This window comes from Schistocerca gregaria, chromosome X (genome assembly GCF_023897955.1).
Source record: "Schistocerca gregaria isolate iqSchGreg1 chromosome X, iqSchGreg1.2, whole genome shotgun sequence".
NCBI classification, from domain to species: Eukaryota; Metazoa; Arthropoda; class Insecta; order Orthoptera; family Acrididae; genus Schistocerca; species Schistocerca gregaria.
The window spans coordinates 38,786,458-39,939,890 of record NC_064931.1 but is presented as its reverse complement, the minus strand read 5'-3'; the positions used below and the strand labels follow the sequence as shown (position 1 = coordinate 39,939,890).

The window sequence follows — 1,153,433 nt, the reverse complement described above, 5'->3', positions numbered from 1 at the left end:
TAAAACGTTAGGGGGAGAAGTATTTGAGATGTATGAACGCTGCAGTGATCAGGAGAAAACTTTCAAATTACTAATTGGACCTGAAGTACAGCTTCTTATATGAATGGTAAAACATGTAAGATCAGTACTTACAAATATTCTATTATTTTTGTTTTGTCCTACAACCAACATTTGCAACTCAAATGCACTTTCTCTAATATCGTGCTTTCATTTGTTTTTTAAAAGTAGATCATGCTCTTAAGGTATAAGTATTAGCAGAATCAGTGAATACTTTTGTGATATTTTATTTACTTTGGGGTTCTCGTGTCAAAATAACATTAAAAACCACACAAATAAAGCAGTCTCATAGCTGTTCCACCATTTGTATATTACAAGAAAGTGTTGTATAGTGATTCAGACATAAATTTTCAAGTCACAATGACAGCATTTAATGATCGGATGCAGAAACTTTGAAAAACTGACAGAGAGTTATATAGTTGATGCTTTATGTCTAAAATGGTATCAGTCAGTTTTAGGTAATGGTTTTTAATTTGTTATATATGTGAATTGTTAGTTACAAGTGTAATGGACAGAAAAAAGTGTACAATGTCAGAGAACATGAGACAGAGGACATTGGGTGTGTGCAAAGCATTGTCACGTATGGACGCCATCGTTGTAACAACTGTTACAAGCATATTGAACCTCGTAATTTGTTTTAAGATAGTCCATATCTTGACATGTTCACTGAAGTGGGGTTTCTCAGAGCATGCTCATGCAGGCAAAATTTAATTCTTACAAAATTTGGAGATTACAGGAAACTTACTTTATGATTGAGCAAGAAATCTGACTTTTACTATATTTTTCAAGGTAACCCCACCAATTCCAAGTAGTTAAATTTGACAATTGTGCATCAGTTAAATATTTTGGCTCTAGTAACATCATGACCATATAATATTTTGTGCTTTATCTGTTACGTACAGTACATAAATTTTGTAACATGTTGCGTTTGCTGCATCTGTTTTCATGTAAGCTGGTATACGATTCTTGAATTTTTGTTCATTTGTGTGTGCAGGCAGTCTGTGTTTTAAGAGCCTTCGGAGTAGCTTATCACGTTTATTTGTAAGTTTCTGATATAATTGAAGTAGAAAAAATTGTTGAATTTTGCTGTATGCTTTCCACTTAACTTTACAGAGCAGTGGTTTTTCATCTTTGCAATTGTGCAGTATATTAGAAGTCCTGAGATGTATCTTAATTGTTGATTTATAGTTTAAATACTCGGCATTGTCACAGTTAATGTACTTGGGCAGAAAAATTGGACAAAAACATGTTCATTATGAATGTGAGTTTCAAGAAATATTGTTGTGTGAAATTGGCATGTAAAAGTAAGGACAGCAACTGAATGTTCCAGGTGTTGTAGGACATCAGCAGTGTATTTGTTGTTTACAATTATTGAGGATATGTCTTATTTTTAAGACTTCTCCCTGTTGTTTGCCTGCCAGGAGCTGAGTGATTGACGTTGTCGTCTCTTTCATCTTTGAAAAAATTAATTTAGATAATTTTTTATGAAGTTTATCTTAAGTATAACAGAGTATCAACATTATTCACAGGATAACGATGCACTATTTTGATACATTTGATATTGTGGAATCATTATGTTTACAATTTACAACGATTTGTGCACGTGTAAAAGCAGAATATGGTTTATAGCCATTTATTTGCTTTTAGTGTACAAAATTTAAACACATTGTGGTATGTATGGGTGCAGGTATTAATCAGTTTTGTAAATAGATACTTGGCAACTTACAATGCATGAAATGAAATGTTGACAATATGTGTGATCACATATACATATTTATTTGTTATTGTTAAAGTGTCTCTTTCAGACAAATTATATGACAGTGTATATTTAATACAATGGGTGAAAGTCTTAAGCTATTGTTTTTGTTAAATACATTTTGTGCCACAAAATTCCTGCCCGTTATCAGTCTGAAATATTCAAAATCATTTTAAAAGTTCTTCTCAATCTACCTATTTCAAATTATAGTTGTTAGATACAGAAGTTTGAGGCTCCAAAATTTAGATGCAATTAAATTCAAGTGCTTTTTCCCTAGTATTTTGAGACACTTACGTACAACAAGCTTCATTTTTTTATATTTTATGTTAATGTTCTTTTCCGGAACTGGCTGAACTTACCTTTGATGTAGGAATGCTGGTTTTCCTGTTTACACATTCAAGTCTATACAATAACCCATTGATTTCAGAGATGCTGTTACAAAGATTTCTTGTCCACACAGGGTAAGAAGGGTTACTTACCTGGCTCAATGACTTTTATTATGACTTCACTATTTGTCATTATCAGGAAGTTGTCTTAACTTAGAGCAGAGTCATAGTGGGACCAGCAAAAATAAAGTGATATAAGAAAGACAGAAGGTTTTATTACATGTGTTTAACATGAAAAAGAAAATACTTCCTGACAAACTTGTAATTTAGCCCATCAGTACTATATTATGGCTGTACATGAACCTAGTTTACAAAATTAGCAAATGCGTTCGTTCCTTAAGACTATGTAACTTTGGTATGCAAGAACACAGGACAATGACATTTTGAAGTTTTCATTTCTCTCAACACAATCAGCTCATTTTAACTCATCCCTAATGAATTCTATGAAGCAGCACATTGAGTTTAGACCCACTACGATGATTTTTATGCTGAGTGATTAAATTCCATGAGATGCTGTGCCTAAGAATTCAGTACTATATGGAATGAATAAGCATTTCTTCTACTGTACAATATGTAATGAAACTGCACTTCAGGAATTGATATTAATGTGTTTGATTAAGCATTCAGTGTGGGGGTAGATTTTTTAAGAATTATGTTTTTTAAAGAATACAAGAAATGAAATTGCAAGAAGTAATACAAGAGAGAATTTATTGGGGCTGCTACAAAACATTCGTTCATATCTAATATACCATTACTATTTATGAAATATGCTGCCTGTGAAGTATTTGTTAAAGTGAAGAGATACTGTCGAAGTAAAACTTCCTGGCACACAGTTTTAATCTGCCAGGAAGTTTTATATCAGCGCACACTCCGCTGCAGAGTGAAAATCTCATTCTGGAAACATCCCCCAGGCTGTGGCTAAGCCATGTCTCCGCAATATCCTTTCTTTCAGGAGTGCTAGTTCTGCATGGTTCGCAGGAGAGCTTCTGTAAAGTTTGGAAGGTAGGAGACGAGGTACTGGCAGAAGTAAGGCTGTGAGTACCGGGCGTGAGTCGTGCTTCGGTAGCTCGGATGGTAGAGCACTTGCCCATGAAAGGCAAAGGTCCCGAGTTTGAGTCTCGGTCGGGCACACAGTTTTAATGTGCCAGGAAGTTTCATATCAGCGCACACTCCGCTGCAGAGTGAAAATCTCATACTGTCGAAGTAGTTTTCCTAAAAGTTGAATAGGAGAGCCAGTGGCTATTCAGTGATGTAACAGAGAAATTTCATCAATTAATGCTGTGTGCAAGACTACAGCTGAAAATTGTTAGCATCTGTAGGAAACAAAATTCATCATTAATTTTCATACAAATATGTGGAGACCACTTGTTTTTTTTCCATTTTGTTGAAAAGTTCAGACTAGGATTATTTTATTCTGGTAGCGTCATATGCCATTCATAGTAGGCCTGTTCCAAGGCCATGGTGAGAGAAACCCCCGCCGAGGGTGTAGGCACAGACGGGCCACAAAAGTTGGCAATAAAATTAAACCTAGAAAGACGGTTACTGAACAAGCATTGCAGTGGTTAAGCGTCAGCAATGCATTTGGTATATACAGCTGCCATTTACACAGGTAGTTCATGTACAGTACTGGAGTTTCTACTGCAATTTCACTATGGTATTGTAGGCTCTCAAAGCTTGGAGACTGTGTGCTGAAGCAAATATGCTATTTGACTGAAGGTTTCTGATTTTTGCCAACTGAGGGCTGGAAGGAGAAACTAGTGTTTGACATCTAGTCATCGATGAGGTCATTAAGATATGGAGCCCAAGCTCAATTTAGGAAGGAAATAAGCCGTGCCCTTTCAAAGGAACCATTCCAGCATTTGCCATAAGCAACCAAGGGAAATCGAGGAAAACCTAAATCAGGATGAGCAGTCGGGCATATGAACTGTTGTCCTGAATGTGAGTACAGTGAAACTGTTTCAGCTAGAGTGCTTCAAATTATTTGTTAGAATATGTGAAATGGGAAATGGATTACACGCAAAACATACAATTTGATCTCATTTTAATTTGTTATTGGGAACATCTAAAATGAGTGTTCTATACATTCTTTTGAAAAATTTACAGCAGATTTTGATGTCAAATATAGCAGAAATATCAATACCAATGAGCTAATTAACAAAAGAGTGGCTTTCACATTCCGGTAGGAGTTGTTGAACACTGGCACTGTTTCCCCCTTTGATATTTTGAAGTTTGTTTTAAACAGCTTTGAGTATATTTATGAAAATTCGTGGCTGCAGATTCTTGTCAACAAAGTTTCAGCAAATTAAAAAATGATAAATTGCTTGTGGGTGAAGGGAAATGTGAAGTTCAGCTATCTTGTCAATAGAATACACATCGCTGTTAAATTGATCTTCAATGACATATCTAATGAGTTTGCTTAGCTCAAAGCAAGGAAATGGAAACTAAAATTATAATGAAACACAATTGCTGGCAAGGAATATGTTCTCAACATGTATTCATAGCCCTTTTCCTTACAATTAATAATTTATGAGGAGCAATGAAATCTATTATTTCTTATACATCATACTAAAATCAGTGTGCAGTAGACATAGGTTTAGTTTTACTTTACTGTAAATAAATTACATAAAATTTCCTGAAAACATTAATGATACATATAATTAACATTTTTCATCTGTTGTTGTTGTTGTTGTTGTTGTTGTTGTTGTTGTTGTTGTGGTCTTCAGTCTAAAGACTGGTTTGATGCAGCTCCTTGCACTAGTCTATCCAGTTCAAGCCTCTTCATGTCTGCATAACGCACACAACCTACATCCATTTGAATCGCTTACTGTATTCGATCCTTCATCGCCCTTTACAGTTTTTATCCCAAACACACTTACTTCCATTGGCAAACTGATAATTCCTTCATGTCTCACGATGTGTCCTACCAACTGATCCCTTCTTTTAGTCAAGATGTGCATAATTTTTTTTCCCCAGTTCAATTCAGTAGATCCTAATTTGTAATTCAATCTACCCACCTAATATTCAGCATTCTTCTACAGCACATTTCAGATGCTTGTATCTTCCTTTTGTCTGAACTGCCTGTCATCCACATTTCACTTCCATAAAACGCTACACTCCAGATAAAACGCCTTCAGGAAAGACTTCCTAGCACTTAGGCTTATATATTAACAGATTCTTATTTTTCAGACATGCTTTTCTTGCTATTGCCAGTCTGCATTTCATTTTTACCATACTTCAGCCATCAACAGTTACTTTGCTGCCCAAATAATAAAAACACAGATGTTTCTTTTAGTGTCTCATTTCCTAGTCTAATTTCTGCATCATTGCCTGACTTATTTGGACTACATGCCATTACCCTTGTTTTACTTTTATTGGTGTTCTTATAATCTCTTTTCAGGACACTACCCAATACTTTCAAATGCTCTTCCAAGTTCTTAGCTGTATCTGACAGAAATACGGTGTCATCAGCAAACCACAAAGTTCTTACTTCTTTCTCTTGAATTTTAATCCTCATTCCACATTTCTGTTGAGTTACCTTCAGAGCTTGCACATTGTACAGACTGAATCAGAGATTGGCTACAGTCCTGTCTCACTTTGTGCTCAACTACTGCTTCTCTTTCATTTTCTTCAGCTCTTATAACTGCAACCTGGTATCAGTACAAGTTGTAAATAACCTTTCAGTCTCTATATTATATCCCTGCTATCTTTAAAATTTCAGTGAGTGTAGTTCAGTACACAGTGTCAAAAGCTTACTCTAAATTTACAAATGCAATAAACGTAGGTTCGCATTTCTTTAACCCATCTTCTGGGATTAGTCATGTGGTCAGTATAACCTCAGAAATTTCTACATTTCTCCAGAAATCTGCCTATACCAGTTTTTCCATTATTCTGTAAATAACTAATTTTAATATTTTGAAACCATAACTTATGGTCCTTTAGTATTCACAACTGTCAGCACCTGCCTTCTTTGAAATTGGAATAATTATATTCTTCCTGAAGTCTGAGGGCATTTCATCTGTGTCATATATCTTGTATGCCAGGTAGAACAATTTTGTCATAGCTGACTCCCAAAAATCTCAATTATCCTAAAGGGATGTCACTTGCTCCCAGAGCCTTGTTTTCACTGAGATCTGTCAGTGCTCTATCAAATTTCTCCCACAGTATCATTTCTCCCATCTCATCTTTATCTATTTCCTCTTCCCTTTTTATAATATTGTCACCAGTTTGTTTCCGTGTAGAGGCACGATCACCTTCTTTGCATAGCACTATCTTGTTATCTGAGCTCTTGATATTCATACAGTCCTGAGTTATCCAAGGATTTCTACTAGATCTTGTCTTTTGCCTATGTGATCATCTGCTACCTTCACTATTGCATTTGTCAAAGATACCCATTCCTCTTCTATTGTATTTATTTTCTCTGGTTAAGTCAAAAGTTGCCTAATGCTCCCTCTGAAATTCTCAACCACCTTTGGTTGCTTTAATTTACCCAGGTACAATCTCCTTAATTTCCTATCTGCAGTTCCAAATCATATGATCGTAGTCCACATCTGTCCCTGGAAATGTCTTGTAATTTAAAATTAGTTTCTAAATCTCTGTTTTGCCATTATACACTCAATCCGAAACATTCCAGTTTTATCAGATCTCTTCCATATATACAACCTTCTACGGTGATTCATAAGCAAGTGTTGGCTATGACCGAAATATGCTCTGGGCCTTCTCTTCCTTTTCCTATTGTAGATTTCCAGTGATCCATCACAATTAAATTTTCATTTCCTTAAACACTCTGAATAATTTCTTTATCTCATAATACAGTGTCAGACTCTTCATTATCTGAATAGTTAGTTGTATTGTATTGTGTTGTTGGCATATAAACCTATACTACTGTGGTGGGTGTAGCATTTTGTCTGCCTTGGCTACAATAATGCATTTATTATGGTGTTTATAGTAGCTTACTCACATACCTACTTCTGTATTACTATTATCCGATTTTGTGCTGATAACCTTGTATTAACCCGACCAAAAGACATGTTGTTCTTGCTATTGCACTTCGCTCTCACTATATCTGACTCCAACCTATCCATTTCCCTTTTTAAGTTCTCTAACCTACCTACCTACTTTGGTCCACAGAATGCCAGTTTTGTTTTTCCTAATAATGACATCCTCCTGAGTAGCCTCCATCAAGAGGTCTGAATCGGGTACTATTTTACCTCTGGAATATTTTACCTGAAAGGATACCATCATCACTGCAATGCTTGTTCAGTAACCGTCTTTCTAGGTTTAATTTTATTGCCAACTTTTGTGACCCCTCTGTGCCTACACCCTCGGCAGGGGTTTCTCTCACCATGGCCTTGGAACAGGCTACAATAGAGCAGCATGCCCTCGGAAAAAAGAGTCACAGCTGTAGTTTGTCCTTGCTTTCAGCTGTTCATAGTATTAGCACAGCAAGGCTATATCAGTCAGTCATCCACATTTGCCACTGCAACTACTGAAAAGTCTGCACCCCCTTATCAGGAACTAGGGGTTAGTATGGCCTCTTCACAGATACTCCATTGTTGTGGTTGTACCTATAGTATGGCTATCTGTATTGCTTCACCTATTTGGGTCAATCAAAAAGAAACAAGCTGGAGGATGTAAAATGAAAACCAATGAAGGGATTGTAATGCTATTCCATACGGAAGGTGTGATCCCTATAACAGCACTGAGGGTGCAAACTTGCCACTAGAGGGACATAGGTGCACATCCGTGGGACGACAGAGCAAGCACATGCATGCATTGACTATCCATAGCACTCAGTGGTGCTGAGAACAGAGAAAATCAGGGTTCAAAACTAAAGAAAAGGTTGTGAAGGGAGGTGTAGTGTGTTTTACAGTGGGGGAGAGGGGGGGATGGAAATTCATCGAAGAATTCCACATGTCTGATGCAATTCCGACGCAGTATCTGACCTGTGGGGCAATGGCTTGCCAGTCCTCAATAATGAGAATATCCACCTGCTCGACAATGGTATAGATGATGTGGTGCTGTGTTCCATATCGTGTGTCAGTGACCAATGGTATCCATCCTTACTTGACCTTTGCAGTGGTCATAGACTGTTCTTTGTGCACTTGTGCCATTCTTTGATGAATTTCCACTGTGTGCCCTTCTTCCACTATCAGGAAATGCACTACACCTCTTTGCTTTTGTTTTGAAGCCTCCACTCCAATTCGGTTTTCAGCACTGTTTGGTGTAGTGAAAAGTTGATGTGTGCACGCGCTTATTCTGTTGTCACGGGGATATATGCCAACGTCCCTCTAGTGGTGATTTTGGGGGCTCAGCACTTTTATAAGAACCATACCTTCTTCCATAGGCAATGGTATTATTATCCCTTTAGCATTTTTCATTTTACAGCTTTCGATTCATTTCCTTTTAAGGAACCCTAAAATAAAGCTCATTTAAGTAATGTTTTTTGATAATTCTTCATTTTTATCAAATCTACCATACAAATTACAAAATTTCTAAGATCTATGTACAAAAAATTATAGCATGATAGTTTTTCTTTGGGGGAGGGAGGTGGGGAGGGGGTCAGTTTAGCCAGTTCTACCATGGGTGCATGATCACCTCAGTATGGCTTGAGAACTATAAAGGATATTCATATCATTTTTGTAATGAATAGGAGACCAGAATCTCATACTTGTCTCAGAAATTGACATATATTCTGGCTTGGAAGGATTCTTATTTTGAATTTTCCTGATTTGGTAGACAAGTTTGTTCCTACTTGTTCAAATACTTAAATTGTTCTTTAGTTTCATAGGCACTCAAAAGTTTGTGATGAAACAACAGTCTGTGTGACCAGCATCAACACATTGGGATGATGATGAAGTTCCATACTCCTTGACAGAGTCTAGGGGAACGATGCGGGAGACCCGCATCGCCATACTAGGCAAGGTCATAGTGGAGGTTGTTTGCCATTGCATTCCTCTTACCGTAATGAGGATGAATGATGATGATGATGATGATGAAGACGACACAACACCACCCAGTTATCACAAGGCAGGTGAAAATCCCTGATCCCGTTGGGAATCAAACCTGGGACCCTGTGCTCGGGAAGTGAGAACGCTACTGCGAGACCACAAGCTGCAGACACACATTGGGGAAGACCTCTTCAAACTGTTTTGAACTACAGTACCTGAAATGAACATTAACCCTACATTTTTGGGTATTGGGGTTTTCACTGGAAACACTAAAAGAACTGTGTATCTGGATAGAGCAGTAAACATACTCCTATTGTTTACAAAGAGGTTTGTTAATTGAAATGTCTGTAATGTTTCATCACCAATGCTTATTGTGCAATCCAAGAGAAATTTTTTTTGGGGAACATTGGGCACGTTTTGTAGGAGGAGCAGTAATGTCAGCGTGTCCCAGCAGCTATGTACATTATAGTGTGTAACAAATGTTTTTAGAAGAATATTACTGTCAGTCTGTATGGTAGCATTGTGCTGCTGTTAAGTTCATAACAAGTGTCAGCCTTTTGTCCTTTGGCATATACCTAATTTCATTGTGTAGGTCATACATCTACATAATGGGAATTCATGTGATTTCTCGTTTCCTTTTTTAAAATTATGTACACCTTATTCCCTTTTCATTATTTTAGTTGCCTCTCAAAGAAACAACCTCTAGTTCTTAGAACTTCAGAATCAATCACAAATAACTGTTCTTGCTTTCACTTTAGTCAGAATCAATGTTTTTTATGTATTTATTATACTTTCTATCAAATTGGTGTATGGTTATGCATTAGTTATGGCGTAGGCACTTTGCACTGGTTACCTATGCCGTATCTCATTATACACAGTGATAGTTATGCCCTGAAACGTTTTGCATAACTTTGACTTTTAAGTCAAATTAATTGAGCATGGCAAGAAACACGAGAATTGAAAACAAGTATTGAATTTCAAATCTTAATCCCTGTTGGCATGTGCTTATGACATGAGTTGCCTATTTTGTAAATTTTGTGTTGTTACAATGTTAGTGGTATTTGCTCATACTGAAAGATACGTAGGGAATGTAAAGGTCTACCAGAAGGTCAGTGAAGTTGCATTGTCTCAACCATTTAATGCATGTAGAATGGATAGACAGCTTGAACTTTTTTGTTAAGTATCAGTTTACACATCTCTAGACGTGCTGTATGATCACTGAATGCTGATTACCCACCAAATAGTGTGTTACATTTCCATTTGAAGTAATGACTGTTGATATCTCATATTGCATGGATTCTGAAAATGTCTGAAGTCCACAGGTCCTGATAAGCATGCTGGGCCAGTGCAACCTGAAGTACCGTGTAATTAAATATAGTACAATATACAGTTCACATGTTATGGTGTTTACAGGATCTAAATTGATTGATTCAGCTGTCATACTATGTACTATATTTGAGGTATTGTTTCACAAATAACTCTTGTACCACTCAAATGTAATGTCATATTCTTTTAGCATACAAAAAGAGTCTGAATCCACCAGGGCAAAAATAGTACAGTGATACTTACTGTGTCTGCTGTTACACATTGATGATGGGGTTGGGCATGACAAGTATACGAGAGGTAGTCATAAAGTTTATTTTTTGTTTATTTTATACTTACCTTCAGTCCTTGTACACACAGAAATCCCTGTGCTGCACTGCGGTAGCGTACTGCTAGAGGAGACAACACAAAAAGGTGCAGCCCATTTATAAAGTTTTGGCTCTTCTAGTAGTGTGCCATGGGGATTTCTGTGTGTGCCAGGACTGCAGACATTTAACTGGCAAACAAACAAAAAATTAATTATTCAAATGAGGCTATGCATAAAAATACTAGAACGTGTTTTTTATGGCTCTCCATATTCGTTTATATTTAGTAACTCCTACTGTCAGAGTACTTACTTTATTGGTGAATATGAATGACACAATTGAGCTAATTCTTGTCAGCAATAGAAGGAAACTTATTGCACTTTCATTAAATTCAAGGGAGTTCATTGTAACAGGTGTCAGCTTTTCATATCCTCTTCAGTTCCAGTGATAAAGTTTGTAAATAAAATGTTTTCATCTTGTGTTTTATTGTCATTACACTTAGTTACATTTTAAATAACATTATTAATTTTTTATATTTTCTCAGCTATTTAAGGAACATGTGTTTAACTCAGGTCTTAACCTGTAGAAGAAACAATATTTGATAACACACATAAAAATTTCTGTTTCCCATTGTTCAACAAGGAATTACAGAAAAATATGTACATACATACTAGGTTTGTTTTGAAAACTTACAAATGCTTGCTTTATTACAGGTAACTGAAGGAGACACACAAAGTATCAGTATGCATAAAATAAAATCATTCAAAGACCTTTCTATATCTACATCTACATAGATAATCTGCAAGCCACCATACAATGTGTGGTGGAGGATACCTTGTACCAATACTTACCATTTCCTTTCCTGTTCCACTCGCAATTAGAGTGCGGGAAAAATAACTGCCTGTATGCCTCCATATGAGCCTTAATTATCATATGAGCCTTCGTATCTTATCATCATGGTCGGTCCGCACAATGTATGTTGGTGGCGGTAGAATTGTTCAACAGTCAGCTTCAAATGCCAGTTCTCTAAATTTTCTCAACAGTGTTTCTCAAAAAGAATGTTGCCACCTCTCCAGGGATTCCGATTTGAGTTTCCAAAGCATCTATGTAACACTTACATGTTGTTTGAACCTAACCGTAACAAATATAGCAGCCTGCCTCTGAATTGCTTCAATGTCTTCCTTCAATCTGACCTGGTATGGATCCCAAGCACGTGAGCAGTACTCAAGGATAGGTCGCACCAGTGTCCTATATATGGTCTCCTTTACAGATGAACCGTTCTTTCCTAAAATTCTTCCAATAAACCTAAGTCGGCCATTTGCCTTCCTACCATACTTCTCATATGCTCATTCCACCTCATATCATTGTGCAGGATTGTGCCCACATATTTAAATGATTTGTCTGTGTCTAACAGGACACTCGATGGAAATTTTGTCTAAGTTGTCTTGTATCTTCCTTCAGTCACTCAACTTCAACTCCTTTAGTCAGATACGGATACCACTTCATCCTCCTCACTGGAATGGTCAACGGAATCTGCAGTGTCTTAACTCTCATATAATGCACTTCCTAAAGCCATTCACAATTGGTACACTGGATATGTGTGTCTGAGCAATTTGGATCCATTCCAAAATTGGAGATACTGAAGACTTCATCAACTTCTCTGTGCAGGTCAGGACTTGACCGCCTAGAAGCAACCAGTTTCTGTGCAACTGCCTCAAATGTTCTTTACATGGCTTATTCACCACCACATCTAACACTTGTAGTTGCAAAGTCATGCCTCCTGGAATGACAACAAGCTTTGTGTTTAATTTCAAAATTTCTCCCTTCACTGCTAGTGTCAGATGTCCCTTGAAAGCATCAAGAACCAACATCCCAAGATTTTTTTTAGAAGAGCACCTGGTATCGTGCTCCAGACTGTATGGAGCCAGTACATGACCATCTCACTGGTTGTTCATTCTTTTCCATTGCAACAAAATATGACAAGAGGTGGCAGCTTTTCATTTGATATAGTCTTATGGTTGAGGATGATGTAGGGTCGTGTCTTTGTTCCATCGGCAAGCACACACATCATCGTGGTGATTTGTATTATCTCACTGACAGTACTGCAAAGCAGTACACTTTGGACACCACCTCTGCAACTGTTTTACTGGATGGTATGTTGAAATAAAAAAGAGTCTTGTCAGCATTTTCGATTTGTCCTAAGAGATAAGGATGTACCTTTCTCAGTCTCATGTCGTGTCACTGATAATCAACCAACTTCTCCATGTACAATGCTAGAAGATGCTGAGAAAGGGAGCTTGAATGTCAAAGCACATGCCCATTGCATCACACCATCCTTGTACACCACCCAGAGTTCTCTTTAAATTGAACGCTGTGTTCCTGTGCCAATTGACATGCCTTATTTCGTATGATATTGTGGGAAACTACTATCCCATCTTTGTTTCTCCCACACAAATGCTACTATTTGCATTTCAATATTTTTGGAACATCCACTCTTTAGGCCAATGAAAGCTTTCCTAATCGACTTTGCATTTTTCAGACGCCCTTTGTCCTTTAGCTTCTGTGACTCCATACTTCTTTGAACCACCAGTTGTTTGTTGCTTCAGTGTGCCAAACAACCATATTTTGAAATTGCATCATAGTAACACCTGCCTCCTGTTGAAAAATTCCATGGTGAAGCACTTTGTTCGACACCATGATCCATTATACACTTTACTACACAGCGTAGAAATGAAATCTCCAGCGTTGGAAACAACTGATAAAAAAGTCCGCAACAAACATGCCCTGTTCTCATACAACAGTCCTCAAAGGACATGCTTAAATTAAAGTTAAAGCAGAAGGCATGACAGAGAATGAAAAGAAAAATTTCATATCATATGCTGTGATTGCAAAGTGACCCCATGCTTCTGGGCATGAAATGTATGGAAAAACCTTGTCTTTGGTTCAGATACATACGATGTTTACACTTATTGCACACGGTCTGCACCATACATAATGACATTTACAGGCATTTTTCACCTATGTGTATTGGCGAAGGTGATCAACCTGGTCATATCAACTTGGTTTCTTGTCTGGGGGACAACATTTCTTCTCTTGGATGCATATTCATCAGATCCAGAACTGTCAGGGCTCTCCCATTCACCTACACATATTTCGATAGAGAGTGATGAGGGACTTCTCACAGAAGAAGATGTATCAGCTCATTAGCAAAATTCAGTCAAAAATTTATTAGGGACAGACTGTTACATTTTGATACTCCTTCCTTTGTACAACATCTTGTGTACATTATCTAACAGTTAACAATAGCTAAATCAGTACAATTATTAAACAATCTAATTGACCAATGTTTTTGCTCTGGTATTTGACTTCTCTCTCTTTTTGAGCATTTGACCGTCACTTACAAAGACTTGGCTCACTTCCAACACAGGGGCATAACAGAATTACAGACTGAAGTCACCCTCCTCGAGCAAGTAAAGTATTTATTCATCGTTGATACCTGAAGATAACAACACAAATGAACTATTGTTGTAACAATACGTTTCCTGTAGCATTATTTAAAGCCATAGCATTACATAATTGTGAGGTTTTCCTGGCACAAAATAAAAAGAACTACCATTTACAATGTGTAGGAACTACAGAAAAACTCTTGAGAATGTAACCTCAAGTACTCATGTACGACTTCAAATTTTGATGTATACTATAGTCAACTAAGAAACAATTTTAGTAGAAGCATATATCAATCAAATGTATGACATTTTACACATTAAAAGCAACAAATAAAGTAAATCTAACTTATAGAATAAAGTGTTATTTTGAAATGCCTTCAGAGCACATGTCATTATAGAATGAAAGTAAGCATAGTATGCCAGCTTTTTCATTTTTATATCCCCTATGTCTGACACAATTCGCATTGCAAATAGAAATTTGTTAAGATGCTTCAGCAGTTCTGTGTTGGCCAATATATAACAGATAATTGCTAGTAATCAGGTCTGAGCTGGTGATCTGCAGTGCACCAGACAGTGACATTAATCTCTAAGTGATGCTATAGGCACCAGAGCTCACTGCAATATAATACTTTGTTTGGCTGCTTAGGGCCAAGCCCAGAGAGCTGCAGCCCAATCTGGGCAAAGGAGGCAACCAATGTTCTACCAACCCCTCAATGGGGCCAAGGTCAAGTGGCCCTCTCTTAAAGAGTGTGGTAAAAGCCACCTTCATTAATAAAACATAAAACAAAGTCCGCCACTGAGGCATCGTCTCCTGACATCAGGGATAAGTAGTCAGGGAGATTAAGAATCTTGCGCAGGGAGGCAAGGTTGAGGACATTTCAGTAAAATATGGACCACCATTAAACAGGAACCACAATGACAGTGGGGTGGGACCGTGTGACGGAGGAGAGGACCATGAGTTAGCCAAGCATAGCTGATGCAGAGCTGGAAAAGGACGTTAAGAGTCCTTGTGAGAGGCCTGTATGGAGGACCTTCCCAGATTTGTAATCTCCTTTATCGCCAGTAGTTTGCTTCATGAAGTCAGAGTGAGCCATTCCAGACGCCTAAAACTTGACAACATAATTCGGATTTAAAGAGTTGACTTACTGGCATACAGTTTGGCCAGGCTGTCAGCAAGTTCATTCCACGTTATCCCAATGTGGCCTGGGGCTCAAAGATCACTGAGCAACCACATTGTTAAAGGGCTTACAGGGAGTCCTGGATAGCCTTCACCAAGGGATGGTGTGGGTAACACTGGTTGAGAGCTTGCAAACTGTCACTGAAGATGAGAAAGGAACCACTAGTGCAAGAATGGATATGCTCAAGAGCACGAGATATGGCTACCAACTCTGCAGTGAAAAAGCTACAGTCATCCAGGAAGGAATGCAGTTCAGTATGTCCCACATGAGTATAAGCAAAGCCTACATGACCAGCAACCATAAAGCCATCAGTACAGACTACTTTGGAACCCTGGGATGCACCAAGGATGGAGGAAAATTGGTGGAGAATGGCCTCAGGATGAACTGAGTCTTTCAAACCTGGTTATAGGCCAAGACAAAGCTATGGCTGAGGGATGCACCAGGGAGGTATATGAGAGTGAACATGGAGGAGAGGGGTAAAGAAAACATCTGTAGTTCAGAGAGGAGTGACCAGACATGGATTGTGATTGTAATCTATGATCTGGGCTGCTGTTTCAGGAGATGGATTTCTGTGTTTCGGGAGAGGGATGGCAGTTCGGATGCTTAGGGGAGTTGCAAAGGTGTGCTGCATAATTGACAAGCTATTGTTGGCACTGATCCACAATGGAGGGACCCCAGCCTCCACGAGTAAGCTGTTCACAGAGCTATTTCGAAAGACTCCTGTTGCAAGTCGAACCCCACAGTGGTGTATAAGATCCAGTATCTGGAATGCTGAAAAGTTTGCCAGACTCCCATAATCAAGACAGGATTGTATCTGGGCTTTGTAAAGTTGCAGAAGGGTGTGCGTCCTGCACCGCAGCTAGTGTTACCCACGTAGTAAAGTGTATTAAGGTGCAGCCAGCACTTTCACTTAAGATGGGGAATCCATGTCAATCAAGCATAAAAAACCAGTTCTAAAAAGGGATAAGTCTCCACCACAATGACTAGTTTGTCATCGAGGTAAAGCTCTGGTTGCGGCTGAATGGTGGATGGAAGTGTAAGATGTGAGTCTTTGCCATTCAGAGTAATACCAGGTACACGTGCAGGTGGGAAACATACAGTTTCACATTGCATTGGTATAACATCGCCTTGATATTTTCAGACAATGAATCACCCTCAAAGGCCAAGATGAAGGAACCGGTAGCAACCCTATTGTCCTTTGGTCCCTTATGGACATAGAAAAAGTGTACACCCCATTGCTACAAGTTGGGGCGTGACTCATCATCAGATTGTAAGAGCAAGTCTCAGTGGAAAATGATCCCCTGAACCACATTTAGACTATTATGGTGAGTGACAGACACCGGTACATCACCCAGTTTGATACAAGCAAGCTGCACATGTGACTGGGCATGGGATGCTGTTTTGCTCAAAACTGACCCACTTTTCATTTTAGAGCTGGCTGTCACTTCCTTAAACGTGTCTTCTATGTTATCCATGAATAATAAGGGCTGTGTGGCCTAGAAAGAATTCCCTTGTGCAAACCAAGTATGGGGGACAGTATTTCTCTGCTTGATGCTATGTTCCTCCCATGCCATAGCCAGGAAAGGGAACATTTTAGGATGTGACCACGAGCAGGAGATAACTTCACCTGCTTCATTTGCAGTTCGTTTGCCATAGTGCCACCCACTCCGAAAGCCGGCTCTCCCCGTAGGCGCCACTCAGTCTCAGCAATGGCTGCTTCCCCAGTAATCGGCTGCCTGGAGCCCCTGTGCCCAAGTCACAATCTGCACATACTCCTTGGCATACATTGGGAGTTTTCAGCTCGGGCATTAACTATGTGATCCCTGCATGTTCAGGGGCCTACCATGCAGGTACTTAATGGCACCCCCCCAACCAGTGGGATTGCTATTATGCGGGTTTTGGGTGTTTTACCTTATTAAAGGGAAGGGTGTAAAGATGGAAAGGCACAAAGATGGAGCATACACAGCATTGGACTACCTTTCACACATGATCCGCACTTCTGGAGAATTTTGAAGATTGGTGGCAGATCAAAGCCAACAGTGGGAACCATGTATTTATTTAATGAAAAGTTGTAGGAAATGCCGGAAGTGGAAACTTGAGTCCCAAATCATACACCAGGACCAAGCAGGGTTTGCATGAAGAAAACTATGCAATGGAGAGCCAGAGGGCGAAAGGGATAGTGGAAGTATAAGACTGCAGTAAGGAAAGGAAGCAATGCTACAAAGGTGAGGGTCGCATGGTAGCCAACCGCGTACTGACAAATGAGTTGTTAAGCCCCTAAGGGGAAACTTCGTTTGCTTACAAAGCTTTACATATCACCAAGTTATAATATTTGTTGGGTATTTTTTTTTGCCTTCTATTATTTAAACGTTAACTGTAATAATTTAAGCTGAACTTTGAATAAGATATAAATGCTACATTTTTTAGTTCCTTTTGTAACCCAGAACCAGCATTCAACTAAACAAATTTATTTTTAAGGTATATGGTCCCACTTCTGGTCACCAGTGTTAATGTATAAGGGCAGGGAAGGGGGAGAAGGTTGTTACATATACCTCGTGGCGACAGAATGCGGGAGGTCGAGCAGTCAGGATTTGAGAGTAGGCATCCAGGGCTGCCATTAAATGACAAAACAGGAAATTAGGCACAATAAAGAGGATATATTTCAATGTACGGTGTACAGGGGGTGTGCCTAGGTTCGGAAGTTACCAGGTATAGGCCAGTCTAGGAGATTGAGAAAATAACTGAAATGTGCAACTTGGGTCACGTAGGCACAGCATAAGTTGCTCTGGGAGAAAATTTGTAAAGATTTCACTGGGCCTTTGAAATAAATTTTTTAAACCAATTCCCTAAAATATTCCTTGACTGGCTGCCACTATGTACATTCCTTCCCCCTTCCAGAGAAGTTGTGACAAACATTGTTTACAAAATGGTGACAGTCACTCGCCGTAAAAGACAGTTTGCCATAATAGAGGCCTTAATACTATGGGAGGGATCTGTTCCAATATTTCATTTAGTCTATGTAAGTGGGAGGGGACTTACATGCAGTTAAGTTTATCAAATTGCATGAGTTAAGAAAATAGTAAAATATTAACTACTCAAATTACAATACAATCTCCTCCTATAGTTGAAATCAAACATAATCAGATCTTAAAACATACAATGTTAAAATCATACCAGAAAGCTTCACAAAAGAGGAATGAACTATTTTGGTTTCTGTTAGGTCCAGGAAAAAAAATCTGTTATTAATCTGCTGGCCGAACTGAATCAGTGCCAATCTTTTAATGATTTCCACGCACCAATCTTTTAATGATTTCCAGGCATTGTTTGTATTATTTGGAAAATATTAATCTCATTGCTAGATATTGGAACTAATACCAAAAGTTAAATGCATCAACAACATGACAGAATACTTAATTCTAGGATAATAAAAGTATTTGGGTAAAAACATAATAAATCAGCTTAATGCAATTGTTGACATCTGACATTGGTAATAACTGGGTGAAGTACATTTAAAGAGTGATAAAATCACATGAAAATCTTATCCACATTAACTCATGTTAGAATACAAGGTGCAAAGATTTTCTTGTAAAATACTGGAATTATGGGTGAATTCAGGGGGCAACAAAGGCTACACATCAAAACCCATGAATATCTAATACCAAACTGCTACCTTCTCACTTTAAAGTACCTTGAAGTACTTCATAGAGCAATCGTCCTAAACATGGTATACTGGAATACATACGAACACACATTAAGAGAAGACGGTGAAATATTACACCTAGATCAAAATTACTCAGTGGTTCAACTGTAAAAATTGTAACATAAAGTAGCCAGAGCATCTGATGAGCTATCACTGCCTCAACTTGGATACATCATTTAAAATGGCCAATACAGCCAAATAGTAGTGAAAAGCGAAAGATAAGACACACCTATTCATTTAAATTACCTCATGGGATAATACTGCTCACGTGCATCACTTAGTTTTACATGTAAATTAATTAGTTAAAAGTAAGGCAAATAAGAATTAACAAAGTTCAAATGTGACCACATTATGGTCTAAATTGTTTCTGGTTTACTCAACAAATGCCATAGGTTTCATGATGGGAAGCTATAATTAATATTTCTCATAAGTTAGTGCTCAACATGGAACACACGGATTTAATGTTTTTCCTAATAGTGCCACTCAACCATAATATTCTGCAAACATGTTACAATAATTATTAACTGTTCTCTATAACAAAAATTACAACAAGAAATTCTGAAGGACAGGACCAAAACAACACTTTTTGGAATATCAATTGACAGTGAAGATCGGTTACAGCCTTTTTTCCCCTCTAAAATGACAAAGTACAAGAGAAATATATGTCCCATCAACTGTTCTTAGAGTTTACAGTTTTATCAGGGTACTGTCATATGGCATAAAATAAGCGTGTAAAACAAAGTTGTATTCATGGAGAAACACACAGGCAAAACTCTACAAAAGATAATTAAAACGTGTGTCCATAGTGAAACAACAGCTAACAATATTGTCATCCTATTCATAAATTCACATCTAGAATTCGGTTCTGTGTGACAAAAGCGCGCACACTGGTTGTAGACAAACTGACTGGAGAAGAGCACATGGCTTGGCCGGCAGGGAAGGAGAGACATGCATGTGACGTCAACAAACTTAAATGGCTATTCTCTCAAGCAGGTTAATGGAGGGTGTATTATCTGTGGCATAACACGCATCTTGTGGGAGGGGAAAGAACAGAGAGGTATGTGCAATGGATGAGGAATGATGAGAGGGCGGAGGGGAGGCATTATGTGTGAGTAGTATTGGCTACCAACCAGGGTGCAGACGAAGGCGAGCCTCATCATGATGTGTCAATGATGCATAGATGAAAGGTAGGCAGGCAATCAATTTATGAAAGTTAAAACTGAAAGAATAGCTCGATCAGCTGGGCACCATGGAGGCAGTAACTGCACTGTGTAAGGCACATGGCCCTGAGAGGCACAAAGTAATTGTTGATATTGGAATGAATAGAGGAGCAAGTCACAGCAGTGGTAGTAACCCAGTGCAATGCATGGGCAAGGGATGAACCGTGTTTGGTCTCCATAGGGGCGATTATGGCTCGGTGGGTTAACCACTTCAAAATTACCAGGATCCATGAAGGAACAGGGAGCACGAACTACTGTGACATTGTACAATAAAACTTTTATTCATTTGGGTGGAAGTCTCTTGCTAACTATATTTCCAACCAGATAACACATGATTGTGCTTGTGAGATGACATCACATCATGGGTGCTAATCATCAACAACCTAGTGCTTATTTCAGTGGGTGCCTCAATATTATTACATCATAGGTGTGATTGAATAAACAAACGGGTGTCTCTTACTTCCTAAAGACACAGTGGAGCACTGTATGCAAATGGTAGCAGTGTTGATTTCCGCAATTGCTTGTAACATCTTCACCTCATCATTAAATGACTTCATAAGAAGTAGGGTGAACAATAACAAAACTCTGGGTGAACTCTTAAATGTGCAAAACGCACATGGTGTGCGAACTACAATTCTACACCTACTTGGGTGGAACGTCTTTGGTTTTATACTATCACAAAATCTATTTTGCTTGCTGCTCTACAGTGAGAGAGTAGTGCACTTCTTCTCAACTTCAGGGGCACATGAGTATCTTATACAACTTGGGTACTTCACTTTCTTCTAAACATACCAGTCTGGTTCTAGGCACAAACATGGCGCATAATGGGATTCCGGGATTGCCAACTCACAAAATCGTGTATCATGACTGAAAGAGAATCTTACATAATGGGTGTGTTGCTATGGTGCAACATATGTAGAATCCAGAGCTGTGGTGGGTACGTAATGGTGAGACCATTTAAGAATTTGGAAAAGGAGCAGGTAGTCGGTTCTTACGATGCGTTGGACTATACAGAAAGTTGTATGGTGGTACTATACTTTGGGGGAGGCTCGGAAATGCAAAGTGCCACCAAACAAAATGGTGGTGCATGGGAAGACACCCCATAACGACCGGCTTCATTATTTCGGTGTGTTTCTGCTTCATGTACCATCAGCTGGAGATTGCTTGCTTCCAAATTCCCCTAGGAAATACAGTCTGGTCAGCAGCATGAGAATTAGAAACTCTCAATCATTTTTTAACCTTAGGCAGCTTGAAATAAAACAGGAAAATAAATGCTGCTAAAACGACAGTAGACTTAGTTCATCTGCAAAGCAGTGTAGGATTAGTTCCATAAGTTACATGAAAATCTGAAGTATCAAAATCTATTGAACAATAAATGAAGACACCACAAGGAGGGGGCTCCATATTCTAGTTTTGACAACAAAATAAAACATTCAACGACGTATGCTTGTAAAAAGTAGCATTGTAGAAAAACTTTAGTAGGGTAAACATGATGCATTCTTTTGAAAGGCAAAACAAAATCATTGTCAATAAACGACATCTAAATTGAAATACAGAACAATACAAAAATTCTAAAACAAAGCTGAATAATGCAAATACTTTAATATCATCAAATGACAAATACTTTTACCGTAGTTGGCAGGGGGTACCTTTAAACACCTCAAAATCTTCAGAAATATCTAAACTTTTCATATAATACAAAGAGGTATGGACTTGGGCCATCTTTCTCCTAAAATTATGAACGGTTACTTACAACCACTTAATATTTATACCCGATATAATACCCTCAGTATACTGTCACTCAAAAAATATCCAATAGATGACTTATAAATCAAATGAAAACTAGACTTAATTTATGACAGACCACACGAAGGAGAGGGAGAGAAGTGGTAGCGTCTGGGAGTGTAACTCGCTAATCGCAAGGCGACAGCTGTGCCAGTCCATGTGTTTACGCCATGCGGTCTCTGCTTGTAGTAAACATTCACAGGGAACATAGGCCACAATTTATATGACTAAAAAAAAACCTTGTCTCAACTGTAAACTCGCTGCATGATAAAGTGAATCATAGATAATGGTTCTGCTGTGGCCTCTGGGGTGGTACTGTAAAACAGACCATTTAACATCACTTAAAGAGACCTTTGGAGATAAGAGAACCACTTGTATGAATATCAAGAGCTCAGATGGAAACCCAGTTCTAAGCAAAGAAGGGAAATCAGAAAGGTGGAAGGAGTATATAGAAGGTCTATACAAGGGCGATGTACTTGAGGACAATATTATGAAAATGGAAGAGGATGTAGATGAAGATGAAATGGGAGATATGATACTGCGTGAAGAGTTTGACAGAGCACTGAAAGACCTGAGTCGAAACAAGGCCCCCAGAGTAGAAAACATTCCATTGGAACTACTGACGGCCTTGAGAGAGCCAGTCCCGACAAAACTCTACCATCTGGTGAGCAAGATGTATGAAACAGGAGAAATACCCTCAGACTTCAAGAAGAATATAATAATTCCAATCCCAAAGAAAGCAGGTGTGGACAGATGTGAAAATTACAGAACTATCAGTTTAATAAGTCATGGCTACAAAATACTAATGCGAATTCTTTACAGATGAATGGAAAAACTAGTAGAAGCCGACCTCGGGGAAGATCAGTTTGGATTCCGTAGGAATATTGGAACACGAGAGGCAATACTGACCCTACGACTTACCTTAGAAGCTAGATTAAGGAAAGGCAAACCTACATTTCTAGCACTTGTAGACTTAGAGAAAGCTTTTGACAATGTTGATTGGAATACTTTCTTTCAAATTCTGAAGGTAGCAGGGGTGAAATGCAGGGAGCGAAAGCTATTTACAATTTGTACAGAAACCAGATGGCAGTTATAAGAGTCGAGGGGCATGAAAGGGAAGCAGTGGTTGGGAAGGGAGTGAGACAGGGTTGTTGTCTCTCACCAATGTTATTCAATCTGTATATTGAACAAGCAGTGAAGGAAACAAAAGAAAAATTTGGAGTAGTTATTAAAATCCATGGAGAAGAAATAAAAATGTTGAGGTTCGCCGATGACATTGTAATTCTGTCCGAGACAGCAAAGGACTTGGAAGAGCAGTTGAACGGAATGGATAGTGTCTTGAAAGGAGGATATAAGATGAATATCAACAAAAGCAAAACGAGGATAATGGAATGTACTCGAATAAAGTCGGGTGATGCTGAGGGAATTAGATTAGGAAATGAGACAATTAAGATTAAGGGAGAGGCTACAACCCTGTCTCACTCCCTTCCCAACCACTGCTTCCCTTTCATGTCCCTCGACTCTTATAACTGCCATCTGGTTTCTGTACAAATTGTAAATAGCCTTTCGCTCCCTTTATTTTACCCCTGCCACCTTTAGAATTTGAAAGAGAGTATTCCAGTCAAAATTGTCAAAAGCTTTCTCCAAGTCTACAAATGCTAGAAACTTAGGTTTGCCTTTCTTAATCTAGCTTCTAAGATAAGCCGTAGGGTCAGTATTGCCTCATGTGTCCCCACATTTCTTCGGAATCCAAACTGATCTTCCTCGAGGTCGGCTTCTACCAGTTCTTCCATTCATGTGTAAGGAATTTGCGTTGGTATTTTACAGCCGTGACTTATTAAACTGATAGTTCTGTAATTTTCATATCTGTCAACACCTGCTTTCTTTGGGATTGGAATTATTATATTCTTCTTGAAGTCTGGGGGTATTTAACCTGTCTCATACATTTTGCTCACCAGATGGTAGACTTTGGTCAGGACTGGCTCTCCCAAGGCTGTCAGTCGTTCTAATGGAATGTTGTCTACTGCAGGGGCCTTGTTTCGACTCAGGTCTTTCAGTGCTCTGTCAAACTCTTCACGCAGTATCGTATCTCCCATTTCATCTTCATCTACATCCTCTTCCATTTTCATAATATTGTCCTCAAGTACATCGCGCTTGTATAGATCCTCTATATACTCCTTCCAACGTTCTGCTTTCCCTTCTTTGCTTAGAACTGGGTTCCCATCTGAGCTGTTGATGTCCATACAAGTGGTTCTCTTATCTCCAAAGGTCTCTTTAATTTTCCTGTAGGCAGTGTCTATCTTACCCCTAGTGAGATAAGCCTCTCCATCCTTACATTTGTCCTCTAGCCATCCCTGCTTAGCCATTTCGCATTTCCTGTCAATCTCATTTTTGAGACGTTTGTATTCCTTTTTGCCTGCTTCATTTATTGCATTCTTATATTTTCTCCTTTCATCAATTAAATTCAGTATTTCTTCTGTTACCCAAGGATTTCTACTAGCCCTCGTCTTTTTACCTACTTGATCCTCTGCTGCCTTCACTACCTCATCCCTCAAAGCTACCCATTCTTCTTCTACTGTATTTCTTTCCCCATTCCTAACAATTGTTCCCTTATGCTCTCCCTGAAACTCTGTACAACCTCTGGTTCTTTCAGTTTATCCAGGTCCCATCTCCTTAAATTCCCACCTTTTTGCAGTTTCTTCAGTTTTAGTCTTCAGGTCATAACCAATAGATTGTGGTCAGAGTCCACATCTGCCCCTGGAAATGTCTTACAATTTAAAACCTGGTTCCTAAATCTCTGTCTTACCATTATATAATCTATTTGATACCTTTTAGTATCTCCAGGGTTCTTCCATGTATACAACCTTCTTTCATGATTGTTGAACCAAGTGTTAGCTATGATTAAGTTGTGCTCTGTGCAAAATTCTACCAGGCGGCTTCCTCTTTCATTTCTTAGCCCCAATCCATATTCACCTACTACGTTTCCTTCTCTTTCTTTTCCTACACTCGAATTCCAGTCACCCATGACTATTAAATTTTCATCTCCCTTCACTATCTGAATATGTTGTTGTTGCGGTCTTCAGTCCTGAAACTGGTTTGATGCAGCTCTCCATGCTACTCTATCCTGTGCAAGCTTCTTCATCTCCCAGTACCTACTGCAACCTACATCCTTCTGAATCTGCTTAGTGTAGTCATCTCTTGGTCTCCCTCTACAATTTTTACCCTCCACGCTGCCCTCCAATACTAAATTGGTGATCCCTTGATGCCTCAGAACATGTCCCACCAACCGATCCCTTCTTCTGGTCAATTTGTGGCACAAACTTCTCTTCTCCCCAATCCGATTCAATACTTCCTCATTAGTTATGTGATCTACCCATCTAATCTATCTGAATAATTTCTTTTATTTCATCATACATTTCTTCAATTTCTTCATCATCTGCAGAGCTAGTTGTCATATAAATTTGTACTACTGTAGCAGGTGTGGGCTTCGTATCTATCTTGGCCACAATAATGCGTTCACTATGCTGTTTTTAGTAGCTTACGCGCATTCCTATTTTCCTGTTCATTATTAAACCTACTCCTGCATTACCCCTATTTGATTTTGTATTTATAACACTGTAGTCACCTGACCAGAGGTCTTGTTCCTCCTGCCACCGGACTTCACTAATTCCAACTATATCTAACTTTAACCTGTTCATTTCCCTTTTTAAATTTTCTAACCTACCTGCCCTGTTAAGGGATCTGACATTCCATGCTCCGATCCGTAGAACGCCAGTTTTCTTTCTCCTGATAACGACATCCTCTTGAGTAGTCCCCGTCCGGAGATCCGAATGGGGGACTATTTTACTTCTGGAATATTTTACCCAAGAGGACACCATCATCATTTAATCATACAGTAAAGCTCCATGCCCTCGGGAAAAATTACGGCTGTAGTTTCCCCTTGCTTTCAGCCGTTCGCAGTACCAGCACAGCAAGGCCGTTTTGGTTAGCGTTACAAGGCCAGATCAGTCAATCATCCAGACTGTTGCCCTTGCAATTACTAAAAAGCCTGCTGCCCCTCTTCAGGAACCACACGTTTGTCTGGCCTCTCAACAGATACCCCTCCGTTGTGGTTGCACCTACGGTACAGCTATCTGTATCGCTGAGGCACGCAAGCCTCCCCGCCAACGGCAAGGTCCATGGTTCAGGGGGGGGGGGGGGGGGGGGGTCTATTTATTATATGTGCAATTAGTCAACGTCAACCATGGTTCATTTTCAAGCTCATAGTTTAAGCTTCATGTTTCATTCACATTTTACTATGTTGCTGTTACATGTGGACAGGCATACATCACATTTCTGTGCATATGTGGTACGAAAACGATACAAAGTGTGCACTTTGCAAGTTTCTGTGCATATGTGGCACAAAAACAATAGAACAGTGTACACTATTGAATTGTTTTTGTGCTACAGATTCAGAGAAATACGATTTATACACATCCACATGTACCAGCAATGTAATTAGCTAATTGCACACGTAATAAACAGATTACAGCCCACCTGGACCATTTTTTCATTGGCAAAATAGAGGAATTTCTTTGTAAAATTTGCAACCAGCTGCATGTATCGTATTTTCCAAGATTATACTAAACAGAACCGGAGAGTAATTTAGGTGAATGTCAAGGCATTTTAGAAAGTACGGATCAGGTTCTGAACAAATATTTAGATTACTGAATTCAAAAGTTCATCTTTCTTTGAAATTGTGTGTAATGTGTTGTGCAAGTGTAGAGTAGGGGCTATTTTTCAAGCATCAGTATCATGACTCCACCGTGGGAGAGTAGTCTAAAGCATAGACTGTAAATCATGGATGCGGTTTGATTCCCAGATATACCAACTTTTTTCCATTTTTTTTATTCTTCATAATCTTAAACTAATAATTATAAAATTTAAATATTTTTTAACAGTTCAGTTTACATATGTAAAGTAAATATATTCAATTTAATTACGTTTACTATATCACAGATCAAAAGGCTAATGCCACCACATTGTAGCACATTGGTATAATTTTGCGTGAGCTGGTACTGCTCATCAGCCTACACAAATGTCATTTGCACTGCCATTTTGGGAGTTTGACACAATGGAAGAAGACTAGTCTGAGTATCTAGTCCAGTTGAAGGCTCATTTTGCGGTGCATCAGGTGAAAGGTACGATTAAACATTCTCATTTTTTGACCACAGAAGGGATATCCATCTACCCCCTCTGTAAACTCTTTCTTGCTTCTGGCCCTGAAAGTGTAGGCTATGAGAAATTAGTGAAGACCCTCAGCAAATATTTTCATGAACATGTTCATATTGTGGCCACCCCCTATAAATTTTTCTGATTGTGGAAACAGTCAGTGACAGACTTGCAAGGATTGAAGAGACAGTGAAAATTTACATGTGATTGTGGACATTTTTATAGCGAGACAGTGGTATGTGATGCTAACATGCAAAATGTTGCCAATTCTAGCATTCACGAGGGGGGTTCTTAAATACCATAACCCTTCTTTGCAGCATGTTTTGTGGATTATAGACTATCAGGACCCTTGAGATAGTCCAGCGGACAGTTTGTAAGTACTGGTAATGCCTATTTGTGGTGTAGCACAGCAGGATACTAATGCCTCACTCCAGGCCCACTCACTGTGGCCCTCTCTGGCCCAGCACAAACAACAGCATAAAAGGTGAGGGAGCAGGCTCATGGCATACAGTCTTGCCCTCACCATAATTGAGCATGTAAATGTCAATCTTTTCTCCCACAGGATGTGACTTGTTTTTTCTGTGGCATGTGTGGGCATGTTCAGTTGGTATGCTTGCAGAAACATAGAGCACTTTTTTCAGTTGCTTGCTCACGAGATCCTCAGTCTCATTTGGTGAATAATAATAATAATAATAATAATAATAATAATAATAATAATAATAATAATAATAATATAGATTTTATTGTCTTTAGGCCATTACAGCAATTGACAATGTCAAATGAAGATACAATTTACAATACAGTGTGATAAAGTGTTGACTACTGAAATAATTTAGCTTATATTAAATAAATGTACAGTGGGTCATCTATTAGATTAATGCATTTTACAGTTGAAGAATTTATTGATGTCATAGAACAGGTGGGCAATTAACCATTCATGCAGTCTTTCTTTGAATTTATGTTCAGGAAGACCCTGTATAGCATGTGGCACCTTATTAAATAGTTTGTGCCTTGTGACTTCATAGCTATTTATTGATTTTGATAATCTGTGGTAAGCCATGTATATGTGTTTGATGCTTCTTGTATTGTAACAGTGTAGATTTTCTCTACGTTTCATATCTTGTAGATTCTTCTTCATGAAGATTAAGACATTGTATATATAGAGGTTTATTACTGTCATAATTTTTTGTTCAGTAAATAAGGGTTTGCAGTGAGCCTTGTGTGAAGAATTTGTAATTATCCTAATGGCTTTCTTCTGCAATATTAGGATGTCATGTATATGACAACAATTACCCCACAAGATAGTGCCATAGGATATTATACTTTGGAAAAATGCAAAATAAGATGATTTCACGTACACAATTTCTGAGTTGTCTTAATAAATAAATTACTCTGGATAGCTTACTACTAATATAGTTTACATGTTGGTCCCAGGATAACTTTTCGTCTAAATAAACTCCCAGGAATTTAACAGAACTAGGGTCATCAGATTGTGGCTTGGCTCCTAGATTGAAGATTATCCGCTGAGTTTTATTTTCATTTAGCAAGAAACAATTTGCTCTGTGTGAGTGAGTGTATTTTCAGTGCAGGTTTTAAGATCTTTAAGATTTTACTGCTATGTAGAAAAGTCGTATCGTCTGCATACAGTAGAAGGTCACTGATCATTATCAGACATAGGAAGGGGCCCCGTACAGATCTCTGAGGCACACCTACTTTAACATTTTCTATGTTTGACATTTCCTTACCAACACAAACTACCTGTTTATGGTTATTAAGATAAGCTTTTAATAGTCTGAGACTGTTTCCTTTGATGCCATAGAATTCCAGTTTCTCTAGAGGCGGTGCGTGCTCACCACAGTCGAAGGCCTTGCTTAGGTCACAGAATGAGACCTGAGCAAAGCCTTTGTCCTCAAAAACTTTGAGGATGTAACTAACTAGTGTGGGGATTGCATCAATGATCGACAGATTCTTCTTCCTAAACCCATATTGTGTAACATTAATTATTCCTAGGTTCTCAAAGTGAGATGATAATTGTTGGTACATGATGCATTCTATTACCTTAGAGAATGCGGGTACTATTGAAATAGGCCTATAACTAGATGGAGTCTTTATCTCCCTTTTTGTATACTGGGACGATCCTAGACAGTTTTAATTTATCAGGAAAATATCCCTCAAATAAGCACTTGTTTATGCAATGGGTTAAAGGGTACAGAATTCAATCACACACTTTTTTTAGCAGGTTGCGTGATATGTCATATATATCTAAGCTATGAGTTGTTTTATGACCCCTTGTACAAATCTAGGTGATACTTTGGAGATGGTTAGCATGCTTGTGTTTAGTGACTGTCTACCCCAATTTTGAGAGAGTAACTCTGATGGACTAATGTCTCCTATTTCTTTCTCTGAATTAATAAAAAAAACTCATTGAGTGTTGGAGGCGGGATATTAATTTTGTCTTTTTTAGTATCTGTGGGGCATAGTCAGACTTCATACTATTGTATATGTTGTACAGTAACAAAACTTGTTTTTTTAGATCTATCAGCTGTTTAGTGTACCACATATTTTGACTGTTTTGAGATCTGGATTTGTGGGTGTTGTCGACTATTTTGATTTTCTTTATGGGAATACTATGGTTAAATAGGGTCAAGAATGTGTTAAAAAAATCTATCAAATATTATTTTGGCTGGCAGATCATTACTTGATGTGTACTGTCCATCGACACTACAATAGCCAAACCAGTCTCTGTGCGCAAGGGAATTACAAAATGTGTTAATTTTATCCTCAGTTATGGGTCTGGTAATCACAACTGTTGGGACAGATCTGTTTGTATTGTACCTATTGAGGGGAATTTTACCTGCATAATTTGGAGATAGAGTCATGGTCTGAGAATGGGAACACTTCAACTTCACAGGTGTTTTCAGTGGTCTTGAAGTTTACAAAGACGTTATCTAAACATGTTTCGTTTCTTGTGGGCCTGTTATTGACATGATGCAAAGTGTATTGTCTTAGTAAGTTATCCAGTTCTGCAATGCTACTCATACATTTAGTAACATCAAAATCAGCATTCAAATCACAGCCTATTGCAATATCATACTGTAGCCATTTAATATTACGTAAATCACTCAGTAGCATGTCCATTTTTTCTAAAAATATGTTAATACTTCCCTTTGGTGATCTGTACATAGATACTACAATAAGCTTATGACTATTAATGATTATACCCATAACTTCAAAGTGCTGTTCATCACAAAGGGAATTCAGGTCAAAATTGGTTATTGTGCAATTGAGTGACTGGTTGGTATAAACTGCCACGCCACCTCTAATGTGCGCTTTCCTACAGTAGCAATTTACTATACTAAAGTTCTCAAATTTGGTAACTGCAAGTTCATTCTCATTAGCCCAGTATTCACTCAGACAAAAAATATCAAAAAGGTTATCAAGATGAAACTCATTCATGATAAGTTTTTTATCTTTCTGTCCTTGACCATTAGGGTAACATATTTCAAGATCTACACATTGTGTTTGCTCCATTAACTAATGTTGCTAGTGCAGAACAGCATCATATTGGCCCTAATGTGAAGAAGTCACAACCCTTTTCTTCAGCACAATGTCAGGTCAACAAACTTTTCGGCACAGTTGTCACTGCTGGATAGATTGTTTGCTTCCTACTGGACACCATAGGTGCCTCCATTACATTAGTTGACCATTGTACTTATGAACTGCTCAGCCAGCCCCAGCCGTGCAAATTACACACTATGCTTACTGCACATACTGGCCAAGACCTCCCCGTTTTAGCCTCTTTTCACAATCTAACAAAAACAATGACATTTACACGGTCCAGCGAAAATACTTTTGGACTGGACTGATTTGATTTGTTCATTATGAATCCAGGACAATGTACTTTCCGTTGCTTCTATTGAACCGCAGGGCAGTGTTGCAAAATTGTGTAAATTATTTCATGATTTGCTTGTGAAAGGTCTGGGCAAAGCTAATGGTTCTACTGCTTGTGTCATAATGAAGGACAATGTGCAGCAATGTTTTTGTAAAGCTTATTTCATTCCACATGCTATTCATGACCAAGTGTCTCAGGAACTTTCTACATGGCAAGACAATGGTGCTACAACACATGTTGTGGCTAGTCAGTGGGAGTACCCATCCGTAATTCTGAAGAAACCTTCTGGCAAACTTAAGTTGTATGCCAATTTCAAAGTTACAGTGAACCCTCAGACTATCATTGATTCATATCAATTGCTGTGCCTGATAGATCTGATGGACTGATTGCGTGCAGGTCATTACTTTTTAAAAATTGATTTGCATGAAACTTACTTGCAAATGCCACTGGACACACTGAGCAGGTATTTGTCATCAATACCCACTTGGGGTTGTTCAGGTTTCTGAGTTTGCCTATTGGCAGTGCTTCTACACAGCCATATTTCAGCACTACTAGGAGCAATTGCCTGCAGCTGTGCCTTTTGTTCTGAGTACTTGGACAATTTCATGGTGTTGGGTTGTACCCCTGGAGAACATACTGCCAATCTTCATGCACTGTTTCATGTGTTATCAGCAGCAGACCTCAAGTGCAACAGAGACAAATGTGTTTTTTAAATGAAAATAGAGTACTTGCGACATGTGATAAATAGCCAGAATGTCCATCCATTTCTTCCACATTTGATTGCTATCCATGACCTTTCACCTCTTTACATTAATCTATGATGGGAAAGCTCACTTACTACATCCAGTTTATTCCTAATGCCATCCAAATAGCTGCTCCCTTGCATTGTTATTACCACTATAACTTCCCTTTTCGTTGCTCTAAGAAGTGTCAAGTGGCCTTCCAGAAGCTCAGTGATACTTTACTCAGTGATTGTCACCTTGAAATTTTGATCTTGCCAAGTTCGTGATTTTGGCCATGGATGCATCCCACAGACTTGGCACAGTTTTGTAGCTCAGGATTGGTTCAGCATACAAGCCAATTGCATATGCTTTGAAGTTGCTGCATAAGGCTGAAAATAAAGCTCACAATTATCTATGGGGTGACCAAGTTTTGACAGTATCTTTTTGACAGGAAGCCCCATGAGTTCCTGTTTAGCCTATTTAAACTGAATCCCCCCTCATACAGCTCAAATGCTGCAATGATGGTCCCTTTTCTTTTTTGCCAAACTACCAGTATAAAATTGTGTATTGGGCCGCTTCTAAACATTCAAATGCTGACAATGTCTCGCATCTCCCTGTTGGACCATATTTGGCTTTTGACACATCGGAAGCTTCTTGTTGTTACGTTGAGCTCAGGCCACAGATGTCTTGCAGGGCTTCCTGCTCAGCCACTGCAAGATTGCCCAGGCCATGGCAGTGGATCCAGACTTACAAGTTCTATTGCACTACATCCATACCAGATGGCCACCCTGGGCCATGCAGATCCGTAGCCAGGTGATTCGCTGATACTTTGCCCATTGCAGTCCAACAGGGACTGATTTTACTGCAGACTGAGAATGACCAGTTGTGAGTGGTAATTCCCAAGGCCCTTCAACTACATGTGCTTTGCTTGCTCCACCAAGGTCATTTCAGTATCACATTTGGACCAAGCATTTGACAGGACAACATTGTATGAGGCAGGGGATGGATGGATTCACACTTTGAACAGATGATGTCGCAGTGTCTTACCTGTGTGTGCACCAAGGCAAGAGTGTAATTTCTATGAACAGTCTCACAGATAAGCAAACCCAAATTAAATAGCGACTGCTGAAGGGACAGCATTTACTGTCCTGCTTGCCAATGCTAAATCTGTAGTTTACTAGAATCAAATAGAATAATTTCTAGAAATGTGTAAGAATTCAGCAATGACTAAAAAGTCTGTATATGCCTCCTCCTGTTTGCCCTTCCCCCCTTGTGGACACCTATGGTAGTGCACTACGTACTGTACTAAACATGTCGAGCACGTGGCCCCCAGCAGGCATGTGGTATCAGGCATGGAGCTCTTCTGTGTCTGCTGGTGACCTCGTGGCAGTCAAAGTGTTAATATTAGGACAGACTGAGTTATCCGATATCTCAATACTTTCATAACTTTGATGGACAACAGATTACATTAAACAGTGTGTGTGACCATAAACTGATTCAGATCAAAATGTGATAGTTGTAAAGGGTATAATGAAATTTAAAAACATAACAAGATACACATCACAGAAAAATGTGACATCATTAGATGCATAGAGTACTAGTGAATTTGGAATTATGAAAGGCTGTAAGCTTTTTATTGTTTAAGATAAATCAGAGACAGGAGAAATCTAATACAAGAAAGGAAAGCAGTACCAACAGGGGAGGGCTTTGTTTACATGGAATGCACTGGGTCCTCTGGTCCAACTGAACTAATCAATGACTGAAAATGGTTATGTTCGACTACTTGGAGATCATTTGCGGCCAAAATAACCCAAAACGAATCCCATCAAACATTTGGGACATGAAACTTCCTGGCAGATTAAAACTGTGTGCCCGACCGAGACTCAAACTCGGGACCTTCGCCTTTCGCAGGCAAGTGCTCTACCAGCTGAGCTACTGAAGCACGACTCACGCCCGGTACTTACAGCTTTATTCTGCCAGTATCTCGTCTCCTACATTCCAAACTTTACAGAAGCTCTCCTGCGAAGTTCTGCAAGGTTCGCAGGAGAGCTTCTGTAAGATATGCCATGACTTTCATCATTTCACTGTGTGTAGATCCTGTACCAAATAAGAAGGAATCACCAGAAGTTTTAATTTTTTTATTTATCCTTTGGTAGACAGTAAATGTTATATGAATGTTATCCAAATCTAAATGTAAATTTTATATGAAATTGTTGTTAGCAAATAGAACATACAAATATATACATAAAATAGTACAGACAGAATAATATAGTTTTTCATACTTTTATGTCCCACAGCCAGCAAACCCTTTTATATACAACAATGAGTCAGCAAAAGTTTCACATCAGACAAGTGCTGCCCGTTAGATGTGTAAATATAATGAAAATGTTTGGGGTAAAAGATAGTATTTTTTGTTTTAGTTCAATATAAACATTACCAGAAAAATGTTGTTGATGAACATAGTCATGTCACTTGCTGAGTAAAAGCATTGTTTCAGTAGAAATTTTTAAAATTCTGCTTTAAATTTATTTTTGCCTTGCAGCTTTTCAATGAAGACTGGCAGCTCATTGTAAACTCAACAGTGATGTGACTCACATGCCTTTCTTTGTGTGTTAGCTGTGTATGTAGTGCTGTGCTGTTTTGGGTATTGTAAATATGCAAGTAAGCATTTGTCTAAAACACTTCAAGGTGGGTCTTGATATATAAAAAATATTTGTATATGCATGTAGTGAAAATATTGTTAGAATTTTAAGCTTTCTGAATACAAGTGCTTTTAGCATCTCTGTGGGAGACTGTAATCTTCAAATGAGTTGCCTATGATAACGTTAAACATTCCATACACAACAAAATAATTAGAAATGGAGCACAAGCTTGGATATGATCAGGATTAGGAACATAATTGGAGTGATTCTTTTAAGAAGCACCTTCTTGGCATTTGCCTCAATCATTTTTTATAATCCCCTCATAAACTAGAAACATTTGAAGAACTCAAGGCAACAAATTATAACTGCAGTCAACCAGGACATGTAGTGTACTACTTCAGTGAAAAATGTCAATCTCTTAGAATGTACATGGCAAATACAGTTCAAACAGTAATCAACAATTGAAGGACAAATGCAGTATAAGTTAATCTTCACTGTTCCAGCTGATCACCTGTCTGACCACTTAAAAAACAGAACACTATGTGGCTGCAAGAAAAATAATCTTTCTCTTGTGCATCCACATTTCAGTGTGCAAGCTAATGTATGGTCCATGGAGGATGGTGCTCCAAACTAATAATATCCATTTTCTGTCTTGTTCAATTTGCATATGGAGTGGAGGCAAATATGATTGCCTGTGTGTCCCTGTACATGCCCAGATTTTTCTTATCTTTTTCTTTTGGCTCCTATGAGAGATGTATGATGAAGGCAGCAGAATTGTTAGTCTTTCTTGACTGTTAGATCTCTAAATTTATCCAACATAGTTTCATAGGAATGCCATTAGAATTCTTCTGCAGATTTGTATTTACATTTTATTAAGGATCTCTGTTACACTTTAATATGGACTGTACCAACCTGTTGCAGTCCTAGCACTTTGTTTCAGAATTCCTTTGATGTTTGCTGTCATGTCTACATGATAGGACCTCCAACTGATGGAGCTGTATTCAGGATAGGTTAACTTGTCTTTGTGCAATTGCCTTTACAAATTCACTGTGCTTTCTCAGAACTGTCCCAACTAAACTAATATTGAGTTCACATTTGCTCCAGTTCATGTCACTTTGTAGGATTACCCTTGCAAGTGTAAACAATTTAACTTGCTCCATAAGTTTATCACTAATCTTGTAATCAGATGCTATTTTATTTCTTTACTAAACCATTTCCAAAGTGTTGGGCACCTAAATTAAAAATAAAAATAGTGGCAAGTATGTGTTTATATTGTTTGAGGCAGCATTGCCAGTCATAATTGGCAGATGTTTTCTTCTATTTAACTTCCAGTTCAAAGACAAACATGGAATATGTGTGCTGTTTGTAGACAATCAACCAAACCCAACACTTTGGAACCATCAATTTCAGGATAGCAGTGATTATTCCATCTTTGAATGACACTTACACAAAATGTTCCACACAATTATATGTTGTAACCAATACTCACAAACTTTGCAAGTTGAGTGTTCATACAGTACCAGTACTAATTACCTTGACATTGACAAAAAGTTAAATGCCACTCCTCCTCGATACAGAAGATTCTAGACAGCTGTGGGTAACATGTGCTATGTGAAATCAATGTTCTTATGACCAGGACAATCAGACTAGGTACCCCTATTTCTCCACAAAATGTTCCTCATAATTCTGAGAGTCAAAAACAATGAACAATTTGCTCATTCAGAAATATCCATTCCAGTGCCTAATATTTCCTTCATTCCAGTGCCTAATATTGCCTTTAACATGTTATCAGTGTAGAGATATGTATAACTTACCAACATTCATATTTCTGTGTTTTTAACAGTTACCCAAATGACATAATCCATGACAGGAAATGAAAAACTGAAACAAGTACCCATATAAAATTAATTTATGATAAAATTTGTAAACATTTTATTGCATGCAGATGCTGTTATAATAATCCAAGAAACTGAAGATAGACTGAAATGTTCTGTACAGAACATCAGTCAGCTCTGTGAAATGTATTCCTTAAAAATCTCCACTTGGAAAACAAATGTAATGGCATAGTGCAGTAATGAGCTGATATGAGTGAACGTATTTTTCCAGCAGAAAAAAATACAGAAAATCTCCACTTTGAATTATCTAGGATCTAACATAAGCAATAACAGAGATAGATATACCCAGAAAGTAACTTTTCAAGATGCAAGCAATATGTGGAACTAAATATAACATTTTAAAGGATAAAACAAGAATTAGATTTTACAATACTGTGCCTGTTCCTTCATTTCTGTATGGATGTGTGAGCTGGGTATGAAGACAGAAAACAATGACTAGGGTGCAAAACTATAACATGAGATACCTAAGGACAACTAAGGGACATACTAGGGAACACATGGTTAGGAATTAAAATATAGGACAGGAGTTAAAAGTAGAAGCAATCAAAACCAGAATGTAGATGCAACATGTCATGTGACTGGACATTACCAGTTCCCAAAAGGTACCTTTGTGCTATGCATCGAAAGCAAAAATAGATATGAGAAGAACAAGGAGATAGAACTTAGTGCTGTTAAGATGGAACAGGCAGTAGCCTAACCCTTGAAGTGGAGGATGAGGAAGAGATTTCTGTATTTCAATTTGTAGCTATTAAAATTTTCAGATTTAAAAGAGATACCAGGAACGTTGTGATTAAAGTAGTTATAACAGAAATTGTATAACATACAAACAACGGCTGTTACATTGTTGCATTCAATTCTCCTAAAACTCGAAAAAAATTATTTCTTTCAATTCTTTCCAGATAAACACTGGTGCTGACAGTTCTAAAATACTCATATCAAAAATTAAGAAATGCTCCATATAGGTGATAGTATCAAGGTATTAGTGATAAACCATAGATACATTCATAGAAATGTTAGAGTTTGAAACACTGTTGGATAGGTGTCAGGTCCACATAACATTTGGAACAGGGAGGAGGCTAAAACTGACCACCTTGAGGGTCTTGCAAAGTTTTAATTCCCTCAGTCAACTGTAGGGTAAATAAAAGCCTTCCAACTACAATGCCTGACAAAAAAAGGTGAAGCACCCAGAAAATATGGCAAGAAATCAATGAAACTTCATACAAATACACACCACCAGTTTAAAGTTGCAATTCTCTGTGATAGGTAGAATGGCTGCCAGTATTGTTCATGTTTAGTGTTGTTATTAGGCCTGGTAGGGTACATGATGGGCATGAACAGTGTCAGATTTTGAGTGAACACTGTGAAGTATATGTAGATTTAATGATGAATTGAGGTTCAGCAGTACCCTGGATGGCTATCATCGGCGAGTATGGCAGTAAGCTGGGCAGAGGCACAGCAGGACTCCTGGCGTCATGGAGAGGGGAGCCATTGTTTATTACTTTGGGTCATGGCTGATAGTGATTGAGGTAACAGTACATCACAGACATTCTGTGTGCTCATGTGTTACCTGTCACGTTATGGTAATGTAGTGCCATTTTTCAACATGACAATGCTAGCCCACACATGGCATATGTGTCTATGAACTGTCTGCATGATGGTGAGGTACTCCCATGACCAGAAGAATCCCCATATCTGTCCCCAATAGAACATGTGTGGGACCAGCTCGGATCTCAGCTCTACCCCAGTGCCAATATCCAGGATACCAAGGATTAGTTGTAACAGTTGCAGACTACAGCCTTAGGAGAGTAATTAACCACCTTCTTACACCCTTCCCATATGAATCTTTTACTAGGGAATGGAGATTCTCTCTGATGGTGTTATTTGCTTCTGCAAAATTAATGTGGTAGCCATTAGATGATCTAGCTAAAACGTTTATTCCAGTTATGATTTTTATTCATACACAAATAATTTCACATAATTTCTACTGCAGTTGATTTAAGATTATTGTCTGTTGCTACAAACATATGAATCTGTACATCTAGAACCAGGGGTTCAAGGATGCAACAACTTTGTCTATATAATTAATGAATCTGGTAGGAAGGCTTCAGTCTTCATTCAGCCACGCGAGCAACAGCATTGGACCTCTCACACAGAAGATGCCACAATATTATAGGAGAAGAACGCATAGCCACACTACAGTGTATAAGGCAATAGACAATATTGCTATTAATACCTCTAACTACGTAGGTGCTCAAGTCGTCCTGCATGGTCCATCAGTGTTCTGTGGTGGAGTTCTTAACTTTACTATTACCAATAATGATACCCTGCAGCATGGTAACGGATTGGTAACCGTTGCCCTCGTCCATGGACCAAAAGTCGACAAAGTTGCAGGGCTAGAAAGTTTTAACTGTAGTGACGTCATCACATTCCAGACATTTCACGTTGCAGAGGTCTACAATAGAGACATGGGTAAATCGTATTACTTGCCGTCAATGCCTTTCATTCTCAGGACCAGGATCATCATAAAATAAATGAATCTGAATCTGTGTCAGTGTGGGTTAAAATACAGATTCATATGTTTGTAGCAACAGACAATAATCTTAAATCAACTGCAGTAGAAATTGTGTGAAATTATTTGTGTATGAATAAAAATCACAACTAGAATAAAAGTTGTAGCTGGATCATCTATTGGCTACTACATTAATTTTGCAGAAGCAACTATCATCAGAGAGAATCCCCATTCCCTAGTAAAAGATTCATATGGGAAGGGTGTTAGAAGGCTGTTGTATACTCTCCTAAGGCTAGGTAGTCTGCAACTGTTACAACTAATCCTTGGTATCCTGGATATTGGCACTGGGGCAGAGTTGACATCCGAGCTGGTCCCACACATGTTCTATTGGGGACAGATATGGGGATTCTCCTGGTCATGGGAGTACCTCACCATCATGCAGACAGTTCATAGACAAACATGCCATGTGTGGACTAGCATTGTCATGTTGAAAAATGGACTACATTACTGTAACGTGACAGGTAACACGTGAGCACACAGAATGTCTGTGATGTACTGTTACCTCAATCACTATCAGCCATGACCCAAAGTCATAAACAATGGCTCCCCTCTCCATGACGCCAAGAATCCTGCTGTGCCTCTGCCCAGCTCACTGCCATACTCGCCGATGATAGCCATCCAGGGTACTGCTGAACCATAATTCATCATTAAATCTGCATATACTTCACAGTGATCACTCAACACCTGACACTTTTCAAGCCAGTCACGTACCCAAACAGGCCTAATAACAACACTAAACATGAACAATACTGGCAGCCATTCTACCTATCACAGAGAATTGCAACTTTACACTGGTTGTGTGTATTTGTATGAAGTTTCATTGATGTCTTACCATATTTTCTGGGTGCTTCACTTTTTTGTCAGGCATTGTAGTTGGAGGAATTTTATACACCCTACATTTGATTGAGGGAATTACAACTTTGCAAGTGACAGAGGAAAGAAAAATTTCCACAAAAAAGTTACAAAAGCTTTCTTTGAAAATTACCTAGAACAGATGGTTTGGCATCCACATATGTGGAAAATATACTAAACATGTTGGCAACAAATCAATGAGCAACCTCAATGAGGACATAGATTTTTGGACAACAGTTGTGGAGAGAAACAGCGATTAGTATGAGTAATCAATAATTCAAGAACAGTCTTAATCACATTTATTATTGTTATAATACCACAACCGATTTCAAGTCGACGTAGGGGTCATCTTCTGGGCATTTACACCATTGGTCGACTGCTGGTGGTGTCGGTCCATCTGTTATGTGGACAGGAGTGACACCACCAGCAGTCGACCAGTGGTGTAAACGCCCAGAAGATGACCCCTAGGTCGGGTTGAAACTGGTTGGCGGTATTATAACAATAATAAATGCGATTAAGACTATTCTTGAATTATTCATTGAGGACTATTACATAGAGACTAGTATCAATGATCATGAAGCAGTTGTAGCAACAAGGTGAAAAAAGCATACAGAAAGGTCAACATGTTCAGTAAAATGGATAAAGAAGAGGTTATGTTATTTATTAAGCAAGAGGTGCAATCATATGACCCAACTAGTCACCATGTGGAGAAACTGTCGCTCAACTTCAAATGGATAGTCAAGCAAGCTCTTAAACAATTGGTACTTGTCAGAATAATTAAAGGTGGTACAAATTCCTTTTGGTGTTGTTGTTTTTGTTTTGGTCTTCAGTCCAAAGGATGGATTAGCACTGTTCTCCTTGGTAGTCTGTCCTGTATACACCTTTTCATCTCTAATTAGCTACTGCAATCCACATCTATTTGGACCTGCTTACTGTAGTCAGGCCTTGGTCTCACTTTCCAATTTTACCCCCCAAACTTCCCTCCACCAGGAAACTGACAATTTGTTGATGCCTCTACACCATATCAACTACATTCTTTTAATCAAGTTGTGGCATAAATTTATTTTGTCCCAATTGAAATCAGTACCTCTTCATTAGTTATCTGATATACCCATGCAATCTTCAGCATTCTCCTGTAGCACAATACTTCATAAGTGTGTATTCTCTTCTTGTCCGAAATGTTTTTCACCACATTTCACTTCCATATAAGTCTACACTCTAGACAAAAACCTTTGAAAAAAGATTCCTTACACTTACATGTATATTCAGTATTAACAAATTCTGTTTTTCAGAAATGTGTTTCTTTCTATTGGCAGTATGCATTTTATACACTCTCTACTTTGGCCATTGTCAGTTAACTTACTGCCTAATTTCCTCAAATCACTTGATTTCATTTACCCATGATTTACTTTTGTTGATGCCCGTCTTGTAACATATTTTTAAGATACTACAATCATCCATTCTGTTTACCTGATCTTCCACACCCTTTGTCTTCCCGGACAGCATTAAAATATTGAAAAACCTCGAAGTTTTATTTCTTCTCCCTGAACATTAATTCCCTTTCCCAATTCCTTGTTAGTTTTCTTCACTGCTTGCTCTATGTACAGTTTCAATAACAGTGGGGATAGGCTACTGATATCATTACATTATCTGTACTCTCATTCCTTCCACCGTGATAACCTGGCTTGAAGTCATTGTCTGTATTCCTTTTCCCTCTTCCCTCTTCTTTTCCAATATGCTGTCATATCCTTAGCCAAAAGACAAGTCTTGTAAGCAATTCTGAAAGTTAAAGATGGAATTTTGGTGTAGCAGAAGCCATAAGTGTACAGCTGGGCCACAGCAGATGCAGTCATAAGGACCATACACCAGGACCAGAGGGAGACAAGGCAGCCCTGGGGGAACAAGTTATTTGACAAACTTTTTGATGCAAAGTCTTTAGACAGTAAAGAGATGAATAAGATAACAGAATTAATGGAGCAAGATCCTTATACAATAAGTGTGAGACAGAGGGCACAAGCTGTGAGAGAGAAAGAGAGGATTGTGGTAGGGACTGCACTGTGTCATAAGAAGCCAATGAAAGGCTTAGGACACCACAACCCATACAGCCTATGAAAGCTTTCTGAAGAACAGTGAAACAAGTTACCCAATAAGGCGAAGTGAAGTGTTTGATGCTACATAATGTCTAATGTCAGGGGCTGGTGAGGTCGAAGGGGAAAGCAAAACAAAACTCCAGTACAGAACATCCAGATAGAGAATGGTATGGGATGTAGTCAGAATTACACTCCTGGAAATGGAAAAAAGAACACATTGACACCGGTGTGTCAGACCCACCATACTTGCTCCGGACACTGCGAGAGGGCTGTACAAGCAATGATCACACGCACGGCACAGCGGACACACCAGGAACCGCGGTGTTGGCCGTTGAATGGCGCTAGCTGCGCAGCATTTGTGCACCGCCGCCGTCAGTGTCGGCCAGTTTGCCGTGGCATACGGAGCTCCATCGCAGTCTTTAACACTGGTAGCATGCCACGACAGCGTGGACGTGAACCGTATGTGCAGTTGACGGACTTTGAGCGAGGGCGTATAGTGGGCATGCGGAAGGCCGGGTGGACGTACCGCCGAATTGCTCAACACGTGGGGCGTGAGGTCTCCACAGTACATCGATGTTGTCGCCAGTGGTCGGCGGAAGGTACACGTGCCCGTCGACCTGGGACCGGACCGCAGCGACGCACGGATGCGCGCCAAGACCGTAGGATCCCACACAGTGCCGTAGGGGACCGCACCGCCACTTCCCAGCAAATTAGGGACACTGTTGCTCCTGGGGTATCGGCGAGGACCATTCGCAACCGTCTCCATGAAGCTGGGCTACGGTCCCGCACACTGTTAGGCCGTCTTCCGCTCATGCCCCAACATCGTGCAGCCCGCCTCCAGTGGTGTCGCGACAGGCGTGAATGGAGGGACGAATGGAGACGTGTCGTCTTCAGCGATGAGAGTCGCTTCTGCCTTGGTGCCAATGATGGTCGTATGCGTGTTTGGCGCCGTGCAGGTGAGCGCCACAATGAGGACTGCATACGACCGAGGCACACAGGGCCAACACCCGGCATCATGGTGTGGGGAACGATCTTCTACACTGGCCGTACACCTCTGGTGATCGTCGAGGGGACACTGAATAGTGCACGGTACACCCAAACCATCATCGAACCCATCGTTCTACCATTCCTAGACCGGCAAGGGAACTTGCTGTTCCAACAGGACAATGCACGTCCGCATGTATCCCGTGCCACCCAACGTACTCTAGAAGGTGTAAGTCAACTACCCTGGCCAGCAAGATCTCTGGATCTGTCCCCCATTGAGCATGTTTGGGACTGGATGTAGCGTCGTCTCACGCGGTCTGCACGTTCAGCACGAACGCTGGTCCAACTGAGGCGCCAGGTGGAAATGACATGGCAAGCCGTTCCACAAGACTACATCCAGCATCTCTACGATCGTCTCCATGGGAGAATAGCAGCCTGCATTGCTGCGAAAGGTGGATATACACTGTGCCAACATTGTGCATGCTCTGTTGCCTGTGTCTATGTGACTGTGGTTCTGTCAGTGTGATCATGTGATGTATCTGACCCCAGTAATGTGTCAATAAAGTTTCCCCTTCCTGGGACAATGAATTCACGGTGTTCTTATTTCAATTTCCAGGAGTGTATTACTGAGTAGACAGTACAGATTAGACGAAAGAATTGGTCATGGATGAAGGCAGCCAAAGTGTTAGGCTGAAGTCACTGGGCAGTAGTTAGATAGCTGCAAGGCTCTGTTGATCTTAAATTCATCTGAGGAATCCAGTTAGAGGGTGGAATAATGTAAACAGTCACTGTCTCCATGTAAGGACTTGACTTTACTGTAGAGGCATTTCAGTTAGGAAAGTAAATCTGTAGCCTGAGATTCAGAATAAACTGAAAGGTTAATTGTTCCTTTTGAGTGCTTACTCTCCTCTTCATACTCCAGCTACTCACATCCATATAACAGGAAATTTATGCCAGTCAAGTTTTCCTCTTACTACAGTCAACTGCCTGAATTCCTTGTAGCAAGAACCCAGTCATTCAGTCCCTGGCAAAACCCATGCTTGAGATGGAATGTAAGTAAATTTGATGTCAGATGAGAGGTAATCAAGTTGGTTGGTATCATGTATGTTGTGTGATTAGGAATTGATAAGTTTGCTACAGTGACTGTAAAACCTGTAGGAAGTTGTGGCTGCTTGCAACGTTCCAAGTTAATGGATGACAGGACAACACAGACCAGTAACTTCAGCAGAAGTCAGTGTAGGTAGGCACCATTCCAAGGAGGCAATGATACGTCTCCTGGCTGAGCAGAGAGGGGCACTGACAGCAGTCAGCACTGTGAGCAACAGGCAGTGAGCATTACTGCGGGCAGCTGGACTTCCCAGGCCTCAAGGCTGGGCCCTGAACTTCGCAGTGGTGGAACAAGCAACTGAGTTGGCACAGTCCAAGAGGTACAGCAGAATACGCATCACAACCCAATGCAACAATTAGGTAAATTAAGATTGTAACTTCTTAGAATAATTGTTTAGATTTATTTGTCTGGTTGAAATGTCTCTTAATACTGAAGCAAACTTGTTGGGAAGTGGTGGAATAAGTGCTAAAGAAGCTTTGTGTATTATAGGAAAATCCTTTGATGATAACAGGAGGGAACTGAGATAATTTATTGAAAATGTTGGTTCTGCATTTAAATTAGTGAAGTCTGAAGAACACACAATTTTGTTTAAATTTGTGAAAAACATTAGTGGAAAAGTGGGGTGAAGGTTACAACCACAGGAAAGGACAGGCACTTGAGAGGAAGTGAAACCGTGTGACAAAGAGAATTACTCTAGCATGAGATCAGTTGACTATTATGCTTGTAAGATGTTTCAAGCCAGGCAAGGGCAAGCAGAACCAATTGCAACATGGGGAAATAGTTTTGATGAAATGCAAAGATATTTTAGAGAAGCTGTCAGTAGGGTGGCTAGCATGGAAAATCAAAAGGAAGCAATTGAATTAGCTGACTACTAGATAGGGCACGTTTTACAAAAGAGCTCAGTAATGACAGAATATGGGCAGTTGTGCAAAGCCGAAGTGATAAAACTGGGTTGGAAGAGGCAGTAGTACTTGTTCTGCTTCAAAAGAGCACATTATTTTCGGTGAGAGCCATGGGAATAGTCCCACAAACAGGACTTGGATATGAAATAAGGCAGTAAAACCATATAGGGATGCAAGAGACCTAAAGTGTTCATATGTGAGCTGTGACGACACATTGCTAATAAGTGCAGAAGGAAAAAGCCAGAGGGCAGAGACCAAGTAATGATCATCAAAGAGTTCACATATTTCTAGTGGGTGTGACAGGAAAGGCCATACAGATGCAGAATGCAGAGCTCAATTACTGAAAGTAACAGATTTAGATCCAAGCACATTTAAAGGGAACTGTAGGGTGACCAGTGTGTTACATGCTTTATGTGACTGGAGATGCCCTCACTTTAATCAGCTGGGGAAATATGGACCATGGACAAAAGCAAATAATGTAACTTAGTTTAAATGTAAGCGAACAGTGCACTGTGCTTGGTGAGTGGTATGCACAGAAAACGTGCAGACTGCCAATCCCAAGTAAAGCCGGGAAAATTCAGGGAAACTAAACTGTCACCTTACTTAAATAAGCCCACAGTTTGAGTAATAAACTGTTCTACAGAGAATGATATGTTAGTTTTATACTGCATAGAATTAATAAAAAAATGACATTATTGATAGACACAAGGACACAATGGCACATGCTAAAGAAAATGAGTATTCCTTTTTAATTGTACTGCTAGAGTAAATGAAGCAGAAAGGCTTTGGCTGAAAGGTGTCACTAGTGAAGTGCTAAATACAACAGTTGCAGTGGAAATATACTTAAGTGTGGAAGGCGCCAGAGAATGTGGGCAGTAGTTTCATGTGTATGGGTCACAGTTGGGTGAGATTTTCTAACGCAGCATAAGGTTAAGTTAGATTATGTGGGAAAAATGTGAAGATTACAAGGGTGAGACACACCCTTAACAGTAGGAGAGGAACTGAAAGGTTATGTTGTGATTTAAAGGCAGGTGAGGTGTCTGATGGAGAAATAGGACCATGGGAGGAAAAGATAATGTTGTTAAAAGTAAATGGTAATGTACCACAAGACAGTGAAAGGGAAATGGCTATCCTGAAGCAAGAGAGAGTGAAACAGCATGTGCACAGTGAGTGCAATGAATTTGTCAGAGGACAAAGTTTAATTGAAGAACATCAGGTTAGTGATGGAAGAATCAGAATGACTAGTGAAATTATGTGAGGTAAAAGGCAGCAAGGAAGCCATATAGAGAAGACAGAAAGTGATGCTAGTGCTTTACAGGAACAATTGAGAAATGATCATCTAAAGAGAAGAGTGCTTTAGTGGTTATGTATTCCATCTACCAGAGGTCAAACTGTCATATACATCTGCAGTGAAGCATGGGGTACTGATAGCACCAGAACATACAGGTAAGGTGGTGAATGCTAGACTTACTGGAATCCAGAAGTGCAAAAAGAGGTTTTACAAGAGCAAATGCTGGAAGTTAACATAGTTACTGAATTAAAGAGTGCCTGGAATGCATCATCATTGTTAGTACCAAAAAAGACAGGTGCTAGTGCCAACAGAAGTGGAGAGTGTTAGTGGACTACAGCTAAATGATATTACTGTTGGTGATGCATTTCCACTACTGAATATTTCCGATATTTTGGACTGACTAGGGCAGACAAAGTACTTCTCAATGCTTGATCTTGCACATGGATACCATCAAATATTGGTGACCAAGAAGGACAGAAAAAAACCTTGTTCAGATCAGACTACCAGCATTATGAGTATAATGCAAATGACACTGGGACCAAAAGGAGTCTCCGCTTGTTTTCAGCAGCTGATGAACACAGTTTTGTCAGGTTTGCCAGAGGTAAAATGTTTTGTTTTCTAGACAATATAGTGTGCTATAGAAGAAACCCGCAGCAGCATAATGGGAAGCTCTATGAAATCCAGCATTACTTAAAGCTGCAACTAGGTAAGTGTGAGTTCCTAAGGAAAGAAGTGATCTTTTTAGGCCATTGTGTTATGTATAAGGGAATCTCACCAGATGTGGCACATGAGAAAAAGGCCAAGTTCTTCCGTCAGCCATGAACAACAAAAGAACTAAAAGGATTTATAGGCTTAATCAGCTACTACTGACAATTTATTGCAAAATTTAACAAAATCATGAAGCCACTTCATCAACTGCTAAAGAAAGGAGTGGAATATAAATGAAGCAAAAGACAAAACAATGCTTTTGATGAACTGAAGGTGAAATTGGTTAATTTATCACTACTTTAGTATCCAGACTTTGAGAAGCCATTTGTAGCAATGACAGAAGTGAGCAATGTAGCCCTGGGAGCAGCTTTTTTGTGAGGTAAGAAACTTGGTGAAGATCTGCCCATTGCACTCACATTCAGGTCATTGAACAAGCTAGAATTAAAGTATAATTGGCTCTAGTATATCCAGTGAAACAGTTCTGATTGTACATATATGGATGAAGGTTCCCAGTGGTAACACACCGTTAACAATTAACATCAATCTTTAGTGTGACAGACCCAAGTTCAAGACTCCTGAAATGGAGATTGAAACTGGAAGAGTATGATTATGAGGTAAGCTACAAATCAGGCAGGTTAAGCAGATGCTCTGAGTAGAATAAGGCCTGGAGAACAGGAAAAAAGTGTTGAGACATTTTGCAAAAATAATAATGCAGAAACAGAGGAGGGTACTGAATCAGAAGCAGAAGCAAGTGAAGAAAGTAAACCCATGAGTGTGTGACAAGTGCAAATAATCCCAGAAGTAGAAAGGGAAACAGATATCGAAGAGGAATTTAGTCACCAAGAGAGGGCAACATACTATGAAAGGTGCATGACAAACTACTGGGGAGGGGGTGGGGGGAGAGGGGCAAATGAACACACACACACACACACACACACACACACACACACACACACACACACACACACACAAAAAAAAAAAAAAAAAAAACAAGGAATGCACAGGACTTTCGAGAGAAAAATGTTGTATAAAACAGTGAGGTGGAATGAAGTGTGACATTGAGGAATATATCTGGAAGTGTCCGTGCTGCCAAACAAGTAAGTATACCCAAGCAAACACACTAATGCCTTCAGAAGTTATTGACATAGCTGAGACAATGTTTGAAAAGTATTCATTGGACATTGGGGTCCTATAGATGTATCAAATATGGCTACAAGATATATGTTACTTTTCAAGATGATGTGAATAAATTTACATTAGCAGTGCCAATTAAAAAAAATGCATACACAGTAGCTGAAGGATTTGTGGACCATAAAGCATTAAGGCATGGAATTCAATCAGTTCTTTTAATGGACTGAAGTTAGAATTTCTTGAGTGATGCTCTCATTAAGAGAGTATCAGTTGTTAAGGATCAAGCAAATACAGATTGCAGCATACTACCCAGAATCCAACAGTGCACTGGAGAGAAGTCATCATACACATTTTGTAACAGGAGATTAAAGTTCTTAGGATGGCTACTGTTGAGGTTAACAGTTACTAACACTCTTTATTCCACATTTACTGTATAAAGAAATGGTGAACAAGAAGTACAGAATCACACAGTCCAAGAGTAGTTCAGATCTGAGGTGGTAGTTATCATCACTGGGGGACCATCATAATATGCGGATTACATGGAGCACCAATGAGAACTGCCATTGCTGGTGGAACGCCCTCTAATATCAGGTAGGTCGGCAATGGGACCCTGCCAGGTGATGCAGTGATCACCTCAGGGGCATGGCTTTTTTCTAGTGTTTGTGTTGTGGTGGCCACTCACAGCTCACAGACGTTAATTTTGGACAGTTTTGATAATACCATTTGATTGTCTGAGTTGGTTACATCAGCTACAGTATGTAATTTTTATATTTAATACCACACTACCCTGAATCAAAGGGTACACATCATTTCAATTAATGTATGGAAGAAAAGCAAATGTACCAGGAATAATGTGACAGTAGTCAACAAAAAAATGGTTCAAATGGTTCTGAGCACCATGGGACTTAACATCTGAGGTCATCAGTCCCCTAGAACTTAGAACTACGTAAACCTAACCTACCTAATGACATCACACACATCCATGCCTGAGGCAGGATTCGAACCTGCGACCATTGCGGTCACGTGGTTCCAGACTGAAGCGCCTAGAACCGCTCAACCACACCAGCCGGCCAGTAGTCAACACAGGTAAGCTAATAAAGCATCACATGTGAAAAGTGAGAGAGTTAATAGAAAAGAATAAGAAAACAAGTAAGGAAGGATACCATAAGAAACACAAACTGAAGAAATTTAGGGTCAATGACGAAGTATTGGTCTTTGATGAGTCAGTAAGACTTGGTAGATCCAGAAAGCTAGAATCACAGTGGCAATGGCCATATGTAGTAATAGTGATAATAAAGATTAAAAGAAGCAAAGGGAGCCTACTTGCAAACAGATTAAAACAATACTTTTAGTTTCAGGTATGGCACTTTTATCTTACATTTGGAATTTTCGGTGTGTCCTTCCATCTCATCATTGCTAGCTTTCCATATCTTCATCTTCTGAAAACAATCTGCTATAGCATCTAAATTTACATACACTATCCAGTCAGATTAATGTGACCACTGTCTATGTTTGATACCCACCTGCAATAACCACTCACAGATGGCAAATGGCAGCACTAACAGTGGAGAGTATGTAAAGCATGTCCGGGAGATACAGAAAACAGTGCAGTCATTGTCATAATGAGGAAACGGAGTGGTTTACCTGACATCGAAAAGGGCACAATCATTGGTTTTGGGGCCAAGGGTGGAAGCATTTCTGAAATTGTTAAGTTTGTAAACTGTTCACATGCCACTATGGTTAAAGTCTACGTAGCATAGCAAAATGGTGCTATCCAAAACTGGTGCACCACCCACCATAGAAGACACAGGTGAATGATGGCTGCAGAGATGTGTATGGGGCAACAGACATGCAACTGTTAAGCAACTGACCACCCAGATGAACTAAGAGGTTACTAACAGTGTCTCCACAATGACCATTCAGTGAAAGTTCCTGCATATGGTCTCTGCAGCAGTCTCCTGGTCCGTGCTCCCATGCTGACTACTGTTCACTGGAGATGAAGGTTGAAATTTGCATGCCAATACCACAACTGGATGTCTATTGAGTGCTGACAGGTAGCCTTTTCAGATGAATCACATTTTATGAGCCATCAGCATGAAATGTCTGAAAGCAAACACCTTCAACAGTTGTCAGAAGAGTCCAGGCCGGAGGAGGGAGTGTTGTGGTCTGGGGAATGTTTTTGTGAAATTCCCTGGAAGGCACAGTGGATCAACAAAAATTAGCATCTATCTTTTTGGATGATGTCCGCCCCCCCCCCCCCCTCCACACACACACACACACACACACACACACACACACACACACACAGAGAGTTTTTTTTTCCTTCACACAATAGCATCTACAAGCAGGACAACGCAACATGAGACACAACTCTCAGTGTATATGCGTGGTTTGAAGAGTACCAAGATCAGTTTGCTGTATTCCCCTGACAACAAACTCCCTGGATTTAAACCCAATCAAGAAAATGTGAGACCACCTTTAACATGTTTTTTGTGCCATGGTACTCAACTGAGAAACCTAGTGCAACTGGCCACAGCACTGGAGTCAGCATGGCTCTACATCCTTGTCAGTACATTCTAGAACATCATTGGCTCCCTTCCTACAGGTCTCACAGTGGTCTGCACTGAAAAAGGTGGTTATTCAGGCGTTTAACAAATGGTCACATTAATGTCACTAGACAGTGTATGTTACAGTTCTCTAAATGGTACTGTAAATTTCAACTTCTCATAAATTATCATAATATGGTCCTGGTGGTTCATGGTGTGGGTTCCTGTAGTCATGTCCTAGTTCATGAACCACGGGCAACGTATGAGTGGCCAAGTAAGTGGTCCCGACAGTCGGGATACCAGTTACTTTGGAATAAGGCTGGGCATCTCGGACATATTCTGAGTCGTGGTCACCTTTGTGCTCATACGGCAAAGACTACCAAATCCACTGGTTAGTCCCTCAACCGTTAGGGGTAAAACTCAATGGGACTCGAGGCAAGTAAGGCTAGCAATCTGCTTCCCTGTTATTTTAAATATGACACTGGCAACAATCAGAGCAAAATGCCTCGGACCTTTGGAGGTGACAGAGTCCCACCTCTAACTGACAAACCAGGGACTCCTAAGATACGACTTGGCGAACAAATGGTAATGAGACGGGGAACTATTAATATCAATGGAGGCTACCCTGGGAAGAAGGTAGAGCTTGCAGAGGCTGCAAGTAAGATGGGGCTGGACGTTTTAGCTGTTAGTGACATTTGGGTAAGGGGTGAGAAAGAAGAGGAAGTGGGAGAATACAAGGTCTACCTATCAGGAGTCAAAGCAGGAATAGCACAATGGGGTGTAGGGCTTTACATCAGGAAAGAAATGGAACCCAGCATAGCTGCAGTAAGGTACAGCTGTATGTAAACGAACGACTGATATGGATAGCTTTGACAGTGTCTAGCAAGAAAAATAGGATTGTGTTAGTATATTCACATTGTGAAGGGACAGATCAAGATAAGATGGATAGTTTTTATGAGGCACTCAGTGATGTAGTTGTTAGAGTAAAGGACAAGGACAGTGTTCTGCTCATGGGTGATTTTAATGCCAGGATTGGAAATCGAACAGAAGGGTATGAAAAGGTTATGGGTAAATTTGGAGATGATATTGAGGCCAACAGGAACAGGAAACAACTCTTTGATTTCTGTGCCAGTATGGGCTTAGTAAACACATGCTCCTTTTTTAAACATAAGATCATTCACTGGTATACTTGGGAAGGCAGGGGAACCAGATCTGTCATTGACTATATGATAACAGATCAGGAATTTAGGAAGACTGTGAGGGACACACGTGTATTCAGGGGATTCTTTGATGACACTGATCATTATTTAATCTGCAGTGAAATTGGGATTGTGAGGCCGAAAGTGCAGGAGGTCAGGTCCATATGTAGGAGGATAAGAGTGGTGAAACTTCAGGATAAGGAAATCAGGCACAAGTACATAACAGCAATCTCAGAAAGGTACCAGTTAGTTGAATGTAGTCAATTACAGTCATTGGAAAAGGAATGGACAAGGTACAGGGACACAGTACTAGAAGTGGCTAAAGAATGTCTTGGAACAGTAGTGTGTAAAAGTAGGATGAAGCAAACAGCTTGGTGGGATGCCACAGTCAAGGCAGCCTGTAAAAGGAAAAAGAAGGCATATCAAAAATGGCTACATACTAGAACTCAGGTAGACAGAGAAAGTTATGTTGAAGAAAGAAACAAAGCCAAACAGATAATTGCAGCATCGAAGAAGAAATCTTGGGAAGACTTTGGAAACAGGTTGGAGACTTAGTGTCAAGCTGCTGGAAAACCATTCTGGAGTGTAATTAGCAGTCTTCGAAAGGGAGGTAAGAAGGAAATGACAAGTATTTTGGACAGGTCAGTAAAACAGCTGGTGAATCCTGTAGATGCCTTGGGCAGATGGAGGGAATATTTTGAATAGTTGCTCAATGTAGGTGAAAATACGATCAGCAAAGTTTCAGATTTCGAGGTAGAATGGGATAGGAATGATGATGGAAATAGGATCACATTTGAAGAAGTGGAGAAAATGGTCAATAGATTGCAGTGCAATAAAGCAGCTGGGGTGGATGAAATTAAGTCGGAACTCATCAAATACAGTGCAACCTCAGGTCTTAAATGGCTGCACAGGATAATTGAAATGGCCTGGGAGTTGGGACAGGCTCCATCAGACTGGACAAAAGCAGTAATCACGCCAATCTTTAAACATGGAAACAGAAAAGATTGTAACAACTACAGAGGTATCTCTTTAATCAGCATTGTGGGTAAAATCTTCTCAGGTATTGTTGAAAGGAAAGAAAATTGAGTTCATGGTTCAGAGTAGTTTCAGGGGTAAGACAAGGCTGCAACCTGTCTCCACTGTTGTTCATATTATTTATGGACCATATGTTGAAAACAATAGACTGGCTGGGTGAGATCAAGATATGTGAACACAAAATAAGCAGTCTTGCATATGCGGATGACTTAGTTGTGATGGCAGATTCGATTGAAAGTTTGCAATGTAATATTTCAGAACTAGGTCAGAAATGTAAGGACTATGGTATGAAGATTAGCATCTCCAAAACGAAAGTAAGTCAGTGGGAAAGAAATATAAACGGATTGAGTGCCAAATAGGAGGAACAAAGTTAGAACAGGTGGACAGTTTCAAGTACTTAGGAAGCATATTCTCACTGGATGCCAACATAGTGAAAGAACTGGAAGTGAGGTGTAGCAAAGCTAATGCAGTGAGTGCTCAGATACGATCTACTCTCTTCTGCAAGAAGGAAATCAGTACCAAGACTAAGTTATTTGTGCACCGTTCAATCTTTTGACCAACTTTGTTGTATGGGAGTGAAAGCTGGGTGGATTCAGGTTACCTTATCAACAAGATTGAGGTTATGGATATGAAAGTAGCTAGGATGATTGCAGGAGGGTGTCCACAATGAGGAAATCAAAGAAAAACTGGGAATGAACTCTATAGATGTAGCAGTCAGGATGAACAGGCTTAGATGGTGGGGTCATGTTACATGCATGGGAGAAGCAAGGTTACCCAAGAGACTCATGGGTTCAGCAGTAGAGGGTAGGAGGAGTTGGGGCAGGCCAAGGAGAAGGTACCTGGATTCGGTGAAGAATGATTTTGAAGTAATAGGTTTAACATCAGAAGAGGCACCAATGTTAGCACTGAATAGGGGATCATGGATGAATTTTATAAGGCTGCTATGCTTCTGACTGAACGCTGAAAGGCATAATCAGTTTTAAATGATGATGATGATGGTGCTGTAAATTTGTCTATTTTAGTTAATTCAAAATCTGCCATCATTTGTTCTGCACCGGAGCTTGCATGTAGTACTTTGCTTAGTAGTAGTAGTAGTAGTATTAGTATTAGTAGTAATAGTACCAGTGTCATCTGTTATACCAACAAGTGGAACGAGATATAGTGAAAGTCAGGGTTGCAGAGGTCGGTACACCAGCAACAAGGCACGAGACAAGAAGAAAGAGAGGTGTATTTAATTTTGTTCAGTAGGTAGGTAAAATATTATATGGCATGTAAGGAACATGTGACAGTAGTAAGAGTGACATTGTCTGGAGTCAATAGAATGGTAAATGCAGTAAAAGTAAATGAGAACACCTTAACATCAGTAATGGAATGACTGGAAAGACTCATTAAGTCATATGTCAAGAAACACATGGGGGTTTAAAAGGGTAGCAACATTTGTAAGAATCTGTGAAATATGTTGCAACTGTCAGAAATATTTGAGGAAATAGAAACAGACTACAAACACATGGTAAATGCAATTGTTAAAGCATGGAAGAGCTTAGTGCAGCCACATATAATAAATTTGATTCAAATTTTAAGGTTCTCAAGTTTAATAAGAGATAAGTTAAAAGACATGAAGTTTTCTGTTCCTCTAGAAAGATACCTCTTGTTAAATTTATTTGATGCAAATGTATCCATAGCCAGAAGAATATTAAGTTATGTAATAACTGTTCCTTTAGTCGATAATAATATGTTCAACTTGTGTATAATTTTTCCATTACTGAAAGAAATTCATCTTTCAAGAGGAAAGTATATATTGTGGTAAACTTATGTTACGACTTGTATCATTCTGGCACTTCAGCAGCTACTATTGTAACAATATGCAAGGTGCCAGCATAAACTGTAACATTTCAACTTGCCTGTGCCAGCTCCTGGCACTGCAGGTCTGGCCATCAGGCAGCAGCATGATCAAATAGTGAAGGAGAACTATTCAGGGTCAGCATGTGCATCCAACAAACACTCCACCATGAGAGACTTGCCTGATATAATCCCAAATTGGAGTGCACTCAGCCTCATTATTGTGTTTTCTCATGTTAACTTGACTCCACTCTTGGGCCACTCTTGGTCTACTCTTGGTCTGGCAATGTACTCAGACTGTGTATGGTACTTCTGAACTGTTTTTTTTTTCAATTAAGTGATTTAAACTCTAGGCATGTACTTATTTGTGTGTGTAGTTACTACACTAGAGACAACGAAACATGGTTGCACACTCACTTGAGTTTTGTGCCAAACTGATGATGTCAACAGGCACATCCAGGGTGGCAGTGTTTCATAGATTACTGCAGCAATAGCTGGAAAGCTAGAGGTATCTGGAATTGCAAAAGCAAAAGCATGTGATCATGTTGGACAGAGTGCTGACCAGCTTGTTAGCAAGACCTCAACAATTGCCAGCTCACCTGTCCTTTACCCACCTATGATGAGACTGATGAGGACCAGGAGGTGTATTAAAAAAGTCTATGACAACAGTTCACAGCCTTCAACATAAACGCTGATTCCATTATCACCTTCTTTCTGTCATGGTTCTCAGCCCAGATGTAATACTCGTTAGGAAATTTAACCTCTCCTCAGCACCGTGTGTCTCTTTCATATGATGATGTGTGTTGCTTATTGATGTTATTTCTGTAAGAGTGGAGTTTTATCAGTGGAGAAAGCAACCCCATCAATCATATTGGCTTGAGTCACAGAGTTGTAAGGTCTTAGTTGAAAGTGGTATTTCATTACTTCTCAGTCTGAGGAGTCTTACACTGATACTACAGTTAGGGATTTTATAATTTGGTTGAAATCCAATAAAAGGGTCAGCCAATGGGTGCTGCAATTTCAAGACCCCACCTCAGATGAAGTCCAATCTATTGCTCAATCGTTCAAAGTTTCTTGTGCAGTGGTCCATCAGCTGGATTCCTGAGTAGATGTAAATGCTTCTCTCAGTCTATGGACATTAACATCATCAGTTCCTGCTGTAACAATCTTGTGACTGTTTCTAACAAACAATTGATTAATGTGCATATTAATTGGACACCCCTACAGTTACAAGTGGATACAGGCACGGCAGCATAACTTATCAATTCTGTCACGTATCTGCACCTCGCCCCCCCCCCCCCCTCGATCGTCTCGTATCTTAGTGTCATCTCACAGTTATAACGGACAACAAATCCCCATTCTTGGCCAGTTTACAGTGCAGACAGCATATGAGGTAATGGTCTGCCTGTTGACTTTCCTTGTGGTGGACAGTGCTTTTATGAAAAACTTGTTTGGCTCAGATACTTTCAGGGCTTTTGGGTTCACAGATTTGGTTAACCTAGTTTCCAACCTTGAGCCATATAAGCAATAGGATGAACTATGCAAGGAATGTTTGTACATTTTTAGGCAAGGCCACAGATTTTACAGTGCACATTTCTCTTAAATACGCAGCACAACATTGTTTCTTCAGAGCCAGGTTAATGCCACTAGCATTTCATGAACAAGTACAGGAAGAACTGGACTGGTTAACTACTTTGGATGTCACTGAACCTATACCAGCCAATATTCCTCTAGCCGATGGGCTACGCTGTTAGGGATTATTGAGAAACTGACTGGCAAGCTCCATATTTAGGGCGATTTCGAGGTGATGATTAACACACAGTGTATGGTTGACAGATACCCCATCCCAAATCCAGAAGAATTGATGACAAAACTGGTGAGGGGCAGTATTTTTCAAAACTGGATTTGTCAGAGGTATATTTACAACTACCACTGCATGAGGAGTCCTGGCAGTTATTTATACTTAACATTCCCTATGCATTCTACACATACATCCATTGTATGAACACCTCACTCAGCATGTTCCTTGTCATATAAACTACCTAGAGGACATTGTCACAGGTACCACCACCAAAAAATGTCTACGGAACCTTAGGCTTCTGTTTCAGACTCTTTAGGACATGGGTCTTAAGTGCAATCTGGATAAATCAAATTTCTTCCAGTCCTCTATTGAATACTTTGTAAATGTCATTTCCCATTGGAGGATCTAATTGGCAAATAGTCACATTGCAGCTACTGAGGCCCTCCCTTGACCCTCTAATGTAAGGGAGCTCCAGGCATTTTTAGGCAAGATCGCTTTTTACCATAAATTCATCCCACGGGTAGTTACTGTGGCATATCCTATAAATTAATTACCGAACAAGAGCATCTCATTTTTGTGGATGGCAGTATGTGACCTTCATTCAAGTGTTTGAACCAAAATCTTTATTCAGCCCCGTGCCTGGCCACCTTTGAGCTGAATTGACTGCTTGTTGTGGCTATAGACACATCATAGTATGGCCTGGGGGCTGCAGTGAACTGTCAAAATCCTAATGGTTCAGAAAAGCTGATTGCATTTGCCTCAAAGATGCTCAATGTGGTGCAGAAGAATTATTCTCAAATTGAGAAGAAGGCCCTTGCTATCACTTATGTCGCTGAGAAGTTTCACGTGTTTCTATATGGTGTCAAGTTTCACCTGGTCATTGATCACAAGCCTTTAGTCTCCAATTTAGCCCTCTGGCACATCTGATGGATGAGATGGCACATAGACTTCAAGACTGGGCCCTGTTCCTCAGTCATTATCACTATGAGATTCCTTCTGCCTGACAGCTTGGCACTCCAAGACAGGTACACTCTCACATCTCCCCACAGGTCCCAGTTCCACCTTCGACCAGGAAGAAAGCCTTCATTTTTACTTAGACAAAGAAGCTCAGCAGACCACAGGTGGGTTCCCCATTATGAGCTCCCGTTTCACTCATGCGGTCAGCTCAGAGCCTGTTCCCTGCCAGGTGTGGCAAAATTTCCGGAGGAGGTGGCCAGAACAGCCTCCAACTCATGCAGCAGATTCCATCCATAATTATTTTGTGCTACACCATAGACTGACTTTTATTGATGGCGTAATTTTGTGGCTATAGAACATGCAGTGCCGTGGCTGGTCAGTCTAACATCCCTCAGGTGAGACAGTCCTCGCCTCTTGCATCATGGTTACTGGGCAGCCTAAAATATGATAGTGTTTTAAAAGAGTAAACCACCATTAGACTGAATATTACTGTATTTATCTTCTGTACTATCAAGATTTTGGCTTTATACCATTCTCAGGTGCAATGTAGAAGCTGTTGGACCATTATTATGTCATATCTGTTAAGGCAGTCCAAAGCAGGTAAACAAGACTACAATGTCTCTAAGATGAACTATCAAATTCTGGCAGTCATCCACGGCCAGCAGGTTCGGTGAGTCTTCACACTGCAGGTAGAGGATAGGTTGGTGGCCCAACTAGACCTATGATTGTGGGACTGGCCCCCATCACTGCCGCACACACCTACTGAGCCTTCCTGCCTCCTGGATTCTGGGTTCTTTGACAGTTCACCTGAAAGACATGTGTTAGTCTTATTTACCTGCTATGGACTGCCTTAACTGATGTGTCGCAACTAGAACCTTTTAGCATTGTACTTGAGAATGGCATAAAAGCAGAAATATAGACAGTATAGAACATAAATGTAGTAATACACAGTCAAATGGTGATTTACTCATTTAAAAAATATTGCATGACTGGCTCAACATCATTGAAAAGACAAATATGCTGACTCACTGACATGTCTCCTGGCCTAGTGTTGATTGTGAGATTGAACATTTAATTGCTGCTTGCCCCAAGTGTGCATGCCACCCAGCTGGCTAAACTGCACACCATGGCCAGGACCTCCACAGCCATGGGAGCATGTCCACCTGGGTTTTACAGGCTCCATTTTTGGATTCATATTGATCAATTGTCATAGATGCTTACTCCCTGTTTCCATACAATGTTAACTGCTGCCCCAAGTCTGTGAAATCAATGGTGCAGGCTCTTACCCAGATCTTCTCCATAGAAGGCCTCCCACACACCCTGCTGATGGACAATGGCTTGCAGTTTAGCTCACAGACTATTCAATATTTTTTGGGTGCAACACAGTATTCACCATGTCAAAGTGCCCCTGTTCTCACCCCAGTCAAACAGGGAGTCACAGCAACTCATACAGAGTTTTAAAATGGAAATGAGGAAGTAAATCAGAGAAATTACAGCAGAGAAAGTGCTCACATGTTGTCTTAGTTCTTACCGTTCCAAGACAATTGGCAAGAAAAGCCCAACTGAGCTCCTGCACAAGTGCCATATGTGCTCGATGTTGCACCTCCTGCTGCTTACCCTCTGCCTGGCTACGGCACCTCCATCACCACACTATGCCCCAGGGACCCCCTTCTGGTCACCTCGAGCAATGGATTCTGGCAGTCATCCACAGCCAGCAGGTTTAATGAGTCTTCACACTGTATATACAGGACAGGCTGTGGACATGCCATCACAACCAGTTACAGCTGCAGTTGAAAGACTGGCCTCTGTGACCACAGCACACATCTACCAAGCCTTTCCCCCTCCTTCAGTCTGGGTTTCTGTCTTCTTCTCCATCCCTATGGGCACCTTCTCTGTTCTTGGCTTCCACCTCCTGCATTGAGCTCAACCTGACCCACCACTCCCTCATCCATTGTTTTTTCCAGCACTCCACAACAGCAGCAAGAGCTGGGTTCAGATCAGCTTCTGCAGCAGACAGGGGTGCTGGACGGTTCCCAGGTGCCATCACAGCCAGTTCCTCCTGTCGGCCACAGGGGGCCAAATGTGCCTACGGATTCATCTCTGGCATCGGTGCACCCCATGGCTTGCTTCACACCATAGGGCATCCCCCCATGATGGAGTAGTCACCCCCAGGCCACTTCCAACCCTACTCTCTGACTGTAGCCAACAGGAGCTTCTGTCAACATTAAGGGTGTGTCGAAGGTGCTTAGGAGGACAAGGACATCACTTTCCTCAGTACCATGTGACATCCCAGGCTGTGGGAGAGGAACACTGGGGTTGCACTGTCTCAGTCAGCCTCCAAGGGGAGAGGACTGTGGTAACCCTATGTTATCACTTGTATCGTACTGGCACCTTGGTGGCCACTACCGTAACTGGATGGAGACATTGGCACGAACCATCACAATTCAACTCACCTACACTGGCACCTGGTAGTGGCACAATCAAATGCTGAAGACACAGTCACCTTCAGATCAGTGAAAACAGCCAATGGGCAGCACAACCTTGAGAAACTAACAAGTAATCTACCTAATACAATCCTGGACTTAGTGCACTCAGCCTGATTCTGTTATTGTGTTTCCTTGTGTTAGCTTTACTTGGCTCTCAGGACTCTCTGCATTGTATAGGATTCAGTCTGGCACTGTGCTTGGAGTCAGTATGGATCTTCTGAACTGTTTCCTCATTAAGAGCAATTTATGCTCTAAGCAAGAATTTATTTGTGTGTATGGTTACTACATATATTTAGTCAGCCTGACAAAGATTTTTTTAAAATTTATGAAGCAAAGAGACAGTATGCAAAATTGTCAGGCGAACAATTAAACCGTAAAGCATTAAATAAGTATAGATGGCTCTGCAGACAAACATTTGCTCTACTCTCAACTTTTGACCAGCAATAGTGTGAAGCAAAATTGGTTTGGCCAGTATGCCAAATTCCAAATGATTTTGTAAAAAGAATAATGTCTTTAAATGAGATGATAAACATTTCTTTGTTAAATCTAGAATTATCTTCAGATCATGTGATTACCCAACTAGATGACTTGAAAGTTTCAGGAAAAAGGTTTGGTGATCTGGAAATAATGGTTGACGAACAGCAGGAGGAGAAGAGACACTCCAAACACTTATACACATTTTTCTATTTGATGTTTGTAACTCTAACATTTATTATACTGATTATGTTAATATGACCTCATCACCACCGTCATCATCATGTTAATATGCTGTGGCAGACAGTGTATAAGCTGCAAGGGCTGAGTATGTGGAATTATTTTGATAATAATGATAGTTGTGGAAAAAATTGTGTTGCAACTACCATAGTGCACCACTATCCAGAAAATGAAGTATTTATGCCATAATAAGAACCCAAGAAACTGATTTTACTCTGAACAGTTAATGTCAATTTTTCCAAGAGAGAAGTGTCATATCCTTAACTAAAAGACAATTCCTGTAAGAAATAGCAAAAGTTAAAGATGGAATTTTGTTGTGGCAGAAACCACAAGAGTAAAGCTGGGACACAGCAGATGCACACATAAGGATCATATAGCAGTGTTAGTTGACAAGCTTTATGAGGCAAAGTGTTTAGACATTAAAGGGATGAATAAGATGGTGGATTTAATGAAGCAAGATCTTTTCACAATAATTGTGAGACAGAGAGCACCAGCTGTAAGAGAGAGGGACTTGTGGTGGGGACTGCACTACGTCATAAGAAGGCAATGAAAGGCTTAGGATGTATCTAGTAGCCATATAGGGAAATACTACCTATCCCCTCCATACAACCTCTGAACCAAGTTAGTTGACAAGGCAATGTGAAGCCTACGATGCTACCATATTTTATGGACTATAAGATGCTGCAGACCATAAGACACACCTTAATTTTTAAGCAATTTTTTAAATATAACATTTTACCATTTTTATTATTAGATTGTAAAGCCAGACTAAAACAAACTTCTTGGTTTATAAAACAGATCTGACCTTTAAAATCCCTGAAAATCATTATCTGAACTTTCTTCTTCTTTTTCATCATGTTGCCCTCTTCATCTATAAGATGGTCTTCACTGCCATTGAGAGTACTACTTATGCCACACTTTGCGAAAGATTTAATAATAATGTCATCTGTCACCCCAGAGCATGACTGTTTTATCCACTAACATACCTGTCTGATTTTAGGTCACTTTAAAGCTCTCTTCAGTATGAATTCAAGTTGGGTTTCATCCATTATCCATTTCTTCCATTCCTCTGTCATATACACATTAAATGGATTATTTGTCGAGACATCAAGAGATTGCAATTGTGAAGTAAGTCCTCCCTCCATAACAGCAAGCTCTGTATTTCCCTGTCTCAATTTTTCTTTCACATAATTTTTCAAATGACTAATAAACAAATCTAGCACAAGAAGAGAACTCTTCTTAAATAGAGCACCTGTCCTCTCCCATATTCTGTTAATCCATAATTTCATATCAACCTCATCCATCCAATGCATGCCATGTACATGAATAACATGTGGCGGTATTTCAGAAGGTTTTGGCATTGTTTTGCACTTGAAAATGATAACTGGATTAAGTTTAGTACCATTGCACAACATTAAAGGATAACAGTGTAGTGCATTTTTTCATGGCCACAAGATTTTATAGTTACAGTTTTAGCACCTTTCATGGCAACAACTATAATTAAATTGTTTTTCCTTGAAATTTCAAGCACTCCTGCACACAAGTCGAACATTTGTTATGTAAAATGTTTCGTTATGTCAATACTTTTTAGTGAATCATAACATTTGGTATAAATTGTCACCCCTGTCTGCAAATAACTCCCCAAATAGAAATCAGGTAAGATATAACCTTCAAAATGGAAGTTTTAGTATTTCTTCTCTACATAAATGATGCTCTGAATTAAAAATATGTCGCAATCAAGATCTATAAGCCATTCTTTATCTTTACCTCCAATTTCTACTATGTTTTGATGAAAGAAGCTTAGTTAGACTTCTGATCTGCATCACCTATTAACGAAATAATTTCTGTCAAGAAGGAAGCCTTTCTCAAGCTGGGATACTGCTAGACTGACTTCAAACTAGAAAAGTTCTAGCCCTTCTACAAGCTATCAACATAATTTAGCCTAAAAATTCCAATCTCATTTAGGTGCATGTTATGTGTAGTGTAGCCTTATCTGCGGATACTCCAGACCAGCACCATGAAAACTGGTGCCTTGTCAGTAGTTATCTTAGCTCTCTCAAGTTCCATATTAACTTACCTTACAGCTATGTCATGATGGGTTTGATGATGATGGTGAATCTCGAACAGCTGTACAAGATGAAAATTGATGGTTCGAGTCTGAGCAGAAATCCTGTTCTAGGTATTACCTATATTATAATCCCATTTCCCACTAAAACTCTTCTCTCTGCCACTATCACTACCTGATCCTCTTCCATAAGAACAGGTAAAACTGTCATTGATTTGAAGGTTGGTGAAAACCACAGTGGTTAACTGCACATGACCCTATTTGAGGTGGCACACCATTGCCATCTACTGGCCTTTGAACTAACATATCCACCCAGCTACCTGGTTATTGGTTGTTCTGTTGTATAATGTAAACTCCAAACCATGGTGCAATTCATCATTATTCACATCAATAAACATTGTCAGATATGAAAGAAGTAATAAGCAAAATTCTAGGACTGATGAGGGATCAAACATCTCTTCTATGGATCCATAGTCTGGTAGTTTACCACTTAACCATCGACCTGCACCTCTTAACAAAGTCCTTAGAAAATACCCCTACATGTACTGTCACCTTGCCCTGTGATTGGCTTTATAATGTTGGTATCTTGGTACTTCCTACTTAATATCTCCTGCAACTGTAGGCCTACAGCTCATCCATAGCTACTAATGGCATAATCTCCCTCTTCTTAACTTTACTATCCAATTTAGGCTTCCTAACAATTATGGAAGTTTGCTACATTTTTCTAACTTCTGTAACTGCTGAGGCCTCTCTCTTCTGCATTCTGACAGCTACCTAACATATTGTTAACATCTTTCATTGATAGTGAAATTGTTAATAAACAAATACATACTGGGTCTAGTTAATTAATAATGATTAATATGTGAACTGGCTAGTCTTCAGAACTGTTCCATGACCAAACAATAGAATTTTATGACCTACACAAGAAAGCTGCAACCATTGATTCAGCCATGCTTTGCTGGTATGAATCTTGTATACTATAGTCGAATTTATGTGAAACAAACAGTCACAAGTAAATAAAATCCTATACCGCTAAGAGTCATCTTAATGATTTGTACAAAAGTGTTTGCAGTAATATTTGTGACGCAGAATCACATAGTATGGTTTTGCTCACAATGGAAGACAGATCATTTCTTCTCACAATTGGAAGAAACAAGCTGATAAGCCATGGTCTTTTGCAAGAAAACAACAATATATTTTTAAAAAAAATCTATCTTGATAAGCTGTTTACAGATTGAAAGGCCATAATCATCAGACAATATCATTGAACAGATAAAAAACTTAAAAAAAACACTGACAATGATTATTTGCTGGAGCATTTGCTTTTCATTTCAGTTCTTTTGCAAAACACTACAACTAACTACAAGGGTTGGTCCAAGTGAGGTGGCACAGTGGTGTAATACTGGAATTGTATTAAGGATGGCAGTGGTTCAAATCCCTGTCCATCCATTCTGATTTAGTTTTTCCATGATTTCACTACATCACTTTAGGTAAATGCTGGGGTGAGTCCTTTGAAAGAACACAAATTTATTGCTTATGCTTCCAGTAATCCAAGTTGATGCTCCATCTCTAATGACATTTTCATTTGTGGGATGTTCAAACCTGATCTTTCTTCTTACAGGGATTGTAATAAAACTATTTAATAAAACAACAAAATATGCTTTATTAAATTGTCAAAAATAAAAAATAGTAATTTTTAACATTTCAGTACATTTAGTTATTATAAAACTGTACTAAAAAATTCACAATACACTAAGTACCATTGACTGCACTTAAGTAAATTCTGTTGTTACACAATACCATTTCAGAAGAGAAACTGAATAAACTTTAAGTTTCTGTCATTAGTAAAATTCTGAACCTGGTGTTTCACATTTTCTCCATATTACAAATTGCTATTGACTGCAAATGCACAATTTCTTATGAAAATATGACATTTTGCATGGAATACATTCAAAAAACGAACAAAATCTCAATTTTTTTTCTTTGAAACATGATAACTAGTGATTTAATACTTTGCTTCCAGCAATCCATTATATTATACTACAAAGGCAGGAAGTTTTTAATGACAGTGTTCAGTAACATCAACAATGACAGACTTCTTCCAGCCAAATAAGAAATAACCAAGAGCTGCCCCAATGACAACACCCAAGCACAGCCATACATTATATGTCATAAATATTAACATGAGGAAGTAACTCAGTACAACCTGTACTATGTGAAGGAATGTCTGAAAGAAGTGCATCGAGTTGAACATATTACGCCTGAAACATTAAAATATTTAACCATGAGAAAGCCAAGTTTGTGATGATTCAGTTAAATTTAACTAAAAAGTAGAAGCACATTAATATCTTATTTTGATATGGTCAGACAAAACAACATGATTTAAAAAACAAAGAGTCTTTCCGCCTACGTTCATAAAAAAAGAGAAAAAAAGGATATAGTTAACATAAAATGTTTGCCCATATAGTAGCTACAAATTTTATTTACATACAGCCTGTGAAATCTCATACTGAAGATAAAAATTATGTAAACTAGAAAATGTTCAAGCGATGTGCTTTGCAACAAAGTTTTAAACTATGTAAAGCCTTCTTCACTCTCTATAAGTGTGACAGATTGACAGTGAATCTTCAAAAATTCTAGCCACTCATGCTGGTGAAATGCCAGGAAAACAATGAAAAGTGCCCATGAAAGTCCCAATGATTTCAAAGTCTTGAATGGTTTTGCTTAATTTATTCCTTACACCAAGGAATTAATGTTCCAACAGTGCTAGGTTATAACTTCTACAATCACACAAGCAGGCTGCATATGACTATTAGGAGACAATCTTCAATTAATATGGTTGGAAATACACATTTGTTACTCGTTTTTCCATAATGCAAATTAGCTGGACATATGCCAAATCCACCATAGTATCATGCAGACATGCCATGCACCATTATTCCATGATAACATTTTAAAGTGAAAGGGTATGAATGAGAAACTTATCACATTTGGTTCTGACTACCACTCAAACATAGCACTGTAGGAAGTCCACATGCAGATTTTATATGGCTTGCAACTGTTAGTATAAATAAGGAATGGGGCATTGTGTAAAAATGTGAGCAAACAAAATTAAAACTGTATCCAGGTGTATGAGTATCAAGTTAATGATTTTTCTGCCATAATTTTGTGGACACCATTTTACTTTGCAAGTTTGAGAAGTAATCTGGATTTCACCCTATACATAACAAGTTTATTTCTGTGAGTAAATAGTCACAAGCCAGGAACAATTTTCTGCTTGACTCAAACAAAGCAAAGGAAAAGAGGAACACTAATGTTCGTGGTGGATAAGGAAAGGAGGAAGAGGAGGACGAGGAGGAGGCGAAAAAGGAATATGGGGACAGGGTAGGGGGAGGGGCGGAGGGTTGAGGAGAGGAAGAATAATTCATGTTGTATCTCTGCCAGACATGGTACACAGTGCTGTATTTAGAGGGCACCTCACACCAGGCAGTAACAGTGTGGTGCCTCACATACAATACAGTCAGTTGCCACCTAGGTGGTACTCATACCAGGAACTACTTTATGCTTCTGCACAAGACATTCAAATAGGCCATTCATCTGCATGTAGTTACATCTGCCACGGGAGAGAATGCTGAAACCTGGAACTATTTGGTGCACCCACTGCTGAAACATGGACCTATTTTATGCATCCACCAAATAGTTCACGGGATGACAATCACATGCTAAGCACAAGACTTACATGGCCGCATGCTGACACTCTACCATTTATCACCCACTTCCAGTACTTCTTCAATACTACAATTGCCTACAAGTTATCTGCAGTACCTACCACTTCCAGGCATTTGACAATTTGTGCCGAGTTTCGAACATAAGTAAAAGTGGTATAATTCAAAGTGTTTACTTATTGAGAAACAGAACTTAAACTTTCTACTGCAGTCCAAACTGAATTTTAGTTAGTCTTCATCTATAGTGTTAGGTTAGCTTAGGTGTGGAACTTTATCAGCACCATACCTTTACTGTAAGCCAAAGCTGAGTACAGTAATATCCTGACATACCCTACCCCATTTTACGCAGATTTGGAGTTGCGCAATTTGTCCTCAAATCTCTTTTACTCCACCAACAGGGTGTTTGGCTTACGACAGGTTCGGATGTATTTTGTGTGGAACCATTTATCCATTGATAGATTCTATGTCACCCAAATGAAGCAGAACTGATTCATTTGAATCAAACAATAAAATAAAATCATTACCTTTGTACTGTAAACTTAATGTTATCAATGAATTTGATGCAAAAATTAAAATTTATGAATTGGCAAAGAAGTTATCTATCAGAATAAATAATCAGAACAATTATAAAAGGTAAAGAAAAAATCCTCAAAGCTGTGAAATATGCTCACTCTTTGAATTCAAGTGCCATCCATAAATTTCATGGTATTATCACTCAGATGAAAACAATGTTAAAATTACAGTGTGATAGTCAAGTAAAAGTGAAAAATTGTTTTATTGATCAGAACCAGGCATGCTCTCAAGCTAAGCTGATTTTTGAAAGACTAAGAGAAAAAGCTGGGGAGGTGACCAAAGATGAAATGTTTAAAGCTATTAAAGGTTGGTTTAGCCACTTCAGAAGTCAGGCAGCATGCACTACTAAAGAGATTGCACTGCTCTTTCTGAGGAAACTCACGGTAATGACAGAAGTTGTGGTCCGGCTGTTGTTGTTGTGGTCTTCAGTCCTGAGACTGGTTTGACGCAACTCTCCATGCTACTCTATCCTGTGCAAGCCTCTTCATCTCCCAGTACCCACTGCAACCTACATCCTTCTGAATCTACGTAGTGTAGTCATCTCTTGGCCTCCCTCTATGATTTTTACCCTCCACGCTGCCCTCCAATACTAAATTGGTGATCCCTCGATGCCTCAGAACATGACCTACCAACCGATCCCTGCTCCTATTCAAGTTGTGCCACAAACTTCTCTTCTCCCCAATCCTATTCAATACTTCCTCATTAGTTATGTGATCTACCCATCTAATCTTCAGCATTCTTCTGTGGCACCACATATCGAAAGCTTCTATTCTCTTCTTGTCCAAACTATTTATCGTCCATGTTTCACTTCCATACATGGCTACACTCCATACAAATACTTTCAGAAATGACTTCTTGACACTTAAATCTATACTCGATCTTAACAAATTTCTCTTCTTCAGATATGCTTTCCTTGCTACTGCCAGTCTACATTTTATATCCTCTCTACTTCGACCATCATCAGTTATTTTGCTCCCCAAATAGCAAAACTCTTATTTCCTAATCTAATTCCCTCAGCATCACCCGACTTAATTCGACTACATTCCATTATCCTCGTTTTGCTTTTGTTGATGTTCATCTTATATCCTCCTTTCAAGACACTGTCCATTCCATTCAACTGCTCTTCCAAGTCCTTTGCTATCTCTGACAGAATTACAATGTCATCGGTGAACCTCAAAGTTTTTATTTCTTCTCCATGGATTTTAATGCCTACTCTGAATTTTTATTTTGTTTCCTTTACTGCTTGCTCAATATACAGATTGAATAACATCGAGGAGGGGCTACAACCCTGTCTTACTCACTTCCCAACCACTGCTTCACTTTCATGTCCCTCGACCCTTATAACTGCCATCTGATTTCTGTACAAATTGTAAATAGCCTTTCGCTCTCTGTATTTTACCCCTGCCACCTTTAGAATTTGAAAGAGATTATTCCAGTCAACATTGTCAAAAGCTTTCTTTAAGTCTACAAATGCTAGAAACGTAGGTTTGCCTTTCCTTAATCTTTCTTCTAAGATAAGTTGTAAGGTCAGTATTGCCTCACGTGTTTCCGTGTTTTTATGGAATCCAAACTGATCTTCCCCAAGGTTGGCTACTACTAGTTTTTCCATTCGTCTGTAAAGAATTCGTGTTACTATTTTGCAGCTTTGGCTTATTAAACTCATTGTTCGGTAATTTTCACATCTGTCAACACATGCTTTCTTTAGGATTGGAATTATTATATTCTTCTTGAAGTCTGAGGGTATTTCGCCTGTCTCATACATCTTGCTCACCAGATGGTAGCTCTCCCATGGCCGTCAGCAGTTCCAATGGAATGTTTACTCTGGGGGCCTTGTTTCGACTCAGATCTTTCAGTGCTCTGTCAAACTCTTCATGCAGTATCGTATCTCCCTTTTCATCTTCATCTACATCCTCTTCCATTTCCATAATATTGTCCTCAAGTACATCGCCCTTGTATAGACCCTCTATATAGTCCTATCTTTCTGCTTTCCCTTCTTTGCTTAGAACTGGGTTTCCATCTGAGCTCTTGATGTTCATACAAGTGGTTCTCTTATCTCCAAAGGTCTCTCTAATTTTCCTGTAGGCAGTATCTATCTTACCCCCTAGTGAGATAAGCCTCTACATCCTTACATTTCTCTTCTAGCCATCCCTGCTTAGCCATATTGCACTTCCTGTCGATCTCATTTTTGAGACGTCTGTATTCCTTTTTGCCTGCTTAATTTACTGCATTTTTATATTTTCTCCTTTCATCAATTAAATTCAATATTTCTTCTGTTACCCAAGGATTTCTACTAGCCCTCGTCTTTTTACCTACTTGATCCTCTGCTGCCTTCACTACTTCATCCCTCAGAGCTACCCATTCTTCTTCTACTGTATTTCTTTCCCCCATTCCTGTCAATTGCTCCCTTATGCTCTCCCTGAAACTCTGTACAACCTCTGGTTCTTTTAGTTTGTCCAAGCAAGGTGGTGCAGTGGTTAGCACACTGGACTCGCATTCGGAAGGATGACCATTCAATCCCGTGTCTGGCCATCCTGATTTAGGTTTTCCATGATTTCCCTAAATCGCTCCAGGCAAATGCTGGAATGGTTCCTTTGAAAGGGTATGGCCACCTTCCTTTCCCATCCTTCCCTAATCCAATGAGACCGATGACCTCGTTGTTTGGTCTCTTCCCCCATACAACCCAACCCAACCCAACCCAACCCAACAAAAATCTAGTTGGAATCAGCACCAGATCGTAATCAAATTGATAATGTGACTGAAGAAGAGGTTGATCTTTCTCAGCAATTAAATTTAAAGGTGGATGACAATGTTCAAGAACTACTGGATTTGCATAACCAGGAGCTGACAATTGATGAGCTTTATAGAAATGTGTGAGCATGAGCTAAACATTGAACAATCTGATTGTTTAGAATAATTTGAATCAGAAGATCAAATGTTGGTTGCAAACTTGACAGAATACTTCATTTTATTTAAAAAAAGATTACATATTTTAGGAAAAATAGACTACAATGAAATGCACATTTCTGCAAAAAAAAAAAAAAAAAAAAAAAAATGGGGAATAAAAAGTTTATTAGTGTGCTATGAGGAAATTTTGTAACAAAAGAAAAAAATTTTGACTTGTAGAAGGCTTCATGAAATCTAACAGTGTCATCTGACATCACAATAACTTTGCTTTATATTGTTGCAATGTTAATAAAATAAAGAACCCTCTAAAAAAAGAAGGTTCAATTGGCTCTGAGCACTATGGGACTTAATATCCGAGGTTACCAGTCCCAAACCCTCTACAGTTGCCAGTAATTTCTTATTTATTGCATGACTGCTTCCGAAGTCTAAAGCTTCATCTACAGGTGTCACAAAATAATTATGGAAACATAAATGTGTGGAGGTTGGGCCAGTCAGTCAGGAGGGGGCGGGGGTCACATCCACACCAAACAAATGCATGGGAGCATTCCCATTCATTTAATATGGGTGAGATCCCATGACTGACTAGCCTGACCATCACACATTTATGTTTCCATAATTATTTGGTGGCACCTGAAGATGAAGCTTTCCGCTTTGAAAGCAGTTGCAATACATAATACTGTCCTGTAAAATAATTTATTGTATTTTTGACTTTTTATTCAACCTTTTCTTTTAAATTACATTATTTTCTTTAGTATCTGGTTCTAACTTAACATAATTGGAATGTGTTTGTTTATATTCAAAATTAGACCCTGACTTCGTGAATTCAACTTACATAATAGATGGGACCAAGTGATAACTGTACAGCTGGAGTATTATTGTATATGTTCATGTACCTTACTACAATAAATGATTGTTATTGCTTGTAATGTGTTGCCTATACCTGGGCCGGAGAAACATGTCATTTGACGGCTCATGTGTAGTTGGCTATCCTGCGATTGCGAGGTTGCAATAGCTGCCACGGCACACGCCCACAACTCTGAAGTATGTTTCGTAAAATATAAGCTACAATCAACGTTTATACATAAGTGCAACAACATACATTTTTCTAACAATGGAGACTAAGTGTTTGATAGTATATGAAACCAGGAAATACAAAGATCCAAAGTTAACGATAATATCAATGAAAAGTCATTCCCAATTGTTACCATAATAGCTGCATGTAAAACGTCTTACAACAATGTAAACCTAAGCATACCAAAGAACACACAATCCACACTCAAAGAAATAAGTCAAAACATGCATAGCCTCGGATTGCAGAGAGAGAGAGAGAGAGAGAGAGAGAGAGAGAGAGAGAGAGAGAGAGAGAGAGAGAGAGAAAATTAATTTTGTATACTTTTACACTCACCAATTTAAGATGTCAATGGAGCAATTCCATCCCGTTCATCACTATCATTGGATTCGGTGCCAAAACCATTATCTTTGTCATCATCATCATCATCATCATCATCATCATCATCATCATGAGAAATCATTAATTGTTCATTTTCATTTATAACGCCATCTATAGCCTGTGCTTCTCTTAAGAGATTAGCAACATGATCTACTTCCTTCCTCCATGAGGTAGCGCCTACGGTAGCAAGACCTTCACATAGTCTTTCCACTTCTGTTATAGTAAAAGTCATGTTATTGCTTCTAATGTACACCTTGACTACACTCCAAACCAATTCAATTGGATTAAAATGGCAGTGATGAGGCAGAAGTCTAATTACCAAATGACACTGCTTGCAATATCATCTACAATGTATTTAAGGGTCACAGGATTATTTTGTTTTATGAGCGAGTATAACAACAGCTTTGTCATACTTATGTCCGCAGCAATGTTTCTCGCCTGTAACCACTGAACCATAGTTTCTTTATGGTCACTAGTGGTGGGAGTTCTATCTAAAATCATGGAATGGTACAGTGCATTGTCCATCACAAACACTGTCAGAACACTAAACTGGAGCAACAAATTTTTAAACCACTGTAGAAACCGTGGGTGATCCATATCCCCATGATAGTCACTGTTTTTTCTCAACTGAAAAACTAATAGTCCTTTAGGCACAAAGCTGTTCGAAGATCCTGCATGTGCCACAACTAATTGGGATTCTCTTCCTGTTGGCTGATGTTTGCTGCTATTTGGTGTATCATCTGTCCAGCATTTCTCAACTGATTCTCCAGCATTGACTCAGATTTCATCTAACCATATGACCAAGTGTATGTCCTTGCCTACAATTTTATCTAAGAAAATAGTATGAACTGCAACAACATGAGCTAATTAAAGTAACAGTTTTCGCCCATCTGACTTTTTAAAACAGAAGCCCCTACTTCTTAATACCATCTTAAGTGACGTATTCCCCCCCCCCCCCCCCCCCCCCCCGAGAAAAGTTCCCTTTTTTTTAAGGAAATTAGCAACTTCGCTACTTTCCTTCTATAGTATCCATATATATGCCGATGAATTGTATTGGATTCGAAAGAATCATTCTCTGTAACAGGACGAGGCTGCTTTTTATTTCTTTTTTTTTATTTTTTTTATTTTTTCTTTCCTGGAGTACTTAAAACCACAATGTTTCTCCCACAGTGGCTTTCTTCCACACTGTTTACTTCAGTGTCTTGTAAGTCTTGTAGTAGTACCCCTTTCCTTTTAACTATTCTTTGACTGAGTCCCAGAGTTTCTGTAGTACACTATAAAACATTATCAACAGTAATCAATGCATGCCCATAAACAGAAACAAATGCGTTTTCTTGCTCATAAAACTCATGCGTCCTCCATAGCAATTCCAAAGCCTGACTATTTAATGGCATTCCACAGTGCAACGGATTGTATCTTGGTGAACAACATCGTTTTGGTGACAAAAACTGTAGTCAAGGCGGTAACACAACACAGCACAACAGCAGGAGTTCACACACTAACATACAATGTTCACGCAGAAGCCGGCAACATGGTAGCATTGATGCCAGAACTGGCTTTTGTTCAGTGCCACAATTGGTCCAGAAGATGCAGCGCCTTGCGTTCCTCACTTGTTTGTCAGTTATATTGCCAACTTTTGGGCACTGATCATGAAGTGACATGTTTCAGCAGCCCGGGTATGGTGATTCTGTTTTAGACATATTGCCCTGTGAATAGTCTGCAGCTAGCATGCAAAGCCACTACCATTTAGCTATGGATGTCTGTGTGGCAGGGGGGTTTGCTTCGTGCTACCTTTATACTGGGCACTTACCTTTGGTGAACAGAACAATCTGATAACTACTATTCATATTTACCCTAAGGATGCTAAAACCTTGATGGAACATTACTTCTAAGTAGTGAATAGCGATTTTCTAATAGTTTTGTACCTTATAAATGTAGTCTTTATGTTTTATGTCACAGGAATATGACTTCTGCAAGATGGCACGTTAAAAATGAGATATGCTAATGGTTGATATACTGCCTAACTTTCAAGATTTTCAGAGGTGATTCACAGTGTTTTCTGTGGACACTAAATCAGAGTATTCCTAACATAATTATACAAACACCCAAAGTAGAGGATGAATTGTTGAGTTTTCTTGTTTATACAAATTCAAGAACTTTGGTAGCTATTTCAAAACTCTCACTGTTCACAGAAGATATTATTGGCTTCTGTTATTCTGAATGTTATTTGATGCACAACTATTTGTAGGACTTTCATTTACATCTAAGCAATCATATAGAATGAGATTATTTGAACAAGAAATGGTGCTCCGTTTGTCTGCCTTGTCAACTACCAAGTACACCATGAAAACCTAACTGGGTAGAAAGACAGTATTTGTGCTTTTTGTAGCACCAGTGAGAAAATTCACGTAAACATACATCAACCACTTGTTTTTCTTGTCACTATTATGTTGCATATGACTTTTTAGCTTTGCTTTTACAGTAATCGAATGACTTAATGAATTAATCCTAAAGGACACTTGGCATGTCAGTTAACACATTATCCACAGAAAATTCACTAGGGAGCTCACTAAAAAGTTAGTACAATATAAGAAAATAAAATTCAGTTAAGAAAAACATCAAACGTAATGATGGATATCTGAAACGTTTACAATGAGAAACAAAGGAAAGATAAATTTTGTGTCGCAGACAATGTATAACTCATTAGAGAAGAAGCAGAAGTGTTTGTTAAAAAGCTAATAGAACACAGAAGATTTGAATGAAAAGAATCCAGAATGAGACACTGATTTATAGTTCAACAAGTGAAAATAGGAGTCCAATCAGTGACACTTGCTACAACATAATGAACTGTTGGAGGCTATTTCATTCCTGCATTGCACTGATAAATATTAGGAGACTTTAAAATCTATAAGAATATCTCATAAACCACAGGGTCATAAAATTTTATGATGGTAATTGCTTACTTTAGTAAGAAATCTGTAAAATGTCAAAATATAATTTATGAAAATTAAATTTACTTCATAAAATGATCATGTCAGACTGACCTTAGCATAAAAAAAAAAGAAGAAACGGAATATGAAGTGTGAGAACATATTGCAGGATGTGTTGAAAAACTTTAAGAGGGGCACGGATGAATTATCTGTCAATTGTGATGGGAAACTTTGCTCTAAATACACGATTTCAGTTATTTATTTTTAGAAAAGTCAGATTTTGCAGTTGAATTTAAAGAACTAATTACATAAAAGTTTTGCACAAAGTTTATTCTTGATAATAATATTACAGTCATGTTGAATTGAGAAAACCTATTAGCTAAGAATTAATTCCCCCCTGAACCCCAGACAGCCATACCATAGGTGCAACCACAATGGAGGGGTATCTGTGGAGAGACCAAACAAACGTGTAGTTCCTGCAGAGGGGCACCAGCCTTTCCAGTACTTGGTCTGGATGATGGACTGATCTGTCTTTGTAACGTCAGCTGATATTGTCTGGTACTGCAAACAGCTGAAAGCAAGGGAAAGCTAGAGCTGTTAGTTTTCGTGAGGGCACATAACTCTATGGCATGGTTAAATGATGACTGTATCCTCTTGAGCAAGATATTCCACAAAATAGTACACCATTTGGGTCTCCTGGTGGGGACTACTCAGAATGTGGAAAATTAGATCCCTTAATTGGGCAGGTACATTTAAAAATGTAAAAAGGGAAATGGATGGATTGAAGTTAAAGATAGTAGGAATTAGTGATATGTGGTTGCAGGAAGAACAAGACTACTGATCAGGTGAGTACAGGTTCATAAATACAAAATCAAATAGGGTAATGCAGGAGTGGGACTAACAATGAATACGAAAGTAGGAACAGTATAAACTACTATGAACACCCCAGTGAATGAATTACCATAGCCAAGACAGACATCAATCCAATACTCACTGAAGTAGTACAAGTTTGTATGCCAATCAGCACCACAGACAATGAAGAAATTATTTAGATGTTTAATGGAAAAGAAAATTTTTAATTGTGATGGGATACTGCAAAGTAAAAACAGTATTAGAATATGTACTGGTTAAAGAAATGAAAGAGGAAGCTGCCTAGTAGAATTTTGTACAGAGCATAATTTAATCTTTGCAATTACTTGGTTTAAGAATCATGAATGAAGTTTGTACACATGGAAGAAACCTAGAGGCCCTGGAATGTTTCAGACTGATTATATAATGGTAAAATAGAGATTTTGGAACCAGATTTTAAACTGTAAAACATTCCCAGGGGCAGATGCAGCAGATGCAGACACTGACAATGTATTGGTTGTGAACTGTAGATTAAAAATTAAGTAATTACAAGAGGTAGGAAATTAAGGATATGGGACTTGGATAAGTTGAAAGAACCAAAGGTTGCTGTGAGTTTCAAAGAGAGCACAAAGCAATAATTGATTTCAACAGGGGAAATGAATAGAGCAGGAGACAAATCGATAGCTTTGGGAGGTTAAATTGTGAAGGCAGCAGAGGGTAAAACTGATAACAAGTGGAAGGTGGAAAGAATATACACTCCTGGAAATGGAAAAAAGAACACATTGACACCGGTGTGTCAGACCCACCATACTTGCTCCGGACACTGCAAGAGGGCTGTACAAGCACTGATCACACGCACGGCACAGCGGACACACCAGGAACCGCTGTGTTGGCCGTCGAATGGCGCTAGCTGCGCAGCATTTGTGCACCGCCGCCGTCAGTGTCAGCTAGTTTGCCATGGCATACGGAGCTCCATCGGACTCTTTAACAGTGGTAGCATGCCGCGACAGCGTGGACGTGAACCGTATGTGCAGTTGATGGACTTTGAGCGAGGGCGTATAGTGAGCATGCGGGAGGCCGGGTGGACGTACTGCCGAATTGCTCAACACGTGGGGCGTGAGGTCTCCACAGTACATCAATGTTGGCGCCAGTGGTCGGCGGAAGGTGCACGTGCCCGTCGACCTGGGACCGGACCGCAGTGACGCACGGATGCACGCCAAGACCGTAGGATCCTACGCAGTGCCGTAGGGGACCGCACCGCCACTTCCCAGCATATTACAGACACTTGCTCCAGGGGTATCGGCGAGGACCATTCGCAACCATCTCCATGAAGCTGGGCTACGGTCCCGCACACCGTTAGGCCGTCTTCCGCTCACGCCCCAACATCGTGCAGCCCGCCTCCAGTGGTGTCGCGACAGGCATGAATGGAGGGACGAATGGAGACGTGTCGTCTTCAGCGATGAGAGTCGCTTCTGCCTTGGTGCCAATGATGGTCGTATGCGTGTTTGGCGCCGTGCAGGTGAGCACCACAATCAGGACTGCATACGACCGAGGCACACAGGGCCAACACCCGGCATCATGGTGTGGAGAGCGATCTCCTACACTGGCCGTACACCTCTGGTGATCGTCGAGGGGACACTGAATAGTGCACGGTACATCCAAACCGTCATCGAACCCATCGTTCTACCATTCCTAGACTGGCAAGGGAACTTGCTGTTCCAACAGGACAATGCACGTCCGCATGTATCCCGTGCCACCCAACTTGCTCTAGAAGGTGTAAGTCAACTACCCTGGCCAGCAAGATCTCCGGATCTGTCCCCCATTGAGCATCTTTGGGACTGGATGAAGTGTCGTCTCATGCGGTCTGCACGTCCAGCACAAACGCTGGTCCAACTGAGGCGCCAGGTGGAAATGGCATGGCAAGCCGTTCCACAGGACTACATCCAGCATCTCTACGATCGTCTCCATGGGAGAATAGCAGCCTGCATTGCTGCGAAAGGTGGATATACACTGTACTAGTGCCAACATTGTGCATGCTCTGTTGCCTGTGTCTATGTGCCTGTGGTTCTGTCAGTGTGATCATGTGATGTATCTGACCCCAGGAATGTGTCAATAAAGTTTGCCCTTCCTGGGACAATGAATTCACGGTGTTCTTATTTCAATTTCCAGGAGTGTATACAGGGTCTATACAAGGGAAATGGACTTGAAGACAGTATTATAGAAAGCAAAAAGGAAGTAGATGAAGCTGAGATGGGAGATATGACTTTGACAGAACACAGAAATATTTTAGTGCCAATAAGACCCCTGGAGTAGAGTACATTTCCCTAAAACTACAGATATCATTTGAAGAGCCAGCCATGACAAAAATATTCCACATAGTGTGCAAAAGGTATGAGACAGGTGAAAGACTCTTATATTTCAAGAAGAACACAATAATTCCAATAACAAAGAAAGCAGATGTCGACCAGTGTGCATGTTACCAAACTATCACTTTAATAGGTCATGGCTGCAAAATACTGACATGAAATACAGGGTGATTAGAATTAAAGTTAAACTTTCAAGGTGCTGTAGAAATAACACCACTGGACAGAACGACATCAAACAGAATATTATCACAGAAGGGGGTAAACGCATGGCAGAAGAAAAATAAATAGTTACAAAATGTAGCAATAGATGGCACAGTAAACATCATAATTTAATAGCGGTAAACTACAAATGACAAATGAATCATACAACAATGCCTAAGGTGCATGTTTGACATTAACAAAACTGTACTACTCACTGTGCAACCGAGCGAAGTGACACAGTGGTTAGGCACTGGACTCGCATTCGGGAGTATGACGGTTCAATCCCGTGTCCAGCCATCCTGATTTAGGTTTTCCGTGATTTCCCTAAATTGTTCCAGGCAAATGCCGGGATGGTTCCTATCAAAGAGCATGGCTGACTTTCTTCCCCGTCCTTCCCTAATCGAAGAACACGGCTACCATTTGGCGCTTTCGCAAAAAGTTGGTCATGATGAATGTCGACAAGGTCACAAGGTGGTCAACAGCGGAGCGGCAGCGATGAAACCCGCATTGAACATTGGTAAGTAGCCGTCGAGATTCAAGAATCCAAACTAACCGAGCGTTAACCATGCGCTCACCTTACAGACACAGCTTGTAAGAGAAATGGGGTGGTAACTAGAGGGAAGCTGTCTATCCTTCCCGAGTTTGGGTATAGGAACAACGACGGCGTCACGCCAAAACATGGGGACTTGCCCTTCGGTCCAGACACGATTGTAGGTACGAAGGAGAAAGCTTTTCCCTGCCGGAGAAAGGTGTGTCAGCATCTGAACGTGAATGGCATCTGGACCCGGAGCAGAGGACTGCGACAGTGCAAGTGCACATTCGAGTTCCCGCATAGTAAAGGGGGCATTATAATTTTCCAGATTCAGCGAGTGGAAGGAAGGTCGCCGAGCCTCTTCTGCCTCTTTCCTGGGAAGGAAGGCAGGGTGGTAATGGGCGGAGCTTGAAACCTCTGTGAAAAAGCGGCCGAAGGCGTTGGAGACATCCACAGGATCAACAAGTACCTCATTACCCGAAGTCAGGCCAGGTACCGAGGAGTGGGCCTTAATTCCCGACAGCTGGTGCAGGCCACCCCACACGACAGAAGAAGGAGTAAAACTGTTAAAGGAGCTGGTGAAAGAGGCCCAACAAGCTTTTTTGCTGTCTTTGATGACTCTACGGCATTGCGCTCGGAGTCGTTTGTATCCAATACAATTCGCCAACATAGGATGTCGCGAAAGGTGCATAAAGCACGTCGTTGAGCACGGATAGCATCTCTACAAGCCTCATTCCACCAGGGGATGGAAACGCGACGTGATGAAGAGGTAGTACGAGGAATGGAACGTTCGGCAGCATTGATGATAACAGCCATGAGGTATTCGACCTGACTGTCACAACTGAGAATATCGTGGTCCAGAAAGGTCACCAGGTAGGAGTAAAGTCCCCAGTCAGCTTTCGGTATGTTCCAGCTCGAAGGACGTGGGGATGGGGTGTGGTGCAGGAGACGAACGACACAGGGGAAATGGTCGCTCGAATAGGTGTCAGAAAGGACATACCACTCGAACCGATGGACAAGAGTGGTAAAACAGATCAAGAGGTCCAAGTGGGAGTAGGTATGAGTAGAGTCCGAGAGGAAAGTCGGGGCGCCAGTATTGAGGCAGACAAGATTGAGATGGTTGAAGACATCCGCCAAGAGGGAGCCTCTCTGACAGGGTGCAGGAGATCCCCAAAGGGGATGGTGGGCATTGAAGTTGCCAAACAATAAAAACGGCAGAGGAAGCTGAACAATCACGTGCATCATGTCAGCCCGACTAACTGCGGATGACGATGGAGTGTAGACAGTACAAACAGAAAAAGTAAAGGCAGAAAGAGTAAGACAGACAGCTATTGCTTGGAGTGGGGTAGTCAATGGGATGGGATGGTAATAGACATCGTCCCGAACGACCAACATGACCCCACCATGAGCTGGAATACCGTCCACAGGGGTGATGTCAGACCGCTCCGAGGTATAGTGGGTAAAAGCAATACGGTCAGCTGGGCGCAACTTAGTTTCCTGGAGACCAAGGACGAGCGGACAGTGCAGGCGGAGGAGCAGTTGTAATTCCTCCCAATTAGATCGAATACCTCTAATGTTCCAATGTAACAAATCCATCGCTAGTCAGAGAAAAGGGGGAACGAAATGGTTGAAGAGCTGGTCACCTCAACGGCCGCGGAGGGCCAGGTTTCGAGGGAACAACGCTACAACTGGCGGGAGGTGGATCCTGTTCCATCGAGTCGTCGCCAGCTGCGGCCGCATTCCTGGGTTGCGTAGGAGGGGCAGCATCATTCGCCGACGACAGGCCAACTGAGCGCCTGGCAGCAGAGTGTCCCGGTGAAACTGAGGACGGCCGGGAGCAGCGACTCACGGATGGAGAGTCAGACGAAACGCGCCGGGGTGGAGAGGGGTATAAAGACTTCTTCTTGGAGGCCTTCTTGGAAGTCCGATGAGGCACGGGGATGGTGGGCTGGACCTGAAGAAGGTCCTCACGCGCGGGGTCCGTTTTGGAACACCGGACCTCGGAAGCCGGGGTCCGGAACGTTTCCCCGATGGACATCTGAGAAGAGGATCGCTTCTTAGTTGGCAGAGGGGGAGGAGGAGGAAGGGTGGCCCCTGTGGTGGAGGGGGCAGGGGCCGTGAGGGGGGAGGATTTGGCAGGCGGAGGCATAGACCCCGGATGGGTGAGGAGGTGGAGGGGGGACAGGATAGGGGTGAGGATACTGTGGAAGGAGTGGACACGACTGAGGCAAACGAAGTTGTCAACGTCACAGGATGGAGGCGGTCATACTTCTTCCTGGCCTCAGAATAAGAGAGACGGTCCAAAGTTTTTAATTCTTGAATCTTCTACTCCTTCTGATACGTGGGGCAGTCTAAAGATCTAGGCGAGTGGAGGCCAGGACAATTGATGCACCGGGGTGGTGGGGTGCATGTATGTTCCTCACGAAGAGGACGGCCACAATTGCCACAAAGGGGCTCAGCCTCACACCGTGACAACATGTGCCCGAAGCGCAAACACCGAAAGCAGCGCATAGGAGGTGGGACGTAAGGTCGCACATCGCACCGGTAGCACATCACCTTTACCTTCTCCGGGAGAACGTCCCCCTCGAAGGCGAGGTGTCGATGCGACGGTCTTTGGGGCCATGCTGGACTCGCCGAACGAAATACACGCCTCGGCGCTCCAGGTTGACCCTGAGCTCCTTATCAGATTGCAGCAGGAGGTCCCGATGAAAAATAGCCCCCTGCGTCCTATTCAGTGCCAGATGCGGGACAATGGACCCTGGGATGTCCCCTAGTCAGTCGCACGCCTGGAGCACCGCCGACTGTGTGGCGGAGGTGGTCTTTATAAGAACAGACCCCGAACGCATTTTACTGAGAGGCTCAATTTCCTCGAGGAGGTCCTCGATGTGTTCGACAAAGAACATGGGCTTGGAGGTGGCGAACGTCCCCCCATTGGTCCGAGAACAGACTAAATAGCGGGGGAAGTACTTCGCCCCAAGCTGGCGGGCCTGTCCTTCCTCCCAGGGAGTGGCCAAGGGGAAAGGGCAGGAGAACCAGAACCAGACAGTACCTTTCTTTTTAAAAGACTCGGCCGCAGATCGACCTGATACATGTTGAGTTTTAATCTGCGAAACGTCCGCCGCGATACCACCCATTCCGACGAGGGGCTCTCCCCACAGGCGCCACCCAGCCTCAGCAAGGGCCACCTGGCAGGATGACCATTGCCGGGAGTCCTGATGCCCCAAGGAGACGGGCATCTACTCCTTGGCCGACGTGGGGAGGAAGCAGCTCATTTATCGGCAGTACGATCCCTGTGTTGTCAGGGGGCTATAACCTAGAGGGTACATGACGACCCCACCACAACGGGCTGGCTACCGTGCTGGATTTTGGGTGCCATGGAAAGTCCATCATGATCATACGTGCAGATGGGGACGCACTATGGGCATAACTTGTGCAACCCATCAGGCGTTTAGGCCCAATTTGAGGAATAGTGGGTGCGGTTACAATGCTTAGTGCCAAGGTCTTAGTGCACTGAGGACCAGTGATACACCACGTAAGGTGTCCTTCCCCAAAAGGCTCGTACTTCTGTAGAATTTTGAAAAATGGAGGTCAAACACCAAGGGGGACCATCACATGGAAGGCCGAAACGTTTGAAACTACTTTTAGTCACCTCTTACGACAAGCAGGAATACCTCGGGCCTATTCTTACCCCGGACCCGCAGGGGGGGGGGGGGGGGGGGGGGGGAGGTACTGAATAAAAAATAAAACTGTGGAGAAAAGAAATTCGTGGCACAACTTGACTAAAAGGAAGGGTCGGTTGACAGGACACGTTCTAGGACATCAAGAAATCACAAATTTAATACTGGAGCACATTGGTAAATGGATATCACCAAATTAATATAGTGAGCAGATTCAAGTGGTTATTCAGAGATGATGAGTGCTGCACATCCCATGTGTGGTCTCACTTCAGGCATCATCTGCCCCCACAGGGACAAGGACCTGCAAGCCAAACACCAACCTGCACTCATCCCATATGTTTCCGCCATGAGAGGTGCCACATCCACTTCCAGCAGAATGCACATTTATAACCATGCACTGTGATTGAGGGCGCTATTTTCCTGCATTGTGCCACATGCTTCCAATGGCTCGTGCTGTATATGTATGCCACAATGATATTTAGGCTGCTGCTCAAACAGAGATCAGCAGTTCAGGCTCAACTATCGAACCAGTCATTCCTTCGAGTTCTCTGGGACAATTGTTGGTTACATCCACAGTCCGTCGATCAGAGTGTCAGACAGTCACTGTGCAGTGTTTAGATTCTAATCTCTACAGAGCTTAGGACAGTGACTTTACTTATTCAGACTTTGGTTTTATGCCAACAAAGTACTGAGTGTGTTGTTAACTTCAGAACATTCCAAGTGAACCCAGACTTGCACTCCTTTCTTAATCATTTTGGCCTCTGGCCACTTAATCATTATTTGTTTTCCTTGTTGGGACTGAAAGTACCGACAAAATTTTCATCTGTAAAAAACTTAATCTGGGAAGGAGCTTTCGGTTTAGTACTTACTAGTAACTTGTTCTAGATTGTTTAAGCAGGTAGTGTTACCACGACTACAAAACACGTCATTTATTGGGATGAGGAATTTTCTGGTCCCAGCGACTCCCTCCTCTCTCTCCGTTTTCATCCCACATAATTTTTTGGTGATGAGAATTTTAAAAAAAAGTGTGTTTTCATATCACCATTTGACAACAAACAAACATTTCCCTCTGCTTCACTACAGCCTTTTCAAGTTTCGTCCCATTATTGGTGATGGCTTCTATGTTTCATCCAAGCATTTGGTGACGTAAAGATTCTCGTGGGTTCCAGTGCCACCTCTCCAAGATTTGTCACATATTTGTAAGTGACAAAGATTTTTTTCTGGCCACAGTGCCTCCAATTTCTCCAGTGCTACCTCCAAATTTCACCCACGAATATATGGTGAAGAGTTATTTTCTTCTGAACTTCACGTCTCATCCAGTCCCGGTAGACAGTGTTTTGTTTTGGCTCCAGGGCTCAACATTTTTGCCCCACCATCGGCGATGGCTTCACCATCTTTGTCCCACCATTGGTGATTGTTTCTAGGTTTCATCCCACCATTTCGTGATTTTGGTAGGGAGGAGGGGGGGGGGGGGGGGGTTGTGTCAACATTTTAATCAGCTTCAGTTTAGAAGTTTCTTCCCATTAACTGGCAAAAAACTAGAAAAAAATTTTCATCAGTTCCAACACTGCAGTGCCACTATCGACTGGCACTGTTTCTGGCATAGCACCAGAACACACTACCCATTACAGAGTTGTCATGACACTGGAGGTACCCAGCTGTTGCCCCAATGCCGCTGCAGCTTCCTCCTCCTGGCACAGCACCATAACTTGCTACCCAATGCTTCCTCACACATAGATCTCATGGTAGCTCCCACCAACGAACCTCCATGGTCACATTTGTTTACTTTCCCCTGGTCCTGCCCATGCCTAAAAGACACACACACACACACACACACACACACACACACACACACACACACAATTTCTGTGCCTAACCTATGCAAGCATTATACAAATTACCTTGCCATACTGAATTCTCTGGTGTTCCTGCACTCAACTATGCCCTCTGAGCACAATCATTGTCCGTCCCATAACCATCGTTCCCCTCTAGACACAATATTTTTGCATCTCACGTGCTTCCACACTCATCCATGCCCTCTGTGCACAATAATTTTACATCTCACAGCATCCACACTCATCATGCCTCCTTGGCACAATAATTCTACTTCTCAGGTGCTTCCACACTTGCAAATACCTTCCAGGCACAGCTTTCCTATCTTTCAGGTGTTCTCACACTCACTTCCACCCTCAGGGTCAATTTTTCCTGCATCCTCTCCATGCTGCTCTTGCACCCCTATCAACTATCCAAATGCAGTGTGTTGCTTGGTATCCTTGCTGACTCACTCCATATGGCTGGCTCCTAGACTGCTGTCACCCTTGCCAGGCACCCCAGGTTTGCCTACACAAGCCTTGCCACAGGTCCAGAATCCCAGTCTCTCAACACAGCCACTGGACATATCTGACACCACTTCCTCAGGGCTATGCCATGATAGTTCCTTACCCTATGTCTCCCAGTGGTGGAGGGAGTGGAAGGAGGCCCAACTGTCACTCTCCACACAGGCGTCTTCACCATCTCTTCAGCGGGGGAAGGGATACTACTCCTACTGGACAGTAACCTGCAAACCTGCAACACACATGCATCCTGCAGGTGGCCACACTTCAGGTATCATCTGCTGCGGCATGTACAAGCATCTGCAGGCCAAAGACCAATCCGTGCTCATCCTGCATGTTGGTAAATGTTCTGGACAACAACAATAATATGTGTTTTGTTGTGCATGGAGTCTCCAGAAGCCAACACTAGAGTTGACCAATCCACTGCCAGCAGAACATACATCCACGACTATGGTACTTTGATTGCAGGCACTATTTTTCTACGTCATGTCACATGGCTGCCAGCAGCTCACATTAGTATCCATGTGCCCTGGTAGTATTTAGGCCACCACTCAACCACAGATCAACAGTCCAGTCTCAGCTATCAAATGCATCAATCAGAGCTCTTACTGGGAATCATCATTAGACAGTGTTTAACTTGTAATCTCTATCAAGCTTAGGGCGGCAACTTTACTTCTTCACAATTTGGTCTTAATGCCAAGTACTGAGTGTCATTAACTTCAGAACATTCCAAGTGAACATGAACTTGAACCTTTTTGTTACTCATTTTGGCCTTTAACCACTCAATCATTATTTACTTTCACTGCTGGGACTCAAAGCACCAGCCAAATTTTAATCTGTAAATAACTTACTCCAAGAAGGAGTTTTTATTTTGACATAATAAACTTATTCTACAATGTTTCCCTGGGCAGTTCTCATTGCACAACCACTGGCACAAGACACATCAAACCAGTGTTCAAACTGAAGACCGCAACAACAGGAATTAATTATTAAATGGGGCGAAACTGAGCCATATTTGCTAATGTGTGCCCACTGTGAAAAGGATAACAAATTCAAATAATACTGTGGGCTGGAAAATGATACACTGGGAATGGTAAACAGCAGCTTTCAAAAACAGAATGCTGTACTGTTAATGGGCAACTGAAATGAAGATATATGTTTCAGTGACAGTTGTTATCTCAAATGAAGATAAGAAAATGTAACTAACCACCACAAACAAAACAATACATGTGCCAATATTGCAAATACACTCCTGGAAATTGAAATAAGAACACCGTGAATTCATTGTCCCAGGAAGGGGAAACTTTATTGACACATTCCTGGGGTCAGATACATCACATGATCACACTGACAGAACCACAGGCACATAGACACAGGCAACAGAGCATGCACAATGTCGGCACTAGTACAGTGTGTATCCACCTTTCGCTGCAATGCAGGCTGCTATCTCCCATGGAGACGATCGTAGAGATGCTGGATGTAGTCCTGTGGAACGGCTTGCCATGCCATTTCCACCTGGCGCCTCAGTTGGACCAGTGTTCGTGCTGGACGTGCAGACCGCGTGAGACGACGCTTCATCCAGTCCCAAACATGCTCAATGGGGGACAGATCCGGAGATCTTGCTGGCCAGGGTAGTTGACTTACACCTTCTAGAGCACATTGGGTGGCACGGGATACATGCGGACGTGCATTGTCCTGTTGGAACAGCAAGTTCCCTTGCCGGTCTAGGAATGGTAGAACGATGGGTTCGATGACGGTTTGGATGTACCGTGCACTATTCAGTGTCCCCTCGACGATCACCAGAGGTGTACGGCCAGTGTAGGAGATCGCTCCCCACACCATGATGCCGGGAGTTGGCCCTGTGTGCCTCGGTCATATGTAGTCCTGATCTTGGCGCTCATCTGCACGGCGCCAAACACGTATACGACCATCATTGGCACCAAGGCAGAAGCGACTCTCATCGCTGAAGACGACACGTCTCCATTCGCCCTCCATTCACGCCTGTCGCGACACCACTGGAGGCGGGCTGCACGATGTTGGGGCGTGAGCGGAAGACGGCCTAACGGTGTGCAGGACCGTAGCCCAGCTTCATGGAGACGGTTGCGAATGGTCCTCGCCGATACCCCAGGAGCAACAGTGTCCCTAATTTGCTGGGAAGTGGCGGTGCGGTCCCCTACGGCACTGCGTAGGATCCTACGGTCTTGGCGTGCATCCGTGCGTCGCTGCGGTCCGGTCCCAGGTCGACGGACACGTGCACCTTCCGCCGACCACTGGCGACAACATCGATGTACTGTGGAGACCTCACGCCCCACGTGTTGAGCAACTCGGCGGTACGTCCACCCGGCCTCCCGCATGCCCACTATACGCCCTCGCTCAAAGTCCGTCAACTGCACATACGGTTCACGTCCACGCTGTCGCGGCATGCTACCAGTGTTAATGACTGCGATGGAGCTCCGTATGCCACGGCAAACTGGCTGACACTGACGGCGGCGGTGCACGAATGCTGCGCAGCTAGCGCCATTCGACGGCCAACACCGCGGTTCCTGGTGTGTCCGCTGTGCCGTGCGTGTGATCATTGCTTGTACAGCCCTCTCGCAGTGTCCGGAGCAAGTATGGTGGGTCTGACACACCGGTGTCAATGTGTTCTTTTTTCCATTTCCAGGAGTGTATTAGTTACAGTATCTGATGCCAATGCTTGGGTGCAGACATAATTAACTGAGAATGCAGAAGATCTAAAGAAGTTATTCTGGTCTCCGACTCAAAGGGACATGTAGTGAGTGAGCATTGAATTATGACCATTTTAAGCAGTTTGTTAACTCTGTTCTGTCTTAATATACTATTCTCAGTAAATCATGATGTCTCATCATCATTAGTGGCTCCCATCCTCAATTCTGTTGAGTAGTTGCATCAAATTACATATGTTATTCATCACCATAATCAAGTAAGTGTCTGCAAAGAAGGCAACAGTTGGCTGTATCACAAAACCATTACTAAAATCTAATTACAATACCACCACAGAAGGCATGAGAAGGTGCTATATTGTGCTAGTAGTGCATGTGAGTGTGTTTGGGCACCGAGTGTAGTGTTGCTGCACTTGTGAACATATATCAAATGCCAACTATATAAGCACATGCCAGCCACTAGATGCCACCTATAGTGTATTGCACCTTCTGTATGATTCTTTTGCCTTGATATGTGTTGAGTCAAACAGGCTTATTTCCATTATTGTTAAGCAGTTTATAAATAAAGCCAAATTTGTGTTACCTGGATCAGTTGTGTGTATTACTTTGTTACTACAAAAGGCCTTACATAGTGTCAAATAGGTTACTGTACTTCAATACAGGCAAAACACTTAATATACACAAAACGTATGTGTGTGCCTCTCCTGAACCAAGTGATTTAACTTTCTTGTATCAACGTAGTGGAATCTCTGCCTTTGCTTCCTTCCTGTTTTCTTGTTAAAAGATTCAAGACAGCTATGATGGTGTTTGTTTCTGGATATATTCATAAGTCATAGCATAGTTTTCATTAAATTTCATAAGTATAATGTGCAGTCTTGGTAACATTCTGTTTAAAGCACTGCCAAAAACATTAAACACAATTATACTGGGACAATCTTGAGCAAATACAAATAACGGGGAGAGGGGGGGGGGGGGGATTCAGTAGGAGGAAGGAGAAAGAATGAGTGTGTGCCAGTAAATATATCTGTTATGAGGAGACAATGGGGAATTTTAGTGAAGGAAATCTGTATCATGATACTCTTAAATAGCCATAAATTTCCTTCTTGTGTGTTAGTATTGTATAGAGAAGCTTAACTACCAAAGTAACATGCTCTAAAAACCACAAATCTACAAAAACTAAAATAAGCTTGCACTACAAACATAAACCAAATAGTTTATAGATATCTGGCATGCATTCACGTTTATTGAAACTTACGGTTGCTTTCGTATAACTTCTCCTATAACACTGCAGCGAAATAGAAAGAAAGGAAAATATTTCAGTTCATATTAAAACAAGTAAAATGTGATTATCTTAGTAACAAAACACTGATATAAATAATACTTATAACAGTGTCAGTACAGGATTCAGTGTTAGAGGAAATGCAAGACATCACTAATCTAAAGGAATGAAGTCGTGTCTGTCCAACTGACAGAACATTGTTAGGACAACAGCTTCCTTATGTCTGAAAAAAATACTTTTCTCTCAGAACTCTTAACCAACATTTAATTTTGCAAAACTCAAATACATATATCCATGTTGATTGCTATTGATATCTTGGCCTTAAAAGAATGATACAGGGATCAAAGAGATAAACGATGGAATTTATAAAGAGAGAAAGAAAAAGGAAAGGGAAACATTCTGCCAAGGAAGTGCAAGCACTGAGTAAGATAGTGATAAAAGGCTAAGTAATAGACATTCCATGAGGTGAGGATACAAGAATGGCAGTAGAAAATGAAGGCACAAAATGTAGGGTGTCCCTCACAATAGTTGTCAGGCACACTTTCTCTCACATTTTGGCAGTTATCTGCTATTTCGTTTTTGCAGTACTGTTCATCAAATATTTCAAGTCATGTTTGCTGGTGACAGAAACTGTTGGTTTGTCTCCCATAAGTAAAAAAAAATATTTTTAAAGAGGATGTTTGTGTGCCCATTTGAAAGAGCAGCCCAAAATGATTCTACTACAAAGTTCATTTCATCAATATGTGTTAACAGGGACATTAAAACATGAAAAAGTCTAATACTCTGACAGGCACTGACTGCTCAGCAGTGCTGCTCAGTCACTGCTGGAGTACTGGTTATTCTGTGTGTCTTAATGTCCCTGTTAATATATATCAATTCAACGAATATTTCAGTAGACTAATTAGGACTGTCGAACGGGCACTTAAAATTCAACTTTAAGAGACATTTTGTTCTTAACGGGAAACATGCTGATGCTTTTTGTTGACACTGGGTGTAGCATGGAAGATGTAATGAGCAGTACTTGTTAGGGGTAGGAGTGAATGCACATACACACTGCAAAACAAAATTGCAAATGAGTGGTGAAACACCAGAGAATATGCACCTGATGACCCTTCGAAGATACATGCATGCCCCCCCCACCCCCCACCCCCCCAAACACACACACACACACACAGAGGCATGCACGTGTACCTGAATGAATGCTTACTTAATACAAAGGCATGAAATTGGAGAGTAAAAATAGGGTCCTATTTCAGCACCAAATGAGCAGGCAGTTAAATTTGTGACTGTGCAAGCTATAATGAATGCATATTACTTAGCCATTATACTGCCATTACTGCTAGAGCTCAGCAAGAGGATCAGGGTGGCAGTGGGGTGGTTTCTGCCTAGACAGGAAATTTTCAGCGTCAGTTTAAGTATGTTTTCCCTCCAAGAAGAGGAAAATGGCCAGGGATTAATAGATGTGATGGCAAACTGTGTCCACCTCTGTACCTGAGTGGTCAGCACATCTGACTGCCATGCAGAGGATCCCGGTTCAAATACCAACACTTCCAGTGATTTTTTCTTGGTGGGAGAGTTGGAATGAGGTGCACTCAGCCCCACGATGCCAAATGAGGAGCTACTCAAATGAGAAGTAGTGGCTCCAAGGCCAGGAAATCTGACAATGCCCAGGAGAGAAGTTTGTTTATCCCTTAACCCCCCCATACCACATCTCCATGACATTGTATGGCAGAGGATGACACAATGGCTAGTCAGCATTGCATGATCCTCCGAGCCTGTCTGTACAGTTTACTTATCTTTTATGAGTAAATGCACGGCTTCGCTCTTCAAGAACATGACAACTGGTTTGTGGACACATCCAAATATTGTGACGAACGCAATACAATCAGTAAGACTTGACTGGAGATCTTCTATTTACATGAACAGTGTAGATTACAAACTTAACATTTTCAGATATTCTTCATTGAGCAGTTACTAAAAAAAAGTACAATGCAACTCACATCTGCAGGGCACCCACACATAAATAGGGTTGAGACTTAGCATGCAAAATAGCAGAAGTTTGTAACTGAACACAAGTTAGAATTGCTGTAATTAGCTGCACAGGCATTAAAAACATAACAATAGCACTACATGTGTGTCTGTTTCCTGAAGTTAAAAGAGAGTGCACCAACCAGCTCCTTGGTCATTTTGTGCAGTATACAGTCAGAGAGAGAAAAAATAATTCCTCTTTGCAGCTACTTACAAGTAGAATTCGATAACTATAAGAGAATGTACAATTTCTTAAAATGCAAAATTTTCCAGTGACAGTATTCCCAAACAGATTATGTTCTAAGAGGAAAAATAGTGAGCTGATACATGAAAGGCAGCCTTCTATTCTATTTATTTCATCTTCCATTTCAACTTGGTTTTGTTCCAGTGTTAAAAAGTTATTGTTATATGAGCTATATAAAACAGAAATAAAAGATGCTACTGGAATGAAGTAGGGAATCTAATTCATACAAGATGACCACAAAAGCCTAAAGCAGTTTATAGGACTGAAAATTGTGGTTTGAGACTTTTCTGTAGATATATCACAACGGAATGCATTAACAACCAAATGATAAATTAGTGCTTGTTCGAGGAACATCAGGATGCAGAAGAAGAAAGTAGAGTGCCATGACCCAGAAGCGACAGTAAAGGTGGCTTTCAAATAGAAGTTGAATGCTTCCCATGTGCAGTTACTGAAGAGTGCATAAAGATTTCATTTTATGAATGTTGGATTTACCATCTTTTTTATGTGTAATGCAAAAACCTTATTTATAATCCTAATGTACTGATAGTTAGAGAGTTAATAAAATATGAAATTGTGTGAAAAATGGAATAATTTTGCATAAAAACTAAAAAAATAAACAGCTGGAAAAAAAGTGGATAGTTACTAAATTACAAATGAAAAGATCTGACATATACAATACCCAGTAGGTCCTGGGATTTATTCTGTCATTTATTATTTCTGTCATTTCTGACAATGCTTTGTTAATGTAAGAAATGCCAAACTGCGCCATAGTACTGTAGAGTAAAAGTCAAACTATAGGTTACCCTGTAATTATCTGGGCAAGTCAGTTCAAAGATCAGAGGAATACAAAGACAAACTACTTACAATAGGGCCACAACTAATAAAACACAATCAGTTTCCAAATCAATCTTTAGGCTGACGATAGCTTTATGTATTGGATGCTGAATCAATTTTGAATTCCTTCATGTGTTCTGTGTCATTGATGCTAACAATAAACTTCTGGTGAATGATTACATATTTTACGAAATTCTACGTGCAAATTCTGATTGTGCTAAAATAATCAATTTCTCTTCCTTTTTACAAAGTGTCTCTGAGAACAAAAAAAAAATTTTAAAACTATTCAATTCAGCATTAATTTAATCTCTTTATTTATTAGTGCAACAGACACAAAAATATACTTAAAAATCATATTTCTCCTCAACTGCAATAAAACATCATCAAAAAGTTCTGAAAGTTTCAAATTTAATTTCACTGAGATGGTGTAATGTATCAACAGTACTGAAAACTCAATTCTTTAGCTTTATGATGTCACAACACTTACTGTACAATCCGGTTATCTTCAGAAGTTGTGTTCTTTTCCCCTGGTTCAGAGACAGACCTATATTGTAGCCCATTGTATGTTTTCCAGAAGAGATACTCTCTAAGAAAGAAAGAAAAATATTGTGGAACAAGATGTATTGTTGAATCTTTAAATTAATGTTGTATGTTTGTTTCACTAAAATGTACCTGTAGTACTTCAGTCCTTCATACAGTGCAGCCATGAATACGATCCCAATAATGGAGCCAATAAGACCTCCAACAGAATTTATCTTCCAACCATCAAATAAAACTGTTTCAGTATAGCCTGTGTGGAATGTCATTGCCTGTGAGAAACAGTTCAGTTCATCACATTTGACATTCTCATAAATTCCTAAAATAATTTCACAATCTTTGAACTGTAAGTCCTTTGTAATTTTCTAGTGTATGTGTTTAATAAAATTTGATAATTTCATTAATATAAAATAAATCAACAAATGTGACTAAAAATACCAGGAAACCTGCATATTCCCATGAAACAAATTCTTGAAAATTAACCTAGTAAGTTTTAAAATTAATTCCCTTAAAAATTTTCTGTTAAAAGTGTTACCACCATAAAATTTAATTGATTATGTCCATCAGAGACAAATTCGTGTTTCAGAATGTGACTGAAAATGTAATACACAGAAGAAAATGTGACTAAAATCTTACATTTAAGAACTTTTTCTGTGAAATGGCCTCAAGTGTAAAGGAATTTAACATATTTTTCTTACTCATAACTTTTCATTCTTTTTTCTTATATTGAATATTTTGTAGTCCAAAGAAACCATGCACAGAAGTATATTTCTTTTCTTGAGTCACCAATGGAAGTACAATATTATTTGAGTAGCCAAGATGCAAAAGCTGCTAAATGCATTTTTTGTGTGGTTCTGAGTTGCACAGACTGCAATATAGATTTTTTCTGTGCCTATATGACGGAATAGGTTTTAGTGTGTAAAACCAACTATAAACCATTCAAAATGGCTGTAGAATACTGCGTTTAGTTGCAAAAGGAGCTAATTGCACATAGTCTTTGTGTGCAAATCCCACTAAATATCCAACATTTGCAATATCTACCAAGTTCAACAGGCATGGCAGTCACTGTGCCATGTGCAGGTGCAAAGCATTCCGACTGACATCAGGCTTACCAATCTAGACACTTACAGCTACTTTTCAGTTTGTTACAATTGGAGGAGATATTATTCTCACTTAGTGTTAGGTTGGCTGCACTGAAATGAACATGTATGCAACAATGAAGCTCTCACTGCTGATGCATTGTTGAAATATATGCTAGTAAGCACAGTTCAGCTGATCAGCAGTGTGTTTGTTGATATATTTGGATGAGTGTTTTGAAGAAAGGAGTGATTTTGTGGATGGTTTAAATACAGAAGATGGTACAAGCAAAGTGGGAATAACCGAAACAGTAGGAATTCTGCAAGAAGCCAAACCTGTTGTGGTAGTTGCAAATGACCAGAATGATCCTAAGGGCAATGGTCCCTCCCAGGAAACGAAAAGGTGTTCTGATCAGAGGAAGAGAAATGTTCCCAAAACAGAGAGGTAAGAACATGACATCTATTATTACAGAAATGTTGCGCAATCAAAACTGTGTTGACACTAATTGTTACGACATAATCTCAACAAAATCATGGTATGATCTGTGCTCTCCTCTACACAGTGCTGTAGTCCAACCAATTTAATGGTGAAGCAAGGAATGAGCATGTTCATCCATAGTTGTGCTATGGACTACACTTACACTGTTGCCAGACTGCTCCCAGATTCAGTTTCGCAGGAATTGTCCACACAAGAGGATTTTTAAGCAACCACTGGATGAGGGGGTGTTCGAAGTAAAAAAATGAGATTTCCTACCAATCATGCGGTTTAATCATGCCTTTTTATATACATTATATGATGTTTAACTTGGCTCATTGTGCTTACTACCTATTTATTTTGTCTGCCTGTACAGACTTCTATCTACTCTTCAAGACCTGTGATGTGGTCCACCCCTCCCCCGCCCCCCCTCCTCCTCCTCATCATCACCTTTTACTGCTTCTACGTACTTAAGCATCGGACTTTGTTTAAAATATAAACCCATAGTCTTCCCAAAGATGCCAGATTGTAAACATCTCTTCAGAAAACCAAGATGTAATGGACTTACCATGCAAGACTAAAGAAAAATTCAACAAACATTTTACCCAAAAAGTACCCCGAGAGTGGCAGCTACGTAGCTCAACATGTTTCTACCATATCTTCTGAAAGAAGGTCCAATGAGGGTGGAAAAAAGAAATAAACTACCACTGCCCATTTTTCCATATATATAACAGGCGAGGAGATCAAAAATGTTGCTGTTTGCAAAGCAGTTTCTTTGTCAATTTTGCAAATTAAGAAGGATAGGGTTACAGGATTGTGCCACAAAATTTTAGACCAAGATGCAGTTCCCATTGAGATGAGAGGAGGTGACAGAAGAACCAAGCTGTATGAAATGAAAAGAGAGAGTGTGAAAAACCACATCAGAAGTTCATCTCTTTAGAACATCACTGCTCGTGAGGAACCAGCACCAAAAGAATCTAAGCAGCAAATTAAGCAAACGAAGGTAAATTGTGAAGTGAATCCTGAAAACATTGTCGAATATGATTACTACAGGTGCATTTTTCGAAAGATTTCAATACTGGCTTCGGTGGCCAACATGTTGACGATAGTTACTTGACATGCTCATCACTGGGGAATCATAATGAAGAGAAAAAATGAAGTGCCAAAAAGGAGAGCCTGCAAACCCAGGTCAAAGTCCACAATATGAGAGCTGACATGTTCTACACAAATCTGAAAGTAAATAATGAGGGTGAAATAACTCTCAGCTATGATTGTCAAAAGAATCAAATACTACCAAAGGTGCCAGACCAAGCAGCCTATTATTCCCATCATATGTACCTTTACAACTTTACAATCTGCCAGAGCTCCTCGGAGTCCCCCCCCCCCCCCCCCCCCAAGAAAACTGACACAGTGTTTTTGTACATTTGGTTGGAACACGAATATGCCAAAGGATCAAACTAAATAGTATTAATGGTTCACCACAGACTAACTTACCTAAACTTCAAAGGAGCAGAAAAATTTCAGTTGTTTTGTGACGGATGTGGGAGCCTACATAAAAACACGATGCTCAGCATGCTATGTCACTGGTTTCTTCTCAAAGTTCTTGACAATCTAGAAGAAATAGAACTGTGGTTCCCAATAGTGGGCCACTCTTTCAGCCCACCAGACAGGGTGTTTGGTAACACTAAAAGAAAACTTCACAAGTTGAGCATCATTGTAAACCCCTCTATGTACATTCAGCACAAGATTGGAAAGAATATATGGAAGGCTTGGTGAAAGTTACTTGTAACTGGCATTTCCAGATTCAAAAAGCTGTAAAATTGTGGAACAAAACCAAGAAAATTTCTCTAGTTCATGGAGAGACCTCCTACAGTTTTGAAGTTGGAGAGGGGATGAGCATCCTGAACAGGGGAAAAAATTTCAGCAAAGCTAATGTTCCAACACCAATCACAGCAGATGTAGAACTTTCAGAAACTTGGTGTGGTCAGAAAGTTTTTTGAGCTTTACTTTGGTGAAGACTGGGCTACCAACAACAAACTCAAATTCTAGAAGGATGTTGGATGATCAGGAAGCCACACCTACAGTTGCTCCTGCTGCTGCCAACCATCAGAACAAGAAAGAAACCAGAACTGATTTTGAGTTTATGGACAGTGTTGAGGTCGATGTCACTTAAACACAATTTTCAGCTGGTTTTATTTTGTAAGATTTTGTTGATATTTTACTAAGATGCAATTTGTAGCTTACTTTATTTTCTACGTCACCTCATGATGTCAAAAGCACAATGGTGTATTCTTTTAAAATCCTTAAGTTAAACAGTCATTTATTTTTGTTTTTGATGTTAAATAAGTCACTTTCATATTTTTATATGCCAATTTTGCAGAATTTGAAATAAAACATATTCTGTTTATACATTGCAGAATTAAAGTCCATCCTTCTGTCAGTTTTAACATATCATCCAACAGTGGGTTTTGAAACCAAATGTTTGTTTCATAATTGAATCAATATGTTTGCAAAACCTGCTAACTGCATAAATCTGGTGCAAAAATTGCTAATTCAATATTTCACTTACAATTTTAATGTATAAAACATAACCGCAGATTTCAGCCATTAATACTGATTATTTAATTATTTTTATTTATTTTTAAAAAACAAATGAAGCCTTTTACTTTAATAGTTTGGATGGGACGAGTGTTTCCATGATTACCTCAGTTACCACTTATCATGCAGTTAGTGGCTTTTGCATCTAGGCTACTCATTTATCATAATTAATAAGCTCCTGACACTATGGATGCTACCATCCACAATGAAAAAATGCATATTTCCTGAGAGCATCAGTTGTTTTAATTATTATTTACACTACCAAAATTCCATTGCAATAGTGAAAAGTCCTGGGTAGAATGTATACAGTGATTGAGAGGGCTAAAAATCACTCACTCTTAAGATGTGGAGAGGATGTGAGGGGGAAATGCAGGAGGGAAGATATACCCACCTTCCATACTCGGGTGATTTATTTCTCCTGCCTTCACTTAAGGGGAAAAAATGGTAGATAGCAGGAGAGGAGGAACCAGGTTCTGGTGTCTATTTTTGTTTTGAACATAAGTCAATAAATGTGTGACTCTGAGCTGTTTGCTTTTATGTGTAAATAGGCATTTTTAAGGTAAAGTGTCTTTGCTATTTCATTAGTCTCACAACTGTTGCTAGACATTTCATCAAAGTATGGGTCCTATCATGTAAATTTAAAATTGTGTTCATTGTGTAAGTATGTGTTTTCTTCTAACTCTTAAGACTGTAAGAACCATACATTTTGTTCCTGCATATTTTCTGCGACCTACCCATCTTGTATTTGGTCATTGACTCTTTTTTTTACCTCTTGGAATTCAGAAGATAACTTCCTTTATCTTTCCATTCATTTACCTGACTACACATTTCATATATATTTTCAGTACAGTCCTAATTATGTCTTTCACTAGGATACAGAGATTCATGAAGGGAAATGTTTGTACAACATAAATATCTAACAGTATATTCCTTGTATCTGTACAAATTAATAACATTCTTTGTGGACCATAAAAATAATGAAACTAAGTGATCTGATGTGTATACCCATAATAAAAGACAAAAATATTGCTTCTTCAGAAACAGAAGTAAATGGCCAGATATGGTTTAACAAACTGCCAAGTGCTATAAGATGCCACAGGGGTAAAGTATTCAAAAGGAAATTAAAATCATTCTTATCTCTAAAATGTTTGTACTCACTGAATGAATACTGATATTATAATGCATCTGTTCTTAAATGTAGGCCTAACTCTTCTATCTATGTGATGTACTACTCTGAGGTGATTGTAATATATATATTTTTGTAACAACAAGCTGTAAATTCAAATACCTATATTATGTAATAACTGTATGTTGCATTATGAAGTACTGTACCATATATTGCCAAGTGCATCACCTGTAAGTGTCTCCTAGTACATGTGAATTGCAAACTCTTACTGTTGCTAGAAAATTAGATAAAAATGCTATGATATTTGCAAAAGTCGCCAGTTGCTAACTACATGCAAAAAAGATAATAAATAAATAAATAAGTCCATTTCTTAATCTCTCTCCCTCCCTCTCTCTCTCTCTCTCTCTCTCTCTCTCTCTCTCTCTCTCTCTCTCTCTCTCTCTCTCTCTCAAGTAATTTCCATCATGTATTTTTTAACAGCTCGCTGAGCAGTTCCCAATTCAGGACTTGTTTTGGCATAAAGAGTTGATCATTCACAGCCATAAATCAAACCTGGTATGCACACTCATTGTAAACTTCTCTAGAGATGCATTGGAAGTTTTGTCTTTAACACTATTTACTGTCCCAAAAGCATACAAGGACATTTTTACAGGTTGTCTCAAAAGAAAGTTTATATTTGATGCATCAAAACAGAATGGAGGTTGAAGCCTACTGACAAAATTTTTATTTATTATTGAAATATACAGTTTAGGAATTTACTTCTTAAATTTATTTAAATGCAATCCAGCATGCCTACAGCACTCATTTAACTGATGAACAAAATTTTGCATGATAGGTTGCCATGTTGACAGTGGGATGGCTGTCACTTCATTATGGATTTGACATATCCCCAATTAAAAAAAAAAATCATGTGGCTCACATCTGGACTGCGTGGTGGCCAATTTATGTCACCCCCTCCTGCAGATCAATTGGCCAGGGAAAATTTGTCAAACTCACAGGATAGACGCATTGGATGTGTGTGCTGCGGTCTTGTCTTGCTGAAACCATGTTCTTTGCTTATAACTGGGAAAGTTTTGCAATTCAGCTACAAAAATTCATTTATCATCATCATACAATGTTCTGAATTCACTGTAACTCTTTTGCTCAAACAAGTATGTGCCAATTATTCAACAGGGCAATATCGAATGCACTAACTTTTGGCAAATGAAGGGGTTTCTCATGCATCTGTTTTAGGATTCATTGCACTCCAGTTGTGGCAATTTTGCTTACTAATGTGACCACTCAGGTGAAATGAGCCTTGCCAGAAAAATGATGATGCTAAATGAAGGGCACTCAGTCATATCACTAACGAACTGTAGCCTATACCTGGAATCTTGAGGTTTCAATTCTTGCACCAACTGAAATTTGTAAAGGTGCAGTTTAAGGTCTTTTTGCAGAATTTGCTGCAGTGATGATCAGCTCACATTTAAAGAACTTGGACACTTATGAATGGAGAAGTTAGGATCATTGTGAACAGGCCAATTTACACCATCCCTGGATCCACACACTCTTTATAACCTGTATCAGCTGGATTTTGGTTTGGCCATTGTTGACGTGGACTCAAACATTTTGATGCATTTTCGGATAAAGGGAACACTTGGAGCATCATTTACATTATGCATTGTATGATCAGTGCAAAATTTACTCCCAGCTACCGTCACTGTTTTTGTAAAATTCTCGCACACAGAATGCATGGTCCACTCCCTAGAAGGGCTCCATATTGACTGGATTCCTAAGGGCCAAGCAAGTGATAAACATACCCCCCACTCACCTAAAATTTCTTGTGAATGTGGAGAGTGCTCTTCAACATTCTTTTGAAACATTTTGTATTTGCCTGTTTACTTCTTTTGCAAATTTGGAAGGAAATTATCAACAGGTGATGGAAATAAGGCAGTGTAAGTATTTTCTGCAGGTGACCTCCAGTGTGAGAGTTTCTACAGGAACTCATAAATAAGTTGGGCTGCAGGGCTTGCAGATATTCCATCTGGCTCAGTGTAACATCTTAGTTCTCTCATGATTATGGGCAGCCAAGATAACATGCATGCCACAGCTTGTGGAATTTCCCACTACTGCAAAACTTCCATGGTTGTATGGAGCTAAACAAGGGAATGGCCAGGGCATGGAAAAAGGACATGGCAGAGATGTAAATGGTTCTGGAAAAAAGGAGAACATAGACCCCCAATCCTTGAAGATTGTTATTAATTCTGGAGCAACCAATCAGTTGGTTTTACAGTAAAGACTCGGGAACATGTGACCGCTCAATCTTGGAGGAGAGAAGAAAACTGGCATTTGCCAAGTTCTAGCACAGGCAGTGCAAGAGGATACTGGAGATGCGGTCGATGAGTGCAGTTTTTGGCAGCAAGCAGCCATATAACTGGCACAAAGGTAAAAATCTGAAAAACCATGCCTGTATTAGATTGTTACTGGGTCGAAAAACTCAGGTATTCTAGCATAGTGAGGGTTGAAGTAAGACAGAACTGAACAGGTGAGTTTTTGAACACAGACTGGAGAGTGACAAACAACAACATAAATAAGTTTTGAATACCGGGGGCAGCATTTGCAAGTGTGGAAAAAACTATTTTGTTATTTCTCCACAAATCAGCTCCTCTATTAAAGTAGACCAAGACTGTATTTTAGTTCTATTTCTAATCGTATGTTTCATTTAATGTAGTTAGTCTATTCTTTTAGTTCTCTGAAGAACCCTTATATGTTTTACTGTGGCCAAGCTTGTTTCTTGATAAACTGCATGCATTTTTCCAACACAATGAATGAGCCATAGATCTTCAAGACTGAAGTAGATAGAAGGCCAAGCAAGTATAGTAGACCTCATAGGGTATGATGTAGTGAGAAAGTCTATGAAAGTATAGTAGGGTGATAGTCCGTGGCTGTGGGGCCTTTAAAGGTAAAATAAGGCTGGTCACTATCATACTATCTTACAACTGTAGTATTATTTTTTAGTTTAGTGAGACCGGAGAGCCACTTAAGAGAAAGTGTATTCTTTAGAAAGAATGAGGTGGGAAAGGACAAGCACATTAGAGCATGACTTTACTGCCAAGCTGTACAGTTTCAGTTTTTAATTGGTGATTGTACATTATTTTAGTCTCATTATATTATATTTTCAAGCCTACTTTCAAACTTGTTCCAGTAATTTCTCCCTTTTGTTGTTTAAGCATACCTGCACCAAAAGAAAACAGCACAATGCGATTTTCAAAATGAAGTGGTTCAAGTATGATTCATTAACAAATATTGTTTCCACATTATCTCAGTTTAATAGTCCAAAAAGTTTCTCTAGGGCTGTTGAGAATAATTTTGGTGATACAGAATTTCTTTACCCGATGCCTTCCCACTATCCTGATGAAGTACATGTAAAGGTACAGGAATGATTATATATAAAAAATAGAGGGAAACTCCACATGGGAGATTATATATATATATATGGTGTTACAAAAAGGTATGGCCAGACTTTCAGGAAACATTCCTCATACACAAAGAAAGAAAATATGTTATGTGGAAATGTGTCCGGAAATGCTTACTTTCCATTTTATTATTTCACTTCAAATCACATTAATCATGGAATGGAAACACACAGCAACAGAACGTACCAGGGTGACTTCAAACACTTTGTTACAGGAAATGTTCAAAATGTCCTCCGTTAGTGAGGATACATGCATCCACCCTCCATCGCATGGAATCCCTGATGTGCTGACGCAGCCCTAGAGAATGGCGTATTGTATTACAGCCGTCCACAATACGAGCACGAAGAGTCTCTACATTTGGTACCGGGGATGTGTAGACAAGAGCTTTCAAATGCCCCCATAAATGAAAGTCAAGAGGGTTGTGGTCAGGAGAGCGTGGAGTCCATGGAATTGGTCCGCCTCTTCCAAACCATCGGTCACCAAATCTGTTGTTGAGAAGCGTACGAACACTTCGACTGAAATGTGCAGGAGCTCCATCGTGCATGAACCACATGTTGTGTCGTACTTGTAAAGGCACATGTTCTAGCAGCACAGGTAGAGTATCCCGTATGAAATCATGATAACATGCTCCACTGAGCACATGTGGAAGAACATGGGGCCCAATCAAGACATCACCAACAATGCCTGCCCAAACGTTCACAGAAAATCTTTGTTGATGACGTGATTGCACAATTGCGTGCGGATTCTCATCAGCACACACATGTTGATTGTGAAAATTTACAATTTGATCATGTTGGAATGAAGCCTCATCCATAAAGGGAACATTTGCACTGAAATGAGGATTGACACACTGTTGGATGAACCATTCGCAGAAGTGTATCCGTGGAGGCCAATCAGCTGCTGATAGTGCCTGAACACGCTGTACATGGTACGGAAACAACTGGTTCTACTGTAGCACTCTCCATACAGTGACGTGGTCAACGTTACCTTGTACAGCAGCAACTTCTCTGACGCGGACATTAGGGTTATCGTCAACTGCACGAAGAATTGCCTCGTCCATTGCAGGTGTCCTCATCATTCTAGGTTTTCCACAGTCGCGAGCCATAGGCTGGAATGTTCCGTGCTCCCTAAGACGCCAATCAATTGCTTCGAACGTACCACGCCACGGCTATTGCCCCGTGCTAATCCATACATCAAATGGGCATCTGCCAACTCCACATATGTAAACATTGCACTGACTGCAAAACCACATTTGTGATGAAAACTAACATGTTGATGCTATGTACTGATGTGCTTGATGCTAGTTCTGTAGAGCAATGAGTCGCATGTCAGCACAAGCATCGAAGTCAACATTACCTTCCTTCAATTGGGCCAACTGGCGGCAAATCAAGGAAGTATAGTACATACTGATGAAACCAAAATGAGCTCTAATGTGGAAATTAAGCATTTCCGGACACATGTCCACATAACATCTTTCCTTCATATGTGTGTGAGAAATGTTTCCTGAAAGTTTGGCCATACCTTTTTGTAACATTCCACGTGGTAAAAATATATCTAAAAACAAACATGACGTGACTAACCAAACAAAAGCGCTCGCATGTTGATAGACACACAAACAAACACAGACATACACACAAAATTCAAGCTTTCACAACCAAAGTTTGCTTGATCAGGAAAGAGGGAAGCAGAGGGAAAGATGAAAGGATGTGGGTTGGAGTGGAAAGACTTACCTTAGGGGGGAAAAAAAGACACGTACACACACACACACACACACACACACACACACACACACACACACACATCTGCACATACACACACAAGCAGACATTTGTAAAGACAAAGAGTTTGGGCAGAGATGTCAGTCGAGGCGGAAGTACAGAGGCAAAGTGTTGTTGAATGACAAGTGAGGTATGAGTGGCAGCAACTTGAAATTAGCGGAGGTTGAGGCCTGGTCGGTAATGAGAAGAGAGGATATACTGAAGGGCAAGTTCCCATCTCTGGAGTTCTGACAGGATGGTGTTAGTGGGAAGTATCCAGATAACCCGGACGGTGTAACACTGTGCCAAGATGTGCTGGCTGTGCACCAAGGCATGTTTAGCCACAGTGTGATCCTCATTACCAACAAACACTGTCCGCCTGTGTCCATTCATGCGACTGGACAGTTTGTTGCTGGTCATTCCCACATAGAAAGCCTCACAGTGTAGGCAGGTCAGTTGGTAAATCACGTGGGTGCTTTCACACGTGGCTCTGCATTTGATCGTGTACACCTTCCAGGTTACAGAACTGGAGTAGGTGGTGGTGGTGGTGGTGGTGGTGGTGGTGGGAGGGTGCATGGGACAGGTTTTACACCAGGGGCGGTTACAAGGGTAGGAGCCAGAGGGTAGGGAAGGTGGTTTGGGGATTTCATAGGGATGAACCAAGAGGTTATGAAGGTTAGGTGGACGGCGGAAAGACACTTTTAGTGGAGTGGGAGGGATTTAATGAAGGATGGATCTCATTTCAGGGCAGGATTTGAGGAAGTCATATCCCTGCTGGAGAGCCACATTCAGAGTGTGATCCAGTCCCGGAAAGTATCCTGTCACAAGTGGGGCACTTTTGGGGTTCTTCTGTGGGAGGTTCTGGGTTTGAGGAGATGAGAAAGAGGCTCTGGTAATTTGCTTCTGTACCAGGTCGGGAGGGTAGTTGCAGGATGCGAAAGCTGTTTTCAGGTTGTTGGTGTAATTGTTCAGGGATTCCGGACTGGAGCAGATTCGTTTGCCGCGAAGACCTAGGCTGTAGGGAAGGGAACGTTTGATGTGGAATGGGTGGCAGCTGTAATAATGGAGGTACTGTTGCTTGTTGGTGGGTTTGATGTGGATGGACGTGTGAAGCTGGCCATTGGACATATGGATGTCAACGTCAAGGAAAGTGGCATGGGATTTGGAGTAGGACAAGGTGAATCTGATGGAACCAAAGGAGTTGAGGTTGGAGAGGAAATTCTGGAGTTCCTCTTCACTGTGAGTCCAGATCATGAAGATGTCATCAATAAATCTGTACCACACTTTGGGTTGGCAAGCCTGGGTAACCAAGAAGCCTTCCTCTAAGTGACCCATAGATAGGTTGGCATACGAGGGGGCCATCCTGGTACCCATGGCTGTTCCCTTTAATTGTTGGTATGTCTGGTCTTCGAAAGTGAAGAAGTTGTCACTCAGGATGAAGCTGGCTAAGTTAATGAGGAAAGAGGTTTTAGGTAGGGTTGCACATGATTGGCGTGAAAGGAAGTGCTCCATCGCAGTGAGTCCCTGGACGTGCCGAATATTTTTGTATAAGGAAGTGGCATAAATGATTACAAGGAGGGTTTCCAGGGGTAACAGATTGGGTAAGGATTCCAGGTGTTCGAGAAAGTTCTTGGTGTCTTTTATGAAGGATGGGAGACTGCATGTAATGGGTTGAAGGTGTTGATCTACGTAAGCAGAGATACATTCTGTGGGGGCTTGGTAACCAGCTACAATAGGGCAGCCGGGATGATTGGGTTTGTGAATTTTAGGAAGAAGGTAGGGGTGCTTGGTGTCGGTGGGGTCAGGAGGTTGATGGAGTCAGGTGAAAGGTTTTGTAGGGGGCCTAAGGTTCTGAGGATTCCTTGAAGTTCTGCCTGGACATCAGGAATGGGATTACATTGGCAAACTTTGTACGTAGTGTTGTCTGAAAGCTGACGCAGTCCCTCAGCCACATACTCCCGATGATCCGCCGTTGGGTAAGCAGCTGCAGCAGCAAGTCGTATAACCCTAGCTTACCTATTTGTTAGATAGTTTAATTAATTTCTTTGCGTGTTTTTGGGTACTTGCATTGTTTAATTCATATATTTAGGGCGTATTATAGTATTTGACAGTTGTAGCATCGCGCTTTAGTGTTTACTTCGTAGATTCTTATTTAAATTGCGTGTGAGTTTCGTATAGGAGGTGCAATTTCGAGTTTTAGTTACTGTAATCGTAAATTCAGCAGATTGTAGCGCAGTCGTTAGGCATTTGTACAGGTTAGTTGATACATTCTTTGCGTGTTCCGCTTGCGTTATCTAGGCACGGACTCGTGTTTCGGTAACTGTTGTTGAACATCGATTAGAATGGACAGGGACTGCGATTGCTGTGTTCGGATGAGGGCTGACTTGGCATCCATTCGCTCACAGCTGCAATCGGCGCTGACTTCGGTCGCGCAGCTTGAGGCTGTTGCCAATGGGCACCACTGTGGGGAGCCGGACTCGGGTATCACGGGGATGTCAACCTCGCCCCGTCTGTCCCCAGATCGGTCTGCCGCTGTGGTTGCCCCAGTTGCTGCCCGCAGTGGGGCTGAGCCCACGCCTGTGGTTGATTGGGAGGTCGTTCCAAAGCGTGGCAGGCAGCGAAAGGCGTCCCCGGAGGCTGATCAGAAAGCCTCCCCGGTGCGTCTGACAAACCGGTTTCAGGCACTGTCTCTGGCTGAGCCAGATGCAGCTGCCTGCCCTGTTTCAGAGGATCATTCTCAGCCTTCAAGGTCCGGGCAATCGCAGAGGGAGGGCTTACTGGTAGTTGGGAGCTCCAATGTTAGGCGCGTTATGGGGCCCCTTAGGGATACGGCGGCTAAGGAGGGGAAGAAATCCAGTGTGCACTCCGTGTGCATTCCGGGAGGAGTCATTCCTGATGTGGAAAGGGTCCTTCCGGATGCCATGAAGAGCACAGGGTGCAGCCAGCTGCAGGTGGTGGCACATGTCGGCACTAATGACGTGTGTCGCTTTGGATCTGAGGAAATTCTCTCTGGATTCCAGCGGCTATCTGATTTGGTGAAGGCTGCCGGTCTTGCTTACGAGATGAAGGCAGAGCTCACCATCTGCAGCATCGTTGACAGAACCGACTGCGGACCTTTGGTGCAGAGCCGGGTGGAGGGTCTGAATCAGAGGCTCAGACGGTTTTGCGACCGTATTGGCTGCAGATTCCTTGACTTGCGCCATAGGGTGGTGGGGTTTCGGGTTCCGCTGAATAGGTCAGGAGTTCACTACACTCAGCTGGCGGCTACACGGGTAGCGGAGGCTGTGTGGCGTGGACTGGGCGGTTTTTTAGGTTAGAAGGCCTCGGGAAAGTGCGGGATGGGCTGCAATGTCAAAGGGTGCTTGGCAATTACAGGACGTGCTTGGATCAAGGAACAGTCGGAATTATAGTTGTAAATTGTTGTAGTTGCGCTGGAAAAGTCCCTGAGCTTCAAGCGCTAATAGAAAGCACAGAAGCTGATATCGTTATAGGTACAGAAAGCTGGCTAAAGCCTGAAATAAGTTCTGAAGAAATTTTTACGAAGTCTCAGACGGTGTTCAGGAAAGACAGATTAGGCAGAATTGGTGGTGGAGTGTTTGTGTCTGTCAGTAGTGGTTTATCTTGTAGTGAAGTCGAAGTAGATACTCCGTGCGAATTGGTGTGGGTGGAGGTTATACTTAACAGCCGAATTAAGTTAATAATTGGCTCCTTCTACCGACCCCCAGACTCCGATGATACAGTTGCGGAACAGTTCAGAGAAAGTTTGAGTCTCGTAACAAATAAATACCCCACTCATACGGTTATAGTTGGTGGGGACTTCAACCTACCCTCGGTATGTTGGCAAAAATACTTGTTCAAAACCGGTGGTAGGCAGAAAACGTCTTCAGAGATTGTCCTAAATGCATTCTCCAAAAATTATTTCGAGCAGTTAGTCCACGAACCCACGCGAATTTTAAATGGTTGCGAAAACACACTTGACCTCTTGGCCACAAACAATCCAGAGCTGATAGAGAGCATCATGACTGATACAGGGATTAGTGATCACAAGGTCATTGTAGCTAGGCTCAATACCATTTCTTCCAAATCCATCAGAAACAAACGCAAAATAATTTTATTTAAAAAAGCGGATAAAGTGCCACTAGAAGCCTTCCTAAAAGACAATTTCCATTCCTTCCGAACTGACTATGCGAATGTAGACGACATGTGGCTCAAATTCAAAGATATAGTAGCAACAGCAATTGAGATATTCATACCTCATAAATTGGTAAGAGATGGAACGGATCCCCCGGGGTACACAAAAAAGGTCCGAACGCTGTTGCAGAGGCAACGGAAAAAGCATGCGAAGTTCAGAAGAACGCGAAATCCCGAAGATGGGCTAAAATTTACAGACACGTGAAATTTAGCACGTACTTCGATGCGAGATGCCTTTAATAGGTTCCACAACGAAACATTGTCTCGAAATTTGGTAGAAAATCCGAAGAAATTCTGGTCGTATGTAAAGTACACAAGTGGCAAGACGCAGTCAATACCTTCGCTGCGCAGTGCCGATGGTACTGTTATCGACGACTGTGCCGCTAAAGCGGAGTTATTGAACGCAGTTTTCTGAAATTCCTTCACCAGGGACGACGAATGGAATATTCCAGAATTTGAAACACGAACATCTGCCACCATGAGTTTCTTAGAAGTAGATACCTTAGGGGTTGCGAAGCAACTCAAATCGCTTGATACGGGCAAGTCTTCAGGTCCAGATTGTATACCGATTAGGTTCCTTACAGATTACGCTGATACTATAGCTCCCTACTTAGCACTCATATACAACCGCTCGCTCACCGATAGATCTGTACCTACAGATTGGAAAATTGCGCAGGTCGCACCAGTGTTCAAGAAGGGTAGTAGGAGTAATCCATTTAACTACAGACCTATATCATTGACGTCGGTTTGCAGTAGGGTTTTGGAGCATATACTGTATTCAAACATTATGAATCACCTCGAAGGGAACGATCTATTGACACGTAATCAGCATGGCTTCAGAAAACATCGCTCTTGTGCAACACAGCTAGCTCTTTATTCGCACGAAGTAATGGCCGCTATCGACAGGGGATCTCAAGTTGATTCCGTATTTCTAGATTTCCGAAAAGCTTTTGACACCGTTCCTCACAAGCGACTTCTAATCAAGCTGCGGAGCTATGGGGTATCGTCTCAGTTGTGCGACTGGATTCGTGATTTCCTGTCAGGAAGGTCGCAGTTCGTAGTAATAGACGGCAAATCATCGAGTAAAACTGAAGTGATATCAGGTGTTCCCCAGGGAAGCGTCCTGGGACCTCTACTGTTCCTGATCTATATAAATGACCTGGGTGACAATCTGAGCAGTTCTATTAGACTGTTCGCAGATGATGCTGTAATTTACCGTCTAGTAAGGTCATCCGAAGACCAGTATCAGCTGCAAAGCGATTTAGAAAAGATTGCTGCATGGTGTGTCAGGTGGCAGTTGACGCTAAATAACGAAAAGTGTGAGATGATCCACATGAGTTCCAAAAGAAATCCGTTGGAATTCGATTACTCGATAAATAGTACAATTCTCAAGGCTGTCAATTCAACTAGGTACTTGGGTGTTAAAATTACGAACAACTTCAGTTGGAAGGACCACATAGATAATATTGTCGGGAAGGCGAGCCAAAGGTTGCGTTTCATTGGCAGGACACTTAGAAGATGCAACAAGTCCACTAAAGAGACAGCTTACACTACACTCGTTCGTCCTCTGTTAGAATATTGCTGCGCGGTGTGGGATCCTTACCAGGTGGGATTGACAGAGGACATCGAAAGGGTGCAAAAAAAGGGCAGCTCGTTTTGTATTATCGCGTTATAGGGGAGAGAGTGTGGCAGATATGATACACGAGTTGGGATGGAAGTCATTACAGCATAGACGTTTTTCGTCGCGGCGAGACCTTTTTACGAAATTTCAGTCACCAACTTTCTCTTCCGAATGCGAAAATATTTTGTTGAGCCCAACCTACATAGGTAGGAATGATCATCAAAATAAAATAAGAGAAATCAGAGCTCGAACAGAAAGGTTTAGGTGTTCATTTTTCCCGCTCGCTGTTCGGGAGTGGAATAGTAGAGAAATAGTATGATTGTGGTTCGATGAACCCTCTGCCAAGCACTTAAATGTGAATTGCAGAGTAGTCATGTAGATGTAGATGTAGATCAAGTACCACGGTCGTGGAACCCTTGTCCGCCGGAAGAATGACGATGGATCGGTCAGCCTTCAGATCACGGATAGCCTGGGCTTCAGCAGTGGTGATGTTGGGAGTAGAATTAAGGTTTATTAAGAAGGATTGAGAGGCAAGGCTGGAAGTCAGAAATTCCTGGAAGGTTTGGAGAGGGTGATTTTGAGGAAGAGGAGGTGGGTCCCGCTGTGACGGAGGACGGAACTGTTCCAGGCAGGGTTCAATTTGGATAGTGTCTTGGGGAGTTGGATCATTAGGAGTAGAATTAGGATCATTTTTCTTCATGGCAAAGTGATATTTCCAGCAGAGAGTATGAGTTAAGATAGTAAATCTTTGACGAGGGCTGTTTGGTTGAATCTGGGAGTAGGTGAAGGCCTTTGGATAGGACAGAGGTTTCGGATAGGGAGAGAGGTTTGGAAGAAAGGTTAACTACTGAATTAGGGTATTTTGGTTCCTTCATGAAATCCTCCCCACTCCACCAAGAGTGACTTTCCGCCATCCACCTAACCTTCATAACCTCTTGGTTCATCCCTATGAAATCCCCAAACGACCTTCCCTACCCTCTGGCTCCTACCCTTGTAACCACCCTCGGTGTTAAACCTGTCCCATGCATCCGCCCACCACCACCCTCTCCAGTCCTGTAACCCGGAAGGTGTACACGATCAAAGGCAGAGCCACATGTGAAAGCACCCACGTGATTTACCAACTGACCTGCCTACACTGTGGAGCTTTCTATGTGGGAATGACCAGCAATAAACTGTCCATTTGCATGAATGGACACAGGCAGACAGTGTTTGTTGGTAATGAGGATTAACCTGTGGCTAAACATGCCTTGGTGCATGGCCAGTACATCTTGGCACAGTGTTACACCGTCCGGGTTATCTGGATACTTCCCACTAACACCAACCTGTCAAAACTCCAGGGATGGGAACTTGCCCTTCAGTATATCCTCTCTTCTCATTACCCACCAGGCCTCAACCTCTGCTAATTTCAAGTTGCTGCCGCTCATACCTCACCTGTCATTCAACAACACTTTCCCTCTGTACTTCCGCCTCAACTGACATCTCTGCCCAAACTCTTTGCCTTTACAAATGTCTGCTTGTGTGTGTGTATGTGCGGATGTGTGTGTGTGTGTGTGTGTGTGTGTGTGTGTGTGTGTGTGTGTGTGTGTGTGTGTGTGTGTGTGTGTGTGTGTGGGCACGCACGCGCGCGAGCGGGAGAGAGTGTATACCTGTCCTTTTTTCCCCTTAAGGTAAGTCTTTCTGCTCGCGGGATTGGAATGACTCCTTACTCTCTCCCTTTCATCTTTCCCTCTCCTTCCCTCTTTCCTGATGAGGCAACCGTTGGTTGCGAAAACTTGAATTTTGTGTGTATGTTTGTGTGTCTATCAACATGCCAGCACTTTCGTTTGGTAAGTCACATCATCTTTGTTTTTAGACATATATATCTCACAGTCTGTAAATAAAGTTGCTTACTAATTTTTCCCCATCTTTTATACTGCATATCATCATCTCCAGGTTCCTTTCCTTCCTTCATACCTGATACAGTTTTGAATATGTTATCTGACACTACTTTTAAACTATCATTATCTTCATTACTATTATATTTAGGTTTCTGATTCATGTCTTTAACTAGACAAACATTTTAAGAAATCTTTGAATCCTTGTACCACATTCTCTATGTTGCTAGTTATTGTGTCATTTTCCATCAAAACTGATGAAATACATTTATGTTCAGTATTCTTCATAATACTACTGTTTCAGCTGCTTCTCTTATCAAATTTCCTTAGTACACTTTCACATTCTTTCAAAGACATTTCCAAATAGTTTTGTTTAACTCTGAATATGTTAATGGACAGTACCAAATGTGATATGTGACAGAAAGGAAATGGACAAAATGAATCTCTCGATACCTATTTCAATTACAGTTTACAGTATCCACATTGCACATCTATTCATTCACAGTAAATGACTTTCAGCTATGTATACATGCATATAATATGTATACATACTTATTAGTTACAGTGAAACACTTATATTCTTGAGAACCTGTATTGAACTATTGTGTGGTCAAATAGACAAAATATTCATCAAAGTATCTGATTCCAAAACATTTCTTCATTCTCAGAACATAAACAGCAGAGTTTAGATTTCATGACATTTTTGAGTAAAAACCATTAGCTCAGTAAAAAGCATTTGATGTAAAATAGCAGAGAATTGATAACTGCCATCGCTTTTGTGATTAGGTTTATATAATTGAGTATCATAACGTGAAGGATATGTCGAAATTATAGTCTTGTGGAAAGCTTTGTATTATGCCAATGTCTATCTCATCACTGAAACTGTTAACTACAAAACTCCTTTGGTAATTTTGTATGAAATGTAAAACCAGCAATGTAAACATATGTAAAGTAATTTAAGATGCATGGTGGAAGTCACATCAGGCAGGTTCTTATTTCGAGGTCAGCGACTGTTGAAGCAAAATTATGCTCATTCTTGTACATAGTTGTATGATAGTTACAGAAAATAAAAGGACATTTTTTAGTTAAATGTTACGGTGTTGAGTCTGATTTCAAAAGCAGATAGCGATCTTGCAGCAGCTTGGGAAACCTATGGACATCATCATTTTTGCAGCAAGAAGACTGAGTTAGCCCACAGGCCCACAAAACTTGATCCAGTCACAAAGTTGTGTGTACTGATCGTGGTTGCATTTTAAATGGAAGGAGTATAGCGGAGACATTGAGTCATCAAGAGGCACTTAAACAAGATAAATAATGGGGCTGAGCTTTCCAAATAATTCCTCCTTCAGAGTAAACAAAACACCCACATGCGCACACCTGTACAGCTCCATTTTCCCAGCAGACTGCATTGTGCTGGCTCTGCAGCTCAATTGGGGTGAGGCATATTTTGGGAAGGGTGAGAAGCACTATGAGTATGATATACCTCATTTCCAAATGCACTAACATGTAGTCAAAGTCTGGAAAATGAAATAGCTAATTTATTCCATCTCTGGGTGACACTAGGTAATGATGGAGGTGTTACTTAGAAACTAGTTTGGGTGGTTAGGGGATTAGAGGCATGTGTGGTATTCTGCCACACACCCAATTTACAAAAATCCTAATCCACCCTTACACCACACTTACTCCCTACCCCTTGCCACATGGTTTGTACCCCTGTGAAGGACCCGGCCACATCTTACTCCAGTCCTATCAGATGGAGGGCTACCTGTGAAAGTACCATAATGCATACTAACTCTGCTGTATCTTCTGCATAGTATTTTATATGGACACAACTGCTACCCATCTGTCCACCAGTATGAATGGTCACTGCCAAATTGTGCCCAAGAGCAGAATTGATGCCAAGTGGCAGAACATGCCACTGAACACAACAGGCTCAACTCCAATGGCTGCTTCACAATACATGTTATATAGATTCTCCTACTCATCCTATCTCTGAAGTACATAGATGGTAGTTGTCCCTACAACAGGTCCTTTAGTCCTGTAATCCTCCTGGTCTCAATATCTGCTTGCCCCCAAATCAAACTCACCTCTATCCCTGCCCTACGATCACCACTTCTGTCCAAAATTTCCCCCCCCCCCCCCCCCCCTTACACACACACACACTCTCTGTTGTATCCCCCCTTTCCAGTCCACTACTGTATAAAATTTTATACTGTACACCACTTGTGACCTTGCACCTGAGTGAGTTCACTAGTGTCACATCCCTATCCCGTGCATCTGCTGCCTCCTTCCCAGCTATCAGACACCATTCCCTAATCCTCCCTCACACTCCCCACCTTTCTCACCTACCTCAGTTCACTCCACACACCACACAATTCTCACCCCAGCCGAGCTGCAATGCTAGCACAGTGACATTGTGTGTGTGTGTGTGTGTGTGTGTGTGTGTGTGTGTGTGTGTGTGTGTGTGTGTGTGTGTGTGTGTGTCCACTCCCGAGGAGTGCTCCATATTGACTGGATTCCTAAGGGCCAAGCAAGCGATAAACACACACCCCTACTCACCTCAAATTTCTTGTGCATGGGCAGAGGTGACAATCTATGAAGGTGAGACTGCCCCAGATGAAAAATCTTCTATATATTACAGTTACCAAGACGTCTAAAAATCTACTTGATTATATCTACAGACTGACTCCACAAGTGACCATATGTGGTACCCTCCATATGGTATATTTTGTGTATGCCTGTTGGTGACTTACCACTTCTACTTTCAGAGAGTGGTTTCCTTTAGTCCAAAAGTATTTGCTTTGTACCAGAAGTCCTTTTAGGCTCCCACATTCTATTCAGTTTCATTAATGTTTAATAAAATATAGTCAATGTAGTTTTTAGTTCCATTCTGTATATGCCAAACCCATTTTCTAATAGTTTTCTTTGGAAAGAATGTTAAGAATAGAAAATACATACTTGTCCAAGACAGTTACTACAGATTTGTGAGCTCTATCATTACTGGTATAATTCCCAAAGTAAAACAAGGAGAATGATAGTATGTATTACTGAAAGGATTGTCACGTCTAAAACAGCAGGAAACTGTGTAATGCAGCCTCCAAACAGCAGAAATAACGTAAAATAATGTATCTGCAGTAGACATATATCATCAATATCATAACATCTTTCAAATGAGAAATGTATATAATTTTAGATTCACCAAATCAAAAATTACACAGTTTAGCCAGGGAAACAAAAAAAAAGCAAATAGTGTCAAAAACATTAGTTTCAATTTGGGAATTAATTTTGCAATAAATGGAAAATGGAAAATGCAGAGTTGTTATAAAGTAGTTACTAATTCAGACACACTCTTCAAAATCTTTTTAAGTGCTTATTTAAATGTACCATCATCATAGAATTGTTAGCACACATCCCCTCATCCGTAGAATTCATATGATCCATATCGTGATCCATCATATGGTGTGCACTATGGTCCATCTGAAACAGAATCACCGTTCATTACAAATTGTTAACCACAGAATTCTATTATACACACTTCTTAACTGTTTCTATTTATTTATTTATTCACTGAAGAAAAATTTGATTATCAATTCTAGATAATCTGTTTATTAGACAGTTTGTAAATGAGAGCAGCAAATATCATGAACTCAAATTGATTGCAAACAATCCTGTTGGAAGAACATCTGCAACTGAGCATTTTAGCAGAGGTTGAAAATACTGCTTCAGTTGTAAATTTCTTTATTTTCACACGACCGGTTTCAGACTGTTATAAGCCCATCTTCAGGTGTTGTAGCTGTGCTGTGGTCCCCGAGCACCGTGTGTACCAGGTGCGGTGTGCTGCCTACGAGCACAGAACACAGGGTCTCCATGTTTTGTGCTCATAGTCAGCACACCGCACCTAGTACAAATGGTGCTCAGGGACCACAGCACAGCTACGACACCCGAAGATAGGCTTATAACAGTCTGAAACTGGTTGTGTGAAAATAAAGAAGTTTACAACTGAAGCAGTATTTCAACCTCTCTCAAATTGATTGACTAAACTGTTATTCATCAAAACAAAGAACATACATGCTCTTTTCTTGCTACACTTTCTACCTACTTTATCATTCTTATATACAATGCTCCTCATAAAAATTATAAGGAATATATGTGTATTTTCAAATTTCCTACCATGACACTTATTTCCTGAGTTATCTGAAGGATAACAATGATGATGTAAATAACAACAATAATGGTTTTTATTGGGTCCACAGACAATGTATATCCCACAAACCAAGTCCAAACTGCATGAAGTAATGCACCATATTTCATATCAAAATTACTTACATAGTATTAGAGTAATGTAGAGTACTGGCATTTAAGAAAAAAACATGTATGCTATAAAACAGGTTTTGCAATAAAATTGCTCTGAGATTTTTTAAAGTGTATCTTAAGTTAGCATGGAGCATTTTAGGAGATTTTTGTCTAATATAGAAGGGCTTCAATTTGCATTTCCTAGTATTGTGTCAGGACATCAGGCGCATACCTCAAATTTGTCTAGCACAATAGACCATGTAGCTATAGGCAATAATCAACATAATTCTCTCGATTCAAGATTGTCTACCAATCTAATTGCTCTTTTCTGCAGTTTGAGTATTAGTATTACACTTACACTATGTGATGAAAAGTATCCGGACACCCCCAAAAACATATGTTTTTCATATTAGGTGCATTGTGCTGCCACCTGCTACCAGGTACTCCATATCAGCGACCTCAGTAGTCATTAGACATTGTAAGAGAGCAGAATGGAGCATTCCGTAGAATTCACGGACTTCGAACATGGTCAGGTGATTGCATGTCACTTGTGTCATATATCTGTATGTGATTTCCCCACTCCTAAACATCCCTAGGTCCACTGTTTCTGATGTGATAGTGAAGTGGAAATGTAAAGGTACATGTACAGCACAAAAGCGTACAGGCCAACCTCGTCTGTTGACTGGCAGAGAGCGCTGACAGCTGAAGAGGGTCATAATGTGTAATAGGCATATATCTATTCAGACTATCACACTGGATTCCAGACTCCATCAGGATCCACTGCAAGTACTATGACAGTTAGGCAGGAGGTATGAAAACTTGTGTGGCTTATGAGCAGCTGCTTGACCATAAAACCCATCATGCCGTTAAATGCCAAATGACACCTCACTTGGTATAAGGAGCATAAACATTGGATAATTGAACAGTGGAAAAATGTTGTGTCGAGTGACAAATCATGGTACACAATGTGGCGATCTGATGGCAGGGTGTGGATATGATGAGTGCCTGGTGAACATCATCTGCCAGCGTGTGTAGTGCCAACAGTAAAATTTGAAGGCAGTCGTGTTATGGTGTGGTGTGGTCATATTTTTCATGGCACTATCACAGCACAGGCCTTAATTGATGTTCATCTACATCTACATCTACATTCACATCCACACTCCACAAGCCACCTGACGGTGTGTGGCGGAGGGTTCCCTGAGTACCTCTATCGGTTCTCCCTTCTATTCCAGTCTCTTATTGTTCGTGGAAAGAAGGATTGTTGGTATGCTTCTGTGTGGGCTCTAATCTCTCTGATTTTATCCTCATGGTCTCTTTGCGAGATATGCGTAGGAGGGAGCAATATACTGCTTGACTCTTCGGTGAAGGTATGTTCTCGAAACTTTAACAAAAGCCCGTACCGAGCTACTGAGCGTCTCTCCTGCAGAGTCTTCCACTGGAGTTTATCTATCATCTCCGTAACGCTTTCGGGTTTTAAGCACCTTCTTGTTCCCTCTGTTGAAGAGCAATTCGGGGATGGCGATTGCATCTTTCAACATGATTGAGCTCTTTTTCATAATGCACGGCCTGTGGCGGAGTGGTTACATGACAATAACATCCCTGTAAGGGACTGGCCTGCACAGAGCTATGACCTGAATCCTATGGAACACCTTTGGGATGTTTTGGAACGCTGACTTTGTGCCAGGCCGCACCCACCAACATCGATACCTTTCCTCAGCGCAACACTCCATGAAGAATGGGCTGCCATTCCCCAAGAAACCTTCCACCACCTGACTGAATGTAAGCCTGTGAGAGTGGAACTGTCATCAAGGCTAAGTGTGGGCCAACACCATATTGAATTCCAGCATTGCCGATGGAGGGTGCCACAAACTTTTAAGTCATTTTGAGCCAGGTGTCCTGATACTTTTGAAGACAGTGTTTATGTGTTCAGCAATTCCTCACAACAACATTGTACACTAAGTTAATGTGGAATAAAATAATTTTAAATACATAATTAACATAGTATTTTCACCTTTAAGGTAGCTGACGTAATTTAACAGCTTTAGATTTCATACAGAAGTAGACAATACATGATCTTTAGTGCATTATTTGATACATCATCATATCTTTTATTATGTTATCAGATATTTATTATTATGTTTATTTGTTTAGCATCTACTATTCATAATTTAACACTATTTGGAATAACTGTGTATCCTGCAGTCAACAAAGTTGGTTATTTTACTTCATTTGCAAGATTACGATAATTTCAAATTTAGGGCTGACATTTCCGCTCTGTTAAACAAAAATTTCTAATCTGGGAATATGTTAATTAACTCATGTAATACATTATTTGTACAAAATTTACAAAAATTATTGAACAGAAAGTACTATAAAACACTGTGTAATGTCGTGACTGAGTATTCAGATTGTCAATAGTTCAGTGGATAATAATCTTTAACATGGTGTACAAGCTAGTTCATTGGTTTAAAGGTGGGAAGCTAGTTAGTTGTATCACATAATATACCTTAAGTAATGAAACCTCCGTAAATGTTATTAATTAAAAATAATTAAGGACTCTAACAGAAATTTTCATATTTCAAAAGCAATTGTTGAAATTCAATATTTTACATAAAAAAATAAATTGTGTGGCATAATAAACAGCATGGAATATTTTATTTATTATTGTAAACTTATTACCACATTTCATTTTTGTGATACATAATTTTCTCACTACAACTTTACAAAAGTAAAGAACTTGGCATCACACATTATTAATTTTTTTAATATAATGGCTGGTGTTAAATGAAAGCAGTTACATGTTATGTGAACTACTGAGTTGTTGTTGTGAACAGTGGAAGTTGGAATTAATTTGGCATAAATGAATTAAGAAAATTAACAGGATGTGTGCTTTGGTCTTTTTTTAATTTCAAAGAGTAAAATCCTAAAAGTTGGAAATGAATCCAGTGTAAATGAAAAATATACAGCTCATGGACTTCTGCAATGGATGAAAATGATTTAAAAGCTCAATTAACATTCATGGATACCCTCAGTACAAAAAGATAAATACTGATACAATAGAATATTGCTTCCTGCTCAAACAACTATTTACCTACTATCTACAGATAATTCTTTCACACTTTGAGTAGAATGTAATTTCTGGAATCATAATTAACTTTATGACTTAAGTGAACATGAAAGCTGCACTAAATTCATCCGGCATGTATAGATTTGAGCTGAATTTCCCACTTACTTTGTAAGATTATCCCAAATCATTTTCCAAGGAGTTTTGCATGTTTGGGCCTTTCTGCTATATGTCATCAATGGAAAGGTTGATATTTTCATTGTGCTTGGTGCTTAGATTGGAGTTATACTAAATATTGTATTATGGCTGTTATGTAGGTTAGTTCAGGAAAACTTTTGGGTAACGTTATTTCCAACATGTCAGACAAAGGTGACCTGCAATATTAAAGTTTTATAATTATGTGACAGAATTCCTTGCCAGTACTTATCTTCAGCAGGGAGAAATTCTTACTACTTCCAATAGACACACAAAAGTGCAAGAAATTCTCCTATGTTTCAGAACTATAGTTCCTTCCTTGGAGAAGAAAGAGTGTTAGGTTAGGAAAGTTAAAAAGGAAAGATAGTTCAGTCAATCCCCAGGATGAGAGGGATTAATGCGTAGTGCAGATGAGGGGAGATGAAGATGAAGTGGAAGGCATCAGACAGAATACGGGGTCAAAAGTAGAATATTGATAACACTGTGTCAGCTTCACTCCAGAATGATGAGCACAAAGTACGCATGTATTGGCAGTATTGAATTTTGCTCCCTAGATTAAATTTAATATACTTTTGGGCCATAGAGCCACAGTGAGCAGATTTCATCCATAAATCTACTGAATCAAAGATACCATTAGATCTAGAGATGGCTACCAATGACAGGGCTTCTTCATACCAATTACAAAGCTGCATGTGCTCTGATGGCCATCTTGGTTTATGCTGTGCGACATCCCTCACTGACACCACTGTATATGTCAGACAACCACAAGTTTACTGGTTTTCTGGATACTGCTTTTTTTTTATGGATACTCACAGGCCTAATCATTTTGTTGTCAACCCTCGCACACTGAGGACATCATCTTTGATCCTTTGTGGACTGCATTTATGGTTAATGGTTTTGAAATCTTGTTTTCTCCATGGACTCTAGTACCTATCTGGCCACAATAGGCTATTTTCCTGTGTTAAGAAATATGTTTAAGATTGTTATTATTCTGACTATTTATGGTCAATATTCTCACAAAACATCTTTTATTTTTATGCAATTAAAGCTTAAAAATCATTAAATATCAAGATTTGGTCACACTTTTACTGCCTTAAGCTCTGGAGACGTCACAGCGTAAGAGTAAGACAAAGCAATACATGTATTGTAATCAGCTGTGCCCTTTCCAAGGAACCATTGCAGCATTTGCCTGAAGCAATTTAGGGAAATAATGGAAAACCTTAATCAGGATGACCAGATGCATGTTTCAACTGTCATGCTCCCAAATGTGTTATAGGAATGTTAGCCAAAGTTGCTAGGTTTTTATGTACTACTACTGTAAACAGCTTAGCTATTTAATGATAGAAAATGCAATTAAAAGTTTGAAGTAATAATATAAAAGAATTTTTTGAACACTGACAGTGGAAAACTTCCAGAAGGTAATGCATTTATACTCCGCCCATTTAGAATGGCAATATGTGCAACGATGGACATTCTTTTCTGTGCTGACTTGCTCAAAACTAAGGAATTGTAAAAGTTTTGCAAATGAATCCATATTTTATAAATAGATTGTTGACTATTAGTCATGAACTATGACCCAAAACACAATAAAATTATTCTTGGCAAAGTTTAGTGCTGATTTTCTATGTGTAAGAGACTCAGCAGGGTGACAGCTCACAGATGTGAGACAATGAATACCACATGTAATTGAATCTTGGAATAGTTATACATTTTTAAAAGTTTTACACAAAATGCAAAAACAGCATTAGCAGGAACTCACTGTAGGAGTTGTTTAAATGGTGGTGTGTATTAAATATAGATTAAAATTAATCTTAGTCTGAACAATGTACAACTGAGGATAAAAGCATGTACTTTGCATACAAACAATTCATTGTTTTTAGAAAGCATTGCTAATAGTGAAGATATCACCATACTCCCACAGTACAACGAGGTGTAGGATGATGAGGTTTTGTATACGAAGAGATATAAAGCATGTACAACATGCAGGTAACAAAAACATAAGGGCTGTGATAGTTGTGAGTGTAAACTAATATCAGTGTCTAATGCAGACTTACTTCATCTTTATATAAGATGATGAAATTTGCAAAGTTTAAACAATAGGGATTCTAGGTGGACAGCACAAAGATAAAAGATGTTGTTTCCAATATAGTAAAAAGTGTGTGGTTACATTAAATAGAAAATATCTTTTCGAACATGATGTGTGTGAATAGCAATTGCAAACATAAGCCCATGTAAACAGCAAGGAAAACAAAATAATAAGCTTTTTTCTGACTGGGGGGCTGAAGCTTTGCAATTGTGATATGGTTTTCATACGAGAGGACTGTCAAGTCATTTAACAAGTAACTTAAAATATTCTTTTGGGTTGCATTTGAACCAGTGATCTTTGAATACTGCTTTATACAATTTAATGATCTACCACCCTAATAACTGAGCTACCAAGCAATGTATGTGAAGTAAGGTCAAACTACAATTTTCACTAAGAGTTTAATTTTGTTTAATGACTCTATCCTTCCTTATAACAGTGGGAAAGCATATCTTGGAGGTAAATTGATGTTAACATCAGAGAGCTAGGCATTTTTAATTAAGTTAGGGAAGTCGTGTGCCATTTTGCTGGTACAGTGCAGTGCAACCACATTTTATGCATCTTCTCATTCTTTGGAACACTCAGGAACAACTTTTCAAGAGTTTTTACAGATGTATTTATACAATGAAGTGCTACACACCATTTTAACCCATTTTCTGAAATGTAAATTCCGAAACAAGGTGATGTGAATGAGCTTCACAACAATAGAGCCATTGACGTCACTCAAATAGTGCATTTTAGTGAACTTTCAAATTAATTTTCACTGGTATACTTTTTATGTTTGTGAAGACTAAGCATGTTGATGCTACAGAGGCAGTTAATCCATCAGCACATGCAGAGCATGCTATGAGTCCCATGCTGTCAGGGGCCTGGCAGACATACTGACCAGGTTTTCAGGGGAAAATTAATATTACTAGTTTTCAATTGAAAATCATTGTACTGTTTTCAATTTTAAGTGCATCATTGTGCAGCACTGCCAGTAATAGACACTGAAACAAGATCATATGTATTTCTGAACATTTGACAAATATGTTCATTGTAATGCCACATTTAGCATATTACTAATTTGCTTACTAGTTCAATTTACGTATTACAAACGTGGACCACAATATTGTTGACAGAGATTGTTTGCTTTAGACTGTTAACAAATCATTTGTTGATATAGGTTTACTTTGTCAGTAAACTATGTTGGCCACTATGTGAAACATCGAACAACCAGAATTTATTTAAATTTAGTGATAATGCATATCACTTAATGCTATTTTTGCAGCCCTTTTTTACTTTCCTTTCACTAATTTTGAATTCAGCCAGTGAACCTTTACAGCAAATTTGTATCTTATGTTTCAGCACCTGCTTGTAATGTTTTCATGGATGCGTTAATGTTGAACCAATTGAGGTATATTAGTGTGTTTATTCTCTGTCGTATGTTATGGTGTTAGGTTTCTAGGTTTCACCCCTGAGTACATCAAGCTTTTCTGATGTAATCTTTAACTGTGTGGCATAGTTCTATGGAGTGTTTCATGAAGCTTTGTTCTATCCAGAGGTCTCAACTTTGGCAGTTTATAATTTGATACATTTAACCTGTTAACTGAAATAATATAACCAGTTTCAAAACAAGGCTGCATTAACCAGCACCTATAATAGCAGACAACTATCAGTTCTGCTTGCCAGTAGTTCGAGTGATGGTAAAATTGGGACCTTGCTATTAATCAGTGTTGTGGTCACCATGTGACCATTAACTGGTCCTGACGTGTACTTATCTTCTTGTGATCATGTACTAACAATCCCATTCTTGTTATATGATCATGTACCACCAATCAAACCTTTAATAACTATTCTGCTTGAGACATCAGGTACTTTAATGGGTTGCATTAAAATTTGGTATTTAATGGTCATTCACTCCGTGCTATGTGGAGGACCTAAGTTCAATTCCTGATATTTCCCGCTAATATCAGAATTACCTGGATGAGGAGTAGCAGTTCCAAAGTTCAGAAATCTGCCTCACAAATGGGTTCTTATGGAAGCTGTGGAAGACCACCATGACCTCACCTCTCTCCTATGCCACATAGTAAGACAAGAGTTAAAGTAGCTTATGGCAGCCAAAAGTATCAGCTAGTGTACACAAGAAACAGCACCTATGAATGTCAATCGCATATCTCAGTAGGTAACAGAATGTTAAGGAAGACATGTATTGATGTTTAGCACCAATCTCTGCCATTAGTCAAATGTGCCACTAAGAATAGAACTGGTCAACTTGGAATCATGCCGCAGCCATCAAAGACAACCCAGTATTAATATGTGTACAACTGACTCCTTGAGCAGGTGTAACGTCCGCAGAAGAACAGACATTTTGAGGATGGAGGACAACACACTTGTATGTTTCCACTGTGGACACCTCACACAAACTGTACACTACTGCAGAGAAAGATGATGAATATCCAATGATTATTACACACCAAATGTCAACCATCGCAACAGTCCATTTTACTACAGTCAACTGCAGACAAATATAGTCCGACTGTGGGACAAAGCTCTTCATTGTACCCTGGATAGCATCACTCCCCAACATGTTGTGGTCAATTCCAATCTACATACAGATGTACCAGCAACTTTCTTACCCACAAAATCAAAGAAAACTATGACAGGTGACTGTCTATGGAAGTGAGATTGCCACAGATGAAAAATCTTCTATAGATTACAGCTACCAAGATGTCTAAAAATCTACTTGATTATACCTACAGACACACTTCACAAGTGACCATATGGAACATGGTGGAGGGTACCACATACTACTACTATTCAGAACTTATTTTTCCCTAGCTCTAATTGTGAGTGGAAAAAAGTAATTGTTTATAAGCCACTGTACAAGCTCTAATTTTCTTATCTTACATTTGTGGGCATTACGCAAAATGTAAATTGGTAGCATTAGCATCGTTCTGCAGTCGGCCACAAATGATGGTTCTCTAAATTTCTTCAATATTACCTTGTGAAACAAATGTAGTCTTCCCTCCAGGGATTCTCACTTGAGTTTACAAACCATCTCTATAATATTTGTCTGCTGATCAAATCTACTGCTAACAAATCTAGGAGGACACCTCTCTACCACTTCAATGTCTTTCTTTAATCCAAACTGGTGGGGATCCCAAACACTTGAGGAGCACTCGAAAATGCGTTGCACACACCATCTCCTTTACGGGTGAGCTACACTTTCCCATAAACCTCCCAATAAAATGAAGTTGACCATTTGGCTTCCCACAACCGATCTGATGTGATTGTTACAATTCATATTGCTTTGCAACATTATGCCTTGATATTTGCTCGATAGGATAGTGTTGAGCAGTGCTGTATTCGAATGTCACAGAATTTTTTTATCTACTTAAAGCAAGCTGACATTAATCACACAAACTAGAAATCCTGTCTTAATAATCCTGTATCACCCTACTATCACTTGAGAATGAGTCCTTCCCGATCATCATAGCGTCATCAGCAAATAGTCAAATTGCTGCTCACCATGCTGGTCAAACCATTTATGCATATAGAGGATAAATGCAGTCATGTCACATTTCCATGGGGCACTCCTGACGATTCCCTTGCTTCTGATGAACATTTGCCATTGAGAACAACATACTGGGTTCTATTACTTAAGAAGTCTTTGAGCCACTTACATATTTGGGAACCTAATGTGTATGGTCACACCTTCATTAACAGTCTGCAGTGGAACACAGTGTCAAATGCTTTCAGGAAATCTAGGAATATGGAATCTGCCGGTTGCCCTTCATATATGGTTCACACAAAATCGTGTGAAGAAAGGGCATGCTCTGTTTCACATGAGTAGTGCTTTCTAAATCCATGTTGTTTGTCGTCAGGATCTTTTCTGCCTAAAGGAAATTTATTACATTTAAACTCGAGGTGTGTTCAAGAATTCTGCAGCAACAATGTTGGATATACAGGATTCACCACCTGTGCTTTTTTTTCTAGTCTCTTGGGGGCTTTGCACTGGGAGAATGATTCACGATAAATGCAAGTGTGGGACCAGTGCCATTGAGTACTCTCTGTAAAACCGAACTGGGATTCAATATGGACCCGGCGACTTCTTTGTTTTCAACTGTTTCAGTTGGTTCTCTGCGTATGTCTGTACAACCCTTGTGCCTGATTAATTTCTTAAACTTCAACTTTCTGTTTACTTTCTCCTGTTCCACCCCAGACTTGTTAACGAGTGACTGGATAGAAGCCTTCACCTGCTTAATGATTTTACGCATGACCTGAGTTTTCTCGGGGTCTCGGCAAGATCTTTTCGGTAAAGTATGATGGTGAAGAGTACGTTTCGCAAATCGATCTTTTTATGGACTCATGAATTGCCACTAACTTTTGCCTGTCGACATTTGTGCGTTATTTTTTTTAACGGAGAGTGCAACAATCTTTGCTTCATCGGCATTTTCCTAGTTTTATTATTAAACCACGGTTGGTCTTTTCCATCCTTATTCCACGTACTTGGTACATACTTCTCCAGAGCGCAATTTACGATCAGTTTAAGATTTGCCGGTAATTCCTATATGACTGCCATATTGGAACTAAATGATGTCCATTCATGTCTAAGTGGGATACCAACAACTGCTTACCTGCTCTTTCTAGCATGAATACTCTCTTAGCCTCCTTCATGGATTTATTAACTTCGCTAACCATCGTCGCTACAATGACATCCCTATCTCTAACTGACATTGTCGATAAGGTCAGACCTGTTTGTAGCTACAGGGTGTAATATTTCCATTATTGCTTGTGGGCTGTCAAACTCTTTGCTCAAGACAGTTTTCGGAAAACTATTCTCAAAAGACTGTGTCCTTACCCCCTCAATGAATCAATTGAAGTCTCTGTATATACTCGGTAAGTCGTCTCTAATTAACATTGCACGATCCGGATTATTTCCGCGCTACTGCGCTTAGACTTTCTTTGGGCGATTCTACAATTGTTCCGTCCGCCCCATTAGCTGAACGGTCAGCACGGGGGCCCGGTTTCGATTCCCGGCTGGGGAGGGAGATTTTCACTTCATCCCCATTGTCGATGCGCAGGTCGCCCAATGTGACGCCTGTACTTGGCGGCCGAACTTCCCGACTGGAAACTCCCGGCCACTGACGCTCATTTCCATTTTACAATTGCTCGGACGAATCGAGTGGCCAATAAAAACATGCGATAATTGAGTTCACCTACGCCTGCTACTCGTGTCCGGATAGCTTCACAGTCACATTTAGTTTCTACCTCGAGAGACAAAATAATTCTGTTTACAGCAATGTGCAGTCCCTCTTCTATGACGCCTAATCTGTCTTTTCGATATACGTTCCATGCTCGTCAGATATTTGGAGCTTCCTATTACGTGTTTCATCCAGCTCTTGGTTCTGACAATAATTTGAGCGCGACAACTTTCCTGGAAGTCAATAAGGTCAGGAACATTGTTACCAATTCTTTGACAATTTACTGTCAAAATTATGACAGTCGAAATGTCTTTCCTTTGTACGCTACGCGATCTGATTTCCCTCTCTTAGTATTGGCGTGCGTTTCTTAGAGGACATCAAACTACCGCCTAGCTTTTCTTTTCTTTTCTTTTTCTTTTTTTAAAAGAAAGCCACGTGCACTCCACAAATACTCTGCTACCAGAGTAGTGCTCCCTTTGTGTAGTGCATCCCTCACTTACCAAGGGCAGTCATCATCGACAGCCAATCTGTTCGGGTGCTAGGACTTCTTTTCGGTGATGTCGAATGGTTACTATCGCCAGCTAAGAAGATAATGTCCTCTGATGCGAAAGGAATTGTGCTAAAAATTGCAAATAGGAAATATGCCCAGCCGACACGAACATGTCTTACAAAACTATCAATGACAGAAAACAGCCCTTCGAATTTTTCCATGTTAACAGAATGTAGTCATAATGTTATTCTCGTACGAACCTTCTTACAGACGTCACAAGCAGTCACAAACTGTGGAAAATCAGAGACGCTGATTGACGAAACTGTTCCAACAAGCACACGTAAGGGCTATTGCTCTGGTCGGTCGCTTGCTGTCGAAGATGATATCCCGCCGTCATCAACGAGAAGAGTTCGGGTCGTCAGTCTAGATGCTCAGTAAAACTGTGAAGCTTTTGTGGACTGTGAAAAACTACTCAGATCTCAGAAGAAATCTAAATACCAGCGACGATCATAAGCGTTTTAGGTGGTCAACGAGAACTTTAAATTAATTACTGTCACGAGAACCTAATGGTATGTGCGTAGTGACAGACGATCCAGTGCAGGAAGGAAAGTTAAATGCCATCGTGGAGGCATAGGGAGGGGGGGGGGGGGGGGAGTTACTAACGAAGTGCCAATAGTATCTGGCTTGAGCGAGAAACAATGTCTGCGAGTATTAGCCATTCTGCACGAATTTGCGGATGCTTTAAAAACTGCAGGGAAGAAAAGAATGTCCGAGGGGTCCGTGAAACACTGCAGATCGTCCACTACCCTAGCAGCTCTCGTATATGGCGTCGCCGGCTGAACGACGGATAATCCCAGAGGAAGTTGAAAAGATGCTGCAAGATGAGACGATTGAACCTCGAGAGAGGCCCTCGGTTCTCTCCTGGCACATGGCGTTGCGTTCCCGTGTCTGCAACCAATGACGGCACTGACGACACCTCACACTACGCTGTGTGATGAGGCCCTGTCGTCACGGGGTCACCGCTCTTCCGACGGCACACCGCACCGCACCCGACCACTTGACCTCTGCGGCTGAAGGCGAGGCTCGACGGCCGCTTTCATTGGCACAGAATGCCACACTACATTGTGCTTCCGCAAACACGTCGCGCTGCCAGTACGAATTCTGCATTTGTCCGCCCCCAACGTATTTAGGGCCGAACTGGCAGCTTCGTCGCGATAAGCTTCCTGATGCAGCTCGTTCCGCATCAACCCACTCTACCACGGCGTCGTTCCGCTGGAAGTGCAGTACATAATCGGAGTAGTTGTCGACGAACTAATCGGGTTGTCGTAGTGAACTTTTAAGTTTAGGAAGTCACTTCGTGAGCGGTGTGGGATCCGTACCGGATAAGGTCGATAGAAGAGAGAGAGAAATCCGACGGAGATCAGCGCGCTTCGTTACAGGATCGTTCAGTAATCGCGAAAGCGTTACGGAGATGATAGGTAAACTCCAGTGGAAGACTCTGCAGGAAAGACGCTCAGTAGCTCGGTACGGGCTTTTGTTGAAGTTTCGAGAACATACCTTCACCGAGGAGTCTAGCAGTATATTGCTCCCTCCTACGTATATCTCGCGAAGAGACCGTGAGGATAAAATCAGAGAGATTAGAGCCCACACAGAGGCATACCGACAATCCTTTTTTCCACGAACAATACGAGACTGGAGTAGAAGGGAGAACCGATAGAGGTACTCTAGGTACCCTCCGCCACACACCGTCAGGTGGCTTGCGGAGTATGGATGTAGATGTAGGTAGACTTTAGTTTCTGCCAGTGTAATTCAGACGTTTCTTTATGCGCCACGGAAGGCAATATTTCGTTAAACTGACTTAATTTTTTTCACTGGATGTCGTTACTGATAGGTTGACCACCAGAATGGGATTCGTATTCAAATTAGCTATCCAAGAATTAATTGGAATAATTAGGCTATTTTGTTTTGTTTACAGCTTTCCAGACAAGGAAATTCAGTCAACTCCATTTTCAACTCATTTGTTTTTGGTGCAGTGATAAAACTTTACTTTACTTACCGATTTGTACCTCAGACATTCAGAAGTGACACCTATGAATGAAGTATACTTTGTTTAGGATGTTCACGAGTTCTCGTTAGTGTCCCCATTGCGGGACCCTTTAAGAACTATTGCTTCTGATTCGAGTAGCTCAACTGCCATCACAACATGAATTGCACCCTGTTCCTGTCCTGCCACATAGGTAAAATCCCTGCTAGTGACAGAAATTCAACTCAGGTCCTCCATATTAGTGTCAGAGACACTGACCATTTGACTATGGAGAGAGATCGACTGCTTGAAAGGAGCAAAATATTTTTCAGCTGACAAATCGAGGTTGATGAGGCCTGCCGGGTAAAGACCACCTTCATAACTGGCAGTACATTCTCCTTGACGACTGTTCAGAGAGGAGGGTATCGTCGTGGGCGCCCCAGGGAAGTGTGATAGGACCACTGTTACTTTTTATATGCATAAATGATCTGTTGGACAGGGTAAGCAGCAGTCTGTAGCTATTTGCTATTTTATTTGGGGTAGGTGTTGTCGTTGAGTGATTGAAGGAGGATGCAAGACGACATAGACAAAATTGCTAGCTCGTGTGATGAATGGAAGCTAGCTCTAAATGTGGGGAAAATGTAAGTTAACGCGGACGGGTATGAAAAACAAACCCAAAATGTTCGGATACAGAATTAATAATGTGCTGTTTGACACAGGCCCGACATTAAAATATCTACGCATGAAATGGAATGAGCATGTAAGGACCGCCGTAGGGAAGGTGACTGGTCAACTTCAGTTTATTGGGAGAACTTTAGGAAAGTGTGGTTAATCCGAAAACGACGCTAGTGTGACCCATTGTTGAGTACTGTTCAAGTATACGGGATCCGCACAATGTCAGTTTAAAGGAAGACATCGAACAAATTCGGAGGCGGGTAAGATTTGTTACAAGTAGGTACAAACAATCTCAAAGTATTACGGAGATGCTTCGGGAACTCGAATAAGAATCACTGGAGGGAAAATGACCATCTTTTCAAGGAGCATCACTGAGCAAATTTATAGAACATACATTTGAGGCTGACTGCAGAACGATTATACTGCCTTCAACGTACATTTCGTGTAAGGACCATGAAGACAAGATTATAGAGATTAGGGCTTGTTATGGAGCATATAGTTTACTTCCCCTTGTTCTGTTTACGAGTTGAACAGGGCACCCTCAGCCACGCACCATACAGCGGCTAGCGGAGTATGTATGTAGATGTAGACACTAAGAGTTTAAAACTGTGCTGTTTGGACCATGTAACAGTCCAGGCACTCTCGAATGTAAGATGGACATCCTGCTTAGATACCTTAAATGGAAGATGTGCCTTTGCTATGTAGAAGACTTTTTTTTCTTCAAAGACCTCTGAAGAACATCTAAGCTGCCTGACAACCATGTTGACGTTCTTTCAGACCACTGGCCTCTACATGAATCTGAAAAGGTTTCTCTTTGTCTCCCAATAAATAAATATCTTGGGGTACCTAGTGAACAGTGACGGAGTCCATTCCATGAAGAGAAAATAAGCAATCACAGATTTTCGACTCAGTGGCACATTTGTGATTTGAGAAGTTTCTAGGACTGTGCTCACAGTAACGGCGATTCATAAATAACTTCTATACCATGTCATGTCCCTTGCAAGAACTGCTGCAGGAAAACGCCAAATTTTCCTGAACAAGGTGCAAAAAAGATCTTTCCTTGTACTTCAGGAGGCGTCGTCATCACCTCCACCCATAACGACAATGCCAAGATAGAACTTCACACTGACACTAGTGGTCATTGGGTAGGTGAAGTTCTAGTGCAACTTCTGGAAGGTGCTGAGAAGGTGACAGCTTATGCTTCCAGAGTATTCCCCAAGTCAGAGATGAACTACTATCCAATCGAGAAATAATGACTTGCATTTGTTTGAGCCATTTATAAGTTCCAGCCATATCTATTTGGCAAACCATTCATTATTTTGATGGTGGTTGACTAGCCTGAAAGATACATAGAGTTGGCTGGAGAGATGGGCACTGAGGCTTCAGGAATAAGATTTCACACTGGTCTTCAAAAGTAGATGCAAACACAATGACGCCTACAGTCTTTTAAGGAATCCTTTGGTGTAACACAGCAGTGTGGATGAGCTGCTGAACAGAGGGGAGGTCCAGCACTGCTCAGAGGAAAAGGAGTCAGAAGTCTGGGGAAGATAAATTGCCCCCCCCCCCACCTTTTTTTTCGTTAGTGAATGACTGGGAATGGAACTTGCCATAGGGTTTTATTTCTATAGTTTAACGATCCGAGAAATTCGAAAACAAGTCACAACACATAGTGCTCCATATTTTCCTTCCTTTTTCTTTCATGATGTCTCCATTGAGAGTGATTTCATGGGCTTTTTCATTTCTAACATCTTTTGATGTATATACATATTTTCATCTTGGGCAACAGTGTTTCTTTCGAACACAACTATACTCTATTTTGGAACCAGAACAGTTCTTATTGAGACAGTACTAACATTTCGTTGCTCTGAAGTTGTGAACACACTGACAAGTTGCAGAATCCTGTAGAGCCCCTTTCACGCTGAAAACAGATTAGCAAGATCTTTGATGAACTAAGATATTTAAGGCGAAATATTCAGTCTTTCGATGTGTACTGGGATGGAAACAAAATTATGGTACACTATTTTATGATTTTTTTCATATTTCTCAAAACGTTGAGGCACGGAAAGAAAATCCTTTCGTGAGTTTCATTCCCAGTCGTTCATTATTAAAAACGTAGTGGAGTGCAGGATTTCACAGAAACTGCAACAGAAACGGCGATTTATTTTTCCCGAGATCTCTTTTCTTTTTTTCCAGAGGAGGGTCATCAGTCACGAGTTTGGAGTAATACGTACACTGCTCATGTTGCCATGTTAGAAGTTTCTCCTTGTGTCAAAATATACCAGAGTTTACAAAGAATCACCTAATTAACCTTCTAATTCTGTTGTAATGGCAACAGTATCCTGAAACAGTGTGTTATTAATCTAGCAAACCGAGGACAAGATAGGTCAAAAGTTTATGAAAAGGTTCATTTTCACTATAACAATGAACGTCTTGTCGGGAAACACACAGAAATTCCCGTTTCACCAGCCGTCGATGGCCCTTAAAATTACATTATTGCATTGGATAAAGAATCTGTATGTAGGCCTACCTGAATATCGCAATAGATAAGGAAGTTTCGCGTATTAACCATACGACACAAACTGGCAACAGATATAGGTATCTTCCCAGGTTTAAGGAAAAATTCAAACTATTACCTATGTCGTATATGGCAACGTATGGCCTGACCTGCACGAAACGGAAATTGACCTCTTTTTCATTGCAAACTTCCTGGATTTCGTGCAGTGGGTTACTTCGTTTGGAAATGTCACAGCGATTATGACCGTTAACGAAATAAGCAGTTGATCATGAAGCTGACGAATGAGGCTGAGATTTGAGAGGAACCATATTTTAGTAACGTTGCAGAGCAGTCTGAGCGCGCTGTCGTTATGCTGTGTTCAAATGGCTCTGAGCATTATGGGACTTAACATCTGAGGTCATCAGTCCCCTAGAACTTATAACTTCTTAAACCTAACCAACCTAACGACATCACACACATCCATGCCCGAGGCAGGAGTCGAACCTGCGACCGTAGCGGTAGGGTGGTTCCAGAGTGAAGCGGGAAGCGGCAGTTTACTGGGCAGCGTGTGAGAGGTACCGCGTGCGAACCATCCGTTTCGCGTGACTCACTGCAAGCCAACAGTCAAGTGTGCCAACCAGCAAACTAAGCAGCGAATCTCCACTAAAAAAAGTAAAGAAAAAATTAATTCCTCGAATATTGGCAGAAACAACTTAAGACAGCACTCCTTTGTATTGATAAGATTGGTTGCAAAATTCGATCTTCAAATGCTGTATTTATCTGAAACACAGTGCCTTTGGAAGTTGTTGAGGTAGTGGGGGCGGGGGTGGAGACGGTGGAGAGGCAGTAACGAACTGCCTCCCCCCCCCCCCCCGAACAACCAAACCCTACATCAGAGTATTTTACACCCTGTCAGCCATCGGCTAGTGTCCATGGCCTCGACTTTTTTTTTATTTACTTGGCGGTCCGATAGGTCTTGACATTGTAGCCAACTGATCGCAGCTACACTTCCACATGCCTCTATGCTTAAGTGCGCTAGCGTATGAAGAGGCTACTCATCGCCACGACAGCTGCTGCATTATCCAAAGTTTGTTCTAACGTCTCTTCCTCCGACCGCCTTATCCAACCAGTTACAGGACCGAAGTGGAATAGGAACTGCAGTACAAATGGGATCTTCACATAAGATTACGTAGACCATCGCTTGCGATGAAGCCACGTGCAGAAGTGAAAAAAAAATCCAAATAGTAATAGGGTATCGAAGACCGGATCTTTTGAATTTGGAATGTGGCATTTAGATATTTTCCACACAACAGGAAATGCAGTTAGTCTACCAACGCACGTCAGTTAATTTCTTAGTATCGTCTGTTTACGCTAAGGGAAGTGCCGTTCAGACTCGTCAGATCCATCTAAAATACATGTCATGCAGACTATGTGTACGTATCATTTGTTAGAATGCGAACAGTGATGAATTTTCATGGCCTAGTGTTGTGTTCGCGTTGCTGTGGATGACTGGGAGAGGGAAAGGAGCAGGCTACCACGAACCGTCTCCAATATCACCAAGGGGTGCATCAAGCTTTAAGTCCTCATCTGATGGATACACCAGAATCGGGTATGGGTTATTCTTTCAAGATACTGCCAAGTAGACTGAAATTTAAACTAGGGTAGTGGCGCTTACTTTGGGCACCGGAAACAGGACACCGACACTCTTCTGGTGCTGGTGAAATTTCAGTGACAAAAATTTCTTCTACCATCGTGGGACAGGACAGCACCGTGTTAGCGACCTCACATATGATGGCAGGTGTTCAGACAATCTACCTCTATATTCTACATCTATACTCCACAATCCATATTACAATGTGGAGAAGAGAATAGGTGAGAGCAGGGCTAGAAGTTACCGAGGTAAGCAGTTCCGATTGAAAGAACTCTGCGAGGGAAAGAGAGATGAATATGAAGTAAACACATCGTGAAATGAAACTCCACAGCGCACCGACGGCAGCCATCGTAAACAGGCTAGTGGTCCCCGGGACATCGAAATGACAGCATGTGCGTCGCTGGTTCACCTAAGTAAATTTTTCGTATTTAGTATTTTTGATCTATCTCACCTATGTTTCGTAACGTAACCAAAATCTTGCATTTACACTCCGGGAAATGGAAAAAAGAACACATTGACACCGGTGTGTCAGACCCACCATACTTGCTCCAGACACTGCAAGAGGGCTGTACAAGCAATGATCACACGCACGGCACAGCGGACACACCAGGAACCGCGGTGTTGGCCGTCGAATGGCGCTAGCTGCGCAGCATTTGTGCACCGCCGCCGTCAGTGTCAGCCAGTTTGCCGTGGCATACGGAGCTCCATCGCAGTCTTTAACACTGGTAGCATGCCGCGACAGCGTGGACGTGAACCGTATGTGCAGTTGACGGACTTTGAGCGAGGGCGTATAGTGGGCATGCGGGAGGCCGGCTGGACGTACCGCCGAATTGCTCAACACGTGGGGCGTGAGGTCTCCACAGTACATCGATGTTGTCGCCAGTGGTCGGCGGAAGGTGCACGTGCCCGTCGACCTGGGACCGGACCGCAGCGACGCACGGATGCACGCCAAGACCGTAGGATCCTACGCAGTGCCGTAGGGGACCGCACCGCCACTTCCCAGCAAATTAGGGACACTGTTGCTCCTGGGGTATCGGCGAAGACCATTCGCAACCGTCTCCATGAAGCTGGGCTACGGTCCCGCACACCGTTAGGCCGTCTTCCGCTCACGCACCAACATCGTGCAGCCCGCCTCCAGTGGTGTCGCGACAGGCGTGAATGGAGGGACAAATGGAGACGTGTCAGGAAGGTCGCAGTTCGTAGTAATAGACGGCAAATCATCGAGTAAAACTGAAGTGATATCAGGTGTTCCCCAGGGAAGCGTCCTGGGACCTCTACTGTTCCTGATCTATATAAATGACCTGGGTGACAATCTGAGCAGTTCTCTTAGGTTGTTCGCAGATGATGCTGTAATTTACCGTCTAGTAAGGTCATCCGAAGACCAGTATCAGCTGCAAAGCGATTTAGAAAAGATTGCTGTATGGTGTGTCAGGTGGCAGTTGACGCTAAATAACGAAAAGTGTGAGATGATCCACATGAGTTCCAAAAGAAATCCGTTGGAATTCGATTACTCGATAAATAGTACAATTCTCAAGGCTGTCAATTCAACCAAGTACCTGGGAGTTAAAATTACGAACAACTTCAGTTGGAAGGACCACATAGATAATATTGTCGGGAAGGCGAGCCAAAGGTTGCGTTTCATCGGCAGGACACTTAGAAGATGCAACAAGTCCACTAAAGAGACAGCTTACACCACACTCGTTCGTCCTCTGTTAGAATATTGCTGCGCGGTGTGGGATCCTTACCAGGTGGGATTGACGGAGGACATCGAGAGGGTGCAAAGAAGGGCAGCTCGTTTTGTATTATCGCGTTATAGGGGAGAGAGTGTGGCAGATATGATACACGAGTTGGGATGGAAGTCATTACAGCATAGACGTTTTTCGTCGCGGCGAGAGCTTTTTACGAAATTTCAGTCACCAACTTTCTCTTCCGAATGCGAAAATATTTTGTTGAGCCCAACCTACATAGGAAGGAATGATCATCAAAATAAAATAAGAGAAATCAGAGCTCGAACAGAAAGGTTTAGGTGTTCGTTTTTCCCGCTCGCTGTTCGGGAGTGGAATAGTAGAGAGATAGTATGATTGTGGTTCGATGAACCCTCTGCCAGGCACTTAAATGTGAATTGCAGAGTAGTCATGTAGATGTAGATGTCGTCTTAAGCGATGAGAGTCGCTTCTGCCTTGGTGCCAATGATGGTCGTATGCGTGTTTGGCGCCGTGCAGGTGAGCGCCACAATCATGACAGCATACGACCGAGGCACACAGGGCCAACACCCGGCATCATGGTGTGGGGAGCGATCTCCTACACTGGCCGTACACCTCTGGTGATCGTCGAGGGGACACTGAATAGTGCACGGTACATCCAAACCGTCATCGAACCCATCGTTCTACCATTCCTAGACCGGCAAGGGAACTTGCTGTTCCAACAGGACAATGCACGTCCGCATGTATCCCGTGCCACCCAATGTGCTCTAGAAGGTGTAAGTCAACTACCCTGGCCAGCAAGATCTCCGGATCTGTCCCCCATTGAGCATGTTTGGGACTGGATGAAGCGTCGTCTCACGCGGTCTGCACGTCCAGCACGAACGCTGGTCCAACTGAGGCGCCAGGTGGAAATGGCATGGCAAGCCGTTCCACAGGACTACATCCAGCATCTCTACGATCGTCTCCATGGGAGAATAGCAGCCTGCATTGCTGCGAAAGGTGGATATACACTGTACTAGTGCCGACATTGTGCATGCTCTGTTGCCTGTGTCTATGTGCCTGTGGTTCTGTCAGTGTGATCATGTGATGTATCTGACCCCAGGAATGTGTCAATAAAGTTTGCCCTTCCTGGGACAATGAATTCACGGTGTTCTTATTTCAATTTCCAGGAGTGTATTTCAACGTGTGATTGTGGCTAGATGTTCCGTTTTTCGGGGACACATTGTGACTTCGGCACAACTTGCCCCAATTCATTTGTACCACCAATGGAATATAAATATCGTTATTTTTTCTTTTGTAGTATAAGGGCGTTCAATATGGACATGTGTTTGCGCTGGACCTTTATTCCCTCCCATGTAAATTTTCCAGGTGACTGCTTCCGCACATTTCCCGCCTTTATTCAGTTCAGAGAACATCGATTATGGTGTGTGCATCTAGAAAATGAAAGATAGATGGAAGACAGGTTAGCTGGTTCTCTAGACATGAGAAGCACCTTAGTAATTTTGTAAATTATAAGGATGATTTGGAATCTTATCACCGACATCGGTATTCGCGAGTGGAAATTTCAGTTTCCACAGTTTTTTCGAGTTTTCACGTGAAGATCTTCGCAGGAGGGATAAGTTTCTAGTTACTCAGTGGTTACTGCACGCTTCACCTCCCTAAAATTTCGTGTTTCTAGAGAAATAAATTCCAGTCTATATCTTCGGAATTACACTGTGCAAGCGATCTGTAGCATACTGCTATGTGCTCGATATCGAGAAGTATCGCATAAATAGCATGATATTCTAGCAAAGCATGTGAAAATACATATGTTCTTGTAATGTCATAGTCTGGAGATGGGTGCAGAAAGCAAACAAGTACGCAGGCAGGTCGGGACCAGAAACAGTAACGCCTTTGTGCCGAGGGGAACTGACCCAGCCTTTGTACAACAGTTCGGAAAGTGACCTAGGTCCACTGAGGGTGTTCTGGTTCCGCGTTGGGCCAGTATGTGTACGGGGGCAGATGACTAATGACCGTCGGCTGTGGTGGATGACCTATGACCCACTGACCTCGTGGGAAATATTTAGTGCTGCGAGGACTACAAACGATCCATGTGTTTATCCTATCTGTCTTCGTGGTATATGTGCGACTGCCTGTTGATCACTAGCTATCTGCAGGATGCAGAAGTAATGCTTTTGTTTTGTGTAGGATACGAATTGTGTGTTTACTACATGAACAAGATATGTGGTGATATATAGCCAGGTTGGAGATCGGTTTCACACTGAAATATTTAAGATTCTGTCGTCAGTGCCAGAACAGTGTAATTGTGGAACTGTCTTCCCTAATGTCATGATCTGTAGACTACTTTTACCAGGTTTAACTGTTAATGCAATATGGCGATATGTACAAAATAGTTTTGCCATTGGAAGTCTCGTCTGCAGAAAAAATGACGGACAGTGTTCCCACTCAGGCAGCAGCAGCAGGTTGACAGGTAAATTCAGTAAGAGCCAATCAGAATGCTCCATTCATTCACAAGACATACTTTGTGCTGGGACATAGGAGCCTCTAGAAACTGGTTCGAACAGGATCGGAGCAAGGTATCTACAGAAAGTTGTAAGAGTAACATGGTGTCTTCTTTGTTCAAGTGTTTAAAGACAAGTTGAAGCAGACCATCCATCTCTGGTGGGATGCTGTCCCTCATCCGCCATTATGGCATTAGGGCATCTCCAGACCAGCAGCTGTAGGACACTGAACATACCAGTCATTTTTCCCTACTGTAGGACAGTGTTTCGAATCCTCTTTGCATAATTGTTCTGACTTTCCCTTCTGTGCTTAGTTTTCTCTCGTTAGGACCATCAGGAAAAATGCATTTGCTGTTATTCTGGGTTATTTTTGTAAACAGGACAAGAATTTCCGTGCAGACAAGCTGAGGCATCATGAAAGCTCCAACAACAACAAAAGCGACCGTTAACTATTTCTGCAACGCTTTATGATTTCCAAGAGGGAGACCTGGCTCTCATTTACGTAAACGTATAACGTCAGTATAAGACTGACAACCTTTTAGCTACGCCTGGTACGGTGAGCTGCTAAGCAAACACCTTGGTCAGACCAAGACCTGCAGCTTTGAAAGCTATGCGTCAGCCACAGTGGCTAGGTAAACACATGCATGGCTAGAGGCGTCTCGCATGTGGGATGGACTGTCCCGTTAGGATCAGTAGGAAGAATGCATCCGGTCATCAATCAATCTTGGAATTCTGTAGGGAACAGTTCACTGATACGTCATGGTCTAACTTCTTAGCAATAGTCCTCAAGCGTTTTTACATGCGATGAGTGTTTGTGCAGTGCATTATTTCCGCTGTTTAAGCGTTGTAAGCGTGTTTTCAGGGCATTATAGATGCATTATTTTGCCAATTTTACACGTAGTGAACGTGTATGTGCTTCAGTGCACTACATTATTTTGTGAACAGGTCTGTAGGCTGTGCAATGCAGTATTTCGTCAGTTTATAATTAGTGAGTGTGTTTGCAGAGTGTTTTACAATTTACGAATAGTTTGCGTGTCTGTACATCAGTGTACTCCATTATTTTGGTAATTTATGGGTGGTTTACAGGTCTGTAGGCTATTTATTGTGACTCCAAGCACGTCAGGGCTAGTGTTTTGTATCGGCATAATAAACTATGTGAAATTCGTCCCTAAATGAATTGTACCAACTTCCCACTGAAAATAAATAAAGTACACTCCTTCCTATCTCCAGCAGCTGGACACAGACTGACCTTTTCCCGCTATTTTTCTCCAGATCACCATGGGAGAACAGCGCCCTCTGGTAGCAGTACTTTGTACTAGGTCTGTTGGACTTCGAACCTCATGGTGATCACACTGGATGGAGCTACTGCCTATGACAACTCAAATTGTTTAGACAAACATGAATGCAAAATAAAGACTTACATTCATCCAATCTAGTAGCCCAGCAAAGGCTGAGTCGTTTTCCCGCCAATTCCGAGGAAGAGTGGTGGTTGGCTGACTTACATTAGTGGAAATATCCCTATTAACCTATTTTTCCGCCAAAATTTCCCCACCATTTTCTTAGGTTAGTGGAGGTAACCCAACTGACCTATTTTCCTGCCAAAATTGGAAGTTCCCTCTATGACGTCATTGCAACATTGCCAAATCTGTCGCCACCATCTAGGATCCGCCAACGTGAATGAATTTGGAAACAATGAAATGTGGGGCCATTCTCTCTTTGTCCTACTACTGACACGATGCAACTCGTCTTCCCGTGAATTCCAGACATGCTCTATGGGATTCAAATCAGGAGAGCGAGCAGGCCATGCCATGGGTGCAATATTTTTAGTTTCCAAGGAAGCATTAACCACCTTAACTCTACGAGGTCGAGCATTATCATCCACTAATACGAAGTCTGGGCCCACAGCACCTCGCAACAACTGCACAGGAAGCTCCCACGATCTGGTCACGATACCTGATACCAGTGAAACCTTGCCGCTTCATAATTTCGTTACGAGGTGTTCGTGTGGTTAACATAATCCCTGCTTTCAACACTGGTGATCCTTCTTGATATCTGTCTCTTTCCGGGATGTTTGGGTCGCGAAATTGAGTTCCACGTTCCCTCCAGATGCCAATCCGTCGAGAATCACTCTCCAGAACAAATCGGGACTCATCTGTGAAAAGAACATTGGCCCACTGTTCGACCGTACAGGTAGCATACAGACTACTCCACTCTAGACGTTCCCTTCTGTGAAGAGGCGTTAGAGATACATATATAGCAGGTCTCAGCCAATAAATGCCACTCTACCCGAAGCCTTCTGTACAGGGTTTGCCTCGATACAGCACGTCCAGTGGATGCTACGGGGTCAGGTGCCAGGTGCCGTGCACTACTAAGGCGGTACCGTCGTGCCTTTACAACCAAATAACGGTCCTCTCTGACGTCACAAATGACCGGCCCTGTCCTGGTCTTCGGGGTACAGTTGCGGCCTCTAGAAACTGTCGCCACATTCGAGAAGTACAACGATTCACATTAAGCCATCGGGCCACATCAGTTTGCGAATGCTTGCTTCCATTCTTCTACATCTACATCTACATTTAAATTCCGAAAGCCACCCAACGGTGTGTGGCGGAGGGCACTCCACGTGCCACTGTCATTACCTCCCTTTCCTGATCCAGTCACGTATGGTTCGCGGGAAGAACAACTGTCTTCCTATAACCCTCAGCCGCAGAGTGTCTGGTAAGCGTCTTCTCTGTGCCATACTGTACTGTCTGTGACAGTGTACACAACACTTGTGGATGAGGGACTGCCCGGCAACGCTACCCCGTTTGATAGATGCCCTCAAGTCATGGTTGTCCGTTGCCCGGAATGCCACCTTCCGCGCAGAACACGATCGTACGTACATCTGTTGACAGTTTGTAAGATTATATCGTGAATTAGACACATAACGGGGACCGAGCTGTCTAAGGCGCTGCAGTCATGGACTGTGCGGCTGATCTCAGCGGAGGTTCGAGTCCTCCCTCGGGCGTGTGTGTGTGTGTGTGTGTGTGTGTGTGTGTGTGTGTGTGTGTGTGTGTGTGTGTGTGTCCTTAGGATAATTTAGGTTAAGTAGTGACACACACACACACACACACACACACACACACACACACACACACACACACACACACACATACACAGAACGGGGAAATAGCGGTTTGTTGCTTTAATTCTGAATGCCAGTGTAACACATGTATTTAAAACATGCTGGACTGAAAGTGGTATACTACAAACTTTACTTACTGGAAGAGTTCCCGCTGGAGGAGGAAACAGTGTGTCAATGTAGAATGTTCTATTCTCAGTTCTAGTGAGAAAGCACTTCCTCCCATCGCTGTGGTTGACATGAGGTCCGCCATGCCTGGATAGTCGACTTGACTGACCGCAATTTGCTGTTTGCCATATACCAACATTCGTTTTTCCACTGACGTGTGACTGTCAGACAGAGATGACGTGCTGGGGGATTACACAACGAATTACAACAATGTCTCTACACGCTTCTTTGGTTGCTTGTCAGCTACGTCGTCGTAATTTACACCGTTTCCTGGTACACAGCAAAAAGGCCACCTCCTTGCCTCGGTTTTGAATCCGCTGTAAGGAAATATGGATGGTGTGTATAATTTTTTCTACTGGATACATTTGTTCTACCGCTTGTAGAGTATTGTGCGAGTCAGAGCAGATGAGAAACTTTGTACTGTGACGTCTTTTTACTTGCCCCAGTACCTTCAGGACTCCATACACTTCCGTATCATAATTTGTTCTTGAAAAAACTGCTACGCAGCCGAGTGGCCGAGTGCATTACTTCCTTGGTTCCTTCAGTATACATACAAATTTAAAACTGGAGAAAACAGACTTGGCAAAATCTAATCTGGAGTAAAAGATTTCTTGTCCTCTGGAAAGCTTAAAATCACTTTGGGTGTCCGAAGACGCCAAAGCGGCAGTTTGTACCATCTCTGGCTGCTCATAAGGTCTGATGCATAGAGATACGTGAGAAAATCGTTAGTGCGTGGCCGCTTCCCGAATATCCCCACAAAGTCTGGCTGGTCTGCCACACTCGCTGCCAATGACTGAGGCAATGCCATTATCTTCAAAGCCCGTCTAGCCACATGGAGGCGCTGCCGTATTCTGAGTGACGGTTCGCCAGCCTCTGCACACAGACTCTGAACTGCGTTGGTCCGATAGGCTCCGATTGATATCCGAATACCCTCAGTGTACGAGGCACGTGCCGATTCATAAACCGTGCCGCCGTAACCTAGTCTGAATCTGACAAATGACCTATAAAACAGCAGGAGACTGGACCAGTCCGCACCCCACGCCTGAGGCATTTAAAAACCTTCTGTGATTTAATTCCCTCGGTTGTGTCCTTCACGTGCGGTAGCAGAGCTAATTTCTTATCAAATATTAGACCCAGAAAGCGCACATTCACCTTAAATTTTAAAATATTGCCCTCCACTGAGTTCTGGTCGATTAAAACGTCGACGTGAATTATTTACGATTTAAACGAACAGTTTTCTGTCATCAGAACATAAAACCAGTTTCTTAGCTCATTTTCCCAGATTCTTGGTCAACTGCAGCTTTATCGTTGTCGTTATGAGAAAGGTTGAAGATTAGGAAATCTAAGTCATCCACAAAAAATGAGCTTATGATAGGGCCTCTCACTGCAGAGGAGATGCCATTGATGGCTGTCGCAAACAGGTTGCACTGAGTACACTGCCTGGAAATTGGAAATTTGTGGTAAGGTCTTCTGGGACCAAACTTCTGAGGTCATCGGTCTCTAAGCTTAAGCACTACTCAATCTAACTTACTCTAAGGACGACACACACTCACCCATGCCCGAGGGAGGACTCGAACCTCCGACGGGGGAGGGGGCGGGGTGTCACTGACTGGGTAGGATTGTCTTTAGTGATGAATCCTGCTTCGAACTGAGCCCCAGTGTCCAGCGTAGATGTCTGCAGACGCCCCGGACAACGGTGGTATATAAGCCTGACCGTCACCTGCCAGGAGTGATGGATTGGGATCGCATTTCTTTTCATAGTAGGACCCCTTTGGTTGTCATCCGCGGCTCCCTTACAACACAATGGTACGTAGACGATACTGTATGCCCTGTTTTGTTGCCCTTCGTGGCAAGCCATCCTGGATCTACATTTCAGCAAGATAATGGCCGCCTGCGCACGGAGCTTCTCGTTCCTGTCTTCGTGCTTATCAAACCTTACCTTGGTCAGCAACGACGCCGCATCTGCTCCCAATTGAGAACGTTGGAGCATTTTGGGCAGGGCCCTCAAACTATCTCGGGATTCTGACGATCTAACGCGCCAATTGGACAGAATTTGGCACGATTTCCCTCAGGAAGACATTCACCAACTCTATCAATCAATGCCAAGGTGAATAACTGCTTACATAAGCGCTAGAGGTGGACCACCGCGTTACTGACTTGCTCAACTTATGAAGCTATTTCTCTTGAACAAATACTGCATTTTTTCTTAAATTGTAATGATTTGTTTGTCTTACATGTACGTCACGTCTATCGATTTCCGCCATGTTAGGATAATTCCTTCGTTGAGTACCTTTTTTTCCTTAGAGTGTAGTTACCTCAGCACTGCTTGATGTAACTCGAGTACATTTCAACACCCTTAATTTACTTTTGTTAATGTTCATATTATAACCTCAAATCGAGGCACTACACATTTCGTTCAACTATTCTTCAAAGTCATTTGTCGTTCCTGAGGTTTGCCGATGACTGAATTTTTCAACTTTTTTTTTCTTCTCCAAGAAATTTTAATTCCGTTTCCAGATTCCTCCATTGTTTTACCGAGCGAGGTGGCGCAGTGGTTAGCACACTGGACTCGCATTCGGGAGGACGACGGTTCAATTCCGTCTCTGGCCATCCTGATTTAGGTTTTCCGTGATTTCCCTAAATCGCTTCAGGCAAATGCCGGGATGGTTCCTTTGAAAGGGCACGGCCGATTTCCTTCCCCATCCTTCCCTCACCCGAGCTTGCGCTCCGTCTCTAATGACCTCGTTGTCGACGGGACGTTAAACACTAATCTCCTCCTCCACCTCCTCCATTGTTTTCTTTATTGTTTGTTCAGTGTACAAACTGAATAACTTCGGGTATATAGTACAACCACGTCTCACTGCCGCCTTTATTACTGCTTTCCTTTCATGTAACCGTAGTCTGGTTTCTATATAAGTAGTAGACAACCTTTCACTCAGAAGATTGAAGAAGAAAGGCAAATCTAAGAGAAGTCGTAGGGCCAGTGTTGCTTGTGTTTTCCTACATTTCTTTTCAGTGGTTCATTTAAACGATTCTTTTATGAAAATTATGTGGAACAAGTCAATGAATACACAATTAGTGTCACCATAATTTTTTCATTCTTTTGTAAATAATTCGTGTCAGTATTTTGGGGTCCCGCAGCACACTGCCCTTTTTACGCTAATTAACCGTTATCACTTTTGAATCGAAAATAAGTTTAGGATTGTGTACACGAATCAGTAACATAAAACTGTGTGTATTTTCGAACTTTTGAAGAATGCATGTGACGTAATTAGATTTTATTAGGCCAGAATTTATGTATTATTGACAGATGAGCTTTATTTGTGTGCGTTTCATTACGGTCTGCTGTGTACTATTACCGATTTAAGCTACAGTTTGTCTTGCATTGTTAATAAAACTCGCCTAAAAATCAATGTTGATACCATCTGGCAACAAATGACGCTCGCCGTTCAGCGAACCATCACGCTCCCAGAACCCGACACCTAAACGCTTGAGTTGAGACTGTGATAATTTGGGTCACTTAGCGCTGTTTTGTTTATTGCACTAATTAAGAGTTCAGCTACAGTGTGCATTTACAGTATGAGTTTTAATCCTTGCTTTTAATTTCTATCCAGAAATCTAAAATCTATGAATGTGTAACACAATTCATTTTATTTTTTAACGCCAACCGTAATGATTCGGTATACAGACATTTTACGCAAGTCAGAGCCTGCAACAGCGGGCAATTGTCAGTTCTGTGTAATTCGAGTGATAGTAAAAATCTAAAATATCTACTCCCACTGGTCACTAGGTCAGTTTCTGTGCACTTACGCCACGAGTACGAGGTACTCTAAAATTGTATTTCATTGTTACGATGGGGAGAATTATTATTTGTAAATAGTGATTTTGTGTTATGCGAATGGAAGGACTCAAAGTTGACTGTGATGGAACTTTCAATGTGCTGGGTAGTGTCGATTATATTGGCCAAATAATAGTTCAAAACTGATGGTGCACATCATATGCAAGACCTTAAATTATTGAATTAAATTTTATTAAACGTTACCTTGAAGTATTATATGTAAGTAAGGTAATAAATATGAAAACATATTTGACCATATTTAGAAATTGGGGCCACGTGGCTTCGACCGACCTTGACCTCAGTTGACCACTTGACTTGTCACTCATACGACCTTCGGCCGGCCGCGGTGGTCTCGCGGTTCTAGGCGCGCAGTCCGGATCCGTGCGACTGCTACGGTCGCAGGTTCGAATCCTGCCTCGGGCATGGATGTGTGTGATGTCCTTAGGTTAGTTAGGTTTAAGTAGTTCTAAGTTCTAGGGGACTAATAACCACAGCAGTTGAGTCCCATAGTGCTCAGAGCCATTTGAACTCATACGACCACTGGAGGCTGGTCCCAACTGTGTGGCAAACTAGTTTTGGAAAAAAACCACGTCCCAAGAAACGTGCCGTGTTCTACGTTTTGTGCGTTACAACAGCTTACAAGCGACAAGGTACTGAGACTTGGCCTTTTTCAGACTGCCGCCGCTGAAACCTGAGATCGGACAATTCACGGCTCGCAACCGCACAGCCGTGTCGAGAGCCGTGGTACTGTCAGTGCAACCTGGCAAGTTCACTTCACGAAGGTAGCCGCCAAACAGTTCAGTTCTCACCCCAGATGAAGTATATTTTCACAGAGAGGAGCGCTTACGTCTATAGTTCTCACAGCCACGTAAGTCAGTCACATTGTGACTCTACGTGAAAGTGCAATGCCACTTACAAACGCCACGTGGCACCACTAGCAGTGGATGGTGTCGGGGAGACGCAGGAAACAATACAGTCGTTGCCGTAATGCGGAAAAGTAGCGATCTGACATCCAGAAGGGCATGATCATTGGCTTTCAGGCCAAGGATAGAAGCATTATCGAAGAAGCTCAGTTTTAAAAACGTTCGCATTCCGCCGTGGTTAAAGTGTACCGTGCATGGCAAAAAAGGCGCTACCAAAACTGGCGCCGAGGCAACTGCGATGCGCTGCGGGTATACACTGAAGAGCCAAAGTGGTACACATGCTTTCTTTGGCTCTTCAGTGGTACACATGCTTAATATAGTGTAGGGCACCCGCGAGCACGCACAAGTACCACAACACGACGTGAAATGGACTCGACTAATGTCTGAAGTACTGGAGGGAATTGACACCATTAATATTGCAGGGCTGTGATAGATCCGTAAGAGTACGAGAGGGTGGAGATCTCTTCTAAACAGCATATTGCAAGGCATCCCAGATATGTTCGTGCATAGGGAGCGGCCAGCGGAAATTTTTAAGCTCAGAAGAGTGTTCCTAGAGCCACTCTGTACCAATTCTGGAAGTGTGTGGTGTTGCATTGTCTTGTTAGATTTGCCTAAGTCCGTCGGAATGCACAATGGACATGAATGGATGCAGGCGATCAGACAGTATGCTTAAATGCGTGTCACCTGTCAGAGTTGTATCTAGACGTATACCAGTTTTCCCTAAACATGAAAAAAGAAGGCATACGCGTTAATGAAATGTATCAGTTTTGCAGATGATATTACTTCTTGTGTAGCTAACTTGACAAAGCAAACTTTAAAGCACGCCAGAAAATATATAATAAAACCAACCTCATGTACAATCATAAATCCAGATGGAAGTCGTACAAGTTCACAGTGCCCGCCCGAGGCAGGATTCGAACCTGTGACCGTAGCGGTCACGCGGTTCCAGACTGTAGCGTCTAGAACCGCTCGGCCACCCCGGCCGGCTTTATATTTATAGTATTATATATAGACAAGTCGTTGTTTAGTATTGTTAGCAAAAATCTCGAAAAGTTCTCGACCAATTTACTTCAAATTTTTACACGATACTTTTAACAAATACTGGGATGGATATATACAAAGCGGAAACGTTGTTAGCAAATGTACCGAAAAATTATTGACAGATTAGCTACATATTTTTTTAAACAACAGTGTATAGTTTTTTTTGTTAAAACCGACTGCAAGCAAGAAAATTTTGTAGTATACTGTGCTGTGAAAATATGCTGTCTCATTTTTTGTCCAGCGGTCAGTTTTAACGACATTATTAGGGCATTTAAACACTAGACATAATGAACCTCCCAAACATATTCCTCCTCTTTATACAATGAAGAACCAAAGAAACTGGCACACATACCTAATACTGTGAAGGGCCTCGCGAGCACGCAGAAGTGCCGCAACGCGACGTGAAATGAACTCGATTAATGTCTGAAGGAACTGGAGGGAACTGACACCATGAATCCTGCATTGCTACCCATAAATCCGTAAGAGTGCGAACAGCACGTTGCAAGGCATCCAAGATATGCCAATAATGTTCATGTCAGGGGATTCTGGTGGCCAATGGAAGTGTCTAAACTCAGAAGAGTGGTCCAGGAGCCTGTCTGTAGCAATTCTGGACGTGTGGGGTGCCACACTGTCCTCCTGGAATTACCCAAGTCCGTCGGAATGCACAATGGACATGAATGGATGCAGGTGATCAGACAGGATGCTTACGAGCATGTCACCTGTCAGAGTCGTATCTAGACGTATCAGGGGTCCCATATTACTCCAACTGCACACTCCCTACACAATTACAGTGCCTCCACCAGCTTGAACAGTCCCCTGCTGACATGCAGGGTCCATGGATTCATGAGGTTGTCTCCATACCAATACACGTCCATCCACTTGATACAATTTGAAACGTGACTCGTTCGACCAAACATGTTTCCAGTCATCTACAGTCCAATGTCGGTGCTGACGGACCCAGGCGAGGCGCAAAGCTTTGTGTCGTGCAGTCAAGGGGAGACGAGTGGGCCTTCGGCTCCGAACGCCCATATCGATTCGTTGAATGTTCCGCACGTTGACACTTGTTGATGGCCCAGAAGTGAAATCTGCACCGATTTCCGGAAGGGTTGCACTTCCGTCATGTTGAAGGATTCTTTTCAGTCGTCGTTGGTTTCGTTCTTGCAGGATCTTTTTGCGGCTGCAGCCATGTCAGAGACTTGATGTTTTGCCGGATTCCTGATACTCAGGGTACACTCGTGAAATGGTCGTATGGGAAAATCCCCACTTCATTACTACTTCGGAGATGCTGTGTCCCATCGCTCGTGCGCCGACTGCAAGACTACGTTTACACTCAAATCTTGATAACCTGATATTGTAGCAACAGTAACAGATCGAACAACTGTGCCAGGCACTTGTCATATAGGCGTTGCCGACCGCAGCGTCGTATTCTGCCTGTTTGCATATCACTGTATTTGAATATGCATGCATATACCAGTTTCTTTGGCGCTTCAGTGCGTGTACGGGCGAAAACACGTAATTGTCGGGCAACTGACGACCCAGATGAACCAAGAGGATACCAATAGTGTCTCCGCAACGACCGTTCGGCGAACGTTGATGCATATGGGCCTCCGCAGCAGGCACCTGACTCATGCACCCATACTGTTCATTGGTGACGAAGGCAACTGACCTTCCACTGAGTGGCGAGAGGAGGCCTTTTCAGATGAATCACGTTTTATGCTCCATCGCGCAGATCGTCGGTAGGGTTGAGCCCAGTGGAGGGAGCGCTACCTTCTGGGGAACACTTTCGTGGCTTTCCCCGGGTGGTGTTATCAACTGGAAACCATAATGGATCACCACAAGTATGCATCTATGCTTGGGGACCATGTACACCCCTACATGCAGTTTGTTTTTCCTGATCCCGTTGACACCTGCCCGCAGACAATGCAACGTGGCACACAGCTCGGCGTGTACGTGCATGGTCCGCAGAGCACAAGGATGAGTATACCGTCCTCTCCCGGGCACCAAACTCCCCGGATTTAAACCCAATCGACAACCACTGGGATCACATCGATCGGTCTGTTCACGCCACGGATCAACTGAGAAATCTAGCGCAGCTGGCGACGGCACTGAAGTCGCCATGGCTCCGCATGCCGGAAGGCAACTTCCAGAAGCTCATTGGCTCTATTCCTGTGTCTCGCAGCCCTTAACGCTGCAAGAGGTGTTTAGAACCTTTTGACAGTTGGTCATATTAATATGGCAGGATAGGGTGTTTAACATATAGCCATGTGTAAAGTAATATAAGATGGCAAAGACCCACCTCGAGTTAATGGCACTAACCACAAAATGCTGCGATTTGTACACCCTGGTTCAAATGGCTCTGAGCACTATGGGACTTAACATCTGAGGTCATCAGTCCAATAGAACTTAGCTCTACTTAAACCTAACTAACCTAAGGACATCACACACATCCATGCCCGAGGCAGGATTCAAACCTGCGACCGTAGCGGTCACGCGGTTCCAGACTGAAGCGCCTAGAACCGCTCGGCCACACCGGCCGGCTGTACATCCTGGCTACAAAAAAGATTGCAGGGATAATGACAGAGAAACGTTAATAGCAACTCGTGAATCCATAAGAAGGGCCATGCGTCAAGTCTACAATAATATTTAGTCAGATTCCGACGACAGAATTCTCAGAATATCCTAGGAAGTTCTGGTCAATAACCGGATTTAAACATCCATTCCATCTCTCATGGATCACTGTGGTGTCTAAACTGTATAAAGCAGAGAGAAATCGTAAACAGAATGAGATTTTCACTCTGCAGCGGAGTGTGCGCTGATATGAAACTTCCTGGCAGATTAAAACTTTGTGCCCGACCGAGACTCGAACTCGGGACCTTTTCCTTTCGCGGGCAAGTGCTCTACCATCTGAGCTACCGAATCACGACTCACGCCCGGTACTCACAGCTTTACTTCTGCCAGTATCTCGTCTCCTACCTTCCAAACTTTACAGAAGCTTTCCTCACAGGTCCCGAGTTCGAGTCTCGGTCGGGAACACAGTTTTAATCTGCCAGGAAGTTTCAGAAATCGTAAACTTTAAATTCTACATTTTTAAATATATTCACGCAAGAAGATACTACTGTGACACGTCACAGACTCACAAATTAGATGTCGATGTCAGCACTTTCGGTAGTGGAAGAACAGTTGAGATGACTTAAAGCCACGAAGGCACCAAGGCAATGAAGGAGTTCAATTTATACACTGCTGGAAAAAAAAAAACGGAGTAGTGGCATATCCACTAGAACGCCATCTGTGTCTACCTTTTAATAGGGAATATTCACAGCCAGAAGGGTCAGTTGGGGCAAAGAGGCAACCGTGCCACAGAGACACTCTTGCTTCCTGCAGCCAACTAAGCGAGTTTGAAAGGGATCAAATTGTGGCCTTCCGAGTCGAGGGATTGTAATCTCGTAGAACTACCACACACGTTGGACGTGCTGCGTCAGTTCTGCAACGATGCTGTTATCAGCGGTCACGCGAACACTCTCACCCCCATAAGCGAGGTTGTGGGCATCCACGCAGCAAAGACGGCCGCCTGGATCATCGTACTGTAAGGGCAGCAGTGGCAGATCGTATAGCTACCACAGCGCAGGAAAGAGGGCTTGTGAGCCCAGATGTGTCAATACGAACTGTTGAGAACGAGTTGTTAGCAGTGGGGCTACGGGCACGTACACCTCTAGCCCGCCTGCCACAGCATCTATGTGCACGGCTCGACTGTTGCCAGCAGAGGATCATTTGGCAGATGGAATGGCTGACCGTGGTCTTCAGCGATAAAAGCAGATCCTATCTGCACGCAAGTGACGGTCGTTTACGCGTACCACGTAGACCTGGTCAGCGGTGTCCAAGACACACTGGCCTCACCCCAGGGCTCTTTCCCCTTTGATGTTTCCGGAAGGAACATTAACTAGCGTTCTATATGTGCAGAATGTTCTTAGACCCGTTCTTTTATCCTTCTTGCAACAAGAATGCGACTACCGTTCCAGCGGGATAATGCTCGCCCATACACTGGCCGTGAAACTGCGTGCTCTGCCAGACGCGCAGCAACTTCCCTGGCCAGCACGATCTCCAGACCTGTGTCCAGTAGACCACGTGTGGGATGATGGAACGAGAAATGACTAGTGCACCTCGTCAGCCAACACGTTACAGTACTACATGAAAAGGTCGAGCAGGCGTGGCATAACGTATTCCAGGACAGTATTCGCCATTTTATGATCGACTGAGTCAGCCCCCGCGGAGGCTACACCAGATACTAAGATGGGTGTTTCAGCACGGATCGATACCTGGTACCTCAGTACAGTTTGCCATATTTATCTGTAACTGCATCGTTTCATGTACTTCATATGCACTGTTGCAACAATAAATCTACAGTGAATTAGAAATCTCTAAAAGGATGTACTAATTTTTGTTTCCGGCAGTGTACTACACTGAATACGCCGTGGAAAGCGCTCCTTTCCTAGCTCGTATTTCTCGAGAATCGCTTCCGCAGGGAGTAGTCCCGTGTAACTGTAAAAGAGTGCAAGCCACTCTTGTTTGCAGAAAGGTTAACAGAATGGATGCACAACACTGCAGGCCAATGTCTCTGATGTCGGTCTGCTGCAGGGTCCTAGAACATATTCTTTTCCTCAAACATGATGACGTTTCTGGATAAGAACTGGTTTCTCTCAAAGAACCAGTAGGGATTCAGAAAAAAACCACACGTGTTAAACACGACTTTCTTTAGTCGTACGCGATGTCTTGCAAACGACAGATGTAGGTAGTAAGGTAAAGTTCCGCATTCTGACCCTGTACATGGAAGAGGACATGTGGTCAGTTGACCGCTCTACCGGTAGTTGTCTGGTTTCTTGAGCTTGCAACCGCTACTAATCGGTCTAGTAGCTTCTCAGTTGGCCTTATGAGGCCGAGTGCACCCCGTACCAGATCTTTCTCCCACATAAAATCCGTGGCCGAAGCAGGAATTGTACTCGGGTCCCCTGCACGGATGTCAGCGGCGCTCACCAATTTTTTTGTAATCTCATTTTGTTCGTTATTGTTCGTTGCGGACGGCACCTGACGTCCGTTGAATTTCGTTATTGATCCATTCACTCAGTTTTTTTTTATTACAGAGAGCAGCTAACCCTCTGACCGAACACGCTGAGCTACCGTGCCGGCTTCTCAGCTATGAAGAAATGCAGGCGAACAGATAATTGGAGTTAGTTTCACGTTTCGTGGATGATTTGCAAGATACATCATCAATGATGTACAACAAGTCATTTTACATTCACATCGCAAATTTTGTAAATATGACTAAATGCTGAACATTTATAAGTTTTTAAATATACAGATGTGTGTCAGTAATTTCTACCCACCACCATTTTCTCATTGCAATTCTTCTGCCGAATAGGAGTTGTCAAAGAGAATCTTTTTCTGTTTGTTTTCAAATTTTACTTTGCTATCTGACAAACAATTTATGTCACTGGGAAAGTGATCAAAAATTCGAGAAGCAGCAATGTGCACTTTTTTTTTGAGCTAAAGACAACCTGAATGTGTAGTAATAAATGTCCATTTTCCTTCTGATATTTTAATTATGTAACTCATAGTTACTTTCTAACTGCTTCAGTGGGTTATTTACAAGGCAGAATACCCAACTTCTTAAATAGATTTTGCAAGATGGTCGTGGGTGAGCACCACATATTATTCTTACAGCACTTTTTTGAGCAATGAAGACGTTCTTTTTTAAAGATGAGTTACCTCAGAACGTTATTCCACACGACATTACTGAATGAAAATAAGCAAAGTATGTCAACTCACCGATTTCTCTCCCCCCAAGATTTGCAATTATTCTAAGTGCAAATGTGGCTGAACTCTGTTGTTTTAGGATTTTCAAAAAGTGCTTTTTCCAGTTTAAATTCTCATCAATATTGACACCTAGGAATATAGAAGTTTCCACTCTATTTATTTCCAGTCAATCAAACTTTATGGCAAATGCGCAGACTACTTCGGCTGATAAAACTCCCACCTAGCGCCACCTATCCGCAGACCCCGTTCACGTCCTCCACGCTCACTTATTTTCGAGTCCCTCAGGAGGCCGAACGTATATTCGCACTGAATGTTTACTTTCATTGCCCATCGAGGCGAATCAGTTATGTAAATGCACGGTGTCTGTTCTTACAGACATCTCGCATTCATATAATAAATATACGCGCCTCGACGGCAATTAATGGACATTCAGTGCAGATGCACTCTTCTTCCGACCTGTAGCGGGAATCTGCGTGAGGCTGCGAACAACGAGGGTAATGGACAGAGCTCGCTAAGAATATAGGGTGCGACAAGTTAGGAATTTTGGCTGGACGGAAAGCGTGCTCGGATAGCCGAAGCTGTTAAGGCGACGGCGCGCATAAGGCGGGAAATCCGAGTTTGAGTCGCAGTCCGGCACAAATCTTCACTCGTCACTATCTAATTCATTTCAATGCCCCAGTGCGGCAAATGTCGGAATTTCAATTTCGTCACACAATACATTGTGTTTTCATAATGACTTGTCAACTAAATTACACATGAAAAGAACAAAATTCAAAATTGTTTTACGGTATTACTGTGTTTCGTTAACCGGTTTTTGGTTTTCAAGGCCATCATCAGACTAACTGATTATTGTCGTTAAAGAGAATACTCTGTTTTGTACATTTTCGAAGTTACTGCGTAAAGTGCAAACGCATAGTGTCAGTGCAATAGTCACGTAACTGAAAATATTAAAAACTCAACAGTAAATGAACAAACCACAAAAACGTTAGGACTAAACGCGCGTGAGGATGAGGCGGAAGAGGAAAAGAGCACAACAAGATTAACAAAAAATTACACTCGTCACATGAAGAAAGAAAGGAAGATTAAGGTGTAACGTCCCGTCGACATAGAGTTCATTCGAGATGGAGCACAAGCAGCTCGGATTGTTTCAAGAATGGGAGAGGAAAGCGGTCAAACTCGTTCAAAGGAACGATCCCAGCATCTGCGTGGAGCGATTGAACGAAATCGAGAAAAACCTAAATCTGAATGGCCGGCCTCGGATATGAACAGTCATCCTCCCAAATGCAAGTCCAGTGTGCTAACCGTGCCTCAGCTCGCTCTGTTAATCATTACAAGAGAAGTTGCACATGTGGTAAAACAACCTAATAGTCTATACAGGCTACTGAAATTAAATTAACTATCAAAATGAAATAAAATGGATTTAATACAAGAGTATTAAAAAGTGACTTGGAAAGATATTACATATGGGAAAACTGAACAGAAAATAAATAAAACTATGTACTAGTAGCATGAAGAATTACTGTTACTTTAGGGAAAAGGTACATATAATGAAACAGAATATATATTATTGATCAAAAGTCTCGCCGACAACCATTAGTGGACATTAACACAGGGTGCGTCCACCCTTCGGCTTTATGACTCAACTGGGGACACTTTAAATAAGGTGTGTGGACGTCTGCTGTGAAATGACAGCCCGGTATTCCTCAAGAACAGAAACTAGAGAGGACAGTGGTGACCCAGTAGTTATCGGAGGACGACGGCTCGAACCCGCATGCGGCCATACAGTCTTTACTTCATTTCCGTAAATCGCTCCGTGCAAATGCCAGGATGATTCCTTTGAAAGGGCACCGCCGATTTTCTTCCGCATCCATCCTTAAACAGAGTCTGAGCTCCATCTCTAATGCCCGCAGCTCGTGGTCGTGCGGTAGCGTTCTCGCTTCCCACGCCCGGGTTCGATTCCCGGCGGGGCCAGGGATTTTCTGCCTCGTGATGGCTGGGTGTTGTGTGATGTCCTTAGGTTAGTTAGGTTTAAGTAGTTCTAAGTTCTAGGGGACTGATGACCATAGACGTTATGTCCCATAGTGCTCAGAGCCATTTGAACCATTTGAGCCATCTCTAATGATCTCGTTGCCGACGGAACACTAAACACTATCTACTTCTCCTCCTTCACCTCCTTCAGCGGGACATCCTCCTCCAGCAATACTTTTCCTGAACAGTAATTGTCGATGCGAGTATTATTTTTCGACTTTGGACAAATCAATATTATCTCAGTTGCTTTTCTGAAAACTTTCTGATAATTTTATACACAGTATGTTATATTTCAAGTTAACATTTTTGAAAAGGAATTGCTTTATAAAACATATTAGTTTCGATGTTACAATCGATAAGTACTACTTCTTAATGTGCAGCTAAAATTATTATTATTTTTTTTTTTGAAAAATGTGACATTATGAATTATTTGCACAGTTCAAATTTCTATTATTAATTACGCAAGCCAGTACTGTTTACTATGTTTATTTCTGGATTGATTTATGAAATAATAATGGAAATTAATAATGTAACGAAAACTAGGAGGAATTCATTGCTTTGGAATATTATCTCCGCGGAGTGAGACAGTCATAAGCTTGCCTCTGGTGTGATCGGCCGTATTTCTGTATAATAGGTGTAAACAATGTAATTTCAGCTTCGTTAATGCGAAATATCAAAATACTGTATGATATACTAAAATGTGAGAAAATATAGTTCCGTAAAAACAAATCTGCAAGAACAATCTTGCAATTTATTTAGTTCAAACCAACCGTGAGGACCTGATGTTAGATTTTCCGCTAGGCAATCAGCCATCACAACATGACAAGCTAAGTAAACTTGAAAGTTTGTTGTAATCTTCGCTCCTTTCAAATCTCCATTAAAGACTTTGCTTATTAATTACTTGGACTGGGCATTGTTCAATGCGGACAAAAGATGGAAGAAGGAAGGAGGAGGGGGGGGGGGGGGGGGGGGAGATTACACGCTGCCGCTACAGATAGTGATGTAAGACGCTGGGTTCTCTTTTGTCATCAGTACTTACGGTTGTAAAATGTGTTCATATCGTTCCTATCATTCCCCATTGAGTGTTTCGTTAACCGCAGTAAGACACCCCCCCCCCCCCCCCCACACACACACACACCAACAACACCCTCCGTCCTTCACTGTAGGCACTTACACAAACCCTTCCACCGGAATGCCACAGAGTACACTCGTTTCAGTCACGCACTGTCGCTCTTTCCACCACCTCAAGCATCCCGTAACACTGACTAGAGGAGCTGTTTTACTATTCTACATCATTCTTTTTAAGGCCCTGTGTGTGCTAACTGGACGGCTGGTAGCACTTTGGAACTCACGAGTTCCGCTCATTTAATGCGATTTCTTTTACAATCTCTCTGTGCAATGCCCCTCAGTACACGGTCTGCCCGGTTTTATGTCAACTGTGATTGTTGCTTCGCGTTTCCACTTCACCGACAACCGACTTGGGCAGCTTTAGAAGAGTTTAAATGCCCCTGATGGATCTGTTAACCAGGTGACATCCAATGAATCGTCGCTGAGCTCTCCTGGCCGACTCACTGACAACACACTACTCCGCACTGGCGGGTTTGCGTCTCGTCACAATGCCGCATTACGTACGGGCGTCCAGATACTTTTGCTCATATAGTGCACGGAATATACTGACTACCGCTATGAAATAAAAAATATTGGAAAACGGAGGAACACAATGAAACAAACAGCGAGGGGAAGATTCGAAAAAAATTTAAGGCCAAATCGTAGTTTTAAAAAAGGGAAGTATTAAGATTTTTTGTAATTTAATTTTAAATGAGCATTGTGGGCCAGATTAATTACGAAATTATTGTACCGAGCACCGACAGAAGGAGCGATTAACTTAGACTACGCGGTAAAAATTTGAAGCACCCGGAAGGAAAGGAAGAAACGAAACTTCGCGTAGAAAAGGGTATACTATGTTATTTCAGTGATTACAAACACGCGTCGAATTTACCGGGAACTCGGCTGTACGGGCCCACTTAGCTGTATAGCGTTTCTCTCTATTTGGCACGATGACTTGCACTGATTCGGTGGGAAGTGTGTCCTAAAAGTTGTGATACCCTCTCCGGAGGCAAGCTGGCCCGAAACTGTCGCGATTGGTCCTTAACAACCAGGATACTGACATAGGGGCGAAGTTAACGTCCGAGCTGGTCCCGCTCGTCTTCTATCGGGCACTGGTCTGGGGAATTTGCTGGCCACGGCAGTACCTCCACATCATACAAACAGTGTGGATGGCATCGTTCTGTTGAAAAAATGGCACCACGATACAGTCGCACGAGAGGTAAAACTTGGGAATGAAGGAATATCCGTGACGTACCGTTGCGTTTTCAGAGTTCCCTCTGTCACTACCGACCGTGACCTGAAATCGTATCCGACGGTTCTCTACAGGATTAACAACGCTGTTCCTCCCCAGAGCATTAGAAGAATGGGACCTCTCCCCAGATGGCCGCCATATTCGTAGACGGTGATGAGAGTCGTGCAGAACAGCAACTCGTAGCTGAGCACAGTGCGATGCCGTCCGTCAGCAGTCCCTGCTTCCCAGTAGCCCAACCACTGCAAGAGCAACCGTCTCGTCTCCAGCCGATAGCGCGGGATAACACAAAATGTTGCACCGCGGACACTGCTTTAGGATGACAGGCGCAGTTGTGAAGGTGATACACAATACGGCGATCCTCCCTCGGGATGATCTGACGTGGTCGAATCGAACCTTGTCATCGAATGCCCCACAAATCTCGATATTGCACGATTCGAACAACCGGCCGAATGGAGACCCACAATGAGTCCCCTTTGAAGCGCTGTCGAGTGCTGATAACGCTGTCTCAGCGAGCACGTGTCTTTACACAGACGCTGTTCACGCTCCTCTTATGCGCTACACGGCCCGCTAACAACACAGAACACTAACACCGCTAATATACTCTGGGGACTGTTCTACTATCCGCTGATGGCGTGTACGTGTACAACGTTACGTTGACATGCGACCAGGTCTTCTGAGTGCTTCAGTTTCTTTTCTCACAGTGTATATCCGGTTTTTTTTCTGGGTTGACATGACTGCGATTTGGTACAGATAGACATTCCATTGAACTATCTTCGTGCCAAGCTTCCCATAATTATCCCTTCTCGATATTTTCTTAGAGACTGCATTAAAGAATGTGTGTGTGTGTTTTTTTTCTGCTTTCACTGTCAGTTCAGAGCCACGAAATCGATTCAATGCAACAACTGAACGATTTGTCGCAGAGGATAAGGTACTGCTCTCGTATTACAGAGGAGAGGGGTTCGAATCTCGTCCAGCCAAACTGATTTAGTTTCCTGTGGTTTTCATAAATCTGTTACAGTAAATGCCGGTATTATTCTTTCGAAAAGGGCACGGCCAATTTCCTCCTACATATTTATCCAGTGCCTTGCGCCCCGTCTCTAATTAGTTTATCGTCGACGGTACGTTAAACTATAATGCAATTTTTTTTCTTTCTGTGTAGAAATGCACAAACAACATCAGAGTTATGCCCATGACTGGATAAAGTACCTTCGGCTGTAATGACTGTTCTCACGACTCAAAATGACTATACAACGAAAAACGTGATGTTTTTCGTAATCCTTTTGAATTAGTCACTTCATTAAAGAATGGTTTAACGTCCTGTCGACGTTGAGGTCATCGAAGGCGATTGAACTGGTATTGGGGATGGAAGTCGTACGTGTCTTTTTCATATGAACCGTATCGCAATTCTCCTAAGGCGACGTGGCGAAACGGCGGACGACAGATGACAGCACTGGCAATGGAGTGTGTACAAAGCGTGTAGGGGACGTGGATAACACTACAGTCGTCGTAGCATTGCGGAAACTGCGCGATTTATCTGACAGCCAAAAGGGCACAATCACTGGCTTTCGAGGCAAGGGTGGAAACATTTCCGAAACGGCCAAGTTTGAAAACTGTGCACCCGTGCCGACTGCTGCTTGTCGGCGGCGAAGGCCAACGCCGCAACTGGATGTCCACTGAATGGTGGCTGGTCGCCTTTTCAGACGGACTGAAAGCAAAGACCCTGAAACAATCGTCAGAAGGGTTCAGACCGGATGAGGGAGAGTTACGGCCTGGGAAATGTATTGGTGACATTTGATCTAGTAATTCTGGAAGGCAGCATGATTCAACACAAGTATGCATTTATCCTTGAGGGACCGTGTCCATCCTTAAACGCAGTTTGTTTTTCCTCAGCAAAAGGGCATCTACCAGCAGGACAATGCAACGCGTCGTACAGCTCCCACTGTACGTGCATGTTTCGAAGAGTACCGGGACGAGTTTACACTACACCCACGGCCACCAATCTCCCCGGTATAGGAACCAATCAAGAATCTGTGCGACCACCTCGATCTGGCTGTTCGCCCCGTGGATCAACCGAGAAACCTAATGCAGTTGGCGACGGTGCTTATTCGGCATGGCTCCACATACCTTACAGAACCGCACTGACTTCTTGCACGTCTCGCAGTGGTCCGCGCTGCAAAAGGTCGTTATTCAGGCTTTTGACAGATGGCTACATTAATGTGACTGGACATTGTATATGTCAAATTATGTTAACGACAACAATTGTTAACACGCATGTAGAAATAAAACGGAACACTGAAAATGCAACTAAACAATGTTGTTGTTGTTGAAGTTGTTGTTGTTGTAGTCTTCAATCGTGAGACTGGTTTGATGCAGCTCTCCATGTTACTCTATCCCGTGCAAGCTTCTTCATCTCCCAGTACCTACCGCAACCAACATCCTTCTGAATCTGTTTAGTGTATTCATCTCTTGGTCTCCCTCTACGATTTTTACCCTCCACGCTGCCCTCCAATACTAAATTGGTGATCCCTGGATGCCTCAGAACATGACCTAGCAACCGATCCCTGCTCCTATTCAAGTTGTGCCACAAACTTCTCTTCTCCCCAATCCTATTCAATACTTCCTCATTAGTTATATGATCTACCCATCTAATCTTCAGCATTCTTCTGTGGCACCACATTTCAAAAGCTTCTATTCTCGTCTTGTCCAAACTATTTATCGTCCATGTTTCACTTCCATACATGGCTACAGTCCATACAAATATTTTCAGAAATGACTTCCTGACTGCCGGCCGCGGTGGTCTCGCGGTTCTAGGCGCGCAGTCCGGAACCGTGCGACTGCTACGGTCGCAGGTTCGAATCCTGCCTCGGGCATGGATGTATGTGATGTCCTTAGGTTAGTTAGGTTTAAGTAGTTCTAAGTTCTAGGGGACTAATGACCACAGCAGTTGAGTCCCATAGTGCTCAGAACCATTTGAACTTCCTGACACTTAAATCAATACTCGATGTTAACAAATTTTTCTTCTTCAGAAACGCTTTCCTTGCCATTTCCAGTCTAAATTTTATATCCTCTCTACTTCGACCATCATCAGTTATTTTGCTCCCCAAATAGCAAAACTCCTTTACTACTTTAAGTGTCGCATTTCCTAATCTAATTCCCTCAGCATCACCCGACTTCATTCGACTACATTCCATTATCCTCATTTTGCTTTTGTTGATGTTCACCCTATACCCTCCTTTCAAGACACTATCCATTCCATTCAACTGCTCTTCCAAGTCCCTTGCTGTCTCTGACAGAATTACAATGTCATCGGCGAACCTCAAAGTTTTTATTTCTTCTCCATGGATTTTAATGTCTACTCCGAACTTTTCTTTTGTTTCCTTTACTGCTTGCTCAATATACAGATTGAATAACATCGGGGATAGGCTACAACCCTGTCTCACTCCGCCGGCCGCTGTGGTCTCGCGGTTCTAGGCGCGCAGTCCGGAACCGTGCGACTGCTACGGTCGCAGGTTCGAATCCTGCCTCGGGCATGAATGTGTGTGATGTTTTTAGGTTAGTTAGGTTTAAGTAGTTCTAAGTTCTAGGGGACTAATGACCACAGAAGTTGAGTCCCATAGTGCTCAGAGCCATTTTTTTTGTCTCACTCCCTTCCCATCCACTGCTTCCCTATCATACCCCTCGACTCTTGTAACTGCCATCTGGTATCTGTACAAATTGTAAATAGCCTTTCGCTCCCTGTATTTTACCCCTGAAACCTTCAGAATTTGAAAGAGAGTATTCCAGTCAACATTGTCAAAAACTTTCTCTAAGTCTACAAATGCTAGAAATGAAACTTCCTGGCAGATTAAAACTGTGTGCCCGACCGAGACTCGAACTCGGGACCTTTGCCTTTCGCGGGCAAGTGCTCTACCAACTGAGCTACCGAAGCAGCAGAGTGAAAATCTCATTCTGGAAACATCCCCCAGGCTGTGGCTAAGCCATGTCTCCGCAGTATCCTTTCTTTCAGGAGTGCTAGTTCTGCAAGGTTCGCAGAAGAGCTTCTGTAAAGTTTGGAAGGTAGGAGACGGATACTGGCAGAAGTAAAGCTGTGAGTACCGGACGTGAGTCGTGCTTCGGTAGCTCAGTTGGTAGAGCACTTGCCCGCGAAAGGCAAAGGTCCCGAGTTCGAGTCTCGGTCGGGCACACAGTTTTAATCTGCCAGGAAGTTTCATATCAGCGCACACTCCGCTGCAGAGTGAAAATCTCATTCTGGAAACATCCCCCAGGCTGTGGCTAAGCCATGTCTCCGCAGTATCCTTTCTTTCAGGAGTGCTAGTTCTGCAAGGTTCGCAGAAGAGCTTCTGTAAAGTTTGGAAGGTAGGAGACGGATACTGGCAGAAGTAAAGCTGTGAGTACCGGACGTGAGTCGTGCTTCGGTAGCTCAGTTGGTAGAGCACTTGCCCGCGAAAGGCAAAGGTCCCGAGTTCGAGTCTCGGTCGGGCACACAGTTTTAATCTGCCAGGAAGTTTCACTCCGCTGCAGAGTGAAAATCTCATTCTGGAATGCTAGAAATGTAGGTTTGCCTTTCCTTAATCTAGCTCCTAAGATAAGTCGTAGGGTCAGTATTGCCTCACGTGTGACAACATTCCTACGGAATCCAAACTGATCTTCCCCGAGGTCGGCTTCTACCAGTTTCTCCATTCGTCTGTAAAGAATTCGTGTTAGTATTTTGCAGCTGTGACTTATTAAACTGATAGTTCGGTAATTTTCGCATCTGTCAACACTTGCTTTCTTTGGGATTGGAATTATTATATTCTTCCTGAAGTCTGAGGGTATTTCACCTGTCTCATACATCTTGCTCACCAGATGGTAGACTTTCGTCGGGACTAGCTCTCCCAAGGCTGTCAGTAGTTCTAATGGAATGTTGTCTACTCCCGGGGCCTTGTTTCGAATTAGGTCTTTCAGTGCTCTGTCAAACTCATTAACGCACTATCATATCTGCCACTTCATCTTCCATTTCTATAATATTGTCCTCAAGTACATCGCCCTTGTATAGACCCTCTATATACTCCTTCCACCTTTCTGCTTTCCCTTCTTTGCTTAAAACTGGGTTTCCATCTGAGCTCTTGATGTTCATGCAAGTGGTTCTCTTTTCTCCAAAGGTCTCTTTAATTTTCCTGTAGGCAGTATCTATCTTACCCCCTAGTGAGGTAAGCCTCTACATCCTTACATTTGTCCTCTAGCCATCCCTGCTTAGCCATTTTGCACTTCCTGTCGATTTCATTTTTGAGACGTTTGTATTCCTTTTTGCCTGTTTCATTTACTGCATTTATATATTTTCTACTTTAATCAACTAAATTCAATATTTCTTCTGTTACCCAAGGATTTCTACTAGCCCTCTTCTTTTTACCTACTTGGTCCTCTGCTGCCTTCACTACTTCATCCCTCAGAGTTACCCATTCTTCATCTACTGTATTTCTTTCCCCCAATTTCTGTCAATTGCTCCCTTATGCTCTCCCTGAAACTCTGTACAACCTCTGGTTTAGTCAGTTTATCCAGGTCCCGTGTCCTTAAATTACCACCTTTTTGCAATTTCGTCAGTTTTAATCTACAGGCCATAACCAATAGATTGTGGTCAGAGTCCACATCTGCCCCTGGAAATGTCTTACAATTTAAAACCTGGTTCCTAAATCTCTGTCTTACCATTATATAATCTATCTGATACCTACTAGTATCTCGAGGATTCTTCCATGTATACAACCTTCTTTTATGATTCTTGAACCAAGTGTTAGCTATGATTAAGTTATGCTCTGTGCAAAATTCCACCAGACGGCTTCCTCTTTCATTTCTTAACCCCAATCCATATTCACTTACTGTGTTTCCTTCTCTCCCTTTTCCTACTACCGAATTCCAGTCACCCATGACTATTAAATTTTCGTCTCCCTTCACTAACTGAATAATTTCTTTCACCTCATCATACATTCCATCAATTTCTTCATCCTCTGCAGAGTTAGTTGGCATATAAACTTGTACTATTGTAGTTGGCATTGGCTTCGTGTCTATCTTGGCCACAATAATACGTTCACTATGCTGTTTGTAGTAGCTTACCCGCAGTCCAATTTTTTTTATTCATTATTAAACCTACTCCTGCATTACCTCTATTTGACTTTGTATTCATAACCCTGTATTCACCTGACCAAAAGTGTTGTTCCTCCTGCCACCGAACTTCACTAATTCCCACTCTATCTAATTTTAACCTAACCATTTCCCTTTTTAAATTTTCTAACCTACCTGCGCGATTAAGGGATCTGACATTCGACGTTCCGATCCGTAGAACGCTTTTTTCTTTCTCGTGATAACGACGTCGTCCTGGGTAGTCCCCGCCCGGACATCCGAATGGGGGACTATTTTACCTCCGGAATATTTTACCCAAGAGGACGCCATCGTCATTTAACCATACAGTAAAAACAACATAAAATAAAAGAAATTTAATTCAAGTTCTAAGTGATTAACTTCCAGCTTATATTGCTGGATCTGATCTGTTTCTGGCAGTTTCGGAAAAACAAGGTTTGCCCACTAACTGCAGATACACCTATTATTAGACCTACTATTACTATACTGTCCTACATTGCCTCGGTAATCCTCGAGTCTACTAATACCCGTGTCGGTGACCACTGTCTATAAATAAGTTTCTCTTAGTTATATTTTACTCGTGTCTGACATTCTCTAAATGCAGGAAATACTACTACTGGTTCGTTAATGTTATTTTGATATTCGGAGTGTCCGCTTAATATTTTAGACTGAAAATTGAGCAGTTGCCTTTAGATATTCGATGTGCAATCATATTAACTGTAGTCCACAAGGTTTGGTCATTTATAACTGTTCGGAGATTGCAGTCTAACTGCATTCTCTCTCTCCCAACCTGGAAACGGGGGCAACTGAAGGGAACCACTCAAAGATTGGTGTGTTACTATATCCCACTCAATGCAGATGTTTGGGATACTGACCGTGACCTATTAAAATGTGCACCATACCTGGAATAAAGACAATGCAGTGTAATCTGAAACAGTTTATAATGCTTAAGAATATGCTGTACACCCGCCTTTCAGCGCTTGTTGTGTCCCACTCAGCCTGCAATTCACCTAACTTCCAGGCTCGTAAGTAGTTTATCAATAATAGGAGCTTCTGCATCCCGAGCATTGCCAGTAAACCCTCGACAGGTTTAACGCGAAAGGAACCTGAGAGCCTCAGAAGTGCACCGCGCTGAATTCGTCTTAGAATTGTTTTGTAGCCCTCCAGTCGAAGGCGATAAGCCCAGACGCTGGCAGCGAAGCCCACAATAGCTTTGAAGATAGATAGCTTCATGATATGACTGCACATTATACAGCGGATTTTACAGTAGGTAGTGCAAGCACGGGCAATCTTGTGTATAATTTTAGCCGCTTTCTGGGTGACGGATTTGTATATGTTCTAGTATGTTCCTTTCCTCGTATAGGAGGAGGTGTAGATACCTGCAAACAGTGCTTCGTTTTATAGGAATTCCATCAAGCCTCAGGGAAGGACTCTTGGCGCGAGAGAGAGAGAGTGAGTTTTAGTTGCTGATGAATCTTCCGGGGCGCACTGCCGTGGTCGCGGGAACTCTTCGGTTCCTGACGTTTCGTCCAGAGCTATGCTGGACTACTTTGGAGCTGCTCCTGGCGACGCTGAGCCTTGCCGACGTCACGAACCGAAAAATTTCTTCCACCACGGCAGATTCATCTGGAACTATGACATACTGTCGTCAAGGACTTCTCTGAGACAAAGTTTTCCCTTTATATATATTCAGCTTATTGCCCGTGCTCCACCGCTGCATCTCAACAAGCACATCATTCGTCTCTTCCGCAAGTCTCCACACACACACACACACACACACACACACACACACACACACACACACACACACACACACACACACAATGTCATCCACGTATGTAACGACACCGTCTAAGAGACGTAATAGGGATTTAATACAGAGATCCCAGAGAAAGGACCACTTATGGTGCCTTTCGGACCGCCCTTGGTATTCTCTTTCATTACTTTGCTCTACCACGCAAGGTATTGGACCCTTCGTCCACTACAGCAATCGACAAAGTCCTTGTACAGTCATCTGGGTGACAGAGATCTCGGAACCGTGCTAACATCACAGCCCACCAAGTATTATCGAATGCGCCTCTGATATCAGTCATGAGCGCAGCTGCATACTTCGGAGTCAATTTTTGTACAATCTGAAGAGCTGTATTAACCGCATCGTCTATACTTCCCTATTCTACACGTCCTATGGACGCTCCTCAACCTTGGCCAAGACGTTGGTGCACAGATTTTCGGTGATGCCGGGTCTTCGTCCTTTCCCCCTTTGAACACTACTGCTATAGTTTTCCAAATCGCTGTGATCCTACCTACTGACACTGCCTCGATTGGTAATAGTGTCAAATAAGATACTATCAGTGGACGACATATAAAGTAGACGCCATCCTGAACTGGTGTCTTCCCAGTTTTGAGCTTGGAAATTGCGGTAGCAACTTCTTGAGCAAAATCTAACACCAACACCTGGTTGTTTTATTGGTTGTCTAGTTCAGCTAAAAGTTGTGCATGTACTTCATTATCTGTGTGTGTGTGTGTGTGTGTGTGTGTGTGTGTGTGTGTGTGTGTGTGTGTGTGTGTGTGTGTTATTAGAATGCAGAGTGGTTAGCAGACATTCTCCATCCATGCGCCAATCAATCATCCTCTCTACGAATTGTTGTCATTGCAGTAGCTCCCTTAACCGTTTCAGTCAATAACTTTCCCGATCTTCCCTATACGACAAATTGCAATTGCTTTCGTAGCAACTTTTCCCAGTTTGTTCTTTTAGTTTCCTGAAGCAACGTCTCGCAGCGCACCTTAATTTCTCTGTATTATTCACGGAGCCTCGCTGGGTGCCCAGACTACCCTAAAGCGGATCCACATACTCTTCTCGATTTGAACCAACGCCTCAGCATGGAAAGTTCTAGGCTCCACGGGATTGTATCCCGACTATGTGTCTTTTTCTTAGAAATTTAAATGTCCCGTGTTCTTTGCAAGAGTTCAGTTAGCAGCCACGCACTCAAGTCTACATGTACCGGAAACGATTCCACTGGAAATGCTGCAACGCTAGCAATTATGAAATCTCCAACCATTTTTCAGATATCTAACGCAATCAAGCTTTCCTCTGCCTGTCTACCTCTATTGCTGCTACTTCCCCTTCGATGTCAACTGCATTATCGTCACTGGATGTCAGGTGCTGAAGCACTTGCCAGCTATTAACCGTAGCTGATGCCATACGGTTTGCTAGAGTGTCATCTACACTGACGGAAAAAAATTGCAACATGGAGTTGTGCAACAGAACCGAAAATTGGTAGGCATGTTTCTACATCTGATGGATGTCTATTCAGATTTCACGCCAGTCACGTAAGAGTGGACCTAGTTTGCTTTAAATGCACGCTGTAACGGTCGCGAGCATTAGTTACCTTTAAGATTGGACTTGGTGAGTTGATGTAAGTCAAGAATGCCTTTAAGGTGACAAAGACGCCATTATCTGCACGTCAGTTTGAACGAAGTCGCGTAATACGTCTACGAGAAGCTGGATGTTCCTTCTGCGATACTGCGCAAAGACTTGACAAGAATGTAGCCACAATACGTGTCTGCTGGCAGCAGAAGTCACGAGAATGTACGGTCCGCACTGCCATTTGGCACTACACAGTGGAGATAGGGCTCTGGCGCTGGCTATTGGCTCTGAGCACTATGGGACTTAACATCTATGGTCATCAGTCCCTTGAACTTAGAACTACTTAAACCTAACTAACCTAAGGACATCACACAACACCCACTCATCACGAGGCAGAGAAAATCCCTGACCCCGCGGGAATCTGGCGCTGGCGCTTCGTACTGTATCTGCAGCAGCAGTTGACACCACAGTGACACAACCAACTGTTACAAATCTGTTGCTTCGAAGACAGCTCCGAGCCAGACGCCATGTACCGTGTAATCCACTGACGTTAGTGGTGTCAAGCAAGAGCTCACTGGAGATCAGGGTGCAGGTTTATTGTATTTCCTGATGAAAGTTGGTCCTGCTTCGGCGCCAGAGATGGCCGAGTGTTTGTTAGGGAACTAGTTGAGGGCCTATAACCAACCTGTCTGCGTGCTAGACACTTTGGACCTACACGTGGATTTATTGGTCTGGGGTGCGATTTTGTATGACAGCGGGAGCACTCTTGTGGTTATCCCATGCACCTTGACCGCAAATTTGTACGTACCTCTGGTGATTCGACTTCTTGTGCTGCCACTCGTGAACAGCATTCGAGGGACGTTTTTCCAACAGGATAACGCTCGCCCACATATCGCTGTTGTAAACCAACACGCTCTACAGGATGTCGACATGTTGCCTTGGACAGCTCAAACACCAGTGTCCAGTCGAGCACATATGGGACGACAACTGTAGAGTCATCAACAGCCAGCATTGTGTTGTGCAACAGGCATGCGACTCCACCCTACAAACTGACAACACAGGCCGGCTGGAGTGGCAAGCCGCTACTGTCTGGAACCACGCGACTGCTACGGTCGCAGATTCGAATCCTACCTCGGGCATGGAGGTGTGTGATGTCCTTAGGTTAGTTAGGTTTAAGTAGTTCTAAGTTCTAGGGGACTGATGACCTCAGAAGCTAAGTCCCATAGTGCTCAGAGCCATTTGAACTGACAACACAATGCATGCGTATTTGCATGCTTGCATTCAAAATCCTGACAGTTACACTGGTTATTAATGTACCAGTATTTCAAATTTGCAATGGCAAATCTCGCACTTATATTAACTTGTGAGATCGCAATGATTACTACAAACAGCATAGTAAACGCATTATTGTGGCCAAGATAGATACGAAGCCCACACCTACTACAGTAGTACAAGTTTATATGCCAACTAGCTCACAAGATGACGAAGAAATTGATGAAATGTATGATCAAATAAAAGAAATTATTCAGATAGTGAAGGGAGACGAAAGTTTAATAGTCATGGGTGACTGGAATTCGGTAGTAGGAAAAGGGAGAGAAGGAAACACAGTAGGTGAATATGGACTGGGGCAAAGAAATGAAAGAGGAAGCCGCCTGGTAGAATTTTGCACAGAGCATAACTTAATCAAAGCTAACACTTGGTTCAAGAATCATAAAAGAAGGCTGTATACATGGAAGAAGCCTGGAGATACTGACAGGTTTCAGATAGATTATATAATGGTAAGACAGAGATTTAGGAACCAGGTTTTAAATTGTAAGACATTTCCAGGGGCAGATGTGGACTCTGACCACAATCTATTGGTTATGACCTGTAGATTAAAACTGAAGGAACTGCAAAAAGGTGGAAATTTAAGGAGATGGGACCTGGATAAACTGAAAGAACCAGAGGTTTTACAGAGTTTCAGGGAGAGCATAAGGGAGCAATTGACAGGAACGGGGGAAAGAAATACAGTAGAATAAGAATGGGTAATTCTGAGGGATGAGGTAGTGAAGGCAGCACAGGATCAAGTAGGTAAAAAGACGAGGGCTAGTAGAAATCCTTGGGTAACAGAAGAAATATTGAATTTAATTGATGAAAGGAGAAAATATAAAAATGCAGTAAATTAAGCAGGCAAAAAGGAATACAGACGTCTCAAAAATAAGATCGACAAGAAGTGCAAAATGGCTAAGCAGGGATGGCTAGAGGAGAAATGTAAGGATGTAGAGGCTTATCTCACTAGGGGGTAAGATAGATACTGCCTACAGGAAAATTAAAGAGACCTTTGGAGATAAGAGAACCACTTGTATGAACATCAAGAGCTCAGATGGAAACCCAGTTCTAAGCAAAGAAGGGAAAGCAGAAAGGTGGAAGGAGTATATAGAGGGTCTATACAAGGGCGATGTACTTGAGGACAATATTATGGAAATGGAAGAGGATGTAGATGAAGATGAAATGGAGATACGATACTGCGTGAAGAGTTTGACAGAGCACTGAAAGACCTGACTCGAAACAAGGCCCCCGGAGTAGACAACATTCAATTGGAGCTACTGACGGCCTTGAGAGAGCCAGTCCTGACAAAACTCTACCATTTGGTGAGCAAGATGTATGAGACAGGTGAAATACCCTCAGACTTCAAGAAGAATATAATAATTCCAATCCAAAAGAAAGCAAGGGTTGACAGATGTGAAAATTACCGAACTATCAGTTTAATAAGCCATAGCTGCAAAATACTAACGCGAATTCTTTACAGACGAATGAAAAAACTAGTAGAAGCCGACCTCGGGGAAGATCAGTTTGGATTCCCTAGAAATGTTGGAACCCGTGAGGCAATACTGACCCTACGACTTATCTTAGAAGCTAGATTAAGGAAGGGCAAACCTACGTTTCTAGCATTTGTAGACTTAGAGAAAGCTTTTGACAATGTTGACTGGAATACTCTCTTTCAAATTCTAAAGGTGGCAGGGGTAAAATACAGAGAGCGAAAGGCTATTTACAATTCGTACAGAAACCAGATGGCAGTAATAAGAGTCGAGGGGTATGAAAGGGAAGCAGTTGTTGGGAAGGGAGTGAGACAGGGTTGTAGTCTCTCCCCGATGTTATTCAATCTGTATATTGAGCAAGCAGTGAAGGAAACGAAAGAAAAATTTGGAGTAGTTATTAAAATCCATGGAGAAGAAATAAAAATGTTGAGGTTCGCCGATGACATTGTAATTCTGTCAGAGACAGCAAAGGACTTGGAAGAGCAGTTGAACGGAATGGATAATGTCTTGAAAGGAGGATGTAAGATGAACATCAACAAAAGAAAAAACGAGGATAATGGAATGTAGTCGAATTAAGTCGGGTGATGTTGTGGGTATTAGAATAGGAAATGAGACACATAAAGTAGTAAAGGAGTTTTGCTATTTGGGGAGCAAAATAACTGATGATGGCCGAAGTAGAGAGGATATAAAATGTAGACTGGCAATGGCAAGGAAAGCGTTTTTGAAGAAGAGAAATTTGTTAACATCGAGTATTGATTTAAGTGTCAGTAAGACATTTCTGAAAGTATTTGTATGGAGTATAGCCATGTATGGAAGTGAAACATGGACGATAAATAGTTTGGACAAGAAGAGAATAGAAGCTTTCGATATGTGGTGCCATAGAAGAATGCTGAAGATTAGATGGGTAGATCACATAACTAATGAGGAAGTATTGAATAGGATTGGGGAGAAGAGAAGTTTGTGGCACAACTTGACCAGAAGAAGGGATCGGTTGGTAGGACATGTTTTGAGGCATCAAGGGATCACCAATTTAGTATTGGAAGGCAGCGTGGAGGGTAAAAATCGTAGAGGGAGGCCAAGAGATGACTACACTACGCAGATTCAGAAGGATGTAGGTTGCAGTGGGTACTGGGAGATGAAGAGGCCTGCACAGGATAGAGTAGCCTGGAGAGCTGCATCAAACCAGTCTCAGGTCTGAAGACCACAACAACAAAACATCGCAATGATATTCAAATATGTTACCTAACAAAACGCATTCCAAAAATTTCATTACTCTACATTATTTATTTTTGGTGTTGTGATTTTTTTTCCGTCAGTGCATGTAGACTTCTCTATCAGCTCCTTCAGGTCGTGCGAAACAATTTGAGTCTACACATGTATCATCACTGCAGATATTCACTTTTACTACAATACTGAACGAAGAATATTCTTTGCTCGGCATCGTTTAATGTCTGTAGTGATATTACATGTGCATTTTCACTTACCAATTAGAAGCAGCGCTTCTTGTAAAAATAGCCGAGTAACACGCTCAGACAAACAGTAAACTAGAATATATATAGATATATGGCTTTTAAACCATCATACTGCAGTCACAGTAGCTCGAATTTCAATACACTTTAAACCATAATATTCCTTTCTAACCTCAAACTGTTTTCAAAACGACAGTTAACGTTTCAAAGCGCTTGGACGTATTACTAAAAGTTTGTGCAGTAGTTAGCTCCTCTACTTGAGACAAGTATGGGCTGGAGTAAATGTTAGTAAACAATCTTCTGGCTTGAGATTGAAATTTGATAGGTTTTCTTGAATTAAAATGAATTTTTACGACGAGTTTTCTTTACTGAATCTCGATAAAAGTATTAGTAATGGCAAATGGACTAGCAGGATTGTCATTAAGGATGGCGGGAATATGTGAGTCGTCTGTTTCGAACTATATAGTTTATTATATGCTAGGCATACGCAAAAACTTAAGCTTTCTTGAAATTATTGAAGGCAAGCGTGTCAAGGACCGCAGCAGATGTTACTACTTGTACATTAATTTTAAAATATATTAGGTCTATATTTGTAGCAACTTTCTAAATACACATGAAACCGTCTAATTTCATGAGTGGAATTGAATACTGCGTTCAAGTTGTGATAATTTGGAAATAGTTAATCTTTTTTCTCAGTCGGTAAAACGGAACCCGTATAGGATCACTTTATTATCCGTTTGCCTATCTATCCCCCTGTAAGGTCCTTTTTCTCGAGAACGGGTAGAGGTAACAAGTTGAAATTTATGTCAAATACTACCGTCTACGGTCCCTTGGCAGTGTAAAAAATTTAAATTTCTAAGTCAATGTAGTCAAAAACACGGCCATTTGCCACATTTTGTGGTTTTTTTTGGGGGGGTGGGGGGAGGGAGGAAATAAAGCTAGATATCTACCGTTTCACTTAGTGATAACCTGGGTACAGTATTACAGCGCCCGTAATAATCTACGTTACAAACTTTCAAAACAGATATCAGAGTTCGTTTACTTCATGTCCTTCATAACTGTATATGGATACTGAACGGATAAAACTCCATAAATCTTTCCGGAAAATAGGTAAATAATTCCTTAAATATTAAGGCTTCGAATATGTGATATTGTCATCAAGACTCTAGAGTTGCAGCCATATTGCTCACGATAGATTCTCAGTGGGTCTAAACACTTTTTCTGGCACGTTGCCTTACATCTCCTTCTCACGGTACTGTGGGCATACCAACTCACAAAGGACTGTGGGTTGTCGAGCACTGTGGCGTACAAACCATCCAGCCATCCTTCTGGTGATCACTTTGTCCTTATCGTTTTATATATGGAACAACAGCTTTCAAGTGTGTTAGTAGCAGTTCTTAAGCGAGGGAAAATGAACTTTATCGCCACGAAGGTTAAAATGAGCGTAAAAATATTTTTCTATTCTGTAGTACGTTATATAGTCTTTACAGGAAGTTATTAGAGACGTGTAGATGTTTACGTTGTTCTAATATTTGTGCCGGACAGGGTCCCAAAGACAGATGTTTAGATTACGCTCGACCACCTAAGCCATTCCAGCATGTCTCGAGTAATGCCGACAATCGAGGTGGGTTGCAATACAAGCTTTACGACCAGTTCCTTAACTCACTGTTCCGTGTTGCACAAACCTTGTCGCAATGGCGCAAGGAAGGTTACAGTTTAAAATTCCGTCCACATCAAGGTCATTAGCGACGGAGCATTATATCAGATTACACAAGTATTGTTGAAAAAGTGATCCTGCACGAATTTAAGAAAACCGATGAAAAGCTATACGAGCTTTAAATTCCCACACTCCTGAAGAATATGCGCCAAGTGTGTCTACTGCTGCGCCGTCTTAAATGTTAACAGGACTCTGGTTTCCGCCACAGGAGTTGCTAACAACCGGCAGCTCGAGTACATCACAGCGCGGAAGAAGAAACGCCGACTCGGACAACAGATTCCTCAGCGTTGTTAGACCTCGGTGGCTGCTAAGCCACGGTTGAGTAAGCAGTGTCCCCGCTAGGCGGCGACTGGAACGAAGCGGACACAGCGCTCCGGGGGAAGGCCGCTTTCACGAGGAACAAAAAACGCTGGAAAAGCCGCTCCAGCGGGCGCAGAGGAGAATTCATCCAGGCCACAGGGGGTCGAGCGCCGCTAAACTCTACCCAATCTCGCACGAGAAACCAGTCGTGGCTGATTCCCTGCTTCTGTAATCGTATCTTTTTCACAAAGTAGCTAAAATTCTCTGCTCCGTGTACTCTGCTGTCATAATCTTGCAGGTTGGTCGAGCACTGTATTACTTTATTAGACGCAGTTCTGTTGGAGGCGGTATGCCCTTGCCTTCCGCCGATCTAAGAGTTGTGTTGATTTGGGGGAGGAGACCAAACTGCTAGGTCATCGGTCTCATCGGATTAGGGAAGGATGTCGGCCGTGCCCTTTCGAAGGAACCATCCCCGTATTTGCCTGAAGCGATTTAGGGAAATCACGAAAAACCTAAATCAGGATGGCTGGACGCGGGGTTGAACTGTCGTCCTCCCGACCTAAGAACTGGCTCACACGTTCATATGGAGACCGCTATGCAATACCAAAAACCGATACTGTCAAGTAAAAAAAATCCTGCTACCCACTGGCTACCGAGATAAACTGTGAATCCACCATGTTACACTGACTCTATCACATGAAAACTGTCACCGTTCTTTAAATATGGTGTCGTACAAACTGTGGGTGTGTGTGTTCTTGGGAATTCTGTGTTCATAAATTTTCGAAAAGAAAGCGGCTCAATGTGACTGGAAGACCAACTTACATAAGACGTCAAAATACCATAAGCTGCTATATTCTCTTAGAGGCTCTTCAACTTAATCTGAAGCCATTTTGAAAACGCCTCGGATCATGTACACAAAGAGATCAAGCTCGGCGGCAAAAGTGTAAATAATATCTGCCTTGTGGATGACACTGTGATAACTCGCTGCCACCGTAAGTCTTCAATTCCTTCCAGAGAAAATTACCATAGAGAGCAGAGAGTAAGCATTTTACATAAATTCTCCCAATCCAAAAAAATAATCGTATACACCAACAATAAGATGAAAGGAAAATGTTGTTAGTAAACTGAATGGAGACAAAGTTACTAGAATAACCAAAATCAAATATCTATAGCGCTAAAAGAAAAATTCGAATTATGATGCGGAGGGAAAAAAAAATCAGAACTGGCTCTACACATACGTAATTTCAGACATCCCACATATTATCGCAATCTTGAGTTTAACACATGGTTCCGAGTCGTGAGATGGTCTGTATCTGCGGTACTGGATTGAAGAGTTACAGCCTGGACAATCGACAGCTCGGCTACGAACAGGATAAGTGCGTTTGAATGTAAAAAATTTCGATGGAAAATCATGTAACCCATACATAACTGACTAACTTATTCAGCTGGTAAATCTTGAGGTTCTAAACAGGATCAAACACAGAAAAAGTGCGTATTTGGTCACATAGTTAAAAGTAAGAAATACAGTTTTGTATAGAATGAACGATAGACGAGAAACGTGGATCTTGACGTTTAAGAGTTCCATATTCGTAGATGCTCCAAAAATGGCTCGACGTCGAAGAAACTGTTACATTAATTAGAACAGCTGAAGCTAAAGAATATTCCTTAATGATCTCAGCCTCCTGAAAGGTGATACGTTCTAAAGACCTACGAGGTTACTGAGGGGAATGTGTTCACATCGCAAATTTAGCCCGATTTGTGACTAGATTTCTTGGGAGATAAATGTTCTTGACGTCAAGATTAATCAACATGCAGATGGGTAGCGTGAGAAAGAACGTTGTAATTCGCAGTCTACAATAACGACTTTCGAGATAAGCTTAGCTGCAGATCACGCACGTGGAGACTTATCTGTGACTAAGTGTTATCGAACATAAATTGCAATAATATCCAGTCTGACCATTATGAGGTTACAGCCAGGTGCACTTTCAAGCACTGATAACAGACTTTAGTAGAAAAAAGTTGTGGACTGGTGTCACACAAATCACTCCAAGCAAATGCTGCAATTGTTCCTGGGAAAAAAAAAGGCGATCAGCGTTTCCTTCCCTCCAGCAGTCAGAAATCCGAGCAGAACTCAATCTCTAATAATCTTAGCTGTGGGCGGGACGTGAAACACAACTCTTTCTTCCTTTCTCCCTTCTTCTTGTGTCTGGATACTAAATGAGCAGAGTCAATCCAGTCGTATTTGTGAACAATTGTGTCCGATAAACTACCAACTCGACAAATTACGATCCGGTCGTGGCATGTTACGTGTTTATCCCGTGAGCTGCCAGCAAAGGCCGGGCGCCAACCCTGTAGCGCAATTTTTAGGGTTGTACACTTCCAGCCGCGTGGTGGTGCTAATTTTCAACATTAAAAAACATATTTGTATAGGATAGCAACAGGGCATTTCAGCTCCAATTTCATTCTGCACTGTCTGACCTTCGCGACTGACTTTAGCTCTGAAGCTCCAGATAATTTTTATCTCGTCTTCGACTCTCGACCAGTACCACGCTGCACGCGGCCCACATTTGTTGGGAACCGTTGTCTTAGAGGGTAGCTCACGGCCTCTAGATGTAAAACAGAGGAACTATAGTAATTAGCTGCCACTCGATCTGGGATTTAGTTCGTGTCCAGATTTACGACAAACTGATCAATCCTCCTCCATGCACGATCCCTCCTTTTATCCCATAAAGTGTAGCTGCGACATCCGTGAGCTGTCTGTCACAGAAAATCTGTAATTTCTTACTGTTCCGCGGCAAATTCAAAGTTGGCACGTGCTTTATGAGCATCAAACCCGCGAAATTCTTCACTTAGCTGCTGAGGAGTGACTTGTTCCAGTCGTTAGTGATTACTACAGCTCGCAACCCGCCTCCGTAGCCAGCATCGCTAACACACGCCTATGCCATGGCGTTCAAATACTGGTGACGGATTGGACTGGCAATAGGAGCAGGTGTGGTGGCGGAAACTTCTTCATCACAAGACTTTGTACAATTATCCTTGATTAATTTTGGTATCTCTGACACTGTTGATGGCGATTCGTCCGTCGGATGGGGACGTTAAGTTGAGCGGCCCCCGTGATGGTATTCGAGAGGAGTAGACTGTGTCGGCACCCGGTTTCACCCACTCCCTTCCCTCGTCGTCGTCGTCGTCGTCGTCGTCGTCGTCATCATCGTCATCATCATCATCATCATCATCCAATACAACCATAAGACTTCACTATCTATGCCTACATTACACTCACCTGCACTGTACAAACAACTCGTATATCCGCAACGAAAGATGCCACAATGCGCTGAGGAATAACACCCTTCCCGACAGGCGGCTGAACCCATCCTACGAGATATACCGGCGAACAATGCCATACGACATTTACATGCGTATTTAATACATGCTGGAGGGAAGGAAACGCTGATCGCCTTTTTTTCCCCCAGGAACAATTGCAGCATTTGCTTGGAGTGATTTGTGTGACACCAGAAAACAGATATCTGGATGGCCGAGCCGAGAATTGAACCCAGATGTCTCAAATGCGAGTTGAGGGCTCCTCAGTCTCCTTGGAGATCAAAACTGGTTGGGATATTTAGCGGACTGGTGCCCTCAACGTTCTACTTAGCGTTGCAGGGCAAAAACGTTCATAAGTTTTTCGTGCAAGACAAAGTGGAAGCAGTGATAAGAAACTTAAACGATGGGCTCAAAAACTGAAGCAGATTCCTTCGACGTATTTCCATTCTCACACGATTTTCTGGAAATTTAAAATTACCTATTTTCATAAAATTTAGGAAAATATTGTAATGGGCCTAATTGTAAATACTAATATCCTTTAAATAGTAACTTTATCCAAGACAGTTAATTAAAACTAATAATAACTTTAGCTACTTATCTTTGTGATTATATATTTTATTCTTCATTCATACGAATCAGAAATCTAACTACACTTGCTGTAGCAATATTGAAGGCTTTTCAAGTTGGTTTTAGGAACTAGTTCCATAAAACTGAGTGCGGAATCCAATGTATCAGAAGTCCCTTTGAAGACGTTTACTTAAAAAAAATGAAAATGTGATCAAATGTAGAAGATTTGTTAATTAAACTACCGTGTGACCACACTGGTCCCGTTCTGGGTAATTGTTCAGCAAGAGTATCCAGCAACTGGTAACATTACATTGAGCCACGTGAATGGGGTTTTGACAACCTTTGTCGTAAAAAATGTCACTGAATTCCTTTTAACATTGATCATTCGATCCTGAATTTTCATATAATTGTGACAGCTAAGTAAATACAACAAAAATCTTTTCTTTATAGTAAAACTCAAATATTGTACAAGCCTTCTTTTGCAGTATGTTTTACTAGTTGTGCCTATTGAGATATGTGCACATCACATCAAACACAATCAAAAAAATGGTTCGAATGGCTCTGAGAACTAAGGGACTCAACTGCTGTAGTCCCCTAGAACTTAGAACTACTTAAACCTGACTAACCTAAGGACATCACACACATCCATGCCCAAGGCAGGATTCGAACCTGCGACCGTAGCAGTCGCACGGCTCCAGACTGCGCGCCTAGAACCGCGAGACCACCGCGGCCGGCAAACACAATCACATCTATACAAGTGTCTATTTTTGTGTGTTTATACTTTTTACTTCTATATTTAGTTACTGAGTCTCTAAGCTTATTTTAAAATACAGATGGTCTGCACAGCTAGAAGGTTGGGAACCACTGTTCTAGGAGAAAGAGAATAGTGCGGAATGATGAAAAGTGGAACTTAGTTCTCCTTCCGCCGACTGACGTGGCGAACTGATTAAGGCAACAGGCTCACAGTTAAGAGTGGATCAGTGACGAATGCCTGGATGGCTCAACTCAAAAGGAAATGACAGCTTTGCTTCACATCGTGTAATGAGCAGAGCTTGTATCTCGTCTCTTAAGACTAATGACCTCGACGTCTACGTCGATGGGGCGTTATAACTTTATCCTCATGCCTTCTTCCCTCATCCTTGATTTGACGACAAACCGTTACACGAGGCGACGTGCCTGTGTAGCAATCTACTAAAATTTGTCTGGCTGTAAGAAGGAAACTAGATGATCATAAGTGTATCGGGGCGTCGCCCGTGAGCTAGGCCGTTCATTACCTACCAAATAGCGCTGGGATGAGCGTATGCGTGAGGTCAAGCATACAAGACAAAAAGTTCCCTTCAGCGATGAATCTCTGATTCGTTTGGCACTAATGGCTGTAAGGCGCGTTTTCACGAAGCCTCAATCGTGCGTTTGCCTGGTACGACTCATCAGCCGATCACTACCGACTGACTGGTCTGGCTGACGCCGCATAGGCCGCGGGATCACCCCTAGTACATACACAACGAATGGGTACGGCTTCAAGGCAAGGCCTTCATGGACAGGTCTGTCTATAAAAGTCGACACCGTATGTACCGATTATTGACTGCATCATACAGAAGGAAAAACTTCGGCCGACGTACCAGTTTTGATACTTGGGCTCTTATAATGCGTTCTATTCGATATTCTTGGCATTTACATTTATTCGTATACCATCGACCCGGCAATGCTTCGCAATTGCCAAATGTGTGGAAACTGGATATACGACCTAATCTCCTTCTGCCGCCACTTTGTTCAACTCCTCATCAACCCCTCCCCCTCTATGTCCATTTCCTCCCCCTCCCCCACTTTGTCCATCACCGAATCCTGGGAGAACCAATTTGACTAATAGTTTAAATGCGAGAATGGAAAGAAATTGCATATTTTCACAGCATAGCATTTTCTCTATTGCAGTCGGTTTTAACAGAAACCCTGTGCACTGTTTAAAAAATATATAGCCTATGTCAGTCCCAATGTTCATTGGAGTATCATGTGTAAATGTGAAGTGAATCGGTCAAGAATGTTTACAAATATTTTGTAAAAACGCTTGTCCTTCATATATTACATGTATATTAAAAATATGTATAGTTATGTGCGTCCGAATGTTCATTAGAGTGTAATCTAAAAATATGAAGTAAATCAGTCAAGAATTTTACGAGGTTCTGGTAACAACGGTTCCCCTTTATATATTACAAATATACATGGTGATTTTTTTCTACAGTGTACAAACTCTAAGAATTGACCAATGAGGGGATACGGAGCAAAAAGCGTCTAATGAACTGATGTCCGGAAATGCATGGTTTCCATGCTAGAATCCATTTATTCAATCATACTTTGTTACAGAGACTGCAGTTACAATATGCATGGTTTCCTCCTAGAGGATGGTAGTGTTCCTCATACATCGTGCCTTAGCGCCCTCTCCTGCCATATCAACTGGTAATGCTGCGTCCGATTCACTTCTCTTGCTGATTCGCCTTGTAGTGGACGTGACACAGCATTGTACACAATGGTTCCATATTCGAATCGAGTGCTTGCCGACAAGGTGTTTACTTAAGGAAAGGCAAATGGCAACGGGCGGCGGGCAGCAAGGTTGTATCAGGAGACCTATATCCGCCAACAATCACCACAGCATTCTATGCCTGTAACAGTGTTTCGTCGTTTGTATGACACAGGGTCGTTTCAGGAAGCAGGAGATCATGAAGTACGTACCCGAAATGTTCGGATATCAGACTTGGAGAAAAATGCGATTAACAGTGCGGAAGGTGGCCGCCTTGTCAGTACCAAGCAGTTGGCCCGCCAGTGCAGGATAAACCATACGACATGGAACATTCTCCATGACAACTGTTACTACCCTTATCATTGGCAGGGCTTACTAACGATAGACTTTCCATATCGGGGGCAGTTTTGTCACTGGTTTCTTCACCAGGCAACCACGATTCCGGGATTTGTGTCATCCATACTATTCACAGATGAGGCCGCCGTTACTCAGAGAGGCATCTTCAACTTTCGTAAGTCATCTATGAGATAGTATGAATGGTATAGTGACAGCGAAACATCAGCGTCGGTGCAGTATGAATGTGTGGGCCAGGATAACTGGTGACCGTATTTTGGGACCAGTTTTCTTTCCAAGTCGCCTAACAGGCCGGACGTATCGGCGTGTCTTGCGAGTGACTTTCCCTCCCATGCTGGAAGAAGTGCCGCTGATGATTCGAAGGGTTATGAGGCTGCTACATGATGGTGCTCCAGCCCACTTCGACGTCAACGTCCGGACGCGTCTCAGTCGTGTCTTCCCTGGTCGATGGATCGGACGAGGGGGTCCAGTTGCATGGCCTGTTCGTACATCGGATCTCAACTCGTGCGATTTCTGGTTATGGGGCTATGTCAAAAGTATGATATATGCAGAGCCCATTCCAGATGTGGAGATACTGAAGCAGCCTATTCATGCTGCCTTTGACACTGTTCGGATGCTGCCTGGCTGATGTGAACGTGAGGGACAGAACTTGCTACGGCGTTTGCACGCATGCGTTGAGGCACATGAAAATGGTTTCCACCACATTCTTTAACTGTGGCTGCATAATACAGTGTGTATTAGACCGCAGTCTCTGTAACAATGTATGATTGAATAAATAGTCTCTAGCATGCGTTTTCGGACGTAAGTTCATTATACGTTTTTTGTTTCGTATTGTCTCATCGATCAGTTCCTAGAATTTGTACACGGAGGAAAAAAGCACCTTGTACGTTTCCTGTGGCCTTTAGAAAGTTCATCAGAATTTGACGTAAGTCGGTCGAGTACTTTGTCAAGAAAAGTCGTCCTTTGACGTTGTTGCCAAAATTCTAAAGTAGTATGCATGATTTCGACACTCGGATGCCAAATTCCACTCTATTTTTTCATACGGCCATCTTGGATAGTACTGAAGTCAACAGCCTCTTTAACCGTCTCGTTGCAATTCAGTGGCCTAATTATCTATCTACTTATACCGATGAATCAAAGCTTTCGCAAGACGAATACAATGGATGCGCTTTTCTATGCAACCTGAGCGCCTTCACACTCCCAGACAGCGCTTCTATTTTTACGGTGGAGACAGTGGCACTTTTGGACACTCAAATTTCTATCTCCAACGCCCTTCTCAACGATATGGATCGTGTCTGACCCACAGAACATCCTTAACTCAGGAGACGGAATGAAACAACCAACCGTTATACACTGACGGAAAAAATCACACCACCAATAAATAAGTAATGTAGAGTAACGAAATTTCGAAAATACATTTGTCTAGGAAACATATCTAAGTGATTAACATTGCAAGATCACAAATTAGTATAAGCGCGGGATAAGCCACTACAAATGTGAAATGACTGAATGCAAACGTGAACGCATTGTGTTGTTCAGGTGCCGGATGTCAGTTTGTGGGTTCAAAAATGGTTCACTATGCGACTTAACTTCTGAGGTCATCAGTCGCCTAGAACTTAGAACTAATTAAACCTAACTAACCTAAGGACATCACACACATTCATGCCCGAGGCAGGATTCGAACCTGCGACCGCAGCGGTCGCTCGGCTCCAGACTGTAGCGCCTAGAACCGCACGGCCACCCCGGCAGGCTCAGTTTGTGGGGTGGAGTTCCATTCCTGTTGCACTTGGTCCGTCAACACAAGAACGGTTAATGCTGGTTGTGGATGACGCTGGATATGCAAGATGACGTCCCGTATGTGCTCGACTGGGGACATATCTGGTGATCGAGCAGGTCAAGACAACATGTCGACACTCTGTGGAGCATGTTGGGTTACAAAAGCGGCATGTTTGAAAACACTCCCTCGAATGCTGTCCATGAATGGAAGCACAAGTCGAATCACCAGAGTGACGTACAAATTGGCAGTCAGGATGCTTGGGATATCCAGGAGAGTTCTCCTGCCGTCATACGAATTTGCTCCCCATACCCTAAATTCAGGTGTAGGTGCAGTGTGCCTAGCACGCAGACACGTTGGGTGCAGGCTCTCAACTGGCCTCCTTCCAACCAACACACGACCACCACTGACACACAGGCAGATCCAGCTTTCATCAGAAAACACAGACCTCCACCCGGCCCTCCTGTGAGTTCTCGTTTGACACAACTGACATCACAAATGGCGGTGGTTTGGGGTCAGAGAAATGCACGCTACAGCGTGTCTGGCTTGGAGCTTTTCTCGAAATAACAGATTTGTAACAGTTCTTTGTGTCACTGTGGTGCCAACTGCTGCTCAAATTGCTACTGCAGATGCAGTATGGTGCAACAGAGTCATAGGCCGAACACGATGCTCTTTTATCGGTAGTGCCACGTGGCTGTCTGGTGCCTGATCATCTTGTCACCGTACAGTCTAGTGACCACCGCTGCCAGCAACCACGAACAGAGGCTATATTCCTGGCATGTCTCCCTACAATATTGTAGGCGCCCTTCCCCAATTGGCTCGCTCTTCGGAAGAATGTGGAAATATGGAAGTCAAACCCGAGATGGGACCATCACATATAAGCCGAAACGTTTGAGACTCCTTTTAGTCGCCTCTTACGACAGGCAGGAATACCGCGGGCGCATTGTAACCCACAAACCCGCAGGGGGCGGGGGGTTGCTTGGTAGAGTAATGGTGTTGTACGCATACATGGAGAATTTATTTGCGCAGCAATCGCCGACATAGTGTAGCTGAGGTGGAATAAGGGGAACCAGCCCGCATTTGCCGAGGCAGATGGAAAACCGCCTTAAAACAATCCAGTCTGGCCGGCTCGCTGGACCTCGACCCAAGTCCGCCGGGCGGATTCGTGCCGGGAACCAGACGCTCCTTCCCACTCCGGAAAACCGTGCGTTAGACCGCTCGCCTAACCGGGCAGGCCTGAATAGCGTTTATTATTTAGCTTTTTAACCATGAGTGTTCTGCATTTAGTTTTATTTACTTAAGAAATAAAACTTACATAATCAGATATTACGGCATTACCTATGCGTGCGAATTAGCACAGCCGGCCGCGGTGGTCTAGCGGTTCTAGGCCCTGAGTCGGGAACCGTGCGACTGCTACGGTCGCAAGTTCGAATTCTGCCTTGGGCATGGATGTGTGTGATGTCGTTAGGTTTAAGTAGTTCTAAGTTCTAGGGGACTGATGACCACAGATGTTAAGTTCCATAGTGCTCAGAGCCATTTTTTGAATTAACACAACGAGGCATTATCACACACCATTAATAGTTAGGAAGAAAATGTTTGTTGCTGTATGTATACATTTAATAATCGTTTGTCGCTAATTTATTCCTAGACAGTTTTAAAATTAATAGTCCCAGTACTGTGTGTGCGTTTCCGTGAACACACTACGCCTCAAAAATGGACTATTGCAGAAGATTCCACTTTATTTAGCATGTTGCGTGTGTAAAGTTTTTAATTGTATTTATCACTTTTCACATTCACTGTACGATGCCATGAACGACCCTATCTCCACTGCATTTAGAGAAAACCAAACTACAGATTAATATGGAAACAAAACACACGCATGAAAGACAAATAAAAGAAACGACTTTTGTTATCAGCTCCTGAACAGTTTATCTGGCACGTATGAATTATCAATGAAGCAGCAGCTGGAAACCTTTGACATCATCATACCTCGAAATAAAATTCAAAATGAACTCCAACAGCCATGAAGTGAGAAATGTCGTACAGATTTCGTGCCGCATCGGTAAAAATTTAGTCATGTTCATAGCTGATACAAATCTAATCTATGTACTCATACACAATTCAACTAACATGTCACAGTGAGGAATAGTGTTAAGCACTATCTTCAAGTACGTAATTTTGAAATAAAACACAGCATTGATCGAAAGTGTTATATTACAAAATATAAACCCACAAGGCGGATTCAGCCTGGTAAACCTTCCCGTCTTCTTTAGCTTCCTTTACCATGCGCTCAGTGCTACGGAAGTATTTGCAAGTGTTTCGAACGAGCTATCAGCGTACACAACCCGACATGCTGTTTCACGTAAGTGCTGCGTGGTTGTATCTTATCTGGAGCACAACCAAATCTGTGTTTGAATCCCGGATCTCCACAAGAATTCTGAAAAGAACTTATTTTTTTTAATAAAATTCCGTCATATTTGGAGCATATATGAGCGGGCAAGTATATGACTTACATCAACGTCAGCAACTTCGAGAAACGGAAACTATGTGCTGCAAGCTACAATCCGAGGTGCTACAAGGGCTCTGAATCAACGATTTGCATTCAGGCGCTGTGGCTGTCCACGAAAGTATTGTGATAATTCACAGGAACAACAGGTATGTTCGAAAGCGGATGACTAAATAGTTCGTGGCACCCAGCAACAAGAGTAACACAAAAGACAGTAAACAAGCAGACAAGGAAACAAAGACGCAGCAAACGAGCTGAACGTTTGCCACACACTTTGCCAAGGGGTAGTTACTAGGGGAGCACTATCTGTTGTCACCTCACTGACGGCTGCCTCTGTTTCCACGATGGATACGCTCATATGTACCGTATCACAGCCCACCGTTCGCAGAACCACGCGCGGGGGAAATCCGTCATCCATGGTGAGATGTGGCGACTTTTCAGGCGAAGAGGTGAAGCTGCTACTTCCACCGCACCGGTAGCTTGGGTTTAAGCGGCAACAAGAACGTTGGCTGGCTTCTCACAGTGTGTCGCTGAGTGATAAGAAAACTGACAGATACCACCAAACCGGTCAAAGAGTTTCGTATAGACGTGCTCGGAAGGTAAAGATCAAAAGATTAAAAATTACACCCTATGACTAATGAATGGTAAGTACCCCGTCTGTCCAAAAATTTAGAGACTGGATTAATAAAAAACAGAGAAAAGCTAGGGTGGTGGTTTTAATGCTTCACTTGATCTAAAGTCTCTTCCTACTTGAGTACAACGAGCAGAACGTTTATACAACCGTGCGAAAGCGTCAGGAAAGTCCCGCGTGTCACATTGGCTTACATCTCGGTTATGTCGTCTGAACGTTGACCATTCATGTGAATTTCTGCACTTTGTCGTTTTTTTTTTTTTTTTTTTTTTTTTTGCAGGAAAGAACTGTCCGCGTTTTGTATTTCAAACAAGTCGCGGCAAGCGTACACGTTTTTGATCGAGAGTCAAGGTGCGCGGGGCAAACTTTGCACACAATTTACTCTTCGTCGAAATATCCTGGAGAATGTCTCGAACACTTGATTTATAGATGTTGCTCCACTGCGATATTGTACAACGTTGAAACACTACGATAGCACGTCCACTACTTAACACTGCCTGCTCACAACTCTATGATAGAACGCACATCTCTTGCTTACAGTTGTTAGTTCATGCTGCCACTGTACGCATATACGCCGGGAATAAAATCAGTCTCGGAATTTTTTGGATGGACGGTGTATGAAAGACCGTTCCTAGTATTAAAGGATATGCAGCCAGAATCTTGTTGGCAGACAGTAATAGATTGAAATAGCTAGTGCTGCATCAGAAAACTGATACCAGGTGACAAATTCAAGAAGAGTAAACAGAACTTATAATTCCAATAATATGGAAAGCAAGTAATTAAAGCTGTGGGTATCATGATAGAAAACACAAATAATAGCCAACATTTGATACTCCATTATGGCCAGAACCTAAACTTTCCAAAAAGCACGGATGTTAATCTGTCAGTCTAAAATTAAGAGAATCAGAAAAGGACCCTTCTCCCTACAAACGCAGAACGTTGATTTATTTTCATTTAACATCTCGATTTTTTATAGAATATCGAGGGATAAATTTTAAAATATTCGTTGGGATTGGCTTGCTAACAACTTAAAATAAATCCAGGGTATCTCGAGGACGTGAGTGGAGGAAGATATTCACCGGAAAGTTATCGTATTTGAATTTCAGTTGTCTTAAAAAAAAAGTGGAAATATAGATTTTGATCCAAAAATTATTTATATGCAATGAGATTGTAGGTCTTTTGGTGGAATTCTGAATTTTATACAGCTATTACAAAAAGTAAAATAGATTTAATTAAATACCGCAAGGGAGGAACGGTGATGTATGTAATATTCAATGCTTTCTCCAAATGACGGATGTGGCATTCACCACATCTCTAGTCTGTTCACGCGTTATGAGACGGGAAATAAACTATTAAATCCTCAGCGTAAACGTCGCCCACACCTGGTATTATTAATTGCGCAATGCTCAAAAACGATTCAGTCGCACGTTCTTTATTCTCCTAGATATTTAACGAAACATAGGCTATAAGTTAATTATGCAGTGTCGGACACCTAAATAACTGCCCACATTTGTGCCTTGTATGTGTGATTGGACTCCTTCGTTTTATAAACTAGTAGCTTCATTTTTGTAGAATAAAAGTAATTAAAATCTACTTGAATAGCATTACTAAGATGAAATCAGGTACTTGGATCTATGGCACTTGGTAATGGTTTGTCCGCGAGAGCCGCTTTTAACCCTTTGTCATTTTATCTTACGCTCGGAATTTAAGAGACACCATTTAATGTGTCAAAAATATTTCGTTAAAACGGAAAATAATTCAGAGCACGAACAGCCAAGAAATTCTGCAGTATGTTGTGCCCAGGAGTGTTAGAAGAAAAATCCTCGCGATTTTTGAAATGGCAGATAAGTGGGGAATTAACTGTCTGCGCAACCGAAGTGACTAACGCAGGCTAGTGTGGCGGTATTCGTCTATTGACTAGCCGGTTCCTAATATATTCTGACGCGCCAAAGAAACTAGTATAGGCATGCGTATTTAAATGGTTCAAATGGCTCTAAGCGCTATGGGACTTAACATCTGAGGTCATCAATCCCATTGACTTAGAACTACTTAAACCTAAGTAAATTAAGGACATCACACACATCCATGCCCGACGAACCTGCGACCGTAGCAGCAGCGCGGTTCCGGACTAAAGCGCCTAGAACCGCCCGGCCACGGCGGCCGGCTGTTTTTAAATACAGAGATACATAAACAGGCAGAATACGGCACTGCAGTCCGCAACGCCTATATAAGACAACAAGTGTGGCGCAATTATCAGATCGGTTGCTGCTGCTACAATATCAGGTTTTCGAGATTTAAGTGAGTTAGAACGTGTTATAGTTGGTGCAAGAGCGATGGGACACAGCATCTCCGAGATGGCGATGAAGTGGGGATTTTTCACTATGACCATTTTACGAGTGTACTGCGAACAACAGCAACCCGGTAAAATATCAAATCTCCGACATCGCTGCGTCCGGAAAAGGATCCTGCAAGAACGGGACCAACGACGACTGAAGAGAATCGTTCAACGTGACAGAAGTGCAACCCTTCCGCGAATTTCTGCAGATTTCAGTGTTGCGCCATCAAGCGTCAGCGTGCGAACCATTCGACGAAACATCATCGATATAGGCTTTCGGAGCCGAAGGCCCACTTCTGTAGCCTTGATGACTGCGCGACACAAAGCTTTACGCCTCCCCTGGACCCGTCAACACTGATATTGGACTGTTGATGACTGGAAACATGTTCCCAGGTCGGACGAGTATCGTTTCATATTGTATCGAGCGGATGGACGAGTACGGGTATGGAGACAACATCATGAATGCATGGACACTGCATGTGAGCAAGGGACTGTTCAAGCTGGCAGAGGCTCTGTAATGGTGTGGGGAGTGTGCAGTTGGAGTGATATGGAATCCCTGATACGTCTAGATACGACTCTGATAGGTGACACGCACGTAAGTATCTTGTAAGATCACTTGAATCCATTCATGTCCACTGTGCATTCCGACGGACTTGGGCAATGCCAGCAGGACAATGCGACACCACACACGGGCAGAATTGCTACAGAGTGGCTCCAGGAACACTCTTCTGCGTTTAATCACTTCCGCTGCCCACCAAACTCCTCAGACATGAACATTATTGAGCACATCTTGGATGCCTTGCAACGTATTTTTCGTAAGCATTCATGGTGTCAGTTATCTCCAGCACTACTTCTTAGTCCGTTTCACGGTGTGTTGCGGCCCTACACGATATTAGACAGGTGTACCAGTTTCTTTGGCTCTTTAGTGTACATCTGTCACCAATACCTGACTGCTAAGGAGAACACGGGATGAAGTCTCTGATCACCTGACTCGGCTAATGTCCTGGATTATATTCCAAAACTCTCCTCTGTCTCATGAAGGAACGTAATGTGACACTTTAAAGGCGATCCGCTCTCCGAATGAGATATTAGTTCCATATTTCAAGAGTCTGTACTCTGAGCAGCTCGCACTGAGCTGGTTCTTTGCGCATCTTTGGTGTGGATTCCATTCGGCTCTATCTCTTGTTAACTTGAAAATGCGAGTTGTGCAGATGAGGAACTGATTTTGCTCCTAACGATATCAAAGTACCACATAATTAGCTTCAGTTCAAATGGCTCTGAGCACTATGGGACTTAACAGCTGTGGTCATCAGTCCCCTAGAACTTAGAACTACTTAAATCTAACAAACCTAAGGACATCACACACATCCAAGCCCGAGGCAGGATTCGAACCTGCGACCGTAGCAGTTACGCGGTTCCGGACTGCGCGCCTAGAACCGCGAGACCACCGCGGCCGGCTAGCTTCAGTATTTCCACTTTAGTTTTCTCCGTTTTTGTTGTTCAAGAGTAACATCACTGTAAGGTCCCATTTTAGTTTGTATATTTGAATAAAACATCATAACTGTGAGATAAACTTCCATTTATGAACCTCACTTCCTACAACTTCCTTTGTCATTAGGCAATCCTTCTTTAACAAATATAACGAGGTTTACAATGAGGTGGTGTTTTAGTCTGATGGCGTTTCTGTTGAGAACAGTGGCCAAATTATGAACGGAGTAACACATAATATGTGAATGTACATTTTGTGCTGACGAGTGAACAAAGCTTGCACGTTTGAATTTAGAGTTCAAACCAGTTACTAGTGCAGCTTAGTTTAATTACACTCATGCTCTTTTCGGGAAATACCCGTAAAAGGAAAAGATAAAGTGAAGAGCCAAACAAGCTGGTAAACCTGCCTAATTCGTGCTGCGCTCCCGCGAGCACGCAGAAGCTCCGCAACACGACGTGGCATGGACTCGACTAATGTCTGAAGTAGTGCTGGAGGGAACTGACACCGTGAATCCTGCAGGTCTACGTAACAGTACGAGGGGGTGGCGATCTCTTGTGAACAGCACGTTGCAGGGCATCCCAGATATGCACAATAATGTGTGGCGTGGACTGGGCGGTTTTGTAGGTTAGAGGGTCTCGGGAAAACACAAGAAGGGCCACAGTCACAAAGGGTGCAGACTGAACACAGCAAGGACGCAGATACAGGAACCATTGGTATAACAGTTGTAAATTGTAGTAGCTGTGTTGGGAAAATACCAGAGCTCCAAGCGCTTTAGAAAGCACTGATGCTCAAATCGTTATACGCACTGAAAGCTGGCTAAAGCCGGATATAAGCTCAGCCGAAATTTTTGCGGAGAACCTAACGGTGTTCCGAAAAGATACGCTAAACACTGTTGGCGGTGGCGTGTTTGTTGCTGTCAAAAGTAGTTTACCTTGTCGCCAAATTGAGTAGAAACTACATCTACATTTATACTCCGCAAGCCACCCAACGTTGTCTGCGGAGGGCACTTAACGTGCCACTGTCATTACCTCCATTTCCTGTTCCAGTTGTGTATGGTTCGCGGGAAGACCGACTGATCGAAAGCCTCCGTGCGAGCTCGAATCTCACTAATTTTACATTCGTGATCTCCTCAGGAGGTATAAGTAGGGAGAAGCAATATATTCGATAACTCATCCAGAAATGCACCCTCTCGAAACCTGAACAGCAAGCTACATCGCGATGCACAGCGCCTCTCTTGCAGAGTCTGCCACTTGAGTTTGCTAAACATCTCCGTAACGCTATCACGCTTACCAAATAAACCTGTGACGAATCGCGCCGCTCTTTTTTGGATCTTCTCTATCACATCCGTCAACCAGGCCTGGCACAGATCCCACACTGATGAGCAATACTCAAGTGTAGGTCGAACGAGTGTTTTATAAGCCACCTCCTTTGTTGATGGACTACATTTTCTAAGGACTCTCCCAATGAATCTCAACCTGGCACCAGCCTTACCAATAATTAATTTTATATGATAATTCCACTTCACTTAAAATAGCTCCTTAACGCCTACTCCCAGATATTTTACAGAAGTAACTGCTACCAGTGTTTGTTCCGCTATCATATAATCAAACAACAAAGGATCCTTCTTTTTATGTATTCGCAATACATTACATTTGTCTATGTTAAGGGTCAGCTGCCACTCTCTGCACCAAGTGCCTACCCGCTGCAGAACTTCCTGCATTTCGCAAAAATTTTCTAATGCTGCAGTTTCTCTGTATACTACAGCATCCTCCGCGAAAAGCCGCATGGAACTTCTGACACTATCTACTAGGTCATTTATATATATTGTGAAAAGCAATGGTCCCATAACACTCCCCTGTGGCACGCCAGAGGTTACTTTAACGTCTGTAGACGTCTCTCCATTGATAACAACATGCTGTGTTCTGTTTGCTAAAAACTCTTCAATCCAGCCACACAGCTGGCCTGATATTCCGTAGGTTCTTACTTTATCATGCAACAGTGCGGAACTGTATCGAACGCCTTCCGGAAGTCAAGGAAAATGACATCTACCTGGGAGCCTGTATCTAATATTTTCTGGGTCTCATGAACAAATAAAGCGAGTTGTGTCTCACACGATCGCTGTTTCCGGAATCCATGTTGATTGCTACAGAGTAGATTCTGGGTTTCCAGAAATGACATGATACGCGAGGAAAAAACATGTTCTAAAATTCTACAACAGATCGATGTCAGAGATATAGGCCTATAGTTTTGCGCATCTGATCGACGACCCTTCTTGAAAACAGGAACTACCTGTGCTCTTTTCCAATCATTTGGGACCTTTCGTTCCTCTAGAGACTTGCCGTACACGGCTGTTAGAAGGGGGGCAAGTTCTTTCGCGTACTCTGTGTAGAATCGAACTGGTATCCCGTCAGGTCCAGTGGACTTTCCTCTGTAGAGTGATTTCAGTTGCTTTTCTATTCCTTGGACACTTATTTCGTTATGTGCGCCATTTTTTCGTTCAAGCGAGGATTTAGAAACAGCTTTGGAAAAAGGTGTTTAGTATTTCAGCTTTACGCGTGTCATCCTGTGTTTCAATGCCATTATCATCCCAGAGTGTCTGGATATGCTGTTTCGATCCACTTACTGATTTAACGTAAAACCAGAACTTCCTAGGATTTTCTGTCAAGTCAGTACATAGAATTTCACTTTCGAATTCACTGAACGCTTCACGCATAGCCCTTTTTACGCTAACTTTGACATCGTTTAGCTTCTGTTTGTCTGAGAGGTTTTGGCTGCGTTTAAATTTGCAGTGAAGCTATCTTTGCTTTCGCAGTAGTTTCCTAACTTTGTTGGTGAACCACGGTCGGTTTTACTCGACACGTACCTGTCTAAAACGCATTTTACGATTGGCTTGAATTTAATCCATAAACACTCAACATTGTCAGTGTCTGAACAGAAATTTTCGTTCTGCTCTGTTAGGTAGTCTGAAATCTGCCTCCTATTTCTCTTGCTAAACAGATAAACATTCCTCCCTTTTTATATATTCCTACTTACTTCCAAATTCAGGGATGCTGCAACGGCCTTATGATCACTGATTTCCTGTTCTGCGCTTACGGAGTCGAAAAGTTCGGGTCTGTTTGTTATCAGTAGGTTCAAGATGTAATCTCCACGAGTCGGTTCTCTGTTTAATTGCTCGAGGTTCAAATGGTTCAAATGGCTCTGAGCACTATGGGACTCAACTGCTGTGGTTATCAGTCCCCTAGAACTTAGAACTACTTAAACCTAACTAACCTAAGGACATCACACACATCCATGCCCGAAGCAGGATTCGAACCTGCGACCGTAGCAGTCCCACGGTTCCGGACTGCGCGCCTAGAACCGCGAGACCACCGCGGCCGGCTAATTGCTCGAGGTAATTTTCGGATAGTGAACTCAATACAATGTCACTCGATGCTCTGTCCCTAGCACCCGTCCTAAACATCCGAGTGTCCCAGTCTATATCTGGTAAACTGAAATCTCCACCTAAGACTATAATATGCTGAGAAAATTGATGTGAAATGTATTCCAAATTTTCTCTCAGTTGTTCTGCCACTAATGCTGCTGAGTCGGGAGATCGGTAAAAGGAGCCAATTATTAACCTAGCTCGGTTGTTGAGTATAATCTCCAACCGTAATAATTCACAGGAACTATCCACTTCCGTTTCACTACAGGATAAATTACTACTAACAGCGACATTCACAGCTGCAAAATACTAACGCGAATTCTTTACAGACGAATGGAAAAACTGATAGAATAAGACCTCGGGGAAGATCAGTTTGGATTCCGTAGAAATGTTGGAACATGTGAGGCAATACTGACCCTACGACTTATCTTAGAAGAAAGGTTAAGGAAAGGCAAACCTACGTTTCTAGTATTTGTAGACTTAGAGAAAGCTTTTGACAATGTTGATTGGAATACTCTTTCAAATTCTGAAGGTGGCAGGGGTAAAATACAGGGAGCGAAAGGCTATTTACAATTTGTACAGATACCAGATGGCAGTTACAAGAGTCGAGGGGTATGAAAGGGAAGCAGTGGTTGGGAAGGGAGTGAGACAGGGTTGTAGCCTCTCCTCGATGTTATTCAATCTGTATATTGAGCAAGCAGTAAAGGAAACAAAAGAATAATTTGGAGTAGGTATTAAAATCCAGGGAGGAGAAATAAAAACTTTGAGGTTCACCGATGACATTGTAATTCTGTCAGAGATAGCAAAGGACTTGGAAGAGCAGTTGAACGGAATGGATAATGTCTTGAAAGGAGGATATAAGATGAACATCAACAAAAGAAAAACGAGGGTAATGGAATGTAGTCGAATTAAGTCGGGTGATGCCGAGGGAATTAGATTAGGTAATGAGACACTTAAAGTAGTAAAGGAGTTTTGCTATTTGGGGAGCAAAATAACTGATGATGGTCGAAGTAGAGAGGATATAAAATGTAGACTGGCAATGGCAAGGAAAGCGTTTCTGAAGAAAAAAAATTTGTTAACATCGAGTATACATTTAAATGTCAGGAAGTCGTTTCTGAAAGTACTTTTATGGAGTGTACGGAAGTGAAACGTGGACGATAAATAGTTTGGACAAAAAGAATAGAAGCTTTTGAAATGTGGTGCTACAGAAGAATGCTGAAGATTAGATGAGTAGATCAAGTAACTAATGAGGAGATATTGAATAGGATTGGGGATAAGAGAAGTTTGTGGCACAACTTGAATAGGAGCAGGGATCGGTTTGTAGGTCATGTTCTGAGGCATCCAGGGATCACCAATTTAGTATTGGAGGGCAGCGTGGAGGGTAAAAATCGTAGAGGGAGACCAAGAGATGAATACACTAAGCAGATTTAGAAGGATGTAGGCTGCAGTAGGCACTGGGAGATGAAGAAGCTTGCACAGGATAGAGTAGCATGGAGAGCCGCATCAAACCAGTCTCAGGACTGAAGACCACAACAACAACAAACACCCCATCACCTGTTGCATGCAATCTGTCCTTTCTAAACACCGTCTGTGCCTTTGTAAAAATTTCGGCAGAATTTATCTCTGGCTTCAGCGAGTTTTCCGTACCTATAACGATTTCAGCTTCGGTGCTTTTTCTATCAGCGCTTGAAGTTCCGGTACTTTACCAACGCAGCTTCGACAGTTTACAATTACAATACCGATTGCTGCTTGGTCCCTGCATGTCCTGACTTTGTCCCGCACCCTTTGAGGCTGCTGCCCTTTCTTTACGTGCCCGAGTCCATCTAACCTAAAAAACCGCCCAGTCCACGCCACACAACCCCTGCTTCCGTGTAGCCGCCTGCTATGTGTAGTGGACTCCTGACCTATCCAGCGTAACCCTAAACTTCCTGTGAGTTAGTATGGGCAGAGGTCATTGTTGGCAACCGGACTAAAATAATAATTGGATGCTTTTACCGACCTCCCAGTTCAGATGATACAGTTGCTGAAAGGTTCAAAGAAAACTTGAGTTTGATTTCAAACATGTACTCGACTCATGCGATAACAGTTGGTGGCGACTTTAATTTACCCTCGATATGTTGGCGAAAATACATATTTAATTCCGGAGGTACGCATAAAATATCATCCGAAATTGTGCTAAACGCATTCTCTGAAAATTATTTCGAGCAGTTCGTTCTTGAGCCCACGCGAAATGTTAACGGTTGTGAAAACACACCTGACCTCTTAGCAACAAATAATCCTGAGTTAATAACCAGCATCAAAACCGATAAAGGAATTAGTGAACACAGGGTTGTCATAGCGAGATTAAATATTGTAATCCCCAAATCCTCGAAAAATAAGCGAAAAGCATACGTTTTCAAAAAAGCAAATAAAAATTCACTTGACAACCGGCCGAAGTGGCCGAGCGGTTCTAGGCGCTTCAGTCTGGACCCGCGCGACCGTTACGGTCGCAGGTTCGAATACTGCCTCAGACATGGATGTGTGTGATGTCCTTAGGTTTAAGTAATTTAAGTTCTAGGGGATTGATGACCTCAGATGTTGAGTCCCAGTGATCAGAGCCATTTGAACCATTTGAATTCACTTGACGCCTTCCTGAGAGACAATCTCCTCTCATTCCAAATTAATAATATAAGTGTATACTAGATGTGGCATAAGTTCAAAGAAATAGTATCGGCAGCAATAGAGAGGCTTATACCAAATAAACTAATAAACGACGGAGCTGATCCTCCTTGGTACACAAAATGGGTTTGAACAACGAAACAAAGATGCCAAATTTAAACAGACGCAAAATCCCCAAGATTGGCGATCCTTTACAGAATTTCGAAATTTAGCGCAGAGTTCAATGCGAGACGCCTATAACAGTTTCCACAACGAAACTTTGTCTCGAAACCTGGCAGAAAATCCAAAGAGATTCTGGTCGTATGTGAAGTATGTTAGCGACAAGATCTCTGTGTGATAACAATGGAGATACTATCGAAGACAGTGCTGCCAAATCAGAGTTACTAAACACAGCCTTCCGAAATGCCTTCACAAAAGAAGACGAAGTAAATATTCCAGAATTCGAATCGAGAACAGCTGCCAACATGAGTAACGTAGAAGTAAATATCCTCGGAGTAGTGAAGCAACTTAAATCACTTAATAAAAGCACATCTTCTGGTCCAGACCGATTAGGTTCCTTTCCGAGTATGCTGATGCATTAGCTCCATACTTAACAATCTTATACAACCGTTCGCTCGACGAAAGATCCGTATCCAAAGACTGGAAAGTTGCAAAGGTCACACCAATATTCAAGAAAGGTACTAAGATCAATCCACTAAATTACAGGCCCATATCGTTAACGTCTATATGCAACAGGATTTTAGAACATACGTTGTGTTCTAACATTATGAATTACCTCGAAGGAAACTATCTATTGACATACAGTCAACATGGGTTTAGAAAACATCGTCCCTCTGAAACACAACTAGCTCTATATTCACATGAAGTGCTGAGTGCTATTGACTAGGGATTTCTGATCGATTCCGTATTCCTGGATTTCCGGAAGGCTTTTGGCACTGTACCACACAAGCGGCTCGTAGTGAAATTGCGTGCTTCTGAAATGTCGTCTCAGTTACGTGACTGGATTTGTGATTTCCTGTCAGAGAAGTCACAGTTCATAGTAATTAGCGGAAAGTCATCGAATAAAACAGAAGTGATTTCAGGCGTTCCCCAGGGTAGTGTTATAGGCCCTTTGCTGTTCCTTATCTATATAAACGATTTGGGAGACAATCTGAGGAGCCGTCTTCGGTTGCTTGCAGATGACGCTGTCGTTTATCGACTAATAAAGTCATCACAAGATCAAAACAGACTGCAAAACGATTTAGAAAAATATCTGAATGGTGCGAAAAGTGGCAGTTGACCCTAAATAACGAAAAGTGTGAGGTCATCCACATGAGTGCTATAAGGAACTCAAACTTCGGTTACACGATAAATCAGTCTCATCTAAAAGCCATAAATTCAGCTAAATACCTAGTTATTACAATTACGAACACCTTAAATTGGAAAGAACACACAGAAAATGTTGTGGGGAAGGCTAACCAAAGGCTGCGCTTTTTGGTAAAACACTTAGAAAATGTGACAGACATACTACGGAGACTGCCTACACTACGCTTGTCCGTCCTCTTTCAGAATACTGCTGCGCAGTGTGGGATCCTTACCAGATAGGACTGACGGAGTACATCGAAAAAGTTCAAAGAATGGCTGCATGTTTTGTATTATAGCGAAATATGGGAGAGAGTGTACCAGAAATTATACAGGATTTGGTCTGAATATGGTTAAAATGGCTCTGAGCACTATGGGACTTAATTTCTTTGGTCATCGGTCCCCTAGAACTTAGAACTACTTAAACTTAACTAACCTAAGGACATCACACACATCCATTCCCGAGGCAGGATTCGAACCTGCGGCCGTAGCGGTCGCGCGGTTCCAGACTGTAGCGCCTAGAACCACTCGGCCACTCCGGGCAGCCCGGGCTGGAAATCATTAAAAGAAAGGCGTTTTTCGTTGCGACGGAATCTTCTCACGAAATTCCAATCACCAGCATTCTCCTCCGAATGCGAAAATATTTTGTTTACACCACCTACATAGGGAGGAATGATCACCACGTTAAAGTAAGGGAAATCAGAGGTCGTACGGAAAGATATAGGTGTTGTTCTTTCCACGCGCTATACGAGATTGAAATAATAAAGAATTGTGTAGGTGGTTCAATGAACCCTCTGCCAGGCACTTAAATGTGATTAGCATAGTATCCATGTAGATGTAGAATGTTCACGTTTGCGGACTTTAATTGGCAGCGGAAGTGTTTAAACTCAGAAGAGTGTTTCCTGGAGCCACTCTGTAGCAAACATGGAAGTGTGGGGTGTCGCATTGCCCTACTGGAATTGTCCAAGCGCGTCGGAATGCACAAATGGACATGAATGGATGTAGGTAATCAGACAAGATGCTTACGTGCGTGTCACTTGTCAGAGTCTTATCTAGACGTATCAGGGGTCCCATATCACTCCAGCTGCACACGCCCCACACCATTACAGAGCCTCCACCAGCTTCAACAGTCCCCTGTTGACAGGCAGGTTCCATGAATTCACGATGTCTCAATACCCCTACACGTCCATCCACTCGATACAATTTGAAACGAGACTCGTCAGACCAGGTAACATTTTGCGGGAAAGCCTCCATTCTTTCACGTTAAACGATTCTCTCCAGACGTCGTTGGTCCCGTTGGCGCAGGATCTTCTTCCGGCCGCAACGATGTCGGAGATTTGATATTTTACCGGATTCGTGATATTCACGGTACACTCGTCAAATGGTCTTAGGTGAAAGTCCCCACTTCATCGGTACCTCTGAGATGCTGTGTCCCATCGCTCGTGCGCCGACTATAATACCACGTTCAAACTTACTTAAATCTTGATAACCTTACATTGTAGCAACAGTAATTGATCTAACAACTGCGCCAGACACTTATTGTCTTACATAGAAGTTACTGACCGCAGCGCCGTATTCTGCCCGTTTACGTATCTCTCTATATTTGAATATGCATGCCTATACTAGTTTCTCTGGCGCTTCAGTGTATACCCTGTGTTCTATAGCTGAACTGTGTAAGCCACCTGACGGTATATGGCGATGGGTCCTTTTGCTACCACTGTCTGTTCCTCCTTCCCTGTTCAATCCATAACCGGCGCGTGGAATGAAATATTGGCAGTAGACCTCCGGATGACATCTTATTTTCTCATCGTATTCATTTCGCATGACGTATGTGTTGCCCAACCCTTCCAGGAATGTACGCTATCGGAATTTTGAACAGTAAACCACACTGATCCACAACGCATTTCTTGTAGCTTCTGCTACCGGATTTCGATGAGCATCTCTGTTACAATTTCGCAGTTACAAAATGAGCCTGTAACGACACACGCTGCTCCTCTTTCGATCTTCTGTATTTATTCTATCAGGCCTATCTTACAAGAGTCGCAGACTGGTAAGCAGCATTAGAGTATTGGTAGCACGAGGGTTTTGTAAGCTATTTCCTTTCTGGGTGCACTACATTTTCTGAGCATTATTTCAATTAATCTCAGTCTGGCATCTGGCTTACCTGATATTAGTATTGTGTGGTAGCTCCACTTTAATTCTCTTCATGCGCATACTCCTACATATTTTAAAGATGTGACTGTTTCTAGTGATTGTTCGGCAATCGTGTAATCATTAATAACGGGTGTTTCCCTATTTATACCCAATACGTTCTATTTGTTAATGCTGAGATTCAACTGCACATAGTGTCGAGTTCCTGCAGCTCTTACTACATTCCATTGCCATTTTCTAGCTTATACGACAGTATTATCCGCGAATAGGCTCATGGAGTTTCCGAAGCTATTCAACAGTAGTAGTTCCATAATACTTCCTTGGTGTACGCCAGAAATTAGCTTGCACAGTATTCACCTGTTACAAATATTCCTCGTCACTGATGTCGTATCGAAGACATTAACAGCTGCCATGTGGACGGGGTTAACATCCCGCCAGAGGAATTATCAGTAGCCACGATCATGAAAATGTATATTATCAGTTAAATTGACTACGAGGCATCGGTTCAATACTTTTATGAGCTGAATTCTGCGCATCACTGCTAAAAATATTATTGGAATGAAGCAAACAATGTAATTCAGCCACTGATCAAGATACTGGGAGAGAAACCTCTGAAGTAAGATGAAGTATAATAACCGCCACCAGTCACAATAGAAGGTGACTTTACTTTAACACACGATCGGTATCGGGCTTTTGCCCATCTTCAGGTGGTTTACATTCACGTACGTGTTTCAACACTCAGTGTTGAAGATCATTGTTTAAATCAAAAACAAACAGCGTGCTGATCTCTAAAAAGACACAAATGGAACATCTGGAAGTGTCTAAGCGCCATGTGTTGTAAAATATAGTATCCATATCGTTTTCACATAACATTTAACACATTTTTATAAAAACATTTAGTTTTTTACACATTAACTGACAGTCATCATGCTAATTACTGGTGCTTCCATATTATGTCTACGATAAACTAGTGGTACTTTAGATGCTAGCAACTTCAGAAGCGCAAGCACTCGCAACACCAATAATTGCTATGTTGACTAATATACAGATAACGTGTAAAAAACTAAATATTTTTTGTAAAAAAAAGTGATAAATGTTATGTGAAAACGATATGGATACATCAGCTATATGTAAGTGCTATAATATTTCAGAACATACGGAGCTTATCCACTTCCAAATGTTCGATTTGTGTCTGTTTAGACACAATCACATTTTTTTTTATTTAAACAGTGATTTCCAAAAACGAGCATGGAAAAATGTACATGGATTTAAACTAAACCAAATGAAGATGCACACAAGCCCGAAACCGGTCGTGTTTTAAATAAATTCACCTTCAATTATGATTGGTAATTTATTATTCTACATCCTGTAAAGGAATAGTCAGCTGCATCCATTAAGTATAAAATACTTTTAACCTCTAAACTACTGTTGATAATTCATAAGATTTGGAATAATATGGACATATTATTTATATATATATATATATATATATATATATATATATATATTAAAATATCTCATTTGTGAAACTTGTTTCCTGAACGCTCTTTAGTTTTCATCTTCTACTGCAACATCTTTGTATTACGAGCCGCTAGCACGTCCGTGACGAACCGGGAGAGGCTATTACGTCACTCCATTTTCACGACAGCCGCACAGGATTAGCCGAGCGGTCCTAGGCGCTGCAGTCATGGACTGTGGGGCTGATCCCGGCGGATGTTCAAGTCCTCCCTCGGGCATGGGTATGTGTGTGTTGGTCCTTAGGACAATTTAGCTTAAGCAGTGTGTAAGCTTAGGGACTGATTACCTTAGCAGTTAAGTCCCATACGATATCACATACATTTGAACATTTTTTTGACACATTTTCACGAGTCACGATCTGAGAGCTGCCACTGTGTGTAAGCTATTGGATGCACAAATGCACTGCTTTTCTGTGTACAGTTAAATGTAATTTGGGTTTTACATGCATTTTATAAACTGTCTGTACATATCGATCACTTAATTATGCCCATAAAGGCCGAAATCAATTTATCATGCTACACTAATAGATACACCTTATCAAGAAAAAAGTGGGGTCACTTAATAACGCACTGGAGTCCTGTAAGGACTACCAACTACCTAAAATTTTAATGACACAGCTAATCAGTTTTTGTCAAATATTCCAATTCATTTTTGCGGTCTTCTTACTGAGAACTGCAAGCACATATTTGTTGAGTAGAGGCGACATTTTTCACTTAGGCTGTATATTTATCAAGAACTGTTTTTATTTACACAACTAGTTTCGACTTTAAAAGACGTTTTCGGGTGTTTAATCAGAAAAAGGTTTCATACATGTGTTTTAGAGAATAAACGGCGAATTTAAAGCGAGAAAAATAAGGTATCTGATCAAAAGTATTCGGAAATTGCTATTTCATACTAAAGTTATCGCTAGACATCGTGAGAAGCGTCGCGGGGAGTATTGTCTTGTCAGTAGGGACGCAGAAACAGCAGAATGGGTCCGTCAGGATTGCTTAATAACTTCGAACTTGGACTACGGATGTCACCTGAGTGGTAGTTGTGGTTGTGGTGGTAAGTTCCTATGGGACCAAACTGCTGAGGTCATCGGTAACTAGGCTTACACACTACTTAATGTAACTTAAACTAACTTACGTTAAGGACCACACACACACACCCATGCCTGAGGGAGGACTCGAACTCTGACGGCGGGAGCCGCGCGAACCGTGGCAAGGCGCCTCAGATCGCGCCGCTACCCCGCGCGGTTGTCACCTGACTAACAAATCTGTCAGGGACATTTAAATGTGCAACTGAAAAGCCAAAGCTAGACCAAGGCCAGCCAGTCCTCAAGTACTGACGGATGGGGACTGTCGATCATCGCAGAGTTTTTTTTTAAAAAAAAAGAGCTTGGAATGAGTGGAAGGAATTACTCGTGAGTTCCAAACTGCTACCAATCCATCTAGCAAAATAATGGGCGTAGGGAGTTAAGAAGAATGCGGCTTACAATGGTGGAGCAGCTCCTCACAAGCTGCACGTGTCTGTAATCAATGCCAAACGACGCTTCATGTGATGCAAACAACGACGTCACTGGACAATCGATGATTGGAAGCAATTAATCTGGAGTGATGAATCGTGCTGTGCCCTCCGGGAAACCGATAGAAGGGTTCGGTTCTGGCGAATGCCAGGAGCACGTCACCTGTCGCTGTGTGTACTGCCAAAAGTGAAGTGCAAAGTAGGTGTCGGTGCGGTATGGGGAGCTTTCCTCGATTACGGTGTGCTCCCCTTGCTCTGTCCTCTCGTTTTCTGATTCCCCACGAGGTCGGCATCGTTGTTATACATCAGTTCTAGCAATTTTAGTAGCATCTGGATGCCCCTCCTGACACCACCCGTCCCCCCAGAACAGATCTATGGGTCTCAACTGTTTGTGGCTAGTGTACGAAACACGTTAAAGTGTGTTAACGTTCTCTGAATGCTTGCGCAGCGTGCGTACCACGCCAGTATTTACGTAATGGAATTGTGGAGCCGCCTAAAGAGCAGATCGAGGCTGGCCGGCTCACCAGCCCTCGTCGTCACCCCGTTAGACCGATCCGATCCGGCGCTGGCTCGCCTCCGCACGGCCAGGAGGGGCACGAGGAGGACGAGACTAATGTTTAACGCCCAGTCATTAGAGACGGGGCACAACCTCGGATTAGGGAACGAAAGCGGCCGTACCCTTTCAAAGGAATCTTCTCACCATTTGCCAAATCACGGAAAACCTAAATCGGCATGGCCGGACGCGGGAACTGTCGTCCTCCCGAATGCGAGGCCAATGTGCTAACCACTGCGCCACCTCCCTCGGTCAAACGTCCTGGAAGCGCGCTCTTTAGCGCTCTCGGTCATCTGGTTAGGTCTGTGGTTCTTTTATTGCACTTAAGAAAACGCTACACGTGGGAGGATATGAACGCATTTTACAGCACTGTGTACTGCGTACAGTAGAGGAGACGATTTTATCAGCACGCAGTACGCCGTGTCATAAAGCAATATGACTGAGCAATCGTTTGTGGACAATAACATTCCTGAAATGGACTAGCCTGCCCACAGTCCCGACCTGAACCCAATGAAATACCTTCGGGGTGAATTAGAACCTCTATTTCACTCCAGAACTCGGTGTGCGACAGCACTGCCATCTCTGCTTTCTGCACTCGAGGAAGAATGGGTGGCCATTCCTCCACGGATACCTCACTGGAAGTGTTCCCAGAAGAGTTCAGGACTTCTAACCCGAAGGAAGGTCACACCCCTATTAACGTACACTAATTAGCGTACATGTACTACTGATCAGAAAGTAGTTATTGAGGTGACAGAGTTATGGGATAGCGAAATGCACACACACAGATGGCAGTACAGTCCCTTACAGAAGGTATAAGAGGGCAGTGCATTGACGGAGCTGTCATTTGCACTCAAGTGATTCGTGTAAAAAGGTCTCCAACGTGATTATGGCCGCATGACACGAATTAACAGACTTCGAATGCGGAGGAGTAGTTGTAGCTAGACGCACGAAACATTCCATTTTGAAAATCGTTGGAGAATTAAATATCAAGAGATCCACAGTGTCAAGAGTGTGCCGAGAATGCCAAATTTTAGGCATTCCCTCTCATCGTGGGCAACGCAGTGCCCGACGGCCTCCAGTTAACGACAGAGAGCAGCGGGCTTTGCGTAGAGTTGTCAGTGCTAACAGACAAGCAACACTGCATGAAATGACACCAGTAATGAATGTGGGACGTGGGACGAACGTATCCGTTAGGTCAGTGCAGCGAAATTTGGTGTTATTGGCCTATGGCAGCAGATGACCGACGCGAGTGCCTTTTCTAACAGCACGACATCGCCTGCATCGCCTGTCCTCGGCTTGTCAGCACAGCGGTTGGATCTTAGACGACTGGGAAACCGCGGCCTGGTCAGATGCGTCCCGTTTCAGTTGGTAAGAGCTGATAGTACGGTTCGAGTGTGGCGCAGACCCTATGGAGCCACGGACCAAAGTTTTCAACAAGGCATCGTGGATGCTGGTGGTGGCATGACATGAAATGGGCTGGGTTATCGGTTACGTTCGATTACTTGGAGACTATTTGCAACCATTTATGGACTTCATATTCTCAAACAACGATGGCATTTTTATGGATGACATTACTCCATGTCACTGGGCCACAAATATTCACAATTGGTTTGATGGATATTCTGGACAATTCGAGCGAATGATGTTGCCTCCCAGATCCCCAACATCAACCCCATCAAACATTTATGGCACATGATCGAGAGGTCAGTTCCTGCACAAAATTCTGCGCCGGAAACACTTCCGCAATTATGGACGTCTATAGAGACAGGATGGCTCAGCATTTCTGTAGGGAACTTTCAAACACTTGTTGAGACCACGCCACGTCGGGTTGCTGACTACGACGGGCAGTAGGAGGTCCGGCACGTTGTTAGTAGGTGACTTTTGTCACCTCAGTTTATGTTCGATGATATCACGCTTAACAGCACCGACTATCAGAAACAGCAAAATTTGCAAACCACGTGTACTGCAGATAAGAGCAAGTGTGGCATCTGAGATGCGTCTTAAACATAGGAGCGGCAGCAGTTTAAGTGTTAAAGACAATAATACACCATTCAATCCAGAGATAAGAAGGGTGACAAAGGCTTGTCATCGAGTTATCAAGATAAAGCGCATCCAGATGTTGACCAGTATCAGTAGCAAACAAGCCCATATCTACATCAAAGCATTCAGCAGCGTAACATTGTGATACTTTGTTTTTCACTTTCCAGATAAGGCTGACCAATAGTTTTCAGAATACAGCTGCAAAGTAACGTCCCACAGATGTAACACGCGCGCGCACACGTGTGTGTCTGAAACGACACCGCCGCCGATTGAGCGATAAGAAACAACGTCTATGTGAGTCGTTACATCTCCATTTAGGACACCACCAAAACCAGAAGAAAGCGATGGAGTGTTTACACATTATCTAGCTCATACGTGGATACGGGAAGAATCAAATGGCGGAAACGCTTAAGGAGGCTCTCACTAAAATCGGTCTTACTGGCAGTGGAAGAAGATATGAGGTACTTCCAGACCGGTTTAAAAGTTCACATCTGCATTGTGTTGGTTCTGAGTCTCAAGCGAGGAGGGAAAATTGGAAATTAAAATTGCTTTAGTTGTGTTACTTATTTGCAGTTTCGTTGCATTAGCTACCATAATACGAATAAAAAATTATCAGGTATGCAGACGCAAGATAATTAGTTAGAATCTTCATGCTATTTCAGCTTCCTTATTTTACCTAAACCAATTGGACAGCTGGTGTAGCCTTTTGCTGTCATGGAAACTAGCAATAGTTATCACTGTGTTTCTGAATCACATTCATTAGACACAAAATTTTTTGACACTATCTTTTTGAATGCGGCTTCACTATTATGTTCAAAAGTATCCCACGACAACTACATGCTAAGAAGATGAATTCAAACGAATACTAATGTTCGAGAAAATTCAAACGTGCAGAAGGACTTCTCCAAAACGGTCAAAACTCTCGTGTGGTACAGCGCAGCGGAAATAAGTGACTAAAATTTCAAAGAGATGGTTCACTCTTAAGTCCAGTAGTTCGCTAACTTTTGTGACTGAAAAGTTCCCATCACATCAAATCCCATTAGTGAAGAGCCAGCATACGAAGTTGTAATGTCAAACAAGGTGACTCATGCCTCGCCGACATCAAAGGGCAGGTCAATGCGACGGGGCAGAACGATCGGTGTACGGGATATGGATCACACCATGGCATTTTGGCTCGTACATGGAAAGAAGACCAAGTTTACAGGTCTCGTCATCGACAGGATCATTAGACACAGAGGACACGCTCAGAACAGGGAAGGATGAAGAAGGAAAGCAGTCACCTCGTTTTCAATAGAATCATATCGGTGTTTTCTTTAAGCAACTGAAGAAGTAATGGAAAATCAAGAACTGGATGGCCAGACGATGAATTGAATCTCTGTCCTCTCGAACGTGTGTCCAATGGACTCATACAGCACATTCGTGTGTGGCATCAGTGGGTAGAGAGGACCGTACGCGGCGAAGATTCGGTACCGAACAACACAAGTTGATGTCAGCAGAGACTGGCCTTCACTTTGTTCGCACGGTCGCAGCGGACCGTACAGCGCTGTTCAGAGTTGGCTCTACACTGAATAACTGTACGTGGCTTGTACCTGTTTCCGTCGACTATTCAACTCCGTCTACAGCGGGTTGTATTGGTGGTATGCAAGTAATTACATCACCTTCTGTTCAATTCAAAGTATCAACACTTCAGACTGTTTTGGGCACACGAACAGTTTTGCCGGCGTCCCGAGAGGAAAACGAAATGATTTAGCACAAGTCCACGATTCAAACCTATCCCATAATAATGGCCAAAAATGAGTTGGAAGGCTATCTCAGTGGTGGCAAATTGCATTGTTGGTCTGTATAGCGGACAAGCTCCACTGGTGATGGTTTGGGGCGCCTCTGTATGCAAGTGCTACGTATTTCCATATTAGTACTGAAATGAATCTTAAAAGTTGTCACATCAGGGAGATTTTAGAGCCTTAGGTACTGCTCCACCTTCAGGTATGCCATACTTGAGTGAGACAGTGCTTAGCCACTTGTAGCCAGGAGTAAGCTTGCTTTCTTCGAAGAACAAACTACATGTTTTCCTGAAATGGTGCCCATCGTATATGCCTGGAACATAGTTGGCAGGCAACTTATTCGTTATAATCTTCCACCAACTACTGATGGTCGTTTGTGGCTTCGCGGACTGAAAGTCTCAAGAAAAATACCCCAGTCCTTTTGGGTTCTGTGCTACGACGTTTCGAGGCTGCAACTGTAGCATGCGAGGACCTCAAACTAAACTTTATCCCCATTGTCAGAGATCACGCAAGATTCCGTAATCCTAATTATTTGTGTATTCTTAGGTACCTACTTTATCGTATAAAGTTCATTTCAGGCACATGTATCTTTCTTGGTATTGTTATTTTTCACGAAATTTGGTGTACTTAAAATAAGATCATACACGAAAAATCTAAGTTTCAAAATTTACGGCGATTCCACTAATGTTTAAACGCGAATAAGAAGACAAGGGCAAAATTTCGAAGGTTCTGGGGAGCTATCATTTCCACACATTATAACAGGCACTAGGACTGCATATATGCAAAATCCGTACGAATAGCAGCTTGTTTTTGAGTGGTAAGAGCGGTTTCTTCTGATGTTCTTGGAGTGCAATAAGAAAAGGTTTGTGATACTTACCTTATCAGACTCACAGATTTATCACAAATCACTGAAATTACGTTTGCGTAGTTTTCGGTCAGATGCCGAATGAGGTTTCTCTAAATGTGCAAGCAGTAACTCGCTTCCAGTACGTGTTACCAGGCACATGGCACCAGGCAAACCACGAGTTGCTTTCACAACTGCATGTCACGACGCCTTTCCCTTCTGCAGCTGGCCATTGTGCGAGGGACAGCTGGTGCAGCGATAAAACTAACCCGCCCACCGCCGAATCACGTTTCCTCAGGTTTCACCTATGCGGCAAGAATGCGCCATTCGTATAACATACATTTAAAGAAATATATTTAGTGTTTCGTTTCTAGGGATGGCTGAGATTGTTGTTTGAGTTAAGGATAAACAGCGGCCACTGCTTTGCTTGCGGTTACACCCATTCTTGTTAAAACAGCATTCGACGATGCGCACGTGGACTAGTATTCGGCAGGATCAGGGAATGGAGGTAGAATAGCCAATTGTTAGGTAGGAACAATTAAAATTAGTCAAGTAACAGTTTTCAAGTACCTAGGAAGCTAAGTCACATCAGAAGGCCAAAGCTCGAACTGTAGCAACTACGGAAGCTTTCAAGATAAAGAGGAACTCTTTATGCGGAAAGCTACATAAAGAGCTCAGGAAAAGACTGCACAAGTGTTTTGTCCGAAGTATGGTACTCTATAGGGCTGAAATATGGACACTGAGAAGAGAGTATAAGAGAAAGTTGGGGATGATGGAAACGAAACAGAGTGTACTTAAAGAATAGGGGAAGGGAGAAGACTAATGGAAGTAATAAGAAAAAGAAAGAAGTGCGTTTGTCACATGTTGCGACGAGGCTGTTAGATTGAGAATGCACTGGAAGGGTAGAGTGTGAGGGAAGAATGAATGAAAGGAAGGAGAAGATACAAGAGCGTGGATGTCACGAAAGGAAATGAAAACCCCACGGAAACGAAGAGGGCAGCAGAAGACAGGACATGGAGAGCAACCGCGCGGAGGCAGAACACACAATAATATTAGTATGAAATTGTATTGTGTAATAGTAGGAATTAAGTTCCAAGATAGGGTCAGATTGTTAGATCTGTTTTTCGTGGTTTACTTCACTAGGTTCTTCCGCAACCTCTGACGTTGGGAACAGATATTCCTCAACCACCTTAGACATGAGCCCTTACTGGATACTACCATCCAGAGCCAGATGCACGCACATTCTTATACGAAGTTTTTACTCCTCCCTACCTCATTCATATTCTCCTGAAAGATGAAACGCCAGGCGTGGAATCGGCAGTGGCCTACAAAAGGTTGTGAGGATTTGCAAATCAGAACTTTAAAACACAGGAGTAAGTCTTCTCTGCTTAGGGTAGCAATCTGAAGGAATTAAAGTCAACTCCCAGGCCTTTATGGATAAATTTGTGATAGTCTCGATAAGCCCAGAAGACCTTTCAGATCAACCTCACAGAAAAGATCGCCAGTAAAACGGGACTGAGCATTTCTTCGATAGAACAGACCAAATTGATGACGAGTGACAAATATGGACAGAAACTCAGTGAAACAGGGATGGGCTAGATTACAAGGGTAAAGTAATTAAAGTATTACGGTGAGACCATATGATAAAATGGACTAGAGAAACCTGGGGTCGGATCTCAAACTAAACTTTTACAACAAAATGTGAATTTACTGGAATGCCAAACTAAGATACTATAATAATGTGGTCAACGCAGAGTGCTAGTATGCCAGTGAATGCCTTCTGATAAACTACAAGCAAGAGAAGTTGGAGATCCTGGAAAGGAGAATCCTACGAAAAGTCATGGTTGCAATCAAAACTGAAGCCAGCCATGAACTTCGGATCAAAAGTCTACCAGAATGTGGAGAGGATCTCTGAGGCCATGAAGAAAAGCAGGCTGGATATATGCACAGAATGGACGATAATAGCATGTAAGCTATGACTATATTCCACCACGCAGATTAAAGCAGCTGGGGAAGATGGTTGGTTTAAAATAGGGGGGGGGGGGACCAAACCGCTGGGTGATTGGGCCCTCGTTCCGATTAAAATAATTCCACAAGAGTGGGAGTAAAATAATCGAGACATACAAAACACAGCTGGAAGAAAGGAGGAAACCATAAGAATGACTGAAGGGCAACAAACACTAAAATGGACAACATCAGACAAGAAAACCACAGAGAGACGCAAGAAACATGTAGAAGAGATCAAAACAAGAGAGGAGATTACCATGACTGGCTGACCATTAGATAAAAAGGAGAAGCCAGACACTCTGCAACACATTAAAACCTCCACCCTAAAAGCACTAGGGTGGAGGACACAGAGGAACAAAGGACATGCGCTAAAACTTAGATCAAATGATAAAACCCACCCTAACGAATAAAACGTGAAACTAAAGCTTCTGTTGAGGCATTGTCGCCCAAAACCGAAGGTAGGGTGCTCGGAAAGTTAACAGTCTGCCGCAGAGCAGCTAAAAGTGGGCATTCCAGCAAGAGGTGGACGATTGTAATTTGTGGGCCACAGCGACACCGAGGTGGGTCCTCACGGCGGAGGAGGTAACCATGTGTTAGCCACATATGGACAATGCGGAGCTGGCAGAGGGCAAATGATTCCCTGCGAGAGATCCACATGGAAGACTTCCACACATTCGTAGTCTCCTTAATGGAACGCAGTTTGTTGTATGTACTGTTATGCCATTCGGTCTCCCAAAGCAAAAAACCCTGTAGCGTAAGACAGAGCGCAGGTCAGTTTCGGAGATGCCCATCTCCAGAAGCAGCTTCCGAGTAGCCCACGCAGCCTGTCGGCAAGTTCGTTGCCTGGGATTCTGATGTGTCATGGGGTCCACACAAACACCACAAAATGACGGGACCGTTCCAGGGCATAGATGGACTCCAGAATGGGCGCTACCAAAGGATGGCGAGTGTAGAACTGGTCGAAAGCTTGTAGGCTGCTCAAGGAATTAGTACACAGGAGAAATGATTCGCTAGGGCATGAGTGGATGTGATCAAGAGAATGAGATATGGTCGCCAGTTCTGCAGTGAAAACACTGCAGCCATCTGGCAAGGAGTGCCGTTCACTATGTCAGTCAACGCGACCGTCAGTCATCGAGCCGTCGATGTAAACCACTTCATGGCCCCGGTACATGTCAAGAATCGAGACGAATTTATAGCGGGGAACCACGGGGTTAACTGACTCCTTAGGGCCATGAGAAAGGTCTAGAAGAACCTACGGACTAGGTGTACACCACGGAGGTTTACGTGAATAGACCTCGAGCAGAGGTGGTAACGGGTAGGAATACAGTTCAGACAGAAGGGACCACACGCAAACCGCAATCCTATGCCCTGACCTGGGCCGCCGACGCGGGAGATGATCCGCCGTGGCCGGCCGCGGTGGTCTAGCGGTTCTAGGCGCTCAGTCAGGAACCGCGCGACTGCTACGGTCGCAGGTTCGAATCCTGCCTCGGGCATGGATGTGTGTGATGTACTTAGGTTAGTTAGGTTTAAGTAGTTCTAAGTTCTAGGGGACTGATGACCATAGAAGTTAAGTCCCATAGTGCTCAGAGCCATTTGAACCATTTGATCCGCCGTGGGTCGGAAAAGGAGACGGATGTGCAGGAGAACTACGAACGTGTGCAACGTAACTGGCGACCAGTCGTGCATGCTTGACCTGCAATGGAAGGACTCCAGCCTCCGCCAGGACGCTGGTTGCTGGACCTGTCCTAAAAGCTCTCGTCGCTAGTCGAACACCACAATGGTGCACTGGGTCGAGTAAATGCAACGCTGAGGGCGCAGCTGAACCATAAACCAGACTCCCATAGTCAAGGCAGGATTGAACAAGGGCTCTGTAGAGCTGCAGCATCGTAGAGCGATATAGACCCCAGTTGGTGTTGCTCGGCAGCAGACGGCATTGAGGTGCTGCCAGCACTTCCGCTTAAGCTGACGAAGGTGAGGAAGCCAAGTCAACTGGGCGTCGAAAACCAGAATCCAGGATCGAAAAAAAAGAATCGATATATCTCCACTACAGGGAAGGGATCGTCAGTAAGGTAAATTTCTGCTTCTGTAAGAATGGTACGATGATGACAAAGTGCATGACACGCGACTTTGCGACCGAAAACTGGAAACTGTGGGCTAAAACTCATGACTGCGCCCTGTCAATGGCTCCCTGTAAGTGCCCCTCAGCAACACCAGTACTGGTGGGGCAGTGCGAAATGCAGAAGTCGTCTGCATACAGAGATGGTGAGACTGACGGCCCTACAGCTACTGTTGACCATCAATGTCCACTAAAAATAGAGAGACACTCAATACATAGCCCTGTGGGACCCCATTCTCCTGGATATAGGGGTAACTATGGGAGGCACCAACTTGGACACAGAAAGTACGAAGCGACAGGAAATTCTGAATAAAAATCGGGAGCAGGCCTCTGAGACCCCACTCGTATAATGTGGCATTTCGAAAATCAAAAAGACGCAACAAGGTGTTGGCGTCTGGAAAAGGCTGTTCGGGTGGCAGACTCGAGGGGGACAAGATAATCAGTGGTAGAGCGACCCAGGAGGAAACCTCCCTTTCACGGAGCCAGTAACCCCCCCCCCCCCCACGTGGCTCCAGGACCCAACACAAATACCAACACCATACGTTCCAGCAGCTTTCAAAGAACGTTACTAAGGCTGATGGGCCGATAGCTATCCACATCAAGCGGGTTTTTGCCAGGTTTGAGCACTGGTGCGATGGAAAGACACCATCACACCAGATCCGGTTGTAGCTCAAGAGGTGATGTCGCTTTTAGTCAGATGAGAGATGTTTGTCCACCTGACTGTGGATCCGATCTGGCCGAGGAGCTGTGTCGGGACAATGTGCAAGGGCACTGAGGAGCTCCCACTCTGTGTAAGTGTGGCGTTATAGGATTCACTGTGGCGTGTAGTGATCGAGAGGACTTTCCCTTCCATTCGCTGTTTGGGAGACTGGGGAGTAATTCTCAGAGGCGCGGAGCATAGTTATCAGCAAAATGCTCGGCAATCGCGTTTGCGTCGGTAGATAACACTCCAATTATAATAACACCGGAACACCTGTTGGACTCTGTTACCCCAAAACTCGTTTGATTTTTGCCTAGACTTGGGAAGGTGACGTATGGCACCCAATGGTCTAGACGTATCTCTCCCAACACTCCTGTTCCCATCGCCGCTGGAGAACGCGGACACGGAGCTGTGCTCCAGGGAAGGGTGTCACTTATGCCTCTGTAGAGCTCGCCGACCACCAAGGGACTATCTTCCGCCGTGGGCACCCTGAAGAACGAGGGATTGCGTTTTCCGCCGCTAAAACGATCGTTGTTATCTGCTCAATCACCACATAGATGTCACCATGTGCGGGAGATTCAACGGCGACAGCAGAGGTGAAAGCGTCCCAGTCTGCCTTGTTTAAAGGCTATCTGGACAGGCGTCCGTGGGCCTGACGCTGGGCAGTGACAGGAAGATGAGGAAGTGGTCACTACCACACAGGTAGTCATGTGCTCTCCAGTGCATATACGGGAGAAGTCCAGGACAGCAAACCGAGAGATCAATGGCCGAATATGTGCCATGTGTGGTGGCACCTTTATTTAAGAGCCAGAGGTCGAGTTGTGACAGTAAATTTTCGACATCTCTGCCTCGGCCAGTAAGCACGATGCCACCTCCAAAGGTGTTATGAGCGTTAAATCAGCCCAAAGTAGAAAAGGTTTAGGGTACGGCACCATCTGGAGGAAGATATCTGTTGCAGACAGTTATTTCTTGCGTCGTCCTCATCCTGACAGCAAGAGCGGGTTTTAAGGGGCACAGGTTCACTGCATACTGAGTTCAAGACAGACACAAACTCCAACTGACACTATTATAGTCACTATGGTTCTTGTAATATCCCCTATAGCCGCCGAGGCAGGGTTCCACATTGCTGGAAACCAGGTTTCCTGGAGGGCAATGCAGAAAGCAGGTGTAAATCTTAACAGTTGCAGTAATTTAGCCAGGTAGTGGAAAAAACCGCCTCAGTTCCAGTGGAGGACTACGCGTTATCTTGAAGCCGGGAAGGCATGAAGTGCGCAAGGAGGGACGTTACGCCTCAGGGTCACTTGCTGCCACCCAATTGTAGCCATTTCTGTGGTGGATGAGGCATCAGTGAGATCCAAGTCCACAGGGGACCCTACGATCTCCACTGCATCCTCAGATGCAGAATTCGTAGGGAGTGGTGGGGTTGGGGCCACTGGAGGGTCCTTTTTCCTAGCAGCCTTCTTTGTTTGCTTGCCCTTTCGCAACTGATACGGCGATGGTGATGTAGCTGCAGCATATGTGGATGTCAACCGAGTGGGATGTAATCTTTCAAATTTACGTTTAGCCACTTGGTAAGTCAACCGGTCCAGGGTCTTTTACTCCATTATTTTCTTCTCCTTTTGGAGTACTGTGCAGTCTGGTGAGTAGGGAGAGTGCTGCTCTCCACTGTTGATACAAGTGGGAGGAGGCGTACACGGAGTATCTGGGTACGGTGGACATCTGCAGTCTCGACATGAGGCACTAGAAGTACAGTGAGAAGACACGAGCCTGAACTTCCAGCATTTAAAGCACCGCATAGGGAGAGGGACGTATGGTTTAACATCACAGTGGTATACTATCACCTTGACCTTTTCAGGCAATGAATCACCCTCAAAGGCCAAGATGAAGGCACCGGTAGCAACCCTGTAGTCTTTGGGTCCCCTGTAAACGTGCTGGATGAAATGTCTACCCTGCCATTCTAGATTGGCGCGGAGCTCGTCGCCAGACTGCAAGAGGAGATCGCGGTGGAAAATGATCCCCTGGACCATGTTGAAGCTTTTATGAAGAGTGGCGGAAACAGGGATATCACCCAGCTTGTCACAGGCGAGTAATGTTTGGGATTTGGCTGGTTATGCTGTCTGAATCAAGACTGGGTTGTTTCGCATCTTGGACAATGCTGTCACTTGTCCAAACGTATCCTCAAGGTGTTCAACGAAAAATTGAAGCTTTGTAAGTAGAAACGAGTCCCATCAGTACTGCTACAGACTGAGGCGAATATGGCTCTCTCTGTTCTGTAACCCTACGTTCCTCCCATGGTGTAGTGAGGGAGGGAAACAATTTAGGGTCATACCTGTCGGCATTGTATTCGATCTTGCCCTTCTTAGAGACTGCTGGCGCCATACGGTCACCAGCAAGAGATGACAGTCCGCTTCATTGCAGTTCATCTGCCCTGACGCCACCCACTCCTCAGCTACCACCAAATGGGCACCACCCAGCCACAGCAAAGACCAACTGGCATGATGGCCGCGACTGGGAGTCCTGATGCCCCAGGAAAACAGGCATCCACGCCTTGGCATACGTGGGGAGTTTACAGCTCAGGCATCAGCAGTGCGATCCCTGTGTTGTCAGGGGGCTACCCCCAAATGGGTACATGACGGCCCCACCACTACGGACTGGCTGCCGTGCTGGATATTGGGCGCAGAGAAATCCAATAATGTCACAAGGGCAAAAGAGGACAGGAGACAATGGAACAAGATGACATACCGCGGAAAGTGTCCTCGCCCAAATAGTTGAATCGCAGGTGGAGATGCAAAGCCATGACAAGGGATTCAGGAGATCGAATCTAAGGGCACTATGGATAACTCGTGCACCATGTAAGGCATCGTTCCCCATATGGCCCGCACTTCTGTAGAATTGGAAAGTGGCAGGTAAATTGTAAATGTCTTATGACTATGGCCTGTCGGGTAGACCGTTTGCTGGGTGTAAGTCTTTCGATTTGACGCCACTTCGGCGACTTGCGTGTCGATGGGGAAGAAATTATGATGATGAGGACAACACAACACCCAGTCCCTCAGCAGAGAATATCTCCGACCCAGCCGGGAATCGAACCCAGGCCCTTAGGATTGACATTCTGTCGTACTGACCACCCAGCTACCGGGAGCGGACTGTGGCAGGTCAAACCATAGAATGGGACCTAAACTCATAGGGCAGAAAAGTGTGAGACTCCTTTTAGTCACCTCTTACAACAGGCAGGAATACCTCAGGCCTATTCTAACCCGCAGGGGGTAGCTCAGGAAGACCTCGAGAGGTCCAACAACCTGGAAGCCTTCATGTTAGAATGGGACATGTTTCGAAACAAAATGCACACTTTGGAAGGATTTCAAGTCGAAAGTAGAACTACAAATTGCACAAGAACATCGACGGAAGAACAAAAGCATCAGCATAGCACCTTATCAAGGAGTACAAAATGAAGTTGTAGCGCCATCCTAAGTGGTCAATTCGCCAGTACAAAATAATAATAATAATAATAATAATAATAATAATAATAAATGATTGCAATACAGGATCAAACAATAAACACCAGATATTACAGCAAGCATATTATTAAAGATCCCAATACCACAACAGATAAATGCAGACTTTGCAAACAACAAATAGAAACAGTAGATCACGTCACAAGCGGATGTACAATACTAGCAAATACAGAATACACCAGAAGACATGACAAGGAAGCAAAACTAGTACATCAACAACTTGCCATACAACATAAACTAATGAAACAACACGTTCCCACATAAAAGTATGCACCACAAAATGTACTGGAAAATGATGAATACAAATCATACTGGAACAGAACCATTATAACAGATAAAACACCACATAACAAACCTGACATCATACTCACCAATAATAAGAAGGAATTAACACAACTAATCGAAATATCCATACCCAATACAAAAAATATACGGAATAAAACAGGAGAAAAAACTGAAAAATACATCCAACTGGCTGAGGAAGTCAAGGACATGTGGCATCATGATAAAGTTGACATTATACCAATTATACTATCAACTACAAGAGTAATACCACACAATATCCACCAGTACATCAACGCAATACAGCTACATCCAAACGTATATATACAACTACAGAAATCTGTAATTATTGATGCATGTTCAATTACTCTAAATGCAATGTAACATATACCGTACAGTTAAAAGGAAGTCACGCTTGATCAAGGTCCACGTCACTTTCCATTTTTAACCAGACATAACGTCTGAGAAAGGAAAGAAATAATAACAATATTGTTTAAAGCGCCGTTCGATGATCCTGTTTCAAATTTTCAGTGGTTTCCTTAAATCTCTTGAATCGAACGACGTGATGGTTCCTTCAGCAACATCACCCACGCCCTTGTTCAAATCGAGCTCTTCTCCGACTCAAATGAACTATGTCGACGGGTCGCTAAAACTGTAACCTTCCTTCCTTCCAGAGAAGACGATCTTTCCTTTCAGTAATAGCGACGTCTTTCTGTCGTCAACATAGGTGACATTGTGTTAATTCTTGCAACACGTAATGTGCCTTGAGTGCTTTGTTTTTTTAATACACTACTGGCCATTAAAATTGTTACACCAAGAAGAAACGCAGATAATAAACGGGTATTCATTGGACAAATATATTACAGTAGAACTGACACGTTGTTACATTTTCGCCGGCCGCGGTGGTCTCGCGGTTCTAGGCGCGCAGTCCGGAACCGTGCGACTGCTACGGTCACAGGTTCGAATCCTGCCTCGGGCATGGATGTGTGTGATGTCCTTAGGTTAGTTAGGTTTAAGTAGTTCTAAGTTATAGGGGACTGATGACCACAGCAGTTGAGTCCCATAGTGCTCAGAGCCATTTGAACCATTTTGTTACATTTTCACGCAATTTGGGTGCATAGATCCTGAGAAATCAGTACCCAGAACAACCACCTCTGTCCGTAATAACGGCGTTGATACGCCTGGGTATTGAGTCAAACAGAGCTTGGATGGCGTGTACGGATACAGCTGCCCATGCAGCTTCAACACGATACCATACTGCATCACGAGTAGTGACTGGCGTATTGTGACGAGCCAATTGCTCGGCCACCATTGACCAGACATTTTCAATTGGTGAGAGATCTGAAGAATGTGCTGGCCAGGGCGGCAGTCGAACATTTTCTGTATCCAGAAAGTCCCGTGCACGACCTGCAACATGCGGTCGTGCATTATCCTACTGAAATGTACGGTTTCGCAGGGATCGAATGAAGAGTAGAGCCACGGGTCGTAACACATCTGAAATGTAACGTCCACTATTCAAAGTGGTGTCAATGCGAACAAAAGGTAACCGAGACGTGTAACCAATGGCATACCATACCATCACGCCGGATGATACGGCAATATGGCGATGATGAACACACGCTTCCAATGTGCGTTCACCGCGATGTCGCCAAACACGGATGCGACCATCATGATGCTGTAAACAGAACCTGGATTCATCCGAAAAAATGAAGTTTTGTCATTCGATCACCCAGGTTCCTCGTTGAGTACACCATCGCAGGCGCTTCTGTCTGTGATGCAGCGTCAAAGGTAACAGCAGCCATGGTCTCCGATCTGATAGTCCATGCTGCTGCAAACGTCGTTGAACTGTTCGTGCACATGGTTGTCTTGCAAACGTCCCCATCTGTTGACTCAGGGATCGAGACGTGGCTGCACGATCCGTTACAGCCATGCGCATAAGATGCCTGTCATCTCGACTGCTAGTGTACGAGGCCGTTGTGATCCAGCACGGCGTTCCGTATTACCCTCCTGAACCCACAGATTCCATATTCTGCTAACAGTCATTGGATCTCGACTAACGCGAGCAGCAATGTCGCGATACGATAAACCGAAATCGCGATAGGTTACAATCGGACCTTTATCAAAGTCGGAAACGTGATGGTACGCATTTCTCCTCCTTACACGAGGCATCAGAACAACGTTTCACCAGGCAACGCCGGTCAACTGCTGTTTGTGTACGAGAAATCGGTTGGAAACTGTGCTCATGTCAGTATGTTGTAGGAGTCGCTACAGGCGCCAACATTGTGTGAATGATCTGAAAAGCATATCATTTGCATATCACAGCATCTTCTTCCTGTCGGTTAAATTTCGCTTCTGTAGCACGTCATCTTCGTGGTATAGCAATTTTAATGGCCAGAAGTGTACAAGAGAAATAACATTTCGTTGTCACCGGTACAATGATGTCATCGTTTTACAGTCTGTACGAACTTCTAACCGCGTTTCAGCACATGGTACGTTACTTCGATTAGTGCTATAGAACTGAAAATTGTTTCATCTGAAGTTCACATAAAAGGGAAAACGTAAACCCTGACACACTGTGACCGTTTAGCATATTCCGAGCAGTGTGGCTGGGTGGGTACTACACTGCACTGACATTCGGCAGATGCAGTGTGCATATCCTCTCCGATAACCGAGACGTAAGTTTTTGTGGTTTCCCTAAATTACTTACGACGAATGCTTGGGTGGTTCCTTTGATGGACCATGGCCAAGCTCCTGCTCCATCATTATCCACTCCAGGTTTGAGCTCTATCCAATGATGCGTCGTCGACGAAGAACTAAACACTAATTTTCTTTCATGAATTTAGTTTGCATGTCCACCATGTGTTCAGTTCAAAGGTTTTTCTAATTTTAATGACTGCACAATGCCAACAGTATATTGTGGGTAAACAGGGAACAAATACGTGCCACAGAGACCTTAGTCCAACTATGCAGTAAATCCTGAAATTTTGCAGTGTGGAGTCTACAGTGAGTGCAGTGAAAATACATTCTCCAACATAGCTTTTTCTCGTGGTGTTATGAGCAACCGAAATCTAAGTGTGAGGGTTCATAGGCCACTGCAACAGTAAGTTGCAAATAATATGTAAAAACATTTTCTACTCAAAACATGCGGACCAAGCATTACGTAGCGAACATAAAAACATGCATAGGCTGTTCTCTGCACATCTGCAATAAATGCGATGCAAGGCATAGAGTTCTAGGATAGCCGGCCGGGGTGGCCGAGCGGTTCTAGGCGCTACAGACTGGAACCGTGCGACCGCTACCGTCGTAGGTTCGAATCCTGCCTCGGGCATGGATGTGTGTGATGTCCTTAGGTTTTTAAGGTTTAAGTAGTTCTAAGTTCTAGGGGACTGATGACCTCAGAAGGTAAGACCAACAGTGCTCAGAGCCATTTGAACCGAGTTCTAGGAAATAAAAGTTTCCCATCTGCCCCTTCTCTGTAACCTCATTGTCACCGTGTCCTGCATGTTTTAGATACATTGCTTCATGATTAATTGTAATCTTAGTAAAGCAATTTAGGCATATTTTAGACAAATGATGAGAAAAACTTCCAAATTAGCATCATAATAAGGTAACAACAAACATTGTGACTTAACATGTACATGAAAAAATAAGGAACAAATTAAAAACTGTAACTTTTACATTACTTAACCTCATACACATTTCAGCACGCTAATACTATCTGCATTCGTTATTGCCATTCTTCAGTGCCTGCGCTGTCTTGCAGGTTCCGCATTTCACTGACGGGTGGCATCATCATATTCCATAACCAAGTAAGGAATGAGGATAGTATAGACTCCAGGAAAAATGTTTATGCTGGGAAAACTTTCGTTCGTACTTTGGACATAAAAAGTACTTTAAGTACAGGCAATTTTTGTTGCAAATTTGGTGTCATATATATAAAGGTGCAGCAAAACTGAATTGTTTAAAATATTGGGCCTAATAATTACACTAATGCCACTTGATAGAAAAAAATAATAATACAACGAATAACGTGGGGCAGTGATTAAAGCACTGGCTTCACAGTCGGGACGAGTAGGGTTCCGATCGCCGCCTGACAACGTTTTCCAACACTCCCATAAATGGATTATTGTTGAAAAGGACAAGGCGGATTTCCTTGTCCAATCTTCGCTTCTCCTTAGATGTCATGTTAAAACAAAACCTTGTTTCCCGAGCCTTCTTACAACGGATCACAGAATAAATGACAGTTGCAAATCTCTTCTAGAAACTAAATAATTGCCTTCAGGCTGATAAGAGAATCGAGCAATAGTGCTGGACTGTGTTGATCATTATATGTAGATTTTTGCAAAATTTTTATTTAAACAATGCATAACTTTAAACATTGATTTATTAATACAAAATTTCCTAAACCTTAATTTTACTACTGTAGAAGGTTTCGCTCATTTACAGTTGGTACATCGTGGCAATTATATGTTACTTTACAGCACTGGAAATCCTTTCGTATTTTCCGAGGGTCGGCCTTCTGTTTGCCAACTCTATTACAGGCTAAAATTTAAAACACCTCTTTACAAAAAATAATAAAAACACGTGATTTATCACACCAGAACAGAAGGTAGGTAATCAGTTAAGCATGCAGGAACATATGACTCCGGAAATATTAAAATGAATGAACAAGCAACGAGTGAACATTGGAAATGCATTCTTAGTTGCTGTCTCACTAATCACTAAGCAAGTTAACAGTCCTGTCTATTTTCTTTTCTTTTATACCTAGGGAATGGACGAAGGAAAGTCGTTTCGAACAGGTCTCTAGATTGATCCTAATTTCTACAGGCGCTTCTCTCAGTATCACAATACACGTCCAGTGCGAACACTTTTCCTTTTATAAGACAATCTACTTAATAGTTGATTTCAGAAAAAGTGTTCGTAACATACCGATAGAGAATTCTTTTTCTGCCTGCGACCCTTATTTAAGATCATAGAAGTACATTGTTTTACAATACCACGTTCGTACCAACACGGTGAAGGAAACGCCCGCACAGAATGAAACTGACGTCACTTAATAACAGTGGTATACGTAATAAGTTTACTGAGCGATACGATAAAATCACTGTCAAGTAATCAACATCTCCGATTATAAAAGATGTGTTAGCATTTTCTGGAGCTGTGATGGACTGTATTACGAACTAGCACTCGCCATTATTTGGAATCTAAGAATATACCAAGCGAAATGGCGGAGTGGTTAGCACACTGGACTCGCATTCGGGAGATACCCGACCGTCCATCCATCTAGATTCTCCGTGATTTCCCTAGCAAACTGTTCTTTTGAAAAGAGCACGGCCGATTTCCTTCCCCGTCTTTTTCGAGTAAGAACTTGTGCTCCGTCTCTAATCCCCGCGCTGTCGACGGGACGTTAAACTCTAATCTTCGTATCTTCCTTCCTTCGAATCGAATAGATGGAACGAGGTAGTGCTGTTCCAGTATTCGAATCCATGTCAGACCATTCTGATTTTGGTTTCCGGTGGTTGGTAGTAGAGATGGGAGAAACCGATACCGATATTTTATTTCTGAATAACCGGTATTTTTCGGTATTTGTTTGGTCTCGGTTATAACAGGTATTTTTAATTTTTATTTACTAATCACGGAGTTATTTATTTAATCGTATGGCTAGGGCTCCCCGTCGGGCAGGCCGTTCGCCGGGTGCCGGTCTTTCAATGTGACACCACTTCGGCGACCTGCAGTCGATGAGGATGACAGGATGATGATGAGGACAGCACAACACCCAGTCCCTGGGCGGGAATCGAACCCGGGCCCAGAGGACTGACAACCCGTCACGCTGACCATTCAGCTACCGGGGGCGGACAGTAACCAAGTAAAACACCGGAATATCAGGAACCAATAGCAAGGAAATTATGGTGACAGTAATAATTTAAAAACTTAACAATTCATTCATAGTATTCGAGACGAAACTAGTACAGTAGTCCTCCGCCGCCTACCGTTTCCTGGTTTACGGACTACATTTGCAGAAATTGATTATCTGAAACTAAAACAGCATTCCGTCTTTGCAGCTTTGACGTTTCTATGCCCTGAGCGGTAGCTTTTCTTAGCCGGCCGCGGTGGTCTCGCGATTCTAGGAGCGCACTCCGGAACCGTGCGACTGCTACGGTCGCAGGTTCGAATCCTGCCTCGGGCATGGATGTGTGTGATGTCCTTAGGTTAGTTAGGTTTAAGTAGTTCTAAGTTCTAGGGGACTAATGACCACAGCGGTTGAGTCCCATAGTGCTCAGAGCCTTTTTTTTTTTTTTTTTTTTTTTTTTGTAGCTTTTCTTCTACCTGTCAAGGTGTCACGCTCACAATCAGAGTATAAATAGGTCTCAGCTTCCACAGAAACAAAGTGGAATCTGGACTAGCGTGTCCTATCGCGAGTAAACACTGACGACCGGCTACCGGGGCCAATAGTAACTATTAGTCACCACAGGCAATATCTGATCAAATACAACTACCGCCTCTCGGTGTGCTTCTGATTCGGAAAATCAAAGCTTCAAACTAGGAAAGTATAACCTCGAATTGTAACACGAATTACACCATATGAATAAGTTTTTGGTGACATCTAATTCCACGAACATCGTGTCTACAGTTAAAAATATTATTTGCTGTTGAGTCGGCAATGTCTTACGAACTCTCGTGCCCGTGGCGGCATTTACTGATAGGGAAGTAAAACCATTTATGAGTTAAGAAATGTGACGGCCACTTGACTGGCAGTTTCGATATAGCTAGTTACTGTAATAATACTACCATTATGTGCCTCGGATTCAGAAGGCGAGATCTTAACCATCTGAGTTTAAGCACTGTAGACGAACATTGTATAGAGAAATTCTGAGCACAGATACATTTCGTCTTGGATAGGATCCGCCTTGAGCAAAACACAAATTTATCTTTTCTTTTATTTCCCAGCAAGGTTTCGCCAGCACCATCAGTGGGCTTTTATTATCTTTCTTGCTACCACACGCTGTGGTTTTCCTGGGTTTTTACGTTTTTAACTGCAGTTGTTTTCTTTCACTATTTGTCATTTTTTCCTATATTCCGCACTATATCCACTGTGAAGACCCGCACTAAGCAACTTTTGCTATCACCATTCACAAACAGTGGCAGTCAAAGTTGCTCTGTGCAGGTCTACGTACGTACTTTCGACGAAGAAAGCTGTAAAACACTTATTTCTTCACAAATAAGAACAAAGCATTTACCACAAACTTAGTCTTTCTCCGGCTATTTCGTAACGCAGGTAAGATTTCTGTCATTTTGCTTAAGGAAAGAAAACTAAAGTTATCAGGATTCTTATATTATACCGGTGCTGTATCATATTCCGTTTTATTTATCTCACTAGCTGAGAAACAGGCGTTTCCTGAGGACTTTCGAAGGTAAGATATAGAATGTTAATAAAGTTTACTTTATTTTAAAAGCTATGAAAGTTTTCACATAAAAAATTCGGAGATATTACTTTTCAGCACGCCCTCGTGTTTTTTTTATCCATCTCCTCCTCCTCCCACCCTCCCCCTCTCTGTATCCATCTCCTCCTACGCTCCTATCCCCTCTCTCAGTCCATCTCTTCGTCACCCCTCTGTCCACCTTCTCCTCCTCCCCCCTTCTCTACGCTTCAACTCGTTACCACCACCACCACCACCATTCCACCCTAATGGGAAATTCATGGTTTTTACCCCTACAGTATTTCTTTCCAGACAGTAAGTAATATGAGTACGAAGTTTGGTTGTTATCGACCCAGCTGCTTACGATGTTTAACAAATGCGTATGTAACGTATTTCATACATTTATGTCTGATTCTCTGCCTTTTAACACCGTACGACTCCCAGAGAGGATGTTACATGTGTCTGTGATACCCAGCGATGTGGCTTGATCTTAGGTCCCGAAACATGTAGACAAAATTACTGACTCACCACAGTAGTCATTCTCGCGACCTGGTTGACACAATGAACAGGACAAATAATAGAGCCGGCCGCGGTTACGGCGCTCAGTCCGGAACCGCGTCACTGCTACGGTCGCAGGTTCGAATCCTGCCTCGGGCATGGATGTGTGTGATGCCCTTAGGTTAGTTAGGTTTAAGTAGTTCTAAGTTCTAGGGGACTGATGACCACAAATGTTAAGTCCCATAGCGCTCAGAGCCATTTGAACCATTTTTTAAACAAATAATAGACAAATTGCACTAAATATTTTTAAAAGTATTCCAATTCAACTAAATACAGGAAATATATACCAACAGGTCGTTTTCGAACATTTTTGCGTCACCCACTCTCATCCACACCCCTAGTACTAGTGGGATTCTAACACCCACAGCGTTTTTTACAAATAATAAGTCGTGTACCTAATACACTCCTGGAAATTGAAATAAGAACACCGTGAATTCATTGTCCCAGGAAGGGGAAACTTTATTGACACATTCCTGGGGTCAGATACATCACATGATCACAATGACAGAACCACAGGCCACAGAACATGCACAATGTCGGCACTAGTACAGTGTATATCCACCTTTCGCAGCAATGCAGGCTGCTATTCTCCCATGGAGACGATCGTAGAGATGCTGGATGTAGTCCTGTGGAACGGCTTGCCATGCCATTTCCACCTGGCGCCTCAGTTGGATCAGCGTTCGTGCTGGACGTGCAGACCGCGTGAGACGACGCTTCATCCAGCCCCAAACATGCTCAATGGGGGACAGATCCGGAGATCTTGCTGGCCAGGGTAGTTGACTTACACCTTCTAGAGCATGCTACCAGTGTTAAAGACTGCGATGGAGCTCCGTATGCCACGGCAAACTGGCTGACACTGACGGCGGCGGTGCACAAATGCTGCGCAGCTAGCGCCATTCGACGGCCAACACCGCGGTTCCTGGTGTGTCCGCTGTGCCGTGCGTGTGATCATTGTTTGTACAGCCCTCTCGCAGTGTCCGGAGCAAGTATGGTGGGTCTGACACACCGGTGTCAATGTGTTCTTTTTTCCATTTCCAGGAGTGTATATAATTGCTCCATGTGTTCCTTAGTTATGCTTTCAATCTCATCCCCTTCTCACTCCCACACCTAGAAGACGAACGTGGTTCTTAGCCCTACTATACTTCTTTCCAGATAGTAAGAGGCTGCTGAGGAAAGCTATCCCACGTGTACTAGTAACAAGGAATCCACAAGGAAATCTAATGCTCTTTTTTTGCAGTAGTGAGGCCTGAGGATGCCGCCGAAACTAGTCGTGTGAGACAATAAAGTCATTCTCAAAATACAGCTATGGTGGTAATTTTGTCATATAAATTCCCGAGTCTTTAGTCTCTGTATAAAACAGCATCAGACTTCTTATTACTTTAGAAATGAGTTAACGTGTTAAATATTTGACATTAAGCATGTAAATAGGAGAATGTTTACAAAGTCTTTGAAATAAAGTTCAAAGATTGTTGGATATCACTAAGTGCTCTCATTATCAAACACTGGATGTCTGGGTAATCTGCGCTCCATTTTAAGAAAATTGAGTTTTCCACGCGTCTCAGTGCTCATGACGTCAAGTTCCTGAACCATGTGTCGTACAGTGATATAAATTTGCAAGTACATTCAGTGATCTATGTAGATACTGCCTGCAAAACGTGTTGCGAGTAGAGTTAGTGGTAAATTAAAACGTCAGGCTCGATGCGGCATATTTTCACGCATATCAATGTTTGTGACGTCATATCTCCTGAACAGGGGCCGACGAGAAATTGGCTGTCGCATCGAACTTGTGACATCACGCTGTTCGGCCTGTCCGCCACACTTCGCGAACACTCGGCTCCGTGTAGGGCCCGAGGGAAATCAATATCTAAATGAAAAGTTGCCAATGGAATTCGGATACCTACGGACCCAGTTTCGAGTATCGGTGCCTTGTCTGATACATGCCCGTGCACTACTTGCTGTCATTCGTGCGACACACCTGAGGATGACGTGATTGGAATGTCGAAATTGGATGTCTAACAAAACAGTATCAAAATAACGGTTGTTGGTAGAGTATTGTTACGTTTCATAGACCAGCCGCTGTCCCACGCACCTGAACCCAGGACGGAGTTACATTTACCCTACAGGGTTGTTCAGCCGCCTAATCGGGGAGTGTTTCCTTCCTCGACGAACAATGACCGCATATCGCGGCGTATGAGATTTGTATCTTCTGGCGAGTGTAATGAGCATCTGTATAGTGTGAGGATAAGAGAAGGGAGAGGGTGAAAGCCGGTACCTGCCCGCAGCCTACTCCCCTGAACGCCTGGCTTAACGTCCCTATCCTGGGACACTGCGGAGAGATCTGGAATGGAATCCAGGACACTGGCAAAAATTTTGGAGTTCAGGAACATTATGCCACCCGCTCTCCTCCATTTTTCCGGTAAATTACTGATGGCAAAACGTCTTTCTGCAGCCAGGATTTCAGCTGGCTACCTCCGAACCTTGGCTACGGAAGCAGGTATCCCAAAGGAATCATCCCGGTATTCGCCTTAATCGATTTAGCGAAACCGCTAAAAACATAAATCAGGACGGATGGACTAGTATTTGAACACTATTACTTCTGAATACGAACTCAATGTTTTAAACACTAACCAGCCGAGGTGGTCGAGTGGTTCTAGGCGCTACAGTCTGGAACCGCGCGACCGCTTCGGTCGCAGGTTCGAATCTTGCCTCGAGCATGGATGTGTGTGCTGTCCTTTGGTTAGTTAGGTTTAATTAGTTCTAAGTTCTAGGGGACTGATGACCTCAGAAGTAAGCCCCATAGTGCTCAGAGCCATTTTTTTTAAACACTGCACCATCTCGCCCAATAAAAGTGGGACTAGAGCACTGGGATAACCAAAGCGCATACGCGTGTCATTTTTTATTCATACGTTCTGGCAAGAAATACATCTGTAGCGCTTTAACATTCATAGTTTACAGATGATGTCCGCTGAATATTTTACTTCCAGTTAATAACAGATCCAGCATAATCATTCTGAAGGCATAAGGGAGACGAAGAAACAATTCATCATGGCACTCGCATTCCAGGATTTAAAGAAAAATTACTCCTACGAAGCCAATAATGTTGAGCATTGGTTACGAAATTGAACTCATTATTCGGGAGGTATAGGTCCCATCCTGTTTCACATTTTCCGTCCACTCTACACATATCTTCATGCGAATACCTAGATGGTTTCGCAAAGCAAAATACAAAAGTCACGACCGATCCTCCCGCTACTTTTGTCCAGTCAGAGCTAGTGTTTCGCCGTTAAGGACCTCGAGGTCGAAGAACCCTCAAGAACTTATCTGCTTCTCAAATTATGACAACTTTGAGAGAGAACACGCCAACGTGTGTATTGTCATTTGCTGCGTGTTTTAATACTGGGTTGGGTTGTTTGAGGGAAGACACCAAACTGCGAGGTCTCATCGGATTAGGGAAGGAAGTCGGCCGTGCCCTTTCAAAGGAACCATCCCAGCATTTGCCGGGAGCGATTTAGGGAAATCACGGAAAACCTGAATGAGGATGGCCAGACGTGGGATTGAACCGGCGTCCTCCCGAATGCGAGTCCAGTGTGCTAACCACTGCGCCTCCTCGCTCCGTTTTAATACTGGTCTTCAGTAATTTCTTTGGAAATAGGTGTGTTCAGGATTCCACAGTTATGTTATTTCGACGAATGGAACATTTTAGCAAAGCGTGTTACTGTCACAATACACCAAAACAGAAATTCACAATGCATACGGATATGATAAAAAAAAATCGCTGCCAAGGAGAAGTTGTGTGACATAAAGATGATGTATATTCAGATTTCACGCCAACCGCATAAGAGTGGCAGTAGTAGCGCCACCATGAGGTTTGCTGTAACGGTCGGGAGCGTGAGTAACCTTTCAGATTGGACGTGGTGAGTTCATGTTAGTCAAGAATGCCTCTGAGGAGATAAGGACGCCATTATGAACACATCATTGACTGAACGAGATCGTGTAATAGGGCTACGAGAAGCTGGATGTTCCTTCTGTGATACTGAAGAAAGACTTGGCAGGAATATAGCCATTGTACACGATTCCTGGCAGCACTGGTCACGAGACTGTACAGCCGAAAGAGGACCGGGCTCCGGACAGCCACATGACACTACCGAGAGGGAAGACCATCGTGTTCGGCGTATGGCTCTGGCGCATCGTACTGGGTCTGCAGCAGCAACATGAGCTGCAGTTGACACTACATTGACACTTTTACAAATCGGTTACTTCGAGGACAGCTCCGATCCAGACGCCCTGTAGCGTGTACTCCACTGATCTCAAACCACCGTCATTTGAGACTTCAGTGGTGTCAAGCGAGAGCTCATCGGAGGGTATGGTGGAGGTCTGTTGTGTTTTGTGATGAAAGCTGTTTCTGCCTCGGTCCCAGTGACGATCGTGTGCAGGTCAAACGTATTGGAACGGGAACACGAGCATCGTCACTGGAACATAGAAGCTCGTCTGGATTAGTGAGTCGCGTCGCGCTAGATGTTCGTATCTGCCGATGGTACGATAAGAAAGACAAAAAATATACATTTCTGAGCGGCACTGGTATTCTCGTACGGGGAATGGTTACATGGCACTGCCGTCACCTCTATGGAGCGGACGATACAGACACTTGCTGGATCTGTTCGTTCATCTTCTGCACCCTGATAGAGATATTTATGTCCAGCCATCTCATCGTCCTCTAATTGCCACACGATTAGCTCAACACTTGACGGATCTAAGTACCATCCTGACCGTTGCGATAATCTGGACTCAGTCCTACTCACCGTATTAGTGACAGTGCAATTCAACATTGGATATGTTTGCGACGTACTCATTCACCATTGTATCTGGACTGCTGATGGCGCTCCGGGCGTGATTTAGTAATTCTGTATCGAGTCATTCAGACCCACCGCAACAGCTGTTCAGTCTGAGTCGAACTTTCGTCGTCAAATACATATTTCATATGCTGGACATTCTAGGTGTTTTATACGGTAAGTGGGAAGATCACCCCAACAGAGATAAGAAATAAAGTCGGAAACATTGCACAAACAATTTTTCCGACAGAAACAGGTTTCCAGCGACAGTGTGTACGCGGCTTTAGAACGGTCAGCGTTGCGTGCGTGGTCGGGAAGTGCAGCCGTCTTATCGCATCGTTCACTGAAGATGAATATAGCGGCCAGGTTTTGGTAGAAAAAAAAAGGGAAACAAATATTCCTTTCTGTGTGATGCACTTTCTTTTAATTTCTGGTAAGCATTTCGAAACATATCGTCCTGGCCGGCCGAAGTGGCCGTGCGGTTCTGGGCGCTGCAGTTTGGAGCCGAGCGACCGCTACGGTCGCAGGTTCCAATCCTGCCTCGGGCATGGATGTGTGTGATGTCCTTAGGTTAGTTAGGTTTAATTAGTTCTAAGTTGTAGGCGACTGATGACCTCAGCAGTTAAACGCATAGTACTCAGAGCCATTTGAACCATATCGTCCTGACGCTAGTTAGAGTTGTGAAAGATATTCTTTACATCTACATCTACACTCCGCAAGCCACTTTAGCTGAACATTCTGTCTCCCTCACAGGTGATAGCGACCCTGTAACTGTTTGCTGCTTGCTATGGAGATATCTAACAGACGCCAAATGAAGCCATCAACAGAAATCACATGTGAAGACTATCTGATGTGCGAAATGGTAGTTAAAACTTCTAGTCGAGCATGTAAATATCGCAGACATGTGGCTTGAAACGACTGGAACACGTGATATTGCAGAATGCGAATCCACAGGCGGCGAAGAAACTGAAGAAAGTTGAACTCGTGGAGACTCTTCGAGAGATAGCACCACGTATAATCGTCAATTTTCTCCGAAAGCAACTCCAGGAACTAAAATTACCTTATCAGACAAAAAAAGCGGTGATGTGTTGGTTGAACGAAAGTGGGAACAATCGTCTGCATTTCAGTACTATTCAAAATAAATATCGCTTTGTCCGTTCTGAGCGCGAATTGTATAGACGGAAGAAGGAAATCGCTTGACGACGTAAGAGTCGACTGGAGATTTCTACGGACTTAAATGAGCTACTTTTTGGGCTATTTACCGAAGCCAAACAAATGTCATTAAGTGTCAGCGATACAGCCACACGAGATTGGGAGTTAGATACTGCCAACGCGATAGGCGCTAAGGAATTTGCAGCTTTTCAGTGTTGGATTATTTGCTACAAAATATGCACATAAAGTTGTGGCAAGAAAAATAACAAAACCTGTATCGAGAAACAGGTCGGAAAATTAAGTGATTCAAGCCGAAATGATGGACGCTTTTATTACGAATGCAAAGCATGAAATCACTAGTATTCGTGACTTACGCTTAGAATGTAGATCAATTCGGTTTCCAAAAAGATAAGTCACCAAATGGGAAAAACACACAGAGGCGACTGCGCAGTCCACTCATACACTATAACGCCCATAATTAGCTGGATGGTTTATTGCTGCCTAAACGATATATATGTCTTCAAGAATCAGCTGGACGTTTTGGACCAATGTTCTACGCAGGCAGGCTTGTGGTAGACGCATCGAAGTAGAGAAAAATGGGAAATAAAAAAGTTAACGTTTTCCTGGATCTCTCCTTTTAGATTTTTGGTCAGCTCATAAAAGTGCTAATGAATTAAAAGTTGAATTTCGAGCTCACCCTGACACAGAAGTAGAGATGCTTCAGATTTCATCCGGAACGACGAACGTAATTAAACGGTTAGAGAATTTTTCCGTCACTTGGAGCACTGTGATAAAAGTAACAGAAAATTATTCAGTGCATATCACTGAAGTTTTCAGTCTACAACCTTAACAATAATCTGAAGCTGCGCTCTGTAGTACATGATCAGTTTTCCTCTCCACGGTTTCAAAATTTATTTAAATATGAGTGGTATTCCTGGAGATATACTGATATTAGGTCTGATTCATCTCTAACACCGTACCAGTTTTGTCAAAGGACGTCTAATAGCGTCTGTGACTCGCAGGGCTGCCATGTGTCGTTTTTACTGTTATGTTCTTAGTGCACAAAAAATGTATGTTTGAAACAGTGCAACAATATTTTGCGGTAGTTAAAAGAAATAAAATCAATTCCGAAGTGTTCTAAACCGTGAATTTATTTCTGTCTGTTCTGTAACAGTTTAGAAAGAATGTTGCAGATAACATATCAGTTGTAGCAGATAACATAACAAACATACCAGCTGTACTTGTCAACGAATGTTTAATTGTCTTATGATCGCTTTCACTGTGCGAATCAGTTGTCTCACTACAGTCACAAGAGACGAGCGCGCAGCTAACGCAACTTTGTCCCTAGATGGCGATGGCGTATGGCAGGGGGAGAGATCAGAGCTGTACAATAGGCAGTTACCCCCCCCCCCCCCTTTTTTTATACAGGCTTGCAGGTCATATCAGCGGCTAAAATATTGCATACAGACTTTTTTTTAACGTTAACTCACAGTGCTGAAATTAGCAACAGGTTGCTACATGACAAGCCTGACCATTTGTCAAACTTAGTTTCGCGAGTCCTTAATCACACGTAACAGAGATCTCTGGACACATTCTGCTGTCGTTTCGCTCTGTGAGAGGTTGTAAAAACGCAGTGGTTTCCTACAGCGAAGTTGCTCTCGCTTAAAAAAGGTCGAGTGATTTTTGTGTAAGAATTCAGAGGTACTGTGTCACTCGTATGTGCAATAATTGTGAATGTTTGTGGTTTTCTAGGTAACAGTAAGATACAATATGTGTAACTAGTGTGTGGCTCGGTAGCACAGTGAGTATGGATAAAGCAAATCAAAAAATTCAGAGGTCCGAGGTTCAACTTCAGTTACTCCTGAGATTTTTCTGTCTATCACTTCTTTCAACGATGCCAGAGTTCTAGGTATAAAAAATGTCTAATTGTTCCATGTCTCGGAATCCGCATTGAAATGTAGCTTCCCATAGAACAGATTGGGCATGTTGTGTTGATTCCAAGATCAGAGACAGTAACACCACGCCTAGGAAAGTTCTGTGGTATTCGAAACAACCTTCTCGTTGATTTCTTTTTATAGCGAAGTATTCGGTTAGCTTCTCAAACTTATTTCTTCAATTTTACATAACTGAAATAGTCATTTACTAAAAGGTATATATCTTCGTTATTTGATCATAGTCAAATACCAACGGTACAAGTGACCTACGGTCGCTTAGACACCCTTCGTGTAACTTGCTGCAAGTTGCTCACCCATAGATGGCGCCGACGACGAAACACTTGTGCTATATCCCTAACTCAATAACCCAGCTGCCACACAACATGTTAAACAACATATCTTTTTTGGTGCAGCGACTGCACCGTGCGTTGCTCCTGGCCGCTTCCTTTTCCCTCGTGCACCTATGCGAGTCGCGTATTCTTCACGGTGTAATTTGGGAACGTGAGTTCCGTGTAGAAATATGCAGCTCTCACGAAGTTACAGAATTGCATGCAGGAAACTACCACCTAGAATAGACGTACGTTGTCAGTTGCAAATCTATAAATTAACAGCAAGGCCGAGTTATCTACACCTACATACATACTCCGCAAAGAACCGTGGTGGAGGGTATCACTACCAGTCGTTCCACTCGCAGATAGAGGGAGGCGGCAGTTGGATAGTTCTGAATTCAACTGCAAATGCCGGTTCTCTTAATTTTCTCAGTAGTGTTCCTCGAAAAGAACGTCGACTTTTCTCCAGGGATTCCCATTTGAGTACCAGAAGCACCTCTGCAACGCGTGTTGTTCGAACCTACTGGTAACAAATCTAGCACCCTGTCTCTGAATTGCTTTGATGTCTTCCTTTAATCCGACCCGGTGCGGATTCCAAACACTCGAGCAGGACTCAACAGCATGTCGCACTAGCGTCCTATATTCACTGAAGAGCCAAAGAAACTGGTACACCTGCCTCATATTGTGTAGGGGCCCCGTGAGCATGCAGAAGTGCCGCAACACGACGTGGCATGGACTCGACTAATGTCTGAAGTAGTGCTGCACGGAATTGGCACCGTGAATCCTGCAGGGCTGTCCATAAATCCGTAGGAGTACGAGGGGGTGGACACCTCTTCTGAACAGTACGTCGCAAGGCACTCCAGATATGCGCAATAATGTTCGTGTCTGGAGAGTTTGGTGGCCAGCGGAAGCGTTTAAACTCAGGGGAGTATCCCTGGAGCCACTCTGTAGCAATTCTGGACGTGTGGGGCGTCGCGTTGTCCTGCTGCAGTTGCCCAAGTTGTTGGAATGCACTATGGACATGAATGGATGCAGCTGATCAGACAGGGTGCTTACGTCAGTGTCGTCGTATCTAGACGTATTAGGTGCTCCATATCACTCGAACTGCACACGCCCCACACCATTACCGAGCATCCACAGCTTGAATAGTCCCCTCCTGACATGCAGGTTCCATGGACTCATAAGACTGTTTCCATACTCTTACACACCCATCCGCTCTATACAATTTGAAACGAGAAAAAAATGTTCAAATGTATGTGAATTCCTGAGGGATCAAACTGATGAGGTCATCGGTCCCTAGACTTACCACACTACTTAAACCAACGAATGCGAAGAACAAAACACACACACACACACACACACACACACACACACACACACACACACTCATGCCCGAGGGAGGACTCGAACGTCCGGCGGGAGGGGCAGCGCAATCCGTGACATGGCGCCTTAAACCACGCGGCCACTACACGCGACTTGAAACGAGACTCGCCCGACCAGGTAACATGTTTCCAGTCATCAACAGTCGAATGTCTGTGTTGACAGGCCCAGGTGAGGCGAAAAGCTTCAAGGGTACACGAGTGGGTCTTCGGCTCCGAAACCCCATTCGATTATGTTTCGTTAAGGTTCGCACGCTGACACTTGTTGATGACCCAGCACTGAAATATGCAGCAATTTGCGGAAATGGTTGCACTTCTGTCACGTTAAACGATTATCTTCAGTCGTCGCTGGTCCCGTTCTTGCAGGATCTTTTTCCGGGCGCAGCGATGTCGGAGATTCGATGTTTTACGGGATTCCTGATATTCACGGTACACTCGTGAAATGGTCGTACGGAAAAATCCTCACTTCATCGCTATCCCAGAGATGCTATGTCCCATCGTTCGTGCGCCGACTGTAACATCACGTTCAACCTCACTTCAATCTTGATAACCTGCCAATGTAGCAGCTGCAACCGATCTCAAAACTGCGCTAGACACTTGTTTTATATAGGCGTTGCCGACCGCACCGCCGGTTTCTCTGTATTTGAATGCACATGCCTATACCAGTTTCCTTGGTTCTTCAGTGTATGTACATATATTATCAGTCCTATCATACCTCCCTGGGGCACTCCTGTTTCTGATGAATACTCGCCGTAGGTAATAACATACTGGGTTCTATTACTTAAGAAGTCTTCGAGCCACTCACACAGCTGGGAACCAATTCCATACGCTCCTACCTTCGTTACCAGTCTGCAGTGATGTACCGTGTCAAATGCTTTTTGGAAACCTAGAAATATGGAATTCGCCTGTTACTCTTCATCCATAGTTCGCAGTATATCATGTGAGGAAAGAACAAGCTGGGTTTCGCTGGTGCACTGCTTTCTAAAACCGCGCTGATTCGTGGACATAAGCTTTTTGGTCTCTAGGAAATATATTATTTTCGAACTCAGAATATGTTTTAGACTTCTGGAGCAAACCGATGTTGAGGATACTGGTCTGTAATTTTAACCTTCTTATATACAGGAGTCACCTACGCTTTTTACCAGTCGCTTGGTACTTAGCGCTGGGCGAGAGTTTCGCGATAAGTGCAAGCTAAGTGAGGGGCCAATGCCGTAGAGTACTCTTTATAAAACCGAATTGGGATTCCATCCGGACCTGGCGACTTACTTGCTTTCAACCTTTTCAGTTGTTTCTCTACACCAGGGATGCTTATTACCACGTCGTGCGACGGTCACACGATGGTACGTTTGAAAGATTCTTGTGGGTGAACGATTTCTTAAACGTGGAATTTAAAACTTCGGCTTTTGTTTTGATATCTTCAACTGCTACACCAGACTGGTCAACGACCAGATTAGCGATTTTACATAGGACCAGAATTTTCTCAGGTTCTTGGCTTCTGGTTCTTCTTGGTTCTTGGCTTTTTTCCTAAGGTATGACGGGGGTATGCTTCGCGCATAGATCTTTTCATAGATGCACGAATCTCTACTAACCCTTGCCTGCCGTCTCTTTTGAACGAAGAGTGCGACAGCCTTTGTTACTTCAGCATTTTCCGAATTTCATTATTAAACCATGGTGGGTCTTTTCCGTCCTTAATCTTATTAGGTACATACTTCTCCAGAATACAGTTTACAGTCTCTTTAAACTTTCGCTATAATTCCTCTATGTCCACCGCACTGGAACTAAATGATTGCAGTTCAATGTCTAAGCGAGATGCTTATCTACTCTTTCTAGCAGAAACACTCTCCTAGTCTTCTTGACTGATTTATTAACTTTCGTAACCATAGTTGCTATGATAACACGGTCAGTAATCCCTGTCTCTATACGGCCTGTCTGCAGCTACAAGGCCTAAGATATTTCCATTGCGTGAGGCCTGCCGAACTAACTGCTCAAGACAGTTTTCGGAAAATGTGTTCAAAACTACTTCGGAAGACTGTCTGTGGAACATGTGGACGTCTCCGGAAATATACAACACACAGAAAAACAACAATTAACACTTTCAACAAGATAGCGCTTTTGTCTGAACCAGAGGCCGGACCCCATCATGAACTGAAAATTCGTAGTTTTTGATAAAGAATTACTAACCTCATATTGAAAAAATTATTTTCAAATAGGACACGAAACAGACAATATTGCACGTATGCATACACGTAGTTTAAGTGAACGGTTATTCCGGCTCTACTACCACTATACAGGATACCAATCAGATCTTTACCGAGTGTTGGTCATACTGTGTTCGTATTGATTCAGTATCCAGGTGTTGGCATATTTTTTTTCTAGAGGCCCTCATGATGTAAATACCTAAAAGGAAAGGGCGTTATTCTATGTTTATCTTCGACGTGTGGTATAGAAACCCATATACGACAGATTTTTGTTAGCTCTTTGTCTCCTTTTTGGAAGAGAGCTACTATTGGATTGGATTGTTTGGGGGAAGAGACCAAACAGCGGGGTCATCGGTCTCGTCGGATTAGGGAAGGAAGTCGGCCGTGCCCTTTCAAAGGAACCCTCCCGGCATTTGCCTGCAGCGATTTGGGGAAATCACGGAAAACCTAAATCACGATGGCCGGACGCGGGATTGAACCGGAGAGCTACTATTGACACACATCGGTAGTTTAAATGGTGAGTGAAATGGACTATTCTGTTGAAGACCAAATTGAAATGATTTTAATGTAGTGTGAATCCAGAAGACACATCACAAATGCTATCATCCTATATGCTGACAGATTTCTGCATTCGTTTTAACACGTCGTGCAGTTTACCACCTATACACCCAAGGAAGAGGAAGCGTAGAAGAACTGAAGCGGGGCAATATCATGACGTATCGGTGTTAGATACCGTTGCTATAATCCTTATAACTTTTTCGAGACGTATCTCACGATTCTGGAATATCGCAGATTAATGTTCTCAGAATATTATAGCGTCATAAATCTGGCCACAAGTATCCAGATACACCTGTATAATGTGGAACTGACCAACATATTAAAATAAGAGGATCCGCCAGTACAAAAAGAGAGTCAGTAGAGAAGTTTGGGTATGATCCCCTTACTGTGCTTAAGAAAACGTTAAATGCGGAAGGACATAACACTTTTACAGCTTTGTGTATAGCTTACAAATGAGGAACAGTTCATAGACGATGATTGTATCAGCATAATAATGCAGCAGCCTTGACGCAGGTTTGTGGACAATAACATTCCTGGAATGGACTTGCCTGCCCAGAGATCTAACCTGAACCCAGTGGAATACGTTTGGGATGAGTTGGAATGCCAACTTTGCTCCAAACTCCAGGGTCCAACATCTCTCTTTTCTGCTCCTGAGGAAGAATGGGCTGCTATTCCTCCACTGACATTCTGACACCTTACTAAATGAGACCCCAGCAGTGTTCAAGCCCTCAAAAAGGACAAGAGTGGATTCATCCCATACTATAGTCTAATACGTGTCCGGACGCTTTTGATTACGCAGTGTATTTTGACACACTGGGAAGTCGCGGCGATGATTTTCTTAATTAGTCAATGAGCTTAATCAGTCAATGAGATTGACAAAATTAGAGAGAAATATAAATTTCCTCGCCGAGTATTGCATTCAGATAATCAACTGTCCTCGAATCATGGTGAGGTAAGTACACAAAAACTGCATTACTAGGAGAAATGTATAGCCATAAAGCTAAACATCAATGTCCTTGAACAGTGTTAACATCCAGTGTGGATTAACGGGAGGCAAACTTTTTAGTCTTCATTGTTCTGTAGATATTAGCTACATGTACGTCTACATCTACACTATACAGATCAGGGTACAGAGGAGATAGCGTACTAATATTCTCCATTTTCTGTCCTATTCCAATACGTACTGAGTGAATGAAAAATGACTGTCCACAGTGCCTCTGTACTCCCTCTCATCTCTATAATCTTTTTCTGACGCTGTCTAAGCGAGATATGTTTGTGGCAGCACAACGGTCGTACAGTCTTTTGCGAATACAGAATCTCTAAATTCAATAAACAAGGTTTCGAGAAAACTACGTCGTCTTTATAACATTGCAGTTGTTAGGAAGTCTGACACAGTGTTCCTTTGGACATGCACTGCGGCGACTACAGCTGTCACGAAACGTGTGGAATGTATCCGCACTTACGAATACGGGCAACCATCAGTGAAAATTTTTACCGGACCGGAATGAGCAGCCATCAGTAAAAAATTTTACCGGACCGGAACTCGAACCCAGATTTCCCGCTTTAAGCGAGCGGACGCATTAATCGCTTCGGCTATCCGTGCACGACTCACAGCGAAACCCAAACTTCCGTACGTCGTCGTTTATGCGTCACAATTTGCACTCTTACACCTTATACAAGGAGAGAACATTTTAACTGAAAATCGCTGCCTGGCATTTTCGGATGAATACGATATTGCAGTGCCTGTGTTGTTAAGAAGTACGATGCAATGTTCCTTCGGGTATGCAAGCACTGCGGCGATTACAACCGTCTTGATACGTGCATGTCCGGCAATATCGCATTTATCCGCCGATATCAGGCAGCGATGTTCAGTTAAAATATTCTCTCCCTGTATGGCAATTACATAATGTGTACCAGTGGAGGTTGTAACGCATAAACGACGACATAGGGAAGTTTGAGCCATGTCGTCATTCGTGCACAGATAGCCAAACGGTTAAGGCAACCTCCCGCATAAAGCGGGAAATCCGCGTTAGAAATCTGGCCAGGCACAAATTTTCTCTATCGTCATTCCATTATACAGTTCACGGTTGTTCGTATTCGAAACAGCGAATACATTTCATGTACATCGTCTTTGTTCCCATGTTCCCGATTTTAGCTCTACAAGCATTTCTGCTACAGTTTGAGGGGTCACATTGTCCTGGTACGAACTTAGCAGAGCGTCTCTGAAATCATACAATGTTTGCTGTTAGGCCTATTCAATACGAACACCAAACGCTGGAACAGTACTCTAGAACTGGTTGCGCGAGTGTTTTATATGCAATTTCCTTTACAGATGCACTGCACCTCCTCCGCCCCCTTCCAACTAATGTAAGTCTTTAACCCGCCTACCCTAACAGTTATTATACATTCTCATATTTCATATCACTTCTTAGTATTACCAAAATATACGTATATGACGTGTCGCATTCAAAATGTTGATCACTGATCTTGTAATCGGGTATTGCGGGTACTTCCTATTTGTTATAGGCATTATCTTGCGTTTTCCCACATATAAAGAGAACTTCCCATTCATTACATCAAGTGGAAACTAGGTCCAAGTCTTTCTGCGTTTCCTTACGATCCTTCAACGTTTATACATTCCCGTCGACAACAACATCACCCTGTCCAGCTGATCCCGGCGGAGGTTAGAGTCCTCCCCCGTGTGTGTGTGTGTGTGTGTGTGTGTGTGTGTGTGTGTGTCCTTAGGATAATTTAGGTTAAGTAGTGTGTAAGCGTAGGGACTGATGACCTTAGCAGTTAAGTCCCATAAGATTTCACACACATTTGAACATTTTTTGAACAGCATCACCAGCAAACAATTTAATAGTGCTGCTGAGCCCATAGGATAAATTGTTTATGCATGTTGACACATTTGAAGTCCTGTTATGCTTCCATGGGCCATTTTCTATGTTACTTTAATATCTGTAGAACATTCGGCGGCCAGTACGACGTATTGGGTGGTATTAGTCAAATATTTATCCATTGTAGATTGTCAAACTTATATAAACTTTCTGAAGGTCGGTTTACCATTACTGCTTGAAGATCTTACCATCCAACGACGCTGATTTGTGTGATTCCAGCATCATGGTTTCGCAGTAAACGGGAGGTGTTAAATCACATATACAGTTGCTGGAACAGAACAAGTGGTACAGGGCCAGACAGATCACCAGGTCCTAAGATCACTGTATTTCTTTCTCCGTGGTGCCTTAAAAGACAAAATTTATAAAAAGTCATGAATATACGAGTGAAAGCATTATGAAGGTTTGCAGAGGCGTTGACGGAGGAATACTATTGCACTCTTGAGAGTCCTTTCCGGGAAGAATCATTAAATCTGTCAAGGGTGAAACTAATCACCACATATGCTGGAATTAATTTTCTTTTTGGGCAAGCATTACAAGTCTCGCGAAAATGAGTTAAATAAATAAAAAATTAAAAGAGTTCCAGCAGAAACGTATTAATTTTTTCTCGAGGACCTCTAATATGCAGAGAAACAAGGGTTACACTTAAAAATGGAGTTGCCCTCTGTTTAACCAGCAACAGTGCCCTCTAGTGTAGAGAGTCATTTAGTTGTTCCCCGTCATCTCTGCGAATTTCGTTCTTACTATTTTGTTGCGGGGTGCATAGTTACCGAGATATTTTACCGCGCTGTCTGACGCAGTGGTAAGAAACTGGAGGACGCAGCTTCAAATTCCAGATTTAGGTTTTCCATGGTTTTATTGAATCCCTTAAGGGCAATGCCAAGATAATTCCTTTGCAAAGGATACGCCGGATTTGCTTTCCTATCCTTCCACGGTCCGACTTTGTGCCCCGCCCCTAAGACGGGACTTTAAATCCTAATTTACCTTCCTGAGGCGTATTTTGCTGTCTCGGCTTTAGTGAGTCGCCGGTACAAATTATCATCAAATCTGCAGAGTTGGTGGTTGAATATTAACGTTTCACTGGATAATGGCTAGTGTCAAACACATTTCTGGTTCGCCTCAGTCCATGATTTAGCCCTCCGAGTACCAGTTGTTAGTGCCAGAAACCGCCATATGTATGTCACATACAACGACTCTAGTGGTGCACCGGGGAACTTCTATTAATGAAGTGCATTGTAGCTGTCACTTATACCACTCAAAACAGCAGTCGGCGCAGAGATTGTGATACGGGACTGAAGGAGATCGTGACATGCGATTGTGGTGCACTATGTATTTTTGATACAGATATTTTATTACATTTTAGGCCCACTTTTGCTTGTTCTAGGTATGAGTCCATGAAAGTTTCGAGATGTGAAATTATGTCTAGGAAAAATGTGAATTTACTTTCAAATATATCACACGAAATGATCGATGGAGGAAAACTGTATGTTCTAGTGGTTCCAAAGTGAAGTTACCTCCTTAGAACTGACTGTTTACTTTTTGCCAATTTCTTATTTTATTCATTGTTTAATATGATAATAAACGTTCATTTTGTGAAAAAGTTTAAAAGTGTATTCCAACGTAAAACTACATCCTTAAAGCAGTTGTTTGCTTTTTGCCAGTTTCTTCTTGTATTCGTTGCTTACTACGAAAATAAAGGTTAATTACGGATTTTCTAAATATATATTGATGGGACTCAAAGGGTTAAGGCAATTAGCAGTACCACCAGACTGGGCAAACCGGTTAGTGACTTGATACAGAGAATAATGTTACATGCTTAAGGAAGGTAAGTGAGGGTGATAGTACTTATATGTTAACTAGTTATGTAACATTATTTAGGTTTCCAGGTGCCCATGCGTTAATTTGCATTACTAAAATAACGATAGCTTCTCTATTCAACTGCATGGCCGTGGACGGGCGCGCTTGGTCGTTTGTTGGTACATGTGAAGTAGGAACAGAAATGCTGCACGTGGATATTTTTAGTTTAGTTTACAGTTCTCGAAACTGCTGTTACTGTACTTTAAAGACATTAACTCAGTTTATTTGAAGTACGACAGAGAGCTTTAAAAAATCTTTGGAATAATATTGGTAATCAAAACAAACGAACATTGTTGAGACGTGGAAACAAGGGAAATGGTAGTATTATGCATGCTGTGAATAGTGCTAATTATTGGGCAGATTTATAAAGACTTCAGATTTTCGGAAGTACTTGGGCAAACTGCTTCTATGGGAATTTCAGCCTTCATACACTGAATAAATTTTCCATCTGAATCCCCCCTTTCGTTCAAAAACAAAGCTGAGTAAAAAACTTGCCACAGCAAAAAAGTACTAGACTTGTATTTCTCTCAAAATTGAAATAGACTGTCGATAATGCTATAACAGCAGTCCTGTGAGAGTAAGATTCAAAAATATTGCTACAAACGATTTTCCTCCCGCTATTTCGTTATGATTTAATGCATTAAGTAGTAATTAAATAGTAAAGTAACACTCAGACATATGTAATACTTTTGTCTGGCGAATACTAACATGTATTATTTATTGGCCTTACGAATACATTAAGGTGGTCCCAACAATACAACACGAAACAAAGATATGTACTTGGAACTACTGTCATAACATTACGCTGCAAGAAGATGATGAAATATGACATCTGAAACAGCTGACAGGTATTTGAAGCATAACAGTAATAATTATTGTACACTAACGTAACTTGTAGGAGAGGCCAACTTGTTTTATGATCCACCAAACAGAAATGAAAATTACTTAACGCGCCTGACGGCAGACTACACTTTGTTGCGTCCATTGAAGAATGACAGTAGTGTATAAATACTTATTCCTACATTTTAAAACCTCCTAAAAATTAAATGTCACACATAGATAACCCTAATAACATTTTAACGGTAGTTACAGATTACTATTTCTAATTAGGTTTATGCGAACTCACTGTTGACAGGAACGCAGATGTACACAGCTGTAGCAGGTCGACGAACAGTACGTCTCGCACGCGGAGCAACAGCTTTAAAACACTTCTCCGTACGATGCTTCCCCCTCCATACTTTGCACTCCACCTGTTGCGTCACTCCAAAGTTGCTAGCAGTAAGATCATATATCGATTATTGTATCGAATATCTCAGCCGTTCAACGTCAGTCGACTAATCGATAATGGCTTTTTAAAGCTGTTTTTCCGCTGATTTCTCAACTAATGCCAACCAGGTTTTACCTGGAAATGTCCTGCTTGTTCAATGTACAGCTAGTTGGCTCAACATTCAAAAAGGTTATCCGCTTATGAGGTGCTGCGTCGAGTCGCTTTTCCCCACTGCTTTTGCCCCCACTGCGTAGAGAGCCTGTATAGAGACATGACTACCACCTAGCGGCTGCAGTTCGAAACATTGCCATTCTGCACTCCTGTCTAGACTTATCATTGCAGTAGCCACAACTTAACAGGTCGATCAACCTACTATATACAGTTTTTAAAAAGTACTGACGGGCCTCGTGTCTACCGAATAAAATATTAGGTGGAACGAATAAAATAAAGATGGACCCCACACAAAAACATATGGACTGTTAAAGCAAACACAACTTCAACCTCAAGATGAAAAATATTGAATCATTACGCGATAGCTATAGAGGCATGCATTTTCGGGAGGTCGTATAAAATACTCCTTCGAGAAATATATTTACCCACCAAATATTTTTCGGTCTGATTAATTTATGAAAAAAGTCTAATAAAATAATGATAATACAAATTGAATCACAAATCTCCATACAAATGTTGAAAGTGGCGATTAATTTCTTTTTCGTTTTCAGGAATGTGAACCAATTGCAAAGAAATACCACTAAAGAAGGAACAACAGATTGACATTATTCTCTCAGTTGGGAATGGTACCTCCGGTCCTGTAGCGCATACTTTCAATGCAATGCAGAAAACGTGGCGGCAAAACTTAAGGGGCAGATTTCGATGCAAGCAGATCTGGTAGGCCACAGACAACAAACGATGGTACGTCAACGTAGGTGATAGTAGCGATGACCAGGAGTCCGACTTCACATATCTCTGCTCAAATGGTAACAACCAGAGCAGTGTCATACATATTCTGCGGGCTGGCCAAGTGGGACCCATACGAACTACAAATGTTGCAGCATCTGACAGAGGACGATTGTGGCTGTAAGGTACGGATCTGCGAGCGGCCATCCAACGTGTTCCACGCTGTTACTTGATTTTGTTCTTTCCATTATTTTCTTACATGAAGCATATTTTTGTCAGAGGTGAAGTGAAAAAGCAAAAAATCAGGTACTGGACGTAGAGCAATCGACGTTGGATGTTTGGTGCGGGGAAACTCATGATATGGTGTGGGATTTGGAGTGACAACACGACAATCCTGGACGAAAGTGATTATTTCCTCGTTTTCTTTCAGCATGACGGGACACCACCGCACTAAAAGACTGAAGTGTGCCAATGACTAGTGCACTACTTTCCTGGACATTGGATCGATCAAAGTGATCCAGTGGAGTGGCCACCCACATCATGAGACCTCACTGAATGGACTATTATAAGTGAACTTGTATTCTCTTCTCGTGCTTCCAGAAACTGATACCATCAATTAAAAGAATCTGACCAGTTGCAAGAAGTGTATCTGTAACGGAAATATGAAGTGAAAAGTGTGTGTAAGCCGCAGCAGCGAAGAAACAATCAGGATTCAGAAATCAGTGTGAGAAAACGCAAGTAAACGCCGTTATAAAGCCACAGTGGGGTCTAAATAGCGTATTATAGCGAGTAGTTCTCCAAAACAAAAACTCACGAGATTTTAATGATGCACACAGACCGCTCTGAAAGTAAAAGTAACAACAACAATAAATTTAGTAGAGAAATTAGTAATGATGTACAGTTCAGCTGTTGCAATGGTAAGAGTCAAATGAGGCATACGCCACCTATTTTTACAATTCATGTTCTACGTAAAAATTCAATTCACAGATTGTTTTAAGATACCAGTGTTGCAGATGCGATGCTGTATTAATATAGACTTCTGGGTAATTTAGTTTGCCAGCTACACAGCACATACAATGTAAAAAATGTAATGTTCAACTAAGACGTGTAATCTAAACAACAACAGCAACTGTGATAACAAATGTGGTGTCAATATAACCTTAATCTAATTAAAATTTTGACTATATACCTCTCAGAATAAAATAAAAGCACGTTGAAGATGTCAAAACTGTGGTGAATCGGGTTTGGGAAACATAACAGACTGTGTTCTTGCAAGAAGGCAAACCTTTTAATTCATTATTACTCGTTCTCAGTGATGAATTTACAGTTAGGGTTTGTGTGTGTGTGTGTGTGTGTGTGTGTGTGTGTGTGTGTGTGTGTGTGTGGTGGTGGGGGCTATGCCTTTCATTTTACAATATCTCAAACTGAAAATTAATTTTATTGATCCATACTAATTTAATGTCCAAAATTATAAAAATATAGTGTGTCATTGGTTTACATTTGTTTGGTTAGAAAACTTATGACATTACGAAAACAATTTATTGAGGTTTGAATAATATCATGAAATTAATGTTATAAAGTGATGAATTCTGAATAGTTTCAATAAAATATAATCCAGTTGCTAAGAGAGTTTTCTCCACCGATTTTGTTAACTGCATATTTTTATAGTCAAGGACCATGTTAATTTACTTTGAAGTGTACAAAATCTGCTTCTGTGTAATACTTCAATAGACATAAATACAACAACGGATTAAACCATTTACTAGAAATTTAAAGTATAAAAGGAAGACTCTTTACTCCGTCATATCACTTACCACAGTCTGGCCATCAATCCTTCCTTCTCGATCAATTGTCATCATCTATTCAGAAGCGTCTCTCTAGTTATATTCCTTGTCTGTTCACAAAGAGGAAAACGGATTCTGAGGCGGGTGCGGGGAATGAGAGAAGTGTGGTGAGAACAAACTGAGACTACGTAACGCACTGCTGGCGACATAATTACCATGACAAATAAATTTGAGTTCCAAGAGGCGCTGATACACTATGTGACCAAAAGTATCCGGACACCCGTCTGTACGCGAGATTTCCACACTCCTAAACATCCCTGGGTCCGCTGATTCCGATGTGGCAGTGAAGTGGAAGCGAGAAGGAACACGTACAGCACATAAGCGTTCAAAAATGGTTCAAATGGCTCTGAGCACTATAGGACCCAACTGCTGTGGCCATCAGTCCCCTAGAACTTAGAATTACTTAAACCTAACTAACCTAAGGACATCACACACATCCATGCCCGAGGCAGGATTCGAACCTGCGACCGTAGCAGTCGCACGGTTCCGGACTGCGCGCCTAGAACCGCGAGACCACCGCGGCCGGCTAGCACATAAGCGTACAGGCTGACCACGTTTGTTGGCTGACAGAGACCGCCGACAGTTGAAGAGGGTCGTAATGTGCAATAGGCAGACATCTATCCAGACCATCACACACGAAGTCCAAACTGCTTCCGGTTCCACTGCAAGTACTATGACAGTTGATGGGAGGTGAGCAAACTTGGATTTCATGGTCGAGCGGCTGCTCAAAAGCCACACATCACGCCAGTAAATGCCAAACGATGCCTCGCTTGGTGTAAGGAGCATACACATTCGACGATTGAATAGTGGAAAAACGTTGTGTGGAATGACGAATCACGGTACCCAATGTGGCGATCCGATGGCAGGGTGCGGGTATGGCGAATGCCCAGTGAACGTCATCTGCCAGAGTGTGAAGTGCCAACAGCAAAATTCGGAAGCAGTGGTTTTATGGTGTGGTCGCGTTTTTCATGTAGGGGGCTTGCACCCCTTGTTGTTTTGCGTGGCACTATCACAGCACCGGCCTACATTGACCTTTTAAGCACCTTCTTGCTTCCCATTGTTGAGGAGCAATTCGGGGATGGCAATTGCATCTTCCATCACGATTGAGCACCTGTTCATAATGCACGGCCTGTGGCGGAGTGGTTACACGACAATAACATCCCTGTAATGGACTGGCCTGCACAGAGTCAATGGATTGGCCTGCACAGAGTCCTCATCTGAATCCTATAGAACACCTTTGGGATGTTTTGGAACGCCAACTCCGTACCAGGCCTCATTGACAGACATCAATACCTCTCCTCAGTGCAGCACTCTGTGAAGAACGGGCAGCCATCCCCCAAGAAACGTTCCAGCACCTGATTGGACGTATGCCTGCAAGAGTGGAAGCTGTCATAAAGGCTAAGGGTGAGGCAACACCATATTGCATTCCAGCATTACCAATGGAGGTCGCCACGAACTTGTAAGCCATTTTCTGCCCGGTGTCCGGATGCTTTTAATCACATAGTGTAGTGGCCGCCGTAAAAACTGCTTTGTATTGCCACAGCCTTAGCATCAACAGAAGTAAAAAATAGAGAAAGAGTCAGGCGTATAACAAATGCTTACAAGAGTCGTGGTATCGTAATTGATAATATTTGAAATGAAGGTGCTTGCTGCTTCTAATTGCGTTTCAGTTCTCATAGACAATTAAAAATTAAGAATAAAATTAAAAAAGTGATAAATATTTCGAACATTTATTAACATATACAGCATATAATCATAACATATAAAATAATTACACTCCTGGAAATTGAAATAAGAACACCGTGAATTCATTGTCCCAGGAAGGGGAAACTTTATTGACACATTCCTGGGGTCAGATACATCACATGATCACACTGACAGAACCACAGGCACATAGACACAGGCAACAGAGCATGCACAATGTCGCCACTAGTACAGTGTATATCCACCTTTCGCAGCAATGCAGGCTGCTATTCTCCCATGGAGACGATCGTAGAGATGCTGGATGTAGTCCTGTGGAACGGCTTGCCATGCCATTTCCACCTGGCGCCTCAGTTGGACCAGCGTTCGTGCTGGACATGCTCAATGGGGGACAGATCGGGAGATCTTGCTGGCCAGGGTAGTTGACTTACACCTTCTAGAGCACGTTGGGTGGCACGGGATACATGCGGACGTGCATTGTCCTGTTGGAACAGCAAGTTCCCTTGCCCGTCTAGGTATGGTAGAACGATGGGTTCGATGACGGTTTGGATTTTCTGTACACTATTCAGTGTCCCCTCGACGATCACCAGAGGTGTACGGCCAGTGTAGGAGATCGCTCCCCACACCATGATGGCGGGTGTTGGCCCTGTGTGCCTCCGTCGTATGCAGCCCTGATTGTGGTGCTCACCTGCACGGCGCCAAACACGCATACGACCATCATTGGCACCAAGGCAGAAGCGACTCTCATCGCTGAAGACGACACGTCTCCATTCGTCCCTCCATTCACGCCTGTCGCGACACCACTGGAGGCGGGCTGCACGATGTTGGGGCGTGAGCGGAAGACGGCCTAACGGTGTGCGGGACCGTAGCCCAGCTTCATGGAGACGGTTGCGAATGGTCCTCGCCGATACCCCAGGAGCAACAGTGTCCCTAATTTGCTGGGAAGTGGCGGTGCGGTCCCCTACGGCACTGCGTAGGATCCTACGGTCTTGGCGTGCATCCGTGCATCGCTGCGGTCCGGTCCCAGGTCGACGGGCACGTGCACCTTCCGCCGACCACTGGCGACAACATCGATGTACTGTGGAGACCTCACGCCCCACGTGTTGAGCAATTCGGCGGTACGTCCAGCCGGCCTCCCGCATGCCCACTATACGCCCTCGCTCAAAGTCCGTCAACTGCACACACGGTTCACGTCCACGCTGTCGCGGCATGCTTCCAGTGTTAAAGATTGCGATGGACCTCCGTATGCCACGGCAAACTGGCTGACACTGACGGCGGCGGTGCACAAATGCTGCGCAGCTAGCGCCATTCGACGGCCAACACCGCGGTTCCTGGTGTGTCCGCTGTGCCGTGCGTGTGATCAGTGCTTGTACAGCCCTCTCGCAGTGTCCGGAGCAAGTATGGTGGGTCTGACACACCGGTGTCAATGTGTTCTTTTTTCCATTTCCAGGAGTGTATAAAACACACTATAGCTCTACTGGCCGCCGCTGTGAGGGGTGAGTAGAGACGAAATAACAGTAAAGGAAAAAAGAATAAAACACACAATAATTTAAAAAAATATATAAAAAACATACGAATCACTCTGAATTTGTGTTATAGCTTTCCTCATCTGTGCCAGAGTTGCTGTTATCATTAATACCGCCCAATTCAGCAGGATCAATAATGAATTGGTCTATCGTGAGTTCCACAACACCGTATCGCCTCCAATAATCTTCTCCCAGTGGCTGGACTGTCCTGCAGTACACATGCCAGTCTTCAGCAGTTACTGTCAGAAGGGATGCACTGACAATCTTAAAAAAAAAAAAAATTCGTTTGACATATCGCCAGAACTACTTCGCTCCATAAACAGTCTCTTAACTTTCACCGTATTTCAGTCACAGTTATGTGGAGGCAAGCGGACAACCATGTATGTGGCCATCCTCTTTTGCCATTTCTTCGATCACGAAAGATTCCTCGGCAGGTTTTTTCTTAAATTAAAAAGAACAGGGCCCGCTTTCTCAAGCTGTCGTTACACTCAACATTTTTCTTCTGCATCCTCGCTTTTGTGTGATACCGCGACGGCGGTTTGTCCATTTGTCTGTTGTTGTACGGAGCATCCTCGCTTTTGTGTGATACCGCGACGGTAGTTTGTCAATTTGTCTGTTGTTGTACGGAGCGTTGTTCCCCACAGTTACTGCGATCGGGCGAAGACTTTGGAAACCATATACATGAACGATCTCGCAAAGTTTTGTGAGTTCATTTGACCATGGTAGTCACCTGTGGATGATTTTGTCCAGAATTTTAGTTCGGCTTCCCTGACGAACCTCTGCTTAGAACCAGCACTTAAAATAGTAAGTCTTTTAGAGGAGGTTCCTCATTCCATTACGCAGGCAGCATTATCCTGTTACCAACATTTTCCGGCTGTCGTATTGCTGTCAGTCAATGTTTTATCCCGATAAAATATTTCACTTCCTGCTTCCGTAGTATGTTACATTTCTGCAATGAAACGTGATCTCCAATCTACAGTGTCTCCACTATCTAACAATAAAGTCCTTTTATTTTGTGCCTTTCTCCAACCAAATCTCATCGACAAAAAATGTTCCTCAGAGATGTAATGCCCCAAGTCCAGCGGAAGTTTTCGTCGAGAGCTGGCAGAAATCTCCACACACTGGAAACAATTTTTGCACCAAGCACAAATCTTTTATTTCGCGACGCCCCTATCAAGATCATCCAACTGGATATTCCTAGTCTGTTTTGTCATAAATGATAGAGAAATGAAAGAAATTACGTCAGAAAGTGGGACTGCATTCTATTCAGAATGTATAGATGTAATTAATAAGGTTGCTCCACTGGGTCGAAATCCACTTTTTAAATCAACATGTATGCTTGTGTGTCACACCATGCAGCTACAATTAACTGAATAAAAATAATAACCACAATCTATAAGATGAAATTGCTTGCAACAGGATTCGTACCCACCACTATGGTCTTTGATGTTACACTTGTTAATGCAGCTATAGTCGGCCCAGGGATACAGTACTGTTTTTTGTTACTCACTAACGAAGGGTCATTGACGTAATGATTGCAAGGTGCCATACAGTTCGGAGGGAAACACAACTGCGTATGTGGAGAAGTTAGAAAAAGTCGATCCCTCGCCTAGTGACCTGTATTTGCTATGGAAACAGTATCAGTACTGGTATTCCCTTTACACACAAATATAATTATCATTTTAAACTAATTCAGACAAAGGGGAAGATAGTTTCAGAGCACTGTCGAGCTATAATTTGAACTGAGCTAAAGTAATAGGAGGAGTTTCTGGTGATTTTCCAGGATTATCTTTGCAAAATTTTCGAATTCTACGAACAGTGCTGTAGCCTACTCCTTTGTATACCGTACCACGACTCGTTTCATCGGCTGTGAGATGGGGTGGAGCAACTCATTATTTTTGTTCTCCTGCTCGCAGCATTCAGCGACATTGTTGATCATTTTCTTAGCCCAACTCCGTAATATGCTACCATTCGCCCTCCGAGGTGTAGATGGGCCTGGAAGCACTTCGTCACTCATCACGAATGGTATTTCTTTGCGATGTAGAACAAAGCGAACAACAATCACTGCGCAATACCACACTCTATAGAGTCTAGTAAATAGTCACGACGCTCCCTGGTGAGAAAGTTCTTACCGTTTGGCAGCTGTAGCGACGCTAGCGCTCCAAGCTGTGAGAAAGCAGGCAGTCACATGCGTAGTAAGGATAATGTTTGTTTTTAATAATTTTCTACTTAATTAACGGAGTAGCTGCTATATTTTTGCGTTCCATGCATTAATAAGTTACCAAGAGACACGAATTATCGTGAAATATGTATAAAAACAGTCTTCTCACACTGATTTAATGATTTAAGCTATAACTCACTCGTGAAGAAATACTTCGAATATGTCTGTATCTGCAGCTTATTCCGCTGAAAGTAAGAGAATATAAAAGCATTTCATGCATGAGAAGCGTACTTTTCTGTTATTATGACAGGTGCTTTCCTTGACACTTAAAAAAATTGTTGATGGAGCCCAATAATTCGCCCTTTCTTACAGTTCAATCGATTTTCTGATACACGATATTTTTATAAATGTAATTACTTTTACTTCAAAAGTGAATGTGTTGAAGAGTCTTGCCGTTTTTGGCTTAGCAACAATTGTGGAATTTGTTTCTCTAGCTTTGGGAAACAGTTTTATTGCTTTTGACGATTTATTATCACGTTTGTGTGGTTTTTTCGTCAGCTGCAAGTGCGTAGCTTATTTGGTATTGTACATTAAATAATGTAGGTTTTACATTCTATTTAGGCTTTCTGCATTTCACATTGACTGATTTGGATGAAAGTGTAGAGAAGAAAACTCTGGTTTGTTGGATAGATGTACGACATCTTTTTGCAAAAGGTCAGGACTTCTGGTGTTCAGAAACAATTTTTTATTATTAAACGAAAACGATATTATTCAGTAACTGTATATACGTTACAAGAGAATCGTACATTAACTGTCCTGTAATGAACCGTTTCGTATTTCGTAGGGTCCTTAGGAAACTAAATAACCACAAATGTAGTGTAATTTTTTTAGTTATTGTCGATTTTTATGGCGTTACATGCACTCACTACTGTGAAAACTGTTACATATCAATATAAACGTTAGCACTCGCACTTATCTGAAATCATATTCAGAAGTGTTGCTTGCTTGCTGCTTGGGCCCTGTTGTCACTGAAGGGTACCGTAAACGAGACGGAGTGTCGCGACCGTTATATTACACTGTGGCAATACCTACATGGTGTACGTAGCATTCTACACACGTAAAAAAAAGTTTTGTAGCACCTCGGTTCCGAGAGTTCCGGAACCTGTACAGAAAACTGGAATAGAGATCAAAATAAACATCATTTCCGCCCTCATTGTTGCTCATGGAAACCACATATTACATGTTGTACCACCATACAGCGAGACCTTCAGAGGTGGTGGTCCCGATAGCTGCATACACTGTTACCTCTAATACCCAGTAGCACGTTCTCTTGCACTGATGCATGCCTGTATTCATCGTTTTATACTATCCACAAGTTCATCAAGCCACTGTTGGTCCAGATTATCCCACTCCTCAATGGTGATTCCTCTTAGATCCCTCAGAGTGGTTGGTGGGACACGTTGTGCATAAACAGCTCTTTTCAATCTATCCCAGGAATGTCCGATTGGGTTCATGTCTGAAGAACATGCTGGCCTCTCTAGTCGAGCGATGTCATTACACTGAAGGAATTCATTCACAAGATGTGCACGATGGGGGCGCGAATTGTTGTCCATGCAGACGAATGCCTCGCCAGTAAGCTGCCTATATGGGTGCACTATCAGTCGGAGGATGGCATTTATGTATCGAACAGCCGTTACGGTGCCTGTCAATGAGCATCAGTGGCATACGTCGGCCCCACATAATGCCACCCCAAAACAGCAGGGAACATCCACCTTGCTGCACTCGCTGGACAGTGTGTCTAAGGCGTTCAGCCTATCCGGGTTGCCTCTAAACATGTCCTCCACGATTGTCTGTTTGAAGGCATGTGCGACACTCATTGGTCAAGAGAACGTGATGCCAATCCTGAGTAGTCCATTTGGCATGTTGTCGGACCCATCTGTACCGCGCTGCATGGTGTCGTGGTTGCAAAAATGGACCTCACCATGGATGTCGGGAGTGAAGTTGTGCATCATGCAGCCTATTGCGCACAGTTTCAGTCGTAAAACGACGTCTTGCGACTGCACGAAAAGCATTATTCAACATGGTGGCGTTGCTGTCAGAGTTCCTCCGAACCATAATCCATAGGTAGCGGTCATCCACTGCAGTAGTAGCCCTTGGGCGGCCTGAGCGAGGTATGTCATCGACAGTTCCTGTCTCTGTGTATTTCCTCCATGTCCGAAAAACATCGCTTTGGTTCACTCCGAAATGCCTGGACACTTCCCTTGTTGAGAGACTTTCCTGGCATAAAGTAACAATGTGGACGCGATCGAACCGCGGTATCGAGCGTATAGGCATGGTTGAACTACAGACAATGCAAGCCATGTACCTTTTTACTGGTGGAATGACTGGAACTGATCGGCTATCGGACCCCCTGCATCTAATAGGCACTGCTAATGCATGGATGTTTACATCTTTGGGCCGGTTTAGTGATATCTCTGAACAGTCAAAGGGACTATCTCTGTGATACAAGATCCACAGTCAATGTCTATCTTCAGGAGTTCGGGGAACCAGGGTGATACAAAACTTTTTTTTGATGTGTGTATTTTAGATGCGTACACTGTACTACACTGCATCATTACATAATTGGATTGACTGCTGCTGCTTTAAAATTAAAAATGTTTTGTGTGTTGTGTTTTATAAATATGGGATCTGTTTTGCCTAAGAAATGTCTTCACACATTTTTAGTCTGTCTGTGAGCTGAGGTTGGCAATGCCGGCCAGGGTGGCCGATCGGTTCAAGGCGCTACAGTCTGGAACCACGCGACCGCTCCGGTCGCAGGTTCGAATCCTGCCTCGGGCATGGATGTGTGTGATGTCCTTAGGTTAGTTAGGTTTAAGTAGTTCTAAGTTCTAGGGGACTGGTGACGTCAGGTGTTAAGCCCCATAGTGCTCAGAGCCATTTGAACCTTTTTTTTTTTTTTGAGGTTGGCAACTGTCGGAAACAAAACACTTTTGGTGCGAAGTCAAACGACTTCTATCTACTTCTGCCAATCCAGAACTAGGGATTCCGCTTTCTCGTTCTCTTAAGGATGGAGAAAGTCCACTCATTCGTGGCTGTTGTCATTGGTGGAGTTGCCAAGAGATGTAGAAACCGAGGCACACTAGCATGGCAACGGGCTTGCCACAGTGGATATACTGGTTCCCGTCAGATCACCGAAGTTAATCGGTGTTGGGCATGGCTGGCACTTGGATGGGTGACTGTCCAGGCCGCCATGCATTGTTGCCATTTTTCGGGGTGCATTCAGCCTTGTGATGCCAACTGAGTAACTACTCGACCGAATAGTAGCGGCTCCAGACAAAGAAAACCATCACAGCGACCGGGAGAGCGATGAGTGGACCACACGCCCCTCCTATCTGCATCCTTATCTGAGGAAGACACGGCGGTCGGATGGTCTCAATGGGCCGCTCTTGGCCTGACGACGGAGTGCTTAAGCACATTAGGATAGATCTGAAGGGCGCAGACAGATGTTCCACTGCGTTTTGAGGCAACTGCTCCAGTTGACTCAGATGTTGATGTAAGTGTTTCAACTCTGCCACTGTCGTTGTCAAATCGGCAGCTAATGTATCTGAAGCAGTAAATGAATAGAGTTTTGTATCCTCATCAATGATACATATGTCTTCAGTTCTTCGTGGCAGAAGACATTAAAGCTGTTAAAAAGTTTCTTAATGCGTCAAGAACCGACCCTGCCTGAGCGAATGAAGGTATCGAGAAAGGATAGGAGCATAGTAGTAACCACCAACATCATCACCAGTAACCTGCCTGGTGGGCTTGCTTGATAGAAATGCGTGGTTGCTTGATTTCAGCTCCATTGGCTGCAGCTAATTCCTTGGTTTCTAAGAAAAGACAGCTGAAAGTATCATGAACATTTTCTCTCATTGCCGGCAGTTCTATTTTAAGATACCTGGCAAGGTTGATTAACTCTGCAAAATCTGTTTCTTGGCGCTGAAGTTGACAACAGATGGACTCACCCAACCCAGAAAGTATAATCAACCATATGACAAAATCTCCATTGGCCATGGCTGCTAACAGTATCATTGCATCATGGGATGTGTCGGTGACTACCAAATTGAAATTATGAACTGCACAATAGAATATACAGATAAAGAGTAAAGAATAGACCAGTTGTATGAATGCATGAGCCCCACGGGCTTTTTCCGACACGGATATAGCACCGTCATAGCCTTGTCCTCATAAAAATGATGCACAAAGACCACATTTTACCAAGTTTTCAGTTGTAGATCCCTCTAATCATCTGCAGTCACATTAAACATTAGAAAAATTGCACATTAGAACAAATTGCACATTAGAACAAATTGCACATTAGAACAAATTGCAAGAAATCTTCACACTTCTTGAGATCCAGGGAAATGTAACGAGCCCAAAGAGAGATTTGCTCTACTTCAGCAATGTCAGCAGTTTCATCCACAAGAATTGTGGAACCTTTTGGAGCATCATTAAGGGGCTTAACAATCATTCCCAGGAGTTGGTTACTGATGCAACTGATGATTTCATTTTGGTTTGGGGCACTAATAGACTTGTCGCGTTTACCCAGTCCTTCCAAACTTGCTCATAAGTTTTCGTCATCTGTCGCGCGATATTTTAGAATGGCGCGAAAGTTACACATGTACTTGTCATCACATGCCCGCCCGTTGGCCGTGCCTGGTTTCCCGGCGGGAAGGAGCGCCGGTCCCCGGCACGAATCCGCCCGGCGGATTACTGTCGAGGTCCGGTGAGCCGGCCAGTCTGTGGATGGTTTTTAGGCGGTTTTCCATCTGCCTCGGTGAATGCGGGCTGGTTCCCCTTATTCCGCCTCAGTTACACTATGTCGGCGATTGCTGCGCAAACAAGTCCTCCACGTACACGTACACCACCATTACTCTACCACGCAAACATGGGGGTTACACTCGTCTGGTGTGAGACGTTCCCTGGGGGGGTCCACCAGAGGCCGAACCGCACAATAACCCTGGGTTCGGTGTGGGGAGGCGGAGGAGTGAAGTGGGCTTGAGGACCACTGCGGCTGTGGCGGGAACGGAGCCTCTCTGTCGTTTCTAGGTGTCCGGTTAACATAACATAACTTGTCATCATATTTGTCAACTTCAAAAGGTCTAAAGTTCCCATGTGTCCTTAATGCAACCTCCTGACGTCCACAGAGAATCACCATATCAATGATAGGGACTACGCGTTTTTTATTTTTTTCCACCTGCTTCATTAAGCCTTGGTCCAAGCAAGGTTTTATATACGAGTATTTTGTCTTGTTCATCATCATATCAACAACATTGTGACCATGGATCACACCAGCCTTATGGTAAGCGTTGCTCTCGTGGATGTTGAAATATTCAAGAGCGTGCTTCCACTTCAAAAACTTGGAGGTTAAAAGGGCTCCAACATTTTGATGGCTACCTTTACCTGAACTTGTCTTAGCGAGAAACGCACAGTACTTAAAAGAGGCACCGTCCGCTTTGCGAGAGCGTACTAGTCACAAATATTTCTCCACCCAGCTTAGGTTGAACTTACGATATTGGCCAGTTTGTAAAGTGAGGGGAAATTGGTAAGTTGCGTCAGGCACAAAAAGGTTTTGCAAATGTTGTAGCTTCATGTGCTCATCCTCTTTTTCGTTGATTGACAGCAAACAATCACTTATGTCATACTTACAGCCTATTGGTGGATGGTCAGAGGTTCATATTTCAGTGAGAGAAGTTGATTTTGCTTCAGGACTCGAAAAAGATGATTTGAATTACGAATGATGGGTTGTTTGAAAACAGCAGTAGCGGTAACTGTGGTGGATCATCCATTTTCCTAGTCTGAGAGGACAGAGTCCCTTCTAGTCGTGGTGTTCTAGAGAAGTGGTCCAAAATACCTGCACTTTTTGTTTTGCGATGCTTTGCCTTAGCTCTCAAAATCAAGATTTCACCACATTCACTACACTAGTTTCAATAACATTGATTTTCGTAACACTGTCGTATTAACAATTTAACAACGGTTAGTTCATAGAATCGTGTGTGAAGCAAACTGGAGAATTTCTTGCTCAGCACACTCTAAGACAACGTGTCCACCACTTCTGTAATGCGAATTGTTTCTGTATTCATTAACGATCAATTACGGGTACTGTACGACATTCTACGAGAATATGTCCACCACTTCTATAATGCGCATTGTTTTTGTAATCAATAACATTCAATTACGGGTACTGTAATATGCTGAGACTGAACTCGCAAACTTTGTATTTAAGTCACCATTGATATTAAATTGATACATGATATTAAAAGAAAACTGAAAATACGCGATTTTACTATGTAACAGAGGGTTTTGTTTAAATAAATAAGCTTAAATGCTTAAAAACTCTATTAACTATTAACCAGCCACAACGTACGTCCATTCCAGTTATCAGCGATTCTCTTTTGTGCAGAGATTCGTTCGGAAACCGTCTGTAGTTGGCATATTGTAGCAGCATACAACTCGCTCCATCACATACTGAAGCAGAGGTGTTATTAACCCTTCTTTTCTGCCCAAAAATGGTTCAAATGGCTCTGAGCACTATGCGACTTAACTTCTGAGGTCATCAGTTGCCTATAACTTTGAACTAATTAAACCTAACTAACCTAAGGACATCACACACATCCATGGCCGAGGCAGGATTCGAACCTGCGACCGGAGCGGTCGCTCGGTTCCAGACTGTAGCGCCTAGAACCGCACAGGCACTCAGGCCGGCTTTTCTGCCCATATTATTACGACATTGTGTGCACGTATATAGCAAAAAACATGTCTATAATTTCACATATGAGGGCGGGACTGGGCTTAAGCCCAGAAGGCACCAGCATTGTGTATAACCCGTTGCCAGCGATGTGGAAGTCGTTGGATACTCTTAGCAGTGCCAGTTGTGTTGACAGTTCGAGTGGTGCAGTCTATTGCCTTAAGTCAGGGGAGTGCAGTAGGTGGTATAGCACTTAGCAGCCATATTAGTCAAACAAATCAGTAACAGCTTGCACTGTACATGCTTGAGTATTGTCCTGCATGGTCAGGTCTTACAGAAAGTGTCATCATTTCTGTCTCTATGCTGTTCATTTTTGGAACACAACCTACGACCAGCTTAGAGACAGAAGTGATGACACTTTCTGCAGGAAGTGAACATCATTTTGCAGGACAAATCTCAAGCACGTACAGTGCAAGCTGTTGAAGTTCCAACCCTTGTATTATCATGTGATCACCAAAATTGATTTGAGTCTCTGTCATTGTGTGTCAAAGTGGAAAGGAGACTTGTGGAATATATCTTGTAACTGTAGCATCATATGATACCATTCAGGAAGTGGAGCTGTGCAGGTTCTACCTCAGTGGGCCCTATTGTTCTCCTTATGTGAACAAGCCGATCACATAGACTTTTGTCATTATGCATCAAACCATGAAATTTATGACGCTAATGTGTAAACAAACTGCTCACTATCGCTCATAGATATGTTTGCACGAGTTTTACTTAACGGTCAAGTACTTTTAGCCTAATCTCATAACTGCTATTTTGATTACCATAATTTAACTCGTGTAGTGCATTCATATTGGCCCTCTACCACCAGAAACCTGCCACCACCACTCCTTGCAGTACCCAGCATCAATAGGGCTGACAAAGTGTGTTCTAGCACAATTTGTTAGAATGGGTTGCCTACATTCAGCGGTAAATATGCATTCAGGGGCAAATCAACTGTTCACTTTTTATTGATAGGTCCTTAACCTATAGTCTGCTAAGAGAATTAAACCCCCTGGGAATAATCCTTCCTTTTGACTGACAGGTCCTTAGCCTATTGTTCCCCCAACCCTCGCCCCCTCATCCTCCACCTCTACCTACACCTTCTGCTCTTCCACACCTCTGGAACTCACTTCGCCAATACAAGCACACTTTTGATATCAATTTGATTGACAAATTAATAAAACCGATTACTTAGGTAAATGCCCCTCTAGGAAACCTTCCAGCCCTCCCCCACACCTTCCCGCCTGAAAATGGGCAAGAAAAAGACTCAGTCGATATGCCATTTGGCATAAAATCGATTGCATTTAAATAATGTGTGGAATATTGTTTATTTAAACAATTTATGCAATACAGGTTGTCGTTTGGGATATAGTTTATTTATTTACTTAAAGAATTTGTCGGGAAATTGACTGCCGTGTATGGAATACTGTTTATTAAAACAATTTACAGGATAGAGGATGGTGTATAGAATACAGTTTATTTAAAGAATTTGTCAGGAAATCGATCACAGAATGGAATATTTAAATAACTGCAGTGCTTTTTTATTCTGATCACACTTGGAAATGCTGAGTAGGCTTAGTATATATTTGCTGCGGGAGTCAGGTATGTTACAATGACATATCTAAAAGTTCATAATATAGTTCAAAACCAACCTTCACTTTCTGCAGATGACAATTTACTAAAATCTCAGTGGCAAACGATTTTGTACAGATCGAGAAACATACAGCAGTCATATTGCACTGACAATTAAGCTCTGCAAAAGTGGTCTACAGATCACGAATGGAATGAAGTGCGGTATAGTAGCCACTGTTTGATGTCTCCTGTGCGTGTCTCTGTCGTCAGAGCACTGCAACCAAGGCCAAATCGGAGCAGTGTCCTAATTACAGATCACATTACTAGGTACCACCGGCTACAGACCACATATCAGCCTCCTTTGATATCACAGCCTCAGAACAAAGCATCAAGTGGCGGCATTCTACCAGACTCGCTTCCTGTCCCTGTCTTTCTCAAGAGGACACTCCCTGATTTTCTGCGTGAACCAATGACCCAAAACATACAGATGGAGGGTTGCATCTCTCCTCAGACCAGAGTGCTCCTATTGGCTAATGCTGGAGACAGAGGGACAGCTGATGTAATTTCGATATCATAGATTGAACGAAATAAGCTATTTGCACTACGCTTTCCAATTAATTGTTTGATAATTTACAGAAGCCAAATAGATCGCTTAAAACACTCATCTCCACCTTACGATGGTCCTGCTTCGTAATAAAACATATTTTCAATATTTGAATATCACACACAAACATTACCTAAATCGAGCAATGAAATTTCCACCACAAACAGATCGTAAAGTTAAACATATCTAAGGAGTTGCACACACCAACGTTTGAGGGCACAGATACCTTCCTCTACCATAATGTTCCACTAAACATATCCGATGAAAAAGAAATCTTACAGATGACACAAACTAGCGATTGCAGGTGTGCTCCATCCGCCATCTACAGTGTAGCGATTCCGGGATGGTTCCTTTGAAAGGGCACGGCCGATTTCCTTCCCAATCCTTCCCTACCTCGAGCTTGCGCTCCGTCTCTAATGACCTCGTTGTCGACGGGACGTTAAACTCTAACAACCACCACCTACAGTGTAGCGTCCATCCGCACTGGCCGGGAGACAGACGCACATGCATGTGCACAACTATCCGAAACAATACATTCATCAATCGGTAATTTGACGTCTCGATTGGCTTTTTAAAAGTATTGTATAATTCCTAAATTGGTTCTCTCCGCTACAGTCGGGAAGGGGGGGGGGGGGGCGATGCGTGATGCAGTAGAGACAATAGCAAATACCACTGCAAGACAATGAAGACAATGCCCGTGCGATGTATTGAGAAGAAATAAACACGACACACTTAAACCACGATTCAGTCCGTGGATATAAGTAGTCGTGGCTAGCTGTCAGATACTGCCATCAATCGGGAATCTGATGTTGTGATTGGATTTTTCAGACACAATAGACTTCCTAAATTTTCTTCTCCCCACTACATTTGGAAGAGGGAGGATGATCGAGGTTCTAGTGCACGATAGGGTAAAGACAACAACAAATACCCTTGTAAGACAAAGTCCACTGCAGTGTATTGAGAAGCACTAAACACGACACACTTAAGCCACGATCCAGTCTATAGCAGTAGTTGTCACGAGTAGATGTCGAAGATGGCTGAAAACAGTCGCATACCCTACTCACTCCTGTCCCGAAGGCCACACGGAGTGCTCCCCCGTGTACAGTGGCAGTGCTGCGTAAAGAGGTGAGTGAAAATTTCCGCCAGGCTGCAGTCACAGTCACGGACGCGTGTATATGCAAGGTTGCACCTCCTGTGACCGTGGAGGGCATCCGGGTATGGTTGAAGTGCTAACAATTCGGACGTCATCAATATGTCCTGCGCAAATTTCCATTATTTTCAATCTTCTCTCACACAACACACACACATCCGCTTCTGTTGCACACATGCAGCACACTGGGTCACTTCGCCAGCCCTCGCTGCTGCAGGCAAGATCAGACAGATAGGCACATTCTTTGTACATGTCAAAAGGCTGAGCTAATCCCTTACTTCAGCTTGCCGACACCTCGGATGTCTTCTGGTTGGTGCAGAACGGTTCTCGTACGTGGGGATCAGTATGTGACAGCTAGAGGAATACGAAAAAACATTGACACGGAAGCACCAGGAACCGTGGAAGCAATCATTTTTTTCGTCGAGGCGACATTCTGCTGTATGTCTATTGAGGTAATAGTGATACACACGAGTTGACTGTTGTCTGTGATACTTTCCTGTAAACAACAGAACAGTCTGCGTCTAAATTTACTTGCATCTGTATTAAAGGATGACAGAGAGCGGATGGAGTGATCAGTTGAAATGGAGTCGTAAAGAGGTAGGATTTAATGGTAGACTGATGATGCATCCTAGAGAGAGAGGGAGATGTTTCTGCAGGTCATTTCGCCATTTTTTTCTGTTGTTCTGTCGGGAAGCATCAGTTGTGTGACATAACCTACGTTGGACTCGTATACAGCTGCATGCGTCGACGTCGGTGGAAATGGTGCGCGTAGGCAGGTGCACCACAGGTGCTTCCATCTGGAACGAGGTGGGTTGTGCAGCGAGAGGCAGGTCCACTTAATAAACAGTCAGCCACCGGCAGCGGCCGTCCCGGGAGTAAGAGGGCGGGGGGTCGAGGCGTGTGTGGCCCTTAAGTGGATCGAGCCGTCCGTAGAAATGAAAGCACGTAGAGATGCTCAGTCACACATACGCGGGAGTGTGAGGTTGTGTGCAATGTTGACGTGTAAGTGACCTCAGTATCTGGCGAGAGTTCGAGCTAGGCTCGGCCGAGCAATCTTGTTTAGGGGGTGGCGCCATGGACTGCAGTTGCAGAAGCGAGGTACGAGCCACAACGAGCTCGCTGTAAGTGGATGTGACGCGTTGTTTCAGCTTCTCGTTGTCCTGGCGGAGTTGTGTCGCCGAGTCGTATTCTGACAGTAGGTCGGTAATGCAGGTCACAATGTTGCCCACGAGGGCGGAGCACTCGCGTATGATATTGTATGTTGTGGTGGAAACAGAGCATTGGACACAGGTGTGGGTGCACGGTATGTTAGAGTTCGTACGATGGTGGAGCACTGAACCCTGTACGACGTTCAGAGATAGTTTGTAATGAGACAAACAAAAAATCCATACCGAGGATCGGCTCATCGATGTCAGCAATGTAGAACGTCAAAAGAAAACGTAGAGAAGGAGATGGAGTCACCGTAACCTTTACTGAGCCTGAGGTAGGTAACGTCAATGCGTTGACAGCTCGTAGAAGTAACTTCGTCTGTAAAGAAGCGGGTGGAGCCGTCGAAGTAGGTACGATCGACCCGTCAGCACCAGTGTCGACCAGAAAAGCTAGACCTGACGCAATGTGAGTAACATAGAGACGACCACTCGGCCGGGTGGACGAGTGGTTCAAATGGTTCAAATGGCTCTGAGCACTATGGGACTTAACATCTGTGGTCATCAGTCCCCTAGAACGTAGAACTACTTAAACCTAACTAACCAAAGGACATCACACACATCCATGCCCGAAGCAGGATTCGAACCTGCGACCGTAGCAGCCTCGCGGTTCCGGACTGAGTGCCTTAACCGCGAGACCACCGCGGCCGGCGGTGGACGAGTGAACAAAGTGTAATGTAAGAGGACGCCTGTTAGGTTCCCTGCAGGACTCGGCGTCTCTTAGTTCCTGCAGGCGGCGTTTGGGTGTTGGCATGGCAACCTGCACTTCCTGGCGTCGTCGCCGAACACTTTGTGGTACCAGCAGGGTGAGGAGGAGGTGGGCATTGTGACAGCAAGGGCAGCTTGCCCTCATTGATTTTTTCTGGTAAATAGACCGGTATGTAAGGTGGGTGGGTGATCCTGGAGTGCTCAGACAGTGGAGAGAGTGAGCCGACACTGCCGGGAGAAGTAGACGAGGTGACAGTGGAACGAGCCCTGCCTCTGCCAGCTGAAGGTCGGTATGCGGGTGCGGCTGTACCGACGAACAGTGTGGAACGAACTAGCTGATGTTGCCGCAGCAGTGAATACGATTCGTCAATGATGCGTAGGCGGGAGCCGGTGGACTCGAACGAGTGTGGTAACAGATGGATCTGTAGATCGGTAGGTAGTTTGGCAGACCACACAGCCCACAGCGTGACGCCAGGCACGGTATGTATGTTCGTTCACGAACAATCGAAGGCGGCGCCAGAGTTGTGTGAGGGTGCGTTCGCACAGCTGCTCCTCCTACAGAATCTTGATTATTAATTCTTGTGGCTATCAGGCAAGTCGTTCCATTATAGTCTTCTTTACAAACTCGTATTTTGGTGCAGGTCACAAACCAAATCTGAGTGGTCGCGGAGGTGTGTGACGAGGCAGAGAAACTTTGAGTTGTCGTCAGACACACGATGTAACTCGAACAGATGCTCGACGAGCGCGAACCACGGTGCCGGCTCGTCCTCGCATAAGGGCGGTAGCTTCGGCAGGCGGCCAGGAGGGGTGACGACGGTGGCTTTGGTGTCTCGAGACCATCAATGCACAATGATATTGTGAGACCCTAATAATAATAATAATAATAATAATAATAATAATAATAATAATAATAATTTTAAATACACTCCTGGAAATTGAAATAAGAACACCGTGAATTCATTGTCCCAGGAAGGGGAAACTTTATTGACATATTCCTGGGGTCAGATACATCACATGATCACACTGACAGAACCACAGGCACATAGACACAGGCAACAGAGCATGCATAATGTCGGCACTAGTACAGTGTATATCCACCTTTCGCAGCAATGCAGGCTGCTATTCTCCCATGGAGACGATCGTAGAGATGCTGGATGTAGTCCTGTGGAACGGCTTGCCATGCCATTTCCACCTAGCGCCTCAGTTGGACCAGCGTTCGTGCTGGACGTGCAGACCGCGTGAGACGACGCTTCATCCAGTCCCAAACATGCTCAATGGGGGACAGATCTGGAGATCTTGCTGGCCAGGGTAGTTGACTTACACCTTCTAGAGCACGTTGGGTTTGGAAGCCCGACTACGACCGTCGGGCCACTTCAGTCCTTTGCCGATGGCCGTCTCTCTTTTATTCAATAGTGATTCACGATCTCCGACCACGTTAGCCTCAAACTTTGTCGTTCTAAAAACGGTCGAGTAGTATGCTGTTAACTTGAACAATGACTGCGCTCGCCAACATGTGAAGTGTGTAGTAGCTAATATTCAGAACTGTGTACCTACCGATCAATCATATAATGTTCAAAGCGATCTACATTTGCACACGTACTTTGACTCTCGACGGGCTGCAACGACAGTTACTGTTGTGCCGTGTGCAATTCCGCCATTTGTGCAAAACACACCCGGCCACTATCATTCGTAGCCTGTTCCAGTTTTGCCTCATTTGCAGACTAACAATGGCTATTGTCGTGCACAAAATTCTCCTTGCTGGAGGTCACTCTGTGGGCGGTGTGATCTGCCAAATTGCCTACCGACCTACCGATCTACCTGCTGCTGCACTCCTTCAAGTCAATTGGCTCTCATCTCCACATCACAGACCAACTGTATTCATTGTTACGACAACACTAACCAGCTCACTACTCACTGCTCATTGGCACAACTGCTCCTCCTTACCGGCCGTCTGCTGGCAGAGGCATGGCTCGCTGCACCCCCCCCCCCCCCCCACCCCCTGCCTTCTACATCACCTGGCAGTATCCACTCACTCTCTCCACCGTCCGAGCACTCCAGGATCGCCCAAGCACTGTACGTGCCGGTATACATGCCGGAACAAATCAATGAGGACGAGCCTCCTCCACTGCCACAGTCACCACCACCACCGCATCTTGCTTATCCGTACTGCTGGCACCGCAAGATTTTCGGCGATAGCCGGCCGCGGTGGTCTAGTGGTTCTAGGCGCGCAGTCCGGAACCGTGCGACTGCTATGGTCGCAGGTTCGAATCCTGCCTCAGGCATGGATGTGTGTGATGTCCTTAGGTTAGTTAGGTTTAAGTAGTTCTAAGTTCTAGGGGACTGATGACCACAGCAGTTGAGTCCCATAGTGCTCAGAGCCATTTGAACAATTTTTTTTTTCGGCGATAATGCCAAGAAGTGCCAATTACCTTGCCAGCACCCAAACGCCAACCGCAGGACATAAAAGACGCCGAGTCCTGTGGGGAACCTCACAGGCATCTCAGACATTCCACTCCATCCACTGATCCACCTGGCCAAGCGGTCGTTTGTACGTGACTGACATTTCGCCACAGCTCATTTTCCTAGTCGACACTGGTGATGACGTGTCTATCATACCTATATTGATGCCTCCTCCTGTCTGTTCACTGACAAAGTCACTTCTACGTGCTGTCGACACATCAACTTTACAAACCTCAGGCTGATGAAAGCTACGGTGCACCTATCTCCTTCTCTGTGTTTTCCGTGGGCTTACTACATTGCGACATTGATGAACCAATTTCCAATGTGGATTTTTTGTCCCATTACGTTTCATGCTTTCTCCCAACGTAGTTCAGGGCTCACTGCTACACCATCCCACTAACTTTCAGATACTGTGCTCCTGTACTTATGTTCCACGTTCTATTTCTCTCGTGACATGCGAGTTGGTACGCAAGTACCCCGCCCTCGCGGGCAACATTGTGACCTGCGTCACTAACCTACTGTCAGAATATGACTCGGCGGCACAACTCTGCCGGGAAAACGATGAGCTGAAACAACGAATAGCACACACTTACAATGAGCTCATTGTGGCTCGTACCTCGCTGCTGAAACTGCAGTCCCGCCACCTAATCGTGTTTCTCCAGCAGACACCAGCTCAGACACTCATGAGGTTAGTCCAAAACATTAATTGCTTGTGACGATTCACGTCCGGTAGACACCGCATCCCTGACACACTCGCCACGTTCACTACCATATGTGTCAGACAGTGTTTCTAATAACAGTTGCACGTGTGATACGACCACACCCACCGCAAAGGCAGCTGTCCCGCGTGTTGGTAAACATTCCCCCTCTCTCGCACACCAGCCACATGAGTCGGTGGCCATCGCTGTTTCGTGCGCGACGCCAACGCTACTCTCACCCACGCTGGGTAACAAGTGCAAGATTGACAGCAGACAGTCGCCGAGCACTCCGACCCACTCCGTGCTGCGCGCTCAGCTGCCTTCTCCAAACAAGCGTACGCCGAATTCACATACTAGACATGTGACTTTCATGCTGCACTAATGGCTACGCCTCGTCGAGCCCTACCCATCAAAAAATTTCGCGTCAGTCTTGTGTGTAGTTCTCAGTTTCTTCCGTCACTGGCGGAACAACACACAAGATAGTTACCACTGCCTCCTATTAGGCACAAGGTTAGATGCAAAAATGGCTCTGAGCGCTATGCGACTTAACTTCTGAAGTCATCAGTCGCGTAGAACTTAGAACTAATTGAACCTAACTAACCTAAGGACATCACACACATCCATGCCCGAGGCAGGATTCGAACCTGCGACCGTAGTGGTCGCTCGGTTCCAGACTGTAGCACCTAGAACCACACGGCCACTCCGGCCGGCCAAGGTTAGATGCCTCAATCCTCTTAAGTTTCCCTTCAGCCAAACAGCAAATTAACGAACTTTTGGAGGCAGGTATCCTGCAACCATCAGACAGCAACTGGTCTTCACCGATCCACCTCGTCCTCAAACATGACAGTTCTTTCCGAATGTGCAGCGACTACAGATGTTTAAACACTCATACTGTCATCGACAATTGCCCCGTGCCTAAGATAAATGATTTCACTAATTATCGGGCGCTACACACTTCAGTGTTATTGACTGTAAACGTGCCTACCACCAGATTTCCATAGCGCCAGATGACATCCCTAAAACAGCTATTATCATGCCGCTTGATTTGTTCCAATACAACTTCATGCCATTTAGCCTAAAAAACGCGGCGCAAACGTGGCAGCGTTTCATTGACTCCATCTTACAACAGTTTGAGGTTTGCTTCACATATCTGGACGACATACTCATTTTCAGCAAGTCATCTGAGGAACATGAAAATCATTTATCCACGGTCCTCCAGACATTGAACTCCAACGCCGTCAAGGTTAACAATGGAAAATTCCAGTTGCGTCAACCTTCCGTCACTTTCTTGGGTTACACCATCTCCATCGACGTAATACAGCCACTCAAATCTCCCATGCACGCCATCACATCACTGCCGCCCCTGGCTTCTTACAAGAAACTCCGATGTTTCCTGGGCACAATAAATTACTACTGTCATCACCTGCCTTCTGCCACCTCCGTGCAGGCCCCACTGACAGACTCACTGTCGGATAAACAGACTTCAGGACTCAAACCCGTTCGCTGGAGTGCACCTATGCTGGAGGCTTCCAATGCATTCAAGACTTCTTTAGCTCACGCCATGACACTCGCCCACCCCGACGCCTTGGCCGAGTTGTTCATGACTACGGATGCCAGTGACATCGTAGTGGGAGGGGTACTACGGCAAAGGAAGGCAGACACGCTTTCCCCTATTCATTTCTTCTCTAAAAAACTATCAACAGCTCAGCAGAAATACTCCGCTTTTGATAGAGAACTCCTTGCAGTCTATGAGGCTGTCAAACACTTCTGGCTGCACGTTCTTCATCCTCATCCTCACGGATCACAAACCACTCGCAGACGCTTTCTACAACCCTCTCCCCCCCCCCCCCCTCCCCAAGGACTCATCCCCTCGGCGTTTCCGTCACTTTGATCTAGTCTCCCAATTCACAAACGACGTTCGATATATCAAAGGCACGGACAACATCGCCGCAGATTTTTTTCCACGGATCAATACTATTTCAAGCATCATTGACTAATCCAACCTGGCCACCTTACAAGCCTCCGACGAGGAATCTCAAGCTCTCCTCCCGGACCCTCAAACATCCCTTGTATTTACTAAAGCATTGTGGATGAGGTGTGGTGTGACTCTTCTACCGGCAACTTATGCCCATTACTTCCACCCCTCTGCGCCGGCAGGCCTTCGATGCTCTGCATAACCTCGCTCACCCTGGAGTCCACGCCACTACATCGCTCATCTCTGAGCGTTTCATTTGGAAAAATATAAAATAGGACTGTCAGACCTGGGCACGCAACTGCATCTCCTGTCAATGCAACAGAATCTTCCGCCACCCCACCCCACCAACGGGCAAGTTCAACATCCCTCCAGGACGATTTCATCATGTACATATCGATATTATCGATCCTCTTCCACTGTCGGAGGGCCACAGATACGTTCTATCCACAGTTGACGGCACATCCCGTGGGTAGAAGCGGTCCTCTTACCTAAAGTCACTGCCGAGACTGTCGCCGAGGGTTTTATCTCCTCACGGATTGCTAGGTTCGGTTGTCCGACCAGCGTCACCACCGACCAGGGTCGGCAGTTTGAGTCTTCCCTGTTCACCATTTTATGTAACGTCTGTGTCATAAAGAAAATTCAAACCACAGCCTACCACTCACAAAGCAATGGATTAGTGGAACGGTGGCACCACACTCTGAAAACGGCGCTCAGGAGCCACGACTGCCGCTGGTCTGAAGTACTTCTGTGGTATCGATAGGAACGATGCCACACAGTTTCAAAGGTTGGGACTACCACGAGACACCGACGGCAGCGCTCTCTCCCTGGTGCTGTGCAGCTCTATAAGCTATTCAGGTTTCACATCAGACTATGGATGTTAATGTTATTTATTCAAAGCCTTCTGATTCGTGTGCTTCTACAGCTCGTCGCGTGAATCAAGTTTTGCCAGACGCTTCCTCTCGCATTCGGGGCGATGCGAGGAAACTTTTGTGACTTTGAACATGTTCTGTTCGCATGCAGCTGAACACTGGTGCATCAGTTTCTATACTGGCCAAATAAACGTATGACTTGCTTGGTTCGCCCCCGCTTCATCGTTCGCATTCCACGCCGACTGCATTTACTGGACAGGAAATATCAGTGCTCGGCGTGTGTAGTTTGCAAGCAACGTACCGTGCAATGGCCCATACAGTGTCTTTCCATGTGCTCCGCTCTAGTGATGCTACGAACATTTTTGACATGGACGCATTTGAACTTTTTGGCCTCGCAATTCTGGACAATGTACTTTGCATCAACGCTAGTGACCGTGCAGACAGTGTTGTCGCACTATGCGGTGATTTTGCTGAACTCTTATCTGATGGCCTTGGTTGTGCCACAGACTTTGCAGCGCATGTTGTAGTTAAAGACAATGCCACGCCTATTTTCCGTCGCACACGCCCGGTACCGCACGCACTGCGCAACGCCATAGATGCTGAACTTGACCCATTTGCAAGACAGTGGTGTCATTGACCCTCTTTCTGCTTCGCCATGGGCTTCGTCTATAGTGTGTGTGAAGAAACCAAACGTCGTCTCCGTATTTGTGCTGACTTTAAGTCTACAGTAAATCCCCAGACAGTTTTAGCTACATTTCCCTTACTGCGTCCTGAAGACATTTTTGATAAGCTTGGTGCGGGAAAATTCTTTTCCACGATTGACTTGCAGGACGCCTACTTTCAGATTCCGCTCGACGAACAGTCGCAGCTCTATTTTGTGATTAACACCCACCTTGGCTTGTTCAAGTTTCGCCGCCTTCGGTTCGGTTGTGCTTCGGCTTCTGCTATTTTTCAGTCTTATTTGCAGCAGTTATGTGCCCCTGTCCTTGGTTGTGCAAATTATCTGGACGATATAGTTGTCTCAGGTCGCACACTTGACGAACATTTGCAGAATTTGCGTGCCTTATTTACTGTATTTTTGCAGGCAGGACTAAAGTGTAACAAAGACAAGTGTAATTTTTTTCAAACTGAGGTTCAGTATTTCGGACATATGATTAACGGACAGGGTATCCGCCCCTCGCCGTCACATCTCAGTGCGATTAGAGACTTGCCAGCGCCCAGGAACTTAAAAGAACTTCAGTCTGTGTTAGCAAAATCACTTACTATGTTCGCTTTATACCAAATGCAGCGCAGATTGCAGCGCCTTTGCATAGCCTTCGGCGTAAGAACGTTCCTTTTGTTTGGCCTTCGGAATGTGACGCTGCTTTCCACAAGCTCAAATCTGCTTTGTTGAGTGATCGCTGTTTGATTCCTTTCGACCCCTCCAAACCAGTTATTTTGGCTGTCGATGCATCTTCTCACCGCATCGGAGCGGTTCTCTCACACTGCATTAATTCTGTCGATCGCCCGATCGCTTTTGCGTCTAAATTGCTCAATTCTGCCCAGCAAAACTATTCACAAATCGAGATGGAAGCTTTAGCTATTGTACTGTATATGGAGTGACTAAGTTTCATGATTTTTTGTACGGTCGAAAGTTCTATTTGGTCACCGACCATAAGCCTTTGATGTCGTTGTTTCACCCGTCAAAGCCAGTTCCGGCCCGTACGGCACAAAAGTTGCAACCTTGGTCTTTGTTTTTGTCCAACTACAATTACGAAATTTTGTTTCGTCCTATAGCCAAGCATGAAAGTGCTGAGGCTTCGTATCGCCTCCCTATCGGTCCTGACGACGAGTTTGATTCTTGTGACTTGTAATGCATGTTTATTGATTCGCAGGATAAGGACTTAGCTGATGGTTTTCCGGTGGGTTTTCGTCGCATTGCTGCTGCAACAGCCGCCGATGCTTGTTTGCAGATTCTTTTGCAGTATATTCGTACTCAATGGCCTCCATCTGCTACGCAAATTCGTGATCCACTTGTTCGACGTTATTTTGCGCAACGTCACAACTTGTCTGTACACCACGGTGTTATCTTGTTACGAACTGACAACGATCAGTCTCGTGTGGTTGTACCTCGTTCGTTGCAGTCGGAAATCCTCCGATTGCTGCACGCTGTTCCTCGGGGCATAGTGCGAACGAAGCAATTAGTCCGTCGTCACTGCACTTGGGTTGGCATTGAGACACAAATTGAGAATTTTATTGCTAACTGTCGAACTTGCGCGGAGCATCAATCTGCTCCCCGCCAGCGCTTCTTTGCGTGGCCGACTCCCACTGCGCCTCGGCAGCGCGTTCGTATTGATTTTGCGGGTCCTTTCTGGGACACCCGCTGGTCGGTTGTCATTAATGCATACAGCACCTTTCCTTTTGTTGTGACTACGTCTGCTACTACATCTGTGAGCACTATTGACGTATATTTTTTGCATTGAGGGCCTTCCTGAAATTATTGTCTCTGACAATGGCCCCCAATTCGTGTCCTCAGAGTTTAAAGCGTTCTGTGCTGCCAATGGCATTCGCCATCTGACTACAGCCCCGTTCCACCCCCAGCCGAAAGGCGAGGCCGAACGCGTTGTGCGTACGTTCTGGCTCGGCGCCGCTCGATTTGGTGTTATATCGCATTTTCTCTGGCAGGCAGCTCTGGGAGCAGGGGTGCATTCTTCGGCAGCTCGGCCGCGCCTTATTTGTCATTTCTGGTCCCTCCGGCACTGTCGAGCGACACGGGAACCAGATTCGTTTGTGCCGTCCTCTGTTTTCTGCACCCGGTTGCTTTCCGGCAGAATCGGAGACTTGGCGGCTTCCGCCGCCACGGCCCACGACGCCACCGACGGCGCTTCCGCAGCGGGCGCTCCTGCGGTCGTCGCCGCTGCCGGTCCGGTCACCTGCACCGTACGGCCGCCGCCGCCGTGTTCCTCCGCAGTGCCGGAACCGATGGACGCTGAGGCTGCCGTCACGCCGCTGCCGCCGTCGCCCGTGGAGGTCGTTGGTCCGCCTCATCCGAGCATATCCAGTAGCGGTGCGCGTCCTGGGCAGGTTTTGCACGGGGCGTTTTCCTCGCCCCCTCGCGAGCAATTCGGGCTCGTGGGTGGACGGCGCGCCCCGGCAGTTCCGGTGTCCGCCCCCTCAGCTGCGCCGCCCCTGGGTCCCTCCATCCGCCGTCGGAAACCGTACTCGACGACAGTCCGTCATTTCAGAGGGGAGCTATGTGGTACTGATAGTAATGTTGCCACACAGTTTCAAAGGTTGGCACTACCACGAGACACCGACGGCAGCGCCCTCCAGCTGGTGCTGTGCATCTCTACGTGCTCCGCTACAGATTCAGCCCATTTCGTCGGGTGCAGCCGGCCGGGAAACTTCGCTTCGGTTTGCTCTCCGTACGACGGGTCGGAGACTTTGCGTCTGTACATAATTGTGTATGCTTTCTTGCACCGGTAAACCATTTTTAAACTCACTGCAGTACCGACATAATTTTCCTGCCACTTCTTCTCCTACCCACGTACCGTCTTCCGGGCGGGATACAAAAACTTCCACGGGTACTGCTCGGCCTCTGTTCGACTTTTCGAGCCTGACTTACGGGGAACTGTCTCGGAATTCGTTTCCGCGGAGAACCCTGTCATATCGGGGGATCTCGTTCGGACTCGAGTACCTGAAGACTTGTCCCCCTCCCCGGATTTTGTAAGTTGCGTGAACACCCACTACGTACGCCCCTGCACCCACCTATCGGCCACTCCCCGCTGGACACTTACGTGCCGACCGCTCTTGGCACTTGCTCCCGTGTAATGCTGAGAGACGGTTCGGTCCGACTACCTCTGCGACCACCTCATCTCGACCCCTTTAAAGTCCTCTGGCGAGGTGATACGACTTTAGACGTCACCGTCAAAGACAGTCCACAGACTGTTTCGTAATGCCGACTCGATCGGCATTCGTGGACCCCGACGTCCCTCTGCTGGCTCAGTCTGATTCTCCTGACGACTCTCCCGCCAGTCTTCCTCCGACTGTGGAGTCTGACAGTGTTTCTCCTCGGGCTACCGTGCTTTGTTTACCCGACGCCTCCCCGGCACCTCGTGCGGGTTTCTTGGACACGTCAGCGGGTTTCCCTGCTACCTCATTGACTACGGAGACACCTTCTCCCGTAGTCACTCTGCTCTGCAACGTACCCCCACACTGCGTGGACGACATTCCAGTCGTCACTCTCGACGATCGAGTTCTCGTTCTACTCACACCCGGTGACCAGTTAAACGTCACTGTTGTGTGTAGCTGCGTAGCTTCACCCTCCGTCGTGAGTGCGATCCGACGGCAAGTCGCACCTCCATCTTGCCAGATGGCTCGATTGGCGTCCGGGCTTGTCACACCTACACGCCACCCTCCGCAGTTCGACCCACCTGCTCTCGGGCTGGCCACCGTGTCGTCTGTCCTCGCTGGCTCGACGACTTTGAGGTGGACCTGCCTCCCGTTCTGCCTCTGCACTTCATCCTGGTCAGGTTGGAGGTCCCGGTCGTGCGTCTACCAGCTGGTACGACCACTGACAGTGTCGATGCCCACGTGATATTCCCTCAAGACTCACATGTGATACTCTGTGTTGCAGCGGGGGCTGTGTGGCATCGATAGGTAATATCGACCATAGACAACATTAATCTTTGGGACTCGGGTCACTCATTTGAACCGCCATGTTTAAACAGTCTGTTCTTATACCTTGTACTGTGTGCACATGCATGATCATTGTCGAAATATATGTATGTGCAGATATTAGTGGGGACAGTTTATTCCGTGTACCGCTATTTGTATCCTGTTCCCGTAACCTCTTGATGTCTCAGAATTTGTCCTAACAACCAGTCCCTTCTTTTGGTCAAGTTGTGACACAAATTTATTGTCTCCCCAATTCTCCTCATCAGTTATACAACTGACCTATCTAATCTTCAACTCTCTTCTGTAATACCACATTTCAAAAGGTTCTAGTCTCTTTTTGTCTAAACTGTTCATCACCTATGTTTCATTTCTGTAAATGGCTACACTCCAGACAAATACCTTCAAAAAAGACTTCCTAACACTTAAATCTATACTTGTTCAATTTATCTTCTTCATAAATGCTTTTCTTGCCATTGCCAGTATACAGTTTATATTGTCTCTACTTCAGCCATCATCAGTTATTTTGCCACCCAAATAACAAAACTCATCTACTTCTTTAAGTGTCTTATTTCCTAATCTAATTGCTTTAGCATCACCAAATTTAATTTAACTTCATTCCATTATCCTTGTTTTGCTGTTTATCTTATATCCTCCTTTCAAGAAACTGTCCATTCTGCTTTTGCAAGTCCTTTGCAGTCTGACAGAATTATAATTTCATCAGCAAACCTCAAAGTTTTTACTTCTTTTCCTTGAAATTCAATTTCTTCTCCAAATTTTTCTTGGTTTCCTTTACTGCTTGTTCAATGTGCAGATTGAATAACATCAGGGATAGGCTACAATCCTGTCTCACTCCCTTCTCAACCACTGCTTCCTTTTCATGCCCCCCCAAGTCTTATACCTGCTGTCTTGCTTCTGTAAAAGTTGGGAATTGCCTTTCAATCCCTGTATTTTACCTCTTCTATCTTCAGAATTTCAAAGAGATTATTGTAGTCAACATTGTCAAAATCTTTCTCTACGTCTACAAATGCTATAAATGTAGGTTTGCTTTCCTTATCCTATCTTCTAAGCCAAGTTGTAGAAGCAGTATTGCCTTGCGTGTTCTTACTTTTCTCCAGAATCCAAACTGATCTTCCTCGAGGTCAGCTTCTGCCAGTTTTTCCAATGTTCTGTAACAAGGTTGTGTCAGTATATTGCAACCATGACTTATTAAACTAACAGTTCAGTAATTTTCACACCTGTCAGCAACTACTTTCTTTGGAATTACTATATTCTTCTTGAAGTCTGAGAGTATTTTGCCTGTCTCATATGGCTTTCACACCAGATGGACGCATTTTGTCATTACTGGTTCTCCCCAGGCTATCAGTAGTTCTGATGGAATATCGTTTACCCCTGGGGCCTTGTTTCAACTTAGATCTTTCACAGCTCTGTCAAATTCTTCTTGCAGTATCATATCTCCCATCTCATCTTCATCTACATCCACTTCCCTTTCTATAATATTGCCTTGAAGTTCATCTCTCTTGTATAGACCCTTCTATATAATCCTTTCACCTTTCCCTTCTTTGCTTAGGACTGGTTTTCCATCTGAGCTCTTGATATTCATACAGCTGCTTCTTTAATTTTCCTGTAGGCAGTATCTATCTTTACCCTACTAAAATGTGCTTCTAAATTCTTACATTTGTCCTTTAGCCATTCCTGCTTCACTGTTTTGCACTTCCTGCCAGTCTCTTTTTTTAAAGTCTGTATTTCCTTTTACCTGATTCATTTGTTGCATTTTAAATTTTCTCCTTTCATTAACATATCTTGTGTTTTCCAAGGGTTTCTACTATGCTTTGTCTTTTTTCCTATTGATCCTCTGCTACCTTCACTACTTCATGTCTTACAACTGCCTGTTCATCTTCCACTGTATTCCTTTCCCCTGCTCTAGTCAACTGTTGCCTATTGCTCACTCTGAAACTCAACCTGTGATTCTTTCAGCTTATTCAGATCTCATCGCCTTAATTTCCTATCTTTTTGCAATTTCTTTAGTTTTAATCTACAGTTCATAACCAATGAATTGTGGTCAGACTCCACATCTGTTCACAGAAATGTCTTACAACCTAAAATCTGGTTCTGAAATCTCTGTCTTACCATTACATAATTAATTTGAAGCCTTCCAGTGTCTCCAGGTCTCTTCCACTAATACAATCTTCCTTCATGATTTTTAAACCAAGTGTTAACAATGATTCAATTATGCTCTGCGTAAAATTCTACCGGGCAGCTTACTGTGTCATTCCTCTTCTACAGTCCATATTCGCCTACTAGTTTTTCCTTCTCATAATTTTCCAGGTCCCACCACAATACAATTTTTGTCTCCATTAACTATCTGAATAATTTCTTTAATCTCATCATACAGTTCTTCAAACTCTTCATCTGTAGAGATAGTTGGGATATAAACTTTTGCTACTGTGATAGGAATGGGCTTCATGTCTGTCTTGGCTATGATAATAAGTTCACTATGTTGTTCATAGTAGTTTACCCACGTTCCTATTTTCTTATTCACTATTAAACCCACTCCTGCATTACCCCAATTTGACATTGTATTTATAACCCTACATTCACCTGACCAGAAGTCCTGTTCCTCCTGTCACTGAACTTCACTGATTCCCACTATGTCTAACTTGAACCTATTCATTTCCCTTTTTAACCTTTCTGATCTGTAGGATGTCAGTTTTGTTTCTCCTGATGAGGACATCCTCCTGTGTAGACCTTCCCAGAGATCCACACTGGAGACTGATTTACCTCCAGTATATTTCACCCAAGAAGATGCCACCGTCATTTAACCATACAATAGAGCTGCATGGTCTCAAGACAAATTGCAGCTGTAGTTTCTCCTTGCTGTCAGCTGTTTGCAGTACCAGCACAACAGGGCTGTTTTGATTGATGTCACACAACCAGACCAGTTAATCATAGAGACTGTTGCCCCTACAACTATTGAAAAGGCTGCTGCCCTTTTCAGCAACCACACATTTGTCTGGCCTCTCAACAGACAACCCTCCATTGTGGTTTCACCTATCATATGGTCACATCTGTATCACTGAGGCACCCAAGCCACCCCACTGTTGGCAAGGTCAGTGGTTCACAGCCAATTTCCTTCCCTCGTCTCAGTTTTTGCTACATCTTGAACAACCTCACTGGGAGTTGAACATTAGACCCTGATCTTGCCCCTTTTATCCTTCTCTTGGCACCATTTAGCTTTAAAATGGCTAGCAAGCTGAATGTTAATATTGGTTCATTGGTTTTTGTGGAATTCCTTTCTCTTCTGTTGGCCAAAATCTGCTGGCTGTTTCAAACAGCTGTTTGAAATTTACACTGCCGGACGAAAAAGTGAAGCACTAAAAGACATAGTTGATACTTCATACACATTCACACGATAGTGGGTATGTACGTGATTAGAGCTGTAATTCTCTATGAAAGGTAGAATGACAAGAATGCATTAGCATTTTTTGTGTTTTTTGTTGTTACAGGGCTTGGTAGGGTATATATGGGGCATGAACAGCATCAAACATAAAGTGATCAATGTGAAGGATGTGGAGAGGCTGCATACTTGTATGAGACAGTGTTATTACTACTTGACAGAGATTGAATGTGGCCTCATTGCTGGTCTTCATTTGACTGATGAGTCGAATTGTGCAGTATCCAGATTTGTGGTGCATTCAGATGAGGCACTGGAAAGATGTTGGACTGCGTGGGAACGTGAGGGCAAGACATACTCTTCATCAAGGTTCTGCTTGACCACATCTGACCACCACAAGAGGGGGCTACTATAATGTGTAAGTGTATTGTAGCCCGTTCACGTCTGCACCTCAAATCTGAGAACAAGTGATGGACACACTACAAAATTCTTTGTAATCCTGCACCACTAGTAAGAGACTAGTAGAAGCCAGACTAGCAAATTACTGTCTACTGTGATCAACATCACATGACAAATGGCTATGTTTAGTGTAATCTAGTGACAGAAAAGCATAGACTGGTGATGAATATAGTCTAGTTACATTCAGTGATGCTCCCATAGGGATCATGAGTACAAGATTAGATTAATTACAGCATGAGCATGCACAGATGCATTTAAACTACCATTCTTCCCATGCTCAATATGTGAAAAGAAAGTGAAAAAGTCCTAATAACTGGTACACTGGAACATGCCTTCTGCCATGCAGTTCAGTGGTTTGCAGAGTGTAGATGTCAGTTGAAGCATCGAATCAGAAGGGGCAAAATTAACACAGACAGCAATATATGAATGATTCTATAAGAACTCTAAATGTGATGGACAATAACATATTAATAACAGTGATATTTTTAGATTTGGCAAAACCTTTTGACATGGTTGATCACTAAAGACTTTGTGCTAAGACTGAACATTATGGCATCATGTCCCCTCCATCAAATGCCTCAGTTCTTTCCTTAGTAATAGGGAACTGCTGGTATCAGTGAAGAACACTGATCAAAGGTCCAAAGTAGCCACTGAAATATTATAAAGTGAGTGTACAATTATATATGGGATGCCCCTCCTGTTAATGACTGAATATAAGTGTGGATCCTCATAAAACTATCATATCTGCTGATGATATAAAAGTTCTGCTTAATGGCAAGAACTACAAAAAAATTACAGCAATGTATAAACTGTACCCAAATGCAAGTCTCAGGTTGGGCACAACACCCAGTTAACGGTACATTACAAGAAGAGTCCATATTGAATTTTTGAGCTCAAGAAGATACGGATTGATATAAAACTGTTGTTTTGATTAAGAATGTAGCTAAGAATGCTAAGTAGCTTGGACACAATTCCTAAGTGTAGTACTGCAAGATGAACTTATAAGGGTTCAACATATTCAGTATGTTACCGGAAAATTAAGTAGAGGTTATTATGTCTTAAAATTATGCTGTAATAATATGGAGAAACTCTCCATTGTTACTCAGCTCTTTTAGAATGCAGAAAAGGACTATTAGAATAATGATGAAAGTAAAATAAGGCAATCATGTACACTTGCTTTCTTTCACAGCACTTAATGTACTTCCTTTGTCGTGTCTTTATATCAGAGAAGCAGTCTTATTCTACAAAGTATAATGAATCCAAAAACACAAGAGATTCCAAAGAAACTGTGTTGTTCACAAACAGGTTACCAGACGGAAGAGAAATTTCCACATAACTCACACCAGTCGTGTAAAGTGAGAGAAGGGCACATTCCACAGGGGTTTGGAGCTTTTTAACAAACTTACCGAGAACACAAAGGCCATCAGGGATATAAATCCGTTTGAAAAGTCCTTAGTCATATCCACACTACCATTGCTTCTACTCAGTCAGTGAGTATATGGAGTTATAAAGTACTACTTTGTGTTCAGCTTCCTATTTATGTGACTCATTTAAGGTGCATGCTGTGTATTAAAGTACATCTAGAATTATACTGTAACAAATATTCAATTAATGTAGAAATATAAGGAATTACTAATACAAACTGTTGTGTACAATTTCTGTCTACACTGCCCTATCACATTAATAGAACCACCTGTCCAAAGCCTGAATAACCACCTTTCACAGTGCAAGATGTGCAGGGAGAGAATAAATGAGGTTCTGGAGGATTCCGACAGGGGTACTGAATCGTGTTGATGCAGTGCTGATGCGGTGCTGTGGACAGCTGTGCTCTGTTTCTGGTTTGAGGATCCAGATCAAGGTGGTCCCACAGAATCTCGACTGGGTTTAAGTTCAGGGAGTTTGCTGGCCAGGGGAGTATGGCAAACTCATTTTGGTGCTCTTTCAGCCACACACTTACACTGCAAGCTGTACGACATATTGCACTGTCCTGCTGGTATATGCCATGCTGAGGAAAAACCAAACTGCATGTAATGTGGACAATGTCCCTGAAGATAGATGCATGTTTTTGTTGATCCACTGTGCATTCCAGAATGATAAGATCACCCAGGGAATGCCACAAAAATGTTCCACAGGCCAAATTGCTTCCACCTACTGCCTGGACCTGCCCAACCACTGCTGCACAGCAGTACACACAAATTGCCAACTGTTCAATGCAGCATAAAACTCGTTTCATCTGAAAAGGCCACCTGTCATCACTCAGTGGATGTCCAGTTGTGGTACTGGTGTGTTCTAGCCATCAACACTGATGAGAAGCAGTCAGCATGGGTGAATGAAACAGATTACTGCTGCAGAGGCTCATACATAGCAGTGTTCATGGTCATTGGGTAGAGACAGTTGTTAGCCCTTTGTTTCATTCCTGTGGTCAGTTACTCAAGAATTGCATGTCTATTTGTCTGTACACATCTCTGCAGCTGTCATTCACCCTTGTCATCTATGGCCTGTAGTGCACCACAGCTTCCTCAGTGCCAATTTGCCATGCACAGTATACCTTAACCGCAGCAGAACATGAACACTTTACAAACTCAGCATTACCACAATGACGGTACAGTTTCATGCATCCTTCTCCCCCTCCTCCCCAGACACATTTTACATGCCCTCCACTGCTAGTGCTTCTACTTGCTGTCTGTGAGTAGTTACTCCATGCTGACATTGAACACAGGCAGTTATCACATTAATGTGTCTGGACCATGTATTTGACATGTCCAATGTCTGTAGCACTCACTGCTATTGTAGGTGAAAAGGACTAATAAATATATATCAGTAGTAATAACTGCATCATTTTATCAATAATGAGTGACTGTAATAAATGTGAGTTGAATCACAGAATCTGACAGTGAGTGTACGTTATTAATTAAAACTGATATATCGAAAGATAAACATTAAAATTTATTTTTAAATGAAAGTAAAGCAACAAAAATTATAGAAAATAGAGACAAAAATAAGATGTGGTACAGTTGCAACCATCTAGATAAATCAAATGCCAGGAGGAAATGGGACTATTCGGGGATAAAATACAAGGGCACTACAGTAAGACGGGATAAGAGGGAAAAAAGAAGAAATATTTATAAACTTAAGAAGTTGGAAGTGGCAAATGAGAACGTTGACAAGTTAAAGGTCAGTGAAATGCAGTCTAAAGCATAGGAAAGTAATAAAATACAGACAATAAGAAAAGCAGAAACAAATGTGGGACACAAAAAGAATGAGTAAATTAATTAATAAGTAGGAGTGAGAAGATGATAACAAGAACAAATAAAGAAACCATTACAGTTGCAGAGCCTACTTCAGCAGTATGAGAGTGGTATCATAATCTGGCCATTTTACAACTACTATTCAGTTTTCTATATGACAGTGATGACTGGTTATCTGTAAGTAAAAGATGGGAAGAAACTATGTGATAGCGGTGCACAGAGTATGCTTTGCAACAAAGTGGTCTCATTATAGGCTCCTTCTTCAGGAAGTTGGAAATTTGCATTCTTTCTTTTAGTGTCATAATCTCTGAATTGTGCACAGGAGACTCACCTGCAGCATTGCTTGGTTTTACAATGAAAAGTGTAAATGCGTACAGAATCATACTAACTTATTCACATGTAATAATTTCCTAATAAAATAAGCTTGCTAAATAATGTGCAGCACATTAGAATTGCAGTCATCAAACTGAAGACAGCAGCAGCAGTAGTTAGCAGTTATTGTCCTAAAAGACAACTCTAAGTACCTTGACACAACAAAAGTGTTCCTGAATCATAATTTTTTCTGAAATGAAAACATGTGATACTTCAAGTAATAACATTTTTATTTCATATATAAGTTCTCAAAAAATTGTTCTTAAACTTTATATCTCTTCAATATATGTTTTAAACTAATTCTATTACTTCTTTAATTTCACAATTACAAACACATAAAATATTTGGTGTTTTAATTGTTTTTTTTTTCCAGTGTATGATATTTACTTAGGAATGTAAAATAGTAAAATGAACACACATGAGAATCTAACTGTTATTTTAAAATAACATTAAAACAGTTAACAACCTGGAGACTGTATTTTATCTTCTGAAAGTAAGACAAGCATTTCCTTCCTTGGAAATAAGAGTTGTTGCCAGTAGTAAAGTGTTCTGCTACGACTAATGAGTCGTACATGCAAACAGTATTGCTGAAGATCACATTTATCATAAAAATGATATAATTGCACATTCACACATGTTCTGTCACAGCCAATCAGTTTCTGTCCTCTTAAAAAGCTCACATGATGAAAACCATTTGTTGATGTTTTACAGATATTTATATAAAATGTTACATCATTTTTAGTTATATTTTACTAACATTCTAGTAACACAGCACCTTTGCCTTTTTAAATCTTTTTGTGGCTGTAGCCCAACAAATCATTTAGGCATATGTCTCTGAACACATTATTGTAAGTTAATTACGTAAATACTCTTTTAACATATTAGTTAACCTTTTAATGACACATGGTATTTTTTTAAATTTAAATAGTCACGCTGGTGTATTAGGTCTCCATACATTCACTGGTGATTTGGGGGATTTTACGGAGTTTGGAAAAATTTACATGGCTCGAAACAAGTATATTATAAATTGACAAGGAGATGACAGGTGATTTCTGTCATTGTTCATTTGTTGTAAAAATACATGCCAGACTAAATTAGATACAAATCACAACCAAACAGAGCTATGTGTATGATACAAAGGTAAGAAAAGCTATTGTTGAAAATTTCTGTACTGGAATGGAGGCTCTGAGCTAATCTCCATCTCTGAAAGTTGCTATGGCTTCAAGAGTATTTCTTTCAGAAGTATTCTTAGGCTATTGCAATTCACAAAGTTTTAAAAAATTCATTAGTAGTGGAGATAATATATAATTTGGTATGACTCTGGCAGATCACATTCTACACAAACATCTCACAGAACACAGCAGCATTATAAAAATGATAGATCTGGGTAGCATTGTAGAGGATGGAAGGTGGGCTCATGGAGAAGCAGGTGGATGGTGGGCGTGAAAGAGGGGAAGGGGGAGAGAAGGAAGAAAGTGGTAGCCTTACACAGAAATGAGATAGAAAATGCAAGTGAACCTTTTAAACTATCAATGTATACCACAAAAAACATTAATGTAGAATAGTCAGTATTAGTCTGAAAGTGGAAAAAAATTGTTATTCCATCTAACAGCAAGGGTTTACATCACACTGCATGACTAATGAGACTTCTGTTATATGAATTCTGTCATAAACGAACCTCTGTTGAATAGAATTGAGATGGATATAATGATTAAAAAATTATAAACTAGAAATTCAGTGTACTGTGAACAACAACCTTGTTTGTATGTAGCCTATATTAAATGTTTCATCACAAAATTTGTTGAAATTATGTTGAATACTATTAAAAGAAATACAATGAGAAGGAGAAAAGCTTAAAAGTAAAGTGTTCAAAGCAACATGATGTACACAAATGGGGGTAAAAAGAATATAAGCGGAATAAAAGGAAAAATTAAAGAAATTTAATTTGTATTTCATGAATTATAAGATAAGAGAAAAGGAAGATTTCCCCATAACAATTTTTTCAAAGTTTACACCACCAGATTAGAAGCAATATATCCAGTATTGATACTATGGTAACCCTTTCATTTTTCCTACCTAAGATTAGTGTCTCCTGGACAATAAACAGTATTAATCTGGAAGCCAAAAAACTTGATCACCAGGGTTACTTTTACAAGTAATGCTTTAGGTTCTGGAAAAGAAATAGTTACGAAAATTAAATTCAGGGGTCATAAAGTGTGTATATGAACGTAAAATGAAAAGGTTATCTAACTGAGAAATGATTCCAAATGAGATGGCATGGTGGTTAAGGCACTTGACTCATATTCAGGAGAAGAGGGTTTCAAATACACATATGATGATAATGATTTAGGGTTCTGATTGTTCTCATAAATAACACAACAGAAAAGGTGGGATGTTCTTTTAAACGATGCACTGCCAGTTACTTACCCCCAAACTTCCTCAACCATGCTCTACTATTCTGGGTCCTATGGTATCAGTGTTAACAAAAATCAGAGAAAAGCTTCCTCTCAGCTTGAAAGCTGTAAAATAGTGAACCCATACAGTGAGGGTATACGGAATAAGAGGACTGGAAATCTAATGCTGAGAAATGTAGTAAAACACAGCAATTCCATTACAATTATTTTGAATTTGCACATAAAAGATTTCAAAAGTTAAAATAAACTTAAGGACAAGGTGGATGGTAACATGGGTGAAAAGACTCTGAAGTAAAAGAGTAACTACAAGTTTAGCATGTTATGTTATGCTACTGGAAGCTGTGGGAAATCACCAAGAACTGACATTGTTTGTTTTATTAGAAGATACCATGTATGACATGCTGTGTGAACTGTAGTGAAATAGCTACCATGCAACTCTGAAAGTAATTTATCTGCACAAGCATTATAATCAACTGCAGGTTCATAGAATTTGTGTTGGGTGTTAAAAATCTGAATTCTTACAATATCAGCCTCAAAATTAATATTCTCTCATCAGCAAATAGGAATAATCTAGAAAGGTCAACAGCTCTATAAAGTGGAAAAATAAACTTGAACAGTTTTGTATTTTAAATATAAAGTAGACATCAGCATTCCCATGAGAAAAAGATATTTTAACATCATAAATGTGGATGTTCTCAACATAATCTTGTTTTTAATTTTTCACACTTTAGCATAGGGAAATTGTGAATCCTATCAGGTACTTATTGTATCATAGATCCATTTCCTGGATAAATATGAACTACCAAATACAACGAAATATAAGAATGATTTGCAAGAAACTGTTATCAGACAAAACTATAAAAACATCACAAAATGAAGATGATAAAATGTCTTCTTAAAAATAACTAACAGTTGATAAGTGATTGTGACATGATTAGTTATGTACAACTGAAAATCACTGCCACTGATTTTTTGACCATTAGAACAGGGGGCCCTTGTCAAAAATTTAAGTGTGAATATTTAAATTTTACTGGTGAATGAAACTGTCAACTTACCAAAGTTAAAAAAAAAAAAAAAAAAAGTGGCAGGAAATGCATACTCATGGCACGAAAGAATCTAAAGTTGCTGAAGCCAGGAAGTTAGAATGGAGGAAGTGTAGAAAACTAAATGTTCAGAAAGAGGTAAGAGTTGCTCATTACCCCACATCATGAAACAAAACTTTTTATTTAGTGGGGCTCCACAGACAACATATTTCTTATTTGACTGTCTTGATCCACTGTGAATTTAAACTCAAACATCTTCTGCATTTTACTCCCAAATTAAATGCAAATAATTCTGGTTTCTTTCCTTCTTTGTGTTGACTTTGACTGAAATAAACACTTCTGTTCACTTGAAATTCCCTCAAGCAGCAGAATGTTCATCCCCTCACCTAACACTACTTTCATGCTGAACATTCAAGTTCCTGCAGCTTATGCAAAAAATTTTGTCCATCTAAATATCAATGCGTGAGCAGCCTCCTTCTCATGATCTTGTACTGGGTTGTTGGAGTCCGTCAAAAACCTCTTGTGATAAGAAAATGATCTCCTAAGGTCATGCAATCTGAAGACATTACCTTACTAACTATTCTCTCCACCCTAGGCATATTACCTAACTTCTTTCTCACCAAATATAAATAAAACTATTGTAAGACCCTGTAAGCTTTTGGCATCTTATGCAGCTGTCTGCCCTTCATTTGTTATGCCACTGCAAACTTAGCTCAAACCACATCCTCTATTACTTTTCCAGATCCATCAGGGAAAGCTTTGATTTGAATTTCACTGCCTAACTATTTTTTTAATTTCCTCATAGGACCAACAGCTTGGAGTTCCACAGCTGTAGTAGATGCATTTATATGCTCTCCAATCTGTATTAGTCATAATCCATTAATTAATTAATTAATTCATGCTATTTCTTCACCTCCTTCTTTTTCTTATTTCTTCATATTTGAGCTTTTGGGACTCTTGTTTCTGGAAAATTATTCATTGTGTTAACTTCCTGATATGTTAAATATCTTCTCTTTAATGACTTTCCATTAATATATTAGAAATTGAAGACAAATCATATCTGACATTCACCTGTCCTGTGTTTGATTTCTGTTCTCAACTGCAGCTTGTGTGTTTCTCTTGGTTTTGGCTTCAGAGTACCTTTCACCTTTGTTGTCTACCTTTCATACCATCTCCCTGTTTCTCCCCATCTGTGGAAAAAGTAATCCCAGTACCAACTGCTTGAAATGGCTTACACATTATTGAGTCAGTGTATATTCAATTTTTTGCATCTTTCTAATGATGCAGATTTCCTATCTTTTCAAAATCTGAGTTTCATTTGTATAGGATTTTATAAATTTCAGTTACTTAATTATAAAAATGAAACATTTAATTTTTATTCCTTTAAGGAAATACAGATAAGTACTGCCAAATACAAACTGAAACCAACATGTGAGATCAGTTTTACTTTGTGACTCTAAACAAATGTTCAAGTGCTTTTGATCTTTCAAGTACTGTACTTTAAACTGGTAACACAAGTTTCATTTTAATGGCTGCAAAGTGCCAGAGGTTCTCTGACGTGGCGGACAGCCACGAGTGAAGGGGTTGTTGACTGGAGTGGGGCAAGCCAGAAGTGTGGTGGGCGAGGCATGCCTGTTGGGCCAAGAGAACTGGCTGGGAACAAGTTGTATGCTCAGTACCCTGCTCAAGCAGTGTTACTGCAGAAGTATCAATGTTTGATTGGAAAATGTGATACCTGCATTTGTGGTGATGTAAGCATGTATGAAGCTGACATTTGAATTAAGGTATGACTATACTGTGCCTCTGCTGAGAATTTCCTGAAGAAGCCTCCTGGAACTGTTCATTGCCGTTTGTCATGGTCTACCCCTTGTGAAGCACCCCAAGACTATTTGTGGTTTGGAGACAAAATGCGGAACTGTATAGTGGTCAGTCCTTTGCAGTATGTCAATGGGATCTTAAATGGAACACTAAAGGCATCCTTGCCATGCACCAGACTGATGGACTGGGCTTTCTCTAATAGTTTTGTAGCAGTCTGATACTACTGGTTGCATATTATTTGTTAAGCTGATGATATGTGTTGTTTCTAGTGTGTAACATATGCCTATTGCAGGTTAATGAAACCAGTGTCTATGTTGTATGTGTATATGAGGTCACGATCTGTGGCAATGAACTCCATACACACATTATGTGCTGATCAATTACTGGACTGGATAGTGACAGCAGTTGAGGCATGCTTCAACAGAAAGGAAATATTACTTAGTATTCATTAAATATGTCTGTGTTTCATAGTTTTATAAAATTGTATTTTGTATTTGTGTTTTTAAATATTGTTGTCTTAATAACATTCTGTTATGTCTTTGATTATCAGAAACTATATTATGGAAGTTAAAGGTTGGAAACTGGTTTTTGAAAAGATATTGCCACAGCAATTCAGCTTTTAGCAGCTTTATCCTGTTAGTCATCCTTATATCAACCTGCAGTCCTTACATTGTACTAGTTATACTATTTACACTTGGGATTACTATTGTGTAATATGATGAATACATTTGACCCTGTATTGTATACTTAATCAATCAGTTTCATGAATAATTATTTTTGGGCCCAATTCCCAGCTTCCATTACACTTTGTTGGGACAGTGAGCTCAATCGATTGAGGTGTAGTTGTTGTAGTTACAGTAATATATTTGTTCTGTTTGTTGTTGAACTGATCCATCTTTGTTATTTCAGTATTTCCTGGGATCTGACTTGTTTGTGGCAGGGTGAGCTGATCTATCAGTTGTGAAGAAGGAATATTGAAGTGGGAGGTATGGTTCACAAACAGATGAGAGCATTATGTCAGTCACATTACACCACCCATATGTAAGCTTCTGGACCTCGAGGAGGTACGTCTTGATGCTGTCTCAATTTCTGCCACATTTGAAAAAATTGTTGAAGTTCTGCAGGATAAAGATGATATTACTGCCAATCAGATGTATGCTTGTTTCGATTACTATTTAGACAGATGAGTGATTGGGATGGTGTAGGTAACACTCAGGCTCAGAAGTTACTAGCTTATAATAATTCGATTCAGAAATAATTCCAACTTAACAGCATTATTCAAATACCTGATGAGCTGGGAGAAGGAAGTAGTGATAAGAACGAAGTAGTGTGAAACATCCCAGAAACATTGTTTGCTAAAGTATCTAACCCATTACAGGAAATTCTCCTGGAGTGTGTTAAATTGTCATTGACATTAGTTGAACAAATAGTGTAACTGCTCTATTTCATGTCTGAATTTCAGGGAATGGCACAGGCATGTCAAATTATTGATGTTGATATGTTACACATTATGGTGGTAAAGATGCAGGAGAGCTTGTGTGGTGAAGTATTGCTCACCGTAAAAGAAAATAATACTGGGGAACAATTTCAAGAAAAATTGTTAGCCTAATTCCACATCATGCCTTACAAGAATTTATTTTCCAATATTACAAATGCGAACAAGGCCTTGATGAATCATTTATAAAATATGTAGAATGGTTTAGAAGATGAGTAGTAGATTTTGCTCTGCAGTATATGGAGGAGGATCTGATAATGCATATTTTAGGTGGATTAAACCCCAAAATGAGGCAATGTGCAGTATTTAGTGGGATTCCAAAAAGCTTCACACAGTTAGAAGAAATGTCAGGTACAGGCCACTGAATGTTTTGATACCCAAAGGGAGGTACAAGGTAGATACAGAGCAGTGACGTGAATGGGAACATGTACGTGAAATGGAGTGGCATGGTAAGACACAGGTCTGACCAGAATAATTGACACATACAAGAGTGGGTCGAGGAGTGTATACATTGGTCTGCTGGGGCTATGGTGAGCAAAGGCAAACAAAGTGTGAGTGTGCAGATGCACAAAGGGAGCGGCAAGCATTATGACAGTTAATTAATGGTTAGGGAAAGGTTATAAATGCGATTCATCTCAAGGAAGGTCTGTGGTTACTGTATGTAAGTGCCGCCCTTAATGGGAAAGCTGTGTATGGGATGTCAGAACTAGGCAGTGTCATTCTGGTGGTTAATTATGATTGGTTTCTTAAATATAAGCATATATGCAAATGGGAAAGATTGAGGCCAGAGTCTAGAAAGTATTGAATGGCAAATAAAACTAACTGAAGAGAGAAGGGTTGTGTTACGATTGAAGTCAATGTTGGGGCATTTGCCTGTAAGAAGATATGAAGGTATTAGAAAATTTAGTGACCAATTATATCTTCAGAGCTAACTGAATTGCTGAGGTGTGTTTGGATCCTGATTGGCCTACTGGTGAGTTTTATTTTAAATTTTGTTCCCAAAGAATGTTCTCCTTTTGCCCACATGAACAAAAGGCTGTTGTGTTTGTCACAGGTGAGGCACAGAAGGGTGAAAATGGGGGTCAAGGTAAGGCTTAACTGTTGGAAGAACAACTGGCCCACTTGGATGTGGTATTAAGGAAACAAATCAAAGGAGAGTGTGCCAAGTATTCAGATGTTCTCATGGATAACTTAAGGGTTACCAGATTACCAGAGCACTGCATTGAATTATTAGATCAAGTACTGGTAAAGAAGCCACCTTATATATTACCTTCACCTACGGTGAAGCTTTTAAGGGAGCTAGAGGATAAGATGTTATAGAAGGGTGTCATTTGCCCCTCAAAATTACCTTATGTTGTACCTATGTTTTTGGTGCCAAAGGCCAACAGTGAACATTGGCCAGTGGTTCACTACCAGAAGTTTAATAAAAAGGTCATGTTAAGGGCAATACCTCTTCCTGACTTGCATTTGGTATATGGATGGTTTAAGGGGGCTCATGTATTTACCACTCTTAACCTTAACAAGGCCTATAATCAGATACCATTTGATGAAGCTTCCAAACCAGTAACAGCCTGTGTTACTGACTGAAACCTGTTAGAGTTAAACTTAGTATTATTTGGCCTAGTGATAGGCACTGCTGTAATTTGCCAGTTCATGAACATGATATTTCTGGATATAAAGTTTGAATACTTCATTTGTTCTATTCAAGAGCGTTTTCAAGATCTATGTGAGGTATTTGAATATTTGAGAATGGCTGGGTTAATGGTCAATCCTACAAAGGTAATATTTGCTGAATTATCTATGAAGTTCTTAAGACATACAGCAACAGGAGAAGATTTATATACTGATCCAGTGTGAGCAATAGAGAAATTCCCAACACCACACAATGTAAAGAAAGTAGCTCAGTCCAATAGGATAATAATTTTTTTAGGACATTCTTTGGTGAATTTACTGAAATGCCAGCCCCATTGAATAAGCTTTGTAAAAAAGGATGTAAATTGTACTGCGGGCATCTCAGTGGGCAGTGTCTGCCAGTCTGAAGAAAGCCTGAAAAACTTCTGTGGTGCTGGCACTACCCAATATCAATATGAAGAGCCTATTCTGGCATCTATATGGAATCAGATCCTGTGTCTTGTCAGGAATATTAGAGAGTTGTAGGATCAGGACCAGGATCTATGCCTAATCAAAGACAGTTTGAAAAGAGATAACCACCATATGTAGTGAGGGACAGAGTTGCGTGCTGCAGAGAACATGGCTCAAAACAATTGGAGATTGTCATTCCTAACAAACTGCACCCATTGCTCTTTCATTATTTTCATGACTTACCCGTGGGCGGGCACTTGGTAATCTGGAAAACTGGGAAAAAGATCAGGCACCAGTTCATCACGAGTGGAATGGATAAGGAGATCCACAAGGCAGTAGTGGCCTGTGAAGTCTGTGCCATCAGTACATCAGCATGGAATAGTAAGATGGGACTCTTGGCATCCAAGGTAGTGAAGAAGCCTTTCCAATGAATGTATATTGACTATGTGGGTCTTCTGCCTTGGACAGTTAGTGGTAATAAATTTATTCTCATTTGTGTAGACCTTTTTATGCAATTTGTTTGGTTGTTACCAACATGAACTGCTAACATTCAGATAGTTATTCAGAATTTACAAGGCATTTTTAGAACATTTGACATATCCCAATGTTTGGGGACAGGTATGTAGTGCAGGACAGAGTCATATATTGCAGAGAATGTGGCTCAAAATAATTGAAGATCATCACTCCTAAGAAACAGTGCCAATTGCTCTTCCATTATTTTCATGACTCACCTGTGGGTGGGCACTTGGGAATCTGGAAAACTGGGAAAAACATCAAGCACCAGTTCATCAGGAGTGGAATGGGTAAGGAGATCCACAAGGCAGTAGTGGCCTATGATGTCTGTTCTATTAGTGAGTCAGCACGGAATAGTAAGATGGGATCCTTGGCATCCAAGTCAGTGGAGAAGCCTTTCTAATAAATGTATATTGATTTTGTGGGTCCTTGACTTGACGCGTTAGTGGTAATGAATTTATTCACGTTTACTCAATTTGTTTTGTTTTTATCAAACTGAACAGCTAACACTCAGAAATTCAGAATTTAAAGGCATTTTTTGGAACATTTGACATATTCCAATGTTTGGTGACAGATATGTAGTGAGGGACAGAGTCGTATGTTGCAGAGAATGTGGCTCAAAATAATTGATGATCATCACTCCTAAGAAACTGTGCCCATTGCTCTTCCATTATTTTCATGACTCACCTGTGGGCAGTCACTTGGGAATCTGGAAAATGATGGAAAAGATCAGGCACCAGTTCATAAGGAGTGGAATGGATAAGGAGATCCTCAAGGCGGCCTGTGGTGTCTGTACCATTAGTAAGTCAGCATGGAATAGTAAGGTGGGACTCTTGGCATCCAAGGTAGTGGAGAAGTCTTTCCAATGAATGTATATTGATTATTTGGGTCCTCTGCCTTGGTCAGTTAGTGGTAATAAATTTATTCTCATTTGTGTAGACATGTTTACACAATTTGTTTGGTTGTTACCAACCTGAGCTGCTAACACTCAGATAGTTATTCAGAATTTACAAGGCATTTTTGGAACATTTTACACACCCCAATGTTTGGTGACAGATAATGCTGCCACCTTTACATCTACCAAGTTAAAACAATTTCACTTTGGTATGGGAATCTGTCACCTTACAACAATACCCTATTATCCTAACCCTCCATATGCAGACAGAATTAAACACATTTTGAAATCTGCATTAATAGCATACCATAGTAGCAATCAAGGTGGACGGAACTGTTTGTTGCCATGGCTCACAATGGACTTCAATACTGCTCAGCACAAGAATCATAAGGCTGCTCTGGCTGATCTCATGTAGGGTTATAGGTTAGCCAACCCCCTCTGCAGTTTGTGGTCCATTGATGACTTATTACTGGAGAACATGGATTCTTGTCAGGTGACTGCAAAGTGACGCTCACCAAAAAGGAATATTCTGTGAACTACAAAAGAGAACAAAAACGCTATAATCGAGAAAGGCAGCCAGACACTTATCTTACTGGGGACCAGGTGTTCATTAGGAACTATCATGGAGCCAGTAAGGCATTGGAGAGATTCACAAAAACTTTTTTACCATGTTTGAAGGGACCCCTGGATTTCATTGGATTTCTCACACTGTTACAGTGAATTTAGGGGACCTTGGATCTAGCCAACAGATTAGAGCTCATCTCTTCCACATAAAACTGGACTCTTGGGGCAAGTATGGGCTCTTTGGCGATGGCCAAAATCAAGACGGGAGGGGGGGGGGGGGGGGGGGGGGACGAGTATATGATGACAAGTTGGCACTTATTGATAGTCACATCAAAGGACAATGACCTCTCTTCAGCCTGATCATTGCCAGAGATTCTCTGGCACAGAGGTCAGCAGCAATTGAAGGGATTGCCAACTGCAGTGGGGCAAGCCAGAAGCATGTGGCTGAGATGTGCCTGGTGGGCCATGAGAAAGGGACAGAACAAGTGGTGTACTCAGGTGCCCTGCTCAAGCAGTGTTATAGAAAAAGTATCAATGCTTGATCGGAAAATGTGATATCTGCATTTGTCATGATGTAAGCACATACAAAGCCAATGTTTGAATTAAGTACAATTGTACTGTGTCTCTGTTGAGAGTTTAAAGAAGAAGCCACTCTGAAATGTTCACTGCTGTTTGTCACAGTCTGTTTCCTGGGAAATACCCCAGGTACTATTTGTTGTTCAGAGACATGGTACTGAATTGAATAATGGTCAGTCCTTTGCAATGTGTCAATGGTATTCTAAAAGCAACACTAAAGGCATCCCCACAAGGGGTGTATGTGTGCTTATATTATCTGCTAGAACTTATAGCATATTTATTTGGGTGGTGAAAAACAAGTGACATGTCAGAGATTGGTTGACATTTTTGCAAGCACTGTGTGGTAAGTAAAGTTAAAATTCTACAATGTACTGAAAATAATTTCATGCAAATTTAAATGTTTCATACTGCTATCAACACAGCAATATTTAGAATGTACGATGTAGAGTACTCTACATAAAGTGCCGCTGTCACTTGTCAACAAATAAAAATAAATATCAGATGTCATACCTTGAAATAAAACATTTTACATGAAAATGCAAGGGAAGACTGGTGCTGTGTTACCTTAAATTGAATTGTATTCATGGTCAAAGGACACTCAGTATCTTTTCTCATTTCAAAGAGGTAGCTTGTATTTTTAGGTACCATAGTAAAAAGAAATTTATTGTACTTGCATATAGCCATATTTTGAGTGAGTGAGTGAGTAAGTAAGTAAGTAATTAAGTAAGTAATAAAGGATATTAGTGAGTAAATGAACCTAAGAGTGACAGGAATAAAGTAAGAATCACATAGCTGCTTTACTGGAACCATTTATGAATACAATATATTCATTTATATTTGAGCATTAATTTCAAGTACCACTTTTTGTTTCATGAGTGATTTTGTTGTACACTTGAAAATTCATGGTTCTGTAGGGTAAAATAATGATAAATAGGCCATGTATATACAAATTCATGTCAAACATATTATTTTAGCTGTCCTACACTAACAAAGACAAAAGGAACTCTAAGGAGAGATAGCCATTTATAGAATGATTACAAAGAATGTAATATAATGACAGAAAAGGTTTACCATTGATATTTGAAATTATTTCTGCCATTGTATATTATTCGTTAAAGAGAAGTCATGGTATACATCCACAAAACTCTGAAAATATTTAACAAAATTTAATTCATATAAAATATCTGTGTGAATGACCACTTACTGAGCACAAACTGCCATTTGTCATAGCAACTCAATTTAAAATTCCATAAAGTTACATGGTCAATCATTTTTTTAGAGTGTATACCACAACTGCTACATGAATGTACAAAAAGTGTACATAGAGGCCTTAATCTATTTTTGTCCTGTTCTACATTAAAAGAGTTGCATTTCCTGGGAAAGGAGTACATTCTGTTTCTGTTTTTTTAAAGTAGTAACAATTTTAAAACAATAGTGTGAAGGAAACCCAGATTTCTTTGATAGTTTGTATAAAATGTACAGTTCCATATCTGTTTCTGCACTTTTAATTAACTATGCAGTAGCTACTCTTTCTATGTACTACACATCAGTGATAAAACAGAATATCATTGCTGAAATTGAACTGTTACATTCTAAACTACAAAAATCAATATAATATTTACCAGTTACCATGAGTCTTCATTATAAATAATTACTACCATCATTATTACAACTGACATATAAAATGGTTTGCCAAAACAAGAGGTTCCATGAAATTTGTGTTACAGTAGATAATGATTCTTGGCTCTGCAAGACTTTCAACATTTAATAGAAGAGATTTAAGATCTACAGTCAAATAAACAAAAAGAAAGTATAAATAGTATGAGCTCTTTTTGCATAAGAATAGAGGTGTGCGACATGATTCACAGTCAAGATAGGTATGTCACTTATGACTATGTATCCAGTCAGAGATAGCATTTATTGACATCCTTCTACAATTGTTAACAGAATCATGAACACTGTTTATAGATAGCAAAAAGTTTCAAACTGCTTACCGACAAATAAGATCCTTCCTTCATAAGCTTCTGAAATACTTTTATTTTAGTTGCCGCTAGATTTTGACTGAGACTGCTTCCTTTGTTGCTGCATTTGCTGTGTTCTTGTTTCCTGAACTGCTGCAACCAATGTTCTTACTGCTTCTTCATGGCCCTCAAAGCTGTCTGCTTTCTTCAGGGCTCCTCCTTCTCCCCTGGTCCCAGCTGTACTCTGGCCTCCCCCATCACTCTGTGGTCTGCATTCAAAGCCACCTCTAAATGCATCAGGATCTCTACAAAATTTACTGTAGCTCTCTCTTTGCTCTTCAGTGCTCCGTTTCTTTGGAGGAAATGTTTCCCATGATCTTTGTTTCTGCATTAACCTGGCTTTGGTTGCTTTACTACTAGTTCCAATGACTACAACTAATGTTTTTCTATCTCCTAAATCCATTGACGATCTTCTGCTATTAACCGAAACTGTGCTTAATGTTAAACTTTCACAAGAATTCTGTTTTTTGGACTTATCTTCTCCAGTTTGTTCCTCTGGAGTATAAAATACATTATCTTCTGTGTCAGATGCTGGGTACATCCTAACCATTTTACTGAGATGACCCCTCTGCCTGTGGGGTGATGACGGTGTGCTAGCTACAGCACTAGGTTCACGATGCACCATAGCTCTTACAGCTTGCTTTGTTACACTTCCCCCTACTGAACCATCACTGACAGGTGATGTTGTAGCAGTTGCATCAAATATTCTTTGATATTCACTTTCTTCATTTACCATTCCTGCTCTGTCCTCTACTTTATCACCAACTGATCCTGGGCGAATGGCACGTCCCACCATTGTAGCTCGACCCATTGTATCGTGCAACTTGTCTTTTAAGTGACTGTCGAGCCTTTCACGTCCGTCCGTGCATGCTGCAGTCCCCATCAAATCAGATGCTGTCATGTCTTCGTGGTGAGACTGAGGTCTCCTGGAGGATGTTGGTGGGGGAGGAGGAGGCAAATGATGGTGTGTATGAAGATTTGAACTGAGAGATTGTTCAGAAACTACACAAGGATCAGATCTATCACTATCCCTTGAACCTAAGACTTTCCCACTTATAGTATGGTAGAAGGAAGCAACTTTTGATGATCCTTCACGAGAGGTAGTGCTACCGTACCGACAAGATGAGGATTCCATTTTACCTGTGGAGTAAAGATTTATTATTTAATATCTGTTATCAGTTACTAAAAGTCAAAAATAGGACAGAAGATAATACAAAATGATTTTGAATTTGATCAGCTTAGCATTGATGAATTTTGGTTTAGAAGTAATGCATCACTCCTGTCCTCAAATAGAATCTTCAGTTTTATTCGTTTCTTTGACATTACATATACAGAACTTACACGAGTTCTTATTGATGTACATGTTTCCTGTCTGATTCCACTTTTTACTGGCTTAAGTTATTATCATTCAGATCACGAAAATGTCAATGGAAACTCATAAAACTGTGGAATTCTGAATATATTTGAAATTCTTAATGTAAACATGTAACTGATACATCGTCAGTTACTTCTAGTGACTGTTTTGTTATATGTGTGCGAAATCTATTTCTATCTTTAATTTGATAATGTTTTAGATCATTCTAATAAGAAATGTGGATTCAGACAGTTCTGAAACAGAGAGAATAACCTTTTGGGGATATAGAGGCTCAGTCCTAGGAGTAAAGGAGCTGATTAGTGGCAGTATTATGAAAAGGGTATGTTGAGTCACAGACAGGCACAACAAAAAGACTGCTAAACAAGTAATCTTTTGGCCAAAAGACCTTCTTCTGAAGTAGACAAAACACACACACACACACACACACACACACACACACACACACACACACACACACACACAAAAGCCCACGTCGATTCACATATGATCACTATCTCTGGTTGCCGAGACCAGACTGCGAGCAACAGCGCATGTGGGAGAGGCAGCCTGGGTGGTGCGGTAAGGAGGAGGCTGGAATGGGGAGGGGGAGGGATAGCAGTGTAGGGGTCGGGGACAGTAAAGTGCTGCTTGTGGGAGCATACAGGGACATGGTGGGCAGAGATTTGGGCAGCTAGGTGCAGATGGAAGGGGGGGGGGGGGGAAGGGGGAAGGAGAGAAGTAAAAAAGACTGTGAGTGTGTTGGAATAGAATGCTATGTAGTACTGGAGTGGGAGCAGGGAAGAGGGTAGATGGGTGAAGCAGAGAGACTAACAAAGGTTGAGGCCAGGAGGGTTAATGGAACATGTGACATATTGCAAGGAAAGTTCCCACCTCTGCAATTCAGAAAAGCTGGTGTTGGCAGGGAGGATCCAGATGGTGCAGGCAGTGGAGCAGTCACTGAAATGCAGCATGTTGTGTTGTGCAGAATGCTCACCAACTGGGTTGTTGAGCTGTTTCTTGGCCACAGTTTGTCGGTGGCCATTAATGCACACAGGCAGCTTGTTGGTTGTCATGCCCACATAGACTGCAGCACATCGGTTGCAGCTTAACTTTTAGATCACTTGACTTTTTTCACATACAGCCATGCCTTGAAAGGGATAGGTGATGCTTGTGACCAGGTTGGAGTAGCTGATGGTGATAAGACATCGGGGACAGGTTTTGCATCTAGGTCTATTAGAGAGATATGAGCCAGGAGGCAAGGGGTTGGGAGGGAAGGGGTTGGGAGCAGGGGTAGAGCAGGCATGGACATGGATATTGTGCATGTGTAGTGGGTGGTGAAATACCACTATGGGAGGGGTGGGAAGGATAGTGAGTAGGACATTCCTCATTTCAGGACACTACGAGAGGTAGTCGAAATGGCACTGAGTCACAGAGGAATACTCCTTTGTCAGACTTTTGGAGGTGGTATGTGATTGAAGAGATAAGGCACACTGCACATACATTTCTATGAACCTTAGCCTCTCCATGTCCTATTCCTTTTGTCTAAGTAGAGAAGAAAATATGACTGTTGGCATGGCCTGAAATGTCTCTAATCACTCATATCTTTTCCTCAAAATACTGCATTATAACTTTTACACAGTATTGATTTGACTGTAATATGATCTTGTAGGATTACACTGTGTCCAATGAGTGTATGCACAATAAAGGAAACAACAGGGATACAAAACATGCAGTATCACATATTTTACTCATAGCAACAATTCTGATCAGACTTGCTAACACAAATGATAATATATACGATTACTAAAAAAAATTACCATCATATGAATTTTAACACTATAAGATTCCTTAGCATCAGATAGACCTTAAGCATCTACAGAAAGTTCCTGTATTTTTATAAGCAGACTTCTTATTAACTTGATACCATAGTACCAAGGCCCATTTAAAAGGTGGGGATGTAGACAGTGTCACATATGGATGTTGGATCAGTCCAGGAGGCATGCACAGATAGTCTAATAGCAAGGTGACTGCTCACAATAAGTTGGAAATCCAGGTTCCCTTAAGCATCTACAGAAAGTTTCTGTATTTTTGTAGGCAGACTACTGGGTCAGTCCAGGAGGTGTGCACAGATAGTCTAATAGCAAGGTTGCGATAAGTTGGAAATCCAAGTTCAAGTCATGGTCTATCAAAAATTTTCATGTCACCAACACATGAGCATCTGCGCCTAATACAGCTGACATCAAGTTATTCACATTTAGTGAATTTATTTAGATCTACCTTTCATAAGGGTTGTCAGTTGGTGTGATATGCTTCTTAACTTGTTTATATGAATGTTCTGGCTATGGACACTTTTGTTTAGAACCCACACTGAATTACCTTTTGTCATTTATATTATTGTTGAATAAAATTGTATCAGTTTTCAGGCTGCCTCATTTTGAGTAAAACACCTGAGTTTTTGATGCTTATCTCCACCATCACTGTAAGGAGTAAAAATCTCTGACTGCTGGGGCCAGCATCCACTTATATAGGCATGATTGCAGCAATATGCACCAATCAAAGTGCCAAAACTACATATTTAACTGGAAGATGAGTTGAACAGCTGATAGTAGCTCTGGCCTACCACTGGACTGAATGACGTCAATTGGCACGACGGGCTGGTGCCACATTTGAAACTGCTGCTCCCACCTCCCTACAAGCACCAAGCACCCATCTTTGCTTTCTTTCAGTATCCAAAGCCTACCCCCACAAGTGTGTATCCCTGGTCTCTGTTAAAATTGTTGCTGTTTATTCTAATTGTGGCCACCCTCTAATAACAGAACATGAATATGTTGATGCAGGAGCCAAGACTCTCATCTTTTCAAACTGTACTTTGTGTCTGTTTTTCGAGACAATGCTCAGCTATGGCCGACTTGTCACACTCCCTTTGTTCAATATGTTGCTTGTGCTTGGTACAATGTTCCACAGCTGTGTGAATTGTTTGACCTATATAGATGCAGCTACATTCATAAGGGACACCATACACATTGAGAACATGGAAGGCTATGTCATCTGTAACAGTGTGCAGCACATCTCATATATTGGGGGGAGGCTGGACCACTGGTCCCAGACCATGTCTCTGTAGCACATGTCCTAACCTGCTGCTACTTACCATAATGAATATTGTGACATGACAGATGACACAGCAATGGGATCATCACTGTCTTTGACAGTCACAGATATTTTCATGCGGCTCTTTCAGGAGCAAGCCCTGAACTCTGTGGCAATGCATCTGCCTTGCTTTCTAAATATGGCCTCAAGGTGAAAATGCACTGCAGAAGTTCGTTGACCAAATGAATGGTGTTGATCCCAACACTAAATTTACTATTGAATTGGTTAAGGATGGCAAGCTATCACTCTTGGATGGTTTAGTTGAGTGGAAGGCAGGTGGCCAGCTTGGTCATTTAGTGTACAGGAAACCAATGCACACTGACTGACACTCTAACACCAAACTATGCACAAGAAAGTGGTCATGAGCACATTAGTACACAGAGCAAAGATTATTTCTGACAACAAGTACCTATGGTCTGAATTTCAGGATTTGAGACATGTGTTAAGAGGGAATAGTTATAGGAAATGAGACATTGCAAATGCTTTCAGGTGCCACCAGTATAGGATGCCTTGTGAACTGGCTAAAGGGCACTGTGTTGCAAGTTAGGATGTGTGCTGTAGAGACATGGGCTGGAGCCACTGTTCTGGCTTGCTCCCAGTATGCGAGATACGCTGCATACTGCTAAAGATGACATGGCTCTTCATGTGGTCGGTGTGTACGGTGTCCCTTGAAAATGTGGCAACATCTATATGGGTCAAACAATTTGCACTGCTGCAGAGCACTGTACTCAGCACCAGTGACACATTGAACAAAGGGAGGTTGAAAAGTTGGCCCTAGCTCAGCACTGCCTGAAAAATGGATGTATAATACATTTGAAAAGATGAGAGTCTTGGCTCATGCATCAACATATTGGGATTCCATTATAAGGAGAGTGTCCAAGATAAGAATAAACAGCAACAGCTTTAGCAGAGATCATGGGTACACACTTACTAGGGCATATGGTCGAGTCTGGATACTGAAAGAGACTAAAGATGGTTGCTAGACACTTACAGGTATGCAAGAGCGGCAGTATCAAACATGGCAGCAGCCTCTCGTGCCATTTGCTGCCACTCAATACCACTGTGGGTCAGAGCTGTTATGAGCTGACCAACCCACCTCCTGCACATACATCATTTTGGCCCCCTCTGATTGGTGCCAAATGCTGCAATTGTGCCTATACATGGTGATTAAGCTGCCCCTATCTACGGGTTTTATGCAGCCCACAATGCCTTCAAAAACCACACATGAGATTTTCTTATCCTCTCACTCACTTTGTACAAACTATTGGTCCTAAAAAAATGAACAGGACCTTTTTGTAGGAAATTTAGTGTAGTTAAATTTTGCTCTGGAATATGTTTTTGCTGGAAGCCACAGTTTTTGAGTTATTCAAGAAAATCATGTCTGAAGGGCACTTTTGTATGGTTCAAATGGCTCTGAGCACTATGGGACTTAACATCTGAGGTCATCAGTCCCCTAGAACTTAGAACTACTTAAACCTAAGGACATCACACACATCCATGCCCAAGGCAGGATTCGAACCTGCGATCATAGCAGTCGCGCAGTTCCAGACTGAAGCACCTAGAACCGCTCGGCCACTCCGGCTGGCTGTAAGTGTTTCTTGAATAATTCGAAAACTACAGGCTCTAGCAAAATTGTTTACCAGTACAAAATTTAACTACATTCAATTTACTACAGAAAGCTCCATTCCTTTTTTTCTGTAGGACTAATAGTTTGTGTGTAGCCAGCAAGAGAATATGAAAATCCTGCATGTGGTATTTGGAGTTGCAGATTGTATAAAACCCGTAGGTAGGGAAAACCATGTCGGCCCCAGCAGTCATTGGTTTTTACTCCTGGCAACAGTAGCAGGGATAGCCATCAAAAGTTCAAGTGTTTTATTCAAAATTGTGGTACCATAGATCGATACCACCCTTACCGGTTTCACAGAATAGAGAGTATACAGAACAGAAACTGAGCAGATAAAATCCATGCACAAAAATTTAGTGTGCATGCATGAAGTCTGTGGTATTGAAACCCAGTAACCAGCTGTGATTGAAGCCAAAGGCAAATGGATATTTTATTTTTTAATTGTGCATTTTAGCTCCTGGGTTCACCTACAGGTAAACAGTTGTGATGTACTGTAGAAACATATAATGAGCAGTAGTAAGAGAAAATACAATACAGGACAGTATCCAGTGATTCCCATGAAGCAACTGACAGCAGTACATAAGAAAAATGAGTTTTCTGATTTTCTTGCTGTAAACAGTAAAAGCTCATTAAACTGTAAAGAATACTGTGTGTAAATGATGCAAAGCTACATCAACTCCTGTGGTTAATTATTCAATAGAGGTACTCCTTTTTCTTTAAAAAATTAATAATGACTTGTTTCATGTTTGCACATCTTTGCTACTGTATATAATACATCTCACACAATCCTGCGGAAAACAATTGTCATATAAAACTGATTTATTTTGTGTCTTAATAATTTCATATCACAGCTTGATGACGAAGTATCTGTTTTTTGTTATGGGTTGTAGTCTCTGTGATACTTAATTTCCAAGTATTGTGTAACACAGAATTTGAATGGTTTGCAGAAAAATATGTGGTCACTTTACATCTGCTTCATTTTAGGTGCACGTTGCTGTATACTAAATGTAGCTAACATATTGTTATCATTTTTGAAGTTGGAAGGAAAGCCAATCTCACTCAGTATGGAGAAAATAGAAATTAAAGAATTTTATCTGAGCATTTTCTTTAAAAAATTAATAATGACTTGTTTCATGTTTGCACATCTTTGCTACTGTATATAATACATCTCACACAATCCTGCGGAAAACAATTGTCATATAAAACTGATTTATTTTGTGTCTTAATAATTTCATATCACAGCTTGATGACGAAGTATCTGTTTTTTGTTATGGGTTGTAGTCTCTGTGATACTTAATTTCCAAGTATTGTGTAACACAGAATTTGAATGGTTTGCAGAAAAATATGTGGTCACTTTACATCTGCTTCATTTTAGGTGCACGTTGCTGTATACTAAATGTAGCTAACATATTGTTATCATTTTTGAAGTTGGAAGGAAAGCCAATCTCACTCAGTATGGAGAAAATAGAAATTAAAGAATTTTATCGGAGCATGCTGCCTGAGTGTACAATACACAAGTAGCCTGCAGCTCACAGGGGACAGTGTTTACTCATCATCACTGATTTCGTCCAAATTTATGGCATATGCAGGGCTTGGCCAGAAATAAAAGGGACAGAAGTGGAGACTCCAAATGGCGAGGCAATTAAAAGAAAATAGAATTTCTGGCATGGCTCAGATGAAGGACGAGCCATTTACGGTAGTTCAATTTCGAAGCACTGCATGGGAAGTGGAAAGAGCATTAAACGGTAAGCCAAGGTTCGCAGGTTTGAGCCTGTCTGTGGAAACAATTTTATCATTTCTTTTTTCAAATTTTATGTTACTTACACTACAGAATAAATAGAAATATTGTTTAACATATGGTATTTGTTACTACCTTCATGACAGCCATGGAAAGGAAAGGCAAACATGAATTTGGGATTCCACATAATTTTCTGGGAGGTGATTGTAAGTTGTACACGAGAACTTCAGATATAAAATTAGATGGATTCATTATTTTCTGGTTGATTATTTACACTTGATGGAGCTATATTTGTAATGAAAACTGTGACGAAAAGTTCAGCGAAGTAAATGCACATGTCTCGAACTAGTGATCATGGTTTATTGTAGTACTTATTACTGAAAGAAAATGATGAAGAAGAACAAGTCATTCTACACCAAAAGTTACAAAATGGAAAAACTGAACACATCACATATTTAGGACAAAGTTGGGCAAAAGTCTCTATATGACATTTATCAATCACAATTTATTAATTGAATAAGAGTCATATTATGTAATATATTGGAGTGAACTTATAGGTCTGGGCCTAATTCAAAACATTTGAGTAAATAAAATTTAATAGCATACTGGCTTCATTTAAAGTAATGCTCATGCATTACTTTCTGTTTGAAAACTTGAACAAAAATTCCAGCACTGGTGTATACCCTGAAACTCCTGCAGAGTACTGAATAACAGCTGTTTCTGTTGGAATTGAAGTTGATTTATTAGTTTACAATCCCAGAAATGAAAAATGCGGTAGTAAAATAAAATTGCTGCAAGTAAAGTACTGATATTTCTACAAAGTAGCTTCATTGTCATCTAAAGTGAAAAGCAGTGGCAATCCACAGCTTGAACAAGTGAACAATAATTAATTAAACATCTCATCTGATATGTTTTTAAGAAATGATTTATCACACCTTGTTTCATTAGCATTCCCTTTCATAAAAGTTTTCATTTAGTTGGTTAAATTAGTTCTGTTTCATAAGAGTGTCCATTTTGAGCCATAGTAGTAAGCAGGTATTGTTTCGTGTTTACTCAGTTTCAACATGGCATTGAGTGCAATACTTGGCTTCATATGAATCAAAAGAGTTGCCCTCAGCTTTCCTTTCTGTATATTTTATGTTCTGTGCTAGCATTTCACAGTTGGCAATGGAAATGCATGTTTCCAACAGGTGGCAATAGCGGTCACACAGGGATCTGGTGGATTCAATGATTCACGGCCACGGAACGATGCCTTCAGCAGCTCTGACTACGAGCACACTCTGCCACCACAATATAGGATGGCTGGTTGTGGTTACGTGGCCCAGTCTCAATCCCAGTCTTTGAAAGCCTTATGTCTTGCCAGCCTTCAATAGTTCGCTCGTTCACTAATAGCCGGAGCTCTTAAGGATGCTCTTTCGCTTCTTGTAATAGCTGGATTTTATTGCCGTTTGTTATTTTCTAAAATTTCTTCACAATGCTTGGAGAAAGCTACAAGTTAAGTAAAACTTCTGTTTACTCTATTTATGTGTTCACTAATTATTTCTGTTCCTGTCAAGCTTCCCTACGATGACCTTTCCATAGCCCACTTCTTCTTACTATTGTGTACATAGCAGTACACAACAAACCTGGCAAGAAAATGTTTTCATTTCCACATGTGACAGTCTTCAAGTCTTCTTGTCATCTTTTGGGTTGCTTTTACCTGTTATGAACTTGTATTCTTTGTTCCATGTGTTTGCTTTACTTGTACTATTTATGTTCTAGGTTCCATGGCTGCTTTTGCACCCTTTTTTCCTGTGCTATCTTGTATTCCTTTCTGCAACTTTGTGTATTGCTTAGTTCAAAATGATAATGACACTGCAGTCACTTGCTGCACCACCTGCCATAGATCTAACTCAGGTTATTCACAATAAGAGTCAACAAATGGCACAACTGATTGAAGTAATGAATCACTTCATGATGGCACAGATGGCTTCCAAAATGATGGTGGAACCAACAGCAGCACCGCCGCCCACACTGCCTGTGTGTGTACTGCTATTGCAAGAGTTTGACGAGATGAAGGAAGACTGGAATGAATATCTCATACAGCTCAAAGCACATAGCACAGTACATAGTATACAAGGTACTGTCAATCTTTCTTATTTCTTGGCCATGGCAGGAATGACTGTTTATAGACTGTGTGCAAACCTCTTTCCCACTTTGCACCCAGAACATGTAAAATATGAGGAACTATTACAGGTGCTTACAAATTTTTATGAGGATAGGGTTCAAGTGGCAGGTGCTCCATGCAAATCCTTTAGGCTGCATAAGCAACAAGGATAGACATACCATCAGCGAGTGACTCATTTTCAAGTCCTTACTAGACAGTGTAGGTTGAAATGTTACTGTGGCAAATACCAAAGTCATGCAATGATTGACGATGCTATCACACACAGTGTGGCTGACTCTGGAATTGGGGAACAGTTTCTTCAATACCCAGCCCCTTCTGCAGATTCTTGATTACTGAAATTCCTGTGAAAGTGCAGCAGACAGTTTTGATGTAGAGCCTGTTTGTTCTGTAGATAAACAAGACAAACATGCTTCACAGGAAGCTCACAAACAATGGCCTGGCTGGTCACAGCCACAATGTTCATGTAAACCTGTGTCGCATCCAACACAAGGTGTGAAATCATGTGCTGTAATACAGCTCATGATCACTGATCTTGCCCCTCACGTGAAGTGACTTGCTTTTTTTGTGACAAACAGGGATACGTACAGTCTGTGTGCTTACAAAAATGTAGGGCACCCACTTCTGCTACCGCTTCACACACATCTAAGTCACAAACAGTGTGTAGTGTGTTTTCAAAGCCCCACAGTGTAGTTAGTGCAAAACAACTGTGTAATGGCCATTCAGGAAAGGCTCCCAACTCATCTGCACTGCTGCATGAGAACAACAAACTTTTCTGTGGCTCTTACCATTGCTGGACAATCAGTCCATTTCCAACTTGACATTGAAGCTTCAGTGACTGCTCAGCTGTAGCACATATGAATTGCTTGGCAAACTTACACTGTGCACCTTGCACTGTACTCTGACTGTGTATAATGGCCAAGAGATTGCCATCCTAGGCACTTGTAACCTTCCTGCAACTTTCCAAAATTTGATAATGTCAGTGACATTTACACTGTTGAGACAGCTGCTGGAACAGTGCTAACATTTTTGGTCTAGAATCTTCCAGTTTGCTTGGATTAAACTTCCAGGACAATGTATTTTTGTTACTTCCTTTGATCCTTGGGACAGTGTTGCTAAATTACATGCAGAATTTCAGGATTTGTTTTCTGAGTGTTTAGGCAAAGCTAGCAAGTTTGTTGCTCATGTCACAATGAATGACAATGCACAGCTGCGTTTTGCTAGAGTTCGTCCTGTTCCATATGCTCTTTGAGAACAAGTGGTTCAGGAGCTTACTGATTTGCAAGACAATAAGGTTGAAGCAGCCATTACAGACAGTCAGTGGACAGCCCCTCTTGTTATTCTAAAGAAGCCATCAGGCAGACTCCAGCTGTGTGCCAGTTTTAAGAAAACTGTGAATCCTCAAATGCTCACTGACAATTATTCCTTGTTGCGACTGGAAAAATTAATGGACAAACTGAGTCCTGGGCATTACTTTTTGAAACCTGACTTGCACAACGCTTACTTGCAAATACCTCTGGATGAGTAGTTGGAACAGGTCTTTGTCATTAATACTCATCTTGGTTTCTTCAAATTTTGCGATTTCCATTTGGCAATGTTTCTGCTCCTACCATAGTTCACTGCTTTCTGGAGCCTTTCTGCTAAAATTATTTCAGGGCTAGAAGAAATAAAGTTAATTGTTGGGTGTTATTACTGGCCACCAGGTTCCACTGTGACCGTTCTAGAATCATTAAAATCGAGTCTACACTCTGTATCGCAGAAGTACCCGGATCATGTTATATTAGTCGGAGGTGACTTCAACCTACCTATTATAGACTGGGATGTCTACAGATTCATTACAGGTGGTACAGACAAGCCGTTGTGTGAATTACTTTTGAACACATTATCCGATGACTATGGTTATGAAAGTTAAAAAGTCAGTCAAGAAGGCTAGGACAGTATTTTTACTAGAAAGAGCAGATAAGCAGTTGTTAGCATCATACTTAGTAAATGAAACGACTTCATTTACTTCCAGTACGATGGACGTGGAAGAATTATGGGCAAATTTTAAAAACATTGTAAATCACGCATTGGACAAGTATGTGCCGAAAAAGCGAGTTATGGATGGAAAAGACCCACCGTGATTTATCAGCACAATTTAGAGAATGCTCAGGTAGCAAAGACAGTTGCACTCATGGTACAAGAAAGATCGGGAGAATAAAGACATGCAAAAGTTAGTAGAGATTCGTGCTGCTATAAAAAGAGCGATGCGCGAAGCATACAACCGCTACCACCGTCATACCTTAGCAAAAGATCTTGCTGAAAACCCAAGGAAATTCTGGTATTACATAAAATCGGTAAACAGGTTGAAGGCTTCCATCCAGTCACTGATCAGTCTAGCCTGGCAATGGAAGACAGCAAAACGAAAGCTGAAATTTTAAATTTAGCGTTTGAGAAATCTTTCACGCAGGAGGATCGTACAAACATACTGCCGTTTGAGTCTTGTACAGATTCCTGTATGGATGACATAGTGACAGACATCCCTGGGGTTGTGAAGCAGCTGGATGGGTTGAAAATAAATAAATCACCTGGTCCTGATGGCATTCCAATTTGGTTTTACAGAGAGTACTCTAGTGCATTGTCTCCTTACTTAGCTTGCATTTATCACGAATCTCTTGCCCAATGTAAAGTCCCAAGAGACTGGAAAGAAGCACAGGTGACGCCTGTATATAAGAAGGGTTGAAGGACGGATCCTCAAAATTACAGACCAATATCCTTAACATCGGTTTGTTGCAGGGTTCTCGAACATATTCTCAGTTCGAAGATAATGAATTTCCTTGAGACAGAGAAGTTGCTGTCCATGCATCAGCACGACTTTAGAAAGCATCGCTCCTGCGAAACGCAACTTGCCCTTTTTTCACATGATGTCTTGCGAACCATGGATGAAGGGTATCAGATGGATGCCATATTCCTTGACTTCCGGAAAGTGTTTGACTCTGTGCCCACTGCAGACTCCTAACTAAGGTATGAGCATATGGGATTGGTTCCCAAATATGTGAGTGTCTCGAAGACTTCTTAAGTAATAGAACCCAGTATGTTGTCCTTGATGGTGAGTATTCATCGGAGGTGAGGGTATCATCTGGAGAGCCCCAGGGAAGTGTGGTAGGTCCGCTGTTGTTTTCTATCTACATAAATGACCTTTTGGGTAGGGTGGATAGCAATGTGTGGCTGTTTGCTGATGATGCTGTGGTGTACGGCAAGGTATCATTGTTGAGTGACTGTAGGAGGATACAAGATGACTTGGACAGGATTTGTGATTGGTGTAAAGAATGGCAGCTAACTCTAAATATAGATAAATGTAAATTAATGCAGATGAATAGGAAAAAGAATCCTGTTATGTTTGAATACTCCATTAGTAGTGTAGCGCTTGACACAGTCACTTCGATTAAATATTTGGGTGTAACATTGCAAAGCGATATGAAGTGGGACAAGCATGTAATGGCAGTTGTGGGGAAGGCGGATAGACGTCTTCGGTTCATTGGAAGAATTTTGGGAAGATGTGGTTCATCTGTAAAGGGGACCACTTATAAAACACTAACATGACCTATTCTTGAGTACTTCTTGAGTGTTTGGCATCCCTATCAGGTCGGATTGAGGGAAGACATAGGAGCAATTCAGAGGCAGGCTGCTAGATTTGTTACTGGTGGGTTTGATCATCACACGAGTGTTACGGAAATGCATCAGGAACTCAGGTGGAAATCTCTGGAAGAAGCAATTCAGAGGTGGGCTGCTAGATTTGTTACTGGTGGATTTGATCATCACGTGAGTGTTACGGAAATGCATCAGGAACTCAGGTGGAAATCTCTGGAGGAAAGGAGGCATTCTTTTCGTGAATCGCTACTGAGGAAATTTAGAGAACCAGCATTTGAGGGTGACTGCAGACAGACAGTTTTCTAGCTCTGTGGGTCAAGATATTTTGTCCACTGGCATGCCCTTTCAGTTGACCAAGGCGTCAGCATCTGACATGCTTCGTTTGCTACACCAGGCTCACTGGGCTATCATACACACAAAGCAGATGACGTAACATCACTGTACTTGACACAATCTGCATGCACAAATTGAACAGTTGACTTCACAGTGCCAAGCTTGTGCTGAACATCAGTCAGCTCAGTCTCAGAAGTTCTTTGAATGGCCCAATCCTCAAGCACTTTGGAAACATTGCACTTGGATTTTATGGGTTCTTACTGGAGTATGAGTTGGCTCATTGTTGTTGTCACTTTCAGCAAATTGCCCTTCTTGATTAATATGCAATCTACTACAGCTCGTTCCATAATCCAGGCCTTGTCATCGATCTTTTGCCTCAAGGGATTACCTCAAGTGATTGTGATTGACAACTGACCTCAATTTCTTGCCGCCAAGCTTGAACAGTTTTGCGCCACCTCTGGCATCACCCACATTACGAGTGCACCATTCCACCTGCAATCCAATGGCAAATCTGAATGCTTTGTATGAAAATTTAAGCAACAGGTGGACAAATGTCATGTCTCCTACACACAGGATCAAGCTCTATTGCTCTTCTAGTCTTCCTACCACTCTCAGCCACGCAACAGACTGTCGCCGGTGGAGCACGGATGGCGCCACCACCTGTTTCTTTAGTTGTTGCACCCACTACTGTGTGTGGTGCCCACTCTGACCAGTCAGGCAAAGTATCACACTAATGATTTGGTCTTTTACAGACTGTATAGTGGACAGAGGTGCTGAGAATGAGGAACCATTGTATGATTTCTTGGACATTCTATATTTTTAGTGCAGGGACTGAGAGGATTGCTGAGATGCCACCACAATCAAATTCACCCTTGTGAGTTGCGTGATCCTGTGACAGGCTTTGTGCTGGCTGTATACAACAGCCCTCACTCCATCCATGCTGTAGGTTTCAGTCCTGGAGCCAATGAAATTTGATGCCCTTTCAAGATCATCACCAATCTGACAGCCACCATTGCCTGGGGTTGGACCCCTCTTCCCAGCAGCAGCCCCACATGCTGCCTTGGATCCCTATACAGTTGTAGACATGCATCTGACTTTCTTTGCTGCTCCGCCTCTGGATGTGGGTTCACACCCTCTGCCCACCTTCCAGATGGGATCAGAGAGTATGCTGGGGTGTGGACAGGTGCTCGGCCTCCATTTCAGCTACTGTCTAATCATTGCCATGTGTATCCAGCCATCTCTCCAGTTGTTGTTCACTCATCCATAATACATTGTGATGGTGAGGAGGTTTGGGGGAAGGGATGTGGTTTCCCAGATTGATACCACTCTCACAGGCACCTCACAGTTGGCAATAGAAATGCTTATTTCTGACAGCTGGCAACAGCAATCGTGCGGTGACCTGGCAGATCCAATGAAGTGCACCAACTAAGCCATCTTAAGCAACTCTGACTATGAGCATCCTCTGCTGCTGCAAAGATGAATTGGTCGGACATAACTACGTTACGTATGGCAAATTTGCGACTTGCAGGGGAAGCCAAGACGATCGTGATGTACCATGAGACGCTTAGTAAGGTGAGCACGTTTGAATAACTGGCAGATGGGTTACAAGAAAGATATCATAAGCAGAATAGTGCAAGATTTTTTAGGGAGGAATTAGCTAATTTGACACAGAAGGTCAATGAGACAGTGGAGTCATTTTCAGATAGGATACGGAAAATTAATTCGCAGACCTATGAATTATCAGGTAATCCTGATGCGGACCGTGTGTTACTATGAGAGGCAGAAAACAGAGCCCTCAATGTATTCTTCAGGGGAATTACTGCAGAAATTTCTCATAGGGTTAGGATGGAGAATCTAGGGCATTTAGCTGCAGCACTGCGTATTGCAACGCATCTGCAGAAGATAGACATTGCAACAAGAGTTCGCAATGATAAACGCATCTTTGCGTCGGAGAGGAATTGTTACCATTGTGGGAGGAAAGGTCACGTGAAGGCTCAGTGCGGACAGATCCAGTGCTATGCTTGAACAAGCTACGATCACAAGGCAAATGAGTGTTGTAGTAAGCAGTGGAATAAACAGGAAAAAGGGTTAAACGGGAACGGGAGTGTTTTGTCCATCAGAAGACATTCCCGGTAAGCAGAAGTATGGTGAAAACTAGTACAGAGATGGATTGTTGCTTGATGGGTGTTGTAAGAAATAACAGATGTAAGTTTTTGATTGATACAGGGGCACATGTATCTGTTGCTAGTCTAGACCTCGTGGGTAGGAGAAGACTAGGTACTCCTAGGTACAGATTACGTGGAGTAGGGAATAATGAGTTGCAATCATTGGGTTCAACACAGCTCATTTTTAAGATTGGAACTGTAGAGTTCGGAGAGCAAATGGAAGTGTTGCCAACTGTGGGACAAGAGTATTCTGTGATTCTCGGACTGGACTTCCTTGATAAACACCATTCCAAAATTAGTCTTTCACAGCATACAGTTGAACTTAGTAGAAACTTGTTTTCAATGGGTACAACAGCTGTACATGTTTCTACGTCGCAAGGTGCATCCGTTGCTAAGATGTCACCAATTGAACTGCGTACAAGGATATTAAAGATGATTATGCATGTCAAAGTGCCTTTGGGTACAGGGAAGTTAGTTTGGTTGTCAGTAGGTACCGATGTACCACAGCAGAGACTATGTGTGGTGGAGCCACTGCAGAGCAATGAAGCATTGGATGAAATGCATTGTTTTATTAGGAGGGCTGATGACCATAGATGTTAAGTCCCATAGTGCTCAGAGCCACATTATTAGGAGGAGAGTTGCGGGCGTAAGGGATATAAATGGGGAACTGATGATTCCAGTCAGTGTAGATAATTTCGGGGCAGATGAAGTGGATCTCGCAAAGGGTTTAGTGGTAGCAAATTCAGAAATACTTGACGATGAGGGTATAGATAAATACCAAGGTGATTATAACGTCAAGCAAACCGTCAAGGTATCTGTACTACTTGATAAGATTCGGCATTTGGAGAATGGTGATCAGAAAGCTATGGAAGCTTTGTTATCAGAGTATTTAGATTTGTTTAATTCAGAAGGTACATTACCAGCAACTCCTATTACACAGCACCATATACTGACTGGTGATAGTCCACTTGTCTTTAGAAAGCCATACAGGATAATGAAACACCTACAACCACTGGTGGAAGAATTTATTAATCAACAGCTAAGGGACAGTATTATAGAGAACAGTGAAGGCCAACATAGTGATAGTTCCTAATAAGTCATTGGACAGTACTAAAAAGTATAGGTTTTATTGTGACTATAGGGTTTTGAATGCATGAAGTGTAACAGATACGTATCCAATACCAAACATCACGGAAACAATGGACAACCTAGGTCGGTGTAAATATTTTTCGACACTAGATCTAAAGAGTGGTTACCAGCAGATAGAAGTAAGTCCTGTGGATAGACCGAAGACGGTCTTTACAACGAGCCTTGGTCACTTTCAGTATTGCAGAATGCCATTTGGGGTGAAAAACGCTCCTGCTACTTTCCAGTGTCTGTTAGATGGTGTGCTTTGGGGACTGAAACCGAAGATTGCTATGGTATACCTCGACGATATTGTTACTTTTTCGCATAATATAGAAGAGCATGTGGAATGACTGAACGAAGTATTTAGTAGGCTAAGAGCGGCAAATGTTACGCTTAATGTCGAGAAATGTCAGTTTGCTCGGACGCAAGTGGCTTATCTTGGGCATATTATCAGTCAGGATGGGGTAAGAATGGATCCTTGTCTAACGTCTGCTGTGCATGGTTTTCCAGTACCACAGACCACTAAACAAGTTCAGCAATATGTCTGTTTATGCAATTACTATAGATGATATGTAAAGGGGTTCGTGGAAATTGCACATCCATTAACGAGATTGTTAAAGAAACGTGTTAAGTTTGAATGGACATCACATTATCAGGAAGCATTCGAGAAGCTCAAACAGATACTAACACTAGACCCAGTGTTGATACTTCCTAATTTGGAAGAAGAATTCATACTATCTTGTGATGTTAGTAATATTGCTGTAGGTTGTATTCTTTCTCAGAGGGTTAATGGACAGGAACATCCAGTGGCTTATGCTTCCAATCAACTGAATTAGGCAGAGAAGAATTATTCAACTACAGAGAAAGAAATGTTAGCTGTGATTTATGGTATCTCGTATTTTCGCTGTTATTTATATGGGTGTAAGTTCAAGGTGATTACAGATCATGCAGCATTGAAATGGTTGTTGGGGTTGAAAGATCCTTTGAGTCGTTTAACGAGATTGGCACCGAAATTAAGTGAATTTGACTACGAGGTAATTCACAAACCAGGGGTAAAATATATGAATGCAGATGCGCTTAGTAGAAAAATAGCAGGTGTACAAGCTGTGGGCATAAGAGAGAAGGAGTGGATAAATGCGCAAGCCAATGACAGAGAGTGTCAATTGTTCCAAACGCAACCGCAGTTTGAAATGCAGGATGGGTTGCTTTGCAGGAAGACGAAGTGCGGACTACGCATCGTAGTACCAGAGTCCTTGAGGGAAGAAGTGTTGAAACAAGTGCATGACCATGTATTGTTGGGTCATGGTGGTAAAAGAACAACTGATAGACGGGGAGCTGAAAGGTTTTGGTGGAAGACACGTCGCAATGATGTAGAGCAGTATGTGCAAAATTGTATACCGAGTGCGCAGAGAGCAGATTTAAGTCATCAGAAAATTCAGTTTCAGAAACTACCTCAAGCGGATAGTCCGTTCGCATTCACTGGATTAGACGTAATCGGGGCATTTAACAAGACCCAAGTGGATAATCGATACGTATTAACAATATTAGATCATTTTTCCGGATGCCTGGTAATGGTAGCTATTCCAGATCAGAAGGCAAGCACTGTTGTGCAAGCTTTATTAAATAACTGGTTGCTTAAGTATGGTGTGCCTGATACTATAATTACAGATCAGGGTAGTAACCTTATGTCGGAGCTGATGAAGCAGTTATGCTGTTTATTGAAAGTTAAGAAATAGCAGACAAGCCCATTTCATCCTCAGTCAAATGGACGAACAGAACAGGTTCATAGGATGTTAGTTAAGATGATTATTCATTACGTAAATTCAAAACACACAGATTGAGACATGTATTTAAATCTGTTGACAAGTGCATATAACGCGAAAGTTCATACAGGAACGGGGCTCTCTCCATATGAGGTAATTTATGGTCGGAAAATGCCATCACCATTTGATGTGCTCAAACCTCAGGTAGGTTCACAGGAAGAGTCATTGAAGAATTTTGCCAAGAAACTGAGAGAGATTTGGCAAAGGGTATGGCATGCTAATACTAAAGCTTTGGTGAAACGAGAGTATTGGGCAAAGAACAGGTTAACTGCTGCAATACAGAATTGGTCAATGGGTATTGTTGGCTAATCCTAATGTTCTGAAGGGTAAAACGAAGAAGTTTTTGACGAAATATTCTGGACCATATCAGGTAAATGAAATAGTGTCTCCAATGAATGTAATGTTGCAGTTACCAACCAAGTCGTCAGTAGTTCATGTGAGTAGGATTGAGCTGTTTAAGGGTGCAGTGGATGTGTTACCACAGATTCCTCCAGCAGTAACAAAGGGTGTGAGGGTACCGAAGGTAAAAGAACAGCAGAGGAACGTTCCTTACGCACTTTGGTCTAGGGATAAGTAGATTAAGTGTCCTCAGGGAGGAACATGTATTTATTGTTATTAGGTAATAGGGTATGTGAAGTTTTTACTTGTCATTTGTGTGTTTTAGAAATGGTAAGGAAGGGAGCGATTAACAAGGCTTCCTTTTCTTTCAGGTGCCATGCCAGGATGTGGCCCGGGAAACTTTTTGTCAGTCTGGTACTGCTACACTGTTGCAGAGGAGAGGTGGTGCAGATGCAACCACTAGATAAAGGAATTTTGTTTGCAAGACAATTAGATGTGGTATTGTCAAGCCGCAGGTGGACAATTGTTTTCACGTATAATATATGGGGAGTGAGGAATGATGTACGGACACTACAGGATAGGTTTACGGCACTACAGGTGGCCACGGAGCAGGAGGGGTTGTTTCAAGACATATGGAATGAGTATCAGGAACTTAAGCTCTCACACAAAAAGCTGAGAAGGCAGGTGCAACAAGTGGAAGTGGTCCCGCAAACGCTCCTTCGCAGGAAACGAGGGTGGTTGGATGCAGGGGGAAAATTGTTGAAAACAGTGATTGGAAATGCGGACGAGGAAGATATAAGGAGCTTAAATAGTATGGTGGGGGAGATGCAGGAGTTGGCGGAGGAGACAAAGTCGAAAGTGGATTGGCACACAACACGTATAGGTAATATGGAGCAGGGGATATTGAATGTCACTAGAACAGTGCAGGAGTTGACGTCAGATCTGGAACAGTATGCAGCAAATACCAGGAAAGTGTTGAATGGGGATATAGAGGCTATACAGGCGAGATTGAGTCGAATAGACGGGAAAATACAAGTAGCAGCTTTATTGAGGGTATTAGCAGACAGGGTGGATGATGCGTGTGTCGAAGTGGAAGCGTTATATGAAGCTGTGCATCATGCAGTGCATGGGCAATTGAGTGTCACTTTGTTAGGTCCAGATCAGATGCTGAAGGCATTGCTGAAAGCGCAGAAAGAATTCTCAGAAGGAGTGCAACATGTAATGCCTCCAGCAAAGTGGAATTTACCATTATTCTATCGCATGTCTAAAGTGAGAGTAATTACAGATCAGGTGAGTATACACATAAAAATGCAAATAACAGTGACAGGTATCAATTCGTGGTATCAGTTTTATACGGTAGACCTGTATCCAATTAGATGTTTGGGAAATGAGTGCAAGTGCAAACTCGGGAAGTGTCAAGATGGAGGAGTGCTCATGTGGTCATGTCTAAGGAAGGTTTGACAGACTGTTTCAGGGGAAGTGTTTTTATTTGCCCAGCAAACAAGGTGGTAACCCACAATCATTCGTGTGACATGCAGTTGTTCTTGGGGAATATGGGAACCTTAGAATGTGAAAAGAAGGTGTTACTTCCGAGACCGAAATTTTAGAAAGATGGGGAACATTGGATTAACTTTGTGTTCGAACTAGAGACCGTAGTTGTCACTTGTTACAGAAATGGTAGATTGACAGATATATCAAAACTTGAATTGCAGGGCAGTGGGTTATTGATTAATGGCACTGGATGTGAAATAGTGGGGAAGCATTTTCACCTACCAGCTACTTACACGGGTACAACAATGATTAACGTGACACACCCTATCTTGTATTATCCAGAGGAACCACCACTATATTGCCTCACCAGAACCTAACGTTTATTAATGAGTCCTTGAATTCCACATTGCTACAATCTTTAGATAGCCTGATTATCTCAGAAAAAGTGCAGATCTCAGTTAATCAACAACTGCAGCATGTGCAGCAATATTGGGAGAAACATAAGCAAAACACAATTATATTTGGTACGTCAAAGACTAGCATAATCTTAGTTCAAGTGTTTATTTGTGCAACTTACTTTTGTATACGGAAAAAGATGTCTCATTCTGAAATAATAACCGAACATCATATACCTATGGGATGGATCAGGAGTAGTGGAATGTAATATAAATAGATAACCAATGATAAGATTGGAATCAGTATTAAGTGTAAATAGATTATTAGCGAATAAGAAACGTTTGACAGTTCAAGTGGCTCTGAGCACTTTGGGACTTAACTTCTGAGGTCATCAGTCCCCTAGAACTTAGAACTACTTAAACCTAACTAACCTAAGGACATCACACACATCTGTGCCCGAGACCAGATTCGAACCAGTGACCGTAGCGGTAGCGTGGTTCCAGACTGTAGTGCCTAAAACTGCTCGGCCACCTCAGCCGGCAAAGTTTGAGAGTGTTGAAGGAGTAGTTGTAAGATACCTGTAGAGTATAAGGAAGTATGGTGTGCAAAACCAGTAAGTCCAGAATTGTAAAATTCAGGACGAATTTTCTTAAAGGAGGGGGATGTCTAGTGTTGCGGAATGGTAAAGAGTTGGAAATGTGGAATATTCTCAAAGTTTTGTTGCCTATGCTGAGAGCCAGAGGCAGTACGTTACCCAAGAGGTAGGGGGATTGCACATATATCGGAATGTGTCATCACACAGGGGCAATGGCCTGGTTACACACAACAGGTGAGATAGAATTGCTTAGCATGTGGGTTTGTGTTAGACGAAGACTTTCGTAGAGTGCAAGACAGAGGTACACCATCAGCTGTATTGCATTTCACAACTTTGCGTAAGTCTGCCGTAACAACACGTAACTTTGTCGCAAGAACACCTAAGGGGCGAGTACAACAGAAGAATCAGCAGTATAAGTGGAACGAATGCGTTCATTACAAATGAGCATGATGTCAGGACGTCGCTCGTGCTTCCTTTAAATACGCCAGCTTTGATAGCAATAAGGCACTCACAGTTAGACTTGCAGTTAGATGTGTACTGGGTCACTGCAGTTAGATGTGTACTGGGTCACTGCGTAGCGCTCAGCTCGGTGATCGACATGTTAATCTTTATTAAGGAGATGTTGCAGTAAGGGCGGCCCATCCAGCAGCAGACGTGGGGGGACAGTACCAGCTGTGTTTCTCTCTGCTGCCACTGTCAATCATCAACCCAGGATTATCAAACATCACAACCGGGTAAGCCGACAATGCTGGGGGATTGCAGCCCGTTCCGTCCGTCCACTGTGGACTAGCCACCAGGAGGAGCAGGGAAGAAGACGGAGTGGGATAGAGTACACTCCGCACTACGAGAACGCATCTCGTGCCAACAGTGTCGGGACTCCAACCCACAGGCTACGCGCACATCAGGTTGCTGTCCACAGCCGAGCCAGCCACTCAGCCAGGCGAAGTAAGGACATTCCTCCACAACATCACAGCATGCAGCGCTGCGCTAGCAAGACTGTGCGGCCCGGATCTGGTGTCATCACTACGCGTCAGCGAGGATTTGGGGAAGGTCGTTGAGATCACCAGGCCACATTGTACTCGGCAGGAATAAAGGTGTTATGAATTAATAATTTTTATTTGGTGTTTCTGATGCGTCCACAGTCATTTTCTAGCATCCTGCAAACTGGAGAGTTCACCACTCGGCCATCCAGTCAACCGTAGGTGACCTGGACCATCGGGGGCAGTCAACCATAGGCGACCTGGACCACCAGGGTGCCTACACGTAATTGATTGACAATTCATACATTACAACAGGTGTTTAAATACAGGCATTAAAACTATTAAAGTATAAAACCTAATGAAAAGTCCAATAGTCCACTGTAGCTGTATTTATTCAAGTTAATTAAAGAACCACACAACCGGTTTCGCAACTTTTAAGTCGCATCTTCTGGTGTATATAAACACTATGTCATATGCTATAGGGAGTTACAGAATGCCGCAGAGTAACAGTTGGCATGGCTAAGAAAAATTCTCAGCCCTCCTCAAAGAATATAAACCATCAATAGTGATTAATGTCCTGTCTGTGTTAAAATCTTGAACTGTCATCACTTTGATCATACAGTGTAGGCTTTCACAGCCAGTACTGTCTTCAGCCAACACTTCCAGGCTGATGGGCCTTGGTTCATGTATAAAACTCTCCCCTGACCTTTCGTCTCTGAATGCAGGAGACATCGTCTGAGGATGACTCCTGCAGTCAGAGAGAAAATGTCAGGGGAGAGTTTTATACATTGACCAAGGCCTATGAGCCCAGAAGTTTTAAGTGTCATCACTTTACTGATGTCCACTCCCGGTAGCTGAGTGCTCAGCATGACTAAATGTCAACTCTAAGGGCCCGGTTTTGATTCCCAGTTGAGTCGGAGATTTTCTCCGCTCAGGGACTGGGTGTTGTGTTGTCCTAATCATCATCGTTTCATCCCCATAGATGCGGAAGTCGCCAAAGTGGCGTCAAATCGAAAGACTTGCAACCGGCAAATGGTCTACCCAACGGGAGGCCCTAGTCACACGACATTTTTACTTTACTGATTAAAATATGTTACTGCTGGCCTACATCAAGCAACAAACAATGTCCAACATAAATGACATCCAGGAAAGTATTGGGTCCAAAAGCCAACACGCTTTTTGTGTGTGTGTGTGTGTGTGTGTGTGTGTGTGTGTGTGTGTGTGTGTGTGTTGTGTTTTTGTGACTGGGGCCCCTACTCCTCTGTCAAATAGCTCCTCAATTGGCCTTACAAGGGTTGAGTGCAGCCGGCTTGTCAACAGTGCTCGGCAGACCCAGACGGTAACCCACTCAAGGATTAGCCAAGCCCAACGGTGCTTCACTTTGGTGATCCGACGGGAACATGTGTTACCACTATATCAAGGTCTCTGATATGCTAAAATTATATTTAATCTGCTATTGTGTTTTCTGATCAAACTTCCTACTTGCTTCTGACATAACAAAAAATGATGCTGATAATAGAGGAGAGCTGAGCTATCTTATTGGTTTGATAGAAAGATGGATGGTGGTGATAAAAATTATTTTTACAACTATTATAATGGTATGGTAGAGATTTCTTTTGTGTGATTATGAAAGTATTGCTGAGATGAACTTCATTCGGATACAGTTGCTGCTAACAACTCCCCCCTTAACAGTCAAAACTTACAAATATATAATTTTACTGTGCAGGTACTTATACTGCATACACCAAACATTTATCTGATTCCAGCTGTGCATCTTTTTTGTGATGAAAATGAGAAAACTCTATAGACCTAACTCTCATTGCTATCACACGTACTTGAAGTACCACTATAACTGCATTTTTAATGTGTCATTCTCTATATAGAATTTTTTAAATAAAACATCACGCTTCATTGAGGAGTACCTCAACTGCAAACAACATATTTTTTTATTATTACTGGCGATGTCCATATAATTTATATTGAGCTGAAATGGCTGTGACTAGATGACAGCATAATTACTATATGGCCATATGTTTTTGCCAGTCTGTCAACTTTGTGCATGGGGAACTGTGGTTTATGGAGAGATATTAGATCCAGAAGTTCCACTTACTTAGATGTTTCGATACTCAAGCCAATAATCTTCTCCTTTCACATTGCCATGGTAGATGTCTTGTCAACAACAACAGAATGACTGAGAACTTTATCAAGAACAATTTTTGACAGTATAGGCATCTAACACACAAATCAGTTTTTTTACTGACGTTGTACGGCAGTCCTCTTTCTGTAAGCGTGATGTTGTACATTTCCACTTAATAGCATTTCATGAACTTGCTCTTGACACTGTTCAGTATCACACAACAAACAACAGTAATAACAGATGAAATATTAACACAGCAACTGTAAGGGAAAAACAATCTCAGTGCACAATGAACAATCTCAAATGACAGTGAACCACTTGAAACTGTAACATAGTGCAATCTAGAAGTATTGCAGTGGTGGGAGCAAAGGTCTGTCAACCATAGGTGCTTTCTGTGGCTACATGTCTCATGGTATAGGTTGAATGTGCTGTGACTGCCTCATAAGCCTTACCTCACTATTTTATTCACATCTGTCAGTCCTAAATTAATTTCAAACAGACTATCCATGCTGATTCTTTGAGAGAAAATCATAATGTTAGAGCTTAGAATATGCTCTAGGATCCTGCAACAGGTGGACAACTGGGATATTGGTCTATAATTCTATGCATATGATCTATTATACACTCCTGGAAATGGAAAAAAGAACACATTGACACCGGTGTGTCAGACCCACCATACTTGCTCCGGACACTGCGAGAGGGCTGTACAAGCAATGATCGCACGCACGGCACAGCGGACACACTAGGAACCGCGGTGTTGGCCATCGAATGGCGCTAGCTGCGCAGCATTTGTGCACCACCGCCATCAATGTCAGCCAGTTTGCTGTGGCATACGGAGCTCCCTCGCAGTCTTTAACACTGGTAGCATGCCGCGACAGTGTGGACGTGAACTGTATGTGCAGTTGACGGACTTAGAGCGAGGGCATATAGTGGGCATGCGGGAGGCCGGGTGGACGTACCGCCGAATTGCTCAACACGTGGGGCGTGAGGTCTCCACAGTACATCGATGTTGTCGCCAGTGGTCGGCGGAAGGTGCACCTGCCCGTCGACCTAGGACCGGACTCCAGCGACGCACGGATGCACGCCAAGACCGTAGGATCCTACGCAGTGCCGTAGGGGACCACACCGCCACTTCCCAGCAAATTAGGGACACTGTTGCTCCTGGGGTATCGGCGAGGACCATTCGCAACCGTCTCCATGAAGCTGGGCTACGGTCCCGCACACCGTTAGGCCGTCTTCCGCTCACGCCCCAACATCGTGCAGCCCCCCTCCAGTGGTGTCGCGACAGGCGTGAATGGAGGGACGAATGGAGACGTGTCGTCTTCAGCGATGAGAGTCGCTTCTGCCTTGGTGCTAATGATGGTCGTATGCGTGTTTGGCGCCGTGCAGGTGAGCGCCACAATCAGGACTGCATACGACCGAGGCACACAGGGCCAACACCCGGCATCATGGTGTGGGGAGCGATCTCCTACACTGGCCGTACACCTCTGGTGATCGTCGAGGGGACACTGAACAGTACACGGTACATCCAAACCGTCATCGAACCCATCGTTCTACCATTCCTAGACCGGCAAGGGAATTTGCTGTTCCACGTCCGCATGTATCCCGTGCCACCCAACGTGCTCTAGAAGGTGTAAGTCAACTACCCTGGCCAGCAAGATCTCCGGATCTGTCCCCCATTGAGCACGTTTGGGACTGGATGAAGCATCGTCTCACGCGGTCTGCACGTCCAGCACGAACGCTGGTCCAACTGAGGCACCAAGTGGAAATGGCATGGCAAGCCGTCCCACAGGACTACATCCAGCATCTCTACGATCGTCTCCATGGGAGAATAGCAGCCTGCATTGCTGCGAAAGGTGGATATCCACTGTACTAGTGCCGACATGGTGCATGCTCTGTTGCCTGTGTCTATGTGCCTGATGTTCTGTCAGTGTGATCATGTGATATATCTGACCCCAGGAATGTGTCAATAAAGTTTCCCCTTCCTGGGACAATGAATTCACGGTGTTCTTATTTCAATTTCCAGGAGTGTATTTTTTGTAAACACGATGTACCCACACTCTTTTTCCAGCCACATGAGACTATTCACTGTGCAAGTGATTCTCAATAATTATGAGCAACAGTCTATCCAATGTAAAATCTAAGTGGAATTCAGTCAGGGCCTGGTGCCTTGTTTGCTTTGAGTAGTGGCAATTGTTTTTCAGTGCTCAGTGTGCTAATATAGATATCACTCATTTGTGAATCTGTGCAGTGGTCCAAAATTGGTACAGTAGTATCTCTTGCATGAATACATTTTTAAATGCAGAATTTAAAACTTCTGCTTCTTGTCTTCAGTAACAGAATAAAGAGTGCCAGTATGTGAAATATGAGAGACTTGAAGCAGTTAAGTGCAACATCATCTATCGCAAATAGTGAAAACTCTTTTGTAGATAAAGGCAAAAATCATCTTGCATGCAAATTTGTGTTAATGCACACACTCATACATAATATTTGTAAATTAATGATGTAGCCCACAATTTGGAAAGATTTTAGAATGAATAACTAAATGAACTAACGGATGCTTCTCCTTGTAGGAAAGTCTTAGTTCTCCCATAAAAAAATCTGGATGGTAGCAAACACCCTATTATATATGTATCTAAAGCACTAAACTTAGGTCATGTTAACTATTAAAAAATTAAAAAATATGCACTAAGTATCATACATGCTATACAGAAATTCCATGTATATCTGTAAAATGTAACATTTCACCTTATTACTGACAGTAAACCATTGGTCATAACATTTTTGGCTCAGATACACTATTACACAGTCAACAGTGCAAAGATTACAGCAATGGGCATTATTTATGAGCTTGTACAAACATACTATACTACAGACCAACTGAGAAATATGCAAATACTGATGCTCTTTCCTGACTTCCAGTGCTAACTCTTAGAACTTGACAATCTACAACTAGTATGTTTCCAGCTTGATATTGGTCTTAATATGGCGGTAGATATGTTCCTGCTATGGCACAAATTAATGCAAATTTAACAAATTTGGACCAAGTCTAAGTGCAAGTACTGCATAGGTGGATTCATTCACAGTTTAAGTTACATGACTTTTAAGATCAAAACATACATTTTCAATTGTACAAGAAGTACTAGTGGCCACAACACCAAACAATAGACATTGTTATTCTGCAGGTCCTTCACAAAACTTTTTGGCATTCCTATACAAAGGCACAAAGGCTATTCAGGATAACATATATAAAAAATTTCAACTGCCAATATTTTTATTTATTTATTTATTTACACATCAAGTTCCATAGGAACAAATTGAGGAGCAAATCTCCATGGTCATGGAACATGTCATTACATGAAATTACAACAGAAAAGCAGTAACAAACAAAAATAAATGTTTATGAACCCGAAAAAAGTCAATCCATAAGTTTAAGTAAATGCAATCAACAAAACCATAAGAATCAGCTTAATTTTTCAAGGAACTCCTCGACAGAATAGAAAGAGAGACCCACAAGGAAACTCTTCAGTTTAGATTTGGAAGTGCATGGATTACTGCTAAGATTTTTGAATTCGAGTGATAGCTTATTGAAAATGGATGCAGCAGTGTACTGCACACCTTTTTGCACAGGAGTTAAGGAAGTCCGATCCAAAGGCAGGTTTGATTTCTGCCGAGTATTAACTAAGTTAAAGCTGCTTATTCTTGGGAACAAGCTAATACTGTTAACAAGAAATGACAATAAGGAACATATATATTGAGAGGCCAATGTCAAAATACCCAGACTCGTGAACAGGTGTTGGCAAGAGGTTCGTGAACTTACACCACTTATTGCCTGAACCGCCCATTTCTGAGCCAAAAATATTGTTTTAGAATGGGAACAGTTACCCCAAAACATAATACCGTATGACATAAGTGAATGAAAATAAGCAAAGCATACCAATTTTTGTGTCAAACGAGCACTCACTTCTGATACTATTCTAATAGTACAAATGGCAGTATTAAGTCTTGAGAACAAGATCCTGAACGTGGGCTTTCCACGAGAGCTTACTATCTACCTGAACACTTAGAAATTTGAACTGTTCAGTTCCACTAATCAAATGCCTGTTCTGTGAAATTAAAACGTCAGGTTTTGTTGAATTGTGTGTTAGGAACTGTAAAAACTGAGTCTTACTGTGATTTAGTGTTAGTTTATTTTCTTCAAGCCATGAACTTACACCATGTACTGCACTATTTGAAACTGAGCCAATGTTGCACACAACATCCTTCAGTATGAAGCTAGTGTCATCAGCAAACAGAAATAAACAGAAATATTTTATAGTTACCTGTAACACTAGAGGGCATATCATTTATATAAATAAGGAACAGGAGTGGCCCCAACACTGATACGTGGGGCACCCCCCCCCCCCACCCCCTCCCCTTGACAGTACCCCACTCCGACCCCACATCACAGCCGCTATCAACATTGTGAATAATGACCTTTTGCTCTCTGTTGCTAAAGTAAGAGGTGAACCAGTTGTGAGCTACTCCCTGTATTCATAAATGATCCAACTTCTGGAGCAATATTTTGTGACCAACACAATCAAATGCCTTAGGTAAATCAAAAAATATGCCAAGCATTTGAAACCTTTTGTTTAGCCCATCCAGTATCTCACAGAGAAAAGAGAATATAGCATTTTCAGTCATTAATTGACTTCTAAAGCTGGACTGTACATTTGATAGCAAATCTTGTGATCAATTATCCTTACATGCAAAGCCTTTTCAGTAACTTTTGCAAACGCTGGTGGCATAGAAATAGGTCTAAAATTATCTACGTTATCTCTTTCTCCCTTTTTATAAAGTGGCTTTACTACTAAGTGCTTTAATCACTCAGGAAACTGACCATTCCTAAAGGAAAAATTACAAATATGACTAAATACAAGGCTAATATTTACAGCACAGTACTTTAATATTCTGCTAGACACTCCATCATAACCATGAGAATCATTAGTCTTCAGTGATTTAATTATTGACACAACTCCCTCTTGTCTGTGTCACAGAGGAGTATTTCAGACATCAATCTTGGAAAGGCATTTGCCAAGAAAGTTATATGATTTCCTGTAGAAAGTAAATTTTTATTTAATTCACCAGCAATGCTCAGAAATGTTTATTGGGAGGATGAACCCTCTGATATTAAGCAAATGATTTGTAAGTGTCACTCTTGTAGAGAAATAAGGCTGCACCCCATACACTTTTTTTACCACGATCATTTCCAAATAACCCATAGTAATGTATTCATATTACTTTGTAGGGCTCTTTTAGATGTCATTGTATTTGGTCAAGGTACACATAATAACCAAATACCCACATGGTATTAATATGGTGCCCAACACTATCACTAATGCTATTACATAGGCCTTATCAAAGATATTCACAATTGAAAAGTTGCCACACACAGTTGTCTAAAACAATGGCTTACAATTCATTTCCCATCAATTCAAACACTGTCCATTTAAAATATGCACCTTTTCAACCTCTGATGCAATGGTGGGGCAGAATGAATAACCAGAACATAAAAAGCACAGACAGAAAAAAATTAATACTGTAAATCATCACAAATAGCTCTAATCCTTCTTCACATTCCTACAGAGTCACATTAATCACTAAAAAATGTTCAATGGAGTTGTTAGGTGACTATCAGTAAAGGATGATGCTGACATTACTGATGCCACAGGGTCCAATGATGTATATGTCAGTGTCATTAAGATGCAGCAGTCTGGGCCACATTATTCAGAAGGTGGATGGGACGCATAGTAACAACCATACAGATGTCACATGGGGGACAAATGCTCCAATTTCCTTGGCTAAGGATAGTTTTCAATGCTGGCAGAATCTGCTCTGCTCATGATGATTCAATTAGCTATTACCACAACCACCACCAGAGGATGATAAGCCAGCTAGCTGCCATGCTTCTGCCACAACTCCCAACAGTGGGTAGGCCTACCAAAAGTGTAGGGCCATCATCACTGCTTCCTCATCCCCTCCCAGTACAAACCAGGGAGTTTGATACAAGAAAATGAACTATTTCAGATTAAATGTACATGAAAATGCAGGTAAGTATTAACTTTTTGTAAAATACATGGAGAAGTGAAATACAGTTGTTTTAAAGTACTCTTAGTTTCTCAGCCAAAATGAAATCTTTCAATAAATCAGTGTGGAGAATAATACTGTCCAAGTAAACAGTACTACTTCAGTTATTCATACAGTGTATTTGGTATTGGAAAACTATGAAATATCTGAATTTAATATTCAATTTTTGCTCCATGATTTGCTAACTGGTATTAATTTTTCTTACCAGTTCTGAATGTGCCAATTTTCCCAACTGCAGCACTAGTAACTTGCTTCATTTCTTCTCCTGTCACTGCGATTGATTGCTTTGACCGAGAACTGTCTGTTGCACAAACAGTGCCTCTTCCATCAGATTTACTCCTTTCTCTTCCTAACACCACCCTTGCCTCTTCTTGCACTGGCGACTTTTTGCGATCTTCCTTAATGCGAACCTGAAAGTGATAAGAAAAATTCTTATTTCCAATGGCTTTCTAGTGAACATCTCTGTACCTAATGGAAAAATAAAGTAATTGTGATGATAAAACATTACTGAGTTTTTGTTGATATTTCACACATTTAATGTGAACATATGAAAGCCAATATGTGTAATTGAGAGATTAATTGAATACATTTTATCTCCACAGAAGCCATTCTTTATTTGAAAGATTCCATCAGCTTTTTGGATTACATCTGCAATTTTATATGGATATACTTTGAGGAGAGACATTTTGTTTCCTCAGAAATTTAATCTAACTTTTGCAGTATGACTTTCTTTGTCTGCACCACTCTATCTGTATATCATTCCTACATTGATATGTAGGGAATAGGTACTGGAACAGTAAAGCTGTGAAGTAAGCCATAGCAAATGCCCCAATATTTCAGTCAGTAAGAACATTCTTAAGGATTTCAATTCAAGTCCTAGTTTGGCATGCAGTTTTAAACTGACAGGAAATTTTGCTACCAATATTTATGACTAACAATAAAGGTAAAGTGATTACAGACTCAAGCAACATCACAAGATCTTAACAAATTTTCCATAAAGCCTTGATACTCATGTTTATGAATATTAAAGTGTAAAAAAATAAAGCCCTAATTTTAAAGTACTGCTATGTCTTACAATACGAAGATCTTTAACATGCTGTGAGCATTTATACAACAGCGTGTTCTTAATTCACACATATTCAACAATTCATTCAAAAGATATTTATTTGCTGTTCTTTCTATATGTTTCCTTGTCACATATATAACCCAGAATTATATGAACATGGTCAAAGACGTCACTCAGTCTTACAATTTCACATATATTTACATACAGCTTACTCTTTTATTTAAATAACCCAAAGAAAGTCACTGGTAAGACGACATCTGTACTGTATTTTGTTGATGTATTCCACTTAGAAGAAAAATCTCTCTTTTACCAGGATCTACTGGACACTATGTGTGTGTGTGTGTGTGTGTGTGTGTGTGTGTGTGTGTGTGTGTGTGTAATGAGAACTGGTTCCTTATTTTCTTATCATGCACACATAATATAATCATCTTGAATGCACAAAATAAATAATTTCAAGCTGTGGTGACAGTTGTGATATATGTAAGCTAAGACAATTTGAGTTTGTTGTGTAGCTAATAATGATATGCAGCAGGAAGCCTACAAACTTGCAGGAACAGTGAAAGAGAGGAATAAGTTTGAAACATATGCTGAATACAAAGTCCTGAACACAGATAAGGAAAGAGCCATGCTGAATGTGTGTGGGGACCTGCATGAATGGACAGAAGTTCTGCTGTCAGAGAACTACAGTATTCTACCAAATTACACACATTCTTTCTACTCATATGTAATAACCCAAACAGAAACATATTTTACACTTTTTGAATAAATAATCTTTAAAAACAGAAGACCATTTGTGCAGTGTTCTGTATTTCATATATACCTGCATCTCAAATTACAAACAAATATAACCTTCATACATGAGACTACATTTTAGTTTCCTCAGAAACAGTTTTAGCATAATTAAAATTGGAAACAAAAACTATTAACATATCACAGAGATAAAATATAAATTTTTTAAAAGAGATACCAGTGTTATAAAACATGAAAATGCCAAATTTTCATGCTTCCCCTGTTCACAATTTTTCATAGGCTAAATGAAATACAATTGGCCATGTGTTCAGTACAAAAGGTAATTAATAGATTCTTTCTGTGTGGGAAATCAAATGTCCTTAATCACACATTTGTCATGAAACACTGATGAGTTGCCACATGGTTTTTTCTGCAGTCAATAAAAACACTAACATATATTTCATACTATTGAAGCAAATCATAGTAGATAAGATGGCCATAACAGAAATAGCACTGCGTGGCACAGAATCCAACTGGGGAAGTATATAAGGATATGTTTAAATTCATAAAGTAATGAGGAGGCAACCACTCAGTTATAATGGATCAATACAAGGAGCACAGTAACACATAACAGATAACAGAATTGACACTAGCTTTTCAGCACTAGCTCTGTGTGTGTGTGTGTGTGTGTGTGTGTGTGTGTGTGTGTGTGTGTGTGTCTAGTATTGCTGGAAAAAGAGCTGGTCCTTGAGAGCTATTGTGAATGCTGTTTTCTGTTATGTGTTACTGTGGTCTACACATCGATCTGCTACAGGTGAATGGTTGCCTTTCCTGTATCTTATGTATCGCTCTGTTCATGAGTTAAAATTATTGTTATACATTTTTAAATTCAGTTTTGCAGTGCAACATAGTTTGATGCATATCCCAGTATGGAGTTACTTACGGTAAAAGCAAGGCTTTATTACAGTTCTATTAGATTTTTTGACTCAGAAAATTTTTCACACTTAATGTTTGTCTTAAGTTATGATTAAAATTAATCTATGTGATGGAAACATTATTCACTAGTGTCAGTTCCCACATAAAGGCAAAAATAGCATTTTACCCATGAGCAAATACAACTTAGGCTGTAAATAATATATGTTTGACATGTTCAATGCAGCTGCCTTTATTTTTTATTTTTTCTGTTAATGTGTGTAATATGTCTGTGATATCATCCCTCCCTTCTCTCTCTCTCATGCACACACACACACACACACACACACACACACACACACACACACACACAGTATTTCTTGTAGCAAAGGAAATTACATATGGCAATAATTTTATTATCAGTCATCTTATCTCATTCGTCAATGTTTGGCCTAAGACCAGTTCACAATTGAGAACACATGAAAATACTGAGATGACATTAAGAATGGATTATGCATTGAAAGTAGTTTTTCTTTGTCCAATGTTATTCTAATATAGTATCAATTAATAAAAATGACATGTGCTAACATCTCTTATTCTATTCATATGAAAGCCCAAGAAGCTAACATACCTTCCGAGACAGAGGATGTGATGTATTAGTAAGCCAGGAAGATAGAGTGATAATCACAGAAGGGACCCATGTAACTGTATAACCTTGTCCAGTAGCCTGAAAATTATGGAATTTAGCCACCTAGTTCAATATAATAACCAGGGGCATCTAAAAAGACAGTTTCTGCTCATGTGTGAAAGACAAGTTTCCAGATTTTAATTTTATTTTCTCACCCTAAGATTCTTCACATAAGAACCAACTAACCCTGCAACAGAATGTATCTTAGTGTGCTGTGTTTCTCAACACGTGTTTTTCTTTCCTTTTCAGTGTTAACTGATCATTGCATGTTTTACACTTATTTGTCTGTTGTATGGCTGTGAAATTAATAAAAACATGATATAATATATGTTACATATTATTTAACAAATAATTGTTAAAAATTTAATAATTAGACCTTGTAATACTGAACATGTAAAAAAGTGTAATTGCAAAGAACAAATAGAGTTAGACAATAAAACTCAGTAAATGACTGCCAAAAATAATAAATTTTTGAAGAGAAAGAAAAACAAATATAAAGATAAATGAATAAGTATTTGTGATGTTTGCCTGATCAAACAAGAAAATGTATGAGAAGAAAAACCTGCATCCTGAGTGATAAAAAGAATAGTTGAATAACACATGGAGCAGGACTGAGATAGTGAATTGATACTTTCCCAATAATTCAACGACAACCAAAATTGCTGTAATGTAGAATTTGAATAGTTTTGGAGTGATTTATTTTACAGATACAGACAGTGCTAATTAATACACTGACACAGTATTCATGATGTAATAAAACAAAGTACTCTCTGGAAAAAGGTTAATCTGAATACTGCAGTGCATACAGAAGCATTTACGCAACCATTCTTCACATACTCCATATGCAAATGGAAGGGTTTAGAAGCCCTAATAAGTGGTGGAATGAAAAGTAGCATCTACTGTGCATTTCACAATAGTTTGAAGAATGTAGACACACATAGGTGTGGATGTAGACCACAATTCATCATGAGGAATGATGCCTCTGGATAAGAGTGACCCTTTCCTTCTTCTAAACTGAAAATTTTCTGACTCAGCCAATCACAGGTGAACCTATGGTTTAATGTAAAATCAGGACTGTGGCATAATTTAATTTTTCACAAAATAATTACTAGGCACAAAAGCATGTCAACTATCAAACAATGTCCAAAGATTAATTAGGATTCAGTACACAATTTTTTGGATTTGTAATCTGATGTTTATCCACCCAGTCATCAGTCAGATATAGTAAGGAAATTTTATAATTTTACGATTAAAATGCATGCACTAAATATGGCAATAAAAGTTCTAATGGAATGTAAATAATTTAGGAGAAAAGGAGACCACTTACCAACAGAAGTATTGAGTCATAGACACACAAAAAGAAAGCAAGGTTTTTATTCTTCTCGTGTGTCTGCTGCTGACTCAGCACTTCCATTACTCAGTAAGTTGTCTCCTTCACTCCTTAATTACTTAAAATGCATACACTAAAGTACATTTATGTTACAAAATGTCAAAGGAACAGATTGCTTTTGGAGATTGAGCTTTTGTAGATGAAGGTGCTGTCATTCAAGAATACACCTACTTGTTGCCATTTGAGGAAAATGGAGTTGGCTGCATGTCTCAAAATCACAGACCACTAAAAGTAATGATTTTCAGAAGTAAGTTGACAGCTCTCATTATCACACATTCCATAATCATATCATTATAACTTCTAGTTCATCTACTGATTCAGATACACTCTGTCAAAATGTTATTTCACTTGTGCTAAGAATAAATATCTCTATAAGAGTTACAGTTTCTATTTTATTATTTTTTGCTAACACTTAAATTTACTATAATTTATTCCATAAAAGTGTTATCAGTGTTAGGGGCCCTTTGAGGAAACAGGGCTACTTGAGTCATATCAAAATAACTGCTTAATGGGCAGACTAGTACCTTATCAGCTATCCTATCAATCACCTTTTCTGACACATATGACAAGTAACTTTGGTGTTAGTCATGATGTGTCTTCAGCCTAGTTGCAAATAATAATGGGAGACCTGCATCAGTGGGAACAATTGTATCTCTAAAAGCAATTGGTGATGGGAAAATTATTACTCAAAAATACATGGTTCATCTGGTAGATCTTGTGGAGAGGAACTGTAGAAACAAAAAACAAAAGAGAGAGAGAGAGAGAGAGAGAGAGAGAGAGAGAGAGAGAGAGAGAGAGATAGACAGAGAGTCTTTTTACAAGGGAGAAACTGCAATAAGACAAAAGGCTGAATTGTGAAAATAAGTGCAAAAATACTGTATGAGCTAGTGCACAGAAAAACAGGAAGTAAGACAAACTAAGTATAGAGTTGTGTCTCTGGATAAAAAATATAGATTCTTTGGCACCACAGCTTACAGCTCAGAAACACAATTACATATTTCTTTATAAGGTAATGAGCACTAATTATTATAAAATATTCAAATCACTGGTTTCATTTCAGCATATTATTGCTATCAGTGGATGTGATTTGAATATTCACAAGAAATAAAAAAGTTTTATCCCTAAGCTAAACAAAATACTTTTGTGTATATAAATGCTGATATGTACAATACTATAAACATCCCCCCCCCCCCTCCCCACCAGCCGGTATGGCCCTGCGGTTCTAGGCGCTTCAGTCTGGAACCGCGTGACCGCTACGGTCGCAGGTTCGAATCCTGCCTCGGGCATGGATGTGTGTGATGTCCTTAGGTTAGTTAGGTTTAAGTAGTTCTAAGTTCTAGGGGACTGATGACCACATATCTTAAGTTGCATAGTGCTCAGAACCATTTTGAACAAAAATTTTTGGTGTTTATCATACTGTTCAGTGACATTTATTTACATTTTGATAAAATTATGTTCCTAATTAGTGACTGTGATGTATACAGAATTATTTGCATTATTTTTGAATGAAGCACTTCTTGTACATATGTAGATAACATCTGTCAATGCCAGTAATTTGCCAAAACAGACAATGTAAACATTTTATAATAATTAATGACTGTGACTTAATAAAACAGTTTCACTGAAGCAGGCATTGGGTTAGACAGCTTCAAAGTGACACTATGTCAACTGTTACAAAAATAATGAGGAACAAAGTGAAGATACATAGAAAGGAAAGAATGCATAATTACTGATTGCAAAATGATGCAGTTCCATTAAAAGCATAAACAAAAATGTGAATAAAATTGTTCTCAAAACACGACAAAAATTACAACACACATTGCTATCTTTTTATCTGGAGTATAGTACAGAAAATGTGGAAGACGTAAGAATCAGCTGTGGTAATCAGAAAGGAATAGAGACATCAATGTTACTCGAGGAAACAGTTGTTAGGTACAAAGAAAAAAGGCAATAAATCATCCCAAATGAGACATTCTTATTATCATCTGACAGTGTTTTTATTATCTGGTGTACAAATGGTACAACTAACAATTGAGCAGATAGGGGAGTTTAGATGGGCTGTTTAGATAAACAAAAAAAAAAAAAAAATGGTTCAAATGGCTCTGAGCACTATGGGACTCAACTGCTGAGGTCATAAGTCCCCTTGAACTTAGAACTACTTAAACCTAACTAACCTAAGGACATCACACACATCCATGCCCGAGGCAGTATTCAAACCTGCGACCGTAGCGGTCACGCAGTTCCAGACTGTAGCGTCTAGAACCACTCGGCCACACCGGCCGGCTTTTAGATAAACAACAGCAAATAAGTAATCAGTTGATTCTGAGTACGTCTGCTGATTCTGTGGTAGCACCATTGAGTTAGATGTTTGAGATGTGTAACATTGGTAAAGCAAATGCCGAAATTTGCTACAAAAGGTAAAATGTGTGAGAACTATTCCATAAGGAAAATAACCCAAAAGCAGTAACTTTTACTTTTATACACAAAATTCTGTATTCACAGACGGTCAATGTTAATATATTTAGGTGACATTCTACTACGTAACATTAGCGAAACTTTCACTGTTTACATATGACTTATACTGAAGCCTTATAAATAATTAGCATAATTGTTATTATAATTATCTGATTTATTCTACATCCTATAGATAGATTTGCAATACAGATACATAATACTAAAAATTATAAAAAAAACTTCTAACTACCTGCCTCCTGCTCCTCAACCTTTTACATGTTTTCAACAACGATGCAAAATATTTAGAAAAATTCAGACACATTTTTCAATGTATCTGAATAATGTCTTACATACTGTGATCTAGTAGACACAATTTCCATTGGCCTCAATCCTTCCATTGACCTCCTTTCATTTTTAACTACAAAAGAAAGAATTCAAAATATCAGGATGCTATGCTTATTTATATTGGATGAACTTTGATGTATAATTCCATACAAAGACAACGATTTTATCCACATATTTCGAAGTTTTGATTCCATCATTTTTTTAGTTCTTCCCCAAATCTCATTTAAACATAAAATATTCTTCTTGTGCTTTGGTATATTCTATTGCCAATCATTTAGTGATTTTACCATTTGAGAATTCATTTAGATCTAGAGTGAAGATGAACTTAATTAAACTATTCTCCTTTGAAATCTCTTATGACATTAAGTGTAATATGATACTGCCTAATATATTGTCTGTCTCCATAGCTGAGTGGTAAGTGTGGCAGAATTCAATGTGAGGGACCAAGGTCGATTCCCAGCCAGATTAGATATTTTCTCCACATGGAGACTAGGTGTTGTCTTGACTTCATCATTTCATCCCCATCAACATACAAGGTTATAAGGTGCCTAAACAGACTTGCACCCAAAGGGAGTTTCTAGCCACATGTACCTAATATTTTGATGTTTATGTACCAGTCTTCATTCATATCTATTTTCCCAGCATTGGCAGAGTGCTTCCTGCAGCCTTGGATATTACTGACAGATTTCAAACAAACTACAGAGCTACAATATCATGTGATAAATGTTATGTTGCTAGTGTGTATTCCATGAAATGGGTTGTAGGTCATCAATTGAAATGGCATTGGTATCTTGCAGTAAGTTATTTGCAATCATGTTGTGCATATCTGTCATGGATCAGGCAGTGATCTGTTACAGTACATAAAGAAATGTTTCTCAACCTTCAGCTTATGGGTGTCAGTATTTTGTAAGACGTGCATTTTGTGGATCTTCTTTTGCTGTTGTGATCAATGTATAACATTCAGAAGATACATAACGTTTGTAAATAATTTTTGTGAAACCTACAGAGCATCTTGTCCAACTGGTATGAAAATGAGAATAAGCTACTGTGTTAATCATTTGCTAACTGACAGGCTACAAAAATGATCTTACTTTCAGACTGAAGCATATGGCTGCAAATTATAAGTGATAGAAAAAAGAGTTCTGCTGCATTAGGATTTCTGTAAAAGACACAAAGCCACAGCACAAATGCTGTCAAAGCTATTGCAACTGAAAATGTCTCAATATTCACCGGCTGATGTACAGTTGGCTTCTGCTATGAGTGTAATCTGCAATTCTTTGAGTGAATACATGATGACATATCAGCTGAAAAATATTGCAAAAATAAAAGATTGAAATTCTTTATCGAGAAACAAAAGTTAGAGGTAGCAGCTTTATAATTCTGTTAACATTTTCATTAAATTTTCTGGAATCATTCATTCAGTGAGCCCACTTTTGTTCTAGTTCTATATAAATGAGTTACCATTATGTATTTAACAAGCTGAAGTAGTTCTCATAGTTAATGTTTCAAGCACTGTGAACATTTAACAGAATTTGGATTGGCTATCATCTACTACCAACAAGCTCAACTGTTGCACAACTAAATGAAGCGATCAATATGAATTATAAAATCACCCACCCCACCTCTAGAGGTGTGGCAACCATCTCATTATTGTAATAACTACAAATAGAAGATATAAGGGTAGTAAAGTCAGGTTCATTTACAATGCATAAATTTACTATATAAGATGTCAGACCTGAAAGCTGAGAAACAATATATGAAAATTGTGGTGCACATACAAAATGAAATCATTTATGTAACATATTTCATTATTATTGTAGCGCTGTTCAAGCTATACATAACAGAGTTGTAAACAAAATAAAAATAGTATGGAATACAAATCACAAAAGAAACTGAAAATATATTGTGAACATTACAGTAAATGATGTGTGTAGCCTTCTCCACAAAATAATAAGTAAAGAATATTTTAAGCTTATTAAGGAAACAAAGACTTACTTTATTAGAAAGGAAACAGCTGAAAGATGTACAGCCATCCAAAAACAAAAGGAGAGGCAGAAACTGACAGAAGTTAAAAGTGTCCACAGAAGTGGAGAAATGGATGCAGATGCGTGAGACAGATTAACTGCACTAAACAAAACAGAAGTAGTGAGTGAAACTGGAAAAATCATAGGATAAACCAAACCATTGTGTGCATTGAGACAACAAGGTCATTAGTTTCAAATGTAATAAAAGAGCTGAAAGTCAAACTTTCATTTGACATACATTACGCTACAACATAAATCAATAAACATGCAGTAGTAACCTATTTAACAAACTTGGCAAATACTTCAACAAAAGAGAGAGATTTTTTTCCAGCTTTCTTAAAAAGGAGTACACTGAAACCAATTTTTATGCATGAAAGCAGATGTGAATTAAGAAACTAAAGGGCAATATCAGCTGATTCCTCATTTACTACCATGAAATAACTAAAGAAAAGAATTGTGAGTCAAAAATGTATGGGACTATAGTCATCACAATATATGGTGTTATGGAACTGTCTAAAACATTTCATTATGTTAATTATTTCTTGTTGATGTAGTATGGGATATGATGAAAGTGTCATACTATCATGAAGTCATGCAAAATAAATAAGGATGGAAATCGTGCATAAATGGTGAGAGAATGTGATCAACCACACATTGCACCTGTTAACACTAGAACATGGTGTGCTACAAGATTTGGCACTCAGTTAAATATTGTTTTGTCTTTCCACAACATATAAATCAGAAGGTTAATCTGAAAATGAAGTTTCTCATGATGACATGCTTGTATAAAATTTTCTTCATCTTCTTGCTGTGTCAAATTAGACAGCTCCAAAGCCAAGAGTCACCTAGCCATAGAGTGTGCATTGTCATCAACCTGTCAGGCAGAAATCTTGATTTAGAAACTCTTTTCTCCTTGAGGAGATTTGTATATAGATTCTAAGCCATATACCCATTGTGGATATTATTAATGGAGTTCAAATGGTAATGTTACATTTCTCACAGGATGTGACTTGGAGCATAATACATTTTGGCAGTAATAAAGCTTCCAAAGTCAAACACCAGCAGATTAGGTAGGAAAGGGCTATGTTGGAGAGATGAAGATTTAATGATGCTGCCAACTAACAATAATGGCTCAGAATGTCATGGAAAAGTGATTCTGATGTTCAAACACAATATACACACATGCCTGAAATGTGATCCTACATTCTCAAATGGTGCAGCTGTTAAAGAATTCTGGTCTACTTAATTATGTCATGAAGATAACATCTGAGCTCCTAAAGTTCCTATTGGCCTTCCCACCTTTAGGGTAGCCAAATATATGACCAAATTCATGAGATCTATGGCTGATCATTGCAAACATCATGGTCTACATAAAAAACCCTCACAGGTTTAGTGAGGTAATCAAGCAAGTCAGAGTTGGTCCAAATGATATTATGGTCAGATTTGATATGGTCTCTCTGTTTACTAAAGTCCATATGGAAGAAACACTTTGACAGCCATTTACTTTTTGTATGACACAAAATTTTATGAAATGACTGATGAAATGGACACAGGTTCTTCACTATCATCAGCAGTGACTAATTTCTTTATGAAGCATTTAGACGAATGTGCCTTAAATCTGGTACCCCTTCACCTGTCTTCATTATATCATTAGTGTTGAGATGAACATAGAAATAAAGTTGCCATTTTTAGATGATTTAATAAAACATATACAAGATGAACATCTAGACCAGTCTGTTATATCACATGCCTATGCACACTTACTTTTATCTCAGTGTGCAGAGCTTCAAACACCCAGCCCAGAAGAGACCAGTTATAATACATTAGTATACAGAGCTACAACTGTTTCTGGGAAGGAACACTTTAGTTCCAAATATGTTAGATTAGATTAGATTAGATTAATACTTGTTCCATAGATCATGAATACGACACTTCGTAATGATGTGGAACATGTCAGGTTAATAAAAGATGTCTGTACAAGAAATTACATTACACAAAATATTGCATGACACTAATGATTAAGGGTTTTTTTTTTTTTTTTTTTTTTTTTTTTTTTTTTTTTTTTTTTACTTACTTTATATCTAAAAATTCAGCCAATGAGTAGAAGGAGTTGTCATCTAGAAATTCTTTTAATTTATTTTTAAATGTTAGTTGGCTATCTGTCAGGCTTTTGATGCTGTTTGGTAGGTGCCCAAAGACTTTTGTGGCAGCATAATTTACCCCTTTCTGTGCCAAAGTCAGATTTAACCCTGCATAGTGAAGATCATCCTTTCTCCTGGTGTTATAGGTATGCACACTGCTATTACTTTTGAATTGGGTTGGATTATTATCAACAAATTTCATAAGGGAATATATATACTGTGAGGTTACTGTGAGGATCCCTAGATCCTTAAATAGATGTCTGCAGGATGACCGTGGGTGGGCTCCAGCAATTATTCTGATTACACGTTTTTGTGTAATGAATACTTTTCTACTCAACGATGAATTACCCCAGAATATGATGCCATACGAAAGCAGTGAATGAAAGTAGGCATAGTAAGCTAATTTACTGAGATTCTTATCACCAAAATTTGCAATAACCCTAATAGCATACGTAGCTGAACTCAGACGTTTCAGCAGACCATCAATGTGTTGCTTCCAGTTTAACCTCTCATCAATGGACACACCTAAAAATTTTGAAAATTCTACCTTAGCTACAGACTTCTGTTCAAATTCTATATTTATTACTGGAGTTTTGCCATTTACTGTACGGAACTGTATATACTGTGTTTTATCAAAATTTAAAGAGAGTCCGTTTGCTGAGAACCACTTAATAATTTTGTGAAAAACATCATTTACAATTACATCACTTAGTTCTTGGTTTTTGGATGTTATTACTATACTTGTATCATCAGCAAAAAGAACTAACTTTGCATCTTCATCAATGTGGAATGGTAAGTCATTAATGTATATCAAGAACAGTAAAGGACCTAAGACCGAACCCTGTGGGACCCCGTGCTTGATAGCACCCCAGTTTGAGGAATCAGCTGTTTTAACATTACACGAACCACTTATTTCAACTTTCTGCATTCTTCCAGTTAAGTATGAATTAAACCATTTGTGCACTGCCCCACTCAAACCATAATGATTTAGCTTATCTAAAAGAATTCCATGATTTACACAATCAAAGGCCTTTGAGAGATCACAAAAAATACCAATGGGTGATGTCCGGTTATTCAGAGCATTTAATATTTGATCAGTGAAAGCATATATAGCATTTTCTGTTGAAAAGCCTTTCTGAAAACCAAACTGACATTTTGTTAGTACTTTATTTTTACAAATATGGGAGGCTACTCTTGAATACATTACTTTCTCAAAAATTTTTGATAGAGCTGTCAGAAGAGAGATTGGGCGGTAGTTGTTGACATCAGACGTATCCCCCTTTTTATGCAATGGTTTTACAATGGCATATTTCAGTCTATCAGGGAAAACACCCTGCTCCAAAGAGCTATTACATACGTGGCTGAGAATTCTACTTATCTGTGGGGAACAAGCTTTAAGTACTTTGCTGGAAATGCCATCAATTCCGTAAGAGCTTTTACTTTTCAGTGAGTTTATTATTTTACTGATTTCAGAGGGAGAGGTTGGTGGAATTACAGCTGTTTCAAACTGTGCAGGTATGGCCTCTTCTATTAATAGCCTTGCCTCTTCTAGTGAAGATCTAGATCCTATTTTCTCCACAACATTTAAAAAATGATTATTCAAAATATTTTCAATTTCTGATTGTTTGTTAGTGCACTTGTCATTCAATTTTATTGCACTAAAGTCTTCCTGTGCTCTTGGTTGCCCTGTTTCCCTTTCAATAATATTCCAAATTGCTTTAATTTTATTATCAGAGTTACTGATCTCAGACATGATACACATGCTTCTGGACTTTTTAATAACTTTTCTTAGTACCGCACAATAGTTTTTATAATATTGAACAATTTCGGGGTCAGTACTCCATCTTGCTGTTAGATACAGTTCTCTTTTGCGGTTGCAAGATATTCTTATTCCTTTAGTTAGCCAAGGTTTTTTATATGTTTTCTTGGAATTATGTTTAACTATTTTCTTGGGAAAACAATTTTCAAATACCCTTAAAAATGTATTGTGAAATAAGTTATATTTCAAGTTTGCATCGGGTTCCTTATACACTTCATCCCAGTCTAGCTGCTGTAGGCTTTCCCTAAAGTTTGCAATATTTATATTGTTAATTGAACGCACTGCTTTGAAAGTCTGATTTATTATACTGCATGGAGCTATGTCATGTACTGTAACAAGCTGTGCACTATGATCTGAAAGACCATTCTCAACAGGATAAGCATTTATGTCCTTAAACTTATCTTATGTGAAGCATTTGTTTTTATAAAAACAGTGACAGGGATATAAATATTAAGCTTTTACTCTCCTAGAAACAAAAACACAAAGATGCTCAACAGTCACAAAATGAGCAACTTGCTGCAGTTCTTTCTTTCTGTGGGGCTACACATAGGGTCCTAATGTGACAAGCATAGGATTTATTTTCTGACTGCACAAGAAGGTTTCAGAAATGTCGAGTTAAAGGCAAATATTGTCTTCATGCTCTGGCATTACAGGCATGCATTACAGACATCAATATGATCTCTGACAGCATCACATCATGATGACATAAGCTGACCAATCACAAGATGATTACTTATTATATAGGACTATTATAGCAGCAGTTATGACACTTAATTGCTCCTCATAAAGACAATAAAGGTTATCATAATAGTTTTTATTCTAGTTTGATGTGTCTAGGAGACAGTGAAAATTTTAAACAAGGAAGTTACAGTGTAAGCTAAAGCTGCATAAAAAATCTGTACAGCCCTATCAAATATACTGATTCATTGTGGGATAGACCCATAACCTCGCTGTTTGGTCTCTTCCCCCAAAACAACCAACCGTTGTGGGATACTGTATTAGGTTTGCAAAAAGTGATCAATTTGTACTTACTAAAGTAGTTACTCATGTAAACACCTCCTTGTAACATAATTAGGAAAAAATCCACGTAAAATCACTATAATGTTGTAACTACAAGCATAAATAAATTTTCTATTCTATTCCATTTTATTCTAATGGATTATCTCAATGCAATGATTAATATTTATTGCTAAATAATCATTTTACAAACCAATCAAAGCATTCTGCACGGTATTCCAGACCAGAAAGTGAGGAATGTATGACATAGATACTTCAAAAATAATGACTCATTTAAATATACTGCCTGACAAAAAAAAGTGAAGAACCTAGAAGACATGGATGGATGTCAATGTAACTTCATACACTTACCCACTGTCACTGGATATGTAAATGATTAGAGCTGCAATTCTCTGTAAGAAGTATAATGGCCACCAGAGTGCATTTGTGAAGTCCACATATGATGTTAGTACCAGGCCTAGTAGTGTATATAAATAGTGTGAACAGGGTCAGATGTTGAGTGCCCAGTGTGAGAATTCAGTGACACATATACTTGTGTGAGACAGTGTTACATGTACCTGGCAGAATTTGAAGGAGCCTCGTTGTGGGTCTCCATTTGGCTGGTGGGTCAAATAATGCAATATCCTCATCTCTGGAACTTTTGGATGTTACAGTGGCCAGATGTTGATCTGCAGTGGAACATGAGAACAGACATACAAATCATCAAGATTCCAGTCAACCACATGTGTCCAACACCGGGGAGGATTGCGTATTGTGCACCTAGCTCATCATAACACCTGTACAGCTGCACCATCTGACTGAGAACAAATAATGGACTTCCTGCAACATTTGTGTCATCTCGCTCCATTGGCCGGAGACTAACAGCAGTCTAAGGAATTACTGTTCAGTGTGTAGTTACCATTAGCACTACAACACAAACAGCTGCATATGGAGTGGTGCTGTGACTGGGAGGCATGACTGCTAATGAATGCCATCGTATTGTGTTCACTGATGAATAACAGTTCTCCACTATTCCTGATGATACTTATCAGGCAGTATGGCAGGGACGTGTGGAGAGGTCCCAATCTTAAAATGTTTTTTGTAAAGGTACAGAGGTGTTACTCCTGGCATCATGATGTGGGGAGCTATCTGGTATGGCTTCGGGTCATAGTTGGTAGTGATTGAGGGAATGCTGATGGCAAAACGGCAGATCACAGACATGCGACAGTATCTAGCTGCTGTTTTTCAATAGGAAAATTCTGGTCTGCATGTGGGACATGTCTCTCTGAACTTTCTGCAAGATTTTGAGGTACTCCTGTGACCAGCAGAATCCACAGATCTGTCCCCAAAAGACATGTGAGGAACCAATCTGGATGTTGACTCAGTTCCAGCACCAGTATCCAGGATATCAAGGACCAGTTACAACAGTTGCAGGCCAGTTTGCCCCAGGAGCGAATACAATGGCTTTATAATACCCTTTCCAGCTGAAACAGTGTGTGGAACCAGGCCAGAGGATGTGCAACATCATGCTGATAAGTGGGCTAATAGAATCAAGTTCTTTGTAAATTTGACTTGATTTTGTAATCAATGAAATAACATCTCATATATCCTCTCAACTCAATAGATCTAATTTTGTTTCCTCCTTCCCTTCAGGTGTTTCACTTTTTTTGTCATGCAGTGTAAATGAAAACTATAACAAATTTAGGAACTGATAAAAATAACAATCTGAAATGGGTAGATTGCATGGATATTATGTGCAAGGAAATAAGCACAGAGATTTTCTCAATAAAGATCAAAGCCAAGTTATCTTAAGAAAAACTGATAACTATATGTCATATAGATTCACATTCCTACATCCATCTCAATCAGTTTATGTATGGATAGGAGAACAAGTAGGACAAGTGGTAATGCTATTTAGACATAAAAAGAATTGCTGTCATAAAATTTAAGAGGTGTACACCATTGTGTGACTATTTTGTCAGTGATGAACAGTAAGACACAACTCCCCATATAACAACAAATATGAGTGTACAGCATAAGGTAGGCAAAACTGCTATATGAAACAACAAAACTTGAAATTGGTAATTTGGCCCACATAGAGAAGTCAGCAGGACAAGTTTCAACCTATTATCCAATATATTAAAATAAAAGTAAGTTTCTTCAAAGAGAACTTAAAGCTTATTTAATAAAGTACTACAAAGGAAGTGCCAAAAACGTGGAAACATACCATGTCTAATATGGTGTAAAAAAAAGTTGGCTTTCAAAATAGCTTCCAATCATCTTGGAATGGATAAATGCAGGTCAATGTGGAGGCTGGCCATGTGGCATCGCCTGCTCTGCCTGTGAGTGGACATGTGGGCGCTCCTTCAGCGAGGTCCGAGCAGGCATACAGAGGGAGGGGTTTATTAGTGATTGGGAGCTCCAACATTAGGCAGGTGATGGAGCCCCTAAGGGAAATAGCAGAAAGGTTAGGGAAGGAGGCCAGTGTTCACTCTGTCTGCTTGCCGGGTGGTCTCATCTGAGATGTGGAGGAAGCTCTGCCAGCGGCGATAGAGAGCACTGGGTGCACCCAACTGCAAATTGTTGCTCATTTCGGCACCAATGACTCCTGCCGTCTGGGTTCAGATGTCATCCTCAGTACATACAGGCGGTTGGCGGAGTTGGTGAAGGTGGAAAGGCTTGATCGTGGGGTGGAATCTGAGCTAACTATTTGTAGTATCGTTCCCAGAACCGATCGTGGTCCTCTGGTTTGGAGCCGAGTGGAAGGCTTAAACCAGAGGGTCAGACGATTCTCCAGAGATCTGGGGTGCAAAATTTTTCGACCTCTGCTATCGAGTGGAGAAATGTAGGGTCCCCCTGAATAGGTCAGGCATGCACTACACGCAGGAAGTGGCTACAAGGGTAGCAGAGTATGTGTGGAGTGCACATGTGGGTTTTTTAGGTTAGAGAATTCCCTCCCTAGGCCCGACAAGACGCTTCCTGAGACATGGCAAGGTAGGAGTAGGCAAAATGCAACAGGTAATAACAATATTAATCTGCTAATAGTAAACTGCAGGAGCATCTATAGAAAGGTCCCAGAACTGCTCTCATTAATAAATGGTCACAATGCCCACATAGTACTAGGGACAGAAAGTTGGCTGAAACCAGATGTAAACAGTAATGAAATTCTAAAGTCAGATTGGAATGTATAGCACAGAGACAGGCTGGACAGTGAAGGGAGAGGCATGTTTATAGTGGTAAGAAGTGCAATAGTATCAAAGGAAATTGACGGAGATCTGAAATGTGAAATAATTTGGGTGAAGGTCACGGTTAAAGCAGACTCAGACATGGTAATTGGATGTCTCTATAGGCCCCCTGGCTCAGCAGCTGTTGTGGCTGAGCACCTGAAGTATAATTTGGAAAATATTTTGAGTAGATTTCCCCACCATGTTATACTTCTGGGTGGAGGTTTTAATTTGCCGGATATAGACTGGGAGACTCAAACGTTCATAACAGGTGGCAGGGACAAAGAATCCAGTGAAATTTTTTAAGTGCTTTATCTGAAAACTACCTTGAGCAGTTAAACACAGAACTGACTTGTGGCGATAATGTATTAGACCTTCTGGTGACAAACAGATCCAAACTATTTGAAACAGTTAACGCAGAACAGATACTGTATCAATGATTTCAGCCGTAAATAGAAATATTAAAAAAAAAGGTAGGAAGATTTTTCTGTTTAGCAAAAGTGACAAAAAGCAGATTTTGGTGTACCTGATGGCTCAACACAAAAGTTTTGTCTCAAGTATAGATAGTGTTGAGGATCAGTGGACAAAGTTGAAAACCATTGTACAATATGTGTTACATGAGTATGTGCCAAGCAAGATCGTAAGAGATGGAAAAGAGCCACCGTGGTACAACAACCGAGTTAGAAAACTGCTGCGGAAGCAAAGGGAACTTCACAGCAAACATAAACATAGCCAAAGCCTTGCAGACAAACAAAAATTACGTGAAGCGAAATGTAGTGTGAGGAGGGCTATTCGAGAGGCGTTCAATGAATTCGAAAGTAAAGCTCTATGTAATGACTTGGCAGAAAATCCTAAGAAATTTTGGTCTTATGTCAAAGCGGTTGGTGGATCAAAACAAAATGTCCAGAGATTCTGTGACCAAAATGGTACTGAAACAGAGGCCGAAATAGTAAATGTCTTTTTCCAAAGCTGTTTCACAGAGGAAGACTGCACTGTAGTTCCTTCTCTAGATTGTTGCACAGATGACAAAATGGTAGACATTGAAATAGACAACAGAGGGATAGAGAAATGGTTAAAATCACTCAAAAGAGGAAAGGCTGCTGGACCTGATGGGATATACCAGTTCGATTTTACACAGAGTACGCGAAGGAACTTGCCCCCTTCTTGCAGCAGTGTACTGTAGGTCTCTAGAAGAGCGTAGCGTTCCAAAGGATTGGAAAAGAGCACAGGTCATTCCTATTTTCCAGAAGGGACATCGAACAGATGTGCAGAACTATAGACCTATATCTCTAACGTCTATCAGTTGTAGAATTTTGGAACATGTATTATGTTTGAGTATAATGACTTTTCTGGAGACCAGAAATCTACTCTATAGGAATCAGCATGAGTTTCAAAAAAGACGATCAGGTGAAATCCAGCTCACGCTACTCGTCCACGAGACTCAGAGGGCCATAGGCACAGGTTCCCAGGTAGATGCCGTGTTTCTTGACTTCCAGAAGGTGTTCAATACAGTTCCCCACAGTTGTTTAATGAACAAACTAAGAGCATATGGACTATCAGACCAATTGTGTAATTGGATTGAAGAGTTCCTAGATAACAGAACACAGCATGTCATTCGCAATGGAGAGAAGTCTTCCGAAATAAGTGTGATTTCAGGTGTGTCGCAGGGGAGTGTAGTAGGACTGTTGGTATTCACAATATACATAAATGACCTTGTGGATGACATCGGAAGTTCACTGAGGCTTTTTGCGGATGATGCTGTGGTATATCGAGAGGTTGTAACAATGGAAAAGTGTACTGAAATGCAGGAGGATCTGCAGCGAATTGACGCATGGTGCAGCGAATGGCAATTGAATCTCAATGTAGACAAGTATAATGTGCTGTGAATACATAGAAAGAAAGATCCCTTATCATTTAGCTACAGTATAGCAGGTCAGCAACTGGAAGCAGTTAATTCCATAAATTATCTGGGAGTACGCATTAGGAGTGATTTAAAATGGAATGATCATATAAAGTTGATCGTCGGTAAAGTATATGCCAGACTGAGATTAATTGGAAGAATCCTAAGGAAATGCAATCCAAAAACAAAGGAAGTAGGTTACAGTATGCTTGTTCGCCCACTGCTTGAATATCCAATGGAGAGCAGCACGCTTCATTACAGGATCATTTAGTAATCGTGAAAACATTACGGAGATGATAGATAAACTCCAGTGGAAGACTCTGCAGGAGAGACGCTCAGTAGCTCGGTATGGGCTTTTGTTGAAGTTTCGAGAACATACCTTCACTGAGGAGTCAAGCAGTATATTGCTCCTTCCTATGTATATCTCACAAAGAGACCATGAGGATAAAATCATAGAGATTAGAGCCCACACAGAGGCATACTGACAATCCTTCCTTCCACGAACAATACGAGACTGGAATAGAAGGGAGAACCGATAGAGGTACTAAAGGTACCCTCCACCACACACCGTCAGGTGGCTTGTGGAGTATGGATGTAGATGTAGATGTATGGTTTTCAAGAGAATCTTATACTATTCTTCATTCAGAATAGCGGCAAATTCAGGTAACGATAATGCACGTGGATACCATCGTGCACATTTCTCTCCCAAGTATACCAGAAAAGAACAATAATACTGACATCTGGTGATTGTGGTGGCCAGGGGAGATTCAACACTTCATTCTCATGTTCAAGAAACCTCTTCTGAACTATGCGGGTTGTATGACCAGAGGCCCCGTCTTCTTGGAACACATATTCACCATTAGGGAAGAAATATTGTACCACGGGATGGACCTGATCACCCAAAATGGTCACATAATCATTGGCAGTAAAGTGACATTGAAGACTAACTGTAGGACCCATGGAATACCATTATGGCTACCCAAATCATCACTGAACCCCAGCGCATTTCACTCTTGGGATGTAAACTGGGCCATAGAGCAGAAACAGTGGAAAACAAGACTTATCTGATATCAAATGCCATTATTCCATTGCTCCATAGCCCTGGTATTATGGCAGAGTGGAACCACATTTTCCTTTGATGGGCATTTGCATCACTGATGAGTCATTTTGGAATTCCAACTAACCCTACAATTCTCTGCTTCTGAAGCTCCCTTTCTGTTGGTTCGCTGCTGACAGTGTACTTGAGTGCAACTTTGAGTGCTTCAGTGATTTTTGCAACTCTAATAATCTTATTATTGTCACAGTTCTCTTAAATGACTGTCTATCATGTCCATTCAACACACACTTTACCCTGTTTTGCGACTTAGTGCATGATGTTTTTCTGCTTTCCCTGTACACAGTATAAATCCTTATTACAGTGCCTCTTGAAACACCAAACACTTCAGCTGCTTTTGTAACAGAAGCTCCCACAATATGAGCACCAACAATTTGCCCGCATTTGAATGCACTGATCCTCGACAAGATGCACTCATTAATACAGAGAATACTTCTTTGATCATGACTACCATTTGCAATGTACTGAGGACATTGCACAGGTCCCATATGTGGTCAAACACAACAGCGCAACCTGCAGGTTTGGCCAGCAATTACACTTATGTGCAAGCATGCATTTCTCATGGTGTTTCCATATTTTTGTCCATAGTCTGTATATACAGTACATGATGGTTGGAAGGTGTGTGGTATGGGACAATGATGGAGAACATAATGGTGCCATTGTGAAGTGTGCCCTATCTCTCTTTACACAGAAGGCATCATGCTCCTGCCTTCTTATTTGCACACCACTAGAGCAGCAGTTTACCATAGTTCACTGGAGCAATGAAGGGTATCAAGTGACTTGAAGAATGTTCAGGTCATTCCCATTTTCAAGAAGAGTTATTGGGCAGATGCACATAATTATAAGTCTATATTGCTGATTTTAATCCATGAATATAATTTTTTTTTAAATTAAGTGGTACAGCTGGCTGTCAGATCATCCATTCTATGACATTAAACAATTTTTTGAGATGCCTGAGAAAGATATTAGCATTTAAAATTTGTCTGTAGTGAAACATATTATTGTGTGCTGTGGTTAATCATGTGTAGTTTCATAGTTTATACAATAAACAATACAACATTATATTATATTAGATTATAGTATAGCTTACTGCATTAACTTTTAGAAGCTATCCTGGTGTAATTTGCTACATTGCCATGCTTGAAATGTATTCTGTAATGTACTGACACTTGTTTATTTTATTATTCTGTATGTACTAGTACATCCTGTATGACGAAGCCAATTTCATTGTAAAATGATCTATGGTGAATAAAATTATTGATTCTTAATTCTTTATGCTAACCTATTGTAACATTTTTGGAGAACAAAAATCTATATAGTAACCAACAAAGATTCCATAGACACCCCAGAAACTCAGCTCTCTATTATCATTAATGAGAGCCAGAGAGCAGTAGACATTGATGAGCAGAATGATACTGTCTCTATTGATGCCTATGGGTCATATGATACATCTACAACTATATTCTGCAAACCACAGAGAAGTACATGGCAGAGAATATGTCCCATTGTACCAGTTATTAAGGTTTTTTCTCTTTCTATTCAAGTATGGACCATGGAAAGAATGATTGTTTAAATGCCCCAATGCACAATGTAATTAATATAATCTTGGCTTCACAATTCCTTTGAGAATGATATGTAAGGGATTCCAGTATATTCCTAGAGTCATCATTTGTAATTTGGCTTTCTTGGGATGGTTTCTGTCTCTAAGAGTCAGCCAGTTCATCTCCTTCAGTGTCTCTGTGACATTCTCCCATGTGTCAAACAAACCTATCATCATTTGTGCTGCCCTACTCTGTATACATTCAGTATCCCCTGTAAGCCCGACATGGTGTGGGTCCCATACACTTGAGTAATATTCTAGGATCAATTTCATGACTTATTTGTAAGCAATCTGCTTTGTAGACTGACTGCATTTCCCCAGTATTCTACCAATAAACTAAAGTATACCACCTGCTTTACCCTCGACTGAATTTATGTGATCACTCCATTCCATATCTCTGCAAAGCATAACAGTTCCACACTGTCATTTAATGAACAAAATGTGAGCTTACTAAGCATCAGAGCAGATTTGTGACTGGATTCGGGAATTCTCAGTGGAACAAATGCAACACAGTACTCTTAAGAAAGAGTAATTTATCAATGTATGTAAAGGTAACTTTGGGAGTACCCCACAGGAGAGTTATTGAGAGATTACTGTTGACTTTATATATAAATGACCTACTGGGTGGTATCAGTAGCTCTTTAAGGTTGTTCATAGATGATCCTGTTCTCTACAGGAAGGTTAGAATTTCAGAAGACTGTAGTAAAATGCACGAAGAACTGCAGAGGACGGATGATTGGGGCAATGAAGGATGCAGCTGACCTGGAACATAAATAAATGTAATGTATGATGTATAAATGGGTGAAGGGATCCATTATGCTTTGATTACACTATTGGAGAAAAATTACTTGAAACAGTGACAACCATAATATACCTATGAGTCTCCATCAAGTGAAACCTAAAGTTGAGTGGCCACAGAAAACTAATTGTAGAAAAAGCAGGTTCCACACTGTAATTCTATGGAAAAATCATATGCAAATTTAATTCATCTAAAAAAGAAGTGGCTTACAAAAAGCTTTTTCAACCAGTTATATAGTATTACTGATCAGTCAAGACCATTACCAGGTTGCATTCACAGAGAGAGAGAGAGAGAGAGAGAGAGAGAGAGAGAGAGAGAGAGAGAGAGAGAGAGAGAGAGAGAGAGAGAGCAGATCCAATGAAATGTGAGATGTTTTGTATCAGTTTCATTTAGCATCCATGAAAGGGTTATGAAAATGATCAACAAACTACAGTGGCAGATGCCCTGCAAGAGAAGGACTGTGCATCATATAGAGGTTAACTATTGAAATTCTGAGAGCTTACATGCTAAGAAGCATTAGACAACATTTTATTTCCTCCCTCATATATCCGATGAACTGAACATAACAACAAAATCAAAGAAATTAGTGCTCATATGGAGGTTTGCTGACAATCATTTTTATTTCCATTTGATTGGTGATTTCTTCCATTTGTGAGCTATGTGACCATTCAGACTTGGCATGTAATAATTCCATGGAAATGTTTTGATTGCTAGAAACTTTATTTATCATGCATTTTGAGTAATAATCATCAGATAAAATATGCTTAGGAAAACTCATACAAGTGGGCAACGCAAGAAAACCATACAATCTCATGTGCAATTGCCATAAGGGGCATTTGCAAAAGATGTTATCTGGAGACATCGCATGCCAAACTCAGACTTGAGTCTGGCATGAGATGTCTCCAAATAACATCTTTTGCAAATACCCCCTAATGGCAATGGCACATGGATGTGTACATTTTACTTGTATTGCCCACTGGTATGAGCTTTTCTAAGCATATTTCATCTGGTGATGATTACTCAAAACATGCCCTAAATAAAGTTTTTAGTGATCAAGACATTCCCATGGTATTACTAAATGCAAAATCATTTTTAAAACACACCATATGCACATAGGATAGGGAACCAAATGCATCCTTCGCCACATGCCATAAGGTGGCTTGCAGGGTATGGAACATGAGAACTGGTTTCTGTGTTTCATGTCACCTCCCTATTTCCTAACAACATCACAGTGCAGCAGTGAATGTGTGCAGCCTACCTCTGCTAACACTAGATGGTCTTGAGTAAATGTATTGAGCTTATTAACAAGTTACCAAAATTTATGTCAGATATTTTGCTAACTCAGACAACTTTGAATTTTGGAGGTTTCCAAATGATTATGAGTCATTACTGAAATAATTACCACAAAACTTTATTAATAATTGAGAAGGTAAACAAATGCAGTGTTAAAAAGGTGAGGAAAAGTTGATGTTCAGTTTATGTCAGAGTTGACAGCCTCATGTGAACAGCAGTAGAGCTTATAGTACAACTGTAACATTATTAATCATTATATTTATGAAATGTTTTCCCTAAATTGATTTTAATACTGTATGAGCTTAATGTGGTGGTCAATGTAAGTGCAGAAGTGCTTAATGGCTGATCTTATACTTGGGACGGTGAAAGTCCTTTTGATGGAAATTAAGCTGTTTCTCTATGGATGTCCAATACCACTTCAACTGAAGGCCATGGTTTTGGGTCATGACAGTGATTAAGAAGTTTGTAAGCAACTGGCACTTAACTTTAAATTTCATCAAACTGCAGAACATCAGACTCATAATAATATTTCTGTGATAATTTAAAATGATGTATACAGTCACATTTTTCATTCAGAAGGCTTTTGCTTACTAATCTTCCCAATGTAATCTTAATATTTTAATATCAGAAAATACTTAACAAATATTATTCCAGAATACAATGAGCCCTCTCAGTACAATAAGTATGTGTCTTATCTGTTCTGTTTTTATGTCACAAACATGAACCAGTTGCACATGAATCTGCATGATTAAAAGACCACAGAGAGTAAGAGCATAAGCCATGATGACTGGTACTTCTAAAAGGCTGCCAGGCATATTTCCTGGTCCTACATCAGATACAAACTTGATAAGCAAGAAGAGCAGAGCATGTTACATGATTTGATAAAGCTTACTTCATGCAAAATTTCTTGTATTCAAGGAAAAGTAGTAAACCTCAAGTCGTGAAACATGCTAAAGAAACAGGACAATATGGTAGCTAATGTAAGTTAGCCCATAAGCAGTTAGAGTAAACATTTAGCTTTTTCATTTGAGGAGACAAGACAAAATGTTTGTTATAGAAACATGGTGTCAAATGAAGTGATATAGTTATTGCAGAGTCATAGTATAACAATAAAAAGAAATCTCAAATTAAATTTGGACTGAAAACAGCATTGGCAGTTGAACCTTCAAAACATTGTATTATCTATGGCATTTGGCTAGTTTTGATGCAGAATATACGGATGTGGAAGGGATTGTAAAAGTAAAAGTGCCAAAAGCTAATCAAAAAGTCCACATTTGATAGCTTTATGTTATACACTGCTTCTAATCAGTCAATTAGCAAATCATTGCAGTATAATATTCTATATCAATAAATTCAACATATGGAAAAGTTTTTCTGTCTCAAGAAGTAAAAAATGAGAACTGGTACCGTATATGAAACAAGTGAGAGATCTTGACTGAAGTCACATGCTGGAACACTAACAAAAGGTTTGTCATTGCAAAAAATGCAGGGAAGGTTATGTTGGGCTGTCTACTCATCAGTGAGTTCGTCAGATATAATTCAAGTACCTTAGCTATCTTTTCACATAACCCAATTTTCTGATTTTGCTTTATGCTGGAAATCTGTTTCATCTGTTTAATGACTCTGATGCAGAGGATACTACAGACACTTACTTACAATATGAATTTAGTCTTAGAAATGATGCAGCATTCACAGGGATTATCCAAAAATGCAACTTGCATTAGTGTGGGGATATAATGAAAAGTGAGTTGTATATAATAATATAGAATTGTACAGTAGAATGGACATTGCAAGAATGTCAGAAAAGACATCTTTGACATGTCAGTGGAAGAATAAGACTATGAGTGGTCTAAATGGAACCATGAGAATTGTCTATGGAAACTGATGTTGCAGTTGAGAACAGATAAGGCGGAAAGCTTTAGATGACTTAAGAAGTGTGAGAAAGCTTTTTTAAAAGGATGATGCATATAGTATGGATATTTAACTGTTAAAAGAAGAATAAAAAATATGACATGTTGGAAAAACGTGCAACAGTCTGCTGAAAAGTGATCATAGCTTTACTTTGATGATCAGCTATCAGAGGACATAATAGATTCATCAACAAAAAAATAGTAGTACATTATTTGTGAGTTAACTTCATTGTTGTGTAAATAATATGTGGATAAAAGCAAAGAAACATTTATTTATCAACACATTTATTTAGTGTATTACATTTTAATTACACTGGTTTTGAAAAACAGAAATAACAAAACAGTTTAGTCTCCATGCAAATACATATTGGAATGCACTCAGATCGTAATATGCAGATATTTGTAATAACATTCACAATATATGATTTCAGTCACAGAAGATAAAAAATTTACAGGCATGGAGATTTTTCTTTGAATGTGCAGAAGAACATATGCCAGCAATGTGAATGAGAAAAACTACAATGATGCTCTACACCAACATATTTTTGTGATGTTAATGCATAATAGAGAAGTTCAAGCCAGTAGTAAAGGATCAGATGAGCAATGAAGAAGCAGCCATAAAATTTTTCAGTGAACAGTTAGCTAGCTTGTGAGGAATAAATGCTTTTGGTTTAGTTCATTCAAATGTCAGAACTGCAGGTAAAAGAGCAAAATTCAAAATAATGCTAATCATAAGAAATGGAAAAAACAAAATTGGTAGTAAAGTAGTAAGATACTGTAAGAATTACAGGAGACAGATGAATCCTGAAACATCAGTATAGTGAGAACAGTAGAAAGAAGAATATTCTTAAGTATTTGTAAATACTAGAAGACAGCATTAAAGCCCAAGAGTGGAACATGACAAACAGGTGAAAAAAGTGTAATGATGATAATAAATGTGACATTAAATAGTAACAAAGTATGAAAAGAAGAACATTATTATTAATGTCAATACAGAAGACAACACATAAATGAAATTGAAATCTTCAAGTTCATACAGGAACCTGAATTCATTTCATTCTTTGTCAGTTAGTACAAAAAATTGCAAGTACATACACTGAAGGCAAAAACTATAACTGCAGGATCTGATATACCCATAAAACACCACAAACTCAGTAAGAAAATTCCTTCTGGCTGAAAGCACTTTGTGATAAATGAAATACAACAATAAAAGATAGAAGCACACAAGTTTCCAAACACCTACAGTAACATACACAATTTTTTCACATCAAAATGTACAAATGTAGTTTATTATCATTACAAATGGAATAACATGAAAATTTTGAAATGGACGAGGTAACAAGAATGGCAATAAAACTAACATAGTCATGATGCTAACATGATGTTAAAAAAACTCTTTGCTCAACATTTCAGCAATATAGATACATATTACCTTTTATCAGATGAAGATAAGTTTCAGTATTATTTTGAGTCTGAACTTTCTGCAGCAGTCTATAGAAGGACTTACAGGATGCATATTAGATGGAATTGTGAACTGGACATTCTAAGAACGGGGTGTTTCATGTATGATGCAGGCACCGTCTTTCGCATTGTATGGAAACTGATATCTTTGTAGGCAGTCTGTGATCTATGCCTGATGCTCTGGCCTATTACTTAGTCTCAGACAATGTGGCAGGTGACATATCAGCTTCAAAATACACTACACATATTAGCAGCATGAGTCATTAAAAACACATCATAGTGCTATTGTATATGTACTGGCAGTATGTGCTCTTGCATTTTCCTGCAAGATATAATTATCATATCTCCTCCTCAAAGAAGGAAACAATAGTTCCAAAGTCTAGGATAGTGTTTTGTGTTTTTATTTGTGTCTGTCAGCAGTACTAAGTATTTTGCATCCTCAACGTAAGAATTGGCCAGCAATTCTGTCTCACAGTTTTATAGTTTTCTTGAGCAAATTTACCTTTTGATAGTATGCACCTTTTTCTTTACTATTAGTTCTCTGAAAGAAGATTATTCACACACCTATCAGATGTTATGGTTCAGTGGAAAATCACACCCTGATAACTGGAGAGATACGTCAGAAGAAAGAGCATTTCAGAATAAACCTCTCCCTAATGCACACACTGCAACAGCCAGTTGCAGTACTGAGATTGAGCATTAGTATCTGAATTGTCAATTGATGAACTACTGTTACTATGTTAAGTTTCAGTTTGAGTTTGTGTAAAGCTTTGTGAGTAGATGCAACTGGCAAACTAAGCTATGAGAAGGAACACTGTTGGCAGTTTTCACTGCAGGAAAGCAAAACTACCTTACCTGCTGCCACCCATAACATTATGGTGAAAGACAAAGGCAGAAAGGTGAAGAAACTGACAAGCCAGGAGCAGTGGAAGTTAACTCACTTGAGTTAACAGAAACTGCAAACTGACTGGAGGCCTTGCTCAAAACTACTGCAAAGAAACCTGACAAGCCAGATGTACCAGAATCTGACTATTCTGAGCTGACTGAAAGTGTAGACTGGCTGCAGCACTGTGCCAAAGAAGAAGAAGAGGAAGCCTCTTGTGGCTGGATGGAAGTTTACAGCCGAAAATGCAAGTTGTGCTTATCTCTGCCAGATGAGAAGACCACAATGATGCCTGTGTACATCTGATAATTGGGCAACATCATGTGAAATGAGATGTGAGAGGATCTGAAAACAACTTGCCAAATCAGGCTTTTGAAATATGGTGATCTATGATGGTCCTGTTATGCAGGTAAGTGTGGCCGCAATACTAGACCACAAAGCAGATAGCAAAGCATTCCAGTATATGATCCTGTGTCCACTGACAGTCAAAGGTGCTGCATTAAAGCACTCGTCCAAGGGCTACTGTGGATGGTGGCCTGTGATGATGTTGCCACTTGCTTCCACATGCTGGGCTACTAAAGGTAAGGAAGGAAGGCTAGGGTTTAATATCCTGTTGACATTGAGGTCATTAGAGATAGAACATGAGCTGGAGTTGTTTTGAGAATAGGGAAGGGAATCAGCTATGTTCTTTCGAAGGAATCCTCTTGACATTTTCGAGGACCAGCTTAGGGAAATCATGGAAAACCTACATTGGGATGGCAGGATGTGTGTTTGAACCATCATCCTCCTGAATACTGTCCAATGTGCTATTGCTGGGACTCTGCTAATTACACCAGAGTTCAAAATGGAAGCTGCCACTGTTGTCATCCTGAAGATGACTGTACAGCCTCCAGAACTGCCAGCTAAACAATAGGAAGTCATACCAGACTCTGAGATGTTTCTCCTTCATCACTGAAATATTTCAGATATTTGGTGAAAACTGAAAAGATGACAGAGGGCTTAAAGCAAGACCCACAGTGCTATCACTGACAACAGTTTGGGCATGTTCCAAAGTACTGTAGCTTCAACCCTATATGTGATAAGTGTGTTGGTGATGACACAAGTTGCAAATGTGACAGGAATCAACAGGAATCACTGACACGTGTGAACTGTGGCAAGGGGCATTTTACCAGATGACTAGGCTGCAATGAAGTACAGTGAAGTGAAGTCTTTGCACTGTGTCAGGACAAAGACAAAGATGAGATGCCAGTGTACATGCCACAGTGCCACTGGAGCCTTTGAGATGCCAGGCAACATGACACACAGCTTGTTTGATGAGTACCCTCCAAACAATGAGAGTAGCGAGGGTGGGAAATGCGCACCTCAAGGCAGTCACTGGCTAGCCATTACAGAAGCAGCATTCTCCACATCAGCACCTCAGCCTTGGTGGCAGCAATGCACGTAGAGTACATGCCTTGCAGCAGAATGTGCTGGACAATGCTGTTGCAGCATCAAGCAAGGGACACCCTCCCCCTCTTAATTGCTATGATGATGAAGACAGCATGCTAGTCACGATCAACCCAACCCTGGAAGAACCCCACCCCGGAAGAAGTACAAAGCAGGTTCAGGATCACACACCACATTGATGTGGAAGCCATCAGGTGTCTCATGTGGGAGGTACACAAGTGGCATCTGAAAGAAATGCATGTTGCCAAGAGGACCAACATGTGTACACATGAGGAAACCACATCACAACCTTTGCACACTGATGGCTATCCAGCAAAGCTGATGAAGGAGGGTCAGGTGTCACAGATGGAAGACCCTGCCCTGAGATAATGAATTAGAGGTCACAAACAGATGAAATAGTTGCACTTTTCAATTTTCTGACAGCTCCCACAGAACACGCTGCTGTGGTGGAAATAAATCAACAGAATGAGGCACGAAGATGGTGAGATGACAACAGATGACAAGCAGTTCTGGGCAGGGTTTTAGAAGGTTTTTCCTCAGCTGTAAGATGCATACCAGAACTGTACCCAATAATCCCCACCAAATAAATTCCCAATTTGGAGATATAAGTTCACCATCCCCTGGCACCAACTGACACAAATAATAGAGATGCAAAACAGGAGAAAATCCCTTACAATTGATTGCAAAGAGAATCATGGTTTTGCTCTCAAACAGTCCATTTTCCTCCATAAGAGGAAAGAACGAAAGGTCCAAAAAACAAGGGAATCTGACAAACCAGTCTTAAGTGCTAAATGCTACAATAATCTTCTCATATTTTTCCAAGGCTGTTTCTACATTGTGTAATTTAATATTTTGGTTGAAACCAATACATCAGCTGCCACACTATCCATGCAATGGGATAGAGCATCATTCAGAGATCAGAACCAACCTATGTGAGTACTGATTACCATAAAACCCTGGAGAATTAAATGCTCTGTATATAAGTGGTGTGTGATGAGATGCCACTTCACATGAACACAATAATTGATAGCATTGCACTTGATATCATTGTTCAGCTTCATGAGAAAACAAAAAATGAATATGTACATAGGAAGTGGAAATATTGAGCATGAGAAAAAGAAAACAAAAAGGAAAGCAGAAAAATTAAAAGATGGAACTGAAAATAGAATAACAAAAACTAGTACAGTTCTCACAGCACTAGAATTAGGAAACACCTTGATTCATTTACAGTTGTTTTCAATAGATTTCATTGTGTATGAGGACCTTCAGAGATGTGGAATGAGGAAATGGCAATATGAATTCAAAACAGTAGTAATTATTAGTGACTTTTATATGCTATTCGCTAACAGGGTTATTGTTGAAAAAGTTACCTATAGTTTTCGGATGTGTTAAAAAGACACATGCTATGGGTGGAATGAGAATTTTTGCTGCTATGGGAAAGGAGTGTGGAAAAATGTATAAAGTCTTTATACAAAAACTAAGTTGCAAGGATGTGTGAGTGATGCAGACAACATAAATCTATTGGGCAGTATTAAATATAGCTACAGACTGAGTGTAGAAAAAAGGTGCTGATACTGACAAAATTTCAACATTACCACCTGAAAATACAAGTGGGCAAATCACTAACAATTTGAAATTACCAAGAAATGAACACAACCATCACATTTTCAACCAGTACTAACCAGAGAGATATAGATAAACCAGTGATGCTGCAACACTTAAGACTTAAATGAATAACAGATTTATTGTTGTAGGAAGTGGATGAGTTTAAAATTTCATTTTACACCCTGCTTCTCTTATGTGCTGCCGAAGTTGCAATTTGAATTTTCAAACTCATTTTTAATGTGTTAATTACAAGAGTTCCCAGAGATAGAGTGTCAGCAGCTGGCAGCAGTTTGCTGAAATGTGTGGTGAAAAATTAATACCATGGCTCAGCATAGAACATTGTTACGGAAGAATTCATGAAGTTGCACCACTTTACCTCAATTTGCATGCTCTGTGCACCAGATAATGCAGTGGGTTGTTGCAAAGGATGCCTGTTTAGTACTAATATTTTTTTATTTGATCAGCTGTGTATCAACAGGAATGAAGATATTTCTCAACTTTTCCAAGAAGGATGGGTTTTGAGGAAGGTCAGGTTTTTTCTTTCATTCATTAAAAATGCTTAGGTGAGATATTGAGTTATATGGTGACTGCTTGGTAATAGTCCAAGACACCAATATAGGCCTGACATTAAATGCAGACTTTCTTATGGATATGAAATGAGCATGTGGAAATCCTGGTGCAAGTCTTTCTACACCACTTTGGTAACTTCTGTGTTGATGAAGATGAGATGAAATGATTAGGACTACACTAACACCCACTCCCTGAGTGAAGAAATCTCAGACCCAGCTGGAAATCAAACCTGGGAACCCTATGATCTAGAGGCATGTGCTTCAGACTTCATGGATATTGATAAATTGTGCCTATTCACATTTGTATAAAGATTTTCAAATGCAGATAGAAGAGGTTGACAGTGTTAATTTCTTGAGTTTAAAACATAGTAGTAAAATCAGTTGGGAGGAGCATACAAAAAAGACTACTGAAATGCCTAAAAAGATCTTTGGTTGCTTTTGAATGTTGTCAGATCTAAGTGAAATAAAATTAAAAATGTGGCATACTTTGCTTACTTTTACTAAATAATGTCATATTTTGGAGCAGCTCACCAAGAGAAATTAACATTTTCTGGGTCCATGTGATGTAAATTCAAGAACGTCTTGCAGAACCCAGATCAGTGAACTGTGTGCACCAACTACTGCCTCTCTGTATATTTATTCCTTAATTAAACTGTTCATAAATAATGTACATCTTCTCAAACCAACAGCTCAATTCACAGAATCAACAGAAGGAATGAGAACAATGACTACAAATACTTAAAGTCAAGAACTACTGTCGAGAAAGTGTCTGTTATTCAGGATTACACATTTTAAATAGCTTGCCAGCAGGCATAAAAAGCCCAGTGACAAACAAAATACAGTTTAAAAGGAACCTGGAAGTTTTATTGCTGGCCACTTCCTTGTTCTCTGCTGCTGAATTTCCTGGCAGAAGTAATCAGTATAATTATTGTTAACTATATCATGTAGCATGAAGTGCTATGAAATACCTGACTCCATCTCAGCTTCAATGAAGAAGAGAAAGTTGCATAAATAAGCCTTGAAAACCATTTTTGTTTTATGCACTTTAATGTGTACATATCTAAATTTTTGTTGTGTGCTTTTCAATTGATGTCTAAAAACTGTATAATTTGTTTATTTTTTCCACATTATTGATGAACATCTCACTTAGGATCTGCAGAAGAAATATCAGCATATCAGTTCTTTTGTAAATGTGTATTACGTATTTTTGTTTTTATGACATGTTCCACATCCTTGAATATCTCCTCACTATGGGTCAATGGAAGGAGCACCGTAACAAATCTCAAACAGAAAACTTATTCCATTATAATTTAGGAGTAAAGGAGACACATTACTGATACACATAAGTGTTGATTTGTCAACAAGCCCACATACACGAGACAGAAAATTTACTAACTACCCCTACCTGTGCCCCTACCATGGCGCTGGAACTATGTGTGTGCCTGTCAATGACCCAATGCTTCTGCTTTTCGATCAATGGTTTCCTTTAGTCCTAAAGTATTTACATTCTACCAGAGATTTCCCCTATAATAATTCCATTACAGGTTGAAATAATGCCAACAGTGGCTAAATTTGCAAGAGATAACATATGACATGAGATTTCTACAGGGTGTTTCAAAAATGACCGGTATATTTGAAACGGCAATACAAACTAAACGAGCAGCAATAGAAATACACCGTTTGTTGCAATATGCTTGGGACAACAGTATATTTTCAGGCAGACAAACTTTCGAAATTACAGTAGTTACAATTGTCAACAACAGATGGCGCTGCGGTCTGGGAAACTCTATAGTACGATATTTTCCACATATCCACCATGCGTAGCAATAATATGGCATAGTCTCTGAATGAAATTACCCGAAACCTTTGACAATGTGTCTGGCGGAATGGCTTCACATGCAGATGAGGTGTACTGCTTCAGCTGTTCAATTGTTTCTGGATTCTGGCGGTACACCTGGTCTTTCAAGTGTCCCCACAGAAAGAAGTCACAGGGGTTCATGTCTGGCGAATAGGGAGGCCAATCCACACCGCCTCCTGTATGTTTCAGATAGCCCAAAGCAATCACACGATCATCGAAATATTCATTCAGGAAATTAAAGACGTCGGCCGTGCGATGTGGCCGGGCACCATCTTGCATAAACCACGAGGTGTTCGCAGTGTCGTCTAAGGCAGTTTGTACTGCCACAAATTCATGAAGAATGTCCAGATAGCGTGATGCAGTAATTGTTTCAGATCTGAAAAATGGGCCAATGATTCTTTTGGAAGAAATGGCGGCCCAGACCAGTACTTTTTGAGGATGCAGGGACGATGGGACTGCAACATGGGGCTTTTCGGTTCCCCGTATGTGCCAGTTCTGTTTATTGACGAAGCCATCCAGGTAAAAATAAGCTTCGTCAGTAAACCAAATGCTGCCCACATGCATATCGCCGTCATCAGTCCTGTGCACTATATCGTTAGCGAATGTCTCTCGTGCAGCAATGGTAGTGGCGCTGAGGGGTTGCCGCGTTTGAATTTTGTATGGATAGAGGTGTAAACTCTGGCGCATGAGACAATACGTGGACATTGGCGTCATTTGGACCGCAGCTGCAACACGGGGAACGGAAACCCGAGGCCACTTTTGGATCACCTGCTGCACTAGCTGCGCGTTGCCCTCTGTGGTTGCCATACCCGGTCGCCCTACCTTTCCAGCACGTTCATCCGTCACGTTCCCAGTCCGTTGAAATTTTTCAAACAGATCCTTTATTGTATCGCTTTTCGGTGCTTTGGTTACATTAAATATCCGTTGAACACTTCGTCTTGTTGCAACAACACTGTGTTATAGGTGGTGGAATTCCAACACCAGAAAATCCTCTGTTCTAAGGAATAAACCATGTTGTCCACAGCACACTTGCACGTTGTGAACAGCACACGCTTACAGCAGAAAGACGACGTACAGAATAGCGCACCCACAGACTGCGTTGTTTTCTATATCTTTCACATCACTTGCAGCGCCATCTGTTGTTGAAAATTGTAACTACTGTAATTTCGAAAGTTTGTCCGCCTGAAAATGTAGTGTTGTCCCAAGCATATTGCAACAAACGGTGTATTTCTATCACTGCTCGTTTAGTTTTTATTGCCGTTTCAAATATACCGGTCATTTTTGAAACACCCTGTATATTGCAACACTAGAAGTTATGACATAGTATGACTATGAGTTGTAACAACCACGCCTAACATGAAGGAATACACTGAATTCTTAATTTGAATATACGGAATATGAGTCCACAACCAGTTATGGCAGTGTTTGTTTCAGTTCTGGCATTGTTTGTTAAATATGGCTTGGTTATTAGTGGGACTCTGCATTACATAATTTGAAGCTTTCCATATAATGAAATGTTAGATATGGTAGCTGTGGTGTTCAGGTAATCTTCCATATGAATTTAGGCAAATGATAGATTGATCACCAAGGGTCATTCCATCTATTTTATTAACTGAGGTATGTAACACTATCTACTTTTTAAGAGGACTTTAACTTTTAACACACTTGTGGCACAACTGCTTTCTGTCCATACAGCAAATTCAAAATTAATTAGCTCATAATATCAATTTTTGCCAAGAAGTTAAACTGTAACATAAAAAGCAGAACAACTTTTTGGGATGAATTTGTATTCAACAGCCTAGGTACTTGTTCCAAATGTAAAAAAAATTATAGTAAACATCAAATACACTGATGTTTATTACTTAAATATGGAGTCTACTAATGAATAATTAAAGGACTCAGGGAAAGAAAATGATATCCAATAGCTTTGATCTACTTTGAAACATTCCCTACAAAGACAAATCTTGTGTGAGGATAAATCTCCATGATTAAAAGAAGCTTTATTGTTTCTTATAGCCAGTTAACGTGGATATCAAAAATATAGTGAACCTTTTAATGATTCACTATGCCTTAGGTACAGTTTTAAAGTGAACCACTCAGACTATTTGTAGTTGTATGTTAAGTAAAAGCATGAATTAAAAACAAATAAGTGGCAGGGTATTCAATTTAGTTGCTCAAGGTGAAATTTTCAAAGAAAGAAATTTGTGTTTCACATGATACAGTTAGTGACATATGATGTAATTTGTTGATTATATCCAGTGAAATAACATGAATGGACAGACAAAAAGCTAATTCACTGAGGTGAGGAAATGATTAAGTCAGTGAATTTGTGAATTAAGAGTCGTTTGTGATATATTGTGATTTTGGAACACAAGGCTATGTATATTGGTTAATTCACAGTTTGTCTTTTGTTATCATTGATTTGCATAGCCCCATTTCTTAATAAAGAATAAATAAAAAAAACTAATTTCCTCTGACAATATTACCAGAGCACAATAATCACAGTCATACTTGTCTTGATGATAAAATTTTTAATTCAGGTGGTAAAATACATGTTATTCACTGGTATTAGGCTAGCACATGGAGTGAAGCAGACAGCATGAAGTTCCTAATTATTGGACATTGGGCTGATGTCCTGAATTGAATTCTGAATGTCACATCTATTTGTAGTGTCATAAAATTAGGGCATGGGTGTCTTGATGATATTTAAGTGGTGCAGGCTATGTGACAATACTAGGTTATTTAGGATAAGGAAAATATATGATTTCAACTATACTTTATATAAATAACTTCTAGTAATTCAAATATGACATACCAAATAAAAATACACCACTTTACATTACATTTATAGACTGTAAATGATATATGGAAATTTTCTGAATGATTCCCAGACACACTGAAAGAAACTACCAATTTGTTGGTCCCTTGGGACCCATTCCATTCAAAATGAAACATTTTTTCAACACGCAGCATTTAATCTCAATAGTTGGCATTATAACATATCACTTTACTTCCAAATGCTTTAGTTTTCTTGATATAACAGGTTTTGAAATTTTCGCTGTTATCTACATTTGTAACACTTGTAACATAGTGTATTTATTTTTATAATGGCAAGCCCATTCATTTATACCTGATGTTTTCTTTTAAATTCTATATTTAGTGTTATTTTATTATTTTACACTATGATTGGTTGATGGTAGCCATGCTGGTCTAGCTGGTAGAGCACTAGATTCCAGCCCTGAAAGTCCCAGCTTCAGTCCCATGTAGGAGTGGGAAATTTTCCTTATTCCGGTCCCTCCAGTATGGATGTAAGTCCACTCAGTCAACTACAAAATGAATATGAGGGTTCTTTCCTGGGGGGGCTTACTGCCCTCTTTCCTGGGGGGGGGGGGGGCCTTACAGCCCTCCCCCTCCTAGTACCATGGTTAATGAAAGGCTGCACACTATCTGCAGTCAGATACACCACATACTTTCACTTACATAAGTAGCTGACAGATTCATAACCATATTTTTGGTCTGACAGTATTGTTGCTTCCTCCAATCATTGTATGCAGTATCTGTCATAATTAATAATATTTTGAATAGCAGTTGGTAATTGGGTTGTTAGGTACAATAATCCTTTTTTTGCCAGTATCTTCATAAATCGTTATATACATTGCACAGACTGAAACCATTTTATTTGTTGCTGTTGTAAAGTGTTATAATACCAGCAGACATGTATGTGTTCTAATGACAACATTTTGTTTCCTATTAACTGTTATCTTAAGATACAAACCTCAAGCATTGCAGGAAAGCCCAATAATACAGCAAAAGTATAGATGTACTTTTAAGAATATTTTGAATGTATTCCATGATAAAGGTATCTTCCTAAAAGCTTTAATTCTTTAATTTAGCCTCTGTTGAAGGATGAGAGCTCATGTCACTGATATATGAATCTTATGTTTATTTGTTTGATACAGATTACTCACTGCATGATTGGAAACAACACTAACAAAGAACCAGAGATATTTTTTTCTAGTTTGGATAAAATGTGTCATAAAAATTAAAGACTTCATGAATTTATTGTTGTACAGTTTCCTCAAGCATAAAATATTTGCATTTGTTGCAACTCACTTCAATTTCAATAATAAGTTAAATTTACCTCAGAGATGTTTGACCAAATGAGGAACTAAGGAAACAGAACACTTCGTATTAAATACCATCAGATATGGGCACGGGATGGAACAAAAATACAGTAGTCAAACTGAAAAGTTGCAATGAAGTTCACAAGCATATAAAATAATAATGATACTTTCAGTATCATGTTTACATTATTTACTTTTATCAAAAATGTGCTACCTGTAAAGAATGGCTTGTAGACAATGCAACAGTGTTTATGCAACATCTGTCCAAGTTAAACAGAACAATGAGAAGAGAGACTGGGCTGATGAGGGAAGACAGAGCTTTCATTTTGATGTTAGATGTAACTGGGAGACACAAGTATGGAGGTATAAGTAGGTTGAGGTAAAAGGAATGCCAAATGTAACAGGGAAAATAAGAAGTAAATACAGAGGCAAAGGAGACCAGCAAAAAATGTACATTAAGAGAATGTTTGGATAGATGCAAAATGTGTATAGCAGTGTGAACTTGAATAAACAAAGAAACTTTTTGCCACTATACATATAATATTTGTTTCTCTTTCTTTTCCAAAAATGTGGAGATGGTGTCATTTCCTCCAACCAAGCAATAGACACATATATGTAAGAATGTAATGAATTGTAGTGATCTATCAACTAATAATGAATTTTTGTTCTTATTCTTTTATCTTGCCATTTCCTCATCTTCTGTTCTGCTCATTCTACAGAACCCACATTTTTCCCTTTTATTACTTTCTTACAGCCTCTCACTCTCATACCATGTAACATTTCATACTATATTATCATTAAACAATCTTGCTTGCATCATCTGCTAGTGGTTACTTTTATTACTTTCTACCTATTTAATGAACATTTCTATTTTATGAAAATTATATTTGATTGTAAGCAGAAAGGTCTCTATTTTTATGATGACATGTTCCTAAACTTGTCTCCAGCGTACAGAAAGTTAGTGCAACTTGGTATACACATCTTCATTAAATATTTATAGAAAAATTACGATGAAAGTAGACAAACTAAATGTATCAATTTTCATGTAGACAAAATTATACTCAACATTAAGTCTGCATTATTGGATTTTAGGTGATAATAATAGTAAATGAATCTGCAGCTACATATATATTCTGCAAGCCACTATATGGTGCACAGCAATGTGTACCTTTTACCACTACTAATAATTCCCTTTCCTGTTTCACTCTCAAATAGAGCAAGGGAAAGATGACTATCTGTATGCCTCAGTATGAGCCCAAATGTCTCTTATCTTGTCTTTGAGGTCCTTAACTGAAATGTTTTTCAGAAAAATATGTTCTCTTTCCTCTAGGAATTCCCATTTGAGTTCATGAAGCATCTCCATAATACCTGTGTGTTGATTGCAACTGCTAGCAACCTATATAGCAGCATGCCACTGAATTACTTCAATGTGTTTCTTTCATCTGACTTGTTGGAGTTCCCAAACACTCTAGAAGTACTCAAGAACAGGTTGTACTAGTATTCTATATGTTATCATCTTTATAGTTGAGCTAAACTCTCCTAAAATTCTGCCAAAAAACTGAAGTCTGCCATTTCTGTGTATACATAAATGACCTGATGGACAGGGTGAACAGCAATTTACGGCTATTTGCTGATGACACTGTGATGTAGGGGAAAATATCATAGCTGGTGACTGTAGGAATACACAAGATAACTTAGGCAAAATTTCTAATTTGTGTGATGAATGGCAGCTTGCTTTAAATGTAGAAAAACGTAAGTTAATGGAGATGAGTGCGAAAAACAGTCCTGTAACATTTGAAGAGAGCATTAGTAGTGTGCAGCTTGATGCAGTCACTTCAGTTAAATATCTGGGTGTGACACTGAAAGTGATATGAAATGAAATGAGCATGTCAGGTTGGAGTAGGGAAGACAAATCCTAAACAACATTTTATTGGGAGAATTTTGGAAAAGTGTACCTCATCCATAAAGGAGATGGCATAAAGAATGCTAGTGCGACCCATTCTTGAGTTCAAATGTTTGGGATCCCCACCAGCTATTCAGAGGTGGGATACCATATTTGTCATTGGTAGGTTCAATCAGCATGCAAGTATTATGGAGATGCTTTGTGAACTTCAATTGGAATATACTGGATGGAAGATGATGCTCTTTCCAAAAGGTACTATTTTGCACATTTAGAGAGCCAGCATTTGAGACTGACTGCAGAACAATTTTGCTGCCACTAATATTCATCTAGTGTAAGGACGATGGAGATAAGATACAAGAAATTAGGGATCATACAGAGGCTTTCTGGCAGTTGTTTTTTCCTCGCTCTATTTGTGAGCAGAACAGGAGACAGAATGTCTAGTAGTGGTAGAAGATAGCCTCCACCAAGCAATGTATGGTGGGTTGTGGAGAATGTATGCGAAAGTAATGTATTTGCAGATGTAGATTTGCCTTTCTTACTGCTGACCTTATGTGCTTGTCCTATTTTAATCACTTTGCAACATTACATCTAGATATTTAATCATTGTGACTGTGTTAAGCATCATACATCCAGTACTGTATTTGAACACTGCAGGGTTGTTTTTCATACCCACCTGCATTAACTTAGAAGTCATCCTGTATCTCCTACTGTCTCTCAATGGCAATACTTTCTTGTACACTACAGTGTCATTAAGAGGCAGATACAGATTGCTACTCACCCTCTTAATCATACCTTTAATGTATACAAAGAACAAGAATGGTCCAATCATACTTCTCTGGAGCACTCCCGACAGTTCACTTTGTCTTTGATGAACACTGACTGTTCAAAACAACATACTCAGTTCTGTTACTTAAAAAATCTTCAAGCCACTCATGTATCATATTACAGTCAACAGTGGTGCACTGTGTCAAATGTTTTCTGAGAATCTGCTGGTTCTCCTTCATCCATGATTCACAGGATATCATGAAAGAAATGGGCAAGCTCAAGAACTTCAAAACTTTTAAAGTAAAAGTTTTTGCCCCTGATAGGAAAACATATAGATAGTGACAGAGGCTACCAAATGAAGACTAGGTGCTTTTGACAAATAAATAAAGAGACAAATTGTGTTGTAGAAACTAAATGCAGTGTACACATTCAGTTAATGCCAAGCGTCTTATGTTCCTGAGTCTGACAGTATTTGAGTTAAAGCTTAGTGATAAGCCTCTGGAATCTGTCAAATTGCTTAAATGTTTCAGGGTATTACTTAAGAAGTGATATCAAATTGTAACAGGAAGTATAGTTGTAATCAATGCAAATATTAGTTTGGCAACTGCAGTGCTTTCCTAGACATGATCTAATTGGGGGTTGTACACCCTTTCCTTCTTTTGACCTTGGAATGGACTTACCCATTCAGTATAGGGAGAACTGCAATTTAACTGCAGTACAACTTTACATTTTTCATATATCAAGTCAATACCAGAGATAATAGAACTGATAGGCAACATACAAAAAGTCATAGTACTGACTGAGGAGTAAACCCATGCTTTTGGATTTTCAGTCTGATACTTACAAACTTAGCCACCATTTCAAATAGAAAAAACCATGTAAAATCATTAACAGGGAAAGAAGAATGGAAGGTGTATGATTTATTGGGAGAGGTCTGGCAAAGTGTTGTATATTCCAGAATGTATACCTGTGGAATAAATGGCATACAATATGTTAGTGCACCCAACTGCAAAGTAGTGGAGCCCTTATCAAATGGCATGAGAGCAGACATCAAATAAATTCAGAGACATGCTGCTAGGTAGGTGATTTGTATAGTCTGTAAAAAGTGTAACAGAGATGTTGGGGAACATAAATGGGAATCTCTGGAAGAAAGGGACCATTGTTCTCACAAAATACTATTTTGAAAATTTAGGGAACTGATATGAGAGGAAGACTGTGCAAGAATTCTGCTGTCTCCATCATAATCTCACTTAGGGGTCATGATAATACGTTAAGAGAAATCAGGGCACATACTGAGGCACCTAGATAGTCATTTTTCACTCACTTGATGCGCAGGGTGAGGCAGCTAAGGCAGGCTACTCCAGATATATTCACAATGAGTAAATATAATGAGATGTGGTTTCTGCTAGTGGACACAGTAGCAATTTTTTATGTTTGCCAGTAGTGGCTTATGATTATAGCTGCTGAATTATGATACCCACTTTAAAAAATATATAACTATATATATTTTCTGCATCATAGGGAAGTTCCTTCAGAGGGGATTACAACAACATATCGTGTGTGTAACTTGGTCAAACAGTAACAAGATAACAGCTCTACAAACGATTGACCTGCCATCAGGAGAAATATGCCACAAATGTCTGCTCCTTTGCACCAAAAGGCAGCAAACACACAACACAGGCACAGTTCATATATTTATGACTGTTATATTAAGTGCTGAAAATGTTTACCTTCAGCATGGATACCTGCTATAAAGTGATTCTGGACACATCTTACTGAATGTTAAATATTGTCAAGAGTTATATCACAGGCCTGTGTTATATGGTAGCTTATATTTTTGGTGGTATTTATCAGTGTTTTCTTGTGGATCTCTTGTTTTTATTTTCCCCACAGATAAAATTCCTGAGAGTTGACTTTGCTGATTGTGCAGCCTATGCTGCGTTTGTCAAATGACTACTCCAACAACCTCCAAATATTCTCTTAAGATAGCCTGTTATTATCAGTGCAGACCTAGTGGAACATACATTTTTTTTTTTACACATCAAGTACTGTACGACCAAATTGACGAGCTAATCTCCAAGGTCATGGAACATGTCAGTACATGAAATTACAACATAAAAGAAATAACTGATAAAAATACAATGTTTATGAACCTGAAAAAAGTCAGTCCACAAGCTTAAGTAAACACAATCAACAATACAACATGAATAAGCTTAATTTTTCAAGGAACTCCTCGACAGAATAGAAGGAGTGACTATGAGGAGCCTCTTCAGTTTTGATTGGAAAGTGTGTGGATTACTGGTAATATTTTTGAATTGAAGCAGTAGCTTATTGAAAATGGATGCAGCAGTATACTGCACACCTTTCTGCACAAGAGTTAAGAAAGTCTGATCCAAATATAGATTTGATTTATGCCAAGTATTAACTGAGTGAAAGTTGATTATTCTTGGGAATAAGCTAATACTGTTAACAAGAAATGACAGTAAGGAATATATATATTGAAAGGCCAATGTCAAAATACCCAGACTCGTGAACAGGGGTTGACAAGAGATTCACGAACTTACACCACTTATTGCCTGAACTGGCTGTTTCTGAGCCAAAAATATCTTTTTAGAATGGGAAGAGTTACTCCAAAATATAATACCTGTGGAATGTCTTCCAATAACAGCAGCAGCGTATTTGTTAGGAACTGTAGATAGTTGTAGCTATTTTGTGCCCCATAAGTAAACAAGGGACCAATTATATTTTACTTGAAATACACTCATTATACATCATCAAATCAAGCTTGCTGTTAATCCACTTCTTTCAAACAGTATAGGTTTTCAGTGGACTAGTTGTGTATACCATGAAGAATGATAATTTGCAAATGACAAATCATCTATCAGCAAAATCTTGCACAGAAAAACCTCATAACTTTGCTGTTCATGTAAACATAATTAGAAGCACTGTAACTGATTTTGAAAGTTGACATCATGAAACAACCAGTAAAGTTAAATGTGGAAACAATCAAAGGTGTTGGGATGTAATATTTGTAGAATATTGCACACTGAAGTTGTCTCACTGTGACATATGAAATGTGTATTACCACTGCCAAAATGTTAGTTGCATTTCTCTCATCAATTGCTACTCGTTTTTTAGCATATTTTATTCTTCACACATCCAGTTTCTATTTAAAAAATTGTAATGTTTGTAAAGACAGATAGTGAATGTTTTGCACAGTCAGGATACCTTCCGGCATACAACAGCACAATCACTAATGCTTTGGCAGCCTTTGCCATAAACAACCAAAGACAGTGTATGCATATGTAAACACATAACACATACCTGAGGAATATGTCTGCTTATATTTGGTATAGTAGTGAAGACATTTACAAGACGTAATTTTCTGATGACAGGAGAGTAGTTTGTGGTGCTGTCATCCCATTACTATTTGACAATTTCCACACATATTATGCCAATGAAGTCCTCTTTGAAGGCTTTCCCCATGTCACAAAAATTATTCAGTTCCATTTAAAAATGTGACGCATTATTTGGCAGCTATAAACATTAAAAATTAGTTCCATACATCAGAAAATTTTTCAGCTTAAACAACACCACAATATCTTTACTCATTTTGAGTATTTTTCAGGTGGCCTGTCTTAACTGTCTCACATTGTATATGTAGATAATTAAACAATATTTCCTTAATCTCTTTTTCTTTTTAACTCTTCAAAAACGTTTCTTTATCCTGAAAAGCTCTGTACTCCTTGCTTTCTTTTGTTTTTGAGTTTGAGCCATCACACTTTGAGATGAGCCACATATCTGGTCCAAATTAAAATTAATCTGCTGAATATATTTTTATTATGTCATGTTATAATTAATTCCTGCTTTTTCTCAAGTTTTCTCTAACTTCAATGTGTGCTTCTCTGTGCTTACCAATTTTACATTTAGTGTGGTAATTGAATTTGCATCATTTTCTCTATGAGTTAATCACAATAAAATAAAATTACAAAACTAATATATTATTAAATATTATTTATAATTTACTCTGCATTCTACAATGATATCTTCTGCATATATTACTGCTATTAAGCCATTTATATAGTGATCAGATGACTGCAAATATTGTGAATGAAGAAATATGAAGAGTATAATCAGACAGATTTTGCTGTAAGGATTCATGTCCAGAAATATATATAGCATCTAATAAAAGACTCTTTAGTTGACTCACTATCAAAACTCCAATAGTAAAAAGAAAATACTAGCCCCAGTATATGAACAGCATGATATTTTGCTTGATGCGGTTTCTTTTTGAAATGTTTTGAGTGATCTGTCAGGGATACTTTATCATCATCAACAAAATTACAATAGGAAATGACTGTGCTTCTGCTTGAGTCTAATGACTGCACTGGGAAATTTTAATAATCTGAGATGAAATCGTATTGATGAATGCAGTAACAGTAAAAGCCACATTTACTTAATTTTCTTCTTAGATATGAAATAACACATCTAAAAGAAAGCTGTCCAGCATTGAAACTGGCCTGATTTTATTACAAACAGTTGAATTTTGTTGATTAAGTTTTACCTAACGTTATTACTGAAGGAATGTATTACTGTGCATTATCATATAGCACACTTCTTTTTCCTTAAAAATCTTCCCTGATGAGGTAGACATTCATTATATTTGCCATAATCAACATTATTCCTGAATAAAATCTACTAAGCATATGTTATTTGATGCCGTTGAATGTTTCCCTACTTTATAACTATTGTCAGCTGGACACTGGACTACAAAATATGAAGCATGGTTATGAGAAGAAATTTAGAATATATGCATGCTGTTTTTTTGACAGTAAAAGAACAAAACAAGGACTAATGAAATGTGTACAACAGTACAAATATGTAAAACAGCTATCTTAATATCCAAGATAAGTAACTATATATATGAATCTTACATTAAATATTCTTGCAGCAGCATCAGATTTATGCAAGACTAAGAAAAAACATAAACTTTGCAAATTAAATTTTATTCTCTGTGAGTGGACTTACAACATGTGTAAAACAAGTCAAAAATATATTTTGCAGAACTACGTAATAATGTACAAACTTTTTCAATAAGCTGGCTGAGAACACCTCTCTTGCCATCCCTTGTTGTCTCAGCAACTTGAAAATCTTGGGCTGTACTTGGATGCTGCTGCTGTTGTTGCTGTTGTAGCTGCTGTTGATGCTGCTGTTGCTGTTGCTGCTGTCTACTTGCAAATATAACTGCATTAGCCGTAGCATCCAGAGGCTGGGCGTCTCTCATTGCTCGAGTACGAGAAGTTTCCCGCACTGGTGCTTCTTTCCCATCAACTAATTAGATAATAAAAAATTAATGATGATATATTTTCTCAGTTTTTTTATAACAATGAAGATTTTTTGTTATTACTTTCATGCATGTCAGCAGAAAATTTAATTGACAGTTTGTAAACCATACATAAAGCGATGCTTTGCCAAGATAACTATTAATACAATGAATCAGTAACATAACTGTAAAAAGTCATTAATTAATTGTTCTTTTCAAAGATAAAAGATTAGGTTTATCTGGTTACTCTGGGACATGATTAATTTTGGTCATTTTTCTATGAATAAACTAATTTATGGACTCAGGGGTGTTGTATCCAGGAACAAAGTACTGGGGGGGGGATTGGTTTTAAAATCAGATATGTCCACAATTTGCAGTCTAAGAATAGAACAATAACACACTAATAGTTCTATTCATGTACCAGTACTGGGATCTTTTAATGAAATATCAATAAAAACAAATGTATATGAAGTTCCAAGTACCGTACCAACCAAATGTGTCGTACAAATTATTGTGTTTTTTTATTGTTTACACTTCACATATTGCCTACTAATGTTGGGGCCACCTGGTAGCAGTAAGCATAAACAAATAGACCAGTCCAAAATGTGTACTAAGTCCCAGCTCACCAGATGCAAGTAATGTTTAACTAAATCATGCTTTTATTGATGACAGTAAGTAAGTACAAAATCAAGAATCAGATGAAGGCACATGTAAGATTATATTGTTAAAAAGGTTTGAAAAATTAATCAATGTTAGGCATGTTCTGTTTGTACAGGATCTAAAAATAATTGTGTTTGACGTATTATTTCATGTGAAGTGTAACAAAAGCCACTCATGAAGGACCGCATATTACCCCTGTAAAATCATGCACCCTCTAAGATTTTTCTGTTTGAAGTTTTGTTAATGAATGCAAGTGATATTTTCTAATGATGACACGAATTTATGACAACCATCAGTTGAGGAATTTGGATCTTGCTGAACTGCCATCACAAACAATCATTCAATTAATGTTTGAAGATAGTTTGCTCTCTATACAACACATGAACTTAATTAATTACTATACTTTTGGAAAACAGTAGATGGAAACTGAATTATCCCATAAATTTGAATGCCACAACATTATGTGAAACATACTAACAATTAATAACAACTGTATCACCATAACAACTAAGAAAGAAGGACTATACCTGAAGTTTCATGACTTTATGAATGTTGCCTTAAAAGAAACCAGTGAAGCCATATGATTTGCTATACTCAGCTGCCATTCTACATCCAACAAAACTATTCATTTTAAATCTGCAGGCAGATTCCATTTTAAATATATGCTGGGCAGCTAAAACGCAATAAACCTTTCTTTACAGGAATTACCGTCATGTCATTTCTTCCATGACAGTTGTTGAACAAGAAGGCAAAGAAGAGAACTCATCAATGACATTTTTTATGGCAGTGGACAGTGAAGGTCTAGTGGGAATATTACAGCCAAAGAAACTATGAAAGCAATGAAGAGATTTTATAAAAAAAGAGCAAGACACAGCTCAGTTCACCCATACAGGCAGGCCATCAAGTGTAGAAAAATGGTATTCATTGGTGCGTGAAGCAAGAGTTGTTCAGGGCATTTGAAAAGTGTCACATGTTTCTATCAGGAGTAGTATTAGTCAAACCTAGAAAAAACAATACTAGAGTGATATGTTCAGAAAACAATACCTGTTGAGGTGTGGGCCGCTTTTCTAGTAATGAGTAATGTGTAGTATTCAGTGATGTAAGCCCTCTTACTGCTGTACAGTAAATTATCACAATACACACCTTTTGGCACATGTACATCCTTGAGCAGTCGTGAAGGTGATGCAATAGGATCACTTCAGTATCAGTACATGGGTAGGAACTGTTGGTGACAAATTCAATGGGCCACACATCTTACTGAGCAGATCAACAGGCTCTGTATCACCAATTTCTGAATGTTGAATTACCAGCACTATTGGAGACTATACCCTTGCAGAAAGGGTTTCTGCAACACAATGGGGCACCTCTCAATTTTCTAAGGATTGTGTGACACCACCTCACTGCAATGTTTCATGGGTAATGGAGTAGTTGAGGAGGTTCAATAGCATGGCCTTTCCATTCACAAGACCTGAATCTGATTTCTGGCTTTAAGAACTTTTAAAGCCATTGGGATATACCCAACTCATCAACAACGTACAGACATTACAGAAGTGTGTGACCAAAGTGTGTCACGCAGTCTGAATAGAGCCAGCTATATTTGAAAGAGTGCTTAATTCATTGTGAAGAAGGGGTGAAGAATGTGTCAGGATGCATGGTAGTTATATGCACCATGGCCTATAGCGTCTACTTCTATGTGACCGACAGATGGGACTGGTTTTTGGATGTATCGTAATATGAGCTTATTTTCTCGTTATGACCAATATTACCTCCTGGAGAATTATGTGACACTTTTTTCAGCCCTTTTCTATTTCACGTATAAATGGAGTATTGGGTACTGATTGTCTGTTATAGATGCATATAATCTCTTTTACCATGTTTCTGCGTTCTTTAAATAAGATAAAAGATGAAGATAGCACAAAAATTTTAAACCAAATTTCAAATATTGGTTTCCTAAATCTGACCAACAGATTTCATATAGAGATCATCATCCTTCTTCCAACTAGTCCAGTTTAAGAGCCCTGACAATCTTCACAAAAATCCTGAACTGACTATCCCTGTTTGTTACAACATTATCACCACAGTCTTAAATCATGAACATTCAAATACTTGAACAGTATTCAAGAGTAGGTTGCACAAGTGAAGTTTAAACACTTTGCTTGACAGATGAACTTTAATTTAATATGACTTTCCCAATAAATCATAATGTGATTCTTAAATATTTTACTGATATGACTGAGTCATTGGCATATTTTTAATCTTTCCTTATGTCTGTGATGACACATGTACAATAAAAAGCAGATAATGTTGAGGAATTTCACCATGGGATGCCTATGGAACAGTTAATCACAATGAGCAGGTGAGACTGCTTCATCAGTTCAAGATGGGAAGCCTCATGAGAACGTTGAAAACCCTGATGATGGAGCTTTCACACCAAAATATATATCAGAAATAAAACTTTAAAAACTGAAATACAGACAATGGCAGATATTTAGTCACAAAATATATGTCTTTCACTGTCTCCGTGTGCCATGTGAAACTATTATGGATTCATTACAAATAAAAAAATGAAAAATAGGTGTACAAACATCTTGATCATTCATGGTTATATAATCTGCCATTATAAGCTAAGGAAAATTTGTATAAGTTTTGAGGTGGGGGTGGGGAAATCACCTACCTCTCAAATGGGTGGTGGTGGAAAGAAGTATAGTTCGTGACATGTTATAGCCAGAATATATTCATCTAGTATTTGAGAATGAGAGCACTTAGTGACTTTCAAACAACCTGATACATAATTTCAAGCCTTTATGAGACTCTTTCTCTCTGATACCCCCCACAGAATGATGAAAGTAAAGGTTGGTTGGGTGTGGGATTGAAGGGACCAGACTGCTAAGGTCATCGGTCCCTTGTTCCACGATAAAATCACACAAAATAAAAACTGTCAGTCGTTAAAAACGGAGAACTGAGACAAGGGACGACACAATACAAGAAAGACAGACAAAGACCAGACAAACGGAACTAAAATCACACCGAGTGTAAAGGTGGTTGGCCGACCATCAAAATAAGGAAAAGCCAACCACCAGATGACATTAAAACCCACAGTTTAAAACCACAGGCCAAAGGCCCAAGTCAATACAGGAAATAAAAGGACAAACACTCAAATCATATGATAAAAACCCCCTGCCCGAATAAAACTCAACACGAGGTCCGCCATAGCAACGTCGTCACATAAAAGGGCAGGGAGGGTATCAGGCAGCGCAAACGTCTGCCTGAGTCCTGTTAAAAGCGGGCAGTCCACCAAAATGTGGACCACCGTCAGAGCTGCCCCGCAGGGACATAGCGGTGGGTCCTCCCGGCGCAACAAATGGCCGTGCGTCAGCCACGTGTGGCCAACGCGCAGCCGGCAGGGGATGACAGAGTCCTTCCGAGAGGCCCGCATCGAGGAGCGCCACACACCGGTCGTCTCCTTCACCACCCGAAGTTTGTTGGGCGTGGGCAGGGTGCGCCACTCGTCACCCCAGGCACCAAGCACTTTCTGGCGCAAAAGCGACAGGAGATCACACTCCATAAGGCCGAGTTGCAGAGCCGGTGAACTCACTGCCTGTTAAGCCAGCGTGTCAACCCGCTCATTGCCCGGGATGCCAACATGACCTGGGGTCCAAACAAAGACCATGGAGCGGCCGCAACGGGCAAGAGCATGGAGCGACTCGTGGATGGCCATCACCAGACGGGAACGAGGAAAGCACTGGTCAAGAGCTCGTAAACCACTCAGGGAGTCACTACAGATGACAAAGGACTCACCTGAGCGGGAGCGGATATACTCTAGGGCGCGATAGATGGCAACCAACTCGGCAGTGTATACACTGTTCCCGGGTGCCAGCGACCGTTGCTCACAATGATCCTCTAGAGTAAGAGCGTAACCAGTGCAACCAGAGACCATCGAACCGTCGGTATAGGCCACGGCAGATGTGGGAAACTCGGCAAGGAGAGAAACAAAGCGGCGGCGGAGGGCCGGAGGAGGGACCGAGTCTTTCGGACCCTGTGCCAAATCCAGCCAAATGCATGGTCAGCGCACACACCAAGGGGGCAGACGGAGATTGGCCTGGAAAACAGGCGGGAGAGGAAAAAACTCAATCCCACACAGTACAGCCCGGATGCGAACCGCGATCGTACACCCTGACCGGGGCCGCCTGTCTGGAAGATGGACGATCGAGAGCGGGAACAGGAGACGGTAGTTGGGATGCCCTGGCAAGCTACAAACGTGGGCAGCATAAGCGGCCAGAAGTCGGTCGTGCCGGATCCGCAATGGAGGAACACCAGCCTCCACAAGTAAGCTGTCAACAGGGCTTGTCCGAAATGCTCCTGTGGCGAGTCGGATCCCGCAGTGATGGATGGGATCCAGCAATTGCAACGCTGATGGCGATGCTGAACCATAAGCCACACACCCATAATCAAGGCGGGACTGGATCAGCGCTTAATACAGCCGGAGAAGGGTGGACCGATCAGCACCCCATCCGGTGTGGCTAAGGCAACGGAGAGCGTTTAAATGCCGCCAGCATGTTTGTTTAAGCTGCCTAATATGAGGCAGCCAAGTCAACCGGGCATCTAATACCAGTCCCAAGAACCGATGCGTCTCTACCACAGCAAGAGGTTCACCGTCAAGGTAAAGGCGTGGCTCAGGGTGAACCGTGCGATGCCGGCAGAAATGCATAACGCAGGTCTTAGCGGCCGAAAACTGGAAGCCGTGCGCTACAGCCCACGACTGCGCCTTGCGGATAGTGCCCTGCAGCTGGCGCTCAGCAACTGCAATGCCAGCAGAGCTGTAGTAGAGGCAGAAGTCGTCTGCATACAACGAAGCTGCGACGGACGATCCCACCGCCTCAGCGAGCCCATTGATCGCAATTAAAAACAGGGAGACACTGAGGACAGACCCCTGTGGGACCCCGTTCTCCTGGACCCGGGAGGAACTATGGGACGCAGCAACTTGCACGCGGAAGGAACGAGACGACAGAAAATTCTGAATAAAAATCGGGAGCGGGCCCCTAAGACCCCACCCATGAAGTGTGGCCAGGATGTGATATCGCCAAGTCGTATCGTACGCCTTCCGCATGTCGAAGAAGACGGCAACCAGATGTTGGCGGCGTGCAAAGGCTGTACGGACGGCAGACTCTAGGGAGACCAGATTATCGACGGCAGAGCGGCCTTTACGGAACCCACCCTGAGACGGAGCCAGAAGGCCTCGAGACTCGAGGAGCCAACTCAACCTCTGGCTCACCATACGTTCTAGCAACTTGCAAAGAACGTTGGTGAGGCTTATGGGGCGGTAGCTGTCCACCTCCAGCGGGTTCTTGCCAGGTTTCAACACGGGGAGGACGATGCTTTCTCGCCATTGAGATGGGAACACACCCTCAACCCAGATGCGGTTGAAAACATCTAGGAGGCGTCGCTGGCAATTCACAGAGAGGTGTTTCAGCATCTGGCTGTGGATGCGGTCTGACCCAGGAGCCGTATCAGGGCAAGCAGATAGTGCACTCTGGAATTCCCAGTCGCTGAAAGGAGCATTGTACGACTCCGCGTGGCGCGTGTGAAAGGAAAGCCTCCAACTTTCCAACCGCTCTTTCCGGGAGCGGAAGGCCAGTGGGTAATTCGTAGATGCGGAACACTGAGCAAAGTGCGCTGCTAACCGGTCCGCAATCGTGTCAGAGTCAGTACACACCACTCCATTCAGCGAAAGCCCAGGGACAGAGACAGGCGGCCGATAGCCATGGAGTCGCCTAATCTTAGCCCAAACCTGCGATGCAGAGGTACGGACGCCAATGGTGGAAACATACCGTTCCCAGCACTCCTGCTTCCGTTGGCGAATAAGGCGTCGGGCACGGGCACGGAGCTGTTTAAAAACGATGAGGTTCTCCAAAGACGGGTGCCGCTTATGGCGTTGAAGAGCCCGCCGGCGATCTCTAATCACCTCTGCGATCTCAGGCGCCCACCAAGGCACTGTCCTCCGCCGAGGGGACCCGGATGAACAGGGAATCGCAGATGCCGCCGCAGAAACGATGCCGGTGGTGACCGACTGAACCACCGCATCAATGGTGTCATGGGAAGGAGGTGCGATAGTGGCGAGAGAGGAGAACAAGCCCCAATCAGCCTTAGTCAGAGCCCATCTGGAGGGGCGTTCAGAAGAGTGACGCTGTGGTAGTGACAGAAAGATGGGGAAATGGTCACTACCACATAAGTCGTCATGGACACTCCAGTGGATGGATGGTGAAAGTCCGGGGCTGCAGATAGAAAGGTCGATGGCCGAAAATGTGCCAAGGACGACGCTGAAATGTGTCGGCTCTCCCGTGTTTAAGAGGCAGAGGTCAAGCTGCGAGAGAAGAGTCTCGACATCTCTACCCCGGCCAGTAATCGCGGCGCTACCCCACAGGGGGTTATGGGCGTTAAAGTCGCCCAGTAACACAAAAGGAGGAGGCAGTTGTGCTATCAATGCAGCCAACACATGACGCGAGACATCACCATCTGGCGGAAGATACAAACTGCAGACAGTAATAGGCTGAGGCGTCCACATCCTTGCAGCGACAGCCTCTAAAGGTGTGTGAAGAGGTACACATTCGCTGTAGACAGAGTTAAGGATGTAGACGCAGACTCCACCAGATACCCTCTCATAAGCTGCCCGGTTCTTGTAATAACCCCGATACCCATGTAGGGCAGGGGTCCGCATTGCCAGAAACCAAGTTTCCTGTAGGGCAATGCAGAGGAAAGGGTGACTGCTGATGATTTGGCGAAGCTCAGCAAGGTGGTGGAAAAAAGCGCTGCAGTTCCACTGGAGTATCACTTTGTCCATGTCCGAAAAAGGCGTGAAGGGGCCGAGGAGGCAGATCACGCCACTGGGTCACCTGCTGCCACTGATGGAGGACCAGTACAATCTGCTTCCATGGTGTCTGAGGGTCCGGCGAGATCCAGGTCCTCAGCGGACGCCCGGATCTCCACCTTATCCTCGGACGCAGAGCCTGTAGGGAGCAGTGGGGTGGATGCCACCGCGTGTTCCCTGGACTTAGAGGTCTCCTTCTTCGTCTTGTCTCTCTGGTCCTTGGGTTTCATTGGCTGGGAGGGCTCCAGCGAGTCAGTCTCCGGGACGGAGGAGGAGCGGGAAGCCCTGCGACCAGCCGCTGGTCTGCTTTTCTTCCATTGGCTGACATCACCCTTCCCAGAGGCGGAAACCAGGGAAGGAAGGGACCCAAGGGACCCTTTCCGTGCCATTCGAGCCGGGGAAGTTTGAGGCTTCCCCAGCTTAGAAGTGGGGACTGATGTCCCCGATGGTTGGGGGGTTGCTGCTCCTGAGGCAGGTAGTGCAGGAGCAGCAGGGAGTGAAGTGCCCCCCACCATCAAGGGGGCAGGTGTAGCATTCCGGCTCTGAGAGGTGGCTGTCTGAGGGAGAGCTAATGGGGCCATAACAGTAGTAGCCGCGGTGTAAGAGGCAATCATTCGAACAGGATGGAGGCGTTCGAACTTCTGCCTGGCCTCAGTGTATGTCAGGCGGTCCAGGGTCTTATACTCCATGATTTTTGCGCTCTTTCTGGAAGAGCCTGCAGTCCGGCGAGCAAGGCGAGTGGTGCTCTCCGCAGTTTACACAGATGGGAGGTGGAGCACATGGAGTGGTGGGATGTGATGGGCGTCCACAATCTCGACATGTGAGGCTGGAAGTACAGCGGGAAGACATATGCCCGAACTTCCAGCACTTAAAGCACCGCATCGGGGGAGGGATATATGGCTTGACGCCACAACGATAGACCATCACCTTGACCTTCTCAGGTAAAGTATCACCCTCGAAGGCCAAGATGAAGGCACCGGTGGCAACCTGCTTATCCCTTGGACCACGATGTACGCGCCGGACGAAGTGAACACCTCGCCGCTCTAAAATGGCGTGAAGCTCGTCATCGGACTGCAATAGAAGGTCCCAATGGAAGATTATGCCCTGGACCATATTAAGACTCTTATGGGGTGTGATTGTAACCAGAACATCCCCCAGCTTGTGACAATCGAGTAACTGGCGGGACTGGGCGGAGGACGCCGATTTGATCAAAACCGAGCCCGAGCGCATTTTGGACAAGCCCTCCACCTCCCCGAACTTGTCCTCTAAGTGCTCGACGAAGAACTGAGGCTTCATGGATGTAAAGGATTCACCATCAGCTCTCGTACACACCAGGTAGCGGGGCGAGTATGGTTCACTGGCATCCTTAGTCTTTCGTTCCTCCCATGGTGTAGCCAGGGAGGGGAACGATTTGGGGTCATATGTAGTTGTGTTGTATTGAGCCCTGGAACGCTTAGAGACTGCTGGCTGCTGGCCGCCAGCAAGAGATGATGTACCACGCTTCATTGCGGGTCATCCGCCCTGATGCCACCTACTCCGACCAAGGGCCCTCCCCACGGGCGCCACCCAGCCTCAGCAACGACCACCTGGCAGGATGGCCATTGCCGGGAGTCCCAATGCCCCAAGGAGATAGGCATCTACTCCTTGGCATACGTGGGGAGTTAACAGTGCTGGCATCAGCAGAGCAATCCCTGTGTAGTCAGGGGGCTACAACTAACAGGGTACATGGCGGCCCCACCACAACGGACTGGCTACCATGCTGGATTTCAGGTGATGTAGTCCAATATCGTCATTGGCGCATAAAGCGACACAGCATAGCAGACTGCAATAAACTGCACCCTAGAACAAATCCACGCCCAAGAGATGGTAGGTGAGTGGGACTGCTAAGCGATGACGACAAACCTGGCTAGAGATGGTAATGCATGATGGACACATCGCTCCTTGTAAGGCGTCCTTCCCCAATCGGCTCGCTCTTCGGAAAATTTAGAAGGATGGAGGTCAAACCTGTTAGGGGACCATCTCACAAGGCCAAAACGTTTGAGACTCCTTTTAGTCACCTCTTACGACAGGCAGGAATACCGTGGGCCTATTCTTACCCCCGAGCCCACAGGGGGGGGGGATGAAAGTAAAAAAAAAAAGTTTGTTTCTAACTACATTTTTGTTGTTCATGCAGTAAAACTGCCATTTCAGACTTATTTACACTATCTCTGTTTGCAACACATTTTCCAAACAGTATTCATGTATACAATTGCACAATGCATAGTTCAGTAGATATGATGTCATAATCTCTGAGAGGCATGAAAAAATGCTATACCATGCTTGACATTATAATTTACTACTTCTTTACTACTAACTCATTTAAAACACACTTTGCATACAGTATTCATATATACTACTGGGTGTACCTGCAAAATTATATCATTCTACAGCACATAGTTCAGGAAATGACATTAAAGAATCTGAGCTGCATGAAAACAAAACTGCAAGACAAAATTTGTGAGAGATATGGGTGAAATATTTGCACAAATATATGTGATGTGTGTATTTGGGCAAAGCCATGGGTAAAAAACTCCTGCTAAACCTTCAGATTGATTTCAACCAAATTTGGTACACATATAAATTACTGTTGGGAAAGAAATACTGTGGGTATAAGAACCAACAATGTCCTATTTGTGTGGGGATGGTAATGTGGAGAGAGAAAGGGGTGGGAAGTGATGGACACAAAGAGATGGGGGAGAATTAGAGGGACAAAGGTGGGGGGATAAAGATCTGGACAAAGAGAGAGAGGGGGGAGGGGGGGTGATGGAAGAAAGTGGAGAGGAGGAGATGGGCAGAGAGGAGAGAGATGGAAATGGACAGAGAAAGGAAAGAGGGGAGATGGACAGAGAGAAGAGAGATAAGGAGATAAACACAGAAAGATAAGAAGGAAAGGTAGACAGAGAGAGGATGGAAGAGGAGATGGACAGCAAGCTGGAGATGAGAAGATGGATTGAGAGAGGGGAGTAAAAGGAGATGGACAGAGAGAGGAGAGGAGCTGGAGATGGAAAAAGAGGGGGGAGAGGAGGAGATAAGCAGAGTAGGGAGGGGCATCTGGACAGACAGAGGGAGAGGGGCAGATAGATAGAGAGAGAGGGGCAGAAGGCAATGGATGGCTGAGGGTGGAAGGGAGGGTAGAGGGGAGGGTGGAAGGAAGACATGGACAAAGAGATGGGGAAGAAGGAGACGGACTTGCAAAAGATTGGAATAAATGAATACCTGGGCACAGTCGAGTACAAAGATAGTAATATTTAAATACATTCTACACATATAAGTTTGTAAGCTCCACTGCAAATATCAATTTTAATATACTAATTTAGGAATTAGGAAGGATTATTATAAACAACTAAAACAACTAAAATGCTGATGTTCTGACTGATTTTGCAGCAGCCCTAAGAATACCACTGCAAATTCTATCAAAACATAACCAGTTGTTTTAGTGTTTTATAATGATAAAGGACTAATTCACAAAATGATTTTATTCATAATAAAGTACTACACAATTTACATCAAAAGTACCATCTCACCATATCAATAGCAGATACCCTCTAAGAAGAATCAAACTATTACCTACAGTGGTGGCATCTTGTCCAGCTAAGCAGAGTGCAGGTCTTACAAGGTGTGTAAGAAAAGTAATGAGTCTGATTTTTTTATCTACCAAAGATTTTATTTTTTCAAACAATGATATTGTTCCCTTCAAAGCAGTTCCATCCGACAACTATACACCTGTGGAGTCGTCATTCCCAGTCTTGGTGGCAGTGCTGAAAGGCTTCAACTAGTAGGGCCTTTAACATGCAAGTCACATTCTTTTTAATGTATTCTAGTGTCCCAAAATGATGGCCTTTAAGAAATTTTTCTATTTTGGGAAAAGAAAAAAGTCATATGGACTCAGATCAGGTGAACTGGGAGGCTGTGGAACATGAAGAATGCCTTTTGAGGCCAACAATTCCACAGTGGAAGTGGCTATGTGATGCAGGGTGTTGTTATGATGCAGCATCCACTTGTCTGCAATGTTTGGTCTCACTCAATTCACCCTCTTTCAAGGACTTATTTGTAAAACATTTGGTTGACAGTTTATCTTGGAGCAACAAATTCTTTACATATAATACCCCTACTGTCAAAAGCATATCACCACTGTTTTCATCTTTGACTTGGTCATCTGAGCTCTTTTCAGTCAAGGAGATGTCTCAGTCAGCCACTCCTCACTTTGCTGCTTTGTCTCATGATTGCTCTAAAAAATCTATGGTTTATCACCTGTGATCACACAGATGAACCATTCATGGCCCCAAGTTTAATACAAAACTTGGTGACACAATGTTGCTCTAAATTCTGCTGTTCCATTTTAGTAACACACAACAAACACACAGCTTCACTGATAGCTCTCTCAAAAATCATGTGATGGCTGTGTGGAACTGAAACTCGGACTGAGCATCTGGAAGAGATGAACACACCAGTCTGCACAAGCTGAACAACACAGCATTTCCAGATCACTCTTAGTGTTGTCAGTCTCATTACTTTTCTTACATACCTCCTACGTAGTGACTGCACATATAGGAACTGAAATCATTTAATGTGGAGCATATGTCAAGAAGATTATGATTTAATATTACATTGTCATTTAGGTCATTATAGATGGGCCTCAAGCTCAGATTGTAAAAAAAAAAGGGGATGGAAACACCCTATATCGTTTTTCAAAGGGATAATTATGGCATTTCCCTTTAGTGACTTGGGAAAACCATGGCAAATCTCAATCTGTGTGGTCATGTTGCAATTTGAATCCTAATCTTCCTGATTACAAATCCAGTGCCTCAATCAGTGAGTCTGTATGTACATTGGGTGGGAGTAGGCCTCAAGAAATTTGGTGCCAAAGTGCTGACATAGTAACTGTGCTATAGATGTCAAGTGGCATGATAGGCAGTGTTATCCAAAAGAATCAGCCCAGAATACACAGTTCATTCCCCGAACAGTGACAGAGTACAGGGTATATGAAATCAAGACAACATATCAGTCACTGTATTATGTTCCATTGCCATGGAGTCATGACCACACTATCTGAGTCAGTACGTAAACTAGAAGCCTAAGGCTTATTGTAGTATATAGATTAAGGAAGGAACTTGCACATTTATTTCCTTTTTTGCTACACCTACAGTCATTTAGATACAGCCAATCTCATACTTTTACACACTTCTCTTATTGTCCAGTAATCCTCATTTTACCTGTTATACACTCAAACTAGAATAGTTTATTTTAAAGCTCTTGAAGCAGTAATGGCCATCTCTTAGTAGTTTCAAAAATATTTTTATATTAATTTCAGACCCCAATTGTATTTTAAGACTATTTTTAACTTTATAACTGTATATTACTGGTATATGATTTCCAAGTTTATATTCTCTCTTCATGTTTGTGCTATCACTGTTTAGATGAATTGTCAGCATTGTTGCTGTTTATGCTGATGTTGATATTGATTTCAACACTGTATGGAAATCTACACCTGCACTACATCCATATTCTGCAAAAAATGTGAAGTCCATGGCATACGGCACTTCACTTTGCATGAGTTATTAGGCTTTCTCATTCCATTCATAAAGAGAACATACGAAGAAAGACTGTATAAATGCCTCTGTGTGTGCTGTAATTAACCTAATCTTGTCCCCTAGTCACTTAAAAATGGTTCTTGAATTTTTTTCAAGTAGGCTTTCTCAGGATACTATCTATCTTAAAGTGTCTGATAATTTATGATCTTAGTTAGAATTCTGCTAACAGCTGATCAAATTGCTGTTTATTACAACACAACTGACTTCATTTCATGCCCACAAAATGTAGTGAGACTGTACTTCTGTTTTTACAATGTAGGTTGTACCTGACGATGTGGCTTTAGACCACAAAATCAGTTGTGTTTTAATAAACAACAATTTTATCAGCTGTTAATGGAATTCTTCCTAACATCATGCCTTTCAACAACTGCGGGTTCCCAGAATATAAAATAGTTTCTGACAATTTGGCTTCTTCAGCATCCTTATGACACTCTCCCATGGGTCAAACTGTGGTGTCACTGCCAGACACCACATTTGTTAGATGGTAGCCTTTAAATTGGCCGCAGTCCGTTAGTATACGTCGGACCAGCGTGCCACCACTATCAGTGATTGCAGACCGAGTGCCGCCACATGGCAGGTCTAGTCTAGAGAGACTCCCTAGCACTCGCCCCAGTTGTACAGCGAACTTTGCTAGCGATGGTTCACTGCCTACATACGCTCTCATTTGCAGAGACAACAGTTTAGCATAGCCTTCAGCTATGTTATTTGCTATGACCTAGCAAGGCGCCATATTCAGTAATTAGAATGAATTTTGAACAGACAATAATGTGAATCATGTACCACCAAGAGCGACATTCATCATTAATTGGTTAAAGTTAAGTATCAAACCAATTACGTCCGCTTTCTGAATTCTCGTTCCTTGTCATGTTCCAGACCTCACGTCAGTATAGTTCTTCCCTCCTCACACCAGCCTGCGTGAGCTAAAACGCATGCATTTCAGCCTTCACTAGTAACACGGTGTTGGCTCTTCTTCCAACACAACACAAACAAACCTGTGAACATTCATTCTACCTTTCTACTCATTCATTCAATGTCCCTAGTTAGTTCCATTTGGTATGGGTTCCACACACTTCAGCAATATTCTGGTATAGGATACACGAGTTATTTGTAAGCAATCTAATTTGCAGACTGATTGCATTTCCCTAGTATTCTACCAATAAACCTCATAAACTATCTCATAGTGTGTACAGCATCAGAAGATCCCTGACAGTTAAAGTGGGTTTCGCATAGCTGCTACATGGGACTACGAGAATCAATCACATAACATGATATTTGTTTATGTTCCTTTGGTGATGTCTCAGTACTGCCGCAGTGTTAGGTAGCTGTGCCTTTCAGTCCATGTTGCAGCATTTGTGTGCAGTTCACTTGAAAGCTGACAACACTGCTGCTTGATGTAAGGAATCTGCTTTTGCCTCAGAGAGTGTGGGTAAGGAAGCGTCTGCTGAGTCAAGTTGGGGATAACAATAAACAGAATTAAAACCAGATTTGGGATAGTTGGTTATAATTTCTTTCCTTAAAATGAATCACACGCAGAAAATCAAAAGAAAATGAGTCAGTAGAAGTAATGGTCAGGCAAATGATCTACATCTGTATAGAAGGAACTAAGCACCTGACAATAAAATTAGAATAATAGAAGATTTTAATGCATTTTTAGAATGGCTGACAGTGACATTTGAACTCTTCATGAAAATTTTGGAGACTAGATAGCTAAAACTGTGCATACATGCAGTAGTGGTGGGCACAAGTGCGAACACAACAAATGTGTTTGGCATGCAAGAAACTAGTTAACCTGAGCACTGTGCTCATGGCAAAAAAGAAAACCGGATGATGAACCTGAACATAGAACAAAGTTAAATGTTCCAGGCATGAAGCATGTGAGCATAATGAATGCAGTGAGAAGACCAAATGCTACATTTGGGGACTATAGTAGTAGCTGGAAGAGATAAAACACAGAGAGTAGAAAATGAACTAAAACTGTTGGTAAAGGAAGGAGGCAGCATTGTCAAAAAATTTCCATTGAGGAGACTGCAGAAGTCTTTTTCATCGAGAAGAAGATCAGCTCTGTAAATACATAAATAAAATTGGAATTTTAAACAGTATCTAAAATGATTGTTTTATAAATTATAAGAGTGGAGCAATCAGTCATCCTTTTTCAGATTTTTTTAAATGAATCCAGATTTCGGCCAGTGGCTAGCCATTCTCAATGCACTATTTTCTATTCTCGATGCATGGGTGCCCAAACAACAGGGACTTACATGCATCGATAATATAAAATAGGGCATTGAGTATGGCTAGCCACTAGCTGAAATCTAAATTTGCATAATAAAGTCCAAAAAAGGACGACTGATTTTTGCACTCTATAATTTATAAGCCACATAACAGTGGCTGAGTGCACCCACTTTCCAAATGGAGGTAATCTTAAAAAATGATTGTATTTTGCATCTCTCCACCTAGGGAAAGTAAGATGACATACTTTGGGCTTGAGAAATGTCTCATGACTGTATTTCAGAACTGATTCATTAAATTATAAACACAAGTCTAGCCTGCTGGTTTAAAACTGGTATAAGAAGCTTTTATTAAAATTCCAAGCCAATGGAGGAGTTAGGATAACACTTAACTATTATAAACACACATGATAACTCATATAATTGCAGAAACTGAATGAAACTGTTCAGAGGAAATTCTAAGATAGGAAATATTATTCTACTTCTTGTATAACTGTAATCTTTGCTGCTGTTTCTTTTAATTTCTCCCACAAACAGCACAGCTGTAAACTGAACAGTCTTTGTGCAACCACCATTTGCACACTACACATTGCAGATAGTCAGCTTCAGATCACAGCTTCAGACATTGTACATGTTCATCCTCACTGAATTCCTCTGACTCATCATCAGAGTGAGTAACTGTTTCCTGGTTTTTATCATCATCTGATGATACCTCAAATTCAAATCTTTTCTGTGTGTTCTTGGAAACTCCTGCACATTTCCTTGACAACTTAGCTGATTCATTTCTCTGTGTTTTATGAGGAGATTTTTCAGCAGGCTTCTTGTTATTTTGTTTTCCATGTCTTCTTCTTTTATTCTGTTTGTCAATGTAAACTGGATCTGTTATGTTAAAAGTAATTTGTTTCCTTTTTGAACAAGATGGTTTTAAATATGAGGGAATAGGTCAGGTAGCCCACAGAATCTCGGATTATGTTAATTGTACATTTTGATTAGTATTAGATGTAGATATTGGAAATGAGAATTCATTTACTAAAGACTCATTAGCAGTACTTCATATGCTTGCACCACAATGAGGACAAAAGGAATCAGGAAAGTGAGATGAGCAAGCAACATTAGTAGATTTCATTGAATTACTTGTAGCTGGCGAGGAGAAGTGGAAACATAAAAATTAGATGAGGAAGGTGTGACTGGAGAAGAATGATCAGAATTGTTTGGTTGCGGTGTACAAGATAAGCATAACTGGAATAGCAGCCATATTAAGTGGACAGATACCTGCAGCTCTAAATGCTGAAATCCCATTCTCAACACTAGCAAATTGAATCCATGTTGATTTCAATAATTCTCCAAAATGAAATAATCTTGATACCATTGTTCACCCTTACGAACTCCTGACTAGCACATCTTTCCAATATGTCTTTAGTGGTTTGAAAGCAACATAGTCCAGTGGTTGTTTAACTGCCAAAGCATTCACAACAAAGTGCCAAAGCATGAAACACTTCTAAAAAATTACTGAAGCTCACAAATTACCAGGCACAGAAAGATGGCTAAAACTTGAAGTTGACAGTAGTGAGAACTTTGGAGGAAATTTAAGTGATACCAAAAGGATAGGGAAATGGGGAATGCAGGTGGTGTATTTGTCAGACAAGAAACTCAGATCAACCAAGATAGAGATTGAAGCTGCACTTGAGACTGTTTGGTCAAGTCTAAGTATCAAGGCTAGACATAAAATTATAATAGGTTTCTAATGTAACTGAAAACTTTAGATAAAACCTCAGTTCACTTATACATAAGTTCCCTAATCATTCTGTAATCATTGGGGGAGACTTTAATCACCCAAAAATCAACTGGGACAATTGTAGTGTTGTTAGTAGTAAGTGTGTCGAGAGATCCTTTGAAACATTAGTAAATGAATTCCCTGAAAACTACGTAGAACATACAGTTCTGAATCTCCCTCATGTGATGGAAATACATTACATCTAATGGCAACAAACATATGTGATCTCTTTCAAGAAGTCCACATTGAAACTAGTATCAGTGACTATGACACAGTTAAGGAAACAATGAATGTCAAAGTACCAAGGGCAACTAAGACAAGTAAAAGGATTTATATGTACAGAAAACTAAACAAATCCATGGTAGTGTTACATCTCAATGAGAAACTTGAAACTTTTCAGCTCAGAACAGGAGCGTGTGGTGGTACTACAGCTCAAGTTTAAAAGACTAGTTGACCATGTATCAGACAGATATGTACCCAGTAGAAAAGTTCATGATGTGGGAGATCCTCCATGGTATAAAGTCATTGTAAAGAAACTTCTAAATAAACAGAGACTATTGCATAATAGGTACTAAATAAAGCATTGGGCTGTAGATGAAGAGATGCTGAATGAAACACATTTGGCAGTCTCTTAGCAATGCATAAAGCCTCCAGTGACTACTATAGCAGAATATTGTTGAAAGATCTTTCATGAAAACCAATGACATTCTGATCATATTTAAAAGCTGTTAGTGACACCAAAATTAGTGTCCAGTCACTCATGGGCACGACAGAAACTGAAACTGAGGGTAGCAAAGCAAAATCAGAAGTACATAATTATATTCCCAAATGTTCCTTTACAAAGAGAAGCTCATATTTCCCCAATATAATTCTCATACCAATGAAAAGCTGAAATGGATATTAGTGTTAGTGGCATTGAGAAACAGCTCAGATCATTTAACTGAACAAAGTAGCACGGCCAAATGGAATCCCTATCAGATTCTATATCCAATATGGAGATGAGTTAGCCCCTTTCTACACTATACTCAATTGTATATCTCTCTAGCAAACAACTGTGCCCAGTAGCTGGAAGAAACAATAATTTACACCTGTCTACAAGAAAGGTAGCAGAAGTGATTCACAAAATATCCAATACCCTTGACATCCATTAGTTGTAGAATCTGAGAATATATTTCAAATTCAAATATAATGCCTAACAGAATAACCTCCTCCATGCCAACCAACATGGATTTTGAAATACATAGATCAGATGAAACCTAAATCAAACTTTTCTCACATGACATTCTGAAAGCCATGGATCAAAGCAGTCAAATAGATGCAGTATTTCTTGATTTCCAAAAAGCACCTGTCCCTGAACTACACCCATGCTTACCATCAAAAGTATGATCATATGGAGTATCAGATGAAATTTGTCACTGGATTGAGGATTTCTTGGTAGGGAGGTTGCAGCTAGTTATCTTGGATGGAGGTCTTTAAAGGTACAGAAGTAACTTTGGGTAAACACCAGGGAAATGGGTTGGGTCCCTTGCTTTTCATGTTGAGTATTAATGATCTTGTGGACAATATTAATAGTAACTTCAGACTTCTGACAGATGAAGCAATTGTCTACAGTGAAGTACAGTCTGAATGAAGCTGCACAAATATTCAGTCAGACTATGATAAGTTTTCAAAGAAGTGCAAAGATTGGCAACTTGCTTTAAATCTTCAGAAATGTAAAATTGTACACTTTACAAAATTAGAAAACATGGTATTCTATGAATATAATATCAGTGAGTCACAGCTGGAATCAGTAAACTCACACAAATGCCTGGGTGTAACACTTAGTAGGGACATGAAATGAAATGATCACATAAGCTCAGGAATGGGTAAAGCAGATAGCAAAGTTTGGTTTATTGGTAGAATACTAAAAAAATAAAATCAGTCTACAAAGAAGATTGTTTGCAAATGATTCATGTGACCCACCCTAGAATAGTGCTCAAATGCGTGAGACCCCTACCAAATAGAACTAACAGGGGATCTTGAATGTATACAGCGAAGGGCAGCACGAATGATCACAGGTTTGTTTGAGCCATGGGAGAGTGTCACAGAGATGTTGAAAGAACTGAACTGGCAGGCTCTAGAGAATAGATGAAAACTATCCCGAGAAAGTCTACGAAGAAAGTTTCAAGTAGCGGCCTTAAATGATGACTCTAGGAATATACTACAACTCCCTACAGATTGGTCCCATAGGGAGATCATTAGGCCAAGATTATATTAATTACAGCATGCACAGAGACATATAAACAATCATTCTTCCTGCACCTTGTATGTGAATGGAAAAAATCCCTACTTACTGGTACAGTGGGATGTACCCTCTGCCATGCACTTCATAGTGTTTATATGTAGAAGATGATATGTGGTATGGACTCAGTAGGAAGATTATTTTGATGTCGTTATCTGTGGCTACTTCTAACACACTGACATTGTTCATATGCAAATCATGGACGTTCAAGATAAGAAAATTTTTCCTGAATGCCCTCTAGGAATAAAATCATTTAGTAATGAATTCATGAACAAGACTGTATTAATAAAGGTTGACTCAGGCCTGATTTTGTTAACTGCTCTGGAGGTGCTTCCAATTGAAATCTGGGTTAGCTGTACTTGCCCTTCATTATTTAAAAAGGGGTAAAATTGGCATTCTGCATTACATCAAGCCAAAATAGTAACTGTCTTGCTTTTCTCATATGATGTTATAACTTTAATATCTTTGTTAACCTTATGAGCAATTACTTGTCCAGCAAAAGTTTTTATCTTGAGTCCAGTTTCATCAGCATTCTACACATGGGTCAAAAGTTCAAAGTCATCAGATACTTCTTTCCTGTTCATGCCTTCTTTATACAGAGCTCAGAATTTATTCTTAAAAAGGAACTTAGCCATAGTTTTACCACCATTTTCTCATCTTTGTTAAATGTACACACATCAAAAAAAGTTTTGTATCACCTCAGTTCCGAGAGTTCCGGAACCTGTACAGAAAATTGGAATAGAGATCAACATAAACATCATTTCTGCCCTTTTTATTGCTCATGAAGACCACACATTGCATGTTGTACCACTATACAGTGAGAGGTGGTGGTCCAGATTGCTGTACACACCAGTATCTCTAATACTCAGTAGTAGGTCCTCTTGCATTGATGCATTCCTGTATTCCTTGTGGCATACTATTCACAAGTTCATCAAGGCACTGTTGGTCCAGATTGTCCCACTCCTCAACAGCTATTTGGTGTAGATCCCTCAGAGTGGTTGGTGGGTCACATTGCCCATAAACAGCCCTTTTCAATCTACCCCAGGCTTGTTCGACAGGGTTCATGTCTAGAGAACGTGCTGGCCACTCTAGTTGAGCAATGTCGTTATCCTGAAGGAAGTCACTCACAAGATGTGCATGATGGGAGTGTGAATTGTCATCCATTAAGACAAATGCTTTGCCAATATGCTGCCGATATAATTGCAATATCAGTCAGAGGATGGAATTCACATATCGTACAGCCATTACAGCGCCGTCCATGACCACCAGCGGTGTAAATTGTCCCCACATAAAGCCACCCCAAAACAGCAGGGAACCTCCACCTTGCTGCACTTGCTGGACAGTGTCTAAGGCATTCAGCCTGACTGGGTTGCCTCCAAACATGTCTCCAATGATTGTCTGGTTGAAGGCATATGCGACACTCATCAGTGAAGAGAACGTGATGCCAGTCCTGAGCGGTCCATTTGTCACGCTGTACCACGCTGCATGGTGTCGTGGTTGCAAAGATGGACCTCGCCATGGACGTCGGGAGTGAAGTTGTGCACCACGCAGCATATTGAACACAGTTTGAGTCATAACATGACGTCCTGTGGCTCCACAAAAAGCATTATTCAACATGGTGGCGTTTCTGTCAGGGTTCCTCTGAGCCATTATCCATAGGTAACGGTCACCCACTGCAGTAATAGCCCTGGGCCGGCCTAAGCGAGGCATGTCATCAACAGTTCTAGTCTCTCTGTGTCTCCTCCATGTCTGAACAACATCACTTTCGTGCACTCCGAGACACCTGGACACTTCCATTGTTGACAGCCCTACCTGGCACAAAGGAACAATGTGGACTTGATCAAACCGCAGTATTGCCTGTCTAGGCATGCTTGAACTACAGACAACATGAGCCTTTTAGCTCCTTCCTGGTGGAATGACTGGAACTTATCAGCTGTCAGACCCCCTCTGTCTAATGGGAGCTGCTCATGCATCGTTGTTTACATCTTTTGGTGGGTTTAGTGACATCTCTGAACAGTCAAAGGAACTGTGTCTGTGATGCAACGTCCACAGTCAACGTCTATCTTCAGGAGTTCTGGGAACCGGGGTGATGCGAAAGATTCTTTGATGTGTGTAGTTTTTAAATCGAGTATGTCCACTATATTTTAGGCTATCTTTCTAACATCTCTTCTTCATGGAGCAAATACTACAGCCTGGAGCTCAAGAATATGTTTTACCACTACTTTCGGCCTGAAGTCCTGGTTATTATAGAAGTGTGAGACGTTCTTTAGAGAAATAATTGTTTTTTTATTCTAGTCTTTACAGTTTTCTCAGAAATATTGAACTTCTTGCTTGCTGCCTGCAAAGAAATAGTTTTATTCAATACAGCATTGGTCACATTTCTCACATCTTCACTGCAAGAGGCTTGATTTGTTATCCAATTATTGATATTTGGCATGGTGTGTTTAACTTGCAAACACAATACACGTGATGTAGACATACTATACTACCCTGTAAGAATGAAATTGCAGCATAGTAAGTTGATACTCCATGAACCACGGACCTTGCCGTTGGTGGGAAATCTTGCGTGCCTCAGCGATACAGATGGCCGTACCTTAGGTGCAACCACAACGGAGGGGTATCTATTGACAGGCCAGACAAACATGTGGTGCCTGAAGAATGGCAGCAGACTTTTCAGCAGTTGCAGGGGAAACAGTATGGATGATTCACTGACCTGGCCATGTAACGCTAACCAAAACGGCCTTGATGTGCTGGTACTGCTAAAGGCTGAAAGCAAGGGAAACTATAGCCATAATTTTTCCCGAGGGCATGCAGCTTTACTGTATGGTTAAATGATGATGGCATCCTCTTGCGTAAAATATTCCGTAGGTAAAATAGTCTCCCATTCGGATCTCCGGGCGGGGACTACTCAAGAAGACGTTGTCATCAGGAGGAAGAAAACTGGCGTTCTACGCATCGGAGCATGGAATGTCAGATCCCTTAATTGGGCAGGTAGGTTAGAAAATTTAGAAAGGGAAATGGATAGGTTGAAGTTAGATATAATTGGAATTAGTGAAGTTTGGTGGCAGGAGGAACAACACTTTTGGTCAGATGAATACAGGGTTATAAATACAAAATCAAATAGGGGTAATGCAGGAGTTGGTTTAATAATGAATAAAAAATAGGAGTTCGGGTAAGCTACTACAAACAGCATAGCGAACGCATTATTGTGACCAAGATAGACACGAAGCCCACACCTACTAGAGTAGTACAAGTTAATATGCCAACTAGCTCTGCAGATGATGAAGAAATTGATGAATTGTATGATGAGATAAAAGAAATTATTCAGGTAGTGAAGAGAGATGAAAATTTAATAGTCATGGGTGAGTGGAATTCGAGAGTAGGAAAAGTGAGAGAAGGAAACATAGTAGGTGAATATGGATTGGGGGTAAGAAATGAAAGAGGAAGCTGTCTGGTAGAATTTCGCACAGAGCATAACTTAATCATAGCTATCACTTGGTTCAAGAATCATAAAAGAAGGTTGTACACATGGAAGAATTCTGGGGATACTAGAAGGTATCAGATAGATTATATAATGGTATGACAGAGATTTAGGAACCAGGTATTAAATTGTAAGACATTTCCAGGGAAAGATGTGGACTCTGACCACAATCTATTGGTTATGAACTGTAGATTAAAACTGAAGAAACTGCAAAAAGGTGGGAATTTAAGGAGATAGGACATGGATAAACTGAAACAACCAGAGGTTGTACAGAGTTTCAGGGAGAGCATAAGGGAAAAATTGTCACGAATGGCGGTAAGAAATACAGTAGAAGAAGAATGGGCAGATCTGAGGGATGAGGTAGTGAGGGCAGCAGAGTATCAAGTAGGTAAAAAGACGAGGGCTAGTAGAAATCATTGGGTAACAGAAGAAATATTGATTTCAATTGACGAAAGGAGACAATATACAAATGCATTAAATGAAGCAGGCAAAAATGAATATAAATGTTTCAAAAATGAGATCAACAGGAAGTGCAAATTGGCTAAGAAGGGATGGCTAGAGGAAAAATGTAAGGCTGTAGAGGCTTATCTCATTAGGGGTAAGATAGATACCGCCTACAGGAAAATTAAAGAGACCTTTGGAGAAAAGAGTATCACTTGTATCTATATCAAGAGCTCAGATGGAAACCGAGTTCTAAGCAAGGAAGGGAAAGCAGAAAGATGGAAGGGGTATATAGAGGGTCTATACAAGGGCGATGTACTTGAGAACAATATTATGGGAATGGAAGAGGATGTAGATGAAGATGAAATGGGATATACGATACTGCGTGAAGATTTTGACAGAGCACTGAAAGACCTGAGTCAAAACAAAGCCCCAGGAGTGGACAACATTCCATTAGAACTACTGAAAGCCTGAGGAGAGCCAGTCCTGACAAAACTCTACCATCTGGTGAGCAAGATGCATGAGACAGGCGAAATACCCTCAGACTTCAAGAAGAATATAATAATTCCAATCCCAAAGAAAGCAGGTGTTGACAGATGTGAAAATTACCGAACTATCAGTTTAATAAGTCACTGCTGCAAAATACTAACGTGAATTCTTTACATACAAATGGAAAAACTAGTAGAAGCCAATCTCGGGGAAGATCAGTTTGGATTCCGTAGAAATATTGGAACACGTAAGGCAATACTGACTCTATGACTTATCTTAGAAGAAAGATTAAGAAAAGGCAAACCTACATTTCTAGCATTTGTAGACTTAGAGAAAGCTTTTGACAATGTTGATTGGAATACTCTCTTTCAAATTCTGAAGGTGGCAGAGTTAAAATACAGGGAGAAAAGCGCTATTTACAATTTGTCCAGAAACCAGATGGCAGTTATAAGAGTCGAGGGACATGAAAGGGAAGCAGTGGATGGGAAGGGAGTGAGACAGGGTTGTAGCCTCTCCTCGATGTTATTCAATCTGTATATTGAGCAAGCAGTAAAGGAAACAAAAGAATAATTTGGAGTAGGTATTAAATTCCATGGAGAAGAAATAATAACTCTGATGTTCGCCAATGACATTGTCATTCTATCAGAGACAGCAAAGGACTTGGAAGAGCAATTGAACGGAATGGACAGTGTCTTGAAAGGAAGATATAAGATGAACATTGACAAAAGCAAAACGAGGGTAATGGAATGTAGTCGAATTAAGTCGGGTGATGCTGAGGGAATTAGATTAGGAAATGAGACACTTAAATTAGTAAAGGAGTTTTGCTATTTGGGGAGCAAAATAACTGATGATGGTCGAAGTAGAGAGGATATAAAATGTAGACTGGCAATGGCAAGGAAAGCATTTCTGAAGAAGAGAAATTTGTTAACATCGAGTATAGATTTTAGTGTCAGGAAGTCATTTCTGAAAGTATTTTTATAGAGTGTAGCCATGTATGGAAGTGAAACATGGACAGTAAATAGTTTGGACAAGAAGAGAATAGAAGCTTCTGAAATGTGGTGCTACAGAAGAATGTTGAAGAGTAAATGGGTAGATCGCATAGCTAATGAGGAGGTATTGAATAGAATTGGGGAGAAGAGGGGTCTCTGGCACAACTTGACTAGAAGAAGGGACTGGTTGGAGGACATGTTCTGAGGGATCAAGGGATCACAAATTTATCATGCGGTAGCATTCTCGCTTCACACGCCCGGGTTCCCGGGTTCGATTCCCGGCGGGGTCAGGGATTTTCTCTGCCTCGTGATGGCTGGGTGTTGTGTGCTGTCCTTAGGTTAGTTAGGTTTAAGTAGTTCTAAGTTCTAGGGGACTGATGACCAACGATGTTAAGTCCCATAGTGTTCAGAGCCATTTGAACCATCACAAATTTAGCATTGGAGGAGCAAATTTAGCATTAGCGACTAATTTAGCAGTTCAGTATTTGAGGGCAGTGTGGAGAGTAAAAATCGTAGAGGGAGACCAAGAGATGAATACACTAAGCAGATTCAGGAGGATGTAGGTTGCAATAAGTACTGGGAGATGAAGAAGCTTGCACAGGATAGAGTAGCATGGAAAGGTGCATCAAACCAGTCTCAGGACTGAAGACCACAAAAACACAAGTTGATACCTGTTTTAGGTTTGTCTCCTCTCCTACTGCCTTCATGTGTTAAATGTCCTAAGGTGGTAGTGAATAAGAAGCACCTTGACTTTCCAGTGTAAAAACGTCTTAATAGCATTAAACACTCCACATGCCATTGCCACTAACCTATCTATTACTTGGATCATTTGATTTTTTGTTAATTTCTTGGCATGCCCACTATATAACAATATTGCATTATGTTCATGTAATTTTAGACACTTACATCAGCCAGTCAGGGTGAATTTTCCCTCTTGAAACTTGTGAATACGCTCACAGTTGCTACAGAATTTGCAGCACATGTCTTCTACAGATACTAACTTGCTACTAACAGACTGCTGCTGCAACACACTGACAACTATGAAAATGGAAAGTGCATCTTCTCTTCTACCTGCATCAACTCTACTAGCTTTACTCTGTCCCTGGATATAGACAGTTTCTACAAATTCATCTCTAGTATGAAAGGATATCCTGTGGATATTTTAGGATAGTTAAGGCAACTCTATCACAATTTTGCGATGAGGCACAGAAAATCCAATTTTGTTGAAATGGGTATCAAAGTAAAGACTGATACTTGTCAGATGAGCACATGGAAAACATACTTTATATATGCTGAATTTAAAAACGATTCTTTGTCTGTAATAGTTTTTAAGAAAGCAGAACAACATCCATGCCAACCTCAAGTAGGATAGGATTTTTGGGAAGTGCTGAGACGGAATTATCAAGGAAAATTTCCAGAAATACTGAATGGTACTAACTATACCAGAGAGCTTGTATAACCAATAATGGAAGAAGATATCTAGAAACAAAGATTATGTAACTTACCAAGCGAAAGTGTTGGCATGTTGATAGACACACAAACAAACACAAACACACACACAAAATTCAAGCTTTCGCAACCAACGGTTGCTTCATCAGGAAAGAGGGAAGGAGAGGGAAAGACGAAAGGATGTGGATTTTAAGGGAGAGGGTAAGGAGTCATTCCAATCCCGGGAGTGGCAAGACTTACCTTAGGGGGGGAAAAGGGACAGATATACACTCGCACACACACACATATCCATTTGCACATATACACACACAAGCAGGCGTTTGTGAAGGCAAAGAGTTTGGGCAGAGATATCAGTAGGTGAAAGGAATTGTTTGTGAACTGGAAACGGTGGATTTTGTAGCAGCGGTAGTGTTGGAAGCGGAAAAATTTTTTTTGGTTATGGTTTGGAAGTGGGTTACGTATTATTGAGTACATACAGGCGGGATAAAATTGTATAGTAGATTACGGTAAAAAGGAGAAGGTGAATACAAAGTGAAACTACCAAACTCTTTGCCTTTACAAATGTCTGCTTGTGTCTGTGTGTGTGTGTGTGTGTGTGTGTGTGTGTGTGTGTGTTTGTGTGCGAGTGCATACCTTTCCTTTTCTGCTCCTGGGATTGGAATGACTCCTTACCCTCTCCCTTAAAATCCACATCCTTTCGTCTTCTCCTCTCCTTCCCTCTTTCCTGATGAAGCAACTGTTGGTTGTGAAAGCTTGAATTTTGTGTGTGTGTTTGTGTGTCTATCAACATGCCAACACTTTCATTTGATAAGTTACATCAACTTTGTTTTTAGATATATTTTTCCCACGTGGAATGTTTCCCCACTATTATACTCATATCATTAATTTGAACCCAACAATTACGTTTGTTATTGTAACTGTTGCACTTCAAAATCTTTTCTGTCATCTTTCTTGCTCTTTCTGTTTTTGCAAGTCATTTCACTTTGTATTCACCTTCTCCTTTTTACTGTAATCTACCATACAATTTTATCCCGCCTATACACACTCAATAATACGTAACCCACTTCCAAACCATAGCCAAAATTATTTTTTTCAGCTTTCAACACTACCGCTGCTACAAAATCCACCGTTTCCAGTTCACAAACAGTTCCTTTCACCTACTGATGTCTCTGCCCAAACTCTTTGCCTTTACAAATATCTGCTCATGTCTGTATACTTGCGGATGGATATATGTGTGTGTGTGCGCGAATGTGTACCTGTCCTTTTTTTCCCCCTAAGGTATGTTTTTCCGCTCCCGGGATTGGAATGACTCCTTACCCTCTCCCTAAAAATCCACATCCTTTCGTCTTTCCTTCTCGTTCCCTCTTTCCTGATGAAGCAACCGTTGGTTGTGAAAGCTTGAATTTTGTGTGTGTGTTTGTGTTTGTTTGTGTGTCTATCAACATGCCAACGCTTTCGTTTGGTAAGTTACATCATCTTTGTTTTTAGATACAATAATGGAAAAAGGATTTATTTAGCATTTACATCAACTAGGACAGGTTTTGCTGTATGCAAGTTTTGGAAAATTTTCTTTTTTATTTAATTGCAGTTCTCAGGTACGTAAGGGATGGAAGTAATGTGCATTATCCGTTTGTGAATTGTATAAACATAGTTACGTGTGTGATATTATTTTAACTGCCCCTAAATCATATTTTCTGAGGCACAAATTGGGTAAACACACCAAATTTGCTGAAAGAAGTGTGGGAAACTGCCTAAAAGCCACACTCAGGGTCGCTGGTGCACCAGCTGCAATTGTTAATCTGCTTCACAGTTTTAATCCTGGCCTGGCTCCATTTCTTGCCACATAACACAGCATGTTACACTATAAAAGCAGCTAATTGAAGAAAGGAATATAGAACTTAATGTCCCATTGATGACCAGATTATTTCAAATTAATGATATGGTGTTTGAGGGAAATGCAACAGTCATGTACAGTCTGGAGTTGCTCATGATCCAAGGGTTAGAGTTTAATTTCTAAAATTAGAAACATATTCATAAAAAGAATGAGACAAATGGCAATATCAGTGTGAAGGAGGTTCAAGGCGTGATTGGTCTGTAATGTGTATGTTAATATAGCAACACAACAGCAATGGAATAATACATAAAGTAAAGGAAAGGCAAACACTCACTTACAGCTGACTGGTGTGTGCTGCACAGAAACATACAACATACACAAAATTTACAGTAGCTTTCCAGCTATTGCTGTTTCTCTAGTAGCATTCACACAAATAACTATAAAGACACTCAAATGCTCACACACACCCTTGGCGAGACAATGTATTTACAGTTACAGAGTGATACATTTAGAGGTCAGGTGATAGAAGGTACAGTGGCACGTCGGCCAGCTAAAGACCCAATCAACAATCCACTCCTTGGGTGACAGGCTGAGAGTGGTGCTAGGGGTGCCCTAGTGAAAGATTTGTATACAGTGTCTATTACAATTAGGAAAAAAAAACTGACACAGGTGAAAGTGTATGAGAGAAAAGGGAGAAAGAATGGGTGTCAAATGAGAAGTTGTTTGTGTGGAAAGATGTTCTTCAACCTGCCCTGACTGGTATTAAACAGAAAACAGTGCAGACATAAAAATCCATTGGACATGTTAATCAGGAAGCAATGATAAAAATTTGATGACATCCTTTGGAAGTAGTATTCAGGCAGGACACAGTTGAATGGCAAAGCATTTGCCTTGACTCAGCAAAACATTATTCAGCAACCCTGACATAATATAGGGCAGCAAGTGTGCAGTAACTGTTACTGAGTATATAGCATTTTCTGTTAAGTATTATTATATTCTTAATGCAGGGAGAGAAGTTACAGATAAAGAAATTCAGATACTTTATGTTGTAACCGCGACCGTTCTGGTTGCGGGGTGGCCATGAACCAAAGTGCGGCAGGACCAAATGGGAACAGCCCACAAACAAACAAGAAAGAGGATGGACACACACAATGACAGACGACCGAGCAAGACACCAAGAACAGCAACATTCAAGAAGCAATGGGGTCACAAGCAAAAACCTCACGAAATCAAAAACAACCACTCGAACATGAAAACAAGCAAAGTAAACACGATGTCTGTAAGCGAGACATTGAGAGACTCACGCAAATATCAGACCACCTTGCTGAGAGAGAGGCAGGCACTTAAATACATGACAGGGTACATCACTATTGGCTGCTGGGACCACGTGCCCCGCAGTGGCGCCCTCACATTATACGCTGGCCAGGATCACGTGCAGTCGCGGCTTATGGCATGATGGCTGCAGAGACCTCTAGTGGTAATCAAGTTCCTTGCCATCTGGCACGGATTTGAAACCCACGTCGCTTACTACCTGACCTTTAAAGCTAGAGGAGACAGAAAGGTGATCAATCCAATGTATAATCCTTCTCTCTGAAATGAAAAATGGTGATGTTAATTTAATCTTGGATGCTTATGGAATGAACAAACTTTTCCCCTGTAATGTAATAGGCACAATATCTGGAAGAATTTTTAAAAAAGTTCTAAGATGTTCAAATGTTTAGTGATAAGGGTATACACGCAACCCAATGGTAAGTCCTGCTGCATGAGTTACTTCTGAGAGCCATGTGTGACAAAATTATTTCACTGTTGTGCAAGACACATGAGACAGGAGTAATAACTTCAGATTTCAGGAAGAATGTAATAATTTCAATTCCAAAAATGCAAAAGGCTGACAGGTGTGAATACTATCAAACTATCTGTTTAATAAGTCATGATTACAAAATATTGACATAAATTTTTCACAGAAGAACAGAAACACTGGTAGGAGCCAATCTTGGGAAAGATCAGTTTTGGTTCTAGAGAAATGTAGAAAGGTGCAAGGCAATACTAAGCCTTCAATTTACCCAACAAGATAGGGCGAAGAAAGGTAAATCTATGTTTAAAACATCTGTAGATTTAGATAAAGTGAATGACAATGTTAACTGTGCTATAATACTTGACATTCTGGAAAGTAACAGGGGTAAAATACAGGGAATGAAAAGTTATTTATAGCTTGTACAGAAACCAGACTGCACTTATAAGACTTGTAGGACATAAGAGGGACACAGTAGTTGGGAAGGGAGTGGGGCAGGGTTGTGGATTACCTCTGATGTTATTTAATCTGTACATTGAAGAAGCAGTAAAGAAAACAAAGGAGAAATTTGGAAAGAGACAGTACATGGAGAAGAAATACAAATTTCAATGTTTACTGATGACATCGTAATTCTGTCAGAGATGCCAAAGTATTTGGAAGAACAACTGAATGGAACAGCCAGAGATTATAAGATGAATACCAACAAAACTAAATTGAGGCAATGTAATGTAGTTGAATTAAATCAGGCAATGCTGAAGAAATTAGATTAGGGAGCAAGAAACTAGAAGTAATAGATGAGTTTTGCTATTTGGGCAGTAAAATAACAGATGATTGCTGAAGTAGAGTGGGTATAAAATGCTGACTGGCAATAGCAAGGAAAGCACTTCTGAAAAAAGAGGAATTTCCAGGGCCATTGTCACCAGCATCCAATGGCACAACAATGCATATTTCCTATTATATTTTAATCATTAAATTGGGGATAGAACTCAATTATCATGTTTTGTTCTCAATTCTTTTAACAGTAATTGAGGACAACAAATGCTTATTTCTTTATTTTTCTTATTTTTTGTCATCAATTTTTGGAACAGGAACATTCTGCTGAACATTTTAAACTAGAACTCAATTGAATATACCAGATCAACCATATCTGGCATGAATTACTTATTTCATTACAAGAAAACGGACTAATAAGGGTGTGGAACTATTTTCTGGTGTGTCTTAATTTTCCCTTGAATTTATAAATTATGATATACTGATTGGAGGCATACCAAAACATCAAATTAGGTCATCTGGATAACTGTGGTGTTATTTTGCTTCTGTTTCAATTGAAATAGTTTAAGAATGAGGAATAAATATCATCATTTTCAGCATCTGGCAACCTAGTTTGTGAATATGGGCTCAATTAACCACAGGAAATAATAACAGAACTAAAAACATCAACAGAACCACGCAATACAACTGACACTTGACAAACGATCTGCAGAGACAAAAACAAAAAGGAACACTGAGGGAGGTATAGTATCACATCGCAAGATGATCACAAGTGAGTGCACATGCCCTTCTCCAGCAATCGACAAACATGAATCAAAGTCATCTTTGTTTCCATTTCATATTCAATGGCCACTGATTTAGTTTTAAATTAGGTACAGGAATGTGTTTACTTTTGTAAAAGTAAGTAAAAACTCATTATTTAACTGTTCTGTCTGACTTTGAAAACAATTCAATGTCTTAATTTTTCCTCTTTTTCATTTTTTCTTCCCACTTGCTCAATTTTTTTTCTGTTTGATCTGAAATTAATTTTTGCCATCCTATACCACACCTAAAATTTTGCTGCCCTAGTTGGCCACCTAGTCTTGCCTAATGGTAGAAATGGCTCTGGGAATTTCTTAAAATCTAATGTCAATTTAAATGGTGGGAAGGTATTTGTCCAGAGCATAGCCTTGTTCATAAGTGAAACATGGATGATAAGCAATTGGCAGAAAATCCTAAGAAATTTTGGTCCTATGTCAAAGCGGTAGGTGGATCAAAACAAAATGTCCAGACACTCTGTGACCAAAATGGTACTGAAATAGAGGATGACAGACTAAAGGCCGAAATACTAAATGTCTTCTTCCAAAGCTGTTTCACAGAGGAAGACTGCACTGTAGTTCCTTCTCTAGATTGGCGCACAGATGACAAAATGGTAGATATCAAAATAGATGACAGAGGGATAGAGAAACAATTAAAATCGCTGAAAAGAGGAAAGGCCGCTGGACCTGATGGGATACCAGTTCGATTTTACACAGAGTACGCGAAGGAACTTGCCCCCCTTCTTGGAGCGGTGTACCGTAGGTCTCTAGAAGAGCGAAGCGTTCCAAAGGATTGGAAAAGGGCACAGGTCATCCTCGTTTTCAAGAAGGGACGTTGAACAAATGTGCAGAACTATAGACCTATATCTCTAACATCGATCAGTTGTAGAATTTTGGAACACGTATTATGTTAGAGTATAATGACTTTTCTGGAGACTGGAAATCTACTATGTAGGAATCAGCATGGGTTTCGAAAAAGACGGTCGTGTGAAACCCAGCTCACGCTATTCGTCCACGAGACTCAGAGGGAAATAGACACGGGTTCACAGGTAGATGCCATGTTTCTTGACTTCCGCAAGGCGTTTGACACAGTTCCCCACAGTCGTTTAATGAACAAAGTAAGAGCATACGGACTATCAGACCAATTGTGTGATTGGATTGAGGAGTTCCTATATAACAGAATGCAGCATGTCATTCTAAATGGAGAGAAGTCTTCTGAAGTAAGAGTGATTTCAGGTGTGCCGCAGGGGAGTGTCATAGCAGTGTTGCTATTCACGATATACATAAATGACCTGGTGGATGACATCGGAAGTTCACTGAGGCTTTTTGCAGATGATGGTGTGGTGTATCGAGAGGTTGCAACAATGAAAAGTTGTACTGAAATGCAGGAGGATCTGCAGCAAATTGACGCATGGTGCAGGGAATGGCAATTGAATCTCAATGTAGACAAGTGTAATGTGCTGCAAATACATAGAAAGATAGATCCCTTATCATTTAGCTACAAAATAGCAGGTCAGCAATTGGAAGCAGTTAATTTCATAAATTATCTGGGAGTACGCGTTAGGAGTGATTTAAAATGGAATGATCATATAAAGTTGATCTCGGTAAAGCAGATGCCCGACTGAGATTCATTGGAAGAATCCTAAGGAAATGCAATCCGAAAACAAAGGAAGTAGGTTACAGTACACTTGTTCGCCCACTGCTTGAATACTGCTCAACAGTGTGGAATCTGTACCAGATAGGGTTGTTAGAAGAGATAGAGAAGATCCAATGGAGAGCAGCGCGCTTTGTTACAGGATCATTTAGTAATCGCGAAAGCGTTACGGAGATGATAGATAAACTCCAGTGGAAGACTCTGCAGGAGAGACGCTCAGTAGCTCGGTTCAGGCTTTTGTTAAAGTTTCGAGAACATACCTTCACCGAAGAGTCAAGCAGTATATTGCTCCCTCCTACGTATATCTCGCAAAGAGACCATGAGGATAAAATCAGAGAGATTGGAGCCCACACAGAAGCATACCGACAATTCTTCTTTCCACGAAGAATACGAGACTGGAATAGAAGGGAGAACTGATAGAGGTACTCAGAGTACCCTCCGCCACACACCGTCAGGTGGCTTCCAGAGTATGGATGTACATGTAGATGTAGAATTCAGACAAGAAGAGAATAGAAGGTTTTTAAATATTATGGTATAGTAGAATGCTGAATATTAAATGGGTAGATAAAATAACAAATTCCAAACAGAATTGGATTAAAAAGAATTGTATGGTACAGTTTAACTAAATGAAGAGATTGGTTGATACGACAGATCCTGAGGTATCATGGAATTGTCAATTTGCTTATGGAAGGAAGTATGGGAATAAAAATTGCAGAGGGAAACCAAGGCTTGAATACAACATGCAGGCTCAATTGGATGCAGGTTGCAGTACTTACACAGAGATGAAGAGGCTTGCCCAACATACACTAACATAGAGAGGTGCATTAACTCAGTTTTCAAACTGAAGACCACAACAACAGCATTGGAGAAGCAGCTGTCAGTATCAAATTCTGCAGTATTGTCTGAATGTGTCTCTGTGTGAATTCATTCACAAGCTAGGCAAAAAAGTTCTAGAGAAAGAAGTTGTTGGAAAAGCAATCTTTGTGCATGACATACTGATACTGATAGCAATGTCACCATGGGAGGAGCTTGTAGACACCCTAGAGGAAGTGCTAGAATTATGGTCAATGGAAAAAAGTCCAAAACCAGAAAGAAAGAATAGGCAAGACTTATGCAGGCACATAGTGTGTGATGATGGGTCTAAACCAAGTTAAAGAACATCAGAAATTTCCTTGTTTTTAGATGCAAAAAGTAGCTGAGAGGATTTCTCAGTCAGTGTGAACTCTAGAGGGAGGCTGTGAAGGACCAGTTATTAAATAGCACTACCTACCTATGCTACTGAAAGACTAGTATGTCTGGAAATGAAAAGAGTAAAGCAACAAGGCTTTTGAGGATATAAAACAATGGGCAGTGAAGTAATGAGGTCCTGTCATACTTGGTGCCATAGAGCACTTAAGAAATGGGGAAAACATTACACATTAATGAAGCACGATACCCCAACCTTCCAGTGAAGCTTTATTAAATTTCATTATTATTTGCATGATACATATATCTCTTCATAATGCCACAAATGCCTCACACAATGGCTGCTGTACCTATAGAAATGTGATTCATCAGATACCACCCATGCAGAGAAAATGTAGAGCCTGGTTTACTCAGCATGAGACGTTGAGTAGTAGAGAACATGTATGTAGGCCATAAACCAGCTAAAATATGGTGTTTTAGCTTAATTTTTTGTCAGTCTTATCACAACATCTTAGACAATGATATTATCAATAAACACATAGTTTTCTCTAAACCAAATCAGAATAAAAGTCTCCAACATTAAATAAAATTGTATTTTACATGTTAGAGTAAAATCTGCAACATGAAAATGAACATTCATTTATATACTTCATACCTTTCATGTACACAATATTTTCTGATGTGGGAGATGTCATTGCTTGCCCTGAATGGACCCGACATTCAACTTTCTGACTGCCATTGATTCTGTATCTGAAACATGTAATAGCTAATCAGAGGATGGGCTACACATTTGATATTACAATGTGAATTTCAAAATAATGAAGCCTGAATGAATTCAAGTGAAAGATTGACAAGAAAAGAATAACAAGATTATGTAACAATATATTCATTAAACTGCAGAAAAAATACAAATGATGAACATTAGATATGAGGCAGTGAAACAGCCTCTAAATAAAATGGATGCTCACACAGGTTTACTTGTAATGTAGCTTAGTTTATCCTTACTTTGATAGACCAAATAAATTCATATGCTCAACATTGACTTGTAAGTGAACCATGTGCAAAAATTATAAGACAGATGTGTCAATACCATCAAGTTGCATACATATTAAAATTCAGTACCAGAGGGTCTTCATAAGAATCTGTTCCATGAATTTATTCATTTATTTATATACATTGTGCCTTTCTGTTGGTGTATGTGAGATGTAAGAGTGTGGAAGGAAGTGATATGCAAAGTTTATAAATCCACAATAAAATGTCAAGCAATTGTTGAGAATAGTCATGGTAATAACAATATCATTCATGTATGAGAGTGTAATATGTTCTGTTAACTCCTAAGAGACCTGAAATGCCATCTTGATATAGCTGTATTTAGGTTTTTAGTTTACGTCTGGCATATTATTTTTACCTTGTATTCTGTGTGCACTGCATAGATTTAAGCAAGAAGTACCTTCGCAATACAGAATGAATCTTCTACCTGTAAATGGTTCAAATGGCTCTGAGCACTATGGGACTAAACATCTGAGGTCATCAGCCCCCTAGAACTTAGAACTACTTAAACCTAACTAACCTAAGGACATCACACACATCCATGCCCAAGGCAGGATTCGAACCTGCGACTGTAGCAGTTACGCGGTTCCGGACTGAACGCTTTAACCGCGAGACCACTGCGGCTGGTTCTTCTACCTCTACATCTATGTTTTACACTTACATTCAACAGTGTGCTGTTATAAAACTGCCTAAGAGATGACAACATTGGACTGGGCCTCTGACCCATACTCACATATTTTGCACCCAACTGTTTTACCGAATGACCTATATAGGCATGTCAAACAATCTCTACCTGCCAATACATCTTACCTCATTTCCAAATTCAACAGAAACTCTGCTATTTTTCTTGATGATCTACCTCTCCTGGAAGCAGCGATTGGTGAAGAATGACTTAGCCACAGAATTGGAATATTTTGCCATATGGACTGGAAGCACACAATTTTAATCTATCAGGGAGTTTCGTAACAGTCTACTCTTCACTGTGAAGTGAAAACTTCATCTGGAAAAAAGCTCTTCAATTGTGGTTAAATCATTCCCTACCATGTCCTTTCCACCAGCAGTGCTAAGCACGTTATGTGGCAATAAGGTGTTCTGAGGAATTTGGAAAGTAGGAGATGGATACTGTCAGCCTGAAGTTGTGTGACAGGTCATGAAATGTGGCTGGACAGCTCAGAAGCGTGCCTGGATAGTTCAGTTGATGAGAAGCTGGGATTGGGTTTTGAGACCCAATCTGGAAGGCAATTTTAACTTGTAAAAGAATTTTATATCTTTAATATATTTACATTTTGAGTAATATTGCCTTAAAAGAGCAGTGTGTGGTATACTCTTGTATTGGTGCTTCTCAATGCTATTCACAATCAACCCTCCTTTACTCACGTGGAACTTCGTGACATGGTCACTTACATGGATGACAGGTGTCATCCAAGAAGCAAGTGGTCTATTTGTATACTTCAAATGGTCTTAATGACTGATTTTATGATTTGTTATTAAATCTAAATATAATACATTTAATATTCATACACAGCATTTTAAACAGTTTGACCATTCGAAGAACAATATCTTCAGCTGAATTAGTGGCATTACATGGTCCCTCTAGTTGCTTACCGATGTACGGTTCTAAATTCAAAGTGTAAGCTGTTTTTACATCAACCAAAGCAAACACTTTTAACCCATACTTTACTGGTTTGCAAGGGATATATTGCATGAATGGAATGAACAGTTTCCTCTAAATTCAAAAAGCTGTTTGTCAACAGTAAGATATTCACTAGGCGAAAAATATTTTTGGCAATTGGTCGTGAAAGGTTCAAGTACCTCTCTGATAGGAGCCAACTTGTCAGTCTCAATGCGAACACCTCTATCAAGGATATTATCAAACCTAAGACATCTCAACAGAAACCTGAATCGGTTTTCACTTATGCATAAATAACATGATTCCAGTCCGTTTCTCTTTGAGTTATCCCACAATTTCAAAATACTCTTCCTAGAACATCTCAAAGATCCACACAGATATAACAAACCAATGAAAGCTCTGATATCTATCGCATCCCTTTCCCCAGAGAAGTTACCATGAACTTCACTGATGGATATATTAATGCATGTTGTGATAATGCTTATTATGTTTTCATCCAAGAAAAAAATTCAGAATTTCTATTTCTGTCTTTTTTATACGAGCTTGATTTTATGGTAAAGGCAAATGCATAATAATATTACAAGATCTGCTTCTAACAATGGTAGGATATTTATTTTTCCTACATTTACTTATTCCACCTTTCCCTAAAAGAAATGCAACCTCTTGAGTTACTTCTTTCTGTGACTCATATTCATCATTCTCTGGTACTTCTTGTTCTGTTACTGAATCGTGACCTCTTTCATGAACACAGTCCTCAGCCTCTGAGTCAGTGCTATCACTGTGAGCATCTTCATCACTCAGCTCATTGAACCATTCCAACAATACATTAGGATCTCTACTAAACTCTGTCCAAGGTTTCTTTGCTTTTGACATTTCTTCCACAATCTAAAAATAAAGAGAATACTAGGTAACACGGAAGGTAACTGCAATCAGTTTCAATAAGCCCAAATTTATGCACATGAAAGATCAATTGAATCTTGGAAAGCAATAAAGTAATACAGACATACTGGTTCATGGTGTGGGTTCCTGTAGTCATGTCCTAGTTCATGAACCACGGGCAACGTATGAGTGGCCAAGTAAGTAGTCCCGACAGTCGGGATACCAGTTACTTTGGAATAAGGGTGGGCATCTCGGACATATTCTGAGTCGTGGTCTCCTTTGTGCTCATACGGCAAAGACTACCAAATCCACCGGTTAGTCCCTCAATCGTTAGGGGTAAAACTCAATGGGACTCGGGGCAAGTAAGGCTAGCAATCTGATTCCCTGATATTTTAAATATGATGCTGGCAACAATCAGAGCAAAATACCTCGGACCTTTGAAGGTGACGGAGTCCAACGTCTAACTGACAAACCAGGGACTCCTAAGATACGACTCGGCAAACAAATGGTAATGAGATGGGGAGCTATTAATATCAATGGGGACTACCCTGGGAAGAAGGTAGAGCTGGCAGAGGCTGCAAATAAGATGGGGCTGGACGTTTTAACTGTTAGTGACATTTGGGTAAGGGGTGAGAAAGAAGAGGAAGTGGGAGAATACAGGGTCTACCTGTCAGGAGTCAAAGCAGGAATAGAGCAATGGGGTGTAGGGCTTTACATCAGGAAAGAAATGGAACCAAGCATAGTTGCAATAAGGTATGTAAATGAACAACAGATGTGGATAGATTTGACAGTGTCTAGCAAGAAAATTAGGAGTGTGTCAGTATATTTGCACTGTGAAGGGACAGATCAAGATAAGATGGATAGTTTTTATGAAGCACTCAGTGATGTAGGACAAGGACGGTGTTCTGCTCATGGGTGATTTTAATTCCAGGATTGGAAATCGAACAGAAGGGTATGAAAAGGTTATGGGTAAATTTGGAGAGGATATGGAGGCCAACAGGAACGGGAAACAACTCTAGGATTTCTGTGCCAGTATGGGCTTAGTAAGCACAAACTCCTTTTTTAAACAAAAGAACATTCACCGGTATAGTTGGGAAGGCAAGGGAACCAGATCTGTCATTGACTATATAATAACAGATCAGGAATTCAGGAAGGCTGTGAGGGACACACGTGTATTCAGGGGATTCTTTGATGACACTGATCATTATTTAATCTGCAGTGAAATTGGGATTGTGAGGCCGAAAGTGCAGGAGGTCATGTCCATATGTAGGAGGATAAGAGTGGAGAAACTTCAGGATAAGGAAATCAGGCACAAGTACATAGCAGCAATCTCAGAAAGGTACCAGTAAGTTGAATGTAGTCAATTACAGTCATTGGAAAAGGAATGGACAAGGTACAGGGACACAGTACTAGAAGTGGCTAAAGAATGTCTTGGAACAGTAGTGTGTAAAACTAGGATGAAGCAAACAGCTTGGTGGAATGACACAGTCAATGCAGCCTGTAAAAGGAAAAAGAAGGTTTATCAAAAATGGCTACATACTAGAACTCAGGTAGACAGAGAAAGTTATGTTGAAGAAAGAAACAAAGCCAAACAGATAATTGCAGCATCCAAGAAGAAATCTTGGGAAGACTTTGGGAACAGATTGGAGACTATGGGTCAAGCTGCTGGAAAACCATTCTGGAGTGTAATTAGCAGTCTTCGAAAGGGAGGTAAGAAGGAAATGACAAGTATTTTGGACAGGTCAGGAAAACTGCTGGTGAATCCTGTGGATGCCTTAGGCAGATGGAAGGAGTATTTTGAAGAGTTGCTCAATGTAGGTGAAAATACGATCAGCAATGTTTCAGATTTTGAGGTAGAATGGGATAGGAATGATGATAGAAATAGGATCACGTTTGAGGAAGTGGAGAAAATGGTCAATAGATTGCAATGCAATAAAGCAGCTGGGGTTGATGAAATTAAGTCGGAATTCATCAAATACAGTGGAATGTCAGGTCTTAAATGGCTACACAGGATAATTGAAATGGCCTGGGAGTCAGGACAGGTTCCAGCAGACTGGACAAAAGCAGTAATCATACCAATCTTTAAACATGGAAACAGAAAAGATTGTAACAACTACAGAGGTATCTCCTTAATCAGTGTTGTGGGTAAAATCGTCTCAGGTATTGTTGAAAGGAAAATGGGAGTATTAGTTGAGGACCAATTGGATGAAAATCAGTGTGGGTTTAGTCTTCTTACAGGTTGTCAGGACCAGATCTGTAGCTTACAGCAAATAATGGAGAAGTGTTATGAGTGGAACAGGGAACTGTATCTATGCTTTATAGATCTAGAAAAGGCATATGACCGGGTTCCTAGGAGGAAGTTATTGTCTGTTCTATGAGATTATGGATTAGGAGGCAAACTTTTGCAAGCGATTAAAGGTCTTTACATGCATAGTCAGGCAGCAGTTAGAGTTGACGGTAAATTGAGTTCATGGTTCAGAGTAGTTTCAGGGGTAAGACAAGGCAGCAACCTGTCTCCACTGTTGTTCATATTATTTATGGATCATATGTTGAAAACAATAGACTGGCTGGGTGAGATCAAGATATGTGAGCACAAAATAAGCAGTCTTGCATATGCGGATGACTTAGTTGTGATGGCAGATTCGACTGAAAGTTTGCAAAGTAATATTTCAGAGCTAGATCAGAAATGTAAGGACTATGGTATGAAGATTAGCATCTCCAAAACGAAAGTAATATCAGTGGGAAAGAAATATAAACGGATTGAGTGCCAAATAGGAGGAACAAAGTTAGAACAGGTGGAAAGTTTCAAGTACTTAGGCTGCATACTCTCACAGGATGGCAACATAGTAAAAGAACTAAAAGCGAGGTGTAGCAAAGCTAATGCAGTGAGCGGCTCAGCTACGATCTACTCTCTTCTGCAAGAAGGAAATCAGTACCAAGACTAAGTTATCTGTGCACCGTTCAATCTTTCGACCAACTTTGTTGTATGGGAGCGAAAGGTGGGTGGATTAAGGTTACCTTATCAACAAGGTTGAGGTTATGGATATGAAAGTAGCTAGGATGATTGCAGGTACTAGTAGATGGGAACAATGGCAGGAGGGTGTCCACAATGAGGAAATCAAAGAAAAACTGGGAATGAACTCTATAGATGTAGCAGTCAGGGCGAACAGGCTTAGATGGTGGGGTCATGTTACACGCATGGGAGAAGCAAGGGTACCCAAGAGACTCATGGGTTCAGCAGTAGAGGGTAGGAGGAGTCGGGGCAGACCAAGGAGAAGGTATCTGGATTCGGTTAAGAATGATTTTGAAGCAACAGGTTTAACAACAGAAGAGGCACCAATGTTAGCACTGAATAGGGGATCATGGTGGAATTTTATAAGGGGGCTATGCTCCAGACACCAGTCATCCGCGTGTGCTCTGTATCCACAATCTGAAACAAAGTAGGTCTCATCATCATCATCATCATCATCATCAGCATTAAAGACTGATTATGCCTTTCAGCGTTCAGTCTGCAGCATAGCTCCCTTATAAAATTCCTCCATGATCCCCTATTCAGTGCTAACATTGGTGCCTCTTCTGATGTTAAATCTGTTGCTTCAAAATCATTCTTAACCGAATCCAGGTACCTTCTCCTTGGTCTGCCCCGACTCCTCCTACCCTCTACTGCTGAACCCATGAGTCTCTTGGGTACCCTTGCTTCTCCCATGCATGTAACATGACCCCACCATCTAAGCCTATTCGCCCTGACTGCTACATCTATAGAGTTCATTCCCAGTTTTTCTTTGATTTCCTCATTGTGGACACCCTCCTGCCATTGTTCCCATCTACTAGTACCTGCAATCATCCTAGCTACTTTCATATCCGTAACCTCAACCTTGTTGATAAGGTAACCTTAATCCACCCACCTTTCGCTCCCATACAACAAAGTTGGTCGAAAGATTGAACGGTGCACAGATAACTTAGTCTTGGTACTGATTTCCTTCTTGCAGAAGAGAGTAGATCGTAGCTGAGCCGCTCACTGCATTAGCTTTGCTACACCTCGCTTCTAGTTCTTTTACTATGTTGCCATCCTGTGAGAGTATGCAGCCTAAGTACTTGAAACTTTCCACCTGTTCTAACTTTGTTCCTCCTATTTGGCACTCAATCCGTTTATATTTCTTTCCCACTGATATTACTTTCGTTTTGGAGATGCTAATCTTCATACCATAGTCCTTACATTTCTGATCTAGCTCTGAAATATTACTTTGCAAACTTTCAGTCGAATCTGCCATCACAACTAAGTCATCCGCATATGCAAGACTGCTTATTTTGTGTTCACATATCTTGATCTCACCCAGCCAGTCTATTGTTTTCAACATATGATCCATAAATAATATGAACAACAGTGGAGACAGGTTGCTGCCTTGTCTTACCCCTGAAACTACTCTGAACCATGAACTCAATTTACCGTCAACTCTAACTGCTGCCTGACTATGCATGTAAAGACCTTTAATCGCTTGCAAAAGTTTGCCTCCTAATCCATAATCTCGTAGAACAGACAATAACTTCCTCCTAGGAACCCGGTCATATGCCTTTTCTAGATCTATAAAGCATAGATACAGTTCCCTGTTCCACTCATAACACTTCTCCATTATTTGCTGTAAGCTACAGATCTGGTCCTGACAACCTGTAAGAAGACTAAACCCACACTGATTTTCATCCAATTGGTCCTCAACTAATACTCCCATTTTCCTTTCAACAATACCTGAGAAGATTTTACCCACAACACTGATTAAAGAGATACCTCTGTAGTTGTTACAATCTTTTCTGTTTCCATGTTTAAAGATTGGTGTGATTACTGCTTTTGTCCAGTCTGATGGAACCTGTCCTGACTCCCAGGCCATTTCAATTATCCTGTGTAGCCATTTAAGACCTGACATTCCACTGTATTTGATGAGTTCTGACTTAACTTCATCCACCCCAGTTGCTTTATTGCACTGCAATCTATTGACCATTTTCTCCACTTCCTCAAACGTGATCCTATTTCCATCATCATTCCTATCCCATTCTACCTCAAAATCTGAAACATTGCTGATCGTATTTTCACCTACATTGAGCAACTCTTCAAAATACTCCTTCCATCTGCCTAAGGCATCCATAGGATTCACCAGCAGTTTTCCTGACCTGTCCAAAATACTTGTCATTTCCTTCTTACCTCCCTTTCGAAGACTGCTAATTACACTCCAGAATGGTTTTCCAGCAGCTTGACCCATAGTCTCCAATCTGTTCCCAAAGTCTTCCCAAGATTTCTTCTTGGATGCTGCAATTATCTGTTTGGCTTTGTTTCTTTCTTCAACATAACTTTCTCTGTCTACCTGAGTTCTAGTATGTAGCCATTTTTGATACACCTTCTTTTTCCTTTTACAGGCTGCATTGACTGTGTCATTCCACCAAGCTGTTTGCTTCATCCTAGTTTTACACACTACTGTTCCAAGACATTCTTTAGCCACTTCTAGTACTTCGTCCCTGTACCTTGTCCATTCCTTTTCCAATGACTGTAATTGACTACATTCAACTTACTGGTACCTTTCTGAGATTGCTGCTATGTACTTGTGCCTGATTTCCTTATCCTGAAGTTTCTCCACTCTTATCCTCCTACATATGGACATGACCTCCTGCACTTTCGGCCTCACAATCCCAATTTCACTGCAGATTAAATAATGATCAGTGTCATCAAAGAATCCCCTGAATACACGTGTGTCCCTCACAGCCTTCCTGAATTCCTGATCTGTTATTATATAGTCAATGACAGATCTGGCTCCCCTGCCTTCCCAAGTATACTGATGAATGTTCTTATGTTTAAAAAAGGAGTTTGTGATTACTAAGCCCATACTGGCGCAGAAATCCAAGAGTTGTTTCCCGTTCCTGTTGGCCTCCATATCCTCTCCAAATTTACCCATAACCTTTTCATACCCTTCTGTTCGATTTCCAATCCTGGCATTAAAATTACCCATGAGCAGAACACCGTCCTTGTCCTTTACTCTAACAATTACATCACTGAGTGCCTCATAAAAACTATCTATCTTATCTTGATCTGTCCATTCACAATGCGAATATACTGACACAATCCTAATTTTCTTGCTAGACACTGTCAAATCTATCCACATCTGTTGTTCGTTTACATACCTTATTGCAACTACGCTGGGTTCCATTTCCTTCCTGATGTAAAGCCCTACACCCCATTGTGCTATTCCTGCTTTGACTCCTGACAGGTAGACCTTGTATTCTCCCATTTCCTCTTCTTTCTCACCCCTTACCTGAATGTCACTAACAGTTAAAACGTCCAGCCCCATCTTATTTGCAGCCTCTGCCAGCTCTACCTTCTTCCCAGGGTAGCCCCCACTGATATTAATAGCTCTCATCTCATTACCATTTGTTTGCCATGTCGTATCTTATTAGTCCCTGGTTTGTCAGTTAGAAGTGGAACTCCGTCACCTCCAAAAGTCCGAGGCATTTTGCTCTGATTGTTGCCAGCATCATATTTAAAATATCGGGGAAGCAGATTGCTAGCCTTACTTGCCCCGAGTCCCATTGAGTTTTACCCCTAACGATTGAGGGACTAACCGGTGGATTTGGTAGTCTTTGCCGTATGAGCACAAAGGTGACCACGACTCAGAATATGTCCGAGATGCCCAGCCTTATTTCAAACTAACTGGTATCCAGGCTGTTGGGACCACTTACTTGGCCACTCATATGTTGCCCGTGGTTCATGAACTAGGACATGACTACAGGAACCCACACCTTGAACCACTTTGATATTCAGTCGGCAAAATAAAAAGAATAAAAAAAACTGTAATTTTGACAGCTTTATGGACAATTTGTGTCATTACAGCTTTGAGAAGCCAAAATACTTTACAATAAATATTCAAAATGACAACCACTAACTTCAGTAGAGATTGTTCAATGCTGAGCCATGTTTTATCTCATCCTTTATAAAATTCCATGCTGCCTCTGCATTGTACCAGAGTCTACTACATTGCACTCAGTAAGCTCATCTACTTTTTTTATCAGTGCTGAGTACAGAATGATCTTTCCATATCCAATCCTCTCATTGTCAACAGAAGTGAAGGGCGAGATCAAGAGAACATACATGCCAAAGGATTTGGCATCCCCTTCCATTTACTCTGTGTGAAGATGTCTGTAAGGGATGCTCAGGTAAGATGATCGAATTGCGCTACAACACCATCACATTGGTATGACATACTAATGTCCATTTGAATGGATAATCTTTGAGAACTTTGGACAAGACACTCTACAGAAACATCACAATGTGGTGAGACATGAGGTCCAACAGGGTGGCCTCCAACAATTTGAGCCCAAACATTTGTTGAGTATCTCATATTTTCTCAAGCATTTAGTGTGTGGATATACAGTGCCCATAAATGGCTATTTCAGGTGTAAAACAGTAGTCTCTGTCATAAAAAACGACTCATTATTAATCTGGTTGATCAGGAACTAGGTGTAGATGGTCACTGTGTGGGAACTGCCAACACTCATGCAAATGACATACATTGCACAGGAAATCAGGAAATCACATGTGTTGATTCTTTGTTTGGAAGAAACATGTTCCAAAAGAACTTCTTCAAAATCAAGGGCCTGTAACCTGCTTCATGCACCTGCCTAATTTCTGTCATCTGAGATAGTTCCTGTTGTCCTTAGTGGGTGCTCAACATTAGTAAATGTTGGTTCACTAGGAAGTTGTTTGTTTATGTATATTTCCATGTACAGCCAATCTGTTGCTCTGGTATTCCTGTGAGATTGTCCATAACATAAATGCATATCAGAATATGTAATTACTCTTCATGAAGACAGATTGTTTTAAAATCAGTTCAAGATCTGCAGATACATACATACAGAGAGCAATGAAAGCATCGTAAGGATGCAGCTATAGAGTGACTCAAGTGGACTAGCTATGTATTTACATTCTTCCCTGTGGTGGCAACCACCAATGGATGGGAGAGGAGCTACCAAACAGATAAGAATTCAAAAACCTCGTAGTGCAATACATGCTTCATTCCTCAGTTTAGATCCCTTGATGAAAAATGTTCAAGATATCATTTTTTATAGCCTCACAACAACTCGCCTAACTTCTCAATTCTTGTGACAGTTATTTTGAAAGTAGTCCAGAGATATCTATATCTCTTCCAATAAACATTTCCTGGCAACTGTTTTCAGACCTTATTTTGGTTACTTTTTAGATGAACCTAGTATTTCCATTTTCCAAGTGCCATAAGAATGAAGACTTGCTTGTAAATACAAGTTTGTTATTAGTCATATATTTGTGTGCTGCAGCTGGTAAACTAAACGTCAAAATGGCATGATGCAGTGGAATTTTGAAAGAGCACCCACAGTTGTGAAAAAAGCTGAAAATTGAGAGCTCCGCCTCTTTACAAAAGTGGCTCTGTCTCTTTAAAAGTGTATCTAAGACACAACTTGTTGTCAGGAACATTGTTATTACTGGCCCTTCCAATATATTCTGAACCTATATGGCTGAAACACCTGTGATGGAAACATATAAAATCCAATCGGACTGCTGATCCCATTCACATTCATCCACTGACTCCCACACAAAATTTGTTTAAAATGTGCTGATATAAAAAAAATCAAAACTAAAAAAGTATGTCAAGTACATTTAGCTGCCAGATTGCTTTAAAAAAATCAGCTGGCATTGTGAGTATTCAGGTGTTCACTGATCGATGGAAATAAAATCCAAACTGATATACATAACTATATCAACTAGCTCAATTTTTGTGAGACATATAAGAATATAAGCTGCACAAAAAAGGTTTGCACAACACGTATATCTATAAATGTGTGTTTCTTAGTGTTGTGACTCGCCGATCATTCAAAGCGCCGTTGCGCAATGACGCACGTCCTCTATGTGCGGCGCTCTCTGCCAGCCATGCAGCAGCTGCGCCACCTAAGCGGCCAGCCGAGCAGCGGCCGCTAGAATGGGACTCGGTACTCATTCAAATGCTAACGTGTACACATGTCTTGTTTGTCAACTTACTCTGTGACTTATATGTGTTGTGTCGTTCTGAAATATATGTGTTCAACTTGACGTTATAATAACTGGAGACAAGGTAGTGGATTTTTCCTTTTCACCGTTGACCCACCGGTTTCCATGGCTATTGTCGACCAACTATTGCAAAATCTTCTTGAACAGCAAACGCTTCTAACAGCGGCGATTTGCGATTTTGTCGCTGCATCAAATGCGGGGTGTTTCTCGTCATTGGCTATACCTCCTTTTCCTCCTTACGATGAGACGGCGGAAGACTGGTTTGATTATGAACAAGGTCTTCAACAGCACTTCTTGGCATTTCATGTCACGGATGAACAACCATGTAAGTCTCTGTTCCTTTCCTGGATTTCACCTCAGATGTATCAGTTGTTGTCACAACTGGCTCCTTTGAAGGATCCCGTGACTTTGTCCTTTGCTGAAATGTGGTCACTTCTGTCTGTCTATTTTCAAAAGCAAACGCATGTGGTAGCCTCTCGTGTTGCCTTTTATCATTGTCAAAAGCAGCCACATCAATCCTATCGCGTTTGGGCTGCTGAATTTCACGGCCTCAGTCAAGAGTGTCAATTTGTTACTGACATTCACAAAGAATCCTATGCCGATTCCATGGTATGGGACGCTATTATCTGGTCGGTGCCCGACAAAGAAGTTCGGCAATGTGCCCTTCAGTTGGCAAATCCGACTCTAGATGAAGTTCACTCCATTGGGCAGTCTTTTGAAAATTCTCGCGCCGCTGGAGCACAAATAGAGGCGTGGGGCGATGTCAAGGAAATACATTCTCTGTGGGCTGTTGAAACGCGTGCGGCACAGTCCTGCCGGCTGACGTGGCCGTAGTGTGCTCCCACGCACAGCCTTGGCCTAACCATAAACAACCCACTAAGAAACTGCAGCAAAACCCCTGGCAACTTCTTTCATGTCCGCGGTGTTTTATGAAACATTCACATGAGGATTGTCTGCAACGTTGGGCTGTGTGTCACAATTGCAAAAAGGAGAGTCATGTGTCTTCCGTTTGCAAATCCGACCGCATACATGATGTTCATGAACATGACGCTGATTCTGATTCTGTGTTTTCTGTCAATTACACTTCTTCCCTTTCAGGAAAGTTATTCCTCACTGTCCAAATCCTTGGTTGAGATGTTCGCATGCAGGTGGATACCGGTTCTGCTGCCACTATAATTAATTCTCAGATATATCTTCAGTTGGGGTCTCCAATCCTGTCATCTGTCACTCGGCAATTACGGACGTACAATAAACAGAAGATTTCTCTCTTGGGACAGTTTAATGCTGAGGTATCTTACAAATCCATCATTCACACTGTTCCCATATTTGTGGTCAACCAGAGTAACGCATACAATCTTTTTGGTTTCAATGGCTTTCGTGTTTTTAAGTTCTCCATAGATGACTCTGTCAATATCGTCTCTGACGCTATTCCTAATGCCCAATTGGATTCCTTGTAGACAACATTTTTGTCCCTTTTTTCTCCTGGGTTAGGCTGTGCAAACGACTTTGAAGCTCATATCATGCTCAAACCCACTCCTCGGCCTAAGTTTTTTCGGGCTCAGCCCATTCCTGTGGCCCTTCCTGATCAGGTAAAACGGGAGCTGGATTGTCTCACTACTTCAGGGGTCTTGCTTCCTGTCACTTCCAGTGAGTGGTCCTCTCCTGTCATTGTCATTGGTAAGCCCAATGGTGATATTTGTCTCTGTGGCGATTTCAAAGCCACTGTGAATGCTCAATGCCTCATTGACACTTACCCTTTGCTCCGACCTGAAGAGCTGTTCACTAAACTTACTGAAGGCCAGTATTTTTCTAAAATTGACCTGTCGGAAGCTTATCATCAACTTCCTCTCAACGCTGCTTCCTGGCAGTTTCTGGTCCTTAACATGCCGTTCGGCCTCTATCAATACCAACGCTTGCCATTCGGGGTTGCTAGTGCCCCTGCTCTCTTTCAGCAATTCTTGGAACAATTATTGCTCCCTGTCCCTGGATGTATCAATTACATGGACGACATTGTTGTCACTGGCTCCACCACTGAAGAACATCTTCAAAATCTAAGCACAATTTTTCATGTCTTACAGACTGCCGGTCTTAAGTGTAATCTTCAGAAATCACAATTATTTCAGGCATCTATCACGCACTTGGGGTTTCAACTCTCTCAGGATGGTATTCGTCCGCTTCAGCAAACTGTTGCTGCGATCGATGCCCTTCCTCGCCCTACATCTGTTAAGGAACTGCAGGCCTTCTTGGAGAAAATAGCATACTATCACAAGTTTTTACTGTCTGCGGCTTTGGTGGCTCAGCCGTTGCATCGCCTACTGCATAAAAATGTGCCTTTTCACTGGTCCGCACCATGCGATGCGGCTTTCCAGAAATTGAAGACTATGCTGAAAGAGGCCCCGTGCCTGGCTACTTATCAACCTGGCCAACATCTTGTTCTTGCCACAGACGCCTCTCAATACGGGGTCGGTGCAGTCCTTGCACACTGTTTTTCTGACCGTTCGGAACAACCCATTGCTTATGCCTCCAAAACGCTCATGGATGCCCAACAAAAGTATTCTCAAATTGAAAAAGAAGCTTTGGCCATTATTTATGCTCTTCATAAGTTTGGTGTTTTTCTCTATGGCTCAAAATTTCATCTTGTTACGGATCAGAAACCACTTATTTCCTTGTTTCATCCATCAAAATCACTTCCCGACAAGGCTGCACACCGCCTCCAGCGTTGGGCTCTTTACTTGTCTTGTTTCAATTATGAGATTCATTTCCGGCCAACGGCTCAACATGCAAATGCTGATGCTCTGTCTCGCCTTCCCATGGGTCCTGATCTGGCATTTGATAGGGACAAACTCTTGTGTTTCCACCTGGATGTTACGAGCAGCGGGTTGTGGACGGGTTCCCCATCACTGGGGACAGGCTGGCAGCTGCTACGGGTTCTGACCCTACCCTCTCCTGGATTTTACGCTGTATACAGAAGGGTTGGCCAGATCGCCCGTCAGCTAAGACTTCTGATCCATTGCGGAACTACTATGCCTTGCGCTACTGCCTCATGGATAGGGATGGTGTTATCCTCCTTTCCACTGACAATGCTTTGCCGCATGTTGTGGTACTTGCATCCTTGTGTGCTTCGGTCTTGCGCCTCCTTCACCAAGGGCACAAAATCTCTGGAGCGTCGTCATGTGTACTGGCCTGGCATCGACTCTGAAATAGCACACATGGTCGCTGACTGCGGCCCTTCGGCGTCACAGGCCGCTGCCCTGAAATCATCTTTGTCACCGTGGCATTCGCCTGAGAAGCCCTAGGAGCGCATTCATGCTGACTTTGCGGGACCCTTTTTAGGTACTTATTGTCTCCTTGTAATTGATGTCTACTCTAACTTTCCTTTCATTGTCCGTTGCACATCGCCTACCACCGTGGCAACCACCAGTGCTCTTGCCCACATTTTTTCTTTGGAAGGCCTCCCCTCTACTCTTGTTAGTGATAATGGTCCGCAATTTGCCTTTCCGAATTTGCGTATTTTTGTGCTCGTCATGGCGTTATGCATGTCACGGCCCCGCCATTCCACCCACAATCATATGATGAGGCTGAACGACTGGTCCACACATTTAAGGCTCATATGCGGAAACTTCTGACTTCTTCTGCTGCTGATGATGTGCTTCTCCAGTTTCTGGCATCTTACCATTTCACCCCCATGGGCGACCTCAGCCTGGTTGAGCTCTTACATGGCCGACAGCCCCGCATGCTACTTCATCTTCTGCGGCCTTCCACCTCACGGCCGTGGGTGCCTTCACTTGGCCGGCTCACTGCCGCCAACCTCGTCTGGGTACGGGGATATGGCAGGCGGCCAAAATGGAGCCCAGGCCGCATCTTACGACACTGTGGCCGACGCCTGTATGAAATCCAGATGGACACGGGTGTTGCAGTGCGTCATTCGGACCAGCTTCGGCCTCGTGTGCCGACAACACCTCTTCCGAATGCCACTACACCACCTTCAGCTCTACCTGATGCTCGGGATCTTGGCTTCTCTCAATATTCACAACTCAGCCCTCTCACCGTCATCGCGATGCCAGCACAATAACAGACGGCACCAGGAGATGTGCCCATGCAGGAACCAGATGACCATCCTCTGTCAGAGCCAATCTGCTCGCCCATGTCTCCTGTTATATCAACTAGACTTGCTGCAACGGGCAGATTGGTGCATGGGGCCCCAGCAGATTCGACCCCTACGTCTCCTGTCATCTTGACCCATTATCATTGGGGACACTTCCGTCCGCATGGGAAACCTCCTCCTTGAGGCTTTACGGCGAGTCAAACAATGCCTATGGATGTTAGCCATCTCCAGGACACCTCTATCAGGCCCAGTGCAAAAATTTCAAAGGGGGGAAAAGTGATGTGACTCACCGATCATTCAAAGCGCCGCCGCGCAATTATGCGTGTCCTCTACGTGTGGCGTTGTCTGCCAGCCATGCAGCAGCTGCGCCACCTAAGCGGCCAGTCGAGCAGTGGCCTCCAGACTGGGATTCAGTACTCATTCGAATGCTAATGTGTACACATGTCTTGCTTGTCAACTTACTCTGTGACTTAAATGTATTGTGTCGTTCTGAAATATATGTGTTCAACTTGATGTTATAATACTTAGCTAAAGAATGAGTCTTCAAACCATAAAAGTAACTCTAATGTGAAATAAAAGCAAACTAATAACCCCAAAATAAAGGAAATGTATTTGAAAATGCACTGTCAGGCATGGCTATCACTTGGAGGGTGACTGACTCGATCTGTGCACTGTTGGAAAGCAAGGTGCACTCAGACCTTGTGAGGCCAACTCAGGAGCTACTTCACTGAGAAGTAGTGGCACCAGGTGACAAAAACTGACAATGGAGAGGAGAGTGGTGTGCTGGCTCCACACCCTCCATATCCTCCCCCAATGAAGCCTTTGGGCTCAGGATGACACAGCAGGCAGTCAGCGCTATTATGCCTTGTGATGATATTTGGTTTGCGGGGTGCTCAAGTGCATGGTTATCAACATCTGTACAATATCCCAACCTTTGCACTGTCAAGTCTCACCACTTACCCGAATGATGATGAAATGATGAGGACAACGCAAACACTCAGTCCCCAGAGAGAGAAAATCCCTGACCTTGCAAGGAATGAAGCCTGGGACCCCGCGATCAAGAGGAAGCAGTGCTAGCTACTAAACCACGAGCTGTGGTCACTGTTGTGCCTTATGAGGCCTGTTCAGATGGAGATTTTTATTTGAAAGGGCACATATTTTTACATCTGGAAAATAAAAATCTGTTGCCGAGTAATGTTCAAAATTGTATTGCTCCATCCTATGGTTTGTGACATGTTCAAATCCTCCTCAGTGTCCTGTCCTCAAGGTAGTTGAGACACTGCTGCTTGAGCCCATCTCATTATTCAATGGCAACTCCCCCAACAGCAAGTGTAAGAAAAGGATTCCTGCAGTGACACACTGTATGTTTCAATAGGTTCCAAGCATGCTCAAACAGGTTCAAGTCAGCAGGTATGAAACATGGACTAGTGGTACATGGCTGCTTCCACAGTCTTCTATGATCATCATCAGGTAGTTATTGGCAAAGAGAAACAGGCACCATGATCCTGGTTTCCTTTCGGCTCATAGGTCTAACTGTAAAACCATGAAAAATTTTCAGTCTGTCTTCACTTTTAAATGCTGTAAAATTCATCAGGAATGACATGTGGTTTGAATTCCACTTGAAACTGTAGGTCCTCTTTCCCCAGTGTGATTACAGGGGCACAGAAGTTGCCAAAGTGGAATCTGATTGAAAGACTTGCACCAGACCATTGGGCCACACAAAATTATTAGCCTGGTTTCCTTTTTCAACTTCTTTGTGAACCTTGCTGCTCAGCAGTCTGTATTGTTATTTTTACTGGATACTTAGAAGTCCAATTCATCACATTGTTAATGGATGCCTAGAAGCCAAATTGATCAAGTAGCAACAGCTGTATGCTATATGGGTCATCACAGCCTTCCCAGCTGCTTCCAAAATGATAGTGCGCTGTTCTGTTGCATTTTGCATAGGGTACATACAAGCCACAATTAGTAAGTAGTGTTATCAGCTGGTGTTGTTGTCTGTGGGCGCTGACTATGGGGCAAATCTTTAATGTTTGATGTCTAATGACAGCAGCTAACTTTCATAGCATCGTTGCAGTGTAAGCCTATCAGCAACTTTACCTGCTGACTAACCTTCTTGCCATCAACTGACATTCACAGTGCACATATAGTATAAGCTTGAAATAACCCTTCAAAGAATGTCAATAGATTTGAGACACAGTGAGCACTACTCAACTGAGAATTCAGCTTCATTTTTGTCTCAATTACATAGGTGACTTCATGTAGTGATTTCCTGTGGCCAAAAGGATATTGAGAAAGAGGTTTCCAAAAAAGCCAAACCTATGTAACTATATATCATGAGGTGCTAATTTTTTGAGCAGTTTATTTGATACAATACCCAATAATAAAAGAATAAATTCCAGTTTTGTTTTGCAAACTGCATTGTAATAATTTCTTATGTTCATGCATATTTTTCAAACAGACCCCATCCTTAATATTTTATTCCTTCCTTTTTTTCTTTTTCTTTTTTTTCTTTTAATGAAAGAACCCTCACATGATATAACACAAATCTAAAAAGGAAGAAATGGTGAAATGAAATAAATAAATAAATAAATAAGTAAATATGTATTTACGAGTTAGCTGCATCCATCTGTAACATATTGATATGTTCAAGTAGAGACTGCAGTTGATGATGTGATGTTTCTTGTGTTCCAGATTCAGGGCCACTTGGCTGTACACGATCTGTGCTTCCTTGAGGTCCTATGCATTCTGCTGTTGCTAGGGATTTTACATATGGTTCCAGCTGATGAGCAATTGCACTCAGGTGCTTTACTTCAGAACGCAATGTTAAAATATCATTCATCTGAAAGAAAAAGTAAAGCATAATAACAAAATGAACAGATACATTGAAAAATACAAACACACAACATAGAAATGATTGGTAAACAATTAAAAATGCATTACTGAAACATTTTTATGCAGAACATTCACTGTAACACAAAGAGCTTTCCCTTTTGGTTATTACATAATGACATACGAGGAGAAGAGATGTCAGATGGCGCAGTTTGTCCCATACTTCCAGGATCTCATGTGTTTTTTGTACCTACCATCAAATGTTTTGCCTATTTGTCCTATGTATCTGACATCACAAGTGTTACACTGTTGTTGATATATAACTACTTTGTGGTATATGTCTATGTTTTTGTCAGTTTTGGGGTGTATTATTGCATAGCATTGTCTGTTGTGTAGGCTATGTTTATTCCCTGTATTTTGAAAATGTTGGTGATTTTATGTGTGAGTTTGTGTTTGTATGTCATTGTATTTTCTTTTGTATTTTCCTGATTATTCTGTGTAGTTGTTATGGTACTGAGTGTTTGTGTTTGGTTCTGTTTTGTTGTTGTCTGAAGTTTGGTGCTTTTTGCTTCTATTTTGTTGTTGAGCCTTGTGACTATGTTACTATTGTGCATTATTATTCAGGGTGTATACATAGACAAGGAAAAAAATTCCCAGATTTTTCCCAGATTTCCCGGTTAAAAATACACTTCCTCCCAGGTGAAAATACACTTTTTCAGCGTTAAGTGACAGTATACTCTTCCTTGGCACTGTAAAACTCATTAATCCTTTGAATGTTTATGATTTTATATACTGACGTAGAATTTCCTGGCAATTTAGAAAACGAAACTCAGGGGGGAAGAACACGTTTTGAAAGACCTTTGATGTGCAGCAACATGTATGCTGCATATTTTTGTATTACGAAGGTATAAATTTGAATTCCACCAAACACTGCATGTCACTTTCCAAAGCATTGAAATCGAAATTGCAATGCACTTTTGTAAGCCAGTCATAGCTCATGTCACATGATCTCACCAGCTTATGACAGCATAGGACACATGATGTAGTCAGCTAATAGCAAGATCACTCTTAAGTAGCGTGAACATACAAAGAAGAAAAGTTAATGGTTTAAATTAATATACATGGTATTCTTATATAATATTAGTCTTGAAGATTAATAAGCTGGAAGAGAAGCTAAGCTTCCACATATAATGTTGATCTTTTTTGCACGTGTTACACTTTAAGATACGTCACACAAATGTGCCAGTAAAATTTTTAATAACGACGTAAATGTCTGTTCTTCTGGGCTCTAAATTCTGATCTTCTGGGTTCGAAATTCTTCTAAATGGTTGTCCTTTGAGAGTTGATTTTTACATGAGAGTCAAATGCTTTGTGCTTTAAGAAATTCATCATACATTCTTGCACATACTTCATCTTGTGTAAAAGGAAATCTACTTTGAATGTAATGCTTTTTAAACCACCATTTGCAATATTTTCCCATGACCCAATAGAAATAGGTTCGTTTGAGCTGTTGCAAGAGAGCGCCAAATAACAGATGTCACCGCACTTGTGCAGCTACGATGACGCAGGAAGCCCATTATGTCAGTATGTGTAAAACATTAAAAGATCTTACAATATGTCATAAAAGAAACAAGGCATCAGAGGATACTTCAGGAGTGTCGGAATTTCGTGAACCACACTACAATGCATAATTCGGCTTAAAATGAACATTCGTGTTTGGTTCTTTATTACGACATAATGCCATACGTGCACTTGAAATGCAGCGAACAGTTGAAAATAGCCAATAGTGTGAAATTAAATACTTTGTTTCAAGTAAATTTACTGCCTCAGCAGAAAATATTAATAAAAGTCAAACTGCCAAAAATAACTTCATTGCTCTGTAAGGCGATTAATGCTTGACTCTCAGAAAGGTGGAAATAAAATCTGAAACTAATAACATATTTTAGCCTTCCGTTATTATGCAAATGTATTTTAATTCATTTGATAGCTCCCAGACACAAAAATCCATTTTGTTATCATTTAACGTGACAGAAATAAATGAAGAGGAAACAACAAAATCACTGAACATAAACAGAGGTCACCTGGAGACAATCCACCTCCCCACCACAACTCAGACTGCTCTGTGCATCAGCCCCAGATTTACTATATTTCCAAATCGGGGCAATACTAAGTAGTGGCGCCCAGTCACACTTCTGAAACCAGAAGCAGGAGAAGGTACTACTCGTATGCGACTCAACTGTGCATGCGCAAGAGCCCACCCGCAACTGCTCAAATGAGTCTAATTTAAACAGTTGTCACATCACGCTCATCGGAGGCAATTTGTTGTTATAAAGCATTGCATAGTCTTCCTAAAGTCTTTGACACAGTTTGCTTCTGGCAGACGCTTGTATGAGCACTGTTTTGTTGCTGTATTGGTGCATTTCCTTTGCAACTTAAGTTCCCCCCCCCCCCCTCCCCCCGTTTATGTTTGGTTGCTGCAGTATTAATCTGCAGTTACGGGATACAGTAATATGCTTTGTTGGAGTATTGGTTCTTACCAGTCAGAATCACAAAAATTTAACTGAAAACTAAAACAATGAAAAATTCCCGGAATTCTAAACAATTCCCGGGTTTCTCCCGGATGAAAAAATTCCCGGGTTTTTCCCGGATCTCCCGGTTGTCCCGGGTCATATACACCCTGTTATTTCAGGTTCTTTTTAGTAGTTTTCTTTGGTGAGTGACACTGTGTTGAGTCTATGGAGCATGTGTCGAAGTGCTGTTTGCTTTTGTGAGTGTGCGTGGTTCGAGGATTGGGGAATGATAATATCAGTTGCTGTGGGTTTACGGTAAATTTCAAACATATGATTATTGTTCTGTTCTTTGATTGTTATACCCAGAAAGTTAATTTGGTTGTTCTGTTCTCTTTCTATGGTAAACTTTATATTTTTATGTACATTTTTCATGTCAGTATATAGTTTTTCAATTTTTGTTTGTAGTAAGTCTATTAAGCAAAGGGCGTCATCCATATACCTGAGCCAATAAAATATGTTGTATTGCTTTGCTATTGTTTTGGTGAAAATTATCTGTTCTAAGTGGTTTACAAAAATATTTGCCAAGGCTGCTGAAACTGTGGACCCCCATTGGTAATTCATCTTTCTGCACATAAAATTCATTACTGAATTGGAAGTAATTTTGTTCTGTTAGGAGCTCTATTAATGTGAGAATTTCATTAATCTGTTCATCAGGGAGTTGATATAAGTTTTCAGGTTGTTATCTATGATTTGTATTGTTTCTGGTACTGGTATGTCAGAATACTTGCTTTCTATACTAAATGAGAAGAGTGTAGCAGTTGTGGTGGCAGCTACAAACATGCAGAACATTTGATGTCAGATACAAAGAACAGATGAGAGCCTGGAAGTATGAGACAAACCACTCAACATTTGCAGAACACCTAAAAGAACATAATCACAAACCAGCCACTGGAGAAGAAGACATGAAAATAATTAGAATCAACAATAAAAAACACCTCCTAACCCTGCAAGAAAATTACCACATATAGAAAACCAAAGAAGAAAAGAAAACCCTGTTTAATGATCAAGTCCACATGCCAAACAATTTATTTTTTTACGATAATAGATAAAAAGCAGCTGATCATTGCTCTGACAGCTATTACACTCATATTTTCTATACTCTACATCTCACAATGAATAACCATCAACCCCTCCCCCACCACCCCATCCCACCCACACACCCACACACCCACGCCCAACCCACCCACCCACCCACCCACCCACCCACCCACACACACACACACACACACACACACACACACACACACACACACACACACACACAGATATAAACATCATGAATAGACGTTAGTTTTCAGTATATACTTCAGTTGGCAACATGTAGGTAAACAAAGCAAACAGGATGAAACACATAGTGAGCTCACAATATTTACGCCTTTAAAAGCACAGTTTTCAAATGAATGTCTATAACTATTGCCAGAAGAGTAATAGTGCACCACAAAACTAAGGGTAAACAGGGTGAATAGTGTGAAGGAAAAAGTTTGGAATATAAAAATGAGCTTATGTTATGTAAATAAAGTGGTGGTGCGACCTCCAGACCAGATAAGAGGAAATGCAGATGCTAACCAAAAACATGTAGAACTGTAAGTAATTACTTATTTACATAAAAACATGATGTGAACTGTTTTCTAATCTAAAAATAACAACATAAAAACAAAACTGTATCATTCTAGATCTCACTCAAGATGCCCTAGAGTAAAAAAGGGCAAAATGCATCTGGGAGAAATAAATTACGGTGCAGCAAAGAAAGGCAGTTTTTATTTAGAAAACAAATATTTCTGTGCTTGCTGCAGAGGATGGCCACACAAACAAATTTTAGTTACATACCCATTTCTCTCTCTTTAGTATCCCCACCAGCCGATATCAGTATGGACGCAGGTGAGATGTCATGGGTCTTATGGAAGAATAGCGTGGAAAGCTGTCACAGATGCCACACAAAGCACTGTATGGGTAGAACCACTGACCCAGTTGTTTCCCTGTTGGTGGCAATAGACCAGGACTGTCAGTTGTTATGCAGGTTTCAACTACCTTCGGCCAGACTTTCACCTTGTGCCATGTTCAGTTTCTGTGTGGTTAGTTTTTCAGTTGCACATGCTCGTCATGTTTCATGTTTGTCTTTGTGCTCATCTCTACACAGTGTTCAGACTCACAACTCTCACACAGATAGACTTGCACAGCAAGCTTCTTTTCCTCATCTACGGTTCAGCTCCCTAGCTTTGTAGTTATGCAACTGTTGGCTAGTATAGTTAGATTTGTGCCGATAATGATGGTTCATGGCATCATCATGTCCTGTGCAGGTATAAAAGTGGCAATTTAGGATTTTCCTACATCTGTGACAGTATTCTTCTTTTTTCATGGTGTTAATTTGTGGTCACTATGAACCCCACATTTTTGCAATGCTGGTAGGGGCAGTTGTGCCTCCAGGCACAGCAATAAAAGATGTAGAGGGGCAATTGTAAGAACTGCTCAAACAGAATGCAGAATCGCTCCAGTCTCACACTGCGCTGGTGACGGGCCAGGCACCTGCAGATAAGCCTTCTTCCCCAATGCCCTGATGCTGTTTGCCAGCTATGGAGTCTGTGGGAAGGTATAAGTAGTACCTGCACCAGTTCTTGCTGCACTGCAGGGATGCATATCATTGATCCAGTCAATAAGGCCACCTTGTCGCTGTCCAACAGTGTAGGTTACTATGAAATCATGAAAATTTTGAAGCTCTCCAGTAGCCTGAGAAACTTAACTTTGAGGAACTCCATCAGGTGCTCAAACAGCATTCTAGACATTACAACCATATGACTGCAGCATGGTTGCAGTTTAACTGACACCATAAGTGCACTGGGCAATCATATGCAATTATTGGTCTGAGTGTCCCCAGTGTTCAATCTTGTATGAGGCCTCGCTAATTAGAAATGTGACTGTCCAGTTAGAAGCTGACCCCAAGGTCCAGCCTATGGCATTGGCTTTGTCTGGCACCTCCTTAGCTGAACTTACTCAGATCCCTGAATCATGTGAACTTTCAGCTGCAGCAGTATGCTTTCAGGAACACAACTAATTATTCACAGGTCGAAAAGGAGGCATTCGCTATCATTTACATGATTAAAAAGTTTTCTTATTTGATGTGAATTTCCAAGCCACTGGTTTCTTTACTCAACCTTCAGTCAACGTCAGTCAGGTAGGACTGCAGAAGTGGGCACCATCATTACCAGTCCATCACCCAACATGATAATGTGGCTGCACTATCACAGTTTACAGCAGGACTGGAGTTTGACTGAAATCAGAACCCTTATCTTTGCATTGGCTAGTGCTTTGCAGCAGACATTGCATGATCTTACTTTGACAGAATGGGAGGTCATGACCACCACAGTTGCTGACCCAATTCTTCAGAAAATCATATCACCAGTCCAGATGGGACAGCCCCCTTCTTCACAAGTGGAGTCAGCATGGCATACATTTTTCCACCAGTGTGACTGTCTTAACATGGTCTGGGAGTTCCACATGCTTGCCATGGATGAGCAAAGGCATAACATGGCTGTCTGTCTAGCACTGCATTCTCACATACTCCAGTTGCTGCATGTGTCGCACTGAGTCATGTCCTGCATGAAGGCTTTGGCTCTGCATCACATTTACTGGCTGGCAACTGATTGAGATATTGAACATCTTGTGCAGTCTGTGCAAAGAGCTAGGCGGCACCTCTGCATCAGTTTTCCCCTTGGCTACTGCTGGAGCACCTAGGGACAGGGTGCATATCAATTTTGCAGACTTATTTTTTGAAATCATGTGGCTGTTTGTAGTGGATGCATTGTCTAACTTCTGATATGTTGCCAAATTGTCTTTCCCAATGTTTGCAGCTACTATTCACATGTTGTCCATCATTTTTGCTATGAAGCCCCTCCCTACTACCCCCCCCCCCCCCCCAAAAAAAAAAAAAAAATCCCTGGGTGGACTCTAGTATCCAGTAACTAACAGTAACTTGTGTTGTGGGAGTTAGAATATTTTTGCAGTTGCAGCATCTGACTAGCACCATGTTTCATCCAGCTTCCAACTCTGAAGTGGAGGTCTTCATGTGAATGTTCAAGACTGAAATGGAGAAACCATTGTCTACATTGTCCCATGATGATCCACTATTTAATTTTCTTTTCACATACTGGGCAGTGCCAGTTAGGGGGTGCAGTCTGACAGAATGTCTGCATGGGCACCAGTCACATGCCCCACAGAGTTGCAGCGTGCTGTGCTTTCCTTACAGGGCTGCCGTTCAGGCCCGGTCTTTTTGCTGGCATTAGGGGTGGCTGTTGGGTGTAGTGATGGGCCAGAAATGTCAAAATTTGTTTGTGGTAGATGTCAGATAGGAGCAGTTGACCCACCATTCCAAATTTGTTGCTTCTGCTATCTATTGGACCAGTGGTGCCACACACTCTGTACCAACTGGTCAACATGGTCAGTCATGGCATTTTCCCAGTATGAGGCTCCCAATTGTGGCAGCATGGCACTACTGCCCACCACCATGCCCTTCGCTGTCTTACTTTTGTCCCCAGAATACAGCACCAGTGGTGGTTGTTCCTGCAGCTCATGTCAAGCCCATTGACTTGGAACTTGTCCCTTCCTTTCCCTGCTCACTTGTGGATTTGATTTGATTTGATTTATGAGCCTTCATGCCTGCTGATGCAGGAGGACCAGCCATTCCACCAGCCAGTACACTCTTCAACTGTTCCAGAGGTGTCAGCTCTGTCAACACTGCCTAATGCACTACCAGCACCCTCTCCAGTTTGGCGATGTAGGTTGCGGCACCAACCTGTTCATTGTTCTATGTGACTTTTTCAGGGGGAGGGTGGGGTGATAAATTTAATATCCCTGCAAGTGGATACCAATGATGAGTGAGTAGTGCAGCAAGCTGTCCTGGATGGCACATGTGAAGCACTGTATGTGCAAAACCACTGACCCAATGCTTACTTGTCAGTGATAGTAGGCAAGGGTCATCAGTTCTTATGCTGATTTTACCACTCTTGGACCTGGCCTAACCCTCATGCCACACTCTGTTTCCAAGTTCTTAGTTGCTCAATTGCTCACACTGGGTGTATTTGATGTTTGTTTTCGTACTCATCTCTATGAGGTGTTTGGACTTTCTGCTCTCCCATAAGATAGACTTGAACATTGAGCTTCATTCCCTCTTCCAGGATTTAGCTCCCTGGCTTTGCTGTTGAGCCACTTTCAACTAGTATAGTTACATCTGTATGGACAGTGACTGTTCACAGAGCTGTCACACCCTGTGTAGGTACAAAACTCTCCATATGGCCCTTTTACACTGACCAACTACACTCACACAACACTACTGTAATAGTACTCCCACTAAGATCTGAAATGTCATTATATGGTAGACATATTTCTAGGAGATTGATCACTCTGCCTAATGTAACGGTACAGACATACTGATATTCTCACTTCCAGTATTAATGATGGATAATGGCACGTGCTTTCACATTTACACTCTTCACTGACTAAACTTTGTATAACACTGATCTTTCCAGTCACACAAAGAGAGTGCTGCTGGGTCTACATCTACACAAAATACCCTCTTCATTTCAATTAATTTAGGCTAGTATTTATAGGTATTGCAATTTTCACAAATGTTAGTGTAGTGGCAGTAAGAACATATAAGTTACAACAGATTTGTGTGGGAATCATTTTGAGCACTGGGTAATATTGGTGCTACCTCGTCTCCTCCTGCCTGGAATGAGGAGGCAGCTCAGTGTAAGAGTAATACAAATTTTATGAGGTACCTTTGAAATTGTTTCAAGTTGACACAAAAGTATTTTCAGGCTACTCCTGTCTTAATATGAAAATTCAAAGTGTTGCCCCTATCTATGTGAACTGAGTGTTCAACTAAGCTGTTACTATTTCGTATTTCCAGAATGAGATTTTCACTCTGCAGCAGAGTGTGCGCTGATATGAAACTTCCTGGCAGATTAAAACTGTGTGCCCGACCGAGTTTCGAACTCGGGACCTTTGCCTTTCGCGGGCAAGTGCTCTACCAAATGAGCTACCGAAGCACGACTCATGCCCGGTACTCACAGCTTTACTTCTGCCAGTACCTCGTCTCCTACCTTCCAAACTTTACAGAAGCTCTCCTACGAACCTTGCAGAAGTAGCACTCCAGAAAGAAAGGATACTGCGGAGACATGGCTTAGCCACAGTCTGGGGGATGTTTCCAGAATGAGATTTTCACTCTGAGGTACTGGCAGAAGTAAAGCTGTGAGTACCGGGCGTGAGTCTTGCTTCAGTAGCTTAGTTGGTAGAGCATTTGCCCGCAAAAGGCAATGATCCTGAGTTCAAGTCTTGGTTGGGCACACAGTTTTAATCTGCCAGGAAGTTTCATATTTTGTATTTTGTTGGTTGACTAGAACACATGTATTCAGTGAGACAGGTGGCAGTCCAGTGTGTTTTAACAGACTCAAAATTTATGATTATCTGTATTATAAAGTGTCAAATACATAAGTAACTTTTATTCTTTTACGACAAGGGACATGTATGCATAACAAAATGTGCTACATTGTGAAATTTTAAAATGTTTGGCAAGATAGTTGTGAGTAAATCTACTCAGTGTGTGATTATCTGAAATTAATAACAGTATACATGGGGAATTTTACAATTGGGAAACATTTTGGTTTCATTAGCAGCTATGGAAGCATAAATGCATCAGCACAGAGACATGAACATCTTAAGTCTAATGCAAATAGGAAATAGCTGTGACCACAGACTGAAAATTAATTAGTTACTTTCATTCATGAGCAACCAATGCTTCAGTGCATTGCTAATATTGAGACAAAGATGTAAACTCAAATATGAACAAGATTCCAATTATTTGCAATTTAGTGATTCTAATTGAAGTAATGCACACATACTTGAAAGCCGCACACATTAGCAGCATGTTGTCAACAGTGAAAGTGTGCCACAAAGGAGCAATAATGTGAACTTGCGATAGAGCCCACCATGTCCAAGTGCCTGTTTAAACCCTGCCATGCTAAACTAATGCTCATTTATCATGTATTACTGCCTGCATACTTTTGTCTTATCTTACTGTGTTTGGTGTATGTTACGGTGTTTGGTATACATGCCTCTGTCTAATAAAGTTGTGCTAATATTCTTGGTTGTGTTGTATGTCCAAGTTACAACAGAAGTGACAATGAGTATAGTATTGTTCTCTGTGTGGTTTGCAGTCTCTGCTTGTGTCCACGATACTGACGAGTTTTTATGCTGGCTGGTTGATCGGCCAGGGGTTCTTACTGCACCGTTGCAGCATTTTGTGATCAGCAGGAGGTACTCACCACAGTGCAACACAATCTAACACAGATATTGCAAATGCTTGCTCTGTTTTGGCCAGTTCTGGTCCATTCAAACTATATTACCTGCCACGTCACCCCTTTGGCCTCCCGTTTGGCCTGGTGCTGCCCTGTCCATTTATCCACCATCGTTTTTGGCTTACAATGAGTCTGTCAGACAATAGGAAGCTTATGAAAAATGGTTGCAGCAACATTTTCATGCATTTGGACTGGCTGATGTTAATTTATGCCATGCTTTATTTCTGTCTTGGTTATCACCTTGCATGTATCAACACCTTGCCAACTGCCCTCCACCCCTGCAGGATCTGTCTTCATTTATTTTTAGATAACATGTGTGACCTTCTTCCAATAAGAAGCAGACATATGTCATTGCTGCTTGAGTTCTATCCATGTCACAAGAAACTAGAACATTCCTATAAGCTTAGGCAGCTGAGCTTCACAGTTTAAGCCATTGTTGTCACTTTGTCACCGATGTACATAAGGAGACATATGCCAACCAAATGGTTTGTGATGCAATCATTTGGCTGGGCCTGATCATGAGGTTCGTGGACAGTCACTTCAATGTGAAAACCCTCCCTCTCTGACATTTTGACTACTGCACAGCCGTTTGAGGCTTTGAGAGCTGTGGGTAGTCAAATTGAATCCAGGTGTGACATTTCAGAAGTTCAACCTGCTTCTCCCTGCTGTTTGTCGGATGGTTCACAGGGGGACGATATGGTGATGGTAGTCTGCATGCAAGCAAAACATCACAGCAGCCCGCCCAAATCAATGCAGCAGCCATGGCCACAGCAGCAGCACAGCAAGCCAAGTAATGATAAAAATGCAAGTGCTCCATGCTTCCCTCTTGCCCCTTGTGTTTTGTCATTCATGATAGGCGAGATTGTCCTAAGCATTGGGCCGTTTGCTTCCAGTGAAACAAGATGTGGGCCACATGGCTCCTGTTTGTAACGCAAAATTGTGACAGCCTATTGCATATGCTGACATGGATGTCAACTGTGTATCAGCAATCTCCAATTCATCCAAAAAGCTTTTTATTGATGTCATGGTTTATCAGAGAGTTTGACACATGCAAGTCGACACTGGTGCTTCAATGTCATTAATCAACTTGCAAACATAGGTTTGGATTCTCCACACTTAGTGCCAGTGTCATGACATTAGTCACCAACAATTAACAAAGCATTCTGATATTAGGTATTTTCTCAGCCCTCATCACATAAAAATCTGTGGTTCATCTGCTGACTTTTCTGGCGACAAACAATGCACGCACCAAAAATTTGGTTGGTTTGGACACCTTAAACATTTTCAGGTTTACTACTTTTGATGACATGTCATCTCTGATCAAGTGCCTTACACATAACTTGATCCTATATGCTCAGAATTTTCTGCCCCATTTTCTGTGGGCTTGGGTTGTGCCAATAATTTCAAAGCCCACTTCACCATGAAACCTTTAGCTAGATTCCATTTCTTTTTGGCTTGCCCGGTGCCAATGGCACTACATGACCAAATCAAGGCAGAGCCCAACCTCCTCATGGCCTTCTGGGTTGTCCAACTGATTGCATCCAGCAAATGGGTTACCCGCTTAGTCATTGTCAAAAAGCCGTTGGGATGGTGCTTCCAAAGTTTCTGTCAATGCTCAGTCTATCACTGAGATGAATTCCTTACTGTGCCCTGATGAACGCTTTTCTATGCTCTCTGCTGGTCAGTATTTTGCCTAATCAACCTCTCTCATGCATATTTGCAGCTTCCCATTGATGTTGACTCTCAAGCGCTCTTGGTCGTTAACACTTCTTTTTGCTTGTATCGATATTTGTGGTTACTATTTGGTGTCACCAGTGTCCTGGAGATTTTTCAATGGTTTCTTGAACAACTCACGAGGTCTGTGCCTGGCTGTGCCTACAGTCTTGATGATATTGTGATGTCTGGCTCCTCTGCTGCTGAACATCTCAATAACTTATGTATGCTCTATTCAGTGAGATCCTGCAATTGCTGCATGCTGATCACTGGGGAGTGTCAATACCAAGGTGTTAGCCTGGTGTCATATTTTTGGGCTGGTTTGGATGGCGACATCATTTGTTTGGTTAGGCATGTTCTCAATGTGCATCACAGCAAGATTCCCTGCAGGCAACATTGTCTCTGTGGCCGCAATCTTTGCAGGACTGGGACCATCTCCACATCAATTTTGTGGCCCTTTCCTTAATGCATACTGGCTAATAGTAATTTATGCATTCTCTTGACTCCCATATGTTGTTTGTTGCCCATCAACTTCAGCCTCTGCACCATGGCAGCCCTGTCTAAAACTTTTTCCATTGAAGGGCTTCTAGCAATGTTGGTCTCTGATAATGGCCCTCATTTTATGCCACAGGAGTTTACCTCCTTCTGCAATGTCCATATGATTCACCACATTTTTGTCCCACCCTTCTACCTGCAGTCCTATGTTGAGGCAGAAAGGTTAGTTACAGCATTCAAAACACAAATGAAACAACATGACTAACTGCGATGGATCAATTTCCTCCTTCTTCCTATTGCTTCATGTTGTTTGGCAGGAACAGCCCCACCAAACTGCTCAACAGGTGTCAACCCCAGATACTCCTGCGGCCTGGCCAGGGTAACTAATCTGTGCAGCCATTGTCCCATTTCTGATCCAAGGTGGCTGTCTGGACACGTGGGTTTGGTCATTTCCCACAAAATGGATTCCCACTGTCATATCCTGAAGCTGCCATCTCTGCGACATCTGTATGGAGGAGAGCCCCTGTGTGCGCCATTACAACCAGTGTGCCCGTGTGTAGATGACCAGATCCTGGTCCCTGCTACGACATACGAAGGGTCCCCTATCACTGCAGCTTCTCCAATACTGCTACAAATGTTGATGTAGCTGCCATCCATAAAAGACCTGTCCCCACCACCTCAGGCATCAACTGTGGGGGTACCGCAACCACCAGGCCCTGGGCCTGATGTGGACATGGAGCTCACACCGACATCACCCATCTTACTGTATAGGTTGTCATGAGGAGGCAGACTGCAACACTGCCTGCACCCGAAGTACTTCTGAACATATGCTCCAGTATCAGCATGTCATCTCAGTCAGAGCCTTGGGGAGGAAGACACCATGGACATCTCACAAACACGAGCTGTTCCCCAAGGGAGGAGGAATGAAGTAATGTGTGCACTCTTGAAAGCCATGTGCATTAGCAATGTGTTGTCATCCACAAAAATGCACCGTGAAAGAGCAATACTGTGAACTTCTGATAGAGCACACCATGAGTGAATGCCTATTTAAACCCTGCAACACTAAAATTGCTCTCAGTTATCATGTGATTACTCCTTGCATACATTTGCCTTATCTTACTGTGTCCAGTGTATGTTATGGTGAACGGTGTACATGCTACAGTCTAATAAATTTGTGCTAACATTCTTGGTCATGTTGTGTGCCCAAGTTACAACACTAATCAGTCATGTTCTGGGTATCAATTACACTCCTGGAAATTGAAATAAGAACACGGTGAATTCATTGTCCCAGGAAGGGGAAACTTTATTGACACATTCCTGGGGTCAGATACATCACACGATCACACTGACAGAACCACAGGCACATAGACACAGGCAACAGAGCATGCACAATGTCGGCACTAGTACAGTGTATATCCAACTTTCGCAGCAATGCAGGCTGCTATTCTCCCATGGAGACGATCATAGAGATGCTGGATGTAGTCCTGTGGAACGGCTTAACATGCCATTTCCACCTGGCGCCTCAGTTGGACCAGCGTTCGTGCTGGACGTGCAGACCACGTGAGACGACGCTTCATCCAGTCCCAAACGTGCTCAATGGGGGACAGATCCAGAGATCTTGCTGGCCAGGCTAGTTGACTTACACCTTCTAGAGCACGTTGGGTGGCACGGGATACATGCGGACATGCATTGTCCTGTTGGAACAGCAAGTTCCCTTGCCGGTCTAGGAATGGTAGAACGATGGGTTCGATGACGGTTTGGATGTACCGTGCACTATTCAGTGTCCCCTCGACGATCACCAGAGGTGTACGGCCAGTGTAGGAGATCGCTCCCCACACAATGATGCCGGGTGTTGGCCCTGTGTGCCTCGGTCGTATGCAGTCCTGATTGTGGCGCTCACCTGCACGGCACCAAACACGCATACGACCATCATTGGCACCAAGACAGAAGCGACTCTCATCGCTGAAGACGACACGTCTCCATTCGTCCCTCCATTCACGCCTGTCGCGACACCACTGGAGGCGGGCTGCACGATGTTGGGGCGTGAGCGGAAGACAGCCTAACGGTGTGCGGGACCGTAGCCCAGCTTCATGGAGACGGTTGCGAATGGTCCTCACCGATACCCCAGGAGCAACAGTGTCCCTAATTTTCTGGGAAGTGGCGGTGCGGTCCCCTACGGCACTGCGTAGGATCCTACAGTCTTGGCGTGCATCCGTGCATCGCTGCGGTCTGGTCCCAGGTCGACGGGCATGTGCACCTTCCGCCGACCACTGGCGACAACATCGATGTACTGTGAAGACCTCACGCCCCACGTGTTGAGCAATTCGGCGGTACGCCCACCCGGCCTCCCGCATGCCCACTATATGCCCTCGCTCAAAGTCCGTCAACTGCACATACGGTTCACGTCCACGCTGTCGCGGCATGCTACCAGTGTTAAAGACTGCGATGGAGCTCCGTATGCCACAGCAAACTGGCTGACACTGACGGCGGCGGTGCACAAATGCTGCACAGCTAGCGCCATTTGACGGCCAACACCGCGGTTCCTGGTGTGTCCGCTGTGCCGTGCGTGTGATCATTGCTTGTACAGCCCTCTCGCAGTGTCCGGAGCAAGTATGGTGGGTCTGACGCACCTGTGTCAATGTGTTCTTTTTCCATTTCCAGGAGTGTATATCAAACCTATGTCCAGCAATATATGCTTTGAAACAACAGGATACAACAGGAATAAATTCCAAGGCAAATGTGGCAGGTAAGATGTAATAACTTAATAGATTACAAGCAGTGAAGAGGGCAGTCCACATATTAATGATAAAGAAAGCAGAAAGCAGAGAAAAAAATTTCTTAGAAGCAGTGAACGAGAACATAAAAGGAAAGGAAAGAAAAAGGAAAGGAACAACACTGAAATGCAATAGAGCCTGGAAAGCTTAAAACAGTGAATGGTAGAGTTTGAACATAAGGGAAAATAATTATGCATGTAAGCGAAAACTAAACTACAGAAGGAGAAATCATACGACTAATTTTCCACAGACAAAAATGTCATCCAAAGTCTTGCTGTTTTGTTGTATAGCATATTCTGCAATGCACTATTATGTGTCACTGGTTTATCAGGGTAAGGGGAAAATATCTCAGCTTGACAATGAGATGGTATGCATAGTATTAAAATGTCATTTTTGTTAAGATAATAGATGTTGTACAATAATATAAGTAAAGCATAATTCGACTTGCAGGACAGTTTGGTTTATATGGCATTTAAAGTAGTCTTGCTGTGTGTGTTTTGTTCAAATAACAAACTAGAATATCACATCATCCTGAAATTCATTATTTTGGATTGTTTATCAGCAAAAAAGTTTGAGCAAAATTAATGAAGATTTGCAAATAGTCTGCTATTTCTTTTTAAACAAATAAGAAAAGGTCAGCTAAATTCAGTATTGGCATACTTGAATAACTAAATACTACAAAACTTTGCGAGATGAGTGTCACTTTGTTGAGAGCCTATCAAAAGCTAATACAGCAACAATGTAGTCATCTATTCCTGGACCATTTCAGACTGAATAAAACTAAATTTGCATTCCACTTTGTTATTGTGTATGAAGCAGTTGTCCATCACTTCATTCCAGAACTCCAAAGCACTCAGTGGAATTCTGTGATCCTTCATCAAAAAAGGTGAGACGCTCATATCTCATAGAAAATTGCTTTGTGAAATGAATTAGCCTGACTGATTGCAAAGTAATAGGTTAAACAGTAACTTGTGAATACAATGCTACTCTTTTGGATCAACCAAATGAAAAATACATGAACTAGTTCTGAGATGGAAAAGAATAATAATGAAGTATTTGAAATTTGAGTTGTTGGAATGTCCATCCCATACACCAGATTTGGCATCCTCTCACATCTATTTATCCACATATTGAAAATTGTGGTGGGGAAACGCTTTGAGTCAAATGGAAGAGTTGTGGTAGATGAGTATTTTGCAGATCTTCCGTAACTGCAGATCAAGGATGCAGTCTACTAACAGGAATAATGTTTCATATAACACACTGCACTAAACATGAACCATCTTTTAAAAAGACTATTTTTAACCTAAAACCATGACTAGCACAAAATATGTTTACCTAATCTTCTACTTCATAGCAACTAAGTTGACAAAGAAAGCTGAACACCGAGTGAGGTTGCACAGTGGTTAGCACACTGGGCTCACATTTATTGCATGTAAACCACAACCTGTGACTTGGTAATGTGTTGCAGTTGTAAGCCACTGGATCTTCATTTGGAATGGCAGGTGGACTGGTTGAGGTGGGAGTAGTATCAGGCAGGGTGGGTAAAGGTAGAGGGAGGCAGAGGCAGGGAAATGAACTGGGGGTGAGTGGCTACAGTTCGGAAGGAGGCAACCTGTTTGGCAGCTAGGAATGCAGGAGGGAGGAGTGGCAGGTATATGAGTGGCAGGTATATGGGTTGGCATGGTTGCAGCAGCCATGGGAAGCAGCACATGCTGAAGGCAACATGGGTACATGAATTGGGAAGTGGTCACAGGATGGAAAAAGGGGAAACTGTTAGGTTGACTGTGTGGGGACAGTGCCACAGATTTGTCCATAAACCTCCCCTTCAAAGGAAAAGTAGTTATGGGTCAGGATATAGTTGTTAAGGTGTATAAGAAATGAGGTGGTGAGTTTGGAGGCTGATGGCTGTTGGTAGAGGTAGTGTTCAACAGCTGCAAAGCCATGGACATGAGGGGTGTTGGTATATAGGGAGGCAGCATCAACACTGATGCATCTGGGAGGTAAAGAGTTGAGGATGGTGGAAACTTGATGTAGGAAGTGGTTAGTATCTGATGTGGGAAGTTAGGTTTTGGGGAATTGGTTGGAATTGTTGGTCAACAAGAGCAGAAATTCTTTCAGTAGGAGCACAATAGCCAGCTATAATGGGATGTCCAGAATTGTTGGTTTGTGGATTTTGGGGTAGCATCTAGAAGGCTGGTGTGTGGAGTGTTATTGGGATGCGGAGGGAGATAGACCCAGGTGAGAGGCACTGGGAAAGGTCCATGGATTTCAGTAGGGCTTGGAGGTTATCTTGGACTTCTGGGATAGGATCACTCTGGTGACAAGACTGTTGTAGGATGCAGTCTGTTGTTCTTGCTGTGTGTTAACTTTGTTCACTGGAGTTATATGCTATTTTTCTCACTGGCTGAGAGGTTTTCTGGCGAATAGGTTTCTGTTTGATTGTGTTCATGTTTTTAATGTTGTCATAGCCTTTATTCAGTGGTATTAGTTGCTTTCTGCATATCTTGGGGGAACTCACCTGGAGGTAGATGTATTTTCAAATTGGAAAAAAAGGCAATACACATAATATGTAATCTAAGGCATAACGAATCATGCAGACAACATTTCAAAACAAATGGCATTATGACACTGCCCTCTGCTTACATTTATAATATCGTCTCATTTGTCAAGTCATACCTGTTAAACAATGACTGCACACTAAAATTCAATGGAGATATTCATAACTATGCAACAAGGCAGCAATCTGACCTACATATGATTCAGTCCAGAACTTCCTGCTACCAAAAAAGTGTTTTAAATGTTCAGATACAAATGTATAATAATTTACCCAATGAAATCAAAGCAACAAAGAACCCAAGAGCCTTCACACATAAGTTAAAAAAATATCTATTGGACCATTGCTTTTATGCAGTTGATCATTTTTTTGAAAGGGGTTAAAAATGTAAACAGTATGATAAATGTTCAATTAGGTCTGAAAATTATATACTGTGCATGTCTATGAAATATACTGGATTACTTTACTATTACATTTGTATTGGCTGTTTGTATTTTACCATACAACATTTGTATTTACTGTTTTGTTAAAGATAGCTAACTTCCTCATTGCAAAATAATGTAAAATCACTTTATTAAAAATTACTTGCAAATATGTTCTCTTGACCTGTCCAATATCGTATGTACAACCTTAAAATTCTATGATTTGTATTAACTGTTTTGTTTAATATAGATAATTTCCTTGCTACATAATATGTAAAAATCAATTTGTAAAAATTACTTGTAAATAGCTCTCTTGACCTGTCCAATATCATATGTACATCTGTACAGTACTATGATTGCCTGGATCAATAAAAATACAATACAATACAGTATTTGTGTGTCACACTGGTTGTCTCCATCCACGTGTTGTTACCAAAGGAATTCTCTTAGTTGATGCAGTTGGTCTGTATTGTTTTCAGTAGTTATTTAGTGCATTTTTCATATTTTTGTGACAATCCAAGTCCCAAGACTGGCAATGCATTTTCATCTATGATTTGAGTGCACATTTCCATTATCATGTCTGCCCCATCAGTGCCTCACATACTTTGGCTACAGAAGCAGCAAATTTAGAAACTGCTACAGGGTGTAACTCAGATCCCTCAGGTTTTGGTTGCTACAGCCACATTTAATCATTCCTCTCTCACAGCTGTGCTGACTTTTTGTTTGTTTGACAGAAAAAATTTGGGACTTGTGCCATCAATAGTTGGAGTTGCACTTTATGGCCTATGGCCTCCAAGGTACACAACATAGCACTCAGTTTCTTCTCAATGGGAATACAGAAATTTTTTGTTTGTGTTATCAATTTTTCACAGTCTCTCGTCCAGAGGACATAGACTATAAACTGTTAGTCGAACAATTAAATGTGTATTTTTGTTGTGTCAATCACCTCGTGCTGAGCAGTGAGGATGTCATGTCCTTCTTCAATGTTGGACAGTCTTTTTCATGGTGTTTGAGTGAAAAGTGTCCAGACAGGGTGACCAACTGTTTTGTGTGTGGCAAGCTGGGCCACTTTCAGTCAGGTTGTTTACAACATTATTGTTGTGCCATGCAGCACTGTGTGTTTCATTCCCAGAGATCTATGGTGGCACTATCACCACACTTTGTCAAGCCTGTGACGCCATCAGCTGCCAACCATCCTCTCCACACTGACTCTGTCACCACCAGCCTTCCAGTCATCATCTGACCTATCGGCTACGATGTCAATCCTATCATGAGTCTAGACGTCACTGGCTCTCGGGTCATCACTACCTGTGTTGACAACATCATCAGTCCTACCTTCATCAGCCCTGTACCAGCTGTCACTCATGTCGTTGCTGAGTCAGTGATGCCATCAGCACTATCATCAGTCCAGGCGTCAGCAGCCCTATCCCAATCAGCCCTCATGTCATCACCAACTATGTCGATGATGACGCCAGTTTGGTCATCGATGGCTCTCCTGTCGGTGCCAAGCCTGTCAGAGACAACATCATTCCTGCGGTCCAGCCTGGCACTGCCAGCCCTGATGTGGCTGGCTCTCCAGTCATCACCACATCTGTCTGTGTTGACGTTGGTCTGTTTGTCAGTCCTCATGCAGCTGTCCCTGTTCCAGCCAGCCCGAATGCTGTTGTCACCAGCCCTTTTGACACTGATGCCAGTTGTCATGCCAGTGAGTAAGTTGCTGGCTCTGCTGTGGGAGGTCCCTTGCTACCACCACTGCAGCTGCTGCTGCCAGCCAGCCTGGTAGTCTTCACTGGAATCACAATGGTTGCTCATGCTGTCACTCACATTGCTGCTGCTGAATCTGTCTCACCATCTAGGCCTGTGTCACTGATCCTGTTGTGTGTTCATCTGGGAAGTTTTGCCACAAGCCCCACTGATGCCCAGCCTTCCCCACTGCAGCCTGCGACAGCCAGTCGCCATAGTCCTACATGAACATGAATGCTTGTTTTGTTGGGATCTTATTCTTCAGTTAATTAGCGGTTTTGGGTTCAATTTCTCATGTTGTTTCATAGTTTTATCTGTGTTTCTATGCACCTGGTGCTGAGTGTTTGCAGTTTCTGTACTGTTCTTGGGCATCAGCAGGCATGTGTCCCACAACACATGCTCAGCAATCTTGTTAGCTGTCTCCTGTATTCTTATTCAGTGGTTTATATAGTTTCCAATGTTCTTATATCTGCATAGTGTTTTTGTTCAGTTCAGTGTACATGGAATGCAATGTTTGGTTTTTTCTTTTTCTTTTACTGGCTGTATTGTTCTTGGGACAGTCACCGCTGGTGAGGACTGCCCCTGTGAATGCAAGACGTCTATGAGATGGCAGTGCCATCTATTTTTAATTTTTAAGGAGGGGGGCAACATTGTATCCATCTGGTATTCAATTCCTCCACACACCAGGTAGGCCATGCAGACAGCCAACCCACCAGGGGGACAAGCGAACACAGCTCACATCAACACAGAGATATTTTCCTTGTACGGCGTAGGCTGTTTACTACAGAGCTACACATTGCCTCCACAGTGTTTAGGGCCACCAACAGGCAGTGTCCTGTTACAGAAGAGTGCACTGTTGGAAGGGCACTATTTGGTACACCAGGTCACATGCTCTTGCAGTGCCATGTGGATAGCCATTTATGCCTGACTACTTGGGCTACCACTGGACTGTGCTAAGTGAATTACACCTTATGCCTCAAGTTGGCAGTACCAGCAGTTCCATCCAGCTGCGTCAGCAGTTCAGTCCCAGTGCTACAAGTTTGTAGTACCAACAATTTTGTGTCAGTGCTTTACACCGGCAGACCTGGCTCAGTTCATTGTCATCTTCACCTGCAGTATACCATCAATCATATGCCAACAGTGCTGGCCCAGTAATGTCTAAGGTATTCATGCTGCTGTCTACTATGTCACTGGTGTTTGTCATATAGGCACATTACAGACAATGTCACAGAAGTGACATTTCTGTTAGATATAAATTGAGTTCAAGATGGTGGTGAGTATAGATGTACATGATGTTACTGCTAAATTAAATTACAGTGATGTAGTTAAAAAGATCATTTGTGTGAAGTGCAAAGAAGAACTGAAAATGTATAGTGAACATATTTCAAGTTCACAATCAGTAATCAAAAGATTAAGAAGAGAAAATGACAGCCTAAAGCATGAAAATATGGAGCTTATGTCGAAACAAAACATGGGTGTACTGCTAAAAGTTAGCAACTATAAGTCGATAGAATGGAAGACAGTGAACAGCAAGTGTAAAGCATGAGGTGAAAAAATGTCACCTTCAGTGAGTAAACCAAGTTTCGAGTGTAACAATTTTAATATCCTTTATTTCAAAAACTGTAGTCAAGTGACTGGATCGAAATATGAGGTAAATTCAAGTGTGTGTAAAAACGTCACAAAAAGTAATCTTCACAGGAAAAAAACTGAAAACTCTCACAAAACAGTTAGATTTGCCCTACCTGTGCCTCAGCTCTTACCAGAAACCAATATTGATAAATGTGAAAGTGTGAAATTAGGCGAAAAAGAATTTCGTAAACTATGCAGTGGAGAAACAAACAAAAAATGGTAAAAAACACGATCGTTGAACCGTCGAAAAAAAGGTTCAATGTTCTCTTATTAACAGACAGCCACAGTAGAAATTTGGCGAGTGTTTTACAGAACAATTACAAAGATATCCAAGCAATAGGAATAGTAAAACGAGGTGCAAGTCGAAATCTGTTGTTGATGTCGACTAGCAGGGAAACAAAAAAGAAGAGAATGACGAGAAAGAAGAAAATGAATATGTAGTGTGTATAGCTGGTGCCAATGACATCACAAGAAATGAAAAATGAAATTGCCTAGGAAGCCTGGAAAACATCCTAGAAGCAAATAAATCACAAAACACTTTTACAATGCTGCCTCACAGGTATGAGCTCATACACAATTCATGTATAAATAAGTTGATTCGAAAAACAAACATTGAAACAAATGTGTGCTTATTTTTGACAAATGTAAAATATTAGATGTAGGCAAACTCAACAGAAGCCTACATACCAGACATGGTATGCACCTAAATTTTGAAGGCAAAAAATTCTTGTGTGACAAAATATGGGAAATTATCAAAGAAAAAGGCAAATGAAACAGAATTCTCAGTCACAAAGTAAACAATGATGTTTTTGTAGAGGAAAGCATAATAAATTAACCCTTGCATATAAGGATGTCCAGTATATAACCAATAAAACAGATCAGCTGAGTGTTTACCTAAATGAAACTAAGCCACACTTCTTCCTAGCGAGTGAATTGGGATGCAAGGAAGAGGAATCATATGGTTACAGGCTAAAAAATTACAGACTTATAAACTTGTACTGCAGAAAGACACACAAAAGTGGTGGGGTAGACATTTATAGTAGAAATCATATAAAATGTGAAAAAGTGAAATGGATAGATGATCTGAGTATTGAAATGGTATTTGAGGTTGCAGCAGTAAACAACAGCCTTATTATAGCAACACTGTATAGTTCACCTGGAAGTAACACAGAAGAGTTTCTAAATTGCCTAGAGGACTTACTGGAGGGGACAGCAGTGTATAAAAAACACTTGTTGCTTGTTGGAGACATCAACATAGACTCATTAAATAATAGTGTTAATTATTTGCACTATATGGATGTATTACAGTGTTATAACTTTAAACAAATGAACTCAGAACCTACAAGAGCCACTGAAAATATTAAGACATGTATTGACCATGTTCTCACAAATGTAGGAAAAGAGAAAGTAAATGTAAACACCTTAGAAGACTACATTTGTGATCACAGAGCCCTTACTATGGAAATTGATGTAGGGAACATAGATGTAACTGAAAGTGATACAGGTATACATAAAGTACTGGAAAAAGTTATGTATGAGAAACTTATGAAATTTATAAATAAAAACAACATCCTATGTAATGAACAACATGGATTCAGAAATAAGAGGTCAACAAGAACTGCTGTCTATGAGTGCATCAATTCCATCCTAAACCTGATGGACAAAAAAACAAGAAACAATAGGAGTCTTTATTGACTTGTCAAAAGCTTTTGACATGGTGGACCATAAAATTCTGCTATCAAAGCTAGATAGATATGGTATTCTAGGTCTGTCTCACAAGTGGATCAGTTCCTTCCTGACTAATCGTATGCAGGCAGTGTGCATCAAGCACACAAATATTGAACTAAAAACTGTCTCAAATCACTTATCTGACTATAAACAAATTAAATGTGGTGTACCCCAAGGATCAGTATTGGGACCCCTTCTGTTCCTTCTGTACATAAATGATCTATGCCTAAATGTTGATGCACACAAAACAATCATATTTTCAGATGACACCACAATTCTACTAAAAGGAGACGACGATGAACAGTTACAGCAGACAGTAAACGTGGTCATGAAACTACTTAGCAGCTGGGCACAGAGTAATCAGCTTCTAATAAACAGTAAGAAAACCATTGCTCTAAAATTCCACAATGTTCCTAACAAGAACATGCTTATCCCATCAGTCTCTATCAATGACAAACCAGTTGGTAACAATACTGAAACCAAATTCTTAAAACTTTGGTCGCAGAGTAACATCAGATGGAATAAGCATATTGAATATCTCAATGCAGAACTGAGTAAAACATGTTACCTTCTTTGTTCATTAAAATCATGCTGTAGTGAGAAAACAGTATTGAATGCATATCATGCGTACTTTCATTCTCGTCTTAGATATGGTGTCACCTTCTGGGGAAACTCTAAAACAGCTAATAGCACTTTAAAAGGGCCATTAGAATCTTGTTTGGGTGCAAGCCTAAAGACTCTTGTAAACCCCTGTTTAAGAAATCTGCTATTCCTCCATTACCATGTGTATACATTATAGAAACCCTTTTGTTCTTTAAATTAAATGTAATAGGCAAGGACTGGAGACTGCAAAAAAACTGTGATATACATGAGCACTTTACCAGACAAAACAGAAACTTACATGTGACTCAGATCAGCACAGTATTGTGCCAAAAAGTTACTTTTCACATGGGAGTTAAGCTTTATAACAAAATTCCTGAAAAGATAAAGGCTATCACTGAGGTCAATACATTTGGAAAATCTCTAAAGTCATATTTACAGCATCACTGCTTTTACTCCATTGAAGAATATTTAAATTTATGAATGTGTTATATAAATACTTATGTGTAAAGTGCATTATTGTAACCTTAAATCTGTATGCACTGAAATGACTTTCAGCCTCTATATTTATAACTTGAGTTGTCCAATGTCTTATGCATAAGCTGCTATGTAGACAACATGACCAATATAAAATACAATACAATCCAAAGAAAATTTAATTATTCTAAACTTAAAATGGTACTAGGGAATGAAAAATGGGAACCACTGTACAATGAAACTGAAGTGACTGAAAAATGGGAATATTTCTAAAGTTACTCAGTAACACTTTAAATGAAACCTGTCCCTTAGTTAAAACAGTCAACAAAGCTACAAACCATAAAGCTGAGAATCTCCCTTCTGAAATTATTGAACTGAGGGAGAAAATGAAAGATTGCTAATATACTTTTTAGAGATACCAAACTACAATATTTCTCAACAAAATATAAACTGCTCAGAAAAAAACTTACAGAGAGTCCTTGACTAACGTAAAAGCACAGAAATATACCTCTGAAATAAGGAACTCTAGCTGTATCAGTAAAACTGCATGGAAAATAATGCATAAAGAAAGTGGGAAACAGAATTCCTGTGAACACAGCAACATAACATAAAAAGAAAATAGTGAAGAAATAAATGTGTGAGAAATTTATACAAAATTTCAGTACAGTTGGTACAAATTAAGTTCATGTACAGCCACAAAACTTTAGCCTTGGAAAATCTAGCCAGTTGTTTTATATCCACGGCATTACTGAGAGGGATGTCCTAGCAATCATATCAGCACTTCGTCCAAAAATGTCTTGTGGCTGGTATGATATTTCACCTAAACTGCTAAAGGAACGCAGGAATGAATTAGTGAAACCCCTGACTCACTTGATAAATACCTCCCTCAGTAATGGTGTATTCCCTATGCTTTTCAAAATTACTGAAATTATACCAGTGCATAAAAAGGGATTAAACACTGACACTAAAAACTACAGGCCAATATCATTAACCTCAGAACTAGGCAAATTGTTACAGAGAGTAATACTAAGTCAAGCTGTATCATATTTCACCAAACACAATATATTAAACAACGTACAACATGGATTTAGAAAAGGGAGATCTACTACAACAGCAGTAGCATCTTTTATACATGAAATATTAAATAAGCTGGACAAAAGTGACAACGTAATAGGCACTTTCCTAGATATGAGTAAAGCCTTTGATACTGTGAATCATACCATTCTTCTGTATAAGCTAGAAGAGTACTGGTTGAGAGGACTAGCCTTGAAACTACTTGCCTCCTATTTAAAAGACAGGAAACAATGTGAAAAGCTAAATTATAAAAATAATGAGCAGCTCCTAACAATCAAATCAACCTTCAGGACACTTCAATGTGGCATGCCTCAAGGAAGCATACTAGGACCTTTTCTGTTCCTTGTATATGTAAATAACTTATTTGAGCCCCGAAACTGCATGGTTGTAAGCTATGTCGATGACATATACTTCACTAGCTGTGGCAGTGATATGCAGTCTGCAGCTAAAAGTATCGAGATCAGTTTCAATACTCTGTCCGCATACCTTACAGCAAACAAGCTTCTTGTAAATAAAGACAAAACATTAAAAATGAAGTTCATCCTCAGTTATAATGCTGCCATAACTGATACTGTATTTAAATCCCCATTGTGTCTTGCATATGCAAATTCACATAATTTTTTGGGCATCGTTGTTGATGAACACTTATCATGGAAATAACACATAGATAATATTTGCAAGAAAATCAGTAGAAATGTGTATCTTCTGAAACGGGTCTCAGCCTTCTTGGACCATGATACTTTAAGGCAAATATATTTTGGGTTGATTCATCCGCACCTTCAGTATGGTATTGAGATATGGGGTGGGGCACCAGCAGTTCATATTGATAGACTTTTTAGATTATAAAACAGGCAGTCAGAATGATAGCCAAGGTAAAGAAGAGAGAGCCTTGTAGACACATCTTTAGAAAATATAAAAATCTTACAGTGTACTCCATGTATATACTGCAGACAGTCATGTCCATGAAACAAAATCCTGAATTTAATATGACAAACAGTAATGTACACAACTATGATACACAGGGAAGGGAAAATTCTCATAGAATTGTGTCCCATAAAAAGGCAATGGACCACAGCCCACATAGCATGGGAGCAATTTTCTACATTGCACTACCCTGTGAATTCAAGAAAGTAAATCAAAATATGCTAAAGAGTAGACTGGAGCAATTATTAATAGAGAAGTGTTGTTGCTCTATTGAGGACTTTAAGTTGTAGTGCTATCTTGGAAAACAGTGTATATAGACAATGTCTTCGATCTATCAGTGGTATGAAAGAATGTAATTATACACTGTATTATGAGTAATGTACTATTACAAATATAAGCTAAATTGTGTTACACTATACTGCAAACAATTGTTAAATACTATTAACTGCAACACAGTGGAAGGTCGTGCTGTAATCCCTCTGCCAGTATGCTTAATAACAAAAACGAAGAAAATGAATGGATCAGAAGTTTCAGTACCTAGATGCTCAGATGATTCTGTTTCTTCACCAAACAGAGATAACTCAATGGTTACATGTACTGCAGAAGAAGAAAAGGCAGCATTTCCACTTTCTGAACCTACAGCAACAGCACTTGTGCACCTGCCTACATGCAGTTCGTCAAAAATATCACTGCCAGCAGAAACACCAGCTGCAACAGCAGTACAACCCCTGGAGCCTACAGCAACAGCAATCTTATCCCCACCTGCAAGCAAGTCAATAGCTTCATCATCTGCAAGGGAATTGACAGCATCAGCTCAAGGTAAATCAACAAGCAAGTCAACAGTTTCATCATCTTCAGTAAAGAAGGAAGCATCTACTGAAGAAAAATCGACATCATCACAGAGAACAGGAGGTAAACGTAAAGTTGTGTGTCCTCCTCATCTGAAGGATTTTTTAACCACAGGCACGAGAAAGAAGAAACCACCAAAATAGATAATAATCCAAACAACTTCTCCATTTTTCATCAAAACATAAGGGAAATAAGAAGCAAACTAGATCAATTAGAAGTTAACATAAACAACAAAAACTTTATGAACAATGCTCAGATCTTATGTTTCTCAGAACACCATATTACAGAAGGAATTGAAATGTTACATATAGACAGTTATAGCCTTGCCTCCTACTACTGTAGAGATAGCATGAGAAAAGGTGGAGTAGTAATTTTCATTAAGAATAATTTAACTTTTAGATCTGTAGATGTAAGGAAATATTGCAGTGACCAACAGTTTGAAGTGTGTGCAATAGAAGTGACATTAAACAGTTCCAAATTAATAGTAGTTACAGTGTACAGGGCACCAGGAACCAATTTCACAGTCTTTATGGTTCAGTTAGAATTGTTACTATCAACCTTATTTTCTAAAAATAATAACATTATCTTACTTGGGGACTTTAATGTCAACTTCGCAATGGAATGCAACAACAAAGTAGAGCTCCAGAATTTGCTGAGTTCCTACAATCTTACATCAGTGGTTGACTTTCCTACTAGGATCACACCTGACTGTCAATCTCTGATAGACAATATATTTTTAGATGTAAATTTATACCAGAACTTCACTGTCACTGCAATAGTAAATGGCATATCAGACCATGATGGACAGCTCCTCACTCTACATGACTACAGACCTGTCAAGAAAGCAGTCCCATCCTGGAAGGCAATCAGACTTATGAACAAAGAGACCCTGGAATTTTTTAACCATAAGCTGCAGCATGAAGATTGGAATTCAGTTCGCAGAGTAGATGATGATGATACAAAGTTCAACATATTCATAAATGAATTCCTATCCCACTTTGAAGAAGCTTTTCCTAAAAAGTTTGTTAGGAACAATATTTCCTCGTCCTTAAAGAAGCCATGGATCACAAAGGGTATTCGAGTGTCATGTAAATATAAGAGAGAACTTTATGTTGCAACCAGAGGATCAAGGGACAGAGAATTAATCAGCCATTATAACATGTATTGTAAAATCCTAAAGAAAGTTATTCAGACATCAAAAGCACTGTATTATGTAAAAGAAATTGATAACTCCAATAATAAAATGAAGACTGTCTGGCAAATAGTTAACAAGGAGACAGGGAACAATAAAAAAAGAGCTGTAGAAAACTTCATAATCAAACATGAAGGGAATCTTGTGCAAAATCCTGAGATCATAGCTGAAATCTTTAATAAACACTTCCTGTCAGTGTCTGAGCAAATAGGCTGCAAGGGTTCTGTGAATGATGCCCTGACCTTTTTGCGAAATGCTTTCTCTAACAAAATCATCCAAATGCATATTAGACCTGTTACAGTATCAGAAATTGAAAGAACAATTGCCTCCATGAAAACCAAGAACTCCTGTGGAGTAGACAATATTTCTAGCAAATTGTTAAAGCAGTGTTGTACTTCTGTAAGCAATATACTGTGTCATATTTTCAATGCCTCTTTGCAGCAAGGAATTGTTCCTGATAGACTAAAGTATGCTATCGTGAAGCCTCTCTTTAAGAAAGGGGAGAAAACTGATGTTAAAAATTTCAGACCAATATCTCTCCTGACTGTGTTTTCAAAGGTACATGTATTCTAGAATTTTAGAACACCTACATAAATTCAATATTCTCAGCAAACATCAGTTTGGTTTCTGGAAAGGTCTGTCAACTGAACAAGCAATATATGCTTTTATAGATAAGGTTTTGGAATCTCTAAATGAGAAAATGGTGACAACAGGGTTATTTTGTGATTTATGTAAAGCCTTTGACACTGTGAACCACCAAATACTGTTACTGAAGGCAGACCATCTAGGAATAAGTGGTGTAGCAAATAACTGGCTTCAGTCATACCTGACAGAGAGGAAACAGAAAGTAGTCTTAGATAAGTCAGACAATTTGTGTGGTGGAATGATTTCATCAGAATGGAGAGACATAAATTGTGGAGTTCCACAGGGCTCTATTCTTGGTCCTTTACTGTTCCTGTTATTTATAAATGATTTACCTTATTCTTCAATGATTCAGTGCAATTTTACCATCTTTGCAGATGATACTAACATAATGGTTAATGGTCTTAAATGTGAAAATGTTCAAGAGTCTGTTAATACTATTCTTATAGATTTAATGAAATGGTTTACTGCAAATGGTCTTTCACTTAACCTTAGTAAGACTAATTATATTCAGTTCACCCCAACTGCGAAAACTGAGGAAGAAATGACTGTTAAATATGCCACACAGGTCATAGAAAGAGTGGAAGTAACAAAGTTTCTAGGCGTGAAGATTGACTGTAGAGTAAACTGGTCCCATCACATTTTAGATCTTTACAAGAGACTCAGCTCTTCAGTTATTGCAATGCGAATCATCTCTGACAGTGCAAACTTAAGCATTAAAAAAGCTGCATACTATGGTTACTTCCATTCTTTGATGGCATATGGAATTATTTTCTGGGGAAATCAACCTCTTGCAAAGAAAATATTCATTGCTCAGAAGCGTGTTGTAAGAGTGATGTCTGGTGTAGATCCTAGATGCAGCTGCAGAAGCCTATTCCGGAATCTGGGAATTTTTACAACTACTTCTCAATATATATACTCACTTATGTGTTTCATAAGTAAAAACACTGATTTATACAAATGTAACAGTGAATACCATCAGTATAACACAAGGAGGAAACATGATTTCCACACTGAAGGTAAAAATTTGAAGATTGTGCAGAAGGGTGTACAGTCCTCTGGTATAAAGATATTTAATGCTCTTCCTCCAGAAATCAAATGTGAAATTGCCAACAAATCTACATTTAAAGAGCTTCTGAGGCAATTTCTGTTAGCCATGTCATTTTACAGTTTGGAAGAGTTTATGAAACACAGTGAGAAACGGCCTTAAAATAAGATGTATTATCATATAAATTGAACATTAAGCTGAACATTCTTGTCACATATGTAACTCTTTTAGTGTTAACTGCCTATATTTAACAGTCTGGGTTATATGACCTTTTCAGGTTTAATTTACTTTGTTTTATACCTGTAATCTGTAGGTCTAAGGATTCTCATTCCATTATATTGTGTTATGGATCATTGTAGTGGTTAAGTAACTTTATATTCTTTACCTGTAAACATAGTGTACAAGTACTTGTCATTGACAATGTAAAAATTGACACACACTACATCCATGTGAAATTGTCACAGTTGGATCCATGGTGTAAGAAATAAATAAATAAATAAATAAATAAATATAGAGGAATCTACTTGTAGTGCCCTTTTGAAAAATAGTGTGTACAGACATGTGTCTGATCCATGTGATGTTATGAAAGAATGTAAATATTTTACTGAATGTGTGTGATGTAAGCTAAATTTTGCTGACAATGTCCAAAAACTTTTTATTATATGGACAGTAAATAAATAAATAAATGTAGTTAGTTGTATGGACATTCATCCAAGGACAATACAGTCAAATTTTGTGTTATTAATAAACAATTATTCTTTCACAGTGTCCTGATCACTCCTCGTACAAGGATAGCAACAAGACTGTCTGTACCACCTGCAGTGAATCCTTAGACATCCTACTCTATACTCGGTATGTTAAATTTGCCTCTAACTAATTCTGTGCTACTGAGCATAGACTTTCCTTGAATGATCATACAGTTACTAGGGCAGAATCAGGTATTCAATAAAAGCATCCAACAATTAACTTGAGGTTACCTAGTCCTGCTACTTGTATGCAGATAATTTCACAATCAGACTCAATTTCAACCTCAATAGGCACAATATTTTTCTCAACATCAATGAACACTCAACCTCCTACAGTGTCTAATTTGTCTCTTCAATATGTCTCACTATATTTTTCTGAGATTTCTACTACGGGTTGCAACTAGATCTCAGTTCTGAGAATAATGTGAGTACGACAACTTCCCTGGAGGGCAGAGATGTGGGTTTGAGTCCTAGTCTAGCACATAACTTCAGTCTGTTAGAAATTGCCATTACAGTGTAACATCTACAATATAGTTGGAGTTTCATTTTAGGATCAGTAGTTGCTACAATCTTCTCAATATTTCTACTATGAGATGGTTTTGTTAAAATTAGCTTTTTAATTATTAATACCCATTCAGTTGTGATTATGTTAACTATGCCGGCCAGGGTGGCCAAGTGGTTAAAGGCGCCACAGTCTGGAACCGTGCAACCGCTAAGGTCGCAGGTTCGAATCCTGCCTCAGGCATGGATGTGTGTGATGTAGTTAGGTTTAAGTAGTTCTAAGTTCTTGGGGACTGGTGACCTTAGAAGTTAAGTCCCATAGTGCTCAGAGCCATTTGAACCATTTTTATGTTAACTACAGTGACACAACTTTTTTATGTGAGAAAAAATAATTTTGAAGTTTTGAATTTAGAAATTTTCTGGGTTCACAACACAACCCTCAAAACTGACAAGCACTGTTTATTGACTACCGTAGGTATCTTTCATCATAATTAGTTCCATCAAGTCAATATTCATATCCCTGACACTATGATCATAACAGGATTTCATTACACCTACGTCACAATTAATATTATGGGTATGACCTTTATGCATGAAAATGATATTAACTTTGAAGTTACTTTCTATACAGCACTAAGTAACAATAAATAAAGATGCACTGTAAAAATTAATACAAGCTACTGGATACCTGTGACTGGAAGATCTCTTGCTCCACATGTATTCGGCAAAGTTGTTCTTCCCATAAAGTATCAAAAACATTTTTCAGCCTTTCAAGTTCAACTTGATGCCTTTCTAACTGTTCTTCTAGTAATGAACATTCTCTGGTAACATGCTCGTATCTTGCAGCCAGGGGTGGAGTATGTGCCCGGCGCAATAACGTGACATCTCTGTGAAGTTCACCAAGCCGCTCCTTTACACCACAGAGTTGCTGACTTAGTTCCTGAAACAAAAGGATAGAAAACTAAACAAGCTGACTAGACTTAGGTATGTAAAAGCTTCCTCATTAAGGAAACTAGAAACACTATAAAATTATGTGCTTTTGTATCCAGTGAGCTATTTGGAGCACATCATTTGTTTGTAATCTCTTTGTATTTTTCTTTATACTGTTACATTTTATTTTTTGTACACTGTAACTCACTCTCTCTTTGAATGTCCTCCTTTATTATAAAATCATCATTTTCTATGTACAATCATTTCAGTTACATTTAGTTACCAGCTACAGTACAAGCTCTTTTAATAATTTTTCTCACTTTCACATATCTCAGGAAAGGCTATTTACCTTTTTTTGGGTCTTATTCTGCTCTTTCTATTGTTTTATGAGTTTGTATATTTGCATGCATATAGTCTTGTGTAATCTCAGAATCCATCAGTAATACAAATATTTCCTATTGCATTTGGTATATGGTATATGGCCTCTTCCATAATGAAACCACAAGTAAACATTCCCATTCTTGTAGTATGCACATCTCTTGATCTTATCAAGAAAGGAAACCTTCAATGACTGGACAGACATCTACCACACAATGTAACGTACAAGGAGAGTGTTTTGTCACAAACAAGGATATGACAAACAACACTTCTGCCCCTAGAGAAAGCTGTTGCCATTCAATCCAAAGCTCTTATGGACATATCTTGATATTTGAAGTACAAGAAGGAATAAAATATTGCTATATCTGCAAGTAGCTGGATATCAGTGCATTCATCAGAACCCAGGAAAGAACACATCAAGCTAGAAGGTGGAAGGGCTGCCCTCAGAAGATTGGTTTGTTGATTTGGGGGAGGGGTGCAAACAGCAAGGTCATCGGTCCTCCTGTGGACAGAACACAACATTAAGCTGTAGCTGAGCTAAACACAGCTGACTGACAGCAGATAGGACATAAACCAGGACAAGACCAAAGAAAAGTACATAAACAATGAAATGCAAAGCAGAAAACTTCACCACAATGTTGTCAACAGGCAAAGAGCAAAGTCAAAATCACAACCAGAGACAAAGACCAAGTGCCAAGCAAGGTTGTTATCCAGTAGTCCATAGTACAATGATGATAGTAACCAACAATATCAGACTTGAGTACAGAAATGGCTGACTGTTTACTAGGCAGCTGTATTTATATCAACTGTGAGGCACACTGTGGGCTGGCATATTCATGTGGTGAGACGAGTGGCATGCTCACACTGCGAGTGCAACACTGCAGCAAGACTATGTCCTCTAATGGCCATCTAGGTCCATTACCTCCTACGGGCATTCAGTTTCCATGGCGCTGGATACAAGACAAATAAGACACAACAAAAAAACATACAGCCAATTTTGAGTAATCTATAAAACAGTGGAATAATTTTGCAATTGAGTGTTATCTGGTAGTAACCTATGGTACTAATGAAGAAAATGGAGGTAAAACTAATTTTTAAAAAAAGCAAACATGACAATGTGTGCTATTTTGTGATTATTAATTGAAGTACATGAATGAATAGTTTTCTAATTTATGTCTTTTAAAAACAAGAATATCATAAATATTTAAAAAATAGCTGTTGTTTGGGCACACTTTGGTCATTTTCATTCTCCACTCGTCATTTTTATTCAGAAAGTGTTGTTACATTGACATAAACAATTTCTTGTTATATAGTGTCATTTAACAGTTAAGTAAATGGCAGAAAGTATATGACAATAATATTAAATAGATACACTGTATGAATTATGGTTACATACTACATTGTATTTATTTATAGCTGATTAAAATAAGAAATGTAGACCATTTGTCACACACTCCCTGAATTCATGAGCAGCATAAAATACTTTACTTTTCATCCATTTTTCAATGATACTTTGAAACTGATTTATTGGTACTTTCAAGTAATTCACGGAAGTAGGCAAGACCAAGAGATTTGTAGCAGTTATGGGTTCTTGCGTGCCTAGAATATGACAAGTTCACTGTATCCAGTTCTGGTAATACTTACTTAGATTTTTAATAAATAAAAAGGTATTATAGATATATAGGCTAAGTACTGTCATTATATTAAGTTGTTTGAAATAATCTCCACATGATTCAAATGGCTAAGTTCGGCATTGCACGCGTTGCCTTTCTTTTTTCATTTAAACACTAATTTTGAGACTATAGAAGTAGCCCATACCAGTACTCCATTATATGAGATGGGGGGGGGGGGGGGTTAAGAATTCAAAACCTGCATATATTAAGAGTTCTTTACTGAAATAATTCCTTAGCGTGTAATGTAGACAGATGCCGACACTAGCTAATCTGCCACATGGTTCTCCTGTGTGTGGGTATCCCAGCAAAGCTTTTGGTATAAGTGAAATCTTAATAGTTTGACTAATTTGTAATCAGAACTGGGAGCATTCAGATGAATATAATGTGTCCAATTTTATTGTAACTTTTTGTCTTACATTTTTCTGAAACAAAATGGTTCACCTCTTCATCATTACCAGTACACTGTATTGGAAATATTCAATGTCAAAATCACATGTTACGATTGTTGTGCCATCTAAATATAGTACCACACCACAAGGCACAACTGTAGCTACTTCAGTTTAATGAATAATTAATAGTTAATGTCCAGCAACAGGCCTCTGAGAGAAACCTTTGAAACTGGAAGATAGTCTGGCTTTTGACAATTTCTCTTTAATAATAACTTCCTACCATTCCCCTGAGGCTGTATTAGGGATAGAATATTCTCTCCTGATATGTAGTGATAAAGATTTCTGATAAAAATGTTCTTGGGACAATATTAAATATTTCCTTGGCTCCAACAGTGTTATATAGATTACATTCTTATTTTCAAAACAACTACATATCTTCATTCCCATGCTCTCAACTGCCATTACTGTGGAGAGACTTGTCTGAACCCTTACTGCAATGAGCTACATGGTGTGTCAGGACACTAGACCATCAATATAACATGCAAGTCCAGCAGGTTGCAGAAACACCAGTTTGCAGGTGAACTGTCGTTGGGAAACAAGCTCACATCATTCCTGGATGATAACACCAGTTTGTCTTCATGGGGAACTCCAACAGCCAGCACCACAACAAACAGTGATCAATTCCCCTACAGCTGGAAACTGTACCACCACTAGGAGGTGTGGTGAACTCAGCAGTACTTGCTTCCACTAAGTCATGTGCCTGGAAACAGACCATGCCATATCCATCTGCCTATGCAGCATTAAGGCCACTGCCCAGCCTTGTCAAGCCAGCTCCAGCTGCTGCCTGAACCAGAACTACATGCCTTTGCCATGACAAGAAGCAGCCATTAGTCAGCCATGAACATCCACCTCAGCAACTTGGCCTCTGTAAACTCAGGTGCAAGGATTTGGTATCTGCTGGTTTATTGAACTTACTGCTTGTGACTAATGAGCAGCTGTCTCCTTGTGGTCTATCTGTATTTTTGAATTTGTTCTAATTTCACTCAAAAGTGACAATGGTTCACATTTGTTGTGGAACTTCTATATTTGTCAGTCTGCCATAAGCTTTATATAATTTCTGATATTTACGTTCTTTATACAGACAATTTGTAACATCAATGGATTTTATATGAAGCAAGACTTCTATAATTGTTAAAATAAAGGTGATATTGTTTTCTGTATACCTAGGACCTTTGTTTTGCTTGCGGAGCCCACATGTCACAATACTACATATATTATTTGATTTCATGTTTAGGCATGAAGTATCCTTTTAAAAGTATACGCAAAGTTATCCAGAGATGCTCTGTCTCCTTTCTTATGAACTCTGATTGCAGATTCCTCAAAGATGCTAGATGATTTCCTGAATTTAATATTTTATAAATTATATCAGTCAATGGGATTACAACTTGTTTTCTGATACATTATATAGCATAATATGAGGTCTCCCTCCCCAATGACATTGCAATTTGTGAGGAGGCTTGCATGCACTGTAGCAGCCTTTTTACAGTAATTGCAGGGGCAACAGTCTGGATAACTAACTGATGTGGGCTTGTAACATCAGCCAAAATGGCCTTGCTGTGCTGGTACTGTGAATGACAGAAAGAACGGGGAAACTACAGCCATAATTTACCCCAAAAACATGCGGCTCTACTGTATGGTTAAATGATGATGACAAACTCTTGCATAAAATATTCCAAAGGTAAAATAGTCCCCCATTCAGATCACTGGGCAGGGACTATTCATGAGGATGTTATCATCAGGAGAAATGAAACTGGTGGTCTATGAATTGGAGCATGAAATGTCAGATCCCTTAATCAGGCAGGTAGGTTAGAAAATTCAAAAATGGAAATCGATAGGTTAAGGCTGGATATAGCAGGAGTTAGTGAAGTCAATGGCAGGAGGAACAGGACTTCTGGTTAGATGAATACAGAGTTCTAAATATAAAATCAAAGAGGGGTAATGCAAAAGTAAGTTCAATGATGAATAAGAAAATAACAATGTGGATAATCTACCATGAATAGCATAGTGAAGACATTACTGTAGCCAAGATAGACATGACGCCCACACCCACCGCAATAGTACAAGTTTGTATGCCAACTAGCTCCACAGAGGATGATGATGAGGATGAGATTGAAGAAATACATGATGAGATTAAAACAATATGTTCAGCTAGTAAAGCGAGACAAACATTTAATAGTAATAGGCGACTGAAATGAAAGAGGAAGCAACCTAATAGAATTTTGCACAGAGGATAATTTAATCAATACTAACACTCGGTTTAACAATCATTTACAATCATGAAAGAAGGTTGGTGATGTGGAAGAGCCCTGGAACAATGGAAGGTTTCACATTGATTATATATTGGTAAGACAGAGATTTCACAGCCAGATTTTAAATTGTAAGACATTTCCAGAGGCACATACAAACTCTGGCCACAATTTATTGCTTATGAATTGTGAGTTAAAACTGAAGAAATAGCAAAAATGAAGGAATTTAAGGAGATGGAACCTGGATAAACTGAAAGAACCAGAGGTTATTGAGGGTTTCAGAGGGAGCATTAGGGAATGATTGACAAGAACAGGGACAAGGAATACAGTAAAAGAAGAATGGGCAGCTTCAAAAGATGAAATAGTGAAGGCAGCAGAAGATCAAGTAGGTAAAAACATAAGGGTTCTTAAAAATCCTTGGGTAACACAAGAAATATTGAATTTAATTGATGAAAGGAGAAAATATAAAAATGCAGTAAATGAAGCAGGTGAAAGGGAATACAAACATCTACAAAATGAGACTGACAAGAAGTGCAGAATGACTAAGCAGAAATAGCTCAAAGACAAATGTAAGAATTTAGAGTCATATATCATTAGGGGAAAGAGAGATACCTCCTACAGGAAAATAAAAGAGACCATTGTAGAAAAGAGAACTACCTGTATGAATATCAAGAGCTCAGATGGAAAACCAGACCTAAGCAAAAAAGGGGAAGCTGAAAGATAGAAGGAGTATATAGAGGGTCTACACAATGGAGATGAACTTAAGGCAATATTACATAATAGGAAGTGGATGTAGATGAAGATTAGATGGGAGATATGATACTGAAAGAAGAATTTGACAGAGCTCTGAAAGATCTACGTCGAAACAAGACTCTGGGGGAAGACGATATTCTGTCAGAACAACTGATAGCCTTTGGAGAGTCAGCCACAACATAACTCTTCCATCTCGTGTGTAAGACATATGAGACATGCAAAATACCCACAGATTTCAAGAAGAATGTAGTAATTCCAGTTCCAAAGAAAGCAGGTGATGACAGATGTGAATATTACTGAACTATCTGTTTAATAAGTCATAGTTGCAAAATACTAACAGGAATTCTTTATGGAAAAACTGGTAGAAGCTGACCTTAGGGAATATCAGTTTGCATTCTGGAGAAATGTAGGAACACACGTGGCACTAATGACCCTACAACCTCTCATAGAAGGTAGATTAAGGAAAGGCAAACCTACATTTCTAGCATTTGGAGACTTAGAGAAAGCTTTTGACAATGTTGACTGCAATACCCTCTTTAAAATTCTGAGGGCAGCAGGAGTAAAACCCAAGAAGCAAAAGGCTATTTGCAACTTGTACAGAAACAAGATGGCAGTTATAAGGGGCATGAAAGGGAAGCAGTTGCTGGAAAGGGAGTGAGACAGGGTTGTAGCATATCCTCAATGTTGTTAAATCCATACACTGAGAAAGTAGTAAAGCAATCTAAAGAAAAATTTGGAGTAACTATTATAGTCCAAGCAGAAGAAATAAAAACTTCATGGTTTGCTGATGAAACTGTAATTCTGTCAGCAACAGCAAAGGACTTGGAAGAGTGGCTGAATGGCATGGACAGTGTTTTGAAAGAAGGATATAAAATGAACATCAACAAAAGCAGAACAAGAGTAATGGAATGTAATCAAATTAAATCAGGTGATGCTGAGGGAATTAGATTATGAAGCGAGACACTTAAAGTAGTAGATGAATTTTGCTATTTGAACAGCAAAATAACTAATGATGGCCAAAGTGTAAAGGATATAAAATGCAGACTGGCAATGGTAAGAAAAACATTTCTGAAGAAGAGAAGTTTGTTAATATCAAGTATAGATTTAAGTATCAGGAAGTATTTTCTGAAAATATTTGTATGGAGTGTAGCCATGTATGGAAGTAAAACATGGACGACACACAGTTTACACAAGAAGAGAATAGAAGCTTTTCAAATGTGGTGCTACAGAAGAATGCTGAAGATTAGATGGGTACATCATGTAATTGATGAGGAGGTACTAAATTGAATTGGGGAGAAAAGAAATTTGTGGCACAACCTGACTAGAAGAACAGTTTGGTAGGTAGGACACATTCCGTGACATCAAGGTATCACCAATTACCAATTTTGTACTGGAGGGAAGTGTGTGTGTGTGTGGGGGGGGGGGGGGGGGGGGGGTAAAAATCATAGAGCGAGAACAAGAGATGAATGCAGTAAGTAGATTAAGAAGGGTGTAGGTTACAGTAGTTACTCGGAGATAAAGAGGCTTGCACAGGATAGAGTAGCATAGAGAGCTGCATAAAACCAGTCTTCAGACTGAAGATGGTGACGACAACAACAACAAATATGAGAAGCAATAGTACTCAACTGTTCTAGAATTTCTGTGTTTAGCTCCTAATTTATTGACTGCCTTCCCCATTTCCTGAGTCCAGCAAACACTATCTGTTATTTTACTGTTTGTTGCTGGCAGCAGAACCTCTGTTTTCCTCACATCTTCTGTGACATTGTCATTTGGTGAAGTCTGTAAAAATGTACATTTCAACTGTTTTGAGGAATTTATATCTGGTGTACATAACATAGACTTTCCCCATATATACTACTGATGAGAAGCTCTCAGGTTCCCAGCCAAATGGCAGCATTAAGTTAGTGTGATGTTTCAATGAGTGCCATACTCACCATCTTTGGGAAAACATCAAGATTTGCAGATGTCCCCATATCTATACTAGTGGTGTGCTTTCTTCACCTGGCTACAGGCAGCTGGATCCTGTGCAGCCATTGGGCAGGGAACAGGTGGGATGCACGGGTGGGAAGTGGCAGGTGGGTCAGAGGCTGTGCTCAAATTTCTGCATAGGCATTCCAGAAGTGTCTTACATGCTGGATAGCATTGTGTGTGCTTTCATCATATTGTCACTATAGAGAGCTTCCAAGCAGAACTGATGAGATTCATGTAGATCCATATCTCTATGGATTTATTTGTAATGTTGTCTCAGTAGATAATTGCTCGGCACAGCAATTTGGTGTTCTAGTAGTCAAAAGTGTGCTCTTCATTACACTATGCTCTGCCACTGCTGATATTTCTGTGTGTCCCAGTTATACACACCTTATGTGTTTTTCACAGTGCTTCCAGATACAATGCTGTGTTTGCCACATGAATTGGTGACTACACGCACAAGGGATTCTTTATATTTGTGGTACATTTTGGGAAACTAGTAATTTTTACCACAGGTTTTTGTTTTGCTTTAATAGAAACCTTGTTTTGTGTATTTGCTTCAGTTCTTAACAGGAATTAGCAACTTTTCAGCTCAACAGATTAAAAGATAATCAGTAGGCTTTATTTAAAGTTATTTGTTGACTGCCTGTAATACATTACATCAGGCAAAATGCAGCCCCACTGTGAATGCTGTTCTCAAACATGGGATGAGCTGGTTGACATTCATAAGCAGCTTGAAATCACCATAACTACTGTCAAACAATTGGCAGCTGCTGCAAATCAGTGTGCTGCAAGAGCTCCCGAGAGTCATGTACCTGTGATGCCAGTACCAGAGGTACCTCAAGTACTGTCCTCTCCTGTGGTTCTCATCTCCTCTGAAGAAGGTAGAGGATCTGTCATTACTCATCCACCAGACTGCAAGTGGCATGTCAATGGTAGATCTAGGCATCCTGCACAGGGCATATGGGGAACCAGGGAAGACTCAGGGTGTTGTACTGACCCCCGAACCAACAAGTTTGAGGTGCTGTCCTTCACTGATACTGAAACTGAGCCAGTGGGAATCACTTCACCGACTTTTGGGAAACCTGTTATGCTCAGTGTCAAGAGGATGCATATGCGAAAGGGTAGGGGTCTATTAATTGTAGGCAGTTCAAATGTATGGTGAATAATCAACCTGTTGAAGAGGCTATTCCAGCAGCCACTGAGGGAACAGGGTGAACCAACTGCAGATTGTGGTGCACATTGGAACAAATGATACCCATCATCTGGGCTTTGAGATCAAACTTGGGTCATTCCAGCGATTGGCAGAGAAGGTTGAGGAGGCCAACCTTGTGCCTGGAGTTTCAATGAAGCTCACAATTTGAAGCATTGTCCCCAAAACTGATTGTGGCCCTTTGGTTCTGAGTCAAGTGGAAGGACTCAACCAGAGACTTCAGAGGTTCTGTGACTCTCTAGGCTGCAACTATCTGGACTGTCATCTTAAGCTGGTTTCACACATGCAACGAAAGTATCGCCACAAGTCAAGTCATTCTGGAGTGGCGCTGTGAGCTACCGTTCACACAGGACACCACAAATTCTTTGTCATTGCGCAGTTTCCAAAATAGCTTCACCTGTCTCAGCTGATTAAACGGCTGTACATATTACTAAATAAGATGTTTTGGAAACATAATAAATGTAAAATATTACTTACCAAAGTGTTTCTCATCTCTCTTGTCTCGACTACATGTTTTAAGAACCGATCTGCAGCTTCAAACCAAGCAAGAAATACCATCTGTAGACGCACCACTCTTAAGTGATTTCAGTACTTTTTTATGTCCATTCATGTAAGCATTTTGAATTTTTAATTTTGTTGTAGCTACATGAATTCCAGGTACATATTCACGCATGCTGTTTACTGTTTCAATTAATGCAGCATCTCTCAAATTTCTGTCTTTGTATGATTTGCTTTTGTGGTTCCAAAGGCATTCTCATTCTTGATACACCTCCAAGGATCTCATAATTGTCGCTGTTGACCACTTTGTGACATATTAATAGCAAAAACACTATCTGCGAACGAATACGCACTAGAAAGGTTTGAATCCAACCACGAGGTAGCAATCGAATGATGTTATTCGATTGTGGAGAAGGCAAAATGGCACAACAAAGTAGAACCAAGTTCAACTTTTTGTGGCGTGACAAAAGTTGCTCATCTTAAATGGTGCCATCAAAAACTAGGAGTTCACACATGCAACTACAAAGCAACTGCAGTTTGCCATTAGCAGTGGCAATGCTTTTGTTGCCTGTGTGAATGCGGCTTTAGGGTTGAGAACTGTAGGGTCTTCCTAAATGGGTCAAGCATGCATTGCACATCAGAGACTGCTAACAAGGTTTTCAGATTAGGTGACTCTCCATCCAATCCAGATAACAATAGCTGTAGGAAAGCATCAAAACAAATGCCTCCCACAGGTAAGAGTATTAAAATCCTAATGGTAAAGTGCTGAAGCATTTGCAACAAAGTGCCAGAGTTTAAAGTGCTCATGAAAAGCAGTGAAGCTCACATAATACTAGTTATAGAGAGCTGGTTGAAACCTGTAATTGACAGCAGTGAGATTTTTGGGAAAGATTTAAGTCTATATTAAAAGGAGAGGCAAATAGGAAATTAAGGTGGTGTATTTTTCACAATAGACAGTAAACTCAGATCCATTGAGATAGAAATTGAAGCTGCGTGTGAGTTCATTTGGGCAAGACTCAGTAGAGGGGTGAGCATAAAATTATAATTGTATCCTTGTATTGTCCACCAGATTTATCTCCTGATGTAACCAAAATCTTTAGAGGAAACCTCGGTCCACTTGTGTGTAAGTTCCCCAATCACACTGAAATCATCAGAGGAAACTTGAATCCTCCAGAAATTAATTTGGAGAATTACAGTTTTGTTAGTGGTGGGCATGATAAGACATTCTGTGAAACACTATTAAATGCCTTCTCTGAAAAGAACCTAGGACAGGCAGTTAGGACACCCACTCATGGCGGAAATACAGTGGATCTAATGGCAACAAATAGACCTGGCCTCTTTGAGAACATCCACACCAAAACTGGTATCAGTGACCATAACGGGGTTGTGGTGAACGCAAAAGTACAAAGGACAACTAAAACAAGCAAAACTAGATTAAAGATCAATAGTGTCATATCTAAATGAGGAACTCGAAACTTTCAGCACAGGGAAGGAGCATGTAGAGGAACTATGACTCAAGTTTAAAAGAATAGTTGACCATGCACTGGATAAATATGTATAAACGAAGTGTAGGGCTATAGATAGAGAGATACTGAATGAAACACATTTGTTTGCCAAGAGAGCAATGCATGATGCCTTCAATGACTACCATTGCAGAATACTGTCAAATGATATTTCACAAAACTCAAAAATATTCTGATTGTATGTAAAGACTGTTAGTGGCACCAAAGTTAGTGTCCAGCCCTAGGAACTGAAACTGAGGTGAGCAAAGCAAAAGCTAAAATGCTTAACTCCATTTTCAAATGTTCATTTATAAAGGAAAACCCAGGAGAACTGCCCCAATTTAATCCTCGTACCACTGAAAAGATGAATTAAATAAGTATTAGGATCAGTGGTGTTGGGAAACAACTGAAATTATTAAAACTGAACAAAGTTCCAGGGCTCAATGGAATCCCTGTCATATTCTACACTGAATTTGTGGCCGAGTTACCCCTCTTCTAACTATAATCCATCATAGATGCCTTGAAGAAAAATTCATGCCCAGTTCTTGGAAAAAAGCACAGGTCACACTCATCTACAAGAAGGGTAGTAGAGGTCATCCACAAAACTACCTTCCAATATCATATACATAGATTTGTTATAGAATCTTAGACCATATTCTGAGCTCAGGCATAATGAGGTATCTTGAACAGAATGACCTCCTCAATGTCAACCAGTGCGGATTCCAAAAACATCAATCAATCAATCAAGTGAAACCCATACTTGGACTTTTCTCATAAGACATACTGAAAGCTTTAGGTCTAGGCTGTCAGTTAGATGCAGTATTTCTTAATTTTCAAAAAGCATTTGAGTCAGTGCCACACAAATGCTTACTGTCAAAAGTATGATCATATGAGGTACCAAGTGAAATTTGTGACTGGATTGAGTATTTTTTGGTAGGGAGGGTGCAACATGTTATAGAGTCATCGTCAGATGTAGAAGTAACTTCAAGTGTGCAGCAGGGAAGTATGTTAGGTTCCTTGCTGTTCATGTTGTGTATTGATGATCTTGCAGACAATATTAATGGGAACCCCAGACTTTTTGCAGATGGTGTGTTATCTATAATGAAGTACTACCTGAAAGAAGCTCCATAAACAGTAAGTCAGATCTTGATACGATTTCAAAGTGGCGTGAAGATCAGCAACTTGCTTTATATGTTCAGGTTCAAATGGCTCTGAGCACTATGGGACTTAACTGCTGTGGTCATCAGTCCCCTAGAACTTAGAACTACTTAAACCTAACTAACATAAGGACATCACACACATCCATGCCCGAGGCAGGATTCGAACCTGCGACCGCAGCAGTCTATATGTTCAGAAATGTAAAATTGTGCCCTTCACCAAAAAAAAAATGTTGTCACCTGTGACTGTAATATCAATGAGTCACTGTTGGAATTGGCCGACTCATATAAACACCTGGGTGTGACACTTTGTAGTGATATGATATGGAATGATCACACAGACTCAGTCATGAGTAAAACAGGTGGTAGACTTTCGTTTATTGGTACAATCATGGGAAAAAGCAATCAGTCTACAAAGGAGATTGCTAACAAATCATTCGCGCAACTGGTTCTGGAATATTGCTCAAGTGTGTGGGACCTGTACCAAATAGGACTTTATAGTGGACACTGAAAGTATACAGAGAAGGGCAGCACGAATGGTCACAGGATTGGTTGATCTATGGAAGAATGTCACAGAAATACTCAAGGAATTGAACTGCAAGACTCTTGAAGATAGATGTAAACTATCCCGAGAAAGTCTATTAACAAAGTTTCAAGAACCAGCTTTAAATGGTGATTCTAGAAATATACTACACTTTCCTACATATCACTGACATAGGGATCATGAAGATATGATTAGAATACCTACTGCATGCACAGGGGCATGCAAACAATCATTCTTCCCATGCACCATATGTGAAAGGATAGGGAAGAAACCCTAATAACTGGTACAATGGGACGTACCCTTTGCCATGCACCTCATGGTGGTTTGCAGAGGGTAGATGAAGATATATGTTATGTTATGGAGGGTCTATTACAGGGCAAAGGAATTGTTTTGTCTTATGTGGTGGCCAAAAGAGTGTCCTGATGTATTTTCCAAGCAGCTTCAGGATTTTGGCTGATGGCAACCCCTATGTAAGGAAGGAAAGAAAATATCTTGCCTCCTTCCTCCTCTACCTGGGTTGCTGCAGCTTTCCTTCTTTTGATGGCCCTTCTACTCTGTGGTTTACTGGACTAATTGTTATGGAATGCTTCCTGGAGGTGTAGTAGCTCAGCTGTGAAGCATTATTTGTCACAGATGTTGTGCAGCGTATGTATGAAAGTGGTTAGCACAGTCTGCCTCTGCACTGGATGATAGGAACTCACTGCATGTTGGTATAGGTTGTATGGGTTTTCTCCCTAGATGCTGCATGGCCTAGTGTACCATTTGCCTTCTTCTTTATTAGTAGGACATATATCCAAGAAACAAACAAATCCACTCTCCTCTTATTCTATAGTGAATGCATTGTTTAGAATTGGTGCCGTTTAGATGGCCCAGAAACACATCCAGCCCCAGTCTCCCTCATCTGCATGCTGGAAATATATCATTGGCACACAAGAAGTGTCATTTTTGACAGGTGGTTTGATTTTCCACCTTTTCAAAGAGTTCCATGTAGAAATTTTCAATCTCAGAAACTAACGGGGTCCCATGGCCCTTCCAAATGCACTTGATGTTGGTGGCAGTCAAGGCATGCTCAACAAATTTAACTATTTTCAGCTCAGAGTTTTAAGCAAGGAGTGCCAAATAAGCTTAAAGAGGCATTTTCATGAAGAATTCTGTAACACTGAATCTCAACAGCAAGTAGCCCCCCCCCCCCCCCCCCCCCCCGGCCACAAGGTGCTTTAAATGCATCTGAACAATCTGCAAATATGCGGATTACTAAGTATTGGCTGCAGAGACATCCCTTGCTTACTGATTTTGGGAAGTCCATTCAGGCATGGTAGGGCTGATACCTGTGGTACAGGCATTGATTTAAATCCTTTGGTTTTATTTTTATTTTGTTTTACGTGTCTAGTTCCATAGTACCAAACTGAGAAGCAAATCTCTATGGTCATGGAATGGGTCAATACATGAAATTAACACCAGAGAAGTTAATAATACATAAAATAAAGTTTACATTAATCCCATGCACACAACAACCTGCTGAGTATATACTTGCATATTCAACAACTTAACACAGGAAGTTGCTTAATTTTTTCAGGCTCTCCTCAACAGAAAGAAGGATTCAGCCAAGGGGAAACTCTTTAGCTCAGACTTGATATTGCAGGATATTGCTACGATGTTTTAATTCTTGAGGTAGCTTATTGAAAATGGATGCAGCTGAATACTGCATGCCTTCCTGCACCAGAATTAAGGAGATGAAATCCAAATGCGGTTAGGATTTCTGCCTTGTATTAACTGAGTGAAAGCTGCTAATTCTTGGGAATAAGCTCATAACAACAAATGACATTAAAAAAATAGTTTTTGAGAGGCCAATGTCCGAATTTCCAGACTTCCAAAAAGACAGTGACAAGAGGTTTACACCACATAATGCTTGAACTTCCCATTTCAGAATGAAAAATACCCTTTGTAAATGAGAAGAGTTATCCCAGAATATAATGCCATGTGCCATAAGTGAATGAAAACAAGCAAAGTAGACTAATTTTTGTGTTGAACTATCACTTACTTCAGATACTGTCTTATTGCTTAGCATAGCAGTATTCAATTTTTGATCAAGATCCTAAACATGGGTTTTCCATGACAGTTCATCATCTGTCTGTACATGTAAGAATTTGGATTCTTCAGACTTACTGATCATATGTCCAGTCTGCATAATCAAAATGTTGGTTTTAGTTGAATAATGTGTTAGAATTAGAGAAAACTGATCAAACTAAATTTACTGAATGCGAATAACTTGGTGACAGCTGGATTAAGTACAGATGTACCACATGTTTGTGACACATGGAAAAAATTTTTAAAAAATAGTAAAAACTGAGTCTTATTGTGATTCAGCATCAATTTACTTCTACAAGCCATGAACTTGCATCTTGAACTGCATTATTTGATACATTGCCTATACTGCATTCAATATCTTTCATTACTGAGCTAGTATCATCAGTTAGCAGAAATATTTTAGAATCACCTGTCATATTAGAAGACTATCATATTCATAAGAAACAGAATTGGTCCCAGCATTGACCCCTGACTCAACCACCAATTAACCCTGACCCAGTCAGATTCCATGTCACAGCAATTCTCACTGCTGTGGAGAATGACTTCATGCTACTTGTTCTTAAGGTATGGGAGGAATCTATTTTGTTCTGGGTGACTTCTCATAACTCTTTTCATTTCCTAAATCTCATCAGTCCTTTTTTTTTTTTTCATCCCTATTCCTTTCCCTTCAGTCCTTCTACCAGACGGTGGGGACATCTTCTTTGGAAGCTGGTATGTTTTCACATATCTCTTAAGTGTTTTTTCATGCTGCTGATTTATGAGACGATATTTTACCTAGTCGATTATATTATGTTATATTTTCAAATGAGTCTTTGAGTTGATGACAATTTTATTCATATCAGATGGATAAAAATTAAATGTGAAACGCTAATGAGCATGAATATAAACGTCTTCATGTGGGAGAACCACAGAAAATTTCTGTTTGGCCATCTAATTAGACAGGGATCTGAACCATGTTTCACCAGTGGAAGTCCAGTTGCTTAACCACTGTATCACGTTGCTCGTGTGCGTGCGCACGCGTGTGCTTGTGTGTGTGTGTGTGTGTGTGTGTGTGTGTGTGTGTGTGTGTGTGTTTTCTATAGTATAAGACATAAAACTGTATACACAATAATTTGGTACTGATTCATCCAACATCCTGTATGGTTATTTATATTGTAATATGATACTTTTAACTAGATACACACCACTAACTGTTATTATCTGTTGACTGATTATTCACAGTAACAGGCAAGGAATTCTCTTTGGCAAACCAGGAAACAAAAATATTTGAATATCAGAACCACCAGAAAAATATGTATGTGGCTTACTTTTATCTGAGTATCAAAACTCCTACAGTGGTTGGAGAAAGGACCTTCCCCTTCAAGTGCCTTAGCCCTCAATGCTGAATGCTGCCTTCGAGAAGGAGGAGGATGAAGCATGACAGGGTGGGCATGTCCCTGTACTTGGCCATGCACTGCAGCACAGGGTTGGCCTTGTTGCACTTGCTGCTGTGATGATTCGTACAAAGCTCCACCTCCTGCACAGAAATTCATGCATAGTAATGCCCAAGAAGCAAAAACGATTCTTCATTCACTTTTTCTGAAATGCAACAAATGAAATTAAAAAAGAATTAAAGATATGTTCATAAGATTAATATAATCAGACTGTTACAAAAATGAGTGAATGTGATTAAACAAATAAAGTGTTTCAACTTAATATCATTTAAAATTATTAAGTTTTAAAGAATAATTATTGGTATTAAATATAATTAGTGCAGTGTTTATATAGTTGAATTTAAATGTCCTTCAGACACGCATTGTGAATATGATATTATATCAGCTGTTTGGTTTACTATAGATACATCAGAATTTGTGCTGTGGACTCAAACCCAGATTTATCTACTTATCATGAGCAGCTTCCTTAACCACTTCAGCTATCAGTACATGCCTCCTGGACAATCCAAATCTCCGTATGTCATTGTGTCTACATCCCATAGTGCTTGGACACCATTCTTGTGATTCTAACAGATGCATGTCTGAAGAACATTTTCATCGACCTATACAGCCACATTCAAATAAAGATGCTCCTCTATCTGTACTTCATGCCAAAGCAAGGCAAATGGATGAGAAAAACAATTTCTCTCCCTATGCGGGGAATCACACAGATGGAGTGTGAGTGCTATGGGATGTAGATACCGTGACGAGTAAGTTTGGAGCAGTCCGTGAGGCATGTACAGCTAGCTGCAGTGGTTAAGGTGACTGCTCACAATAAGCAGGAAATCCAGGTTCAAGTTCCTAGCCAGCACAAATTTTCATGTGTGTGTAGTAAGCCAGACAGCTGGTCTAATATAGTATTTGATGTGAGGGCATCTTATAAAAGAATTATTGGTTTAAAGTAAAAAGTATGAATGGGAATATAGGAACTTCTTATAAATACTCAGTTTTGTAAAAAGCTATCAAAACATATTTTAACTCCTTTTAAGAAATTCATTAGAGTAGCTATTACTTATGATTTATTTACAAACATTTATGGTGCACATTATTTGAAGGTAGTGTACAGTGAAAACTGACTAAAACTATATATGTCATGTCATGTTCTGTAAAAATACATTTATTAATAGTTCCAATAGTTTGTAAGTGATTGTTGTAGACAAAGGAACACTAGCTCAAACATCAGAAAATAATTTACTCAGTTATTACTTCTGAATAAGAATGAGACTTTATCATATCAAAGAAGTTAATAATTTTTTTTTTTTAAAAGAAGGGAGCTGCCATATCATAGATCTGTGGAAATCTATTGTAGTTAAACTAAAATGTAAATGAAATTAATGTAAAAGTAAGAAAGAAAAATGAATGAGGAGAAGAAAATTGTCTAGATGGAGAGAAGAGAGGGTGAGTGGGGTGCGTATAAAAAGGGTAGAAAATCGGAGGCACATAATTACGGGCCAATTTCACTGAGACCAATTTGTTGTAGAATCATGGAACATATATTGCGTTAAGACACAATGACCTTTCTAGACTCTGAGAAGCTCATCTGTAGACACCAGCATGGTTTTAGGAAACAGCAGTCATGCGAGACACAGCTGGCCCTCTTTGTGCATGATATACAACAGGCTCTAGATACCAACTACCAGGATGATACCATATTTCTCGACTTTCAAAAGGCATTTGACTCAGTCCTGCACTGTTGCTTGCTCCAAAAAGTGCACACTTACAGTCTATTTGACGACATTCACGGCTCGATAGAAAATTTACTAGCAGGCAGAGAGCAGCATGTTGTTCTGAATGGGGTGACTTCAACAGACTCAAGCACAACTTCAGGTGTGCCCCAGAGCAGCATAATAGGTCCACTGCTTTTTATGATTTACATAAATGATTTGGTTGATGGTACTGACAGCGGCATTAGACTGTTTGTCGATGATGCTGTAGTCTACAGGAAAGTACTATCACACAAAAGTTGTGAACAAATCAATGGAAATTTGCAGAAAATAAATGCGTGTTGTAATGACTGGCAGTTATCTCTCAATATTAGTAAGTGTAATGTACTGTGTATTACAAGGCAAAAATCTACATTAATGTACATGTACAAAATAAATGCCCAGTCTCTGGAAATAGTAACATCTGTCAAGTATCTGGGTGTGACTATTTGAAATGATCTCAAATGGAATGATCAGATTACACAAGTAACAGGAGGCAAACTCTAGATTGTGGTTTATTGGTAGAATCGTGAAGTGATGCAGTCCTTCAACAAAGGAAATTGCTTACAATACATTAGTTCGTCTAGTCGTAGAGTATTGTTTGTCTGTATGGGACCCTTACCAGTTGGGTCTCATTCAAGAGATTGAAAAGGTCCACAGAAGAGTGGCAAGATTTGTGAATGGTACATTTAGCCATCATAAGAGCATTACAAATCTAATAGAAAGTTTGAAGTGGGATACACTTGCAGATAGATGATGCCCTAAACTGAAGGGGCTGCTCACTAAACTCCTAAATCCAATCTTCCCGGAGTATGTAGAACATATATTGTCATCACCAACTTTCAAATTGCACAATGATCACCATTCAAAGATAAAGGAAATTAGAGCCTGTACAAAAGCGTTCAGACAGTCATTTTTCCCTTGTGCGATCCGCAAGTGGAACACAGGGGGGCAAATATGACTTTGGCGCAAATTGTGCCCTCCGCCACACACCGCTTGGTGGCTAGTGGAGTATATATGTAGATGTAGAATACAGTATAAGAACAACCTCCTTTGAAGAAAGTCTTGTGCAAAGAGATCAGAGAATTGCGACAAGGATTGGCAAGAACACATAAGTATGCAGCTATAAAAATAATTGGCCTCCTCTTTTGTGAATTAAAAATGCTGACAGATACTGAAAATAGTTTTAACAAAAAAATGAAATACATTCAGCTTGACAGCTCAATATGTGAATTGGAAATTGACATTATCTGTGTGGTTGGACAATGTTTATTGAATGTTATTGTAAAATACACTACTGACCATTAAAATTGCTACACTATGAAGATGAGGTGCTACAGATGTGAAATTTAAACAACACGAAAAGATGCTGTGTTAAGGAAATGATTAGCTTTTCAGAGCATTCACACAAGGTTGGCGCCTGTAGCGACACCTACAACGTGCTGACATGAGGGAAGTTTCCAACCGATTTCTCATACACAAAGAGCAGTTAACCAGCATTTCCCGGTGAAACATTGTTCTGATGATGGAGGAGGAGAAATGTGTATCATCATGTTTCTGACTTTGATAAAGGTCAGATTGTAGCCTATTGCAATTGTGGTTTATCGTATTGCGACATTGATGTTCGCATTGGTTGAGATCCAATGACTGTTAGCAGAATATGGAATCTGTGGGTTTAGGAGGCTAGTACAGAATGCTGTGCTGAATCCCAGTGGCCTTGTATCACTAGCAGTCAAAATGAAAGGCACCTTATCTGCATGGCTGTAACGGATCATGCAGCCACGTCTTGATCCCTGAGTCAACAGATGGGGACGTTTGCAAGACAACAACCATCTGCACGAACAGTTCAACGACATTTACTGCAGCATGGACTATCAGCTCGTAGACCATGGTTGCAGTTACCCTTGACGCTGCATCACAGACAGGAGCACCTGTAATGGTGTACTCAATGACGAACCTGGGCACACGAATGGCAAAACGTCATTTTTTCAGATGAATTCAGGTTCTGTTTACAGTATCATGATGGTCGCATCCATGTTTGGCATCATCGCAGTGAACGCACATTAGAAGTGTGTACTCATCATCGCCATACTGGCGTATCACCCAGAGTGACGGTATGGGGTGCCATTGGTTACACGTCTCGGTCACCTCTTGTTCTCATTGATGGCACTTTGAACAGTGGATGTTACATTTCAGATGTGTTATGACACATAGCTCTACCCTTCATTCGATCACTGCGAAACCCTACATTTCAGCAGGATAATGACGACCACATGTTGCAGGTCCTGTAAGGGCCTTTCTGGATACAGAAAATGTTCGACTGCTGCCCTGGCCAGCACATTCTCCAGATCTCTCACCAATTGAAAACATCTGGTCAATGGTGGGTGAGCAAACTGGCTCATCATAACATGCCAGTCACTACTCTTGATGAACTGTGGTATCGTGTTGAAGCTGCATGCGCAGCTGTACCTCTACATGCCATCCAAGCTCAAAGCCCAGACAAATCAAGGCCGTTATTACAGCCAGAGGTGGTTGCTCTGGGTACTGATTTCTCAGGATCTATGCACCCAAATTGCGTGAAAATGTAATCACATGTCAGTTATAGTATAATATATTTGTCCAATGAATACCCGTTTATCATCTGCATTTCTTCTTGGTGTAGCAGTTTCAATGGCCAGTAGTGTAATATTAAAGTAAAAATACAATTATATAAGTGACTAACACGTGGCCATGTTTTCAGCGAGAAAATATGTAACATTTGTACCCTACTAACATGTATTACTTCATAGCAATTTGTTACAAATATTGTTGTTGTTGTTCTTGTTGTGGTCTTCAGTCCTGAGACGGGTTTGATGCAGCCCTCCATGCTACTCTATTCCGTGCAAGCGTCTTCATCTCCCAGTACCTACCGCAACCTACATCCTTCTGAATCTGCTAGTGTATTCATCTCTTGGTCTCCCTCTACCACTTTTACCCTCCATGCTGCCCTCCAATACTAAACTGGTGATCCCTTGATGCCTCATGACATGTCCTACCAACCGATCCCTTCTTCTAGTCAAGTTGTGCCACAAACTTCTTTTCTCCCCAATCCTATTCAGTACTTCCTCATTAGTTATGTGATCTACCCATCTAATCTTCAGCATTCTTCTGTCGCACCACATTTCAAAAGCTTCTATTCTCTTCTTGTCCAAACTATTTATTGTCCATGTTTCACTTCCATACATGGCTACACTCCATACAAATACTTTCAGAAATGACTTCCTGACACTTAAATCTATACTCGATATTAACAAATTTCTCTTCTTCAGAAACGCTTTTCTTGCTATTGTCAGTCTACATTTGATATCCTCTCTACTTTGACCATCATCAGTTATTTTGCTCCCCAAATAGCAAAACTCCTTTACTACTTTAAGTGTCTCTTTTTCTAATCTAATTCCCGGAGTATCACCCGACTTAATTCGACTACATTCCATTATCCTCATTTTGCTTTTGTTGATGTTCACCCTATACCCTCCTTTCAAGACACTATCCATTCCATTCAACTGCTCTTCCAAGTCCTTTGCTGTCTTCAACAGAATTACAATGTCATGGGCGAACCTACAAGTTTTTATTTCTTCTCCATGGATTTTAATACCTTCTCCGAATTTTTCTTTCGTTTCCTTTACTGCTTGCTCAATATACAGATTGAATAACATCGGGGAGAGACTACAACCCTGTCTCACTCCCTTCCCAACCACTGCTTCCCTTTCATGTCCCTCGACTCTTATAACTGCCATCTGGTTTCTGTACAAATTGTAAATAGCCTTTTGCTCCCTGTATTTTACCCCTGTCACCTTCAGAATTTGAAAGAGAGTATCCTAGTCAGCATTGTAAAATGCTTTCTCTAAGTCTACAAATGCTAGAAACGTAGGTTTGCCCTTCCTTAATCTAGCTTCTAAGACAAGTTGTAGGGTCAGTATTGCCTCACGTGTTCCAACATTTCTACGGAATCCAAACTGATCTTCCCCGAGGTCGGCTTCTACTAGTTTTTCCATTTGTCTATAAAGAATTCACGTTAGTATTTTGCAGCTGTGACTTATTAAACTGATATTTCGGTAATTTTCACATCTGTCAACACCTGCTTTCTTTGAGAACTGAATTATTATATTCTTCTTGAAGTCTGAGGGTATTTCTCCTGTTTCATACATCTCGCTCACCAGATGGTAGAGTTTTGTCAGGACTGGCTCTCCCAAGGCTGTCAGTAGTTCTAATGGAATATTGTCTACTCTGGGGGCCTTGTTTCAACTCAGGTCTTTCAGTGCTCTGTCAAACTCTTCACGCAGTATCATATCTCCCATTTCATCTTCATCTACATCCTCTCCTATTTCCATAATATTGTCCTCAAGTACATTGCCATTGTATAGGCCCTCTATAGACTCCTTCCACCTTTCTGCTTTCCCTTCTTTGCTTAGAACTGGATTTCCATCTGAGCTCTTGATGTTCATGCAAATGGTTCTCTTATCTCCAAAGGTCTCTTTAATTTTCCTGTAGGCAGTATCTATCTTACCCCTAGTGAGATAAGCCTCTACATCCTTACATTTGTCCTCTAGCCATCCCTGCTTAGCAATTTTGCACTTCCTGTCGATCTCATTTTTGAGACGTTTGTATTACTTTTTGCCTGCTTCATTTACTGCAATTTTATATTTTCTCCTTTCATCAATTAAATTCAATATATCTTCTGTTACCCAAGGATTTCTACCAGCCCTCGTCTTTTTACTTATGTGATCCTCTGCTGCCCTCGCTACTTCATCTCTCACAGCTACCCATTCTTCTTTTACTGTATTTCTTTCCCCCATTCCTGTTAATTGTTCCCTTATGCTCTCCCTGAAACTCTGTACAACCTCTGGTATAGTCAGTTTACCCAGGTCCCATTTCCTTAAATTCCCACCTTTTCGCAGTTTCTTCAGTTTTAATCTACAGATCATAACCAATAGATTGTGGTCAGAGTTCAGATTGCTCCTGGAAATGTCTTACAATTTAAAACCTGGTTCCTAAATCTCTGTCTTACCATTATATAATCTATCTGATACCTTTTAGTATCTCCAGGATTCTTCCATGTATACAACCTTCTTTTATGATTCTTGAACCAAGTGTTAGCTATGATTAACTTATGCTCTGTGCAAAATTCTACCAGGCGGATTCCTCTTTCATTTCTTAGCCCCAATCCATATTCCCCTACTACGTTTCCTTCTCTCTGTTTTCCTACTACTGAATTCCAGTCCCCCATGACTATTAAATTTTCATCACCCTTCACTATCTGTGTAATTTCTTTTATTTCATCATACATTTCTTCAATTTCTTTGGCATCTGCAGAGCTAGTTGGCGTATAATCTTGTGCTACTGTAATAGGCATGGGCTTTGTATCTATCTTTGCCACAATAATGCATTCACTATGCTGTTTGTAGAAGCTTACCCGCATTCCTATTTTCCTATTCATTATTGAACCTATTCCTGTGTTATCCCTATTTGATTTTGTGTTTATAACTCTTTAGTCACCTGACCAGAAGTCTTGTTCCTCCTGCCACCAAACTTCACTAACTCCCACTATATCTAACTTTAACCTATACATTTCCCTTTTTAAATTTTCTAACCTACCTGCCCAATTAAGGGATCTAACATTCCACGCTCCGATCCATAGAACGCCAGGTTTCTTTCTCCTGATAATGACATTCTCTTGAGTAGTCCCCGCCCAGAGATCTGAATGGGGGACTATTTTACCTCCGGAATATTTTACCCAAGAGGATGCGATCATCATTTAACCATACAGTAAAGCTGCATGCCCTCGGGAAAAATTACAGCTGCAGTTTTCCCTTGCTTTCAGCCGTTTGCAGTACCAGCACAGCAATGCTGTTTTGGTTAGTGTTACAAGGCCAGATCAGTCAATCATCCAGACTGTTGCCCTTGCAACTACTGAAAAGGCTGCTGCCCCTCTTCAGAAACCACATGTTTTTCTGGCCTCTCAACAGATACCCCTCTGTTGTGGTTGCACCTACGGTACGGCAATCTGTATCGCTGAGGCACGCAAGCCTCCCCACCAATGGCAAGGTCCATGGTTCATGGGGGGTTACAAATATTAGCCATAGAAAATGGAAAAAAATGAATTAGACTGAACTCTTAATTCTAGATGCAGCTACAGATGTTTCACACTAATGAAGGAAGTTACAGGCTAATTATAGTGGCATACTGATACCATAAATTTGGCAAAAAGTATAATAAATAATATTTTGTTCCGAAAACACAAATTGGAGTTGTCGCAATATAATTTCCACTGATCTCAGTTCATTTATTCTAGAGATACTCATTTTGTTTATTCCACCAAAAAATAAATTTATTTACAGCTCAAAATAATATTCATTTACAGCACAGTGATCTCATTATTCATTAAAAATTCTTTCTCTACAAGCCATTTTTTTGGTCAGGAATAGCAAAAATCTAGAATACGATGGATAGGAAACCATTTGACAAGCTGGCTTATGCATTTTGTTGTAAGAATGATTGTTTGTGTGTGTGTGTGTGTGTAAGATCCACTTTATTATCTTGTGGGAACAGTTGAACATCGCACCAATTAATCTGCTCCAAATATGTTACATATTAATGGATGAGATAGAGCAGCCCAGGACATATGTCACATTTAACAACTTACTACGTAAAAAAAAAAATAAAAATAAAAGAGAGAGAGAGAGAGAGAGAGAGAGAGAGAGAGAGAGAGAGAGAGAGAGAGAGTGAGAGAGAGAGAAAGAGAGAGGAGAAGGAATGTAACTGATAACTGAGGTGTTACAGTGGTCACTTTGACACTGATAGTAATAATCTGTACCTAATTTGGAATAATCAAATGTTTGTCACTGTATATGGAATGATATGTAATCCGAAAATCCCATTAGTTCTGACATCAACACTGGTGTGGAACAGCTAAGTTTCACGGTAAAACGAAAATATTACTAATGCTCCTGGCTACATTTGTCGGACAATGGTTTCTTGCAAAGTCTATAGTAACTGATTTCTTTGTTTTCAGGATCAAGCCATTAAATAAATGTCTGATGTCACAAGAATAAACTTATTTTTATAATTACTAAGAAAAATCTGGTGAGCATGTCCCATATTGTGCATTCCTAGGAAACTCAGCAGGAAAGGCCACTGAGCAGAATGCATGCTGTTGAGTCGCTTTTTGGGGGGAACCTCATGCTTGGCAAATAGGAGAGTGTGAGATGTACTACAGGTTGATGCTACACACAATTTGCGATATTGTGAGCTAGCCTGTCTGTCACAGCAGACAGGTGGTGTGTGTGAAAATTGCTAAAAATTGTTTACAGAATAATATCGTTCAGCAGGTAGGGTCCATCCATTTACTTGGTTATTAATTGTTTCTAGTCTATAAATTTCTAATATCATCAATGTCCAGTGCGTTCACAGAGTGGCCTACTTCATACAGTGGGTGCACATGTATGTTACCATGTCACCTTTTTGCCAACTGATACAAGGTTTAGAATGCAATTTGCACCATCAGTTCACTTCAGTGAACTCTGATAATCAGATGCTTTGTTCATGTAATCTACTGCCCCTGGCAAATGTTTTTCTGAATACATGAAATCACTTTATCTACTGCCAGCTTTCCATAGGCAAATGCTGTGTTCAACTATGTTGCTATGTTACCAAGCTGACTTACTCACTCATTCTCTTCTGGACTGAACCTAAACTGATCACTCAGCAAGCTGTTAGATGTCTGGTATCACAAGAATAAACTTATTTTTATAATCACTAAGAAAAATCAGAACAGCATGTCACATTGTGTGCACTGCTAGGCATGTCTGCAGGAATGGCCACTGAGTAGAATGCCTGCTGTTGAGTGGCTTTTTAGTGGAAACCTCATACTTGGTGAAGAGGTGAGCATGAGATGTACTACTGCTTGATACTACTCAGAGTTTGCGATGTTGTGTGCTAGCCTGTCTATCACAGCAGAAAAAAATTGTTCAAATGGCTCTGAGCACTATGGGACTTAACATTTGAAGTCATCAGTCCCCTAACACTTAGAACTACTTAAACCTAACTAGCATAAGGACAGCACACACATCCATGCTCAAGGCAGGATTCAAACCTGCGACTGTAGCGGTCGCAATGTTCCAGACTGAAGCGCCTAGAACCGCTCGGCCACTTCGGCCGGCTGTCACAGCAGACAGGTGGTCTGTGTGAAAATGGATTTGCACATCACCACATAGTTCCCTTCTTGTGATAGGTCATGGTCGGTTGATGGACGCGGTTACTGGAATCTGTGTCGCTCAGCACTCTGAGACGGGGGATGAACACATGCAGGTGGCAATTGTACGAGGTGCCTCCAGAAGATGACCTGGTGTACATCGCACTGCCAGTCGAGGATGGTGGTGTTGAAGTTTCGCAGATGGCCTGGCAGTGTCTGATGGGCTGCAGAGTACACAGTGGCCTGCTGGTGCTCAAACAGGCCATACAAGGCTGGTAATGCACCGTGCGTCCCGCACGGGTAGCATATTGCACACCATCCAGTGCTGGTGCCACAAGCTGTTGTAACCCTTTGTCAGAAGCATTGGTCACGTGCTGTTGTGTGGGTATGTTGTGGCATTGCGGGGTTGGTGACCCATCACTCAGTGATGAATGCATAGTGCAGGCATCCCATGACCCAGTGGATGGCGGTGTGGTGATATAGTGTCTGGGGTGTGGCAACAGCAGGTGTAGGGAGCTTTGCCAGTGTAGCTGGTGACAGGGATGGCAGCATAGCATCCAGGTTGAAGTCCCACACATTGGCTGCTGGATTGGTAGTGGCAGCTACGGTATCACTTACAGTACCTGGTCGCAGCTTGATTTTGATGCTGGAGGATGCACAGAGGCTGGGAAGGTAAAATGTATACCAAAGTTTTAGATGGTCGATAGAGTATGTGGAGGGAGTTACTGTGGAGATGGGTGGAAAAAATCTTCTCTCCTCTCTTCAGCAATGTGGGTGCAGGAGTGGCTGGTTGGTATACACTCAGAGTATAACATGTGTGCACATGTGAAGGACTCGTGCTCACTGTGGCACCATGGCATACCAGAAAAAGGCATGCCATGTGGTCATGGAGCTGTTGAGCAAAATCTGGAACTCAGCTGGTGGTTGGCAATGGATGGTGCTTGGTGAAGTCTCCTGGGATGATGAGTCACTGCCCGTAGATGATTTTGAGAAATGATGCACCAAAGTCAGCATTGCGTGCCACTGGAAAACCTAGAAGAACTAGCAGTAAGGCAGTACCCAGTTGTATTATGCCACGTGAGGGCAGCTTTAAATGTTCTGTGGGATCTCTCCACCATGCCGTTTGTGGAGGGGTGGCAACTGGTTATGAAATGAACAAGTGTGCTGCAAATTGCAGTTAATATTTTAAATAGGTCTGATGTGAACTGTTGTTATGTGGTGGGAGCACCAAAAACATGAGTCCCAAATGTCTAGGAAAGCTTTACCCACTGAGTCTGCCATGATGTCAGGCAATGGTATGGCCTCCAGCAACCTGTGAATCTGTCGTTGACAGTGAGTATATATCTGTGGTCATTTGATGATGGGAGGGATCCATCAAGCTCAATATGGACATGGGAGAAATAGTGGTCAACCAGAAAGAAAGAGGCAATTGGAGCACAGAAGTGGTGGCTTACTTTGGTATGCTAACAAGGGAGGCAAGATCATGTCCATGGATAACTAGCCACATTCTTTAGGTGGTGTTGGTAAAAATTCACTATCCCAAGTATTCTACGGAGTTCCTTAAATGTTTTGGGGTGTGGGAACTCAGTGATATTGCAAGTCTTCTCGCATAGTGCATGGAGCCAATACGTGATATTTCATACCCCAAAAAATCAATTTCCAGGACACCAAAAACACACTTTCCCAGGCCACTCTTGTTATTTGGAGGTGGGAGAAACCTTCTGGAGATGGAGACGGTGTTCCACTGAGTTATGCAAGTTAATGAGGATATCATCCAAGTATTCAAAGTAAACTGAGGTTATCAAGGAAATGCTGCCAGGTCTGGGTAGCATTACAATGCCCAAGGGGCATAAAGCCTCTGTCAAATAGACTGAAAGGCATGATTATCACTGTCTATCCCACATCTTTCAGGATGAGTGAAATTTTCATAAAAGGTTTTGCACAGTCTAGTTTTATGATCATAGTAGCACTCAACAGGTTGTCACTGTACCTGCACAATAGTGGAAATGGATAATGGTTGTTACCCATTCTTATGTTGAGGGTGCAGAAGTCACCACATGGATGCCAAGTCCTGTCCTTCTTGGGGATAAGGTGGAGGCGGAAGCCCAGGGGCTTTTTGAGATGTGTAACACCCCTGCAGTTATGGTTGCCTTGATTTCGGCTTGCGCAGCCCATTGTTTGACAGGTGGGAGATGCCAGGATGGCAGAAGTCTGAGGTGCCCGGGGACACTGGAATGTAGTGTACCATATTGTGACATACGTCACGAGGGGGAGGGAGGGGGGGTGGGGAACAGGAATGGTGGGTGAGGAGTAGGAATTCAGAGTGTTAGTTGGCAAAAGGGACAAGAATAGGATAAGTGTCTAGTAGCAAAATGGGTGGTGGTGCAGCAGTCAGAGGGTAGGGAGCAATGGAAAGTGTTGCTGATGATACGGCAGTTTCCCAGGTTGAGGAGAAGACTGTAGTAGACAATCAACTGTTCACCAAGGATGGGGTGTGTAATGTTGGCCACACTAAAGGTCAATGCAAAATCTCTGCCGAGGCGGTGGTCAATGGAACAGGTGTACGAACAGTAAGAGGTGATTGGTGAGCCATTTGCGGGCGTGAGGACTGAGGGGTGAGGGTGAACGGCATCAAGCAGCAGGCAGTAACTGGTGGGTGTAGATGGATACGTCTGAGCCAGTGTCAATGAGGTAGGGTGTTGAGAAGAGTAGGCTACAACAATCGCACATGAAGGGGCATTGCAGCACCTCGGACCATCCGGGCACACCTGCTGGTGGCTGCTGTCGGAGTTTGTGTGCCGTGCACAGGGTGCCCAGGAGTTGGTAGCATTGTTGCTATATACCTCATGATACCAGCACAAGCCACTTGCAACCAGGGTCATCTCAGTCACTACTAGTTGGTGGATGGGAGGGGGGGGGGGGGGGGTCGTGACTGGGCAGGCAGACTTGCTAGCAGCTGCAGGCCAGGGGTTGAGGATGTGCGTGTCACACACAAGTTGGGTGCTTGCCAGTCATGAATGTCAAGATTTTAAACATGGCTAAAACAGCAACTGTCATACACTAAAATCACATCATGCCGTGGAGATATATAAAACAATCATGCCAAAGGTGTTGTCAGTAGTTAAAACATGATGTTTTAACTACTGACGACGCTTTCGTCATGATTGTTTTATGTATCTCCACTGCAGGATGTGATTTTAGTGTATTTTACTTCTGATGAAGGTATATTTGGATATACCAAAACCGTGGTCAAGGATTTTAATAAATCTTTATCCTGCAACTGTTTGGCTGTTATCATTTACCATGTAGTCACAAATGTCACCGTGTGGTGTCAGGCACAGTCTGGGGTTAGAGTGATGCATGCATGCCTGGGCAAGAGATGAGTTTATTCATCTCCGCAATCATCTGGTCCATAAGCTGTATCCTGTCCATGGGGGCACCAGAGGGGCTAGCGGATGAGGAAATGGACACTGCGGGTGGAGACAGCTTTGCGGAGAGGAGGTCATGGTGCTGTGTTACGGTGATCACAGAGTGGATGTTGAGTGAATGAAACACCCTATTGGCAGTGATGGCTGTTGCATCAATATTCATGTAGTCATGCATAGCCAGTGCCATACAGGTGACAGCGGGCAGGCATGTGAGCCAATTTATGAGCAGCAGATTATTTGAAATTATCGTGGATTCAACCAGAGAGCACAGATATTGCAAGAGCTGTGAGGGTCTCATATTGATGCATACCTCTGTTGAAAATAATGCATGTGCGCACTGCATCTCTGATGATGAAGTCAACCACAATATCAATTGGTTTTGTGCAATCTGGGTGGGGCAATTATGATGTCACATACTTCTGCAGTGATCAAAGTTTCCAGCTGTGTGACCATCAGAGTGGTATGGGTAGTGCAACTAATCACTGAAGAGCCTGTGAAAATTTTTTCAGCAGAGGCAAACTACAGCCAGGGTGTGCATTTTCAACTTCTCACGGCGTAATGAGTAATCCATTAAATTTCGGGCATGCAGCCGCACAAATAAAATTTCTTCTACTTATATTTCGGCCGCATATCGTCTGGCCATCTTCAGAGTGAGTCTCGAGACTGACTCGCTCTGAAGATAGCCAGACGATACATGGCCGAAATATCAGTAGAAGAAATTTTATATGCGCGGTTGCATGCCCGAAATTTAATGGACTACAGCCAGAGTTCCGGAGAACTGAAAAGCAGCAGGCGGACTGTGCCATGAGCTGGATGGGTGGGGGAAGGCAGGATGTGCACAGTGGTGGTGCCGTTTTGCACAAGTTCGTTCAGGAATGTATGAAACGCAGCCACTGGCTCCATTATCTCAGGGGGGCGGGCGGCAGGGTCTCTGGCCATTGGCTGGGGCCAAGCTCAAACAGAGGGGTTAGCCAGTTTCAGATTCATTCTGGATTTGGCCCATGATGCTAAGTTCGTAAGCTGTCTGGTGTGTGGCTTGGGCGAGATCACCAGTGTGGGAATGGGCGAGATTACTAGTGTAGCAATGGTTGTATATTCCACCAACTAATCTGTTCCAAATAAACGTTACATAGGACTAGACACAACAAAATGGCCCAAGACATACTTCACAAGGTTGGGACTGTACGGTGGATGGTCCAGCATTTCCCACTGAAACTTGCTAAATATATAAGGGGCATTCAAGTGAAACTCGATCACTAATGTAAAGTAATGGTAATGATGTTATTACCTCAAAAATGGTACATTTATCCCATAGCAACACTAGCTGGTCGATTCCATCCTTGAAGAAGCTAGTCGGCTACTGTCAAACCCAGGCCTGGACCCAGTCACACACTTTGTCATCTGTTGCGAATCAATATCCACAAATGGCTTGTTTTAGAGGTCCAAACATATGAAAGTCATACAGTGAAAGGTTGGGACTGTACGGTGGATGGTCCAGCATTTCCCACTGAAACTGCTTCAATGTTGTCTTCACCACATTGGCCTTATGTGGGTGGGAATTATCATGCAGGAGGATAACACCATTGGACAAGTTGTGTTGGTGGTTAGACTTGATGGCTCGTCTAAGATTCAGTAAAGTGACTTGATAACACTGGGCATTGATGGCGGTTCCCCATTCCAGGAACTCAACAAGCAGTGGGCCCTTGTGGTCAAAAAAGGACATCATGACCTTACCAGATCTGGTGTGCACAGCCTTTGATTTCTTTGGAGGTGGTGAAGTTGCATGTTCCCACTGCTTGCTCTGATGCTTGCTTTCCGGTTCAAAAGGGTGACACCATGTTTTGTAACCTGTGACAATACACAACAGAAAGTTGTATTTCTCCTCATGATAATGTTGCAGATGACTTAAAGACAGCGCCATTCAAGTATTGTACTTTTTAGCAGTCATATGGTGGGGAACCCACTGTGCACAGACGTTTTGTAAGTTCAAGGGTTGATGCATTATGGTGTGGGTGGTGCCCACACTAATACCCAGTAACAAATGAATCTTGTACACAGTGATTTTGCAGTTGCCCAAGACTAAGGCACTTCCACAACCATTTCCGATGTGATGACATGATGAGCCTGTCCAGAACGAGCATCATCTTCCAGTGACTCAAGCCCCTTAAGGAATCATTTGCACCATTGAACACACTTGAATGACTCAGATGGTACTCATCGTACACAGCCTACATCCATCAGTACATTTCACGACCTCCAACTCCCTCCACCACCAAAATTCGAATCGCTCCTCAATGTTCCTGCTTACTCGCCTGCATGTTCAGTAGTGGACGATAAACTGTGTGACCACCTCCTTTTCAGTGTGAAACCACACTGACACTATGCTACATAAAATGGTGCACCCACATCATTCTCTCTAAGAATAGATGGTGCCAGTCACCATACCCATATTTACATGGTACCACCTTGCATGCTTACCAAAGGTAGATGCACTGACCAGGTTTCATTTGAATGAACCTCTTATTTGAAAAAAATCTATTTAAAAAAAAGCATCTCATTACAAGTTACAGTGATCACTTTTATGCTGGTAATAATAATGCATGCCTCATTTTGAATAAGCAAACGTTTGGCACTGTACAGGAATCAATATTAAAAATGCTCTGGACTAACATGTTGGACAATGGTTTCTTGCTACATCTATAGTAAATGATCTCTTTGTTTTCAAGATCAATGTAGTTAATTGGCCTTAACACACAAATTATTAAAAATTGCTCCATCAAATCACTCAGTTATTAATTATTCATAGTCCATAAATTTCTAATATCATCCTTGTCCAGTGCATTCATACAGGGGCCCACATAGAACTCAACAGGCCACTAAATGTCTGATATCACACAAAATAACATATTTTTGCAATCACTAACAAAATTGGGAGAGCGTGTTCAGTCGTGCAGGTTGCTAGGCATCTCTGCAGGAAGCGCTACTGAGAATAATTCCTGCTGCCATGTGGCTTTTTGGGGAAAACCCCATGCTTGGCAAAGGGGTGAGTGGGAGTTATACTACAGCTTGATGCTATGCGTGCTCTGTGATGTTACGTGCACTGATTGACATGTCATCTGCTCGGTGCTAGTCCATCTGTCACAGCAGATGGGTGGTGTGTGGAAAAATGGACGTGCTTGTTGTCACAATAATTCTCTAACGATATCTCAATTTTTTTTTTTTTTACTTTTCATTTTTGGTGTACATTTACTTTCACCAACCAATTATTTGACACCAATTCTGTTTCTGAAGACTGGTCAGTCTACAATTCCTCTTCAATCACACAATAACAACGTAAGTACTTCACACTATGCTTCAGATTTTGCAAACATAGTTTTTAAATGTTTTACACATGAAGTTTGATCTTAAATTCACAAGCACAGTACCTACCATGCAGTCAGCTCCTTGATAGAAAGAACATTGTGCAGTATATTATGCATTTATCAATATAATTTCACAAATATCGATGGAAGGGTTTTTCAACACAACATTATGAGTTTAACAATCATCACATTAAAAGAAAGGTATGTTCAAATGGCTCTGGGCACTATGGGACTTAACTTCTGAGGTCATCAGTCCCCTAGAACTTAGAACTACTTAAACCTAACTAACCTAAGGACATCACACACATCCATGCCCTAGGCAGGATTCGAACCTGCGACTGTAGCAGTCACTTGGTTCCAGACTGTAGCACCTAGAACCGCTCGACCACTCCGGCCGGCAGAGAGGTATGTAAAACATGCTGTGGCCATACATCCATATTTAACAGAACTTATCCATTAATAAATGATCTTGAGACCTTGTATAGAGTCCTCATAAATTATCCTCTGGTCAGGGTGGATCTGGGCTGGACCATAGTCCCTTTTTAACTAAATAATATTTATCATTGTGAAATACTCACTTTTACCAGTGCCAGTGACTTAAGATACCATGTGAGATGGCACAGTGATGAGACATCAGACTCACATGCTGGAGGACAGCAGTTCAAATTACATGAGGCCACCCAGTAGAGGTCTTCTGTGGTTTACCTCACTCACTTAAGGCAATACAGGAATGGTGTCTTTGAAAAAGGCAAGGCCAATTTCCTTTCATATCCTTTCCCAAACCAAGCTTGTTCTCCATCATTAAATCTTATGTTCCTAATCTTCTGCCATTGCTCTCTTCATTTAAGATATAGCTGCAACCTACTTTTATTTCCAGTTTTAAAGAAAACCAATACAAGACTCATGCTTGGAGTCACCCTACTAAACAAAATTTCCTGTCACTTCATAGATAATTGTCAAATATTTTCAAATCTCTCTCATACACTGAAGCGCCAAAGAAACCGGTATAGGCAAGCGTATTCAAATACAGAGATATGTAAACAGGCAGAATACAGCACTGCAGTCGGTAACACCTGTATATGACAACAAGGGTCTGGCGCAGTTGTTATATGGGTTACTCCTGCTACAATGGCAGGTTATCAAGATTTAAGCAAGTTTGAATGTGGTACTATAGTCAACACATGTGCGATGGGACACGCCACCTCTGAGGTAGTGATGAAGTGGGTATTCTGCTGTATGATCATTTCACGAGTGTACTGTGAATATCAGGAACCCACTAAAACATCAAATCTTTGACATCCTGCAAGAACGGGACCAATAACGACTTAAGAGAATCATTCACCATGACAGAAGTGCAACTCTTCTGCAATTTGGTGCAGATTTTAATGCTAGGCTATCAACAAGTGTCGATGTTTGAATCATTCAATGAAACATCATCGATATGGGCTTTCAGAGCCAAAGGCCCACTCCTGTACTCTTGACAAGTGCATGACACAAAGCTTTACACTTCGCCTGGGACTGTCAACATCAAAATTGGACTACTGATGACTGGAAACATGTTGCCTGGTCAGATGAGTCTTGTTTAAAACTCTGTCAAGTGGATGGATGTGTACGGGTGTGGAAACAACCTCGTGAAGCCATGGCCCCTGTAGTCAACAGGGGACTGTTCAGTCTGGTGGAGGCTCTGTAATGGTGTGGGGCACGCTCAGTTGGAGTGATATAGGACCCCTGATACGTTTAGATATGGCTCTGAGAAGTGATATGTATATAAGCATCCTGTCTGATCACCTGAGTCCATTCATGTCCATTGTGTATTCTGACAGACTTGGGAAATTCCAGCAGGACAATGCGACACCCAACATGTCCAGAATTGCTACAGAGTGGCTCCAGTAACACTCTTCTGATTTTAAACACTTCCACTGGCTACCAAACTCCCCAAATATGAACATTATTGAGCATATAGTATGTGATGCCTGCAACATGCTGTTTAGAAGATATCGCCACCCCGCCGTACTCACATGTATTTAGGGACAGCCCTGCAGGAATCATGGTGTCAGTTCTCTCCAGCACTACTTCAGACATTAGTTGAGTCCATGCCACATTGCATTGTGACACTTCTGCGTGCTCTTGGGGGCCCAACACAATATTAGGCAGGTGTACCAATTTCTTTGGCTCTTCAGTGTAGCTATTCAGTTATTACAACATTAGAATTCAGCTTGTGCTCTCAGACAAAATATTCTGCCTTGAACATTAAACCCTTGTGTCATACTTATTTTTTCTTATGATGATTTGGTTTTTCAATTTGGGTGTATTCTCCATTCAGTACATCCTGCATATCCCTATCAACCTGAAATGTGATTCTTTACAGGTGACAGTCTTGCATCATACATTTAACACAGTTTTTTTAGCAATGATGGTCATAAAAAAAGAACTGTATCATCTTACCTGAAGCTTAATAATCTGAATAGCACTTATTAGAAATCATTACAACGCACTTCTATATCTCCCTCCTCCTTATTGCATGCATCTTCATCAATTTTTTTGAGTGAGCTAGTCTTTTCTTTAACACTAACTGCATTTCTTTCTTTATTCCACTCATTGATTCCAAACACCAGAAAAATATATTTCAAAAGCTGTGCTGTTGCATATATGCTTTTAGACATAAGTTTAATTAGGGTGTGGTATGGCAGCATCCAGTTGAAAATGGCTTAAGAGTCAAAATTGCAACTGTAGACAATAAACGTATTTACAGGCCCAGGAAAAAATGTTATTATTAAGAAGACTGAAACTGTGAAACCAATACCAAAAAATTAATCAGCTGTAAAGGAGTTTACTGATGACATGACTACTAATCCAGGTAACTCTCACTTAGATAGCTTAAGAAATATCCATCACATACATTTATTAGGAGGAGTTAGTGAGGCATGAATAATTAGCTGAGGCTGGAACCAGAAATGGTGTCAGGATGGACCATTTTTGTATACAAGTTAGACGGATAGTGTAATATCAATCTGAGAATGTAGGAAATGCTGTGGGTATTATATTCCTTATTTCAAGAAGATACAAATGGTACTCAAAGCTTCTGTGAAATATTAATTTGAGCTTTTCATATACATGATAATACTGTGTGATGAGCAGACATGCATAATGGTTGCACTACCTTCTCCTGATGTTTCTTGGTGTTGTGAATGTTGCTGCTGTTGTGAACCAGAAGCACCTTTCCCCACCCAAGGCTCCAAAGCATGAGAAAATTCATTACGATAATTTGTTCGTATCTGACTTGACTGTACAGATCTGTAAAAGAAGAAGAGAAGAGAATGTTTATATCAATACATACAAAAGTTTAACACAAAATGTCAGAAACAGAAAATTTTTACTCAACTTAAGTACAAGCAAACTTATTGCATTCTTTGGGATGTATTTAACATTTGTAAAATTAATAATTAATAAGATGAATCAGTTCTGTGACATGAAATTTTTATTGTGAAGGTATATATAAATTGTGTACACTATATTCTACACATTATCAAATTGGCAAGGAAGTGTTTAGCACTCCATCAAGATCAGCATCATGAGAGATGAATGCTGGGGGCGAAAAGTGAGTATACCCTAATTAACAGATCATTCCCGGTATTGGCATGGAAAACTGAAGTTGTATTGAAAGACAGGGAATTGAACCAAGTCCTTTTAAGTACAAATTTGTGCTTAGGTAGCTCAGATAGTAGAGCACTTGCCCGCGAAAGGCAAAGGTCCCAAGTTTGAGTCAAGGTCTGGCACACAGCATTAATCTGCCAGGAAGTTTTACAAATTTACTGTCTTAATCATGGTACTGCCTCTCTCTCTGGCTTGAGTCCCATAGTGTTCAGAGCCATTTTCTCTCTCTGGCAAATTAGGAAAATATGAAATATTTAAAAAATTCATTACTGCCAGGTACTTCAGAAAATGAACTGAAGCAAAGCCTCTCTGAGACTTAGGTTAATTTATAAAACAAAAACCATTGTTCTCTTCATGAACATAAACATGCATTATACATACTGGATAAAATATACGAATTGGACAAAATAACATGAACATCCTGATACAAACACAGCATTTCCATAACTTATTTCATAAATTACCTGCAACACACTTACATAATCTTTTGTTTGCCCCACTCATGAAGTGTGGTGAACAGCCATTATCTTGGAGGTTATTGTGCTGTTTTGTTGATGTGACAACATTTTGAACTTCACAGACTTACCAGAAAGTAAATAACATGTAGCCACTTCATTTGGGTATCCTTGGCAATAGTTATAAACCATTTAGGGGTACTTGATTGGCTGTTTCTAGGGTTGTGGCAGCAGAGTACAGTGGAAGAGTTTGACTATTAAACAGACTGCCTGATGGGGGAAAAAATACAATTGAAGTACCCACTAGACATGGTTGGATATCAATGTAACATAGTACACCTACATGCCCTCGGCAGATATGTCAATTATTAGAGCTGCAATTCTATGTGACATATACAGTGTTCATTGGAGAGCATTAGTATTATTTAGATTTAGTGTTGTTACCATGCCTGGTAGTATATATAAGAGACATGAACATCATCATGTGCTGAGTGATCACTGTGAAACACATGAAAATGCTGCACGCTCATATGAGATGGCATTACCAGTGCCAGACAGAGTTTGAAAGGAACCTCACTATGGATCTCAAATCATGCAATATACAGATTTATGAGGTATGCAGAAGTGACAGAGGCCTGATACCAAACTGTATGGGAACATGAGGAAATGCATACTCATCAAGATTACCACCAACCATGTCTGAACACCACATGGGAGGATCACAGTAATACACATCAAGTGCAGCCTAACCCTCTCACACCAGCACCTGCTATCCAAGAACAGGTAATGGACACTCTGCAAAATTCTGTATCATCTCACACCAATGGTCAGATAGTAGCAGCAGTGAGATTATGGAATTGCCATTAATATCACAACACAGATGGCTGAGTTCGGAGTGGGGGCATTAGCGGTAGGCATGGACTCCTGATGCATGGTACTGCATTCTGTTCAGCAATCACTCATGGTTCTGCACTGCCTCAGAGGGTCTTTGTTAGCAAGAATGGTGGCAACCTGGAGAGATGTTCAACTCATCCAACATCTCAGAGGGGCACAGTAGTGTCACTCCTGACATCATGGCGCAGAAAGAAATCAGTTATGACCTCAGATCATGGCTGGAAGTAATTAACAGAACACTTGTGGATCAACAGCATGTCACGGAGATCCTGCATCCTCTGTATTTCATCTCCTGAGACAGTAAGATGGTGCCATTTTTCAACAGGACAATGCTTGTCCACACACAGTATGTGTCTATGAACAGTCTGTGTGATGTTAAGGTACTCCCAGTGCCAATAGATCATTTGTGTGTCCAGCTCTTATGTCAACTCTCTCCCAGAGGCACTATCCAGGATATCAAGAGCCAGTTAAAAGAGTTGTGGCCAGCTTGTCTCAGCAGAGGATAAAATAGTATCATGACACCCTTCCTAACAGAATAAGTGCACTTATCCTGAGCACAGAGGGTCAATGTCATACTGATAAGTGAACTCATACTGCTAAGCTATTTGTAAATTTGACTCAGTTATGTTATCAAATACCCTCCAACCTGTGAAGCTTCATTTCATTTAACCTTCCCACTATGGGTGCTCAACTTCTTTTGTCAGACTTTGTAAACAGTGGAAAACAGTAAACATACTAATGGAGGCAAGATGAAATTAAAGAGTGCTGTTACATTGTTTCAAAATATGAGACAATTTGGTATTTCCACCCATGTATTACTTTAAAAGAAAGTTTATGTTGCATTCTGTACCTGTAGCTTCACTTGAACTGTGTAAATTGGTTCTATTCAACACACACACACACACACACACACACACACACACACACACACACACACACACACACACACACCAGAAAAATATAATGCACACAACTCCACACATCAGTGCACCTACTGGCTGAATGAATGAGAGAAAAGTCTAGCATTATATATAACTAACATCTCTGCCACAGACCTTGTCAACTTAGTGGTAGACTGTTTGGTATCATGGTGCAGCTGCAGGGCAACACATGATAACAGCCTAACCAGTGTTGGTACCTCTGTAGAGAGAGGAAGAAGTGTTAGAAATTATGTTCTGCAATGACCTGTCATTTTCATTCCAGATTTATATTTAAAAATACCCTCTAAGCCAAAATTCTATACTCTTGCAAGCAATCATTCAGGAGTTATTATTAATTCATTGATGTTTAAAATGAAACAAAAATCTGCTATATGATTAAAGTTATGAACACCAAATTAGGTATGAGAGTTTAATTATACATTATATTCATGGGTGTAGTGTCTTATTGCATGGTTTTTGAGTTTTTTCTGCTAATAAGTTCTCAGATGGAGACTTTCACCTGGTTTTCCAACATGAGAGAAAATTGTATTGTTATCAAATAATGAATTAGTCATTTTACTGTAAGTACCTCTTCATTTTAATATTAAATACTTCCATGAACTGTTTTAAAAGTCATGAGATATTTCAGGACATCTGAAGACTTCTTATTACAATATAGAACTTGTCTGGGTGCATGAAATAAAATAAAAAAATTAATGTGTAGCACGGAAAAATACATTTTCTTGTAAACTACTGCAATTTACATAAGATTTTATTTTGCTGACATTTAGTTGCAAACCAGTTCCTCTGAGACCTTTGATTAACTGTGATGTGCAAGTTGTAGTCCTGCTTTTAGAACTGTGTCATCAGAACTGTTCACTCTGTAAAGTGCTCACCTGTGGAGTGACCATCATTGCCTTCAGGGGTAATGGTGTTCACCCAGCAAACTGGCCATCATTCCTCCAATGGTAATGGTGGCTCTGTAAATTGACCATCATTGCCACCCAGGGGTAATGGTTATCACTCAATAATGGAATGAAACGGAATGGACTGACATTTGATTCACACCACTCAGGGGGGAGTGGGGGAGGCTGAGGATGCAACAGAACAGATTAGAACGACATCACATAGGCCATCACATGGAACAGAAGAGAATGGATTGGAATTTCATTTTTAAAAAGTTGACAGTGAATTTCACTCACACAGGCCATTAAAACACAGAGGAATGGAACAACAAAAGTTACAAAATACATTTCATTCACACAGAGCATGAATATGGGAAAATGAAATGAATCAGAACACCCTCCCCTTGTTAAAGTGACCCAATATTTGGACTAGTCTGGACCAGGAAGCATAGTACAGTAATAATATGTTCTTACCCTCAAAAGCTAGTCTCTAGAAATGTCTTCTGGACACCAGAAAAAAGGCTGAGGATGAGAGTTCAAAAGTATGAGGGTCTGACACACAAAACTATGCACTTCAGTTTCATTTTAACAAATCTTATTAGTTGAATACTTCCTCCTCCTATCTATTAGGCTGACAATCTAATCCAAGAGTGCCATGGAAAAATAATAACATTGCATTGTTTGTCACTAGACAAGGCTAACGTTAAAAAAAAATTGTAATACAACCACTATTCCAACAAGTGTTGCAAGTTACTACCATCTCATGTCCCTCTGAAAATTTAAGAACCTTCCAAGAGGGTGTGCAACAAACTTGAACGCATAGTAACTTCTGAGCAACTCATGACATGACTCAACATTTTGCTCTTTCAGTCTATCAAAGGTTTTGTTAGGAATTAACTGACTTTTGCCAAAGTCACATCACCTCTCACAAAACCTCTCATTTCTCTGCAATGACACACACTCTGTTAAAATCTCCCATAATACACACAGCTTCCCAAGTAAAATCCAACTAAATTTCCCTGATGTCAAGAACAAACCTTCAAGTACTGGAACAGTGACGAAATCCTAAGCCCATCAGTAAAGAGCTAAAGGTAAAAGTAGCATTCTCAGATACTTACTGCGTGCATGCCCCCCCTCCCTCCCCCCCCCCCCCCCCCCCCCCACACACACACACACAGATATGCATGTTTCAATACCACTGAGGCTGGTCGCCTGCTCAAAGCCAAGCATATTACTTATATGTATAATTTCACTCTCCAAACTACACAGCCTTTGAAGAAGTATGTTATGATATGGTATTTTCTAATTGCATTTCCATTGCCTATTTCTCCACAGAAAGATAAGATGTATCTTATGAAGTCTCTGCCTTTTGTATATGTTATTTTCAGTTACTGTATTATCTTGTAATCAAATTACCTCTCTATGGAGTACTACCTCAGTTGTGTAACTGCGTTCATGACCTCCTGTCAGAAAGGTCACAGTTGTTAGTAACTGATGAGAAGTCATCAAGTGAAACAGAAATTATATCTGGAATTCTCCAGTGAAGTGTTGTAGTTATTCAGGTGTTCTCAATCTATAAAAATCAAGTAAGAGACAATCTGAACAGTACTCATAGACCATTTGCAGATGATGCTATTATCCACAGTCTAGTAATCAGACAATGAAAATGAATTACAAAATGATTTTGACAAGATACCTCTATCATGCAAAAAGTGACAGTTAATTCTGGACAATAAAAAGTGAAAGGTCCTCCAGTGTGTACCATACTAAAAGATTTTAGTTACATGATAAATTACACAAATTTTAAGCTTATATTTCAGCTAAATACTGACAGATTACAATTATTAATATCTTAAACTGGAACCACCATTTAAAAATTTTTGTGGAGTACGCAAATCAAAGACTATGTTATATTGGCAGAACACTCAGAATGTGCAAGAAATATACTGAAGAGATTGCCTTATCTATGTCTGTCAATCCTCTTCTGAAGTATTACTGTATGGTATGGGATCCTCATCAGATAGAATTCACAAAAAGTTCAACGAAGTGCAGCTAGTTTTCCACTATCACAAGATAGATAGATAGATAGATAGATAGAGATAGAGGTAGAGATACAGAGAGAGGGAGAGAGAGTCACAGATATGACAAGTGATTTGGGGGAAATCATTAAAACAAAAGGCATTTTCTTGTGATGAGATCTTTTAATGAAATTTCAATCATCAACTTTCTCATTCAAATGTGAAAATATTTTATTTCTGATAAGAAAAACCAGAGCTCACATGGAAAGATTTCCCATGTGCTATTCAAGAGTGGAAGAATTGCTTGGGATGGCACTGTCTAAACTTCTGAATATTTGTATGAGGCAGTTGCTCATCATATTCCATTTTATTATTTCTCAAAATAGCTGCTTTTAAAAATTATACACTTTTGTGCGTTTTAGTTTTATAAGTCTGCAAATGGCTTTAATGTTTTCACAAGATGTTATAACCATTTTCCATAAATTTAATTAATCTGATAACTAGTTGACAACATTTCTCACAGACATTACAGATTACAGAACTCCTTCTCATGTTTTAGTGGCACATTAAATGACAGTAGCATAAAGCCATATAATGCCATTTAAAGCCATATAATGTTTGAATAAAGACAACATTCACATCAAGTTAGCTTGAAAAGTTGTCAGACAAAGATTGAATAACTTTGTTGAGTGGTTAATACCTACAACAAAATTATAGTTACATGTGGGGTAAAAGTATAGGATCTGAAGAGGAAATGCAAAGCAATGACTGCTTGCTTGGCTGGCGTTGGACAACAATAGCTCCACAGCTGGCTGGCAATCTGATTCTACTATCAGAGTGCAAGACTCAGTTATCAGCAGTGTTGTCACACATTGCAAAATAGGTAGGTAATGTTCACTACAAAATTATAGTTATTGCTATAAAGCCAGTCAATGTAACCACAAAGTTCAGGGGCGAGGAGGTGACGAGCATTTGAAATTGTGACAGTGGTATGCAAAGTACCCTTTGCAACACACCATAAGGTGGTTTGTGAAGTATAGATGAAGATGTACTATATTTTCCTTGTATGTCCATATCTCAAGGACAAACCTGCCTTTGAGCTTACACTTCCCATTCCCTGAAATGTGTAAGCATCTGCACCTAAGCAAAGCTTTCGATTGCATTCCAGTTAATGTACTACTGGGGAAACTAGAGTTTTATGGGGTGAGAGGGAGCACTTTAGCTGTGATAAATTCTTATTTAAGTAACTGAAAACAATCTGTTTCAGTCAGAAATGTAAATTCTTGCGTAATGGAAATCAGCACAGGTGTACCACAAGGGTCTATCCTTGGACCCTTCTTCTTCATTGTAGCTATTTATGATTTACCTAAAAACGTAGCCCACCCTGTCATGTGTTATGCTGACAGTACAACACTACTTACCATACATCAGAACATTTCAGATCTGAATAAACTAAGAAAAGAAACACTTGATAAGGCTCTGGACTGGTTTGGAGCCAATAAGCTCCTGTGCAGTCCTGATTAAGTGCAACAACTTTTAATGGGAACATCAAATGAAGTAGACAATAAGTCAGTAAAACTCTCAGCTATTCACATTGACTCTAAACTCTATGGGAGGAACATGTCAATCACATATGTGAAAAAATATCTCGGGTGCATACCTTATCTTGAAACTAAGGGAGGTAGTGAGCTTAGAGTACCTTAGGGTGACATACTTTGGGCTATTCCAGTCACATATCTCACATGGTCTGATTATATGGGGGCACTCCCCTCACATCAAGAACATCTTGAAATTCCAAAAAAGAAAGAAGTCTTACGCACAATATGTAAAAGAGGTCATAGGGAGCACTGTCTTCCTCTTTTTTCCAGACTCAGAATACTAACAATTATGAATTTATACATCTATGTGTCTGTACTCTACATTAAAAATAATATTTCAGAATTTATTGCCAGAGGGGAAATACATGAACACAACACCAGGGCTAAGAGTAATTTAGACATACGGTGCCAAAGATTAGCAAGAACAGGAAATTCCCACAAAGTTAACCCACTCAAAATGTCCAATAAACTGCCAATTCATATTCAGTCAACGATTATAATTTTTTTAAAAATTAAGTGGTACAGCTGGCTTTCAGATCATCCACTCAATGACATTAAAGAATTCTTTGAGATGCCTGAGGAGGATATTAGCATTTAAACGTTGTCTGTAGTTAAACATATTATTGTGTGCTGTGGTTAATCATGTGTAATTACATAGTGTATACAATAAACAATATAATAGTATATTACATTAGATTACAGTATAGCTTATTGCATTAACTTTTAGAAGCTATCCTGGTGTAATTCAGTACACTGCCATGCTTCAAATGTATTCTATAATGTACTGACACTTGTTTATTTTATTATTCTATATGTACTAGTACACCCTGTATGATGAAGCCAATATCACTGTAAAATGATCTACGGTGAATAAAATTCTTGATTCTTGAAATGTATAAGTGCACAAGCATTCGAGCTGATTCAGCGAAATATGATGCAGATGTCAAAAAGACATGTCTTATCACAAGTTGCTAGCTAATCACTTTTGCTTGTTGGAACAACATGGAACTAGCCAGAGCTATTTGGAACTTTATGATCAGGTGTTTCACATGAGTATTCAAGGAAAATATGACAATTCCTCGAATGTGCATGTGCCGACACCCTCGCCACCTGCTGATTCTGCAGGAAGTTGTGTTATAAAAGCAGGGCTGTCACTTGGAGTTGGATGTTATCGATGCTGGACAATTCTGAATATCAACATTGTTCAACATTTATCTTCCAGGATGTGCATATGATAGAGATGCGTGAACTCGTTCATCTTTGGGGACTAGTTCACTGGTGATATTCCTTTTTGGCAATCATTCGTTTTTCCTTGTCCATCATTTCTTTTCTACCTAACTGCACATGCCAAATGAATTTTAGATAAATTTCCAGAAAAATATCAAGTATGCAGAAGTATTACTTCTGCATCATAAATTCATTGATTGCTTTATATGGACAAGTTGTTTACTTTGATTTCCTTAGTTGAATGAATTCTTAGAAAGTATCACATTACCAAGCTGGCATGACAAGTCAGTGACCACAGGCCAGGGAGTGAGAGGTCAGAGCAGGTTGAATGTAAGTACATATGGAACATGTTTATGACCCAGCATGGACCACCACCCACAGTCATTCACTTTTGCGAGAAGCTTGTGATCATAGCAAATACAGTGTCTTTGTTTTCAGTTCATAATACTCTCCCCCCCCCCCCCCCCCTTGAACCCATGAACCATGGGACCCTGCTGTTGATGAGGAGGCTCACATCCCAAACAATACAGATAGCTGTACCATGGGTGCAACAACAATGGAGGGGTATCTGTTAAGAGACCAGACAAATGTGTGGTTCCTGAAGAAGGGCAACAGCCTTTCCAGTAGTTGCGGGGACAACAGTCTGGATGATCTGGCTTTGTAAAATCAACCATAACAGCCTCACTGTGCTGGTACTGCAAAGGGCTGAAAGCAAGGGGAAACTACAGCTATAATTTTTCATGAGGGCATGCAGCTCTACTGTATGGTTAAATGATGATGGCATCCTTTTGGGTAAAACTATTCCAGAGGTAAAGTAGTTCCCCACTCAGATCTCTGTGTGGGGACTACTCAGAACGATGTTGTTATCAGGAGAAGCAAAACTGGCATTCTTCGGATTGTAGCATGGACTGTCAGATTCCTTAATCGGGCAGGTAGGTTAGAAAATTTAAAAAGGGAAATGGATAGGTTAAAGGTAGATATAGTGGGAATTAGTGAAGTTCAGTGGCAGGAGGAACAGGACTTTTTGTTAGGTGAATAGAGGGTTATAAATACAAAATCAAATAGGGGTAATGCAGGAGCAGGTTTAATAACGAGTAAAAAAAATAGGGACACAGATAAGCTACTATGAACAGCATAGTGAGTGCATTATTGCACCCAAGAGAGATACAAACGCCACACCCACTACAGTAGTGCAAGTTTATATGCCAACGGGTTCAGGAGATGAGGAGGAGATATGATACTGCATCAAGAATTTGACAATGCACTGAAAGAGTTTAGTCAAAACAATGCTCCGGGAATAGACAACATTCTACTAGAGCTACTGATAGCTTTGGGAGACCCAGCCATGACTAAAATCTTCCATCTGGTGAGCAAGATGTATGAGACAGGTGAAATACCCTCTGACTTCAAGAAGAATATAATAATCCCAATTCCAAAGAAAGCTGGTGCTGATAGGTGTGAAAATTACTGAACTATCAGTTTAATAAGTCATGGCTACAGAATACTAACATGAATCCTTTACAGAAGAATGGAAAAACTGGTAGAAGCTGACCTCGGGGAAGATCAGTTTGGATTCCGGAGAAATGTACGAACATGTGAGGTAGAAACCAGATGGCAGTTATAACAGTTCAGGGGCACAAAAATGAAGCAGTAGTTGAGAAGGGAGTGAGACAGGGTTTTTGGCTATCCCTGATGTTACTCAATCTGTATATTGAGCAAGCACTAAAGGAAACAAAAGAAAAATTTGGAGTAGGAATTAAAGTCCAGGGAGAAGACATATAAACTCTGAGGTTTGCCGATAAAATTGTAATTCTGTCAGAGATTGCAAAGGTCGTTGAAGGGCAGTCAGATAGAATGGTCAGTTTCTTGAAAGGAGGATATAAGATGAACATCAACAACAGCAAAACAAGGACAATGGAATGTAGTTAAATTAAATTAAGTGATGTTAAAGTAATTAGATTAGGAAACAAGATACTTTAAGGAGTAGTTTTGTTATTTGGGTGGCAAAATAATTGATGAGGGCCAAAGTAGAGAGGATATAAACTGTAGACTGGCAATGGCAAGAAAAGCATTTAAGAAGAAGAGATATTCAAGAAGTATAGAGTTAAGTGTTACGAAGTCCTTTTAGAAGATAGCCATTTATGGAAATGAAACATGGGCGATAAACAGTTTAGACAAGAAAAGAATAGAAACTTTTGAAATGTGGTGCTATAGAAGAATGCTGAAAATTAGATTGGTAGGTCATGTAATTAATGAGGAGGTACTGAACGTAATTGGGGAGAAGAGAAAATTGTGATACTACCTGACTAAAAGAAGGGATAGGTTGGTAGGACACATTATGTGGCATCAAAGGATCACCAATTTAATACTGGAGGGAAGTGTGGGGGGTTAAAATCATAGGGGGAGACATAGAGATGAATACAGTAAGGAGATTCAGAGGGATGTAGATTGCAGTAGTTACTGAGAGATGAAGAGGCTTGCACAGGACAGGATAGCATGAAGTGGAGAGCTGCATCAAACAAGTCTCTGGACTGAAGATCACAATAACAACAACAATAACATTGACAATATATACTTGTGTACTAAAATTAGAAGCTTTGTATCAGCAATGGCACTAATTCTATAAATATGCTGGGAGATAATCGGAACCTCATAAGTGAAAAGAAAGAAGACTTTTTTCCAAAACCTTCATGACATATTGCACATCACTGCTTTGAAGAGCTTTACAACTGAGGAAGATAACCAGTTTTTGACCAATCATCATCTGAAAGTGGCCCCTAGGTTCATGCCTGGAACCAGTTATAAGTCATTTGTTAAAGAGAACTTCTGAGTAGGCACAGGCAGCTATTAACAGATGAGAGTGAAAGAAACATGAAATTCAACACTTCAGTAAATTCATTAAATATTAATTTCAACACAAATGTTCTGAAAAGGAAAGCTCACTATTAGACAATGCTGATAATTTTATGTGTATTTCAGTCATTTAACTTATTATGGAAAAATGTAGGCAAATGTGTCCATGAAACTTACACTGAAAGGCTTTTTACTTAAATCATTAGTTTCTCTCACAACAGTACAAAATACAGTTACTTTTAGAGAAACGCGTGTTTTGTTGAAAATGTTTTGGAAAATTGTCTCTTGCATTTACCTCTGAGGCATAGGATATACATGGTGATTATAATTAGAATTCCAGTTTCAACACAAAGTACATAAAGAACCACTCCTCAGAATGATGTCAAATATCAACAGAATGTTCTAGTGGGAAAAAATTATGAAAATTTTGCAACTAGCTGTAAGTGGCAGAATATGTAAAATAAAAGTCATGGGGTACATAGTTGTTTCTCAGACTGCATCTGAGATGCTCAGCATGACTGTGTCAATGCAGGATTGTGTCCTACTGGCAAAGCTAGTCCACAAGGTCTGATGTCTCCCAAGGGTCTGGAGAAAAAGATTATGAAATTTGGAAAGACATGTTCTTTTGAAGTGCACATTATTTTGAAGTTCAGGTTCTTTTGAAGTGCAATGTGGCAGAAGGAGGAAAACAACTGATCCAACATCAGTACATGATGTGGCCACAGTGCTGCAGGAGGGGTAGAGTGGTGATGTGCAAAAATGCAGTGCACGGGATTGCTCGAACTTTGGACATGGCTGTGAGCACAGTGCATAAAATTATACAAAACATATGGCATTGCTGGCCTATGAAACTACCTATATTCAGGAGTTGCTTCATGCTGGCCTGTCAGTAACACAAGTATTTGCTCTACAATTTCTTGCTCACATGGAAGTGGATAATAAATGGCCATGGAACATTCTGGGGACAGACAAAGCCAATTTCCATATCCAAAGTCATTTCAATACACATGTCACATAACTGCAGAATATGAGTAATAGAACATCTGCTCACACATCAACTAGTACCGCTTTAGTCTTCAAAGGTAACTGCATGGTGCAAGTTGATGGCTTCGCAATTTCTCTCTCTCTCTCTCTCTCTCTCTCTCTCTCTCTCTCTCTCTCTTTCTCTCTTTTTTTTATGAGATGGGTTCTGCAGGTCCTGTTTCCTTTACTCTCACTGGTAAATGAGAGTCTTTCCAACCTTTCAACAGCATAGATGTGTGGGTAGGATCAGTTTTATGCAAGAAGACACTCCTCTCTACATTGCATACTCAGTGAAGCAGCTGCTGCAGAGGCATTTTTGAAATGATAGAATTATCAGTTGTCATTTTCCTACAGCCTGGGCATTCAGATAACCTAATCATAATCTGTGTGACTTCTGGCTGTGTGATTATCTAAAAGATGCTGTATTCAGTGCTCTGATTACAGACATAGCTGAACTAAAGCCATGTATTGTGCAAACACATTTTGAATGTGACCCACAAGACATTCCAATCTGTTGTGAAAAATGCTGGCTTTTGATTGCAGCTTGAGACAGAAAATGGTGGACAGTGTACTGACTATGTCTTGTGGCAGTCTCACAACAGTTAAAAAATTTCTTTGTTACTTTTTATGTAGTTTTTGTCCTCAGGAGAATTAAAAACCAATGTCATTGTTTCTTTTTACAAGGTTTTTGGCCTCAGGATGATTAAAAACTGACTTTTCCCATCCAATGTGGTATGATCTTGCCATGGTGGATGAGTTTATCTAATTAACAGTGCCACAATTATTGGGTGCCAAACTTGTGCAGTCACACACATCGCAACAGTATGGTGGGGTTAATGTGCAACTTACACCAAAGCTATTGTACTGGGATTCATCTATGATTTGTAATCAAATCCATTTACATTATGATGCTTACGGCGCAATGTAGTGGGAAAAGTGTTTTTTTGTGTGTTTGTTTCTGTCATGTTTCCACATCTTTGATAAAATTCTGATCAAATTTGATGTCATTCTGAGCAGCAGTTCTTTTGAAACTGGAACTTAAATTATAATCATACTGTATAAGTGGATAATGTTGATATTTTTTAATTAACTGCAAACTCTCTTATCAAAGAAATATTTCGTGTAACATCTTTACATGCTCCTTGGGGATACATCATGCAAGGTGGAGTGCAAAAGTCATTTATATATGGAAAATGTTTGTTCCATGATGACTCTGAATTATGACCACAAGAAAAGATTGCAACTTGTTCTGTTTGCATTTTCCTTATGAGTATGTAATTTGAAGCAGGATCCTGTGCACTTCAGAAGCCTAAGCACCATATTTGGATTTCAGAATTCTTTCAAAACTTTGTGTAGGGGTGTGCACTGTGTATAAGGATGTCAATAGTGATATCCCTGTGTGGCTTTACAAAAACTGAAAATCATGCGTGTTCCCTTTTCTGTCACCTTAACCTTCTGAATCCAAATGAAAACTACACTGAATTGTGAAGCAGAACCAACAGATGAAAATATACAAGACTCAACTAGCATTCAATAAAATCTCTAAAATTATGACTAACAGGATTGAACAGTTCATTTTTAATACAGTAAGAGTGTCTCCAAACAGATTTGATTTGAGTGACAAGTTCCCTAAGAAAGATTCTTCACATTGGCATGAAAATGAAGATGTCATCATTGCTCTACACCTAGTTACTAAACTAAAAGTTGTAAATTATCCAGCTGAGAGAGTGAGGGGGGGGGGGGGGGCAGCAGGGGGAGCAGGGGAGGGAGAGAGAGAGAGAGAGAGAGAGAGAGAGAGAGAGAGAGAGAGAGAGAGAGAGAGAGAGAGAGAGAGAAAAGCTATATGAAATTCAGGTTGTGTTTGAGTATTCCCATCAGGTTTCAGGCCAAGAAAGAGACTTTACCTAAGTATAAGTATGCTTAAAATAAAATATGATTTTCTTGTCATATTTGCCTCACAACTTAGTAAATAGTAGGTTTATAAGTAGTATTATTGAAGTTAATGCACCAATATGGTATTAGTAAGTAAACTGAAAGTAAAAAAGTATTTAATTAAAAAACTACTTCTAAACAATAGTTTTTGAGATAAAAAGTAAATATGATTTTATGTCATTCTACAATTTTTTAAATGGAAAAGCACCACTTTCCCTTTTCTAACTGAGCTGGAACCACCCACAACTCATCTGTATGTGCAGAGAAATGAAACTACAGGGTAACACAAAGAAACAAACACACCTGAAAAATAGGAGCCTCCCTAAGTGTTTTGTTTTATTTTTGGAAGAAATGAGAAAATCGTAAGTGTTATGTAAACCTTCTTACATTACAATTAAAAAATGATTAAAAGTTATCTTAAAAACTGTTAAATCAAACAGATGAAATTTCAAAAGTCTATGAATAAAAACAAATAGCAGCCCATTTCCCATGGCCAAACAAAAAACAACTTGTCTTGTTCTACAATTGACCAAAATGATGAAGAGATATGCAGATTTCTCTTTTTTTGTCCTGAAGAATATGTATTATTACATACAACTTAATTTTTATGTAAGTTATGTAAGTATAAAAAAGTTGAACTGTAATGAGTGGCTGCACAAAAAAGAAGAAACCCAGCCAAATGAGACTGAGGCAGCAACAAGGAGAGGAACTAGACTGAAGTGGGAATGAGACCTGTCAAAGTGAACTGTGAATGACCATTACTGGGTATGAGACCAACGGTGACCACAATGAATAGTGAATGATAGTTCTCAGGAACAAGACTAACTGGGACCAAAGTGAATGGTGAACAACTGTTCCTTAGAAGTAATTCCTCAGTCTTTTCGATCATTTTGGTGAACGTTTCCTTTGGACCCATTCAGTTGCAATATACTTTCCAGTTTATAATCTTAACAACAGTTACTGCTACTCACCCTAAAAATGACTTGTTGAGTTGCACATGGGCACAGCCAAAAGACTGTTATACATTGAGCTTTTGGGCAAGGCCTTCATGGGAAAAGAGAAACATACACACATTCACAGAAGCAAGCACACCTCCTACACACATGACCACTATCTCTGGCTGCTCAAGCTGGGTCTGGCCTGAGCAGCCAGAGATAGTGGGCATGTGTGTGTGTGTGTGTGTGTGTGTGTGTGTGTGTGTGTGTGTATGTGTGTGTGTGTATTCTTTTCTCTTTTCTCATGACACCTTTGCTAAAAGCTTAATGTGTATCCGTCTTTCCATTGTTCCTGTCTGCAATCAATGTGTCATCTTTATGGTTAGTACCAATCCATCCTTTCCATATTTCAACCTGGACTATTCATTGTATTATTAACAATATTACATCTTACAACAACTATTAATTACTTGCTGTAACTGATGCATGCTTTTTTTTCCTCATTCAGTGTTGCAAAATCTGCAGGCAGCTGGAGAAAGAGAACAAGGGTGGGAGGGGGGGGGGGGGGGGGGGTTGGGGAGGGTGAGAGAGAGAGAGAGAGAGAGAGAGAGAGAGAGAGAGAGAGAGAGAGAGAGAGAGAGATGTAGGGAGGGGAGAGGGGGAGAGGGGGAGAGGGAGGGGGAGAGAGAGCAGCAATACTTGATTGTGAGGAAATTGAGAGTCTTCTGAAACACGCGCAACTCTCCAGAAAATAAAAGTAAGTCTGATGTACTATTAAGATTCTTACATCTTTCGCCTACTGATTTCTTACTGTAACTCACGGATGCTTTTCACATTCAGTGTTGCAGCATCCGAAGCAGCTGTCGTCTCGTACCAGTACCTGATCAGAACAGTAGTCAAAGGGCTGCAGCAGCTCCTGACTATTACCCAGTCAGAGTAGTGGTTGAGAACCAAAGACCGACAGGAAAGTCGCTTGGTAGGCTGAATATTGTGGTCATCACTGGCTTTGGGACTAAACTAATAATTTGTGAATTTGTGTTAGTGAACTGTCCAGTTCACTACTATGGGTGATCCATCTCCAAAACACATTTAATTACGTCCAACCAATGATATTAAATGGGTTACTGCTAAATGTGCATTAAAAAGACAAATATGTGCAGGTGTTACAGTTCATCAGTCTGGGTTTAAGGGTCCTACACACTTCTTGGATGTCAGTGCTTATATCTTTAAGAAAAGAGCACATCAAATTAACCAGCCTCTTAAAATCAGTTTTTAGCAGTCTGCAGCTTTCTCTTGCTCAAGTCAGATGAAGTAAAGCAAATGTAACTCAATACAAAGGATGAGAGTTTAATGTTGTTCAAATTTAGTGATGATTGGTATGCAACTAATGTTATTTGTAAGCTATTGAAGAAACTGTAGACATTTGAGAAGAGAGATTCTCACTGGGTGTTGAAAGAAATAGTTCAGCTTTTTGTAGGATGATATATGAAACTGCAAAAAATGGTAGCAGATAAACATGCAGTAATAAATGCTCATTCAAAGGAAAAGTAGTCAGTTCTAGCAGCTTTATATCCTGTAAATAAGGATGTACAATGTGAGTCGAAATATTGTGCCACATGCAAAAAAATGAAACATTGCTAACATACCATTCCTTGCAGAGCTGAAGCATGTTTACATTTTCAAACAGTAGAATGAGGGTACCTCTGTTAACATCTATGACATACAGTTATCTCATTATGAAGAGATGATCATGGAAGACAGGAGAGATCAAACAGAATTTCTATTTGTTCTGTTATATGTTATAAAGCACCATTGTGAGAAACATGTAAAATTATTTATGATGCAAATTGCTAATACATAACATACCATTTTGACTATGTGAAAAACTTTTCAACACTAGAAAGTAGCAATATTACTGTTTATAAGCATACAAGTGAAATTTGTGAGTGCTGGTTATGTTATTTTCACTCCAAACACAAAATGGATACACACTCAGTTGACTGTCCACAGTTTAAACCAGTCAGTGGTATAATGCCCAGTGGCAGGAATGAGTATGTAAGATGTACCAGATTTAACAAGAACCTAAAGCTGCCGTTTGTGATTTATGTTGATATGGAACGTATGGTAGAACCAGCTTCTACTTGCGGTCATAACAGTACCTCTGGTTCACACTCTGATTAGGTGCATTTGCATACATCATTCACAACAGCTTATTACATACACTCTGGGCTATGATTAGGCATATCTGCATTTAAACTGTACAGAGGCAGAAATTGCATGAAATGGTTCCTGAACAGCTATATGCAATTTCTGAGGCTGTGAATAAAATTTTATTGCAAAATAAATAGCTGGAGATAAGCCATGAAGAAGAATTATTGTGTTTCTCAATAGAAGTCTGTAATACTTGCCATGAACTGTTTAAGAAAGAGATTGTTAAACATAGAAGCGACTGTCATTTCACTTGTGCATTTTGGGGGAGGGGGGATGCACATGCCAGCTGCAGTGTAAACTGCAGGTCTCACTATACAGTGCCAGTTGTAATTCACAATCTGAGCAATTATGATGGCTGTTTCTTGATTATGAACACATGTAAAGAAATCATGACAGACAGTGACAAAGAAGTTAAAATGAAGCCAGGTTGCATTTCTTTTCTGACACAATATACGGAAAAATGTAAATCATTTACAAAGAGTATTGCAATAATGCACAATGAAAGTGGGTGTAATACAAACTTCCAGTTTATCGATTCACTTTTTTTTTTTTTTTTTTTTGAGAAGTGTATGTAATAAATGAAATCAGAAGAACTCATGACAATGAGGACATATTTTCACTATGCTTATAAGTTTTATTTAGTTAATCAGATGGTGATTTTTCTGTATGAGTATGTGACTAATGAATCATTTTTATTGGGAGATCATTTACCTCCAATTGATAAGTCTAAAAGTTTATTAACAGGTTAAACTATAACACAAGGTGGGTACAAAAGAGCATGAAGTGTTTGAAATGTATTCCAGTGTAGCACACAAGGAGAATATTCTGATTTACATTTGAAAAGTAACATACTACAGCTTACTGTTTTTTTTTTTTAAAGGCTTTTGTGGTCTATATCTTAAAGCATATGAACTAGATTCTAGTCATTACATTACTTCACTTGGCTTAGCATTTGGTGCTCCACTGAAAAATACTAGAGTAGAATTGTAGCTTATTATGATACCGAACAACTTCAGTTTATTGAAAGAGGCACTAGAGATGATGATTTTCTTTGTTCATGAGGTCATGCCACTGCAAACAATACAGGGTGAACATTAATAAAACCGACAAACTGCAGGGATGATTCCTGGTTGGAAATGGAAGAAAAATGGTCCTGTGAACATACGGCTGAAAATGCGTTGTTGCCATGGTAGATGGTGCTGATGAATGACAGTGCCTATGACCATGTGCCATTGTTCCTTGTATGTTGCAGGCTGTGTGACTGACAAAGCATCTGTAAGCAGCAGAATGGTCTGGTATTGATGTTGGGAACAAACCAAGATGATATTTATGTATGACCAAGCAGATGAAAATGGTCGAGAGGCAGCATGGCTTTACCAAAACAACATTTCAAACCATTTTTTGGGTGTTAGTGTGATCATCGGTCCTTTCAGAAAGGCAGTGAACTGCACATACAACAGATTTGGTAGATCAGGTTCTATGGGATTCTGAGAAGAATCCTAGTACAAGCTCCAGGCAAGTGGCCCACCAACATGATGTAAGCCAAAGCACGATTATGTGTATCTTGCAGGACAACCACTGCTATCCCTTCCACCTGTAATCCCATGGAGGCCATTTTGAACATCTGCTGTGACGTGGAAGTGATGCAGCTCCGTCCTGTGTTTTGGGATGATGTGTTGTCTTTGCATGCACACCATTTATTTTGAGATACATGTTCATATGACCTTTTTTCCTCAATTTCCAGTCAGAAATCTGTCCCTGCAGTTTGTCAGTTTTATTAATGTTCCCCATGTATATTCATTGCCAGTTATGATGACAAAACTAACAAATATTAAATTATATATCTTGATGCGAGTAGTCTGTGCAGCTGGTAAATGTTACAGTATCTTCCAGTGTCCTATTTTGTATGATTTTTCACAGAGTTGAAACTTTTAATATGAAACACACATTAGATGATTCTGATACAGGGTATATTTCAGAAGTCAATGATTTTTACTGAAGAAGAAATGTAGGACTTTTTGGAAATCTTAAATCTACAAGGAACATAACAGAAAATTATTAGTCATCTTATTATATTATTTCAAAAAATGTCAAAATAAGGTGCCAATACAGGTACAGTGACTTAGAACTAAAAAGGAAAATTGTGTTTCTTTCATTTATTTTAGTAAGTGAACATTGGGTAGTGAATCATGAAATGAGCTAGTTCATTCCAGCAAATGAATGGTGCTGATATGATCCCTGAAAAGAATGGTTTGGCCCATCTCAAGTATTACACATATTTCTGAAACAGATTCAAAAAAATTAAGATATTTTTGAACATTGTGATAGGCTGTTTCATTTTAGTAGCCAGTAACATGCTAGGCTGTGTTGGATGTTTTGTTTTAATGCCAGGTAGACTACTAGGTTCTGGATGATGGAGAGGAGGCAGGGGAGGGAGGCAGGTAGGAGAAAGTGGAAGGGAAAGGACAGCATGATGTCATATAAAGAAGGTGTGGCTTGTGATGACATATTGATTATGTCTGCTATCTTCAGCACATAGCAGAAGTTTAAAGTAGCCTGAAAGACCAACAGTCATACCACTTATTTAAAGCCACTCATTTTTGTCCAGAAATATGTCAATTACTCAGCAAGACATATGTTCATAGCTTCTGACCAACCATACTATTTTAGTAACTAATAAAGTACAGTTTAAGATGATCTTGTATGATTTACTACTAACCAACTCCTTATAGTCAATTGACAAATTTCTTTGAGAACCAACTGATGTACCTATTATTAACTTTATCACACAATATATTTAGTGAAGGTTGGGCCCCACAGCTGTTAAGTATTTGAAAAATGTCATATTTCAACCCCTAAGAACTGCTGATAAGTAATTTTTTATGCACTGTCAGTTTCAATTTTCAATTACTCTTCATGTATCTTAATGCTATTTATAACACTTAAAATACCAGTATTAAAATTGTGGCATCAAATAACATAAAGGCAAATCTATATCCCAGCCATCAATAGTTAAATGAGTTACATAGAGATCTGTTGTTTGATCATCCACACCAGTACACAGCAACAAAGCACAGCCACCAGGGGCAGCACCTTCAGACAGTACGGGCCTTCCAACTGGTGTGCACAGACATTGCCTAGTGCCACCATGTGGAGACATCTAATATTTGTCTATTTAACCTTAGAGTGTAGTGTTTTCATCATCATTTTGTAATGTTCCATGCAATAGCTAACTTCACTCCATTCAAGAATCTCTGTTTGTTAATTTGGCATTGACCTGGCAATGTACAAACTCTCCGTACTGAATGCTTTAGGAATTTATATATTAAAGTGATTATCTATTTACTGGTGTTGTCTATTTTGCGTGTTATAACACAAGTGATCATGTTAAGTTTCACTTGGTAACTAATCACCAGCCATTACAGTCTCTTTTTAGTCCTATGGCACACTTGCCAGCCCATAGACTGCAACGTTGAACCCTGTGTAGGTACAATTATGGGATTCATTTCTCCTTTATGGCTCAACATTGAAATGCAGATGCTCTTTTGCCTTTGCCGATGGGACCCAACCCTAGTTTTGATGAAGATGAACTACTTTGTTCTTATGTCACTGAGGAAGCTTGCCATACAGGGATGGATTTCTGATTAGCAGTTCTCACATCATTCAAGCAATCGCCACTGACTCCTTTCTTTGTCAAGCACACCAATATCTTCAGCATGGGTGGCCTGAGTGGCCTCCTGCATGTACAGCAGATCCCATCCACTATTATTTTTTGCTGAGATACAGACTCTCTCATTGATGATGTTCTTTTGTCGTCATCCACAGACAATGCTGTTCCATGTGTGTTTGTTCCCACATCTCTCCAGAACAACATTCTTAGTTTCCCGCATCAGGATCATTGAGGCACCTCACGCATGAAGTTGTTGGACCACCCCCATGTCTATTGGCCCAGCACAGACCACGAGATTGAACATTTAATTGCTGTGTGCTCTACATGTGCAAGTCATCAGGCCACTCCCCAGAAACATTATTCCTCTTGGCTGGAGCCATCACAGTCCAGGGAGTGTATCCATTTTGACTTCACCAGCCCTTCCCAAGAAGGTGCTCATCAATGCCTACTCAAAGTTCCCATCCATTGTCTACTGCCGCTCCACCCACGATGGGTCCTTCACTGTCATTGTCACTTCAGGCCCTGTACTCCAATACAGGACAAGCAACAGGGAGATTTTTGCAGTGTGGTGCCCTCCTGTCTATGACACCTCAGAGGACATGGATGTTACCTTCCTGGGGTTCTAGTGTGCCACATGCAATGAGGGACGGAGGCTGGGGTGACACTGGCTTACACGCATCCAACAAAGGCTGGGGTGACACCGGCTTGCATGCACCCTAACATGAGGGGTGGACTGTGGTAACCCATAGTTATCACACCAATCGTATCATACCTTGCCGTCCATCAAAGTTCAACAGGACATGAAGTGCTGCCCTGTCAATTTCTGCTTTATTAGCCCATGCCAAAATGGATATATTTGTAAACTGTTCATCTGCTGACATGGTTAAAGTATACTATGCAAGGCAAAATGGCCCTATCCAAAACCAGTACTGAGACAACTGTGGTGCACCAAGGCCCAAAGATGACAGGAGTTAACAATAGCTGCAGAGATATGTATGGGCGAATAGATGTGCAGCTGTTGAGCAACTGAATGTCCAGATGAACCAAGGAGCTACAAACAGTGTCTCCTCACTGACCATTCAGCAGACTTTATTGCATATAGGCTTCCGCAGCAGGCGCATAGTTCATGCACCCATGCTGATTGCTGTTCGTCAGTGATGAAGGCTGGAATTTGCACACCAGTACCTTACTAGTTGTGCAGTGGATAACAACAGGTTGTCTTTTCAGTCAAATCATGTTTTATACTCCTTAGGATAGATGTCAAACACCCTGCAATGATTGTTGGAAAGGTTCAGGCTGGAGGCGGAAACATTATAGTATGGGGAATGTTTTTGTTTGCATTCCCTGAGTGATCTCGTCTTTCTGGAAGGTGCAATGGATAAACACAAGTATGTACGTATCCTTGGGGACCATGTCCACTCCTATATGCAGTGTGTTTTTGCTCAACACAATTATGTCTACTAGCAGGAAAATACATTATGTCATACAACTTGCAGTGTATGTGAATGATTTGAAGAGCACCTTGAACTTAGGCACTTTTCGCTTTTATTGACAAAGCATGAGTAGCAGTTATATTGTAATCATTATGAGTAGCTGATACTTGTAGGTCCTGTAGTATTTATAAGCCAACTGACAGTTTCGCTTATTAATAACTTATTCTAGATATTACTGTCAATGTTTTGAGTTCCTTGTTGCACATACTGATGATAACGGCTTGTCCTTTCATGTTAGCAGAACCTGGAACTGAGTTTCCATTATACACACATGCTGGTTTCATTTCTTCACAGCTTTCTGATCTGGCTTTCTCTGGTACTAGCGCAGCAGACTTTTGTAATTAGGAACTTTATGTTATTAATATCTTATGAAGTCTTCCTGTGGATGTTCACATTTTGCAATCAATGCTGTGTTGTACGCTTCTCATTTGTGTTCATCTGCGCTGGGGTTAGTGGCAATGACAGCATTCTTAAGAAAAACATTTTATACATCCATAATGATCAAAAGATGTGTTGTCCACTCATTATGTATACAATATAACCAATGGAGATGCTCCAAAGTCTGGATCATGTCTTGTGAATTAACTTCTCAGTTTTCAATACACTTAAGACAGAAAAAGAAAAATAATTTTGACACTTTTGATTTCTAATAATTAGTTTGCAGTCTGTGCATCTGAGTATTATAAGTAACTACACACTATTCCTTAAACCTCAGCACAGAAATATGAATAAAACTCCTTGGCTTATACTTTCAATATCCCAGCCCGCAGCAGCCACATCTTTGAGATGCAAACAGTAGTCACTACCGAGCACTCTCAACAAGCACATCTGCTACGGAAACATATTTTTCCTGCTGGTAGTACAAATAAAACATCTCAACTATGCAGAGTATGTTTGGCACTACTGAGACTATCAAATTACTTCCTGGATGGCAAAAAATTATCCTGATAAATTCCCTTAATATTTTCTTGCCATTTCCATTCAACAATCTGAGTGACTTTTCACTTAAAATGCAACATCGGGTTACAAATTTATAGTTTTCTGTCCAGGAAGCTTGTTCCATGTTGAAACTGTAGTTTCTCATCTATTTATGTTGCAACTTATTTGTCTTAGTCAACAGTAGGGCAACAAGGGAGAGACAATTGACACAGCTCTTTGCTAGCTCCGAAGAAACAGGATTACGTTATAAAGTGAAGTCTGCATTGGCTCTGGTTTCCACTCTAAATGGAGGTTAGTTTTTTTAGCTATTCTGTGACAGAATCACAAGTAACCAAATCGAAAATCAGTACATAAATGTTAAGAAAACTTCTCCATCATAAGTTTTCTCACTACTTCCAGTACCCCATAGTGCAAGGGTGAAAAATGTGTATTGCTGCATACTTTGATAAAGTCTTTTTCTGCTGACATAATATTTTGTTTTTGTAAACACACAATTTTAGCTGCACTGAATAAATTATTATTATTATTATTATTATTATTATTATTATTATTATTATTATTATTATTATTTAGGCATCCAGTCCATATGTTTCATATCCACACTACTTGGCTATGACACAGGCCAGCACTTAAACACATACTGTTCTGAAGTCCAAAAGGTATAATACCTTACTAATTCATGCCAATTAAGCATGCTCACTTATTTACTCTATGTTTAATTAAAATAGACTTTCATCATGGTAAGTTCAAATACTGTTGTATTAGTGCAGTGGCATTTTTCCATTACTACACAGAACACAAGAGTAAATATGAAAGCCGGCCGCGGTGGTCTCGTGGTTCTAGGCACGCAGTCTGGAACCGTGCGACTGCTACGGTCGCAGGTTCGAATCCTGCCTTGGGCATGGATGTGTGTGATGTCCTTAGGTTAGTTAGGTTTAAGTAGTTCTAAACTCTAGGGGACTAATGACCACAGCAGTTGAGTCCCATAGTGCTCAGAGCCAGTAAATATGAAAGAGAAATCAGTCATCACAATATATTCTCTAACATCATCTAAAATAGTCTGACAATGCTCAGATAGTTTATGGATTCCATGTTGTAGTAGAAACCTACTCATACAGAGTTAAAGATGTCACTGAGCCAGATTTGAAGTGAATTTTCATCCAGAAAGGAATTTTCTTGATGGTTATTCGATAAGGAGTGGAAAAGGTAAACATTTGAGGTCACAAGGCCAGAAGGATAGCAAACTCCTGGACACTATTATTTTTGAAATCAGCAGAGTGCATTACCATATAGTAGCAACACTTGCTGCAGTTCTGTTGGCCATTTTTATTACATTGCAACTGAAAGATGTCTCAGTTGTTGGTGACAAATGTCAGCTGTGATGGACACAGCCTCAGGAGGAGATTGCAGTATACAACACCGTGTGCCACCAGATGCAAAATATTATCTGTTCACACTGCTCTGTGCTCAAGGTCATGTCTTTTATTGGGGCTCAGCCACCTGTCCCACGAACATGAGCCACCACCTCTCCCATTCCCTACTACATTCATTTCTTTATCCAAACTCCTGCACTAGCAGTCAACCTCCACCTGCTCCATCCCAGGGAAAAGCCCTTTCTGTATTCTATGAATGATAATATATCTTAAGTTTTAATTAACTTTATTTTGCTGTCTCCAATCTGATGTTCATCCATCACACTCCTCAACCTGTACAATAAATGTTTGGCCTTTATGCTACATCAAAATCTTAAATTCAAAGGCCATCTACAATTATGTAATTCTAATCATTTGGCAGTTCAGAAGTACATAACTGCGGTATAAAGTTCATTTCAGTCACACGGGCCCATCTTTGTACTGCAATTTTCAAAAACATTAATGTATGCTAAGACTAGCAGTTTAGAAAGTTTAGCATCTAACACTGGTTATTGAAGTAGGGCCCAAAAATAGTCAACATAAACATGAAAACTAGTGTTCAATCATGTTTAACATGTTGTTTCACAAAGGACAATTAATTAATGATGCTGATATTCGGTTACTGAACAATTGCAAAAATGGGTAACATATATAAATAAAATTTCTAAAACTGAACAATGAACCAATGTCCACTATAGGCCTCTTCCCTGTCTCATGCAATGCAGAATTTGCACATCAATTATCATCACTCTTAATCTAAATTTATTGCTTATCCTTTAACCAAAATGTCATTACAATATGAATACAGTGTCCAAGGAACTCATAACTTAATATACAGAATATAATAAACACTTGTTACAGTCAATCACTGTTATATCCTGTGACTGTGGGGTGATGTGGGAGTAGTATCACATGATATGCGCACTAGGACGACAGATAGCTTGCCTGAGGGAGTGGCAGTGGCGACAGTATACATGTGAGGACAGCACTGAGCTGACCAAGCTTGGGCAAAGGAGCTGCAACTGCCATAACACCAGCATCAGTATTCTCAGTTTCCATCTTCTTCTTTCTGCTTTGTCTGGCATAAACATTTAGTGCACCCTAAGCACTGGACTACTTTTAATGCTTGCCTGAAGAAAGGCCACATCACCTCCATGTGTCATTCATCGGCTGGTTGTTCAGGATATGGACATGGACATAAACCGTGTGACTCCAATGCTTGGGACTTCTTCCAAGTTGTTTATTGAGTTAAGTGTTTTTTGCCATATCATCTGTCTACAGATCGACATAGATGCTGCACTGGCATTATTGAACACTCAAATCAGTGTGAGTTTAGGCTCACCGCTGTTGAAACTGGTCATGTTGAAGCTGGTCTGTTATAAAAAACAGTGCATTGCACTGTTGCAACAATTTACTGCACCTGCCTCCTACTAGTCAGTGGTTCGCTCCCTTGGATTTTTCGTTATTGCTGATGCTGATGTTCAGAACTTGTTTGGGATGGACGTATCTCAGGCATTTGGATTTTCCATCAGTGATGCAGTTCATCTTTTTCCAATCAGGTACCACATTCTCAGTCGGAAACACTGAATGAGGAGTATTCAGACTTGTTTTCAGAAGATATAGGATGTGCTATGAATTTTTCTGCTCATATTTCTTCAAAATACATGGATTGGCCTCATTTTTGTCATGTGCATACTGTTTCTGTCATCATGAAAGATCAAGTGGAAGCAGAGTTGAACAGACTCCAATCTCTAGGAGAGGTGCATCCTATTATGGCTAGTGAATGGTCATCTCTGTAGGTTAAATTTTGAAAACCATTGGGGAAACTTTGCATCTTTGATGCCTTCAGTACTACTGACAATGTGCAGTGTATCATGTATACATATCCTTCGCACAACAGGAGGAACTGTTGGTGAAACGATTGGGTCACCGGTATTTTCTAAAATTGATTTGTCTGAAGTGTATCTATGGATTCCTGTGGTTGAAGAGTCTCAGTGAGTTCTGGTTTTGAATGCTCGTTTTGGTATCTATCAATGTTTGTGCCTTCCTTTTGGTGTGGCTAGCACCCCTGTCATTTTCCAAAGACTTTTAGAGCAATTGATTATGCCTGTCCTGGGTTGCATTAATTATCTTGATGATATTGTCATGGGGTCCTCCATGGCTGATCACCTGCAAAATTCATGCACTAAACTGTTAGCTAGGAGACATGTATTTTGGCCAAGGACTGATGGCAACAGTGCTCATTTTGTCACGGCTTGTGAGTAGTGTGCCTGACAACGCACGACTGCCAGGCACCTCTGTCCCCTAGGCCTGCTCAGCGCCAGCCATGGGAACACATTTATGTACGCTTTGCAGCTTCCTTCTTGAATCCCTATTGGCTCCTAACTGTGGATGCATTTTCCCAGTTTCCTTACATTCTCTGGCGAGCATCGTTGTCAGCTGAGGTCAGAATTTGTATGCTTTTAAGGGTTTTTTTTGTATTGCTAGGTCGCCTTGTACCTTAGTTTCTGATAATGGGCCCCACTTCATTCCTCACTTTCAACTGTTGTTCCCATCAAGGCATTCATCATGCTACAGCTCCATCATTCCTCCCTCAACCAAATGACAAGGCAGAACAACACAAAAAAAGGTTGTTGTGGATTCTTCTCTGGATGACTCCCTTCTCCATTTCATGAGGACCTAACTATCACTTCACGCCTATGGGGAAGCAGAGCCTGGCTGAGTTGCTTCATGGCTGGCAGCCATGAATGCTGCTCCACCTTCTGCAGCCTGTGCTGCAACTGCTGTGGTCAGATCCATTCAGCCACTTCATGCCAGGTTCGCCAGTGTGGGCGTGAGGGCGTGGTTAGTGTCCCAAGTGGATACTGGCTACTGTCATCCACCCCAGAGACCCTGTCTGTGTGACATCTGTATGGTCAATGGGGATGGTGGCACGCCACCTTGATCAGTTGTGCCCCCACTCACCATCGGAAGCTACAGGCTCTCGGGTGTGGCCACTGTTGCCTCAGCCCACTGGACTGCCCTCTGCCCTCCTCCCTGGGGTCCAGCTTCGTGGCACTGAGTGTCAGTCGATCTCTGGCCTCGGGTCTTTTGCTGCAGCCTGCTGTTCCAGTTGGCCCATGTCCATCAACCCCTTCTCCAATTATCAAATCAGCCATCGACACCAATGGGTCCAACCTTGCCATCCCTGCACTGGGACTTGCCTGCTGATGACAATGTCATGATGGCTTCCTTTTCTCTGGCGCTGTCTTCGGGCACCGCACAAGCCCACTGCCCTTGGCTGAACCTACGGCCCTGTGCAGTCTGGCTCTACTTTCTGATGGCCACCCAGCACATCGTTCCTATCCATCCATCGACACCAGCTACTGCTGCTCTGGACCTGATGGATGTGTCTCTTAGCTGGCCAGTGGAGTTTCCTCCATCACCTGGGCATCCACTTGCATGAGGGAGAGATGTGTTATATCCTGCAACTAGTGCATATAGGAAGAGTGTGGTGTTGCCACATGTGTGTGTGTGAATCAGCCACCAACTGTATCAGTGATCAGCACAGGCCGGTGGCTGTAGGTCACCTGTGGTAGGCATTCACATGGAAAGGTCTCCATCATGCCATGTGCTTGCAACTCATGCACATATATGCACGGAACAGCATTAACTGGTCTCTCTCATGTGTCTTTCCAGTGTGCCATTCACATCAATGTAGTTTATCTTGTTACATCTACATCTACATCTACATTTATACTCCACAAGCCACCCAATGGTGTGTGATGGAGGGCACTTTACGTGCCACTGTCATTTCCTCCCTTTCCTGTTCTATTTGCGTACGGTTCTTGGGAAGAACGACTGCTGGAAAGCCTTCGTGCATGCTCGAATCTCTCTAATTTTAGATTCGTGATCTTCTCGGGAGGTATAAGTAGGGGGAAGCAATATATTCGATACCTCATCCAGAAATGCACTCTCTCAAAACCTGGACAGCAAGCTACACCACGATGCAGAGCACCTCTCTTGCACAGTCTGCCACTTGAGTTTGCTAAACATCTCCATAACGCTATCACGCTTACCAAATAACCCAGTGACGAAACGCGCCACTCTTCTTTGGATCTTCTCTATCTCCTCTGTCAACCCGATCTGGTACGGATCCCACACTGATGAGCAATACTCAAGTATAGGTCGGACGAGTGTCTTGTAAGCCACCTCCTTTGTTGATGGAGTACATTTTCTAAGAACTCTCCCAATGAATCACAACCCGGCACCTGCCTTACCAACAATTCCACTTCAAATCGTTCCGTACGCATACTCCCAGATGTTTTACAGAAGTAACTGCTACCAGTGTTTGTTCCGCTATCAGATAATCATACAATAAAGAATCCTTCTTTCTATGTATTTGCAATACATTACATTTGTCTATATTAAGGGTCTGTTGCCACTCCCTGCACCAAGTGATTATCCATTGAAGATCCTCCTGCATTTCGCTGCAATTTTCTTATGCTGCAATTTCTCTGTATACTACAGCATCATCCACAAAAAGCTGCATGGAACTTTCAATACTATCTACTAGGTCATTTATATATATTGTAAAAAGCAATTGTGCCATAACACTCCCCTGTGGCACGCCAGAGGTTACTTTAACATCTGTAGATGTCTCTCCATTGAGAACAACATGCTGTGTTCTGTTTGCTAAAAACTCTTCAATACAGCCACACAGCTGGTCTGATATACTGTAGGCTCTTACTTTCACAAGGAGATTCACACAAGTCTGTTTTCTATTGTAGCTGAGTGCTTCATAAATAAAGCCATATTTGGGTCACTTTGGACAGGTCTCTTGTACTACATAGTTACAACAAACATGTTTCCCAAAAAACAGTCAATGAATCAAAGCTGGTGAATGGGTAAAAGTATAGAAATTCTTCCACAATCATCATCAAAGGATACAAAGTAATCTAACAGACATGCAAAACCAAACAGTACTTCTCAACATCCATACACATGAAGTAAATGCATAACCACATATGTGCACGTACTAATACAATAAAACAAAAAGAGTGTGTAAGAATGTAGTGTAGTTTATTATACAAGATATTTATAGAAATATTAAATGAAATGTGACATTATAAGACTTATGAAATTCTACATACAAACCTTAGAGGCTGACTAAGCTGTGATACTGCGGCTAGCCTGTCCATCATAGGATAAGCTAGATCTAAAAACTGATACTTGTTTGCTGATGAAGAAAAGGATGAGCAGAGAAGAAGGTGCAGTTGAAGTAAAGGCAGAACAGTCCCCAAACTCATTAGCTGTCCTCTAAATTGCCGTTCTTTAGTTTCAAACTGCCTGTAAGAATGAGATAAATGATAACTTTTACCATTAAAGTTTCTCTCATTCACATTATACTCTCAAAAAGATATTTCCATATAATTATTGTGGAATTTATCACAGTGGTCTCAGCAAAAGATTATGTGCAATATTGTGAAATAAAGATTACACCAAAATAAAAATATCCATACAAAGCTTAAACAAGATTGTCAAGAAGCATGCAAACTGTGAAAAAAGAATTACAGCCAAGCAAACAAAAATGCTGAAACATTGACAGTAAATTATTATCCTGAATGAAAATTAGCACTTATTTGAGAAATAATTAAGAATAAAGTTTTACACTGATTGGGAAAATATAAATTTCTTAATAATAACTTTTTGGAGTATTTGTGCTATTGTGCTGAATTTCATTCACTTACTGCTATATAGTAATAACCTTCTGGAGTAACAGCCAAATTTCTGTTTCAAACTGAAATATATTTCAGAAAGAATTACAGTGGGAGAGGTGCATTTAATTTTGGTCAAAATGAGCCAAAGTAGAACTGAGTTACTTTAAAATGGGATATAATTGCAGTAAGAAATCTGAGAATTCTATCAGAGAGCTTTCACATTAAAAGGGTATAACCATTGTTGGGTACAGTTTATAAACTGGAAGCATTGGGAGACCAACAAATAGGTGTAATGCTGCAAAGCAATATGAGATGGATCGAGCACATAAGGATGGTAGTAGGGAAGGAGGAAGGGTCAACTTTAGTTTATTGGGAGAATTTAAGGAAAGTGTGGTTCATCTGCAAAGGAGATCTCATACAGAACACTAGTGTGGTCCATTCTTGGGTACTACTTGAGTATTTGGGATCCTCACCAAGTCAGATTAAAGGAAAACATCCAAGTAATTCAGAGGAGGGGTGCTAGATTTGTTACCGGTAGTTTCAATCAAGTTGTGAGTATATGGAGCTGTTTTGTGAACTCAAATGTAAATCCCTGGAAGAAGAACAATGTTCTTTTCATGAAACACTATTGAGAAAGTTTAGAGAACCAGCATTTGAAGCTGACTGTAGAATGATTCCACTACCACCAATATACATTTTGCATAAGGACAACAAAGATTAGATAAGAGCAATTAGGACTTATATGGAGGCATACAGACAGTCATTTTTCCCACACTCTGTTCAGAGTGAAACAGGAAAAGAAATGAATAGTAGTGTTTCAAGGTACCCTCTACCGCGGCTTGTGGAATATGTATGATGATTAAGACGCAGAACTGGAATGAACTGGTCCTTTTTTTTTTGGGGGGGGGGGGGGGTATCGAGTGGGTGGGGGGGTTATTTATATTCCAGTTCTGTCTTGGTTACTTAAATTTGAGTAGAATTGAAAGACATTCAATCAATGTTTCTAAAGAATACTGAAATGACATGATACTTTTACAAACAAAATATGTTTTGAGATATGTGGCCTGAGATTTTTAGAGTTTTTTAACCAAGACTTAGTGTGAATTCGGACCATGTTGTGAATACTGTATTTATCACCAACTGTTCTGTTTTGGAATAGCATTACACAGTTCCCAGGTATGGCCAAACATATATTCAAAAGAAATATTATGTATCAGTATGCAAAAAATCTATTTAATTCAATAAAACACAACTTACATTTACATAAAAGAATAGTTCACACTTTTGAAAATTATGTGCATTAATGAAGAGATCTCATCAAAACTAAAATAATTATCACAAACTTTGAAGTAATTCCTTTCAGCTAAGAAATACCTTTCAGCTAGCTATTGACATCTAACAGCAAAGAATTTATTTCTGGTACATAAAAGAATGCTCTTTTACTCAACATTGTAAGAGGTAATACTTTTCTAATTTCAACATTGTAAGAGGTAATACTTTTCTAATTACACTGAGGTGACAAAAGTCATGGGACAGTGATACGCACATATACAGATGGTGGTAGTATTGCATACTCAAGGTATAAAAGGTCAGTGCACTGGTGCAGCTTTCATTTCTACTCAGGTGATTCATGTGAAAACGTTTAAAATGTGATTATGGCTGCATGATGGGAATTAACAGACTTTGAAGGTGGAATTATAGTTGGAACTAGACACAAGGGACATTACATTTAGGAAATCATCAAGGAAGTCAATATTTCATGATCCACAGTGTCAATAGTGCACTGAGAATACATTGCAGGCATTACCTCTCACTACAGACAATGCAATGGCCAACAGCCTTCACTTAATGAAGAAGAGCAGTGGTGTTTGTGTACAGTTGTCAGTGCTAACAGATAAGCAACACTGCATGAAATATAACCACAGAAATAAATGTGAGATGTATGACATACATATCAGTTAGGACAATGCAGCAAAATTTAGCGTTAATAGGCCGCAGCAGCAGACAAACAACATGAGTGCTTTTGCTAAAAGCTGTGGATTTGGTACCCTGTGATGCTTGTAGAGATGTTTTTGAAAATAATTTAGGCAACTACGTGCTGATAAAAAAAGTTAGAAATCAGAAGTTCTCTGTGTCAGTATTATAATTCTCCTGCCTGTAAAACAATAAACACTGTATCATAGTTCATAGAAGATTTGGTAGCTTTACTCAGCTAGCTTCCTGTAAGCTGCATTTTGAACCTTATCAAATATAACTGAACTGAATTATTTGTAAAATGGTGAAGGAAAGCATTCCCTGAAGATTAATTATTAGAACATTAGGTTACAATGGTTCGACACGCTGTTAGCTACATGGATGGTATCTTTAAAATAAGCAATAATAGGTGAGCAGAAACTTACGGGTTCATTGTAAGGCTCTAGCAAGATAAAGTTTGAGTACTGAGAAGGAAAGATATTTTTGATAAAAACAACTATAACAGATACCAAATAGGGCAACTTTGTAATAAGGGACCACTTTGCCGTTGTTTGAAAACAATTATTTTTAGCACTCTATCTACTTCCTGACCAAACCAACATACAAAACACTGTTTTAACCATACACAAAAGGGTTTAACAATGCTCATTTTATGTATTTTCAGCACTGACTTATGTTAACAATTCCTTGTTGAAATTTTTGTTTTCACCTTGGAAAAGATGATTTTCTGCTTGTCTACAAGAGTGAATCGCCCTGCTCATTTATTTACACCTTAGTAAAAACGACTTGTTTTGCATATAATTGTCTGTCAGAATCATTTTTAGAGGTATATATTATGTTTCATTTATCTCGAGTAATATCACTTGGCAATGTTACACAAAGAAGCTTTGTGAAAATGTGACAACTTTGCCAACCAACACTATCTCAGTCTTATTACATTTTGGCACTTTTTTCAGATCATGCACTTATTATTTTGTTTCATATATTGTTAAAATTACATGACACATTAGCAGCAAGCTGGATGCCCACAGGTATGAAATTTATGATGATATTATTCTGCAACTTACTGTCTCTGCAGTGGTTTGTGAGGAAATGAGCAGTGGCAAAGTGGGTGAAAGAGGTAATATTCAGCTTTGAATCTCAGAAAATAAAATGCCTCCATTTAAAAACACGAAGCCACCAGGCTACATTGAGCAATAAAGAGGAAGAAGAGGCTCACAAAGAAGTCATTTTAGATCCTATGGAGACAGAGAGCTTGACAATTCATGTCGTTGAATGACTGTCAGTGGGAAAAGTTTTTACTTCCCAGAATTTCAGTCTCAAGAGTGTGGGTTTAAAACTGCCTACTCTAATGTTTTGAATCTTTACATGAACAAACCTTTCCAATAAACAGCTTTCAAAGTTCAAATATTCTTTTAGAGATTTTATGGTTTAAATGTTCTTTTATCTCTTATTTATTGGCAATTTGTGCTTGTTTTAACATAGTTGGCAAACTTGCCCCATTTATGAGGTACTTTAACCTTGCCATTTCTGTTTGCATTTTTAAAATCTATAAATATTTTCTTAATTTGTCAATGTTTCACAGTGTGATACTAAAAATCAGTACAACACAAGAAATGAAAATTGTCTCTAGAGGCTGTAACATCATTTAGAAAATACAATGTTGTACAAAATTCATTGATCGTGATTCTACCAGCAGTAAAATACTTTGGTATAACTTCTGTTGAATGTGAAAATTAAATACCTAATAGGTAATAATGCAAAAGGTTAAATAATTATAAATAAATTGAGAAAATGCTCCCAGATTTCTTGTCATACCAAAATTTTCTTGGCACTCTTTGTCTATCTCAACTGTATGACTGATGAATTTGATAATCTCTAATTTTCTCTGAGTTAATGTTTATGACTTACCACAGTGGTAAGATTAATCTGAAAGTTTATTTGTCATAATTAGAATCATACAATGTATGTCATAACCACACTCAAGTCCAAATTCAAAACCAGAATCATCACTGAAATACAACACTTAGCATTCAATGCACATTTATCACAAACACCACTGTCCAGCCAGAATAGAAATGACCTCCTGGATCAATAGTGCAGCTATTTATGCAAACATCAAATATTCCAGAATATACAAACATTACAAACACAAGAACCTTCCAGAAAGGATAATTCCAAGAAAAAAATTAAAATAATTAAGGAATTTCCTGAACTCTTTTCTGATAGTCTTGGAAAAGTGCAGATTACCCTGAAAGACAATGCACATCCTAAGTTTTTCTGGGCTCGGCCCGTTCCCATTGCTTTATGAGACCAAGTAGCCAGTGAATTAAAAGAATTGCAACACAATGGTGTGACTGCTCCAATGCAAGCTAACCAGTGGACAAGTCACTTGGTTTTGATGCCGAAGCCTTCTGGTTGCATATGCATTTGTGTTGACTTCAAAACTACAGTCAATCCACAGACAATAATTGACACTCATCCATTGCCTTGCCCTGAGGAACTTAAGGACAGGCTTGGCACAGGCCATTACTTTTTTAAGATAGAGTTGCATGATGCTTATTTGCAAATACCACTACATGATGAATCACAGAAAGTGTTTGTTGTTAATACACACTTAGGCTTGCTCAAGTATTTGTATTTTCCCTTCAGCAGTGCCTCCACACCCACCATTTTTCGGTGTTACCTGTAACAGTTGACTGGTCAAGTGCTGTTCTGTTCAAACTACCTTGAAGATATTATCATCTCAGGTCATACACCAGAGGAATGCATTGCCAATTTGTGTACTCTTTTTCAATGCAGGACTCAAGTGTTATCTTGAAAAGTGTGACTTTTTTTCAGACAGAACTACAGTATGTCATGTGATAAACAGTCATGGTGTGCACCCCCTCCAATCTCATTTGCCTGCAATCCATGACCTGCCTGTTCCTTGCAATGTATCTGAACTGCAGTCAGTGTTAGGCAAGTTGACATACACATTTGTTTCATTCTGAACGATTCACAGATAGTAGCTCCATTGCATCACTTGTGTCAAAAAAAATGTACCTTTTGGGAGGCCTAAGGATTGTCAATATGCATTTCAGAAACTCAAAAATGCCTTGCTCAGTGACAAATGTTTACTACATTTTGATCCTGCCAAGCCTGTGATTTTGCAAGTAGATGCTTCAAAAGGTTCAAATGGCTCTGAGCACTATGAGACTTACCATCTGAGGTCATCAGTCCCCTAGACTTAGAACTACTTAAACCTAAGGACATCACACACATCCATACCCGAGGCAGGATTCGAACCTACGACTGTAGCAGCAGCGCAGTTCTGGACTGAAGGGCCTAGAACTGATCGGCCACCATGCCCGGCTAGATGCTTCCTCTTATGGACAGTGCTGGGCTTTTGTAGAAAAATGGTGCATAAGACAGACCTATTGCTTTTGCCTCAAAGTTGTTAACTCAAAACCAGTGCAATTGTTCAAAAATTGAAAAAGATGTGTGTGGTTTGACAAAATTCCATCACTATCTGTTTTCAAGTTGTATTTAGTGACAGATCACAAATCTTTGAAGTCCTTGTTTCATCCATCAAAGTTGGTTCCTACACATACTGCTCCAAAAGTACAACATTTGGCTTTGCTTCTATCCCAGTATCAGTACAAAATTGTATGGAGACCTATGGCAAAGCATGACAATGCTGACGTCCTTTTTCGCCTTCCGATCGGTCCCAACTAGGATTTTGATTCCTCTGAAGCATCTTGTTGCCAGATCAATGTGCAGGACTCTGAATTGCTGCAATCTTTTCCACTGAATTACAGAAAAATTGCACAGATCATGGAAGAGGACCCTGATCTGAAGATTTTGTTGCATTACATTCACGTATCTTAGCCTCGCTTATTGAACAGTATTCAGAACTCAGTAGTATGCTGATAGTTTGCTCATCGGCATAACCTTTCAATACAACAAGGCACAAGCTTATTGCAATCTGACAGTGGACAATTGCAGTTGTTCATTCTCACAGTGTTGCAAATGGATGTGTCACAACTGCTTCACCAAGGACATTGGGGAATTGTTCGCACTAAACAGTTAGCACACCGGCACTGTACTTGGCAAGGTATGGACGCCCACATTGAACAGATGACGTCACAGCATCACACATGGGTGGAAACCCAATCTGCTCCACCACAGGCATTCTCAGCTTGGTCTAGACTCAATCCCCAGGCAACAAGTGCACATAGACTTTGCAGGACCATTTTGGAACACTCGTTGGCTCATAGTGGTAACTCTTTTAGCAAGTTCCCATTTGTGGTGCCTATGAACTCTACCACGTCACATAGCACCATTCAAGGGCTGTCCTCAATCTTTTGCAGTGAAGGATTGCCTGAAGTCATTATTACAGACAATGGACCTAAGTTCGCATCACATGACTTTGAACAGTTTTGTGAACAAAATGGCATTCGTCATCTAACAAGTGCTTTGTTTCACCCCAGCCCAACGGAGAAGCAGAACACTTCATATGCACTTTCAAACAACAGATGGCCAAGCTTCGCACCTCCCACACATGGGAACAGGTGCTGCAATTCTGTATCACCTCCTTTTGCTCCCACCCACGACTATCACCGGTGCAACTTCTACATGGCCATCACCATCGGATGCTGCTTCACTTGCTCCAACCACTACAGTTTCCAGCATGCTGACGTCAGCACTGGGCGTGGGGCAAGATCCAGAAATTCATTGGCACATATACGTATCCAACTGTGGGTCCTGATGATTCTGCTGCTTTTCTTCCCCCAGATTCATGGCCTCAAGGAACAGTGAGGTCTTTGCAGCTGCCCGCTGGTGCTGCCATGGCACCCCAGGATGAACCAATGGACGTCACACTCTCACCTCCGCCATTGACGCTCTCCGACACGATAGACATGAACCCGCCATTGTCATCAATGTCACCGTCATCGCCTCAGGAAATGCCCTCAGGACTGGACATGTATCCTGTGTATTGTTTTCAGGAGGATGTTTCTCTACTCTAGCAGTGGGGTACAGCTGGGAGTATGCTGTCCTCCACAGCTCTGGCGCCCAGCTCATCTCTATGCTCAGGTTCCTACCTGCCACCTCCCCCCCCCCCCCCCCCCCCCCCGCACCCTCTCCCTCACTCCCCGTTATTGTTAGCATCTCCAGTACATGACAATGGTACAGCATTTCAGGGGGGGGGGGGGGGGGAGAGGGGAGGAGAAATCTGTTGGTGTTTGCTTTTGCCAGAACACCAGTCAGCACTAGGAAACATTTTATAGCAGGTGCTGAAATAGGTGCACCTATGACAAGAGAAGACCAAGTCATGTCCCCGGGCTATGCCCTGATAATGCTCCCTCAGCAGCATGCATATAGGCCACTGCTGCTGGGTCAGTCTCCTCAATGTCAGTGCCTCAGAATGTTGCATTTTGACTCAGTTTGCATTGCACCTCAATACATCACACTGTAAAATTTTGTACATGGGTGCACGTTCTGAGACTGAATAGTTACAATTGAAGGAAAACAGCCCTGGTCACTATTTTTAACGAATTAATTCGTTAAAAATAGTGACTGAGGGCAGTTTTCTTTCAATTGTAACATCACACTGTGCTCTAGTCTTCTGCAGGGATAGTCATTGCCTTGTACCTTAGATAGCTGTGAGGGATTGTTAGTCATTGTATATAGCTGTGATATCAACATGGACAAGACTTAAGAATTAGTACAGGTTATTTGACTGCTGTTAACCACATAACTTCAGATTAGACATTACTGAAGTTAAGTACTCAATTGGTTCCTATAATGAAGTGTATCTTAACAATGTGTGCATTTTGTGTTTTAGTAAGAGGAAACTGGCCACCCTCTCCTCATCAAGCCAGGAACACAAAACATTACAAGAGGGCACAGCCACAACACCTTCCATTATTCTGCACCTCTGGACTGTAGCAGGGCTTCATACAGAGGATATGGAATATGTCTCTGTGCTTTTGTCTGCCTGGTGATGTTCAGCAAGAGAGAAAGGACAGAATATGACCAAAAGTAGCACATTATTAACTTTTCCAATAGTTCTACTTTCTGCACAGATGTAAAAATTAATACCAAATCTTGTGGGTTGTATCTCACTGGCTGGTGCTTGGAATTACAGCATTCTTGGTCTTTGTTCTGGGCATCCAGGATCCATCTGCAAACCAGCTGCCTTGCTTCTTTGGTGCTGGTGATAAGGTGTTTCATGTAGACATCTCAATCTCTCTGTTCAGCATATACATACAATAAGAGCATATCTGCCGATGTTGAGCCCATTTGTTTGTTGATGACAGGCAGTTGCATCCCATGTGTGATGTCACAATGTGAAATTAACACTTATACTATTCTGGACTGAAAAATTTTTCCATGATCAGAAAACAAAAAATCATTACATATGCTTCAAAATAATGTCTTCTACAAGGATATCCACTCTGGAGCTTCAGCAGTTGGCGCAGCTTTGGTGACAGCACAGTGGTTGAGGTAGTCAGTGCAGACTATTGTCCATTGATTTCTGCTTGTCGACTTCAGGAACCTCCGCAATAGGTCAATTCCAATTTGGTGGAATAGTGCTGCTGCAAGTGGGATTAGTACCAGATACAGATATCTGACCAGTGATACCTGAATGTGATTCTGTCAAGAGACTTCACGAATCCCAGGATGATAACTCGCCATTGACGAGCCGGGATGATGAGCACCTATTTCTGTCCCACTGGATCATAGTTTGTATTATCTATTAACTGGGATTCATCTATGGTCACACCTTCCTCATGGCTTCTATGGTTTTCATCAGTGTTAGATCTCCCTCTGTTCAGTGGTTATCTCATTTAATGCAGTGATGACTGGAATTTCCTCCATGCTGCTGTGTTCCATCAAAGATTTTTTGAAAGACATTTGGCATCAGTGAATTTGTGTCAACTGTTGTATATCACCTTGATTTATCCTGAAGCCTCACTACTCATCTCACCATTCAACCAGATCCATCTTTCACACTAATAAGCCAATTTAGAGAATGGAGATTTGTCACAGCAGTAAATGACCTGAACTTGTTGATGGCATAGCATACTAATCATATTTGGGCAGAAACATGCAAAGAAGGAAGTAGATTACAGCAGAGCAACCTACAGGCAGCTGCAGATGTTATGCTGTACAAAATACAACAAAGCGGTCACATGTTACGAGGTGAGCCAGCCAGGGGAGGTGTGGGAAAAGTTGACACAACAGCACCTAAGTGGAAGAAGGCAGAATCCATTCAATACCAGGAACCACAGAAGTGTACAGTAAACGTGTGCAATGTCTTAGCAAAACCCAAACAATCACAGCTCATGAGTGTATAAATACCTACCCACTTTTGTACTGAAATCATCTTGTGTTTGTATTGTAGGGCTACCACCATGGGGCTGTGACACTTGGGGTACCATCTGGAATGCTGTACGGGGTCCACAATTTGACACCACACGAGGGCAGCCTTCCCTGAGACACGAGATGCAGAGCTGCCGCTGCTGTGGGGCCAGCCAAGCCCTGAGACATAGCGGGCTGGCCATTGTGCTTCCCCAGTAGGTAATCCCACTGTGTCACCCAATGCCACCAGCTGGGCAGTGCTGGAGACATCAGCTGTGCCTCAGTCACCACCGCCTTAGCTGCCGAGTCCAGGGACGTAACTGACAGAACCAGTGGTGTTACTTCACCACTCAGCCATGCTGCATTTTCTCAGCACGTGCATGCAAGAAGCAACTAGATGTCTCAACCACACTGCTGCTACTTGTAATGAACAATGGTGGAGAGTCATAGTAAAGGAATTTGGAAAACACAGAACAGTCTCTCTGACTCCAGCCTTCTTCACTGGTGTCAGAATACTGACATCCACGTTTTAGAGTAATTTCTGAATCTACAACCTACAGTATGGTGAGTCAAGAATATTTAATTGTTGTTGAGTGTTTTATTCATGTTAAAGAAGCTTGACTGCCATGCTATTTGTGCTATGGCATCTGAACAAGACACAGCTAGGGCAAAAGCACCACAGGCACAAAGTTGCAAGCTGGTGCCAGTTTCACAGAGACTCACCACTTGTGTGAGTTCCAACAGCACCATGGTTGGCACTGAGGAAGAAGATATCAACTTCACCAGTTTTGTATATCCTCGTCGCTAGTTTTGTAAACCCTCATCGCCAGTTTTGTAATGGCCTTGTCGCTATTGCTATAGAGGCCGAGTGCCACTGTTATTATGGTAGGCCAAGTCTATGAGTTCATAAAATGGCTTCTGGTGCAGTACACTGCTACGACAATTTCTCCCTGCCACTATTACACAACTATTCCCCAGCGTCGGGTAACAGGGTAGGAGAACAAATGTTCTACAGCATTCCAACAGATTAATAACACACAAATGAGTTAAAATTGTTTACTTACCTTTGTGACTTGTTGAATAACAAAGTCTGCAACACCGCATCTAATACAACACAACAAAGGCCCTCAATTGCTAAGTGCAAATGATCATAGGTAAGCTTCAAAGTGCAAAACAAATGCAATTTACAACAACTGGCTGTTCACTTCTAAGAGTTTACTAAATGACATTTCCTGTCTAAGTCAGCCCTGGATGATGATCTATAAGCAAGTGGGCAAGAGCTGCTCTTCTATCTTCTGAGTAGGCTTCTGCCCATTGCTGTCCAGTCATTGGCAGATTGTATTCAGCCAGCAATTGGCTGTCGATATCTTCATCCTGAGTACCACATGTTGTGCTGGTGAAACTCATGCAAGTGGAAAGTCTCTATCGCACTGGCACCAGCTTGCATCCTTGCAGCTATGGCGCTCCTTCCCTGGCGGTGTCTTGTTTGGACACACAACATTTTGTAATATGAATTTTGTTACAAGTTAAGAGTCAGCAGATTTGTCACACTTCAGAGATAATAGGACTCACAATTCGCTAGTACCTGTTAGATGCAGGCAGTGTAACTTAGAAGGTCATTCAGCATTCCATGTACAGAATCAGCATCAGTGGTATGTTTCACATGTAAACACTATGAGCACGTCGCTAGGCAGTGCCAAAAACTGTAATGTTTAATGTTCAGATGGAAGGCTAATATATTTTATTTTGTGTGTCCTGTCATTATTGGTGTTTCAAAATAAGTATTGGAATGGTCAAGGCATATGCAGACTCCAAGACATAAGGTGTGTGAGAACCTGAGGCAGTCTGCATGTTATTGGAAATAGTAGCAAACTGACAGTACACAATATGGAGTTTTGTGGTCTAGTGAAATCACAATTGCCACAGTGAGGTATAGATTTGTCAGCCATAAGTTTAGTTGCTCTTTCTCTGGTAAATCAACTGAGAATGTACAAGCATTTGTGGAAGATCTTAAGAATTTGGTGGAGATGGAAGGGTCATCTGACATGAAACTTTTAAGGGTAGCAAAACTGAAATTAACACAAGAAGCCAAAATTTTTACTGGGTATTCAGAGGCTTTCAAGGGAGCCAGAAAACGTTTGAGGAATTTAAGAAGGGGTTAGTCCAGATGTATATGAAGACACTTTTGGGAACCATTTGGCATGCTAATGACGAGGCATGCAGAGTCCATGGAAGAATTTTCAGATAGAAGAAGGAAAATCAATTGGTGTACTAACGAGCTGGGACAGAATGCTGGGTTGAATGAGGTGATTTTATGAGAGGCTAAGCAGAGGTCACTTGACACACTTTTCAGAGGATTACCTTCAGAGATGTCAAGAAAAGTATAGACAGGAGTCCGACTGATTTGTATAGTTGTCAGATTAGCAAGTGAATGTGAAGAAATTGACATACCAACTGGAGTGCAGGTTAGATCGATGGTGTTTTCAACCAATATAATGTTTATAGGTACAGACAAACAGGCATGTGAGGAAGCAATATTGCCAGTCTTGGGACAATGGGATTAGAAGCAGAGGTCATCGTAATTTCATGGGTATGGAATCAGGAAAGAACCAGTCATTAAATGCCACAGGGAACCTGATGTCCATCTATGGCCATTCCCAGTAAGATTACACATTACAGAGTCATATGCAGCAATGTCATTTGTGGTCAGAGATGAATGGTGGCAAAGAGGAATTGCAGGATATTGTCGGAGACAGGGGTACATGCATCAGCTGCCAATGCTGATCTGGTGGAACATAAGCAATGGAACCCCCATGGTATAGATTACATGGAATGGGGAATAAGAATGTTATGTCATTGGGATTGGTGGCATACATTTTTGCCTGGCATGGTTCAGTTCAAACAATGTGTAAAGATTGTGCCAAACGTGAGTGAGGGTTATGACATGACTCTGGGGTTGGCTTTCTTGTATCAGAATTCTGACAAAATTGATCTTCGGCAGCATATGGTGGAGCTTGATGGGAATATCTTTCATTTGGGTGAAACCACTGCCAGTGCAGTGATGTCACAAGGTGAGTCTATGACAAATGACAAACCATTTAAAATGTAAACAATCACATTAAGACTCAATCACACTAAGACTCAATCACACAACTGCACACCTATGAGCTCTTGGAAATTGCTTAGGTTAATGTTGAGTCTAGGTTACCAATAGGAATTTTGTGTGTGGTGGATCCATTGGAAGCGAATGAAGTACTGGAACAGGTAGGCAATGCAAAGGTCCCAAGTCCAAGTCTCAGTCTCGCACACAGTTTTAATCTGCCAGGAAGTTTCGTATCAGTACACACTCCGCTAAAGAGTGAAAATCTCATTCTGGAAACATCTCCTAGGCTGTGACTAAGCCATGTCTCCGCAATATTCTTTCTTTCAGGAGTGCTAGTTCTGCAACGTTCACAGGAGAGCTTCTGTAAAGTTTGGAAGGTAGGAGACAAGCTGTGAGGACGGGGCGTGAGTCGTGCTTGGGTAGCTCAGTTGGTAGAGCACTTGCCCGCAAAAGGCAAAGTTCCCAAGTTCGAGTCTCGGTCTGGCACACAGTTTTAATCTGCCAGGAAGTTTCATATCAGCGCACACTGCACTGCAGAGTGAAAATCTCATTCAGGTAGGTTGTTTGGTGAAGAGAAATATTGAACACATATGAGAGATAAATGGTGAGAAAATGGTACCTGTATTTGAGTATAATTTCAGTGCAGAGAATTTACAGTTAATAATGGTGATGTTGATCGATAATGTGGATATCCTGGAGGAGCAAGAGTGGGCCATAGGCGGTGTCAGTAACACACAATCACCAAACGTCACTGAAACTGAGTCATGAGGGAAGGTAAAGCATCTAAGTGACAGTGAACAAATGAAAGAGTTGTTTTTGGAGTTTTGGGATTCTTTTTTTCCAAATGGGTCAATGCCACCTACACATATTACGCAGTAGCAACAGATAATAACAGGAATTGAATCACCAGTTTGCCACAGACCATACAGAACATAGGGATTTTTGAAGCCAATTCTGGAAGAATTTACCAATCAGAAGCTGAAGGAAGGGATTATTGATGAGAGCAATAACCCATGGGGAGCTGGAATTGTTGTCATGCCCAAGAAATCAGCACATGGATCATATAAGTATAGGTTTTGTTGTGATTACAGCAAACGTTAACCTTTGCCAAACATTCTGGAAATCATAGACTATTTGGGCTAATGCATTTTTAAATGATGGACTTAAGGGGTGGCTACCATCAGCTAGTAGTCACTCTGAAAGTTCTACCAAAAACAGCATTTTCTTCACTGTGGGGTCACTATCAGTTCTGAAGGATTCCTTTCGGATTAAAGAATGCACCTGTGGCATTTCAGATATTGTTAGATGGAGTTCTCATAGGATTGGAACCATGTCAACAATTGGTGTATCTGGATGATACAAACATTTATACTAGTGATATGAACAGCAGATACAACGCTTGATGAAAGTACTCCTGAGTTTGAGGGCAGTGAATTTAATATTGAGTACAAAAAAGTTTAATTTTGTGTCGGAAGAGGTAGTACACCTTGAGTACATAATTAGTAAGGATGGGGTTAAGACAGTGCACCCCCCCCCCCCCCCCAAACACACACAAACACACACACACACACACACACACACACACACACACACACACACACACACACACACACACACACGTACACACACGCAAACTGATCAAAGCTATATGTGAATTTTTTATGCTTGAGACAGAGAAGAACTACAATCAACCTTTGGAGTTGCAAATTATTCCTGAAGATTTGTAAATGGATTTGTGGATGACGTCAGACCACTGATGCAATTACTGAAGAAATGTTCAAAATTTGTTTGGTCAGGAGACTGTCAATATGCTTTGGAAAAAACTGAAAGAAGCTTTTACATCAAGTCCAATCTTAGTGTTTCAGATTTCACTAAGGAATTCATTCTGACATGCGATGCATGCAACCACGCACTTGGATGTGCGCTGGCTGAAGACACAGAGGGCATAGAACAGTGGTCGTCAAACTTCTTTGCTCAAGGACCAAAACTAACAATATGATGTGGCACCTCGGGCCGCAGATTTCCAGGTCTTTTTATTAACTGGCAAACCATGTAAATGGTGTGTTATGAACCTCCAATAGACTAGCTGTAGTAAAGAAGCAAGGGGTTTACCACTGACTTTATAGCACTTATCATTAAAGTCGATACCATTTGGACCACTACGTGTAGAATGCTCTCTGTTTCACATTGTTGCCACCCTCAATGACCCGTAAATTGTAACACTGAAATTGCTTGATGAAATGTTGCTGCATTATCTTTGTGAATAGATGGTTTATAGCAGCAAATGGACTTATATTTAAATGTATTAAGTAACATGAGACACGATCACAGCTGTTTTATACATGTTTTGAAAGCCATTTTTCTTCAATACATTGACTGAACTACAACAGCCTTAATTTTATTTCATACCAGATGAGGTACCTGGCATTGGCTAGATATATATTTATTCCAATCTTATGTTATTCTGTCTCTTCCTTCCCTCACTCTCTGTTGTCCATCTCAACTTTCCCCTCACTCACTATCTCTTCACCACTTTATCTGTCCATTTTGCACTCCCTCTGTATGTGTCCATGTCCTCCTCCCCCTTCTCCCTCCACATTACCATCCCCCGCCCCAACAAGACATTGTCTTTGCTTACCCCACCTTATTTCTTTACATATCGAAAATCATATGTGTATCAGTGTGATTCAACTTGATCCGAGGGTTTATGAGGAGAAGTGGATGACACACTGACACACACACACACACACACACACACACACACACACACACACACACACACACAAAGAGCTAATGACTAATTATTTCTTTTAACAAATATTTACCGCATATGACCGTCTCTATAATGCATTTTCATGAATCCAATGCACTTTCATTTAAATATTAATGATACAATAGCAGATAATTGGTACGAGGCAGACACATCCATTTGTTGTCAACACTGAGAAACAAACAAGAAAACATTTCCATTATTACGTCCCCTCCCTCCGCAACTACAGATCTATCTGCCCCTGTACCAAGTGGCACCTGTAAAGGTGATAGAACAACTTTATGCACTCCTACTTACAATTCTTCTGGTATATTTTTCACTTGACAAAGGAGACAGGTACAGCCAACAGCTGCAAACCATTTATTCTTCACTAGATTTGGATATATGTCATTTATCGTTCTTCAGAAACTGTAAACATTAGCACCTGTTAAAATGAAATAGTACTTTCACAAACAAACCACTCGCAACTGTTGGATGTATGTGACTCCTTAGTCAAATAACATTGCTGTGCAGTTGCTGACAACAATAAGCCACATTTATGACACTGAAATTCTGAAATACAGGGAAAAAGATTTTTAAATACTAATCCATCGGTTTGACAACTATTAGATTATGAGGGATATATTTGTAGGAAACATACAAGTAGTTGTGGCATGTTGTCAACAATTATATTTTCAGTTGTGTTGAGACTGACTGGAATAATCATTGTGGAAGCATGAGTCAATGATGACATGCGCCATTCACAGACTTTCACAGAATGACTGTCATCATGTTTACGAGTGTTGAAAACTGCATAAAATGCTGCTGATCAAATTTCAATAAACTGTAAAAAAGCATATAGTGCATCTGACTAATTCATTCCAGTTTAATTATCTCTGTGAAAATAAAATTCACATGACTTGCATAATCTTACAATATTCATGTAGCTGGGCAGTAACATATGAAGGGTGAAGGGAAGGAAGGGAGTCATTAGTAATTTTGAGCCAAAAAAACTGGGGTCAGTGTATCTTGTTCCTGACATTTATTTTAAAGTACTTTCATGCAAGGTGAGATAGATGTATTATTAAAATATTATATTACATTATTCGAATGGCCACAAAATTTTTATTATAATTGCATTAATCTCAAACTTTCAAAAACTGTAGAAATAAATAAGAAATTTTTAAAAAATAAGAAAAGGACAAATGCACTGCACATGTAACAGGCTATATAAGAAAGCTACAGGTCTCTTATTGAATCTGGTCTTTATTCATTATAATTGCAAAACAAACGTAAATACACATATATAATTTTTCATTAATGTGACTTGTGATGAACTTTTTTGGCGATGCCGTCTATATCTGCATTGTTTGAGCTGCATGCAATCAACATTGTGTCTTGTAAATGACTGGACAACCAATTAAAATATTTATTTTTCAGGTACTTCATTTTTAAAAATGAAGCTTCACAAAGGTAAGTTCAAAGGAAATAGTGTTAAAATGAACTGTGCACAGTCTCATAAATGTTTATAATTGTTAGGCACACATTTCCAAAATTCAGTGTACTGTTGTGTTTCACAATGTTCTATAAACAGAGCTTTAAGCTGTGTGTCATACTGAAGTTTGATTATTTCATTTAGCAAATTAGTTCTAGGAAATCCAAATTGGCAGAATAATTTGAGATCATCATGTTCAACATGCCAAGGGTTCTCTACGAGAATGAAACAGCTTCAAATATTTCTAACATCTGCAAATTTGTTTTTTATTCCTTCCAAATAGGCTTCCAAATATTCTTTCATGTTATGGTAAATAGTTTCAGCGATAGTTAAGCCTGATTGGAGCATAGCAACAGTTGGAAAATTAGACAGATCTTTTACTTCAAGTTCATTTGTATATAATTGCAGTTTGGCTTCAAATGCAAATATTTTGTTAGTCATTTGTCCCATTATATTGTTTGGTCCCTGTAATTCCAAGTTAAGTGTGTTGAATTTTTGTGTAATATTGGTCAAAAAAGCTGTAAGTATCCACCATTCATCATCATCAAGTTCAGGATAATTTTGGCACTTTGTTGTCAGAATAAAATCATTTCAGATATCAAACTGACAAACCGCTCCAGCACTTTTCCTTTGCTTAGCCATCTGACAGCAGTATGTAGGAGAACATTACTGTAACAAGCTTGCAATTCCTGCAGAAGTTCTTTAAATTTTTGGTGATTAAGTTCACGGGCACGAATGAAATTTATAATGCTTATAACTGTTTTCATAACATTCTTCAATTTGGTATTTGAAATTTGACATGTCAATCTTTCTTGATGCTGTAATCCGTGAATAGAGAGCAAATTTGGCAAATTCCATTCCTTCTTAATCAGTGCTATCAAACCACTGTCGATGTCCATCATTCACAGACAACCATACTGATATTAATTTGCTCATAGATAAGTCATTTTTTTTACAAATTCTTTAATTGCATCCACAAAATCACACCCTTTTGTGTGGCCTTTCATGGTTATAATTGCTAAAAAATCTTCCTCTATTACCCCATCATCTTTGCAGTAATGCACAAATAATGAAAACTGAGCCACTGAAACTAAATCTGTACTGGAATCACATGGAAGACTGAAGTATTTGCATAGTTTGACTTTATTAATTACTGCCTAAAACATATATTTTGAAATATCTTCTATACAACGTCAACAGATGGATTCTGAAAGTGTGAGCTTATTTATTTCAGCTGATATTTGTTTACTGTTAGAGAAATTTTGAAACAGTCATCATACGTTGCTTGACTAATTCAGCATCAGTGAAAGCTTTCATATTTTTTGCTAGAGTATTACATACCTGGTATGATGCTCTTGTAACAGCCTCGCTTTGCCCAACAGATGCTAACACAACGTTTTGTTGATGACAAATTGTAGATTTTAGATGAGCAATTTTTTCCTTTCTATCAATTGAATTCAAAGGAAAAGCTACTGTAAATGAATTTTGATTACTTGTGTAGTGGCGAAATAAATTGTATCTCTTCAGTCCCACAATTGTATCCTGGCATTTTTAAGCAAGTACCAGTATCTTCTTTGTGTCCACTTATAAAGCAAAACTCTTCTTCCCATATTTCTTGGAAACTTCATTTCTCTTAACACATTTTGCTCTTAGTCACTGTCCTTGAGGGTACATCAAACATTATTTATCCTACTAATAATTATATCAGCAAATATAAGCACAAATACACTCAATATGTGACGAACGCTCAGGGGAATCCTGTGACTGACACACTGACATAACAAAGCTAACAATGAGGTGGTTGTGGGAGAAGCCCGCCGGTGACAAACAAGCAGCCATGGGAATGAGGCGCGTTTGATGCATGGCTCACATTGTTGGCTAGCAGGCTGCTCATGCCTTTAGCACTGCGGAACACTGGAAAGTGGCATGTTAAGTGAAAGTGGTGGATGGTGACTTTAATCACAATTCTACGCAGTTTCCACAAACAAAACACTGCTACACCAGACAAGAAGATAACTAATGCTACCCGTGCGAAGCCGAGGAGGGTCGCGGGCCGCACGAAAACTTGATCCTGGCTGCATGCGTTGATGATGTGCCCAGCATACATCTTGAAGTCACACATGAGTACAGAAGTGTTGCTATATGAAGTAGCATATGGTTGAAAAACGCTGTCGCCGATCGATATGTCAAAAACCAGGTAAGGAAGAAGGGAGGATTGGTTAAGGAGTTTGCAAGGGTGATGTGAGAGATATGGAACAGGGTGTGCTGGACGAATGCATGGGCACTGGAAAACCAATAGCAAGCAGTGAATTATACAGCAAGAATGCCACAGTACAAGACTGAACTACTGGTAATGCTATTGACTTCTTACACTCCAAATGGAAAGAAGACTTTTTTTTTTTTTTTTTTTTTTTTTTTTTTTTTTTTTTTTTTACGAAGTATCAGGGACACTATCAAGTTGTGGAAACTACATTACCAGTGAGCATCAAGTATCAGCTGCCAAAAAGAACAAGAATTGTGCATGTGGGATATATGAAACCTTTTAGAGGAATTTCAAAGGTTATCCCAGGAATTGGAGGGCTGAACTGGAAAGGAAAAGTGGGAAAGAAAATGCGAAGAAGCGAGTGAGAGATCGTAGGTGAAGCAGCGATAGAAAGTCCATAAGGGTTAAGACCTTGAAGATAACAATAGATTTATATTTTCTGTTTGTTACATATACGTATAGCATAACATTTAGTATACATGAAATGAACTGCTCTGGGGCAGCAGGAGACTTTATGGGGAGGAAAAGGTAACAGGTAGCCCTGTATTCAGGTGAGATATGCCGGGAGACAAGATAATGCATGTCATAACTGGGCTACCTAGTCATCAATGGAGCATTGTTGAATGAGCACTCAGAAGGGGGTGTGATATTTGTGAAGCAAGAAAATGTGGTCAATATAGCACACCAATCTTATCCAGTCTTATTCAAAAGAAATACAAAGTAGGAAGTAGATTACAACAGAGCCAGCTACAGGTGAGTACAGATGTTATGCATCACGAAACACTACACTGCTGTCACATGCTGTGAGGTGAGCCGGTCAGGTGAGATGTGGAAACAGCTGACACAGCAACACCAAAGCAGAAGAAGGTGGAAGCCTTTACACACCAGCCACCATGGAAGTGTTTAGTGTATGTGCTGCACATCATAGTAAAGCCGTAGCATGCAAAGCCCTTGAGCATATAAATACCTTGTCACTTATGTACTAAAATCATCTTGCGTTAGTATCTCAGGTCTACCACCATGGGGTTGTGATACTTGGGGCACTATTTGGAATGCTGTAGGGGGCCACAGTTCAACCATGCACAAGATCCACAGCTGCCAATGGGCCAGTTGACTCTCAGAACATAGTGGGTCAGGCACCGTGCTTCAGCAGTGGGTCATGGTCACTGTGCAACCTGTTGTCACCTTCTGGGCAGCATTGGAGACATCAGCCATGCCTCAGCTGCAGCTGCTTTAGCTGCTGAGTCTGGAGACGTTGCTAACAGAAGCAGGGGCATCACGCAACTGCTCGGCCATGCTGCACTCTGCCAGCTTTGCTGTTTGTCACGCATGGACATGTGGGAGGTACCGGGTTGCCTGAACCACACTGCCACTGCTTGTAATGAATAACAGCAGAGAGCCTTAATAAAGGAATTTGGAAAGCAGAAAACAACCTCTCTGATGCCAGCCTTCTTCATTGGCCCAAACAATTGCAAGGCACTCTTTCTCAGTTGTAGAGTAGTTCATTATACAATTGAAGGTGGCTGGAGCATTACATGGTCCAAACGGTGTTACTTTAAACTCACAGAGGTCATCAAGAATTATAAAGGCAACCTTGTCCTGGTCACCATCATCAATGTAAATTTGCCTGGAGTCTGTTTGGATGTTTCAAACAGTCTAGTGTGACATTAATATGTGTCAATGGAGAGATATTTATCATTGTGATTTTGTTCAGTTGTCAGTAGTCAGTGCAGAAACACCTTGTGCAATTCTTCTTCTTCATAATGGCCACAGGAGAGGACGAAGAACTCTCTGAAATTTCAATGATGTCATCTTGCAGCATCTCCTCCACTTCCTCCCAAATTACCACTCATGCAGCTGGGAACAGTCTATATGAGTACTGGTGGATGAGTCTCAGTGTTGATACAATGTCTTATCATGGGCCACTTGGCCTGTCTTTTCTTCACTCTGGGTTTCAATGCATCCAAAAATTGATACAGAATAGCTATCATCCACCAACTTTGTTCCCTGGATGTGCCAGACCATATTGGATGTTCAACAGGAGCTTCCTCCCCTGCATAGTCTGTAGTGGTGCTGGAGCATGATTCTTCATCAGAGATACTATGTTGCCCTTCCTGGACTGGTTCAGCTGTCCCTACATACATACCTTTAGGGATGAATTGTGGATGTCCTCCTTGATCACCTAGAATTCTTATGATCATCAGTGGTATGAATAGGGTGATTATAATTAAAGTTAAAATTTCAAACCACTGTAGAAATACACCACTGGTCAGAATGATGTCAAATTGCAGTGGAATATTATCGGAGAAGGGGGAAAACATATGGCAGAATAAAAATAAATAGTTGCAAAATGTAGCAACAGATGTCACTGTGAGCATCATAATTTAATAGCGGTTGACTACAAATGACACAAGAATCATACAACACTGTATTATTCAGTGTGCATGGGTGTATACACACAATACTGTTAGTTACATAAGCCCATCCGCCATGGTAAGGTAATATGACATTGGATGGGAAAATCAGTTTTCAACTGTCCTGAGGCCAAACACAGCATAAAAAGCATCAATCACATTGGTTTTTAATTGTCCTGAGGCCAAAAACCACATAAAAAGCATCAATCACATCGGTTTTTAATCGTGCTGAGGCCAAAAAAATCACAGAAAAGCACCAATCAAAATCAAATCAGATTATTAATTTCTGTGTGGCTGGTGCAAAGCATGTTCAATATGCTGTCCACCATTTACCGCAACAAGTTGAAATCAAGAAACAGCATGTTCCACAACTGATCGAAGTGTTTCCTGGGTCACATTCAGAATGTGTTGCACAATGCATGCCTGCAATGCAGCTAAGTTTGCAATCAGAACACTGAACACAACATCTTTCACATAACCCTACAGCCAGAAGTCACATCAATTAAGATCAGACCAGGTTATAGGAAAATGGTGGCTGACAATTCTAGCATTTCTGAAATGGTGCTTCAGTAGTTGCTGAACTGCATTTGTAATGTGCGGAAATGCACCACTTTTGCATAAAAATGATCCAATCCACACATCCACGCAATTGGAGAGCTGGAATGATGAGCTTCCATGAAAGACATGCATAGAGCTTACCAGTGATAGTACAGATAACAAGACGGGAAGCACCTGTATCTTCAAAAAAAAATATGGCCCTACGGTAATTTATGCCGTAAAACTGCACCACACAGTAACCTTTTCAGGATGAAGTGGTACTGCTTGATTTGTGTGTGGATTTTCTGTTGCCCATATTCGACAATTCTGTGTATTGACATATCCTGTCAGATGGAAGTGGGCTTTGTCTGTCCACAAAATCTTCCACAGCCAATCATAGTCCACTTCCATGTGAGCAAGAAATTCTAAAGCAAAAGTCTCTCTTGCTGGCAGGTCAACAGGAAGCAACTCATGCAAATGGTTATTTTTGAATGGATACTAAATAATGATGTTTTGTAGGATTTTACACATCATGCTCGTGGGTATGTCCAATGTTCAGGCAATTCTCCATGCACTACATGTTTGCACACCACCACTTGTCTCCTCCTGCATTGCTGTGGCCACCACTTCCACTGACATTGAATCAATTCATTTCCTCCTTCTACCAGGTTGCACACCAAAAGAACCCGTCTTTTCGAATTTCCAAATCATTTTCTTCGGACCTACAGCTATCATCGGACTAATACCTTTTTTCAAACCCTTCAGTGTTTGGAGTGTCTGCAGGGTGATGCATGCACAGACATCATTCTTGTAATACAGCTTTACAAGCAGAGTGTGATCATGCATTGTGACAGTCATGGTGAACATTGCAGATTTGAAAGGAGGAAAACCCATGTACCTGGCATGTTTATACCAACTTCAATGGGTTGTGTGCATGACAGGTGTTTTCATTTATGTATTCTGACACATACAGCACCATCTATTGATCAATTTTCACACTATTTTTTTTCTTCTGCCACACATTTTCTCCCTTCTCCAATATATTCCGTTGCAATTTGTAGTCATTCTAACCAGTGGCATTATTTCTACAGCATTTTGAAAGTCTAGCTTTAATTATAATCATCCTGTACATTTCTTTTGTGAACCTTAGTAGCTTTTTCAGCTGTCAAAATCTTTACAGTTTAACTAAGCATCTTGACTGATGATTTTGAGTCATCTTATTGATGATGGTGGGATAACATCTTCAACATGCAAACAATTGCCCAAAGCTAGCTCTGTTATGTGTTCTTGTAGGAATAGCTTTGTCAGTCTAGGGCCCTGAGCTTCCACAGTCTATGACTGCTCGTGATGCCTGTAAGAAGTCCCATCCAAGAACAACATTACGAATACATTCTGTTAAGACAACAAATTTGAAGGACTGTTCTGTCATTGATAGTTATTGTTGCAATACATGTTACTGTTGGCGCGACATAATTCCCATTTGTGATTTTCAGCAAAATCATTTGCGTATCACAGAACATAGATTTCTTTAGCTGAGAACAATAAGCATCTGACATTACAGAAAAGGAAGTCCCTGAGTCGACTAGCATCTGGACAGGTTGGCCAAAGATGATGACGTCAATGAGATTTCCTGACATCTTGGCGACTATTCCCATGGAGAATTTGCATTGATGGTGGCCTCACCTATCCTCCAACTGTCTGTTCTTTTAGGGGTCATTATACTGGTGTAGATGTTGGTTATACATGTGTTGCTTGGATGCTGAGTTGTCATTTGACAAGTGTGGCTTAAGTCCAAGTTGGCCAAGTCAATTCTTCCTCGCATGTTTGGTTGGTGGCGGAGATTGGTGCTTCTCTCACTGCCTGACATATTAGAGAGGTGAGGTTATACTGGTATTTCACAATTGCCATAGGGACCACATTCAGGAGTTCTTTCATGAATTTTTTTTCTGTTGCATTTTCTTGATGTGCTGGCACCACTTGATGAACTGCTTGGCTGTTGTGACATCCTTCACCAGAAGAGCTTTGGTACAAATCTTCAGCACTTCCTTTCATCAAGTGTGAGATTTATCAGCTTTTGTCATATTTGGATTCACAATGTGGCATAGGATCAAAACACCTATACGTAGAACTGTGTCATTTCGCCATTATGGTGGGCCCTACTCTTCTGGTAAGGAGACTCGTTGTTGATTGTTGCCAAATGTTTTCTCCAGTTTGGCCTGGAATTTATCCCAGCCACTGAGGTTCACTTCTTTGTGCCCGAACCAATGCTGGGCTGTGTCATCCAAATAAAAGTACACATTTGCCACACACATCACATCATCCCACCTGTGACTTGATCAATCTCTTTCACCCATTTCATTGGGTCCCAACAAGCACCTACAGAGAACATTGAAGGATGCCTGATGTGCATCTGATTTAGTGCTGGTTTGGAGTCCATCGGAATCCTGAATATACAGACCCTGTGAATGATTTACTGCTTGTATTATGGTTCCAGACTGTCTAGACCACAGGTTTTACATTACCTAATTGGAGCCACAAGCTTCACTAAACAATTTCATGTCCTAACCCAAGTCAAGTCTAAATCTAAAACAAGAGTTGTCACTAAAAAATGATGCTTAGCACTGAAAGCACATATATTATAAATGTCAATGTACAGCCAGAACAGAACTGACCTCATGGACGAAGAGTGCAGCTATTTATACAAATATTGAGTATTTCATAATATACAAACATAAGATATTTCAAGAACCATCCAGAAATGATAAATACTAAATAACAAATACTTGCTGGTGGTCGTGTTTCAATTGCTGAAATGCATCACGTCAGCCAGTTATGCTAAGCACTAATCCATACTGCATGCATGACAGCATGTGGCAACATGTTTCATGTTTGTAAATCTATCAGTCCTAAACTGTATGACTAGAAAGAATTGAAATGACTATATGATGATATGAGAGGTTGTCGGACTCTTGATGTAGAACTGTTCACAAATTTCTTTATTATGTGCTCAAATAAACAAATAACTGCATAAGTGTCTGTTGTATAATGATGTCACTGTCAATTTTTCAGTGATGTTAAGCTTTTTAGTAGTGTTTCTGATAAAATCAATCTTACGTCAAAGTCACTGAAAGGAGAACAACACTGGTGCTATATTTTTACAGCAATGTCTGGTAGAGTTAGTCACATGCTTCTTCTGTGTCAAGAAATATCAGTCCTTAAAAGGTGATTGTTTCTTAGCCTATAGATATAAACTTGGAATGGCACAAGATGCTGTGCTTTGTTTACAAGTCAAACTATTCAGCAATAGTGATGGTATTGTCCTGTAGGAAATGAGTCCCTTTAAGGAGATTCTAAAGCTATCCACAAAACAGAGGAGTGAACCATGGACTAGGTTTAGAAAGGATGTCCAATGACTGATTATTGACAGGGGCCATCTTTGCAATGTTGATATCACAACAATGTCAATGGTCCATCTTGTCTAATATTAAGGTATTGCATATTGTAGTTCCATTACAATTTTAACCCTTCTAATGACACATTTCACAAACTTTTGACCTGTAAATCCTATACTTTGATTATGGTACCACTCAAATATAACAATTATTGCCTCCCTGAAATTATCTCAGAAACATTCTGCAACTAAGTGTGATGCAAACCACTGCAAATTGCATGAGAGAGGGGTATTTAGCATCGTACCACATGCTAAGTTTTTTTCCCATTCCATGGGAAGAAAGGCTGCTTAAATGCTTCCTAGATTCTTCACTTAACACTGATTCTTGAAACTTTGTAAGTAGGCTCTCGTGGGTTAACTGGTGTATATCTGCAAGTGAGACAGCCAATTCCAGTTTTTAATATTTCTGTGATGCTCTTTTAATGAGTTGAAGAAATCTGTGATCATTTGTCCTGCTGTGTTTTGGATACATTCCTTATCCCCTTTTAGTCCTATGGGTCTAACAGATATTTGAGCAATATTCTAAGATGGGATGCACAAGTGTTTTTAAGCTGTTTCCTTCACATAGTGACTGCATTTTTCCCAGCAGCCTTCCAGTGAACCAAAGTCTGCAAGCTGCTTTAGCTACAATGGAGCCTGTGTGATTGTTCCACTTCATATACTCACAAATTGTTACACACAGGTATTTGTATGAGCTGACACATTCCAGTTGGGAATGGCTGAAACTGTAGCCATAGAACACTACTTTTCTGTGCTTTGTAAAGTGCACAGTTTCACATTTCTGTACGTTTAAAGCAAGATGCCAGTCTTTGCACCACTTTGAAATCTTATTAAGATCTTACTGTACATTTGTGTGGATTTTTATTTAGATAGTACATCATTATAGATAACTCTGTCATTAGCAAAAAGTCTAAGGTTGCCATTAACATTGTCTGATAGACCATTAATATACAACATGACCAGCAACAGCAACATTACACTTCCCCGTGGGCAAGCCAGAAGTTAAATGTACTTTTGTCAATTACTTTGCATCCAAGTCAAAGTGTGTTTCTCTACCAAAAATCCTCAATCAGGGCCCAACTTTTGTTTTATACAACATGTGATTGTACTTTCTGTAATAAATTTTGGTGTGGTACTACTTAAATGCTATTTATAAATCAAAAAATAATACATCCTATTGATTGTCTCTATCTACAGCTTTCAGGATGTCATGTGAGAAAAGAAAGAGTTGAATTTTGCATGACAGATGTTTTCAGAATTGATACTGGTTGGCTGTTCAAGATACTTCATTTTGTTTGCATGCCAGCCACTATGACTGATCAGCTATGACATAGAGTTGGAGCAGGCATAGAATGAAATACCTATGTCATCCAAGTACAATAAGTAAAATTTATTACCTTCTACTCTTCCCAGTGTTGCAAGTTTAATGGCCAGCAATGTATATTCTGTTCATATTATCATACTACCTGAGAAAATAGTATTTTAGACAACTCGATGTTTTCAACATAATTGGCATACAGACAGAGTGATCCCAAACTGTTTTAGTGTTAATGATTACAAAAAATGAAGAAAAAATCATGAAAAGGAGAAAAAAATTTCTCCAGGTGGAAAAACAAACTATTAGTAACTAACTGAACAGTCACATATAAACATTCACTGTGGGAGAAAATACATACAAAAATCTGTAGAACTGGGGCATTCACTCAAATATTCTTGACAATCTATAGCCAAAAAGAGAGAAGAGATAAAGTATAGAGTTAAAAGATGTCATGTACACTTATTTTTCTATGTGTTGTAATGGATAAGAATTAGGATAAATATTCAGGAGGAGCAGTATTCAGAACCTCATATAACCATCCAGATTTAGGTTTTTAATGGTTTAACCAGTAGCTTGAGGTGGAGGCTGAGACAATTACACAAATCCCACCACAAGGGGTTTCCCTTGTCATCCTTGTCCAATCAGAGATTGCACACTGTACTGATCATATACTGTCAGTCCTTCAGAGGCCCACAGACAAAAAAATAGTAAAGCAGTCAAAACAGTGATGATATATATAGGATATAGCAGGTGTGATAAATTAAAGAAATTGAATTATATTACATCCATTTTTTTAATTATTTAAAAATGATACTTTAATAAAATATAAGCTAAGTTCAAGAAGTAATGGGTCTGTTGTAATTTTGTGTGTTGTGTTAGTCTGAACTGTCAAAAAGACTACATGTGTATCATTGTGTCAGTGATGACCATATTTATTTTGTATAGAAACTGATCAGACAATTTCTATTAAATTTTGCTATATGAATGGAACAAAATATAGCAAAGTTTTAGAAATGTTAAATATTGCTTTTGGTAAGTACACTATGTCTAAAATAAGGATTTAAGAGTGGTATAAGTATTTCACACAAGGCTGTAAAAGTGCTGAAAATAACAAAAGCCTTAAGTGCCACAGTATATCGCCAAGCAATGAAATCATGAGAAAAGTGAAAGAAATTATTTTGAATGATCACTGAATCATGATCAGAAAAATCACTGATGTTGGCACATCAACTTTAGTTTTTTTCATATGTTGACAACAAAATTTGTTCCAAAATTTTTGCATTTCGAGCAAAACTAGCAATGAATGAGAGTTGCTCCTGAGTCGATAGATAGAGTTGTGCCAGCCAGTGTGGCCGTGTGGTTCTAGGCGCTACAATCTGGAACCGCGCGACTGCTATGGTCGCAGGTTCGAATCCTGCCTCGGGCATGGATGTGTGTGATGTCCTTAGGTTAGTTAGGTTTAAGTAGTTCTAAGTTCTAGGGGACTGATGACCTCAGAAGTTAAGTCCCATAGTGCTCAGAGCCATTTGAACAATTTTTGATAGAGTTAACAATGATGCAGAACTGCAGAAACTTGCATAATAGCTAACAAATCATGGATTAAGAGGTATGACATCCAAACTAAAGCTCACTCTTCACAATAGAAGTATTCTGGACCACAAAGACTTACAAAATTTTGACAATTTTGGTCAAATGTGAAGGCTATGGTGCTGTGTTCTTAGATTTTAATGGCACCATCCACCATTACTTTTTGCCATAATTTCAAACAGACTTGAACATAATTGTATGTTGTTATACCTGTGGAACTTCCACTGTAAATTCTCTTCATGCAGTTTATGTGGTGTCCCTCTTAGTATTATTCAAACAGCCCATGGTAACTTCCTACTTTGTTTCTTTAATAAGAACTTCTTTTTGGAAGAAATTACTGAGACATCTGTTGTGACTCACTGATCTTTCAAAGTGCCACCGCACAGTTACGCACGTCCTCTACATGCGACGCTGTCTGCCAGCCATGCAGCAGCAGCGCCACCTAAGCGGCCAGCCAGCCAGTGGCCACTAGACTTGTACTCAGTTATGATTTGACTGTTAAAGTGTACACGCGTCTTACTCTGTTTACTTGATCTGTGACTTTCATGTATTATGTCTTCCTTGAAATATATTTGTTCAACTTGAAGTTATTACAATTGGTAACAAGGTAGTGATTTTTCTTTTCCATCGTTGACCCACATGTTTCTGTGGCTACTTTAGAGCAACTATTGCAAGGTCTCATATAACAGCAAATGCTTCTCATGCATGCGATTCGTGATTTCGTCGAGGCATCAAATGTGGGGTGTCTCTCATCGTTGTCACTACCTACTTTTCCTCCTTATGACGAGACGGCGGAAGACTGGTCTGATTACGAAAAACGTCTTCAGCAGCACTTCTTGGCATTTAATGTCATGGACGAACAAACATGTACATGTTCCTTTCATGGATTTCATCTCAAATGTATCGGTTGTTGTCGCAATTGGCTTCTTTGAAAGATCCTGTGTCTTTGTCCTTTGCTGAAATACGCTCACTTCTGTCCATCTATTTTCAAAAGCAAACGTATGTGGTAGCCTCTCGTGTTGCCTTTTACCGTTGTCAAAAACAACCGAATCAATCCTATCGCCCTTGGGGTGCTGAACTTCACGGTCTCAATAGAAAGTGTCAATTTGTTACTGAAGTTCACAAAGTATCCTACGCTGATTCCATGGTATGGGATGCTATTATCCGATCAGCGCGCGACAAAGAAGTTAGGCAATGTGCCCTTCAGTTGGCAAATCCAACTCTAGATGAAGTCCTATCCATCGCTCAGTCTTTTGAAATTTCTCGTGCCACTGGAGCGCAAATAGAGGCATGAGGCGATGTCAGGGAAATACTACCTCTGTGCAATGTTGACAAAGCGTGTGGTGTGTCCCCGCTGGCCAACATGGCCGCAGTATGCTCCCAAGCACAGCCTCGACCTAACCGAAAACAAACCTATAAGAAACAGCAGCAAAACCCCCAGCAACTTCCTTCATGTCCGCAGTGTTTTACAAAACATTCACGAGAAGATTGTCCACAATGTTGGGCCGTGTGTCACAAATGCTAAAAAAAAGTGTCATGTGTCATTTGTTTGCAAATCTGACCGCATACATGATGTTCATGAACATGACACTGATTCTGATTCTGTGTTGTCTGTCAATTGTACTTCTCCCCTTTCAGGGAAGTTATCCCTCACTGTCCAAATACTTGGTCGAGATGTTCGCATGCAGGTGGATACTGGTTCTGCTGCCACTATCATCAATTCTCAGACATATCTTCAGTTGGGTTCCCCAATCCTGTCACCTGTCACTAGGCAATTACGGACTTACGATAAACAGAAGATTTTTCTCTTGGGACAATTTGATGCTGAGGTATCTTACAAATCTGCCATTCGCACTGTTCCCATATTTGTGGTCAACCATAGTAATGCAGAGAATCTTTTTGGTTTTGATGCCTTTCGCGTTTTTGGGTTCTCCATAGAAGACTCTGTCAATATCATCTCTGATGCTATTCCTTATGCTCAACTGGATTCCTTTCGTCCTTTTTTTCTCCTGGGTTAGGCCTTGCAAATGACTTTGAAGCGCAAACCCACTGCTCGGCCTAAGTTTTTTTGGGCTCGGCCCATTCCTGTGGCTCTTCGTGATCAGGTCAAATGGGAGCTGCATCATCTCACTGCTTCAAGGGCCTTGCTTCCTGTCACTTCCAGTGAGTGGTCCTCTCCTGTCGTTGTCATTGCTAAGCCAAATGGTGATATTCATTTCTATGGCGATTTCAAAGCCACTGTAAATGCTCAATGCCTTATCAACACTTACCCTATGCCTCGACTTGAAGAATTGTTCACTAAACTTGCTGGAGGCCAGTATTTTTCTAAACTTGACCTGTCAGAAGCTTATCATCAACTTCCTCTCGACGCTGCACACTGGCAGTTTCTGGTCCTTAACACGCCTTTCGGCCTCTATCAATACTGACTGCCATTTGGGGTTGCCAGCGCCTCTGCTCTCTTTCAGTGATTCTTGGAACAATTATTGCTCACTGTCCCTGTGACCAGGACGACATTGTTGTCACTGGCTCCACCGCTGACGAACATCTTCAAAATCTCCACACACTTTTTCATGTCTTACAGACTGCTGGTCATAAGTGCAATCTTCAGAAATCAAATTTTTTTCAGGCATCTATCACCTACTTGGGGTTTCAACTCTCTCGGGATGGTATTCGTCTGCCTCAGCAAACTGTCGCTGCAATTGATGCCCTTCCTCGCCCTACATCTGTTAAGGAACTGCAGATCTTCATGGTGAAAGTAGCATTCTATCACAAGTTTTTACCATCTGCTGCTTCGGTGGCTCAGCTGTTGCATCGCCTGTTGCATAAAAATGTGCCTTTTCACTGAGCCGCATCATGCGATGCGGCTTTCCAGAAATTGAAGACTATGCTGAAAGAGGTCCCGTGCCTGGCTACTTATAAACCTGGACAAAATCTTGTTCTTGCCATGGACGCCTCTCAATACAGGGTCGGTGCAGTCCTTGCGCACCATTTTTCTGACGGTTCTAAACAACCCATTGCTTATGCCTCCAAAACGCTCATGGATGCCCAACAAAAGTATTCTTAAATTGAAAATGAAGCTTTCCCCATTATTAATGCTCTTCATAAGTTTGGTGTTTTTCTCTATGGATCCAAATTTCATCTTGTTACGGATCACAAACCAGTTGTTTCCTTGTTTCATCCTTCAACATCACTTCCCAACAAGGCTGCACACCGCCCCCAGTGTTGGGCTCTTTACTTGTCTCGTTTCAATTATGAGATTCATTTCCGGCCTATGGCTCAACATGCGAATGCTGATGCATTGTCTTGCCTTCCCATGGGTCCTGATCTGGCTTTGATAGGGATGAACTTTTGTGTTTCCACCTGGATGTTGCTGAGCAGCGGGTTGTGGACAGGTTCCCCACCACTGGGGACCAGCTGGCAGCTGCTACGGGTTCTGACCCTACCCTCTCCCGGGTTTTATGCTTTATTCAGAAGGGTTGACCAGATCGTCCGTCTGCTAAGACTTCTGATCTGTTGCAGAACTACTATGCTTTGCGTTACCACCTCACGGCTAGGTATGGTGTTGTCCTCCTTTCCACCGACAATGCTTCGCCATGTGTTGTGGTACCTGTGTCTTTGCGCGCTTCGGTCTTGTGCCTCCTTCACCAAGGGCACTGGAGTGTCTCCACACAAAATCTCTGGTGCACTGTCATGTGTACAGGCCCATCATCGACTCTGAAATCGCACACATGGTAGCTGCCTGCGGCCCTTGTGGATCTCAGGCCGCTGCCCCGAAGTCATCTTTGTCACCGTGGCCTTCGCCTGAGAAACACTGGGAGCATATTCATGCTGACTTCGTGGGACCTTTCTTAGGTACTTATTGTCTTCTCATTATTGACGCCTACTCTAACTTTACTTTCATTGTCCGTTGCACGTTGCCTACCACCGTGGCAACCACCAATGCTCTAGCTCGCATTTTCTCTTTGGAAGGCCTTCCCTCTACTCTTGTTACTGATAATGGTCCGCAATTTGCCTCTTCCGATTTTGTGGATTTTTGTGCTCACCACGGTATCATGCATGTCACGGTCCCTCCATTCCATCCACAATCAAACGGTGAGGCTGAACGACTGGTCTGCACATTTAAGGCTCAGATGAGGAAACTCCTGACTTCTTCTGCTAATGATGTGCTTCTCCAATTTCTGGCTCGCAGGAGAGCTTCTGTAAGGTTTGGAAGGTAGGAGATGAAGTACTGGCAGAAGTAAAGCTGTGAGTACCGGAAGTGAGTCGTGCTTCGGTAGCTCAGATGGTAGAGCACTTGCCCACGAAAGGCAAAGGTCCTGAGTTCAAGTCTCGGTCGGGCACACAGTTTTAATCTGCCAGGAAGTTTCAAGAATTTTTTTAATAACCTGTACACAAAACTGAAAATTTCCTCTCTGAAACAACTCTGTCATACATGGACAGAGCATGTAACATCAATTTACATCTTATGTAATGGCTATGTTCATAACACACTGTAGTCTCTATGGTAAGCCACAATTACTTTTCACTACATTATCCCAGATATTTGAAATTATAAAGTAAGTGAATGCATGATAAATATGCCAGTTTTATGAGTGCATGCCACTGTTAAAAATACTTATAAGGAGGAAACATACTAAAACTCAAAAAGAGAGAAAGGTAGACATTTGATAGAACACACTCGAAGAAGTTACCATGTGGAGTGTGTTGGGTTTCGAGAGTTGTGAAGGTCATCTGTAGGTATATAGCTGTACAATACTTCATCTGTGAATACATAGCTCAATGCAATGATTTTTTTATGAAATCCTGACAGAAACTGGCTAGGTATCTAATAATTTTAAGTTATGTAAGAGTCATCAAGAATATAATCTAAAAAAAGTTATGTTATAAATGTCGAAGCTGAACTTTAGTGTGCATTACCCTGAATTAATGATTAAATAAATTTATGGCTCATGAGATTAAGGATAATCCGTAAATACACTAATTTTAATTTATCAATTTTTTGATTTCCTCTTTGTTTCATATATATCTGATCTTTTACATAGATGAATTTACTTAGTGTGTAACTATTATCATCCATTTATAAATCCTACAAATCATTATGATCTGCCTGGAACATTTTTGTAAGGTTAAGAGTTTCAAAATGTGAACATCATACACCACTTTTTAGCTTGTTGTGATTAGTGGATGCAGAGTGCAGTATGACAGAAGGTGATAAGAGAGGAAATGATAATGAAACCAGTTACATCACATAGGGTACACTTTTTGAACAGACCAAGAGAGCTAACATTAATGTGCCCCACTGTGAATAGATCTGGGATTCAACCCACTACACTGAGGCTTAGTGAGGAACTTAATACCACTGTTCTCCTTCCATTGCAGGCTAAATACTGAAGATGAAAACCTTCTACTCCAATAGGATTTGGATCAGTTGTCTCCAAGTTGAGCATAGCTACTTTATCACAAATTTTTAACATTTATTCTGGAAATGAGTTAGATTAAAAAGAATATTCATCCAATAAACCAATTACTTGTCTGTTCAGTTAATGTCATGGCAGTAGTCCACTATGAGTCCTCAGACAACCTGTTTGTCCCATCATTAAATGTTATGATTTGATTTGATTTTTTATTGGTCCAGTTTTATCATACAGCACAAACTGTACAATTGATATTGGACAAGTCAAAGATAAGTTACAATAACACATGGTATTAGCAAAATAGCAGGCAAATTAAAAATAGGTACCTATTATAATTAGTTTTGTTACGTATTCAGAAATTCTCTGACAGGATAGAAACAGTGCTTTATTAGAAATGCCTTTAGTTTAGCTTTAAATATTGGATGAGTAGCATTTTTTATTTCCTCTGGTATCTTATTGTGTAGTATTACACCAATGTTAATTATGCTCCCCTGATGGGTGGTTGTTCTGTGATATTTTTGATGTATATTTGATTTCCCTCTAGTTCTATAGTTGTGTACATTTTTGTTCTGTAGCAGTTGGCCTGTTTTCAGGAGGTAGTCCCTAGTGAACAAGATATTATCATAAACGAATAAACGTGGAACGTTTAGAACACCAAGCTCAGTAAAGTGGGATTTAGAGGACTCCATCTTTTTAAGGCCACAAATTATTCTTAGAGCTCTTTTTTGCATTCTGAAAACCTTAACACTGGGGGTTGAGTATTCCCAGAAAACAATCCCATATCGGACTAGTGAGTGAAACTGTGCATAGAATGCCTTTAGTACTGTTGTTTTTCCTGTTGTAGCCTTTAAAATTCTTAGGCCATAGCACACAGATGATAGTTTTCTAGACAAGTTATTTATATGTGTGTCCCACTTTAAGTCTTGCTGAACCCATAGATCCAAAAATTTTGTGACACTAACATGTTCTAGGGGTTCATTTTCTAATTGAGCTTGAATCTACACTTGATTTGTTGCATGAATTAAATGAAAATCGACACACACAGTTTTTTCAGTATTTATAATGAGTTTTTTTTTGTGAACCACTCAGAAAGTCTTTTCATAGAACTTTCTGCTGTGGACAGCAAAGTTTCTGGACTGAATCCATCAAGCAATATGCTGGTGTCATCGGCAAACAGGATAGTTTTTGTGGGGCTCATATATTCAACTAAGTCGTTCACCTAAATAAAGAAGAGTAATGGACCTAAGATTGAGCCCTGTGGTACACCATATTTTATTGGTAATTTGCTAGAAAGAAAGGAGTTATTTCATGTTTTATTGATTTAGTTGAATTCATACTGAAGTTATACATTCTGCCTTTAGTTTTTTAGGTATGAACACAATCTGCTATGTGCTACACCTCTTACTCCTCATCTTTCTATTTTTTTGAGCAGAATGTTATGGTCCAGGATATCGAAGGCTTTTGATAGATCTAGAAAAATACCTACAGCTAATTTATGTTGATCAAGGGATTTTAAAATGCAGCCTAAGAATTCGAAAATTATTGTCTGTGTAGATTTAGACTTTCTAAAACCACCTACTGTTCAACACCTCTTAAACAATGTCCATTCCCATAACAGATCATTTAAATTTATAAATTCGCAGAATTACTTGGAGTATATATTTCTGTGATTTGTTTATTGCCTTACTTGTCAACAAGTCAGCTTTCAGCCAACTGGCCTTCTTCTAGTGTAGACAACACACTCACATTCATCCAGACACAACTCACACACACATGATCACTGTCTCTGGCTGCCAATGCCAGACTGTGAGCAACTGTGCATGATTGGAGAATTAATCTAGGTTTTGGGGGTAGGGAGAAGGCTGGGGCAGGGAAGAGGAGGGACAGTGGGGTAGGGATGGAGGACGAAAGTCCTGCTTGTGGGAGCATACAGGGATGAGGTGGGGAGAGGGTGGGGCAGTTGGGTGCATGCGAGAGGTTAGGAGGGCGGCGGGGTGGGGGAGAAGTGGAAAAAGAGAGAAGTAAAAAGACTGTGGGTGCATTGGTGGAACAGAAGGCTGTGTAGTGCTGGAGTTTAAACAGAGATGGTGATAAAAAGGTGAAGGACAGTGACTAAAGAAGGCTGAGGCTATGGGGGTTATAGCAATGTAAGATATATTGCAGGAAAAGTTCCCACCTGCACAATTAGAAAAGCTGGTTTTGGTAGGGAGGATCCAGATGGCATGGTTAGGAAGTAGTCACTGAAGTGAAGAACACTGTGTTGGGCAGCATGCTCAACAACTAGGCAGTTCAGGTGTTTCTTGGTCACAGTTTGTTGGTGGCCATTCATGCGAACAGACAGCTTGTTGGTTGCCATGCCCATGTAGAATGCAGCACATTGGTTGCAGCTTAGCTTGTAGATCACACGACTGCTTTCACCACATAGTGGAGATGCTGAGTCACAACAAAAAGGCTGCCAAACACATAAGCTTTTGGCCAATAGGCCTTCTTAGTAAGAAGACAACACACACACACGTTCATACAGACAAAACTCACACACACATAACCACTGTATTTGGCTGCTGATGCCAGACGGTGAAAAACTGTGCATGATGGGAGCAGCAATCTGGCTGGTGGGGGCAGCAAGGAGGCTGGGCAGGAAGGGAGAGGGATAGAAGTGTAGGGGTGGGGGATGGTAGTGCACCTTTGATTGGACAGGTGATGCTCATGACTGGACTGGAGTAGGTGGTGGTGGGAGGATGTATCTGACAGGTCTTGCATCTAGGTCTGTTACAGGGGCATGAGCCATGACGCAAGGGATTGGGGGCAGGCGTGGAGTAGGAATGCAAGAGAATATTGTGTAGTTTCAGTGAGCAGCAGAACACCATTGTACGAGAGGCGGCAGATAGTGGGTAGGATGTTCCTCATTTCAGGACACGACCAGAGGTAATTGGAAACCTGGTGAAGAATGTGATTCAGTAGCTCCAGTCCCCGGTGTACTGAGTTATGAAGGGAATGCTCTTCTGTGGCCAGACGGTGGGACTCTGTGAGTTTGTGGGTTAACAAGAGATCTGTTTCTTTACAAGGTTGGCAGTGTAATTTCAGTCTGTGAAGGCCTCAGAGATCACTACAGATGCAGTGGCTAAAGATGGCTAGGCTATTCTTGGTATGGAATGGGTTGCAGCTGTTGAAGTGGAGGTATTGCTGTTCATTGGTAGGTTCAATATGGGCGGAAATACTGATATAGCAGTCTTTGGTGTGGAGGTCAACATCAAGGGAGGTGGCTTGGTGGGTTGATGAAGACTGGGTGAACTAAATGGAGGAGAATGTGCTGAGGTACTGGAGGAATGTGGATAGGGTCCCTCTGTCTCTGATGGCTCTCGATCTTCCACCATAATCGAGTCCATCAGCATGATGTGGCAAATATGAGGCAGCCAAGGAGATGGAAATGTGGGTTCTACTATGCAAAGACTGCTACGACAGGAAAACACAATTAATTAGCAAGCGTACAAAATAAGAAAGTATTTATTACTTAACTTTGCTGTAGTCCATGATCAGTTGGTTGACAATTATAGAAGATGCGACTAGACTAAGCGTCTGTAGAATGACATAATTTACAAATCACAAATCTTGTAGTGACAAATTAATCTCTCGTAATCTTGAATGTCGAATCTGGTGAATCTGAAGACTGACTTGGAATGGAGCTACACAGACTTGATGGCAGCAATGACTGAACTGCAGATGATGACTAACATTGGCGCTGGCTGAACTCTGAGCATGGCTACAAACTGTAGACTGCCACAACTGCACTACTCCCCTGCTGCTCATGAAGTGGCCTAGCGGCACCTCGCTGCAAGCATAAGTACTGCGACTGGCTTTGTACTCTTTGGCAAACACAGCCACTCTTCTTTTCTGTTTATCAAGAGAATCACATCTGGCGGATCGATTTCTCAGGCGGCAGTGTGGTCATATGACTGATGACATCATACCCTCAATCCAGATCACTCAGATGTCATCAGCAAATCTGAACCAATTGAGGGGTTTGGGATTCTGGGTGGTCAACAAGGGTTTCTCTACATGGCCCACAAATAGACTGGCATAGGATGAACCATGTGGGAGCCCATTGCCCTACCATGAATTTGTTTGTTTGTGATGTCTCCGAAGGTGAAGTAATTGTGGGTGAGGATTCAGTTCCTCATGGTGACCAGGAAGGAGGTTGTAGGTTTGGAATCCATTGAATGCTGGGAAAGATGGTGCTCAATAGCGGCAAGGCCATAGGCATTAGGAATGTTAGTGTAAAGGGGTGACATCAACAGTGACAAGCAGGACACCATCTGGTACAGGAACAGCAACTGTTGAGAGTCAGTGGATGAAACTGTTGGTGTCTTTTACATAGCAGGATAGATTGTGGATAATAGGCTGAAGATGTCAGTTTGCAAGAGTGGATATTCTCTCAATGAGTGCACAGTAACCAGCCACAATGGGGCATCCTGGGTGGTTGGTTTTCTGGCCTTTAGAAAGCATGCAGAAGGTAGATGTGCAGGGAGTGGTAGGGGTGAGGAGACAGAGAGAGAGAGAGAGAGAGAGAGAGAGAGAGAAAAAGAGAGACTCAACGGAGAGGTTCTGGGATGGGCCTAACGATTTGAGGAGAGACTGGAGATTATGCTGGATTTCTGGAATGGGGTCACTGTGGCAGTGTTTGTAGGTGGACGAATCTGACAGCTGGAGAAGTTGTTCTGCAGGTAATCCTTCCATTTCAAAACCACAGTGGTGGAGGCTTCGTCAGGAGGTAGGATTATATGGTCAGAATAATTTTTTGGGAGGTGGATTGCAGTTCTTTCTGCAGATGTAAGGCTAGCTTGCATGTTGAGAGTTTTGGGGAATGATGATGAGGCAAGGTTTGAAGTTAAAAACTTCTGGAAAGTTAACAGGTGTTAATTTGGGGGCAGTGGGTGGGGGGTGGGGGGTGGATCACAGTTGGATGAAGGGGTGAACTGCATCAGGCAGGGTCCAACACTGGTTTTGGGTGGAGTCTGACTGGTAGGGTTGATGTTGAAAAAATTTTTCCACTGTAAGAATCAGGAGAAGGAAAGAAGATCTTTATTAAGTCCAGCATGACTGAAATTGGAAGCTGGGCAAGAGGTAAGGCCTTTTGAAAAGACTGACCCTTCTGTGGGAGTAAAGCTTTTAGAGGAAATGCTCATGAGTGTGTTTCAGGTGAGTTTAGCTACTGGATTCTGCATGATGGTGGGAGGAAGCCTTTGAGGATGTGTTAAATGTAGTAGGTCTGCAATGCACAGTTTGTCAGCTATGAGGGGATGTAGGGGAGGTTTAGAGGCTGTTTTAGAGGTGGTGGATTATGATAGTCCCAGGCTAGGGTAGGAATCCAATCTCGTATACTGTTCCTGCATTGATACCTGCCTCATGCAATCTCGGAATCTCCCCAAATGGCCCTACCATCAACTTACCCATCTCTGGCTGCAACCCTTCCTTGCACAATGACCTTCATCTCTTCAAACTCTGCCAGTTCTTAACCCTCACCAAACTATTATTGCAAAATCATGTTAATCAGTCCCTAACTTCCTTAAATACCTCCTCTTCTTCCATAAAATTCTCCTGTTGTGCAACCCCAAATTCCTGTATCCTATCTCTCACACTGACACTCTTGCCCTCCAGGAGCTAGAGCAGCATGCACAATGTCACTTCAAAAAACTCTGCAACCTGTTCACCACCTACTTCCACCTTGGACTACCACTATCCACTACCTCTACATCAGCCTCCAAACCTCCCCACATTCCCTCATAGCTGACAAACCCTGCCTTGCAGACCTACTACATTTACCACACCCTCAAAAACTTCTTCCCATCATCATACAGAATCCAGAACCTAAACACACTTGAACACAGTAATGAACCTTTCCTCTAGAAGCCTTAGTCCCACAGAAGTATCAGTCCTTTCCAAGAGCCTTACCTATTGCCCCACTCCCACATTCAATAATGCTGGACTTGTTAAAGATCTTCTCTCCTTCTCACAGTCCCTACACTGGAAACACTTTTTCGCCATCAACCTTACCAATCAGACTCAACCCAAAACCAATGTTGAGCCCAGCCTGACTCAGTTCACCTCTCCATTCAACTGTGGTCCACCCCCACTGTTCCCAAATCACCCCCTGTAAACTTTCCTGAACTTCTTAACCTCAAGTCTTGCCTCACCATCATTTTCCAAATCTCTTAACACACAAGCTGACCTTACATCCCCAGAAAGTACTGAAATCCACCACCCAAAAACTTATCCTGACCTTATGATCCTACTTGCTGACAAAGGCTCCAGCACCGTGGTTTTCAACTGCTAGGACTAACTGGTGGAAGGACTCTGCCACCTGTCAGATTCATCCACCTACAACCCTGCCACAGTAACCTCATTCCATAACTCCAACAGAATCTCCAGTCTATCCTCAAATTCTCCGGACCATCCCAAAACCTTTCCTCAGAGTCTCTCTCTCTCTCTCTATCTATCTATCTATCTATCTATCTATCTATCTACCTCCTCACTCCTACCACTCCCTGCACTCCTACCTTCTAAATGCTTCTTAAAGTTCACAAACCCAACCACCCAGAATGCCCCATTGTGGCTTGCTCTATTGAACACTACCTCTCCCGATGCCCAACAGATACCAAACCTCCTTTCTGGTCACCATGACCAACTATATCCTACTCCATAATTACTTCACCTTTGCAGGCATCACATACAAACAGATCCGTCGTACAGTAATGGGCACCCACATGACTCTATCTTATGCCAACCTACTCATAGGCATTCTAGAGGAATCCTTGCTAATCACCCAGAATCCCAAACTCCTCACCTGGTTCATATTCACTGAAGACATCTTCATGATCTGGATCGAGGGTAAGGACATCATATCTACAATCCTCCAGAACCTCAACACGACACCCTCTCTATATTTCTCCACAATCTCAACACGTTCTCCCCCATTCACTTCACCTGGTACTCCTCAACTCAGCATGCCACCTTCCTAGAAGTTGACCTTCACCTCAAAGATGGCTACATCAGTACCAGCACCCATATCAAACCTACCAACCACCAGCAGTACCTCCACTTTGACAGCTGCCACCCATTCCACACACAGAAGCTCCTTCTATACAGCTTAACCACCTGTGGTCATTACATCTGTAGTGATGAGCAGTCCCTCACAAAATACGAGTATTTCAAGGTTCTCATTAAGGCCTTCACAGATAAAAAAAGAAACAGATCTCCCGTCCTTATCTCTCCAGTCACCCACAGGCCTCACAAAGTACCACCATTCGGCCACGGAGGAGCATTCCCCTCATTACTCAGTACCACCCTGACTGCAGCAACTGAATCATATTCTCCGCCGGGGTTTTGACTACCTCTCGTTGTGTCCTGAAATGAGGAATGTCCTACTCACTTTACTTTCCACCTAGTCCATGGCGGTATCCCACTGCCCACTGAACCTACACAATGTCCTCATCAGTCCCTACTCCACCACTACTCCCAACTCCTTGTCACATGGCTCATATTCCTGTAATAGACATAGATGCAAGACCTGTTTCATACATCCTTCCACCATCTCCTACTCCAGTCCAGTCGCAAGCATCATCTATCCCATCAAAGGTAGAACTACCTTGGAAAGCAGTCATGTGATCTATAAGCTAAGCTGTAACCATTATACTGCATTCTGCATGAGCATGACAACCAACAAGCTGTCTGTCCACATGAAAGGTCACCGACAAACTGTGGCCGAAAGACAGCTGGACCACCCAGTTGCTGAGCATGCTGCCCAATACAATATTCTTCACTTCAATGACTGCTTCAAAGCCTGTGCCACCTGGCTCCTTCCTACCAAGACCAGCTTTCTAAACTGTGCAGGTGGGAACTCTCCCTGCAATATATCCTACATTCCTGCAACCCCACCCCTCTTCCAGGCTTCAACCTTTGCTGACCACTGTCCTTCACCCACCTATCTTCTTGCCTGTTCCGACCTCAGAATTACACAGCATTCTATTCTACCAATGCACCTAGTATTTTTACTTCATTCCCTTTTTGCTCCCTTCCACTTCCCCCTCCCCCCACCAAGATCCTCCATCTAACCTCTTGAGTGCACATAGCTGCCTTACCCACTCTCCACCTCGACTCTTTATGCTCACACAAGTAGCACTTTACTTTCCCTCCCCCTCCCCTCCCCACCCTTACCTCCTACTTACGGCTACCATCTGGATTGCTTCTCCCATCAGGTACATATGCTAGCAGTCTGGCCTCGGCAGCCAGAGACAGTGGTCGTGGGTGTGAATTGACTACTACAGGAGAAAGCATTTTGTCAAAAGCTTACTTGTTTAGCAGTCTTCTTGTTCTGCCTGTCTGTCACTCAACACCTTCACTACATGATGAGTAGCAATATATCATTTTCGTAATATTGTCATAATTCTGTCCTGGATTTTCCAAGAGTTTTAACCATTTCTTTTCCCTTGGATCATTAAGTATATCTTGCATATCTTTTAATGCTTTGGAATTATTTGGTGACTGTTCAAAGTAACTATAAATTCTGTTTACAATATCTTGAAACCTTACAAACTCTGAACAGTATTCATCAGCTTGACTGACTGCTAGAACTAGCCAATGGGCCACACAATTAACAGATAATATATGGAGATTATTGTTTTTAAAAAGAGTTGCCACCCCAGATTGAACTCCCATCTTAACAGATGTACCATCAGTAGCAACTGAGGAGAATTTTCTCTTATCAGTGCCATGCCTATGCAAAATTCCTACAACAGATGATATATATATATATATATATATATATATATATATATATATATATATATATATATATATATATATATATATATCATGCAATACAGCCTGTTAGTGGACACAGCATTAAGTAATGCATGTATATTTACCCCCTCTGCACTATTTTTACATATGTAATTGGAGTTTCTGTCTCATCTATCATAACTGAATACCAACAGGCTATGTTTACTTTTGATAAAATATTATCAGTAATTATTTTTAAAATTATATCCTCCACATTACGAATACTATCATAACTTCCATAATTTTCATTGCCACTGAAAGTTAATTTTGGCAAAGAAAGACATCCTAACTCTATACACAGTTCTTTTAATATGGAAAACTTTCTTGTAGCAATATTTTCCTTTGTTATTGTGTAGATGAATTTCATAGCAGCTGCTACACTTTCCTTAGCATTTGTACAGGATGCAGCCAACACTTTGACAAAATTTGGTGCCTCTAATGACTCTTTAACGGAATTCTTATGGTCCACTGAGATTTCATATCTCCTTAATATATTGGCTTTGATAACACAATATCCTGAATGTAAAAGGAAAATAAATAACTTTTAGTGGTCCCAGATTCACTTGTATCCAGTAAAGAAGTTAAGGCTATAAATAAGATGTACTTGTAATATATGGAAATAAAATTATTTATTAATGTGGGAATAATTTAGAACTGCATAAACAAATCAATTAGGTTGACATTTATAATTTCAGCTGGGAGCATTTTATTTTATTTTATTTTTCAGGGGAACCTAATTAATGTTTTTATAATCATCATTTGTAAGTTGTTTCTATAATTTAAAAAAAAAAGCTGTTTTGAATTGGTAAGTTCTCATGTTTGTCATGAATGTTAATTATTACTACAGCTTACCTGATGATGTTGCCAAACAGTTCTTCTTTTTTTGTGTGTGTTCTCACACAAACTACACACAAATAATAGAATTTTTCCAGAGTACTGTACTTTACACCATTTATATAACATCCTTCACTTTTTCACTAATAGTTTACGTGGTATGTCTATTTTAGTATTGAGTTTTGCTTCTTTTGTACGTCCATTTTTGGTTTCACTGGGACTAGGACTTCATTCCCTTTTCTTTCTTAAAACAAATTTGTCCATCACTTCTTAAAATGCACAAACATACATAGTGTACATCTGACAAGAGTAAGTGAAGCACGCAGTCCCTGTCAGTATGAGATCCACTACTATTTGGGTGGGAAAGTAGCACATTGCTTGTTTGAGTGACATATTGCTACAGCCTATTGAACATGAAAGGCTGTGTTGTTAGCCTGTGTTGTTTGGTTCTGGGGCAAACTGTTGTCACATTGTGGAAGGGAAGGCAGCATTTCATTTGTTTCTGTGACAAATCGTTAAAATTTGATTGTGTTTATAGCCTAACTGGGATCCACCCCGCTCCAATGCCAGCATTCACAGGGCTGAAAAGAACAAAGTTCTACATGTGCCCACACACTCTTTTTGGGAAGTGAGTGAAAATGAGAAAAAAAATCATTTCTTTCTGTGGCCGAATGTTAGCAAATTTTTCGTAATGCTATTTTAAAGTTTGTCACACTCTTCGCCTTTGAGTAGCAAAAAGTGACAAAAGTGACTGTGACTTAAACCATGGTGTATAGTGGTGGAAGAACCTTTATTAAGGAAACAAAACAAGTGAAAAGATTGCAACATATGAAGAATCAGGTGTGGCACCAATGGTGACATGGTGGAGTGTCAGTCATTGCGTGGGTTTTTTTGTGAGTGACACTGTTAGTAATCTAGTAAGAATTAATGGGACATTAAAAGGATATCACATGAATCTGATCAGCAATGTAGTTCCATCTAGCAAGAGACTTTTTCCAGAATGAATTTTCACTCTGCAGCAGTGTGTGTGTTGATAAGAAACTTCCAGCATTCCTGGTTGAAAGGCTAATGAAGAGGCATGGCTTAGCCACAGCCTGGAGGATGTTTCCAGAATGAATTTTTACTCTGCAGCAGAATGTGTACTGATATGAAACTTCGTGGCAGATTAAAACTATGTGCTAGATTGAGACTCGAACTCAGGAGCTTTGGAAGGTAAGATGAGGTACTGGTAGAAGTAAAGCTGTGAGGACAGATCATGAGTAGTGCTTGGGTAGCTCAGTTGGTAGAGCACTTATCTCCAAAAGGCAAAGATCCTGAGTGCAAGTCTCGGTCCATCACATAGTTTTAATCTGTCAGGAAGCTTCAAGAGACTTAATGCTCATGGGTTTATTCTGCAGCATCATAATGATCATGAAAATGTTTCTAAATTGTGCAGATACTGCATCAATACTAAAGAGAAATGTGGGGAATTAAAGAATATGATTTGGACAGGTCTGCCACCTGAATTAATACCCATTCAGCTCTTTATGGAATGAACTCCACAGGGAGGCCACAAAACTGAGGTCATCTAATGTTGAAGATCTATGGAGCAATTTACAGACTTTTTGGACTGCAACATCTGCAGAAACACCACAAAATCTTATCTCCTGACAGCCAAGAGTTTGTGCAGCTGTTCTGGGGGCAAAGAGTGAAAACTTTGAAGTGGCTAAAATCTAAACCATATTGTACTGTACTTAATGCCAGAGAGAGAAAATATTTATTTTGTAGGTGCATTTGGTTTATACAATGTATTTGTACAATGAAATGAAGTATATACAGTTTTTAATCATGGGTGACTGAAAACTTTTGACAGGCACTGTGTTTTAAGGAGATTACACCCATATCTTACTCCTGAAACTCTAAGGACTGCATTTTTTGGATTAGTATGTCATTTGTTGTCTTCTGAAATAGCACTGTGGGCTTGACCCACCAAAGTAATATGTAAAGGGTTTTCACATGCAAAAGGGAACCTTCAAAACTGTAGCAAAAGAGAATCCAGAAACATCTTGTAAGAGCCTATTTATCCATTCTAAAATGCTCACAAGTTATGTCATATATTTGCTACAAATCATTATGCTAACCTAACGTAAGAAGGTACTATCATCACGAATTCAGAGCCATCATGTGAGGTATACAACAGATTTCCATATGGTTAAGTAAAGATTAACGTTAACAGCAAAAAGCCCATATGTCAAAGTAGCTAGTTTTCATAATTTTCTACCAAATTATCATAAGATATTGACTGAGGATACTTTTAAAATATAATTTAATCTTTAGTTTATTCGTAAATGCCCATATAACTTGGAAATAACATGAAAAACAATGTAAGCAACAATCCTATGGCCTATAGCAGCTGACAATTCCAGAACATATAGAATTACTTTTATTATCATCCATGAAATTTACAAATTGTTGAAAATAAAGAAAACCACTCCCTCCTATAGTTCAGAGCACCTGGTATGTATTCATGTTTGAACTCGATCTGCAAACCGGCTCTTGTAAGGGCTGGATGTTGCGGTGATGATTACAATGTCAATTGTGGACCAATATGTCCATCAGCTGTGGAGAAGGGTCAGCTGGCTTTTGGGAAGCATGATTTGTCTACTCTGGACTAGTTGTGGCTTGACAAGTTGGTGAGCTGTCTCAAGTTGTTGCGAGTAAAATCCATGCTAGTTTGACACATTCCATTGATACTTTTAATTGTGTCATTACACAATATGTCCACTGTATGAATGCCTCTGCTCAACACCAGAAAAGGGACAATCTATGGTTGCTGTACGTATGACGTGATTGAGTTCATCAACAGAACTGTAAATATTTGTGTACAAATACCTGATGGTTGCCATGGTGAGAAGAGAGCAGGCTATACAGGGTGGTCCACTGATAGTGACCGGGCCAAATATCTCACAAAATAAGCATCAAACAAAAAAACTACAAAGAACGAAACTCATCTAGCTTGAAGGGGGAAACCAGATGGCTCTATGGTTGGCCCAAAAGATGGTGCTGCCATACGTCAAATGGATATCAACTGTATTTTTAAAAAATAGGAACCCCTATTTTTATTACATATTTGTGTACTACGTAAAGATATATTAATGTTTTAGTTGGACCACTTTTCCTGCATTGTGATAGATGGTGCTGTAACATTCACAAACATATGTGGCATCACGTAACATTCCACCAGTGCAGAAGGTATTTGCTTCGTGATACATTACCCATGTTAAAATGGACCGTTTACCAATTGAGGAAAAGGTCGCTATTGTGTTGATATATGGCTATTGTGATCAAAATGCCCAATGGACGTGTGCTATATATGCTGCTCAGTATCCTGGATGACATCATCCAAGTGTCCGGACCATTCACTGGATAGTTACGTTATTTAAGAAGACAGGAAGTGTTCATCCACATGTGAAACATCAACCATGACCTGCAACAAATGATGATGCCCAAGTAGGTGTTTTAGTTGCTGTCATGGCTAATCTGAACATCAGTAGCAGACAAATTGCGGGAGAATTGGGAATCGCAAAAAGGTCGGTGTTGAGAATGCTACATCAACATCAATTGGACCCATAACCTATTTCTATGCACCAGGAATTGCATGGCGATGACTTTGAATGTCCTCTACAGTTTTGCCACTGGGCACAAGAGAAATTACGGGATGATGACAAATTTTTTTACACACATTCTATTTAGCGACGAAGTGTCATTCACCAACAGCGGTAACGTAAACCGGCATAATATGCACTATTAGGCAATGGAAAATCCACGATGGCTGAGACAAGTGGAACATTAGCAACATTGACGGGTTAATATATGGTGCGGCATTATGGGAGCAAGGATAATTGGCCCCCATTTTATCAATGGCAATCTGAATGGTGCAATGTATGCTGATTTCCTACATAATGTTCTACTGATGTTACTACAAGATGTTTCACTGCATGACAGAATAGTGATGTACTTCCAACATGATGGATGTACGGCACATAGCTCATATTTCATGACAGGTGGACTGGTTGTCGAAGCACCATACCATGGCCTGCACGTTCACCGGACCTGACATCCCTGGATTTCTTCCTGTGGGGAAAGTTGAAGGATATTTGCTATCGTGATCCACCGGCAACGCCTGACAACATGCGTTAGCACATTGTCAATGCATGCGCAAACATTACGGAAGGCGAACTACTCGCTGTTGAGAGGAATGTCATTACACATATTGCCAAATGTATTGAGGTTGAGCATTTATTGTATTAATGTGGTATTTAGAGATAACCACGCTGCAACAACATGCGTTCTCAGAAATGATAAGTTCACAAAGGTACATGTATCACATTGGAACAACCGAAGTAAAATGTTCAAATGTACCTGCGTCCTGTATTTTAATTTAAAAAACCTACCTGTTACCAACTGTTCGTCTAAAATTGTGAGCCATATGTTTATGACTATTACTGCGCCATCTATCACAAAGCGAAAAAAGTGGTCCAACTAAAACATTCACATTTCTTTACGTACTACACAAATATGTAATAAAAAATGGGGGTCCCTATTTTAAAAAATGCAGTTCATCTCTGTTTGACCTATGGCAGCACCTAGCGAGCCAAACATAGCACCATCTGGTTTCTCCCTTCAAGCTAGACAAGTTTCGTTCTTTGTAGTTTTTTCGTTTGACGTTTATTTCTTGAGATATTTGGCCCGGTCACGATCAATGGGCCACCCTGTATATGTTGGTGCAGTGGTGTTTCAACTGCTGCACCAACTGTGGGAGTTCCTGTGTATCTGATGACGTGGGCACTAAATAGTCTCTCAGGATCCCTAAATGTTCCCAATTAACTATTTCAGCCACACATGCCCTAATGCTGGGTTTGCATACCATTCAATTCCTAACACCACTAAGGTTAGCATCTGGCCATTTTTATTGGTGACAGATTAGTAACACTTTCAAGGTTCTGACCATATTATTACTGGCAGGGTAGTAGCTGATTGTGTAGTGTTATTGAAAACCACGTACCCTCGCTAGCTCCAGGAACAGCATGAATTCAAACTGTCTTCCTTGGTCAATCACAACATGAGAAAGGCACTCGAAGTGTGCAATCAACATACATGTAAATGTCTTCACTGTAGTTTAAGCTGATATAAGCCTCCACCAACCTTGTACATCTGTCAATAAGTTCATGTATCCTTCTGATGGCAAAGGGGGGCCTACTAGGTTGATGTGACCATGGGTGAATCTAGCTGGTGCACCATGAAACATAGTGATATCAGCACGTATGTGACTGTCTACATTACTTTGTTATCATGCAATGCAGGAACATGTCTACTCGTGTGTCTTTCTTCATAGAAGTAAAAACAAACTGGTCTGTTAGTAACCTGATTGTAGTGTTGGCTCCGAAATGAGGCAGGCCATGGATGCTAACGAAGGCTGCCTTTTGGAATGTCTTCAAAATGTATGGTCAAGGTTTTTCTTGAGAAATGCTGCACCACACCTTCAACTTTAGCAGTTAGGTACTGGAATATGTTTGACTTTCAGCCCTGTAGATGATTCATTTAACAGTTGTTCTTAGTTGAGTTAACTGGTAGTTTCCATCCCTGTAGCATCAAGTCAGAGCCCACTGTTCCATTTGTAAGTTGCCACAGCTTCTAATAACAAGCGATTTATTTTGATTTTCCTGTGTGTTTGTTAGCTCATATCTTAAATTTCTTGCATGTTTTTGTATTTATCAGGCACAATTCTGGATTTTTATCACTTTCTAGTGTGTATTTCCATCATCTTTAGTGTGATTGGCATGTTATGATTGGAGCTCAGTTGCCAACCATTCCTTCACAACTCCAGGTGGTTCTGGCTTCAGTCATGCAGCTTGAGGCTGTTGCCAATGAGCATCACTGTGGAGGGTCACACATGGAGATCCAAAGAACATCCAGCACCCCGACATGTACCCTGATTGGCCGACCACTGAGGCCGCAATTGTTACTGCATGCACTGAGATTGACCTCTCTCCTGTGGTCAAGTGGGGGGTCATTCCAAGGTGTGGCAGGCAGCCAAAGATGTCCCAGGGGCCAACCAAAGCCCCCCCCCCCCCCCCCAGTTCATCTCATGAACAGGTTTTAGGTGCTATCTGTGTCTGACAAAGAACCTCATCCAGATGCAGTTTTCCTGCTCCAGAGGAAGCCTCTGAACCTGTTAAATCTGGGCAGTCACAGACGGTGGGATAACTGATAGTTGGGAGCTAAAATATATGGCTGCCAAGAAGAGTAAGAAACCGAGTGTGGACTCTATGCGCATACCAGGAGGAGTCATTCCAGATGTGGAACAGGTGCTTCTGGAAGCCACAAAGAGCACAGGGTGCAGCCAACTGCAGTTAGTGTCTCATGTCAGTACTTTCAATGTGAATCACTTTGGCTCAGAAGAGATTCTCTTTGGTTTTCAGAGGCTATGGGAGTTGGTTAAGACTGCAAGTCTTGCTTAGTCTTGCTTGTGAGGTGAAGGAAGAGCTCGCCTTCTGTAGCATAGTTGACATGACCAACTGTGGACCTTTGGTATAGAGCCAAATGGAGGACTCAGTAAGAGGTTCAGATGGTTCTGCAACCATGTAGGCTGCAAGTTCCTCAATTTGTGCCTTGGGGTGGTGGGATATTGGGTCCCACTTACTAGTTCAGGAGTCCACTATACACAGGAAGCAGCTACATGAGTAGTGGGGACTCTGTGGAGTGCATTGATCTTTTTTTCAGGTTAGAGGATATCAGGAAATTACATAAAGGGTGCAGTCTAAAAGGGTGTACGGCAAACACAGGACAAGGGTAAACATAGCAAGAACTGGTATTATAGTTGTAAACTGTTATAGCTGTGTTGGGAAAGAACCAAAGCTCCAAGTGCTAACAGAAAGCACTGAAGTTCAAATCGTAATAGATACTGAACGCTGCCTAAACCCAGAGATAAGTTTAGTCAAAAGTTTTACAAAGGCCTCACAGTGTTCAAAAATGATAGATTAAATACAGCTGGTGGTGAACTGTTTATTTCTGTTAGAAGCAGTGCTGTACTGGATGAAATAACACTCATCAATCCAATGGTGAATTCTTAGCTTTACTCCTGGGGGGACCAAGATGATACTACAACACACAAAATATTTCATCACTTTATTATAACATGAAAAGATGAAATACTTAACTTTGTTCAGACCACAATAGCTGGCCGGGGTGGCTGAGCGGTTCTAGATGCTTCAGTCTGACCGCTACGGTCGTAGGTTCGAATCCTGCCTCAGGCATGGATGTGTGTGATGTCCTTAGGTTAGTTAGGTTTAAGTAGTTCTAAGTTCTAGGGGACTGATGACCTCAGATGTTAAGTCCCATCATGCTCAGAGCCATTTGAACCACAAGAATGTCATATTACTGTCACTGAATACTAATGTAAAATGTCATATTACTGTCACTGAATACTAATGTATCATTTGATACAGAACAAGATACTAGTCGCTTCTCACAAAGTACAACTGACTACAAGCTTTTATGCAGAGTTCTGTCTAATACAATTGTTCCACTGCTGGCTTGGCTGAGAGATGTCTTCAGCAATGACTGTTGTCTTGGGCACTCTGCTCAGACGTTAGCAAGTCAGCTGGTGTGGTAGGACAAGGAAACTCTTCTGGCCATCTCTACGTCACCATCTCTCATGTGTCATTGCTTCTGGTAGTAACTACATTTACTTGTTCCATTGTAAGGCCCAACCTCACCATGGTACCTTGTTCTTCAGATGACACCACAAGTAATTCATCTTCTAGTGAAATTAATATAGGTAGTTCCCATGAGTTACTATGGGTAGGCATTATACTTGACAACTGGAATAAATTAATAATTGATAACTGGTGGCTTTCACCCCCCCCCCCCAACCCTGCCCCCACCATCCCACTCAGATGATATAGTTGCTAAATAGATCAAAGTAAGCTTGAGTCTCATTTATCTCATTTTAAATAGGTATCCCACTCAAGACGGTGGTGATTTCAATCTGCCCTCGATCTGTTCATGAAAATACATGTTCAAAGCTGGTGGCTGGCATAAACTACTGTCCAAAATTGTACTGAATGCTTTCTCAAAATTTATTTTGAGCAGTTACTTCAGGAGCCCACTTGATGTGTAAATTGTTGCAAAAACATACATGACCTTCAGGCAACAAATAATCCTGAGCAAATATGGAGCATCATGACTGATACAGAGATTCCTGGATTAGTGACCACAAGGTCATTGTAGCAAGCAGATAAAAATTCACTCCCTGCCTTCCTAAGAGACAGTCTCCACTCCTTTCAAACTTACTATGTAAGCATGCACCAGATGTGGCTTGAATTCAGAGAAATACTATTGACAGAAATGTAGAGAAACATACCAAATAAATTAATAAGAGATGGTACTCATATCCCATGATACACAAAATAGGTCAGAATACTGTTGTAGAAGCAAAAAGTAAAAAAAAAAATATAAAAAATAAAATAAAAATAAAAAATAAAAAATAAAAAAAATTACAAATTTAAAAGAGCACAAAATCTCCAAGATTGGCAATGTTTTACTGGAGCTCTAAATTTAGTAAGGACTTCAATGCAAGATATTAATAGTTTCCACAGTGGGACTCTGTCTCTAAATCTGACAGAAAATCCAAAAAGATTTTCATCGTACGTAAAGTACACCAGTGGAAAGACACAACTAATACTTTCACTGCGCAATAGGAATGGTAATCAGGTTTGGTTCCATTGGGAAGCAGTTGTGGACAGTGAGTGCATTCATTACAAGTAGTAAAGGGTACAGCAACCAGTTGCAGATAATGTTTATTACATACACAGATGTCAGTCACTGTGTGCCATCTTCAGTGCAGTACACGTAAGGCAAAATATTAAAATGACATATTTGCACATACTTACAATTGGACTGTTCATGACAAAGGTTCAGTTCAACATCTGACATGAATAGTCCAGTTGGGACTATGAGCAAATATGTGGTTTTATCTTTTAACTTACATGTACTGTATGGAAAATGACCAAACAGTGACCAAAATTTGAAAATGCAATAAACATTATCTGTAACTGACTGCTACAGCCTTTACCACTTGTAGCAATGGTAATGTTACCAGTGACAGTGCCACTAAAGCAAAGTTACTAAACATGGTTTTCCAAAATTCCTTAACCAAAGAAAACAAAGTAAATGTTTCAGAATTTAAATCAAGAACAGCTACCAACATAAATAAGTTAGAAGTAACTATCCTTGGTCTAATGAAGCAGCTTAAATAACTTGGTAAAGGCAAGTCCTCTAGTCCAGACTATATACAAATTAAATTCCTTTCAGAGTAAGCTGATACAACAGCCCCATACTTAGCAACTGCCTGCTCGATGATTTATCCATACCTAAAGAATAGAAAGTTACACAAGTCGCATCAATAGGTTACTAATGAAGAAAGAAAATAGAAGTAATCTACTAAATTAAAGGTCTATATCAGTGGCATCAGTTTAAAGTAGGATTTTGGAACATCTACTGTGTTGCGAACATTGGGAATTATGTCAAAGAAAATGATTTATTGCCAAATAGTCAGCACAGATTCAGAGAACATTATTCTTGTGAAACCTAACTAACTCTCTTTTTATATTAAGAAATGAGTGTTATCAACAGGTTATCTCAAATTAATTCCATACTTATAGACTCCCAGAAAGCTTTTGACACTGATCCTGAAAAGCGACTCCTAATCAAATTGTATGTCTATGGAGTGTCATCTCAGTTGTGTGACTAGATTCATGATTTCCTGTCAGAGAGGTCATTGTTCACAGTAACTGATGGAAAGTCATCAAGTCAAACAAAAGCAATAATTGGTGTTCCCCAAGGAACAATCTGGGAGGCAACCTAGTAGCCCTCACGGATTGCTTCTAGATGCTGCTGTCATTTATTGTCCCGTAAAGTTAACAGATGATCAAAACCAATTGCAAAAAGTCTTAGACAAGATATCTGCACAGTGCGAGAAACAGTGACTAATTCCAAACAATGAAAAGTGTTCAGTCATCCACATAAGTACCAAAAGGAGTCCACTAAATTTTGGTTACAGGATAACTCACACAAATGCATGGGCTGCATATTTAACTAAGTACTTAGGAACTAAAATTACATATAACTTAAATTTGAATGGCCACATAGATAATGTTGTGGTGAAAGCTAATCAAAGACTGTGTTTTATGGGCAGAACACTTAGGAGGCTGCAACAGGTCTACTAAAGAGATTGCCTACACGATGCTTGTCTCTCCTCTTCTGGAGTACTGCTGCATCGTATGGGATCCATACCTGATAGGATTGACAGAGGTCATCAAAAAAGTTCAAATAATGGCAGCTCGTTTTGTACTATTGCAAAACAGGGGAGAGAATATCACAGATGTGATATGAAAGTTGGTGTGGCAATCATTAAAACAAATGCATTTTTCATTGCAGCCGAATCTTTTCACAAAATCTGTCACCAACTTTCTCCTTTGAATGCAAAAATATTCTGTTGGTGCCCACCTACATAGGGAGAAATGGTCATAATAGTAAAAGAAGAGGAATCAGAGCTCACATGGTAAGATTTAAGTGTTCGTTTTTCCTACAAACTGTTCGAGAGTGGAGCAGTAGTGAAACAGATTGGTGGTGGTTCAATGATTTCTCTGTCAGACACTTAATTGTGAAATGCAGAGCAGTCATGTACATGTAAATGTTTATGTAGAACTTTGGGCCCTTGGCTTGCTCCACAGTAAGTTCTCTATAGTCTATAATGTTTGATAATCCACAAATACGAGAAAAGAAATCGTGACTAAACTCTGTGCCCCTTTTATGTGATGACAGTCTCTTCTAAACTGGTTTACAAATTCAATATATTGGAGCTGTCTTGGTGAGATTGTTGCTGAAATTTTTGAATGCAGAGGTAATGGGCTTATGATGTGGTATCATCAATGCCTACACTACTATGGCACCTGCTGCCAATGGCCACAGATCATGTCACACAGTCCACAGCAGTCATTCACAGCTCACGTGCTGTGCTGCCTAGCTGGTCAGTGCAGGTGTGGCTCATGCATATAAGCTGCCTTTGTGGTAACGTAGCAACATCCAACCAGCATACCCACGTCAAATAACTACACGACAGTACTCCAGCAATGATGTGATGACACACCATTGTAGATTGGCATATTCCTATGCCTCTAGGGACTTATAAGTGTGTGCAGCACCTCACTCTGGTGTCTCATCTTGCACTTCCCTACTGCTAATACCTTGATACCACACCATTTGGTTCACACACATCTGAACTTCAAGTATGCTTGAAACCGAGGTTTTCAAGGATTTCTACTACTTGGCACTCCATACACCAGATTCACCCATGGACTTTTCTGACCACTGTCCCAGTGGCAGCACTAACCCCATCATTTAAGTGTTGCATTATACTGATTTCTGATTTCACTTGCAGAGGAATAAACCTCATTTATAACCACATCTCCTGTTATTTGTTGTTCCACCATTCATGGATATAACAAATTAGTGGCAACAGAGGAGAGTTCTCACATTGGTTTCCATTTTCTGATTTGGTGGCAAATCATTTATTTTGAGTTCTGTATCTAATCATCTTCAATGGGTGATCACCGTGCAACATTTTTTGATTTCCTGAGTGATCGGAATTGAGCTTTAAGTTTTTGAGGAGGTCCTCTTTTGTTCTTTTTCTTTTGTACACCTTGCCTTACCTGTTGCTTATTCTTTTTCCCCATGGTGACTGCCTAGCAACAGGAACCTGTGTCATTACACAAACTTCTTAAGTTCCAGTTGATGCAGTTCACTCAACTGATGGACAAGGTGACACTGCTCTTTGAGGACTGACAGCTTCTGCAGCAAGCCTTGCTTCAATATGTCACCCATGCTGATGATAATGGCAGCAGACACTGATCAGTTACACTGTTTTGCAGGTTCAACGCTGCTGCAGATGAATTGATCGAATACAAACTGCATCTTTTTCGGCACTTCGTGACTAAAATATTTCAGGTGACATTCAACACTCACATTTCTTTTCTTGGATTGGCATAGATATCTTGTGCATTTGCGATCAGCCTGAACCAGTTCCTTTCCAAAAAGTCACTGCAGCTGTTGATAAGTATTTTAACAGCCAGGTGTTGCTCGGGCTGCTGCACAGTATAAGTTCTTTCAAATAATGTGCCAACTTACCCAGTCTGTCAGCAGTGGTTCACGGAGTTACAAGGCATGACCTACATCTGCAATTTTGTATGTCCCTGTGGTAAGTTGTATACAGACACCACATTGTGAGATGCTCTTGTTCAAAATATTATTGATTCTCAACTTCAGACAGAAGTCCTCAAACGACTGGGTCTTCCGTTTAAGGGTGTCACTTATATAATCAAGGCACAGGAACTATTCGACAACGCAGAACTGAAAATGTCGCTGCCTGTGGTGGGTGCTCTTGAGACCCACTGGTCTTTGCCACATGAGGTCTCCATTTTTTCCAGGCACCGTAAATCACACACACCTGTGGCATCCACATAATGGTAGCAAATTTCAATCTTGCCCTCAGTGTTACATCTCTCATGACAGGGATCCTTGTCATTTCTGTCGAACCAAATGTTTTGTTTTGTAAAAAGATTGGGCACATCCAAGACATTTGCTCATAGAAATTACTGGGTCTGTCAGTCAACAGGGCTGCCCATGGTTCTGAGAATATGGATGTCCATTATGTCAATGTCAACAATACTGCACTCCTGAGCTCTTTGGTTTCTGATGAGTCATTCCTGGTTCAATTCTCCTACACCATCCACTACGCATGTCCCAGGTTGTCAGTCGCTCACAGTGTCCTTCTGTGCTTGTATGTGAGCCAAAGAAACTTTTCATTCATATGCATAGTTTGAATGAGGATGTCCAATTCCAGCTGCATATGGGGCTTTCATTACATTGATTGATAGGTGCACATTCAAAAAGCTTGGTACCCCACAGCTCAATGCTTCAATACAGACCCTCATCATGTACAGTGGGGATTACATTCCCATCCTTGGCACTTGTCTTCTACAGATGCAATACAGATCTACAACTAGGGCAGTTACAGTCGCTGTGCTTCATTCTCATGACAGTCCTAGCATTTTTACCCGTAGTGCCTTTGACATCTTCTGCCTCCTAATCTTGGATAATGTGGCAATGGTTAACTCCCATGGCCCTCATAACAACATCACACAGCCCTGTGACAAATACAGTCAGGTTTCTGAGGACTCTCTGGGTATGGTGAAAGACTTTTCCACCCTCATTACTTTGAAGGATACTGCCCAGCCATGATTCATAAAAGCACGGGAGGCCCCCCACGCCTGTCTCTGCCAGTTAATGGGAGTTGCCCCTCATCTGCCTTTGCACAGATTTTAAGTCCACCATCAATGTAATATCTGTCATGGATTCATATTCTCTCCCTTGACCCAAAATGTTTATGGGCAAGTTACAAGGGAGCATGTTCTTCTTGAAGATAGATCTCATGGTCACCTATCTGCAACTCACTTTGGATGATGCAGTGAAATCATTCCTTGCCATCAACACTCACATCAGGCTGTTGCAGTATCAGTGTCTACCTACCCCTTTGTAGCACTTCTTCCCCACCCATTCTCCAATGCTTTCTAGAGAAACTGCATCAAATGTCCCTTCCTGCCCCAATTATCTGGATGACATCATCATCTCAGGCAGCACTCCAGAGGAGCACCTCCGGAACCTGAAATGTCCTTTCCAAACTCTATGATGCACCACTCAAATGCATTTGGGAGAAATGCAAATTTTTGTATAGCTCAGTCAAGTCTTCAACTCCCATGGTGTTTGTCTTTCTGCCAAACATCTGGTGGCTATTTGGAAGCACTCTTCCATTAAGAATCTCATTGACCTCAAGGCTGTTCTCAGCAAGATCTCACAATATCTTTGCTTTATACCTAATGATGCTCAGATTGTGGCACCCTTACATGCCCTTCAATGTAAAAATGTCCCTTCATCTGGTCGCCTGACATTAAAAATGGTCTTTCTTCGTGACAGATGTCTAGTCCACTTTTACCCAGCAAAACCTGTGGTCCTTGTGGCAGATGCCTCTTCCCACTGCATTGGGGCAGTGCTGCCCAACAAGATTGGTGCCATGGACCACTCAGTAGCTTTCGCATCAAAACTGCTTAGCAAAGTTCAGATAAATAACAGTCAGCAACAGAAGTCCTCTATGGAATTTCCGAGTTTCATCAATATTTTTATGAACAAAAGTTTTCCTGGTCATGGACCATAAGCCTCTCGCCAGTTTATTCAACACAGACACACCTGTGCCCATCTGGATAGCACAAATATTCCAACAATGGATGCTTTCTCTGGCTAATTATAATTGAGATTCTCTATCGCCTCACAGTATGCCGCGCAAAGCAGAAACTTTATCTCGTCTTCCTGTCAGATCAGATGTGGAATTTGATTCGTCTCAGGAAGCTTGCTTGTACAGTGGGCAAATCAATGTAGCCACAGTTGTCACCTTTCTGACTACCAACCATCAAATTGCTATGGCCATGGGGCGAGATGGCACCCTCTGGCTCCTTTGCCAGTTTATTCAGTCATGCTAGCCCACATATAAGAAGTCATTTCCAAATGAGTCTCTTTGGCCTTGGTTTTCCCAGAGGAATGCCTTTTTGGTCCAAAATGAAGTTTTGCTCTTACAAGCACCAAACAAACAGACCTGGATACTGATTCTGGCATCTCTGTAGAAGCAGGTGTAGGCATTATTTCATAAAGGACATTGGGGCATCATACGTGCAAAGCAGTGGGCCAGGCAGCATTGGAAATGGCTGGGGATGGACAAAGACATTGAACACATTGTAACACACTGTGAGGAATGTGCTGAGAACCTTCCTGCTCCTCACCAACAGTTTTTCAACTGGCCCAACTGGACACAACCTGCCAATGAATCACATCGATTATGAAGGGCTGTTTTGGGGTTTGCAATGGCTTATAGTTGTGGACACATTTTCCAAATTTTCTTTTGTGGTCCCTCTGAATTCCACATCATCGACTAGCACAATTTGAGCTTTATCAACTATAATCTGTCAAGAAAGATTAATAGCTATCATTGTCTCTAATAATGGCCCACAACTGGCTTCAACAGAATTCATGTCTTTCTGTAAGGCCAATGGCATCATAGATGTCAGATCATCACTTTTCTCACTTCAATCTAATGGTGAAGCAGAACAACTAATTTGTACCGTCAAAGAGCAGATGTTGAAATTCAGCCAGTACCACTCCAAGAAAAAGCCTCTGCTCCTATTCTTATCGACACATGATGCCTCACGGAAACAAGTTGTTGGCTGAACTTCTGGAATGCAGGCCTTGCCAGACTACACTACATCTCCTCCATTCTCCATGTTCTTTTCGTACTCCTCCTTCCCCCTTAAAATTTCAGGGGTTTTAACAGTGGTTATTCATCTGAACTTGGGTTTACAGTTTGACCTGTTGGCAGAGCAACCTGTTTTATTTAGGTTGGGTCGGGACACCATCAACACACACACCAGAATCAGCTGTGCTCTCATGCTATTTCCATCCCTGCTGCTGACCTCTCTGTTCCAGAACACGTCCAGGCATATGGTGTCTCTCCCAGCAACCATCCATGGCAGGTTTTGCATCAGCTGCCAGGCACTTCCAGTAGGATTCCCATGTGATGACCACTGTTGTCACAGCTGCAGTCTTTGGAGCCTAGGTCACCTCAGCCATAAGCACCACTCCCTCCACCACTGCAACAACAGCCATCACAGCCCTTGGTGTCGCAGCCTGCAGTGCTGTCAACACTGCAACCACAACCACAGACACCATGTCTCCTGCCAACCCAGCTTCAGCTGTCGTCCTCTTTGCCATCATCTACTGACAAGAAAACCCTCAAGTGTGCAAGGCTGAAAAAGGTCAATGATGAATACAAGATTCGGCACCCTACATACTGTCTACCATGCAACCACAATATTGGCTGCTAATGGCAACAGGGGCAGGAGTGAAGGTATCCAAAGGTGAGCACAGCATGAGGCTACAAATTGTAGTTGAACTGCTTAGTTGATGACTAGCTCACAACAGCGCTACAGTGCTAGTGGTCTTGATATAACACAGAGCAGTGGCAACGATAAACAATGTACACATTGCATTATATCTACAACTGTTACTGAAACTGGCATTTCATCAAAGAGGAACCCAAGAAATTTCACAGGGTGAGAAAGAAGTGGGAGATTAAATACTAGCATTTCTGCCAGATGAGTCAGTAGAATGTGTGTTGTCGTATGTGATCAACTGTGCCTATAATGTATACGAGGAGTATAATGATGATAACATGTTTAATGAGTGAAATTAATAATGAGACAGGTGTTGAGTGTGGTAGTTCATAATTCTTGTTAGACACACAGCCACAAATCCCGTCTCCACTGAAATGTAGTAAAGGACAATCATCGTCCCAGGAGCGGGTACCAAACGATTTTGTACATGGAAGATCATCTATATCATAGTAAAAAACAACAATTATGAACACACTTTGAATAAGTCCACAATAATATGATCATCTAACGCATAAGAAAAACTACAGATATTCAAGGGACGAAAAGGCACACTTGTTACAAAACCTGGTGTTTGCGAGTTTCAGGTATGCTCAATAACAATGTACAGGATGTGCATGACAGTGATCTACTACATTATGCACATCAAATTGTATGTAGCATAGATTACAGCAATTTCAAGAGAAGCAGTGGATTGTTGCCTAACTACAAACAGTGCTATTGAATTGGATGATGTAAGATAACAAAATTTCAAACAAAGTGCCAACTTGACCATGCACAGCAAACTGTGGAATCAGCCCAAAAATTTGTAGATGAGATAAACAAATTTATACCAACATTTGTTATCAGCTCTGATCAATCAGGATTTGAATAGTAAATGGATATGAAAGGAACCCTGGAAATTACAGATACCCAGAGATTTGTAAGAACAACAACTAACATCAATGCCTTATCACATCCACACAGGATAATTATTATGCTGACTGTTAATCTGGATGGTAAATTGGTTGAAAAGTTATTTATTGTGTTGCAAGAAATTGGAGGTGCTCTGTCCCCTATGATTCTTTCTTGTGAGCATGGTCTTGCAAGGGCAGTAGGGAATATTTACATAACGTCAAGTAAGAATGGGAAAATGGGCATAAGAGAACTATGATTACAGTAAAGAACTGTGTTTGGCCAATAGTTGGTCAAAATAACTTGCTTTTGCTTGATTCCTAGTCTGCGTGTAAAGATCATACTCCTCTAGAGCAAACTATCCCTCCTGAAAAGTGTGTGACATTGCAGTTCATACCACCTGGACAAATTCAGCCTCTGGTTTTGTTTTATTTTTTTATGCCCCTATAAAACACATTATCATAGTATCTGCAGCTATGCTTTGAAGGATAGCCAGTTTCATGATAAGCTCCATAACAAACTGTGTTGCATTTGGTTGTATGCCATCACATTCCACCAGCTCTCATACCCTCTTACAGTAATATGACTCTATATGTATTCTTTTATGAGTGGATACCTAGCTGAACATCCTAAATGATTTGTAACTCCCAAGGAGTTTGCCTTTGGTGTTGATGGTGCAAACTTCTGCCATTACTGTGACACATCATTTCTTATTTGGTGTTCTTGGTGCCAGTTAATAGTTTGTTTTGAACATTTCTTGAATGTTGATGATGTCCATTTTGTGAAGTGTGAAACATATGAAATCTGCATCTCCCAGACACTCATTTTCTGATGCCCTCCTCATGGACATGGTGAGTCATTTGCAGGTAATATTTTTCCTATCATAACAGTTAACACAACACTTTCAAATGAGACTTACTGAAGACCAAATTTGGGATCTCACACTCAAGGGGCTCCTTGTAAGACTTCAATTGATCTGGACTTGCCTATGCCATCATGGGATTGCTCCAACCAGGATGCAGGATGGGCAGGAGGCGCATTCTGCCTCCGGGGTTTCTCCCCATCGTCGCAAGGGCCCTTACAATATACCACCACATGAGGCTGAACGATGATACCGCACCTATCATGCAGAGCCACACCGCTGTAGAGTCCAAGACAGCAGGTGTATCCCTAAAATGGCAGGCCTTAATGAGTGCATCTGGCAGCTCACTTTGGCAGTCTCATCTTGGACTTCACTACTGCCGATAGCTAGACACCATATCATTTGGTTCACTCTCATCAGGACTTTGACTACATATGGAACTGGATTATTCATGCATTTCTACTACTCAGCTCTCTTGATACCTGATTCATCTATGGACTTTGCTGATTGCCATGCCATTGACAGCAGTAGCTCCATCACTGAATTGTTGTATTATTCTCTTTCCTGTCTTTACTTGTAGAGGACTAAATCTCGTTGATTACTCATGCCTTCCATTATTTGTTGTTCCATCATTCATGGATGCAACTTATGATAAGTAAAAATAGTCACCAGTCAAGCTTGTATTTGAGGATGGAAGTATCTGACTGCCTTGTAGATGGCCAACAGTTTCCTATCACACACACCACTTCTGTTAGGCCAGTTGCAATTTCTTGCAGAACAACTTTAGCAATTGTCAGTGTTCATCTACTTGCACCAATTGCTGACTGACAAGCACTCACAAACCATGAGGCATCTGTTTTTATTTAACACCACCCCATGGTCACAATCATTTGTATACTCGGCACAGATATTTTTTGTGCACTTGGGCATTAGGAGCCAACACTAAAACAGTGTCTAAATAAGCAAAACAAAATGGTTGTCTTTTGAGTACTTATCAATTAAACATTGCTGCCAAAAGGCTTTAATAAAAATTCAAATAAATCAAATAGTGTAATTACTGACATCTTATATAGTAGAGAATGCTAAAAATTTTTGCACTGGCTAGCGTGCATGTGAAGTCTCGTATGTTCGGCACTGGTACCTATCCAGAATTGTTTTCACATTTAACATACAATAATCCTCACATGATCTTCATGAGCCATCTTTCTTGCAAACTAGGTGTTGGGGTTATGATCGTGAGTTGTCCTGTGGGCGAATAACTCCTGACCGCAACATTTTCTTGAAGATCGTCTTTGCCTCTGTCAGCCTTTCTGGTGTAATTCTGCATGTGCACATCGAGATGGGCTCTACTGGTGTTGTATGGATGTAATGTAGTATACTGTATTGTGTCTAGTTTCACTGTGGTGAACCTGCTCTCACAACATGTTTGCTAATTCTCCTGTGTGGTTGTCTGGAAGCTTCTATATTTCACCTGTGTTGTGTTCATTCGTGGGGAATGTGTTGTCAATTTTCTGGAGTACCCTGCAAGTTGAATGACCTTCAGCCCATCACAATGCACTGTTGCCCACTAAGCTTAACAACCACACTCCTTGTAACACAACCGCTAACACAAAATGTGCAGGGAAGTCTGCAACTAAAATACATTCTGAGATATCAGCAATAACAAAAGAAAACATGAAATGACTGGACAAACCCACATCGTCAGTGCACACATTTCACCAATATGTGCTGAGTGATGAGTTGTTAATTGCTTTCAGTAATAACAGAACATCCTGTTTGTTGAGTGGTTCATGATTGATAGGGAGCATGCTGATACCAGAGCTACCGTCTACCAGGAATGTTGTGCCGATATGTTTGTCTGATAAATACAGCCTTTTTGACATGTTAGAATATGAATACTTGACGGATGTTGCTGACAGCATGTAGACATCACACTGTAACTGTAGACACCTTAGCCTTTTAAATAAGTGCATTTTGTAGCATATAAGCTGAAATGATTATGATGCCAGCACGCTTCATGTGAGTCCTCCTGCAAATGTCACTTTTTATGTGGCAGTGAACTGATCTCGAGTCTGATTACTGGTGCCTTGTCATCATTGCTGAAGTGCAACTGTGTTGTCAGTGCCTCCATGGGGCTCTTAGTTGCTGATCTCATCTGAAATGCTTGGGTATCACAGCATGACAGTCACAGTCTGGAATTGTGGTTTCAGTTGGGTTTGGCTGACCGCAGTCAATTTTGTTCAACAGATCCAACAGTGCCACTGTAACTGTTGCAAATGACTTTGAGTGTTTTGTAGATCTTATCTGCAGTGTGCAGTAATTTGTTGGGAGATCTTTCCTCATATACCACCAATGCTATCTGCACTTGAGCCAGAAGTTATTGCTGTCATATGTGTAACAACAAATTGTCACACACTGCTGAGCTGTCTACAAAGTAGTGCAGGTGCAGCCAGAACTGTGATGGTATCCTGTCACCACTCTTTTTCCTGATATGGTACCTGCCTAACTCTGAACTCAATACTGTCTCTAATGACCTTGTTGTTGATGGGACATTAAACCCTAATCTGCCTACTATATGCTGAAGTCAGCAGAGTTTGTGCAGTGGGAGATTAGCTCTTCTTTCAGCTTACTGTAAACATCTATCAGCAGGTTCACAGTAATATCCAATATCAATATTGTAGTCTGCTGTTTTTAGCTGCTTATCACCAAGGTTAATTGTTTGTGGTCACTGGTCACCTACTGCTGCTGGAATATGTGTTCCATCACCACAAATAATGTGTGCAGTTGAGAGGGGGTGAACAGTGGTGCCCACAATTGCAAGTGCTGTAGTGGTGAACTGCTGAAACTGGTTATACCTTGTTTCTTAAAACTGTACCCATGGCTTGTGTACCACTTAGTTATGATTTTTTCTCTTTTCTTTACACACAGTCTTTTAGTATATTTAGTAGAGCTGCATTTACAAAAGTTAGTTACTGTAATTTGTAATAAGTTTCCAACTTTTTCACTGGAAGGCTGATGTCTGTTGAGAATGGAACTTCACTCAATAAACTGCAGGTCATTTCTGAGGTTTCTAATGTGTATTTCATGGAGCTCTCTCACTGTACTGGGTCCAGGCCCACATTTATGACTTTTTCCAACTCTAGACATCCTTAGGAGCCGACCAATGTGATCAGATAGTAACAGCTTAATGATACTCAAGCGGGTACAATGTTTATATGCCTTTCAAATGACATTATGTAGGCAAGCATTTACCTGGTAGGTTTATCACTGAAGAAATTGAAGTTATGTGATCTTAGAGTATCTAGAAATATCTTAGTCTTAGACATGATGACCTTCATTGGTTACACATAGCGCTACAACAATGATTATAAACATATAAATACAAGCAGACCCGTGGGCATCATGTCATCTCCAAAACATGAGAAGGAACATCCGTATGCATGTTACTAATTAACAGTCTATCTATGTTAATCATTATCCATCTAGCTATGTCTTAAAACACAAATTGGTTTCCATTATATGCATACAAAGATCAGAGAGCATAGCATATAAATGACTACTGAATTACAAGACATCATTATTAATGGTCAGTTCACTTTTTAAGACATCACTGAAGTTTTGATTGTGCAAGTTTTAGTAGATAAATGCTGCTATTTCATGGAAGAATTTATGGAAGACAGTTTGAACAAAAATACATTTATAAGGTCAAGGAGGATTCCATACTAATTTACACTATATTTCTTTCCATAGTTCATTGCGCACCATTTGAATCATCATTATAGTTGCAAGACTTTTTCTATCTACTCTTAACTGGCAAGACGATCACTAGAAATACAATACCTGCACAGCACAGCTCATTTTCCTGACTGCTCTCACAATGGGAGTGGACAACATGGTGCATGAGCAAGGACTGCACTGGATGATGTGGTTTCTGTGCAAGGGGCAGATATTCATATGCAGTTGGTGGCAGTGTGTGGAGAGTGTGCATCATCACAAAAAGTGCTCTTACAACACAACAGTGCTCATCCCCAAGAGACAGACAACCACAGCTGTCATCACTGAAAAGGGGTTCCAGTTATTGTCACACCCACTGTATTCTCCTGACTTTCCCCTTCTCATTACCAGCTATTCGGGATTATGAAGAAAAATCTATGCAGGCATCATTTTTCAGACTTCCATGAACTGCACGCAGCTGTCCTGCAATGGATGTGAGAGACTCCAGTAAATTGGTTAAGGGCGGTCAACAGAAGTCAAAAGGCCTACATGGGTGTGGCATTAACTACAACCCCATTTCAGCAATCACTTTCATGGTTTTCTGACTCATATGGGCACAACCAGTGTTGTGTTGGGACAGCACTTTTCATGAGAGTGCATACTCCCCACACATGGTCCCCAACCAACCTACGAATAACTTCAGCGTTTGCACCTTCCTTCCACAGAAAACACACTATGCATCACTGTCCTCGATGATTACACATCATGTTGTCCACTCACATAATGACAGCAGTTGGGAAAATGGACTGTGATGTGAATGGATTGCACTTTTAATGGTGTCCTTCCACCTAAGATTAGACCAAAGTACTACACAATTTCAGCTGTAATGGTGAGGCAATGGTACACCATGAAAGATGAAAAAAAAAGAAAGTGTAAATCAATATGGAGCACTCCTCACACATCTAAACATGATACTGCATTTTTTTACAGTGCACTAAACTTGTAAAGAAGTTTTATAACTTTTCAGTATAAACAAAAAATCATTATGTTTAAGTGTAATATTATCTTGCTCCTGTATAAAAAATTATAACCATAAATGGTACTGCACTAATACACATAGAATAATGTCAGACTTTTCATTCTTTTGTATTTTCTCTCCATCTACTTATTCTTTTATACTGAAGAAGGTACTTACATTTCTTTTTCAAGATAACATGTCTCCTGCAAAACAATTTGGATGATTTGAACAGGGTTCATTTTCAGACAAATAAATTACATTTACCTGTCCATTTTTCTGCAGTCTTTGTCTCTAAAAATGGAAATTTTGTGAAATCAATTCTCTCTATGAACATGAGACCTCCATGTCAATGTCTATCAATTTTGTTATTAATATTCAGTTTCACCAGTTTCACTGAACTGCCTCTCTTGGAAAACTATGCAAAAATATGTTGATTACTCACTAACAGAAGAGAACACATTTCATTTTCTTCTAAACAGAGATCATAATGTTCAGTCTATGACAAAAGTTGTTGCCAACACTGATTTCTACTTAATTATGATCATACTGGCTACATATAAAGATATTTGCTAAGTAACATAATGCGCAAACAAAAGTTTCCATCACTTGCATTTCTGTGAATGTGACTGAGCTTAAATATGGGATGAGCAAAGAAGGAAAGAATAAATCTTAAAAAACTAAAAGAAGTAATTTCACTGTCACATTAATACAAAACAGTAACAATAATATAGGCAATCTGCTCCAAAGTGCTCATCTTTGCACATTCGTGAAATCAAACTCTGCTGCTGATTAACATTCATTGCCCTGTTGCTCCAACATGTACATTGCCATTCACTTGGATCCTCCTTGGCTTCATTCAATCCTCTCTCAATCCTTGAAAGTGGCCCTCCTGAAAGTACCTGTGGCAGCACACTGAAAGTTTCAACTTGCCTCAAGATGGCCAAACAGGTTAATGACTACAGGTCATTCCATTCTGGTGCTTCCTGCAGGAAGGTATCCATATATGTGGCCTGGTGTACTTGTACACTATTGTCTAGAAAGACAAACTAATTGGCAAAATGTTAACTGCAGGGCTGGTCAATAGGTTGGGGGATGTGTCCTCATACTGTACATTCTTCAAATTACTCGAGATAATAGTGACAACATTGTACACAACACAAGTCCAAAAAATGACTGACTCATGTCCATGCCTGACACACACATTAGTACATGGTCACTTTCACACTTTTGTACAATGATCATCAGGCAGCAGACACATCCTGTACTCACCAGTGATGAAAACCTAATGCCACTTAAGTGTGAATGAACTATGAACTATACTTTTTCAGGTTCCATTCTATATGTTCCTTTGCCCAACTTCTTCATGTACAATGGTACTGAGGATTTGTATAGTTGTTCACAATGATCACCTAGAGGGTGAAGTGATCACATGGAGAGGGCTGTGTACAGTCTGGTTTAACACAGTTCTTCAAGCTACTTGCAAAAAGGCAGCACCAAATTCTGCTACATTCTCCATGTAGGCAGCAGCCATCAGCTGATGTTGACTATGGGCAACCATTATAATGCTGAACTCTGTGTCTCACAATAGCAGTTTAATGCTCAAATGCGGTTGCTGTGGTGTACACGAATTTGGTTAGTAAAGCCCTGTGCTGACAACCCTTCTTGCAGTAAAGTGCACACAGACTAATCTTGAAATAATCCTTCAACACATGTTAACAGATTGCACAGTTTGAGCAGACCATATTGTTCTGTTCATGATTGGAGATACAGAGCACCCAAATGAGAACATTGGTCATTGGTTTACTTCTACACCTCCGTTACACAGGCAACTCTATTTAATGATTTCCTGTGGTCATGTGAGTAGTGAAAAAAGGCTGCCAATAATAACACACATGCGTGCATGTGTGTGTGTGTGTGTGTGTGTGTGTGTGTGTGTGTGTGTGTGTGTGTGTGTGTGTGTGTGTAAGGGGGGGCAGGATCGGGGAGATGGATGGATGATTGGGAAGGCGGATTTCAATTTGACATATGGAATTTGGAAGTTTAATTTACAGGTGAAGTGGACACCACTAATCCATGGCTTATATTCTGTATTTAATTTGATTTTGTTTGGAGCCACCCATTTCTCATACTTATATCACTAATCTACAAATCTATGCCAATTACACCCATCCTCTTCATTCACCTGCTCTCATAAGTAAACCAATAAACAAAATGTGTGATACCAGTACTGTGTATGACATCAGATTTGAACCATTATCAACATTGTGGATAACTGGTGATTCACAGGTAGATGTCACTGGAGATGATTTACTAATTCACAATGTAAGATACCTGGGAATGAAAGGATTATATAATAATCTATAGTTTAAAGCTAAACCTTCTAGAAAGATTCCCGCAACATGAGATCTTCAAAATTATGGTAAAATTCTCAGGGCTACCAATTCTCTGTGATGAAACATTAAATTCCACAGAAGCTGTAATTGTACACATCCTGTTAAGCATGCTTTACATAAAAGTGGAGGATCCATATTGACAGATGATGACATTCATGTGGGATGGGATAGAATGACAACACACTTGATGTGTATGATTGGAAGACAGTCTCCAACAAATCATCAGTGCATACCAAAGTGTAATAATCTCAATGAATTGGTGCAGCAATTAGTTTTCTTGCTAGCTTCGAAAGTGGCAGGCAAAAATTCACATGGCAATGAAGTAACATCTACTGAGGAGGAGGTTCACAATGCAGTGATTATTGGTTGAAGTTTACTATGGCCCTCAAAAATAAGAAAGTGAATAACTCAACAGCAGTATGGGAAGTTCCATATGAGAACATCCCATTAGTTTAAAGAAACACACAAAACGTATAGTTCAAAGATCTGGAAAAAGTTCATATAACTGTTGTGTGAGATTTTATGCATTGGATTTTGCAAACAGATGGTGAGAGATCATGTCCAATTTCAAATGAGAATTGAATATATATGCAGAATTATAGGGCCACTATTATATGTTCAGCATCATAGAAGGTTGGAGAATTACAGAATGGCTGTGTAAGGTGCTGTCTGCTGAGCCTCAGTGAGAACAAATCTAATTTTGCCTCACAGAGATGCAGCTGCTCACAGCTGTCTACTGCTTTGACACCTGATAAGCAGCAGAAGGTAATTCATATATGGGGCAGTCAAATGAAAACCTATCACCTGCCCCAATGGAACCATGGAGTGATTCCATTTGTGCTGATTCCATCAGCGCACATGTTAAAACATTTATCCCACTGGGAGGTGAGACAATCAATTCCAGTTTTTTAGAATGTGGTCAACTGCTGATGGATCCACAATTGCACCAACTCTTGCACCTCCACGTCACATTAAACCCAATGTCCATCATATCTTTCTTCAGGTTACCAACAATGTGTAAATCACACAATGAAAGATCCAGGCTGTACTGAGGATGTTGCATTGTTTCCTAATCAAATCCCTGAAGCATAGCCTTCCTCTGATTGGCAGTGTGGGGGCAGGCATTATTGTGCAACAGGACATCCCTGGGTGTTTTGACTTTACGGCGCATCGCAGTTTCTGCAAAGTGTCTCCCTAGTTCTACACACTGATTATTGCTATAAAACCATTCAATATAAGCATTTTCATTCATTATGCAGCTCAGACGTGAAGAGGCAACACATGCATTTGAAAGAGTGTTAACGATTCTATGAATGTGCATACTGCAGTGTAACCACTTTGCTGGGGATATATGTTGTCAACAGAAAATAATTTGAAGTAAACATCTTTATGAAATATTAATTTTGTCAATGGTAGCTGAAATAACTGTTCTTGAAATTTGGTGGGTGTAACTCAGTTTGCTCAAAATAATAAATGCTGAGCAAAACTGACCTTCATTTCAGTGCTTTGCTGCAGTTGGTGTTTCCTGTAAGTTTCTTACATGAAAACCAGCCAGAGAACACCATAGTTCTCATATGACGTGAACAGCCAGTTACTGTTTGAGGTGTACAATTTATTATCTCACAGACAGCTACTCAAGATATTACATCATATAGAGCATCCCACATGATTTCTCATGGGTCTTACATACTCCTGCTAACAATTGATTTAGTGTTGTGTATAGTAAATTTGATAATTACAATTACATAAGTTCTTGATAATTACTAAAAATGTTATCATCTGGTAGTTACAATTGAAAGGAATGGAATGTGATACAAAGACAATTACATATCTCTTGTTTTCATGGAAAAATAAGTGAAATGATGTGAATAAACAGTGCTGATTACATTTTTGTTAATTACACTGAAACTAGGTTTTCCCAAGCATTCCTACCATGTTTCCTGTTTCAAATATGAGAACATCATTTTTACTGTGAACAGAATTTTAAAACATAATTCGGCAGCTCAAATAAACACTTTGTTTACATTGTTAATTTTGTTTAATTAGATGTTTTTATGTTATCCAATGGCATAGCAAGCTAAAAGTAGGATAAATAGAGTTGTCACAGGTTTCAGACATTACAGATATTTGGCATTTCCTTTGTTACTCAACTGTTCATACAAGAAAAGACCCAATTGCAATAAAGTGAATTGACAATACATGTAGTATGGATGTAACAGTGGTGAGTACTTTGACATGAAGTTGTTGAAAATTACATTGCAGAAAAGATGGATTTACTTATATGGGTCCTACATAAAGACGCAACAGTTAATCATGCAAGCCAAATTAGTTTTGGAATCATATAAAAAATGAGCTGTTACATTTCAGAATCTTGAGGACACGCCAGCATTTGATATTATGTTTCCTGTTTCTTGAAGGTGCAAGACCTGAAAGAATGTGTGCATACATGTTCATTATGCAAAAGATGATGAGTCCTCGAATGCAGATGTTGACAAGACAGAACTTGTTTTCTGACAAGTCACAGCTCGGTGACTACTTTTGCATGTCGCAACAAGTTTAGACATGTCAGAACAAGTCACAACTAATTTGAACTTGTTGACTAAGCAGGAAGGTGAGTTATAAAAGCAGAGCATCCACTAGAAGGAGCATGTTATTGGTGCTGGAACATCAGAGATGTCATTGTCTTCATTCTCACTGTCATTGTTGTCATTGTCATTCAAAACTTTCTTCTTTTTGGAGATGAAACATAAGTATGGCATACACTACATAGCACTACTAATAGACTTTATATTTGGCTTATCAGTTACTTGTTGTAATTCAAGAGAATAGTGGTTCTTATGCTTCCATGTTGCAAAATCTGAAATATCTAGGTAAGAGTGGAAGCACAATATGTACTGTAACACTGTAGGCATTCAAGAAGAAAGAGAGACATCCAATGTGGAGCATAAAATTTGATATGGCTGTGCTGGTTTATTTGAAGAACTGTAATATATCAAGACATCACTTCCATCAAGATTATCAACTTTCAGTTAAACCTCACTGCTTAACAGTGGCATCATGTTCATTATTTACTGCAGCAGAGTAAACGACATGGATACAGCTGCTTTTGAAAATAGTCATACCAACTACTGTATTTTTTTTCTTTTTATTTCACTTGTACATTTTAACTATATAAAAATGTCAATTTCTATTTGTAAGGCAACATGCTGTAGAACTATAAGAGAAATTAATGTTTACTCTCTCTGGGAAGATTGTTGTGGTTCTGCAATTAATTCACATGATGTGTAAAGTCATTTGTTTTGGTTATGAACAAGAAAATAATATAATTGCTCAAGAAGGATTGCTTTACAAGTTCTGAACACTATATAGATTTTGAAGCATATGATATGTAAGAACGTATTTATTACACTGATCTGTTTCCCTTTCACAATAACTATTTGATTGTTACATTAGGGGTATGTTATTCATATTATACACACTTTGCCCACAAAATGCAATTCAGTGTTGTTTTGATCTAATTAAGATAGATGCAGCTGTCAAAACTCAGTTAGCTCACAGAGATGATCCATATATTTACTCAAACAGTAACAAGCTACGATGTGCAACAGATGACATTCTAAAAGGTGTTTAAGATGAAAAAGGATATGTGTGACAGTACAAGGTGACAAACAATTCACTGTGATTTTAATGTATGTGGTTTAAAAAATAAAAAAAATAATTATGTGATTTGTAACTGATTTACTGTGTGAAAATATTTAAAAAATGAAATAAAATTTATAGCTAGAGTATTTTTGTTTGTTTTTTCCTCTCGTTCCCCTCTGTAATGTATTATATTGTTGATACCACTACAAAGAAAGAGAGAGAGAAATGGAGAGAGAGAGGTGGGGGGATGAAATTTATTGATGAAGCGACACAGTATTTGACATAAACATTTTTCCGTAAAGTATAAAACAGGGGGAGATGATATTTACTGAGGAGGCAGATGAGAAAGAGAAATTTGCTGATGAAGCAGAAGTTTAGTTGTTTACATATTCTTTATGTTGGAAGTTCTGTAAGTTACTACAGTATGTAATGTTGCTGCTGTTACTGATGATTCAGTATGCCAATGAGGCAGAATTTTAGGTGCTAATGTATTTTTGGCAAGAAATACAGATGCGGAAATAGAGCATGTTACACCTATTATGTAATTTTTCATACTGTTGTGAGCACTTGAGAGAAGATAGGTACAGTATTTAACATAAAGCCTTTTTTAATGATATTCAAAACAGAGAGAGATGAAATTTACTGATGAGGCATACATTTAGGTGCTTATGTATTCTGACATTCAGGTTGGGCTTATTTAATTTTTGAAAGTACTGTAGTATTGGCAGTATTTATTTTTATGATGGCACCATTTTATGCAGTTCAGATGAAGATTAGTATTTAAAAAACATAATACATAGTTGTTCAGATTGAACATGACAGATACATACCGTCTGCCTGTTTTTTTCATTGTGTTTTTGAATTTCCTGCCAATACGACATCATAGAAAAAAAGGGTGTGCCTTATGATGTCACGATAACAGTGCCACGGTGATTATATCAGTGGTACCACACAGTTAAATACCATGTCTAATTGCAAAGTAGTTGTCATCTCAGACTGTGATGAGCTGTGCACGATAGCCGTGAGGTCTGAGGTGTCTCGTCATGGTCAGCGTAGCTTCCCCCATTGGAGGTTCGAGTCCTCCCTCGGGCATGGGTGTGTGTGTATTGTCTTTAGCGTAAGTTAGTTTAAGTTAGATTAGGTAGTGTGTAAGCCTAGAACTGATGACCTCAGCAGTCTGGTCCCACAAGACCCTACCACAAATTTCCAAATTTTGAGACTGTGATGCAATTGAAATCAGGTGGGTCGACATCATGTCTAAGACCACCACAGCATAGAGAGCAGATGCCAATAGTACTCACCAGTACTATGATAGTAATATGTAATGAAACATAGTGTACACAGAGAAAACTGTAAATGGTTACCTGAATATCAGTGTGGATTACATCTTAAACATCAGTCTATTTGACGTCCTCAGTCATACACCTAGTTAGAATGGTAGTGCTCAGTCAAGTTACAAGACTACCATGGACTAAGTCTACTTCATCAGTTCTTCAGTGCACATATACATGCACCTCGCCTTAGATATTAAGTACCTTTCATCACATCATAATCGTAACATAATGTCTTACTTGCATAGTATTGTATCTATGCTCATCCATAAAACAACAACATTCACAATCACCTTCTCTGTTGCGAATGTCTGCATCTGGAACAAGCAACTCTGCACTATTACACAACTGAATGTGCTATAGCATGTAAGAAAAAGCCATCAACCTCATAATGTTTCTTTAAAAATTTACATATATAATGCTTTTCCTCTTTAGCAAACAGTAAAGAAATTCACAGTTATAAATCTTTTTCTTTGCTTCTCTCAATCAGCCAACCCACTTTCTTGTCCCCTATCTGCAATACTTCTATCATGTTCCTCTCGTTCTCTTCCCTTTTCCCATCCTTTCTCTCTTGTGCATTGCTGTCAGTGCTCATAGCTTAAACATGTATGCAGCTTCTCTTTGTTGTTTCTACTTTTGATGAACAAATATATAAGTTGTGTTCTTTCTGCTATTGCTACAAGAGTTTTCAGTTTTTATGTTATAGTTATTTCTAGATTTTGGATTCCATATTAGATGTAAGACCTCTTATAACATGCTCATCATAAGGGGTGTAATTCAAATCATGCAGGATACCTGTTTAGATATAAGAGATAGTCATATAGGCTTAATCTCGTCAAGATAAACTGTGGTGTCATCAACCATAAAAAATGTCAGTAGTTGACCACGACAGAGATGCTGCATGTCCATGCAGCACACGAGATGCCAATCTGGATGAGGCACAAGCCATCACTCCAGAGAGTTGCAAAGCACCACTACAATGATGCAGTCACAAAATACAGCTATGTCGGACATGTGCAGCAGTCCTGTCTTGAATTCCATTTAGAGATGAAGTTCTACTTCCACCTACAGTGGACAGAGTTGCCGCAGCATCGGTCTGCTGAGACCACGTCAGTCCAGTGTATCCAGAGTGTTACGTGGTGTCAATGGAAAGGTGGTATTGTATTACTTTTAGAACATTCAGAGTCTGAGGTCTACAGACTTGCCATATCATGCAGTTCAGTTTCTTCAGCTGTTTCTGGTCTACTTCATAAATCACAAGCTATATTTGTATAAATAATTCCATGCAGGTTCCCTTCAGTCACAGCTGTGGAGAGTGACAAAGGTAAGTGTATTTTTATATTAAATAAAGTGTTGTGATATTTGACTATCAATTGAATTGGCTGTTCTGTTTGTCCACCTGTGAGTATGAAAGAAAATGACATAAATAAATAAATACAATAATTACAGAGAATGCTCATCATTATCGTGGCTAGACATAAAGTAGTTTCAAGATGATTCCATCTTCTCAAATCAAGAAGCATATATGAGGGCTGTGCTGTGCAGTACAACATGGAAAATGCTAATTCTGGGGCAATACCTTCTCATCATAGTCAAGTGTTCACTGAACTGGTCACCAGTTCCAAAACAATTGTGGCTACTCCGTGTTTAGGGTGAAAGCTTGTTCCATCAGTGCATATTGATGTGCTGTCATGGATCATAAAGTATCTAAAGGGAACAGAATCTTGTGGTTTAAATTAGCCAAAGTGTGGGGATATTTGTTTGTCTGTCTTTAGCAATTCGCACTATACAGGACATATTCATACTTAAAAATCAACCATAGATGTTGTCATTAAACTTGGTGAACCTACTATAACTTGAAATTCTCAGAGACAGCAGGTGGTCACCTCATCAATAACAGAAACAATATCTTGCCTCTTATCAAACTGTGAAAGACATCATGTGAAGCAGATCGATCTTAGGAACTATCATGAAGTTGAAATAGGAACCCACTGTCTTGAACACAGACTGCCACATGCCCCTCTGATTGCATTGTAAATGAACAAAGCATATTGATATAAGGTAATACATTATAGTAGGAAAGGTCAATTCAGGCATCTGCAACGTGGAGCACATCAGTTCCGTGGATCAGAAAGCAGATATTGTTACTAACTGGCTCACTAGAAGTAGCTTTAAAAAACAAAGACTATTATTTCCTACTGTTGCCACTGAATACCTGAGAGACAAAATATAGCAAAAATGTAACATTTATAAAATGGTGCAAGCATGATGTAAACTGAGTAACTAAGTCACAGGAATGGTTGTCCGGTCTGAAGATGTACCGTGTACAATGTTTGAGTGTTGTGACTGATGCAGCATTTGATACAAGGGTAGACACAGTAGTTTCTTACAGTCAAAAGTGTGCTAAATATGGCAACACATCATGAGTTTACTGACTTTGAACATGACAGTGCGAGTAGCATGGGTCTTGGCATATCAAAGACTACAAAAGAATTCATATTTCTGAGATCAACAATGACTAGGGCACATCTTCAGTGTCACACACACATTGTTTCGACATCAGTAAGCTACTACACATGATGCCCTAAAATGGTCACAGAACAGATGCCACATCACCTCCGAAGAGCATTGCATGGTGACTGACAGTCTACTTTGAGTCAGATCACCATCAATTTGAATATGGGCTGTCAAGAACTCATTTCTGCCAGGACTTTATGGAGACAAGTGCACCAAGTACGCTTTAGGAGACAATGACCAACATCACATCAAGTGCCTCCCATGACCCTTGGCCACTCAGTGTAATGATTAATTAAGAATTATTTGATTTGTCAGTCTCATGTTTATAAACAATGTTACATTTTTCAGTTTATATATGGTCCACTATACCAGGGTGAAATCTGAGATCCACCCAGTGAACAAAGAAAAATAAAAGTGCTACGCTTTTGTTTTGTATTGGTCATGTGTTGTGTTAAACGTCCTTTGCGGCTTTTAAAAAATATTTTTTTTTTTCATTATCTTGCAGTGGGAACGAATGCCACTTTATTGTGATTTCTTTAACAAACAGTGTAGAAAATAATGTACATTAGCAAAGATATGTTCAATGCAGTGACTCCTATGCTTTTTAACTTAACTCTGCTTAATGGTACAAAAATGTCTGAGAATAAGAAATAATGTACATTAATACTGAGAGGTTCAGCAAGCATTCAAAAATTAATAGGCACAGTGTATAAAATAAACAGCCACTATCAAGTATTAATGTTATTTTAAAAAATCAAATTGGAACATATTTGAAAGTCAAAAGTTACTCATTGTTGATAGAAGCATTTTTATGCATGAAATAACTGGACGAGATTTTCTGTTTATTTACATATTTTCAGTTACAAGTACACAACGCACAAAGTAGGTTTCTAACTTGGAATGTGATTATAAAAACAAGGCAGCCAAGTAATATAAATCTTCAGCTAACACAGCGCAAGACTGACTGAAACCATGAACTATGAACTCTTTCAAATTATGCATTTCTACACCCTGCTCACTACTTGCTTGGACTACTAGAGTGGTTTTTTTTTTTTTAATGGTGTGATGTGTGTTCAATGGTTTCTCTTCATATCTTGTAATTCTCTTTTTGTTTCCCGATATTTCTTATCAGTTTAATTGTGTCTTGAGGAACATGTATTTACTAAGTTATCCTATTGAACCGAGCGAGGTAGCGCAGTGGTTAGCACACTGGACTTGCATTCGGGAGGACGATGGTTCAATCCCCTCTCCGGTCATCCTGATTTAGGTTTTCCGTGATTTCCCCAAATCGCTTCAGGCAAATGCCGGGATGGTTCCTTTCAAAGGGCATGCCCGATTTCCTTCCCCCTCCTTCCCTCATCCGAGCTTGCGATCCGTCTCTAATGACCTCGTTGTCGACGGGACGTTAAACACTAATCTCCTCCTCCTCCTATCCTATTGAATAATTATATTTAGAAATTTCTTCACTACTGATAGTTCCTTTCTTATCTTTCCCACTCAATATTTTCAAAGAATCAATATTAAAATTCACATGGCTGTATTTCATGTTTTTGCTATCAAAAATATGCCAACACCAAACAATACTACATAGTAATTACTACCTGAAATGTATGGGCCTACAATGACATTCTGCTTTGCAGTATGGCATGCAGCAGGTATAAAAAGCTCCTCTTAAAATAAAACATTCTTTCCCTGTCAACCAAGCTTTACATATGATGCACACAAATGTTTCATTCTATAATGTACACTCAAACTACGTTATGATATCAATCAAAATGCAATAATAGTACATTTTTAAGGCTTCCTGCTTCCATTCGTGTTAGCATATAATTTTTTTTATTTAGTAGAAAAATTTTTAAAAAAGAAGGTTACCTTTGTACCTCCATTATCATATTTGCATGGGTCTTCGCAATAGCTTCCTGCATACCCTGGCAAAAGCTATTTATTGTGTGCTTCTCCATCTCCATATTATGCCTCAGTTCATCTAGTAAATTTTTGAACATAAGAAGACCTTCTCGTACAGAGTTTTGAAGCTCACAGACAGACTGAAAAATATGTGAAGACATTTCTTAGTCAAAACAGATCCCATATTTATAAAACACAACACACAAAACATTTTTAATTTTAAAGCAGCAGCAGTCATTCCAATTATGCAATGATGCAGTGTAGTACAGTGTACGCATCTAAAATACACACATCAAAAAAGTGTTGCATCACCCCAGCTCCCAGAACTCCTGAAGACACAGTCCCTTTGACTGTTCATAGATGTTACTAAACCCAGCCAAAGAAGTAAACAACTACGCATAAGCAGCGCCTATTAGACAGAGGGGGCCCGACTGCCAATCAGTTCCAGTCAGTCCACCAGGAAGGAGGAACACAACTTGTGTTGTCTGTAGTTCAACCATGCCTAGATGGTCAATACCACATTGTTACTTTGTGCCAGGAAGGGCACTCAACAAGGAAAGTGTCCAGGCATCTCAGAGTGAACCAAAGCAATGTTGCTCAGACATGGAGGAGATACAGAGAGACAGGAACTGTTGATGACATGCCTCGCTCAGGCCACCCAAGGGCTACTATGGCAGTGGATGACCGCTATCTACAGATTATCGCTCGGAGGAACCCTGACAGCAACACCACCATTTTGAATAATGCTTTTTGTGAAGTGACAGGACACCATGTTATGACTCAAACTGTGCACAATAGGCTGCATAATTCACAACTTCTGTCCTGACGTCCATCTTTGCAACATGACACCATGCAGCACGGTACAGATGGGCCCAACAACATGCAAAATGGACCACTCAGGATTGGTATCACGTTCTCTTCATCAATGACTGTCGCATATGCCTTCAACCAGACAATTGTCGGAGACGTTTCTGGAGGCAAGTTGGTCAGGCTCAATGCCTTAGACACATTGTCCAGAGAGTGCAGCAAGGTGGAGGCTCCCTGCTGTTTTAGGGTGGCATTATGTGGGGCCGACGTATGCCGCTTGTGGTCATGGAAGGCGCTGTAATGGCTGTACGATATGTGAATGCCATTCTCTGACCAATAGTGCAACCCTATCGGCAGCATATTGGTGAGGCATTCGTCTTCATGGACGACAATTCATGCCCCCATTGTGCAAATCTTGTGAAGGGCTTTCTTCAGGATAACAACATCGCTTGACTAGAGTGGGCAGCATGTTCTCGAGATGTGAACCCTATCAAACATATCTGGGATAGATTGAAAAGGGCTTTTTATGGATGACGTGACCTGCCAGCCACTCTGAGGGATCTACGCCAAATCACCATTGAGGAGTGAGACAACCTGACCCAACAGTGCCTCAATGAACTTATGGATAATATGCTATGATGAATACAGGCATGCATCAATGCAAGAGGATGTGCTACTGGGTATTAGAGGTACCAGTGTGTACAGCAATCTGGACCACCACCTCTGAAGGTATTGCTGTATGGTGGTATAACATGCAATGTGTGGTTTGTGTGAGCAATAAAAAGAGTGGAAATGATGTTTATGTTGATTTCTATTCCAGTTTTCTGTATAGGTTCTGGAACTCTTGGAACCGAGGTGATGCAAAACTCTTTTTGATGAGTGCATATGCATCACAGGAAATTTCAATGCACACATAATAAAATTAAAAACATGTATGTAAATGGAATGTGGGAAAGGAATGAAAGGAGAAGTCACCTGGCAGAATTTTGCACAGAGCATAATTTAATCACTAATAACAATTTGTTTAAGAGTCATGAAATAAGAATGCTTATGTGGAAGAGACCTGAGGGTACAGGAAAGTTTCATATTAAAGGAAAATATAGATGCTACCTATAAAGAAATTAAAGAGATCTTTGGAGAAAAAAGAAACAGCTTTATGAATATCAAGAGCTCAAGGAAGTACTAACAAAAGAAGAGAAATCTGAAGGGTAAAAGAAGGAAGGGAGGAAGATTAGGGTTTAAAATCCCATCAACAATGAAGTTGTTACAGATGGAGCACAAGCTTGGATTGATTAAGGATGCAAAATGAAACTGGCTGTGCCCTTTCAAAGAAACCATCCCTGTATTTGCCTTAATCAATTTATGGAAATCACAGAAAACCTAAAACTTTATGGTCAGATGGGGATCTGAACCATCATCCTCCCAAATGCAAATCCACTGTGCTAACCACTGCACCACCACATTGGCTGAAAGCTGAGAAGCTGGAAGAAATATATGGAAGTGGTATACATAAGTAAATGAACCTGAAGACAGGTCTAAAGAAAGAGAATAGCAAGTAAATGAAGATGATGTAGGAGATGATACCACAAGACCTAAGTCGAAACAAGTCCCCTGATGTAGACGACATCCTCTCAAACTTATTGAGATCCTTCATATAGCCAGCCATGATGAAGCAGTCCACCTCATGTCCAAGACATATCAGACAGGCAAAATACCCTCTGACTTTGAGAAGGATATATTAACATCAATTCCAAAAAAAGTCAGGTGTTAACTAGTGCGAAATTTACAGAACTATCAATGTAGAAATTCATGGCTGCGAAACACTGATACTATTTGTAGAAAAATGGAAAAACTGTTAGAAGCTAACTACTGGCAAGAAGAGTTCAGGTTCTGGAGAAATGCAGGAATGCAAGAGGCGATACTGACCCTATGACTTATCTAGCAACATAGGTTAATGAAAGATAAATCTACATTTACAGTATTTGTAGATTTAGGGAAATATTTCTACACTACTGACTGGAATACACTTTTTGATATTCTGAACATAGCAGGGATAAAATACAGTAAGCAAATTATTCAGGTTATTCACAACATGTATAGGAAACAAACTGCAGGTATAAGAGTTAAAGGATATGAAAGGGAAGCAGTAGATGGCCAGAAAGTGAGCCTATCTATCATGTTATTCAATCTGTATGCTGAGCAAGTGGCAAAGGAAACCAAGGCAAATATGGAGAGGGAATTAAAGTTCAGGGGAACAAATAAAAATTTTGAGGTTCGCTGTGACATTGTAAGTATGTCCGAGACAGAAAAGAACTTGGAAGAGCAGGTCTGAGGGAGTTATATTAAGAAGTGACACACTAAATATAGTAAATGAGTTTTGCTATTTGGGCAGGGGGGAAAAACAGATGATGGCTAAAGTAGAGAGTATATCTAATGTGTACTGATAATACTAAGAACAGAATTTCTGAAATCTAATAAAATTGAAGTGTCAGGATATCTTTTGTGAAGGTATATGTCTTGAATGTAGGCTTATACAGAATTGAAATGTGGATCATGAAGATTGGAAAGGGAGTTTGTATAACAAATGAGGAGGTATTGAATCGAACTGTAGAACAAAGAAATTGATGGTACTACCTGACTAATAGAAGATTTTGATTGATAGGACAAGTACTGAGACAGTAAGAAAGGATCAATATTGTAATGGATGGAAGGGTGGAGGGTAAAAATTGTAGAGGAAGACCAAGGCTTGAATAATGTAAGCAGATTCCAATGTATATGGGTTGCAGTAGTTGTGTAGAGATTAAGAGGATTGCACAAGATAGACTGGCATGGAGAGTAGCATCAACCAGTCTTTGGATGCAGACCACCACAACCACAACAACAACAACTACAACAACAAAACTGTAAATAAACTGGAGTTGTAGCTAGAAAAACTTCAGATTGTGATGTAGGAGAAAGACTAGTCAACAGTGGCTTGTGTGTAGTGTGACAACAATATTACCAATTAGTTCTCAGTATAAATACACTATTTAACATTTTTTGAAGTTAACATTACGAGAGAAGGAAAGTTGCTACTCACCATATAGCAAAGATACTGAGTCGCGATAAGCACAATAAAAAGATTCACACAATCATAGCTTTTGGCCATGAAGGCCTCTGCCAGCAGCAGACACACATACACACACACACACACACACACACACACACACACACACACACACACACACACACACACACTTGTGTGAGTGTGTGTGTGTCTACTGCTGACAAAGGCCTTAATGGCCGAAAGCTACAATTGTGTGAATCTTTTTATTGTGCCAATCACGACTCAGCATCTCCGCTATATGGTGAGTAGCAACTTTCCTTCTCCCGTATTGTTACATTCTATCCCTGACTTTCCAATGTTTGATTAGTTTTTGAAGATAATTACAATGGTTCTCACCAACAATTCGTTTCAGTAGCTACACCTAGTAAGCCCTAATACAAGACACAAAATAATATTCAAGGAAGCATTACATTCATGTTTAGAAATCAAAGTGGCAATGTGTATTCTGGTGCAGAGGTCTTCAACATGCTGTCACCCAGCATAAAGCAAGAAATAGGGAATCCCTACCAGCTCAACATAAATTTAAAAACATATCTTATAAACTACTCCAACACAACATATGATTACCTAAATTCAATGATTGAAAATTCAATTTAGCTGCATAGCAAGAAGCAAAGTCCACGGCTGCGTTCACACTGCCGGCCGGGCCGGGCCGAGCCTGGCCGGGCCGCCGTCCGCTTTGATATCAAACACATGGTTTTGAACTGTGGTGTTCACACTGGCGGCCGGGCCGCGCCGACACGACGTGAGCCTCCCGGAGCCCAGCCGGCGACATCCCGAGTGTTCAATATGGTCGGAGCGAGCCGACCGCAGGCGAGAGCCTGTGGAGCAGCACTACAGCTTCTGCAGTACACGCATCACACGTCTCCCTTCTGCTTTCATCACAAGTGTGACTGCACACGTCTTTTATTTTAAGATGTTACCTCACATTTCACAATCAGTGAGGAAAAATTACGTTTATTATAATGATACATGCGAGATTACTTTTATTTCATCCATTTATACTACCGTATTTACATGCATTTACAACAATAGCTTGTCAGCGATCGCGGCATTGCCGCCACTGAATAGTTCACATTTACTTGTAAACGGAGGCAGATATGAGTGTCACTGAGGGACGGAAATGTGTCCCTACCAGATGACAATGCATTTTTCAGTCATGCTGTGGCACGTTACTATAAGCTGTTGTCTGTGACATCTTTTTGCGATGTTCTTACTTTAAGGAATTCAGAATAACATATACATGACATTAACTTGTTTCCATCAATTTGGTATCAGAAATTCGGCTAGTATGACCGTCAGTAATGATGCAGTTTCTAGATTATGGAACGAAGTAACCAAGGAGTGTGTTTCAGATAGTACACACAAATATAAATTATTTTCCTTTATAATTTTATTTGTTTAATTTACAGTGAAATGAGATACACAAAAATACAGTAAATAGCTAAGTACTTTCAATTCCAAAATTTATTTTTGAAATGATTTTTAATTATTTTAAGTTGCATTTTTAACGAAATATTCAACAAATGTGTTCCTGACAGTTTTCGAACGTAATGTGGAATTTCTGTTGAACGTGTCACGAGCTGTCTGCATATCAGCATTGTTACAAAACTTTTCACCTGCAACATTGCATCCTTCTCTGTCAATGACAATATTATGAAGTAGACAAATGCACTTGACTATGTGATCAGCTACGTCAACAGATGTTTCAATTTCCTTCCTCAGTAGTCTCAATTTGTTGGTCATTATACCAAATTCACATTCAACAACTTTTCTTGCTCTGGAATGCACATCGTTGTATAGTCTTCTCGTTGTCCAAATTTCTGCAAGGAGAAGATCTGATCAAATTCTCTAATAAGGGGTAAGCTTCATCTCCCAAAATGTCGTACGGTAGTTCCTGACACATTCCTTCAAGTCTTGTTGGTGGCGGTAATAACAGCTCCCCATTTGTAAGTTTCTTATATAACATACTTTTTTTAAACACGCCTGTATCAGACTGCTTACCGTAGGCACCAACATCTACAGCTATAAATTTTTTATTTGCACCAGCAACTGCTTGGAGTACAATCGAATAATACTGTTTGTAATTGTAAAACATTGTGCTTGAAAGTTTAGGACATTGGACACATATGTGCTTCCCGTTTATACATCCAACACAGTTTGGAAATCCCCATCTCGTATGTATTTCACTGGCAATTTCTTTCAATCGAGAAACAGTTGGCGGAGGTAAATGAATGGGAGCAAGTGACTCCCTTATGGCCATACAAACGTCTTTCACCACCACTGATACGGTGGACACTCCTAATCGGAATGACGACGCTAGTGCATGAAAGGAGATGCCAGTGGACAGATACCTGAGAAAAAAAATCGTTAAATGTGTTACTCAAGTGTGGTGTTGGGCGAAGTTTTTACAGTTTTGTTTGCACAGTATATATTTACTTAGTCCATGTCATTTCATTTCATTGTTATACAACAATAAATAATTAAAGAAACTTTTCTTGCACCCTTCTATACTCTTTCAATTAAAATAATGAAATCGAAATGCAAAGACCTGAGGGACAGTTACAGAGAATAACTTGTATAACTTGGCGTAATAAAGTAATGTGATCCAGGGAATAGTATATTAAAATGCAATTCCACTCGGGCTTTGTTCTGTCAATAGATTTTCCTAAGTTCCAAGTGCTATGCACAGTTCCTTACCAGTGAAAATAGAATGACTGAGTCAAAGGGCATTATCTCAACACTCTTCGCTTTCAATCTGTCTATCTTACAAGGTAATGAAAAGAATTCTGTGAGTTCATCAGAGGCTCCACATGATGAACCATCAGCACTGCCAAACGCTTCATCATGAAGAAAAAAGAAGAAAATAGTTGGAAAATTTGAAGGAGCGTATCTGTGATTCTTCGTTCAAGGCACAGCAAGACATTGCCCAATATGACGAAGCTAATTACTTACTAATGATTCTCAGGAGTCCCATAAACTCTATTCCCCTCAGAGGTAAGCGTCTGTGAAATTTAAAATACAAAAGCATGACTACAATTAATTGGAGGTAGTGAATGCTGCGCAAAGTTCTACTGCAAACCAAAAAGTGTGTACTAACGAATCTTACCTTATCGTTATGCACAATTTTTCTTCTGCTGTTATACTTCTGCGAAAATTTGTGTTCGGTTTCGAAATTTTGTCTTGAATGTTCTGTAGCACATACTGAAATGTATTATGATTCATTCTGTAATATGAATATAATTTTTCAGGATACTTTTTAAGTTCTTCATGTAAAGAAAAAAACTCTCTTAAATGTCTGTCGCTATTTATGGGATGAATCCATAACCTCCTAGTGCTTCTGTACTTAAAAACTCGACGAGTTACTGCAGAGTCAAAACAATACCAATAAAAGAGTGAAGACATTGTTCTACACGACAGCACAGACTAGCTAAAGGCGAGCAACTGTTGACTGCAGCTGCGTTTTCTACTGACTTGCTTGTCAGCTGTCGAAGGGTGGGGATTTTTATTTATTTGGCCTTCGGCAACTAACAGCCATTTAGCCAAAGAGTGGGGGTTGCCTTGACGATGCAGCGCAACCCGCCAAGGAAGGAAGAAAACAATGAAGAACAATGAAACGCACATCTGTGTCGATCTACAGTAGTTTCATTAACTCTCCACTATTTTTTTCTGTCAAAGTAGACAACGAGACTACAGAATTGCGCTTCAGTTTCTGCAGTAAAAGTATCACAAATCTCCAGTTTGTTTTTGCGATTAGTTTTACACCAAATTTTATCAGACCTGTGTCATTGACACTTCTACCTGTACATGTACTAAGCCAAGCTGTAACCGCACGAACTCCGTGGCTTGCGGACGCGGCACTGACACCACTGAATAGCTCGCATTACTTGTGACCAGAGACAGATATCAGTATCATTATCATTTCAAAAACTTTTTGGTACTTTTAGCTACATATCATTCGCAACAATGTATGGTCTAAAACGGATCTAACAGTAAGCTACCCGCTACATAACTTTTTCACTACAAGATTTGTAAATCAAGTGCACAACGTTGACAAATAGCATCATTTCACAATGACTGTTAAGAAAAATGGAAAGATAAATGATTCAATACGAAGCTAAGATGTTATACTACAAAGTGTACAAAAATCAGATTTTTTAGCCGCATACTTTCTTCAAAATCGGTTGAGAAGCGTTACGAAACTAAGAAATCACGCGAAACGAAAAGTAGACTTTTTCTTTTTTCACGACGTAAGTAACGCTTTTAAGGAAAAAATAAGTTCATAAAACGATGTGACGAAGTCTTATATACCGCAAAGAATTTTTAAAACATGAAAATCGGAGAAGTGGATTTTCCCTCCATTTCGCCGTCCCGGCTCGGCGCGGCGCGCAATGTGAAAATACTACACGTCGGCCTGAGCTGGCAAGGCACGAGACAGCCAGTAACGCGTCGGCCCGCCCGGCAGTGTGAACGCGGCCCTTAGCTTCGTATTGAATCATTTATCTTTCAATATTTCTTAACAGTCATTGTGAAATGATGCTATTTGTCAACGATGTGCACTTGATTTAAAAGTCTTGTAGTGAAAAAGTTAAGTAGCGGGTAGTTTATTGTTAGATCCGTTTTAGACCATACATTGTTGCGAATTAAATGTAGGTAAAAGTACCAAAAAGTTTTTGAAATGATAATGATACTGATATCTGTCACTATTCAGTGGCGTCAGTGCCGCGTCTGCAAGCCACGGAGTTCGCGCGGTTACGGCTTGGCTTAGTACATGTACAGGTAGAAGTGTCAATGAGATAGGTCTGATAAATTTTGGTGTAAAATTAATCACAAAAACAAACTGGAGATTTGTGATACGTTTACTGCAGAAACTGAAGCGCAATTCTGTAGTCTCGTTGTCTACTTTGACAGAAAAAATAATTGAGAGTTAATGAAACTACTGTAGATCGACACAGATGTGCGTTTCATTGTTCTTCATTGTTTTTTTTTTTTTTTTCTTCCTTGGCGGGCTGCGCTGCACTGTCAAGGTAATCCCCACTCTTTGGCTAAATGGCTGTTAGTTGCCAGAGGCCAAACAAATAAATTTAAAAAAATCCTCACCCTTCGACAGCTGACAAGCTGACGCAGCTGCAGTCAACAGTTGCTCTCCTTTAGCTAGTCTGTGCTGCCGTGTAGAACAATGTCTTCACTCTTTTATTGGTATTGTTTTGACTTTGCAGTAACTCTTCGAGGTTTGTAGTACAGAAAACTAAGAGGTCATGGATTCAGCCCATGCCAGCCTCGGTGGCCGTGCGGTTCTAGGCGCTTCAGTCCGGAACCGCGTGACTACTACGGTCGCAGGTTCAAATCCTGCCTCGGGCATGGATATGTGTGATGTGCTTAGGTTAGTTAGGTTTAAGTAGTTCTATGTTCTAGGGGACTGATGACCTCAGATGTTAAGGCTCATAGTGCTCAGAGCCATTTTTGATTCAGCCCATAAATAGCGACAGACATTTAGGAGAGTTTTTTTTCTTAACATGAGGACCTTAAAAACTATCCTGAAAAATTTTATTCATATTACAGAATGAATCATAATACATTTCAGTATGTGCTACAGAACATTCAAGACAAAATTTCGAAACCGAACACAAATTTTCGCAGAAGTATAACAGCAGAAGAAAAATTGTGCATAACGATAAGGTAAGATTCGTTAGTACACACTTTTTGGTTTGCAGTAGAACTTTGCGCAGCATTCACTACCTCCAATTAATTGCAGTCATGCTTTTGTATTTTAAATTTCACAAACGCTTACCTCTGAGGGGAAGAGAGTTTATGGGACTCCTGAGAATCATTAGTAAGTAATTAGCTTCGTCATTTTGGGCAATGTCTTGCTGTGCCTTGAACGAAGAATCGCAGAAATACTCCTTCAGAATTTTCCAACATTTTTCTTCTTTTTCCTTCATGATGCAGCGCTTGGCAGTGGTGATGGTTCATCATGTGGAGCCACTGATGACCTCACAGAATTCTTTTCATTACATTGTAAGATAGGCAGATTGACAGGCTAACAGTTTTGAGATAATGCCCTTTGACGCAGTGGTTCTATTTCCACTAATAAGGAACGTGCAAAAGCTCTTGGAACTTAGGAAAATCGTGTGACAGAACAAAGCCCGAGTGGAGCTGCATTTTAATATACTATTCCATAGATCACATTACTTTCTTACGCCAAGTTATACAAGTTATTTTCTGTAACTGTCTCTCAGGTCTTTGCATTTCGATTTCATTATTTTAATTGAAAGAATATAGTATGGCCATGTCTCTTTATTTATTTATTGTTGTACAACTGTGAAATGAGATGCACTAAGTAAGTATCTACTGTGCAAACAAAACTGTAAAAACTTCGTCCAACACCACACTTGAGTAACACATTTAACGATTTTTTTCTTAGATATCTGCCCACTGGCATCTCCTTTCATGCACTAGCGTCGTCATTCCGATTCGGAGTGTCCACCGTATCAGTGTTGGTGAAAGACGTTTGTATGACCATATGGGAGTCACTTCCTCCCATTCATTTACCAACGCCAACTGTTTCTCGATTTAAAGAAATTGCCAGTGAAATGCATACGAGATGGGGATTTCCAAACTGTGTTGGATGTATAGACGGGAAGCACATACGTGTCCAATGTCCTAAACTTTCTGGCAGCATGTTTTACAATTACAAACAGAATTATTCGATTGTACTCCAAGCAGTTGCTGATGCAAATTACAAATGTATAGCTGTAGATGTTGGTGCCTACGGTAAACAGTCTGATACAGGCGTGTTTAAAGAAAGTATGGTATATAAGAAACTTACAAATGGGGAGCTGTTATTACCGCCACCAACAAGACTTGAAGGAATGTGTCAGGAACTACCGTACGTCATTTTGGGAGGTGAAGCTTACCCCTTATTAGAAAATTTGATGAGACCTTTTCCTCGCAGAAATTTGGACAACGAGAAGATTCTATACAATGATATGCATTCCAGAGCAAGAAAAATTGTTGAATGTGCATTTGGTATAATGACCAATAAATGGAGACTACTGAGGAAGGAAATTGAAACATCCATTGACTTAGCTGATCACATAGTCAAGTGCATTTGTCTACTTCCTAATATTGTCATTGACAGAGAAGGATGCAATGTTGCAGGTGAAAAGTTTTGTAACAATGCTGATATGCAGACAGCTGGTGACACGTTCAACAGAAATTTCACATTACGTTCGAAAACTGTCAGGAACACTTTTATTGAATTTTTCGTTAAAAATGCAACTTAAAATAATTAAAAATCATTTCAAAAATAAATTTTGGAATTGAAAGTACTTAGCTATTTACTGTATTTTTGTGTATCTCATTTCACTGTAAATAAAGCAAATAAAACTATAAAGGAAAATAATTTATATTTGTGTGTACTATCTGAAACACACTCCTTGGTTACTTCGTTCCATAATCTGGAAACTGCATCATTACTGTCATACTAGCCGAATTTCTGATACCAAATTGATGGACACAAGTTAATGTCATGTATATGTTATTCTGAATTCATTAAAGTAAGAACGTTGCAAAAAGATGTCAGATAACAGCTTATAGTAACGTGCCACAGAATGACTTTACAATGCATTGTCATCTGGTAGGGACACATTTCCGTCCCTCAGTGACACTCATATCTGCCTCCGTTTACAAGTAAATGTGAACTATTCAGTGGCGGCAATGCCGCAATCGCCGACAAGCTATTGTTGTAAATGCGTGTAAATACGGTAGATTAAATAAATGAAATAAAAGTAATTTCGCACGTATCATTATAATAAACGTAATTTTTCCTCACTGATTGTGAAATGTGAAGTAACATCTTAAAATAAAAGACGTATGCAGTCACACTTGTGATGAAAGCAGAAGGGAGACGTGTGATGCGTGTACTGCAGAAGCTGTAGTGCTGCTCCACAGGCTCTCGCCTGCGGTCGGCTCGCTCCGACCATATTGAACACTCGGGATGTCGCCGGCTGGGCTCCGGGAGGCTCACGTCGTGTCGGCGCGGCCCGGCCGCCAGTGTGAACACCACAGTTCAAAACCATGTGTTTGATATCAAAGCGGACGGCGGCCCGGCCAGGCTCGGCTCGGCCCGGCCGGCAGTGTGAACGCCGCCTTAAGCTTCATGAGAAGTAAAGGTGTATTGTGAACAGGTCTCTGTTGTTTCAAATGCAGGTAATTATTTTTTTCTGAAAAATACCAGTGTGTGGTTATAAATATTTAAGTTAGTAGTAGGAGATAAAGAGTTCCTAATGAATATGGTTGAGGAAGCAGTAGCTTTCTGCTGATTCGTTTGGACACATTTAGTTGACATAATTACAAACAGTATTTAGTAGTATAAGGTACAGCAGTCATCTATCTGAAGATTGGTTTCAACACCACAGAGCAATACTGGGCAGCATAATATTGGATTTGGTATGCAGCTGTCTTCCTCCAACTTTCGAACTGACTTATACTACCAGTTATAGGGGGACCTATTGTTTAACAAGGTCTCCAAACCATGATGTAATTCAGAATTTTTCACATCAATGAAAATTTCCAAAGTTGAAACACTTATAAATGACAGACAAATGTGTTAGGACTGTACAGCAATGGTTTATTGTTAATACGGTTCGCAAAATTAAATTTTGAGGGTTCTTTCTCGTTTGTTAATGTAATATCTTAACTCATTCCACAAGACTAAAGATTTTCTTTCCTTCTTCATAGGATCTACAGGAAACAATGCATGAATGAGTGGATGAAATTATGGACAAAGATGTCAATTCAGCTGTAATAGAAGCACAGCCAGAAAATGAATTTCAATCAGGCCACAACTTACACTAGTCAGTGGTAAAAATCATGGTGATAAGCCACAGGCAATGAATAGTGATAAGGGTAAGAAAAGCAGAAATCTGGTTTAGTTGTCTTGAACTTATTTTATTTAGAAACAGGTATATAACATAGCCTTTTCTTTGCCAATTTTTAAATACATCGTGAAGTAATACTGGCAAATGACACTGATCCACATTCCCACCGAGCGCGACCTATCCACAGTCCTTTTCCATTTCCTCCATGCTTGCTACTCAGAGTCTCGCAGGAGGTCAGACGTACATGTACACCTGCACTGAAGAAGGTGGGTCCACTGCTCATCTAGGCGAAACAATTAGGCCTCTATGAATGCATGGTGTCTGTTCTTTCAGACATGTCCAAAGACCAGACACCACACATTCATATAATTGATTCTACCAAGATTTCCCTGCATTTCTTCTGGCATTGCAACCTTCCTATAGACAGCATTATCCATAAACAGTCTCATGGCCTTCCAGTGTTATTCACAAGATGATTAGTAATACAAACTGTAAATAGTAACAGTCCTATAACACTCTCTCATGGCACTTATGAAAACCGCTTTACATCTTCAATCTTGTCTCACAAACAACATATCGAGTTCTATTCGCTAGGCAGTCCTCGGTCCAGCAACAAATCTGGTTTTACACTCTGTAGGCTCGTATTTTGCTAACTAAACAACAATAGTAAACTGTATCAAACATCTGCCTGATATCAAAGATCACGGCATCATCCTGGGTATCTTTGTCTATGGCGCTTTGAATTTCATGGATGAACAGCTCAAGCAAGCTGTGTTTTACAGACTTCTACTGACAAAAAACATGTTTAATTGTATAGAGGAGTATCTACTTTCAAAAATATGGGTGGGCATACAACATGTTCCATAATTCTGCTACAAATTGACATCAGCGACATAGGCCCATAATTATGTGCATCTGTCTGATGGCCTGTTTTGAAAACAGGAATGAGCTGTACTACTTTTCCCATCAATTGGTACCCTTCGTTGCTCCAATAAACTGCTGCTAGAATGAGAGAAAGCTTTTTGTAGAATCTTGAAAGTATCTCATCCGCTCCATGTGCCTTTCCTCTGTCGAATGATTGCAGTTGAATTTGTATCGGCGCAGATACACTATAACTTATATCAGTATATGCCGTTCCAGCATTAGGTAATTCAGTCTTCTGTTTGTCATCGTCTGTTTCATTCCAGTACGGCCACTTATGCAACTGACTGCGTGATTTTGATCTGCTTACTGAGTTTACATGCGACCAGAACGTCTTCGGATATGTAGTCAGATGGTAAACAATTACTTTCGAATTCATTGAACACTTCTGGCGTTGCTCTCATTGCAATAATTTTTGCTGGACTTCTAGCTCACTTAAAACTGTAATGCAGCTCTCTTTGCTTTCGTGGCAACTTTCTTGCTTGCTATTTGACCATGCTCGTTCTCTGTTGTCCTTAATAACCTTGTTCATAGCATACTGGTTGTGAAGGTGCACGCTAATGTAGAACATGAAGAGACCAATACCAGCTTCATATTATACGATATGATACTGTCTGAATTAGTAGGTCGCAACAGATGTTTATAGATGATCCCCCGGATAGCCGTGCATGTTAAAGCACCGATACGAGATGGGGGATGCACCGGTTCCGAATCGGAATCGTCCGGCGGATTAACAATGACAATCGGTGTGTGGGACTGCCTGGATATGGGTTTTGGGTGGTTTCCCAAATCGCAATAGATGAATACCAGGCTATTACCCACGCCCCGTCTCAGTTACACGATTAGCAAACATTCAGAAAATTCGCTCACTTTCACATGAATAACGGTACGCGCAGACAGTTAGGGTATATATTACATCCCGTGGGGTAACCGGTGTGTCGATAGGTAAGCCACCCTAAGTAACCAGGCTAAATCTGTTAATAATCGTGCCAACCATGTGCCGATGCGGAACAAAAGAAAAAGAATAGTAATACATCTTCACATATGAATTACACGATACGTTGGGGCCGACGCAGCAACAACATCATCACAACGTATCATTAATTAGCGTGAACATTCCTAACAATCAAGATTTTGCACAATACGTAAACATATTTCTCAAGCGAGGTTTATCCTGTTATTTCATCAGGGGCAAATAAGAAATAATTGGGAGAAACAGCTCATGATTGTGTTAATTAATATAGGTTTTTCTTTTATAGTTTCTACCAGGTACAGTGTGGGAAGTGAGTAATTATTGAAAACAGTAAAAGTTTTATTTGAAAGCTATAAAGTGATACTTAAGTTTTCATTACGGTACTTTATATTCACTTTGATAATGGAATAACGTACATTCACTGGAAACAATTTCTTTAAAGCAATATTTCAGAAAAATACTAATGTAAAAAAATGAATGACTTGTTTTTCTAGAGCATTCTATTACAGAATACCATTAACCTTAAAAATAAATACCACTGTTGTGTTGCATATAAATAGTAGATTCCAAAAATATCTATATGCAATGTAATTCATTTTTACTTTGCAGTTTATCACTAATTCGGTAAATTTGTTCTTTCGGAAAACCGTCGCGCGAACACAAACTCTATAAACGTTGTTGATGCACCAATTGTAGGTCAGTTGTTTCATAATTTTCAAACCCGCGATATATGTGTCAGTTGTCTGCGACTTTTAAACATTTTTTCGATACTTTTTGCTCAGATCTTCAAGTGTTTTGAAATCATGTGAATCAGTTTTCTGTGTTCATTATGTTTAATGTTGCAAATGTACGTGGAGATATGTTGTCTCCAGTGTTTATTGATGTTGTGTTGAATGAATAAAATACTGAAAATGATTTCGCAGTCTGGATTTCAGTCTTAAGAAGATAAAGCCCGCCTCACAAAGACGCTGATACCAATGGTTAATAACTATTAATCACATCAGGAAAGAAGGTAAGTATTATTACGGCGTTCAATAATTTATAAGTATCGCTTTTCAGACAGTTATTTCAGCTTGCAACAATAGTTTTATACACGCCAGAAGTACATCAAATTTTGAATGAGATTTTGTGTAGCTAGATATTATTGGGAAGTAGATACTTATATGTGTAATGTATAGGACCCTATTGTACGATGCTTTTAAATTTTATCCATTTTTGCTCCACATCTTCGACCAGTAACTGCCATATGGCCTACTCATTGATGCCATCACAGCATTACGGATAACTGATGGTTGGTTGGTTGGTTATAGGACGAAGGGACCAAACTACAAGGTCATCAGTACCTTGTTCCTGATGCAAACAAGGCTCAGGGTAAAAGAACTCCCGAAGTACGGTTGGGAAAGTAAAAGGGGAAAAGGAATGTATAACAACACCTATAAAGAAAACGAATGGCATGAACAAAAAACCGAAAAGACATACACCATAAGGAAAAGTAGAAAAAGGCATTAAAACCATAGTGCAGATGGTCTGGACTGGCTGATCACAAGAATAAAAGAGGATGAGCCGCCACTCTGCAACACTTTAAAATGTTCACCACAAAAAGGCAAGGTGAGATGAACACATGTAAGGAAAAGATGAAAGAATGCAAACAAAGGGTGACAGATTTAAAATGGAGGGAGGGTGGAGGCTCCAGAAAGAAGGAAAAACGCCCCCCTCACGAATAAAACGTAAACTAAATCTGCCATTGAGGCATCGTCACCCAACACTGAAGGTAGGGTGCTGAGAAGATTAAACGTCCGCCGCAGAGCAGCTAAGGCAGGATGTATACGACATTCAGAAGGGAGCCACAGCGACACCAAGGTGGTTCCTTGCGTCAGAGAAGGTAGCCATGTGTTACCCACATATGGCCAATGCAGAGCCAACAAAGGACAACCGATTCCCTGCAAATGGCTTGCATGGATGACCGCCACACATTCGTTGTCTCCTCGATAGTGCAGAGTTTATTTGGTGTGCTCAGGGTGCACCATTCAGTGTCCTAAACCGCGAAAAATTTGTGGCAGAAGACTGCTCGCAAATCTGTCTCTGGGAGGCCAATCTCCAGAGATGGTTTACTGGTGGCCTGTTAGACCAGGCAGTCAACATGTTCATTGCCCAGTATCCTGACATGGCCTGGAGTCCAAATAAAAGCCACTGAGCGGCCACTAGTGTAGAGGGCATAAAGAGACTTCTGGATTAACAGTACCAAAGGATGCCTCAGGAAGCATTGGTCGACAGCTTGTAGGCTGCTTCAGGAGTCACTACAAATGATGATGGACTCACCAGAGCAGGATCGGATATGTTCAAGAGCGCGATAGATGGCAACCAGCTCTGCAGGGAATACGCTGCAGCCATCCAGCAAGGAGCGTTGTTCTGTATGGCCAAAAAGACCACCGGCCAGCGATCCATCTGTGTAGATTATTTCTGAGCCCCCAAACTCGCCAAGAACAGAGAGAAAATTCCAGTGGAAGACCTCAGGTGGGACTGAGCCTTTGGGGCCAAGCAATAGGTCCAGTCGAAGCTGCAGTCGAGGTATGGACCATGGAGGTGTATGGAAACGAGCCTGCAGGAAAGGTGGTTGGGGGGAAGCGTCAAGGTCACGAAGAAGTGAACAGACACAGACAGCGAAGGGATTCCCAGCTCCGGGCCGCCATTGCGGGAGATGGACCGCCATGTTGGGGAAAAGAAGATGGTAATTTGGGTGGTGAGGTGAACTATGTATGTGGGCAGTATACTTTGCGAGCAATATTTGCCGCAGGCGCCGCAATGGAGGAATGCCAGCTTCTACAAGGAAGCTGTTCATGGGGCTAGATCAAAAGGCTCCCATAGCGAGGCGAATTCCACAGTGGTGGACAGGGTCTAGTAGACTCGGTACAGAAGTGGCGGCTGAACCATACACCACATTTCTGTAATCAACACGAGTCTTTACAATGACTTGTTACAGCCGCAGCGGAGTACGATGATCAGTACGCCAGTCGGTGTGGCTCAGGCATTGAATAAGATTAAGATTCCGACAGCACTTGTCCTTAAGCTGACGAATATGGGGAAGCCAACTTAAGTGGGCATCCAAGACCAGTCGCAGAAAGCGGCAAGTCTCCACTACTTCTAGTAGTTGGTCATTGAGGTAAAGTTTTGGATGTGGGTGGATGGTACAATGACGACAGAAGTGCAGCACCCAAGTTTTGGCAGCCAAAAATTGGAAACAGTGATTGAGGCCCCACGACTGTACCTTCGGTGTAGCACCCTGCAGACGGCATTCAGCAGCAACAGTAGAACAGGAGCAGAACGAAATACAAAAATCGTCAGCATATATGAGGGAGAGACTGACGATCCTACTGCTAGTGCAAGACCATTGACGGCAATTAAAAAGAGTGGGACACTCAGGACAGGGCCCTGCAGGACCCCATTCTCTTGTGTATGGGGTGCACTATGGGAAGCATCAACACGAACACTGAAAGTGCGGTATGATAAAAAGTCTGTATAGAAACCGAGAGTGGGCCTCGAAGACCCCACTCTTGCAGAGTAGCGAGAATGTGGTGTTGCCAAGTAGTACCGTAGGCCTTCGTGAGATCGAAAAAACGGCGATGAGGTGTTGTCGCCAGGAAAAGGCTGACCGAATGGCATACTCCAGGTACACGAAGTTGTCAATGGTGGAGTGTCCTTGGCAAAAACCACCCTGGGTAAGAGCCAGGAGGTCTCAAGACTCAAGGAGCCAACACAACCGCGAGCTCACTACACGTTCCAGCACCTTGCATAGGACATTGGTAAGGCTGATGGGGCGATAGCTGTAAACATCTATTGAGTTCTTCCCAGGCTTTAGCACTGGAATGATGACACTTTCCCACCATTGCGATGGGAATCGCCATCACACCAAATGCGGTTGAAGACAGCCAGGAGGCGGCGTTGGGAATCCGATGACAGATTCAATCGATAAGGGCACTAAGGAATTCCCACTCACTAAAAGGAGCATTGTAAAGCTCAGGATGGCGTAGAGGAAAGGAGAGGCGGTGTCACTCACCCTCTGTTTGAGGAGTCGAAAGGTGGGATGGTAATTCACCATCGCAGAGATGCGAGCATAATAAGTAGCAAGATGTTCTGCAATTACATCGGGATTGGTGGATACAGCTCCATTTCTGGAAATGCCAGGTACTCCTGCTGGGTCTCTGGTAGCCATAAAGTCGGCAGAGCTCGGTCCAAACCTGAGACGGAGAGGTTCCTGTTCTAGTAGTGGAGACATAGCGTTCCCAACACCCCTGCTTCTTTTGTTTGATGAGGAGGTGAGCCTGTGCTCGAAGCTGTTTGAAGGCAATAAGGTTCTCCAGGGAGGGGTGGCGCTTATGTCATTGGAGGGCCCGCCGACTTATTTCTAATGGCTGTGACCACCAAAGTACTGAGTTCCACTGGTGGCAATTGGAGGATCGAGGGATTTCTGATTCAGCTACAGTGACAATGGTATTAGTGAAGCGATGGATCACTTCATCGATGGCGGCATGTGATGGATGTACTATGTTGGTAGCGAATTTAAAGGTGTTCCAGTCAGCCTTGGGAAGAACCCACCTGGGCAGGCGTTGAGATGAGGAACGCTGCAGTAGGGACAGGAAAAGTGGAAAGTGGTCACTACCACACAAGTCGTCATGTACTCTCCAGTGGATAGAAGGGAGGAGACCAGGATCAATGGTCAAATATGTGCCATGTGCCACAATGAAATATGTGGGGGCATCCAATATATGGGGTGGTGCTTCACCATCTGGAGGGAGGTAGATGTTACAGATGGTAATTTCCTGTTGTGTCCTTACCCTGACAGCCACAGCTTCTAAAATGTTTGAAGGGGCACAGATTCACTACAGACAGAGGTAAAGACGAAAATACATACGCCACCCGACAGTCTGTCACAGGCAGGACGGTTTTTATAGTACTCCCGGTAGCCACGAATGGCGGGGTCCGCATAACGCAAAACCAGTTCTCCTGAAGGACAATGCAAAAGGCAGGTGTACTGCTTAAGAGTTGACATAACTCAGACAGGTGGGAGAAAAAACCGCAGCAGTTACACTGGAGAATGACGCTTTCTGTCGTCTGGGGCGGCATGGAATGACCCAGGAGGCAAATTAGACCTCAGCAGCACCTGTCGCCACTTGCTGAGTATTGACACCCAGTACCATTGCATCTGAGGCATCGGCGAAATCTAGGTCCTCAGGAGACATCAGAATCTCCACCTCGTCCTCAGACGCAGAGCTTGAATTTTTCCCCTCTCGCCGCTTCTTAGGGGCTTGCTGGGAGGGCTTCTCAGAAGTAGCTTCAGGGACAGATGAAGATCTTGAAGCCCTTCGACCAGCAGCCAGTGGCTCTTTCAGCCACTGGCTGGTGTTCGCTGGACCACTGGGGGGCATCGTGGAAGGTAGAGTCCCAAGGGACCCCTTCCACACAAGAGGAGCTTCTCAGGTGGGTGGGGGGGGGGGGGGGTGGAGGGGACCAGTGTCCCTGGCTTTTGGGGGCGATGCTCCCAAAGTGGAAGCTCTGGGAGCAGCAGAAGAAGGCGTTCCCTCCAGCCAACTGGAGGGGGGAGGAAGATGGGTGGCCCTGAGGGCCCACAGGAGCAGCCTTAGATGGTGGTGGGCATAACGGCATCATCGATGGCGACGCAGTTGCGGCAGTGGCGTAAGAAGATACCATGGGAACAGGGTGTAGCCTTTCATATTTTAGTTTAGCCTCACGGTAAGATAGCCTGTCAGGGGTCTTGTACTCCATAATTTTGCTCTCCTTTTGGAGTACCGGGCAGCCCGGCAAGCAGGGGGAGTCACGCTGTCCACAGTTCACACAGGTTGGAGAAGGCACACATGGAGTATTTGGGTGTAGTGAATGTCAGCAATCTCTACATGTGGCACTGGAAGTGCACTGGGAGGATTTGTGCCCAAATTTCCAACATTTAAACCACTGCATAGGGGGAGGGACATAGGGTTTGACATCACAGTGGTACACCATCACCTTGACCTTTTCAGGTAATGAATCACCTTCAAAGACCAAGATGAAGGCACCAGTGGCAATCCTATTGTCTTTTGGTCCCCTGTAAATGCGCCGGACGAAATGAACACCCAGCCGTTCTAAACTAGCACGTAGCTCATGATCGGACTGTAACAGAAGGTTGCAATAAAAAATAATGCCCTGGACCATATTGAGGTTTTTGTGGGGAGTGACCGAAACAGGGATGTCACCCAGCTTGTCACAGGTGAGTAATGCCCAGGGCTGGGTTGGGGATGCTGCCTGAATCAAAACCGACACATTGCGCATTTTGGATAGCGCTGTCACTTCCCCAAACTTATCTTCTAGGTGCTCAACAAAAAACAGAGGCTTGGTTTCCAGAAAAGAGTAACCATCAGTTCTGCTGCAAACTAAATAACGTGGAGAATAAGGATCCTGTCTCTCTTAAGCCCTACATTCCTCCCAATGTGTGGCCATGGAGGGGAACGATTTGGGTTCATATTTCTGCACATTTAAGTCAGCCCTCGAACGCTTAGAGGCTGCTGGCGGCTGGCTACCAGCAAGAGAAGATGTGCCACCCTACATTGAGTGTCATCCACCCTGATGCCACCCACTGTGACCAAGGGCCCTCCCCACGGGCGCCACCCATCCGGAGCAAGGGCCACCTGGTGGGATGGCCATTGCCTGGAGTCCCAATGCCCCAGGGAAATAGGCATCTACTCCATGGCATACATGGGGAGTTAACGGCGCAGGCATCAGTAGAGCGATCTCTGTGTTGTCAGGGGGCTACAACCAACAGGGTACATGGCGGTCCCACCACAATGGACTGGCTACTGTGCTGGGTATTAGGTGCGAAAATTAGTCCGTGGTCGTCATCAGTGCAGGAAGCGACACTGCATAGTGTACGGCTTATCCTCACCCAAGACATGGAGAATAGGAGGGACTGCAATGTGATGACGAGAAAGGGGGCTAAATATCTCAGTGCCGATGGATACAATGCATCAAGTAAGGCGCCCTTCCCCAATTAGCTCGCTGTTCGGAATAATTTTAAAATATGGAGGTCAAACCCGAGAGGGGACCATCACATAAAGGCCAAAAGGTGTGAGATTCCTTTTAGTCGACTCTTACGACAGGCAGGAATACCATGGGCCTATTCTTACCCCCGGATACGCAGGGGAGTCACTGATGGTCTCCTCTAATTAATCGATCAGAAAAGTTCGGGTTTGTTGGTTATTAGGTCTAAGGCGTTCACCTCACGAGTTTGTTCTCTATCTGAGCGAAGTAAATTTCAGGCAAGACATTCAGAACAATGCCACAATCTCCCAGGCTATAGCTGGAAAATATATGACTCCCGCTGTTCTGATAGCATGGTCTGGAAACTTAAATGCAGTGTGTGACAAATTTACTTGTTTAGATGCCTGCTCTTTTGTGCTAAACTGTCAATGTCCACTTGTAACATGTATTAGTTTTTGAATGAAGTCATTCCGCTTTAGGTCGTTGAAATATCATTCACTGCGATTACAGTTTCGATACTTAACCAATGCGAAGCATTGTGGGGTGTTGTGACCCACTCAACAGTGTAAAGAAGGGAGTGCAAGTTTTGCAAAGTATGCAGTAGACCCTCTGTGAAGTTTGAAAGGTAGGAGATGCGGTACTGACGGAAGTAAAGCTGTGATGGAGAGTCGTGAGTCATGATTGGATAACTCAGCTGGTATAGCACTTTCCAGCAAAAGACAAAAGTTCCAGGAGTGCTCGTCCGGCACACAATTTTAACCTATTGGGAAGTTTCAATCTTAAAATTGTTGAGACTTTCGCGGCCACATTCTGACACATTGCCTACTGTGGGCACTTGTGTCGAGATCTTCAGCTTCTGGTCGTTTAATAGTCTTCCTGTCGTTTTGCCAGAACATCAATGATTCACCCTCCACTGTTGGTGACAGACCGAGGTTTAGCCCATGGCTAGATGTTATTCACTGACGAATCAAAAATTTATTACCACCTGCCTGATAGCATACTGGTCCAGCAGTGTAACGTAGTACAACATTGATTCTGTATAGCATGGATCTGACAAGTCCTTGGTAGGTTTCTGGAGGTATATGGCACCAGATATCTATGCACAGGTCACACAATCCCAATACATTACGCGGCATTCATATGTGGGTGTGGAGCTGACACCTCATATCATCCCAGATGTGTTCCATTGGTTACAGATCAGGCAATTTTGGTGGCCAAGACATCACTATTATCCTTCTCAAACTACAGTAGCACGCTTATGGGCTTGTGACATGTACAGTTGTCCTGCTGGAAAACATAAATTATGAAGGGGTACAGGTCGCCCACAATAATGTTCCTATAGTCCACAGCTAACATGGTGCCTTCTATCACTACCACTGGTCCCACAGAAGCAAAGCTGAATGTCCCCCATGGCCTAATCCTGCCCCTGGCCATGTTCATAGCATGCTTCACGTTTCAAGCAGTTGTTCGCTTGGATGACGGCATATCTGGACACACCCATCGAGCTGGTGTAACAAAAAATATGAGTCATTTGACCAGGCAACATGTTTCCATTGATCTACAGCCCAATCTCAGTAATTTTGTATCCACTACAATCGTAACTGACGATATCATAGTGAGTCAACAAGGGAACATGTAAGTGTCAACAATGTTTGCTGAACAATGCACGTAAAGCACTTGTACCTGCACCAGCACTGTCTTATGTCGTCAAATCTGTCACAGATCGCCAGCCGTGTTGCTATGCAGAGTGGAAAAGTCACCAAACTCCACATTGTGGGATGAGGTGTGGACGTCCAATACCTTGTTGCCTACTCATAGTTTCACCGTCCTTCAACCACTTTACATAAATGCTCACGGCAGCAGAACACAAACAGCTGGTCAGATTCGCAATTTCCGAAATGCTCATTCCCAAGTGCAAGTCCATAACAATGTGCCCCTTTCAAAGTCGCTTATGTCATATTTCCCCATTTGAGGCCTGTATGGTCACTAGCATGATACCTCCATTGTTGGCTTCTTCTGATCAGATTCTACCTACCTGTCTATAAGCTGCAGTACTTAACCTGACGGTACTGCCTGCTAATTCAGAATGTCTGGTGTATTGTTGTCTTCTTGCTAGCCAAATTTTGGTTGGTTGGTAGCAGATTAAGAGACTAAGCAGCGTTGCCATCAGTCCCTCACTCGAGATGTAGTTCATCTGAAGTAAGTGATATCAGCCAGAAATTTGATCGAAATGTGAAAGTCTGTAGGAGTGATAAAATCGAGGCATTGAAACCAACATTGATGGCAGAGGTGAGAAATAATACACTCCTGGAAATGGAAAAAAGAACACATTGACACCGGTGTGTCAGACCCACCATACTTGCTCCGGACACTGCAAGAGGGCTGTACAAGCAATGATCAAACGCACGGCACAGCGGACACACCAGGAACCTTGGTGTTGGCCGTCAAATGGCGCTAGCTGCGCAGCATTTGTGCACCGCCGCCGTCAGTGTCAGCCAGTTTGCCGTGGCATACAGAGCTCCATCGCAGTCTTTAACACTGATAGCATGCCGCGACAGCATGAAGTGAACCATATGTGCAGTTGACGGACTTTGAGCGAGGGCGTATAGTGGGCATGAGGGAGGCCGGGTGGACGTACCGCCGAATTGCTCAACACGTGGGGCGTGAGGTCTCCACAGTACATCGATGTTGTCGCCAGTGGTCGGCGGAAGGTGCACGTGCCCGTCGACCGGGGACCGGGCCGCAGCGACGCACGGATGCACGCCAAGACCGTAGGATCCTACGCAGTGCCGTAGGGGACCGCACCGCCACTTCCCAGCAAATTAGAGACACTGTTGCTCCTGGGGTATCGGCGAGGACCATTCGCAACCGTCTCCATGAAGCTGGGCTACGGTCCCGCACACCGTTAGGTCGTCTTCCGCTCACGCTCCAACATCGTGCAGCCCGCCTCCAGGGGTGTCGCGACAGGCGTGAATGGAGGGACGAATGGAGACGTGTCGTCTTCAGTGATGAGAGTCGCTTCTGCCTTGGTGCCAATGATGGTCGTATGCGTGTTTGGCGCCGTGCAGGTGAGCGCCACAATCAGGACTGCATACGACCGAGGCACACAGGGCCAACACCCGGCATCATGGTGTGGGGAGCGATCTCCTACACTGGCCGTACACCTCTGGTGATCGTCGAAGGGACACTGAATAGTGCACGGTACATCCAAACCGTCATCGAACCCATCGTTCTACCATTCCTGGACCGGCAAGGGAACTTGCTGTCCCAACAGGACAATGCACGTCCGCATGTATCCCGTGCCACCCAACGTGCTCTAGAAGGTGTAAGTCAACTACCCTGGCCAGCAAGATCTCCGGATCTGTCCCCCATTGAGCATGTTTGGGACTGGATGAAGCGTCGTCTCACGCGGTCTGCACGTCCAGCATGAACGCTGGTCCAACTGAGGCGCCAGGTGGAAATGGCATGGCAAGCCGTTCCATAGGACTACATCCAGCATCTCTACGATCGTCTCCATGGGAGAATAGCAGCCTGCATTGCTGCGAAAGGTGGATATACACTGTTCTAGTACCGACATTGTGCATGCTCTGTTGCCTGTGTCTATGTGCCTGTGGTTCTGTCAGTGTGATCATGTGATGTATCTGACCCCAGGAATGTGTCAATAAAGTTTCCCCTTCCTGGGACAATGAATTCACGGTGTTCTTATTTCAATTTCCAGGAGTGTATAAAGAGCAGTAAGAGTATACATGTTTAGCTGATAACATAGGCCAGAGAGGAGATGGGGCATCCCTCAGGGCTCGCCTGTGGTGAGAGAAACCCCACCAACATTTGACCTCTCGCCAACACGATTAAGGGTGTACACATTCACAGAGTAAAGAATGCCTTGTAGCTGGGACTTTGGTAATAGTAAAATGAGAAGGCTAAAAATATAATGGATCTCAGTTTGACTGAAAATAGTCAAATAAGATCAGAGTAGGGAGGGGGTGAGGCCAGATGAATACCTCGCAGGGCTCTGCATGCAGTGGGGCCCATTTGTCTCTCAGCTATCTGAGCCCAGACCCACTGTAGTCACACTGTTAGGGAGGGGAATAGAGCCCACTATTCATCAAACTACTACCTCTAAAACGGAAAATAGAGAGCGACAGGAATGAAAGGATTAGGGTTAAGCACAACTGAAAGCAATTAAAGCAAAGTACAAGAGTGAAGGCAGCTAGCAAAGGATGTAGGTTCAAGGGTCCCCCAGAACCAGCATGCGGCATACCTCCCAATCCAGCAGTAGTTTAAACTGTTATATCTGAGAATATAAACCGCTTTCATGGAGAAAACAGAGAACTAGTTCAACTGTACATAACTCATCTGCCAATATCAGAGGCAAAGAATCTAAAGAATCTGGAAGACGATGCTTAGTATGGAAAGTCTGAAAAGAGGGGGAGGGAGGATTTCAACAGGGTATAAGGAACTGTCTATGAGGGATCCACGACAACAATGTGGGGGTAGACGTAGATGGGATAGTGTGTTACATAAAATAAAACTATGGATTAATCTGTCATGATCAGTGTAGATGAAATTTAAGGAGGAGCGCCATGCAGAAGTGGTTTCCTTTGATAGTGCATAATTTATTAGACAGAATAATGCCTCACCAGATGTTGTTCCGTCTCGAAATGAGGGGAGAGCTCTTCTTTACACCTGCAAATTCGCACCTGGGATTGTCAAAGTGAATGTTGGGTGATTAATCGCTTATCTAGCCAAATGGTTGGTCATTTCATTCCCTGGGATACCCACATGAATTTGGACACAGAGAAAGACAACTAGGCAAGCAGTATGACTAAAGTCAGAGAGAGTCATTACTAGCACAGATCATTGGGTGACAAGAGTAATATCAGTCAATAACTGAGAGACTACTCATTGAATCATTACAAAATAAAATATGCTCAAGAAAGGTCTGTTTAATAAAATGTAGGGCTCTGTTAACGGCTATCAATTGAGCCATAAAGCACTACACATTCCCAGTAACTAATGTTGATCCTGAGCAGCGGGAGATGTAAAATTATATCCTGCCCTTTAGATAGTTTTAGAGCTGTCACTGTAACTGACAATAGCGCCCTAATTCTCTTGAATAACAGAGGGGAAACAGATGCCGAAAGGTTATGGAAGTTGTGGCGTCGACAATTACGATGCCACAACGTAGGTGCACGCTCTCGTAAGTTGGCACTACGAGAGAAGACTAACTACGCCGACCACAGCGCCCTCTGGTCGATGCTGTGGAGCTCAGCGAGTGCCGTTTTGATTGCTGTCCATTTCATCAAGAGCAGACTGCCTGGAAACATCGCTTCGACTACCAAGTGGGATAGTTTGCTACTGAGACTTTGATCCGACACGGACTACGGCTTCACACCTACGTGCTCATCCAAGCCAAAGTTATGTAAGCCTTTGATATTTAGTTGTGTTTTTTGACTCTAGTAAAAAAGTGTTAGCGACACGCAGTAATGAAGTGCTCCACCTCTCCTGCTGCTACTCCCTTCCTTCGCCCTCGGCCTGTATTACAGAAGCAGTCCACAGGAGCAGACCCACACACTGCCTATCTACGCGGGATACAAAAGAGATAACTGAAACTTTGGGTTCTTGAAATAAATCAGTCCTAGTTCATTGTACGGATACTAACGAAAGCGAATGTGTGGGGAAACATAAGCGAGAAAAAGTTGGTAATGTCGGAGCTGAAGAGGGAAGATCTCTGCTTTAGCAAGGAGATTGTCAACAGGGATGGTTCAGAGGTGCCAGGCTACTCCAAGATTATGGACTGGGTCCCACAATTTCTAAGCTGAAGGTCCTGCTGAGCCATAAACCTGACAACCAAACGAGCCAAGACCTTGCCCAGTAAATATGGAGTGTAGTAGTACGATCCGCATCCCAAGGGATGTCGAAAGGGGGGCAGAGAGCGTTAGGCTTTCAAGTGCAGCTTGAATTTATCTGAAGAACGTGTCAGCTTTTATTAAAGAGGAGTGGCCAAAATTGCGACAGTGCAACAACTTCCAAGTAGTGGGTACCCAAGTAAAGTTCTAGGCCGGGATGAGCTTTTGGATGATAACAGAAATGCATGACTCGCATTTTTCTGGCAGAGAATAGAAAGCCATGTGACAGAGTCCAAGCAGAGGTCCTATGGATGGCACTTTGGAGTTGATGTTCAGCCGAGGCTGCAGTTTGGAACTATACCAAGTGCAGACGCCATCGACATACAGCGCAGGGGTGACCACTTGGATCGTGGAGGCCACTAGCCCTTTGATGGTGACGAGGAAGAGTCGCATTCAGCATGTGGTCTGACAAAAACTGACTAATAAGAAATGGTAGGGAACCTCCAAAGCCTCAGTCATGGAGGCTAATTAAAATGTAATGATGGCAAGCGATGTTTTATGCCAAATGTATGTCAAAAACGACTCCAATGTGGTGTTGGCATTTAGAAACAGCCACTTGGTTCCAACTGAACCAGATGGTCAAGTGTGGATCATCCCTACCAGAAAATACCATGAGAGGGGAATCGTTGGTTTTGAAGCAGTTGTAAAACATGGTAGCTTAATCAGTCGGTTGCTGTCGACAAGTGTAGAAATTTTGTGTGGTTTAAGGAATGGGACGATGATACTATCTTGTCATTGGGAAAGGAAAATTCCTTCTGACCAAACATGGTTGATAACGCTGAGTAGATGAAGTCTTAGAGTAACATTGAGATCTTGGTTCATCTGATTATTAATCAGATCAGGGCCTAGGGCCATATCATTTGATAAGTCATGAACCTAAAGCAGTTCCCATTCAATGAAAAGTTCATTATATAACTCAACGTGACACAGGGCTAAGGATAGAGAAATGTCTTCACCTTGATTTTTATGCATCAAAAGGTAGCCAGGTAATATGAGGACACCAAAACTGTCGCAGTCATTCGCCATGAAGGAAGAGACCAAGAAAACTTTTGACATTTGGTGGCCCAGAAGACTACATGGCATGAACCATGACTGGGACGAAGAGGTGTACATACCTAAGGACGAGACATAGTTCTCCCAGTATCCCTTCTTAATGTGTTTAATTAGGTAGCAAGCTTTAGTATCACTGGTGTCTGAGACTTCGCTGGACTTACCCTCTGGTAATTACTTCGCTCGCCTGGTCTTTGGCTTCTGCTTTTGCTGACAGATATACTTGGAATCTTTCTTCAACCAGTTGAATGTAAGCGCCATTGATTGGCTTAATTATGGGTTTGAACTTATTTTCCAAAACGTAGACAATAGCACTTGCCTTATCTGCTAGAGTCTAAGAGTGTCTGTTGGGAGTTATTAATGGTGAGAGTCTGGTTCATGTTTTTGTGTGAGAGAGAACGAGATTCCATGCTGAGACATTTGATTGAATCCAGGCTACTATTTCAGCGCTGTATCGGGCCCACCTTTAACTGTTGCTGCAGGAGATTCACTCTGGGTTTCAGTGCTGGATGCATATGGTGTGGCGCGAAATTCCTGACCCATCCAGCGATCAGGTATTTCACAACTGCAGAAGAGGGGGGGGGGGAGGATCTCCCCAATGTGGTATTTAGTTAAATAAAGACATAAAAGCTCCTATCCTATTCCTACTACACAGTGCAGTGTTAAACTGAGGCCAAGTCATCTCCAAATTAGATAAACTGTGATGTGAGAGAGGTGGAGGTAAACCGATAATTTCTGAATTTTCCTCCAGTTCCAACTTAGGATTCTGCACTGTTTTCAAATTTACGACAGGTGACCAGCAACTATGCATGCTGCACCAGTATCCTCAGGTCCACCATCTTGATTCTGATGTCATAGGTCTGCGGCAGTAGCTCAGGGTCATCCACCTTGAATTCGAAAATCATAGGGATGTGCCTGCATTCGGCAGGTTTGCGATTTGAATTTTCAACCTACAGAACAATGCCCCAACTTGTTTCTTTTAATTTCTCGCCATTTTACAATATAGGACAACTGCTGAACTTCCACAGTGATCTCATAAGATGGGGGAACACCCTTACTATTTTGAATATCCGTAGAGTTTTTGAATTTCCCATCATCTTAGACATATGGCAATTGGTCTGTATCAGAAGGGTGGGGGCGGGAGATATCTGGTAATAATGCATGATATCACTTATGATGTCATAGGAGAGTGGGAGAGGGAACTCTGGTAACAATGCATACTGTATCACAACTGTCCCAGCCATCTTACATTCAAGCAATTCCTGCAGGATGAGAATGTAGACATCTGTCTTGTTTCTGAGACCAGCTTAAAATCCTTCTCTCAGCAAACATCGCAAATAATACACAGCCAGAAGAAGCTGCAACACCGTCAAGGACAAGGCCATTTTATTGACAAATGAAGCGACATAGTTTATCAGTGTAGAAGTATTTGATAAGAAATTTAGATCCAATGAAACACATGTCACAGTAAAGGGTGCCCAAACAGTCATATCACTATGCAGTGTAACCCCCCCCCCCCCCTCTGGTGGCAGGCATGTTTGTTGCAAACGATCATAAAGGTGCCAAATGCCGTCCTGTGATAGATAGTCCCAAGCATCTTGTGCCTTTTTTGCAATTCGTCAATGGTTGTCGCAGGCCCTGAAGAATGAGTAAGTTCCTGTTTCATCATGTCCCATGCATGTTCAACTGGCGAGAAATCTGGTGATTTTGCTGGCAAGGGCAGGAAGAACACATTGCATCGCAGCAGCCATATGTGTCCATGCACTGTCCAGCTGAAAAAGCATACCACCTTCCTGTCATGAAATGGCAGTAGCACGGGAGAACGGCTTGTGCATAGTAACAGACTCATGTTACTTTACCCTACAGAAACATCAAATGTGATCACGAGTTGTAACTTAGTCGTCAGAGAAACCACAAAAGGCATCATCACTGCAGACCACCTAAACGACGCATATCAAAAGAAAAAAGAACTAACCTTCTCCAAACTAGAGGAAACTGCGTGATCAAAATGGCTCTGAGCACTATGGGACATCTGAGGTCCTCAGCCCCCTAGAACTTAGAACTAATTAAACCTAACTAACCTAAGGACACCATACACATCCATGCCCGAGGCAGGATTCGAACCTGCGACCGTAGCAGTCGGGCGGTTCTGGACTGAAACGCCTAGAACCGCTCGGCAACTGCATGATCACCAGATTCCTTAGTTCAAAGAATATGGTGTGCTGTTCCAGGATGACTATTCGCAGCAGCCATATCCTACTAACAGCAGCAGAATTAAGCCACACACAAGTCTATGGACTAATGGACCAACCAGCTACTCTTTCAATGGAAATACGCCAGATGTCCTCGATATTTGCATCTTCAAGGGAATCCTAGGATTCATTACTGTGGAGGTCACACATGTGCTCTTATCTGATCACCTACCTGTGGCATGTTCAGCAGTGGATCAACACACTCCAATCACTAGTCGCCTTAACAGCACCAAGATAAATTTGGACGAATATCAGCAGCAGTTTAGTCAGAAAATAAAAGAACACCCAAGTCGACACCAACACCAGAGCAGAGAAGGCAGTTAATTACTCACCACCACCATCACTGAAGCAGCAACATCCTCTACTCCCAGGCCACCCAGCCAAGGTGCAGGTCACCGAACAGAAGCAATCCCACAGGAAACACTATGACTTACAAAGGACAAAAACAGACTTAGTACGGAATGATGTCTTACAAAATAGAAAGCAGTAAAAGCCAGAGCGAATCTTTTGCAGCAAAAGTTAAAGGTGGCCCCGATACAGCACTGAAACCCATTCCCACAGTGACAGGTCACATGCCATTTGCTCCACCAACCTGGATCAGGTCACTGTAGCGCAGCAACAGGCTGTTACCTGCATGTCCCGATGCTTAGATTGCTGGTGACTGACTCAGCACCCACTGCTACCCTGCCACCTCACTGATCCCAGGCCCTTTCTGTGGCTTCTCCTCATCTTACTAAAGCCACATACACGACACCCGCACTAGAGTGGCCACGCTGACCACCATACCCGTTTGACATGTGTGAAATTAAGATCACTGAGAGTTGTAGACTTGTTCTGTTCATTGCTGAGACAAAGGTGTCGTCTAAGCCGGCGATTTTCTCACAGATAAACTGATATCTACAGCACATACCAGTTCGAAAATACACTTAGAAGGGCTGCTATTACAGCAAACACTAAGATGTTTTTCTCCTGCCAGTCTAAATTAGCAGTTTTCGCCCAGGCAAATCCACACATGTAGCACATTACAACTTGAGAATGCACTTAGAAGGGTCGCTATTAATAGCTAACATAAACTTGTTTTTTCCTCTACCAATACCCTGTATGGACAAGTTCGAACCTGTTTGCAATTTGTGGTGCTCTTAATAGCTGACATATTTTCAGCAACATGAAAAATCACTTAGTAGATGCAAACACATTTCCCCTTGTTATTCACTGAACATGAATTTCTGGTCTGCAGCACTATTTATAGAGTACCCACGAAAATTCACTCATCAGGACTTTGAGTTTCAGGTTACTTCAAACACACACAGAGAATACATTTCGGCTAGTAAGCAGGAGATCCAATTTCAAGTCCCAGCCTTGGCACTTCGGCTTCTATCCTTACCAAAGATAAAGTTGAGACTCGTATGTCTCTCTGAAAATATAGTTCAATCATTTTATTTTATTTCCATATGATGTTATGGAGTACATATTGACAGGGGCACCTCATCAGGAGTACATATCCATATTCAGCTCTGATTTGATCCTAAATGTGTCAGCTTTTAAATGTAGCCTGATCATGAATTCCATCCAGCTGCGATATCTGAAAACCCACGTTATTGTGCCACTTAAGTGGTACTACCCCCTACACAGTGATGTAGACTGTGTCATAACTCATTTGATTTTCCTGGCATATTTGCACGAATTACACAACTCCAATAGTGTTACATGATTACAAGATCAGTGAAAGTGACTTATGATGAACAATAAAACTTTTTAACAGAACGGAATCCACTCACATGCAGGAAATGACTCAATAATTTACTGCATAGACATTATGTCATACAATATGAACACAATCAGAGATTGAGCTGGCAACCTTACGTTTAAACCTTCTGATCCATTACAGTATACTACACGTACTTGTGTGTGTGTGTGTGTGTGTGTGTGTGTGTGTGTGTGTGTGTGTGTGTGTGTGTTTGTATTATGAGATGATGATAGACGGGAAAGGGTGAAACCTGGTGCTGGAACATATCTTACTCCTCACAAATAGCAACAAGGGGGCTGCCAAGCTTAATATCCCCATCCAATGGAGAGCTGTGTCACATGCCCTCACTTTATGAGACACTGTGAAGAGGTTTGGTATTTAAATTAGGATACTGACGCAAAGTATGGTGATCAGGAACTTTATTCCATCGCCTGTCCTTCCCTTGCCGGCCAAATACTGGCAATGAAAATTTTTTCCAATATGAGGATTTGAACCGGCTTACCTCCATGTCGAGCACCATCGCATAAGGGTGCATTAGTGCCCTGGGCCATGGAGGTGGGTTATGTGAAACATTATGCACCAATTTATTACAAGGTTCATAACAAACTTCAAGTCCCATGGAAGAAGGCTCAATATTTCGATGCTTCTTGCATGTCACTTTATGGAACTATGAAGAGTTTACAACACGTGAGATAGGCGTATAATTGCATTCTTATTTCAGTGTGTATATACACCCAGCTATATGAAAAATTAAATGAAGTGTGTATGACACCAGTGTTCTTATTTCCTGGACGAAACATCCACTTCACAAGTATTTTGTGGTGATTGACTGGGCTGAGGATACTCCAGAAAAAACATAATGAGAAGACTGGATGACTGTTGCTGGACAGCATCAGGTTGATAATTATTGGTCTGTCTGACTGCTGCAAAACAAAAGTTCTTATCTCCCTGCTAATGCATCTAATTTGTATTCTAGGATTTACAAGAAAGTGGTAAGAGTTAATGCGAACCTATTAATGCTTCTGAATAATAATGGGAAGGCAGTGGCCATTGCTCAAGCAATTGGCGCTAGGTTGAGTCCTGGACAGGTGGGTGTTGATAGGTATCAGGGGGCAGCAAGTCAGTCACTCACAGCTGAAGCATCAGCAGGGCTGTGGTAGCCCGACCCATTCTCATGAGGCTGTAGCGTGTGGCATCCATGTGCAGGTGATGCATGGTGTACAACTCAGTACAGCAGACTTGGAGTGGAGCAACACACATGCAGTGTGGCACAAGTTTCCCAACAGGTCTGGCTACCATGAATTTTGTGTTCATGGAAAGGGGGGGGGGCTCACCCTATGTGGAATTTGTTTAAATAAAGACATAAATGTTCCTACCTTTTCCCACTGAGCACATAGTCTTAAATTTATGACAAGTCAGCTCCAAATGTAGGGTCACAATTCTTAAAACTTTAAGGTCAGAGGGGTGGAGGAAACTGATTAAACTGTGGTATCAGCTGGGTGGAGGTAGACCTATGAATTCTGAATTTCCCGCCATTTTACACTTGGGTTTCTGTACTGTTTTTTAGACTTAGGATAAGTGCGCTGGCAACCATGCAGGCTGTGCCAGTATCTCCAGGTCCACCAACTTCGACTGCCATTTGAATTCTGACATCATATTTCTGTACTAGTAAGCCAGGGCCATCCATCTTGAATTCCAATATCATAGGGCTGCAGGAAACTGACAGTCTTACAGGGTTCACCAGTATCCCCAGGTCTGCCATCTTGAATCACCATCTTGAATTGTGACATCATAGGGTAGCATCAGTATCTCAGGATCATCTATCTTGAATTCTGACATGATAGGGGAGTGGCAAAGCTGACAGTGATGCAGACTGCACCAGTATCCCCATGTTCTTCATGTTGGATCATTATCTTGTATCCTGACATCATAGAGCTTTGCTCATATTCCTCAGGTCTATCTTGAATTTTCAACCAACAGGACAATGTACCATCTTGGATTGTTTGAATTTCTCACAATTTTCACTTAGGACAACTGCCCTCCTTTTACATTCACATCATAGGCAATTTTATACATAGGGCAATTGGCCGATATCAGAGGGGCAAGGACGGGAGAGAAATCTGGTAACAATGCATGATATCATCAATGATGTGATAGGGGAGTGGAAGGGTGGAAATCTAGCAAAACTGCAGGCTGTGCCAGAATTGTCCAAGCCCCACCATTATGGTATATCCAATTGGCATTCCATGTTGTGAAAGTGATCTCTCCTATTTGTCTGTTTCGGGACATAACTGGTCTGCTTGGGTTCACTGTTTACCTCTCATATGGCCGCAATGATGAATGATGGTTGTTTGCAAGGACGTTTGTTGATTGCCCCATTGTAGTCTTGTTCTCTGCTTGAGTAGCAGCAGGTGTGTGTCTGTCTCTGTCAGAGACTAATAAGCCTCAATAACTAGCTGGTTGGTATACCTTGCAGTAGGAGCATACTTCTCGAGTGTCTCATGATTCCCCATTAGTTGTTTCTCCGCTTATATACTTCCACTGGCCCACAACGCCACCAGGTGGCATTCAGGCTCGTATTGGGCAGTGATCATAATGTTTGGCTTATCAGTATATGTACCTGTCACACTAACATCCTAGGGCTTTTCTCTGGCCATTACCGCTGTAGTTCTCCTCACATAGACAGTGAAACGGTGTGTGTTAGGAAGCTCCACTTAAACATCCTGTAGAAGCACGAAAACCCGAGCTCTACAAAAAATGACATACTGGAAGACAATAATTGTAGCTGTACTGCAAATGTCAAACATACTTATGAATACCAATTTGTAATAATAAGTCAATAAATAAAATCCACTGAAGATAGAGGTACTTCTCTGGAACATGTATGGGTAGAAAAAAAAGTTTGGTCATAGCAGAACCACATTTCCTTATTACATATTAGGAACCATTCTCTGCCAAGGAAAGAGTTTCGACCACAATATGATTATGTAGTATATTATTGACGCTATGATTAGATTCCGTTTGTCATTCGGCGATCTGAGCCACTCTTTGATCCTTCTGGTCTGTTTGTATATAGGCTTTACGCTGCGTTTGTGTAATTTTCTGTCCACCAGTCTCGCAGTGTTTTAGAGAAAGGCTATGGCCGACGTATCTTCCTCTGACGTGTCACTTCGCCAGTTGTTAGGTTTTGTGGCACTTCTTACATCCTTCGCGTAATACCCATTGTTCCTCGGAACGCTTTCAGGAAGTTACATCACGCTTCCGAGATTCTGTGGCTTTCATATTCGTATCACTTGGGTTATGTGTATTCTAAACAAACATGCTATTCGGTGCGTTGTAGGCAGCACTGTTCCAAGTGCGAGTTTCTGGGTTCTCATAAAGAAAAGTCATTTAGATTGTAATGACAGTTAGTTTAGTACAGATTACTTAGTGAATCCATGTATTTGTGTGTTTTTTAAGTTTAATTTTTAAGTCTTCGCTGTTTTTATATAATATTCCAGAAAACGCGAAATGATTATATACTCGGGCTGTTGTCTGTCTTTCTAGCAACTTATGTAGAGCTTATCTTTTTATTACTTAGCTCATATTTTCGGAAAATAGCTTAAATTGTAAGTTGTTGATTCAGCAATTTCGCACTAATAGTTTGTTTACATACACTTGCGTATGGGTCTAATTTTCGTAAACGTGTTTTCTTGTTTACCGGTAATTTAACTGACTTATTCGTATCAAGGTTATTATATTTACCACGAAGGAAAAGTACCGGGCCTGTTGAAGAATTGTTAGGTCCAGACTTTGGTGCCATACATGCTATAGCTTTTTTTTTCATGTGGGTGACTATAGTGGGATGGGAATCGGATATGTGAATGAGGCTCTTCAGTGGTTCTGTAGGATACTCGCATGTGGCAGAAATAGGAAGGTAGTCGAACTGGAGGGGAACGCTGATGCCCTTCAGGCTGAACTAGACAAGGCTCGGAAAGATCTGGACAGGATGAAGAAAGGTAAAGAGAGCAGGGGCAACAGGCAACATAAGGAACAGGCTTAGAAATTCATCTGGCAGTTCTGTGGTGAATGTGAAAAATACATTTGACCTGTTGCTTCAGTTAGAAATTGATGAACCTTAAGCAGATATAGGTGTAGAGAGGGCACAATAAATTTTCAGCATAAAACTAAGAATGCAGGAAGACAGAAAGGAGAAATGAAGTTTTGTTGATAGGCGATCCTCATGCAAGAGATGTTGTCAAACTTTTGCAGGATGAACTAGGATCACAATGCCAGGTTACAAATTTTTTTTAAACTAGTGCTGGTCTGGAGCAGGGGACAGGGACTGAGGATGACTTTGCAAAGACGTTACCATGGAAGACACTGTGGTTATAGTGGTTGGACCAGGTAATAGTATTGACAGAGGTCCTGGGTATAGTATAGAATGTGACCTGGCAAAGATTCTGTCATCAGTGAGACATACCAATGTTGAGTTCGTATCTTCTCTCAGACGCCACTACCGACCTCATTTGCGCTCTTCTCTCAGGAGAGCTAATTTGGAGTTGGAACAGCTCCTTATATCGATGCAGTATCACATATTGACATGATTTCCTCAGTAGATGGGATTATACTAGGCGCAACCTTCAGATCAACAGGGAAGTGAAGGGTAAACTGCTGGGATAATAGCAGAAAACTCAAGGGAGGATGCATTGTCATGAGTGATAAGTTACTTGTGTGTACAGGGTTCAGAATAATATATTTTTTGAAGTTGGGTGGGCAGAAAGGAGCCAAGTTTTAAGAGAGATTAGGATTGAAACAAACATTCAGTTTGAGAAAGGAACAAAACAGAATTCTATCGTATTGCATCAGCACAAACGGTTGTTGGTTAAAAATTTTCAGCAATCAGCAGACATTTTATTTCCACCAAGTTTTAATTCAGACAATGTGAAATACCAGATATCTTTATTGCATCCAAATATTCGAGGTCTAGGAAGTAAAAAGAATAAACTACTTGTCTGCAGTGATGAGTTACAGTCATCAAACCCAGTTGACATAATCTCCCTCTCTGTACATCATGTGACCACTAGTACAGATGTGTTGTCACAGCATGTAAGTTAGCATCTCACTTTTGTAGAGCAGAAATGGAGGAAAGAGTTGCCATAGCCACCAGGAACTGTCATAAATTTGAGAAGGTAGACTATCAAATTTTGCCTAGAGCAGCATATGGAAGCATGTGCAATGGAAGCAGAATTTCATAATAAATTCTTCATAACAGCAAGTGTACACGGTGCGCCTGGAGGTAACTTTAAGCTGTTAATAAATCACCTTCACTCTCTACTGGCCTATTTAACAACAAAATACGAATAAATAATCGTTGCTAGTGACTTTAACATAACTTTTAAAAAACTCTTCCAGCTCAGATTTATTAGAGTTAGTAACACTATCATTCAACTTAAATGCTTCTGTAAACTGTCCAGCTATGGTAGCTAACTGCTCACAAACAGCCATTGATAATAGGGCCTATGTTCACAGAAAAGTCTAACAAATAATATTAGACTACAAGACCAATATTCCGTGGCCTCTGTTAAGTTTTAAAACTCGGTAAGATATAAAACCTATTAAATCTTAATTGATTATTTTAGGACACTCCCCAAAGACATGAACTGAAGTGATGTATACAGTGTGTATATGGCATAAATATAGAATGAGGCTTCTTAACAATCTGACAACAAGTAATATATTGTGAAAGTTGCAGTTCAGATTCCTAAAGTGTTCTTATATTAACAAGAGTATCTACAAATACAGTGAAAATGTACTTAATTTATTAGACACTAAATCACAGGCTACTGGCATATTTTGTGATCAGTCAAAGGCATTTGACTGTGTTAATCACGATATCCTTCTAAGTAAATCAGAATATTATAGTGTAACAGTAAATTCTGCAAAATGGTTCAAATCCTATATCACTGACGGAAAACAAAGGGTGTCATTTGGAAAGAGACATGTATTAAGCTATCAGGCATCATCCAACTGGCAACTTATTAGATGCACCCCTTACTTTTTCTCGTGTATAAAAATGACCTTTCATCAATAACAGTATTAGATACCAACTTTGTTTTGTTTGCAGATGACAAAAACATTGCAATAAATAGCAAATAACGTGAAGTCTTAGAAAGATCAGTTAATTAAATTTTCATGAAGATTAAGAACTGGTTCCTAGTCAGTTCTTTGTCACTAATATCGAAGAAATACTCTACATCTAGTTCAGAATTTATAAGAAGTATCCCACTAGTATGTGCCCAAACTATGATGACAAACACAGAGAACAGGTGGAAAGTATTAAATTCTTGGGATTATAGCTTGATAATAAATTCAGCTTGGAGGATAACATCACAGAACTGCTGCAGTACCTAAACAAATCTCTATTTGCAAAGCAAATATTGTCAGACATAGGTGATATAAAGATTAAAAAGCTGGCATACTAAGTTTACTTTCATTCCACAGTGCTATATGGGACTATTTTTTGGGGTAACTCATCAAGCCAAGCTGAAGTTTTCTGGTTCCAAAAATGTATAATAAGTATTATTTGTGATGTGAACGCAAGAACTTCCTGCAGAGACCTGTTTAGGGAACTAGGGATATTAAGTACTGCTTCCTAGTAATATTTATTCCTCAGTGAATTTTGTCATTAAAAATATATCTCTTTTTCAAACCAACAGATCAGTTCATTAAATCAGTAAATGCTAGAAATGAGAATAATCTTCACAAAGATTTGAAGTCACTTCCTGTGTTCCAAGAAGGCATCTGTTACTTAGGAACACACATTTTCAATAACTTGCCAACCGCCATAAAAAGTTTAAATACCGAAAAGTTCAGTTTAAATAGAGCCTAAATACTTTACTGGTGGCCGAGTCCTTTTACTCCATTGATGAATTTCTTAGTGAATCCAACTGATGGAGTGCATGTTACTAATAATATCGAAGAATGTGAGTATTGGTAGGGTCTACAATCTGACTTCTGTACAAATTCAGTGCATTAATGTGATCATTGTAAATAAGTGTTGTAAAATGATTTTTTCTATATGACCATCATTCCACTTAGGATGTGTGAAAGGTACCTTAGCAGAATTGTTTTTCATTGTAAATATTTATTGGGTATTCTTGTTTTTCTGACATTTTCTACAACCTAGATGATCTCCTCACTATGGAACGAAAAGTAGATCAATCTAATCTACGCAAGTTTGTGCAAGTATCGGTCCATGTGCATTATTCCCGATACACTCTGTGGCACAGATCCTCACCATTCCTCGAAAGCACGACATCCAAAATGGGTTTTTTCAATGTCAATAAACTTGATCGACAGCGGTACACTTTAAGATATTTTATGTTATTTTGAAAGCAACCAATTTCGTCAATTCATTTTGCCATCTTCAGGCCCCATTCGCTTTTTTTTCAAATCAACGAATTTATTGTATAGCGCCATAAAACTGGATATCGTGAATTCCAATCGTTGTATAGATGCTTCATACGAAGCCGTGACAGTACGTCTTCGTCATACTACAGTTATGGTTACTAACGGTAGCAGATATCTGTATAAAAGACCCGATGACTGCCCTATAGCTTAGGAGTGTTATAATTGTGCAACTTACAGTATATTACAGGACAACTGCGGGGGAGAGTTTCACCTGGCTCCAAACCAAATTTTAGTCTAACTGTAACATACAAAAATAACTAGACGTCTAATGACATAAAGAAAGCAGCCAAACATCTAGATATACATCACAGTTACATATGTATTCTGCAAACAACTGTGAAATGCATGGCTTCGGGTACTTCCCATTCTGCTGCATATTAGGGTTTCTTCCCGTTCTATTGGTGTTACGAGTACTGGAAGAATTACTGTTTGATTGCCTCTTTCTGTGCTTTAATTCTGGAGCTATGCAAGTCGGCACTAGCCAGCATGCAGCTATGACATATCGTACTAGATGTGCTGGATATGGTGCCATTGGTCTCGTCTACTATAAGATATGGAGACTTTCAATGAAATGTTAAGTTCTCATATGGTTTTCATAGGAACTGAATGAGTGGATTACCCGACTGAGCACATGTCCCACGCTTAGACCATCACATTACAAAAAGAGAGTGAATAAGGAAAAAAATGGTTATAACATGCTTGGCTTAGACCATCCAGATATCAACGTATTAAGCCAATAACTCAAATAGAACACTTCTTCCATCATATTAATTATTATAGCGCCTTATTGAACGTGGAGAGTTCCCAACATGCATGTCAACATTACCAACAAAAATGGCTGAAGAAAAGTAGGCGAAACTACGATTGTGTACGTAAGTAAAACTGGCTATCAATTAGGTAGTTCTCGAGAATTCTCTCATTTATTGTTCCTCAATATGGGAGCTTTACCACGTAGGACTCATAGAAGAGACAGAGAAGGTCCAGCGAAGAGCGGCGCGTTTCGTCACGAGATCGTTTAGTCGACGCGAGAGCGTTAAAGACATGCTCAACAAATTCCAGGGGCAGACGCTGCAAGAGAGGCGTTGTGCATCACAGACGGTTTTTACTGTTGACATTTTGAGAGACTTCTTTCCCGGAAAAGGTGGGCGAAATATTACTTTCTTCGACATACATCTCGCGAAACGATCACGATGAGATAAATCGCGAAATTAGAGCTAATACAGAGGCTCAGGGGAATCAATCAGTGGTACGAGAAGCACCCTTCACCACACACCTTCAGGTGGCTTGCGGAGTACTGATGTAAATGTAGATGTAGATATAAAGCCACAAAACAAATAACGTAACACACTGCTGTAGTAGCAAGGTGCCAGTCAGTTAAATACTTTAAGATTTTCTCAGAATTACAGCCTCAGAAAAAGTGATACACAGGGCAGAGGGTTTGAATCCCAGAAGGGTTGATAGTCAGGTGTCTGATCATTAAGAATGGTGGCGGAATTAGAACACGCTGGAAAATGACGGTAGGGGTAACAGAAACAAAGAGTGACTCTATGAGAAAACATGGAGACGCTTGTCAGCAAATACCAACAGTCGACATAGTACCTGAGCTACAGCACCCGAATATCGATGTTCATAGTGAAGCAACACAGTTAATTGTTCGAGGAGAAAGGCCCTGATCAGTTCGGGTTAACTCAAGAAGACAATAAACGACGTTTATGAAATTATGTACAAAGTGCGTCTGACATTCGTCATACACTAGAAACACTTATCTTATTATGGTTATGATTTAATAATTATTGTTTGCATAAAGGTTTCGACATAGATCATTTCCTTTGGATGATTCAGGCTCACATTCATAGGCAAAAATTTAAAGTCGACTGAAAATAAAGAAAAGAAACCAACAATTAAGTAACTACAGTACATTCTTCTGTTAGTATTACCGGTACCTCTTGTATACGAACCAACTTACCAAAACAGCTCTGTCCAACTTTTTACATCCCTGAGAATATGCTGTGTCTATATCAACACAGTGGAGTCTAGCTTCGGTAGGTGTGTCGCGAAAGCAGTTGACACACAGCATATTTTTCTGAGTGTTTGAAAACATTATGTACTGCTCTCCATGTACTGCACACTGGAAAAAAGAATGTGTCAGTCAGACGTCTGTTAAAATACTATAAAACAGTCATTCAAATGCGTATATGGTTAGCCGTACCCTTCTATGTCCTTCCTTTGAGCATTTTGACATGTGGACAACATCATGTGTAGAAAACATTTTAGCACGATGTGTGTTTTCACGGCAGTGATTGCATAGAGCTTGTCCTGAAATAACAGTAAACGAGTAAACGCAGTTATCATAATCAATGAACAAAGAATAACCGACAGATAATATGAAATAGTAAAGCAAATGAAAGGCACAATGATGATATTACCTCACGCGTAAATTCTTGAACCTAAACGTGTAAAATTTGTCCAACAAACGATCAATGCAAAAAAGAAAGTAAGATGCAAATTTTGCAACAAATTCCACAAATATTTTCCTGAATATCTTTGAATTTTTGCCCCTCTGGTTAACTGTTAATTGCAGTCTTCACAAATAACATCTCGACTGATACAGTCTTCCATCATCGAACTCAAACTGAAAGCTATCTAGCTGAATAAATACGCGGATTTTGTGGGTGGCCTACAGAAAATAAAACTCAGCTGTCTTGTATCATGCATTCAGTGTTATATGTGCTTCCACTGTTTAGGTGATGTTTGTTAGTCGAAACATACCTAGCAAGATGGCGCAATGGTTAGCACATTAGAGTCACATCGCGAGGACGACGGTTAAAACCTGCGTCCGGCCACCTTGATTTAGGTTTTCCGTGATATCCCTAAAATCGCTTCAGGTAAATGCTGGGATAGTTCCTTTGCAAACGGCAAGGCCGATTTCCTTCCCTTGCTTCCCTAATCGGAGCTTGTGCTTCGTCTCTAATGATTTCGTTGTCGACGGGACGGTAAACACTAATCTCCTCGTCCTCTTTAATCGAAACTTGTTTGGTTTCTATTGTGATACACTGGTGTATGGAATAACATTCTTTTTTGTGGATTCACTTTGCTAACGAAAAGTATGTCCACTAAGGCTTTGAGCCAGTCCGAAGGGAGCTTTCAAATAGCTTACAGGGAGATGGCAGACGTCGCAACAAACTAAAACTTCGGCGTAATAATTTGACACCACTCGAAAATAAGTCATGTGAAACGGTTTGCCTCACTATGCATCCCTTTTCGAAAAACTTTCAGGTCAATGTCATGAAACATTGGTTTCACAACTCATGGATTCCTTAAAATTCTCGAAAATAAGGATCTTTTACATTAAACATCACGCCCAAACTCTGCGGGTCGTATGATTAGGCCTCTCCTTTTTGTTTGTAAGGGCCAATAGCAGGCAAACTGACGGTTTAAGTTGGTCTTTGAAGCATGGTCGGACAGCTCAAGTCACAGCTGAAATTTGGACTATTAATACTGTATGTGATTTAATGGCACCAATACATATGAGCAGCAACTGACTTCTTAAATGTGTTGAGACATAGTTGTACTTAAAAAGAAACCCTGTAAGTTGAGAAGTTACATCACAGATGTTAGGGGAACATTCCCTCAAAAATGGTCTGCGTTGTAAATTTTATTACTCAAATAAGTAACTGATTTTTCTTGTGGTCCAAACCAGGTACATTTGTCAAAAGATAAATTTATTACGCAAATAAGTAACTGATTTTTCTTGTGGTCCAAACCAGGTACATTTGTCAAAAGATAAATTGGTTACAATGGAATAAAAGCTGTACAATATCTTACCACACGTGGAACAAAAGTACATGGAAGCCTTGTCTCTCTTGTCACAGTTGGCACAAGGTGGATTTTCTGCATTGGAGAGCTCTATGAGCTGAGTCATAAGGTAATCAGGTGGAGGAAGCGTTGTCCCTTCTTTTAAGACCGTTTGTTGCCTGAAAAAAGAAAATTTATTTTGAGAATAATTTAACTTCCCTTACATCTGAAATTTCTCACGAGCTCGCTTAGAAAGTTCGATACATGAGAAAATAAACTTTAAGCCGCAATGAAAATACTTTTCCAGGATATACTAATATAAAATTTTGTTAGCTGAGACGATTATTCACTTCATTCGTACACAAGGAAAATATGCTGTACACCAAGGAGACAAAGAATTTTTTTTTTCATTTTCACTGCTCTTCGTAATGATAAGATGTGTAGGTGAAAGTAGTCCCGTACTCAGGGAATGACACCATGTTAATGAAGTAGGAATCCTGCTTTGCTGTTGTAGGCAAGGTCCTAGTGAAGGTGGTTTGCCATTGATTTCCTCTGACCTGTCCTGAAGTGACAAGTGTGTATCTGTGTCCTGTGATGAGTGCTTGTACGATGCAGTGTTGGGTTTGTGTTGTGCAAAAATGGAAGGGAAGACAGTACCGGCACATGTCCACTCTTCTCGAATAGCGCAAAGAGAGTGAGGGTCTATGTACTTCATGGACCAATGATTTATGACCCCTCCCCACCTGTGGCTTCTGCATCTAGATCTACATTTATACTCCGCAAGCCACCAACGGTATGTGGTGGAGGGCACTTTACGTGCCACTGTCATTACCTCCCTTGCCTGTTCCAGTCGCGTATGGTTCGCGGGAAGAATGACTGCCGGAAATCCCTCCGTGCGCGCTCGAATCTCCCTAATTTTACATTCGTGATCTCCTCGGGAGGTATAAGTAGGGGGAAGCAATATATTCGATACCTCATCCAGAAACGCACCCTCTCGAAACCGGGACAGCAAGCTACACCGCGATGCAGAGCGCCTCTCTTGCAGAGTCTGCCACTTGAGTTTTCTAAACATCTTCGTAATGCTATCACGCTTACCAAATAACTCTGTGAAATTATCCTTGCAAGGTCACTTCCCCTTCCCCTTGGCCTGTAGCTGTAGGTCAACTGCCTTACATATAAATGGCAGGCTGTTATGTATTAATGGTCACTTCCCCTCCCCCTTCCCGTCTCCCTGTAGGTCTACTGCCTTACATATGCTGTTGGTTGGACTGCTGACCTTGAACTTCTAGATACTTCCCTCCCTCTCCCTCTCAACCTATAACCCCCCTCCCCCCCCCCCCCCCCTAGGCCACTAGGGCTGTTATCCAGTGTTCATTTATGATCTAATATATTACCCTGTTAGGACTACCCATTTCCATGTTGCTATAACTTATTATCCTTATCACTGGTATTTATTACCCAGTTAGGATAATTTATGACTGCAGATACCTGACACTATGAAATCACAATCAAAAGTGGCTGTTTGACATAAGCCTGTCACTATATCACGTTTCTGGGTCTCTCTACATTATACAAGCGCGCTGCAACTCTTACAAGGCATCGCAGGTGCAATACTAGATATGAAAGTACACGAATTTCAAGAAAATGCAAGATAGTTTCTTTGTTAAAAGAATTACTGTGTTTTAGTGCATTATTTAAACATTATAATCTTGAGCACTATTGAATATAAATCAGGAACTTTTTATTCACATCAAAACATAACCCCTGTAAGTAGCCCACCAATCATTTGTGCTTGTAGCAGACAAAGTTACCAGTACTAGTAGAGGTGTAGGGATGCTTAATTAATGTTTTAAAACATTAAGCAAGTGTTCACACACTTCGAATACATCATTAAAGTGTTCAGAGATGCTAGTAGTTGCATGCCTCTAACCCCCAGTTGCATGAGGGGCAGACACCCTCGAGTCAGCACACTGCCTGATCTAGATGGTGTATGCAGCTCTTTTTCTCTATGCCTCGTGCACCCCGAGTTTTTGATCGAATAAATATAAGGGTCTACCTCAAAAACCCAGACAGAGACGTTGAATAATACATATCAGACATGTAGCCATTATAGTGTCTAGACATTATGCCCTCCATACCTCTGGAGGTGATATGTTCTAGACATTCAAGGCTGGCATTATAACCTCCAGATGGTTGGGGGTCATAGGGTCTAGACCAGGGCTCCCCAACAAAAATTTTTCGAGGACCCCCCTCATCAAGCATGACTGGTGCCTTGCCATATCACAGTATTAAGTACCTAAAAAAGCCAAATTAAGACTCTTTTTATACGTTTTCTATTTTTGGTACTTAGAAAAAACATTGACATATTCATTATTGAAAAAATATTGAGCTTAAAACTTTTTCAATTTAGCCATCATTGTTATTGTTAAAGTTTTGATTATTGCTTAAAATCTTTGTCTTCAAATCTGGGTGTTTAGTACAACAAACTCCTTAAAAAAATAAAAATTGAGTATGGACTGAAAATGACAGGAAAAAATTAAAACTGAGTGTATTGGTCTTTCAAGTGTACTACACTTGAGATTGCATTGAGTAGACATGTGTGAAAAATAAGAAAATACTAATTTCATACAAGGTGTTATTTATTTGATAAAATACAGTCACAACAGAGTACGCCATCAGTATACAGTTAGTTTTAATTTTCAGTTCTTAATGAGATGAGTTCAATCTGACCTTTGAGATCATTATTTCTTAAATATTATGTTCCAATGAAACTTTCACTCTGAAATCCGACCACGTTTCGAGCCGATTCCTATATTTCTTTTTCATGAAACACATGGAAGAAAATGCTTGTTCACACCGATATGTGGCTGCAAATGGAAGGATCTTTTTCATTGGCTTATCTCCAAGTTTCTTGTAGTCCTTGCGTGCCGATGCCCAGAAATCTGTAATTTTTTCACCGATGAAAATGTTTATAATCGTACCACAGCTGGACAGATCCACAAGCTGATCTTGCTCTTCTTCAGTGAGGCCTTGGATTCTGCCTATTTCTTCACAGCTGAAGGGATTTCGAATCCATCTGTCGTCAGGGTCAGGTTCAGGGAAATATTCTCTAAAAGTGGTGGCTAGGCTGAGTAGATGCTCGGCTACATTGATCTTGATCTGGTCAGGGAACCTCTCCTCTGATGACTCCAAGAATTGTTTTAAAGTAGAAAAGTTAGTTAGTGACTCGTTTTCTATCCTTGACGCCCAGATATGACACTTTTTGACCATAGCACTAATCTTATCCCCAACTTTGAACATGTCTACATTTTTTCCGTGTAAACTCAAGTTTAACACCTTCAAGTGTTCAAACACATCAGCTAAGTACGCAACTGAGCAAAGCCAAGAGAAGTTAGTGAGAAAATCCGCGTACTTTGTGTCGAGAAGGAAGACACGAACCTCGCCTCTGAGTTCAAAAAATCTTGACAAGATCCTACCCCGAGAAATCCATCTTAGCCGGCCGGAGTGGCCGAGCTGTTCTAGGCGCTACAGTCTGGAACCGCGCGCCATCTACGTCGCAGGTTCGAATCCTGCCTCAGTCATGGATGTGTGTGATGTCTTTAGGTTAGTTAGGTTTAAGTAGTTCTAAGTTCTAGGGGACTGATGACCAAATAATTTAAGTCCCATAGTGCTCAGAGCCATTTGAACCATTTTTGAAAGCCATCTTACTTCCGTGTGAATAAGAAGTTGCTCATGCTCACTGCCGATCTTTTTACACTCTAGGCAGACGCTAGACGCAGAAGTTAGCATCCGATAAAGCTCTGCTCATGCAGGAAGCGGCCAAAACAAAAAATCTGTTATCATACGAAATATATTCAATATATTTTTTATTCTAATAGCATCTTGCGGACCCCCCCGCCCCCCCCCCTCTGGCATCGCGGACCACCTGTTGGGAACCACTGGTCTAGATATTTAAGGCCCACAGGCAGAGGTACCCACATCCTCCCCACTACCTTCCCCCTAGATCTCTTCTGTTATTGGCTGAAGAAGCGCAAGCTGTTATCCTGTAAGTCAGATGCATGAGATTTGGCCCCACCCACAAGGCAGATGGGCAAATGTCCTCCCTTCGTTCCCCTCTCTACCCCTCAGTGACTATGCATAGGACATAGATACACCAGTTGAATTTACTTCAGTGTTAATCTGTCTATCTGCTACGATACATACATGTGATCATTGCTCTGGGGGAGGGGGTAATAAGGGCACAGATGTCTCCATATGGGTGAGGACTTTGCTAGTAAGTATTTAAATATTCTGTGTACTGCTGTGTTTGTTTATTTATAGAGTTGATCTAATGAATTTTTGATGTTACAGTTGAAGCATACTGTCACCACTAACGGGTGACAATACACGTATCTTCTTAGCCGGCAACTGTGGCCGTGCAGTTCTAGGCGCGTCAGTTTGGAACCGCAGGTTCGAATCCTGCCTCGGGCTTGGATGTGTGTGATGTCCTTAGGTTAGTTAGGTTTAAGTAGTTCTAAGTTCTAGGGGACTGAGTCCGATAGTGCTCAGAGCCATTTTTGAACCTATCTTCCTGTTAGAAATTAAGAGTGCTTTGGAACCAGTTGCAAGAATGTAGGTTTCAATGATTGAATGCACACATGGGTACACACTAGTCAAGTGGGAATCCTTTGTCTGTGCTTTTGTTTTAGCTCCACGCTTAAGTGGGCAGTGAGCTGGAGCAGCATCATGTAGTAGCGACATTACTCTTCTACCACTAAAGGCACGTCTTCTGACAGGGTATCATAGGTCACCTGTAGGAAACGCAGGTATACCTCCCATGTGAGGTGCTGTGTAAGAATGGCAAGTCAAATGAGGCGTCGCAGATAATCCCCACCGACACACTGAGGCTGAATCGGTGGTGGTAGTTGGCTTCCACTGTACCATCAGCATTCTCCATAACCCACACGTGGGTGCTATGAAGGTCGACAATAGCGCCCCTCGTAATGGGGTCGAGTAGGATGGAAGGCAGAAATCCCAGCACTTCTGTGCAACGGAATCAGCGACTAAACTGTCGCTGTGGAGGCGATTCCGTAGGTAATGAGGCCTGACAACATTGTAAGTGATACAGATAGTGGTATAGTCGAGGAGCATATTTCTCACAGTCGTGAGACTGACGGGTCACCTGCATCGTGGAGATGAAGGGGTCACGGTCAATGATCCTTTATCTCCATCTTCTAGTGGGTGTACTATAACGCTATTTTTCGTGCAATCACCCTTACACCAAACAAGAACATAAGCTCATACGATTCTCATGTGTAACATATTATAATTATTATCGACGACCAGCAAGTAGTACAGCAATACAATAGAAACCAGTTTTCATACGAAAATTGTATCTGTGATGATCATCGACTCTTTGAGGCTTTTTTGTAATTGTCCTTCTCTTTCCATATGCCGAATAGAGTAAACGTAATTATTATGCAGTTTGTTGCTATTTGAAATAATGACCATTCTGTGAGATAAAACTTTTTATTTAGGTGTTGATTACAATGAGGTGACAAAAGTCATGGGATACCTCTTAATACTTTGATCAACCTTCTTTCAACGAGTATAGTGCAGCACAGCAGTTCGACATAGCAGGCACTCAACAAGTCGTTTGAAGTCCTTTGCAGGAATATTGAGGCAAGCTGCCACTACAGCCGTTCATAATCGAGAAAGTGTTGCCAGTGCAGAATTTTGTGCACAAACTGACCTCTAGATAGTGCCTCATAAATGTTCGATGGGATTCATGTCGGATGATCTGATTGGCCCAATCATTCGCTCGATCTGTCCAGAATGTTCTTAAAACCAATCGTGACGAACTTTGGCCTGGTGATATGCCACATTGTCATCTATAAAAATTCCATCGTTGTTTGGGAACGAACAGTCTCCAAGCAGCCAAACATAACCATTTCCAGTCAATGGTGTGTTCAGTTGCACCAGAGGACACAATCCATTCCATGAAAACACAGCCCACTCCATTACGGATGCACCGCCAGCTTGCACAGTGCCTTGTTGTCAACTTGGGTCCACGGCTTCATGGGGTCTTTGCCACACTCTCGAAATATTGAATTCCCTAACAATTTCGAAATGAAATGTCCCATGTGTATAGTTCCAACTTCCATTCCGCGTTCAACGTCTGTTAATTAACGTTGTGCGGCCATAAGCAAGCCGGAAATCCTTTCACATGAATCACCTGAGTACAAACGACGTCTTCGCCAATGTACTGCCCTTTTATACCTAGTGTACGCGTTACTACCACCATTTGTATATTTGATTATCGCTATCCCATGACTTTTGTCACTTCAATGTACACCAACATTCCGTTCCTGATTAATAGGACACCAAAATATAATATTCGGCCGTTCAAACTGAGTTGGAGATGATAAGTTTGGTGAAATAACGGTCAGTCAACTTCCGCGTTTTGTCGTTAAATATTCTTTTGATTGAATTGAACCTGAATTTTCTAACGAAGTACGATAACCTCGTTTGCAAAGTATTTTTATATGTTTGAGGTAATATTAGCTAACTTACATGGTTAAGCGTCATTGAGCGAACTGCCGACCAACTTTGGATTGTACTATCTGGAACTGATAAAATTTAACAAAGGAGAATAACTTAACAGGAAACATTAAAAGTAAAATCCCATATTTGAATGATTCCTCCATTCTGTTAAGCAAAGAAAGTCAGCTCCATGGAATTCTTGAAGTGTAATTTTCGATAATTATTTTAAATTTCATAACTGTGTTAAGAGCTAATTAAAGCACGAAAGGAACGTTTCATTATCTCTCGTGGAACGCATTTCTGGCCATATATCCATATGACGTCTCTTGGTTCTTATACTCTCGGGAATGGTTTCATGCAGTTTGTCCCCATGTAGAAAAACCGCCCTGTATGTACCATCTCCGTGTACCCGTCCTTGTGGGCCATTCAGTACCAATCAGTCATACCCTGCCAGTGGCATCATCCGGAGGGCCATGGAGTCACCACACTTCTATCTTCAACTTCCCAGATTAGGTTTTCAAAGGTTTCCGTAAATGTAGTGGTTGTTCCTTAAATAGACCACAGGCGATTTTTTTCCCATTTGGATGCTACTGACGAGGTGAATCGTCAAGTGCCATAACCCGATTTTACAAAAATTTCGCTCAGTGGAAGAAGTGCCATAATAAGGGAACGCGTGTCTCAACTTGTCCGTGGATATTCGACCGTTTCTGAGAAATCGATGACCAAATTTTTCGAGACACTTTAACTGCCTCTCAGCGAGTAACTAGTTCAACCGGAGCGGTGACACGGTGACTAGAGTCGCAGCTTCACGTTTTTGCGCCCCGTGTTCGAACCAGATTATTATTTTTATTCTATTTTCGTTTTTTATTTTTCTATCCATGTTCGTAGAATATTACTACACGAATGTTTTCCAATGTAGATCGAAATAATGTTGTCTTTACACGTATACTAACTGCATGCCTAGTGAATGAATTAAAAAATAAAAATAAAAGTAAACGGGTGGAAATTTTTTTGAAATTGTTTTGAAATTTGTATAATTTATCTCGACTTAATCAACTGCAATCGCCAATTTTCGAAATAGTGATGTGTTGTGCGTGGTTTACCGCAAAATTATTGCCAGTGCCTGAAGTCTTCAGCAAATTTAACGACGCTTCTTTCCCGAGTGAAATTCTCCGTGGCAAACTGGCTTTGGCACGACGCTCGTGACATTGGGGATTTCTGTTTCGAATGCTTCTACGAAATGTATCATCCAAAGGAATGCACAGGATCTTCCTGAAGAATAAACTTAAGAATAAAATATAAGAATATGAGAATATTCTGAAAATATCATAAACATATATATTACACTTATTGTGAAACCGAGTTGTAATTTTACAATTAATATAACGACCTTGTATCCCATAACTTGATTGGAAACAATCGGGTAGTAACCTTCTGTGGATATGGGAACATATATAAAAAAAAATCAAACACGGGACGCAAAAGCGAGAAGCCGCGACACTAGCTGAATGCCACCAGATGGGCGAAAAGGCATCTAAATTACATTGGAAGCTTTGATGCTTGTTTGCTCAGAAACGGTCGAGTGTTCGCTTAAAAAATGGCTCTGAGCACTATGAGACTTAACATCTGAGGTCATCAGTCCCCTAGAACTTAGAACTACTTAAACGTAACTAACCTAAGGACATCACACACATCCATGCCCGGGGCAGGATTCGAACGTGCGACCGTAGCAGTCGCTCTGTTCCGGACTGAAGTGCCTCGAACAGCTCGGTCACAGCGGCCGGCAGTGTTCGCTTATTTTGGCTTTCCTTCCACTGAGCGAAGCTTATGGGAAATTGGTTTACGGCACTTGCCGTGTTCTCCTCGTGAGCATGTGTTGCCTCCACAAAGATAGTCCCGTCACTCGGAATAAAAACTCTACGTGCCTACAGGGTGTTTCAAAAATGATCGGTATATTTGAAACGGCAATAAAAACTAAACGAGCAGCGATAGAAATACACCGTTTGTTGCAATATGCTTGGGACAACACTACATTTTCAGGCGGACAAACTTTCGAAATTACAGTAGTTACAATTTTCAACAGCAGATGGCGCTGCAAGTGATGTGAAAGATATAGAAGACAACGCAGTCTGTGGGTGCGCCATTCTGTACATCGTCTTTCTGCTGTAAGCGTGTGCTGTTCACAACGTGCAAGTGTGCTGTGGACAACATGGTTTATTCCTTAGAACAGAGGATTTTTCTGGTGTTGGAATTCCACCGCCTAGAACACAGTGTTGTTGCAACAAGACGAAGTTTTCAACGGAGGTTTAATGTAACCAAAGGACCGAAAAGCGATACAATAAAGGATCTGTTTGAAAAATTTCAACGGACTGCGAACGTGACGGATGAACGTGCTGGAAAGGTAGGGCGACCGCGTACGGCAACCACAGAGGGCAACGCGCAGCTAGTGGAGCAGGTTATCCAACAGCGGCCTCGGGTTTCCGTTCGCCGTGTTGCAGCTGCGGTCCAAATGACGCCAACGTCCACGTATCGTCTCATGCGCCAGAGTTAACACCTCTATCCATACAAAATTCAAACGCGGCAACCCCTCAGCGCCGCTACCATTGCTGCACGAGAGACATTCGCTAACGATATAGTGCACAGGACTGATGACGGCGATATGCATGTGGCCAGCATTTGGTTTACTGACGAAGCTTATTTTTACCTGGACAGCTTCGTCAATAAACAGAACTGGCGCATATGGGGAACCGAAAAGCCCCATGTTGCAGTCCCATCGTCCCTGCATCCTCAAAAAGTACTGGTCTGGGCCGCCATTTCTTCCAAAGGAATCATTGGCCCATTTTTCAGATCCGAAACGATTACTGCATCACGCTATCTGGACATTCTTCGTGAATTTGTTGCGGTACAAACTGCCTAAGACGACACTGCGAACATCTCGTGGTTTATGCAAGATGGTGCCCGGCCACATCGCACGGCCGACGTCTTTAATTTCCTGAATGAATATTTCGATGATCGTGTGATTGCTTTGGACTATCCGAAACATAGAGGAGGCGGCGTGGATTGGCCTCCCTATTCACCAGACATGAACCCCTGTGACTTCTTTCTGTGGGGACACTTGAAAGACCAGGTGTACCGCCAGAATCCAGAAACAATTGAACAGCTGAAGCAGTATATCTCATCTGCATGTGAAGCCATTTTGCCAGACACGTTGTCAAAGGTTTCGGGTAATTTCATTCAGAGACTACGCCATAATATTGCTACGCATGGTGGATATGTGGAAGATATCGTACTATAGAGTTTCTCAGACCGCAGCGCCATCTGTTGTTGACAATTGTAACTACTGTAATTTCGAAAGTTTGTCTGCCTGAAAATGCACTGTTGTCCCAAGCATATTGCAACAAACGGTGTATTTCTATCGCTGCTCGTTTAGGTTGTATTGCCGTTTCAAATATACCGGTCATTTTTGAAACACCCTGTACCTTGCAAATACTGATACTTAAAAGACAGAGGTGGGACATCAGAGAATAGTGATGGCAGTACATCATATCCCTCAGACCCAATATGACAACGAATACGACAGAAAAAAAAACTGCTCCCCGCCGTTAGTACCAAGACGGCTCGATCCAAGCAAAGATATGCTCCGATTTGGAGTGAGATGGTATCAGTTCTGAGGCCCTACATGTACACTGCAAATGAGCATAAGGTTCAATGGCCAGATAAACTACTTGGCCCTCCCTAGACCTAAGCACATCTTGGCTACGGTAAAAGGTGTCACAGTTTCCAGATGGCCGTCATACTGTAACGTTGCCGTTCATCCAGTGTTTTCCCTGATCAGGCATAAGGTGCATTCGCTGCACAAGTGCTATATGAACTGAAGTCTAGGCAAAATTAACTGAGTTCGGCTAGCAAAATATTTCAGGAAAAATGTGAGTGGATTATTTCTTTCCGTTATAAATAAATTCCTGACAATACTTTGATAATATCAGTGTCTTAGATGTAGCATACGTTTCCTAACGCAAGGGCACTTTTGCAAACTTCATGTGAACATTTGCAGTATAATCGAGAATTTGCAGTTACTGTATTTACGTCACTAGGTCCACAAAAAAAAGCAGAAGCTCATGACATGAGTAAATACACTGTGCCAAAAACAATATGACTGCTACAAGATGTAGGGATAACTGGAACTTACCACGAATGGGACAGTCGACAGAGTCTTAGGTATTGTTTTCGTGGAATCGTCTATGTACCGAATATCCATACGACTTACAGCTATTATTTATTGCAATGAAAGTGCTGTTTTTTATTTTGATGTTTATCTCATGCACGTAAAATCAATATGCATTCTTCTCAGCTGTCTTTAATAGTCTATTCTGCTATCGCGTTTTTATCAGGAAGCAAGAAACATTTGCTCATATCGGGAAACAAAAAAAAGTGTTAACAGGCTACTACTGCAAGGTATTCTATAACGAAATAGACAGATTTCCATCCTCTCAATGGAAGCAGCATTTTAAATTTTTTTGTCTATTGCATCAGAAGCAGGAACACGTCGAACCAGGATGATTCATTTTGATACAGGATAATTCTCAGTCAAAAATATGTATTTCTGTGTTGTTTAGTTTTGAAATCTTTAAGACTGATGTGTTAACGAAACAGAGTAAGCAGTAAACAAATGAAATGAATGAGGAGCTAAGGGATTTTGTCCGTCGATTCTAAATTTCTTTTGATGAAATTGGTATCATAACAAATCACTTCCATATTCTGCTGTACAAAAAAATTAATAAAAAACCAACAGAGAGACATTTCTTAAGAGGGAACTTCAGGAAGTTACAAATTATTATAGCACGCCAAGTAACTTTTATTGAACGCTGAAATGCACTTTAACGTGGCACAGATACGTGACACCATTTTTCAACTATCTCCAAGTCTCCTCTGTAAGCAACGAATGGAATGCCATTCGAGAACAGCTGTGAGTACGTCCTCATCGTTGGAAAATCTCTTTCCCCATATGTTCTTTCAACTTGCCAAAGAGACGGAATCCCATGGTGCAAGATCTTATGGCTCAAATGGCTCTGTGCACTATGGGGCTTAACATCTCAGGTGATCAGTCCCCTCGAACTTACAACTACTTAGACGTAACTAACCTAAGGACATCACACACATCCATGCCCAAGGCAGGATTCGAACCTGCGACCGTAGCTGTCGCGCGATTCCAGACTGAAGCGCCTAGAACCGCTTGGCCACTCCGGCCGGCTACTTAACTCCCCGATAATCACCATTCATGCCTGCGGGGCTCTTGGCCCTGTTGTTCGCACACTTTCACTATGGCTAGATGTAACATTCCATATATCTCCAGACATTCGCCGTGAATCTGTGTAAAATTTAGACGTTTTGCCTACAGTAATCGTAATATCATGCGTATTTCAACTTCTAAGTACGTTTCCAGTTGTGACACCATTTCACTCTGGAACTATGATACATGTGTTACTGCAGCAGATGTGGGTCTGCAGTAAACCAAGAACATGTGGTCCTGGCGTGGAACAGCATGTGTAATTTATTTTCTCAAGTCTCTCGTATCTTTAAACTGTGTTCGAGGACTACAAGGGTAAAACATGTCATATTGATTCCTCCTACACTTCTCAATGTAGTAAAAAGTTCCACTAAGTCTTAGTAACGGCCAATTCATTTACGAGCTTCATTCTCAGTAAGCTGACATTATTAGCGGATTTAACGGTAAGCATTTTGACAACTATTTTTACCAAATCTACAGAGCAAGAACCAACTCGTTTTGCCAACTTATTTATCAAGGAAAATACAATAGGCCAACACTAACATACTCTTCAAAACCAACAAAACAATAAGGATTCCTTCAGCGGATCAAGTAAATAACGAGTTCCCTTCGACTTTATACCCGTACGACGTCGAAGTCGGCTGTTAGCAACTGGTAGACAGCGTAACTCGAGGAAAGCGATGTATCCCAATCGTTGCGGAAGAGAGGGTGGTTGAGGTGGCATGCCGCTGGACCGGCCGCTCTTCTCCGCACTCGGCGAGTTGAGAAATGCCCGCTGAACGGTTTTTTTTTTCTTTATTGATTTTCAATTCCCCCCGAAGGGGGGCGGGCTGGCAGCAGCTTAGTACGCTGCTCTACAGGCTACAGACTTTTTGGTAAGAAAATGAAGAAGAAAGAAACAAGGAAAAACAGGCGATAAAATGACGACTTAAAGTGTAAAACGGCGAAAAATGCGGAAAATTAAAACAGAAAGCAAAAGGGGTTGGCAATGCCGATAAAATACACTGGAATCGGACAAGTAACATAGTAGTCACACAATCAAAAAAAAGAAACCATGGCGACAATCTGGCTTCTGTACGCAAGAGATAAAAAAAAATCATACCCAGCGACAGTATGATGGCTGTTCGCTACACGTCCCTAAAGACACACCACGGAACACTCACTGGAAAACATACACAGTAAAACACTCCCAAGCCAAGGGCAGATGGGGGGCGGGACCTGGAGGGGGGGGGGAAACAAGGAGGGAGGAGAGGAGAAAACGAAAGGGGGGAACCAAGGAGGGAGAGGACTCATAAGGGGGAGCGGGGCAGGGCAGACGCGAGAGGGAATAAGAAGAGGCAGAGGAGGGAAATGCAAAAGGACTCGGGGGAGAGAAGGGGGCAGCGAGAGGGGAGGTGGGGAGAAAAGAGGAAGGAAGGGGGGAGAGGGAGCCCAGGAAAAGGACAGAGGAAAGGAGGGGGAGTGAGGATCAGAGTTCATAGGAGGGATAAATGGAGGAAGAGAGGGCATCATCTGGGAGGGGGAGTTGATGAAAGCTGCCTTGGGAAAGGAGATGTAGGGTATAGAGATGGAGGATAGGGGGAACAGTGAAGATGTGGTAGGGGGCGGGAATGGGAGAGGAGAGGAGCAACCAGGGGGTGAGGGGGTTCAAGGTGGCGGGAGGTGTAGAGGATGCGGATATATTCGAGGAATAGGAGCAGATGGGGGAAAGGGATGAGATCATAGAGGATACGCGTGGAGAACAGGAGGCGTATACGGAAGGCAAGGCAGAGTGAATGATGCTCAAGGATCTAGAGGGACTAATAGAATTTGGGGGGGGGGGGGGGGCAGATATCCATGCAGGACTGGCATAGCAGAGGATGGGACGGACTAAGGATTTGTAGGTGTGGAGGATCGTAGAGCGGTGCAACCCCCATGTCCGGCCAGAGAGGAGTTTGAGGAGTCAGAGGCGGTGGTGGGCTTTGGATTGGATGGAGCAGAGATGAGGGATCCAGGTGAGGTGACGGTCAATGGTGAGGCCAAGGTAGGTGAGGGTGGGGGTGAGGCGGAGAGGATGGGCGCAAACAGTAAGGGAGAAATCCAGGAGCCAGAAGGAGCGAGTGGTGCGACCTACGATGATTGCCTGGGTCTTGGAAGGATTGATTGTCAGGAGCCACTGGTTACACCATGCAGCAAAAAGGTCAAGGTGATTCTGGAGAAGGCGTTGGGACCATTGGAGGCTAGGAGCGAGGGTGAGGAATGCGGTGTCATCAGCATATTGCAAGAGGTGTACTGGAGGGGGGGTTGGGGCATATGCACCGTGTACAGGAGGTAGAGGAGAGGGGAGAGGAGAGGGGAGAGCCATGTGGGACACCGGCAGAGGGGTAGAAGGTGTGGGAAGTGGAATTATGGATGGTAAGATAGGAGGGGCGGTGGGAGAGGAACGAGGCTATCAGACGGATGTAATTAATAGGAAGGGCGTAGGTTTGGAGTTTAAACAGGAGACCGGGATGCCAGACACGGTCGTAGGCCTTTTCGAGGTCAAGGGAGACAAAAATGGAGGAGTGACAGGAGTTAAGTTGGAGGGAGAGGAGATGAGTGAGGCGGAGGAGTTGGTCATCAGCAGAGAGGGAAGGTCGAAAGCCACATTGGGTGGTGGGGAGGAGGTGGTTTTGGCTGAGTTGGTGATGGATGCGCCGGGAAATGATGGATTCCAAGAGCTTGCTGAACACCGATGTGAGACAGATAGGACGATAGGAAGAGGCATCAGATGAAGGCTTCTTGGGTTTGGAGAACATCAGGATACGGGAGGTTTTCCACAGGTCGGGATAGAAGCCAGTGGCAAGGATGACATTGTAGAGGGCGGCAAGGACTGAAAGGAAGGAGGGAGGGCAATGTCTGAGGTGGCGGTAGGTAATGCAGTCGTGGCCAGGAGCAGTGTTGCGTTTAGTGCGGAGTGTGAGGCTGATGTCCTGTGTAGTGATGGGAGTTAAGTTCAGATGGTGGTGTGTGGCCCAAGTACTGGAAGCAAGGGGAGGAACAGAGGTATTCGTACGGTCCATGACATCAGGGAAGAGGGAATAATCAAAGTGGGGATCATCTGGAATGGAAAAAAAAACATCGGAGAGGTGAGAGGCAAAGTGGTTGGCCTTACTGAGGTTGTCAGGAAAGGGACGGTCATTAAGGAGAAGAGGGTACTGAGGGGTGGGGCAGTTCCCAGTAAGGCGGTGGATAGGAGACCAATACTTGGAAGAGTTTATGGGGAGCATGGTGTTGAGTTGGGTACATGTCTGGCGCCAGGCACGCCGTTTCTTCGCTGTAAGCAGGTTGCGGATGTGTCGCTGTAATTGCCGGTGGCGGGTAAGTGTATCCCGGTCACGAGTGCGGAGAAAAGAGCGGTAGAAGCGGCGGGACTCTCGAAGGAGGAGGACGGCCTGTGGAGGCAGGGTGGGGCGGTGAGGGTGGATGGCTGTGGTGGGGATATGGGTGGCGACAGCGTCAGACAAGGTCTGGTGCAGGAAGGCAGCAGTGCGAGAGACGTCATCAGGAGATTGGAGGGTAAGGTCGTGGCCGGCAACCTGAGTGTGAATGGAGTCCCGTAGGCATCCCAGTGGGCACGGGACTAATCATGGACAAGTTTAGGAGGGACGTCAGGGTGAGGAGCGTTGCGGAGATGGCGACCATTAGAGATAGTGGGGAGAACAGGAGCATGGTCACTTAAAATAAGGTCAAGGACATCTGCGGTGATGCGCCCAAGAAGGTTGGGAGAGGCAAGGACCACATCGGGAGTGGTGTTGGATTCGGGTCGGGTGTGCTGAGGCAGGGGAACCAGGTCTCCCTGGAGGGTGGTGAGAAACTGATGCCACCGCTGGAGGCCGGCAGGATCACGGCTGTGGATATTGAGGTCAGCAGCAATCAAGTAGGTGGAAAAGGTGTGGTCAATGTGGGCCAGGAAATCGTACAGGATGGGGGTGCGAGGGCGGACATAAATGGTGGCACAGGTAATGGTAAGGGTGGGGAAGAAGAGTCTGAGGAAGAGGAGTTTGTGGGTGGGCAGGGAGCGAATGTTGTGGTACAGGATAAGGTAGGGTTGTTGTACCATGGGAGGGGAGAGTTAGACGAGGGTGGTGAGGGGGGTGAAGGTGAAGTGGGCCTGGTTGTGAGAGTATGTGGCATAGGTGGTAAGATGGAAGATGGAGCGGGCAGCGAGGGCGATTTGGGAAAGGGTGTGGGAGCGCTGGAGGGGGTGGATGTTTTGGAGCACTATGGTGACGAAACGGACGATGTCCTCTGCAGTAGGTGGAGGGCGGAGCGAGTTGTTGGCGTGGATGGGGTCATCAACAGGACGGACAGGGACGGTGAGCTCACCCGCTGAATGGCTGGGCACCGGCTTATCTAGCCTCGGGCGAAAGGATTTTCTGGGACTATTTGCACACACATGATCGCCAGGAGATAGTTCGTTGATCGTCGCGCCCTCTTCCTCTGATGCTGGTTGATGCCCTCTTATGGATATTGGACGCACCTACGTGTTTGTTGTCAACTGTGATACTTGCTTGTAAACACTCTCGGGTCAGCTAAACTTCGGGATGGAGTTGGTAACGCGCAACGCTGGTCTGTCTGCTGTGTTGCCGCTACAGTTTGTGTCTGTGGTGACTGCAGCAATATTCGTGCAGTTATTGTTATCATATTCTGTTAAGGCTACATATGCAACTGCTCACGACAGATGTCGTTTCCAATAACAAAGGAATAACTAATACATATTAACTAAGTTGCAGCTCTGGTATACAAGGTATCTTGGACAGCGATTGTCACAGCTGCTTTTCAAGTACAAGCTGCATGTTTGCCCCAAAGAGACAGCCCATGCGTCTGCTTCAGGTTGCAACAACTTGAGATATTCCCTCGTTTTGTATACTCTAACTAATGATTAATTTCCTTAAATGTGACAGAACCTATGCTTAATAATTATTTCAGAGCAGCTCAGCACATGTCTCTCTCTCTCTCTCTCTATCTATCTCTATCTCTCTCTCTCTCTCTCTCTCTCTCTCTCATTCTCTCTTTCTTTCTCGTTCGTGTATGTGGGTGTGCTGGCAGATCCCTTTTCTCGGTACAGACCTCATAACTTCTTGTCCTCGACCTATAGTAATGTTAACTGTCTAGACACAAACTCACCCAGTATCCAACGTTGAACATTCGGTTAACTTTATCACAATTGCTGATGGCAAAATTGGCTGTACGCACAAGGAAAGAAAAATCGAATAAACCCAGTGGAAGAAATTTCATATCTTGACACGAGCGTCTGTCACACTAGGGAGGCTGCAATGAAGCAGTAGTTGACATATTTCAGAAAAGAAATTTCTGCATCTGACGTCAATGTAGCCCCGACCTCCCCATCACACTTTTTCACTGTACTCTGTGTTGATGTAAGTAGTCCAAAGACCAATCTGAAATACTCAAAGATGATTACTTGGTATTCCCATAAAGATCTATAAAATGAATTTTATTAAGGATGGCAACAAGTGTTACTAGAATTAGATGCCAAGTATTAATAATATAGTTGTGTATTCAGAGAATATATGATGTATCTTATCATCTGTTCTAATAATCTCATGTAGTACAGTTAGCATCGTGTCTTCTAACCTGTACATTCGACAGCACAAAAACGGGCCACCCCAGAATTCCAATGTTTAGACTGCACCTGACTGTATGCAACTAACATAACATAGCTGTGTCGCAGGTTCTCTAAACCCTCTTCAATACAATTGTTCGACTGTACACATTGGATACCACAAGAGACTACTAGAGAACACTGCTCATGAAGTATTTATTGTTTCTTGACCAGTAGCGAGATGTGCATATGTTCAGCCAGACATAACGCAGCGGATAGTAGTGTGCTGTCTGGGACTCCAACCCTGCGCACATCATCGTTGTTGACCCCACACGAAGAGGAGTCAACTATCAAATTCCCTGTCGCTAGTAGTTAGTATCGCGCCATTCGTAGAGAGCTGGAGGAAACAACGAAATAATGGGACAGTATCATCTCGTATGGTTCGAATTCAGAGAAAAATTGGAATCGGAACTCGAATCCCAGTCCAGTGCCGATATTTTCAAAATCTCAAGGTCATTTAAAAAAAGAAACGAAGGTCCTTTAATCTTACATGACGATTGGTTTCTGAACTAAAAAAACTTACTAGTGTAAGAAAGCTTGCTAGAGACAGAGTTTCTGCAAGCAGCGACTTCCTCCTCTGACCGAAAAAACTAAGCCAACTCTGTTACAGTCAGTAGCGAATAGACACATTTAATGTTGATTTGTAACCATGGCACAGATCTTTGCTTGGCATTGTCGGAGGTGAAGAGATTATGTTTGTGGCTGTTAAAAATTGGTACCCCAGCAGGAGTCGAACCCACACCTTAGGCATTACAAACTACCCTCAGTCCAACCAACCACCGGTTTTCACATTTGTTAGCATCATGTTTTTTTCATGATGGGGTACGCAGCACACGGTGGGAGAAGTGTTGACTTCCACTTGAGCTGTTGAAAATAAGCAATTCGTAGTCTTGTAGTCAACGCCATGCAGTGCGAACACAAAGCCGTGATGTCAAACCCATCCTTTTCCTTTCCTTTTTAAGCCGTATTTCGCCTGTCTCTTAAGAGCATCAGTCTGACAGAAGGTCCGAGAGAGTTTCGTTCATTTTCTAACCAACCAGTAATAAAAAAATCTTTCAAAACACGTATGTGAAAGGGCTCGTGGGTGTCTGTCATGGAAAGATCAATTTCAGCGCCATCAGTCAACGGCCGTTTGATACAGACCTGCGTCCACCCAAGTGATTGCGATGCATCGGGCACAGAGTCTCTGATCTCCAGCGGACTTTCATGCCCTCAAATTAGCAAGTATAACATCATGTAACGTTGCGTATGATATAATACACACATAAAAACAGTTTTGCACCACCTCGGTTCCGAGAGTTCCGGAACATGTTCAGAAAATTGGAATAGAGAGCAACATAAACTTCATTTCCGCCCTTTTTATTGCTCATTACAACCACACATTGCATGTTGTTCCAGCATAGAGCGAGACCTTCAGAGGTGGTGGCCCACATTTCTGTACTCACAGGTACCTCTAACACCCAATAGCACATTCTCTTGCATTGATGCATGCCTGTATTCGCCCTGGCATACTATCCATAAGTTCATCAAGACACTGTTGGTCTAGATTATACCACTCCTCAACGGCGATTAGGCGTAGATCCCTCAGAGTGGTTGGCGGGCACGTCGTCCATAAACAGCCCTTTTCAATCTATCCCAGGCATGTTCGATAGGGTTCATGTCTGGAGAACATGCTGGCCACTCTATTAGTGCGATGTTGTTGTCCTGAAGGAAGTCATTCAGAAGTTGTGTACGATGGGGGCGCGAACTGTCGTTCATGAAGACGAATGCCTCGTCAATATGCTGCCGGTATGGTTGCACTATCGGTCGGAGGATGGCATTCACATATCGTACAGCCATTACGGCGCCTTCCATGACCACCAGCGGCATACGTTGGCCCCACATAATGCCACCCCAAAACAGCAGGGAACCTCCAACTTGCTGCACTCGCTGGACAGTGTGTCTACGGCGTTCAACCCGGTCAGGTTGCCTCTAAACATGTCTCCGACGATTGTCTGGTTGAAGGCATATGCGACACTCATCGGTGAAGAGAACGTGATACCAATCCTGAGCGGTCCATTTGGCATGTTGCTGGACCCATCTGTACAGCGCTGCATGGTGTTGTGGTTGCAAAGATGGACCTCGCCATGGACGTTTGGAGTGAAGTTGCGCCTCATTTACGCACAGTTTGAGTCGTAACTCGACGTCCTGTGGCTGCACGAAAAGCATTATTCAACATGGTGGCGTTGCTGTCAGGGTTCCTCCGAGCCATAATCCGTAGGTAACGCTCATCCACTGCAGTGGTAGTCCTTGGGCGATCTGAGCGAGGCATGTCATGAACAATTCCTGTCTCTCTGTATCTCCTCCATGTCCGAACAACATCGCCTTGGTTCACTCCGAGACACCTGGACACTTCCCTTGTTGAGAGCCCTCCGTGGCACAAAGTAACAACGCGGACCCGATCGAACCGCGGTATTGACCGTGTAGGGGTGGTTGAACTACAGACAACACGAGCCGCGTACCTCCTTCCTGGTGGAATGAATGGAACTGATCGGCTGTCGGACCCCCTCTGTCTAATGGGCGCTGCTCATGCATGGTTGCTTACATCTTTGGTCGGGTTTAGTGACATGTCTGAACAGTCAAAGAGACTGTGTCTTTGATACAATATCCACAGTCAACGTCTATTATCTGCAGGAGTTCCGGAACTGGGGTTAATTCTTTTTTTTTATGTGTGTACAATGTTTCAGCTTGTTCCATGGCGATTTTGTATGGCATGTTGCTTTAAGAGTATTTAACCATGGTCTTATTTTGTTCAAGTTTGTAGTATAGCTCGTACCATGATACGTGGTGTATTTCTCATTTTTGACGTTATGAGGAGGGTTGTTTATGTATTAGGAAACGGAATAAACTCTAACATCTGTGACATTGTGTCCTGTTTGTGTTTAATGAAAGGGGGAAAGCAGTGGAGGCAGTTCGAAACACCTGTGCCCTGTATGGAATGAGTGCTATCGAAAAAGTCAAGTTGTATCGTTTCAAGTACGATCGTTTTGAGATAAATTAATCATCACTTGCAGGAAGACAAAAAGGCATTGATGAAGGACGTTTCTGCGATGTACTACTATGGTCAATGACAGTGTATTCGATTATTGGCAAGTGTGGTGACCACTTAACCTTTGTGCGACACTTGCCTTCAGAAGTCATATTGAGGTTAAAAGAAATGAAGGAAGATTACGGTACAACGTCTCGTCGAAAACGAGATTAGACGCAAAGCAGAATCTCGAACTGGGAAGGATGTGGAAGGAAATCGTCTGTACCCTTTCAAAGGATTGATCCTGGCACTTGCTGTAACATTTTTAAGTAGTTCACCGTAAACCTAAATCATTGCGTCCTGATGTTGGTTTGAAGTACGTGTCGCTGACTTCACAAGGAGGAAATATTGGATAAGCCACAAACATTGTCTCAATCGATGGCCAGTATAAGTTCACAAAACATATTGTTATTGGTATACATCTGGTGGCACAAAGAAGGCGTTTTGCGTTATAGCGACGTTACCTTCTCAGTTGACATCTGTTGCCAACAAGTGAGACGCCTTGCAGTGTAGAGTAACAAATGCGACCTGCAAGACAGCACCAAGAAGCTTGGTTGGCAAACACGCCTACCGCACACCTTCTAATTTGGCACCCGCATGTATTTACCTTTCTTGCCCCTTATCGATCAACCACCAAGAAAGTTAGTTTTTATTTTCTTTTGTTTGTTTTGTTTTGGCGTTTGTGCTTTAAACCTGAGTTAGCTCAGAATTAGCAAGTCGCTACATGCGTGGGATCGTAAAACTAGCTGTGCATAATCAGACGGTTCTCGATAACGAGGCGAAATATATTGTTGACAATAATTCTCTGTCATTCAAGAAAGTAACAAAACCATCACAGCGTCACCAGACATATTCCACCTTCTCATAGTCGTAGCAGGACGATTATTTTTCTACAGGCAATGTCTTTCTAGAGTAGGCTAAAATTTAGAAGTGCATTTTGAACAACAACGATGCAGCGGCTGAATTACTTTTCTTGTGAATCATGAGGAGTATTCCAGTATTTATGGTGAGGAAGAAGAACGGAAAGTTGCACAGACTACTGCAATACATACGAAAGAAAATAAACATAATTCACTTAGTTACAGATCCATTTCACCGACATCGACATGTAGCAGAACGTGTGAACAAATACCTTGTTCCAACATTATGAAATACCCCGAAATATATTACCGACTGACATTAAACCGGCACGGATTTGGAAAGAATCACTCTTGTGAGACACAACTGGCACTTAATTTGCACCATGTGTTGCATACAGGAGCTCTCAAATTGATTCCGTGTTTATAGCGTTCCATAAAGGGTTTTTATAGTATTCCTCATAAGCGGCTTCCAACCACAACGCTTTCCTAACGGACTTTCGTCTCAGTTGTACGACTGTATTCCTGATTTCCTGTGTGGAATGTCACAGTTCGCAGTAACTGATGGGACGTTACCTAGTGAAACGGAAGTGATTAGTCTGATTCCGCAAGTAAATTGATTTAGACCTTCTGCAATTTCTTATATGTATAAACTATTTAACAATCGTAACATTTTTGTCAGGTTTGTGGCAGGTAAAGCTGCCACCTAGTAACCTCCTCAGAAGAGCAAAGCGAATTGGAAAATGATGTAGAAAATATATCTTCACGGTGCAAAAAGTGACAATTGACCATAAACAATAAAATGCATGAGGTTTTCCACATGAATGCCAAAACAATTCAGTCACATTTAAAGATTGTCGATTCAACTAAATATCTGGGAGCTACGATCACAAACAACGTAAATTGGAACTGTCATATGGAAAATATTGTGGGGAAGGAAACCCACAGATCACGTTTGATTGGTAGAATACGTAGAAGATGCAACATATCAGTTAAGGCGACCACCTGCAACACACTTATCCATCCTCTTCGTGACTATTCCTACGCGTTATGGGATCCCTAAAAAGTAGGACTGACTGACGACATCGAAAAACTTCAAAGAGGGGAAGCTCGTTTTGTATTGTCACTAAATAGGGGAGATTTTGGCACCGACATTTTAAAAGAGTTAGGATGGAAATCATAAAACCTAGGCGTTTTACATCGCAGCGAGGTTTTTTTTACTAAATTCCAATCATCAACCCCCTCGGTGTATGCCACGATATTTTATTTACCCCGACATACATAAGATTCATGGTCATTGTGAGATAAGAGACATCAGTGCTTGCACGGTAAGGTTTAGTTGTTCGTTATTTCCACGCCCTTTTTGAGAGTGGAACGGTAGGGAAGTAATGGGACAGTGGTTCAAAGAATCCCGTGCCAAGCACTTATGTGTGAATTGCAGACCACGCAGATGTGGATACAGGTGTCACGGGAGGTGTAGCGGGAAGGACGGAGGGATATAGGAATGGATGGGAGTGCAGAAGTGCGAAATAAAAGTGTGAAAACTTGCAAAGTATTCCTTACTTAGACGTATGCCACAGTCCGTTTTATCTTAGGACACAAAGACAAGCAAGAAATTTTTTCAGAATAAAGAAAGGATTATAGGGGATAAGAAAGAATACGGTTTCATAGGTTTCGAGAGGAACGATAGAGGACAGTAAAGAAAGCAGAAGTTGAACGACAACATATAGATTCAATGGAAACTGCTAGATTTGTTGTGGAAGGGCAATTGAGGTGATAATTTAAGAAAGGCGAAAAAGAATGAGAGACAGAATGGAGGAGAAATTAACAGTTCTTTTGTGCTGTTTTAGGGAGACAAAAACAACTAGGGCAATATGCGCCCATGTCAGAACTTTAGAACACAAGAAACGACGGAAGAGAAGACAGCGAAAAACAGGGACGTGGAGAAAGGTCTATAAAATAGGCCATAGAGAAACGGAAGTCCTGAACTAAAAATTAAATATCCTTCGCCATACTGCTAAGACGGATAAAGGGTAAAACGCGGTCGACAACCCTCGCGTCGTTCTCTAAAACGATCTATAACTCAGGCTTCAAATACAAACGAGAACGTAAGAGGTTAAAAAAAGGTTGAGCGCAGTGAGTACAATGAGGTGGGAGAGCTCCACTTAACAAATGGCGATGGCTAAAGAGATAGTCAATGTTCGACGCACAACCTAGAGGGCCGAGAGGTGATCGTCCAAGCCGCTGGGAGCTTGTTTCCGGGAAGGGAGGACCAGTGCTGATGCCAAAGGGACACCACCTGGTAACAGACGGAGGGAATTTAAGAATCAGTGGGCTGAGGTACGAGGACTGCAGCCTCGGCAGCAGCGTGAGCAGCCTCGTTTCCTGGCAGACCGACGTGACTAGGAACTCACGTAAACATGACACTGGTTGCATCAAGAGTGAGCAAGTGATAGCTTTCCTGGGCTGGTTGCACTAAGGGATGGACGGCGTACAGCACACAGAGACTTTGAAGGGCACTGAGAGAGTCGGAGCAGGTGACGCAATCGAAAAGCCTGTGTCACCGGATGTACTGCGTGGCCTGATACACACGGGCCGCCGCACCAAGCCGAGGAGGTGAAGGGGAAAGTGGCAGGCAGTGTGAAGTTAAACTGCCGAAAACGAACTCCAACAGATAACAGAGAAGAGGGACGCGCCCCAGAAGTTAACATTGAATAAGTGTAAGACGAAATCGTATGCATTACTTTTCATGGACGGAGGGCGTATTAATAGATGGAAGGGAAGAGAGAGATGTATTAGAAGTCACATAAAATACTTTTAAAATGTCCAGCTAAACTGATTACTTTGTAAATATCTAGACAGAGTGTAAACGAAAAAAAAATAGAATATTTAACAAACTGTGTATTCAAAAGAAAGTCACTTCAATTAAAAAGGCAACTCGAAGGAAAATTAACTCAAATTTTATTTTATCTGTTGCTTACTCATATTCCATTGATTCTCAGTGAGGAAAAATGAAGAATAAGACGACATAACAAAACGTGTTAAGGACCCTAATATTTTAACCAGAATTTCACATTATTCTGTACTTCTATCATTCGTCCTGGCCTAGAATATACCGTATAAGCTGTCAGATATAACGGGCTGAAGAAGCAACTTCCTACCAGGCTTCCAGAACGCAGTCCCAAAGAGCACCAGCAATAATTGGTTGGGTTCGTGGCCAGTCCTCTGTTAACGTTCTGGCTACCTCAGCCCATATGTTTTCCATAGGATTTATATTAGCAGCCCATGACGACCAGTCAGTGACGTCGATGTTAATCGTGGAGAGCTGCTGCTGATCGAATGCAGACTTGCGAATGCGAGAATGGTCCTCTTGCAGTGTCAAGTCCCGTTCTCCGTACAGCATTCGCATTGACGGAAGCGTCACATTTTCCAATATATGGGCGTACTGCACGCTGCCGAGAGTTCCTTCTATCCTGTGAAGAATTCCTGCTCCTCTCGCAGAAATCCATCCCCAGCAGCAAACAGATAACCGCCCACTTCTTCTCGTCGCGGTTACACGTTCGCGTAGATGTCGAGTGCCTCGTGGCCGGCAAACGACTCTCGGACCAGTGTTACTGGTGGAAAACACCTTCTCGTCACTGAAAATGACGTTTTTCTGCGACGCCCTCAGATGGAGCTCCGCAAATGCCAGCCGGTATAAAACATTGTTTTCGCTGAGCTCTCGTTTCGTCACGCGTACAGTCCAGCGTCCCTCAGCCTTCGGCGAATCGTGTCACTGGAGCCGGGGAAGTTGGTCTCCGGCTGCAGTTGCTTCGCGTTCAGATACGGAATTTCTCTACGCCATACCTTCCGCCAGTTTTTCTGATGGAACATCCACCTTCTTCAGTAAGAGCGACCACTGTATCTCCAGTCGATCTCTCCCAGTGAGTATTTCTGCTTGCCGCACTTATACTGATGTCAAAAGGAGCGGCAGAGGCAGAACATGCCTGCTACCACCGGCTGGCCGGCCAGCCCATCAGCCGTCCAGCCTCCCTGGAAGCCACGCTCACCCCTTCAACTACCCTATCCAAGTCTGTATTATAAACTATCGCAGCTACAACATGAGCTGACACATCTACTCTTGACGTTTCATTGATATTTAACGAAAAATAAGATAAAGAATACACTCGTGATAAATGTAGGTACCACAAAATATTTCAACCAGCTGGCAATCACACAATGCAGAAAACTATTCTATCTTGTAAGAGTTCTGCATTACATTTGCCTTAAGTAAATGTGTATTCTACGAAGTTAACTAAGCAGATTTTAAAAGTAAACAGTTTTGGTGGCAACCTTGCCAAGTAATGGTGCATACGTAGTATATCATTCACATTTTGAGCATTTATAAAGTGTATTCAGTCTCTCTGAAACAAGTGCTGCACGACGGAAGTTACGTCCTGTTGAGGCACTTCACTTACATCGCAATGATACACGATTACTCTGTAATTCATAGATAAGTGTTACGTGAAGGGTTCACAGAGTTGCTTCAATTTCTCGACCGTTCCAGTCGTGTACGAAGCTCGAGAAAAAAGAACAGCAAAATCTTTATGTGCGAGTTATAATTGCTCTTATCTTATGACTGTTTGCATTCGGAGAAGAAAGATGGTGATCGAAATGTCGTGGAAATGGCGTGCCACAGTGAAAAAGCGTCTGTTTTAGTACTGCGTCACCAAATCGTCCTTCTACCCAATCCCCCCTCCAACCTCAAGAAAAAGAAGAAAAACATCCGCGACACTCTCTCCCCTAATTATGTATACAACAATATAATTTTGATATCCTCCGTCCATCCCGTCGGGTACTGATCGCTCAGTGCTCAACAATATTCCAGAAGAAGTCGAATAACCATACTGCTGGCAGTCTCCTTATTAGAATTCTTAGGTTGCATCAATAATCTAACATTTGTTTCACCTTCGCCACAACATGTGATGTCACCTAGTTATATTGTTTATATTTGCAAACACTAAGACTTTCGCCGGCCGCGGTGGTCTCGCGGTTCTAGGCGCGCAGTCCGGAACCGTGCGACTGCTACGGTCGCAGGTTCGGATCCTGCCTCGGGCATGCATGTGTGTGATGTCCTTAGGTTAGTTAGGTTTAATTAGTTCTAAGTTCTAGGGGACTAATGACCACAGCAGTTGAGTCCCATAGTGCTCAGAGCCATTTGAACCATTTTTGAACCACTAAGACTTTCGTTAGATCTATAACCCTCAAATTTATTTTACTTATCGATTTCTCGACGCTTGACGAAACTTTCTTAGTAATTATATGAAGAACCTCACACATTTTATCGTTTAGGGTCAATTGTCTCGTTTTGCACCGTGAAGATATATTTTTGCATCATTTTCCAGTTCGCTTTGCTCTTCTGGGGAGCTTAGTAGACTGCTGCATTACTTACCACAAATCCAACAGAAATGTTCAGATTGTTAAATAGTTTATATATATAAGAAATAGCAAAATATTTACTCATCATTTCCGTTTTACGCCGCGCGGGTTAACCACGCGGCCTGGGGCACCTTGACATGCGTGGTTCGCGCATATCCCCCCGTCGGAGGTTCGAGTCCTCCCTCGAGCATGGGTGTGAGTGTTTTCCTCAGCGTAAGTTAGTTTAAGTTAGATTAAGTAGTGTGTAAGCGTAGAGACCGATGACCTCAGCAGTTTGGTCCCACAGGAACTTTCCCTCTCCTTCTTCCTTATGAAACTAGCTACCTTTTTAAGATTATGACGTAATGGCATACGCAGTGAACAGTAACAACAAAATATAAAGGACACTGCATAGCTAGAATGCACCATTAGACCCAGAACAAGGCCGCTGCTACCGTGGCCGAAACGTTGCTTTTTCTCCAGCAGCAGCAGTAGTATAATACATTATGACGCGGTTCCGTACCCAGAAAACTTTTATGTCGACTGACTCTGGCCGCGGAAGCCTACGCAATTACATTTCGTAAAAGTTTCCTTGAAAGATGAAAATGACAAAGTTACTGCAGACTGAGATATAAATCATCCTTATTTTGTTCCAAATTCGTCTTTTTGTGAGTCATCACATTTATGCACACTATTACAATGTGTGGGCCGCTCGGTTCTTTGGAGAGCGGTCTTTACATCCCCGACTTCAGAAACTTTTCTTTTTAGAATGCTTTTTAAGCGTTCCCCACAGCTCTGACGGGCACCCTATTTCAGTTTTGGAGGAATAAATATCGTCGAACTGCTGTTGAGATCTCATTATTTGCGCTCAAAGCAGCGCTTGAAGAAACTTTAGCCTGGAGATCACTGTTTCGTGGAGAAGAGCCAATATTGGGCGGCGCTAAAAAAGTTTTAAGAAGGCACAAGCTCCGTGTACAAACTCTATTAACGACGAAAATGCGCACGAAGTCTTTTGGTATTAAAAAAACTATTGTAAGGAATTCTTCACCTTGCTCATATTTCTCGACTGCAACCTCTGCTAGCAATGAGGGACAAACCTGTCGTCTTTGAAACATATAGAAAAGAGTAATAAACGCCAACCCCCGCCAGTGCCGATTTCTAATAAAGCGAAATGCATTATGAATAAAAACGCACACAACACTGCCGTAATATTCTGCAGTATTTGTTATTTATTTCACAAACCGATTTTCTACAGTTATGCCATCATAAGGTACAAAGAGAAATGTGTGGTACAGTGAAATTTTGCTGGAACAAAAATTTTAAACTATTGCACCTACACAGTATTTCCATTTCCAGAGATGAAAATGTTAATGTTAAATTTAGGAATAAACGCCAGGAATTATTCAGTGTAAATGTGATGTCAGATACTGTAACTTAGATATAATATGTGACACATTAACTAATGAAGTATACAAAAAATAACAATTGTTCATCGAAGAAAATAAATTTAACAATTAACTTTGATCACATGTTCCAAAGGTGTGGCTAAACAAAATAATCTTGTCCCTTGATGGGGCTATGAGTGGTATCTGCAGTTAGAAGTGGTGTCTAAGGTAACGATGTCTGGTCATTCAGTACTAAGATTGGGCAGATAGACGTTATGTTTATTAATTTTCATTATTTCAAGGAAGTTCCTTCCTTAATGGAAGTGATGTAATACTTCATGAGGCAACTTTTACTATGGCCTTCTTTAAACTCGTGGTTTGCAAAAGTAATCTCCTTTTCTAACTTTCCAACTTCTGCGGTGCACCGTCGAGTGGGTGGATATTGCCCTTTCAGACTGACCTATATCAAATTTTCCACAATTACAAGTAATTTTATATATTCCACTCCTTTTCAAAGCTAAAGTGCTATCTTTACGATTGGGCAAAAACCGTTCAACGGTGCTGTCACATAAAATGATGTTTTTAAATTCCTGGATTTAAGCTTTCTGGCTACATTGAATGAGACTTTTCAAGAATATGGAATTGTGCACCATTTATTGCGTTCTTCAGGTGTTGGCTCGAGAACAGGGTATAGAAGAGAATGCATCTGTTGTTTCCGCTGTTTCTGCGTTATGGAGGCTACCGAGAGAGGAGGGTAGCCATTGTTTGATATTTATCTTTCTACCTGATGATGGCGTAACACACGATAACCCGTTTGCGAGATAAATAGTAAATATTGTAGAATATTACACCAGTGCTGTGTGTGTTTTCATTTATATTGTATAAAATATTCTATGAAGAACCTACGGAACAGTAGGTCAACGCAAAGCGAAATGCGTCTGGTGTAAACCTTTTAAACTGCAGTACGCTTAAGATTTTTTTTTTAAACTGACTATGTTAAACGTCCATGTCACCCGACGCAGAGCAGTAGCTCGCTTGGACGAGTATGGGGAATGAAATTGGCAGATTCTTGTTTAAACACGTGCCGGAAGTGTAAAATCCCAGTCTTGTCTTTTAACTATTGCTAGGCGTAATCAGTTACCTGGGCGACTGTGCATGTGAGAAGTTTTCAGGCGTGCGGCTATTTTTTTTTTTTAAAAAAAAGAACAGAGAAGTGATCACGCTGGTTGATTGGAAAGATTTTCCTGTGGACTATGGGGAGAGAAAACCACGTGTTGTGCTGCTCGCACCTTTCAGCTCACCTTGATCCATCAGATTTCTGGCTATGCGGACACTGAAAGGTGCGGTTCGTTCCACCTCCGTAGTCAATGTGCCCACATGACAGGGGAGTGTGTCTCACGTGTATAACACCCAGCGACAGCAAGCTTTTGTTCACATGAGTTAGTGATGCTTTGAGAAAGAGTGTTGGATAATGTGTGCTAATCACACTGAGCAACTCCTGCAGTGGCTGTCATGGGACACAGTGTCCGACATCTAAATATGTGTTTGCTTCGGGACACGTTACTTTTTTTTCTACTGTACTAGTGCCGACATTGTGCATGCTCTGTTGCCTGTGTCTATTTGCGTGTGGTTCTGTCAGTGTGATCATGTGATGTATCTGACCCCAGGAATGTGTCAATTAAGTTTCCCCTTCCTGGGACAATGAATTCACAGTGTTCTTATTTCAATTTCCAGGAGTGTACATCTGGAGATGCCCCGGACAGCCGTGGGATAAGAACGCATGCGGGATGACAACCAGCAGTGATGATTTGTGGGGCCGTTCCTTTTCATATCTGGACCCCTTTTTGTTGTCACAAGCGACACCGTTACAACACAGAAGTACGTCGAAGACATTCTATGTCCGGTTTTGTTGCCCTTCGTGGCTAGCCATTCTGAGCTTATATTTCAGCAAGATAACGCCCGTCCACACACGGCGAGAGTTTCTGCTGATCGTCTTCGTCCTTGCCGAACCCTGCCCCGGCCAGCAACGTCATATGATCTCTCCGTAATTGAGAATGTTTGGAGACTTACGGGCGAGGCCCTCCAACCGTCTCGGGATTTCGACGATACGATGCGCCAGTTGGACAGAATGTGGCACGATATCCCTCAGGAGGACAACCGACAACTCTATCAATCGATGCCGAGCTGAATAACTGCTCGCTTAAGGGCCAGAGGTGGACCAGCTCCTAACTGACTTGCTCAATGTGTGAAGCTCTTTCTCTGGAACAAATCATCAAATAACTCTGAAACCGTAATCTTTTGTTTGTCTGTACATGTACATCACATCTACTGATTTCCGTTCCATTCGGACTTTTCCATCGCGGTGTGTCATTTTCTTCGTCTTACAGTATATTTGTCACCGTCGCTGAACTGTATAGCTATTACCGCTAGATACAATGCAGAATTATAGTCACACCTCAATGTACAATTATTTGTAAACTTTGATTCGCGGTTCTGATTAATAGTTCTGTCAGGTCGCAGACGGGTCTCAGCTAAGAAGTAGTTGTCGTCGTAGACGGTGACTCGAGTTGTCTGAGCTGTGCTGCGCTCTGATGTAAGCGAGCTTCCGGCAGCGGCGGCGTTAAGGGCCTGACAGCGCCCACATCTCTCATTGGCTGCTGCAGTGCAGCGACTATCTTCAGCTTGTCGTGCCGTTATGAGGGACCAGCTACAGCCTCGGACCTCACTCTTCGGATGGCATGCCGCGCGGGGAAGCCGCGCGGTCTTAATCGTCTTGCCACGGTTCGTGCGGCTCCCTCCCTCGGGCATGTGTGTGTGTGTGTGTGTGTGTGTGTGTGTGTGTGTGTGTGTGTGTGTGTGTGTTGTCCTTAGCATAAGTTAGTTTAAGTTAGAGAAAATAGTATGTAAGGATAGGGACCGATGACCTCAGCAGTTTGGTCCATAGAACTTACCACAAATTTCCAAATTTCGGATTGCATCACAGAATTTTCTTAATTTTACCATTACTGGTGGCCAAGTAACTCATCAGATGTGGCCAAGTAACTCATCAGATGATAACTACCTAATGAGAACTATATACCAACTGATGATGAGTCGCTAGGCGTCTCGAAAACGGTAAAGGTAAAATAAAAAAAGGTAACATCACAGAAGGCGAAAGACAGTAGTTATTTCTGATAACCAATGTAAAGAGTCCCGAAAGATTATAACTCTGAGCCGAGTCTCTGACTGACCCCGCATACTTGCCTCTCGTAAACAGTGCCTTCATCGACTAAGCTATCCAGACAAATCTCTTCGCAGCTCCCAAACACCATACAATTTCACCTGCACTCGCGGTAGAAAGGACAGAGCGCAAAAATGCGTCAGCCGCAGCCAGGAATTTGTTTTCAGAATCAATCTAACCCTGCAGTAGACAGTACGCTGTTACGCTTTATTTGATCAAACTCTGAAACACGGCGCTGTTCGCTATTCTATCGATTTTCCACAGATGCGAACCCAGGTTCAAATGGTTCAAATGGCTCTGAGCACTATGGGACTTAACATCTGAGGTCATCAGTCCCCTAGAACTTAGAACTACTTAAACCTAACTAACCAAAGGACATCACACACATCCATGCCAGAGGCAGGATTCGAACCTGCGACCGTAGCAGTCTCGCGGTTCCGAACTGAAGCGGCTAGAACCGCTTGGCCACTGCGGCCGGTGCGAACCCAGGGTTCGGCTCGAGGGGTGGGAGGTGGAGGGCGAAGGCAATTTTTTACAGCCTGTCCCCTCCGTCCTCCCACATCTGCTCACCATCACAGATGCCAACGACGTTAATAACAATACAATATTTTCATACAATTATAATTTGTTTACATCAATGAGTACATCGCTTTCAAGAAATTTCATTTCAGAGAACTACATCATCTGAAAAGAATCCGTACAGAAATTTGAGAAGAACGTGTATCAAGCATTTGATTTAAGAGTTATAACAGCAACAAACTCTCACAATTTTGACATCAGAATTTGAATAATGTAAAATCAAACTGATTATTCACCACTAAGTGTTTCACTTAGTACTGCGATTACGAACACTGGTCTGCGGTATGTGACTACGTGAGGGTCTAAATGTTTCTTTCGGGCATTTCAGCATGTGTTCCCGAAGTCGGTCTCGGTGTGACTTTAGGAGGGAGCTCCTTCCCTCTCTGCCTCGGTGGAGTTGAGCTGGCTGGAACGTTCTCCGCCGGCAAACAGGACATGAACACACCCTTATGGGAAACAAACTAAAAGGCAGCTTGTAGTGTTCTGTGGCGTCGTGAGCACAGCATGCACCACCAGGCAAACGCCGATAGGTCGAGAACCAACTCCAGAGGCAATTGCCGAACCAAGGAGAAGCGTTGCAGCACAGCGGCCAGTTTAAGTGAGCTCGACTCTAGAGAAGACCGACTTCTACACTATGTGATCAAAAGTACCCGGACACTGACTAAAAATGACTTACAATTTCTTGGCCCCATCCATCGGTAATGCTGGAATTCAGTATTGTGTTGGCCCACCCTTAGCCTTCCGCTGTCGCAGGCGTACGTTCCATAAGGTGCTGGAAGGTTTCTTGGGGAATGACAGCCCATTCTTCACGGAGTGCTGCACTGAGGAGAGGTATCGATGTCGGTCGGTGAGGCCTGGTACGAAGTCGGCGTTCCAAAACATCCCAAAGGTGTTCTATAGGATTCAAGTCAGGACCCTGTGCAGGACAGTCCATTACAGGGATATTATTATCGTGTAACTACTCCGCCACAGGCGATACATTATGAACAGGTGCTCGATCGTGTTGGAAGATGCAATCGCCATCCCCGAATTGCTCTTCAACAGTGGGAAGCAAGTAGGTCCTTAAAACGTCAATGTAGGCCTGTGTTATGTAGTGACACGCAAAACAACAAGGGGTGCGAGTCGTCGCCCCCCCCCCCCCCCATGAAAAACACGACCACACCATAACACCAACGCCTCCGATTTTTACTGTTGAAACAACACACGCTGGCAGTTGACGTTCACCGGGCATTCGCGATACCCACACCCTGCCATCGGATCGCCACATTGTGTACCGTGATTCGTCACTCCACACAACGTTTTTCCACTGTTCAATCGTCCAATGTTTACGCTCTTTACACCAAGCGAGGCGGCGTTTGGCATTTACCGGCGTGATGTGTGGCTTATGAGCAGCGGATCGACCATGAAATCCAAGTTTTCTCACCTCCCATCTAACTGTCATAGTACTTGAAGTGCATCATGATGCAGTTTGTAATTCCTGTGTGATGGTCTGGCTATTACACACTACAACTCTCTTCAACTGTGGCGGTCTCTGTCAGCCAACAGACATGGTCAGCCTGTACGCTTATGTGCTGAACGTGTTCCTTCTCGCTTCCTCTTTACTGTCACATCGGAAACAGTGGACCTAGGGATGTTTAGGAGTGTGGAAATTTCGCGTACATACGTATGACACAAGTGACACCCAATAAACTGAAAACGTTCGAAGTCCGTGAATTCAGCGGAGCGCCCCATTCTGCTCTCTCACGATGTCTAACGACTACTGAGGTCGCTTATATGGAGTGCCTGGCAGTAGGTGGCAGCACAACGCACCTAATATGAAAAACGTATGTTTTTGGGGGTGTCTGGATACTTTTGATCACATAGTGTACTTGTGTACTTCGCGCCATGTTGTCTGCCTCTATCAAGTCCACACCAGCCCGTCTTCAACGAACATTCTAGTGGGACAACTGATAACTATCCAGCCTTGGCTTCTGGAATAGCAATTAAACTCAAAGATCCGCTGTCTGAACCGATTTGAACAAAGTTGAATATTCGTCACAAATGTGTGTGTTCTTGTCACTAACCATTATGTGTTCAGTGGTCGTCTCGTTCTCCTTGCATAGTGTTCCCCTCAGCGCACTGCAAATAGTTGAAGATGGCGATGAGTAAAATCTCCTTCTATAGTTGTATCGAAAGTACGACACAATATTTACTAGAAATTCTTGTCATTATTGAGCCTTTTAATTTTTATGCCACTTTATTCTCCGAAAGTTGGCTGACAAAGTTGATACATACACTGAATCGCCAAAGAAACTGGTATAGGCATGCTTATTAAAATACAGGGATAAGTAAACAGTCAGAGTACGGCACTGCGGTCGGCAACTTCTATATAAGGCAAGTCTCTGGTGCCGTTGTTAAATCCGTTACTGCTGCTACAATGGCATGTTATCAAGATTTAAGTGACTTTGAACGTCGTGTTCTAGTCGGCACACGAGCGATGGAACACAGCATCTCCGAGGTACCGATGAAGTGGGAATTTTTCCGTACGATCATTTCATGAGTAAGGTGAATATCAGGAATCCGGTAAAACATCAAATCTCCTTCATCGCCGCGGCCGGAAAAAGATCCTGCAAGAACGGGACCAACGATGACTGAAGAGAAGCGTTCAACGCGACAGAAGTGAAGCCCTTCCGGAAATTGCTGCAGATTTCAATGCTGGGTCATCAACAAGTGTTAGCGTGCGAACCATTCAACGAAACGTCATCGATATGGGCTTTCAGATCCGAAGGCTACTCGTGTACCCTTAATGACGGTAGGACATAAAGCTTTACAACTCGCCTGGGCCCGTCTACACTGTCATTGGCCTGCTAATGACTAGCAACATGTTGCTTGGTCGATCGAGTCTCGTTTCAAACTGAATCAATCGGATGAACCTGTACGGGTATGGAGACAACTTCAAGCTGCTGGAGGCTCTTTAATGGTGTGGGGCGTGTGCAGTTGGACTGATATGAGACCCCTGATAGTCTAAATACAACTCTGACAAGTGACACGTACGTAAGCATCCTGTCTGATCAGCTGCATTCATTCATGTCCGTTGTGCATTCCGACGGACTTGGGCAATTCCAGCAGGAAAATACGACACCCAGGTCCAGAATTGCTACAGAGTAGCTCCAGGAACACTCTTCTGGGCTTAAACATTTTCGCTGGCCACCAATATCCCACACATGAACATTACTGAGCTAGGCATCCCAGATGCCTTGCAACGTTCTGTTCAGAATTTATCTCCACCCCGTCGTACTCTTACGGATTTATGGACAGCCCTGCAGGATTCACGGTGTCATTTCCCTCCAGCACCTCTTCAGACACTATTCGAGTCGATGCCACGTCGTGTTGCGGCACTTCTGCTTGCTCGCTGGGGCCCTACACGACATTAGGCTGGTGTACCAGTTTCTTTGGCTCTTCAATGTATAAAAATATAAATGCTTATACTAAACTGTTTCTGGCGGTGGGGTTGGGGACCGGGGACGTGACACCCCTCTGAAATCCTCTCCTCCTTCCTTGTATCTGCACCTTTTTTTCACGTCGGACATTACCATCAAAAATGTCTATGTTTAAATGATAGGACATATTACTTTAGATACCTAGTTCTCAGTTTTGGATATTCGTTTTCGAGCTTCCTTCATTTTGTCATATAACTCCTGCCTGTACACCCTGTCTATATGTGAGGCAGTGGGAGATCGTTAGAGTACGTTACTGTGGAGGCGCTCTACTCAGGGGTAGTAGATTCTGATGTGGGTAGTGAAATTAAGATTCAATACTGAGCATATTTAGCCACCAGACACTTGGCGCTGTGTCAAAGAGTGAGGGCATGAAAATCTTGGTGTTCCGTCTCTCGTATGCACACTCGAACATCGACAAACCCTTGGTGCTAGTTGCTACGAATAGTCTATGAGCTGCACTATCTGATCAAAAGTCTCCCGACACGTATTAGTGGACGTTAATGGGGTATCGACGGAGTTCCTCATCGACCGCTCATATCTCTACAGAAGAAACATTTAGATAACCGCTGCTACAGAGGGCTCGCGTACGGCGCCAGAGGAGGGAATTAGCGTCGCCTCACAGCCTGCACAAACTGTGACTGCACCGCGGGACGTCGCCCTCACAGTTCCCCTTCAGATTATCCTCAGGATACTCTCAGATCACGTCAAGCGTACGGTAGACAGTGCAATGGGACTATACGAGTCTAGCACGACGTCAGTGAGAACTTCACGAATCTGGCACGACGCTATTGCTATGCCGACTGCTAATCAATATTGATAACCGGTACTAGTGTAACAGGGAACGAGACTGCAGACAGAGTACAGGATACAAGTTAAATATACTCAATCCTGTATATGTTGTAAATAAATACATTTATGGTTGAATCATTCTATAGTGCCTGAAGTGTTCTAGACTGTTTATCCACCTCGTTACACCCACGGACACTATAGTTAACGTTGGGTGTATCCACACTTTACCTTTATGACGGCTTTAACTGTGCTGGAAACACGTTAAGTGTGGTGTCTGAATGTCAGTGGAGGAATGAAAACTCATTCTTCCTGAAGATCCGAAACCAGAGACGGTAGTGATGTTGGAGGCTGCAGTCTGGAGCGAAGTCGATTTATTCCAAAGATGTTCGATTGGGTTTAGGTCGGGACTATTGGCAGGAATGCTGTTGTTCACAAACCATTACCTCACAAACACAGGATGCACTGTCACTCTGACACATTCATTGTCTCCGAATTGTTCCTCTACTGTACGTACTGCACAATTCTGTAAAATGGGTTCATGGGTTTTCGTATTTAGCGTTTTCTTAACGCAATAACGGTACAACACCCCAACCACGAAGAATACCCATATACCGTAACACCATATAAGATGGTTAAATTTTACCCTTAATTTAATGTTCCTCGGCAGCCTGAGCCATATATAACGTAGCCTTTCGTTAGCTCACTATTTTACCTCGCATGCAAAGTCATACATAACGTAGTGAGTTGCATCCTGGTACTTTGAGATATGCACAGTAGTGTTTGATAAAATGACATCAGCAGTTATATCACTGTTTATTTGTGCATTGATAGTCATGTACAGGTAGCTTTCGATATCGCTATGTTTATGTAAGGGGTGATCAAAAAGTTTTCGTTAGAAGGCATCGCTGTACAGAAACAGTATGCCAGTCAAGCAAAATTGCCGTGAGCACTGAGGCAATCGTATAACTGAAGATACCCACGTGGTAAAACACCGTGTTCTGCTGCGTGAAGTCCGTAATGCCTGCTGCACATCCTCCACCGAAAGGAATCGTCGATCCTTCGAGAGCTTTTTTGAGGGCCCGAAGCCGTGATAACGGCACGAGGAGAGATCAGGACTACGGGGCAGGTGCTCGATTGTAACCTGTGCCGTAATGGATGAGTCTGGCCGCCCAAATGGACCGGCGTCTCGGGTCGAACTGCGACTAGCAGCTTTCCACAACGGTGGTCTACGACGTTCGTGCTCCTCCATACCCATTCTTCACTCTCTGATGGATGTCTGTTGGTGTTTGTCCTTCGACAGCCAAGAAAAGAGCAGCAAGACGTTGGTCCTTTTTGGACGCATTTCGTCCACATTTCCGCATTTATTGCAGTCACGAATGCCACACTAATCTCTTGCCTAAACGTCAGTGCATAGGAGTGGCGCTACGTTGCGTATATGCTGCAGCAACGCCCTCAAACGGAAACTTTTTCATCACTCCTTGTATTTTTGTATCATAAGCCAAGTAAAATTACGTGCTATCTGACAGTGTCACGTCTCAACATGTATAATGAGACCACTATCATCTGTCTATTGAATGTTAATGTTTATGTAAAACGAAACTTAATATGTGTGTCCTTATTTGATCATCTGACTGGATTTAGTATTGCAGTCCTCGTGACGACTGGGTGTTGTGTGATGTCCTTAGGTTAGTTAGGTTTAAGTAGTTCTGAGTTGTAGGGGACTGATGACCATAGATGTTAAGTCCCATAGTGCTCAGAGCCATTTGAATCATTAGTATTGCAGTAATCACTATTAGAATCTGACTTCGAGGAAAGTTATTGAACACTTGCGATTCCTATTGCAATTTGACTTCGAGAAAAGTTAGTTAACACACTGCGACTTGCAAATCGTCAACACTTCTATATTATCTTCTTCGGCTGCCGAAAAGTTCTACATGCATGTAGTGATATTCAGTTCTTTTTTACCTGTGGATATGGTGGCGCTGCGATGTGTTATTTCTTGCGTTATTTCTGTAGGTTCGAGTAATACAGGCCCACAGTCGTTCTTTTTATCGTGGATAACTATTTCAGTTTACATTTTGTTCGACAACAACTGTTATGTTACACTGTAATTAACTCTTACCGAAACTGCGCACTATGCATCTTTTTTCCATCACCTTTCTAACCGATACTGAGCACTATCTCCGCATTCCTTATGCACATAGCAATACGCATCTCTCTGGCACTCTTTCGACACCTGTCGCCGTCTCCACTTCAATCTGTCGTACTCACCGCTTCTGTGCCCCCGTCTGCCATCTGCTCAGGTGTCTATATGCGTATTTATTTCCCGTCTGCACGTGCTTGGCGTCACCCACAAGGGTATATCTGTTCGGCTGACGCCTCGTGGTAAGGTACCTGCATCGCTTACGCCTCTTGTCACGTCTTGCACCACATTTCTACGCATGAAACAACCAGGAGTGCTGTAGGCTTCCAATGACTTCTTTTCTCGAGTTGTGCTTTGTGCTACTCAGCTACCGTAGCATCTAGGGTTCGAGTTCGAGTTAGCATTATCTGTTGTCTTACAGCTAGAAAGTTTAATTATTTGTCACGGAATCAAGTGGAAGATAACATTGGACTTTATCCAAGATCTCGTCACCTTACAGCCACCTCCCCAGTACTCCTGTTGGCCGTACACGTGATGGCAGTAACATTCTCCAGGCATTCGTCAAACCCAAACCCTTCCGTCGGATTGGCAAATCACTTATTTGTAGCCTGCCACTGTCTAGTGGCGCCGCTCTTTACGCCACTTTAAGCGACGCTCGGTTTTGCTTACAGAAATGTGTGGCATATAGTGATCAGCCAAAACATTACGACCACTGCCTACCGGGACGCCTGGTGGCGTGACGCGGTAACTAAAGTGTGTAAGCGGAGCAGACACAAGCAGGAGATCACCCTTGCGAACATATGGGCTGCAAGTGGGGAGATAAGAGACTTTGACAAACGGCAGATTATTATTAAGTAGAGCCTGTGAACGAGTATCTCGAAAACGACGAAGCTGGTCGAATGTTCACGTGCTAATGTCGTGAGCATCTACGGAAAGAGGTAGGACGACAGTGAAACTACTACTAGACGCTATATGGTTGGATGTCCACGGCTCTTCACAGAACATGGGGTTCGGAGGCTTGTCTGCTCTGTAAAGTAGGATAGATGGTGATCTGTGGCATCTCTGCCGAAAGAGCACAAGTGTTTCGGAGCACACCGTTCATCGTACATCGTTCAAATGGATTCTGCAGCAGAGCACCCTTACGTGTTCACATGTGGACCCGACAATATCGTCAGTTACCCAGAGGACCATCGGAATTCGACCGTCGATCAATGGAAACGTATTGGCTCTTCGGGTGACTCACATTTTTACTACACTAGCTTGCTAGTTGTATCCATAAACGACGTCATCGAGGTGAATGGCGGCTCGAAACTGAGGCGCGCTAGCTGATGGGAGCAGTATTATGCTACGGGAGATATCCTCCTGCTCTCGCATGGGACCAATGGCAGTAATCGAAGACACGCTGACAGCTGCGAACCACCTCCATCCCTTCATGCTTGACGTCTTTCCCGTCGGCGATGTCATCTTTCAGTAGAATAAATGTCTGTGTCTCGTAGCCAGAACCGTGCTACAGTGGTTTGAGGAGCATTATAGTGAACTCACGTTGATGTCTCGGCGACCGAATTCGTTCATCTGATGTAAATCCTACGCAACCCATCTGGGAGTGGTTCAAGTGGCTCTGAGCACTATGGGACTTAACATCTGAGGTCGCCAATCCCCTAGAACTTAGAAATACTTTAAACCTAACTAACCTAAGGACATCACGCACATCCATGCCCGAGGCAGGATTCGAAACTGCGACCGTAGTGGTCGCGCGGTTCCAGACTGAAGCGCCTAGAACCGCTCGGCCACACCGGCCGGCAGTATCGAGCGCCATCATCGCGTACGCAAATCAGCGGCCCGTTATTTGTGTTAATTATATGACTTATGCGTAGACATCTAATGCGACATACCACCACAAACCTACCAACAAAATGTCGGATCCCTGATACGCAGAATCAGTGATGTATTTCGTTCCAAATACGGACAAACAAGGTATTAAGCAGGTGGTCATAATGTTTCGGCTCATCAGTATATTAGCAGCTGCTCCATCGCTGCACTCCATTCTTTTTTACTTTCTTACGTACAGTCGCTATGTTAGTTATGTTTTCATTATACATTTACAAATTCAGAATTCGGGCGTTCTTTTAAATCTATCCCCTTTTATATGACTCAAATTTCGCTTCAAGTCTTACAGATAGAAATACGACGTCATTTATACCTTATTTAGGTGTTTAGATGTGTGATTACAACTGGAGCGCAGAAGTGTATGGCAGTGAGACATGGACTGTGGGAAAACCGGAACATAAGAGAATAGAAACAATTGAGATGTGTTGGTATAGAAGAATACTGAAATTAAGGCGATTGATAAGGTAAGGAATGAGGAAGTTCTCCGCAGAATCGGCGAGGAAAGGAATGTATGGAAAACACTAACAAGAGGAAGGGACAGGAAGATAAGACATCAAGGCATAACGTCCACAGTACTAGAGGGAGCTCTGTCGAGGAAGAGAGAGACTGGGATACATCCAGCAAATACATTACTGGCCATTAAAATTGCTACACCAAGGAGAAATGCAGATGATAAACTGGTATTCATTGGACAAATATATTATACTAGAACTGGCGTGTGATTACATTTTCACGAATTTGGGTGCATAGATCCTGAGAAATCAGTACCCAGAACAACCTCCTCTGGTCGTAGTAACGGCCTTGATACGCCTGGGCATTGAGTCAAACAGAGCTTGGATGGCGTGTACAGGTACAGCTGCCTATGCAGCTTCAACACGATACCACAGTTCATCAAGAGCAGTGACTGGCGTATTGTGACGAGCCAGTTGCTCGGCCACCATTGACCAGACGTTTTCAATTATTGGGAGATCTGGAGAATGTGCTGGCCAGGGCACCAGTCCAACATTTTCTGTATCCAGAAGGCCCGTACAGGACCTGCAACATGCAGTCGTGCATTATCCAGCTGAAATGTAGGGTTTCGCAGGGATGGAATGAAGAGTGGAGCCACGGGTCGTAACACATCTTAAATGTAACGTCCACTGTTCAAAGTGCCGTCAATGCGAACGAGGTTACCGAGACGTGTAACCAATGGCACCCCATACCATCACACCGGGCGATACGCCAGTACGGCGATGACGAATACACGCTTCCAATGTGCGTTCACCGCGATGTCGCCAAACACGGATGTGACCAACGTGATGCTGTAAACAGAACCTGGATTCACCCGAAAAAATGACGTTTTGCCATTCGTGCACCCAGGTTCGTCGTCGAGTACATCATCGCAGGCGATCCTGTCTGTGATGCAGCGGCAAGGGCAACCGCAGCCATGGTCTCCGAGCTGATAGTCCATGCTGCTGCAAACGTCGTTGAACTGTTCGTGCACATGGTTGTCTTGCAAACGTCCCCATCTGTTGACTCAGGGATCGAGACGTGGCTGCACGATCCGTTACAGCCATGCGGATAAGATGCCTGTCATCTCGACTGCTAGTGATACGAGGCCGTTGGGATCCAGCACGGCGTTCCGTATTACCCTCCTGAATCCACCGGTTCCATATTCTGCTAACACTCATTGGATCTCAACCAACTCGTACAGCAATGTCGCGATACGTTAAACCGCAATCGCGATAGGCTACAATCCGACCTTTATGAAAGGTCCTCCTTACACGGGGCAACACAACAATGTTTCACCAGGCAACGCCGGTCAACTGATGTTTGTGTATGAGTACTCGGTTGTAAACTTTCCTCATGTCAGCACGTTGTAGGTGTCGCCTCCGGCGCCAACCTTGTGTGAATGCTCTGAAAAGCTAATCATTTGCATATCACAGCATCTTCTTCCTGTCGGTTAAATTTCGCGTCTGTAGCACGCCATCTTCGTGGTGTAGAAATTTTAATGGCCAGTAGTGTAATTGAGGACGTAAGTTGCAAGGGCTACTCTGAGATTGAAAGATTGACGCAGGAGAATAATTCATGGCAGGCTGCATCAAACCAGTCAAAAGAAATGAAAGCGAGCTAATTACTAATTCTTCATTTCGTAGTTGAAACACCCATTCGGTGAAGTTTCACTATCATCAGTTGGTTCATTTTATTTTCGGTCGAATAACAGGTAAAAACCTTGCAGGATAATATGTACAGTTTTGAGTTTGTAATGTTTCCTTTCATAGCACTGTAATAAATATATACCTTAAATAACATACTGCAGTTATTGCTGGTTTGTCATCTGCTGCTAATCGAACTACTCAGAAATCCTAATTATTTGCATATACCGGACCGTACTGCAAATGAAAGAAAAAAATGGTTCAAATGGCTCAGAGCACTATGGGACTTAACATCTGAGGTCATCAGTCCCCTAGAACTTAGAACTACTTAAACCTAACTAACCTAAGGACATCACACACATCCATGCCCGAGCTGGGATTCGAAGCAGCGACCGTAGTAGCAGCGCGGTTCCGGACTGGAGCGCCTAGAACCGCTCGGCCACAACAAATGACAGACAGCTACACGAACATTACTATGTGATTTTGGGTGTATATTTTGTTATTAATGTTATGAATGTAAATACTAGATGCCAGAAAGTGTATATATGGCCCTGCAAAATTTTTGCTTGATATTTGACAGAAAATAAAATGAGCCCACTAAAAATGGTGAGACTTCACCGAAACATGTATGGATATTAAAGAAGAAAACTGTTTTTTCGAGGCAGGACCATATTTCCATAATTATTTTCCATTACCTGTGAGCACGTTTATGTGCTTACCAGGGACAATCTAGCGTTGTAATAAGTGTGTAATGTACAGTTTCACCGTCTTTGGTATGGATAGGGAGTATCGTTGCTGTGTTTAGACATGATCTGAGTTGGTGACCTGTCATGCACAGATCGAGGCGCTGCTGACGTCGTTCACACAGCTAGAGGCTGTTGCCAGTAAGCATCACCGTGGGGAACCAGACGTGGGGATCCGGGGGACATCCAGCACGTCCCATGTATCCCCTGAACGGTCCACAACTGTGGCTGCTCCACATACTGCCCACTCTGAAGTTGCTCTTTCACCCATGGTCAGGTGGGAGGTCGCTCTAAGGTGAGGCAGGCAGCAAGAGACTTTCTGGGGGACTGATTGGAGGGACACCCCAGTTCATCTGACGAACAGGTTTCGGATGCTATCTGTAGCTGACAAAGTCCTTGAGCCAAATGAAGTCGCTCACCCTATTCAAGAGGAAGCCTCTAGGACCACAAGGTCTGGGCATTCACAGAGGATGTATTTACTTGTAATTGGAAGCTCCAACATAGAGGCATAATGAGGCCCCTTGGGGATGTGGCTGCCAAGGAGGGAAAGGAATCCAGTGTGCACTGTGTGTGCATACTGGGAGCAGCCATTCCAGATGTGGAAAGGGTGCTTCTGAATGCCATGAAGAGCACAGGGTGCAGCCAGCTGTAGGTGGTGGCTTGTGCTAAAACTAAAGATGTGAGTCCCTTTCGATTGGAATAAATTCTCTCTGGTTTCGGACTGCTAACTGAAGTAGTAAAGACTGCCAATCTCGCTTGTGAGATGAAGGCAGAATTCGGCATCTGTAGCATCATCGACAGAACCGAATGTGGTCCTTTGGTACTGGACCGAGTGGAGGTTCTGAATCCGAGTCTCAGACGGTTCTGCGACAGTGTAGGCTGCAAATCTCCCGTCTTTCACCATAAGGTGGTGGGTTTCCAGGTTCTGATTAATAGGTAGGGGTTCACTACACACAGGAAGCGGATACAAGGGTAGCACTGCCTGTGTGGAGACTGGACGGTTTTTTGGGTGGAGGATCTCGTTATAGGTGTCGAAAGCTGGCTAAACCCGGAAATAAGTTCAGCCGAATTTTTACAAAGGACCTAAACATGTCAGAAAGGATAGACTAAATATAGTTGGTGGTGGAGTGTTTTTTGCTGTTAGAAGTGGTTTACCTTCTAGTGAAAACGAAGTAGACAGTTCGTGGGCGTCAGTGTGGGTAGAGGTTATACTTGACAACCGGAATAAATTAATAACCAGATCCTTTTACCGATTCCTGACTAAGATAATACAGTTACTGAACAGTTCAAAGAATACTTCAGTCTCATTTTCAATAGATACGCCACTCACACAGTTTTAGTTGAGAGTGACTTCAATTTACCCTCAATGTGTTGGCGGAAATATATATTTAATGTCGGAGTTAGGCATAAAACATCTAAATTCGTTCTCAGAAAATTATTTTGAAAAATTTGTTAGGAAGCTTACTAGAAGTGTAGAGGGTTGCGGAAACATACTTGACTTCTTAGCAACAAATAATCTTGAGCAAATAGGGAGCGTAATGGCGGATCCGAGAATTAGTGACCGCAAGGTGGTTGTAGGGAGACTGAATACCGTAACATCCAAACCCACGAAAAGTAAACAAAAAATACATTTGTTTAAAAAAGTAGATAAAAATTCGCTTGAAGCCTTTCTAAGAGACATTCTCCAGTCCTTCCGATCTGGCTATATAAGCGTAGACCAGACGTGGTTTAAATTCAGAGAAACAAGATCGACGGATATTGGGAGACATACACCAGATAAATTAATAAGATGCCCCCTGGTACACTAAACAGGTCAGAACAGTGTAGCAGAAGCAACGAAAAAAGTATGCCAAATTTAAAAGAACGTAAAACCTTAAGATTGGCGAAGTTTCACAGAAGCTCGAAATGTAGCACGAACTTCAATCCGAAATGCTTTTAGTACTTTCCACAACTAGACTCTGGCAGAAAATCCAGAAAGAGTCTGGTCGTATGTTAAGTACACCAGTGGCAAGACGCATTCAATACCTTCACTGCGCAATAAGAATGGTGATGTCACTGACGACACTGCTACTAAAGCCGAGTTACTAAATGCAATTTTCCGAAATTCCTTCATCAAACAATTCCAGAGTTCGAACCAAGAACAACTGTCACCATGAGTAACTTAGAAGTAGATATCCTCGGTGTAGCAAAGTAGCTTAAATCAGTTAATAAAGGTTGACATCTGGTCCTGATTGTATAGCACTCAGTTTCCACTCAGCGTATGCTGATTCAATAACTCCGTATTTAGCAATCACATACAACAGATCGCGCGTTGAAGAATCCATACCTAAAGACTGGAAAGTTGCACAAGTCACACCGATACCCGAGAAAGGAAATAGGAGTAATCCGCTAAATTAGCGACCTATATCGCAAACGTCGATTTGCAGTAGGGTTTCTTTTCCGAACTTACGCACCATCCCGAAGAAAACGAATTATTGACAAACAGCCAACACTGATTCAGAAAACATCGTTCTTGTAAAACACAACGGATTCTTTATTCTCACGAAGTAATGACTGCTATTGATTTCCAGAAGGCTTTTGACACCCTACCTCACAATCAAGTTGCGTGCCTACGGACCATCGTCTCAGCTGTGCGACTGGATTGGCGATTTCCTGTCAGGAAGGTCACAGTTCACTGTAAATGACGGAAAGTCATTGAGTAAAACAGAAGTGAAGCTGAAAATTCAACTAAATACTTACGGATTACAGTTACGAATAACTTAAGTTGGGGCGATAACATACTAAATATTGTGGGTCAAGCAAACCAAAGACTATTATTTATTGGTAGAACACTGAGAAAATGGAGCAAGTGTACTAAAGAGAGTGCCTATACTTGGCTTGTGCGTCCTCTCTTGGAGTACTGCTGTGCTGTATGGGATCCGTATCAGCTAAAATCGACAGAGCACATCGAAAAAGATCAAATAAGCGCAGCTCGTTCTGCACTATCGTGAAATAGGGGAGAGATACGTCAACTGGGGTGGCAATAATTAAAACAAAGGCGTTTTTCGTCACCGCAGGATTTCTCATGAAAGTTCAATCACCAACTTTCTCCTCAGAGTGTGAAAATATTTTGTTGGCGCCAACCTACATAGCGAGAAATGATCATCATAATAGAATAAGATAAATCAGAGCTCGCATAGAAAGATTTAAGTGTTCATTTTTCCCGCGCGCTGTTCGAGAGTGAAACGGTAGAGAAATAGCTCGGTTCGGTGAACCCTCTGCCAGGCACTTAATTGTGAACTGCAGAGTAATCGTGTAGATGTAGATGTAGACGTCGAAATATAGAGGAGCTCTTTTTGGTGAGTCAGTTTGTTTGCATACTACCAGACGCAGTCTCGGCATCGTGCATTCTTTCCAGGATCAAGTACACGAATTTCGCGTTTGCTGGCACACATCTTTCCGTTGTTTGTTTTTAATTACTTTCCTGATAGATTTTCTTATTTGTGTTTACCGTCGGCGTCATTTCGTCAAGTCCCGTGGAAGTACATCGGACGCCTTTCTGTTTCTTTTTCAGGCACAGACTTTCACCTACTACTCTTTAGATAGTCACATATAATGGTAGATCATTCCAGTTATTAAATATGTAATAAACTAGTTTAGTGTGTAAGGCTTCTGTAAGCAGCATTGTCTTTCTCCTTTTCTGGTATCTGCATTTCTTTCAAAAAAGAAGAACTTTGAAAAGAGATCATATGACACGACCGTTATGAAATAAGCTTTTTTTGTCCCTGTTATATTGAGAACAGACCTGCCCGACTTTGCTCTTTACTAACTTGACTTGCAGGACTCTAAATCTGCCTACAAATGTGTGTTGCTGGTACAGACAGCATGGGATTTTTTTTTTAAACGCAAGCTACGTGGATAAAAATTCCTGTTTAGTTTTACACGGCGAGTCATTGCGAAGTCTCGATTATTTAGTCCAGTCAAATTGCAGATATACCTTGCAAAAGGTGGGGGTAGAAGATTTTATTTTTTTAACTTGTTCATATTGTTGGAAAGGTTACAAAACCAAGTTTTGCCAACAACATTTCTCTTGGAAAAACTTTCTGCAGTCAAAAAACTTCGAAAATTTCGGACTTTTTTCAGTTTTTTCAAAATATCTCAGTTTCATTTGCTCCTATTGCTTTAACGTCTATTTTCTTTTTTACAGATCACAAAATGCTCTACAAATTTGATTATTACCATTTTTCTACTCCCAGTGTCTAAGGCACTACAGCGCGTCAAAAAATACCAATTTTTCAAATTTTGAGCATAGTGGCAAGATACCTTATTTTTGAACACTGTTTTTTCAGTTTCTGTTTGTGTAGTATAAATACATTATACATCATGCTATATGTTGGAATTTACCACCTCACTTTCAGATATTCAGTTTCTGTGTATGCAACATGCAACTATTGTGATTCTTACATCACTACTTGAAGTTCACTAGGGGCCACCTCAGCCCTGGTATTTGTAAAACTATAAATATAAAAATACATCCTTAACACACACACACACACACACACACAAAATAAATTGTCTCAGGAAACTGAACTATTATTAGTGGAATAGGCAACCTAATTAGGTAGGTAATTATTCTTGTGTATAAAGGCCAAACAGTTGACATTAAAAATAAGTAGCTTTATTACAATTAAAATGCACTGTCAGTTACTAAAAATGTTTACAGTTCTGGGTGTATAATACTTGCAATATCGCACTTTAGCGCACTTGAGACAGGTATGAGCATCACTTCCAACGTTTTGATGGGCCAGGTTCCTTAGTGTCACCAGAAATACCTTGAGTTACGGATTCAGGGTCTGTACATAGAGTTGATCCCAGATTGACCTGTTCTTTAAACAGCGAGTCAATGTCAGCACGTTCGTTGATTTCTTCTTCACTGTCTTCATATAAAAATTTTGGCACGTTTTCAAAGTTGATCCCAATACATTTCTTGCAAATTGAAGAACATTTCAAACCCGCTTTTCTGTAGGTGCACGCTCCGCCACAGTTCAGCTTGCATGAGCATGAAACAGTGTGAAGAAGTGCTTCAGGTGCTGGATCTTGGCTCATTATAAGGAATATTGGACTGTGGTCACTGTGATTCCAGCTCCCTTTCTCAGGAGGTTTCCAGTTTCCCATCCAACTTTGGACTTGTTGGTAAGTCCGCAACGAATGATGTTGTGCAGCGTCTTGTGTAAGTGGCAATCGTGCAAGATTCAGTTTGCTTTTCGTGGCAGACTTCGCGAATAGCTGGTACCGCAAATGGTCTAGTGTGTGGGAACTGCTGACACCTCCACTATACAATGTGATAGTAACCTGTTCTGCAGTTGTTATTTCTTCACGGGTAGCATGTGGTTTATTGAACGTGCAAAGCGCTGAGGTTAGATGTTCAATTTTCGCAACAATATTGCAGCACTTAATTTTTCCTTGACCAAACATGAGGATGTTGCATCACATCTGCTAAAGGCGTGAGTGAACAGAATATATTCACTGCCAAACTAGTAAGATGCAGTGGAAAACCACTTGTCTTCAGCATTTCCTCTTTCTGGCTTTAAGAAAAATAAGTTTTCAATGCCTTGCCCCAAACCGGTCATGAGGAAAAGCAAGTCACCATCATCTCCTACAATGACAACACTTCCAAAATCTTTGGTTCTTGAAATGGCAGATGTTACAATCATAACTTCAGCATTTTCTTGTGCCTGGCTTTGAAGCTGTTTCAGCTATCACCACATCGTCACCATATTTCTGGAAAAGGCGAGCCCTGACAGATCGAATATCAGGACGAGGGGATGTGGGTATTTGCTCTAACAGATCGTCCATAGAAAACTGACATTCTTCCGTATTGGTTTCCATGTAGGCAAATATAGCCTCCATGCCTTTATTTACTTGTGTTGCAGGTCGGTAACATCGATTCTGTCCAGTAGCTGAAACACGGTGAAAGAACTTTCTGTAGCAAAATCTGTGGTATCACCCAAATGCAGCAACCAAATCATTTACACTTTGAATCCGCTCTATCACTAGTTGACCAAATTCATCACCACGTCGTTTAGCCTGTTCTAATACTGTCCACTGGACTTCCAATTTCATTACTTTGGAAACAAAATTCCGTTTGGCATATGGCAATCTTAACTGCTTGGTTAAAAAGTTATCAGAATTCCCTTTTGCAAATAAGAAGCATTTCTCTTTGAAATTGAACTGACCTTCTTCCTGCGACCGACGAAGCACGCCTGTTGGTTCCTGAGGATGTCGAAGGCTAGCTGCTATCATTCTCTCATTAATGTACTTCTCGTAGCATGCTTCATGCAACATGACTTCGACAGGGCGTTTTCAAAAAACGGGTGTGGGCAGACTCCCTGCGTTTAGCACTACAATCGATAAGTGTGCTCAGTCCTTTCTTTTTCACAAATGGTTCAAATGGCTCTAAGCACTATGGGACTTAACATCTATGGTCATCAGTCCCCTAGAACTTAGAACTACCCAAACCTAACCAACCTAAGGACATCACACACATCCATGCCTGAGGCAGGATTCGAACCTGCAACCGTAGCGGTCACGCGGTTCCAGACTGAAGCGCCTAGAACCGCACGGCCACACCGGCCGGCTTCTTTCTCACATTGCGTCCACCACTCAGCACAGTTTTTTTCGTAAATGAAACACAAATTCATGTCAGACATACTCATTTTCAGCACCACAACATATACTAAATGAAAGCGACTCCAAACTGTTGGACCCTTATTGTTGTGTGCTAATAGCTGTTAGCGCGCTGTGAACAATCACCAGAGATAATCGTCTTCCGCCCGCCAAGGAATAAATACGCTTTTGTCCGCTAAAGAACAATTCCTACATACTTTTTCTCATAACTGATCATTAACGTCAAACAACTGTAGAAAATGTATGGCACCTGCATGCAATCGTATTACATATTGTAACATAAATAAACTTGAAGCAATCGGACGTGAATGTGTTCGCAGTTACTGAATATGATGCTGTTTGTCCTGGCCCTGCAGCAGAGTGAGATGGTAAATTCCAATAAATAACAGATGAGTAATATGTGTATACTACACAAATAGAAAGTGAAATAACAGTGTTAAAAAATTAGGTAATTTGCCACTTTGCTCGAAAGTTGAAAAAATGGTATTTTTTGATGCGCTGTAGTGCCTTAGATACTGGGAGTAGAAAAAATGGTAAGAATCAAATTTGTAGAGAATTTTGTGCTCTTTAAAAAAGAAAATAGACGCTAAAGCGATTAGGAGCAAATGGAACAGATATTTCGAAAAAACTGAAAAAAGTCAGAAATTTTCTATGTTTTTTGACTGCAGAAAGTTTTCCCAAGAGAAATTTTGTTGGCAAAACTTGGTTTTCTAACCTTTCCAACAATATGAATGAGTTAAAAAAATAAAATCTTCTACCCCACCTTTTGCAAGGTACAGGCTTTTTTTCTGACAGTTTCACTGGACTAATTGTGCTTGTTATGTAAAAACATTGGAACGCACTTTCTTAAATGTACTGTGATTGAGACTCCCCACACCCGCTCCCTACCCCCCTCCCTCCCCTCCCCAGACACACACACCAAATGCTTCTAGGTCGTTCACAAGTATTTCCGTGTTCGCAATGTAGTCACTCTTATCGAATCCATGGAAGAGCTATGTCGTATCGTGCAATGAGTTCTGTAAATAAATTTGCCACGGCAGTTCGTTAACAACGCGCAGAACTTTCCTGAAACAGTATTCATCTCGGAGAACGAAGCAGCCGCGCTAGGAGACCAGCTCGCAGACTCCTTAACGAGCTCCAAAGGTCAGAGGTAGCAATAAAGGGATGACGTTGAAGAGCTCCGTCAATACCAGCTGCAGGTAATCGGCACGTTCCGTCATTCGCTTGTATGAACAAGAAATAAAGTAATGCAACTCAGGGATGGTCAGTCCGGGTACCACCTTGAAAAGAAGTATTTTATAGCCGGAGGAAGATCGGAAATAATGGCTTAACCTTCTTCAACAATGAGATGATTACTGACGGGGCAGACGTAGATGACGCAGCAAATCGGCTATTGCCTATTTAAAGCATGCACGCAGGCATTCACCTTGGGCGATGCAGATAAAATACGGAGAACCTAAATCTGGCTGAATGGGCGGGAATTTCTGTACTGTCAGCCCGTGTCCTGCAGAATTTCTGAAATCGACAGTGGGTCTGCCAGCGACGTTTAGTTTGTGGCTCTCCGGTTGCTGTCAGAGAACGGGTGCAGTGGCACGATTCTGTTTCAGCTTTCTTTTTCATGTCGTTTAGTGTGTTATCTGCGTTTCACTGCTTTTAACTTTGTAACATTATTTGGTGAAATGAATTGTTGTGCTGTATCAGCGTATTGTCTGTAGTCCATACGTACTACTGTGTGTCCCTTTTTTTCATTGTTACGTTTCCTTCTTAGTAGTCTGAATATTGTTGATTCTTGTTATGTTGATCCCATCTTTTTCTTTGTTTTCCATGTCTACTATCGAATCACAGGGTCTATAGTTAAACCAATGTTCACTCGGTTATTTTCTCTTCTAACTTAATGTTTCAGGACACTGTGTGATTCTATAACAATATTTACTCTGATGTACGTTTATTGCTTAAGACACGCTGTATTTCAGCCCTTCCTCTAACACCTTCCTTTCTTTATTGTTTATTGTTGTAATTGTCAGGTTCACCGTTCTGGATTAAAATTTATGTATTTGCTATAGTTGTGCGTACGTTGTTTTTCATTATTTTGTTTCAGTTGCTCTGACCGGTGTAATATTTTTTTCTGTGGTTGCTTTCTATTTCTTGTGTGATAGCAGTTACCTGACTCTGAACTTTTCTTGGTTAGAGGAGAAAAAATAGCGATGTTACCAACAGTAGTTGCAAGTAGCAGATGTGTTTTACACACCTCGCAGTTTTATGCTTGCTGCTGGGACCAAAGAGATTACTCTTCGTATTTCAGTCAAACTTCGTGTTATTATTATCGCCATTTCTCAATACCGAAACGTGAATATTTAGTGAAGTGAAAGTGCTGTGTGCTGAATACCCGGAAGATACACGAGGAAGGCCAACAAGAATGAAGTAAACAACAAAAAATCCTGACCATTGAAGCAGCTTCAGAATAAAGCGAAACGCGTCTGGTCTTAATAAGACTGTCATTGCAGTTGCAAAAGACTAACTAACCTTTACGACTTGTATATCTGGGACAGTATAAAAAAAACAGACGGAAAAAAGAAGACAACAATTAAGTTATAGAAATAATTTTATTTCAAGAAAATATTGACTGGATACAGTATGAAACGTTTCAGATGCAATAGGCGTTGTCTTCTTCTTGCCAAATTTATTTCCTGAGAGACGACCTGTTCTCAAATTCAACTAATCAGTTGCATCAGAAGTGGAACTATTGAATTCTTGCCTCCTTTCGTGGATAAATTTCTGCGGACGCCCGTGGTGATGCAGAGTGTTTTACGGGTCTGACAAGTTGTGATGCTAACAGACTGTGTCCCAAAGTGACAAACAGTCACAGGAGGATGCTACCAAACTCTCCCGCCGAGGTTACAGGAGGCTGTTAAGTCAAAGTGATGTGAGAAGCTGTCTACAGGGCTGTTTTTGGTCCACAACAACGCCCCAACTGATTCTGCATAGAACCGTGACACACGTTACGTCTTTATGCTATCAAATTTTGCCTCAGCCCCTGAATTATCCTGACATGACACCCAGCGACTTCTTCCTCTTTCGTCGAACGAACAGACTGTATGGACGATTTTTCATAGTGACGACGAGGTGAATTTCGAGGTGCAATGTTTCCTGAACAGTGAAAATGCAGACTTCTACAATCGAGGTTTCGGACGAGACATCGCTATTGGGGAAAAATATGTGTCGCCTCGAAGGATAAATACGTAGAGAAGCACCAGCATCATGAGAAAACTTGTGTTCTGCCTTACGGCAGGTCTTGTCATGGGGGAGGCCTCGTCAGCGAGGTCCACCGCACGAGCCTCTGGGGAACTGATTTCAGTGGTGGTTCCCGTTGCCTTCCACTGATGATGAGGAAATGATAATGAGGACAACACAACACCCAGTCCCCGAACGGAGAAAATCTCCGACCCAGCCGGGAATCAAACCAGGGACTATTGGCGTGACAGAGCGCCGCTCTGATCACTCAGCTATCGGGGCGGACAACATCGTGAGAAAGTTTGATTTTTCCGTACTCTAGGACTACCCCTCGGAGCACCGTTTATCAAAGAAACTGCGTTAACCTATGTGGAGTTACGAATGGTAGTGGCTCGTGTCGGGACATAGGAGGTGTACGGTGAGCGCCGGGACCGGCGTGCTGTCTAGTGCCTAGATGCGCCTGGCGGAGCGATCATGGCCGCAGAATCGATCGGCCCCGGATGCTGCGTGTTGCCCACTACTGCGAGTCCCGTCGCACAGACACACTGTCACGTTGTTGCTCTCCATAGCGTGGTCGATAGTAGCGAAGAGGCGGCCGCACGGGAGGACACTGAGTAGCCTCGCATGCGGGGCCGCTTCGCACGAGAAATGACTGACTGTAGCCTGCACGCTCAGTTCCGGATATTTATAGCTCACGTCAACGGAAAAATCACACTAATAAGTGCCACCTAAAATGAGCACCTTACCTAAAACTCTCGATATAAACTCCATAAACGGTTTGTTATACCGACATACCGAAAGCTGCGTGGCAATTTGTCGTGCGTCTATTATTCGTAACGTTTTTATGCACGTAATTGCTTGAACAGATGCATCTGCACTCAAATGGAAAACAATTTTTTTAAGTTCTCGATGAGCTCGGTAGCACCAGCCATGAAACATGTGTCGGAATCACTTGCAAATGAATTCAAGTCTAATGAAACAGGCCCGTGCGGTTCTAGGCGCTACAGTCTGGAACCAGCGACCGCTACGGTCGCAAGTTCGAATCCTGCCTCGGGCATGGATGTGTGTGATGTCCTTAGGTTAGTTAGGTTTAATTAGTTCTAAGTTCTAGGCGACTGATGACCTCAGAAGTTAAGTCGCATAGTGCTCAGAGCCATTTGAACCATGTTTTGAATCAAGCAGGCGGCTGGAGCAGGACAGTTACGTAAACACGCGTGCCGGGGCTCCGCCCATGATGGAAACGGCGTGCAGCAGCTGTTACCACTTTCCAACCGTAGTGTTGTTTCGGTGGCTGTATCAGTGCACATACACACTGTGGGCGTATGGAGATTACGTCTGCTTGTTATGTTGCATTTAAAACCCACGAAAAAGTACTTAATGAACACGTTATTGCTATCAATTCGTGCTGTGTATTCGTACTAAACAGACACAAAACCAAAATGTACCATAGTAGTACATGTTTTACGCCTACTATTCCCGCAGACGATGAAAAGACTGAAATGATGTATGAAGAGATAAAAGAAATTATTGACATCGTAAAGGGACGCAAAAAATTGTTTGTGATGGAGCACGGGAATTCGATAACAGGAAAAGGAAGAGGTGGATAAAGAGTACAACAATGTGGGCTGAGGTAAATGAATGAAAGAGGAAGCCACGTGGCAGAATTTTTCACAGAGCACAAATTAATCACTGCTAACACTTGGTTCAATTATAATAAAACATGTTTGTAGATTAGGAAGAGTCCTGGAGGCCCGAAAGTTTTAAAACACATTATAAAATATAAAGACAGATCTTTAGAAAGCAGATTTTAAACTGCAAAACATTTTCATGGCGAAGATGTTGACTATGGCCACAATTTATTAGTTATTAATTGCGGATTAAAACTGAAAAAATTGCAGTAAGGTGGCAAATTAACGAGGTCGTACCTGGATAAACTGAAGGAACCAAAAGTTGTTGAAGTTTCCAAGATAGAACTAATCAACGACTGGGTAAAACCAGGGAACTGATGAGCCAAAATATTTTTACCATCTGCTTAATACCTTGTTTGCCGTTTTTGGAACGAAATACATTACTGATTCTGCGTATCAGGGCTCCGACAGTTTGTTGATAGGTTTGTGGAGGTATGTCGCATTAGATGTCTACTCACAGGTCATGTAATTCGCATAAATAACGAGCCGCTGTTTGCGTACGCGGTGATGGCGCATGCAAGTGCAGGAGAATATATCCCACAACATATCAGTGCTCCCACCAGCCTACTTTCACTATTTAACACGTTATAACACGGAAACTAATTACTGTACTAGTACCAGACTTGGTAGCATTAGTGTGAAGAGCATGGAGAAGAGAAATAATGCAGAAACACTTTTAATGTGCCGCTACGGTACATCATACCATTACATACCAGTAGCATTACTGCTACAAAAGGGTCTCAGGATGGCGTCCGTCAGTGTCCAGAAAAGTCTGAAAGCGCAGGATTGCATTCTGCACAACAGAACGAAGCGTGTCCGTAGGTATGCTGGTTACCTCCCATGATATGGTACGCTTCAGATCAGCACATGTATAAATGTTCCCCTGGTAAACCTTGTCCTTCAGGTAGCCCCACAGACAGAAATCGTAGGGAGTGAAATAGGTGATCGTGCCGGCCAAGCATTTGGAAACGATCTGCTGATAATTCGATCATTTCCAAATGTGTTTCGAAGAAGCAGGTGAACTTCACGAGCGATGTGCGGTGAGGCCTCATCTTTCATGAAACTGTTGGGTTCAACGCGAGTGTGACATGTGACAAAGCATACCGCAGTAACGCTGGCCAGTCACACTGCATCTCTTTGCTCCTCGAACTCCAACCTGTTCGAAACAGAATGGGCCAAAGATGAACGTAGCCGTGAAGTCACACCGTACGGTGACACGTTAACCATACAGAGGAACTTCAAGCACAGTGACTGGAGGTTAAGATCCCCACTCTCGGCAATTCTGTGTGTTCACCTCGCCCGCCAAAAAAAAGTGAGCTTCGTCCGTCCGTAGGATGGTCCAGGGCCAGCCCTCGTCAACTTCAATCCTTGCGAGAAAGTAGAGAGCGGAGTCAACACGTCGTTGTGCGTCCTGGGGTGCAAGATGCTCCCAGATATGGATATTATACGGATACCATTTGAGAATGGTTCGAAGCACCTTCCTCACAGTGGACTACCGGATGTTCAACTGTCGTGACACAGCACACGCATTGTCTGGCGATTGGGAACTGCATGCAGCGTTATTTGCCATAGCAACAGCGATTTCATCAACCACCTGTGGTGCAACCGGTCGTCGGCATCTCCCCCGGAGCGACGCCCAGTTCTCCAGTTGATTCGAACTCCTCCTTCATGCTCTGCACGCTAGGTGGAGAAAGAGGACCCTTCCGTAAACCTTTCAGCAGGCAATATTCTCTAAGTGCAGCTGCAGCATTACTGCTGTTTCGATAACAGAGCTTCACCAGTGTTGCCCTGCTCCTTCTGCCCAAGCTCATGTTGACACGTCAGCAAGTGCACTGGGGCTTGCCAGGTGTGTGAGACTGTGAATTACGGTGGCTGGTCACGGCAGCTGGTGGCCACAGATGGAACTGGGCGGTGGCGCTGTGACGCATGGAAATCATGCACCCCATACTCTGGACGTTAATGCTACCAAGTAGGCAAAGCAGAATACAGAAGTCTAAAAATGAGAAAGTACAAAATGTCGACGCGAGAATGAAAGAACAAATATAAGTCTGTAGGAGAATTAATGATTACAGGAAAGACAGAATTTGTCAATAGGAAAATTAAAGAGAAAAGAGGTGGCCGTGGTGGCCTAGACTCTGGCCCTGGAGGTCCCAGACTCGATTCCACATAGGGGCGGGGGATTTTCCCTTATTTGAGTCCCTCCAGGACAGTAGCAGGTTAAAGGAAGCAGGGCCGGTCACGGGCTTGTGCCACAGACTTCTCCTTTTACGTGCTAAGCAAAAACGGAAAGATCGGAAGGCGTAACGATTGTGTAGAAGAGATCTGGAAAGGAAACGAATTTGAAGCCAATGTAATGAAAGGGAAGAGGACGTAGGTGAGGAGAAGATGAGAGGTATAATATTGCGAAGAGAATTTGATTGAGTACTTGAAGATATAAGTCGAAACAAGACACAAGAAACAGACGATATTTCCTTAGAATTATTGACAGCTTCGGAAGGGCCAGTCATGACAAAACTATTCCACATGAAATGCAAGATATGTGAGAGAGATCAAAAACCAACAGAATTCAAGAAATTTTTTAAAATGAATTCATTTGCCTTTCAGCTTTTAGTGTTTTATTTTAAGAGTGCAATTTCGGTATTATACCATTTTCAAGAATTTAAAAAACATAACACAACGTAATGAGAACAATTTAAGGTAGTAATAACTGCATGTACAAGGAATTTTGTAGTTTGTTGACAATCGTATACTTAAAAGATTTTGACATATGGCTGTTCAGTGGACAGAGATGACAACATAATATACAAATCAAAGGACAGCTATTCAGCGATGTTTGTCAATATTTCATTTCATGTACTGCAACGGATAAGTTCACAGTAAAAGTCTGCACTTATAAAATCAAATGTGATGAATGTGAAAGTTCCTACATGGGGCAGACAGGTAGATGTTTTTCCACGAGATTCAGCAGGCACAAAGACACAAACCAGAACTATAAACCATCATTTAGTGCACATCTGCGAAACCACAATCACAACAGCGGCAGATCGATAAATATTTAAAGGTACCAGACGGCGGAGAGAAATAAAAGTGGTCCGGACGAGTGGATACCTTTTGTGGCAGCATTAACGGAGGAGGACAAGACCTACAGTTACTTCCAACAGGATGTAGCAACTACCGATACAGCCAGCCGAACCTTGGAGCACATTTACACAATCGTCACCTCTGACAGAGTTGTCAGCAGAGGTAAGCCTGGTCACGGCCCTAGCTGGCCACCCAAGTCACCTGATCTGTCAGCGTGCGATTACTTTGTGTCGGGAACCCTCACAGTCTTCGAGAACTACAGCAGAACGTTTCGGATGAGACTACAGCAATTCCAGCAGTCTAGTTTCGATTCGTCTTCAGCAGCTTGTGTGCCGGGTCACTTTCAATATCTGCTATAGTCAGGTTAGAACTGTATTTGCTTTCCTCCGCTGTGTTAGTTTTTATGCTGCAACTCTGTTCGCCGGGTCACAGTTATTCGCCGCACCCTGTTTATAGGCGAGAGAAAGCAGATCAATGGACGCTCTAGAAGAACTTGAAATTTATAACGCCTTCAAATAACAATCACGATACATACTGAATGAACAACCAGACCTCAGAAAAAAATTCTCGGTTGTTTTAGACACTTACTTATTATTATAATTGCAGACTTTTAATGTCAACCTGTCACGATATATACAGTGCACTACAGCACATGAAATGAAATATTGATTAACGGTTGTTCTCTGATATGCATATTACGTTGTTAGCTCTGTCTAACGTAACATGTCAAAATACTGCATGTATACGAACGTCATCAAATTACAAAACTGGTTGTATGTACTGTTATTCCCACTTTACATTGTTCTCATTACGCTGCATTATCTTTTGTTGATCCTTGAAAAATTGCAATTGTAAAAAAAAAGAAAACCTAACAGATGAAAGCAAGAGGACTTCATTTAAAAGAATTATAGAACCCTGTGCACTAATATTACAAGAAATTAATTCAAGAAAAATTTAATGATTCCCAGTTCAAAGAAAACAGGTAGATACGAATAATTTGGAGAGTAGCGGAAGCTCTGGTAGAAGCCGCCCGCAGTGAGTTCCTGAGAAGTGTGGGAAAACGCGAGAAAATATTGACGTAAGGCATATCTTAGAACGTGGACTGAAGGACGGCAAGCCTATGTTTATAGCATTTCTATGTTTAGAGAAGGTCTTTGACAAAGTTGAGTGAAACGGTTTGAAATTTAGAACATGTCAGGGATAAAACACAGGAAGCAAAAGGACATCTACAACTCGTAATACACTAGGCGGCAGTAATACGAGTCGAAAGACATGAAACGGAAGCAGCAGTTGATCGGGGATGACACTGTGTTGTATCCTCTCCCTGGTATCATTCAGTCTGTACCATTACGTTGAACAAGCAATGAAGGAAAGCAAGGAGAAATTTGGAAAAGGATTTAAAGATCAAGGAGAAGAAATGGTTAAAATGGCTTTGAGCCCTATGGAAATTAACATTTGAGGTCATCAGTCTCCTAAAACTTAGAACTACTTAAACGTAACTAACCTAAGGACATCACACACATTCATACCCGAGGCAGGATTCGAACCTGCGACCGTAGCGGTCGCGCTGTTCCAAACTGAAGCGCCTAGAACCGCTCGGCCACACTGGCCGGCCAAGGAGAAGAAATAAGATCTTTGTCGTGGGCAAATAACATTTTAATTCTCTCAGATACGGCAAAGGAATTGGAAGATGAGTTCGACGGAATATCGACAAAAGCAAAAGAAGGGCTGTGGAACTCAGTCGAATTAAAATCGGCTTAGGTATTGAGATGAGGAAAGGAGGCCCTAAAAATAGTAGATCCGTTGTGCAATGTGAGCAGCAAAATAACAGACGTCGAACGCGGCAGAGAGAGAATGAAAGGCAGATCGACAGTACCCAGAAAAGCGCTACTAGGAAGAGAAATTTTTAACATGGCATACAAGATTAAGAGCTAGGAAATCTTTTCTGGACGTATTTATCTTATGTAGATGTGAAACTTGGAAGATACACTGCTCAGACAAGAAGATAATAGAATACACTCCTGGAAATTGAAATAAGAACGTGCAGACCGCGTGAGACGACGCTTCATACAGTCCCACACATGCTCAATGGGGGACAGATCCGGAGATCTTGCTGGCCAGGGTAGTTGACTTACACCTTCTAGAGCACGTTGGGTGGCACCGGATACATGCGGACGTGCATTGTCCTGTTGGAACAGCAAGTTCCCTTGCCGGTCTAGGAATGGTAGAACGATGGGTTCGATGACGGTTTGGATGTACCGTGCACTATTCAATGTCCCCTCGACTATCACCAGAGGTGTACGGCCAGTGTAGGAGATCGCTCCCCACACCATGATGCCGGGTGTTGGCCCTGTGTGCCTCGGTCGTATGCAGTCCTGATTGTGGAGCTCACCTGCACGGCGCCAAACACGCATACGACCATCATTGGCACCAAGGCAGAAGCGACTCTCATCGCTGAAGACACGTCTCCATTCGTCCCTCCATGCACGCCTGTCGCGACACCACTGGAGGCGGGCTGCACGATGTTGGGGCGTGAGCGGAAGACGGCCTAACGGTGTGCGGGACCGTAGCCCAGCTTCATGGAGACGGTTGCGAATGGTCCTCGCCGATACCCCAGGAGCAACAGTGTCCCTAATTTGCTGGGAAGTGGCGGTGCGGTCCCCTACGGCACTGCGTAGGATCCTACGGTCTTGGCGTGCATCCGTGCGTCGCTGCGGTCCGGTCCCAGGTCGACGGGCACGTGCACCTTCCGCCGACCACTGGCGACAACATCGATGTACTGTGGAGACCTTACGCCCCACGTGTTGAGCAATTCGGCGGTACGCCCACCCGGCCTCCCGCATGCCCACTATACGCCCTCGCTCAAAGTCCGTCAACTGCACATACGGTTCACGTCCACGCTGTCGCGGCATGCTACCAGTGTTAAAGACTGCGATGGAGCTCCGTATGCCACGGCAAACTGGCTGACACTGACGGCGGCGGTGCACAAATGCTGCGCAGCTAGCGCCATTCGACGGCCAACACCGCGGTTCCTGGTGTGTCCGCTGTGCCGTGCGTGTGATCATTGCTTGTACAGCCCTCTCGCAGTGTCCGGAGCAAGTATGGTGGGTCTGACACACCGGTGTCAATGTGTTCTTTTTTCCATTTCCAGGAGTGTATTTTGAAGTATGGTGCTACAAGAGATTGCTGAAAATCAGATGGATACGTTTGATAGCTAACGAAGAGGAACTGAATCAAATCGGGAAAAAATAAATTTACAGCACAACTTGACTAAAAGAGGGGATCGATTCATAGGACACATCCAGAGACATCAAGAAGTCGTCAGTTTAGTAATAAAGGGAAGTGCTATGGGAAGAAGATCAAGTTTACTACAGTAAGCAGGTTCAAATGTATGCAGGTTATAGTAATTGTGCAGAGATGGGGAGGCATGCGAAGGATAGACTATACAGCGTGGAGAGTTGCATCAAGTCTATCTTTGGACTGAAGACAACGACAACACTAAATTTTCCGTAACGAATAACAAATTATCTGAATATAAATGCCTACGTAGTATTTCACGAAGACAGCCTCGAATAGATGCTTTGCGGAGTTGTCGCCGCGTCAGATTTGTATTCAAGTCTGAAGCTTTCGGCACCTTCTTCCGCCTCGCACGGCGGCCGTGCGCACTAGGCGCCTTATCACGGTTCGCGCGGAGCTTCGAGTCCTCCCTGGGGCATCGGTGTGTGTGTTGCCCACAGCGTAAGTTAGTTTCTTATTAGTGTGTAAGCGTAGGCACCGATGACCTCAGCAGTTTGGCCCCATAGAACCTTACCACAAATTTTACCTTCTTCCGTCGTCACAACAAGGAAATTTCAGTTGGCCGTTAGATACTTTATTTAATTGAGCCTCTTATGTCACGGAGACGTCACGATGTCACGGAATTTCAACATGCTACCAGAGATTATGTCTATGTCTGTGACTGAAGAATATTGGCAGCAATCAATGTTGACTTCGTTAGATGGTGGATAATTCAGCTGATTTCTTTTTTGTCTTTCGGCATCAAGCGGCTGTTCTCATACAACAATAATGGTGTAACCGCTGACCAGGTTAAAGTTGTTGTTGTGCAGTCTGATCTCAACGCATTCTTTGATGACAGAATCCCAGTAGGTAGATGACTGGGATGATATCTCCATTTCCTAAAACATAATCGCATATCTGTGAGGCCCTTTTCACCAACGCAGATTTGTGGAAACAGCGATACTTAGGTTAATGTGGAACGAAACGTTTCAAAATGCTACCCACGTGCTACGCTAGGAAGAAGTAATGTCCTAATGTACAGGGCTATTCAAAAAGAAGGAACAGATTTCAAACATTATTGCTTCCAAACCACGAAAAAAAGAAACACAAATCCAACGTTCCTGGAAAGATAAAAGCTCAAATTTTTATGCATTCAATGTGAGCACCACGTGTTACACGACAAATATCAAAACCGTGGCTCATTTCCTGCCACACACGAAGCAGCTGGTCTCTCGTCATCGAATTCACAGCTTCAACACTGTGACGTCGCAGATTTCAAGTGTGCCAGTCATAGGGGGGGGGGGGGGGGGATAAAAATTCTCTACGCACGTCCGACGCTACCTGAATGACAGCATTCCAGGACGTTGGATTGAAAGAGGAGCTGAATTTTATCGTCGTGACCTCCCACGTCTCCAGACCTCACGCCTTGTGAATTTTATCTGTGGGGTTACGTAAAAGACAGCGTTTTTATCCCCATTATGCCTGACACTCTTGAACGTCTACGACATCGCGTTGTTGAAGCTGTGAATTCGATAACGAGAGACCAGCTGCTTCGTGTGTGGCAGGAAATAAGCCATGGTTTTGATATTTGTCGTGTAACCCATGGTACTCACATTGAATGCTAAAAAATTTGAACTTTTCGCTTCCCAGGAACGTTGGAATTGTGTTTCTATCTTTTGTGGTTTGGAAGCAGTAAATGTTTGAAATCTGTTCCTTCTTTTTGAATATCCTTGTACTTCTGAACAACAGAGGCAGTGCAATATCGTATTTATCCGCCGACTTTCATTTAAAATGTCTCCCCTGTATGGGAATATACATAATGGACGTACGAGTGCAGGCTGTAGACACATATGGAAATTTGGGTGTGGCTGTGAGTCGTGCTCAGATACCTAATGGTATGGTTACGGTCCACTGGACGTGGCAAAGGAAGCCACGCTATCGTGGCCTTTTAGCGAATATGATGTACCTGGTATTCAATCGTCAAGAAGTTGGATGAAGTGTGTAAATCCTTTTCTGTTCGTATGTTTCTTTCTTGTTACCTTGCTTTCGGTAAACTTGACAAAAAAACCTTTTTAAGTTAACTGGTCCTCTTGATAGTTTCCTCATGCTCCCTTTTCAGATATATTGTTAGAGAGTTTATTTCCTTTTTATGCCTCTATTTATCTTGTTTAGTGTTTAATTAGTAAAAGAATGAACAAAAATTGTTACAGGCCACGACTGGAAATAATTTTTTTCAGTAGAATTAAATCCGATTTTGTTCCTTTAAAAGAATGGTAAGGCAAACGCTCGCGATAATCAAGTGATCGTCCACCATTATTAAATGCCTTTCTTCCTCAACTGGTTTAGCAGATACATAATATGCGTCGTCTTCGGGAGGAACTTCGAATAATAATTCACCTTTCCCATAATTCCTGAAACTCCTGTAAGTTTTAGGGGAGGGAAGATTGTCGATAGCTGTGCTGTTGCGGTCAGTGGGCTGGACCCCTTCTCTGTTGAGCAAGCGGCTGAAATATTTCACTTGCTCTTACGAAAAACCGCATTTGTGTAAGGAACACTTGAGCTCTGCATTACGCAACCTAGTAAAGGGGGTGCGAAGGTCGCACTGGTGGCCCTGACGTCTTGTGACCCTCACAGTTATGTCATTGAGCTAGTTAGTGCAAGAGGGGATGGAATGGTTAACTGTTCCAAGTGTCTCTGATAGATGGCCAGAGTGGAAGAGATCCCAAAAGGCGACCACTCGTATTTTTATAAGTCGAAGGGAGGGCTGATAGCCATAATACTTTGTGACTTCCCATCCAGTGGCGCCTGCAAATATGTGTTGGCCAAATCTATCTTAGAAAATTGCTTGCCCCTGATCAACTTTGTGAGGAGGCACTCTGGACATGGTATGGTATAGTTACCTGTGCCTGGGTGATGATTGTGGATCTGGGATTTAAAGTCTCCGCATAGCTGGAGGGAGATATTGGGTTTCTTGACTACTACTGGGGGTGTATCCCAAGCGCTGGATTTAACAGAGTCATTCGTCCCAGTGTCGTAGAGGCAATAGAGTTCTTGCTTAATGGCCATCTGTAGGGAGACAGGAATCGGCATTGCGTAGCAGAAATGAGGCACATCATCTGAATGCAAGGAGATATGAACCTGGAAATCTGTAGCGCACCCGAGACCAGGTTTGAATATAGACACAAAAGCAGCACGAAGGTCGTCGAGTTCCTGGAAGGTAACCGTGCCGAAACGACCTGAACCTCATCAGTGATAGAGAATCCAAACAACAAGAATGTATCCATATAGAAAATGTTGCCGGCGTAGTGACTATCGACAACAAATTCTGCCATCAACTGTGCGACGTTTTTGTTTGCAGCGGCGATGTTGAATTGGCCACAGAGGGGAGTTGAATTGTCATCGTATGCGACCAGTGTACGGGAGGCTGGGCCAACTCAGGGGAGCCGAGACGGCTCGTGCGTGGAGGGTCACCAACGAAGCTGCAGCTCACATGTCCACCTGGAAACGGACACCTTGATCGAAAGTTGTGAGGTCGGTGAACAACGTGGTATCGTAAGGATTCGTCTGGGTAGCAATCACCTGAAGTTCATGTTTACTCGTGACACTAATGGGAAACGGGGTTCGAATTCCGGACGATGTACGGCGGACAGTGCGGTGATGCCCATCTTTTTCACTAAGCGATTTAGACAGTCCGCATGAGGGTGCACTGGGAAGCAGTCAGGACAAGACGGAAGCCCACGTTGCTAAGTGTGACTGGCTGTTCAGAGGCCATCAACACATCCGAAATCGAGGAATCACGCCGCCGCCGTCGGGAAAAAGGTTTACGAGAATTCTGCTTCTGTGGCAGTAGCTGGACTGCTGCTACTTGCGATCGAGCCACGAGGCGTTCATTTTCTGCCTGTCAAGTCTCGAAAGAGTGTGCAATTTTCAAAATAATATCCTAGGAAGGGTTGTCCAGTTTGAGGGCTGTAGGGCAGGCTTTCGACTGGGGAGACGACAGAACCTCTATGTCCTGAATCAAAGAATCTACATATGAGGTTATACAAGCCAGGTTCACACAAGTGAAATCGCAGAGGTGACTCGACCCTTACAAATCTGTTTCCCACGAGCGCTATGAGCGACCAGGTTGCTTATGGTATTTATGGAATTCGAGGAGCGATGAGACTGCGTGGAATCATTACGAATAAAATCCGAAAGCCACGACCACAGCTCTCCTCGAACGTGAGCGCGACATTGTTCGAGAGTGGAGCCAACTACTTCAGTAAGAGAAACGTCTTCGGTTCCGCCAACGACAGGAAGAGCGACCGCTCTCGAGCATCATCACAAACCCGAAAAGCAGAGAAGTGTTGTTTGACCTGCTGCAAATGCGTGTCCCAATCGTCTTTGGCGTCGTTAAATGGCGGAAACGTGGGTGGGCGGCTCTGTGTCTGGGAAGTACCAGAGACTGGACGGTTTGGGAACCACGAACGTATAGGCGATCTGTCAAAAGCTAAATTTCCTGATGGAGCGATTCAGTCTCTTGTTGAAACTGCTGCTGGAACTGCTGTTGCAATTGATGCTGCAGGAGCATCTGTTGCTGTTGCTGTTCCACGAGCTGCACAAGTTTGGTGTCCTTCGGACACTACTAAACTTTTACCGCGTCACCCAATATAAAGCCGAGAATGACTCGAGAAACAGCAGAAACTGGCCTACCGGTCGAAGGCGTCAACAGCGAGTCGCCCCAGAGTAAACATGTGGTCGACAACAAGAGACGGACAGACGATGGAGATGACACGGGAGAGTAACAGATCTAACGAGTAAACCGAGATCAAACCTAAGACGTAGCGAATCCGGAACAAACCAACGACGTGTATCGAGAGCAGTACCAGAGCGCAATGAAATCGCGACTCGGTGACTGACTGGTTTACATCGTGGCATCGATTGCTACTTTCATTCGGTAGACATCTAGGTATTTCGAGATTTAATTGTATCTCCGTGGGTGCGTTAATTGTTTGACGTGTCTGTCACCTTTGAATAGGATTGATTATCTGTCAAGCAAGGCTAATGGCCGCGTGTAGCAGTCTCGGTTGTCGTGTCTTCTCCCGAGTTGCTGAATGAGTCGATTAGCAGAGCTGCAACTCTTCTCGTACAGTTTCGTGGCAGACTTCTCAATCGGCTACACAACTTCCTGCTCATATGCGGCCTCGTGCAGATATTTGCCCGGAAAGCGAGCTGGGACATCGAAGGTCCGCTAAGTGCTTTGTATTGCGTAACCAGACTCATCTTTACACGGGTCGGAGCCGCATTTGCCCATACGGCTGATGCGTAGTGCATGATTGTACCTATAAATATGGAGGCGACAGTGGCGACTGACTGAGCTGCTGCGCTGCTGGCTGTAAAGCACGGCCGCAGGCACTGACAGGCCGGCGAGATAGGCGTGTTTCCGTAGCGGTAACAGCAGCGGTGCTGTATCGAGACTGTCATCCAGCTCCGTGTCTTCAGGCAGCTTTCAAACTCGCCGGGCCGGGATACCAGACCCACGAAAACTGGAGTCAAATCCTTAGCCATTTTCAGACATTTTATAGTTTTTCTGTGATTCGATTTTTAAAGAATGATTTGATCTTATTTTGGAACATGGCTTGTAAGAAAAACTGCCAATGTACAGGAATCGCAGGATACTTTATATGGCTAGGCAGTGGAATGGCACGATTCTTAATGCTATTATTCAGTAGAACGAAAAACCAGTCAAAGGTTGCAAATTTTTACTTTTTATTCATTCGATGACTAGAGTCAGGCTGAGACCCAATTTCAAATCGTCATTACATAGTCGAAAATAGCATTTCCGAAGATGTCAAAAATGTGCAATGAACATATGAAAATGGGTCTCTGCCCGAAACTAGTCATCGAATGAATAATAATTAAAAATTTGCAATGTCGGACTGGTTTTTCGTTCTACTGATTAGCAGAAGTTGCTGACCCGAGGTACTCGAACATGCTGGAAGTTAGTAAATGGTATTACTGTCTGAGATTTGGTAACTTCTTAGAGAAATACACTGACAAAAAAATTGCAACAATGAAAAATAATTAATGTAGAGTCACGAAATTTCGGAAATTCATTTGTGTAGGTAACATATTTAAGTGATTAACATTACAAGTACACAGGTTAACGTAAGTCCGAGATAAGCCATTTTAAAGGTGAAATGCTGGTGCATTAATAACCGGTGCAGCCAGCAGCATGTTGAAAGCAAGCGTGCAATGTGCATGTAGTGTGTTGTAACGGTGCCGGATATCAGTTCGTGGGGTGGACTTCCATGCCTGTTGCACTCGGTCGGACAGTCAATGGTGTTCGTGGATGAAACTGTAGCTGTCTTCCGATAATGTCCCAAATGCGCACCATTGGAGACAGATAGTGTGACAGAACAGGGCGAAGCAACATGTCGACACTCTGTACAACATGTTGGGTTACAACAGCGGTATGTGGGCGAGCGTTATCCCGTTGGAAAACACCCCCTGGAATGCTGTTCACGAATGACAGCACGGTAGGTCGAATCACCAGATTGACGTACGTATTTGTAGTCAGGGTGCGTGGGATACCCACGGGAGTAGTCCTGCTGTCATGCGAAATGACACGTCAGACTGTGGCTGGCACACAGACAGGCCCTCAAGTGGCCTGCTCCTCTAACCAACACCCGGCCATCGCTAGTATCGAGGCACAATCAGCTTTCATCACCTCTACCCTGCCCTCCGATCATCTCTCGCAGTGGTTTAGAATCACTGGAATGCACGGTATAGGACGTCTAACTCGCAAGTAACCCATTTGTAACAATTTGTTGTGTAATTGTGGTGCAAACTGCTTCTCAAATTGCTGCTGCAGATGCAGTAAGCTGCGTCAGAGCCGTGCGTCGAACATTGTCTTCCTTTCCTCTCGGTGGGGCCACGTCGCAATCCAGGGCCCGGTTTTCTCGAAACCCGCACGTTTTCGTGACCACCGGTGCCAGCAACCGTATACAGCGGCTACATTCCTGCCGAGTCTTTCTTCAGTGTTGTAGAACGAACATCCAGCCACTCGTAGCCCAATTACACGACCTCCCTGAAACTCAGTGAGGTGTTGATAATGGCGGCTTTGTCGCCTTAAAGGCATTCTTGACTAACATCAACTCACCACGTCCAGTCTCAAAGTTAACTAACGCTCACGACTGATAAAGCGCGTATTTAAAACAAACCTGATTTGCATCCTCATAGTGGCGCTACTAGCGACTCTCTTATGGGACTGGCGCCAAATTCGAAGAGACATCATTTTTGAGATGTATAAACACGCCTACCAACTTTCCTTTATGTCGCACAACTCCTTGTTGGTGTTGCGATTTTTTTTTTTCATTCAGGGAATATGGCCTTTTTTTAGTTATTTATTTTGCCTTTGTCTAGTCTGCACCATTTACTACCATGTTAGTTTGTTCTTGGAGGTGAGATAGATTTATTGTGTGTCTGTTGCTTGTAAATAAAGCTGTATCATCTGCACACTGAGCTAGATTTATACCTCGATTTCGTTAAACGAGGTTGCCTTCCAGTCGTGTGCCATCAACTGAAATAATAATATCTCGATTTGTCAGGAAATTGTCGATAATTTGTAATAGTATGGGACTGTGGTCTTTCTCAGTAATTTCACAATTAGCTTATCTTTCCAGACTATATCGTACGTTTTGGTCCAATCAGTAAAATCCGCTGCTGTTGGTGATAGATGATGGTATTGGTTGTGATGCTTTGAGAGAGATTCATCAGAGAGTTTCTTTTTGAACCCAGATATCTAGACGTATCGTATTGTCTTCTAGTAATGGTTGCTGGATTCTTTTTAAAACAGTATTTTCTAATGTTCTACTCACTGTAGTTAAAAGACTAGTTGGTTTGTAGTTACAGATTTTCGATTTTTTTTACTGAGTTTAAAAATCGTAATATTGCATGCTATTTTCCAATTCTCAGGGAAATATTTTAGCATTCGGCATTTGTTTAGTATTCTTGTCAGCAGTACTAACGATTACCGTGGTAGATGTTTGATTCGTTCATTAGTGATCTTACCCAATGCTGGAGCCATAGTTCCTTTATATTTTTAAGTATGTGTAATATCTTTGATGGAGTTGTTACAAGGGCTGAGTTCTACATCTACATCTACATCTACATCCATACTCCGCAAGCCACCTGACGGTGTGTGGCGGAGGGTACCCTGAGTACCTCGATCGGTTCGCCCTTCTATTCCAGTCTCGTATTGTTCGTGGAAAGAAGGATTGTCGGTATGCTTCTGAGTGGGCTCTAATCTCTCTGATTTTATCCTCGTGGTCTCTTCGCGAGATATACGTGGGAGGGAGCAATATACTGCTTGACTCTTCGGTGAAGGCATGTTCTCGAAACTTTAACAAAAGCCCGTATCGAGCTACTGAGCGTCTCTCCTGCAGAGTCTTCCACCGGAGTTTATCTATCATCTCCGTAACGCTTTCGCGATTACTAAATGATCCTGTAACGAAGCGCGCTGCTCTCCGTTGGATCTTCTCTATCTCTTCTATCAACCCTATCTGGTACGGATCCCACACTGCTGAGCAGTATTCAAGCAGTGGGCGAACAAGCGTACTGTAACCTGTTTGTCTGTTTCGGTAATCAGTCACAGTTTTTAGAACGTTCTGTTCATATGAAATTTCGTCAGGCGTTATATTGAGGTTGGTTCTCATGTGTGTTGACAAATGTTTTCGCATTACTTAAGTGATCTTAAGGAAGGCCTATAGGTGTTGCTATAGCTCTTTTTGGATCTTTGACAGCGTGTCTGGGGAGCGAATCCGAACCACTGTCAGATACAAAACAATTACAGATATGTGTGCTATTCCACATCTATCTGCTATGTTTTACACGTTACAACTCACATAGAATCGCTCAGGTTAGCCAGGTACGAAATATTTTGTTCTCAAATTTCATGAAGCTGTATAATGAGGAATCTGTGCAATTTTGAGCGGAAACCTCGATTTTAGTTCGCTTCGGCGCACGCTTTGTAAATGGCAAAGTAAGGATTTTTGATCTTCTCATACTCTCGCAGAAGGGCTTCTTGTCGCTAGGTGTTTGGTAACGATACGTGCCTCAGTATAGGTAATCAGTATGTGGGGAGCATTCTTCTTAGAATAAAAGGTGGCCGTGTACTAGAACAGATATTTTCACATTTTACATATCAGGCATTCAATGGATTAGGAGTTCAGCTTTCGATTTTGAAATAATTATGGATAATTTCTTGAATACTGAAACGGATTTCATTGTATTTACTTAAGTTTAACTATAACGTAATAGCCTTATGTAATTTTGCTGTATTTTTAGACAATGTACACACTGGAGAGTCAAAACATTATGGTTAATAGCTTGTTAGTCTACCTTTGGAACTCAGTGCAACAGCAATTCTACATGGCATAGATTCGACATGTCATTAGTAGGTTGTTGAAGGTCTGTGGCAGCAGATGTCTCAGTAAAGACAAATTACGAGCCAGTAGCTTTTGGGCACATGATAACATCTCAGATATGTCCAATTGGCTTTAGGTGTGACGGGTTTAGTGGCCAAGATAAGGATGTGAATTCACTATCATGCTACTCAAACGACTGCAGCGCAATTATGGCCTTGTGACCAGACATTTAACCTGTTGAAAGATGCTTTCATTGGGAATGTGGCAGGATGCCCTGTAGCAGTGCTTGGAGCCGAACACAGTGTACCAGCACCTGGCCACTGCCAGTTCGGCAAGTCAGCACACTCCCATGTTGTCAGTTTTCTACGTGCCAACAGCCTGGGAGTGGAACAGCGTACACGAAGCTTGAGCAGTTTGACTGGATGCTGCATGACAACAGCTGGACCTCAGTCATTGTTTCTGTTCCGGAACATATCCACATTGTGAATTAACGAGCATTGCGTTCTCATTAAAATATATGGCCGAACGAGTCAGCCTACAGGAATTGTGAAACGAACCCTAACGTCCAGGACCGCGTGCCACAAAAGGCGCAGATTCACCACGAGATGGGGAAACTCACATGCTTCTATTGTCTATTGAGGCCTAATCGCTGTAGTGTGTGGGTGAGGCAGACGAGAACCTACGTCATAGGGAAACCCAGTAGAAGGCTTTTGTGGCAAAGGAGACGTAGCAGTGTTAAACATGGCGGACCTAAGATCGGCCATAAGGCGAAACATTTACGAAAACTATTTAATTCTGTAGTAGTGCAGGGAATGAAGCCACAGTTATTTTAATCTGCCATCCTCTATAAATTGTCATTGTGATCCCAGTAAAACTTGAATATTGATCATATCTATAATAGTTTAGGATTTACTATTAAAGTGAAATTCACAAGTTTTGTAACAAAGACCTCAATGCTAAAATCTGAACGCTTTAGCGCCTCATTCAAATGACAAACGTTGTAAATATCAACTCTGTAACTTTATTCGTTTTAAAAGATATAGTAAATTTAAATTATCAGTATTTTCAGTTAAGCACCAGATCATCATTTCCTCCACACAATACACATTGAACGATGACAGCATGACACCGTATTGAATCATTAGGCAATAGAATATTTGTTGTAAAGTTTGGTGCATAATACTTACTTTTGTTCTTTATTTATTTATCAGAAAGCACATTGGTGCAAGACTACTGGCCGCAGCATTCAAAGCTAAGAAGGAAATTGTATTGGTTTCATGTACAAGAATTTAACGTTTCTTATGTAATAGATATTATTGGTCCGCAGCTCGTGGTCGTGTGGTAGCGTTCTCGCTTCCCGCGCCCGCGTTCGATTCCCGGCGGGGTCAGGGATTTTCTCTGCCTCGTGATGACTGGGTGTTGTGTGATGTCCTTAGGTTAGTTAGGTTTAAGTAGTTCTAGGGGACTGATGACCGTAGATGTTAAGTCCCCTAGTGCTCAGAGCCATTTGAATCATTTTTTGGATATTATTGTTACTTTATTTAGAACGTGAAAGTGGTCAAGTTTTGATTATTTAAATATGTTAAAATGTAAAATAATGTAGAATAAGCTGTAGCCAGTCAGATGGACGGCTTCAGGAAAGGGAACTGCACTAGTCAGTTGAGCGAGTATGTTCGGCGCACGGAAAGTACGGCCAGGGACGGGCAGAGGGACAAGCGACAGCGGACGGTCGGTCTTTAGGAAGTGAAACGACTTAGAAAATATCGCGGGACTTACAGTTAGTCTCTGAGCGGTGAGCAGCCGCGCGCCTGATGTCAGCCCTTAACTTTTCGCTTAGTCAAGGAGGCGCAGTATTGGACTTGTATTTCGCGATGACGTTGTGAGTGATCGAACTGTGTCAAATGGATATGCGCTGGAGTGTAACAGCAATTCTAAATACGTCCACTTTCGTTATTAGTTAGCTTTCTAAATAAACATTATTCTAAACAAATCGCAACTGTGTGGCCTTCATAATTTATGGGTCGTTAATTTAGTTACCGATATTATTATTACTGTTATTATATGTTACCTTAACATTGTATTTCTCAAACTTGCTATCAGCCAGACAATTTAACCAAAGGGATACAAGTGTCTAATTTAGGGCGTGCAATGCGAAACGTGCGGTTCAACCCCTAGACGAGTTTGAGCTAAGACATTTCGACGAAGAGGAGACGCATGTGAGCACGAACATCTTTGGGATGTTAGTTCGCAGCACGAGACACACACGTGTACACTTCCGCAAAGTCAGCAGGGAGAAGTTGCATTTAAACCCTCCTGGACCAGCCATTCTGCACAAACTGTAATATAGGAGTTCTCGTAACAACGAATTACCTTCTCCTGCTGCACCCGCATTCATCTTCGGTAGAGAATCGTCGCCCACACCCAGCTGTCCTAGAAAATCCGTTGTAACTGACGTCAGAAGTGTGTCTTGTTCTGCTACCCCTTTATATGGAAGACATCAATCATGAAAGGGTGTAGGTGATCCGCAAAAATGTTCACGTAGGCCATAGATGTTACGATGACTTCGATTACTAGCACAGGTCCCATGGAAGCCCCATATTATAAAACTGTCCCTATCCACCTGCATCTGAGATCTGGTGTATGTTTCGTGCATCCGTTCGCCTGGATGTGGAGACTACCATCGATCTAGCGTAACAACTAATGTAATTCATCCGACCACACGACATGTTTCCATTGATCCCTAGTCCGATCACGATGGATCCCTGTCCACTGCAGTCGTAGTTTACGCTGTCATTGAATCAACGTGGGAACACGTAGGGTTCATTTGGTGCGAAGCTGCATGTTCGACAAGGCACGCTGAACGGGGGAGGGAGGGGGAGGCAAGAGCGGACAGCTGCCCCTCTAGGAATCTTAGTAGAGGCTTTTTATTCATTATATAATCCTCACTTATTTCTAGCAACGATTATCAGCGACTTTACTGAACTGCAGGTTCAACATGCTAAGTCCGATGAGAAATACCATAACTTTGCATCTCAGTTTCTTTGGGAGGGGGGTGGGGATGGGTGATATAACACTTTACGCGGGAAATTATGTTGTTTATTAAATGCAGGGGCGATTACGGCGCTCTTCTACAGATGGATGTGAAACTTTATGGAATCGTGCCGAATAGTGTCCTCAATCTCTTCGGCCACTTCCTCATACAACCCTTAACGAACGGAAGATTCCCTCGCTCGCGGATTCGGACGTCAATTCCCAGGACGAGGTAAACATGATAGCAGTTTACGTGGACGTCATCCGTCTTCCAACTTCTTTGCTGCACATCGGAATCGCAACAGTAATTTACCGTTTTCTGTGGGTGAAGAAGACCCGTGATAGTTTGTTGAATACACGCTGCCGAAAAAAAACACGAATCGCAAGACTAAGAAGGAGCTGTGCGACATAAGCGAAAGTTGGTAGACGTGTTTATACATCTCAGAAATGATCAAAAAAATGGTTCAAATGGCTCTGAGCACTATGGGACTCAACTGCTGTGGTCATCAGTCCCCTAGAACTTAGAACTACTTAAACCTAACTAACCTAAGGACATCACACACATCCATGCCCGAGGCAGGATTCGAAAATGCGACCGTAGCAGCAGCGCGGCTCCGGACTGGAGCGCCTAGAACCGCACGACCACCGCGGCCGGCAGAAATGATCTCTCTTAAAATTTCGCGCCGAGAATGGCGCTAGTAGCGCCACTATGAGGATGCAAATTACGTTTGGTTTAAATACACCATGTAACGATCGTGAGCGCTTGTTACCTTTGAGATTGGACCTGGTGGGTTTATGTTAGTCAAAAATGCCTTTAAGGCGACAAATCCGCCATTATCAACACCTCACTGAGTTTCAGGAAGGTCGTGTAATTGGGTTGCGAGTGGCTGGCTATTCCTTCTGCGATACTGAAGACAGTCTTGGAAGGAATGTAGCCACTGTTCACGGCTTCTGGCAGAGAACGTGCGGTCGCAAGAAGATCGACGTCCGGGTGGCAACGTGTCACCACCAAGAGGGAAGACCATCGCGTTCGGCGTATGGCTCTGGCGCATCGTACTGCATCATCAGCAGCAATCTGAGCACCAGCTGGCACCACAGTGACGCAGCGAGCTGTTACAAATGGGTTACTTCAAGGACAGCTCCGCGCCAGACGCCCTGTAACACACATTCGACTGACTCCAAACCGACGCCATTTGCAGCTTCAGTGGTGTCAAGCGAGAGCTCATTGGAGGGTAGTGTGGAGGTCTGTTGTATTTTCTGATGAAAGCTGGTTCTGTCTCGGTGCCAGTGATGGCCGTATATTGGTTAGAAGGAGGCCAGTTGAGATCCTGCAATCGACCTGCCTGTGTGCTAGACACACTAAACCTACACTGGTTATCCCAAACACCCTGACTGGTGATTCGACCTGTTGTGCTGTCATCCATTGGCAGCATTCCAAGGGTTGTTTTCCAACAGGATAACGCTCGCCCACATACCGCTTTTGTAACCCAATATGCTCTACAGAGTGTCCACATGTTACCTTGGCCTACCCGATCACCAGATCTGTCTCCAATTGCGCACATACAGGACATCGTCAGATGACTACTACAGAATCATTCACGACCAGCATTAACAGTCCCTGAACTGACCGACCAAGTGCAACAGACACGGAACTCCATCCTACAAAGTAATATCCGGCACTTGTGCAACACAAGGCGTACACCGTCGCTTGCTTGCATTCAACACATCTGGCAGTTACAGCAGTTATGAATGTACCAGCAGTTCACATTTGCATTAGCTTACCTCGCGCTTACCTGTGATCTTGCAATGTTAATCACTTAAAAATGTTACCTAGCAAATGTATTCGCAAAATTTAATTACTCTACATTAATTACTTTTTGGTACTGTGATTTTTCCTCTGTTAGCGTAGAATACTTTTCGTATGAGGTACAGCACAATACGTGTTCTGTAGGCTGTACAAGACATGTAAGCCTCGGACAAAAGCGACCAATTGTCTTTGAACGTGCCAAAAGTCGCCCTATGAGGGATGTAGGGCGTTTCAGATATGTGTCAACGGGGACAGCCGTAAAATTCACTTCACTATGAAAAAGGAATATCTAATGAACTATATCGTCGTTCTTCCTCGAACTGTATGTGGATGTAGGGAGCAGTGTTCCACGCAGGGTTGGGGTGGAGGTGGGTCGGGGGGGGGGGGGGGGTGAGGGGGTTGGGGGGGGGGGGGAGTGAGATGGCGGTCGATAGGAAGGGGAGTTATTTGTCAAGCCTGTTCGCTTAATTTTGGCCGGTTACCCTCGGCAAAGGACGACAGGGAGGACTGTAAACATATTATCTGTCCGGAAGAATCAAATGTCCCTTCAACGTCGAGGCCATCAAATGCTCGGGCTACAGACTGATTTGCGTTATACGATGGGTATCCTAAATCCGTGGGAAACTTAATCTGCAAGGAAGGGTAGGCTCTGAACCGCCTTTCTCCCGAATGCGAGCCCAGTGCCTTATCACTGCACCGTCTCGCTCAGTTAGGAATGCATGGACGAGATCCAAGGAACGTGAAAAGTCTATGTAGCCAACACGAAAGTCAGGTAGAGGTGACAGGCGTACTGAAAGGACATCGCTGCAAGAAGGGACACGTTGTTCTCGTGAAGCCCTGTTGGGTAAATTGAGAGAAGCGGTATCCGAGGGAGACACTTCTACAGTTATATTGTCTCCATCGTACATTTCGCGTAAATATGTGAGCGTAAGATGACACAAATTAGGGCGTACACAGCTACTTACAATTTATTCCAAATCTGTCTGCATGTTAAAGAAAAAGGACTGGAACTGGTAATATTGATACAAAGTACCTTCTGTCACTTACTATACTGTGGATGGAAAATATCAGGATCCTCTATGTAATACGGAGTTGACCACTACATATCATGACCGGTTCCGTCAATATAATTCGGAAGGACGACGGTTGAAATCCCCATCCAGCCGACCAGATAAAAGTGCTCCGTGATTTCCCTAACGATGTCGACGGGGCATTAGACCCTGATCTTCCTTTCTTCATTTTTGATTTCCCTAAATTGTATAAGGAAAATGCTGGAAGAATTGCTGTGAAAAGGGCGCAGCCGATTTCGTTCCACAACTTTCTAAATCCGAGCTTCTGCTCAGTCTCTAATCACCTTGCTATCGACGGGCTGTTAAACTCTAACCTTTCTCGCTTCCTTACTTCCTTCCACCAGTGTAAAAGGGGCAGGGAGTATTGTGTTGTCAGCAGAGAAGCAATAATAGAAGAAGTGTCAGTCTGCATCCCTCAGTGACTACCGAGTGAAGTGGCGCCGTTGTTACCATACTGGACTCGCTTTCAGGAGGATGACGGTTCAGACCCGGGTCCGGGAATCCTCAGTTAGGTTTTCCACGATTTTCGTAAATCTCTCCAGACAAACGTCGGGATGGTTCCTTTGAAAGGGCAAGACCTTCACCATCCTTCAAACAATCAGAGCTTGTGCTCCGTTTGTACTGACGGGACGTTAAGCCCTAATCTTCCTTCCTTTCCTTTCCTTTCCGAACGTTGGCTATTCATTGGATGCCATCTGAGTAATGAATCCATCGGGGACATTACAAACCTTCTAAAGCTGCCCAAGTCGACTGTTGGTGGTACGATTGTGAAATGGAAACGAGGGGGGACAACGAAAACTAAACCAAGTCCAGGCAGACGTCATATACTAATGGACAGGGACTACTGAGTAGCTGTGAAAAATCGACGGATGGGAACATTCCTAAGCTCAAAAGCCCATCTGGCAGAATGACTGTGCCTAAGGAGTTAGAACGGATGGGGTACAATGGTCGAGCAGCTCAATACATTTCTGTAGTAAATGCTAAGTGACGCACACTGGACAGTGAATGACTGGAAAAAATGGTTTCCAGTGATGAATCTCGCTATACCCTGTGACAGTCCTATGAAAGGGAATATCTGGAGAACGTTATCTGCCATCACGTTTACTGCCAACAGTGAAGTACAGAGGAGGTGGTGTTACGTTATGGGAGCGTTTCTCGTGGTTGTGGTGTGGTCCTCTTATTGCACTCAGGAAAAAACTAAATGCCGAAGGATACGAACACGTTTTAGCGCACTGTGTAGTGCGCAAAGGAGGAGAGCAGTTCGGAGACGATTATTGTTTGTGTCAGCATGACAATGTATCCCGGAATAAAGCAGCATTTGTGAGACAATGGTTTTGGAACAATAACTTTACTGAAATGGACTGTCCTTCCAGCGGCCCGACCTGAAGCCAACGGAATGGCTTTGGGCTGAGTTAGAACATCGATTGTGCTCCGAGCCCCAGCGTCCTACATCATCACCTTCTCGAGGAAGAACGCGTTGCCACTCCTCCGCAGACGTTCAGACATCGTCTCACCGAAGGTGTTCCCATCAAAGTTTAAGCCGTCATAAGCGTGAAGAATGGACACACCGAATGTTAATGCCCACTAACAGGTGTGCATATACTTTTGACCACATAGTGTACATAGATGCTGTGATCTAGGTAGACCCCAGAAAGCCTTATCCGAGGGCAGCTTCCGAGGAACCGTGCAAAGCATAGGAGACTTTTCACTGATGTGAAGATATTTTATTTACGAACTCGTGGGTGTATCGGTTGAAGCCACAGGTCTATTGTGAGTAAACTGTGACTGCTTGTTTTACGGCACACTCAGGAACAATCACAATCTGGAATGACCCTCAAAGTTCCCAGACTTAAAGGCTACTACATGTCTCTGGGATTGCTTTGAACAAGATACCAGACGGCAGAGAGGGCATCTAAGTATTCAGCACCACCTCCGTTGGTTCCGATGACTCAAATATTTGACGTGGTTGTCTTTTGTATCTAGTACCATGTCCAGTGCAATTGCAGCTGTTATCAAGACCTTTCGAGGTGTCACAGGATATTAGCAGGAAGGTAATGATTTTTTTCAGTGAACTTATGTGCTGTATTTCTTCAGCTACATATTGTTTGAATTTTTGAGTTAGATTAAAACTGTGTGCTGAACCAAGACACAAATCGAGAACTAGATGTAGTATGTTAGGAATGTTCAACTTCTCAAAGCTAAAATGATTCGATCTAAAATGCTGATTGCTAATGAAGGAACAGTCTTAAACTGTAATCTCGTTACATCCCTTTAAAAGGGCGTTCGTTAGTTGCGTTTACGCTCATGTTGTCTGAAAGAGACTGCCAATAATTGTTACAGAATGATTCTATACACAAATCGAAATATGATGTGTGCTCTGTCCATCTTGGTACATCGCCAAGGAAAATATGGGATGAAACGTCTCCGAAGTTGGCTGATAGGGCGCCACGCATTATGTTAAATGGCCCGTAAGAGATAACAACTCGCGTATCTCAATTTTTTTTCTTGTCTAGAACTTCTGTGTCGCGTACAGGCAGAGAGACGGGAATTGTCTGCACGTTAAATATGCAAAGCAAAAAAAAAAAAAATCGATCTTGAGAATTATATTTTGCAATTATTTAATGCATGTTTAGAGCGTACGTCGAGCTATTTTCCTACATGGTCACCACCGACGCCCTATCCTAAGAACGAGGTGATTTTATCTGTAGTAATGTTACGCCTTCTTTCAGTCTCCTCTCTCAGTCGTTTGAAAAAGTCTTTCCGCCCAGATACTCCAACTTTTTAAACAAGAGGAAAACCCTTGGTCCAAGATCTGCAGCGTGAGAACGCAAAAATTCCCAAACCAGAAATACTGCAATTGTTCCTGTCTGGACGTTACACAAATTCTCAGAGATGGCGTTCATCGCAACTTTTGTATCGTCTCGCAATAGACTGGCGGGCCGGCCGCGGTAGTCGTGCGGTTCTAGGCGCTCCAGTCCGGAGCCGCGCTGCTGCTACGGTCGCAGGTTCGAATCCTGCCGCGGGCATGGATGTGTGTGATGTCCTTAGGTTAGTTAGGTTTAATTAGTTCTAAGTTCTAGGGGACTGATGACCACAGCAGTTGAGTCCCATAGTGCTCAGAGCCATTTTAGACAGGCGGGTAGAAGTCAACAAGCAGTGATCTATTATCCCAAAAATGATTAACACACTTCTTCAACGTGAAATAAAGCCGTTCTTTTTTTACAGCCTGCATGTGTAGATCCTTTCCGTTGATTTCCGCTCATTCTTAGGTATGTGATGAGCTATCCAAGTTTCATTGCTCGTCATAAGATGACTTAGAAAACACATTCCTTTTTTCCATCAGTGTATTAGTGGACACGTCATCTAGACAACAGAGGAAACGGCAATGCTCCCTGCTCTGAATAAACTAGTTTTCTTGTATTATTATTTGATCTGTACCTTCACTTTTACGCATAACTTTTGTAGTTTTCTCGCATATTATCGTTTGCATGCGACTAATACGAAAACAACGGTTTATGTTTGATTCCACAGCCATATTAAATTTATGGATTTTCTGGCACGAAGCTGTACGTTCTTCTCGAAAGAAATACCGAATTTCATTGGCAATTTGCTAATTTCTCTTTCTCGGACATTATCGAGGAACATATCCACTAATGAGCCAAACATTACGACCACTGCCTATTGCAATGTCGGATGCCTCCTGGTGGCGTTGTGGGCAACAAAGTACGTAACTCGAGCAGAGGCGGATGCTGGATATGCGGTGCAAATGGAGAGCCTGCGACCGAGTATCTGAAAACAGCGAAGCTAGTCGAATGTACACGTGCTACAGTGGTGCGCATCTGCGGAAAGTTGTAGAAGGGCAGTGAAACGAGCAGTAGGCGCGAAGCGCTCGAGCGTCCACAGAATGTGCGGTTTGGAGGCTTGTCTGTTCCGTGAAGTAGGATAGGTGACGACCTGTGGCTGCTCTGGCGACAGAGTACAATGCTGGTGTTTCGGAGCTCACCATTTAGCGCTCACCGAGGCTCCGTCGCAGACGTCCTTTGTGTGTGCACATGTTGGCCCAACGACATCGTCAATTACGATTTTAGTGGACTCAGGATCGTCGAGATTGGACAGTGTATCACTGGAAACGTGTCGGCTCGTCGGATGAATCAGGTTTTTGCTACACCAGGTCGATGGTCGTCTCCACAAAGGCTGTCATCCAGGTGAACGGATGCTCGAGACGTGCAAAATGCCACGGAGGCAGGCTTGTATCATGCTATTATGGTTCAAATGGCGCTGAGCACTATGGGACTTAACATCTATGGTCATCAGTCCCCTAGAACTTAGAACTACACTCCTGGAAATGGAAAAAAGAACACATTGACACCGGTGTGTCAGACCCACCATACTTGCTCCGAACACTGCGAGAGGGCTGTACCAAGCAATGATCACACGCACGGCACAGCGGACACACCAGGAACCGCGGTGTTGGCCGTCGAATGGCGCTAGCTGCGCAGCATTTGTGCACCGCCGCCGTCAGTGTCAGCCAGTTTGCCGTGGCATACGGAGCTCCATCGCAGTCTTTAACACTGGTAGCATGAAGCGACAGCGTGGACGTGAACCGTATGTGCAGCTGACGGACTTTGAGCGAGGGCGTATAATGGGCATGCGGGAGGCCGGGTGGACGTACCGCCCAATTGCTCAACACGTGGGGCGTGAGGTCTCCACAGTAGATCGATGTTGTCGCCAGTGGTCGGCGGAAGGTGCACGTGCCCGTCGACATGGGACTGGACCGCAGCGACGCACGGATGCACGCCAAGACCGTAGGATCCTACGCAGTGCCGTAGGGGACCGCACCGCCACTTCCCAGCAAATTAGGGACACTGTTGCTCCTGGGGTATCGGCGAGGACCATTCGCAACCGTCTCCATGAAGCTGGGCTACGGTCCCGCACACCGTTAGGCCGTCTTCCGCTCACGCCCCAACATCGTGCAGCCCGCCTCCAGTGGTGTCGCGACAGGCGTGAATGGAGGGACGAATGGAGACGTGTCGTCTTCAGCGATGAGAGTCGCTTCTGCCTTGGTGCCAATGATGGTCGTATGCGTGTTTGGCGCCGTGCAGGTGAGCGCCACAATCAGGACTGCATACGACCGAGGCACACAGGGCCAACACCCGGCATCATGGTGTGGGGAGCGATCTCCTACACTGGCCGTACACCTCTGGTGATCGTCGAGGGGACATTGAATAGTGCACGGTACATCCAAACCGTCATCGAACCCATCGTTCTACCATTCCTAGACCGGCAATGGAACTTGCTGCTCCAACAGGACAATGCACGTCCGCATGTATCCCGTACCACCCAACGTGCTGTAGAAGGTGTAAGTCAACTACCCTGGCCAGCAAGATCTCCGGATCTGTCCCCCATTGAGCATGTTTGGGACTGTATGAAGCGTCGTCTCACGCGGTCTGCACGTCCAGCACGAACGCTGGTCCAACTGAGGCGCCAGGTGGAAATGGCATGGCAAACCGTTCGACAGGACTACATCCAGCATCTCTACGATCGTCTCCATGGGAGAATAGCAGCCTGCATTGGTGCGAAAGGTGGATATACACTGTACTAGTGCCGACATTGTGCATGCTCTGTTGCCTGTGTCTATGTGCCTGTGGTTCTGTCAGTGTGATCATGTGATGTATCTGACCCCAGGAATGTGTCAATAAAGTTTCCCCTTCCTGGGACAATGAATTCACGGTGTTCTTATTTCAATTTCCAGGAGTGTATTTAAACCTAACTAACATAAGGACATCACACAACATCCAGTCATCACGAGGCAGAGAAAATCCATGACCCCGCTGGGAATCGAAACCGGGAACCCGGGCGCGGGAAACGAGAACGCTACCGCACGGCCACGAGCTGCGGACTGCTATGATGGCCGTTCTCCTGCGCTTGCATGGGACACCATGTCAACTGCGGACCACCTGCGTCCCTTCGTGCTTGATATCTTCCCTGACGACGATGTCATCTTTCAGCGGTATAATTGTGTATGTCTGGAAGCCTACAATGGTTCGAGGAGCATGATAGTGAAATCACGTTGTCTTGCTCTCCAAATTCGCCTGATGTGAATCCGACGGTTCCCATCTGAGTCACTATCGAGCGCCATCACCGCGTATGCAAATCAGCGGCCTGTTATTTACGGGAATTACGTAATTTGTGCGTAGACATCTGGTGCCACTTAGCTCCACAAATATACCAACGAACTGTAGAATTGATGATACGCAGAGTCGGTGATGTATTGCGTCACAAATCTGGCCCAACAAGCTATTAAGCAGGTGATCATAATGTTTTACCTCGTCATTGTACGGCATAAGCTTCCGTTCGTCAGGATGCCATGATCCACACTGCAGTTCAGTATCTACTTCCACAAAATAGCTACTATTACTTTCTCTAACGTGAAATGTGGCAACATTCATAAATATTATGAACGGTACCTTAGGCTTTGCATGCTACTTGATGAAACTATTTATGTATTTAGCATACAACTAAATGAAGATTTATTGTTTGGAGATAACGTCTGTGTCTCTCTGCGCTTGTCTGCACGTAGAGAGGACAGCTGTGTATAATATGATGAAATATGAAAAAAGAGTCGAACGTCACAGATATGTCGGATGGAGGCGTTCATCACCAGTTCCAGGCGCCGTGTGCTATCCTGAGAGAGACCTTGCTGCAATCGACAATCTGAGGTACAAGTGCCTGTACAAGTTTCTTTTTCAGGTCGAAACGGAAGAGCTTTTCATATTTTATTAGATGCCTTCTTACACAGTGCAGCATTGTGCTCAGACCAATTTAGCTTTTCATCTATTATTACTCCTAGATTCTTAACTAGAGAGAGAAGTTGATTTTTGTACCTCAAGATTAAATATCGTAGCAACTCCCGATATTTCTGGTTAATGAGTGCAGCATGACCCACCAGGAGAACTTACATGCTGGTGGGATTGAGCTTTAACCCTACATCCTGCGCCCATTTTGATAGTTCACACACGTCGGTATAGAAATTCTCCATAGTTGTTGAGCTATCGATAGCTACGATGCCACAGTGTAGGTACAAGTTCTTAGGTTGGCACTACGACACCGGCACCGACGACAGCGCCTTGTAGCTGGTGCTGTGCAGCTCTACGAGCGCCGTTTCAGATTCTACCCATTCGATTCTGAGCAGACGACCGACCACCATTGTTTCATTTTCATAGTGGGCGAGCCACTACAGATTTTGCCTGTGTTAGCTTTGCTACATGAACGGTTTCGCACCTACGTGCTCATTTGTACGCAAAGTTAAGTAATATTATAATTTGTATATGTTCATACACCAGCAAAAGAGCTTTAACCTATATGCAGTACCAAAGTACTTCACCTTTTCCCGCTCCTACTCGCCTATCCAGGCGGGATACGAAAGTTGTTTTAAATTTTTGTTGGTTTTTCACTTAGATACAGCTGGAGGTCATCAGAATATATCTGGTATTTACAGTAGGACAAAACTGATGACACATCAGTAAGATACAATGAAACGAGCCCTGGGGGACGCCTGATACTAACTGTGTTTACTGTGACTTTATGGTACTGGACATGACGCATTCCTGGAGAGGCATCACGTATGAGAGAAATTTAGGGTGCTAAGTTTAGCTAGGGAATTGTCGAATTAAACAGTCTCAGAGGCTTTACTAAAGTCTAAGAGCCACATGATAGTCGCCTCTTGTCCATCCGTGGCAAGTTTCATGCCGCCTGTTTCTTTTACTGGTGCAGATGTTGCAATATTTTCGGAAACATGGTTGGTATTCGTCTAAAGGAGTGTTTGTAGTTAAGTAGTGACTTAGCTGCTCGAAGTCAATATATTCTAAGATCTTAGACAGTGCCAGAAGAATGCTGATAAGCATGTAATCAGAGGGTGCTATGGCAATGGCCTCTAAAGGTAGTGCCTTTTTAGGTAATGGTTTAGCAGATTTCTGTTTCCAGGCCTCAAGGAAAACACTTGCTCTTAAGAAGTGGTTGAAGACATCTGTTTGGTGGGCTGTAGTGAGTCAATAGTGCACTTCGAAGTCAATGAGCTCCCCTGACCGACCCGTTTTGCTGTTACCTCTTTTCGTCAGACAACACGATACTCCGAGCCTCCTTTTACACTGGCAGGTCTGCTTCTCGTGACATCAGTAGTCAGTTACTCGTGAATATGGGTGTCCCGATATTTTTGATCAGATAGTGTACATAGATTTCTGATCCAATGGCAAGTGTGTTCATTTATCATTATGAAGCAAATGTCGTACGATTCAAAAGAAATTTGCATATTTTTTGAACCAGACGTACGAAGCTCAACCAAGAATCTCGAAGAGTATAACACATTTATTTTTATTTCGCGTTCTACAAGACCAAACACATCTTGAAAGAGATGATTCAAATGACTCTAAACACTATGGGACATAACATCTGAGGTCATCGGTCCCCTATACTTAGAACTACTTAAACCTAACTAACCTAAGGACATCACACACATCCATGCCCGAGGCAGGATTCGAACCTGTGACCGTAGCAGCAGCGCGGTTCCGGACTGAAGCTCGGCCACAGCGGCCGGCTCTTGAAAGAGACTTCTGAATTTCTTTATTGTTTCTTGTAGTGGCCATTTTCGCAGCAGCTGTATATAAATTGCAGTTGTTTCAAAGAAAATGCCTTTTTTGCATGCTGCACATCGAAATTTTTATTTTTATTTATGCACCCAGACGCGTTTCGATTTTTTTACAAGGCATCTTCTGTGCGTGTCCTGAAATATTACATGACTTATCCATTTTTTCACATATGTTATGGTTTCACATGAAGGTTATAGATCCAAAAACAGTCCCTTAACGTTCTTTTTTTACTTTTTTAACGTTAATTTGGCAAACTAAAATCAGTCTCAGAATGTATTCCAAGCAGACATTAAAAAAGTTAAGGAACTGTTTTTAAATCTATAACCTAGATGTGAAACCATAACCTATATGTAAAAATGGACAAATCATGTAATATTTCAGGACACCCAGTGAAGATGCCTTGTAAAAAAGGCGAAACGCGTCTGAATGCATAAATGAAAATGAAAATTTCGATATGCAGCATGCAGAAAAGGCATTTTCTTTGAAACAACTGCAATTTTTTTTAATTGTGTTTATAGAGTTATGCCTTTTCGATTCCATACAGCACATTTTTCGACATTCTACTTGATATGAACAAAGATAAGAATCAATCGAGAGAAGGTTGTAACAGAACAATTGTGACGAACTTTGAGGCTTGTAGAGGGTGTCCTGAGGAACAAATTGAGGAGAGCGACCCATGCCCGGAAACGCCATCCAACGACGCTACATAGTGACGAAGCTATAGGCGCCAACGCCTGCGACTAGGCCAACTATTTGGCAGAAGACCTGAGTCCGTACGATGACGCCACGGCACCTGCCAGTCTCTATTTATGACAGGCGCGGGCTCTTTGGACGTCATCTCACGTGTCGAATGGCGACAGCCCCAGTGCCAGGAGTTCCGCTTACCATCCATTAGTGTACAAAAATGGTATTGTGGATATTCCAAGCAGACAACTGAGTTGTCTGCTACGTTAATTTAGTAACAGTATTACAAAGTCTGCAGCCGTTCTGGCATTGTGTGGTCTGTCTTTAAACTGGGGCTGTAACTTATACCGTGTGTGCGCAGTTGGGTTGAGATCAGGGTTGTAGCTGGCAGTTCAAGTTCGGTACTCTCATTTCGTCAGCTTACCCATTATTTTCATCCCTTGTTTGACGACAGTAGTGTCCGGTTGAAAATGAAAGGACCAGGATGAATACTAAAAAATGCTCAAATGTCGATTACTTGCACCGTGATCTGCCCACTGTTCTAAAACCTCCTGGAAATGTTTCATCAACACCGTTAATTTGGCAAACTAAAATCAGTCTCAGAATGTACGAAACCTTCAAGACTATCGTGTCAGAAACTAAAATATTCGGATCCAAGCAACCTGGGAGTCACTAAGTATCATTCACGAAGAACGAAAATATAAATGACTAAAGGTCAACAATTTACAATGATGTGATGAAAGTTATGGGGTGGCAATATGCACATATGCAGATAGCGGTAGTATCGCGTACACAAGATATAAAAGGGCAGTGCATTGGTGAAGCTTTCTTTATACTCATGTGAGTCATGTGATTACGGCCGCACGACGGGTATTAACAGACTCTGAATGCATAATTATAACTGAGCTAGATGCATGCGAAATTCCATTTCTGAAATCGTTAGGGAACTTAATATTCCGAGATCTATAGTGTCAATAGTGTGCAGAGAATACAAAATTTCAGGCATTACTTCTCACCACCGACAACGAAGTGGCTGACGGCCTTCACTTAACGACCGAGAGCAGTGGTATTTGCTTAGAGTTATCAGTGCCAGCAGACAAGCGACACTGCATGAAAAATCGCAGGAACCAACGTGGGACGTACGACGAACGTATCTCCTAGACCAGTGAGGCGAAATTTGGCCATGGCAGCAGATGACCGATGCTAGTGTCTTCGCGAACAGCACGACATCGCCTGGGCTCGTGGCCATACCGGTTTGACCATAGACGATTGGAAAATAACGGCCTGGTCAGATGAGCCCGATTACAGTTGGTAAGAGCCGATGTAGGGTTTGATTTTGGCACAGACCACCCAAGTTTTCAACGAGGCACTGTGCAAGCTAGTGGTAGCTCCATAATGGTGTGCGCTGTGTTTATTTGGAATGGACTCTAACTATAAATGGCTATGTGTCGGCTACTTGGAGACTATTTACATCCATTCATGGACTTCATAATCAAAAACAATGATGGGATTTTATAGATGACAATGCGCCATGTGACTCGGCTCAGTGAGATTTGTGGGTTCATTCAGTTTAGTTTTGTTTTGTATATTGTATATCTGAACTTTTCAGTATCCAATCATCGAACAGGATACTGTGACCTATCGTAGGGACAGATTCCTGTGTTCTTTTTCTTGTGCCTTTGTCCCACAACGGCGCAGGGTTGGCATGATTGTTAACGGATTTGGTATAGTTAATTTAAGGGGTGGTCATATGCCCTTCTTGTCGCCACAAATTCGTGCGTACTTGAAGCTGTTTTTATGTTTCAAAGCATCTGACGATTTTGTGGAGACAAAATCCACAAATTCTAATTTAGACAACGTTCTCTTATTGCTTCTTTGTCTCTGAACCAACTCAGTATTCCAAGTATCCTTGAATGGCAAGGCGCAATACTTATCCAATGACTACAGCTTGTCAGTTATCTGTGCTGGCAGTTTTATGATTGCAGCTTACTCACTCTTCGCTTTTTCGATGACTTTGGGATCTAAAGGACTTACGCGACCATCCAACAGCACAAGCAAAGGTCTCTCTTTTAAAATGTGATAGAAATGACTGAAATAATCCGAAAAGATGGTTTATGTCATGAAACCAATAACTGCATTTTAATAAAATGTGCCATGTATATCATTTGTCTATTGCAGGAAGTCCATATGATGACCCCTCTCAATCAACGAATTACATTACTAGCTAGCACCGTCTGTATTATCTGGTCCACTAATGTCAACAATAGCAAGAAATACAACAGCTGCTACATTATTGCCTACAGGAGATAGAAACACATTTCAGTGTATAGAACTGCACGATAAAAAATAGTTTATAACTCTTTGAATCAACTGTATCTTGTTTTGGAACAAATCGCATCATTTGTTTGAATGTGCAAGGTCTGTTCCTTCGAAAAAGAGAGACCACGCAGATCCAGCAGCTGTGAAACACTGTATATAAATTGAAGGGGATCACTGCTATGAGCTGCGATGAGCGATGACCGGGCTCTTCTGCTTACAAGGCAGGTGCGGTAACTAATGCGCCATCCAGGATAAAACGTCGCAGCTGCACCGACTATCTCAGTGCGCCTCATGGCCGATCCGCACTCCCATCAGCGCCACCTATCCCACTGGAGGTCGAACGTATTTGTGCATTCGCACTGAAGAAAGTGGATCCATTGCCCAACCAGTCTTATCAGTTATCTGAATTCCTTCAGATAGGTGGCGCTTGATGGGAGTGTGGACCGGCCGTGAGGGAGTGGTTACTGCACCTGCCTACTAAACAGGAGATCCCGGCTTCGAATCCCAGTCCGGTACATATTTCCGCCCGTCGGCATTGATTCCGTTTAATGTCCTGCTGTAGCTGATAGCGGTGATCCCCCTTCAATTTACATAAACCGCATCATATTTTCAGATTATACTGACTGTTTGATGATCATCTCCATGTGATAAATGAGACAATAATGTATAATATAGCAGACAGAGCACAATTTTCTGTGTATTTAACACAAATTTTTTAGATACAGAGTCAATATTTTCATAAATGTGACAAGTATTCCAGAAGTGCATGAATATTTATTTTCAGTCCAAAAGTGTTGTTTCACAAAATTATTTTTTATGTCAACACTGAAGTTTATAACGGAAAAACGAATTATGGTCAAATATTCCTAAACATCATTTGTGATACGTATGGTTTTCTTATGAACGGACTGGGTGTATCATTTTTTGAAGATTTTAGCTGTATCAGCTTTAGGACATCCTACTCTAAGTCTTTTATTGTTGTTTTCAAAATAACAAACAGACGAGTTTCAAAGGAAATCACACTGAATAATCTGACTTGACAAATGGAAGTCTCAATTTTTGTGCTGTAAAGAGATTATGTTGTGGTAAGTGTATTAAATCTGTTGATAATTCTAAAAAAAAATCGTATTGTCTGCTGTCAACTGAAATAAGATCAGTAGTCAGGATCAATGTTTATTTTAGAAATCAGTACATTGTAATACTTATTTCAATTTTCTGAATTTTACTGATGAATAGTTATTTGAAGGAATATGTGTTGCACTCAGATTCATGTGAATTTTATGTGAGCTAGTGCTGGCAGAAAACAATGACTAAGTCTAGGATGGCGTTAATGTCTTACAACACAGACCTCAAAAATAATGTTTGCGTATCACTTATATTGTCTCAAAAAACCAATAAATTGAGGGTTGTGGTGCATTACAGTTCTATCTGCCTTTTCTAAAATCTGGCGATTCGTATGTGGTGATCATATTGTCTCAAAAAGAAAGAAAAACATTCCATTTGGCGGATTACAATCCTATCTGCTTCTGTAATAATGAGAAACTTTCATCTCCTGCAATAATATGGCAGTGCATAGCCCTACCCAACAGTTCTTGAGTACCAACGTGTCTACGACATCCGACATGTTGGTAATTACTTTTTAGTGTTGCCTCATACTCTATTAAGCTTTCGTGTACTGTAATGCAATTTTTCTGATTCCTTTCTGCCTGCAGCTCACTGGCACAGTATTAGCTCTAACTCATATGATGCAAACTGCCAAACTTACACTTTTCGTTAATTTGATGTTCCTCGTATTGTACATGTTGCCTCAGGTCAGTTTGTCCACTGTACAAAATACTAAAATTCTACCTGCACAAATTACAAAACGCTTGACTCTTCTCTGGTCCAGGCCTAACCCACGAAAACATATCTTCCTGTTTCTTGAGACATTTTTGGAGATTTTCCCCTTGAGATTTAAGCTCTTTTGCAGGGGAGTCTTTTATGGATTTTCTTCGCCCTCACCCATTTTTAACTCGAAACTAATTTTCTTGTAAAGACTAACAGATTAAGAACACAGTACGAACCATGCTTGAATCAGACTGTAGATGCTGGAGAAAGCAAAGTAAATATGTGGAAGTTCAAGTGTTGGCAACATTCATGACATTCAACACAACTGAGGAAACTAAACCAAAATTATTTTACAAGAAGATGCGTTGAACATTGTATTCATTTCATAAAATGTGATTCGTAATAGACTTAAACACGAAAATGGAGAATTATTCACTCCAGGTATCTGCTAACTCTAACATGCTGCCTTATTGTGACCTTTAAATCTGAAAGACCTGAGTGTTCATCTGACACGATTACCTTAAAGCTTAGCGAGAATGATTACAAGGTCCACCACAAGCCCACTAAGATGCACCACAATGCCGACCCTTTTAGCCAGAAAGTTCATGTGCCACAAGCAGATAAAGTACCTATTGCTGAATTGCAGGAAATGCAATAAAAACACGAATGAAGTCAACATTTGCTACTCTACTGTAATTTTCATAGGAAGATGGGATTTTGTACCATGAAACCCTGCAATAAAATTGGGCAGTGATACAGAAATGCTCCAACACGGTATTTTTGCATAGTTTCATGACAGCATACAAGCTTGTCACAGTGAAAATTTGGCAAGTAATGCTCAAGTAGCAACAAGATACTGGTGGAAGACATAACAATGCAATGTTGAACATTACATTCCTTAGGCACAGCGAGCAAAACAGATTAAATCCCAAACTCCACTGCAAACCCTGAGGCCTTCAGACCCTTTGAAGTAGTAGCTTTGATATCTTAGGACCTTTTCTGCAAAAACACTGATATAACAGCAGAGGTGGTAGTGGAAGCTTTTGTTACATATCTGGTTTTACGGTTTGGAAGTCTTGACATGATACTGACTGATCAAGGAACAAATATTATGTCCTCACTGTTTGTATAAGTTTGTAACTAGCTGTGTATTAAGAAATGGAGACCAACACGGTTTCATCCCAAGAAGATTGGAACAGCTAAGCATGATTAGAAAACCGCCACTAAAACGCTTTCTTAATATGTTAACAAAACTCACAATGGTTAGTATAATTACTTGCCATGTATTGTGTGTACCATTAACAGTAAAATTTATGAGCTGATTAGCCATACACCTTATGAAGTTGTGTACAAACTAAAGATGAGCTACCTTTTTGAAATAGATAAGCTACCAGCATGTTCAGACTCAGGCAAAACCATTTTGGAAAAAGTGCAACAGAACAATTTCAGGGCAGCTGCTAATCATATAAAAAAGGTTATTTTGTCACCCTATACACATAGGGGTTGGGTCTTGTTGAAAAGTCCTGCATTCAAAAGGGAATGAACAAAGAAGTTTCCTCCATCCTACAGGGGCCTCTACCAGATTTCATGGCTCATGACACCTGTGAATGCTGAGTAACAATGACCAGATTGCACAGTGGTTGTACTTTTTGCAGGATGAAGCCGTATCATTGTCATCTGACACTGTCATGAGCACTAATTCCTGTTGATCCTAACGAACCAAAACTAGTACCTCCAAAGACACTCCCAGTGCCACATTGGTTTGCATTGCACCCCAAACACATGTACGCATAGTGATCAACATATTGAGTTTTGCTTCCCCAATTTATCCCAGCAGCTGGTTGGGGAACAATACTTTCAATGGTCGGTTCCTTCAGCCACTGAGAAGGATAGAAATGCAACTCTCCATTCTGCTGCTTTGCATTTTAGCATTGTTGAGCAGCTACGATCAGCCCCATCCAGTTATATTCTTTGCCCATCACCTGTTTGTTCTTACCCTAGCATGACACAACTGATGAAGTTCTACTTTGCTTCTGCCTCGATCAGGACAGGATCTATAATCTTTCCACATTGCTACATACTGAAGAATTGAATATCCCTTCTCTGGGTTCAACCAGTGCCAGATTCCACGGCCCTTTTGGTAGAAGTGGGACACTTTCATCTCTCCCTGCACTCGATAGGTGATATTGTTCCAACCTGTAACCACTGAACCCCATCCTCTGCATCCGAATGTTCCCTGTGAACTCCTGATTTCAGTTCTATACAAGACCTGCGAGCTAAAAACAAATGTACAGTGCTTCGGATTTATGAACAAAAAGAACAAGTGGTCACATCCTTTCGAACTATACATCCTCATGTAGCAATTTCTGTTATATTTTCCTTCCTTACTGCACAGTCAGTGGTAACCTAGTCCATCTACTCCCGCCACTCGCGCTGCAGCCATCTGACTGTGTGGCGTAATACGAGCCCCGCCTTCCCCACTACCTACACATGACCTATTGCTGATACGTTTTTGAATGAAAGCAGACACGACACGCCACCTTCAGCACACCATTGTCTCAAGTACTTATCTCGGCCAGTAGAGAAAAAAAGTCTATTATCATTCCTCACACATGGACTGGACAAATATATGGAAATACCAAAAACACAACAAATGACCTTGCCTAATACGCTGTAGGAAACCTGTTAACATTCAAAACAGCTTCCACATGTCTCGAAATGGATAAACACAGGTCCTGTGTGGTTTTCAAGGGAATCATATACCGTTCTTCTTGCAAAATAGTGCCAACCTCAGGTAACGATGATTCACATGGATAGCAACCAACCATCCTTTTCTCCAAAGTAGACCAAAAAGGCTCAGTAATATTGGAATTTGGTTGTGGTGTCCAGAGGATGGACCTGATCTGTGAAAAGTCACATAATCCTTTGCAGAAATGCGACCTTACAAAGTAACTATGGAGCCTACATCGTCACCGAACCACCGACACGTTTCTCTCTACGAAATCACCGCGCTTCTCTCTCTGAAAATAAACTTGGGCAGAAGTTGGAATTAGTGTGAAACGTGACTTAACGGACTTTCTTCCAATGCTCCACAGCCCAGGTTTTGTGGCTTCAGCACAAGGTTTACAGGTATTTGCATCAATGCAGCTCGCCCCAAAAATCCCCGCTTTGCTCCCTTGGTGTTGTTTTGGTGCTGACAGGGTTTGTTACTGCGACATTCAGTTCTGCAGTGACATTTGCAGCTGTCGCCCTCTTATTTTTATTCACAGTCCCTTTCAATGACTATCAGTTATGATCACTCAACACACACTTCCTTCCGCAATGTGACTTGTTGTTGTTGTTGTGGTCTTCAGTCCTGAGACTGGTTTGATGCAGCTCTCCATGCTACTCTATCCTGTGCAAGCTTCTTCATCTCCCAGTACCTACTGCAACCTACATCCTTCTCAATCTGCTTAATGAATTCATCTCTTGGTCTCCCTCTACGATTTTACCCTCCACACTGCCATCCAATACTAAATTGGTGATCCCTTGATGCCTCAGAACATGTCCTACCAACCGATCCCTTCTTCTGGTCAAGTTGTGCCACAAACTTCTCTTCTCCCCAATCCTATTCAATACCTCCTCATTAGTTATGTGATCTACCCATCTAATCTTCAGCATTCTTCTGTAGCACCACATTTCGAAAGCTTCGATTCTCTTCTGGTCCAAACTATTTATCGTCCAGGTTTCACTTCCATACATGGCTACACTCTGTACAAATACATTCAGAAATGACTCCCTGACACTTAAATCTATACTCGATGTTAACACATTTCTCTTCTTCGGAAAAGCTTTCCTTGCCATTGCCAGTCTACATTTATATTCTCTCTACTTCGACCATCATCAGTTATTTTGCTCCGCAAATAGCAAAACTCTTTTACTACTTTAAGTGTCTCATTTCCTAATCTAATTCCCTCAGCATTACCCGACTTAATTCGACTACATTCCATTATCCTCGTTTTTCTTTTGTTGATGTTCATCTTATATCCTCCTTTCAAGACACTGCCCATTCCATTCAACTGCTCTTCCAAGTCCTTTGCTGTCTCTGACAGAATTACAATCTCATCGGCGAACCTCAAAGTTTTTAGTTCTTCTCCATGAATTTTAATACCTACTCTGAATTTTTCTTTTGTTTCCTTTACTGCTTGCTCAATATACAGATCGAATAACATCGGGGAGAGGCTACAACCCTGTCTTACTCCCTTCCCAATCACTGCTTCTCTTTCATGTCCCTCGACTCTTATAACTGCCATCTGGTTTCTGTACAAATTGCAAATAGCCTTTCTCTCCCTGTATTTTACCCCTGCCACCTTTAGAATTTGAAAGAGAGTATTCCAGTCAACATTGTCAAAAGCTTTCTCTAAGTCTACAAATGCTACAAACGTAGGTTTGCCTTTCCTTAATCTTTCTTCTAAGATAAGTCGTAAGGTCAGTATTGCCTCACGTGTTCCAGTATTTCTACGGAATCCAAACTGATCTTCCCCGAGATCGGCTTCTACTAGTTTTTCTATTCGTCTGTAAAGAATTCGTGTTAGTATTTTGCAGCTGTGACTTATTATACTGATTGTTCGGTAATTTTCACATCTGTCAACACCTGATTTCTTTGGGATTGGAATTATTATATTCTTCTTGAAGTCTGAGGGTATTTCGCCTGTCTCATACATCTTGCTCACCAGATGGTAGAGTTTTGTCAGGACTGGCTCTCACAAGGCCGTCAGTAGTTCTAATGGAATGTTGTCTACTCCCGGGGCCTTGTTTCGACTCAGGTCTTTCAGTGCTCTGTCAAACTCTTCACGCAGTATCGTATCTCCCATTTCATCTTCATCTACATCCTCTTCCATTTCCATAATATTGTCCTCAAGAACATTGCCCCTGTATAGACCCTCTATATACTCCTTCCACCTTTCTGCTTTCCCTTCTTTGGTTATAACTGGGTTTCCATCTGAACTCTTGATATTCTCTCTTGGTTCTCTTTTCTCCAAAGGTCTCTTTAATTTTCCTGTAGGCAGTATCTATCTTATCCCTAATTTTTGAGACGTTTGTTTCCATTTTTGCCTGCTTCATTCACTGCATTTTTATATTTTCTCCTTTCATCAATTAAATTCAATATTTCTTCTGTTACCCAAGGATTTCTACTAGCCCTCGTCTTTTTACCTACTTCATCCCTCAAAGCTACCCATTCTTCTCCTACTGTATTTCTTTCCCCCATTCCTGTCAATTGTTTCCTTATGCTCTCCCTCAAACTCTGTACAACCACTGGTTCTTTCAGTTTATCCAGGTCCCATCTCCTTAAATTCCCACCTTTTTACAGTTTCTTCAGTTTTAATCTACAGGTCATAACCAATAGATTGTGGTCAGAGTCCACATCTGCTCCTGGAAATGTCTTACAATTTAAAACCTGGTTCCTAAATCTCTGTCTCACCATTATATAATCTATCTGATACCTTGTAGTATCACCAGGATTCTTCCATGTATATAACCTTCTTTTATGATTCTTGAACCAAGTGTTAGCTATGATTAAGTTGTGCTCTGTGCAAAATTCTACCAGGCGGCTTCCTCTTTCATTTCTTAGCTCCAATCCATATTCACCTACTACGTTTCCTTCTCTCCCTTTTCCTTCACTTGAATTCCAGTCACCCATGACTATTAAATTTTCGTCTCCCTTCACTATCTGAATACTTTCTTTTATTTCATCATACATTTCTTCAATTTCTTCGTCATCTGCAGAGCTAGTTGGCATATAAACTTGTACTACTGTAGTAGGTGTGGGCTTCGTATCTATCTTGGGCACAATAATGCGATCACTATGCTGTTTGTGGTAGCTTACCCGCATTCCTATTTTCCTATTCATTATTAAACCTACTCCTGCATTACCCCTATTTGATTTTGTGTTTATAGCCCTGTAGTCGCCTGACCAGAAGTCTTGTTCCTCCTGCCACCGAACTTCACTAATTCCCACTATACCTAACTTTAACCTTTCCATTTCCCTTTTTAGATTTTCTAACCTACCTGCCCGATTAAGGGATCTGACATTCCACGCTCCGATCCGTAGAACGCCAGTTTTCTTTCTCCTGATAACGACATCCTTTTGAGTAGTCCCCGCCCGGAGATCCGAATGGGGGACTATTTTACCTCCGGAATATTTTACCCAAGAGGACGCCATCATCATTTAATCATACAGTAAAGCTGCATGCCCTCGGGAAAAATTACGGCCGTAGTTTCCCCTTGCTTTCAGCCGTTCGCAGTACCAGCACAGCAAGGCTGTTTTGGTTATTGTTACAAGGCCAGATCACTCAATCATCCAAACTGTTGCCCTTGCAACTACTGAAAAGGCTGCTGCCCCTCTTAAGGAACCACACGTTTGTCTGGCCTCTCAACAGATACCCCTCCGTTGTGGTTGTACTTACGGTACGGCTATCTGTATCGCTGAGGCACGCAAGCCTCCCCACCAACGGCAAGGTCCATGGTTCATGGGGGGGAGGGGGCGATGTGACTTAGTAGATTTATTTTTCCGTGTTCCCTGTATGCGATATAAAACTTCGGTGCAGCACATCTTCAAACGCCAAACACTTAGTTATGGAAGCACCCAACATACGAGCATCAACAATTTGCTCACGTTCGAATTCACTGAACTCCGACACAACGCACTTACAACTACACGGAATACTGCTGTGACCACGACTGACATTTGTACCGTTTTGAGCACATTGTACATGGGCTGTTTGTGGTCAAATACAACAGCGCAACCTGCAGGCATGGCTAGCATATGCATTGATGTTCAACCTTGCCTCTCTCACGCTATTTATATATTTTTAACAACGGCAGTAGCTTGTTCATACTCCTATTAGGCGTAACCGCGGGATTTTTAAGCAAACAGCACATCAGTAATAATGTTTGCCCTATGTCTTTCCAAGAGCAAGACTGCAGTGGTGTTACTTTATTCTTTTACTCTCTGTGTTCGTACCAATGATATTGTCGTCGTCGTCGGCGGCGGCGGCGGCTGATACTCGTATCCGAGTTTTCATTCTTCTCCTGAGATTTCCTTTGTCACGGTTCAGGCGTGAAAATGCCTTTGATGGCTTAGTAGTCCAATCCTAGCATGGAGCATGTGAACACAGAAATTACAAATGATGGAATGTGGAGGATGTGGCTGGGCCTGGAGGAATTTATTTCTCTGGCCATTTTCGTTCTCCAGTCTTCGACGTTCCTGCTCAAAGTTCTGTAGAGCATTTGACGTAGCCGAGCGTCAGCGACTGCGATCCTCTGCTATGGTGCACCAGTTACTCAGATCGATGTTCAAGGTTTTTAGATTCTTCTTATACTGATCCTTATAGCGTTTAAGAGGGGCACCTCGCTGCCATTTGCCTGTGCTCACTTCACAGTACAGCATTTGACGTGGAACTATCTCATCTCTCATCCGGTGGAAATGCCCAACTCATCTTAGTTGATGCCCAATAATGACAGCTTGTATACTGTTAATTTTCGATTTCTCAGGGACGGTGGTATTCGATATAAAGTCATTCCATTTCATGTTCATGATGTATCTTAGCTTTTGTTGGTTGAAGCGTTCTAGTTTCTTCAGATCGCAGCGGTATAATGTCCAGGTTCCGCATCCATAGAGCAGCGTTGAGATGACAACAGTTTTATACACCATCAGTTTGGTGTATAGTGTTAGGTCTTTATTCAGGAAGACACGTTTCCTGAGACGACCAAATGCTACATGTGCAACACGTATTCTGTTCTCCAGGTCTTTTTCAGATGAGCAATTAGATGACAATATGCTTCCTAGGTACAGGAAATGGCCCACTTGTTCCAAGGGAGTATCAGAAATGGATATGATGAAACCGGGAAAGGAAGAGCCAGTAGCTGGCTGTGCGAGTACCTTTGTCTTTTGAATATTGATGGAAAGACCAAATCGTTTGTATGCGTTGCTGAAACAATTAACAGACTGCTGCATCTCTGCAGGTGAATGGGCTCGAGAGGCACTATCGTCAGCATACTGCTGTGCGAGTACCTTTGTCTTTTGAATATTGATGGAAAGACCAAATCGTTTGTATGCGTTGCTGAAACAATTAACAGACTGCTGCATCTCTGCAGGTGAATGGGCTCGAGAGGCACTGTCGTCAGCATACTGCTGGTCTGTTACACGAGTGGTAATGGTGAACTTTTTTGAGTGGAGTGTGGATTGGTTAAACAATCCTCCATCGAACCTGTGCTTTAGTTCTACCCCAGCGTTGTTTACAGATGTCCCATAAAGCATAGCTGCCAGGTACAAGGCAAATAATGTTGGAGCAAGAATGCAGCCTTGTTTGAGCCCACTCGTTATTGGGAATTCATTAGAGGTTTCATTCTGGCAGATGATCTGTCCAGTCATGTCATCACGGAGAACTTTAATCAGGTCAACACAATGTCCGGGGCAGTCGAAACATTTTAAGACCATCCACATGGCTTCTCTGGGAACTGTATCAAAGGCCTTTTCTAGGTCGTAAAAAATTAATGGTAAAGGCTTTTGATGTTGTCTGCACTTCTCCTGCAGTTGTCGTGCACAGAAAGTCATGTCAATGGGCGAACCCGCATTGAGACTCAGGAAACACAGTATCTGAAAGTGTCTGAAGGCGATTTAAAATGATTCTGGCAAAAAATTTACCAGCGACAGAGGGCAAGGATATTCCACGGTAGTTACCACAGATGCTTCTATTGCCTTTCCTGAAGATGGTGACAATTGTGGAATTCTTAATGGCGGATGATACCTTGCGAGTTTCCCACATTAATAGTATGAGTAAGAAGAGCCTAATTTTTAGAGGCAAGCCGCCACCCTTACGTTACAACATCCCGTTAGAACGGGATGTCGTCAGGTCCAGGAGTATTTCCTGGTTTCATACTATCGAGTGACTTGCTGAATTCTTCAAAAGTTGGAGGATCAGCCATCTAACGTTTTGGAGTATGCTGTGGGACATGTTTGAGAAAGTCTCCAGTGGCAGTAGAAGTGCGGTTCAACAGCGAGCTGAAGTGCTCCTTCCAACGATTTAAGATCTTCTGACTTTCAGTGCGTTTGGTGGTGGTGGTGGTAGTGTCAGCAGCTTTCTGTATTTCTGATGAGGAGCGGATGGGTCCATAAAGCTATTTAATTCCAGCATAGAATCCACGCCGGTTACTGGAATCTGAAAGATTTTGGAGTTCCGCGGCTTTCTGTTGCCATCATTTGTTGTTGATTGCTCGTATTTCACTCCGATATTTCTGCTTGAGCTCTTGAAAGTGTGTTTTCTTTTCTGCGCGGGACGGATCTTGAGAGAGGGCTAAGTAAGCATCCCGCTTTGCTCTGATAATGGCTTGGATTTCTTCATTGCTGTCCGCGCACCAAAACCAATAAAATTCTCTTTGGTGATGTTCTTTAATGCGGTCCATTCTTGTCCGGAATCACCTGTGATTGCTGGAGATTTGTGGAGTTGTTCTGACAGCTCGTCTTGGAAGCGGCCGGCCGCGGTGGCCGAGCGGTTCTAGGCGCTTCAGTCCCTAACCGCGCTACTACTACGGTCGCAGGTTCGAATCCTGCCTCGGGCATGGGTGTGCGTCATGTCCTTAGGTTAGTTAGGTTTAAGTAGTTCTAAGTTCTAGGGGACTTATGACCTCAGATGTTAAGTCCCTTAGTGCTCAGAGCCATTTGAACCCTTTGTCTTGGAGGCGTGATCGAACATCTTTGTTCTGCAGCTGGTTGATGTTGAATTTTCTGCGTGGTGGGTTTGAGAAGTGGGATCGTGGCTTGCGATACTTTGGTAATCTGAGACGGCTTACAACAAGTTTATGATCAGTCCAGCAATCATCGATGTTTCGAGCTGTTTTGTGGTAAGAATGTCTTTCTTGTCACGCTGTCGTGTGATGACATAGTCTATAAGATGGCAGTCTTTGGAGTTGTGGGTGCATCCACATGGTCTTATAGCGGTTAGGCAAGCGGAATTGCGTATTTGTGATGAAGAGTTCGTGCTCAGCATATAGACCCAGAAGTTATAGCCCATTTGCATTGCAGTTTCCGACCCCTTGTTTGAACATATGTCTCTCCTAAAACGTTGTCCCTTCCCACTCTGGCACTGAAGTCACTCAGTAGGATTAATTTATCTTTACCAGGTATCTTAGAGAGAGTACTGTTAAGCTGGTGGAAGAATTGATTCTTTGAAACTTCATCGCTGCCTAAAGTAGGAGCATATGCAGAGACGAAGGTGATGATGCTGTTCGAAACAATGGGTATTGTAAGAGTCATGAACCTTTCATTAATTGAAACAGGTGTCAGTTGATGTGCATTCACTATTTTTGTGTTTACAGCAGATCCTGCACCATGGATGCGTGGCTCTTCTGCATCCTTTCCCTTCCAGAAGATGGTGTACGCTGAACTTGCCTCACTGATGTGTCCTTCGCCTGATAGTCTAGTCTCACTCAATGCTGTTAAATCTATATCTTGATCATAGCGTTTCAGTAAAACTATGGCGAATAGCTATCATTAATGTCATAAGGATCCCAGCTGCTAATGTTTTAGCTTCACAAGCAATATTATTCGTATCGTAGTAAAGAATGGAGACATATGGAAATGAGTTTGCCTACGCTATTCTATGAATAGAATTTTGCCTGAACGCAACTTCAATTCCCGAAGATCAGTGCATGAACTATGAAGTACCATGTAGCTATTAGGATGGTTGATCTTCATTTATTGTATCCCTACACAAATACTAGAATTTTAAGTGTGATAAATTTTATTTGCGTAAAATTCTAGTATAGACTTTGCACTCATTAAGTAAGATACTTTTCCATTGACTTAAGTTTAGATTTTAATTGGAAGAAGGAATAAGATTTTATAGGTTGGTACTCCCCTAATTTCCAAATGTGCATGATGTAGTACTGTGGGCCATTAACGTTTAAAAAGTTTTAATTGTGCTGAAGATATTTTATCGTGCTCCATTTTAAACAATCTGTGGTTGACTAGTATCCTGCAGATCGTACATGGTGCGACCAAGTTTCAGTTTGAATTTTTCGCCATATCGTAGTTCCGCCGGAGGTCGCGATTGGCGTTCTTGAAAGTCATAGGCGTCTGGTAAATAGTCAGAACCTCAAAATGGCCGAGATGTTACGGAAAAGTGCGGAGTCCAACCGAAGAGCCGCGATCATCGAAAGTCTTGGCGTTGGGCGTTCGGCCACTGAAATAGTTCCATTCTTCGGGTACCAGAGATCAACTCGGAGAAGTCTGGGGAAGGTTCCGCTAACCCAGCAAGGAAACCTCGTTCGCGTGTCACGAACTGCGGCAGTCATCGGAAAGGCTCAGGCGGTGATTTTGGAGGACCCGGGGCAATCGCCGAGGAATTTGGCGTCAGTATGGACTGTTAGCGGGCGAACAATGCGTAGGATGACACTGAAGGACATCATGCAGGCCATTTAGTCGAAAACTGGCCCTCGGATAACGTTGATTTGTTCTTGTCAAAGATATCCTGGCCCCTGAATAGCTCAGATTTGAACCCCCTCGACTACTATGTTTGGAGCGTAGTGGAAAGAGTTACCAATAAGACGAGGCACCTTAATGTCGCATCTCTACGAAAAACTACCGAAGCAGCATTCGCCAACAGGACAGCGCTATTTCAAAGAGCGCGTGCGATCTCTTCAGGACAAGATTGGAGGCGGTCATTGCTTCTGAAGCGGTTTACATCGAACAATATTACTTTCGAAAGGATTTTTATTTTCATTTGTATTTTGTTTTAACAAATACGCTTTTAAAAAAAGAAGTTTCATTTGTCCGTATTTAAGCGCCGTACCCTGTATTTTAATGCATCATCCTCGAAAGCTTTGCCTCTAAAACGAACTTCAGCATTGAGTGTGGCATATTTAAATTTATTCTTAAGCAGGTTTTCTTCATCAAATTCAATGTAAATTTACAGTTTTTCAGTATCTTAGTTCCATTCTCTCTTATTAGATTGTTTTTGTGTTAAGCATAAGCAAAGTGAGCAAATCTGTTAAAAACTATTCATTATAGTTCGTTTTTAAGAAAACATATGACAGGTCTTGTACTATTTTCTTTAAATATCAGTTATTATGGAGGTGTGCATCACTATAGATGTTTATTATTTTCCTGTAGTTTAGTAATTTAAATACTGATGCTTATTATTATAGACGAAATGTTTCTCCACTGAGCAACAAAATTTTATCCTAACGTTGTTCATTACTGAGGGCCTAGTCTCTTCAGATCCTTCTTTTCTGCTAAGGGGTGTTTTAACCACAGTAAGCGAGGCCATCCTACAAGGCTCCCTCTAATCTAACAATTGTACCTGCCTGATGCGCTGTTCCACTGGTGTGGAGAGTGCTCCACTACTACATGTCTATGCCATCCACCGCAGCTCCATGGCCATTGTACGACCACCAATAGAGCTCCATGACAGTCAAAATGGGACATGTTCTTAAACAAAAATTTTGTAACATTTCTTGTAAGTCCGTTAAGCAATTTAGACCAAATACGCCGATGTCACGTCGTCTATTAAGTTTCCAACACGGGTTGCCCATCTTCTAGCAAAGGGAGACGGTTGTGCAGGTCACCTCACCAGTCCAGGATGCATCGGAATTGTTACTGTTAATTAACAAACAAAAAAAGGTTCCTACTTAAATTTTCACTTTCATTACCCACATACCAAATGTTGCGGCCTATATGCTGAGTACAATCGTCACCGCAGCATTAAGTTGACTGTCCTTGTAAAAGATGCTGGCAGACAAGTGTCCATGTGCCACATCTGAGTGACCAGTTGGGACTGTGGGAGAGAATCTAGGTTGGGTTGCAACACCCAGCCAGAGCAGCAGAGTGTCAGACACTCTCTCTGGCTCTGGCTGTCAGCGAAGCTCTCTCCAACATTTCCTGACGGTTCTCTAACTACCGAGTTACATCTACAGTGACCATCCTGTCTGGCTGGTGGATTTTTCTACAACCCCAGGGCGCGTGCAGTTGTACTCTGTATATGAGAATATAGCGAAAATGTTTTAAACTCAACCTTTCATTTTAAACACTCCCAATGGGTGTTTGCCCTCCTTTAAAGTCTTCTGCATCTATACAGATTTGTATTAAACCGTATCTGTTTACTTATTTAGTGCTCTGCTGCCTTCGCTATTTCATTTCTCAAAGCTACCCATTCGTCCTGTATCGTATCCCTTTCCCCTATTTCAATTAAACGTTGCCTAATGCTCCCTTTGAAACTCTCAGCAATGTCTTATTCCTTCAATTTATCCTGGTACAATCTCAAATTTCTACCTTTCTGCAATTTCTTCAGTCCATAACCAACAAATTAAGGTCAGAGTCCACATCTGCCCCTGGAAATGACTTACAGCTGAAATTCTAGATTAGAAATAGTTGTATTACTATTGCAGAATCAATATGAAATCTTCCAGTGCCTCCGGTCTCTTCCACGTATACACACTTCTTTAATAATTCTTAAGCCAGGGATTAGTGAAAATTAAGTTATGGTCTGTACAAAATTCTACCGGGTAACTACGTCTTTCATTCTTTTCTCCTACTATTTTTCCTTCTCTTCTTTTACCTACTAGTGAATTCCTGTCAGCCATCACAATTAAATTTTCGTCTCCTTCAGCAATTTAAATATAATCGTACATTCTTTCAATCTCTTCATCTGTGGAGACACTTGCCTTATAAACCTGTACTGCAGTGGTGAGGGATGGCTTCGTGTCTTTCTCGGCTGCAATAATGCGTTCACTCCGCTTACTTGCACTCCTGTTTCGTTATTCATTATTAGACCTGCTCCTACATTACCCCTATTTGATTTTGTATTTATAACCTTATGGTCACCTGACCAAAAGTCCTGTTCTTGCTGCCACTGATATTCATTATTTTCCACAATATCTGACTTCAACTTAGGCATTTCCCTATTTAAATTCTCTAACCTACCTACTCGACTAAGGGATATAACATTTCATGTTCCGACCTATAGAGTTCCAGTTTTGTTTTCCTCAGTGACGACATACTCCTGAGGAGCCCTCGCCTGGAGATCGAAATTTTAACTCCAGAATATTTTACTGAAGAGGATGACGTAATAATTAAGCCAGACAGTAGAGCTGCATTCCCCCAGGAAATGATAATGGATGCAACTTCCCCTTCCTTTCAATGTTCCCTGTAACACCACAGCAATGGCTAATGTTCTGAGGTCAGATCAGTCACTCAACCAAATTGTTGGCCCTGCAACAACTGAAACGATTACTGTCCCTCTTTAGAAACCACAGATTAATGTAGCCTCTCCACAGTACGCCTTCACTGTGATTACAACTATGATACGGTATGGATATTTGTGTCGTTAAGGCATGCGAGCACCCCATCTCGGTAAGGGCCATGGTTAATGGAGCCTAAGGATCAATAAACAATAGAGAAATTTAAAAAAAAAGAGGCCCCAGATGACGTCACAAGTTTTTCTCAGCCCCCTCCTACAACTTACTCTACTGGCGGAAATTTCGAATTTTGGTGGGGATTTCTTTCTCCCAAGGTTGTGCTGACACCCCACCCCACTCCTGACTCAGGAATTGGCGAGAAATTAAAATTGCCAGGGCCCTTTCTGGGACTAGAACTCTGATTCAACTGGAAGGAAAGCGAAAGTGCACTTCCCAACACATGGAAACTGTCCAGATGCAGAAGAGGAACGTTAGGTTTGTATAATTTATTTCTTGTGGTCGGGAAAATGAAGTAACTATCGGTCCTAATTACATATTTAATAACAAAGATTGGGCCTAATTACACAACTATATGCTTAGCGCACAGAAGGATGGCCTAAAATCGCAATACAGCTCAAAAATTGACGATTCCATACAACCGGTGTTAGCCTGCTGGGGAAAAAATTAAGCAATACCACTCGAAACTAGAGACATCAAAAATTTACTCCTCATCTACAACGCTGGCAGGAAAAAAGGCTGGGGTGTAAGTTACTATCTTTATTATTTTTGCAGGAAAGATATCCAACTAATGAGATGATGGTGTGTTGGACAGAGAGGAGTTTAAAAAGTGTATTACCTGTAAGCATACACCTGAGGACAGTATCTATCGTTGTTTGACGTCAGAGTTCACTACAGATGCCTACTCAAAAACCACCCTGCAGCACAGGTAACAGAAGCCAATACACGATACCACAACTGATGGAAAAAATGTGTCTCAGTTCTAATTACACTTCGAAATTGTCATGAAAAAACCGGCGCTCTTAATGAATGGGTCATAATGCAATACATGTACTACGGAAAATCATAGTCCTAAAAGATTGCAGAGGTCATTCAATGTGCATTCTTCTCGATATACTATCACAAACTGCCAAAAATCCAGGCTCCTTATCCCTCGCCTCTCTTCCCTCTTTCTCCCTTCTCCTTCCCCGCCGGCCGGCGTGGCTGAGCGGTTCTAGGCGCTTCAGTCTGGAACCGTGCGACCGCTACGGTAGCAGGTTCGAATCGTGCCTCGGGCATGGATGTGTGTCATGTCCTTAGGTTAGTTAGGTTTAAGTAGTTCTAAGTTCTAGGGGACTGATGGCCTCCCATAGCGCTCAGGGTCAATTTTCCCCCTTCCTTCCACCATCCACCTACATGGAGGACACAGGCCTCTCCAAACAGCTAGCTACTCGGCAAAGCGCTTTCCTGTTTTTCTGAGGCTCCACTGCCACCCCACTGGCCACACCAGGCCTTCCGCTACCCTTCGCAGCCGCTTGTGGCACAAGGCCTGCCTTGAGGCGGGAATTTAGCAGCAGCACCACGCCCTCTGGAGAACGCTACAGGCGGTTTTTTCAGAAGTCTGCTGTTGGAAAACAGTAAGCCTTCCGCCTAAAGTTGCCACAGCCGCACACCACAGTATCTTCAGTACAATGCGATCCAGTGAGCATGCTGCCGTTATCGACGATGACAAAAGCTGTACGTACAATAAAGCGTGACGTCGGCATCGCTCAGAACAAAACCGTGATAGACGAGGGCTATACCGACCATGGGATGTTTGTCCAAATGGACTGCCACGATCTCTTAGGGAACTCGGCCACCATGCCATTCCGAGAACTGGGCTGTAACATTTGTATTTAACATCAACGCGACTGTTATAAAAAAACTATTAAAAAAGGAAAACATAATCGCGCTGATAATACATGTGATCATCTGCGATTGGTGGTGGTGCACTTCGCTGGATGTCGCAAAATAATGAGATGTGAACTGTATCTTGCAGTTGCATGTAAAAACTATAGAGAATTTGCTCATAAAACTAAAAGAAAATGTACTGTGGCTAATTTCGTGGAAGAGTACATTTATTATCATAGCGATTGTGTTTTTCTTTTTTAATAGTTGCTTTATTATAGGAGTCGCATTGATGTTAAATACAAATGTTCCAGCCCAGTGTTCGGAATGGCGTGGTGGCCGAGTTCCCTGAGAGGTCGTGGCAGTCCATTTTTTGGACGAACAACCCACAGTCGGTATAACCCTCATGTATCACGGTTTTGTTCTGGGAGATGCCAGCATCGAGCTCTACTCTACGTGTAGCTGTTTTAGCGTCAATAACGGCCACCGCCCAGCAGCATGCTCGCTGGTACGCATTCTACTGAAGACACTGTGGTGTGGGGCTGCGATTGCTTGAAAAAGCCATCTGGAGCATTTTCCGGAGGGGCAGGGTGGTGCTGCTAAATTTCCCTTTCGTGCTAGGTGCGCTGCCTCAAGGCAGGTCACATGCCCAGAGCGACCACAGAGGGCAGCGGAAGGTCTGGTGTGATCAGTAGGGGTGGCAGTGGAGCCTCAAAAAAACACCAAAGCACTTTGTGGTGCAGCTGGCTGTTTGAAGAAGACGGTGTCCACTTAGGTGAGGTGGATGGAGGGAGGGAGACAAGTGAGGGATGAGGGGCCTCGATTTTCGGCAGTTTGGGATTGTATATCAAGGAGAACGCAAAAAAGGGTCAATTGGCTCTGAGCACTATGGGACTTAACTTCTGAGGTCATCAGTCCCCTAGAACTTAGAACTACTTAAACCTAACTAACCTAAGGACATTACTCACATCCATGCCCGAGGCAGGATCCAAACCTGAGACCGTAGCGGTCGCGCGGTTCCAGACTGTAGCGCCTAGAACCGCTCGGCCACCAAGACCGGCAAGGAGAACGCACGATGAATTATCGCCCCCTCTGCAGTCATTTAGGACCCTGACTTTCTGCAGTATATGTATTGCATTATGACCCATTCATTAAGAGTGCTGGTTTTCTCATGACAATTTCGAAGTGTAATTAGTACTGTGACGCATTTCATATCAGTTGTGGTATCTTGCATTGGCTTCGGTTACCTGGGCTGCAGGGTGGTTTTTGGGTAGGCATCTGTAGTGAACTATGACGTCAAACAACGATTGATACTGTCCTCAGCTGTATGCTTCCAGGTAATAAACTTTTTAAACTCCTCTCTGTCCAATACCAGCATCTCATCAGTTGAACATATTTCCAGCCAAAAAGAATAAAGATAGTACCTTACATCCCAACCTTTTTTCCAGCCAGCTTGTAAGTGAAGGATAAAGTTTGAGTGTGTGTCACTAGGTTCAAGTGGTATTCCGAAATTTTTTCCCAGCTGGATAACACCAGTTGTATGGCATCGCCAATTTTTGAGCTGTATTGTGATTTTAGGCCGTCCTTGGGTAGCACTATGCATATAGTTGTGTAATTAGGCCCAATATTTGCGATTAATTACGTAATGAGGACCGATCGTTATTTCATTTTCCCGACCAAAATAAATAAACTAACCTAATCTTCCTCTTCTGCATCTGGACAGTTTCCATGTGTCATCAGGGTTCTGGTCCCAGTAAGGGCACCGCCAATTTAAATTTCCCTCCAATTCCTCAGGTTGTGGGTGGGATGGATTGGGATGTTAGTACAATCCTAGGACAAAGGAATTCCTACCAAAATTCGAAATTTCCGCCAATATTTGAAATGTTCGCCAATAGGGTAGGTTTGGGGAGGGGGCTGGGGCCCACTTGCAGTCTGAGAAAACCATGTAATGTCATCCAGGGGTGGGGGTGGGCGTTGTCAATGGTGGGGGTGGGCTTGGTCGGGCGGAGGGGGGGGGGGGTGGAGGTGGACAGAGGTGAGGGTGGAGGGTGATTAATTGATCAATTTGCATCTCGATTTGATATCAAAATTACACTGATACCTCTATCTCCCTGCTACTACCAATGCCAATATAAGGTGTTTTTCTACAATGAATTTTAGTTTTCCATACCATTACTGATTATGAAGTTTTGCTCATCGTCAGATGGCTGCATAACAGGATGAACTACTAATCAGACGTTTGTTGTTTTGCTTGCCATGATGTCCTAGCGTGAAAAAAAATATTAACTGATAAATGTTCATAAAGGAAATGAAGATAAATGAAATTTGGAAACTGCAAATGGGTGTTTAGCGCCAGTACTTACAGTGATACTGTCTTCATAGCTTTGAAGGTGTGAGCTTTTTCAATTGTTTTCTGTTACAGCACCAGACAGATCAATAAATGATCGGCTGGAAGTTTTGGGTACTTTCTTCACATTATCAATTTGCAGTGCAACAGAATGGTTGATCGAAACTGTGTTTTTGTGCAATATATCGGGGAACTTAACCGCTCTTCCTGCCTAGCTGGAATAAGGCTTTGTCCCGACTTAACAGGCTGATTGCGCGACATATATCTCAGTGTAATTTGTATTTTGAGCGATTTTTTGCGCAGATTGGATTTCGCTGTTAAGTGAACTACGCTGAGGCAAGTGTTCATAGTTACTGGCGGGTGGCGGTGTGTGCCATTTTAATGCGAAACTCCTCTGCTCTTCAAAATACGAAGCACTGATTTCAAATGACCAGAATAGCATACATGGAGGAAAACAGGCGAGTAGTTTACGACTCATGCACTCAATATAGGAAAACTCACAGGTCGGCAGTTTTCGTAGGTAGGATGAGAAATTTTTAACGTAGCGGCTGCTGCGGCAGGAGACTGATTCGCCACCCGTACGTGCAGAACCACCGAAACTTCGTCCATTCCCGCAGTTTAAACGTATGGAGCGTCTTGCAACTGCACGACATGAAACCGTTGAGTCCTCTAGTTATGATAAACACTAACACAAGAAAACGAATGAACAAAGAGATTAAAACGTTCTAGACTTTTCTCGGCGTGCATACTGATGAGAATTTGCTCTGGGAGATATTTATACTTCACAGGAAACTATGTTCAACAACTTACGAACTTAGTGTCAATGCTAGTTTCGGAAATAAGATATTCAGCAAATTTTTAGTATTGCCATTAAATGCCTTACAGCACTATTTCTGTAGTACTGTACTTCATTCCAAAGAGAGGGGGCGAGGGAGTCTGTATAATATAAAAGCGAGCAGTGAATATAATATGCAGTGGTCACTCATATTTGTCTTTTTTTCCGAAGCGTTCGGTATTATAAGACATTTCCACATTACATACGTTCACTAATGAAAGTAGGCAAAAGTAATCCACCTCTTTTTCAAAGGAACACTAATTCTTCATGTAAACTATCTGAAGATTCATAAGAGGTGCAGTAGATAGCACAAAAGAAATAATTTATGGTGGACAACGATTATATGGGCTATTTTTTAAATAAATATTGAGCATCTGAAACATTAGACGACTAACACACAGGTGGCCAAAAGACCCCGGACGCTCATCGCTGTCCGTTCCAGACGCCACAACTGGGCCACCATTAGCGTTTAGAACCTCATTTTGTATCTGTTATAGCGGTTCGGTTTCGGAGAAGGCTTTCCCCTAAGTTAGAATATACTGTATTGGAATTTGTTTCTATTCTTCCTAAAGAACTATAAACAGCTGTCACATTTGTAAACGACTCGATCTGGCGCGTCACATACGTTCTATTTCGTACCAAACATTTCTTAGGGGTTGCAGTCGGTATTCTGAGCAACAAGCACACCAAACCCATCTTATTTTCTTCGAACGACGAAGCACAGTTCCTTTCTTTGTGGACACCGGGACTTCCATGCTGATAGGACAGACGCGTAACTCAAAGCTCTTGGCACTACGTGGAAAGTGTAGCGTTGTCTAAACACTTTTGTTAAACACGTGTGTTCATTTTACCAACTATCAACAATGGGGCCAGCATATATATATCAGGGGAAACAAATATTGCCTAACATACCACGACAGTCTACTTTTATTGTCGTCACATTTATTTATTTCTTTTCAGTAAACGGGGTCAGGAATCCATCAGGTCTACAGATGCCTGTCTGAATGCTACATCGAGTACCTGCGTCATCAAGTGACAAAATCTTGTTACTTTGATCCACATATCAACGACGAAGCTGTTTGCACCACTGAGAGACGATGCAAATTCATTCGTGCAATCGATTGCTTCTGTACAGTGGCACGACCACTAAAACAGAGTCCTACTGTTCGGTCACTGAGCTGTGCATCTGAACTCTGCAGCAGTAGATGACTTGGACGTCTGATGGTAGGTTCGTACTATACACTTTGGAACTCTATGGCCTACCAGACTATGTTTTGTGCTTCCCACAGTTTCACGTTTCACAATAACACAGCAATCAGTGTATCTGGGCACATGTAACTTTTGTGAATTCCGACAGTTTTCTGAACAAGTGGAGATATACAATTATGAATCCTTCAGACCAGTGTGGCGATTCCATTTCATCAAAATATTTAGCTGAGGTTTGCAAATTTTTCCAGGCTGAAATTCCCAATTTCCTTGAACCGGTTTCTGTTGCATGCGAGAGCGAATTTTTCTTTACTAGTCTTTATGGCTGCAAATGAACTTTTTGAACTGCTCTGTCACTTATTACTGATTATTCCATGTTCAGCTAGGATTTACAATTTCATCAACAATCACGTAAGTTATAAGGTCTTGCCGAAGTGAAAAATTTCATCGTTACCATCGTTTGTCATCATTTCGCGTCATTCCTTAATAAACTCAAGAAAACTTCACATTAACATGCCTCGAACGTTAGTCATTGCAATGTACTGTCAGAAGTCTTTGATAGCAATGACGCATCGTTTTTTCAGACCTGACGTTCTTCACAATATTATAATTGTTAACATGAGGTATGAAGACGTGAGAAAATGAGCAAAGTACTCCCATGCATGTAAATTAATCAAAGGGAATCGAAAACTGGGTATTCAGCACTCAAATACAAAACAAGGTTGTTCATAATAAATTGGCTACCCCAAGGCTCGGTATTAGCTCCTCTTATATTTAACCTGCACACTTCTGACATACTAGTAATGGCCTCACAAGAACTTTGTTACGATGGTGACTTAGTAATAGCCATCTAAACCAAACATTTAGAAGAGGACACGAATTGTCCCAAGTCTGCACTTGGGACAGCTGAATGAATATTATAAGACATGGAGACTGCACCCAAATACCACCAACATGAAAAGCTCCGCATTTCACTCCTGTAACCACCTCAAAGACACAAAGCTGAATGTTTCATTTCGCAAAAAAAAAAACCGGACAAATTTAACAAAATACCTTGGAGTCACTCTCGATTGTTCCCTAACGCATAACGCATTGCAACTGGACGAAAACGAAAGACCAGAAGTAAATAACAAGGAAATTCACAGGTCCAGCCCGAGGAACGCAAGTGGACATCTTAAGCAACATCGCACAGTCCCTAGTGTATCCTACTGAAGGGTACTGTGCACCAGTTTGGTTCACGAACACTAATGGAACAGGTGCCCATCGAAATGGGTGAATGCGCATTATGACAAACGCTGAAACCACACCGACACTTTGGCTCCATGCCCTTGAAAACTCAGCTCCGCCAGAACTGAAACAACAGGGCACAGATAATGGTACATTTCATGTTGCCATACTCCCAGGAATACACACAGTCCACATTGTACTGGATAAGGCCCCTGCCTGAAGTCCCACAGACCTGTGGGCCAAGCTGAAGTTCTGTCATGGGGTCAACACTCTCCAGCGGAGGAGGTATGGAACGACAGAGTGAAGACTTTCACAGTTTTCCATTCTAATGGCTACCAACACCCCAACTGTAGCAACGTCGCGGTGCGAACTATCCATGAAGATCTGATGTCGCCTGGAGAGAATCCGAACAGGCCACACCAGAACTAGGCCTATCTTCCACTGATTGGGCTTCGTTGATAGTCCTGGATGTCACTGCAGAGCATGACGTTGAGCGCATCGTCCGACAGCGCCCCAAGAGAAGATACTCAGGGAAACGGAGTGACGTTCCAAAACCTCCAGGTGAAGCTATTAATAGGATATCAAATATTGATATACATCTTTGAGTGTGGAGTGCCGTGTCAGTTAATTTTTTCGTAGAATTTGATTGCATTAAGTTTTTGTTTAATTAGTGATTTTTATTTTTTCTTTGTAAAGCTTGTGATCTGCATTTTTTTTTTCCTTTTGTGTGTATGTAATTTGAAACTTATAGACATTTTAAGAAGGAGTCAAATGAAAATAAGACATACGGATGAAAACTAAGTAAACTGTTTATTATTTCACATGTAATCGCCATAATTGTTAATACATTCAGCCCACTGTGAGATAAGGGGGTCAATGGCTTCAGGCAAAGATGTTTGCAGTTGCCTACAGAATCATGATTGTACCTAGGTATGCACCTCTTCGTCCAAAGCAAACCGACGGTCACGAATGTCTTTCTTCGGGGCTCCAAAAATATGGGAATCGCATGGGGGAGAGATCGTCACTATCTGGAGGATGTGTAAGGGCTTCTCAGCGAAACATTTTCTGTGTGTCGAAACAATCTTGCCAACATGTGGACGGGCATTATCCTGCAACTGAATGCCGTCGTCCGTTAACATACTGTGTTCACCATAAACAGCAGATATTTGGGGCATTAATTTCACCTCCTGGCACTCCATACGTAGTCAAGAAACGCACTGTACCTCGCTGTTCCTCTTCCTCAGTCTCCATAGTGAAGTCGTACGCACACACCACTGGCTGACCTCACGTCGAGCGCGTCTGGCAGACAAATAGTACAGCAGTGAACGTTCGCGCAGTTCCTTCCTGATTCCCAATAGTTGTCAGTTCTATCGCTTTCATTCGACTATCCCTTACAGTTAGCCATACGACTAATAAATATTATTTCCTTACGCAACTCCACATCCGATAATTTCCGAAACAGAGCGTCAGTGATTTGCAACAAAATGACTCACAACATTCCTTTCCTTCACAGAACGGTTCAATTCCCACCAGTCTCAGAATTCTCTCGGATTTCCAAGGCTTTTCCAGTAAACTCAACTTCCCCGAGAATTCCCAATTATCCATGTTTCCTAGACAAGCTGCCAACCTGCAAGCACAGCGCCTCCCGCTGACAGGCAGCAAACGTATCTATAATGGTAACGCATTGTGCCTGCCCTTATCTACGCTCTGATGCAAGCCTGTTGTTAACATCGCCCGGATACTTTGAGCACTTATGTATTTATTTTCGGCATACATACATACGCCACAAGCCACCTTACGGTGCGTGGCGAAGGGTAGCCTGTACCACTACTACTAATTTCCTTTCCCGTTTCACTCGCAAACAGAACGAAGACTGTCTACATGCCTCCGTACATGCCCTAATTTCTCACATCTTATCTTCATGGTCCTTCCAAAAAGAAAGCCGTCTTCCCTCCAGGGATTCTCATTTGAGTTCACGAAGCATCTCTGCAACACTCGCGCAATGATCGAATCAACCGCTGACAAATCTACCTGCACACTTCTGAAATACACTACTGGCCATTAAAATTGCTACACCAAGAAGAAATGCAGATGATTGATTACATTTTCACGTAATTTGGGTGCATAGATCCTGAGAAATCAGTACCCAGAACTACCACCTCTGGCCGTAATAACGGCCTTGATACGCCTGGGCATTGAGTCAAACAGAGCTTGGATGGCGTATACACGTACAGCTGCCCATGCAGCTTCAACAGGATACCACAGTTCACCAAGAGTAGTGACTGGCGTATTGTGACGAGCCAGTTGCTCGGCCAACATTGATCAGACGTTTTCAATGGGTGGGAGATATGGAGAATGTGCTGGCCAGGGCAGCAGTCCAACATTTTCTGTATCCAGAAAGGCCCGTACAGGACTTGCAGCATGCGGTCGTGCATTACCCTGCTGAAATGTAGGATTTCACAGGGATCGAATGAAGGGTAAAGCCACAGGTCGAAACACATCTTAAACGTAACGTCCACTGTTCAAAGTGCCGTCAATGCGAACGAGGTTACCGAGACGTGTAACAAATGGCACCCCATACCATCACGCCGGGTGATACGCCAGTATGGAGATTACGAATACACACTTCCAATGTGCGTTCACCACGATGTCGCCAAACACGGATGCGACCATCATGATGCTGTAAACAGAACCTGGATTCATCCGAAAAATGACGTTTTGCCATTCGTGCACCCAGGTTCGTCGTTGAGTACACCATCACAGGCGCTCCTGTCTGTGATGCAGCGTCAAGGGTAACCGCAGTCATGGTCTCCGAGCTGATAGTCCATGCTGCTGCAAACGTCGTCGAACTGTTCGTGCAGATGGTTGTTGTCTTGCAAACGCCCCCATCTGTTGACTCAGGGATCGAGACGTGGCTGCACGATCCGTTACAGCCATGCGAGTAAGATGCCTGTCATCTCGACTGCCAGTGATACGAAGCCGTTGGGATCCAACAAGGCGTTCCGAATTATCCTCCTGAACCCACCGATTTCATATTCTGCTAACAGTCATTGCATCTCGACCAACGCGAGCAGCAATGTAGCGATACGATAAACCGCAATCGCGATAGGCTATAATCCGACCTTTATCAAAGTGGGAAACGTGATGGTACGCATTTCTCCTTACGTAAGGCATCACAGCGACGTTTCACCAGGCAACGCCGGTCAACTGCTGTTTGTTTATGAGAAATCTGTTAGAAACTTTCCTCATATCAGTACGTTGTAGGTATCGCTACCGGTGCCAACATTATGTGAATGCTCTGAAAAGCTAATCATTTGCATATCACAGCATCTTCTTCCTGTCGGTTAAATTTCACGTCTGTAGCACGTCATCTTCGCGGTGTAGCAATTTTAATGGCCAATAGTGTATTTCAATGTCTTTTCTTAGCCCGACCTCATAGGGATCCAAAGCACTCAAGCAGTACTCAAGAATGGGTTACACTAATATGCTACACGCAGTCTCCTATATAGATGAACCACACTTTCCTGAAATTCTCCCAATAAATAAAAGTTGACCATTCGCCTTCTCTACCACAATCCTTGCATCTTCGTTCCATTTCATATAGGTTTTCAGCGTCAAGTCCAGATATTTGAACGGTGTGACTGTGGGCAGCAGGAATCTTTATTCTGTATTTGAACATCATGTGTTTGTTTTTTCTCCTCATTTGCATTAACTTACACTTTCCTATATTTTAGCTCGCTGCCATTCATCTCGCCAACCAGAAATTTTGTTCGAGTTCAAAATGGTTCAAATGGCTCTGAGCACTATGGGACTCAACTGCTGTGGTCATTACTCCCCTAGAACTTAGAACTACTTAAACCTAACTAACCTAAGGACGTCACACACATCCATGCCGGAGGCAGGATTCGAACCTGCGACCGTAGCAGTCGCAGGGTTCCGGACTGCGCGCCTAGAACCGCGAGACCACCGCGGCCGGCTTTGTTCGAGTGATCTTGTATCATCCTACAATCACGCAATGACAACACCTTCCCGTACACCACAACAGCATCACCATACAACAGTCTCATCCTGTCCACCAGTTCATTTACGTGTATAGAAAATAATAGCAGTCGTGTCAGACTTCCTGGGCACTCTTCACGATACCCTTGTCTCGGGCGAACACTCGCCATCGAGGACAACATACTGGGTTCTATTTCCTATGAAGTCTTCAAGCCACTCACATATCTGGGAAACTATTCCATATTTCGTACCTTCGTTAACGGTCTGCAGTGGGGCACCGTGTCAAATGATTTTCGGAAATCTAGAAATATGGAATCTGCCTATTGCCCTTCATTCATAGTTCGAAGTACACTGATCAGCCAGAACATTACGTTCTCCTATCTAATAGCCGGTATGTCCACCCATGGCAAATGTCACGACATGGGGCCTTGGTAAGTCGCTGGAGGGAGTTGGCACCACATCTACACACCCAAATCATCTAATTCCCGTAAATTCCAGCGAGGGGCGATAAGCTCTGACACCACGTTCAGTCACATCCAAGATGGGTTAGGTTGGGTTCAGGTATGGCGAGTTGCTAAGTCAGCACATCAACTGGACTTCGCCGCTGTGTTCCTCAAACAACTCCATCACATGTGACTCTTGAAGCTTTCCCGGCAGATGCGTTGTAAATAGTCTTCACAGGTTTGCCGCCGGAATTTGCACAACGTGATCCGGTGGCAAACCCGTGAAGACTATTTACATCTCCATCACAATCCTGACATTGTGACATGGCACATTTTCTTGATGAAAAATGCCACAGCCTTCAGGAAACACGTTCGTCATGAATGGGAGTATGTCTGCAACCAGTGTACGATACTCCTTGGCCGTCATGCTGCCTTGCACGAGCTCCACGAAACCCACAGATGCCCACGTGAATGCTAACCCAGAGCATAACGGAGCAGCTGCCAGATTGTCTCCGACCTGCAGTACAGGTGTCAAGGAGCTGTTGCCCTGAAACACGACGGGTTTGTGCCCTCCCATCAGCACGATAATGAAAGTATCGGGATTCAGATAATGAAAGTATCAGGATTCATCAGACTATGCAACTCTCTGCCACAGCGCCAACGTCGAGTGCCGATGGTCATGTGACCATTGCAGTCGTAGCTGCCGATGTCGTGCTGTCAACAATGGCACATGCATGGGTCGTTGGCTGCGCAGACCCATCGTTAGGAGTGCTGGATGCACTGTGTGTTCAGAAACTTGCACTCTGCCCGATAATAAAGTCTGACATTAGTTCCACCACAATTCACCACCTGTCCTGCTTTACTCGTCTGTCCAGCCTACGACGTCCGACAACTGTAATGAGGGAGTCTGCAGAACCCCACAACATCTGGATGTGGTTTCACTCTGGTTTCGCCACATGTTGAAGACATCACAGCACTTCTCGAACACGCGACAAGTGCAGTTTCCGACATGCTCGTGCCGAACCTCCGGGCCATCACAGCGTGCCCTCAGTCAAGTTCCAACAGATCGTGTGCCTTCCCCATTCTACACACGGACAGCACGCTCACTGATACAACATGCACCGTGCGTGTGTTTGATTGGCAGTCATTCCTTGCCAGGCGATGCTGCTTTCGCTTAGAAAGGTTTATATCGCTAGTCGGTCGGTGGTCATAATATTCTGGCTGATCAATGTAAATCAAGTGAGGGAAAGGCAAGCAGAGTTTTGCACGAGCGAAAACAATGCTGCTTCGTGAACACAAGCTTTTCGGTCTCAAGGATATTTATCTTCGAACTGAGAATACGTTCAAGAATTAGGCAGCAAACACATGTTACGGACATTGGTCTGTAATTTTGGGGAATCGTTCTTTCACGTTTCGTATACACTGGAGTCACCTGTGCGATTTTCCAGTCGCTTGTGACTGTGCGCTGGGCGAGAGATTCGCCAATGCCATAGAGTGGGGTCCTCTTTGTAAGACCAAACTGGGATTCCATCCGGAGCTGGCGGCTCACTTGTCTTCAACTCTCTGTTATTCGGTCTACACCCTTACAGAATTTATTACTTTACAATCAGAATCTACTGATGCACTCCATAGCGTGCTATACCTTGGGAATGATATGACAGTGGAAACTGCAGTCGCGTAACAATCCAAGTGGGAGTGTCATTTCTGTCAAAAATCAGTTTGACATTATAGTCCACACATATGATTACATTTTTAACAGATATTCTTTGCTTATCTGTTTCCACCTTTTGTGTTCATATATGTTGAGGCAGCTAACAAAGGTCCTAAAAGATATACAGAACGAGTAAATAAATAGAAGAGGCGAGCTTTTCACTAAGGTGTAGTGGATATTGTGGCGAATTCGCTGGCGTACCAAGTAATTTTTAACCGTCATAACTGCAAACCAACTGTCTTATCTTATTTTAGTGCCATTTGGGAAACGCTTCCGCAAAGAACTTCAACGACTTAAAATATATCGAACTTGATCACGCAATAACAAGATAACAGCGCCGCTAACTGCCGTCCTGTTTTCAGGAGGAGAAGTCACTCAAATATATGCACTACTATACTATACCAACATAACTCAGATAGGGTTCGTGTGTTTATTAATATAATGTCAAGTGCTTGAAATGTTGACATTGAGAATTGATACATGTTATACAGCGATTTCGGACTGATACCATTGCATGTTGAATTTCATCTGGACGTATTGCAGCACAGGCCAATGTTATACATTTCAAGGCTTTGGAAGCCGGTAGTGTTTCCTAGTAGAACTCTAGTTTTGATTTTTCCCACAAAGAAAAGCCCAGAGGTTTTAAGTTTGGTTAGTGTGCAGCCCTTCTTGTATTTCCAAAATGACCGACTCAGCTATCTCTAAATGTGTTGTTAAGGTGAGGAATGGGCAGGACATCCGTCATCTTGGTACCAAATGGATTGCCTTATGACCGGTAGGATGTCTTCAGTTAACTGCGGCAGCACATCTGTTAACAATTGTAGATACTTCTGGCTATTTAGAGACCTATTCGATACAACAGGCACCAAAGATGCGAGTCTTGAAAAAGCCCACAACACAGGCTGCCAGGCCAACGTCGTTTATCCAGTTTTCTCAGCCAGCGTGGATTTTCAAGTTCTTACCAGTCCAGATTGCTAAGACTGATTTGCCCACAGCTTGTGTACTACACTCTAAACAAAATCTTGCATAGAAACGCCGCAAACCTTTGCAATTTTCGTAAATACAAACTGGAAACTGCAACAACCGATTTAGAAAGTTATTGCCGTGAATTCTTGCTAAAACTGGAGCAGCTGTTGAATAATCCTTTATTAGTACAATCGTTTCGCAACCAAAAGTTGCATCATCAGGTTGATGAAGCGAAGTATGGAAAGGATGAAATGCGTTGGAATGTAGTATTAACAGAACATTCCTTTGGTTGGTCGCATTTAAGCTGCATCGTAGTGACATGGATTTTGTGGCACCGCAGCAAAAATATTAGTTGCATTTCACTCATAACATGATTTTTCTTTTTCATTAGTGCATTTTATCCTTCAAAACTCCAATTCCTTGATTTGTTTTTGTAATGTTTGCAAAGGCAGAAAGTGAGGGCTTGGTACGCTCAGAAGAGCGCTTTAAGGTTTGGTGACATTCACCATAAACGGAAACCACATCCACTTCTCACGCTGTCTGCTGTGAACAGACCGTTGCGCTTCGAGCGCACAGGTAAACAAGCGAACAGTATCTACGTTTGTTACGGTAAGCCCGACGTTTTGGGACCTCTCCCCTAAAAATGGGGCACTAGTTTGTGCTGCTCTTCGCTTATTTGATCAAGTTCCAGAAATTGTATGTATAATTTCGCAGAAAACGTATATAGTTCCACTTAAAAACTTCGGAGTCATAGTTCTGCAGCTATAAACGTTAAAAATTACTTTAGTACACGTAAGGGGAATCACCGCGACCCAAGCCTCATGCGTGGCCGAAGTCTGTAAATGGTTTGGATTTCTCAGGGTGCACAGCTGGACAATATCAGACTGCTATTGTAAAACTAATTTTGTACCATGTTGGGTTTCAGAACATTTCTAAAGATTGCAACATTCATCGGTTCATAACAGAGGTAAGTGTTGCAAATCAGCAACTCCACCAACGTAAGTTTGCATATGGTAGTTCACTTTTAAACTGGCTGTTCTACAAAGCAAAAATGAATCGTGCACCGAGCCCCGTCTAATAGACTAAGTACTGTGCATGGACGTCACATAGGACAACGTTATTAGATAGTAATGTTGTACAGCTTCTCACGTCACGTGACTGTTGCCTTGGGATTTTTATTAAAATAGCACTGCTTGCTTTACTTTGTTGAACGGTTATCAGTAACTATTTAAAAAAGTTATTATAACTGTGGCCGACAAGTAACCAAATACCTAGTTAATAAGATTCTTTCCATCACTATCCCCCAGTTCTCTTCGCGTCAATGGCAGATAGCTTCCACTGTTGTCGATGTAAGGAATTACTGTCACTACGCCGTCTCTGGGATCCCCTTTGCTGTTCCTAAAGATCACAGACACCTGTTACCTGTCAGCTACACCCAGGGCGCGGGAACTACCGGAAAGTAGCTATACTGTATAATAACGCCCAGGGTCTCATACGTAGCGATACCAAAGCAGACCGCAGTGCGTCTTGAGTTTGGAACACTGACGATTTCTTTTACAAACTTTTGACAGTTTTGGCTTCGTTGTACAAGAGTGCACTCTTGATGAAAGTGATATTAATATTGTGGAATCTAAACACACGTCTCGGGAAGCAGAAGGGGAAAAAGGTCAGACAAGTTTATTCAGCCTCTCAATGTAAAATGATAAACAAAACGACAAAACCAGTCACCTGATCCCCAAGCCGCAGCAGTGGAAAACGGCGAAGATGAATTTCTTATGTGACTGTGGAATAATTACTATTTATTAATTTGCCAGTTCGTAGAAGTTATCTCCTCGAATGCACCGCTGTATATAGCTTCCGTTAATGTACCTTTGCAGTACAGGAAACAGAAATCATTCAACTGATGTTCAAGAAACGGCACGGATTTTTTTTACCGTCTGGCAGCTGTAGTTTGGCCCCAGCCTCCCATCCAGTATTTATCCGTATATATCGGAAGTCGTCGTCGTTGAAACAACTCCCAATGTATGCAAACTAACAGTGGGCGGTGCTGTGTTGTTTCCAGTGCATTGATTCATTACACTTTGATTGGCGGTTAGTGAACATGAGTGAGGGGCTGTCTTCTCCCCGCAGAATTCCCCATCTCGCGGCCAGTGTCCCCCTCCCCCCCGTTTCCTTGAGGCACAGCAATGTGTTGCTGATGGAAGAAAGGGGTAAGCAGCATTGCCGCCACACGCAGTGGTGAAATGTCCAGCTCGTGTTACTTTTTGACCAATTGCTGTGATGTAAACTACGCACGGAAGTAAGAAGGTTTCGCGAATGCTCAAAACAGTGCCGTTCAAGTTCGGGTGTTGCACTTGGTTATAGCAGCGAATATGAAATGAAATTAAATCCACAGCTCAAGGTCAAACAGTAAGTAGTTCACTGTGTGGGTGCTAACTACAACGCCACACAGTGTTAGGTCGTAATCACTGACAGCTGTGGTAAAATTGCTACAATTATTGCATCTGAAAAAGAGTTTTCAGAAAATACTGAAACTTTTGCTTGACAAAAATATCAAATACAACATTTTGTGTCAGATCCCATAATCTGAGGTAAAAACTACATGCATAGGAATGAGTAGGTTCTGATCTCGTCAGCTGTGCTTTTCGATGTATAAAACCGTGTTGGCTAATAACCGACTTCTTTCACGTTCGACAGCTTGAGAATGACATTGCAATTCAACTCACACTAAGGCGTATTAAAAACAATACATGAAGTATTAAAGGCCCTCATTGTTTCCATTTTAAGTTTATACTTACGATATTAATTTATGATGGAATTTTCAAACGTTTTAACATACAATAATCTTAATTTTATAATGCATTTTAATAAGATTTCGGTTTATAGTGTTTTAAGTATATTTTGAAACACTTTTAGATCAACAACATTGCGGATCTAGTTATAAGTGTTCCAACGGTTTTGATGTTGGAATTTAAATTCTACAACTAAGGGAATACAAAAGGTAATAAAATGTGGCTCACTTAACCGTCCAAAACATTTTCCAGCAGATGTCAATTCCCATGTATTTCCTACACCTCTACTTCAGTGTAAACTTCCGAACAATGAATGTGCCCCCATGAATGGTTAGTTTTCAGTGAAACTCAGCAAAAGATGACACATTTGGAATTGTATGCAAACACTAAGATTAATCAGGTCGCTGAGGCATGCAAGTTATCAATGATTACTATAATAATGCCACAACAGATTTAGAAGAAGAAAATACATATCTGAAAACAATTCAGACTTCAAACTTTGAAGACATTACTTTGGAACTATTAGACCTCTCGAATAAAATGCAGAATGTTAAAATTTCAAACTTATTTCTGAATGTGTATCTAGTTTTGCGTTTATTTCGCACTTGTCCAATGACTGTAGCTGAAGGAGAAACATCATTCAGCATTCTGGTTTGTGTTAAGAACTGTCAGTATCAATTATGCATTAACAATTTCTTTCAGATTTGGGGCCTTGGCAACTCCGTCTAATTTAGCAAGACAACTTGATTTCGATAGTGTGATTCAAATATTTTCTGAACAAAAGCCTCGCAAAGCGCCATTAATTTTGTTACATTTTAAATGCTTTTAATTGTCACAAAACGTTATACATCGCAATAACTATTCCTAGTTTTTGGAAATCATATAGGGTGTGAAATCAAATATTTTTCATAATAAAGCAATGTCCTGAACCAGTTGTTTTGAACTTTTAATGGGATGAAGGAAACTGTACATTGAAATAAAACTGCTAGGAAGACTTCATTCTGAAACGAGCGTGAAATTTAGAGCACGATCTTAGCGATGGCACCTCATCCAAGTGTTCCATAAACTGATGTTGCAGTGTGTTTAATTCCCTCTAATGTTTACAGACTTTATTATAAACGAAACCGAACTTCTGCTGTTAATAGTGACTCGACGTTACACTTGGGTATACTACTGCATGCTCCGATTCAGCGTACACCACAAAAACTAACCATTAATTCGCTCGAATTCCGCCAGCATTACATCGTGCAATGTATAGTACCATAGCATAAACTGCATTTGTGAACATATATTTACTGTTTAATAGGAAATAATTTATTATGTATTTCATTCTAATGAGTATTTTTTGTAGTTCCAATGCTCCGCCAATTATGTTGTGTTTAAATCACAGCAGCCTTGCCTACGTACGTCAGAAAATTCGCCACATTGCCCACTAGAACGTGGCGGAAACAACATACTCATATATTAAATATATTTATTTGTTCCGGGTGGCCTGTCTGACATGTCTTGTCCTATACATTGAACACAAATTGGCACTCAAATTACTTCACCAGGTTTGAAAGATTATTTACGCAACCATCGTCACTAAGTTACTGTTGAGCAATAACAATATGAATCTGCATGACGACCGAGTACGCTAACCCGGATACAAACCATTCATGAGAACTGCTCTTCCAGCATGCCCACTCATTGATCTTTGATACGTCACTTACTCTTTCCGTTCGGAACTCCATTAACGCTCACCTACTAACAAGGGAACCTCCCCATCGCACCCCTCTCAGATTTAGTTATAAGTTGGCACAGTGGATAGGCCTTGAAAAACTGACTACAGATCAATCGAGAAAAGAGGAAGAAGTTGTGTACCGTGGTTAGCGAGAGCAGCTGCAGAACGAACGGTCCTTGGTTTAAGTCTTCCCTCGAGTGAAAAGTTAAATTTTTATTTTCACACAATTATTATCTGTCCGTCCGATGCGATCACTTTTTTGGGAGTGATTATCACATCCACAAGAAAACCTAAATCGGGCAAGTAGAAGAATCTTTTTACCCATTCGCCAAGTGTACAAGTTAGGTGGGTCGACAATCAGTTGTAAGGTATGGTATTTTTTGAGGAAATTCAACCAATATATTGCGCATACTAAAGTTACAGAAAAGAATAGTAAGCAACGTGAGTACTGCCCATCCAAGGACATAATGTCGCCACTATTTGAAAAACAAGTTATTAACAGTTCCCTCCTTATGCATCTATCATATTCCTACATAGCAATTTAAAGTTATTCGAGAAAAACTGTTTCAATCACGCGTATAACACGAGAAACAAAGACAATTTTATGCTTCCCACTCATCGCTTAAACCTATATGCGCAGTCTCCTCAGTATATGGCAATGAAAATTCATAACAAGCTAAAAGGAAAATGTTCTGAGTATGAACCTAGCGACACTGACAACAAAGCTATATGATATACTTGTCAAACGATGCTACTACACCGTTGTGGAGTTCATGAAGGATGAACTGAACATTTGACCAGGATAAATTTACACATAGTCTTGTGTGTAAATGTAGCTGTCCTTCACAAAAGCGAGGAAAGAAAAATGAAACTTTATATTAATGTTAAAATTCTTTGTACCAATTAGGCCTAAGTTGTGTTATCCATTTTTTTTGACGTGTCTCTAGTACACTAATATGATTAGAAATTGTATGTTATGAGACGAATAAAACACTTCACTATTCACAACATATTCCTGTCATGTGACGTACATGCCGTCACCAGTGTCGTATAGAATATATCAGACGTGATTTCCTGTGGAGGAATCGGTTGACCTATGACCTTGCGATCAAATGTTTTCGGTTCCCATTGGAGAGGGTCGTCCTTTCGTCTACTAGTCGCACGGTTTTGCGGTGCGGTCGCAAAACACAGACACTAAACCTATTACAGCGAACAGAGACGTCAATGAACGAACGGACAGATCATAACTTCGCGAAAATAAAGAAAGTAAACTTTTCACTCGAGGGAAGACTTTAATCAAGGACATCTCGTTTTGCAGCTGCTCACGCTAACTTTTTTTGTTCGCTTAATTTCGTTGCATCTGCTCGGGGCGGACGTCGTAAGACATCCATTTAAGTTGGTTGTTGATCTTTTAACTTAGTTTTTTTTATTACAGAGGGCACGTTACCCTTTGACCGAACACGCTGAGCTACCGTGCCGGCGACCTCGGGACCACGGCGTTTCTTAGCTCACATTGTCCTTGATGTTGCCTATCTTGCACATGGACTACTCAGTTTGTATATTTTTCTTCTTCTTCTTCTTCTTCTTCTTCTTCAGAGTTCCACACAACTTCTTCCTCTTTTCTCGATTGATCTGTGTTCAGTTTTTCAAGGTCCATCAACTGTGCCAACTTATAACAATCTGAGGGAGGGAGGGAGGGAGGGTCCCTTGTAAGCTGCAGTAGACTGTTTATATATGGTGACAGTCCTCGGACTGCGACAGAAGGTAAGTACTATATTGTGGTATTCAACTTTGTCAAGAATTCAATATTAACATTCACAAACAGTGATCATCATTCATACACTGTATGCATGATCTGTGCCGCATATGAAATCATCGGAAGTAGAAATATACGTTGGTTTATTAAAATGTAAAACAAAGAACTTCAGTAAAAGCTCTCGCTACACTTTCCTTTGGTACTTTCCTACTGAAACATGGAAGCAAGAGTACAGTTTAATGCCCTACTGGTGAGGTAGAGAGAGAGAGAGAGAGAGAGAGAGAGAGAGAGAGAGAGAGAGAGAGAGAGAACAAAATCTGATAGTGCAAAGATAGCCAAAGGAAATTGCCCTTTTTTCTGAGGAACCACTTTGGTGTTTGCCTCAATTTCAGGAAACCACGGAAACCTCAAACCTGGATAACCAGATGGTGATTTGGATATTAATCTGAATGAAAGGTTAATTTCTCACCCATTTCAATATTTGATGGAAAAGACTTACATGGAGAGGCCAAACACGTGCAAAATGTCAGCACAGTAGCTAAGAGTATCATCCACACATGGCTATATGGACTATTAGTAAATACCTTAGTTAACTTTTTGTCAACTGTATGTATATATAAACATGCCTATAAAATATCCAGAAATGGCACTAAACTATGAGAAACCTTAGTTTCCTGCCACTCTGCTCACTTCAGAAATAAAGCTGCATACAACTTCACACTGTGTAGTCTATCCATAGTGTTGTATGACTGATGAAAGTGTAAATATCAACTGTGTTACCCTGCACTATTACAGGTATAGTCCATGTTTATATCTCAGACTACGTGTTACTTGAATATGAATATTCACCTAAATAAAATTTCTGTCTGTATGATTACCAGTTAACACGTTTATTCCATTTATAATATCGAGACTAATAATTATTATAATAAAACAATGTCATGCCATTTTAACTATTTTTATACAGATAACAAGACAAACCACATTCAAATGGAAAAAGCACTCATTTTTCACCCACAGACACAGCTGAGTCACCTTACACTTTCTCAATGTGCAGCCAAAAAGAAAGTATTCCTAAAAATAAATGAGAGACCAATCTGTAAGTAACTTCTGTTGTCAGTTCCAGCTGAAACACTTCTACAGGTGTTTTTTTCTAATTCCTTTTGTGGCTTCAATTACACTTACACACAACCCAATCATTGTTTTAGGACCTGGTACAGGTAAGTTTGCAGCCACACACTTTGTTACCACTTACAAATCAAACCCTTCACGTTGCTCTCAATGATGGTAACAAATTAAAATAGTTTATCAGACATAATTGCTGCATAAACTATGAACTATCTGAACTGGACACAACAGTACATACAGCATCCACTGAGTAAATTTTAAGATGTATCACTACAAGTTAAACTGCATTGTTAATACAGTTTGCAATAAAACCATTCTCAAAGTGGAAAATACTAGGAAATCTGGGTAACATTTTGCAATTCTTAGTAATTTGTCACAATAAGGTACAAACTGCCTCATTCACATTAAGTTTGCTTTGTGTAAGATGCTTCACCACATACTATTAAAGTCATTTAATCACCCCAGGTTTTCCATTTTTGTTAGATTTAAAACACTATGAAAGTATAGTTTTATGTGGATTTATTTCTATTGGGGAAGAAAGGTAAGGATAACGACTGTTCATTGCTGTCATACAAATTAGTTCTTATTTTGTGTGATAAAAACTATGAAAAATCTAAAGCTAATAAAATTTAGGTTAACTTTTCCCAGTTCCCTTTCTTGCTGCTTCTACACTCCCATTACCACACACACAGGAGTGTACAAACTATTCTCTCTATACGTCTTTCAATAGATGGTACCTATAGATAAGTTTTTTCTATTACTGTAATACTTTCTGTATATGAAAAATAGCAATAGTGTCATGATAAAATCTCACATTAAGCAGTACAAACTTAGCAGGGTAAGTTAGTTTATGGGTGTAATGAGGGCAAATGCATAAAACTTGCAACAGGAAAAAGCTAAAACTTTCAGTGTTCAAACCAATCTCCACATAAAGAACTGCCTTCTTTAAGCACATTTATAGTTGGGTCAAAGTATAAAAACCCATGAAATAATTACATACAAACAAACAACTCTTCCTACTTTTGTTCTGAGAATCAGAACGTTTTACTGAAAATGTTGGTCCACCACAGTTATGTCTTGAGAAATTTGAGGAATCTTTAAGATGCAGGTCCAACTGGTGAGACACTGAATTCAACATTCTTTCAGTGCTGAATCCATATATCCTGAAATTTGTTTACACCATGATTTTTGTGTGCGCGTAAAGGACTGTTAGAAGTTGGGACTGTGTTTACCAAAAACTATCGAATCCTGCCAATTGATGCAAAAAGTAGATTCTTAGCATAAGAAGAATACAAGAAACAGCACTAAATGCAGTCAGAGAAAGCTAACTGGATACTGGGTATGTTCACAGCACAATATTTATAAAAGTCAAATTTAACCACCACCATCCATTTATCCATTAGGGCATCCTGTACGACTGGTCTTGTCATGAGGAATCCAACACAGAATTTCCTTAGCTCATTTCCCATTCCACAATACTGAATGCGCAGCACATTTACATTTCAGTTTCATAACAGTAGATATCCCATCCTGAACAACTGTCTTTCCTCCCATCCAGTTGTACCTTCTTTTAATGCACAACATGCACCTTTCCGTTATTAGACAACCCTAATATATATTTTTGTAATATGAGCAGTTAACATTGAGTCACTTCCATTAGCTAACAATGACAGTATTTACTTGTTGTAGACTTTCTGTCCATGTCGTATCATGTATTCACTTCTGAATAAAGCATTCATGTTCATGAATTAACTCCATTTTCACTCAGTTATTTCCTTAATTTTCCACCACCTGATTGTTTTTACTAAGTATACACATTTAACTACTTCTCTAACTTTATTATTAACCTTTACCATTATCCCACTGACTTATTCTAACATTTTGGTCTTATTGTAATTAATTTTCCCACATACTTTTGTACTTGTGCTGTTCAATTCCTCCATTCTCTGCATAAGTCATACTAGATAGCAAAATTACAATGACACCTGCAAACCAAAGGCTGCCAAAATCTGTGTGTGTGTATTTCTCCATGTCATTTCAATGCTTTGTATATCTCTGCCAAGGCATCAAGAAAGTTTTGATGAAACTTAGTCCCTTTGCCCAACTTCTTCCTCTGAAATAAAATTGAAGCTGACATCAATAGACTGTTTGTTGGTTCTGAAGACCTAATGTGATAGTCAAATATTTTCTTATAGTCTATAAAAGTCATACAAACCGTCTAAGATCCACTGTGTTGTACTACATATAGGGACTGCTTTTCTTCTGCTGGTTTTAAATTGGTAACAGTTTTTGTAAAAATCTTACAAAGAAAAATATGTAATGTGACTATAGTTCTTTAGGTATTCCATTGTTTCTAAGTGTTTTCTCTCTCTGTGCCTAATTGCTTACCATTTTTCTGGCAGTACTTGCAGAAAGCATTCAGTCTCACCTAAGGGTGTTCCTTTGGTCCACCATATAGAGTTTTGAAAAATCTCTAGACACCTTTAGTATGGTTTCCCAGTTTGTTGTAACTGCCATGTGACTGGTGGTCTATGTCTACCAAACCCAAGTGTGTGTTGTTTTCTTTGTACTCTGGTTGCTCTCCAATGCCTCCCTTATTCTCCCATACTATCAGACATCTCAAACTTTTCTGAATACTTTTGTTTTAGATAATTCTATTGAACTTTTTAGACACTTCTAGCCTTTCATCTGTCATGTCCTCAATGACAACAGCCAAACATGCTTCAGTTTTACCTCACCTCAAGCTGTTTCCAGTATAATACCTGTTACTATAAAATTTCTCACAAGGCCACAGTTTTTATTCTCTTGTGGCTTAAATTAGTTAATTTTAGTTGGCATTTCCCTTTCATACATATTTTATTAATCAGTGAATTGGACAGTGTCCAATTTTCTTTACCTGTTGTGACCAGAAATCCAGAATCAGGTGTAAGGTAGCCACACTATGCAAAATGTGTTCTTTGATGGCACACAGTCAATCACAGTTATAATTCCATTTTCTGCAAAGGTTGATCTTGAAAAATGTGTTTAGGATGTACACTTTGTTCTCAGTAAATTGCACTAGAATGCTTCCTTTATCATTCCTGATATTGAAGTTCGAAGCTCACTACTATTGTCACTTTTCTGCTATTTTTGCATTAAATTTGCGTTTTAGTATCTCCTAAGATCTAAAGTTTCATTAGAGACTGTTGAAACAGTTTTTACTATTTTTAATTAGTATCTTATTTCTAGTACTGTTCTAACTATTATCAGATTCCTTTAGAAGCAGTAATTTATCAAAATTATAATGAAAGTTACTTAGTACAAAATGTGCCACATAGAAATGTGCTGATTGAAGCTATCTCATCCTCTTCCTTTCTTCATACCTTTGATAGCCTAATTATTTAGCACTGTTATTCAGTTCAATACCAATTTTGTTTTTACCACACTTGGAGCACCAAAATGCCGACGCAAGAGTAGCTGGCTGTTCCCAGTTTTGTGAGAATTCCCCTGTCCACTGCTTCTGATATGCTTTAACATCTCGAACTCTCATTTGGCAATAGGGACTTTGTCAGACCTACCCTTGGTACACTAGCCTGCAAGGCCCAAACAGTTGAGTGAGGGAAGTCCTGTGCAGAGTGGGACATACACAAAATTCAGGCCAACTCCAATTGTTCTAACAATCTAAGACATCCACACAACCAGGTCATTTTCTGAATATGTTATGGCAGACTGTCATCCTGCTATGGTAGTGTCAGTTTTCTATCACAGAAAGTAATGTGCTCTGTCTGCAAGGTTGCAGATGTCAACTCACCATGCTGTCTGAGAAGCTGGACAGTTGTTAGCCCTGTGCCTTTTAATAAACTGACACCTGCTTGGGTCACTGTCTCTTAGGGCTATGTTGTGAATGGTTAACATGCACAGGACAAACAGTGCAACACTGGTAATTTTCTGGTTCATCTGTTGGGAACAAACTTTGAAGGCCATACCAATAACTAGGCCTCTGCAGTTCTCAGTTTCAGGCTAATTTCTCTGAGTGCAGGGCTAGTGCTAGGATACTATGGCACCCAATGGAGAAAGTTATGTGGAGATAGACTATGTAAAAACTGTCTAGTGCTTCTGCCTGATACATTTAAAATATTTATACAATGTAAACTGTTACAGTTTCTAAATACAGAAAATCCAATTTCATTTTTTGAACTAAGTCATAAGGTTTATTACAAACCTTTTATGATGTGTCAGCTGAATTTATATTTCTTGCAGTTTATGACACTACAAATCAATTCTCAGAACAGCATTTATCCTGAATCATCTGCAGTAACCAAAAGCTATGATACTTCACTTCAGACAACCAATTCTTACTTCACAATGTTTAAATGCATACATGTTTTTAAACATTTCCATTTACAACAAAGTAATTATCTTATCAGACTTTTTGTATGACCCTGCACAAACATTTTATTAGCACCCTTGTGTGCTTCAAGTTCTCATTACTGACAAAAAACCTTTCTAGTTAAGTAGCACAATGTAAATACATGAGATGTTTGATTCAAAGAGTTTCCCTGGTTTCCGTTAAATTACTTCAACTTCATGACATTTTCTTGAACAGGCTATGGGTTGTTCCTCAATTCAAACTGTCTATACCCCCGTGTGCGCACGCGCATACACATACACACACACACACACACACACACACACACACACACACACACACACACACACACACACACACACACACACACACACAGTAGTCAAATTTTACACCATTGCATAACATTAACACTAAGTGCAGAAAACAACTGAACAAAAAGTAATGGTTGCTTTACTAGAACTCATGCATCATGCTTCCAAATTTGTTTTAACATGCTCTTCCAGTTGACATTGTTACCTTCCCCACTTTACAAATGAACTTTGAGGTCTATTTACCTGTATTTCATTAAATTAGCTCAACATCACATTCATTCATTGCTAACAGTGATTTAACTTTCTGATGGTAGTATCACTTATACTGTTAGGTGATTTAATGCCACCTAAAACCATTTTTACAGTGGCAACATAACCAGCTGTCATGTTTGACTACAACCTTACTGTTAAAGAATGTTTTATTTAAGCATCTGAAGATGCTACTGTGCTGCTGAAATACTGTATACACTAATATACATTAAGTAGCAGATTTTTGTAGAATAATTTTGTTGTATTACTACTTTTTATCCTGAATGAAGAATGTTTCCAAATTCTCTCAGATTTCTGGGTCCTCAAAATCTTACTTCAAGATCTTGCTTCTAAGTAATTAATGTAAAATGAAACAAAACCATTTAGCACACTGAATTACCTACACATTTTAAATTTAAGCAACTTTGTTGTTATTAGTAACTTAATGCATTTGCTTAAAATATGGAAAGCATATAGAAACTGTAACAGTAAGGAATTGGTGGGAAAGAATTGCATCAGGCATCTCAAGGAAATTAAAGTGAAGCAAACAAAAAGAAACATAGCAAATAATTTATTTCACAAACAAATTAACAAAAATTCACAAAAGACAGCACATCACATTAAAATTTAGAAAGATAAATATATAAAATAAATCTAAATAGCTAAAATCTGATACTGAATAAAGAAAAACTCAAGTGTTCCAAGCACACTTTAATTATTCGCTTACAGACATCCACATGAATAAGAACTTTCTGAATCCAAGCAAAAGTTAACAATTCTCATTTGTTTAGTATATTGTATTCTAAATCTCAAAATACATAATATAACATATGTCAGCCTACACTAAGTTGGAAATTGACTTTCAAGCCCCATTAACATCTCAGAGAAAGATAACATTTACAAATGCAGCAACAATACAAGAGACTTCAAAATGGAGATCATGATTTATGACAAGTGTTGGGGAAATGACCAGTGGACTAGACCTCGTCAATTTGGAGAGCTTCACATAGCAAAGAATGAGAAATGTGTGTGTTCAGTCACTTCACATACAGGACCTCATGTGCTGTCTCTTAACATAACATGAAGTCCTCACTGTACTGGTCAGTTAAAGTGTAATACAAGAGGTCAGTACTAATTTCACTATGGAAATTGGCTTTCAGTATTTTATGATGATCAGCTGATACACCTGAATTAACATGTCTTAATATGAAAAGTATTTTGAGGACTTATTAAATTTATTGAGACAACTTACAGCCAGTTTGAGTGTTTTAACAAAATGCACCGAGTTCATATTCTAAGAACAGCACCACTGATTTAGACCACCATATGCACTAGAATCAGTTCTAAAACCTGTCACTGGTAGCACCCACACTGATTTCCACAAACATTCTAAAATTTAACACCATATAAGAATTTTCATACTATATATGGTAGTTATCCTCCCTGTCGGCCAGGGAGATCAGTCCATTATTTCATGAAGCTTCACAGCAGCTGTGTGTGTGTGTAAAAGGAGTAGAACCTTTGTTATCATACATGTGGGAACAACACATTACTCAAAAATTTGGTATGAGCAATAGACTGGTGTAATGAAAAACCACCAACGGTTAAAACAAGGAAATATTGTCACACTGCAGCACAGTTTTTTCCCTCTCTCAGAGAACAGAAAATGAAAACTGCTAGACATTTCCAGGAAGAATGTACACCATCAGGTTACTGTAAATGCCTTAATTTTTGCATGACAATATCTCATGAGAGTATCTACTGCATTATGACCAATTTTTCAGATGCCATCACTTATTTTTCCTTCTTAGGCTATATCAAGACTAATTTTTACAACATCCTGAACAATTACAAGCACTGAGCTGAGTTGATAATGCTACGATGCAGATGAAATGTCTGTCAATTTGTCAACAGAAGCAATGCTGAATTCAAAGATAAAGTTAAGGAATTATGTAATTAACAATTGCACTAAAACCACACCTGAGGTACTGGCAAACTTAAAATGAACTTTAACAGCTTTCCAATTCACTTTCTTCAAACTAATAGGAGCAGTTTTAATAAGTACAACTGAATTCTCCCAGTGTCAGCACCAGCAGCTAATGGCTTAAGCAACAGACTCCATACATTGCTTCATCGCAACATTTAACATACTACTCTATCAAAAGTAACCAGAAACCTACACAATTCAGAGGTAACTACAAGATATCACAAGTGGCAGACCCACCAGATGCTTTAACAGCAGAAAGTGTCAATTAGAGGATCTCAATGACAATGTGAACCAACCATTGGATGTTATCTGAGTAATAAATCCAGCAGCAACATTTCATTCAACATGTTTCATTCCTTTTAAAGCTACAAAAGTCAATTGTAGGTGGTATGACAAGTGGAAACACTGGAACAACCACATCCAATCAAAGACCAGACGAACCTCATGTACTAAAGAACATGGCCTATCAAGCACTGAAAGTGTGACTAAACAAATCAAATGATACCAGCAGAAGGAATCATTTGAGTTTTGAAGTGTTACTACCAGTCCAACTAGCAATATCTACTCAGCAAGCTTAAAAAAACAAAAAATGGCATACAATGGCGTACAATAGCGTAAGAGCTCCTCAAAAACAGCATTTCTGAAGTCAATTTTAAGCAATGACTGGTGGTCTAAAGAGCTATGCCACTGGACAGTGGCTGACTGGAAATCTATAGATTTGGGGTGACACACACACACACACACACACACACACACACACACACACACACACACACACACTTGGGGTGATGACACACTGACAATACTCTGTGGTAATCCTGTGGAGGAGTGAGTTTGGTAAGTATCTGGAGAAAATTTGTTGCCACCAGAAGTATTGCTGACACAGACATACAGAGAAGGCAGTGGTATGGTTTGCAGGTGTGGACCCTTACTGGACTTTAGACACTAAATGAAGGGTATGAATACATTTTACTTTGTTGTGTACTGCGTACAGTAGAGGAACCATATGGAGACTGGTTGAGCACGATAATGCATTCTCGCAAAACAGCATTTGTCAATTTTTTCCCAATAACATTCCTGAAATGAACTGACCCGACCAGAGACCCAACCTGAACCCAATGGAACATGTCTGGGATGAGAGAAGGTTGGCTTCAGAACCTAGTGTCCAACATCAGTACCGTTTCTGGTCTTCATTCTTTAGGAATAATAGGCCTGTCATTCCTCAAAAAATAAAAAATAAATAAATAAAAAGCACCTCACAAAGTGTCCCCAGCAGAATTCAAGCTGTCACAAAGGCAAAGGGTGCACACATCACACTGATGTCTACTAATAATGCCTAGTTACTTTATCAGACAGTAGCTGTCCACAGATTTTACTGGTTATTTGTACATGACTTTTCATTGGTACGTGATTCTCTTATCACTATCTGCAATAATCATAACACGAGAACACCATAAAGCGAGTGACCCCTGAATTAATTCAGTTGCTCTGGCAAGCATACCAAGCAGCAAATTTGTTGCTTAACATGTATGAAAGTATTTGATATCTTTAAATTTTTTATCCATTAAGGAAACTAGGAAGCAAATAAATGACTACTGTGAATGCCAGGACAAACAAGAATTACCTGTCACTCAGCACAACAGTGAAATCATGAATAGTCATTTTACTAAAGGCACTGGATGGGAATTTTCTTAAAGCTAATTCCTTCCCTATATCAATTTCTACTCTCAGCATAATAGATAAATATTTTAAACAATGAAGACTGCCATCTTCTACAAAAAGAAGCAATTGAGGAGCAGCATTTTCAAAGCCAAGAGGCGGCCAGGTTTGGGGTGAATCTGGACCAAAAGTGTTTTAAATCCTTCCACTAATCTCTCCTTTGTGACTTCAGCATAAAATTATTACTGATCTTTTAAATCTTAAACATGAAGACATACTGACAATACTTCTGTTGTACTACCTTGCAACATTACCTTTCGCCATGTCATCCTTTGATTATCCATGACCCTAATGTACCCTACAGTAGTTTGGGCAGAATAAAAATGAAGATTCATGGACAACAGTGGGTGTATCAAGATTTTTGACAGCCTTGCCTAAAAGATAGATCACTGTGACAAACAGAAGACATAATGTAGCACCAGCAACGTCCACTTATTACATGAGCACATGACTAATTAAAAAATGTGCTCTTTTAGTGGAATATCAAGTGAGCACTCCAATTATAAAATAGCCATGAAAGGATGGTCATTGCTGTAAAATAGCTATATGATGCCACTAACTGACTAATACCATTAACCCTGATAATGGCAGTTTAATTCTTTCAAGTTAAAGCACCGTAAGTTATTGGTGACCAGGTTTTTGAAATATTGTTAGAGAAAATGCAAAACTCACTGCAGAAAAATAATCAACAATGAATCCATTGCCTATGGAGGTCACAGACAAGTTTACGAAACTACTTTCATAACTAAGTAAAATTAACTTTCTAGAAATAAGACAATAAGAAAAATCAGAAGACAACTATATAGTAATAACATTTCAAAATTGCTAATACAACTTCTGCTAAGTGTGGTACTTTGTTTATCTGCTCAAGATATAGTGACAGCAAATTTAGTATAGGTCCCCTAATGCAGCCTTACTAAGTTATTTAACAGAACTATACATTAACAAAACCCACAATGTTATCCCTTACTAGAAGAAAAACTCTTCAGCAATACACTTATTTATCATCATAGAACAAAATGAAAACTGAATGGAGCTGTTACAGTCTGTATCTTCATATTATTACAAACGTCAAGTACACTGTGCATGAAAATTCTAACTAGTTTTGACAAACTCAACTCAACTATGCACCATTAAATTTATGAAGTCATTAAAACTTTACACCTTAAATGAAAAGCCATCATTGGTGGTTACAGAGAAAAGCCTGCCTGTGAAAATTTAAGGTTTTAGTTGATCACTTGTATAAAGTTGGTTAATACGGAATGGCAAGCTGCACAATGATTTAATCCCCCACAGGACTAGCAATTTTTCCATCAATAAACCTGGGGTAGTGGTGATATATTTCCACTAGAATGATACCAGCCACAATATAGTACCCAACAATGTTAAAACCTTAACAAAAAATCTCAGCTTCACAGAAAATTTTCTATATAACCAATAGTTTTTTCCTATTACCTCATTAGGCATATATGTAACAACCAAGTTACTGAATGTGGCACTGCCAGTATTTGAAGTATCGCATTTACAATATGCTTTATACATCCACCCACACTAATACAAAATAAAATTTACATTAATTTCATACTGGTAGAACATGACGCCAAACTTCAAAAATGTTTACTAAAAAAGTTTTTAAAGGAGAAAAAGATTTCTATAACTATAACTATTGGGCGCTACGAAACAATATACTTACCCACATAATGGGCACGATATTTTTGAATCTGCCTCTCTCCCTCTTAGACATCTTGCACAGAAGGTGTGGTAACAAGTAAGCAAACATGGCTCACTATAATAGTCATCACATAGGAAACACAGTAGTGGATTGCGTGGCTGAAGAGCACCATCTCCAGGTGCTCCTTCTGACCCCGGATTTTCAGAGGGGTGGTACGGACCGCCTGACATTTGGTATCCTACCACACATACAGTTATTAGTTCACTTTTCTTCCGTGAAGTCAGGTCATCCTGCAATGAAACACCTTTTGAGTATAAAAGGTGTAACTACCGTTCAGTGTCTGACCCTTCTTACGCAAAATTTACATAACTTATTGAAGCAGTATATTACTTCGCTATACACGCTTCTACAGCATGTAAACATATGAAAGGTAACGTCTTTTGAAAGCTCTTCGAACACAAGCTATTTCTAATGCACAGCCATTCTAATTTAATCTCACATACTGAAATGCAATTCGATTAATAAATCATTACTCACGCTTTTCGTCGCCTCCTTTCTCTTCACTATTCCTCTATCACACCTTCCATTTCCTCACGTACCGCATATATGTTCCACCTCCCTAACCTCGCTCGAATGACAGATGACACAGATAACATCACACAGTTCATGCTGAGATCGACACGCCACAATAACAAGGTCTCTGACGTATACGGGGCAGGGTGTAGTTGGCAGCATGAGTTGTTTACACCGCGCTATTCAAGTTTCATAGCTCTCGTGTTGGTCCAAACAATCCATACCGTGGCTATGCAAGCAGATCAGATACATATGTAGACGTAACAAAGACAAATGCGGCTAGTAACTATTGAGTTTCGCATATAAGAAAACAAAAACGAAGCAAAATTGATGTCTATATTTAAGCTTAATATCTATTTCATAAATAGAAATATAATTACACTTGTTTTTATCACTAATATATTCCCTTTCTTAAACGAATTTTGTTTAAACTGTGTAGTTAATGAAGACTCGACTGTACTATTACGGCATGAATCTTTGGAAAATAACTGTCTGAAAACATGAAATATAGCAGGTTAGACTTTCCGTCACTTTGTGAGAATTTACAGACAGTGTGTAATTTAGGGAACGAACAGTTTCTATAGGACATAATAGAAAAACTGTAATTTGTGCAACAGAGTTGCGATGATGATGATGTTTGGTTTGTGGGGCGCCCAGCTGCGCGGTTATCAGCGCCCGTACAATTTCCCAACCGTTGCTCAGTCCAATCTCGCCCTCTCATCAATAACGATGAAGTAATGAGAACAACACAACCACCCAGTCACCTCTAGGCAGATGAAAGTCTCTGACCCCGACGGGAATCGAATCCGGCACCCCTGCTCGGGAAGTGCGAACACAACCGCGAGACCACGAACTGCAGACAGCAGAGCTATGGTATGGTGCCTCATTTAACGCTCTAATGCATAAACAACTAATCTTTAGGAACTGAATGAAGTATTGCTTTAAGACTTGTGAAAAATGTAGAAACAGAACAACGCCTTCCCATACGTTCTAAGGCCAAGCAAGCATCGTCTTTAGGGTATATTGCCCTATACTAATAGTGCTGTGGCAACTGGATGTGTATTTCCTACTATTCAGTGTCATATTGTTCATTTATCGCTTCTCGTGTTTGACTGTGTCCGCGTTGTGCTAAGAAGTAGGTTTTGACTGCGAGTTCAGCTTCTCTGCCTGTCAAGCAGCACCTCGGGCCGCGTGTAGCGGTTGGCAACGTCGTTGCGCCTTCGAAAGGTGCAGACCAAAGGGCTTTGGGAAGTTCTCGCCTTGCTGTCAAACTTCATAGCTTGCTCTTTAAATTTGTCAAGTCCGAGTTTCTCATCTGCTGCATAGTGTAGACACTCCACTGGGAAGTTCCTTGGTACATAACATACCCGTCGTAGAGCTTTGTTTGGGAGGCGTTGTGGTTTGGTGAGATGAGTCTTCGCAGCTGTTCACCAAACAGGACAAGCATAGTCCATTACAGGCCGGATGGAAGACCTACAAATCTGGAAACCACAAGCAGTGGAGAGAGCTAAACGCTCGTTTATGAGCGGATAAAGGGTGTTGGTCGTCTTCTTATGGACGTCATCGACGTGGTGGTCATCGGTCCAAAGTCACACAAGGTATTTTACAGTTGATTTCAATGGAACGGAAAGTTGAAGAGTGTATTAGTAGTAGTAGTAGCTTTATTCATCCGTAGATATCTTTTTACAAGGATATAGGACATGTCAAAGTATTTACAAATTTAGATCAATTTAAAATAAGTTAATCTGTATACACATATATTTACAGACTTCTAGTTAGAATACTTTTTTACAAATAGCGTATTAAATAATATAATGCCACATTGTTCTCTCATTTCCCACTATAAGTCAGTGCACACTGTGCTATGCATTTCCAGAAAGGAGAAAAAGAAGGAAAAAAACATAAAGTGTAAGTGTTATGTGGAATGTTGGATGTTTTATAATCATTATTATTATTATTATTATTTATTTTCATAACATTTTTTATCAAACCCTTACTCTGTTTTAGGTGAGCAATTCTTCAATGTATAAAATGTATTGCATTATATGTACTTTTTAGCTGCCTTTTTAAATAGGTGTATTTTTGGCAATTTCTTTAATCTCTTTTGATAATATATTGTACAGTTTTATTCCTTGGCAGAAACTCCTGTTTTGAGTTTTATGTTTATTTTTTCTTGGTAAATTTAAGTTGAGTCTATCTCTTGTTGCATGGTCATGGACAGAGCTGTTTGTGTAGTAATTACCGATGTTATTTTTGATGTTTACAACAGACTGGTAAATGTATTCACATGGAGCAGTTAAAATCCCCAGTGTTCTGAACAGATCTTTACAATGAGCTCTACTAGAATATTTGGTTATTATTCTTATGGCTCTTTTCTGGAGTTTGAAAATTGCGTTCATATTTTGTGCATTTGTTTCCCAAAAAAGAATTCCATAGCTAAGAACTGAGTGTACGTATGAATAATATATAACTAAAAGACACTGCATGTTACACACTGATGATAGGATTCTAAGGGCATAACATGCTGATGAAATTCTGTTTTCAAGTACCTTTGTGTGTTCACACCACTTCAACTGAGAATCAATATTCATTCCTAGAAATTTTGCATTTGTTACACAGTCTGTAGAGGTGCCATCTACATTTAATTTCACATTCTCATTTTTCCGCTTCAAACTGAAATTCATGTCATTAGATTTCTTTGTGTTCAATGTCACTTTATTGCTTATTGACCAATCATAAACTTCCTTGAGAGTTTCATTTCCTTTCTCGGCAAGGAGTTCTCTTGTTTTCTCAAAGACTACAGTATTGCTGTCATCAGCAAAGAGTATTTTTTCAGTATGAGTAACATTACTGGGAAAGTCATTAACGTATATCAGGAACATTATTGGGCCTAATATGCTACCTTGTGGAACCCCTATATTAATGTATTTTGGTTCTGATAAGTGGTTTAATAAATGTTTGGATCTATTTGAAGTATGTGTTATCTCTACTGTTCGTACCCTCTCTGTTAGGCATGCTCGAAATCAGTCGTTAGCTACCCCTCTTATTCCTAATGCTTCTAATTTATTTAATAGAATCTTGTGGTCGAGTGTATCAAACGCCTTTGAAAGATCCAAAAATATGCCTGCGACACACTCATTTTTATCAAGAGCATCAAGTACAGCTTTTGTGAATTCTACTATGGCTGAATCCGTATTTTTGCCACTTCGGAAACCAAACTGGGATTCACTTAAAAGATTTTATTTATTCAGGTGATTCATTAATCTTTCTTTCATATTTACTTCTATTATTTTTGAGAATGATGACTGCAGGGAAATGGGCCAGTAATTTTCTATGTCTTCTGCATTACCTTTCTTAAGCAAAGGTACAACTCTTGCCTGTTTTAAATGCTCTGGAAATGTCCCTGATGTGAAGGATTCATTTATTATGTTTGGTAAGGGGCCTGGTATAATCCCTATGCATTGTTTCAGTACACACATTGGTACTTCATCTAAGCCTACTGACTTTTTATTTTCGTTGTGGTCTTCAGTCCTGAGACTGATTTGATGCAGCTCTCCATACTAAGTTTTTGAATTGTTTTACTGACTTCATTCCCTGTGGTTGGAAGTAACATCATTGTGTTTAGTGCACCATTATTTACAGGTGTTATATTTGTTTGGGGGAATTTTACTTGTAACTTCTCTCCAATACTTGAAAAATGCCCCTTCGCATAGTTTTCTAAGTGCTGTGGATCATTTATTACTTTTCTCTCTCCCTTAGCAGTATATTATTCTGCGTTTGTTTGCCTCTCTCCGTTTCCTTTTTTATAACATCCCAGATTGCTTTGCTTTTATTCTCTGCATTGTATATTATTTTGTCATTAAATGACTTTTTTGCAGCAATCTGCACCTTCCTATAGATCTTTTTGTATCTATGATAGAAATTTAAGAATTCTGGATCATTGCGAATCTTTTTCATGAGACTGAGGTGTTTAAGTATTTGAGAGGACATCTTAATACCTGCTGTTATTCATCTGTTTTTGTGAGATGTTGACACAGACATGCATACTTTTGGAAATGCCTGTTCAAAGTTCAATTTAAAGAATGTGGAGAATTTAGAGAATTTCATATTCACATTGGTTTCCTTATACACTTCATGCCAGATTTATTTTTCTAGTTCTTCTGAAAAATCTTTTATTTTGATTTCTGATAGATGTCGACTGTAGGCTCGTAGTTTAGGGAATGCTTCGACGCCTCATTTTACTGTTGTAATTTGACAGAGATGGTCTGATAGTCCGAGATCTATTACAGCTACATCACATTTTTCCTTGTCCATATTTGTGGCCACATGGTCAATTACTGATGAAGTCGTGGTAACCCTTGTTGCACCATTAACCACAGGTACATGCCAAAACTTTGAAGGATGTTTATGAAGGTGCTGCTGGAGTCATTTATGATATTAGTGTTGATGTAAATGTCCCACACAGAATTATGTTGAGCTTTGTACTTGAGACTGTATCTAGAACTTCTGTTAACCTATTGAAAAAAGTTTCCACACTACCACTGGGAGATCCATACACACACAAAATGATTATTTTCTTGGTGATATCAAGCCCTGTTAATTCAATAGCTCATATTTCAAAGCGTTTCTCTTCACTTACGCTACTGATGTCATGTCTTGATTTGCACTGTGTTCCTTTTCTGAAATAAATGCATGATCCTCCACCCCTTGAAGTAGTTCTGCAGTAAGAATTTGCCTTTTCATACAATGATAATACTACATTTTGGATTTCTGTGTGTCTACACTAGTGCTCAGTAATACAAACTACTGTGTAGTTCAAAGATGGAGCTCAACTTCTAATATTTGTAATTTATTTTTTATTGATTGCGTGTTTTGATGGAGGATTAAGTCTGTGAAATTCCCCATGTTACTCTTTCCAGTGGTTTGTTTTTCTTTTTTTACATCTAGTATATATGGTGTTTGAGGTGTTAAATAAAATCTGTCTTGTGAGTGATTGTTTCAGTATTTTTTTTTTAAGTTCTGGAGATACTCTTTAGGATGTTACGGATGTTCCCTGTGGTACTTCTGTACGTACATCTTGGGGCATTGATTCACTGTTAAGAGTCCTGATGGCGAAGTTCCTGCCTTCGGTGTAATCAGCGAGTAGCTTCACCAATGAGTTAGTCATTCCTTGTGTGTGCAGCTTGTACCAGAGCCCTCGATGCCAGACATTGTCAAATGTGCACGGACAGCTAAGAATATTACTCCATAGTATTTCTTGTTGTTAAAGAATTGTGTGGCCTCTTCTGCTACCTGGAGTAGCGGCTGTAGAATGTCTAGACCTGAAGCCAAATTGCTCTGCAGGAAAGACGTCTTCTCGGTTAAGGTGCAGTGGCATTCTATGTAGGTGAATGCGCTCAAAGGCCTTGCCCACTGTTGGCAGGAAGCTTATTGGTCCATAGCTCCTCGTGTCAGCCCGATTTTTGCCGGCTTTGGCAACCACGACAGTGACAGCTTGCTTCCACGCCGCGGGGTAGACTCTTTGCCGCAGTATGGAGGAGAAAGTGCAGGCGAGATAGTCGATGGCTTTTGGGGACAATTCTTTTAGTGTCTTGGCGTCGATTTCATTATGTCCCAGAGCTTTCTTGTTGGAGAGTGCTCCCAGGCACTGATATACTCTGGGTGCTGTGATGGCTTCTTGTTCTGTGTCTTCACGTTCTTCAGCCATCTGGACGTGAGCGTGTTTCATAGTGTGCTGCAGTGGACGGAAGTTCGCCTCAAATGCGACAGCCAAGGCATTCGCCTTGTATGTAGGTGTATACATCTACCAGCTGGCGTTGTGAGTGGTGGCCTTTTCTTGCCGAAGATGCGGACTGCGTCCCACGTAGACATCCCGCTGTAACGTCCCAAGTTTATCGGGCCTGAGTCTGTTGTGGTAGTCCGTTAGGCCCACTTTAGTCTGTCGCTGGAGAAGATTAATGCGAGCGTTGCTCCCTCACTGTCTGGTGAGGCGCCATTCCTCGGATAGCTGGCTTTTCGGTCGGATGATTTGTAAAATTTCTGGCAGGAGTGTCTGCTGGTTTCTCCCGGTCCCATGGTGCTGCGTTGTGAACTACCTCCCTGGCTGTGACGGTGAAGTGAGTAACAGCTTCACTGGAGTTCGTGTTAATACTAGCCGGGTCTTCTTCAAGTTACTGCGAACTTATTGTCGATGTCGGTCCCAGTTGGTCCTGGCAGTACTGAATCTTTGTGTGTTAGCAGTGGGCTGAAGCGTCGCTGAAAACACCACTAGCAAGAGATCCCATGAGAGGGTCACGGAAAACCTCTGCTGAGATGAGTCCTGTGATCCCTTTAAAGATGACAATGTCCGGGACATCTGGTGCTCCTATTTCGTGTGGGTAGGTAGTAGATTCAAGTGGACCACACCCTAGAGCGTTGACTCTTTCGATACTTCGTGAGACGACGCGGCCACTGCGCCTGGTCATCCTGGAGGTTCAGATCGAGTGTTTCGTGTTTAAGTCACGAGGGATAAAGCTTTTGCCTCTGGATTGAAGCACTTGTTCAGCACTTTTAGGCGTGAGTTGTGCACGAGATAATCCGTACACGGTGAAGAATGTTGCAGGTCCTCGTCGGGTGTCCACAGCGACTGACGTGGCTTCTATGTTGATGAGAGATGGAGATGGCTGCAGAGAGTTCCTCATATAATTTGCTGTGCCCCTCAAAACTTATCGCATTGAATTTAGGTACTGATGTGTCAGTCTATGAAGTTCATTGCGTTACAGAAGAATATAAGGATAGGTCTATTTCTACGAAACGCTACGTTTAATTTTTCAGCTGGGTATTTCCTCTATACAACTACTCAGCAAATGTTTAAATGATAATTAAAACGGTTTGAAGTAAAATTTGCTTTCTTATCTCCAGTCAGTTAGGAATGTGGAAAATGACGAGTTGTACCGTGGGTTTGAATCTACTTTGACTGACTGAGTAAGTCATTTGAAATGAAACGGTGTATTACCTCTAATGGGACAGCACCTAGTAAAGCTCTATAGTACTTAAATCAACCTTCAGGTTAATGGCAGCTTTACGATATTACACAGAATTTACAATGACGACTGTTGCATCGTCGCAAAATGCTTTCTTACGCATGAAATCTAACACAGCATTAAAGTTGCTGAGCTTTTGTGAATCACGACAATCTATCGTGAAAATTGTTAGTGGAAGTGCAATTTTAATCTACTTCTACATCCAAAAACTTCGCAAGCGCGCCGCACGCTATCCTGAAGCACTGCTAGTCGTTTCCTTAGCTGCCCCACTCGCAGACGGAGGAAAAAGCTATTCTCAATATACCTCTGTATGAGCCCTCATTTCTAGTATCTTCGTGGTATTTACTCGAAATGTATGTTGGTACCGGTGTGCAGTCAGCTTCAAATGCCGGTTCTCTACATTTTCTCAATAGCATTCCTCGAGAAACTGTCGCATTTCCTCCAGGGATTCTCGTTTTAGTACCTGAAGCATCTCTGTAACACTTGCGTGTTGTTCGAACCAACCGGTAACAAAGCTCTCTGAATCGCTTTAGTGTCTTCCTTTAATCCGACCTGGTACGGGTCCCAAACACTCGGCCAGTACTTAAGAATAGGTCGCACTAGCGTCCTATATGCGGTCTCCTTTGCACATGAGTCTCACTTTCCCAAAACTGTTGCAATAATCCGAAGTCGACCATTCGGCTTCCCCACTACAATCCTCATATTCTCGATCAATTTCGTATAGCCTTGCAACGTCACGCTCAGATATTTAAACGAAATCAGTGTGTCAAGTAGGACACTACTTATTCTGTATCTGAACATTACGGGTTTGTTTTCCCTACTCATCCGCATTAATTTACATTTTTCTACATTTGTAGCTACCTGCTAGTCATAACACCGACCAGACATTTTGTCTAAGTGACCTTGTATGCTCCTACAGTCACTCAACTTCGACATCTTCCCCTACATCGCAGCATCATCAACAAACAACCGCAGATTGATGCCCACCTTGTCCGCCAGATCACATATGTATATAGAAAATAATAGTCGTTCTATCACACTTCCCTTAAACTTAACTAAGCAGCAATTGTGACTTGGGATGGCGAGCGCCTGGCTTCCAGTGAAACCATATTCCCAACAGCCAGAATTTTAACAAATGTTCATCGTTTATTTAAACTAGTTTGCAGGTAAATGTACATTTCCTGTTTGTAACACCTTAATGGCTCTGAGTACTATGGGACTTAACTGCTGAGGTCATCAGTCCCCTAGAACTTAGAACTACTTAAACCTAACTATGCTAAGGACATCACACACATTCGTGCCCGAGGCAGGATTCGAACCTTCGACCGTAGCGGTCGCGCGGTTCCAGACTGCATACATATTTGATTTCTTAAATGGGAGTCTGCCACATAAGTATGGTCGTGAGAAGTTTTTGTGTGATAAGGTGCTGTACTGGTATCGCTGTAGGCGATTACGTAATTGTAAAACTATAAGAAAGGAGAAAGCTGAAATCCACCTACGGAGGCAGCCACGTAAAACAAAGAATGGATAGAAAACGGATTAAACAACTGAACACATTTTAGTTAAGTAGGATTGTTCTGTAAGTAATTGGACATCGAAGATATACTCTACATGGATGAAAATTAAGTAGAAATGATATATTTGTGACAAAATCTCGTTTAAGAATTTGACTTTTGAAGAGTTCAGTGTAGAGGAGACGAGGGCTAGTTGACACAAGGGTTCTGTTGGGCTGCAGCTTCTTTCTTCCACTACTGTAAATGCTGAGCACTAGCATCAGCACAGTGGAACAACCTAAAGGTGTTGCACTTCCAAGTGTAGTTTTGGTGTCATGAAGAGCTGCAAGTTTCTTGATTTCCAACCGCCTACGTGTTTCCTTTCACTCGAAGTTCTTGTTATTCTGTGAAGCTCTTGAATATGTCGCGACGTTTAAAATATTTCTGATTGATATAAATGTCAGTGACAGTCATACTGAAATATACATTGCAGCGCCAAAGAAACTGTTATAGACTTGCGTATTCAAACACAGAGATAAGTAAACAGGCAGTACACGGCGCTGCTGTCGACAACGCCTATATTAGACAACAAGTGTCTGGCGCAGTTGTTACAGCGGTTACTGCTGCTACAATGGAAGGTTGTCAAGATTTAAGTGAGTTTGAACGTGGTGTTATAGTCGGCGCACGAGCAATGGGACAAAAAATCTCTCCGAGGCAGCGATGAAGTGAGGATTTTTCCGTACGACCATTTCACGAGTGTCAGGAATCCGGTGAAACATCACCGGGGTCCGAGCTGTGGTGTCACCGCCAGACACCACACTTGCTAGGTGGTAGCCTTTAAATCGGCCGCGGTCCGGTAGTATACGTCGGACCCGCGTGTCGCCACTATCAGTGATTGCAGACCGAGCGCCGCCACACGGCAGGTCTGGAGAGATTTCCTCGCACTCGCGCCAGTTGTACGTCAATTGCTACGACCTAGCAAGGCGCCATTATCACTTACTATTGATATTGTGAATCACGTACCGTCAAAACCGACGCTCATCATTAATGGATTAAAGTTAAAGTATTCCATCAGCTACGTCCATTTTTCTAAATTCTAATTTCCTTGTCATGTTCCAGACCTCACGCCAGCTAAAACGCGTGCATTTCGGCCTCCTTTAGTAAAACGGTGTTGGCTCTCTTGCGAACCACAACATTGGCACTGAGGCAAAACCGCTTTCTTGTCGATATTGCCCTGATTTACTTGTGTAATGGCTTCGCCACAATCTCCAGATGTACTGTTCGAATTTTATCGCTTAAAGAATCAGCAGACGCAGGCATTACTGGATGCCCTTGGACAGCTTGTCCAGGGTCAACGTGCAATGCAAAACGATGTGGCAGCCATCGTTCCACCGCTAACGCAGCCACAACACGCTGTTCCACCAACTTTTCTACCTTTTGATGCTGCACTGGAAAGCTGGACGGAGTGGTCACGCCAATTTGGATTCCATCTCGCCGCCTACAGAATTCAAGGTAACGAGCGGCAGCCTTTTTTGTTGTCTTCGGTCGGCGTGAACACGTACCGAGTAATAGTCAAATTATTTCCCGCCCCGACGTAGCAACTCTGCCCTACAAAGAAATTTTGTCTGCATTAGATGCATATTTCAAAAAATCAGTTAATGTAGTTGCGAAATGGTATACCTCCTTTCGTACAGAACGTACGGCAGGTCAGACTAATCGGGAGTGGGTTGCAACCTTGCAAGGCCTTACTAGGGATTGTGCTTTTGAGTGTGAATGTGGACTCCCTTATTCAGATACTATGGTACGTGATGCGATTGCACAGAATGTTTCTGATGTTCGTATAAGGGAACAGATTTTGAAACTAGTAAATCTCTCCCTTCAACAAGTGATGGACATATTGGATCGGCAGGACACACTTGACTTTGCTCAGGAATCATTTGAAACTTCGCCAGCAGTGTGTCAGGTTAACCGGCCCGCCGGGCGAGCTGCACGGAGCAGTAAACAGCCCTCGCGCCCGGCCGCGCCGCTGCCGCCAGGCTCTCAGCCACTTGTACCACGCCGGTAAGCAAATGCAGTGCTAAAATCCTGCCCGCGGTGCGCTACTAAACATTCACGAGAGAATTGCCCGTCACGCCAAGCTATTTGCTTTTACTGTAATAAAAAAAGACATGTTCAGAGCGTTTGCTAGAGAAAGCTCAGATCGGAAGCCCAAAACCGTTCCAGGCCCTTTGCTTCACGTCGGAATCGGAATCGAACCAAGGATAGTCAGGCTCGCGAAACTTCGCCCATGGAAATTCATGTAGTACATTCCACTCCGCGCAGTGCCACTCTCTCTAACAGTGACTGTGTTCGTCCCAAAAATAGTGTGCGTCGACATCGCCGGAACTCCCGTCAAGTCGCAAGTGATTATGTACCAGTGTCAGTTCACGTTGCACGAGACAGTCGCTCTTGTCGTCAGCAGGACAATAAACTTTTTGTAGACTTGGACATTAACGGCAAAGTGATACCCTTCCAGCTCGATACTGGGGCTGCATTTTCATTGATCAATCAAGACATTTACAAACTGCTGGGCACACATCCGTTGCGTGCCGCAAATGTTAACTAGCTATTCAGGACAATAGATCCCTGTGTTAGGACAGTGTAGCCTTCTTGGAACCTACAAAGGACAAACAAAACTTGTGTCATTTTACGTCCTTCGTTCTTCTTCTGCAGTGAACCTGTTTGGTTTCGATTTATTTCAGTTGTTTAACTTGTCTATAGCAATTCAGGACCTATCAGTGAATCAGACTGTGTATTCCGACACTGTTTCTCGTCTATGTGAAGACTTCGCAGACATTTTTGCACTGGTCATTGGTTGCGCTAAGAACTATAAAGCACATTTGGAATTGAAAGTAAACGCGCAACTGAAATTTTTCAGAGCGCGCAATGTTCCCAGGCATTACATGATGAGATCGTAAAAACATTACACGATTTGGAATCACAAGGTGTCATTGAACGTGTGCAGGTTAATCTCTGGGCATCACCCTTAGTAATTTTGCCAAAATCTTCGGGAAAATTGAGACTTTGTGTGGACTTCAAGGCAACAGTGAATCCACAACTAGTGATTGCGACTTTTCCTTTACCCCGCCCGGAAGATCTTTTTGACAAACTGTGCCTGGGTAAATATTTTTCGAAGTTGGACCTAGCAGATGCGTACTTGCAAATACCGGTGGACGAAGAATCCCAGCGTGTTTTGGTGGTTAACACGCATCTTGGTTTGTATAGATTCAAACGATTGCCATTCGGGTCTGCATCCACCCCTGCATTGTTTCAGCAATATCTACAAACTGTTTGTGCGTCGGTCCCTACTGCAGCAAACTATCTGGACGATATTGTGATATCCGGAAAGACGGAAGCAGAACATTTAGCCAATCTCAGAACATTATTTCAGGTCTTGCGACAAAATGGTCTTCGCTTGCGGAAGAACAAATGTGTGTTTTTTGCTCGTGATTTGCCATACCTGGGACATGTACTCAATCCCCAAGGCATACATCCAAGTCCCACGCACCTTCGTGCCATACAGGACTTGCTGTCGCCGCAGAATTTGAAGCAGCTACAGAGTGTGCTGGGAAAAATTACGTATTACAATAAATATGTGCCGCATGCCTCTTCCATTTCAGCTCCGCTTCATCGCTTACGCCGTAACGGTGTTCCGTTCGTCTGGACGACAGAATGCGAACGCGCCTTTCACCAGTTGAAATCGGCGTTGCTATCCAATACTTGCCTTACGTCATTCGATCCCTAGAAGCCCCTTTTGTTGATGGTTGATGCATCGGATTTCGGGATCGGTGCTGTGCTTGCGCACAAAGATGGATCGCCCTATTACCTTTGCGTCCAAATTGCTCTCGTCTGCGCAAAGAACTTATTCACAGATCGAGAAAGAAGCATTTGCTCTCGTATTTGGTGTTACAAAGTTTCATGATTTCTTGTATGGTCGTCACTTTACCATCATCACAGACCACAAACTTTTTACATCGCTTTTTCATCCGAAAAAGCCTGTACCTCCACGTACAGCGCAGAAATTCTTTCGCTGGTCTATTTTCCTCTCGCAGTACCACTACGATAACTTGTATCGGTCCACTGCTAAGCACGGAAACGCCGATGCGTTGTCCCGTTTGCCTGTTGCTGAGGATAGAGTAGTCGATTCCTCCGAACTTGCTTGCATGTTCATTGATGCGGAAACCGATGACGTGGTCGAATCGTTTCCGATTGATTTTCGTCGTGTAGCTACAGCCACAGCTGCCGGCCCTGTCCTTGCTACTGTTCTACGTTTTGTTGCTACGCAATGGCCCTTGTCAAAGCCACGGATCGGGGATCCGTTGCTTCGCCGATTTTTTGCTCACCAGGAGAGACTTTTTGTACGACGTGGTGTTTTGCTGTTGCGTTCTGATAATGATCAGTCCAGGGTCGTGGTACCACGTTCGTTACAGTCCTCGGTGTTACAGCTTCTCCACCTAGGACATTGGGGTATAGTGAGAACGAAACAACTTTCTCGTCAGCACTGTGCTTGGTTCGGAATCGATGCCGCGATTCTTCTTGCATGGTGTGTGGCGAACAACAATCAGCACCACCGGGGTTCACGGCGTTGGCTCGAAGGGCGCATGCTTCGCTGCCTCGGACGCTCTATGTATCTGGTTTTGGGGGCCTCTGGTGAGGTGTGCCGGCATCTCAACCAGCTGCGCCTCTGTCGTCGCACTGGATCTGCCGCTCGCCGTCTGCTTTCAGCGACGGTGCCGTCCGGTCAGCGCCCTGGGGACCCATCTACTGGCTCGCCTGAGCCCCAGGTGTTACCGACGCTGCCTTCCATTTTGCGCCATGGCGACGCGCCGCCGCCGCCGCCTGTACTCCCGCCGGCGACACTCGCAGTGGACGCTTCGCTGCAGCCGCCGGGCGCCTCCCTGGGTCACGCGCCACCGATCGCTTCCCGTGACCAGTTGTCCTCCGACATGGAACTCTTGCCCGCTCCGGACCATGTGTCGTCTTCGCCCGTCGGGTGCCCCTGCCCGATGGAGGTCGACCCTTCGGCCCCTCCTGTCTCTCTACGGGCGCATACACCGCATGTTGGCGTGCACCCTGGAGCAGGTTTTCAGGCGTTTCCTAGCTCCCCGCGCTCCGAATGGTAGGGTGCGGGTGGCACAGCCTCGCCTGTTGTGAGTTTCGTGGTAAGTGTAGATGTTTTTAATAGATGTGAGACTTGGAGAACGTTGTGGCCAGGGCAACGGACAAACACGCTCTACGTAGAGGCAGGGAAGGACAGCATGGGCAACATATGGTCTTGCGTTATCTTTTTGAAAGGTAGCGTCACGGAGACTTCAACGATGTACACGTCAGGGATGTAATGACTGCTGTCAAAATTGTCAGCTATGGAAACCAATTGAGATCGTGTGATGGCACCTCATACCACGGCGACGAATTCAATATGGCAACATTGGTTGTCCTCGGAGCCTCCACACACAGATGACGTTGCATGCAGAAGGTGAGATCTGCCGACTCTCCTGCGTCCAGTGTTGTCGCTGGCCTCTCCCTGCTGCCGCATCTGGGGAAGCCGCTGTGTGGTTCAGACGCCGTCGCACTGGCCACGATTCCAAAACTCAGCTACAAAACAATAAATGCTGGGAACGATCTCTAAGCGGAACTAACACTTGCATCCAGTCACTCGTTGACCGGTCTTGTTTGGCAGTAGAGGATAGCAAAAGGCAGGCCGAAGTTTTAAATTCCACGCTTAAGAAATCGTGCATGCGTGAGAATCGTACAAACGTACCGTCGTTTGACCGTCGTACTGAGTCCCGTATGACTGACATAATCCCTGTCGTATACAAACAACTGAAAGAGTTGAAAACTAACAAGTCGACAGGTCCGGATGGAATCCCAGTTCGGTTTTACAAATAGTACTATACGTCATTGGCCCCTTAGTTTTCATTTAGCGCAAATCTCTCGATCAGCGCAAAGTGTCAAGCGACTGAAAAAAAGCGCAAGTGACTCCTGTATATAAGAAGGTTTAAAGAACAGACCTGTGAAATTACAGACCAATATCCTTAACATCGGTTTGCTGCAGGATTCTAGAGCACATTTTGACTTCGAATAAAATAAATTTCCCAGAGACCGAAAAGCTCAGATCTACGAATCAGCACGGCTTTAGAAATCATCCCTCGTGCAAAACCCAGCTTGCTCTTTTCTGACATTTTATACTGCGAACTATGGAACCCCACTGCAGACTATTAACGAAGGTACGTGCATATGGAAGAGGCACCCAGATATGTGACTGGATCAATGACTTCTTAAGTAATAGAACCCAATATGGTTTCCTCGACGGCGAGTGTTCTTCGGAGATAGAGCCCCAGGGAAGTGTGATAGGACCGTTGCTATATTCTATAGACATAAATGATCTGGCACACAAGGTGGGCATCAATTTGCGGATGTTCGCTGGTGATGCACAAGGAGGTGTCAAAGATAAGTGACTGTAGGTTGATACAACACGAACCTAGATAAAATTTCTAGTTGGTATGATGAATGACAGCTGGCTCTTAATTTAGAATAATGAGTAGGAAAACCAGACCCGTAATGTTCAGATACATTATTAGTAGTGTTCTGCTTGACACAGTCCCGTCCATTAAATAGCTTAGGGAACGCGAATGTTCAACTTGGATCTATTGGGAGAATTTTAGGAAAGCTTGGTTCATCTGCAAAGGAGACCGCATATAGGGCGCTAGTGCCATCTGTTCAAGTACTGCTCGAGTGTTTGGGATCCGCACCCGGTCGGCCTGAAAGAAGACATCGAAGCAATTCGGAGGCCAGTTCTTAGATGTTAACAGTAGGTTCGATCAACACGCAAGTGTTACGGATACGCTTCGAAAGCTCAAGTGTGAATCCCTGGAGGGAAGAAGACATTCGTTTCGAAGAACGCAACAGAGAAAGTTTAGAGACTGCTGACTGCAGGATGATACTGCTGCCGCCAACGTACGACGAAGATAAGATACGAGAAATCAGGGCATGTAGATAGTCCTTTTTCCCTCTCTTTACCTACGAGTGGATCAGGAAAGAAAGCGACGAGTTGTGGTAAAGGGTACCCTCCGCCACGTGCCGTACGGTGGCTTGCAATGTATGTGTGTTGACGTAGATTTAGATGTAGAATTTCAAACAGAAAAGGTAAAGGCGTCGACAGTATTGTCAAGTCTTAGATTAGATTAAGTTTTCGTTCCATAGACCCAAAAATGAGATGAATCTCGTGGGTGTAGAACATATCAGGAAGTATAACATAAAAGACATAAACTATTTGAATATCTGTTCACTTCCCTGATTTTTTCAGGAGATCGTCAAAATAAGTGAATACACTATAGTAAACTGCAACTGCTAATATTTAAAGAATGAATACACCGTTAGAATGAACGTTGTTATGCACTTTTAATAAATTTATCGTACACGAAATATCTAATCTTGACTGTTGTGATCAGGTGCTGTTTAAACTGAAATCTAACAGACATTTTTACTTAAGCTGGTCTAACAGTCCCTGGTAAGAAATTGATTTATAGAGTAGAAGGAGATGCCTATAAAAAAGTCTTTCAAACTCTGTTTAAAGTGAGCTTTATCTGAAACCAAGTTTTTAATGGTTGCTGGCAATTTATTTAAAATGTGTGTTCCTGAATATTAGACCACATTTTGGACCAAGGTAAGGTGACTGAGAAGCAGTGGTTAGAATATAAGCTCCTTGAATAAGTTTCTACGTGCTGTTCTTGAATTTACACCAAAAATGTGTCTTATTACATGCTTTTGAATACTAAAAGCTTTTGCTCGGTTTGATGAGTTATCGCAGAATGTGATCCCGTATGACATAATAGACTGAAACTAAGCAAAGTATGGAAGTTTTTTATATTTGTATCTCCTACATCTGACGTCATTCTCACTGCAAATACAGACTTGTTTGGGCGCTTCAGAAATTCTGTGGTATGCCCTTCCCAACTGAATTTATTACCAAGTTGTAGACCCATAAATTTAACACTGTCAACTGCTTCGATCTGCATTGATATGTTATACAGATGCTGGAAGGAAAGCTCTTACAGGCTCTTGACTTGATACTTACTGCAATGTTTATATCATCTGCAAACAAAACTAACTTAGCATTTGGTAATGCAACAGACGAGAGGTAATTTTTCAGTTGCAATATTTCTGGTTTTTCTTATTCTAGGATTGAAGACAATTGTGTAAGTTGAAATGACATGTTTAATGTCGCAATATTAGCACAAAAATAAACGCTTTTACACAGTTTTCAATGTGACAACATAAAACAGTTGTCAGGGTAACACATCTCGTCAACATCAAGAAGTGAAATAATCCTAAACACAACAATATTAAATCTTACCCCTCAGAAAGTTAAACAATTCTAAACACAACAATATTAAAGTTGAACTAGAAGTTTCTTTACAAAATTGTTCCTACGCTTACGTTATGATGTTGGTCAGTACTACGAAAATCGTCCGATTCTGGTTCAAAGTTCGGTACTATTTTTAGGATGACAATCAAGTCTACGGTGGATGGTTAGTGATGTGACAAATTGAGCAAAAGATTACCCAAGGTCGTTCGAGTTTACAGTGGACGCAATCTGGTGAACCAACAGTTTTACGCTTCTGCACGTGGTATTTACCTTAAGCAGCGATGAACTGTCGTCTGCTAAGCCGCTCTCTTCCGCTGAAATTCCTATAAAACTAATTAAACCTTTTCTGAATTTCCCAGCAGAAACTTTCCCTATGTTACTCATTATGTGACAAAACATGTACCCATACCTAGTCTTAGAAAGTGGCGACATACACGCGCATGGCTGGAGCAGCATGCGTATTATAATGCCCTCTCAGTTCTCACAAGAAGAATTAACTAATTGGCTGGCTCGTTACTACACAGTTGGAGCTAAACGACGCTACAGCTAATTTCTAGCTGTATGTCAGCCGCTGTGAACGCAGTGTTAAGCCAAATTTCTTCTCTGTGTCGTACAGAGCGTTATGCGCTTCTATCTGCACTTGACGCCAGTTCAGAGAAGAGTGTCCTGAAATTTCTGTCTTGTCTTACTCATAGCTGAACTGTCTCCCCACCTGGGTTTTTTCGTTCTTCACGTCACGGCTTTTTCCAACCAATAGGAGTGTTCCTCTTATATTGTGGAAACTCTCTCTACCAATTGCAAGGTCCCTACCATTAAATTACGTCAAAACTTTGGATCTTTTCTCCTTCCTGGCGCGTTTCCGCCAATCGAACATTTTGCGTCCGTTCCAGACGCCTAGATGCGTATATTGACTCTCTCATTTGTGTAGCACTCGCTGGACCGTGATCGAAAATGCGCCACTGGTCTTGTTTCATATCCATTTGGAATTCAGAAACGCAGTTTTCTATGTTTTCTTTCCTGTCCTCCCTCAAATGGGCCGTTATACTCGCTCTCTCTGTAGGAGTCACCTGGTCGGTCGTTGACTCCTCTTTAAGTGGTTTCCGTGGTACCCCCTGTAGCACGGCTATGCCTGTGCTCGCCCCTCTGAAATTCTTAACTAAAACGCCTCTCGCTGCTTGTTGCAACTTCTGCTCATAGACATGCATTATATAGGAACGGTGTGTTAATTACCGGCAATTGAGTGTTTTGCATTACGTACTGATAGGCAAATTTGCTCATAACCGCCGAATTACGTTAGGTGTCATATGCACCTTCCCATTGCTATGTATAAAGCTCTCATGTAAGGTGCGAATTTGACCTACATTTATTCTGCCACCTTACAAATTAATGTACACAAGATAAAGCAACGGACCCAGGATGGAACCTTGAGGAACACCACATGTAATTAATTCCCAGTCAGATGAAGACTGACTGGTTACTGCTCAGGTATTTTGCAACGACACCATTTGTTTCCTGTTAGTTAGATAAGACTCAAATCGTTTTGCAGCACTGCTAGTGACACCAAAATATTCTGATTTACGTAAGAGAATGCTGTGATTCACACATTCAAAGTCTTTTTCAGGTCACAGAAAACGCCAGTTAGACGCTCAGATGGCTCTAGTACAAGGGGCTGGAGACATTCAGCAGGTAACCTACTGAACAAGCTTCTCCCTGATGACGAAAAGACGAATGACCAGCAACATCACACAGACGACTACAAATGGATGACACCTACACAAATGGCCCCGTTAAGGTACTACTTCGCTGCAACTGCCGGCCGTAGCGGCCGGCAATGACTGCGGGCAGTTGACTACTGCTCTTAGGCAAAGCAACGGAACATACGTCGTTGTAACTGCTCAACTGCTCGGCAGTCAGCGGTCGTGACGTCATAGCGACTGCCGCGTCTCGGCCGCTGCAGAAGCAGTCAAGCAGTTGGGCCGCGACTGCCAGGTGTGTGACGACGCGCTATGTCGAAGAAAGGTTTTCACGATGACGACGACGAACAGGTAGTGGAGTATGTGAGCAGATACTCTACACTGTATGATCACAAGCATACAGATTTCTGAAACATGATGGCAAAGGATAAGGTGTGGAAGAAGATAGGAGAAGCAATGAAAAAAGATGGTAAGTGTTTTGCATATAAAATTCATTTATTTATGTTTCTTCCTACAGTGACAAATTGTACAATATGGAGGCTACAACAATGATTCCATTCTTTCTCTCACCAAACGGTTACAACAATAGTCGTTACGAGTAGTAGCAATAATTTATTTCCTTTATTTGAGCCTTAGTTTTTTTCCAGGTTGTAATCATTGATTTGTTGGTTCACAGAAATAATTCTTAAATGTATCTCGTACCTGAAACCCTTCAGCTTGGTAGAATCCCCCTGTTCGGGGCAGGGGAATAATGTTCTGTTGTAAACTCACGTCATTGTCAAGTTCATAAAAAGGTCGTCCCTGAGGAGACTGTGTAGACAGCAACAAGCTGTAACGAGTTTATCACATGTGTTAGGTTGCAGATTCAGATATGTGTAGAACACTCGAAATACCTGACACAAAAGACCAAAAGCGTTTTCAGAAACTCGGCGCGCTCGTGACAATTTATAGTTGAAGGTCGCTTTTGATTTATCTTGCTGGGCAGACGAGCGAGTGTAAGGCTTGAGAATATGCTTTCACAAGCGTAATGCCTCGTCGCCTACTATAACAAATGGCATCTTGATGTAAGTTAATGGAAGCTATTCATCTGCTGGAAACACGTCTCCTTTCATGATCATTTTCCCATTGCTGACTTATTAAATATGCCACTGTCTCATTCCTTCCCATATGAACCTACGTCTATCGCAACGAATTTACAGTTCGCATCAACCAATGCCAAAAGTACTATGGAGAAATACCCTTCGTAATTCCAGAAAAGGGAACGTTTTTTCCAGGACACCGTATCCTAATATGTTTCCCATCAATCGCAGCGCAGCAGTTAGGGAAACCCCAAAGAGTGTAGAATTCTTTCTCACCTTCCCTGAAAGATTCTCGTGATGGAGGAGGCAGGAAGATAGGTGCCAAGTGTTGGCACATAGCTTCTACTGTTTCACGAGCTATGATGGTCACATCGCTTGGTGATATCCCGAAACCATATCCAAGGGACACGAAACTCTCCCCTGTAACTAGAAACCTGTAACACAAACTATAATTATTACTAATACATGAAACATACATAATATGTCTTGTCCTAATTACACAGCTAAACGAATATCGTTCCGTTTTAGGTAACCAGTGTAAGAAGAGATGGGAAGACATCAGAGAAAACTACTGGAAAACAGTTCGGAAAGAACAACTACAAACAGGTTCTGCAGCACCAAGTTCAACAAAAAATGGGCGTTGTTCAACAGCCTAGGCTTTTTGAGAGATGTAGAAAGGGAGCGGTCGTCTTTTTGTAGTGTTCCGCTAAAGGAGCCAACAAGTGTTGAAGGACTGCTATCTGATGAAGACGGACAAAATGCCAATGAAACAGGGCCTCACACTCCACAAGCCATTGCTTCCTTGTCCTCTAGTGACACATCTGCTGCCAACTCTTCCATCTCAGCTCGCAGATCGAGGAAAATACACTGGGATTCAATCAACCAAAGGGGCCAACAACGATTGGAATTGCTACAGCGCTTGGCTAATAATCGGGAGCCGGAAGATGATGTGGGGCTGTTCATGAGAAGCATCGCAGCGTCCATTAAGAAACTACCACGTCAGCTCATTAATAAAGCGAAAAGTGACATTTTAAGCTATGTTACGGGACTTGACAGTTCTTCAGAATCGTCTCTTGAGCCACTACCTGCCAGCATCAGTCCTTCCGGCTCGTCTTCCCTTTCATCCCCGTTCGAACGAACTTCATCGCTTGGAGACGATGCGTACACTTTCACCCCATTATTAAACGTCGAACCACAAGCAGGTGATACTACTTTTGAAAATAGTTACTAATCATAATGTAAACACAGTGTAAAGATAATGTAAAAATAAACGACAAACTGTACAGGCCCTGAGTCGTTTCCAAAAAAACATTATTTTAATAGAAATTTATGTTATTTCATAGAGATTATCCATTTTAAACCATTGCTGATGAATACGTATGTTTTTATACAGCTACTTACCGTAAGGTCACTGCCATTTTTTCGTCGGCTTCTATTGGAATTTGCACTGCACTGGTAGCTGTTCCTGCTGTATCTTCTTTCACCAGACTTAAAACAAAATCGAACTGAGATGGGTTAAGTCTAAAGAAATTTCTGAACCTCTCTTCATCGTTTCGCAAGTGACCGGTTACTAAGTTATCATAAATTCCTTCACTTTTCCGTGTTTGTAAAATGCTGTGGGGACAAGATCTTGTAAGCATTGCAATAATTTCCTCTTCTTCTTCCTCGTCCACCAAAAAACCTAGAATGATATTAGCATCCATGTTGCGAACTCGCGTGGGTGTTCCTTTCGCAGAGGTAACTCACTGAGTGGCGTGGCCGCTGCAATCAGCACTCTCAACGAAATACACAAGCAGTGACGGTCGGCAGTTACGGCTGGCAGTCGCAGCGAAATAGTACCTTTACTGTCCCATTTACCCAAGAAGGGTTAGCGTTAGCAATTAAACACGTAAAGAATAAGAAGACCTTCCCCCCAGTCCTGATGGCATACATTCAGAAACTCTAAAAATACAGTTGCACAGATGACCAGTTTTCTAATAGAGTCACTGGGTAAAGCATTGCTGCAAGGTAGAGAAAACTGCGAACGTAGTAATCATCAAAAAATCAGAGGATCGAGACCCAACAGATCCAAAAACCACCTGCCTCTTGAACACTTTGGCTAAGGTACGGGAGAGGCTCCTCTGTAATCGACTACAGTCACACATCAGTATGAATTTAGATCCAAAAGCTCAATAGACGATGAAGTTAACCGCATGCTGGACATAATACAGGACACAGACGAAAAATACGCAGTAGCAAGCCGACACCTTCCACAACCTCTGTGACGCTCCTGCAGTCTCGCGAGACTGCGAGAGATGTAGATACCAGCAGTCCTATACAATAACCTACTCGACTTCGGCAAAGATAGCGTGGCCCAGTGGCAAGCAGGAAAACAAAAGGTTACCAACAAAAGAACTAAAGTATGACCACAATATTCAACATGCATGCCAATGTCCTGATATATTGTCACAGAACCACTCCTAAACACAATACGGTTGAAGAGGATAGGGTTAAGGGTGTCATAGCCTATGCTGCTATTTGCTTGTAGTGCAAACTCGAGAGCGCAACTTGAAAGCAAGGCTACACATCTCTGAGTAACTGATGCCATGCTGTCTAGGTCACCTTGTCCCGGTTCATGCGGCTCCCCCCTCCCCCCCCACCCCGTCGGAGGGTCGAGTCCTTCCTCTGGCATGGGTGTGTGTCTTGTCCGTAGAATAAGTTAGTGTAAGTTAGATTAAGTAGTGTGGAAGCCTAGGGACCGATTACCTCAGCAGTTTGGTCCCATAGGATCTTACCACAAATTTCCAAGACAGTATATTTACTGCTCGCAGAGGCATTGAAGAGAAGCCCCACCATTAGACTGAACAACACTAGAATACAGAGAAAAGTAACAAGGTACCTAAGTATATACCTCGCCGAACGATTAGCATTCAACGAACACATAAGACTTACACAAGTGAAAAAGCGACAAGACTAATTCACAAATGTGCAATGCTAAACTCAGCTCATTGGAGACACTACAAATGTATCATACCGCCCTCTTTGAGTCTATTACTTGCTTCGCAGCATGAGCCTTGGCCCATCGACTGTCACTCACAACCCACGAAACCGCTGTGAGGCGTCGACAAAGAGGTGTATGCATATTGCTCAGAAAGTCAGGGGCGTTTGCCACCACGGTCGTGGAAGCCCTATGCGTTGTCCTTGCAACATACCCCACTGGCATACCAATTAGACACAGAGCAGCAGGATACTGGCTCAAACGGGGAAGACTGGACGAGGTACAGTCGTGCTCAAAAATATCCGAACGACCTGAATTGCATTTCGCCTGATTCGCATACAACCCTCATAACGCAGCTGTCTAGCAGGTCCTCTAATCGCTCCTCGGTACAGTCGTTTGACTATTGAAAATGGATCCGACAAATCACCACTCGAAAACATTGCTCTGTATCGCAATAACTGAAGATGTGAAGTAATACCACGATACTACAAATATCAGGGAAGACCTTATCACATATAGGACTGTCCTTAAGGCTTGTAAGGTCGCATTTATTACAATAAATGGCATGCTTGAAATGTTACCACTCTCATTTTAACGTCAGAAAGTCGACGCACGTAGTATGTTCGTTGTATTCATGATTTCCTCTTCAGAGTAACACATCGTACTTATTATTTAACACTGAATGACATTAAAAATTTAACTTTTTCATGAGCTGCTAGTTGAGAATATGTATGAACTTCAAATGACACGGCGAATCGTCTCGTTCTGCATATGGATTCAAACCCAGGTCATGCAGACTAAGCAAACACTTCGTGACTGACAGAAACTAACAGTCATTTCCGACTAGGCATACAGAGAGTGATATACCTCGATTTTAGACAGTATCAGTTAGGAAATATCAACTTTAAATTACATAACGCAAACATTTTTAACGGACGCGAATTCCTACCCAGCATCTATTATCTCTGTTAACGAAATATGAGAGATGTTAAATATTACTTCTTCACAAGTAACTTACTTGAAATGCCCTGAGGTAAAGCTTTGTGTTGGACAGGGATTCGAACCATGAACCTAATAGGATTGTTATCGAAGCAAAATCAACTGTGACATATTGGATTTTCTCGGCAGTAGCAAGATGTTTTAACTGAAATGACCAGACGAAATATTAAATTTTTCCTTCCCAAGACTCCAACCCGGCACCTATCGCTGTTATATTTTTGTGAAAACGAACGTTAAATGTAGGTTTGTTACACCAGCAGCGACATGTGAGCATTTTTGAACTAGAAATTCGAACCCATAAACGCACAATATGTGGAGATGTAGAGCAATCTGCAGTTTTGAACAAACAACAAATTGTAATCGAGCTTTACTCTGACGAAGGGATCAAATTTTGCGTTAAGGGCGGTCTAAGTTGCATTCCCAGTTCAGAAACAATTTTATCGACATACAGAAGCTCAAATAAAAGGTGAAATAAGTGTCCTGTCACCATACATAGCGTTTATTTCGTCACTAAAGATAAATAACTAGTATAAGGAAGCTTACTGGTGATAGAGTTGCTACATGTCGCCACTCCTGACTTTATTGTAGTTCAACCTAACGTCTACTTGGTAGAGAAGGGGTATCATGTTTATGTGAATTTCAGACCACAATGCCATTATACTTCCTTCACTTGGCGCAGCCAGAAAAGAACAGAATCTGTCTCTCCCTACCAAAACTAATCGGCAGAAGTTGGAATCGAACCCAGACCATGAGTATATGAATCTATTAGCAATCCAAAAGACCACCAAATCCTCTTCCTTGTGGCTCATTTATCTATTGTAACGCCGGTGCGTCGCAGTGGGAGAGAATTCTGACACACAGGCTCCCTGTAGTGGTTTGCAGCATGTTCAGTACATTCATTTACTCAGTTGACCGAATCGCCATGAACTAGCTACCTCGGATACCCAGTGCATACACTCGACTCAATTTTGTAATCACCGAAATAAAATCACGTAACTGCCACCTACACAGAACTGCCAACATTGTAGGATACGGGAATTTATTTAAGCACGAAGTGTTCCTTTCCACTTGAGGCATTCCATTGGGCTATCTGTTTCTTGAAAACGTCGTGCAGTGCAAAAGTAAGCTGTAACTGTCCGTCTCTCAGAAGTCTACATCCGACCATATGCATTATCTCACAACACTGGAATGCGGAAGTTCTGGAGGAGTTGTCTTGAGTCCTTGAGGTGTTGTAGCTATGGATCAGCTAGTAGTGTAACAGTAAGTGTAGTTCACTGTAGACTAAATGTCGCAAGTTCAAATACGTTGACTGCCACATTTTTTTTAAAACGAAATTCTGCTGTCTTCTGAAGTTATCAATCTAATGGAATTTTGAACATAATTCCCTTCACTTCTCAACCCAAAATAGTCGCATGTGGAAAAAGTGCCAAGTACTGCGACATTTTGTTCTTTTCAGGTTTAATAGACGGCCAGGCAGCAGATGCATCTCGAAACTTTTGTATTATGTATTTTCGACATAAGCTGACAAAAGTCTCTTTTAATAAACCTGAGTTTCTGTACACAAGTGTGCCTCTACCAGGCCAAATTAATTAAATACTACTCACTTACATTTCGATTGGGTCTGTGTTTAATTGGTATACCGTGTCATACTCAAGAGGTAAGCAAATGTAGAATTTAATGATTAAAGTTATGTATTCCCAGAAACCCAAAATTTGCTTGTCAGCAATGGAAAGAGCCATTGCGTTTTGTGCAGCATTGTAAGTTTTTCACAATTGCACTATGAGCCGAAAGTATTTTCTTGCGTTTTCCTTATCGATGTGTGATCTGGCTGCTTGTAGCTCTTTCACAGAAGGGATAAAAACGTCGCAGTCAGCGAGACTGGAACCGCTAACCAGAACAGACGCTTCTTTACAGATCAGCATATTACCACAGAGGTAACGAAGTGGTATGTGACTGCAATTCCTGTTATGAGCCCAATAGTGAGTAGAACTCGTAAATCGCTATTTAAAGGACAAGATTAGTTGGCATTTCCACGTGAAACGACTTTCCTGGGCCGAAAATCGTAAATTTACAAACTTTTGTTACACCTCAAGCGATAATAACTCAGATTATTCAGTGGAAATGACAGGAAAAATCAAGTTAACTTTGAGGCCTAATTCCGTGCACACCAGGAAGTAACTCGTCGATGACAGAGTTGCCAAACATACCTTGCCTTGTTGCCAAATCTCAGTTAAAGTACCAGCAGGAAGAAGACGAACCGCGTGTTCCTACAGAGGGCTGGGAAGTGACCATAGCTGGTATCTCAAAGATGTGGCTGGCACGGCCTGGAATACCTAACGCGTCTGATTTGTACTTCTGTAACTAGGTGCAGGGACTGAAGCGTAGTTACTAATAATACTCAGAACTGACTGTAAACTAAGCATCATACACCAGTAACTGTCATAGTTGTTTTTATATTTCTTTCGTAAGTGTACTCAAAACTAGGAAACTCATTCATGGACGTTTTCGTGGCTGACCGATAGTCGAGCACAACAGCAAACAAAAATAAAAATAAAAAAGGAATGTGTGTGTGTGTGTGTGTGTGTGTGTGTGTTAAGAGAGAGAGAGAGAGAGAAAGGTAGGGACAAATATAAAGAAGAATGAGAGAGAGAGTAAATGGTATGTAAAGAAATCTTTTTAAAATGTAAAATGACACGTTCCACATCATTACGAAATGTCGTACTCATGATGTATGGGACAAATATTAATCGAATCAAATCTAATCTAATCATAGTGCTGACTAGCCATGAAGAGTCATGAATTACCGAAGTTTTCGCCAATATCAGTAACCAAATTTAAACTTGAAAATAAAAGACCACAGTTTTTGTAATAAACCGGGACTCCTATCAAAACTCTTTCGTCTCTGTTAACTAACCACGAAAGATGCTAATATACCTCCATTCAGAAGTTACAAAGTGTGCATGCATTTAAAGATGAAGCGCATGATGTGAAGTTCTGTGATGGAGATCAGAACCCACACGTAATCGGATTGTTAGCTAAATAAAATAAAATCTTATGTATCGGTTTTTCTTACCAGCTGCTAGGTGGTTGAATCTAGAATAAGGATACAAGATTTTGTGCATGAGCGACAATCGAACCGCACACCTGCCGTCCTTTATCCTCCACGAATATAGCTTAAGTATCAATTGGTTACTCACCAACAGTAAGATGTGTGCGAGTATGACCAGAAATAGACACCTATTGAGAATGTTGGCAACACATGAACAGACATTAAAATGCATGTTAATTTTCACTAGTAGGCCGAAGTGCACGTGATAGGGCTTGAAACGAAATTATGAGTATTTTTGAACTGGTTCAGTATTCGGACCCACATACTTACCTTTGGAGTCTTGGGAAAAGGAACGAAATGATTGAACTATACTCTCCCGAGAGATTCAGATCCTCGAGAGAGGAGATACGGATTCAAATCACAGTCAAGTACCAAATTTTTCAACGTCTGTAGATCTGTCAAGTACAAGTAAAGTAAGGCCCTGTTCCTTTAAATGGCTATCGGTTCGTCAAATAAAATAAATCTTTCTAATGTAAGTAAGTTTACGCTGGTGACAGTATTTCGGTTTACCATGACTTTCGCCTGTGTCATTTCCCAACATAAACCGGCTCTTTCCAGTCTGTAATGAAGGAACGTGTTGTTTAATGCGGATTGTGGATTATAACGTCAGGGGTAAAGTAAATCTCTTTGTGTCTCTTGAAAGTAAGTGGATGAACCCACGCATTGCACATGCGATAGTTCGTCCCACCAGACCATTGTGGCCACATCTCCCAGCCCCAGGAGTGTGCTGCAACAGATGATGTGCTTAACTCACAAAATTAGTGACGGGGGAGAATACGCGAGTCTATTAAATGGTTAAGTAGAAGCAAGATTCCGACTGGGAGATTATGCTATTTCCATGTCAGCAGGATGTAAAGACTCTTCTAGGCATCACAGCCTCGATGTGAAGCCATTTGAAATTTTCAGTAATTCAGCAAATTTCTTAGTTCGAGCAAATCCACTGTGAAGTCTGAAGTTACCGGATAATTCGATTATTGCCGTCATTATTACTATCATTTTCTTCATATCGCTGCTGTAACACATGTGCTTGATTATCATTTAATGCCTTTTGGTCATTGTAGAAGTAGTTGCCCAAGAACAAATTCTTTCCCTGTCGGCAGAATTCTTTTCATGTTAATGTCAAACATCAGCAATTATTCGATCATCACATTAATATATGAAGTCGTCACTTGATAACAAAAACACGCTGTCTTCCTTCATTTACTTGCGCCTTGAAATAGGTGTCGAATACTGCCAAACCAAAAGCCAAGGCATCTTACTGCCTTCAGATATATGTCGCTGACAGTTCTTAGATATGATTTCGTCGATGTGACCTTTTTCAAGTTGCGTACGACAAAGAATGTTTTAGAAAATCAATTGTTTTCCTTCGCTATAAACAGAAAGATTTTCATTCTAAGCTATCCAAGTTCAAAAGTTTCGCAGTATTAGTCCGAATTTAATATTCGCTTTTATAATGTAGGAAAGTATTTCACAGTTGCAAAACCCTCATCCGACTTATTGACCTAATACTTAGTCGCTGACCACAAATTCTCTCTCAGAGTGACACCATTTTATGTAACCTAATGTAGCGAGGACTGTTTGCAGTGCTCTTTTTCACCTGAAAATACTCAGTTAACCCATTGGCCCATAAGTATACGTAATAGTAATTTCTGTGTGTATGCAATTCATACGGATTGTAGAATTTAGTGGTAATCTATCTTGCACTTCTGTATACAAACGGCCCTTTATCATTACAGGCCCTGGACAGTGTAACATCGTACTGACAACAGTAATGTGCTTTTCTGACAACCTCACTGTTCGTTTTACATGATTTTGTAATCATTAAAATAAAGCAACATTACCATCCAGTGGGAGACATTTCGTCCCCATTTTCCTTCTGTGAAGTTTGTCAGTAAGCTATTTGCCTTCCAACCAGCGAAATGCGGCAGAGTACGGATGGTAAACGATTCACAAACCACGATTTAGTGCCGTTAAGGCGATTTCTTTAAACATTGTCATACCTGAAGGAATTTAGTTTCTTCTTAAATCGTCTTGTGCAACAACGTTCCCAGATATCTCAAATAGGAAAAGCTCTTTATCCAGCATGAAGGTTGTAAAACAAACTTCCCACAGTTTGTGTCAGGTTGATCTTTTCGTCTGATAGCACTGCATAAGTATTTTGTTTAAGAGGTATCACAAGTAGTGTTCCTGTAGCTGTGGGAATCATCGGTTGAAAACGAGTTTAACCCCAATCGGTACAGTACTGCAAATATTCAATATTATTACAATCAAGGCTTAGTTCATTCAGAAACTGAGGCGTATTTATAATACTGAAGCTAGACTGTGTATTCCTGTCTTGCTTGAGTGGGCATTGGAAGGCGTCTACACACACGTATACAATGCTGTGAATACTTCGAACACTATTGTTATCGTTGATGTCATAAATTATTTGTTTTTAATTCTCCTGGGTCTTCAGCGTGCAATATGTGTTCTAGTTACAGTATTAGACAAAACAATTGACCGCCGAGTCGTTCACGTAAGGTGGACAATAAAGTCGTGGCCCCCTCAAAATTCTATGTCCAGCAATATGCTCGACCTGGCAACATTGTAGACTACAGCACTTCCCGGAGGAAGTCTTGACTGCTGTCTGAGTACATCAGTCTTGACTACGACCGTAGTCTTTAGGTAAAACACGAGACTAGCTAATACGACATCTGGCAGCAGAAATCACACGTCGACAAAACTTTTATCGCCCCTTTCCTCTCGGTTCTGAAGCTATGAGAGTAATTCAAGCGAATCTACAATATGTTTCGCTTTCTGTCACATTGGTAATAACAGCTATGTTCAACACTATTTTAGCGAGAGATTTCTTGGCCAGCCGTCGGCCACTGAACACCGCATGCGACTGAATTCTCTGGGACCCATTTGCTGCCTACCGGCGGGGGCTGAGGCACTGCGCTGCCTCGCCTTCTGCCGAGAACGTCTGCTCCACTCCTCACTCTTGACTGTCTAACATGCTTCAATGTTGTTGAGTGGTGACCAATAAAATCTGTCTATGATTTGTGTTTCACACTCGATGGCAATGGAGGCAAAAAACCGTTTTTATTTGATAAGTATTTTATTACACTAGTATGCAATACATCAAAGTGGCACAGAATTAATTTCATTGTTCCTGTTCCAGAGTGCTATAATTAAAGCGTCACATCCTGTTCTTTTCCCTTTCACCGGAGATTCTTTAAACAATTTTTTTTTTGTCATGGATTCATATATGTTAGTCAAGGCACAGAGAGTAAATGCAATGTAATGGGTTTGGCTTCTTTCTTTCATTCCCTATGGTAAATCGATGCGAAACATTGTGTCAATACCTTTGAGAAGCTTCTCTATAGCTACTCAGGCAAATTGCTTCTTTTGAGGTCCATACATTAATTAATGGAGAAGTGAACGCTGTTCAAAAGAGATATTTAAAATATTCATTTGGATGTAAGGCGACAAAATTGCCCATATTTGAAGCTATCCAGAGAAAAAGTAAGTTGCTAGAGCCGCTGTTACCAAATTTCTGCAGAGAGTTCCTAATTGCTACTGTGGAAATTTAGCATAGAGGCCCTATACTAATCAAGAAGTTCATTTCCTTCATACTTATCACCCTGGCATGTGAGTCTTAAGTGAAGAACAATATTGAAATTCGTATTGTTGATGGTCGATTCTAATTTCTTCAGAGACGCTTGTATTGTGAAGCAGTTTGGCAATCAGAAAGCCGCGATCTATGATGATTAACACAACTTGCTGTATCGAGCTACCAAGAGGACTTGATGTGTCAAGGTTTTCTTCTGATTTCGTTACAGATTGTTTTCTGGAAATTCGCAGCTCCATAAAATAAATCAGAAAAAAAGCTCGCACATGCTAATCCCCTCCATGGTTAGATCTGACGACCCATTGAGCCTTTGCAACACGAGATACAGGTGGTGAGATGGGGCTACGGACACACTTCTGCCAGCACGCCACTCTCATCATGATATTGGTTGCTCAGCCTCATAACGCATCGTGAACGATAATAGAAGTTGTCACTTACATGAAGAGTAGCATTTCTTTAGCCAAAAAATTGAATTTTCTGCTTCAGTATCTAGGAGTTATATAGCAAAATGGTTCAAATGGCTCTGAGCAATATGGGACTTAACATCTGTGGTCATCAGTCCCCTGTTATATAGCACCAGTCATTCAAATGGAGAGGGAATATCAAGTGAATTTAGCAAGTCAATTCAGTACCATATGTGGAAGTGATTGCACTGTCACAGTGTTTCCAAATTTTTGTGACGATGTTGCCAATTCTCAGTTGTGCTAGGAACAGCTCTGTAGCGGTATGCGAGGAGAATCCCGTGCTCATATCATAGGAGGATACAGAGAGGAGGCGCGGGGTTTATACACTCAGGTGTATAAACTACCATCACGATTACAGTTTCCCACAAAATATATACGAATAAAACATTTACCCTGTTACTTTGTGACAAAAGATTATTTCAGTACAATAAAAAGTCTTTGGAAATCAGTTTTGCTCGCCTGTCACGAAAAGTAAGATAACAAACACTTTGCACCTCGAAATCGATAGCATCTATCATAAAAGTAGAATTTCATGAATTGCACAAGGATGTAGAAAAATGTTGGTGGGAATGGAAGCTATAAGAAACACAATTGATTAATTATTCTGTGCCACGTAATAATCAATATATCTGAAAATTCAGAAGAGAAGAAACTAAAAATTATGGTCATTAAGACAGAAACTGAAGTGCAGATGCAGGTACTGTGCAGATCTGCGGTTTTGCATCTTCAGACCTATACAAATAATGAATACTAACCAGCATATTCATTGCTTTGGTAATGTTTCCCTCTTGTTTAGTCTTCTAATGATGAACTGGATCCACACCCATGAGTCTGATTGATTCTTTGTATCCTTCCATCTAATATCTTTGTGTGTTATTGCTTGGTGTTGAAAAAGCAAAATGTTATGCCTGCTCCCCCGAGGTATTAGAACGAGGTCCCAAGAAGGCTAACGAAGTATAATCAAAATACAGTGAGACGCCAATTTGTCTGTCGTCATAGTGTTAAGTCTACAGAAATAGTTGGGTATTATTGCCTGCATCACCGGCATCCCATTGTTCTCTTCTCTTACTGAGATTTTCATATTACCCTGAACACAAGACGTCGAGATAAATGTGTAAATTCTGTGTGACTAAACATCCGACATTCAATCCATCTTGATCCATTCGTAACGTGCATCAGCAACATGAGTGACATGAAAGTTGTTGTGACGTGACGAATAACAATAACAAAGTTAGTAGTAACAAATCAGTATTCAAGGATGTTTACTGCATTACAGACAATTGTTAACGATTAACAAAATAACCAAGAAAGGCTGTGTGTTTAATTGGCGCACTGCATGGGTGTTCTTACCACTTTGTTACTGAATTCTGTTCTGGTTGTTTGCAGAGGGAAAAGAGAGAACCCTGTAGTCATACATATCGTCAGCACAACGAGATATTACCTATCGACTATCCTTGCCATACCTCACGAGACGAACATGGCGTCACCGAGCTGATATTTGAAATACATTTCTGTTTTCTCTCTCTGTCTCTCTTCCTCTCTTTTTATTTTTCTTTTAATTTTTTGAGGAAAGTATCAAGAAGAGTGAGTAATAAGCAACTAGGCATATAATGTATTTACAGTTATTTTCATCGGTTTATATAATGCAAAAATACACCTTTTAAGTATATTATTGAATAATTCCAATTACTGATAGTCTATTCGTGAGCTTGCGCGCATTCAGTGGGATGAAACGTATCACAGAAGCAGGCAAAACACAAATATATCTTGCACCATGCGCAACACACAAACGAAATCTCGCTGCACTGACGTATGGTCTGATATATTGCTCGGAAAACATATCTGATTCGTGTTGCTAAATACAGCTCTATCAGATACCAATGTGGTTGCGTACCGAGTGTATAAAAGTATATCTTGAAATACACAGAAAGGCACAAAGGGGTATTCGACTGAAACATAGCCACGAACAAGACTGCAACTGGGGTCGACAGCATCGCCGTCTACCACCTTGACAACTCGAACGGTGACAGTGCTCGGCCGGTTACTTACGTTTACTGGTATCAAAGCTACAGCATGAAAACACAAAAATGTTAATAACCTGAAGATCATTAACTTTGGAACCCATAGTAAAGTAAAGCAGTAATCAGTTAGAAGATTGGTTTGAACACCACAGGGCTTTAATAGGCACGGTCCTATTGGAGGTGATATGCCGTTGCTTTCCTCCGACCTTTGAGTTGACTTGCCTAGACAGTTAATAGGGGAACCTACAGTTGAACGTGGCTTTCGGACCACAGTGCAACTCAGCACTTTTCAGATCGACAAACACTGCCCGAGGGGAAATGAGTGTAGAATGGGAGATAAAATTTGTGGGACCGACCAGGGATCGAAGCCGAGACCTTGGTACTCGTCGTCTTGCTATTTATCACTTTGCCGCCATGTAGCCACCACTGTGGCTTCTGCTTGTTTGTGTGCTTTGGCACTTGTGCGTCCCTGCACCAAAATAAACAGAACTGAATTGAATGTAGTGCTTTCAAGTTGGCATAAACAGAGAAGTGGAAAAATTAAACAACACAAATCTTCATTGCCATTGTGCGTCTTATGAGAAAAAACGTACACTGGAAGGTCATGTTGTTTTATTTAAATGATTACAAAATCAGGTAAAGCGAACAGTGAGGTTGTCAGTAAAAGCACATTACTGTTGTCAGTATGACGTTGCACTGCCAGGGCCTGTAATGACAAAGGGCCCGTTTAGATCAGCATATTGCATGCAGAAGTGGAAGAGAGAGCACCACTAAATTCTACATTCTGTATGCATTGCATACACACAGAAATTGCTGTCACAGTGTACTTACGGAGCGCAATGGGTTAACTGCGTATATTCCGGTGAGAAAGAGCACTGCAAGCAGTCTTCGCTACTTTACGTTACTTAAACTGGTGTTACTCTGAGCTGGAATTTATGGTCAGCGACTTTAAGTGCAAGGTCAAAAAATGGGTCGGATGCGGGTTTTGCAAATGTGAAATTCTTTCCCGCATTACAGAACATATTTCTAGGCGCAAGTAAATGACGAAAGACAGCGTGTTTTTGTCATCAAGTGACGACTTCATTAATTACTTCAGTTTTAATGTAATCTAAGAGTAATTGAGGATGTTTGATATAAACATGAAAAGAATTCCGTCGACAGGAAAGATCCTGTTCTTCGGCAACTATTCTATAATGACCAAAAGGCATTAAATGATGTTCAAGCACATGTGTTCCAGCAGCGGTATGAAGAAAATGAAAGTGATAATGACGGTAATAATCGGATTATCCGGTAACTTCACACTTCACAGTGGATTTTCTCGAACTAAGAAATTTGCTGAATTACTGAAAATTTCAAATGGCGTCACATCGAGGCTGTGATGCCTAGAAGAGTCTTTACATCCTGTTGACATGAGAATAGCATAATCTCCCAGTCGGAATCTTGCTTCTACTTAACCATTTAATAGACTCACATTTTTTCCACCGTGACTAATTTTGTAAGCTAAACATATGATCCGTTACATCAGACTCCTGGGCTGGGAAATGTGGCCACAATGGTCTGTTGGAACGAACTATCACAGGTGCAAGGCGTGGGTTCAGGCATTTACTTTTAAAAAGCAAAAACAGATTTAGAATACTTTACTACTGCAAGAGAAAGACGTTAAAATTCCGAATCCGCATTAAACAACACGTTCCTTCATTACCAACTGGGCAGAGCCGGTTTACGTTGGGAAAAGACATAGACGGAATTCATGGTAAACAGAAATACTGTCGCCAGCGTAAACTTACTTGCATTAGTAAGTTTTATTTTATTTGATGAACCGATAGCCATTTAAAGGAACAGGGCACTTATTTTACTTGTACTTGACAGATCTACAGACGTTGAAAAATTTGGCACTTGACTGTGATTTGAATCCGTATCTCCTCTCTCGAGGATCTGAATCTCTCGGGAGAGTATAGTTCAATCATTTCGTTCCTTTTCCCAAGACTCCAAAGGTAAGTATGTGGGTCCGAATACTGATCCAGTTCAAAAATATTCATAATTACATTTCAAGACCTATCAAGTGCACTTCGACCTACTAGTGAAAATTAACATGCATTTTAATGTCTGTTCATGTGTTGCCAACATTCGCAATAGGTGTCTATTTCTGGTCATACTCGCACACATCTTACTGTTGGTGAGTAACCAATTGATACTTAAGCTATATTCGTGGAGGATAAAGGACGGCAGGTGTGCGGTTCGATTGTCGCTCATGCACAAAATCTTGTATCCTTATTCTAGATTCAACCACCTTGCAGCTGGTAAGAAAAACCGATACATAAGATTTTATTTTATTTAGCTAACAATCCGATTACGTGTGGGTTCGGATCTCCATCACAGAACTTCACATCATGCGCTTCATCTTTAAATGCATGCACACTTTGTAACTTCTGAATGGAGGTATATTAGACATCTTTCGTGGTTAGTTAACAGAGACGAAAGAGTTTTGATAGGAGTCCCGGTTTATTACAAAAACTGTGGTCTTTTATTTTCAAGTTTAAATTTGGTTACTGATATTGGCGAAAACTTCGGTAATTCATGACTCTTCATGGCTAGTCAGCAATATGATTAGATTAGGTTTGATTCGATTAATATTTGTTCCATACATCATGAATACGACAATTCGTAATGACGTGGAACGTGTCATTTTACATTTTAAAAAGATTTCTTTACATACCATTTACTCTCTCTCTCATTCTTCTTTATATTTGTCCCTACCTCTCTCTCTCTCTCTCTCTCTCTCTCTTAACACACACACACACACACACACACACACATTCCTTTTTTATTTTTATTTTTGTTTGCTGTTGTGCTCGACTATCGGCGGGGCACGAAAACGTCCATGAATGAGTTTCCTAGTTTTGAGTACACTTACGAAAGAAATATAAAAACAAATATGACAGTTACTGGTGTATGATGCTTAGTTTACAGTCAGTTCTGAGTATTATTAGTAACTACGCTTCAGTCCCTGCACCTAGTTACAGAAGTACAAATCAGACGCGTTAGGTATTCCAGGCCGTGCCAGCCACATCTTTGAGATACCAGCTATGGTCACTTCCCAGCCCTCTGTAGGAACACGCGGTTCGTCTTCTTCCTGCTGGTACTTTAACTGAGATTTGGCAACAAGGCAAGGTATGTTTGGCAACTCTGTCATCGACGAGTTACTTCCTGGTGTGCACGGAATTAGGCCTCAAAGTTAACTTGATTTTTCCTGTCATTTCCACTGAATAATCTGAGTTATTATCGCTTGAGGTGTAACAAAAGTTTGTAAATTTACGATTTTCGGCCCAGGAAAGTCGTTTCACGTGGAAATGCCAACTAATCTTGTCCTTTAAATAGCGATTTACGAGTTCTACTCACTATTGGGCTCATAACAGGAATTGCAGTCACATACCACTTCGTTACCTCTGTGGTAATATGCTGATCTGTAAAGAAGCGTCTGTTCTGGTTAGCGGTTCCAGTCTCCCTGACTGTGACGTTTTTATCCCTTCTGTGAAAGAGCTACAAGCAGCCAGATCACACATCGATAAGGAAAACGCAAGAAAATACTTTCGGCTCATAATGCAATTGTGAAAAAACTTACAATGCTGCACAAAACGCAATGGCTCTTTCCATTGCTGACAAGCAAATTTTGGGTTTCTGGGAATACATAACTTTAATCATTAAATGCTACATTTGCTTACCTCTTGAGTATGACACGGTATACCAATTAAACACAGACCCAATCGAAATGTAAGTGAGTAGTATTTAATTAATTTGGTCTGGTAGAGGCACACTTGCGTACAGAAACTCAGGTTTATTAAAAGAGACTTTTGTCATAAGGTTATCATGGGGTAGTTTTATTTCATTTCTTATAATGCAGTGCAATTTTCGTCGCGTTTCTTTTAGTGTTGTTTAAACAACTGTAGACATGAGAGAGAAACTAGTCATCAACGATATATCCGAATTCTCTGATGTTATCTATAACAGTCTGACAATGCACATGCACTTTATTGATTACATGTAGAAACTTGTTCTGAGTTAACGCTGTCAAACAAGGTTTCAAGAAGAATAAAATGCCACTACCACACGACAGCTAATGTCGAAAATACATAATACAAAAGTTTCGAGATGCATCTGCTGCCTGGCCGTCTATTAAACCTGAAAAGAACAAAATGTCGCAGTACTTGGCACTTTTTCCACATGCGACTATTTTGGGTTGAGAAGTGAAGGGAATTATGTTCAAAATTCCATTAGATTGATAACTTCAGAAGACAGCAGAATTTCGTTTTAAAAAAAATGTGGCAGTCAACGTATTTGAACTTGCGACATTTAGTCTACAGTGAACTACACTTACTGTTACACTACTAGCTGAGCCATAGCTACAACACCTCAAGGACTCAAGACAACTCCTCCAGAACTTCCGCATTCCAGTGTTGTGAGATAATGCATATGGCCGGATGTAGACTTCTGAGAGACGGACAGTTACAGCTTACTTTTGCACTGCACGACGTTTTCAAGAAACAGATAGCCCAATGGAATGCCTCAAGTGGAAAGGAACACTTCGTGCTTAAATAAATTCCCGTATCCTACAATGTTGGCAGTTCTGTGTAGGTGGCAGTTACGTGATTTTATTTCGGTGATTACAAAATTGAGTCGAGTGTATGCACTGGGTATCCGAGGTAGCTAGTTCATGGCGATTCGGTCAACTGAGTAAATGAATGTACTGAACATGCTGCAAACCACTACAGGGAGCCTGTGTGTCAGAATTCTCTCCCACTGTGACGCACCGGCGTTACAATAGATAAATGAGCCACAAGGAAGAGGATTTGGTGGTCTTTTGGATTGCTAATAGATTCATATACTCAAGGTCTGGGTTCGATTCCAACTTCTGCCGATGATTTTTGGTAGGTTGGTTGGTTGGTTTTGGGGAAGGAGACCAGACAGCGTGGTCATCGGTCTCATTGGATTAGGGAAGGATGGGAAAGGAAGTCGGCCGTGCCCTTTCAGAGGAACCATCCCGGCATTTGCCTGGAGTGATTTAGGGAGATTTTTGGTAGGGAGAGACAGATTCTGTTCTTTTCTGGCTGCGTCAAGTGAAGGAAGTATAATGGCGTTGTGGTCTGAAATTCACATAAACATGATACCCCTTCTCTACCAAGTAGACATTAGGTTGAACTACAATAAAGTCAGGAGTGGCGACATGTAGCAACTCTATCACCAGTAAGCTTCCTTATACTAGTTATTTACCTTTAGTGACGAAATAAACGCTATGTATGGTGACAGGACACTTATTTCACCTCTTATTTGAGCTTCTGTATGTCGATAAAATTGTTTCTGAACTGGGAATGCAACTTAGACCGCCCTTAACGCAAAATTTGATCCCTTCGTCTGAGTAAAGCTCGATTACAATTTGTTGTTTGTTCAAAACTGCAGATTCCTCAACATCTCCACATATTGCGCGTGAATGGTTTCGAATCCTGGACCGGCACCAAAGCTTTCATTATCTATTATCAAGCTATAGCATAAGTACATTTATCTGCTGGTGGATAATAATTTTGATTTTTAATGTATTTTCATTCGTTGTCAACACTAACGATAACTGACGTTTGTGACTCCCAGTGAAACACAGAACTATTTGTGAAATCACTGTAAGTTCAAGGATGTTATTCCGAGCTGCTGGTGGAAAAAAATTCGGTAGCTGACGTCTCTTTGTGTGCAGTTCGATTACCAGTCAGCACTGAACTCTTCGTCATATTATTTCTAGTTCAAAAATACTCACATGTCGCTGAAGGTGTAACAAGCCCATATTTAAAGTTCGTTTTCACAAGAATATAACAGCGATAGGTGCCAGGTTGGAGTCCTGGGAAGGAAAAAATTAATATTTCGTATCGTCATTTCAGTTAAAACATCTTGCTACTGCCGAGAAAATCCGATATGTCACAGTTGATTGTGCTTCGATAACAATCCGATTAGGTTCATGGTTCGAATCCCTGTCCTACACAAAGCTTTACCTCACGGCATTTCAAGTAAGTTACTTGTGAAGAAGTAATATTTAACATCTCTCATAGTTCGTTAACAGGGATAATAGATGCTGGGTAGGATTTCGGGACCGTTAAAAATGTTTATGTTATGTAATTTAAAGTTGACATTTCCTAACTGATACTGTCTAAAAATCGAGGTATATCACTCTCTGTATGCCTAGTCGGGAATGACTGTTAGTTTCCATCAGTCACGAAGTCTTTGCTTAGTCTGCATGACCTGGGTTTGAATCCATATTCTAAACATTCATGGTGGTGTCTGTTTGTTCTATATCGTGTCTCCCTACCACTTTTGCGCAACGACGCTCTGAGCGTGTTTTTTTAGGGAATTGACTAGTTTGAACCTGGGACCTGTTGCTGGTAAGGAGACGCCAGACCACACATGACATGTAGAATTCAGAAGAGTTCAGTGAGACTAGCGATGATATAACCAAATACTAAATGATCTCAGTGTCAGCTCCACTGCACTCCCTGTAAAAGAATCTTAATACTAACTAAATTTAGTGGAAACGGTTCAAGGCTTTCCTATTTTTAGTTAGCTGGTAAAATAACGTCGAAAAAGCAGTTAAGTTTACCATTGGAAATTTTATTCTACTCACAAAACATCGTGTATAAATTGCACTATTGATAAAAGGAAATGTTTTAATACAGGATGGTAAAAACCAACTGCGTTCAACAAAAATGTGAACGAATATTCTCTGAATGGGTTTCCAAATTCTACAATGGATCGAAGGATGACCTATGCCATATCACATCTATAATCTAGGTTTAATTTAAGTTTCACAAAAGAGAAAACTATCAAAATGGTCTACAGTGACCCTCAATTATCTTTAATTACTTATCTAACTTGTCGTAAATTACAGTGGCTGATGTGGCTTCTCAATAACTATATAAAAGAAAAATCATCGCGTTTCAGATCTGTTCTTCAAGTGGCAAATGTGAACACCATGAGTTTTAATTAACGATCGACACTAGTATTACGCAAAAAGGGGGTGGAACAGATGAGACGTCTGCAGTTCTGAGTGAAGCCTTATGCGCTCAAAAATGCGGCATCGCGTGCGTTCAGTACCTTGTCGGTGTTTAGGCAGCGTCAGGGCGGCAGCTCCGCTCACCTCGCCATCTCGGAACTAATTCTTTCCTTACTACAATTTACCGAAGTTGGTTTAAAAAAAACTATCTGGCTGTGTTTTCATCTGACCAATCAGGGTCTCAATGTTAACCGTAAGCTCCGCCTACAAAAATTCTGTCTATCCAATGAGAAACGTTATACTTTTGTGGTGGGGCAATGTTTTTAAAGTTTGCAACGTAACAGAGACGCGAAAAAGTCTCACGCTAAAACCTGCAGCTGGTGTGGTCCTTTTAGCGTTATCGTAAGATCTATACTGTTCTTCTGGAGGGCTCTATCTTTTAACATGGGCTGGGGGGTGGTCCTTGACGTACCTGAGACGCGAAAAAGTCTCACGCTAAAACGTGCGGGTGGTGAGCCCTAGTGGTTAGCTGACGACGTGAGTGTCCAGTCTGTCCCTTATCGTAGGGCCTTCTAGCTTAACACGGTTCTGCTCTCGGCTTCTGTTCTCGTTTCTCCCTTCAGAACTGCGTCGGTCTCTCGGTGGGAAGGTACGACATGTATTTAGGTATTCTTGTGTTAGTCTGTGGTATTCCATTTGCTCACTCGTTACTCGTATTACTTTGGTTAATTTAATGTCACGATTTATTCGGAGCTATGTGACATACTACTAGATTTGCTTATTAGCAGGGCTTTTATGGAAGGTGTTGGATTTGCCTGACACCTTACAATATGCAGAACGAGACGGTTCGCCGTGTCATGTGAAGTTCATACATATTCTCAACTAGCAGCTCGCGAAAAATTTTTAATGTCATTTAATGTTAAATAATAAGTACGGTATGTTACTTTGAAGAGGAAATCATGAATACAACGAACATACTACGTGCAATGACTTTCTGACGTTATAATGAGAGTGGTAACATTTCAGGCATGTCATTTATTGTAATAAATGTGACCTTACAAGCCTTAAGGACGGTCTTATCTGTGATAAGGTGTTTCCTGATATTTGTAGTATCGTGGTATTACTTCACATCTTCAGTTATTGCGATACAGAGCAATGTTTTCGAGTGGTGATTTGTCGGATCCATTTTCAATAGTCAAACGACTGTACCGAGAAGCGATTAGAGGACCTGCTAGACAGCTGCGTTACGAGGGTTGTATGCGAATCAGGCGAAATGCAATTCAGGTCGTTCAGATACTTTTGAGCAAGACTGTAGATGAGGTAACAGAGGACCATATTACATAAAAACGCCAGTGAAATCTTTGGAAGTTTGAGACATTCTGAAAGGAATGGGAAACGCCTGACAAGGGTTGTTGGGTCCTCTCAATCTTCCCGAACATCCGGGGACGTTTGAGGCTCAGCCATGTTGACCAATGTCACCGTATGGTACGCTTCCTGACGGGCCAAGGCCCTAACCCAACACACCTGCACCGCCTTGACTTTATCCAAAGTGGTACGTGGGAATGTGGGGAACATGCAGCCCATGAGTACATAACACTAAAATGCAGCACACACACACACACACGTAAGACTGATGACAGAAATCGAAGACATAGGACAAGCTTTAAGATACCCAGATAAATTGAGGATGCTTAACTATATTACTGATGAAATATCAAGAGCGCTTCACAAGACTAATAAGCAGCAACGACCAGACACAAACCCTACACTCCAACATGATGCATTGGACAACAGAGATTCAAACACTGATATGGAAACAGATGATGACATGAACACACCAGTATCACCAGATACATATACATAAACGGCATATTGTTAGATAGCACTACCGCAACAATACTAGAAGCAATAGATACATGAAATTTTGAAGTAAGTTAGTAATAAGAAATAAAACAAAGAATTTTCCTGTTTGTACAAAGTAACGCAAGTAGGTCTTTAGTTTTTTGGATCATATTTTTCAGACATGTTATAGTGTAATATGTAAACTGTATGAGACGCAAACGACAAAACATGTGAATTTTATAATATTGTACATAAACACACATACATAGTATCGTAACACGAATACACATAAGAAGTGCCGTTCGGGGAAACGAGGCTCGAAGTCACTCTTCCGAACTTCCTCTCCCGCTTATGGCTGGGGCAAATGGAGGAAGTAATTATAGTAGCAAATAATACTGTTAAATCTCATACTCAAACTATAACAGTTAATCTCACGACATATATGCATACAGTGGTAAGCACTGTAGAAAAGAAAACGTTAATTCAGGTGAGACAGGCTGGAAGTGTTCACCGAAGTCCTCACACTTGAAATAACCAGGTAAATGGCTCTCTTTTATTATCTAAATATTTCCTTTCTTGTATTATTTCTACTTATGAATATAATAAAAATCTTTCCTTCCCAAAATGTACTTTCTGTATTACAGGTTTTTTAATTAACAATGTAGTTATGAAAAAGACCAGAAAAATAACAGTGCTGAGAGAAGCTGTAGAAAAAAACGAAGAGTCTTTCTCTGCAGCTTCTTACTAATTTTTAGTAGCAAACGACCCACCATAGTTACCAAGGTGGTATGTCACGTTTTCATTGTGTATTTGTATCGAACTGGGGACCTACAAACGACGGAGAGGCTTCGTCCCGCAGTGGTCCACAACCCCACAACAAGCCACACCAGTCCACTCACCCCACCACCGCCCCAGGGTTATTGTGCGGTTCGGCCCCCAGTGCCGCCCCCCCCCTCCCCTTTCAGGGAACGTCTCATACCCGACGAGTGTAACCCCAAATGTTTTGGCTCTGAGCACTATAGGACTCAACTGCTGTGGTTATCAGTCCCCTAGAACTTAGAACTACTTAAACCTAACTAACCTAAGGACATCACACACATCCATGCCCGAGGCAGGATTCGAACCTGCGACCGTAGCAGTCGCACGGTTCCGGACTGCGCGCCTAGAACCGCGAGACCACCGCGGCCGGCCCCAAATGTTTTCGCAGTAGAGTAATCGCAGTGTACGCACACGTGGAGACTGTTCGCGCAGCAATCGCCGACTTAGTGTAACTGAGGCGGCATAAGGGGAACCAGATCGCATTCGCCGAGGCAGATGCAAAACCGCCGGACCTGACACTAATCCGCCGGGCGGATTCGTGCCGGGGACCTGCACGTCTTCCCGCTCGCGAAGCAGCGCGTTAAGACGGCTCCGCTAGCTGGGTGGGCACTCTGTAATGTTAATAAATCAAAGAATTAGATGTCCATGTGGATATTTGTCTTGCTGCGAACAACGCAATTTTCTGAATTGTGGTATGTGACACGGTTATTCGATTCTGCACTACCGACTAAACAATATGTTTGGCTTCTCTGGCGCCAGTTGCGTGGGGTCATGGAGATCCTGTACGGCTTTGAGTCTGGCCCTCCTGAACCTATCGATTCCACAGTCAGATGATGGATACTGACAAATGTGAGCAGCAATACAGCGAAACGATAAACCACAACCTCGATTGACCACGATCCTACTGCTAGTTGAAGCTTTCCTTCTTACACGTGGCGTAACATAATCTTTTGACAAACAACCGACTTCCAAATGTGACTTCTGAATAAGAAATCTACTACATAACGTTTCCCTTTACACAGACTGCAGGTGACGTCACTCCTATCTGGTTTGTGTGGTTGCTCCGAAATGCTAATCATTTGCATAGCCAATCCGATATCGTTTCACGTCGCCTTTATGGAGTTGCAACTTTAATGGCCACCAGTGTATATTACTTTGTAAGTTCGATCCCCTTAAACGTAACCACTTTCCCGACGTCGCAGCTCTAAAGGGTCGCCATTTCCTCGTGACAACAACCTAAACAATTTTCTACTGGTCGTTTTCAGAAGCTTATGGAACAATGTCACATATTCTTATGTTGAACAAGAAAAGGTACGTTTTCAGATCAGTATTTTTATTTTTTAACTCCTACAGCCATTTGTAGCTTATTCATTCGCCCTGATAAAGGTGTGGTAATGATTCCCACGTTAAGACTGATCAGTGAGCGATGTTATACGACGTTCGTCTCTCTGCCCTGTGTTCCAGGCTGTAGAGCACTGAAGGACGGTAGCTGAGCTGCCTGTTCTTTGTCGTGCGCCTGCGTCCAATCTTCCATTATTGTGTGTCGTCGCTGTGGCCTTTTAGTCACCTGGAGTCTTTTCACCCTTCAGAAGACTACACAAGAAATTATTACAGCTCTCTCTGAGTGGGGAAAGGCATCATTACCTAACTCGTGCAGTGAGACAATTGTATGGTACCTGCTACAGCAGAAGCTGTTCGAATGCACCTCCCATTCATTACTTTATGATACGATATACACTACCTTGCTCATTCTCAAATCATTTTAGTCCCCACAATGATGTCGTCTTGTTCTATGTTCTCTTTCTTCGCACTCCCTCTCTCTCTCTCTCTCCCCTCTCTCCCTCCCTCTCACTCCTTCACTCACTCACACACACACACACACACACACACACACACACACACACACACACACACACTTTACGCGCAGTTTCATCTGACATTTTACGCTTACTAAGGCAGACGACAGTGGTTGTATTTGAAGCAATCAGACGTTAATCTACACAAACATTCCGCAAGCCACCTTACGCGGTGTGGCGGATGCTACTTCTTGCTCCACTATCTTTGCCTCCACTCACGAGTGGCGCGTAGGAAAAATGACGTCGGCAAAGGTCCGTATGACATTTAATTTCTCTAATATTCTCGTGATGATCATTTCGCGAGACGTATATGGGAGAAAGTAAAGTATTGCCTGACTCTTCTTGGAACGTAAGCTCTCGAAATAGCAACAGTGAATCTCTCCGTGATACGCAACGCCTCTCTTGTATCGCTGAGTAACTGCTTAACGCTCTCCGGCCGAATAAACTATCCGGTGACGAAACGCGCCGCTGCGTCCGATGTTCTGTATCTCTTCTATTAATGCTACATGGTAAGAGTCCCAGACGGATGAACAATATTCAACAATGGGTCGAAAGGGTTTTTGCAAGTTACTTCTTTTCGTGGATGAAGAACACAGAAGACGTAGTCGGATGCCAGTATAACTTCGTACATGCATACACCATCGGCGGATGTATAAATGATTAAAGTTGCAATTCTCTGTGGCACACCAGAGTGTATTAGTGTTATTCGCATCTAGAGTTTTACCAAGCCTGGTAGGTTATACACTGAAGCAGGTATAGGTATGCGTATTCAAATACAGAGATTTGTAAACAGGCAGAATACGGCGCTGTGGTCGACAACGCCTATATAAGACAAGTGTCTGGCTCAGTTGTTCGGTTACTGCTGCTCAAATGGCAACTTATCAAGATTTAAGTGAGTTTGAACGTGGTGCTACACTCGGCGTACGAGCGATGGGATGCAGCATCTCCGAGATAGCCATGAAGTGGGGATTTTTCCATTTCACGAGTGTACCGTGAACATCAGGTATCCGGTAAAACATCAAATCTCGCTGTGGCCGAAAAAAGATCCTGCAAGAACGGAACTAACGACGAATGAAGAGAATCGTTCAAAGTGACAGAAGTGCAACCCCTCTGCAAATTGCTGCAGATTTCAATGCTCGGCCATCAACAAGTGTCAGCGTGCAAACAATTCAACGAAACATCATCGATATTGGCTTTCGGGGCCGAAGGCCAACTCGTGTATCCTTATGACTGCACGACACAAAGCGTTACGCCTCGCCTGGACCCGTCAACACTGACATTGGACTGTCGATGACTGGAAACATGTTGCCTGGTCGGTCGAGTCTCGTTTCAAATTGTATAGAGCGGATGGTCGTATACTGGTATTGAGACACTCTCATGAATCCATGGACCCTGTATGTCAGTAGGGGACTGTTCAAGCTAGCGGATGATCTGTAATGGTGTGGAGCGTGTGCAGTTGGAGTGATACTGGACTTCTGATACGTCTAGATATGATTGTGACAGGTGACGTGGACCTAGGCATCCTGTCTGATCACTTACATCCATTCATGTTCATTGTGCACTCCGACGGACTTGGGAAACTCCAGCAGAACAATTCGACACCCTACACTTCCAGAATTGCTACAGAGTGGCTCCAGGAACACTCTTCTGAGTTTAAGCACTTTCAGTGGCCACCAAACTCCCCAGACATAAACATTATTGAGCATATCTGGGATGCCTTGCAACCTTCTGTTGAGAAAATATCTCCACCCCTTCGTACTAATGCGGATTTATTGACAGCCGTGCAAGCTTCATGGTGTCAGTTCCCTCCATCACTACTTCAGACATTAGTCGAGTCCATGCCACATCGTGTTGTGGAATTTCTGCTTGGTCGCAGGAACCCTATACGATATTACGCAGTTGTACCAGTTTTTTTGGCTATTCAGTGTATAAGGGGCGTGAACATTGTCAGATATTGAGTCATCAATATGAACTCACGTACAAGTGCGAGACAGCGTCATCAGCGCCTGACAGAGTTTGAAACGGGTTTAATTGTGGATCTCCATTTCACCAGCTGGTAGAATTGTTGCATAGCAAATTCAATTCCCGGGTAAGCATATAAATAAAGTTATTACTTGGCGCAGACAGCTGAGAGTCAGATCCGGCTCATACCATGTGTCACAGCCGGTATCTGGGGCACGCAAGGAGTGCAGCGTTGCAGAAGGCAGGGCGCCATTTCTAATACGTTTCCCCACTGAGCCAAGTCGCAGTCGAGAAGTGCAAACGGCGCAGTATGACAGCAACTAATATGTCATTCTGAGACCCTAGGATTATGGAGCGATAACATTTTATCTCCTAGCTCAGCCGCTACACGGCGTTCTAGCACTGCAAGACACTGTGAAGGCAAGGTGAACTGACAATAACTGAGACAACACCATGAGGAAAAGTCTGCCGACCCCTTCAGCAGATACGAGGGCAAATGATCGCATCGTCGGCATCTCTGATTCCGACGGAATGACAGTCTCGCTTGCTACAAGATAACTTGAATGGCGAACAGTGATATGTTGCCTCTGGCTGAGAGAAGACTTCGCCTCTGAAACCACAGCCAGTCTGCTGTAGTGGGATATAGCCAGCCACTCCCAAGTTGCCACTTCCGTTTGACCGCCGCCGTGTTTGAAGAAGATGTGAATGAACCTGGGCTTTCCGCTGGTGAAGGGCAGTACCGAGTGATCACGAAGTATCGCCTACAACCTGTTGGGCAAGGCACCTGAGTATCGTTCCCTCGGTTGTATGCTGCGTGGCCGATTTGGATCCTGGGCTGCGCCTTCATGAGGCTCGCCGTATGTGATATGCTGTTGGAACCAGCTTCAGTGCATGATCAGCTTTGAGGGCACTGGGGCTAGCCGCACGAACTTGCGCCTAAAGACTCCTGGCCGGGCAACCTGCACTTGACTGCCACTGGGTCCTGACCTATACAATGGTTGCAGCCGATAATGCGATGTGTCCGCATTCCTTGTACGCGAGTGTGTAAATCATTGTGTCTCTCGCCGTGCCAGGGAAGACAAACCGTACTGTAAATTACAAGTAATAAATATGATTCCAGACAACACTGTCTCACTGATGCCTTACGACGTATGACAACCATCCACACCAGCTAAAAAACTGGGCCTCCTGCACCAGTAGTGTCACCGTCTCGCCGGCTTAGCTTCCACACCCACTAAAAATCATGACCTGAGGAGTGACCGCTACATAATTGTATAAGATCCAAATTTGTTGGTCATTTAAATTTGATAGTGGCTGGATGTTGGATTGTATGGGAACTTTCTGACAGAAATAATCATAATCAAGTTTCTGAGTGACACATGTGACCATCAAAAGAGGGCACAGCCGTGTTGTGCACTGAACACATCATAAATCCTTCACATCTGCAGCTGCCATCAGACAACAATTAATGGACGCCCTGAAACATTCAGTCTCATCACAGACTGTTGGTGTAGACCAGCAGCAGCCAGACGGCTGCGTTTGGAGAGGTGGTCCCATGACTGGGAAGCATAGACTGCTGACGAATGGCGTCGCATTGTATTCAGCGATGAACACTCCATATGACCGTGAGTTGTGAATATGGTGCCGACTTGGAGCGAGGTCGCATTCTTCCAATGTTTTAGAGAGTACCGTGGTGTTATTCTCGTCATCATGGTGTGGGGAACCATCAGGGCTTTAACCAGGGCTGGTAGTGATCGAGTGGATTCTGACGGCACACGGGGACATCACGGATATCCTGTGCTCTCACTTGTTACCTCTTGTGCGACAGCGTCGTAGTGCCATTTCTCAACAGGCCAATGCTTGTTCACATAAGGCAAAATTCTCTATGAACTGTCTGTGAGATAATGATTTTGACCAGCAAGATCCTCAGATTTGACCCTGAGAGAACATATGTGGGTCCAGCTGAGACTTTAACTCCATCCCCATGGCAGTATCAAGGATATCAACCACAAGTGACAACAGTCGTCGGTCAGCTTAGCTTACCTCTGGAGAGGATACAGCGGCTTACGACAGCCTTCCCATCTGAATCAGTGCACGTACCCAGGCCATGGGAGGGTGGGGGGTGCAACGTGATACTGATATGTACTCTCAAACTACTTAGTTATTTGTGAATTTGACTCCATTTTGTGGTCATCAAAAAATAAAAAAAAATGGATCAAATGGCTGTGAGCCCTATGGAACTTAACATCTGAGGTCATCAGTCCCCTAGAACTTAGAACTACTTAAACCTAACTAACCTAAGGACATCACACACATCCGTGCCCGAAGCAGGATTCGAACCTGCGACCGTAGTTGTTGCGCGACTCCAGACCAAAGAGCCTAGAACTGCCTACACTGGCCGGCCAGCAAAACATCACATGCCCTCTAACCTGTTACCTGTTAAGTTTTATTTCGTTTTCAACTCCCCTTGCTGGTGATTAACTTTTTTTGTCAGGCAGTGAACGTTTCCTTAAGTTTCTCCCAATGAATGTCAGGCTGAGAATTATTTTTTCTGTTATTTGTTTTACGTGGTCATTCCTCTTTAGGTCGTTTCGGATAGTTACTGCTAGGTATTTTATGGTTGTGACTGTTTCCAGTGCTTTGTCACTGATAGGTAACTGGAGGAGTAGCGGACATCTTCCCCTGTTTATGCGCAATACGTTTTATTTACATTCAGTGTCAAGTGCCAGGGATATATGCCTCCTGTCCCCCACGCACACCCTCTATGACCAGATTCCTTTTCCCCATCTGCTCCTTTTCCTTGAACATTTATGCGTCTTCTACACCTCCCGCATACTTGATCCCCCTCATCCCCTGGTTGCTCCTCTCCTCTCCATCCCCCGACCACTGCCGCACCTTCACCGTCCTGTCCCCCCTAACCTCCACTTTTACACCTTTCATCTCCTTTCCCGAGGTGGCTTCCATCAACTCCCCCTCCCGGATGATGCCCTCTCCCTCCATTTATCCCTCCTATCAACTATGGTCCTCACCTCCCCCTCCCTTCTTCTGTCCTTTTCCCGGGCTCCCTCTCCCCCCACTTCCGTCCTGGTTTTTCTCCACCTGCCAACTCCCTGACTCTATTCTCTCCCCCTGGGTCCATTTTGTTTTCCCTTCACTGCCTTCCCCGCTCCTTCTTGCATCCGCCGGCCGGCCGAATTGGCCGTGCGGTTCTAGGCACTGCAGTCTGGAACCGCGAGACCGCTACAGTCACAGGTTCGAATCCTGCCTTGGGCATGGATGTGTGTGATGTCCATAGGTTAGTTAGGTTTAACTACTTCTAAGTTCTAGGGGACTAATGACCTCAGAAGTTGAGTCCCATAGTGCCCAGAGCCATTTGAACCATTTGAATCATTCGCCCTGCACCCCCCCCCCCCTTTCCTGTGTCCTCTCCTTCTATTGGCTCCCCCTTTTTCCTTTCCTCTCCTCCCCCCACTTTTGGCCCTCATCGGGCCGGGACCTTCACTCCCCCCCCCCCCCCGTCCGTCATCTGCAGCCATGTCTTCTCTATAGTGCTGTTTTAGTGCATGTTCAGTGTTGTGCGTCCCCTATCAGTGTTTTTAAACTGTTGCGAACAGAAACCAGACTGTCACCGTGTTTTTTTTTTTTTAAATTGTGTCTGTCTATTTACTATGCGTTTTAATCAGCATCGCCGACCCTTAGTTCTTACATTCTCTTCGCAGTTTATCGCCTTGTTCCAGTTTTAATCAGTCACCGTTTTATCGTCTGTTTTTATTTTTATGATATATCCTAATTTTAACTTTTCTGTAGGCTGCAGAGCGGCATATTACGCTGCTACCTGCCCGCCCCCCCCTCTCGTGAGAGGGGGTGGGTGAATCGAAATCAAATAAAGGAAAAAAAGTGCCAGGGAGAGCACCAATCATCGCTCCTCTGCAGACCTTTCTGCTATTCGATACAGTCTTCTAGCGTTGCATCCTTTACAGTCTTCTAGCGTTGCATCCTTCATATGGACAACGGCATCGTCCGCGAATAATCTCAAGGAGCCTTCAACGTTATCTTCTATACTATTGTAAGTAGCAGCGATCCACAGTAGGCCAAATCGCTTGAAACCTGGGCCGTACAGAAGGTGCCGCTACGGTCGCAGGTTCGAATCCTGCCTTGGGCATGGATGTGTGTGATGTCCTTAGGTTAGTTATGTTTAACCAGTTCTAAGTTCTAGGGGAGTGATAAGCTTAGAAGTTAAGTCCCATAGTGCTCAGAGCCATTTGAACCACTTTTTGTTCTGCAATCTTATACTGCAGCAGCCAGAAGCAACAAGCCAAATGAACTCCATCTCGAATAATGTGTAGAAGAGTGTACTAGCAACAAGCAACTAAGTGAGAAAGATGGCATATGCACCATTTCTTGATCAAACAGAAATGTGAGGACTAAGTCAGGCTTAGACAGGGCAGAACTATCAAACCAAGTGGACACGTGAAGCAAGTGCCCTTACACCGTGTTGACATCAAAGGCCACGATACAGCTGTGTGAGTAAGATCAAATGGAAAGAATGATCGGTCTCTGGCAAATGTGTTTGTTATGCCACAGGACGCGAAGGGCTATCTAAAGGCTGTAACGAAACCAAACTGCAATTAAAATAGTTGAAGAACATGAAAGGGAAGCAGCAATTAAGAAGAGAAGACTGGTTATAGCCAATCTCCTACGTTTTCCCGTTCGTACATGGATCAAACGGTGAAAGAAAGCAAGGAGAAATTTCTAAAATACACTCCTGGAAATTGAAATAAGAACACCGTGAATTCATTGTCCCAGGAAGGGGAAACTTTATTGACACATTCCTGGGGTCAGATACATCACATGATCACACTGACAGAACCACAGGCACATAGATACAGGCAACAGAGCATGCACAATGTCGGCACTAGTACAGTGTATATCCACCTTTCGCAGCAATGCAGGCTGCTATTTTCCCATGGAGACGATCGTAGAGATGCTGAATGTAGTCCTGTGGAACGGCTTGCCATGCCATTTCCACCTGGCGCCTCAGTTGGACCAGCATTCGTGCTGGACGTGCAGACCGCGTGAGACGACGCTTCATCCAGTCCCAAACATGCTCAATGGGGGACAGATCCGGAGATCTTGCTGGCCAGGGTAGTTGACTTACACCTTCTAGAGCACGTTGGGTGGCACGGGATACATGCGGACGTGCATTGTCCTGTTGGAACAGCAAGTTCCCTTGCCGGTCTAGGAATGGTAGAACGATGGGTTCGATGACGGTTTGGATGTACCTTGCACTATTCAGTGTCCCCTCGACGATCACCAGAGGTGTACGGCCATTGTAGGAGATCGCGCCCCACACCATGATGCCGGGTGTTGGCCCTGTGTGCCTCGGTCGTATGCAGTCCTGATTGTGGCGCTCACCTGCACGGCGCCAAACACGCATACGACCATCATTGGCACCAAGGCAGAAGCGACTCTCATCGCTGAAGACGACACGTCTCCATTCGTCCCTCCATTCACGCCTGTCGCGACACCACTGGGGGCGGGCTGCACGATGTTGGGGCGTGAGCGGAAGACGGCCTAACGGTGTGCGGGACCGTAGCCCAGCTTCATAGAGACGGTTGCGAATGGTCCTCGCCGATACCTCAGGAGCAATAGTGTCCCTAATTTGCTGGGAAGTGGCGGTGCGGTCCCCTACGGCACTGCGTAGGATTCTACGGTCTTGGCGTGCATCCGTGCGTCGCTGCGGTCCGGTCCCAGGTCGACGGGCACGTGCACCTTCCGCCGACCACTGGAGACCTCACGCCCCACGTGTTGAGCAGTTGGGCGGTACGTCCACCCGGCCTCCCGCATGCCCACTATACGCCCTCGCTCAAAGTCCGTCAACTGCCCATACGGTTCACGTCCACGCTGTCGCGGCATGCTACCAGTGTTAAAGACTGCGATGGAGCTCCGTATGCCATGGCAAACTGGCTGACACTGACGGCGGCGGTGCACAAATGCTGCGCAGCTAGCGCCATTCGACGGCCAACACCGAGGTTCCTGGTGTGTTCGCTGTGCCGTGCGTGTGATCATTGCTTGTACAGCCCTCTCGCAGTGTCCGGAGCAAGTTTGGTGGGTCTGACACACCGGTGTCAATGTGTTCTTTTTTCCATTTCCAGGAGTGTAACTGAAAGTTAAGCGAGAAAAATCAAAACTTTAGGTAGTCTTTAAAGAACTGTGACACGAGCCAGAACAACAGGTGTTGATGTACCATGGCACGTAAAATAACTCCCAAATACTGAACTGAAAATAGCTAGTTATTAGCCGAGATCTGGATCTGCTTTAATAACGCTAGGACGGAAACGACGACTGATTGCTGCTGTTACCATTTTCAAAAACTTGAATTTGCCGACCACACTGTTGTTCTGTCAGAGTCGTCAAAGGACTTTTAAGATACATTGAACAGAATGTACTCGTATAGTGTTTTGAAAAGAGGTTATATGAACGCTAGCAAAATTTAAACAAGCTAATGGAGTATCGTGCGATTCTGAGAGAGTTAGATTAGCATATCAGACAATAATAGTTAGCAAAATCTTGTGTAGATGGCACTGCTGCATACTTGTCTAATGCTGCGGTAGGATTCGAGTCACAAGTTGATATGATACGTGTGGCGACAGCTGGGGATAAACAATGAATCGGATGATGACATATTTCTCAGATATTGTTTGTGGGGCCTGTTTAATATATGACAGCAATTCTGTTCAGTTGTCAGGATAAAATAAGATGGTTAGCGCTACAAAATACACTCCTGGAAATGGAAAAAAGAACACATTGACACCGGTGTGTCAGACCCACCATACTTGCGAGAGGGCTGTACAAGCATTTGTTCACCGCCGCCGTCAGTGTCAGCCAGTTTGCCGTGGCATACGGAGCTCCATCGCAGTCTTTAACACTGGTAGCATGCCGCGACAACGTGGACGTGAACTGTATGTGCAGTTGACGGACTTTGAGCGAGGGCGTATAGTGGGCAAGCGGGAGGCCGGGTGGCCGTACCGCCCAATTGCTCAACACGTGGGGCGTGAGGACTCCACAGTACAACGATGTTGTCGCCAGTAGTCGGCAGAAGGTGCACGTGCCCGTCGACCTGGGACCGGACCGCAGCGACGCACGGATGCACGCCAAGACCGTAGAATCCTACGCAGTGCCGTAGGGGACCGCACCGCCACTTCCCAGCAAATTAGGGACACTGTTGCTCCTGGGGTACCGGCGAGGACTATTCGCAACCGTCTCCATGAAGCTGGGCTACGGTCCCGCACACCGTTAGGCCGTCTTCCGCTCACGCCCCAACATCGTGCAGCCCGCCTTCAGAGGTGTCGCGATTGGCGTGAATGGAGGGACGAATGGAGACGTGTCGTCTTCAGCGATGAGAGTCGCTTCTGCCTTGGTGCCAATGATGGTCGTATGCGTGTTTGGCGCCGTGCAGGTGAGCGCCACAATCAGGACTGCATACGACCGAGGCACACAGGGCCAACACCCGGCATCATGGTGTGGGGAGCGATCTCCTACACTGGCCGTACACCTCTGGTGATCGTCGAGGGGACACTGCATAGTGCACGGTACATCCAAACCGTCATCGAACCCATCGTTCTACCATTCCTAGACCGGCAAGGGAACTTGCTGTTCCAACAGGACAATGCACGTCCGCATGTATCCCGTGCCACCCAACGTGCTCTAGAAGGTGTAAGTCAACTACCCTGGCCAGCAAGATCTCCGGATCTGTCCCCCATTGAGCATGTTTGGGACTGGATGAAGCGTTGTCTCACGCGGTCTACACGTCCAGCACGAACGCTGGTCCAACTGAGGCGCCAGGTGGAAATGGCATGGCAAGCCGTTCCACAGGACTACATTCAGCATTTCTACGATCGTCTCCATGGGAGAATAGCAGCCTGCATTGCTGCGAAAGGTGGATATACACTGTACTAGTGCCGACATTGTGCATGCTCTGTTGCCTGGGTCTATGTGCCTGTGGTTCTGTCAGTGTGATCATGTGATGTATCTGACCCCAGGAATGTGTCAATAAAGTTTCCCCTTCCTGGGACAATGAATTCACGGTGTTCTTGTTTCAATTTCCAGGAGTGTAATTACATTAATCCTCAGGTGGGTACACGCTTACTTTGTGTACCATGTGTCTGGCAAGCACAAGGAGCCCTAGCTAATATGGTATTTGCTTATACAATTTTACACATCGGTACCATATTTATCTAACACAGAATTACACAGCTATCTGATTATTTGACAGAGAAACAAACATCTTTTTACTACGTCAGTGAGACATGTTTACGCAATTACGCAGGTGGATAACTTCACACTTACGAAATTGTATTTTGTCTGTACTTTGTGAACTGTTCATACTTTTTCGGAACCATTGTGATACTATGAGAGCTTTGAATGACTTATTTGGTATGGGATCATGATTTTTAAAGTACGTTTGAGGCAGATGACACTTTTGACATGAGCAGAGAATTTTTTTTAGGTTTTGAAATTATTGAAGGAAGCTACGACGATTTTGAGATTCGGCTGATGTTTTATGATGTTATGATGACGATGTGTATTACGCTGTTGCGGTATGTTTATGATCAATAAGCTGATGCTATATGAGTTATTTGATTATGCTACGTATCTGTTATGATGAAATATTGAAGAAGTGTCGACGAATAAGGTAAGGAATAATGAGTAGTGGTTAGGGACTCTGGTTTGTGAAAAAGGATGTTGGAAACCAAGAATCGTACTTTAAGAGTTATGAAATGTATGTAAATGCGTGAATGTATTACAATGCCGACGAAAATTTTTTGGGCACTGTTATATTTATAGGATTTTATTTTCTACACATTTGTAACGCAAATTCTCAACCTGTGAAAATATTTTTATATGAGACTGCCACTGTAGAGGAAACTGGTGTCGTAAATATTTCGGTAAGAAAGTTAAGTGACCACGTGCACGTAATGCGTCGTGGGCACCCAGCTGGGCGACAGCCACCTGGAAACAAGCCATTAGTGTGTGCCTTTCAGAGGCAAATAAAGGGAGGCCATTATCCTCGCTATTGACATTCCTTTGCAGAAAGCATCTCAAAAACGACACGCTCATTACTTGAAAACATATGATTACTCGTACTTTGCGGAACTTACTGAAATGCTTATGAATTGATGGGAAATATTCGTACACCTGCACATCTGATTATGACAAGTGTCGTTCTACGAGAATTGAGAGAATTTCTACTAACTTATGAAATGCCTCATGACTACTGAATGATTAATTTATGCTTTACTTTGTACATAGTTGATTATTTTATTTGATATCTGTTTTCCAGCTGTGTTGCATCACTGCTTTTATAAAATAAAATTAATTGCATTTGCTAATGTGAACACTTTCTGTCAACAGATCTGTTAGATAATAATTTTATGATCCACATTCTTCAAAAAAATAAAAGGAGCCCTTGGAAAGGAAAGAACAGTAAGAAGGGACTAATAACAGTAACTGCATACATAATTTACTTTTCAAGTACTTGGCAATTTTTATGGTAGAATAAGTTGTGGTGCACCACTTTAATTATATAGACATAAAAATGTGAATATACATTTCCCTTATCTGCATTGTTGTCTTTAGTGTACTATTTTTTCTGCTTGAGCTTTGTCATGTTTAGGTATAAGTTATTGCATTTGCTACTGCTGTGTGCCAGGCATAGTGCTACTGAATTTCACTTTGTATTACTCTGTTAAGCCAGTTTTACTACGGATTTATTTTTCTTGTTTGTTGTACAGTGCCTTATATTAGTTATAATATTGCAACTGCTTTGCCAATTTCCATTTTTTTGTCGGTGTTGTTTGTGTTAATTGTTTTGTGCTGCTGCATTGCGTCGTCCCTTAGTTTAGCATCTGAGCTCAGTAGATTTAACTTAGCTTAAGATGGGGTAGGCTATAAAAGAGAACGAGTTGTGATGTATTGGAAGAAATTCATTGAGAAGCTATAAGAAAATGATTTGGCAAAAAAAAGTAGTGTATAGTGGAGGAAAACTATTTTTGAAAGAGGATGTGAACAAAATACAGAAAGCATGCTTGGATAGGATATTTTTGGTGGAAACAAATGTTGAGATAAGACGAAAGATCTACAGAATGACGTTTTGGGTTGGACTGCAGTACCAAATGTTAACCTGAAAACAAACCCTGTCCTTTCCTTTTGTGTTATCCCACTATGTGTTTGTGTACCCTTGTGTATTTATTTTCTTCCTATCTCTGTGTACTGTTTCATAGAATTTTTTCTCTTCTAATACTAAGCTACATTCACTATGATGAGGAATACTGTTATCCTCAAATATAATTTGCATTAATAACATGTCATTTACTTCATAAAAATGTTTACACATTATTTATTCTGTTTTTTTCTAATGCTCATGTGTGATGTTGACGTTTCAAAAGTTATTCTGATCTTTTATGTATGTACTTATGTCATAATTCCTGTAACACTGATTTATATGTTATTTCGATTCTTTTGTAAAGCCTGTATTACTGCAAATGTTATCTGTACTATTATGTTCTTTAATGATATATTTTGTACCTTTGTTATTGTATTCTTATGTTATAAAATTGTAATTGACACCAGTTCATCAAATTAAGTAACTTGAAAATTACATTTCACTGCATGCATTTCTGTTGGTCATAGTGTATGGACAATATCTGAGAAGTAGGGACTGTTAGTGTTTGCACATGTGTTGATAATTCAGCAAGGGACTAGATAACAGCATTGCTGGTTCTAAGGACATTTCAAACAAATTCCTTGTGAGTGCACAAGTGGTGGTTTATGGACTTGCTATATTCTCTGCAAGACTCTTCGATGGTGATTGTGCACCTGCACAGTTGCAACAGATGGCTGCTGGCCGTCTCTACAAGGACTACAGTGGGTCTGCACCTTTGATGACTCACCAATACCATTATTTCTACAAGGACTGCAGTGGGTCAGCACCTTTGATGATTCACCAATACCATTATTTCCACAAGGACTGCAGTGAGTCTGCACCTCTGGTGGCCCACCAATACCGTAATCTCTACCAGGACTACAATGGGTCTACTCTGTGTTGACCTACCTACCAATATTCTTCAAAACGTCGACTGACTCTGCTGTGGGTTCGTTCTGTTGTGGCCCATTACCTGTCTGCATGTCAAGAGTCAGCACTGTCTTTCCGTTGGAAGGACAACACTACTTCTTCAAGACTGCATGAAAATCCACTACTTCCGTGTGCATTTTCTTTTATTGCTCAGTCTTTGAGAAAAACAGTGCTATTTTACTGTGATGAATGATCAGGACTGTCTATATGGACTGTGAGAAAATTTTAGCTTTTGACCAACATTGTATCGATAAGTGTGTGCATTTCATTTCTTTCTTATTGTAATTATGAAAAAAAAATTTCAAATCTGTATTGGCCACTGCCCAAAACAATTTGTAAATTTTTTGTGGGGAGCATGGGGGCTATGTAAGTAGGCTGTTTAGGTTTTTTTTATTGATAACGCCGCCGCCATGTAGCGCTCTGTATGAAAATCACTGGCTGTGCCGTGTGCAGTCTGTGGCTGGTTTGAATTGTTGTCTGCCATTGTAGTGTTGGGCAGTTGGATGTTAACAGCGCGTAGCGTTGCGCAGTTGGAGGTGAGCCGCCAGCAGTGGTGGACGTGGGGAGAGAGATGGCGGAGTTTTGAAATTTGTAAGACTGGATGTCATGAAATGCTATAGATATTATGACTATTACGGTAAATACATTGTTTGTTCTTTATCAGAATCTTTCATTTACTAACTATGCCTATCAGTAATTAATGCCTTCAGTAGTTTGAATCTTTTATTTAGCTGGCAGTAGTGGCACTCGCTGTATTGCAGTAGTTCGAGTAACGAAGATTTTTACGAGGTAAGTGATTTGTGAAACATATAGGTTAATGTTAGTCAGGGCCATTCTCTTGTAGGGATTACTGAAAGTCAGATTGCGTTGCGCTAAAAAAATATTGTGTGTCAGTTTAAACACAGTCTTGTATAATTGTTCAAAGGGGACGTTTCAGATTAAGTAGTGTGTAGGCTGACCTCAGCAGTTTGGTCCCATAAGACCTTACCACAGCCCGCATCTCGTGGTCGTGCGGTAGCGTTCTCGCTTCCCGCGCCCGGGTTCCCGGGTTCGATTCCCGGCGGGGTCAGGGATTTTCTCTGCCTCGTGATGGCTGAGTGTTGTGTGTTGTCCTGAGGTTAGTTAGGTTTAAGTAGTTCTAAGTTCTAGGGGACTGATGTCCATAGATGTTAAGTCCCATAGTGCTCAGAGCCATTTGAACCACTTTGAACCTTACCACAGATTTCCCAGACAGAGAGTATGCAGCCGGTTCCCTCGCCAGCACGTTCTCTAGATCTCTCACCCACTGGAGTCATGTGGTCAGGGGTTGCCGACAGACTAACTGGCACGCCACCACTCGTCAGCAACTGCGGTTCACGGACTCTGGACACAGCTGAAGCAGCACGGAATGATGTATACATACTGATGAAAAAAAAATTTGCAACACTAAAAACATCGACACAAACCAATGTTGGCAGGCGCGTTTCGACAACTGAAAGCTGACGACTATTCAAATTTCGCGCCGGTAGCAGAAGAGTGGTGCTAGGGGCGCCACTATGAGGATAGAAATCAGGTTTGCTTTAAATACAAGCTGTAACGGTCGTGAGCGTCAGTTGTCTTTGAGACTGGACGTGCTAAGTTGATGTTAGTCAAAAACGCCTTTAAAGTGACAAAAATGTCGTTATCGAACCTCAATGAGTTTGAACGACGTCATGTAATATGGCTACGAGAAAATGAATATTCCTTCTGCAATATTGCAGAAGGACTTGTGAGGAACGTAGCCACTGTACACGATTGCTGTGGTCACGGGAATGTACGCTCGCAAGAAGACCGTTCTCTGGATGGCCACGTGACACTACCGAGACAGAGGACCGTCGTGTTCGGCGTACGGCTGTGGCGCATCTTACTGCATCTGTACCTGCCATTTGAGCAGCAGTTGACACCACAGTGTTACAACGAACTCTAACATATCGGTTATTTCAAGGAGTCAGACGCCAGACGCTCTGTAGCGTGCATTTCACTGGCCACAAACTACCGCCATTTGCGAATTCAGTGGTGTCAACCGTGAGTTCATTGGAGGCCACGGTGGAGGTCTGTTGCGTTTTCTGATGAAAGCTGGTTCTGCCTCGGTGCCAGTGATGGTAGGAGGAGGCTGTTGAAGGCCTGAAACCAACCAGTCTGTGTGCTAGACACTTTGAACCTACATCTGGAACTATGGTCTGGAGTGCAATTTCGTATTATAGTAGGAGCACTTTCGTCGTTATCCCACGCACACCAGCTACGTCAGTCTGGTGACTCAATCTGTTGTGCTGTCATTCATGAACATCCAACATCATTCCAGAGGCTCTCGACCACACGCACTGTTGTAATCCAAGCTTCTCAATAGAGTGTTGATATGTTGTCTAGGACTGCTCGATCACCAGATCTGGCTCCAGTCGAGCACAAATGGGACTCATCGAACTACAACTCCAGTGTCATCCACAATATCCCTGTATTGACCAGTCAAGTGCAACAGGCGGGGAACTCCACCCCACAAACTGAGATGCGGCACTTGAACATCACAACGCATTTTTCTGGCGGTTAAAGCCGTTATTAATGTACCACGATTTCATATTTGCAATGACTTATCTCGCGCTTACATTAACCTGTGATCTTGCAATGTTAATCACTGACATGGAGGATGACAATTATTTAACTATATGAAAAAAGTAAATTAGTTACAAACTACGGCGTGCACACACTTTATTCAAGTTGTAAACGGCACTATAGATATTCGGATTTAGGTTACAACACGCTCGATATGCCTGCCCGTGACTGGACATTGCACACCACAAAGTCACCCGTTGAGGGTGAAGAGACTTCTCGATCGCGGAATGTGGATTCTCAATCGCCAAAATGCGCCAATTTTGCTTATTGACGAACCCATCCAAATGAAAGTGGGCTTCGTCGCTAAACCAAACGATGTGAGCATACCAATTCCCATCATGCCCCATGGCCAACCGAGCAGTTTGAACGTCCTAACGCAAACCGTTCAGAAGTTACGAAGATTTTATTTCATATAGTTCAATAATTGTCACGCTGTATGTTACCAAGAGAAACGTACTCCCGAAGTTTAATTACTCTACATAAATTAGTTTTTTGTTGTTGCGATATTTTCCCGTCAGTCTATTTGCGTCACTCAGATTCAGTTCCAGTGGATGCCCAGCCGGGTTTGGGCCACTGCTGCTGCCACACGTGGCAGCTCTGTGCACTAACTTTCGCAACCCAAATCACCTACAAATCTAATTACACTTTTTCCTATTAATTGTATAGATACAGAAAGTAAAATTTCTTTAGTTGCTGTCTTTCCTGATGCTGAAATTTTTAATGTCAAATCAGACAAAAGCGCAGAGCTAGCCGTAACACGCCACGACAGGGAAAACTGCAAATCTTAAAAACCAGTCAACCAGTTTCGAGAACAAGGTTTTCGAACATATAGTGTACTGCAGGGAAAAGAGCACTGGGGAGTGAGAGTACAAGGCGGTGTCACAGGAGCAAATGGTTCCTGCTAGCGTCACGACAGAAGGAAGTAGTAACAAAGTAGACAAATTTGTATGTACCATCTCACGTATAATTATGTTTCAATGTGAACAGGGTCTATATTATGTATATCCCCATGTCTAAGGGCCTTTATGTATTGCTTTCAGCTTCATGTATGATTTTTTACGTCTTTCTAGGCCAATTCCGGTTTTGTTCCCTCCTCCGTCTGAGTACCACAACAATGAAACCAATTAATTTCGAAAACGAAAAGACAAATTTTATATGATTCGCTGACAAATGGGGTACACCACATTCAGTCGCATCTAAAGTTAGATGCGGCATTAATCCGCAGATATATGATAATAATATTAAATCCACCACAATGGGAGAAATCTCATCACGGAAGTCGAATAACGACTGGAAAGGTAGAATTGGATACAAGGACAGTTTTTCTTTTCTAAAATGATGGAAGGAGAGTTAATAACCAACGCCTTGTCAAAATAGTGGACATTAGAGACGAGAACTTCCACAAATGGACATGGCTGGACGAGGAAATCCCGTCATTCGACTGAAGTTATTTCGGGAAAACACAGAAAATTTTAATCTAGGTAACCGAAGAGGGATCCGAAACCGTGTTATTCCGTACAAGAGCCTAGTGTTTTAACCACAGCTCCTCCTCCCTCGATATTTCTTTTTTAAGGTTTATCGATCCCTGGGCAGCGAGGTCATTAGAGGCAGTGCGAGAAATCCTGTGGCTCTGACCGCAGCGTGGTGCAGCTTGTTTTACGATAACTTCGTACATCATGCATCAGGAGATCTGTGACTCAACTAGGATTCGAACCAAGTTCCTCACTATTACGAATCCTGTATTTTGGATCTGCTCCGAATTGGACAGTAACAAAAAGTTTCTTTGTTACTTTATAGAGGTTCTCAAAATCAGTGCACGCCTATCTTTAATATAGCAAAAAAATAGCGACGCATATCTTATTCTCTCAAAGATGGAACTGCGAGGGTACTCCGTGTAGAAGGCTCATATGTCGTGGTCTACTATAGATAAGCTACTCAAAGCTAGAGAAAGTACGCTCGAGCAGTTCGAGACGATGCCCAATAGGTTTAGAGCCGTAGTTGGTGCCAGGCGGCAGAACTGTCTGAAAAATGTCGCACCTTGTTCATTGTAAAACGCTCAGAAATTTTATCACGTATTCTTCCTACTACACTAAAATAAATGTCGTGTGACTGGGGTCTCCCGTCGGGTAGACCGTTCTCCGAGTGCAAGTCTTTCGATGTTACACCACTTCGGCGACTTACGCGTCGATGGAGATGAAATAATGATGATTAGGACACCACAACACGCAGTCCGTGAGCGGAGAAAATCTCCGACGCTGCCGTGAATCGAACGCGGGCCCTTAGGATTGACATTCCGTCGCGCTGACCATTCAGCTACCGGGAGCGGACCCTACTACACTGTAAATGTACAATAACTAAAATTTCGTTGTATCCTATCCTTCCTGTCGTTGCAATTGTAATGAGCAGTAGTGCAGTGTTACGACCCCTAAATTTCGGTTGGACGCTAAACTCTGACCTTCCTTCCCTAATTCTGTGACTATGTGGGATTTTAAATGCTGTAACAACCTGTTGCCTCCTGTCGTGTGCCGCCGTGCAAGTGTCCTCGAAGTATGTTCTCTCACGTCGTCCCCTTTCCCTCATTACTTACAGACGCACGTGTAGCAAAAGGCTCCTGGTACAGCAGTCTGAGGCGACCCCGTCCCCAACACTGGTAGCGGATGCTACTGAAGATAAGAACGCGGGTGTGACATGAATTCGAAACAAAGAGTAAGCAGGTTACCAGTAACTTAACGATGCTAAGATCACAGCTGGAAATGTAGATAACGCCAAGCCTGAGATAAAAGTTACACAATTATCTTAGAATGCAGAATTCTGTCGATATGAAATACGGCCAACTGACATGACAGCTTTATCAGTTGATTTTCAGCGTGATCGTTACTAGGAAAGGTTTAGCTTTACTTTGACTGGTACCGTAAAACGAAATTTACAATTCAATATCTGTCATTTTAATGGATTTTCTAGTATTTTATGCTAAAACGGCAGTAAATATCTTTGAGGAAAACTTTATAGGCTAAATATCACGTTTTTTAGTCATAATTAGTGTCATGCCGCATACAAGTAATGAAAAACTCAAATAACATTACTAAATGTTCATTGTACTTACGTTTTCAGTTAGAATCATAGCTATGTCTGAAGACACATTAGCAATCAGTGACTCATGTGCACTTCATTAATTGTTACATACTGATTAACGGCATCTGCAGGTCATTACAGACACCAAAAGTACTCAAGTACGATTCACTTACATATTCGTTGCTCCTTCTCCAGAGAAAATTTGCCCACATACTACTTGCTGAGCTACGTGCTCCGTGTGGGAGATGCAGTGGAAGCCTGAGGTGTTGGGCCCGTTCACTGTCACCAAGTTTGTCTGATTATGAGCCAGAGGGTCGGTTATCCTACTGGAAAGCCTTCAATGTATCCCCTTCAGAAAAGGCGTAACAGATGGGAAGTAGAACGATGTGTATGTTAATGGCTCTCAATAAAAATAAAACAGATCATCCTTGATGACAAAGACTGCAGCCTGCTCATTATCGCCCATGCCGAAACAAAGCTTTCCAGTATCTGTATTCCGAGATGGAAATGTAAGGTATTACGACATGAATACCTTAACCGAACACTAGCAAACCGATACTCCAGTATTTCCAGGGCTGTGGGATATGGTGACGAAAACCTCATCCTTATGCAAGCTTCTTTCCACTACACAAAAGAGCTATTCCTACAAATGAAGAGTGGTGTGCGTACATGGTGGCTGGAACTTATCAGGTGGAGACTGCAACACAGCACGGTTCGAGTACCTGCACTTGCTGATTGTCGTCATCTGTTGGACTTTGAGAAAGATCGAATCATTGAGATGACGGACGAGGGAGTATCATACTAACAGGTCGTACAGACAGTTAGTTGACTATGGAGCAATGGCTGCAGAACGAATGGTGACGAGACGGATACAGAACAACTTTGTGGCAAGAAGACTGGGCACGGGTTTTCCGGAAGGATGAGAAGATTTTAGAATTGTCTGACTGGTACTGATGAATGGAAGGATTCCAATAGCCGAAATCATGTTAGAAACTGCAGGCAGGGTGTCACTATAAACTGTCATGAACAGATTACTGGAAGCTGCGTCGTTTACTGCTGACACCATACGACGAACAATAGGGACATAAATGGTGAAGAGCAAGAGTCAACTGGAACACTGAATGGCACTTCTGTGGTGTTCAGAATGAGTCACGCTCCTGTATATGGCGATCAGATCGACGCCAATGTGCTCGTAGACGACATGGCGAAAGGTCCCAGGAAGTGTCAATTTTCCAGATCCTCGAATCATTGTGTTGAGAGCTAATAAAAATAGCAACGTGACTGATTTGGTTATTGCTGAAGGGCGACTGAATGCTGGCCAGCACATGACAATAACTATTAACACTGCTGCCATTCCCTTTGTGACCAGGTTGCCAAATGACATATTCCAGCAGGATAATGCAAATCACCATATCCCAGTTCGCACCAAAAACGCCTTAAGGAATGTTTCGATCCTCGATTGGCCTGCCGAACACCGATTTGCCACCCACAGAGCTTGTGAGAAGTGCAACAGGAAAATGTAAGTATTGGGACAAGACGGGTTCTGCCCAAAGTTATCCAAGGTGACGGCGATGACGTATCACGTCCGTGACGTCAGTTGATGATGTCATCAAAGATGGTGGCCTTGTAGTCAGCTGATGCCACAAGTACCTTCATCCAAGATGGCAGGAAAGTGCCACGCCCCAATTACATGCCTTCCCCTTGCCACTTCCCTGCCAGGTGGGAAGTTCAAATTGAATCAGGACAATGCAACCTCTACTACCCTAAGAAAATGGTGGGATAAAAGGTCTGTTGGGTTATCTCCACTAACCTAAGTCATTCGACCACCACCTCATCTTAGGAATTGGCGCCAAGTTTGAATTTTGGCGGTAAAGAAAGGTCAATTCACATATCTCTACTAAGCTAAGAAAATGGCGCTAAATGTAGGTCATCTGGGACACCTCCACGAACCTAAGTCACCCTCCTCCTAGGAACTGGCGCCAAAGTTTGAATTTTGCCAGTAAAGAAAGGTCACTTGGGTTATCACTACTAATCTAAGAAAATGGCAGGAAAGAAAGCGCACCTCCACTAACGTAAGTTACCCGACTGCTACCTCCTCCTAATAGGGATTGGTCGGAGAGAGGACTCGACCTGTGCTGGACATAAGTCTTTATTTTGCATACACTATTTATTTAAACAATTAGAGGCAGTACCACCATCAAGTGTGGTCATCACGAGGTCTGGGTGTAGTACACAGTACCACCACCAGTGGGCGCTGTCCTCCCTTCCATGACGACGGTCTGATGGTGGAGAGGAAGGGCCTCATAACAGGAAATTCAGGGGTAAATTGTTTACTTATAAAAAAAATCAGTTTATGGGGGTTGGATTTCTCTTTCTCGTCATTCTCTGCTGTTTGGAAACGTAGATCTTGTAACAAGTAATTACATGGATCAAACGTGATGCATAACCTAACATTCAGCACTGTACTCTGGGTGTCTTAACATAATGTTGGGCCCTTTGTCGGCACTTAACCTATTGTTCTGTTAAGTGGTTTTCCATATCACCCTATTTCCTGAAACTATTCTGCCGCCATTATTACCAAATTAAGTAGTTATGTCCTCCCACCATTTTCTGGTACACTTTTCGAATACCACATGCTTTTGAACGCCATTTCTAGACCATTCTTCATTGGCACCCACCCCCTTACACTTTTGTAATGCATTTACATAAAAATTATGCAAATCAACCTAGTGTGCTGCACTTAACCTGCTATTCTGCTCCATTCACCCACTCACGCACACCCTCACCTTAACACCGAGGTTGACATAAAAAATTTATTCAAATTAATTTCATCGATATTTTTCACATGTATGGGGTAGTTTTTTTAATGTGCAGCACCCTGTTGGTCTGTGAAATCGATGGAATACAGTTTAAACAAAAGACTGCTGCCCCCGGCCCCGACACCACCCCGCCCGCTGCCACCACAGCATCGCTCTGGCATCCTTGGCTCGCCCTCCCTCAGGCTAGACGGTTTGGGCTGCAGCAACCACAACTGCAGCCGCACTCCCAGTAAGTAGCAGCCTGCACCTCCACCGCCGTAACGTCCTCGCCGATCACATGAGGTACAGCACACACCCGTGTCCACATCACCACAGAACTCCAAGGTGCACTCACACCGATCGAATACGCGAAGCGCCTCCGGGCGGCACATGTGTTTACCGTTGTTGCCGCTGCACCTGTGGATACTGACGTCACAGACCGCGCTATAGAAACCAGTTCCAGAACAGCACAATCTGCTTTCCCCCTAGCGATCCTGACGGAATAAACGAGCTGTGTCCAACCGTGCGTACCTGCCACAGCATTACTGACACCTCGCTGCGAAACTTCCTCGTGGCGACTAGCCATGTAAAAGATTCTCAATGTTATCATGACGTCACATGGCTTTGTAAAATAAGAGCCAAGTCGACCTGTCGGAAATTGTATAGTGTCCCAGAAATAGTTAACGCTCGCTTTCTTGATGTCTCAGCTTGTATGCACGGAAATTCTTACCCTAACAGAACCTGTTTACGAAAATAGCGAAGAATAATGCCGAATGCATTCCTTATGATGGCCCTAACGTGGCACCCTGTTCATCACGTGTTTTATTTCATGCTTTCAACATACACAAACATACTCAACGCTATGTAGAGACTCCTATATCCCAGCACAAAGGATGTGAATGAATCAAGTATTGTGATTGGCTCTTATCGAATTTACCCGCCGAGTTACAGATGCCGTCAGTATCGAAGCACCATCTACCTTTTTTTCTTTCTGCAGATGGGACTTTCAGCGGTAAGATTATTTTGCACAGATCGCTAAATTGCATTGACAGTTAAACCCGCAAAGTAGTCTACATATCATCAATTACATACGAGACTCACAATAATATGGGAAGCCAAGACCATATTTAGCAGTGTAACTACAATTAAATATTACGATTGCTGCTGCAGTCTGACACTGACCAATGTACAGGTAATGTCGCCTCTTGACGGCTGTGCTTCTGAAACGAATCTCAGTATCTATAGTGCACATAATTTTCCCTCACGATAGGACACACATTCATCCTCTCTAGTCATGCCACAACATAAACCACAGCAACTTTACAATGCAATATATACACATTTTACACAACATAAGCCACAGAAACTTTACAATACAATATATACACATTTTACGCAAACAACGCAGTTACCTTTTATATCTTTACAGCACCTGAAAAATTATGGTATGAGTACACTCACACTGGCTACATGTCACGATGCTCCTCAGTCCTAGGGAAGCACCATCCACCTTTTCTTTCTTTCTACAGATGTGACATCCAGCGGAAAGATACTATTTTACACTGATCGCCATATTGCACTGACAACTAAACCTTGCAAAGTGCCATACATATCTTCAAATACGGAAGGACTCTTAGTTACAATGCTCTCCCACTGAGGACAGGAGCATGAATATTAGAGGTTGAAACCGATCTCCAACCCAGCAACATATCACCGCACACCGTGTCGATGTAGTAAACATACAATTTATATCCGCCTCCATACAAAATCATCCCTTTTACATCAGAAAGCCGTCAGTAGATCGACATCAGTCTGAGAACTGTTGTGCAAAGACTGGCTCGTTTCCCCCCCTCGGTACAAATGCGTTGCTGTTTCTACACCCATCTCCAGACTCTAGGATTACAAGAACATACCTAATTTCGCATGGTTTGCACACATCACTATCCAACAGATTGCTCACGCAATGTAATTCTGAACATATAGACTGGAAAATATTTCTACAGAAATGTGAAACTTTAGCTAGGTGGAGCATGCTCTAGACCACTGAGCAACTTGAAACAAACATACGATAAATGATATTTGCACCCGTCGATACCAATCTCGGTGATGTAACAGATTCGAAATCCTCCCTATAATTTACAAAGTCAACGAAGGTGTTTCTCATGTCTAGAGAACCGGCAAACTTGTCTTCCACCTGTTAGATGTGCATGCCACAATCGCTCTTCTCTCAACTAAATAAAGACGGGAAATGTGAAGAAACAATAAACCGAATGATTCACACGGGAGGGAATAATGGTCCAGCGCAAACAAATGTCCATATTGAATCTCGTCAAATTTCCATGTGATCACGAAAGCTATCCAACACATGCTAATGATTAGTTTGTTATTTGGTCGTCTGCAGGACAGCATGGTGAATCATCTACATTCATGCACTCCACCAGGTCTCTCCATTCAGAGGGCTTCTACTGTTAATGGGAAACGTGAATCATCCCCACACAGGTCAACAGCACTGCATGTCAAGCATGCACAGGTAGAATCATTACCCTAAGAAACCGGTCACATGTATATTTTATTCCTGCACTTACAGCTAAATGTTACAATTGAGGTCTCAGGAGTGATACCAATGTGTCTTAGAAACAGAGACGTAATAGGCCACTTGTAAAAAAAACACCGATCACAGCAAGTACTGTATGTTACTATGCCAAGCGGTCTTGGTTCTACAGGTGCACACAAGTATCAATGTTAAAAGCTATACTGACTTTATAAATCGAGGTACAATATTTTTCTGAATGAGGTGTTTTTTTCTGGACAAATACCGTGACGGTGATTGTAGGAATATTTATTATCAGACCAACACGTAGCCCATGATGCAATCTCATGATAAATCAACCGCATTTTGAAAGTGACTCGGCTAAAGGACGTGGTATGTAAGCAGTATTTGCGACTCCCTCACACCGCCCCAGATAGATAATTCTATAGTATTTGTAAGGCATTCTGTCTCGATGCAATGTCAAGGGGGTCGGTGATATATCCACTGGGCTAGAGGCAATGGTTGATTGAGGAGGATCACGAACTGTAGTAGATGGTGTGGTGATTGAGGGCGTAAGAAGTGTACACAAGCTTTTCAGATCTCTAATGCCACGCTATCCGCTAGAAATGCTGTCTAGGGTTTGGAATCAAATCTTTCCATTCAAGTACATACCTGCAATGGGTCCTTTAATGATTACAACCACTACTCAGCCATATTTCTGGCACTCTCATATGTCCAAACGATCCACCTCTCTCGAATCTATCTGCTACAGTAAAATTACCCTGTCGTTTTAGGTAGCCCCTATGCATCCTGCAAATGCCTCCCCAGACTCTACGCTACCATCCCTGCACCTTTGCACACGTGATCGTTGTAGTGTAAGTCAGAACTGAGTAGGGGTCGGAGGAAACTATATCTACCACCTTCCGCAATCCATGCAGAAACAGGCAAAGCAGAGTTATTGCGACAGAACTGTGTTTTGACTATTCGATGGAAACAAAGCCTGCTCCTGCAACATGAAGTATTGTAAAAGACAGTACAGGAACTGGGGGAAGGACGTGGATTTTGCTACTGCATTGTGGTGCTTCTCCAAACTACATACAAGTACTACAGATCCATGTCCATTCACATCTATCTCCCCAACAAGCTATCTTCGTTATTCTGTACCCTCCATCAGAGAAAAATCACGACCTATAAAAGGTCAACTAATTTCATCCAACAGATAACTAGATAAGATTTTTACCGCATGTCCCTCCTGCCGTATATAAAAAAAAATACCGCATGCATGCAGGCATCGAGCACATGTGACAGCATGTTTCCCCAATTTCAGTATCGTAGCTAAACTGTCCCTTCTCTACTTTGCGATTATCATTGCGAATGTAGATACATGACTGCTCAGTACATGCATTCAGTGTTAATTCTCGAACACATAAGTCATCAAAGTATATCAGACAGCGCTCTACATATTTCTAACACCACGAACACAGTGTTTAATTTACGATCTATTTCTCTGCGTATGAGAGTCACAGAGCATTCTCGCTGTCTTAAGGTAAAATTAAAGAGTGAAAGACCGACTTCACATTGTCATTGACCACCTCGCCCTGCAGCGCCGTTACAGAATTAATCTGCAACCGATCAGAAGAAGACCGCTACACTGCATGTCCCGTGAATGAAGGGAGCTTTCCGAGTCCTCACCCATCCAAGTGCATGAGATTTCTCGAGATGCGCCCATGTCGAGGAGCTTAGCACTCCTTATCGATGTATAGTAACAGATTTCAAAGTGTCGTGATGTAATAGCAGACGGTTAAGAAGAACAAGAAACGAATGATTTTTATGTGCGAAGGAGCTCCAGATCGATGGAGTTCGATGCATCTTTACTTAAATTAACCAAGCTATCAACTCTAAAGTATTGTTCTAGAGTATAGGACCGGTACCTGGAAGGTATTGGCAGGAGAGAACATAAACACTCCCACTCCTAAGGCTACAACGTTCTGCACTTAAAGCGGACTGTAATGTTAGATCGCCTGCATTTCCAACCTATCAGTCGTATGGAATGTCGCGCTGTTAATATTCCTATGTAAGATATATATTTGAAACGCAGGACGTACATCCTTCTTCTTAGTTTCTCTACGATAAACTATGTCATCGAACCGTAAAACGAAAAAACTACTTCCTTAAAACATTGGCTCTGTGTGATATGTGTACAATAAAGATTTCACGAGATGTATAGCCCCCATTGTTCACATCCGATCATGGTTCGCGAGGGCGGAGATGGAGTATATCGCATAAATCAAAGTTCGTCTAGAATGCATCATCAGTCAACAATTAAACCTTGTTACAGCTCCATATCAGTCGATCATCTCATCCACTCGCTGTTATCCTTTAGCTCAGTCCGGAACCGCGCGACTGCTATGGTCGCATGTTCGAATCCTGCCTCGGGCATGGATGTGTGTGATGTACTTAGGTTGGTTAGGTTTAAGTAGTTCTAAGTTCTAGGGGACTGATGAACTCAGATGTTTAAGTCCCATAGGGTTCAGAGCCATTTGAACCATTTGTATCCTTTAACTAACACGCAAGTATGTTTAGAGGCAGATGGTTCTCTGTTTTCCTGAAAAGCATCAAATGCAGTAGTCAACTTGCGTGTATCACAGGTACCTCAGTAGACATACAGTATAATTTCGCCTCGATGGAAAAAAATTGACTGCCTCCCTGATTCCCTTCGTTTCAATGTCAACGCCTTATCGGATTCCTCTTGATGTTGCATACTTGTTCCCAAGTACAAATACAAATTGTTTGGCGCGAACAAGAAGATACGCAAGTGCTTCCTCAATTTCCCCGCATTTCGATATATATTCGGTCAATTTATACCTATTTCCTCGTCATTTTTCGCAATACTATAGATTTTATGTCATATCTATCCATGCGATATGACATAACCTCTCACAGCTGCCAACACCTAGTCCAAATGCACTGATCGGGAGGTGTGATGTAGCACTCTACATGACTGTATTCAGTCACCTCCACATTTGGAGAGCGTTTGCTCTGTTTTCTGTATGCCTGTGTATATGTATACCTCACGGACTACTCCGTGTTGTCCTTTAGACAAAACTAATCCTTAGTATGTGTTGGATAGCTTTCATTATAATGTGGAAATCTGATGAGATTCAATATGGACATGTGTTTGCGCTGGGACATTATTCCCTCCTAAGTGAATTGTTCAGTTTACTGTTTCTTCACATTTACCATCTTCATTTAGGTGAGAGAAGAGCAATTGTGCCGTGCGCATATAAAAGGCGGAAGACATGTTTGCCGGTTCTCTAGGCATGAAAACACATTAGTTGACCTTGCAAATTATAGGGATGATTTAGAATCTGTTACATCAACAGGATCGGTATTCAAGGATGCAAATATCATTTTTCATCTGATTGTTTCTAGTTACTCAGTGATCTAGAGCACACTCCACCTAGCTAAAGTTTTGCGTTTGTATAGAAATAATTCCCGGTCTATGTCTTTGGAATTATGTTGCATGAGCTATCAGATGGGAGATGGGTGTAGGAACGCGAGCAAGCAGGCAGGTCCCGACCAGAAACAGCAACGCGTTAATACTGAGAGGGGGAAACGAGCCAGTCTTTGCACAACAGTTCTCAAGAGTGACTTCGATCCATTGACGGCTTTCTGATGTAAAAGGGATGATTTTTTATGGAGGAGGATATAAATTGTATGTTTAGTATGTCGACATGGTACGTGGTGTTATATTGTTGGGTTGGAGATCGGTTTCAAGCTCTAATATTCAAGCTCCTGTCCTCAGTGAGAGAAGAGTGTAATTGAGTAACAATCTTTCTGTATTTGACGACATGTATGGCACTTTGTTGTCAGTGCAATATGACGATCAGTGTAAAATAGTTTATTGCCGCTGAATGTCACGTCTGTAGAAAGAAAGAAACGACCAACGGTGCTTCCATAGGAGCATTGTGGCGTATACCATATGCGACGGGTCAGGCTCTTATCGCGCAGTTTCCTTTCCCTGAAAGAAAATCCACCTACCTCGTTTCTTAGGTAGTTGCTGCACTCGCCTCTCCTGATAGCAGCTACTGGAAAAATTGCAGAAAAGCAGTGTTGAAGAAACTGCAATTTAATAGCCGCTCACCGGAGGCCGCGATACATGTTTGCTGAAATACAATCTATGAGCAATCTTCCTAAATAAATTGAGTTATTGGAATGGTAGTAATTGTTTACTCAAACGAGAACGCGAAGTTGGTAATTCTATTTAAGCTCTTTATTGTCTTTAAGCCTGATCATCAGCCCGCTAATCTACGTTTGAAGAAAGTTCAGTTCACAATTCTATCCACACTCAAACCCCGCCAGAATTAGCTTTCAAAGTTACGGAATTTACTTAACTGCAACACAGACGATTTTCTAACATACACGTTTGCAGTCGATGTTCAATAATAGTTCGTTTTTTAACGTTAATGCTCGCCATAAGCACTTAGTAAAAGTTTACGAAGTACCGCCACGCTTTTAATTATTAAAGTTACTCGCGTCTTTCGCGGAACGAAAAGTCACAACTCGCTCAAACTCACACTACGCGTTACTGGACTCTTCCAGTCTCAAATCGCACAGTACCGAACCGATGAAGCCGTTTTATGACTTCATTTTACACATTATTCGCGAGGACACATCAAGCATGTCTCTTCTCGATCACAGTTCCTTCGCGACTCCTCATCCACTCGCGACTCACTCTCCTAGTCTGCTAACCGTCCTCGCATCTCATTGGCTCACACATCACACAGCCAATCAGAATTAACTCTTTGGGTGCGCCTCGCGCCAAAATCTAGCACGCACCAGTCATGACTTCTGAATCATTTACGTCATGATTTCTTGTTACACAAAATTTACTGTATAATTTAACAAACCGAAAGGAAAACTAGACTTTACTTTATTTCCAGAAATTATTTAAATACTCGCGAACGTTCTGGCTGCTTGTACAATACCATACACTCTTGGACATCCGACATTCACTAAGATGGGGAACCACTGGCGACTCTGTTCCCACGGTTACATCGTCTGAACACTTGCGAGTTCCAACCTAGATTTTATACACTTGCAAAGAATGGCGAATGTCCCTCTTTCATTCACTCAGGCACACTCATTCACTCTCACCTACTCATATAAAATAACTGTTCACAAAAATTCAAAACATTTATGGTTTTAACAAAGTGATAGGTGAATTTCTAAAAGTAAAATTCTCAAAATAAATACAAAAGCACGGAAGGTGATTTTGTTTCATAGTTGGATGGTCACTGAAGGTGATCTATACATAATGGTATTTATTTAGACTCGAAAATTGTAGAAATTTGCGTTTTCTGTAAGATTTTTCTAATTTCCAAAATATGCAGGTTTCAAAGCTCAAATTTGGATGACTTATTTTTATTCATAACAGAAACTAGTATATTAACTTTTAATTTCCTCAGGTTCCTCAGTTAGAAGTTATTAAAGATGAAAGTTCCACGTTATACACGCGGCTAGTTAGCGCACAGGTCTTACATTCTCACGGTACAGACATGCCATATGGTCGTGACGTCAGACGAACGGACACCGGTAATCTGCCCGCTACAGCACATATGCTAATCTGATGGCTACTTTACAGTCTGTCTACATTTCACAGTAAATATTTGATAGAAAACTGTGCGCTCGCACTAGTTGCGACGCCACACATAATTTTTTTGGGTGCTGTACAGTTATAAAAGATAACTGCACTGTTTGTGTAAAATGTGTATACAGGGTGGTCCATTGATAGTAACTGGGCCAAATATCTCACGAAATAAGCACCAAACGAAAAAACTAAAAAGAATGAAACTTGTCTAGCTTGGAGGAGGAAATCAGATGGCGCTATGATTGGCCCGCTAGATGGTGCTGCCGTAGGTAAAACAGGAATCAACTGCGGCTTTTTTAAATAGCAACCCTCATTTTTTATTACATATTCGTGCAGCACGTAAAAAAATATGAATGTTTTAGTTGGACCACTTTTTTCGCTTTGTGATAGATGACGCTGTAATAGTCACAAACGTACAAGTACGTGGTGTCACGTAACATTCCGCCAGTGTGGACGATAATTACTTTGTGATACATTACCTGTTTAAAAATGGACTGTTTACCATTTGCAGAAAAGGTCGATATCGTGTTTATGTATGGCTATTGTGATCAAAATGCCCAATGGGCGTGTGCTATGTTGTTGCTTGTTATCCTGGACGCCATCATCCAAATGTCCGGACCGTTCGCTGGATAGTTACGTTATTTAAGGAAACAGGAAGTGTACAACCACTTGTGAAACGTCAACTATGACCTGCAACAAATGATGATGCCCAAGTAGGTGTGTTAGCGGCTGGTTCGGCTAATCTGCTCATCAGTAGCAGACAAATTGCTCGAGAATCGGGAATCTCAAAAAAGTTGGTGTTGAGAATGCTACATCAACATCGATTGCACCCGTACCATATTTCTATGCACTAGGAAATGCATGGCAACGATTTTGAACAGCGTGTACAGTTCTGACACTGGGCTCAAGAGAAAGTACGGGACGATGACAGATTTTTTGCACGCGTTCTATTTAGCGACGAAGCATCATCCATCAACAGCCATAACGTAAAGCGTCATAATATGCACTGTTGGGCAAAGGAAAATCCACGATGGCTGCGACAAGTGGAACATTAGCGACCTTGGCAGGTTAATGTATGGTGCGGCATTATGGGAGGAACGATAATTGGCCCCCATTTTATCGATAGCAATCTAAATGGTGCAATGTATGCTGATTTCATACGTAATGTTCTACTGATGTTACTACAAGATGTTTCACTGCATGACAGAATGCCGATGTACTTCCAACATCATTGATGTCCGGCACATAGCTAGCGTGCTGATGAAGCAGTATTGAATACTATATTTCATGAAAAGTGGATTGGTCGTCGAAGCACCATACCATGGCCCACATGTTCACTAGATCTGACGTCCCCGGATTTCATTCTGTGGGGGAAGTTGAAGGATATTTGCTATCGTGATCCACCGACAGCTCCTGACAAGATGCGTCAGCGCATTGACAATGCATGTGCGAACACTATGGAATTCGAACTACTCGCTGTTGAGAGGACTGTCGTTACACGTATTGCCAAATACATTGAAGTTGACAGACATTAGTTTGAGCATTTATTGTATTAATGTGATATTTACAGGTAATCACACTGTAACAGCAAGCGTTCTCGCAAAATGATAAGTTCACAAAGGTACATGTATGACACTGGAACAACCGAAATAAAATGTTCAAATGTACCTGTGTTCTGTATTTTAATTTAAAAAACCTACCTGTTACCAACTGTTCGTCTAAAATTGTGAGCCATATGTTTGTGACTATTACAGCGCCATCTGTCACAAAGCGAAGAAAGTGGTCCAACTAAAACATTCATATTTCGTTACATACTACACGAATATGTAACAAAAATGGGGGTTCCTATTTTAAAAAACGCAGTTGATATCCGCTTGACCTATGGCAGCGCCATCTAGCGGGCCAACCATACCGCCATCTGGTTTCCCCCTTTAAGCTAGACAAGTTTCGTTCTTCGTAGTTTTTTCGTTTGACGCTTATTTCTTGAGATATTTGGCCCAGTCACTATCAATGGACCATCCTGTATATTGCATAGTAAAGTTACTGTGGCTTATGTTGTGTAAAAAGGGTATATATTGCATTGTAAAGTTAATATGGTTTGTGTTGTGGCATGACTAGCGAAAATGACTGGATGTCCTATCTTGAGGGACGTATAGATTCAGCACATCGATAACCGCAAGGGTATGAGAGAGATTTTTTACGTGGAAATTATGTGCACTATAGATATACACTCCTGGAAATTGAAATAAGAACACCGTGAATTCATTGTCCCAGGAAGGGGAAACTTTATTGACACATTCCTGGGGTCAGATACATCACATGATCACACTGACAGAACCACAGGCACATAGACACAGGCAACAGAGCATTCACAATGTCGGCACTAGTACAGTGTATATCCACCTTTCGCAGCAATGCACGCTGCTATTCTCCCATGGAGACGATCGTAGAGATGCTGGATGTAGTCCTGTGGAACGGCTTGCCATGCCATTTCCACCTGGCGCCTCAGTTGGACCAGCGTTCGTGCTGGACGTGCAGACCGCGTGAGACGACGCTTCATCCAGTCCCAAACATGCTCAATGGGGGACAGATCCGGAGATCTTACTGGCCAGGGTAGTTGACTTACACCTTCTACAGCACGTTGGGTGGCACGGGATACATGCGGACGTGCATTGTCCTGTTGGAACAGCAAGTTCCCTTGCCGGTCTAGGAATGGTAGAACGATGGGTTCGATGACGGTTTGGATGTACCGTGCACTATGCAGTGTCCCCTCGACGATCACCAGAAGTGTACGGCCAGTGTAGGAGATCGCTCCCCACACCATGATGCCGGGTGTTGGCCCTGTGTGCCTCGGTCGTATGCAGTCCTGATTGTGGCGCTCACCTGCACGGCGCCAAACACGCATACGACCATCATTGGCACCAAGGCAGAAGCGACTCTCATCGCTGAAGACGACACGTCTCCATTCGTCCCTCCATTCACGCCTGTCGCGACACCACTGGAGGCAGGCTGCACGATGTTGGGGCGTGAGCGGAAGACGGCCTAACGGTGTGCGGGACCGTAGCCCAGCTTCATGGAGACGGTTGCGAATGGTCCTTGCCGATACCCCAGGAGCAACAGTGTCCCTAATTTGCTGGGAAGTGGCGGTGCGGTCCCCTACGGACTGCGTAGGATCCTACGGTCTTGGCGTGCATCCGTGCGTCGCTGCGGTCCGGTCGCAGGTCGACGGGCACGTGCACCTTCCGCCGACCACTGGCGACAACATCGATGTACTGTGGAGACCTCACGCCCCACGTGTTGAGCAATTCGGCGGTACGTCCACCCGGCCTCCCGCTTGCCCACTATACGCCCTCGCTCAAAGTCCGTCAACTGCACATACGGTTCACGTCCACGCTGTCGCTGGATGCTACCAGTGTTAAAGACGGCGATGGAGCTCCGTATGCGACGGCAAACTGGCTGACACTGACGGCGGCGGTGCACAGATGCTGCGCAGCTAGCGCCATTCTACGGCCAACACCGCGGTTCCTGGTGTGTCCACTGTGCCGTGCGTGTGATCATTGCTTGTACAGCCCTCTCGCAGTGTCCGGAGCAAGTATGGTGGGTCTGACACACCGGTGTCAATGTGTTCTTTTTTCCATTTCCAGGAGTGTAGATACTGAGATTCGTTTCAGAAGCACGGTCGTCAAGAGGCGACATTAGCTGTACATCGATTTGTGTCAGACTGTAGCAGCAATCATAATATTTAATTATGCTAAATATGGTCTTGGCTACAAATATTCTTGTGAGTCTCGTATGTATTTGATGATCTGTAGACAACTTTGGAGGTTTAACTGTCAATGCAATTTAGCTACACCAGGTTGATGGTCGTCTCCACAAAGGCCGTCATCCAGGTGAACAGATGCTCGAGACGTGCAAAATGCCACGGAGGCAGGCTTGTATCATGCTATGATAGTTCAAATGGCGCTGAGCACTATGGGACTTGACATCCATGGTCATCAGTACCCTAGAACTTAGAACTACACTCCTGGAAATGGAAAAAAGGACACATTGACACCGGTGTGTCAGACCCACCATACTTGTTCCGGACACTGCGAGAGGGCTGTACAAGCAATGATCACACACACGGCACAGCGGACACACCAGGAACCGCGGTGTTGGCCGTCGAATGGCGCTAGCTGCGCAACATTTGTGCACCGCCGCCGTCAGTGTCAGCCAGTTTGCCGTGGCATACGGAGCTCCATCGCAGTCTTTAACACTGGTAGCATGCCGCGACAGCGTGGACGTGAACCGTATGGGCAGTTGACGGACTTTGAGCGAGGGCGTATAGTGGGCATGCGGGAGGCCGGGTGGGCGTACCGCCGAATTGCTCAACACGTGGGGCGTGAGGTCTCCACAGTACATCTATGTTGTCGCCAGTGGTCGGCGGAAGGTGCACGTGCCCGTCGACCTGGGACTGGACCGCAGCGACGCACGGATGCACGCCAAGACAGTAGGATCCTACGCAGTGCCGTAGGGGACCGCACCGCCACTTCCAAGCAAATTAGGGACACTGTTGCTCCTGGGGTATCGGCGAGGACCATTCGCAACCGTCTCCATGAAGCTGGGCTACGGTCCCGCACACCGTTAGGCCGTCTTCCGCTCACGCCCCAACATCGTGCAGCCCGCCTCCAGTGGTGTCGCGAAAGGGGTGAATGGAGGGACGAATGGAGACGTGTCGTCTTCAGCGATGAGAGTCGCTTCTGCCTTGGTGCCAATGATGGTCGTATGCGTGTTTGGCGCCGTGCAGGTGAGCGCCACAATCAGGACTGCATACGACCGAGGCACACAGGGCCAACACCCGGCATCATGGTGTGGGGAGCGATCTCCTACACTGGCCGTACACCTCTGGTGATCGTCGAGGGGACACTGCATAGTGCACGGTACATCCAAACCGTCATCGAACCCATCGTTCTACCATTCCTAGACCGGCAAGGGAACTTGCTGTTCCAACAGGACAATGCACGTCCGCATGTATCCCGTGCCACCCAACGTGCTCTAGAAGGTGTAAGTCAACTACCCTGGCCAGCAAGATCTCCGGATCTGTCCCCCATTGAGCATGTTTGGGACTGGATGAAGCGTCGTCTCACGCGGTCTACACGTCCAGCACGAACGCTGGTCCAACTGAGGCGCCAGGTGGAAATGGCATGGCAAGCCGTTCCACAGGACTACATTCAGCATCTCTACGATCGTCTCCATGGGAGAATAGCAGCCTGCATTGCTGCGAAAGGTGGATATACACTGTACTAGTGCCGACATTGTGAATGCTCTGTTGCCTGTGTCTATGTGCCTGTGGTTCTGTCAGTGTGATCATGTGATGTATCTGACCCCAGGAATGTGTCAATAAAGTTTCCCCTTCCTGGGACAATGAATTCACGGTGTTCTTATTTCAATTTCCAGGAGTGTATTTTTATCACGGAAAGTCCCATCTGCAGAAAGAAAGAAAAGGTTGATGGTGCTTCGATACTGACGACTTCTGTAATTCGGCGGGTTAATTCAGTAAGAGCCAATCATAATACTTGATTCATTCACATCCTTTGTGCTAGGATATAGGAGTCTCTACATAGCGGTGAGAACGTTTGTGTATGTTGAAAGCATGAAAAGTAACACGCGATGAACAAGGTGCCACGTTAGGGCTATCATTAGGAATGCATTCGGCGTTATTCCACGCTATTTTCGTAAACAGGTTCTGTTAGGGTAAGAATTTCCGTGCATACAAGCTGAAACATCAAGAAAGCGAGCGTTAACTATTTCTGGGACACTATACAATTCCCGAGAGGTCGACTTGGCTCTTATTTTACAAAGCCATGTGACGTCAGGATAACACTGAGAATCTTTTAGATGGCGAGTCGCCACGTGGAAGTTTCGCAGCGAGGTGTCAGTTATGCTGTGGCAGGTACGCACGATTGGACACAGCTCATTTGTTCCGTCAGCATCGTTATGGGGAAAGCAGCCTGTGCTATTTTGGAGCTGGTTTCTATAGCATGGTCTGTGACATCAGTGTCTATAGGTGTAGTGGCAGCAACGGCAAACACATGTGATACCCAGAGGCGTTTCGCATATTGGATAGATGTGAGCATGCCTTGGAGGTCTGTGGCGAGGTGTGTGCTGTACCTCACGTGATCGGCAAGGACGTGACAGCGGAGGAATGGGGCGGTATGGAAAACCATTTAACAGACGAATAAGTTAAGTGCTGACAAAGGGCCTAACATTATGTTAAGACACCCAGAGTACAGTGCTGAATGTTAGGTTATGCATCACGTTTGCTCCATGTAATTACTTCTTACAAGATCCACATGTTTCCAAACAGCAGAGAATCTTGAGCAAGAGAAATCCAACCCCCACAAACAGATTTTTTAATAAATGAACTATTTACCCCTGAATTTCCTGTTATGAGGACCTTCCTCTCCACCATCAGACCGCCATCTTGGATTATGTCATGGAAGGGAGGACAGTGGCCGCTCGTGGTTGTGCTGTGTACTAGAACCAGACCTTGTGGTGACCACACTTGATGGTTGTACTGCCTCTAATTGCTTAAATAAATAGAGTATGCAAAAAAAAACTCTCCCCGACCAGTGCCTAATAGGAGGAGGTGGTGTTTGGGATTTATGTTAGTGCAGGTGAGCTTTCTTTCTTGCCATTTTCTTGGATTAGTAGAGATAACCTAAGTGACCTTTCTTTACTGACAAAATTCAAACTTGGCGCCAGTTTCTTGGATGAGGCGGCAGTCAGGTCCACCACTTTCTTAGGTTACTAGAGGCTGCATTGTCCTGATGGAAGTTGAACTTCGCACCTGGGGGCGTGGCAGGGGAAAGCATGTAATTGGGGTGTGGCACTTTCCTGTCATCTTGAATAAAGGTGCTTGTGGCATCAGCTGACCTCACGGCCGCCATCTTGGAGGACGTCACAGACGCCATACGTCAGCACCGCCATCTGAGATAACGGTACTTTGTGGCAGAACCCGCTTTTTGGTTGGGTGACGTCATCGCCACCATCTTGGATAATGGTACTTTGGGGTAGAATACGCCTTGCCCCAATTCTGATGTATAATTTCATGCCAGACTTTAGCCAGCAGTTTTCATGAACTGTTAAAGTGCATGTCTGTTTCAAGACAAGAAATTCTTGAAGAACTTACATCAAGCAACGACGTAAGCTTATATTACGTTTTCAAAGTATTGACAACCACTCTCACTGTATGCATAAAATTTTCCCCTGCCCTCTCAGGTATTCCTATTGTATATTGTACTGGGGGGAGGGGGGGAGGGGCAGGCAGCTATGAGACTGACAATCAGTTCCTCTTGAGCTTTACATTGGGTTACACATGCCATCAACTTCATGCAGAGAATTTATGAGTGCGATTCGGCGATCACGCTGGTCATTTGATAGGACCTCCTTTTCTAACCAGAGGACGGGTATTAATTGTACGGTTGCTCACGGGTATGAATATAGAATCCTCAAGGATATTAATATAGAATCAGACTGTTATACCATCCTGCTGAAAAACATACCCATTGGCGGAAAAGAAGAGATGCATTTTTCTACATTTGCAGAAGAACAACACGTAGTGCTGTGGTAGAGTGCCACTGGAAACGTTCAAACAGTTTTAGTCATTACTGTAGAAACCTCAGTTTTGCCTCGATCATTTGATCATCCCGTGATACAGAGACTTATGTTGGTACTATCCCTACGACGTGTCTTAGCGTCGTAGTTACTATGGATTTTAAAGGTTGATTCTTTCAACAAAGAAGACAGCAAGCTGCCACAATTTATTTACGTAAATAGCATTATCAATAGTGGTTGGCTGCTGTCTTCTTCATTGAAAGAATCGACCTATTGTATATAGGTACAGTCTCCAAATCTCAGTTTTCGACAGTATAGTACTATGAATTTTGATAATAAAAATTACTGAGAAACACGGATAGTTATATCTTGTTGGGTGTAGGTCATATGTAACAACTGTATGTAAATAAAATACCGCAAACACGAGTCAGTCTAATTCTCGAATTTTTGCTCAGCCCCCGATCTGATGGTACTATCTGCACGATTTACTCTCGCGATAGCAGTTACACTCAGTTTAATGATTTATTTCGTTCATTAGGGAATTGATAGTTGACTAACTTTGTTTCTTGTTTCAATTGAATATTGCATCTAATTTTCAAGTCAGTTAAAAGCTGTTAACATTTTTACCCATTGTTCTAAAATGTGAACATTGATCGAAGTGCTCATTGGCAATCCACTTGGTAAATCATTACAGTCTATCGTAATTAAATAGAGTACTGTACCAAGTTGAGAGACACGTAACAAGTAATATTCTTTAAAAGACAGCATTTTCCCCTTTGACTGTTAGCTTTGCTTAAAAATCGACATAAATTCTTCAAACTGGTTCACAGAGTATGGATGTAGATATCTATACATACTGGTGCTATATGAGAACTCTAATTGGCAATTTGTTCAAATACAACAATAGTTTGTACGATAGTTGGATTTAACGCGGTTTCCTTCTGTGTTTCACGAAATTGTTAAATATGAAGCAGGGTTCTAGCATGTGGCTAGCTTACAGTTTCTCGAGTATCCCTTTCTTTCACACCGCGTGCTTCGAACGGCACGTGTTTGTTCCAGCAGACTCGATGCTGTTTGAAGCGCAGCAGCGTATCGGGAAATGTGGAGTCCGATCGAACGCGAGTATTGTTTGCTCAGCTCTCATCCCAGGTAACGTGCTCCACTCACCATCATCGGCAGCAAGTAATGCCCTATTAGTTTATCTTGTAGAATTTGATTCCACGGTGAGTGTGACGTATGCATTCTCACACTCCAGATATGGCTCTTGAGACAGTTGAAAACGCCATCACGACTGAAAGAAGCCTCATCCGTGAACGATTCAGATTATAGGCGGTTGGACACTGCAGTACTGCGGTACGTACTCCATCGATAGATCTGAATTCTGGATTTGCTCCTTCGTGTTTACACGTTGTAGATGCTCTACCAATACACTGCAGACTGTATTCTTCCATGCGTACATCTCACAGTTAAGTTAACAGATATTTATTGATAAGTATTCTCCCACACGTTCCAACACCATTTTCTGAGTTCCTTCTCTGTGAAAAAAACCTAATTTAACTTTTTGTGGCTTACAAGGTGTACTTCTAGTAATTTTACATCTACGGCGATAAATTTCTTCCATTTAAAATGTCGCACTTCCTCTGTACCTGCCACGCTATTAGCAACGTTCCTGCACACTATGTTATGCATTTTCCTATAGTGAGTAATGCTCTATTTTCGCCAACGAACCATAAACCGTCTCACTGTGAACATTTCCCAGACTAGCGTGTATTGTTTTTCAAAGTATCGCCATCAACGTCGCTGCGGACTTCGATATCAAATAAAATGAAAAACATTGAAGCTTGCGCGTCTCCTATTGCCAGACAGGAACGTTGCAGAAGCCATCGCTATCCCTAGAATATAGCAAAAGGAGCTATATGCCCAAACTACATGAATTTAACGTGAGGTTTTTCGTGTAACAAAATTACGACACGTACCTAGAATAAACCTGTTATAGGGGTACATGTCTGGAACATCAAGCAAGAAGTACGGCGTCGTGGTTGTGTGGTTACGATGTTGGAGTGCAAGGGGGGCATCCATGTTCAAATTTTCCTCGTTGCCCTCATATTTTTTTCTTTTTTCAAAAAATTATGAACTTTCCGTCCGATCATTGACGTGTTCGTTTTCCTTCTGTAGTCTTGGCAGTTGTTATACTATACATTAGTTACAGAATGTGAGTCATGTGGTGAGAATATATTACCGTCGAAAGTAAATGTGATGAACAGTGATTGAAGGCGAGATGCCGCATAGACCTCTCATACAAATGAAAAGAAACAAATAAATTGGTGTGGACTATGTTACAAGAAAGAAATTCAAGTGTCAGAACTTCCAAAATGGAACGCAAGAGCCGTAAGATATGGTAGTTGTGTAGAACAAATGGGAGGTACGTACATACGTTACTGTTGCAATCGGACGCTACACCACGACACAGACACAAATTTAAATACAACGAACAATCACTTCAATGACCGGACTTACAGTTGATGTTGTTGTTGTGGTCTTCAGTCCAAAGACTGGTTTGATGCAGCTCTCCATGCTGCTTTATCCTGTGCAAGCCTCTTCATCTCCAAGTAGCTGATGCACCGTACATCCTTGTGAATCTGCTTATTGTATTCAGCTCTTGGTCTCCCTCTGCCGTTTTTAGCCCCCCACGCTTCCCTCCAGTACTAAACTGGTGATCCCTTGATGTCTCAGAATGTGTCCTACCAACTGATCCCTTCTCTTAGTCAAGTTGTGCCACAAACTCTTTTTTCCCTAATTCTAATCAGTATCTCCTCATTAGTTACGTGATCTACCCATCCAGTCTGCAGCATACTTCTGCAGCACCACATTTAAGATGCTTGATTCTCTTCTTGTCTAGACTGTTTAAAATCCATGTTTCACTTTAAATGTCTCATTTCCTAATCTAATTTCCTCTGCAGCACCTGATTTAGTTAGACTACATTCCATTATCCTTGTTTGGCTTTTGTTGATGTTCATCTTACATCCTCCTCTGAAGGCACTGTCCATTCCGTTCAGCTGTTTTTGCAAGTCCTTTGCTGTCTCTGAGAGAATTACAATGTCATCGGCAAGTCTCAAAGCTTTTATTTCTTCTCCCTACAGATTGAATAACATCGGGGATAGGCTTCAACACTGTCTCACCCCTTTCTCAGCCACTGCTTCCCTTTCGTGCCCCTTGACTCTTATAACTGCCATCTGGTTTCAGTACAAATTGTAAATAGCCTTTCCCTCCCTGTATTTTACCCCTGCCACCTTCAGAATTTGAAAGAGTTTAAACCAGTCAGCATTGTCAAAAGCTGTCTCTAAGTCGACAAATGCTATAGACGTATGTTTGCCTTTCCTGAACCTATCTTCTATGACAAGTCGAAGGGTCCGTATTACCTCGCGTGCTCCTACATTTCTCTGGAATCTTAACTGATCTTCCTCGAGGTCAGCTTCTACCAATTTTTCCAATCTTCTGTAAAGGATTCGTTTTAGTATTTTGCAGCTGTGACTTATTAAGCTGATAGTTCGGTAATTAACACATGTGTCAGCACCTGCTTTTTTTGGGATTGGAATTACACTCCTGGAAATTGAAATAAGAACACCGTGAATTCATTGTCCCAGGAAGAGGAAACTTTATTGACACATTCCTGGGGTCAGATACATCACATGATCACACTGACAGAACCACAGGCACATAGACACAGGCGACAGAGCATGCACAATGTCGGCACTAGTACAGTGTATATCCACCTTTCGCAGCAATGCACGCTGCTATTCTCCCATGGAGACGATCGTAGAGATGCTGGATGTAGTCCTGTGGAACGGCTTGCCATGCCATTTCCACCTGGCGCCTCAGTTGGACCAGCGTTCGTGCTGGACGTGCAGACCGCGTGAGACGACGCTTCATCCAGTCCCAAACATGCTCAATGGGGGACAGATCCGGAGATCTTGCTGGCCAGGGTAGTTGACTTACACCTTCTAGAGCACGTTGGGTGGCACGGGATACATGCGGACGTGCATTGTGCTGTTGGAACAGCAAGTTCCCTTGCCGGTCTAGGAATGGTAGAACAATGGGTTCGATGACGGTTTGGATGTACCGTGCACTATTCAGTGTCCCCTCGACGATCACCAGAGGTGTACGGCCAGTGTAGGAGATCGCTCCCCACACCATTATGCCGGGTGTTGGCCCTGTGTGCCTCGGTCGTATGCAGTCCTGATTGTGGCGCTTACCTGCACGGCGCCAAACACGCATACGACCATCATTGGCACCAAGGCAGAAGCGACTCTCATCGCTGAAGACGACACGTCTCCATTCGTCCCTCCATTCACGCCTGTCGCGACACCACTGGAGGCGGGCTGCACGATGTTGGGGCGTGAGCGGAAGACGGCCTAACGGTGTGCGGGACCGTAGCCCAGCTTCATGGAGACGGTTGCGAATGGTTCTCGCCGATACCCCAGGAGCAACAGTGTCCCTAATTTGCTGGGAAGTGGCGGTGCGGTCCCCTACGGCACTGCGTAGGATCCTACTGTCTTGGCGTGCATCCGTGCGTCGCTGCGTTCCGGTCCCAGGTCGACGGGCACGTGCACCTTCCGCCGACCACTGGCGACAACATCGATGTACTGTGGAGACCTCACGCCCCACGTGTTGAGCAATTCGGCGGTACGCCCACCCGGCCTCCCGCATGCCCACTATACGCCCTCGCTCCAAGTCCGTCAACTGCACATACGGTTCACGTCCACGCTGTCGCGGCATGCTACCAGTGTTAAAGACTGCGATGGAGGTCCGTATGCCACGGCAAACTGGCTGACTCTAACTGCGGCGGTGCACAAATGTTGCGCAGCTAGCGCCATTCGACGGCCAACACCCCAGTTCCTGGTGTTTCCGCTGTGTCGTGCGTGTGATCATTGCTTGTACAGCCCTCTCGCAGTGTCCGGAGCAAGTATGGTGGGTCTGACACACCGGTGTCAATGTGTTCTTTTTTCCATTTCCAGGAGTGTATTATATTCTTCTTGAAGTCTGAGGGTATTTCGTCTGTTTCATACATCTTGCACACCAGATGGGAAAGTTTTGTCATGCCTGGTGGCTCTCCCAAGGCTATCAATAGGTCTAACTGAGTGTTGCTGTTCCCAGCGCCTTATTTTGAATTATGTCTTTCAGTGCTTCGTCAAATTCCTCACGCAGTATTATATCTCCCTACTCATCTTCATCTATGTTCCCTTCCATTTCCATAATATTGCCCTGAAGCACACCTCCCTTGGATAGACTCTATATACACTCCTTCCATCTTTCTGCTTTCTGTTCTTTGCTTAGGACTGGTTTTCCATCTGCGCTCTTGATATTCATACAGGTGGTTTTCTTATTTCCAAAGGTCTCTCTAATTCTCCTGCAGACGGCATCTACCTCACCCCTAGTGATATATGCTTCTACATCCTTGCGTTTGTCCTGTAGCCATTCCCGCTCAGCCATTTTGTACTTCATATCGATCTCATTTTTAGACATTTGTTTTCGCTTCTGCCTGCTTCATTTATTGCATTTTTATATTTTCTTCTTTCATCGGTTACATTGAATATCTCTTGTGTTAACCAAGGATTTCTACTAGTCCTCGTCTTTTTATCTACTTGATCGTTTGTTACCTTCCCTATTTCATCTCTCAAAGCTACCAATTCTTCTTCTACTGTATTCCTTTCCCCTGTTCGTGTTAGTTGTTCCCCAATGCTCCCTCTGAAACTCTCTAGGCCCTTTAGTTCTTTCAGTTTATACAAGCCCGATCTCCTTAAATTCCTGTCTTTTTACAGTTTTCTCAGTTTTAATCATCAGTTCATAACTAATACATTGCGGTCAGAGTCCACATCTGCTCCTGGAAATGTCTTACAGTTTAAAACCTAATTCCGAAGTCTCTGTCTTACTATAATATAATCAATCTGAAACTTTTTGGTGTCTTCATGTCTCTTTCAAGTATACAACCTTCTTTCATGTTTCTTAAACCAAGTGTTAGCTATGATTAAATTATGCTCTACGCAAAATTCTACCACGCGGCATCCTCTTTTATTCCTTTCTCCCAGTCCACATTCACCTTTTTTCTTCCTTTTCCTACTGTCGAATTCCAGCCCCTCATGAGTATTAAATTTCCGTCTCCCTGAACTATCTGAATAATTTCTTTTATCTCATCATACATTTTCTCTATCCTTCCTCATCTGCAGAACTAGTTGGCATATAAACTTGTACTAGCGTGGTGGGTATGGGCTTCATGTCTATCTTGGCTGCAATAATGCTTTCACTACGTTGTTCATGGAAGCTTATCCGCTTTCCTCTTTTTTTATTCATTATTAAACCTACTCCTGCATTACCCCTATTTGATTTTGTATTTGTAGCACTGTATTCACCTGACCAGAAGTCCTGTTCCTCCTGACACCGAACTTCACTAATTCCCACTATATCCAGTTTTAACCTATGCATCTCCCGTTTTAAATTTTCTTAGCTACCTATCCGATTAAAGGATCTGATATTCCACCCTCCGATACGTAGATCGCCAGTTTTCTTTCTCCTGATAATGACGTCCTCCTGAGTAGTCCCCGCCCGGAGATACGAATGGAGGCCTATTTTACCTCCGGAATATTTTACCCAATAGGACGCCAACATCATTTACCCATACAGTAAACCCGCATGCTCTCGGGAGAAATTACGGCTGCAGTTTCCCCCTTGCTTTCAGCCGTTCGCAGTTCCAGCACAGCAAGGCCGTTTTGGTTAATGTTACAAGGCCAGATCAGTCAATCATCCAGACTGTTGTCCATGCAACTACTGAAAAGGCTGCTGCCCCTCTTCAGGAAGTCTGGCCTCTCAACAGATACCCCTCCGTTGTGGTTGCGCCTACGGTACGGCTATCTGTATCGCTGAGGCACGCAAGCCTCCCCACCACCGTCAAGGTCCATGGTTCATTGCGGGGAGAGGGGCAGTTCACAATTTTGTGAAAAAAAGTCGAAAATTTAGTGAAAAAAAATTATTGGGCACGAGAGAAATTGGAACACGGATCTCCCCTGTCGGAATCCAATACTGTGGCCGCATATCCACGACGTCGTGGCTATTCGATATTACACATCATGAAGTTGGACTGTTCACTGTTGCGATTTTGCTTTTTTTTCACAGTCCAGCATACCTTCCTCCTGTTCTCATGCTTCATCTGTTTTCAGGTTTTGACGGGTTTTGACTGAACCACGTTACCACTAAATCTGAGGGGAGTGGGGGGGGGGGGGGCGTTGTTGCGATGAGGAGTTTCCCTTGAAAGATGAGTTCATCACTACAGCCTCTATTGCGCCATATGACAATATGGCAATAGCATGACATTCTGATGCGCAACAGGATATCACCTACGATCCCCACTGCACTTATTTGGGAGTACTCTCATCACAAATTGCACCTGGGAAATTGTAGACCCCGAAATGGTACATTTCATTCAGAGCATTCCCGGCATTCCATTCCAACATGACGATCTATTTACATTGGTCCTGTGGTATATCCCTATCCTTCAGTAATGTTTCAGTCAGAGGAGATAATTCTTTAAAAAAAGAAATGGCTCTGAGCACTATGGGACTTAACATCGGAGGTCATCAGTACCCTAGAACTCAGAACTACTTAAACGTAACTAATCTAAGGACATCACACACATCACACACATCCATGACCGAGGCAGGATTCGAACCTGCGACCATAGGAGTCGCGCGGTCCCGGACTGAAGCGCCTAGAACCGCTCGGCCACGTCATCAAGATGATAGATCGCGAAAATTAAAAAAGCAATGTGGAAGATGGCTGCGGGCGGGTAAATTAATATTGTGACTAATTTTTAAAAACCCTGCATTTCACACTTCAGTGCCTGGTAGGGGGTACTTTACAGGGTACTCAAAAGTATCTTAACGCTCTCATTTTTTTGCGCCGAAACATAAACAGTGCACAAAAGTACCCGAACACTTTTAATTTTTTACGCCATATTGAACCAAAAATTAAGTATTTTTCAGAGTGCTCAAAAGTTCCGAACTCTGTGAAATTTCTGCACCATATTCAAAAGTATTCATCCAACAATTGCATGCAGCATCACTTGCGTACCTTCGATGTTCAATTTCGAACGTAAGGGCCTGCCGGGCTGGCCGAGCGGTTCTGGGCGCTACAGTCTGGAGCCGCGCGACCGCTACGGTCGCAGGTTCGAATCCTGCCTCGGACATGGATGTGTGTGTTATCCTTAGGTTAGTTAGGTTTAAGTAGTTCTAAGTTCTAGGCGACTGATGACCTCAGAAGTGCTCAGAGCCATTTGAACCATTTTTGAATGTAAGGCACAACAAAATCACAAATTAATTATCTTCTGCATCTGAATTTTTCTATGATGCTTGTCAAGAGTCACAAACAAGCAGATAGGCATCGACAAGACCGAACTCACTGAGTGGCATTTTATTTATTCCGAAAAGTCTTGTCTTGCTTACATCCAATGCATCTGACTCAGCTCGGAGCAATATGCATTTGCGAAACACACACAAACACAACTGCTAGTGTAATTTACATCCGGAACTGCACTTATCGACTAGTGTTACCAAAGTAAACAATGTTATTCCCAGATCCAAAACTTGTGTCTCACTGCACTCATACAGTACCTGTAATTTTACGCCTAATTTAGATGTAGAATTATGGAAAGGAAAAGGTGAAACTTGACTACTAAATTATCACTAAATGGAGTTTTCAGTCCTCTGTTAATGGATTCGTTTTTGATGCAATGGCGTTGAATAAAGATTATATTAAAGCTGTGTGTATTTCGACTTTGGCAATAGATATCTTGCACTTCCCCTGCAGACATTAGATGTTGTTGTTGTTGTGGTCTTCAGTCCTGAGACTGGTTTGATGCAGCTCTCCATGCTACTCTATCCTCTGCAAGCTTCTTCATCTCCCAGTACCTACTGCAACCTATATCCTTCTTAATCTGCTTAGTGTATTCATCTCTTGGTCTCCCTCTACGATTTTTACCCTCCACGCTGCCCTCCAATGCTAAAGTTGTGATCCCTTGATGCCTCAGAACATGTCCTACTAACCGGTCCCTTCTTTTTGTCAGGTTGTGCCACATACTCCTCTTCTCCCCAATTCTATTCAATACTTCATCATTAGTTATGTGATCTACCCATCTAATCTTCAGCATTCTTCTGTAGCACCACATTTCGAAAGATTCTATTCTCTTCTTTTGTAAACTATTTATCGTCCATGTTTCAGTTCCATACGTGGCTACACTCCATACAAATACTTTCAGAAAAGACTTCCTGACACTTAAATTTATACTCAATGTTAACAAACTTCTCTTCTTCAGAAACTATTTCCTTGTCATTGCCAGTCTACATTTTATATCCTCTCTACTTCGACCATCATCAGTTATTTTGCTCCCCAAATAGCAAAACTCTTTTACTACTTTAAGCGTCTCATTTCCTCATCTAATTCCCTCAGCATCACCCGACTTAATTCGACTACATTCCATTATCCTCGTTTTGCTTTTGTTGATGTTCATCTTATATCCTTCCTTCAACACACTATCCATTCCGTTCAACTGCTCTTCCAAGTCCTTTGCTGTCTCTGACAGAATTACAATGTCATCGGCGAACCTCAAAGTTTTTATTTCTTCTCCATGGATTTTAATACCTACTCCGAATTTTTCTTTTGTTTCCTTTACTGCTTGCTCAATATACAGATCGAATAAAATCGGGGAGAGGCTACAACCCTGTCTCACTCCCTTCCCAACCACTGCTTCCCTTTCATGTCCCTCGACTCTTACAACTGCCATCTGGTTTCTGTACAAATTGTAAATAGCCTTTCGCTCCCTGTATTTTACCCCTGCCACCTTTAGAATTTGAAAGAGAGTATTCCAGTCAACATTGTCAAAACCTTTCTCTGAGTCTACAAATGCTAGAAACGTAGGTTTGCCTTTCCTTAATCTTTCTTCTAAGATAAGTCGTAGGGTCAGTATTGCCTCAGGTGTTCCAGTATTTCTACGGAATCCAAACTGATCTTCCCCGAGGTCGGCTTCTACTAGTTTTTCCATTCGTCTGTAAAGAATTCGTGTTAGTATTTTGCAGCAGTGGCTTATTAAACTGATTGTTCGGTAATTTTCACATCTGACAACATCTGCTTTCTTTGGGATTGGAATTATTATATTCTTCTTGAAGTCTGAGGGTATTTCACCTGTCTCATACATCTTGCTCACCAGCTGGTAGTGTTTTGTCATGACTGGCTCTCCCAAGGCCGTCAGTAGTTCTAATGGAATGTTGTCTACTCCGGGGGCCTTGTTTCGACTCAGGTCTTTCAGTGCTCTGTCAAACTCTTCACGCAGTATCGTATTTCCCATTTCATCTTCATCTACATCCTCTTCCATTTCTATAATATTGTCCTCAAGTACATCGCCCTTGTATAGACCCTCTATATACTCCTTCCACCTTTCTGCTTTCCCTTTTTCGCTTAGAACTGGGTTTCCATCTGACCTCTTGATATTCATACAAGTGGTTCTCTTTACTCCAAAGGTCTCTCTAATTTTCCTGTAGGCAGTATCTATCTTACCCCTAGTGAGATAAGCCTCTACATCCTTACATTTGTCCTCTAGCCATCCCTGCTTAGCCATTTTGCACTTCCTGTCGATCTCATTTTTGAGACGTCTGTATTCCTTTTTGCATGCTTCATTTATTGCATTTTTATATTTTCTCCTTTCATCAATTAAGTTCAATATTTCTTCTGTTACCCAAGGAGCTCTACTAGCCCTCGTCTTCTTACCTCTTGTTTCTCTGCTGCCTTCACTACTTCATCCCTCAGAGCTACCCATTCTTCTTCTACTGTACTTCTTTCTCCCATTCCTGTCAATTGTTCCCTTATGCTCTCCCTGAAACTCTGTACAACCTGTGGTTCTTTCAGTTTATCCAGGTCCCATCTCCTTAAATTCCCACCTTTTTGCAGTTTCTTCAGTTTTAATCTACAGGTCATAACCAATTGATTGTGGTCAGAGTCCACATCTGCCCTGGAAATGTCTTACAATTTAAAACATGGTTCCTAAATCTCTGTCTTACCATTATATAGTCTTTCTGATACCTACTAGTATCTCCAGGATTCTTCCATGTATACAACCTTCTTTCATGATTCTTGGACCAAGTGTTAGCTATGATTAATATGTGCTCTGTGCAAAACTCTACCAGGAGGCTTCCTCTTTCATTTCTTAGCCCCAATCCATATTCACCTACTATGTGTCCTTCTCTCCCTTATCCTGCTCTCGAATTCCAGTCACCCATGACTATTAAATTTTCATCTCCCTTCACTACCTGAATAATTAGATATGAAGGGCTTATTTCAATAGTGATACAAGTCCATTATCTCCACTTTTCTGTCTATAATGCTTCTGACATTAATAGTCCAAACAAACAGAAAGAAAGGTTCATCTCCAGCAAGAAGCCATATGCTTGAATATTTCTGGTATCTCAACTGCAGATTATTCAGCGCTCATTTAACTTTAGGACTCTGTATCTCAGAATGAACAAAAGTGGACTTGTACCACTATTGAAATAAGCCTTTCATATATGAACCGTTTTTGAGGAAAATATGAGGTGTAGAAACACAGATTCGACTATACCAATCTTAAAAAAGTTTCAAAATGCCTGGTGAATGGGGGTATTGAGTTGACGGGGTATCAGGTAAGCCGTAAACAGCCCGTTATTTACGCGAATTACATGACCTGAGCGTAGACATCTAATGCCGCATATCTCCAGAAACCTACCAGAAATTGTCGGATCCCTGATACGCAGCATCAGTGACGTATTTCATTGCAAAGAGGGGTAAACACGCTATTAAGCAGGTGGTCATATTTTGGCTCATCAGTGTATAAGTAAAATTACGCAGAAGGTTTCTCATGCAGAAATCGCATTTGAATGTTATTTGCTTGGAGAAGATGGTGCTTTGAAGAAGATACATCAACTAGCACGCTTCCGAATCTGACAGCAACCAAAGCTTGATCTGTCAAGAGTGCGGTTTACCATTCCACGATATTGCTGCTCGCATGGCTCGAGATCCCAAGTCTGCCCATGCCAATATGCAATCGATGCGTTCCGCGGGATCATACTCAACGTCATGCAGGCTCTCAACGGGGCACATAACTAGCGTCCGTTCTGTCGTACAAACCTGTACAAGCACGTCACATAACTGAGACAGGAAATGGGATTGTTTGCAACAAGAAAGGATCCGCAAGGACAGTGCGACGATGTCTGGAAGAACACGAATTGTCACCACGGCGACCGGTGCTACGGCATCCCTTGACGCGACAGGAGAGAGGCCTTCATGCGTAACACAGGAGTGGCATCCCGCCGTCTTTTCGGATGAATGCCGGTCCTGCGTACAGCATCACCATGAACGTATCTGAGTGGGTAGGCTGCGAGCACGACAGGCGTTGTCAGATCGGATTCGTCATCGTCATAAGAGCCCAGCATCTGATTTGATAGTATGGGTGCCACTGAGTACACAACACGATGACCTGTAGTTTGCACAGCCGATAATTTGGAGAGCAGCCATCACATTCCGCAATGCTAAGACTGGTAGCTGTGCCAAATCTCTGGGGTCACCGGGACGTTATTTTCCAGCAAGATAACAGAAGACCACGTGCTGCCTGTTACATCCTGACCCTCGTTGACAGCGGGGGGCGTTCGATTGGTAGGCCACCACTTGCCGGCCACTACGATTACTGAACTGTGACAAACAGATGAAACACAGCAGATTCTTTCCCACCTATACCCCTTTTGAAGCCTGAGATTCGTGCCTGTTGACATGTCTATTTACTAGCCTTTCAACACGTTTTCCATGAAACTGTATGCGTGAATTGAAGTTACACATGTATCAGTACTTTTTAGTTAAATGTATACAGTTTTTAACACATTTACAAACTGATGATTCTCACAACATAATTTACATTCTAGTATATCTCACTACGTATCTACACGCACATCTATTACGAATAAATACATCAACCCTTCCACTATATATCTGCACCACTAATTGTAGACGTACACACATTTTCTTCCAGTTTCATATTATGTATACGGTATACCTACATTTTACACGAAGGAAAAAGTTTATTATGATTACACACTAAATCCTACTCCTCCTTCCATCCACAACGATCTCGTACCGACAGAAGAGGTCGTTTATGAATTTAGCTGCCTCTGTGTTCCAATGACGTCTTCCGTTTATCCGATCCGATTAAGATACCGAACGTTCGAGCAGCACTGAAGAATAGATCGCTCGGAGGAAAATAACGGGAGCCACCTTCAGTAAGCCCTTCGCCAGAACGGCGATGTATGGCCCTCACATTGCCTTCCGAGGCTCGTAGGCGAGTATGGGAGCACGTTCCACGTTGAGAGAGCGGTCGTAGTATTTCAGTGTGAAAGCCGCGCCGCGGAACACGATGCGAGCACGGCTGGCGACGGCCAGATAGCTGCGCAGCACCTGATGCTTCCCACAGCGCTGCGGGTGCGTGCCTCTCCAACTAATCACTGCACTAGCCACAGCCGAGCATACACATCCTATTAATTCGAGGTGAATTTATTCCTACGTAATTTTAGGACGGTAAAAACGTAAAGAAATTTAATAAATACTTAACTGGTGAAGTTGGCACCTTATATTATGTCAGCGAGAAATCCTGGTGGTAACTCAAACTAAGGAATTTCGTACCAAGAAAACTTATGTCTCATTATCAATTAAAGTGTGAAGATTCTACAAAAGCATACTGGATGGCAAATTGTGGCGGCTTCTCAATAACCAATCAATAAGCAAATCGACAGCTAACTGACCTGGCCTTGCACTAACCTTTAATTAAACAAGTAACAGATACAAAAAAGGTTTTCATTATTATAATTTTAACTTTTTTGATTTACAATGAAGAATCAACAATTCATAAATTTATAAGTATGTCAACACTTGTTCCATAAACAAGTAATCCATCTGAAGTAATAATTTTTATCAAACAGAAAAATTTCATGTATAAAATTTCTTAAAATTTTGTGTTCAAACAATCCTCTTTGAGATATCCACATTCCAACTAAAGTATTCGAGCAGTTTAGTTGCGTAGATTTACAGATAAAGTTTTATTAGTTCATGCGAAGAAATGTCTTGAAAATATGTGTTCAATGTTGTTAATATTTCAAATGTTTACATTTGAATGACCGACTACGACATTTTACAATGTTTACTGGTAACTTTTGTTTGAAAATTCTTCCTATCTTATACAAGACTGGCATTACATGAAAGAATTGATATGGATATGAACATATTGAAGTGTCTCAACAAGAGAACGTATACACGAAGTTACAGTCTGCAAAGAACCTTAATTTTGCAGAAGAAATTAAATGATGAACTTTGACTTGTGCAGATCATTAAATTACTTCAAACGATGTTAAATGATGATTAATATGTGTGACAGGTAGAATCACGGTGGTAAATACTCATCAACATAATAAAAATTACAGTATATTGAATACTTCAGTAGAAGTATGTATCGTCTACTCCTATATAAAATGTTATTGGACATTGTAGCAATCAGCTGTTCCAATAAGTCCTTACTTGTTAAGTATCAAAGAAGTGCAAGTTTTCCTGGAGTTGTGAATTTCCTATACCTGTTAACTTGAACGTTTATGTTTTCAAAAATAATTCTTTAAATTAATCTGATAATAAGAAAACCTCAAAAACTTAGTTCTGCTTTAACACTGTGCAGGTGAAATGAACTGCAAGTTGTATACAAAAGATTATCCTTAGAGATTATAATTCTCTGTACTGTTTAACTCTATCAATATCACCACATTTTCCATGACGTGTACTAACAGAGGAGGGGTGCCAAGCTTAATGCTAACCACAAAAAGTAAAATAAATACGTAAATAAATAAAATAAAATATGAAAACGAATTTCAGTAATTGTTGTCAACTTTTATTAGCAACATACTTTTTAAATAGATACCGATGTATAAGCAGGTTGCACAACCTAAAAATAAATTTCAAACGCAAGCTTAGAACATCAACGCATTTTCCATAACGTGTGTTGCCGAAGGGGAGATACTTTATGATCACCTTAATTTTTTTTAAAAAATAGCAGTTTCGTTGACGTTTATTCACAACATATTTTTTAAAGAAGTGCCCTAAACCTCAATAAATGAATATGTCATTTTTTGTGAAAAGTCAAAGCCACTACTCAGACTTAAAATTTTCGGTTAGGTTTTACTGAATAATTTAAAACAATTACGAAATCTGCTAGAAGAAATCATTAAAAACGATGAATAGTTTTTCAACGTTTTAAATTATGGAGTAAATGATTAGATTAAAATATTTTCAAAAGTGAGGGCCAAAGAAGTCTCCGCCCCTTCCCTTGGTATTGCCAGGGTTAAACCAAAGACACTGGACTCGCATTCGAGAGAAGACCATTCAAGTCCGCGTCTCTCAATCCACATTCTTGTTTTGAGTGATTACACTAAATCGTATACGGCAAATACTGGAACGGTTCCTTCGAAATGAACAGAGGCGATTTCCTTCCTCATCCTTTCTCTAACGCAGTTTGTGTTCCATATCTACAGCCTCATCGTCGTCTGGACGCTAAACCCTAATATTCCTTCATTTTTCTTTGTGGTTAAGTCCCTATGCTGGCACCGTAGTGGAGTGAGGCTCCAACCCTCCCCCACCCCAAAGCTTTAAATTTTGCACTGTTTCGCTAAAAATCTTCCTCTCCTTTGAGCAGGCCATGGCTGATTACCTCCATTATAATTGTCCAACTGAGCTGCTGTAATTAACACAAATTACTCTACAATTATACAGTGTAGTACTGATGGAACGCATCACCAATAAGGCCAAATGTCAATATACAAAAATGAAACTTCTTTTTTTAAAAAAATTAAAAAAGCTTGTAAGTGTTACCAGTAATTATCAGAAGTGACACTGATTCATGATTATGGCTGAATTTGGCTGGTTCACACAATGGAAATATCATTAAGTACACGCCTGGAAATTGAAATAAGAACACCGTGAATTCATTGTCCCAGGAAGGGGAAACTTTATTGACACATTCCTGGGGTCAGATACATCACATGATCACACTGACAGAACCACAGGCACATAGACACAGGCAACAGAGCATGCACAATGTCGGCACTAGTACAGTGTATATCCACCTCTCGCAGCAATGCAGGCTGCTGTTCTCCCATGGAGACGATCGTAGAGATGCTGGATGTAGTCCTGTGGAACGGCTTGCCATGCCATTTCCACCTGGCGCCTCAGTTGGACCAGCGTTCATGCTGGACGTGCAGACCGCGTGAGACGACGCTTCATCCAGTCCCAAACATGCTCAATGGGGGACAGATCCGGAGATCTTGCTGGCCAGGGTAGTTCATTTACACCGTCTACAGCACGTTGGGTGGCACGGGATACATGCGGACGTGCATTCTCCTGTTGGAACAGCAAGTTCCCTTGCCGGTCTAGGAATGGTAGAACGATGGGTTCGATGACGGTTTGGATGTACCGTGCACTATTCAGTGTCCACTCGACGATCACCAGAGGTGTACGGCCAGTGTAGGAGATCGCTCCCCACACCATGATGCCGGGTGTCGGCCCTGTGTGCCTCGGTCGTATGCAGTCCTGATTGTGGCGCTCACCTGCACGGCGCCAAACACGCATACGACCATCATTGGCACCAAGGCAAAAGCGACTCTCATCGCTGAAGACGACACGTCTCCATTCGTCCCTCCATTCACGCCTGTCGCGACACCACTGGAGGCGGGCTGCACGATGTTGGGGCGTGAGCGGAAGACGGCTTAACGTGTGCGGGACCGTAGCCCAGCTTCATGGAGACGGTTGCGAATGGTCCTCGCCGATACCCCAGGAGCAACAGTGTCCCTAATTTGCTGGGAAGTGGCGGTGCGGTCCCCTACGGCACTGCGTAGGATTCTACGGTCTTGGCGTGCATCCGTGCGTCGCTGCGGTCCGGTCCCAGGTCGACGGGCACGTGCACCTTCCGCCGACCACTGGCGACAACATCGATGTGCTGTGGAGACCTCACGCCCCACGTGTTGAGCAATTCGGCGGTACGCCCACCCGGCCTCCCGCATGCCCACTATACGCCCTCGCTCAAAGTCCGTCAACTGCACATACGGTTCACGTCCACGCTGTCGCGGCATGCTACCAGTGTTAAAGACTGCGATGGAGCTCCGTATGCCACGGCAAACTGGCTGACACTGACGGCGGCGGTGCACAAATGTTGCGCAGCTAGCGCCATTCGACGGCCAACACCGCGGTTCCTGGCGTGTCCGCTGTGCCGTGCGTGTGATCATTGCTTGTAAAGCCCTCTCGCAGTGTCCGGAGCAAGTATGGTGGGTCTGACACACCGGTGTCAATGTGTTCTTTTTTCCATTTCCAGGAGTGTATTAGCGTAGCAAATAATAAAAGTTGCGAAAATAGTGTAGTATGGTTTAATTAAAGTGAAGCTATTCACAGAGGTCCGGCGTGGTCTGTAATTATGGTATGGCACCAAAACTTGGTAAATATTCTAAGGTATTAAAATAGAACAGATTTACAGAGGAAAAAAAATTAGTTCCAGGTTTGCCCACTGGATGCAAAGCTGGTGCTGTGAGTGGAAGAAAGACGTTTAGAAATCTACATCTAAATATTTGTTAAATAAAGGATTGTAATGTTTTATGGTGGGAAATCTTAAATATTTAGTGCAGTTGGTACAGTACCAAAAAATGGTTCAAATGGCTCTGAGCACTATGGGACTTAACTTCTCAGGTCATCAATCACTAGAACTGAGAACTACTTAAACCTAACTAACCTAAGGACATCACACACATCTATGCCCGAGGCAGGATTCGAACCTGCGACCGTTGCGGTGCGCAGTTCCAGACTGTAGCGCCTAGAACCGCTCGGTCACCCGGCCGGTATCAAAGTGTTACATCCAGGTATCTGTATGACTTGGCCCATTCCAGCAGTGACTTTGATATTATAGTCATGGGATACTATGTCTTTTTCCTTTTCTGAAGTGTACTATTCGTTTCCATATGTAGTGAATTAGGATTAGGACGTTGATATATTATTGACCACCACTCACACAGTATGTTTAATATGAGCACCGGAGATGTCGATGGGATGCTATAGGTTGGCATATTTACACCTGGTGGCCATAACTACTACGTTCTCCTGTGAGACAACGTTATCAACACTTGACAAAGTTTTAAACGGGCCTCATTGTGGGTCTTTTTGCGGCCAGCATGTCAAGTCGGTTAGTAACCAGGCTCGTGGGGTGTTTGTGTATTGCAGTGACCCGCTGTTCACACTCAATGGGAACATATGGAAAGCCACATGCATCGTCATGTTTCTGGTGGACCAAGTCGAACTAAACAGAGGGTGGAGCACCATGTTGGATAGCAAGCGTGTTCTGGCCTCTTCACATCTGCACCTGCCATCTGGGCACAAGTAATGGATGCACGACAGCACCCCACGTCATCCTGCAACATCGATCAGATACTAGCAGACACAGGGCTTCTGAATCGGTGTCCCGCGCGTATGGTTGTTAAAACCTCAGTACAGACAGTTGTGATATGCACGGGCTGCAAGGGCAGCCAAAGATTGTCGTTGTGTCATTTTCAGAGAGTGAAATCAGTTCTGTGCCATCTAGGGTGACTATCCGGTACGAGTATGGGGAAGCCGAAGGCAAAGAACACATTCTGCCATTGAATAAAATCTTCTCTATTTTCAAGCTGCATCAGTTCAAATAAAATTCTCGAGCTTTAGATGGCCATCTCCGCCATCGTCGTCCGGAGTGAAACGCTAACTGCCAGGGCTGGCACGACTTCACGCTTATATAGCCACGACTGCGGCGTCTGGCACCAATCAGAGAGGGCCAAACTGACATGTGCACGGGAGCTAACTGGGCAGCTCACAACACTGTTACTGCGAGCTGCCCAATCGGCTTCTGCGCACACGTCACTTCGGCCCTCTCTGATTGGTGCCAGAGGCCGCAACTGTGGCTATGTAAATGTGGAACCCTGTCAGCCCCGGCAATCTGGGGTTTTACTCCTGACGACATTGGCGGAGATGTCCATCGAAAGCTCGGTAATTTTATTCGAATTGACGCGACTTGAAAACCGAGAAGATTTTGTTCAGACTTGCCGCTGCGACTCCGAGGAGACATTATGCTATTATTTTCAAGAGATATATTGATTGTACCATAGTGACATTGTGAGGGAATCCATCGGGTATGGCTTCAGGTCACATATGGTAGTGGTTTAAGGAACTGTAATGGCACATCGAAACGTTAGGGCAACTTGCGTCCTCGTGTGTTATCTGTCATGACACAGTATCCTGGTAAAGACAATAGTCTCATCAGCTGGAAGGCTGGTTGACCAGAAAAGTGCTTTACTAGACGTACTACCATTGGAAGAGATGTGCTGTCGCCTTCCTCCGACTTTTGAACTGACTTATCCAGTCTATTAGAAGGGGATGTAGAGTTTAACGTGGACACCGAACCATTGAGCAACTCAGCATTTTTCACATAAAGAAATTTCGCCTGAGGTGAAAGGTAAAAGTCATTGAACTGATCTGAGGTCGAACCCCAGAACTATGGATTTGTAATCAGAAGCTAGCATCTTTCAGTAGGACAACGCACGTCCATGGCTGTGAATTTCTTGCATTACGTTGAGATGCTCCATTCTTAAGCAAAATTACTGTGCCTGCTCGTGATATAGCGTGTGTGGGACCAACTTGGGCGTTAACTCGATCCTAGTGCCTACATCTAGAATTTTGAGGACCAGTTCCTTTTACTCCTGTCAGTTCTGGACCTCTTGAGCTTTCTATGCATTCACTAGTGTTCTCTCTCTGAAAATACTCTCTGCGAACCGTGCCGACAGGTTAGTGAATAGTTTTCTATACCGTCCGCAGCGTGTAAGCTGGAAATTTAACAGACGTAAATACCAACCGTGAGAATCTTCATATATACATATTATAAATTAAGGCCCCTCTCCGCGTTTTTTCTGTCTGTATCTGAAGGCTAATCTCACGAACTACTGTAGCGATTTTGATACGCTTTTCACTAATAGACAGACTGATTAATGAGGAGGTTTGTGTGTATAATTTATTAGCGCTACTCCAGCCAAGTCATTCAGCTGTAGCTACCCGTGCGAAGCTTTCCTCGAATATGAAAAACTACGTAATCGGGCAGTTACAGAATTGTTACAGCTGCAAGGCGGATTTCGCCCTGTGAAGCGCTGACTGTTGTCATATTTGTGTTTCGCCACTTCAGTTGCAAGCCCTACAAAACACTACATAATGCGTTGCGTAATATTTATGGTTTTCGAAGTGTCGAGCAGAATTTCATTTACGCGCTACTCTCTCGTGAATTACAGATTACGTGTAGTCTGAAACAACGCTCTCAGACACTGTAATAACTTTGTATTCGACGATAGCAGTGGTACAGTACAATAACTACGAGTTATTCTTGAATAACTAAACGTAGTGTTGCTAATAACACTTTTCAGGTCGCCTAGTAGTTCTCGGTAAATCCAGACTAAGAGGCAGAGTGTAAACAACATCCACTCGTGTCTCTACTGAAATCGGGGCGTTGAACTTTAGCAATGAAGCGGAAAAACACGCCGTTAGACGACTGAGGGTACCTCAGAGATTATAACAGAAGAGACAACTTGAGACAAAAAAAGTGATGGAGCTATACAGTCGTGAAAAGGAACGAGCGAAGTCTATAGCGTGTCTGCTGTTGACATCGTGATCGATGCAAGTGGACGCTAGCTCAGCTGAAAACGACGAGCAAGTAAATATGTTGTTACTTTTAGAATCAACGATCCAGTGATTTAGCGAAACCAAATTAAGCCTAAATCAGGACAGAGAAAGGAAGTTTGAACCATCTCAATCAGTCTATAAGTGTGAAGCTAAGTGACGTGGCAGAACGGTTAACATACCAGGCTGGCATTCAGAAGGAGAAAGGTTTAAATCTTCGTCCAGCTACTCAAATTTTGGTTCTCACGTTTTCCTAAATCGTTTAAGGTAACTGTCAGGATGGTTTCTTTTGAAAGGACTCGGCCTTTTTCATCCTAGTGTATGCTCCACCCTTTAATGAACTCTTCGTCGACGGGACGTTAAACCGAAATCTTTCTTCTGCGGTGGTGTATTTGTGGCTTACCTATTGACTTTGGGTTCTGTAAGTTTCCACAGGCAGACGTGACTGTCATGTTCCTCCACCCTTGTCCATGCAAGTAATATACAGTGAAGCGCCAAAGAAACTGGTATAGGCATGCATATTCAAATACAGATATGTGTAAAGAGGCAGAATACGGCTCTGCGGTCGGTAACGCCTATACGAGCGATAGGATACAGCGTCTCCGAGGTAGCGATCAAGTGGTCATTTTCTCGTACGCCCATTTCACGAGTGTACCGTGAATATCAGGAATCTGGTAAAACATCAAATCTCCGACATCGCTGCGGCCGGGAAAAGCTCCTACAAGAACGAGACTAACGCCGAAAGCTCACTCGAGAATGCACTTGACGACTGCACATCAACGCCGACATTGGACTATTGATGAGTGAAACATGTTGCCCGATCGGAAGAGTCTCGTTTCAAATTGTATTGAGCGGACGTGTACGGGTATGGAGACAACCTCATGAATCCTTAGGCCCTGCATGTCAGAATGGGACTGTTCAACCTGATGGAGGCTCAGTAATGGTGTGGGGCGTATGCAGTTGGAGTGATATGGGACCCCAAATACTTCTAGATACGACTCTGACAGGTGACACGTACGTAAGCCTCGTGTCTGATCACCTGCTTCCAATCATGTCCACTGTGCGTTACAACGGACTTGGGAAATTGCAGTAGGACAATGCGATACCCCACATGTCCAGAATTGCTAGAAAGTTGCTCCAGGAACACTCTTCTGATTTTAGGCCACCAAGCTCCCCAGACTTGTACATTATTGAGCATATCTGGGATGTCTTGCAACGTGGTGTTCAGAAGAGATCTCCACTGTTATGGATCTATGGACAGGCCTGCAGGGTTCAAGGCGTCAGTTCTCTCCAGACGTTAGTCGAGCCCATGCCACACTATTGCGTGTTCGCGGGGACCCTACACGATATTAGGCAGGTGTACTAGTTTCTCTGGCTTTTCAGTGTACTACTGTCATTTTTTTTTTTTCATAAGCACCTAGTCAGCCAGGCACCCAGAAGAAATATCTACACCACGCTTGTAGGGCAGCTCATTTTTTATGACCGCGAAATTGGGATCGAGATATGATACGTGAGTTGGGGTAATAAACATTAAAACAAAGACGGTTTTCGTTGCAGCATGATTATTTCACGAAATTTCAATCACTTCCTCCTCCGAATGCGAAAATATTTTGTTGGCCACCGCCTACGTAGGGAGAAATTCTCATCATAATAAAATACGAGAAATGAGAGCTCTCGTGGAAAGATTTAAATGTTCATTTTTCCTGCACGGTGTTCGTGAGTGGAACGGTAAAGAAACGGCTTGAATGTGCTTCGATTAACCCTCTGCCAGCACCCAACTGTGAATTTGATATTGGCCTGTAGATGTTGAATGCCATTAATGTGTTGTTCAAATGGTTCAAATGGCTCTGAGCACTATGGGACTCAACTGCTGTGGTCATTAGTCCCCTAGAACTTAGAACTACTTAAACCTAACTAACCTAAGGACATCACACACATCCATGCCCGAGGCAGGATTCGAACCTGCGACCGTAGCAGTCGCACGGTTCCGGACTGCGCGCCTAGAACCGCGAGACCACTGCGGCCGGCTAATGTGTTGTACGGACATAAACATGACACTAAGTCCAATTAATGGATGGAAGTGAAGAGTACATTAAATACAACCAAATAGCATTACCGGAGGCCTTCTGTGACGTGCAGAATACGGGACTATCTGCTATGCTCCCGAGCTCAGTAAGACTGAAACGTTCCTTTCTTTCATGCCTCGAAACTTCCGTGACGTCGCGGGGAATCAGACCCGCGGCCATAGTGTGAATGCACGCGCTCTTACCGATGTGTGTCGCCCGAGACAAATTACGCCACATACTGCTCCACCGATTTAGTTAGAAACGTTTATTGGCGGAACCGGATTAATTACATCTAATTCGTGTAAAATCAGTCTAAATAAGGGTAGTCACTCTTGCCTTAATCGGCGAGACAGGCTTCAGCTTCTCGTAACTCCCAACTCAGTGACAAAAAGAAAAAAAATCGAAACATCAAAGTGGAGTTGTGCGACATAAACGGAAGTTGCTAGGTGCGTTTATACATCTGAAAGATGATGTCTAGTCAAATTTCGCGTCAGTCGCATAAGAGTGGCGCTAGTAGCGCCACAATAAGGATGAAAATCAGGAGCGGTAGTTACCTTCGAGATTGGCTGTGGTCAGTTGATGTCAGTCTTGCATACCTTTAAGGCGACGAATACTCCATTATCATCACCTCACTGGGTTTGAACGAGGTCGTGTAATAGAGAAGCTGGATATTTTTTCTGCGATATTGCTGAAAGGCTCGGCAGGAATGTAGTCTCTGTACATGATAGCTGGTCACGAGAATGTACGGTCGCAAGACGTCGAGGCTCCGGACGGCCACGTGGCACTACCGGGAGGGAAGATGACGGTGTCTGGTGTATGGCTCTGGTGCATCGTGCTGCAGCTGCGGCTGCAGTTGGCACTACAGTGACACAACGAAATGTTTCAAATCGGTTACTTCGAGGGCAGCTCCGAGCCAGACGCCCTGTAGCGTTCATTCCACTGACCCTCAACCACCACCATTTGCGACGACAGTGGTGTCAAGTGATCGTTCATTGGAGGTCACGGTGGAGATCTTTGTGTTTTTTGATGAACGCGGATTCAGCCTCTGTGACAGTGATGGGCGTGTGTTGTTTACGAAGAAGCCAGTTGGAGGCCTGCGGCCGACATGTCTGAGTGCTACACACCCTGGACCTGCACCTGGAGCTATGGCCCGGGGTGCGATTCGTATGATAGCAGAAGCACTTTCGTTGGTATCCCACGCACCCTGACTGCAAATTTGTACATCAGTCTAGTGATTCGATCTATTATGCTATCATTCGTGAACATAATTCGAGGGGGTGATTTCCAACAGGGTAACTCTCGCCCACATACCGCTGTCGTAACCCAACATTCTCTGCAGAGTGTCAAAATATTGTCTCGGCCTGCTTGGTCATCAGACTCGTCTCCAACAGAGCACATGTGGGACATCATCGAACATCAACTCCAGCCGGCCGCGGTGGTCTCGCGGTTCTAGGCGCTCAGTCCGGAACCGCGCGACTGCTACGGTCGCAGATTCGAATCCTGCCTCGGACATGGATGTGTGTGATGTCCTTAGGTTAGTTAGGTTTAAGTAGTTCTAAGTTCTAGGGGACTGATGACCACAGATGTTAAGTCCCATAGTCCCATAGCCGCCATTAACTGTCCCTGTATTGACCAATCAAGTGCAACAGCTTCTGTGATACGGCGAACTGTTACAAATCGGTTACTTCGAGGCTAGCTCCGAGCCAGACGCCACGTAGCGTGCGTTCCACTGATCCCAAACCGTCGCCATTTGCGACTTCAGTGGTGTCAACCGTGAACTTATTGGAGGAGAGTTGTCTTTTGTGATGAAAGCTGTTTGTGCCTCTGGGACAGTGTTGATTAGAAGGACGCCAGATGAGGACCAGCAGACAATCTGTTTGCAGGCTAGGCACGCTGGACCTACACCTGGAGCCGTGGGCTGCGCTGCGATTTTGGATGACAGCAGGAGCACTCTAGTGGTTATCCGAAGCACCCTGACGTCAATCTCGTGATTCAAACGGTTATGTGGCCAATAATCAACAGTATTCCAGTGGATGTTTTTCACTCTCTGGTCTGCTCGGTCATCATATGTGTCCAGTCGAGCATCATCGGACGACAGTCCCTGTGTCATCCTCAAACAGCGTTAACAGTCCCTTTATTGACTGACCAAATGCAACATCTGTGGAACTTTGACCCAAAAACTGAAATTCGGCAGCTGTACAACTTTTGGCGGCTACAGCGGTTATTAATGCAGCACTATTTCACATTTAAAATGAATTATCACCGGCTTACGTTAATCTGTGATCTTGCAATGTTAATCACTTAATTATATTACCTAGGCAAATCTATTTCCAAAATGTCATTACTCTACATTAATTATTTTTCGGTGTTGTGATTTTTTTTCCGTCAGTGGACTTTCAAGTAACATTCCGAGATGCGAGTACTTTACTGGCATAGTTTCAGGGGACCGCCTCCATCTTGTGCCTAAAACTCACGTCAATAATTTGTACGCAATAAAATCATCAATACAATTCAAAGTCACTAGGGAAATAGTCACACCAGTAGGTCAATCTGAAATTTACATGGAAACAAATGGAATTCAGTTTTGCCAGTTTTATCCAGCACCATCTCCGGCTAGCTAAGGGTTGCACACACCGCTCTGAGATCACCTTTTGCCGAACGACTGCACGATCACTAGTCCGCAGCGTTCTCCGAGAAAGATACGAAATTACCTAAGCAGAATTCGACAGATGGGCACAGAAATGCCCTTTCGAATGCTTTGTAGGCTCTTCGTACCGGAAAAATAACCTGGTTAATGAAGAAGGATCAGTTCCAAAGTAACAACCACTTTAAAACATGATTTGCCGCCTGAACCCCACGAGGGCTAGACTCCTCGATTTCGCGACCTCCAACTCTCCCCGTGAAATTATTGAATATTTCGGCCTTTCAGGCAGCGATTGAGAAGAGGAATGAAGGCATTCGCCTGCTGGCAGTGCTTGTGTAACATGCTGCACTCTGATAGGACTTGAAGAACTTTTTCTGCAACACATATTGGAAATACCGGCTGTTACTGGGTAATTTCTTGTCCTTAAAATCAGCTTAGTCGGCTCCGAGAACCACCAGCTCAGGAGGAGTATGGAAAGCCCGGCCCATAAACTGTAGGCGGAACAAAAATCTCCTTCCCAATGCAAGTGGAAACTAGCCTATGCGACTGGAATAGCGAACAGAACTATCACACATGAATTAGCAATAAATGATGCGTTACAAGTCACCGGGGGTATATATGAGCATTCCTAAATTAAACTGGCACACTTATAACAAACCAAGATTTACGCCAACTTCTCAAAGTAACTGAAATTTGCGGCACCACCTTCGTTTCCGTAATGTTTAATCTGATGTTCAGCTAAAATTATGAGATTCATGTTTCCCAAATACAAGATGATTCAAAAATAAAGAACAGATTTCAGTTGTTTATTACAGACGAACTACGAGAGGTAGAAACACGTTACGCCTGTCACTGGACTTAGGAAGCATGTTGGCACAAACAATTAACCATACACTCAACATGAGCACCATGCGTTGCCCGAGAAACATTGAAATGGTAGTTCATTTCATTCCACACACAAATCAACAGGTGTCCGTTTATTGAATCGACAGCCTAAAGATTTCGATTTCTCAGCTCTTAATGATTACCTGCCATAGGTAAAGCAAAGACTGTCTTTTGTGTACTCCCACAGAAAAAAGTCTCAAGGTGTGAGGTCTGGTCACCTGGGAGGGCAAAAGCAGTGAACAAGATCTTGTTGTCCACCTCTTCCAGTCAAATGTTGTGGGATAATTTCTTTAGGATACCGCCGCACCTCAAGGCGAGGCGCCTTTATTCATACAATTGAAATCATTGGAATCTTCAGGAAGTTGAGGAAACAACCAGTTTCGCAGCATGATCAGGTACGATACTCCTGTCATAGTTTCCGTTTCCTCCGGAAAAAAGAAAGGTTCATAAACGTTTTGAACAGAAACGGCTAAAAATATATTCAGTTTCGGTGAGTCTCTTACACATTCGTCAAGGACACCAGGATTTTGTGACCCCCAAATTCTTACTTTGTGGCGGTTTATTTTACCCGGGAGATGAATCGTCGATTCATCCGGAAAGCTGAGCCGCTCGGAAAACGTGTCCTCTACCATGTCCTGGAAAACTGAAACGCAAAAATCGTACCTTCTCGTATGATCGCTGGGACGCTATTTCTTCAGTAAATGCAGGCTTCATATGCAGGAGTCGTTTCAGAACGCACCACACCATTGTTTGAGGAAGTGAAGTTCCTGGCCCGCTCGTCTTGTGGACCTCAGAGGGCTCCGTGTGAACGCCTCTTGGATACACTCGACATTTCCATGAGCAGTGCGTGGCCGACCAGTGGTTTTTCCTTTGCATATGCAACTAGCCTCCACGACTTTTTTCATGTCGTTGATAAATTTGCTTCTGCAGAGGCTGCTTTTGCTGAATCGAGGCGGAATGCGCATTGGATTGAATTCGCGCGAATTTCCACACACAAAATGATTTCTCTTGTGCTCGAGTCGCCATATTGCTGTAAGAAAACGACAGCGTAACTGTGTCAAAACTTTGGAACTTCCTCTATCGAGTAACATTCGCAATGTGTTTTTGTCTTTTGTAGTTTTTCTGTAGTAAACAATCTAGACCTGTTCTTTTTTTGGAATCACCCAGTCGCCACACACTACGTTGGTGTATTTGCTAAATATTTCCAGGTTTGTCTGTAATTCAATAAAAATTTTACATATTTCTGTGAGTTAATGCTGTGCTAAGAAACTTAGTTATCCTATAGATTCCGATTTACATGAATTATCAAAAGTGCCAGGTATTTTAGATGTTTTCCAAATATCATTTAAGTAATTGTTCAAGAAATGTATTCATTCAGTAAATAGAATATTATTGTTATGTTTAGGAAACATATTTAACTTTCATCAATACATCTGCATGGTAGAAAAAGCTAAATATTTATTGCCTTATAGACGACGCATAATTTTTAAATTTCAAAACCTACACTACATAATTGTTTAAAACAATCTATGTTACAAATTCTATCCTTACATTCTAGTAAACTTCAAAATCTGTAGCTTTTCTTAAATTATTCGCTACTGAAAGACAGAAAATCGATAAAAATATTAATTTGAACCATTATCATTTCCAGACCATATCAAAAGGATATGTCCTAATGTACAGAAGTAAAATAAAGCCATTTCCCTCAGTCCTAGTTCAGTATTTGACAAGTTCCCATCTAGCATTTCTAGCCTGTACGCCAAGGGCGTGTTCGCAGTACATACTGTGTTTATTGTTTCGTCTTTTTTAAACGGATTCTCTGTGAAAGGTGGTTACCATGAAACTGGCGCACTCATAGAAAAGCTCTCTTTAGTGTAAAAACAGTGTTTAGTGTGAAATTTTGGTGTTCTAACAAGAAACAGAACTATGAAGTAAAACAACCGTTTTTTTCTGACCGATTTGGTGAGACCTGCCACGAATTACTCTCCTGTACCAACCTCTGCATCTCAGAGTAGTACTTGCAATCTACGTCCTCGATTATTTGCTGGATGTATTCCAGTCTCTGTTTTCCTCTGTTGCTTTTACCCTCTATAGCTCCATCTCACACCATGTATGTTGTTCCTTGATACCTTAACAGATGTCACAGCACTCTGTCCCTTCTTTTTGCGTTTTATATATATTACTTTCCTCTCTGATTTTCTTCTCCTCATTCCTTACCTTATCAGTCTACCTCATCTTCAATATTCTTCTGTAGCTCAACATCTCAGACACTTCGATTCTCTTCTTTTCCAGTTTTCCCACAACACATGTTTCACTACAATACAATAAATACATTCTCAGAAACTTCTTACTCAAATTAAGGCCTATGCTCGATATTAGAAGATTTCTTTTGGGCAGGAATGACCTGTTTTACCAGCGCTAGTCTGCTTTTATGTCCTCCTTTCTCCGTCCGCTATGAGTTACACTCCTGGAAATGGAAAAAAGAACACATTTACACCGGTGTGTCAGACCCACCATACTTGCTCCGGACACTGCGAGAGGGCTGTGCAAGCAATGATCACACGCACGGCACAGCGGACACACCAGGAACCGCGGTGTTGGCCGTCGAATGTCGCTAGCTGCGCAGCATTTGTGCACCGCCGCCGTCAGTGTCAGCCAGTTTGCCGTGGCATATGGAGCTCCATCGCAGTCTTTAACACTGGTAGCATGCCGCGACAGCGTGGACGTGAACCGTATGTGCAGTTGACGGACTTTGAGCGAGGGCGTATAGTGGGCATGCGGGAGGCCGGGTGGACGTACCGCCGAATTGCTCAACACGTGGGGCGTGAGGTCTCCACAGCACATCGATGTTGTCGCCAGTGGTCGGCGGAAGGTGCACGTGCCCGTCGACCTGGGACCGGACCGCAGCGACGCACGGATGCACGCCAAGACCGTAGGATCCTACGCAGTGCCGTAGGGGACCGCACCGCCACTTCCCAGCAAATTAGGGACACTGTTGCTCCTGGGGTATCGGCGAGGACCATCCGCAACCGTCTCCATGAAGCTGGGCTACTGTCCCGCACACCGTTAGGCCGTCTTCCGCTCACGCCCCAACATCGTGCAGCCCGCCTCCAGTGGTGTCGCGACAGGCGTGAATGGAGGGACGAATGGAGACGTGTCGTCTTCAGCGATGAGAGTCGCTTCTGCCTTGGTGCCAATGATGGTCGTATGCGTGTTTGGCGCCGTGCACGTGAGCGCCACAATCAGGACTGCATACGACCGAGTCACACAGGGCCAACACCCGGCATCATGGTGTGGGGAGCGATCTCCTGCACTGGCCGTACACCTCTGGTGATCGTCGAGTGGACACTGAATAGTGCACGGTACATCCAAACCGTCATTGAACCCATCGTTCTACCATTCCTAGACCGGCAAGGGAACTTGCTGTTCCAACAGGACAATGCACGTCCGCATGTATCCCGTGCCACCTAACGTGCTCTAGAAGGTGTAAGTCAACTACCCTGGCCAGCAAGATCTCCGGATCTGTCCCCCATTGAGCATGTTTGGGACTGTATGAAGCGTCGTCTCACGCGGTCTGCACGTCCAGCACGAACGCTGGTCCAACTGAGGCGCCAGGTGGAAATGGCATGGCAAGCCGTTCCACAGGACTACATCCAGCATCTCTACGATCGTCTCCATGGGAGAATAGCAGCCTGCATTGCTGCGAAAGGTGGATATACACTGTACTAGTGCCGACATTGTGCATGCTCTGTTGCCTGTGTCTATGTGCCTGTGGTTCTGTCAGTGTGATCATGTGACGTATGTGACCCCAGGAATGTGTCAATAAAGTTTCCCCTTCCTGGGACAATGAATTCACGGTGTTCTTATTTCAATTTCCAGCAGTGTATTTTGCTGTCTAGGTAGCAGAATTCCTTAACTTCATCTACTTCGTGATCACCAACCCTGATGTTAAGTTTCCCACTGTTCCCATTTCTGCTAGTTCTCATTACTTTCGTCTTTCTCCGATTTACTCTCAGACTATATTCCGTACTCGTCAAATTGTCCATTCCACTCAGCACATCATGTAATTCTTCTTCACTTTCACTGAGTATAGCGATATCGTCAGTGAGTCTCATCACTGATATCCTTTCACCATGAATTTTAATTCCACTATTGAATCTTTCTTTTGTTTCTGTCATTGCTTCTTTGTCATATAGATTGAACAGCAGGGGCGAAAAACTACATTCCTGTCTTTCAACCTTTTTAATCTGAGCACTCTGTTCTTGGTCTTCTACTCTTATTGTTCCTTCTTGGCTCTTGTACATATTGTAGTGCAATTGTAAGTGAAGCTTTTTTACTATGAAATATAAAGCCGGCCGCGTTGGCCGAGCGGTTCTAGGGGCTTCAGTCCGGAACCGCGCGACTGCTACGGTCGCAGGTTCGAATTCTGCCTCGGGCATGGATGAGTGAGATGTCTTTAGGTTAGTTAGGTTTAAGTAGTTCTAAGTTCTAGGGGACTGATGACCTCCGATGCTTAAGTCCCATAGTGCTCAGAGCCATTTGAACCATTTTTGAAATATAAAACCGATTACCTCTATTCCATCACCAGACAAAGAAGAAAATAAGCCTGAAATTTGGAACTGCCCAACAGATGAGTATAAAATTGTACTCAAATTATTGTATTTAACATCGTCATCTTCTTACACTGTTAAGCATGTACTGAATTAGTAGCGTCCAATGCTAGAAGGGTACATATTTCAGATTCATAACTGCAAAACTGATTATTTCGTAAAAGAAGGAAATATCGACATTATACACTGAATTTCTGTAAAGCTAAGATAACTGTGTGAGAGAAACAAATGGAAGGAAGAAACGAAAATTAGGTTTTAATGCCTCGTCGAAGACAAGGCCATTAGACATGGAACACAAGGTGTTGGGGTATTTACTTAAAGCGATTTAAGAAAAACACAAAAAACCTACATATCGATGGCCAGGCGAGAATTTGAACCGCTGTTCTTATGAACATGAGTACAGTTTTGCACGAGTGCGCCACCTCGCTCGATAAAACAAACGGAGATGGAGAAAGGCTCTCTGCAACGTGTTACCGGCGGTATTTTTTACAAAATGAAACAGCAGTGTATCTCTCTCCGTTGCGTTATAGAAAAAGGTCAATAGAATTTGAAATGCGGCTGCCCATTAACATTTATAATTAACAGATCCACAGATTTAATCATATGTTTACTCAAGACAGTTAGACAATTGTTCTTCATGAGTACTGGATATATTACTGTATAAAAGTAGCCAGATTGCCGCCGAGTAACATAATAACAGCTCAGGAGTGGAAAGAGGTAAGATATGAAAACCAAAGAACATACACAAATTAAGGTACAATGGATCGTATTAGTCGCGGTATTGAGGCAGTAGTAGAACAGTTCACAAAAGGAAAATTTATTTCGGTATTATTAATACTCCTTCGTACTTAAAGTAAAAAATGTCACTGCTTGTAAAAAATATTTAAGAAATGTTTTACATCATTAATCGCCAGTCTGTTGATGCAATGTTATGTAAGAGGAAATGGCTGACACACAGCGTCCGGCACCTGGTGGCTGCCTGCTGCTGCTTGCTCGTGTGCCCTCCACACATCGGTCTCTGACCCCCGCGGTGAGAGAAGCCATACAACTGGTGCGCTACATCACCCCTCCAGCTACGAAGTAGGGCCGGAAAATCTGTTGACGCTGAGCCCAATGAGTTCTAACGCGATACAGTCTCGTAGCATGTGACGACCCTAAGAATTTTCTTCACTGCCTCCATCTTCGACCATTCCCTTCTCTGGGTCTCCATCCTTTCGTTCAATTAGTCAATTTTTCGCGTAAAAATTCGTATATGTCTCATTCACACCAGGTTTGGAGGCTCTATGTGAGTGCCGAAATACTTTTTCCCTGTTCTTCTTTGTAAATAGTATTCTTCTTTTTTATGGCCTTACCCGGTATTGTCACGTGAGCAGCATGTTAATCTGGATTTGGCAATGTTAATGGCAGAGGGTGGCCGGATGCCCTCCTTATCGCCACCCTTCCACCAAGACGGAATTTTTGTATCCCATCAGTCTGCTTTCAGTGTTCTCCCACGTGAAAATGTGAGAGCGTGTTGGAATTGTTTGCGAATCGTGTAAATGCGGCGGATTCGACACAGGCCCGGAGCGTTTCCCCAAATCCTGGAAGCGGCGTGCTAACGTGGGCGGCTATCCAGGCGAGTTTTGTTTGTAAATATTAATTTGGTCATTTCCGCCTACACTCCACACGATCTTTCCATCACCTAAAGAACAACTTTAGGCGTGGTAATACCACTGACATTACATTTTTCTTGGTGCATTATCGTCTTTCCCCTAAAATCATACTTGATGGGTTCATTTTTGCTCAAATGTCTGAGTGGAGCGAAAACAAGACTTCCTAAAAATTACATTAATTTTAATGGTCAGATGAAGAGGGGGACACGGACACTTGGAGTATCAAACTGACCAACGTGAGGCATAGTTTTGCAAAGAAAGATCTAACTGCGTAAAAGCATTCAAGTTAATTAAGAAAAACCTAATTAGTGACTTTAGGGAATATTACGAATTTGATTTTTGTCCGAATTTTCATAGCCAGACAATAAGTGGGAAATGGACAAACAGGGTATCGAATTGACCAGCGTGACGTCTACTTTTGCAACAAAAAAAGATTTAATTGCTTAAACTAGATGTAGCGGTACCAATGTTCAGGATAGGTAAAGTTAGTTTCGTGCGATATTCTGAGCACCAGTTACAGCTGTGTGCGGGCCGCATTGCAGTGAGTTACGCATACCGGCGGTTTCGAAGGTAAATAGAGGCCACAGGGCCGTAGAACTGCTGGAGAGGTCAGACACAGCAGTTTTCATGGCGCAAGGCGCACGCAGAATGGGGCCACTGGCCAACCTGTGCTACGCGTACGTGACGCGAAGCGCCACGCTTGCCGAAACAGAGGTGCACAGCCCAGTATAAATAGGTGCTGTTTTCTAACGAGAATCAAACTGTGTCAGCTCTCCTGGGTGGCGGGGCGTGTCACACTACCGGCTTCACACAGCATCAGATGGAGCACCAGCGCTCAAGTCCACGGCGGCGGGACACTCCCTGGCTCGCTACGGCGGGCAGGCGTCCTGGCTTCCGACACACGCCGGTGACATCCGGGCGAAGGAACACGGCTCGGACCATCTTGCAGTGATCGGTGGGCCGCTCGCCGTCTCCTCGGAGCGGCGCAGAGGCAACGAGGACGAGCACAGTTGAGTCGGCAGGGACGCAGACCGCCGAGTCAACCGCGGCATCCTGACGACGACGCAACTCCGCAGGCGTACGAGGCCGGCTGGACACAGAATTGCATTACGTGGGCCGCTGGGGTGCTTCCTCAGCATTGCGGGGCCCTGTGACACAGACCGAGAGGAACGAGGGCATCGTAGCTAAAAAACAATAAATCACTTGGATAGTTCTCGCCAAGTTCTAACACGGCAACTCGTGGCTCCACCCACTGTTTGGTGTCTTCCCGCTACATTTGGTCATCCTGATACATTTGGCGGCAGAAGTCACAACTGCATTTGGTGTCAGAATAGCTGATTTCGTCTCTACAATACGATGTTGAAGCCTACTGCCTGAATTATGGTTACAAGATGTGGTCAGTTTTGACCAGTTTTCTTTTGAGTATTGGACGTTTTCTCTCTTTGTGTTTTTGGAGTATGACCTGCTGGAAGCCACATTTTAGATGTTTTGCGTAGGCATATTATTATTTTATTTTTTCCTGTCAGAGTAAGTGCTAGTGTATTTGAGGCAGTAAGATTTTTTTTGTGGCTTTTAATCACTTTCGTATTGGTTAGTATATGATGTTACTGCGTACGATGATATGGAGCTGTAGGAAACCAGGTTATTCTTGTACTTAAATGTTTGTTTCGGGACTAACTGGGAATAAAAGTAACACAGTGGCAGAGTTAGGGAGCCGGCTGGAGTGGCCGTACGGTTCTAGGCGCTACAGTCTGAAGCCGAGCGACGCTACGGTCGCAGGTTCGAATCCAGCCTCGGGCATGGATGTGTGTGATGTCCTTAGGTTAGTTAGGTTTAATTAGTTCTAAGTTCTTGGCGACTGATAACCTCAGAAGTTAAGTCGCATAGTGCTCAGAGCCATTTTGAACCATTTTTGAAGTGTTAGGGACACGAGGTGGGTTGGAACCGGAACGGTACAGATTTTGTTGGAAAAATTAGCACAATTGACAGCAGAAAATACGCAGTTGAGAAATGAATTAACATCTAAAAGTGAGTGGGAAACCGCATCGGATCAGTTGTTGTTGCCTTATATGCTGCAGCAGGAGACTGATCCAGCTGCCATGAGTTTCATTATTCCGTTTTCTGGCAAGGCATCTGAGGACGTGCGTTCGTTTGTGGAGGACTTGGAAATTTCATCTGTGATGAATGTTTGGTCTGATGTACAGTTGTTACATGTAGCCAAGATTAGATTAACGGGTGAATCAAAGACATATGTAAGGTATTCTGAGGCCTTAGGAAGTGTGGTCGTATGGGAAATGTGCAGAGGCAATGTACCCAGTCACCAAAGAATAGACGAAGTGGTGGAAAGCAGCAGCGTGGAGGATGGAGAAGTGGAGGTAGGAGAGGTGGACAAGCGTTAAGCGGCAGAGGGGGCCCAAGACCCACCTAAGGTATATCCCATTTAATTTCAGTGCTACGAATACATATGCAGAGGTGGAATGTTCAGTGATAGGATCCATAGGAACTAAAAAGTTAAAGATTTTTTTGAACACGGGGCGCAAGTGTCAGTGCTTACTAAGAATATAATGGGACGAAGGAAGCTAGAACCACCACGTTATATGTTGCGTGGAGTGGGGGATAAGTAGGTATTACCGTGGGTAAGCGAGGGCTACGACATGATCCTAGGAGTAGATTTCTTCCATCAACATCATGCCGAAATTGACCTTGGACAACGAACTGTGGAACTTGGTGGAACGTTATTTCAGCTAGGGGAAACTGTTGTCAATGCCGAGCTGTCGCGAGGGGCGTTCAACGTAATGAACAAACCAACTGAACCGCGTACATTAGCATTAAGGCTTAATTCGCATGAGAGTGTGTCTGGTTGGGTAAGTGCGGAGTCAAATCTACCTGTGGGTACGGTATGTGTTATTGAACCATTAGATGATAATGATGTTTTGGGTTCACTGGGTTGTTTTGTGAAACGTAGTGTTGTACGTGTACAGGAGGGGAACGACGGGCGAGTAGTCCCCGTGAACGTGGATAATTTTAGCGCTATAGACGCGAATTTGAGGAAAGGAGTTTTAGTAGCAAATTTTGATGTCCCCAGTGACGGAGACTGGTGTTCGAGAGGTAGGCGAAGCGATCAACCACTAACTGCCGATAGAACTGCACTGTGTGACCAAATTAAGCATTTGAATGGAGGAGAAAGAGAGCATATGGAAGAATAATTCTGGGAACTTAAGGATTTGTTTTTTCCACAAGGGCCGTTACCAGCAACTCCATTAGTTCAACATAGGATACCAACGGGGAATGAAGCACCAGTTTACCGTAAACCATACAGAATAACGAGGTATTTGCAGCCGATTGTGAAGGATTTCATTCATCAGCAGCTTGCGGACGGTATTATAGAGCATAGTAATAGTTCCTGGGGAGCGGGCATTGCCGTTGTGCCTATAAAAATCTAAGGATGGAACCAAGAAATACCGGTTCTGTTGTGTCTAACGATGCGTCAATAATAAGACAGTAACGGACGCATACCTCATTCCAAACATATCGGAGACTTTGGATCACTTAGGACAGTGCCAGTACTTTTCTACGATGGATTTGACAAGTGGTTATCATCAGTCAGAGATGGCTCCAGAGGATCGTCCAAAAACTGCTTTCTCTACACCTCAAGACCAACATCAGTACATAAGAATGCCATTCGGCTTGAAAAAAGCTCCGGTTTCAGAGGTTGCTAGACAGTGTCTTGAGGGGTTTGAAATCACGGCAGTGTCTGGTCTATTTGGATGACATTATAGTGTTTTCAGGTAGTACGGAGCAGCATAGACAGCGGTTAAGGGAAGTCTTTATGAGGTTAAGAGCAGCTCGTTTGACGTAGAGCCTGGAGAAGTGTCATTCTGCATTAGAAGAAGTAAAATAATTAGGTCATATTATCAGTAAGGATGTAGTGCCAACAGAACCGAGGTACAAACTGAGAGAAGTGTTAACATCAATTCCGGTTCTTGTGTTTCCAGATTTTGAAAAGGAGTTTATACTAGCATGTGATGCATCGAATCAAGCATTAGGGTGTGTTCTTAGTCAGGAAATTGATGTGAAAGAACATACTGTAGCCTATGCATCAAGGCAGTTGAATGCAGCAGAGAGGAATTGTTCAACAACTGAGAAGGGATACGTAGCTTAATCTATGGAATCACATATTTTGAATGTTATTTATATGGGAGAAAATTTCGGGTAGTGACAGATCATGCTACGTTGAAGGATCCGTCCACAAGACTCGTTAGATGGGCTGTGAAGCTTAGTGAATTGCAATACGAGGTGGTGCACAAGCCTGGGAAGAAGCACGGTAATGCGGATGCACTACGTAGGAAGGTGGCAAAAGTATAAGTCATAGATTATGACCTAGCAGTATGGCAAAAATTACAGGACGCCGACAACGATTGTAAATTGTATCGGACACAGCCACAATTTAATATGTACGAGGGTCTTCTGTGCAGGGAAACGAAGTTAGGGACAAGAGTAGTAGTGCCAGTGAAGTTGAGGGATGAGGTTTTAAAGGAAGCACACGATCACGTGTTATCTGGTCATGGAGGGTGTAGAGCGACGAATAGAAGAGTGCCGGAGAGGTATTGGTGGAGAGGTAGGAAAGTAGATGTGGATCAGTACATCACGAATTGTATACCACGTGCGCATAGAGCAGATTTGAGTCTGAAACAGATACAGCTACAACGATGACCGGAAGTAACATGTTCATTATCTTTGCTGTCTTAGGACCTTTTAGGCGAACATCATCGGGGAACAGATTCGTTCTCACAATAATACACCATTTTTCGAGGTAAGAGGAGATGGTGGCTATGCCAAATCAACTGGCAGCAATGGTCGCGCAAGCGTTCGTAAACAACTGGATTTTGAAGTTTGGTGTACCGGAGACAATAATTACTAACCAAGGGACCGACTTCATGTCGGATTTAATGAAGGAACTGTGTAAATTGTTGAACGTAAAGAAGTTGAGGACGAGCGCGTTGCATCCACAGGCGAACGGAAGGACAGAACGGCTACACAGAACAATCGGGAAGATGCTGAATTTTTATGTGGATTCTCATCACCATCAGCGGCACGAGTATTTGAGGCATATTGACTGCGCATACAATGCAAAAGTCCATACAAATACCGGGTTGTATCCATATGAGGTAGTGTACGGGCAAAAAATGCCGTCACCGTCTGATTTAGTGAAGCTACAGAAAGGAAGGACCGGTGAATCGGTACGGAAGGACCGGTGAATCGGTACGTCAGTTCGCGAGAACGATTCGGGATGTTTGGAAACGGGTACAAAAGGCGAATACAAAGACTTTGGAAAGGCAGGAAGACGCAGTAAAGCGGAATGGAAGTTTACCGCAGTATAGAGTGGGGCAATGGGTAGAACGAAGAAGTTCCTCACTAGGTATCAAAGGCCATGCCAAGTTGTGGAACCCACATCCCCCGTTAATGTTAAGCTTCAGCTGCCAACTAGAACAACTATAGTACATATTTACGGCCATTTAAGGGTTGCCTGGATGTGATTCCAGGTGTGTCACATGAAAGAAAGAGGAAGAACGAGAGAGTGAAGAGAGGTGCTAAGCACAGAGAAAACCAAGAAGGTAGAGTACAGCATGAAGTGCCGTATGCTTTGCGATCCAGAAAGTAGTAGAGTATTTGTAGTTTTTTTTTGTTTTCTTGTCTTGTATCATTGGGTTTGCATAGATTAATTAGGCATTGCATTTTGTACGTGTTTTCGAGTACTGTGAGCCTGCTAGGGGCAGCAGTCTTTTTGAAGAGGGAGGAAGGGCGATGGTGATCCCTGTGCTCAGGTCACTGAAACGGGAAGTGTAGCGTCTGACGTATGTGGAGTGTTGTTGGAGGAGAAATCAAACGCAGTTCTGGAGAAATAAATGCGTCGGAGTAAATTTTGCGGCAAAGCCGTAATAAATGTCTGTTGAACGATGTCAGAGTCGTACTATTTCCTGTTTAAATTTTTTGTTATCGGCAGTGCTGGGTCAGGAATGTCGTGTTTACTGCACCAGTTCATATAATGTAAATTTAAGGATGAAAGTAGTCACACAATCGGTGTTTGGTTTGGATCAAAAATACTGAATGTTAGAGGAAAATCTGTGAAGCCACAAATATGGGACACGTGCACGGTGTAGTTATTTTTAGCTAGTGGGAAAGCAATAGACTGTCCAAGTGACATCATGGAGCCAAAATTGAGCTTGTAACGGGTCGGAATGCATTGGATCTTCTCCACCTACGAGAATTTGGTAGTAGTAGCAAGTTGTTTTGAGCGGGGAGTATTTGCAGAAGCGAAACGTATAGAGCTCGAGGAGAGTGGAATTTTGATCAATGGAACTAAGTGTAACATAATACGGGACCAACGTTCCATCTACCAGCGTCAGTTTCAGGAGTCACGAAATTAAACGTAACGCAGCCACAGCTGTAGTGGCCAGAAGCCACTTTAGAGTTTTTGACAAGGCAGAATATGACCTTTTTAAGCAAACTTTGGAGCCAGGTCTGTTGAGATCCGTAAACCACTTCATATTAGAGCATGGGGGGCGCATATCAGCCGAACAGCTTCTTCAACATGTCGCTCAGTATAGGGAAAGGCAACGGCAAATAACGATCATTTTGAGCACCGCTGTGCCAAGTGTCACCGCAGCCTTAACTTTGTTATGTGTTGTTTTCTTTCGGATCAGGCGGAGAGCCAATTCCAAGAGGAAACCAAGGGTAGTCCAAGTCCCAGTGGATTGGGTACCAAGGCCGTTAGACGAGTAGGTAAGGGGTTGATCGAGCAATGGTCGTGCAGTAGGAATTTTTACGTTTTGTTTCATGTCATGGTTTTAAGAGGACAGTAGACCACATTTAAGTTTTCTAGTAGTAAGGAAATATGCCATAGTTGCCGACCCAAACAAGTTAAGAGCTAGTTAAGGGTCGACCCGGGGGTCTCTTCGAAGAGGGGCATAATGTAGTGGTACCACCGTTTAGGATAGGGAAAGTTAGTTTTGTGCGGTATTCTGAGCACGCGTTACAGCCTGGTGCAGACCGGATTGTAGTGAGTTACGCATATCATACTACCAAGGCAAATAGAGGCCACAGGGGTGTAGAACTGCCGGAGAGGGCACACGCAGCAGTTTTCATGGCGCAAGCCTCAGGCAGAAGGAGGTCACTGGCTAACCTGTACATGACGCGAAGTGGCGCGCTTGGCAAAACAGAGGCGCACAGCCCAGTATAAATAGGCGCCGTTTTCTAATGAGATTCATTCAACTGTGGCAGCTCTCTTTGACAGCAGGGCATGTCACACCACCAGCTTGACACAGCAGCAGATGTAGCGCCAGTATTGCAGTCCACGGTAGGTTGTAGGTTCGACCCTCTGAGCCTGACGCAGAGTCCCTAGCCAGCCAGCCAGCGGTGGGCCACTCCACGGCTCGCTACCGCGGGCAGGCGTCCTGGTTTCCGACACACGCCGGTGACATACGGGCGAGGGAACACGGCGCGGACCATCTTGAAGTTGTCAGCGGGCCTCTCGGCGACTCCTCGGAGTGTCGTAGAGGCAACAAGGACAGGGACAGCTGAGTCGGCAGGGACGAAGACCACTGAGTCAACCGCGACATCCTGATGACGATGCAACTCCGCTGGCATAGAAGGCCAGCTCGACACAGCATTGCATTACACTGGCCGCTGGGGGGCTTCCTCAGCATTGCGGGGCTCTGTGAAGCAGACCAAGAGGAACGAGGGCACTGTAGCTAAAAAACAATAAATCACTTGGAAATTTCTCACCGAGTTTTAATACGGCAACTGCTGGCTCCATGCACTACATTTGGTGCCTCCCCGCTCCATTTGGTCATCCTTATACATTCGGTGGCAGAAGTCGCCACTACAGAGATTAAGGTGATTAACGAAAGCATAATTAGTGTTTTGAGCGAGAAATCAAAATTCTGTACTTTATCTTGATCTGCAGAGTCTTAATAATACTAGAATACCGATCGATATCTAATTGTATTTATATTTAATTTTTTGGAAACAAAATTGCAAAGAATATCAGTCAAGTGATTTCTCTAAAAGTAAAAAGTAAAGAGAGAAACATTTGATGCACCCTTGGATGATGCTTCAAATCATATTCTGCATAATCCATCAGACAGATATCCTCTACTACTATATGAAATTCTAATTTAAATATTAACGTTTAAATTCTCACTTGGCATCAAATGTTTCTCCAATCTATTTTATTTCGTACTTTTAGGATTTCGACAAATAATTTTGCATAAGATTTTACTGTTTATTTTTAAAATGTGTAACATAGCCTCATTTAGCTCTAGGACGAAGTGCAACTATTACTGCAGCATTTTAGGTGTGCCACATGTATTCTGTACTTTATAGCATTGTGGCATTTATTTTGAGAGTCCACAGGAAGGTTTCAGTCATGGAGTGTGAGTTGGACAATAACTGCACTCTTCTGGTAGCTGGCATGTTATTTTACCTAACATCTATTCATAGAGCTGTAATTCAGATATGTTAGATGCATTAATAAAATTATTTACAGGACCATTGTGTATGTGTATGTGTGTGTGTGTGTGTGTGTGTGTGTGTGTGTGTGTGTGTGTGTGTGTGTGTGTGTGTGTGTGTGTGTGCGCTTACATGTTTTTTATTAATATCGAACGAAGTCATTCTGTATTTGACTGTTAACAAAAATTTAATAAATAATATTTTTAACAGCTAAATGCGGTATGACTTCATTCAATAATCACACTAAGGCTGTGAACCCAGTCCTCTGCAAACTTTTGATAAATAATATATATGTGAAATACTGCAAGTTGTACCCTCTACATAATTTTGACAGACATTTTACACATGATAATTGCATTGTGACACTTGACAAGTATTATGTATTTTGCAGAATAATAATACAGACATTTTAGATGTGTAAATATTTAATTTTAGCATTCATTGTGCCTTGCACCAAGTGTGGGACAAAGATCGAACAGTGGTAATTAGAAAGTGCACTTATCCTGTAAGTTATATCAGCAGTTGTCACATGTATTTTGATAAATGGTACAGATGTTTTAGAGAAGTAGATATTTAATTTATCTTGTGTGGAGTGAGACTAAACTATGCCCATTGACTAATGCAGCTTAACCTGTATGAATAGTAATTGCTAAATAAAAAAACAAGTTCAGATGTTATAATACACATTTGTGCTTTATAGTTTCTTAGTGTAGGGGAGAGTGTTGTACCTCGGGACATTTTTCAGATTTTCCCCTCTCTAATAGAAGTTTAATTATATTTTCTTATTCCTTTATTTAAATGATGGCATTAACTTTTTATGTGCTGTGTTGCCTTTATGAACTTATAAAAAATAAACAAGAAAACAAAGGTTTTCCTAATGGAAAAACATGTTCCAAGGTACAACACAGTCATGTACCTATGCGAAAATATGCTATTGAAATTTAAAAGCATTGCAGTGGAGAAAATTTTGTCAGCCCTGTATTTAGTCACCTATCTGTTAATTATTACCCTGCTACACTCCAGTAATCATAAGTGAAATCAGATTAACCAAACGTATTATGAAACATCAGTTAGAACTTAAATACTTTTTGCAATTGAAGCTACTGGCAAATTAATAAAAGTCATTTAACTTTCAAATCTCCCACATTCCATGCTAAAAGATCTGTTTGAGGGTAAAAGATGGCGAATGCCCTAATAGATATGGGTTTATTATCCACACTTCATATTACTAGTTTAAGAACTATATAGAACTTCACTTACCATAACATTCTGTGACTAAAGAATTAACAATGTATTTCAAATAGCTTTACTATATTTTAAAGAAATCTCTAGATCTCTAAATATTTACAAATGCTCCACAAAACGCAACCTCATGTCTAGTAACAACAAAAACTGTAGTAAATTTTGGAACTGCTTGTGGCGGTCTCTAGTGTGCATTCCTTCATGTGATTCTAAAATCAGTCATTAAATTGGACTATGGCCAAAAAAACATGTGTTCCTAGATACACTATCCTCTTTGTACAACACTCTCCCCTATATACAAATTTTTGGTTAATACTGCAGATGTGGAGTTACTCTAAATTACATCCTATATATATTTTTGAGAAATAATTTTTAAAAGTGGCACAAATTCAGATCGTTCGATTACTTTTGAGCTAATAGGTTATATATACTGATACATATGTGTGCACACACACACACACACAATGTGTAAATATGGAAGCAATTTCTAGTATGCCTTGTCTACATCAAATGGCGCAATATCAATATGCAAGTGAGTTCGAATGGGACAGAAATAACAGTCTCCAGGCAGCGGATGTTTCTTGCAACAACATCTGGTTTGTACAGGGCATGCTGCTCCAACTGCTATAGTGTGGAACCAGCATATAGTAGAAGATCCACACTGTACAGGCAGGAGTTTCCAATGTAAATACAATGCAGGATGACCTATATCTTGTCTGCTGGGCTGTTACAGACTCTTATGATGCTAGTCACCTGTTTCCATATTGGTATAACGGTACAAGCCACTTTGCATCATATTCTTCTCTCTGCAGGTGCTGTTGGTGATATGGCGTAACTTCCAATTAATTAATTTTTATGGTTATTTGTGAATGTTAATGAAGTATCTAATTCAAAATCATTGATGTGATTAACCAACTCTGACATTTACTCATAACAAACAACAAAACAAAGCACAATGTTTTTGAACACTTCTAATAATCACTCACATAAGTAATTTGATAGCCACATTCTGACCCAGGCGACAAGGTTGCCAGTCTTCCGATGACGTCTTCATCGATGTCATCCTCCAACATTGTCAGATTTCTATTCCACTCTTTTCCCAAACATCTGATGTTATATCCCAACTGACCTATGCATACAATGATTGGAAATTCAAAATAGCCTAATTGTGCTATAGAGTTTTCTCCTCTTCCTATGACATCACAGCTCACTTGCACTAAGAGACCAATTGTCATACATTGACATCTGCATCTACATAAATACTCCACAAGCGTCTATACAGTGCATGGCACAGTTTACTCTACACCATTACTAGTCATTGCCTTTCCTGCTGCACTCGCAAATACAGCAAGGAAAAAGCGACTCTCTATTTGCCTTTGTATGAGCCCTAATGTCTCGTATCGTATCTTCGTGGTCCTTAACCGAAATATATGCTGGTGGCAGTAGAGAAGCTCTGCAGTCAGCTTCAAATGTCAGTTATTTAAATTTTTTCAGTATTGTTCCCCAAAAAGAACATCTTCATTGTTATGTCCAGCAGTTGAATCTCGTTATGCTTATAGCCGCTTCGTTTAATAAATATGTGTGAATATTTTTCACTGAACTTTGGGGAGTTTGCAGCTTCTTTTCAGCATTTCCACGAAGAACATCAATGCCCGATGAAATAGTTTGAAAACTACCCCAGCGTTCAGTGTCTACTCGATGGAATTTCCGGTCAAGGAGTGTCAGTACTGTTACTAAATATAGGGAAGAAAGCAAGAGCATGAACACTATGAGCAATGGGGTAACACTGTGCAACGAAAACAACAGCCTACACTCCTGGAAATGGAAAAAAGAACACATTGACACCGGTGTGTCAGACCCACCATACTTGCCCCGGACACTGCGAGAGGGCTGTACAAGCAATGATCACACGCACGACACAGCGGCCACACCAGGAACCGTGGTGTTGGCCGTCGAATGGCGCTAGCTGCGCAGCATTTGTGCACCGGCGCCGTCAGTGTCAGCCAGTTTGCCGTGGCATACGGAGCTCCATCGCAGTCTTTAACACTGGTAGCATGCCGCGACAGCGTGGACGTGAACTATATGTGCAGTTGACGGACTTTGAGCGAGGGCGTATAGTGGGCATGCGGGAGGCCGGGTGGACGTACCGCCGAATTGCTCAACACGTGGGGCGTGAGGTCTCCACAGTACATCGATGTTGTCGCCAGTGGTCGGCGGAAGGTGCACGTGCCCGTCGACCTGGGACCGGACCGCAGCGACGCACGGATGCACGCCAAGACCGTAGGATCCTACGCAGTGCCGAAGGGGACCGCACCGCCACTTCCCAGCAAATTAGGGACACTGTTGCTCCTGGGGCATCGGCGAGGACCATTCGCAACCGTCTCCATGAAGCTGCGCTACGGTCCCGCACACCGTTATGCCGTCTTCCGCTCACGTCCCTACATCGTGCAGCCCGCCTCCAGTGGTGTCGCGACAGGCGTGAATGGAGGGACGAATGGAGACGTGTCGTCTTCAGCGATGAGAGTCGCTTCTGCCTTGGTGCCAATGATGGTCGTATGCGTGTTTGGCGCCGTGCAGGTGAGCGCCACAATTAGGACTGCATACGACCGAGTCACACAGGGCCAACACCCGGCATCATGGTGTGGGGAGCGATCTCCTACACTGGCCGTACACCTCTGGTGATCGTCGAGGGGACACTGAATAGTGCACGGTACATCCAAACCGTCATCGAACCCATCGTTCTACCATTCCTAGACCGGCAAGGGAACTTTCTGTTCCAACAGGACAATGCACGTCCGCATGTATCCCGTGCCACCCAACGTGCTCTAGAAGGTGTAAGTCAACTACCCTGGCCAGCAAGATCTCCGGATCTGTCCCCCATTGAGCATGTTTAGGACTGGATGAAGCGTCGTCTCACGCGGTCTGCACGTCCAGCACGAACGCTGGTCCAACTGAGGCGCCAGGTGGAAAAGGCATGGCAAGCCGTTCCACAGGACTACATCCAGCATCTCTACGATCGTCTCCATGGGAGAATAGCAGCCTGCATTGCTGCGAAAGGTGGATATACTCTGTACTAGTGCCGACATTGTGCATGCTCTGTTGCCTGTGTCTATGTGCCTGTGGTTCTGTCAGTGTGATCATGTGATGTATCTGACCCCAGGAATGTGTCAATAAAGTTTCCCCTTCCTGGGACAATGAATTCACGGTGTTCTTATTTCAATTTCCAGGAGTGTATAAGCCTGTGACCTAGTAACGATTTTAAAGGAAGAAAGTCTCATTTTATAGCTCTTATTTGTTCATAAAATTATGATCTATGTGGATATTTTGTATAATCAGTGACATAAAACAGATTTTGACCCATGCACAAAATTAGCTAACAGCTTTGGTCATTAAATTACTAAAGTTAGGGAAGCAGTGAATACAAATTCAAGAGATTTACATGTGTATAATAAAAGAGAGACAACTGAAGACGAGGAGTGACGTGTAGCCTACTGTGGACGGCAAAAGAAGTATGTGACGTTATAAGCACGAGGCAAAGAAAAGATTCAAATTCACTGAGCACGTAGTTGCAGCCTTTCTTTTTCTACCAGAGTAATACACCGCTTACTCTTCCAGTTCTCGAGAAACTTCTTTCAGAGCTGTTATGGAAGGCTAGGGGCGATTTCATCTCAAATCTTAAACGCCAAGCGTGGGTGCATCACATCGCTATTTCAAAGTTAACTGAAAAAAAAAAAATGTGTTGAAGCTCCACATGATACCTCTCCAAACCTACAATATTCTGATTTTCTGATATTTTGTTAAAACTCTACAGACCTCTGTAAACGAAAGTATTTGTGAAAATCTTGTAACGAAAAGGAAAATTGAAAAATTGTAATAAAGAAACCAGAAGTGATAGAGATCTGAATTTATTTTCAATAAATACTTTTTTCAAATACTATGAGACATGATTAATACATACGCCCTTCAGACCTTTTTTATTTTTTGAAAAGTAAACTGTGAATATTTGTAACTTTTTGCGAATTTAAAAATTATTATTTTAAAATATGAGTAGTCGTAGGATGTTAACTGTCTTGAGAAATGATAAAGTGGAAGGACTGCTAACTGTCAGCTATGACATTAATGCATTTAAATTGTCAAAATATATGTACATAAAGATGAAAGAATCTGAAATTCCATCACATGCACGTTTTTTCATGACTTGTTGCAGTAAATATCCATTTTTGTCTGAATTCCTGTACTACAGTGTTGACCATGCTCATAAAACTGAAAGCAATGTTTAAAATGAGATGCTGCACCATCAGTTACATACACCCATTTAGGAAATGTATGGCCTCTAGATGCTATATCATCAGTTGTCATGCTGACAGCGTGGCGTACATGTGCACTGTCGTGAACGAGATCATCACTGACAATAGCAAAACAGTGTGATGTTCCATGGAAGGGAGCAACACAAATGAATATTAATACCTGTGATGTGTACCAGTGGTAACTTTGAATTTCGATCTGCAAAGCAACAGACCAGATCTCAGCAAATTCGACATGAAGAACTAATGTGTCATTATTGTGGGAAGTGGCTGACTTTACTTCTGCTATGACTTGTCTCTGAATCCTCTGGATATGATGGTGAGCTATCACTTTCATCACCTAACGCCTAACCTCTGTACCAAACTTCTCTGGCTCTAGTGTCTTCTTCATAAACTCTCCTCCTCCAAAAACGCATAGGTTACGACATTGTCATTATCCTGAAGGTGTAATGCTTCAACAGTCATCACTTCAGAAACAGGACACATTGCACACTCCTGCAATCAACATTTATTTTGCGGCTCTTGACATATACACAAAATCATCAGGTCTATCTGGGTGTACTTCTTTCCTGTGACACTGCTTATGGTGAAATTAGCAAGTTTCAAATTAGAGAAGTAAATACATGTGAATACTTCCCTCTCTGGCTGGCATTTTACTCATTTGGCTTTAAGGAGCAGAATTTTGTGCGACCGATTTACAAATTCGGGTTCTCCTTTTTCATTGGGAGATATGCTTCTCTTATTGATCTTGTCATATATCCTTTTACCTATTTAATTTTTTCACCATTTTCACAAACAGATATAACATCAACCCGGTTAGAATTTTGCCTGCTGCAATCTTTGTATCACTTAGGTTGTGTTCCAGAGCAACAGTAGGCGTATCATCTTCCAACGGATGCCCACAGTAAGAATTTGGTCGTGTGCAAATACCTTTGTCATTCTTTATTTTATGAGCTTTTGAAAGCAAATAATGTGAGGAAGTAGGTATGTATTCATGTATCTGCTGCTTCGAGTAGATACCGGGTATCAGTGTCAGTAACTGTCCCTTCCCAGTATAGGTGGCTGCTGAGATAGCAGTATTTAGGTTTTGAAACCACACATCACATTTTGTGCACATATCACTATCTTCAGATTCTGCACCAAGTGCATCTACACACATCAAAAAGTTTTTCATCACACTGGTTCGCAGAACTCCTGAAGATAGACGTTGACTGCGGATATTGTATCACATACGCAGTCCCTTTGACTGTTCAGAGATGTCACTAAACCCGCCCAAAGATATAAACAGCCATGCAGGAGCCGCCCCTATTAGACGGAGGGGGTCCTTCAGCCGATCAGTTGCAGTCATTTCACCAGGAAGGAGGTGCACGACTCGTGTTGTCTGTAGTTCAACCATGCCTACACAGTCATTACCGCGGTTCGATCGCGTCCGCATTGTTACCTTGTTGCAGGAAGGCTTGCAACTAGGGAAGTGTCCAGGCGTCTCGGAGTGAACCATAGCGATGTTGTTCAGACATGGAGGAGATATAGGGAGAGAGGAACTGTCGATGGCATGCCTCGCTCAGGCCGCCCTAGGGCTACTATTGCAGTGGATGACCGCTACCTACGGATTATGGCTCGGAGGCACACTGACAGCAACGCCACCATGTTGAATAATGCTTTTCGTGCAGCCACAGGACGTCGTTTTATGACTCGAACTGTGCGCAATAGGATGCATCATGCGCAACTTCACTCCCGACGTCCATGGCGAGGTCCATCTTTGCAACCATGACACCATACAGTGCGGTACAGATGGGCCCGACAACATGCCGAATCGACCGCGAAGGATTGGCATCACGTTCTCTGCTCCGACGAGTGTCACATATGCCTTCAACCAGACAATCGTCGGAGACGTGTTTGGAGGTAACTCAGTCAGGCCGAATGCCTTAGACACACTGGCCAGAGAGTGCAGCAAGGTGGAGGTTCCCTGCTGTTTTGGGGTGGCATTATGTGGGCTCGACGTACACCGCTGGTGGTCACGGAAGGCGTCGCAAGGGCTGTACGATATGTGAATGCCATCCACTGACTGATAGTGCTACCATATTGGTAGCACATCGGCGAGGCATTCACGTCCCCATCGTGCACATCTTGTGAACGGCTTCCTTCTGGATAATGACATCGCTCGACTAGAGTGGCCAGCATGTTCTCCAGATTTGAACCCTATCGAACATGCCTGGACGACGTGACCTACCAACCACTGTGAAGGATCTAAGCGTAATCGTCGTTGATGAGTGGGACAATCTGGACCAACAGTGCCTTGACGAACTTGTGGATGATATGCCACGACGAATACAGGCATGTATCAGTGCAAGAGGACGTGCTACTGGGTATCAGAGGTACTGGTGTGTACAACAATCTGGACCACCATCTATGAAGGTCTCGCTGTATGGTGATACAGCATGCAATGTGTGGTTTTCATGAGCAAGAAAAAGGGCGGAAACGATGTTTATGTTGATTTCTATTCCAATTTTCTGTACAGGCTCCGAAACTCTCGGAACCGAGGTGATGCAAAACTTTCTTGATGTGTGTACATTGTACAATTCACGAAGCTTTGAAGAGCCCACACAGAATCATACCGACAATCCTTCTTTCCACGAACAACACGAGACTGGAATAGAAGGGAAAACCGATAGAGGTACTCAGGGTACCCTCCGCCACACACCGTCAGGTGGCTTGCGGAATGTGGATGTAGATGTAGATGTTGTTTGTGTAAAACTTGTTTCAATTTCTTCCACTTTTCTTTTTTACATACTGTTTTCTACTTGTGATTCTTACCTTTTATGGACGTTTAGCGGGAGATCTAGTACCGGCTACAGCAGAAATGCTAACATGCAACGCATCAACAACTTCACATCCAGGAATATAAACATCTGCACTGGCTTCTTCACTTTCACATTCGGTTGGTGGTGAACGTTCAGGTGGATTGTCACAAATTTTTTTCTTGTAGTGACTGTAGCAATTCCTGCACAATGGATGTGATGCTAATACCGTTACTTGAGGACAAAGATATTGCTGCAATGCCTCTGACAGATTTCCAACAACAGTGAAGTCTTTATCACTTTTCTTAAACACCATCTTCATGTGTCTTTTTTCATTGACAACTGTGTTGCTGTGCGGTGTGGGATCCTTACCAGGTGGGATTGACGGAGGACATCGAGAGGGTGCAAAGAAGGGCAGCTCGTTTTGTATTATCGCGTTATAGGGGAGAGAGTGTGGCAGATATGATACACGAGTTGGGATGGAAGTCATTACAGCATAGACGTTTTTCGTCGCGGCGAGAGCTTTTTACGAAATTTCAGTCACCAACTTTCTCTTCCGAATGCGAAAATATTTTGTTGAGCCCAACCTACATAGGAAGGAATGATCATCAAAATAAAATAAGAGAAATCAGAGCTCGAACAGAAAGGTTTAGGTGTTCGTTTTTCCCGCTCGCTGTTCGGGAGTGGAATAGTAGAGAGATAGTATGATTGTGGTTCGATGAACCCTCTGCCAAGCACTTAAATGTGAATTGCAGAGTAGTCATGTAGATGTAGATGTAGATGTAGATGTGTTTCCTCATTGACATTGTACCTAATAAAAAGTTCAAACGAAACACAAAACTCGATGCAGAATGGTTTATGTGCAAGTTGTGACTCTTTTGTTATAAACAGAAGAGCGCTGGAAACAGTGTTGCCAACATGCATATTTTATACTAGGAATTCGGTCATGCGAAATTTGCAGTATTAACAGATAAAAATAATTGTTTATGAACCCGAAAAAAGTCGGTCCTTAAGTTTAAGCAAACGCAGTCAACAATACAATAAGAATTAGCTTAATTTTTCAAGGAACTCCTCGACAGAATAGAAGGAGTGATCCATAAGGGAACTCTTCAGTTTCGATTGAAAGCGCATGGATTACTGCTAAGATTTTTGAATTCGAGTGTAGCTTATTGTAAATGGATGCAGCAGTATACAGCACACGTTTTTGCACAAGAGTTAAGGAAGTCCGATCCAAACGCAGGTTTGATTTCTGCCGAGTGTTAACCGAGTGAAAGCTGCTTATTCATGAGAATAATGTAGTATTGTTAACAAGAAATGACAGTAAGGAATATATATATATATATATATATATATATATATATATATATATATATATATATATATATATATTGAGAGGCCAGTGTCAAAATACCCAGACTCGTGAACAGGGGTCAACAAGAGGTTCGTGAACTTACACCACTTATTGCCCAAACCGCCCGTTTCTGAGCCAAAAATATCGTTTGAGAATGGGAATACTTACCCCAAAATATAATACCATACCGAATGGAAATAAACACAGTAGACTAATTTAAACCAAACAATATTTTGAGTGATTTGAAGTTTTCGGATGAGGTTTTTTGGATAAATAATTCATAAAAACATGCAATTTTTTTACATTTTTAGCAATAAATATTTCCATAATACAGATAGCTGGAGCACAGAAGATACTGTTTATAATTACATCAGTAGTACCTGGCAAAATCACAGAAAAGATAGCATGCTGTGACTTTACGAATTAGAAAAAAAAAAAAAATTGAGTCACACCTCAATACTGTGTTAAACAAAGATACCGTCACACAACAGTTAAATTTGTCATCCTATGGGATGGAGGCTCCAATATCCCAATCGCAGACCTGTCAAACTTGCAGGATACTTGTGAGCTTATTCTATTTATAGTTGACACAGACTTGTTTTCTCCAGACAGGCTGAAAAGTGTAGCATGTTGCAAACATAGTAGCATTGCTATTCGTAGCTGATCTAGCTTCAAGAACATGCAAATGCATTTAGGACAGTCACTTATTTATAGCTAACACAAACATGTTTTCCCCATGCATGGACATGTCTAAACATCTTATTCACTCGACAGGAATGTGATGTCGACTTTCCCTCTATATCATCATCGTAAAGGTATTAAACGGCGCCGGCCAAAGTGGCCGAGCGGTTCTAGGCGCTATAGTCTGGATCCGCGCGATCGCTTCGGTCACAGGTTCGAATCCTGCCTCAGGCATGGATGTGTATGATGTCCTTAGGTTAGTTAGGTTTAAGACGTTCTAAGTTATAGGGGGCCGATGACCTCAACAGTTAAGTCCTATAGTGCTCAGAGCCATTTGAACCATTTTTTACTACCAACCTCTGGATGTAGAATTAAACTGCATGGACATGTCTGAAACTGCTAATACATTCCAACAGCTATTTACAGCCGACCCACTTTTCCCAAAGCAATTTCTAGTTTGCAAATATGTTACTCACTCACCAGAAATATGAAGAGATCTACTTTCAGGTGTGGGGATCTTTCCACTCATGCACACACAAACTCTCGCTCTCTCTCTCTCTCTCTCTCTCTCTCTCTCTCACACACACACACACACACACACACACACACACACACACACACACACACACACACACAAAGCAATTGACAATTAATAAATGCATCGATGGGTGGTAACAGTAGAACAAAAGAAAATGTTGATTCAAAACTGATGGAAATCAATGAACGAATAAAGAAATTCATTCATTAATGGCCTTCCTCTTAGACCATCACCCACCTAAAAGTTCATGAAAACATTTGGTTGGTGTGGCAATGTTCATAATGTAGTTGTTGCAGTGATAATAGAGATAGGTTCACTCTTGTCAATCGCTGCACCATTTTTCTCAACAGCATTATTTAATCTAGTAATCGGAAGAGGTGTATTTCCTTATGATTATGTGGATTCTTGGAAGAAGATTTTGAACATGAAAGAATGGTTTAGGAAAAATTTAATATGAAAAATCTTGGTGAATAGCATGATTTGTATCTAAAACTGTTTTTTTTATTGGCTGTGGTATTTCGAAAGGTTCAGAAAACCTTTTATAAAAGCATATGAATTAGATCCATCTTGGTATTTTACAGCACCAGGTTTATCTTGGGATGCAATGTTGAAATTGACTAAACAATCATTTGATTTACTATGTGATTATGATATGATTCTAATGGTTGAAAAAGGAATAAGATGAGGAATTTCACAATGTTGCAAGAGATATGTAAAAGCAAATAATAAATAATTAAAAGTTTTTGATGATAAAAAGATATAAAATTATTTAGCAAGATTTAGATGCAAAGAATCTTTATGGTTATGTTATGAGTCTATATTTACCATATGGTGGATCTGAATGGGATGAACCAAATAATTTTTATTGTACAAAAATAAGTGAAAGGGCACATACTTGTCGAGATGGCTAATTGTTCGAGGTAGATCTAGAATATACCAAAGAATTACATGATTTACATAAAGATTTTCCATTAGGTCTTGAAGGAAAAATTGTGCCGGGGACCAATGAAAGTAAGTTGAACTCTAATTTGAATGAAAAAGATAATTATGTAGTTAATTATAGAAAATGTAAACAATATCTGTCTCTGAGAATAAAACTCACAACAATATATAAACTTTAAAATTTACACCATCTGATTAGCTAAAGAAATATATAGATCTGAACACACAGATGAGGACTAAGTCTTCAAATGACTATGAGAAAGATTTTTACAAATTTATGAACAATTCTGTATTTCGTAAAACGATGGAAAATATAAGAAACAGAGTGGCTATAAAGTTAGTTTCAGATGGAAAAAATTTGTGATAAACTTGTAGCTAAGCCAAACTTTAAATGTAGAACTATATTTAATGAAAATCTTGCTGCTACCTATATGAATAAAACAAAAATTATATTTAGTAAACCTATCTATGTTGGAATGAGTATACTCGATCTATCTAAAGAACTGATGTATGATTTTCACTACAGAGCTATGAAACCAAAATATGGGGAAAATATTGAGTTGTGTTATCAAGATACTGATAGTTACATTTACAATACTAAAACAGAAGATTTCTATGAAGAAGCAATAATTGTTAAATTTGATACAAGTGACTATGCAGCAGATAATATTTATGGTATTCCACAAGTAAACAAGAAAAGTGTTGGAAAAATGAAAGATAAATGTAACGGAAAAGTAATGGAAGAATTTTGCGGTTTGAGAGCAAAAATGTATGCTTGTAAAGTTGTTGACAAAATAGACAAAAAATCTAAAGGAGTTAACAAATGTTTTGTTAAAAACAGAATAAGCTTAGAAGACTACAAAGATTGTTTGTTTAACAACAGAAAACATTACAGAACAATTAATTTGATTCAAAGTGAGAAACATGAAGTCTATTCAGTTGAAATAAACAAGAAACCTTTGAGTCCATATAACAATAAAAGATATGTCTTGGAAAATAGAATAAATACATTACCATATGGACATTATAAGTTATTAAAAGTTTAATAAAATCTTTTATATATAAAAACTAATAAAAAATTGTCTTTATAACTTGAGACTTTAATGAAGAAGCTCAATGATGTTAGTTTATCAAAACAGATTAAAAAATAGGTGAGCCAGAGATAAATGTTTTATATGATGTTACTGAGTGTCAATATATAAATACTAGTTGGGAGAGCAACTTTGTCTAGAGCTGAATAATGATTTTAAGATTGCTTTACCAAAAAGATATTATAAATTAATTGATAGTTGGGATTACGAAATAATTAGAAAAGGACAAATGAAATTGAAATATAAAGGAATTAAAAAACATAAAAATAGAAATAATGAATTTCACGATATTGAGTTCATGATGTGAAATTTGTAATATAATTTACCTCTGTTAGCTAATTCATTTTATTTATTTTCTTATGATCGCCTAGGAAAATGAGTTATTAAATTTATTTTCTTACAAACACGATGTGAAATGAAATAATGAACTTAGAAATCGTTTGGTTATTGAGGATAATGAGGTAATTAGTTAAAATTGGTTGAATTATTGAAAAAATTAGGTACTGAGAAAAAGTTCAGAAATTGGTTGTGTTATTTAAATATACTGAATTTTTAAAAAAATAAGTTGAATTATCATTCTTCGGGCTTTCCTGCTGATGTAATAACTTGGGTTGTCCGGTGTTCTTCCAGATATCAGCTTGTACTTGCACGATATTTCGGTAGTGTAACTCGTTAATGAGTTAGGCTATCGAAATATCGTGCAAGTACGATGCTGATATCTGGCAGAACACCTGACAACCCAAGATGTCATCAGTTGAGCTAATTAGAAAATGAGGAATTAAGTTGGATTAAAAAATTCGTTGAGTTAATTAGAAAATGTGGTATTGAGTTAGATTAAAAAGATATGTTGAGTTAAATAGAAAATGTGGTACTGAGTTAGTGAGTGAGCTAGTGAGCTAGAACCTACAAAACATATCTACTAAAATAAAAGACATGTTTTTTTAACTATAACCTGAATATTTTCTTGGACATATGTATTATATCATGGCAGCACATTATGTTCTGTTACTATTACCTAAACACTATCAGCCCAGAATTTTATCTGGAGGATGGAAAATTTTTATTTGTGTGGTAATGCTCATAGATGATTTTTTAATTATTTTAGGAGCAAGATTTATACAAAAAGATGTACCCAGTTTCAAAACATACTGTGTACACTTGGCTTCATTTTAAAGACTAAAATAACTAATTACGAAATGTTCCCTATTTTAATAAGTAGTAAAATATTCATTCAATAATTACCATGCAAAATGACAATAACAATATTCAATTATACAGTGGAATATAGTGAATCAACCACATTCATGTCTTCTGATGATCACGAGCTGCTGTGCACTGCCACACTCATTTACTGATATTATCATCGTGATGCCCAACAGTTGGCAGCACTTGCTGATGGTGAAAGGGTTGAACATTCACAAATATTTACATAAGGTTTCCATTTGGCAAAAATACTTCTGTTACAGCTACGATACAGTAACATTTGATGTACACAGGTCTGGAATGGTTAACTTAATTTGTTTTGAAATAAGTGGTTATTTTAACAGTAGATCGTCTCTCACCTTATATCTACGTTATTACATTTCAAATGTACAACATGCAATGTACCTCGAGCCTTGTGCATGTTCCGTATCCAGACACAGTTAACGTCAGCAGAATATAAGTAAGGTATTAGGAGAAAATCCCAGAGAACACATTAAAAAAAGTTTCTTTGAGAAGATAAAAATTGTGGAGACCAGAAGAGTGGTAAATAATAGAGAAGAATGTATACTTCGATAAAGTGCAGTCCTTAGGAAATGAGTGAAGAACTGGGGATAAATGAGCCGTAGCTTTTTTCTATGTACATTATTAGTCTTCACATTAGCTTCATTAGTCAATCTGGGAGAAGGAAAGGTCGCAGTCTTGAGAAACCCTCATCCCTCCATTTGCCTCTTCTGGTTTCAGGAAACCGCCGAAAATTTAAGCCCAGATGAGGATCTGCATATTGCTCCTGCAGAATTGAGTGTGTTAATTGCTCTGTATTAAATACTCCGGTACATCATTCAAACAGCGAGACTCTGTTTTGTTATTGTAATATTAAGGCGACTGGATCGTATTTAGTTATTTCTGACAACCCAAAGATGGCAGCATGATAACGTCATACATTGCATTGCAGTATTCCAGGGGATTATACAGTGTGATTCTTATTAATGTTTAACAACCTCCGAAACACTGTAGATGACGCTCAGACAAGTAATTAAATATACGACACACGACGCCGTAAATGTCGCGAAATACCTCAAAAATGGACGACAAATGACGTACGAGGCCGGCAACGAAGATAGGCCGCGGCGTGTACATTAGGAAGACAGGACATTGCTCGTTCGCTCGCTCAACTCAGCAGACAAAATGCATTTCCAAACTATTAATTCTCAACTGGGTGCGTACGTATTAACGAGATTGTACCTTCTACTGGAATATAGTATTATGATGTCTTAGTGATTACTAGTGAGGATGTAGAAGCTTATCTCACTAGGGGTAAGATAGATACTGCCTACAGGAAAATTAAAGAGACCTTTGGACAAAAGAGAACCACGTGTATGAATATCAAGAGCTCAGATGGCAACCCAGTTCTAATCAAAGAAGGGAAGGCAGAAAGGTGGAAGGAGTATATAGAAGGTATATGCAAGGGCGATGTGCCTGAGGACAATATTATGGAAATGGAAGAGGATGTAGATGAAGACGAAATGGGAGGTAAGATACTGCGTGAAGAGTTTGACAGAGCACTGAAAGACCTGAGTCGAAACAAGGCCCCCGGAGTAGACAACATTACATTAGAACTACTGACGGCCTTGGGAGAGCCAGTCATGACAAAACACTACCAGCTGGTGAGCAAGATGTATGAGACAGGTGAAATACCCTCAGACTTCAAGAAGAATATAATAATTCCAATCCCAAAGAAAGCAGGTGCTGACAGATGTGAAAATTACCGAACAATCAGTTTAATAAGTCACAGCTGCAAAATACTAACGCGAATTCTTTACAGACGAATGGAAAAACTGGTAGATGCGGACCTCGGGGAGGATCAGTTTGGATTCCGTAGAAATGTTGGAACACGTGAGGCAATACTGACCTTACGACTTACCTTAGAAGAAAGATTAAGAAAAGGCAAACCTACGTTTCTAGCATTTGTAGACTTAGAGAAAGCTTTTGACAATGTTGACTGGAATACTCTCTTTCAAATTCTGAAGGTGGCAGGGGTTAAATACAGGAAGCGAAAGGCTATTTACAATTTGTACAGAAACCAGATGGCAGTTATTAGAGTCGAGGGGCATGAAAGGGAAGCAGTGGTTGGGAAGGGAGTGAGACAGGATTCTAGCCTCTCCCCAATGTTATTCAATCTGTATATTGAGCAAGCAGTAAAGGAAACAAAAGAAAAATTTGGAGTAGGTATTAAAATTCATGGAGAAGAAGTAAAAACTTTGAGGTTCGCCGATGAAATTGTAATTCTGTCAGAGACGAAAAAGGACTTGGAAGAGCAGTTGGACGGAATGGACAGTGTCTTGAAAAGAGGATATAAGATGAACATCAACAAAAGCAAAACGAGGATAATGGAATGTAGTCAAATTAAATCTGGTGATGCTGAGGGAATTAGATTAGGAAATGAGACACTTAAGGTAGTAAAGGAGTTTTGCTATATAGGAAGTAAAATAACTGATGATGGTCGAAGTAGAGAGGATATAAAATGTAGACTGGCAATGGCAAGGAAAGCGTTTCTGAAGAAGAGAAGTTTGTTAACATCGAGTATAAATTTAAGTGTCAGGAAGTCGTTTGTGAAAGTATTTGTTTGGAGTGGAGCCATGTATGGAAGTGAAACATGGACGATAACTAGTTTGGACAAGAAGAGAATAGAAGCTTTCGAAATGTGGTGCTACAGAAGAATGCTGAAGATTAGATGGGTAGATCACGTAACTAATGAGGAGGTATTGAATAGGACTGGGGAGAAGAGAAGTTTGTGGCACAACTTGACAAGAAGAAGGGATCGGTTGGTAGGACATGTTTTGAGGCATCAAGGGATCACAAATTTAGCACTGGAGGGCAGCGTGGAGGGTAAAAATCGTAGAGGGAGACCAAGAGATGAATACACTAAGCAGGTTCAGAAGGATGTAGGTTGCAGTAGGTACTGGGAGATGAAGCGGCTTGCACAGGATAGAGTAGCATGGAGAGGTGCATCAAACCAGTCTCAGGACTGAAGACAACAACAACAACAACAACAGTGATTACTAGTTGCCGGCCAGAGCGGCCGAGCGGTTCCTAGGCGCTACAGTCTGGAACCGCGCGACCGCTACGGTCACAGGTTCGAATCCTGCCTCGGGCATGAATGTGTGTGATGTCCTTAGGTTAGCTAGGTTTAAGTAGTTCTACGTTCTAGGGGAGCGATGACCTCAGAAGTTAAGTCCCATAGTGCTCAGAGCCATTTGAGCCACTAGTTGTAGAACAAAATTTAAGATCAGCTCTCAACATAAATGGCATAACGGCTTGTTTATATCATCGAGCCTCTTCTGCGCAACGGTCCTCATTTCACACAAGATGTGGTGCCTTATGCAACTGATAATCAGTTTGGCATGACTTTAAATTTATTTTACCGCAGTACAGCTATAACAAATTATTAACAGACCTTCCTTTCATTGTAGGACTGATAACAGTAAGACTATAATAGTGGATTCCAGTAGAAGATGAAATTCTTGTTTGTGCATACATACTCCGTTACGAGTTAACAGGTGTAGAAACGCAGTTTGTCTGCTGAATTGTGCGAGCGAGCGAGCTCGGCCTACCTTCGCGACGTATCCACGGCGGCCTGTCTTTCTGGCAGGCCTCGATGACGTACCTCGCTCCACGTGCAGCGACTGCGCTTGTCGGTGCAATCCCCGCCGCTAGGGGGCAGTGGTACATATCGCGCCTTTAGACTACTCTGTTTTGGGAGGCTCTGTAGCACTTGTCGTCGCTCTTCAGAAATCTGGTTATGATGTTTCACAGCCCCTGAGCGACAGCTACCTTTTAACAGCATCCAGGATATGTGTTTTCAGGTGGTCTGCACCCAAAGTGAGTCCGACCTTCTTTCAAAGAAACCGATACTACGTCTCTCAGTCCTCAGTGGTGTAATGAACAACTTTAAGTGATCACAGTAATGTGTCAAAAGGAAACACCGTCAGCCGTCTGAAGTTCCACTTTTATTTTATTCGTGCAACCAGTTTTAGCGTTACATTATGCCATCTTGAGGCCCCCTGACCAAAGTGTAATCTCTGGTTCAGTCGAAATAGAGACCAGTTTCCGTAGATTTCTTCTCAACACAGCGATTGCTTCGATCATCACTTGCCGACTCAAGTGATGATCCAGGGGATCGCTGTATTAAGAAGCAATCTGCTGATACGTCGCTGAATGCTGGGACCAGAAGTCACACGTCAGTGAGGGGATCTGAATATGGCGTAATGTAACGGTACATGGTAACACAAATAAAACTGAAAATTTAGACGGTTGAAGGTGTTCTGGTTCGACATTTTATACAGAACAGCCGCGGTCCCGCAAACTTCTTGTGTAAAGATGGACTTACAGAGACTTCACGAGATCAGATAAGATGGTATTAGGTGAGAATAACAAGTCTGCTTGACAAATGATTGCGTGATAACAGTTACAATATGTGTTTTAAAAGAGCAGTTTCTTATCTGAGACCTAGCTCAGAACACTGGCCTTGTACTCGCGAGGAGCAGTGTTCAAACACTTATCGCGCCGTTCTGTTTTTCTATGGTGTCACTCTACTTCCTTAACCAACGCCACGACCGGCTCCCTTCCTCATCCTTTGCCGCTCCGAGCGTGTGCTCCATCTCTAATAATCTTAAGATGTTAAACTGCACCTTCCTTTCTTTTTCTTGTTTCAGAACGAAGAACCGAGCTCTTTATGTGCCAGCGTTAGTCTCTGTGATAACCTATCTGCTTGTGGTTGATAACGCCGTCATTAACTGAAAACAAAATGAACTTGTTGTGGCTCCGAGCCTGTTGGCGGCAGCTACCTCGGTGGTGTACGCGTCTGCGTAGCTGCTTATTTACTGAAGACACTTCTCGTTTATCCTCACAGCACCGAGTGTACTCCGTTCCAAGTCTGTGAGGGCTCACTGAGAATCTATCTTGCTAGTTCCGCAACGGAGGGGAATCGTTGTACTGATAATTGTTGCTCTCTACACACATAACAACTATCGTCCTGCAGCATAGAAACAGCCTTGAGCTAGATGTCAGGTTAAAGAAGTTAAAAAACATACAGTATCTGTGATACGAAGAGAAAAAAGCTATGGAGTAAGAATTTAACCGGGTGAGATTCCTAAAAGCATATTTTTTATGAAAAATTTTCTGTTCCACAGGCGACACTTTGTCTGTATTTATGGTATCTGACGACTAACATCAATACACTTTTTTTTAAATGAACTATTTCATTTTTAAACATATTGATTCGAATTAGACACTAACATTTTTAAACATATTGATTCGAATTAGACACTAAAATGTCTCTCGTTAAATTAGTCGCTTCGTATAGTGTTTAAGGTCATATTTTACAATGATTAATACGATTGAGGTATGGCGTCTTGGAAAGCTGTACTGATGTTTGTAGATGTTCAGAGTGTTAATTAGTTGGTTACCTAACCGTGGAAAGAAAGCTGGCTGGCGTCGAATCGCAAGAAGATACTGTATCATGAGATGAAACTTCTCGGTCAAATTAAACTTTCTTTCAGCTGAGTGATGCACAGGGTGAACGTTAATAAAACCGACAAACTGCAGGGACTGATTCCTGACTTAAAATTGAGGTAAACTGTCCCATAAACATGTGTCCAGAATTACGTCGTTGCCTCGGTAGATGGTGCTGATGAAAGACAGTTTCTCTGACCACGTGCCGTGTGTTTCTAGTGTGTTGCAAGCTGTGTGATTGACGCAGCGTACAGTTAGCAGCAGAATGGTCAGTTATTCGTGTCGGGAATAAGCCGAGAGGCAGCACGGCTATGCCAAAACAAATACCCTCACAGACAGCAACCACATCACACAACATTTGAAGCCCTTTTTGGACGTTTGTGTGATCACGGGTCCTTTCATACAGATGAACGTGCAGGGAGCGGCCTGTCTGTGCGTTACACCAGTTTCGGAGGACCGGGTTCTACATAATATTGAGACGAACCGTAGTACAAGTTCCAGGCAAGTGGCCCGCCAATTTGGTGTAAGCCAAAGTGAGATTATGTGTATTCTAAGTGCCTCCACCCTCTTATAACCCAAAGTCGATTCATTAATTTTGAAGTAAGTTTAAATTTGGGGGGCTCGTCACAGTTTCACAGCACTTGGCCCGCAGAGATAGTGCCACACTGCAGTGAGAGCTAGCAACGGTAGAATTTAAATAAACAGTTTTTGTAGTACTCGTTTGTTATTGTTCTTCGTTGATGTCGAAAGTTGTAAGTCCGTAATCCATGTCCATGGTAGATGCTGAAATGGAACCTTACGTACTGGTCTAGGGGATGCTCGGTTTCATTTTCTTAAATGATATGAACTCTGGTTTAGTTTCTGTTGTCGAATAGGTATATTTTTAGTTATTTCACTTCACAATACAATTCAGTTCAACCTCCATGCTAACTTAACACATACATAACCCGTACTCCATACACCTACTGAGCAAGAGCAAACATTTACCTATAACACCATACTACTATACTATCGTATATCGATCTATTCATGCAAAATCATCTTTGGAACATGGAAGTGGAAATGAAGCCCCGTGCTTCTTGACAGAGCGTAGGGGAACGATGTGGGAGACCCGCACCGCCGTACTAGCAAGGTCCTAACGGAGGTGGTTTGCCGTTGCCTTCTCTGACCGTAATGGGGATGAATAATGATGATGAAGACGACACAACAACACCCGGTCATCTCGGGGCAGGTTAAAATCCATGACCCCCACCGGCAATCGATCCCGGGACCCCGCGCTCGGGAAGCAAGAGCGGCACCGCGAGACCACGAGCTAAGGATTTTTTTATGTTTATTGCCTGTGGTTTTAAAGAGTCCATTACAGTCATAGTAATTACATAAAGTGTTCATGTACGTTGACGTTAATACATTGTCGCACAGCCAATTGGTAGAGGATTTCTGGGTTTTGAGTCTTTGACTTGGGAATCAGTTATTTCACATTATTCAAGATCGGGTAGTGCATAACCACATTTGTTACAGTATCCTGCATGTCAACCGCTACTATCCCTAACACCTGCATTTCCTTGAAGGCCACTTTGAACATCTGTTGTGACGTGGATGTCATGCAGCTCTGTACTGTGTTGCGGGCCGTTTTGATGTCGTTGCATGATCACCGTCCCTTTCCAGGCACATGCACACACGACAGTTTTTCCTCCATTTCTAGTCAGGAACCCGTCCCTGCAGTTTGTTGGTTTTATTAATGTTCACCCTGTAGACACTATCAACAAGGAGAAATGGAGAATATCTAGTAGAATAGTACAGCATGTTTCCAAAAGATTCACACGATTTCTACACAAATGAAGGCAGAAACTTGGGGTAGATTTCAACTTACTCTTAGGATTACGAGGTATTTATGTTCAAAAGAACCATCCTGTTTTACAATGATATATCTTATACATGCATGCACGCACAAACTTGGGATACTTTTTACATTTAGGAAGCAAATTTTCATTTCCCTCTCACAAATGTCCAATGTGCCCTACACCAGACGCACGCAAAACATCCAAAGGAAAGTCAGACTCATGCGATACAGTGGCGAGCATGTCTGGAGACACTGCATTCACAGATGTTCCTGTGCGCCATCTCATTGCACCCAAATAAGTTGGTAAGGGAAGCGGACAGACGGTGTCTTTCAGGAATCCCCACGGCAACAATAAAATCACACATCATGAGAGCAGGTGACCTTGGACGCTAGTTTTGTAATGTGATATCCGAACGCCTCTTAAGGGCGATCCATTGTTTAGGCAGTTCATTGTTAAGAAGTGCTCTTACATGTCTACGCCAGTGCGGTGGTGCTTCATCCTGTTGGAACTCTTGTTGTTGCTCTGTTATCATAATCTCGATTCGATAGATATTGGGTCGGGCAAAGAACGAGCGAGCTAGTTGCACCAGTTAGTTGCACCAGTTAGAACCCACCGCAAACCGCACGAATTGCCAGCTGATGTTAAAGTAAATTTTTAGTTTCGATACGTGAGTTGAAGTCCACCCGAAGTTTCTGTCTTCATGCATGCAGAAGATATAGTCTTGTGAAATCGGAGAAATATTTTAGAAATATCCTGTATGTGAGCAACATGTACAGCAGTCACGCAGTCCGTTATTTTGTTTCCTGCCAACATTTTAGTATTCAGTTTTCTTTCTGCGCTCTTGAAAAGACATGCATCAGCAGTTGAGTTAGAGATAACCACTGTACTCGAGCAGACGCGGATCCAGGGTTCGGTTCTGCGGGGTCAAAGTGTTTTACTCTCTCTCTCTCCCTCCATCCCCTCGCCCCCCCCCCCCCTCCACCCCACCTCCAGTATTATAGCTTACCGTCAGCGTACATTATTTAACGTTATAGAGATGCTTAGGATTTTAGTAATGCGATGGCGTGCTGAAAACTAATGCCTCCAAATTTTTATATGAAAACTCTTGAAGCTTTTTAAGTAAAACAAACGTTATTAACATTCTGCATCCTTATCCTTCATGTCTACAAATTTGCAACCCTATGCCGTTAAAGGACTCCAAATTGTAGTGCGTAACTTGGTGGTGTATGACGCAAATATGTCGGTGTGTGAGAAACACCGTGCTGTAATCTAGCGTCGAATTCGAAGAGTTCGTCAACATGGAGCACCCTCTCCTGCCGGACGACACACGAGCCCTGCCACACATGTAGCAATCCGACGCTTTACGTTCACTTTCATCGATCGTCTTCCATACAGACTTGATACCTTCCAATTTCATTTCTTTCCAAGACGTAAAGTGCACCTTCGAAGGCTTAATTTTGAAGGTGATTAAGTGGTGCAAGCAGAGGTGAGGTTGTGGCTACATCAACAATGCCAAGCATTCTACAGTGACCTTATCAACAAGCTGGTCTGTCATGGTTGACTATAAGTATGCAGACATGAAGAATAATGCTTTAGACTGTTAATAATGTTTGTTTACCTAAAAAACCTTATGAATTTTCAAACAAAAAATTCGGAGACATTACTTTTCAGCACTCTCTCGTAATAAAAATTAAGTATATAACATATTGCTGTCAAATACGTACAAATTAATTTTTATTTGTTCATCTCGTATGCGTTCGTATACGATTCATCCGATTACGGTGAAACGTTGGTGAGTTGTGGTGCACACATCCACGAAGAGTTCTAAATTAGTAATACATCCCTGCCACTCCTAGAGATGGGGGTGGGGGTGAGAAACCGTTACATATAACAGTATTCTATAAGAAGAGGAATTATCTTTGATTCCGTTGTTATCGGGGTCGCTATGCTCTGGGCGACACTTCCGCTGACGTCTTACTCCAAGGGGCAAGGGGTTGGGAAGTGCAAAAGGCAGTGACACATCAACGTACCTCTGTAACGCCTGAAGCCATTTCTACGAATCTTGGCACACGTACCAGTTGCTATCTGCAGTAAATTACAGTGACAGTAAGATACGCATAGCAGCCCTACGGCTGAGGAAGAGGGTGACAAGGCGTGACATAAAAGCGTAACTCAGATACGCCTGGAGAAATTTGAACCAAATTTTGTACATAAATGGCTCATTGTTTGTGCAAATTCGTGAGTAAGATACCCCTACTCCACCCTAGGTTTTGGGGGTGCGAATGAGGAAGGGTGACATGTAAAAATGTTCGAAAACGAACTATACGTATTTATTTCCTGTATTTATCTGACTTGGAATACTTTAAAAGTGTGAAGTGCAAACCGTCTGTTATTTGTGTTGTTCAGTGCGTCAACTAGGTCGCGAGAATAAGCACAGCTGTGAACCAATAATTCCGCCAGCGTCTTTTGGGCCAAAGACCGTACCTGTCGAACAGTGGAGAATCAGACAGTTGCCAGCGACAGTCTTTTTTCTCGAAACGAGAATCAATTACTGTTGTCAATATGCCTAACGACGCAGAAGTCTATTGATTAGATTCAACGGGAAGAAAAATATCCAATGAAGACATTAAACAGCCATCGTCTTCGGGTTACCCTGGGACGCGTCACTACAATGTTGGCAGATGAATCTGAAAATCAACGTTAACGTTGATTTTAACGTTAACGTGTGATGACATAAACAGAATGTTCACACCGGCCATATCTTAAACACTGGCTACGCTGAGTGTGAGATACAACGTGGACGTCACCTGAAATGAATGAGAAATGTGTCAAATACAGGGCATAACAAAACGGTATGGCAAAATATAAACATTTTCAGTACGTAGTGTCTTTCAGCTCTCAAATATTGAAGAAAGGCATTTTAACACCAAATCTGCTGTTTATTTACTGGCTGATTAGTTTCGGAATTTGCCCATTTTCGCAAGCCACGTATTTGTATTCAGGCCATGTATCTGTATTCAGGCCATGTATTTGTATGTAAGTTATAGTCGGTGTGGACAGTTCTATTTATGTCATTACACGTAAATGTATCTCCATACATTCACGTGTGATGACATAAACAGAATGTTCACACCGGCCATATCTTAAACACAAATACGTGGGTTGTGAAAACGGGAAAAGCTCGAAACTAGCCAGCCAGTAAACAAACAGCAGCTTTGGCGTTAAAACGTCTTTTCATCACTATCGCAAAACTTTCAGGAAACATTACTCACACATAGAGGAATGAAATTTGTTATACGGACAGCGATCTGGAAACGCTGTACTTTCATGTTAGAGCTTATTTTCTAAAACGGTTCTTAATCACATTAGTCATGGAAAACACGCAGAAACACAACACAGCAGCATTACATGAAATGTTTTCCTGCATGATATGTTCAAAATATCCTCACGGTTACGTCTGATTAGAATTACAGTAAGTTGTAATTATTAGGTCGGTCACCAGTATTTGTTGCTCCACCTGAACGAAGATACTGAAATGTTCACATGTGATTCACTTCATTGCTTGTGTAGATATGCGATTAATTTTGTTCCTCTACTAGCATCAATCATGTAGCGTCAAGTGTGTAATGTTCATGACGGACTTGGTATCCGTTACCGTGCAATCAAAGTGTCCTCAAATGCGGAGCTGGCAGATACTCATTTGCTATGGCGCTCGAAGTTTGTATCAGAAGAGATTTCCAGAACGACGGCGACCCGACAGGAGGACGTTTGAAGCAATTCATTATCATCTTAATGAGGAAGGGATATGTAAGCCCATTACTCGCGACTGGGGCAGACCTGCAAGGATGAGGACATCTCCACTCGATCAGGAAGCTCACGGCAGCCCTCGTGTCAGCTGGAACAAGTAATGTTGATCGCAAGACTATCTGGAGAGATTCAGCTGAATCCATACCATGTACACCATGTGCAGGCACTGTCAGCAGCTGATTTTCCTTCTGCGAATGATCCATTCAACAACGTGTCACCCCTCACTTTAATGCAGATTTGCTGTTCACAGTGGGCTTGATTTCAAATGGGCTTCGTTTCAAAGTAGATAAATTAGTATTTCGAAAAGTTGCAGGTACTCAGTTTTAACGTGGAAATGAAGCTTTTCTGGACAGATGACCATGCAACATTTCAATTTACCAGATATAGACTGGGATACTCAGATGTTTAGGACGGATGGTAGGGACAGAACATCGAGTGACATTATACTGAGTGTACTATCTGAAAATTACCTCGAGCAATTAAACAGAGAACCGACTCATGGAGATAACATCTTGGACCTACTGATAACAAGCAGACCCGAACTTTTCGACTCTGTAAGTGCAGAACAGGGAATCAGTGATCATAAGGCCGTTGCAGCATCCCCGAATATGGAAGTTAATAGGAATATAAAAAAAGAGAGGAAGGTTTATCTGTTTAGCAAGAGTAATAGAAGGCAGATTTCAGACTACCTAACAGATCAAAACGAAATTTTCTGTTCCGACACTGACAATGTCTAGTGTTTATGGAAAAAGTTTAAGGCAATTGTAAAATGCGTTTTAGACAGATACGTGCCGAGTAAAACTGTGAGGGACGGGAAAAACCCACCGTGGTACAACAACAAAGTTAGGAAACTACTGCGGAAGCAAAGAGAGCTTCACTCCAAGTTTAAACGCAGCCAAAACCTCTCACACAAACAGAACCTAAACAATGTCAAAGTTAGCGTAAGGAGGGCTATGCGTGAAGCGTTCAGTGAATTCGAAAGTAAAATTCTATGTACCGACTTGACAAAAAATCCTAGGAAGTTCTGGTCTTACGTTGAATCAGTAAGTGGTTCGAAACAGCATATCCAGACACTCCGGGATGATGATGGCTTTGAAACAGAGGATGACACCCGTAAAGGTGAAATACTAAACACCTTTTTCCAAAGCTGTTTCACAGAGGAAGACCGCACTGCAGTTCCTTCTCTAAATCCTTGCACAAACGGAAAAATGGCTGACATCGAAATAAGTGTCCAAGGAATAGAAAAGCAACTGAAATCACTCAACAGAGGAAAGTCCACTGGACCTGACGGAATACCAATTCGATTCTACACTGAGTACGCGAAAGAACTTTCCCCCCCTTCTAACAGCCGTGTACCGCAAGTCTCTAGAGGAACGGAAGGTTTCAAATGATTGGAAAAGAGCACAGGTAGTCCCAGTCTCCAAAAACAGTCGTCGAGCAGATGCGCAAAACTATAGACCTACAGGGTACGTTCCGAAAGTAATGCAATTGAATTTCCCGCGCCGCTCCTAGTAGTCGGAGTGGGAGCGGGCCACATGGAGTAGGTGGGGGGGACGCTAAGCTTTGCCGCGAAACCGGTTTCAGTGCTCTCCTAGCTGTGGAAGCGGCAGGACGTCTGTTATTGTAAACCTCTGCGCGCCGACCGTGTCACGGAAAAAATTGGATCGAGCGACGTTACGCGATTAAGTTTTGTGCTAAACTGAACAAATCTTTTGAGGAGACTAACAAAATGATTCGTGAGGCTTACGGGGACTCTGCTCTGTCCTACTCACAAGTTTCGAGGTGGTTAAAGGCCTTTAAGCCCAAAAAGACAAGAATGAGCAAATCAAAAGTGAAAACAATGCTCATTGTCTTTTTCGACAGCAAAGGAGTGGTCCATAAGGAGTTTGTCCCTCAAGGACAGACAGTTAACGCTGCCTACTACGTGGATGTGCTGGAAAGACTCTGCAAAAGTGTCGTCAGGACGAGAAAGGACATCTCCGCTACCTGGCAACTCCATCACGACAACGCGCCTTGCCACAACGCGCTACGAGTCCACGAGTTCCTGGCCAAACACCAGGTGCCAACGCTGCCCCCCCCCCCCCCCCCCCTATAGTCCTGACCTCGCCCCAGCTGACTTCTTTTTGTTTCCTAGGATTAAGTCAGCCCTGAAAGGAACCCGATTTTCGTCCATAGACGAGATCCAATCCGGCGTGACGAAGACCTTGCGAGAGGTCCCAGAAGACGCCTTCCAGGGCGCGTACCGGTCATGGCAGAGTCGCTGGAAAAAATGTGTAGAGGCCCAAGGACAGTACTTTGAAGAATTTTAAGTGTTTGTGCAAATCTGTTCAATAAATTACTTTAAAAAAATAATTGCATTACTTTCGGAACACATCCTGTATATCTCTGACGTCGATCTGTTGTAGAATCTTAGAACATAATTTCTGCTCGAGTATCATGTCGTTTTTGGAAACCCAGAATCAACTCTGTAGGAATCAACATGGATTCCGGAAACAGCGATCGTGTGAGACCCAACTCGCTTTATTTGTTCATGAGACCTAGAAATTATTAGATACTTTCTCCCAGGTAGATGCTATTTCCCTTGACTTCCGGAAGGCGTTCGATAGAGTTCCGCACTGTGGCCTGGTAAACAAAGTAAGAGTCTACGGAATATCAGACCAACTATGTGGCTGGATTGAAGAGTTTTTAGCAAACAGAACACAGCATGTTGTTATCAATGGACAGACGTCTACAGACGTTAAAGTAACCTCTGGCGTGCCACAGGGGAGTGTTATGGGACCATTGCTTTTCACAATACATATAAATGACCTAGTAGATAGTGTCGGAAGTTCCATGCAGCTTTTCGCGGATGATGCTGTAGTATACAGAGAAGTTGCACCATTAGAAAATTGTAGCGAAATGCAGGAAGATCTGCTGCGGATAGGCACTTGGTGTAGGGAGCGGCAACTTACCCTTAACATAGACAAATGTAATGTATTGCGAATACATAGAAAGAAGGATCCTTTATTGTATGATTGTATGATAGCGGAACAAACACTGGTAGCAGTTACTTCTGTTAGATATCTGGGAGTATGCGTGGGGAACGATTTGAAATGGAATGATCATATAAAATTAATACCGTTTTGTTAAACCCTGTATGTTAAAAAGTACAGGGTGACTATTATTGAGCTACATGAAACAAAATCGTCACAAATTCTGAAAGATTTGCGTAAGAACGTTCGAGCTGCACAGTTGGTCCCGGGGTATGATGAGAATTAGTATGTGCTGTATGGTTTGGTTCAGCGACGAAGCCCACTTTCATTTGGATGGGTTCGTCAATAAGCAAAATTGGTGCATTTGGGGGACTGAGAATTTCGCGATCGAGAAGTCTCTTCACCCTCAACTCCGTGGTGTACAATGTCCGGTCACGGAATAATAGGTGCAATATTCCTTAATGGCACGGTGACTACCGAACGGTACGTGAAGCTTTTAGAAGATGATTTCATCAACAACAAAAAATTGGTTCAAATGGGACTCAACATCTCAGGTCATAAGTTCCCTAGAACTTAGAACAGCTTAAACCTAACTAACCTAAGGACATCACAAACATCCATGCCCGAGGCAGGATTCGAACCTGCGACCTTATCAGTCCCGTGGTTCCGAACTGCAGCGCCAGAACCGCACGGCCACCGCGGCCGGCGGATGATTTCATCCCTATTATCCAAAGCGACCCTGATTTCGACAAGATGTGGTTACTGCAAGACGGAGCTCGACTCCATCGAAGCAACAGAGCATTTGATGTCCTTGAGAAGCACTCTGGGGACCGCATCCTGGCTCTGGGGTACCCAGAGGCCACTGGCATGGGCCTCGATCGGCCGCCATATTTTCCGGATCCTTTTTGTGGGGCTGCATTAATGACAATGAGTACAGTAATAACCCCAAAACCGTTGCTGAGCTGAAAAAAGCCATTCAGGAGTCACTGACAGCATCGATGTTCCGACACTTCAGCGAGTCATGCAGAATTTCGCTATTCGTCTCCCCCACATCATCGCCAATGATAGCAGGCATATCGAACATGTAAAAACCTAAATACGAATATCTGCAGTGATGTTTACTTGTTGAATAAATCATGCACGCTGTAGCTTGTAACTAATTTACGTTTTTTTAAATATAGTTCAATAATTGTCACCCTGTAAATGAAATACATACAGGGTGTTCGGAAAATTCTGCTACAAACTTATAGAACTTGTAGAGGGGAGTGAGTACATAACACACTCCTGGAAATTGAAATAAGAACACCGTGAATTCATTGTCCCGGGAAGGGGAAACTTTATTGACACATTCCTGGGGTCACATACATCACATGATCACACTGACAGAACCACAGGCACATAGACACAGGCAACAGAGCATGTACAATGTCGGCACTAGTACAGTGTATATCCACCTTTCGCAGCAATGCAGGCTGCTATTCTCCCATGGAGACGATCGTAGAGATGCTGGATGTAGTCCTGTGGAACGGCTTGCCATGCCATTTCCACCTGGCGCCTCAGTTGGACCAGCGTCCGTGCTGGACGTGCAGACCGCGTGAGACGACGCTTCATCCAGTCCCAAACATGCTCAATGGGGGACAGATCCGGAGATCTTGCTGGCCAGGGTAGTTGACTTACACCTTCTAGAGCACGTTGGGTGGCACCGGATACATGCGGACGTGCATTGTCCTGTTGGAACAGCAAGTTCCCTTGCCGGTCTAAGAATGGTAGAACGATGGGTTCGATGACGGTTTGGATGTACCATGCACTATTCAGTGTCCCCTCGACGATCACCAGAGGTGTACGGCCAGTGTAGGAGATCGCTCCCCACACCATGATGCCGGGTGTTGGCCCTGTGTGCCTCGGTCATATGCAGTCCTGAGTGTGGCGCTCACCTGCACGGCGTCAAACACGCATACGACCATCATTGGCACCAAGGCAGAAGCGACTCTCATCGCTGAAGACGACACGTCTCCATTCGTCCCTCCATTCACGCCTGTCGCGACACCACTGGAGGCGGGCTGCACGATGTTGGGGCGTGAGCGGAAGACGGCCTAACGGTGTGCGGGACCGTAGCCCAGCTTCATGGAGACGGTTGCGAATGGTCCTCGCCGATACCCCAGGAGCAACAGTGTCCCTAATTTGCTGGGAAGTGGCGGTGCGGTCCCCTACGGCACTGTGTAGGATCCTACGGTCTTGGCGTGCAATCGTGCGTCGCTGCGGTCCGGTCCCAGGTCGACGGGCACGTGCACCTTCCGCCGACCACTGGCGACAACATCGATGTACTGTGGAGACCTCACGCCCCACGTGTTGAGCAATTCGGCGGTACGTCCACCCGGCCTCCGGCATGCCCACTATACGCCCTCGCTCAAAGTCCGTCAACTGCACATACGGTTCTCGTCCACGCTGTCGCGGCAGAAGTTAAGTCCCACAGTGCTCAGAGCCATTTGAACCATCCCCGGCTTTAAACCCAATCGAGAATATGTGGGGCTAACTGAATAGGGATATTAACGCCACGGCTCCTCAGCCGAGAAGCCTAGCCCAGCTGGCCACGGCATTGGAGTCAGATCGCTCCACATCCCTGTCGGTACCTTCCAGAAACTCACTATCTCTCTTCCTGCACGTCTCGCAGCAGTGCGCGCAGCAAAAGGATTTTGATAGGTGGTCACCTTAATATGACTAGACGGGGTAACTTCCTCCAATATATGTCATGTAGAATGCTCATATCGGGAATATCAGAGAAATTAGCTTCCGTAAAGAGTTCTCGTAAACACTGTTGGAAAAATTTGGAGAACACGTATTCGAGGAAGACTGTCACCAATGTATACCTTCTGTAGGGACCACGAGAAGATAATAAGAAAGCTACATAGCCAGTAAATTTCCCCTCGCTCAAGAAGAGAATTGCATAGGAAATAAAATCGATAATGCTGGCACGATGTACCCTCCGCCACACACTTTACAGTGACCTGAGGAATTTATATGTAGAGGTTTATCGACAGTCGTTCTTCCCATGTACTATTTGTGAATCGAAAGATATTGACGGGAGGGGGGCGGGGGGCATGGCGGAATAATAGTGGTACCGGGAGTACCCTTTGCCACACACCGTAAGAAGCATAGGTTTGGACGTTGGTGTTAGATAGTCTAAGCACGGAAGGTCAGCTGGAATGATAGCTCACAGCACACGTCGCATGCGGTGGGTCTAAATCTGGATGAGAACTTGCATGGCATAGGATATCGTTCGAGCAGGTAGTGGAGGTATTCTCGCATTGTGGGATGTCTGTAACAGATCATCTGGGGCTTTTGATACGTCTCTCACCAGCCAACGATGGAGGAAGCCACAGCCAGATCATGTATGTACGTCCAAGGGTTGTACATAGTGCAGTACCATGTACCTTCAACAAGGCACGTCATCACCTCGTTAATCCGGCACGAGCAGCACGCTCGTGTCCACGAAGGTGTTATACGGCCACGGTGTCCAGCGAAATATGCGCGCCTGGGACGCAGCACCGCGGAATCTCAGTGAGAGGACGGTCACAGATGGAGCTGGGCTCCTCACCCCCTTACCGCTTTCGATGCGCTACTGACGCCATTAGAGCAGAATGTAGTGCTGTACACGACTATGAAGGTGTCTGATAATTCAGCTGTTCAATGGGTTCATAAGTTTACCTAAGAGCAACGATTAAGAGCTGTCGGTGGGTTTTTGTTTTTTGTTGTGTGTTGGATGGGATAATCACATTCATTTTTTATAAATCCTATAAATCGAATTACGAGCATGGAAATTCTTGACAAATCAATGTCATTTACAATTTTTCATAGTTGTGTAGAAACACGTTTGCTTTATATTCTAGATGGCGAGCGTCAACATTGTAAACACCAATAAATTAAAAAAAAACTTCTTAAATCGATTAAGACGAATACTGGGATATTTTCCTCTGAAAGGCTGAATTTATTCTCAGTTAATGTCCAGTACAAGCTTTTGCATCATCGCTAATGACCACGTCGTAAATGGGACAGTATACCGCAACCTTTCTTCCTTTCGCATAAGCACATGTTCGCCATCGTGTAATAGACATGAATTTTCAGTTACTTCGAGCGAGAAGCAGTGACAATATCGCGAGAGGATGTCGCTTATTGTTAAATCGATCTTAAGAGCTTACACACTGGCGTTACAGGCCTCTACTTGTTCACGAGACGGAACTTAAAAAACACCCGCATTTCAGTTGTTGGACATTCCTCAGGGGTACCACACCTGCATACTCCTCCCTGATGTGTACCTGCGACCTTTCGCGCAATGACAGGACGGAGTAACCGACTTAATATTGTAGTAAGGTTGCTGGATTTCAGATCCACCAGTAATGCAAGCAAGTGATGTTAACATAATCCAAACGTATGTCGGCACCTTTGTGCCATCACCAATGGGTACTCTGTTTCAGTTATGTAAAATATATGCTTTAAGCAATAATTATTCTAAGGAAATTACACCTAAAACTATTTTTGTCTGTTTTTTGCGTTAGTGGGATATATACTTAATATTGGTAGCCTGTTCTCGGCAATTAAATGATATTCTGTGAGTTTGGTTGGCAGGTTAACAAATCACTTTATCTGTCTGATTTTGATAAAGGAATCGCTCAAATGATCTACGTAACACATAACTAACTGTTGTTGTTGTTGTGGTCTTCAGTCCTGAGACTGGTTTGACGCAGCTCTCCATGCTACTCTATCCTGTGCAAGCTGCTTCATCTCCCAGTACCTACTGCAACCTACATCCTTCTGAATCTGCTTAGTGTACTCATCTCTCGGTCTCCCTCTACGATTTTTACCCTCCACGCTGCCCTCCAATGCTAAATTTGTGATCCCTTGATGCCTCAAAACATGTCCTACCAACCGATCCCTTCTTCTAGTCAAGTTGTGCCACAAACTTCTCTTCTCCCCAATCCTATTCAATACCTCCTCATTAGTTACGTGATCTATCCACCTTATCTTCAGTATTCTTCTGTAGCACCACATTTCGAAAGCTTCTATTCTCTTCTTGTCCAAACTAGTTATCGTCCATGTTTCACTTCCATACATGGCTACACTCCAAACAAATACTTTCAGAAACGACTTCCTGATACATAAATCTATATTCGATGTTAACAAATTTCTCTTCTTCAGAAACGCTTTCCTTGCCATTGCCAGTCTACATTTTATATCCTCTCTACTTCGACCATCATCAGTTATTTTACTTCCTAAATAGCAAAACTCCTTTACTACTTTAAGTGTCTCATTTCCTAATCTAATTCCCTCAGCACAACCCGATTTAATTTGACTACATTCCATTATCCTCGTTTTGCTTTTGTTAATGTTCATCTTATATCCTCCTTTCAAGACACTGTCCATTCCGTTCAACTGCTCTTCCAAGTCCTTTGCCGTCTCTGACAGAATTACAATGTCATCGGCGAACCTCAAAGTTTTTACTTCGTCTCCATGAATTTTAATACCTACTCCAAATTTTTCTTTTGTTTCCTTTACTGCTTGCTCAATATACAGATTGAATAACATCGGGGAGAGGCTACAACCCTGTCTCACTCCTTTCCCAACCACTGCTTCCCTTTCATGCCCCTCGACTCTTATTACTGCCATCTGGTTTCTGTACAAATTATAAATAGCCTTTCGCTCCCTGTATTTTACCCCTGCCACCTTTAGAATTTGAAAAAGAGTATTCCAGTCAACATTGTCAAAAGCTTTCTCTAAGTCTACAAATGCTAGAAACGTAGGTTTGCCTTTTCTTAATCTTTCTTCTAAGATAAGTCGTAAGGTCAGTATTGCCTCACGTGTTCCAACATTTCGACGGAATCCAAACTGATCCTCCCCGAGGTCTGCATCTACCAGTTTTTCCATTCGTCTGTAAAGAATTCGCGTTAGTATTTTGCAGCCGTGGCTTATTAAACTGATAGTTCGGTAATTTTCACATCTGTCAGCACCTGCTTTCTTTGGGATTGGAATTATTATATTCTTCTTGAAGTCTGAGGGTATTTCGCCTGTCTCATACATCTTGCTCACCAGCTGGTAGAGTTTTGTCATGACTGGCTCTCCCAAGGCCGTCAGTAGTTCTAATGGAATGTTGTCTACTCCCGGGGCCTTGTTTCGACTCAGGTCTTTCAGTGCTCTGTCAAACTCTTCACGCAGTATCGTATCTCCCATTTCGTCTTCATCTACATCCTCGTCTATTTCCATAATATTGTCCTCAAGTACATCGCCCTTGTATAAGCCTTCTATATACTCCTTCCACCTTTCTGCCTTCCCTTCTTTGCTTAGAACTGGGCTGCCATCTGAGCTCTTGATATTCATACACGTGGTTTTCTTCTCTCCAAAGGTCTTCTAATTTTCCTGTAGGCAGTATCTATCTTACCCCTAGTGAGATAAGCTTCTACATCCTTACATTTGTCCTCTAGCCATCCCTGTTTAGCCATTTTGCACTTCCTGTTGAGACGTTTGTATTCCTTTTTGCCTGCTTCATTTACTTCATTTTTATATTTTCTCCTTTCATCAATTAAATTCAATATTTCTTCTGTTACCCAAGGATTTCTACCAGCCCTCGTCTTTGTACCTACTTTATCCTCTGCTGCCTTCACTACTACATCCCTCAGAGCTACCCATTCTTCTTCTACTGTATTTCTTCCCCTATTCCTGTCAATTGTTCCCTTATGCTCTCTCTGAAACTCTGTACAACCTCTGGTTCTTTCAGTTTATCCAGGTCCCATCTCCTTAATTTCTCACATTTTTGCAGTTTCTTCAGTTTTAATCTACAGGTCATAACCAATAGATTGTGGTCAGAGTCCACATCTGCCCCTGGAAATGTCTTACAACTTAAAACCTGGTTCCTAAATCTCTGTCTTACCATTATATAATCTATCTGATACCTTTTAGTATCTCCAGGGTTCTTCCACGTATACAACCTTCTTTCATGATTCTTAAACCAAGTGTTAGCTATGATCAAGTTGTGCTCTGTGCAAAATTCTACTAGGCGGCTTCCTCTTTCATTTCTTAGCCCCAATCCATATTCACCTACTATGTTTCCTTCTCTCCGTTTTCCTACACTCGAATTCCAGTCACCCATTACTATTAAATTTTCGTCTCCCTTCACTATCTGAATAATTTCTTTTATTTCATCGTACATTTCTTCAATTTCTTCATCATCTGCAGAGCTAGTTGGCATATAAACTTGTACTACTGTAGTAGGTGTGGGCTTCGTATCTATCTTGGCCACAATAATGCGTTCACTATGCTGTTTGTAGTAGCTTACCCGCATTCCTATTTTCCTATTCATTATTAAACCTACTCCTGCATTACCCCTATTTGATTTTGTGTTTATAACCCTGTAGTCACCTGACCAGAAGTCTTGTTCCTCCTGCCACCGAACCTAATTCCCACTATATCTAACTTTAACCTATCCATTTCCCTTTTTAAATTTTCTAACCTACCTGCCCGATTAAGGGATCTGACATTCCACGCTCCGATCCGTAGAATGCCAGTTTTCTTTCTCCTGATAACGACATCCTCCTGAGTAGTCCCCGCCCGGAGATCCGAATGGGGGACTATTTTACCTCCGGAATATTTTACCCAAGAGGATGCCATCATCATTTAATCATACAGTAAAGCTGCATGTCCTCGGGAAAAATTACGGCTGTAGTTTCCCCTTGCTTTCAGCCGTTCGCAGTACCAGCACAGCAAGGCCGTTTTGGTTAATGTTGCAAGGCCAGATCAGTCAATCATCCAGACTGTTGCCCCTGCAACTACTGAAAAGGCTGCTGCCCCTCTTCAGGAACCACACGTTTGTCTGGCCTCTCAACAGATACCCCTCCGTTGTGGTTGCACCTACGGTACGGCCATCTGTATCGCTGAGGCATGCAAGCCTCCCCACCAACGGCAAGGTCCATGGTTCATGGGGGGTGGGGGGGGGGGCACTTTATCTATGAACATAAATTTGTTGTGTGAAAATATTTCATGAACATATTTTACGATTATCTCATCTATATCCTCTTCAGTAGTTGAGGTGCATACACAAACACATGTTTTTGCAGAACATCAATCGCAGTAACACGTTTTCACTTTATAAAACACAGTGTTTATGATGCGACTAAGTGCTGTTTCCAGTATTTGTTGATGTACACGCCCCATTCTCATGTCATTTTGGCGACAAATTTCAACTTCGTTTATTCTCTCTCTCTCTCTCTCTCTCTCTCTCTCTCTCTCTGTGTGTGTGAGTGTGTGTGTTTGTGTGTGTGTGTATGTGTGTGTGTGTGTGTGTGTGTGTGTATGTAATATTTTCTACAACTCCTTTAGTGTGTTAAAAAGTGTGCCAGTGCATGGTCTTCAAATGGTTCAAATGTCTCTGAGCGCTATGGGACTTGACATCTGAGGTCATCAGTCCCTTAGAACGTAGAACTACTTAAACCTAACTAACCTAAGGACATCACACACATCCATATCCGAGGCAGGATTCGAACCTGCGACCGTAGCAGTTGCGCGGTTCCGGACTCAAGCGCCTAGAACCACATGGCCACCGCGGGCGGCTGTATGGTGTAGTGTAGTCATTTATAATCTGTTTTCCTTCTGCTAATCGCTCTGCACGTTAAAGTTTATAGTAGAGGCTGTGGCTGCATTTAAGTTTTTTTTTAATCTGTTTGTATTTTAGTTAGGTGATAGTTGTGGGCTATTAAGTGGTCACTAAATGTGCCATGGGAGCTGTTACTTTTTGTAAGTATTAGGTGTTCTGAAGTCTTGTTATAAAGTCTCTGCATGTTTGTCCTATGTATTCTGATTGACAAGAGCTGTATGTAATTTCGTATATGACTTATCAGTTGAATTTATCTGTGCATGTTTCCTATGTTCTAATTTTTTCTGTATTGTATTGGCTGTTTTGTGTCCTACTTGAAGCCCCTGTTAGTTGTTTCTTTAAAATGCCTATTTTGTGAGCTATTTTATTATTGTAAGTGAGTCTTTAGTATTTTATTTGTGTGGATTCTTGCCCTGTTATGTTTTGTGTGTGGACATTGTCTATCTTTGTTGCTGTGCAAGGTCTTGTGTGCATGTGGCCTGTTTATTCCCTGTTCATTACACACTTTTTGTCTTAGTTTCTGTATCGCATGGGTATCATAGCCAGTCTCCACTGCTACCTGTTTTATGAATCTGAAGCTTGTTTATTTGTGTGTCAGTGGGTGGTTTGATTGATTATGAGTCATTTTTGCTTGTGGTTGTAGGTTTCCTGTATGCTATGAAGTCATGGTGTAATTTATTTTTGTCTGGTCAGGTCCACAAAATGTAGTGTTTTAAAGTTGGTGGTTCTAATGAGAAGTGCCTTTGCACGAGTAAATTATTTATTTAATTTGTAGTTCTTTTATATATGAATATGGTGTGTCAATCAGACATATTATATCATAAGATAATGGTACCGTTATATTACTTCATGTTTCTTTGTTTTATTTTACGCCTGAAGAGCTTGTTCTCTGGGATGTTCATGAATACGTTAGCTAAGAGGTCACTAAGCGATGACTCCATAAACTGTCCTTTGTGTCGGGAATAAAATTATTTCTTGTACACAAAGTAATTTTGTTTACTTATAGTTCCGAGTATGGTTGCTATTTCATCAATGTGTATTGCCTTGTTGTTTTAGTCCTTCTGTGATGATGGTTGTTGGATCTGTTGGAATGCAAGTATACACTTATGTGACATCTAATGATATAAAGCTTGCTTTGTCTGGAATGTCTATGTTCTAGATCCCACCTATTAATTCGTTTAACTTTTCTGGGATCCTATTGTTTTCAGTAGTGTATATTTTCTTTACTCGTTCTTGCATGTGTGTGTTTTGGGCTAGCTGATATAATGAAGCATTTCTGAAGTTAATGACTGATATTATAGGAATATTTTGATTCTGCACTTTCGGCGATGAATTTAGAGGAGGTACCATGGAATTTCTCCGTCAGTGCTTCTTATCTGACCTTTTGTGACTGGATTTTTAATGTTTTAAGTGTTTGTTGAATATTTCTCTGGTACTTAGTTGAGTTACTGTTCATCTTGGTTTTTCTTCAGAAAATCTGGTGTTAGTCTTTGTTCTCCTGTTCATTCATGATCTCCATTATGTTGCGTCTGTTTGCTTTTGTTAGTATGGTAAACGTCATTTCAATTTTTGTTGTAGCTTCTTATATATAATTTAGTCATGTTTTCTGTTGTTGGAGATTATGGTGGATTTGTTATAATGTCTTCTGTTGTTTTGTGTGTATTAATGTTGTGATTTGATACTTGATTATGTAGACACTTTTCTTGTTTAGTGAGATTTATGTCACTTAAGTAGATGATTCTGTCATATCTTCGCCTGTGATGGTTTTTTGCAGTAGTTGTTTTTACGCTGTTTATGACTGTACTGAGTTTTTTTGCTTTATCCTCCTGTTTCTCTTACATTACCACTTGTATGAATGCTTCTATTCTTTCTGTTATTTCCCCAAAGTGACCTGACATATTGATTTTATTGGCCGACTCTAGATCTCTTATGTAAATTTAAGTGTTTTGAGCAGCTATTTTTACCACATAGATCCTTAGTTTCTTGTTGCAATCAGGCCACGTGAACAGGACACTGGCATGCAATACCTTGAACAATGCAAACACACAGTGAAAACGCAGAAGACACAACACAGCAAGTTCTCAAGCACAAAAACTGGAAGATACTCACCTACAATAATAAAGTAGTTCACAGAATAGGCAACATTTTAAAGTAACAGATACTTTAAATAAGATACAGAACAAGCAACACAACACAGTAAAAATTCGAAGTACGGGAAATAACAACATTTAATTTCAACAGGTCACTCATATACGAACTTACATGGAAGGAAGGAAGATTGAGTTTAACCTCCTGTCGACATCGAGGTCATTAAAGACAGAGCACAAGGTCAGATTGTGTCAAGGATGGGGAAGGAAATCGGTCATGCCCTTTCAAAGTAACCATATCAGCATTTGCTTGAAGCTATTTAAGGCAATCATGAACTTACATGCTACTCTTTGTCAATCAGTATCCATAGGGCAAAAATACAGAAACTTTAAAACAAGATATTTAGAAAACCTAAGACCTCTAAAAAGTAACAGCTCCCATAGCAGATTTGGTGACCACTTCAAAGCCCACATCCATCACCCTACTAAAATAGAAAAAAGATTTATAAGTACTTAAATCCAGCAGTAGTAGTAGTAGTAGCTTTGTTCATCTGTAGATCTCTTTTTACAAGGATATAGGACATGTCAAAGTATTTACAAATTTAGATCCATTTAAAACAAGCTAATTCGTATACAAATACATTTATAGACTTCTTGTTAGAGACACTCATTAGATTTACTCTTGGTATACAATACTTTTTTTACAAATACCTTATTAAATAATGTAATGCTACACTGTTCACTCATATCTCACTATCAGTCACTGCACACACTATTCACACATTGTTTCATAACACTTCACTCACTACACACACACACACACACACACACACACACACACACACTCTCTCTCTCTCTCTCTCTCTCTCTCTCTCTCTCTCTCACACACACACACACACACACAGTTGTGATCTGTGGTCCATTTTCTGTACCACAACTTCCCATTTGCTATCCTGAAAAACTGAGTCAGCATCCCTCCACAATGGGTGAGATGTTGAGCTCAGAAAGAGGAAAAGGTGTTAGTATTGTGTTATGCATAGCTTGGGGTAAGTATTTCTAGAAAGGAAAAGAAGAAGGAAGAAAACATAATGCAAAGGTGTTATGTGGAATGTTGGATGTTTTATAATCATTATTATTATTATTAATTTGTATAACTTTTTTTATTAAACCCCTACTCTGTTTTATCTACGTAATCCTTCTGTGTATAAAATGTAGTGCATAACAGGTACTTTTTAGCTGCCTTTTCAAATAAGTGTATTTTTTCAGTTTCCTTAATGTCTTTTGGTAATTTTTTGTACAGTTTTATTCCTTGGTAGAAAGTGCTGTTTTGAGTTTCATGTTTATTATTTCTTGGTTAATGTTTGTTGAGTCTATCTCTTGTTGCATGGTCATGGACAGAGATGTTTGTGCAGTAATTACCAATGTTATTTTTTATATGTACAGGTGACTGGTAAATGTATTCACATGGAGCAGTTAAAATCCCTAGTAATTTGAACAGATCTTTACAATGAGTTCAACAAGTATTTTTGATTATTATTCTAATGGCTCTTTCTGCAGTTTGAAAACTGTGTTCATATTTTGTGCATTTGTTCCTCAAAATAGAATTCAATAGCTAAGAGTTAAGTGTACATATGAATAATATGTAACTAAAAGACACTGCATGTTACACACTGATGATAGGATTCTAAGGGCATAACATGTTGATGACATTCTGTTTGCACGTACCTTTGTGTGTTCACACCACTTCAACTGAGAATCAATATTAATTCCTAGAAATTTTGCATTTGTTACACAGTCTATAGAGGTGCCATCTACATTTGATTTAACGTTGTCATTTTTTTTCTTCAAACAGAAATTCATGGCATTAGTTTTCTTTACGTTCAATGTCACTTTATTGCTTATTGACCAATCATAAACTTTCTTGAGAGTTAAATTTGCTTTCTCGGTAAGGAGTTCTCTTGTTTTCTCAGTGACTATAATATTGCTGTCATCAGCAAACAGAATTTTTTCACCATGAATAACACCACTCGGATAGTAATTAATGTCTATCAGAAACAGTATGGTCCTAATGCGCTACCTTGTGGGACCCCAATATTAATGTATTTTGATTCTGATAAGTGTTTTACTAAATGTTTACATCTATTTGAAGTACATCTTATCTCTACTCTTTGCACCCTAACTGTTAGGTATGATCGAAACCAGTGATTAGCTACCCCTCTTATTCCTAATTATTCTAATTTATTTAATAGAATCTTGTGGTCGACTGTATCAAACGCCTCTGAAAGATCCAAAAATATGCCTGTGGCACACTCATCTTTATCAAGAGCATCAAGTACAGCTTTAGTGAATTCTGCTATGGCTGACTCCGTATTTTTAGCACTTCGGAAACCAAACTGTGATTCGCTTAAAACATTGTATTTATTCAGGTAATTCATTAATCTTTCTTTTATAATTGCTTCTGTTGTTTTTGAGAATTCTGACAGCAGGGAAATGGGCAGATAAAACTCCATGTCTTCTGCATTACCTTTCTTAAGGAAAGGTACAACTCTTGCCTGTTTTAACTGCTCTGGAAATGTCCCTGATGTCAAGGATTCATTTATTATATTTGTTAAGGGACCTTGTATAATGCCTATGCATAGTTTTAGTACACACATGGGTACTTCATCTAAGCCTACTGATTTCTTATTTTTTAGTTTTTGAACAGTTTCATTGGCTTCATTCTCTGTGGTTGGAAGTAAAATCATTGTATTTAGTGCAACATTATTTACAAGTGCTACATTTATTTTTGCTGTAACTTCTCTACAGTACTTGAAAAATGCTCGATTACATAGTTTGCTAAGTGTTGTGGATCATTTATTACCTTATCCTCTTACGTTTGCAGTATGTTATTCTGCATTTGTTTGCCTCTCCCCATTTCGTATTTTTATAACATCCCGGAATGATTTGCTTTTATTCTCTGCATTATATATTATTTTGTCATTAAATGACTTTTTGCAGCTATCTGCACCTTCCTATAGAACTTTTTGTATCTATGATAGAAATTTAAGAATTCTGGATCATTGCGAATCTTTTTCATGAAACTGAGGTGTTTAAGTGTTTGAGAGGACTTCTTAATACCTGCTGTTATTCATCTGTTTTTGTGAAATCTTGATAAAGAAATGCATACTTTTGGAAATGCCTGTTCAAAGTTCAATTTAAAGAATGTGGAGAATTTAGAGAATTTCATATTCACATTGGTTTCCCTATACACTTCATTCCAGGTATGCTTTTCTAGCTCTTTTGAAAAATCTTTTATTTTGATTTATGATGTCGTTTGTAGGCTTGTAGTTTAGGGAATGATTCGATGCCTGATTTTACTGTTGTTATTTGACAGAGATGGACTGATAGTCCGAGATCTTTTACAGCTACATCATGTTTTTTCCCAGTCCATATTTGTGGCCTCATTTTCAAGTACTGATGCAGTTGTTGTAGTAACCCTTGTTGCACTATTGACCAATATGGACATGCCAAAACTTTAAAGGATGTTTATGAAGGTGTTGCTGGATTCATTTACGATATTAGAGTTGATGTTAATGTCCCCGCACAGAATTATTTAGACCTATGTACCTGAGACTTTATCTACATCTACATCTACATTTATACTCCGCAAGCCGACCAACGGTGTGTGGCGGAGGGCACTTTACGTGCCACTGTCATTACCTCCCTTTTCTGTTCCAGTCGCGTATGGTTCGCGGGAAGAACGACTGTCTGAAAGCCTCCGTGTGCGCTCGAATCTCTCTAATTTTACATTCGTGATCTCCACTGGACGTATAAGTAGGGGGAAGCACTATATTCGATACCTCATCCAGAAACGCACCCTCTCGAAACCTAGCGAGCAAGCTACAAAGCGATGCAGAGCGCCTCTCTTGCAGAGTCTGCCACTTGAGTTTGCTAAACATCTCCGTCACGCTATCACGGTTACCAAATAACCCTGTGACGAAACGCGCCGCTCTTCTTTGGATCTTCTCTATCTCCTCCGTCAACCCGATCTGGTACGGATCTCACACTGATGAGCAATACTCAAGTATAGGTCGAACGAGTATTTTGTAAGCCACCTCCTTTGTTGATGGACAACATTTTCTAAGGACTCTCCCAATGAATCTCAACCTGGTACCCGCCTTACCAAAAATTAATTTTATATGATCATTCCACTTCAAACCGTTCCGTACGCATACACCCAGATATTTTACATAAGTAATTGCTACCAGTATTTGTTCCGCCGTCATATAATCATACAATAAAGGATCATTCTTTCTATGTATTCGCAATACATTACATTTGTCTATGTTAAGGGTAAGTTGCCACTCCCTGCACCAAGTGCCTATCCGCTGCAGATCTTCCTGCATTTCGCTACAATTTTCTAATGCTGCAATTTCTCTGTATACTACAGCATCATCAGTAAAAAGCCGCATGGTACTTCCGACACTATCTACTAGGTCATTTATATATATTGTGAAAAGTAACACTCCCCTGTGGCATGCCAGAGGTTACTTTAACGTCTGTAGACGTCTCTCCATTGATAACACCATGCTGTGTTCTGTTTGCTAAAAACTCTTCAATCCAGCCACACAGCTGGTCTGATATTTCGTAGGCTCTTACTTTGTTTATCAGGTGACAGTGCGGAACTGTATCGAACGCCTTCCGTAAGTCAAGGAAAATAGCATCAACCTGGGAGCCTGTATCTAATATTTTCTGGGCATCATGAACAAATAAAGCGAGTTGGATCTCACACGATCGCTGTTTCCCGAATCCATGTTGATTCCTACAGAGTAGATTCTGGGTTTCCAAAAACGACATGATACTCGAGCGAAAATCATGTTCTAAAATTCTGCAACAGAGCGACGTCAGAGATATAGGTCTATAGTTTTGCGCATCTGCTCGACGACCCTTCTTGAAGACTGGGACAACATGTGCTGTTTTCCAATAATTTGGAAACTTCCTTTCCTCTAGAGACTTGCGGTACACGGCTGTTAGAAGGGGGGCAAGTTCTTTCACGTACTCAGTGTAGAATCGAATTGGTATCCCGTCAGGTCCAGTGGACTTTCCTCTGTTGAGTGATTCCAGTTGCTTTTCTATTCCTTGGACACTTATTTCGATGTCAGCCATTTTTCCGTTTGTGCAAGGATTTAGAGAAGGAACTGCAGTGCGGTCTTCCTCTGTGAAACAGCTTTTGAAAAAGCTGTTTAGTATTTCAGCTTTACTCGTGTCATCCTCTGTTTCAACGCCATCATCATCCCGGAGTGTCTGGATATGCTGTTTCGAGCCACTGGCTGATTTAACGTAAGACCAGAACTTCCTAGGATTTTCTGTCAAGTCGGTACATAGAATTTTACTTTCGAATTCACTGAACGCTTCACGCATAGCCTTCCTTACGCTAACTTTGACATCGTTTAGCTTCTGTTTGTCTGAGAGGTTTTGGTTGCGTTTAAACTTGGAGTGAAGCTCTCTTTGCTTTCGCAGTAGTTTCCTAACTTTGTTGTTGTACCACGGTGGGTTTTTCCCGTCCCTCACAGTTTTACTCGGCACGTACCTGTCTAAAACGCATTTTACGATTGCCTTGAACTTTTTCCATAAACACTCAACATTGTCGGAACAGAAATTTTCGTTCTATTACTCTTGCTAAACAGATAAACCTTCCTCCCTTTTTTTATATTCCTATTAACTTCCATATTCAGGGATGCTGCAACGGCCTTATGATCACTGATTCCCTGTTCTGCACTTACAGAGTCGAAAAGTTCGGGGCTGTTTGTTATCAGTAGGTCCAAGATGTTATCTCCACGAGTCGGTTCTCTGTTTAATTGCTCGAGGTAATTTTCGGATAGTGCACTCAGTGTAATGTCACTCGATGCTCTGTCCCTACCACCCGTCCTAAACATCTGAGTGAACCAGTATATATCTGGTAAATTGAAATCTCCACCTAAGACTATAACATGCTGAGAAAATTTATGTGAAATGTATTGCAAACTTTCTCTCAGTTGTTCTGCCACTAATGCTGCTGAGTCGGGAGGTCGGTAAAAGGAGCCAATTATTAACCTAGCTCGGTTGTTGAGTGTAACCTCCACCCATAATAATTCACAGAAACTATCCACTTCTACTTCACTACAGGATAAACCACTACTAACAGCGACAAACACGCCACCACCGGTTGCATGCAATCTATCCTTTCTAAACACCGTCTGTGCCTTTGTAAAAATTTCGGCAGAATTTATCTCTGGCTTCAGCCAGCTTTCTGTGCCTATAACGATTTCAGCTTCCGTGCTTTCTATCAGCGCTTTAAGTTCCGGTGCTTTACCAGTGCAGCTTCGACAGTTTACAATTACAATACCGATTGCTGCTTAGTCCCCGCATGTCCTGACTTTGCCCCGCACCCTTTGAGGCTGTTGCCCTTTCTGAACTTGCCCGAGGCCATCTAACCTAAAAAATCACCCATTCCACGCCACACAACCCCTGCTACAGCCGCTTGCTGCGTGTAGTGGACTCCTGACCTATCCAGCAGAACCCGAAACCCCACCACCCTATGGCGCAAGTCGAGGAATCTGCAGCCCACATGGTCGCAGAACCGTCTCAGCCTCTGAGTCAGACCCTCCACTCGGCTCTGTACCAAAGGTCCGCAGTCAGTCCTGTCGACGATGCTGCAGATGGTGAGCTCTGTTTTCGTCCCGCTAGCGAGGCTGGCAGTCTTCACCAAATCAAATAGCCGCCGGAAGCCAGAGAGGATTTCCTCCGATCCATAGCGACACACATCATTGGTGCCGACATGAGCGACCACCTGCAGATGGGTGCACCCTGTACCCTTCATGGCATCCGGAAGGACCCTTTCCACATCTGGAATGACTCCCCCCGGTATGCACACAGAGTGCACATTGGTTTTCTTCCCCTATCTTGCTGCCATATCCTTAAGGGGCCGCATTACGCGTCTGACGTTGGAGCTCCCAACTACCAGTAAGCCCACCCTCTGCGACCGCCCGGATCTTGCAGACTGAGGGGCAACCTCTGGAACAGAACAAGCAGCCATGTCTGGCCGAAGATCAGCATCAACCTAAGACAGAGCCTGAAACCGGTTCGTCAGACAAACTGGAGAGGCCTTCCGTTCAGCCCTCCGGAATATCTTTCGCCCCCTGCCACACCTCGAGACGACCTCCCACTCTACCACAGTGAGGGATCAGCCTCAATGCGGGCAGTATCCCGGGTAGCCACAGTCGTAGTCCGATCGGGGTATGCGTGGGACGAGCTGGCCGTCCCCGACAAACCCCATCCGGACCCCCACAGTGATGCCCATTGGCAACAGCCTCAAGCTGTGTGACCAAATCCAACACTGCCTGAAGCTGGGAGCGAAGGGATGCCAACTCAGCCTGCATCCGAACACAGCAGTTGCAGTCTCTATCCATGCTAGAAACTGTTGTGCAAAGAACGTCTGAACTTATCTATAGAGAGCACAAACAAATCGACACAAAATTTAAACGGTTATTAAAATACAAGAGTGCCTAGTAAATGCAGTAATGCTGCTACTTGCGCACTGCTGACACACTGCTCGGTGGCGGAAGGAGACTACGCGATTTTACACTATTCAGGTACTAAAACGAGATGCTACAACTCTCAAATACTATAATACTCCCAAAATTTATGAATTAAACAATGCAAGTACCAAAAGCACCCAATGAAATTAAGAATTAAACTATGTAACAAATAAGTGAGCTAGAAGTATACGATTTTCTGCTGGCAGTTGCTTATCCAACGGCGGCAGGGAGCATCTAGAACTTAAGTTAATTTATTGGAAAAAGTGTCCACACTACCACTGGGAGATCTGTAGACAAACAAAACGAATGATATTTAATCGAAACCCTCAGCAGCTGACAGGTATTGTTGATATACTTCAATGGGGACAGCTGAAAATGTGTGCCCTCACTGGGACTCGAACCCGGGATCTTCTGCTTATATGGCATACACTCTATCCATCTTTCTTTTATGTAGTTCGTTGCGTTTGGTCTGGGCGGACGTCAAAAGACATCCGTTCAAGTTGATCGTCGATTCCTTGACTCAGTTTTTTTATTACACCCAGTCATTTCTAAACATTCATGGTGGTGTCTGTTTGTTCTATATCGTGTCTCCCTACCACTTCCGCGCAACGACGCTCTGAGCGTGTTTTTTAGGGAATTGACTAGTTTGAACCTGGGACCTGTTGCTGGTAAGGAGACGCCAGACCACACATGACATGTAGAATTCAGAAGAGTTCAGTGAGACTAGCGATGATATAACCAGATACTAAATGATCTCAGCGTCAGCTCCACTGCACTCCCTGTAAAAGAATCTTAATACTAACTAAATTTAGTGGAAAGGGTTCAAGGCTTTCCTATTTTTAGTTAGCTGCTAAAATAACGTCGAAAAAGCAGTTAAGTTTACCATTGGAAATTTTATTCTACTCACAAAACATCGTTTATAAATTGCACTATTGATAAAAGGAAATGTTTTAATACAGGATGGTAAAAACCAACTGCGTTCAACAAAAATGTGAACGAGTATTCCCTGAATAGGTTTCCAAGTTCTACAATGGATCGAAGACCTATGCCATATCACATCTATAATCTAGGTTTAACTTAAGTTTCACAAAAGAGAAAACTATCAAAATGGTCTACAGTGACCCTCAATTATCTTTAATTACTTATCTAACTTGTCGTAAATTACAATGGCTGATGTGGCTTCTCAATAACTATATAACAGAGCAATTATTGCGTTTCAGGTTTTTACTTCAAGTGGCAAATGTGAACACCATGAGTTTTAATTAACGATCGACACTAGTATTACGCAAAAAAAGGGGAGTAACAGATGAGACTTCTGCAGTTCTGAGTGAAGCCTTATGCGCTCAAAAATGCGGCATCGCGTGCGTTCATTACCTTGTCGGTGTTTAGGCAGCGTTAGGGGGGCAGCGGCCGGCGCACAGCTCCGCTCACCTCGCCATCTCGGAAGCAACTCTCTCCTAACTTCTCCTTACTACAATTTACCGAAGTTGGTTTAAAAAAAACTATCTGGCTGTGTTTTCATCTGACCAATCAGGGTCTCAATGTTAACCTTAAGCTCCGCCTACAAAAATTCTGTCTATCCAATGAGAAACGTTATACTTTTCGTGGTGGGGCAATGTTTTAAAAGTTTGCAACGTAGCAGAGACGCGAAAAAGTCTCACGCTAAAACCTGCAGCTGTTGTGGTCCTTTTAGCCTTATCGTAAGATCTATACTGTTCTTCTGGAGGGCTCTATCTTTTAACATGGGCTGGGGTGTGATCCTAATGTAACAGACACACGAAAAGGCTCACGCTAAAACTTGCGGGTGGTAGTGGCCCTTTTTGTGTTATCGTAAGATCTATACTGTTTTTCTGGAGGGCTCTAGCTTTTAACATGGCTGGGGGGTGGTCCTTGACGTACCTGAGACGCACGAAAGTTTCACGCTAAAACGTGCCCTAGTGGTTAGCTGGCGACGTGGGTGTCCAGTCCGTCCCTTATCGTAGGGCCTTCTAGCTTAACACGGTTCTGCTCTCGCCTTCTGTTCCCGTTTCTCCCCTCGGAACTGCGTCGGTCTCACGGTGGGAAGGTACGACATGAATTTAGGCATTCTTGTGTTAGTCTGTGGTATTCCATTTGCTCACTCGTTACTCGTATTAATTTGGTTAATTTAATGTTATCATTTATTCGGAGCTATGTGACATACTACTGGATTTGCTTATCATGTCAGGGTTTTCATGGAAGGTGTTGGATTTGCCTGACACCTTACATGAGTTCCGGTCAGGGCACACAATTTCAGCTGTCCCCACTGAGGTATCTCAACAACACCTGTAAGCAGCTGAGGGTCTCGATTAAATGTCATTTATTCTAGAAAAGCTGCACTGTCGTCAATGGTATCTGTTCTTTTAGGAACAGTTACTATCCTTTATACATGGTTAAAGGCTACCCAGCCATTGACCTTCTATGCACTGGCACATATTTAACACATTAAAGGAGCTGTGCAGAAAAGACAGCACACACACACACACACACACACACACACACACACACACACACACACACACACACAGAGAGAGAGAGAGAGAGAGAGAGAGAGAGAGAGAGATGTTAAACGAAGTTCAAATCTTTACCAAATGTACGTCAACGAGGATTGGAAACACAGTTTTTAGTAGGAATATAAACACTGTGCTCTGTAGATTGAAAAAGTGTTACTTGCAACTGAGATTGTGCAAAAACACGTTTTGTGTTGGTGTGTTCTTCTCGACAACAGATGAGAATTCAGATGAGAACGGATATTTAGAAGCTCACTGTAAGTAATCGCCAAATTTAGTCACGGAATATTTTCCCACAACAAAATTGCTTTATAGAGAAAATGATTTCTCAACTCGCCGACCAAACTCACAGTAATATCATTTAACTGCAGATGACAAGCTACCAATATAAAGCAAAGTACAGAGACTCCTATATACTCCAGCATAATAAAAAATTAAGGTAATGACAACAGACAGAGAGCTTTTAGGTCTAATTTCTTTAGAATAATTGCATCATTATATTATTAGAATAATTATAAAACGTTTTCACATTTTACAGAACTGAAAACAGAGTACCCACTGACGATGGTAAAAAGGTGCTGAAATATCTTTGGATGTATATAAGAAACATTTGTTTGCGTGACAAGTGGGCATTAAATTCAGTAATTGTGTTTGTAAACAGTGCTGCTGTAAGATTTTCAAAACTATATGATGAATAACTGCAGTAATAGATGTCTTGCATAAACAGAAAAGGGCATTGCAAATGGTCAATGGCTGCTTTTTCTTGCACTAGAATGTAACAGAAATGTAGAACATTTCAAGTTCTTCAGTACGGAAGCCCCGAACTTCCTTCAACCCTTTAAATTACCATTTCTGTTAAGAATTTAAATATAAACAAAGAGCGGCATGTACAGATAAAGATAAGCATTCGTTCATGCTCCTGCGAGAACGTGCAGGACGAATGCCTAATGTATTGTACAAAAACGTAGCCCCAGTCAAACAATCTACAGTTGTTCTCAGAGTGCACATGTAAATACAAAATAATTCTGTGCTTCCAAAATAGCAATGAAGAGAAGACTATTTAAGTGTCATTATATCACTTTTCAATTAAAAGCACAAACTACTGTTATGTATCAGAGTTCTTCTTCTTCTTCTTCGCTGATGGATCACTTAGGACCACGCGTAATCAACATTTGTTGGCCTTCCTTTTCCTCCAGTATTCCTTCACTAGCAACGAATGGGCTAGCTTTCGTTGCGTAGACCACGTATGTCGGTTAGTTTTTCTCTCTTCTTCCTCAAAACAGAAAATGGCATTGCAAATGGTCACTGGCTGCTTTTTCTTGCACTAGAATGTAACAGAAATGTAGAACATTCCAGGTTCTTCATTACGGAAGCCCCGAACTTCCTTCAGCCCTTTAAATTACCATTTCTGTTGTGATTTTTCTGATTTCATTTCTGTCATGTAAATTTGGAGACCCTAATTCTCTCAGGTCTTTTTACGTCTGTTTGTACCAGTGCGGTCTTGTAGTTTTGTTCTTTAAAAAGTATGGATTTTGTGTGCTAACCTGTTTGAGTCCATTCTTTGTAAGTGCCCCATGAATTGGATTATTCTCATACGCATTGTGTCTGTTATTTTGGAGATATTTTTATATATTTCTGCATTGGGTTTTGGATAATGCACACTATCTTTAGTTCTTGGTCCTAAGATTTTCCTCATTATTTTACGTTCTTTCACTTCTAATTCTCCTTTTAGTGTTCATGCGAAGTGTCGTATTTTGCAGTTCCACGAGAGACTCTTTTTGTTGTAAACGTTTTTTGTTATCTGTAACGCCGTCTCCATTTTCTGGACTCTTGAGCTGACAGATTTCTTTTCATTACAATTTTCTGCAGTCCATTCACCTAAATATTTAAATTCTTTTACTCGAGAGATGTAGTTATTACCAATTTTGGTATCCGATGGTGCATCCTTGATTTCCGTCATAAATTTTGTTTTTTCAAATATAATTTTTAATCCTATTTTTGCTGCGTGCTCTTGTAGTAATTCTAGTCGTTTCTGTGCACCGGGAATGTCTTGGGCGATCAGAGCCTTGTCGTCAGCAAATGCTAAACAGTCTAATTCTATGCCCTTACGTCTTGGTCCCAGTCTGTATGCTGGTGCACCTGCTTTTCTCCATTCTCGAACACGTTTTTCAAGAGCACAATTGAAGAGCACTGGGGACAGTACATCCCCTTGTCGTACTCCTGTGCTAAATTCTCCCATAAATTTTACTTTGGATCTTTTATGATGTTTGTTTTCTTTTGACCTAGTCCAAATTCTGGTAACACTTCAAAAAGGAATTCTCGGTCTATACTGTCATATGCTTTTTTAAAGTCGACAAACGTGATGACATAACTTTTGTTTGAAGTACTATGCAAACTATTATTCTGTCCATTAGGCCTTTTGGAGGGTAATACCACCATCGTCAGGTCGACAAATACCAACTGATGAGGCATTCACTACTTTTAGCGGTACCTGGTAGCAGAAGACAAAAGATTATTTTATAGTTCAAAGCTCATTCATGTGGATGCTTTAACTGAATATGTGAACAGAAATATAAATAACTTTCAGTGATCACAGGTTGCTTTTCCTGTTGCCTTTACGTCACTACCCTTTCTATATAAACAACTAAGCAAAGATGGCATATTGGAAGCTAACACGTACTGCCAGTCAATGCCACAGGTTCTCCACATCGTACAAGTTTGATGGTGGTGATATAACACTCAGAAAGGTGTAGGGAAAACAGTAACGATTGTGACTACTTGCAGCAATTTGTTAATTCAACTGATATTCATAACACAATTAAGTCTAATCTAAAATTTTTGTATTTCAAATATTAATACTCCTCAGTGCTTGTTTGTAGGTAACACTAGGCTACGTTATACTGCTGGTCTACTGAACAACGGAAATAAAAGTAACATCGTAAGGTGCAAGTTCAGTATGCCTATTCCTACAGTAGTATTCCTCTACTATAGAGCCTGCATGCAATATCTTAAATGAATCGTGGGCGCAAAGGAAGGATGGATTTACACTTGTCGGCACGGAACGACCGGAATGAAAAGTCAAAAACAATCTGCAGTAGGTTCACACAGAGCACAAGGAACGGAACCACTCTGTCAAGATTTCTTAGGAAGATGATTTTTATGTGACGTCGTCCTCTTACATCTATTCTCTCGCCCGCATCTCGTGGTCGTGCGGTAGCGTTCTCGCTTCCCACGCCCGGGTCCCGGGGTCGATTCCCGGCGGGGTCAGGGATTTTCTCCGCCTCGTGATGGCTGGGTGTTGTGTGTTGTCCTTAGGTTAGTTAGGTTTAAGTAGTTATAAGTTCTAGGGGACTGATGACCATAGATGTTAAGTCCCATAGTGCTCAGAGCCATTTGAACCATTTTTTTCTATTCTCTCCACCACACTCACTCATGTTATAGTAGCGGGTTTTGTGCGTTTTAGCCTTCTTAATCCACATTTTAAAGATTACTTTACTTTCGTGGCATGTTGTAGAGCCCATTTCGCACGAAAGACTTTCTGGTCGAAGTCGGCTACTCGTTGTCTGTGCGCATCACGTGCTTGCGTGTAAATCGGCCACTAATTAGTGACTTCAGTGATTAATTGTCTGTGCCAGGTGTGGAGTTCTAAAAATCTTGAGTACAGTGCAGTCTGCACTTATGCACAAGCAGGAGACTGAGCCGTCGTCTGACAGTACCGCAAATTACCGTACTCTCGCATAGCTCTCTCGCATTATGGTAGTAGATTTTTTGCTTTTTGTATTATTTATTTTTATTTTGTTGTTTGTTCTGTTTTCGTGACATACACATGCGACCAGGTACGTCATCTGGTGACGTCGCATGTTCAAAATTCGTCAACCACCTTTGGGGTATTTCCCGACATTTAAGGACTCCTGTGTCGTATATTAGGTTACTCGTCTCGGCGTCATCTACATCGCTTTGGAGATTTTTAAATGTTAACCCGAATCACTCTGTATAAGATATCCAATGAAGAAGGACTCCGAACAGACTGATAGTCCATGTTGCTGCAAACGTCGTCGAACTGTTCGTGCAGATGGCTGTTGTCTTGCAAACGTCCCCATCTGTTGACTCAGGCATCGAGACGTGGCTGCACGATCTGTTACAGCCATGCGGATAAGATGCCTGTCATCTCGTCTGCTAGTGATACGAGGCCGTTGGGATGCAGCACGGCGTTCCGTATTACCCTCCTGAACCCACCGATTCCATATTCTGCTAACAGTCATTGGATCTCGACCAACGCGAGCAGCAATGTCGCGATACGATAAACCGCAATCGTGATAGGCTACAATCCGACCTTTATCAAAGTCGGAAAGGTGATGGTACGCATTTCTCCTCTTTACAGGAGGCATCACAACAACGTTTCACCAGGCAACGCCGGTCAACAATTGTTCGTGTATGAGAAATCGGTTGGAAACTTTCCTCATGTCAGCACGTTGTAGGTGTCGCCACCGGCGCCAAAATTGTGTGAATGCTCTCAAAAGCTAATCATTTGCATATCACAGCATCTTCTTCCTGTCGGTTAAATTTCGCTTCTGTAGCTCGTCATCTTCGTGGTGTATCAATTTTAATGGCCAGTAATGTATGTACACAGATGTACGCTTACTTGTAGACATTTTCGAACAGTTCTGTTGTGTGTACTTGGAAACATACAATCTGGATCCTACATTCTACTATACCATGCCTGGGATTTAGTGGGACACCATGTTCAAACAGAAATGTCGAAATCGAACTCTTAACCAGTGCTCACGTGCTTTTCCTTGCATGAATGTGTTTTGACTGTGGGATTCACAGGAGATTTTGCCAATGTGTCTGTAGGCTCAAGAGGACAAATAACCTGTGAATGGGTGAAATGTTGAACAAAACATCTGGCATCTGAAGCTACATCCTGTACATAGATGTTAACAATGAACACAGGAGTGCCATGCAACAACCTCCAACTATTGGATGGTTTCTGACTAGTGATGCAATCGCCAGATTAGATGATTTTTCAAATGTGGCGGCAGATTGTGATACAGGCCACTGGACTTAGTAGCAATGCATACAGTGCTTTGCCACTAACTCCAGATCACCGAGTCCCACTAAATGGCTCCCAAAACAATAAATAATCGGAATCTCTAGAAATGTCTCACAAGCTGGGATTGGAACGTAGGAGAGTGACTCGCGCTATTGAATACAAACACTGTCCCTAACGGAAGATCTACATTGAAGAAAATTCCAAAAAGCGGGGTTTTGCAACATGTTATTTGCCAAAAATTTTTGCAAGATAATAAATAACTACCTTTTGAGAATTTGAGAAAGCAACCCAAAACATTATAAACCAGTCAGATATTTGTTTAGTCAGCTTGTGGGAAGTACGTTGAGGCAGGAGAAAGTTGATCGACAGGTCAAATTTTAAACAGGTCACAAACTTCCACAGAGAATTTGCAGCTCTGGAAATGGCAAAGGTTCCAATTCAGTTCACAAAACGTATTTATGTGTATGTGCATATTGAATATATTTAACCTCCACTTGTAGGAGTTTCATTATGGATTTTAAAAACTCCTTTTGAAGACTCGAAGTTACTTTATACGAAAACAGTCTTCTTCCTCTACTGCTTGAAGGATTGTGAACCGTATGAAGTAATCGGGTGCTACCCATTTGCATACAACGTGTTTGGATATGCACCTGATAATCTTTACAACATAACACCAGTAAAAATAATATTATCGGCTTAATCAAAGACAAGGTGAATGTGCTGCAGACTGTGGAGTTTGTAGGTCTCTGCTCAAAAATTGTAGAGAGACAGGTGTCACCATGGTTCAAATGGTTCAAATGGCTCTGAGCACTTTGCGACTTAACATCTCTGGTCATCAGTCGCCTAGAACTTAGAACTAATTAACCTAACTAACCTAATGACATCACACACATCCATGCCCGAGGCAGGATTCGAACCTGCGACCGTAGCAGACGCGCGGTTCCGGACTGAGCGCCTAGAACCGCGAGATCACCGCGGCCGGCGGTGTCACCATGAGATGGACACGTGGCCACAATTGCTCTCGCGGTTGAAGATTATTTGGAGTGCCTGTGTGGTGTTGTTTGTGCAGATGATACACCTGTTCCTCCACATATTGTGTACCAGCTCAGTTTTCAATCACGATGACATCTGGTGCCTAGTGTGTCGCAGCTGAAAACCAGTCATCAGTCATGTTATGACGATAAGCACGTCATTTGTGAAAATGCTATTGTAACTTCACTGTGTTCACACTATTCACTGGGATGACATAGAGAGAGGGGATATTTGTGTGTGGTATACAGCGAAAATGTGTATGTGGATGTGTGTATGTAGGCAGAGTACTATCACACACATATATTACTGTTTAATATTCCGTATGTGATTTAGCGTAGATTTTCCTGCTGTTAGCCATAGAAACGAACATCGTATTTGTGATGTCCCAAGTCAGGTTCATGTTGTTATTAGGAGTTCGAGAGGACCGCGCCCGGGTTCCCGGGTTCGATTCCCGGCGGGGTCAGGGATTTTCTCTGCCTCGTGATGACTGAGTGTTGTGTGATGTCCTTAGGTTAGTTAAGTTTAAGTAGTTCTAAGTTCTAGGGGACTGATGACCATAGATGTTAAGTCCCATAGTGCTCAGAGCCATTTGAATCTTTTTTTTATTCTTCTCGCTGGCTCTGGCTAGCAGCGAATGCCCAGAGTCGTCATGCCCGACATGGAACGTCAGTGCCCGGTGAGGAACTCTGGCATTGTCTGTGGTCGGTGCCGCGAGGGTGCAACGACCGTGCTTCACCGCAGCCCAGCGTCGTAGCCTTAGCGCTTTGTACGAATGAAGCTGCATTTAGGCTCGTTCCCAGAAAATTGCATACCCCTATAGTCAGCTGCCGAGATGCCGTAATGGCGGAACACACACCAGCAAGAAGGACAGTCCCAGTGGCGGTCCCAGCATGTACTTATGCTGCCCAGTAGTGGTGACACAGGCGCTCCACGCCCGAGCTATGCAGCTTACACGTGGGCAGCCCAGTTCTTCATCCTCAACACCACTGTAACTGGCAGAACCGTGGCTTGCACTTCAAAAGTCCCCTCCACTGCCGGTCGTCGGTGGACTCCAAGATGGTTGCAGCTTGTAGACACTAGCTGAATTTACCAGAGTATCCTGAAAATTAGTAGAGATGCTCTTCTATCGCTATCCGTGATGCAATTACAACAGTGTCACTCTGCGAATGAGCTTGAAGAGAGCGCGAGTTTTATAGTAGGCGATGATGTGAACGCTCTCCCCCCCCCCCCAAACACACAAACTGGTGACCGAATGTGCTCTTGTTTTCTAAGCCTGTCAGTGCCCTCTGCTGCTCTAGTGTTTAACTTCATGATTTCAGAGCATTCAGTTACATGAAGTTTGTATCCTGAAACACGGTCTTATATCTCTAGGTGAAGCTACTACATTTAGCCGCGTTACTGCAATACTAATAAAATTTAATTCCCACACTTACTTACTGTTTTAATGTGTAACATACTGTTTTTCATGTTATGTCTCACAGGCGAACTGTAAAATCTCATACTGTGTAAAAATTTCGTGTCATGTGCAACAACAAAAACTGTTGGCCGTACTGGATGTATTATTGTATATTTTGGAAACACGCAAATGCAAAATTGTGCTACAACATTGTGAAATATGGATAATTGTTCTAAGCTGTAAAATGACTCCAAACAATTATGTAGTATATTGCCCACTCGTCTAATGTAGGGTACCTAGGAAGCTGTTTTTTGGATCGATAGACAACAATTCAAGCAAATAATGTTAATGGAGTTTATTACAGTCAGTTAAATTGACATTACTTAACTTTGCGTATTCACAAAGGTGTGTCGCAAGCAAATGGATGCAAACAATCGACATCCTTCGATATACACAATTTCAGTGCAAGCAAAACAGTACAGTGGATAAGCCACTGCTGTAGCGTTTGTAGGACGCGCGTCTCCCGCGGCTAGGCGGAGCGGCTCTTATATTCTCTCGGTGTCGTCCTAATCGGCGCACTATTGGCTGACGTCGTCTCACAGCCCTCTCTGCTGTAACGTCCCAGGCCGACGTGCCGAGGCTCTAAGTTCTGCCGGAACATTCTTCCCCGCCAAAGCGACGGAGGCGCGAGGGTGGACGCTGTGGCTGCAAGGGGCGTCGAGCTTCCGGCCGTACCCCGCCATCCGGCGGAAACTTCCCCCGGAGGCCAATAGTCAGACGTAGGTGTGGGCAAGTCCAGTTGCATCAGCAGGACGGGAGGAGGCGGAGAAGGCGCCGGCTCGGTGTCGTGATGACACCTCTGGCAGCTGCTGTGGCCGCGCTCTCCTCGGAATCGGAGAATGTGGGGGAAGAGACACACGACAATATACATCTACATCTATACTCCGCCAGCCACCGAGCGGTGTGTGGCGGAGGGCACAATTCGCGCCAAAGTCATATTTCCCACCTCTGTTCCACTTGCAGATCGCGAGAGGGAAAAACGACTGTCTGAACGCCTCAATACGAGCTGTAATTTCCCTTATCTTTCAATGGTGATCATTGCGCGATTTGAAAGCCGCTGGTAGTAATATATGCTCTACATCCTCGGCGAAGATCGGATTTCGGAATTTAGTGAGCAGCCCCCTCTGTTAATCGCGTCGTCTATCTGCAATTGTGTCCCACCTCAAACTTTCTATGAGATTTGTAATGCTCTTGCAATGGCTAAATGTACAAGTCACGAACCTTGCGGCTCTTCTTTGGGCCTTCTCGATCTCTTGAATCAGAACCGACTGGTAAGGATCCCATACAGACGAACAATACTCTAAGACTGTAGGAACTAACGTAGTGTAAGGAATTTCCTTTGTTGAAGGAATGCATCGCTTCAGCATTCTACCAATAAACCACAATCTAGAGTTCGCCTTGCCCGTTACTTGTGGAATCTGATCATTCCATTTGAGCTCGTTTCGAATAGTCGCACTAAGATACTTGACTGCTGTTAGCCCGCATCTAGTGGTCGTGCGGTAGCGTTTTGGCTTCCCACGCCCGGGTTCCCGGGTTCGATTCCCGGCGGGGTCATGGATTTTCTCTGCTTCGTGATGGCTGGGTGTTGTGTGATGTCCTTAGGTTAGTTAGGTTTAAGTAGTTCTAAATTCTAGAGGACTGATGACCATAGATGTTAAGTCCCATAGTGCTCAGAGCCATTTGAACCATTTTTTTTTTTTTTTTTTTTACTGATGTTACCGCTTCCAAAGACTGAGCATTTATTTTGTACTCGTACGTTAATGGGGATTTTCGCCTTGTTATACGCAGTAGCTTACACTTATTAACATTGAGAGATAACTGCTAGTCATTACACCACGCATTTATTTTCTGCAAATCCTCATTGATTTGTTCGCAACTTCCGTGTGATACTACTTTCCTGTAGACTACAGCATCATCGGTAAACAGTCTAATGGCGCCGTCAATACCATCAACCAGATCGTTTATGTAAATCGTAAAAAGCAGCGGACCTATTACACTGACCTGGGGCACACCTGAAGTTACGCTTGTTTCTGTTGAAGTCACCCCATTCAGGACGACATGTATGTTAGAAAACTTTCTATCCAACCGCATACGTCATCGGATAGACGTTAAGCGCGCACTTTTTGGAGCAAGCGACTGTGCGGAACTGAGTCGAGGGCCTTTCGAAAGTCGAGAAATATGGCATCAACCTGTGAGCCGGTATCTAGAGCCTGTTCTATATCATGCACAAAGAGGGCCAGTTGTGTCTCGCATAACCGCTGTTTCCTAAAACCGAGCTGGTTTCTGCAGATGAGCTTCTCAGAGTCTAGAAAGGTCATTATGTATGAACACAAAATATGTTCCATGATTCTACAGCAAACCGATGTCAGTGAAATTGGCCGGTAATTATGTGCATCCGATTTTCCCCCCTTTTTATAGATTTCTATGACCTGGGCCTTCTTCCAGTCCCGTGGAACTTTCGGCTGTTCCAACTCTGATAGATGATGGAGAAGAATGGAGCTATATTTGTAGCACAGTCAACATAAAATCTTATGGGGATACCGTCTGGGCCAAACGCCTTCCTGGCGTCTAAGGATCTTAACTGTTTTACAATCCCAGATACTCTAAACACTATGTCAGTCATCCTTGCGTTTGTTCGATAAATGAAAGGGGGAATGGTGCTGCAGTTCTCTACCGTAAACGAGCTTTTGAGAGCTTGGTTTAGAATTTCGTCCTTCTGTTTATCATCATCCGTTACATTACCCGTACTGTCAGCAAGAGAAGGTATTGTGTTATTTGTAGCGTTCATAGATTTTATGTACGACCGAAATTTTTGGGGTTGTTTTCAGAATCTCAATATCTTTGTGTCCCGCAGTGAATGATTGGAGCTGACTATGAAGATATTCATTAATGACACTTTTACTTGCTTTCCCAAACAAGAAAACTCTACGCTGTTTCTTTGGTTTTTTTGCAACTTCCACTGACATAGAAGCCACAACGACATTATGGTCGCTGATACCTTCTTCTAGATTAACTTCCTCAAAAAGATCAGGTCCGTTTGTCGCCAAGATATCTAATATGTTCGAATCTCGAGTTGGTTTTCTAACCAATTGCTCAAGGTTGTATGCTGATAGTGCTCCTAGAATCATTTCACACGAGTCTTTGCCTCTGCCCCCTGTGATAAACGTGTAATTTTCCCAGTCAATAGATGCCAGGTTAAAGTCTCCACCTATAACTGACGGATAACTTGGATATTTATTTCCTATGTACTCAAGACTTTCCCTGAAACATTCTGCGACGTTTGTTGCGGATGCTGGTGGTCTATAAAAACATACTAATACAATGGTCAATCCTTGTCTGATTTACAGCTTTATGCAGCCTACTTCACAGTCCGACCCAGTACCGATCTCAGACTGCTTTTAAATGCAATGCACACACTACGTCCCATAGCATCAGTCCTACTCTTCCTAAACATTGTCGGAGGTCTACCTGAAGTCGTAGTGTCAGACAACGGCCCTCAGTTCACTGTGCACATGACAGCGGCCGAGTTGATTGTGATGTCGGCGGTGCAATCCTTCTGGACCTGAAGTTAGATACATGCAAGCGCTAAGTCGACGGAAGACATCGCCTCGCGCCCGCCGTCTGCTGCCGCTAAAAACCCTGTAAAACACAATATTGTGCGGCGCGAAGCGATACTTAAACGACCTTCCTTCGGCGACGGAAGTTGAGGAGAGTGGAGCACGTGGAGCAGTGTCCGATGGCGGCGGCTGTGAAGCAATTCCGCCGGCGATGATCCATCTCGTGGGTGCGAACGATACGAGGCAAGAAACAGTTTCAGTGCTTGATCTCCGGTGTGTGCGGAGCGAAGTTTGGCCATCTGCTGCTTGAAGGTCCCGACAAAACGTTCCGCTTCGCCGTTTGACTGTAGATGGAACGGTGCACTCGTTAGATGCTGTATGCCATTGCGTTCACAGAATGTTTCAGATTCATTTGACGTGAACTGAGGGTCGTTGTCTGATACCATGACTTAATGTAGACCTTCGAGGCAAAAAATAGAGGACAACACCTGAATTGGGCTACGTGACGTTGTCGAGTTGATTGGCAGAGCAAAAGGAAACTTGCTATACCAGTCAACTACGACAACAAACGAGTGTTCAAAAAAGGTCCCGCAATGTCTATTTGGACACGTTGCTACGGCGATTGCAACTTAGGGCAAGCATAGAATTTTTGAGGCGGATAGGGCTGATTTTTGGCACATGCGTGACACTGTGACTCTACCTGTTCTATTTGAGTGCCCATATTCTGCCAAGTGCAGTGTCGACTCGCTAACTGTTTCGTACGAACAATCCCCCTCTGTTCTTGGTGAAGTAACTGCAACACTTCTTTTTGCAAAGCTTTTGGGATCGACACACGTGACTGTCCACTGTCATTTTGAACAAGAATCACGTCTTTCTGTATAGCGAGGCTATGCTGATGTGCAGATTATCGGCGCACTACACAGTTCTTTATGCTATGCAAGCAACGAGGTCTGGATGTACGAATGTATGTTAGCAAAATGTTAAAATCTGAATCAACTTCCATGGCCTGTGCAATCATCCTATGGTTCAGCGGAAACTGGTGAAGCAATTCAGAATCCTGAGCACTGATGTGACAACAAGATGCAGCAGAGGCGTCAAAGTCTGTATCAGGGCCAATCGGAAGACGTGAAAGAGCGTCCGCATTACCATGTTGAACTGCCGGACGATACACAATCACGTACTGGTATTGAGACATCAACGAAGCTCATCTTCGCAATTTTTGGCAGTTCCTACAGCAACCGGTTTCTTCGGATGAAACAAGGAGTGCAATGGGTTGTGATCCGTTACTAAGTAGAACTTCCTGCCATACAAATAGTGGTGGAATTTGTTGACACCAGCCGGCCGCGGTGGTCCAGTGGTTCTAGGCGCTCAGTCCAGAACCGCGCGACTGCTACGGTCGCAGTTTCGAATCCTGCCTCGGGCAAGGATGTGTGTGATGTCCTTAGGTTAGTTAGGTTTAAGCAGTTCTAAGTTCTAGGGGACTGATGACCACAGATGTTAAGTCCCATAGTGCTCAGAGCCATTTGAACCAATTTTGTTGACACCATACACAATGGCCAAAGCCTCTTTCTCAATTTGTGAATGGTTACACTGAGCTTTGGACAACACTTTTTATGCGAAAGTCAAACAAATCAAATTAATCGGGACCAAATATATTCTCTCAACCGCGTGATTGCAGCACCGTAAAAGTCACTGTTTGCATATGCGAGCGATACACGGCAGGCATAATACATTTTCGGAGAACGGGAATGTCTTGTCCATTATAAGCCATCAGATGCATGCCAGTTTTAGACAGGCACGGGGAGCCTAACAGTTCATTTGTGTTACGGTTCAGTAATGTAACAGGGCACCCGTGTCCAACTGAAATTTCACATTTCCCACAAAGAAGCAAATGAACAAAAGACTGGCATAGCACTGAAGGAACTACTCGCTTGCTAGTTTTGCTAGTGCCTGTTGTAGACTTTGAATATACTGCATTAATGACATGGACCTTGTGACTAGATCTATGTGAGTGGGCCGAATTCTTATGTTTGTTCTGTTGCAAACATATAGATCGTACATGTACTTTCTTGCCACAAGTGTAACACTGTACTTGTTGGGAGGAACAGTCTTGGCGTTTGTGCCACGAATAAAACCAAAGGTACGCCTTAATTCTGTTCGCCTGTTTAGCGAGCTGCTTACGTGGCACGGAGAGTTGTTTACGCGGCGTGGCGATTGCGAGCCGCCGCTGGCGAATGGGCCGGTCGCAAGCTAGGGCCTTAGCCTGACAAACTGCTACGGCTCAACAGGGCACCTGAATCGTACTCATCTAGTATTTGCAGTAGTTGCTGAAATGATGGGTTCGACTGTTTCTCTGAGCTTGACATCACTTACACTGTACACAATCTCATCACAAAACGTAACATCTGAATATAAAGCACCAAAAGCGCATTCGAATTTGAATTTCATTGTCATTCTCTGCAAATCTGTTACCCACTCACGATAGGTTTGTTTTGACAGTTTTTAAACTTAAGAAATTGATGCCTAGCTGCTACCATTTTCACTTCTGGTCATAATAGTTAATAGCGAATCTGCAACCTGATCATACGAAAGTTCGTCTGGAATGGCGTTAGGGAACAGTTTGTGGATGAGTCTAAACACTGCACTGCCCACCGTCGACAATAGATAGGGGAGTTCCACAGTATCTGGTACACTGTGAGCATTCACGAGGGCTTCATACTGTTGCAATCACTCGACTCATTCCTCTTCTTGTTCACGAAACTGGCGAAAGGCGGTATAAAACTCGTAGCTGCTGTAGGTGTTGCCGGCCGTGGTGGTCTCGCGGTTCTAGGCGCGCAGTCCGGAACAGTGCGACTACTACGGTCGCAGGTTCGAATCCTGCCTCGGGCATGGATGTGTGTGATGTCCTTAGGTTAGTTAGGTTTAAGTAGTTCTAAGTTCTAGGGGACTGATGACCACAGCATTTGAGTCCCGTAGTGCTCAGAGCCATTTGAACCATTTTTTTTGGTAGGTGTTGTTTGTGATGCATTAGTACTTTGTCTCGCCAGAAGCTGGTGTATCACGTTTTGCAGCACGGATATCTACTCGCTCTGAAACTGAAACATCGCATTAGCTGCATTGCGTCTAATGCTGGCAGCTGTGGCGCCTGAGCGGAGGTGGGATAGGTGGGGTGGGTACGTTGGAAGAGACAAATGCAAGAAACAGACAAGGCAAGCGAGAAAAATAAGTACAAAAGCAAAGAAAATTTCTGCAACACCCACCTGAAACCACTGATTAGCACAAAAACGATAAGAGACTGTTAAAGCAAGTCAACCCTGGCAATAAAAGACAAGAGAGAATTAAGGCGCCAGAAAACACAAAAGGAAATTCAGTGGCTGCCAGGCACTGGGTTCTTATAACTCGTCTTCAGTGTAGCACCCTGCCCGTTCATCTAATATAGGGTGCCTAGGAAGCTGTTTTCTGGGATCGCTAGACGACGATTTTAGCAAACTAAACTAATGGAGTTTATTACAGTGAGTTAAATTGGCAATACTTAACTTTGCGTATTGGCAAAGATGTGTCGCAAGCAAATGGTGACATACAAATAATCAATGTCTTTTGGTATATACAATTTCGACGCAAGCAAAACAATACAGTTGGTAAGTGAGTGGTGCAGCGTTTGTACGACAGCGCGTCTTCACTCTGGCCGTGGCTAGGAGGCGCAGCGCTTACATTCTCTTTGTATAGAGGCCGCTCCTGCCTTGGTATTGTGCTAGTCAGTGTACTATTGGCTGACGTCGTCTCACAGCCCTCTCTGCTGTAACATTCCAGGCCCACGTGCCGGCTCTTGATGTTACCCCCGAACATATTATATATTTTTCGAAAAGATATTTGAGTGCAAATTGTTCTAACTTGTGAGACCTATTATTTTGTAAATTTTGTACGCAGTTTTGTACAAAAACGTGTCATTAACAGCTGAACTGAAAAACCTACTATTCAGCTGATTTATAAATGGTGACTGTAGTGGAAAACCAGTATCAACATTTTGATAACATACTAAAACTTTATACCTGTGAAATCAAATTATCTGCTGAACTGGAAAACTTATTACTCACCTGATTTATGAAGGGCAAAATATATTTTGAAAATATACTACAATTTTGAAATCAATCTACTTTGTTAAACTCTAGTCCCACTTCTTCTTTCTACTCCAAACCTGTCATAGACTCTAAGAGAAGGAAAAGAGGCATGAGGAAGGTATTATCTGAACAGAGGGGAAATATGTGGATACGATGTACGTGTACAGATAAACAAACCATTATAATTTCAGAAAAATTGGACGGTTCATTCAAGAAAAAAGTGTTCAAATGTGTGTGAAATCTTATGGGACTTAACTGCTAAGGTCATCAGTCCCTAAGCTTACACACTACTTAACCTAAATTATCCTAAGGACAAACACACACACCCATGCCCGAGGATGGGCTCGAACCTCCGCCAGGACCAGCCGCACAGACCACGACTGCAGCGCCCCAGATCGCTCGGCTAATCCCGTGCGGCGGTTCATTCAAGAGAAAGAGTTTCGAAAATTGAGCAAATCAATAACGTCAGTCCACCTCTGGTCCTTATGCAAGCACTTATTCAGCTAGGCATTGATTGATAGAATTTTTAGCCAAGGTAGGGTTTGTCAAGCACGAAGTCAAGCAGTAGAAACTCTCGTCATATATGGTTGGGGATTATATTGCTGAAATATAAGCCCAGGGTGGCTTGCCATGAAGGGCAACAAAACGGGACGTAGAATGTCGTCGACTTACGTTTGTGTTGTAAGAGTGCCGCAGATGACAACCAATGGGGTCCCGCTATGAAAAGAAATGCCACCCTAGACCATTGCTCCTTGTTGTTGGGAGAACGACAGTCACTGTCCAAGGCATATCCAGACACGACATTTCTGGTCATCGAGACTCCGTTCGAAATGGGACTCATCACTGAGACAATTCTACTCCAGTCAATGAGATTCCAGGTCGGAGATAATATCCATCTGCACATGGCAACAGTTTCTATTGCTTGGCCTCGTGTTTGCCAAACTCTACGTTGCCAAGTAAGGTCTCTGGATTTCATCCCAATTCAGAGCGTTTGGAGTATTAAGGGTAGCGCCCTCCAACCAGCTCGCTATTTTGACGATCTAACTCGTCAACTGGACAGAATTTTGCACGATATCCGTCAGGATGACATCCAACAACTCCGTCACTGCTTGCACAAAAACCAGAGATGGACCAACGCATTATTCACTTGCTTAATTTGTTAAGCTCTTTGTCTCGAATAAATCATCCAAATTCTCTGAAACTGTATTCATTTGTTTTTGTGTACATGTACATCACATCTACTTATCTCCGTCCCATTCGGACACTTCCGTTACATTGTGTCATTTTCTTTTTGTCTGACAGTGTATATAGAGGATGTATATGTAACAAGTTGGAAGTTTTTTGATGAAATGAAACAGAATTTAGAGAGGGAGACGACCATTTATTACTCTTTTTTTAAAATTTGGCTTAATATATTTAGGGATATAAACAAATTAAAATATGCGCATAATTATGCCTCAGTGTCATATAATGAATCTGATGCATTTTTGAAACACAACAGGTATCGAAATTCACAGCACAGTCTTATTCGAAAGTGTTCTGACGAGTAAACTCTGTGAAGCTATGCTAGACTTTTCCATAAAATCCATAAACAAGGTGCCACTCAGTATGCTCGTACACTAGATGCTGGATGGATTCAATAGTATACATCAAGGTCCTCAATGCAGATTTCTGAAAGTGAGTGCATTACATGGTATTTTCATTGTTGTATATTTTCACTGTTCTTGTGTACTCCCCAACACATTCCGTAAGCAAATCCAGTAACAATAATGGCATTTACGCATCGAACATTGCTGTTATTTGTGTTGTATTCTTACATAATTGCTACTGAAAGTTCCTGGCAGATTAAAACTGTGTGCCCGACCGAGACTCGAACTCGGGGCCTTTGCCTTTCGCGGACAAGTGCTCTAGGAGGAAGGTAGGAGACGAGATACTGGCAGAAGTAAAGCTGTGAGTACCGGCCCTGAGTCGTGCTTCGGTAGCTCAAATGCTGCCGGCACGGTAGCTCAGCGTGTTCGGGCAGGGGGTTAGCTGCCCTCTGTAATAAAAAAAAACTGAGTGAATGGATCAATAACGAACTTCAATGGGCGTCAGCTGACGTCCGCCACGAACAATTGAAACGAACAAAATGAGATAAAAAAAAAGAAGGTAGAGCATTTGCCCGCGAAAGGCAAAGGTCCCGAGTTCGAGTCTCGGTCGGGCAGACAGTTTTAATCTGCCAGGAAGTTTCATATCAGCGCACACTCCGCTGCAGAGTGAAAATCTCATTCTCGATAATTGCTACTATTCATTATCTGATAGCACTACGTTCACGTCACTAAATTTCCAATTTTCTAAAATTACCTCTGCACTGCGCTCATGATCTGATGACAAGCCTACAACAATGCATTTATTGTCACTCGTATTTAACTTCTACTTTGCAGGGAATAATAATGCATTGGTCGGTGCACTATGCCGTGCTGTTGGCTCCATATTGAAGATAGTGGAAACTCAGAGTCTAGACTTGATTTCTGCTACAACGTACCAGGCGCAGCCTCAGAGAGGCTGTTTGTGTGGCGACTTGATTTATGGTCCAGTTTATCGGGCGCCATTGTGCTTAGGGGAGAAATAAAGAAAACTGTGAAATAAATAGTTACAACAAGCACTGAAATGGGATAATACTTACATTCGACTATATGAGTCAGTTTTATATTCGACCTGAGGACTGCAGGTCTCTGATGACGCTTCCTGATCAATTTTGCACGTTGGTGAACACAGCGTGTCTGCTGAACCCACAAGATTATTGGATGCTGTGGAAGGTCGGTGGCAATAGGTGACTGCAGTGGCACAGTAACTGGAACAATTGTTTGCGCTGGCAACGTTAGGTAGGTAAAGTAGGTTAGCTATAACAAGACCACACAACTGTTACGTCACATGGCTTCAGGGGAAAACACGGTTTTAAACTTAGAACACATAAAATCTGACAACCATGTAGTCTGCACCACTGAGCTGTGATATCGGACAGATGGGAAAAGACGCAGCATTATAAGTAGTCATCTTGGATTTTTTGAACTTCCCTATATTGTTAACACAGGAAAAGTGGCCTACAGCTATTTTAAAAATCAAGCGATCATGAATTTTCGATTTTACCACCGTTTTAAACAGATTTTTTTTTAATTTCCTGCTATTTATAATATTTACAAGTGGCCAAATTCCGCCATCTTGCATTTCGACGTCAGAGGGGTTGGGGTGAGGGTGGGGGAAAAATCTGTCAACACTGCATGACATCATTTGGTAATGTCTTCAGAAATTCGGCAACAATTCAGACTGCACTAATTGTACTGGTGTCAGGCAAAAATTTGGAATCACTGTGAGTGATACATACTTCAACATAAATGGAGATGCTAGCCAAGCCTGCAGGTTGCGCTGTTGAACTTAACCACGAACGGCACCTGTCCAATGCCGTCAGCACGTTGCAACACGATGGCCAAAGCAGTGTTCTGTGTAACTGTGAATGCATTACGGCGGAGCTGTGTCAAGTTGAATCTGGACAAATCGTTGGTGCTCGTATGGTGGATGCATCTGTAACCAAGGTAGCTGAAGTGTTTAGTGTTTCAAGAGGCACCGTGTCGAAGATTTATACCGCATACAGCTAAAGTGGCGAAATATCATCCGCTAAGTCGGAATTCGGACGAAAGTGTGTGTTGTGCGATCGTGACGGAAGGCCATTGAAGAGGATTGTGAAGAAAAATAAGGGAACAGCAGCTAAAAAAATCACTGCAGAACTAAATGTCGCATTCGCGAACCTTGTCAGCACCAAAACAATGCGAAGGCAGCTCCATAAGCTGGGATCTGCAGGGCTGGCGGAAATTTCAAAAACATTCATCAGTGATGCAAATGCCCGTAACAGTAAAACGCGGTTCCAAAGCCATAAAATCTGGACTGTTGTATGTGTGTGGGTGTTATGTTGACGAGTTGCACAACGGATTGGTCTGACAAGTAAGAAGCAATTTCCAGCCCACACTACTACAGAAGTCAGACAGACGCTCCTAACGTACCAAAAATGCCTGAAAAACTTTCAGCAATAAATATTTTCTGGAGTCGTCCGCTGTAAGGAAAAGACACAAAAATATTCTGGTTTCGTACGTAACTAGTGGAATACTTGAGTACTGGACTATTGCTAGTTAATGTGAGAAAAAAATTAAACAAACAGAAAATATTATTTTTTGCGAAATCTGAGAAAATCAAGCTAAACTTTTATTTGTAAACTGATACACAAATTTTTGGGTTCTTTTAGGAATAGGAGGTTACCTCTTATGGATGGGAATCCTGTTAATGAAATTTATATACAAAGTGTGGGAAAGCTCTTTTACCCTTTTTCTTTAAGAATGTTATTTACTCAGCAGAATGGCTGAGTGCCATGCCTACTCAACTTGAATAATTATCCGACTGAATTTTTCTAAGTATGGTCGAGGCTGTCAGGTGATAAATGTAATGGAGTGACATGAATGAAGTACGTTATTTCTAATGGAGGAAAGATGGGGCGTGCCTATGCTGTAGCGCACAATACCATAAGCTGCGACGGCTGCTGCCTGAAAAATAACAAAACTATCTCTTTCTATCTGGATTGACCTTCGCCAATCGACCTCTCACTACATCTTGATGAAATCAAGGAATCCGATCTGGCCCTAGTCTAACTATAGGCATGATACACCAGTCAGATAACCAGACCACCGCGATGCCACTCAATGCTCACTCGCAGGTGCTAATTAATACTCTGTCTGTGTTCACACCACACATTAAGTATCGCGGCCAACACAGTTAACAAACCCTTAATTGTGAGCCACTCAGTATGGAGTATCACTCCGATTCGCTAGCGACAGAGGTGCTCTCTGAGTGCAGTACTGAGTAGAGACTTTGTTCCTCGCTCTCTGCGTACATGCACGAGCACACTCGCTTCTGCTACGTGTTCCCACTTCAGGAGCGTCACCAGAACGACCCCTCTCCACGCAAAAAGCGAAAGGGTATATCCGCTGTGTTTCCCTCACTTAGTCACTTCTCCAGCTCATTGCGTCAGAAATAGTCCGCCAGTCAGCGTTACTCTTACAAACGGGAGAATAGCGCTCCGTTTAAGCCGACCAATCCGGAAATATATAGCATCTGCATTAGGTGTTTACTGTCCACCTGTGAGAACTCTGAAACTGCACACCTAGGTCCGTCAAAAATGTGTATGCTGGGGCTCTCCCAAACAAACAGAAGGGTTTTGCTTTTAAGCTGCACACGCAAGCCATTATCCCTTTTCTCTGGCAAAAAACTGTTTTGGCCACTAGGCGGTCGGCCGGCAGGCGCAGCTGCGTGCAAACTCATCCTCCTATGGACTTTCCAGCGGGCTGATTGCCTCTGCCGAACAAAACCTCATGTGGTCGCCGTGTCTTGAATGTTTGTGTACGCCAGCCACGACTTTTTAATCTCGGTGCGGACTTGCGATTTGTTTATTAGATTTGCATATTGATTAAATGGAATTATGTAAAATTAACTTACCCTATCAAGTTTGGACTCAAATGAAACTTCTTGATACGCAGAATACGATGGTGACGTCGGAATATGTAAGAAATGAAGGTCAGGAAACTATGCCACCTTAAACTGTGGAGCAATGGAAGACAGACATTTGGTAAGATGAGTCTTGTTTCACACTGTTTGGAACAATGTGGGGTTCAATGAGGATTTTGCAGCCATATCGTAGTATTTGATTGGCGCGTTTGTTACTCTGTGAATTGCATGGCTCCCAGGGTTTAGGTGACCATTCGGCTGAACAGGTAGGTCCAATGGTTCTATGTTCTATGTTTGTTCCCCAGTGGTGACGCTGTGTTCCGAGGCGATAGTGCCCATCACACAGCTGGTTTTGTGAGCACGAGGACGAATTGACACGTCTCCCCTCGCCACCAGTCACCAGATCTCAATATTATTTAGCCTTTGTGGTCAACTTTAGAGAGAAGGGTGCGTGATCTCTATCTACCTTCATCACTGTTACCTAAATTTGCCACTATTTTGCGAGACGTATGATATAATATTCCCTTGAAAACAGTACAGGGCATGTATTTATCCATTCTGACCACTGCGACTGTTACACAGTATTGGGCATGGTAATGTGTTGTGTTTTTGGTGTCCTATATTTTTGTTCCCCTATAACTGACTGGATAAGTCAGCTCAGAGATCACATGAAGGCAAAAATATACCACCTCAAATAGGACTTTCCTTAATGAAGCACTATAGTGGGCAAGTCAACCTTCGTGCTGGTGACAGCTTTACCTACATATTCACCCTCCAGTAGGTTATTTTCTCGATATTTGCACATCTCGCGGAATACAGCAAAGAACGTTTCTGGTCCACCAGCCATCCATTCACCTGTGTCTGGGTCGTGCGCCCTTTGAGTTGATGCACATTCCAATAATACTTACGTCTTCCCCACTAGTCTGTTCACCAATCCACGTGTTTATTTTCCTGTCTCTTGGTGTAATTTTTATCATGCATCTCGTTATTGCTTTTGAATTGTCTCAACATTAAAAGCCCACATTGTACTAACCAAAATCAACTGGTAACATACGTTGATTATAAACATCTCTCTCCAGACTGATCAGAAACTTAGTTTTGAAAACACAGTTAAATTTACTTCCAGGCTCCAGCACTTCAGGACATTTTTACTTTTGTGTTTATTTCTTTTCATACCCCTTCAATCGTCCTCTTCAGCTTTTGTAAAAACCAAAACTCTTCCACTAGTTCTATAACTTCATTTTAATTTGTGCTATTTTATTTGCAGAGATGGAAATCGTCAGCTGAAAACCTATATTAAGAGACATCAAAATCACACTAAATATCTAGTAGTTACTTTAGAGAGAACATTATCTTTCAAACAACATGTTGTAAACACTCTCTTTAAAATAATTTTAATGGCGCTACATTGGGAGCTTCGGCGAACACATTACGAACTACAGCACTACGTCTGGTATACTCCGTACCTGAATGCTATGTGCAGTAATCTGGTTGAATAGTGTTCACTCCGAAACGATAATTGTCCATGACATACAGCTATAGTAATGGTTGCTGGGTGCTTCAAGTCAACTCCATGGTATTAGCTTTCAGCAATTAGCTATATAGCTCCACGCCTTCGTGCAAACAGGATCCGCTAACACAGCAATATAAGAAAATCGTGAACACTCCTGAACTGCCCATCCATCAGAACGTACCCTGGCTCGCAAGAAATCGGTTACGATCCTGAAACCGAAAATTGTGTCTTACTCAACAGCTTGTTGGCGACAGCTTCAGTCTCAATACCAAACGCCTGGGAACTGTAGAATGAAAACACCCCAAACTATCTACAAGACTTAATACATGCATCATAAATGATCAGTGGTTTTGAACTCTCTCGTCATATACGGAAAAGTTTAAACAGAATTCGCAAGGGGTACGAAGTTTGTGCAGAAAATCTATACAAATGGGGAAAACTTCCAATACCATCTTGTGACCGTGGAGCTCCAAGACGATCCATCCGTTGTCATGTCTAAGAAGACATATCCCAGTGATCCGACAGAGTTCTTCGTTTCAACAACCGCGTGCCTTGAGTGAATAGCTGCAATAATTACCGTAGCGTCTAATATTTGATTTTACATTTTTCCTTTAAAGATTTTGTATACCATATGTGCCATACTAAAGAAATAATATTTTTTTCTTTTTGTGTGTTCGTTGGAGATTATTTTTGTCTTATTACAGTTGATTTTCATGTCTAGTTTGAACCTTCTATGTAAAGATCTTTTATCAGCTACTAATGTTAATGTTCTAAGCAAAGAAGGGGAAGCAGAAAGGTGGAAGGAATATATAGAGGGTCTATACAAGGGCGATGTACTTGAGGAGAATATTATGGAAATGGAAGAGGATGTAGATGAAGATGAAATGGGAGATACGATACTGCGTGAAGAGTTTGACAGAGCACTGAAAGACCTGAGTCGAAACAAGGCCCCCGGAATAGACAACATTCCATTGGAACTACTGACGGCCTTGGGAGAGCCAGTCCTGACAAAACTCTACCATCTGGTGAGCAAGATGTATGAAACAGGCGAAATACCCTCAGACTTCAAGAAGAATATAATAATTCCAATCCCAAAGAAAGTAGGTCTTGACAGATGTGAAAATTATCGAACAATCAGTTTAATAAGCCACAGCTGCAAAATACTAACACGAATTCTTTACAGACGAATGGAAAAACTAGTAGAAGCCGACCTCGGGGAAGATCAGTTTGGATTCCGTAGAAATACTGGAACGCGTGAGGCAATACAGACGTTACGACTTACCTTTGAAGAAAGATTAAGGAAAGGCAAACGTACGTTTATAGCACTTGTTGACTTAGAGAAAGGTTTTGACAATGTTGACTGGAATACTCTCTTTCAAATTCTGAAGGTGGCAGGGGTAAAATACAGGGAGCGTAAGACTATTTGCAATTTGTACAGAAACCAGATGGCAGTTATAAGAGTCGAGGGACATCAAAGGGAAGCAGTGGTTGGGAAGAGAGTGAGACAGGGTTGTAGCCACTCACCGATGTTATTCAATCTGAATATTGAGCAAGCAGTAGAGGAAACAAAAGAAAAATTCGGAGTAGGTATTAAAATCCAGGGAGAAGAAATAAAAACTTTGAGGTTCGCCGATGACATTGTAATTCTGTCAGAGACAGCAAAGGACTTGGAAGAGCAGTTGAATGGAATGGGCAGTGTCTCGAGAGCAGTATATAAGATGAACATTAACAAAAGCAAAACGAGTATAATGGGATGTAGTCGAATTAAGTCGGGTGATGCTGAGGGAATTAGATTAGGAAATGAGACACTTAAAGTGGTAAAGGAGTTTTGCTTTTTGGGGAGCAAAATAACTGATGATGGTCGAAGTAGAGAGGATATAAAATGTAGACTGGCAATGGCAAGGAAGGCGTTTCCAAAGAAGAGAAATTTGTTAACATCGAGTATAGATTTAATGGTCAGGAAGTCGTTTCTGAAAGTATTTGTATGGAGTGTAGCCATGTATGAAAGTGAAACATGGACGATAAATAGTTTGGACAAGAAGAGAATAGAAGCTTTCGAAATGTGGTGCTACAGAAGAATGCTGAAGATTAGATGGGTAGATCGCATAACTAATGAGGAAGTCTTGAATAGGATTGGGGAGAAGAGAAGTTTGTGGCACAACTTGACCAGGAGAAGGGATCGGTTGGTAGGACATGTTCTGAGGCATCAAGGGATCACCAATTTAGTATTGGAGGGCAGCGTGGAGGGCAAAAATCGTAGAGGGAGACGTCTCAGGACTGAAGACCACAACAACAACAACAACAACAACAATGTTAATCGCCACTACAGGCAAAAGGTATAAAGGAGGAAGCTCAAACATTTTCTGCTATCACGTATTCTTTCTTCATTTTCCCAATCCGTGAGTCTTAACACTGCTTTTAGGACTACTCAGAATAGTTTTGGTGATATGGAAAGTCCTTGTTTAACTCCTTTTCCAGTTCTGAATTTCTCGCTATCTTCACGAAGTACAACGGAAGCTGTTAACATTGTCATGCCTATTTTTCAGTTTACTAAGACAGTATGCGGCCAGGACGAATTTCAATGAAACTGAGTCAAAGCTTTTTTCAGAATCAATGAATCGAAGACAAAGTGGTAATTCACACTCACCGCTCCGTTATTCAATTTCGTTTATAATTTTTAAGTCATCTAGTGTGCTATATCCGCTTCCACAGCCAGCAGCAGTTTGTTCCTTTGCTTGATTAAAATAGTCATTTTTTATGCTGTTGGTGATAATGTTACGGAATATATTGTAAATGACAGAAAAGCCCCTGATACGTTTATAGCTTTTGTTTTGTATATGTCTTGTGTGTCACCATTCCAATGAACAATAACAATTTTAGCATTATTCCAGGTTTGGGGAGTACTCTTCTCTCGAAAACAATCTGTTAATAACTTCCTAAGTTCCTTCAGTATAATTTCCAGTTTTACTCATTTCTCTTGAGACACTATCATCTGTATTTTCTGATCCATCTTTTGAACTAAAGAAACTTTTAACGAAGGCTAGATAAATGCGAAGCCACACACGCAGAAGAAGGAAATTGGGAGGTCTGTGTTTGTGGAATGATACGATGCTACGGGTTGGCAGCTAGGCCTTGCAGAGTTCCTTCGGACCGGGGTGTTGACGACATCGGAAGCAGCTTACCCGGGATGCCCTTCCTAGCATCGACCCGAAAACCGATTTTACGTCATTGTTTGTTTTACGACAAAACTAAGAGGATAACGCCACGGTCAAGAACCTTAACCTTGGTCGATCGACACCGAGCACCCTCCAGTCGAGGCGGCCCGGAACGTGACGTACTCTGTAATCTCCATCGCGTCGCGATAAACAGCAGTGTCGCCCCCTACAAACAACAGCGGGCGCTTTAGTTGTAGCAACACTGTAGTAGCAATGGGAGAGTTCAGAGTATGTTCCGGACAATGACATAAACCAGGTTGGTTATGAATCACTGTCTTGTTGACAGTTATTTCTGTACATTTGTAATTTCCCTTAGAAGAAATATTCACTGACTGACAAATTAAAGTGAGCATCCAGAAGGCATCGTCAGAGGTCAATGCAGTTTCGTACACGTGTACACCATCGGTCAGTATGGAATGATTATGTTTCAGTTCTCTGTGACAGGCTGAACTGGCAGCAGAGTGCATTAGTGTAGTTCACGTTTAGCGTTTTTTCCAGGACTGGTGGGGTATATAACAGGCACGAACAGCGTCAGATTTTGAGTTGTCATTGTGAAGGAGTTGGAGATGATACCTACTCCTGTGAGACAGCGTTATCAGCACCTGACAGGGGTTAGAAAGGGACTTCATTGTGCGACTCCCTTTTCGCCGGCTGGTCGAATTCTGCAATACACTGAGGTGGCGAAAGTCATGTGATAGCGTTATGCTCATTTACACATGGCAGTAGTAACGGTATAAAAGGATAGTGCAGCGGTGGAGCTGTCATTTGTACTTAGGGGATTCATGTGATAATGGTCGCGCGACGGGTATAACAAACCTCGAAGGCGGAATAGTAGTTGCAGCTAGACGCATGTGACATTCCATTTCGCAAGTTGTTAGGTAATTTAATAGTCCGAGATACTCAGTTTGAAGAGTATGACGAGAATTCCATATTTCAGGCATTACCCCTCATCACAGGCAAAGCAGTGGCCAACGGCCTTCAATTTAACAACCGAGAGCAGTGGCGTTTGCGTAAAGTTGTCAGTGCTAACAGACAAACAACACTACGTAAAATAACCGCAAAAATCAATGTGGTACGTACGACGAATGTATCCGTTAGCACACCGTAGCAAAATCTTGCATTAACAGGCTACGGCAGCAGACAGCCGACGCGAGTTCCTATGCTAACAGCACGACATCGTCCACAGCTCGTCTTCGGGGCTCGTGATCATATAGGCTGGACTCTAGACGATCGAAAAACCGTTGTCAGATGAGTCACGCTTTCATATGGTGAGAGCTGATGGCAAGATTCGATTGTGGAGAAGTCCGCTCGAAGCCATGGACCTAAGATGGCAACAAGGCACTGGACAAACTGGTGGTGCCTCCATAATGGTTTGGGCTGTGTTTACATAGAATGGATGGATCCTCTGGTCCAACTGAACCTACCATTGGCTGGAAATGGTTACATTCGTCTACTTGGAGATCATTTGCAGCCATTCGTGTACTTTACGTTTCAGAACAACAATGGATTTTTTATGGATGACAATGCACCATGTCACCGAGTCACAATTGTTCACGATTAACTTGAAGAACATTCTGGACATTTCGAGCGAATGAGATGACTATCCAGATCACCAGACATGAATCCCATGAAAAATTTATGGGAGATAATCGAGAGGTCAGTTCGTGCACAAAATTCTGCTCCGGCAATACTTTTGCAATTATGGACGGCTATAGAGGCAACATGGCTCAATATTTCTGCTGGGGACTTCCATTGACTTATTGAGTCCATTCCATGTCGAGTTGATGCACTACACTGGGCAAAAGGAGGTCCGACACGACATTAGGAGCTATCCCACGTCTTTTGTCACCTCAGTATATACAGAGTTATGGAGCATTCTGGTGTGACAGTGGCCCCATGGGCTGCATGAGAACTTGAAGGGAGATATACTCGTCGTCAAGGTTTTAGTCGATTTTCTCTAACCATCACAAGGAAGGATCGCCGAATTGTGCAACAAACACTTCTTATTCCTTTAATACAAGCGTATGCCAGCCCAGACCAAATAATGGAATCCCTCCAACATTGTGTCATCTCTCACCGTTGGTCGGAAGATAGCAGCAACCGGATTACGGAATCGACGTCCCGTGCGTGACTGGAAAGCAGGAACTGCTGATGAATGGTGTTGCATTGCGTTCAGCGATGAATTGTGAGATGTGACATTTGGGCTGTGTATTGACTGTGTGCAATTTTTTGTAGCACATCTAATTCTTATGAGCATAAAATTAAAATGTAGTTATGTAGCACGTGTTGACAGATTCTTGTCATTCCAGATGGATAGACTATTTGTTTATCAATTTATCATTGCTTCTGTTTGGGCAGGAAGCTTCACAGGCTTATTTCATAGTTTCATAGTTTATCTCTCTTTTTTCTCTCTAGTATATTTGTGTAAACATGTTTTTCAGATATCAATTTACCACAGCTTCTTTCTTTTCCTTCTTTATTATAGAAACATGTCACTGACGACTAGTGGGAGAAAGTGAGGGTTAATGGCAAGAGGAATCTCAAATCCAACGTCATACCAACTTTTTCTGAAGTAGTATCAAAGGTTAAGAGAAGGAAAATTAAACTAAGCCATCATCATCACCATCCAACTCAAGAAAATGAAAGCAGGAGTCCCACAGCAGAGACTGTTGCAGAAGTCCAGCAGCAGTGTGACGAAAATACCATGTGCAGTGTGCAAGACAGTGATGCAAGTGAACCAGTAGAAAATGAACTCACAGAAATATTACGTAAACTAGAAGGTTACATTCATGTTCAACAGAGACAGATTTCAGCTCTCAAGAAGGAAGTGAATTGTCTTACTTTGAGGAATACACTACTAAAGAAGAAACTCCACAGTATGGTGTCACTCAATTACACATAAACTAAAAACATTGTTTAATGACAATCAGCTGGAGAGTTCAAATAAGAAAAAAGTGAAATGGACAGCGAGTAGTGTGAAAAAAGCTCTCCAGTTGAAATTTGCATGTGTCAGCAAAGGATTTGATTATTTAATTAGTGCAGGTGTATCATTGACATCACAGCGTACACTAAGGAGGAGACTTCAAGATTTGTACTTCAGTTCTGGTATTCTAGACCAAGTCTTCACACTTCTCAAAATGGTTGAAAGTATGTTCGAAAAAGAACGTGACTGTGTTCTACTGCTTGATGAAATGACAATTACTCCAAGCAGGGAATTTTATGTGGGAACAGGTGAGTTTACTGGCCATGTTACCCTTCCAAGGCATGAAGGAGTTGCCACACATGCTTGTATTCTTCTTTTGAGCGGTATCTCTTCCAGATGGAAGCAAGTAGTGGCATATCATTTTACTGGATGTAATGTAAGTGGTAAGTTTTGTGTGATATCGTTTTATAAATAATTAAATGCAGTGAACATATAGGACTACATGTGCAGTGTGTGACATCAAATATGGGTGCTGCAAATCAAATCATGAGGAGACATTTTGGAATTGTTTCTGGAAAAAAATCTGTCATTCAGATTACATTTTAAATCCTGAACATTGCAGATGTGCCACACCTTTGAAAACATTGGACAATGTTTACTATCAACACTCTTATAAACGTTCCTAAGAGAATAAGGGACCAGTATAAGTTGCCATCCACAGTTGTTTACTGTAATCATATTAAGGAACTACATTATTTTGATCAGGATAATGATTTGAAACTTGCTCCCAAGCTAACAAGAGATGTAATAGACCCAAATAAGATCAGCAAAATGAAAGTTTCTGGGGCTCATACTTCTCTCATGAAACCAGTTGTGGTCTGAAGTTTATGTCCTCTGAAACTGAATACAGAACAACACCATGGTTTGTTGAGATAGTTGACAAGTGGTTTTCAACAATGACTTCTAGGCATCCAATTACTGCCTTCGGCACCTTCAATCAAGAGATATACAAGGAGGCTATCACATTGCTGAGTGAAGTTATAGTGATATTTCAGCAGATTGAAATTGGGAAATTTGGTGGTTGGAAGCCAGTTCAGAGTGGTGTGAGACAGTCCACACAAAGTGTACTTGATCTGCAGGAAATCTTTTTACACAAATAATAACAAATTTTTGCTGACAGCTAGATTAACACAAGACTGCCTAGATAATTTGTTCTCCTGTGTTAGAAGTATTCAGAAGGTTCCCATAGCACTGCAGTTCAGAAACAATCTGAAAACTATTTGTGTTGCTCAGTATTTCACAGATGCAGGGAAAGGATCCTATGAAAAGTATGATTCTGTCTACCTTTCAAGTTTTCTTGACCAACATTCCATTACACGCCACACATCATATGTAACTCAGTTTGTATTTAAGCTTCCAAGCCGGCCGTTGTGGCCAAGCGGTTCTAGGCGGTTCTGGAACCGCGTGACCGCTACAGTCGCAGGTTAGAATCCTGCCTCGGGCATGGATGTGTGTGATGTGCTTAGGTTTGTTAGGTTTACGTAGTTCTAAGTCCCACAGCGCTCAGAGCCATTTGAACCGTTTTTAAGCTTCCAAAAGGTTGGAAAGAGCATGAAATCAGTTGTGAGGATGACTTAAGTAACAGCGAAAGAAATGCATTATATCATATTGCCGGATATGTTATAGGGAGGGCAATGAAATTTGTGAAGCTATGTGAGAAGTGCCTGAATGTAGTAGCTTCATATACCGGACAAACCAAAGATTATTGCACTTTTGTGAATTTGAAACAGTTCAGACAGGAAAAACACTGCCTTATCTATGCCTCGGAGCGGTGTTTTTCCTTTTTTTGAAAATGGAAGTGATTTTTAAGAATATTGCTCCTACACTTAAAAATTCGCATAATTTGGACTGTTTTAAGTTTTTCATTGATAAATTTCATAGTGATGATCAAATCCAAGGAGTTCAGTTTCCTGATTGCCACAAAATTAAGTTGAAATTGGCGCAACGGTTTGTCAGCTTTGGGCTGAAGATATTCTGTCTGCAAATGAAGAAGAATATGTGCTTGAAATTTGGCCATGCTATGGCCCGCAAAACCTCTGCTATTCATGCACTGGCTCAAAATGTTGGGTAGTTGTAGAGAATCTGAGCTGTAATATGTGACAGTTATAAGAAATTGATTCTTGTACGTCAGCTCTGAAATTTTTCTGCGCTGAAGGATTGTGTTTCAGTTGTATCTAATGACCAGTACTAGTTTCATGTCCCATCAGATCTCAGAATGATAAGACCATTTCCAAAGAACAAGTAAATGTTTTTAACCGTGAGGAGTCACATAGGTGGTCCAGTATTTGTAGTGCATACATTATATTTTCAAGGCATTTGATGTACTAGTCCTATATCAGTTTCTCATCAACATAGACAGCAAAGAATTTAATGTTTGGGACTCGGATAATTTAGGTTCAGATTTACAGAGTCAGATTTCTTTGTTATCCTGATGTTCATTGTTTTCAGTTTATCTGTGTAGTTTTGTTATTTATTGCCTATGTTTTTTGCTACAATAGGTACAATTATTACTTCAGTATTTCTGGTGACTGAACAGTAAACAAAAACTTGCTGTCATCTGTGAACAGTATTGTTTCTGTCAGTGTGGTACACTACGTGTAATCGTTAACGTAAACCTTTAATAGTATTGTACCCAATGCATAACATCCTCCACGTTTACGTACTCTTGTTCTGAGAGATGCTTAACAATCCAGTTAAATGTTTCAGTAAGCCAGTCCATTCTGTTTTCTAGGTAGGGTAGAAACCATTCCTCACTATCCTCAACATTTTAAGCATGTCAAGTTTCTTTAGCAAAATTTGTTGGTCTAATGGCTCGAAGGTTAAATGATGCCACCACATACGTTTTACATTTTCTAAATCTGAAGTCTCATCGTTCTTTACCGAGAACTCTGCTGTTAAGTGATTCATAAGCCTGTTTTTTGAATAGTTTTTACTATCTTCGTGAAAGATGACAGTGCTGGGAATTGTTATAATTTCCTACATTTTGACTGCCACCTAATCTGTGTGCACAGGAAGAAACTTAGTGTGTTTCAAATGTAGTGGCTTTGTAACTGTGTATCAGTGGTATATTAACACTGTCAAATAAATCCCTATCATCCTATTAATGCATTCTCTTGGCAAGTACATTATTGTTTGAAGTTCTAAGAGTTTTATTTTTAATACTGAACACTAAATTACTGACTGCCTATTGCTAGACAATAGCGCTAACACTACTAACAGTAGTGGTAGCATAGAGTTATATGGTGTACAGTGGCTTGTGTTAGTAAATTCCGTTGTAGGTAAGTTTCACCACTGCTGAAGCATTTGTTTATAAAATATACCAAGTTCTTTGGATTAAGTATCACACTACACTTTTTTTAATATGTAGCTACTTTTTAGTTTCTTGTTATGAGTGTTCTGCTGAACATTAAAAATGGTTCAAATGGCTCTGAGCACTATGGGACTTAACTACTCTGGTCATCAGTCCCCTAGAACTTAGAACTACTTAAACCTAACTAACCTAAGGACATCACACACAGCCGTGCCCGATCATAGCAGTCGCGCGGTTCCTGATTGCGCGCCTAGAACCGCTAGTGTTAATTGATATGCATATAATGAAAATGAATTTCAGTTACTGTACCCAACAAATCTGTATGTCTATATTGTTAATGCACTGTATAAGGGATTTTGTTTCTGCTGTTTAATGAAAGCCTTAATGAGGTTAATTGTATCTGTTGTTAATTCCTGACAAATAGACATATTGAATTCTATTTTACTCACTATCTTTAATTGCCTACATTCTTACTGATGTACACTTTATTCTATATCTGTTTGTTATGCTGAGAATAAAGTAACGAGTTTGGGTAATTCTGTGTGTTCTTAAAATGTCTGAAGATACTCTGAGTTTCCAGAGGATTTCCTGTTGCCAATAGTCACCCTACCCCTCGACAGTCTATTTAAGGGGGATATGAATGGCCTATCTCACTAGTGCTAAATTTACTAACTCTGTGACCCATTTTCTCAAGAACTACTTCATGCAACATTATGAAACTTTTGTGAATTACTTATACATGCTTGGAGTAGTTACTCCTCTAGTTTGATTGAAATATATATTATATAAGTTAAGATAGAAATTTTTCTCTGTTGCATCTTTTTTGTTACAATTTTGTATACATTTTTGGGCATTTTCCCGGAAATGTGCAAGTTACCTCTAACATTCTACAGGTATAGTACAATAAGGGTATTACAAATTAACCACAAAAAGTGAAGAGTCTATCTTATACAGTTACTGAGAAAATGGGTCATTTGCAACTGAAAATTATTTTTAAATAGAACTCACTTTTAAATAGAATCAAAAGATAAAATGCACCAGCACTGTAGTCTTTGTCTTCATCTGCATTGGCAGAATGCCTCCTCTTCCTCTTGCCTCCTTGGACACTTTTTGGACTAGTAACTCAGCACTCTTGACTCGCTGCTTGTCCAGTTCCTCTAGTATGTCTTGCGTATTCCAACCAGCCTTCACTCCCAATTCCTCTAAGACTTTTTGTCTACCAGAATTACCATCATTAAATGTGATAACAGCATCGAACACACCAAGCTTAAATGTATGGTACCCCACAAATACATTTTTAGATACTCTTGTCCACATTACATTGTTGAATGACTCATTCACATTTTGGGTTTCCCCTGTTAGACATTTCTTCAATAGATCTGGATTTGCCAAATCTCTATAAGCTGGCTTTATAGCCAACATGGCAGCCTCAGGTAAAGAGTTCTTGTGGGTAAACTTATCGAATGTTCCAGCTGCTTCAGCTTTTTTTTTATATTTACGCCACTCGCCTGAGCAAATTTTATTTTATGGAATAAGGTTGCCCACACAGCCTTTTTCATACCATCTAGGTTATTTTGGTTGCTTCTTATGGCTTGACCATAGCTGATTGATCGTTTCGTCTAGTAGACGACCCCGAATAGTCTTGCCATCAGACAGTGGCGTCTTCAACAACTGCTGTTTCCTCTGCCGAAGTCGTGTGTCCATTCTTTTCTGTACATGGTTGACACAGTCCAACTTTTCTGGTATCTTGTTGCTGAAAAGTCTGCTATCAACAACAGATTTGAATGAGCAACAGTCACCATCTCCAGTGAACTGCACATAGTGAACCCCTCGATTTGGTACAGAGCGATGAAAAAGCCCTTTTCCAATGCAGCTCATTCCATAAAAATACCTTATGTTTGTCTCAAATAATTCGTTATATTTGCACATTTCTGAAGTAAAAAATTGCTTCTGAAGTTTACAATTTTCACATGAAACTGTCAAGCTAACAAACTAACCCGTATCGCTTTGAGTAATCTTCAGCGACGTTTATTTTTTCTCCACATAAACTACAACTTGTAAATTCACAGAACTGAGAATATTGAAATCTATAACTATGTTGATTTGTTTATCATTCACATTTCTCTTATTCGAATACATTTCACCATATTTCGCAAGTTTCTTTTTGGAAGAGGAACTTGAGGGTGTAGCAGTGGGTGGAGCTGTACCTGTCTTGACTGAACTGTCATTCCTAACCTCCCTTGTAACCTCTGTTGCACGAGAATAAGTTCTGTACTACCGATTTCCTCGGTTTTTTACTTTCTTGCAAACTCCTTTTGCTCTTGTCATTGTAAAATGTAATAATTAGCTAACAGCAAAAAGAATAAAGTACTCACAAACGTTACACCAATAATATTATATGCACAACGCGAACAAGACTCACAACTATCATGCAAGTCCTACCAACATATACAGCAACGTTTCCACTACAAATTAAATCAAACCACAGCCTTCTAGAGATTATGGTTCTTGAGATATAAGGTTTCAACTGACCAATGGTTTACGAAATCCTAAAAATGCCCTTTGCAACTAATTAGATTAAATTCTATTAAAATATTTCCAGTCAAACAAATTTAACAAATCGCACACCAAATTAATCAGCAAATTCCAAATAATATTTCTACATAAAAACCAGTAATTGAACATTCTCGACGAAAGGACCATTTATACTTCCCTTAAATACACCCCTGGAAATTGAAATAAGAACACGGTGAATTCATTGTCCCAGGAAGGGGAAACTTTATTGACACATTCCTGGGGTCAGATACATCACATGATCACACTGACAGAACCACAGGCACATAGACACAGGCTACAGAGCATGCACAATGTCGGCACTAGTACAGTGTATATCCACCTCTCGCAGCAATGCAGGCTGCTATTCTCCCATGGAGACGATCGTAGAGATGCTGGATATAGTCCTGTGGAACGGCTTGCCATGCCATTTCCACCTGGCGCCTCAGTTGGACCAGCGTTCGTGCTGGACGTGCAGACCGCGTGAGACGACGCTTCATCCAGTCCCAAACATGCTCAATGGGGGACAGATCCGGAGATCTTGCTGGCCAGGGTAGTTGACTTACACCTTCTAGAGCACGTTGGGTGGCACGGGATACATGCGGACGTGCATTGTCCTGTTGGAACAGCAAGTTCCCTTGCCGGTCTAGGAATGGTAGAACGATGGGTTCGATGACGGTTTGGATGTACCGTGCACTATTCAGTGTCCCCTCGACGATCACCAGAGGTGTACGGCCAGTGTAGGAGATCGCTCCCCACACCATGATGCCGGGTGTTGGCCCTGTGTGCCTCGGTCTTATGCGATCCTGATTGTGGCGCTCACCTGCACGGCGCCAAACACGCATACGACCATCATTGGCACCAAGGCAGAAGCGACTCTCATCGCTGAAGACGACACGTCTCCATTCGTCCCTCCATTCACGCCTGTCGCGACACCAATGGAGGCGGGCTGCACGATGTTGGGGAGTGAGAGGAAGACGGCCTAACAGTGTGCGGGACCGTAGCCCAGCTTCATGGAGACGGTTGCGAATGGTCCTCGCCGATACCTCAGGAGCAACAGTGTCCCTAATTTGCTGGGAAGTGGCGGTGCGGTCCCCTACGGCACTGCGTAGCATCCTACGGTCTTGGCGTGCATCCGTGCGTCGCTGCGGTCCGGTCCCAGGTCGACGGGCACGTGCACCTTCCGCCGACCACTGGCGACAACATCGATGTACTGTGGAGACTTCACGCCCCACGTGTTGAGCAATTCGGCGGTACGTCCAGCCGGCCTCCCGCATGCCCACTATACGCCCTCGCTCAAAGTCCGTCAACTGCACATACGGTTCATGTCCACGCTGTCGCGGCATGCTACCAGTGTTAAAGACTGCGCTGGAGCTCCGTATGCCACGGCAAACTGGCTGACACTGACAGCGGTGGTGCACAAATGCTGCGCAGCTAGCGCCATTCGACGGCCAACACCGCGGTTCCTGGTGTGTCCGCTGTGCCGTGCGTGTGATCATTGCTTGTACAGCCCTCTCGCAGTGTCCGGAGCAAGTATGGTGGGTCTGACACACCGGTGTCAATGTGTTCTTTTTTCCATTTCCAGGAGTGTATTTCAAGAAATGCTCATCAAATAATTGTCTGAAAAATGTCATGTACTTCCACATGTCTACATTCATGCCTCATTATGTTCTACACTTCCTCTTCTTTCTGCCTTTGACTAAAATATCTTGAGGGTGAGTAGAGGTAGTGCTTTCTGTCTGCCCATAATATTAGACTCCATTATATGAATAAAATAAAACAACCAGTGCTAAATGATGCTCAACCTGCCTCACTGTATGAAAGTGAGGACAGATTGTTATGAGTGTCTTGCTGGACATTATTGCATAGTGTGAACTGACATGTGTGTGATGCAAATGAATTTCAATTTTTGTACCTAGAGAAAGAAGCACTGAGCAACTCACAAGCACATATGCACACACACACACTCACACACACACACACATACACACACACACACACACACACACACACACACACACACACACACACACACACACACTTCTTTCTGTGTACCAGTCCCGCTCTGTGCTTTATCTGTCTGCTAAACACTGCTCTGCCCTCATCTCCAGTTTTTCCTCACTGTGGGGTCTATGGAACAATGCATCTAATCTCAATCAGTACTATTGATAATGGCCATGTGGATAGGAAATTCTTCACGAATATTCATATTATGTGGCAAAGAGAGAGTATGCCCATTATTTGTACTCAACCCAATATAAACATGTCTGTATGGAGGTCTTATTTCAAATTTATTCCTCCTTGTTTCATTCTGTGATGTCCAGTCAAGAGGAAGTGACCTAAAACTTGATGTAATTGAATGCAGGACACAGCCATTCTGAGGTACGTCCAGGCAGACATAAATGCATTGTATATTACAGGTTTGTACATAGTCTGAACGTTGAAAGACACCTGAAAAGTCTAAGAAGCACTTTAAGATGCTATACACTTGAGCAATGCTGATGCTTTACTACTGTCATCTTTGTAATGACAAATGGCTGGAAATATATTCTGTGTCATCTAATGATCGATCAACTGAGACTTTTTCTCGCTAATTCCTAAAAAGAGGAGGCAGTCAGATGGCTTAGGTTATTGGAGGTGCTCTTTTTTCCCCACCATTTTCTTATGTTACTAGAGTTTGCATTGTCCTGATGGAATTTGAACTTCTCACCGGGGGGCATGGCAGGGGGCGTGGCACTTTCCCACCAGAGAGGTTAACTAATTGATCAATTTAATGAAGTAGTCAATCAAATTGATAAGAATGAGAGGCTGGCCTATTCCAATAACTCAGACCTGAAAGTGTACCTGTAGTAGCGAGGGGAGAGGTGTTGGGGGAGGGGGAGGGGGGAAATAGGTTAAGTGTCTGCCAATCAAAAGGAAATAGGGGTGGCATAGAAAAACACTTAACAGAACAATAGGTTAAGTACCTGTCAGTCAAAGGAGAACAATAGGTTTGTCCCTGAGTGCACACATGCCCCTGATGCAGGCAATCTGCTCTAACAAAATCTGCTACAATCTGTCTTGCCCCTCTACTAATGGATAGTACCTCTTTCATCTTTTAAATAGGGCAGTTTTGGGGAAAACAGTGTTATCTTACATTCCCATTGCCCCAAACTTGTTTTCTTATAAAATTTACATCAATAGGCGTAATAGAATAACGCATAAAATTATTAAAATGTTCTCATTAGTGCTTAGAGTTATTTTTATGTAGCACTGAAAAATTAGCGTGAGTCGCTGTGATACATATAATGTTGCATAAATTTAAATAAATGAGATGTGACTGTTGTTTTTAAGGAAATTTTTACAGATTTTGAACCTGAATGAAAAATTATCTTAATAGTTAGCCTTACTCTAAAACCACGGTCTGATGAGATTCAAATTGTAGGAAAAACGTTTAAATGCAACTGCCATTTCGTCCCAGTAGTGGATTGCTTCTCACAACTAGTAACACAGGAATGGAAGAAGAGATACACAACAATCCTTAAACAAGCATAATAGGTTAGAAGTTCATTGTTATTCAAAAATCAGTAAAAGCCCAGTCCTCCAACGTATACCACTGATGTAACGTTGAACGCTAAATAAATATATAAACTTGAGGTGGTGATTCCTGCGGGAAGGGGAACAAAAGTGTTTGTAACAACACATGTACAGAGACAGGTAGTGAATCTGCAATAAAGCAGTTTGTTCTGGTATATAATACCACTTAATACCACTCATTACGTGGTATTAATTTGGCATTAATTCCTTCCATGCTACAAAACGTGCTTGAAGTGCTGTCATGAGAAGCAAATACAAGCGTACACACATTCCATCATTGACTACCTCACAGACTATAGCCTAATCGCGTCCCAGGCTACACGGACAAGTTGTTCATAGATCTGCGCATCAGCAACTGGTTCAATATACACAACTCTTTTCAGGTGACCCTGTAAGTAAAATTAAGTACTGAGTGTTGGTGCAAGAACTTCCTGCACCCAATCAAATTGTTCATCTCTCTGAAAGAACCCGTGCTCAGACAAATGCCGAAGAATGGATGCGAAATTTTCGTACCTTTCGTGGTGTCGACTATCAGGGTAATATGTGCTCCTCTCGACCGTTTACACTTGCTCCTGGAATGAAAAAGGGACCATTATGCTTCGTCTTAGCTGAAATCACACAACCTGAAACGCAAAGAATGATGTAGTTCATCAGTGCCATCTACGTTGGGAAACATGGGCAAATTAAATAATGTTTTAATTCTGTGTAATGTGTAATGTAATGTACGAGACTGTTCACTTTATTGCAGACTCATGTCCATTTTCGAGTGTATATTAGTATGAGCATTTTGTTTCTTTTCCTGTCAGGAATGAACTCCTGAAGTTACTTTACTTAGTATTCACCCTACGTATCGATGACAAGCAATGGATTCAGCCACAAGCTTGTTCGCAATATCATCACACAGTTCACTTAGTGAATCATACGGATAACTAAACTAGGATCGCTGGGTGTGCTTGCCACCACAGAGCTATCGCTTCAGTTTGTATTCATTTCTCATCTGGCTCTCTGGGTGAAGATCGTCATTCTCGAGCCGGACGCGGTGGTCTTGCGGTTCTAGGTGCGCAGTCCGGAACCGCGCGACTGCTACGGTCGCAGGTTCGAATCCTGCCTCGGGCATGGATATGTGTGATGTCCTTAGGTTAGTTAGGTTTAAGTAGTTCTAAGTTCTAGGGGACTGATTACCACAGCTGTTAAGTCCCATAGTGCTCAGAGCCATTTCAACCAGTTCGTCATTCTCGAATCCGTTAGTTGTTTGTTTCTTTTTTTCTGGTGTGGTAGAAGTGTGTCGGTGGTCCGTTATTCGCTGTGGGACGTGGCATGCCGAAGCGGCAGTTGCGCAGTGGTGTCTGCCTTAACCGTGTATGTTAAGCGACGACCTGCCTCCCACTGAGGTACGTCGTTATTTCAGATAATGCGTCACAGCCGGCGCTGCGCAACGCCATGACCATAAACAGGAAACACGTGCGTGCAGTGGGAATGTTCCAGCTGCAGCAGACTCAAGTGCTACTCTCGCTGTCAGCCTGCAATACATAACACAACGGTTACAGGCGAACACTTTTCACAGCTAAAGCAGACACGTGTCGAGAACCCAATCGAGTAAACAACATTGCAGAACAGTGCAGAGACTGAGCATACATATAAAATATTTAAGTATTGTAATTCAATAAAAGTAAACAGTTTCTCTTTCTCAACAGGTTTTTAACAGCATTTTGCCATTTCTGTTTGAGAAAAAAAATTGGAGCGAAGTTGTGTACGAGTTAACAAAAAATCAAAATGGTACACAAAAAGAAATACGAGGGAGACAAAAAAAACGGGAAATTCGTTATAACGTCTATATTTCTTAATATTTTTACATCAGATATTCATCACCTTCAAAGTGTTCTCCATTGACCACAACTCACTTCCCTCCACTGTTCAAAAAAGATTTTAAATTCACTTATTGCGATGTTCTTTAAGCCTTCCTGCGATTTTTGTTTTACCTCCTCCGTAGTGGCAAAACCCTTTCCTTTCATGTCCGTTTTGAGTCTGGGCAGCAAAAAACAAATCACAGGGGGCTAGATCCGGAGAGTAGGAGGTGTGGACAATCGGTGTCATGCCCTTTAGTGGAAAACTGCTTTCAGAGAGGGCGGTTTGAGCCGACGCGATAATGATGGAAAAGCCAGTCTTCTGTGAGACAAAGATCTGCCCTTTTCTTCTGGATGCTCACCCTTAGTCTTTTCAAAACCTTCAAGTAGAGCTTTTGCTTGACAGTTTGACCTGGGGGAAAGAACTATGCGTGCAAAACACCTCCGCAATCGAAGAAAGAAATGCGCATTGTCTTGATGTTTGATTTCACTTGGCGAGCATTTTTTGGACGAGGAGAGCCACTTGTCTTCCACAGGCTCGATCGCTGCTTTGTTTTGGGGCCGTATCCGTAGCACCACGATGCCTCATCAGTAACCACCTTGGAAAAAAATTCGGAGTCCTCTTTGAGCTGATTTTTGAAGCTCAAAACATGCCTGAAATCGGCGCTCCAATTGCTCGTCTTTGATAAGGCGAGGGATAAATTTGGATCTAACGCTTTCGTGTGCTAATCTTCTGATAAAATCCTCTGAATTGAACTCCACGATGTTCCAGACATCTTACAGAGCTGATCGATGGTTCGGCGACGGTCTTCACGACAGAGGGCATTGATTTTGACGGCGTTTTCGTCACTTTTTGGCGTTGAGTGGCGTCCTGAACGGGGTTGGTCTTCAATTCTTCATTTTTAAAACGTGAAAACCACTTGCAGACTCTGGTTTTACTTAGGGCAGCATCCCCATAAGCAGTCTTAAGAATTACAATAGTTTCCGTTGAAGATTTCCCCAACAGGAAACAAAATTTCACAGCGGCGCGTTGTTCTCGACAATCTGCCATCACGTTTTCGCCGAAATGGAAAAAGCTGTTTTACTAAAAAAACTCTCACGGACTAACCGATGCACTCACAGGGACACAACTTCGCACACAGAGGTGGCATGACTGTAACGGTCACCTGGTCGACAAATGGGTTTCCCCGCTCTCCGTACCCAGCACAGCCCAATTCCTGTTACTTTTGTGTCCCCCCTCGTATTACGAAATGAACACTTTTCTGTTGTGAACTGTACGAGTCCACCATTGTAGTTGAGTGGTCAGCATAGGTGGCTGCCGTGCGGAGGGCCTAGGTTCACCTTGGTGAGAGGGCTGGCACAGTGTGCAGTCAGCCGACCGAGAAGTAGTGGCTCCACGGTATGGAAAGTGAAGCGGTGTGCTCACCACATGCCCCTCCACTCCGCACCCACATCAATCCGTAACACACAAGATGATACCACAGCCGGTTGACATCCCTTGGGCTTTCTAGGACTATAAACTATACAAGAGGATAAGGAATAGGTTCTCAGATATGAGTAGACCTTTAAGTGAATGAACACAATACGTCATCATGGACTCCAAGAGACAGAGGTATCATGAGGAGTGCCCCAAGGAAGTGGAATAAAACCCCTTTCATTTCCCACCTACATAAACGATCTGATGAATAGGGTGAGCAGCAATCTACGACAACTTGTTAACGATACTATAGTGTACGGAATAAATGTCGTCTATGAGTGCCTGTAGGAGGATACAAGATGACTAGGATAAACTTTATATTTGATATGATGAAGTGCAGCTTGGTCTTGTAACGGGACGTCATCCTCTAGCATTACTTTTCCTCAACAGTAGTTGTCGATACCAGTATTACTTTTCGAATTTGGGTAGCTCAGTATTATCTCAGTTATTTTTCTGAAAACTTTCATATAATTTTATACTTAGTATGTTATATTTCAAGCTAAAATTTATGAAAACGAATTATTTTTTTAAAAAAAATTAGCCTCAATGTTACAATCGATAAGTAATGAATGTACAGTTAAATTTATTTTCTGAGAAACATTTGAAAATACGAAATATTTGCACACTTAAAATTTCTGTTATTAACTACGCAATCCTGCTCTGTTTACTATGTTTATATCTAAATTAATTTCTGGAATAATAACCGAAATTAATAATGTAACACAAACTAGTAGACATTCATTTGTAAAGAAATATTGTAAGCCCAATGGAATATAGTTATTTCCGCAGAGTGTGGGAGTCGTAAGCGCAACTGATGTGATCGGATGTATTTTTACATTTTTGTGCGAGCAATGTAATTTCGGCTTTGTAATGTACGATATACTAAAATGTAAGAAAATATATTTATTAAAAACAAAAATTGTACAACAACCACCATCAAATTTATTCAGTTCAAACCAACCGTGAGGACCCAAAATGTGAGTTTTTCAGCTTCAAGAATCAGACCCCTAGACAAGAAGAATTGGAGCTATGTCAACACGACAAACTAAGTAAACTTGAAAGTTTATTGTAATCTTCGCTTTTCTCAAATCTTCATAAAGGACTTTGCTTACTAATGAGGACAATAGATGGCAGTAGGAAGCAAGGGGTAGATTACACTCTAAATGTGGGAAGATGTAAGTTAGTGAAGATGGATAGGAACAACAATCTTGTAGTGTTTGAATACAGTCCTAGTGGTGAACTGACACATTCACGTGTATTAAATAACTAGGCGTAAGTTTTCGAAACAATATGAGACGGGATAAGCATGCAAGGTCGCTTGTAGGGAAGGTGAATGATCGACTTTTGTTTATTGGGAGAATTCTAGGAAAGCTTGGGTCATCTACAATGAGGACTACATACAGAGAAATTATATGGCCCATACTTGAGTGTTGATCTAATGTTTGGGATCTCCAACACTTTGAATTGAAAGAAGACTTCGAAGCAATTATTCAGAGACGTGTTGCTAGATTTGTTACCAGTAGGTTTGATCAACACTCGAATACTATGGAAACATAACGTGCACTAAAATCGGAATCCCAGCAAGGGAAAAGGCATTCTCCTCGAAAAACACTATTCACAGAGTCGACAGAACCGGCGTTTGTGAAAGATCCTACTTCCACTAACTTACATCTCGCGTAAGGACTACAAAGACGAGATAAGAGAAATCAGGGGTTATATGGAAGTAAATAAACATCTCTTTTGTTAGTAGAAAAGAAAATGGAATGACTAGAATTTTCCAGGGTACTCTCCAAAGATAATGCATCATGTTCTATGCCAGAAGATATAATTAATGGTGTTCACGCCCTAATATTGTTTTTTTTCTTTGCTTTTGAACTAGGAGTACTACAGATTATATACAAAACGAAATTTTGGGGACTGTGGCAATATTTACCGACTGGAACTACGGCTCCAAGGTTTTCTAATACGTTTACAGACTGTATTTCCTATAATCAACTACTAAATAACACCAGAATCTACCAAACTACACACACACACACACACACACACACACACACACACACACACACACACACACACTAACGCGCGCGCGCTTGCTAGCGCACGTTCGAGTGCCGGTCGTGCACACACGCAGCATAGCCAAAGGGCAAACTATTGGACTAAACACGATGTTTTGACAAATGTTTTATTGCAATGTAACATACATACTGCAAAACTTTGACAATAAAATGGTTCAAATGGCTCTAAGCAGTATGAGACTTAACATCTGAGGTCATCAGTCCCCTAGAACTTAGAACTACCTAAGCCTAACCTACCTAAGGACATCACACACACTCATGCCCGAGGCAGGATTCGAACCTGCGACCGCAACAGTTGCGCGGTTCCGGACTGAAGCGCCTAGAAACGCTCGCTCACAACGACCGGCTTTGGCAATAATTTGGGGAGCTTCTGCAGTGTTCGCATTCATCATAACACGACACCAAAGATGGTGCTGGAACAAGAGGTAGATGAATCACAGCCAAGAACGATGGTGCAACAATACAGAGATTGAAGGTTGTTATCTCAAAAATAAAATCTTTGGATCAAAGTTAAATTATTTATCATAACAAATAACAATTTCCAAGTACATCAGGCACGTGAGTTGCTTACTGTACTGTACAAGTATAGTTACAAATCTCTGTTCACAAACTAAAATTAAAAATTGCAGAAAAATAAAATTATATTATTCCTTGAAATACACTCCTCGAAATGGAAAAAAGAACACATTGACACCGGTGTGTCAGACCCACCATACTTGCTCCGGACACTGCGAGAGGGCTGTACAAGCAATGATCACACGCACGGCACAGCGGACACACCAGGAACCGCGGTGTTGGCCGTCGAATGGCGCTAGCTGCGCAGCATTTGTGCACTGCCGCCGTCAGTGTCAGCCAGTTTGCCGTGGCATACGGCGCTCCAGCGCAGTCTTTAACACTGGTAGCATGCCGCGACAGCGTGGACGTGAACCGTATGTGCAGTTGACGGACTTTGAGCGAGGGCGTATAGTGGGCATGCGGGAGGCTGGGTGGACGTACCGCCGAATTGCTCAACACGTGGGGCGTGAAGTCTCCACAGTACATCGATGTTGTCGCCAGTGGTCGGCGGAAGGTGCACGTGCCCGTCGACCTGGGACCGGACCGCAGCGACGCACGGATGCACGCCAAGACCGTAGGATGCTACGCAGTGCCGTTGGGGACCGCACCGCCACTTCCCAGCAAATTAGGGACACTGTTGCTCCTGGGGTAGCGGCGAGGACCATTCGCAACCGTCTCCATGAAGCTGCGCTACGGTCCCGCACACCGTTAGGCCGTCTTCCGCTCACGCCCCAACATCGTGCAGCCCGCCTCCAGTGGTGTCGCGACAGGCGTGAATGGAGGGACGAATGGAGACGTGTCGTCTTCAGCGATGAGAGTCGCTTCTGCCTTGGTGCCAATGATGGTCGTATGCGTGTTTGGCGCCGTGCAGGTGAGCGCCACAATCAGGACTGCATACGACCGAGGCACACAGGGCCAACACCCGGCATCATGGTGTGGGGAGGGATCTCCTACACTGGCCGTACACCTCTGGTGATCGTCGAGGGGACACTGAATAGTGCACGGTACATCCAAACCGTCATCGAACCCATCATTCTGCCATTCCTAGACCGGCAAGGGAACTTGCTGTTCCAACAGGACAATGCACGTCCGCATGTATCCTGTGCCACCCAACATAATGTAGAAGGTGTAAGTCAACTACCCTGGCCAGCAAGATCTCCGGATCTGTCCCCCATTGAGCATGTTTGGGACTGGATGAAGAGTCGTCTCACGCGGTCTGCACGTCCAGCACGAACGCTGGTCCAACTGAGGCGCCAGGTGGAAATGGCATGGCAAGTCGTTCCACAGGACTACATCCAGCATCTCTACGATCGTCTCCATGGGAGAATAGCAGCCTGCATTGCTGCGAAAGGTGGATATACACTGTACTAGTGCCGACATTGTGCATGCTCTGTTGCCTGTGTCTATGTGCCTGTGGTTCTGTCAGTGTGATCATGTGATGTACCTGACCCCAGGAATGTGTCAATAAAGTTTCCCCTTCCTGGGACAGTGAATTCTCGGTGTTCTTATTTCAATTTCCAGGAGTGTATTTAAAATTTTGCACATGAAACATATTTGAGACTACTGTCGTAATTTAATCAGTCTATAAGCTTCTTCTTACAAATACACATGGCTTGCATATTGATTATAGATTTAAACAGCACTTGTTAATAAGAAAATTCGACTGTTGTGCCACACTTTGCAACCAGAATAGACCTCAAAATTTAATAGTTTCACCTCTAAACTGTCTGTGTTACATTCTCAAATACATGTAACTCACTTACTGAAACTACTTATAAAAATTATAGATTAGTCAACGACCATAGTTCGATCTTATTACCAAGCATTACATTAATCAAAATACATGAAATGTGATTCTATAACATTGCAAAACATAGATGAACACCACAGCTTAAAGTGCGCTTTTCGATGTTACTTCCACATCATTGGCATTATCCATCCTTTTTATGGAATGCATATTTATCAGTTTGAATGTACTTATAGCGCCTGTTTGAGTTTAATAGTCTGTAGGAGACATAGCTTTGCTATGAGTATCGGTAGCTCTGAGAATTTTCTTTCGTGACTTGTTTTCAACACTATCACCGACATCCTCAGCATATTCGTTATCATCATCATCACCACCAACATCATCATCATCTTCTCTGCTTTCTGCTTCCATAAATACCTTGTTTTCTTTGGCTCCATATCCTTCACCCTGCTCTGTCTTCTTTCAGATTTTCTCCTCTGACACAACCTGGTAAGATGTTCTGTATCCAACATTACGCACAGCTTGAATAGAGTCTGAAATTGAGATTCATATAATATCTCGATTAAGTGATGATAAGAGACTATATAAATAATATATTTAACGTTGTTTTACATGTTGAATCAACGTGTTTTTTTATGGGTATAGAAGCAAATTTGAAAATTAATTCATTGTAAAATAATCACTCAGTTACTTTAAGTAAAATAATGTATTCTTATCTAATTAAACTGTAAGAAATATGCATCTAGGAATAGTATTACCAGAAGAATGAGTTTCCAGTTTTTGACGAAAATCTATTCCGCATTTATTAGCTGTGTTCCTCAGTGAAAACTCAGCTGTTACTTCTTTTGTCACTTTTCTATATGTTTCTTTTCGTACTGCGCCTCTGTTTCCTTGTAATTTCTCATATTGCCTTCTCAAGGTAAATAAGATTTCTACACCACAACAAATCACAAATAACTGTAAAAAACGATCGAGGTATCATCATTTTATATTTGGTTTCAGATAAGCACAGTTTCCGATTCGTCAGCACTGTTTCCCTGTTACACCAAAAATGTAACAAATTGACATCCTTTTTACAGAAAAATTTCAACATTCTAAAATTAATACGGGTTGTAACTCGTCTGGAGCTGCTTTCAGTCAGTTGTTTCAATGTCTGCTCATTCCTCCTTAAAAGCCGAAACCAGAAAAAGTAGTAATGTTGGATTCTGGGGCCTGGAATAAAGTCGACGGTTTAACTCATCCCAAAAGTGTACCATTTCACGAATGTTATTGTCCACTATTGGCCACAAAACGTTACCTCACCATGGAGGACAGTTTGCTACAGTTTTCCTGTAAAAGGGAGGGAAACTTGTTACAGTTTACATCTACAGGGTAAACTGTTATTGTTTCACGGTATGTTGTTACAGTTTGAGCAGGAATTTGTTACGGTTTTGGGGGCAAGTAGTTCCTGTTGCAGGGCATACTGGAACAGTTATGTGGGGAAAGTTACTACTGTTGTGGGGAAATTTGTTACAGTTATGCAGCAAGTTGTTTCAGTTGCACAGAAGTTGTTACAGTTACAGGTAAAATTGTACCTGTTGGAGGGCAAGTTTTTACAGTTTTGGAGGGGGAAGGCAAGTTGTTAACAGTTTTGCTGTAGCATGGGGCAGCCGTTGAAACAGGTAGCAACTTGCCAGAACCAGTCTCAACCTGCTTAACTAATGTCATGATTAGACTTGCTAACTTCTCTGCTTGTGTATTGAGGAAACCTCCAAATATGTCATATTTCATCACGCAAAGATAAATGCTGGTGTACGTAAATTGCAGTCACAATGTCAGCCGACCATCATTGCCCTACAAGTTGATTCGAAACTATAACAAGTTCCCCATGATACAGTGAACCTGTAACAACTTGCGCATATTACAGCAAAACTGTAGCAAGTCCCCTCCATGCTCCAGCAAAACTGTAACAAACTGCCCTCCACGGCAATGTTTTGTGGGCAGTAGCATTATTAAAATGAGCAGGACTGCCCAGAGTTCTAACGTGAACCAACTTGGGATGAAGTGGAATGTCAGCTTTGCGCCAGACCCCAGTGTCCGACGTCACGATCTCCTCTGGTTTCGGCTCTTGAGGAAGGGTGGGCTGCCTTCAAAAAATGGTTCAAATGGCTCTGAGCACCATGGAACTTAACTTCTGAGGTCATCAGTCCCCTAGAACGTAGAACTACTTAAACCTGACTAACCTAAGGACATCACACACATCCATGCCTGAGGCAGGATTCGAACCTGCGACCGTAGCGGTCGCGCAGTTCCAGACTTTAGCACCTAGATCCGCTCGGCCCCCCCTGCCGGAGTGCTGCCTTCCTGTGTAGATATTCAAATACCTCATTGAAAGCGTTCCACAGCAGAGCTGATGGCATCATAAAGGTGACATGTGGTCATAACTCATATTAAATTGACAATGTTGCAATTTGGCTGTAGCACAGAACACAATTTGTTACAGTTTCGCTGCAACATGACAACAATGCTAACATATAGGGAATAATTATCTATAACCAAATATAAAATGATGACGTATGGACTATTTGTTACAGTTTGTTGTGATCTGATGTGGTATTACCAACTGATTTTCCATCCGAAGGCAATATGAGAAATTACAGAAAGACGACAAACAAAGGAACAACAGTAAAAGAAACATATTATGAAACAGAAACATATGTAACAGCATGAATTTCATGACACTACAGTGATTCTGTAAAAAATGAAAACTGATTCTGCTGGTAGTAATATTTGTAGTTACACATATTCTACTGTTTGATTAGATTAGAAAACAGTATTTCATATATATTAACTGAGTGAATATGGTATTGTGAATTAATTTTCCTATTTATTTCTATCATCTCCAACAAGCATGAGGTAACAATACCTAAAGGAAAGTTAAACAGAGTATTTGTAAAATATTCCCATATTATCATGTAATTGGGTATTACATTAGTCTCAGTTCAGACCCTAGCCCAGCGGTGGCCAGTACTGGATGCAAAACATCTCGCCAGGTTGTGCCAGAGAAGAAAGTGAAAGAAAGCAGGCGAGGACAAAACAGATAGCGGCAAAAAATACAACGCATTTACGAAAGCAGAAATCAGAGAAATATTGTGAGAGCAGAAATCAGAGAAGGGGAAGAGGAAAAAGAAGAAGAAGATGATGATTATTAATACAATGAGGATTATGATGATGAAGTTGAACAAGGGTCACGAAAGAAAATTCTCAGGGCTACCGATGTTCATAACAAAGCTTTATCTCCTACAGACTATTACACTCAAACAGGTGCTACAGAAAAGAAGAAGATGATTATTATTATTAATACAATGAGAATTATGGTGATGAAGTTGAACAAGGGCCACGAAAGAAAATTCTCAGGGCTACGATGCTCATAACAAAGCTATATCTTTGCTACGAAAACGAATGTAGAACAAAATTATTTCCAGTTTCAGAACACTCATTACAATTAATCTAGTATCCTAGCTATGGGTTCTCCTCTCAGTCCTACACTATCTGTAATTTCTAACAGAAGATCTACTGGATTGTGTCAGGGGAGGAAATCTGAAAGAAGGCAGGCCAGGACAAAGGAGATGGTGCCAAAGAAAGCAACTTATTTGTGAAAGCGGAAATCAGAGAAGAAGAGGAGGAGGAGGAAGAAGAAGAAGATGAAGAAGTTGTTCCTGTAATGGTTACCTGACGTGGCAAATGTATTTCATTTCCAAAGTCTCTGCTAAATTAATAGCGCCTTCTACCGTATTGCAAGGGTGTGTTCGCATTTCTTAGTACCTTTTAATAAATCCCAGAGAAATAAATCCTGAGATGTAAGTGTTGTGATCCAGGTGGGCAATTTATTCTAGAAATTTTCCGATCCACCAACCACTTCAATGTGAACTGACAGCTGCCGTGTTTCTCGAGAGAAATCGTCAAACTAGACTCCATGATCTGAAATTCGTGAAGATTAAAATCTTCCAGCAATAACTGTAATGTCTCCTTCAAAACACTTACAAAGGTTGGCCATTTAACAGCCACTAGACAATAAAGTCCAACAGGCCGCGAGGTGTTAACTGATCGAGGACGCTGTTGCTCTTTCACTAAACGAATACAGTTTTGCCAGACGTCGGTGTATCACATTCTGTCTACTGGCCTCGCCATGAGTCGTCAAATTTAATACATATGAGAAAAAAACATGACGTAAAAATATGAATTTATTTCTCTTTGAAACACTGAGTGATTACGAAAATAATCCCTATGAAGTTCATGACGCATCTGAATATGACAGGGTGTACGCCGTAGTATTCTGAGAAACATCCGAAAACTTATATAAGGGTTTACGGAAACTACAGTAAAGATTTCGGTCTCATTCTTTTCCACCATTATCGTTCTTCTAAGTGCCCTCCTGTGGAACTCTTTCACTAATGGTGAATTCCTTCAAAACATAATAAAACGAAGCACGAGACGGTATTTACGACGCTGAAAGCCTACATAAAGGTTGACAGAATTTTTTACTATTTTTGCGTTTTCTCTTTAAATTTAAATCATTTCAAAAAACTGGCTCTGAGCACTATGGGACATAACATCTGTGGTCATCAGTTCCCTAGAACTTAGAACTACTTAAACCTAACTAACATATGGACATCACACAATCCATACCCGAGGCAGGATTCGAACTTGCGACCGTAGCGGTCACGCGGTTCCAGACTGAAGCTTAGAACCGCACGGCCACACAAGGCCGGCTAAATCATTTCAGTTTGTTCTTTAACAGTGTATACTATTTCACTCACTACTTAAACTACTGATTCCCGCCATGACTACACATATACAAAAACAGCAGAGGGAACATAAAAATCTTCAGTATTCTACAACGCAGTATGACTGTAAAAACAAAACAAGGCTCTTGAGCGGTAGGTATTTACAACAGAAGGTCCTGTAACGACTACCTACAGCCCAATGCTGTTTCACAAGACAGAATGAAACCGGGTTAACACTCAGTAAAGCACTGTTCGGTATTAGTACTTACATATACTTGAATAGTGATGGTACAGCTGACATAACGTCACATTAAAACTCCGTGTATGAATTCATGCTTATAACTTCGGTTTCGTCCTTCATTTGAAAGTAATGTTTCAATAACTTCTAGAGTTAAAAAGAGGGATTCTTATTTTTTTCTTGATTAATTTGTACGCTATTTTACAGGCCATAGCACTGTCTAGTAGAAAGGGGATAGTGCTATTTTGTCAGCCCCTGTCATTCATGGGGATTTGGTCTTTATTATTTTCGAGAGGGATTCACAGTTGTTGAGATATTTTGCTATCATGTTTTACATCTAAATCTTTGATTAAGATGGAAACTACAACAGCTGATCTTCTAACTGGCTCACTCGAGTGAATGCTTCACAGTGTCTAAAATACACAATCGTATTTGTTAACATGCTGAGATCCCTTGTCTAGAAAGTCTGTTGGCTATGAGAAATTACAGTATGTCACAAGTGTTGCAGACGTGCCATGTTTAAGCTGCTAATAAACACTACGGTGCTAGTATACACTTCCCTGGCGCAGATGAGTCAGATGAAAGTGTTTACTTTACTGTCTGAGCTAACTAAACCGGCAAACGTTCTGAGGTCACAGGCTACAATGAACTGTACGAAAACCATGTTCGTTGGAACCTCGCTAGTATTTTATTTTAAACCAATCGTTAGGATTCATTGGGTGTACTGACGTAACGAATCGTTTGCTAAGCACTGTATGATTGTGAGAGAAATGTCTGTCTGCATCGCGTGTGCTGAATTGGATTGTTATGGACTTGAAATGGGTGAGCCGGTGAAACTCTCGGGACACACTTTTCTCCAGCAGCTGCAGCTAGATGTGGGCGGAGGGGGGGGGGGGGGGGAGGGGGGGGAGGGGGGGGGGGGAGCGCTGAGCACAGTTGCCTAACGAATTAGTCATAGCACCACAATCTGGTGAACAGTAATGTAACGTTAAAATCACATGCTCTATCAATATTCGAACCGGCCAATGGGCAGAGCGCCACTGCATGGTCCAGCAGCTTTCGCAACTGTGCCGCGTTTTCCGATAACAACTACTCATTAAGTTCATTCGAAGGAAGGCAGCTTGGAGTTAACAACATGTGGGAGTAGTTGCTTTGACCGTAGGGCTCAGAAGGCATTTTTCGTAGTTTTCGTTTGCTCCCTGTGTCCTTTGAGAAAACTGAAATTTACTGGCGCCCCTTATAGAAAATTTAACGTACTTGCACGTGGAGTAGGGCTTTTGTTGATAACAAGTAAATTTTTCGAGTTGTAAGGGAGGGGTGGGCGTTTTTGCAGAATTGCTAAAAAACTGCTTCTTTTCAACGCGCTCTAGCGCCGATGTGGCAAGTCAGAATATCAAATCTGACTAGTGCAACTTGTAGCAAATTCTTGTCTTTTTAAATTTTGTGTAGAGTTGTCATCTTCGAAAGCTGCGTAGTTTTCAAGAAATAAAGATAAAACTGAAAAAAGGCGAAACTTTTGAGGTTTCTTGAGGTTTAAGTTGTGAAGCCGAGCTCCTAAAAGACAGCAAACTATAAATTCTGATTGAGCACTCCATGAAACATACTATAGAACTTCTGATGAGAAAACTTATGCACTACAGGCTCCCTGCCGACTTTCCTCCGAGAGACTAATTCCGTCCTCAGGAGTTGCCCAGGCATTAGGCGGGTCCTGGGCTATTGCATAAGCGTCTAGGACAATGTCTGAGTCATTGTGCTAGTGTAAATCCATGATATCGGCGCAGCTCCGGTCACCGCATGGAACCTCTCCTGGGAGTCCAGTAGCTTGGAACCGATGCTCCTGTGCCCGTTTACTGTAACCCTCCCATCCTCACACTGACTATACGACACAGAAATTGCTTCGCCATTGCACACTTCAGGCTATCGACCTACTTCCCTCCAAGAGACTAATGTGGCCCTCAGGAGTTGTCTCGCCATTAGGCGGGATCTAGACGACTGCATAAACCTTAAGGACATTGTCAGGGTGATTATTCAGGTGTACATCTATCATACTGGAGCTGCTACGGTAACCGTATGGAACCTGTCCTGCTAGTCCAGCAGCCTGTAACTAATGCACCACTACCCGATTACTGTAAACTTCGCACTTTCACATTGACGATATGACACAGAAATTGCTTCATGATTGCATACTACAGGCTCCATGCCAACTTCCCTCCAAACGACTAATGCTGCTCTCAAGAGTTGTCTCGCAATTAGGCGAGTGGTGGTCTACTACATAAGCCTTGGGGACATTTTCGGAGTCATTGGGCTAGTGTACATCTATGATAATGGCACTGCTACAGTAGTATTGGGGCAAGGCTGTACCATCCCACTTTCCATTATTGCCAGATGAATCCAAGATGGCGGCGATGATTCATCCAAGATGGCTGCTATGACGTCATTCAAGATGGTGGATTTTGGCGGGAAGTTTGAATTTTGGGCTACCTCCACCAACAAACGCGGGCCGTGGTGGCCATGCAGTTCTAGGTGCTGTAGTCCAGAACCGCGCGACTACTACGGTCACAGGTTCGAATCCTGCCACAGGCATGGATGTCCTTAGGTTAGTTAGGTTTAACTATTTCTAAGTTCTAGGGGACTGATAGATGTTAAGTCCCATAGTGCTCAGAGCCATTTGAACCACCCCACTAACTAACCACCTGGTCTCCCCCAGGAAAACAGTGGGAAGTTTAGATTCTAGCAGGATAATGCACCACACTACAGTTATCTCTACTAAGCAAAGAAAATCACTGTAAGATAGGCCACTTGGGCTATCTCCACTAACCAAAGTCACCCAGCCACCACTTCCTCCTATGAACTGGCGCCAAATTTGAATTTTGGTGGTAAACAAAGGTCAGTTCGCATGTCTCTACTAAGAGAAAGAAAGGACACTTGCACTGACCTTAGTCACCCGACGGCCACCTCCTTCTAAGGATCCGTGGGAAAAGGACTTGGATATAAGTATTTAAACATTTTCAGGTAGTACAGGTATCCGGTGTGTTCACCATGAGGTGCAGAGCCCAACTGACTTAGTACACATCGCCACCACCAGAGTGAGCTCTCATCTGTGACATAATCCAAGATGGCAGCCAACATTGCGTTCACCAAGAGCTCCAGACTCCAACTGACTTAGTACACAGTACCGGCACCAGAGAGGGCTGTCGTGACGGGAGGTGATGACGCAAGTACCGTTATGCAAGTTGGCGGCATACAATCTGTCCACCATAAGGTCTAGTAGATATCGATACCAGCTGAAAGCGTTACTGTGGACTTGGAATGAATTTTGGCGAATGTCATGCCCAGGAAATAGTTAAAGTATCTACCACGATCCTCAACCGACAGCCACGTCCCACTACCAGCTGGTGTTGTCGGGCTAATGTGCACTATCGTGTACTAACGTGCATAGTGCATGACGTAGTCCAAGATGGTGGGGGGGGGGGGGTGGAAATGGCGGGAAAACGACTCTGCCTATGATGGATATAAGTTTTTATTTCTCAAACAATGTCTCCACCACGAGATCTAGACTCCAACTGACCTAGTACACATTTCTGCCACCAAAGGGTACTGTCATCCCTCCTGTGATGTAATTCCAGATCGTGGTCTGTAGGTGGAAAATGGCCTGAAAATGACTCAACGCGTGTTGGGCTCCTGGGGAGAGTAAGGAAGGAGTGCAATCTATTTATTTTGGAGCATTTTATTTAGGGATGGTGTACATTTATCAAACTGATACAAAACACACGCTTTGCCATACTAGGGACTAACACAGGGACCATTGCTCCTAGCGCGACATGAGACACGCATTTCTGATGCAGCACCACGAAGTGCTTGTGTGTAGCTACAAACTCATCTACAGTGTTCTCAATGTTATTCTTACATCACATGGCTTTGTAGAAAAATAACAGCCAAGTCGACCTCTTGAGAATTGAATAGTGTCTCAGAAATAAATAACGCTCGCTCTCTGGATGTCTCGACTTGTATGCACAGAAATTCTTGCCCTGACAGAACCTGTTTACGAAAATAACATCGAATACACTCTTCCCAGCGCTCAAAACGTGATATTCTTCCTGCTCTCAACATACGCAAACGTTCTCACCACTATATAGAGGCTCCTATATCCAAGCACAAAGGATGTGAATGAATCGAGCACCACCAGATAGTCTCTTATCGAATTTACCCGCCGAATTGCTGATGCCACTGGTATAGAGGTACCATCCACCTTTTCTTTCTGGGACTTTCAGAAGTAAAATTATTTTGCACGGATCGATAAATTGCATTGATAGTTAAACCCACAGGGTTGTCTACAGATCATCAAATACCTATTAGACTCGCGAGAATATTGGAAGCCAGGAAGATATTTACCTATGTAACTAAAACTAAATATTAAAATTGCTGCTACAGTCTGACACCAATCGATGTGCAGGTAATCTCTCCTCTTGACAATTTTGCTTCTGGAACAAATCTCAGTATCTATATCGCACACAATTTTCCACATAAAAAATCTCTCTCATACCCTCGCGGTTATCGATGTGCTGAATCCATATGTCCATAGGACAAACAGTCATCTTCGATAGTCATGCCATAACATAAACCATAGTAACTTTACAATGCAATATATACACATTTTACACAACATAAGCCACAGTAACTTTACAATACAATATATACACATTTTACACAGACAGTGCAGGTATCTTTTATATCTGTACAGCAACCGAAAAAATTATGGCATGCCTACACTCACACCGGCTATATTTCACGATGCTCCTCCGCACTAGGGAAGCACCATCCACCTGTTCTTTCTTTCTACATAAATGACATTCAGTTAATAAACTATTTTACACTGATCACCATACTGCACTGACAACTGAACAAATCAAATTTGTCTACAGATCATCAAATACATACGAGACTCACAAGAATATTGGGGCATGTGACCGATCACCATCCCAGCAATATATCACCGCGAACCGTGCCGATCTAGTAAACATACAATTCATATCCTCCGCCATACAAAATCATCCCTTTTACATCAGAGCACCCTCAGCAGACCGGAGTCGCTCTCAGAAGTCTTCTACAAATTCGGGATCGTTTCCCCTCGGCAGCAAGGCGTTAATGTTTCTGATCCAAATCTGTTTCCGTGCTTGCTCGTTTTTCTTCGCACATCTCCAGACTCGGCGATTACAAGAACACACGTATTTTCGCATGGTTCGCCTTAATATTATACCATTTTCGCGCTACTTCTCGCTATCAAGCACTAGACAGGATCCTACCAATCGCTAGCGCAACATAATTCCCAAGATATAGACTGGAAATAATTTCTCTACAGACCCCAAACTTTATCGAGGTGCTGCATGGTGTAAACCACTGAATAACTAGAAATAAATAGAGGAGACTGATATTTCCACTCTCGAATACCGAAGTCAGTGATATAACAAATTCCAAATCATCTCTATAATTTACAAGCCAACTAAGGTCTTTCCCATGTCTAGATAACAGGCAAACGTGTCTTCCACACACACAACAATCGATCTTCTCTCAATTAAATAAAGTCGCGAAATGTGCATAAGCAGTCAACCGAACAATTTACATGGGAGGGAATAACGGTTCAGCGCCAACGCACATCCATACACAATCTTCTCGAATTTCCACTTGATCACGAAAGGCGCCCAACACATACTAAGTATTAGTTCGCTATTCAGTCGCTAGAGGACGGCAAAGCTAACTCAAATATATTCCTACACTCCAACAGACCTATACATCTGGACGCCTGCTGCCATTATTGGAAAACATGAATCATTCCCACCACAGGCCATGAATACACGGATTCATTCTAGAAAACCAGTCACATATATGTTTTATCATTATACTTACAATTAAATGTTACGATCGCGGTCTCAACTGAACAGCATTCAACAATGAGTGTGGTATCGAAAATACACCCTGCTTTCGGCAATGACTCTGGAAATAGAAATAGCACTACCTTTCTTATCATTTGACATACTCTTTTTTGTGGTTGGCAGGAGAGCCAACACCGTGTTACTAGAGGAGGCCGAAAGGTACGCGATTAAGCTCACGCAGGCTGGCGTGAGGTCTGGAACAGGACAAGGAATTAGAATTTAGAAACAACGGACGTAGCTGGTGGAATACTTAACTTTAATCCATTAATGATGAACGTCGCTCTTGACGGTACAAAGTTCACAATATCAATAGTAACTGATAATGGTGCCTTGCTAGGTAGTAGCAAATGACGTAGCTGAAGGCTATGCTAAACTATCTTCTCGGCAAATGAAAACGGAAGTAGGCAGTGAACCATCGCTAGCAAAGTCGGCTGTACAACTGGGCGAGTGCTAGGAAGTCTCTCTAGACCTGCAGTGTGGCGGCGCTCGGTCTGCAATCACTGATAGTGGCGACACGCGGGTCAGACGTATACTACCGGACCGCGGCCGATTTAAAGGCTACCACCTAGCAAGTGTGGTGTCTGGCGGTGACACCACATTCCTCCCCCGCAAATCGGCGTACGGTTGTAGCATAAGGCTTCCGCCCGCCGTGGGGAGGACCCCATGTTCACGTATGCGACGAGGTGGGGAGCTGTGCCACCCGCACCCTGCTATTCGGACCGCGGGGACCTAGGAAACGCATGAAAACCTGCTCCAGGGTGCACGCCAACATGCGGTGTATGCGCCCGTAGAGAGACAGGAGGGGCCGAAGGCACCCGACGGGCAAAGACGACATACGGTCGGAGCGGGCACGAGTTCTATGTCGGAGGACAACTGGTCACGGGAAGCGATCGGCGGAGCGTGACCCAGGGAGGCGCCCGGCGGCTGCAGCGACGCGTGCACTGCGGGCGTCGCCGGCGGAAGAACAGGCGGCGGCGGCGGCGGTGGCAGAAGGCAGCGTCGGTAACACCTGGGGCTGAGGCGAGCCAGTAGATGGGTCGCCGGGGCGCTGACCGGACGGCACCGTCGCTGAAAGCAGACGGCGAGCGGCAGATCCCGTGCGACGCCAGAGGCGCAGCTGATTGAGATGCCGACGCACCTCACCAGAGGCCCCCAAAACCAGATACATAGCGCTGCCGAGGCAGCGAAGAATGCGCTCTTCGAGCCAACGCCGTGAACCTCGATAGTGGCGATAGTAGACAACGTCGCCTGGAGCAAAAGCTGGTGTCTGCCGCTGCACAGGAACCTGATGCTGCGGATGTAGCAAAGACATCAAGGTTCGATGATGAAGACCGCGGAGCAACTCAGCCGGCGAGCGACCATCTCGGGGCTGAGAGCGATAGGAGGACAAAAAGAGCAATAACGCGTCCTCCCGAGAATGCGACTCTTTCAACTTCAACATCTGTGACTTGAAAGTCCTGACCAATCGTTCAGCGGCACCGTTTGACTGTGGCGAAAACGGCGCGGACGTCAGATGTTGAATACCATTGGCCTTGCAGAATGACTGAAATTCTGCGGATATGAATTGTGGGTCATTGTCGGAAACAATAGACTGTGGAAGACCTTCAATGCAAAAAATAGCGAATAACGCTTGGATGGTGGCAGATGACGTCGTGGAAAACATTCGGACAACAAAAGAAAAATTACTGAATGAATCTACCACAACCAACCATCGAGCATTCCAGAATGGACCAGCAAAATCGATGTGTAAGCGTTGCCAAGGGGAAGTGGCTTTTGGGCATGCAAAGAATTTCCGCGGTGGTGCTGATTGTTGTTTGGCACACAACATGCAAGAAGAGCACATATTCGTAATCGCGGCATCGATTCTGAACCAAGTACAGTGCTGACGAGCAAGTTGTTTCGTTCTCACTATACCCCAATGTCCTTGGTGGAGAAGCTGTAAGAGAGAGGACTGTAACGAACGTGGCACCACGACCCTGGACTGACCATTATCAGAACGCAACAGCAAAACACCACGTCGTACAAAAAGTCTCTCCTTGTGAGCAAAAAATCGGCGAACCAAAGGGTCCCCGATCCGTGACTTTGACAAGGGCCATTGCGTAGCAACAAAACGCAGAACGGGAGCAAGGACAGGGTCGGCAGCTGTGGCTGTAGCTACACGACGAAAATTAATCGGAAACGATTCGACCACGTCATTGATTTCCGCATCAATGAACATGCAAGCAAGTTCGGAGGAATCGAATGCCCTATCCTCAGCAACAGGCAAGCGGGACAACGCATCGGCGTTTCCGTGCTTAGCAGTGGACCGATACAAGATATCGTAGCTGTAATGCGTGAGGAAAATAGACCAGCGAATGAAATTCTGCGCTGTACGTGGAGGTACAGGCTTGGTCGGATGAAAAAACGATGTCAAAGGTTTGTGGTCTGTGATTATGGGAAAGTGACGACCATACAAGAAATCATGAAACTTTGTAACCCCAAATACGAGAGCCAATGCTTCTTTCTCGATCTGTGAATACGTTCTTTGCTAAGACGAGAGCAATTTGGACGCAAAGCCAACAGGGCGATCCATCTTTGTGCGCAAGTACAGCACCGATCCCGAAATCCGATGCATCCACCATCAACAAAATGGGCTTCTGGGGATCGAATGGCGTAAGGCAAGTATTGGAAAGCAACGCCGATTTCAACTGGCGAAAGGCGCGTTCGCATTCCGTGGTCCAGACGAACGGAACACCCTTACGGCGTAAGCGATGAAGCGGAGCTGAAATGGAAGAGGCATGCGGCACATAGCGGTGTTAGTAATTTATTTTTCCCAGCACACTCTGTAGCTGCTTCAAATTCTGCGGCGACGGCAAGTCTTGTATGGCACGGAGGTGCGTTGGACTAGGATGTATGCCTAGGGCATTGAGTACATGTCCCAAGTATGGCAAGTCAAGAGCAAAAAACACACATTTGTCCTTCCGCAAGCGAAGACCATTTTGTCGCAAGACCTGAAATAATGTTAAGAGATTGGCCAAATGTTCTTCTTCCGTCTTTCCAGAGATCTCAGTATCGTCCAGATAATTTGCTGCAGTAGGGACCGACGCACAAACAGTTTGTAGATATTGCTGAAACAATGCAGGGGCGGATGCACACCCGAATGGCAGTCGTTTGAATTGATACAACCCAAGATGCGTGTTAACCACCAAAACGTGCTGGGATTCTTTGTCCACCAGTATTTGCAAGTAACCATCTGCCAGGTCCAACTTTGAAAAATATTTACCCGGGAACAGTTTGTCAAAAAGATTTTCCGGTTGGGGTAAAGGAAAAGTTGCAATCACTAGTTGTGGATTCACTGTAGCCTTGAAGTCCACACAAAGTCTCAACTTTCCGGAAGGTTTTGGCAAAATTACTAAGGGTGATGCCCAGAGAGAAGCCTACACACGTTCAATTACACCTTGTGATTCAAAATCGTGTAATGTTTTTGCGACCTCATCACGCAATGCGTGGGGAACATTGCGCGCTCTGAAAAATTTCAGTGGCGCGTTTACTTTCAGTTCCAAATGTGCTTTATAGTTCTTAGCGCAACCGAGGCCCGGTGCAAAAATGTCTGCAAATTCGTCACATAGACGAGAAACACTGTCTGAAGGCACCGTCTGGTTCACTGATAGGACCTGATTTACTATAGACAAGTTAAACAACTGAAATAAATCGAAACCAAACAAGTTCACTGCAGAAGAAGAACGAAGGACGTAAAATGACACTAGTTTTATTTGCCCTTTGTATGTTGCAAGAAGGCTGCACTGTCCTAACACAGGGATCTCTTGAGCTGAATAACTAGTTATCTTAACATTTGCGGCATGCAACGCAGGTGTGCCCAGCAGTTTGTAAGTGTCTTGATTGATCAGTGAAACTCAGCTCCTGTATCGAGCTGGAAGGGTATCACTTTGCCGTTAATGTCCAAGTCTAGAAAAAGTTTATTGTCCTGCTGACGACAAGAGCGACTGTCTCGTGCAACGTGAACTGACACTGGTACATAATCACTTGCGACTTGACGGGAGTTCCGGCGATGTCGACGCACACTATTTTTGGGACGAACACAGTCACTGTTAGAGAGAGTGGCACTGCGCGGAGTGGAATGTACTACATGAATTTCTATGGGCGAAGTTTCGCGAGCCTGAGTATCCTTGGTTCGATTCCGATTCCGGCGCGAAGCAAAGGGCCTGGAACGGTTTTGAGCTTCCAATCTGAGCTTTTTCTGGCAAACACTCTGAACATGTCCTTTTTTATTACAATAAAAGCAGATAGCTTGGCGTGACGGGCAATTCTCACGCGAATGTTTAGTAGCACACCGCGGGCATGATTTGATCACTGCATTTGCTTACTGGCGCGGCATACGTGGCTGAGAGCCTGGCTGCAGCGGCGCGGCCGGGCGCGAGGGCTCTTTACTGCTCCGTGCAGCTCGCCCGGCGGGCCGGTTAACCTGACACACTGCTGGCGAAGTTTCAAATGATTCCTGAGCAAAGTCAAGTGTGTCCTGCCGATCCAATATGTCCATCACTTGTGGAAGGGAGGGATTTACTAGTTTCAAAATCTGTTCCTTTATACGAACATTAGAAACGTTCAGTGCAATTGCATCACGTACCATAGCTTCTGAATAAGGGAATCCACATTGACACTCAAAAGCACAATCCCTAGTAAGGCCTTGCAAGGTTGCAACCCACTCCCGATTATTCTGACCTGCCGTACGTTTTGTACGAAAGAAGGTATACCTTTTCGCAACTACATTGATTCTTTGAAATATGCATCCAATGCAGACAAAATTTCTTCGTTGGACAGAGTTGTTACGTCGCGTCGGGGAAATAATTTGACTATCACACGGTACGTTTGTACGCCGACCGAAGACAACAAAAATGGCTGCCTCTCGTTACCTTGAATTCTGTAGGCGGCGAAAAGTTGGTGCAACAGCGTGTTGTGGCTGCGTTAGCGGTGAAGCGGCTGCTGCCGCATCGTTTTGCATCGCACGTTGACCTGGACGAGCTGTCCAAGGGCATCCAGTAAGGCCTGCGTCTGCTGATTCTGTAAGCGATGAAATTCGGACAGTACATCGGATATTGTGGCGAAGCCATTACACAAGGAAAGCAGGGCAATATCGATAAGAACGCGATCCCATCCTCGTGGCCAATTTTGTGGGTGGCAGGAGAGCCAACACCGTGTCACTAGAAGAGGCCGAAAGGCACGCGATTTAGCTCACGCAAGCTGGTGTGAGGTCTTGAACAGGACAAGGAAATTAGAATTTAGAAACAACGGACGTAGCTGGTGGAATACTCAACTTTAATCCATTAATGATGAACGTCGCTCTTGACTGTACATAGTTCACGATATCAATAGTAACGCATAATGGCGCCTTGCTAGGTCGTAACAAATGACGTAGCTGAAGGCTATGCTAAACTATCTTCTCGGCAAATGAGAACGGAAGTAGGCAGTGAACCATTGCTAGCAAAGTCGGCTGTACAACTGGGCGAGTGCTAGGAAGTCTCTCTAGACCTGCAGTGTGACGGCGCTCGCTCTGCTATCACTGATAGTGGCGACACGCGGGTCCGACGTATGCTACCGGACCGCGGCCGATTTAAAGGCTACCACCTAGCAAGTGTGGTGTCTGGCGGTGACACCACACTCTTCCCTTTGCTATCATAGTACTCCAAGTGAATTCCGTACCCTCCTTACGACTGGAGATAGTCATTTCCTTTCCAGAAACACATACTTTATAAACCCAAACATGTCACGCATGCACCACTACTACTAAGTATAATACTTCGTCAATAACTGATTGCGTACGATAAGAAATAATACCGATGAAAATTAGCGATGGGTAGACATGTCTCATAAGTTTTATTGTTGTGAGTCCTACCACCGTATCCTAGAAAGAGAGACGTATTCTACCAGATGTTAAAAAAACTCGATCGCAACAACTACTGCATGTTACTGTCACAAGCAGTCTTGGTTCTACAGTATCCATGTTAAAAATTATACCCGCTTTACGAATCGAAATACGACATTACCTTTGAAAGTCGTTCGGCTAAGGAACGTGGTATGTAAGCAGTATTTGCGACTCCATCACACCGATAATTCTATAGTATTTTTAGCGCATTCTGTCACGAGACCATATCAGAGTTTCCACGATATATCCACTGAGTTATAGGCGATGACTGATTGAGAAGGAACACAAACAGTAGTAGTAGATGATGTGCTGACTGAGGTCGTAAGAAGAAAAATGTACACTAGTTTCCCAGATATCTAGTGTTATGCTATACGCTAGAAATGATGTCCATGATTTGTAATTGGGTCTTTACATTCAAACACATACCTGCGTTTGAACCTATCGACAATTCCTTTATTGATTACAACCACTACTAAATCATATTTCTGGCACTCCCATATCTCAAAACGAGTAACCTTTTCTAAACCTAGCTGCTACAGTAAAATTCTAATATGGTATTAGTCATCCCCTATGCATCATGCAACTGCTCCCATTTCTATACCTTCCGAATGTGACCATTCCAATTTAAGTCGGAACTGAGCATAAGTCAGAGAAAGACATATCCAACACCTTCTGCAACCCATGTAGAAGCAGAATGACCTGAGTTACTGCAACAGGATTGTGTTTTTACCATTCGGCGGAAATGCGCGCAATGTAGTACGTCACCAAACTAGATACAAGTACTACAGTCCGAAGCAGATCCGCGCCCATTCAAATCAATCAGCCCAACATGCTATATCCGTTATTCTCTACCCCTAAACAGAGAAAAATTATGAACTGTAAAAGCTCATACGATTTAGAAATCACCTAGGCACCGATGTTTGCGCAACGATACAAAGCTGCAGTGGGGCTCCAGCACGGAGATAGAAATTTCGCAATACTCAACAGAATAGTTCAGCGTCCAGCCATCCGAGCATTCCTAACGCTATACACAGTCCCTCTCCGAATTTACACCTCAAACTGCTGCTGCTCTTGCCTCCTTTGTCTTACAGCGGATACCATAACATGCCACACATTCGCTGGTTTAAAATAATAGACCCGTACAACATAATAAAATGGGAAGAGTTTGCTCGCCTTGTGCAGAGTCCCCAAACTACAGTCCGAAGGTCATTCACGAGCTGTACATTTAGACTCGCCTCTCACACTGATGGAATAACTGATAACTCTCATGGTGAACACATTGTATGCCACCATCTTGGATAACGGTACTTGCGTCATCACCTGACGTCACAACAGCCCCCTCTGGTGCCGGTACTGTGTACTAAGTCAGTTGGAGTCTTGAGCTCTTGGTGAACGCAATGTTTGCCTCCATCTTGGATTACGTCACAGATGAGAGTGCCCTCTGGTGGTGGCGATGTGTACTAAGTCAGTTGGGCTCTACACCTCATGGTGAACACACTCGATGCCTGTACTGCTTGAAATTGTTTAAATAAAGACTTATGTCCAAGTCCTTTTCCCACGAATCCTTAGGAGAAGGTGGCGGTCGGGTGACTGAGGTTAGTACAAGTGTCCTTTCAGTAGCTTGTAACCGATGTGCCACTGCCTTTTTACTGTAACCCTCACACCCTCATACTGACGATGTGACACAGAAATTGCTTCATAATTGCGTACTACACGCTCCATGCCAGCATTTCCCGAAGAGACTAGTGCCACCATCAGGAGTTGTGTCACCATTAGGTAGGTGCTGGGCTATTGCTCAAGCGTCGAGGATATTGTCACAGTCATTCTGTGTAGTGTAAATCTGATACTGGCGTGTCTACGTTCACTGCATGGAAAATATCCTGGGACTCCAGTAGTTTTTTTCCGATGCACCGTTCCCTTTTACTGTACCTCTCGGACCATCACATTGACAATGCCGGACAGAAATTGCTTCATGATTACATACCACAGGCTCCATGCTGACTTCTCTCTAAGATACTAATGCGACCCTCAGGATTTGTCACTCCATTAGGCACGCGCTGGGTTAATACATAAGCCTCAAGAACGAGATCAGACTCATTCTCCTAGTGTACATCTATGATCCTGGTGTGGCTACGGTCACCATATGGAACCTCTCCTGGGAGTCCATTAACTTCTATACGATGCACCACGGCCCATTTACTGCAACCCTCACTCCCTGACATTGACGATGCGACACAGAAGTTGCTTCACGATAGTATACTACAGGCTCCATGCCGACATCTCTCCAGGAGGCTAACGTCGCCCTCAGTAGTTGTCACGCTATTATGCTGGTGCTCTGCTATTGCATAAGCCTCAAGGATATTGTTGGAGTCATTCTGTTTGTGTACATCTAAGATACTGGTGCGGCTATGGTCACCTGATGGAACCCCCGTTGGCAATCCAGTAGCTTGTGTCCGATGCACCACTGTTCCTCACACCATCAAACTGACGATGCGACACAGAAATTACTTCTCCACTAGAAACTACATACTCACTGCAGACTTCTCTGCAAGAGACTTCTGCTGCCCTCAAGAGTGGTCTCGGCTTCAGGAGGGTGCTGGGCTACTGTATAAGCGTCGAGTATATTGCTGGAGTCATTCTTCTACTGGACATCTATGATCAGGGCGTGGCTATGGGCACCACATGGAACCTCTCCTGGGAATCCAGTAGCTTGTAACCAATGCATCGCTGCCCATTTACTGCAACCCTCGTATACTCACATTGACAATGCTACCAAGAAATTGCTTGGCAGTTGCGCACTACAGGCTCCATACCGACTTCTCTCCAACTAACTAATGCCGCACTTAAGATTGTCTCATCATTACGTGATTGCTGGGCTACTGCATAAGCCTCTATGATATTTATGTAGTCATTCATTTAGTGTACATCTGATACTGGCTTGGCTACGGTCACTGCATGGAACCTATCTTGGGAGGCCAGGAGCTTCTATCTGATGCACCGCTGCCCATTTAGTGTACCCCTCACACCTTCACATTGACGATGCAGCACGGAAATTTCTTTGCGACCGCATACACACACTCCATGCCGATTTCTCTCCAAGAGACTAATGCCGCACGTAATAGTTGTCTCGCCATTATGTGGGTGCTGGGCTACTGCATAAGCCTTGAGGACATTTATGGAGTCATTCATGTACTGAACAACTATGATCCAGACGAAGCTATGTTCACCACTTGGAACCTATCCTGGGAGTCCAGTAGTTCGTAACCGATGCACAGATCCCAGTTCACTGTAATCCTCGTACCATCATATTGACAAAACGACACAGAAATTGCTTCTTTATTGCATACTACAAGCTCCCAGCTGACCTTCCTCCAAGAGACTAGTGCCTCCCTCAGCTGGCGCAGCTACAGTCACTGCATGGAACCTCTCCTAGGAGTCATGTAGACTGTATTCATTGCACCACTGCCCATTTACTGTAACCCTCGCACCATCACATTGACCATGCAACACAGAAATTGCTTCACGATTTCATACTACAGGCTCCCTGCCGAGTTCCATTCAAGAGACTAATGCCGCCTTCGGGAGTTGTCCCGCCATTAAGTGGGTGCTGGGCTACTGCATAAGCCTCGGGGACATTGTCAGAGTCAGTCTGCTAGTGTATGTACAATGATATGGTCACCACATAGAACCTATCCTGGGAGTCCATTTGCTTGTAAACGCACCCCCACATTGACGAAATGACACACATATTGCTTTGCGATGGATACTACAAGTTCCCAGCAGACATTCCTCAAAGATACTAACGCCACCCTGAGGAGTTGTCTCGCTATTAAGCGTATGCTGGGCTACTGAATGAGCCATGAAAATCTTGTTGGAGTCATTCTTCTAGTGTACATCTATGATCCTGGAACGACTACAGTCACCGCATTTTACCTTTCATGGGAATCCAGTGGCTTGTATCTGATGCACCACTGCCAATTTACTACAAACTTCACACTCTCAAATTGACGATGCGACACAGACTTCATGCATGATAGCCTACTACAAGCTCTATGCCAACTTCACTCCAAGATACCAATGCTGCCCTCTGAGGTTTTTGGGCTATTCTATAAGTATCGAAGGCACTGTCATAGTCATTATGCCAGTGCACATCTATGATAATTTAGCAGCCACGGACACAGCGGGGAACATCTCCAGGGATTCCAGTGGTTTGTATACGATGCACCAGTTCCCCTTAACTGTAACTCTTGGAGCCTCACATTGATGATGCGACATAGAAATTGCTTTGAAATTGCATTCTACACACTCCATGCCGCCCTCAGGACTGCCATTAGGCAGGTGTTGGGGTAACGCATAAGCCTCGAGGACAGTGTCAAAATTATTCTCCTAGTGTACATCTAAGATCTTGTTGCAGCTATGGTTACCGCATGGAACCTATCCTGGGAGTCCACTAACTTGTAACTGATGCACTGCTGTCCATTTCTGTAACACTAGCACCCACACATTGACGATCCGACACTGAAATTGCTTTGTGATTGCATACTACAGGCTACCTGCCGATCTCCCTCCAAGAGACTAATGCCACCCTCAGCAGTTGTCTCGCCATTAAGCGGGTGCTGGACTACTGCATACACCTCAAGGACATTGTCGGAGTCTTTCTGCTAGTATGAATCATGAACCTTGCCGTTGGTGGGGAGGCTTGCGTGCCTCAGCGATACAGATCGCCATACCGTAGGTGCAACCACAACGGAGGGGTATCTGTTGAGAGGCCAGACAAACGTGTGGTTCCTGAAGAGGGGCAGCAGCCTTTTCAGTAGTTGCAGGGGCAACAGACTGGATGATTGACTGATCTATCTGGCCTTGTAACACTAACCAAGACGGCCTTGCTGTTGTGGTACTCCAAACGGCTGAAAGCAAGGGGAAACTGCAGCCGTAATTTTTCGTGAGGGCATGCAGCTTTACCCCCCCATGAACCATGGACCTTGCCGTTGGTGGGGAGGCTTGCGTGCCTCAGCGATACAGATGGCCGTACCGTAGGTGCAACCACAACGGAGGGGTATCTGTTGAGAGGCCAGACAAACGTGTGGTTCCTGAAGAGGGGCAGCAGCCTTTTCAGTAGTTGCAGGGGCAACAGTCTGGATGATTGACTGATCTGGCCTTGCAACATTAACCAAAACGGCGTTGCTGTGCTGGTACTGCGAACGGCTGAAAGCAAGGGGAAACTACAGCCGTAATTTTTCCCGAGGACATGCAGCTTTACTGTATGATTAAATGATGATGGCATCCTCTTGGGTAAAATATTCCGGAGGTAAAATAGTCCCCCATTCGGATCTCCGGGCGGGGACTACTCAGGAGGAGGTCGTTATCACGAGAAAGAAAACTGGCGTTCTACGGATCGGAGCGTGGAATGTCAGATCCCTTAATCGGGCAGGTAGGTTAGAAAATTTGAAAAGGGAAATGGATAGGTTAAAGTTAGATATAGTGGGAATTAGTGAAGTTCGGTGGCAGGAGGAACAAGACTTCTGGTCAGGTGATTACAGGGTTATAAACACAAAATCAAATAGGGGTAATGCAGGAGTAGGTTTAATAATGAATAGGAAAATAGGAATGCGGGTAAGCTACTACAAACAGCATAGTGAACGCATTATTGTGGCCAAGATAGATACGAAGCCCACACCTACTACAGTAGTACAAGTTTATATGCCAACTAGCTCTGCAGATGACGAAGAAATTGAAGAAATGTACGATGAAATAAAAGAAATTATTCAGGTAGTGAAGGGAGACGAAAATTTAATAGTAATGGGTGACTGGAATTCGAGTGTAGGAAAAGGGAGAGAAGGAAACATAGTAGGTGAATATGGATTGGGGCTAAGAAATGAAAGAGGAAGCCGCCTAGTAGAATTTTGTACAGAGCACAACTTAGTCATAGGTAACACTTGGTTTAAGAATCATGAAAGAAGGTTGTATACGTGGAAGAACCCTGGAGATACTAAAAGGTATCAGATAGATTATATAATGGTAAGACAGAGATTTAGGAACCAGGTTTTAAGTTGTAAGACATTTCCAGGGGCAGATGTGGACTCTGACCACAATCTATTGGTTATGACCTGTAGATTAAAACTGAAGAAACTGCAAAAATGTGGGAAATTAAGGAGATGGGACCTGGATAAACTGAAAGAACCAGAGGTTGTACACAGTTTCAGGGAGAGCATAAGGGAACAACTGACAGGAATAGGGGAAAGAAATACAATAGAAGAAGAATGGGTAGCTCTGAGGGATGAAGTAGTGAAGGCAGCAGAGGATAAAGTAGGTAAAAAGACGAGGGCTGCTAGAAATCCTTGGGTAACAGAAGAAATATTGAATTTAATTGATGAAAGGAGAAAATATAAAAATGCAGTAAATGAAGCAGGCAAAAAGGAATGCAAACGTCTCAAAAATGAGATCGAGAGGAAGTGCAAAATGGCTAAACAGGGATGGCTAGAGGATAAATGTAAGGATGTAGAGGCTTGTCTCACTAGGGGTAAGATAGATACTGCCTACAGGAAAATTAAAGAGACCTTTGGAGAGAAGAGAACCACGTGTATGAATATCCAGAGCTCAGATGGCAACCCAGTTCTAAGCAAAGAAGGGAAGGCAGAAAGGTGGAAGGAGTATATAGAAGGTTTATACAAGGGTGATGTACTTGAGGACAATATTATGGAAATGGAAGAGGATGTAGATGAAGACGAAATGGGTGATACGATATTGCGTGAAGAGTTTGACAGAGCACTGAAAGACCTGAGTCGGAACAAGGCCCCCGGAGTAGACAACATTCCATTAGAACTACTGACGGCCTTGGGAGAGCCAGTCATGACAAAACTCTACCAGCTGGTGAGCAAGATGTATGAGACAGGCCAAATACCCTCAGACTTCAAGAAGAATATAATAATTCCAATCCCAAAGAAAGCAGGTGCTGACAGATGTGAAAATTACCGAACTATCAGTTTAATAAGTCACAGCTGCAAAATACTAACGCGAATTCTGTACAGACGAATGGAAAAACTGGTAGATGCGGACCTCGGGGAGGATCAGTTTGGATTCCGTCGAAATGTTGGAACACGTGAGGCAATACTGACCTTACGACTTATCTTAGAAGAAAGATTAAGAAAAGGCAAACCTACGTTTCTAGCATTTGTAGACTTAGAGAAAGCTTTTGACAATGTTGACTGGAATACTCTTTTTCAAATTCTAAAGGTGGCAGGGGTAAAATACAGGGAGCGAAAGGCTATTTACAATTTGTACAGAAACCAGATGGCAGTCATAAGAGTCGAGGGGCATGAAAGGGAAGCAGTGGTTGGGAAAGGAGTGAGACAGGGTTGTAGCCTCTCCCCGATGTTATTCAATCTGTATATTGAGCAAGCAGTAAAGGAAACAAAAGAAAAATTTGGAGTAGGTATTAAAATTCATGGAGACGAAGTAAAAACTTTGAGGTTCGCCGATGACATTGTAATTCTGTCAGAGACGGCAAAGGACTTGGAAGAGCAGTTGAACGGAATGGACAGTTTCTTGAAAGGAGGATATAAGATGAACATCAATAAAAGCAAAACGAGGATAATGGAATGTAGTCCAATTAAATCGGGTGATGCTGAGGGAATTAGATTAGGAAATGACACACTTAAAGTAGTAAAGGAGTTTTGCTATTTAGGAAGTAAAATAACTGATGATGGTCGAAGTAGAGAGGATATAAAATGTAGACTGGCAATGGCAAGGAAAGCGTTTCTGAAGAAGAGAAATTTGTTAACATCGAAAATAGATTTAAGTGTCAGGAAGTCATTTCTGAAAATTTTGTTTGGAGTGTAGCCATGTATGGAAGTGAAACATGGACGATAACTAGTTTGGACAAGAAGAGAATAGAAGCTTTCGAAATGTGGTGCTACAGAAGAATACTGAAGATAAGGTGGATAGATCATGTAACTAATGAGGAGGTATTGAATAGGATTGGGGAGAAGAGAAGTTTGTGGCACAACTTGACTAGAAGAAGGGATCGGTTGGTAGGACATGTTTTGAGGCATCAAGGGATCACAAATTTAGCATTGGAGGGCAGCGTGGAGGGTAAAAATCGTAGAGGGAGACCGAGAAATGAGTACACTAAGCAGATTCAGAAGGATGTAGGTTGCAGTAGGTACTGGGAGATGAAGAAGCTTGCACAGGATAGAGTAGCATGGAGAGCTGCATCAAACCAGTCTCAGGACTGAAGACCACAACAACAGCAACAACAATGCAGCTTTACTGTATAGTTAAGTGATGATTGCGTCCTCTTGGGTAAAATATTCCGGAGGTTAAATAGTCCCCCATTCGGATCTCCAGGCGGGGACTACTCAGGAGGACGTCGTTATCAGGAGAAAGAAAACTGGCGTTCTACGGATCGGAGCCTGGAATGTCAGGTCCTTTAATCAGGCATGTAGACTAGAAAATTTAAAAAGGGAAATGGACAGGTTAAAGTTAGATATAGTAGGAATTAGTGAATTTCGGTGGCAGGAGGAACAAGACTGTTGGTCAGTTAAATACAGGGTCATAAATACAAAATCAAATAGAGGTAATGCAGGAGTAGGTTTAATAATGAATAAAAAAAATAGGAGTGTGGGTAAGCTACTACACACAACATAGTGAACTCATTATTGTGGCCAAGATACACTCCTGGAAATGGAAAAAAGAACACATTGACACTGGTGTGTCAGACCCACCATACTTGCTCCGGACACTGCGTGAGGTCTGTACAAGCAATGAACACACGCACGGCACAGCGGACACACCAGGAACCGCGGTGTTGGCCGTCGAATGGCGCTACCTGCCCAGCATTTGTGCACCGCCGCCGTCAGTGTCAGCCAGTTTGCCGTGGCATACGGAGCTCCATCGCAGTCTTTAACACTGGTAGCATGCCGCGACAGCATGGACGTGAACCGTATGTGCAGTTAACGGACTTTGAGCGAGGGCCTATAGTGGGCATGCGGGAGGCCGGGTGGACGTACCGCCGAATTGCTCAACACGTGGGGCGTGAGGTCTCCACAGTACATCGATGTTGTCGCCAGTGGTCGGCGGAAGGTGCACGTGCCCCTCGACCTGGGACCGGACCGCAGCGACGCACGGATGCACGCCAAGACCGTAGGATCCTACGCAGTGCCGTAGGGGACCGCACCGCCACTTCCCAGCAAATTAGGGACACTGTTGCTCCTGGGGTATCGGCGAGGACCATTCGCAACCGTCTCCATGAAGCTGCGCTACGGTCCCGCACACCGTTAGGCCGTCTTCCGCTCACGCCCCAACATCGTGCAGCCCGCCTCCAGTGGTGTCGCGACAGGCGATGAGAGTCGCTTTTGCCTTGGTGCCAATGATGGTCGTATGCGTGTTTGGCGCCGTGCAGGTGAGCGCCACAATCAGGACTGCATACGACCGAGGCACACAGGGCCAACACCCGGCATCATGGTGTGGGGAGCCATCTCCTACACTGGCCGTACACCTCTGTTGTACTGGTTCCAACAGGACAATGCACGTCCGCATGTATCCCGTGCCACCCAACGTGCTCTAGAAGGTGTAAGTCAACTACCCTGGCCAGCAAGATCTCCGGATCTGTCCCCCATTGAGCATGTTTGGGACTGGATGAAGCCTCGTCTCACGCGGTCTGCACGTCCAGCACGAACGCTGGTCCAACTGAGGCGCCAGGTGGAAATGGCATGGCAAGCCGTTCCACAGGACTACATCCAGCATCTCTACGATCGTCTCCATGGGAGAATAGCAGCCTGCATTGCTGCGAAAGGTGGATATACACTGTACTAGTGCCGACATTGTGCATGCTCTGTTGCCTGTGTCTATGTGCCTGTGGTTCTGTCAGTGTGATCATGTGATGTATCTGACCCCAGGAATGTGTCAATAAAGTTTCCCCTTCCTGGGACAATGAATTCACGGTGTTCTTATTTCAATTTCCAGGAGTGTAGACACGAAGCCCATGCCTACTACAGTAGTACAAGTTTATATGCCAACTGGCTCTGCAGATGATGAAGAAATTGAAGAAATGTATGATGAGATAAAAGAAATTATTCAGGTAGTGAAGGGAGACGAAAATTTAATAGTCATGGGTGACTGGAATTCGAGAGAAGGAAACATAGTGGGTGAATATGGATTGGGGGAGAGAAATGAAAGAAGAAGCCGTCTGGTAGAATTTTGCACAGAGCATAACTTAACCATAGCTAACACTTGGTTGAAGAATCATAAACTAAGGTTGTATACATGGAAGAATCCTGGAGATACTACAAGGTATCAGATTATACCAGATTATATAATGGTAAGACAGAGATTTAGGAACCAGGTTTTAAATTGTAAGAAATTTCTAGGGGCAGATGTGGACTCTGACCACAATCTGTTGGTTAAAACTGAAGAAACTACAAAAAGGTGGGAATTTAAGGAGATGGGACCTGGATAAACTGAAAGAACCAGTGGATGTACAGAGTTTCAGGGAGAGCATAAGGGAACAATTGACAGGAATGGGGGAAAGAAATACGGTAGAAGAAGAATGGGTAGCTCTGAGGGATGAAGTAGTGAAGGCGGCAGAGGATCAAGTAGGTAAAAAGACAAGGGCTAGTAGAAAATCTTGGGTAACAGAAGAAATATTGAATTTAATTTATGAAAGGAGAAAATATAAAAACGCAGTAAATGAAACAGGCAAAAAGGAATACAAACGTCTCAAAAATGAGACTGACAGAAAGTACAAAATGGCTAAGCAGGGATGGCTAGAGGACAAATGATATGATGTAGAGGCTTATCTCACTAGGAGTGAGATAGATACTGCCTACAGGAAAATTAAAGAGACCTTTGGAGACAAGAGAACCACTTGTATGAATATCAAGAGCTCAGATGGAAACCCAGTTCTAAGCAAAGAAGGGAAAGCAGAAAGGTTGAAGAAGTGTATAGGGGGTCTATACAAGGGCGATGTACTTGAGGACAATATTATGGAAATGGAAGAGGATGTAGATGAAGATGAAATGGGAGATACGATATTGCGTGAAGAGTGTGACAGAGCACTGAAAGACATGAGACCAAACAAGGCCCCGGGAGTATACAACATTCCATTGGAACGACTGACGGCCTTGGGAGAGCCATTCCTGACAAAACTCTACCAGCTGGTGAGCAAGATGTATGAGACAGGTGAAATACCCTCAGACTTCAAGAAGAACATAATAATTCCGATCACAAAGAAAGCAGGTATTGACAGATGTGAAAATTGCCGAACTATTAGTTTAATAAGTTACAGCTGCAAAGTACTAATCCGAATTCATTACAGACGAATGGAAAAACTGGTAGAAGCCGACCTCGGGGAAGATCAGTTTGGATTGCGTAGAAATGTTTGTAACACGTGAGGCAATACTGACCCTACGACTTATGTTAGAAAATAAATTAAGGAAAGGCAAACCTACGTTTCTAGCATTCGTAGACTTAGAGAAAGCTTTCGACAATGTTGACTGGAATACTCTCTTTCAAATTCTAAAAATGGCAGGGGAAAATACAGGGAGCGAAACGCTATTTACAATTTATACAGAAACCAGATGGCAGTTATAAGAGTCGAGGGGCAAGAAAGGGACGCAGCGGTTGGGAAGGGAGTGAGACAGGGTTGTAGCCTCTCCCCGATGTTATTCAATCTGTATTTTGAGCAAGCAGTAAAGGAAACAAAGGAAAATTTCGGAGTAGGTATTAAAATCCAGGGAGAAGAAATAAAAATGTTGAGGTTCGCCGATGACATTGTAATTCAATAAAAGCAAAACAAGGATAATGGAATGTAGTAGAATTAAGTCGGGTGATGCTGAAGGAATTAGATTAGGAAATGAGACACTTAAAGTAGTAAAGGAGTTTTGCTATTTGGGGAGCAAAATAACTGATGATGGTCGAAGTAGAGAGGATATAAAATGTAGACTGGCAATGGCAAGGAAAGCGTTTCTGAATAAGAGAAATTTGTTAACATCGAGTATAGATTTAAGTGTCAGGAAGTCGTTTCTGAAAGTATTTGTATGGAGTGTAGCCATGTATGGAAGTGAAACATGGACGATAAATAGTTGAGACAAGAAGAGATTCGAAGCTTTTGAAATGTGGTGCTACAGAAGAATGCTGAAGATTAGATTGGTAGATCACATAACTAATGAGGAGGTATTGAACAGAACTGGGGAGAAGACGAGTTTGTGGCACAACTTGACCAGAAGAAGGGATCGGTTGGTAGGACATGTTCTGAGGCATCAAGGGGTCACCAATTTAGTACTGGAGGGCGGCGTGGAGGGTAAAAATGGTAGAGGGGGACCAAGAGACGAATACGCTAAGCAGATTCAGAAGGATGTAGGTTGCAGTAAGTACTGGGAGATGAAGAATCTTGCAGAGGATAGGGTAGCAAGGAGAGCTGCATCAAACCAGTCTCAGGACTGAAGACAACAACAACAACAACATCTTTGATAACAGTGCGTCTACAGTACTGCATGGAACCTACCATTGGAGTCCAGTAGCTTTTAACTGATATATCGCTGCTCATTTACTGTAACCTTCGCACCCTCACATCGACAATGCGATTCAATGTGATTGCATGTTACAGGCTCCATTCCTAGTCCATGAGAACTGTGCCACCGTCAGGAGGTGTCTCGCCACTCGGAGCGTGCAGCGCTGGTGCAGAAGTGTCGAGAATACTGTCAGAGTCATTCCGTTAGTGTACATCTATGATACTGGCTTGGCTACAGCCAGTCCAGTAGCTCTCAATTGATGCTCTGCTGCCCAATAACAGTGACACTCGGAGCCTCATATTGACAGTGCAACACAGGAACTGCTTCGCGATTCAGTACTACAATCTCCATGCCGACTTCTCTCCAACAGACTGAAGCCGCTCTATGGTGTTGTCTCGTCATTAAGTGGGTGCTGAGCTGCTGCATAAGACTCGAGGACATCGTCAGAGTCATTGTGCTAGTGGACATCTACGACCGGGGTGCAGCTACGGTCACTGCATACGACCAATCCTGGGCGTAAAGTAGCTTGGAATCGATTCACTGCTGCCCGTTTAGTGTAACACAGAAATTGCCTCACGATTGCATACTACAGCACTACAGGCTCCCTGCCGACTTCAGTCCGAGCGTCTAATGCCGCCCTCAAGAGTTTTCTTGCCATTAGGCGGGTGCAGGGCTAGTGCATAAGCCTCGATACCATTGTCGGGTTGAATCTGCTAGTGTACTTTCACGATACTGGCTCGGCTTCGGACAACAAATGGAACCTCGCATGTGAGTCCAGTAGCTTGTAACCTATGCACCACTGCCCATTTACTGTAATTGTTGTACCTTCACACTCATGATGTGACACAGAAATTACTATGCGACTGTTTTCTACGGGTTCACTACCGACTTCCCTCCAAGAGACTAATGCTGCCATCGGGAGTTGTCTCGCCTTTAGGCAGGTTCTGAGCTATAGCAGAAGCATCGAGGACATTATCAGAGTCATTCTGCCACTGTACATTGTAAGTAGGCTGTTTAGGTTTTCTTATTGGTAACGCCACATAGCGCTCTGTATAAAAATCACTGGCTGTGCCTTGTGCAGTCTGTGGCTGGTTTCCATTGTTGTCTGCCATTGTAGTGTTGGGCAGCGGCAGCTGGATGCTAACAGCGCGTAGCGTTGCGCAGTTGGAGGTGAGCCGCCAGCAGTGGTGGACGTGGGGAGAGAGATGGCGGAGTTTTCAAATTTGTAAGAATTGGTGTCATGAACTGACTATAAAGGTAAATACATTGTTTGTTCTCTATTAAAATCTTTCATTTGCTAACTGTGCCTATCAGTAGTTAGTGACTTCCGTAGTTTGAATCTATTAGTTAGCTGGCAGTAGTGGCGCTCGCTGTATTGCAGTAGTTCGTGTAACGAAGATTTTTGTGAGGTAAGTGATTTATGAAACATATAGGTTAATGTTAGTTAGGGCCATTCTCTTGTAGGGATTATTGAAAGTCAGATTGCCGTTGCGCTAAAAACTATTGTGTGTCAGTTTAAGCACAGTCTTGTATAATGTTTCAAAGGGGACGTTTCATATAGACCAGTCGTGTATAAATTTTTCTAAGGGGACGTTTCAACATCTACGATACAGGCATTGTTAGAGCCACCGCACGGAACCTACCCTGGGAGTGCAGTAGCTCGTAACTGATATATCGCTGCCTGTTTGCTGTAACCCACGCACCCTCAAATTGACGATGAAACACAGATATTGCTTCGCGATTCCATATTACAGGCTCCATTCCGATTTACCTCCATGAGAACTATGCCACACTCAGGAGGTTTCTCGCCATTAGGCGCTTGCACCGCTAATGCGTAAGTGTCAAGAATACTGTCAGAGTCATTCTGTTAGTGTACAACTCAGGAGGTGACTCGCCATTAGGCGCATGCAGCGCTAGTACATAGGCGTCGAGAGTATTGTCCGAGTCATTCTGTTAGTGTACATCTATGATACTGGCGCGGCTATGGCCACCACATGAAACCTAACTGTGGGTGAAGAAGCTTTTAACCAATGCATCGCTGCTTGTTTACTGTAACCCATGCTCCATCACATTGACGATATAGAATAGAATCTGCTTAGCGATTGCATACTGCATACTCCATTCCGATATCTCTCCAAGAGATTAATGCTCCCCTCAGTTACCGTCTCACCATTAGGCGGGTGATGGGGTATTGCATAAGCCTCTAGGACATTATCGGAGTTATTCTCCTAGTGTACATCGAGAATGCCAGCACAGCTACGATCACCGTATGGAGTCTATCCTGTGAGTGCAGTAGCTTGTATCCTACGCACCGCTACTCGTTTACTGTAACACACGCACCCTCACATTCGTGATGTGATACAGAAATTGCTTTGTGATCCCGTACTACAGACTCCCTCCCGACATCTGTCCAAGAGACTAATGCCACTCTCAGGTGTTGTCTCACCATAAGGCGATTGCTGGGCTATAGCATAAGTCTCAACTACATAGTTGGAGTCATTCTACAGGTGTGCATGTATGATCCCGGCGCAGCTGCAGTCACCACGTGGAAACTATCCTGGAAATAATGGAGACTGTAACCGATGCACCACTGCCTGTTTACTGTAACCCTTGCACACTCACATTGACAAATGTGACTGAGAAATTGCATCGCCATTGAATAGTACAGACTCCGTGCCAAATCCTCTCCGAGAGACTAATGACGGCATCAGCAGTTGTCGCGCCATTAGGTGGATTGCGGGCTCTTGCCAAAGCCTCAAGGATGTTTTCGGAGTTATTCTGCTAGTGCTAGGTCACCACATGGAGCCTATCCTGGCAGTTTTGTAGCATGTATTCGATGCACCACTGCCTGTTTAGTGTAACCCCCGCACCCTCACATTGATCACGTGACACACGAATTGCTTGCGATTACATACTATAGGCTCAATGAGGACTTCTCTCCGAGATGCTAATGCCGCACTCAGGAGTTTTCTAGCCATTAATCGGGTGCTGGGCTACTTCATAATCTCCAACACATTGTTGGAGTCAGTCTGCTTCTGTACATCTGTTATCCTGACAGAACTACAGTCAGCATATGTAAACTCTCCTGGGTAGCCAGTAACTTGTATCTGATGCACCACTGTCTGTTTACTGTAACCCATGCACCTTCAGATTGACGACGTCGCAATGAAATTTCTTCGCGATTGCACACTACAGACTCCATGCCTACTTCTCTCCGAGAGACTAATGCCGCCCTCAGGAGTTGCCTCGGTATTAGGGTGTCCTGGGCTATTGCATAAGCCTCGAGGATATTCTCGGAGTCATTCTGTTAGTGTACATCTATGAAACCGGCACTGCTACAGTCACCGCATGGAAGCTGTACTGTGAGTACAGTAGCTTGTATCAGACGCACAGCTGACCATTTATTTTTCCCTCCTACCATCACAAATACGATGTGACACACAAACTGGTACCCAATTGCATAGTACAGGCTCCATGTAGACTTCTATCCAAGAAATTAATGTCGCGCTCAGCAGTTGTCTCTCCAGTAGACGGAGATGGGTTATTGGATAAGCCTCAAGGATATTCTCATGGTCATTCTGCTAGTGTACAACTATTATACTGGCTCGGCTAGGGTCACCGCATGGAACTTCTCCTGGGAGTCCAGTAGCTTGTATCCGATGCAGCACTGCCCATTTATTGCAACCTTTGCACTGGCATATTGACGATGCGACATAGGAATTGCTTCGCACTTGCATACTATTGGTTCCGTTCCGACATCTCTCCAAGAGACTAATGCATTCCTCAGGAGTTGTCCAGCTATTAGGTGGGTGCTGGGCTATTGCATTAGTCTCAAGGACAATGTCGGAGTTGTTCCTCTAGTATATATCTATGATCCTAGCATAGCTACGGTCACAGCATGGAACCCCTCATAGGAGTTTAGTAGCTTGTAACTGTTGCACAGCTGACCGTTTACTATAACCCTCACACCCTCACATTGATGATACGACACAGAGATTGCTATGTAACTGCGTACTACATGCTGTCTGCTGAATTCCCTCCAAGACTCTAATACCGCCCTCAGGAGTTGTCTCGCCACTAGGTTGTTGCTGGGCTCGAGGACATTCTCGGGGACATTCTGCTGGTATACGTCTATGAACCTGGCGCGGGTACAGTGACGCACAGAACCTATCCTGGGAGTCCAGTAACTTGTATCCTATGCACTGCTGCCTGTTTACTGTAATCCATGCACCCTCACATATAGAGTGCAACACAGAAATTGCATCGCAATTAATTACTACAGGCTGCATGACCATTTTTCTCCTAGAGATTAATGCAGCCGTCAGGAGTTGTCTCACTATTAGGCGAGTGCTCGGTTATTGATTAGCTTTCAGCACACTGTCGGAGTATTCTGCAAGTGGATATCTATGATACCGGCACAGCTGCAATCACCGTGATGAAACTATCATGTGGGTCCAACAGCTTGTATCCGATGCACCACTGGCCGTTTACTGTATCACTCGCACCCTCACATTGACGATGTGACACAGAAACTGCTTAGAGATTGTATACTACAGGTCCCTGCCGTCTTCCTTGAAAGAGAAAAAAACTTCACCCTCATGTGTTGTCTCAGTATGGTGCGGGTGCTCGCCTATTGCATAACCCTCGAGGACTTTCTTGGCGTCTTTCACGTAGTATACATCAATAATGCCAGCACGGTTTCGATCACCACATGTAGTCTATTCTGGGAGTCCAGTAGCTTGTATCCTATGCACCGCTGTTCGTTTAATGTATCACATGCAACCTCATATTGGCGATATGATACAGCAATTGCTTCACGATCGCATACTACAGGCTCCCTCCCGACATCCCTCCAGGAGACTAGTGCTGCCCTCAGATGCTGTCTCGCCATTGCATAAGCCTCGACTAAGTAGTCGGAGTCATTCTGCAGGTGTGTATCTATGATCCCGGCCGTGCTGTGATCACCACATGGAACCTATCCTGGGAGTAAAGTAGCTTGTAACCGATGCCTGGCTGCAAATTTACTGTAACCCTCGCTCCCTCGCACTGACGATGTGACGCACAAATTGCCCTGTGATTGAACACTACAGGCTCCATTCTGCCTTTTCTCGAAGAGACTAATGCCGCCCTGAGGAGTTGTCTCTCCATTAGGCGAATGCAGCGCTTGTGTGTAAGCCTCGAGGATATTGACAGAGTCTTGCTGTTAGTGTACACCTATGATACTGGTGAATCTACCGTCATCGCACGAAACCTACCCCGTTTACTATAACCATCGCACCCTCTACTGATGAAGCGACACAGAAATTGCATCTTCATTGAATACTACAGGCTCCGTGACGACTTATGTGCGAGAGACTTGTGACACTGTCAGGAACAGTCTCTCCATTACGTGGGCTGAGCACTACTGCATATGGATCAAGGATATTGTCGCTGTCATTTGGCTAGTGTACATCTATGATAGTGGCGGTGATATGGTCACCACGTGGAACCTATCCTGGAAGTCCTGTAGTTTGTGTTCAATGGACTACTCCCGTTTAGTGTACCACTCACAACATCACATTGACGATGCAACACACATGTTGCTTCGCGATTGCATACAACAATTTCACTGGCGACTTCCCTCGCTCCCACACATTGACAGTCCACACAGAAGTATCTTTGTGATTGCATACTACAGGCTCACTGCCGACTTCTCTCCAAGAGACTAATGGCGCCCTCAGGAGTTCTCTCGTCACTGAAGGGTGCTGGGCTATGGCATATCCCTCGAGGATATTATCGGAGTCAATATGCTAGTGTGTATCTATGATACCAGCGCGGCTACGATCGACACATAAATCCTATCCTGCGAGCCCAGTACCTTCTATACGATTCACCACTGTCTGTTTCCTGTAATCCTCGCTCCATCACATTGACGAAGAGATACAGAAATTGCTTCGTGACTGCATACTACTGGCTACCTGCCAACTTCCCTCCAAGAGACTAATGCTACCCTGAAGAGTTGTCTCCCCATTAGGCAGCTGCTGGACTATTGCATGAGCGTCGAGGATTGACCGATTCATTCTGCTTGTCTACACGCATGATACTGGCTCGGCTACGGTCACAGCATTGAAACTGTTGTAACCACGACTGTTCCGATTGCAGGGTTGCCGAGAACGAAGCGTGGGGAGACCAAATGGGAGCGGCTCACGAACAAACAAACGAACGGGAAATGATGGACACGAACGACGACGGACGACCGAGCAAGACCTTACGAACAAAAACACGCAAGAAGGAACGGGGTCACAATCGACAACGTAACGAATCCACAGCGTCCACTCATACGCGGAAACAAAGTAAACTAAACACACTGTCTGTAGGTGAGATGTCGATAGACTCACTCGAATATCAGACTGCCCCGCTGAGCGAGACGCAGGCGCTTACAGGATAGGGTTCGTCGCTATTGGCTGCTGGGACCACGTGCTCCACCGTGGAGCCCTCACGTTATACGACGGTCAGGAACGCACGCGGCCACGGCTAACGGTGCGACGGCTGCAGAGACCTCTAGTGGTAATGGAGGTCAATGCCGTCTGGTGCCGATTCGAAACCCGCTGCGCTCGGTACCAGATCCCTGTCCCCTGAAAGTTGCGCGCAGGGGAGGTGGGCGGCAGGTGGGAGAAGACGTGGGCTCGTCGACCGTCGTTGGCAGGGAGGAAGGGACGTCCGAGCTGTTCGTGACGGGCGACCCAGAGGCCAGGGCGGCGCAGGGAGTCGCCGATCCACCTGAGGACCACTGGCAGGCCCGCGGGTTTAGTGGCGGCGACTCGACGAGCGAAGGAGGAGGCGGTGGTGGGAGTCCTGCGGAGCTGGTTGTGATGGCAGTGCTCCGACCCTTTTGACGTCTGCAGCGACGTCAACGCCACCCGTGGGCCGCGACGACCGTGGCGGGCGTCCAACCGCCTCGTTCCCGTACACACGCCGCTTATCCCACCCCAGACCGTAAGGCCTCTGGTGGGGCTAGTGTACCTCGGACGAATGCACTCTATGAGATAGCTTCATCAGGTCTATGTCGTACGCGCAAACAACCGTCACTCGCTCCCTCGCGTGCAGTGGCGAGAGCGGAAGACGGGCTAGAGGTGTGCGTACTTGTAGTTCCACTGCTAATAACGGGTCCACAACAGTTCCTGTGACACGTCTACGCTCACAAACCCTCTTATCCGTGCTGTGGTAGCTGTAAGCTCTGCTACTGATGCCCTTACAGTACGACGATACGGGCGGGCGTCTGTGCTGCGTTGGCGTCCAGAACCTCGTCTGCGGAAATGAGAATATTCACTTGCACAACTGACGCAGCACGTCCACCTTGTGTGGCAACCTGCCGAAAGAATCATCCCGCCACTCAGAAGGCCACAATTTGACGACCTTTCAAAATCGCTGAGTTGGCTGTCGGAAGCACGAGTGTGTCAGCGATGCAAGGTTGCCTGCTTTCTTTACACGTTTGCACCACACTGAGGCTTCTGGCTGTTAGCTTCACCTATTAAAGGGTAGGCACAGATGGCGCTCAGGTAGCTGTGCTACTAAGCTATGTGTTGAAACCATTATCAGTACATGTACTATCCGCCAGAAGCCAAGCACTGTCGTCGGATCAAAATCGACGTCGTCCTTCCTGGTGTATTAATTGTTTTCCGCTAGTGAATGTGTACAAAGGAGTGTGTTTTATCCCACTTTCGTGTCACTTGTAGTCTTATGCTTTGCTACCTCTTCTTTGAAGTCTCTCAGAAGTTGTTCTTGTTGTCCAGTTGTGCTTAGTATGCTTACTTCGGAAAAAGAGTACGGTGGATCAAGCTTGTTTCATTTATCTTAAAATAGAAGTCTAATATATTTTCTGGATCCATTTAGAAATCATTGCATTCGCTTTTTATGTCGTGCAGTCTTTTACTGAAACTTTTTATGTGCTGCAGTGCTACCCCGTGACCGTCCTGGTCGCAGTTACAACATTTTGGCGACGAGGTAAACGGTGGTCGTTCTTGGTATAGAGGCGAAGTTGGTCTGTCTGCTGGAGCTACGGCAGCAGCTCATGCAGCAGCAGCAACTCCAGTTAGACATCTTACAAAAGTCACTGCAATTTCTAACGGACAAAGTCGATGCCCGGGACGCGTTACCACACCAGCTTTACGGTCCTCGGTTGTCCGATGCTTTCCCGCGTCCGCCGTCGTTTCCACCCTTTAATGACGCTAAAGAGGACTGGGAAACCTACTTACATCGGCTGAAACAACATTTCACGGGTTTTCAAGTCGCGGACGACTCCTTGCAGCGGTAGTTGTTTTTGTCTTGAGCCTCTCCGGATAAGTTCTTTCTTCTCCGCAAGTTGGCACCTTTGTCCGATCCTGTAGCTCTCTCTTTCCGGGAAATCTGCCTTTTGCTGACAAACTATTACTCCCAACGCTATCATGTAGTCGCCTCTAGGCTGGAGTTCCACCAGTACCATAAACAGCCTGGTCAATCGTATTGTTCCTGGGTCACGGACTTTCAGTGTCTCAGCCGTCGATGAGATTTTACGTGCACCAATCAGCAGTGTAAGGCTTCGTATGCGGACTCCCTGATCCGGGATGTGGTGGTTCAGCTGGCTCCCGACCCTGAGGTCCGTACTGCGGCATTGAAACTCGACAACTCCTCCTTAGAAGACATTCACCGCACTGCCCACTCCTGTGAAACTGCTCAAGCAGCTAACGAGCGTCTTCTGGCGCGACCGCAGGTGGCAGCGATCGAGGCGTCCCTGTGGGTTCCGCCCTCGCGACGTCGACGTGGCCCGGCCGACCGGAGAAAGCGCCGTCGGGACTCTTCGTGTTCCGACGTCTCTATGGCATCGGCCCCTTCGTTCACCCCTCGCCGCTGGTCGCGCCGCTCACTTCTGTCTTGCCCACAGTGCTTTACTGCCCATTCGCAGACTGATTGTCCCCACTGCTGGAAAACGTGCTAGCTGTGTAACAAGGAGGGCCACATCCGATCGGTTTGTCGTAGTCGCTCTACTCAATCCAGTCCTGCCCCTCAAGATACCGTCCACACTCTGCAATCGGTCGTCACACAGGATGACCCATCTCCGCAGAAGCTTTTCCTCACGCTCCGCATTTTCACTGAGGATGTCAGTTTTCAGGTCGACACTGGGGCCACCGTCTCCCTGATTAATATGGCGACATATACATGGCTGTGCTGTCCTGCGTTGTCGCCTCCCTCTCGCCGTTTCGTCGCCTCTGGAGACGGTTCCATTCCCCTTCGTGGGCAGTTCGTCGTCCAGGCGACGTACGAGCATGTTCCGCGGCTTGCTACCCTCTTTGTCGTCGACCATCCAACGGCTTCGAATATTTTTGACCTGGATGCGGCTCAACTGTTTGGCTTTTCAATTTCCGACGAAGTTAAGGTCATTTCCACGGCTTTTCCCTTTCAGGACTTGGACGATCTGTGTCCCGCTTTGGCGTCGTCGTTTGCACCGGATCTCGGATGTGCTTCCGGCTTTCAGGCGCACATCACCCTCTGGCCGGATGCACAGCCTCACTTTTTCCGGGCCCAGCCCCTTCCGGTGGCCTTACGGCCAGCGGTCGAGCAGGAACTTGATCGGCTCCAGGCCGCTGGCGTGCTGGAACCTGTAACCTATAGTGCATGGGCGACACCACTGGTGGTCATACGGAAACCCAGTGGGTCCCTTTGGCTGTGTGGGGACTTCGGCACTACAGTCAATGCTCAGTCCCTCATTGACACTTACCCCATTCCCGACAGGAAGACCTTCTTGCAAAGCTTGCCAGGGAAGAGTATTTTTCCGAGATCGACCTGGCACACCACCAGTTGCCCTTGGATGCTCAATCTCAGAAAATTACGGTTATCAACACGCCTTTCGGATTGTATAAGTACAAGCGTCTTCCCATTGGTGTCTCTTCGGCGCCGGCCATTTTCCAGCGATTCCTAGAGCAGCTTACCCAGCCTATCCCTGCATGTGTGAATTATCTGGATGACATCTTGGTCACTGGGCGTTCCCGCCAGGAACATTTGCGAAACCTCAGCGCCTTAGTTCACGCTCTGCAGTCTGCTGGTCTCCGCTGTCGGCTGGACAAGTGTTGTTTTATTCAACCGGAAGTGGAACACTTGGGCCATTGGCTTAGCAAAGATGGCATTCGCCCTTTGGGTCGTAATGTCGCGGCCATTGAGTCCCTTTCTCGTCCCAAGGACTTATCGAAACTGCAGTTGTTTCTGGGCAATGTTACTTATTACTTAAGGTTCTTGCCCCAGGCTGCCTCCGTTGCTCAACCCCTCAATCACTTGCATCGCAAAGGGGTACCTTTTCTTGGGACTCCTGCCTGTGACCAGGCTTTTCTCCATTTGCTGAAGTCCGTCCCTTGCCTCACTCCTTTCTCTCCGGAGCGCCCCTTGCTTGTGGCAGCTGATGCATTGACATACGGAATTGGGGCTGCCCTCACGCACCGGGATGCCGAGGGCTCTGAACAGCCCATCGCTTATGCCTCTAAGACGTTGACCCCGTCGCAACGGAACTACTCCCAGATTGAAAAGGAGGCCCTGACGATCGTGTTCGCCGTCCAAAAATTTCATCCCTATCTCTTTGGGGCAAAGTTCACCCTCCTGACGAACCATAAACCCTTGGTTACAACTTTTGGGCTCCACTCTCACCTACCCGAGCTTATGGCTCAATGTCTCCAGCACTGGGCATTGTTTTTACGTAATTACGCTTACACCATCCGGTATAAGCCCACCGCCCACCATGCTAATGCAGACGCTTTGTCATGTCTCCCAGCGGTCCCCGATCCTGCCTTTGACCGACAGGAGGTCCTCTGCTTACACACTGATTCTGCCCACCGGGATGCGCTGGACGGTCTTCCTCTTACGGCTGCTGACGTTGCGGCGGTTAACCGCCGCTACCCTGTCTTGCAGCAGGTTCTCCACTATGTGGTCCACGGGTGGCCGTCCTATGTTACACGTCGGATGCCGTCCGATTTCAGCCCCTGGCGCCACCTGTCCCACAGGCTCTCCGTGGTCGACGATGTCCTTCTGTCGGCCACGGAGTCAGATGCCCACCGGGTAGTCACCCCTCTGGAATTGCACATTTGGGTGCTCAGTTTGTTACACTGCGTTCACTGGGGTATGTCCCATATGAAAGTTTTAGCCCGCCGGCTTGTGTATTGGCCTGGCATCGATTATGATATTGAGCGCCCGATTCGTGGCTGTACTGTCTGTGCGCGTCACCAGGCAAGCCCCCCTCAGTCGTTTGCACACCGGCCTGTGCCTCGTCGGCCCTGGGATCGCATCCATGTCGATTTTGCAGGCCCGTTTTTGGGGTCCACGTGGTTACTCAGCGTCGATGCCTACTACAAATACCCGTACGTCGTTCGAATGGTATCCACGACCACGGAGGCTACACTCACGGCCCTGGCCCAGGTTCTCGCCATCGAGGGCCTGCCCCACACGTCGGTCTCCGATAATGGTCCCCAGTTCACAGCATCCTCCTTCCACGACATCTGCCAGGCCGACGGTATCGAGCATATCCGTAGCCCCCGTTTCCATCCTTCGTCCAATGGCGCGGCGGAGAGGCTTGTCCGCACTTTTAAACACCAGCTGACTAAGGCGGTAGCCACATCTCCGACCACGTCAGCCCTCACCCTGTTTTTGAGCACCTATCGCACTACGCCAATTGACGGTCGCAGTCCGGCAGAGCTCCTTTGTGGGCGGACCCTGCTCCATTTGCTGACGCCGTCTTCCTGCCGCCCCCACTCCCGGCCCTCGCAGTGGTATGCCCCTGGCACGGCCGTGTGGGCCCGCGAGTACGGGCTCCGCCCTCGTTGCAATCGAGAAAATTTTGTCAGTACTGTATTTAATTGTCTATATGTTACATCATTACTGTACTGGACGTCAATAATCAGTAAGTGAAATCAAATGAATCACAAGTTTAATCAAAAAAAAGTTAAAAGCTAAATACATTTTGAAATTGAAGCTATTGAAACTGACATAAATTTCCAGTTTCAGTTCAAGTAAAACCGTTAAAACATTGACGAAACTCAGGTAATTCGTAAATATCGTAAATTCTGTTTTAACATACAAGATGGTGCATGACCTACGAAATGTAACTCAACCGTCTACACGTTACATAACTAGTTACATAGAATTTTACTTGCTATAAAATTCAGTAACTCAAGAATTGAAGAATTGACAATGTAGTACAAATATCTTTAATCATTATATAGCACTTAACTCTGTAGAACTCGAAATATTTACAAACGCTACAGAAAACATAACCTCATCTCTTGCAACAATAAAAGCTGTAGAAAGCTGATTGCGGTCTCTAGCGCGCATTGCTTTATGTGACTGTAAAATCTGTCCCTAGACTAAAGTAATGACCGGGAAACATCATGTGTTCCTAGTTGCACTATCCTCTACGTACAACACTCCCTCTACGGACCTTCCCGAACGGAACGAAAGAAGAACATTAATGTTTTCCCCATATGCGTATGTAAAGGACCGTGTGGAATCAGTATTTATCCCATTTTGTACCCATTGTTTTATGTGCAGTAGTAAAATAAGTTCGTACTAAATGTCCGTTTGATAGTACGTGATCTCCCGTTGGTCTTTCCCTTGTAATTGCTGTAAATTCCGCTATCGAAGCCACCAGGTTCCTAGTTTCTTGTCTTGAAGGGTTCAAAAAATGGTTCAAATGGCTCTGATCACTATGGGACTTAACTGCTGTGGTCATCAGTCCCCTAGAACTTAGAACTACTTCAACCTAACTAACATCACACACACCCATGCCCGAAGCAGGATTCGAACCTGCGACCGTAGCGGTCACGCGGCTCCAGACCGTAGCGCCTAGAACCGCACGGCCACTCCGGCCGGCCCTTGAAGAGTTCACGAAGGGCTATTTTGCTATGTTATGTATCATAAACTCTCAAGGAAGCAATAGTTACTGTGTATTAGCGACAAAACTACAGCGTTTTCTCTTATTCACCTTACGACTATCAATTTGCGAGAGCTTAATAAGCAATTTCATCCCGGCTCCGCACCACATTGCACACACAGTGAGCGAAGATAAGACAAAAGGAGATGAGTAAACGTCTCTCCGTTTACCAAGAGATCCTAGCCTTCAAAATGGCCATGTTGTAGACGAAAGAGTTAATTTAATGAATAACTACAGTCGGTATAAAGAAAGAATAGGATCGAGCACCCACTTTGCTGAGCCCCTATCAAAGTATAATAACTAAAATGAAGGGTAGGGACTATCATCAGTGCAGGTAGCCTTAATTTGAATGGTTATCATTGTTTCATTATTTATCGTGGATTTAGTTGTGTGTGAAGTATTTCAGGGCGGGCGGCAGCACGCAGGATGTATTTTGAGGGTGGGCTATCGTCGCTTGAGGTTTTCATCTCTTGTGAGTGGTACTGTATCTCCGAATGTGCTTGGGGGCATTCGAGATCGTCTGCGTGGCAGAGCAACGGCGCCAGTTAAATACTTTAACTTTTTGTTCGACTTAGAATATTTGACGGTGGCTTTGGTAATTGATTTGGAGGGTCAAAACAATCTTCCACTTTATTGTTTTTTTTTTTTTGGACTAGACACAGCTGTGAGTTTTAACTATTTCGCTGCAGTTAATATAGAGACTGACGCCTAATGGATACGTCTGCTAGATTTTGCAGCGATTATATAGGATAACGAACTTTAGTTTTATGTCTTGATTGATTGCCAGAAACTGTGCTGCCAGACTTTGACTGTTTACTTTCGAATTCCGCGGTTAAGTTTTTTAACGAACTTTGCACACACATGTTCGATTTACGTTGCACTATAGGACTACATTAATTATTATTTATCATTGTTTTTCTTTGGTGCCGCAGCTGCGTAAGTCTACCATTACCAAATGTACACATTATCTGCAAGAAACATTTATTTGATTAAACGATAATTATTCTGTTTCGACGATATTATTAAATTACCCATGCATTTTCTTTACTTATAAACTATTTTGCTCGTCTGCCTACTACATTATAATGGCACAAGTGTCCTGCCTGTAGCACCTTTCCCGAATTGTTATTCAAGATGTGTCAACTCATTTATTCAAATGCTTTCTTTATTTGGTCACTATTTTCTGTCACAAAGGTAGAAGAAAGCCCTTGGAAACAGCAGTCTGAATTTATCTCGCTCCAGATAGGGACAGAAGATGCCGCAGAAGATAAGAATGTAACATGACACAGATTCAAATAAAAAAATAACCAAGTTACCAGTAACTTACGATAGCCAGGTGATAGCGTATTAATAACTGGGAAAAAGATTACGCAGTCAGATCTGAGATATAACTTACATAAAGTTCTCAGAACGCAGATTTCCGTAAATATAAAATCCGATCAATTGAAAGTATTACGCTGAAATTTTTATCTTTACTCTGAATAGTGCGTAAAACGAAATTTCAACTGAAACAGCTAGCATTTTCATGTTCTTTGCAGCTTTTTTACATTAAGGTGCTAACAGATATTTTCTGAGGGCAACTTTATATTGTAACTTATAAGAAGGTGTAATTAGAAGAATGACGAACACTAACTTCACTTAACGAAGGTTTATTCAGGACTTGCACATACAAGAGCGCGGAGCGAACTGCCCCCGGCCAGAACACATACAGTATATATACAGCTACAGACCATTCCAGTAAAATGGTTCTTGGCATTTGTGGACACTTCTAGAATGTACTCGAATCGAATATAGAAATCAGAACTGTACAGACGATGTGAGTTTTGAACTCACGACCCGTCATGCAACAGTTTAGTATCATAACCACTACACCACGGGTCTACTCGGCTTCTACTGCACCATTCCTCTCTCCTTAAGGTAACAGTGTCTCGGTGCTACGTCGTCCTGGTCCGGGAACGAGCCATCAGTCCTGCATACTCCGAATCGCGATGACTGATTCTCGCCCTGGCGGTGATCTTCTTATAACTTCTTTTGCCCCTACGCTATTCGTCACCTTTCCGCTTGATGTCTGTCACTGAAGCTTCGAATCTACCCTGGGTTGCAGGACCCTTATAGGACTTCATTCGAAGAGCGTGGACCGTATCTGTGATCTTTCGTCGTCTTGTGTCCGGGTCGAAATCTTCAACTTCGTAAGTAATATCAGACAACTGTCTTACAACCTTATAATGTCCAAAGTAGCGCCTGAGGAGTTTCTCAGAGAGACCAACCGTCCGAACAGGATTGCAGATCCAGATGAGGTCACCAGGCTGGTAGACAACAGAGCGGTGGCTCGCGTCATACCTTCGGCCATCGCTTTCTTGAGCCTGCAGCGTGCGGAGTCGAGCTAACTGCCGAGCTTCCTCAGCTCTGGTTGCATCTGGCCGATGTAGTCGTCGTCCACGTCATCAGGATGTAACGGAAACACAGTTCAAAATGGCTCTGAGCACTATGGGACATCTATGGTCATCAGTCCCCTAGAACTTAGAACTACTTAAACCTAACTAACCTAAGGACATCACACAACACCCAGCCATCACGAGGCAGACAAAATCCCTGACCCCGCCGGGAATCGAACCCGGGAACCCGGGCGTGGGAAGCGAGAACGCTACCGCACGACCACGAGATGCGGGCGGAAAACACAGTGACCATCGTCGCAGTCGCCTCACGCCCATGCACCAGGAGAAATGGCGTACATCCTGTGGTGTCTTGTTTGGCGGTGTTGTAGGCAAACGTCACGAAAGGTAGCACCTCATCCCAGTTGCTCTACTCAACATTGACGAACGTGGATAACATGTCAGCCAACGTCTTATTAAGGCGTTCAGTAAGCCCGTTAGTTTGCGGATGGTAGGCAGTCACCATGTGATGAGTAATGTTGCAACGGTGGTTTATCTCTGTCACAAGGTTCGATTGAAAAACTTTCCCTCGATCCGTAATTAACGACCTTGGGGTACCGTGTTTTAATACAATGTCTTCCACGATGAATTTGGCTACCTCCGATGTTTCGCGTCTTTTGTAATGGCATAGCATGTCAGATAATCAGTACAAACTATAATCCATCCATTGCCGCTAGCAGGCGTTGGAAATCGTCCGAGGAGGTCAATCCCAACACGCTGGAAAGGCATTTCGGCTGGTTCAATTTGTATGAGTCGACCAGGTGACTTCTGAGGAACTGCCTTTCTCCTCTGGCACCCTCGAAGTGCGACACATAGTGACGGACACTCCTAAATAAACCTGGCCAGAAAAATCTCTCGCGGATCCTATCGTATGTCGTAATAAATCCTAAATGTCCGGCCTCAGGTGTGTCATGTAATTTCTGTAGAACATCTAAGCGCATTGTGTTTAGGAATCACTGGTAGCCACTTCTTTCCAAACCGATCACAGTTTTCCTTGCAAAGTAATCCAGTAACTACCTTAAATTGTCCTTTCACATCCTCTGGTCGATTTAAGGCAAGCATAATTTGAGATATCTTGGCGTCCTTCTTCTGATCAGCGTAGAGATCCTGGAGTGCAGCGAGACAGTCACTATCTTCATCAAAGTCTTGATGGTCTTGCATGGGGTTGGCATCTTAATGTTTTCTTCCAGTTTTGTACACTATGGTAATATCATACTCTTGAAGACATAGTGCCCACCTGGCGAGTCGTCCTGTTGGATCCTTAAGACCTATCAACCAACAAAGTAAATGATGGTCTGTAACAACTGTGAATGGCCATAGAGATACTGTCGAAATTTGCACATGGTCCAGATCAAAGCAAGACATTCTCTTTCTGTAGTTGAGTAGTTTCTCTCGGCTTTTGTAAGTTCCCCAGAAGCATAGTCCTCCTCTTTTCCATCCGAAATTTGCACCAGAACAGCACCGATCCCATACCCACTGGCATCTGTGTGTAGTTCTGTAGGTGCTCTCTCATCATACAGACCAAGTACAGGGTCAGTCCTCAGGGCTTTTCGCAGCACATCGAAAGAGTCCTGTTGGACACCACCCCAGATAAATTTAGCATCAGCTTTTAACAGCTCTTGGAATGGCCTACCTTTGATACAAAAGTCTTTGATAAAACGACGATAATAAGAACATAATCTGAGGAAGCTTCTCACATCTCTAATACTTTTAGGAATAGGAAATTCCGTTATAGGTCTCACCTTTTCTGGGTCTGGCCGCACACCTTCGTTTGACACTAAATGTTTTGATTTCTTTTGTTCCAGAGACACTTTCTCGGATTAAGTTTCAGTCCGCCTTGTTGGAGACACTTAAGAACGGCCCTCAGTCTTTTTATATGTTCATCTAAATAACAAACACATATCGTCCTCCTCAGCTGCCTTAGAAGATTATCCATTACCCGTTCAAAAGTTGGTGGTCCATTATAGAAACCAAACAGCATTACCTTAAACTCATACAGGCCCTCAGGGGTGATGAATGCAGTTTTCTCACGATCAGCCTCATCTACTTCGATTTGCCAGTATCCCCAGTACATGTTCATGGCTGAGAAAAACTGAGGCCCCTTCAGACAGTCTAGTGTATCATCTTACCTTACCTTACTTTTCAGTTATCTTATTAAGTTTCCTGTAATCAACACAAAACCGCCAACTGCCATCCTTCTTCATGACAAGGACCACTGGTGACGACCATGGGCTCTGCGAATGCTGAATGATGTCATTTTTCAACATTTTCTCTATCTCGTCGCGAATTATTCGACGTTCCGTTGCTGACACACGGCATGCTCTGTGGCTTATTGGTTTATGGTCTCCAGTGCTAATCCGGCGCTGCAGTCATGGACTGTGCGGCTGGTCCCGGCGGAGGTTCGAGTCCTCCCTCGGGCATGGGTGTGTGTGTTTGTCCTTACGATAATTTAAGTAGTGTGTAAGCTTAGAGACTGATGACCTTAGCAGTTAAGTCCCATAAGATTTCACACACATTTGAACATTTGCTAATCCGGTGATTCACCGTCGATTTGTCTAATTTGCTCTTCACCTGTGGACTGAAGCATTCAGAGGACTCTTGAAGAATGGCAAGTAGCTTCTTCTGTTGTTCCTTAGTGAGATTTGGTGATAGCCGAGCTAGCAGATCTTGTCTCGTAATGGTAGCACCAATTTCGCCCACAGACTCGGCTTGGAAGGTTTCTATGAGACTCAGCTGTTCTTCAATTAACGGCCAAGAGTTTGCTACACACATGCGTCTTGGAACGATCTGCGGTTCTCGGCGACAGTTAACCATCCACAATTCACCGAATTCGTTCTTAAGCGAGACGACAGAGGCTGGGATGACCAAGTATGCTTCTCTTACATTCCACTACAAGATCCATGGGTTGATGCATGGCATGACACGTGACACTTACCTTTCTAGCGCTGACTGCAGGAATGATCACTTCATCCAACACACATAGTCTCCACACACTCGGATGCGCATCTTCCTGTCTACAGTATCTCATGTCGTCTAGCATAATCTTCAAGCGACCACAATCTATAATTGCCTGAGAAGCTTTCAAAAAGTCCCATCCGAGAATGACGTCGTGACTACACTCTTGTAAGACGATGAATTCTAAGGGCTGTGTATGGCCCCTTATACCCACATGAATGACACATCTTCCTGTATGATTTACATATTTCCCATTAGCCACCTTCAGCAGAGATGTTTTGCTGTCGACGAATACGGTTTCCTGCAACTGGTGACGGTACTTCTCCGAAATGACTGAATATGATGCTCCAGAGTCCACAAGAGCTTGGGCTGGTCGGCCATCCATGAGGATATCGACGTAGTTTCCTATCATTTTTGTTGTGATCGATGGCGGAGGATTTTTCTCTTCGGCGGCCTCACCTTCAAGGAAGATCGCACCCTTTAGTTTTCCAGGTTGCAGCGGCTAGGTGATCGGCTGGAGCTTCTAAACGGCATGTTGGGAAGCGTCTCCTCCAGCGGCTAGCTTGGGGTGATTGTGACCTACGTCGTCCTGCACCCACATCTTCTTGTTCATCTTCGTCGTCCCGGAGTTGACGTCGGCTAAGATTAGTCTGCTGTCTTCTGGCATGAGTGTCATCGAATATCCGCAGTCTTCCTTGACAATAGTTCACTACATGTCCTGGTCGTCCACAGTGGAAACATACTGGTTGGGTACCCTGGGTCCTACAGACGTCAGTCTTCCTTGGTGTCCAAACTATCATAACCACTACACCACGGTGCACTCGGCTTCTTCTGCGACAATATCCCAAATATCACGGTTTTTTTTTCATAAACATAACGATCTTCCCTGGCAAGAAGTTAGGTAAAACTCAATTAACATGGCAAAAAAGGACACCCCCTATGCGCTTAAGTAACTTAAGTCATGGGATAGCAATACCCACATATACAGAAGACGGTAGTATCGCGTACACAAGCGGAGCTGCCATTTGTACTCAGGTGATTGATGTGAGAAGGTTTCCGACGTGATTACGGCTACACGACGGCAATTAATGGACTTTCAAAGTGGAATGGTAACTGGAGCTAGACATATGGGACATTCCATTACGGAAATCGTTAAGGTAATTCAATATTCCGAGATCCACAGTGTCAAAAGTGTGCCGAGAATACCAAATTTGAGGCACTACCCCTCACCACGGACAACGCAGTGGCCGGCGTAGAGTTATCGGTGCTAACAGACACTGCAGAAATAAGCGTAGAAATCAATATAGGGCGTACGGTGAACGTATCCGTTAGGGCAGTGCGGGGAATGTGGCGTTAATGGGCTATGGCAGCGGACGACCGACGCGAGTGCCTCTGCTAAGAGCACGACATCGCCTGCAGGCGCTTCTCGTGGTCTCGTGACCATATCGGCTGACCTTCCAGACGCCTGAAAACCCGTAAACTTAGTAGATGAGTCCCGATTTCAACTGGTAAGAGCTGATGGTTGGGTTCGAGCGTGGCACAGACCCCACAAACCCATGTACCTAAGTACTGTAATTCATAATGGTGTGGACTGTGTTAACGTGGAATGGACTGAGTCCTCTGGTCCAACTGAACCGACATTGACTGTAAATGGTTACATTCGTCTGCTTGGAGAGCATTTTCAGCCATTCATGGTCTTCATGTTCTCAAACAACGATGGAATTTTGAAAGATGACAATGCACCTTGTCACCGAGCCACAATTCTTCGCGATTAGTTTGAAGAACATTCTGGACAATGCGGACATATGATTTGGCCACCCATAGAACACTTATGGGAAGTAATTGAGAGGTCAGTTCGTGCACAAAAGCCTGTACTGGAAACACTTTGGCAGTTGTGGATGGCTATGGAGGCAGCATGGCTCAGTATTTCCACAGGCGACTTCCAGCTTCTTGTTGAGTCCGTGCCAACTCTAGTTGGCAAAAGGAGATCCGACATGATGTTAGGAGATATCCTATGACTTTTCTCACCTCAACATATAACTGACCACTAGATGTCACAGGAGGGAAACCTGTCAGAATAAAATGATGTGGAGAGTACTGTGTTGTCAGTATAGAAGCACTAACAGCTGTAGTGGTCGGTCAGGACAGTTCAGTGACTTTGAATTAGGACCAGGCATTGGATGTCACCCAGGTAACAAATCCATCAGGAACATTAGTAGCGGAAAAACTGCATACTACCACAGTCTGCATTGTTACCAAAGCTCCTTATGTAAAAAAACACTCCTCGCCCCCCCCCCTTTCCCCCCCTGCCCCCTCATTTCCGACAATTCTGTAGGCAAATTGGGATAGATGAAAAATGGTGAGAAATTTAACCATGCATTATTGTATTGGTTGAAGATATGAGTGAAGCCTGCACTGTTGCCAGATCCCTAATTATCCTAATGGCTAGATTTTATGACATGTCTATCTTAATACTTATAATTAATGACACAAAAATGGCCACCATCCCTCTCTTTCTACCCCACTGCTCTAGGCCACTTATATAATTGGCACATGGGCTGTATTATCTTATTTACAATAATTCGTGACTCAAAAACGATGCCATTGTTGCCCAGACACTTAGTTATAACAGTGGATGTAAGACATTCAAGTGATATAGAGTTAATCTACCAGAAAACTCACCAGCACAGTTCTAATATGTAATTATAACTTTTTTTATACCTAAGCAACTTCTTCTCACATTATCACTCTCTCAGAGACTTACGACAACTTACAACCAAAACACTTTGGCCTACACATTATGAAACCATTATCAGGCCGGCTTAGAGGGGTCCAACACTTGGAAATAATGGAAGGATATCCCAAATTTGAACAATTTCGCACTCTTGTGACCGCAAGAGGCATATTGAAGAAAGTGGCAACTAAACACTTGAAAAATTTGGAGCAAATATAAAAAGTATGTGGTTAAAATATAAAAAGTAATGTGGTTACATATTATGAAGTGGAACTTCTAGGCGTTAAAATGGATGTTATAATGGACCAGCTGCCTGAACTGTTGCTGTAGGTTTGTGTGGATGACTATCAGTTTATAGATGTGGATATATCGGAACATTTTGATAGAATTTTTAATAAAATGGAGACATGTGACTACCTAACATCAATCCTTGACTTCTATGTGCAAGAAGAATACGATGATGGAAACGGTAATGTTACAGTAAACACCATATATGAGCTTCAGTTGTAGATTAAAGATATACAGGGTGATTCTTTTAACTTCGAACATCTAAATATCCCGAAAAGTACGCAAGGTATGATAAAAATGAAAAGTCAGTTTTTCAAAGGGGGACATCTGTGCTGAAACTGGCCACATCAAACCTCCCCCCCTCCCACCCCCGCCCATGGGGGTCAACTTCTTATTTTCAAATGGGAATCCCCTCTTTTTTTATTGTAGATCTGGATTCCATGCCCAAAAAATCTAGGGTTTATCTTAAACAATTTTTTCTGTTCATAGCACATGGCAATGTAATCAGCATGAGAGTGACGGTAGCTGGACGGAAGAACAAACTGAAATCAGTCACCCTGATGGCAGCATTTGAGAGAACTCACCGAAATAAAGCATCCTGATGGTATGAGGACTCGCCGCATTTAACCCTGAAGGGGGTTTGTAAATCTCATTGTACAGTAAAACTTTTACATTTAAACATTTATAAGTCTGGCAAAAAAGCTGCATTTAATGCAACGTAGTTCTTTGTTTCCTCTGGGGTTGATTTTGGGGAGTTCCCACGCCATACGCATGCGTTTTCTGTAATCTCACCATCATGGTGACTGATTTCGTTGTGTTCTTCGGTCCAACCACCGTAACTCTCGAACTGTTTATAGCGTCATCTACCACGAATGGAAAAAACTGTTTACCCTAGGTATGTTTTGGCATACAGCCCGAATCTGCAATAAAAAGAGGATACTCACTTGGAAATAAAAAGTTGACTCCCCATAGAGAGCAGGGTTTGGGGATGACGCGTTTCAGCAGACAGATGTCTCCTTTGAATATATTAACTTTTCATCTGGAACATTTTTTTTGATATGACGTGCATTTATACCTTATACAAAAAATTTATACGTGTCATCACAAGCCCATGAGTGAGTGAAGTTATCAGTAACCATTTTATCAGTTTTATTAAATGCCCTGTTACAGATCTGGTAGAAACTTTCACATCCTCCATGGCAAACGAATGTCATATTATCAGACCATAAGCTCTGATTTCTAGCTGTAGAATGGGTTGTGCATGTTTGGCCATGTGGAGAATTGTCTAAACACTATCGAAAAATTTTATTTTTGAATATGCTACGGTGTACTCTGTGCCTATCACTTACATGTTGTGTAAATTATCAGAAAGTTTACAAAACAGCGTTCTGCAGTTTGTGTACTGAGGGAAATCTGGATACAAGGGCGTTGACTGGTATACGAGTAAACCTTCCAGACAATGAAGAATAAGAAAATATTATAAACTATGTTCTGATAGCCTATAGTTTTAATTAATTGTATGTAAACTACCAGAAAATTGTTAATACAGACTTCAACAAAGGTGACATAAGTATTATACAAAAGTGTTATATTAAAGCTGCAAAAATATTTTTTTTCTAAATTCAGGATATTTCTCCACAATAACGTCAGTGAATATGGATTAGGGCTAAGAAATGAAAGAGGAAACCGTCTGGTAGAATTTTGCACAGAGCATAACTTAATCATAGCTAACACTTGGTTCAAGAATCATAAAAGAAGGTTGTATACATGCAAGAATCCTGGAGATACTAAAAGGTATCAGATAGATTATATAATGGTAAGACAGAGATTTAGGAATTAGGTTTTAAATTGTAAGACATTTCCAGGGGCAGATGTGAAGTCTGACCACAATCTATTGGTTATGACCTGTAGATTAAAACTGAAGAAACTGCAAAAAGGTGGGAATTTAAGGAGATGGGACCTGGATAAACTGAAAGAACCAGTGGTTGTACAGAGTTTCAGGGAGAGCATAAGGGAACAATTGACAGGAATGGGGGAAAGAAATACAGTAGGAGAAGAATGGGTAGCTTTGAGGGATGAAGTAGTGAAGGCAGCGGAGGATCAAGTAGGTAAAAAGACGAGGGCTAATAGAAATCCTTGGCTAACAGAAGCAATATTGAATTTAATTGATGAAAGGAGAAAATATAAAAATGAAGCAGGCAAAAAGGAATACAAACGTCTCAAAAATGAGATCGACAGGAAGTGCAAAATGGCTAAGCAGGGATGGCTAGAGTACAAGTGTAAGGATATAGAAGCTTATCTCGCTAGGGGTAAGATAGATACTGCCTACAGGAAAATTAAAGAGACCCTTGGAGAGAAGAGAACCACTGGTATGAGTATCAAGAGCTCAGATGACAACCCAGTTCTAAGCAAAGAAGGGAAAGCAGAAAGGTGGAAGGAGTATATAGAGGGTTTATACAAGGGCGATGTACTTGAGGACAATATTATTGAAAGGGAAGTGGATGTAGATGAAGATGAAATGGGAGATATGATACTGCGTGAAGAGTTTGACAGAGCACAGAAAGACCTGAGTCGAAACAAGGCCCCCGGAGTAGACAACATTCCATTGGAACTACTGACGGCCTTGGGAGAGCCAGTCCTGACAAAACTCTACCAGCTGGTGAGCAAGATGTATGAGACAGGCAAAATACCCTCAGACTTCAAGAAGAATATAATAATTCCAATCCCAAAGAAAGCAGGTGCTGACAGATGTGAAAATTACCGAACTATCAGTTTAATAAGTCACAGCTGCAAAATACTAACACGAATTCTTTACAGACGAATGGAAAAACTGGTAGATGCGGACCTCGGGGAGGATCAGTTTGGATTCCGTAGAAATGTTGGAACACGTGAAGCAATACTGACCTTACGACTTATCTTAGAAGAAAGATTAAGAAAAGGGAAACCTACGTTTCTAGCATTTGTTGACTTGGAGAAAGCTTTTGACAATGTTGACTGGAATACTCTCTTTCAAATTCTGAAGGTGGCAAGGGTAAAGTACAGGGAGCGAAAGGCTATTTACAATTTGTACAGAAACCAGATGTCAGTCATAAGAGTCGAGGGGCATGAAAGGGAAGCAGTGGTTGGGAAAGGAGTGAGACAGGGCTGTAGCCTCTCCCCGATGTTATTCAATCTGTATATTGAGCAAGCAGTAAAGGAAACAAAAGAAAAATTCGGAGTAGGTATTAAAATTCATGGAGAAGAAATAAAAACTTTGAGGTTCGCCGATGACATTGTAATTCTGTCGGAGACAGCAAAGGACTTGGAAGAGCAGTTGAACGCAATGGACAGTGTCTTGAAAGGATGATATAAGATGAACATCAACAAAAGCAAAACGAGGATAATGGTATGTAGTCAGATTAAATCGGGTGATGCTGAGGGAATTAGATTAGGAAATGAGACACTTAAAGTAGTAAAGGAGTTTTGCTATTTAGGAAGTAAAATAACTGATGATGGTCAAAGTAGAGAGGATATAAAATGTAGACTGGCAATGGCAAGGAAAGCGTTTCTGAAGAAGAGCATTTGTTAACATCGAGTTCCCCACAGTCGTTTAATGAACAAAGTAAGAGCATACGGACTATCAGATCAATTGTGTGATTGGATTGAGGAGTTCCTAGATAACAGAACGCAGCACGTCATTCTCAATGGAGAGAAGTCTTCCGAAGTAAGAGTGATTTCAGGTGTGCCGCAGGGGAGTGTCATAGGACCGTTGCTATTCACAATATACATAAATGACCTGGTGGATCACATCGGAAGTTCACTGAGGCTTTTTGCAGATGATGCTGTGGTGTATCGAGAGGTTGCAACAATGGAAAATTGTACTGAAATGCAGGAGGATCTGCAGCGAATTGACGCATGGTGCACGGAATGGCAATTGAATCTCAATGTAGCGAAGTGTAATGTGATGCGAATACATAGAAAGATAGGTCCCTTATCATGTAGCTACAAAATAGCAGGTCAGCAACTGGAAGCAGTTAATTCCATAAATTATCTGGGAGTACGCATTAGGAGTGATTTAAAATGGAATGATCATATAAAGTTGATCGTCGGTAAAGCAGATGCCAGACTGAGATTCATTGGAAGAATCCTAAGGAAATGCAATCCGACAACAAAGGAAGTAGGTTACAGTACGCTTGTTCGCCCACTGCTTGAATACTGCTCAGCAGTGTGGGATCCGCACCAGGTAGGGTTGATAGAAGAGATAGAGAAGATCCAACGGAGAGCAGCGCGCTTCGTTACAGGATCATTTAGTAATTGCGAAAGCGTTACGGAGATGATAGATAAACTCCAGTGGAAGACTCTGCAGGAGAGACGCTCAGTAGCTCGGTACGGGCTTTTGTTAAAGTTTCGAGAACATACCTTCACCGAAGAGTCAAGCAGTATATTGCTCCCTCCTACGTATATCTCGCGAAGAGACCATGAGGATAAAATCAGAGAGATTAGAGCCCACACAGAAGCATACCGACAATCCTTCTTTCCACGTACAATACGAGACTGGAATAGAAGGGAGAACCGATAGAGGTACTCAGGGTACCCTCCGCCACACACCGTCAGGCGGCTTGCGGAGTACGGATGTAGATGTATAGATTTATGTATCAGGAAGCCGTTTCTGAAAGTATTTGTATGGAGTGTAGCCATGTATGGAAGTGAAACATGGACGATAAATAGTTTGGACAAGAAGAGAATAGAAGCTTTCGAAATGTGGTGTTACAGAAGAATGCTGAAGATAAGGTGGATAGATCATGTAACTAATGAGGAGGTATTGAATAGGATTGGGGAGAAGAGAAGTTTGTGGCACAACTTGACTAGAAGAGGGGATCGGTTGGTAGGACATGTTTTGAGGCATCAAGGGATCACCAATTTAGCATTGGAGGGCAGCGTGGAGGGTAAAAATCGTAGAGGGAGACCTAGAGATGAATACACTAAGCAGATTCAGAAGGATGTAGGTTGCGGTAGGTACTGGGAGATGAAGAAGCTTGCACAGGACAGAGTAGCATGGAGAGCTGCATCAAACCAGTCTCAGGACTGAAGACCACAACAACAACAAAGTCAAATACATATATTACGTAACAATGCTGCCCCACAGGTCACAAGCAAAAGAACCAGTGTGTTGAACAGACTTAAACCGATCCCAATCACAGACTTCGAGAATAAAACACGTATGTAGCAACACTGTTATAATTTAATTGTTCTGAGACACCACGAAATAACAGGCTTGGGAATAGAGTACGATTTTAGAAGTCTGCTCTTGGTAATAGAAGGATCGACCAAAACAGGTCAGTACGCAACTGTCAGGTGGAATGCTAACATGGAAGGACTGTTGATGTTACATGTAATTCGGCCACAAGGTGGTGCTAACTGTTACACACCGTGAGATGTGTCCAAAACTCCAAGACACCAGAATGACATCATAGAGAGAGGAGACGTCGTTGTGTTGATCACACAGAGTGAAGTACCAGGCCGTACTTTCCAGCTACAGCCAATGCACCCAGAAAGTTGATCTGTCAAGAAAAGCAGGCCAAGTGAAGTCATTGTCACTTCGCATTAGCAACACATGGGAGACAGTTCCTGTAAAAATACTACCTTTATCCAGTAGCTCGATCTACATTCACTCACTTCACAGCCGACCAACCTGGCGGTAGGATTTGCATCTGTCTATCCTCTGTTCATGGAGACCGTCTTCAAACAGTGATGGAACAGCGAGTTCTGCAGCAGGACTTTGCCACTGCAAGCCTCAGTGCTACCATCCGAATCAACACTGATAAGAAGCTCTGGACGTCAGTTACCATCAGGCCATCTGGAGGCCTACTCGGTGGGTCCAGGGAGCAATCAACAATCGTCGTAGTGGAAGGGTGTGCCGCTGCGGTTCCTGTAGTCGTAGTCGTAGGCTGAGACTGCAGTGTGACCCAGAGTGAATCACACTCTCTGTGCACGACCAGTGGATGCTAACCCTCTGTCCCACGCTGCTAACACAATATGCAGCTGAGATAATACCAAACGAGCTGCCATCACATGTCCTGCTGCCAGTTGTCACTGATGGTACGCGTGAATGAAGATGCATTGGATTTTGAAACAATAAACGCTTGTTTGGTAATGATGATTTATTAGCACCTTTGGGCACAAAGCAGGCCATCTGCCACCGAGCCACGGCTCATCCCTGCCTGAAAGGTGGCGGTCTGGACAGATTCTGAGGTCAGCGAGCCAACACTGTCACCTAACGTAGCATCTAATGACTGGGCTGTTACATATGGTATCAGAAGAGTTGCTGAGTTGCTGTCTATCACAATTGCTTCTGGTATCATCAGTGGCCCAGCAGTACGACTTCAGCAGCAGCAGCAGCAGGTCTGCAGTAAAAGGTGGTGAGTAGCTCTTTTATTTTTTGTTTTAACCTCTTTTGCTTCATATGTTTACCATTATGGTACAGCTTCATTAATGTCACATGAACTTGAAAGTGTCGTTTCTTAAGCCACAGGGTTCTGAATTTCGTTGGGCAATCGTACAGCGTAAGTATTGATGTATTTTATACCATAGCTGTGTGTGTTATCGTGTAATTTTGCTACTGTATTGTTGGATGGAGCTTACGTAAAAGCCGAAAACATGAGCAGCGACTATGTAGGAGGTGACCGAAGCCCTGCAGAAGCAAGTAACTGAATTGCTGAAGTGTAACAATGCGTTGCGCAAGCAAGTAGGCAATCAGCGTACCACAATTAGCTTAGGCAACCTGAACCAGTAGAGACTAAAGCGTTATTTCATATACCCAATCTTTCAGTAGATTCTATTACGGCTAACCTGGTGACTCGTTTTTGCTGGTAAATCAACATAGGATGTGTCAGTATTCGTTACTGATTTACAGGCTGCTTCCAAGTTAGAGTATTGGTCTAATGAAACATGTTTATACATGGACAAGCAACGTTTCGTTGATGAAGCCACGTCATACAGCATGTACTATGACGGACTAAGTAAAGCACAGACTTTTAAACAGTTTGAGGTACGAATTAGTGAAGACACTTTCGAGTAGAATCCTTAAAGTCAATGCAAATACCTGTGAATTAGCGCAGAATGCACAGGCAGATACAGTCATTTTGCAAGAGGCTGAAAACAAGGCATGGATGTGCTTGTAAGAGGATTGCCATCGGATATGTGCAGGAGGGTGAGGATAGAAAACCCACAAGAGACAGCTTCTGGTCTTATAGTGGCTACGCAACTTCTGGAAGCAAAAATTGCGACAGAGGGAAGAGATGGAGAGGCTGTTTTCTCACCTCAGGTGAAGTGTCATAGATGAAGGCGCACGGGCCACATTCAGAAGCAGTGTCGGCAACCCCAGTGCTGTGGATGTTGGGTAATGGCCGATCGGACTCACGTGTGCCACAATAAAAAGCTATTCCACAGGAACTAGTTGCGCGTGGCGGCTCCACCCCGAGGTTGTTGGCAACGCTGGAGAATAAGCAGAGATACGTCATTGACAACCGTAATCTCCAGCAGTGTCTCAGCTGGACAGAGTCACCCGTACTATCTCCTTCAAGCAGTCCGACTAGTTGAAGGATCTGAATAGCGCAAACAGGGCTTCCAAGATGTGTGACTTTGATAAAGATTTTTTAAAATTAACGAATAATGCAATTTCTGGCAAAACAATGTAAAATTTGAGAAAACACCGCGAAATTCTTATTAGAACACAATGGGATGGGCGTTATGGCGTAAGGAAACATGTAGCCAGACCAGATATCAAGCGGGTTACTATTTTCAGTAAGATGTGGAGATGACGAAGATTGCAGTAGAATTCACGAAACCTAACTATGTATTGTTCTGCAGAATAAGAAGGATATAGGTCTACTGAAAGACGAGGCGGATGGGTCTCCGATTGTAGAGGTTGTGAGTCTACGTGCCAGTATGCAAAGCAAGCATATCGCACGTAAGAAGGTGACAGCCAGATGCGGGCAAAGGGTTTTCGTCATGTGCCATCAAGAGTCCTCAGATTGTAAGACTATTTGCAGTGTCTGTATGGCGGTGTTCGCAGTTCTCTACTGCATGCGCCACACATGGTGCAGGAAACTAGTATTCAGTCTCGACGACATGAATTGTGCACTGTGCTGCGGTCTAAAGTAGGTCTGTCGCCTCATGACGACAAGCAGGTCTTTTGCGAGGATGGGATGAAAACTTGCCCGCACTCACACTATTCACTTTTCGAGACTGGGGGCTTGGGTGACTCCGACTCTGTGTGTCTGTGTGTGTGTGTGTGTGTGTGTGTGTGTGTGAGAGAGAGAGAGAGAGAGAGAGAGAGAGAGAGAGAGAGAGAGATACTATAAATAGTGTATGTGAATAGTTTCTCTTTTTTAAGTTTCACCCACTGCTGGTCACCCAGTCAGATTAGTGTACATATAGTTCCCAGTCTACTGACAACTGTGATGAAGCTACTCTGTCAATTGTAAACTATTAATACATTCAGCCAGTGCCATTACGTCAGTTGTAAACTGAGAAAGATGAACTGTTTCAATTGTAAACTGTAAATGCACTCATTCAGTGCTACTGTATCAATTCTACATTGTGAAAGTGCTAGACGGACTGTGGCTGTAATGTATCTCTCCTGAAATTCTAGTAAAATTGTTAAAAAAGTACCTCTGCGTTAGTTTTAGTCTATTGTAAAAACTGTGTAACTTTGGAATTAAAGTACCTCTGGTGAAATTCTGAATGAACTGTATAACTGGAACTAGAACAAAAAATTGCATCACTGAAATTGTGACGTTTATATTTGTGAAAAATGAACAAATGAAATTTGTTACCTTATGCCTTGTTGTTGTTATTTCGCAAAAAACTCTCAGCATCATATTTTAAATAAGCAAATATATGTTTTTATTACAATGTGATTTTCTATAAGAATGGTCACATTGACACTTAACTGAAAGTTATACAGACTACACCTTGAACGCAGTGTCAGCAGCAGCCGACATATCGTAAAGGACAGTTCAACATGAGTGAGAGGAGGACGAAATCAATAACGGAAAGGTGCTGCTTAAGATGGTGGAAAATAAAATATATGTAATGATTACATGGGATTTCGCCTATCGTGCTGCGCGTATAGGTTTTTGGGAACACACGGCGCGTAATCGTGTCCGCTTCGAAAGACATACTGCAAACATGTCTGAAACTATATCACCCGTTCTTGAACAAAGCCACAAACGTAGGATCTGGGCAAAGGTGCATACTACCTAAGTGGGAGCTAGTAGAAAGAAAGAAAAACACAGAATGTGAGGTAAAAAATTAATTTATTTCCATTAATCCAACTTAAAAGTAATTTTGCATTTTCATAAACAACACTACTTTCACACATCTTCTTCTTGAGCTTATGGGTAGCAGGGCACCTGTAGAATTCCAGGTCTTGAATAGACGTGAACTTTAAGATTCGATGCAGCCATGTGATCTTCTCCTCGCCTTTTTGACGTAGTTGATGGTATCAGATGAGCCAATATTCGAAGTGACATCATCATATCTTTATAACGTATACCTGGCCCATTCCAGTGGAGTCTATGGAAGAAACGTGTTAACCGCTTTGCACTCCTAACTTCCTTGAAAGGCCTTAGCAAAGCAATGCTTGCTGAGAATGTCTCTATTATACCAGCGTCTTCTGTGTATGCTATGAATGCAACTTCCTCAAATATGAATTTTCTGCACTTATCGTCAAAGAAACTTAGAATGCGAGCAACGATGTTCACACTCCAAGTTGCCACTGTGAAATGCTCTGAGTATGACACTGCACTTGGTCATTTATACAGCACGCTACACAACACCAGTAAGTGGGCAATAGTTAATCACACGCTCATGTAGAACTAGAGCATACGCTGCACTGAGTTCTGGCAAATTTGATGGGGATTCAAATTAAATTTCTACATTTGTTGGTCCTGATTTAACTATCTCATTCTGCTCAGAAAAGTCTATTATGATGACTGGTGCCAGCTCCTTGAATTTCTATGGCCTGAGTGTTGTGGTTGGCAGAAGAGCCAACACCGTTTTGCTAAAGGAGGCCGAAATGCACGCGTTTTAGCTCACGCAGGCTGGCGTGAGGTCTGGAACATGACAAGGGAATTAGAATTGAGAAAAACGGACGTAGCTGATGGAATACTCAACTTTAATCCATTAATGGAGAACATCGCTCTTTATGGTACATTATTCACAATATCAATAGTACGGATACTGGCGCCTTGCTAGGTCGTAGCAAATAACGTAGCTGAAGGCTATGCTAACTATCGTCTCGGCAAATGAGAGCGTAGAAGTCAGTGAACCATCGCTAGCAAAGTCGACTGTACAACTGGGCGAGTGCTAGGAAGTCTCTCTAGACCTGCCGTGTGGCGGCGCTCGGTCTGCAATCACTGATAGTGGCGACACGCGGGTCCGACGTATACTACCGGACCGCGGCCGATTTAAAGGCTACCACCTAGCAAGAGTGGGGTCTGGCGGTGACACCACACTGAGTACACATTCTTCCTCTTCTACACTTCATAGTAAGAAGCACGGAACCTTGCATACATGTCAAATGCTAGACTGTATACATTCTGGTCCCTCTGTTGCAGTAAATTATCGTACGGATACAATCCTGAATTCAAGTAGACTCTGGCATTAGTTAAATTGCAGTTGTCAAATACGTCGATCATTTGCTAAATTCCCTCTTCTATTGACCTGAAATGCAACTCTGTTGACTCTCGATGTATCCAGCTGCACGAAGGTTTTAACAGCCCATGTTTGCTCGGTGTCGGTAGCACTGGATACTCAGGAACCTCCCATGAGCAGAAAGTTAATGGCAATTATGTACCAGCATTCAGAACTTTCAAAAGCTTCAAAAGCTCCTCATCCGCCACATTGATGTGTGGCATTTACCATACAATTTTAATGATAATGACCTGATTCTCCTCTTGGGCCCCTTGAATGCCCGAGTTGCTAGCCATTGCAATACGTATCAGAATAAGTTCCTCTGTAGCATACATTATAATACGTCGCATGTCTTTGAAGTACCCCATAAACATTTTAGAGGCATGCATGCAGTAAATTAGCGGTACTCTTCTGGTGTTCTGGCCACGGGCTCGTCTATGAACCATTCTGCATTTTCTAAACCATTCAAATCCGAGGGTGATGAGACATACGTTTTAAGTGGTGAAGTTATGCCCACATTACGTGTACGATCAATCTCAGCGCCGGAAGCTTTTGGCAAAATTACTAAGGGTGATGCCCAGAGAGAAGCCTGCACACGTTCAATTACACCTTGTGATTCAAAATCGTGTAATGTTTTTGCGACCTCATCACGCAATGCCTGGGAACATTGCGCGCTCTGAAAAATTTCGGTTGCGCGTTTACTTTCAGTTCCAAATGTGCGTTATAGTTCTTAGCGCAACCGAGGCCCGGTGCAAAAATGTCTGCAAATTCTTCACATAGACGAGAAACACTGTCTGAAGGCATAGTCTGGTTCACTGATAGGACCTGATTTACTATAGACAAGATAAACAACTGAAATAAGTCGAAACCAAACAAGTTCACTATAGAAGAAGATCGAAAGACGTAAAATGACACAAGTTTTGTTTGTCCTTTGTAGGTTGCAAGAAGGCTGCACTGTCCTAACACAGGGATCTCTTGTCCTGAATAACTACTTAATTTAACATTTGCGGCACGCAACGGAGGTGTGCCCAGCAGTTTGTAAGTGTCTTGATTGATCACTGAAACTGCAGCACCGGTATCGAGCTGGAATGGTATCACTTTGGCGTTAATGTCCAACTCCACGAAAGTTTATTGTCCTGCTGACGACAAGAGCGACTGTCTCGTGCAACGTGAACTGTCACTGGCACATAATCACTTGCGACTTGACGGGAGTTCCGGCGATGTCGACGCACACTATTTTTGGGACGAACACAGTCACTGTTAGAGAGAGTGGCACTGGGCGGAATGGAATGAACTACATGAATTTCCATGGGTGAAGTTTCGCGAGCCTGAGTAGCCTTGGTTCTATTCCGATTCCGGCGCGAAGCAAAGGGCCTGGAATGGTTTTGAGCTTCTGATCTGAGATTCTTCTGGCAAACACTCTGAACATGTCCTTTTTTATTACAATAAAAGCAAATAGCTTGGCGTGACGGGCAGTTCTCACGCGAATGTTTAGTAGCACACCAGTAGTGGGCCTATTGAACCTTTCTGCTTACAGTCAATCGGTGCATTCACCGTCCTTATTTCAGATCTAAGTGTACTGATGTCTGCACGGAGCTCAATCCCTTTTCCAGACCGTTTTAAGACTTCGTTTAAATCGTCAAAATCGTATCCACCAAGTTCAATTTCCACAATCTCGTTTTTACCGTTTTTTTTTTAGATGTTGTTTATTGGGTTGGTGTTGTATGTCTCCAGTCCAATCAGCGCGATACTCCAATCTCCAATGCTTAGATCAATTGGTGGGAATAATACAGACGATCGTTCTTTTAAAGTCAGAATGTACGACATTGCAGCTAAACCTCAACTCCTGAATGGATGCTTAGTGCCCATCCTTATATACCATTCGCAAACGTCAGGAGGAACATGATGCATAGATAACCATACTGGTTATGTACAACACATGTCTTCTGTCGGTGAAGTATCGTTGTAATTCTTCTCGAGGTTGTAGATCACCGAATGTGTTGAAATGGTAGACGTTATTTGTATTTCTTTTTTTAACACATACTACCTAGTGAGTTCTATGTCCTCCTGTTCCATCTAGATTCACAATTCCGCATTCTCTTGATTTCACATAATCTTCGGTATTGTATTGCGCATAAACACACCTCTGAATCTCGGAATGTTGAATTTCTTCTTAACAAATTTAAGCAGGTGTGTATTTGTAAGAGCTCTGTCTGTAAGGACTGCTGGAGTATTTTTAATTTATAAAGAGACTAATTCCTTCCTTGTATGATTTCAAATGCAGTCCTTTTCTGATGGCTGCTGGCTCCGTCATGCGGTATGTCTTCATGTCTCTTGCAGTTCCTCCTGGGACTTTTGTGCATTCTTGACTGTTCTGGCAATAGCCGCAGCACCTCCAGCCAGTCAACCCACTGCCGAGAGACCAGCTAGGGCATGAATGAGGCAGGGAATAATTCCATCCGACGTCTTACGTATTGGTAGGACCATGGGTGGTACAATCGGTCTTGTTTTTCTCGGCCGGCCAGAGTGGCAGAGCGGTTCTACGCACTACAGTCTGGAACCGCGCGACCGCTAAGATCGCAGGTTCGAATCCTACCTCGGGCATGGGTGTGTGTGATGTCCTTAGGTTAGTTAGGTTTAAGTAGTTCTAAGTTCTAGGGGACTGCTAACCAAAGAAGTTAAGTCCCATATGCTCAGAGCCATTTGAACCATTTTTTTTTTTCTCGCTCCTTTCTGCTTCAGGCCGCTTTCAGCTGCATACAGCGTTATCAGGATGCAGTTTTTCATACACCCTTTGGTTATCTTTTTCTTCTTTAGCGCCCGAATTTTAGCGTTCAGAACTTGGCTGAACTTCACACCCAAGCCCAACTTAACTTTACCATGCATAGTTTTTTCAACTGCAAACGCTGCAGTGCGTTGACCTATACCAATATCCCCTTCTAGCTTTATCAGCTAAAAGTCGATCTGCAGTGTGAGGATCTTTATTTGCTGCGGATGCGATGTTGTGTTCCATACACGCTTCATCGTGCAGATTTATCCCCTACCACCACGTGGCAACTGCTTTTCAAGTTTTGTTCCGGGTCCACAGTAGTTATATCCACGAGTGTGTAATTCGTCTGGTAGTTTGTCGAGAATACCACGTGCTCCTCTAATGTGTCTCCTAGTACGCATACTATGCTACTACCGTGGCTGTGGTCTGCGCCCCCTCCTATATAACAAATCGCCAGTGTCGATCCAGCTGTTTTGTGATGCAGGAAAACCAAGCCATTTAACTAACACTCGATTCCCTTGATGCCGTATGACCCTCTTTACGAGATACACGTGTGGTTCCGAGCTCTCCTGTAACTCTTGTGTGTAAAAGAAACCTGCCATTTCAGTACAACTGGTGTCGTTTAAGCGGTAGATTCTAGGATTCGTTCTCTGTACTTTGGAAACTGTGAGTATTTCGGTTGAAAAAAAAAATGGTTCACATGGCTCTGAGCACTATGGGACTCAATTTCTGAGGTCATTAGTCCCCTAGAACTTAGAACTAGTTAAACCTAACTAACCTAAGGACATCACACACACCCATGCCCGAGGCAGGATTCGAACCTGCGACCGTAGCGATCTCGCGGTTCCAGACTGCAGCGCCTAGAATCGCACGGCAACTTCGGGCTGCATCTCGGTTGATCAGTTTGGCATGTATTACTTCTCAGATGCTGTCTTGTATTTTGAAATGCATACTAAATTACCTACATTAAACTACTGTTTTCATGGATCTAGCATTTTGTATATTCGATTGTATACTGCATCTAGAAGTCTATTATCATGAACATCGATAGGTGTAATTTTTATTATGCAATGTTTGCTTCAGTTATACTGTACAATTATTTGTGGGAGGGTGTAGAGCCATTTGTGTGAGCCACGAAGATTAAAACACATCCACATTTGGGCTTTCAGTGTTCTGTTCAGACTTTCCACGATACTCGTCTTCATGTGGGTGAATGTGATGTATTCCATACCGCTCAATTACAATCTTGAAATATGTATTCTAAAACTCGTCGCCGTGATGTGTTTGAAGGTTGTCAGGGCTTCGATTCGTCCCCTTTTGCTGCAATCCCTCAAACACATGCACGACATCCTTACCTGTTTTCACTTTCACGGTAGGTTATATAACGGATTTATATTTACATTGCTTTGGATTTTCTCATTCTTATGCAGATCAGTTAAATGTAATTTTTCACGGTACATTTCCAGATCTCTAGGCCAATTATTTACAGTTTTTGTGGGTCTTAGGAAAATAAGGTTCAGTAGACCAGGTGTTATCTGAAACTGTCTATCACTGATCTGTACTTGTTCTCAGTTTAACTTACAGACTGTGTGCCCAGCATGTTTGGTTTCACTCTGACACCGAATACTTTGTCTGTTCTAGCATCACTACGACGCTTAAAGAAATCGGTAACGGCATCCTCGTCATCGCGCAACACTGCTGAGTGTTGTTAGAGAGATTCTGTAACTGGCTTAAAAGTTTCTCTTAGTGTTTGCTTCCACTTCAAATGCCCTAACATCAGCAGCCATAACTTCTCTCAAACAGCCTTCCGTGCCTCAATGACTTTATGTTTAGCTGACATCTCGTCGTATACTAATCGGAAGTCAGTGCAATATGAAGTTTTATATTTCTGCTCCTCTTCTTCTTGTGCTGCTCTCCTTTCTCGGTAACAGTTGTTTTCCCTTCAGTTAAGCCGCCTACATTCTTTTCAATTGCGTTAACTCGTTCATACAATGTCCCTTTCTCAGTAACAGCTACTTTTCCTTCGGTTAAGTCGTTTACTTTCTTTTAGATTGCATTGATCTGATCATTCAGTGTATTGTTGAGTCTCAGAAGGGTATGACAATATGTCTCTAGTTCCTTGCGTACCCCTCCATTTTTATGCTCGACAGTTTGAATTTTCACGTCCACGTAAAAGCGAATGTTTTGTCTATGCACACCCATCATATCAGACTCAGCTTTCGACATGCGTGTGAATTTATCCATGGTGATGCGTATACTGATGTATTCACCTCTTTCCATGGCTATGTATACCGGAACTCCTAAAAGTTGCATCTGTACCTGCCATCATTCAGTTTTATTGTTTTATCAATAACGAGAATCCCATACTGTGAGTGATTCCAGCAATCTGCACATATCTTTACAAAAGCATTAAACAACATATCGGTACCTACATGAGCCTGGTAAATGGGTTTTAAATTCAGATTGTAGGGTTTGAATGTTATAATTAGGTCTGCATTATCTCTCATCAGCTCTTTTGGGATTCTGGAATATGTCTGACTAAGACAGAATACATCAACAGCCTTATGGAGACCAAAACAGATATATCATCGAATTTGATATTGGTTTTCCACAGCAACATCGTCATATATGAACACTGTGTTTGGCTTTACTTTTTCCGGTGGAGGAATATCAGTGCTCTCAAAGAATGTCGGGTATGTCACACCATCTACACCCTGCAGTATCTCCTGTAATAGTTGGTATTTGGGCTGAAACAATGTTTGTGAAAATACACATACATGCTCAAAGCACACTCCATCCGAATGTGTTAGCAGCGACATGAGAACATCCCTCTTGCCGAAGTTGGATGGACCTACAATTATTGCACGTATGTTGTCGGGAAGGAGTGCGCCATTCTTCTTCCTCCGGTCTTCTTGCACACCGTCACAGCTCCAGTCGCTTACAACAAAGTCTTGATGCTTCACCCACCCTGCCATGATACCTACTACGTCAGGTACTGGCGTGCAGTAGGTTTTTATACAAAATAAGGACCACTATGCCCTTCCATGATAACGAGTATGTCAGGTACTGGCGTGCAACCAGCTTTTACAGAAAATTTAGTTATATGACATAATTTTATACTGTTGCATGATTTCAGTGAAAATACTGGTAGCAATAGCTTAAGTATTTCCAATACGATGAGTGGTAAGAAATAAAACTGATACATGGATACACACATATTTATCCAGTAATCATCAATGGGGCGCACTCCATCAACAAGTTCTTTCTTTATCTTAAAACCAGTACAGAATACAGAAAATAAATCCTACTTGTAAGCACATAATTTTAGTACGTATTTCTCTCAAAATTATTGGAAGCGCAATACTTTCCGTTGGCACCATACTGACCCACTGTTCGAAATCGTCTACATGCACATTGTTCATACTGAGATACTCTTCAATGTCCCTATACACGAGGCAGTCATTTGTTCAGTCTTTGGCGGCCGGTGTGGCAGAGCGGTTGTAGGCGCTTCAGTCTGGAACCGCGCGGCCGCTACGGTCGCAGGTTCGAATCCTGCCTCGGGCACGGATGTGTGTGGTGTCCTTAGGTTAGTTAGGTTTAAGTAGTTCTGAGTTCCAGAGGACTGATGACCTCAGATGTTAAGTCCCATAGTGGTCAGAGCCATTTTTTTTGTTTGTTCAGTCTTTGCAACACAATGGACAGCACCATCTGTAGACCGAACACGTTTGTAACAGTAGAGTGCTGTAGACAACTGGACGTGTCGCCCTTTTTCACATGGAGTGCAGAGTCATCAGACACTGTTGCAATGGACAGAGTTAGAGCGGCACATAAAGGAGGACAGCTAGAATCGTCGGTGGTCAAACGCTGCTTGACGTAGGCTTTTGCATGACACATTTAATCCCATTCCACCTCTGTAAACCACACTTTAACACTTTTAGCTGCATTTTTATCTCTATCACCATACGCCAGTCTTCGGCTGCGGATACTTCTATAGGAATATGTAAACGCTTCAAACCACTAGTCGTTAAATTATACACTGAAGTGCCACTACATCCACATTTTGTCTGTGCAGTATCACTGGAGTATTCTGCAATGGTGTGTATGGTGGCGTCCAGTAACAACGTGTGTCATGCTGTTTAGGACTCCCGGTGCACTTCTTCGAGTGTTGGGTGTGTTCATCCAACAATAAGAGCTCATTGTCCTACTCCAACAAAGTGACCAGGTGCGTGACAGGATGGCAGCGCTCTGCCACTGCTGCGCGTCCTCACAGGCCGTGACAACTCCTGGAGGACGCCACATCCACTGATGAGCAAAGAAGAAAAGTCGTTACACGCGACAATAGCATCACAAAGACTTCAGCATGTACTTACTATTCTGAGGCTTCTTTCTATTGTGCTGCTGCTGTCCCTGGGTAGCGCTGGATGATCTCGGCTGGTGCTTCGTGCTGACTGACTGCAGCTGAGGCTGCAGAGCTGCTGGCCCCGCCTTTTATCCCCGACGTGTTCGGATGCTGCGTTCTTATTGGCTACTGCCAATTTCGCGCGTTTCTGGCGATATAACTGTGAACTACACCAGTCGCTTTATCCTCTGGTTTGGGAGTTGATTCGTCTAGTGAGGCGGAAAACTGCGAATTTAAAAAATGGCAAGCTGATAAAACAACAGCATTGGTGTGTAAGACTTGCAGAATGCATCTTGATACCATTCTGCTGCATAACCATTATCTGCTGAACAGTATTCCTCTTCTTCTTCAGGCACGCATCCAATATAACTCATTTCCATTCTGCATGTAGGAGGCTATGGGCGCAGTCCTCTGCTGCATGCTTACAGGCAACATGGCAGTTAAACTTCTCCTAGTCAGATACCAACAGCTCTTCGATAGAACTCATTACGTAATTAAACTGATTAATTTGCATAATTTAACTGCAATGTTAGCACAGCTACCATTAAAACTCTTACCAAGCCAGGGTAGGGAGCAGCTGTACCCTCCTACTACTAATAGCAAGTTTTGTGTTAACAGAATAGCCAACACCGTGTTACGAGTGGAGGCCGAAATGCACGCGATTTAGCTCACGCAGGCTGGTGTGAGGAGGGAAGAACTATACTGACGTGAGGTCTGGAACATGACAAGGAATGAGAATTCAGAAAGCGGACGTAATTAGTTTGATACATAACTTTAATCCATTCATGATGAACGTCGCTCTTGGCCGTACATGAATCACATAGTAATTATAGTAACTGAATATGGCGCCTTGATAGGTCGTAGCAAATGAAGTAGCTGAAGGCTATGCTAAACTGTCGTCTCTGCAAATGAGAGCGTATGTAGACAGTGAACCATTGCTAGCAAAGTCGGCTGTACAACTGGGGCGAGTGCTAGGGAGTCTCTCTAGACTAGACCTGCCGCGTGGCGGCGCTCGGTCTGCAATTCACTGATAGTGGCGACACGCGGGTCCGACGTATATTAACGGACCGCGGCCGATTTAAAGGATACCACTTAGCAAGTTTGGTGTCTGGCGGTGACACCACAGCAAGTATATATGAAGAATTCAAAAAGAAAATTAACTCAGTGGTATCTCCAGTATTAAGATACCACAAAGACAGCCGCTTATTATTATGGACATCAAATTAGTTCGATATTCGAGAGAATGGTAACTGTGAACAGTTGTGTCATAGAAACTATCAATGGAAACTGACATTCGCTTTACAAATTACTATCGCGTTGCGCAGTGTTATCTGGTTACCGACGTGCCGTCAACCAAGGATACGTGCCATCTGTGTTGTGCATTCTCACTCTGCAACACCTAGGTAGGGGTATACATTTCTCCGACATATGCATCGAGACAGCTGAATAAAGTACAACAGAATTACTCTGCCTCAGAGAAAGAGATTTGAGGTGCCGTTTACGGTGTGACATACTTCTGGTGATACTTGTGTGGCTCCAAGTACGAATTTGGCAAATTTCAACACATTTTTAGAAAATACTTGCAATGTGTCTTAGCAGCTAAAATTATGACTTTTTATTTCTTTGTATTCTTTCTGTACGAAAAATTTCAGGGCAGGTTTCGACATGTCAGATTGGACAATTCCCTTGTCAGATGAATTACTTAGATCATTCGATACGTCAGGAAAGTGACAGATCTTATTTACATTTGATTTCTGCTGTCTGTGATTTTGTGCCAGTACACACAACAAAAGAGCTTCAGTCGTTTCTTGGCTCTGTAATTATTATAGGAAATTCGTGAGGGGATTTGCTGAAACTGCTGAACCATTGAATGGATTGTTGAAAAAAGGAGTAAAATTTCAGTGGTAAGCTGACTGTGAAACTACATTTCAGAATTTCAAACAGAAATTACCAACGAGTAAAGTACGGCTATTTCCAGATTTTAGTAGAGAATTTATTTTATTATGTAACACATGTAATCTAGTGACTGGATGTATTCATAGTCAAGACGTGGATGGTAAAGAACATCCAGTACGGTATGTATCAAGACAACTGAATAAAGCAGAACAGAATTACTCTATCTCAGAGAAAGAGATCTTAGCTGTTATTTACGGTGAGACATACTTCTGTTAACACTTGTGTGGCTCAAAGTTGAAAGTTGTAATAGACCGTGCTTTGTTAAAGTAGTTACTAAGGCTAAAGCATGTGTCGAGTAGGTTGACACGGTGGGCTCTGAAATTGAGCGAATTGACTATGAGCTAGTACATAAAGCCAGGAGAAAGCGTAGTAATACCGATAGATCAAGTAGAAAGATTGGAGTTTTGCAAATCGTGGGCAGAAGCACTGCCGAGTGGCAACAGGTTCAGAGAGCTTCTGGTGATTCCGACTACATGGTTCACAGCTGCAAGTCACAACACATGAGGGCTTGTTGTGCAGACCATGCATTGGGTTAGCTGTAGCTTTGAGCGATGAAGTACTGAAGCAAGTGCATGACCATGCTTTGGCAGGTCATGGCAGACGAAGAACAACTGACCGGCAGGTGACTGAAAAGTTTTGCTAGAAGACAAGAAAACAGGACGTGGAACAATATATCGGGAATTGTAAACCTTGTGCACAACGTGACTGACGAGTCCCTGTGCAGATGTTACCAGAAGCGTCCAACCCACTCGAAATGCTGGCGATGAATGTTATGTGCCCATTTAATCGTATACCCGCCGATAACCGTCACATATTGACAATGGTAGACTATTTTCCCGTTTTCTCCATACCAGCAATTGAGTATAGTAGCTCAAGCTATCGTGAATCTTTGCTTCAATTTGGTGTTCCTGGCACCATAGCCATGGGTCAGGACAGAAATTTTATTATATATGCTTGACATCACTTAAGTAGGGATCCATATAGAGATATATGAAATACAGAAATAAAAACTTCAATATCAAGGATCACTAATTATAATTTTATATTTGATGACCAGTTACGGCCAATCTAAGTTGCCATTACTGGATCTTTTGCATAACATTTGCTGAAACCAGTCACCGAGAATAAAATTATAATTAGCGATCTTGGCTGTTGAAGTTTTTACTTCTATATTTCACCAGTTCTATGCATGATCCGATAAATCAGCTTTGCAAATTGTTGCGCATTCGCATTGGGGGGAAGAAAACTGATGGCATGTGAATAATCGTTTAGTCGCTGAGGCTCCTGTGGTAGATGCTACAAGAGAGGTGTTGTGCATCACAGAGAGGTTTTACTGATGCAAATCCAGGAGAGCATGTTGCAGGCAATTATTACTTCCTCTCGCACATCTCTCACAAAATGAGCCTAACGATGAATTGGAGCTAATATAGCTATTTACCGACAGTAATTCTTTTCTCATGAATGGAGTAGGAAAGGTGATTAAATGGCAGATGTACTCTCCACCACATACCACAAGGTGTTACACACCTGATTTTCTGTATAGACAGTAGGATCGTATTGGAAGGTTGTTGTCTTTCTTCCATGGAATTCCATTTAAGTTCCTTGAAAAATCCATGTAGATTGCTTGTCATAATACGCTATTGTGATGATAAATCTCCGATTACTATGACAGTGTTAGCATTTTGGAACTGAAACGATGGAAACCTATTGCCCTGTTGGAAGTCTGTAACCTTGTTGGTGGTATGGAGTCTACTATCAAGTACGAATGAACATTTGTAACATACAGCGGTTGTTCATTGTCATGTAAAAGTCATAAGACCCACCAATTTCATTGCTGTGGAAGGAGGTTACCCCAATAGAAAAACAGTGATGATTTAGTTCACTGTTGGACGATTGCCAGATTGTGCTGTAACAGATGCAAAAGAATTGTGCTGATAACAACAAGCCAACTGCATTTCAAAATCAGGAAGATGAGACTTGCATACAATATTTAACGAAGTCTGTGGTTTTAATGGAATATTTGTTAGTGGCAAGAATATAAGGAAAGGCACTAATACATTAAAACGTGGCTGACAGATTTAGTGTACACAATCTCTTTTAATATAGATTTGCTGCCACGAATATTACGAAAAACCTCTTTGGATCTGCTTAAAAAAGGAGATGTTATATTGTATCAGCATGTGGCGGTCTGGACACTGTGCATCTTGTGATTCGATACACACACGCTAAACGCTATTATGTTATTCCTACGGCCTCTATGAGAGCTATAGGATGGTGGTGGTAGAACTATCACGTACTCTATGTCGAATGCCCATCCTCTAAAATCACCCAACAGAGTTTAGATGCGAACTACGTTTTCCTTCTTCCATAGAATTCCCACCGAGATGAGAAATCTGCTCTAGGATTGCACACGCATATGTGCAAAGTGTGGTGTCATACACTATCGACACCACATCAGGAATTCTACATCCAGAGGTTGGTAGTAACTCTTATTACTGCCCACTGCCAATCAGTATCTCGCTTTTAGATACACCCTCTGCTGCACACGCAAGCCAACTTAAACGCCAGATAGTCTAATTGTGGGTTCACTTGAATCCTTCGCATTGTTACTAGTTGCCTCTCCGTTATTTTGATTGTTTTTGTCGAACTTGCCTGTGTAACTCACTAGTGTAGAATACTATTTGGACTTGCAGAAGAAAGTTAAGCAAACGATGGTACATGCACGTCATGCGTGCTTCTAATTATTTTGCTCTCTTTTCAGCAGCCACCTATTTCTCGGCATCCATCCCTGGACTGACCCAACAACTGGGAAAGGGACTATACCCGCTGGTGTTCCCAACTTTGGCCTACACTTGCCTGTGTTTCTCCTCTTCTCTGTGTCTCTAATTCATGTTTTTTAATGTTCGTGCGTATTTTTCATTGTAATTTTTGTGTGTGTTCATCATGGCTAGTCCTCCACAAGAACTGTCAGTAACACAAATTGTTCCAGTTTCAGGCACAGCAGATGCAGAATTTGATGGCGAGGATGACAAGACTGCTCGTGACGCAAGATAACAGCTAACAGACTCCATCCCCCCCCCCCCCCCCCCGTCCCCCCAACCACCTATTTTCATACCGCCATTCGGTGATTTTGACTCAACATTTGATGATTTGATGAAAGGTTCGATAACCGAGCACGGTTCAATGCACACACCACGGCACATCACACTGAAGGTAGTGCAGCCAACCTTACTCTTTTGCAACAGTCGGTGTATCAGTGTATGGGCTTGCCTGCAAACTTTTACCCATCGTCTGCCCTGACAGTGTTCTTTATCAGATCAATGTGCCAGCTGCGCGTTAGAAATGCTTTCGTTTGCAGAAACAACCTAATCAGGCTCATAAGCAGTGAGTAGCAGACTTAAGAGGGTTTGCACGCCATTGATAATTTAAATGTGAGTGTGGACGTAATTACATTGACGCCATTATCGGGGACGCCATAATTCAGAACGTATCAGATCCTCCAATACGCCATGGACATGGACAGGGACACCATAATTCAAAATGTATCAGATCCTCCCATACGCCATGTTCAGGGACGCCATAATTCGAAATGTATCAGATACTCACAAACGCGAACACATTCGTAAGTATCCTGATCCTAGTTTGAAACAGGTTTTGTAACTACTGGAGCGTCAAGATTTGTATAACAGTGCTGCGGATGACTTTAGTAGTACACTGAGGTGACAAAAGTCAAGGGATACCTCTTAATATGGTGTCGGACCTCCTTTTGCCCGGCGTAGAGCAGCAGCTCGACGTGATATGGACTCAACACGTCGTTAGAATTCGCTTGCGAAATACTGAGTTATGCTGCCTCTATAGCCGTCCGTAATTACTAACGTGTTGCCAGTGCAGGATTTTGTGCACGAACAGGCCTCTCGATTACGTCCCATGAATTTTCGATGAGATTCGTGTCGGTCGGTCCGGGTGATCAAATCATTTGAACCAACTGCGAACAACTGTGGCCAGGTAACATGGCGCATTGTCATCTGTAAAAATTCCATCGTTGATTGGGAACATGAAGAACACGAATGGCTGAAAATGATCTCCAAGTAGCCGAACGTAACCATTTCCAGTTAATGATCGGTTCAGTTGGACCAGAGGACCCAGTCTATTTCATGTAAACACAGCCCACACCATTACGGAGCCACCTCTAGCTTGTATAGTGTCTTGTTGACAACTTGGGTCTATGGCTTTGTGGTGTCTGCGCCACACTCGAATCTTACCAACAGCTCTTACAAACTGAAATCAGGACTCATCTGACCAGGCATTTAGAATCCTAGTTTGATCAAGATCCCAGGGCGTCGGTCATCTCCTGCCATAACCCATTAACGCCAAGTTTCGCAGCACTGTCAAAACGGATACTTCCGTCGTACGTCTCACATTGATTTCTGCGGTTATTTCACGCACTGTTGCTTGTCGGTTAGCAGTGACAACTCTATGCAAACGCCGCTGCTCTCGGTCGTTAAGTGAAGACAGTTGGCCACTGTGTTGCCCATGGTGAGAGGTAATGCCTGAAATTCGGTAACCTCGGCACACTCTTGACACTGCAGATCTCAGAATATTGAATCCCCTAACGATTTCCGAAATGTGTAGTAAGCCGATCCCATACATAAAGAAAGCCTGTAAATGTAGCTCCAACTACCATCCCGCGTTGTAAGTCTGTTAATTCCCGTCGTGTGGCCACAATGATGTCGGAAACCCTTTCACATGAATCACTCGAGTACAAATGACAGCATCGACAATGCACTGCCCTTGTATACAATGTGTTTGCGATACTACCTCCGCTGTATATGTGCATATCGCTATCCTACCCCAGTGTAAACAGATTGTGCACGTAGCTCGTGAACCTCGGCACGAGAAGTCTCAGCCAGGACAGCGACGTAAACAGGCTTAGTGAGCTAGGCAGCAGACTAGCGGTGTTTAATCTTGTCCTCGGTGTTTCGCAGCACACAAGAACTAGGCGAACTCCTATCGTGACGCTAAGTGTTATCATTGTGGCAAGAAGGGTCACCTCCGAGCTGTCTGCAAAAACGCACGTCCAACATACATTTTACACACTCCCCAAAGACTCAGTGTGTGAATGGCAATGCACATTTTTTTTGAAGCCCAGTAGTGTTCTAGTGTTACACAGTCCAAATTTACTGCAGCAACGAATAAGTCATACATTTCTTCTACTCAGCATCAGACAAATAAATTGCCAGGGGCAAAATACGCATGGGTATGGGCACTGGTGCTTCACTGACTTTGTAGAATAGAAGTGCTTACTATTTGTTGGGCAAGTCTGAGCTACGCAAGTCACAGCGAGCTCTTTGTGGTTATAGTGGACATTACATTCCTGTGTTAGGTATTTTCATCCTACCTCGCACTTTTCGTAACGTTACGAATATAGTTTCATTCACAGTTTTGTGCCCACGTGACAGTGAAAACATTTTTGTTTGGTTTACACATTCAAGACAGTGTCTTTTCTGTGAACTCTCTTGTGCCTGCGGACAGGGTAGCTGAAATGTGTGACGAGTTTAATGACATTTTTCAAGATAGCGTACGCAAAGCTACTAATTTTGGGGTTCACATTACCACGAAATAAAATGCGCAACCATGGTTTTGCAGAGCACGGCCTGTCCATCATGCTATCAAAGATCAGGTGGCACAAGAACTCTTATCTTGGCAGGATGATGGTGTGATTTCCACCGTAGAACCCAGTCAATGGGCATCACCTTTAGTGATAATAAAGAAATCTTCAAGCAGCTTACACGTATGTGCATACTTTAGGGCATCAGTAAACCTACAAGCTGTGACTGACTCTTTTCGTTTTCCACGGCCTGAGGAACTCGTGGACAAACTTGGTGTAGGTTGCCTTTTTGCCAAGAATGATCTTCGCGATTCTCATTTGTAGCTTCCCTTGGATGAACAGGCGCAAGAAGTTTTTTCGATCAACACACACATGGGGTTACTTAAGTTTTTGAGGTTACCCTTTGGCACTGCACCCGCATCTGCAATTTTCCGACGTTGTTTGTCACAGTTTACTACTACAGTTTCTTACTGTTCGAACTGTTTAGATGACGTAGTTGTACTCCCAATGAACATCTTTAGAATCTTAGTGAATTATTTCAAGTGCTCTAAGATGCTGATTTAAAGTGTAATAAAGACAAGTACTTCTTCTTCTAGACTGAGATTGAATATTTACGAGATGTGATCAACAGTCCGGATATATACCTTCTGCAGTCACACTTAACGACAATACAGGATCATCCAGCTCCCAGGAATGTTACTGACCTCCAAGCTGTATTGGGAAAATTGACTTATTACATTCCCTTCTTTCTGAATGCCGCGTGATTGCAGGTTCATTGCATCATATTTGTCGAAATCATGTTTTGTTTGAGTGGACTAGAGAGTGTCACGTCGCATTTCAGAAAGTGAAACATTCTTTAATGAGCGATAGTTGTCCGGTAAATTTTAACGCCCTCTAACCCAATCATGTATGCAGTTGACACATCCTCTTACAGGATTGGTGCTGTGCTCTCACACAGAGTTGGATCACTGAACAGGCCAACTGCCTTTTCATCCAAACTCCTCGGTAAGGCACAGTGCAACCAATCACAAACGGAGAAGGAAGCTCTTGCTATTGTAAATGGGGTGACCAAATTCTACCAATACTTGTATGACAGAAAATTTTTCTTAGTGATGGATCACAAGCCTCTTTCCTCATTGTTCAGCCCTTCCGAGCCAGTTCCTGCACGCACAGCGGAAAAGTTGCAACGTTGGTCTCAGCTTCTTTCAAATTATCGCTATGAAAATGTGTACAGACCAAATACAGACTCTCTCTCTCTCTCACCCCCCAGTTGGCACTGATTCAGCGTTCAGTGTTTCTGAAGATTCATGTTTCCACATTGATTATCAGGACAATGTAACGCTTGATGGTTTTCCCGTCAACCGCTGACTGATTGCTCATGCAATCTCAAGACTTTGTTGCAGTACCTCTGCACCAGTTGATCCATTCAATTAACCAGATTAGTGATCTGGTTGAATACTGTTATTTTGCTCTTTGGCACAACTTATCCGTCCAACAGGGTATTATCTTATTACACACAGAGAATGATCAGTCCGTGGTGGTTGTGTTATGTCAGTTACAGGAGGACGTTTTTTGCTTCTTCCATCAAGGACATTGAAGCACAGTGTGCACTAAGCAGCTTGCCTGACACCATTGCACATAGGTCACTTCACAGCTTTTGTCGTGTGTGAAACGCCAGATTGCTCCATCACCAAAGTTTTCGATTGGCCTAAGCCCAGCGCCCTTTGGTAGCACCTGCAGTTGGTTTTGTGGGTCCCTATTAAAATTCTTGTTGCCGTATTGTGGTAGAGACTTTAGCAAGTTTCCGTTTGTGGTGCGCGTGCCATAAACCACTGCAGCTGGCCCTACCAAGACTTCAACAGCAATTTCTTACTTCAAAGGTCTGCCAGAAGTGTTGGTTTCAAAAATGGCTCAAATGGCTCTGAGCACTATGGGACTCAACTGCTGTGGTCATCAGTCCCCTAGAACTTAGAACTACTTAGACCTAACTAACCTAAGGACATCACACACATCCATGCCCGAGGCAGGATTCGAACCTGCGGCCGTAGCAGTCGCACGGTTCCGGACTGCGCGCCTAGAACCGCGAGACCACCGCGGCCGGCTGTTGGTTTCAGAAACTGAACTACAGTCATCTAGTAACTAGAATCAGACATACTTGGGAGACTCAGGCCGAACGGCCGAGGGCTTCGACGGTGACTCGTTAGAACCACAGAAGGACAACAGCTACGGACAACAACGAAGACGAAAACAACAGCTGTGGATGGGTACGTCAATGTGGCAAGTCTGAAGAGTGAACAGACACAAGCTCCTAGATGGAGCAAGATCAGGAACCGAGTAACGACATACAATGTAAGAGCACAATCGGAACAGGGCTGACTTCTGAGCCTCTGCACTGCTGGCTCCATACGGCCCCGTGAGCGCCGGTAGACTGGCGCAGGGGGCGCGGCCCGCACACAGTGCTGTGACACAGACAGCAGAGCTCGTATTTTATAGGGGCGCCGCCTAGCTTCTAGCGTCTACGTCCGTGCCTTTTGGTGGGCTGTCCAAATTGTCGGACCGGGATACCAGATCCCCCCCCCCCCCCCCCCCCCCCCCGAAATGGGCGCATAGGGCCCGAAGCGCCCTGGCCGATGTTTCGGAAGGTGAACAGGTTGTGGCCCCATCAGTGAAGGCTGCCAGCTGGGTGAGGGAACGAAGGACTTCAGGCACTGCGCTGGAGAACTGCAGTATGCGGGATGACAATGGAGAAGATGGAGGCTGTGGTGCCATATCGACTTCCGTACCCGTACCTACGGAAGCTGCCAATGGTGTCCTGGAGCACAAGTGGTAATCGTGAAGTGGAGGGAGAGGTGAGGGCGGCGACTCCAACTCACAGCAATCCACTACTGGGGAGGTAGACTGGAGGCAGTGATGGAGTTGGTTGGTGTGCCAACGCTCCAAACCTTTTGGGAAATCAACCATCGCAAGGCACTGCTCATGTGTGGCCACTACTGTAGCTGGCATCCGTGAGAATTTTGCCCCATAGGAATGTGCCCAAAAAACCGAACCAGGAGTGTATCGTCCAGTATGTCAGGTCTGGGGTTCCTTGGATTTGAGTGCCAGAAGATGGAGAAGAGTATGTGGCTGTCGACCATGGAGGAGTTCTGCTGGCCTGTGATCAAGGACAGGGGTGGACCTGTAGGTTCTCAGGAACATTGTGAGCGCTGCTGTCACGGTAGATGTACCCACAGTCTTCAACGTTTGTCGCTTAAATGTGCGCATCATTTGCTCTGCTTCGCCATTGGAGGAGGGGTGAAACGGAGGACTGCACAGGTATTTGATGCCATTAGCAGTGCAGAGCTGTTCGAAGGCCATAGCTGTGAATTGGGGCCCATTGTCAGTTACAATAGTGTGAGGAAACCCTTCAATGGCGATTATTTGCAGAAGGGCATTGAACATGGCAGCAGTGGTGGTGGACGACATGTTGACCACGTAAGGGCAGTTTGAATAAGCGTCCACGACAATAAGCCACATCACGCCAAGGAAAAGGCCAGCAAAATCTAGATGAATGCCATTCCAAGGGAGTAGGCCAGGGGGTGAAAAACTGAGGTGAAGCAGCCTGATGGCGAGCACAGGCAGAATATCAGCGCACCATAGCCTCCACGTCCTGGTTCAGTCCTGGCGAGTAGACATGTTGGCAGGCAAGAGCTTTCATGTGAGTGCGTTAGGTAGTTGGGATGACTGCATGGTGAGTACCTGTCTCCACATTTAGCAGAAGCACATTAGCACATTGGAGATGACGGACAAAAAATGAGACGAGCCCAGGCCTAGAGATTGGGACTAGCTGACTTCGAAAAACAAGCTGGCCACCAATGGAATACAAAGTGTACGAAACGCTGCAAGATAGGGTCGTGGCGTATCCGCCACAACGTGAACAGCGGTAATGGGAAACCCATCCAAGTTGTGTTGTCATTTCACGTCGATATGAGAATATGAGAGCTCCAGTTGGTCAAATGTCGGGTCTGATCCTGAGGGCAAACGTGAGAAGGCATCCGTGTTTGAATGCTGTACAGTGGGCTTGTACTTAATGGTGTAATTGTAGAAGCTAAGGAAAAGAGCCAAATGCTGGGGCCTTTGGGCCGTCCGCTCTGGTAGCCGAGAGTGTGGCCCAAAGAGTGCTACTAAAGGTTTATGGTCTGTAACGAGGGTAAACCGGATCCCAAATAGGTACACACGGAATTTATTCACGGAAAAGATGATCGCCAGTGCCCCTTTCTCGATCTGGCTGAAACTTCATTGGGCATACGTCAGTGTTTTTGATACATAGGCTCCATACCATCATCATTACAGTGTGCCAGCACTGCACAATGCCATTGTGAGAAGCGTTCGAGCCAAAACAAAGAGGTGAGATGGGGAAAATGGGGTAAGCCAGGGTGCAGAACGTAACATTCGCTTCAGCTGTGTGAAGGCCTGCTCACAGGCCGCAGAGCACTGGAACGGAATTCCTGTCTTCTACAACTGGTTGACTGGATGCATAATGTGTGCTGCTTGCAGGAGAAACTTAGAATAATAATTCACTTTTAGCAATCGGAGGAGAAAACAGGTGATTGAAATTTCATGAGAACATCCCGTGCAACGAAAAACTCCTTTGTTTTAGTGATTGCCACTCCAGTTCACGTATCATGTCTGTGGCACTATCTCCCCTATTTCGCGATAATACAAAACGAGCTTCCCTCCTTTGTACGTTTTCGATGTCATCCGGCAGTCTCACCTGATGTGGATCCCACACCCCACAGCAATACTCCAGAATAGGGCGGACAAGCATGGCGTACGTTATAAATTATAGTAATTCCAGTGGAAGTATTTTAACTCTTTGATAATGTAAGAACAAGTTGATTACATATTTTTAAAAGTGATAATTGTACATTAGAACTATGCTGATGGGTTTTTTGGTACATGAATGCTGTATCACCTGAATTTCACACATCCCTTGTAATGTCAAAGTGTCTGTGCAGCCATGACATCATTTTCTGAGTCATAATAATTAAGATTATTCAGCCCGCCATGCCATTTATACAACTCCCAATTGGTCAACGGGAGTGGGGGAGTAGGAGAAGGAGGAGATTGGTGGCTATGTTTTGGGTCATAAATTAATTAAGATAAGGCTGTTCAGAAATTATAGCCAGTAAGATAAATGATAATCTGCCAACCATGCAGACTGCACTTGTACCTATGCCAAATATGATAACACCCATATGAATTTCCCTCATTTATACATCACCCAGGTGGCCTAAAGAAGTGGAGGTTGGGAGGAGAGAGAGGGAGGAGGAATGTGTACTTTTTTTTACATAAGGAGATCTGAAAACAATGCAGATTGCGCCTGTGCGCAATTTGTGCCACTACTGACATTGCAACCTTTCTAAAGCTGCTCAAATTGACTGTTTGTGATGTAACTGTGAAGTATAACCACAAAGTAGCAACCACAGCCGAACTAAGACCAGTCAAACCTCATGTACTGATGCACAGGAACTGTCGAGCACCGCAGAAGGTGGTTGTAGAAAAACACAATAAATTATCAGAAAGGAACACTCGTGCGTTCCAAAGTGTTACCAGCAATCGGATTGACACAATGACTGTGCCTAGGGAGTTAAAAGGAACGAGATGCAGCTGCTCATACACCACATATTTCTGTAGTCAGTTCTGTGCGATGCTTGAGGTGGTGAGAGAGAAACTCCACTGGACAGCGAGTGATTTGAAGTGATGAATCCTGTCACAGCCTGATAGAAAGGCTTTGTATGTAAAAGTGATCCGAAGACTTCTTAAGTAATAGAACCCAGTATGTTGTCCTCGATGGCGAATGGTCACGAGAGACAAGGGTATCGTCAGGAGTGCCCCAGGGAAGTGTGATGGGACAACTATTATCTTCTGTATAGATAAATTACCTGGTGGAAAGGGTGGGCAGCAATTTGCAGTTGTTTGCTGATGATGCTGTAGTGTACAGGAAGTTGTCAAAGTTAAGCGACTTTAGGAGGACACAAGATGACTTAGACAAAAGTTGTAGTTAGTGTCATGAATGGCAGTTTGCGCTAAATGTGGGAAAATGTAAGTTGATGCTGACGAGTAGAAAAAACAAACCTGTAATGTTCGGATATAGCATTAGTAGTGTACTGTTTTACACATTCACATCATTTAAATATCTGAGCGTAACGTTGCAAAGCGATATGAAATGGGAAGTGCATGTGGGAACAGTGGTAGGGGAGGCGAATGGTCGACTTCGGTTTATTGGGAGGACTTTAGGGCAGTGTGGTTCATCTGTAGAGGAGACCGCATGTAGGACGCTGGTGCCATCTATTCTTGAGCACTGCTCTCGTGTTTGGGATCCGTATTAGGTCGGATTAAATGAAGACATCGAAACTCTTCAGAGACAGGTTGATAGATTTATCACCAATAGGTTTGCACAACACTTAAATTTTACGGAGATGCTTCGGGACCTCAAATGAGAATCCCTGGAGGGAAGCCGACATTCTTTTCGAGGAACACTATTGTCAAAATTTAGAGACCCGGCATTTGAAGCTGACTGCATTTTGCGTACGTACATTTCGCGTAAGGATCGCGAAGATAAGAGAAAATAGGGCTCGTAAGGAGGCATATAGACATTCGTTTTTCCTTCGTTCTATTTGTGTGTGGAACACGAAACGAAACGACTAGCAGTGGTACGCACGCACCGTACTGTGGCTTGCGGAATATCTACGTAGATGTAGATTCAAGCAAGAGGGTCGCAACTTATCTTGCGATTACCGGTTCTTTACATAGAGATGGTCTAGCACTTCGTTCTTTATCATTCACGGTGGAAGCATCTGCGCCACCTAACCACTGTGACATATGATAGTGTACAGTTGGCGTACGCGTCCACCAACTCAGCGTGGACGGTTGCAACGATGCTCCCCTTTAAACGCACAAACGCAATTATCGCACGATACTGTACTCTGTAAATGGGCTCCGCCATTATGTTTTGGCTCCTCTGCTGCGCGAGGATTTCAAAATGTACCCCAACTGCAGAAACGTACCTGAACTGCAGAAATGTACCTATAAATAAACAAAAAACTAATCACACAACTTTATTTTTTCCGGTTGGTAATTAATACTTTATCAATACGCTCATACGGAGGATGCTGTAGTTTAATCCTAGATTATTCACTTAATACTGGTTCTTGCACTCTTTCGCGGGATGGCTGGCGGATATCTTCACGCATCCTCCATTTCAGGTTTTTCACTGTATCAGTAAACTGTAACCTTTCGTACTGCTCATATCCCCGATTGACCCTGTCTGGTATGGGTCACACATGCTCGAACAATGTTCTAACTTGGGACACATAAGTGTTCTGTGAGCAGTCTGCTTTATAGTCTGTCTGGATTTTCTCGGTATCTTAGCAACGGAAAAAAACTATTTTTTTAAAGTGTATTTGCATGAGTAGGACTAAAAAATAATTTTTGATTAATATTATCACAACTTATGTACACGTATCCTGAAACTGGCTCATTTTACACATTTTGATAAAGGAATCGCTCAAATGATCTACGTAACACATAACTAACTGTTGTTGTTGTTGTGGTCTTCAGTCCTGAGACTGGTTTGATGCAGCTCTCCATGCTACCCTATCCTGTGCAAGCCTCTTCATCTCTCAGTACCTACTGCAGCCTACATCCTTCTGAATCTGCTTAGTGTATTCATCTCTTGGTCTCCCTCTACGATTTTTATCCTCCACGCTGCCCTCCAGTACTAAATTGGTGATCCCTTGATGCCTCAAAACATGTCCTACCAACCGATCCCCTCTTCTAGTCAAGTTGTGCCACAAACTTCTCTTCTCCCCAATCCTATTCAATACCTCCTCATTAGTTACATGATCCATCCACCTTATCTTCAGCATTCTTCTGTAACACCACATTTCGAAAGCTTCTATTCTCTTCTTGTCCAAACTATTTATCGTCCATGTTTCACTTCCATACATGGCTACAATCCATACAAATACTTTCAGAAACGACTTCCTGATACATAAATCTATACTCGATGTTAACAAATGCTCTTCTTCAGAAACGCTTTCCTTGCCATTGCCAGTCTACATTTTATATCCTCTCTACTTCGACCATCATCAGTTATTTTACTTCCTAAATAGCAAAACTCCTTTACTACTTTAAGTGTCTCATTTCCTAATCTAATTCCCTCAGCATCACCCGATTTAATCTGACTACACACCATTATCCTCGTTTTGCTTTTGTTGATGTTCATCTTATATCCTCCTTTCAAGACACTGTCCATTGCGTTCAACTGCTCTTCCAAGTCCTTTGCTGTCTCCGACAGAATTACAATTTCATTGGCGAACCTCAAAGTTTTTATTTCTTCTCCATGAATTTTAATACCTACTCCGAATTTTTCTTCTGTTTCCTTTACTGCTTGCTCAATATACAGATTGAATAATATCGGGGAGAGGCTACAACCCTGTCTCACTCCTTTCCCAACCACTGCTTCCCTTTCATGCCCCTCGACTCTTATGACTGCCATCTGGTTTCTGTACAAATTGTAAATAGCCTTTCGCTCCCTGTACTTTACCCTTGCCACCTTCAGAATTTGAAAGAGAGTATTCCAGTCAACATTGTCAAAAGCTTTCTCCAAGTCTACAAATGCTAGAAACGTAGGTTTCCCTTTTCGTAATCTTTCTTCTAAGATAAGTCGTAAGGTCAGTATTGCCTCACGTGTTCCAACATTTCTACGGAATCCAAACTGATCCTCCCCGAGGTACGCATCTACCAGTTTTTCCATTCGTCTGTAAAGAATTCGCGTTAGTATTTTGCAGCTGTGACTTATTAAACTGATAGTTCGGTAATTTTCACATCTGTCAGCACCTGCTTTCTTTGGGATTGGAATTATTATATTCTTCTTGAAGTCTGAGGGTATTTCGCCTGTCTCATACATCTTGCTCACCAGCTGGTAGAGTTTTGTCAGGACTGACTCTCCCAAGGCCGTCAGTAGTTCCAATGGAATGTTGTCTACTCCGGGGGCCTTGTTTCGACTCAGGTCTTTCTGTGCTCTGTCAAACTCTTCACGCAGTATCATATCTCCCATTTCATCTTCATCTACATCCACTTCCCTTTCAATAACATTGTCCTCAAGTACATCGCCCTTGTATAAACCCTCTATATACTCCTTCCACCTTTCTGCTTTCCCTTCTTTGCTTAGAACTGGGTTGTCATCTGAGCTCTTGATACTCATACAAGTGGTTCTCTTCTCTCCAAGGGTCTCTTTAATTTTCCTGTAGGCAGTATCTATCTTACCCCTAGTGAGATAAGCTTCTATATCCTTACACTTGTACTCTAGCCATCCCTGCTTAGCCATTTTGCACTTCCTGTCGATTTCATTTTTGAGACGTTTGTATTCCTTTTTGCCTGCTTCATTTACTTCATTTTTATATTTTCTCCTTTCATCAATTAAATTCAATATTTCTTCTGTTAGCCAAGGATTTCTATTAGCCCTCGTCTTTTTACCTACTTGATCCTCCTCTGCCTTCACTACTTCATCCCTCAAAGCTTTATTTTAAATAAAACTAACCCCCGAAATGATCAAAATAATAATTATATCATTATCAAATGTAATAAATATTAATTTTATTAAATTAAGGCACCCAATATCAATAATGCTTTTTATTATCCTTCAAACCTTCCTAGTTGGGTTAATAACAGGAACAGTAATAGAAAGATATTGATTATCATATATTTTATTTTTTACATTTCTTGGTGGTATACTAGTATTATTTATTTATATTACAAGAATTGCATCAAACGAAATATTTCAGCCTAAATCAATTACTATAATTATTACATTAACAATGTGAGTATTTATCATATCAACATTAATTATTCTAGATATAACAATATTTATAGACTTTTTCAAAACACCGAAACTATAAATATTGATAATTCAATCAATTACCAAGAAATAACAATATCTTTAGAAAAATTATATAACAGACCAACATTCATTATTACAATAATAATAATAATTTATTTATTTTTAGCACTACTAGCAGTTGTTAAAATCACTAATATTAATCAGGGACCTATTCGTAAAATAAGATAAATCACTAATGAATAAACCCTTATGATTAAGACATCCTTTAATTAAAATTATTAATAACTCTTTAATTGACTTACCTGCTCCAACAAACATTTCATTTTGATGAAATTTTGGGTCCCTATTAGGGTTATGTTTGGTAATTCAAATCGTAACTGGACTATTTTTAGCTATACATTATACATCAAATATTGAAATAGCATTTAGTAGTGTAGTACACATCTGCCGAGACGTAAATAATGGTTGAATTATCCGAACCTTACATGCAAATGGAGCATCTATATTTTTTATTTGTATTTACTTACATGTAGGATGGGGAATTTACTACGGATCTTATATATATATATATATATACATACCTGAATAATTGGTACAGTGATTTTATTTTTAGTTATAGCAACTGCATTTATAGGATATGTCTTACCCCGAGGGCAAATATCTTTTTGAGGTGCAACAGTAATTACTAATTTATTATCAGCAATCCCATACTTAGGAACAGATTTAGTCCAATGAGTATGAGGAGGATTTGCTGTTGATAATGCAACATTAAACCGATTCTTCACATTCCATTTTGTATTACCATTTATCATTGCTGCTATAGCAGCAATTCATTTATTTTTTCTTCACCAAACAGGATCTAATAATCCTCTTGGACTAAATGGAGATATTGAAAAAATTCCATTCCATCCATACTTTACCTTTAAGGATTCTATTACATTTGTATTAATAACATCACTATTAATTATACTATGTTTAATCAATCCTTACCTATTAGGAGATACAGACAACTTTGTACCTGCCAATCCGTTAGTAACACCGGTTCACATTCAACCAGAATGATATTTCTTATTTGCATATGCAATTTTACGATCAATTCCTAATAAGCTAGGAGGTGTTACTGCATTATTTTTATCAATTAGAATGTTAATAATCTTACCATTTTATAATAAAACACCATTCCGAGGTATTCAATTTTACCCTATTAATCAAATTTTATTCTGAATTATAGTAGTTGTTGTATGCTTACTAACGTGAATTGGTAAACGACCTGTTGAAGAACCTTATATTATAACAGGTCAAATCTTAACAATTATCTACTTTACATACTTCTTAATTAATGTCCATGTCGCAAACGCATGAGATAAATTAATTAAGGAATAAAAAAGTTAATTAGCTTAGGAAAAGCATATGTTTTGAAAACATAAAATTAGAAGTTTAACTCTTCTATTAACTTTTCTCAAAAAATTTCACTAAACAAATGAGATAAATAAAATCTTCAAACCAACAAAGAAAATAAAAAAAATTTAAAGATAAAGGTAAAAAACTTTTTCAAGCTAAGTACATTAATTTATCATAACGAAACCGTTGTAATGTTCCACGAACTCAAATAAAACCAAAAGATATAATAGCAAGCTTAATAAAAAATATAAAAGAATAAAAATCTCCACCTAAAAAAATTAAAGCCAATAATATTCTTATGAAAACAATTCTACTATATTCAGCTAAAAAAATTAAAGTAAAACCACCCGCACCATATTCAATATTAAATCCTGAAACTAACTCAGATTCCCCTTCACCAAAATCAAAAGGAGTACGATTAGTTTCAGCTAAACAAGAAGCAAAACAAGCTAAAGCTAAAGGAAAAGAAATAATAATAAACCAACAATAAAGCTGATAGTTTATAAAATCAGACATATTAAAACTACCAATTAAAATAATTAAAGATAATAAAATTAAAGCTAAACTAACTTCATAAGAAATTGTTTGAGCAACAGAACGAAGAGAACCTAATAATGAATAATTTGAATTAGAAGATCAACCAGCAATCGTAACAGTATAAACACCTAATCTAGTACAATATAAAAAAATAAAAATCCTTAAGAAAAAGAACACATATAAGTTAAATAAGGAAAAATTACTCAAACGGCTAAAGAAATCATTAAATTAAAAACAGGGGAAAAATAATAAAGTAGGTAATTAGATATAATAGGAATTGGCTGCTCCTTACAAATTAACTTAATAGCATCTCTAAATGGCTGAGGAATTCCAACAAAACCTACCTTATTTGGACCCTTTTGAATCTGGATATAACCTAAAACCTTATGCTCTAATAAAGTTAAAAAGGCATCACTAATTAAAACACAAATAACCAATAAAAGAAAATTCAAAATAAATATAAATAAATCATAAAGTATCAATACTATTTGTAGAAAAAATCTACATAAATGAATTCTAAATTCAACACATTAATCTGTCAAAATAGTAAATAAATTAATATTAATCAATATAACAAAAAATATTTTAACCATATGGTCCTTTCGTACTAATATGGATTAATAATCTTAGGATAGAAACCGACCTGGCTCACGCCGGTCTGAACTCAGATCATGTAATAATTTAAAGGTCGAACAGACCTAATCATTGGGCTCCTGCACCCAAAATTTTTCTTAATCCAACATCGAGGTCGCAATCTGCTTTATCGATATGAGCTCTCAAAAACAATTACGCTGTTATCCCTAAGGTAACTTAATCTTATGATCATAAATTATGGATCAAAATAACAAACATAAATAAATGATATAATAATGAAGAGTTTATCTATTCTTCATGTCACCCCAACAAAACATCATCATTAAATATAGAAAGACAAACAAAAAACTATATAAAAGTAAAATGTCAAGCTCTATAGGGTCTTCTCGTCCTAAAGAAGAATTTAAGCCTTTTGACTCAAAAGTTAAATTCAAAAATTTATTAAGAGACAGTTGATTTCTCATCAAGCCATTCATTCCAGCCACTAATTAAGAGACTAATGATTATGCTACCTTTGCACGGTCAAAATACCGCGGCTCTTTAAAAATACGCTCAGTGAGCAGGCCAGACCTCAAAGTATTAACAAGAGGACATGTTTTTGATAAACAGGCGGAAATCAATTTTGTGTAGTTCCTTATAATAAGTTCACAAGGTAAAAATTTTATACAAATAAATATACTAATTCTATCATTATTACAAAAATTTTAAAATTAAATTAATAATCTTAATAGAAAACCTAAAATATTTATAAAATCAAAATAAAAAATAATGAACTAAAACGTAATCTTAAAGATAGCTGGTTTAAAGCTTACTATTATATTTTTATAAAATAAATTATAGGTTATTAACTTCAAAGCTTATCCCTTAAAGAATAAATAAGTTAATATTTTTACTTAAAAAATTAAATAAAAACAAATAACTTTAAAAAATTAAATTTTTTCTTAAGAAACTAGATATCTTGGGAAACGATTAACATCTCATTTCTATAAATAATTTAATAATAATTATGATACATTAACTATAAATTATTTATAAATCAACCCAAATCGAGACAAGTAAAATAAATACTAAAATTTTGATAAACCCTGATACAAAAGGTACAATAAATAAAATCTACTTAAAAAAATTTAAAATAATATTTCATAAAACACTTACATTACCAATACACTATAATTTAAAAAATCAATTCTATAAAATATACTAAGACAAAATCCAATAAAATTATTTATATTAAATAATTAAATAAACAAAAAATAAATATAATAAAATAAATAATCAAGATATCCTGGGCTACGGTCCCGCACACCGTTAGGCCGTCTTCCGCTCACGCCCCAACATCGTGCAGCCCGCCTCCAGTGGTGTCGCGACAGGCGTGAATGGAGGGACGAATGGAGACGTGTCGTCTTCAGCGATGAGAGTCGCTTCTGCCTTGGTGCCAATTATGGTCGTATGCGTGTTTGGCGCCGTGCAGGTGAGCGCCACAATCAGGACTGCATACGACCGAGGCACACAGGGCCAACACCCGGCATCATGGTGTGGGGAGCGATCTCCTACACTGGCCGTATACCTCTGGTGATCGTCGAGGGGATACTGAATAGTGCACGGTACATCCAAACCGTCATCGAACTCATCGTTCTACCATTCCTAGACCGGCAAGGGAACTTGCTGTTCCAACAGGACAATGCACGTCCGCATGTATCCCGTGCCACCCAACGTGCTCTAGAAGGTGTAAGTCAACTACCCTGGCCAGCAAGATCTCCGGATCTGTCCCCCATTGAGCATGTTTGGGACTGGATGAAGCGTCGTCTCACGCGGTCTGCACGTCCAGCACGAACGCTGGTCCAACTGAGGCGCCAGGTGGAAATGGCATGGCAAGCCGTTCCACAGGACTACATCCAGCGTCTCTACGATCGTCTCCATGGGAGAATAGCAGCCTGCATTGCTGCGAAAGGTGGATATACACTGTACTAGTGCCGACATTGTGCATGCTCTGTTGCCTGTGTCTATGTGCCTGTGGTTCTGTCAGTGTGATCATGTGATGTATCTGACCTCAGGAATGTGTCAATAAAGTTTCCCCTTCCTGGGACAATGAATTCACGGTGTTCTTATTTCAATTTCCAGGAGTGTAGTTTTATTCGTACATATCGAAGCTATGTGACAATCTCCAGCAGTTTACCAATAATGAACTATATTTTATAATGAATTGTTCTAGGTTATCTGCAAATAGTTTAATTAGTAGTGCTTCTCCCATTCTACAAGCTTGTAGCAAGGAAGAAGCACTGCGAATGACACTATTTACAGCTTGTCTGGAATAATTCATTACAGAATGTCATGTTATGAGTCTATGCTGCAGGCCTGGACAAAAAGAAAACAAATGAACAATATGTTATCTAAGCTGCAGGAAACGCTGTTCTGTTTATTTTGACTCAACAATGTGCTGAAAAATGAAGCATCAGAATGGAGGACGTGTTGGATTACACAGAGTGACTCAGCTGCCGCTACCACTGCGTTTTATGTAACGTGCAACGCCTTCAGATAACATCTGCAATATTTTTCGTATTCTCTCGTTTGCTGTGTGCGAACTATTAGTTCTACAGAAAATAGAACAAATCTCTTTGTAGGAAATTTAATGTATTTCAATTTTTTACTGGGATACGTTTTTGCTAGAGGCCATATTTTTAGAATTATTCAAGAAAAACTTACAAAACTGATGTTCAAACGCGTTTTCCTTGAATAACTCGGAAACCGTGGCTTCTATCAAAAACGTATCCCATTACAAAACTGAGCTACATGAAATTTTCTACAAAAAGTAAATGATCTGTTCATTATTTCTATAAGATTAAAAGACTGCACATCGTGAACAAGAGAAATGAAAATCTTGTGTGTGGTATTTGAAGGCGTTGTGGGTTGCATAAAACGCATTATCGGCATACAAGGCAGCTGAACCGCCTTGTATGCCGATAATTTTCCGGCTGTTATAAATGTAAAGCTGCACAGTGCTATAGAAACAAAAGTTTGTAGGTCGGCTCTCGCAGAGGTACGTTTTAACAAAGGAGATTGCAGATTTCAGTGAAAGAAAAATCATAAAGAGATATACAACTGTGAATGAATTTAAAGAATCTTGGAACTTTCTGTGAGCTATTGAAAACTCCCACAGAAGTCAGTCGAAGCTAAAATTCAAACTAGAATCCGTGAAAGTCAATAGTCTTTCGGCTCTCAGACCTGAATATGATTCAAAGAAGGGAAAGAGTTCTGCGGTAATAGAATGGCAAATCATATCTTTCCAACGACTATCATACGATCGTTAGTCATCGCGTTACAGTTGTTATGCTACCTGTACTTTTGTTGATGGCCAAGCTCCGATATCAGAAGTTATTTCTGCGGGCCTTGGAAAAACCAATCTTGGTCAACTACGTCTATTCCTTAGATGCGTTCTTCCTCAGTTGTTAGGTCAACTTTCTATGCGCAGTTAATTAACGGAAGAACTGTATATATATTGCGCTCTTAATGTGGAGAGGAAAGTAATTTCTGGACGACGTTACGGAACAGAAGGAGAGCGTGACGCCGTAAAATAAGCTTGCCATGAATTGCGATAAGGTAACACCCCTGCCTCTGTGGTGAGCGTGGCCACGTATTTCCTGACCTTGGCTTCTTATCTCTCACGCACGCGAGACCTTCATTATTCGTTAAACTCTTGAGTTCTGGAAACCCACCACTACAAGTTTTCTAACTGCCTACAAGACTCACGGTAATGCATGAAATGTGATAGTCAAAAGATCTTTCTTCATGTCATGCTAATTCTACATACGGTTTTCAAAAGAATAGAAAGACCTACTCATATTAAAGAAAGTTTTGCATCACCCCAGTTTCCAGAACTCCTGAAAATAGACGTTGACTGTGGATATTGTATCACAGACATAGTCCCTTTGACTGTTCAGATGTGTCATAAGCCCATCCAAAGATGTAAAAGCCATGCATGAGCAGTGCCTATTAGACAGAGGGGGTCCGACAGCCGATCACTTCCAGACATTCCATCAGGAAGGAGGTACACGGCTCGTGTTGTCTGCAGTTCAGCCATGTGTAGACGATCCATACCGCGGTTCCATCGCGTCCGCATTGTTACTTTGTGCCAGGAAGGGCTCTCAACAAGGGAAGTGTCCAGGCGTCTCGGAGTGAACCAAAGCGATGTTGTTCGGACATGGAGGAGATACAGAGAGACAGGAACTGTCGATGACATACCTCACTCGGGCCGCCCAAGGGCTACTACTGCAGTGAATGACCACTACCTACGGATTATGGCTCTGAGGAACCATGACAGCAACAAACCATGTTGAATAATGCTTTTAGTGCAGCCACAGGACGTCGTGTTACCACTCAAACATGCACAATAGGCTGCATGAAGCACAATTTCACTCCCGACGTCCATGGCGAGGTCCATCTTTGCAACCACGACACCATGCAGCGCTGTACAGATTGGCCCAACAACATGCCGAATGAACCGCTCAGGATTGGAATCACGTTCTCTTCACCGATGAGAGTCGAATATGCCTCCAACCAGACAATCGTCGTGTTTGGAGGCAGCCCGGTCAGGCTGAACGCCTTAGACACACTGTCCAGAGAGTGCTACAAGGTGGAGGTTCCCTGCTGTTTTGAGGTGGCATTATGTGTGGCTGACGTACGCTGCTCTTGGTCATGGAAGGCGCCGTAACGGCTGTACGATACATGAATGCCATCCTCCGACCGATAGTGCAATCATATCGACATCATATTGGCGGGGCATTCGTCTTCATGGGCGACAATTTGCGTCCCCATCGTACACATCTTGCAAACGACTTCCTTCAGGATAGCGAGATCGATCGATTAGAGTGGCGAGCATGTTCTCCAGACAGGGATAGACTGAAAAGGGCTGTTTATGGTCGACGTGACCCACCAACCACTCTGAGGGATCTACGCCGAACCGTCGTTGAGGAGTGGGACATTCTGGACAAACAGTGCCTTGATGAACTTGTGGATAGTATGCCACGACGAATAGAGGCATGAATCAATGGAAGAGGACGTGCTACTGGATATTAGAGGCACTGGTGTGTACAGCAATCTGGACCACCACCTCTGAACAGCTGGCCGGGGTGGCCGAGCGGTTCTAGGCGCGACAGTCTGGAACCGCGCGACCACTACGGTCGCAGGTTCGAATCCTGTCTCGGGCATGGATGCATGTGATGTCCTTAGGTTAGTTAGGTTTAACTAGTACTAAATTCTAGGGGACTGATGACCCCAGCAGTCAAGTCCCATAGTGCTCAGAGACATTTGAACCATTTAGAACCACTACCTCTGAAGGTCTCACCTTATGGTGGTACAACATGCAATGTGTGGTTTTCATGAGAACTAAAAAGTGCGAAAATGATGTTTGTGTTGATCTCTATTCCAATTTTATGTACAGGTTAACGAACTTTCGGAATCGAGGTGATTCAAAACTTTTTTTGATGTGTGTATGTTCCGGAAAACAGCAAATTTGTAAGATGACAACGTTGATCACTCGTGTGCTGCTCTTGGTCGTTTGTTATTTCAGTTCTCTTCAGCACAGCGGTATATCGTTACACTTTCTCATGTGTAGCTGGGCAGACGTAGATGAACAGTAGCATACTCACTTTCTTCTATTTACAACTGGTCGTTGGAGCGCAGCTTGACAGACCAACTGCACCATACCATAGAATGGTAGCGCGTTAGGTGTTTAGAGAGCACCATGTCCGATGTGACGGCAGCATAAGCAAATTATTGCAAGGCATTGTCGCAGAAGAGTAGCAGAGGACGGAAACCAGTCCTCTGAGACTGATACTGAGTACCACTGCAGAACATGATCTTCATTATCACTAAGAACATCAGAATTGATACAAAACTAGAACTAGATCAGTATGTTGAACTCCTGTTCCTGTAAACAGAGTTCTAGAATACCTGAATATCCATGATCTGGTGACATTCCAGCGATCATATCGAAGAAACGCTTTAGCGCAAAGCACATAGTGCTCACATACAGCAACAAGAAGCATCGATAATTTAAAATGTAACATTTATTGAGCGTGATTCTATTTTAAGCTTCCGAGGCGATGATATTGTTTTCAGCTAATGTGTAACTACGTGCCGTAGGGCTTACACAAAAATAGCGTTTTGCAGGGTGAACCGCGTAACTTGGACACCCTGAATATTTCATAAACCGTTCAGAGTATCAAAACGAAGTTTATGGCAAATACTAAAGAAGCAAGGAATTTTCTTTATTGGTAACATTTGCATCTTTTTTTCTACGGAAATAATGATGCAACTACTTTTTTTGTTTTAATGGAGCGACATGCTTTTTAAATGACGTTATAACCTTCTTGTTAATAGGAGTCGAAAGATATAATTTCGCTAATATTTACAGCAATTTTTTTTTTGCAAAAAGTGTTGTGCTAGGAAATTTTATGAATTCAAATGACAAGCGAGGTGACAAGATGCTTCCGTTCCTTCGCTGAAGGCGTGAACATCTTTGAAAAGAGATCGACTTTGTGCCGGAAACTGCATGTGCCCGTCACCACCTTTGTGTGGGATTCGAGTGTGTTTGCGTATTTGACACTGCGTGTAGTATGAGATTTACAAAGAACAAAAGACTCTCTAGTCTTTTAATTTACGGTGAACACGTTAGAAATGCTAAACAAGCCGTGAAAATATATGTCATAACCTATCCTACTCGGATCCTCATTTTGCAATATTGGCAATAATTTGTTGGCAAGAGGTGATTTTCAGGACAAGCTATGAAAAAAGCACGAAACGATGCATGAAAGTGTTCCGACTCAAACTTTTAAAAACTCGGAAGTATTTCTGTAAGTTATTGCGACTGAAGCTGGATCATCCAATCAAGCATTCTTAGAATACTGCACCAATATGTCCATCATCTTTTCCAAACCAGCCTTCATCATCAGTTCCTTGAAGCTGATTTTTAACAACAGATCCTGCTTTGTGCTTTTGTCTAAGTGTCAGTAGGTGACGACAGGTCTTTCTTGAATAAGATAATGTTTACTTATTGTCTTTGTGCACCTGTTTCCGATTTTTCGGCCGATGACATTTTGCCAGCACGCTTGGAGGGCATTCTCAATGAATTATCGTCCATTGCCCGTTGGGGTCCGAAGTCTCCCCCCCTCCTTCTAACAATGGACAGTAATTCTCTGAGAATGCCGTTACACGTACGGACAAAAAGGCAGATTGACAATCAAACAGCTTTTCGCCGAAGAACGCTTAGACGACTTCTGGCAATGTGTCGAGAAGTGACCGTAAAAGTCTTAATGCTTGCATAAGATATTGTTTACTGGTGAAGCTATATTCATGAACCATGGACGAGTAATTTACGCTGTATGCATCACATGACAGTAGAGAATCATCGATGGCTCTGCAATGACAAGCTCGGTGCCAGTGAAGCGAAAACGTATGATGTGAAATCCTCTGGGACTTAGTGAATGGACTGTGTCTTATTGAAAAGACACTAACCGACTGCAATTACGCCATTTTCCTCAAACATGTTTCACAAGCAGAATTGGAATATTATTCCTCACCGTACGTCAGGATACTTTGAGAACGCATGTAATTTCTGTCAAGTAGTCAGCTCCAATGCGTCCCCTGTCTCTTAGTGTGCATCAGGCAGGCGTTCAGGCCTGCTCTTGGTGGATGTAACGAAATCTGTGCGTCTGTGGAAGTGGCCCCGTGTTCTGCGCGACGACATTATGTTAACGTACAACGACACGCCAAACTTTGATTAATCCATGTCCAAATTGACTGCTTGACTCACTGCTGCTAGTAGGATCTAGTCAGATGCTTCCAAGGCCACTCTGTATGGCACCACCTACTTTGAGGTCCGTTTGTTAGAGGAAGTGGTGGGGAGGGACGAGGAGAGATAACATGGGCGTTAACCCTTGTCCTGTTGTTAGGGGAGATGTCCCAAAATATCTGCTCTACTGTACCATATCTCAATAAAACTTTTTTCAGGTATAGTTCAGGTATTTAATTGTGCATTTGAAGCCCATCAGTCTGTGCTTTGCCGTATTTGTAACCAGCCAATTTGCTTGTGAAAGTATTCAGACTTTCGCAAAGTATACGACAGTCGACAAAGTAGATACGGGTTTAGTTTACAGTGAATGTCGCCAACGAAGAAGAACTACATTTGATAACGTAAATGCAGCTAACTTTATAGAAGCGATAACACACGTCCCAACGAGAGAGCTTTAATGTGCGAATGGGTTCAGCCATACAAGTGTTCCAGCAGTACTCCATTCAAGCGCATTTCATCCTTTCGCTTCATCAACAGCTTTCAGTCCGCTCCCGGTAGCTGAGTGGTCAATGCGACAGAATGTCAATTCTGAGGGCCCGGGTTCGATTCCCGGCTGGATCGGAGATTTTTCTCCGCTCAGGGACTGGGTGTTGTGTTGTCGTAATCATCATCATTTCATCCCCATCGACGCGCGCCAAAGTGGCGACAAATCGAAAGAACTGCACCCGGCGAATGGTCTGCCCGACAGGAGGCCCTAGTCACAAGACATTTACATTTTAACAGCTTCCCGCCGAAATTTGAACTTCCCGCCATGACGCCATTGCGACGTTGCCATATCTATCGCTGCCATCTTGGATCTGCCATCTCGAATAAATTTGGCAACAATGGAGAGTGGGGTGTCACGAACTTAGTTCTACTACTGGCCAGAAGTAACCACTTGAGAGAGAAAGACAGAGAGAAAGGCAGAGAAAGCATGTGATTTGACAGGAATTTCCCAGGTAATAATATCAAAGAGTTGCCACCTCCTGTATCAGAGAGATATTACCACCTGATGCTTTGACCAAAAGGAAGTGACTGGAGCAGTGAGGAGGAGGAGACAACGGGTTTGGAGGAGTGGGTACGTAGATTCTCCTAGAATCCTCTGCAGATGGTACTGAGAACTAACTCAGTCAGTACCTGCACAGCAGGGTGATCACATACTGGCCTGGTGGGGAAGGTGTGTGTTTGGGAGCAGATTGTGAAGGTGCTGCAACCAAAAGTTGTTACTTGAGGTGGGAATTCCCTAGAAAAGGATGCTACCATGAACAAAGGCGACTGCAGCTGTGGGGTGACCTGGCTGCCAGATGGTCACAATAACTGTACCTTGTGTCTGCTGTCACGAGCAGTGGAGCTCTCTGGATCCTGAGTATGCATCCTGTAACCTCAATATTGATTGAGAGTCGCTGTACAGTTATTGTGCTAAGACCAGGAGATCTGTGCTCAACAGTAGACGGCAGATGGACCCGCACGGTGCAGTGCAGTGCAGTGTCGTGAGCCTGAGCGTGCCTCTTCTTCCAGAAGATGGTGTGTGCGGGCCTCTCTCCCAACGTTCGTGCTCATGAATATATGAGGCAGCCAGCACGTCTGCCATATAGTTAGTGCAAAGACTCAATCATAAGATTTTTAAGAGTGTAATGCTGTGTGGTGTGTTATGTGGATGACGATTTCATGACGGTATTCCTTGCGCAATCAGAAAAAATGATCTATTTACATATTTCATTACTCCTTTTTATTGTATTTTACAAGTCCTGCATCTTCCAAAATTAAATAAACAGAAGAGATTGATGAGCTTTTCCCACCAAATAAAGGGATCTAACTTCTGCAAACTGAATTTTATAAATAAACAATATTTTATTATAACCTCAGCAGCATAGCTGAATTTTCTATCTTGGGATCCTTCCATTCCACCAGCTCAGAGACTTTTTCCACCAGTTTTTTCTAGGAGGGGCGGGAGGGAGGTGGTGAGGTGTGGGACGTCCTCTGGTGGTGGAGTAGTGGCATTGTGCACTAGCTCAGTCGATCCCTGCAAGTCAATGTGAGCACACAAATGAAAATTTTCCAGCAAGACACATCTCCTGTCTGCAGCAGTGTAATTATGTAATTGGTATGTGTAGTTACTGGAGAGGGTAATACCTGCACCTGCCGCACCAACATCCCTGCAGAAATTGAGCGATTTTCTCCACAATTTTTTTCTGGGTCGAGAGGGGAAAGCGAGAGAGAGGAGAGAAGTGCTGGGGTAGTCCACAGGAGGGGGAAAGGGTAAAAAACCGAACAATTTAATTAATTAGTCAAATAATTTGATATCAAATGCGTGCTTGTATCAGGGAGGGGGAGGGGCAGGGTTGAGCATTTCCAAGAGGGTAAGGGAAGGAGGGGGAGAGGGAGAGATAGAGGTTTCTCAGAATGATTTATTATCTCCATGGGGTCAGAAAACAGACCCTCAGGGAGTCATAAGTCAGATAGAATAACAATAGGTTTGCCCCTGATTGTATGCAACCCGTCACTAACAAAATGTGCTCATTTCGCCATTACCACACTATTCATATGCTACTGTCTTGAGCATCTACGGTATGAGGTAGAACGACAGTGAAATGATCACTAGGCGTCAAATGGTTGCACGTCCACGACTCTTCTCAGAACGTGGGGTTCAGAGGCTTGTCTGCTCTGTGAAGTGGGATAGTTGATGATCAGTGCCATCTCTGCCTAAAGGGCACAATGCTAGTACACACACAAGTGATTTGGAGCACACTGTTCGCGTAGATTCTTGTACACGGAGCTTTGCAGCAGACCACCCTTACGTGTTCACATGTTGACCCAACGATTACGATTGTAGTGGGCTTGGAACCATCGGGATTCGACAGTCGATCAATGGAAACGTGTTGGCTCTTCCGGTGAATCACAGTTTTGCTACATCAGATCGATGAGCGACTGCGCAAACGCCGTCGTCGAAGTGAATAGAGGCTCGAAACGTGCATTGCGCCACAGACACAGGCTAGTGAGAGCAGTTTTATTCTATGGGAGACAGGCTCCTGAGCTTGCATGGGACGTTTGGTAGTAATCGAAGACACTGCGATAGCTGCAAACCGACAGCATCCCTTCATGCTTGATGTCTTCCCCGACGGCGATGTCATCTTTCAACAGTATAACTGCCCGTGTCTCGGAGCCAGAACAGCGCTACAGTGGTTTGTGAAGCATTATAGTGAACTTTCATTGATGTCTCAGCCACCAAATCCTACAGAATCCACCGGGGTTGCTATCGGGCTCCATCACCGGGTATGCAAAACAGCGACTCGTTATTTGCTCGAGTTACATGACCTGTGCATAGACATCTAATGCCACGTACATACACAAACTTACCAACAAACTGTCATATCCCTGATACGCAGATTCAGTTATGTATTTCGTTTCAAAGACGGACAAACAAGATGTTAAGCAGGTGGTCATAATATTTTGGCTCATCAGTGAAATTGTCTCAGAAATAGCAAAGGAGATAGGTTGAACGGAATTAACAGTGTCTTGAAATGAGGTTTTAAGCTGAATATCAACATACGAGGACGTGCTAAAAACTAACGCCTACGATTTTTTTATTCTGTCCTTGATATGGGTTGAGATGTTAAATGTCATGCAGATTACTCGTCGACTTTCCCGCTTCGCTGACGCAAGTTGCAACCCTCTGTCGCTATAGGACTCCGAAATGTAGCGTGCAACTTGGCGGTAAATAACATAACTATTTGGGGCCTGAAAACAATGTAGTAATCGAGTTTGTAAGCGTCGACACGTGGAGCATTCTCCGTTCAGCATGACGATCACAGACCACACACGGCCGTTACATCTGCAACTTTCCGACGTCTTAAGTTCTCTGTCATCGGTCATCTGCCATACAGTCCTGACTTGGTTCCTTCCAATTTCGTCTCTTTCGAAGGCTTAAAGCACACCTTCGAAGGCTTCACTTCGATGGTGATCAAGCAGTGCAAGCAGAAGTGAGGTTGTGTCTACATCACTAACGTCAAGCATTCTACAATGTGTAGAAATGAAGAATAAAGATGCAGACTGTTAAGAAAGTTTGCTTTATTTTAAAAGTTTATGAGTTTTCACATAAAATATTCGAAGGTAACTAAAATAAGGGTAATGAATTTAACCGAATCAAGCAGCAGATGCTCTGAGATTTAGATAAGTAAATGAGATACTAAAAGCAGTAGATGAGTTTTGGCATATGGAAAGAAAATAACTGATGATGGCTCAAATAGAGAGGAAGTTGATGCTAACAGCTAGAAAAGGGTTTCTTAAAGAGAGAAATTTGTTAACATGAAATATAAGTTTATGTGCTTGGAAGTCTGTTCTGAAGGTATCTGACAGGAGTGTACCCTTAATCGAAAGTGAAATGTGGACGATAAACAGTTCAGACAAGAAGAGAATTGAAGCTTTTGAATTGTGTTGCTGTAGCAGAATGCTAAAGATTAGCTGGGTAGTTCGGATAACGAATACATTGGCGCTGAATTTCACTGGGAAGAAAAGAAATTTGCGACACAATTTGATCCAAGGAAGGGACAGTTGACAGAACATCCTTGAGATATCAAGGAATAGATAATTTTTGACTAAGGGAAGTGTGGGTTTAAACATGACAGTGGGCGACCGAGAATTGTGAACAGTGAGCAAGTTCAAATGGAGGTGGGGTGCCTTAGTTACGCAGAGAGGACGAGCTTTGCAAAGGATAGACTGGTGTGGAGGGCTGCATCAAACCAGTCTTCGTACTGAAGACCACAACAACAAAATCTCGCCCAACATCTTTTTTAAGACAGACGATGCACACATTGGCCTGGAGGACTTATTTTCTATTTGTGTGACATCGTGAGAAGAACACGAGAGTTCAAAACATGAGAGAGGTCATAAAAGGGTACTTTTTAAAATTAATAAAAAATGAATTGAGTGTATGACTCACTCTTTGGGCCATTACATTACTACAAGTTGAATTTCAATTCCATACAGTTAAAACGTCGTGATGGGAAGCAGTAACGTGAACGTAGTCAGACTGTAGTTAATGTACTTACCACTCATTTGAATCGACAAGTGATCATTTCCCGTACGTTTATCTGCCGACGGATGTATTTATTGAGATTATGGGGTCATCAAAATCGATATCTTTAGCTGCTCTATTTTCGGTTGAGGAAATTGCTAAACTAGAGAGTCGTACTTGATACATTGTGCACCTGTGATAAATCTTAATTAGTTTAAGTTTTGAAAAACTCATCTCATATAACGCTTCCGAAACACACAAAGTTAAGAAATGTCTTAACTCCAAGTTTAGATTGGGAACAGATTCAGAATGTTCATATTCAGCCACGAATTATAAGAATGGTACCGATCCAGAAATCGCTCGTGACATCAGCAAAGAGATACGTAGGGCAAGTACATGTATTCTGACGCGAATCAAGTAATTGTCATTAATAGATATTTACTAACAAAAGTTGCCTTTTGCCACTCAGACATTTGGAGGAATCAGCGGGTCGTACATACTATCTTTCAGTAATTTTACAATGCCTGCAAAAGCTGAAATTAATAAATAAGTGAATAACTTTGGCATAGCAGAATATGTGCGGTCTGATACGAACTATACCGACTGTACGCTCCAGTTACAGACTGTGCGCCACAGTCGGCAGTCGTCGATAGGAGGCCTTTCTATCTAGTCATGCGGTAGACCGTTAATAGTTAGCTTATAATTTGTCTGAACAAGTTTATTTTACTGTGTTTCTAAAATAAACGCTGCGTAATGGCATCCAGTGCAAAAATTATTTGCATAAAAACTTCTTCCCGCTTCATTACGTAAAACATAGACAGCACTATTGCACTTTCAGAATCCGACGGCGCTGCTACGGCTCTACAGGGGAGACATACAACTACGAGAGCATCTCCACATAACAGGTAGGAAGAATTCCTACACGACAGCTCACTAAGTCAGCTCAAGGACAGACTGGCTTCATTATCATAAAACTCGGGTGGGACAGCGTGGCTGACCACCCCTTGTACCTTCGTGTACGGACTCACCGGCTTAACTGAGACATTTTTGGAAGTTTAGTACGAGTGTGGGGTTCTTGCCAGCTCACAATTATGCAAGGATAGTTAACGGCAGAGGCAGAATGGAATATCGTAAGGGACTAGAGCAGTTGTAGCGGGAACAGACAAGAGTCGTTCTGGTGGCCCAAACGCATTCACCAAGGGCATCGTCCTTTTAAACATGTCCATTGTCTTAGACCAACGGCCTCCTAACGGGTTTGGTGCTCTCCTACACAAGGATAAACTGGTTTGCTAGATCTTTGGAATGTTTGAGAACTGGGAAGGCAGCAAACTTTACGTGTTTTGTCCTCACTGTACATGGACCGAGACATTCCGAAATCGTCGAAGAACTTTGATATCTGAAGAACATGCACAACGGTAATGCAAGAAAGTTGGAGCAAACTAGAGGATATGGAACAAGATCTGAAACTGAAGGAAAAGATACCAGAGATCCAACCATCCAGTGAACTGAGCCCAAAAAATTCAGTGGAGTCGCTGGAGAGAAGCAATACTAGGTTCTAACAGAGTTGACACGCATCAGATATATACTGACTTTTTTATTTTATTTGATTTCAGAAAGAGCCCTTTTCACCAAATACAAACACACTGGCTTCCTTATTTGCTCGATGACTTATTCCTGCATCGCTTCGCAGACACCAGCTAAAGTCTCAGGCATCGTACTTTCTAAGATAATATGTCTACTGGTGTACACTGAAAATCAACAGATACAATACTTATAGCTTTCCAATCAGGTATCGATTCTGTAGTCATCGATCAGACGTAGCTGCTAGCTGCCATCTGCAGCTATTATCAAAATATGAATCTAACAGTTAGTTCACTATGCGTATAAACGTGAAACAAGGGGCTATAAGTTACAGAATAAAAGTGTTTCAAATGGGTCTGAGCGCTATGGGACTTAACTTCTAAGGTCATCAGTCCCCTAGAAATATTTAAACCTAACTAACCTAATGACATCACACACGTCCATGCCCGAGGCAGGATTCGAACCTGCGCCGTAGCGGTCACGCGGCTCCAGACTGTAGCGCCTAGAACCGCTCGGCCACCCCGGCCGGGTCAGAATAAAAGGCAGTAGAAGTGTTCAACATTCAGTCAACAAAACGTAGTATTTATGAAGATATAGCCAGACTTTTCTAGAGCTACTAGTGAGGAATGTGGCCTTATTCAGAAGTGAAAAGTGGAAGATAAGCGGTTCAGACAAGAAAAGAATAGAAGCTTTTGAAATGTGATGCTTCAGAAGAATTCCGGAGATTAGATGGATGGATCGAGTAACTAATGAGTATGATGATGATGTTTGGTCTGTGGGGCGCTCAACTGCACGGTCATCAGCACCCATACAAAGTCCCAGTTTTTACACAGTCATACTTTTTTTACACAGTGCAATCTAGCCACTATGTCGAATGATGATGATGATGGTGAAATGATAAGGACAACACAAACACCCAGTCCCCGGGCAGAGAAAACCTCCAACCCGGCCGACAGCAACGCTAGCCACTAGACCACGAGCTGCGGACAACTAATGAGGAGGTACTGAACTGAAATGGGGAAAGAGTATGGCAAGACCTGATTAAAAGAAGGGCTCTATCGATAGGACACACGTTGAGGCATGAATAAATCGTCTGTTTGGTAATGGAGGGGAATTGGTGGAATACTAATTGTAGAGAGAGACCGAGAGATGAATACAGTAAGCAAGTTTCAGTGTATGTAGTTTGCAGCAGCTACACAGAGATGAAGAGGCTTGTACAGGATAGAGTAGGGTGGAGAGCTGCATTGAACTAGCCTTCGGACTGAAGAAAGCAATAACAACAACAACATACACTGATGAGTCAAAACATTATGACCACTGCCCACCGCCAGGATGAATACCTCCTGGCGGTGTTGCGCGAACGTGACGAAGTAAGGAAAGAATGTAAGCGGAAGAGAGACGAATGGGCAGTCATTGTGGCGAAGATACAGGCCGCAAATGCAAAAATCCACTGATAAAAGTGGTTTTGACAAAAGACACATTGTTGTGGCGCTGCAGCTGTAAACGATCATCTCTGAAACGGCGAAGCTGGTCGCCTTTTCGTGTACTGCCGTCGTGAGCACCTATGGAAAGTGGTTGAAGGATGAAGGATGGTGAAGTAACGAGCAGGCCGTATGGTAATGGACGACCACGTCATAGAAGTCAGAGGATCCTCCAGTGCGTAATCCAGTATAGGCAGCGATCTGTGGCAGATCTGACGACATAGTACAATGCTGGTGCTGGCACAAGTGTTTCGGGCCACACCGTTCAAAGACCATTCTTGAACATGGCGCTCTACATCACATGATCCCCATGTGTTTCTAATTTGACCCAACGACAACATCAGTTATGATTGCAGTGGACACAGCACCACTGAGTTTCACTGTGGATCCATAGAGACGAATCGCCTGTCGAATGAATTGCATTTCTTGTTACACCAGTTCGATGGTTGGGTCCATACACGCTGTCATCCAAGTGCACGGCTGGACGAAACATGAACCGTGCAACAAATGTAGGCCAGTGAGGGCAGAATTAAGCTATGGGATACATTGAATTGGGCTTCTATGGGATTTATGGTAGTAATCGGAGGCATCCCGACAGTAGTGAGATACATGAACATTATTGCGGACCACGTGCATCGCTCCCCTTACAGTGGTGACATCTTCCAGCAGGATAACTGTCGGTGTCGCAAGGTCATAATCGTGCTGCAGTTGTTTGAGGGGTATTACAGTCAACTCACATTGATGTCTTTCCTGATCGGTGCCCACTAGAACACGTATCTGGCGACAGTTGCGCGCCTGTAGACCACCATCCATAACTTGCAGGAATTGCTTGACCTGTGCGTAGATATCATGTGTCACAAACTTCTAGAATTCTGTCAGGGACTTTTAGAATCCATACCAAGCAGAATCTCTGTCGTACTGTTTTGAAACGTGAAACCACAAGCTGTTAAACAGGTGGTCACAATGTTTTGGCTCATCGGTATATGTATAACGCCAAATGAAGACCAGACAAGACCTGGAAGTCGTTTTGCCGTAAATAAAGTTGTACCAGAAATGGCTACTTACTGCATTTCATCGAGTAATTTAATCTATATCCCAAAAACTCAGTCACCACTATCCGAACGAATGTATGTGTGGAAATTGTTAAATGATTCTATGGAAGTTTTTAACCACTACAGACATAAACGGGACCACGGTGGTCTACCAGGTAGAGCGCTAGGCTCCAGCTCTGGAGGTCCAGGCTTCATTTCCGGGTAGGAAGGGAAATTTTCCTCGTTCCAGTTTCTTGAAGACGGCCGAGATCCACTCATCCTACAATCAAATTGGGTACCGGGGAAATTGCACGGAGTAAAAGGCGGTTGGGGCGATGGGCACGTCACACACCCCCTCCTAGTGCCGCAGTGAACGAAAGGCTGCATCTACCCGCAGTCAGACCACAAGCCCATTCGTGGGTTGAGCGCCACAGACTATATTTTGCAGACGTAAAGTATGCGTTGTATGGTGAAGGTTAAAAATGGCAATAGGTGCCCATGTTAAATTAGAAACTGGATTTCTCGACGCTCTATTTCATTTAACTAAATGTATTTGTGTTTCACTGTGGTAATGGTAAAACAACACTTTTCAGGTACATGCTATTTCTAGGCTGCACCCTCAGTTAATGACTGAAAATGAAGACGTTTAACTTCTAAAGTAAGTGCTATTCTGCAATGAAGGGCAAAGAGTTCGGAGTGAAATGTTGAAACGTCACAAAGATATCGTCACTCGCGGCTGCTGGTATCCTTCTTTAGAATCCTAGGGCAGTATTACATCGTCCTCTGCTTCGAGTTCTCCAGTGTCTAACCAGCTTTCTCTGCGTAACAATAAGAAGGCCACACAAAGGAGAACGCCGCATTCAGAACGGGGGGAGTATGAGATTAAGCCGTGAAGACAACAGAATGAGTGGGGAGGCTCCCTTTTTTTTTTGCTCCCGGAAGGCCATTGTGCCCTAAGAGAGCTGCAAGTCGCAGGTGCTGGCTTGTGCACGCACTACATTTCCGCCCAGGGACAAAGCCGCCAACTCAGCTGTGCATATGGCTGCCGGCGGCAGGAGGAACCTCACATTCATTATTCATCCACTAAATAAAAATTAAGATGTTAGCTGACGTAAAAGGCGTTGTGCTTAACGACTATAATGCCAACGATGGAGTAGCTGCACTTTTAAATAGTTCACACGTTTAGCATTTCTACTCTGCGTTCGGAAAACATGTACATCTACATTTACGCGAATACTTTGCAACTCACCGTTAAGTACCTGGCAGTGGGTTCGTCGAACTACGTTCAAGTTATTCCTCTACTATTTCACTAGAGCAGCGCGAGGGAAAAACGTACACTTAAATCTTTCTGTGCGAGCTCTAATTTCTCTTATTTTGTTATGATGATCATTTCTCCCTATGTAGGTGGGCACGAACAAAATATTTTCACACTCTGAAGAGAATCAGATGATTGAAATTTCATGAAAAAATCTTGACGCAGCAAAAATAGCATTTGATTTAATGATTGCCTCACAATTCGAGTACCATATCCGTGGCACTCCCCTATTTCGCGATAACACAAAACGAGCTGCCCTTCTTTGAACTTTTTTGATATCCTCCGTGAATCCTATCTGATACGGATCGCACACCGCCCAACAATGCTCCAGAAGAGGTCGGTTAAATGTAGTGTAAGGAATCTCTCTAGTAGACCTATTGTATGTTATAAGTGTAGTCTGGTTTGCTTTCCCCCACTACATCATCTATGCGATCTTTCGAATTTAACTCATTCGTAAGTGTAATCCCTAATTATTTAGTTGAATTTAAAGTCCTTAGAATTGTGTGATTAATTGTGTAACCGAAATGTAGTGGATTCCTTTTAGTATTCGTATGGATCACTTCACAGTTTTCATTATTTAGTCAGTTGCCACTATTCATACCATACAGACATCAAATGTCTCTTCATTAGATGTGGGAGGAAAACTGGCAGCTTTCACATAGATTCTTTCCTTATTGCTATTTCATCCCCCTCGCAGCAGGTATGGATGGAATCCCAGTTCGATTTTTCAAAGAGCACTTTACGGCATTGGCCCCTTACCTAGCTCGAATTTATAGTCAATCTCTCGCCCAGTACATAGTTCCTAGCAACTGGAAAAAGGCACAGGTGACTCCAGTATATAAGAGGGGTAAAAGAACGGACCCGCAAAATTACAGAACAGTATCGCCAACTCCTGCTTGCTGCAGAATCCTTGAACATATTCTCAGTTCGAGTATAATAAACTTTCTTGAGACTGAGAAGATTATGTCCACGAATCAGCACGTTTCTAGAAGGCATCGCTCGTGCGAGACTGAGAAGATTATGCCCACGAATCAGCACGTTTTTAGAAGGCATCGCTCGTGCGAAACTCTGATTGCCCTTTTCTCACATGAACTATGAATGAGGGACTACAGGCAGATTCCATATTTCTAGGTTTCCGGAAAGCATTTGTCACGGTGCTCCATTGCAGGCTGTTACCGAAACTACTAGCGTATGGAATAAGTTTACAGATATGTGAGTGACTCGAAGACTTGTTAAGTAATAGAACCCAGTACGTTGTCCTCGACAGCGAATGTGCCCCTGGTAACTGTGATGGGACCGTTGTTGTTCTCTATATTCATAAATCGTCTGGTGGAGAGGGTGGGCAGCAGTCTGACGTGGTTTGCTGATGGTACTGTAGTGTACGGTAAGATGCTGAAGGTCAGTGACTGAAGGAGGGTACAAGATGACTTTGAGTGCCCCAGGAAAGTGTGACAGGACCACCGTTGTTCTCTATATACATGAATGATCGGGTGGATAGGTTGGGCAGCAATCAGCGGTTGTTTGCTGGTGATGCCGTGGTGTACGGTAAGATGACGAAGTTAAGTGACTGTAGGAAGTACAAGACAACTTACACAAAATTGACAGTTGGTATGATGAATGGCAGCTAGCCTTAAAATGTAAGTTAATGCGGATAAGTAGGAAGAACAAATCTGTAATGTTCGGATACAGTATTACTAGTGTCCTACCTGACACAGTCAAGTCATTTAATATCTGTGCGTAACGTTGCAGGCGGTACGAGATGGAACGAGCATGTGGGAACTGTGGTAAGGAAAAATTTTAGGGAGAATTTTAGAAAAGAGTAGGTCACTTGTAAAGGAGACCGCACATAGGCCGCTGGTGCGGCGTGTTCTTGAGCATTGCTCGAGTGCTTGGGATCCGTACCAGGTCGGATTGAAAGAAGACATCGAAGCAGTTCAGAGGCCGGCTGCTAGATTTGTTACCGGTAGATTTGAACAACCCGTAAGTGTTACGGAGACGCTTCGGGAACTCAAATGAGAATCCCTGGAGAGAATAGACGCTCTTTTCGAGAAACAATCTTCAGAAAGTTTAGAGAACCGGCGTTTGAAGTTGACTGCCGAACGATTCTACTGCGGCTAACGAACGTAAGATAAGAGAAATTAGGGCTCGTCGTTTTTCCCTTGGTCTGTTTGCGAATGGAGCAGGAAAGGAAATGACTAGGGTACCGTCCGCCGGTGGCCTGTGGAGTAGATGTGGCAGTTCGGCTGTAAAAGGATACATAAAGACGAAACACAGTAAGTTAAAAAGTGAGATAACTACAAACGATTTTAAAATTTGTAAGGATTCATTTTCAAGGTTTTGTATAAAACAAATTTGATTTTCTTATGTATCTAAATTTAAAAGAGCAATAATAAAAGGTAAAACGGAAACAGAATACACTCCAAACATATAAAACGTGATCTAAAAACTGTTACCTTAAAACTGAAGCCCTGCACTGTCACAAAAAATTGGATGACCTGCCCTGGGAAAAATGGTCTATTGTCGGAGAAGAAAAGGTTCGGTGTTTAGTAGGGTGGTAGAGCAGAATGGGGTGCTGATGGGTAGTGTTGGCGGGGACAGAGCTGACGGTGGGTAGACAGAAAGGGAGGAGTAAGCGGAGGTATCGCTAACGTCATGATATGAAGGGGAAAACGCTGTGGAGAAATAGGGAGGGAAGGAGAAAGGGCGCCGCGAAAGATGGGAAGAAAGGAGAAGAGAGCCCTGATGATGTGGAATAGATGGGGATGGGGTGGAATTGCAGTTGGTAGGCTGAAAGCAAGGGGAAACTACGGCCGCAATTTTTCCCGGGGGCATGCAGCTTTACTGTATGATTAAATGATGATGGCGTCCTCTTGGGTAAAATACTCCGGAGGTAAAATAGTCCCCCATTCGGATCTCCGGGCGGGGACTACTCAGAAGGACGTCGTTATCAGGAGAAAGAAAACTGGCGTTCTACGGATCGGAACGTGGAATGTCAGATCCCTTAATCGGGCAGGTAGGTTACAAAATTTTAAAAGGGAAATGGATAGGTAATGCAGGAGTCGGTTTAATAATGAATAAAAAAAATAGGAGTACGGGTAAGCTACTACAAACAGCATAGCGAACGCATTATTGTGGACAAGATAGACACGAAGCCATGCCTACTACAGTAGTACAAGTTTATATGCCAACTAGCTCTGCAGATGACGAAGAAATTGAAGAAGTGTATGATGAAATAAAAGAAATTATTCAGATAGTGAAGGGAGACGAAAATTTAATAGTCATTGGTTACTGGAATTCAGTAGTAGGAAAAGGGAGAGAAGGAAACGTATTAGGTGAATATGGATTGGGGCTAAGAAATGAAAGAGGAAGCCGCCTGATAAAATTTTGCACAGCTCACAATTTAATCATAGCTAACACTTGGTTAAAGAATCATAAAAGAAGCTTGTATACATGGAAGAAGCCTGGAGATACTGACAGGTTTCAGATAGATTACATAATGGTAAGACAGAGATTTATGAACCAGGTTTTAAATTGTAAAACATTTCCAGGGGCAAATGTGGACTCTGATCACAATCTATTGGTTATGAACTGTAGATTAAACTTAAGAGACTGCAAAAAGGTGGGAATTTAAGGAGATGGACCTGGATAAACTGAAAAAATCAGAGGTTGTACAGAGTTTCAGGGAGAGCATAAGGGAACAATTGACAGGAATGGGGGAAAGAAATACAGTAGAAGAAGAATGGGTAGCTTTGAGAGATGAAGTAGTGAAGGCAGCAGAGGACCTAGTAGGTAAAAAGACGAGGGCTAGTAGAAACCCTTTGGTATATAGAGGGAGTATATAGAGGGCCTATACAAGGGCAATGTACTTGAGGACAATATTATGGACATGGAAGAGGATGTAGATGAAGATGAAATGGGAGATACGATGCTGCGTGAAGAGTTTTACAGAGCACTGAAAGACCTGAGTCGAAACAAGGCCCCGGGAGTAGACAACATTCCATTAGAACTACTGACGGCCTTGGGAGAGCCAGTCCTGACAAAACTCTACCATCTGGTGAGCAAGATGTATGAGACAGGTGAAATACCCTCAGACTTCAAGAAGAATATAATAATTCCGATCCCAAAGAAAGCAGGTGCTGACAGATGTGAAAATTACCGGACAATCAGTTTGATAAGTCACGGATGCAAAATACTAACGCGTATTCTTTACAGACGAATGGAAAAACTGGTAGAAGCCGACCTCGGGGAAGATCAGTTTGAATTCCGTAGAAATGTTTGTAAGACGTGAGACAATACTGACCCTACGACTTATCTTAGAAGAAAGATCAAGGAAAGGCAAATCTACGTTTCTAGCATTTGTTGACTTAGAGAAAGCTTTTGACAATGTTGACTGGAATATTCTCTTTCAAATTCTGAAGGTGGCAGGGGTAAAATACAGGGAGCGAAAGGCTATTTACAATTTTTACAGAAACCAGATGGCAGCTATAAGAGTTGAGGGGCATGAAAGGGAAGCAGTCGTTTCGAAGGGAGTGAGATAGGGTTGTGCCTCTCCCCGATGCTATTCAGTCTGTATATTGAGCAAGCAGTGAAATGAAACAAAAGAAAAATTCGGAGTAGGCATTAAAATCCATGGAGAAGAAATAAAAACTTTGAGGTTCGCTGATGACATTGTAATTCTGTCAGAGACAGCAAAGGACTTGGAAGAGCAGTTGAATGGAATGGGCAGTGTCTCGAGAGCAGTATATAAGATGAACATTAACAAAAGCAAAACGAGTATAATGGGATGTAGTCGAATTAAGTCGGGTGATGCTGAGGGAATTAGATTAGGAAATGAGACACTTAAAGTGGTAAAGGAGTTTTGCTTTTTGAGGAGCAAAATAACTGATGATGGTCGAAGTAGAGAGGATATAAAATGTAGACTGCCAATGGCAAGGAAGGCGTTTCCAAAGAAGAGAAATTTGTTAACATCGAGTATTGATTTAGGTGTCAGGAAGTCGTTTCTGAAAGTATTTGTATGGAGCGTAGCCATGTATGGAAGTGAAACATGGACGATAACTAGTTTGGACAAGAAGGGAATAGAAGCTTTCGAAATGTGGTGCTGCAGAAGAATGCTGAAGATTAGATGGGTAGATCATATAACTAATGAGGAGGTATTGAATAGGATTGGGGAGAAGAGGAGTATGTGGCACAACCTGACAAAAAGAAGGGACCGGTTAGTAGGACATGTTCTGAGGCATCAAGGGATCACCAATTTAGTATTGGAGGGCAGCGTGGAGGGTAAAAATCGGAGAGGGAGACCAAGAGATGAATACGCTAAACAGTTTGAGAAGGATGTAGGTTGCAGTAGGTACTGGGAGATGAAGAATCTTGCACAGGATAGAGTAGCATGGAGAGCTGCATCAAACCAGTCTCAGGACTGAAGACTACAAGAACAACAACAGCATGGGTAAACGTTGGGACGGATAAACGGTTGAAATTTCGTTGGGAGAAGACGGGGAGAGTTTCACAGAGAGGCCTTTTTTATTGTTATTAATGCCTTCTACATAAAGAGGCTTTCGATTATTATTAAAAAATTTCTTGCCTTATTCGCCACATTGCCTAGCATTTATTCCACCATACGAGTCCCGCTGCTTTTCATGATTTGGCAAAATTATTTTATATAGCACTCTGGCCGGATGGACTTCCTCTCGCTACAATCGTTAGTTAACATACAGGAGAGAAGTCACCTGTGGCACTGTGTGTGACCGTGTAAACCTTGTAGGGTATGTACCGTATTTTCTGAGGCGCACGTTGGGGACAAGGACAGCACGTACCTAAATGAACGTCAAACATGGATGAAAAAACCACACTGGCAAGTGAACCTTATCAACGTCGTAGATTTGGCGCGGGGATCCGACCCAGGTCAGCCTCATCTTCGTTTCTCGCAATCTGGCGTGCTACCCGAATACATATCGAGCTATTGTGTATTGTCCGGAAACACCAAAAATTTTGTCTTTATTAAAAATCAACAGTGGTGGTGCAGTGCTTAAGATACTAGACAACGATGTTGAAATCCTCACATGACGATCCTAAATCATGAAATTCGTGGTTCAAATGGCTCTGAGCACTATGGGACTTAACACCTATGGTCATCAGTCCCCTAGAACTTAGAACTACTTAAACCTAACTAACCTACGGACAGCACACAACACCCAGCCATCACGAGGCAGAGAAAATCCCTGACCCCGCCGGGAATCGAACCCGGGAATTCGGGCGTGAGAAGCGAGAACGCTACTGCACGACCACGAGATGCGGGCGAATTTCGTGGTGTCTAAAATCATCCGAGGAGGACACTAGAGTGGTTCACTAAACAGACCGCAGCCATTTCATTTGCCCACCCATTTGTAGCTGAACTAGAACGTGTCTCATATAATCTCATCATCGACGACGCGTTAAACTCTTCTCTTTTTTTCCCCCAGGAAACTGTAAAATATGACGAATGGTCGAAGTATATGTCAACAGAGACGAATATCCGATGCGGTATTCACTAGATGTAATTGAAACGTTCTCGATTTGTTTTATTCGATAAAGTAATGATTGCGTTTTAATCAGTTTCTCGCACCCTTTTAGGACATGGGAAAAGTCAACTGCACATTTTACCGGTGTTAAATAATGCGTTGCAGGGCGAGCGTAAGGAAATGTGAAGAAAGATGATAGTATGGTAGTAATAACAATTTTGTTGTTGTGTTTAGATACTAGAAACAAATATAATCTCCTCTATTCGCTAATTACACTATGCTAGCTCAGAAAGCAGAAAATTAAGCACTCATAAAGTTTTCGAGTCCCTCCCTCTCGAAATAAATTCACCACTGGCCATTAAAATTGCTACACCACGAATATGACGTGCTACAGACGCGAAATTTAACCGACAGGAAGAAGATGGTGTGATATGCAAATAATTAGCTTTTCAGAGCATTTACACAAGGTTGGCGCCGGAGGCGACACCTAAAACGTGCTGACATGAGGAAAGTTTCCAACCGATTTCTCATACACGAACAATTGTTGACCGGCGTTGCCTGGTGAAACATTGTTCTGATGCCTCATGTAAGGAGGAGAAATGCGTACCATCACGTTTCCGACTTTGATAAAGGTCGGATTGTAGCCTATCGCGACTGCGGTTTATCGTATCGCGACATTGCTGCTCGCGTTGGTCGAGATCCAATGACTGTTAGCAGAATATGGAATCGGTGGCTTCAGGAGGGTAATACAGAACGCCGTGCTGGATCCCAACGGCCTCGTATCACTAGCAGTCGAGATGACAGGCATCTTATCCGCATGGCTGTAACGGATCGTGCAGCCACGTCTCGATCGCTGAGTCAACAGATGGGGACGTTTGCAAGACAACAACCATCTGCACGAACAGTTCGACGACGTTTGCAGCAGCATGGACTATCAGCTCGGAGACCATGGTTGCGGTTACCCTCGACGGTGCATCACAGACAGGAGCGCCTGCGGTGGTGTACTCAACGATGAACCTGGGTGCAGGAATTTTTTGGGATGAATCCAGGTTCTGTTTACAGCATCATGATGGTCGCATCCGTGATTGGCGACATCGCGGTGTACGCACATTGGAAGCGTGTATTAGTCATCGCCATACTGGCGTGTGAAGGTATGGGGTGCCATTAACCAATGGCACCCGATACGTCTCGGTCACCTCTTGTTCGCATTGACGGCACTTTGAACAGTGGACACTACATTGCAAATGTGTTACGACCCGTGGCTCTACGCTTCATTAGATCCATGCGAAACCCTACATTTCAGCAGGATAATGCACGACCACATGTTGCAGGTCCTGTACGGGCCTTTCTGGAAACAGAAAATGTTCGATTGCTGCCCTGGTCAGCACATTCTCCAGATCTCTCGCCAATTGAAAACGTCTGGTCAATGGTGGCCGAGCAACTGGCTCGTCACAATACACCAGTCACTACTCTTGATGCCGCCCGCGGTGGTCTCACGGTTCTAGGCGCGCAATCCGGAACCGCGCGACTGCTACGGTCGCAGGTTCGAATCCTGCCTCGGGCATGGATGTGTGTGTTGTCCTTAGGTTAGTTAGGTTTAACTAGTTCTAAGTTCTAGGGGACTGATGACCACAGCAGTTAAGTCCCATAGTGCTCAGAGCCATTTGAACCATTTTTGAACTACTCTTGATGAACTTTGGTATCGTGTTGAAGCTGCACGTGCAGCTCTACCTGTACATGCCATCCAAACACTGTTTGACTCAATGCCCAGGCCTATCAATGCCGTTATTACGGCCACAGGTGGTTGTTCTGGGTACTGATTTCTTAGGATCTATGCACCCAAATTGCCTGAAAATGTAATCACATGTCAGTTCTAGTATAATATATTTGTCCAATGAATCTGCGTTTCTTCTTGGCGTAGCAATTTGATTGGCCAGTAGTGTATGTTGATCGATAGTAATATACCCTGAAGAGTCAAAGAAACTGGTACACATACCTAATATCGTGTACGGCCCCCGCTAGTACGCAGAAGTGCCGCAACACGACATGGCATACACTCGACTAATGTTTGAAGTAGTGCTGGAGGGAAGTGACACTATGAATCCTGCAGTTCGTGGAGATCTTTTCTGCACAGCACGTTGCAAGGAATCCCAGATTTGCTCCATAATGTTCATGTCTGGGGTGTTAGGTGGCCAGCGCAAGTGTTTAAACTCAGAAAAGAGGCCGCCTGGAGTGGCCGTGCGGTTCTGCCTCGAGCATGGATGTGTGTGATGTCCTTAGGTTAGTTAGGTTTAATTAGTTCTAAGTTCTAGGCGACTGATGACCTCAGAAGTTAAGTCGCATAGTGCTCAGAGGCATTTTTCTCAGGAAAGAGTTCCTAGAGCGTTCTGTAGAAATTCTGAACGTGTGAGGTGTCACATTTTCCTGCTGGAATTTTCCAAGTCGGTCGGAATGCACAATGGATATGAATGGATGCAAGGTGGTCAGACAGGATGCGTGTCCCCTGTCACAGTCGTATCTATACGTATCAGGAGTCCCAAATGCACACGCCCCACACCATTATAGAGCAGTATTAGAACAACCTGCATATGGCGACAAAGTACCGTTACCCAAGATGGCGGCGATGACGTAATCCAAGATGGTGGCGTTGACGTCATCCAAGATCGCGGATTTTGGCGGGAAGTTTGAATTTTGGCAGGAAAGTGCCATATCCCCCTCCCCCCGCAAAATATCGTGAATTTCAATTGAATGCTCAAATGAGAAGTTCAACATTTTCCCACTATCAGCGCGATGTTCATTCATAACCCGGCACCACCACCCCCACCCTTAGAATGCTTCACTCCTATTGGCTACGTGATTTGACCTTCATATAGGTATGAAAAGGTTTTTACTATACTTTCAACTACCTAGTTTTAACTACTTTTCAAGGGCCAGACCGCCACAACTTCCTAGTAACCGCCGCCGAGTTAGAATTCTGTCAGTAAAGAAAGATCACTTGTGCTTTCGCCACCAACGTAAGAAAATTGTTGCAAACGAAGCTCCCTACAACTAACCAAAGCCTCCATGGCGCAACCTCTTCGTAGGGGTTGCTGGTAAAAGGACTCAGCCCACACTAGGCTGATGAAGAGAGGAGGGAGTGTACTTTATTTATTTGGTAGCAATTTATTTAGGGATGGAGTATATGTATCACAGAACACATGCTCAGACATGCCCCACATCATACAGACCAGCAAACTACTCCTACATAACTCGTGTATAAGACTCTACACACACACACGTTAGCTCATATTAAACCGTCAAAAATAACGCAATGCACAGCCTAAATACATGAGAACCACTCGTAAATAACGCAATGCACTTACGACAGTAGAGCCAAACAAGTCTTAAATAATAAAAATAATTCATCTAAAAGACTCTGCTTGCTAATGGTCAACTGTCTAGATCATACACAACTCTTTATTTAAAGAATTAGAGACAGCACCACCACCCAGTGTATTCGCCACTGACTCCAGAGCCCAACTGACTTAGTTCATATCTATGCCACTAGAGGACGCTGTAGTGACGTCAGGTGATGACACAAATACTGTAATCTAAGATGGTGCCACCTAGTGGGTTCAACACGAGCTCCAGACCCCAACTGTCTCAGTATAGTTCGTCGCCACCAGAGGACGCCTCCGTGACACCAGCTGATGACGCAAGTACAGTTATCCCTGATGGCGGCAAACAGTGTGTTCTCCACGAGGTCTAGTACTCAGTACCACCAGCAGAAGACGCTGTCGTCCTTTTCGTAACGTAACCAAGATGGTGAGGAAAACTAGTGGGAAAACGACTCAGCCTGCTCTGGGCTGCTGGGTAGAATAAGGATGGAGTGCACTCTATTTATTTTCAAAAAACTTATTTTATTAATTTCAGTAGACAATAGCAAACTGCTCCTAAATAATTCTTCAACACCCATGTGTAGACACGCTCAGTACTCGTAAACTGTCCAAATACCTCATAGCAGAGTCTACATAGCCGCTCGCAAAACAATGCAATCAACCATCAGATGTCAAACCTCGCACAGCCCCTGCTCGGCTTCCGCAAGCACGACGTGGCGGCACCACCATTCACACGTAGCACAAGAGAAATTCCTATCCGCTAGACACCGATGATGACGCAATCGCACGTAATGTGGACGCGGCCGTCAACTGTCAAACCGCGCACAGACACCACGCCCGCGTCCCTCAATACTCATACGTAACACCTGAGAAATCCCTATCCAAATACGTGTTCACTTACACACACGTGCTGACGTGATCGGGCGGGAGCTGCAGACGAATGCAGGCGAAAGTTGTATGTAGACGGCGTTGATGACAAGGGACATACACTCCTGGAAATGGAAAAAAGAACACATTGACACCGGTGTGTCAGACCCACCATACTTGCTCCGGACACTGCGAGAGGGCTGTACAAGCAATGATCACACGCACGGCACAGCGGACACACCAGGAACCGCGGTGTTGGCCGTCGAATGGCGCTAGCTGCGCAGCATTTGTGCACCGCCGCCGTCAGTGTCAGCCAGTTTGCCGTGGCATACGGAGCTCCATCGTAGTCTTTAACACTGGTAGCATGCCGCGACAGCGTGGACGTGAACCGTATGTGCAGTTGACGGACTTTGAGCGAGGGCGTATAGTGGGCATGCGGGAGGCCGGGTGGACGTACCGCCGAATTGCTCAACACGTGGGGCGTGAGGTCTCCACAGTACATCGATGTTGTCGCCAGTGGTCGGCGGAAGGTGCACGTGCCCGACGACCTGGGACCGGACCGCAGCGACGCACGGATGCACGCCAAGACCGTAGGATCCTACGCAGTGCCGTAGGGGACCGCACCGCCACTTCCCAGCAAATTAGGGACACTGTTGCTACTGGGGTATCGGCGAGGACCATTCGCAACCGTCTCCATGAAGCTGGGCTACGGTCCCGCACACCGTTAGGCCGTCTTCCGCTCACGCCCCAACATCGTGCAGCCCGCCTCCAGTGGTGTCGCGACAGGCGTGAATGGAGGGACGAATGGAGACGTGTCGTCTTCAGCGATGAGAGTCGCTTCTGCCTTGGTGCCAATGATGGTCGTATGCGTGTTTGGCGCCGTGCAGGTGAGCGCCACAATCAGGACTGCATACGACCGAGGCACACAGGGCCAACATCCGGCATCATGGTGTGGGGAGCGATCTCCTACACTGGCCGTACACCTCTGGTTATCGTCGAGGGGACACTGAATAGTGCATGGTACATCCAAACCCTCATCGAACCCATCGTTCTACCATTCCTAAACCGGCAAGGGAACTTGCTGTTCCAACAGGACAATGCACGTCTGCATGTATCCCGTGCCACCCAAAGTGCTCTAGAAGGTGTAAGTCAACTACCCTGGCCAGCAAGTTCTCCGGATCTGTCCCCCATTGAGCATGTTTGGGACTGGATGAAGCGTCGTCTCACGCGGTCTGCACGTCCAGCACGAACGCTGGTCCAACTGAGGCGCCAGGTGGAAATGGCATGGCAAGCCGTTCCACAGGACTACATCCAGCATCTCTACGATCGTCTCCATGGGAGAATAGCAGCCTGCATTGCTGCGAAAGGTGGATATACACTGTACTAGTGCCGACATTGTGCATGCTCTGTTGCCTGTGTCTATGTGCCTGTGGTTCTGTCAGTGTGATCATGTGATGTATCTGACGCCAGGAATGTGTCAATAAAGTTTCCCCTTCCTGGGACAATGAATTCACGGTGTTCTCATTTCAATTTCCAGGAGTGTATTTACAGAGCGCGCCCTCCAAGCAGGACCGCGCGCGTGGGGCATTCCTCGCTACCCTCACTCTAACTGCGGTCCGGCGAAGACGCTGCAGAATTCCGTTCCACAATAGCAGAACCGGCTTTCTCCTTAGCGATTCTAATGGACCATACGTCGCGTTTGGCTCGTACTTCACCGCATGTAGCTGCATACCATCGCAAAAGCATCTAGCAATGTTATCAATCTTATACTCAATTCACATTGTCTCTCAAATAATAACCATGTCTAACTCTGCTAAATTCCATAGCCCCCCCCCCCCCCCCCCAGAAATAGTTAACGCTCGCTTTCTTGTTGTCTCAGCTTGTATGGGCCAAAATTCCTGCCATAACAGAACCTGTTTACAAAAATATCGTTCAATCCAGTCTTCCTCGCGGACATAAGGTGACAGCCTTCCTACTCTCAACATACGTAAATGCTCTCACCGCTCCTATATCCCACCACAATCAATTAAGCATTTTCTTACTGGGGCTTTCTGTCTTTATTTTGCAAAGATTGCTAAATTGCACCGACAGTTCCCTCAATCTATACACCCCCAACCTGTTCTTTCTTTCTACAGACGCTACACTCAGTAGTAATAAACTATTTTACACTGATCACCATTTTGCACTGACAACTAAACATCGTAAAGTTGTCTACAGGTCATCAAATACGTAAGATACTCGCAAGAATATTGGAGCTTCAAACCGATCTCGAACCAGGAAATATATCAACAAGTACTGTCTCGATCTAGTGAACATGCCATTCATATCCCCCACCATACCAAATCACCCCCTTTACATCAGTGAACCGAAGTCACTCTCTCAGAACTGATGTGAACGACAGGCTCGTTTCCCCCGGCACAAAAGCGTTACTGTTTCCGCTTTCTTGCTCGCATTTCTACAGACACCTCCAGTCTCGTCGATTAAAAGAACAACCGTATTCTCGCCATAATATTATACAATTTTCGCTGTATTTCCCGATATCAAGCACACAGCAGTAGCCTCCCGATCGCTAACGCAACACAATGCACAAGTTACAGACTGTAAATTATTTCTCCACAAACACCAAACTTTAGCGAGGTACAGCGTGCTGTAAACCATTGACTAACTAGAAACAAATATATTAAAATGATATTTGCACTCTCGAATACCGAAGTCGGTAATGTAACAGATTCCTGATGATCAATATTGTTTACAATCCAACTAGGGTCTTTCCCACGTCTAGAGAACAGGCAAACGTGTGTCCAACACACAACAATCGATATTCCCTCAACTAATTAAAGGCACCAAATGTGCAGAAGCAGTCGGCCGAACAATTTACATGGGAGGGAATAACGCTCCACTGCAAACGCACCATCTTCTCAAAGTTACGCTCGATCACGAAAGCCGCCCAGCACATATTTTGTTGGCTATTCGGTCGTCTAGAAGATGGTAAAATTAACTATGATACATTCATACACTCCAACAGGCCTCTGCATTCGGAAGACTACTACCATTAACATGGGAACCCGAATCAATACCACCTCAGACTTTGCATACATGGACACATTCTAGAAAGCCCCTGACATATATCTTCTATCATTATACTTACAATTAAATCTTACAATCGCAGTCTCAACTGAACGGTATTCGGCAATGACCGAAGTATCGGAAATACACTCTGTTGACCGCTGTTGCTCTGGAAATACCTATACCGTCCTTACCACTAGATATACTCTTCCCTTCGCTATCACAGTACTCCAAGTCAAATCCATAGCCTCCCTACAACAGCACATAGACATTTCCTTTAGACAAACAGATATACTTTATAAACTTGATGCTCAAATGCGAACACCCAGCACTAATACTAATTATAATATTACCTCCTCAATAACTGGATGCTTACAACACCAAATAATACTGACCAAAAACCAACGACGGGTATGCATGTCTCTTACGTTCTTCCTGCGAGTCATACCACCATGTCATAGACATAATCGAGCACATGTTAAAGAAAAAATCCCTACCCCAACAACTACTGCATGTTACTCTCACAAACGCTCTTCATTCTACAGGTACACCCAAGTATCCATGTTAAAACCTATAACCACTTTACGAATCGAGGTGCGACATTACCTCTGAATGAAGTGATGTTTTCCAGACAAATATCGTAACCGTCATCATAGAAATGTCTGTATTAAGAGCCAAAGATGCAACCTCGCGATAAACTCAATGAACTTTGAACGTGGTATGCAAGGGCTATTTGCGACTCCATCTAACCGCACGCAACTACATTAGCTTTTGCAACGCATTCTGTCTCGAGACCATATCAGACGTTCCGCTATATATCCACTGAGTTATTGGCGATGACAGACAGTAGCAGTAGACAATGTGCTGATTTAGGTCCTACGAAGAAAATGTACACTAACTTCTCACATCTCTAGCCTTACGCTATATATTTAGAAATTACGTCCGTTCAAACACATACTTGCATAGGCTCACACGCACAAGTCAATCATATTTCACGCACTCTCATATCGCTAAACGACTCTAATTCCTCGAATCTGTATGCTACAGTAAAATTACAACCTCCTTTTAATCACACCCTACACATCATCCGGTCGCACCCGTTTCTACAGCTTTCCACAAGTGCTAGTTCCAATTTAAGTCAGAGAAAAACATATCCAACACATTCAGCAACCCTTGTAGAAGCAGATCGAGCTGAGTTACTGCAACAGGACCGTGTTTTGAGCATTCGGTGGAAATGCGCGCAATGTGGTACGTACCCAAAGTAGATACAAATACTACAGATCCCCAACATGCTATCTTCGTTATTCTATACCCACCCCAACATAGAACAATTACGAACTATAAAAGCTCATACGAATTAGAAGCCACCAAGGCGCCGATGCATGCGCAATGACACATAGCTGCGATCGACATCCAGTGCGAAGAAAGAGATTTCATAATATGTCCCCAGAATAGCGTAGCGTGCTGCCATCGAAGCACTCCTAGCGGTATAGCCTCTTCCTCACCGGCTCTCATCTCAAACTGCTGCTGCTACTCCTGCTGTGTCTATGACACGATTCTAATCAATATACAGACACCGCATAGACCACTTCAAAGTTTCATCACCTATACTTTAAGCGAATTATCGTATGAGATGCTCCCTCTGGTCCTGATTCAAACTGTTTCCTAACACGCTTTTGTATACTGCCAAAGATTTCGTTTTCCGCCACAACTTCGAGGTCTGTTTCAGATTCTAAACTCACATTAAGACGCTCTGATCCACGACCTCACACAGAAAACGAGACATCGCAGGGTGTAAATAATATTCTTACGGCGGATAGCATAAGAATCGATCACTTTAAAATAAAACACATTTACAACATAAGGAAACTACAAGAGTTTGGCAGCGTTTTCGAGAGTTTCCAAAATACCGTCCAAAAGTGATTAACGACCTCTACATTTAAACTCGTATGCCACAGTGACGGAATAGATGATGGCTTCGCGTTTCAATTCCACTCATTCCTTATGCTGAACTCATGTACGCGATCACTGTTTTGCTGCTGGCAACCCCCGCAAGTTGCTGTCCATCCACGAAAACTTTTTCCCCAACTCAAACAAACCATATCAGTCATTATCTGCTAACCGATGCAGGGATGCGATGGAAAAGACACCATCCGTGTACTCTAATAATAAACATGAAACTTGATAGTGTGAACAATTTTAAACTAACTTCGACACCAGCCAGTCATGTAACAGCATGTTTCCTCTATTTCAGTATCACAGCTAAACCACCCAATCTCTACTTGGCGAGTATCATTGCGAACATGGATAGATGACTACTCAGCACACCCATTCACAGTTAATTCTCGAATTGTAAATCGAATAATTGAATATGAATAAAATTGAAATGGAATTAGGAACTTAGGTAATTGATAGGTTAGATGCGTAATGTGTGTGTTAGAATATTTACAGAAGACGATGTACGGCTCGTGTACGGAGGTGGCGGCCGAAGGTGTGTGACGTAAGCGCTCTGACGCCCGCGGGCCAGTGGCACGGCGCGTGTCCAGTTATAACGTGAGAGAAGACGATCCTGTGTCATCACGAGACTCCACGGTGGCACCCTCTGGTGGGCGCGATATGAACTAAGTCAGTTGGGCTAGGGAACTCGCGGTGAACACACTGGGTGCCGTCATCTTGAATACCGGTACTTGCGTCACGATTTGAGGTCAGGAGAGTGCCTTCCGGTGGCAGTGACATGAAATAAACCAGTTGGAGTCCAGACCCGGCGGCGAACACACATGCTTGAAATTGGTTACATAGTAAAGAGAAGTCCTTTTCTCGCGCCATTTTTATTGGTGTGAAGTAATTTTCATGCTGGAATTTGAAATTCGCGCCATTTTACGGGGGCAGGGGGACGTGGCACTTTCCTCCAAAATCCGTCATCTTGGATGACGTCATCGCCACCATCTTGGATAACGGCACTTTGTCGCTGTATGCAGGTTGTTCCAATACTCACACGCCCCACACCATTAAAGAGCCTCTACCAGCTTGAACAGTCTCCTGTTGGCATGCAGGGTCCACGGATTCGTAAGGTTGTCTCCATACCTGAAAACGTCCATCCGCTCGACACAATTTTAAACGATACTCGTCCGACTAGGCAACATGTTTCACAGTCATCGAGAGTCCGATTTCAGTGTTGACGGGCCCAGGCGAAGTGTAAAGCTTCGTGTCGTGCAGTTATCGAGGGTATACGAGTGGGCCTTCGGCTTCGAAAGCTCATATCGATGAATGGTTCGCTCGCTGACGCTTCTTCTACATCTACATCTACATCCATACTCCGCAAGCCACCTGACGGTGTGTGGCGGAGGGTACCCCGAGCATCTCTATCGGTTCTCCCTTCTATTCCAGTCTCGTATTGTTCGTGGAAAGAAGGATTGTCGGTATGCTTCTGTGTGGGCTCTAATCTCTCTGTTTTTATCCTCATGGTCTCTTCGCGAGATATACGTAGGAGGGCGCAATATACTGCTTGACTCTTCGGTGAAGGTATGTTCTCGAAACTTCAACAAAAGCCCGTACCGAGCTACTGAGCGTCTCTCCTGCAGAGTCTTCCATTGGAGTTTATCTATCATCTCCGTAACGCTTTCGCGATTACTAAATTATCCTGTAACGAAGCGCGCTGCTCTCCGTTGGATCTTCTCTATCCCTTCTATCAACCCTATCTGGTACGGATCCCACACAGCTGAGCAGTATTCAAGCAGTGAGCGAACAAGCGTACTGTAACCTTCTTCCTTTGTTTTCGGATTGTATTTCCGTAGGATTCTTCCAATGAATCTCAGTCTGGCATCTGCTTTACCGACGATCAACTTTATATGATCATTCCATTTTAAATCACTCCTAATGCGTACTCCCAGATAATTTATGGAATTAACTGCTTCCAGTTGCTGACCTGCTATTTTGTAGCTAAATGATAAGGGATCTATCTTTCTATGTGTTCGCAGCACATTACACTTGTCTACATTGAGATTCAATTGCCATTCCCTGCACCATGCGTCAATTCGCTGCAGATCCTCCTGCATTTCAGTACAATTTTCCATTGTTACAACCTCTCGATATAGCACAGCATCATCTGCAAAAAGCCTCAGTGAACTTCCGATGTCATCCACCAGGTCCCCTGCGGCACACCTGAAATCACTCTTACTTCGGGAGACTTCTCTCCATTGAGAATGACATGCTGCGCTCTGTTATCTAGGAACTCTTGAATCACAATTGGTCTGACAGTCCATATGCTCCTACTTTGTTCATTAAAGAACTGTGGGGAACTGTATCGAACGCCTTGCGGAAGTCAAGAAACACGGCATCTACCTGTGAACCCGTGTCTACGGCCCTCTGAGTCTCGTGGACGAATAGCGCAAGCTAGGTTTCACACGACCGCCTTTTTCGAAACCTATGCTGATTCCTACAGAGTAGATTTCTTGTGTCTAGAAAAATCATTATACTCTAACATAATACGTGTTCCAAAATTCTACAACTGATCGACGTTAGAGATGTAGGTCAATAGTTCTGCACATCTGTTCGACGTCCCTTCTTGAAAACGGGGATGACCTGTGCCCTTTTCCAATCCTTTGGAACGCTACGCTCTTCTAGAGACCTACGGTACACCGCTGCAAGAAGGGGGGCAAGTTCCTTCGCGTACTCTGTGTAAAATCGAACTGGTACCCCATCAGGTCCAGCGGCCTTTCTCCTTTTGAGCGATTTTAATTGTTTCTCTATCCCTCTGTCGTCTATTTCGATATCTACCATTTTGTCATCTGTGTGACAATCTAGAGAAGGAACTACGGTGCAGTCTTCCTTTGTGAAACAGCTTTGGAAAAAGACATTTAGTATTTCGGCCTTTAGTCTGTCATCCTCTGTTTCAATACCATTTTGGTCACAGAGTGTCTGGACACTTTGTTTTGATCCACCTACCGCTAACCGATCTAACAACTGCGCCAGACACTTGTTGTCTTATATAGGCGTTGTCAACCGCAGTGCCGTATTCTACCTGTTTACATACCTTTGTATTTGAATACACATGCCTGTACCACGTTCTTTGGTGCTTCAGTCTGCTATTTTCACAATAACTCCTAAATCAGGAAGTCTGTAGGCGTGACATGAAGTAGCAGTAATACATACATAGAATAGCAAAAACTAAACGCATTTGCTTCATAATAGTATAATTAGAAGTAAAAACGCTATACATGAATAGAAACCATGAAAAGTTGCCTATACCACGTGATTTTTTACATAAGGTGGTCTAAAATTAACCAATAAATATAATACCATAGGTGCTAAAGCATATGTGTGTGAAATGAAAATAAATAAGCGTGCTTCGAAGAAACTACTGACAGATAATAAGAATATTACTTTAATCTGGTTACCGCTAAACCTTAGAAAATATTTGAAGTGGTAATGTCTTTCATGCTCTCTCTCACTTTCTTTGCATGTGTGTGTGTGTGTGTGTGTGTGTGTGTGTGTGTGTGTGTGTGTAACATAATTAGTGGTGTACTGGGAACTTTTCACCTACATGTACGACGTGCTGAAACGTAATGCCTCCGAATTTTATTGTGAAAACTCTTTAGGATTTTTAAATAAAACAGATGTTATTAACTTTCTATATCTTTATTATACATATCTACATTTCTCAACGTAGTTTCCCTGGCAACGGACTTCTTTCTTTCAAGGAGAGAGGAGAGACCAGTTTGTTGCTGGCCGTGGTGGCCGAGCGGTTCTAGGCGCTACAATCTGGAACCGCATGGCCGAATCCTGAGTGCTCAGAGCCATTTGAACCATTAGACCAGTTTGTTGATACAGTCACTTAGAATGTTTGACGTTGTTGATGAAATCACACTTTTACTTCTATGATGTCCTCGAAGGTCGTCTCGATGTTTTGGGAACAGATGAAAATCGTATGGGACCAAGTCGGGACTGCACGGAGGATGATCGATGAAAGTGAAACCGAGCTGCTGGTTGTTGCAGATGTCACAGCGCTCTCGGGTGGTCTGGCGCAGTCACGCTGTACTAGTGATGTACCTGTGAATCGTTGTTGAGCACTTTAAAAATGTATGTGTACAGAGACTTGGACTGCTATTCATCTGAGTGGCGCTTCGCTGCTGCTCTAGCGCTTGAAGGCAGGCAACACCTTCAACAGCCCTTACATTCTGCATGCATGCCAGCAGAGAAACCCTTGCCGTTTTGTTCAAATATGTGTCAATGTTCCACACTCCCCACCATCACGTCACAGGAGAGCAAGAGGCAGGAGATGTGAAAATCATTAACACCCTTTGCTGCTTTGGGTCACATTCAGGTTTCGTCGATTAGTTTTGAACGGTTCCTAGCACTTCCACCCTGTATACCAGACCAAACCTTGTGGCTGTGCTGCACTCCAAAGGGGTCAGATCGTGTTCAGTGGGGTTGCAGCTCCACGATGCCCTTTGAGAATGGTCTAATTGTCTGGGGGGGGGGGGGGAGTCAGAAGACTTGGATGTTATCAGAAAAGTCGTCCTGTTCTTCATTAATTGCGAACATGTAAGTTGTCAGGCAAATCCAACACCTTCCACGAAAACCCTGACATGATAGCAAATCCGGCAGTATGTCACATAGCTCCGAATAAATCCTGACATTAAATTAACCGAAGTAATACGATCAACGAGTGAGCAAATGGAATACCACAGACTAACACAAGAACATGCATGTCGTACCTTCCCACCGTGAGACCGACGCAGTTCCGAGGGGAGGAACGAGAACAGAAGCCGAGAGCGGAACCGTGTTAAGCTAGAAGGCCCTACGATAAGGGACAGACACCCACATCTCCAACCGACCACCAAGACCACCCTCCCCCCCCCCCCCCCAGCCCATGTTAAAAGATAGAGCCCTTCAGAAGAACAGTATAGATCTTAATATATACTACTAAAAGGACCACACCAGCTGCAAGTTTTAGCGTGAGACTATATGCATCTCTGTTACGTTGCAAACGTTAAAAACATTGCCCCACCACGAAAAGTATAACGTTTCTCATTGGATAGAAAGAATTTTTGTAGGCGGAGCTTAAGGTTAACATTGAGACCCTGATTGGTCAGTTGAAAACACAGCGAGATAGCTTTTCTTAAACCAACTTCGGTAAATTGTAGTAAAGAGAAGTTAGACAGAGTTGCTTCCGAGACAGGGAAGTGCGTGGAGCTGCGCCGCCCGCCGCCCCCTGACGCCGACTAACCACCGACAAGGTAACGAACGCACGCGATGCCGCACGAGGGCGTATAAGGCTTCACTCAGAGCTGCAGAAGTCTCATCTGTTACATTCCCTTTTTGAGTAATACACTCCTGGAAATTGAAATAAGAACACCGTGAATTCATTGTCCCAGGAAGGGGAAACTTTATTGACACATTCTTGGGGTCAGATACATCACATGATCACACTGACAGAACCACAGGCACATAGACACAGGCAACAGAGCATGCACAATGTCGGCACTAGTACAGTGTATATCCACCTTTCGCAGCAATGCAGGCTGCTATTCTCCCATGGAGACGATCATAGAGACGCTGGATGTAGTCCTGTGGAACGGCTTGCCATGCCATTTCCACCTGGCGCCTCAGTTGGACCAGCGTTCGTGCTGGACGTGCAGACCACGTGAGACGACGCTTCATCCAGTCCCAAACATGCTCAATGGGGGACAGATCCGGAGATCTTGCTAGCCAGGGTAGTTGACTTACACCTTCTAGAGCACGTTGGGTGGCACGGGATACATGCGGACGTGCATTGTCCTGTTGGAACAGCAAGTTCCCTTGCCGGTCTAGGAATTGTAGAACGATGGGTTCGATGACGGTTTGGATGTACCGTGCACTATTTAGTGTCCCCTCGACGATCACCAGAGGTGTACGGCCAGTGTAGGAGATCGCTCCCCACACCATGATGCCGGGTGTTGGCCCTGTGTGCCTCGGTCGTATGCAGTCCTGATTGTGGCGCTCACCTGCACGGCGCCAAACACGCATACGACCATCATTGGCACCAAGGCAGAAGCGACTCTCATCGCTGAAGACGACACGTCTCCATTCGTCCCTCCATTCACGCCTGTCGCGACACCACTGGAGGCGGGCTGCACGATGTTGGGGCGTGAGCGGAAGACGGCCTAACGGTGTGCGGGACCGTAGCCCAGCTTCATGGAGACGGTTGCGAATTGTCCTCGCCGATACCCCAGGAGCAACAGTGTCCCTAATTTGCTGGGAAGTGGCGGTGCGGTCCCCTACGGCACTGCGTAAGATCCTACGGTCTTGGCGTGCATCCGTGCGTCGCTGCGGTCCGGTCCCAGGTCGTCGGGCACGTGCACCTTCCGCCGACCACTGGCGACAACATCGATGTACTGTGGAGACCTCACGCCCCACGTGTTGAGCAATTCGGCGGTACGTCCACCCGGCCTCCCGCATGCCCACTATACGCCCTCGCTCAAAGTCCGTCAACTGCACATACGGTTCACGTCCACGCTGTCGCGGCATGCTACCAGTGTTAAAGACTACGATGGAGCTCCGTATGCCACGACAAACTGGCTGACACTGACGGCGGCGGTGCACAAATGCTGCGCAGCTAGCGCCATTCGACGGCCAACACCGCGGTTCCTGGTGTGTCCGCTGTGCCGTGCGTGTGATCATTGCTTGTACAACCCTCTCGCAGTGTCCGGAGCAAGTATGGTGGGTCTGACACACCGGTGTCAATGTGTTCTTTTTTCCATTTCCAGGAGTGTACTACTGTCTATCGTCAATTAAAGCTCACGGTATTCACATTTGCTGCTCGAATCAAAAATCTGAAACGCGATGATTTTTCTGTTATATTTTTATTGAGAAGCCACATCAGCCACTGTAATTACGACAAGTTAAATAATTAATTAAAGATAATTGAGGGTCACTGTAGACCATTTTGATAGTTTTCTCTTTCACGAAATTTAGTTTAAACCTAGATTATAGATGTGATATGGCATAGAACATCCTTCGATCCATTGTAGAACTTGGAAACCCATTCAGGGAATATTCGTTCACATTTTTGTTGAACACAGTTGGTTTTTATCATCCTGTATTAAAATATTTCCTTGTATCAATAGTGCAATTTATAAACAATGTTTTGTGAGTAGAATAAAATTTCCAGTGGTAAACTTAACTGCTTTTTCGACGTTATTTTACCAGGAAAGCCTCGAACCCCTTCCACTAAATTTAGTTAATATTAAGATTCTTTTACAGGGAGTGCAGTGGAGCTGACGCTGAAATCATTAAGTATTTGATTATATGATCGCTAGTCTCACTGAACTCTTCTGAACTCTATATGTCACGTGTGGTCTGGCATCTCCTTACCAGCAACAGGTCCCAGGTTCAAACTAGTCAATTCCCTAAAAAACACGCTCAGAGCGTCGTTGTGCGAAAGTGGCAGGGAGACACGAATTAGAACAAACAGACACCACGCAGAATGTTAGAAACTGTTGTTTCCGATCACGAAATGCATGGGAATCAGTGCCCCAATGGAAGGGCTGGTTTCATTGACGTTCTCGATGTCACCTCCTGAGTCATTTTCGTGTCGATTCTGAGTGTCGGTGTTTTCCTCGGCCACCCATCAGGAAACTGCGTGATTCCAGCGGTCGGCGTCGCGGTTCTCACCTCCACCGCAGAGGCGTCAAAAGAATAGCTCAGATGTGGGTAAGAGGGGGGTACGACCACCTCTCCATCGTGTGACACGTCCACGGTGAAATCTGGTACGAATGTGACATCATCAGGCCAGCTTACACCTGACGTGAACTTGGAGCTCTGGCCTTTTTTTCGCACGTGCCAACACCATTATATATGAAGCGTCGCCGAGCCCGAAGGAGAATTCGCAGGGCGCCAGCTTCTCCACCATCACAGAGGTATTCTGTAACCACCTCTGGGCCAAAATTAGAACTTCTGCGTCACAATGAGATGTAATTACTGGCTTCCGAAAAGTGAGCCTTTAATTGTTTTGCGCAGTGTATACTGACAAGGGAAACTCCTCATTGCACATCCTTCGAATTTAGTGGTAAGATGTCCCAGATAGAGCATGAAATCAGGAAGATGGTATACTTAACTGTGAAAAAAGAAGTAAAATAGAAACAGTGAACGGTCCAAGCTCGATATGTTCAACATCTGGCTAATTGCAAAAGTTACGGCGTCGCCGTTGTGTGGTCTCGGTGTTGGACTGTAAAGCGGGAGATCCGTGTTTTTTTTTCTTTTTTTAAAGAGCGATGAACATTCTTCCGGTCATTGACGTGTCTGTTCTCATCCTGTAGTCTCGGCAATTGCAATATTATACGTTAGTTACGAAATATGAGTCAAATGGTAAGAATATATTAACGTCGCAAGTAAATGTGATGTATAGTGAGAGCAGGCGAGATACCGCATAGGCCTCTCATAGAAATGAAAACAAATATATGGGTATGAACTATGTTACAACAAAGGAATTCAAGAGTCCAAACTTCCAAAATGGACAGCCAAAATCGTACGTAACATGTGGTACTTGTGTAGAACAAATAGGAGATAGGTACGTCTGGGGGTCACTTCCTTATAGCCCACTGTTGTAAACGGGCAGCGACAGATTTAAATACAGCCAACAGACACGTCAATAACTGGACGGACAGTTCATAATTTTATTAAAAAAATTTGGGGTAAGAGGGAGATTTGAACACGGCGCGCCCACTTGGCAGTCCATTACCGCGTCGACGTAACCATGACGACGTGGTTATTCACAGGCGCTCCATATTGCACATCTTGCACTCGGATCGTTCACTGTTTCGATACGCACGAACTGACCTCTCGATTATGTCCCACAAATGTTCAGTGGGATTCTCGTCGGGCGATCTGCGTTGCCAAATCGTTCCTTCGAATTGTCCAGAATGTTCTTCCAAACATTCGCAAACAGTTATGGCCTGGTGAGATGACATCATTGTTTGGGAACATGGTGTCCACGAATGGCTGCAAATGGTCTGCAACTATCCGAACTTAACCTTTCCAGTCGCTGATCGGTTCAGTTGGACCAGAGGACTCAGTCGATTCCATGTAAACGCAGCCCACACCATTATGGTGACACCACTACAATATACAGTGCCTTGACGACTATGTGGGCCATGGCTTCGGAGGGTCTGCGCCACACTCGAACCCTACCAGCAGTGCTTATCAACTGGAATCGGGACCACGGTTTTCCAGTCGTCTAGGGTCCGGGAGAGGCATTGCAGGCGATGTCGTGCTATTAGCAAAGGCACTCGCGTCGGTCGTCTGCTGCCGTAGCCCATTAACATCACGTTTTGCCGCACTGTCCGAACGGATACGTTCGTCGTACGCCCCACATTGATTTCTGCGGTTATTTCACGCAGTGTTGCTTGTAAATACTGACAGACCTACGCAAGCTCTGCTGCTCTCGATCGTTGTGAAGGCCATCAGCCACTGCGTTGTCCATGATGAGAGTTATTGCCTGAAATTTGGTATTCGCGGCACACTCTTGAAACTATGCATCTCGGAATTTTGAATTCCCTAACCAATTCCGAAGTGGAATGTCCCATACGTCTAGCTTCAATAACCATTCCGCGTTCAAAGGCTGTTAACTCCCGTGGTGCGGCCATAATCACATCGCAAACCTTTTCACATAAATCACCTGCGTACAAATGACAGCTCCGCCAATGCAGCGCCTTTTATGTCTACAACCAACTGTATAGATGGATATCGCTGTTCCATGACTTACGCCACCTCAGTACGAGTATCCCGGGGCACAGAAGCAGGACCCGTAGCAGGTTGCCTATCAAGGGGCAACAGAAATTTGTTTTCATCTTTTCACAGAAATAGCGAATGAATTTAAAAAGTTAAAATGCTGGAATAATCTGCTAAACAAAACCCAGACTGTATTCACCCAATATTTGAGAATGAGAACAATTAGTGACTAAGAAAAATTTTTACACGTAATTTCAAACCTTTACGTAACTTTTTCTCGCCGACACTACCCACAAAATTATGGAAGGGAAAAGGTTTATCGCTCACTACATTTTCATTGTTAACGTAGCAACACTGCCGCATCAGGCACGACGTTTTTATTTATTTGTTCTTTACTAATAACTTTATTCGCAAGTCTTTTGTAGAGGGCAGCTACATTTACCATCGAATGAACCTGTGAAATTGTAACATTGTGCGACATATAGTTGAATAGATATGACGACATAAACAATGAGGTGTGTGAAAAATTGGATTTTGCTCAAAATGGAGCATAGATTACCGAGTTTATTTTCATCCAGTCCCTCACAATGACAGCAAGTAGCGACATCCGACAACCTTTAAACAATATTTCAAACCACCGAGCGAGGTGGAGCAGTGGTTTGTTAACTGGACTCGCGTTCGGGAGGACGACGGTTCTAACCCGCTTCCGGACATCCTGATTTAGGTTTTCCGTGATTTCCTAAAATCGCTTCAGGCAATTGCCGGGATGGTTCTCTTGAAAGTGCATGGCCGACTTGCTTCCCCAGCCTTCCCTAATTCGATGGCACCGATGACATTGCTCTTCGGTCACCTCCCCCAAGTCAACCAACCAATAATTTCAAAACCATTTGGAGCCTTTTTCTCGCTTACATGCTTAACGTCAAATGTTAAAAATATAAACTCATCTGTTAGGTAATCATATATTTGAAGCTGATTTATACATAGCAGTTCGATTCTTTAAAGAAGCGGGTCTAGATTTGCGTGGTAGGTTCAAAGATATTTTTCGTTTGTGCAGGAGCCGCGTTTTAGGCCGAGACAAACTTTCGTGTTCCGTACATAAGCATGGGCACTAACAGCTGTACTGTTTGACATTCTATGTGCTGTTTTGTATAAAAATGACTCGAAAATCGGCATCGGCTTTTCGTAAATGATACAGATATATTCGGGGAAGTCGCAACGATAAAAAATTGTACCGAAATCAGGAACGCTTGCAGAGGCTCGGCGCCTGGTGCAGGACCTGGCAGTTGCCCCTCAACATTAATAATTGTAACGAACTATCCATAAACAGGCGTTTATGCATTATTCTATGATTCAGACCAATCACTGCAAGCAGTAGCATGCATCAAGTGCCTGGGAGTAAGCGTACGGAGCGATTTACGGTGAAACAGCCACGGGTAAGGCAGATACCACACTGAGATTCGCTGGAAGAATCCTCAGCAAGTACGGTCCACCCATGATGGCGATAGTTTACAAGACCATCGTTCGGCAGATACTTGAATATTTTTAGTCAGTTAGTCAGTCAGAGCCCAGTGTCAGATAGGATTAATAGAGGGAACAGAGAAGAACCAAAGAAGAGTAGCGCCTTTCATCACAGCTTCATGTATTAACGGGGAAACGTCACGGATGTGCTCACCCGACCTCAGTGGCAGACGCTGCAAGAGAGAACTTGTGAACCACGATGTGGTTCCGAGAGCGTACGCTCCTAGAAATACACTCTAAGGAAAAAATTAAGAAAAAATGAGAAACCGACAAACCACGAAGGAATGGTCTAAATGAGACGGAAATCGGTACATGTGTTGTACTTGGTTGGTTGGTTGGTTTCGGGGAAGGAGACCAGACAGCGAGGTCATCGATCTCATCGGATTAGGGAAGGATGGGGAAGAAAGTCGGCCGTGCTCTTTCAGAGGAATCATTCCGGCATTTGCCAGGAGTGATTTAGGGAAATCACGGAAAACCTAAATCAGGATGGCCGGACGTGGGATTGAACCGTCGTCCTCCCAAATGCGAGTCCAGTGTCTAACCACTGCGCCACCTCGCTCGGTGTATTGTACTTGTGCAGACAAATAATGATCACAATTTCAGAAAAGTTGGATGATTTATTGAAGAGAAAAAGCTTCACAAATTTAGCAAATCAATAACGTGTTGGTCCATCTCTGGCCACTACACAAGGAGTTATTGGGCTTGGCATTGATTGATAGAGTTTTCGGATGTCCACCTGAAAGAGATCGTACCAAACTCTGTCCACTTGTCGCGTCAGATCGTCATAATCCCAACATAGCGTACTGTAAGACCTTCAGTACACACACCATTAGATTATTTGACTTGTCGCTCTAACGGAGTAGGCGAGTGTCAGCAATATGTCTCGTGGTTTTATCGTGGCGTGTTTATCTTCTGCCATTAGATCAGACGATAGAAATGCCACTTGCACGCTTAGAGTAGCAGATTGACGGTGACCAACTTTAAACAGAGCTTGATTAATTTTCACACACATTTATTAAAATAATAACAAGCATAAAAATTACTTAACTTGGTTCTGGACGCTATTTACAATTGACAATCTGAAGTTCCTTTGGTATTGGCACGTTAATCTTATTCTCACATATATCTCTGAATCTTGACAAAAGTGTCTATACATTTATCTTCACGGCTATGTGCAGGAATATGGTAATCTTATTAGGCGTAGACTGAAACTTGACTGTAGACTGGTACAGACAAATGTAGAACTCGTACAGACTGGTGCAGACAAATGCAGACTGACTGATCGGAGGTCGGTACACTCGTTATAATACCTCGTGCGTTCATGTATAACTGCGCGAGTGTTATCCGCGAGGAGAAAAGGTTCTACGTTAGCAGCAATCGCATTGGCTGCGTTACATATTAATACTCGGATCGGCGGAAGCAGAATTTGGTCCGTCTGTATGGCAGCGCCATCTCGTAGTGCGGAGATGGACGAGCGCTGCGCCTGCGCTGTTGTGTTTAGCGGGGCGCGCTCTAGTGGGAAAGTTGTGTACGCGCTGACTACGCGGAACTATGTACAAAACAGTAGGGTTTGGCAATATCGATGACAAGGGGGTAGAAACTCTCGCCACGTGCAGACGGACATTGTCTTACTGAAATGTTAGCCCAGGATGGCTTGCCACGAAGGGCAATGTTGTCGACGTGCCGCTGCGCTGTAAGGGTGCACCGGAAGACAACCAATGGGGTCCTTTTATGAAAAGAAATGGCACCCCAAAATGTGATTCCTAGTTGTCGGGCCAGACGGAGGGCGACAGTCGGGTTGGTATCCCACCGCTGGCCAGGGCTTCCCTAGACACGTCTTCCTGGTCGTCGGGGCTTAGTTCGAAGTGGGACTCATCACTGCAGACAATTCTACTCCAGTAAATGAGATTCCAGTCCGAAGACGTGACTGGAGATGCCCTGGACAGCGGTGAAATACCAACGATCTATTATGGTATGTTAGTAATTTTTTATTATTTGGACCGTCTGATTACAACTAAAGGAATTATCGTGCCATACGCGTTTCAGCTTTATTCTCTGCAAGGCATCTTCAGTGGCCTGGAATAGGTACATATTTTTATTATTTAATTTACATTTAGGGCCATGTACCTATAAGCTATAAACGGTTCTGGTGGTTGGTATTTGTTACAATGTAGTAATACTTTAAATTCTACTTACAGGTTGCACGGACGATTTTCTACATATTACGTTTCTGTTCCATTTTTGGTGCCATTACTCGTCTTATAATTTCCACTCGAGGTTTTTTCCACATTTCACAGCACTAGGACTGAACACTTATTTTGATGCAATGTTTTGGTTTGTGTTGCCGACTGTCGGATGTTATTGCCAAAGATCGAATATTATTGCCAGATCTCGAGTGTAATTTTTGAAGTATCTGTGATCTGTTTGTGTATGCACGTATCTGTGGGTGTTTTCGTGTGAAATAATACTCATTTTGGTGACATTTTTTTCTGTGGCTGCTTGTGTGAGAGAGACGATTTTTATTTTATCACTTCTTTTATTAAGTGTAGTAGGGAGACTCTACTTACATGTCTGTTTTCAGCGATGGCTTTCTGAACGTAGACGTTTTCTTGCATTTGTGTAAGATATTTGCACGGTTGCGTATTCTCATTATTTTCATTTCTTGTTCCATGTTTGTGGGATGGTGTTTTGGTGTTTTAATGTTCTGCAAAACTTGGAATGGTTTGCTTCGTACGTCCAGCAGCCGATATGTTCTTTGTACTGTATTTAAAAATTCCTGCATGTCATGCCTATGTATATTGCATCTAACGCGTACGTTGGACAGATATCCATCAGGAGGATATCCAACGACCCTGTCATTCCGTGTCAAGCCTAGTAATTGCTTGTATAAGCGCCTGAGGTGGGCCAACGTGTTTTCGACATGCTCAGTTTGTGGAGTTCTTTCTCTTGAATAAATCATCTAATATTTCTAAAATTGTTATCATTTATTGTACTGTACATGTATATCTCTTCTACCGATTTCCGTTTCATTCGGAGGATACCTCCGTGGTGTATCTTTGTCTTAGAGTGTATAATGCTTCCTCCTACATAAAGGGGTTGGACAAAAATGTGGAAACACCGCGAGAAATGCGGCTTCAACATAAATGCAGGCGGTAGCCAGGCCTGCAGGTGGCGCTGTTGTACACACACCAAAAAATGTTTTGCATCACCTCGGTTCCGAGAGTTCGGAAACCTGAACAGATAATTGGAATAGAGATCAACATTAACATCATTTCCGCCCTTTTTATTGCCCATGAAAACTACCCATTGCATGTTGTACCACCATACAGCGAGGCCTTCAGAGGTGGTGGTCCAGATTGCTGTACACACTGGTACCTCTAATATCCAGTAGCACGTCCTACTGCATTGATGCATGCCTGTATTCGTCGTGGCATTCTGTCCACAAATTCATCAAGGTACTGTTTGTCCAGATTCTCCCACTCTTCAACGGCAATTCGGCGTAGATCCCTCAGAGTGGTTGGTGGGTCACCTCGTCCATAAACAGCCCTTTTCAATCTATCCCAGGCATGTTCGATACGGTTCGTGTCTGGAGAACACGCTGGCCACTCTAGTCGAGAGATGTCGTTATCGACGGCCAGAGTGGCCGAGCGGTTCTAGGCGCTACAGTCGGAAAACGCGCGTCCGCTACGGTCGCAGGATTGAATCCTGCCTCGGGCATGGATGTGTGTGATGTCCTTAGGTTAGGTAGGTTTAAGTAGTTCTAAGTACTAGGGGACTGATGACCACAGTAGTTAAGTCCCATAGTGCTCAGAGCCATTTGAACCATTTGATGTAGTTATCCTGAAGGAAGTCATTCACAAGATGTGCACGATGGGGTCACGAATTGTCGCCCATGAAGACAAATGCCTCGCCAATATGCTGCCGATATGGTTGCACTATCGGTCGGAGGATGGCATTCACGTATCGTACAGCCATTACGGCGCCTTCCATGACCACCAGCGGCTTACGTCGGCCCCACATAATGCCACCCCAAAACAGCGAGGAACCTTGCTGCACTCGCTGGACTGTGTGTCTAAAGCGTTCAGCCTGACCGGGTTGCCTCCAAACACGTCTCCGACAATTTTCTAGTTGAAGGCATATGCGACATCCATCGGTGAAGAGAACGAGAGGTCCAATCCTGAGCGGTCTATTCGCATGTCGTTGGGCCCATCTGTAACACGCATGCATCCATCGGTGAAGAGAACGAGAGGTCCAATCCTGAGCGGTCTATTCGCATGTCGTTGGGCCCATCTGTAACACGATGTATGGTGTCTTGGTTGCAAAGATGGACATCGCCATGGACGTCGGGAGTGAAGTTGTGCATCATAGAGCCTACCTCGCACAGTTTCAATTGTAACACGACATCTTATGGCTGCACTAAAAGCATTATTCAACATGGTTCGTTGCTGTCAGGGTTCCTCCGAGCCGTAATCCGTAGGTAGCTGTCATCCACTGCACTAGTAGCCCTTGGGCGGCCTGAGCGAGGCATGTCATCGACAGTTCCTGTTTCTCTGTATCTCCTCCATGTCCGAACAACGTCGCTTTGGTTCACTCTGAGACGCCTGGTCACTTCCCTTGTTGAGACCCTTTCCTGGCACAAAGTAACTATGCGGATGCGATCGAACCGCGGTGTTGACCGTATAGGCCTGTTGAACTACAGACAACACGAGCCGTGTACCTCCTACCTGGTGAAATGACTGGAACTGATCGGCTGTAATCCCACTCCGTCTAATAGGCGCTGCTGATGCATGGTTGTTTCCATCTTTGGGCGGATTTATGACAAATCTGAACAGTCAAAGGGGCTGTGTCTGTGATACAATATCCACAGTCAAAGTGTCTGGGAACCAGGGTAATGCAAAACTGTTTTTGATCTGTGTGTTTCACTACTCACCACAGTACCGTTTCAATGCCCTCAATAAGTTGAAAGTGTCATTAGTGGACAGAACAGTGTTGTATGTGGTTGTGAGTGCATTATGTCGGAGCTAAGTGAATTCGAAAGAGGACAAATTCTTGATGTTCGCATGATGGATGCTTCCGTAACCAATGTGGGAGAAGTGTTTGGTATTTCAAGAGCCACCATATCGAAGATTTATATCGCATGCAGGGAAAGCGGAAAAACATGGACCGATAAGTCGCAAAGCAGACGAATGTATGTGTGTTGAGTGATCGTGGCACACGGTCATTGAAGAGGATGATTTGAGCAACAATATCGCGGTATTCCATGGGCCCCACAGTTGCTGTGCAACGTCGCATTGTGGTCAAGGTTTATATAACCATGTTGGTCGATGTTCGCAGATCGTGGTCTAGTTTCTAGCGTTGTTGCCTCAGGATCACAGGGTCCCGGGTTCGATTCCCGGCCAGTTTGGGATTTTCTCTGCCCAGGGACTGATTTTTTGTGTTGTCTTCATCATCACCCGTGACAGTGGTTAGATTGGAATGTGAAAAACTGGACTCTGTGACAATTGGGACTTTCTACGGGCGCTGATGGCCGCGCAGTTGAGCGCTCCACAAACCAAACATCTTCATCATTTTGGCCGATAATGTCCACGCAATGGTACAATATTTGTTCCCCAATGGTGATGCTGTGTTGCAAGTGGACAGGACCCCTGTTCACAGAGCTCGCATCATCCAGCACTGATTTTGTGGGCAGGAGGATGAACTGTCGCATCTCTCCAGATTTCAATATTGTTAAACGTCTGTGGCCTACTTCAGAGATAAGAGCGAATGATCGCTTTCCACCTCCATCATCACTACACGAAATAGCCACCATTGTGTCGGAGGAATGATATAAAAATCCCTTGAAAACCGTTCAAGGTCGGTATTTATCCATTTCGAGACGACTAGAAGTTGTTTTGAATGCCAATGGGTTTCCTACACCGTACTAGGTATGATAATGTGTTGTGTTTTTAGTGTTTAGATATCTTTGCCGCCCCCTATATATCTCGGGAACAGACAACGAGAGATTCGAGTTCATATATGTTCTTACCGGCAACCGTTCCTTCACGGACCATTCGTGAACGGAACAGGAAAGGGGGAAGTGACAGTGGTACACAAAGTACCCTCCGCCACACACCGTAAGGTGGCTTGCGGTGCATAGTTGTACTTGTAGATGCCACGCGTGTACGCTTGGTGAGCACTTTGAACTTCTTTTGTAACATGGAAGAAATTAATACCAGGAGCGTGTAACGTAAGGTACCAACCAATACCAATTCCTGTATCAGGTTCACCGTCTATTTCCGGACTTTATTGTGCTGAGATGTACGTTTTCCTTTCTTTTCTTGTCAGACGTCACCCCTTGAAATTTGTTCCCTATCTGTATATTAGTAGTTCTCGATAAACGGTTCTACCTTCTTATTCGTAATCATAGAATTTCCAGAGACTGATCATAGAACATTTCGTACAGTAGCGGTCAGTTCTAAGGAGGCGGACATCTACTTGGCATTGCGCTCACAGCTGTAGGCTGTAGCTGCGAGAGAATGTTTCCGGGAAGGCGGGTGTAATGGAAGCCGATTAGAGTGTGGACACGTCCGCGCCGCAAGGACAGAAGCCAAGCCTAGTACGTGACGCGCAACTCTGCCGAAACGCGAGACACGTCATCTCCGAGAACAGCGCATCAGCGCAGCTGACGCAGGGGTGAGCCGCGTTTCTCATCAGGCAGCTGCCTCGCTAGCGAGTGATCACCTGTCCACAGCGAGTTCAGTCTACGGCATCTCAAACCTACAGGGATTAAATTACACAGTTAGTAGTGGATCCTATACCGAGTGCTTTTAGGTACGGGACCAGTGATCAGAAATGAATATCTGAGGCGGTACGTGCAATGTGCGTAAGAAATGTAATGGTACACTGGTTCTATCTCAACAGACAGCTACCTACCTGCCGCATCGACGCAAAGGCGCTGCCTTTAGGACCAATACACAGCCGTCTGCAGTGGGTGTACTAACGAGTTTGTGGTTCATGACAGGTTATCTAAGCTGCTGCATGGATTGGATTTCACCTGATTTAACCAAGGAGACAAAACAACAGTGGTCTCAGTCTCCCGTTGCCCACACCTATAATGAGTTTATAGTGCGCTATCCATCCCCGTTATTCTTCGGAGGTCGTAGATCTAAATAATTTGTGTCTTTTGGCTCCCAGTGCAACGTATCAGATGGCTGAAAGTGGTGCGGTTCGATCCCTGGTGCCACATAGTCTGCACTTCAGGGCTTATTTACCTATTCTCGTCGTGTATAGATGTTTCTAGTCTCCATGTCAATTCATTAAACCTACCACAGGTTTAATGTGGCTCGTCTTCAAGCCCAAGTTTACGGAGCTTCTCTTGAAACGTGGTTTCGCCATCAGTAGATTGCTATTTTTTGTTTTAGGTTTAGTCCAATGTTGTACGTGCTGCCTCCTCATCCAGCTTATATCTTACCAACACGTTAGTTATAGATAAGACATGTTGCAGTCCAACAAATGGAGTCGTTGTCCCTGACCTGGCTAGTCTAGTAATACCTAAGGGACTAGCGACCAACAGCACGTTTACTCTGTTGCTTTCCCATAGCCTCACATTGCTTTCATAGTATTCTCCAACGATCCTAGATCTCGTTGCAGGGGCTCACACAAGATTTCAGAGCTGCTTTGGTGTATTAACGAATGCAGATGCTACAATCCTTGTAACATCTACGTAAATTCTCTTCTCGCAGTCTCTCACAGCGAATATCTCCGGCTGGAATACAGTAGCCAGCTTTTCTAGAGACACTGCGCTCCCTGGTCTATGTTGTACCACGTATACCCCATCCCCAGTATCTTGCTCTGTTTTCGACCGGTCAGTAAACCAGTCTTTGTCACCTCATAGGAATCGTGAATCTTTCTTCCACTGCTTCCTACCTCACATTGTCACATAGAAAGGTACCGCAGCAAGCTGCAGCATTATTCGCTACAGCATCACTGAGGCACACATTTATCGCAACAAGGATGTAGTGCTCGGGAACCTGAACGAATCTACAGAGAAAAATTTTGCATAGGGCTTCATCCTAATTGGAACAAATTTATATCCGTCGATAGAAGTGAAATTGAAGCGGTGAAGTCTCGGAGAGGCCAAGGGTTTCGGTAAGGTTCTGATCGCACGGTAGAACTTAAGGAGATGGTGTTGAATCAACTTGTAGTTCATCTATTCGTGAAACTTCCTGGCAGATTACTCTTAAAACTGTGTACCGGGCCACAACTTGACCCCCGACCTTTGGCTTTCGCGGGCAAGGGCAATACCCCTTCTTCCAGAAGTGCTAGTCCCTCAAGTTACGCGGAAGAACTTCTATGAAGTTTGGAATTTAGGAGATGAGATACTGGGGGAAGTAAAGCTGTAAGGTGGTGACGTGAGTAGTGCTCCAGTAGCTCAGATAGTAGAGCACTTGCCTGCGAAAGATAAAGGTGCTGGGTTCGCGTCCCATTCCGGCAAAGAGTCTTAATGTGCCAGGAAGTTACACATAAACGCTCACTCAATTGCAGAGTGAAAATTCATTGTGTTATCTATACACATTACTAAGTTAAAGTCCCCCGTCGCGTATTTCTTTCGGTATGTGAAAGCTAATGTCAGGAACTACTGTGGCGATTTTGATACGGTTTTCACTGACAGACAGGCTGATTCATAAGTTGGGTTGGTGTATACGATTTATTAACATTACACCGGACAAATAGTCGTACGACCGTAGATAGTGCTAGGTCTATCCGTGTGGGACAGGACGCTAGTTCATCACTGAGCACTTCAAAGAACGCTATACGAAGCAGCAATTACAATCGTTCAGAAATGATGTGGGCAAGCAATGGAGCTAAACGATTAGTTGCACCCGATGTGACGTTTACCACTGAATCCGTCCTCAGCGATTTTCTTAAAATGCATTTTCCGCGAAACAGCTCAAATGCGCCGTTTTCGAGAAAAACTACGTGTGTGGTTAATCTGGGATTCCTGGATACTTCTAAAGAACTGTAATTTGAGTCTGAAAGAAAAGAGAAGGCAAATGTTGTACAACTGCTTTCAGAGGTCATACGAAGGAAGGTTAGAGTTTTACGTTCTCCCGACAACTAGGTCATCACAGACGAAACATTACCTAGATTGATCAAAGACGCGGAAGGGAACTGGGCGTGGCCGTGTCAATGAAAGCAGCCTAAAGTGACTTAAGAAAAGACTGGGAAATTTAAATCACTATGGCCGGGCAGGATTAGAAACTTGTTTCTGTCGAACACGAAAGCTATATCTCAGCAGTTGCGTCACCCCTATCGTTAGACAGATCGGGCTAAAAGCGCTCTTGGAGTGACGCTTACACGCAATCTCCCTTATGGGCACCGTGTAGGGTTTACTTTTTGCATTTTAAGCTTTACAGTTCGATAGTGACCATGGGAGTGTGTAAGGCAGATAACTGCCCTTTAAAATATAGAAAGGTTCCGAGCCTACCGTAGGTATAAATGTAGTTCGTAATATGTACATTCTTCGTACGATTTCTTGTGTAGTCTCTTAGTATATGACGGTTCTTATTAGCGCAAATATCCACAGCATTGTCAGGTTCTCTTATAGACAAAAGAAATTAGTCTTAGGCACCATAAAGTACAAGGGGATATAATTGATGGAATATAAAGTCTTCGTTAAACGATATTAGTGAGCGTATCAAATGGTTCAAATGGCTCTGAGCACTATGGGACTTTACTGCTGTGGTCATCAGTCCCCTAGAACTTAGAACTACTTAAACCTAACTAAGGACATCACACACATCCATGCCCGAGGCAGGATTCAAACCTGCGACCGTAGCGGTCGCGCGATTCCAGACTGTAGCGCCTAGAACCGCTCGGCCACTCTGGCCGGCAGTGAGCGTATCATTAATATTGTGGAAAACAGCCATAGTTTCGTAGGTTGTAAAAATCCTGTAAGGTTAACTTCCAGCTTCCTACCAAGTCTTTAACGCGAATTTCGGTACCCATAGTCTTAAAACGTTTCCAGCACAGACTGTATGACCAACGAAGCTACTCCAGCTATAATAACCCCGACGTTGACTTGACGTTAAACTCTAACATTCATTCGTTTCTTTTGAAGGGCCATATTTCAACTTTGGTCAACAAAAATTTTGTAAAATTACTCGAAAACCAAAACAGTGCACGTAGGATCCGTCACACCAGATTCGTGGCTGTTCAGTCTCTAACGACACCGTTATCGGCAGTATGTTACGCCCTGATCTCCTCTCCTTTTCCCCCCAGGAAAATCGATTTTTATTTAGGCTTCCTGCCGTCGGTTCGCGTATTGCAGAGGCTGGCGCGCAGGCTGGGGTGTCTTGCTACTTGTCTCAAATGCTCGATACGAAATCAAAGAAACACGAAAGCCACTGAACACGGAGCACACATAACATACGCAGGAGACGTACAATGCTCCCTCCTCCAATTCCGTCCCTCATCACCACGATCAATAAACATGATTTTACTGTGCTCTCATTGAAGAGCATTCAGTCACGAGTAAACCAGCGCACCTACACGAATAAGAAAGACTGAAGAAAAAATTAAATTACTTTAGTTCACTGAGAAATCAACAAATAACTTCATCAGTATTTGGATAACGGAAAACTGTATCGAGTGCAAATTTTGTTTTACAATGTCCCCGTTTCAGTAAGCGTATCACGAAAATACAACGGAGCGTCTGCAAAGAAACAACAACTGTAACTTCCTGCTACTGTTCTTCGGCAATTTTAGCACTCTTGCATGTGTTCGTAGTATCTTTCATCTCGAGGGATGTTTCGTGGGCTGTTGGTGTAAATTCTTGTCTCCCCCGTATTTCGTAGAAGTTCCTTACCTTTCCTCCTCGACCTTGCTCTTTATTGCAGTTTTCTTGATTTTGAATTTCACTGTTATTTATCCATCGTAACATAATCTCTTCTTGTCACATGTACCAGTTCCGTCTACTACCTATCATTTTAACCAAGACACTTTTTGAACTAGTCTGGTACCATCTCACGTGATCTTATTCAGCTTGGTGACATTACGGATCATCTTACCTCTCTCTTTTTTTTTTTTTTTTTTCAAGGCGGAATATTAATTCAGCAGTTACTTGTCATTCAAAACGTAACACGAAGAAAAGAAGTCCAAAATGTGAGCAAGCTAGACCTAATTCCCCATAAAAGACTATTACATACTCACGGCATGAGGTACTGATTCGAACTGTATGTATTAGTGGAAGCAACAGTGTTCAAGCATAGCTAGGAATCTTTAGGCATACAAGTACTTTCTTGGGTTTTAGCTCTTATAACAAACTGTACTTACAATATATTACCCAAGCAGTATGTAACGGAGAAAAGATTGTGTAACTTCCTGCGTCAGATTACTTATGTGTTCTCAAACAGAGAGGAAACCTCTTGTCTGCCTTTGGTACCCTTCCGTCCGAGATAACCCAGCCTTAGCTTAAAAAACGGACACCCGCGATGAGTTAAGGAAATCAAATCGTCAGAGTAACGCTATGCTAATAACGAATGGCAAGCTGAATCGTCCTGTGATATCGATGTAACAAATATTTGCAGCTGCTTTCTGGGTGCCTTCCTCTCGCATGAGTGTTCAGTCAGAAAACCGTGATGCTTCGAGAAGGTCTAAAACACGCACCTGAATTAAAACTGATAGATCAGAAGCTAAAAGTTCATTCTTTTTTTGCTTCTCCTGTTATTTTGTTTTATTTTGCCACTAGGCAAGTTGCTTGCGTTATCGTCATCCACGCAACCTGTTATAGACATCGTATTATCAACAGATGCGAAAGTTAGTCTCTCCCGAGATCAAAGCTGTAGTTTGCCAACTGCTTAAATGTACTTAATTGTACTAAAATACTGCGTAATGCAGCGTCGTACGTGAGGATATTCTTACACCAGCGTGTGGGAGAAATCACATAGGAGACAACTGTGATTATGGTCTCATTTAGTCAACTTGTGAAGGAAGTCGTCATTTTGACAGCGAAACGTGTTTGATCGAAAAAATATTTATTGCTGTTGCAAACGATGTCATAATCGCTATCCTATTCATTAAACTGATCCTACTCGTATATGCATTGCCCTGCACTATCTGTCTGGGAATCATACGCTCTGTATTGTGTGTGCTTTAGTACTTTAAGCATGAAGCCACTGGGTATTCGAGGGAGATTGCAAAGCCAAGTCGTCAACATAAGTACTGTGGAAAACCATCTGACAACCACAACGAGAATGGCTAGTGACTTACACCAACAGTAAGCTAGGTTAAAGAAGAGTGCTTGCATCTCTTCAATTGCTATAGAGAATTAAGCATCGACCACATGGCTGAGGCCTTCATGGCCACTTGTTGACGTACCGCTTTCGACCGACGTTTGTTTAATGGTTTTATGATGTTTCGTCAGCAACTCTGGGTGACATTAACAGAGAGAAAACACTTCGTAACAAATAAATAAACAATAAGTAAAATATGAGCTGCACGCCATATACTACAGTCTTTTCAATATAGACACTATGATTAAGCGGCTGTTACACGTGGAAATATTCATAGCGTCCTTCCAGCATCACTGCCTCTCCTTTGGATCTGCCACTAATAGCATTTACACTACTGGCCATTAAAATTGCTACACCAAGAACAAATGTAGATGATAAACGGGTATTCATTGGACAATTATATTCTACTAGAATTGAGATGTGATTACATTTTCAGGCAGTTTGGGTGCATAGTTCCTGAGAAATCAGTACCCAGAACAACCACCTTTGGCCGTAATGATGGCTTTGATACGCCTGGGCATTGAGCCAAACAGAGCTTGGATGTCGTGTAAAGGTACAGCTGCCCATGCAGCTTCAACACGATACCACTTCATCAAGAGTAGTGACTGGCGTATTGTGACAAGCCAGTTGCTGGGCCACCATTGACCAGACGTTTTCAATTGGTGAGAGATGTGGAGAATGTGCTGGCCAGGGCAGCAGTCGAACATTTTCTGTATCCAGAAAGGCCCGTACAGAACCTGCAACATGCGGTCGTGCATTATCCTGCTGAAATGTAGGTTTTCGCAGGATCGAATGAACGGTAGAAAAAAATGGTTCAAATGACTCTGAACACTATGGGACTTAACTTCTAAGGTCATCAGTCCCATAGAACTTAGAACTACTTAAACCTAACTAACCTAAGGACATCACACACATCCATGCCGAGGCAGGATTCGAACCTGCGACCGTAGCGGTCTCGCGGTTCCAGGCTGTAGCGCCTTTGACCGCTTGGCCAACCCGGCCGGCTGAAGGGTAGAGCCACGGGTCGTAACACATCTGAAATGTAATGTCCACTGTTCAAAGCGCCGTCAGTGCGAACAAGAGGTGACCGAGACGTGTAACCGATGGCACCCTATACCATCACGCAGGGTGATTCACCAGTATGGCGATGACGAATACACGTTTCCAATGTGTGTTCACCGCGATGTCGCCAAACACGGATGCGACCATCATGATGCTGTAAACAGAACATGGATTCACCCGAAAAAATGACGTTTTACCATTCGTGAATCCAGGTTCGTCGTTGAGTTCAACATCGCAGGCGCTACAGCCATGCGGATAAGATAACTGTCGTCTCGACTGCTAGTGATACGAGGCCGTTGGGATCCAGCACGGCGTTCCGTATTACCCTCCTGATCCCACCGATTCCATATTCTGCTAACAGTTATTGGATCTCGACCAACGCGAGCAGCAATGTCGCGATACGATAAACCACAATCGCGATAGGCTAAAATCCGACCTTTATCAAAGTCGAAAACGTGATGGTAAGCATTTCTCCTCCTTACACGAGGCAACAACGTTTCACCAGGCAACGCCGGTCAACTGCTGTTTGTGTATGAGAAATCGGTTGGAAACTTTCCTCATATTAGCACGTTGTACGTGTTGCCACCGGCGCCAACCTTGTGTGAAAGAAAGAAATGTTCAAATGGCTCTGAGCACTATGGGACTCAACTGCTGTGGTCATCAGTCCGCTAGGACTTAGAACTACTTAAACCTAACGAACCTAAGGATATCACACACATCCATGCCGAGGCAGGATTCGAACCTGCGACCGTAGCAAATGCTCTGAAAAGCTAATCATTTGCATATCACACCATCTTCTTCCTGTCGGTTAAATTTCGCGTATGTAGCACGTCATTATCGTGGTGTAGCAATTTTAATGGCCAGTAGTGCACATTGGTCTTCTTCTTGCTACACTCCTCTAAACTAATTTTTTTCTTCATTGTCTGTAACTTATTGTAAGTTTTCCCTCATTTCCTTTTCTGCCTATGTGATCGACCCATAATTAATTGTTATTAATATTTAGATCATATGGGAAAACCTATTAAATCTTACACTGGAAATTTTGGAACCGAAGGAACTAAACTGCATTGCCAAACTGTTTATCCAGTTTCTACGTGTTTCGAACTATTTGCGTGCAACAGCTTTATTTAAGATGTAACTGTTACTTTTCCTTACAATAAATTATAATGCTTTGAAAACTGTTTGTTTTGAGCCAAAACTCGTGGTCATTGCATGTAGCAAAGCACACCTTTTCGAAATCCGACCATAGCTGTTTTTCCTTTACGTACCACGGACATAATAAACAGGCACTGGCGATTTATACACTTTTTCCCAACAAATAAAGCATTTATATGTTAAGTCATTGGCTGTGCTACGACCTTCCACTTTGTACAGCAGGAACCCCGACGGTACTGCCGACAAGGCAGTACTCAGCTGTGCTGGTTGTTAAGGCCTCGTCTCTTGGTACCACTACTCTGCCTCCACGGCCTCTCGTCTCGCGACTGGCAGCAGACCACGATTGTAGAGAAACAGTGATCGCTTGCTTTCTTTGATAATTGACTTAGCAAATACTTAAGCAGAGAGTGAAGTGTGATGTAGTGGTCGAACTTTAGTTTGGATCGCGAGTCTAAATCTGTACGTCCTGTGCTTGTTAGAAATATTTTTCATTTGCCACACACAGATTATTTTTATCTATTAGCTTCGAACAATTATCCTGTGGGTGAAGACGATTTCGCCACCCGTCTTATCATTGTGTTATAAGTAAATAAGTCATTTGAAATTACAGAGGGCTCATTGGTTTAATGTGGAAACGCTTTCTCACTGTGACATGACGTACTTTCATTAGTCTATCCTGCGAATGTTACAAAATCTTACAATGTATGACGGAAGAAGTCCCTGACAGGAAATCAGTGCAGGAAAAGATGAGCTGGAATGGCAAATGAAGACAAGAAATTGAAATTTTCGGTAGATACATTTTTCACCCTAAAGAAGTTTTTAAACAAGATGATCCCTGCGTGAATGCAGTTGAAGAGGTAAGTCAGGATAAGCCTTGGGTATGTGAAGGTGTACCTTCAACGCCACAGTGTAAATTGGATGTTTTGTGCCTGCTCACTAATGAGTGCGAATGTTCCGTCTCTGTTTAGCAACTGCACATCTCATACTCAAATTAGAAATTATTTAGCTGATTCAGATACCGCAGATTACGCCGACAAAGTAGTTCATTATGTTAGGACAACCTTAGTCAAAAGACGATTATTACGATACCGCAGTGCCCCCGTTGTTCAGAAGTATGATGCAACGTGGTGGGTATCGTTATCTGTTCAATCACCTGCGTGTAGATGTGTCAAAGTCATCTACTGCAATGTATGATCCAGCTGCAGGCACATTGTGGAAGATGCTCCGCAACAAGTTCCAAAGGTATTAACTGTACTTAGGGTTCTACACAATAGCACTATGACGATCGTTGAAATAGTTCCAAAAATCCGTGAGACCTATGACACCAGCTCCAAACGAATAGTGAATCGTGTGACCTCTGATCCACGTGACGGCGTAGTGTTGCGTCTTTGGGTAATGAACAGAGAAGAGTGCGTGAATCGACAGAAGCGGGCGACACCTGTAAAAAGAGAGCCAAAATTTGACGCACAAAATACTAGATCTCTTCCGACGGCCTACAATGTAGCCGGTATTCGTGTGTATCCTGAACATTGCAGTTCACGTATAAAGGCGAATCGGCAAGTGAGGCCTATGGAGTCTAAATCTACATCGTCCTCAGCAAGCCACCTTGCGGTGTATGGCGGACGATACTTTTGTACTACTAACTGAGCGCTGCAACCGTGTTCCACTCGCGAACAGCGCGTGGGAATAATGATTGTCAGCAAGCCTCTGTACTGGCTCTAATTTCTCGAATTTTCTCCTCGTGGTCATTACGCGAGACGTATGTGGGGGAAGTAGTATGTTGTTCGACTGTTGACGGAAAGCGTTCTCTCGAAATTTCAATAGTAAAATCTCTCCGTGATGGACAACGCCTGTCTCGTAACGTCTGCCGATGGAGTTTGTTGAGCATTTGTGTAACGTTCTCGCTCCGGTTAAACAATCCCGTTACGAAACCCGCCGCTCTTCGTTGGATCTTCTTTATCTCTTCTATCAGTCCTATCTGGTAGGGATCCCAGATGGATGAACTATACTCAAGAATCGTTAGAACAAATGCCTTATAAGCCACTTCCTTCATGGATGAGTTACATTCCCTTAAGATTCTTCCTATGAGTCTGAGCCTGGCATCTGCTTTCTCCACTATCACTTTTATGTGGTCATTTCACTTAACGTCGCTCTGGATAGTTACTCTGAAATATTTTACGGTAGATACTATTTCCAGCGGTTTGTTGCCAACAGTGTAACTGTACAGCAGATTTGTTTTCCTCTGTACGCGAGGTATGTTAAATTTATTTATGTTCAGGGTCAACTGCCAGAGCCTTGCACCATTCATCAGTTCTCTGGAGGTCATTCTGCAAATCCTTATTATCTTCTGGCGTTGCTATTTTGTTGTAGACAACCACATTATCTGCGAACAGCCTTAAAGAGCATCCGACGCTTTCTAGTTGATCATTTATATATATTATAAACAATAACGGTCCTCCTACACTTCCTTGGGGTGCTTTGGAAATCACCTTTACATCAGTCGATTTTGTTCCGTTAAAAACGACGTATTGAGTTCTATGTGCAAGGAAGTATTGAATCCAGTCGCACATCTGCTCCGATACTCGATAAGCTGGTACTATTTTCACTAAACGGTGGGACGATGTCAAATGCCCTCCTGAGGTCCACAACAGGGCATCAACCTGAGCCCCGTTGTCTACAGCGCTGTGGATCTTATAGAGGAACAGAGCTATCTCAGTTTCGCAGGATCTCTGTTTGCGGAATCCACGTTGATTTTTATAGAGGAGATATTATTTCTCCAAAAACGTCATAATTCTCCAGCATAGAACATGCTCCATAATTCTACAACAGATTGACGTCAACGATATATATCTACAACCGTCTGCATCTGTGCTACGGCTCTTCTTAAAAACAGGAATGACCTGCGCTTTCTTTCAGTCGCTAGGTACACTTCGTTGCTCAAGAGATCTACTATAAATTGCTGCTAGAAGGGGAGAAAATTCTTTCACATAATGTTTGTAGAATCTTATCTCATCCTGTCCTGACACCTTTCCGCTACTCTCTCGTGAGTAATGTTTTTCGTTCACCGTCACGTACCAGGTCGAACATACGTCTGACTCGAGCGTTACCCCGTGGACAGTACGCCAAACTACCTTTCAATGCATTTTAGGATATGTCAGTTCGACGAAATTTGGCACCCGGCGGCGAAGTAGGGTGCGACAGATGTCACTGACCGTTGGGAAGCGACAAAACGTCCTGTAGGCAGCGATAATCCCGATAAAACCTCCAAAAATAATTAAATGGCACCGGTACCTCGGTAAGCGCCATTGGAGAGTCAAGGGAAGACGGTGCCAGAGCCTCCAGCAGTAAGCCCGTGAGACTGATCGGTTGCTGCCGCCAAAGTTTGATGGGCGTACGAATGTATACAGACACCGCTCGATCACGAAGGCCTAGTCCGCCGCGTACCTTAGTAAGAGAGAGGGAGTCGTGTCTTACCTTAAATATCATCCCAGCGCTGACAAATGTACCGAATGCCGCCATGAGGCTACTGGCTGGGAGTTTAGGTACTAATAGCGTCTGCGCTACACGCAGAACTCGTGATGCCTGATAAACATTAATAAATTCGGTCCTTTACGGATAATTTGCAAGGGGCTCCGATGATTAACGGACGTCGTGCGTGAGATGTTGTCCATAAAGTCGATACCAGGACAGTAGATTGTATCGCCCAGTCTGAGTAGGACGAGGCTTGGAAGTGTCATTCAAGTACCATTATTCGAAGCCCCTAATTTATGTACACTTACACAGCTCCCCGAAGCTTCACCATAAGTGCCTATCCATCCGTGGCTCTACGAATATCATGTTTGCCACGAAGAGTTAACATCAGATCATCTGTATACGCGGGTGCGCCTGAAAACGATGCCACCGAGAGACAATACTGTGAGGTGGTGTCGCAGACCGCACAACTACGGTTCCAATGCTAAGGCGTACAGTATTGTCGATAAGGGACACCCTCATCTAACGGAGCGCTAAATCTACAGGGTGTTCGACAGTCTGGCGTTCACAAGCACTTTTTTTTTTTTTTTAGATATTGCGCCACATACGAGACAGAGAACCACTTCCAGGAAAGCGCCCGGATAGCGCATATTCTGGAGGACAACGGTTAAGTACGTACGACTAACGTGATCAAATGCTTGACTAAAGTCTATTACCGCCAGCGTTCCCGATACGTGACGCACCATCGCGAAGGCAGCCCGTCCCCGTAGCGACGCAGGGTGGCGCGGATGTTACCGTCCCACCCATCGACGCCTGGATCATTGATAGCACAGGGGACACCTTACCCCGAATTCGAGCTCCCAATAGGCTTGTGAAAATTTTCTTATCACAGTTCAACAAGATTAGTGGTCGGTAGTCTATAATACGAGATCCTCCTCGACGCGAGGTTACGGATTGGAATAGTGACACCTTCCGCAAAGGCAGCCGGAAGTTGCATCTGTGCCATCGTGAGCTCCTGACGTATAGTCATCTAATATGGTACCAATAGTCTCTGGAACTTCCCACATAATTCGAGAGTAACGCATTTAATCCCAGTGTCTTATTGGAATCCCATTTTCCTATGGCATCCAACACTTCTTCAGTCGCCGGTTTTAGCAGTTCCTGCTGGAGTTCGGTAGTAACCCTGGCGTGCGGCAAATCACCGACAGCAGCAATGTAATCTGGATCGATGTCCTCTACGCGTACAGCTGAGACTAGTGGGTAAAATATGTACCGCTTATGTCTCTTTGCGTGGCGAGGCGTACCTTATCTTCAGCATAGAGAGCCGTTCGTTGAAGATTCCAACCGTTTCACGAGTACGAATGGTCGTCCCTTCCATGCGTTGACACGTCAACGCCACAGTCTTCGCTTTCGCTCTGGCGGTCCGGAACATTGCTTGAGGATAGCGTAGTAGAGCTCGGTACAGCTGCGGAGCTTCCCTACTAAAGGTCTTGGAAGGCTCGGCATGGCACAGCCCAGCCACCACTGTGAAGTTGACGTGTACGCTCCTCGTCGTAGGCACAGTCTCTACGCGTCGCCCACCGACGCCTCACGTCCCTGTGAAGCCTGCTGAGCGGTTTTAACCCTTTCGGTCACGAATTATTTTTTTGTGAAAAGAAACTTGTCCTTGCTATTCAGTTCTTCTAATTAAATTATGATTTGTCAGATGTATAAAATATTCCGAGGTACCCGCCAAGGGGGGATACAAAGCGTCCCCAAATTAGGCCATTGTGTTCAAGAGGGTGCAGTATAAGTCGAAAAGTCAGAGTATTTAATTTCGTTTTATTTCACTAACATACATAAATTACACAAAGCTTACTTAATGATTATATACATAAACTATGGTTTTACACTTGCGAAGAATGATAATCAAAGAAACATTTTTTTTCTATACAGACGTAAGTGAATGTTACATTTTACATAATAAAATTTGGTTTTGCCTGTGCAACCCAGTTTCCTGCAACTGTCAAATGATGTTTCGTCACTGGCCACTGGAAGAGGCTCGGCGTTGTCCAAACGAACTTCAGCTTCTGAACGAACTTCCATGTTAGCTCGATTTGAAGTACTTGGACTCTCACTAGTGGGACGCCCCCTTTTCTGGCAGCTGGCTCATCTGTTTTTGTCAAAACTTTGGCCACACTTGCCATAAAGTGAAGCAAATCAAGGGTCTTATTTTTAGGAGCACTTAATTCTGATGCGCTTTTCTTGTACTCAATCCACGCATTTACACATGAAATATCAATTGCATGAGGGAACATGCGTCCACTTTCTGGTTGCACAACCGGCTATAAACCGTCGAAAATGGCTGTCGAAAATCGTGTTCGGCTTCAAAAGCAGCTAACTGCATGTTGTCTTCGGGTGCAAAGCCTGATAAATGCCCAATAGGCGTGGCTGTCACCCTGCAAACCGCACTAGAGCAATACTTTACAATTGATAGCGTAATTGATTTACGTAAAATGGTTCGAACTCCATCTGTCTAAATCTCCATCACGCTTAAAACCCACCCTTTTCTTGTGCTTCTTAACCCTCTGCTATTACATCACAACACTTTCAAATCTACACCAATAAGGGGTGCTAACCTCCTTGACATGTGTGCGTCTGAATCTTGTGCACTTGGATGGGTGCGGTAAGCTCCATTCATTCACGAGACGTGGAATGTAGCGATCTACTTCTGGTCAGCTGTAGATTAAACCGGTAACGGTGATGCAGGGCGGGTTGGTCAAAGACAGTGATAGGGGATCTTTCTGTCTCTAACTTTCTTATAAGAATGCCCTCTGACTACTATCCGCATAGAGAAAGATCGTAAATTACACGCTATGCTCAAGGCGCTAGAAATATGTAGATTGCTGTCTGGTATATTTTGATTTTATATGTTCGAGAATTAACTATGAATGGACATACTGCCCAGTCATCTAGCTACATTTGCAATGGTGTTCACAAAGTAGAGGAGAGGCGGTTTAGCGATGATACTGAAATTGGGAAGCATGCTATCGCACCATTCGTCGGTGTTGAAATTACTGTAAAATTGCTAAAATTGTTTGCACTATCAACTGTGGCGCTTATTATTACAGTACATAGGTGGGTCTTTTCCATCCCATCCATTCACTGGTATGCTGTTGATTACCACATAATAATTGACTGACATCTCTTGTTTGAGGTGGAGAAAGTGTCTTGGTGGGGGGCAACACCTTCTGGGAATGCCTAGCACCGAAACAGTGATCGCATACATAACGTCAATATGAGGAATCAGTCGGAAGAGAACACTGAGCCATGAGCTATTCTGTTACTGTGACAGATGAGATTAAGTGTAGTTTCAGTATCAATAACCTTCGGACAGCAGTTTGGAAACGCTTCTAAATGCCACAAAACTCTTTCAGTTTTCTTATGTTGTGACTGTCTTTTATTTAAAATCATCCAGTGTGTGTGTGTGTGTGTGTGTGTTATGGTAGCAGCAGAAACCACATGATTTATACCGTGCGACGTCTAGTTTTCTGTAAGAGTGCCAGAAATATGATTCACTAGTGGCTGTAATTATTAAAAGTCTTCTCCATAGGATCCAACATAGGTATGTGGTTGAATGGAAAGACTTGATTCCAAATCGCAGACAGCATTTCTGCTAGTAAGCGTAGCACTAGAGATCTGAAAAGCTAGTTTATATTTCTTACGACCTCAATCAGCACACCGTCTACTGCATGTGATCATTCTCAGTCAGCTATCACGTATAACCTAGTGGATATATCGCAGAACCTATGGCGTGTCATCGAGACAGAATGCGTTACAAATATTGGAGAAGTATCAAGCAGCGGTATGAGAGAGTTGCAAATACCAGCTTCATACCACGTTCCTTAGCAGAATCACTTTCCAAATTTGGTGATTTTATTACGAGCTTACACCGCGCCAACGTGTAACCGCATCGTTGGTCTGTTAATATACACTCCAGCGATCACCATCTACATTCACTATCGCAGTATTTGTCTGGAAAAACCACTTCATTCGGAGATGACGCCATACCTCGATTTATAAGGCTTGTATAGTTTTTGACATGGATATCACTAGCAGTACTTGTGAGCACCTGTAGAACCAAGACCGTTTGTGACAGCAAC

General features: G+C 42.1%; 2 protein-coding genes and 2 non-coding genes across 7 annotated transcripts; 2 read left to right on the top strand and 2 right to left on the bottom strand.

Annotated features, from left to right (window-relative positions):
• Positions 1–64,387: 64,387 nt before the first annotated feature.
• On the bottom strand, positions 64,388–239,739 carry LOC126298949 (high affinity copper uptake protein 1-like). The gene is made up of 6 exons (XM_049990553.1): positions 239,613–239,739; positions 113,443–113,535; positions 92,021–92,157; positions 91,836–91,934; positions 88,219–88,248; positions 64,388–65,003 (listed from the first exon to the last, which is right to left on the bottom strand). Exons 2-6 carry the CDS (start codon positions 113,533–113,535, stop codon positions 64,802–64,804), a joined length of 561 nt encoding a protein of 186 aa, XP_049846510.1. The 5' UTR covers positions 239,613–239,739; the 3' UTR covers positions 64,388–64,801.
• On the top strand, positions 159,808–159,882 carry Trnas-cga (transfer RNA serine (anticodon CGA)). The gene has a single exon. It is a non-coding gene; the product is annotated as a tRNA-Ser (tRNA).
• Positions 160,108–160,182, top strand: Trnas-cga (transfer RNA serine (anticodon CGA)). Its single transcript has one exon. It is a non-coding gene; the product is annotated as a tRNA-Ser (tRNA).
• Positions 239,740–290,197: 50,458 nt separating the features above from the next.
• Positions 290,198–779,923, bottom strand: LOC126298626 (uncharacterized). Of its 4 annotated transcripts, none has more exons than XM_049990034.1 (15): positions 779,820–779,923; positions 779,304–779,586; positions 642,931–643,079; positions 641,315–641,421; positions 641,072–641,233; positions 598,948–599,120; positions 520,727–520,918; positions 490,612–490,745; positions 470,564–470,772; positions 454,546–454,797; positions 422,608–422,837; positions 403,929–404,023; positions 368,720–368,964; positions 322,821–323,025; positions 290,198–292,585 (listed from the first exon to the last, which is right to left on the bottom strand). In XM_049990034.1, the coding sequence occupies exons 2-15, from the start codon at positions 779,510–779,512 to the stop codon at positions 291,465–291,467; spliced, it is 3,483 nt and encodes a 1,160-aa protein (XP_049845991.1). In that variant the 5' UTR covers positions 779,513–779,586; positions 779,820–779,923; the 3' UTR covers positions 290,198–291,464. The 4 variants fall into 4 exon arrangements, with proteins under 4 accessions (XP_049845991.1, XP_049845989.1, XP_049845990.1 ...); XM_049990032.1 differs by having other exon boundaries at positions 779,304–779,572; XM_049990033.1 differs by having other exon boundaries at positions 779,304–779,923.
• Positions 779,924–1,153,433: the final 373,510 nt, after the last annotated feature.

Coding starts and splice junctions, on each gene's coding strand:
- LOC126298949 (XM_049990553.1), bottom strand. CDS start 113,535: ATGGACCATAGTGCACACCATATGATGGATCACGATATGGATCATATG. Junction 92,158..113,442: donor CTAACAATTCTATGATGATG/GTACATTTAAAT, acceptor TGTTTCTCACAG/GCAATGACATTCCACACAGG. Junction 88,249..91,835: donor GAAGATAACCGGATTGTACA/GTAAGTGTTGTG, acceptor ATTTCGCTGCAG/TGTTATAGGAGAAGTTATAC.
- LOC126298626 (XM_049990033.1), bottom strand. CDS start 779,512: ATGTCAGGCGGTCCGTACCACCCCTCTGAAAATCCGGGGTCAGAAGGA. Junction 641,234..641,314: donor CAAAGGAAGGACATAGAAGG/GTACGGCTAACC, acceptor TCTTTTTTCCAG/TGTGCAGTACATGGAGAGCA. Junction 470,773..490,611: donor CCAAGAAACATCAGGAGAAG/GTAGTGCAACCA, acceptor ATTTCTGTGCAG/GAGGTGGAGCTTTGTACGAA.